This window comes from Aquarana catesbeiana, linkage group LG13 (genome assembly GCF_042186555.1).
Source record: "Aquarana catesbeiana isolate 2022-GZ linkage group LG13, ASM4218655v1, whole genome shotgun sequence".
Classification (NCBI taxonomy): domain Eukaryota; kingdom Metazoa; phylum Chordata; class Amphibia; order Anura; family Ranidae; genus Aquarana; species Aquarana catesbeiana.
In genome coordinates, this window is record NC_133336.1 from 211,822,870 (window position 1) to 212,910,369 (window position 1,087,500).

At 45.4% G+C, this 1,087,500-nt stretch overlaps 2 protein-coding genes and 2 long non-coding RNA genes across 5 annotated transcripts; 1 reads left to right on the forward strand and 3 right to left on the reverse strand.

The window, feature by feature from the left end:
- Positions 1–110,555: 110,555 nt before the first annotated feature.
- Positions 110,556–832,561, reverse strand: LOC141116665 (NACHT, LRR and PYD domains-containing protein 3-like). Its single transcript, XM_073609057.1, has 12 exons — positions 832,489–832,561; positions 759,976–760,095; positions 724,356–724,516; positions 646,178–646,349; positions 618,276–618,341; positions 517,848–519,537; positions 273,685–273,849; positions 258,914–259,078; positions 243,849–244,013; positions 192,290–192,454; positions 120,478–120,642; positions 110,556–110,811 (listed from the first exon to the last, which is right to left on the reverse strand). Exons 2-12 carry the CDS (start codon positions 760,037–760,039, stop codon positions 110,556–110,558), a joined length of 3,234 nt encoding a protein of 1,077 aa, XP_073465158.1. The 5' UTR covers positions 760,040–760,095; positions 832,489–832,561.
- Positions 832,562–862,913: 30,352 nt separating this feature from the next.
- On the forward strand, positions 862,914–866,174 carry LOC141117153 (uncharacterized). Its single transcript, XR_012237110.1, has 3 exons — positions 862,914–863,003; positions 863,083–863,160; positions 866,097–866,174. It is a non-coding gene; the product is annotated as an uncharacterized lncRNA (long non-coding RNA).
- A 127,013-nt stretch (positions 866,175–993,187) lies between these two features.
- Positions 993,188–1,001,348, reverse strand: LOC141116355 (uncharacterized). The gene is made up of 3 exons (XR_012237025.1): positions 1,001,206–1,001,348; positions 1,000,087–1,000,212; positions 993,188–993,445 (listed from the first exon to the last, which is right to left on the reverse strand). It is a non-coding gene; the product is annotated as an uncharacterized lncRNA (long non-coding RNA).
- Positions 1,001,349–1,069,305: 67,957 nt separating this feature from the next.
- LOC141116354 (protein S100-A13-like) lies at positions 1,069,306–1,085,440 on the reverse strand. Of its 2 annotated transcripts, XM_073608586.1 has the most exons (5): positions 1,085,323–1,085,430; positions 1,082,345–1,082,422; positions 1,082,077–1,082,136; positions 1,074,285–1,074,413; positions 1,069,311–1,069,749 (listed from the first exon to the last, which is right to left on the reverse strand). In XM_073608586.1, the coding sequence occupies exons 2-5, from the start codon at positions 1,082,393–1,082,395 to the stop codon at positions 1,069,612–1,069,614; spliced, it is 378 nt and encodes a 125-aa protein (XP_073464687.1). In that variant the 5' UTR covers positions 1,082,396–1,082,422; positions 1,085,323–1,085,430; the 3' UTR covers positions 1,069,311–1,069,611. The 2 variants fall into 2 exon arrangements, with proteins under 2 accessions (XP_073464688.1, XP_073464687.1); XM_073608587.1 differs by lacking the exon at positions 1,082,077–1,082,136 and having other exon boundaries at positions 1,069,306–1,069,749; positions 1,085,323–1,085,440.
- Between the last annotated feature and the right edge of the window lie 2,060 nt (positions 1,085,441–1,087,500).

The following is a 1,087,500-nucleotide window of genomic DNA, read 5'->3' on the forward strand; positions in this document are numbered from 1 at the left end:
CGGGGCCAGGATAATCCCTCCTCCTCCCAGCATGCCTCAGTTTTTTGCTGGTGTCCTAGGAGGACGGATGTCTTTTCTCTACTCTGATGAGAAAAGTTTAAAGTTTTATTAAACCCAAAAGCCAACATTTCTTATATTGCATCTCACCAATTCTTAGATGTGACGGCTGGAAAAGATTTCCTTTTTTTGGCTTTCTTCTATTTTCATTTGGTGAACCAGCCAGCAGGTCTTTTCAAAAGCACAACATCTCCAGCAGAATGTATCAGTTTACATGGATGAGACAAACCATTTAACACTGGCAGTGGTGATTAATATGATCAGCTTTTATTTATTCATGAAAAACTTTTATCTCCAAAAACTGTTTGTTGTAACTGACTATAAAGTGTGAGCTGGAGTTTGGCTTCAATTTGTTAGTGTATCTAAATCTGCTAATACATTTATCACCACCATTCAGCCGACTAAAAATGCTACTGTGCCTCCTTTTCTCCTTCCTCCAGAGTTGTGTCTCACTAATACAGGAGATGTCTTACTGGCCAGACCACCAGGAGATAATAGAGGAAAAAAATGAATGCAGCCCCCACATCTAATGATTGGTCAGCTGTGATATGACATTCTTGGCATCTTTTTTCTTCCATTCAATAAAGATTGTTGTAGATTATTGGTGATGTGATGTATAAATACAGATAAGTGGCTCCTCCCCATGAGACTGGAGATGTGTGAAGGATGTGTGTTCCCCGGTGACTGGTCTCTCTCACCTTCTGTCTGCAGGAATTCTATTACTTTGCTGATCTGAACTCTCTCTACAAGCTTGATCTGTTTCCTGTCCTCTGCTCTGTACATTCCAGCTTTGGAGATCTCAGAGTCCATCCACTGTCCATGTTGTACTTCTTATTATCTAATCATCAGTCACATTTACATGTCATAACCATCAGCAACAATTCCATCTTCTGTGGAGGATTATCAGCAATCAATGCTGGAGACTAGAGGGGACTTCCTCACACTGCACTTCTACTTTACCATAGTACCAGTACTGGTATGGGGGATGGGTGTTGTATGGAAGGCTGGGGGGGGACAATGCTGTCACCTTTTATTCTCATAGGGGGGTATTTTTGATGGGGGGCTTCAGTCCATTATCCACTATTAATACAATTATTTAGTACATGAGCTTCCCATTGTACCATTTTATATTCCTCTTTTTGTCATGTAAAGTATATCTAATCCCAAGAAGAAGACTTGGATGTCTTGTATCTCCATCGTGTGTCCTCCTCCTCGGATGTATCTAGGAAGGATTTCAATGCAGTCATGCAGCACTGAGGATTTCTGACAGCAAAGGCCATAAGCTCCTCCCCCACCTTCCCCTGCAGAATCTCTATCTGATCTGCACACAGAATTAGCAGCCTTTCATCTTTCATCTATCTAGACTCTATTGGATGCCGAGTCTCTAAAGCCCATGAGAGATGAACCTGTACCTGAGGAATCAGTCTTCTGCCATTACTCCCAACATAAACACTCTGAGGGCACTTTCACACTGGGGCGGGCGTCGGCGGTAAAGCACCGCTGATTTTAGCACCACTTTGCTGTAGTTTCTGCAGCATTTTAACCACCACTAACAGCCGAAAAAGGGTTAAAAGCGGGCAGGGACACTTTAGGAGCAATGTATACACCGCTCCTACTAGGGTGCCCACATGTCCCGGATTGCCCGGGATTGTCCTTCAATTCATGTTTGTGTCCCGTGTCCCGGGCACCTTCATTCCGGGCCAATACAGTGTCCCGGAATGAAATAAGGGGACACAGACAACCTAATAAACAATTGCCAAACTGGTTGCTAGGGCCGCTCCGCCTCGCATCTAGCAACCAGTGACGTCATATTCCCAGAGTCATTCAGAGGCTGAGCGAGGCCTTACCCAGAGCTGCCTTGTAGTGCTCTGCATCCACCCACCTCCTCCCCTTCTCCACCTCCGGCCGCGGCAGCAGCACCAGAGAGAGAGCAGCCAGAGAGCGTCTGTATCTCCTCCTGACTCCTCCAGTCCAGCCCAGCGGCATTTGGCAGATCCACGGCTGCCTGCAGCCCGACTTCTCTCTTCCTCCCACCCGTGAGCCGAGCCTCCCGACTGAGTGCCTGAGGGGGGCCCCCAGCCAAACTTCCAGGTTTGTATTGTATATGATCTAACAAGTCTGACTCTGTACATGAACTGTACATAAAGAAAGAATTAAATGCGATTTCTGCTTGTTTATCTATTCTTCTGTATAGTAGTGATCCATTTTCTTTGTAGAAGAAGATGTAATGATCTGTATGTGTAAATTGAAATATCCACAGGTTTATACATACCCCTTGTCTACAACATATGCTTCTTTCAAATTCTGCTGCTATGTTAAATATTCTCAAGAAGCTTTTGGCATTATTGACATTGTGCTTTTAAGGAATTTTGTATATCATTTCATTCCCGGAAGGATTTACCCCCTCAATGACCAGGCCATTTTTTGCGATTCGGCACTGCGTCGCTTTAACTGACAATTGCGCGGTCGTGCGACGTTGTACCCAAACTAAATTGACATCCTTTTTTCGCACAAATAGAGATTTCTTTTGGTGGTATTTGATCATCTCTGCGGTTTTTAGTTTGTGCGCTATAAACAAAAAAAGACTGACAATTTTGAAAAAACACAATATTTTTTACTTTTTGCTATAATAAATATCCAAATTTTTTTTTTAAAGCAATAGGGGATAGATTTATGGCATTTTTATTAATTTTTTTTATTACTAATGGCGGCATTCTGCGATTTTTATTGGGACTGCGACATTATGGCGGACACATCGGACACTTTTGACACTATTTTGGGACCATTCACATTTATACAGCGATCAGTGCTATAAAAACGCACTGATTACTGTAAAAATGTCACTGGCAGGGAATGGTTTAACACTAGGGGGCAATCAAGGGGTTAATTGTGTTCCCTCACTGTGTGTTCTAACTGTAGGGGGAGGGGATTGACCTACAAGAAATGACAGATCATGGTTCCTAGCCATTAGGAACATACGATATGTCACTCCTCACAGAACAGGGATTTGTGTGTTTACGTCCCTGTTCTGCCTCTCGTGCCCGTGATGGATCATGGCCAGCCATCATTGTGACCATCGGCCACAAGCATCAGCACCCCCCACAGTGCAGCAGGCGCATGCATGCGCCTGCTATCTTGTTCCTGCAAGCCGACGTATAGCTACGACAGTGCCACAGTATAATGACGGCGGCTGGTTTGTAAGCGGTTAAGAGAATTGAATTGTCATGTTTGCTTTTGTTTTCCCAAAAATTGGCAAAAAAAGTATCAAAAACCATCTTTTTTTGGGGGGGTTGTCCCTGAATGGCAGTTTGGAAATGTGGTCACCCTAGCTCCTACAGCACCTCAAAGATGCTGCTTGTAGGACTTTTTGGAGCATCCTGCCAGCGCACCGCTCCAGTGTGGGAGCCCTCGGGCTTTCTCCCTGGAGTGAGAGGAGAGGCGCTTTGCTATAGCACCTGTAAAGTGCCTCAGTGTGAAAGTAGCCTTATTGATGTGGTGAGCACCACTTTAAACCTTGGAGAACAGCCAGTCCCCTCCACCAGTGCTCTCCCCAGTCTAGGCTCCTTAAGGGCTCCTAAGACCATCAAGGCCTTTCCAGTGCATCTTCTGGTTGCAGTCTTCCTTTATGGAAAATCCTGACAAGCTCATTGTGCCTCCCAAGCAATCTTCCATCCTTGTAACCATTTGAAAAAGAGTTTGTTAAAAAGTGGTGTGCCCCCCCCATGGAGTCAGCAGTATGACCCATCACTTGAAGTATCTGGATCTAATCCTAGAGTATTTCATAGAGTATTTCTTCCTCGGGTGAAACTTCAATCTCTCTGCTCCCAGACCGGGACTCTTCAGTCCAGGAGTCTTTTATGAGGGGCTCACCCATAAGTGCAGCTAGATCTCTTATAACTATGAGGTGTAAATGTTTTATAAGAGTTCACAATGTCCTTAGTGTTGGTTGTTGATTTTTGAAGAATTTTGGATTGCACATGGTGTTTCACTTTTGCACTATAACTATACAAATCACTAATTGTGGTATGTGTTTATATTCATTAACTGCAGTTTTACAGAAGGTTCCTAAAGTGTTATAATAGATATACATCTTATATATCTTATACCAGGTTATTTTGTGGAGTGCGCACTGGTGGACATTAAGGTTTCACACTTGAGTGATCCAAATCTGGGGCGGAATCACCGCAATTCTGCCCGCAATTAGAAATTGTGGCAAATCACGGGACACTTGTGTGATGCCAATACTTCTTAATAGCACTCCAATCGTGGTGCAATTTTGCCACGAGATAAATCGTGCTGCAATTGTGGAAAGTTGCAGCACGTGAAGCAGGCGCTTCCTTTGAGCAACAGCATCGCGTGTTGCAATTTGCTGTGAGTGAAGCAAGATTTATCGTGTGACCATCACAGCAAATTTGTGCCGTGATTGGGGTGCCATTAAGAGGTATTGGCATCGCACAAGTATCCTGTGATTTGCCGCAATTTTGATTTGCAAAATTCTGCCCCAGATTTGGATCGCTGAGATGTGAATGGAGCCAAATGTAAAAATGTGGTGTGTTTTCTTTTAAGGGAATAATACTTCCCTCATGTCTCACTTTGGCCGGCTCCCTTCATCTGTGTGACTGATCCCCCAAAGCCTCTTGTCTCAAGCACTCTGGCAGATATATGAAAGAATGTATCAGCCACACTCCACTCTTAGCTCCTCTTGCCATGTTTGATTGTCAACATGACGACTGCATAGAACAATGTCTCCACCTGAGAACCAACCTTCCTTGACACATTTCCCCACTCCTGACTTGCTGACAATGACAGTATCCACAGAGAGTGAAGACAGACTATAGGGGCCAGAACCGCTTTGTCATTGTATAAGAGGGATGAGTCTTGAGCAGAGCTATGGATTTGGCTCTGGCAGACAGTCACACAATGATGTAATAAAGTACAATGCAGAGCTAATGGTCCTCCATTGTAGGTGAGGATGGTGAGGAACCACTCATAAGTAGGGATGAGCTTCGAGTTCTAGTCGAACTCATGTTCGACTTGAACATTGGCTGTTCGCAAGTTCGCCGAACAGTGAACAATTTGGGGTGTTCGCGGCAAATTCGAATGCCGCGGAACATCCTTTAAAAGTCTAGGGGAGAAATCAAAAGTGCTCATTTTAAAGGCTTATATGCAAGTTATTGTCATAAAAACTGTTTGGGGACCTGGGTCCTGCCCCAGGGGACATGGATCAATGCAAAAAAAGTTTTAAAAATGGCCGTTTTTTCAGGAGCAGTGATTTTAATAATGCTTAAAGTCAAACAATAAAAGTGTAATATCCCTTTAAATTTCGTAGCTGGGGGGTGTCTATAGTATGCCTGTAAAGGGGCGCATGTTTCCTGTGTATAGAACAGTCTGACAGCAAAATGACCAAAAAATAAATAAAACGGCTTGGGGTCCCCCCAAAGATCCATACCAGACCCTTATCCGAGCAGGCAACCTGGCAGGCTGCAGGAAAAGAGGGGGGGACGAGAGTGTGCCCACCCCTCCTGAACCGTACCAGGCCACATGTCCTCAACATTGGGAGGGTGCTTTGGGGTAGCCCCCCAAAACACCTTGTTCCCATGTTGATGAGGACAAGGGCCTCATCCCCACAACCCTGGCCGGTGGTTGTGGGGGTCTGCGGGCGGGGGGCTTATCAGAATCTGGAAGCCCCCTTTAACAAGGGGACCCCCAGATCCCAGCCCCCCCTGTGTGAAATGGTAAGGGGGTACTTACCCCTACCATTTCACAAAAAAACTGTCAAAAATGTTAAAAATGACAAGAGACAGTTTTTGACAATTCCTTTATTTAAATGCTTCTTCTTTCTTCTATCTTCCTTCATCTTCTGGTTCTTCTGGTTCTTCTGGCTCTTCTGGTTCTTCCTCCGGCGTTCTCGTCCAGCATCTCCTCCGCGGCGTCTTCTATCTTCTTCTCCTCAGGCCGCTCCGCACCCATGGCATGGGGGGAGGCTCCTGCTCTTCTCTTCATCTTCTTCATCTTCTTCTCTTATTCTTTTCTTCTCTTCTTCATTTTCTTCTCCGGGCCGCTCCGCATCCATGCTGGCATGGAGGGAGGCTCCCGCTGTGTGATGGCATCTCCTCGTCTGATGGTTCTTAAATAACGGGGGGCGGGGCCACTCTGAGACCCCGCCCCCTCTGACGTGACGGGATTCCCCGTGACGTCACAGGGAAGTCCCGTCAAGTCACAGTGCATCAGGGGGGGGTCACCGGGTGGCCCCGCCCCCATTATTTAGGAACCGTCAGACGAGGAGATGCCGTCACACAGTGGGAGCCTCCCTCCATGCCAGCATGGATGCGGAGCGGCCCAGAGAATAAAATGAAGAAGAGAAGAAGAGAAGAAGTAAAAGAGAAGGGCGGAAGCCTCCCCCCATGCCATGGGTGCGGAGCGGCCCGAGGAGAAGAAGATAGAAGACGCTGCGGAGGAGATGCTGGACAAGAATGCCGGAGGAAGAACCAGAAGAAGAAGAAGATGAAGGAAGATAGAAGAAAGAAGAAGCATTTAAATAAAGGAATTGCCAAAAACTGTCTCTTGTTATTTTTAAAATTTTTGACAGTTTTTTAGTGAAATGGTAGGGGTAAGTACCCCCTTACCATTTCACACAGGGGGGGCGGGATCTGGGGGTCCCCTTGGTAAAGGGGGCTTCCAGATTCTGATAAGCCCCCCGCCCGCAGACCCCCACAACCACCGGCCAGGGTTGTGGGGATGAGGCCCTTGTCTTCATCAACATGGGGACAAGGTGTTTTGGGGGGCTACCCCAAAGCACCCTCCCAATGTTGAGGACATGTGGCCTGGTACGGTTCAGGAGGGGGGTGCTCTTTCGTCCCCCCCTCTTTTCCTGCAGCCTGCCAGGTTGCGTGCTCGGATATAGGTCTGCTATGGATTTTTTGGGGGACCCACGCCGTTTTTTTTTTTTTTTTTTTGCGCGGGGTTCCCCTTAAAATCCATACCAGACCTGAAGGGTCGCATGTTCTGGTGCGAACCGAACAAGGGGGTGTTCGGCTCATCCCTACTCATAAGCTGGAGCATCAAATAAAAAAGGAAAGCTCTGAATCCTGTCAGAGTGTAGAATAGGGAAATATCATTCCATATTCCTCTACCACTCTGCTTTTTGAACCGAGGGGCCTAACTGCAAAGGTGGATTTTTTTACTGCATGGAGTTGGGTCTTATGGGGATTTAACACATTATGACGTTTGGGAAAATGGGCTATACATTCAAAGTTTTATAGTAGACAAGGTTGAAAAGAGACACAGATCCATGAAGTTCAAACTTTGTGTGTGAGTTATATGTGTTTGATCCAGAGGAAGGCAAAAAGCCGGACATGAATAATCTAATTTTCAGAGGTGGCGAAAAAGCATCCTTACTTAATGGTGATCAGAAAAATTCCTCCAACAATCTCCTATCAAATGTAACAATTTCCATTAGACTGTAAAAAAAAACAAATGGTTTAACGCTGCGCTACAAAAGTTAAATAGATAAAAAAATTAAAAATTTGTTGAATACGAAGCTGCCGACACCAAAAGTCCTAAATACAAAACTCAAATCAGTGTAAACGTGGGGTGGGTGCGGCGCTAAATATGTGAATCCAAAAATAAAAAACTTAATGAAATAACAATCAGTGGCTGTGAAAAATATGAATGGAAAAACTAAGACCAAGTCCCTAAACCTCAAAAACAAGGAAGAAGGGACAAAAAAAAATACATATTCAGTAGTGATGAAAAAAAGTGTAAAGGGAAAGCTAAGGCAAGGTCCCTAAAAATCAAAATATGGGAAAATGACAAATGAAGGCCTCTTGAGCCCCTCGGGAAAGAGAGCCCTGACCGATGGGGGCATGGCCAGGGAGGAGTTAAGGTGAATTTGGCTCACTTGGGATTGGTACAAGAAGGGACAGTGGTTGGGCCTGAGCTCAGGAGTTTGGCACCCCAGGGGATTATGGGCCTTTTCGGACGAAAGCATGGAAGAGCTCGGACCTGACCCTGCGGCTCCAGCCATGGACACGGATCACCTCATGGCTAAGGTCCGTGAGCTGGTTCTCAGAGGTCAGGCTGACTGTCTCTTTGCCCTCCTATCCCCTGGGGTGCCTTCTCCTGCCCCTTCCACTGCCCCTTCCTCTGTTCCCCCTCCCGAGATGGCTGGACACAGGGCTCGCAGACGTGCCCGCCCGCCTTCCTGCCTCAGCCCCAGCCCCTCTGCGGCCTCTTACTGCTCCCCTCCTCCTCTCCCCCTCCATACTTCCCATGCTTGGGTTCCCAGGGCTTCCCTAGTGAGGAAGCGGGGATCGGCTGCCCACTCTCTGCGTGCCCACCCGTCGATCCCCCTCTCCTTGCCTCCGTTCCGATGCGTGGCCTCCCCCTGGTGTCCCAGATCATGTAGCCCCCACTCGGCAGCCCCCCTCGTCCCCCTCCCCTTCCAAGAGTATGGCGTGAGGCCAGGCTGGAGCCGGAGCGCTCCATCACCCGGCCTCGCATAGTGTGGTACCTGCTTCCGCCCCCGTGGCCGGTGGGGGGGCAGATGGTGAGCGACCGCTCCGTTCCTCTGCTAGGCTGTCCTCTCGTAGAGTGGCAGGCAGGGGTCAGATCCATTCGCCTGCACCGGCGGGTTCGTGTGCGGCGGATCCCTCGGCTGGTGGCATTGGCGGTGCTTCGGAGCGGGATCGGCTCCCCCTGGCGGCCAGTTCACTCCCTGCGCCTAGCCAGGCGGGAGTTTTTGAACTGGCCGTGAATCTGTCACAGTGTGACTGTGACCAGCACCCCCCTGCACCTGTGCGGGTGGGGGGTGATCATGCTACAGGCAACCCCATGGATGCATGTGGGCATGGACTGTATCCCCCTGCGCCCTCCTGGGCGGGGTCTCAGCCGGTCCCTGGGTTTTCCGGCCAGGGTGATTCTCAGAGGATGATCCCCTCAGCACCCGGCTGGGTGGGGGGTAATTCCTTCCCAGGCATTTCCGGCAATGCTTTTGGGCAAACTGATATCCCCCTGCGCCCTCCTGGGCGGGGGCTCAACCGGCCCCTGGGCCATCAGTAACGGGCTTCTCGCAGATTAGGACCCCCTCTGCGCCTGGACGGGCGGGGGACAGGCTCCATTCCCAGGCTGGGCCATGCCACGTCACTTCCCGGGTAGGGTATGCCCCCTCTGCACCCAGCAGGGCGGGCGCGGGCTTGTCGGCCTCCACGGACACCATTCCCCCTCCACCCCGTGCCCACTGCCGCCCTCCTGCACCCAGACGGGCGGAGGACATGCGGGTGACTCCCCTCACGTTGCTGGGGCTTACCCTCCTATGCGTTTAACCAGGCAGGTTGCGCCAGTCTCCCTGCGCCTGGCTGGGCGGGAGTCTCGGGCTCCGGATCCGGGCTGGCGGCAGCTTCCGCCCTGGGTCAGCCGGCCAGAGCCCATAGACGCTCCTGTACCTGCGCAGTTGCTGCCCTCGGCCAGGGGGACACTTCTGAGTCAGTGACGGGACCTCCGCCCTTGGATCTCTCCGTAGGCCGGGACGGCCCTAACGAACACGGCCCCGTTGATCCTCACGGTGCTGGCCGCATTAGTCGTCAGTCTTCCAGAGTCGTGTCGGACACCGATTCGCCGGTTGATCGCTCTTCATCGGTGATGCCCCCAAGGATCAGTGAGTATGATTGTGAACTGATTTGGGGTAGGTCAGTTGATGATTCCGTATCGGGCCCTGAAGACTGCATAGCATTAGTTGTCAAATCGGTTCTCTCTAGCATGGGTGTTTCAGGCGCGGCACCAAATCCTACCCCCCTCCCGGAGGCCTTGTGGGCAGTAGCGCCCACTGGTACCCACATACCGGAGGAGACGAAGGAAAAGATTTGGCGACGCAAATTTGTTGATTTCCTTGCTCTAGTGCCACCGGATAGGGAAACGGTAGACAAATCTCGGCGTGTAGACGTTGCGGCACAGGGCGATAAAGTCAAACAGCTTCCTAGGACTTTCGGGAACTGGCTGCAGGGGTTCTGTGAGTACGCGGGAGTGCTCTGTGAGCGTTTCCCGGAGTTGGCGACTTCATTGTTCTGCTATCTGGACCTCATTTGGGGGGCGTACAAAGGTTACGGGGGTCAGTGTTGATTCCAGTATGACACCCAATTTTGGCAAAAGATGGCGGCACGAAAAGAGCTTCACTTTGACTGTCAGGATGGTAGCCTGTGTTTGCTACTCATGTGCCCCCACAGGCCTTCGTCCTTTCAGTCTACGGTCGGCGCTCCTCAATCTGGAGCGTCGGCCGCTTCCAAAAAGGGTATCTGCTGGCTTTTCAATGAAAGCCACTGTAAATGGTACTCCGCCTGTCGCTTCAGGCATGAGTGCTCCAGCTGTGGGGGTGCACACCCCGCCAGCCGGTGTTTTAGGAAGGGTAGACAGCCGCTTCCCAGAGCGGGAGCCAAGACTGACCTTCCTAAGCCGGAGGACGCCGGTGAACGTCTTAGAGATGCTTCCCTGGCTAGACCGGTACCCCCTTCGTAGGGAGGCCCAGATCCTGAAGGATGGCCTGGATAGAGGTTTCTGGATCCCCTTTTCCCCATCGGACGCCCCTACTATGTCTTCAAATTTGAAATCGGCTGTGGAATTCGAGTCCGTTGTGGCCGAGAAGCTCCAGAAGGAGCTGGAACTGGGGCACATGGCGGGCCCCTCTGATCTTCTCCCATTCCACAACCTGCGGGTGTCCACACTCGGCGTGGTCCCAAAGAAGGCGAGTGGTATATTTCATTTAATTCATCACTTATCCTACCCTTCTGGCTCCTCGGTTAACGATGGAATCGATCGCGAGGAATCCCGGGTACACTATACGTCTTTTGATAAGGCTCTTCACCTCGTTAGGACAGCAGGGCGGTCCGCTCTGTTGGGAAAAGCGGACATTGAGTCCGCTTTTTGCCTTCTTCCTTGTTTCCATCTCCTGGGTTGCTACTTTCAAGGAAGCTATTTCTTCGATATGTGCCTGCCTATGGGTTGCGCCATTTCGTGTTATTTCTTTGAGATATTCAGTAGTTCCTTGAGTAGGTATTCACCCAGGAGGCTGGTTTTCAGTCCCTTCTGCACTACTTGGACGATTTCCTTTTCGTGGGCCCTGCAGGCAGTGGGCAGTGTCAATGCCTGCTCTGTTTTTCAGGATTTTTGTCGGCGTTTCGCCGTCCCACTGTCCGCGGACAAAACCGAGGGTCCGGTAACGGTACTGTTTTTTCTGGAGATCGAGATTGACACAGAGGCTATGGTCTTTCCTCTGCCGAGGGAGAAGCTGACCAAGCTTCTATCCTTGGTTCGTTTGGCTAAAGGGGCAAAGAAACTGCAGTTAAAACAGCTACAATCTTTGCTGGGACACCTAGTATTCGCCTGTAGGGTCATACGCATGGGGAGAGCCTTTTGCAGGCGCCTGTCTTGGGCCACGAAGGGTGTTACGGCCCCTCACCACTACATTCGGATCACCAAGCCCATGCCGGCCGATTTGGGGATTTGGCTAACTTTTTTGCAGTCTTACAACGGACAGTCTTGTTGGTTGCAGGAGGAGGTACCGAACTCACAGCTGGAGCTGTACACTGATGCTGCAGGCTCCTGTGATTTTGGTGCTTTCTTTCGTGGGGAGTGGTCCGCAGAATGTTGGCCAGCCTCATGGGCCCACATGGACTTATTGCGCAATCTTACCCTTTTGGAGCTTTTTCCAAGCAATCGGCCAGTTCCCCTCCGGTGGTTTCACTGTTGCGTTTTTTAGTTCTAAGATGTTTGCATTTTAACACTTATATTAAGGCAAAACACGTTCCGGGAGTTTCTAACGATATTGCCGGCCGATGCTCTTTCCCACCAACAGTTTCTTTGTTTTCGCTCCTTGGCTCCGTCGGCTTCGCTGGAGGGCCTCCCCTGTCCTTCCCACTTATGGAACCTCGTTTCCGGGGATTGTTAGAGCTTCTTCGGTCATCTCTTTCTCTGCGGACGTGGGCATCATATTGTCGGGTCTGGCACAAGTGGTTCCAAGCATCGGGCGGTTAGTTCTCTATTCCAAGACCGACAGTTTTGGTAGGGGCCGCCGAGTGGTGCTGCACCACTGTGGCGGCCCATTTTGCCCAGTGTCACTGCCCTTTCCTTTTGTTTCTGCACGCCCCCCATCCTTCACGTTTTTAGTACATGCTGACTCATCCTCGCTGAGTCATTTTCAATTTTTGAGGGTTTTTCGCTTTTGTCTTGAGGCCTTAGGTTTATCTGCGGGCGACTTCTCGACCCATTCGTTTCGTATAGGTGCTGCTACCGCCGCTTCTGGCTTGGGGTTTTCCGATACAGAACTTCAGCGACTGGGGAGATGGGAGTCGTCTCGTTTTTCACTGTATGTTCGCCCACATCTTTTGTGTTAGATTTTCAGGTTTTCCCCCGGCTCAAATATGGATACTGGGTGATTCATTTATCTTCGGGCCGCTCGTGGTGCAGAGATCCGCAATTACGGCAAAAATCCTGGGATTCTCATCCGACGTGGCAAGAATTCGCTAACTTGGCCTGCGCAGGTTGCGTTGGTATCAGGTCTTGACGGAATGTTGGCAGCTCCGTGCCCGTGTGTCAGGTCATATTATCCTTGTTGTTCACGCTGGTGGGAATGATGTTGGCTACACCCGGTCCGTGGATCTCATTTCTGCAATTAAAAGCGATATTGCTCAGTGTTTCGCAATTTTCACCAGTATGACTTTTGTCTGGTCCGAAATTGTTCCTCGCTCAGTATGGGCGAGAGAAGTCCCTGGCCCCTGCTTGGAGAATTTTCGTAGAAAGGTCAATGCTCAGGTGTCCAAGTTTGCCTGGAGGATCGGGGGGGTTGTGGTCCGTCACAGAGATTTGGAAGGGAACAACACTGACTTGCTGAGGAGGGATGGTGTTCATCTCAACGAGATTGGTATGGACATCTTTAACCTGGGACTTCATAGGGGAGTGGAACAAGCGCTGGCTGCGGTGGGGCGCCCGTCAGTAGCTTACTGACTGGAGGGTGGCGGTTTTGGTGACCTTGCCAGCAAATATGGAAGCTTTTTTATGCCCTGATGGTAATTGGGAGATAGACAGCCGGTCCGGCACTTATGGTAAGGACAGGCCCCTCCTTCATCTCCCTTTTACATTTGGAGTTGAGTGCTCACAGTGCAACTGTGACTGGCACGGTTTAAATATTTAATGTTATGTTTGAGTTAAATAAAGCTGTGGCCTTGCCCTTTCCAACGTTAATGATTGTATGTGGTTTTTATTGGATGGGAATTAGGGGTAAGGTATGCTAAGTGGTCATGGTAAGTTTGGATGGGCCTGGGCTTATTGCACCTCAGCAGTCAAGCAATCCTGAATACCAAATAAATGAACATTCAGTAGTGGTAGTCCATAAAAATCAAAATTAGGGAAAATGGTAAAGGCAATCCTAAATATCAAGTGATAAAATAAGGAAATCTATAAACCTATAAATAACAAATAATACGAGTCATAAATATTGGAGCAAAACGTCACAGAAAATAAAGTTAGCAGAACATCAAAAAAAGAACCCATATAATTAAGTATGATGGTAATCACAGGGTGTACAAGAGAACTCTCATGAAAATTGTGTGATAACAAAAACAAAGAATTCAGCAAATAAAGTCCCAGATGGGGGCGTGGCCAAGACCGGCATGTGAGAAGAAGTGTTTCTCACAGCTCCTCTCCAGCACAGCCTACCGATCCTCTCCCAGCAGCGATCCAGAGCTAAAAAATGGCTCTCCAGCTGGCTACCGACCCACTCACCCTCCTGGATCAACCACCGGCTTTGTGTACCCAGAGGAAGGGTAAAAAAAGGGAGGAAGAAATGATCTCTGAAATCCAAGATGGCGCCGCCGAGGCCCTGACACAGCGCACACCGTGAGGCACTGAGAAGTCCAGAGAGGCAGCTAATAAGAAGGCCCAGAAACTACAGGGTAAGGAGTACCTGAGGGACATGTTATAGTATGCCCAAAAGCTGGGGGGGCCCCAGGATCAAAGTGCAGGGGGATCTGCTGAACTGTCTCATGCAGAAGATCACAGGCCAGGAGAGCTGAGTTCACTGCACACTGACATGCAGGGAGAGACAGACGCTGCTGCTGAGCGGCCCTCCTCACTCCACATAGACACTGATACAGAAGAGTCTGAACAGCCAACTTTAGCTGATATACTCAGGGCTGTGCATGCCTGCACAGCGTCTGTGAACACCCTTAAAGAGCAATTTGGTGGGCTGAGAGAGGATGTATCCCTGTTGAGACAGGACTTGCAAAAGATTATAGAATGTACAACTGCAGTGGAAAGCAGAGTGAGTGACATTGAGGACAAACTCCCGCCAGTTGCTCGGGAGACACATGCGGCCTATCAACTTGCTAAAGACACTAACAATAGAGCAGATGATATGGAAAATCGCTTGAGACGCAATAACATACGCATTGTAGGTCTGCCAGAGAAAACGGAAGGAAGAGATGTTACAACGTTTGTAGAGAACTGGCTAGTCGAAATATTTGGAAGAGAAATCTTTTCCCCATTCTTTACAGTGGAGAGGGCGCATCGCACACCAGGTTGCCCGCTACAACCGGGAGCCCCCCCAGACCCACCCTTGCCCGGCTTATGCATTATTGGGATAGAGAAGCAGTTTTAAGGAATGCACGGGAGAAGGCTAATGTCCAGGTGAACGGGGTCAGAGTGTTGTTTTACCCTGACTTCTCAGCAGAGGTCCAAAAATGCAGGGCTAAATTCTCAGATGTAAAAAGGCGCCTACGAGCTCTGCAGCTTCCATATGCCATGCTATACCCGGCCAAGCTTAGAGTCACTGCCGAAAGGCAGGCCCATTTCTTCGAATCAGCCCAAGATGCAGCCATGTGGCTGGACCGCAACGAGCAGGCCTTAAGACGCCGAGCCAGAGAGGAAGGAGACGGCCCCGCCTGATGTACACAGAGGATGATAACTTCTGGAGAACTATACCACTGAATCATAGGGAGATTGTTTGCAGCTCACTTATTGTCCTTTGAATGTCGCGGACATTCCCCTCTTGATCCTGCAGTGTTTACTACCCATATATTTCCTTTGCTTAGGGGAATGTTTTTGCCTTATGCTGCTGGGAGCCTTGATATTGCTACGCGATCAGTGAGCTATCTTGTGAAGTAGGCAAGAGAAAATGCGTTCTTTCCAAGTGAGAGATAAAACGAAAAGGCCATGTTGGCTATGGTTCCAATTTCATTTCCGTGGGCTTGTCCGGTTGACAGCCCGGTCTGTTGTTTTTGTTGTTTTTTTTTTCTATTACATTTTTTTCTACTCATACCGAGAAACCCATCACCAGGGAGATCTTTATTGGAAGTACTGCACTGTACTAACTTTTATTACAGAGGTCATTGAAGTTAAAATCAGGCTTGAACTCCTCGGCTGGAAGCAACACGAGCTGACAAGGACCCCAACAATCTCTCTGGGGGAAGTTCCCCCAGCCCCTCTTGCCCCTGTAGACTCAGGTATATCAGGGGGAAATCTGAACGAGACTCTTAAGAGGTCCCAATCCCTGAAGTCATGTATAGTTTTGCCCAATGGTTGAACTGCCAATAATTTCTTGGAACGTAAGAGGTTTGAGCTCCCCACTTAAGCGTATGATGATTTCCACATGTTTGAAAAAATACCATCCTATGATTTTGTGTATGCAGGAGACCCATCTAACGGCCGAAACTAGGTGCTGTCTCAAGTATGCATGGGTGGGGAAAGCATATCACTCCACTCACACCTCGTATTCAAGGGGTGTGAGTGTAATGATCCATAACTCTGTAGACTTTCAGGAATTTCATGTATGCATAGATGATGGACGATATGTCTTTTTACATTGCAGAGTTGGAAAGCTGAACTGTATATTGGCTTGTGTGTACGTGCCCCCGCCGTTCACAGCGGCTGTTCTCCGGTTATTGCTAACTTATTTGGAGAGCCGACCGGATCTGCCGTTACTGATGGTGGGGGACTTCAATTGCTGGTTGAGTCCTTCCGTGGACAGGCACCCCAGTTTGGGGGTCCCTGTCACACGGAGAGACTCTCCATTGTTTAGATTGCTTAATGAGGTTGGTTGGGTAGATATATGGAGACAAAGGAATCCGAAGGAAAGGCAATTCTCCTGTTTCTCCAAGACCCACGGGACGTTGTCTAGAATCGATTTGGCTGTGGGTAACCTTGCCATGCTCCCATCCGTCTCAGAAGTGCTGTATAAGCCCCGTAGTGTCTCAGATCACTCACATTTAGTGATTAGCCTGATTATATCCCCAAAATCTGGGCTCCCTAGAGCTCCATGGAAATGTAACGCCTTTTGGCTAAAATTATTTCTAACTCACGATGAGATGGAGCGGAGCATGGGGGAATTTCTGAACGCCCGGGAATTCTTACAGTCCCCGATGGAACAGTGGGACACTTTTAAGGCCTATATGAGAGGTTTGCTTATTTCAGAAATAGGCAAGGTAAAGAAGAACTCATCAGAGCATAAGGAGGAACTTGAAAGACAGGTGGGGGCTCTGGAGGAGTTCTATGTGCGTACCCCGACAGACTCCGCTAGAGAGGCATGGCGGTCGGCTCAATCTGCTTATGAGCGGCTGCTATCCTCAACGGCGGAGAAAAAGCTGTTCTTCTCCAGGTTGGCGTTTTATGAGGAGGGAGAAAGTACTGGGCGTCTTCTGGCAAGGATAGCTAACTCTCAACAGCGCTCACAGGCAATAGGAGCCATTAAAACATCTGAGGATAGGTTAGTGAGCTCCCCTGACCTTATACTGGTGGAACTGGCTAAATTCTACGAGGGTCTGTACCTGCCAAAGGGGCAATATACCACGGAGGAACTAATGGACTATCTACAGGACATTGACTTCCCACATCTCACAGATAGCCAAAGGGAAGCTCTAGATGCCCCCCTTACTTTAGATGAACTGCAGACGGCTCTGGCGGCATTCCCTAATTGTAAGGCCCCCGGGGCGGATGGGATACCTATAGAGATCTATAAACAATACGCGGAAATACTTTTACCTAAATTACTAATGGTTTTCAATGTGGCCCGGGAGAAACGGAGGTTGCCCCCCTCTATGACCATGGCGAACATAGTACTCATACTGAAACCCGGAAAGGACCCGACAGACCCTGGTTCGTATAGGCCCATATCCTTACTACAGAGTGATATTAAGCTTTTAGCTAAGGTCCTTGCGATGAGATTGAATGGCGCCATCACGAGCATTATTCACCCGGACCAGGCGGGGTTCATGCCCAATAAGTCGACGGCGGTTAACCTGAGAAGGCTTTACCTTAATATGCAGTCTGCGGCTGATAATGTGGGACAGAGGGCTTTGCTATCACTGGACGCTATGAAGGCCTTTGATAGCGTTGAGTGGGAGTACTTGTGGGGAGTCCTTAAAAGTTTCGGGTTTGGAGAAGTATTTATATCATGGGTGCATCTGTTGTACCACAATCCGCAAGTGGCTATCCGGGCGTCGGGGGCTATGTCACACACCTTCAATTTGGGGAGAGGCACGAGGCAGGGGTGCCCTTTGTCACCCCTGCTTTTTGCATTAGCCATAGAACCCTTAGCAATTAAAATAAGAGCCAACCCAGATATTGTCGGATTTCGATACGGAGACAAGCAGGAAAAGCTGATGCTATATGCTGACGATACCATGATCCTGCTTGGAGACGTAGACAAATCTCTTACAGAAGCCATGACCACCATAGTGGAGTTTGGCAGGTATTCGGGACTCCAGATTAACTGGACCAAATCCTCTCTGATGCTTATTAATGAAGGGGGGGACCCCCCAACAATAGCACGGTGCCCCTGACCACTTCATTCAGATACCTAGGGATCCAGGTGACACCTAGGATCAGGGATTATGCTAGACTAAATATATCCCCACTGCTACAAAAATTTAGAGAACGGATTAAAACATGGAATTTGCTCTGTCTGTCGGTTGCCAGGCAGGTTGAATCTGATAAAAATGATTTTAATGCCCCAACTATTATATGTACTTCATAATAAACCCATGGTAGTGACCCTAAAGATGTTCAGAATTATCAATTCCCTCTTTAGATTGCTTATATGGAAAGGTCGTGCACCAAGGATTAAACTCGAACATCTCCAGCGTCCTAAGGATGAGGGTGGGCTTGCCCTTCCCAATCCCTGGCTCTACTATATAGCTGCGCAGCTGCAGCAATTAATAGGATTAATGCACACGGACACAGAGAAGGAGAGAACTATAAGTAGTTCCTCTGAACTGGTAATGCTGAACACAGTAAAAAGAGATTCTGTCCCGACAGCCTTGGAGGCGTTGAACTTTGGTAAATCAAATAAGCAATACCCGACCTATGACCTAATTCATAAAATCTGTTCCAAGACCAAATATTTACAGGGAGTGACAGGTTACACAGATTACAGTCCAATATGGTTCAATGCTACGTACCCAGAACTAGCTAAGATACAACATGGGGCGATGTGGAGGAGATATGGGGTGCTATATATTAGACAGATTTTTTCAGAATGGGAAAATGCACACATTTGAGTTTTGCTGAGGCCCTTTGAGTTACCACAGTCTATGCAGTTTTATTACATGCAATTGAAACATGCTGTGGTGGCTCAGAGTAAATCCTCAGACTCTCACCTACACCTTTGTTTAATCTGATTGCAGGGGTTACCAATACTAAGGGATTTATATCTCAATGTTACAGTATGCTATTACAGAACTTTTTAAGTAAACACCCTTTAGGTATGCTGGCCAAGTGGGAGAAGGATGTTGGCCCGCTTGATGGAGAACAATGGGAAGAGTTGTTGCAGGCGGTACCTACCTGCTCTTTAAACGTTACGCAGAGATTGACACAACTATACATCATCCTTAGAATATACTATACCCCCCATAGACTACATGCTATGGGTCTTCGACCCACTCCACTCTGTACCAGATGCAGAAGGGAACACGGGGACCTGATTTACCTATCATCTTTTATAATCAGTATTTATACATTGGGGCTGATTTACGAAGCATTTGCGCCATGACTTGCGGTGCACGCCAATGCGCAAATGACATTTTCATATTTACAAAGCATTTGCGCCGGTAACACAGCGCGATCCCCCATTTACTATTCTCTTCCCAGCACCCAGGAAGAGGTGATCTGTACGCCACTGTAGACCTGGTGCACGGCATCTTTAACTTCAAATTTAAACAAGCTGAAAGTGCCAATAATATGGGGGTGATGTGGGGTGATGTGAGGAAGTATGGTACTACCTGCCCAAGTCACAAATATGGCCAAAATAGAATGAGAAAGTGACTTTCTCTGAACAAGCCGGCAGCGCCGGCAAATACATTTAAACTGCGGGAGGTGAATTTATGCACTGCGCATGCTCAAATGGCATTTGCGATTGTTCAAATACTTTGGTTCACTGCGCCGGCAAAATATTAGTAAATGTCCGGCAACGTAAATGCATTTGCATAGGTTGAACGGGCGCACCTATAGACTTTTTTTTAACGCTGGTTTACTTTGTGCGGCTATAATGAAATGTCGGTCCGGCAAAACACATACAAGTTTATTGATAAAAACAGCATTATGAAAAGAAACAAAATTCAGAAAAAAAATGTGTGGGGTCCCCCGAAATTCAATACCAGGCCCTTCAGGTCTGGTATGGTTATTAAGGGGAACCCCGCACCAAAATTAAAAAAAAAAAGGCGTGGGGTCCCCCTAAAAATCCATATCAGACCCTTATCCGAGCACGAATCCTGGCAGGCCGCAGGAAAAGAGGTGGGATGAGAGATCCCCCCCCCCGAACCGTACCAGGCCACATGCCCTCAACATTGGGAGGGTGCTTTGGGGTCCCCCACAAAGCACCTTGTCCCCATGTTGATGAGGACAAGGGCCTTATCCCCACAACCCTTGGCCGGTGGTTGTGGGGGTCTGCGGGTGGGAGGCTTATCGGAATCTGGAAGCCCCCTTTAACAAGGGGACCCCCAGATCCCGGCCCCCCCTGTGTGAAATGGTAAGGGGGTACAAAAGTACCCCTACCATTTCACAAAAAACTGTCAAAAATGTTAAAAATGACAAGAGACAGTTTTTGACAATTCTTTTATTTAAATGCTTCTTCTTTCCATCTTCTTTCTTCTATCTTCTTTCTTCTATCTTCCTTCGGTTCCTTCCCCCATCTTCTTCTTCTCTGGTTCTTCTGGTTCTTCCTCCGGTGTTCTCGTCCAGGATCTTCCTCCGTGCGCAGCAACTGGGGGGTGTTCGGCTCATCCTTAGCCACTAGTATTTTTAAATAACTTTTATTCCTTAAGGGCCAGTTCACACCACATGCAGTCCAGTGCGTTTTTTTTCTGCATCAAAAACGCACGGAAAGTAGGTTATATGGTTTACAATGGCATAGTTCACACCAGTACTTGCAGTTCCAGTGCGTTTCCAGTTCCCGAAAAAAAAAGTAGAACATGCTGCATTTTTTATGCACTGGACTGTACTGGAACGCTGTAAAATGCATAAAAAATGCACTGGAACACACCTAAATGCACCAAAAACGCACTGTAACACACTTGTCCTTATTTAAGGTTAAGAAAAAAGAGGGGGGAAAGCACTGGACTGCATCAAAAACGCACCAAAAATGCACTGGAATGCTTAAAAAATGTGCATGCAGAAAAGCACCTGGAACGCATCCACACTGCGTTTCTATGGTGTGATCTGGCCCTTAGGGCCCTTAGGGCCAGTTCACACCATAGAAACGCAGTCCGGACGTGTTCCAGGTGCTTTTCTGCATGCGCATTTTTGATGCGTTCCGGTGTGTTTTTGGTGCGTTTTTGATGCAGTCCAGTGCTTTTTTACCCCCCTCTTTTTTCTTAACCTTAAATAAGGACAAGTGCGTTCCAGTGCGTTTTTGATGTGTTTTACAGCTTTCCAGTACAGTCCAGTGCAGAAAAAATGCAGCATGTTCTACTTTTTTTTTCTGGAACTGGAACGCACTGGAACTGCAAGCATTGGTGTGAACTATGCCATTGAAAACCATATAACTGAATTTCCATGCATTTTTGATGCATAAAATATGCACTGGACTGCATTGGTGTGAACTGACCCTTAAAGTGGTGTTCCACCCAAAAAAAAAAAAAAATGCATGAAAATTCCTAAAAAGAAAAAAAAAAAAAAAACATTTGGATTTTTTTTTTTACTCACCTCTAAATGCCTGTTGCTAGGGGGTCCGTCGTAGTCTGCCTCTTTCAGTGCCTGGGCTGGTGACATCACTTCCACCTCGGCACAGGAAGGGCTCAGCTCTGCTCCCTCCCTCTTGTCAATCATCTGGGAACCATTTCAGGTCCCAGGTGACTAAGCGGCCAATCACGGCGTGTGGCGCCGCTCGCGCATGCGCAGTGGGTACCCGACTGTGAAACCACAGCCCGGCGCCCACAGTTGCAATGCCGGCACCGCCGAGCGGAGGGGGAGACGAGTGGGGCTTTGATCCCCGCATCGCTGGACCCTGGGGCAGGTAAGTGTCCAATTAAAAGTCAGCAGCTGCAGTATTTGTGGCTGTTGACTTTTATTTTATTTTTTTAATGGGCCCTCCTCTTTAAGCAATTTGGCATATTTAAAGGCATTTCTCCTTGTTTCGTTTTTGGGGTTGTCCAATTGGTGACATTGATATATGTCCCTTTGGGTGGGACCTGGGCCCCATACTCATTTTAAGGCCAATAACTAGAAGATAAGCCAGCCAAGTGAGGACTAGTAAAATTGCCAAGTCAGTTCCCTTAGACTACAATGGTATTTGTTGTATAACTTTTGCACATGTTAGACTCTTTAGTTGCCCCCCCCTGGTCTGGGGGGTGTTTTGTCCCATCTGTAATTTTGGTGCATGCTGGATGATGTGCTTAATTTTGGACAGTGGGTGGCTTATTTTGTGCTAGCTGCATTTGGGTTGTTCTGAGCATGCTCAGGGACTTTGTTTTTTTTCTTGGTGGTGCTTTTTTGTGTGTGAACAGCACTTGGATGTTTCTGGGCATGCTCAAGAGTGTGTTTTTTGGGTTAGTAATTTAAGGACATCCTTAACAGGTGTACCCACTTAGAAGTTCAGTCTCTACACTGGGTGAACTTGCATTTTGTGTGTTTCATGGACTGTCCATGTGTTTGCAATTGCCTCATTAGCAGACAAATCTATGTTATATAAAGCTTGCAGATAGCAATCTTTACTTTGCCCTGAAAAGAGCCAAGATTGTGTGTGTTCTTTTCATGCAATGGATTTCCCAGCTGCAGCTTAACTAGGCTGATTGGCATGTCTTAGACAAATCCCTTTTTTATTTTATTTTTTTAGTTTTAAGTTACTTTCCTGGTGCCTTCATGGTAGCACATGCGTGGATTGTGCGTATGCTGCCATGGATAGTGACCAGGAATATAACATTTCAGAGTGGTAAGTATTCAATTTTCTTTTTTGAGCAGTGGTTTTCAGCCTCAGTCCTCTCTAAAATAGCTGTCCAAAATACAAAGCCATTGACTTTGATTTAACCACTTAAGGACCGCCTAACGCCGATTTACGTCGGCAAGGCGGCACGGGCAGGCAAAATCATGTACATGTACGTGATTTGCCTCTCGCGGGTGGGGGGTCCGATCGGACCCCCCCGGTGCCCGAAGCGGTCCCGTTCTGTTCCCCGGCGATCCGAGATGAGGGGGAGGCCATCCGTTCGTGGCCCCCCCCTCGCGATCGCCGCCGGCCAATGGGAACATTCCTTTGCTGCTGTATGCTAAACAGCAGCAAAGGAAATGATGTCATCTCCCCTCGGGTCGGTAGTTTCCGTTCCAGCGCCGAGGGGAGAAGACATCAATGTGAGTGCACAACACACACACACACAGTAGAACATGCCAGGCATACAAAACACCCCGATCCCCCCCCGATCGCCCCCCGATCGCCCCCCAATCACCCCCCCCCCCTGTCACAAACTGACACCAGCAGGTTTTTTTTTTTTTTTTTTTCTGATTACTGCATAGTGTCAGTTTGTGACAGTTACAGTGTCAGGGCAGTGAGTGTTAGGCCCCCTTTAGGTCTAGGGTACCCCCCTAACCCCCCCAATAAAGTTTTAACCCCTTGATCACCCCCTGTCACCAGTGTCGCTAAGCGATCATTTTTCTGATCGCTGTATTAGTGTCGCTGGTGACGCTAGTTAGGGACGTAAATATTTAGGTTCGCCGTCAGCGTTTTATAGTGACAGGGACCCCCATATACTACCTAATAAATGTTTTAACCCCTTGATTGCCCCCTAGTTAACCCTTTCACCACTGATCACCGTATAACTGTTACGGGTGACGCTGGTTAGTTTGTTTATTTTTTATAGTGTCAGGGCACCCGCCGTTTATTACCGAATAAAGGTTTAGCCCCCCGATCGCCCGGCGGTGATATGCGTCGCCCCAGGCAGCGTCAGATTAGCGCCAGTACCGCTAACACCCACGCACGCAGCATACGCCTCCCTTAGTGGTATAGTATCTGTACGGATCAATATCTGATCCGATCAGATCTATACTAGCGTCCCCATCAGTTTAGGGTTCCCAAAAACACAGTGTTAGCGGGATCAGCCCAGATACCTGCTAGCACCTGCGTTTTGCCCCTCCGCCCAGCCCACCCAAGTGCAGTATCGATCGATCACTGTCACTTACAAAACACTAAACGCATAACTGCAGCGTTCGCAGAGTCAGGCCTGATCCCTGCGATCGCTAACAGTTTTTTTGGTAGCATTTTGCTGAACTGGCAAGCAAGCACCAGGCAGCGTCAGGTTAGCGCCAGTAGCGCTAACACCCACGCACGCACCGTACACCTCCCTTAGTGGTATAGTATCTGATCGGATCAATATCTGGTCCGATCAGATCTATACTAGTGTCCCCAGCAGTTTAGGGTTCCCAAAAACGCAGTGTTAGCGGGATCAGCCCAGATACCTGCTAGCACCTGCGTTTTGCCCCTCCGCCCAGCCCAGCCCACCCAAGTGCAGTATCGATCGATCACTGACACTTACAAGGCACTAAACGCATAACTGCAGCGTTCGCAGAGTCAGGCCTGATCCCTGCGATCGCTAACAATTTTTTTGGTAGCATTTTGGTGAACTAGCAAGCACCGGCCCCAGGCAGCGTCAGGTTAGCGCCAGTACCAGTAACACCCACGCACGCAGCATACGCCTCCTTTAGTGGTATAGTATCTGAATGGATCAATATCTGATCCGATCAGATCTATACTAGCGTCCCCAGCAGTTTAGGGTTCCCAAAAACGCAGTGTTAGCGGGATCAGCCCAGATACCTGCTAGCACCTGCGTTTTGCCCCTCCGCCCGGCCCAGTCCAGCCCACCCAAGTGCAGTATCGATCGATCACTGACACTTACAAAACACTAAACGCATAACTGCAGCGTTCGCAGAGTCGGGCCTGATCCCTGCGATCGCTAACAGTTTTTTTGGAAGCTTTTTATTGAACTGGCAAGCACCAGTGGCCTAGTACACCCCGGTCGTAGTCAAACCAGCGCTGCAGTAACACTTGGTGACGCGGCGAGTCCCATAAGTGCAGTTCAAGCTGGTGAGGTGACAAGCACAAGTAGTGTCCCGCTGCCACCAAGAAGACAAACACAGGCCCGTCATGCCCATAGTGCCCTTCCTGCTGCATTCGCCAATCCTAATTGGGAACCCACCACTTCTGCAGCGCCCGTACTTCCCCCATTCACATCCCCAACCAAATGCAGTCGGCTGCATGAGAGGCATTTTTATGTGCTCCCGAGTACCCCTACCCAACGAACCCCCCCAAAAAGATGTTGTGTCTGCAGCAAACGCGGATATAGGCGTGACACCCGCTATTATTGTCCCTCCTGTCCTGACAATCCTGGTCTTTGCATTGGTGAATGTTTTGAACGCTACCATACACTAGTTGAGTATTAGCGTAGGGTACAGCATTGCACAGACTAGGCACACTTTCACAGGGTCTCCCAAGATGCCATCGCATTTTGAGAGACCCGAACCTGGAACCGGTTACCGTTATAAAAGTTAGTTACAAAAAAAGTGTAAAAAAAAAAATATATATATATAAAATAAAAAAAAATAGTTGTCGTTTTATTGTTCTCTCTCTCTATTCTCTCTCTATTGTTCTGCTCTTTTTTTACTGTATTCTATTCTGCAGTGTTTTATTGTTATTGTTATTGTTATTATGTTTTATCATGTTTGTTTTTCAGGTATGTAATTATTTATACTTTACTGTTTACTGTGCTTTATTGTTAACCATTTTTTTGTCTTCAGGTACGCCATTCACAACTTTGAGTGGTTATACCAGAATGATGCCTGCAGGTTTAGGTATCATCTTGGTATCATTCTTTTCAGCCAGCGGTCGGCTTTCATGTAAAAGCAATCCTAGCGGCTAATTAGCCTCTAGACTGCCTTTACAAGCCGTGGGAGGGAATGCCCCCCCCCCACTGTCTTCCGTGTTTTTCTCTGGCTCTCCTGTCTCAACAGGGAACCTGAGAATGCAGCCGGTGATTCAGCCAGCTGACCATAGAGCTGATCAGAGACAAGAGTGGCTCCAAACATCTCTATGGCCTAAGAAACCGGAAACTACGAGCATTTTATGACTTAGATTTCGCCGGATGTAAATGGCGCCATTGGGAAATTGGGGAAGCATTTTATCACACCGATCTTGGTGTGGTCAGATGCTTTGAGGGCAGAGGAGAGATCTAGGGTCTAATAGACACCAATTTTTTCAAAAAAGAGTACCTGTCACTACCTATTGCTATCATAGGGGATATTTACATTCCCTGAGATAAGAATAAAAATGATTTAAAAAAAAAAATGAAAGGAACAGTTTAAAAATAAGATAAAAAAGCAAAAAAAAATAAAGAAAAAAAAAAAAAAAAAAAAAAAAGCACCCCTGTCGCCCCCTGCTCTTGCGCTAAGGCGAACGCAAGCGGCGGTCTGTCGTCAAACGTAAACAGCAATTGCACCATGCATGTGAGGTATCGCCGCGAAGGTCAGATCGAGGGCAGTCATTTTTGCAGTAGACCTCCTCTGCAAATCTAAAGTGGTAACCTGTAAAGGCTTTTAAAGGCTTTTAAAAATGTATTTATTTTGTCGCCGCTGCGCGTTTGTGCGCAATTTTAAAGCATGTCATGTTTGGTATCCATGTACTCGGTCTAAGATCATCTTTTTTATTTCATCAAACATTTGGGCAATATAGTGTGTTTTAGTGCATTAAAATTTAAAAAAGTGTGTTTTTTCCCCAAAAAATGCGTTTGAAAAATCGCTGCGCAAATACTGTGTGAAAAAAAAAAATGAAACACCCACCATTTTAATCTGTAGGGCATTTGCTTTAAAAAAATATATAATGTTTGGGGGTTCAAAGTAATTTTCTTACAAAAAAAAAACTTTTTCATGTAAAAAATAAGTGTCAGAAAGGGCTTTGTCTTCAAGTGGTTAGAAGAGTGGGTGATGTGTGACATAAGCTTCTAAATGTTGTGCATAAAATGCCAGGACAGTTCAAAACCCCCCCAAATGACCCCATTTTGGAAAGTAGACACCCCAAGCTATTTGCTGAGAGGCATGTCGAGTCCATGGAATATTTTATATTGCGACACAAGTTGCGGGAAAGAGACAAATTTTTTTTTTTTTTTTTTTGCACAAAGTTGTCACTAAATGATATATTGCTCAAACATGCCATGGGAATATGTGAAATTACACCCCAAAATACATTCTGCTGCTTCTCCTGAGTACGGGGATACCACATGTGTGAGACTTTTTGGGAGCCTAGCCGTGTACGGGACCCCGAAAACCAAGCACCGCCTTCAGGCTTTCTAAGGGCGTGAATTTTTGATTTCACTCTTCACTGCCTATCACAGTTTCGGAGGCCATGGAATGCCCAGGTGGCACAAAACCCCCCCAAATGACCCCATTTTGGAAAGTAGACACCCCAAGCTATTTGCTGAGAGGTATAGTGAGTATTTTGCAGACCTCACTTTTTGTCACAAAGTTTTGAAATTTGAAAAAAGAAAAAAAAAAAAAGTTTTTTCTTGTCTTTCTTCATTTTCAAAAACAAATGAGAGCTGCAAAATACTCACCATGCCTCTCAGCAAATAGCTTGGGGTGTCTACTTTCCAAAATGGGGTCATTTGGGGGGGTTTTGTGCCACCTGGGCATTCCATGGCCTCCGAAACGGTGTTAGGCAGTGAAGAGTAAAATCAAAAATTCACGCCCTTAAAAACGCTGAAGGCGGTGATTGGTTTTCGGGGCCCCGTACGCGGCTAGGCTCCCAAAAAGTCCCACACATGTGGTATCCCTATACTCAGGAGAAGCAGCTAAATGTATTTTGGGGTGCAATTCCACATAGGCCCATGGCCTGTGTGAGCAATATATCATTTAGTGACAACTTTGTGCAAAAAAAAAAAAAAAAAAAAAAAAAAAGTGTCACTTTCCCGCAACTTGTGTCAAAATATAAAATATTCCATGGACTCAATATGCCTCTCAGCAAATAGCTTGGGGTGTCTACTTTCCAAAATGGGGTCATTTGGGGGGGGGGTTGTGCCACCTGGGCATTCCATGGCCTCCGAAACTGTGATAGGCAGTGAAGAGTGAAATCAAAAAGTTACACCCTTAGAAATCCTGAAGGCGGTGATTGGTTTTCGGGGTCCCATACGCGGCTAGGCTCCCAAAAAGTCCCACACATGTGGTATCCCCGTACTCAGGAGAAGTAGCTGAATATATTTTGGGGTGCAATTCCACATAGGCCCATGGCCTGTGTGAGCAATATATCATTTAGTGACAACTTTTTGTAAATATTTTTTTTTTTTTTTTTTTTGTCATTATTCAATCACTTGGGACAAAAAAAATAAATATTCAATGGGTTCAACATGCCTATCAGCAATTTCCTTGGGGTGTCTACTTTCCAAAATGGGGTCATTTGGGGGGGGTTTGTACTGCCCTGCCATTTTAGCACCTCAAGAAATGACATAGGCAGTCATAAACTAAAAGCTGTGTAAATTCCAGAAAATGTACCCTAGTTTGTAGACGCTATAACTTTTGCGCAAACCAATAAATATACGCTTATTAACATTTTTTTTACCAAAGACATGTGGCCGAATACATTTTGGCCTAAATGTATGACTAAAATTGAGTTTATTGGATTTTTTTTATAATAAAAAGTAGAAAATATCATTTTTTTTCAAAATTTTCGGTCTTTTTCCGTTTATAGCGCAAAAAATAAAAACTGCAGAGGTGATCAAATACCATCAAAAGAAAGCTCTATTTGTGGGAAGAAAAGGACGCAAATTTCGTTTGGGTACAGCATTGCATGACCGCGCAATTAGCAGTTAAAGCGACGCAGTGCCAAATTGGAAAAAGACCTCTGGTCCTTAGGCAGCATAATGGATCGGGGCTCAAGTGGTTAAAGCACCTGTGCAAGATGAAGGAGAACCTGCAAACATGGCCTGTTGGGGGGTACTTGAGGACAGGGTTGAGCAGAACTGAACTAAAATCACGCTGAAGACAATCCTATTCTAATTGTGGACATTTGAAGGAAATCAAGTTTTTTTTTTTTTTTCAAGGTTGGGCTTTGTGTCCCTTTTTCTTAAAATTGACTACACTTCCTGTCACATAGCCAAACAGGAAGTGAGAGTAAAACCCTAACAATATTTTTCCTTGGGGACACAGGTCAATCTAATTAGTGTCCCCATTATGCAAATTGCACTCTAGCACTTTGTTGTGTACACCCCAAATTATTAGCTATTTTGGTGTTTATTAAAGGCAAATCCTTTCTGCAATACAAGTGTAGTTGATGAAAATCAGAGGGGTAGCACTAGTGATTTTATCATCCAATCATGTAGAGGCAAAGATGCTGTTTTTTCTTTTCCTTGCTTGTCCCCCTCGGATCTCCAGCAACTGCACTTCTAAGTGCACTTGTAGTGCAAAGTGGATTTACCTTTTAGTAAATAAACCCCAAGATACATAATAATTTGGGATGTACATGGCAAAAAGCTAGAGTGCAATTTCCTGAATGGGGAAACCATTTAGATTGACCTGTGTGTCCCCAAGGACATACATTGGTAGGGTTTTACCCTCACTTCCTGTTTGGCTATGTGACAGGAAGTGAATAATTTTGAATGAGAAATTGGCAAAATTTGGTAGGTGTCTTTACCCTATCAGGGGTGTAGACATCCCCCAAAACTTCTAATCCCTCTGCAGTCTATCCCCTAGCAAAAATAAGAAAGGATTTTAATGAGTTTAACTTTGCAAAGACACATTCCTAAATTCAATTGTGATGCATGTTAATGGCCCATTTAGACCTTTAATAGAAAGTCATCAGTTGCCTTTGACTCTAAACATTATTTCCTGGTCGTCCTCCCGTCAGCACACTATGGGTTAACTGTTCCTCATTAACCCTCAGGACCACCTTCTTCCAGCGTTATAAATCCCTGTCCTCCCCTCCCCTCATGTTCTTTTTTCATTGGTCGCCAGACCACTGGACTGAATTCCAGCTTATACCCCCCTACCGAACCTTTACCCCCCAGGTTGAGCCTCTCCTGGGGTTGGAGGGTCCAGAATGATGGAGGTAAAGCCTCTTATGACACTGGACGCCTTGTGCCAGGCTGTGGGCATTTGTTGTCTAAAGGACACACTTAAAACTGTGGTAAGCTGAAGAGGATTTTGTGCCTGCATCTTCCCCTCTGGAGCCTTGGTCGCTGTCGAATGACCTCACGGGGTGCGGGGCTAAGCGGAAGTGGCCATGTGTTGCTGGGGAAACAAGCACACCATAAAGCCGGACACCACAGCGGTGGCAGGCGCTGATCGCTGTGTGTTGCAGAGGATTCCGGTAGGTGATTCACAGTCCTTATCTCCAAACTTTTTTTCTTTAAATGACTTATGTGCTTCTTACACTCTCTGCGTGCTCTTCCTTTCCAGCCAGGTTTGGCTGAATTGTTTGCTGTTACTACCATCGGCCTCTCTGTCAGCCTACACTTCTGAGCTTGTTTTGCTGCAGGTAAGATGGTCGACGATTTAAAGGGGTAAGACAAAAAAAAAAAAATTTAAGGGAGAGGAGAGGAAGAGGATAGTTACAAGGATGCATCTATGGTTTAACCTATTGTTCTCTCGTTCATCTGTAGCCATGAGCTCACCACAGCAGGCACGAAGATCTGCGGAAAGGTAGAAGGGGTCTACGGGGGACAAAATACTGCAAAAGCGTGCCGCACACGCAAGTAATGTGTTGCTTAATCTTTTTTAGGAGCAAGAGCCCTAAAAAAATATTCCCAAAATGAAAAGTCCCACCACCGTTCTAGGTCCTGCTCCAAACGGAGGGATTGATCTCCTAGTGGTCCAAGCTGCAGCAAATCCTCAGCGGTAGAATCACGACAATTGGGGAGACCGGCAGAGGGCTTATGCTGGGCTTGCACAGCACCAGCTATTACCGGGAAACTTTTATGTGCCAAATGCATTAAAGATGTGGCCACGGATAAGGAAACAGAAGCCCAGAGGGTTAAGGCTTAAGGATTATATACAGGAAGCAGTGACCAAAAGTATGCAGCTAGCGTCCCACGCATTCTGCTCTAAAGAGGAGCCTAGACCGGGCACCTCCACAGATCAAACACAAAGATTGTCAAGAATATGTGTGACCATATCAGATTCCTCATCAGAGACCGAGGACATGCCCGAGCATTTGTTCGACTATCATCTGATTGAGCCATATGTTACGGCCATAAAGGAGGCCATAGAATGGGATCAGGACTCAAAACCTCCAGAGAAGGTTAAGAGATTTTTTCCTAATTTAAGGAAACAGGGGCCATCTTTCCCATTTATGGAAGAAATCCGGGAATTGATGGAAGATGAATGGGAGAAGCCAGAGAGAAGGGCGAGAATCCAAAATCGCTTTAATAAACTCTATCCCTTTAACCCATCAGATGCCTCTTTTTGGGAATCGGCACCAGGGATAGATGCAGCCCTACAATGCCTTGCAAGGCATTTCTCCCTCCCGATTGAAGATTCGCCAACATTTAGAGATCCGATGGATAGAAAAACAGAAGCTGATCTTAAAGGAATTTATGCTGTTGCAGGAGCAGCCTGTCGCCCATCCATAGCCCTAACATCAATCTCAAGAGCCCTAAAAGTCTGGGTTTCGAATGTGGAAATGGCACTGCGGGCTGGAGTGGAAGCAGCCAAATTTATTGACGCACTGGAGGAACTCAACCTGACTGCAGCCTTTTTGGCCGCATCTTTGATCGATCTGGTAAGAATAATGGTGAGATTGATGGCACATGCAGTGACCGCAAAGAGGGCGTTATGGCTCAGACATTGGACCGCAGATACAGCATCTAAACAGGCGCTATGCAATCTTCCATACAATGGTACGATGTTGTTCGGAAAGGCCCTGGAGGAGGCAATCAAGCGGGTCACAGGTGGAAAGTCAGGCCTGTTACCTCAGACCTCTAAGAAAAGACAGCAACCTTTTTGGTCAGATCGGTTTGATTCCAGAAGGGGCCGCGAGGCCAGGTCATATAGACCGGGCCAGGAATACAACAGACCGCAAAGGAGGGGTACACAGAGCTCTTTTCTGCGAAAAGTGAAGTCAAACGCAGGACAGGCGGCGAAAAAGTCTAAAGTCTTTTTGACAGTCATTCCGTCCAAACCCTCCAGGTTGGAGCCAGGTTGGCAAGATACTGGAGGGAATGGGCAACAAATGTGAAGAACTGCTGGACCCGACAGACAGTCAAACATGGATACAAGATAACATTTCGAAGGCAACCTCCAAACTCATTATCCACAGGATCTGAAGAAACGCAAGTGCCTGCAGGACTACGTTGCCGAATTATCTCAAAAACAAGCAATTATTCCAATGCCACAAGGGTGCCAGGGGAAGGAAGTATATTCTCCAATATTCCTAGTACCCAAAGCATTCGGAGAGCTCAGACCAGTGTTGGACTTAAGGTCCCTAAATCTTTTCATCATACCCAAAAGATTCAAAATGGAATCAATATATACAATAACATCCATAGTTCAACAGGGAGATTGGCTAATATTGATCGATTTGGCAGATGCCTACTTACATGTCCCAATCTACAAACATCATCAAAGGTACCTCAGATTCACAATAGAGGAAAGACATTATCAAATCAGATGTCTTCCCTTCGGCATCAGCACAGCTCCCAGGGTTTTCTCCAAGATCCTTTTAGAGACCATAGCATTTATCCGATTGCAAAGAATAAAGATTTTTCATTATTTAGACGACATTCTTGTCGTGGTACGTTCAAGCAAACAGCTGACACTACAACGCTACAAGGTGATAGCGATCCTGTCCAACTTTGGATGGCTAATAAACAGTCAGAAGAGCAATCTCATTCCTTCCCAATGGATGGAGTATTTAGGCATGGTGTTTGACGCGCAGTCAGGTCGGATTCTCCTACCACATCGCAAAGTAGCCGAACTAAAAGCCTGTGTCTACAGGGTAATGGAAGCTCTGACACTGTCGGCAAGAGACTGCAATACAATGTTGGGGATGTTCACCGCAGCTATCCCTGCATTACCTTGGGCAAGATTCCATATGAGAGCTTTCCAGACATCCTTCCTAGGACAATGGAATGGCCGGTCACTGGACCAGAAGATCTGGGTACCGGGACGAGTCCGACAGTCTGAACTGGTGGACCTTGCCAGAAACCCTGTCGCGGGGCATGCCTCTCAACCCAGGAGACTGGATTGTAATTACTTCGGATGCCAGTCTCCAGGGCTGGGGGGCTCACTGCCTCGGCGAGCAGGTTCAAAGCAGGTGGAGCATGACGGAAACCAGACACTCCAATATACTGGAGCTTCAAGCAGCATACATGGCCCTGATGGCATTCAAGGGGATGATTCAGGGAGCTCGAGTCAAGCTTCAGTTGGACAACCAGATGGCGGAAGCATATATCACCCGACAGGGGGGAACCAGGAGTCTAGCATTACTCCAGGTGGCAACCAAGATTCTCCACTGGGCCGAGACTCATGTGGAAGATTTAACAGCAGTATACATTCCAGGCAGTCAAAACCAGATAGCGGACCGATTGAGCCGGAGTTTTCCCAGCCAGGGAGAATGAGCAATTGGCAGTCGCTATATTTAACCAATTTTTGCCAAATGGGGGACACCCAATGTAGACCTTATGGCCACACCAGCGAATGCTCAAGTACCAGAATTCGTCACGAGGTTCAGGTGCCATGGGGCAATAGCGCAAGATGCCTTTTCAATCTTGTGGTGGTTTCCCCTAGTGTACCTGTTTCCTCCAATCCCATTAATTATTAATTATTACTGAAGATCGAGAAGGAAGAGGTGCATGCCATCTTAAAGTGGAGTTCCACACAAAAATGGAACTTCCGCTTTTCGGAACCCTCCCCCCCTCCGGTGTCACATTTGGCACCTTTCAGGGGGGAGGGGGGTGCAGATACAGGTATTTGCACCCACTTCCGGCATAGACTCCCATGGGAGTCTACGCCTCTTCCCGTCCCCACCGCGCTGTCTCCTGGGAACACACAGCTCCCAGGAAAGAGCGGGGACCACTTGGGACGTGCAGCGCGACTCGCGCATGCGCAGTAGGGAACCGGGAAGTGAAGCTGCGACGCTTCACTTCCTGATTCCCTCACCCAGGATGGCGGCGGCAGCTGCCGAGAACCGAGCGGGTTCTCGGCGTCGCCTGCCGACATTGCTGGACCCTGGGACAGGTAAGTGGCCATGTATTAAAAGTCAGCAGCTGCAGTATTTGTAGCTGCTGGCTTTTAATATATTTTTTTTTTGGCGGTGTGGGTGGACCCCTGCTTTAATTGTACCCTTCTGGCCCAGGAGGCCATGGTTTCCGATACTCCTGCAGATGGCTTCAGCCCCACCTGTACATCTCCCCCTCAGGAGAGATTTTTTACAGCAGGAGCAATGGATGCATCCCAACCCGCAGAGATTGCGGCTGATGGCCTGGCTGTTGAATCGGCCCGACTGCAGGCACAGGGCCTCTCATAGGAAGTAATTGCTACCTTACTAGGGGCAAGGAAGTCTACAACAAATACCACATATTCCAGGATCTGGAGGAGATTTGTGGACTTTGCATTACAGCATAATTTCTCCCCATTAACTCCGGGTATCGCAAATATTTTGGAATTTCTACAGACAGCACTAACTATAGGATTGGCATACAACTCGATTAAAGTCCAAGTGTCAGCCCTGTCCTGCTTCACCGGACATAGATGGGCTAAGGAACCTTTAATAAAACAATTCCTCAGAGCCACAATAAGAGTACGGCCACCAAGGAAGAACCTCTTCCCAACTTGGGTCTTGGGCACGGTCCTAAAAGTGCTGCTACAACCCCCATTCAGTTCAGCGGACATTGGGGTCTCTGACAATCAAGCTGGTCTTCTTGACGGCCATTACAATGGCTAGAAGGGTATCGGAATTAGCAGCCTTATCCTGTGAAGAACCATTCTGCATGAGTGATCCTGAGACCCTCTTCAGCTCTAGCCTCTAAGGTAGTGTCAAGTTTTCATGTAAACTGGGAATCCGTGTTACCTTGCTTTACGCAACCTCTAGAGCAGGCAAACCAGTTAGATTTGAGACCTCTGGATATAGTCAGCTTGTTATTAACATATCTTCAGAGGGCACAACAGATACACAAATCGAATAGTTTGTTCATCCTCCCTTCGGGACCCAAGAAGGGGGAGGCCGCACCATCAAGAGTCTTATCCACCTGGATCACAAGGACCATTTCCTTGGCATACAAGCAACAGGGCCTTTCTCCTCCGCAGACTATACGGGCTCATTCTACAAGCGGGATGGCAGCTTCTTGGGCGTCCGTAGCAAAGATTCCGGTGGAAGACATATGCAGGACTGCTAGCTGGAGCTCCTGTGATACTTTTGCGCAAAACTACAAACTAGATGTAGTTGCCGCTAGCTCTTCGACGTTTGGAGTGGCAGTAGTTTCGACTCCTTTGATCAATTAATTAAAAGTGTGGTTAAGCATGGAATTAGAAGAGTCTTGTAGTTTCTTTCCCACCCTATACTGACTTTGGCATATCCCATAGTGTGCTGACGGGAGGATGGCCAGGAAAATGGAAAATTGTTATAAATACTCACCGTAATTTTCCTTTCCTGGTCCGTCCTCACATCAGCACAACTTTGCTTCCCTCCCTAAGTGGCCTGTCGCCGCTACAAAAGAACACAAGGGGGAGGGGAGGACAGGGATTTATAACGCTGGAAGAAGGTGGTCCTGAGGGTTAATGAGGAACAGTTAACCCATAGTGTGCTGACGGGAGGACATACCAGGAAAGATAAATACGCACCGTAATTTTCAACAATTTTCCATTTTTTGGCCAGTCCTAGAAATCTGCATCTGTTTTTCTATTAACCACTTGGTGACTGTGCTATAGCCAAACGACGGCCACAGCGTGGACCTGAATTTCTGGGAGGCTGTCATAGGACAGGCTCCCCGTGTGCTCCCTGTAGGGCACACTGAGTCACTGAGACTCGGGTAATCACAGATCGAAGTAAGGGCCGATCCTTACCACGCGATTAGCTGTCAGACAATGACGGCTGATCACATGATGTAAACTAAAGCTCGGTAATTGTTTATTTTTTCTCCATGAAAAAATGAAAGCATGAGGATAAAAATAAAAGCTGATCACCGGCTTAGGTGCAAGGGACATTGGTCCCGAAGAGGCAATTCTGCCTCATCTGTGCCCACCAGTACCACCTGCCAGTGCCACCTATCAATGCCCACCAGTGGTCCCAGGCAGTGATGCCTATCAGTGTAACCAATTAGTGCCACCTCATCAGCGTACATCAATGAAGGAGACAAATTACCTGTTTGCAAAATTTAACCGCTTCCCGACCGGCTCCTGTAGATATATGTCGGCAGAATGGCACGGCTGCGCAAAGTAACGTACCCGTACGTTACTTTGAATTTGCCACTGTGTGCGTGCACACGCGCTGCTGGCGGCGCGCGCCTGCCGCGATCTCCGTGAGTCAGGTCGCGGTTTTTTGCTGTGAGTTTGACACGTTGCAATAGTGGAAAACAAGCCGAAAAAGCACATTGTAAATCACGCAACTTTGGGGTTGAAATAGTGGAAAGAGAGCATTAGGATAAAGCGGTAATAGGAAGATGCACTGTAAGAATTACTTCTAATTGTAGAAAATCAAACAGGCTCTTGCACTGAATCTAATTTATGGAAGATCTAACTGATTGGCCAGTGTATGGTGACCTTTAAAGATATGAAAAGTTGAATTTCTGGTGTTTAAGCCTCATACACACGATGGGACTTTGTACAAACTTTCCCGTGTATTTTTGTACAAAGGGCGTTGGCCTTAGGGTTCTTTCACACGAACGTGTCCGTGTACGGAGCCCGCTTTGCTCAGCGGGGGATCGCTCAGTGAATCCCCGCTGAGCAGGCAGATGACAGGTCTGTCTCTAAACACTGTGCAGGGACGGACCTGTCAGAGTTCTGCTCTCCTCTATGGGGGATCGGATGAAGACGGACCCTAGAGTCCGTCGTCACCCGATCCGCAGACGGATGGAAAAATAGGTGTTTCCTCCGTTACACTTTTTCGAATTGGAGTGGGTCGGATGTCAGCGGACATGTCACCACTGACATCCGACCCTCCATAGAGGTCTATGGAGTGTCTGTTCAGGTCCGTAGGTCTGAGGCGGACCTGAAAGGTCCGTCCGTGTGAAAGGGGCCTGGGGCGGTGCAGGCGTCAGCGCTAAAACGGCGCTATTTTTAGCGCCGCTTTACTGGCGGTATTTGGCCGCTAGGCCGAAAAGGGGTTTATATTAATCCGCCCGCAAAACGCCACCGCAGCGGCGTTTTGCCAGCGGTATATCCAGTGGTGTATTTAGGTTTTGTGCTGCCCTTGGCCTGCCTAAATATGTGCACCCCCTAATTTAAATACGACCCACCCTTTCCTGTCAATGCCATGGCCCTTCCTGTTTAAGACCCGCCCTGTCATCTGTAAACCACACCCTTTCCTCTTTAGGCCCCATCTTTTCTTTGAGCTGCACCTCTTTCTCTCTTTACATTAACCACCTCCCACCCGGCCACTGCACATAAACGGCCGGGTGGTCATTTCCTTGTCCTGTGTGGATGTTCAGGAACGTCCCTCAGAGCGAGTGCTCGCAGCACGGCTACAAGGCATGCTGCGGCTTGATCCTGTGCTCATTATGATCACAGAATCCAGCTGAGCAGAGATTGGGATATGGGCTCTGTGATCGGCCCTCCCAATCACAGCTGTGTCCAATCGCAGCCATCACAATGTAAAGAGAGACGCATGTCTCTGTGACAGTTCTCCCTGCTGAGCTCAGTGCGGTGGGGGGGTAATCTGCAGATCTGTGACAGCTCTCTGTGTGAGAATGATTTTACACAGAGAGCTGTTACAAATCACCCCACAAACAGTACACCAAGCACCACTGTCACCCCTGTCCCCATACACATGTCTGTGTCCCCATAAAAAATCTGTCCTCCATCACTGCCAACACCAAATAAACACTGATTTGGGTTATTTTTACCGAAGAAATGTAGCAGCATCATTTTTGGTCAAAATTTATCAAAAGAAATTACTTATTTGCAAAATTTTATAACAGAAACTAAGAAAAATGCTTTTTTTCTTGAAAATTTTTGGTCTTTTTTTATTTGTAGCGTAAAAAATAAAAACCCCAGCGGTGATTAAATACCACTAAAGAAAAGCTCTATTTGTGTGAAAAAAATGATAAAAATGTAATTTGGGTACAGTGTAGCATGACTGCACAATTGTCATTCAAAATGTGACAGCGCTGAAAGCTAAAAATTGGTCTGGGAAGGAGGGGGGGAGTGAAAGTGCCCGGTATTGAAGTGGTTAAAAGTGGGTACCAAGTGCAGCCTCGTCAGTGCCCATCAATGCAGCCTCATCAGTGCCCATCAACGCAGCCTCATCAGTGCCCATCAACGCAGCCTCATCAGTGCCCATCAAAGCAGCCTCATCAGTGCCCATCAGCGCAGTGTCATTAGTGCCCATTAGTGTAGCCTCATTAGTGCCCATCAAAGCAGCCTCATCAGTGCCCGTCAATGCAGCCTCACCAGTGCCCATCAATGCAGCCTCATCAGTGCTTATCAAAGCAGCCTCACCAACATTACCAGTGCCCATCAGCGCAGCCTTGTCAGTGCCCATCAATGCAGCCTGATCAGTGCCCATCAATGCAGACTTACCAGTGCCCATCAGCACAGCCTCATCAGTGCCCAATAAGGGTCTCCAATTGCATTCTAATACCAAATTATGTGCGCAGACTGCAGTTCCTATTTAAGCACCAATTCACATTGGGCCAATTTGGCATGCGATTTGATATGTGAAATTGCATGCCAAATCAGCAGCTTTGCCAGCAATGGTACTGTCTGAATTGGTGTGACGCAGACTTTGCGGCACTGCACCGATTCCCAAAAGTAGTTTCTATACTACTTTTGCTGATTTCAGGTGCGACTTCAATAGACATCTGTGAATGAAGCCACACAAATGTCTATCAAGTAGCACCTTAAATCACGCTGACCTTGCTACTTTGAAATCGCGATACTTCAAGTGAAATAGCGTGATTTCAAAGTAGTATCAATGTGAACCAGGGCTTAGAGATACAAGTAGCTATGAAAGGTTAACCACATATACAAGCAGACACTAAGGTGTTAAATGCCATTGATTCCAGAAGCACCAGCCTGCAGATATTGAGCTGTAAAGAGTTAATTATATATGTAAGCAGCAGTGTACATGTGTCCATTGAAACAGAGTAGTAAAGCACAGCAAGGACACAGAGGGTTAATTATCAGACAGTCTGTATTTCAGATAACAGGAAGATAGGAGAAACAAAGTCAGAGCACAGATAAGCCCTGTGTGAGGTTTTCAAGGAGAGACAGTGAAGAGGATGGGGATTTTACTCTCACCCTCCAGGATATGCAGACTGTAGCTGGGTCTGTCTACTGAAGACACAAACCGAGTGGCCCTGAAATCACAACACAGGAGGAGATGGAGAAGATGCTGACAAGTTCTCTCTCCCTCCTGTCTGTGCAGAGGGGAAGGGGAGAGAGAACTTGCAGGGGGGAACTGTGCAGGGGGGAACTGTGAGCACACGCTGTGTGGGCACCATGTGAGAGACGCTGCTGCAGCCAGCAACCTCCGGGAATGAATAGACTGACTCAGGAGGCAGAGGGGGGCTTTTTTCATGCGGGGGGGTGGCGCCGGCCGCCGCCCCCCCCACAAAGTGCCGCCCTAGGCCTGGGCCTTGTTGGCCTAGTCCAAAATACAGCACTGGGTTTATCCGCGCTGTCCCATTGATTTCAATGGGCAGGAGCGGTTTATACACGGCTCCAAAGGTGCTGCTAGCAGGCCTTTTTTTTTAGGCCCCTTTCACACTGGGGTGTTTTTAGGTGCTACAGCGCTAAAAATAGCATCTGAAAAATGCCCTAAAGAAGCGGCTCCATTCACTCCAGTGAGGGCTTCCACACTGGAGTGGTGCGCTGGCAGGGCGTCACAAAAAGTCCTGTCAGCAGCTTCTTTGTAGCGGTGAACTCACCGCTCCTCCCCATTGAAATCAATGGTGCAGCGCTGTGATACTGCCGGCAAAATGCCGCTCCAACTGCATTTTGCAGGTGTATTTAATCCCTTTTTGGCCGCTAGCAGCCGAATAATGCAGTGAAAATGACAGTAAAGCAGCGCTAAAAATAGCGCCACTTTACTGCAGACGCCCCCATGCCCCAGTGTGAAAGGGGGCCTTACTGTCCTGCTAATGCACCGCTCCAGTGTGAAAGCCTGATTCACACTGGAGTGAATGGAGCCACTTCTTTAGGATGTTTTTCAGGCGCTATTTTTAGCGCCTGAAAAATGCGCCATTGTGAAAGGAGCCTTATCCTTTCACACGGACGGATAGAATTGTGCTTTTAGCTGTGTTTTCTACCGCAGCTAAATGCACACAATGCTTTCCTATGGCCCCATTCACATACTGCGTTTTGATTACATGCGGTTTGGTGCAGATAAAAAAATAGAATTGACTGCGTCCAGGAGCGATTTAGCGCAGCTATCCGCACATAACCGCAGGTAATCGCACTGCACTGTGTCAGCTGCAGATAGCAGCGCTGAGCTGGCTCGATCTTCGGGAAAGGAAAAAATGTTTTTTCCTTTCCCAATGAGCGACAAGCACGGGGATCCGACTTGGATCCCCGCCAATACCAGGCACTGTGATATGAATCTTGAGGGAGAACTCCACGCCAAATTTTAAATATCGGTCTTCGGTCTGGTATGGATTTTAAGGGGAACCCCCTACGCCAAAAAAAATGGCATGGGGGTCCCCCCCAAATCCATACCAGACCCTTATCCGAGCATGCAGGCCAGCCGGTCAGGAAAGGGGGTGGGGACGAGCGAGCGCCCCCCTCCTGAGCCGTACCAGGCCGCATGCCCTCAACATGGGGGTTGGGTGCTTTGGGGGAGGGGGGCGCCCTGTGGCCCCCCCCACCCCAAAGCACCTTGTCCTGTGAAGATATGAAATATATGAGCCATATCTTATTATGTATCTAGAGTTCCTCTTCAACATGAAACTGTATTTCCTATAATTTTGAGTAAAATGTTTCTGAATTCTTCTGGTATTGCAACATATGTGGCTGTCTTGGTTGGCCTCCAGTTGACATGAAATGTTCTGCCAATGACATGACACAATTCTCGGAAAAGATGTTGATATGAAAAGTCCCTATCTCTGTTTAAAAGTCAAATTAAATCCCTTGATTATAATCAATCTTCCTTTTTGTCAAACTGTCACCCATAAATCAGTAACGTCAAGCTGACCAAAAGTTATGTTGAAATACTTATGTTGAAATACTTAGTAAAATATGTGCTTTGTGATGTGTAACTTTGGGCTTGTGCCCACCATAAACTACAGTGTTAACTTGCTATATATCACATTCCCTTGAAAGATGTGATCCTCTGTATGTTCAGTGCATATTCTGAAGTAAACATACATGAGATGAATGCATCTCTTCTGGCGCTGATGTCTTATTTCAAGGCTCTACTTAACATTGGTGACCCCTACTCGTGTCTTCTTGTCTGCATCTCCACCACCGTCTCTCCACCCGCTTCAGGAGGGACAGCAGCAAAGAGGCCTCAGGTGAGAAAATTTATATTTCTCATGTTATATACTGTCTTTTCTGTGCGGTGTTGAGGGGCCGGTTGGGGGAATGCAGCCACAGAAGGTAAACACTTTTCCTATTTGATTTTGCCTGCATTCTGTCTCTGCATGATTACTGAGAATGTTAAAGGTACCTATTACAATTTAAGCATGCTAAAGAATTATCATTTTAAGCGCTTGCCTTTCCTCCCTATCCCCAGAAATGACAATGTATATATATATATTTTGTAAAGGGATGTATAAATGCAGGTACCACAATTTCTAAAGAGAGAGTAGAAGTTGGTGGTTGTTGAATATTTTTGTATGTATGATTTTTTGAACATTTGTGGTCCTAAGGCGGATAGGTTTGCCTTCAGCGGATAGCCACAAGTGGGTGAATGACCTGCTGTATGTTCTTTGGGGTAGGTAGTCTAGATAGAGGCTAGTCTATTCCACTCAGAAAGGAGACGTCCTTCTGAGAATAGAACAAGTGAGATCTCAGATTATTGCACTGGGCTGCTGGTACACATCCACAAAGATAAGTTATGGAACTCTCTGTCCCGGAGTTCCAAATTATTGTCATTTCTGAAGAGAATAACGAGAAATTGTGATAAATATGGGAAATTTGCTTGAGAAAAATATTTTACCTGTCATGAATACATTTGGGTTGACAAAAGATAGGGCAAAAAAGTTATTAAAAATAGCAAAAGCTTTCAGGAGACGCATTTCCGGACAGATCACATACCTAACCTGCGTAACAAATACTATACTACATGGTTCCATGATTCCTATGGATATTCGAAGGCGAGAGGGGTATCTATTGCAATCCATAGAACAATCCCTTATCAAATACTGGAAGAATGGCGAAACAGGGATGGCAGAGCAATTCTACTGAAGCTCAACATATATGGTAAAAAGTATACGCTTATAAATCTATATTTACCCAATCAAAATCAGATTAAAATAGGACTACAACTGATTAGCCAACTGATGGAAAAAGCGGAAGGTATAATCATAATCAGGGGGACTTCAATTTTGTTATGGATAAAAATATAGATACTACAGCGCCAAAGACAATACAGGTTAGTAAGGATAAGAAGAAATTTAAAGAAATGATGCAGAAATGCCAACTGGTGGATATATGGCGTCTTTTACATCCATCAGAGAAAAATTTTACCTTTTATTCTAAGGTTCATGGTTCATATCATCGATTAGATTTTTTTTTAATAAATCAGAGAGGGGTAAATGCTATATTGGCCGCAGAGATCGGTAGTACAATATGGTCCGACCATACGCCCGTTTTTGTGAAAGTAGATACATATATAAGCGAGAATAGTAGGGGAAATTGGAGACTTAACGATAATTTATTATATGATGAGACATGTGTAAAGGAAATAAGAAAAGCAATAACGGACTTTGTAAATTATCATACGGGAGACAATACATCCCTGCCAATACAGTGGGAGGCACTGAAGTGTGTGATTCGAGGCCTATTTATAAAACACGGGGCTAGGCTGAAAAAAATGAAAAATAATAGAATAACTCAACTATTCAAAGAAATATCCCTAGGGGAAGACCAACATAAGCGAAATCTTACACGATAAACACTAATAGAGGTAACAAAATTAAAAGCAGAATTACAAACACTATTAAATGAAAAAACACTTAATATTAGGGATAACAATCGTTCCCTATATTACCAACAAGGGAACAAGCCAGGCAAATTGTTAGCCAGAACCCTTAGAAATAGAGGTAAAACAACACCTATCATAAAGATAAAAACAGAGTCGGGCGAGACGAAATATGACCCAAAAGGGATTTTAAATGAGTTCCAGAGATTCTACACGAAATTATATAATATACCTAATCATAGGGCTGATAGAAACCCCGATAAATTTCAACAAGAGATACGGCAATATATAAAGGAAACTGCAATTCCGGCTATAAACTCTTTTGAGGCAATGCAATTAGAGCAAGACTTCTCTATAATAGAAATACAAAGTGATTGATTCGCTAATACTCGGGAAAAGTCCAGGCCCAGACGGGTATACCCCACGTTTTTACAAAACATTTAAAACAGAGCTTATGCCTATAATGAAACAAACTTTTAATGCAGTATCTATAACAACACCTTTCGGATCACAAAGTATGCAGGCTTACATCACGCTAGTACCTAAACCAGACAAGGACCATACCTTGTGTGGAAATTACAGGCCAATATCGTTAACAAATATCGATCTCAGAATATACTCAAAAGTTATTGCCAATAGGCTCACCCCTATAATACCTGACCATATACACCTAGATCAGGTGGGCTTTGTAAAGGGTAGAGAGGCTAGGGATAATACCCTGAAAACTCTTACATTAATGAAATATGCACAGGGGGGGCTCCATCCCATCCTGTCTACTCTCAATAGATGCTGAAAAAGCATTTGACAGGGTGGGATGGAGCTTCCTTAAAGAGACACTTATACAATGGGGAATAGGACCTATATTGTTAAATAAAATAATGGCATTATACCAACACCCTATGGCAAAGATTCGGGCGAATAGTGGAATGTCAGGAGAAATACATATAGCAAATGGTACCAGACAAGGCTGCCCACTATCCCCAATACTGTACATACTGGTCATGGAGCATTTATTAAATGCGATTCGGGTGAGTAAAGATATACAAGGGGTAAAAGTAGGAGATATGGAATACAAGATGTCTGTATATGCAGATGATATTTTGCTTTATGTTACAAACCCACTAATAACATTACCAAACCTGATAGCTGAATTTGACCGATTTGGGATCTTAAGTAACTTCAAAGTAAACTTTAATAAATCCGAGGCATTAAACATCAATATGTCAAGAACTATGATAGAACTGCTCAAAAAGGATTTTTCCTTTAGATGGCAAGAAAATTCTATCAAATACCTTGGTACATATATCCCCACAGATCTGAAAAAACTGGAGGAATATAATTATGTTCCAATGGTACAAAAAATAACGAAAACACTCCAGCAATATGAAAAGGGCACTTTCTCCTGGATAGGTAGGATAAATATCGTAAAAATGGATATATTGCCCAAAGTATTATACATCCTACAAACGATCCCTTTATATCCTGCTACGGGCATTATGAAAAAACTGACCAGAGCGATTGGACAATTTGTTTGGGCGGGCAAGACACCTAGATTAAATAGAAAGCTACTAAATAAGTCTAAAAAAAAAATGGTGGCCTTGCCCTCCCGGACATAGCAAGTTATTTAAGGGCAATAATGATCACCAGAATCGTAGATTGGTTTCAAAATAGGAATAATAAACAGTGGGTAAAATTGGAAGAGGAGATCACAGGATTAAAATTGAAATCCCTACCATGGATCCAAAGAGAACAAAGATCGGTAAAGGGCGCTATGCCCTCTTTAGTAGTTTTTACAATGAAAACTTGGGATAATATGATTAAAAAGGGAGTAGGTTCTACGTTTAAAGGGCCTATGACCCCATTGTTTGATAACCCCGAATTTCCATTGGCACTAAAAGCAAAAACCTTTCTCAAATGGAAAAGACATGAAGATACAAGGATAATAGAAACCATGGTAGGGAACAATGTGCTCCCATTGGGGATGATGGGGGAGGACCACAAAAATGAATGGATGCAACATGGTCTACTTCAAAGATATGTATCATCCCTGGTAAAAGAAACAGCAATGGATAGGCCCTTAACAGCCCTAGGAAAAAATTTTACCCAAGAAGAGAGACCCGTACATGTACTAAGGTATATAAAATCTTGAATGACGAAAGCCAAGACCAGATGATATCATATATTAAGAAATGGGAGGAGGAACTGCAGATAGAGATCCATAGGAAAAAATGGGAAAAAGCCATTGCAGTAACCCATAAACTATCCGTATCCAGTAAGCATCAGGAAAGAAATTATAAAATTTTAGCTAGATGGTATAAGTGCCCGAAAGATTTACATAGGATGAACCCAACAAATGAAGAAGAATGTTGGAGATGCCAAGCTTCAGCAGGGACTATGTCCCATATATGGTATCACTGTCCCAAAATCCTACCATTCTGGCAAAAGATTTTTGAAATCTATAGGGCTATGACAGGAAATGAAATATATCCAGATATACTAATAACAGTATTATCTATGATACCTGGTTCAATAAAAAATATAAAAAGAGACTCATTAAAATATTTCCTAACTGCTGCATGTACTTGCATAGCGAGAAAATGGAAAAGTAGTATTACGCCCTCCATGATGGAATGGGAATGTGAGATGGCGGAAATGCGGGCTCTAGAGGAGAGAAAAGTGCTAGAGGAGGGCTCAAATAAACAGATAAAACAGATACAAGCCATATGGGCTAGATGGGCAGACTATAGTGCCTCCTCACAACTGTTATGTGATGGATAGAAATATGTAGACCCCCGGGGACAGGAGACATTGTATTTCCGGATGATTTTTCCCCCTTTTTTTTTTCTTCTTTTTCCCCTCCCCTTCATATGAATGGATGGTTAGAATGAACAGGTGGATGCGGGATGGTATAGGAGTTTCTATGTGTTTAATCTAAAATAGTTAGTATGAGAGTTGATGTAGATTTGAAGCGTACTGAAGATAAATACTTTTGATATGAATGTGTTTGTATGATGTTATAAAGTGTAAAATGTTTTGGTTAAATAAAGATATATAAAAAAAATAGCAAAAGCAACAGGGCTAAGTTTTGCCAAATTACAACCAAGTGCTCCTATCATCAGAATGATGGTGAGTGGAGACCCAGATGCCCTGAAACATCATGTGAAATGGTGTAGACTAACAAAGAAGGAGTATAAGGAGGACCCATCTAAATGGTGGCCGCCAGAGGGTCCCTTAATACACCTACAATTGATGCATTATTTAACCTGCTTTTTAAAATGTCTGATTGTGGGGGGATTGAATGCTTAGCAGCTTGGGAAGAGGTATCCAGGAAGGATATAAAACCACCCCCCTATAAAATGTGCTCAGAGAAAGCTGCTTTACATGTAGAAGATGAGGATGAGATGCCCAATGCCTGGGCTTCCCCTTATGACTTAATAAGAAGGGAATTGTCAGGAGCGTCTGCACCTATGGTAGAGCAAGTGGAAATTACAGGAGGGGAGTCAGCTAGTGATGATATAGGAGAAGCATCTGGCTATCAGCAGGCCACTCCAAGTATTATGACAGAAACCCCACAGTGTAGACACACAGGTAAATTTGTCTCCAAACAGTATTCCCCACATTACCATAGAGAGGAACCATTCTATGATGCAGATGGTACAATGAAGTTTGAAAATGATGAGGAGTTATGGCAATACACTCCAGCAAGAGCAGATGCCTTGGCAAGATTTAATAAATTGTCATGACCTTGCAGTAATACATTCATGACCTGTCTGTCTCTTACCTGGTCTGTGAATCAGCCTTGAGGCTTGTACTCTCACATCTGCATGCTTAAGTAATCTTCCCTCTGTGTGGCTCCACCCTAGCCTCAACAGGAACCACTATTTAACACCGTATTCTCCAAGCCTGCCTTGCTGTGCAATATTGTGTGTTTGGCTTCCTGTTTGCCATGTGCTCTAAGTTTGTCTCTGTCTCTGTTACCGATCTTGGCGTGATCCCGACTATCCCTGTCTGCTTGTGACCCTGACCTTTGGCGCATTCTCGTCTATCCCTGTTTGCCTGTGACCCTGACTTTTGGCGTGTTCTCTGTTATCCTTGTCTGCTAGTCGCCCCGACATTTGGCTACCTCCTTACTATCCCTTGCTGTCCTGGGCTGCTGTTTCCTCTTCATCCTCCTGTAGCCTACCGTGAGTGTGGTGAACACCTGCTGGCTCTTAGACTCCGCGCCCTGGGGAATCTATGCTCTAACTCACTGTGGGATCCGTGTTGGTTCTCCAGGGGACCTGCCTTCCTGAACCACCCCGAGTTCCATCCGCAGCAGTCAGCCTTAGGGTTCACTATCATAGCGGTGCACTCCTGACCCCAACGGGGTGCATCTGTCACCTGGATACAGGTGACCTGACACAAATTAAGTAAATCTGATACTAGTACTCCCCCAGCAAGGGGATCCAGGGATCCTGCCTCACCTGTGCTAACTAGGCAACAGGCAAAATGGTTGGGATTAGTGCCTCAGCATACCCCAGAAGATAGACAGAGGACAAAAGAATATTTTAGATCCAAATTAGAACCATTTGGACAAATGCCCTTGAGAGAGGTGGCTTTGCCAGGGGAGGCAAATGCCCGGGGGAATTATACAGCAAGGATAGGAAAAGTTTATGTCCCCTGGAAACCCAATGAAATTAGGGCAATTTTTGCTGATCTACCCAGCTTAGAGAAATGTCCAAAGAAATGGTATAAAAAGTTGATGTGGATAGAGAAAACGCAACAAGCTACATATATTGATATGTGGATTTTGATTGATTGCGCTTTGCCAGAAAAGTATGTGGATGTATGGAATGTATTTGCAAGAAATAAGGGAGCATATGATCAAGGGAAATGAAGGTGGAAGATCCACCACTAGACCCGGTTGTGTATGAAGAGACAATTAGCAGATTGAATGAAATCTTAAAAGATTGGGTAACAACCACCTTTGATAAGGGACAAGATATGCGAGCATTGATGGATGTTGTTAAGAAGAAAGGTGAGTATGTGTTAGATTATTGGAATAGATTTAAAGATGCTATTCAAAAGCATAAGGATCCCAGTATATGAAACTGCTTTGTCCAAGACATGGTCTGGTTGACAGTTTCATGGGAAGATTGTTCCGTACCGGGGAAAGCAGCACTGCATATGGAAAGTTTTGAGGTATAGGTCTTGGCTGTTCAAATTGGAAGGGAAAGACAAGCTAAGTCTAGCAGAACTAAGATGTATGTTAGAAATGCCCCAAGAGTGGGGGCTCGGGTTCAGCAGATAGAGGAGTGTGGTGATTTGATTAATGAAAACATTTTATTCCTTCCCTGAGCTTGCTGTCTTGAATTTGGGACAAAATACAGAACCAATGATTGATGTGTCAGTTAATGGTTTATCTATCCTGTGTTTAATAGATAAAGGCGATTCAAAGAGTTTGTTAAATATATGTGATGCCAATTTTTCCACTTCGAATCAGCAGGTACAGTAGGTGACCGCGATATTGTGTCAATCTCGCTGCATTTCTCGGCGAGATTTGACACCTGCGAGCCCCATCGCAGGAGCCAGCGCCGAGGTGGCTCACTCATCGGGAAAGAAAAACTTTGTTTTCCTTCCGCGATGAGTGACAGGCAGTGCTGACAGCTGTCTGGTATGAATCCTGAGGCGGGAACACCGTGCCAAATTTTAAATGAAAAAAACGGCGTGGGTTCCCCCCAGGGGCATACCAGGCCCTTAGGTTTGGCATGGATTGTAAGGGGAACCCCCTACGCCGAAAAATTGGCGTGGGGGCCCCCCCAAATCCATACCAGACCCTTATCTGAGCATGCAGCCTGGCCGGCCAGGAAAGGGGGTGGGGACGAGCGAGCGCCCCCCCCCTCCTGAGCCGTACCAGGCCGCATGCCCTCAACATGGGGGGGTGGGTGCCTTGAGGGAAGGGGGCGCCCTGCGGGGCCCCCCACCCCAAAGCACCTTGTCCCCATGTTGATGAGGACAAGGGCCTCTTCCCAACAACCCTGGCCGTTGGTTGTCGGGGTCTGCGAGCGGGGGGCTTATCGGAATCCGGGAGCCCCCTTTAATAAGGGGGCCCCCAGATCCCGGCCCCCCACCCTGTGTGAATGAGTATGGGGTACATGGTACCCCTACCCATTCACCTAGGGATAAGTGTCAATATTAAAAAAACACAGTACACTGGTTTTAAGAATAATTTATTAGTCAGCTCCGGGATCTTCTTCCGACTTCGGGGGGGTCTCCTTCCGACTTCTCCCGGTGTTCGGCCTCTTCTCTCAGGCCCCGCCGCTATCTTCTTCCAGCTCTATTGCCAGCGAGGGGCCCGGTCTGCTGCCGCTGTCTCGCCGCCGCTGTCTCACCGCGCTGTCTCGCTGCTTCTTCTCTTCTTCCCCAATGTTGACATGACGCTTTCTCCGGCTCGAATGCTGTGTGCGAGCTGCGGAGCCATTTATATAGGCGGTGACCCCGCCCCCTTACGACGTCATGGTCCCAGCATGCGCAGGGACTCTGGGGTCATGCCCCCTTATGACGCCAGAGTCCCTGCGCATGCTGGGACCATGACGTCATAAGGGGGCGGGGTCACCGCCTATATAAATGGCTCCGCAGCTCGCACACAGCATTTGAGCCGGAGAGAGCGTTGTGTCAACATCGGGGAAGAAGAGAAGAAGCGGCGAGACAGCAGCAGGGAGACAGCGGCAGCAGACCGGGCCCCTCGCTGGCAATAGAGCTGGAAGAAGATAGCGGCAGGGCCCAGGAGAAGAGGCCGAACACCCGGAGAAGTCGGAAGGAGACCCCCCCGAAGTCGGAAGAAGACCCCGGAGCTGACTAATAAATTATTCTTAAAACCTGTGTACTGTGTTTTTTTTAATATTGACACTTTTCCCTAGGTGAATGGGTAGGGGTACCATGTACCCCATACTCATTCACACAGGGTGGGGGGGCTGGGATCTGGGGGCCCCCTTATTAAAGGGGGCTCCCGGATTCCGATAAGCCCCCCACCCGCAGACCCCGACAACCAACGGCCAGGGTTGTCGGGAAGAGGCCCTTGTCCTCATCAACATGGGGACAAGGTGCTTTGGGGTGGGGGGGTCCCCCAAGGCACCCACCCCCCCATGTTGAGGGCATGCGACCTGGTACGGCTCAGGAGGGGGGCGCTCGCTCGTCCGTCCCCACCCCCTTTCCTGGCCGGCCGGGCTGCATGCTCGGATAAGGGTCTGGTATGGATTTGGGGGGGACTCCACGCCGATTTTTCGGCGTAGGGGGTTCCCCTTACAATCCATGCCAGACCTGAGGGCCTGGTATGCCCCTGGGGGGAACCCACGCCGTTTTTTTCATTTAAAATTTGGCGCGGTGTTCCCGCCTCAGGATTCATACCAGACAGCTGTCAGCACTGCCTGTCACTCATCACGGAAGGAAAACAAAGTTTTCCTTTCCCGATGAGTGAGCCAGCGCGACATGCACAGTACCCTGTCGCCGAGAACCAGCGCGATGGTATCACGCTGGTAACACAATCTCGCGGTCAGGTACTGTAATTTTGATTGGGGTAAGTAATGATGTAATTACTGCCAAAGTCACTGAGCCTTTATAGGTAAGAATGGGAGGTCAGTGTCATAAATGTTCTTTTGTTTTATCGCCATACTCCCCTGGCAGTTAGGGATGAGCCGAACACCCCCGGTTCGGTTCGCACCAGAACCTGCGAACGGACCAAAAATTTGCACGAACTTTAGAACCCCGTTGACGTCTATGGGACTCGAGCGTTCGAAATCAAAAGTGCTCATTTTAAAGGCTAATTTGCATGGTATTGTCCTAAAAAGGGTTTGGGGACACGGGTCCTGCCCCAGGGGACATGTATCAATGCAAAAAAAACTTTTTAAAACGGCCGTTTTTTCGGGAGCAGTGATTTTAATGATGCTTAAAGTAAAAAAAAAAAGTGAAATATTCCTTTAAATATCGTACCTGGGGTGTGTCTATAGTATGCCTGTAAAGTGGCGCGTGTTTCCCGTGTTCAGAACAGTCCCTGCACAAAATGTCATTTTTAAAGGAAAAAATCTTATTTAAAACTGCTTGCGGGTTTAATGTAATGTTGGGGCCTGGCAATATGGATGAAAATCAGTGAGACAAACAGCATGGGTACCCCCCAGTCCATTACCAGGCCCTTTGGGTCTTGTATGATATTAAGGGGAACCCCACACCCAAATTAAAATAAGGAAAGGTGTGGGGCCACCAGGCCCTATATACTCTGAACAGCAGTATACAGGCGGTGCAAACAAGACAGGGACTGTAGGTTTGTTGTTAAGTAGAATCTGTTTGTCATTTTGAACGGGTACATTTTTAACGTGTTTAGCTCCAGCCATCACCCCTGTGACATTTGTTTTGCTGTCTTTCCTCCTCTTCAGAAGATTTCACCTCACTTGTTGTCCCAATGACAAATGTTTTTTGAAAATTTGGGATTTTTTGTGGAACAAGGATTGGAAAGCATCAGTGGAAAGGAGAAATGTTTTTCCCATATTAACTCTTACAGGAGAGAATTTCCCTTCCTAGGGGTAGATTTCATCTCACTTCCTGTTGTCTCCTTCCGTTTGCAAGTAGGAGTCGTTTGTAAGTTAGATGTTTGAAAGTAGGGGCCTGCCCTATATACTCAGCAGAAATTTGGGCCTTAGGTGTTGTTGTGGCCACAACACTGTAAGCCCTCACAGGGCCCTGCTGTGAAATATTAGATCAAGAATTGTAATTACATGCCCCTGTTGAACAGGGGCAGAAAAATTGGGCCTTTGGTGCTGGTGGTGGTGCTGGTGCCACAACACTGTAAGTCCTCACTCGCTCTTGGTGGGTGCAGAAATGGGCCCTGCTGTGAAATATTAGATCAAGAATTGTAATTACATGCCCCTGTTGAACAAGGACAGAAAAATTGGGCCTTTGGTGGTGGTGGTGGTGCTGGTGCCACAAAACACTGTAAGTCCTCACTCGCTCTTGGTGGGTGCAGAAATGGGCCCTGCTGTGAAATATTAGATCAAAAATTGTAATTACATGCCCCTGTTGAACAGGGGCTGAAAAATTAGGCCTTAGGCACTGGTGCTGGTGCCACAACACTGCAACCCCTCACAGATGCAGAAGTTGGAATGCAGAAATGAGCCCTGCTGCAAAGTATTGCATCAAAAATTGTAATTACACGCCAGGGGCTGAAAAATTGGGCCTTAGGCACTGGTGGTGGCGCCCAGAACCAAAAATGTTCTTACAAGCTATCAACGTGATGATTGAGGAGGAAGAGGATAATTACTCTGGGATAGTCACTCAGCATCAGCATAGGCAGTCTTTGAAGGGATCTGAGATTTCAAAAAAAATTATTCGGTTACATCAGCATCAGGTGGTTGGTAGCTGGTGGTGATCCAAGACTGATTCATTTTTATGAAGGTCAGTCGATCGACCGAGTCGGTGGACAGACGCACCCTGTGATCGGTTACAAAGCCTCCAGCAGCACTGAATGTGCATTCCGAAAGAACGCTGGGCGGCACAGTGGTCTATGGGCGGCACAGTGGTCTAGTGGGTAGCACTCTCGCCTAGCAGTAAGAAGGGTTGCTGGTTCGAATCCCAACCACAACACTACCTGCCTGGAGTTTGCATGTTCTCCCTGTGCCTGCGTGGGTTTCCTCCGGGTACTCCGGTTTCCTCCCACACTCCAAAGACATGCTGGTAGGTTAATTGGATCCTGTCTAAATTGCCTCTAGTATGTATGAATGTGTGTTAGGGACCTTAGATTGTAAGCTCCTTGAGGGTAGGGACTGATGTGAATGTACAATGTATATGTAAAGCGCTGCGTAAATTGACGGCGCTATATAAGTACCTGAAATAAATAAATAAATAAATAAATACATGACAGGCCAGTAGCTCAATTGCATACTGTGCAAGCTCTGGCCAGTGATCCATCCTCAAGACCCAGTAACCCAGAGGATTTTCGGTGGGAAAGGTGTCCAAGTCAGATCTTGCCCCTAGGTATTCCTGCACCATGTAAAACAGATGCTGGCGATGGTTGCTGGAACCGATCATACCTTGAGGCTGCAGACCAAAAAATTGTCTGAACGCATTGGTCAGACGGCCACCTTCTCCACCGCTCCTTCTTTGACTGACCGAAGCCTCAGCAACACGTTGTCCAGAAACAGCAGTTTGTAACCTCCCAGTCTCTGGGAACGCTCTGGGAACGCGTTGCACAGACCTTTCTGCAAGGCCTCCCGAAGATGTTTCATCCTCTGCTCCCTCTGCGATGGCAAGATAAGGTCTGCAACCTTACCCTTGTAACGTGGATCAAGGAGGGTTGCCAGCCAGTATTGGTCCTTCTCCTTGATACCACGAATATGAGGATCCTTACGCAGGCTTTGCAGGATCAGGGAGGCCATGCAGCGTAGGTTTGCTGAGGCATTCGGTCCGGAGTCCTCTGGGTCACTAAGGACGACATGGTCCGCAGCCACCTCCTCCCAGCCACGTACAAGTCCATGTGTTTCTTGGGACTGATCCCTTAAAGACTGATGCTGAGTGCCAGGCTCCACCTCCATACTGACACAATCTTCCTCCTTCTCCTCCTCCTCCTCGTCCTCTTCCTGTGTGATCGGCGGGCACGCAGGAACACTGTCTGGATAAAGGGGGCCTTGAGAGCTAAGGAAGTCCTCCTCTTCCTGCCTCTGTTCTGCCTCAAGTGCCCTGTCCATTTTTCCATGCAGCGTGTGCTCCAACAGGTGGACAAGGGGGACAGTGTCACTGATGCATGCACTGTCACTGCTCGCCATCCTCGTGGCCTCCTCAAATGGTGACAGGACAGTGCATGCATCCCTGATCATGGCCCACTGGCGTGGGGAAAAAAAAAACAGCTCCCCTGACCCTGTCCTGGTGCCATAGTTGCACAGGTACTCATTGATGGTCCTCTGCTGCGTGTGCAGCCACTGCAGCATGGCCAGCGTTGAGTTCCACCTGGTGGGCATGTCACAGATTAGGCGGTTCTTGGGCAGGTTAAACTCCTTTTGGAGGTCCGCCAGCCGAGCACTAGCATTATATGACCGGCGGAAATGCACACAGACTTTCCTGGCCTGCCTCAGGACATCCTGGAAGCCCGGGTACCTGCCCAAGAACCGCTGCACCACCAAGTTAAGGACGTGAGCCAAACAGGGCACATGGGTCATTTGTCCCTGTCGGAGGGCAGAGAGGAGGTTGGTGCCATTGTTGCAAACCACCATTCCTGCCTTAAGTTGGCGTGGCGTCAACCACCTATGAACCTGCCCCTGCAGAGCTGACAGAACCTATGCCCCAGTGTGGCTCCTGTCCCCCAAGCACACCAGCTCAAGCACCGCATGGCATCTTTTGGCCTGCGTACTTGCGTAGCCCCTTGAACGGCTATGGAGCACCGCTGGTTCCGAGGACAAAGCACAGGAAGAGGCCATGGAAGAAGAAGAAGAGGAGGGAGTGGAGGAGAGAGGTATGTCACAATCATTAGCATTTTGGAGGCATGGTGGCGGAACAACCTCCAACACTACTGCACCTTGTCCTGCATCCTTCCCAGCTGCCAGCAGAGTCACCCACGTTGAGTCAGTGACCTCATCATCCCCTCCCTCCTCATCACTGGAGCAAACCTGGCAGTATGCTGCAGCAGGGGGAGCATGACTGCCAGTTTGCTGTCCTTCTTGGGCACCCCCTCTGTCCATGCTCATGTTACTGCCTTCATCGAGCTCAGTATCATCATCAGAGCCTTCCAAACGCTGGGCATCCTCCTGGAGCATGTACCCAACACTGTGGTCAAACAGTTCGAGGGACTCCTCAGGAAGACATGGTGGGGCTAGGGAAGGAGTCACTGATGACATTGAGCCGAGGGAAGAGGCCGCTGCTTTGCCAGACAAAGTACCCTGGGCATGGGTGAGAGAGGATAAGGAGGATGAGGACGGCTTGGTCATGCACTTGACCAAGTCTTCCGCATGTTGCGGCTCAACACGGCCAGCTGCCGAAAAAAAGGCCAAGCATGTCCCACGACCACGTGCTGATGAGGATGCACCGTCTCCACGACCAGCACTAGACACAGAGCCTGCTTGCCCTCTCTTATTGGCTTGTGACTGTCTGCCTCTCCTTCTTGGCCTTCCAGACATACTAATGGCCTGTAGCTGCATTATATAAATATTATAAATATAATATTATAATAAATTAGCTACGCTGGGAGCATAGCGTGCTCCCATTGCGACACCCTTCATCTGTACATAATATTTTTTGTCGTACCAAAAATAGTTACATTCCATGGCCATTTTTAAACGTTCTAGAATATAGCCAAAAATAACTCAATATTTAATCCGAAAACCCCAGGGAACCAATGCATAAATGCTTTTAAAAAAATGGTGGAAGAAGACATCAAATTAATGGGGAACAGCAAAAAGAGATCTAACAATATCTGGAATACCATCAAAAGTATAGGCAGAAAACATGAGGTAGTAATCAGGCCCGCTGATAAAGGGGGAGGCCTGGTTATTCTAAAAAAAAGGACTACCAGGACGAGATGAACAACCTTCTGAATATAGAAAACACGTACAAAAAACTTAAAGGGAACCCGAAGAAGAAATATGAAAAGAAGCTCAAAACTTATGTGGAGAAAGGGAAAACTAAAGGCATTCTAAATTGTAAAGAGGCAGAATATTTGATATCTAATTCAACCAAAACACCTGTGATATACCACACACCTAAAATTCACAAAAGGTTGGAAAAACCACCAGGTAGGCCCATTGTCAGTGGGATTAACTCCATCTTCTCCAGGCTGGGAGAGTACCTGGACAAATTTCTGAAACCCCTAGTGAAAGAGGGGAAATCATACTTACGAGACAGTATGCAACTGATACAAGAACTGCAAGAGATAAAAGGAGCAGAACAATGGTTGTTGGTGGCAGTTGATGTCAATTCCCTGTACACCAGTATTGAACAGAAGGATGGTTTATGGGGTGTGGAAAGAGCCTTGCACAGAAATACAAGTATGAAGCAGGAACAGATTGGCTATATTCTAGAAGGAACCCTCGGGGGTTCTCCTATATTTTTATTCCTTATTTTCTCATTTTTTATTAATTACCCATTTGAGGCTTTTAAACTGGGTAATAAGGTTTACATAGTGGGAGGTTAATCCAGACCTCCCATACGATCACTTACCTTCCTCCTTGATACAAGAAGTGTTATTATAATTTATTATAATGTATTATTATAATGCATAAAGTGTCCAACTAGTATTAACCTGTTAGGCCCCTCCTATTTACACAATCTTGCCCCTACTGGCAAATAGGATGTGTAACTGCACATGGTATCAGAAACATTATTACCTTACTAATTTATCCTACCCTCGAATAATAAATTACATTCCCCCTTAGTTTGCTATGGGCATATGGGAATTATTTGCACACATAATTTAAAATTTAAAATATTTCTGAATATTTTTAATAAAATTTCCATACATATATATTTTTAATTATTTTTAATTTTTAATTTTCTTTTTTTCATACGCACATTTTTTATATTAAATTGCAACAGTTTTGGGGATTTTTATGCTTTTATTTCGTATTCAATTAATTTTTAATTAATTTTTAATTTTTATTTGTATCTAACCCATTAAATTTTATATTTATAATTATCTTATCACTACATTTAAGATATGTGGAATTTTATCTCCAATGGTATCACATAATTAGAAGTGTGGACATAATGTCTATTGTAATTAGACCTTAATTACATTTGGAGTAAAAATTAGTATTTAACAGATTGTAATGGGTTAGATATCGTCTAGTATTGTAAAGGTTGTATGTATAATACTGCTGTGTACATGGATGGCTCGGCGGCTCTATCACATCCCCACCCCCGAGCGATATTACCATAATTTGGGGAGGAGATGTGTGAGCCGTACGACTATAATACTGTGTGAAGCGTGAGGCGTCGACACCGTCTTTGAAAACGTCCTATGATGAAACGCGTAAGGCGGAGTCGAGCTCACACGTCATACCCGGAAGTGCAGGCTGGAACGCAAGGTGGGACGCATGCTCATATCTCGTTCCTGGTCCCATCCTTGCATACAGCGGTGCCTGCCAATACATTTATCTTCGTTTTAGCTTATACTTATGGACTCTTGTATTGTTTGTGTGCACCAATAAACTGGACATACTTCACGAAGGAAGCCCCCTGTTTTTCTTTCTCTGGGCATTGTGGAGAGTTTAACAGATACAAGGTGGTAAGCGGTGGAGGAGCCTGGTCTATTTGGAATGCACAACTCATCCTGGAACCATTGGAGGGGCCACACAGAATAGAGGAACAGCAGCAGGATCGGATCGATTATTACCCATCCCAAGGATCCCACTCTGTTGCTCGGTACCCCTGTGGGGGTGATTGTCTCTGGTGAGTGGGGGAGCACTGGGGGGCGAGCACTTCAAGTCACCGGTTTGAAATATACACAGAAGTCACTGCTTTATGTTCCTGAGGTTGAAAAACTGCATGTTTATTGAACTTTGCTATTTACACCATCCAGCTAGAGCAACTTTTCTGGCTTTAAATGGAGAATATATTTTAAGAAGCTTACTTACCTGCTGACATATGTAATAGACTGAAAATATTTTTCCATTTATGATCCTCATGTGATCTGTTATTCATTGTGTTTATTGTAATTTTAACTGGAGATTATACCATTGACATACTGATTAATATCTCTGGGAGCTATATATAGGTTTTTGGCACTGACACTTTATATTTATTAGACACATTTTTTACCTAAAAGGAAGTCTTTGCCCTCTAGAGGGCGCCATATTGTCACAATACTTTAGAACTCTGGGGTTAATTCTAATTCAATTTAATAATTAATTTTTTTATAGAATCAATTTCTACTCTCACAGTATTTATGAAACTTTTGGCACTGACGCTTTATATTTATTATACACATCTTTCACTTAAAAGGAAGTCTTTGCCCCCTAGAGGGCGCCATATTGTCACAATATTTTAGAACTCTGGGGTTAATCCTAATTTAATTTAATTTTTATAGAATCAGTTTCTACTCTCACATTATTTATGAAACTCTGAACATATGAGGCACCTTTTTTCACTGGGCTGATAGGAGTTTAATCGTAATTAAGTTTCACATATATGGTCAGTGTCCTGTTTTTGACCATATTAACCACTTCAGCCCCGGAAGGATTTACCCCCTTCCTGACCAGAGCACTTTTTACAATTCGGCACTGCGTCGCTTTAACTGCTAATTGCGCGGTCATGCAATGCTCTACCCAAACGAAATTTGCGTCCTTTTCTTCCCACAAATAGAGCTTTCTTTTGATGGTATTTGATCACCTCTGCCGTTTTTATTTTTTGCGCTATAAACGGAAAAAGACTGAAAATTTTGAAAAAAAATGATATTTTCTACTTTTTGTTATAAAAAAAATCCAATAAACTAAATTTTAGTCATACATTTAGGCCAAAATGTATTCGGCCACATGTCTTTGGTAAAAAAAATGTCAATAAGCGTATATTTATTGGTTTGCGCAAAAGTTATAGCGTCTACAAACTAGGGTACATTTTCTGGAATTTACACAGCTTTTAGTTTATGACTGCCTATGTCATTTCTTGAGGTGCTAAAATGGCAGGGCAGTACAAACCCCCCCCAAATGACCCCATTTTGGAAAGTAGACACCCCAAGGAAATTGCTGAGAGGCATGTTGAACCCATTGAATATTTATTTTTTTTGTCCCAAGTGATTGAATAATGACAAAAAAAAAAAATTTACAAAAAGTTGTCACTAAATGATATATTGCTCACATAGGCCATGGGCATATGTGGAATTGCACCCCAAAATACATTCAGCTGCTTCTCCTGAGTACGGGGATACCACATGTGTGGCACTTTTTGGGAGCCTAGCCGCGTACGGGGCCCCGAAAACCCAGCACCACCTTCAGGACTTCTAAGGGCATACATTTTTGATTTCACTCCTCACTACCTATCACAGTTTTGAAGGCCATAAAATGCCCAGATGGCACAAAACCCCCCCAAATGACCCCATTTTGGAAAGTAGACACCCCAAGCTATTTGCTGAGAGGCATGGTGAGTATTTTGCAGCTCTCATTTGTTTTTGAAAATGAAGAAAGACCAGAAAAAAAATTTTTTTTTTTTCTTTTTTCAATTTTCAAAACCTTGTGACAAAAAGTGAGGTCTGCAAAATACTCACTATACCTCTCAGCAAATAGCTTGGGGTGTCTACTTTCCAAAATGGGGTCATTTGGGGGGGTTTTGTGCCACCTGGGCTTTCCATGGCCTCCGAAACTGTGATAGGCAGTGAAGAGTGAAATCAAAAATTTACGGCCTTAGAAAGCCTGAAGGCGGTTCTTGGTTTTCGGGGTCCCGTACGCGGCTAGGCTCCCAAAAAGTCCCACACATGTGGTATCCCCGTACTCAGGAGAAGCAACAGAATTTATTTTGGGGTGTAATTTCACAAATCCCCATGGCGTGTTTGAGCAATATAACATTTAGTGACAACTTTGTGCAAAAAAAAAAAAAAAAAAAAAAAAAATGTGTCTCTTTCCCGCAACTTGTGTCACAATATAAAATATTCCATGGACTCGACATGCCTCTCAGCAAATAGCTTGGGGTGTCTACTTTCCAAAATGGGGTCATTTGGGGGGGTTTGAACTGTCCTGGCATTTTATGCACAACATTTAGAAGCTTACGTCACACATCACCCACTCTTCTAACCACTTGAAGACAAAGCCCTTTCTGACACTTTTTGATTACATGAAAAAATTATTTTTTTTTGCAAGAAAATTACTTTGAACCCCCAAACATTATATATTATTTTAAAGCAAATGCCCTACAGATTAAAATGGTGGGTGTTTCATTTTTTTTTTTCACACAGTAATTGCGCAGCGATTTTTCAAACGCATTTTTTGTGGAAAAAACACACTTTTTTAAATTTTAATGCACTAAAACACACTATATTGCCCAAATGTTTGATGACATAAAAAAGATGATCTTAGGCCGAGTACATGGATACCAAACATGACATGCTTTACAATTGCGCACAAACGTGCAGTGGCAACAAAATTAATACATTTTTAAAAGCCTTTAAAAGCCTTTACAGGTTACCACTTTAGATTTACAGAGGAGGTCTACTGCTAAAATTACTGCCCTCGATCTGACCTTCGCGGTGATACCTCACATGCATGGTGCAATTGCTGTTTACATTTGACGCCAGACCGACGCTTGCGTTCGCCTAAGCGCGAGAGCAGGGGGGACAGGGGTGCTTTTTTTTTTTTTTTTTTTTTTTTTTTTTTCTTTATTATTTTTTTGCTTTTTTATCTTATTTTTAAACTGTTCCTTTCATATTTTTTTTTAAATCATTTTTATTGTTATCTCAGGGAATGTAAATATCCCCTATGATAGCAATAGGTAGTGACAGGTACTCTTTTTTGAAAAAATTGGGGTCTATTAGACCCTAGATTTCTCCTCTGCCCTCAAAGCATCTGACCACACCAAGATCGGTGTGATAAAATGCTTTCCCAATTTCCCAATGGCGCTGTTTACATCCGGCGAAATCTAAGTCCTAAAATGCTCGTAGCTTCCGGTTTCTTAGGCCATAGAGATGTTTGGAGCCACTCTGGTCTCTGATCAGCTCTATGGTCAGCTGGCTGAATCACCGGCTGCATTCTCAGGTTCCCTGTTGAGACAGGAGAGCCAGAGAAAAACACGGAAGACGGTGGGGGGGGGGGCATTCCCTCCCACTGCTTGTAAAAGCAGTCTAGAGGCTAATTAGCCACTAGGATTGCTTTTACATGAAAGCCGACCGCTGGCTGAAAAGAATGATACCAAGATGATACCTAAACCTGCAGGCATCATTCTGGTATAACCACTCAAAGTCGTGAATGGCGTACCTGAAGACAAAAAAATGGTTAACAATAAAGCACAGTAAACGGTAAAGTATAAAAAATTGCATACCTGAAAAGCAAACATGATAAAACATAATAACAATAAAACATTGCAGAATAGAATACAGTAAAAAAGAGCAGAACACCAGAGAGAGAATAGAGAGAGAGAGAACAATAAAACGACAACTATTTTTTTTTATTTTTGTTTGTGTTTTTTTTTTTTTTTTTACACTTTTTTTTTGTAACTGTAACTTTTATAACTGTAACCGGTTCCAGGTTCGGGTCTCTCAAAATGCGATGGCATCTTGGGAGACCCTGTGAAAGTGTGTCCTAGTCTGTGCAATGCTGTACCCTACGCTAATACTCAACTAGTGAATGGTAGCGTTCAAAACATTCACCAATGCAAAGACCAGGATTGTCAGGACAGGAGGGACAATAATAGCGGGTGTCACGTCTATATACGCGCTTGCTGCAGACACATCTTTTTTGGGGGGGTTCGTTGGGTAGGGGTACTCGGGAGGACATATAAATGCCTCTCATGCAGCCGACTGCATTTGGTTGGGGATGTGAATGGGGGAAATACGGGCGCTGCAGAAGTGGTGGGTTCCCAATTAGGATTGGCGAATGCAGCAGGAAGGGCACTATGGGCACGACGGGCCTGTGTTTGTCTTCTTGGTGGCAGCGGGACACTACTTGTGCTTGCCACCTCACCAGCTTGAACTGCACTTATGGGACTCGCCACGTCACCAAGTGTTACTGCAGTGCTGGTATGACTACGACTGGGGTGTACTAGGCCGCTGGCGCTTGCCAGTTCACCAAAACGCTACAAAAAAAAGTGACAGTGATCGATCGATACTGCACTTGGGTGGGCTGGGCCGGGCGGAGGGGCAAAACGCAGGTGCTAGCAGGTATCTGGGCTGATCCCACTAACACTGCGTTTTTGGGAACCCTAAACTGCTGGGGACACTAGTATAGATCTGATCGGATCAGATATTGATCCGATCAGATACTATACCACTAAGGGAGGTGTACGGTGCGTGCGTGGGTGTTAGTGGTACTGGCGCTAATCTGACGCTGCTTGGGGCTGGTGCTTGCCAGTTCACCAAAATGCTACCAAAAAAACTGTTAGCGATCGCAGGGATCAGGCCTGACTCTGCGAACGCTGCAGTTATGCGTTTAGTGTTTTGTAAGTGACAGTGATCGATCGATACTGCACTTGGGTGGGCTGGGCGGAGGGGCAAAACGCAGGTGCTAGCAGGTATCTGGGCTGATCCCGCTAACACTGCGTTTTTGGGAACCCTAAACTGCTGGGGACGCTAGTATAGATCTGATCGGATCAGATATTGATGTGTTCAGATACTATACCACTAAGGGAGGTGTACGGTGCGTGCGTAGGTGTTCGCGGTACTGGCGCTAATCTGACGCTGCCTGGGGCGACGCATATCACCGCCGGGCGATCAGGGGGCTAAACCTTTATTCGGTAATAAACGGCGGGTGCCCTGACACTAAAAAAAATAAACGAACTAACCAGCGTCACCCATAACAGTTATACGGTGATCAGTGGTGAAAGGGTTAACTAGGGGGCAATCAAGGGGTTAAAACATTTATTAGGTAGTATATGGGGGTCCCTGTCGCTATAAAACGCTGACAGCGAACCTAAATATTTACGTTCCTAACTAGCGTCACCAGCGACACTAATACAGCGATCAGAAAAATGATCGCTTAGCGACACTGGTGACAGGGGGTGATCAAGGGGTTAAAACTTTATTAGGGGGGGTTAGGGGGGTACCCTAGACCTACAGGGGGGTAATACTCACTGTCCTACCACTGCTAACTGTCACAAACTGACACCATGCAGTAATCAGGAAAAAAACAAAACAAAACAAAAAAACCTGCTTGCTGTCAGTTTGTGACAGGGGGGGGGGTGATTGGGGGGGATCGGGGGGGCGATCGGGGGGGGGATCGGGGGTGTTTAGTGTGCCTGGCATGTTCTACTGTGTTGTGTGTGTGTGTTGGTGCACTTACATGTCTTCTCTCCTCGGTGCTGGAACGGAAACTGGCCAGCCGAGGAGAGATGACATCACATCCTCTGCCTCTGTGTACTATACAGAGGCAGGGGATGTTTCTCATTGGCTGGGAGCGATCGCGAGGGGGGGGCCACGATCGGATGGTCTCCCCCTCGTCTCTCAACTCTCCCAGCCAAACGCCGACCGCCGATGGCACCGGGGGGGGGGTCCGATCGGACCCCCCGCCCGCGGGAAGGCAATCACGTACCAGGTACGTGATTTTGCCTGCCCGTGCCGCTCTGCTCACGTATATATGCGTGAGGCGGTCGGCAAGTGGTTAAGACACTTAGGGGTTGTAGCTCCTATATGCACATACTCCATTGAACACAGCTTGCAATTTATGAAACTCACACCCACCACTAAATAATTTGTGTGTAATAGGGCAGCGCCATTCTTCTCCAAGACCACCTATTATATCTATGCAATTAGACCCCTTGGGGAACTAATTAGGGAGAGGCTGCAGCTCTTATATTGTCCAAAGCGCGGATTCATCTATCCATAAGGATCTGTAAAGATTACCATTAAAACAACCTTTTGATCATCCCAATATTAAAATTGGTTTAAAGACTTTATGTGAACATAAAGACATAGTGATCCGTCCTGCGGATAAGGGTGGGGGTCTGGTGATCCTTGACAAAAAGGATTACCATTTGGAAATGTGTCACATTTTGAGCGATGACAAAACATATACGGCCTCACCCAAGATCCTACTAGAGTTTTCAAAAAACGTTTAACAGACTTAGTGGATTCAGGGTTTCGACAGGGTATTTTAAACTAAAAGGAAAAGGAATTCCTGGTTCTGGTAGGCCCCCGGATACCAGTGATGTACTACCTCCCGAAAATACACAAAAATGCAACCAGGCCCCCAGGGAGACCCATTATAAGTGGCATAGATTCTATAACCTCTAGGATTGGCCACTATATAGACTTCTTCCTCCAGCCTCTAGTCCGTAACGTCCCGTCATATCTCAAAGATATGGGTGACACTATTCGTTGCCTCAAATCCATTGATTACCACGATGATCTCATCTTGGTTATGGCGGACGTTACCAGTCTGTACACCTGCATTCCACACTCACTGGGATGGGCTGCTGTAAAGCACTACCTGTCAATAAGTAGGAACATCCCACCAAGACAGCAATCTTTTGTCATGGACCTCCTTCGTTTTGCCACACAATCGAACTATTTTTGGAATGACAATCAATTTTTCTTGCAGAGGAAGGGCGTGGCAATGGGGGCAAAATTTGCCCCCAGCCTCGCCAACCTATTTATGGCTCTGTGGGAGGAGGATGTCGTCTATCCGTTACGGCAACCAGCGGTCTGTCTTTGGGCCAGGTATATAGACAACATCCTCCTCCTATGGAAAGGAGACAAGGAAACCCTCCACGATTTCATGACAACCCTTAATAACAATGATAGGGGTATAGTTCTCACATACAAACTGAGCACAGCCTCTATTCATTTTCTTGACTTGGAGATTTCAATAGCGGACCATCAGATCGTCACCAGCACGTTTTTCAAACCTACGGACAGAAACGGCTATATCTCTACAGATAGCTGCCATTACAGTCCATGGCTGCATTCGGTCCCACGCAGTCAACTACTGCGTATTCGCAGAAACTGCACTAATCCCCTTGACTTTACCAAACAAGCTCAGTTCTTAAAAACGCTTTATTGAAAAGGGCTACCAATCATCTATGGTTGACCAGGAGATTAGTAGAATATTGTCTATTGATCGAGAGACACTCATCATGGAAAAACCAAAACTTCTTCCAGATGACAAGTTTAAATGGTCGCTATTTACACAATTCTCGGTCCAGCATAAATGTATAAAACGTATCTTGAACCGTCATTGGGATGTTCTGACAAACGATCCCATTTTGGGCCCGGTCCTTCCCCCTAGAGCCAGTGTTACGTTTAGAGGAGCTCCCTCTCTAAGAAACCGTATTGCACATAATGTGATTGAGGCCCCTGTTAAACCTTCATTCTTTCCTGAAACGAAGGGTTACCATCCCTGCAAGAGGTGCAACATATGCGTGCACAATCTCTTGAGAAAAAAATCTGAGACATTCCAATCCACAGTGACTTCAACTATTTACCATCTGAAACACTTTGTGATGTGTGCCACATTTTACATAGTGTATCTTATTACATGTTCATGTAATAAACAATATGTAGGATGGACAATTAGAACATTCAGTACTAGGGTTAACGAACACATTACTGCCATCAAACTGGGGCGTACCAACCACAGCGTACCTCGCCATTTCCTTCAGTTCCATGATAGGGACCCCAGAGGTACTAAATTTCAGATTATAGACAGGTTAGTTCCACACTGGAGGGGTGGTCCACGCATGAGGGGAGTGTCTAAGCTGGAAACCTTCTGGATCTTCCAGTTAAAGAGCTATTCCCCTTATGGGTTAAACGTTGAATGGGATGTGAATGCATTTATCAATAAGTCTTAAAGTCCTTACAGAGGTTTTCGGTGGTATTTACAGTTCTTTTTCGTACGATCCCGGGTTGTGTTTACCCCCGGGGCCGTCCAACAATCCTCCATAGGGTCTCATAAATATGGAAGTTTGTGGGTTGGTTTATAAGATCTAATATCGAGGTTTTTTATTTTTCCTTTTCCATTTTATAACCACAGACCTGGGACATTTTAGAAATAGTGATAAAGAAATGTCCACGGATTACTTGTTGTTTCCTGTTGAGGGGTGATCTGGAAACAACAGGTTATCTTGATATATGAATGTACTGTAAGGTTGACATATTTACATAATTAAGATAATCTATGTTTCTGTAAAAGAGAGCCATTCAAATGGTTGCGGTGTTCATCCTTACAATTTTTAATATTTTCAATATTTTTTATAGCAATTTTAGTATTATTTTTATTGTCATTGGTGTCCCCTGTGCCTATTAGTAATCCATTGGTGCTTCTGGTGACACAGGAAGTAACCAGGAGAGGAGCGCTGATCTGGCTTGTGCAATGACATAGATTGGAGACAGTCAGGTGGAATTAGTCCTCTTCCTGCCCTATCCCCTCTCCCTCTGTTGGTTGAACTGAGAGAGAGGTTTGGAGCGCAGCCGTGGCCGTGCAATGATGTCATCATTGAGTGCACTAGATGATTATATCCCTATAGCCTCCATTAACCAGAATCCCTTCTGGGAAAGTCACATGATCCGGCCCGAGAAGCGGTGATTGGCCGGAGGTGTCACGTGACCTGCGGTGGTCATGTGTCCTGTGGGATGACAGGTACCTGATGCTGGTCTTTGATTGGCTGAGAGGAAGCTTGGGAAGTGCTTTACACAGCTGGTCTGTGTTATGGTAGACACAGTTGACTGTCTCTGATTGGCCGAGTAACGGCCATGTGACAAGAGTCACACAGCTGATTACTATTAGATGTATTATTATGGCTATATGTACAGCGTGGTTTCAGATATCCACCCTGTAGATGGACAATCGTCCGAAACATGTTGGGTTGCTGACTGCTGGTACTCTGTTACCACGCTAATTTCCAATCCTATTTTTATTCAACTTGTGATCACTTGTTCAACTTTTTTATCTGATGCTTGTGAAACGTCTGCTGTACCGCTGATGATTTCAAATAAACCTGCTTTTATCGGTTCATGCACCATGTGGAGATTCCCTTTTTTCCCTATGTGGATGACATTGTGACGTGGTGAGAACTACATCCTTTCGGCCACCAGCGTATTGGGAGAGGTGAATCCATCCATCCATCCATCCATCCGATGACCTACAGTCTACCTCGTCTCTGAAGTCGCTGTGTATGCAATTTCCGGTACTGTCCATTGGCACGCCTCACCGAGTTTCCAGTGAACACCCATAGGATCATCTGGATCCACAAGCCCTTATGACACCCCGCCGTACGGTGAGAGTGTCCATCCCTTCTGGTAAGCACATCCACCTTACTATTTCTATATGAAATCTGTATGCAGGAAGATTGCCCACCAGATGTAACAATCACTACGGGATCTCATCAGTGCCACAGTTTGCACAGCGTTATCGCTAGAGTTTTTTATGTATGGACTTTATTCCTTTATATACCACTATACACTGCTGTGATGTAGGGTGATATATATTATTCTAATTAGATGATTCATGTGTGTAGACACTGCACTTATAATTTGTTGTTTATTTTCACTCATATTTTTTCAAATCATCACCACATTTTTTCGGATGAACATCCTTATTACCTATGAAAGGTGATATGTTTGATTATATGTTTGTATAATCACTGAAAACGCATGTTTGATTATACGTTTGTTTAACCACAGAAAAACGCATGGTTAATGACACTTAGCGCTGCATTTATTTATTCATCACATTTTGTATACGGTTATCATACTGGTGATGCTGGCTGCTGATTTACACTTTTAAGAGAAAATCTTTTTAATAGCGCAACAATACTTTTCTCTCTTTCTTGTTTACTGTATTTAATCCCCTTCGCCCTCATGGCAGCCTTGACCACATCAAAAGATCTGCATTGCTTCTGGGTCTCTATGGTGTAATCAGGAAACAGTAGCAGCCTATTATTCTGGTAGGAGATTTCCTTCATTGCTCGTGCAGCCCGCAGAAGTTCATCTCTGTCCCTAAAGTTTAACAGGCGTAGGATCAGCATGAGGGGTGGGGAGCAAGGCGGACCCCGCTGCGGTGGAACTCTGTCTGCTCTCTCCACAGTGAAGTAGGGGGACAACTGGGCTCCAGGGAACAGGGATCTCAGGAGGTCTTCCACGAAGGTGGTCGGGTTCTGTCCCTCAGCTCCCTCTGCAAGGCCCACTATTCGCAAATTGTTGCGTCTACTGGGATTTTCAGCATCCTTGGCGCAATATTCCAGGACCTTTACTTTGCTTTGCAAGGTCCGAATCGCCACCGAGTGTTCCTCAGCCATATCCTCCACTTGTCCCACTCTCTGCTCAGCCACCCCGAGACGACCCCGGATCTTCTCCAAATCCTGCCTAATCAGTCCTACATCGGTCTGTACGGCCTCCATTTTCCCTGATAAAGTGGCCTGACATGCTGAAATCGCCGCCATCACCTCAGGAATACCAGGGAGGGAAGCGGAGGGGTTCTCCTCCACCGCTGTCTAAGTGGCCATATTGGAATGGCTGCGCAGGCTTTTCACCCCAGGCACTGCGGACACAGCAGCCTCCGGTGTATTTGGGGGAAAACAGAGCTTCTTACTGCTCTTCAGTCCGGCAGATGATCTGGACGGCATATGGGGATTCAGACGCCCAAAACAAGGGCAAACACTCCAGGCAGGATAAGGTATTAGGAATAGTCTCTAGCAGAGCTCCGGGAAGCACGTCTGCTCAGGCCGACATCTTGGACACCCCCCCTATTATATTTTTCTGATACAATTCTGATTTATATTTATATTCACGTCTAGGTAGTTTATATATTAGTGTGATCTACTTCAGCACAACGCATCTATTCTCTAAATGCAATTTCAAATATGATGCAGTAATGTAATACAGCACATATATATATATATATATATATATATATAGAGAGAGAGAGAGAGAGAGAGAGAGAGAGAGAGAGAGAGAGAGAGAGAGAGAGAGAGAGAGAGAGAGAACTCATACTCAGGGGCTCCCCCTAGGTTGTAATGCAGTTCTTAGAGTGCATAAAAGAAGTAAGAGCACTTTATAGAGAAAAGTAAAGTCTTTTGTCTTCTTTCTTCAGCTAGCTTATTATACTGCAGTATTTGTAATCCAGGAAATTAATAAGTAGTAAGTTATAGTAAAGATGATGAATAAGTACCGTAACTGTGTGCTTGGTTATATAGAGCACTTGTGAAACTTCTTCCCTACTGAAGGATGCAACACCGTGTTCACTTTGCAGTATAATAAAACAAACTCTGACTGATCGCTGGTGACTATAATACAGGAAACCTTTGGGTTATCTTGAGCTCTCCACTCCATTCACATGCTGATCCAGCACACTGTGTCCCGGAACTCCTTGGAAGTCAAATGAATTTGCTTCGCGCCTCACAGGGCGCAGTTTCCTGATCACACACACACAGTTCCTTGCAGGCAGGTCTTTAATGGCGTCCAGAGAGAGAGAGCAATCATGCCACGCCTCTTTCTTTTATACCCATACCCAGCAAGCAGTTCTGTGGCTTGGCCTTGTGGGTAGGTAAGTAGGCATTGTGGGTAGGTAGTTCCTTGACTGGTAATTTACATTTGAGTCACTACCTCATTCACTACATCCCCCACAATGCATTGGAGCGTGGCTATTGCAAAGGCCAAACAAATGTCATAACAGCATGAATACAAAAAGAAGGACACTAGAGGGAGCCTTTCCTTTCTGAAGAACTTTACTTATTATAATACAGAAATTACTAAGCATGGCTAAATACACAAAAATTCATGTAAAAATCTCATTAATCTGATGGCTGTATGAATTTTGTTCAAACGTATTTAAAAATTCTGTATACTTTTTACCATTTGATTTTGGACTGAATGAAAATCACACACACTATTAGGAATATGTTCATTCAAGAAATAAATTGCCATCCTGCTCCTTCAAATCTTCTTGTCACCGCAGTCATAAACAAATTTCTGTTTGAACCGCAACTAACAATTCAAAAATTGATCAGCCATTCATAAAATTAAAAATTCCACATGAATATCTACAGCCAGCTGTGTTATACACAAGGCTGCAGTACTGGAATATATAACTTTCAAACAATATAAATGTGAAAATATAACAATAAAAGTGAGACTCCTCATCACAAAAGTCCTTATAAGCTTCCCACTTTGCATTTTACCCAAACAAGACGTCATCAGGGGCTCAGAGGATCTCCTATTCAGATAAAATACATAAGGAGGAACTTTTTAAGGCTGATGTTGATGTTATTGTAGATGGCACCAATCATACAGTTAACTTACTTTTTTTGCATATATGAAAGCTTTTATATTTTGCTTTATGAGATTGTTATAATAAAGAAAGTCTTGGTTCATCGACACTATTGGAGTGTTTCCTATTTTTGTTACATGAGAAGTGGATGAGGTGGTGTGATCCATTCATTATTCCTTTATGGGGATTGGACCATACACACTCACACTGACCTCTAGGCTTTCACCTCCAACCTTCTGCTCTTGGATTCAGTTGTGGATTCACTTTGATGGTCACAGAAGTCTCACTCATGTTGTAAAAACTTTGTTGAAACAAAGTGACACAGTTGCACTTTGGGATTTCCTTTGAACATTGTGGTGGAGGATTACATATTATGGTGTGAATTAATTTTCATTATCACCAGTTTTTTGGGGGCTTTTTTTATGAGTCTCACTACTATCGCTGCACTATTTTTTTTTTTTTTTACAAAATAAATTTTATTGAAAGAAAGAAAAATAAAACAATATGATAGTGTGACAGTATCATCATACAATTGTACAAGATTTGGGGAATGAACACAGATTCTTACAATTGATACAAAGATAACAATGAGTCGGCTATAGCAGGAAGTCTCTTACTGATGCTTTATAGTATATGTATGGCGGGGTGGTTTGGGCTAATCCATTATCACATTGAAGTGTCTGTCGGGAGGTTAGTGTTAATTATGATGGCATAAAATATATCCTCTTATTTTTCCCCCCCTCTTTCTTTCCCTCCCCTCCTTCCATGTTGCAGTTATGATTTTGATTTTGGGGGGATTCCCACTCGTTGGGTGAAGGCGTATGAGTTTGTATGACAATTCAATCCACATATTCGAAGGAGGTATTGGTCGTGATCTCTGTTAGGAGATCCGTACCGTGTGGGGGTTTAAGAGGGGTTGTGCGTGGATATTGAGGAGTAAGTGAAGAAAGAAGGAGAAGTAAAGGAGAGAAGAGAAGAGAGAAAAGAAAAGACAACAAGAAGAAAAAAAAAAAAAGAGGGGGGGAGGGTATCTAAGGGGGGTGGGAGGGGGGGAGAGGGAGCTCGAAGGGGGAGGGGGGCTCAAGGGAGATAGAGGGGTGAATGAATGAATGTCCCCTCGGTCTCCGTCATTTGTGGTGTACATTGGGATTGGAATTAATTTATGATGAAGTAGGTCAGGTTTGTCTGATTTCTACTCTCGGCGAGTAGTATCGGGCTAATTTCGACGAGTGACCCCCCATACTCGTCCCTTGTTTAGGGGTGGGGGAACCACGTCGTCTGGAGAGGAAGATGAGGTATATGAGAGATGCAGCTGCGAGGTTTAAACAGTGTCGAAGTTGGGTGTTGGGTGGTGGTCTCGTGTGGGCAATGTCAAGTCGGGGATTATTTCATCAGTGTTAGGTATCTGTCTGTTGACCGAAAGTGAGTCCAGCAAGCCCACGTCTTGGAGAAGCTAGCTGGGGAGTCTCGTGATATGGAAATGAGTTCTTCCATGACAGCTATTTTATTAATTTGCGAGAACCATTCTTGGATGGTCGGAGCATGAGACGTACCCCAGTGTCTAGGGATGCACATTTTCGCTGCATTCAGTAGGGGTAAGACCAGTGTCTTACGGTAGTATGGCGTAGATAAATCTGAGTGGTGAAACAGGCACTGTGTTGGGGAATGGTCTAAGTTGTAGGTCGATATTGATTCCGTGAGTTCTCGGACTTGCGTCCAGAATGGTTGAATAGCTGGGCATGACCATAAAATATGTAACAGAGTGCCCGGTTCATCCCCACATCTCCAGCATTTATTGGGGAATGAAGGGTTAATTTTGTTCAAGATGGCTGGGGTTCTGTACCATCGTGCCAAAGTCTTATAATTATTTTCCTGAATGGACACATTTAGGGAGCCTTTATGGGCAATCGTGAAAATGTGTTCCCACTGTTCTTCTTCTAGTTCTGTTTGTAATTCTCTCTCCCATGATTTGCAAGCTTTCCCTTCTTTGGGGGAAGTTCCAGAGAATAGTATAGCATATATACTGGATATTAAGTGTTGTTGGGGATTAGATTGAGAGCATAGATGCTCAAAGGGAGTGAGTGGTCGTGATATGGAAGAGTCACAATTGATTTCTTTTAAAAAATGTCTAATTTGGAAGTATGTCCAGAGTGGTAAAGGGTCGCTGGTGATGGCAGGTGTTAGTGTGAGGCGGTCTAGAAAAGAACCGTCGCGGAAAAACTGATGTGCTTGTATGTTAGGTAGTTGCCATTGTTGTGTTAGAAAGTGTGCGGACATTCCCGGAGGGAAGGCAGGGTTCTGTCTTAAAGGAGTTAAAGGGCCCGGGGAGGATGATATGCGTAATTTTCGGCAGGCCTCCCTGAAGCATCCCAGGGTCGGTCCAATAAGAGGGTGAGCTTTGAGAGTGGAGGGAATATGTGTCGACTCCAGCCAGGGAGCGGATTTCAACGGGAATGGGGACATTGATCCCTCCAGTCTGACCCAGTCTTTGTGTTGGGTGTGTAATGACCAGTCCACAATACGGGTAAGGTGACAAGCCCAGTAATACTTTTTCAGATCTGGAAGGCCAATGCCCCCCTTCGTCTTAGGTTGTGTTAGGAGATCGTAGGTGATTCTCGGATGTTTTTGTTTCCACAAAATTCTGTACAAAGCCTCCTATAGGATAAGAAAAATGATGGGGGGAGTTTAATGGGGACAGTTTGTAGAATATATAGGATGCGGGGAAGAATGTTCATTTTAATAATGGCTGCACGCCCGAACCAGGAAAACTGGGGTTTGTTCCAATTTTTGAGATCAACAGAGATCGTTTTGAGGATAGGAAGGTAGTTTTGTGCAAATAGATCTGATAGGTTCGCTGTAAGGTGAATACCAAGGTATTTAATTGCGTTGCGTCGCCAATGGAATGGGAAGTTAGTTTCACACTGTGCAACTGTTTCTTTTGGGATGGTGACATTGAGAGCGTGTGATTTAGTGAAGTTTATTTTAAAATTAGAGATGCGTTGGAAGAGGTGGAAGTCTTTTAACAAGTTCGGAATAGAGGTGTGAGGTTCGCTAAGGGAAAGTAGGATGTCGTCAGCAAAAGCTGCTAACTTATAGGTGTGGCCTGATATGGGTATACCTTTGATATTTTCATTCCTCCTGAGGCAGTTCAGGAAAGGTTCAAGGGTCAATACAAAGAGGATGGGGGAAAGTGGGCAACCTTGCCTCGTTCCGTTGGTTATGGAGAAGGCGTTTGACAGATGTCCGTTAATCCGAACTCTGGCCGTGGGTGTCGTGTATAAAGACATGATTGAGTTAAACATGCGATTTAGGAGGCCTAGGTGTCGCAACACTGCCCCCATGTAGTCCCATGCCAGTCTGTCAAACGCCTTCTCCGCATCCAATGATAAAAAGAAACCCTTATGTTTATTAGTTGTCATCCAATGATGAAGATTTATGGCTTTAATGGTGTTGTCCCTTGCCTCTCGGCCTGGGACAAAACCAACTTGATCTCCATCTATCAGCGATGGTAACAGAGGAAGCAAGTGGTTGGCTAGGATTTTAGCGAAGAGTTTTATGTCGACATTTAGTAGGGAGATCGGCCTATAGTTGTTTACCAGGGTCACGTCTTTTCCTTCCTTTGGTATAACTGTGATGTGGGCTTCAAGGAGTCTGTGGAAGGGAAGTGTGGAGGAGGAGAGGGAGTTGAAGGCTTTGAGGAAGGGAGCAGTAAGTGTCTCTATAAAGGTTTTAAAATATACGGCTGTGAAGCCGTCTGGGCCAGGGCTCTTTCCGGCCTTTAGTTGTTTGATTGCATTTTTGAGTTCGTCTTCCGAAATGGGGAGTTCTAATTGACGAGCGTCTTCTCTGTCAATCGGTTTAGGGCAATTGTCTTTTAGAAAATTTTTTATAAGGGATCGCCTATCAATATTATTAGATGAGCTGTCATTTGGTGTGCCGAGATTGTATAGTGTAGAATAGTACGTTTCAAATTGGGAGGCTATGTCAGGGGCTGTGACTTTTGAACTGCCTTGGGAGTCGTTGATCGTATGGATATTGGAACGGGCTTTGTTCTTCTGGATGGCTCGGGCCAGATATTTTCTGCTTTTATTTCCAAATTCATAGAACAATTTCTGTTGTAGGATGAATTTATGTTTTGTTTTTTGTGATAATTCAGTGAGTAGATGTTCTCTGGTTTGTGTGAGCTCCTGATATGTCTGTTGGGCCTGGGTCTGTTTGTGAGCTAGCTCTAGGGTTTTGATCTTCTGGATCAGGTTTGAAATACTGGCTTGGTGGGCTTTTTTCCGCGACGTTTTAAGGGCAATAAGTTTGCCTCTTAAAACGCATTTGTGGGCCTCCCATTGTGTTAGCGGAGATGTGTCTCCGTTGTCATCATCAATAAAGAAATTGTGTATGGTTTGTTTAATGTCTGCGATATCTCCTTCTGATGTCAATAGGGTAGAATCTAGGCGCCAGATTTTAGAAACATTCTGCTGCTCAGGGAAGGTCAGTGTCATTGTAATGGGGTGGTGGTCCGATAGGATCATTGGCTCAATTGTCGCATGGGAAAGGAATGGAAGGTCTGGTTGGGAGAGGAAGAGATAGTCAATTCTGGAGTATCTGTCGTGGGGGGCGGAGAAGAAAGTATAGTCCTTGACATTTGGATGGAGAGTACGCCAGGTATCATGTAAAAGCAAGTCGGTCAGTTGCAATTTTATTTGGCGCAGAGTTCTGTATGGCAGCGATGTGGAGCCTGAGGAAGTGTCTAAAATTGGGTATAGGGCTACATTAAAGTCCCCCCCGAGTATGGTTAGACCAGCGGAGAAGCCTGATAGCAGTTGAGAGATCTGTCTAAAGAAGCTAGATTGTGCAGAATTAGGGCTGTAAATATTAGCCAAGGTTACAGGCCGGCCCTGCAGCTTGCCTTTCAAAAAGATGTATCTGCCATCTTTGTCAATGAGTGAATCGGAGAGTTCCCAGGATAAGTTTTTAGAGATCAGGATTGAGACTCCCTTAGCCTTTGCCAGGGGGTTGGTAGAATGATATGAGTGAGGGAACCAGTGATTAGTAAGCTTAGGAACCTTATCTGCCCGGAAGTGGGTTTCTTGGAGAAAAACTATGTTGGATTTTAGTTTGTGCATCATAGTCAGAACTTGGCTGCGTTTTTCTGGGATATTGAGCCCTTTTACATTTAGGGATGTCACTTTTAGCGTATTGTATTTGGTAGTAGGTGGTACGAGCGGCATACTTCAAGAGGATGTGGTCTTACGTCGGCTTGGTCTGTACACTTCTTCGAGTGTGTTAGGGGTGGTTCTTGGGGTTGTTGTTGGATCAGAGGGGGGTAGTGATAGTGAAGTGGAGGTGGCGGAGACCGAGGGGGCAGTGAAAAGGGGGGGTGAGTATGGGCGATAAATATGGGTTTGAGAGAGCTGAATGTGAATATGGGGCTAGGAGGGGGAATCTGAAGTGGAGAAGGGGTTTCTAGGGGATGGAGGAGGGGGAGAGGAAGGAAGAGGAGGAAGAAACGGGGTGAGAAAGGGGAAAAGAGAAGAAGAGGAAATAGAAAAGATCAAGAAAAGGTCTAGAAGTATATGTAGGGTCTAGATGTACCGGAGGTAAAGAAGGGTCCAAGAACCCTTCTTATGGGGTAGAACGTTGTCCGGTATGGGTCAACGGGAGCGATAGGTTCCCGTTGTGTGGGGAGGTGTAGGGAGCCGGTAATAACGGGTTGGAGTTACAGGGTAGTCCTCAGGTCCTCAGAGGGGTATGGATGGTCTAGATAGAGGAGTGAGCCTGTAAGTTGTGGTATTAGTCATAGTCATGGAGATTGTGGACTGGATGGGTGAGATCTTAAATTCAAGGTAGAGTCATTCATTGCCCGAGGCAAAATATCGAGTGAAGTTTCTTGAGGCCGGAGAATGGATTCGCCTGATTAAGGGGAAAACGGCCTTGGCTGTTGTGGGGATGCGTAGTGGACGTCTGGTAGAGGGTCAATCAGTTGTTCAGAGAGATATATAAGGAGTCAACTATATAATCAATCTTATATCATGAATCAAACTCTGTATATTTAACTTGTATCTCTAGCGTTAATATTACTCGGCTTGTTCTCAGAGTAGGCCTCCAGCCTGTCCGACCGAGCCCCATACGGTAGAAGGATAGGTAGTCAACAAGCTCACTATAAAAGTAGGTCGGCCCGACCTGCCCGTGTGACCATTCGTCTAAATGTCATAACTTAGAGGCCTTTAACCAGGCGGAGTATGGGGGTCAGTCACACATGCCGGAGGCCTACCAGGGTTCTTTCGCTTGGTTGCCGAAAACAAACATTTTATGCTGAGTAAAGCTATTAATAAAGAAAAACAGAATGTAAAGAAGTAGAATGACATATCATTACATGTTAAGTATCTGGATCTCAGGTCTGCCCCAAATGGGGTCAGCCGTTTAGTTGGTAAGGCGTCTATCAGGATTCAACATATATGATAGGACATTGTATAACGGGTATTCAGGTAATAGCAGGAATAACAATAAAAACATTGGAACCAAAACCTTCTAGTAGGAATGTTTGCTTTCTTCGAGTGGAAACTCAACTTCTGGTAGCAAAATAACTTTCTATGTCACTATACATAACGGGTGGGCGACTCCACACAGGTTGATGCTATTACTGGGGTCCTTGGGGTGTGCAGGTTATAGCTAGTTTGCCAACTTGGTGGCTGTCAGGGTTTAGAAACCCGTTAACTAGTAGGGTACTCTTTTGATTAGATGAGAAAAAAAAAAAAAAGGAAAAAAAAAAAAAAAAAAGGGGGGGGGGTCTGATTATATGGCAATCAGCTCTTAGTCTTAGGGAGACATCTATAGGGGTTGGGTGGAGACAGGGATGTGAGATTGAGGATCTGTGTGGAATCGCCCCGTTAACAAGAAAAAGACAACATCATAGACATATGTTCTTGAGTCCCGCTCTGTTTTCAAAAGGGAAATCGGTTAGAATAAGGGGAATTTGGCCCGGGGATGTGACTTGTGTCTGACACATCAGGGACTGACACTTGCTTAGGGAGGGTCATAAAGGCCTGATTGAGGGTTAATCAAGGGGGGTAATAAGATGGGGGGTAGGAGGTAAAAAAATAGGAGGGGGCTGTAATTATTTGGGGAGGTTGTAATGTGTTCCCATACATTAGTTCTCTTCGTGTATGTTCATGTTATACTTGCGTGTCTCATGTTCCGTTGCTTGAAGCTTGTGTTGAATTTGCTGTGAGATCAGATGGGAACGGGGGGGAGAGGTGATGGGGTGGGGGATGTTCTTATGGGTTATGCCAGTCTGTGGAACTAGGTGGTCAGCGTCCATCGTGGACTAGGTGTGGGGGAGGCGAGGAATTGTGTTGAACCTTAGAGTCAAATCATCTTGCTTCTGGCTTGAAGAAGATCCATTTGCAGACATTCGGATGATCATGTATTGAATTGACGTCTGTCTTGCATAGGCCTTTGAGGTGTATAGAAGGTGAGAGGTGAAAGGATTTCAGGTGAGCGGCAGGAGACAGTGTTGGGTTACCCCTTTACTCGGGACCTCGGTGTCGGGGTCGCCTGTGAGCTGGAGAAGCTGTGAGGCTGTTGTCTGTGAGATTCCTGGGTCCTGGGGGTGTGTTGATCCTGGGAGAGTTGGATCTGCGCCTTCTTATGTGGAACTCATCGCGGACTGGGATGGCATCCATGGAGCTGGACCTTCTGAGTTGAGGAGGTCTGAGAGAGCGGTACCAGTCAGGCAGTTCAATAAGCGGGATGTTCAGAGTTTCACAGAATGTGGTGAGGTCTTCGGGCACTCTGAGGTTAGCTGTTCGGCCTTGTGTTGATGCCGAGAGGCAAAAAGGGAATTTCCAGCGATATTGGATTCCATTTGTGCGCAATAAATCAAGTAGAGGACGTAGATCTCTCCTATTTTGCAGAGTGATAGGCGATAAATCTTGAAAGATTTTTATTTCTGAGCCTTGGCAAGAGAGATTGCGACGATCTCTGGCCCTGCGAAGGATCTCCTCTTTCAGCTTAAAGTTAACTAGGCAGCATACCACATCTCTGGGAGGGTCGGTATCTCTACCCCGGGGTCTGAGGGCCCTGTGCAGATGATCACATTCAATGGGGGTCTCAGGGGTTCTGCCTAGGAGATCGTTGAATACAGCTATGGTTGCCTGGGCAAGTTGGGTATGATCGATCGATTCTGGCATGCCTCTTACCCGTAGGTTGTGTCGTCTGCCACGATTGTCCAGGTCTTCCATGTATCTGTATAGGTCTCTGAGCTGAACGGAGTGTGCTTGTGATGAGTTCTGGAGCCTGTGGATGGCATTCTCACTGTGTGCTGTTGTTTCTTCAATGTTATCCATGCGGACCGTCATGGACTGGATGTCTCTCCTCAGGTCAGAGATGACTGCTGCGAAGGTGGCTTTGATGTCTTCTGCCACTGATCTGAGGTCCCCTATGTTTAGGGGGTGTTCTGTCAGCTCGTGCTGTGAGGGTGCTTGTGTCTGGTGTCTGCCAGAGGGGCTGAGGCTGGAGGAGCGCGCTGTGGCCGAGTAGGCCTGAGATGAAGCCGGGGCCTCACGTGGCTGCGTCCGGAAGATTTCCGGGATGCTGCGGCCCGCTTGTGAGTCGGGTCTCCGCGGAGATCGGGAACGGGATGGGGATGAGCTCCCCTTAGATTTCCCCATGTTTTTGGCTCGTGGATGGCTCTGTGGAGCTGTTATTAGACCCCCTGAGGACCGGAGCGCGGGTATCAGGCGTCCATTAGAGTCCGGCGCCAAGCCACGCCCCCCTGCACTATTTTTATATATGCTGTTTATATGTTCTTTTTATTAATTATAAGTGAAATAGTCACAATACCATTGTTATATATTCACTTATAAGGAATGTTGTGTTAAGGAGTCTCACTTTTAATGTTATATTTTCACATTTATATTGTTTGAATGTTATATACTAGTGCTGCAGTCTTCCATATTGTACTATTTGGATGTATATCGGTCTTCCTGCTGGTTTCTGGTTCTCACTATCAGGCCTCATGGACACTGGATGATTTTGCTCCTAGGGGTGTCTGTCATTTTTTCCTGCCTCTAATCTCCCCTCCATGTTATCCTATGTGTCCATTCACACATAAACTGTTAGAGGAGTTTAGTGACCGGAGAGTTTAGAGGCAAAAAAAAACATCTCCAATGTGTCCAGGAGCAGCAAAGTTTTGTCATAAAAACACTTGATGAATGTAAACGCATGTAAATGTGTCTAAACTCGTGGTAATGCTAGGCAAGTTTTAACTTGAGTGTTAATTTATTTCAATGGACATAATAAATGATTTATTCTGGGCAATGACATGGATGAATGTCCAAATGCTTGACACAGGTAAATGCTGCTAAATACATTACACACTTTTACAATCTTAAGGCTTTTTTTGGCTAAAATGCTGCCAGGAGGAAGACTTCTAGGAGAGTTAAGAAAACATCCAGTGTGCACGAGGCCTTGGAGATTACACATTTTATTTTGTTTTTAATTCAGGTATTTAATTTCTTCACTTTATATCCATCTTTAACCACTTGCTGACCATCTATAGCCAAATTATGGCTACAGTGCGGCCAGATAGTTCTGGGAGGCCGTCATATGACAGCCCCCCAATGCTCGTGCTTCTCATGCACCCCCTGGGGCACGCACCCAGAAGTGTCCGTGATCGGGGTAAAGGGCCAATCACAGCAGATTTTTTATTTTATTTTTGATGATTTCTTTTATGTCCGGCACTGTGGGGCATCTAAGGGGGCTAGATTATCACCACCAATGGCAAATCTATATATCGGTTGGTGGGAGGAACTTTGTATCTTCTCTTTGGACAACCCCTCTGCACACAATATAGTCTGGTATGGTCACTACATTGATGATCTGCTGATGGTGTGGGATTGGGATGACTCTTCATTGAATGAATTTGTCAGTTTCATTACCGATAATGAACTCAATCTTCAGTTCAGTCTCTTTTTAATTCCAGATACTAAAGCTATAGACACCTGTATTTACAGAAAGCCATGCCCGGGAAAGAATACTCTTTTTGCCACCCATCCCACACCATCCGTGTGATCCCTGTGGGAGAATTCACTCGGGCCCTAAGGAATTGCTCCTCTGACATGACTTTTAGCCACTTCAGCCCCAGAAGAATTTACCCCCTTCCTGACCAGAGCACTTTTTGCTATACGGCACTGCTGCGCTTTAACTGACAATTGCGTGGTCGCGTGACGATGCATCCAAAAAAATACAACCTTTTTTCCCACAAATAGAGTTTTCTTTTGGTGGTATTTGATCACCTCTGCGGTTTTTATTTTTTGTGCTTTAAACAAAAAAGTGTGACAATTTTGAAAAAAAAAGCAATATTTTTTGCTTTTTGCTATAATAAATATCCCCCAAAAATATATAAAAAAATAAATTTCTTTCTCAGTTTAGGCCAATATGTATTCTTCTACATATTTTTGGTAAAGAAATCGCAATAAGCGTATATTGGTTTGCGCAAAAGTTATAGCATCTACAAAATTGGGGATAGATTTATGGCATTTTATTATATATTTGTTTTATTAGTAAAAATTAGTTCAAACACGTCAACACCGTTAAAGTCTAAGGGACACGAACATGAAAAATCAAAAGTGCCCCCCTACTGAACCATACCAGGCCACATGCCCTCAACATGGGGGAGGGTGCTTTGGGGTAGCCAAAGCATCGTATCCCCATGTTGATGGGGACAAGGGCCTCATACCTACAACCCTTTCCCGGTGGTTGTGGGGGTCTGCAGGCGGGGGGCTTATTGGAATCTGGAAGCCCCCTTTAAGAAGGGGACCCCCAGATCCCGGCCTCCCCCCTGTGTGAAATGGTAATGGGGTACATACCCTACCATTTCACAAAAAAAGTGTGAAAATGGTAAAAATGACATGACACGGCTTGGGGACCTTATTAAAAAATAAAAAAATAAAACTGTCCCACAAAGTCGTCTTCTTCTCTTGCTCTGTCAACAGACCGAAAAAGAGAAAAAAAAACGTGACCGACCCGCCTCCATGGTAGGCACCTGCCATAATGACTGTCCTCTCAGATGACAGCTCTTTTATAACTGAGGGCAGGGCAGTTACGGAACCAGGTGGCCCCGCTCCCCTCTGACGCTACGAGGAAGCCATAGGGATGTCCACGTGCGTCAGAGGGGGGTGGGGTCACCCGGCAACATCACTGTGTGGCCCCGCCCTCAGTTATAAAAGAGCTGTCATCTGAGAGGACGGTCATTACAGCGGGTACCTCCCATGGAGGCGGGTCGGTCCCATTTTTTTTTTCTTTTTTTGGTCCGTCGGTGGAGCAAGAGAAGAAGAAGACTTTGTGGGACAGTTTTATTTTTTAATAAAGGCCCCAAGCCGTGTCATGCCATTATTACCATTTTCACAGTACTTTTGTGAAATGGTAGGAGTACATTTGTACCCCGTTCCCATTTTACACAGGGGGAGGCTGGGATCTGGGGGTCCCCTTGTTAAAGGGGGCTTCCAGATTCCGATAAGCCCCCTGCCCACAGGCTACCCCAAAGCACCCTCCCCATATTGAGGGCATGTGGCCTGGTACGGTTCAGGAGGGTGGCACTCTCTCGCCCCCCTCTTTTCCTGCGGCCTGCCAGGTTGCATGCTTGGATAAGGGTCTGGGGTCTGGTATGGATTTTTGGGGAGACCCCCACGCCATTTTTTTAAAAATTTTGGCATGGGGTTCCCCTTAAAATCCATACTTTTAGGTCTGGTATGGATTTTGAGGGGGACCCCCACGCCATATTTTTTTCAAATTTTGGCGAGGGTTCCCCTTAATATCCATACCAGACCCTTTGGGTCTGGTAATGGACTGTGGGGGAATCCCATTCAGTTTTTTTCAATGACTTTAATGTGTATTGCCGGGGCTGACAATACATTATAGCCACGAGTACTTTTAAATGACTTTTTTTCCTTTACAAATGTCATTTTGTGAAGGGACTGTGGTAAACATGGGAAACATACCCCACTTTACATGCATACTATAGACACCCCCAGGTACGACATTGAAAGGAATATTTCACTTTTATTGTTTCACTTTAAGCATTATTAACCACTGGGCACTTAAACCCTCTTAATAACCAGACCAATTTTCAGCTTTCGGTGCTCTCACACTTTGAATGACAATTAGTCATGCAACACTGTACCCAAATGAAATTTTTGTCCTTTTTTTCGCACAAATAGAGCTTTCTTTTGGTGGTGTTTAATCACTGCTGGCTATAAAAGAAAAAAGACCGACAATTCTGTAAAAAATGCATTTTTCTTCATTTCTGTTATAAAATTTTGCAAATTAGTAATTTTTTCTTCATATATTTTGGCCAAACTTTATACCGCTACATATCTTTGGTAAAAATAACCCAAATCGGTGTATATTTGGTCTTTGTGAAAGTTATAGAGTCCACAAGCTGTGGTGCCAATCTTTGAAAATTGATCACACCTGAAGTACTGACGGCCTATCTCATTTCTTGAGACCCTAACATGCCAGAGAAGTAAAAATACCCCCCAAATTACCCCTTTTTGGAAAGAAGACATTCCAAGGTAATTAGAAAGATGCACGATGAGTTTTTTGAAGTTGTCATTTTTTCCCACAATTCTTTGCAAAATCAAGATTTTTTTTTCTTTTTTTTTTTTTTTCACAAAATTGTCATATTAGCAGGTTATTTCTCACACACAGCATACGCATACCACAAATTACACCCCAAAACACATTCTGTTATTACTCCCGAGTATGGTGATACCACATGTGTGAGACTTTTACACAGCGTGGCCACATACAGAGGCGCAACATGCAGGGAGCACCATCAGGCATTCTAGGAGCATAGTAATGTCACCTAGTAACATGTGACCCTTCAAAAATTGCACACGCTCGTGGAATGGCGCCAAACTTCGCTACTTAAAAATCCCCATAGGAGACGCTTTAAAATTGTTTACTGGTTACATGTTGTGAGTTACAGAGGAGGTCTAGGGCCAAAATTATTGCTCTTGCTCTACCGATCGCAGCGATACCTCACATGTGTGGTTTGAACACTATTTTCATATGTGGGCGCAACTTACATATGCGTTCGGTTCTGCATGCGAGCACACAGGGAATTTTTTTTTTTATTGTTCATTTTACTTTATTTATTTTAGTTTGAGGCTTTTTTCCAAAAAATAAATTTTTTGATCACTTTTATTTCTATTGCAAGAAATGTAAACATCCCCTGTAATAGGAATATGGTATGACAGGTCCTCTTTACAGTGAGATATGGGGTCAATAAGACCCCACATCTCACCTCTAGGCTGGGAAGCCTGAAATAAAAAAAAAAAATGATCCTGACTTTGATCATAGCGGTGAGTCGGTAGAAGCACCTGAGGGCGGCGAGAGGGGGGTCATCCCCTCTCGCCTCCCGTAAGAATGATCAAGCAGTGGAACAGCCGCTATGCTCATTCTCATGGTGTAGGGAATCGTCGGCTGAAAAAACTGATATCTGAATGATGCCTGTAGCTGCACCCATCATTCAGATATCCCCGCACAAATTCAAGGACGTCGTATGATGGCTGGCGGGCAGGAAGTGGTTAAAACACATTTTTTTTAACACAAAGTTGTCCATTTATACAATATTTCTAACACATAGCATGTACATACCAAAAATGACACCCCAAAATAGATTCTTCTACTCCTCCTGAGTAGGGCGATATCACATGTGTGAGACTTCCACAGCCTGGCCACATAGAGAGGCCGAGTACAGCAGAGTATGGCCGAGTACAGCAGAGTATGGCCGAGTACAGCAGAGTATGGCCGAGTACAGCAGAGTATGGCCGAGTACAGCAGAGTATGGCCGAGTACAGCAGAGTATGGCCGAGTACGGCTGAGTACGGCTGAGTACGGCTGGGTACGGCTGAGTACGGCTGAGTACGGCTGAGTACGGCTGGGTATCACTGAGTATTGCAGAGTATGGCTGAGCATGGCAAAGAATGGCTGGGAAAAATTAAAAAGATTAAGTACAGCGCTGCGCTAAAAGCAAACTAAGGTAGCAGCCAACACACCCAGAAGATGACTTTTTTAGTTGAAACATGTTGGGTGGACCCCTCACGACTGCCGCTACACGATTTACATGCTATTCTTATCTTCTAAAAATGTGAGTTTGTTTTTTATTGTTAATTTTTAAATAAATCCAAGTTTAAACGTTATCACACTATGTGAGTGTTTTCATCCCTCACATGCAACACAAATCTTTCGCTTGGCTTATGGTGGTACATCTACTAATGAGGAAGCCGTGCTGACCATTCCCCCCCCCCCGTTTTGTGTGGTGATGACATCTGACCAGATAACACATCTAGACCTGTTGGTCATCAAGCTTTTTTGACCTGTATGGCATATGCTATTTCAGGCCACTGCTTCTGGTAAGCCTCCATAATTTCTGGTGATGGTCCTGGCACTGTTTTCAACCTTCCGTGCACCTCTGGTTTTCCATGGTCCATTTATCTACCAGGCTGCCGGGTCTAAATAATCCTTCTACACGTACAAGAAAACACCTGTTTATCATCGCCTATGCACTGTTATCACAGACTTTTTTTTGCTTTTCATATTTTATCCGTTGTGATATGGACTTTATATATGATATCGTCTCTGATGTTTATTTGAATTGAACACATATATGTATCACTATCTTGTTCACTAGTCACTGTCACACATGCTCACGTGGCATCTTCCTTGTTCACATTGTAATGTTTTGATGTCACGTAACGTTTAGGATTTTTGTGTTTTACACACAGAGCAAATAGCGCCACACTTTGAATTTTCTAAAGTATGGCTGGGTATCACCGAGTATGGCAGAGTATGGCAGAGTATGGCAGGGTATGGCAGGGTATGGCAGAGTATGGCAGGGTATTGCAGAGTATTGTGGGGTATTGTGGGGTATTGCAGGGCATTGCAGAGTATTGCAGAGTATTGCGGAGCATTGCAGAGTATTGCGGGTCATTGCAGAGTATTGCGGGTCATTGCAGAATATTGCGGGTCATTGCAGAGTATAGCGGGTATTGCAGAGTATTGCGTGGCATTGCAGAGTATTGCGTGGCATTGCAGAATATTGCGGGTCATTGCAGATTATTGCGGGTCATTGCACAGGGTCATTTCAGAGTATTGCACAGGGTCATTTCAGAGTATTGCACAGGGAATTGCAGAGCATGGGGGATGGCTGAGCATGGAGGGATGGATGGATGTGACTGCACATGTCACTGAGCAGCGCTGTGGGCACTACACATCCAGCCCACAGCGCGGCTCCCATCTGATCTCTCCCCCTCTGTACCGATCGGTACAGAGAGGGGAGGGAGGAACCGGCGTCATGATATGATGCCAGTTTGTTTACATGTGATCGCTTCTCTGGACCCGGCGGTCACGGATGGTCCTGTGTGCACGCCCCAGGGGGCACGCGGGAGCAGTTTTCTGGAATCACGTCATATGACATGATCCCAGAGTTATCCAACTGCCCTGCAGCTGTCATTTGCCTATGGGCTAGTTGGCAACTGGTTAAAATCACTTTTTATGACAATACCATGCATATACTGTAAGCCTTTAAAATTAGCACTAGCATGTTTGTGTCCCTTAGACTTTAACAGTGTCGATGTGTTCAAACTAATTTTTACTAATAAAACAAATTTATAATAAAAATGCCATTTTTTTTAATTTTGGCGTGGGGTTCCCCTTAAAATCCATACTTTCAGGTCTGGTATGGATTTTGAGGGGGACCCCCACGCAATTTTTTAAAAAATTTTGGCGAGGCTTCCCCTTAATATCCATACCAGACCTGAAGGGCCTGGTATGGAATTTGTGGGGACCCCCACGCAATTTTTTCTTACATTTTGGTTTGGTTTGACCCCCATGCAAATTTTGTTTTTTAAAGTTTGGTTCAGGGTTCCCCTTAATATTGATACCAGACCCAAAGGCCTGATAATGGACTGTGGGGGGATCCCATACCATGCCGCGAGTACTTTTAAATGACTTTTTTATCTTTAGAAATGTCATTTTGTGCAGGGACTGTTGTAAACAAGGGAAACATGTGCCACTTTACATGCATACTATAGAAACCCCCAGGTACGACATTTAGAGGAATATTTCACTTTTATTGTTTCACTTTAAGCATTATTAAAATTACCGCTCCCAAAAAAACGGCCATTTTATAACTTTTTTTGGCATTGATACATGTCCCCTGGGGCAGGACCCAGGTCCCCAAACACTTTTTCGTTCAAAGTATTTTATTGGTTTTCCAAAAGTAAAAAAGTAGGAACATAACCAAACAAAATAATACTTTAATACAATAGTACAACCCCAGTCACTGGGGTAATGGACAGATGCTACAGAATAAAGGCAATATGCATATAAACTACCGAAAGATGGAACGGCCCCTAAAGGACCTTCCCAAACAACCCAAATTTCTAAATCCGTCGAGCCTGGGTATTAGACTGAGAAAGGACTCGTAGAGAATCCGCCAGCACCCCGAAAGGGATCATGCTGTGCTCGACCAATTCACTCCGAGCCCCCAGGCCCAAGACATCAACAGACCAGACTGTACCCTGAGAAAGACTTTAGGGTTGGCAGCACCTATTATGCTTTCCCCCAAAGGGGCCCCCTCCCAGTGAGTACAAAACATTTTCAGGTATCTGAGGGTTACTCCTTATTGAAGGAGAACTCTTGGGGGGAGGGGTGTGATAGTAGGAGAGGGGGAGGAAGAGAAAGGGAAAGAGAGAAGAGCCTATCTACGAGAGGTGACCTCGTGTACCCTGGCAACCCCAGAAGCTCTACGGTTGGACTCCCGGAATGAGGGAGATGCCTAAGAAGTGGGCCCATGGTTCCCAAGTGGCCTCAAATTTCAATTTGGTGTCTAGGAGGATGCTTGAGAGTTTCTCTTGGGACATGATCCAGGAGATTTTTCGTGTGGCCGCTTTAAAGGAGACCTTGGGTTGTTTCCACGCTCTGGCAATGGTTAACTTGGCACCCAAGAGTATAAAGTGTATTAATTTTCACGTGTGTTTGGGAGTATTGGGTAAATTATCATTAAGCAGAGCTATGGCCGGGGTTTTTGGTATCTGGGTCTCTGTTATTTTACGGATCAGGGCGAAGATCTTGTTCCAAAAGGGTCTGAGTCTAGGACATTCCCACCAAACGTGGATTAGGGTGCCATTGAGTAGACATCCCTGGAAGCACTTAGGATCTGCCGAGGGAAACATTTTAAATAGTCTCATCGGGGTAAGGTACCACCTGGTGACGACCTTCAGGCTAGATTCTATGTGGGAGATATTCCGGATACCTTTGAAAGATCTATTGAAGGAGGACCTCCATCTTTCTACATTCTAGGAGATAGATAAATCTTTTTCCCATTCTACCATGTACGAGGTCTTTTCAGATTGGTGGGACAGTGCCTGATAGATAATGGTGATTCCGCCCCTCCATTCCATAGGCTGACCACACCATAATTCATATGGGGTGAATCTTGGAGGGGAGGGTTTCCCCACCCAGATATGATGCAGGAAGTGGCCCAATTGGTGGAATCTAAAGCGCTCCGAATTTGGGATCTCTAGTTGATTAACACAAAAATCAAGGGAGATAGGGCCGCTGGCAGAGAAAAAGTGTCCGATTCGATACAACCCCTTGTCCAGCCACCATTTAAAGGCTTTAATGTTTAGGCCCGGAGTAAAGTCAGGGTTATTGAAGATATGGGCAAGAGGACGGGTGCTCAAAGTTAATGAAGGGTTAGATCTCATGTTGTCCCAGATTCGTAATGATTGGGATAGACTTGGAGATAGGATTGGAGGGCGGCATCTTGGGGGGTCCAGAGTAAGAAGTCAAGGGTGAATGAGGGGACCGCCTGCCTTTCTAATTGGATCCAGTCTGGCTTTTCAGCCTTGGAATAGACTGAGGAGAGTTGAGCTAGTCTGACAGCTTGATAGTACCAAAATAACTGGGGTAATCTGAGGCCTCCCTGCGTTCTGGAGAGAAACAGGGTTCTTTGTTGGAGTCTATGCCCCTTCCCTGCCCATATGAATTTGATGACTTTCCTTCGGAAAGCAGATAAATGATCCTTTCTGATAGTTATTGGGAGAGCCCTGAAGAGATAGAGGAGTCTTGGCAGTAACATCATTTTTACAGCATGAATTCTGCCTAACCATGAAACCTCCCCCCTTGCCCAGGCCCCCAGGTCTGCCTCAAGCTTACGATATGTGGGAGGGAAGTTAGCAGGGTACAGTTGTTCTATTCTTGCCGTGAGTTTAATCCCAAGGTAGTCAATGGCGGAGTCATCCCACTTAAAGTCGAAGGAGCTTCGGAGTGAGTCTACTACTTCTTTTTTGAGGGAGACGTTAAGGGCGTATGACTTAGTGTAGTTGACCCGCAACCCCGAGATCGCTGAAAACTCCTTCAGGAGTTTGAGGAGATTTGGGAGGGAGGTGGTCGGGGACGTGATAAAAAGTAACACGTCGTCCGCAAAAAGGCCACATTTGTGGACTTGATTCCCACAAGACACTCCTTTAATATTGGGGTTAGCTCGTATTGCAATTGCCAGAGTTTCAATGGCCATTGCAAAAATTAGGGGGGATGATGGACACCCCTGTCTGGTGCCTCTCGCTATATTCAGGGGGTTAGAGTACTGGCCTTGCAAGCGGATTACCGCCTTCGGAGAAGAGTAAAGGAATCTGAGGACCCCTAAAAATCGGGTCCCAAATCCCTAGCTTTCTAAGAGGGAAAATAAATAGGGCCATTCTATTGAATCAAAGGCCTTATGAAGGTCCAGTGATAGGAGCATACCCTCTTGCCTAGTGCCCCCTGCCCAATTAGATTGAAGTAGGGAGACGATGTCTACCGCTCTCTGGATTTGGTCCGGTCCCTGCCTACCCGGGATAAAGCCCACTTGGTCCTTGTGAATATAACCCTTAATAAAGGAGGCTAGGCGATTGGCTAGAATTTTCGTTAGGATTTTCAGCTCATTGTTAATTAAAGAAATGGGGTGATATTCTCTACTTCTTTGTGATTTTTGTTGGGTTTGGGGATTACGGAATGAACGCGGTGTTGAGGTGGGGATCAAGAGGGGAGCCTGATCTTGTGGAATTAAAAAATTTAGACATATATGGGGCTAAAATTTCTCCAAAGGTTTTGTAATAGGGGACTGATAAGCCGCCAGGGCCGGGGGCTAAACCAGGTTTGAGACCCTTAATAACCTCCCTTATTTCCTCCACCATGAATGCTTCCTCCATAATCTCTTTATGCTCTTGGGAAATAGAGGGTAATTGTATGTTCTGCAGGAAAGAGTTGGTTACGGTGCTATTACTATTGTGGTTTGAGTTGTAAAGCTTGGAATAAAATTTGTGGGAGGCGGACATAATCTTGTTTGGATTGGCGGTAGGGGGTTGTCCTGCAATACGCAGTTTAGGGAAAGTGCGAGAGTGGAACTTGGGGGTGAGTTTGGCTGCTAACATCAGGCCTATTTTGTCTTTTTGGTAATAATATTTGGCCCCATTCCATCGGATGTGTTTCTCCGCTTTGGCTGTTAACGCTAGGTTCAGTTCGAGACTAGTCGCGTCTAGTTTATCTGTTATGTCTTTCGAGTGTTGTTTCTTGTGTTCCGCTTTTAAGGCTACAAAGGTTGCTTCTAGTTTTTGGATGTCAATCATACGTTCTTTCTTAACCTGGGTTGCTAAGCAGATGATCTCTCCCCTAATGGTAGCCTTGTGGGCTGCCCGAAGGGTCTCTGGGGAAATATTGTCAACATTGTTCAAATTAAAGTATTCTTTAATGGCATCTGCCAATACTTTGGTATGAATTGGGTCACTCAACAGCGATTCGTTGAGACACCAGAATGAGCCCCTTTTCCCAGGTGAAGTGTTTTGGAGAGTGAGGATGACTAACGAGTGGTCTGACCATGCAGTGTCCAAGATAGAAGCTTTGGTGGTCAGAAGGACAAGGTGTGATGGAATAAGCAGGTGATCAATCCTAGCATAAGATCTATGGGGGGCGGAGTAGTGTGTATAGTCTCTTCCCTTCGGGTTCAATTCCCTCCAGATGTCTACTAGTCCATTGGCGTGTAAGATTTTAGCTATTCTGCAACTCTGTTTCATTGGGCATGTAAGCTGCTCTTTAGGGGGCTTCGTTTTAGTAAGTCCCTGGTCAAAAGCCACATTAGAATCCCCCCAAATAACTTTCCCCTCCAGGAGGGGGCCCAGCGTTGCAAATAGGCTCTGGAAGAACGTGGTTTGACCCTTATTAGGGGCGTAGTAAGAGATTAGAGAGTACAGTATACCTTCCAGCGTGCTCTTTACAAGAATGAACCTACCCTCTGGGTCCCTATAATCAGAGATGTGGGAGAACTTGCAGTTTTTTAAAAACAGAATAGCAACCCCTTTCGTCTTGTTTGGAGCATTAGACATGAAAAAGGTTGGGTAGTGGGCGTGGAGGAACTTGGGGTTGTATCGAATCGGAAAGTGCATCTCTTGAATCATCACAACATCTAGTTTGAGCGATTTATAGTGTTCAAATGCCACTCTCCTCTTCCTAGGGGAATTCAGGCCCTGGACATTATGAGATGCCACCCTGAGGTCTACTCCCTTTACCGCATTATCAGCCATGGGAACAGAGGGGGGGATCGCCATGTAGGCAGCCACTTACCCTTCGCCGACTTCTCCCTTAGAGTAATGGATGGGTAGGGATGATGCCACCGATACTCAAATTGATCCTGGGTAGGGTCATTTCCCGAAGACAGGCATGACAGTGCAAGAAGAGAGAAAAAAGGTTAAGAAGGGGGGTAAGTAAAAAAGAACAAAAAAATAACCATAGAGACAAAGACATGGGTCCTTAAACAGGACCCGTGGAGAGTGGCGGGGAAAAGCTCCGCCACCCCCCAATCTTAAGCGCTGGTCCCCTAATGAGGAAGACCCGCGACCCATTCCAAAGAAACCAAATTGGTTTCCAAAGAATGGGTGGAGGCGCAAGGGGTCCACCCCGGACCCGTGTAACAGATAGAAATGAAAACCTAAACTATGCACACTTAATCAATTATTGTCTTGGGAGTGATCCACCAAATTAACAAAACAAGCTGAGGAAGCGAGTGTGTACCTGTATAGCACTAGTCAGGCCACCCCTTGCAGGCTCGCCCATGACCTGTCCGCCTCCCCCCACCTGGCAGCGGGGAGAAGCCGGAGAGTCCAGGGGCTGAGGGCACAAAGGGCCCCAGCTTCCCAGCCCAAATAATAAAAAAGGGCTGAGGGGGGAGCAGGTTGCTTGAAGGACAACAGGTCAAACTCCCAAGTTAAATTTGGATCCACCTGGACTTATCGACCTGAAGTCGACCTGGAGGGGGAAGTCCCTCGCCTCCCAGAGTCCATGGGGCTAGTTAAGTGGTGACCCACAACTAGAGGGGGTAAAGTTCCAGTGTCCTTCACCTTGAAGGTTGATAAGGTATGCTGACAAACAGTTCTAAAAGTGTTTCCACTTTGGCTAGAAGCGCTAAGTGTCAGCGTAGCCAAGGGGGCCATTGATCTTCAGTGGAGTGTGGACCACAATGAACCAGAAACTAGGTTTGGAGCCATGCTCCATCAACAGAGGGGATTCCTGTCCCAACTGGAAAAACCCAAAAGCGGGAAGTGGAGTGAGGTGATCAGGATGGCTTCTTAAGGCGGTCTTCCGTCTTTTGCTTTTCTTGGAGGGACCCTTGCTCCACAAGGGGGAGACTGGACTGGCAGGAGAGGGACATTTGGACGACCCAGAGGATGATGTGGAGAAGTCCATGGGAGCCTCTTGCAAAATTAATTTCAGTGATAACAGCAGCCTCTCGCCCTCAAGGAGGTTGGAAAAGGAATGTGATTTTCCTAGAATTGAGAACCTTACTGCAAAGGGGAATGACCAATGGTACTTAATGTCCTTTTGTGACAGGACAGTAACGAGAGGCTTAAGAAATCTTCTTCTTTGAATGGTGGACGGGGACAAGTCAGAGAATATCTGCATCTGGTGCCCCTGATGCTGAAGGTTAGGCTATAGGCATGATTGGTGCATGACCTCCTCCTTGACGGCAAAATAGTGACATTTGGGATGAGTTCAGAGATGATGTTCCGTACTGTGAGGGGGACGTCTGTGTAGGATTCAGGCAGGCCTCTGATACGAAAGTTGTACCTCCTGGACCTGTTTTTGAGGACGTCGATCCTGGAGAGGGCCATATCAAGTTGATCCTGGAGGGTTTGAATGTGAGCTGCGTTTTGATTTGTCGTTGAGACATTGCTTTCTATCTTGTCCTCCATAGCCTCTATTCTGGAGCCCAGATTATTAAGATGTGATTTTATAGAGTTAGTGATTTGGGATGCTGTATTGGCAAGGCCTCTTTCTAGCAGAGTAGAGAATTTGGCAAACAGATCTTCCTGCAGTGAGGTGATGTCCCTGATTGTAAAGTCCGGGTTCCCATAAGCAGTGCTGAGAGGTTGTGTGGTCCCAGATGGAGAGGGAGCTTGTTCCTCCATGTGCCCACCCAGTAAGGGCTCCGTGTGTGCTGGGGAGAGGGCGGGGATCCCTGGAGGCCAAGAGGGGTTGCCTGGGGCTTGATAGAAATGCCCCGGGCCGCCTTGGCGTAGGTCAGTGTGGCTGGGGTGAGAACTTGCCTGCTCTCTGGCTTCTTGGCCTGCACGGCTGCATTAGGCATGTGTGATTCGAAGCCGGCGGCCATCTTGGTACACCCGTCTTCTGCCGCCATCTCAAATTGTGGTCCGAGATTGCATCTGACTGCCGGACCGGACATCCCAGAGTGTGCCCGAAAGCTTCCCGGTGCTGGGGGGGTAGGTGGATGTCCTCCCCTTGCTGTGTTGTGCATTCTGTGCAGCTCAATGGGCCGGGGTGGAGCGGAGCACGCGGCTTAGGTGGCCATTACGGAGCCCACGCACATGCGCACTGCCAAACACTTTTTATGACAATACCATGCATATAAGCCTTTAAAATGAGCACTTTTGATTTCTCCCATGGACTTTTAAAGGGTGTTCCGCGGCTTTCAAATTTGCTGCAAACACCCCTATCCCTATTGTCATTTATACAGTGATCAGTGCTATAAAAATGTACTGATTACTGTGTAAATGACATTGGCAGGGAAGGGGTTAAACACTAGGGGGCAATCAAGGAGTTAAGTGTGTCCTAGGGAGTGATTCTAACTGTGGGGGTGTGGGCTTACTACAACATGACAGAGATCACTTCTCCCGATGACAGGGAGCAGTAGATCCCTGTCATGTTGCTAGGCAGAACAGAGAAATGCCTTATTTACATAGGCATCTCCCCGTTCTGCCACTCCGTGTCATGATCGCTGTCCACCGGCGGACATCGAGTCCACGGGACCTACGGGCATGCTCACGGAGTACTAGGCGGGCGCATGTGCAGCCACTAAGCTGCGTCTTAAAGGGGACATACACATACGCCCATTTGCGCAGCCGTGCATTGTGCCGACATACATCATCGTGCGCTGGTCGGCAAGCAGTTAATGAGGAATGCCAGACTATAACTACATGAATAGCACAAAGGGGCTCCCCCAAATCAGCTGTTTAGAGAGGATCGGCTAATGCTAGGGCTAAGAGGAGAGAGGATCTACTTTCAGTTAACGTACTAAAAAAACATAGCAATAGAATTAAACATCTTTGCATAGGGACAGATAGGAAGAACAATTGTTTGGCAACATTTGTAACCACCTTCTCACAAGAATACCAGTTGTTAATATAATAAAGAAAAATCTTCCCATCCTCTATTCAGACAAAAGTCTCCACAAAGTTTTAAAATCAGGGTGCCATTTTTCCAGTAGATGAGCACCAACTTTGGGCTCCTTGCTGTCACCTAGCTTATTTTCATCTAGAAAATACCAACCCATCTGGCTCTCATATCCAGGCTGTTACCCATGCAATCTAAAAATGTGCAGATAATGCCATGCTAATCTTTGTATTAAATATTTTAACTCAGCGATCACTGGAGAAAGCTTTGACATTAAGCAATACATCAATTGTGGAACCAAGTATGTGGTGTATCAAATCTGCTGCATTTATTGCAACCTGCAGCATAATGGATTTACCACATGTGCTTTACTAACAAAACTAGGAGAACATTATTGTGATTCTGTCAATCCAAATGCAAAGCATATTTCAAATGTCTCATATCACTTTAAACAATGTCATTCTGGTGATTTGTCCTCCTTTAGGTTTACTGCCATTGAAAGAGTGATTCCTATGCCCAGCAGTGGGGATAGGAACAGACGGCTTCTAGATGGGGAGACATGGTGGATATTTAGGTTACAAACCAGGGTCCCTCAGGGGTTAAACCTCAGATGGGACCTGGATTTACATTTAAGTTGATTCTCTTCTGCACTACCTGCCTCTTCCCTTTTAGCACAATTTCTGTTCTCCTACTGGGCATTCTTGCTATTTATTCATTTTTTGTTTTGTCACCTTATTATACTTTAGACCCCTTTCACAATGAGGTGTTTTTCAGGTGTTTCTGGGCTAAAAATAGCGCCTGTAAAAAGCGCCTGAAAAAACGCCTCCCCTGCAATCCCAGTGTGAGAGCCAGAGTGCTTTCACACTGGGGCGCTGCACTGTCAGGACGATAAAAAAAGTCCTGCAAGCAGCATCTTTGGGGCAGTGGAGAAGCGGTGTATACACCACTCCTTAACCGCTTCTGCCTATTGAAATGAATGGGCACCGCTGCCGAAGTGCCTGCAAAGTGCTTCAGCAGCGGCACTAAATGTGCGCATTTAACTCTTTATTCGCCTGCTACTGGGGGTTAAAAGCTCCTTGCTAGCAGCCGAATGGCACCGCTAAAACTATGGTAAAGCGCCGCTAAAACTAGCGATGCTTTACCGTCAACGCCTGCCTGCCCCAGTGTGAAAGCAGCCTTATTGTCTTTTTCGAATTATGTAACCAATTATGTTTGTGCTTGTGATTCAATTTACGTCTGTCCATGTATGGTGTATCACCTCTCCAAGTAGCTTTACCGTATTTTTCGCTCCATAAGACGCACCTAGGTTTTAGAGGAGGAAAACAAGAAAAAAAATATTCTGAACCTGATGGTATACTAAAATATTTACCAGTGCCCATGAAATGCAGCCTTACCTGTGCCACCTCCACCTCGCACAGACTGACATTCCTTATCGATCCGCCTGTCACTCAGAAGAGCGAAATGGCCACTCGGGCTGCTCTGTCTTCTGTGAGTGAGCGACAGGCCGGAGATCACCCGGCGTTAGCCGCCGCTGGCCTGGTATTGTTATTGCCCACATTTACGCTTTTTTCCACCAACCTATGTTGAAGAAGTTATGGAAGCCCGGGAAACATATTGTACATCTGGTGGGACTGTCAAACCCTTACTAAATTTTGGACTATGCTCTCCAAGCTACTTTTTTTCCATCATACAAACTCCTATACCACTCTCACCTCTAATAGTACTATTGGGTATGGACATGAATACCTGGTTCCTCTCCTCACACAGAGTCATCTCCCACGTATTCATAGCCACCCGCCTAGCCATTGCAAGAAATTGGAATCCCCCATATCACCTGCAAATCAGAATTTATATTTATTTTAAACAGCCATTGCCTAATGGAATATATGTATGCCAAAGCCCACCTACAAATTCCTGCCTTCCAAAAACACTGGGACTCTTGGCTCAAACACCCCAAATACATATCCCTCTCATGATAGCATTACCACACCCCTGAAAGCCTTACACCCTGTCCATACTCCACCTACCACCCCTTTTAATAACGCTCTAACTACTCACTGCTAGGGATGAGCTTCGAGTTCAAGTCGAACTCGTGTTCGACTCGAACATTGGCTGTTCGCAAGTTCGCCGAACAGCGAACAATTTGGGGTGTTCGCAGCAAATTCGAGTGCCGCGGAACACCCTTTAAAAGTCTATGGGAAAAATCAAAAGTGCTAATTTTAAAGGCTTATATGCAAGTTATTGTCATAAAAAGTGTTTGGGGACCTGGGCCCTGCCCCAGGGGACATGGGTCAATGCAAAAAAAGTTTTAAAAACGGCCGTTTTTTCAGGAGCAGTGATTTTAATAATGCTTAAAGTCAAACAATAAAAGTGTAATATCCCTTTAAATTTTGTACCTGGGGGGTGTCTATAGTATGCCTGTAAAGGGGCGCATGTTTCCCGTGTTTAGAACAGTCTGACAGCAAAATTACATTTCAAAGGAAAAAAAACATTTAAAACTACTCGCGGCTATTGCATTGCCGCTCCGACAATACACATAGAAGTTCATTGATAAAAACGGCATGGGAATTCCCCACAGGGGAACCCCGAACCAAAATTTAAAAAAAAATGATGTGGGGGTCCCCCTAAATTCCATACCAGGCCCTTCAGGTCTGGTATGGATATTAAGGGAAACTCCAGCCAAAATTTTTAAAAAATGACGTGGGGGTGCCCCTAAATTCCATACCAGACCCTTCAGGTCTGGTATGGATTTTAAGGGGAACCCTGCGCCAAAAAAAAATAATACGGCGTGGGGTCCCTCCAAGAATCCATACCAGACCCTTATCCGAGCACGCAACCTAGCAGGCCACAGGAAAAGAGGGGGGGACGAGAGTGCGGCCCCCCTCCTGAACCGTACCAGGCCACATGCCCTCAACATTGGGAGGGTGCTTTGGGGTAGTCCCCCAAAACACCTTGTCGCCATGTTGATGAGGACAAGGGCCTCATCCCCACAACCCTGGCCGGTGGTTGTGGGGGTCTGCGGGTGGGGGGGTTATCGGAATCTGGAAGCCCCCTTTAACAAGGGGACCTCCAGATCCCGGCCCCCCCTGTGTGAAATGGTAAGGGGGTACTTACCCCTACCATTTCACTAAAAAACTGTCAAAAATGTTAAAAATGACAAGAGACAGTTTTTGACAATTCCTTTATTTAAATGCTTCTTCTTTCTTCTATCTTCCTTCATCTTCTTCTTCTTCTGGTTCTTCCTCTGGCGTTCTCGTCCAGCATCTCCTCCGCGGCGTCTTCTATCTTCTTCTCCTCGGGCCGCTCCGCACCCATGGCATGGGGGGAGGCTCCCGCTCTTCTCTTCATCTTCTTCATCTTCTTCTCTTATTCTTGTCTTCTCTTCTTCTCTTCTTTATTTTCTTCTCCGGGCCGCTCCGCTGTGTGATGGTGTCTCCTCGTCTGACGGTTCTTAAATAAAGGGGGGCGGGGCCACCCGGTGACCCTGCCCCCTCTGATGCACGGGACATGACGGGACTTCCCTGTGGCATTCCCCGTGACGTCACAGGGAAGTCCTGTCAAGTCACCGTGCGTCAGAGGGGGGCGGGGTCACCGGGTGGCCCCACCCCCATTATTTAAGAACCGTCAGACAAGGAGACACGTCACACAGCGGGAGCCTCCCTCCATGCCAGCATGGATGCGGAGCGGCCCGGAGAAGAAAATGAAGAAGAGAAGAAGAAGATGAAGAGAAGAGCAGGAGCCTCCCCCCATGCCATGGGTGCAGAGCGGCCCGAGGAGAAGAAGATAGAAGACGCCACGGAGGAGATGCTGGACGAAAATGCCGGAGGAAGAACCAGAAGAGCCAGAAGAACCAGAAGAAGAAGATGAAGGAAGATAGAAGAAAGAAGAAGCATTTAAATAAAGGAATTGTCAAAACTGTCTCTTGTCATTTTTAACATTTTTGACAGTTTTTTAGTGAAATGGTAGGGGTAAGTACCCCCTTACCATTTCACACAGGGGGGAGGGCTGGGATCTGGTGGTCCCCTTGTTAAAGGGGGCTTCCAGATTCCGATAAGCCCCCCGCCTGCAGACCCCCACAACCACCGGCCAGGGTTGTGGGGATGAGGCCCTTGTCCTCATCAACATGGGGACAAGGTGTTTTGGGAGGCTACCCCAAAGCACCCTCCCAATGTAGAGGGCATGTGGCCTGGTATGGTTCAGGAGGTGGGCGCTCTCTCGTCCACCCCTCTTTTCCTGCAGCCTGCCAGGTTGCGTGCTCGGATAAGGGTCTGGTATGGATTTTTGGGGGGACCTCACGCCGTTTTTTTTTTCTCTGGCTCGGGGTTCCCCTTAAAATCTGTACCAGACCCTTCATGGAATTTAGGGGGACCCCCACGTCATTTTTTTTAAAATTTTGGCTGGGGTTCCCCTTAATATCCATACCAGACCTGAAGGGCCTGGTATGGAATTTAGGGGGACCCCACATCATTTTTTTTTTTTTAAATTTTGGTTCGGGGTTCCCCTGTGGGGAATTCCCATGCCGTTTTTATCAATGAACTTCTATGTGTATTGTCGGAGCGGCAATGCAATAGCCGCAAGTAGTTTTAAATGGGTTTTTTCCTTCGAAATGTCATTTTGCTGTCAGACTGTTCTAAACACAGGAAACATGCGCCCCTTTACAGGCATACTATAGACACCCCCCAGGTATGAAATTTAAAGGGATACTACACTTTTATTGTTTGACTTTAAGCATTATTAAAATCACTGCTCCTGAAAAAACGGCCGTTTTTAAAACTTTTTTTTGCATTGATCCATGTCCCCTGGGGCAGGACCCGGGTCCCCAAACACTTTTTATGACAATAACTTGCATATAAGCCTTTAAAATTAGCACTTTTGATTATTCATGTTCGTGTCCCATAGACTTTAACGGTGTTCACATGTTCGAACAAACTTTTTTCCTGTTCGCATGTTCTGGTGCGAACGGAACAGGGGGGTGTTCGGCTCATCCCTACTCACTGCGTATTAACTGTGAATGTTTATATCTACTAAGCACATCTTAGAGACCTCTAAATGCATTCTAATGACCTATGTACACCCTTTGTTGATACATATCCTGTTCTTTAACTGATTGTTCATTTGACAATCGACTGTTCAGCTTTGTTTTTGCAATTTGAAAAGCTTATAATAAAATTAGGTTTAAAAAAAGTAAAACAAGCATAAAAAATGCATTTTCATTTTCTTGACACATTTTCCAAAAACTTGTGGAAAAAAATAACATATTCAAAAGACTCATTATGCCTCATAGAATATACGTTGGGATGTTTATTTTCCAAAATGGGGCCATTTTGTTAGCATTTTCACTGTCCTGGTGCTCTAGGGCCTTCAAAGTTGTAATAGGTATTCAAGAAATTAGATGTGTAATTTATGTCCCTAGAACACCTGACGGTGCTCCGTGCATGTTGGGCCATACCTTGGAATGTCTACTTTCCAAAAAGGGGTCATTTGGGGGGTATTTGTACTTTCCTGGATTGTTAGTGTCTCAAGAAATGAGATAGGCCATCAGTACATCAGGTGTGATCAATTTTCAGTGATTGGCACCAATGTAGACTCTATAACCTTCACAAAGACCAAATAATATCCACTGAATTGGGTTATTTTTTCCAAATATATGTAGCAGTATACATTTCTGTCAACATGTATTAAGAAAATTACTAATTTGCTAAATTTTACAACAGAAATTAAGAAAAATGCATTTTGTTACAACATTTTTGGTCTTTTTTCATTTATAGTGAACAAAATAGAAACCCAGTGGTGATTAAATACAACCAAAAGAAAGCTCAATTTGTGTGAAAAAAAGGCAAAAATGTCATATGGGTACAGTGTTGTATGACTGAGTAATTGTCATTCAAAGTGTGAGCACTGAAAGCTGAAAATTGGCCTTGGCAGGAAGGGGGTGACAATGCCCTGTGGGAGAGGGTTAAACAAATTGGCGATATGTAGAGACAAACATGATATAAAATATATCTCCATTATTATTATTATTCGATTTAACTAGTTTGGACATACCAGTTCAGAATTGGATATTTATGGACAATTTGTAGTAGAGAAGAATGTTATCAGAAGAAAATGAATTTCTCCCCCAGGAATAAATGTAACTATTCTCTACATGAATGGAACTCATTTCTCTTTATTGGAATCATTATTATTAGATCACTTTATAAAACATGATTGATCATCTACACTAGGGATGAGCCGAACACCCACCTGTTCGGTTCGCACCAGAACATGCAAACAGGCAAAAAATTTGTTCGAACACGCGAAAACCATTAAAGTCTATGGGACACGAACATGAATAATCAAAAGTGCTAATTTTAAAGGCTTATGTGCAAGTTATTGTCATAAAAAGTGTTTGGGGACCTGGGTCCTGCCCCAGGGGACATGGATCAATGCAAAAAAAAGTTTTAAAAAGGCCGTTTTTTCAGGAGCAGTAATTTTAATAATGCTTAAAGTGAAACAATAAAAGTGTAATATTCCTTTAAATTTCGTACCTGGGGGGTATCTATAGTATGCCTGTAAAGGGGCGCATGTTTCCCGTGTTTAAAACAGTCTGACAACAAAATGACATTTCAAAGGAAAAAAAAGTCATTTAAAACTACTTGCGGCTATTAATGAATTGCCGGTCCGACAATACACATAAAAGTTCATTGATAAAAATGGCATGGGAATTCCCCACAGGGGAACCCCGAACCAAAATGAAAAAAAAATGAGGTGGGAGGTCCCTCTAAACTTCATACCAGGCCCTTCAGGTCTGGTATGGATATTAAGGGGAACCCCGGCCAAAATTAAAAAAAAAAATGGCGAGGGGTCCCCCTCAAAATCTATACCAGACCCTTCAGGTCAGAGAGAGTGCCCCCCCTCCTGAACCGTACCAGGCCACATGCCCTCAACATTGGGAGGGTGCTTTGGGGTAGCCCCCCAAAACACCTTGTCCCCATGTTGATGGGGACAAGGGCCTCATCCCGACCACCATTGCCCGGTGGTTGTGGGGGTCTGTGGGCGGGGGGGCTTATCAGAATCTGGAAGCCCCCTTTAACAAGGGGACCCCCAGATCCCGGCCCTCCCCCCTGTGGGAAATGGTAAGGGGGTACTTACCCCTACCATTTCACAAAAAACTGTCAAAAATGTTAAAAATGACGAGAGTTTTTGACAATTCCTTTATTTAAATGCTTCTTCTTTCTTCTATCTTCTATCTTTTATCTTCCTTCGGTTTCTTCCTTCGGTGTTCTCGTCTGGCATCTTCCTCCGAGGCGTTGGCGTCTTCTTCCCTTCGTCTTCTGGGCAACTCCGGATCCAGCATGATGGGATGGGAGGCTCTCGCTGTGTGACGCTTCTCCTCTTCTGATGGTTCTTATATAATGGAGGGCGTGGCCACCCGGTGACCCCAGGCTGTGGGGGTTGTGGGGATGAGGCCCTTGTTCCCATCAACATGGGGACAAGGTGTTTTGGGGTGCTACCCTAAAGCACCCTCCCAATGTTGAGGGCATGTGGCCTGGTACGGTTCAAGAGGAGGGGGCGCTCTCTCGTCCCCCCTCTTTTCCTGCGGCCTGCCAGGTTGCGTGCTGGGATAAGGGTCTGGTATGGATGTTTGGGGAGACCCCATGCCATTTTTTTTTTAAATTTTGGCTAGGGGTTCCCCTTAAAATCCATACCAGACCTCAAGGGTCTGGTATAGATTTTGAGGGGGACCCCACGCCATTTTTTTAAAATTTTGGCCGGGGTTCCCCTTAATATCCATACTAGACCTGAAGGGCCTTGTATGGAATTTAGGGGGACCCCCACATCATTTTTTTAAAATTTTGGATCAGGGTTCCCCTGTGGGGAATTCCCATGCCGTTATCAATGAACTTTTATGTGTATTGTCGGACCGACAATTCATTAATAGCCGCAAGTAGTTTTAAATTACTTTTTTCCTTTGAAATGTCATTTTGCTGTCAGACTGTTCTAAACACGAGAAACATGCGACCCTTTCCAGGCATACTATAGACACCCCCAGGTACAAAATTTAAATGGATATTACACTTTGTCATGGTTATGCAATAGTTTCTCTGTCAGCTTACCTGTCTCCATGTGTTCATCTCTAAAGACCAGCTGCCTCTCACCTGACTGGTCTTATAACCTCTCCTCTAAGCATGGCCCCACTCCAGGCCCTATCAGGGAACCCTATATTAACTTGTGCACTGCAAGCCAGCAGTGCTGATCAACCATTGTGTGTTAGCCTCCGTGTGTACTTGCTGTGTTTCCTACGTCTGATTCCAGTTACCGACTTTGGCCTGTTCTCTACTATTCCTGTCTGCTCGTGACCCTGACCTTTGGCGTGTCCCCGACCATCCCTGTTTGGCTGTGACCCTGAACCTTGGTGTGTACTCTGTTGTCCTTGTCTGCTTGTGGCCCCGACCTTGGCTTATCCCTTACTTGCTTGTTGTTCCAGCCTGCTGCCTCTTTCCTCTTCTCCTGTAGTCTACCGTGATCGTGAGCTGTGAGACCCTGGGGGCCGCGACCTGGAGCCAGACTGCAGCGCAGTCCATCCTCACCACTAGAGGCTCTGGTGAATACCTGCTGGCTCTTAAACCACACGCCCTGGGAAATCTATGCTCTAGCTCACAGTGTGATCTGTGTTAGTGATCCAGTAGACCTGCTTCCTGAACCTCCCAGGGTTCAATCCGCAGCATTCAGTCCTAGGGTCCACTACCTAGCGGTGCACTTCCGATTCCTACAGAGCGCATCTGTCACCTAGCCTCAAGGTGACCTGACAGTTTGATCAGCCATGGACCCGGCTGATGTGCCGCTACCCGCAGATGATCCATTGCAGGGCTTAGTTCGCAGACTTGAGACCCAGGAATTGCATCAGACCCAAGTGATGCGATTCCTTCAGGATTTGGCATCCCGTTTTGAACAGGTTCAGGCCTCATTAGGACCCCCGGTTCAACAACCTCAACCGCTATCTGCTGCTTCACCTATCGCACCAGTCGCAGCCACACATTCATTACAACTGCCAGCTCCGGCCCATTTCTCTGGGGACTCCAAGTCTTGCAGGGGGTTCCTTAGCCAGTGCACGATTCATTTTGAACTTCAGCCCCAAAACTTCCTGTCCGATTGGGCGAAAGTAGCTTATATTATATCACTCCTGTCCAGCAAGGTGCTAGCTTGGGCTGCCCCTCTGTGGGAACTGAAACATCCAGTGGTTTCTAGCCTGTCTGATTTCTTGAAACTTTTTTGAAATATCTTCGAGGAACCGGGTTGTGTCTCCTCAGCGGCTAGCGCTCTTTTACATCTCCGTCAAGAGTCTGCTTCTGTGGGACAGTATGCTCTTCAGTTCCGTACCCTCACAGCTGAATTGAGCTGGAATAATGAAGCCCTAGTTGCAACCTTTTTACATGGCCTCTCTAATAGAGTGAAGGATGAATTAGCAGGAAGGTCCCTTCCTGCTGATCTGGACATTGTTATCACCTTGTGTAACCAGATAGATATTCGCTTTCAGGAGAGGGCCCTGAAAAAAAAGACGCCAGCACTCCCCGTTCCTTAGGCAGTTCGAGCTCCCAGTCCCTTCTCTTCGATCCGAGGAGCACCCCCTGCCCGCTGAGGAACCTATGCAGCTGGGCTGGACCAAGTTGTCTCCTGAAGAACGCGCTAGGCACAGAACTCTGGGCCTGTGCCTCTATTGTGGGGCCAAAGGTCATTTCCGTGACAATTGTTCTCTTCGTCTGGAAAAACGATCGGGGCTAATATATCTGGAAGGTGGAGTATTAGACCCTGAAGTATCACCTTCACCTTCTCGTCTTCTTCTTTCTGTGTTCCTTCATGTCAGCGCTTCCTCTCGTTTGGTCTCGGCACATCTGGATTCCGGAGCCGCTGGCAATTTCATGGATTGTGAAACTGCATCTTCCATGAGACTTACCCTTTTGCCCCTTTCAACGCCATTGCTGGTCTTGGCGATTGATGGCACTGTTCTCCCCGGGGGTCCTATCTGCTTCCAGACCCTTCCTGTTAAGATGTCGGTAGGGACACTCCACCAGGAGTGGATATCCTTCCTTGTCTTTCATTGACTGGACTGCTGGACGGATCCTGGCTTGGGGTTCCTCCTGTTACTCTTCCTGCCTACTCAAGGTTACCCCAAATGAGAAACTTCCCGTTGCCACCATCCCAGTATATTTTGCTCTTCCCTCTGCATATAGCGATTTCTGGAATATCTCCTGCAATAGTCAGGCTGAGGCACTCTCTGGGTCATTTGGCACTCTGGATGAGGAGCCCACCTGTGAACTTGAGCCGATCATTCACTCTAGTTTGCATGGTCATTTACCTTTGCCTGTTCCTGAACCCCCTTGGACGCACACCCAGGCTGACTTGATTACCAGTTCCACGGTCGCTATGCCCTGTGATGCGATTCTGGTGGTTGCTGCACCTGGCAATGCTGTTCAGTCTGCCTCTGCACCAGTTCAGCCTATGCCCAGTGAAGCTATCCAGCTTGACTTCTGTGACACATCACTTTCTAACCAACCTGGTCTCAGGGATCCACTGACTTCTGCCCAGTCTGATGATCCTGTGTTGGATGTCCAGCTCATCTTTAAGTGCCGGTTCACACAGGGGCGGCACGACTTGCAGGTCGCCTCAGCGAGGCGACCTGCAAACGACTTCCGAGGCGACTTGCAAAACGACTTCTGCATAGAAGTCTATGCAAGTCGCCCCCAAAGTAGTACAGGAACCTTTTTCTAAGTCAGAGTGACTTGCGTCGCTCCTATTAGAACGGTTCCGTAGCACAGAACGGGAGGCGACTTGTCAGGCGACTAGGTCGCCTGACAAGTCGCCCCTATGTGAACCGAGCCTAAGGGTCTGGGGATCCTGCTCAGACTCCTGATTGTCTTCTTATACCTTTACCCATTCCTAAGAAGCCTTTAGCCCTCAATAAGTCCTCATCATCTCCCTACCTCGGTTTCAGTCTCTGAGGATAATCTTAAGTACAAGGTTAGTCAAGTTCTCGATTCCCGGCGCCGTAGAGGCATTCTTCAGTACCTTGTACATTGGGAAGGGTTTGGTCCTGAGGAGAGGTCTTGGATCACTGCATCTGAGATCTTTGCGCCTCGTCTGTTGAGGAGGTTTCATCTGGAGTTTCCCTTTAACCACTTCAGCCCCGGAAGGATTTACTCCCTTCCTGACCAGAGCACTTTTTACAATTCGGCACTGCGCCGCTTTAACTGCTAATTGCGTGGTCATACAATGCTGTACCCAAATGAAATTTGCGTCCTTTTCTTCCCACAAATAGAGCTTTCTTTTGATGGTATTTGATCACCTCTGCCGTTTTTATTTTTTGCACTATAAACGGAAAAAGACCGAAAATTTTGAAAAAAAATGATATTTTCTAATTTTTGTTATAAAAAAAATCCAATAAACTAAATTTTAGTCATACATTTAGGCCAAAATGTATTCGGCCACATGTCTTTGGTAAAAAAAAATGTCAATAAGCCTATATTTATTGGTTTGCGCAAAAGTTATAGCGTCTACAAACTAGGGTACATTTTCTGGAATTTACACAGCTTTTAGTTTATGACTGCCTATGTCATTTCTTGAGGTGCTAAAATGGCAGGGCAGTACAAAACCCCCCCAAATGACCCCATTTTGGAAAGTAGACACCCCAAGGAAATTGCTGAGAGGCATGTTGAGCCCATTGAATATTTATTTTTTTTGTCCCAAGTGATTGAATAATGACAAAAAAAAAATTTACAAAAAGTTGTCACTAAATGATATATTGCTCACACAGGCCATGGGCATATGTGGAATTACACCCCAAAATACATTCAGCTGCTTCTTCTGAGTACGGGGATACCACATGTGTGGGACTTTTTGGGAGCCTAGCCACGTACGGGGCCCCGAAAACCCAGCACCGCCTTCAGGATTTCTAAGGGCATATATTTTTGATTTCAATCCTCACTGCCTATTACAGTTTTGAAGGCCATAAAATGCCAAGATGGCACAAAACCCCACCAAATAACCCCATTTTGGAAAGTAGACACCCCAAGCTATTTGCTGAGAGGCATGGTGAGTATTTTGCAGCTCTCATTTGTTTTTGAAAATGAAGAAAGACCAGAAAAATTTTTTTTTTTCAATTTTCAAAACTTTGTGACAAAAAGTGAGGTCTGCAAAATACTCACTATACCTCTCAGCAAATAGCTTGGGGTGTCTACTTTCCAAAATGGGGTCATTTGGGGGCGTTTTGTGCCACCTGGGCATTCCATGGCCTCCAAAACTGTGATAGGCAGTGAAGAGTGAAATCAAAAATTTACACCCTTAGAAAGCTTGAAGGGGTGCTTGGTTTTTGGGGTCCCGTACGCGGCTAGGCTCCCAAAAAGTCTCACACATGTGGTATCCCCGTACTCAGGAGAAGCAGCAGAATGTATTTTGGGGTGTAATTTCACATATTCCCATGGCATGTTTGAGCAATATAACATTTAGTGACAACTTTGTGCAAAAAAAAAAAATGTGTCTCTTTCCCGCAACTTGTGTCACAATATAAAATATTCCATGGACTCGACATGCCTCTCAGCAAATAGCTTGGGGTGTCTACTTTCCAAAATGGGGTCATTTGGGGGGTTTTGAACTGTCCTGGCATTTTATGCACAACATCTAGAAGCTTATGTCACACATCACCCACTCTTCTAACCACTTGAAGACAAAGCCCTTTCTGACACTTTTTGATTACATGAAAAAATTATTTTTTTTTGCAAGAAAATTACTTTGAACCCCCACATATTATATATTTTTTTAAAGCAAATGCCCTACAGATTAAAATGGTGGGTGTTTCATTTTTTTTTTTTTCACACAGTAATTGCGCAGCGATTTTTCAAACGCATTTTTTGTCAAACACACTTTTTAAAATTTTAATGCACTAAAACACACTATATTGCCCAAATGTTTGATTAAATAAAAAAGATGATCTTAGGCCGAGTACATGGATACCAAACATGACATGCTTTAAAATTGCGCACAAACGTGCAGTGGCAACAAAATTGATACATTTTTATAAGCCTTTAAAAGCCTTTACAGGTTACCACTTTAGATTTACAGAGGAGGTCTACTGCTAAAATTACTGCACTCGATCTGACCTTCGCGGTGATACCTCACATGCATGGTGCAATTGCTGTTTACATTTGACGCCAGACCGACGCTTGCGTTCGCCTTAGCGCGAGAGCAGGGGGGACAGGGGTGCTTTTTTTTTTTTTTTTTTCTTTATTATTTTTTTGCTTTTTTTATCTTATTTTTAAACTGTTCCTTTCATTTTTTTTAAATCATTTTTATTGTTATCTCAGGGAATGTAAATATCCCCTATGATAGCAATAGGTAGTGACAGGTACTCTTTTTTGAAAAAATTGGGGTCTATTAGACCCTAGATCTCTCCTCTGCCCTCAAAGCATCTGACCACACCAAGATCGGTGTGATAAAATGCTTCCCCAATTTCACAATGGCGCTGTTTACATCCGGCGAAATCTAAGTCATAAAATGCTGGTAGCTTCCGGTTTCTTAGGCCATAGAGATGTTTGGAGCCACTCTGGTCTCTGATCAGCTCTATGGTCAGCTGGCTGAATCACCGGCTGCATTCTCAGGTTTCCTGTTGAGACAGGAGAGCCAGAGAAAAACACGGAAGACGGTGGGGGGGGCATTCCCTCCCACTGCTTGTAAAAGCAGTGTAGAGGCTAATTAGCCACTAGGATTGCTTTTACATGAAAGCCGACCGCTGGCTGAAAAGAATGATACCAAGATGATACCTAAACCTGCAGGCATCATTCTGGTATAACCACTCAAAGTCGTGAATGGCGTACCTGAAGACAAAAAAATGGTTAACAATAAAGCACAGTAAACGGTAAAGTTTAAAAAATTGCATACCTGAAAAACAAACATGATAAAACATAATAACAATAAAACATTGCAGAATAGAATAGAGTAAAAAAGAGCAGAACAATAGAGAGAGAGAACAATTAAACGACAACTATTTTTTTTTATTTTTGTTTGTGGTTTTTTTTTTTTTTACACTTTTTTTGTAACTGTAACTTTTATAACTGTAACCGGTTCCAGGTTCGGGTCTCTCAAAATGCGATGGCATCTTGGGAGACCCTGTGAAAGTGTGCCTAGTCTGTGCAATGCTGTACCCTACGCTAATACTCAACTAGTGAATGGTAGCGTTCAAAACATTCACCAATGCAAAGACCAGGATTGTCAGGACAGGAGGGACAATAATAGCGGGTGTCACGCCTATATCCGCGCTTGCTGCAGACACAACATCTTTTTTGGGGGGTTCGTTGGGTAGGGGTACTCGGGAGGACATAAAAATGCCTCTCATGCAGCCGACTGCATTTGGTTGGGGATGTGAATGGGGAAATACGGGCGCTGCAGAAGTGGTGGGTTCCCAATTCAGGTTGGCGAATGCAGCAGGAAGGGCATTATGGACACGACGGGCCTGTGTTTGTCTTTTTGGTGGCAGCGGGACACTACTTGTGCTTGCCACCTCACCAGCTTGAACTGCACTTATGGGACTCGCCACGTCACCAAGTGTTACTGCAGTGCTGGTTTGACTACGACCGGGGTGTACTAGGCCGCTGGCGCTTGCCAGATCACCAAAACGCTACAAAAAAAACTGTTAGCGATCGCAGGGATCAGGCCCGACTCTGCGAACGCTGCAGTTATGCATTTAGTGTTTTGTAAGTGACAGTGATCGTTTGATACTGCACTTGGGTGGGCTGGGCTGGGCTGGGCCGGGCAGAGGGGCAAAACGCAGGTGCTAGCAGGTATCTGGGCTGATCCCGCTAACACTGCGTTTTTGGGAACCCTAAACTGCTGGGGACGCTAGCATAGATCTGATCGGATCAGATATTGATGCGTTCAGATACTATACCACTAAGGGAGGCGTACGCTGCGTGCCTGGGTGTTAGCGGTACTGGCGCTAATCTGACGCTGCCTGGGGCGACGCATATCACCGCCGGGCGATCAGGGGGCTAAACCTTTATTCGGTAATAAACGGCGGGTGCCCTGACACTATAAAAAATAAACAAACTAACCAGCGTCAACAGTAACGGTTATACGGTGATCAGTGGTGAAAGGGTTAACTAGGGGGCAATCAAGGGGTTAAAACATTTATTAGATAGTATATGGGGGTCCCTGTCGCTATAAAACGCTGACGGCGAACCTAAATATTTACGTCCCTAACTAGCGTCACCAGCGACACTAATACAGCGATCAGAAAAATGATCGCTTAGTGACACTGGTGACAGGGGGTGATCAAGGGGTTAAAACTTTATTAGGGGGGGTTAGGGGGTACCCTAGACCCAAAGGGGGCTAACACTCATTGCCCTAACACTGTAACTGTCACAAACTGACACCTAGCAATAATCAGGAAAAAACAAAAAAAAACAGCTTGGTGTCAGTTTGTGACAGGGGGGTGATTGGGGGGGGATCGGGGGGCGATCGGGGGGGATCGGGGGTGTTTAGTGTGCCTGGCATGTTCTACTGTGTTGTGTAGTGTTGTGCACTTACTCAGATGTCTTCTCTCCTCGGCGCCGAACGGAAACTGCTGAGCCGAGAGATGACATCACATCCTCTGCCTCTGTGTACTATACAGAGGCAGGGGATGTTTGTCATTGGCTGGGAGCGATCGCGAGGGGGGGGCCACGATCGGATGGTCTCCACCTCATCTCTGATCGCTGCCAGACAAATGCCGACCGCCGCTGTCACCGGGGGGGGTCCAATCGGACCCCCCGCCCGCGGGAAGGCAATCATGTACCAGGTACGTGATTTTGCCTGCCCGTGCCGCTCTGTTCACGTATATAGGCATGAGGTGGTCGGCAAGTGGTTAAGCCAGGGCCCAGGCAGGGGAAGCTTCATAAGAGGGGGGATACTGTCATGGTTATGCAATAGTTTCTCTGTCAGCTTACCTGTCTCCATGTGTTCATCTCTAAAGACCAGCTGCCTCTCACCTGATTGGTCTTAAAACCTCTACTCTAAGCATGGCCCCACCCCAGGCCCTATCAGGGAACCCTATATTAACCTGTGCACTGCAAGCTAGCTAGTAGGGATGAGCCGAACACGCCCCTGTTCGGTTCGCACCAGAACATGCGAACAGGAAAAAAGTTTGCTCGAACATGCGAACACCGTTAAAGTCTATGGGACATGAACATGAATAATCAAAAGTGCTAATTTTAAAGGCTTATATGCAAGTTATTGTCATAAAAAGTGTTTGGGGACCCGGGTCCTGCCCCAGGGGACATGGATCAATGCAAAAAAAGTTTTAAAAACGGCCGTTTTTTCAGGAGCAGTGATTTTAATAATGCTTAAAGTGAAACAATAAAAGTGTAATATCCCTTTAAATTTCGTACCTGGGGGGTGTCTATAGTATGCCTGTAAAGGGGAGCATGTTTTCCGTGTTTAGAACAGTCTGACAGCAAAATGACATTTCGAAGGAAAAAACATTTAAAACTACCCGCGGCTATTGCATTGCCGACAATACACATAGAAGTTCATTGAGAAAAACGGCATGGGAATTCCCCACAGGGAAACCCCGAACCAAAATTTAAAAAAAAAAATGATGTGGGAGTCCCCCTAAATTCCATACCAGGCCCTTCAGGTCTGGTATGGATATTAAGGGAAACCCCGGCCAAAATAAAAAAAAAAAAAATGACGTGGGGTTCCCCCTAAATTCCATACCAAACCCTTCAGGTCTGGTATGGATTTTAAGGGGAACCCCGCGCCAAAAAAAAAAAAAAAATGGCGTGGGGTCCCCCCAAAAATCCATACCAGACCCTTATCCGAGCACGTAACCTGGCAGGCTGCAGGAAAAGAGGAGGGGACGAGAGTGCGCCCCCCCTCCTGAACCGTACCAGGCCACATGCCCTCAACATTGGGAGGGTGCTTTGGGGTAGCCCCCCAAAACACCTTGTCCCCATGTTGATGAGGACAAGGGCCTCATCCCCACAACCCTGGCCGGTGGTTGTGGGGGTCTGCGGGTGGGGGGCTTATCGGAATCTGGAAGCCCCCTTTAACAAGGGGACCCCCAGATCCCGGCCCCCCCCTGTGTGAAATGGTAAGGGGGTACTTACCCCTACCATTTCACTAAAAAAGTGTCAAAATAGTTAAAAATGACAAGAGACAGTTTTTGACAATTCCTTTATTTAAATGCTTCTTCTATCTTCCTTCATCTTCTTCTTCTGGTTCTTCTGGCTCTTCTGGTTCTTCCTCCGGCGTTCTCGTCCAGCATCTCCTCCGCGGCGTCTTCTATCTTTTTCTCCTCGGGCCGCTCCACACCCATGGCATTGGGGGGAGGCTCCCGCTCTTCTCTTCATCTTCTTCTTCATCCTCTTCTCTTCTTCCTTCTTCTCTTCTTCATTCTCTTCTCCGGGCCGGTCCGCATTCATGCATGGAGGGAGGCTCCCGCCAGAAGAACCAGAAGAAGATGAAAGAAGATAGAAGAAAGAAGAAGCATTTAAATAAAGGAATTGTCAAAAACTGTCTCTTGTCATTTTTAACTATTTTGATACTTTTTTAGTGAAATGGTAGGGGTAAGTACCCCCTTACCATTTCACACAGGGGGGTCCGGGATCTGGGAGTCCCCTTGTTAAAGGGGGCTTCCAGATTCCGATAAGCCCCCCGCCTGCAGACCCCCACAACCACCGGCCAGGGTTGTGGGGATGAGGCCCTTGTCCTCATCAACATAGGGACAAGGTGTTTTGGGGGGCTACCCCAAAGCACCATCCCAATGTTGAGGGCATGTGGCCTGGTACGGTTCTTTTCCTGCGGCCTGCCAGGTTGCGTGCTCGGATAAGGGTCTGGTATGGATTTTTGGGGGGACCCCACGCCGTTTTTTTTTTTTTTTTTTTGGCGCGGGGTTCCCCTTAAAATCCATACCAGACCTGAAGGGCCTGGTATGGAATTTAGGGGGACCCCCACATCATTTTTTTTTTTAATTTTTGTTCGGGGTTTCCCTGTGGGGAATTCCCATGCCATTTTTATCAATGAACTTCTATGTGTATTGTCGGCAATGCAATAGCCGCGGGTAATTTTAAATGTTTTTTTTCCTTTGAAATGTCATTTTGCTGTCAGACTGTTCTAAACACGGGAAACATGTGCCCCTTTACAGGCATACTATAGACACCCCCAGGTACGAAATTTAAAGGGATATTACACTTTTATTGTTTGACTTTAAGCATTATTAAAATCACTGCTCCTGAAAAAACGGCCGTTTTTAAAACTTTTTTTTGCATTGATCTATGTCCCCTGGGGCAGAACCCGGGTCCCCAAACACTTTTTATGACAATAACTTGCATATAAGCCTTTAAAATTAGCACTTTTGATTTCTCCCATAGACTTTTAAAGGGTGTTCCGCGGCATTCGAATTTGCCGCGAACACCCCAAATTGTTCGCTGTTCGGCGAACTTGCGAACAGCCAATGTTCGAGTCGAACATGAGTTCGACTCGAACTCGAAGCTCATCCCTACTAGCTAGCTAGCTGATCAACCATTGTGTATTAGCCTCCGTGTGTACTTGCTGTGTTTCCTACATCTGATTCCAGTTACCGACTTTGGCCTGTTCTCTACTATTCCTGTCTGCTCGTGACCCTGACCTTTCGCGTGTCCCCTACCATCCCTGTTTGCCTGTGACCCTGAACCTTGGCATGTACTCTATTGTCCTTGTCTGCTTGTGGCCCCGAACTTGGCTTATCCCTTACTTGCTTGTTGTTCCAGCCTGCTGCCTCTTTCCTCTTCTCCTGTAGTCTACCGTGAGCGTGAGCTGTGAGACCCTGGGGGCCGCGACCTGGAGCCAGACTGCAGCGCAGTCCATCCTCACAATTAGAAGCTCTGGTGAACACCGGCTGGCTCTTAGACCCCGCACCCTGGGGAATCTATGCTCTAGCTCACAGTGGGATCTGTGTTAGTAATCCAGTAGACCTGCTTCCTGAACCTCCCAGGGTTCAATCCGCAGTAGTTAGTCCTAGGGTCCACTACCTAGCGGTGCACTTCCGATTCCTACAGAGTGCATCTGTCACCTAGCCTCAAGGTGACCTGACACACTTTTATTGTTTCACTTTAAGCATTATAAAAATCACTGCTCTTGAAAAAATGGCCGTTTTTAAAACTTTTTTGCATTGATCCATGTCCCCTGGGGCAGGACCCAGGCATCCAAACACTTTTTATGACAATAACTTGCATATAAGCCTTTAAAATTAGCACTTTTGATTTCTCCCACAGACTTTTAAAGGGTGTTCAGCGGCTTTTGAATTTGCCGCGAACACCCCAAATGTTCGCTATTCAGTGAACTGGCGAACAGCCAATGTTCGAGTCGAACATGAGTTTGACTTGACCTCGAAACTCATCCCTAATCTACACTATTGGAGGATTTCTCTTTTTCTGGACCCCAATTACTATATGTGACATGAGAAGTGGATGAGGTGGTGTGATCCTTGTCAAAAGAAGTTTATTGAGTATACAATATTATAAAGATACATAAAGTAAGTTTACAAGGATCTATAAAGTAAGCTCATTGTTTTACAGTAGGGTTTATATAGGTAAATATCATGAAATTTCAAATATTAAACCTTGGGTTCACGTAAACCTAAATTAAAGATATATATCATTTCCTTAGTTACTTTTGTAGGTATTTAAATGATTTATACCTACTATACATTTTGTTTACAGGTAGAGTGTATATAGGGTGTGATCCATTCATTATTCCTGTATGGGGATTGGACCATACACACTCACACTGACCTCTAGGCTTTCACCTCCAACCTTCTGCTAAGTCTTGGATTCAGTTGTGGAGATTCACTTTGATGGTCACAGAAGTCTCACTCATGTTGTGGAAACTTCATTGACTAAAAGTGACACCATTGTACTTTGGGATTTACTTTGAACATCATGGTGGAGGATTTGATCTTATGGTGTGGAAAAGATTTTATTATTATCGTTCTTTATTTGGACCTTTTTTTGAACATTTTGTACTAATATTGCTGCACTCATTTTATATCTGCTGATTATAAATTCTCTTCATTAGCTATCAGTGAAATAGTCTCCATACCATTGTTATATATACACTTATAGGGAGTTTTGTGATGAGGAGTCTCACTTTTATTGTTATATTGTCACATTTATATTGTGTGAATGTTATATACTAGTGCTGCAGTCTTCCATATTATACTAGATGTGATAATTCCACCAATAGGAATCAGATATAACAATTACATTTACTACAAAAATACACTTTCATACATGTGAGGAAGGGCAGATCTCCTCCAATCTATTCACAGATACTTCATTCTATATAACATATAATGTACAAAAATACATAAACATGAAGAGCAATAAAGTTATCTTATAAAATTACAAACATCAAGAGAAAGTTCATAAATATGAAAAAAGTGGATTTCCTGCAACCCATTCACCACTACTTCCATCTCCAATCACCATACAGTGAATTGTGCAGTAAGACCCCTTTCACACTGCAGAGCCTCTAAAGCGCCAGTAGTTTTTGCGGTGCTTTAGTGGTGTTTTCACGGGTATTTCATGCCCTAGTGAGCCGGTGATAACGGGACCTTAAAAAATGAAAAAAGACCAGTTTCGTGGCACTTTTAAAGTACTTTGGAAGTGCTGCCCATTCATTTCAATGGGTAGGGGCATTTTGGGAGCGCTGTTTATAATGGTCATAACTTGCCCCAAAGATGCTGCTTGCAGGACTTTTTATAATGTCCCACAAGCGCACGGCCCCAGTGTGAAAGAACTCATACAAATAAATAGGAGGCAGTTTTCAGGTGTTTCCAGTGCTAAAATGCCTGAAAACTGCCTCAGTGTGAAAGGGATCTAACAGAAATACCAGAAATTGATCCCGATGGATTAATTTAATGATGATCATCTTCCACCTCTTTGCAGCAACTTCAATCAACCTTCACCACACCAGTGAACAAACAGGTCACTTACCAAAAGGTTTGTCCCAACAAGCAAGGACCAGAAACGCTTGTTTATATGCTTCCAGCAGCGCCACTCCGCTCAAGCCAGCTTCCGATGAGAACAGACTGTGCCACGGAATGTCAGACCTCCAGGTAGTATCTCCAATATCACCCGAGATATCCAGACAATGGCCGCAATCACATTACATAGAAAAGAAAAAGCCTCCATAGTGCATAATCCTTAAATATATATAGAATCACAGATTGTACACTTCCATCATATACACGAGTATACACAGAACTCAGAGCACACACCGCTCCGGACTGCAGCCGTGTATGATGGAGTCCAGGCAGTGACATGGAGGCTTTTTCTTTCCTATGTAATGTGATTGCAGCCATTGTCTGGACACCTCGGGTGATATTGTATTTTTGCACATTATATGTTATACAGACTGAAGTAGCTGTGAATTTTTATTATTGATCACTATTGGTGGAGTTATCACATCTACATTAGAAGTGTTGGTATTCGGACACATTGTAGATGGCAGATTTCTCATTTGTCTCATCACACATTTTATCACTAAGTGTAGGGCTCTATACATAGAATTATATTATACTATTTGTACTTCTACATCATACTTCCTGCTGGTGGATGGTTTTCATTCATTAGATTTTCACAAAGTTGTTCATATTTTATTTTTTCATATTTTTTAGTGCAGATATTTCATTTTTTACATTTTTATATCCAGCTTTAGAGAACTGTCTGATATTGGTGATATATAGAGACAACCAGGAGATGAAATATATCTCCATTATTATTATTATTTGATTTATGTAGTTTAGACATACACTTAGGGATGAGCTGAACACCCCCCAAAAATTTGTTCGAACACGCGATCACCATTAAAGTCTATGGGACACGAACATGAATAATCAAAAGTGCTAATTTTAAAGGCTTATATGCAAGTTATTGTCATAAAAATTGTTTGGGGACCCGGGTCCTGCCCAAGGGGACATGGATCAATGCAAAAAAAGTTTTAAAAACGGCATTTTTTTCGGGAGCAGTGATTTTAATAATGCTTAAAGTGAAACATTAAAAGTGTAATATCCCTTTAAATTTTGTACCTGGGGGGTGTCTATAGTATGCCTGTAAAGGGGCGCATGTTTAGAACAGTCTGACAGCAAAATGACATTTCAAAGGAAAAAAAGTCATTTAAAACTACTAGCGGCTGTTAATGCATTGCCGGTCCGACAATACACATAGAAGTTCATTGATAAAAACGGCATGGGAATTCCCCAGAGGGGAACCCCGAACCAAATTTTTTTAAAAAAAAATGACGTCTAGTATGGATATTAAGTGGATCCCCGGCCAAAATAAAAAAAAAATGCCGTGGGGGGGTCCCCCTAAATTCCATACCAGGCCCTTCAGGTCTGGTATGGATATTAAGGGGAACCCCGCTCCAAAATTTAAAAAAAATACGGCGTGGGGTCACCCCAAAAATCCATACCAGACCCTTATCCGAGCACGCAACCTGGCAGGCCGCAGGAAAAGTGGGGGGGACGAGAGAGTGCCCCCCCTCCTGAACCGTACCAGGCCACATGCCCTCAACATTGGGAGGGTGCTTTGGGGTAGCCCCCCAACACACCTTGTCCCCATGTTGATGAGGACAAGGGCCTCATCCCCACAACCCTGGCCAGTGGTTGTGGGGGTCTGCGGGCGGGGGGCTTATCGGAATCTGGAAGCCCCCTTTAACAAAGGGACCCCCAGATCCCAGCCCTCCCCCCTGTGTGAAATGGTAAGGTTTTGTACCCCTACCATTTCACTAAAAAACTGTCAAAAATGTTAAAAATGACAAGAGACAGTTTTTGACAATTCCTTTATTTAAATGCTTCTTCTTTCTTCTATCTTCCTTCATCTTCTTCTTCTTCTGGTTCTTCTAGTACTTCTGGTTCTTCCTCCGGTGTTCTCGTCCAGCATCTCCTCCGCTGCGTCTTCTTCCCTTCTTTTCCTCGGGCCGCTTTGCATCCATGGCATGGAGGGAGGCTTCCGCTCTTGTCTTCATCTTCTTTTTGGGCCGCACCGCATCCATGCTGGCATGGAGGGAGGCTCCCGCTGTGTGACGCTTCTCCTCTTCTGACGGTTCTTAAATAATGTGGGGGCGGGGCCACCCGGTGACCCCGCCCCCTCTGACGCACGGTGACTTGACGGGACTTCCCTGTGGCGTCACGGGGAATGCCACAGGGAAGTGCCGCCATGTCCCCGTGCGTCAGAGGGGGGCGGGGTCACCGGGTGGCCCCCCATTATTTAAGAACCATCAGAAGAGGAGAAGCCTCACACAGCGGGAGCCTCCCTCCATGCCTGCATGGATGCGGAGCGGCCCGAAAAGAAGATGAAGACAAGAAGATGAAGACAAGAAGATGAAGACAAGAAGATGAAGACAAGAAGATGAAGAGAAGAGCGGGAGCCTCCCTCCATGCCATGGATGCGGAGCGGCCCGAGGAGAAGAAGGGAAGAAGACGCCGCAGATGCTGGACGAGAACACCGGAGGAAGAACCAGAAGTACCAGAAGAAGAAGAAGATGAAGGAAGATAGAAGATAGAAGAAAGAAGAAGCTTTTAAATAAAGGAATTGTCAAAAACTGTCTCTTGTCATTTTTAACATTTTTGACAGTTTTTTAGTGAAATGGTAGGGGTATAAACCCTTACCATTTTACACTTGGGGAGGGCCAGGATCTGGGGGTCCCCTTGTTAAAGGGGGCTTCCAGATTCCAATAAGCCCCCCGCCCGCAGACCCCCACAACCACCAGCCAGGGTTGTGGGGATGAGGCCCTTGTCCTCATCAACATGGCGACAAGGTGTTTTGGGGGACTACCCCAAAGCACCCTCCCAATGTTGAGGGCATGTGGCCTGGTACGGTTCAGGAGGGGGGCGCTCTCTCGTCCCCCCCTCTTTTCCTGTGGCCTGCCAGGATAAGGGTCTGGTATGGATTTTTGGGTGGACCCCACACCGTTTTTTTAAAATTTTGGCCGGGGTTCCCCTTAATATCCATACCAGACCTGAAGGGAATGGTATGGAATTTAGGGGGACCCCCACGTCATTTTTTCAAAATTTTGGTTCGGGGTTCCCCTGTGGGGAATTCCCATGCCGTTTTTATCAATGAACTTCTATGTGTATTGTCGGACCGGCAATGCATTAATAGCCGCGAGTAGTTTTAAATGACTTTTTTTCCTTTGCAATGTAATTTTGCTGTCAGACTGTTCTAAACACGGGAAACATGCGCCCCCTTACAGGCATACTATAGACACACCCCAGGTACAAAATTTAAAGGGATATTACACTTTTATTGTTTCACCTCAAGCATTATTAAAATCACTGCTCCCGAAAAAACTGACATTTTTAAAACTTTTTTTGCATTGATACATGTCCCCTGGGGCAGGACCCAGGTCCCCAAACACTTTTTATGACAATACCATGCATATAAGCCTTTAAAATTAGCGCTTTTGATTTCTCCCATAGACTTTTAAAGGGTGTTCCCGCGGCATTCGAATTTGCCGCGAACACCCCAAATTGTTCGCTGTTCGGCGAACTTGCGAACAGCCGATGTTCGAATCGAACATGAGTTTGACTCAAACTCGAAACTCATCCCTACATACACTATATTAGCAAAAGTATTGGGATGCCTGCCTTTACAAGCACATTAACTTTAATAGCATCCCAGTCTTAAGCCTCGTACACACAATCAGATTTTTGTTCGTCCGTTTTTTGTGGCATGCTAGTCTCATATTGAAAGTGAAGAGGTTACTCTCCATATGGAAATTCTCGCCTGACAGAATACAACTTCAGAAGTGACATAATGTGTTGAATAGTTTTGTTTGTATTCTTTTGTTCTGAGCATGAGTAGTCTTGCTCTTACAATTTTTTTTGGACAAAAACCGTACTAATTAAACGAAAATCAGAGGCTGAATTTACATACGAAAAAAGTTTTATAGTCTGCACATCCAGCTTTTGTCGGTTGAAAAATCAGGATCGGCTATCAAAAGGACCATACTAACGATCAAAAAATCGGCAGATTGTTTGTTCGGATTAAATTTTACTTCCGATTTTCGTATCGTGTGTATGGGCCTTTAGTCCGTAGGGTTCAATAATGAGTTGGCCCACCCTTTACAGCTATAACAGCTTCAACTCTTCTGGGAAGGCTGGCCACAAGGTTTAGGAGTGTGTCTATGAGAATGTTTGACCATCCTTCCAGAAGTGCAATTGTTAGGCCAGGCACTGATGTTGGATGAGAAGGCCTGACTCGCAGTCTCCACTCTAATTCATCCCAAAAGTGTCCTATTAGGTTGAGGTCAGGACTGTCTAGGCCAGTCAAGTTTCTCATTCATGTCTTTATGGACCTTGCTTTCTGCACTGCCCCAAATCATTTGGTGGAGGGGGGATTAATGTGTGGGGTTGTTTTTCAGGGGTTAGGCTTGTTTTTCAGGGGTTAGGTTTGGCTCCTTAGTTCCAGTGAAGGGAACTCTTAAGGCATCAGCATACCAAGACATTTTGGACAATTTTATGCTCTCAACTTTGTGAGAACAGTTTGGGGATGGCCCCTTCCTGTTCCAACATGACTGCACACCAGTGCACAAAGCAAGGTAAATAAAGACATGGATGAGCGAGTTTGGGGTGGAGGAACTTGACTGGCCTGCACAGAGTCTTGACCTCAACCCCATAGAACACCTTTGGGATGAATTAGAGCAGAGACTGCGAGCCAGGCCTTCTCATCCAACATCAGTGCCTGACCTCACAAATGTGCTTCTGGAAGAATGGTCAAACATTCCCATAGACACACTACCAAACCTCATGGACAGCATTCCAAGAAGAAATGAAGCTGTTATAGCTGGAAAGAGTGGGTCAACCCAATATTGAACCCTACGGACTAAGACTGGGATGCCATTAAAGTTCATGTGTGTGTAAAGGCAGGCGTCCCAATACTTTTGGTAATATAGTGTAACAGTCCAGGATTGGATATTTAGGCTCCATGCACACTGGCTTAAAAATTGCTGCCACTACAGGAGTTTTGTGTTCTGCCTGTAGAATCAGCTCCATGTTCTCCTATATCTCCATACACATTGGGACGATTACAGACATATTGTGAGCTCAACGTTTAGAGGCAGGAAAAAAAACCTCTTCTGGTTCATGTTTCTGAAAAAGTGTGTATAAAGGGCGCTATCTGGACAAAGGAAAAACGTAAATATTATAGTGAATTAATAAAAGCTGTATAAGTAAATCAATGCATTAAATAAAATGTTTGTAATCAAAAAGTGCACAATTCATCAATATACATAAAAGTCCATAAATTTCTATGATAAATGAATCTTCAATATATGTTCCAACACTGTGCTCCTGAAATATGTGCTCCAATACTCCAAACCAATAGTGCTTTACCCGGAGTAACTATAGAATGCACTCACCAGATTTCCCTGGCCAGCAAGTGACCATAAATCATGAAATGTGAGAAACTGCTTGATTCATAGGTCAGTCTCCATCAGAATCCACATCTCTCTCCTCCATACATGGATATATACGATCACGATCGAATAAGCAGGGATATGTAAAAAAATCTCTCCAGTATCATATATCCTCCACAATATTCATCTGTCTCCTTCTCCCATCACAAGACTCTGTGGAATTGGCTCTGCCACAAAGAGCCACAGAAGTCAAGTATAGTGTAATAAAGTTTTATTTAAAAGAAAGCTGCACTTACAAACAGCACAAAAGCAGCTTAAGGGTCTGTAGAATCGGTCCCACACTGCTGTGTGACTAGCGGCATGCAGCGTGCGTTCCAACTACCCGGCGGAAGTGGAGGGCTCCTGATGGTTTGCATATCAAGCCTCTTCTATGCATTTCACGCTCTGCGCGTGTCATCGCATTTCTGATTAGAGCTTTTTGGTGGAAAAAAATGCAAAACTCTCCTAAACTTTGTACAATAAACTTTCTATATGAAAGTTTTTTCAGTCAAGGGAACTGACTTTTTTTAAGCCCAGTGTGCATGGAGCCTTATGGAGTCTAAAGATGGAATTTGATGACATTCTCATATTTCTATATTATTTATGTGGTTTAGATATAAAATTGTCCCAGAATATTATTGTCTCAGTCAGTCCTGTGATACTCACTCTAATTTCTCTATCCGGCTTGTTGTCAGAGCTTCCATCACATCCCTGACTTGAGGACCCTCCAGATAGTTCCCAGACAGGCCCAGTGTCCTCAGTGTCTGGTTATTTCTTATTCCAGATGCCAGGTGGGGGCAGGAACTGTCTGTCAGGTGATTAGAGGACAAGCTGTAGAAGAAGAGAAGAATGTTACCAGAAGAAAATGAATTTCTCCCCCAGGAATGAATGTAACTATTCTCTACATGAATGGAACTCATTTCTCTTTATTGGAATCATTAATATGAGATCACTTTATAAAAGACGATCGATCATCTACACTATTGGAGGATTTCTCTTTTTGTGGATCCCAATTACTAAATGTGACATGAGAAGTGGATGAGGTGGTGTGATCCATTCATTATTCCTGTATGGGGATTGGACCATACACACTCACACTGACCTCTAGGCTTTCACCTCCAACCTTCTGCTAAGTCTTGGATTCAGTTGTGGAGATTCACTTTGATGGTCACAGAAGTCTCACTCATGTTGTGGAAACTTCATTGACTAAAAGTGACACCATTGTACTTTGGGATTTCCTTAGAACATCATGGTGGAGGATTTGATCTTATGGTGTGGAGAAGATTTTATTATTACCGTTTTTTATTTGGAACTTTTTTGAAAATGTTGTACTAATATTGCTGCACTCATTTTATATCTGCTGATTATAAATTCTCTTCATTAGTTATCAGTGAAATAGTCTCCATACCATTGTTATATATACACTTATAGGGAGTTTTGTGATGAGGAGTCTCACTTTTATTGTTATATTGTCACATTTATATTGTGTGAATGTTATATACTAGTGCTGCAGTCTTCCATATTATACTAGATGTGATAATTCCACCAATAGGGATCAGATATAACAATTCCATTCACTACAAAAATACTTTCATACATGTGAGGAAGGGCAGATCTCCTCCAATCTATTCACAGATACAAAGTTATCTTATAAAATTACAAATATCAAGAGAAAGTTCATAAATGTGTAAAAGTGGATTTCCTGCAACCCATTCACCACTACTTCCATCTCCAATCACCATACAGTGACTTGTGTAGTAAGACCCCTTTCACACTGCAGAGCCGATAAAACAGCCCTAAATCGCTGGTCATTTTTGCGGTGCTTTAGTGGTGTTTTAGCTGCACTTTTCGTGCCCTAGTGGGCCGGTGACAATGGGACCTTAAAGTGGAGCTCCACCCATATTTTAAAGTAATTTCCCTCTAAAGCCGCTGTGTGTGCTGATAAAGAATTGGCATATTTTTCCCTTAACCACTTCCGGACCACTGCACGATGATGTACGTCCCAACTTTGAAGGGGGATACCGTTGTTATGGCAGCAGCTAGCTGCCATAACCCCGGTATCCCCGTTTTCGTGCGGCGGCCGGCTTTCTGATAAAAGTGGTCCCTGCGGCGGATTCGCCGCAAGATCACTTTTATTGGTGGCGGGAGAGGGCACCCCTACCGCCGCGATCCGGTGCCCTCTGCCGCTTACCGGAGCCATCGGTAGCGGCGGAGGCAATCGCCTCCGTCTCTGTCCTGTGCCTGGAGACGAGCGAGGCTAAGATGGCGCCCACTCGTCTCCATGACACTGCTGGGCGGAAGCAACGTCAAAACGTCACTTCCGCCCATGCCTCTTAAAGGCGTATTTTTTTAAATGACTTTTTTTATTGCATTTTAGTGTAAATATGAGATCTGATGTCTTTTTGACCCCCCCAGATCTCATATTTAAGAGGTCCTGTCATGCTTTTTTCTATTACAAGGGATGTTTACATTCCTTGTAATATGAATAAAAGTGACACAATTTTTTTTTTTAAAAAGTGTACAAAAAATAAAATTATGTAAAATGAATAATAAAAATTAATTTTTTTTTTAAAACCCCTCTACGAGCTCACGCGTAGAAGCGAACGCATACGCGAGTAGCGCCTGCATATGAAAATGGTGGTCATACCAAACATGTGAGGTATCGCCGCGACCGGTAGAGCGAGAGCAATAATTCTAGCCCTAGACCTCCTCTGTAACGCAAAACATGCAAACTGTAGAATTTTTTAAACGTCGCCTATGGAGATTTTTGAGGGTAAAAGTTTGACGCCATTCCACGAGCGGGTGCAATTTTGAAGCGTGACATGTTGGGTATCAATTTACTCGGCGTAACATTATATTTCACAATATAAAAAAATTGGGATAACTTTACTGTTGTCTTATTCTTTTATTCAAAAAAGTGAATTTTTTCAAAAAAAAGTGCGCTTATAAGACCGCTGCGCAAATACGGTGCAAAAAAAGTATTGCAACGACCGCCATTTTAGTCTCTAGGGTGTTAGAAAAAAAACCATATATATATAATGTTTGGGGGTTCTAAGTAATTTTCTAGCAAAAAAATCTGTTTTAAACATGTAAACACCTAAAATCCAAAACGAGGCTGGTCCTTAAAGTGAAGTTCCACCCAAAAGTGGAACTTCCACTCATCGGATTCCTCCCCCCCTCCAGTGTCACAGTTGACACCTTTCAGGGGGGAGGGGGGTGCAGATACCTGTATATTACAGGTATCTGTACCCACTTCCGGCATAGATAGCCGCAGAATCTGCGGTTATTTACGCCACTTCCTGTCCCCCCTGCTGTCTGCTGGGAAACGCATGGTCCCAGAGACAGCAGGGACCATCCATATAGCGCCGCGCGACTCACGCATGCGCAGTAGGGAACCGGGAAGTGAAGCCGCAAGCCTTCACTTCCCGATTCCCTTACCGAAGATGGAGGCGGCAGCACCCGAGGACCGAGAGACGGTTCGGCCTCGGGTGCCGACATTGCGGGCACCCTGTACAGGTAAGTGTCCATGTTTTAAAAGTCAGCAGCTGCAGTATTTGTAGCTGCTGACTTTTAAATAAAACATTTTGGCGGAGCTCCGACTTAAGTGGTTAAACTCACTGTTATATACTGTATAGTAGTTGGCACTTTAAATAAGGGCAACCAGACTTTTGTTGCCATGGTTACCAAAGCTTCTCATACACAGTGATGGGCGGTGGGGGAGGCGGCTGGAGCATCTCAGCTCTGATTACAGAGCCCGGGGGAGGGGACAGAAACACCATGTACTGATTTATAATAGAGGAATATGATGGGGCAATTCTGATGGGGCAGTTTTGAGGGGGCAATTCTGATAGGGGCAATTTTGATGGGGCAGTTTTGATGAGGGCAGTTTTGATGGGGCAATTTTGATGAGGACAATTTTGATGGGGCAATATTACGGGCAGTTTTGATGGTGGCAATATGATGGGGCAGTTTTGATGGGGGCAGTTTTGATGGGGCAATTCTGATGGGGCAATTCTGATGGGGAAATTTTGATGGGGCAGTTTTGCTGGGGGGCATTTTTGATGGGGCATTTCTGATAGGATAGTTTTGATGGGGGCAGTTTTGATGGGGTAATTCTGATGGGGAAATTTTTGATGGGGCAGTTTTGATGGTGGTAATATGATGGGGCAGTTTTGATGGGGTCAGTTTTGATGGGGCAATTCTGATGGGGCAATTTTGATGGGGCAGTTTTGATGGGGCAATATGATGGGGCAGTTTGGATGGGGCAATTTTTATGGGGGCAGTTTTGATGGTGGCAATATGATGGGGCAGTTTTGATGGAGCAGTTTTGATGGAGCAGTTTTGATGGGGCAATTCTGATGGGGCAATTTTAATGGGGCAGTTTTGATGGGGCAGTATTGATGGGGGCAATATGACGGAGCAGTTTTGATGGTGGCAATATGATGGGGTGGTTTTGAAAGGGGGCAGTTTTGATGGGGCAATTCTGATGAGGGCAATTCTAATGGGGAAGTTTTGATGGGGCAGTTTTGATGGAAGCAATATGACGGGAGCAGTTTTGATGGTGGCAGTTTTGATGGGGCAATATGATAGGGGCAGCTTTGATGGGGCAGTTTTGATGGTGGCAATATGATGGGGCAGTATTGATGGGGGCAATGTAATGGGGCAGTTTTGATGGTGGCAATATGATGGGGCAGTTTTGATGGGGCAATTCTGATGGGGCAGTTTTGATGGGGCAATATGATGGGGGCAGCTTTGATGGGGCAGTTTTAATGGGGCAGTTTTGATGGTGGCAATATGATGGGGCAGTTTTGATGGGGCAATTCTGATGAGGCAATTCTGATGGGGCAGTTTTGATGGGGCAATATGATGGGGGCAGCTTTGATGGGGCAGTTTTGATGGAGGCAATATGATGGGGCAATATTGATGGGGGCAGTTCTGATGGGGCAGTTTTGATGGTGGCAATATGATGGGGCAGTTTTGATGGGGCAATTCTGATGGGGCAGTTTTGATGGGGCAATATGATGGGGGCAGCTTTGATGGGGCAGTTTTAATGGGGCAGTTTTGATGGTGGCAATATGATGGGGCAGTTTTGATGGGGGCAGTTTTGATATGGGCATTTTTGATGGGGCAGTTTTGATGGGGCAGTTTTGATGGTGGCAATATGATGGGGCAGTTTTGATGGGGGCATTTTTGATGGGGCAGTTTTGATGGAGGCAATATGATGGGGCAATATTGATGGGGGCAATATGATGGGGCAGTTTTGATGGGGCAGTTTTGATGGTGGCAATATGATGGTGCAGTTTTGGTGGGGTAATTCTGATGGGGCAGTTTTGATAGGGCAATATGATGGGGGCAGCTTTGATGGGGCAGTTTTGATGGTGTAGTTTTGATGGAGGCAATATGATGGGGCAATATTGATGGGGGCAATATGATGGGGCAGGTTTGATGGGGGCAGTTCTGATGGGGCAGTTTTGATGGTGGCAATATGATGGGGCAGTTTTGATGGGGCAGTTTTGATGGGGCAATATGATGCGGGCAGCTTTGATGGGGCAGTTTTAATGGGGCAGTTTTGATGGTGGCAATATGATGGGGCAGTATTGATGGGGGCAATGTAATGGGGCAGTTTTGATGGGGGCAGTTATGATATGGGCATTTTTGATGGGGCAGTTTTGATGGGGCAGTTTTGATGGTGGCAATATGATGGGGCAGTTTTGATGGGGGCATTTTTGGTGGGGCATTTTTGGTGGGGCAGTTTTGATGGAGGCAATATGATGGGGCAGTATTGATGGGGGCAATATGATGGTGCAGTTTTGATGGGGGCAGTTCTGATGGGGCAGTTTTGATGGTGGCAATATGATGGTGCAGTTTTGGTGGGGTAATTCTGATGGGGCAATTTTGATGGAGCAGTTTTGTTGGGGGCAATTTTGATGGTGGCAATATGATGGGGCAGTTTTGATGGTGTGATGTGCTTGGGGCGATGTGATGTGATTTGCTGGGGGTGTTGTGATGCGATTTGTGGGGGGCGATGTGATGCCATTTGCGGAGGGTGTTGTGATGCGATTTGCGGGGGTGTTGTGATACGATTTACTGGGGGTGATGTGATGCGATTTGCGGGGGGTGTTGTGATGCGATTTGCGGGGGATGATGTGATTTGTGGGGGCGATGTGATACGATTTGTGGGGGTGTTTGTTGTGATGCGATTTGCTTGAGGTGTTGTGATGCGATTTGTGGGGGGGTGATGTGATGCAATTTGCGGGGGGTGTTGTGATGCAATTTGCGGGGGGCAATGTGATGCCGTTTGCAGGGGTGTTGTGATGCGATTTGTGGGGGGGGTTTTGATGCAATTTGCAGGGGTTGTTGAGATGCAATTTGGGGGGGTGATGTGATACTATTTGCGGGGGGTGTTTGTTGTGATGCGATTTACTGGGGGTGTTGTGATGTGATTTGCTGGGGGCGATGTGATGCGATATGCGGGGGTTGTTGTGATGTGATTTGCGGGGGGTGTTGTGATGTGATTTGCGGGGGGTGTTGTGATGCGATTTACTGGGGGTGTTGTGATGTGATTTGCTGGGGGCGATGTGATGCGATATGCGGGGGTTGTTGTGATGTGATTTGCGGGGGTGTTGTGATGTGATTTGCGGGGGTGTTGTGATGCAATTTTCTCAGGACGATGTGATGTCATAGAAATTCATCTTTACTTGCTCTACGCCATTTGCAGGTAGGCAATGCAAGAAATAATGCAATTGTAATTTATTTACTTATTCCTGGAGGGAGGAGGGGAGGAGAGGTTTGCATAGCTAAGGGGCAGTAACTTCCTCTGACACTGCCGTAGCTATGGAAACCTGACCTGAAACCTATCACGCTGCTTGTGCTGCACTGAGCATGTGCGAGATCTACAAGGATGAGATCCAGGAAGAAATACAGTCTGGCTTCAGATGCCCACACTTAAGATGGCCACGGCCTGCTGGAAGTTTATAAAATAACAAACTAATGCTATAATCTAACAAAACGGACCTTAGTTTACAGACTAACTTTACTAGAATACATTAAGCTTGTGTATTATAGGGCTATTTTTATTTAAAAAGTATACATTCGGCCGGAACACAACTTTAAAAAAAGAAAAAAGACCAGTTTTGCGGCGCGTTCAAAGTGCTTGGAAGTGCTGCCCATTCATTTCAATGGGTAGGGGTGTTTTGGGGGCGCTATTTATAATGCTCATAACCCGCCCCAAAGATGCTGCTTGCAGGACTTTTTCTAATGTTCCACAAGCGCACCGCCCCAGTGTGAAAGCACTCATACAAATAAATGGGAGGCAGTTTTCAGGTTCTATTTCTAGCACTGAAATGTCTGAAAACTGCCTCAGTGTGAAGGGGGTCTAACAGAAATACCAGAGATTCATCCAGATGGATTAAATCAATGCTGATCAACTTCCACCTCTTTGCAGCAACTTCAATCAACCTCCCCCACACCGGTGAGCAAACAGGTCACTTACCAAAAGGTTTGTCCCCACAAGGCCCAGACACGCTTGTTTATATCCTTCCAGCAGCGCCACTCCGCTCAAGCCGGCTTCCGATGAGAACAGACTGTGCCACGGAATGTCAGACCTCCAGGTAGAATCACCAATATCACCCGAGATATCCAGACAATGGCCGCAATCACATTACATAGAAAAGAAAAAGCCTCCATAGTGCATAATCCTTAAATATATATAGAATCACAGATTGTACACTTCCATCATATACACGAGTATACACAGAACTCAGAGCACACACCGCTCCGGACTGCAGCCGTGTATGATGGAGTCCAGGCAGTGACATGGAGGCTTTTTCTTTTCTATGTAATGTGATTGCGGCCATTGTCTGGACACCTCGGGTGATATTGTATTTTTGCACATTATATGTTAACAGACTGAAGTAGCTGTGAATAGGTTGGAGGAGATCATCCCTTACTCACATGTATGAAAATGCATTATATTTTTATTATTGATCAGTATTGGTGGAGTTATCACATCTACATTAGAAGTGTTGGTATTCGGACACATTGTAGGTTGCAGATTTCTCATTTGTCTCATCACTAGGGATGAGCCGAACACCCCCCGGTTCGGTTCGCACCAGAACCTGCGAATGGACCGAAAATTTGCACGAACGTTAGAACCCCATTGACGTCTATGGGACTCGAACGTTCGAAATCAAAAGTGCTCATTTTAAAGGCTAATTTGCATGGTATTGTCCTAAAAAGGGTTTGGGGACCCGGGTCCTACCCCAGGAGACATGTATCAATGCAAAAAAAACTTTTAAAAACGACCGTTTTTTCGGGAGCAGTGATTTTAATGATGCTTAAAGTAAAAAAAAGTGAAATATTCCTTTAAATATCGTACCTGGGGTGTGTCTATAGTATGCCTGTAAAGTGACGCGTGTTTCCCATGCTTAGAACAGTCCCTGCACAAAATGTCATTTTTAAAGGAAAAAATCTCATTTAAAACTGCTTGCGGGTTTAATGTCATGTCGGGTCCTGGCAATATGGATGAAAATCAGTGAGACAAACGGCATGGGTACCCCCCAGTCCATTACCAGGCCCTTTGGGTCTTGTATGGATATTAAGGGGAACCCCGCACCCAAATTAAAATAAGGAAAGGTGTGGGGCCACCAGGCCCTATATACTCTGAACAGCAGTATACAGGCGGTGCAAACAAGACAGGGACTGTAGGTTTGTTGTTAAGTAGAATCTGTTTGTCATTTTGAACGGGTACATTTTTAACGTGTTTAGCTCCAGCCAAAAAATCTTTTTTAAGCTTTTTGGAAAACATAGGGAAGGGTTATCACCCCTGTGACATTTGTTTTGCTGTCTTTCCTCCTCTTTAGAAGATTTCACCTCACTTTTTGTCCCAATGACAAATGCTTTTTGAGAATTTGGGTTTTTTTGTGGAACAAGGATTGGAAAGCATCATTGGAAAGGAGAAATGTTTTTCCCATATTAACTCTTACAGGAGAGAATTTCCCTTCCTAGGGGTAGATTTCATCTCACTTCCTGTTGTCTACTTCCGTTTGCAAGTAGGAGTCGTTTGTAAGTTAGATGTTTGAAAGTAGGGGCCTGCCCTATATACTCAGCAGAAATTTGAGCCTTAGGTGTTGTTGTGGCCACAACACTGTAAGCCTTCACAGGGCCCTGCTGTGAAATATTAGATCAAGAATTGTAATTACATGCCCCTGTTGAACAGGAGCTGAAAAATTGGGCCTTTGGTGGTGGTGGTGCTGGTGCCACAACACTGCAACCCCTCACAGACACTCTAGTTGGAACGTAGGAACGAGCCCTGCTGCAAAGTATTGCATCAAAAATTGTAATTACACGCCCCTGTTAAACAGGGGCAGAAAAATTGGGCCTTAGGCACTGGTGGTGGCGCCCAGAACCAAAAATGTTCTTACAAGCTATCAGCGTGATGATTGAGGAGGAAGAGGATAATTACTCAGGGATAGTCACTCAGCATCAGCATAGGCAGTCTTTGAAGGGATCTGAGATTTCAAAAAAAATTATTCGGTTACATCAGCATCAGGTGCTTGGTAGCTGGTGGTGATCCAAGACTCATTCATTTTTATGAAGGTCAGCCGATCGACCGAGTCGGTGGACAGACGCACCCTGTGATCGGTTACCACGCCTCCAGCAGCACTGAATGTGCGTTCCGAAAGAACGCTGGATGCAGGACAGGCCAGTAGCTCAATTGCATACTGTGCAAGCTCTGGCCAGTGATCCATCCTCAAGACCCAGTAACCCAGAGTATTTTCGGTGGGAAAGGTGTCCAAGTCTGATCTTGCCCCTAGGTATTCCTGCACCATGTAAAACAGACGCTGGCGATGGTTGCTGGAACCGATCATACCTTGGGGCTGCGGACCAAAAAATTGTCTGAATGCATCGGTCAGACGGCCACCTTCTCCACCGCTCCTTCTTTGACTGACCGAAGCCTCAGCAACACGTTGTCCAGAAACAGGAGTTTGTAACCTCCCAGTCTCTGGGAACGCGTTGCACAGACCTTTCTGCAAGGCCTCCCAAAGATGTTTCATCCTCTGCTCCCTCTGCGATGGCAAGATAAGGTCCGCAACCTTACCCTTGTAACGTGGATCAAGGAGGGTTGCCAGCCAGTATTGGTCCTTCTCCTTGATACCACGAATACGAGAATCCTTACGCAGGCTTTGCAGGATCAGGGAGGCCATGCAGCGTACTTTTGCTGAGGCATTCGGTCCGGAGTCCTCTGGGTCACTAAGGACGACATGGTCCACAGCCACCTCCTCCCAGCCATGTACAAGTCCATGTGTTTCTTGGGACTGATCCCTTAAAGACTGCTGCTGATGCTGAGTGCCAGGCTCCACCTCCATACTGACACAATCTTCCTCCTCCTCCTCCTCGTCCTCTTCCTGTGTGATCGGCGGGCACGCAGGAACACTGTCTGGATAAAGGGGGCCTTGAGAGCTAAGGAAGTCCTCCTCTTCCTGCCTCTGTTCTGCTTCAAGTGCCCTGTCCATTATTCCATGCAGCGTGTGTTCCAACAGGTGGACAAGGGGGTGACAAGACAGTGCATGCATCCCTGATCATGGCCCACTGGCGTGGGGAAAAAAAAACAAGCTCCCCTGACCCTGTCCTATTGCCATAGTCGCACAAGTACTCATTGATGGCCCTCTGCTGCGTGTGCAGCCGCTGCAGCATGGCCAACGTTGAGTTCCACCTGGTGGGCATGTCACAGATTAGGCGGTTCTTGGGCAGGTTAAACTTCTTTTGGAGGTCCGTCAGCCGAGCACTGGCATTATATGACCGGTGGAAATGCACACAGACTTTCCTGGCCTGCCTCAGGACATCCTGTAAGCCCGGGTACCTGCCCAAGAACCGCTGCACCACCAAGTTAAGGACGTAAGCCAAACAGGGCACATGGGTCATTTGTCCCTGTCGGAGGGCAGAGAGGAGGTTGGTGCCATTGTCACAAACCACCATTCCTGCCTTAAGTTTTGTGGCGTCAACCACCTCTGAACCTGCCCCTGCAGAGCTGACAGAACCTCTGCCCCAGTGTGGCTCCTGTCCCCCAAGCACACCAGCTCAAGCACCGCATGGCATCTTTTGGCCTGCGTACTTGCGTAGCCCCTTGAATGGCTACGGAGCACCGCTGGTTCCGAGGACAAAGCACAGGAAGAGGCCATGGAGGAAGAAGAAGAGGAGGGGGTGGAGGAGAGAGGTGTGTCACAATCATTAGCATTTTGGAGGCGTGGTGGCGGAACAACCTCCAACACTACTGCACCTTGTCCTGCATCCTTCCCAGCTGCCAGCAGAGTCACCCAATGCGCCGTGAAACTTAGGTAACATCCCTGTCCATGCCTGCTGGACCATAAGTCAGCGGTAATATGCACCTTACCGCTGACCGCCCTGTCCAGCGAGGCATGGACATTGCCTTCCACATGCCGGTAGAGAGCCGGAATCGCCTTCTGTGAGAAAAAGTGGCGTTTGGGTACCTGCCACTGAGGAACCGCACATTCCACAAACTCACGGAAGGGGGCAGAGTCTACCAACTGAAAAGGCAGCAGTTGAAGTGCTAGCAATTTTGCCAAGCTAGCATTCAACCGCTACGCATGTGGATGGCTGGGAGCAAACTTCTTTCGGCGGTGCAGCAGCTGGGGCAGGGAAATTTGCCTGGTACAATCTGACGTCGGTGTACCAAAAGCAGATTGCCCACAAGTACTTGGCTGTGACACACCTAATTCTACACCTTCATTCCTCTCAGTGCAGGTCTCAGAGAGGACTGAAGGTCTAGTGGGGTTGGAAATCTCAGCTGATGAGGAGCAAGGAGAGGTCCTCTTTGTTCTTTGGTGTGGGTCTTTTAGATACACTTGCCAACGAACTGCATGGCAGGTCAACATATGTCTGGTCAAGCATGTGGTACCCAAGCGGGAGATGTTTTGGCCACGCGAGATACGCTTGAGACATATGTTGCAAATAGCAGCGGTGCGATCTGATGCACTCGTCTCAAAAAAGGCCCACACCAAACAACTTTTTGAATAACGCGCAGAGACTACAGCGCCCTGCACATGTGGAGCTTTGGGGTGTGATGCAGTAAATGTGCTGCCCTTAGGCTGGCCCCTGGAGGGCATCCTGCCTTGTTGGTGATGTGCCGCCTCCTCCTCCTCCTCTCTCCTATCATGCACCCTCGTTGAGTCAGTGACCTTATCATCCCCTCCCTCCTCATCACTGGAGCAAACCTGGCAGTATGCTGCAGCAGGGGGAGCATGACTGCCAGATTGCTGTCCTTCTTGGGCACCCCCTCTGTCCGTGCTCATGTTACTGCCTTCATCGAGCTCAGTATCATCATCAGAGCCTTCCAAACGCTGGGCATCCTCCTGGAGCATGTACCCAACACTGTGGTCAAACAGTTTGAGGGATTCCTCAGGAGGACATGGTGGGGCTAGGGAAGGAGTCACTGATGACATTGAGCCGAGGGAAGAGGCCGCTGCTTTGCCAAAGTACCCTGGGCATGGGTGAGAGAGGATGAGGAGGATGAGGACGGCTTGGTCATCCACTCGACCAAGTCTTCCACATGTTGCGGTTCAACACAGCCAGCTGCCGAAAAAAAGGCCAAGCGTGTCCCACGGCCACGTGCTGATGAGGATGCACCGTCTCCACGACCAGCACTAGACACAGAGCCTGCTTGCCCTCTCTTATTGGCTTGTGACTGTCTGCCTCTCCTTCTTGGCCTTCCAGACATACTAATTTATTTACTAATTTAAATAGTTTAACCTCTGAGGGACCCTGGTTTGTAACCTAAATATCCACCATGTCTCCCTACCTAGAAGCCGTCTGTTCCTATCCCCACTTCTGGGCATAGGAGTCACTCTTTCAATGGCAGTAAACCTAAAGGAGGACAAATCACCAGAATGACATTGTTTAAAGTGATATGAGACATTTGAAATATGCTTTGCATTTGGATTGACAGAATCACAATAATGTTCTCCTATTCTTGTTAGTAAAGCACATGTGGTAAATCCATTATGCTGCAGGTTGCAATAAATGCAGCAGATTTGATACACCACATACTTGATTCCACAATTAATGTATTGTTTAATGTCAAAGCTTTCTCCAGTGATCGCTGAGTTAAAAGATTTAATACAAAGATTAGCATGGCATTATCTGCACATTTTTAGATTGCATGGGTAACAGCCTGGATATGAGAGCCAGGTGGATTGGTATTTTCTAGATGAAAATAAGCTAGGTGACAGCAAGGAGCCCAAAGTTGGTGCTCGTCTACTGGAAAAACGGCACCCTGATTTTAAAACTTTGTGGAGACTTTTGTCTGACTAGAGGATGAAAACATTTTTCTTTATTATATTAACAACTTGATGGTATTCTTGTGAGAAGGTGGTTACAAATGTTGCCAAACAATTGTTCTTCCTATCTGTCCCTATACAAAGATGTTTATTTCTATTGCTATGTTTTTTTAGTGCGTTAAAGAGGAAGTCCACCTTAAACAAAATATATTAAAAGCCAGCAGCTACAAATACTGCAGCTGCTGCCTTTTAATAAATGGACACTTACCTGTCCCAGGGTCCAGCGATGTCGGCAGCTGAAGCCGATCGATCGCTCGTCTCTCGGCTGCCCCCACCGCCATCCTTGGTCAGGGAATCAGGAAGTGAAGCGTTGCGGCTTCACTGCCCAGTTTCCTACTGCGCATGCACGAGTCACGCTGCGCGTCTACACTGGTCCCCGTTGTGTTGTGGGAACTGTGTGTTTCCCACAACACAACAGGGGGGCGGGCATTTGCGGCTAGCTGCGGCTAGCTATTCCCGGAAGTGGGTGCAGATACCTGTATTATACAAGTATCTGCACCCCCTCCCCCCTGAAAGGTGCCAATTGAGGCACTGGAGGGGGGATGAATCCCATGAGCGGAAGTTCCACTTTAGGGTAGAACTCTGCTTTAACTGAAAGTAGATCCTCTCTCCTCTTAGCCCTAGGCGATCCTCTCTGAACAGCTGATTTGGGGAGCCCCTTTGTGCTAGTCATGTAGTTATAGTCTGGCATTCCTCATTAACTGCTGCCAACCAGCGCACAATGATGTATATCGGCACAATGCACGGCTGCACAAATGGGCGTACGTGTATGTCCCCTTTAAGACGCGGCTTAGTGACTGCACACACGCCCGCCTAGTACTCTGTGAGCATGCCCGTAGGTCCCGTGGACTCGATGTCTGCCGGTGGACAGCAATCATGACATGGAGTGGCAGAACAGGGAGATGCCTATGTAAATAAGGCATTTCCCTGTTCTGCCTAGCAACATGACAGAGATCTACTGCTCCCTGTCATAGGGAGCAGTGATCTCTGTCATGTTGTAGTAAGCCCACCCCCCCACAGTTAGAATCACTCCCTAGGACACACTTAACCCCTTGATTGCCCCCTAGTGTTTAACCCCTTCCCTGCCAGTGTCATTTACACAGTAATCAGTACATTTTTATAGCACTGATCACTGTATAAATGACAATAGGGATAGGGGTGTTCGTGGCAAATTTGAAAGCCGCGGAACACCCTTTAAAAGTCTATGGGAGAAATCAAAAGTGCTCATTTTAAAGGCTTATATGCATGGTATTGTCATAAAAAGTGTTTGGGGACCTGGGTCCTGCCCCAGGGGACATGTATCAATGCCAAAAAAAGTTTTAAAACTGCCATTTTTTTCGGGACCAGTGATTTCAATAATGCTTAAAGTGAAACAATAAAAGTGAAATATTCCTTTAAATGTCTTACCTGGGGGTGTCTATAGTATGCCTGTAAAGGGGCGCACGTTTCCCATGTTTACAACAGTTCCTGCACAAAATGGCATTTCTAAAGGAAAAATAGTCATTCAAAAGTACTTGTGGCTATAATGAATTGTCGGTCCTGGCAATACACATAAAAGTCATTGAAAAAAATGGCATGGGATCTGGGGGTCCCCTTGTTAAAGGGGGCTTCCAGATTCCGATAAGCCCCCCACCCGCAAACCCCCACAACCACTGGGCAAGGGTTGTAGGGATGAGGCCCTTGTCCCCATCAACATGGGGACACGGTGCTTTGGCTACCCCAAAGCACCCTCCCCATGTTGAGGACATGTGGCCTGGTACGGTTCAGGAGGGGGGCACTCTATCGTTCCCCCCTCTTTTCCTGTGGCCTGCCAGGTTGCATGCTTGAATAATGGTCTGGCATGGATTTTTGGGGGGACCCCCACGCCATTTTTTTTTTAAATTTTGGTGCGGGGTTCCCCTTAAAATCCATACTTTCAGGTGTGGTATGGATTTTGAGGGGGACCCCCATGCCATTTTTTTTAAATTTAGGTGGGGGTTCCCCTTAATATGCATACCAGACGTGAAGGGCCTGCTATGGAATTTGGGGGGACCCCCATGCAATTTATTTTTAAAGTTTGGTTCGGGGTTCCCCTAATATTCATACCAGACCCAAGGGGTTTTTCAATGACTTTTATGTGTATTGCCGGGTCCAACAATTCATTATAGCCACGAGTACTTTTAAATGACTTTTTTTCCTTTAGAAATGTCATTTTGTGAAGGGACTGTTGTAAACACGGGAAACATATGCCACTTTACATGCATACTATAGATACCCCCAGGTACGATATTTAAGCATTATTAAAATCACTTTTTATGACAATACCATGCATATAAGCCTTTAAAATGAGCACTTTTGATTTTTCATGTTCGTGTCCCTTAGACTTTAACCACTTCAGCCCCGGAAGGATTTACCCCCTTCCTGACCAGAGCACTTTTTACAATTTGGCACTGTGTCGCTTTAACTGCTAATTGCGTGGTCATACAATGCTGTACCCAAACAAAGTTTGCGTCCTTTTCTTCCCACAAATAGAGCTTTCTTTTGATGGTATTTGACCACCTCTGTGGTTTTTATTTTTTGCGCTATAAACAGAAAAAGACCAAAAACTTTGAAAAAAAATATATTTTCTACTTTTTGTTATAAAAAAAATCCAATAAACTCAATTTTAGTCATACATTCAGGCCAAAATGTATTCAGCCACATGTCTTTGGTAAAAAAAAAATGTCAATAAGCGTATATTTATTGGTTTGCACAAAAGTTATAGCATCTACAAACTAGGGTACATTTTCTGGAATTTACACAGCTTTTAGTTTATGACTGCCTATGTCATTTCTTGAGGTGTTAAAATGGCAGGGCACTACAAAATCCTCCCCAAATGACCCCATTTTGGAAAGTAGACACCCCAAGGAAATTGCTGAGAGGCATGTTAAGCCCATTCAATATTATTTTTTTTTGTCCCAAGTGATTGAATAATGATCAAAAAAAAAAATTACAAAAAGTTGGCCCAAAAATATATATTGCTCACACAGGCCATGGGCATATGTGGAATTGCACCACAAAATACATTCAGCTGCTTCTCCTGAGTATGGGGATACCACATGTGTGGGACTTTTTGGGAGCCTAGCCACGTACGGGGCCCCGAAAACCAATCACTGCCTTCAGGATTTCTAAGGGCGTAAATTTTTGATTTCACTCCTCACTACCTATCACAGTTTTGAAGGCCATAAAATGCCCAGATGGCACAAACCCCCCCAAATGACCCCATTTTGGAAAGTAGACACACCAAACTATTTGCTGAGAGGCATGTTGAGTCCATGGAATATTTTATATTTTGACACAAGTTGCGGGAAAGTGACACATTTTTTTTTTTGCACAAAGTTGTCACTAAATTATATATTGCTCACACAGGCCATGGGCATATGTGGAATTGCACCCCAAAATACATTTATCTGCTTCTCCTGAGTATGGGGATACCACATGTGTAGGACTTTTTGGGAGCCTAGCCGTGTACGGGGCCCCGAAAACCAATCACCGCCTTCAGGATTTCTAAGGGCGTAAATTTTTGATTTCACTCTTCACTGCCTATCACAGTTTCAGAGGCCATGTAATGCCCAGGTGGCACAACCCCCCCAAATGACCCCATTTTGGAAAGTAGACACACCAAACTATTTGCTGAGAGGCATGGTGAGTATTTTGCAGCTCTCATTTGTTTTTGAAAATGAAGAAAGACAAGAAAAAAACATTTTTTTTTTCTTTTTTCAAATTTCAAAACTTTGTGACAAAAAGTGAGGTCTGCAAAATACTCACTATACCTCTCAGCAAATAGCTTGGGGTGTCTACTTTCCAAAATAGGGTCATTTGGGGGGGTTTGTGCCACCTGGGCATTCCATGGCCTCCGAAACTGTGATAGGCAGTGAAGAGTGAAATCAAAAATTTACGCCCTTAGAAAGCCTGAAGGCAGTGCTTGGTTTTCGGGGCCCCGTACGCGACTAGGCTCCCAAAAATTCTCACATATGTGGTATCCTCGTACTCAGGAGAAGCAACAGAATGTATTTTGGGGTGTAATTTCACATATTCCCATGGCATGTTTGAGCAATATATCATTTAGTGACAGCTTTATGCAGAAAAAAAAATGTGTCTTTTTCCCGCAACTTGTGTCACAATATAAAATATTCCATGGACTCGACATGCCTCTCAGCAAATAGCTTGGGGTGTCTACTTTCCAAAATGGAGTCATTTGGGGGGGGTTTGAACTGTCCTGGCATTTTGTGCAGAACATTTAGAAGCTTATGTCACACATCACCCACTCTTCTAACCACTTGAAGACAAAGCCCTTTCTGACACTTTTTGTTTACATGAAAAATATTTTTGTTTTGCAAGAAAATTACTTTGAACCCCAAACATTATATATTTTTTTAAAGCAAATGCCCTACAGATTAAAATGGTGGGTGTTTCATTTTTTTTTCTGCGCAGCGATTTGTCAATCGCATTTTTTTGTGAAAAAACACACTTTTTTAAATTTTAATATCTTATTTTTAAACAGTTCCTTTCATTTTTATTGTTATCTCAGGGAATGTAAATATCCCCTATGATAGCAATAGGTAGTGACAGGTACTCTTTTTAAAGAAAAATGGGGTCTATTAGACCCTAGATCTCTCCTCTGCCCTCAAAGCATCTGACCACACCAAGATCAGTGTGATAAAATGCTTTCCCAATTTCCCAATGGCGCTGTTTACATCCAGCAAAATCTAAGCCATGAAATGCTCATAGCTTCCGGTTTCTTAGGCCATAGAGATGTTTGGATCCACTCTGGTCTCTGATCAGCTCTATGGTGAGCTGGCTGAATCACCGGCTGCATTCTCAGGTTCCCTGTTGAGACAGGAGAGCCAGAGAAAAATACGGAAGATGGTGGGTGGGGGGGTGGGGGTCATTCCCTCCCACTGCTTGTAAAAGCAGTCTAGAGGCTAATTAGCCACTAGGATTGCTTTTACATGAAAGTCGACCGCTGGCTGAAAAGAATGATACCAAGATGATACCTAAACCTGCAGGCATCATTCTGGTATAACCACTCAAAGTTGTGAATGGCGTACCTGAAGACAAAAAAATGGTTAACAATAAAACACAGTAAACGGTAAAGTATAAAAAATTGCATACCTGAAAAGCAAACATGATAAAACATAATAACAATAAAACATTGCAGAATAGAATACAGTAAAAAAGAGCAGAACAATAGAGAGAGAACAATAAAATGACAACTATTTTTTTGTTATTTTTTTTGTGGTTTTTTTTACACTTTTTTTTGTAACTGTAACTTTTATAACTGTAACCGGTTCCAGGTTCGGGTCTCTCAAAATGCGATGGCATCTTGGGAGACCCTGTGAAAGTGTGCCTAGTCTGTGCAATGCTGTACCCTACGCTAATACTCAACTAGTGAATGGTAGCATTCAAAACATTCATCAATGCAAAGACTAGGATTGTCAGGACAGGAGGGACAATAATAGCGGGTGTCATGGATATATCCACGCTTGCTGCAGACACGACATCTTTTTTTGGGGGGGTTCGTTGGGTAGGGGTACTCGGGAGGACATAAAGAAAATGCCTCTCATGCAGCCGACTGCATTTGGTTGGGGATGTGAATGGGGGAAGTACGGGCGCTGCAGAAGTGGTGGGTTCCCAATTATCAGGATTGGCGAATGCAGCAGGAAGGGCATTATGGACACGACGGGCCTGTGTTTGTCTTCTTCTTGGTGGCAGCGGGACACTACTTGTGATTGCCACCTCACCAGCTTGAACTGCACTTATGGGACTCGCCACGTCACCAAGTGTTACTGCAGTGCTGGTTTGACTACGACCGGGGTGTACTAGGCCACTGGTGCTTGCCAGTTCACCAAAACGCTACCAATAAAAACTGTTAGCGATCGCAGGGATCAGGCCTGACTCTGCGAACACTGCAGTTATGCGTTTAGTGTTTTGTAAGTGACAGTGATCAATCGATACTGCACTTGGGTGGGCTGGGCGGAGGGGCAAAACGCAGGTGTTAGCAGGTATCTGGGCTGATCCCAATAACACTGCGTTTTTGGGAACCCTAAACTGCTGGGGACGCTAGTATAGCTCTGATCGGATCAGATATTGATCCTTTCAGATACTATACCACTAAGAGAGGTGTATGGTGCGTGCGTGGGTGTTAGCGGTACTGGCGCTAACCTGACGCTGCCTGGGGCGACGCAAACCCTATCTGACCCTAAAACCTAAGTTATATCACCGTCAGTCGATTAGGGGGCTAAACCTTTATTAGGTAATAAACGGCAGGTGCCCTGACACTATAAAAAATAAACTAACTAACCAGCATCACCCATAACAGTAATACGGTGATCACTGGTGAAAGGGTTAACTAGGGGGCAATCAAGGGGTTAAAACCTTTATTAGGTAGTATATGGGGGTCCCTGTCGCTATAAAATGCTGGCGGCGAACCTAAATATTTACCTCCCTAACTAGCGTCACCAGTGACACTAATACAGCAATCAGAAAAATGATCGCTTAGTGACACTGGCGATGGGGGGTGATCAAGGGGTTAAAACTTTGTTAGGGGTACCCTAGACCTAAAGGGGGCCTAACACTAACTGCCCTACCACACTGTCACAAACTGACACCAATGCAGTAATCAGAAAAAAAAACTGCTTGGTGTCAGTGTGACAGTGGGGGGGTGATCGGGGGTGTAATGTATGCCTGGCGTGTTCTACTGTGTGTGTAGTGTTTGTGCACTCACTCGGATGTCTTCTCTCCTCGGCGCTGGAACGGAAAATACTGATCCGAGGAGAGATTACATCACTTCCTCTGCTGCTGTTTACTATACAGCAGCAGAGGAAGAATCTGATTGCCTGGGAGCAATCGCGAGGGGGGGCCACAAATGGATGGTCTCCCCCTCACCTCTCATCGCTCCCAGACACAAGCCGACCGCCTCGGGCACCGGGGGGGGTCCGACCGGACCCCCCGCCCACGGGAGGCAGATCACGTACCAGGTACGTGATTTTGCCTGCCTGTGCCATTCTGCAGCAGTATATCTGCGTTAGGCGGTCGGCAACTGGTTAACGGTGTTGTCGTGTTTGAACTAATTTTTACTAATAAAACAAATTTATAATAAAAATGCCATAAATCTATCTCCTATTTTGTAGACACTATAACTTTTGCGCAAACCAATATACGCTTATTGCAATTTTTTTACCAAAAATATGTAGAAGAATACATATTGCCCTAAACTGAAAAAAGGGAAAAAAAGGACGCCTTTTCTGGGTGCATCGTCATGCGACCGCGCAATTGTCAGTTAAAGTGCTGCAGTGCTGTATCGCAAAAAGTGCTCTGGTCAGGAAGAGGGTAAATTCTTCTGGGGCTGAAGTGGTTAAAAGTCATGTCAGAGGAGCAATTCCTTAGTGCCTGAGTGAATTTTCCAACAGGGATCACACAAATGGTGTGGGATGGGTGACAACTGGTGGCAAAAAGAGTATTCTTTCCCGGGCATGGCTTTCTGTCAGTGCAGGTGTGTATAGATTTAGTATCTGGATCCCCACACAGGGAGATATCCAGAAAGTCAATGTTTGGGAATTAAAAAGAGACTGAACTGAAGATTGAGTTCATTATCGGTAATGAAACGGACAAATTCATTCAATGAAGAGTCATCCCAATCCCACACCATCAGCAGATCATCAATGTAGTGACCATATCAGACTATATTGTGTGCAGAGGGGTTGTCCAAAGAGAAGATACAAAGCTCCTCCCACCAACCGATATATAGATTTGCCATTGGTGGTGATAATCTAGCCCCCTTTGATGCCCCACAGTGCTGGACATAAAAGAAATCATCAAAAATAAAATAAAAAATCTGCTGTGATTGGCCCTTTACCCCGATCACGGAAACTTCTGAGTGCATGCCCCAGGGGGTGCATGAGAAGTACGAGCATTGGGGGGCTGTCATATGACGGCCTCCCAGAACTAGCTGGCCGCGCTGTAGCCATCATTCAGCTATAGCATGATCAGCAAGTGGTTAAAGTTGGATATAAAATGAAGAAATTAAATATCTGAATTAAAAACAAAATAAAATGTGTAATCTCCCAAGGTCTCATGCACACTGGATGTTTTCTTAACTCTCCTAGAAGTCTTCCTCCTGGCAGCATTTTAGCCAAAAAAGCCTTAAGATTGTAAAAGTGTGTAATGTATTTAGCAGAATTTACCTGTGTCAAGCATTTGGGCATTCATTCATGTCATTGGCCAGAATAAATCATTTATTATATCCATTGAAATAAATTAACACTCAAGTGCTAAACTTGCCTAGCATTACCACGAGTTTAGACACATTTACATGCGTTTACATTCATCAAGTGTTTTTACGACAAAACTTTGCTGCTCCTGGACACACTGGAGATGTTTTTTCTGCCTCTAAACTCTCCGGTCACTAAACTCCTCTAATGCCGCGTACACACGGTCGGACTTTTCGTCTACAAAAGTCAGATGGACGCCGACGGACCAAATCCGGCGGACAATTTGACCGTGTGTGGGCTTCATCGGACCTGCAGCGGACTTTTTCGGTTGAAAAGCTGACGGACTTTAGATTTGGAACATGCTTCAAATCTTTCCAACGGACTCGAGTCCGGTCGAAAAATCCGCTCGTCTGTATGCTAGTCCGACGGACAAAAACCCACGCTAGGGCAGCTATTGGCTACTGGCTATGAACTTCCTTATTTTAGTCCGCTGTACGTCATCACGTAAGAATTTGACGGACTTTTGTGTGATCGTGTGTAGGCAAGTCTGTTCGTTAGAAAGTCTGCCGCAAGTCCGCCAAAAGTCCGTCGAAAGTCTGCCGGACGGGCTGTCGGACTTTTGTAGCCGAAAAGTCCGACCGTGTGAGACTCCTTAACACAACATTCCTTATAAGTGAATATATAACAATGGTATTGAGACTATTTCACTGATAATTAATAAAAAGAACATATAAAAAGCATATATAAAAATAGTACAGCAATAGTAGTGAGACTCATAAAAAAAGCCCCCAAAAAACTGGTAATAACGAAAATTAATTCACACCATAATATGTAATCCTCCACCACAATGTTCAAAGGAAATCCCAAAGTACAACTGTGTCAATTTGTTTCAACAAAGTTTTTACAACATGAGTGAGACTTCTGTGACCATCAAAGTGAATCTCCACAACTGAATCCAAGACTTAGCAGAAGGTTGGAGGTGAAAGCCTAGAGGTCAGTGTGAGTGTGTATGGTCCAATCCCCATACAGGAATAATGAATGGATCACACCACCTCATCCACTTCTCATGTCACATTTAGTAATTGGGGTCCACAAAAAGTGAAATCCTCCAATAGTGTAGATGACCCAAGACTTTTATTATAACAATCTCATAAAGCAAAATATAAAAGCTTTCATATATGCAAAAAAAGTAAGTTAACTGTATGATTGGTGCCATATACAATAACATCAACATCAGCCTTAGCCTTAAAAAGTTCCTCCTTATGTATTTCATCTGAATAGGAGATCCTCTGAGCCCCTGATGACGTCTTTTTACCCATTTGGGTAAAATGCAAAGTGGGAAGCTTATAAGGACTTTTGTGATGAGCAGTCTCACTTTTATTGTTATATTTTCACATTTATATTGTTTGAAAGTTATATATACCAGTACTGCAGCCTTGTATATAATACAGCTGGCTGTAGATATTCATGTGGAATTTTTTTTTAAATTATCTTTTTATTGAAAGATGCAGAGAGGATGACAGTTACAGGTAGTCAAACAGCCATGCTATATCACAGTTAGGGTAATAACAGTTAGCGTAAATACTACAATCTAACATTATCGGTTTTTAAAAATTGAAAAAAGCATTTTTTGTGCAATCGATAAAGATTTCAAAACCTCTGAGAAAGTAGTGATTGGTTGATGATGGATTGTATCTTAAACGGTGTACAGCCGTGACAAAATGCATCGATTTTTAAACTTAAGAAAAATTTTTCTGAGAGAAGAAAGTAAAAAGGAAAAAGGAGAGAGAAAATAAAAAAAAATAAAATAAGGGTGTAGTGGGGGGAGGTAGGGAAGGGGATGCGGACAATGCCCCGCCAGCCCCACACCAGCCAGGTCACGACAGGCAAAGAATTGGTTTCATAGGTATTGAGGGTATTCATCAGAGAAACGGAACTGATCCCAGTAGAACCATCTTGTTTTGTGTTCTTCTGATTTGTTCCGAAGATCAGCGGTCAGCCTCTCCACGCTTTCTATGTCTTTCACTCTGGCGAACCATTGGGCGAGGGTAGGAGGAGATTGTTGTTTCCACATGGCTGGAATGCATGCTCTAGCTGCATTAAGTAAATGTTTAAGTAATGATTTATTGTATTTTTTCCGGGATAGAGGGGTCAGATTAAGAAGAACTCCTGAAGGGTCTCCGGATACTGAGATGTCCATAAATTTGTGGATCAATTGGATAACTTGTAGCCAAAATGGCTGGATGTTCGGGCATTCCCAGAAGATGTGTAAAAGTGTGCCCCTCTGGGAGTCACATCTCCAGCATTGATCGCTCAATTGTGGGAATATTTTCACTACTACAGATGGGGTTCTATACCACGGTGTCATGATTTTGTAAGTGGTTTCCTGGTACTTACTGCATAGCGATGATTTATGAGCAAAATAGAGAATCCTATCTTTTTGTTTTTTAGAAAAAGTGACCTGAAGGTCTTTTTCCAATTTGGAAAGAAAGCGAGGTTCCGATTGCGCATGGAGAACTAGTAGAGCCTCGTAGGAAAGGGACAAGAATTTCCTTATCGGACCTTCCTCCAGGCAGAGTTTCTCAAATGGGCTAAGAGGCCTCTGAAAGAGGTGTGGCTTGGGTAGTTAGTTCAGGAAATGTGTTAATTGATGAGCTCGCCAGTGGTCCAGGAACCGTGATCCCGAGCCCCGTAAACAGTGTTTTGCATGAAATCCAGCCGTTTGTGCAGAGGAAATAAGATGTGCGTAAGACTTTCTGTGGTGAGTGTGCGGTAAATGCTGGTTCTGACAGTCCAGGTCCGAACTTGGGGTGTCCTATGATTGGTGACATTGGGGACGGGAAACTTTTGAGCGAAGAGAGTTTAAAGAACCTTTCAGATTTGGTTAAAGTAGGTCCAATTAAGGGGTGGTGGGAGAGGTGGGTAACGTGACTTTTCCCGACCCATGGCAGGCCCTGTATTGGTACCTGTGCAGTGTCTTGTTCCAAGCTGACCCATAGCTTAGTGGCGCCATGCCTACACCAATCTACTACCCTATTCAGGTGGACAGCGTTATAGTAGAGAGCCGGATCTGGGAACCCCATTCCTCCCTTGAGTTTAGGCCGTAGCATAAGTGCTCTGGCGATTCGGGGGGGTTTACCGCGCCACACAAAATTAGTGAAGGCGGATCTAACCGCTTGAAAGTACATTTGGGGTATCCTAATAGGCAGGGCTTGTAATAGGTATAAAAGTCTGGGCATCACATTCATTTTGAGTACGTTACATCGACCGAACCATGATAGGGTCAGTCCATTCCATTTTGCCAAATCTGTGGACAATGAGGCCAGAAGTGGCTGAAAATTGAGTTTAAATAGAGTTTGGATTTGCTGGTATTTTTTGTCCCTAGGTACTGGATACTGTGTGTCGCCCATCTAAAGGGGAAGTAAGGCCGTATCCTTGCAGAGTAGGGTCTGGAAGGCAGACATTAAGAGCCTCAGACTTTTGTAGGTTTACCTTGAAGTTTGATAGGGCACCATATTTTTTAAGTTCCCGTAGTAGTGAGGGCAGAGAGGTAAGGGGATCTGTGATATAAAAAAGAAGGTCGTCAGCATATGCCGCCACTTTGTGGTGGTATGTCATGGTTTGTACTCCCTTCACATCTTGGTTATTACGTACATGTTGAAGAAATGGTTCCAGTGTGAGTATAAAGAGAAGTGGGGATAGGGGACATCCCTGCCTGGTGCCATTAGAGATTGTGAGGGAGTCGGATTAAAGCCATTAACTCTAATAGTGGCTCTTGGGTTTGTGTAAATGGCCGCTATCCAGGACAAGATTGGGGCGGGCATACCAAAACATTTGAGGGTTTCAAAAAGAAAGGTCCAATCAACTCTGTTGAAAGCCTTTTCGGCGTCTGTAGATAGGAGAAGCATTGGAGAGTTGAGTTTCTCAGCCGATGCAATGATATCTAGGGTTCTAATGGTGTTGTCTCTGGCTTCCCTGGATTGGATGACCCCTACCTGGTTGAGGGGTACAATACGCTGCAGGATAACATTTAATCTGGTTGTGATGATTTTGGTGAATAACTTAATGTTGCAGTTCAAAAGCAAGATGGGGCGGTAGCTGGCACATTGTAGTGGGTCTTTGCCCGGTTTCGGAATGACAGAGATGTTAGCACTGAGTAACTCGGAGGGGGTGCTATGGCCATCTGTGATAGTGTTAAAGGCTTCTAAGAAGTGTGGCGTAAGTGTCGTTTGAAAGGTTCTCTAGTATGAAAGCATAAAGCCGTCCGGTCCTGGGGCTTTCCCAGGTTGGGTGGCCGCGATGGCCATCGCAAATTCTTCGGCAGAGAGTGGTTGGGATAAAGAATCCCTTTCTTCCTGAGTGAGCCTTTGGAGTTGGGCCTCCTGTAGGTAAGTTTTCATTTCAGAGAGTGATCTGGTTTGTTGTGATGCTAAAGTAGTAGATCTCAAGTTGTATAAATCCGCATAAAACTTATGGAATGCTTCAGCTAACTCTGGGGTGCAATGTATTTTAGCGCCGGAAGAGGTATTCAGTGCCGAGACAAATGATTTGCTATTTTGGTCTTTCAGTGCTCTAGCCAACATGCTGCTGCACTTGTTGCCATGTTTATAATATGAACGACGTACCCTTAGGAGAACATGTTTGGCTTCGTAAAGGGAGTGTTCCCTAATAGTTTCCCACACTTTCGTGAGTTCTATTTCCAGTGCGGGGTTTTGATTAAGTTTATGTGCTCGTTCAAGTGTGTACAGTTTGTCCAACAGGTCGGCTAGCGTTTTTGTTCTGCGTTTTTTGGACGCATGTCTGTGCCTAATAAAGATCCCACGGAGGACACATTTGTGTGCGGCCCATAGGGAAAGGGGGTTTTCTACGGATCCTGAGTTTGTGGCAAAGTATTTGCTAAGTTCGCGCTGTATGTCCGCTGTGATTTCCGGGTCTTTTAATAGAGATTCATTTAAACACCAAATTGGTGTGCTAGATTGTTGTTGTTGTTGGGGGTTAACTTCTATTATAGTTGGCGCATGATCTGAAATTGCAATATGGCCTATTTTGGCTTGTGTGGGAGTAAATTTTCCCTTTCAGCAGGAGGAATCTACCCTCCGTGTCCCGATGGATGTCCGACAACTGCCATAGGAGGGACTTGGCAACCAAAATACTAGTCCCCTTAGCTTTGGACAATTGAGACGGGCTGTGATAGACTGTCGGAAAATTAGAGTTGTAAAGTTTAGGGATCTTATCTGCTCTAAAGTGGGTCTCTTGGAGAAAGACTATTTGCACTCTTGGTCTCCAGAGTTCCTTGAGGCAGCTAGTTCGCTTCTCGGGTGAGTTTAGCCCCTTGGTATTCCAGGAAATGCTCTCCACTGACATGATCAGCGTGACACCAGCCGAGCCCCGCCGCAACCCCAGGGGACTAGTGGGCGGAGAACAAAAGGGCCAAGGAGGGGGGAAGAGAAAAAAAAGAAAAAAAAGAGGAGGAGGGGGAGGAATGGAAAGTCAGCAGCGGTTTGGGTAATCCAAGAGTAAGTGCAGGGGTGATAGAGGGGGAAGGAAATGACGTAGGGAGGAAAAGAAGAGAAGAGGGTATCACAGCTAATGCTCAAACAAGCAGTTCTACTGCCGCCAGGGCAGAGAAGGCCTAGAGTGGGTAGCGGTAAGGCACTTCCAGACGACGAGCCCCGACCCAAGGGGACCCCACCAGCCTGATTGCAAAAATGAGATAAAATAAATTATTAACTAGATGAAATTAAAGAATAAATAAGAGAACACAACTTATGTATAACATTTCTCCCAATGTAGGAGCAGGCAAATGTTTACGTTAAAGCCAGGAATCCGTTATCATTGCATATATATTGGCCAGAAATTAAGTGTCTGTAACATTCAGACTAATGCCCCGTACAATGCCCCGTACCGTGTGTGGGCTCCATCGGACATTTTCCATCGGATTTTCCGACACACAAAGTTTGAGAGCAGGAGATAAAATTTTCCGACAACAAAATCCGATCGCGTCGATTCCGACCGTGTGTGGCCTGTTCCGACACACAAAGTGCCACGCATGCTCAGAAGAAATTTCGACACGGAACAGCTCGGTCATGTAAAATTAGCGTTCGCAATGGATACAGCACTTTCGTCACGCTGCAATGTTAAAAATGGTTTAATACAGCGCACTCTCTTCTTCTTTATAATGTGACAAGAATTAAGTAGTTTTGCTGCTCAAATTCACACACACTTCTCACAAACTTATTTTTTTGTTTTTTTCTTGGGATTCCCTGAATATATTATTATTTGTCACATCTGACAGATTTTTTTTTTTTTGTTTTCTTTTTTTTTTTGGATTTAAAGCCATTTTTGGTTTAGATTTTATGTTTGTATTTTTTCCAAGGCTGATCTTTGTTCAATGTTATTTTTATTTTTACTCCAGACCATTTTTGTGTGTGTTTTGTGTGTCAAGTTACCACAACACCATTGATATCTTTTATTATTTAATCTCAAGGAGATTGTTTGTTGTTGGTGTCCCTTGTTAATTTCACATTGTATTTTTGAAATGTACCTGAATCCTCACAAACCAACTGTCCTTTTTGAAGTAAAACACACATAGGCAAGTATAATTCAAACCAAAATTCCTTTATTAAGGGCTCAGAACCAAACAAAGAGGGAGGCAACACTGGATAAACATGAGAAATTAGTGAAGCCTGGGACCCCCAGGGCAGACATCAATTCTTGAACATCAAAATTGGTGGCCTGAGGAGTCCATATGTAAGGGAGGCCAGTCTGGTCCAGAAGTCCCAGAGATCCGGAAAGCAGCAGATGACATCTGTGTCCCCAGGCTATGGTACCAAAAGAGGCTGCATCTTTTGGCCGACCAGACTGCATCCAGGGTCCTCACTTTCTGGTCTTCCTTCCACGCTTCGTTCCGGGCTGTGGCTGTGCTGTTGGAGATGTGGCAGGAGGAGGAGTAGGACCTGGAGGAGGAGGAGGACTGGGAGGACCTGGAGGAGAAGGAGGAGGAGGACCTGCAAGAGGAGGAGGAGGACCATCTGTGAGTTTGCAAAGGTGTGTCTGAGATGTAATACCTTTACTAAGAGCCTCCAATATGAGCGACTCACACATGAGTTGTTGTGCCTCCTCCATCCTCTGCATTTTAGAGGCAATGATGGCAGCAATGTCCTCCTCCACGGTGTGTGGTGCTCCCAGGGCCTCTGTAGCCCTCCAAAAGAGACCTATGGCAGCCTCCTCTAGGGCACTCCTCCTCCTGCCACTTTCTCTTTCCAGGTGTTGGGGAGGGACCTGCAGATCAGGCAGGCGGCTCGGCCCGGCCACCTCCTGGCTGAGACTTCCCTGTGTATGAAAAAGGGACATGGTTTTAGTTTTTGCATCATCAATCACAATCCTAAATTAGTACTCCAAACTAACATCTAGTTAACATCATTGATTGGACAACCTGAACTATTTAGAGGAATGCTATACCTGGCTCAAGCTGGGCTCCTCCACATGTTGCTGCCTGGAAGGCCCAGGTTGGGTTTCAGAAGCCTCAGCTGGAGGGGAAGGAAGCGTGGAAGGAAGACTGGAAAGAGATGACCTGGGTTCAGTCTGACCTGCCAGAAAATGCAGCTTGTCATAGTATCACATCCTGGGGACATAGATGTCATCTGCTGCTCCGGATCTCTGCAAATCCTGGACTTTCTGGTGCTCTATTACATATGTGCTCCTCAGGCCATTAATTAGGATCTTCAAATACGTGATGTCTGTCGTGGGGATCACCTGCTTCACAATTTCCAACAATTGATCCAGTGCTGTCTTCCTCTTTGGTTCCTGTAATGTGGGTGGTTGATCTCCCACAAACAGGGCAGCTCCCTGAACATGTCAATGAATATTGACATGAAGTCATTATCTTGTAATAAGATATCCATGTTCACTGCAAGACACAACACAAGACAAAGCCTAATGTCAGACAAAACTCTCCTAATCTTGTTACAATATAGGCCTCAATCTAGAAGCAGTATAGTTCTTACGATCGGCGCGTCCAATGCTCCTTCCTCCGCTCACAGATCGTACGTAATACGCACGTGTGTTACGCTTTATACACAATGCGCATGCATGTAACTCTGCCCGCCTCTGACGTTCTTTCTAGTCTATTCCCCGCCCCTTTTCATTTGGCGCAGTGGGTGAAGAGCACATGGCGGAGTCACAGCAGGTGCGTGCTAATTATAGCAACGAGGAGGAGGAAAGCCCGGACACAGAAATGTCCTGATCCAGAAGGAGATTTAAGGCCACAAATATGTCCTTTGGGGAGATGTTGGAGAATGTGGACATCCTGAAGAAGGCCGACTATGATGGAAAGTATGGGCTTTGACCAAACCTCAATATCAGAAAGGCCAAGATCATGGCGAAAGTGGTCAAAAGTCTGCACCGGAATTTTGGGGTACGACAATCGAAAGATCAGCTCAGAAAGCGTGGTCGGACCTCAAATTAAGAGAGCCCGTGCAGTACCAAAAGATCCGGAGAGTGCTGCAAAAAAGTAAGTAGTTGTGCTGTGTTCATATTCTTTTTGTCTTTATTACGTTCGTGCTGCTCCATATGCTTTTCTTAATTGTACAGTTTAAAATGTCAATTTTAATGTTCATGGGCCCATTATTCGTTCGTATCAAACATTTTTTTTTTGCCCTCTAAAACACCATTGTTTAGGCCATATGCATTTTCCTACATTTTTTAGGGCTTACTTGGATGCTAAATATTTGGTTGTGTAGATGGGTTTGTTACTAGAATGAAATGCAAACTAGATTCCGTGTAAGGAGAGGACACTGAGCAGCTGTTTTCACATCTGGACACTGGAGCACTAGTGTGGGACACAAGAACACCATTTTTATTAGGGGGGGCACACAGGTGCTCCAGTGTATACTATAGGGGGGTCTCTATCTGTGAAGCTTGTACTAAACAGGTAAAGTATTGCAGGTTGACAAAGGACAATAAAAAAGCGACATCTTGGAACTCTGCTAAAATTGACAATTGTACCCCACTTCCAAGCAATGTTTCCTATTTATAGTTCTGCCATCAAATATCTGTGTGCTAATTATACCATTTTTGTTTACATAGGGGAGAAAAGACTCGGAGGACACCCCTCATCCGAGGAGACCAGAGACCCCCCACCTCTGGAAGAAGGTGAAATACCCCCAACACAAGTGGAGCAGGAGGAGGAAGAAGATGTGGTGGAAATTGTCACCACAACAGGTGAGTGTCTGCGACCACAGGCTCAGGTAAGAGATGGATGCTGGCAGATTTTTGATACCTGTTTTTGTTTGGTTTCTCTCTTTTTAGGAGATCGTGAGGTTAGGGATCAAGATCCTTTCACATCAGAAAGTGCCCAGATCCTGATCGGGGAGATAATGGGGTGTAATTTAGAATTGGAAAACATCAAGAAAAAAATCAATGATGTGATTCAAAAAAATAATAACATCATTGATGTTTTGGGGCAAATTTAAAACCCCACAAAATCACTTTTGTTTTTGTGTGGTACAATGTTTTAAATGGTTTAGCAATGTTTCGAAAAGCCAAATTTGGAGGATGCACACAGTGTGTCAACATGTGCTATCTGCCATCACGGGAGATCAATGGACCCGTTTTGGGGGTGCAACCCCTTCCTCAATAATAAAGTAGCAGTGAGGAAGGGCTTGCTCCCACAAAACATGTCCCTTGATCCCCTGTGATGGCAGCTAGCACATGTTGACATTCGTAAATTGGTGTGCATCTTCCAAATTTGGCTTTTCAAGGGGTGATTTGACCCCATCTGAACACAATATCAAACACAGTTCCTAAATACTCATGTCTGATAATGCCTTCAAGTTTTACCAAATGTGAACTTTGTAAGTTCAAGTTTTTTGTCTTCTTTCTTGTGTTTTTTACACAGGCCTGTTTTATCGTAAATGGACATTTCTATTTGTGATAATGCCACCCCAAAAATTGTTATACAACAAACATGTTGGTTTGTTTTAAAAACCGTTTCTAAATGCAGATGTGATTGTGCAGGTATTAAAAAGTTTGTTAATCAAGAATGTGTGGATTATTTTTTTCTCTGAAGCACTTTTTTTACCAAAGTTTTCTGTTGGAACTTTTCACTGCACATTTGTTGTGTTGGAAGATTTCTCACAAATAAGGACAATTGCTGTCTTAAATATCACTTGTCACACATATGGTCATTTTTATTTTTATTTTTTTTTTCAATATCACCTATCACTTGTATGGTTATAGTGGAGTTTTGCATGTGATATGTATATAATATATCGTTTATAGTGCACGTCTTTTATTCATTCCTTTAAGCATTATTGAGTAACAAGTGTTTGCTGTATTTATTTATTTATATATGCATAGGTGATTTCAGATCCGTATTATTTGCACATTACACTTTGGGATTTATTGTGTAATTGTGTTTTTGACATATTCATTTATTTAAGTATGCAAAGTTGATCTCAGATCTGTATTATCCGCACATTGCACTTTAGATCAGTTTATTTGATACCATTAGGGTATACAGACACATAGATATATTCCTAAGCACAGCGCAATTTTTTGTTTATGTTTATTGCACGGTTATGAATACGTGGTCTGCGTTCGCAGCTGGGCATTTACTTCAGTTGGTTCTCCATTAAGGTATTGGATTATTGTGGCTCGCAAGATTTTTTTTTTGTTTATGATTAAGTTTATACTCCGGATCAATGGAAAGGGAGGGTGAGGCGATGGTCGCAGTTGCTGCTACTGTCAACCAGCGTCTCCGCCCCCCAACAGGGGGAAGAAGGGGACTATTACGGTACTCAGTATAGGTATACAGTAAGAGTAAGGAGTGAAAAACAAAAGTTGGAATTTTTTATAAAAGTTCAATTTTAATAGAAACAATTTTCATAAAATTACAATGCCGCATACAGTTGCGATTGTAAACGACAAAAGTAACAACATTACACAATTTAGATGGCAGATATGTGTACAACTTTATTTCTCGACCGGTTTCGCGGTTAACACCGCTTCTTCAGGAGAACCAAATCTACAATATGACATAAGGTAGTTTTAGCAAAACCCAACAGCGCTGCTTGTGTCTCCGTGTCTGGGAACTTGTTTCCCTTCGACAGGAGCGCGCGCTTGCGCAGTAGCACATGTCTGTGCACCTGCGCAGTGCGGGCGAACAGACCCGGTGACATCAGGGACCGCCCATCTTGCCGTCCCTGACTTCCGGGTTGGGGAGCTCTTATAGCAGCCAGCAATGGCCGCTATACGAGCCTTAGAACCTCCTGACGCTGAGCCGGCTGAGGATCACTGCACACAGGTCAGTCTCTTCCCTCCCACCTCTCCCCCCTGTCTGCTAGCTAGCTGTTTTTCACTCTGGATCTGCTGTTCTGCTTGGCGGTGGTGCCGCCTGACGCCCCCTGCACAGCCATGTATGTTCAGTATATCAGACAATCTTTATCTCTGCACAGCCATGTATGTTGTTCAGTATATTAGACAATCTTTATCTCTAATGACCTTTGAAGCGTGCCTCAAACCTGATAGAGCTGCTACACACATAGCTATTGTTTCCTACTATTCCTCCCTTCATTTAACTAGCACCGTCTGTAAGCACCCTCTCAATTTTGATAGGGCTTCTTTCTACTTCTGTTACTGTGTCTCATTATTTCTTCTTTCATTAAAGCAGAACCTTCTGTTTATTTTCACTTGACCCTGATAGTTCCCAGCTGTTCCATCATCATCTCTGTAGAACAACTCTCTATGCTAATGTGTGTGGTAATCCTTACACTAATTTTTCTTTTAGCCATTGTGACTTCCTTGTTACGTACTAAGGATCCCAGTCTTAGGGATACTTGAAATGCTAACGTCTCATGGCTTTGTATGACCTTCTGGACCTACGGTCCTGCTAACCGGAAGTTTTTCTTACATCCCAGCTTATGCGTCACATATTATCTCAATCTTTAGGTGGTGAGTGCCAGCCCTGTTATTGGCAGTGCGCAATTTTTCCATCATATTATCCTCCTTTGCATGGATGGGATTTTCTGGGTTTCCTTCCTTCCCCTCCCTCAGGCCCCTTTTCCCCCTTTCCCCCCCTCCGTTCTCTTCCCCCTTCCACCCTCCTTCCCCTCCTCTTTTCCTGTTTTTCCCCCCCTCCCCCCTTTTTTCCTCCCTTTTCTCCCCCCCTTTCCCCTCCCCTTCTCCCCATCCTCCTTCCCTCCCCTTCCTTACCCTATCCCCCCTTCCCTCCTTTTCCCCCCTAATCTTTCCCTCCCCCCTTTTTTCCCTTCCCCCTGCTCACTCCTTTTTTGTTGCTTTCCCTCTCCTTTCCATCACCTCCTCTCCTCCTGCGCTTTCCCTTTTCCCCAGTCTTGCTTTACACCCCTCTCCCCCCCCTCTCCCCCTCTTTTTCCCCCTTATCCCCTTTCTGTTATTCCTCAACCCCACACCATTCCCTCCATTGCACTATTACTTTGGGCTTTCTGAAGCACTTGGCACGGGCACTAACACCCCTTCTTTTCTTATGATATCACAGTATGGTGATATGTATAACTGACTAATCTAATATCTATTTATCAGAGGCTGTCTGTTATCCCCTGTGTCCGCCGCAGGGGGAACTTTATGGGGTCCCGTATGCCCACAGAGATTTCTTGAACTGGGTGAGCTTGTCCTGAATTTTCATGTTTTGTACGGAATGTTTTATTATATTGTTAACAACTCTGTTGCTATAATCCTATATGCACTTGATGATTTGTTTGTTTTTGCTAAAACTACCTTATGTCATATTGTAGATTTGGTTCTCCTGAAGAAGCGGTGTTAACCGCGAAACCGGTTGAGAAATAAAGTTGTACACATATCTTCCATCTAAATTGTGCGGTTTCCACTTGTTCAGACTATGTCTTACCTCCCCCCTTTTTATGGTTATATGTAATGTTGTTACTTTTGTCGTTTACAATCGCAACTGTATGCGGCATTGTAATTTTATGAAAATTGTTTCTATTAAAATTGAACTTTTATAAAAAATTCCAACTTTTGTTTTTCACTCCTTACTCTTACTGTATACCTATACTGAGTACCGTAATAGTCCCCTTCTTCCCCCTGTTGGGGGGCGGAGATGCTGGTTGACAGTAGCAGCAACTGCGACCATCGCCTCACCCTCCCTTTCCATTGATCTTGACATTTTGGGATGCTGGTACTTATACCTATTGTATTCTTACTGATAACTTAGGCCGTTCGTTTTTTAAGTTTATACTTCGCAATATGGATAGGTGTCAGAAATAGGCGGAATCGGCTGGCCAGGATTCCAAATGTGTTCTCCACCACTCTTCGGGCTCTGGCCAGCCGGTAATTAAAAACCCTCTGTTCCGGGGTGAGGGTCCTCATCGGGAATGGCCGCATAAGATGGTCCCCCAGCGCAAACGCTTCATCAGCAACGAACACGAATGGGAGTCCTTCCACATTGTCATCTGGAGCTGGCAAGTCCAAGCTGCCATTCTGGAGATGCCTGTAGAACTCCGTCTGGGCGATGACTCCACCATCGGACATCCGGCCATTCTTCCCCACATCCACATACAAGTAGTCGTAATTAGCCGACACCACTGCCAACATCACAATACTATTGAACCCCTTATAGTTGAAATAGTATGACCCCGAGTTGGGTGGTGGGATGATGTGGACGTGTTTCCCATCAATTGCCCCTCCGCAGTTAGGAAAGTCCCACCGCTGGGCAAAGTGGGAGGCCACAGTCTGCCATTCCTGTGGCGTGGAAGGAAACTGTTGAGGAAAAAAAATTAAAATTAATATTTTTGCTCAGAAACATGGCAAGCAGATTAGGCACAAACATTCTGGGGCAACCTCCAGATAGCATTTATTAAGGGGAATTTAACAACACCAAAATATAAGTTACACCTATCATATTCCCCCTCCCCCCCTCTCATGGGCCATTTCTAACATTATGGGGGTGGGGAAATCTTGGACAGGTAACCCTCTCCACTTCATTGAGAGATGAATGCCTAAATACAGGGTATTACTTGGAACAGCCCCTCCTTAGTTACACTATTGGCAGCCCACTGGACAGGTAAGAAGTGTCATAATACAAAGATATAAATACACACTGTACACATTTGAGCACATTTGGACATTCTGCTATTACCTGTCTCAAGATAATAATAGGATCTAAAAACTTCAAACTGTACCATTTGAAAGTATACAGGCAGGCCCTTGCACTACATGCTTTGGGGAATTCATCCATAAATCTGACCACTAAAGAGATGGGTGTAGTGTGTATGGGTTTGGCAAAGTCATCAGATAGATGATGGAGGATAGATAGAGAATTGGGATCAGCTGACTTAGCAGTTGGGGAAGGGAGGGTTACTAAAAATGATTTGGAGACACCACAAAAAAAAGCCTCTGCCACTCTGCCTGAATTTAAAGCTAAAATAACATTTCAAAACATTTTAGGGGGTGTTTGGGGTAAAGCACTACTATGGAGCTGATAAAATACATTGTTTTAAGTGACTACATGAGGTGAATATAGGGCCCGTAAAGCATGCTGGGGAGGTTAGTGAAGGACAATCTGTATGAAGGACCTAAAAAACTAATTACATAAAAATCCAGCATGCATGAGGACAAAGGGGACATTCACAACATATTACAATCATGGAAATTAGGGAATGAGGAAAGAAATACAAGATATTAGCAAACATTAAATACAATAAAATGTGATAATAAAGGATAAAAATCTTACCTTCATATACTCCTTCTGCAGGACCTGGATGATGGCAGAACAGGTCTCTGGGATAATGATCCCCAGAGCCTGGGGGGAGATGCCTGTCGAGAACTTCAAGTCCTGCAGACTTCTCCCTGTCGCCAAGTACCGCAGGGTAGCGACGAGCCTCTGCTCCGGAGTGATGGCTTGCCTCATGCAGGTATCCTGCCTGCTGATATAGGGGGTCAGCGAAGCCAACAAACGGTGAAATACGGGGTCCGTCATCCTGAGAAAGTTCCTGAAATCATCAGGATTATTCTCACAGAGCAAAGGCATATGAGAGAACTGGTCACACTGAAGCAACCAATTCTTGGTCCATGAACTCCTCCCTGTTCATGGAGTGGACTTGTGTCAAGGTCAGGACCCCAACACCAAGCCCCCGCACAGCACGAACTCTACGAGGAGTACGCATACGCAACATGGCTAGAAAACGGTCGGCTGCTCAGAACGAAGTAACAGAACGCACTGAAGAACAGCAAGGCCTGTGAAGAGCGACCTAAAAAACAGTAACGAACGCACAAGAACACACTGACAAGTCAATGGTACTTGCTTGCATGCACTGAAGAGCAGATACAAACCCACAAGCACAAACTGAACGGCAGAAAACGATCTGAAAACCACGAGTCTGAAAAAGCACAAATCGTCTCTCACCAAACTTTTACTAACACGAGATTAGCAAAAGGAGCCCAAAGGGTGCTGCGCTTGGTTCTGAACTGGCCTTTTCTAGTCTCGTCGTACGTGGTGCACGTGACCGCGTGGTTTGGCAATCGGAAATTCCGACAACTTTGTGCGACCGTGTGTACGCAAAACAAGTTTGAGCCAACATCCGTCTGAAAAAATCCTAGGATTTTGTTGTCGGAATGTCCGAACAAAGTCCGACCGTGTGTACGGGGCACAGAACCACAGTAATGGCAGGAAACAATATAAGAGGTTAGCATTGCCCTCAAAGGGCGCCTCCGAGTTAAATTCTATGAAGGCCAAGTTGCCCTGTCAGGCAATGCCAACTTATCAATTAAACAAGCTGTAACATAACATTTCAAAGGTACTGACAATACAAACTGGTCAAGTGAATGGATGGTGCAATTGCACCTCATTTATTCTATCTAATCCCTCCCAGGGGTGGTCCCTCTAAGATCTCATGAACATGGGGGAGCATCTCCACGTGGGTGGCCCCGTCTGGGATTAACGATGTGCCCTGTGGACAATGCTCCCAACCTTGATTGACAAGGGTAGAGGGCCCCCACATGTAGCTCTCAGAAGGGGTATCCGTTATTTTGGAGTGCTGGTGTAGGAATAGACCCTTTGAAACTCGGGGTTGTAACAAAACTGCGCGGTGCCAGTAATTGCTCCCCCCCGGGTGAGACCCCGGAGGCCCCCCAAGAGCATAAAACAGGTAAGACCGTACCCCAATCCTCTATTGAAACTAGTAGGGACCAATAAGGATTGCTCCAGTGTAATTCCTAGATCGTTAGGCCATAAGTGGACCAGTTCTAGTGGCCATGGCGGCGGCATTGGTTCCCATAATGACACTCGTTTCTTAGATTGAATTCTATTTTTCCTCTTGTTTCTGTTTCTCATCCTTTTCTCCCCCCTCCCCTTCCCAAAAAAAAAATAAAAATTGAATAGCAAAGGTGATAACAACGTTGTGCCTTCCTGTTGGGCTAGCTGAAACACAGAAGTGGTGAAAAAAAAAATAATCTAGACATACATATATATATATGTATCCACATACATACACACATATATACATATACATACATACATACACACATACACATACACACACATATGCATAACATTGTGAAGGGGAGGGAGTAGGAGTTCTGGTAGGTTCCACAAGAGGGGCTCCAAAGTTTAATATGAGAGGGAATGGTCTTTTACTTCAAGTGTCTATGGTGTGCTTCATAGAAAAACTGCATGGGGGAGTTGAACAGTCTTCAAAGTCGTTCTTCATTCCTTGATGGCCATTGTCTGTTCCTACAGTATTGGCGATTGTCTCTGGCTCGTTGGAGCCTGCCTTGAGGCACACCGCCTGGTGGATCAGCTGAAACATCGATAATGAGCCATTTTGGAACTTGTATGGGTTCCATCTCTGCAAAGTTGAATAGGTCAGGTAGTTCCGAGGGATGTCGCAGCGGGAAGGAGCGATTGCCTTTGCGTACTTTTAGGTGAAATGGGTGGCCCCATGTGTAGGACATTCCTAGCTCCACGATTCTCTCTAGCAGGGGTTTCAGGACTCTGCGCATTAGCAGGGTCTTTCTGGAAACGTCCGGCAGGAGTTGGACAGGGACTCTGTCAAATTCCAAAATTCCTACTCTCCATGCATATTACCTATACTTTCAAGACATTTAACCTCATACATACCTCATATTTGTATATTCCATACAGGGAGTATGCCTTGCAAGACACATGGGAGCATTTTGGGTCCACGTTTTCTTTTCCTTTCTGATATTTGCCACGCCGCCCCCACGTCTGGTCTCGGTCCTCCTTACTGAGTTCTCCATTTCTTCAGCTCCCGGGGGAGATGCCCTCTGCCGACCCCCATTTGAGTTCAGTTTCTGTAGCCTGTGTCTGACAAGTAAGTATGGGATGATCGGTTCAGGCTTCTTGCTTTTGTCCAATCATAACCGATACTCTAATATATACTTTATCTGTTTTTACAGACAGCAGATATGCACATCAGCCCCTGATGAAGCGAGGAAAGCTCGCGAAATGTGTCGGGTTAGAGATGTACCATGCATATCTGTATCACATGTATTACTATTATATTGTGGCTATGTTTTAGGATTACAATGCAATGTTGCTGTTTTATGAATCTGTTCACCCATGCTCATGTCTTATATTGTCTTATATTGGAGGGGCGGCAGACGGCAACGGAGACCCACACTCCTCATACTGATATACAAGCCTGTTCCCCCAGACTTTCCGTTTGATACAGTATCACACTATTGGCTGCTTCTTTATACATTATGCACTGCTGAGCTCGGGACAAGGATGTCAGGACGGATTTATGCTGCTCCTGCCAGGAAGTTCGGTCTGTGTCTGTGATAATCTGCTCACTTTAGTTGGCATCTGGTAAGCAGGATTTTCATGAGGTTCGCTGCATTTTAATATACTCCTTTGCCACTCTTTCTGGTGTAAAGTCCTTAGATCTGCTCACATTGAATTGCCATCTGGTAAGCAGGATTTTTATGTGGCTTGCTGCACCTTCTGGTACTTTTTTTCCATACCTTTCATCTGTTGGATAGCTATATGCTCACTTGATTATAGTATCTGATAAGCAGATTCTTTGTAAGGTTTACACACCATTTTTCCTATTGGGGATCATACACCTTATTGCATGATTGCATGTCACTCACTTAACGATCCTATGTGTGTTCTCAACACTGGATGTTTTTATGAGTATATATGATTTTGTTTTTTGTTGAGTGTTGCACATTTTTCCTTTTTGGATTTCACATTTTTGTCAGTATTACGCTATGTTTTTTAAATATGTTTTGGGTAATCCTTCGTGGATCTGAATACACGGTACGAGTGTGACCTATCCTGTTCCATTGGGATTGTTTTCTTAAAAGCCCAGGCTGGGTTTTAAGCCACTCGCCTGTTTGGCTTACTTTCTGGTAAGCATTTCACCACATAGATCTGTTCTATTTGAATTTTCACCTAACAACATATGAATATTCACGTTATTCACCGTGTGATGGTTGGACATTCCTCTGTATAGGACTGTATATTTTCATTAATTTTGAATATCATTTTTTAGCGCGGTTTTTCTATATTTCTTTTCTGTATTGGTGTACCTCACTTATAACCGCAGCTTTTACCTCATTTTCCAAGCGCAGTTTTTTGTTTTTGTTTCTATAACCGATACTCTAATATATACTTTATCTGTTTTTACAGACAGCAGATATGCACATCAGCCCCTGATGAAGCGAGGAAAGCTCGCGAAATGCGTCGGGTTAGAGATGTACCATGCATATCTGTATCACATGTATTACTATTATATTGTGGCTATGTTTTAGGATTACAATGCAATGTTGCTGTTTTATGAATCTGTTCACCCATGCTCATGTCTTATATTGTCTTATATTGGATGATATTGTTATTTTCAATACATCATTTTTACTTTTACACTTGTTCACCCTTTTGATCACCATGAACATCTCACTTAAAGTCCCAGGGGCGACGTCTGTTTCTCTGCTAATTAGGGATGGAGGTGGTTCATGTCAGGGTGTCAGTTCTCAGATTTTCTTTTCAACTCTCCATGCCTGTTGAACAATTTCTTCTTTGAGCTTGTAGGCATGCAGGCGACACAGTACATCTCTGGGTCTGTCTTGCGAGGTAGGTCTGGGGCCGAGGGTACGGTGTACCCTATCAATAGCAACTTCCGTGTCTGGGGGGCGGTTAAGATACCTGTTAAAGATGGCGGTAACTTGTGAAAGCATTTCCGCCTGCGTCAGTCTCTGGGATGCCCTGGAGCCAAATATTCTGTCTGCGGCTGCGATTTTAAAGGCCGTCAAGAAGTAGGTGGAGCTGTACTACTTTATCAGACAGGTCAGTGTGAGCAGATTGGAGGTGGTCTACCGTATGTGCCATTGCCCCTTTATCCCGTTCCAATGCTGCTACCCTGTCATCTACCTTTGATACTTCCTGCTTAAGCACTTGTAGTTCTCCCCTCAGTGCTGATTCTACCCTGTTTGCTAAGGCTTCAAAGTCAGCTCTTGTGGGTAGTTGCTGCAGGAAGGTCCACACAGTTTGCTCTGTTAAATAAGCAGGGGGAGGGTTGTGCTGTGTGGTGTCTTTTGAGATAGTACTCACTGTGTCCTGTGCAGTAGAACCCTGCAGCCGGGCGATTGTTGATTTGTTGTGGCTGTAGTTGGGGTTCTGTGGGGAAGCATCCACTGCCAGTGAGTTGCTCGGGTCCTCGGGAAATGTCCCTGTCTCAGGGAACATAATAAAGGAGCGGGGCATGCATGGAGAGAGTTCCCTAGGAGGGGAGAATGGCGGCATGCCGTTGTCATTGCTATGTTCTCCTTTTTGCGGTGCCACAGGATCCGAAGCAGCATGGTCACAGATGGCCGGCGCCATCTTGTTCCCGGCCGGAGTAGAAGCCGTCTGTTAATTCGGCCGTAGGTACCGTTCCATGTCGGGAACTGTCGGTAATGAGCAGTCCGCTGTGTTCTCAGTTACTACCGAAGCTGGAGGAGCCATGAATGTGGGGTTAGCGCTGTATTATATGGCTGGCAAGTCACCTCAGGCCAGGAGCTCAGCTAGTTCACCTCCTTATCTGTCCGCACCGAGACCACGCCCCCATGTGGAATTTTTAATTTTATGAATGGCTGATCAATTTTTGAATTGTTAGTTGCGGTTCAAACAGAAATTTGTTTATGACTGCGGTGACAAGAAGATTTGAAGAAGCAGGATGGCAATTTATTTCTTGAATGAACAAATTCCTAATAGTGTGTGTGATTTTCATTCAGTGAAGTCCAAAATCAAATGGTAAAAAGTATACAGAATTTTGAAATAAGTTTGAACAAAATTCATACAGCCATCAGATTAATGAGTTTTTTACATGAATTTTGTGTATGTACCCATGCTTAGTAATTTCTGTATTATAATAAGTAAAGTTCTTCAGAAAGGAAAGGCTCCCTCTAGTGTCCTTCTCTTTGTATTCATTCTGTTATGACTTTTGTTTGGCTTTGCAATAGCCATGCTCCAATGCATTGTGGGGGATGTAGTGAATGAGGTAGTGACTCATATGTAAATTACCAATCAAGGAACTACCTACCCACAATGCCTACTGACCTACCCACAAGGCCAAGCCACAGAACTGCTTGCTAGGTAGGGGTATAAAAGAAAGAAGCGTGGCACATTTGTTTTCTCTCTGGATGCCATTAAAGACCTGCCTGCAGGGAGCTGTGTGTGTGTGATCAAGAAACTGCGCCCTGTGAGGCGCAAAGCGGAACCGTTTGACTTCCAAGGAGTTCCGGGACACAGTGCGCTGGATCAGCATGTAAATGGAGTGGAGAGCTCAAGATAACCCAAAGGTTTCCTGTATTATAGTCACCAGCGATCAGTCGGAGTTTGTTTTATTATACTGCAAAGTGAACGCAGTGTTGTATCCTTCAGTAAGGAAAAAGTTTCACAAGTGCTCTATATAACCAAGCACACAGTTACTTATTCATCATCTTTACTATAACTTACTACTTATTCATTTCCTGGATTACAAATACTGCAGTATAATAAGCTAGCTGAAGAAAGAAGACCAAAGATTTTACTTTTCTCTATAAAGTACTCTAACTTCTTTTATGCACTCTAAGAACTGCATTACAACCTAGGGGGAGCCCTTGAGTATGAGTTCTAGATATATATATATGTGCTGTATTGCATTACTGCATCGTATTTGAAATTGCATTGACAGTTTAGTGCATGCTCTGGGGTTGAATTGGGAATGTGCTCAGTGTCAGGACTTTATCAAACTGAGAATAAGTCCCGCTTTCTGCCTGTCTGCATATACTTCCCCAGCAACCATTGAGTTTGACTTTAGAAATGTATGTATTGTTACCATTTTCATTTGTGATATCTGAGTTTAAATACTAAATTCACACTATTACAGTTATATTACAGTAAACTCTTTACGTGGTTCAGTAGCGCTGTGTACGCTCTTATTTTTAAGCACTGAATTGCAACATGGAACCCGACAAAGAGGTGAGGCAGTTGATGAAGAGAGCGGTGCCAGAACAAGGGTCTTACCTCTTGGACCTGAAACACGATGTGCAAGAGGATTTCACTTATGTCCTTCTGGAATGGAAAGAGTACACTCCAGCAGAGTTCAGAATGGGAGTGGTGAGCTTAGCAGAGGGACTTGATGGCCAGGTGATTTCAGTGCAAGAATCAGAAGAGAAAGAAGAGGAACCACCAGGGACACCACCAGAGAGTCCCATGGCGAGAAGCTCAATCGGGGGAAGTCCAAACCCCATGTGTCAGGCCATTGAGGGAAGCCCTGGGACTGGAATGCCACCTGCATCATTCTACCTTGATATGAGCCGTTTAGTGTATAGTCTGATACAAAGCCACCAGACATCCACCAATAAGAGATATAGGAAATTGCTGACCTTCTCAGGTGGCCTACCTAGACCTGAAGGGGAGGAAGAATTCGAAAGTTGGATGGATCAGGTTATGCAAGCTCTAGAAGACTGGAATGGGCCGGGGCCAGTAGGAAGATGACGAATTAGCGAGAGCCTGTTGAGCCCAGCAGCTGATGTTATTAGAAGCTTTAGAAGGGGAAACCCAGATTGTGAAGCCTGGGATTACATCCAAGCTCTTTATTCTGTTTATGGAAGAGTGGAGAAGTTATCCGACATGATGTACCAGTTTGAGCATACCCACCAGATGAAAGGAGAGAAGCTGTCGGCTTACATTGTCTGCATAGACTAGATCTTACACCAGATTATTTTAAAGAAGGGTGTTGACCCCAAAGAGGCGGACAAAGTCAGGTTGGGTCAGACTCTACAAGCCAGACCAAACCATCCTATTGTTCTCCGATTACTCTTAAAATCACTAAAGAGGCCCCTTCTTACCCAGAGTTAATGGGGTTAGTGAGAGAAGAGGAGGCTATCTTGGATGAGAAGGATCAAGAGGCTCGGCTGGCCACAAGAACCTTTCGGAAGACTGAGAAGGTTGCTACAATGACTGTGCAGGTAGAAGGCAGTACAGAAGAGAGTGAAGAATTTGAGTAGGGGGAACACTCTAAGATCCCTATTGGGCAGTCCACCCCAAAGGTTACTCCGGTTAAACCCACAGAAAATCTAGCCCAGGCGCATGAACGGCTACAGCAAGTTTTGTTGCAAGTGATGGAAACACAAGTTAAGCGCCAGACTAAGCGGACTGGTGTCCGGAAGTGCTACAAGTGCGGTGATCCTAGACACTTGAGGACAGTGCTTAAAGAAGGAGCTGAATGTGGAGCTGCTGGAAGAGTTGGTGAAGATGTTGAAGACATTATTGAAAAATCAATCGGCGGAAAACTCTCGGGGGTCTCAGTGAAGGAGCCAACTGAGAACCCCGCTGGAAAGCAGAGCTCCAGGAAGAAAAAGGAGAAAGGGGCCAGAGCAATGCCTCAGAAGACGAGAGTGGCCCAAACACCTGGGCCGCACCGATGGTCAAGTAACCCAACACAGGTCAGGGAACCAGGCACAGAGGGTCAATGCTTTACCATCTTTCAGGAACACAGTTAGGTCCTTTCAGGATACTCCTGGGAAAGTTTGCCCAACTAGCCCAATTCAAAAAAAGAAGATAAGCCCACCTAAGGTCACTGCCAGAGTCTCTCAGAGCACAAGGAAAAAGAAGAGTGGTGACTTTACCACAATAGGCAGGATTCTGAAAACTTCTCAGAAAAGTTAGTGGGGCCGTCCCCGATTGTACCAGTACAAATAGAGGGAGTTTATACCAAAGCTCTATTGGATACTGGGGCTCAGGTCACATAGTTATACTGGAACTTTTATAACAAGCACCTGAGCCATATCCCCATCCGTAAACTAGAAGACCTCAAGATTTGGAGAATTGGAACCACCAAATGCCCATATGAAGCTTTCAACACCTTGGCTGTTATGTGCCCCAGGCCCCCCCGGGTCTGAGCGAAATCCCATACTGGTAGGGACTAACACCGACCTAGTGAGAAGGCTGCTGTTCTCCGTGCTGAATGAAGATGGGTTCACCACAAATAATATTCACCCGCAGCTACGGCAAGCTTGTTAATGGGTGGCAATGGAGAAGAAGGCCCCGAAAGGAGAAGTGGGACAGCTGTGGAAGTTGGAGGCTAAAGAGAGGATCCTGCAACCAGGGGAGATTTCTCATGTGAAGGCCACCATCAAGCTGACTTGGGATCAACCAGGCCCATTTGTAGTGATGGAGACAGATGAGCGTGCCAGAGCAGCGGGATTGGAGATGGTTCCTGAGCTGGTTCCTACCCGAGATCTGCACAGAGCAAGAAGGAAAGTGCCCATCCAACTGAAGAATGTGACTTATCAGCCCATTAAGTTGGAAGCTCATATGCTGGTGGGGCAGGTGAGTGCTGCCACTCCTGTGCTCCTAGAAGAAGCGAGGGACTCCTAAAATAGCCAGCAGCTACAGAAGGAGTTCCAGCACTGCTCAAAAGTCTTGCCCCCTTTTTGGCAGAAAGAGGTGAAGACTCAGCTGATGAGGTGGGGAAAGCTGTTTGCAAAAGACAATTGATGTGGGATGTGCAAGAAGTGGCAAACACAGAATTTGTCTTCAGGAAGACAAGCCTTTCTGAGAGCGAGCCAGAAGGGTACCCCTTAGTGACCTGGAAGACTTAAGAGAGCAGCTTGTTGAGTAAAAAAGTGTGGGGTCGAATCTCGGAGCCCTTTGTGCATGTGTATTAACTATCGAACCCTGAATCAGTGTACCATACCAGACCAATAAACCACACCCCGCATTGAAGATGCTCTGCAGTGTCTCACTGGTCCTAAGTGGTTCAGTGTGTTGGATTTAAAGAGTGGATACTACCAGATTCCCATGCACTCAGAAGACTGGGAGAAGACAGCTTTTATATGCTTATTAGGTTTCTACGAGTTCAGTCGGATGCCTCAGGGCCTGTTGGGGGCTCCTGCTACCTTTCAATGTTTGATGTAAAGAACGGTTGGAGACATGAATCTCGTTGAAGTTCTGGTGTACTTCGATGACATCATCGTGTTCGGAAAGACCCTGGAAGAGCATGAGGCCCGATTGGAGAAGGTATTCGCTCGCCTCTATGAAGAAGGGTTGAAGCTGTCACTAGAGAAATACCAGTTTTACAGAACTTCTGTTACCTACTTGGGTCATGTGGTATCCACAGGAGGAGTTGCTACGGATCCTCAGAAGCTGGAGGCTGTCACTATCTGGCCTCGACCAAAAATGGTAACTGAGTTGAGATCGTTTCTGAGGTTCTGTTCATATTACCGAAGATTTGTGGAAAACTTTGCCAAGATTGCCCGGCCACTCAATGAGTTATTGCATTCTGTTAAAGGAGAGGAAGAAGAAGGGGTGAAGCCTAAGAAGAGTAGCGCTTGCAAGAAAGGAGAGTCTGTTCAGAGTCAATGGACTCCTTTATGTTATAAGGCATTTTGGTGGTTGAAGAAAAGTCTCACAGAGGCTCCAGTCTTGGCCTATGCTGATCCCAGCCTGCCCTATGAGCTACATGTGGATGCCAGTAGAGATGACCTTGGAGGAGTGTTGTATGAAGAACAGAATGGGGGATTGCGACCCGTAGCATATGTGAGTAGAAGCCTTACCCCATCAGAAAAGAACTACCCTGTACACAAACTGGAATTTCTGGCCCTCAAGTGGACTGTGGTCGACAAGTTAAGAGACTATTTGTATGGAGCTGAGTTTATTGTCAAGACAGACAACAACCCTTTGACTTACAGTCTGACCACAACAAAGTTGGATGCCATTGGGCATAGGTGGATAGCAGCATTGGCTGAGTTCTGGTTCAGTCTGAAGTACCGGCCTGGAGTTGGGAACCAAGATGCAGATGCATTATCTCACAGGCCTCATAGACATGAAGAAGAACCAGAAGAATGGGCCTGTGTAACAGAGGAAGGAGTACTGGCCTTGTGTCAGGGTTTGGACAAGAAGATGAAAGGAGGAGTGGCTGCTGAATATCTGGGAGTTCATCCTTCTGGCATACCCAGACATTATTGTGGACTGACCCAAGTAAGAGGAGAGGGTTTGCCTCAATTCTCCAAAAGGGATGTCAGGTTCTAGGTGTGAGGCCAGATTGCTGAGAGGGCGCCCCTTGCGACTAAGTGCAGTGTAACCCTGGGAGTGAGACAGGGAATATGATGCCCAAAGGTGCACGGATTGACGGAATGCTGATGGCTGTATAGCTAAGAGTTGCTGGGGTGCATTGGGCAACCGTGCATGGAAGTATTCCAGTGGAGAAACCAGGAACAAGGTCAAGGCAGGCCAAGGGTCATGTACCATAGAAGCAGTCCGAGAGAGGCACAACAGGGTTAATCAGAAACAGGGTCAGTAGCCAGGCCGGAGGTCAAGACTATTCAGACAAATGAGGTACAGACAGGAGCGTAGTCAAGTCCAAGCCAGAGGTCTATGCAGGCGGAGATCAGGGTGAGTCAGGCAAGCCGAAGGTAACAGGAATCAGGTAATCAGATACAGGTAGCAGGTACTAGGAACACAGGGAGCTGATAATAATCCAGCAACTTGCATACACACTGCAGCAGGTTTAAATAGGCCAGAGGGCACCAAACACTGTCACTGTGTGCGCGCGTGCGCCGGCACGCGCCCGTGCGCATGTCTGCAGGCATCTGCCGCAACAAATCTGCATCTCACCATTGTCGTGCATCTGCGTGCGCGCATGTGCATGGGGATGTGCCTGGTGCGACCATGACGGTTACTGGCAGGATCGCCAGTCCTCAGACTACTTCCTTGACAAGGGATTTGAAGAAGGACCAGGAGGAGGAATAATTGGGTCAGTTAGCATTACAGGCTTTAAAAAAACATGACCCTGGATTGTTACTGAAGAGTCACGTGAAGGGGGCAAAGATCTTGCATAGAGAATGGGATCGGCTGAAAATCAGAGATGAAGTACTGTATCAGCGTTGCCAAATTGAAAACAGGGAAGAAAGGTGGCGGTGGCTTTTCCAGAAAAGCACCATTCTACACTTCTAGTGTCATTACATGATGAGCATGGCCTTCTGGGGAGATAGATAGAACTTTTCAATTGATCAGAGATAGGTTCTATTGGCCCAATCTAAGAGGAGAAGTTGAGAGTTACTGTCGTTCTTGTCTCACATGTATCCAGCGGAAAACCTTACCAGTTAGAGCAGTCCCAATGGGCCACCTACAAGGTCAGGAGCCTCTAGATTTGGTTTGCATCGATTTTCTGTGCCTGGAACCGATATGGATGGAAGAAACAGTATCCCGGTGGTGATGGATCATTTACCTCACTACGCACAAGCCTACCCTACCGGAGATCAGAAAGCCAGTACCGTGGCCAAGGTGCTTGTAGAGAAGTTTTTTGTACATTATGGACTCCCAGTGCAGATCCATTTGGATCAAGGTAGAGACTTTGAGAGTCGGCTAGTACATCAGTTATGTGCTTTGTTGGGTATCAAGAAATCCCACACCACGCCTTATCACCCTCAAGGTGATCCTCAGCCTGAACATTTTAATAGAACTCTATTGAACATGCTGAAAACATTGACTCCAGACAAGAAGCAGCATTGCCGAAACCACATAGCAGCGTTGGTTCATGCCTATAATTGTACAGAGAGTGATACTACTGGTTACTTCCCTTACTGTCTTATGTTCGGGAGAGAGGCTAGACTTTCTGCTGATTTAGCCATTGGCACTTCTCTGTAGGGATGAGCTTCGTGTTCAAGTCGAACCCATGTTCGACTCGAACATCGGCTGTTCAGTCGTTCGCCGAATTGCGAACGATATGGGCCGTTCGCGCCAAATTCGTGTGGCGCGTCACGGCCCATAATTCACTGTGGCATCGCAGCGCATTGCTGGCTGATGATTGGCCAAGCATGCACTATGACCCGCATGCTTGGCCAATCACAGCGCCGCCTGAACAGAGAGCCGTAATTGGCCAAAGCCAAGGAGGCTTTGGCCAATTATGGCTCAGGGGATTTAGTACACGCCCCACACTATATAAGGCCGCCTGCACGGCGGCCCTGTGTAGTGTGTGTTCCGGCGTTCATTGAGAGAGAGACAGACAGACAGTGACATTTGATTTGAGTTAGATTAGGCAGAACAGTCAGTGAGTTAGCTGCACTTACAGTGTATTGTGTATATATATGCATCCCAGGTGTTGCATATATATATACACTGTATTCAGTTTAGCTAGATCCGTTCCTGTTATCTTCCTACTGACAGGCAGGCTTGTCTTGTTACAGTATTTACAGCTACCTGAAGAAAATTACTGGTGTTCTTTTGATCCTATTAGTACCACAGTCAGGCAGCTAGACTATTTACAGTTAGTGCAGTGCATCCTGCTCACAGTGTTCTGCTAAACCTACAAGTTAGTGGGGTGCGTCCTGCTCACAGTGTTCAGCTAAACCTACAAGTTAGTGGGGTGCGTCCACCTCACAGTGTTCAGCTAAAGCTACCTGTAGAAGGTTGGTGGTGTTCTCATACTACAGGCAGGCAGTTGATTTTGCTAGCTGCAGTATCAGTACATATATATATATATATATATATATATATATATATATATATATATATATATCCCAGCTTAGTGCAGCTACAGGCCATTAGTATGTCTGGAAGGCCAACAAGGAGAGGCAGACTGTCACAAGCCAATAAAAGAGGGCAAGCAGGCTCTGTGTCTAGTGCTGGTCGTGGAGACGGTGCATCCTCATCAGCACGTGGCCGTGGGACACGCTTGGCCTTTTTTTCGGCAGCTGGCCGTGTCGAGCCGCAACATGCGGAAGACTTGGTCGAGTGGATGACCAAGCCGTCCTCATCCTCCTCATCCTCTCTCACCCATGCCCAGGGTACTTTGTCTGGCAAAGCAGCGGCCTCTTCCCTAGGCTCAATGTCATCAGTGACTCCTTCCCTAGCCCCACCATGTCCTCCTGAGGAGTCCCTCGAACTGTTTGACCACAGTGTTGGGTACATGCTCCAGGAGGATGTCCAGCGTTTGGAAGGCTCTGATGATGATACTGAGCTCGATAAAGACAGTAACATGAGCATGGACAGAGGGGGTGCCCAAGAAGGACAGCAATCTGGCAGTCATGCTCCCCCTGCTGCAGCATACTGCCAGGTTTGCTCCAGTGATGAGGAGGGAGGGGATGATGAGGTCACTGACTCGACGTGGGTGCCTGATAGGAGAGAGGAGGAGGAGGAGGAGGAGGCACATCACCAACGAGGCAGGATGCCCTCCAGGGGCCAGCCTAAGAGCACATTGACTGCATCACACCCCAAAGCTCCACATGTGCAGGGCGCTGCAGTCTCTGCGCGTTATTCAAAAAGTTCTTTGGTGTGGGCCTTTTTTTGAGACGAGTGCATCAGATCGCACCGCTGCTATTTGCAACATATGTCTCAAGCATATCTCGCGTGGCCAAAACATCTCCCGCTTGGGTACCGCATGCTTGACCAGACATATGTTGACCTGCCATGCAGTTCGTTGGCAAGCGTATCTAAAAGACCCACACCAAAGAACAAAGAGGACCTCTCCTTGCTCCTCATCAGCTGAGATCTCCAACCCCACTATACCTTCAGTCCTCTCTGAGACCTGCACTGAGAGGAATGAAGGTGTAGAATTAGGTTTGTCACAGCCAAGTACTTGTGGGCAATCTGCTTTCGGTACACCAATGTCAGATTGTACCAGGCAAATTTCCCTGCCCCAGCTGCTGCATCGCCGAAAGAAGTTTGCTCCCAGCCATCCACATGCCCAGCGGTTGAATGCTAGCTTGGCAAAATTGCTAGCACTTCAACTGCTGCCTTTTCAGTTGGTAGACTCTGCCCCCTTCCGTGAGTTTGTGGAATGTGCGGTTCCGCAGGTACCCAAACGCTACTTTTTCTCACGGAAGGCGATTCCGGCTCTCTACCGGCATGTGGAAGGCAATGTCCATGCCTCGCTGGACAGGGCAGTCAGCGGTAAGGTGCATATTACTGCTGACTCATGGTCCAGCAGGCATGGACAGGGACGTTACCTAAGTTTCACGGTGCATTGGGTGACTCTGCTGGCAGCTGGGAAGGATGCAGGACAAGGTGCAGTAGTGTTGGAGGTTGTTCTGCCACCACACCTCCAAAATGCTAATGATTGTGACACACCTCTCTCCTCCACCCCCTCCTCTTCTTCTTCCTCCATGGCCTCTTCCTGTGCTTTGTCCTTGGGACCAGCGGTGCTCCGTAGCCGTTCAAGGGGCTACACAAGTACGCAGGCCAAAAGATGCCATGCGGTGCTTGAGCTGGTGTGCTTGGGGGACAGGAGCCACACTGGGGCAGAGGTTCTGTCAGCTCTGCAGGGGCAGGTTCAGAGGTGGTTGATGCCACACCAACTTAAGGCAGGAATGGTGGTTTGCGACAATGGCACCAACCTCCTCTCTGCCCTCCAACAGGGACAAAGGACCCATGTGCCCTGTTTGGCTCACGTCCTTAACTTGGTGGTGCAGCGGTTCTTGGGCAGGTACCCGGGCTTACAGGATCTCCTGAGGCAGGCCAGGAAAGTCTGTGTGCATTTCCGCCGGTCATATAATGCCAGTGCTCGGCTGACAGACCTCCAAAAGGAGTTTAACCTGCCCAAGAATCGCCTAATCTGTGACATGCCCACCAGGTGGAACTCAACGTTGGCCATGCTGCAGCGGCTGCACACGCAGCAGAGGGCCATCAATGAGTACCTGTGTGACTATGGCACCAGGACAGGGTCAGGGGAGCTTGTTTTTTTTCCCCACGCCAGTGGGCCATGATCAGGGATGCATGCACTGTCCTGTCACCATTTGAGGAGGCCACGAGGATGGGTAGCAGTGACAGTGCATGCATCAGTGACACTGTCCCCCTTGTCCACCTTTTGGAGCACATGCTGCGTGGAATAATGGACAGGGCACATGAGGCAGAACAGAGGCAGGAAGAGGAGGACTTCCTTAGCTCTCAAGGCCCCCTTTATCCAGACAGTGTTCCTGCGTGCCTGCCGATCACACAGGAAGAGGACAAGGAGGAGGAGGAAGATTGTGTCAGTATGGAGGTGGAGCCTGGCACTTAGCATCAGCAGCAGTCTTTAAGGGATCAGTCCCAAGAAACACATGGACTTGTACGTGGCTGGGAGGAGGTGGCTGCGGACCATGTCGTCCTTAGTGACCCAGAGGACTCCGGACCGAATGCCTCAGCAAACCTACGCTGCATGGCCTCCCTGATCCTGCAAAGCCTGCGTAAGGATCCTCGTATTCGTGGTATCAAGGAGAAGGACCAATACTGGCTGGCAACCCTCCTTGATCCATGTTACAAGGGTAAGGTTGCGGACCTTAGCTTGCCATCGCTGAGGGAGCAGAGGATGAAACATCTTCGGGAGGCCTTGCAGAAAGGTCTGTGCAATGCGTTCCAGATACTGGGAGGTTACAAACTCCTGTTTCTGGACAACGTGTTGCTGAGGCTTCGGTCAGTCAAAGAAGGAGCGGTGGAGAAGGTGGCCGTCTGACCGATGCGTTCAGACAATTTTTTGGTCCGCAGCCCCAAGGTATGATCGGTTCCAGCAACCATCGCCAGCGTCTGTTTTACATGGTGCAGGAATACCTAGGGGCAAGATCAGACTTGGACACCTTTCCCACCAAAAATCATCTGGGTTACTGGGTCTTGAGGATGGATCACTGGCCAGAGCTTGCACAGTATGCAATTGAGCTACTGGCCTGTCCTGCATCCAGCGTTCTTTTGGAACACACATTCAGTGCTGCTGGAGGCGTGGTAACCGATCACAGGGTGCGTCTGTCCACCGACTCGGTCGATCAACTGACCTACATAAAAATGAATCAGTCTTGGATCTCCACCAGCTACCAAGCACCTGATGCTGATGTAACCGAATAATTTTTTTTGAAATCTCAGATCCCTTCAAAGACTGCCTATGCTGATGCTGAGTGACTATCCCTGAGTAATTATCCTCTTCCTCCTCAATGATCACGCTGATAGCTTGTAAGAACATTTTTGGTTCTGGGCACCACCACCAGTGCCTAAGGCACAATTTTTCAGCCCCTGTTTGACAGGGGCGTGTAATTACAATTTTTGATGCAATACTTTGCAGCAGGGCTCGTTCCTGCGTTCCAACTAGAGTGTCTGTGAGGGGTTGCAGTGTTGTGGCACCAGCACCAGTGCCTAAGGCCTAATTTTTCAGCCCCTGTTCAACAGGGGCATGTAATTACAATTCTTGATCTAATATTTCACAGCAGGGCCCATTTCTGCACCCACCAAGAGCGAGTGAGGACTTACAGTGTTGTGGCACCAGCACCACCACCACTACCAAAGGCCCAGTTTTTCTGCCCCTGTTCAACAGGGGCATGTAATTACAATGCTTGATCTAATATTTCACAGCAGGGCCCTGTGAGGGCTTACTGTGTTGTGGCCACAACAACACCTAAGGCCTAAATTTCTGCTGAGTATATAGGGCAGGCCCCTACTTTCAACATCTAACTTACAAACGACTCCTACTTGCAAACGGAAGGAGACAACAGGAAGTGAGATGAAATCTACCCCTAGGAAGGGAAATTCTCTCCTGTAAGAGTTAATATGGGAAAAAAATTTCTCCTTTCCACTGATGCTTTCCAATCCTTGTTCCACAAAAAAACCCAAATTTTCAAAAAACATTTGTCATTGGGACAAAAAGTGAGGTGAAATCTTCTGAAGAGGAGGAAAGACAGCAAAACAAATGTCACAGGGGTGATAACCCTTCCCTATGTTTTCCAAAAAGCTTAAAAAAGATTTTTTGGCTGGAGCTAAACACGTTAAAAATGTACCCGTTCAAAATTACAAACAGATTCTACTTAACAACAAACCTACAGTCCCTGTCTTGTTTGCACCGCCTGTATACTGCTGTTCAGAGTATATAGGGCCTGGTGGCCCCACACCTTTCCTTATTTTAATTTGGGTGCGGGGTTCACCTTAATATCCATACAAGACCCAAAGGGCCTGGTAATGGACTGGGGGGTACCCATGCCGTTTGTCTCACTGATTTTCATCCATATTGCCAGGACCCGACATTACATTAAACCTGCAAGCAGTTTTAAATTAGATTTTTTCCTTTAAAAATGACATTTGGTGTAGGGACTGTTCTAAACACGGGAAACATGCGCCACTTTACAGGCATACTATAGACACCCCCCAGGTACGAAATTTAAAGGAATACTACACTTTTATTGTTTTACCTTAAGCATCATTAAAATCACTGCTCCCAAAAAAAGGCCGTTTTTAAAAGTTTTTTTTGCATTGATAAATGTCTCCTGGGGCAGGACCCGGGTCCCCAAATCCTTTTTAGGACAATACCATGCAAATTAGCCTTTAAAATGAGCACTTTTGATTTCGAACGTTCGAGTCCCATAGACGTCAATGGGGTTCTAACGTTCGTGCGAATTTTCGGTCCGTTCGCAGGTTCTGGTGCGAACCGAACCGGGGGGTGTTCGGCTCAATCCCTAATCCCGAGCACCATCTAGTGGATTTTTTGAATCACGTAATTGTCAGCTCCATAAATCATACATTACAAAAGCCTCTGAAAATTAACATTGCATGATCTCCAGTCAATCAATATGAGGAAAAACAGAGGGAGAAGTACTAGAGAATCATCATAAACAAATACATATAAAAACATGTATATGAAAATGAAAAATTAGCAAAAGGTACATGAATAATAAATGAAAATAAAAATAAAATTAAAAAATTAAATTAAAAAAATTAAATAAAAAAAGATGTATATGTTAATAATGTAGAAAATTCATAAACAATATATGTACATATATGAATATTAAATTATTTTTGTGATTTTAATCACAACCACATTATGTACATACAATGTGTCGAGGGGAGGGTTATAAATTACATAACTCCCCAAGATCTAATAACTCCAAAGGAAAAAGAAGAACATCTAAAATGTGGTAGCTAATGTACGGTACTAAGTTAGTAAAAAAGATCAACCCACACACTATACAAAAAAAGCTGTGTGTGTGAAATACTCCATAACAAATGTATTGAAATGAATCTGCAAAAAAGAGAAGAAAAAAGCGAACATTTACAATGAGTGTAAAATATAATGGTGTATATTAGGATCGAAGCATATATAAAAAAGGTTTAAAATCTGTGTGGAAAGCAAGTTAGCACTGAGACCGCAGAGAGGAGGCGGTAGAGAATGGTCATGTGGTAAAGTATGTGGGGACTGAGGGGAACTGATAATTAAAAATTAGATAAAAAACAATTTAAGTCTATTTCCACATTAAGTCCTCTGGGTACCAGACAATCCAAACGATGTATCCATCTGGTTTCATTATGCGAAATCAGAATCTTTTTACTGCCCCCCCTCCAATGGTCCTTGATGGTATCAATACCATAAAAAAACAAACCAGATGGGTCCCTGTGGTGAAATTCATCAAAATGTCTGGAAAGGTTGTGTTTAGGGAACCCCTTCCTGATGTTATTAATGTGTTCCCTAATACGTGCACAAAGAGGTCTTGTAGTCCTACCCACATATTGCAGTCGGCACAGACATTCTATAATGTAGGTTACGTGAGTGGTATTGCAAGTGACCAATTCCCTGATCTCATACTCTTTGCCATTCCTTGCTTTAAAGGAGGTTCTCTTCTTGGGTTGTTTTTTGCTGACTCTGCAGGCCAAACACTTCTGACACCTGTAGAAGCCCTTCATATTGGAAAACAATTTTACATTCTTAGGGGGGGCAGATGACGTTATGGACTAGGTGGTTCCTAAGAGTGGGTGCTCTCCTATAGATGAATCGAGGTTTCTTTGTGAGGATTTTCCCTAGAGTCCTATCAGATTTTAAAATAGACCAGTACTTCCTCACTATATGTTCAATGGACCTAAACTGATTATTGAAGCCTGTGACAAAAGCTACATCCACCGGAGAGTTCTTGCTATTATTACCTTCTTTCTTCAACAAGGCATCTCGGTCAAGTTCTTGTATTTCATTTCTTAATTTTATCAGGGGATCACGGTGATATCCTTTGTCTTCAAATTTCTTTATTAGGGTGTCAGCCTGATTCCAATAATCTTCGATGTTACGACAGTTTCTCCGTATTCTCAAAAGCTGTCCTTTGGGAATGTTCTTTTTCCATTTTGGATGGTGACAGCTAGAGGTGGGTATGTACCCATTACGATCTGTAGATTTAAAAAAGGTCTTTGTAGACAACTCACTGTCCTGTTTGAAAATCTGTAAATCCAGGTACTCAATCAAGTCATGATCCGACTTGCCAGTGAAGGAGATACCGTATTCATTTCGGTTAAGCTCATCTAAAAACTCCTGAAACGACTCAGAATCTCCCTCCCACAAAATAATTACATCGTCGATATATCGACGGTAAAACTTTATTTCAGGTCTTCTCATACCGTATATGTAACGTTCTTCCAGCAGGTCCATAAATATTTTGAAATGGAAAGGGACATTGAGGCCTTAGATTGGCCCCAGGGACTTTAAACGGTGCTAGGATCAATAAGGTAGAGAGCATAGAATAAAATAAATTTTATTTAACAATCTTTAAAAACAGACACTGGCCAAAGACAACATACAGAGCTAATGAAGTAATTCATCAATACAGAAATTAATACCACTCTCTCAACATGTTTCGCTTTCCTAAGCTTCTTCAGGAGAATATTGTGATATTATGGTCAACTATGAAAATAGAAAAATATGTATGTAAACAAATGTCTGCTTGTAAATTGCAATCATGAATATATATTGATTTGATCATAAGGGGAAATATGAAAAATACAAAAAAATATATACGTATATACATATCATACATCAAAAAAAAGAGAAAAATATATATACAACATACATGTATCCAAATATGTGTATCAAAATGCGTGTGAAAAAAAAAAAACAAAAAACAAAAAAAAACAACCCCAATCAATCAACCACCCCGTCATAATTTGCTTTAATTAGTTTTACCTGTAGAAAAATTAAAATGAAAAAAATAGAGATTTGAGCGATGGTAGATATTCTGCTCCTCAGTCTAGCAAAATGCACTTTTACGCCCTGGAACATGTCCCCCCAAATGAAAGAGGGGGGGATTATGATAAGATCTTATTACAACGCGAGACTAGGTGGATTGTCACTCTTAATGCTTTGAAACATCCAGGTCTCAATGATGCCTTGAGTTACAAACCTTTTTTGTAATTTTATTCATATATTTTATATTAATTTTATTTTATTTTTTTTTTTCTCTCCCCTCACCACCACCTACGTATATATATATATATATATATATATATATATATATATATATATATATTTTTTTTTTTCATATATTTTCATATATATACAATTGGTTGATTGACACAATTGATTATTCAACTACATTTGTTATCCTGTATGTTATTATTCAGATATCCTGATTTGATGTGCGGTGTGAGCTTCTGCTCCTATTTTTTCTTTTAGTCCCTTTTCTCTCTATTATTGTGGTATGCACGGACACCCGGGGCACTTAGCTAATCTTTTCCTAATCAATGTCTTGATTGCTCTGCTGCCCTTTAGCTGACATCCAGTGCTGCTTCTCTCCCTCCCGTTATATATACGGTACAATAATGCCTTAATATCTAGTTTTCAGCCCTGAGGTTTCCTTATTGCCATTTCAGGACACAGAATCCTTAAAGATGGCTGCGGATTGGTTACGCCATACTATACGGCGTTCATGCCGTTTGCTTTTTCTACATCTATAGTATAATCCCTATTTTGAACCTGTTGAATCTCCGTAGTGCCAGTTTGAGGGCACAGGACTTTCCAAGATGGCCGCGGGTCAGCCCTGTCTATTCGAAGCTGTTCGACGTCTATTTTGTTTGATGGGTCGGGAGACGTGCGCATGCGCGTTTGTCATTTTTGGTCCGCAGCGTGACGATGAGTCAGACGTTGTCACGCTGGAGAGGTGTTAAAAGCGGGGCTTTCCCCGCCAGCCTCTGTCATTCCCCCTGCTGATACGCCGGGCAGACGGACGCTCCTTATGTGAAATGCTGTTTCAAACAAAACTTGTCCTAATAGTAGTAAGTTTTTTTACCTACCTACTTTTTCTTTAGCAATCATCTACCTTTGTATACATGATCCCAAACTTAGTTAACTTCTTATGTCTATATCTCTAGGTTCTTTGTGGTTAGTTTGCAGACGTACCTTCAGGTCTGGTTCACCCACCAGCTGTTTGTGGGCGCTCCGGCCCTGTATACTGCCCACTTTTCGACTGCTATTCTACTGCAGCATAGGAGCCGTCCATCCATATACACAGCAATTTAGCTCTTTACCATCTGTTGGATGTAACCCTTTGCTACCTATGAATTGATTCTATCAGAGGTACATTTTTATATTTCCATTTAGGATTTTATTCCCAAAATACTAATACTAGTCAACTTTATCTACACTGATATGACTATAATACCCATGTATTTGATTTTTCTCCTCTTTAGAGTGTTTCATTTACCTCTAGAATTTTTATCCCTCTCTGCATGCCTTTTCAGTGAGGTGGGGACTGAGGAGCAGAATATCTACCATCGCTCAAATCTCTATTTTTTTAATTATAATTTTTCTACAGGTAAGACTAATTAAAGCAAATTATGATGGGGTGGTTGATTGATTGGGGTTGTTTTTTTTTTTTTTTTTTTACACACGCATTTTGATACATATTTGGATACATGTATGTTGTATATATATTTTTCTCTTTTTTTTGATGTATGATATGTATATACATATATTTTTTTTGTATTTTTCATATTTCCCCTTATGATCAAATCAATATATATTCATGATTGCAATTTACAAGCAGACATTTGTTTACATACATATTTTTTCTATTTTCATAGTTGACCATAATATCACAATATATCTCCTGAAGAAGCTTAGGAAAGCGAAACATGTTGAGAGAGTGGTATTAATTTCTGTATTGATGAATTACTTCATTAGCTCTGTATGTTGTCTTTGGCCAGTGTCTGTTTTTAAAGATTGTTAACTAAAATTTATTTTATTCTATGCTCTCTACCTTATTGATCCTAGCACCGTTTAAAGTCCCTGGGGCCAATCTAAGGCCTCAATGTCCCTTTCCATTTCAAATTGTATATTTTGGGATGTGGTGCTTTTGATTTTTCCTCCCTTCCGAATATTTTTTACTCAATTCAAATCTCAGGTGTTACCCACCTTTCATCCTTAGGAAGTCGGGGAATTTCAAATCTATATTTAAATGTATTTATGTATTGATTGCTTATCATATCAATTGATTTATACTTAATGATTTAGTATTATGTCATTACATTATTAATTTTTGGTTTTTTGTTTTTCTGTTTTTTGTTTCTTTTTTCTATTTGGGTTGGTTTTGTATTTTTATTTTTGTTTCCCTTATGGCCAACTACTGCGGCAATGCATTTGAGGGTTTTTTGGATCAGATCCATAAATCCCAAAATGCCACTGGGGGTGGTATATCCATGGATCGCTTTTTTCTTCATCTCCAGCGAATGCTGGAGAAGAAGGCAAGAGTATATTAGAACAAATGGTATTTTTCGAAATATTTGGACGATCAGATTGCCCCGTGGGGCCTGAGAATCCAGATTTTTCCCACAGTTAGTAAACTAGAATCAGACTTTAGAACAAATTGGGAAACAAATCTCCAATCTTGTTCCATGAAAATGATGGAATTATTATGTGGTCATTATAATGAAGAATTGACTTCTCTGGATAAGGAAATAGAAAAACTATATGCTGAAAATAGTTCAATTGTTTCAAGTGAGCTCTTTTCTAGCCGTGAGGGAACGCTCAAAGCGCATATAGAGACCTATGTAGCGGAAATTTTAAAAGCAAAAGAAAAGAAATTTCTAAGAGATAAAGTATCGTATGACAATAACCAAGCTTACGCCTGGACACAGACTAAAACTACTAGGAGACGAAATACAAAAATGCGAACTTCCAGAGATACCCTTTCCGAACAGAATGATTCTGACACATCCTCTGCTTCCTCCCTTTCTTCACAGGCACTGGAAGGTTCTAAGGATTCTGGATCCTCGAAAATACGCACAAACGGCAACACCAACGCACCCACAGGTCCAAGTAAGCGGCACCAAAACACTAATCGAACACCAATTCACACTAGAGCCATTACGGTGAAATTCAATAACACCTCACAAGCACCGGGTCACCGGGACACTCTTCAGAATACCCAGACAAGCACTTTATTACCTTCGTTATGGGCACCCTCTACCAATAACACTAATGATTCCATCACTCAGTCGGATTTTCGTCCGACCCCGATCTTTACACAACCGGTACACGAATCGAAAAATATAACCACCATGGAAGGACCTCAGAAACAGGCCAAAAATTTGAAATAATTAATTTATCCTCTATTCCCCTCAGTACTGATCAATTTTCTGTCTTGGAATTAGGTTTAACCTTCTGTCCGACACAGAAAATTGACCAGTTTGAACTTATAAAAGATCTTAATTTATTTGCTCGCAAGCTAATGCTTCGCATTATGTTTGACAAATCTGCACAATCCAACTCTGTCACCTCACTCCCAACCCGCAGTGGAAAACATCACACTAAATGAAATCAAAGCAATGCCATGACTCCTCCTCCTTGCAGGCCCAGATCTCGGTTATCCCTAAAGAAGGGAAGGACCTGACCCAGTGCGGAAGCTACCGGCCAATTTCCCTGCTCAATACGGATATCAAATTATTCACTAAAATAATAGCATCCAGACTACAGCTACACCTCCCACACCTAATACATCTAGATCAGGTGGGCTTTGTGCCCACTAGAGAGGCGAGGGACAACACCACTAAGGTGTTGAACTTAATTCACACAGCCAACCGCACAAAGACACCGAGTGTCTTCGTCAGCACAGATGCGGAAAAGGCATTCAACCGTGTAAACTGGGCCTTTATGTTCGAAACACTCAGACACGTAGGGGTTGGGAGGAAGATGTTAAGATGGATTATGGCAGTTTACACGTCACCGTCCGCCAGAGTCAGAGCTAACGGGATGTTGTCAGACCCGTTCCCAATTACCAATGGAACGAGACAGGGCTGCCCACTTTCCCCCCTCCTCTTTGCCCTATCTCTCGAACCCTTCCTATGCCATGTAAGATTGAACCCCAACATTAAGGGGGTGGAGATAAATCAAACCCAATACAAGGTATCCGCCTATGCGGACGACCTCATGTTCTCACTTACAAACCCAACCATTTCCCTACCAAATCTACTGAAAGAGTTCGAACTATACGGCAGTCTCACCAACCTAAAGATAAACCTCGCCAAATCGGAAGCTATGGGAGTTAGAATGCCACACTCACAGCTGTTGCACCTCCAATCCAGTATTCATTTGAAATGGAATAACAAGTCCCTAAAATATTTGGGTACACAAATTCCCCATAATCTATCACAGCTTTATGAACTAAATTTTCCGCCACTGCTTAAAACGACAAGGGAGCTTCTAAACAAATGGGGCGCGGGCTTACACTCCTGGGTAGGAAGGTGCAACATACTAAAAATATCCATCCTTCCTAAATTCCTTTACCTTATGCAGGCGCTACCGGTGAACATTCCTACACCTTATTTCAAAAAAGTACAATCGATGTTTTCGGAATTTGTTTGGGCTAAACAAAAACCGAGACTAGCTCACAAAATTTTGGTCCTCCCCAAGCAGTACGGTGGCCTAGCACTACCAGACGTTCACGCCTACTACCAGGCGGTCCATCTGGGCAGATTGATTGACTGGTGTCGACACCAAGAGACCAAGCTCTGGACTAGCTTGGAACAAAACCAAAGCCAAGTCCCGCTCCGAAGAGCTCCTTGGTGTCATCCGGCCATCCCGGCGGAGATTAAGAGACACCCACTAATAGGGACCACCATACTTGTCTGTGCTAGACTGCTTACAAGGACTAACCTGTCATCACTGAAATCTCCTTTATACCCAATACCAGGGAACCCGCTGTTCACACCGGGACTGCAAGATCAGGTATTTGGAAACCTGACTAGGTTGGACCTTTACCAAGCCTCCCACTTTAGTGCGGGTGGGTGCTGGAAAACGACCGCAGAACTCACTGATCCAACAGGCACATACAGACTAGACTTCCTGAGGGCACTCCAACTGAGTCATTTCCTCCAAACCATTCAACCCCCAACGAACGGACAGATACTCACCACGTTCGAAGACATATGCTCAACCCTGGGGGCTCTACCACACACTCTCCCTGACCTACAACATTCTCAATACTCCCCCAACAGATTTTGTCCCACCGGGACTGACCAAATGGGAAAAAGAACTGAACTTAACATTCAGCCTAGCCAAGAAACAACAGATTCTGAAATTCACACACAAATCCTCTATATGTGCCAAAACTCAAGAGACGAACTATAAAATTCTATCACACTGGTACAGAACCCCAACACAGTTAAGCAGATTCTTCCCAGCAACATCTGACCTTTGCTGGCGATGCCAAACGGAAAAAGGAACACTATTACATATCTTTTGGTCATGCCCTGGTCTGACAATTTTCTGGCAAACCATAAAGCAGACCATACAAAAATTTACAGAATATAATATAACTGATGATCCGGCCTTCTTCCTCCTGCATGCGGCAAACATTCCCATGAAAGCATATAAAAAGTCAGTGCTGCGCCATCTTTTAGATGCAGCTAAGGCCTGTATTCCACTATATTGGAAATCCACAACTCCACCACCCATAACATGGATTGAAAAAGTGGAAGAGATTAAACATATGGAAGATCTCATCCATACAGCGCAAAACAGACAAGAGAAATTTTCCAAAACGTGGCAGTTGTGGAACATGTTTATATACTCCAGTGAGGGACAGGCTTTACAAACAACTATGCCGATTTAACCCGGTTTGCCGCATGCCGGACACAGGGAATTCAGTGATGCTGCTGCATTACATCACATTCGATCCATGATCCTGGAGACTCTCTCTCCCCCCCCACCCCTGCCTTCCCCTTATACTTCCCCACTCAATTTCTCTTCTCTTCTTCTTCACTTTGCTACCCCTTTCTTTTCCTGCTTGCAGGACCCCTCCATAACTTCTTGGAAAAAGGGAAAAAAGAAGGAGAGGGGGAACACATGGGACTGTACTAATTAATTCACCATGATTCCGCAAACATAATTGCAAACATAATTGCCTTGAATGTACTGTATTATGTAAAAAATCGGTGGTGGAGATATACTGCTGGATGTACTGTTTGGTCCATGTGGGCCCACTCTGTCTGTTTATAAATAAAAAATTAAAAAAAAAAAAAAAGAAATCAAAGCAATGGAAGAGCTCATGGAGCTTTGGGACGAAGGCCACATAGATGAGACAGACCTTTTGGAAGCCCATACCCTTGATGGTGATGGCTCTCCCAATTATGAACCCTGTGCACCCCACCCAGTAGTCCCTTTTACCCCTAGGGAATATAAACGGAAATCCAAAACTTTCCCCACACCACAGGGTAACCCTAACGTTTGGGCGTTTATCCACCAGGTCACAGAGGACATCTGTAGGACCAAGTGGAAGGGCACAAGACAATCAAACCTCACGAAATAACAAAAAATAGCTTTAAAGTCACTACAGTTGGATTCTCGTTTGGTAATCAAGCCCTCAGACAAGGGAGGCAATCTGGTAGTGATGACCACCGAACAATATGAATCTATGGTCTTACGCTTGTTACAAAATCGAGATTGGTATAAGAAAGTCTCAGAAACACATGTTACTAACATGATTACACGCTATAGAAAATTAATTGGAACCGCCTACCATCGGGGTTTGATTACCAAACCAACATGGGAGTTTCTCAATGTGCCCTGTCCTCAGATTCCCACACTGTACGCCCTGCCCAAGGTACATAAGGACCTGAATAATCCCCCTGGCAGACCGATAGTGTCTGGAAACGGATCTCTCACTGAAAATGCCAGCCAATTGATAGATGAATTTCTCAGACCCCACGTAGAAGGCCTAACATCTTACTTACAAGATACCAGTGAACTCCTTAGAACTCTGGATGGTTTGACCATTCCAGAGGGAGCATGGCTGGTGGCTTTGGATGTGGAAGCCCTCTACAACTCCATCCCCCACGAATTGAGGGTGGCAGTTGTAGAGGGCTTCATTTCTCACGATGGTGATGTCCCTCAGACATATAAGGGATTCATTTTGGATCTTCTGAGGTTTATCCTCACGAATAACATTTTTTCGTTTGCCCGCTCCCATTACCTCCAGGTGCAGGGGGTCGCTATGGGGACCAGATGTGCCCCCACATATTGGAACCTGTACCTGGGGGAGTGGGAGCAAAAACTTTTCTTTAGAGAAGATATGCAAATCCTGGTGGAAAATATACCGAAATGGAAACGATATATTGATGATGTGTTCCTAATTTGGACTGGTAGTAGAGAGGATCTCTCCCTTTTTTTGAGGGCCTCAATACCAATCCTTATAACTTAACTTTCACCATGGAAGCCAATCAGACCACCTTAACATTTCTAGACATCACCCTCTTTATCAATCCTGATAGAACCATAGGAACTACCCTTTTTCGCAAAGCATCAGCAGAAAACTCACTCCTGCATGCCACCAGTTCCCACCCTCTGCCACTTATTAACAATGTCCCCTATCGACAGTATCTAAGATTAAGGAGAAATTGCAGTGAGAATGCTCACTTCGAATCCGAGGCCAGGGCACTGAGAGAACGTCTCAAGGCACGTGGCTACAGCAATAAATGTTTAAAAAGAGCCTACTATCGGGCCAAGAAAATGAATCGCAATCAATTAATTCCTGGGCACACAAAACCAAGATCAGACCCAGCCTTAAGAGTGATTACAACTTTTTCCGGACAACATCAGCAGATGCATGAAATGCTACAAAAGCACTGGAATTTGTTGATGGGTCATCCGAAGGTGTCTAAACATCTAAAAAATTATCCCGAGATCACTTATCGACGATCTCGATCAATCAGGGATCGTATAGTCCATAGTCACTATGCCCCAATGTCCACAACTTATACTACCAAAAATAAGGGCACCAAACCCTGTCACAAATGTGATTTTTGCAGATACATTTACACATCTCGCAATATCATCCTTCCAAATGGCCAGCTTTATAATCCCAATTTTCTAGCCACATGTCAATCCATCGGTGTAGTTTATATAATGATATGCGAATGCAATTCATTCTACGTAGGGAAAACCAAACGTCCCTTTTTCCATCGGATTAGAGACCATGTCTCTCTAGTGCTCAAAAAAAAGATGGAGACTCCCATAAGCCGGCACATGGGTCTTTACCATCAATTTGACGATAGCAAAATGCATTTTTACGCCCTGGAACATGTCCCCCCAAATGAAAGAGGGGGGATTATGATAAGATCTTATTACAATGCGAGACTAGGTGGATTGTCACTCTTAATGCTTTGAAACATCCAGGTCTCAATGATGCCTTGAGTTACAAACCTTTTTTGTAATTTTATTCATATATTTTATTTTAATTTTATTTATTTTTTTTTTTTTCTCCCCTCACCACCACCTACGTTTATATATATATATATATATATATATATATATATATATATATATATATATATATATATATATATATATATATATATATATATATTTTTTTTTTTTATATATATATATATATTTTTTTTTTTTTCATATATTTTCATATATATACAATTGGTTGATTGACACAATTGATTAATCAACTACATTTGTTATCCTGTATGTTATTATTCAGATATCCTGATTTGATGTGCGGTGTGAGCTTCTGCTCCTATTTTTTCTTTCAGTCCCTTTTCTCTCTATTATTGTGGTATGCACGGACACCCGGGGCACTTAGCTAATCTTTTCCTAATCAATGTCTTGATTGCTCTGCTGCCCTTTAGCTGACATCCAGTGCTGCTTCTCTCCCTCCCGTTATATATACGGTACAATAATGCCTTAATATCTAGTTTTCAGCCCTGAGGTTTCCTTATTGCCATTTCAGGAGACACAGAATCCTTAAAGATGGCTGCGGATTGGTTACGCCATACTATACGGCGTTCATGCCGTTTGCTTTTTCTACATCTATAGTATAATCCCTATTTTGAACCTGTTGAATCTCCGTAGTGCCAGTTTGAGGGCACAGGACTTTCCAAGATGGCCGCGGGTCAGCCCTGTATATTCGACGCTGTTCGACGTCTATTTTGTTTGATGGGTCGGGAGACTGCGCATGCGCGTTTGTCATTTTTGGTCCGCAGCGTGACGATGAGTCAGACGTCGTCACGCTGGAGACGGGTTAAAAGCGGGGCTTTCCCCGCCAGCCTCTGTCATTCCCCCTGCTGATACGCCGGGCAGACGGATGCTCCTTATGTGAAATGCTGTTTCAAACAAAACTTGTCCTAATAGTAGTAAGTTTTTTTACCTACCTACTTTTTCTTTAGCAATCATCTACCTTTGTATACATGATCCCAAACTTAGTTAACTTCTTATGTCTATATCTCTAGGTTCTTTGTGGTTAGTTTGCAGACGTACCTTCAGGTCTGGTTCACCCACCAGCTGTTTGTGGGCGCTCAGGCCCTGTATACTGCCCACTTTTCGACTGCTATTCTACTGCAGCATAGGAGCCGTCCATCCATATACACAGCAATTTAGCTCTTTACCATCTGTTGGATGTAACCCTTTGCTACCTATGAATTGATTCTATCAGAGGTACATTTTTATATTTCCATTTAGGATTTTATTCCCAAAATACTAATACTAGTCAACTTTATCTACACTGATATGACTATAATACCCATGTATTTGATTTTTCTCCTCTTTAGAGTGTTTCATTTACCTCTAGAATTTTTATCCCTCTCTGCATGCCTTTTCAGTGAGGTGGGGACTGAGGAGCAGAATATCTACCATCGCTCAAATCTCTATTTTTTTAATTATAATTTTTCTACAGGTAAGACTAATTAAAGCAAATTATGACGGGGTGGTTGATTGATTGGGGTTGTTTTTTTTTTTTTTTTTTTTACACACGCATTTTGATACAGATATTTGGATACATGTATGTTGTATATATATTTTTCTCTTTTTTTGATGTATGATATGTATATACATATATTTTTTTTGTATTTTTCATATTTCCCCTTATGATCAAATCAATATATATTCATGATTGCAATTTACAAGCAGACATTTGTTTACATACATATTTTTTCTATTTTCATAGTTGACCATAATATCACAATATATCTCCTGAAGAAGCTTAGGAAAGCGAAACATGTTGAGAGAGTGGTATTAATTTCTGTATTGAAGAATTACTTCATTAGCTCTGTATGTTGTCTTTGGCCAGTGTCTGTTTTTAAAGATTGTTAAATAATATTTATTTTATTCTATGCTCTCTACCTTATTGATCCTAGCACCGTTTAAAGTCCCTGGGGCCAATCTAAGGCCTCAATGTCCCTTTCCATTTTAAAATTGTATATTTTGGGATGTGGTGCTTTTGATTTTTCCTCCCTTCCGAATATTTTTTACTCAGGTCCATAAATAAGTTTGCCACACTTGGGGCATATTTAGCATCCATGGCTACCCCTTTTTTCTTGACAAAAAATTATTTCTGATACCAGAAGTAGTTACTCTCCATTGCCAGTTCTAGTCCTTCTAAGATAAATTGAATTTGTTCATGCTTCAGATCTGATCTTTCATATAAGGCTTTCTCAACCCCTTTCAGCCCATCCTTCTGGGTGATACTCGTGTACAAAGAATTGACATCAATAGTTGCCAATAGGCAGTGGTCAGTCCCGGTAATTGTCCTCAGTTCATTGATGAGTTGAGTGCTATCCCTGAGATAAGATTTACCTTGCACTACTAGTGGTTTCAAAAACTGGTCAATATATTCTCCTAATCTCAAGAACAGAGAATCCACTCCACTAATAATGGCTCTACCCGGTGGCTTACTCAGCCACTTGTGTATTTTGGGCAGGTAGTATATAACAGGAGTTTTGGTGGATTCCGGAACCAAGTATTTAGCTTCTCTCTTATTCAAAATGCCTGCCTCTCCACCCTTTTTCACCAATCTTTTTAAACTCTTTACGTATTGTGGTTTGGGACTGCGCTTCAGTTTTTTATAGGTGTTCTCAACTCTCAGCAAATTCTTCATCTCCTCTTCATATTATTCCTTTTTTAATATAACTAGTCCACCCCCCTTATCGGCGGGTCCAATAACCACTTCCTTTCTCTTACCGATTTCTTTGATTGTTTTCCAAATATATGTACTTTTGGACTTTTTCTTCTCCAATTTGGCCAAGTCGCTTTCCACCATCCGTTTAAATGCACCTATACATTGGTCCCCTGGGATCTTGGGGTTGAAGATGGAATTATTCCTAAGACTAGTGTGAGCATAATCATCAGTTCCAGTTGTTGTAATGACCTTATTATTCAAGGCATAATGCTTTTTTATCTTCACTTTCCTAATAAATTTCTGTAAATCAATGTAAACTTCAAATTTGTCAATGCTCTTTTCTGGTGCATATTTCAAACCAAGATCCAGTATCCTCAACTCGTCCTCTGTAAAGGTTGCTTCACTTAGGTTAAAAATTTCCTGGCCTAATACTCCCTTCTTTTTCTGCTTCCCTCCTCGTTTTCCTCTGGTCTGTTTCTTTCATTGCCTCTGTGCGGGTATCCCGATTCTCTCTCTGGGTTCCTGTTCCTTCCATTCTCCGAATTCATACCTGGATGTTGAGGGGATGGGTGACCTTGATGTCCATTCATCCTCTGTATCCTGTTCATACCAAATGGTGGGCCCCTTCTTTGTGGACTGTAGGGATCTCTCCGTGTCCCTCTCCATCCAGGTGGGTGATACTGTACCCTCGCATTCCATCTCCCAGGTGGTCTGTCTCATGGTCTTCCCTGATGAAAATCCCTTTCTCCTGGGTATTCTCTCCTACTTCTAAAATCCCATTGGAACAAACGTCCTCCACCCCTGAGAGGGGAAAATCTGCTGTGCGTGGGTACATTATACCGTGGAGTACCTGGAGATCTCCCATAATTTGATCCATAATACTCATCCCTCCTATTATCCACACATCTTAGTGGAAAATTGGGGGTTCTGGGAATTTCTTCTCTCCTATTGGGAGGAATATGTTCAAATCTAGTTTGACGCGTAGTGTTTGAATTCTGGGTATCCACCTCTGGGATTAGGACACCCTAATAAAGAAATTTGAAGACAAAGGATATCACCGTGATCTCCTGATAAAATTAAGAAATGAAATACAAGAACTTGACCGAGATGCCTTGTTGAAGAAAGAAGGTAATAATAGCAAGAACTCTCCGGTGGATGTAGCTTTTGTCACAGGCTTCAATAATCAGTTTAGGTCCATTGAACATATAGTAAGGAAGTACTGGCCTATTTTAAAATCTGATAGGACTCTAGGGAAAATCCTCACAAAGAAACCTCGATTCATCTATAGGAGAGCACCCACTCTTAGGAACCACCTAGTCCATAACGTCATCGACCCCCCTAAGAATGTAAAATTGTTTTCCAATATGAAGGGCTTCTACAGGTGTCAGAAGTGTTTGGCCTGCAGAGTCAGCAAAAAACAACCCAAGAAGAGAACCTAATTTAAAGCAAGTAATGGCAAAGAGTATGAGATCAGGGAATTGGTCACTTGCAATATCACTCACGTAACCTACATTATAGAATGTCTGTGCCGACTGCAATATGTGGGTAGGACTACAAGACCTCTTTGTGTACGTATTAGGGAACACATTAATAACATCAGGAAGGGGTTCCTCAAACACAACCTTTCCAGACATTTTGATGAATTTCACCACAGGGACCTATCTGGTTTGGTTTTTTTATGGTATTGATACCATTAAGGACCATTGGAGGGGGGGCAGTAAAAAGATTCTGATTTCGCATAATGAAACCAGATGGATGCATCGTTTGGATTGTCTGGTACCCAGGGGACTTAATCTGGAAATAGACTTAAATTGTTTTTTATCTAATTTTTAATTATCAGTTCCCCTCAGTCCCCACATACTTTCCCACATGACCATTCTCTACCGCCTCCTCTCTGCAGTCTCAGTGCTAACTTGCTTTCCACACAGATTTTAAACCTTTTTTATATATGCTTCGATCCTAATATACACCATTATATTTTACACTCATTGTAAATGTTCGCTTTTTTCTTCTCTTTTTTGCAGATTCATTTCAATATATTTGTTATGGAGTATTTCACGCACACAGCTTTTTTTGTATAGTTTGTGGGTTGATATTTTTTACTAACTTAGTACCGTACATTAGCTACCACATTTTAGATGTTCTTCTTTTTCCTTTGGAGTTATTAGATCTTGGGGAGTTATGTAATTTATAACCCTCCCCTCGACACATTTTATGTACATAATGTGGTTGTGATTAAAATCACAAAAATAATTTAATATTCATATATGTACATATATTGTTTATGAATTTTCTACATTATTAACATATACATCTTCTTTTATTTAATTTTTTTAATTTAATTTTTTATTTTTTATTTTTAATTTTATTTTTATTTTTATTTTCATTTATTATTCATGTACCTTTTGCTAATTTTTCATTTTCATATACATGTTTTTATATGTATTTGTTTATGATGATTCTCTAGTACTTCTCCCTCTGTTTTCCTCATATTGATTGACTGGAGATCATGCAATGTTAATTTTCAGAGGCTTTTGTAATGTATGATTTATGGAGCTGCCAATTACGTGATTCAAAAAATCCACTAGATGGTGCTCAGGATATAACCTTGTATGGTATTCAGGCTCTCTGATTCGTCAGGAGGGTGGGACTGTATGTTTTGATTGGCGATCACGGCACCTCCATTGACTATAAATAGACGTATGGAGTACCAAGATGGCCGCGCCTCAGATGACGTCTTGATGATGAAACACGTAAGGGGTGGCCACGTGATACACATACGTCAACCTCTTGTGCTACGATTCTCTGGTTTTGAGCTAGCGGGCAGTGGAACGCACACCACACCACGCTGCCTACTCAGCCATAGGCTCTGAGCCTGTTAGTGGAGCGCTGTCAGCTCCCTGTTTTAATACATTTTAATATATTTTTACAATAAACTATACCTTTTTTCGGATTCACGCTATGAGATCTATTTTTTCTTTGTCATAAATGGATGTTTAATGCTGGGGAAACCGCGACACCAAAGAAGGGAAGGATGGCCACTAAACTGAGGATTGTCACTAAAGATCATCACTGCTGGATTTGGTCTACATGCCTTTTACCCCTGCAGGGGTTAGGCACTCTGGTGAGTGTGGGCACGAGTGGGGGTGCAGTGGAAGATGGGGAGCACTTGCCACATTAAGAATATTACCACTGTATCGAAAGGACACACTACAGTTTTTTCTGAATACATATTTTTGGGACATTAACATTTTTTATTATATATTTTCTATTATATATATTTTGTCATTTTTTCAACAGTTCTTTTCACCAAGTTTCAGCACTTGGGTTATGAATTGGTTTTGTACATATCCTAGTTGGGGACTTTAACCGTAGTGGTTCAGAATGTTTTAATATATCTTTTTTATCACCAATTTGGAATGTTTGCATATTTGATTATGTTTGTTTTAGCACTTTGCACTTTATTGTATAGTGTATTGGTGTAGAAGCATTCCCTCATTATAGAACTCTTCCTGTTTGAATCTCACTGTGCTCCAATACTCCAAACCAATAGTGGTTTACCCGGAGTGACTATAGAATGCACTCACCAGATTTCTCCGGCCAGCAAGTGACCATAAATCATGAAATGTGAGAAACTGCTCGATTCATAGGTCAGTCTCCATCAGAATCCACATCTCTCTCCTCCATACATGGATATATACGATCACGATCGAATAAGCAGGGATAAGTAAAAAAAAATCTCTCCAGTATCATATATCCTCCACAATATTCATCTGTCTCCTTCTCCCATCACAAGACTCTGTGGAATTGGCTCTGCCACAAAGAGCCACAGAAGTCAAGTATAGTGTAATAAAGTTTTATTTAAAAGAAAGCTGCACTTACATATGTCCAATATGATACAAACAGCACAAAGGCAGCTCAAGGGTCTGTAGAATCGATCCCACACTGCTGTGTGACTAGCGGCATGTGGCGTGCGTTCCAACTACCCAGCGGAAGTGGAGGGCTCCTGATGGTTTGCGTGTCAAGCCTCTTCTATGCATTTCACGCTCTGCGCGTGTCATTGCATTTCTGATTGGAGCTTTCTGGTAGAAAAAAAATGCAAAACTCTCCTAAACTTTGTACAATAAACTTTCTATATGAAAGTTTTTTTCTGCCAAGGGAACTGACATTTTTTAAGCCCAGTGTGCATGGAGCCTTATGGAGTCCAAAGATGGAATTTGATGACATTTTCATATTTCTATATTATTTATGTGGTTTAGATATAAAACTGTCCCAGAATATTATTGTCTCAGTCAGTCCTGTTATACTCACTCTAATTCCTCTATCCGGCTTGTTGTCAGAGCTTCCATTAGATCCCTGAAATGAGGACCCTCCAGATTGTTCCCACACAGGTTCAGTGTCCTCAGTGTCTGGTTATTTCTTATTCCAGATGCCAGGTGGGGGCAGGAACTGTCTGTCAGGTGATTATTCCACAATCTGTAGAAGAAGAGAAGAATGTTACCAGAAGAAAATGAATTTCTCCCCAGGAATGAATGTAACTATTCTCTACATGAATGGAACTCATTTCTCTTTATTGGAATCATTAATATGAGATCACTTTATAAATGACGATCGATCATCTACACTATTGGAGGATTTCTCTTTTTGTGGATCCCAATTACTAAATGTGAGATGAGAAGTGGATGAGGTGGTGTGATCCATTCATTATTCCTGTATGGGGATTGGACCATACACACTCACACTGACCTCTAGGCTTTCACCTCCAACCTTCTGCTAAGTCTTGGATTCAGTTGTGGGGATTCACTTTGATGGTCACAGAAGTCTCACTCATGTTGTGGAAACTTCATTGACTAAAAGTGACACCATTGTACTTTGGGATTTCCTTAGAACATCATGGTGGAGGATTTGATCTCATGGTGTGGAGAAGATTTTATTATTACCGTTCTTTATTTGGAACTTTTTTGAAAATGTTGTACTAATATTGCTGCACTAATTTTATATCTGCTGATTATAAATTCTCTTCATTAGTTATCAGTGAAATAGTCTCCATACCATTGTTATATATACACTTATAGGGAGTTTTGTGATGAGGAGTCTCACTTTTATTGTTATATTGTCACATTTATATTGTGTGAATGTTATATACTAGTGCTGCAGTCTTCATATTATACTAGATGTGATAATTCCACCAATAGGGATCAGATATAACAATTCCATTCGCTACAAAAATACTTTCATACATGTGAGGAAGGGCAGATCTCCTCCAATCTATTCACAGCTACTTCAATCTATATAACATATAATGTACAAAAATACATAAATATGAAGAGCAACAAAGTATAGAGAATAAAGAATAAAAGTGACACCATTTTTTTTTAAAAAGTGTACAAAAAATAATGTAAAATAAATAATAAAAATTAAAAAACATTTTTTTAAACCCCTCTACGAGCTCACGCGTAGAAGCGAATGCATACGCGAGCATATGAAAATGGTGGTCAAATCAAACATGTGAGGTATCACCGCGACTGGTAGAGTGAGAGCAATAATTCTAGCCCTAGACCTCCCCTGTAACGCAAAACATGCAACCTGTAGAATTTTTTAAACGTCGCCTATAGAGATTTTTGAGGGTAAAAGTTTGACGCCATTCCAAAAGCTGGTGCAATTTTGAAGCGTGACATGTTGGGTATCAATTTACTTGGCATAACATTATATTTCACAATATAAAAAAAATTGGGATAACTTTACTGTTGTCTTATTTTTTATTCAAAAAAGTGATTTTATTTCCAAAAAAAGTGCGCTTATAAGACCCCTGCGCAAATACAGTGCAAAAAAGTATTGCAACGACCGCCATTTTATTCTCTAGGGTTTTAAACATGTAAACACCTAAAATCCAAAACGAGGCTGGTCCTTAAAGTGGAGTTCCACCCAAAAGTGGAACTTCCACTCATCGGATTCCTCCCCCCCTCCAGTGTCACAGTTGACACCTTTCAGGGGGGAGGGGGGTGCAGATACCTGTATATTACAGGTATCTGTACCCACTTCCGGCATAGATAGCTGCAGAATCTGCGGTTATTTACGCCACTTCCTGTCCCCCCTGCTGTCTGCTGGGAAACGCATGGTCCCAGAGACAGGGACCATCCATATTGCGCCGCGCGACTCGCGCATGCGCAGTAGGGAACCGGGAAGTGAAGCCGCAAGCCTTCACTTCCCGATTCCCTTACCGAAGATGGAGGCGGCAGCACCCGAGGACCGAGAGACGGTTCGGCCTCGGGTGCCGACATTGCGGGCACCCTGTACAGGTAAGTGTCCATGTTTTAAAAGTCAGCAGCTGCAGTATTTGTAGCTGCTGACTTTTAAATAAAACATTTTGGCGGAGCTCCGACTTAAGTGGTTAAACTCACTGTTATATACTGTATAGTAGTTGGCACTTTAAATAAGGGCAACTAGACTTTTGTTGCCATGGTTACCAAAGCTTCTTATACACAGTGATGGGCGGTGGGGGAGGTGGCTGGAGCATCTCAGCTCTGATTACATACAAAGCCTGGGGGAGGGGACAGACACACCATGTACTGATTTATAATAGAGTAATATGATGGGGCAATTCTGATGGGGGCAGTTTTGAGGGGGCAATTCTGATAGGGGCAAATTTGATAGGGGCAATTTTGATGGGGCAGTTTTGATGAGGGCAGTTTTGATGAGAGCAGTTTTGATGAGGGCAGTTTTGATGGTGGCAATATGATGGGGCAGTTTTGATGGGGCATTTTTGATGGGGCATTTCTGATAGGGCAGTTTTGATGGGGGCAGTTTTGATGGGGCAATTTTGATGGGGCAATTTTGATGGGGCAATATTGATGGGGGCAATATGATGGGGCAGTTTTGACGGTGGTAATATCATGGGGCAGTTTTGATAGGGCAGTTTTGATGGGGCAATATGATGGGGCAGTTTGGATGGGGCAATTCTGATGGGGGCAGTTTTGATGGTGGCAATATGATGGGGCAGTTTTGATGGGGCAATTCTGATGGGGGCAATTTTAATGGGGCAGTTTTGATGGGTCAGTATTGATGGGGGCAATATGACGGAGCAGTTTTGATGGTGGCAATATGATGGGGCGGTTTTGAAAGGGGGCAGTTTTGATGGGGCAATTCTGATGGGGCAATTCTAATGGGAAGTTTTGATGGGGGTAGTTTTGATGGGGCAGTTTTGATGGTAGCAATATGACGGGAGCGGTTTTGATAGTGGCAGTTTTGATGGGGCAGTATTGATGGGGCAATTCTAATGAGGGCAATTTTGATGAGGTAGTTTTGATGGGGGCAGTTTTTATGAGGCAATTCTGATTGGGGCAATTTTGATGGGGCAGTTTTGATGGTGGCAATATGATGGGGCAGTTTTGATGGGGGTAGTTTTGATGGGGCAATTCTGATAGAGGCAATTTTGATGGGGCAGTTTTGATGGGGGTAGTTTTTATGGTGCCAATATGAAGGGGCAGTTTTGATGGTAATATGATGGGGCAGTTTTGATGGGGGCAGTATTGATGGGGCAATTCTGATGGAGCAGTTTTGATTGGAGCAGGTTTGATGGGGCAATTCTGATGGGGGCAGTATTGATGGGGCAATTCTGATGGGGCAGTTTTGATGGTGGCAATATGATGGGGCCAGTATTGATGAGTCAATTCTGATGGGGGGCAATTTTGATGAGGCAGTTTTTATGGGGGCAGATTTGATGGTGCAATGCTGATGGGGGCATTTTTGATGGGGCAGTTTTGATGGTGGCAGTTTTGATGGGGCCAGTTTTGATGGGGCAATTCTGATGGGGCAGTTTTGATAGGGTGGTTTTGATGGGGCAGTTTTGATGGTGGCAATATGACACAGCAGTTTTGATGGTGGCAATATGATGGGGCAATATGATGGGGCAGTATTGATGGGGGCAATATGATGGGGCAGTTTTGATGGGGGTAGTTCTGTTGGGGGCAGTTCTGATGGGGCAGTTTTGATGGTGGCAATATGATGGGGCAGTTTTGATGGGGCAATTCTGATGGGGCAGTTTTGATGGGGCAATATGATGGGGGCAGCTTTGATGGGGCAGTTTTGATGGCGGCAATATGATGGGGCAGTATTGATGGGGGCAATATAATGGGCAGTTTTGATGGGGGCATTTTTGATGGGGCAGTTTTGATGGGGGCATTTTTGGTGGGGCAGTTTTGATGGAGGCAATATGATGGGGCAATATTGATGGGGGCAGTTCTGATGGGGCAGTTTTGATGGTGGCATGTGATGGGGTGTTGTGATGTGCTTGGGGCGATGTGATGCGATTTGCTGGGGGTGTTGTGATGCCATTTGCAGAGGGTGTTGTGATGCGATTTGCTGGGGTGTTGTGATATGATTTTCTGGTGGTGATGTGATGCGATTTGCGGGGGGTGTTGTGATGCGATTTGCGGGGGGTGTTGTGATGCAATTTGGTGGGGGTATTGTGATGCGATTTGCTGGGGGTGATGTGATTTGTGGGGGCGATGTGATACGATTTGTGGGGGTGTTTGTTGTGATGCGATTTGCTGGAGGTGTTGAGATGTGATTTTCTGGGGGTGATGTTATGCGATTTGAGGGGGTGATGTGATGCGATTTGCTGGGGGCGATGTGATGCAATTTGCGGGGGTTGTTGTGATGCAATTTGCGGGGGGGGGGGCAATGTGGTGCCATTTGCGGGGGGGCAATGTGATGCCGTTTGCGGGGGGTGTTGTGATGCGATTTGTGGGGGGTGTTTTGATGCAATTTGCGGGGGTTGTTGAGATGCAATTTGGGGGGGTGATGTGATACTATTTGCAGGGGGTGTTTGTTGTGATGCGATTTACTGGGGGTGTTGTGATGCGATTTGTGGGGAGGTGTTGTGATGCGATATGCGGGGGTGTTGTGATGCGATATGCGGGTGTGTTGTGATGCGATTTGCGGGGGTGTTGTGATGCGATTTGCGGGGGTGTTGTGATGCGATTTGCGGGGGTGTTGTGATGCGATTTGCGGGGGTTGTTGTGATGCAATTTTCTCAGGACGATGTGATGTCATAGAAATTCATCTTTACTTGCTCTACGCCATTTTCAGGTAGGCAATGCAAGAAATAATGCAATTGTAATTTATTTCCTGGTTCCTGGAGGGAGGAGGGGAGGAGAGGTTTGCATAGCTAAGGGGCAGTAACTTCCTCTGACACTGCCGTAGCTATGGAAACCTGACCTGAAACCTATCACACTGCTTGTGCTGCACTGAGCATGTGCGAGATCTACAAGGATGAGATCCAGGAAGAAATACAGTCTGGCTTCAGATGCCCACACTTAAGATGGCCACGGCCTGCTGGAAGTTTATAAAATAACAAACTAATGCTATAATCTAACAAAACGGACCTTAGTTTACAGACTAACTTTACTAGAATACATTAAGCTTGTGTATTATAGGGCTATTTTTATTTAAAATGTATACATTCGGCCGGAACACAGCTTTAAAAAAAGAAAAAAGACCAGTTTTGCGGCGCGTTCAAAGTGCTTGGAAGTGCTGCCCATTCATTTCAATGGGTAGGGGCGTTTTGGGAGCGTTATTTATAATGCTCATAACCCGCCCCAAAGATGCTGCTTGCAGGACTTTTTCTAATGTCCCACAAGCGCACCGCCCGAGTGTGAAAGCACCCATACAAATAAATGGGAGGCAGTTTTCAGGTGCTATTTCTAGCGCTGAAATGTCTGAAAACTGCATCAGTGTGAAAGGGGTCTAACAGAAATACCAGAGATTCATCCAGATGGATTAAATCAATGCTGATCAACTTCCACCTCTTTGCAGCAACTTCAATCAACCTCCCCCACACCGGTGAGCAAACAAGTCACTTACCAAAAGGTTTGTCCCCACAAGGCCCAGACATGCTTGTTTATATCCTTCCAGCAGCGCCACTCCGCTCAAGCCGGCTTCCGATGAGAACAGACTGTGCCACGGAATGTCAGACCTCCAGGTAGTATCTCCAATTTCACCCGAGGTATCCAGACAATGGCCGCAATCACATTACATAGAAAAGAAAAAGCCTCCATAGTGCATAATCCTAAAATATATATAGAATCACAGATTGTACACTTCCATCATATACACGAGTATACACAGAACTCAGAGCACACACCGCTCCGGACTGCAACCATGTATGATGGAGTCCAGGCAGTGACATGGAGGCTTTTTATTTTCTATGTAATGTGATTGCGGCCATTGTCTGGATACCTCGGGTGATATTGTATTTTTGCACATTATATGTTATAAAGACTGAAGTAGCTGTGAATTTTTATTATTGATCAGTATTGGTGGAGTTATCACATCTACATTAGAAGTGTTGGTATTCGGACACATTGTAGATTGCAGATTTCTCATTTGTCTCATCACACATGTTATCACTAAGTGTAGGGCTCTATACATAGAATTATATTATACTATTTGTACTTCTATATCAGACTTCCTGCTGGCGGCTGGTTTTCATTCATTCCATTTGCACAAAGTTGTTCATGTTTTTTAGTGCAGATATTAAATGTTTTATATTTTTATATCCAGCTTTAGAGAACTGTCTGATATTGGTGATATATAAAGACAACCAGGAGATGAAATATATCTCCATTATTATTAGGTTTATGTAGTTTAGACATACACTATATTACCAAAAGTATTGTGACGCCTGCCTTTACAAGCACATGAACTTTAATGGCATCTCAGTCTTAATCCTCGTACACACGATCAGATTTTTGGATGACCGTTCGTCCATTTTTTGTGGCATGCTAGTCTCATATCGAAAGTGAAGAGGTTACTCTCCATATGAAAATTCCCTTCTGACAGAATACAACTTCAGAAGTGACGTGATGTGTTGAATAGTTTTGTATGTATTCTTTCGTTTCTTAGCATGCATAGTCTTGCTCTCACAATTTATTTTGGATTAAACAAAAATCAGATGCTGAGTTCATGTACGATAAAAATTTTATAGTCTGCACATCCAGCTTTTGTCGGATGAAAAATCGGAATTGTCTGTCAAAAGCACCATACTAACGATCATGTTGGATTAGAAGGCCTGGCTTGCAGTCTCCACTCTAAATAATACCAAAGGTGTTCTATCGGGTTGAGGTAAGGACTCTGTGCAGGCCAATCAAGTTCCTCCACCCCAAACTCGCTCATCTATGTCTTTATGGACCTTGCTTTGTGCACCGGCAAATCATTTTGTGGAGGGGGAATTATGGAGTGGGGGGGTATTATGGAGTGGGGGGCGGGGGGATTATGGTGTGACGAGTGTTTTTCAGGGGTTGGGTTTGGCTCCTTAGTTCCAGTGAAGGGAACTCTTAAGGCATCAGCATACCAAGACATTTTGGACAATTTCATACTCCCAACTTTGTGGGAACAGTTTGGGGACGGCTCTTTCCTGTTCCAACATGACTGTGCACCAGAGCACAAAGCAAGGTCCATAAAAACATGGATGAGCGAGTTTGGGGTGGAGGAGCTTGACTGGCCTGCACAGAGTCCTGACCTCAACCCGATAGGACACCTTTGGGATGAATTAGAGCAGAGACTGCGAGTCAGGCCTTCTCATCCAACATCAGTGCCTGACCTCACAAATGTGCTTCTGGAAGAATGGTCAAACATTCCCATAGACACACTCCTAAACCTTGTGGACAGCATTCCCAGAAGAAATGAAGCTGTTATAGCTAAAAAGGGTGGGCCAACTCCATATTGAACCCTACGGACTAAGACTGGGATGCCATTAAAGTTCATGTGTGTGTAAAGGCAGGTGTCCCAATACTTTTGGTATTATAGTGTAATAGTCCAGTATTGGATATTTAGGCTCCATGCACACTGACTTGATACATTGCTGCTACTATAGGAGTTTTGTATTCTGCCTGTAGAAGCAGCTCCATGTTCTCCTATGTCTCCATACACATTGGGACGATTACAGACATATTTTGAGCTCAATGTTTAGAGGCAGGAAAAAAAAACCTTCTGGTTCGTGTTTCTGATTGGATCTTTCTGGCAGAAAAAATGCAAAACTCTCCTAAACTAGTCTAAACTTTGTACAATAAAATCTCTATATGAAAGTGTTTTTCTGCCAAGGGAACTGACTTTTTTTAACCACGTGACAACTGGGCACTTAAACCCCCCTCGTGACCAGACCAATTTTCAGCTTTTAGTGCTCTCACACTTTGAATGACAATTACTCAGTCATGTAATACTGTACCCAAATGAATTTGTCCTTTTTTTCATACAAATAGAGCTTTCTTTTGGTGGTATTTGATCACCTCTGGGTTTTTTATTTTTTGCGCTATAAATGAAAAAAGACCGAAAATTTTTGAAAAAAAACAAATTTTTCTTTGTTTCTGTGATAAAATTTTGCAAATCATTAATTTTTCTTCATAAATTTTTGGCCACAATTTATATTGCTACATATCTTTGGTAAAAATAACCTAAATTAGTGGATATTATTTGGTCTTTGTGAAAGTTAGAGAGTCTACAAGTTGTGGTGCAAATCATAAAAAATTGATCACAGCTGATGTACTGGTGGCCTCTCTCATTTCTTACGACCCGAACAAGTCAGGAAAGTACAAATACCCCCCAAATGACCCCTTTTTTGAAAGTAGACATTCCAATGTATTCAGTAAGATGCATGGTGAGCTTTTTGATGTTGTCATTTTTTCCCACAATTCTTTGCAAAATGAAGATTCCCCCCCACAAAATTGTTATTTCTCTCACATGGCATGTATATATTAGGGATGAGCTTCGTGTTCGAGTCAAACTCATGTTTGACTTGAACATCAGCTGTTCGCCCATTCGCCGAATTGCGAACGATATGGGCCGTTCGTGCCAAATTCGTGTGGCGTGTCAGGGCCCAAAATTCACTGCGGTATCGCAGTGCATTGCTGGCTGATGATTGGCCAAGCATGCACTATGACCCGCATTCTTGGCCAATCACAGCGCCGTCCGAACAGAGAGCTGTAATTGGCCAAAGCCAAGGAGGCTTTGGCCAATTATGGCTCAGGGGATTTAGTAAACGCCCCACACTATATAAGGCCGCCTGCACGGCGGCCCTGTGTAGTGTGTGTTCCGGTGTTCTGACGAGAAGTGTCCTCCTATCAGATAGTGTCCGCCCGTACTGCGCAGGCGCAGTGCCTGTGCCGTACGCAGGAGAAGGAGATGCTGAAAGTGTCCGAAGTTGATCAGCTGACCATCAGCTGTACACGGCGCTTGGGCACTTATTAGTGATGGCTGTGTAAGAGGGCCCCTCGTGGGCTCGCTTCGCTCACCACGCTTCGCTCGCCACTCTTCGGGCACAGCCTCGCTGCGCTCAGCATCTATTTATTCTTACTCTATGTCCACTTGGATAGTAGGGAATGAACCTGAACACAGGGTAAGAATAAAAGCGCAGGCGCCGTGTACAGCTGATGATCAGCTGTTGAACTTCGGAGACTTTTGGCTCTCGTTTGTCCTCTGTAGTGCGCCTGCGCAGTACAGGGCGGACACTATCGGATGGGGGACAGTATTCGACAAGACACCGGCATTGAGAGAGATAGACAGAGAGACAGTGTAATTTGATTTAAGTTAGATAGATTAGGCAGGGCAGTCAGTGAGTTAGCTGCACTTACAGTGTATTGTGTATATATATGCACTGTATTCATTTTAGCTAGATCCGTTCCTGTTATCTTGCTACTGACAGGTAGGGATGAGCCGAACACCCCCCGGTTCGGTTCGCACCAGAACCCGCGAACGGACCGAAAGTTCGCACGAACGTTGGAACCCCATTGACGTCTATGGGACTCGAACGTTCGAAATCAAAAGTGCTCATTTTAAAGGCTAATTTGCATGGTATTGTCCTAAAAAGGGTTTGGGGACCCAGGTCCTACCCCAGGGGACATGTATCAATGCAAAAAAAACTTTTAAAAACGTCCGTTTTTTCGGGAGCAGTGATTTTAATGATGCTTAAAGTAAAAAAAAAAAAAGTGAAATATTCCTTTAAATATCGTACCTGAGGGGTGTCTATAGTATGCCTGTAAAGTGACGCGTGTTTCCCATGTTTAGAACAGTCCCTGCACCAAATGTCATTTTTAAAGGAAAAAATCTCATTTAAAACTGCTTGCGGGTTTAATGTAATGTCGGGTCCTGGCAATATGGATGAAAATCAGTGAGACAAACAGCATGGGTACCCCCCAGTCCATTGCCAGGCCCTTTGGGTCTTGTATGGATATTAAGGGGAACCCCACACCCAAATTAAAATAAGGAAAGGTGTGGGGCCACCAGGCCCTATATACTCTGAACAGCAGTATACAGGCGGTGCAAACAAGACAGGGACTGTAGGTTTGTTGTTAAGTAGAATCTCTTTGTAATTTTGAACGGGTACATTTTTAACGTGTTTAGCTCCAGCCAAAAAATCTTTTTTAAGCTTTTTGGAAAACATAGGGAAGGGTTATCACCCCTGTGACATTTGTTTTGCTGTCTTTCCTCCTCTTCAGAAGATTTCACCTCACTTTTTTGTCCCAATGAAAAATGTTTTTTGAAAATTTGGGTTTTTTTGTGGAACAAGGATTGGAAAGCATCAGTGGAAAGGAGAAATTGTTTTCCCATATTAACTCTTACAGGAGAGAATTTCCCTTCCTAGGGGTAGATTTCATCTCACTTCCTGTTGTCTCCTTCCGTTTGCAAGTAGGAGTCGTTTGTAAGTTAGATGTTTGAAAGTAGGGGCCTGCCCTATATACTCAGCAGAAATTTGGGCCTTAGGTGTTGCTGTGGCCACAACACTGTAAGCCCTCACAGGGCCCTGCTGTGAAATATTAGATCAAGAATTGTAATTACATGCCCCTGTTAAACAGGGGCTGAAAAATTGTGCCTTAGGCACTGGTGGTGGTGCCCAGAACCAAAAATGTTCTTACAAGCTATCAGCGTGATGATTGAGGAGGAAGAGGATAATTACTCAGGGATAGTCACTCAGCATCAGCATAGGCAGTCTTTGAAGGGATCTGAGATTTCAAAAAAAATTATTCGGTTACATCAGCATCAGGTGCTTGATAGCTGGTGGTGATCCAAGACTGATTCTTTTTTATGAAGGTCAGCCGATCGACCGAGTCGGTGGACAGACGCACCCTGTGATCGGTTACCACGCCTCCAGCAGCACTGAATGTGCGTTCCGAAAGAACGCTGGATGCAGGACAGGCCAGTAGCTCAATTGCATACTGTGCAAGCTCTGGCCAGTGATCCATCCTCAAGACCCAGTAACCCAGAGGATTTTCGGTGGGAAAGGTGTCCAAGTCTGATCTTGCCCCTAGGTATTCCTGCACCATGTAAAACAGACGCTGGCGATGGTTGCTGGAACCGATCATACCTTGGGGCTGCGGACCAAAAAATTCTCTGAATGCATCGGTCAAATGGCCACCTTCTCCACCGCTCCTTCTTTGACTGACCGAAGCCTCAGCAACACGTTGTCCAGAAACAGGAGTTTGTAACCTCCCAGTCTCTGGGAACGCGTTGCACAGACCTTTCTGCAAGGCCTCCCGAAGATGTTTCATCCTCTGCTCCCTCTGCGATGGCAAGATAAGGTCCGCAACCTTACCCTTGTAACGTGGATCAAGGAGGGTTGCCAGCCAGTATTGGTCCTTCTCCTTGATACCACGAATACGAGGATCCTTACGCAGGCTTTGCAGGATCAGGGAGGCCATGCAGCGTAGGTTTGCTGAGGCATTCGGTCCGGAGTCCTCTGGGTCACTAAGGACGACAACGTCCGCAGCCACCTCCTCCCAGCCACGTACAAGTCCATGTGTTCCTTGGGACTGATCCCTTAAAGACTGCTGCTGATGCTGAGTGCCAGGCTCCACCTCCATACTGACACAATCTTCCTCCTCCTCCTCCTACTCCTCGTCCTCTTCCTGTGTGATCGGCGGGCACGCAGGAACACTGTCTGGATAAAGGGGGCCTTGAGAGCTAAGGAAGTCCTCCTCTTCCTGCCTCTGTTCTGCCTCAAGTGCCCTGTCCATTATTCCACGCAGCGTGTGCTCCAACAGGTGGACAAGGGGGACAGTGTCACTGATGCATGCACTGTCAGTGCTCACCATCCTCGTGGCCTCCTCGAATGGTGACAGGACAGTGCATGCATCCCTGATCATGGCCCACTGGCGTGGGGAAAAAAAACCAAGCTCCCCTGACCCTGTCCTGGTGCCATAGTCGCACAGGTACTCATTGATGGCCCTCTGCTGCGTGTGCAGCCGCTGCAGCATGGCCAACGTTGAGTTCCACCTGGTGGGCATGTCACAGATTAGGCGGTTCTTGGGCAGGTTAAACTCCTTTTGGAGGTCCGTCAGCCGAGCACTGGCATTATATGACCGGCGGAAATGCACGCAGACTTTCCTGGCCTGCCTCAGGACATCCTGTAAGCCCGGGTACCTGCCCAAGAACCGCTGCACCACCAAGTTAAGGACGTGAGCCAAACAGGGCACATGGGTCATTTTTCCCTGTCGGAGGGCAGAGAGGAGGTTGGTGCCATTGTCGCAAACCACCATTCCTGCCTTAAGTTGGCGTGGCGTCAACCACCTCTGAACCTGCCCCTGCAGAGCTGACAGAACCTCTGCCCCAGAGTGGCTCCTGTCCCCCAAGCACACCAGCTCAAGCACCGCATGGCATCTTTTGGCCTGCGTACTTGCGTAGCCCCTTGAACGCCTACGGAGCACCGCTGGTTCAGAGGAAGAGGCCATGGAGGAAGAAGAAGAGGAGGGGGTGGAGGAGAGAGGTGTGTCACAATCAGCATTTTGGAGGCGTGGTGGCGGAACAACCTCCAACACTACTGCACCTTGTCCTGCATCCTTCCCAGCTGCCAGCAGAGTCACCCAATGCGCCATGAAACTTAGGTAACGTCCCTGTCCATGCCTGCTGGACCATGAGTCAGTGGTAATATGCACCTTACCGCTGACCGCCCTGTCCAGCGAGGCATGGACATTGCCTTCCACATGCCGGTAGAGAGCCGGAATCGCCTTCCGTGAGAAAAAGTGGCGTTTGGGTACCTGCCACTGAGGAACCGCACATTCCACAAACTCACGGAAGGGGGCAGAGTCTACCAACTGAAAAGGCAGCAGTTGAAGTGCTAGCAATTTTGCCAAGCTAGCATTCAACCGCTGGGCATGTGGATGGCTGGGAGCAAACTTCTTTCGGCGGTGCAGCAGCTGGGGCAGGGAAATTTGCCTGGTACAATCTGACGTCGGTGTACCAAAAGCAGATTGCCCACAAGTACTTGGCTGTGACACACCTAATTCTACACCTTCATTCCTCTCACTGCAGGTCTCAGAGAGGACTGAAGGTCTAGTGGGGTTGGAAATCTCAGCTGATGAGGAGCAAGGAGAGATCCTCTTTGTTCTTTGGTGTGGGTCTTTTAGACACGCTTGCCAACGAACTGCATGGCAGGTCAACATATGTCTGGTCAAGCATGTGGTACCCAAGCGGGAGATGTTTTGGCCACGCGAGATACGCTTGAGACATATGTTGCAAATAGCAGCGGTGCGATCTGATGCACTCGTCTCAAAAAAGCCCACACCAAAGAACTTTTTGAATAACGCGCAGAGACTGCAGCGCCCTGCACATGTGGAGCTTTGGGGTGTGATGCAGTCAATGTGCTGCCCTTAGGCTGGCCCCTGGAGGGCATCCTGCCTCGTTGGTGATGTGCCGCCTCCTCCTCCTCCTCCTCCTCTCTCCTATCAGGCACCCACGTTGAGTCAGTGACCTCATCATCCCCTCCCTCCTCATCACTGGAGCAAACCTGGCAGTATGCTGCAGCAGGGGGAGCATGACTGCCAGATTGCTGTCCTTCTTGGGCACCCCCTCTGTCCGTGCTCATGTTACTGCCTTCATCGAGCTCAGTATCATCATCAGAGCCTTCCAAACGCTGGGCATCCTCCTGGAGCATGTACCCAACACTGTGGTCAAACAGTTCGAGGGAATCCTCAGGAGGACATGGTGGAGCTAGGGAAGGAGTCACTGATGACATTGAGCTGAGGGAAATGGCCGCTGCTTTGCCAGACAAAGCACCCTGGGCATGGGTGAGAGAGGATGAGGAGGATGAGGACGGCTTGGTCATCCACTCGACCAAGTCTTCCGCATGTTGCGGCTCAACACGGCCAGTTGCCGAAAAAAAGGCCAAGCGTGTCCCATGGCCACGTGCTGATGAGGATGCACCGTCTCCACGACCAGCACTAGACACAGAGCCTGCTTGCCCTCTCTTATTGGTTTGTGACTGTCTGCCTCTCCTTCTTGGCCTTCCAGACATACTAATGGTCTGTAGCTGCACTAAGCTGGGATAGAACACCTGTAATTTTCTTCAGGTAGCTTTATATACTGTAACCAGACAAGCCTGCCTGTCAGTAGGAAGATAACAGGAACGGATCTAGCTGAACACTGTGAGCAGGACGCACTGTACTAAATGTAAATAGTCTAGCTGCCTGACCGTGGTACTAATAGGATCAAATAGAACACCTGTAATTTTCTTCAGGTAGCTTTATATACTGTAACCAGACAAGCCTGCCTGTCAGTAGGAAGATAACAGGAACGGATCTAGCTGAACACTGTGAGCAGGACGCACTGCACTCAATGTAAATAGTCTAGCTGCCTGACCGTGGTACTAATAGGATCAAATAGAACACCTGTAATTTTCTTCAGGTAGCTTTATATACTGTAACCAGACAAGCCTGCCTGTCAGTAGGAAGATAACAGGAACGGATCTAGCTGAACACTGTGAGCAGGACGCACTGCACTCAATGTAAATAGTCTAGCTGCCTGACCGTGGTACTAATAGGATCAAATAGAACACCTGTAATTTTCTTCAGGTAGCTTTATATACTGTAACCAGACAAGCCTGCCTGTCAGTAGGAAGATAACAGGAACGGATCTAGCTGAACACTGTGAGCAGGACGCACTGCACTAAATGTAAATAGTCTAGCTGCCTGACCGTGGTACTAATAGGATCAAATAGAACACCTGTAATTTTCTTCAGGTAGCTTTATATACTGTAACCAGACAAGCCTGCCTGTCAGTAGGAAGATAACAGGAACGGATCTAGCTGAACACTGTGAGCAGGACGCACTGCACTCAATGTAAATAGTCTAGAAGATAACAGGAACGGATCTAGCTGAACACTGTGAGCAGGACGCACTGCACTCAATGTAAATAGTTTAGAAGATAACAGGAACGGATCTAGCTGAACACTGTGAGCAGGACGCACTGCACTAAATGTAAATAGCAGGAACGGATCTAGCTGAACACTGTGAGCAGGATGCACTGCACTAAATGTAAATAGCAGGAATGGATCTAGCTGAACACTGTGAGCAGGACGCACTGCACTAAATGTAAATAGCAGGAACGGATCTAGCTGAACACTGTGAGCAGGACGCACTGCACTAAATGTAAATAGCAGGAACGGATCTAGCTGAACACTGTGAGCAGGACGCACTGCACTAAATGTAAATAGCAGGAACGGATCTATCTGAACACTGTGAGCAGGACGCACTGCACTAAATGTAAATAGCAGGAACGGATCTAGCTGAACACTGTGAGCAGGACGCACTGCACTAAATGTAAATAGTCTAGAAGGTAACAGGAATGGATCTAGCTGAACACTGTGAGCAGGACGCACTGCACTAAATGTAAATAGCAGGAACGGATCTAGCTGAACACTGTGAGCAGGACGCACTGCACTAAATGTAAATAGCAGGAACGGATCTAGCTGAACACTGTGAGCAGGACGCACTGCACTAAATGTAAATAGCAGGAACGGATCTAGCTGAACACTGTGAGCAGGACGCACTGCACTAAATGTAAATAGCAGGAACGGATCTAGCTGAACACTGTGAGCAGGACGCACTGCACTAAATGTAAATAGTCTAGAAGATAACAGGAACGGATCTAGCTGAACACTGTGAGCAGGACGCACTGCACTAAATGTAAATAGTCTAGATAGAAGATAACAGGAACGGATCTAGCTAAACTGAATACAGTGTATATATATATATATGCAACACCTGGGATGCATATATATATACACAATACACTGTAAGTGCAGCTAACTGACTGACTGTTCTGCCTAATCTATCTAACTCAAATCAAATGACACTGTCTCTCTCTCTCTCTCTATCTCTCAGCACACCAGAACACACACTACACAGGGCCGCCGTGCAGGCGGCCTTATATAGTGTGGGGCGTGTACTAAATCCCCTGAGCCATAATTGGCCAAAGCCACCCTGGCTTTGGCCAATTACAGCTCTCTCTACTGACGGCGCTGTGATTGGCCAAGCATGCGGGTCATAGTGCATGCTTGGCCAATCATCAGCCAGCAATGCACTGCGATGCCGCAGTGAATTATGGGCCGTGACGCGCCACACGAATTTGGCGCGAACGGCCCATATCGTTCGCAATTCGGCGAACGGTCGAACAGCCGATGTTCGAGTCGAACATGGGTTCGACCCGAACACGAAGCTCATCCCTACTGACAGGCAGGCTTGTCTTGTTACAGTATTTACAGCTACCTGAAGAAAATTGCTGGTGTTCTTTTGATCCTATTAGTACCACAGTCAGGCAGCTAGACTATTTACAGTTAGTGTAGTGCGTCCTCCCTACAGTGTTCAGTTAAAGCTACAAGTTAGTTTAGTGTGACCTCTGCACAGTGTTCAGCTAAAACTACAAGTTAGTGTAGTGCACAGTGTTCAGCTAAACTACAAGTTAGTGTAGTGCGTCCTCCTCACAGTGTTCAGATAAAGCTACAAGTTAGCGTAGTGCGTCCTCCTCACAGTGTTCAGCTAAAACTACAAGTTAGTGTAGTGCGACCTCTGCACAGTGTTCAGCTAAAGCTACAAGTTAGTGTAGTGCGTCCTCTGAACAGTGTTCAGCTAAAACTACAAGTTAGTGTAGTGCGAGCTCTGCACAGTGTTCACCTAAAGCTACCTGTAGAAGGTTGGTGGTGTTTTCCTGATCCTTTCACTACCGCAGGCAGCTAAATAAGCTACAAGTTAGTGTAGTGCGTCCTCCTCACAGATTTCAGCTAAAACTACAAGTTAGTGTAGTGCGACCTCTGCACAGTGTTCAGCTAAAGCTACAAGTTAGTGTACAAGAGAATATGAAAACACTGCGCTCTAATAGCAAAAATAAAATATATGTGAGCCAGCAGCTGCATACATTGTGACAAACAATAACTGGTAACTGGGAAAAAAATGCAGCGCTAAGAAATATTGGGAAGTTAGGGTGTAGTGAAACAATTAAGTAAGAGATGCTGTACTGAACAGTAAAGCATATGTGCAAAAACCATAAGTGAAGTGAAATGAACAAACACAGTATAAAGTGTCCACATATGGTAAATGGATGATTCCAAACTCAAATTAATAAGAGGAACTGGTATGGACCAAAAAATGATGTGAGACTGGAAATTAAAGTCAATGGTGCACGGTGTGGATCTGTAACTGTGAGTCAACAACTGGGTACAGAACTTCCGTAGCTGTAAACCAACATCTCGATATGGGGCATCAGAATGAAAACATCAGGAAGTAAGATAAGATGGGTACTCTTACCAGATGACTTGGACTCCACTGTCGTATGACATGGAGTCACTGGTGCATGGAGCCAAACCTAGGCTGGAAAACGATATCCGGAACGGTGGAACCTCTGTCTCACTTCTCAACTTCTCTGGTGGGGTGAAGAAACATCAGGAAGGGCCGCCAACTGGATATCAGCCAATAGACCTCAAGGATGTGTTCCAAGGAGAAGCCGGGGACAGATTTGATCCAGACCCCGTGATGGAAGTAGGGCTACTGGAAGGCAGTTTCTTGCATTGGGGTAATATGCAAATAAAAAATAAAAAGCTTCTGCATAGTGCAGGTAAACCAGGGATTTTTATTTCTTAAAATACCATACAAAAAATGGATAAAAGTGATCACAATTGAAATAAAATCTAAGCAGCGTAAGGAAGGGGAGATCGCCCGACGCGTTTTGACCAAGAGGGTCTTCAACAGGGGCATGAGCTTCCCCCTTCACGCTGCTCCTATATATAAATATCTAATCCAATAAGATATCCCCTATAGCCAATCACAGTGGAGCTACAAAGGTCAAATAATCAGGAACTGGATCCTGTTGATCGCTAGACCAATCAGAATCATGAATAAAACAGCCAGTGAGTGTAGGACCAAATAGCGCAGTCTAATAGTGAGACTGACGCCTGGAGACCTCCCCACCACATGGCAAACAATAGTGGACATCACTTCCTGGTAATGCATCACTTCCTGGTCATGTGATGTGGTGTGAAGGGGCAGTGTCCCGGCTACCTGACCCAATCAAAAACCACCAAAAGGTGCACAGGATGGGAGAGGGTAGTCACGGAAACTGAATCTCCTCAGCTCACGTCCCGATCACATGATCGGATCTGGTGCTGTCACATGGCTAAAAACATCAATGTGAAAATAAACAATAATAATGGCAAACACTAGATGGCAGCACTAAAGTGAAATAGTGCTAGCAAGTGGTGATAAACCAAAACAGAAAATAAGCATTACTGAACAATACTAAGCAGCATTACCTAAATCGGACACAAGATGTCCCAAATAGATCTATACCAGTACATACAAAATATACATAGCAATGAAAGAAAAAATTATAAAAATATTAACATGGCTGTTAGGTAATCTATTACAAATAATCAATGTATTTAATTGAATAAATGAATAAATAATAAATGTAATTTCCCAATATGAGATTGGAAAATTAGGAAATAAAAACATGGAACAAATTGGTATTGTAAGGAAAAGGAATAAATGAAAAAAGACACTGATAATAACGCAATAATAAATCAGCAAAAAAAAAAAAAAAAGGGGAGGGGGGGGCAAATGAAACCCCCATACCTTAAAGGGACATAAAAAATGAACAAGCAGAAATGGAAAAATCGTACATGAAAAATACATGACTACTAGGATGTATTGATAAACGAGTTGAGGTCCCACTCGACGTTCATCCCAAACGGAAAGAAGGACCTCAACTCGTAGATCCAGTAGGTTTTGAGGCGTGATACGCCACGTAATCGCGATTTACCCCTCCAGTGTGGGACAAATCTGTCTATGACCTGGAAGAGGGTGCCTGAAGGGTCTCTATTATGATGTTGCAAATAGTGTCTCGGTACCGTATGTTTGCTCTTTCCCCCTTTAATGCCGGTGATATGCTCATTGACACGAATGGAGAAGGTCCTGATGGTACGTCCGACATATTGTTTATGACAAGGACATGTTATCAAATAAACATTATATTGAGATGCACATGTGGCAAACTACTTCATGTGATATACACGAGACGTTACTGTGGATGTAAAGGTCAGTAGCTTTTGTCTGCCTGCACTATTGTGGTGGCATATGTTGCACTTACGGCAAGGGTAAAAACCCTTGCAGTCTTGGAAGAAGGATATCTTTTTGGGTGGATCGATAACATTAGGGGCAATCTGCCCCTGAATGGATCGTGCACCTCTAAAAATCACTGGTGCTCGTTGGGGAAGAACGGGACCCAATAGTCTATCATTCAAAAGCACCCTCCAATGTTTCTTAAGGATGTTTTTGACCTGTTTAGACTGTATAGAATGCATGGTGATGAAAGCCCACTTAAAACTAGAGTCTGAGGTATTTTTGGGATGCTCCGTCAATGTGGCCGTTCTCTCCACAGCCAAGACGGCATTAATCTCCTCATCCAAATGGTCTAGTCCATAACCCTTTTCAAGAAATCTTTTCTTGAGCAACTGTGATTGGACTAAAAAATCGGATGTTTTGCTGCAGTTGCGGCGTAGCCTAAGGAATTGGCCACGTGGGATTGCTTTAAGCCATTGTTCTTGATGGCAACTCTCGACCGAAATGTACCCATTCCGGTCGGTGGGTTTGAAATAGGTTTTGAATTCCAAGTGGTCCTCCATGGCCATAAACTCTAAATCAAGGAAATGAACATGAGAGGAGCTGGCCTCATAGCTTAGGGAGATACCCCTATCATTGGAGTTTAGGATGGTCATATAGTCATCCAGGGACTGGCGATCTCCATCCCATAGGAGGAGGATGTCGTACCTGGCCCAGAGGACTAACTTCGGCCTCCGGTCAACATAGACGACATCCTCCTCCCATTGTGCCATAAAAAGATTGGCGAGGCTGGGCGCGAATTTAGCGCCCATAGCCACGCCTCTCTTCTGTAGGAAGAACTGGTTCTGAAACCAGAAGTAATTGTGCCGAGTGGCAAAACGCAACAGTTGCATAATAAAGTTACACTGTAGGAGGGGAAGTTGAGAATCCCTAGACAAAAAACTCTCGACCGCTTCAAAACCAAGCCGATGGGGTATGCACGTATAAAGTGCCGCTGTGGCAAGGAGCATCCCTTTTTTGAAAGGCGTGGATTCTAAAAGTTTGATGGTGTCCCTCGTATCCTTTAAATACGAAGTGGTAGATCTAACCAGTGGTTGTAAATAGTGGTCCACGTATTTATCAATTCGAGCTGTGACCGAGTCAATCCCGCTGACTATGGGTCGGCCAGGGGGATTGACTGGGTCCTTATGGACCTTGGGAAGATAATAAATTGTAGGGATACGAGGAGCAAGGGGGGACCAAAAAGCTTTTTTCTTTTTTGTTCAGAATCCCTAAAGAAAAACCCTCATTAACAAGATGTAATAAATCCTTTTTATAAATGGAGGTCGGGTCATTAGGAATGACACTATATGTGTCAGTATCACTCAACAGTCTATACATTTCCTTAAGATAATTGGCTTTATCCAAAACTACAATACCACCCCCCTTATCTGCGGGGCGGATAATGAGATTTTTCCTTTCGCACAACATTTCAAGTCCCTTTTTAACCTCAGATTTAATATAAACTCTTTTTTTATTACGAGACAATTTTTCAAGGTCTTCCAGCACAAGATTTTTAAAAACCTGTACTGAGGGGGCCAAAGACCCAGGGGGATTGAATAAGGAGGGATTGCTCAATCCCGAGTGCAAGACAGTCCTTGATTCGGACGTGGTGGCTGAAATTTGAGGAGTAATACTCTCCGTCTGGGAAGGTAGGATGGTTTGAGCCAAAAAATGTCTCTGGACACTGAGTTTTCGTGTGTACTTAAGAACATCAATGAAGATAGAGAACCTATTAAGGGGTCTGGGAGGAACGAACTTCAGACCTTTGTCAAGGACTGTTTGTTCTGCCTTGGTCAGAGTACAGGAACTAAGATTAAAAATGCCTGTATTCCCTAGGTCCTTTTCCTTTTGGCCTTGGACCCTCCACCCCCCTCTGGTCCCTCTTTTCCTTCTGAATTTCTTGGATGCCCTTCCACAGACCTGTGAAAACCCAAAGGTTGGGTGGGACCCGAGTAATTAGAATTGGAGTAGTAGGGTGTTCTATTATAAGAATCCACATCCCCATCGTAATGTGAATATGGATCTGAAAAATTACCGTAAGAATCATTATCATACATTGGAACAAAACGGTTATTGGTGTGAACCGGAGTATGGTAACCATAATCCGGATCATACTGTGACCTTTGACCGTTAGGTCCATGGTTTCCATTTGGAGGAGGGCCTCTGGGATACTGTCTGTATTGAGAATCTACTGATGGATTATTGTACTGACCTCTTCCTCTCCCTCTGGGTCCACCTCCTCCCTGCAACCGCAGGGTGGGTGGAAGAAGAGGGGGGAATCCCTTGGGGGTTGGGCAGGCAGCGGTCTAGGTCCTGGTCTATTAGACCCAGAACGTTTATGTCCCTGTACCTGGGGAGGTTCGTAGATTAATCTCCTAGTTTGATGTGCAACTACAGGAACAAAGGTGTCACCAGAAGAGGGGTCACTGTTGGTGGGGGGAATATTCAAATTCTTTTTTTGCCATCCATATACCAAATTAGAAGTGTAATCAGTGAAGTCCCTATTATATTTTTTTTGTTTTTTTATTCCTTTGTTCTTTTTCTTCTCTTTCAAGAATACTTTTCAAATTAGTGGACAGAGAAATGTACTCTGCTGTACCCTTGTGTGGTGTCAACTTGTCTCGAAGATCTCTAATTTCTGAATCTATAAGGGAGAGAGCGAGAGTTTTTTGTCTAGGGATTCTCAACTTCCCCTCCTACAGCGTAACTTTATTATGCAACTGTTGCGTTTTGCCACTCGGCACAATTACTTCTGGTTTCAGAACCAGTTCTTCCTATAGAAGAGAGGCGTGGCTATGGGCGCTAAATTCGCGCCCAGCCTCGCCAATCTTTTTATGGCACAATGGGAGGAGGATGTCGTCTATGTTGACCGGAAGGCCGGAGTTAGTCCTCTGGGCCAGGTACATAGACGACATCCTCCCCCTATGGGATAGAGATCGCCACTCCCTGGATGACTATATGACCATCCTAAACTCCAATGATAGGGGTATCTCCCTAAGCTATGAGGCCAGCACCTCTCATGTTCATTTCCTTGATTTAGAGATTATGGCCATGGAGGACCACTTGGAATTCAAAACCTATTTCAAACCCACCGACCGGAATGGGTACATTCCGGTCGAGAGTTGCCATCAAGAACAATGGCTTAAAGCAATCCCACATGGCCAATTCCTTAGGCTACGCCGCAACTGCAGCAAAACATCCAATTTTTTAGTCCAATCACAGTTGCTCAAGAAAAGATTTCTTGAAAAGGGTTATGGACTAGACCATTTGCATGAGGAGATTAATGCCGTCTTGGCTGTGGAGAGAACGGCCACATTGACGGAGCATCCCAAAAATACCTCAGACTCTAGTTTTAAGTGGGCTTTCATCACCATGCATTCTATACAGTCTAAACAGGTCAAACAGGCCACCACAATAGTGCAGGCAGACAAAAGCTACTGACCTTTACATCCACAGTAACGTCTCGTGTATATCACATGAAGCAGTTTGCCACATGTGCATCTCAATATATTGTTTATTTGATAACATGTCCTTGACATAAACAATATATCGGACGTACCATCAGGACCTTCTCCATTCGTGTCAATGAGCATATTACCGGCATTAAAGGGGGAAAGAGCAAACATACGGTACCGAGACACTATTTGCAACATCATAATAGAGACCCTTCAGGCACCCTCTTCCAGGTCATAGACAGATTTGTCCCACACTGGAGGGGTGAATCGCGATTACGTGGCGTATCACGCCTCGAAACCTACTGGATCTACGAGTTGAGGTCCTTCTTTCCGTTTGGGATGAACGTCGAGTGGGACCTCAACTCGTTTATCAATACATCCTAGTAGTCATGTATTTTTCATGTACGATTTTTCCATTTCTGTTTGTTCATTTTTTATGTCCCTTTTAGGTATGGGGGTTTCATTTGCCCCCCCTCCCCTTTTTTTCTTTTTTTGCTGATTTATTATTGCTTTATTATCAGTGTCTTTTTCATTTATTCCTTTTCCTTACAATACCAATTTGTTCCATGTTTTTATTTCCTAATTTTCCAATCTCATATTGGGAAATTACATTTATTATTTATTCATTTATTCAATTCAATATATTGATTATTTGTAATAGATTACCGAACAGCCATGTTAATATTTTTATATTTTTTTCTTTCATTGCTATGTATATTTTGTATGTACTGGTATAGATCTATTTGGGACATCTTGTGTCCGATTTAGGTAATGCTGCTTAGTATTGTTCAGTAATGCTTATTTTCTGTTTTGATTTATCACCACCTGCTAGCGCTATTTCACTTTAGTGCTGCCATCTAGTGTTTGCCATTATTATTGTTTATTTTCACATTGATGTTTTTAGCCATGTGACAGCACCAGATCCGATCATGTGATCGGGACTTGAGCTGAGGAGATTCAGTTTCTGTGACTACCCTCTCCCATCCTGTGCACCTTTTGGTGGTTGTTGATTGGGTCAGGGAGCCGGGACACCGCCCCTTCACACCACATCACATGACCAGGAAGTGATGCATTACCAGGAAGTGATGTCCACTATTGTTTGCCATGCGGTGGGGAGGTCTCCAGGCGTCAGTCTCACTATTAGACTGCGCTATTGGGTCCTACACTCACCGGCTGTTTTCTTCATGATTCTGATTGGTCTAGTGATCAACAGGATCCAGTTCCTGATTACTTGACCTTTGTAGCTCCACTGTGATTGGCTATAGGGGTTATCTTATTGGATTAGATATTTATATATAGGAGCAGCGTGAAGGGGAAAGCTCATGCCCCTGTTGAAGACCCTCTTGGTCGAAATGCGTCGGACGATCTCCCCTTCCTTACGCTGCTTAGATTTTATTTCAATTGTGATCACTTTTATCCATTTTTTGTATGGTATTTTAAGAAATAAAAATCCCTGGTTTACCTGCACTATGCAGAAGCTTTTTATTTTTTATTTGCATATTACCCCGATGCAAGAAACTGCCTTCCAGTAGCCCTACTTCCATCACGGGGTCTGGATCAAATCTGTCCCCGGCTTCTCCTTGGAACACATCCTTGAGGTCTATTGGCTGATATCCAGTTGGCGGCCCTTCCTGATGTTTCTTCACCCCACCAGAGAAGTCGAGAAGTGAGACAGAGGTTCCACCGTTCCGGATATCGTTTTCCAGCCAAGGTTTGGCTCCATGCACCATTGACTCCATGTCATACAACAGTGGAGTCCACGTCATCTGGTAAGAGTACCCATCTTATCTTACTTCCTGATGTTTTCATTCTGATGCCCCATATCGAGATGTTGGTTTACAGCTACGGAAGTTCTGTACCCCGTTGTTGACTCAGTCACAGATCCACACCGTGCACCATTGACTTTAATTTCCAGTCTCACATCATTTTTTGGTCCATACCAGTTCCTCTTATTAATTTGAGTTTGGAATCATCCATTTACCATATGTGGACACTTTATACTGTTTTTTTTCATTTCACTTCACTTATGGTTTTTGCACATATACTTTACTGTTCAGTACAGCATCTCTTACTTAATTGTTTCACTACACCCTAACTTCCCAATATTTCTTAGCGCTGCATTTTTTTCCCAGTTACAAGTTAGTGTAGTGCGTCCTCTGAACAATGTTCAGCTAAAGCTACAAGTTAGTGTAGTGCGTCCTCCTCACAGTGTTCAGCTAAAACTACAAGTTAGTGTAGTGTGATCTCTGCACAGTGTTCACCTAAAGCTACCTGTAGAAGGTTGGTGGTGTTTTCCTGATCCTATCACTATCGCAGGCTGCTAAATAAGCTACAAGTTAGTGTAGTGCACCCTCCTCACAGTGTTAAGCTAAAACTACAAGTTAGTGTACTGCGACCTCTGCACAGTGTTCAGCTAAAGCTACAAGTTAGTGTAGTGCGTCCTCCTCAGTGTTCAGCTAAAACTACAAGTTAGTGAAGTGCAACCTCTGCACAGTGTTCAGCTAAAGCTACAAGTTAGTGTAGTGCGTCCTCTGAACAGTGTTCAGCTAAAGCTACAAGTTAGTGTAGTGCGTCCTCCTCACAGTGTTCAGCTAAAACTACAAGTTAGTGTAGTGCGAGCTCTGCACAGTGTTCAGCTAAAGCTACCTGTAGAAGGTGATGTGGAAATGCGAGGCCTTTGATTTTTACCTTCAATGATAATCAACATTCATAAATGGACATGCAATATGACTTAAAGCAGTGTGTCAGCAAATTGCCTGGACATTCTGAGAACAGCTGACATCATAAAACAGCTCTGGTTTAAGCTCTGTTTATAGTGTCAGTTTACCACCTGGTTTATAGATGTACTGTCCCTTGCCTGAAGGGAATCACTTGGGGGTTGTGAGGCTGACTGGGAGCAGTAGTGTTACCAAACTTATTTTACATAAATAGGGTTGGGCAGAGAGGGGATTATGACATGTAAAGACCTCCAGTTGGTCAAGTGTTATGTGCAACCCCCCCACCCTTGAAAGAATGTGGCAATACCTTAGCATATGAAAGGAGGGGGAGAGTTTACCAATGTGTATATATTGCAACACAGATCACTGCCCATTCTCTTGTGCTGAGGGTCTAGATGAAGGATGGTTATGTAAGACTTCTCTATACAATGTATTTCTATTATCTTCTGTCTCTTTTCTTTTCTGTAACCTTTTCTACTGTAGGATTTTGCCTTAATATATTATTAATCTCTAGCTAGCATGTGTATGACCATTATAGCAATATTTTGTATTATTGGTCTCTGTTTTACGGTTGTATCCTCCACTTTGTATTGGGTAATCTCTAACGTTCCTTTTCTGTATAAATAAATGTAATTGTTTATCTTTTCGCACTGTTATCGTTCGTTTTTAATTCTTATATAGGAAAAGGTTTAATCACTCCATATAAGTGAGGTAGGTATAAAAATCTCCTTATCAGATGGTGCCTCCTTGTGTGAGGAAGTTTAATGTTGGGGTGAATGCGATTTGTATGGAAGACAGAGCTGGTGTTGTGTTTACCTGTCTCCCATCTGAATATCCAGACTAAAAAAAATTCTCAGAACTTTCCTTTTTTTTACCTTTTGTCTATGTGAATATTTTGATGAGACTGATTTTGAGTATTGTATATATATAAAATGAAATTGTAAGTGCGAATGATGAGAGGAAAAGGATATGTGCTCTCTGCCAAAAAGTAATTTCAGTTGACCCTTTGAATGAGATTAGGCCAATCATTGTGATTGAAACGCACAGTGGGAATAGAGCTACGTTTCCACGAATGCACCTCTAAGGTCGCATGATTGAGTGTGACTGAGGTACGACTTTAATGCGTCTGTGGTGTGGCTTTGAATGCAACTTTGATCCAGAGTCGCATCAGAGTGGTGCAGGTACCCTTTCAGAGTTGCTACAGCATTGAGTAGCATAGATTGGAATGGGTGCTATTGAAATCAATGGGCTGTGACTTGTAATGCGACTTTGTGTCCAAAGTCGCATGGAAAAAAAATTTGCATCAGTGGAAACGGAGACTAAATCACACTGAATGAACTTAGGTATGAATCTTTCTTCTTTACAATTACTAACTGGGGATTGTAAGCTTTGTAAGTTAACCTGGGAACAGTGGCTATAATGTAACATATACAAATCATATTGCAATTAGGGGTGCATCAGTTAACTGCCTCCTGTACTACAAGCACGCATAGGGTCCTAATTATCCAAGTTTGTGCTAATAATTCTTGATATAACAGAAGTAAAAGCTTTTCGTTAAGCATTTCTTTTAGAGTACTTCAGAAAAGTCCACAGGGGGATTACACTATTATTTAGTTTGGGAAATCTCCAGGCTAATTTTTTGAAGGACTATAGCCAGGACATGGAATTGGTCTGGCAAGTAGTGAAAAAAAAGCGGCAACATTGACAGGGGCGGGACCTGTCACTCCAATTCTTGGCCAGAGAGTAGCTACCTCTGGAGTAAAGGCAACCTGTAAAAAGGTTGGGGAATCAGTTCAAGGTCCAGTGTCTGTAAGGATGGGTAATCAAATCGCTTCAAAGAGGACGTCTAACCATGGGGAACCCTACCACTTGACCCCGAGGGAAGAGATGATAGATAAATATGGGCCTTGGGTTGTGAAATATTTGCAAGATTGGGATCGTTGGACTGGGAAAAAGTATTCTAAAAGAGGTACTTTTAAGCCAAAAGCTTGGGAAGCCCTGTGGTACAATCACCGCGGGAAGATGACACGGCCATATAAAAAAGATACTTGGGCTATATGGATGCTTGAGTCGGTGAATAAGACGGAGGAACTTAATGTTTTTACAGTGGGAGTTAAGGAGAAAACACACCAAATGATGCTGAGTAGTAGGAACAAGCAGGGACAGCCACTAGACCCACATCCCCAGAGTAGTGACAGTGATAAACAGGGGGGAGATGAGGAATTGTCAGGATTGGGGCCTTATACAATCGCCTGGTCCTTGGCAAAATACTCAGAAGCTGATAGTAATTGTCATCTATCAACAGATGACAAAAAGGGGAAGCCACAACTTGCTGCCAAGTTTAACACCCCATTTAAAAACCCCCAATGATTCACAGAAAAACTATTCATGTGAAGAATTGAAACAAAAGGAAAGAGATAGCGCAGCAAGCCAGGGGAAGGGAATGCTGGAAACATGGGAGAAAAGTCTCCCCAGTTCCAGAGACCATATTACTGACTGTGAGCCAGCATTCTCCCCTAGACATCAGTTAACTAGCCATTTTGCTGCTGTAAGCAATATGGGCAGTTCTGCTACCGAGTACACGGCCTATGTACCTCTGTACCCCCAAGTAACTAGCACCCCACAGCAGGGACCTGTGTGGTGTCACTCTAAGGGTGAAAGGATATCACCCAATGTGGGCACACTGGTGTACCATGGGACTGTTAATGCCACCCTTCAGGGCACTTTGCAGTTGGATAAAGTGCCCCCACCTGGCAGCAACAATCTTCCACAGTCTTATTGGGATTCTGTGACAGAATCCCAAAAGACCAATCCCCAACTGATATCTTTTTCAGATGACGTATCTGTCCTGTAAGAGAACAGGTGGTTTATGACAACAGTGGGAGATCCACGGTAAAGATGACACATCACGTGCCATGGACTCCCTCTGAGATGAAAGGATTTCTGAGTGTTATTCCCCATCCAAGGACAGATCCCATTAAATTTGCCAAAGAGCTGCTAGACATCCAGGCAAGCTACAATGCAAACTGGGGTGATATGCTTCAAATAATGAAAAGGGTTTGTGGAGATGGGGACTTGGATGAAATCCTCAGTAAAACTTATATTCCACGGACCCTGTATGTTGACTCCAGCCATCTAGGAGATATACTCACTAAGCAATTGGCACAGTTGATTAAAAGAGTCTATCGTCCCCAGTCTTGGACCAAGGTGTCAGAAGTGATCCAAGGTCCACAGGAAGATTGTATGACATACTACAATCACTTTAAACAAGCCATGGAAATGGCTGGGGAGGACATTACTAACAGTGCCCTATCACCCGTATTGATACATAGCTTCATGACCGGGTTGAGAGGAAACATCAGAGAAAAATTGATGACTGCAAATCCAGACTGGAGAGATAAGCCCCTCTCCTCTTTGTTGTCACTTGCAACTGCTATTGAAAGCAATATAGCAGATTGGGAGTCACAGAAACCTCAAAGGATCTGCATTGTAACTGATCAGTTGAACAGTGCAGATCTCGGAGAAAAACCAAAAGGGAAACCAGTTTGCTTCAACTGCCACAGACCCGGACACTTTAAGAAGGAGTGTACAGCTCCAAGACAGAGTAGGCCACCATGACATGGAGAGGAAATGGCCATGCTGGCATTAAGGGAGGAAAGTTTCCAGTCAGAAGGGACACTTTCTGTCCCGCTGACGGGAGAGGATGTGGAATTAAATTTCACTGAAAGAAGCTGTAGTAAGCGCACGGGAAAACGCCGCAAATCTTTGTGGCCAGGTGGTTAGCTAATCAGTATGAACATTTAAAAGTGCAAATAACATCCACGAAAGAAGCGCTAGAAATAACTAAAGGTACCATCTGTACTTTAGAAGCTTCTATGTTAAATTCTGAGGCTATCCACCAGCAATTAGTACTAGAAAACAAAAGATTACAGGAGGACGTTCATCAGTTGGGAAAAAGACTGAAGGATGCAGAAGGTGGGGCAAAACCATTATCTGTCAGCTTCCAGGAGCCGTTGGATCAGTTTTCAGATAGAGAAGATAACAAGGTAACTGATTTGGGTAGGTCTGAATTTAGGGGGACATCCTCCACACCTAAGGTATGTTTCAACAAGAATAAATCACAGGAAGGTAAGAGCTCTTTAAAAATTGCCCCTCTATTTTGTAAGCCGCAGGTAAAAACTTCTAATCCAGAAGAGGCCATCCCATATTCTCAGTCGTCTAAAACAAAGCCTTTTGTTAAGAGATCTTGTACCACTTTAACTAAGATAAAATGTCACTTATGTGGACTATTTGGCCATATCGCGAGATTCTGTCTATCCAGTTCCAGTCAAAAAGTCGGTAAGCATAATCCATATAGGACCACAAGACGTGATTTTGAAGTGTACTCTGCATGCTTCGCCACATGGCCTAGGTGTAAGAAGTATGGACCACCTGGGTCAGGGGTCCCATTCCAAACTCCTGACAATGCGTCCATACAGGCTGAGAAGGGGCTAACGAAATGGGATGGATCTCTGAAAGAATTTCAACCTTACCAAACAGATGTTATGGGTTTAAGAAGAAGTACAGGTTATTATAGAAAACATGCTGATATGTGTGATGTCTAGAGGTCACCTTTAACCTAGCCAATTGTGTAAGTGTGTGTGGAGTATGCAATATATGTCGTGTTGTGTGACGTTTGTTCTCAGCTGCTGACAGCCCACCCAAATGACCCCCCTTCTTTCTCACCAGGTCTGTGAAAAGGTACAGCAAACTGTATTGACATGCAAATGACCTGAGCCAAGATAATTATCTGTACTAGTGAATTGAAAGATACATATACTAAAATGGGTTTGTTTTTCAGGAAAACGGTACTGGAGAGGTTCTTTGTGGTGAGGTATTATGATCTGTTCATAAATGGTACTGCTAAAAGGTTTATTACGGATTGCTAATTTTTTTCAACCATGGTGAATACATTTTTTTTTTGGGGAATTATTGGTATACCATAAAACAAAAAAATCCACGTGGTATTAATGTGTATTAAGTAATACATATTAATGATAAGTTGAGCTCAACAATTTTTTGGTATCTTAAAAAAAAAGTGCACTGTTTATGTAATGTAATGTAATGTATGTTTGTGTTTCATATGCTAATGTCTTGTTACAGGTATATAACAATTGATTTGTTGTTTCTAGGCGAAAAATTGAATGTTTATTACTACATTTTATTGGTGTTTTATCCCTCAGATTCGATAATTGGGTTTCATGGCTTTCAGAACAAAGAAGATCACAGCCTCCATAGACAATTTTTTTATTTCTTTTTCTGGTTTCAGCACCATTATCTAGTTGATGCTTCTATTTCTCAGCCCATTCGGCTGTGTTTTTTTTTGACTACCTAAGTGTTGTATGTTCTGATCCAATTCTAGAAAATCAGTGGCTATGCTGACTTGTGTAGATTCGTTTAAGACTGCTTAACCCCCCTGCGGTTATGGTAATTAGTTACACACCCAGCCAGTGCTTTCTTTTCAAGAGTGACTCTTTGCCTTAGGCTAAGATATGTTAATGTCCCTAGCAATCTGTGTGTCCCCAAGTGTATTTGAAACCTGCTTACGGCCCAGTGACACTGTTCTAATGTGTCTGTGGCGTATCTGCCACTAATATCTGTGTAAAAAATATAGGAAGATCTTGCGAGCCACAGATGGGTTAATGCATCCAAAGTAAACCTCTAGTGATAACAGCTGCAAACACTAATCACATTTCATACCCGTGCAAAATAGCAATATAATAAAGTAAATGTGTCTGCGCTAGAAAGATTATAATAAAAATAACAATCAGTGTATAAAGAAATCAAAAATATTAATAAATGTTGAGCAAAAACAATATATCCCAATATATCTAAAACAATAAATTACAATCTGTGGTAAATTATTTAGTGATGTAATCAACAAAGTACAACGTGCAAAAAAAAATATTTTTTTTTAAATCCAAGTGCAAACTCTGGCTGAGAAGAGTGCTCACTCTTTCAATAAAGTGATTAATAAAGTTCAAAAATAAAAATTGCAAAGTGCACAAATATAGTGTCCATCTCCAGTGACATCCATCATGCTCATCCAAAAAGTGTAAATATATAACATGCTCCTGTGCTCTCCAGTGACCCCCAAAAGCATATGCGCTCACCTCAGAGCGTGTGACACAGTACCTAAACTATGTCAAATCACGCTTGGGAGCCACCCCTGGGCTCTAACAGATATGATGATGTTGTCCTCCAATTTGCTCAGTTAACAGCATTCCATTTCATAAATGAAAGAAAAAGAAACTCCATAGTGTAACATTGCAAAACAAATATTTATTCCAAATATAAACACTCCCCTCCTAGGGGTACTCACATTGTGCGGGTGCGTGAGTGCCCCATCCTAATCAAGGCTTCACATATGAGAAAACAACGCGCTGGTATGGCGTGCGGTTTGGTATACTCCTCTCGTCTCTTCCTCCGTGCTGACAGCTCCATCCTGGCCCCTCCCCTACGTGTGTTCGGCACAGGGATCACGTGCCTTCATCAGGGGCACAGTGGTCGGCTCATGTACCCGCTACTGTTCAGTAATCCCGGCGCCTCAGTGCTGTAAGGGATTTTTTTTCTTTGTGTTTGTAAGCAGCAGTTCTTCGAGCTGGATACACATTATGCAATCTTTGTTTTCCAATTTCCTTTAGATGTACCTGCAGATATTTGGTGGCATCAATGGGCTTACTGACTGAGGATTCTATCTTGTTGCATTTGAGGCTAAATTACCCACATGGGATCAGAGAAGATGGAAGCTGGAGGCAGGGTGACACTTCCCTCTGCCGAAAGCATGACCGTGATGTCCTTTATAGGCCAGGTCAATACACAGTGGTGAGCGAAAAATGTTGGGAAGATATTGCACTCTGTGTTCTAGATGGAGAGGTCATTGCTGGGAAGGAAGCACCTGGGTATTATTTGGGACATAGACGAGTTTGTTTCTGTGTCCTAAAGAATACCGATGTAACATTAGTCATGGAACTAGAGGGTTCCTTGAACCTAACCATAGGTAGAGGTGCATTGTATACCCTGGGCATTGTCTCTGAAATCCAGGCACAGGGATGGAGTTGTGTGGGCACGCTGTATTCTCCTCAGTGGATACCCATAGGTGTCCTTTCTATCCTAGACTCCTTGTGTACCTTAACTAGTGGTCTGTGTCCTGCATGACAGGAAGACCAGTGCTCCATAAGGTGTGCAGCATCTATAAAGAAACTTGTGTACCTGGTGGCAGGTGGTTTTCAATCCGGGTATTCTGACTATTTCCCATCCTTAGGAAAGAGAGGCTTAATGGAGACTGTCTTTGGAGCTGGAGGTGGGGCACTGGGTACCTTAAAGCACTATGGAGCTGGAGATATTCAGGATCACATTGGGGGGGGTCTCGTGCTACAAATCAGGGAAGGGGTTAGGAAAGCTAACTTGCTCTGTCCAGTATCACTTTGCAAGGACAGACAGGGGGGTAGTATCCAGGTTGTCTGAGTCGTAATAGATTGGTGGATGACTCAGTTCCAGGATCGTCAAAAATCTTACTTGCACCATTCTCATCCCTAATGGCAGGGATTGAACATTGTGCAGATATCACGGTCAATCTGGGCACTATCCTATCAGACTCTACTGGGTTACACCCTGGAGTCCATCTTGTTCTGATGGTTTGAGTATGGACAGCCTCAGATGACTGGTACTGATGAGTGCTAGAGGAAGGTAGGGGTTGTGCTATTGGAAAAGGCAACAATGCTGGCACAGGAGGGGGTCATGTCTAATAGATGCCGGGGTAGTGTCCCAACTGGTCCTAAACAAAGTTAAAACTACTTGAGACTGGAGACCAGGGTACTGGTGCTAGTATCACATGTCTAATGATGCACTGTTTTCAGCATCAGGTTAAATGGTACTCAGCAGGGTACACTACCTCGGGGAGTCTATGGTACACCTCCTCTGGCCCGTGGCATGGATATAGCAGGAACACCGGGTTGTATACCCCGATCACCCCTGAAGAAAGGTTTTATAGCAAACCTGCCATTCCCTTGCACCTACAGAAACTTCCTCTGGGATTTGGGGCTGAGTTAAAAGCTTGGCTGATGGATTTCGGACAACAGGATGAAATATTAAATGTACTAAGAGATGCTGAGAAACAAGCCACCATACGACTCACCCATGTTCAAAATAGATTGATCCAAGTATCCCACGCTTTAGACGCAGACGCTAAGATTTCCTGGTGGGAAAGTTTATTTGGGTACAGTCCTAACGCTACAGCTTTCCTAAATATTTTGCTCCACCCTGTTGTTGTCTTAATCTGTGCAGCCTTATTGCTTTTCCTGATGCAGGTAATAATGTGCATTACTATCAGGAGAAAGAACGCCAAAGCTATGAGAGTGTGCACCTCAACGAGGTATCTTCTCTCAAGGAACAGAAAGGCCACTAACTCAGAAACAAATTTCTGAGAAAGCCAGATCCAATCAAGATCAGTACACAGAAGTTGCGCATTTAAGAGAGGACCCTAGAACTATATTTTTCTTGTTCTAGGGATAAGCCTCTTCAATTTTTAGTAATAAAGTGCAGTCAGGTTTACCTAAATTCTAAAAGTTGTAATCATTTTTTATTTTATTTTTTTTCTCCATTTTGTTGTTAATATCTGTGTACCTGACCTGCAAAAATACTGTTAATGGGAGAGGAGTTTTTTTTTTAAAGAAAAACATTTGTTTTTGTTTTTTTGTTTTTTATTTATTTATTTATTTTTTTGTGTTATTATTATTTTTTTCAACCGATGTATTTGTTTTCTTTAATACAGATTCAAGGCTCTTTACCAGTCTTGGTTGGAGCAGCGTTCAATCTGTATTTTGTTCATTTTTTTGTGTTTTTCATTATTATTCCCACTATTTTTCCTGTTCATTTTCATTACTCACCTCTCTTCCATTCCTTTTCCTTCTTTCTATCATCTATCTTCTCAAGATAATGTCATATCATTTTTGTTTAAAAAAGACTTTGCCTGCCCGCAAGTATCATATTTTTACTAAAGTATCCCTGGACATCCAGTTTTTATGTCTTAATGTAACTCCACCTCCCCTAGTCTACCTACTGCTTTAATCTGAGCCCTGTGAGCAGGTGTGGTGAACCCAGGGACCTGGCAATAACAGGCAGTGTTGACTATCCCTACCATCAAGGGCCATGGATGATAATGGCTATTGCTCGGACTCTGTACCCTGTGGGGATCCCACTTTACTCGTCCACATTACACCCCTTATAAGTATTTGGTCTTAATGGCCAACACTCTGCTCCTGTCTGGCATTCCTCCAATATCTGTGCACTAACGATCTTCTCTCTCTTTTTGTATTCATGCATGACTGTCTGGAGGCCCGCCCGACCCCCACCTGAAGAAGCAACGACAACCAAGTTATTTCTTGAGATAAATATGTCACGAATAAGACTTTCCTGAACTTCCCTTCACCATGCTGAAAAGTGCTGTCTCGCGGTCTGATCCAATTGGTGCAACCATTACATGGTCTTACAAAGTTACAGGACTAGACATGCCAGGATCCCGCCATCAATGTTGGAGTTCCGCTCTTCCAAGGCAGAGGGGCGATGAAACATTGCAGTACAGACACTCATGGTTTGGATGTGAAGTCTCAAAGGCACCAGGATTTCTTTGCTGTCTTAAGCCTACCTTGAGGAGTTCCGGTGTGTTCAAGAAAGAAAGAGGAGGCCGCAGTGGTGGTGGGGAAGGGTTGGGGCTTCTGGGCTGTTGTGTTTAGGTGCAAAATCATTGAAGGAGGACATAAGTTCAAGAATGAACTTCAGGGGGAACTGATGTGGAAATGTGAGACTTATGATTTTTACCTTCAATGATAATCAACATTCATAAATGGACATGCAATATGACTTAAAGCAGTGTGTCAGGAAATTGCCTGGACATTCTGAGAACAGCTGACATCATAAAACAGCTCTGGTTTAAGCTCTGTTTATAGTGTCAGTTTACCACCTGGTTTATAGATGTACTGTCCCTTGCCTGAAGGGAATCACTTGGGGGTTGTGAGGCTGACTGGGAGCAGTAGTGTTACCAAACTTATTTTACTTAAATAGGGTTGGGCAGAGAGGGTTTTATGACATGTAAAGACCTCCAGTTGGCCAAGTGTTATGTGCAACCCCCCACCCTTGAAAGAATGTGGCAATACCTTAGCATATGGAAGGAGGGGGGTTTACCAATGTGTATATATTGCAACACAGATCACTGCCCATTCTCTTGTGCTGACGGTCTAGATGAAGGATGGTTACATAAGACTTCTCTATACAATGTATCTCTATTATCTTCTGTCTCTTTTCTTTTCTGTAACCTTTTCTACTGTAGGATTTTGCCTTAATATATTATTAATCTCTAGCTAGCATGTGTATGACCATTATAGCAATATTTTGTATCATTGGTTTCTGTTTTATGGTTGTATCCTCCATTTTGTATTTGGTAATCTCTAACGTTCCTTTTCTGTATAAATAAATGTAATTTTTTATCTTTTCACACTGTTATCGTTCGTTTTTAGTTCTTATATAGGAAAAAGTTTTAATCACTCCATATAAGTGAGGTAGGTATAAAAATCTCCTTATCAAAGGTTGGTGGTGTTTTCCTGATCCTATCACTACCGCAGACAGTTAAATAAGCTACAAGTTAGTGTAGTGCGTCCTCACAGTGTTCAGCTAAAACTACAAGTTAGTGTAGTGCAACCTCTGCACAGTGTTCAGCTAAAGCTACAAGTTAGTGTAGTGCGTCCTCCTGACAGTGTTCAGCTAAAACTACAAGTTAGTGTAGTGCGACCTCTGCACAGTGTTCAGCTAAAGCTACAAGTCAGTGTAGTGCGACCTCTGCACAGTGTTTAGCTAAAGCTACAAGTTAGTGTAGTGCGTCCTCCTCACAGTGTTCAGCTAAAACTACAAGCTAGTGTAGTGCGAGCTCTGCACAGTGTTCACCTAAAGCTACCTGTAGAAGGTTGGTGGTGTTTTCCTGATCCTATCACTACCGCAGGCAGCTAAATGAGCTACAAGTTAGTGTAGTGCGTCCTCCTCGCAGTTTTCAGCTAAAACTAAAAGTTAGTGTAGTGCGACCTCTGCACAGTGTTCAGCTAAAGCTACAAGTTAGTGTAGTGGGACCTCTGCACAGTGTTCAGCTAAAGCTACAAGTTAGTGTAGTGCGTCCTCCTCACAGTGTTCAGCTAAAACTACAAGCTAGTGTAGTGCGAGCTCTGCACAGTGTTCACCTAAAGCTACCTGTAGAAGGTTGGTGGTGTTTTCCTGATCCTATCACTACCGCAGGCAGCTAACTAAGCTACAAGTTAGTGTAGTGCGTCCTCCTCACAGTGTTCAGCTAAAACTAAAAATTAGTGTAGTGCGACCTCTGCACAATGTTCAGCTAAAGCTACAAGTTAGTGTAGTGCGACCTCTGCACAGTGTTCAGCTAAAGCTACAAGTTAGTGTAGTGCGTCCTCCTCACAGTGTTCAGCTAAAACCACAAGCTACTGTAGTGCGAGCTCTGCACAGTGTTCACCTAAAGCTACCTGTAGAAGGTTGGTGGTGTTTTCCTGATCCTATCACTACTGCACGCAGGTAAATAAGCTACAAGTTAGTGTAGTGCGTCCTCTTCACAGTGTTCAGCTAAAACTACAAGTTAGTGTAGTGCGAGCTCTGCACAGTGTTCAGCTAAAACTACCTGTAGAAGGTTGTGGGGGTTTTCCTGATCCTATCACTACCGCAGGCAGCTAAATAAGCTACAAGTTAGTGTAGTGCGACCTCTGCACAGTGTTCAGCTAAAGCTACCTGTAGAAGGTTGGTGGTGTTCTCATACTTTAGGCAGGCAGTTGATTTTGCTAGCTGCAGTATCAGTATATATATATATATATATCCCAGCTTAGTGCAGCTACAGGCCATTAGTATGTCTGGAAGGCCAACAAGGAGAGGCAGACTGTCACAAGCCAATAAAAGAGGGCAAGCAGGCTCTGTGTCTAGAGGCAACAGTGCTGGTCGTGGAGACGGTGCATCCTCGTCAGCACGTGGCCATGGGACACGCTTGGCCTTTTTTTCGGCAACTGGCCATGTTGAGCCGCAACATGTGGAAGACTTGGTCGAGTGGATGACCAAGCCGTCATCATCCTCCTCATCCTCTCTCACCCATGCTCAGGGTACTTTGTCTGGCAAAGCAGCTGCCAACGCAGCCTCTTCCCTCGGCTCAATGGCATCAGTGACTCCTTCCTCAGCCCCACCATGTCCTCCTGAGGAGTCCCTCGAACTGTTTGACCACAGTGTCCGGTACATGCTCCAGGAGGATGCCCAGCGTTTAGAAGGCTCTGATGATGATACTGAGCTAGATGAAGGCAGTAATGTGAGCATGGACAGAGGGGGTGCCCAAGAAGGACAGCAATCTGGCAGTCATGCTCCCCCTGCTGCAGCATACTGCCAGGTTTGCTCTAGTGATGAGGAGGGAGGGGATGATGAGGTCACTGACTCAATGTAGGTGCCTGATAGGATAGAGGAGGTGGAGGAGGCACATCAACAATGAGGCAGGATGCCCTCCAGGGGCCAGCCTAAGGGCAGACACTGACTGCATGACACCACAAAGCTCCGCATGTGCAGGGCGCTGCTGTCTCTGCGCGTTATTCAAAAAGTTCTTTGGTGTGGGCCTTTTTTTTTTTCCAATAGATTTTTATTGGGTTTTACAAATTACAGGTTATGTGGTCACAGTGAGGAAGAAAAACATGCAAGTATAAGCATACAGATTGGTTATTGCAAGTGTGGTCTGATTAGAGAGTATATGAACAACGTTCCTAAAGAAGAAATAAATTGTTAACAAAGTGTGTATAAAACATAAGTCAGAACAGTTAACCTGGTATGGTAGGAGGAGGGGTAGGGTAGGGAGGGGAGGCAAGGGGTACAAGGAAAAAGGAGCAGGAAGGGATAAGGAGGGGGGAAAGAGAGCCACAAGTGGATGTTTAGATGTGGAGCAGGACATTCAGTTCTTACATCATTTTAGTTTTGTACCAGAGAATCCATGGATTCCAACAGACCAGTGTCTTTGTGTGAGATTGTTTGCTGCGTGACAGAAGTGGTGTGGGCCTTTTTTGAGACGAGTGCATCAGAGTGCACCGCTGCTATTTGCAACATATGTCTCAAGCGTATCTCGCGTGGAAAAAAAAAATCTCCCGCTTGGGCACCACATGCTTGACCAGACATATGTTGACCTGCCATGCAGTTCGTTGGCAAGCATATCTAAAAGTCCCACACCAAAGAACAAAGAGGACCTCTCCTTGCTCCTCATCAGCTGAGATCTCCAACCCCACTATACCTTCAGTCCTCTCTGAGACCTGCACTGAGAGCAATGAAGGTGTAGAATTAGGTGTGTCACAGCCAAGTACTTGTGGGCAATCTCCATTTGGTACACCGACGTCAGATTGTACCAGGCAAATTTTCCTGCCCCAGCTGCTGCACCACAAAAAGAAGTTCGCTCCCAGCCATCCACATGCCCAGCGGTTGAATGCTAGCTTAGCAAAATTGCTAGCACTTCAACTGCTACCTTTTCAGTTGGTAGACTCTGACCCCTTCCGTGAGTTTGTGGAATGTGCGGTTCCTCAGTGGCAGGTACCCAAACGCCACTTTTTCTCACGGAAGGCGATTCCGGCTCTCTACCGGCATGTGGAAGGCAATGTCCATGCCTCGCTGGACAGGGCGGTCAGTGGTAAGGTGCATATTTCCACTGACTCATGGTCCTGCAGGCATGGACAGGGACATTACCTAAGTTTCACTGCGTACTGGGTGACTCTGCTGGCAGCTGGGAAGGATGCAGGACAGGTGCAGTAGTGTTGGAGGTTGTTCCACCACCATGCCTCCAAAATGCCACTACTAATGATTGTGACTCACCTCTCTCCTCCATCCCCTCCTCTTCTTCTTCCTCCATGGTCTCTTCCTGTGCTTTGTCCTCAGAACCAGCGGTGCTTTGTAGGCATTCAAGCGGCTATGCAAGTACGCAGGCCAAAAGATGCCATGTGGTGCTTGAGCTGGTGTGCTTGGGGGACAGGAGCCACACTGGGGCAGAGGTTCTGTCAGCTCTGCAGGGGCAGGTTCAGAGGTGGTTGATGCCACGCCAACTTAAGGCAGAATGGTGGTTTGCAACAATGGCACCAACCTCCTCTCCGCCCTCCGACAGGGACAACTGACCCATGTGCCCTGTTTGGCTCACGTCCTTAACTTGGTGGTGCAGCGGTTCTTGGGCAGGTACCCGGTCTTACAGGATGTCCTGAGGCAGGCCAGGCAAATTCTGTGTGCATTTCCGCCGCTCATATAATGCCAGTGCTCGGCCGGCAGACCTCCAAAAGGAATTTAACCTGCCCAAGAACCGCCTAATCTGTGACATGCCCACCAGGTGGAACTCAACGTTAGCCATGCTGCAGCGGCTGCACACGCAGCAGAGAGCCATCAATGAGTACCTGTGCAACTATGGCACCAGGACAGGGTCAGGGGAGCTTGTTTTTTTTCCCCACGCCAGTGGGCCATGATCAGGGATGCATGCACTGTCCTGTCACCATTTGAGGAGGCCACAAGGATGGTGAGCAGTGACAGTGCATGCATCAGTGACACTGTCCCCCTTGTCCACCTGTTGGAGCACACGCTGTGTGGAATAATGGACAGGGCACTTGAGGCAGAACAGAGGCAGAAAGAGGAGGACTTCCTTAGCTCTCAAGGCCCCCTTTATCCAGACAGTGTTCCTGCGTGCCCGCTGATCACACAGGACGAGGAGGAGGATTGTGTCAGTATGGAGGTGAAGCCTGGCACTCAGCATCAGCAGTAGTCTTTAAGGGATCAGTCCCAAGAAACACATGGACTTGTACGTGGCTTTGAGGAGGTGGCTGTGGACCATGTCGTCCTTAGTGATACAGAGGACTCCGGACCGAATGCCTCAGCAAACCTACACAGCATGGCCTCCCTGATCCTGCAAAGCCTGCGGAAAGATCCTTGTATTCGTGGTATCAAGAAGGACCAATACTGGCTGGCAAGCCTCCTTGATCCACGTTACAAGGGTAAGGTTGCGGACCTTATCTTGCCGTTGCAGAGGGAGCAGAGGATGAAACATCTTCAGGAGGCCTTGCAGAAAGGTCTGTGCAAGGCGTTCCCAGAGACTGGGAGGTTACAAACTCCTGTTTCTGAACAACATGTTGCTGAGGCTTCGGTCAGTCAAAGAAGGAGCGGTGGAGAAGGTGGCCATTTGACCGATGCGTTCAGACAATTTTTTAGTCCGCAGCCCCAAGGTATGATCGGTTCCAGCAACCATCGCCAGCGTCTGTTTTACATGGTGCAGGAATACCTAGGGGCAAGATCTGACTTGGACACCTTTCCCACCGAAAATCCTCTGGGTTACTGGGTCTTCAGGATGGATCACTGGCCAGAGCTTGCACAGTATGCAATTGAGCTTCTGGCCTGTCCTGCATCCAGCGTTCTTTCGGAACGCACATTCAGTGCTGCTGGAGGCTTTGTAACCAATCACAGGGTGCATCTGTCCACCGACTCGGTCGATCGACTGACCTTCATAAAAATGAATCAGTCTTGGATCACCACCAGCTACCAAGCACCTGATGCTGATGTAACCGAATAATTTTTTTGAAATGACAGATCCCTTCAAAGACTGCCTATGCTGATGCTGAGTGACTATCCTGAGTAATTATCCTTTTACTCCTCAATGATCATGCTGATAGCTTGTAAGAACATTTTTGGTTCTGGGCGCCGCCACCAGTGACTAAGGCCCAATTTTTCAGCCCCTGTTTAACAGGGGCGTGTAATTACAATTTTTGATACAATACTTTGCAGCAGGGTTCGTTCCTGTGTTCCAACTAGAGTATCTGTGAGGGATTGCAGTGTTGTGGCACCAGCACCAGTGCCTAAGGCCCAATTTTTCAACCCCTGTTTAAGAGGGGCGTGTAATTACAATTTTTGATACAATACTTTGCAGCAGGGCTCGTTCCTGCTTTCCAACTAGAGTATCTGTGAGGGGTTGCAGTGTTGTGGCACCAGCACCAGTGCCTAAGGCCCAATTTTTCAGCCCCTGTTCAACAGGGACATGTAATTAGAATTCTTGATCAAGTATTTCACAGCAGGGCCTGTTTCTGCACCCACCATGATTAACTGTGAGGACTTATGCCCCGTACACATGGTCGGACATTCCAACAACAAAATCTTAGGATTTTTTCTGACGGATGTTGGCTCAGACTTGTCTTGCATACACACGGTCACACAAAGTTGTCGAAAATCCGATCATTCTGAACGCGGTAACGTAAAACACGTACGTCGGGACTATAAACAGGGCAGTGGCCAATAGCTTTCATCTATTTATTCTGAGCATGCGTGGCACTTTGTGCGTCAGATTTGTATACACATGATCGGAAATTCCGACAACGGATTTTGTCAGAAAATTTTATAGCCTGCTCTCAAACTTTGTGTGTCAGAAAATCCGATGGAAAATGTGTGATGGAGCCTACACACGGTCGGAATTTCCGACAACAAGGTCCTATCACACATTTTCCATCGGTAAATCCGACCGTGTGTACGGGGCATTACAGTGTTGTGGCACCAGCACCCCCACCAAAGGCCCAATTTTTCTGGCCCTGTTCAACAGGGGCATGTAATTACAATTATTGATCTAATATTTCACAACAGGGCCCTGTGAGGGCTTACAGTGTTGAGGGCAGAACAACACCTAAGGCCCAAATTTCTGCTGAGTATATAGGGCAGGCCCCTACTTTCAAACATCCAACTAACAAACGACTCCTACTTGAAAGAGACAACAGGAAGTGAGATGAAATCTACCTCTAGGAAGGGAAATTCTCTCCTGTAAGAGTTAATATGGGAAAAACATTTCTCCTTTCCAATGATGCTTTCCAATCCTTGTTCCACAAAAATACCCAAATTTTCAAAAAAACATTTGTCATTGGGACAAAAAGTGAGGTGAAATCTTCTGAAGAGGAGGACAGACAGCAAAACAAATGTCACAGGGGTGATAACCCTTCCCTATGTTTTCCAAAAAGCTTAAAAACAGATTTTTTTGGCTACACTTTAAAAATGTACCAGTTCAAAATTACAAACAGATTCTACTTAACAACAAACCTACAGTCCCTGTCTTGTTTGCACCGCCTGTATACTGCTGTTTAGAGTATGTAGGGCCTGGGGGCCCAACACCTTTCCTTTTTTTAATTTGGGTGCGGGGTTTCCCTTAATATCCATACAGGACCCAAAGGGCCTGGTAATGGACTGGAGGGTACCCATGCCATTTGTCTCACTGATTTTCATCCATATAGCCAGGACCCGACATTACATTAAAGCCGCAATCAGTTTTAAATTACTTTTTTTCCTTTAAAAATGTCATTTTGTGCAGGGACTGTTCTAAGCACGGGAAACACATGTCACTTTACAGGCATACTATAGACACCCCCCAGGTATGATATTTAAAGGAATATTTCACATTTTTTTTACTTTAAGCATCATTAAAATCACTGCTCCCAGCGGGTGCATGCGCGGCCGGCGATGATGGCGGACGCTTAAGAGAGTAGCTCCGGACCCGCTCCTTCCATCCCCGGACCCTGCTCAGCAACGCTAGCTCACACAGATCCAGGATCCTCTGAAAAAGCTTCCGGAACCTTCCGGGCACCTCATGGGGAAAATAGGTTCCCAGCGGCACGTCTACCAGGGGTTTGTTCCACCTCCGACCTCCCGGCCGGCTCAAAGCATGGAGCGTTTCCTGTATAGGCCGCAATCCCCGGCCTCAATTAGCCAGACGGCAGAAACGCTTGCAGTGGAACAAACGGCGGGCACAGCAACCACTACACAAGAACTCTCTGCTCGCAGCCCCCTGGCCCGAGGGACACCCCTCTCCACACAACAGCAGAGGGGGGAGACCTCACACAACGACTTCGGAGATATGGAGGAGCATGCTGCAGATCACCTTGCTGATCATCCTGCATTGTTCACAGGTACTCCTATCTCTAGTCCCCCATCCCAAGGGAAATATTCAGACAGCTCAGTTACGGTTGCAGTGCTGGACTTAAAATTACAGACCCTACTACAAGATCTGACCCGCAACTTTACAGTAGCAGTAGGGAAACTGGCTCAGGAGCTACGAGGGGAAATCGATCAACTGGGAGATCGAATGGACACTTTAGAATCCAAATTTGACGAACTGGTGAAATATGTGCATGTACTCGAAGAAGATAATGCGACACTCAAACAAAATGTTTTCCAGGTCCAACTACAGCAGGAAGACCTGGAGAACAGAGAAAGACGCCAGAATGTGAGGATCCGTGGAATCCCAGAAACAGTTCCTGACAAAGAAATACGTCCCTATCTCCTAGGACTGTTTGTCACTATAGCTCCACATATTCCAGATATCGATTGGAGGCTAGACAGGGCTCATCGATCCCTAGCTCCGAAACCACCCCCTGGTACCAACCCGAGAGACGTAATAGCTCGCTTCCACTACTATGAAAGCAAGGAAGCTCTCACAATGGCCACGCGAAATAAAAATCGCATTGAATACAAAGATGCTAAACTTCAAATTTTTAGCGACCTATCCCCCATCACGCTAGCTAAAAGGCGTGACTTACGGCCAGTAACCATGCACCTGCAACAACATCAAGTTGCCTACAGATGGGGTTTCCCTTTTCGCCTCTCGGCCTCGAAAGATGGCACTCAATACTCGATGCGAGCACTACACGAATGCGAAGCCTTTATCCGCAACTTAGGTTTGCCGCCTATTCCTGAAGAAGACCTGCCTCCACCACCTCTAAACATGATTCCTGCTCCTCTTCAACCGCTTACAGCGATCTGGACCCCGGTTCGTCGGAGACGTCAAAGAAATTTTTCCACTCCTCAACATCCTGCTTCAGCTAGAATGCCTACCTGAACACTTTTCGCTTAATGAGGAGAAGCTCCTCAATTTTCTTCCTACCATTTTCCTTGGTGGTACCGAGGTTTTTTTTTTTTTTTTTTTTTTAAGGGAAGCTCCCTGATGACCGCAGAGAGAGATCTTCCTACTCCTGATATTGCTGGCCTAGTTTAAAGGCAACTGTTCCAGTTTGTGGACTTCAGCCCCTCCCGGTTGGTATGGTCCTTTTTTATTTTCTCTATGTTTTCTCCCCCAGAATCCAAAGATGAAAGTTTGCATATATACTCTTTTTTTTTTTTTTTTTCTTTTTGGAAGGGGCGGGTACCGATTCATCCACGTTGCTGACCGACATGCTCCTCTACAGGCCTATGGCTGGTAGCCAAGGCCCCCTGAAGATATTTACATCTTCAGGCTGTTAAAACGTTTTTTCTTTTTTACTTTTTGTTTTTTTTGCAGTTCGTATTTTTTCTTTTTTTTCTTTTTTTCTTTTCAATCCTAGGCCCTTTTTTGGCCTGAATATATGCCTAACATTTTCTTTTTTTTTCTTTGCTGTTAAAGTTTATATGCTCACTGTCCACATGACAATTGAGAAATGTGTAAAGATACTACAGATTAACCTACTTTGGTTAAAAATATTGTTATACGTTATTAAGTTTTCAAATGCTGTACAATTCATGTCCTCCTCATGGCTCTGAAGATCTTCTCGTGTACTGTGAAGGGTTTGAACTCAATTCACAAACACTGGCTAGCCTTGAAGGAATTCAGAGCCTCTGGAGCCGATGTGGTCATGGTCCAGGAGACACACTTCCGACCAGGGGGCTCCTTTAAGTTTGCTTCTAAATTGTTTCCTAACACGTTTGTAGCCTCCGACCCATCTGGGAAGGCAGGTGTAGCAATTTTATTCAAACATTCCTGTCCTATAAGAGTTATTGACTCAAAACTGGACCCCCGGGGGCGTTATGTTATCCTGAACTGTGTCCATTTAAAAACGAAATTCACGTTAGTCAACATCTATGCACCCAATTCGGGACAGATAGGATTCCTCACTACAGTTCTTGAGGAAGTACAAAACTCCTCTCACCCATTTACAATTGTGGGAGGAGATTTCAACATGTGTATGTCCTCCAACAAAGATAGACTTAATCTTTTTCAAAATACCCCTCCAGCCCAAGCTTATAGGTTATCTACCTCCTTCCACAAATTAATTCGCACCCATAACCTGTTTGACTCTTGGAGAGTGAAACACCCCACGGGTAAACAATTTACTTTTTATTCCCCCCCACACAAAGGATACTCTCGTCTTGATTACTTCCTACTCTCCGCACCCTTGCTATCCCAATTAGTTGCCTCTGAAATTGGTCCAATTACGTGGTCCGACCACGCACCCATAACCTTAGATCTATCCCTACATTCCGCTTCTCCGAAGTCATGTCATTGGAGACTTAATGAGTCTCTCCTAAAAAATGAGGTTATTAAACAGCAACTCCAAACAAAATTGACTGAATACTTTCAGCTCAATGACGGCTCTGTCTCGGACACTTCCATACTGTGGGAGGCCCACAAGGCCTTTTTTAGGGGTGAGTGCATTTCTGCTGGGTCGCACAGGAAGCGTGGTTCACTTCAACAAAAAGCTGAACTCTTGACTCAACTGCGCTCAGCCGAGGTGCACTTGCTTCAAGCTCCCACTACTACCCGGTTACGGGAGGTGATATATATCCGTAATAAAATTAAATCTTTGGAGATGAATAAAATATCTAAAGCCATTTTATGGTCAAGACAGAAGTTCTATGAATATGCTGACAAGCCCCACAGAATGTTAGTGAACAGACTGAAACCTCGCCCAAGCCTATCCATCCCTGATCATCTAACACAAAAGGATGGAACTCCCACCTATTGCCCTCAATCCATGTCTAGAGTTTTTGGAGAATTTTATAACAAATTATATAACTGTTTAAGCTCTGACCCACTCACCCAATTCACTCAAGGGAAATTTGACTCATTTATATCGTCTCTGAAGCTTCCACAACTGTCTCCTGACCAGCGCTCATCATTAAATGCTCCCATCACTACTGAAGAATTGACTGAAGTGATTAACCTCCCTGGCGGTATGATTATTTCGGATTTTAGGTGCTGAAAGCGGTACCATTATTTTGCATGGAAATTTGGCGTTTTATATTGTAGGTCTGTAAATCCTAACAATAACACACTTAAATCTGTCCAAACCAGAGTCTAGTAGATATCCCGGGTATGATAAAGTTTGAAACACAAAAACATAAATTATAATATAATAAATAAAAATAAATAATTAAAAAAAAAAAAAAAAATAGTAATAAAATAAATTTCCCCACAATTCACTATCGCTCAATTCTGCAAGTGTTCTAATTTACTATCGCTGTTTTCTAGCTGGTCTAAAGCCACTTTTGACATAAAGGGACACTTTTTGGTTGCTATGGACAATCTCCAGTTTCCAGGCAGAAAGAACAGTATATATCATGTAAAATTGCATGCAGGGCATAGGACAAAGCACTGGGGACAAAAGGGATGTGAAATCATTTCATACAGTACTGTAATCTGTAAGATTACAGTACTGTATGTGTTATGCTTTTGACATTTTTTTGAATTTGCCGCCAGGCTCCGCCCCCGTGCGTCGCGCCGCTCGCAGGGAATGGAGCCTGGCACGGAGAGGCTTCGGAGGAGGACAGAGCCCTCGGACACTACGGGGGACATCGCAGGATCCCGGGGACAAGGTAAGTAACGCTGCCCCAGGATCCTGCAATGCGATCCCGAGTGTGGCTCAGGGTTACCGCTAATGGTACTGAATTTTAACCCCGAGCCACACTCGAGAAAACCGCCAGGGAGGCTACACTGCTTCCCCTACATAAATCCCCAGGCCCAGATGGACTTCCATACTCTTATTACAAAACCTTTCTTCCTATATTATCCCCACACATGTTAAACTTATATGCCTCTTTATTAAAAGGTACCATACCTCACCCCCAATTTCTTCATGCCCATATTATAGTCATACCAAAACCAGATAAGGACCCAACTGCCCCTGACAATTATCGCCCTATCGCCCTATTAAACTCTGATTACAAAATCTTCACCAAAACCCTGGCAAATAGACTCTCAAAAATGTTGCCGTCTCTGATAAATAGAGATCAGGTTGGATTTGTCCCCTTGAGACATGCAGGTGATAACACCAGACGCACCATAGATCTCGTAGACTTGCTTACTAGAACTAAAACCCCGGCAGTAATCTTAAGTTTAGATGCCCAGAAAGCATTCGATCGCCTTAGTTGGCCCTTCATGTTTGCGATCCTGTCCAAATATGGTTTCTCGGGTCCCTTTGTACAGGCTCTCAGATCCTTGTACTCTCACCCTACCTCCCAAGTACTACTTTCATCTTATCTATCTTCCCCATTTCCCCTTAGCAATGGTACTAGACAGGGCTGCCCTTTGTCACCTTTACTTTTCATACTCAGTTTGGAACCCTTAGCAGCGACAATTCGTGAATGCCCCTCCATAGTAGGAGTGCGCCTGCGTCAGTTAGAATACAAACTATCCCTTTTTGCAGACGACATTCTTCTAACACTTACCCAACCACACACATCCCTACCTTCGCTACATAAAATACTAAACTCTTTTAGTGAAAAATCTCTGGCTTTAAAATTAACACTACCAAAACGGAAGCTCTCCCCATAAACATCACACCATCTAATCTGGTCACCCTTAAACAGAACTATAATTATCATTGGAGCTCTACATCCTTGAAATACTTAGGTGTCCGCATTACAGCATCATACTCCACTCTATATCAGGCGAACTTCCCCCCCCTATTCCAAGAAATTAACCACTTGCTGACCCATTGGACCGCTTTGCCCATCTCTCTCCTTGGACGTATAAATATTCTAAAAATGTCTATTCTTCCTAAACTATTGTACCTATTTGAGACACTTCCAGTGGCAATACCAATGTCTCAGTTGAAAAATCTTCAAAGAAGTAGCCTCCGTTTTATATGGAACAATGCTTCACATAGAGTGGCGGGCTCAGTGGTAATGGCACGTAAGCTTAAAGGAGGCCTAGGGGCTCCAGACTTTATCAAGTACTATTACGCTTCTCATTTAAGGGCCCTTACTTCATGGACCAATAGAACAGCCCCAAATAGATGGGCGGATTTTGAAATGAGCATAACCTCCCCAGTACACCCATGTTATATGTTATGGCCCTCCACTGACAAATATATGCCCCAGCTGAGGAGTCTTTGCCTGGCCCCGATGCTATTTACATTAGCAATATGGAAGAAGTGCTCCACTAAATATTCACTTTCATCCCCATGCTCACCTCTCACCAATATCCTCTTTAACCCAGACATCCCGGATAGTTTGTCTTATGACCGTATGGTGCACTGGTCTAGAGCCGGGATTTTCCAGCTGCGACAGCTAGTCAACCCAGCCACGAGACATTTACTATCCTTTGAGGACCTTCAAAAACAACACCAAATACCCAAAACCATATTTTACTCATATTTACAAATTAGACATTTCTTTTCTTTCAAAACTCCTACACTGTCTTTAGATAAACCTACTGAATTTGAAATGCTTTGTGCTACAGGCCCCCATGAACCCCAATTGATATCCAACATTTATAGAATACTTCACGAAGCCATTCCCCTAAAAGTAGATACACATTATTATATCAAGAAATGGGCACAGATTCTCCAACGCAACATATCTTTGTTAGATTGGGATAAGATCTGGATCTCCACTTCCAAAAGCTCCCGATGTATATCTCACAAAGAAACTGCCTATAAGGTACTTATGTTTTGGTATAAAACCCCGGAAAGACTACACGCGATCGATTCGTCCATTTCCCAAATTTGTTGGAGATGTAATAAGGCGGTTGGTTCCCACTTTCACATCTTTTGGGAATTTTCTTTAATTTCCCAACTCTGGGAGCAGATCCAAACCTTACTAGAGACTCTGATGGGAACCCTTGTTCCCCTAGACCCCATGTTCTATTTACTAGGACTCCCATATCAAGGTCTTCACAAATCAAGGCAGAAACTGATGTCCTTTGTGTTATTAGCAGCTAAGAAAATTATCCCTAAACTTTGGTTATCCACTTCCCCACCCACCCTTTCACATACTTTGTCTACCTTAATGGACATTCGTAGAATGGAACATCTAACTGCCATTGTTGAAGATTCCATACAAAAATTTATTCTTGTATGGCAGCCATGGGATGATTATGATTATAACATTAGGACAAATGATACTAGTTGAATTATTAGAGATATATGGTAATCTACGTCTTCTATCTCCTTGGGTTACTATGTATCTTATTCTTCTGACTGTGTAGGTTGTCTCTAATGATTTCCCAACTTCCAGTAAAACATGTAATATACTTACCGTAGACTTGCTGACTTAGTAATCAAAAGCTTGTCTTACTCACCTTATAACTTTTGATTTGCTTTGTTTTATTTCTATTTTTCTTTATCTTTTGTACTCTTTTATATACAATGTTTTAAGCTTATGTAACCTTTATTGACAGCGTTAAAGCCTTCCTTTTTATTTAATATTCTTTTTTTTTTTATTTTCCTTTTCATCCCAAATGTGACATCACTGTTATTATATTTGTCATGAAAAAATGTTAAATAAACAATTAAAAAAAAAAAAAAATCACTGCTCCCGAAAAAACGGCCGTTTTTAAAAGTTTTTTTGCATTGATACATGTCCCCTGGGGCAGGACCTGGGTCCCCAAACCCTTTTTAGGACAATACCATAAAAATTAGCCTTTAAAATGAGCACTTTTGATTTTGAACGTTCAAGTCCCATAGACGTCAATGGGGTTCTAACGTTCGTGCAAATTTTCGGTCCGTTCGCAGGTTCTGGTGCGAACCGAACCGGGGGGGTGTTTGGTTCATCCCTAGTATATACCACAAATATCACCCCAAAACACATTCTGCTACTCCTCCTGAGTATTACGATACCACATGTGTTGGACTTTTTCACAGCCTGGTCACATAGAGAGGTGCAACATGCAGAGAGCACCGTCAGGTGTTCTAGGAGCATAAATTACACATCTAACTTGTTGACTACCTATTACATTTTTGAAGGCCCTGGAGCACCAGGACAATGACACGTGACACTGACGTGGCACTGATGACAGATGGCACTGATACGTGGCACTGATGATACTAATGTGGCACTGATACGTGGCACTGATGATACTGATGTGGCACTGAAGAAAGATGGCACTGATACGTGGCACTTATGTGGCACTGATGACAGATGGCACTAATACGTAGCACTGACAGATCGCATTAATACATGGCACTGACAGATGGCACTAATACATGGCACCGATGACACGTGACACTGATGATAGATGGCACGAATATGTGGCACTGATGACAGGTGGCACTGATAGATGGCACTGATGACAGGTGGCACTGATAGATGACACTGATGACACATGGCACTGATGACAGATGGCACTAATACGTGGCACTGATGACAGATGGCACTAATAGTGTGGCACTGATGACAGATGGCACTAATACGTGGCACTGATGACACATAACACTGACAGATGGCTCTGATACGTGGCACTGATGACACGTGACCCTGATGACATGTGACACTGATACGTGGCACTGATGACACGTGACACTGATGACACGTGACACTGATAACAGATGGCACGTGACGACAGATGGCACTAATATGTGGCACTGATGACAGATGGCACTGACGAAAGATGGCACTAATATGTGGCACTGATGACAGATGGCACTGATGACAGATGGCACTAATATGTGGCACTGATGACATATTGCACTTATACATGGCACTGGGGACAGATGACAGTGGGGACAGATGGCAGATGGCACTGACGTCACTTTTTTTGCTTTTTTTTACTCACCGCTGCAGCAGTTCGCTCTCCCTCCTCACACGCTGTCTCTGTGTGAGGACGGAGAGCCAGCAATGAGAGATGATCTCATATGTTTACATATGAGATCATCTCTCATTGGCACCGCCGATCGCACTGAAAATGGCCGCTATGATTGTCTGCTTTCAGCGATCTGTGACTGGCTGTGTCCAAGGGACACGGCCAGCACAGAACTTTCCCGATGTGCGGGGATGGGGACGGCCTCCTGGCAATTAGCATCCGTGCTGCAGCTGTCTTTTGGCTATAGCGCGGGCATGAAGAGGTTAAGCCCAGTGTGCATGGAGCCTTATGGAGCCTGAAGATGGAATTTGATGACATTCTCATATTTCTATATTATTTATGTGGTTTAGATATAAAACTGTCCCAGAATATTATTATCTCAGTCAGTCCTGTTATACTCACTGTAATTTCTCTATCCGGCTTGTTGTCAGAGCTTCCATCAGATCCCTGAAATGAGGACCCTCCAGATTGTTCTCAGACAGGTTCAGTGTCCTCAGTGTCTGGTTATTTCTTATTCTAGATGCCAGGTGGGGGCAGGAACTGTCTGTCAGGTGATTAGAGGACAAGCTGTAGAAGAAGAGAAGAATGTTACCAGAAGAAAATGAATTTCTCCCCCAGGAATGAATGTAACTATTCTCTACATGAATAGAACTCATTTCTCTTTATTGGAATCATTAATATGAGATCACTTTATAAAACACGATCGATCATCTACACTATTGGAGGATTTCTCTTTTTGTGGACCCCAATTACTAAATGTGATATGAGACGTGGATGAGGTGGTGTGATCCATTCATTATTCCTGTATGGGGATTGGACCATACACACTAACACTGACCTCTAGGCTTTCACCTCCAACCTTCTGCTAAGTCTTGGATTCAGTTGTGGGGATTCACTTTGGTGGTCACAGAAGTCTCACTCATGTAAACTTAATCGACTAAAAGTGTCACCATTGTACTTTGGGACTTCCTTTGAACATCATGGTGGAGGATTTGATCTTTTGGTGTGGAGAAGATTTTATTATTACCGTACTGTTCATCCATTTTTTGTGGCATGCTAGTCTCACATCGAAAGTGAAGAGGTTACTCTCCATATGAAAATTCCCTTCCGACAGAATACAACTTCAGAAGTGATGTAATGTGTTGAATAGTTTTGTATGTATTCTTTTGTTTCTTAGCATGCATAGTCTTGCTCTCACAATTTATTTTGGGTGAAAACTGTACTGATTAAACAAAAATCAGATGCTGAGTTCACATACGATAACAATTTTATAGTCTGCACATCCAGCTTTTGTCAGACGAAAGATTGGAATTGGCTGTCAAAAGCACCATACTAACGATCATGTTGGATTAGAAGGCATGGCTTGCAGTCTCCGCTCTAAATAATACCAAAGGTGTTCTATTGGGTCGAGGTCAGGACTCTGTGCAGGCCAGTAAAGTTCCTCCACCCCAAACTCGCTCATCTATGTCTTTATGGACCTTGCTTTGTGCACTGGCAAATCTTTTGGTGGAGTGGGGATTATGGTGTGGGGGGGAATATGGAGTGGGGGTGGGGGGGATAATGGTGTGGGGGGTGTTTTTCAGGGGTTGGCTTTGGCTCCTATAGTTCCAGTGAAGGGAACTCTTAGGGCAACAGCATACCAAGACATTTTGGACAATTTTGTGCTCCCAACTTTGTGGGAACAGTTTGGGGACGGCTCCTTCCTGTTCCAACATGACTGTGCACCAGAGCACAAAGCAAGGTCCATAAAAACATGGATGAGCAAGTTTGGGGTGGAGGAACTTGACTGGCCTGCACAGGGTCCTGACCTAAACCCAATAGGACACCTTTGGGATGAATTAGAGCAGAGACTGAGAGTCAGGCCTACTCATCCAACATCAGTGCCTGACCTCACAAATGTGCTCCTGAAAAAATGGTCAAACATTCCCATAGACACCCTCCTAAACCTTGTAGACAGCATTCCCAGAAGAAATGAAGCTGTTATAGGTGAAAAGGGTGGGCCAACTCAATATTGAACCCTACGGACTAAGACTGGGATGCCATTAAAGTTCATGCGTGTAAAGGCAGGCGTCCCAATACTTTTGGTAATATAGTGTAATAGTCCAGTATTGGATATTTAGGCTTAATGCACACTGGCTTAATACATTGCTGCTACTAAAGGAGTTTTGTATTCTGCCTGTAGAAGCAGCTTCATGTTCTCCTATGTCTCCATACACATTGGGACAATTTCAGACATATTTTGAGCTCAATGTTTAGAGGCAGGAAAAAAAACCTTCTGGTTCATGTTTCTGATTGGAGCTTTCTGGCAGAAAAAATGCAAAACTCTCCTAAACTCGTCTAAACTTTAGAAAATCAAATATATAACTCGATATGGGATTTTTAGGGCAATGTAATGTTCAGAAAATTATTAAATAAATTTTTATTAGTACAAAAAGGAATAGAATACAAATAAACGTACAAATGAGTATATTTTTGTGATACTAAATATTAAAAAAAAAAGGACATCAGATACCTGAAAACAAGTGATGAATCCTACTGCTAAATATAAACACCACCCAAGTTGATACGATGGCGTCCGATAGCAGATTTCCAACGCGTTTCAACTTTTTATTGTCAAAGCAAAGTCTTCCTCAGAGAAGGATTGCATCAAATTCTAGAATTTCCAAAAACAGCATGATTACTAATGGTATATATACATATATATCGCCTATATCTAGAAAGACCGCATTTTAACTGAAAAGTAACAAATGCGACTTACATTGGAGCATGTAGCTGCAAAAAATGCTTTCCCAGTGCTGGCAGGGGCCCTAGTCACCGATTTGTCTAAATCACTCACTATCCTCTACGGGGCGGCCTGGTATGCTTAGAAAAAAACAATATTTGGCAGCCATAAAGAGCAAAGAGGCTGAAAGACATAAATAATATTTGAATAAAGATTAATTCCAAAAGGGATAAAAATATAAAATTTAAATAAAAAATAGGAGTAATAGTGGTTCTTGGGGGACTCAGGTTCCCAAAATAACCACAAAGTGAGAAAATCCCAGGTCAAAATACCTTGAGTTGGTCATATAACCTGTGCAGGTGAAGTTCCCGATTGTAGGTAAGAGAGAGCTCTGGTCCTGGAGTTCCTTTCTGTTAGAAGCCAGTTGCAAAGTGCTGCCCTTGGCCGTCCCTGGTGTCCTATTGTAGGGGATATGGGCGTAGTTATGTGGTGGGCGTAGCCTAAGTTTAAGAGTGATCTCCTATTCATTGGTGGTGCAGTGCGAGGGGAGCGGCCTGAGTTGGTCGCCGTCGCTGTCATGAAGCCTCCTTTTAAGGTAAACGGGAAGAGAGCATTACATAGCTTCTTATTGTCAAGGTGACGGATGTCTCCAGCTTGAGATAAGCTGGAGGAGAGCATCTCCCAGTCCTCCTTGTTGTCTGGGCGACGGGCGCCTCCCCCCACACATCCCCAGCTGCAACATGAAGCCCTCCTCCTTTTACGTGTACTGTGGAGTGTGGGCACGGCATCTAGGGGAGAGGGAGAGGCGCGTCTGGTCGCCAAGGCAACTCTTTGATATGGGAAGTGTTTTAATGTGTGTGGCGTCGGAGTCACATGACTCCGACGTCCACACATTCAGAAAGAGAGTAAGAACTGTGTAATATGTACAGCGCTATTGGTTGATTTGTTCTATGGCACACAGCGCGTCAGAGCACAAAGACATTGATGCCTTACAGATGTCCAGGAGAGGCATTTTAAGACCTGAACAACTTCAAAATGTACAACATTGCGTCAAATATGAGTGACGTCATCACTGTGAAGATAACATTTCTGTATTCTATTAATTTGGAGAAGAAAATTGTATATTTGAAACCGACCTCTATTGACTCCATTTAACCTGAGAAGTCACTAATTACGTTTGGAATGGATAGGAGCTTTAGATGCACTCTATTTTTACTGAAATATGCCCAAACCCCCTTACCGCGGTTTATCTGGCATTAACCTAAATGACAGAGAACCTATATTAGGGCTTATAACCACCGGCACAGTGGGAAACTCCCCTGGCACCAAAGAAATTAATGTCTTCGGGGTGTAAGGGCCATGATAGAAAATCATGACCCCCCCTGTGCTGGGTAGGGATAAAGAGAGCGGAAGAGCAATGGTGTTCCTGACCCCTGGTCACAGGACTGAGAAGCAAAGTTTAGAAGAATTTGCTACATGCAAATGCGTCTATGATGGCAGCGATCAAAACAACAATCATATTATGCAAAATACATATACAATTTTAATTGAAAATTGTTATAATGAAATACATTGATAAAATGGGTGAAGTTAAGAAAACTCTCCTATACAGTTTGACTGGGTGGGGTGTAGAAAAACCCGGCAATTCAAAACATATGACCATCAGCTAGGAAATCCCATTTGAGAACCATTAGCTTTGTGTTGTTTTTGGAACCCTTTGTACGTGGGTGACCCAAAGGCTTTAGATGAAAGTAATTTGAGGGTGTAACACCCATTGTAAGAAAGCAAGAAAAAGCGAAAAAGACAGTATGGTAACTTATTGATTAGTCGGTTTTCCCCAAGCTAAAACCCTCCAAGAAGGGTCTAAAACTTTCAGTTTCATTCAGACCTGGGGGGGTAGTGGCCCTAAGGTACCTTATCCAGCACATTTCCCGCTGGAGAAGGACCTTGTTCCAGTCCCCCCCCTCTAATTGGCAAATGAATCCTATCCAGAACTGTAAAATTCACAGAGGGTAGCCGATAATTGTGGTATCTGGCAACATGTCTTCCCAGAGTTAGGTATAGGTTGCCGTAACGCATGCTCTGCATATGCTTATCGACTCGTTTTCTGAGTTCTTGTCTGCTTTTACCTATGTAGAAGGCACCACACTGGCACTGTATGAGGTATACCACACCCTGCGTTCTGCAGTTAGCAAAATGATGCAGGGAGAAGCTCTCCCCATTAGGCAGCGCCAGTGTGGTCCTCCTACCAATGACTTTGCAATGGGCACAAGTTCCACATAGGTAGGTACCCCATGTTTTGCAGGGGTCCTTTCTTGCCGTGCCTTTGTATTCACTTTGAGTAAGTGCATTCCCTATTGAACCAGATTTACTGTAGGTAATTTGAGGTTTAGGGCCAATTAGTCCTTTCAGGCTTGGGTCGTCAGTGAGAATAGACCAATACTTGGAGATTATTTTGTTGATTTTAAAATGCTCATTGGAAAATCTTACAATGATCCTTGTAGAGGCATCCTCTTTGATGGATTTTTTTGAGAAAATTAAATCCCTTCTGTTGGTCAATTTAACTCGGTTGAATGCCTTCTTCAAGGATGATTTTGTATAACCTCTATCCATAAGTCTGACGGTTAGTTTATCCGCTTCATGTTGAAAATCTTCATCATTGCTGCAGTTTCTTTTGAGACGAAGAAACTGGCTATATGGGATCAATCTTTTAAGGGGGTCTGGGGGGAAACTGTCTGCGTGCAACAAGGTGTTGCCTGCAGTCTCCTTTCTTTAAAGTTTGCTTGATAATCCGCCATCATGATTTTTAAAGATGGTAACATCCAGAAAGTTTATTTCATGGGTATCAGATGTCATTGTGAAGAAAAGATTAAAGTCATTAGTATTCATCAATTTAAGGCAATCCCTCAATTGCTCAGGGGGGCCGTCCCAGATAATAAAGAGATCATCTATATACCTCTGCCACATACAAATGTGGCGAGTATACATAGATGCTGCTTCCCCTTGTAGAAAGTCCTTCTCCCACTCCCCCAGGTACAGGTTGGCATATGAGGGTGCACAGCACGTCCCCTTAGCCACTCCTTGTACCTGGAGGTAGTGGGAGCCCTTGAATAGGAAGGTGTTATGTCTGAGGATATATTCAAGCATAGATAGAATAAATGCATTAAATTTCCAGTCAGTTGTTGCCCTCTGTTGTAGGACATGTTCAATTGCTGCTATACCCAGATCATGTGGAATGCTATTATAAAGAGACTCCACATCCACTGTGACAAGTGAAGCTGAATTGGGAATGGATATTCCGTCCAGGATTTGTAGCAGATGTATAGTATCCCTTGTGTATGATGGTAAATCCATTACATGGGGTCTCAGATATTGATCTATTATTTGGCTGATTCCCTCTGTAATGGAGCCATTCCCAGAAATTATGGGTCTCCCTGGTGGATCATTTAGTTTTTTATGCACTTTTGGTAGTGCGTAGAAAGTGGGTTGGCGTGGATGTCTAGTACGTATGAAATCCCACGTGTCCCTATCTATTACTCCTTCATTCAGGGATTCGTCTACCAGGGAGAGAAATTCTTGATTGAATTTGTCCACTATGGCCGGAGAAATCTTTTTATAGCATTTAGTATTATTCAATATATTAAAGCACATTTTTTCATATTTGGCATTGTCCATCAGGACAATGTTCCCTCCCTTGTCCGACGCTTTGATCATAATTTCTGTGTTGTTTTTGAGGGAATTTACCGCCTGTTGTTGTTCCCGATTCAAATTGCTTTTTGTATTATGTTTTTCCATTTTCTCAATTTCTTTGGTGACCTGTCCCACAAAGAGGGCTATAGCTGGACTTTGGTTCAGTGGTGGAAATTTGTGTGATTTCCTTTTATATTTTTTTATAGTTAGGGCTTTGTTGGATTCCTTTTGTTCTTCCTCACTACTCTCACTGTTGAGGTCCCTTTCCCAGAACTCCTCCGCAGGGCCGCTTTCTTGCAATAATAGATTGAGGTCTCTGAGAGCTCTGAAATCGGCTGCTTTGAGATTAGGTGCCACTTCGGGTGTGGTTGTAGTTTTTTTGGTGTATAAGCTTTTAAGTAGAAGTTTCCTGGCAAATAAATGTATATCTTTGATGGTTTCAAAGCTGTCTAGGCTACGATTAGGACAAAAGGAGAGACCTAAAGATAGTACTTCCTGTTCTGTTTTTGTAAGTTTATGAGATGAAAGATTAATAACATTTAATTTTCCTTCACAAGTGGGGCTGTCATTAGATATTATTGAAAGTTGTGTCAGCGGAAGTGGTGTCGGGGTTGGGGGGGGTTGAGATTGTACATGGCTCTTGCCTAAAAAATTGTCTATTTGAGTCTGCTGGGTTTTTGGAATGGCAATCTGTTCTTTATAGCTTTTCCCAGAGTTAAGGGAGGGAAAGCCTTTCGGATTTCCCGGTGTCATCCCCCTGACCCTACCTATTCCCCCTCCCCTTCCACCTCGTGCGACCTCATTAGATTGAACATCAGTGGTCCTTTTCTTATTGGTTTGTTGGATTTCTCCCTCCATATCTGGATGTTTGGGAAAAGGTCCCTTTCTCTTGCCTCGAAATCTGCCTGCCTGAGTGGAGGCAGAGGAGGAGGAATTGTTGGAGGGTGTGTCTGAGAGATAGTCATTAGTCTGATTAGTGTTATTCTGTTTAGGAAATCTGGGATTTTTTCTTGTTTTTGAATCCATATTCCACTTGTACGCCCTACCTTCACCAAAAGCGTTCTTATCCCTCCAGTATTTTTTCTCCTTTTTAATCAGGATATTTTTGCTGAAGGTTTCCAAGTGTTCCTTCAATTTTTTCTCATATACTGTATATTGTTCATGTTTTTTGAGGGGGAGAGCCGAGTGTACAATGTTTGGATTTCTATATCCATACCTCGCAATTGCTGCTGATATTCATTTTGTAGCAGCAGCATGAGGTGTTTTGAACATTCATTTAATTTTGTTTCCCAGTTTGTTTTTAATTCCATGGTAATATTGTCTAAAGTAGGAAATATTTGTATTCTTAGGCCTATAGGGTTGATACCCTCTCTGATATACCTTCCTAAAGATTCAGTATGCCAGTGCAAGGCCGATTTTTTTCTCCAAGATTTTAGTTAGACAAGAGAAAAGCGAAGATAGGTCAGAAGTAATCTGTTCCTTGTCCTGGTAATCTTTCTGGATGTTTGCCATAAGTTCCTCCCATTCTCCTCCTAGTAGGTCCCCCATCATGTGTTGTTACTACCAAGTCTAAATGCACTCAACCAAGAAGCAAAAAGAAAAAAAGATAATTGGTCACAGAAAATTGTCCAATGACCTGATTTGGCTACTAAACTCCTCAAAGGGCAAATGTTCCCTTCTTTCAACATGATAGGAGCAGTATAACCTTTATGCTTATTGTATTAAATATATATAAATTTTAGAAGAGTCCACATCCGATCATCTGAGTCAAAACTGATGAGGTATGGGTGTATTGTCCACCCTGAAAAATTATATGCACAAATGTATGACTCAGAGGATTGGATGTGTCATTGCCATCATCCCTCAAGACTTTAGAAAACCAAATATATACCTCGATATGGGATTTTTAGGGCAATGTAATGTTCAGAAAATTATTAAGTTAAAAATAAATTTTTATTAGTACAAAAACGAATAGAATACAAATAAACGTACAAATGAGTATATTTTTGTGATACTAAATATTTTTTTAAAAAAATAAAGGACATCAGATACATGAAAACAAGTGATGCATCCTACTGCTAAATATAAACACCACCCAAGTTGATACAATGGCGTCCGATAGCAGATTTCCAACGCATTTCAACTTTTTATTGTCAAAGCAAAGTCTTCCTCTGGGAAGGATTGCATCACATTCTAGAATTTCAAAAAACAGCATGATTACTAATGGTATATATACATACATATGGCCTATATCTAGAAAGACCGCATTTTAACTGAAAAGTAACAAATGTTTTCCCAGTGCTGGCAGGGGCCCTAGTCACCGATTTGTCTAAACCATTCACTATCCTCTATCCTTTATCCCTTTTGGAATTAATCTTTATTCAAATATTATTTGTCTTTCAGCCTCTTTGCTCTTTATGGCTGCCAAATATTGTTTTTTTCTAAACATACCAGGCCGCCCCATAGAGGATAGTGAGTGGTTTAGACAAATCGGTGACTAGGGCCCCTGCCAGCACTGGGAAAGCATTTTTTGCAGCTACATGCTCCAATGTAAGTCGCATTTGTTACTTTTCAGTTAAAATGCGGTCTTTCTAGATATAGGCGATATGTATGTATATATACCATTAGTAATCATGCTGTTTTTTGAAATTCTAGAATGTGATGCAATCCTTCCCTGAGGAAGACTTTGCTTTGACAATAAAAAGTTGAAACGCGTTGGAAATCTGCTATCGGACGCCATCGTATCAACTTGGGTGGTGTTTATATTTAGCAGTAGGATGCATCACTTGTTTTCATGTATCTGATGTCCTTTTTTTAGAAAAAAAATTTAGTATCACAAAAATATACTCATTTGTACGTTTGTGTCCTATTCATTTTTGTACTAATAAAAATTTATTTTTAACTTAATAATTTTCTGAACATTACATTGCCCTAAAAATCCCATATCGAGGTATATATTTGGTTTTCTAAAGTCTTGAGGGATGATGGCAATGACACATCCAATCCTCTGAGTCATACATTTGTGCATATAATTTTTCAGGGTGGACAATACACCCATACCTCATCAGTTTTGACTCAGATGATCGGATGTGGACTCTTCAAAAATTTATATATATTTAATACAATAAGCATAAAGGTTATACTTCTCCTATCGTGTTGAAAGAAGGGAACATTTGCCCTTTGAGGAGTTTAGTAGCCGAATCAGGTCATTGGACAATTTTCTGTGACCAATTATCTTTTTTCTTTTTGCTTCTGGGTTGAGTGCATTTAGACTTGGTAGTAACAACACATGATGGGGGACCTACTAGGAGGAGAATGGGAGGAACTTATGGCAAACATCCAACAAGATTACCAGGACAAGGAACAGATTACTTCTGACCTATCTTCGCTTTTCTCTTGTCTAACTAAAATCTTGGAGAAAAAATTGGCCTTGCACTGGCATACTGAATCTTTAGGAAAGTATATCAGAGAGGGTATCAACCCTATAGGCCTAAGAATACAAATATTTCCTACTTTAGACAATATTACCATGGAATTAAAAACAAACTGGGAAACAAAATTAAATGAATGTTCAAAACACCTCATGCTGCTGCTACAAAATGAATATCAGCAGCAATTGCGAGGTATGGATATAGAAATATATATAAACATTGTACACCCGGCTCTCCCTCCTCAAAAAACATGAAAAATATACAGTATATGAGAAAAAATTAAAGGAACACTTGGAAACCTTCAGCAAAAATATCGTGATTAAAAAGGAGAAAAAATACTGGAGGGATAAGAACGCTTTCGGTGAAGGTAGGGCGTACAAGTGGAATATGGATTCAAAAACAAGAAAAAATCCCAGATTTCCTAAACAGAATAACACTAATCAGACTAATGACTATCTCTCAGACACACCCTCCAACAATTCCTCCTCCTCTGCCTCCTCTCAGGCAGACAGATTTCGAGGCAAGAGAAAGGGACCTTTTCCCAAACATCCAGATATGGAGGGAGAAATCCAACAAACCAATAAGAAAAGGACCACTGATGTTCAATCTAATGAGGTCGCACGAGGTGGAAGGGGAGGGGGAATAGGTAGGGTCAGGGGGATGACACCGGGAAATCCGAAAGACTTTCCCTCCCTTAACTCTGGGAAAAGCTATAAAGAACAGGGTGCCATTCCAAAAACCCAGTGTTAATAAATGTTATTAATCTTTCATCTCATAAACTTACAAAAACAGAACAGGAAGTACTATCTTTAGGTCTCTCCTTTTGTCCTAATCTTAGCCTAGACAGCTTTGAAACCATCAAAGATATAAATGTATTTGCCAGGAAACTTCTACTTAAAAGCTTATACACCAAAAAAACTACAGCCACACCCGAAGTGGCACCTAATCTCAAAGCAGCCGATTTCAGAGCTCTCAGAGACCTCAATCTATTATTGCAAGAAAGCGGCCCTGCGGAAGAGTTCTGGGAAGGATCCTCGACAGTGAGAGTAGTGAGGAAGAACAAGAGGAATCCAACAAAGCCCTAACTATAAAAAAATATAAAAGGAAATCACACAAATTTAAACCACTGAACCAAAGTCCAGCTATAGCCCTCTTTGTGGGACAGGTCACCAAAGAAATTGAGAAAATGGAAACACATAATACAAAAAGCAATTTGAATCGGGAACAACAACAGGTGGTAAATTCCCTCAAAAACAACACAGAAATTATGATCAAAGCGTCGGACAAGGGAGGGAACATTGTCCTGATGGACAATGCCAAATATGAAAAAATGTGCTTTAATATATTGAATAATACTAAATGCTATAAAAAGATTTCTCCGGCCATAGTGGACAAATTCAATCAAGAATTTTTCTCCCTGGTAGACGAATCCCTGAATGAAGGAGTAATAGATAGGGACACGTGGGATTTCTTACGTACTAGACATCCACGCCAACCCACTTTCTACGCACTACCAAAAGTGCATAAAAAACTAAATGATCCACCAGGGAGACCCATAATTTCTGGGAATGGCTCCATTACAGAGGGAATCAGCCAAATAATAGATCAATATCTGAGACCCCATGTAATGGATTTACCATCATACACAAGGGATACTATACATCTGCTACAAATCCTGGACGGAATATCCATTCCCAATTCAGCTTTACTTGTCACAGTGGATGTGGAGTCTCTTTATAATAGCATTCCACACGATTTGGGTATAGCAGCAATTGAACGTGTCCTACAACAGAGGGCAACAACTGACTGGAAATTTAATGCATTTATTCTATCTATGCTTGAATATATCCTCAGACATAACACCTTCCTATTCAAGGGCTCCCACTACCTCCAGGTACAAGGAGTGGCTATGGGGACGTGCTGTGCACCCTCATATGCCAACCTGTACCTGAGGGAGTGGGAGAAGGACTTTCTACAAGGGGAAGCAGCATCTATGTATACTCGCCACATTTGTATGTGGCAGAGGTATATAGATGATCTCTTTATTATCTGGGACAGCCCCCCTGAGCAATTGAGGGATTGCCTTAAATTGATGAATACTAATGACTCTAATCTTTTCTTCACGATGACATCTGACACCCATGAAATAAACTTTCTGGATGTTACCATCTCCAGAAATCATGATGGTGGATTATCAAGCAAACTTTATAGAAAGGAGACTGCAGGCAACACCTTGTTGCACGCAGACAGTTTCCACCCAGACCCCCTTAAAAGATTGATCCCATATAGCCAGTTTCTTCATCTCAAAAGAAACTGCAGCAATGATGAAGATTTTAAACATGAAGAGGATAAACTAACCATCAGACTTATGGATAGATGTTATACAAAATCATCCTTGAAGAAGGCATTCAACCGAGTTAAATTGACCAACAGAAGGGATTTGATTTTCTCAAAAAAATCCATCAAAGAAGATGCCTCTACAAGGATCATTGTAAGATTTTCCAATGAGCATTTTAAAATCAACAAAATAATCTCCAAGTATTGGTCTATTCTCACTGATGACCCAAGCCTGAAAGGACTAATTGGCCCTAAACCTCAAATTACCTACAGGAAATCTGGTTCAATAGGGAATGCACTTACTCAAAGTGAATACAAAGGCACGGCAAGAAAGGACCCCTGCAAAACATGGGGTACCTACCTATGTGGAACTTGTGCCCAATGCAAAGTCATTGGTAGGAGGACCACACTGGCACTGCCTAATGGGGAGAGCTCCCTGCATCATTTTGCTAACTGTGTGTGGTATACCTCATGCAGTGCCAGTGAGGTGCCTTCTATGTAGGTAAAACCAGACAAGAACTCGGAAAACGAGTCGATAAGCATATGCAGAGCATGCGTTATGGCAACCTATACCTACCTCTGGGAAGGCTTGTTGCCAGATACCACAATTATCGGCTACCCTCTGTGAATTTTACAGTTCTGGATAGGATTAATTTGCCAATTAGGGGGGGACCGGAACAAGGTCCTTCTCCAGTGGGAAATGCACTGGATAAGGTACCTTAGGGCCATTACCCCCCCAGGTCTGAATGAAACTGAAAGTTTTAGACCCTTCTTGGAGGGTTTTAGCTCGAGGAAAACCGACTAATCAATAAGTTACCATACTGTCTTTTCCACTTTTTCTTGCTTTCTTACAATGGGTGTTACACCCTCAAATTACTTTCATCTAAAGCCTTTGGGTCACCCACGTACGGAGTCACAAAGGGTTCCATTAACAACACAATAAGCTAATGGTCTTCAAATGGGATTTCCTAGCTGATGGTCATAGGTTTTGAATTGCCGGGTTTTTCTACACCCCACCCAGTCAAACTGTATAGGAGAGTTTTCTTAACTTCACCCATTTTATCAATGTATTTCATTATAACAATTTTCAATTAAAATTGTATATGTATTTTGCATAATATGATTGTTGTTTTGATCGCTGCCATCATAGACGCATTTGCATGTAGCAAATTCTTCTAAACTTTGCTTCTCAGTCCTGTGACCAGGGGTCGGGAACACCATTGCTCTTCCGCTCTCTTTATCCCTACCCAGCAGAGGGAGGGTCATGATTTTCTATCATGGCCCTTACACCCCAAAGACACTAATTTCTTTGGTGCCAGGGGAGTTTCCCACTGTGCCGGTGGTTATAAGCCCTAATATAGGTTCTCTGTCATTTAGGTTAATGCCTGATAAACCGCGGTAAGGGGGTTTGGGCATATTTCAGTAAAAATAGAGTGAATCTAAAGCTCCTATCCATTCCAAACGTAATTAGTGACTTCTCACCTTAAATGGAGTCAATAGACGTCGGTTTCAAATATAGAATTTTCTTTTCCAAATTAACAGAATACAGAAATGTTATCTTCACAGTGATGACGTCACTCATATTTGACGCAATGTTGTACATTTTGGCGTTGTTCAGGTCTTAAAATGCCTCTACTGGACCTCTGACAGGCATCAAGGTCTTTGTGTTCTGACGCGCTGTGTGCCATAGAACAAATCAACCAATAGCGCTGTACATATTACACAGTGCTTACTCTCTTTCTGAATGTGTGGACGTCAGAGTCATGTGACTCCGATACCACACACGTCAAAACACTTCCCATATCAAAGAGTTACCTTGGTGACCAGACGCGCCTCTCCCTCTCCCCTGGATGCCGCGCCCACACTCCACAGTACACGTAAAAGGAGGAGGGCTTCACGTTGCGGCTGGGGATGTGTGGGGGGAGGCGCCCGTCGCCCAGACAACAAGGAGGACTGGGAGACGCTCTCCAGCTTATCTCAAGCTAGAGGCCTCAGTCACCTTGACAATAAGAAGCTATGTAATGCTCTCCTCCCGTTTACCTTAAAAGGAGGCTTCATGACAGCGACGGCGGCCAACTCAGGCCGCGCCCCTCGCACTGCACCACCAATGAATAGATCACTCTTAAACTCAGGCCACGCCCACCACATAAACACGCCCATATCCACTACAATAGGATGCCAGGGACGGCCAAGGGCAGCACTTTGCAACTTGCTTCTAACAGAGAGGAACTCCAGGACCAGAGCTCTCTCTTACCTACAATCGGGAACTTCACCTGCACAGGTTATATGACCAACTCAAGGTATTTTGACCTGGGATTTTCTCACTTTGTGGTTATTTTGGGAAACTGAGCCCCCCAAGAACCACTATTACTCCTATTTTTTATTTATATTTTATATTTTTTATCCCTTTTGGAATTAATCTTTATTCAAATATTATTCATGTCTTTCAGCCTCTTTGCTCTTTATGGCTGCCAAATATTGTTTTTTTCTAAGCATACCAGGCCGCCCCGTAGAGGATAGTGAGTGGTTTAGACAAATCGGTGACTAGGGCCCCTGCCAGCACTGGGAAAGCATTTTTTGCAGCTACATGCTCCAATGTAAGTCGCATTTGTTACTTTTCAGTTAAAATGCGGTCTTTCTAGATATAGGCGATATGTATGTATATATACCATTAGTAATCATGCTGTTTTTTGAAATTCTAGAATGTGATGCAATCCTTCCCTGAGGAAGACTTTGCTTTGACAATAAAAAGTTGAAACGTGTTGGAAATCTGCTACTGGACGCCATCGTATCAACTTGGGTGGTGTTCATATTTAGCAGTAGGATGCATCACTTGTTTTCATGTATCTGATGTCCTTTTTAAAAAAAAAAATATTTAGTATCACAAAAATATACTCATTTGTACGTTTATTTCTATTCTATTCGTTTTTGTACTAATAAAAATGTATTTTTAACTTAAAAATTTTCTGAACATTACATTGCCCTAAAAATCCCATATCGAGGTATTAATTTGGTTTTCTAAAGTCTTGAGGGATAATGGCAATGACACATCCAATCCTCTGCGTCATACATTTGTGCATATAACTCGTCTAAACTTTGTACAATAAAATCTCTATATGAAAGTTTTTACTGCCAAGGGAACTGGCATTTTTAAGCCCAGTGTGCTTGGAGCTTATAGAGTCTAAAGATGGAATTTGATGACATGCTCATAGTTCTATATTATTTATGTGGTTTAGATATAAAATGTCTCAGAATATTATTGTCTCAGTCAGTCCTGTTAAACTCACTGTATTTCCTCTATCCGGCTTGTTGTCAGAGCTTCCATCAGATCCCTGAAATGAGGACCCTCCAGATTGTTCCCAGACAGGATCAGTGTCCTCAGTGTCTGGTTATTTCTTATTCCAGATGCCAGGTGGGGGCAGGAACTGTCTGTCAGGTGATTAGAGGACAAGCTGTAGAAGAAGAGAAGAATGTTACCAGAAGAAAATGAATTTCTCCCCAGGAATGAATGTAACTATTCTCTACATGAATGGAACTCATTTCTCTTTTTTGGAATCATTGATATTAGATCACTTTATAAAAGACAATCGATTATCTACACTATTGGAGGATTTTCTCTTTTTGTGGACCCCAATTACTAAATGTGACATGAGAAGTGGATGAGGTGGTGTGATCCATTTATTATTCCTGTATGGGGATTGAACCATAAACACTCACAGTGACCTTTAGGCTTTCACCTCCAACCTTCTGCTAAGTCTTGGATTCAGTTGTGGAGATTCACTTTGATGGTCACAGAAGTCTCACTCATGTTGTGGAAACTTCATTGACTAAAAGTGACACCATAGTATTTTGGGATTTTCTTAAAACATCATGGTGGAGGATTTGATCTTATGGTGTGGAGAAGATTTTATTATTACCATTTTTTATTTGGACCTTTTTTTGAAAATGTTGTACTAATATTGCTGCACTTATTTTATATTTGCTGGTTATAAATTCTCTTCATTAGTTATCAGTGAAATAGTCTCCATACCATTGTTATATATACACCTATAGGGAGTTTTGTGATGAGGAGTCTCACTTTTATTGTTATATTTTCATATTTATATTGTGTGAATAGTATATACTAGTGCTGCAGTCTTCCATATTATACTAGATGTGATAATTCCACCAATAGGAATCAGATATAACAATTACATTCACTACAAAAATACACTTTCATACATGTGAGGAAGGGCAGATCTCCTCCAGTCTATTCACAGTAGGGAATAGCTTCGTGTTCGCGTCGAACCCATGTTCTACTCAAACATCGGCTGTTCGGTCGTTCGCCAAATTCCGAACGTTATGGGCCATTCGCGCCAAATTCGTGTGGCGCATCACGGCCCATAATTCACTGCGGCATCGCAGTGCATTGCTGGCTGATGATTGGCCAAGCATGCACTATGACCCGCATGTTTGGCCAATCACAGCGTCGTCGGTAGAGAGAGCTGTAATTGGCCAAAGCCAGGGTGGCTTTGGCCAATTATGGCTCAGGGGGTTTAGAACACGCCCCACACTATATAAGGCCGCCTGCACGGCTGCCCTGTGTAGTGTGTATTCCGGCGTTGAGATACATAGATAGACAGAAAGACAGTGTCATTTCATTTGAGTTAGCTAGATTAGGCAGGACAATCAGTGAGTTAGCTGCACTTACAGTGTATTGTGTATATATATGCATCCCAGGTGTTGCATATATATATATATATATATATATATATATATATATATATATATATATATATATATATATATATATACTCTGTATTCAGTTTAGCTAGATCTGTTCCTGTTATCTTCCTACTGACAGGCAGGCTTGTCTTGTTACAGTATTTACAGCTACCTGAAGAAAATGACTGGTGTTCTTTTGATCCTATCAGTACCACAGTCAGGCAGCTAGACTATTTACAGTTAGTGTAGTGCATCCTGCTCACAGTGTTCAGCTAAAACTACAAGTTAGTGTAGTGAGACCTCTGCACAGTGTTCATCTAAAGCTACAAGTTAGTGTAGTACGTACTGCTCACAGTGTTCAGCTAAAACTACAAGTTAGTGTAGAGAGACCTCTGCACCGTGTTCATCTAAAGCTACAAGTTATTGTAGTGCGTCCTGCTCACAGTGTTCAGCTAAAACTACAGTTTAGTGTGGTGCGTCCTCCTCATAGTGTTCAGCTAAACCTACAAGTTATTTTTTTGCGAGCTCTGCACAGTGTTCAGCTAAAGCTACCTGTAGAAGGTTGGTGGTGTTTTCCTGATCCGATCACTACCGCAGGCAGCTACATAAGCTGCAAGTTATTTTTTTGTGAGCTCTGCACAGTGTTCAGCTAAAGCTACCTGTAAAAGGTTGGTGGTGTTTTCCTGATCCTATCACTACCGCAGGCAGCTAAATAAGCTGCAAGTTATTTTTTGGCGAGCTCTGCACAGTGTTCACCTAAAGCTACCTGTAGAAGGTTGGTGGTGTTTTCCTGATCCTATCACTACCGCAGGCAGCTAAAAAAGCTACAAGTTAGTTTTTTGCGAGCTCTGCACAGTGTTCAGCTAAAGCTACCTGTAGAAGTTTGGTGGTGTTCTCATACTACAGGCAGGCAGTTGATTTTGCTAGCTGCAGTATCAGTATATATATATATATATATATATCCCGGCTTAGTGCAGCTACAGGCCATTAGTATGTCTGGAAGGCCAACAAGGAGAGGCAGACTGTCACAAGCCAATAAAAGAGGGCAAGCAGGCTCTGTGTCTAGTGCTGGTCGTGGAGACGGTGCATCCTCATCAGCACGTGGTCGTGGGACACGCTTGACCTTTTTTTTGGCAGCTGGCCGTGTTGAGCCGCAACATGCGGAAGACTTGGTCGAGTGGATGACCAAGCCGTCCTCATCCTCCTCATCCTCTCTCACTCATGCTCAGGGTACTTTGTCTGGCAAAGCAGCCGCCTCTTCCCTCGGCTCAATGTCATCAGTGACTCCTTCCCTAGCCCCACCATATCCTCCTGAGGAATCCCTCAAACTGTTTGACCACAGTGTTGGGTACATGCTCCAGGAGGATGCCCAGCATTTGGAAGGCTCTGATGATGATACTGAGCTCAATGAAGGCAGTAACATGAGCACGGACAGAGGGGGTGCCCAAGAAGGACAGCAATCTGGCAGTTATGCTCCCCCTGCTGCAGCATACTGCCAGATTTGCTCCAGTGATGAGGAGGGAGGGGATGATGAGGTCACTGACTCAACGTGGGTGCCTGATAGGAGAGAGGAAGAGGAGGAGGCAGCACATCACCAACGAGGCAGGATGCTCTCCAGGGGCCAGCCTAAGGGCAGCACACTGACTGTATCACACCCCAAAGCTCAACATGTGCAGGGCGCTGCAGTCTCTGCGCATTATTCAAAAAGTTCTTTGGTGTGGGCCTTTTTTGAGACGAGTGCATCAGATCGCACCGCTGCTATTTGCAACATATATCTCAAGCGTATCTCGCATGGCCAAAACATCTCCCGCTTGGGTACCACATGCTTGACCAGACATATGTTGACCTGCAAAGACCCACACCAAAGAACAAAGAGGACCTCTCCTTGCTCCTCATCAGCTGAGATCTCCAACCCCACTATACCTTCAGTACACTCTGAGACCTGCACTGAGAGGAATGAAGGTGTAGAATTAGGTGTGTCACAGCCAAGTACTTGCGGGCAATCTGCTTTCGGTACACTGACGTCAGATTGTACCAGGCAAATTTCCCTGCCCCAGCTGCTGCACCGCCGAAAGAAGTTTGCTCCCAGCCATCCACATGCCTAGCGGTTGAATGCTAGCTTGGCAAAATTGCTATCACTTCAACTGCTGCCTTTTCAGTTGGTAGACTCTGCTCCTTCCGTGAGTTTGTGGAATGTGCAGTTCCTCAGTGGCAGGTACCCAAACGCCACTTTTTCTCACGGAAGGCTATTCCGGCTCTCTACCGGCATGTGGAAGGCAATGTCCATGCCTCGCTGGACAGGGCGGTCAGCGGTAAGGTGCATATTACAGCGGTAAGGTGCATATTACCGCTGACTCTTGGTCCAGCAGGCATGGACAGGGATGTTACCTAAGTTTCACTGCGCATTGGGTGACTCTGCTGGCAGCTGGGAAGGATGCAGGACAAAGTGCAGTAGTGTTGGAGGTTGTTCTGCCACCACGCCTCCAAAATGCCACTACTAATGATTATGACACACCTCTCTCCTCCACCCCCTCCTCTTCTTCTTCCTCCATGGCCTCTTCCTGTGCTTTGTTCTCAGAACCAGCGGTGCTCTGTAGCCGTTCAAGGGGCTACGCAAGTATGCAGGCCAAAAGATGCCATGCGGTGCTTGAGCTGGTGTGCTTGGGGGACAGGAGCCATACTGGGGCAGAGGTTCTGTCAGCTCTGCAGGGGCAGGTTCAGAGGTGGTTGACGCCACGCCAACTTAAGGCAGGAATGGTGGTTTGCGACAATGGCACCAACCTCCTCTCTGCCCTCCGACAGGGACAAATGACCCATGTGCCCTGTTTGGCTCACGTCCTTAACTTGGTGGTGCAGCGGTTCTTGGTCAGGTACCCGGGCTTACAGGATGTCCTGAGGCAGGCCAGGAAAGTCTGTGTGCATTTCCGCCGGTCATATAATGCCAGTGCTCGGCTGGTGGACCTCCAAAAGGAGTTTAACCTGCCCAAGAAGCACCTAATCTGTGACATGCCCACCAGGTGGAACTCAACGTTGGCCATGCTGCAGCGGCTGCACACACAGCAGAGGGCCATCAATGAGTACCTGTGTGACTATGGCACCAGGACAGGGTCAGGGAAGCTTGTTTTTTTTTCCCCACGCCAGTGGGCCATGATAAGGGACGCATGCACTGTCCTGTCACCATTTGAGGAGGCCACGAGGATGGTGAGCAGTGACAGTGCATGCATCAGTGACACTGTCCCCTTTGTCCACCTGTTGGAGCACACACTGCGTGGAATAATGGACAGGGCACTTGAGGCAGAACAGAGGCAGGAAGACGAGGACTTCCTTAGCTCTCAAGGCCCCCTTTATCCAGACAGTGTTCCTGCGTGCCCGCCGATCACACAGGAAGAGGAGGAGGAGGAGGAAGATTGTGTCAGTATGGAGGTGGAGCCTGGCACTCAGCATCAGCAGCAGTCTTTAAGGGATCAGTCCCAAGAAACACGTGGACTTGTACATGGCTGGGAGGAGGTGGCTGCGGACCATGTCGTCCTTAGTGACCCAGAGGACCCCGGACCGAATGCCTCAGCAAACCTATGCTGCATGGCCTACCTGATCCTGCAAAGCCTGCGGAAGGATCCTCGTATTCGTGGTATCAAGGAGAAGGACCAATACTGGCTGGCAACCCTCCTTGATCCACGTTACAAGGGTAAGGTTGCGGACCTTATCTTGCCATCGCAGAGGGAGCAGAGGATGAAACATCTTTGGGAGGCCTTGCAGAAAGGTTTGTGCAACGCGTTCCCAGAGACTGGGAGGTTACAAACTCCTGTTTCTGGACAACGTGTTGCTGAGGCTTCGGTCAGTCAAAGAAGGAGCGGTGGAGAAGGTGGCCATCTGACCGATGCGTTCACACAATTTTTTGGTCCGCAGCCCCAAGGTATGATCAGTTCCAGCAATAGGCAGTTTTACATGGTGCAGGAATACCTAGGGGCAAGATCAGATTTGGAAACCTTTCCCACCGAAAATCCTCTGGGTTACTGGGTCTTGAGGATGGATCACTGGCCAGAGCTTGCACAGTATGCAATTGAGCTACTGGCCTGTCCTGCATCCAGCATTCTTACGGAACGCACATTCAGTGCTGCTGGAGGTGTGGTAACCGATCACAGGGTGCGTCTGTCCACTGACTCGGTCGATCGACTGACCTTCATAAAAATGAATCAGTCTTGGATCAGCAACAGCTACCAAGCACCTGATGCTGATGTAACCGAATAATTTTTTTTTAAATCTCAGATCCCTTCAAAGACTGCCTATGCTGATATTGAGTGACTATCCCTGAGTAATTATCCTCTTTCTCCTCAATGATCATGCTGATAGCTTGTAAGAACATTTTTGGTTCTGGGCGCCACCACCAGTGCCTAAGGCCCAATTTTTCAGCCCCTGTTTATCAGGGGTGTGTAATTACAATTTTTGATGCAATACTTTGCAGCAGGGCTCGTTTCTGCGTTCCATCTAGAGTATCTTTGAGGGGTTGCAGTGTTGTGGCACCAGCACCAATGCCTAAGGCCCAATTTTTCAGCCCCTGTTTAACAGGGGCGTGTAATTACAATTTTTGATGCAATACTTTGCAGCAGGGCTCGTTTCTGCGTTCCAACTAGAGTATCTGTGAGGAGTTGCAGTTTTGTGGCACCAGCACCAGTGCCTAAGGCCTAATTTTTCAGCCCCTGTTCAACAGGGGCATGTAATTACAATTCTTGATCTAATATTTCACAGCAGGGCCCAATTCTGCGCCCACCAAGATCGAGTGAGGACTTACAGTGTTGGGGCACCACCACCACCAAAGGCCCAATTTTTCTGCCCCTGTTCAACAGGGGCATGTAATTACAATTCTTGATCTAATATTTCACAGCAGGGCCCTGTGAGGGCTTACAGTGTTGTGGCCACATCAACACCTAAGGCCCAATTTTCTGCTGAGTATATAGGGCAGGCCCCTACTTTCAAACATCTAACTTACAAACGACTCCTACTTGCAAACGGAAGGAGACAACAGGAAGTGAGATGAAATCTACCCCTAGGAAGGGAAATTCTCTCCTGTAAGAGTTAATATGGGAAAAACATTTCTCCTTTCCACTGATGCTTTCCAATCCATTGGGACAAAAAGTGAGATGAAATCTTCTGAAGAGGAGCACAGACAGCAAAACAAATGTCACAGGGGTGATAACCCTTCCCTATGTTTTCCAAAAAGCTTAAAAAAGATTTTTTGGCTGGAGCTAAACACGTTAAAAATGTACCTGTTCAAAATGACAAACAGATTCTACTTAACAACAAACCTACAGTCCCTGTCTTGTTTGCACCGCCTGTATACTGGTGATCAGAGTATATAGGGCCTGGTGGCCCCACACCTTTCCTTACTTTAATTTGGGTGCGGGGTTCCCCTTAATATCCATACAAGACCCAAAGGGCCTGGTAATGGACTGGGGGGTACCCATGCCATTTGTCTCACTGATTTTCATCCATATTGCCAGGACCCGACATTACATTAAACCCGCAAGCAGTTTTAAATGACTTTCTTCCTTTAAAAATGACATTTGGTGCAGGGACTGTTCTAAGCACGGGAAACACGCGCCACTTTACAGGCATACTATAGACACCCCCCAGGTATGATATTTAAAGGAATATTTCACTTTTTTTTACTTTAGGCATCATTAAAATCACTGCTCCCGAAAAAACGGCCATTTTTAAAAGTTTTTTTTTGCATTGATACATGTCCCCTGGGGTAGGACCCGGGTCCCCAAACTCTTTTTAGGACAATACCATGCAAATTAGCCTTTAAAATGAGCACTTTTTTTAAACGTTCGAGTCCCATAGACGTTAATGTGGTTCTAACGTTTGTGCAAATTTTTGGTCCGTTCGCAGGTTATGGTGTGAACCGAACCGGGGGGTGTTCGGCTCATCCCTAATTCACAGCTACTTCAATCTATATAACATATAATGCGCAAAAATACATGAACATGAAGAGCAACAAAGTTATCTTATAAAATTACAAACATCAAGAGAAAGTTCATAAATGTGTAAAAGCGGATTTCCTACAAACCATTCACCACTACTTCCATCTCCAATCACCATACAGTGACTTGTGTAGTAAGACCCCTTTCACACTGCAGAGCCGATAAAACAGCCCTAAATCGCTGGTCATTTTTGCGGTGCTTTAGTGGTGATTTAGCTGCGCTTTTCGTGCCCTAGTGGGCCGTGACAACGGGACCTTAAAGTGGAGCTCCACCCATATTTTAAAGTAATTTCCCTCCAAATCCGCTGTGTGTGCTGATAAAGAATTGGCATATTTTTTCCCTTAAACTCACTTTTATATACTGTATAGTAGTCGGCACTTCCTGTCCTCGGCCACGGCCCAGCATTTCCTCCCCTCTCTGCAATGCCTCCTGGGAGATGTTAGTCATCAATCCCAGGAGACAATAGGCATCGCTGGGCCGTAGCATTGTGTTATTTCAAAACTGGAAATAACGCAATGCAATGCGGCCAGCGCCATTTTAAATAAGGGCAACCAGGCTTTTGTTGCCAAAGCTTCTTATACACAGTGATGGGTGGTGGGGGAGGTGGCTGGAGTATCTCAGCTCTGATTACGTACAGAGCCCGGGGGAGGGGACAGACACACCATGTACTGATTTATAATAGAGGAATATGACGGGGCAGTTTTGATTTGGGCAGTTTTGATGGGGCAGTTTTGATGGCGCAATATAATGGGGCAGTTTTGATGGTGGCAATATGATGGGGCAGTTTTGATGGGGGCAGTTTTGATGGGGCAATTCTGATGGGGCAATTTTCATGGTACAGGCTTGATGGGGGAAGTTTTGATGGTGGCAAAATGTAGGGGCAGTTTAAAAGGGGGAAGTTTTGATGGGGCAATTCTGATGGTGGCAATATGATGGGGCAGTTTTGACAGGGGCAGTTTTGATGGGGCAGTATTGATGGGGGCAATTTTGATGGGGCAGTTTTAATGGTGGCAATATGATGGGGTAGTTTTGATGGTGGCAATATGATGGGGCAGTTTTGATGTGGGCAATTCTGATGGGGCAGTTTTGATGGGGCAGTTTTGATAGGGGCAATATGATGGGGCAGTTTTGATGGTGGCAATATGATGAGGCAGTTTTGACAGGGGCAGTTTTGATGGGGCAGTATTGATGGGGCAGTTTTGATGGGGCAGTTTTGATAGGGGCAATATGATGGGGCAGTTTTGATGGTGGCAATATGATGGGGCAGTTTTGATGGGGCAATTCTGATGGTGGCAATATGATGGGGCAGTTTTCATTGGGCAAATTTGATGGGGGCAATTTTGATGGGGCAGTTTTGAGGTTGGCAGTTTTGATGGGGCAATTTTGATGGGGGAAGTTTTGATGGTGGCAATATGATGGGTCAGTTTAAAAGGGGGCAGTTTTGATGGGGCAATTCTGATGGTGGCAATATGATGGGGCAGTTTTGATGGCGGCAGTTTTGATAGGGCAATTCTGATGGGGGCAATTTGATGGGGCAGTTTTGATGGTGGTAATATGATGGGGTAGTTTTGGTGGGGCAATTCTGATGGGGCAGTTTTGATGTGGCAATTCTGATAGGGCAGTTTTGATAGGGGCAATATGATGGGGCAGTTTTGATGGGGGCAGTGTTGATTGGGCAATTTTGATGGGGCAGTTTTGATGGGGCAGTTTTGATGGGGGCAGTTTTGATGGGGCAGTATTGATGGGGGCAATTTTGATGGGGCAGTTTTAATGGTGGCAATATGATGGGGTAGTTTTGATGGTGGCAATATGATGGGGCAGTTTTGATGTGGGCAATTCTGATGGGGCAGTTTTGATGGGGCAGTTTTGATAGGGGCAATATGATGGGGCAGTTTTGATGGTGGCAATATGATGGGGCAGTTTTGATGGGGCAATTCTGATGGTGGCAATATGATGGGGCAGTTTTCATTGGGCAAATTTGATGGGGGCAATTTTGATGGGGCAGTTTTGATGGGGGCAGTTTTGATGGGGGCAGTTTTGATGGGGCAATTTTGATGGGGGAAGTTTTGATGGTGGCAATATGATGCGTCAGTTTAAAAGGGGGCAGTTTTGATGGGGCAATTCTGATGGTGGCAATATGATGGGGCAGTTTTGATGGCGGCAGTTTTGATAGGGCAATTCTGATGGGGGCAATTTGATGGGGCAGTTTTGATGGTGGTAATATGATGGGGTAGTTTTGGTGGGGCAATTCTGATGGGGCAGTTTTGATGTGGCAATTCTGATAGGGCAGTTTTGATAGGGGCAATATGATGGGGCAGTTTTGATGGGGGCAGTTTTGATTGGGCAATTTTGATGGGGCAGTTTTGATGGGGCAGTTTTGATGGGGGCAATATGATGGGGCAGTTTTGATGGGGCGATTTTGATGGTGGCAATATGATGGGGCAGTTTTGATGGGGGCAGTTTTGATGGGGGCGATTCTGATGGTGGCAATATGATGGGGCAGTTTTGATGGGGGCAATATGATGGGGTAGTTTTGGTGGGGCAATTCTGATGGGGGAAGTTTTGATAGGGGCAATATGATGGGGCAGTTTTGATGGTGGCAATATGATGGAGCAGTTTTGATGGGGGCAGTTTTGATGGGGCAATTCTGATGGGGCAGTTTTGATGGGGCAGTTTTGATGGGGGCAGTTTTAATGGGGGCAATATGATGGGGGCAGTTTTGATGGGGCAATTCTGATGGGGCAATTTTGATGGGGCAGTTTTGATGGTGGTAATATGATGCGGTAGTTTTGGTGGGGCAGTTTTGATGTGGCAATTCTGATAGGGCAGTTTTGATAGGGGCAATATGATGGGGCAGTTTTGATGGGGCAGTTTTGATGGGGGCAATATGATGGGGCAGTTTTGATGGGGCGATTTTGATGGTGGCAATATGATGGGGCAGTTTTGATGGGGGCAGTTTTGATGGGGGCGATTCTGATGGTGGCAATATGATGGGGCAGTTTTGATGGGGGCAATATGATGGGGTAGTTTTGGTGGGGCAATTCTGATGGGGGAAGTTTTGATAGGGGCAATATGATGGGGCAGTTTTGATGGTGGCAATATGATGGAGCAGTTTTGATGGGGGCAGTTTTGATGGGGCAATTCTGATGGGGCAGTTTTGATGGGGCAGTTTTGATGGGGGCAGTTTTAATGGGGGCAATATGATGGGGGCAGTTTTGATGGGGCAATTCTGATGGGGCAATTTTGATGGGGCAGTTTTGATGGTGGTAATATGATGCGGTAGTTTTGGTGGGGCAGTTTTGATGTGGCAATTCTGATAGGGCAGTTTTGATAGGGGCAATATGATGGGGCAGTTTTGATGGGGGCAGTTTTGATTGGGCAATTTTGATGGGGCAGTTTTAATGGGGGCCATATGATGGGGCAGTTTTGATGGGGCAATTTTGATGGGGGTCATTTTGATGGGGCAGTTTTGATGGTGGCAATATGATGGGGTAGTTTTGGTGGGGCAATTCTGATGGGGGCAGTTTTGATAGGGGCAATATGATGGGGCAGTTTTGATGGTGGCAATATGATGGGGCAGTTTTGATGGGGGCAGTTTTGATGGGGCAATTCTGATGGGGCAATTTTGATGGGGCAGTTTTGATGGGGGCAATATGATGGGGCAATTTTGATGGGGCAATTCTGATGGTTGCAATATGATGGGGCAGTTTTGATGGGGGCAATTTTGATGGGGCAGTTTTGATGGGGGCAGTTTTGATGGGGCAATTCTGATGGGGCAGTCTTGATGGGGGAAGTTTTGATGGGGGCAATATGATGGGGCAGTTTAAAAGGGGGCAGTTTTGATTGGGCAATTCTGATGTTGGCAATATGATGGGGCAGTTTTGATGAGGACAGTTTTGATGGGGCAATTCTGATGGGGGCAATTTTGATGGGGCAGTTTTGATAGGGGCAATATGATGGGGTAGTTTTGATGGTGGCAATATGATGGGGCAGTTTTGATGGGGCAATTCTGATGGTGGCAATATGATGGGGCAGTTTTGATGGGGCATGTGATGGGTGTTGTGATATGCTTTGCTGCGGGCAATTTGCGGGGGGTGTTGTGATGCGTTTTGCGAGGACTGATGTGAAGCGATTTGCAGGGGGCTATGTGATGCCATTTGTGGGGGGTGTTGTGATGCCATTTGTGGGGGGGTTGTGATGCGATAAATTGTAATTTATTTCCTTATTCCTGGAGGGAGGAGGGGAGGAGAGGTTTGCATAGCTAAGGGGCAGTAACTTCCTCTGACACTGCCAATGCTATGGAAACCTGACCTGAAACCTATCACGCTGCTTGTGCTGCACTGAGCATGTGCGAAATTTACAAGGATGAGATCCAGGAAGAAATACAGTCTGGCTTCAGATGCCCACACTTAAGATGGCCACGGCCTGCTGGAAGTTTATAAAATAACAAACTAATGCTATAAAATAACAAAACGGACCTTAGTTTACAGACTAACTTTACTAGAATACATTAAGCTTGTGTATTATAGGAGTATTTTTATTTAAAATGTATACATTCGGCCGGAACACAGCTTTAAAAAAAGAAAAAAGACCAGTTTAGTGGCGCTTTCAAAGCGCTTGGAAGTGCTGCCCATTCATTTCAATGGGTAGGGGCGTTTTGGGAGTGCTATTTATAATGCTCATAACCTGCCCCAAAAATGCTGCTTGCAGGACTTTTTCTAATGTCCCACAAGCACACCGCCCGAGTGTGAAAGCACCCATACAAATAAATGGGAGGCAGTTTTCAGGCGCTATTTCTGGCACTAAAATGTCTGAAAACTGCCTCAGTGTGAAGGGGGTCTAACAGAAATACCAGAGATTCATCCAGATGGATTAAATCAATGCTGATCAACTTCCACCTCTTTGCAGCAACTTCAATCAACCTCCCCCATACCGGTGAGCAAACAGGTCACTTACCAAAAGGTTTGTCCCCACAAGGCCCAGACACGCTTGTTTATATCCTTCCAGCAGCGCCACTCCGCTCAAGCCGGCTTCCGATGAGAACAGACTGTGCCACGGAATGTCAGACCTCCAGGTAGTATCTCCAATATCACCCGAGATATCCAGACAATGGCCGCAATCACATTACATAGAAAAGAAAAAGCCTCCATAGTGCATAATCCTTAAATATATATAGAATCACAGATTGTACACTTCCATCATATACACGAGTATACACAGAACTCAGAGCACACACCGCTCCAGACTGCAGCCGTGTATGATGGAGTCCAGGCAGTGACATGGAGGATTTTCCTTTTCTATGTAATGTGATTGCGGCCATTGTCTGGACACCTCGGGTGATATTGTATTTTTGTACATTATATGTTAACAGACTGAAGTAGCTGTGAATTTTTATTATTGATCAGTATTGGTGGAGTTATCACATCTACATTAGAAGTGTTGGTATTCGGACACATTGTAGGTTGCAGATTTCTCATTTGTCTCATCACACATTTTATCACTAAGTGTAGGGCTCTATACATAGAATTATATTATACTATTTGTACTTCTATATCAGACTTCCTGCTGGCGGCTGGTTTTCATTCATTAGATTTGCACAAAGTTGTTCATGTTTTTTAGTGCAGATATTAAATGTTTTATATTTTTATATCCAGCTTTAGAGAACTGTCTGATATTGGTGATATATAAAGACAACCAGGAGATGAAATATATCTCCATTATTATTAGGTTTATGTAGTTTACACACTATACACTATATTACCAACCGTATTGTGACGCCTGCCTTTACAAGCACATGAACTTTAATGGCATCTCAGTCTTAATCCTCGTACACACGATCAGATTTTTGGATGACCGTTCGTCCATTTTTTGTGGCATGCTAGTCTCATATCGAAAGTGAAGAGCTTACTCTCCATGAAAATTCTGAAAATTCCCTTCCGACAGAATACAACTTCAGAAGTGACGTGATGTGTTGAATAGTTTTGTATGTATTCTTTCGTTTCTTAGCATGCATAGTCTTGCTCTGACAATTTATTTTGGGTGAAAACTGTATGGATTAAACAAAAATCAGATGCTGAGTTCATGTACGATAAAAATTTTATAGTCTGCACATCCAGCTTTTGTCAGATGAAAAATTGGAATTGGCTGTCAAAAGCACCATACTAACGATCATGTCGGATTAGAAGGCCTGGCTTGCAGTCTCCACTCTAAATAATACCAAAGGTATTTTATTGGGTTGAGGTCAGGACTCTGTGCAGGCCAGTCAAGTTCCTCCACCCCAAACTCGCTCATCTATGTCTTTATGGACCTTGCTTTGTGCACTGGCAAATCTTTTGGTGGAGGGGGGATTATGGTGTGGTGGGATTATGGAGTGGGAGGTGGGGGGATTATGGTATGGGGGGTGTTTTTCAGGGGTTGGGTTTGGCCCCTATAGTTCCAGTGAGGGGAACTCTTAGGGCATCAGCATACCAAGACATTTTGGACAATTTCGTGCTCCCAACTTTGTGGGAACAGTTTGGGGACAGCTCCTTCCTGTTCCAACATGACTGTGCACCAGAGCACAAAGCAAGGTTCATAAAAACATGGATGAACAAGTTTGGGGTGGAGGAACTTGACTGGCCTGCACAGGGTCCTGACCTCAACCCAATAGGACACCTTTGGGATGAATTAGAGCAGAGACTGCGAGTCAGGCCTTCTCATCCAACATCAGTGCCTGACCTCACAAATGCACTTCTGGAAGAATGGTCAAACATTCCCATAGACACACTCCTAAACCTTGTAGACAGCATTCCCAGAAGAAATGAAGCTGTTATAGCTGAAAAGGGTGGGCCAACTCAATATTGAACCCTACGGACTAAGACTGGGATGCCATTAAAGTTCATGTGTGTGTAAAGGCAGGCATCCCAATAATTTTAGTAATCTAGTGTAATAGTGCAGTATTGGATATTTAGGCTCCATGCACACTGGCTTAATAAATTGCTGCTACTATAGGAGTTTTGTATTCTGCCTGTAGAAGCAGCTCCATGTTCTCCTATGTCTCCATACACATTAGGACGATTACAGACATATTTTGAGCTCAATGTTTAGAGGCAGGAAAAAAAACCTCTTCTGGTTCATGTTTCTGATTGGAGCTTTCTGGCAGAAAAAATGCAAAACTCTCCTAAAATTGTCTAAACTTTGTACAATAAAATCTCCATATGAAAGTTTTTTTTTCTGCCAAGGGAACTGGCATTTTTTAAGCCCAGTGTGCATGGAGCCTTATGGAGTCTAAAGATGGAAAGTGATGACATTTTCATATTTCTATATTATTTATGTGGTTTAGATATAAAACTGTCCCAGAATATTATTGTCTCAGTCAGTCCTGTTATACTCACTGTAATTCCTCTATCCGGCTTGTTGTCAGAGCTTCCATCAGATCCCTGAAATGAGGACCCTCCATATTGTTCCCAGACAGGCTCAGTGTCCTCAGTGTCTGGTTATTTCTTATTCCAGATGCCAGGTGGGGGCAGGAACTGTCTGTCAGGTGATTATTATACAATCTGTAGAAGAAGAGAAGAATGTTACCAGAAGAAAATGAATTTCTCCCCCAGGAATGAATGTAACTATTCTCTACATGAATGGAACTCATTTCTCTTTATTGGAATCATTAATATGAGATCACTTTATAAAAGACGATCGATCATCTACACTATTGGAGGATTTCTCTTATTGTGGATCCCAATTACTAAATGTGACATGAGAAGTGGATGAGGTGGTGTGATCCATTCATTATTCCTGTATGGGGATTGGACCATACACACTCACACTGATCTCTAGGCTTTCACCTCCAACCTTCTGCTAAGTCTTGGATTCAGTTGTGAGGATTCACTTTGATGGTCACAGAAGTCTCACTCATGTTGTGGAAACTTCATTTACTAAAAGTGACACCATCGTACTTTGGGATTTCCTTTGAACATCATGGTGAAGGATTTGATCTTATGGTGTGGAGAAGATTTTATTATTACCGTTCTTTATTTGGAACTTTTTTGAAAATGTTGTACTAATATTGCTGCACTAATTTTATATCTGCTGATTATAAATTCTCTTCATTAGTTATCAGTGAAATAGTCTCCATACCATTGTTATATATACACTTATAGGGAGTTTTGTGATGAGGAGTCTCACTTTTATTGTTATATTGTCACATTTATATTGTGTGAATGTTATATACTAGTGCTGCAGTCTTCCATATTATACTAGATGTGATAATTCCACCAATAGGGATCAGATATAACAATTACATTCACTACAAAAATACTTTCATACATGTGAGGAAGGGCAGATCTCCTCCAATCTATTCACAGATACTTCAATCTATATAACATATAATGTACAAAAATACATAAACATGAAGAGCAACAAAGTTATCTTATAAAATTACAAACCTCAAGAGAAAGTTCATAAATGTGAAAAAGCAGATTTCCTACAAGCCATTCACCACTACTTCCATCTCCAATCACCATACAGTGACTTGTGTAGTAAGACCCCTTTCACACTGCAGTGCCGATAAAACAGCCCTAAATCGCTGGTCATTTTTGCGGTGCTTTAGCTGCACTTTTCATGCCCTAGTGGGCCGGTGACAACGGGACCTTAAAGTGGAGCTCCACCCATATTTTAAAGTAATTTCCCTCCAAATCCGCTGTGTGTGCTGATAAAGAATTGGCCTATTTTTCCCTTAAACTCACTGTTATATACTGTATAGTAGTCGGCACTTCCTGTCCTCGGCCGCGGCCCAGCATTTCCTCCCCTCTCTGCAATGCCTCCTGGGAGATATTTGTCATCAATCCCAGGAGACAATAGGCATCGCTGGGCCGTAGCATTGCGTTATTTCAAAACCGGATATGACATGATGCAAGGCGGCCAGCGCTATTTTAAATAAGGGCAACCAGGCTTTTGTTGCCATGGTTACCAAAGCTTCTTATACACAGTGATGGGCGGTGGGGGAGGTGGCTGGAGCATCTCAGCTCTGATTACATACAGAGCCCGGGGGAGGGGACAGACACACCATGTACTGATTTATAATAGAGGAATATGACGGTGCAATTTTGATGGGGGCAGTTTTTATGAGGCAATTCTGATGGGGCAGTTTTGATGGTGGCAATATGATGGGGCAGTTTTGATGGGGCAGTGTTGATGGTGGCGGTATGAGGGGGCAGTTTTGATGGGGCAGTTTTGATGGGGGCAATTCTGATGGGGGGCAATTCTGATGGGGGCACTTTTGATGGGGCAATTCTGATGGGTAAATTCTGATGGGGCAATTCTGATGGGGCCAATTCTGATGGGGCAATTCTGATGGGGCAATTTTGATGGGGCAATTCTGATGGGGCAATTTTGATGGTGGCAATATGATGGGGCAGTTTAAAAGGGGGAAGTTTTGATGGGGCAATTCTGATGGGGGCAATTTTGATGGGGCAGTTTTGATGGTGGCAATATGATGGGGTAGTTTTGGTGGGGCAATTCTGATGGGGAGTTTTGATGTGGGCAATTTTGATGGGGCAGGTTTGATAGGGGCAATATGATGGGGCAGTTTTGATGGGGCAATTCTGATAAGGCAGTTTTGATGGGGTAGTTTTGATGGTGGCAGTTTTGATGGGGGCAATATGATGGTGCAGTATGATGGGGTAGTTTTGATAGGGCAGTTTTCATGGGGGCAATATGATGGGGGCAACTTTGATGGGGCAATATGACGGGGCAGTTTTGATGGTGGCAATATGACGGGGCAGTTTTGATGGTGGCAATATGATGGGCAGTTTTGATGGGGCAGTATTGATGGGGCTATTTTAATGGGTCAGTTTTGATGGGTCAGTTTTGATGGCGGCAATATGATGGGGCAGTTTTGATGGGGCAATTCTGATGGGGGCAATTTTGATGGGGCAGTTTTGATGGGGCAGTTTTGATGGGGGCAGTTTTGATGGGACAATTCTGATGGGGGCAATTTTAATGGGGCAGTCTTGATGGGGGAAGTTTTGATGGTAGCAATATGATAGGGCAGTTTAAAAGGGGGCAGTTTTGATGGGGCAATTCTGATGATGGCAATATGATGGGGCAGTTTTGATGGTGCAATTCTGATGGGGCAATTTTGATGGGGCAGTTTTGATGATGACAATATGATGGGGTAGTTTTGGTGGGGCAATTCTGATGGGGCAGTTTTGATGTGGGCAATTCTGATGGGGCAGTTTTGATGGGGGCAGTTTTGATAGGGGCAATATGATGGGGCAATTTTGATGGGGCAGTTTTGATGGGGGTAATATGATGGGGCAGTTTTGGTGGGGCAATTCTAATGGGGCAGTTTTGATGTGGGCAATATGATGGAGCAATTTTGATGGGGGCAGTTTTGATAGGGGCAATATGATGGGGCAGTTTTGATGGTGGTAATATGATGGAGCAGTTTTGATAGGGGCAGTTTTGATGGAGCAATTTTGATGGGGCAGTTTTGATAGTGGCAGTTTTGATGGTGGCAGTTTTGATGGGGCAGTATGATGGGGTAGTTTTGATGGGGCATATTTGATGGGGCAGTTTTGATGGGGGCAGTTTTGATGGGGGCAATATGATGGGGCAGTTTTGATGGGGCAATTCTGATGGGGGCAATTTTGATGGGGCAGTTTTGATGGTGGCAATATGATGGGGTAGTTTTGGTGGGGCAATTCTGATGGGGAGTTTTGATGTGGGCAATTCTGATAGGGCAGTTTTGATGGGGGCAACTTTGATGGGGCAATATGACGGGGCAGTTTTGATGGTGGCAATATGATGGGCAGTTTTAATGGGGGCAGTATTGATGGGGCTATTTTAATGGGTCAGTTTTGATGGGGCAGTTTTGATGGTGGCAATATGAAGGGGCAGTTTTGATGGTGGCAAAATGAAGGGGCAGTTTTGATGGTGGCAATATGATGGGGCAGTTTTGATGGGGCAATTCTGATGGGGCAATTTTGATGGGGCAGTTTTGATGGGGGCAGTTTTGATGGGACAATTCTGATGGGGGCAATTTTAATGGGGCAGTTTTTATGGGGCAATTCTGATGATGGCAATAGGATGGGGCAGTTTTGATGGTGCAATTTTGATGGGGCAGTTTTGATGATGACAATATGATGGAGCAGTTTTGATGGGGCAATTTTGATGGGGCAGTTTTAATGGTGGCAGTTTTGATGGGGCAATATGATGGGGCAATTTTGATGGGGCAGTTTTGATGGGGTAATATGATGGGGCAGTTTTGGTGGGGCAATTCTGATGGGGCAGTTTTGATGTGGGCAATATGATGGGGCAATTTTGATGGGGGCAGTTTTGATAGGGGCAATATGATGGGGCAGTTTTGATGGTGGTAATATGATGGAGCAGTTTTGATGGGGGCAGTTTTGATGGGGCAATTCTGATGGGGCAATTTTGATGGGGAAGTTTTGATGGTGGCAGTTTTGATGGGGTAGTATGATGGGGTAGTTTTGATGGGGCATATTTGATGGGGCAGTTTTGATGGGGGCACTTTTGATGGGGGCAATATGATGGGGCAGTTTTGATAGGGCAATTCTGATGGGGCAATTTTGATGGGGCAGTTTTGATGGACCAATATGATGGGGGAGTTTTGATGGGGGCATGTGATGGGTGTTGTGATATGCTTTGCTGGGGGCAATGTAATGTGATTTGTGGGGGTGTTGTGATGCGAATTGCGGAGGGTGTTGTAATGCAATTTGGGGGGGTGTTGTGATGCGATTTGTGGGGAGTGATGTGATGCCATTTGCCGGGGATTTGTGAAGCGATTTGCGGGGGGCTATGTGATGCGATTTGCGGGGATGTTGTGATGCGATTTGCAGGGAGCGATGGGGGAAGTTTTGATGGTGGCAATATGATAGGACACTTTAAAAGGGGGCAGTTTTGAAGGGGCAATTCTGATGGTGGCAATACGATGGGGCAGTTTTGATGGGGCAATTCTGATGGGGGCAATTTTGATGGGATAGTTTTGATGGTGGCAATATGATGGGGTAGTTTTGGTGGGGCATATCTGAAGGGGCAGTTTTGATGTGGGCAATATGATGGGGCAGTTTTGATGGGGGCAGTTTTGATAGGGGCAATATGATGGAGCAGTTTTGATGGTGGCAATATGATGGAGCAGTTTTGATGGGGGCAGTTTTGATGGGGCAATTCTGGTTGGGGCAATTTTGATGGGGCAGTTTTGATGGTGGCAGTTTTGATGGGGGCAATATGATGGGGCAGTATGGTGGGGTAGTTTTGATGGGGCATATTTTTCTAGGGACCTCTCCTGGAAACGAAAGTCAATCTGACTGCACAAGAAAATTACATCATCCAGACCGGCGGTGATGGCTCTTCCTGCTAATTCGCCCTTCACTCGGTCAGAGAGGCCATGTAAAAAGGTTGCGACCAGGGCCTCATTGTTCCAGCTCAATTCAGCTGTGAGGATACGGAACTGAAGCACATATTGTCCCACTGAACAAGATTCTTGGCGAAGGCGTAAAAGGGCACTAGCCGCTGAAGAAACCCGAGCTGGCTCCTCAAAGATATTATGAAAAAGCTTCAAGAAGTCAGACAGGCTGGAAACCACCGGGTCATTCTTCTCCCACAGGGGGGCAGCCCAAGCTAAAGCTTCACCAGAGAGGAGGGAAATTATATAGGCTACCTTAGCCCGATCAGACAGAAATTTTTGAGGCTGGAGCTCAAAATGAATGGTGCATTGGCTGAGGAAGCCCCTGCAGGCCTTGGAGTCCCCAGAAAAACGGGACAGAGCTGGCAGTGAATATGAATGTGTGGCTGCGCCTGGTGCGATAGGTGCAGCTGCTGATTGTACTTGAGGCTGCAGGTTCGCGTTTCCCAAGGAGGCCTGGAGCTGCTCGAAGCGGGAAGCCAGATCCTTAAGGAATCGCATCACCTGAGCCTGATTAGATTCCTGGGCCTCGAGTCTGCAAACTATGCCCTGCAATGGATCGGCTGCAGGAAGCGTCATGTCAGCCGGGTCCATGGCTGATCAAACTGTCAGGTCACCTAGAGGCTGGGTGACAGATGCACACCATTGGGATCAGGAGTGCACCACAAGGCAGTGGACCCTGTGGCTGACTGCTGTGGATGGGAGTCTGGGTGGTAAGGAAGGCAGGGCCGCTGGAACACCAACACAGATCCCACCGGGGTTAGAGCATAGGATTCCCTGGGGCGCGGAGTCTAAGAGCTAGCAGGTGTTCACCAGAACCTCTAGTGGTGAGGATGGACTGGGCTGCAATTGGCTCCAGGTCGCGACCCCCAGGGTCCCCCAGCTCACACCCACAGTAGGCAACAGGAGGATAGGGATAGTAAAGGAATAAGCCAAGGTCAGGGCCACAAAGCAGACAAGGACAACAGAGTTCACGCCAAGGTTCAGGGTCACAGGCAAACAGGGATAGTCAGGGACACGCCAGAGGTCAGGGTCACGAGCAGACAGGAATAGTAGAGAACACGCCAAGGTCGGTAACAGAAACAAACGTAGAGCACACAGTAGGCAGGAACAGGAAGCCAAACACACAAAGGTTGATCAGCAGGGCTGGCCTGCAGTGCAGAGGTTAATATAGAGTTCTCTAATAGGAGCTGGGGTGGAGCCATGCTAGAGAAGAGTTAATAAAAGCAGTCAGGTGTTTAGCTCCAGACAAAAAATCTTTTTTAAGCTTTTTGGAAAACATAGGGAAGGGTTATCACCCCTGTGACATTTGTTTTGCTGTCTGTGCTCCTCTTCAGATGATTTCACCTCACTTTTTGTCCCAATGACAAATGTTTTTTTGAAAATTTGGGGTTTTTAGTGAAACAAGGATTGGTGATAAAGCATCAGTGGAAAGGAGAAAAGTTTTTCCCGTATTAACTCTTACAGGAGAGAATTTCCCTTCCTAGGGGTAGATTTCATCTCACTTCCTGTTGTCTACTTCCGTTTGCAAGTAGGAGTCGTTTGTAAGTTGGATGTTTGAAAGTAGGGGCCTGCCCTATATACTCAGCAGAAATTTGGGCCTTAGGTGTTGTTGTGGCCACAACACTGTAAGCCCTCACAGGGCCCTGCTGTGAAATATTAGATCAAGAATTGTAATTACATGCCCTGTTGAACAGGGGCAGAAAAATTGGGCCTTTGGTGATGGTGGTGCTGGTGCCACAACACTGGAACCCCTCACATATACTCTAGTTGGAGCGCAGGAACTAGCCCTGCTGCAAAGTATTTCATCAAAAATTGTAATTACACGCCCCTGTCAAATAGGGGCTGAAAAATTGGGCCTTAGGCACTGGTGATGGTGCCACAACATTACACTGCAACCCCTCAGAGATACTCTAGTTGGAGCGCAGGAATGAGCCCTCCTGCAAAATATTGCATCAAAAATTGTAATTACACGCCCCTGTTAAACAGGGGCTGAAAAAATGGGCCACTGGTGACGGCGCCCAGAACCAAAAATATTCTTACAAGCTAACAGCATGACATTGAGGAGGAAGAGGATAGTCACTCAGCATAACAGAATAGTCACTCAGCATCAGCATAGGCAGTCTTGAAGGGATCTGACATTTCAAAAAAAAATATTCGGTTACATCAGCATCAGGTGCTTGGTAGCTGGTGGTGATCCAAGACTGATTCATTTTTATGAAGGTCCGAGTCTGTGGACAGGTGCACCCTGTGATCGGTTACAAAGCCTCCGGCAGCACTAAATGTGCATTCCGAAAGAACGCTGGATGCAGGACAGGCCAATAGCTCAATGGCATACTGTGCAAGCTCTGGCCAGTGATCCATCCTCAAGAACCAGTAACCCAGAGGATTTTCGGTGGGAAAGGTGTCCAAGTCAGATCTTGCCCCTAGGTATTCCTGCACAGATGCTGCCGATGGCTGCTGGAACCGATCATACCTTACCTCACAAACACATATTGCCCCTTAGGAATATCCATAAGCCAACTTTTTTTATGACAGCAGGTATTCAGCATGTAACTGCTACAATCTACCTTCTCTCCATTTATGTGGGTTAAAATGCAGAAAGGAAGAGTTTTTACATTTTCCAAAACAAATCAATTTATGCTATAGAGTCCTTGCATATACATATAGTGGATGTAATGGGGTTTATATACTAAAACTGGAGAGGGCAAAATCTGGTGCAGCTCTGAATGGCAGCCAATCAGCTTCTAACTTCAGCTTGTTTGGTTAAGTTTTTATACAAAAAACTGGAAGCTGATTGGCTTCTATGCAGAGCTGCAGCAGATTTTGCACTCTCCAGTTTTAGTAAATCAGCCCCAGTGTGTTCGGGATGAAGCCGTTTCTATGTAGTGTTATCTACTGCAGGCTCTGCCGTTTGGCAGTTCTTATATAGATAAGGGGCAGATCCACCTGGTGACATCACCTGTTGCTCCCCTTGTGACGTCACTGATCCAGCATGCATCAGTTGGTGACATTGTAAGGGGGCAGGGTCACCCGCTGATATCATCGAGTAACTCCGCCCCTTAGCTATTCAAGAAATGTCAAGTGGAGAAGCTGGCATTCGTCAGGGAGCATTCAACAAGGCCAGAGGTTTTTTTCTTTATATGGGTCCGTTGTTGCAGTGAGCCGCGTGATTGACGATGGAGCTACATCGGGGACATTGTTTTTTTATTTTATTTTTAATAAAGGAATTGTCAAAAACTTTTGTACTATCTTTATGCTCTTTTTGCACTTTTTTGGTGAATGGGTAGGGGTAAGCAAAGTTAATTTGTGAAACGAGTCAACTCCTGCTGTGGTTCGTTTGTACCTGTGTTTGTCATGAACTGTTCATCTCTTCAATAAAGCAATTTGCTTATCCTCTATGTTGTGGAGTATGGTCAATACATTTTTTGAGGGGTACTATGTATCCCATACTCATTCACATGGGGGGAACCAGGATCTGCCCCCCCCCCAGTTAAAGGGGACTTCCAGATTCCGATAAGCCCCCAGCCCGCAGAACCCCACAACCACAGCCCAGAGTTGTGGGAAAGAGGCCATTGTCCTCGTCAACATAGGGACAAGGTGCTTTGGGGGGCAGAGGCCCCATGCCCCAAAACACCCTCCATGTTGAGGGCATGTGGCCTGGTATGGTTCAGGGGGGGTTGCTGCTCACTCGTCCCCCCCTTTACTGACCTGCATGCTCAGATAAGGGTCTGGTATGGATTTTTTAAAATAAATGGTGTGGGGTTCCCCTTAAAATCCATGCCAGACCCAAAGGGGAGGGACCCCACACTTTTTAAAAAATGTTCTATTGTTTTGTTTACATTACAGTTGTCAGTGGGGAAGCCTGCTGACAGCTGATGAGTCATTGGTTGTTAAGGATGCAGTGGACGTCTGCTTAAAGTGGACCTTCAGTCATTTTTTTCAACTTTCCATCTATTAAATCTTCTTGTTGTTTTAACTTTAGATGGTAAAACTTTTTGCCTGTAAATACCTTTTACAGCCCACTTCCTGTTTCTTGTCTGATAAAAAGCCTAGGCTTATGACATCATGCACAACTCTCCCTCTCATGAGAGTTTGCCAGGAAGGGAGGGGAGATAAGTCATAGAAGGGCCAATGAGAGCTGCAGGGCTGCAGAGCTGTTGGTGTGCCTCTGTGTAAATCCAGGAAGTGAACAGGCAGCAGCTTCAGCTGCCCACAGTTAAAATGGTTGCAGCCAGATTAAAGCCTCATACACACGGTATGATTGTTGGCAGGCGATTGTCTGTTGACAGACTGTTGTCCTAAAATCTTACCATTAGTACGCTCATGTTGACAACTGTTGTCCAACTTTCGGCCAACAAATGTTGGATGACAGGCTAGTAAATTTTTGCTGGACAACAGTTTGACATCAGATTTTTGTATCGTCAGTACACAAATCCATCACACAAAAGTTAAAAGTAAAAACACGCATGCTCGGAATCAATGCTCACCAAACACAAAATTAGCATAAGGGGCCCAAAGGGTGGCACTCAAGAGCTGAAATTCCTCGTAGTACATCACTACGCTCATGTTTGTTGCACGACAATTGTGTACCGTTAGTATGCAAGACAAGGTCCTGGCACACACCCTTTTGACAAAAATCAGACGCTCGGATGGCCAACAATCGTACCGTGTGTACGAGGCTTTAGTGGAGGGAGATTACTAATTGCACATGTCAAGTTATTAGCATTTTTTCTGCTCCAAGAAGCTAAATAGTGTTATCCTATGTGTCCATGCACACTTCGTTAGGCTTATCAGCATTTTTTGAGCTTCAGCATCTAGGAGCAGAAAAAAATAATAATTTTGTAGTGTTTTTCCAGCAGAAAAAAATACTAAATGTTCCTAAACACTCCCAAATGCTCCTAACTGCTTTTAAATTCTACTAAGACTTTTTTTGTGAGCCTTTTTTTCCTTCATGTACTGCAAAAATGCTAATGCTCCTCTAAAAGCTACTACAATGCTACTAGAAGCTGGCACAAAAATGCTATTAACATTTTTTATCAACAGTTTTTTCCTAGCCTTTTTGAGCTTATAAAAAATGCTAGTGTGCATTGAGCCTAAGGCTCGATTCACACCTATGCATGTTGCTTTTGAGCGTTTTTGGTGTTTTTTTTTTCATGCTTGCCACGTTTTTGAGCCGCGTTTTTGCGGCGTTTTTGCGGCGTTTTTGCCGCGATTTGCGTTTTGCGTTTTTTTTTTTTTTCATTTTTTTTTACAGTCCTAAAAAAAAATTACAAAAAAAAAAAAAATACATAAAAAAAAACAGCAAAAACGCACCAAAAACGCACCAAAAACGCTGCAAAAACGCTGCAAAAACGGTGCACTTGCGTTTTTGATGCTTGTCCATTGAAATCCATTACATGCAAAACGCTGCTTTTTGCATGAAAAAAAGTCCCCGACCCTTTCCAAAAACGCAGAGATACAAAAAAGCATTGATGTGAACATGTTCCATAGGAACCCATGTTAAAAAATTCCCGTGCATTTCTGCAAAATGCAAAATGCATCAAAAAACGCGCTAGTGTGAATGGGGCCTTAAAGACTAAATTCACTTTGGGTGGAAAAAAAAAAACAATTAAAAAAAAAACATACTATATATAATTGTGACTCAAATCATAATGTAATTAAAAGTTACCTTTCCGTTTACAAAAGGTTTATTGACAGTAAGCAAACTGAATATACAAAGAAAGCAAACAGGGCCATTTCAACATTCCAAATAGTGGAAAATGTACACATCCACTAAATAAAATATTAAGGGCATAACCACGAATGGTACAACTATATATATATATATATATATATATATATATATATATATATATATATGCAAACACATTTAGGCCACTACAAACAAATGAAAGGCTGCCATGTAGGATTCAGTGCTAAAAACACAAGGCGATCAAATCAGGACCCAGGTGTAAATGGCATCAGAACGTCTCTATCACAAAAGGTAGGGAGAGACTACTTCTATTAAATTGGCAGCCTAAACCGGCTGATACCTAGGAATAGGCCGAACGACCCCCTGTTCGGTTCACACCAGAACATTGCAAATGTTCAGAACGGAATAACAAACCCTATTGAAGACTATGGAACCAAACTGGAAAAATCAAAAGTACACATTTTGAAGGCTTATATGCAAGTAATTGGGCAGTGGGCATACAATGATTATGAGGGTCCAGGTACTGCCCTGGGGGACATGTATCAATCAAAAAAGTTTGTAAAAAACATCATTTTTAAATGAGCAGTGATTTAGTGATGCTTAAAGTGAAAGCATAAAAATGAGAAAACAATAAAAATGAAAAATTCCTTTTAATATAGTGCCTAGGGAGTCCCCTTAGTCTACCTGTAAAATGGCCCATCTGTACTGTGTATAGAAGCTGCTGCAGCAATAATTGCATTTATAAAGCCAAAAAAATTACATATTCCCTGCAAGCTTTCTTTAATTTATAAACAAAAGCTTGGGGAGCCAGTCTGTATGATGAGGCCTCAATATAGTGCACTGGAAACAAGATTAGAGATTTTTGGATAAATTCTGGTGTCTCTTCTGCAGACTTTGGATAGAAGTAACAGGTGCAGAAAAATTGGTCTTTGGGTGTTAGGGGTGCCTTCACACTGTAACCCTACAGAGGTACTTTTGATGAAAGAAAGAAAGAACTACCTTGCTGTCACAAATTGAAATGATATGCACCTGTCAAACAGGTGTGGAAAAATTGGCCTTTAAGGGTTAATTGTGCCCATGAAACCTATACCAAAAATTTCTTTCAGATAAAATCAACACCCACAACAGTAGGCAGCCTAGAAGTCTTGCAGAGCTTCCACATCCCAAAAACACCTAATCAGTGATATCGGCATCAGGGGCTTCATAGCTGCTGGTAATACAGGACTGATTCATTTTGATAAAGGTCAGCCGCACAGTCTGTGGACAGATGCTCTCTATTATCAGTAACAAAACCTCTGGCAGCACTGAATGCCTGTTCGGAAAGCACACTGGATGCAGGGCAGCCCAGGATCTCAAAATTGGGCAAGTTTTGGAGAGTGGTTTATTCTCATGACCCAGTAAAAAAACAAGAAAACGGAGGCGCCTCTGGGTGCTATTATTATGGACTTTACCATTTTTATTCCTTATGGCCGTATCTTATAGTTTTCTTTTTGTATATTTACATGCACAACATTGTTGTTTATTAATTTTGGATTATTGCTTTTAATTTTTTGCACCGAACACTTGTTTAATCATGACCCAGTAACCCAGGGGATTTTTTTTTTCTCTTCTCCATGTCATTGAGCTTCTATAACAAGTGATCCGACCATCCCGCCAGCAAACAGATCCAGTGTGTTGTATCTCATGGGGAGATCCAGAGCCACAGATGATCCATTGATATATACTTGTATTCCAGATTGATCTGGTAAGATTCCAATGCATTCCAATGCATAGGGAGATTTATTCTCCGTTATCCAGGACCATATATTGGAAGAAGGATTGATTCATTTATGTGACTGCTCTCACTCCTGGGATTATCAACACCAATTGCTTATTGATTATTGTATTATGAAGTGTGATACCTACACTTTTGGCTACATTTAAAGGGACTATTGTCAGGTCACCTAGAGGCTAGGTGACAGATGCACACCGTTGGGATCAGGAGTGCACCGCAAGGCAGTGGACCCTACGGCTGACTGCTGCAGATGGGAGTCCGGGTATAAGGAAGGCAGGGTCGCTGGAACACCAACACGGATCCCACCAGGGTTAGAGCATAGGATTCCCTGGGGCGCAGAGTCTAAGAGCCAGCAGGTTTTCACCAGAGCCTCTGATGGTGAGGATGGACTGCGCTGCAACTGGCTCCAGGTCGCGACCCCCAGGGTCCCCCAGCTCACACCCACAGTAGGCAACAGAAGGATAAGGATAGTAAGGAATAAGCCAAGGTCAGGGCCACAAGCAGACAAGAACAACAGAGTACACGCCAAAGTTCAGGATCACAGGCAAACAGGGATAGTCGGGGACACGCCAAAAGGTCAGGGTCACGAGCAGACAGGAATAGTATAGAACACGCCAAGGTCGGTAACAGAAATAAATGTAGAGCACACGGCAGGCAGGAACAGGAAGCCAAACACACAAAGGTTGATCAGCAGGGCTGACCTGCAGTGCAGAGGTTAATATAGAGTTCTCTGATAGGAGCTGGGGTGGAGCCATGCTAGAGGAGAGTTAATAAAAGTAGTCAGGTGAGAGACAGCTGGTCTTAGGAGATGAACACATGGAAACAGGTATGCTGACAAACAACCTCTATTGCATAACCATGACAGTACCCCCCTCTTACGAGGCCTCCCCCTTCCCCACCTGGGACCAGGTTTAGAGGGGAAATTCAAATGAAACTTCCTCAACAGACGAGGTGCAAAGACCTCAGAAGCCTTGATCCACGACCTCTCCTCAGGACCAAACCCCTTCCAATGCACGAGGTACTGGAGAATGCCTCTACAGAGTCGGGAGTCCAAAATTTGGCTAACCTCGTACTCCTGATTATCCTCATAGACCGGCACTGTGGTAGAGAGAGGACGAGAGAACTTATTGAGGACTAAAGGCTTCAGAAGGGCAACATGGAAGAAGTTAGAGATTTTGAGGGTTTTGGGAATCTGGAGCTTGAAACAAACCGGATTCAGTTTAGAAGTTATGGTGTATGGACCAATGAATCTTGGGGCAAATTTGAGAGAAGGAAATCGGAGTTTGATGTTCCTGGTGGAGAGCCAGACTTTGTCTCCTGGCTGAAGAGAAGGCGGCTTACGCCTGCGACGGTCAGCAAAACTCTTGAATTTGTTGGCAGCTTTCTGGAGGGAATCTTGAACGTCAGCCCACGTGGAATTGAATGATTCCTGAGCAGTAGCCAAGGCTGGAATGTCGGAAGAACAGGTCATAGGAAGAGGAAGTTGAGGATGTCTTCCATAAACAGTGATAAAGGGTGTTTTCTGAGAACTGACGTTGACATGATTGTTGTGGGAAAACTCTGCCCACGGAAGTAGTGATGCCCAATCATCGTGATGAGCCAAGACCAAGGTACGGAGAAAGACCTCCATTTCCTGATTAACCCTCTCAGTCTGGCCATTGGATTGGGGATGGTAAGAAGAGGTCAAATCCAAAGTAATGTTGAGGGATTTGCAAAAGGCTCTCCAAAAACGGGATGTAAACTGAACACCCCTGTCCGAAACGACATGGGAAGGAACACCATGAAGGTGGAAAATCTCTCGTATGAAAATGGAAACCAAGGCAGAGGCAGAAGGGAGACCAGGAAGAGGAACAAAATGAGCCATCTTGGAGAACCGATCGATTACCACCCAAATGGCTGTATTATTCTCCGACAGTGGAAGATCGGTGATAAAATCCATGGCGATGTGAGACCAGGGCTCCTTAGGAATGGGCATAAGAAAACCAGCAGGGGCTAGTGTGGAAGATTTAGACTGAGCACAAACATGACAAGCCTTAACGTACTCTTTAACATCTGAGCAGAGGTTAGGCCACCAGTAGAGATGACTGATGAGCAGGAAGGATCGGAGGAACACAGCATGACCTGCCACCTTGGAATCATATCCCCAATAAAGGATCTTAGCTCTTAGCTCTGTGGGAACAAAGGTCTTGCCAGGAGGAATTTTTGATTCCAGAGTGATGGAATGGGCAACAATGCATGAGGTCGGAATGATCGTCTCAGGATCAGGGGTGGACTCATCGTCCAAAGTGTCAAATGACCTAGAGAGCGCATCAGCCCGACGGTTGCAGGAACCAGGTTTGTACGCAATCGTGAATTTAAAACGGGAAAAGAAGAGACTCCACCTGGCCTGTCTGGGGTTCAGATGTTTAGCATTCTGTAGGTATTGTAGATTCTTGTGATCAGTAAAGATCGTAATGGAGTGAGGGGAACCCTCCAAGAGATGATGCCACTCTTCCAACGCCAATTTAATTGCGAGAAGTTCCCGATCACCAATGGCATAATTTCTCTCTGCCTGAGAAAAATTTTTGGAGAACGCACATGGTTGACGTCTCTTCTCAAAGAACTAAAGAAGCACAGCTCCCACCCCCATCGAAGAAGCGTCTACTTCAATAAAAAATGGATCCCCAGGATTTGGTTTCCTGAAGAGAGGTCCAGAAACGAAGGCCTGTTTCAGATCGTGAAACGCAGAGACAGCCTCGGGAGGCCAGTCTTTGGCATTCGCACCCTTCTTGGTTAAAGCGATAATAGGCGTGGCAATGGAAGAGTAATTCCTTATGAACTGCCTATAATAATTTGTGAAGCCAAGAAAGAGCTGTGTGGCCTTGAGGCTAGGAAGGGGCCAGTTGGTAATGGCCAAGACCTTTCTGGGATCCATGCGAAGACCCAAACTAGAAACAAAACATCCCAGAAACAGGACCTCAGGACATTCAAAGGAAAATTTCTCCAGTTTGGCATAGAGATTATTCTCTCTAAGGCGCTGAAGAACGGTGCGGACATGGTTTTTGTGAGCAAGCAGATTTTCAGAAAAGATGAGAATGTCATCCAGATAGATGACAACAAACTGGTACAGTAGATCCCTGAAGATTTCATTGACAAAGTTCTGGAACACAGCTGGAGCATTACACAAACCAAAAGGCATAACCAGGTATTCGTAATGCCCATCCCTAGTGTTAAATGCAGTCTTCCATTCGTCACCTTCCCGTATTCTAATGAGATTGTATGCACCTCTGAGATCCAACTTGGTGAAAATGGAAGCCCCCTTCAACCTGTCGAATAGTCCAGATATTAGAGGTAAGGGGTATCGGTTTTTGATGGTCGCTGCATTTAACCCTCGATAGTCGATGCAGGGTCTGAGGGTACCATCCTTTTTAGCAACGAAAAAGAACCCTGCTCCTGCAGGCAACGAGGATTTCCGGATGAAACCTCTCTCCAGATTCTCGGCGACATGCTCAGACATGGCCTGGGTCTCTGGAATGGACAGAGGGTAGGTACGACCCCTGGGCAGAGTTGCTCCAGGGACAAGGTCAATGGCACAGTGGAAAGATCTGTGGGGAGGAAGCACCTAGGCAGACTTCTTCCAGAACACATCCCGGTAATCGCTGTATGCTGCGGGAAGATCAGAAGATACGGATGTGGTAGCAATGGAAAGTCTCTCCTTGGGGACCACCTTGAGAAGATAGGACGAGAAACACGAAGGACCCCAAGCCAGGATCTGCCCAGAGACCCAGTCCACATGTGGAGAGTGTAGCTGTAGCCAAGGAAGGCCCAATACAATGGGGGTAGAGGCCTTGGGTAGAATGAGGAAGGAAATCCACTCCTGGTGGAGTATCCCTACCAACATCCTAATAGGTAGCATCTGGAAATGTATAGGACCCCCTGGGAGCACAGTGCCATCAATTGCCGAAACTACCAGTGGTATTGCGAGGGGAGAAAGGGTAAGCTTCATAGAAGAAGCAGTTCTCCAGTCCATAAAATTGCCAGCAGCCCCGGAGTCCAGATATGCTAGGACCGACTGGGGAGAAGAGCCTACATGGAGGAACACCGGAAGAAGAAGACGAGAAGGTGATGTTTCTGGGTCCAATACTCCACCTTCCAAACGTATTAGACCCTGAGCATTTCCCGGACGAAGCGAGCAGGAGTCACAAAAATGACCCTTGCCCCCACAATAAAGACACAAGCCTAGAGTTCTGCATCTAGCACGCTCTTCGGGGGTTAGTCTAGTCTGGCCCAGCTGCATAGGTTCCTCAGCAGTAGGGATGAGCCGAACACCCCCCTGTTCGGTTCGCACCAGAACATGCGAACAGGAAAAAAGTTCGTTCGAACACGCGAACACCGTTAAAGTCTATGGGACACGAACATGAATAATCAAAAGTGCTAATTTTAAAGGCTAATATGCAAGTTATTGTCATAAAAAGTGTTTGGGGACCTGGGTCCTGCCCCAGGGGACATGGATCAATGCAAAAAATTTTTTTAAAAACGGCCATTTTTTCAGGAGCAGTGATTTTAATAATGCTTAAAGTCAAACAATAAAAGTGTAATATCCCTTTAAATTTCGTACCTGGGGGGTGTCTATAGTATGCCTGTAAAGGGGCGCATGTTTCCTGTGTTTAGAACAGTCTGACAGCAAAATGACATTTTGAAGGAAAAAAGCCATTTAAAACTACCCGCGGCTATTGCATTGCCGACAATACACATAGAAGTTCATTGATAAAAATGGCATGGGAATTCCCCAAAGGGGAACCCCGAACCAAAATTTAAAAAAAAAAATGACGTGGGAGTCCCCCTAAATTCCATACCAGGCCCTTCAGGTCTGGTATGGATATTAAGGGGAACCCTGGCCAAAATTAAAAAAAAAAAATGACGTGGGGTTCCCCCTAAATTCCATACCAGGCCCTTCAGGTCTGGTATGGATTTTAAGGGGAACCCCGCGCCAAAAAAAAAAAAAAAAACGGCGTGGGGTCCCCCCAAAAATCCATACCAGACCCTTATCTGAGCACGCAACCTGGCAGGCTGCAGGAAAAGAGGGGGGGACGAGAGTGCGGCCCCCCCTCCTAAACCATACCAGGCCACATGCCCTCAACATTGGGAGGGTGCTTTGGGGTAGCCCCCCAAAACACCTTGTCCCCATGTTGATGAGGACAAGGGCCTCATCCCCACAACCCTGGCCGGTGGTTGTGGGGGTCTGCGTGCGGGGTGCTTATCGGAATCTGGAAGCCCCCTTTAACAAGGGGACCCCCAGATCCCGGCCCCCCCTGTGTGAAATGGTAAGGGGGTACAAAAGTACCCCTACCATTTCACTAAAAAACTGTCAAAAATGTTAAAAATGACAAGAGACAGTTTTTGACAATTCCTTTATTTAAATACTTCTTCTTTCTTCTATCTTCCTTCATCTTCTGGTTCTTCTGGCTCTTCTGGTTCTTCCTCTGGTGTTCTCGTCCAGCATCTCCTCTGCGGCGCCTTCTATCTTCTTCTCCTCGGGCCGCTCCGCACCCATGGCATGGGGGGAGGCTCCCGCTCTTCTCTTCATCTTCTTCATCTTCTTCTCTTCTTCTTTTCTTCTCTTCTTCTCTTCTTCTCTTCTTCATTTTCTTCTCCGGGCCGCTCCGCACCCATGCTGGCATGGAGGGAGGCTCCCGCTGTGTGACGGCACTCCTCGTCTGACAGTTCTTAAATAACGGGGGCGGGGCCACCTGGTGACCCCGCCCCCCTCTGACACACGGGACATGACGGGACTTCCCTGTGGCATTCCCCGTGATGTCACAGGGAAGTCCCGTCATGCCATGGGTGCGGAGCGGCCCGAGGAGAAGAAGATAGAAGACGCCGCGGAGGAGATGCTGGACGAGAACGCCGGAGGAAGAACCAGAAGAACCAGAAGAACCAGAAGATAAAGAAAGATAGAAGAAAGAAGAAGTATTTAAATAAAGGAATTGTCAAAAACTGTCTCTTGTCATTTTTAACATTTTTGACAGTTTTTTAGTGAAATGGTAGGGGTACTTTTGTACCCCCTTACCATTTCACACAGGGGGGGGGCTGGGATCTGGGGGTCCCCTTGTTAAAGGGGGCTTCCAGATTCCGATAAGCCCCCCCGCCCGCAGACCCCCACAACCACCGGCCAGGGTTGTGGGGATGAGGCCCTTGTCCTCATCAACATGGGGACAAGGTGTTTTGGGGGGCTACCCCAAAGCACCCTCCCAATGTTGAGGGCATGTGGCCTGGTACGGTTCAGGAGGGGGGGCCACACTCTCGTCCCCCCCTCTTTTCCTGCGGCCTGCCAGGTTGCGTGCTCGGATAAGGGTCTGGTATGGATTTTTGGGGGGACCCCACGCCGTTTTTTTTTTTTTTTTTTGGCGCGGGGTTCCCCTTAAAATCCATACCAGTCAGGTCTGGTATGGAATTATGGAATTTAGGGGGAACCCCACGTCATTTTTTTTTTTAAATTTTGGCCGGGGTTCCCCTTAATATCCATATCAGACCTGAAGGGCCTGGTATGGAATTTAGGGGGACTCCTACGTCTTTTTTTTTTTTTTTATTTTGGTTCAGGGTTCCCCTTTGGGGAATTCCCATGCCGTTTTTATCAATGAACTTCTATGTGTATTGTCGGCAATGCAATAGCCGCGGTAGTTTTAAATGGGTTTTTTCCTTCAAAATGTCATTTTGCTGTCAGACTGTTCTAAACACAGGAAACATGCGCCCCTTTACAGGCATACTATAGACACCCCCCAGGTACGAAATTTAAAGGGATATTACACTTTTATTGTTTGACTTTAAGCATTATTAAAATCACTGCTCCTGAAAAAACGGCCGTTTAAAAAAATTTTTTTTGCATTGATCCATGTCCCCTGGGGCAGGACCCAGGTCCCCAAACACTTTTTATGACAATAACTTGCATATTAGCCTTTAAAATTAGCACTTTTGATTTCTCCCATAGACTTTTAAAGGGTGTTCCGCGGCATTCGAATTTGCCGCGAACACCCCAAATTGTTCGCTGTTCGGCGAACTTGCGAACAGCCAATGTTCGAGTCAAACATGAGTTCGACTCGAACTCGAAGCTCATCCCTACTCAGCAGACAGAGGATGCTCCACAGAGCGACGGGGGAAGAGTTCTGGCTGACTAGGACCTAGAGGGTGCTGGCATCTTTTTTCTAGGGACCTCTCCTGGAAACGAATGTCAATCTGATTGCACAAGGAGATTACATCGTCCAGATGGCTCTTCCTGCTAATTCGTCCTTCACTCGGTCAGAGAGGTCATGTAAAAAGGTTGCGACCAGGGCCTCAATGTTCCAGCTCAATTCAGCTGTGAAAATACGGAACTGAAGCGCATATTGTCCCACTGAACAAGATTCTTGGCGAAGGCGTAAAAGGGCACTAGCTGCTGAAGAAACCCGAGCTGGCTCCTCAAAGATATTACGAAACAGCTTCAAGAAGTCAGGCTGGCTGGAAACCACCGGGTCATTCTTCTCCCACAGGGGGGCAGCCCAAGCTAAAGCTTCACCAGAGAGGAGGGAAATGATATAGGCTACCTTAGCCCGATCATAGTTACATAGTAGGTGAGGTTGAAAAAAGACACAAGTCCATCAAGTCCAACCTATGTGTGTGATTATGTGTCAGTATTACATTGTATATCCCTGTATGTTGCGGTCATTCAGGTGCTTATCTAATAGTTTCTTGAAGCTATCAATGCTCCCCGCTGAGACCACCGCCTGTGGAAGGGAATTCCACATCCTTGCCGCTCTTACAGTAAAGAACCCTCTACGTAGTTTAAGGTTAAACCTCTTTTCTTCTAATTTTAATGAGTGGCCACGAGTCTTGTTAAACTCTCTTCTGCGAAAAAGTTTTAACCCTATTGTGGGGTCACCAGTCCGGTATTTGTAAATTGAAATCATATCCCCTCTCAAGCGTCTCTTCTCCAGAGAGAATAAGTTCAGTGCTCGCAACCTTTCCTCATAACTAAGATCCTCCAGACCCTTTATTAGCTTTGTTGCCCTTCTTTGTACTTGCTCCATTTCCAGTACATCTTTCCTGAGGACTGGTGCCCAGAACTAGAACGCATACTCTAGGTGCGGCCGGACCAGAGTCTTGTAGAGCGGGAAAATTATCGTTTTATCACTGGAGTTGATCCCCCTTTTAATGCATGCCAATATTCTGTTTGCTTTGTTAGCAGCAGCTTGGCATTGCATGCCATTGCTGAGCCTATCATCTACTAGGACCCCCAGGTCCTTTTCCATCCTAGATTCCCCCAGAGGTTCTCCCCCCAGTGTACAGATTGCATTCATATTTTTGCCACCCAAATGCATTATTTTACATTTTTCTACATTGAACCTCATTTGCCATGTAGTCGCCCAACCCATTAATTTGTTCAGGTCTTTTTGCAAGGTTTCCACGTCCTGCGGAGAAGTTATTGCCCTGCTTAGCTTAGTATCGTCTGCAAATACAGAGATTGAACTGTTTGTCCCATCCTCTAGATCCTTTATGAACAAATTAAATAGGATTGGTCCCAGCACAGAACCCTGGGGAACCCCACTACCCACCCCTGACCATTCCAAGTACTCCCCATTTATCACCACCCTCTGAACTGCTGATCAGACAGAAAGTTTTGAGGCTGGAGCTCAAAATGAATGGTGCATTGGCTGAGGAAGCCCCTGCAGGCCTTGGAGTCCCCAGAAAAATGGGGCGGAGCTGGCAGTGAATATGAATGTGTGGCTGCGACTGGTGCGATAGGTGCAGCTGCTGATTGTACTTGAGGCTACAGGTTCAGGTTTCCCAAGGAGGCCTGGAGCTGCTCGAAGTGGGAAACTAGATCCTTAAGGAATCACATCACCTGAGTCTGATTAGATTCCTGGGCCTCGAGTCTGCGAACTATGCCCTGCAATGGATCAGCTGCAGGAAGCGACACGTCAGCCGGGTCCATGGTTGATCAAACTGTCAGGTCACCTAGAGGCTAGGTGACAGATGCACACCGTTGGGATCAGGAGTGCACCGCAAGGCAGTAGACCCTACGGCTGACTGCTGCGGATGGGAGTCTGGGTATAAGGAAGGCAGGGTCGCTGGAACACCAACACGGATCCCACCAGGGTTAGAGTGTAGGATTCCCTGGGGCACGGAGTCTAAGAGCCAGCAGGTTTTCATCAGAGCCTCTGATGGTGAGGATGGACTGGGCTGCAACTGGCTCCAAGTTGCGACCCCCAGGGTCCCTCAGCTCACACCCACAGTAGGGAACAGAAGGATAAGGATAGTAAGGAATAAGCCAAGGTCAGGGCCACAAGCAGACAATAACAACAGAGTACACGCCAAGGTTCAGGGTCACAGGCAAACAGGGATAGTCAGGGACACGTCAAAAGGTCAGGGTCATGAGCAGACAGGAATAGTATAGAACACGCCAAGGTCGGTAACAGAAATAAATGTAGAGCACACGGCAGGCAGGAACAGGAAGCCAAACACACAAAGGTTGATCAGCAGGGCTGACCTGCAGTGCAGAGGTTAATATAGAGTTCTCTGATAGGAGCTGGGGTGGAGCCATGCTAGAGGAGAGTTAATAAAAGCAGTCAGGTGAGAGACAGCTGGTCTTAGGAGATGAAAACATGGAAACAGGTATGCTGACAAACAACCTCTATTACATAACCATGGCAACTATTTTCTTTTCATTTTTAATTATTCACGTTTTAATTCTAATTTTTTAAGTGTTAGTTGACTATTCAGTTGACTACGGTTTTACATTCACCTTGAACATTCAGTTGTTGAGTGTTTAACCACTTCAATATCAGGCACTTATGCACCTTCCCGCCCAGACCAATTTTCAGCTTTCAGCGCTCTCACATTTTGAATGACAATTACTCAGTCATGCTACACTGTATCCAAACAAAATTTTTATAATTTTCTTCTCACAAATAGAGCTTTCTTTTGGTGGTATTTAATCACTGCAGTTTTTTTTATTTTTTGCGATATAAGCGAAAAAACAGCGAAAATTTTGAAAAAAACACACTTTTTTAGTCTCTATTGTAAAATTTTGCAAATAAGTCATTTTTCTTCATAAATTTGTGGCAAAATTTTTACTGCTACATATCTTTGGTAAAAATAATCCAAATTAATGTATATTATTTGGTCTTTGTGAAAGTTATAGAGTCTACAAACTATGGTGCCAATCCCTGAAAATGTATCACATCTGATCACACCTGATGTACTGAAGGCTTATCTCATTTCTTGAGACACTAAGAAGCCAGGAAAGTACAAATACCCCCAAATGACCCCTTTTTGTAAAGTAGACAGTCCAAGGTATTTATTAAGAGGCATGGTGAGTTTTTTGAAGTTGTAATTTTTTCACACAATTCTTGGGAAAATTACGATTTTTTTTTTTTACACAAACTGGTCATATTATCAGGTTATTTCTCTCACACAGCATATGCATAATTGCAACTGCACCCCAAAATACATTCTGCTACTCCTCCCGAGTATGGCGATACCACATGTGTGAGACTTTTACACAGCCTGGCCATATACAAAGGCCCAACATTGAAGTAGCACTTTCAGGCGTTCTACAAGCATAAATTGCACATCTCCTTTCTCAACCACCTATTACACTTTTGAAGGCCCTGGAGCACCAGGGCAATGGAATTGTCCACAAAATAACCCCATTTTGGAAAGCACACACCCAAACTTATAATCTATGAGGCATAATGAGTCTTTTGAACGGTTCATTTTTTTTCCAGAAGTTTTTGGAAAATGTGGAAAAAAATTAAAATGAATTTTTTTTTACACAATGTTGTCCATTTATAAGATTTTTCCAACACATAGCATGTACATAGCAAAAATGACACCCCAAAATGCATTCTGCTACTCCTCCTGAGTATGGCGATACCACATATGTGAGACTTTTACACAGCCTGGCCATATACAAAGGTCCAACATTGAAGGAGTACTTTCAGGCGTTCTACAAGCATAAATTGCACATATCTTTTCTCAAACGTCTATTACACTTTTAAAGGCCCTGGAGCACCAAGACAATGGAATTGTCCACAAAATTACCCCATTTTGGAAAGCAAACACCCCAACGTATAATCTATGAGGCATAGTGAGTCTTTTGGACAGAAAAAAAGGAAAAAAATAACTGCGCTTCAGAAAAACGTGTAAATAATAAGCTGCGATGTCCTACATGTGACACAAACACACACAAAATAAATGGAAAAAATAAGTGACTCGTGCTAAACAAATTAGTATGTGTGTGGCTGAAGAGTGCCACAACCTGAAAAGCAAATTGTGACTGCTATATATAAATATATGTGATATAACACACTATACAAAGGTAAGGGGAATACACACACCCCCTTATTGGGTACATGTACAATCCATGCAAAATATATCACAATTAGTGCATGATATTTAAAAAATATATAACCATGTATAATCAATTGGAAACTGGAGATAACCAGGTGCAAATTACGCCACCCCTGACCTGTATTACCACCTCCGCGCTATGTTAATAAATGTCAAAACCCTACCAAAGCTGCCACTTAACAATAAAATATATATAAACCGAATTCACCAAAAGAAAATTATAGATGAAATAGTGGCACTAATCCCCAGGTGGGGAGATGCCAGACACTCTTATCCAACCAGTGAGCTGATTACAGACGTGACAGCTGTTAAGGCCTCTCACTCTTGTGTTTGGCCTGACAGAGCCTCTAACCCACTTACATGGGGGTTAACATGCGAGCATACACCTCCACTGCTCCATAGGAACACCGCTTTTCTCAGGTTGGTAGTATGACATAAAAATAAAAGAAGCTCCAATAGTGTAATCTCCAATAGTGTAATCTCGTTTAAAAGATTTAATCACACATAAAACAACTTGTATTGAACTCACATTTAAAATAAAATAACAGGCAAGTCACTTCACGGCAAATGGAGAACTCCCACAGCACAGCAAGCAATGGCAACCAAACTAACAGGCAGGCCACGGCGGACCCAGGAGGTGTGTGTGCTCACTTTCGTCTCACCCGTCCACAGCACTCGAACCCCATGATTAAATCTTTATAATGAAACATGTCGGGGCTTAGCTACACAGCGATCTCACACGAGTGCTAGAGGAGGGAGTGAAGGGGGACAGAGCGGAGCTCCAGTGAAGGGACGAGTGCTGCGGACGGGTGAGACGGAAGTGAGCACACACACCTCCTGGGTCCGCCGTGGCCTGCCTGTTAGTTTGGTTGCCATTGCTTGCTGTGCTGTGGGAGTTCTCCATTTGCCGTGAAGTGACTTGCCTGTTATTTTATTTTAAATGTGAGTTCAATACAAGTTGTTTTATGTGTGATTAAATCTTTTAAACGAGATTACACTATTGGAGCTTCTTTTATTTTTATGTCATACTACCAACCTGAGAAAAGCGGTGTTCCTATGGAGCAGTGGAGGTGTATGCCCGCATGTTAACCCCCATGTAAGTTGGTTAGAGGCTCTGTCAGGCCAAACACGAGAGTGAGAGGCCTTAACAGCTGTCACGTCTGTAATCAGCTCACTGGTTGGATAAGAGTGTCTGGCATCTCCCCACCTGGGGATTAGCGCCACTATTTCATCTATAATTTTCTTTTGGTGAATTCAGTTTACATGTATAATCAATACAAAATAAATAATAAAGGAATAATGCGTGTATTCCTAAAATTATGAGTATACACGCACCCCCTTAGTGAATACATATACAATCAAATGCAAAAATATATCATAATTAGTGCATAATATTTAAAATAAAGTCCGTGTAAAATATATACAAAAAATTGGAATGTGAAATAATGAAAAAATAGTCCATATAAAGAAACCCCAAAAGGTGATTGACAATCTTGAGTGATCAATTGTGTAGAATCATAATTGTGTGGGTCCACCACCAAAAATAAAGAGCCTGGCCACTTACCAGAACCCCATAACCCCCTGTTACAGAGGGTCTAAATGGGCTGTGAGATCCTGCTAGTCTGGAACTCCCAGGAGCAGAGGTGGAAGCTGGAAAAGGACGTCAGGGACTATGGTGGAGATTGTATGGGTCCATGGTAAAGGACTCAGCCCTCAGCAAAATGTTGTCATCATAAAAAGAAAAGATGGGGGACTCCCATAGTGTAAAATCCAATGGCATTTATTTGAAATAAAAATAGTAAACACTCACATGCAAATTCAGAATTAACATCCTCAGTAAAAGAACCGTCTGTGGCACCGGCCGGATGACTACAGATAGCCCGTCCTTTTTTGCGAAACGCAGCGTAGGACTGAGCGGCATCATTGTGTCACCTCCTACTGTCGCTGTATATCCAGCAGGACGGGCTATCTGTGGTCATCCGGCCGGTGCCACAGATGGTTCTTTTACTGAGGATGTTAATTCTGAATTTACATGTGAGTGTTTACTATTTTTATTTCAAATAAATGCCATTGGATTTTACACTATGGGAGTCCCCCCTCTTTTCTTTTTATGATGACATTTTGCTGAGGGCTGAGTCCTTTACCGTGGACCCATACAATCTCCGCCATAGTCCCTGATGTCCTTTTCCAGCTTCCACCTCTGCTCCTGGGAGTTTCGGACTAGCAGGATCTCACAGCCCATTTAGACCCTCTGTAACGGGGGGTCATGGGGTTCTGATAAGCGGCCAGGCTCTTTATTTTTGGTGGTGGACCAACACAATTATGATTCTACATGATTGATCACTCAAGATTGTCAATCACCTTTTGGGGTTTCTTTATATGGACTATTTTTTCATTATTTCACATTCCAATTTTTTGTATATATTTTACACTGACTTTATTTTAAATATTATGCACTAATTATGATATATTTTTGCATTTGATTGTATATGTATTCACTAAGGGGGTGCGTGTATACTCATAATTTTAGAAATACACGCATTATTCCTTTATTATTTATTTTGTATTGATTATACATGGTTATATATTTTTTAAATATCATGCACTAATTGTGATATATTTTGCACGGATTGTACATGTACCCAATAAGGGGGTGTGTGTATTCCCCTTACCTTTGTATAGTGTGTTATATCACATATATTTATATATAGCAGTCACAATTTGCTTTTCAGGTTGTGGCACTCTTCAGCCAGACACATACTAATTTGTTTAGCGCGAGTCACTTATTTTTTCCATAGTGAGTCTTTTGAACGGTTCATTTTTTTGCAGAAGTTTTTAGAAAATGTGGAAAAAAATGAAATGCATTTTTTTTACACAAAGTTGTCCCTTTATAAGATATTTCTAACTCATAGCATGTACATAGCAAAAATGACACCCCAAAATACATTCTGCTACTCCTTCTGAGTATGGCGATACCACATGTTTGAGACTTTTACACAGCCTGGCCACATACAGAGGCCCAACAGTGAAGTAGCACTTCCAGGCATTCTAGCAGCATTAATTACACATATCATTTTCTGACTACCGATCACATTTTTGAAGGCCCTTCATAATTCTAACACATAGCAGGTAAATACCAAATAGCAAAAGATTACCTGTGGTTTTAGAAGTGCAGTGGTCCACAGAGGAGAGCATCGGTCCAGGCAGCAGGCAGGAATGAGGTCAGCGACAGCAAAAGCAATCATCCAGGCAGCAGGCAGGAATACTGTCCATAGTTCAGTAGATACTGTCAGCACAGCCAGAGCACAGCCAGAGCACAGCCAAAGCACAGCCAGAGCACAGCCAAAGCACAGCCAAAGTACAGGTCCAGGTAGCAGGCAGAGGTGTCCTGGCAGAAATACTGTCCAAAGTCAGTAGAGGCAGCAGGCAGATATATGGTCAACACAGCCAAAGTATTGGTCCAAGCAGCAGGAAGAAACATGGTCCATAATGTCATGGGTCATTACAGGCAGCAATATGGTCAGCACAGCCAAAGTATTGGTCCAGGCAGTAGGAAGGACCATCAAGCTTGGGGACAGGGGTAGAGGCTTCTCCCACCCAAATCGCTTTGAAGCCTCCGGGCAACCAGACCCTGTTCTGGGAGCACAGAAAATGAAAAACTGGTTTTCTCTACTCAGAACGCTATTCTGAAGCCCCTCACATATGTGAGACCCCTGTGTACTGAAGTAGATGGCCAAAAGATCAGTCCAAGTGGCAGGCAAAAACATGGTCGATTAACAGGACAAGGTCGGTGCACGTGGAAGTCAGAAACATGGTTTAAATCGGCAGGCAGAGGCATCGTCAGTAAACAGGCTGAGGTTGGTGCACGTGGAAGTCAGAAACGTGGTTTAAATCGGCAAGCAAAGACATCGTCGGTAAACAGGCCAGGGTCAGTTAATTAACATGGTAGCAGGCAAATGGGGAAATGGCAGTCTTTTAATAATAAGGGGAACTAATATTGGGTGGATGGATGATAATTTTTGAAGCAATCTCCGATGCACAGGCCAGGTTGGGAGGGACATTGGGGACAATAATAGCTGGTATCTCTTCTTACTCCTCCTCTGCTGCATACACGGCATTTCTTTTGGCGTCTTCTTCCAGATTCTGTGAGGGGAATGTGATAGGGAAAGTGTTGCTCATGAAGTCGACTCACGCTATTAGAATGAATGCTTACTGGGGCGGGACCTTGTTGGTAAATGAGGGCAGTGACGATATCTTCAATATACTTCAGGTAGGTGATTTGTTGGTTTTGAGTTGCTTTTTGGTAGCAGACAAACAAATTAAAAAGGGCCATGTGAAACAGGTGAAACGCAACTTTCTTATACCAATAACGGGACTGTATGGTTGATAAATAGGGCTGTAGCATCTGATCGTTTAAATCCACCCCCCATGTACATATTATAATCGTGGACACATTCGGGCTTTACAATGGGGCCGCCTCTTCTTTGGATCTCCGCCACGGTGTCATTGTGGATGGTAGAGAGGATGTGGACATCTTTCTTGTCCCTCCACTTCATGGCCAACACCTCCTCGTTCCTCATGAATGCCGATTCTTCATTTTGCAATTTTTTGGTCAACAAATTTTGTGGGAATCCCTTCCTTTTTTTTTTTTAAGTACCGCAGGCCGGGGTTTTTTTACTATAAAGGTGATGAAAAAGGGGCAGGCTGGTATAATAGTAGTCGACATATAAATAGTATCCTTTTTCGAACAGGGGGTATGCCAGCTCCCAGACAATTTTACCACTGGTTCCAATATATGTGGGGCAATCACGGGGCTGGAGATGGGAGTCTTTGCCTTCGTAGATCCGGAATGTGAAGACATATCAAGTGGCTTGATCGCATAATTTATTTAATTTCACTCCATACCTGGATCTCTTGCTTGGTATATACTGCTTGAAGTGCAGTCGGCCAGTGAAATGTATGAGGGACTCGTCCACACAAATTTTTTGGTCTGGGATAAAATCGGCTCTAAATCCCTGGGAAAAGGAATTGATTAGGGGGCGTATCATGTACAATTTATCATGGTTGGGATGATCTCGGGGAGGGCACTGTGAATTGTCATTGAAGTGGAGAAAACGCATAATCATGTCGTATCTTGTCCTGGACATGACAGCAGAATATATGGGCATGTGGTGGATGGGGTTGGTAGACCAATATGCATGGACTTCATTTTTTTTGTAAGCCCCATATTGAATGTAAGGCCCAAAAATAATTTAAATTCATCCAGTGTTATACATCGCCACTGGAACATGCGGGCATAGGAAGAATTGGGGTTGGCAGCAATAAATTGGGATGCATACAGGTTAGTTTGATCCACCATATTCTGCAGCAAATCTTGTGGGAAAAATAAAGAAAAATAATCAAATTGAGAAAAATTTGTAGTGTCGGGCTGCACACCTGACTGTGCAGTGAAAGGGGGGATGATAGCAGATCCTGAGTTGGCAGGCAACCATAAGGGGTGTGCCAGGGCATCGGGAAGGTAGGACTGGGGCTGGGTTCTTCGGGTTGGGCATGTGATTCCAGTGCTTGTACTGGGCTCCTCTTCCTGGGGTCTGGCACTGCTGGTGGTATGCAGATCTCCTGATCTTGGTCCTGATCTTGGTCCTGATCTCATTATTTTTGGAGGGACGGTTTCCTCCGAGGACTCACACTCCGATCCACTATCCTCCATTGGCTCGTATTTTGAACCAGAATCGGATGATGGCAGCTCCCTGCTGCTCTCATCATCCGACATGGTAAAAGGGCATATGCTTCCTCTGGTGTGTAAACCCTTTGCAACATTATTGGTAGTGCTTTTTGGCGGGCTGGTACTAATGGTACTGCTGGCGGTAGTGGTGGTACTGATGTGGTATTAGTGGCGGGCCTGTGTGGTGGTACAGGTGGCGGTACGGGTGGTGGTGGTACCGATCGTGGTACAGGTAGCGGTACGTGTGGTGGTGGCGGTACCGATGGCGGTACGGGTGACAGTACTGGTAGCATGCCTGTGTGGCGGGCCTGTGTGGTGGTATAGATGGTGGGCCTGATGGCGGAACTGGCGGTGGTACCGATGGCGGTACTGGTAGCCTGTGTGGCGGTACCAATGGTGGTACTGATGGCGGTGGGCCTGATGGTGGTACCGATAGTGGGCCTGACGGCAGGACTGGCTGTGGTGCCGATGGCGGTACTGGTAGCCTGTGCAGAGGTACCAATGGTGGTACTGATAGCGGTGGGCCTGTGACAGATGATTGACAGATGGGCTGATTGATTGGGTGACTGACAGATGGGCTGATTGGCTGGGCTGATTGATCAGATGGGCTGATTGACAAATGGGCTGATTGACAGATGGGCTGGGCTGTGTGACAGGCCCTCTTTATTGGGGGGGTCGTGTTGTGCACAGTATACAGTATATATAGACAGAACACTACACTGATATCTCACTTACTGATCCCTGCTCTCTCCTCACACAATCGGTGTGTGAGGAGAGAGCAGAGATCAGATGGTAACTGCTCCTCTGTTTACATTTGTGACCAGCTGTGATTGGACACAGCCGGTCACATGGTAAACAGCCAATTTCATTGGCTGTTTACCTTAATCAGGGAAGCGCTGTGTCCAAGGGACACCCGCCTTCCTCGATCCCTGCCCTGCACTCCTCCGGCGGCGCGCACAGTGCGCGCCACCAAGTTTGTTATGACATGTGATCGGCTGTGACGTTGACACAGCTGATCACATGGTAAACGGCCAAAATCACTGGCTGTTTACCATGATCGGGGAAGCGCTGTGTCCGAGGGACACATGCTGTCCCCGATCGCTAGGGGGTTATCCTGCTGGACGTCATATGATGCCCATTCAGGATAACACAACCACCGCCCAGCCGTCATCTGTTATGGGCTGGGCGGGAAGTGGTTAAATATGTAGCACTGCTCACACAGAATATGTTTTTTGGTAATAAACCATAGATCTATTTTGTATATATAACCCAGGGGATCGCCAACTGGAAAGCTCTCCATCTCTGTTTTCGCCCCAAGATAATCGTCCACCATATGATGCAGACGCTGCCAATGGGATGTTGAAGCTGGGCGCCGAGGACTAAAAAAATTGTGAAATGCATACATTTGGTCAGCCCCCTTCTCCACCGCTCCTATCTTGACCAACAGAAGCCTCAAAACTATGTTTTCCACCACACTGTAACCTATCAGGAAAGGCATTAGCTAAACTCCTCTTTAAGGTATTCTCAAGAGATTTCATCTTCTGCTCTCTCTCTGGGGATGGGATAAGTTCTGAGACTTTTCCCTTATAATGGTGGTCAAGGAGGGTTGCCAACCAATAGTGATCCTTCTCCTTAATGCCATGTATTCTTGGGTCCTTTCACAGGCTTTGAAGCATGAGGGAGCCCATGCACCACAAGTATGCAGAGGCATGAGAAGCAGACTCTTCGAGGGTCACTGAGGATTACAGATTCTGTAACTACCTCCTCCCAGCCACTTACTACTCCCAAGGGTTTTGGGGGCAGAAACCATCTCTTAAGTTGTGACATATGCCTTCCTCTGCTTCAATGGCTCCAAAACTGTCAGAATCCTCCTCAATTTATGAAAATTTAGTTATCAAATCAGCAGATAAGGGTGGGGGAATTGTCGTACAAGATAAGAGTGGCTATATGGAAGAGGCAAGAAGATTGCTATCTGATGCCACTACATTCCAGCCAATCAAGAAAGACACAACTTCTGAATTTGCCAAAGAGGTACATACCTTAGTGTCCATGGCCTTCCATAACAATATTCTCAATAAATTAGAGAATATATTAATTAGTATTTTCTCCTTCGAGACTTCTACCAAATCCCCTACTTCTACCACCTCCCAAAATTCATAAAAGTTTAGGCCACCCTCCCGGTAGACCAATTGTAGTGGCTATGGACAGTGTCACCACAGGCTTGAGTTTATACATCGATCCTTTTCTACAGCCCATTGTCCAACAGCTAGTCTTACGTTGGGATGGGACACATCTCCTTGAACTTCCGTCTGCCTACAAGTGGGAGCAGACTTATGTCTGGCTCTCACTTGATGTCAATTCATTGTACACATCCATCCCCTATTCGTTTGGCCTACTAGCATTAGAATTTTTTCTAGCCAAAGATCCCCTTATCAACCCGCGCCAGGCAGCGTTCATTCTGGACACTACTTCCTTCTGTCTAACACACAACTATTTTCAGTTTGATGGGGATTTTTTTGTACAAATGCAGGGTACGGCTATGGGGGCAAATTTCATGCCCTCCTATGCCAACCTTGCTATGGGCTACTGGGAGAACATTTATATTCTCCACAATAACCCATATGCACGCAATATTGTTTTCTTTGGTCGTTACATCGATGACATCATCATCATCTGGAACGGTCCTACTGATGTGATAGACAATTTTGTCGATCACTTCAATGACAACCAATATGGTTTATCCTTTACCTATGTTACTAACCCTAAAACATTATCTTACCTTGATCTTGAGTTGGGCTATGATCCAGCTACCCTCACCATCATCTCTAAGAATTATGTCAAACCCACTGCGGGAAACTCTTTTTTGCATTACAACAGTTGCCATCTCCCGCAATGGATCAACAATATCCCTAAGGGTCAGTTCTGTCGACTCTGCACAAGAGAATGTGATTATGTCGATCAAAGTACTCTACTCACTAAAAAATTCAGGGATAAGGACTATCCCCCAGCTCTCATCGACCAAGCATTTCAATATTATTTAAAAGGGATACCTCGGAAACATTTGCGTGAACCACCCAACCACACTGTTCGGTTCACTACCACCTTTCATCATCAATTCAGGAAAATGGAGAAAATCTTGGCTGACCATTGGACCATACTATTACAGGACCCATTACTAAAACCTTTCATTCCAGATAGACCACGGGTAACATATCGGAGAGCGCCTAATTTAAAAACGAAAATAGCTCCCAGCAAAATCCGATCCAGACTCATTGTCTTGGACAAGCCCATACTCATTCCACTAATTGGGATGTTCCAGTGCCGCAAACCCTTATGCAAAATTTGCCAATACATACAACATAAAGTTTTTTCAGTATTGCAGCAGCGCTGTATGCCCCAAATTATTAGGGTCCACGTCTCAATTAAGTTCCTTGAGTTCAAATGGAACAGGTGGTAAGAGTCCTACTAATGGATATTGCTGTATTCTGTGAGGGTAGTTATTCCTTTCACCAAGTGATACACCACGTGCTGGGAACCCCAATGAAAACGCACTCACCAGAAATCCAACCAATATGAGCCTTTAATAATAATAGTAGGTCTGCACCACTTTCCAAACGACCACCAGATGTCAGTCTTACTCTTGGTAGCTCCAATAAGATATGTGGGAGAAATGGAATGTCCACATAGTGTGATAATGCTAAAACACTTTATTAAAACATCCAAATATCCCCCTTAAATAACATGCGTACCAGAGAATCATTAAAAAAGAGCAAAAATAGAAAATTGCACTGTGCCTGTTGCGCCCTCCAATCGGAAAAGATGTCAGGAGTAGGGATGAGCCGAACACCCCCCGGTTCGGTGCGCACCAGAACCTGCGAACGGACCGAAAAAAGTGCTCATTTTAAAGTCCTAAAAAGGGTTTGGGGACCCGGGTCCTGCTCCAGGGGACATGTGTCAATGCAAAAAAACTTTTAAAAATGGCCGTTTTTTTCGGGAGCAGTGATGTTAATGATGCCTAAAGTTAAAAATAAAAGTGAAATATTCCTTTAAATATCGTACCTGGGGGGTGTCTATAATATGCCTGTAAAGTGGTGCGTGTTTCCCGTGCTTAGAACAGTCCCTGCACAAAATGTCATTTTTAAAGGAAAAAAGTCATTTAAAACTGCTTGCGGCTTTAATGTAATGTCAGGTCCTGGCAATATGGATGAAAATCAGTGAGACAAACAGCATGGGTACCCCCCAGTCCATTACCAGGTGCTTTGGGTCTTGTATGGATATTAAGGGGAACCCCGCACCCGTTTGCAAGTAGGAGTTGTTTGTAAGTTGGATGTTGGAAAGTAGGGGCATGCCCTATATACAGAAATTTGGGCCTTAGGTGTTGTTGTGGCCACAACACTGTAAGCCTTCACAGGGCCCTGCTGTGAAATATTAGATCAAGAATTGTAATTACATGCCCCTGTTGAACAGGAGCAGAAAAATTGGGCCTTTGGTGGTGGTGGTGCTAGTGCCACAACACTGTAAGTCCTCACTCGCTCTTGGTGGGTGCAGAAACGGGCCCTGCTGTGAAATATTAGATCAAGAATTGTAATTACATGCCCCTGTTGAACAGGGGCTGAAAAATTGGGCCTTAGGCACTGGTGCCACAACACTGCAACCCCTCACAGATACTCTAGTTGGAACGCAGAAACAAGCCCTGCTGCAAAGTATTGCATCAAAAATTGTAGTTACACTCCCCTGTTAAACAGGGGCTGAAAAATTGGGCCTTAGGCACTGGTGCTGGTGCCACAACACTGCAACCCCTCACAGATACTCTAGTTGGAACGCAGAAACGAGCCCTGCTGCAAAGTATTGCATCAAAAATTGAAATTACACGCCCCTGTTAAACAGGGGTTGAAAAATTGGGCCTTAGGCACTGGTGGTGGCGCCCAGAACCAAAATGTTCTTACAAGCTATCAGCGTGATCATTAGGGATGAGCCGAACACCCCCCGGTTCGGTTTGCACCAGAACCTGCGAACGGACCGAAAGTTTGCACGAACGGTAGAACCCCATTGACGTCTATGGGACTCGAACGTTCAAAATCAAAAGTGCTCATTTTAAAGGCTAATTTGCATGGTATTGTCCTAAAAAGGGTTTGGGGACCCGGGTCCTACCCCAGGGGACATGTATCAATGCAAAAAAAACTTTTAAAAATGGCCATTTTTTCGGGAGCAGTAATTTTAATGATGCTTAACCACTTGCCGACCGCCTAACGCAGATATACTGCGGCAGAATGGCACGGGCAGGCAGAATCACGTACCCATACGTGATCTGCCTCCCGCAGGCGGGGGGTCTGATCGGACCCCCCCGGTGCCAGCGGCGGTCGGCATTTGACTGGGAGCGTTCCCAGATGAGGGGGAGGCCATCCAATCGTGGCCCCCCCTTGCGATCGCTCCCAGCCAATGGGAATCCTCCTCTGCCTGTGTGTAGTTTCACACAGGCAGAGGATGTGATGTCATCTCTCCTCGGCTTGGGAGTTTCCGTTCCAGCGCCGAGGAGAGAAGACATGTAAGTGCACAAAACACAACACAACACAGTAGAACATGCCAGGCACATTAAACACCCCTGATCCCCCCCCGATCGCCCCCCGATCCCCCCCAATCACCCCCCCTGTCACAAACTGACACCAAGCATTATTTATTTATTTATTTTTCCTGATTACTGCATGGTGTCAGTTTGTGACAGTTAGAAGTGGTAGGTCAGTGAGTATTAGCCCCCTGTAGGTCTAGGATACCCCCCTAACCCCCCCTAATAAAGTTTTAACCCCTTGATCACCCCCTGTCACCAGTGTCACTAAGCGATCATTTTTCTGATCGCTGTATTAGTGTAGCTGGTGACGCTAGTTAGGGACGTAAATATTTAGGTTCGCCGTCAGCATTTTATAGCGACAGGGACCCCCATATACTGCCTAATAAATGTTTTAACCCCTTGATTGCCCCCTAGTTAACCCTTTCACCCCTGATCACCGTATAACCGCTACGGTTGACGCTGGTTAGTTCGTTTATCTTTTATAGTGTCAGGGCACCCGCCGTTTATTACCCAATAAAGGTTTAGCCCCCTGATCGCCCGGCGGTGATATGCGTCGCCCCAGGCAGTGTCAGATTAGCGCCAGTACCGCTAACACCCACGCATGCAGCATACGCCTCCCTTAGTGGTATACTATCTGAACGCATCAATATCTGATCCGATCAGATCTATACTAGCGTCCCCAGCAGTTTAGGGTTCCCAAAAATGCAGTGTTAGCGGGATCAGCCCAGATACCTGCTAGCACCTGCGTTTTTCCCCTCCGCCCGGCCCAGCCCAGCCCACCCAAGTGCAGTATCGATCGATCACTGTCACTTACAAAACACAGCGTCAGATTAGCGCCAGTACCGCTAACACCCACGCACGCACCGTACACCTCCCTTAGTGGTATAGTATCTGAACGGATCAATATCTGATCCGATCAGATCTATACTGGCGTCCCCAGTAGTTTAGGGTTCCCACAAACGCAGTGTTAGCGGGATCAGCCCAGATACCTGCTAGCACCTGCGTTTTGGCCCTCCGCCCGGCCCAGCCCAGCCCACCCAAGTGCAGTATCGATCGATCACTGAGACTTACAAAACACTAGGCATGTGCATTTCGTTTCGTTCCGAATCGAAATTCGGACGAATTTTTCATTATTCGGAAATTCGGATGCATCCGAATTTCCGAATGACAAAAGTAAAGAATTTAAACGAATCCGAAAAAAACGAACGAATTTGAATCGAATTCGAAAACATATTCGAATCGAATTCGAAAACATATTCGAATCGAATTCGAAAACATATTCGAATCGAATTCGAAAACATATTCGAATCGAATTTGAATCGAATTCGAAAACATAATCAAATTAAAAAAAAAATAGAAAACGTTTTTCTAAAAAAAACAATAAGGTAGAATATAAAATAATAAAGCAATAGAATATGTATATATGTATATATATATATATATATATATATATATATATATATATATAATTTTTTTTTTATTATTCTCTTCTATTGTTTTTTTATGCTTTTCTTTTCTATTATTTTATATTCTATAATAGTATTTTCAATTCAAATTCAAATTCATTCTATACGAAATTTGAATTTCAGAACATGGCTTCTGAAGTTTGAATTTCGTATAGAATGAATTCGAATTTGAATAGAAAAGATTAGAACAGAAAATAATAGAAAAGTATATACTATAAAAACAATAGAACAGAATAGAAGAAAATATAATATATATATTATATTTTCTTCTATTCTGTTCTATTGTTTTTCTAGTCTATTCTTTTCTATTATTTTCTATTCTATTCTAATATTTTACATTCAAATTTGATTTCGGTCTATATGAAATTCGAATTTTGGAAGATGTTTATGGGCAGCACAGTGGTGTAGTGGTTAGCACTTTCGCCTAGCAGTAAGAAGGGTCGCTAGTTCGAATCCCAACCATGACACTACCTGCCTGGAATTTGCATGTTCTCCCTGTGCCTGCGTGGGTTTCCTCCGGGTACTCCGGTTTCCTCCCACACTCCAAAGACATGCTGGTAGGTTAATTGGATCCTGTCTAAAAAAATTGTCCCTAGTATGTATGAATGTGAGTTAGGGACCTTAGATTGTAAGCTCCTTGAGGGTAGGGACTGATGTGAATGTACAATGTATATGTAAAGCGCTGCGTAAATTGACGGCGCTATATAAGTACCTGAAATAAAAAAATAAATGTTTTATATATATATATATATATATATATATATATATATATATATATAATTTTCTATTCTGTTTCATTGTTTTTCTATGCTATTCTTTTCTATTCTATTCTAAACTTTTCTATTCGAATTTGAATTCATTCTATACGAAATTCGAATTTCGGAAGATGGCTTCTGAAAGTGGAATTTCGTATAGAATGAATTTGAATTTGAATAGAAAAGATTAGAATAGAAAATAATAGACTAGACAAACAATAGAACAGAACAGAATAAAATATAATATATATAATTTATTCTATTCTATTGTTTTTCTAGTCTTTTCTCTTCTACTCTATTCTAATCTTTTCTATTCAAATTCAAATTCATTTTATAAGAAATTCAAATTTCGGAAGATGGTTTTTTATATATATATATATATATATATATATATATATATATATATATATACATATATATATATAATATACACACACACACATATATATACCGTATTTATCGGCGTATAACACGCACCCCAAGTTTAGGAGGGAATTTTAAGGACAAAAACTTTTAGGAGGGAAGTTTAAGGAAAAAAAAACTTACATTTAAATGCCCATCAATGCAGCCTCATCAGTGTTCATCTGCAGCCTTTCCCCAGTGTCCAGTGCAGCCTTGTCAGTGCAGCTTTGCCCCAGTGCAGTCTTGTCAGTGCAGCTTTGCCCCAGTGCAGCCTTGTCCCCAGTGCAGCTTTGCCCCGTTCAGCTTTGCCCCAGTGCAGCCTTGTCCCCAGTGGTCTAGGCAGCCTTGTCGCCGCCGACATATAAACGTTTATTTTGTATTTTTAAACATGGCGCCGCGGAGTTCGGAGGGACTCGGGGGCGCTCGTTCAGCTGAACGAGCGCCGCCGAGGACACAGTGACTGGGCGGAGCCGAAATACACATAGCCGAGGCTTCTCGGCTATTCTCGGCGCCGTTCACAGTCACGCCCAGTCCCTATGATGGACATAACACAGGTCCAATGGCGGGACTGGGCGTGACTGTGAACGGCGCCGAGAATAGCCGAGAAGCCTCGGCTATGTGTATCTCGGCTCCGCCCAGTCACTGTGTCCTCGGCGGCGCTCGTTCAGCTGAACGAGCGCCGCCGAGTCCCTCCGAACTCCGCGGAGCCATGTTTAAAAATACAAGCTATGTAAATGTCGGCGGCGATCGCGGCGATCGCTCCGACAGATCACAAAATAGCAGGGATCGGCGTATAACACGCACCCACAATTTTCCCCTTATTTTAAGGGGAAAAAAGTGCGTGTTATACGCCGATAAATACGGTATATATATATATATATATATATATTAAAATATATATATATATATATATATATATATATATATATATATATTATACATATACACATATATACACACATATATATATATATATATATATATATATATGTGTGTGTGTGTGTGTGTATATGTATAATATATATATGTATTATATATATATAAAACCATCTTCCGAAATTTGAATTTCTTATAAAATGAATTCGAATAGAAAAGATTAGAACAGAGTAGAAGAGAAAAGACTAGAAAAACAATAGAACAGAATACAAAAAATTATATATATTATATTTTATTCTGTTCTATTGTTTGTCTAGTCTATTATTTTCTATTCTAATCTTTTCAATTCAAATTCGAATTCATTCTATACGAAATTCCACTTTCAGAAGCCATCTTCCGAAATTCGAATTTCGTATAGAATGTATTCAAATTCGAATAGAAAAGCTTAGAATAGTATAGAAAAGAATAGCATAGAAAAACAATGAAACAGAATAGAAAAATTTATATATATATATATATATATATATATATATATATATATATATATATATATATATATAAAACATCTTCCAAAATTCGAATTTCATATAGACCGAAATCAAATTTGAATATAAAAGATTAGAATAGAATAGAAAAGAATAGACTAGAAAAACAATAGAACAGAATAGAAGAAAATATAATATATTATATTTTCTTCTATTCTGTTCTATTGTTTTTCTAGTCTATTCTTTTCTATTATTTTCTGTTCTAATCTTTTCTATTCAAATTCGAATTCATTCTATAAGAAATTCAAACTTCAGAAGCCATGTTCCAAAATTCGAATTTCGTATAGAATAAATTTGAATTGAAAAGACTATTTTAGAATATAAAATAATAGAAAAGAAAAGCATAAAAAAAAATAGAAGAGAATAATACAAAAAAATTACCGTATTTATCGGCGTATAACACGCACCGGCGTATAACACGCACCCCAAGTTTAGGAGGGAATTTTAAGGAAAAAAAAACTTTTAGGAGGGAAGTTAAAGGGAAAAAAACTTACATTTAAATGCCCATCAATGCAGCCTTCTCAGTGCAGCCTTGCCCCAGTGCAGCCATGTCAGTGCAGCCTTGTCAGTGCAGCCTTCCCTGTGTCCATTGCAGCCTTATCCCAGTGCAGCCTTGCCCCAGTGCAGCCTTGCAGCTCACAGTTTGAAAATCCTGTGATCCCCTGCGATCCTGAGCTTCAAAATCGCCGACCGCAATTTGAAAATGGTGCCGCCGGTGCCAAAATACACAGAGCCGTTCCTCGGCTCTTCTCGGCGGCTCTCGTTCACTTTCGGCTCCACTCGTAGTCCCGCCCGGGATGGGCGTGACTGTAAGCGGAGCTATCCGAACCTAGCCGAGTACACTCGGCTAGGTTCGGGCGGCGCTCGAGTGAAGCCGAAAGTGGCCAAGAAGAGCCGAGGACCGGCTCTGTGTATTTCGGCGCCACTTTCAAATCACGGTCGGCGATTTTGAAGATCTGTCAGCTCAGGATCACAAGGGATCGGCGTATAACACGCACCCATGATTTTCCCCTGATTTTAAGGGGAAAAAAGTGCGTGTTATATGCCGATAAATACGGTATATATATTTATATATTTTTTTTTATTTTTATTTTTTTTCTGTGCTGGTCTATTGTTTTTCTATTCTTTTCTATTCTTTTCTATTTTATTCTAATCTTTTCTATTTGAATGCGAAATCATTCTATACGAAATTTGAATTTCCGAAAATGGTTATACAGAAACAGAATGAAATAGAATGAAATCGAATTCTAATAGAAAAGACTAGAACAGAAAAACAATAGAACAGAATAGAAAAAAAAAAAAAAAAAAAAAAAATATATATATATATATATATATATATATATATATATATATATATATATATATATACACACACACATCTTCCGAAATTGGAATTTGGTACAGAATGAATTCAAATAGAAAAGATTAGAATAGAACAGAAAATAATATAAAAGAATAGCATAGAAAAACAATAGAACAGAATAGAAAAAAATATAAAATATTCTATTCTAATCTTTTCTATTCGAATTCATTCTGTACTAAATTCCAATTTCGGAAGATGATTTTATTTATTTTTATATATATATATATATATATATATATATATATATATATATATATATATATATATAAATATATATATAAAATATTTCTTTCTATTCTGTTCTATTGTTTTTCTATTCTATTCTTTTCGAATTTGATTTCATTCTATTTCTATATAACTATTTTCTGAAATTCGAATTTTGTATAGAATGAATTTGAATTCAAATAGAAAAGATCAGAATATAATAGAAAATAATAGAAAAACAATAGAACAGAATAGAAAAAATATTTTTTATATATATATATATATATATATATATATAAAACCATCTTCCAAAATTCGAATTTCGTATAAAATTAATTTGAATAGAAAAGATTAAAATAGAGTAGAAAGAATAGACTAGAAAAACAATAGAACAGAATAGAATAAGATATAATATATATATTATATTTTATTCTGTTCTGTTCTATTGTTTTTCTAGTCTATTCTTTTCTATTCAAATTCAAATTCATTCTATACGAAATTCAAATTTCAGAAGCCATCTTCCGAAATTCGAATTTCGTATAGAATGAATTCAAATTCAAATAGAAAAGTTTAGAATAGAATAAAAAAGAATAGCATAGAAAAACAATGAAACAGAATAGAAAAAAAAATATATATATTATATTTTATTCTCTTCTGTTCTATTGTTTTTCTAGTCTATTCTATTTCTATTCTAATCTTTTCTATTCAAATTCGAATTCATTCTATACGAAATTCGAATTTTAGAAGCCATCTTCCGAAATTCGAATTTCGCATAGAATTAATTCAAATTCGAATAGAAAAGTTTAGAATAGAATAGAAAAGAATAGCATAGAAAAACAATGGAACAGAATAGAAAAAAAATATAATATATATATTTAACCATCTTCCAAAATTGGAATTTGGTACAGAATGAATTTGAATTCAAATAGAAAAGCTTAGAATGCAATATATTATATTTTTTTCTATTCTGATCTATTGTTTTTCTATGCTATTCTTTTATACTTTCTATTCTATCCTAATCTTTTCTATTGGAATTCGATTTCATTCTATACGAATTTCAAATTTTGCAAAATGGTTATATATAGTTTACTTTTTCAAATTCAGTTATTGTTTTTTTCGAATTTTATAGTTTTTTTCGAATGTGGTAGAATTTTTTCGAATTTGACAGTTTTTTCGAATGTGGTAGAATTTTTTCGAATTTGATAGTTTTTTTCGAATGTGGTAGAATTTTTTCGAATTTGACAGTTTTTTTCGAATGTGGTAGAATTTTTTCGAATTTGATAGTTTTTATCAAATGTGGTAGAATTTTTTCGAATTTGACAGTTTTTTTCGAATGTGGTAGAATTTTTTCGAATTTGACAGTTTTTTTCGAATGTGGTAGAATTTTTTCGAATTTGATAGTTTTTTTCAAATGTGGTAGAATTTTTTCGAATTTCATAGTTTTTTTCGAATGTGGTAGAATTTTTTCGAATTTGATAGTTTTTTTCGAATATGGTCGAATTTTTTTGAATGCGGTCGAATTTTTTCGAATTCGAATAGGAAACGAAACGAATTCCGAAAACGAATGTAATGAATGCAACGAATTTAACTAAACGAATTAAGTTAAATAACGAATCGAAATGAAACGAAACTAAACAAATTTTTTCATCCTGCACATGTCTACAAAACACTAAACGCATAACTGCAGCGTTCGCAGAGTCAGGCCTGATCCCTGCGATCGCTAACAGTTTTTTTGGTAGCGCTTTGGTGAACTGGCAAGCACCAGTGGCCTAGTACACCCCGGTCGTAGTCAAACCAGCACTGAAGTAACACTTGGTGACGTGGCGAGTCCCAAAAGTGCAGTTCAAGCTGGTGAGGTGGCAAGCACAAGTAGTGTCCCGCTGCCACCAAAAAGACAAACACAGGCCCGTCGTGCCCATAGTGCCCTTCCTGCTGCATTCGCCAATCCTAATTGGGAACCCACCACTTCTGCAGCGCCTGTACTTCCCCCATTCACATCCCCAACCAAATGCAGTCGGCTGCATGACAGGCATTTTCTTTATGTCCTCCCGAGTACCCCTACCCAACGAACCCCCCCAAAAAAGATGTTGTGTCTGCAGCAAGCACGGATATAGGCGTGACACCCGCTATTAATGTCCGTCCTGTCCTGACAATCCTGGTCTTTGCATTGGTGAATGTTTTGAACGCTACCAAACACTAGTTGAGTATTAGTGTAGGGTACAGCATTGCACAGACTAGGCACACTTTCACAGAGTCTCCCAAGATGCCATCGCATTTTGAGAGACCCGAACCTGGAACCGGTTACAGTTATAAAAGTTACAGTTACAAAAAAAAGTGTAAAAAAAAAAAAAAAACACATACAAAAATATAAAATAAAAAAAATAGTTGTCGTTTTATTGTTCTCTCTCTCTCTATTCTCTCTCTATTGTTCTGCTCTTTTTTACTGTATTCTATTCTGCAATGTTTTATTGTTATTATGTTTTATCATGTTTGCTTTTCAGGTATGCAATACTTTACCGTTTACTGTGCTTTATTGTTAACCATTTTTTTGTCTTCAGGTACGCCATTCACGACTTTGAGTGGTTATACCAGAATGATGCCTGCAGGTTTAGGTATCATCTTGGTATCATTCTTTTCAGCCAGCAGTCGGCTTTCATGTAAAAGCAATCCTAGCGGCTAATTAGCCTCTAGACTGCTTTTACAAGCAGTGGGAGGGAATGCCCCCCCGCCCAACGTCTTCCGTGTTTTTCTCTGGCTCTCCTGTCTCAACAGGGAACCTGAGAATGCAGCCAGTGATTCAGCCAGCTGACCATAGAGCTGATCAGAGACCAGTGGCTCCAAACATCTCTATAGCCTAAGAAACCGGAAGCTACGAGCATTTTATGACTTAGATTTCGCTGGATGTAAACAGCGCCATTGGGAAATTGGGAAAGCATTTTATCACACCGATCTTGGTGTGGTCAGATGCTTTGAGGGCAGAGGAGAAATCTAGGGTCTAATAGAACCCAATTTTTTCAAAAAAGAGTACCTGTCACTACCTATTGCTATGATAGGGGATATTTACATTCCCTGAGATAACAATAAAAATGATTTAAAAAAAATGAAAGGAACAGTTTAAAAATAAGATTAAAAAAAAATAATAATAAAGAAAAAAAAAAGCACCCCTGTCCCCCCTGCTCTCGCGCTAAGGCGAACGCAAGCGTCGGTCTGGCGTCAAATGTAAACAGCAATTGCACCATGCATGTGAGGTATCACCGCAAAGGTCAGATCGAGGGCAGTAATTTTAGCAGTAGACCTCCTCTGTAAATCTAAAGTGGTAACCTGTAAAGGCTTTTAAAGGCTTTTAAAAATGTATTTAGTTTGTCGCCACTGCACGTTTGTGCGCAATTTTAAAGCATGTCATGTTTGGTATCCATGTACTCGGCCTAAGATCATCTTTTTTATTTCATCAAACATTTGGGCAATATAATGTGTTTTAGTGCATTAAAATTTAAAAAAGTGTGTTTTTTCCCCAAAAAATGCGTTTGAAAAATCGCTGCGCAAATACTGTGTGAAAAAAAAATGAAACACCCACCATTTTAATCTGTAGGGCATTTGCTTTAAAAAAATATATAATGTTTGGGGGTTCAAAGTAATTTTCTTGCAAAAAAAAAACTTTTTCATGTAAACAATAAGTGTCAGAAAGGGCTTTGTCTTGTCAAATGGTTAGAAGAGTGGGTGATGTGTGACATAAGCTTCTAAATGTTGTGCATAAAATGCCAGGACAGTTCAAACCCCCCCCAAATGACCCCATTTTGGAAAGTAGACACCCCAAGCTATTTGCTGAGAGGCATGTTGAGTCCATAGAATATTTTATATATTGACACAAGTTGCGGGAAAGTGACACTTTTTTTTTTTTTGCACAAAGTTGTCACTAAATGATAAATTGCTCACACAGGCCATGGGCATATGTGGAATTGCACCCCAAAATACATTTAGCTACTTCTCCTGAGTATGGGGATACCACATGTGTGGGACTTTTTGGGAGCCTAGCCGCGTACGGGACCCCGAAAACCAAGCACCGCCTTCAGGCTTTCTAAGGCCGTAAATTTTTGATTTCACTCTTCACTGCCTATCACAGTTTCGGAGGCCATGGAATGCCCAAGTGGCAAAAAAAACCCCAAATGACCCCATTTTGGAAAGTAGACACCCCAAGCTATTTGCTGAGAGGTATAGTGAGTATTTTGCAGACCTCACTTTTTGTCACAAAGTTTTGAAAATTGAAAAAAGAAAAAAAAATTTTTTTTCTCGTGTTTATTTTCAAAAACAAATGAGAGCCATATTAACTCTTACAGGAGAGAATTTCCCTTCCTAGGGGTAGATTTCATCTCACTTCCTGTTGTCTCCTTCCGTTTGCAAGTAGGAGTCATTTGTAAGTTAGATGTTTGAAAGTAGGGGCCTGCTCTATATACTCAGCAGAAATTTGGGCTTTAGGTGTTGTTGTGGCCACAACAATGTAAGCCCTCACAGGGCCCTGCTGTGAAATATTAGATCAAGAATTGTTGAACAGGGGCAGAAAAACTGGGCCTTTGGTGGTAGTGGTGGTGGTGCTGGTGCCACAACACTGTAAGTCCTCACTCGCTCTTGGTGGGTGCAGAAATGGGCCCTGCTGTGAAATATTAGATCAAGAATTGTAATTACATGCCCCTGTTGAACAGGGGCAGAAAAATTGGGCCTTTGGTGGTGGTGGTGCTGGTGCCACAACACTGCAACCCCTCACAGACACTCTAGTTGGAACGCAGGAACGAGCCCTGCTGCAAAGTATTGCATCAAAAATTGTAATTACACGCCCCTGTTGAACAGGGGCAGAAAAATTGGGCCTTAGGCACTGGTGCTGGTGCCACAACACTGCAACCCCTCACAGACACTCTAGTTGGAACGCAGGAATGAGCCCTGCTGCAAAGTATTGCATCAAAAATTGTAATTACACGCCCCTGTTAAACAGGGGATGAAAAATTGTGCCTTAGGCACTGGTAGTGGCGCCCAGAACCAAAAATGTTCTTACAAGCTATCAGCGTGATCATTGAGGAGGAAGAAGATAATTACTCAGGGATAGTCACTCAGCATCAGCATAGGCAGTCTTTGAAGGGATCTGAGATTTCAAAAAAAATTATTTGGTTACATCAGCATCAGGTGCTTGGTAGCTGGTGGTGATCCAAGACTGATTAATTTTTATGAAGGTCAGTCGATCGACTGAGTCGGTGGACAGATGCACCCTGTGATCGGTTACCACACCTCCAGCAGCACTGAATGTGCGTTCCGTAAGAATGCTGGATGCAGGACAGGCCAGTAGCTCAATTGCATACTGTGCAAGCTCTGGCCAGTGATCCATCCTCAAGACCCAGTAACCCAGAGGATTTTCGGTGGGAAAGGTTTCCAAATCTGATCTTGCCCCTAGGTATTCCTGCACCATGTAAAACAGACGCTGGCGATGGTTGCTGGAACCGATCATACCTTGGGGCTGCGGACCAAAAAATTGTCTGAACGCATCGGTCAGACGGCCACCTTCTCCACCGCTCCTTCTTTGACTGACCGAAGCCTCAGCAACACGTTGTCCAGAAACAGGAGTTTGTAACCTCCCAGTCTCTGGGAACGCGTTGCACAGACCTTTCTAAAAGGCCTCCCAAAGATGTTTCATCCTCTGCTCCCTCTGCGATGGCAAGATAAGGTCCGCAACCTTACCCTTGTAACGTGGATCAAGGAGGGTTGCCAGCCAGTATTGGTCCTTCTCCTTGATACCATGAATATGAGGATCCTTACGCAGGCTTTGCAGGATCAGGGAGGCCATGCAGCGTAGGTTTGCTGAGGCATTCGGTCCGGAGTCCTCTGGGTCACTAAGGACGACATGGTCCGAAGCCACCTCCTCCCAGCCACGTACAAGTCCATGTGTTTCTTGGGACTGATCCCTTAAAGACTGCTGCTGATGCTGAGTGCCAGGCTCCACCTCCATACTGACACAATCTTCCTCCTCCTCCTCCTCCTCATCCTCTTCCTGTGTGATCTTCCAGCACGCAGGAACACTGTCTGGATAAAGGGGGCCTTGAGAGCTAAGGAAGTCCTCCTCTTCCTGCCTCTGTTCTGCCTCAAGTGTCCTGTCCATTATTCCACGCAGCGTGTGCTCCAACAGGTGGACAAGGGGGACAGGGTCACTGATGCATGCACTGTCACTGCTCACCATCCTCGTGACCTCCTCAAATGGTGACAGGACAGTGCATGTATCTCTGATCATGGCCCACTGGCGTGGGGGAAAAAAAAAACAAGCTCCCCTGACCCTGTCCTGGTGCCATAGTCGCACAGGTACTCATTGATGGCCCTCTGCTGAGTGTGCAGCCGCTGCAGCATGGCCAACGTTGAGTTCCACCTGGTGGGCATGTCACAGATTAGGCGGTTCTTGGACAGGTTAAACTCCTTTTGGAGGTCTGCCAGCCAAGCACTGGCATTATATGACCGGCGGAAATGCACAGACTTTCCTGGCCTGCCTCAGGACATCCTGTAAGCCCGGGTACCTGCCCAAGAACCGCTGCACCACCAAGTTAAGGACGTGAGCCAAACAGGGCACATGGATCATTTGTCCCTGTCGGAGGGCAAAGAGGAGGTTGGTGCCATTGTCGCAAACCACCATTCCTGCCTTAAATTAGCGTGGCGTCAACCACCTCTGAACCTGCCCCTGCAGAGCTGACAGAACCTCTGCCCCAGTGTGGCTCCTGTCCCCCAAGCACACCAGCTCAAGCACCGCATGGCATCTTTTGGCCTGCATACTTGCGTAGCCCCTTGAACAGCTACGGAGCACCGCTGGTTCCGAGGACAAAGCACAGGAAGAGGCCATGGAGGAAGAAGAAGAGGAGGGGGTGGAGGAGAGAGGTGTGTCACAAACATTAGTAGTGGCATTTTGGAGGTGTGGTGGCGGAACAACCTCCAACACTACTGCACCTTGTCCTGCATCCTTCCCAGCTGCAAGCAGAGTCACCCAATGCACGGTGAAACTTAGGTAACGTTCCTGTCCATGCCTGCTGGACCATGGGTCAGCCGTAATATGCACCTTACCGCTGACTGCCCTGTCCAGCGAGGCCAAGACATTGAGAAAAAGTGGCGTTTGGGTACCTGCCATTGAGGAACCGCACATTCCACAAACTCACGGAAGGGGACAGAGTCTACCAACTGAAAAGGCAGCAGTAGAAGTGCTAGCAATTTTGCCAAGCTAGCATTCAACCGCTGGGCATGTGGATGGCTGGGAGCGAACTTCTTTCGGCGGTGCAGCAGCTGGGGCAGGGAAATTAGCCTGGTACAATCTGACGTTGGTGTACCGAAAGCATTGCCCACAAGTACTTGGCTGTGACACACCTAATTCTACACCTTCATTCCTCTCAGTGCAGGTCTCAGAGAGGACTGAAGGTATAGTGGGGTTGGAAATCTCAGCTGATGAGGAGCAAGGAGAGGTCATCTTTGTTCTTTGGTGTGGGTTTTTTAAATACGCTTGCCAATGAACTGCATGGCAGGTCAACATATGTCTGGTCAAGCATGTGGTGATATAGGTTGTTCCAGGTCAATAGCTGCTTCATTGGATAGGGGTTTGGGACTGTATTTCGAGAGGAAGTCTCTGGATGGATTTTGTTCTTTGAGTACTATCCGTCTGTGGGTTAGTGGGGTGTAGATTGTATAACTGAGTATAATAGTGTACAAACTGATCTGCTATTTGGTCATTTGATGCTATTTTTTGCCCTTTAGCGTCTGTTATTTAGTGGATCGTCATGGATGCTTTCTTGGCTCGGAGAGCTCTTGCCAAGAGTTTGCCGGACTTGTTGCCATATTCATAGAATACTCTTTGGGAGAGTATATAGTTTCATTTCGTTTGCTTGTTTAGAGCCTCTAGAAGGTCAGTCCTGGCTTGGAGTAGTTCTGGAAGGGATGTCAGTGCTTGGGAAGTTTTATGAGCACGTTCCAATGCTTGTATATGGGAAGTCAGTTTAGCGATGTGTGCCTGCCTGTCTTTCCTTCGTTTCGCCGAGATTGCTAGTTCCCCCCGTATGGTGCTTTTATGAGCCTCCCATCTCATCATAGGTGAAACGTCTGGGGAGTCATTTTCCTGGAAGTAAAGCGAGAGGCGTTTGTGTATGTCAGTCGTTATGGCGGTGTCTGTGAGAAGCGAGGGGTCCAGATGCCAAATTAGGGATCTGGGATGGGTATCTGTGAATTCTAAGGTCATGGATATAGGATGGTGATCCGAAAGAAACATGGGGTCAATGGTGGCTGTGATTAACATCGGTAGGTCCCTTTGTGATAGGAATAGGTAATCAAGTCTAGAGTATCGGTTATGTGGAGCCGAGTAAAATGTAAAATCCTTCTCATTAGGGTGAAGTGTACGCCATGAGTCATGTAATGACAGCTCCTTTAGTTGTGATTTAATTGCTCGTAACGCGCTATATGGCATGGTTGAGGTACCCGCCGAGGTATCATGTAGGGGATTTAGAGGGACGTTGAAGTCCCCTCCTAGGACAAGAAGGCCTTCTTGGAACGAGGAGAGTTTTTGTAGAGTGGACTTGAAGAAGGGGACCTGTATCGTGTTGGGTGCGTATATATTGGCGAGGGTGATTCGTTTTCCAAGTAGCGTGCCTTTTACAAAAAGGTAGCGTGCTTCCTCATCTATGCAGGTGTCTTTGATTTAAACGGGCAATGTTTTGCAAATAGGATAGAGACTCCTTTGGTTTTTGTAGAGTGGTTAGTTGCGTGAATGAAGGTTGGGAATCGGTAGTTGGAGAGTTTTGGGGTGGAGTCCCTTCTGAAATGGGTCTCTTGAAGAAAGACAATGTCCGCTTTATTTCTTTGTAAGGAAAGTAATAATTGAGAGCGTCTTTCTGGGAGGTTAAGGCCCCGTACATTTAGGGATATTATTTTGATGGTTTTGTTTTGAGTGCGTGACATTTGCGGCATAGTGTGGGGATGGTTCAGGTCTTAAAGTCCTAGCAAACAGAGATAAGTGTTTGGTGTAGTACAGTGATTGCCCGTCGGAGGAGGAGGAGGAGGGATAGACTGAGGAAATTGAAACTAGAAAATAGAAAATCTGTGTCCTATGTAGAGAGGTGTTAGTACAGGTTAGGGGGGTAGAACAAGGAGAGAGGGTAGGAGAAAAAGTTGTGTATGTAGTTCAATCGGGGGACGTCTGTGAACGAAGATATTAGGTGTGCCTGTTTGGGTAGGTGATAGTTTCCGGTGAATAGCGAGAGCCTGCTCGCTAGTCCGCGGGGAATATATACCTGTGTCTAGGTATAACTGGAGTGGATCAGTGGCGGGAGGTAAGGTCAGATGTATATATCGAGAGTTATAGTGTGAAACGCCGCTGAGGGGGGAACAGCTGAAATCGGTGGTAAGAGGTGAGGTTCGAAGAGGAGTTGCTATCCGCTAGACAGAGAGGGAGGTGATATGAGCGAGATGAGGAGGTTAAAAAGGTATCAGACTAGTGTTGAGGTGTAACCTGGAAGTCGTATGATTAGGTGATCGGGATATAGATTGCAGGGGCAAGAATGGGTGGTGTTATGAGAGAGGGAGGTAATCTACATATGGGGTAGAGCATATAGTTTGGAGTGGGAGGGTACTTTGTGTGTCCAGTTAGTGTACCTGTGAGGTGTGGGAGTGGATTCAGGATTCTCTATAGGTCTCCGTTCAACAGAAAATAAGATTGCAACCAATACAAAGCGTTTAACAACAGGTTGTAATAAAAAGTCTTAAGAAACCCTTAATAACAACCAGGAACTAATGAACAATGCGAAACAAAACACAACATACCGTTATCCCATATAAGATATGCGTTCAGCGTTTTCCTACCCATTAGGGCTTGATATTGTTATTACCTTGTTCGGGAGGTAAGCGAGTCAGGGCCGTGTGCAAGGTCCTGCGGTGGGTCAAAAAGTGTGTAGGGCATCTGAAGCTGAGTAAGCCTGTGTTCTGGCCGGTTATTGGGGAGGTAGGAGCGGGAGCAAGAACTTTTAGGTAGGAGGGTGAGTGATCAACCTATCAAGCATACCATGCAATCCACAGGGGTTGTTACTCACAACTTGAAGGTTTAGGGGCCCGTTGGTGGCCAGTATGCTAACCGATTATGGGGTTACTAAATGCTGGCAAATGGGGATGCAGCATGTGGCGTATATGTGTGGCGGGGTCTTCAAGTTGTAGTATCCACCCGTCGTATCAATATAAATATGCAATGTGATTTCAAAGAATATCCACTTAAAGCAAGAGAAGCGTCTAGGGAGTCGCTCTGTCAAAATAATTAAAATTTTTCCCTTTCCCTTCTCCTTAAAAAAAAAAGGAAAAGAAAAGGGGAGCCCAACTCTGCTGGGGTTACATTTTGTTTAGTGGAAGCGGTGTGCCCTGCAGCCACCCATGTAGAATATTGTCATGGGGTGAGGAACACCAGTAAAAGTGGGAAGTTCTAGAAAAAGTTAGAAACACTGGGGATGATCCATTTGTATTGTAAGGGTATAATCCCAGTTGCATTTAAGTAGTGCAGCTGAGGATGTGGGTGATGTTTTCCTCTTAGAGCGGCCCCCACCGTGGGGGTATGTTGGTATATTTGGGTAAGCGAGTATCGGTAGAATATTGAACACAATAAATCTGAATACTAACAGAGGAACCCCAGCGTCTATTCCTCTACAATGCAGTTAGCCATATAGTATCATAGGTAGTGATGATCCACAGGGGTCCAACCTCCCTGACTATAAACCAGGGAGTGAGTGGGCATGAGTAGGCATTGAGATTTGTGACACATTTAGGTGTGTAGTCTCTCATGTTGAGAGCTGTGCGTTTGGCGATAACTGTTGGAAACTGGTGATTATGTGCAGTACCAGAAATGTATATGTCTGTCCGAGATGTCTGTTACAGCCCGCAAATGGGTATTGATGTATTGTTTATTGGATTTTTGTAGCCCCACGGATCATCACCCCTACCACCACTGTTCATGTAATTCTTGATCATTGACAGAAAAGTAAAACATCATGAAAAAAGAATTTTGTTAAATAAATAAAAAAAAACACACAACAGCCTCCCCTTCCTCCACCTTTGAGCAAGGGGGTAGGGGTAAGGATAAGGAAGGATACGTATTGGGCTTACATGCTTCTGTGGTAAATGGCCTGTGTAGTGCAAAGGGATATGTCTGTTATATTCTTCATGTCCAGTAGCTCCCGTGGAAAAAAGAGTGCTGGACTGTTTTGATCCCTCGTGTATGGCAGCTGTGTATAAGTCTGCATCATGCTCCCCGGGGAAGGGCTTACCTTCAGAGTTATGTAAACCTGTGTGATAGAGGTTAGGCAGGGATGAAATCCTAGGACGTAGAGAGGACATGCTGATATTGTATGGGATGAACGAGTCATTTCATAAACTAAGAGGACATTTGAAGATAGTAGAGGGAACAGGGAGGATTGAAGGATAACTAAAAGTTAACTCAGCTGAGTATTGCGAGATCTATCATCGCCGTTCAGCGGTCTCGACGTGCTCTCCTGGATTGCAGGGTTTTTGATGGGCTGGAGCCGTGGTTCGGACCTGGAGCTGGGTGATGCAGTCGGGTTTCAGACGGGGAACGCTGCCTCCTGTAGCGGTGTGTTTGGGTCTCCATGGGTTCGTTGTTAGGTGGGGTATTTCTTGAAGCAGGGGGACGGAACTCCGCGTACCATTCGGGTACCACTGTGAAGGGTATATCCAGGGTTTCACAGAAGTATCGCAGATCCTCTGGCACTCTGAGGAGTGCGGAGCGGCCTTGTGATGAAGCTGACAGGCAGAAGAGGAACTTCCACCTGTATGGAATCCCCTTGGTACGCAGGACTTCCAAAAGGGGGCGCAATTCTCTTCGGCGTTGCAGCGTTATAGTAGAGAGGTCTTGGAATAGGCAAATGTCCGCACCATTATGTGATATCTGTGTATTGATGAAGGCTTTTCGTAGAATCTCTTCTTTTAGCTGGTAGTCAATTATATTGCAAATCACATCTCTAGGTGGGTCTGAATCTCTACCCCGTGGACGAAGGGCGCGGTGGATTCATTCCATTCCTATCGGAGTAGTGGAGGGCTTTTCCAGCAGGTTGTTAAATAAGCAGGTCACTTCTGCTTGCAGCCGGTCTGCCTCGATCGTTTCCGTTAGGCCTCGTACACGGAGATTGTGGCGCCTGTCGCAATTGTCTAAATCTTCCATGTGGCAATTGAGGTCCCGTAGCTGAAGGGTGTGGGTGTCTAATGCCGCGTACACACGGTCGGACTTCCCGGCGGACCAGAGTGTGCCGGACAATCCGCCCGTGTGTAGGCGCCAGCGGACTTTTCCGGCTGACTTTTTCCCCAAAGTCCGCCGGACCAAGATTTGAAACCTGTTTTAAATTTATCCGCCGGACTCAGTTTCGGGCGGAAAGTCCGCTCGTCTGTGTGCTGGTCCGACGGAAAGCCCGCTCGTGTGTATGCTGGTCCGACGGACCAGATACGATGTGAGGGCAGAGTATTGCATCTCGCGCTCGCTGCAATAGGAAAAACAGATTTCACCGGGCGATGTTGACCACGCCCCCTAAAACGTCACAGTCCCAGCATGCCCAGGGACTGTGACATCATTAGGGGGCGGGGTCTCCGCCTATATAAGTCACAACGGAGCCCTCAGAGAGCAGTCCAGCCAGAGAGAGCATTGTGTCAACATCTGGAGAAGAGAAGAGGGAAGAAGCCAAGAAGCCCAGAAGCCAAGAAGTCCGGACCTCTGCTGGCAAGAGAGCTGCCTGAAGACAGCAGAGGAGCCGGCCGAAGAACTGGAACACCGGGGGAAGAGAGCGGAGAAGAACCAACCGGACGCCGGGAGAAGAGGAACCGGAGGAACCCCCGAAGCCGGAGGAAGACCCACCCGGAGCTGTTTAATAAATTATTTTAAAAACCTGTGTAGTGTGTTTTATTATTGACGCTTTTTCCCTAGCTGAATGGGTAGGGGTACCATGTACCCCATACTCATTCACATAGGGTGTGGGGGCCGGGATCTGGGGGCCCTCTTATTAAAGGGGGCTCCCGGATTCCAATAAGGCCCCCACCCGCAGACCCCGACAACCAACGGCCAGGGTTGTCGGGAAGAGGCCCTTGTCCTCATCAACATGGGGACAAGGTGCTTTGGGGTGGGGGGCCCCGCAGGGCACCCCCCTCCCCCAAAGCCCCCCCATGTTGAGGGCATGCGGCCTGGTACGGTTCAGGAGGGGGGGCGCTCGCTCGTCCCCACCCCCTTTCCTGACCGGCCGGGCTGCGTGCTCGGATTGGGGTCTGGTATGGATTTTAGGGGGGACCCCACGCCGTTTTTTCGGCGTAGGGGGTTCCCCTTTATAATCTATACCAGACCTAAGGGCCTGGTATGCCCCGCGACGGGGCTCGCAAGGTGTCAATCTTGACGATAAAAGCGGCAAGATTGATTTCCTTTTCTAGTCCCGTCGCACATGAGTCACGTTCAAAATGAACGGACTTGTCCGTGTGTGGGCAAGTCCGTTCATTCTGAAAGTCCGCCGTAACTCCGGCAAAAGTCCGTCGGAAAGACGGGCGGACTTAGCCCGCCGGAAAAGTCCGGTCGTGTGTGGGCAAGTCCGTCCGTTTTAAAGTCCGGCGCACCTGGCGGACAAAGTCCGTCAGAAAGTGTGCCGGACCAAGTCCGCCGGAAAGTCTGACCGTGTGTACGCGGCATAAGACCTGACAAGTACGGCGCAGCACATTTGAGTGGGTTGTGGTCATCTTTTCTACTTCTTGAACTCTGCCTGCGATCGATTGTATGTCAATCCTGAGGTCCGTGATTGAGGCTGTGAGTGCCGACATGAGGGCGTTTTTGATATCCGTTGCCCTGGAATGGAGATCGTGTAGGCTGGGGTGTGAATGCGGTGTGAGGATTACCGCTCCATTGTCTGGGGAGGGGTTGGTTCCTGTCGTCAGGCCTGATGACTGAGGAGAGCCTCGCGTGGGCGCCATGTTGCCAGATTGTGACCGGAACATTTCTGGAATATTCTGGCTGATCCTGCCAGTCAAATCATGGGGAGACCTGGAGCGAGATGCGGAGGAGCTGCGGGAAGAGGTCCCCATGGTTCTCAGGTGCGCTGGGGTGCAATAAACCTCTGTTTTAGTCAGATTATCCTCTCTGTCAGCGGAAGCATAGAATTCAAGCTGCCATCTTCTCCCGAGGTCAGGCCACACCCCATCTTGTAGCTTATTTAGCTGCCTGCGGTAGTGATAGGATCAGGAAAACACCACCAACCTTCTACAGGTAGCTTTAGCTGAACACTGTGCAGAGCTCGCAAAAAAATAACTTGTAGGTTCAGCTGAACACTGTGAGAAGGACGCACTACACTAACTTGTAACTTTAGCTGAACACTGTGCAGAGGTCGCTAGACACTAACTTGAAGTTTTAGCTGAATACTGTGAGCAGGATGCACTACACTAACTTGTAGTTTTAGCTGAACACTGTGAGCAGGCTGCACTACACTATCTTGTAGCTTTAGCTGAACACTGTGCAGAGGTCTCACTACACTAACTTGTAGTTTTAGCTGAACACTGTGCAGAGGTCGCATTACACTAACTTGTAGTTTTAGCTGAACACTGTGAGCAGGACGCACTACACTAACTTGTAGCTTTAGCTGAACACTGTGCAGATGTCGCACTACACTAACTTGTAGATTTAGCTGAACACTGTGCAGAGGTCTCACTACACTAACTTGTAGTATTAGCTGAACACTGTGAGCAGGACGCACTACACTAACTTGTACCTTTAGCTGAACACTGTGCAGAGGTCTCACTACACTAACTTGTAGTTTTAGCTGAACACTGTGCGGAGGTCGCACTTCACTAACTTGTAGTTTTAGCTGAACACTGTGAGCAGGACACACTACACACACTTGTAGCTTTAGCTGACCACTGTGCAGAGGTCTCACTACACTAACTTGTAGTTTTAGCTGAACACTGTGCAGAGGTCGCACTACACTAACTTGTAGTTTTAGCTGAACACTGTGAGCAGGACGCACTAAACTAACTTGTAGCTTTAGCTGAACACTGTGCAGAGGTCTCACTACACTAACTTGTAGCTTAAGCTGAACACTGTGCAGAGGTCTCACTACACTAACTTGTAGTTTTAGCTGAACACTGTGCAGAGGTCGCACTACACTAACTTGTAGTTTTAGCTGAACACTGTGAGCAGGATGCACTACACTAACTTGTAGCTTTAGCTGAACACTGTGCAGAGGTCTCACTACACTGACTTGTAGTTTTAGCTGCACACTGTGAGCAGGACGCACTACACTAACTTGAAGCTTTAGCTGAACACTGTGCAGAGGTCTCATTACACTAATTTGTAGCCTTAGCTGAACACTGTGCAGAGGTCTCACTACACTAACTTGTAGTTTTAGCTGAACACTGTGAGCAGGACGCACTACACTAACTTGTAGCTTTAGCTGAACACTGTGCAGAGGTCTCACTACACTAACTTGTAGTTTTAGCTGAACACTGTGCAGAGGTCGCATCACACTAACTTGTAGTTTTAGCTGAACACTGTGAGCAGGACGCACTACACTAACTTGTAGCTTTAGCTGAACACTGTGCAGAGGTCTCACTACACTAACTTGTAGTTTTAGCTGAACACTGTGCAGAGGTCGCATTACACTAACTTGTAGTTTTAGCTGAACACTGTGAGCAGGACGCACTACACTAACTTGTAGCTTTAGCTGAACACTGTGCAGATGTCGCACTACACTAACTTGTAGTTTTAGCTGAACACTGTGAGCAGGTCTCACTACACTAACTTGTAGCTTTAGCTGAACACTGTGCAGAGGTCTCACTACACTAACTTGTAGATTTAGCTGAACACTGTGCAGAGGTCTCACTACACTAACTTGTAGTATTAGCTGAACACTGTGAGCAGGACGCACTACACTAACTTGTACCTTTAGCTGAACACTGTGCAGAGGTCTCACTACACTAACTTGTAGCTTTAGCTGAATACTGTGCAGAGGTCTCACTACACTAACTTGTAGTTTTAGCTGAACACTGTGCGGAGGTCGCACTACACTAACTTGTAGTTTTAGCTGAACACTGTGAGCAGGACACACTACACACACTTGTAGCTTTAGCTGACCACTGTGCAGAGGTCTCACTACACTAACTTGTAGTTTTAGCTGAACACTGTGCAGAGGTCGCACTACACTAACTTGTAGTTTTAGCTGAACACTGTGAGCAGGACGCACTAAACTAACTTGTAGCTTTAGCTGACCACTGTGCAGAGGTCTCACTACACTAACTTGTAGTTTTAGCTGAACACTGTGCAGAGGTCGCACTACACTAACTTGTAGTTTTAGCTGAACACTGTGAGCAGGACGCACTAAACTAACTTGTAGCTTTAGCTGAACACTGTGCAGAGGTCTCACTACACTAACTTGTAGATTTAGCTGAACACTGTGCAGAGGTCTCACTACACTAACTTGTAGTTTTAGCTGAACACTGTGAGCAGGACGCACTACACTAACTTGTAGCTTTAGCTGAACACTGGGCAGAGGTCTCACTACACTAATTTGTGGTTTTAGCTGAACACTGTTCAGAGGTCGCACTACATTAACTTGTAGTTTTGAGCTGAACACTGTGAGCAGGACGCACTACACTAACTTGTAGCTTTAGCTGAACACTGTGCAGAGGTCACACTATTCTAACTTATAGTTTTAGCTGAACACTGTGAGCAGGACGCACTACACTAACTTGTAGCTTTAGCTGAACACTGTTCAGAGGTCTCACTACATGAACTTGTAGCTTTAGCTGAACACTGTGCAGAGTTCTCACTACACTAACATGTAGCTTTAGCTGAACACTGTGCAGAGGTTTCACTACACTAACTTGTAGTTTTAGCTGAACACTGTGCAGAGGTTGCACTACATTTACTTGTAGTTTTGAGCTGAACACTGTGAGCAGGACGCACTACACTAACTTTTAGCTTTAGCTGAACACTGTGCAGAGGTCTCACTACACTAACTTGTAGTTTTAGCCTAACACTGTGAGCAGGACGCATTACACTAACTTGTAGCTTTAGCTGAAAACTGTGCAGAGGTCTCACTACACTAACTTGTAGCCTTAGCTGAACAATGTGCAGAGGTCTCACTACACTAACTTGTAGTTTTAGCTGAACACTGAGCAGGACACACTACACTAACTTGTAGCTTTAGCTGAACACTGTGCAGAGGTCTCACTACACTAACTTGTAGCTTTAGATAAACACTGTGCAGAGGTCTCACTGCACTAACTTGTAGTTTTAGCTGAACACTGTGCAGAGGTCGCACTACACTAACTTGTAGTTTTAGCTGAACACTGTGAGCAGGACGCACTACACTAACTTGTAGCTTTAGCTGAACACTGTGCAGAGGACTCACTACACTAACTTGTAGTTTTAGCTGAACACTGTGAGCAGGATGCACTACATTAACTTGCAGCTTTAGCTGAACACTGTGCAGAGGTCTGACTACACTAACTTGTAGATTTAGCTGAACACTGTGCAGAGGTCTCACTACACTAACTTGTAATTTTAGCTGAACACTGTGAGCAGGACGCACTACACTAACTTGTAGCTTTAGCTGAACACTGTGCAGAGGTCTCACTACACTAACTTGTAGCTTTAGCTGAATACTGTGCAGAGGTCTAACTACACTAACTTGTAGTTTTAGCTGAACACTGTGCAGAGGTCGCAACTACACTAACTTGTAGTTTTAGCTGAACACTGTGAGCAGGACACACTACACAAACTTGTAGCTTTAGCTGACCACTGTGCAGAGGTCTCACTACACTAACTTGTAGTTTTAGCTGAACACTGTGAGCAGGACGCACTAAACTAACTTGTAGCTTTAGCTGAACACTGTGCAGAGGTCTCACTACACTAACTTGTAGCTTTAGCTGAACACTGTGCAGAGGTCTCACTACACTAACTTGTAGCTTAAGCTGAACACTGTGCAGAGGTTTCACTACACTAACTTATAGTTTTAGCTGAACACTGTGCAGAGGTCGCACTACACTAACTTGTAGTTTTAGCTGAACACTGTGAGCAGGATGCACTACAATAACTTGTAGCTTTAGCTGAACACTGTGCAGATGTCTCACTACACTGACTTGTAGTTTTAGCTGCACACTGTGAGCAGGACGCACTACACTAACTTGAAGCTTTAGCTGAACACTGTGCAGAGGTCTCACTACACTAACTTGTAGATTTAGCTGAACACTGTGCAGAGGTCTCACTACACTAACTCGTAATTTTAGCTGAATACTGTGAGCAGGACGCACTACACTAACTTGTAGCTTTAGCTGAACACTGTGCAGAGTTCTCACTACAGTAACTTGTAGCTTTAGCTGAATACTGTACAGAGGTCTCACTACACTAACTTGTAGTTTTAGCTGAACACTGTGCAGAGGTCGCAACTACACTAACTTGTAGTTTTAGCTGAACACTGTGAGCAGGACACACTACACAAACTTGTAGCTTTAGCTGAACACTGTGCAGAGGTCTCACTACACTAACTTTTAGTTTTAGCTGTACACTGTGAGCAGGACGCACTACACTAACTTTTAGCTTTAGCTGAACACTGTGCAGAGGTCTCACTACACTAACTTGTAGCCTTAGCTGAACACTGTGCAGAGGTCTCACTACACTAACTTGTAGTTTTAGCTGAACACTGTGAGCAGGACACACTACACTAACTTGTAGCTTTAGCTGACCACTGTGCAAAGGGCGCACTACACTAACTTGTAATTTTAGCTGAACACTGTGCAAAGGGCGCACTACACTAACTTGTAGTTTTAGCTGAACACTGTGAGTAGGACACACTACACTAACTTGTAGCTTTAGCTGACCACTGTGCAGAGGTCTCACTACACTAACTTGTAGTTTTAGCTGAACACTGTGAGCAGGACGCACTAAACTAACTTGTAGCTTTAGCTGAACACTGTGCAGAGGTCTCACTACACTAACTTGTAGCTTAAGCTGAACACTGTGCAGAGGTTTCACTACACTAACTTATAGTTTTAGCTGAACACTGTGCAGAGGTCGCACTACACTAACTTGTAGTTTTAGCTGAACACTGTGCAGAGGTCGCACTACACTAACTTGTAGTTTTAGCTGATCACTGTGAGCAGGACGCACTACACTAACTTGTAGCTTTAGCTGAACACTGTGCAGAGGTCTCACTACACTAACTTGTAGTTTTAGCTGAACACTGTGAGCAGGACACACTACACTAACTTGTAGCTTTAGCTGACCACTGTGCAGAGATCTCACTACACTAACTTTTAGTTTTAGCTGAACACTGTGAGCAGGACGCACTACACTAACTTGTAGCTTTAGCTGAACACTGTGCAGAGTTCTCACTACACTAACTTGTAGCTTTAGCTAAACACTGTGCAGAGGTCTCACTACATTAACTTGTAGTTTTAGCTGAACACTGTGAGCAGGACACACTACACTAACTTGTAGCTTTAGCTGAACACTGTGCAGAAGTCTCACTACACTAACTTGTAGTTTTAGCTGAACACTGTGAGCAGGACACACTACACTAACTTGTAGCTTTAGCTGAACACTGTGAGCAGGATGCACTACACTAACTTATTGTTTTAGCTGAACACTGTGAGCAGGACACACTACACAAACTTGTAGCTTTAGCTGAACACTGTGCAGAGGTCTCACTACACTAACTTTTAGTTTTAGCTGTACACTGTGAGCAGGACGCACTACACTAACTTTTAGCTTTAGCTGAACACTGTGCAGAGGTCTCACTACACTAACTTGTAGCCTTAGCTGAACACTGTGCAGAGGTCTCACTACACTAACTTGTAGTTTTAACTGAACACTGTGAGCAGGACACACTACACTAACTTGTAGCTTTAGCTAACCACTGTGCAAAGGGCGCACTACACTAACTTGTAATTTTAGCTGAACACTGTGCAAAGGGCGCACTACACTAACTTGTAGTTTTAGCTGAACACTGTGAGTAGGACACACTACACTAACTTGTAGCTTTAGCTGACCACTATGCAGAGGTCTCACTACACTAACTTGTAGTTTTAGCTGAACACTGTGAGCAGGACGCACTAAACTAACTTGTAGCTTTAGCTGAACACTGTGCAGAGGTCTCAATACACTAACTTGTAGCTTAAGCTGAACACTGTGCAGAGGTTTCACTACACTAACTTATAGTTTTAGCTGAACACTGTGCAGAGGTCGCACTACACTAACTTGTAGTTTTAGCTGAACACTGTGCAGAGGTCGCACTACACTAACTTGTAGTTTTAGCTGATCACTGTGAGCAGGACGCACTACACTAACTTGTAGCTTTAGCTGAACACTGTGCAGAGGTCTCACTACACTAACTTGTAGTTTTAGCAGAACACTGTGAGCAGGACACACTACACTAACTTGTAGCTTTAGCTGACCACTGTGCAGAGATCTCACTACACTAACTTTTAGTTTTAGCTGAACACTGTGAGCAGGACGCACTACACTAACTTGTAGCTTTAGCTGAACACTGTGCAGAGGTCTCACTACACTAACTTGTAGCTTTAGCTAAACACTGTGCAGAGGTCTCACTACATTAACTTGTAGTTTTAGCTGAACACTGTGAGCAGGACACACTACACTAACTTGTAGCTTTAGCTGAACACTGTGCAGAAGTCTCACTACACTAACTTGTAGTTTTAGCTGAACACTGTGAGCAGGACACACTACACTAACTTGTAGCTTTAGCTGAACACTGTGAGCAGGACGCACTACACTAACTTGTTGTTTTAGCTGTACACTGTGAGCAGGACGCACTACACTAACTTGTAGCTTTAGCTGAACACTGTGCAGAGGTCTCACTACACTAACTTGTAGTTTTAGCTGAACACTGTGCAGAGGTTGCACTACACTAACTTATAGTTTTAGCTGAACACTGTGAGCAGGACGCACTACACTAACTTGTAGCTTTAGCTGAACACTGTGCAGAGGTCTCACTACACTAACTTGTAGTTTTAGCTGAACACTGTGAGCAGGACGCACTACACTAACATGTAGCTTTAGCTAAACACTGTGCAGAGGTTGCACTACATTTACTTGTAGTTTTGAGCTGAACACTGTGAGCAGGACACACTACACTAACTTGTAGCTTTAGCTGAACACTGTGCAGAGGTTTCACTACACTAACTTGTAGTTTTAGCTGAACACTGTGCAGAGGTCTCACTACACTAACTTGTAGTATTAGCTGAACACTGAGCAGGACACACTACACTAACCTGTAGCTTTAGCTGAACACTGTGCAGAGGTCTCACTACACTAACTTGTAGTTTTAGCTGAAAACTGTAAGCAGGACGCACTACACTAAATTGTAGCTTTAGCTGAACACTGTGCAGAGGTCTCACTACACTAACTTGTAGTTTTAGCTGAACACTGTGCAGAGGTCGCACTACACTAACTTATAGTTTTAGCTGAACACTGTGAGCAGGACGCACTACACTAACTTGTAGCTTTAGCTGAACACTGTGCATAGGTCTCACTACACTAACTTGTAGTTTTAGCTGAACACTGTGAGCAGGACGCACTACACTAACTTGTAGCTTTAGCTAAACACTGTGCAGAGGTTGCACTACATTTACTTGTAGTTTTGAGCTGAACACTGTGAGCAGGACACACTACACTAACTTGTAGCTTTAGCTGAACACTGTGCAGAGGTTTCACTACACTAACTTGTAGTTTTAGCTGAACACTGTGCAGAGGTTCCAGTACATTTACTTGTAGTTTTGAGCTGAACACTGTGAGCAGGACACACTACACTAACTTGTAGCTTTAGCTGAACACTGTACAGAGGTCTCACTACACTAACCTGTAGTTTTAGCTTAACACTGTGAGCAGGACGCACTACACTAACTTGTAGATTTAGCTGAACACTGTGCAAAGGTCTCACTACACTAACTTGTAGTTTTAGCCTAACACTGTGAGCAGGACGCATTACACTAACTTGTAGCTTTAGCTGAAAACTGTGCAGAGGTCTCACTACACTAACTTGTAGCCTTAGCTGAACACTGTGCAGAGGTCACACTACACTAACTTATAGTTTTAGCTGAACACTGTGAGCAGGGCACACTACACTAACTTGTAGCTTTAGCTGAACACTGGGCAGAGGTCTCACCACACTAACTTGTAATTTTAGCTGATCACTGTGAGCAGGACGCACTACACTAACTTGTAGCTTTAGCTGAAAACTGTGCAGAGGTCTCACTACACTAACTTGTGGTTTTAGCTGAACACTGTGAGCAGGACGCACTACACTAACTTGTTGCTTTAGCTGAACACTGTGCAGAGGTCTCACTACACTAACTTGTAGCCTTAGCTGAACAATTTGCAGAGGTCTCACTACACTAACTTGTAGTTTTAGCTGAACACTGAGCAGGACACACTACACTAACTTGTAGCTTTATCTGAACACTGTGCAGAGGTCTCACTACACTAACTTGTAGTTTTAGCTGAACACTGTGAGCAGGACGCACTACACTAACTTGTAGATTTAGCTGAACACTGTGCAAAGGTCTCACTACACTAACTTGTAGTTTTAGCCTAACACTGTGAGCAGGACGCATTACACTAACTTGTAGCTTTAGCTGAAAACTGTGCAGAGGTCTCACTACACTAACTTGTAGCCTTAGCTGAACACTGTGCAGAGGTCACACTACACTAACTTATAGTTTTAGCTGAACACTGTGAGCAGGGCACACTACACTAACTTGTAGCTTTAGCTGAACACTGGGCAGAGGTCTCACCACACTAACTTGTAATTTTAGCTGATCACTGTGAGCAGGACGCACTACACTAACTTGTAGCTTTAGCTGAAAACTGTGCAGAGGTCTCACTACACTAACTTGTGGTTTTAGCTGAACACTGTGAGCAGGACGCACTACACTAACTTGTTGCTTTAGCTGAACACTGTGCAGAGGTCTCACTACACTAACTTGTAGCCTTAGCTGAACAATTTGCAGAGGTCTCACTACACTAACTTGTAGTTTTAGCTGAACACTGAGCAGGACACACTACACTAACTTGTAGCTTTATCTGAACACTGTGCAGAGGTCTCACTACACTAACTTGTAGTTTTAGCTGAACACTGTGAGCAGGACGCACTACACTAACTTGTAGCTTTAGCTGAACACTGTGCAGAGGTCTCACTACACTAACTTGTAGTTTTAGCTGAACTCTGTGAGCAGGACGCACTACACTAACTTGTAGCTTTAGCTGAACACTGTGCAGAGGTCTCACTACACTAACTTGTAGCTTTAGCTAAACACTGTGCAGAGGTCTCACTACACTAACTTGTAGTTTTAGCTGCACACTGTGAGCAGGACTCACTACACTAACTTTTAGCTTTAGCTGAACACTTTGCAGAGGTCTCACTACACTAACTTGTAGTTTTAGCTGAACACTGTGAGTAGGACACACTACACTAACTTGTAGCTTTAGCTGAACACTGTGCAGAGGTCTCACTACACTAACTTGTAGTTTTAGCTGAACACTGTGAGCAGGACACACTACACTAACTTGTAGCTTTAGCTGAACACTGTGAGCAGGATGCACTACACTAACTTGTAGTTTTAGCTGAACACTGTGAGAAGGACGCACTACACAAACTTGCAGTTTTAGCTGAACACTGTGCAGAGGTCTCACTACACTAACTTGTAGTTTTAGCTGAACACTGTGCAGAGGTCGCACTACACTAACTTGTAACTTTAGCTGAACACTGTGCAGAGGTCTCACTACATGAACTTGTAGCTTTAGCTGAACACTGTGCAGAGGTCTCACTACACTAACATGTAGCTTTAGCTGAACATTGTGCAGAGGTTTCACTACACTAACTTGTAGTTTTAGCTGAACACTGTGCAGAGGTTGAACTACATTTACTTGTAGTTTTGAGCTGAACACTGTGAGCAGGACGCACTACACTAACTTGTAGCTTTAGCTGAACACTGTGCAGAGGTCTCACTACACTAACTTGTAGTTTTAGCCTAACACTGTGAGCAGTACGCACTACACTAACTTGTAGCTTTAGCTGAAAACTGTGCAGAGGTCTCACTACACTAACTTGTAGCCTTAGCTGAACAATGTGCAGAGGTCTCACTACACTAACTTGTAGTTTTAGCTGAACACTGAGCAGGACACACTACACTAACTTGTAGCTTTAGCTGAACACTGTGCAGAAGTCTCACTACACTAACTTGTAGTTTTAGCTGAACACTGTGAGCAGGACGCACTACACTAACTTGTAGCTTTAACTGAACACTGTGCAGCGGTCTCACTACACGAACTTGTAGCTTTAGCTAAACACTGTGCAGAGGTCTCACTACACTAACTTGTAGCTTTAGTTGAACACTGTGCAGAGGTTTCACTACACTAACTTGTAGTTTTAGCTGAACACTGTGAGCAGGACGCACTATACTAACTTGTAGCCTTAGCTGAACACTGTGCAGAGGTCTCACTACACTAACTTGTAGTTTTAGCTGAACACTGTGCAGAGGTCTCACTACACTAACTTGTAATTTTAGCTGAACACTGTGAGCAGGACACACTACACTAACTTGTAGATATAGCTGAACACTGTGCAGAACTAACTTGTAGTTTTAGCTGAACACTGTGATCAGGACGCACTACACTAACTTGTAGCTTTAGCTGAACACTGTGAGCAGGACGCACTACACTAACTTGTAGTTTTAGCTGAACACTTTGAGCAGGATGCACTACACTAACTTGTAGCTTTAGCTGAACACTGTGTAGAGGTCTCACTACACTAACTTGTAGTTTTAGCTGAACACTGTGAGCAGGACGCACTATACTAACTTGTAGCCTTAGCTGAACACTGTGCAGAGGTCTCACTACACTAACTTGTAGTTTTAGCTGAACACTGTGCAGAGGTCTCACTACACTAACTTGTAATTTTAGCTGAACACTGTGAGCAGGACACACTACACTAACTTGTAGATATAGCTGAACACTGTGCAGAACTAACTTGTAGTTTTAGCTGAACACTGTGATCAGGACGCACTACACTAACTTGTAGCTTTAGCTGAACACTGTGAGCAGGACGCACTACACTAACTTGTAGTTTTAGCTGAACACTTTGAGCAGGATGCACTACACTAACTTGTAGCTTTAGCTGAACACTGTGCAGAGGTCTCACTACACTAACTTGTAGTTTTAGCTGAACACTGTGAGCAGGACGCACTATACTAACTTGTAGCCTTAGCTGAACACTGTGCAGAGGTCTCACTACACTAACTTGTAGTTTTAGCTGAACACTGTGCAGAGGTCGCACTACACTAACTTATAGTTTTAGCTGAACACTGTGAGCAGGACGCACTATACTAACTTGTAGCCTTAGCTGAACACTGTGCAGAGGTCTCACTACACTAACTTGTAGTTTTAGCTGAACACTGTGCAGAGGTCGCACTACACTAACTTGTAGCCTTAGCTGAACACTGTGAGCAGGGCGCACTACACGAACTTGTAGCTTTAGCTGAACACTGGGCAGAGGTCTCACTACAGTAACTTGTAATTTTAGCTGAACACTGTGAGCAGGACGCACTACACTAACTTGTAGCTTTAGCTGAACACTGTGCAGAGGTCTCACTACACTAACTTGTGGTTTTAACTGAACACTGTGAACAGGACGCACTACACTAACTTGTTGCTTTAGCTGAACACCATGCAGAGGTCTCACTACACTAACTTGTAGTTTTAGCTGAACACTGTGCAGAGGTCGCACTACACTAACTTGTAGTTTTAGCTGAACACTGTGAGAAGGACGCATTACACAAACTTGTAGCTTTAGCTAAACACTGTGCAGAGGTCTCACTAAACTAACTTGTAGCCTTAGCTGAACACTGTGCAGAGGTCTCACTACACTAACTTGTAGTTTTAGCTGAACACTGTGAGCAGGACACACTACACTAACTTGTAGATATAGCTGAACACTGTGCAGAAGTCTCACTACACTATCTTGTAGTTTTAGCTGAACACTGTGATCAGGACGCACTACACTAACTTGTAGCTTTAGCTGAACACTGTGAGCAGGACGCACTACACTAACTTGTAGTTTTAGCTGAACACTTTGAGCAGGATGCACTACACTAACTTGTAGCTTTAGCTGAACACTGTGCAGAGGTCTCACTACACTAACTTGTAGTTTTAGCTGAACACTGTGAGAAGGACGCACTACACTAACTTGTAGCTTTAGCTGAACACTGTGCAGAGGTCTCACTACACTAACTTGTAGTTTTAGCTGAACGCTGTGAGCAGGATGCACTACACTAACTTGTAGCTTTAGCTGAACACTGTGCAGAGGTCTCACTACACTAACTTGTATTTTTAGCTGAACACTGTGAGCAGGACGCACTACACTAACTTGTAGCTTTAGCTGAACACTGTGCAGAGGTCTCACTACACTAACTTGTAGCCTTAGCTAAACACTATGCAGAGGTCTCACTACACTAACTTGTAGTTTTAGCTGAACACTGTGAGTAGGACACACTACACTAACTTGTAGATATAGCTGAACACTGTGCAGAAGTCTCACTACACTAACTTGTAGTTTTAGCTGAACACTGTGATCAGGACGCACTACACTAACTTGTAGCTTTAGCTGAACACTGTGAGCAGGACGCACTACACTAACTTGTAGTTTTAGCTGAACACTGTGAGCAGGACGAACTACACTAACTTGTAGCTTTAGCTGAACACTGTGCAGAGGTTTCACTACACTAACTTGTAGTTTTAGCTGAACACTGTGCAGAGGTCGCACTACATTAACTTGTAGTTTTGAGCTGAACACTGTGAGAAGGACATACTACACTAACTTGTAGCTTTAGTTGAACACTGGGCAGAGGTCTCAGTACACTAACTTGTAATTTTAGCTGAACACTGTGAGCAGGACGCACTACACTAACTTGTAGCTTTAGCTGAACACTGTGCAGAGGTCTCACTACACTAACTTGTGGTTTTAGCTGAACACTGTGAGCAGGACACACTACACTAACTTGTAGCTTTAGCTGAACACTGTGCAGAGGTCTCACTACACTAACTTGTAGTTTTAGCTGAACACTGTGCAGAGGTCGCAGTACACTAACTTGTAGCTTTAGCTGAACACTGTGCAGAGGTCTCACTACACTAACTTGAAGCCTTAGCTAAACACTGTGCAGAGGTCTCACTACGCTAACTTGTAGTTTTAGCTGAACACTGTGAGTAGGACACACTACACTAACTTGTAGCTTTAGCTGAACACTGGGCAGAGGTCTCACTACACTAACTTGTAATTTTAGCTGAACACTGTGAGCAGGACGAACTACACTAACTTGTAGCTTTAGCTGAACACTGTGCAGAGGTCTCACTACACTAACTTGTAGTTTTAGCTGAACACTGTGAGCAGGACGCACTACACTAACTTGTAGCTTTAGCTGAACACTGTGCAGAGGTCTCACTACACTAACTTGTAGTTTTAGCTGAACACTGTGAGCAGGACGCACTACACTAACTTGCAGCTTTAGCTGAACACTGTGCAGAGATCTCACTACACTAACTTGTAGTTTTAGCTGAACACTGTGCAGAGGTCGCACTACACTAACTTATAGTTTTAGCTGAACACTGTGAGCAGGGCGCACTACACTAACTTGTAGCTTTAGCTGAACACTGGGCAGAGGTCTCACTACAGTAACTTGTAATTTTATCTGAACACTGTGAGCAGGACGCACTACACTAACTTGTAGTTTTAGCTGAACACTGTGCAGAGGTCTCACTACACTAACTTGTGGTTTTAACTGAACACTGTGAACAGGACGCACTACACTAACTTGTTGCTTTAGCTGAACACCATGCAGAGGTCTCACTACACTAACTTGTAGTTTTAGCTGAACACTGTGCAGAGGTCGCACTACACTAACTTGTAGTTTTAGCTGAACACTGTGAGAAGGATGCATTACACAAACTTGTAGCTTTAGCTAAACACTGTGCAGAGGTCTCACTACACTAACTTGTAGCCTTAGCTGAACACTGTGCAGAGGTCTCACTACACTAACTTGTAGTTTTAGCTGAACACTGTGAGCAGGACACACTACACTAACTTGTAGATATAGCTGAACACTGTGCAGAAGTCTCACTACACTAACTTGTAGTTTTAGCTGAACACTGTGATCAGGACGCACTACACTAACTTGTAGCTTTAGCTGAACACTGTGAGCAGGACGCACTACACTAACTTGTAGTTTTAGCTGAACACTTTGAGCAGGATGCACTACACTAACTTGTAGCTTTAGCTGAACACTGTGCAGAGGTCTCACTACACTAACTTGTAGTTTTAGCTGAACACTGTGAGAAGGACGCACTACACTAACTTGTAGCTTTAGCTGAACACTGTGCAGAGGTCTCACTACACTAACTTGTAGTTTTAGCTGAACGCTGTGAGCAGGATGCACTACACTAACTTGTAGCTTTAGCTGAACACTGTGCAGAGGTCTCACTACACTAACTTGTATTTTTAGCTGAACACTGTGAGCAGGACGCACTACACTAACTTGTAGCTTTAGCTGAACACTGTGCAGAGGTCTCACTACACTAACTTGTAGCCTTAGCTAAACACTGTGCAGAGGTCTCACTACACTAACTTGTAGTTTTAGCTGAACACTGTGAGTAGGACACACTACACTAACTTGTAGATATAGCTGAACACTGTGCAGAAGTCTCACTACACTAACTTGTAGTTTTAGCTGAACACTGTGATCAGGACGCACTACACTAACTTGTAGCTTTAGCTGAACACTGTGAGCAGGACGCACTACACTAACTTGTAGTTTTAGCTGAACACTGTGAGCAGGACGAACTACACTAACTTGTAGCTTTAGCTGAACACTGTGCAGAGGTTTCACTACACTAACTTGTAGTTTTAGCTGAACACTGTGCAGAGGTCGCACTACATTAACTTGTAGTTTTGAGCTGAACACTGTGAGCAGGACATACTACACTAACTTGTAGCTTTAGTTGAACACTGGGCAGAGGTCTCAGTACACTAACTTGTAATTTTAGCTGAACACTGTGAGCAGGACGCACTACACTAACTTGTAGCTTTAGCTGAACACTGTGCAGAGGTCTCACTACACTAACTTGTGGTTTTAGCTGAAGACTGTGAGCAGGACACACTACACTAACTTGTAGCTTTAGCTGAACACTGTGCAGAGGTCTCACTACACTAACTTGTAGTTTTAGCTGAACACTGTGCAGAGGTCGCACTACACTAACTTGTAGCTTTAGCTGAACACTGTGCAGAGGTCTCACTACACTAACTTGTAGCCTTAGCTAAACACTGTGCAGAGGTCTCACTACACTAACTTGTAGTTTTAGCTGAACACTGTGAGTAGGACACACTACACTAACTTGAAGCTTTAGCTGAACACTGGGCAGAGGTCTCACTACACTAACTTGTAATTTTAGCTGAACACTGTGAGCAGGACGCACTACACTAACTTGTAGCTTTAGCTGAACACTGTGCAGAGGTCTCACTACACTAACTTGTAGTTTTAGCTGAACACTGTGAGCAGGACGCACTACACTAACTTGTAGCTTTAGCTGAACACTGTGCAGAGATCTCACTACACTAACTTGTAGTTTTAGCTGAACGCTATGCAGAGGTCGCACTACACTAACTTGTAGTTTTAGCTGAACACTGTGAGCAGGACACACTACACTAACTTGTAGCTTTAGCTGAACACTGTGCAGAAGTCTCACTACACTAACTTGTAGTTTTAGCTGAACACTGTGAGCAGGATGCACTACACTAACTTGTAGCTTTAGCTGAACACTGTGAGCAGGACACACTACACTAACTTGTAGCTTTAGCTAAACACTGTGAGCAGGATGCACTACACTAACTTGTAGCCTTAGCTGAACACTGTGCAGAGGTCTAACTACACTAACTTGTAGTTTTAGCTGAACACTGTGAGCAGGACACACTACACTAACTTGTAGCTTTAGCTGAACACTGTGCAGAAGTCTCACTACACTAACTTGTAGTTTTAGCTGAACACTGTGAGTAGGATGCACTACACTAACTTGTAGCTTTAGCTGAACACTGTGAGCAGGATGCACTACACTAACTTGTAGTTTTAGCTGAACACTGTAGGCAGGACGCACTACACTAACTTGTAGCTTTAGCTGAACACTGTGCAGAGGTCTCACTACACTAACTTGTAGTTTTAGCTGAACACTGTGCAGAGGTCTCACTACACTAACTTGTAGTTTTAGCTGAACACTGTGAGCAGGACGCACTACACTAACTTGTAGCTTTAGCTGAACACTGTGCAGAGGTCTCACTACACTAAATTGTAGCCTTAGCTAAACACTGTGCAGAGGTCTCACTACACTAACTTGTAGTTTTAGCTGAACACCGTGAGTAGGACACACTACACTAACTTGTAGCTTTAGCTAAACACTGTGCAGAGGTCTCACTACACTAACTTGTAGTTTTAGCTGAACACTGTGAGCAGGACGCACTACACTAACTTGTAGCTTTAGCTGAACACTGTGCAGAGGTATCACTACACTAACTTGTAGTTTTAGCTGAACACTGTGAGCAGGACGCACTACACTAACTTGTAGCTTTAGCTGAACACTGTGCAGAGGTCTCACTACACTAACTTGTAGTTTTAGCTGAACACTGTGCAGAGGTCTCACTACACTAACTTGTAGTTTTAGCTGAACACTGTGAGCAGGACGCACTACACTAACTTGTAGCTTTAGCTGAACACTGTGCAGAGGTCTCACTACACTAAATTGTAGCCTTAGCTAAACACTGTGCAGAGGTCTCACTACACTAACTTGTAGTTTTAGCTGAACACTGTGAGTAGGACACACTACACTAACTTGTAGCTTTAGCTAAACACTGTGCAGAGGTCTCACTACACTAACTTGTAGTTTTAGCTGAACACTGTGAGCAGGACGCACTACACTAACTTGTAGCTTTAGCTGAACACTGTGCAGAGGTATCACTACACTAACTTGTAGTTTTAGCTGAACACTGTGAGCAGGACGCACTACACTAACTTGTAGCTTTAGCTGAACACTGTGCAGAGGTCTCACTACACTAACTTGTAGTTTTAGCTGAACACTGTGCAGAGGTCGCACTACACTAACTTATAGTTTTAGCTGAACACTGTGAGCAGGGTGCACTATACTAACATGCAGCTTTAGCTGAACACTGGGCAGAGGACTCACTACACTAACTTGTAATTTTAGCTGAACACTGTGAGCAGGACGCACTACACTAACTTGTAGCTTTAGCTGAACACTGTGCAGAGGTCTCACTACACTAACTTGTAGTTTTAGCTGAACACTGTGAGCAGGACGCACTACACTAACTTGTAGCTTTAGCTGAACACTGTGCAGAGGTCTCACTACACTAACCTGTAGTTTTAGCTGAACACTGTGAGCAGGACGCACTACACTAACTGGTAGCTTTAGCTGAACACTGTGCAGAGGTCTCACTACACTAACTTGTAGTTTTAGCTGAACACCGTGCAGAGGTCTCACTACACTAACTTGTAGTTTTAGCTGAACACTGTGAGCAGGACACACTAGACTAACTTGTAGCTTTAGCTGAACACTGTGCAGAAGTCTCACTACACTAACTTGTAGTTTTAGCTGAACACTGTGAACAGGACGCACTACACTAACTTGTAGCTTTAGCTGAACACTGTGAGCAGGACGCACTACACTAACTTGTAATTTTAGCTGAACACTGTGAGCAGGACGCACTACCCTAACTTGTAGCTTTAGCTGAACACTGTGCAGAGGTCTCAGTACACTAACTTGTAGTTTTAGCTGAATACTGTGCAGAGGTCGCACTACATTAACTTGTAGTTTTGAGCTGAACACTGTGAGCAGGACACACTACACTAACTTGTAGCTTTAGCTGAACACTGTACAGAGGTCTCACTACACTAACTTGTAGTTTTAGCTAAACACTGTGAGCAGGACGCACTACACTAACTTGTAGCTTTAGCTGAACACTGTGCAGAGGTCTCACTACACTAACTTGTAGTTTTAGCTGAACACTGTGAGCAGCACGCACTACACTAATTTGTAGCTTTAGCTGAACACTGTGCAGAGGTCTCACTACACTAACTTGTAGTTTTAGCTGAACACTGTGCAGAGGTCGCACTACACTAACTTATAGTTTTAGCTGGACACTGTGAGCAGGACGCACTACACTAACTTGTAGCTTTAGCTGAACACTGGGCAGAGGTCTCACTACACTAACTTGTATTTTTAGCTGAACACTGTGAGCAGGGCGCACTACACTAACTTGTAGCTTTAGCTGAACACTGTGCAGAGGTCTCACTACACTAACTTGTAGCTTTAGCTGAACAATGTGAGCAGGATGCACTACACTAACCTGTAGCTTTAGCTGAACACTGTGCAGAGGTCTTACTACACTAACTTGTAGCTTTAGCTGAACACTGGGCAGAGGTCTCACTACACTAACTTGTAGTTTTAACTGAACACTGTGAGCAGGACGCACTACACTAACTTGTAGCTTTAGCTGAACACTGTGCAGAGGTCTCACTACACTAACTTGTAGCTTTAGCTGAACACTTTGAGCAGGATGCACTACACTAACTTGTAGCTTTAGCTGAACACTGTGAGCAGGACGCACTACACTAACTTGTAGTTTTAGCTGAACACTGTGAGCAGGACGCACTACACTAACTTGTAGCTTTAGCTGAACACTGTGAGCAGGACGCACTACACTAACTTGTAGCTTTAGCTGAACACTGTGCAGAGGTCTCACTACACTAACTTGTAGTTTTAGCTGAACACTGTGAGCAGGACGCAGTACACTAACTTTGTAGCTTTAGCTGAACACTGTGCAGAGGTCTCACTATACTAACTTGTAGTTTTAGCTGAACACTGTGCAGAGGTCTCACTACACTAACTTGTAGTTTTACCTGAACAGTGTGAGCAGGACGCTCTACACTAACATGTAGCTTTAGCTGAACACTGTGCAGAGGTCTCACTACACTAACTTGTAGTTTTAGCTGAACACTGTGAGCAGGACGCACTACACTAACTTGTAGCTTTAGCTGAACACTGTGAGCAGGACGCACTACACTAACTTGTAGTTTTAGCTGAACAGTGTGAGCAGGACGCACTACACTAACTTGTAGCTTTAGCTGAACACTGTGCAGAGGTCTCATTACACTAACTTGTAGTTTTAGCTGAACACTGTGAGCAGGATGCACTACACTAACTTGTAGCTTTAGCTGAACACTGTGCAGAGGTCCCACTACACTAACTTGTAGTTTTAGCTGAACACTGTGCAGAGGTCTCACTACACTAACTTGTAGCTTTAGCTAAACACTGTGCAGAGGTCTCACTACACTAACTTGTAGCTTTAGCTGAACAATGTGAGCAGGACGCACTACATTAACTTGTAGTTTTAGCTGAACACTGTGAGCAGGACGCACTACACTAACTTGTAGCCTTAGCTAAACACTGTGCAGAGGTCTCACTACACTAACTTGTAGTTTTAGCTGAACACTGTGAGCAGGACACACTACACTAACTTGTAGCTTTAGCTGAACACTGTGCAGAGGTCTCACTACACTAACTTTTAGTTTTAGCTGAACACTGTGCAGAGGTCGCACTACACTAACTTATAGTTTTAGCTGAACACTGTGAGCAGGACGCACTACACTAACTTGTAGCTTTAGCTGAACACTGTGCAGAGGTCTCACTACACTAACTTGTAGTTTTAGCTGAACACTGTGAGCAGCACAGCACTAATTTGTAGCTTTAGCTGAACACTGTGCAGAGGTCTCACTACACTAACTTGTTGTTTTAGCTGAACACTGTGCAGAGGTCGCACTACACTAACTTATAGTTTTAGCTGGACACTGTGAGCAGGACGCACTACACTAACTTGTAGCTTTAGCGGAACACTGGGCAGAGGTCTCACTACACTAACTTGTATTTTTAGCTGGACACTGTGAGCAGGGCGCACTACACTAACTTGTAGCTTTAGCTGAACACTGTGCAGAGGTCTCACTACACTAACTTGTAGTTTTAGCTGAACACTGTGCAGAGGTCGTACTATACTAACTTATAGTTTTAGCTGAACACTGTGAGCAGGACGCATTACACTAACTTGTAGTTTTAGCTGAACACTGGGCAGAGGTCTCACTACACTAACTTGTAGTTTTAACTGAACACTGTGAGCAGGACGCACTACACTAACTTGTAGCTTTAGCTGAACACTGTGCAGAGGTCTCACTACACTAACTTGTAGCTTTAGCTGAACAATGTGAGCAGGATGCACTACACTAACCTGTAGCTTTAGCTGAACACTGTGCAGAGGTCTCACTGCACTAACTTGTAGCCTTAGCTAAACACTGTGCAGAGATCTCACTACACTAACTTGTAGTTTTAGCTGAACACCTTGAGCAGGATGCACTACACAAACTTGTAGCTTTAGCTGAACACTGTGAGCAGGACGCACTACACTAACTTGTAGTTTTAGCTGATCACTGTGAGCAGGACGCACTACACTAACTTGTAGCTTTAGCTGAACACTGTGAGCAGGACGCACTACACTAACTTGTAGTTTTAGCTGAACACTGTGAGCAGGACGCACTACACTAACTTGTAGCTTTAGCTGAACACTGTGCAGAGGTCTCACTACACTAACTTGTAGTTTTAGCTGAACACTGTGAGCAGGACGCACTACACTAACTTTGTAGCTTTAGCTGAACACTGTGCAGAGGTCTCACTACACTAACTTGTAGTTTTAGCTGAACACTGTGCAGAGGTCTCACTACACTAACTTGTAGTTTTAGCTGAACAGTGTGAGCAGGACGCACTACACTAACTTGTAGCTTTAGCTGAACACTGTGCAGAGGTCTCACTACACTAACTTGTAGTTTTAGCTGAATACTGTGAGCAGGACGCACTACACTAACTTGTAGCTTTAGCTGAACACTGTGTGCAGGACGCACTACACTAACTTGTAGTTTTAGCTGAACACTGTGAGCAGGACGCACTACACTAACTTGTAGCTTTAGCTGAACACTGTGCAGAGGTCCCACTACACTAACTTGTAGTTTTAGCTGAACACTGTGCAGAGGTCTCACTACACTAACTTGTAGTTTTAGCTGAACACTGTGAGCAGGACGCACTACACTAACTTGTAGCTTTAGCTGAACACTGTGCAGAGGTCTCACTACACTAACTTTTAGTTTTAGCTGAACACTGTGAGCAGAACGCACTACACTAACTTGTAGCTTTAGCTGAACACTGTGCAGAGGTCTCACTACACTAACTTGTAGTTTTAGCTAAACACTGTGAGAAGGACGCACTACACTAACTTGTAGCTTTAGCTTAACACTGTGCATAGGTCTCACTACACTAACTTGTAGCTTTAGCTGAACACTGTGAGCAGGACGCACTACACTAACTTGTAGCTTTAGCTGAACACTGTGAGCAGGATGCACTACACTAACTTGTAGCTTTAGCTGAACACTGTGCAGAGGTCCCACTACACTAACTTGTAGTTTTAGCTGAACACTGTGCAGAGGTCTCACTACACTAACTTGTAGTTTTAGCTAAACACTGTGCAGAGGTCTCACTACAATAACTTGAAGCCTTAGCTGAACACTGTGCAGAGGTCTCACTACACTAACTTGTAGTTTTAGCTGAACACTGTGAGCAGGACGCACTACACTAACTTGTAGCTTTAGCTGAACACTGTGCAGAGGTCTCACTACACTAACTTGTAGTTTTAGCTGAACACTGTGCAGAGGTCGCACTACAATAACTTATAGTTTTAGCTGAACACTGTGAGCAGGACGCACTACACTAACTTGTAGCTTTAGCTGAACACTGGGCAGAGGTCTCACTACACTAATTTGTAGCTTTAGCTGAACACTGTGCAGTGGTTTCACTACACTAAATTGTAGTTTTAGCTGAACACTGTTCAGAGGTCGCACTACATTAACTTGTAGTTTTGAGCTGAACACTGTGAGCAGGACGCACTACACTAACTTGTAGCTTTAGCTGAACACTGTGCAGAGGTCGCACTATTCTAACTTATAGTTTTAGCTGAACACTGTGAGCAGGATGCACTACACTAACTTGTAGCTTTAGCTGAACACTGGGCAGAGGTCTCACTACACTAACTTGTAATTTTAGCTGAACACTTTGAGCAGGATGCAGTACACTAACTTCTAGCTTTAGCTGAACATTGTGCAGAGGTCTCACTACACTAACTTGTAGTTTTAGCTGAGCACTGTGAGCAGGACAAACTACACTAACTTGTAGCTTTAGCTAAACACTGTGCAGAGGTCTCACTACACTAACTTGTAGCTTTAGCTGAACACTGTGAGCAGGACGCACTACATTAACTTGTAGTTTTAGCTGAACACTGTGAGCAGGACGCACTACACTAACTTGTAGCCTTAGCTAAACACTGTGCAGAGGTCTCACTACACTAACTTGTAGTTTTAGCTGAACACTGTGAGCAGGACACACTACACTAACTTGTAGCTTTAGCTGAACACTGTACAGAGGTCTCACTACACTAACTTGTAGTTTTAGCTAAACACTGTGAGAAGGACGCACTACACTAACTTGTAGCTTTAGCTTAACACTGTGCATAGGTCTCACTACACTAACTTGTAGCTTTAGCTGAACACTGTGAGCAGGATGCACTACACTAACTTGTAGCTTTAGCTGAACACTGTGAGCAGGATGCACTACACTAACTTGTAGCTTTAGCTGAACACTGTGCAGAGGTCCCACTACACTAACTTGTAGTTTTAGCTGAACACTGTGCAGAGGTCTCACTACACTAACTTGTAGTTTTAGCTAAACACTGTGCAGAGGTCTCACTACAATAACTTGAAGCCTTAGCTGAACACTGTGCAGAGGTCTCACTACACTAACTTGTAGTTTTAGCTGAACACTGTGAGCAGGACGCACTACACTAACTTGTAGCTTTAGCTGAACACTGTGCAGAGGTCTCACTACACTAACTTGTAGTTTTAGCTGAACACTGTGCAGAGGTCGCACTACAATAACTTATAGTTTTAGCTGAACACTGTGAGCAGGACGCACTACACTAACTTGTAGCTTTAGCTGAACACTGGGCAGAGGTCTCACTACACTAATTTGTAGCTTTAGCTGAACACTGTGCAGTGGTTTCACTACACTAAATTGTAGTTTTAGCTGAACACTGTTCAGAGGTCGCACTACATTAACTTGTAGTTTTGAGCTGAACACTGTGAGCAGGACGCACTACACTAACTTGTAGCTTTAGCTGAACACTGTGCAGACGTTGCACTATTCTAACTTATAGTTTTAGCTGAACACTGTGAGCAGGACGCACTACACTAACTTGTAGCTTTAGCTGAACACTGGGCAGAGGTCTCACTACACTAACTTGTAATTTTAGCTGAACACTTTGAGCAGGATGCAGTACACTAACTTCTAGCTTTAGCTGAACATTGTGCAGAGGTCTCACTACACTAACTTGTAGTTTTAGCTGAGCACTGTGAGCAGGACAAACTACACTAACTTGTAGCTTTAGCTAAACACTGTGCAGAGGTCTCACTACACTAACTTGTAGCTTTAGCTGAACACTGTGAGCAGGACGCACTACATTAACTTGTAGTTTTAGCTGAACACTGTGAGCAGGACGCACTACACTAACTTGTAGCCTTAGCTAAACACTGTGCAGAGGTCTCACTACACTAACTTGTAGTTTTAGCTGAACACTGTGAGCAGGACACACTACACTAACTTGTAGCTTTAGCTGAACACTGTACAGAGGTCTCACTACACTAACTTGTAGTTTTAGCTAAACACTGTGAGAAGGACGCACTACACTAACTTGTAGCTTTAGCTTAACACTGTGCAGAGGTCTCACTACACTAACTTGTAGCTTTAGCTGAACACTGTGAGCAGGGCGCACTACACTAACTTGTAGCTTTAGCTGAACACTGTGAGCAGGATGCACTACACTAACTTGTAGCTTTAGCTGAACACTGTGCAGAGGTCCCACTACACTAACTTGTAGTTTTAGCTGAACACTGTGCAGAGGTCTCACTACACTAACTTGTGGTTTTAGCTAAACACTGTGCAGAGGTCTCACTACAATAACTTGAAGCCTTAGCTGAACACTGTGCAGAGGTCTCACTACACTAACTTGTAGTTTTAGCTGAACACTGTGAGCAGGAAGCACTACACTAACTTGTAGCTTTAGCTGAACACTGTGCAGTGCTTTCACTACACTAAATTGTAGTTTTAGCTGAACACTGTTCAGAGGTCGCACTACATTAACTTGTAGTTTTGAGCTGAACACTGTGAGCAGGACGCACTACACTAACTTGTAGCTTTAGCTGAACACTGTGCAGAGGTCGCACTATTCTAACTTATAGTTTTAGCTGAACACTGTGAGCAGGACGCACTACACTAACTTGTAGCTTTAGCTGAACACTGTGCAGAGGTCTCACTACACTAACTTGTAGTTTTAGCTGAACACTGTGAGCAGGATGCACTACACTAACTTGTAGCTTTAGCTGAACACTGTGCAGAGGTCTCACTACACTAACTTGTAGTTTTAGCTGAACACTGTGCAGGGGTCGCACTACACTAACTTGTAGTTTTAGCTGAACACTGTGAGCAGGACGCACTGCACTAAGTTGTAGCTTTAGCTGAACACTGTGCAGAGGTCTCACTACACTAACTTGTAGTTTTAGCTAAACACTGTGAGCAGGACGCACTACACTAACTTGTAGCTTTAGCTGAACACTGTGCAGAGGTCTCACAACACTAACTTGTAGCTTTAGCTGAACACTGTGCAGAGGTTTCACTACACTAACTTGTAGTTTTAGCTGAATACTGTGCAGAGGTCGCACTACATTAACTTGTAGTTTTGAGCTGAACACTGTGAGCAGGACACACTACACTAACTTGTAGCTTTAGCTGAACACTGTGCAGAGGTCTCACTACACTAACTTGTAGTTTTAGCTGAACACTGTGAGCAGCACGCACTACACTAATTTGTAGCTTTAGCTGAACACTGTGCAGAGGTCTCACTACACTAACTTGTAGTTTTAGCTGAACACTGTGCAGAGGTCGCACTACACTAACTTATAGTTTTAGCTGGACACTGTGAGCAGGACGCACTACACTAACTTGTAGCTTTAGCTGAACACTGGGCAGAGGTCTCACTACACTAACTTGTATTTTTAGCTGAACACTGTGAGCAGGGCGCACTACACTAACTTGTAGCTTTAGCTGAACACTGTGCAGAGGTCTCACTACACTAACTTGTAGTTTTAGCTGAACACTGTGCAGAGGTCGCACTACACTAACTTATAGTTTTAGCTGAACACTGTGAGCAGGACGCACTACACTAACTTGTAGCTTTAGCTGAACACTGGGCAGAGGTCTCACTACACTAACTTGTAGTTTTAACTGAACACTGTGAGCAGGATGCACTACACTAACTTGTAGCTTTAGCTGAACACTGTGCAGAGGTCTCACTACACTAACTTGTAGCTTTAGCTGAACAATGTGAGCAGGATGCACTACACTAACCTGTAGCTTTAGCTGAACACTGTGCAGAGGTCTTACTACACTAACTTGTAGCTTTAGCTGAACACTGGGCAGAGGTCCCACTACACTAACTTGTAGTTTTAACTGAACACTGTGAGCAGGACGCACTACACTAACTTGTTGCTTAAGCTGAACACTGTGCAGAGGTCTCACTACACTAACTTGTAGCTTTAGCTGAACACTTTGAGCAGGATGCACTACACTAACTTGTAGCTTTAGCTGAACACTGTGAGCAGGACGCACTACACTAACTTGTAGTTTTAGCTGAACACTGTGAGCAGGACGCACTACACTAACTTGTAGCTTTAGCTGAACACTGTGAGCAGGACGCACTACACTAACTTGTAGCTTTAGCTGAACACTGTGCAGAGATCTCACTACACTAACTTGTAGTTTTAGCTGAACACTGTGAGCAGGACGCAGTACACTAACTTTGTAGCTTTAGCTGAACACTGTGCAGAGGTCTCACTACACTAACTTGTAGTTTTAGCTGAACACTGTGCAGAGGTCTCACTACACTAACTTGTAGTTTTACCTGAACAGTGTGAGCAGGACGCACTACACTAACATGTAGCTTTAGCTGAACACTGTGAGCAGGACGCACTACACTAACTTGTAGTTTTAGATGAACAGTGTGAGCAGGACGCACTACACTAACTTGTAGCTTTAGCTGAACACTGTGCAGAGGTCCCACTACACTAACTTGTAGTTTTAGCTGAACACTGTGCAGAGGTCTCACTACACTAACTTGTAGCTTTAGCTAAACACTGTGCAGAGGTCTCACTACACTAACTTGTAGCTTTAGCTGAACACTGTGAGCAGGACGCACTACATTAACTTGTAGTTTTAGCTGAACACTGTGAGCAGGATGCACTACACTAACTTGTAGCCTTAGCTAAACACTGTGCAGAGGTCTCACTACACTAACTTGTAGTTTTAGCTGAACACTGTGAGCAGGACACACTACACTAACTTGTAGCTTTAGCTGAACACTGTGCAGAGGTCTCACTACACTAACTTTTAGTTTTAGCTGAACACTGTGCAGAGGTCGCACTACACTAACTTATAGTTTTAGCTGAACACTGTGAGCAGGACGTACTACACTAACTTGTAGCTTTAGCTGAACACTGTGCAGAGGTCTCACTACACTAACTTATAGTTTTAGTGGAACACTCTGAGCAGGATGCACTACACTAACTTGTAGCTTTAGCTGAACACTGTGCAGAGGTCTCATTACACTAACTTGTAGTTTTAGCTGAACACTGCGCAGAGGTCACACTACACTAACTTGTAGTTTTAGCTGAACACTATGCAGAGGTCGCACTACACTAACTTGTAGTTTTAGCTGAACACTGTGAGCAGGACGCACTACACTAACTTGTAGCTTTAGCTGAACACTGTGCAGAGGTCTCACTACACTAACTTGTCGCTTTAGCTGAACACTGTGCAGAGGTTTCACTACACTAACTTGTAGTTTTAGCTGAATACTGTGCAGAGGTCGCACTACATTAACTTGTAGTTTTGAGCTGAACACTGTGAGCAGGACACACTACACTAACTTGTAGCATTAGCTGAACACTGTACAGAGGTCTCACTACACTAACTTGTAGTTTTAGCTAAACACTGTGAGCAGGACGCACTACACTAACTTGTAGCTTTAGCTGAACACTGTGCAGAGGTCTCACTACACTAACTTGTAGTTTTAGCTGAACACTGTGAGCAGCACAGCACTAATTTGTAGCTTTAGCTGAACACTGTGCAGAGGTCTCACTACACTAACTTGTTGTTTTAGCTGAACACTGTGCAGAGGTCGCACTACACTAACTTATAGTTTTAGCTGGACACTGTGAGCAGGACGCACTACACTAACTTGTAGCTTTAGCTGAACACTGGGCAGAGGTCTCACTACACTAACTTGTATTTTTAGCTGAACACTGTGAGCAGGGCGCACTACACTAACTTGTAGCTTTAGCTGAACACTGTGCAGAGGTCTCACTACACTAACTTGTAGTTTTAGCTGAACACTGTGAGCAGGATGCACTACACTAACTTGTAGCTTTAGCTGAACACTGTGCAGAGGTCTCACTACACTAACTTGTAGTTTTAGCAGAACACTGTGCAGGGGTCGCACTACACTAACTTGTAGTGTTAGCTGAACACTGTGAGCAGGACGCACTACACTAACTTGTAGCTTTAGCTGAACACTGTGCAAAGGTCTCACTACACTAACTTGTAGTTTTAGCTGAACACTGTGCAGGGGTCGCACTACACTAACTTGTAGTTTTAGCTGAACACTGTGAGCAGGACGCACTACACTAACTTGTAGCTTTAGCTGAACACTGTGCAGAGGTCTCACTACACTAACTTGTAGTTTTAGCTGAACACTGTGAGCAGGACGCACTACACTAATTTGTATCTTTAGCTGAACACTGTGCAGAGGTGTCACTACACTAACTTGTAGTTTTAGCTGAACACTGTGCAGAGGTCTCACTACACTAATTTGTAGCTTTAGCTGAACACTGTGCAGTGGTTTCACTACACTAAATTGTAGTTTTAGCTGAACACTGTGCAGAGGTCACACTACATTAACTTGTAGTTTTGAGCTGAACACTGTGAGCAGGACACACTACACTAACTTGTAGCTTTAGCTGAACACTGAGAGCAGGACGCACTACACTAACTTGTAGTTTTAGCTGAACACTGTGAGCAGGACGCACTACACTAACTTGTAGTTTTAGCTGAACACTGTGAGCAGGACGCACTACATTAACTTGTAGCTTTAGCTGAACACTGTGCAGAGGTCTCACTACACTAACTTGTAGTTTTAGCTGAACACTGTGAGCAGGACGCACTACACTAACTTGTAGCTTTAGCTGAACACTGTGCAGAGGTCACACTACACTAACTTGTAGTTTTAGCTTAACACTGTGAGCAGGACACACTACACTAACTTGTAGCTTTAGCTGAACACTGTGAGCAGGACGCACTACACTAACTTGTAGTTTTAGCTGAACACTGTGAGCAGGACGCACTACACTAACTTGTAGTTTTAACTGAACACTGTGAGCAGGATGCACTACACTAACTTGTAGCTTTAGCTGAACACTGTGCAGAGGTCTCACTACACTAACTTGTAGCTTTAGCTGAACAATGTGAGCAGGATGCACTACACTAACCTGTAGCTTTAGCTGAACACTGTGCAGAGGTCTTACTACACTAACTTGTAGCTTTAGCTGAACACTGGGCAGAGGTCCCACTACACTAACTTGTAGTTTTAACTGAACACTGTGAGCAGGACGCACTACACTAACTTGTTGCTTAAGCTGAACACTGTGCAGAGGTCTCACTACACTAACTTGTAGCTTTAGCTGAACACTTTGAGCAGGATGCACTACACTAACTTGTAGCTTTAGCTGAACACTGTGAGCAGGACGCACTACACTAACTTGTAGTTTTAGCTGAACACTGTGAGCAGGACGCACTACACTAACTTGTAGCTTTAGCTGAACACTGTGAGCAGGACGCACTACACTAACTTGTAGCTTTAGCTGAACACTGTGCAGAGGTCTCACTACACTAACTTGTAGTTTTAGCTGAACACTGTGAGCAGGACGCAGTACACTAACTTTGTAGCTTTAGCTGAACACTGTGCAGAGGTCTCACTACACTAACTTGTAGTTTTAGCTGAACACTGTGCAGAGGTCTCACTACACTAACTTGTAGTTTTACCTGAACAGTGTGAGCAGGACGCACTACACTAACATGTAGCTTTAGCTGAACACTGTGAGCAGGACGCACTACACTAACTTGTAGTTTTAGCTGAACAGTGTGAGCAGGACGCACTACACTAACTTGTAGCTTTAGCTGAACACTGTGCAGAGGTCTCACTACACTAACTTGTAGTTTTAGCTGAACACTGTGAGCAGGATGCACTACCCTAACTTGTAGCTTTAGCTGAACACTGTGCAGAGGTCCCACTACACTAACTTGTAGTTTTAGCTGAACACTGTGAGCAGGACGCAGTACACTAACTTTGTAGCTTTAGCTGAACACTGTGCAGAGGTCTCACTACACTAACTTGTAGTTTTAGCTGAACACTGTGCAGAGGTCTCACTACACTAACTTGTAGTTTTACCTGAACAGTGTGAGCAGGACGCACTACACTAACATGTAGCTTTAGCTGAACACTGTGAGCAGGACGCACTACACTAACTTGTAGTTTTAGCTGAACAGTGTGAGCAGGACGCACTACACTAACTTGTAGCTTTAGCTGAACACTGTGCAGAGGTCTCACTACACTAACTTGTAGTTTTAGCTGAACACTGTGAGCAGGATGCACTACCCTAACTTGTAGCTTTAGCTGAACACTGTGCAGAGGTCCCACTACACTAACTTGTAGTTTTAGCTGAACACTGTGCAGAGGTCTCACTACACTAACTTGTAGCTTTAGCTAAACACTGTGCAGAGGTCTCACTACACTAACTTGTAGCTTTAGCTGAACACTGTGAGCAGGACGCACTACATTAACTTGTAGTTTTAGCTGAACACTGTGAGCAGGACGCACTACACTAACTTGTAGCCTTAGCTAAACACTGTGCAGAGGTCTCACTACACTAACTTGTAGTTTTAGCTGAACACTGTGAGCAGGACACACTACACTAACTTGTAGCTTTAGCTGAACACTGTGCAGAGGTCTCACTACACTAACTTTTAGTTTTAGCTGAACACTGTGCAGAGGTCGCACTACACTAACTTATAGTTTTAGCTGAACACTGTGAGCAGGACGTACTACACTAACTTGTAGCTTTAGCTGAACACTGTGCAGAGGTCTCACTACACTAACTTATAGTTTTAGTGGAACACTCTGAGCAGGATGCACTACACTAACTTGTAGCTTTAGCTGAACACTGTGCAGAGGTCTCATTACACTAACTTGTAGTTTTAGCTGAACACTGCGCAGAGGTCACACTACACTAACTTGTAGTTTTAGCTGAACACTATGCAGAGGTCGCACTACACTAACTTGTAGTTTTAGCTGAACACTGTGAGCAGGACGCACTACACTAACTTGTAGCTTTAGCTGAACACTGTGCAGAGGTCTCACTACACTAACTTGTCGCTTTAGCTGAACACTGTGCAGAGGTTTCACTACACTAACTTGTAGTTTTAGCTGAATACTGTGCAGAGGTCGCACTACATTGACTTGTAGTTTTGAGCTGAACACTGTGAGCAGGACACACTACACTAACTTGTAGCATTAGCTGAACACTGTACAGAGGTCTCACTACACTAACTTGTAGTTTTAGCTAAACACTGTGAGCAGGACGCACTACACTAACTTGTAGCTTTAGCTGAACACTGTGCAGAGGTCTCACTACACTAACTTGTAGTTTTAGCTGAACACTGTGAGCAGCACAGCACTAATTTGTAGCTTTAGCTGAACACTGTGCAGAGGTCTCACTACACTAACTTGTTGTTTTAGCTGAACACTGTGCAGAGGTCGCACTACACTAACTTATAGTTTTAGCTGGACACTGTGAGCAGGACGCACTACACTAACTTGTAGCTTTAGCTGAACACTGGGCAGAGGTCTCACTACACTAACTTGTATTTTTAGCTGAACACTGTGAGCAGGGCGCACTACACTAACTTGTAGCTTTAGCTGAACACTGTGCAGAGGTCTCACTACACTAACTTGTAGTTTTAGCTGAACACTGTGAGCAGGATGCACTACACTAACTTGTAGCTTTAGCTGAACACTGTGCAGAGGTCTCACTACACTAACTTGTAGTTTTAGCAGAACACTGTGCAGGGGTCGCACTACACTAACTTGTAGTGTTAGCTGAACACTGTGAGCAGGACGCACTACACTAACTTGTAGCTTTAGCTGAACACTGTGCAAAGGTCTAACTACACTAACTTGTAGTTTTAGCTGAACACTGTGCAGGGGTCGCACTACACTAACTTGTAGTTTTAGCTGAACACTGTGAGCAGGACGCACTACACTAACTTGTAGCTTTAGCTGAACACTGTGCAGAGGTCTCACTACACTAACTTGTAGTTTTAGCTGAACACTGTGAGCAGGACGCACTACACTAATTTGTATCTTTAGCTGAACACTGTGCAGAGGTCTCACTACACTAACTTGTAGTTTTAGCTGAACACTGTGCAGAGGTCTCACTACACTAATTTGTAGCTTTAGCTGAACACTGTGCAGTGGTTTCACTACACTAAATTGTAGTTTTAGCTGAACACTGTGCAGAGGTCACACTACATTAACTTGTAGTTTTGAGCTGAACACTGTGAGCAGGACACACTACACTAACTTGTAGCTTTAGCTGAACACTGTGAGCAGGACGCACTACACTAACTTGTAGTTTTAGCTGAACACTGTGAGCAGGACGCACTACACTAACTTGTAGTTTTAGCTGAACACTGTGAGCAGGACGCACTACACTAACTTGTAGCTTTAGCTGAACACTGTGCAGAGGTCTCACTACACTAACTTGTAGTTTTAGCTGAACACTGTGAGCAGGACGCACTACACTAACTTGTAGCTTTAGCTGAACACTGTGCAGAGGTCACACTACACTAACTTGTAGTTTTAGCTTAACACTGTGAGCAGGACACACTACACTAACTTGTAGCTTTAGCTGAACACTGTGAGCAGGACGCACTACACTAACTTGTAGTTTTAGCTGAACACTGTGAGCAGGACGCACTACACTAACTTGTAGTTTTAGCTGAACACTGTGAGCAGGACGCACTACACTAACTTGTAGCTTTAGCTGAACACTGTGCAGAGGTCTCACTACACTAACTTGTAGTTTTAGCTGAACACTGTGAGCAGGACACACTACACTAACTTGTAGCTTTAGCTGAACACTGTGAGCAGGACGCACTACACTAACTTGTAGTTTTAGCTGAACACTGTGAGCAGGACGCACTACACTAACTTGTAGCTTTAGCTGAACACTGTGCAGAGGTCCCACTACACTAACTTGTAGTTTTAGCTGAACACTGTGCAGAGGTCTCACTACACTAACTTGTAGTTTTAGCTGAACACTGTGAGCAGGACGCACTACACTAACTTGTAGCTTTAGCTGAACACTGTGCAGAGGTCTCACTACACTAACTTGTAGTTTTAACAGAACACTGTGAGCAGGACGCACTACACTAACTTGTAGCTTTAGCTGAACACTGTGCAGAGGTCTCACTACAATAACTTGTAGTTTTAGCTGAACACTGTGAGCAGGATGCACTACACTAACTTGTAGCTTTAGCTGAACACTGTGCAGAGGTCTCACTACACTAACTTGTAGTTTTAGCTGAACACTGTGCAGGGGTCGCACTACACTAACTTGTAGTGTTAGCTGAACACTGTGAGCAGGACGCACTACACTAACTTGTAGCTTTAGCTGAACACTGTACAGAGGTCTCACTACACTAACTTGTAGTTTTAGCTGAACACTGTGCAGGGGTCGCACTACACTAACTTGTAGTTTTAGCTGAACACTGTGAGCAGGACGCACTACACTAACTTGTAGCTTTAGCTGAACACTGTGCAGAGGTCTCACTACACTAACTTGTAGTTTTAGCTGAACACTGTGAGCAGGACGCACTACACTAACTTGTAGCTTTAGCTGAACACTGTGCAGAGGTCTCACTACACTAACTTGTAGTTTTAGCTGAACACTGTGCAGAGGTCTCACTACACTAATTTGTAGCTTTAGCTGAACACTGTGCAGTGGTTTCACTACACTAAATTGTAGTTTTAGCTGAACACTGTGCAGAGGTCACACTACATTAACTTGTAGTTTTGAGCTGAACACTGTGAGCAGGACACACTACACTAACTTGTAGCTTTAGCTGAACACTGTACAGAGGTCTCACTACACTAACTTGTAGTTTTAGCTGAACAGTGTGAGCAGGACGCACTACACTAACTTGTAGCTTTAGCTGAACACTGTGCAGAGGTCTCACTACACTAACTTGTAGTTTTAGCTGAACACTGTGAGCAGGACACACAACACTAACTTGTAGCTTTAGCTGAACACTGTGAGCAGGACACACTACACTAACTTGTAGTTTTAGCTGAACACTGTGAGCAGGACGCAGTACACTAACTTTGTAGCTTTAGCTGAACACTGTGCAGAGGTCTCACTACACTAACTTGTAGTTTTAGCTGAACACTGTGCAGAGGTCTCACTACACTAACTTGTAGTTTTACCTGAACAGTGTGAGCAGGACGCACTACACTAACATGTAGCTTTAGCTGAACACTGTGAGCAGGATGCACTACACTAACTTGTAGTTTTAGCTGAACAGTGTGAGCAGGACGCACTACACTAACTTGTAGCTTTAGCTAAACACTGTGCAGAGGTCTCACTACACTAACTTGTAGTTTTAGCTGAACACTGTGAGCAGGATGCACTACCCTAACTTGTAGCTTTAGCTGAACACTGTGCAGAGGTCCCACTACACTAACTTGTAGTTTTAGCTGAACACTGTGCAGAGGTCTCACTACACTAACTTGTAGCTTTAGCTAAACACTGTGCAGAGGTCTCACTACACTAACTTGTAGCTTTAGCTGAACACTGTGAGCAGGACGCACTACATTAACTTGTAGTTTTAGCTGAACACTGTGAGCAGGACGCACTACACTAACTTGTAGCCTTAGCTAAACACTGTGCAGAGGTCTCACTACACTAACTTGTAGTTTTAGCTGAACACTGTGAGCAGGACACACTACACTAACTTGTAGCTTTAGCTGAACACTGTACAGAGGTCTCACTACACTAACTTGTAGTTTTAGCTAAACACTGTGAGAAGGACGCACTACACTAACTTGTAGCTTTAGCTTAACACTGTGCAGAGGTCTCACTACACTAACTTGTAGCTTTAGCTGAACACTGTGAGCAGGGCGCACTACACTAACTTGTAGCTTTAGCTGAACACTGTGAGCAGGATGCACTACACTAACTTGTAGCTTTAGCTGAACACTGTGCAGAGGTCCCACTACACTAACTTGTAGTTTTAGCTGAACACTGTGCAGAGGTCTCACTACACTAACTTGTAGTTTTAGCTAAACACTGTGCAGAGGTCTCACTACAATAACTTGAAGCCTTAGCTGAACACTGTGCAGAGGTCTCACTACACTAACTTGTAGTTTTAGCTGAACACTGTGAACAGGACGCACTACACTAACTTGTAGCTTTAGCTGAACACTGTGCAGAGGTCTCACTACACTAACTTGTAGTTTTAGCTGAACACTGTGCAGAGGTCGCACTACAATAACTTATAGTTTTAGCTGAACACTGTGAGCAGGACGCACTACACTAACTTGTAGCTTTAGCTGAACACTGGGCAGAGGTCTCACTACACTAATTTGTAGCTTTAGCTGAACACTGTGCAGTGGTTTCACTACACTAAATTGTAGTTTTAGCTGAACACTGTTCAGAGGTCGCACTACATTAACTTGTAGTTTTGAGCTGAACACTGTGAGCAGGATGCACTACACTAACTTGTAGCTTTAGCTGAACACTGTGCAGAGGTCGCACTATTCTGACTTATAGTTTTAGCTGAACACTGTGAGCAGGACGCTCTACACTAACTTGTAGCTTTAGCTGAACACTGGGCAGAGGTCTCACTACACTAACTTGTAATTTTAGCTGAACACTTTGAGCAGGATGCAGTACACTAACTTCTAGCTTTAGCTGAACATTGTGCAGAGGTCTCACTACACTAACTTGTAGTTTTAGCTGAGCACTGTGAGCAGGACAAACTACACTAACTTGTAGCTTTAGCTGAACACTGTGCAGAAGTCTCAATACACTAACTTGTAGTTTTAGCTGAACACAGTGAGCAGGACGCACTACACTAATTTGTAGTTTTAGCTGAACACGGTGCAGAGGTCTCACTACACTAACTTGTAGTTTTAGCTGAACACTGTGAGCAGGACGCACTACACTAACTTGTAGCTTTAGCTGAACACTGTGCAGAGGTCTCACTACACTAACTTGTAGTTTTAGCTGAACACTGTGAGCAGGATGCACTACACTAACTTGTAGCTTTAGCTGAACACTGTGCAGAGGTCTCACTACACTAACTTGTAGTTTTAGCTGAACACTGTGCAGGGGTCGCACTACACTAACTTGTAGTTTTAGCTGAACACTGTGAGCAGGACGCACTACACTAACTTGTAGCTTTAGCTGAACAGTGGGCAGAGGTCTCACTACACTAACTTGTAGTTTTAGCTGAACACTGTGAGCAGCACAGCACTAATTTGTAGCTTTAGCTGAACACTGTGCAGAGGTCTCACTACACTAACTTGTTGTTTTAGCTGAACACTGTGCAGAGGTCGCACTACACTAACTTATAGTTTTAGCTGGACACTGTGAGCAGGACGCACTACACTAACTTGTAGCTTTAGCTGAACACTGGGCAGAGGTCTCACTACACTAACTTGTATTTTTAGCTGAACACTGTGAGCAGGGTGCACTACACTAACTTGTAGCTTTAGCTGAACACTGTGCAGAGGTCTCACTACACTAACTTGTAGTTTTAGCTGAACACTGTGAGCAGGATGCACTACACTAACTTGTAGCTTTAGCTGAACACTGTGCAGAGGTCTCACTACACTAACTTGTAGTTTTAGCTGAACACTGTGAGCAGGACGCACTACACTAACTTGTATCTTTAGCTGAACACTGTGCAGAGGTCTCACTACACTAACTTGTAGTTTTAGCTGAACACTGTGCAGAGGTCTCACTACACTAATTTGTAGCTTTAGCTGAACACGGTGCAGTGGTTTCACTACACTAACTTGTAGTTTTAGCTGAACACTGTGCAGAGATCGCACTACACTAACTTATAGTTTTAGCTTAACACTGTGAGCAGGACACACTACACTAACTTGTAGCTTTAGCTGAACACTGGGCAGAGGTCTCACTACACTAACTTGTAGTTTTAGCTGAACACTTTGAGCAGGACGCACTACACTAACTTGTAGCTTTAGCTGAACACTGTGCAGAGGTCTCACTACACTAACTTATAGTTTTAGTGGAACACTCTGAGCAGGATGCACTACACTAACTTGTACCTTTAGCTGAACACTGTGCAGAGGTCTCATTACACTAACTTGTAGTTTTAGCTGAACACTGCGCAGAGGTCACACTACACTAACTTGTAGTTTTAGCTGAACACTATGCAGAGGTCGCACTACACTAACTTGTAGTTTTAGCTGAACACTGTGAGCAGGACGCACTACACTAACTTGTAGCTTTAGCTGAACACTGTGCAGAGGTCTCACTACACTAACTTGTCGCTTTAGCTGAACACTGTACAGAGGTCTCACTACACTAACTTGTAGTTTTAGCTAAACACTGTGAGCAGGACGCACTACACTAACTTGTAGCTTTAGCTGAACACTGTGCAGAGGTCTCACTACACTAACTTGTAGTTTTAGCTGAACACTGTGAGCAGCACAGCACTAATTTGTAGCTTTAGCTGAACACTGTGCAGAGGTCTCACTACACTAACTTGTTGTTTTAGCTGAACACTGTGCAGAGGTCGCACTACACTAACTTATAGTTTTAGCTGGACACTGTGAGCAGGACGCACTACACTAACTTGTAGCTTTAGCTGAACACTGGGCAGAGGTCTCACTACACTAACTCGTATTTTTAGCTGAACACTGTGAGCAGGGCGCACTACACTAACTTGTAGCTTTAGCTGAACACTGTGCAGAGGTCTCACTACACTAACTTGTAGTTTTAGCTGAACACTGTGAGCAGGATGCACTACACTAACTTGTAGCTTTAGCTGAACACTGTACAGAGGTCTCACTACACTAACTTGTAGTTTTAGCAGAACACTGTGCAGGGGTCGCACTACACTAACTTGTAGTGTTAGCTGAACACTGTGAGCAGGACGCACTACACTAACTTGTAGCTTTAGCTGAACACTGTGCAAAGGTCTCACTACACTAACTTGTAGTTTTAGCTGAACACTGTGCAGGGGTCGCACTACACTAACTTGTAGTTTTAGCTGAACACTGTGAGCAGGACGCACTACACTAACTTGTAGCTTTAGCTGAACACTGTGCAGAGGTCTCACTACACTAACTTGTAGTTTTAGCTGAACACTGTGAGCAGGACGCACTACACTAATTTGTATCTTTAGCTGAACACTGTGCAGAGGTCTCACTACACTAACTTGTAGTTTTAGCTGAACACTGTGCAGAGGTCTCACTACACTAATTTGTAGCTTTAGCTGAACACTGTGCAGTGGTTTCACTACACTAAATTGTAGTTTTAGCTGAACACTGTGCAGAGGTCACACTATATTAACTTGTAGTTTTGAGCTGAACACTGTGAGCAGGACACACTACACTAACTTGTAGCTTTAGCTGAACACTGTGAGCAGGATGCACTACACTAACTTGTAGTTTTAGCTGAACACTGTGAGCAGGACGCACTACACTAACTTGTAGTTTTAGCTGAACACTGTGAGCAGGACGCACTACACTAACTTGTAGCTTTAGCTGAACACTGTGCAGAGGTCTCACTACACTAACTTGTAATTTTAGCTGATCACTGTGAGCAGGACGCACTACACTAACTTGTAGCTTTAGCTGAAAACTGTGCAGAGGTCTCACTACACTAACTTGTGGTTTTAGCTGAACACTGTGAGCAGGACGCACTACACTAACTTGTTGCTTTAGCTGAACACTGTGCAGAGGTCTCACTACACTAACTTGTAGCCTTAGCTGAACAATTTGCAGAGGTCTCACTACACTAACTTGTAGTTTTAGCTGAACACTGAGCAGGACACACTACACTAACTTGTAGCTTTATCTGAACACTGTGCAGAGGTCTCACTACACTAACTTGTAGTTTTAGCTGAACACTGTGAGCAGGACGCACTACACTAACTTGTAGCTTTAGCTGAACACTGTGCAGAGGTCTCACTACACTAACTTGTAGTTTTAGCTGAACTCTGTGAGCAGGACGCACTACACTAACTTGTAGCTTTAGCTGAACACTGTGCAGAGGTCTCACTACACTAACTTGTAGCTTTAGCTAAACACTGTGCAGAGGTCTCACTACACTAACTTGTAGTTTTAGCTGCACACTGTGAGCAGGACTCACTACACTAACTTTTAGCTTTAGTTGAACACTTTGCAGAGGTCTCACTACACTAACTTGTAGTTTTAGCTGAACACTGTGAGTAGGACACACTACACTAACTTGTAGCTTTAGCTGAACACTGTGCAGAGGTCTCACTACACTAACTTGTAGTTTTAGCTGAACACTGTGAGCAGGACACACTACACTAACTTGTAGCTTTAGCTGAACACTGTGAGCAGGATGCACTACACTAACTTGTAGTTTTAGCTGAACACTGTGAGAAGGACGCACTACACAAACTTGTAGTTTTAGCTGAACACTGTGCAGAGGTCGCACTACACTAACTTGTAGTTTTAGCTGAACACTGTGAGCAGGTCTCACTACACTAACTTGTAGTTTTAGCCTAACACTGTGAGCAGGACGCATTACACTAACTTGTAGCTTTAGCTGAAAACTGTGCAGAGGTCTCACTACACTAACTTGTAGCCTTAGCTGAACACTGTGCAGAGGTCGCACTACACTAACTTATAGTTTTAGCTGAACACTGTGAGCAGGGCACACTACACTAACTTGTAGCTTTAGCTGAACACTGGGCAGAGGTCTCACCACACTAACTTGTAATTTTAGCTGATCACTGTGAGCAGGACGCACTACACTAACTTGTAGCTTTAGCTGAAAACTGTGCAGAGGTCTCACTACACTAACTTGTGGTTTTAGCTGAACACTGTGAGCAGGACGCACTACACTAACTTGTTGCTTTAGCTGAACACTGTGCAGAGGTCTCACTACACTAACTTGTAGCCTTAGCTGAACAATTTGCAGAGGTCTCACTACACTAACTTGTAGTTTTAGCTGAACACTGAGCAGGACACACTACACTAACTTGTAGCTTTATCTGAACACTGTGCAGAGGTCTCACTACACTAACTTGTAGTTTTAGCTGAACACTGTGAGCAGGACGCACTACACTAACTTGTAGCTTTAGCTGAACACTGTGCAGAGGTCTCACTACACTAACTTGTAGTTTTAGCTGAACTCTGTGAGCAGGACGCACTACACTAACTTGTAGCTTTAGCTGAACACTGTGCAGAGGTCTCACTACACTAACTTGTAGCTTTAGCTAAACACTGTGCAGAGGTCTCACTACACTAACTTGTAGTTTTAGCTGCACACTGTGAGCAGGACTCACTACACTAACTTTTAGCTTTAGCTGAACACTTTGCAGAGGTCTCACTACACTAACTTGTAGTTTTAGCTGAACACTGTGAGTAGGACACACTACACTAACTTGTAGCTTTAGCTGAACACTGTGCAGAGGTCTCACTACACTAACTTGTAGTTTTAGCTGAACACTGTGAGCAGGACACACTACACTAACTTGTAGCTTTAGCTGAACACTGTGAGCAGGATGCACTACACTAACTTGTAGTTTTAGCTGAACACTGTGAGAAGGACGCACTACACAAACTTGCAGTTTTAGCTGAACACTGTGCAGAGGTCTCACTACACTAACTTGTAGTTTTAGCTGAACACTGTGCAGAGGTCGCACTACACTAACTTGTAACTTTAGCTGAACACTGTGCAGAGGTCTCACTACATGAACTTGTAGCTTTAGCTGAACACTGTGCAGAGGTCTCACTACACTAACATGTAGCTTTAGCTGAACATTGTGCAGAGGTTTCACTACACTAACTTGTAGTTTTAGCTGAACACTGTGCAGAGGTTGAACTACATTTACTTGTAGTTTTGAGCTGAACACTGTGAGCAGGACGCACTACACTAACTTGTAGCTTTAGCTGAACACTGTGCAGAGGTCTCACTACACTAACTTGTAGTTTTAGCCTAACACTGTGAGCAGTACGCACTACACTAACTTGTAGCTTTAGCTGAAAACTGTGCAGAGGTCTCACTACACTAACTTGTAGCCTTAGCTGAACAATGTGCAGAGGTCTCACTACACTAACTTGTAGTTTTAGCTGAACACTGAGCAGGACACACTACACTAACTTGTAGCTTTAGCTGAACACTGTGCAGAAGTCTCACTACACTAACTTGTAGTTTTAGCTGAACACTGTGAGCAGGACGCACTACACTAACTTGTAGCTTTAACTGAACACTGTGCAGCGGTCTCACTACACGAACTTGTAGCTTTAGCTAAACACTGTGCAGAGGTCTCACTACACTAACTTGTAGCTTTAGTTGAACACTGTGCAGAGGTTTCACTACACTAACTTGTAGTTTTAGCTGAACACTGTGCAGAGGTCGCATTACATTAACTTGTAGTTTTGAGCTGAACACTGTGAGCAGGACACACTACACTAACTTGTAGCTTTAGCTGAACACTGTACAGAGGTCTCACTACACTAACTTGTAGTTTTAGCTGAACACTGTGAGCAGGACACACTACACTAACTTGTAGCTTTAGCTGAACACTGTGCAAAGGTCTCACTACACTAACTTGTAGTTTTAGCCTAATACCGTGAGGAGGATGCACTACACTAACTTGTAGCTTTAGCTGAAAACTGTGAAGAGGTCTCACTACACTAACTTGTAGCCTTAGCTGAACACTGTGCAGAGGTCTCACTACACTAACTTGTAGTTTTAGCTGAACACTGAGCAGGACACACTACACTAACTTGTAGGTTTAGCTGAACACTGTGCAGAGGTCTCACTACACTAACTTGTAGTTTTAGCTGAACACTGTGAGCAGGACGCACTAAACTGACTTGTAGCTTTAGCTGAACACTGTGTAGAGGTCTCACTACACTAACTTGTAGTTTTAGCTGAACACTGTGAGCAGGACGCACTATACTAACTTGTAGCCTTAGCTGAACACTGTGCAGAGGTCTCACTACACTAACTTGTAGTTTTAGCTGAACACTGTGCAGAGGTCTCACTACACTAACTTGTAATTTTAGCTGAACACTGTGAGCAGGACACACTACACTAACTTGTAGATATAGCTGAACACTGTGCAGAACTAACTTGTAGTTTTAGCTGAACACTGTGATCAGGACGCACTACACTAACTTGTAGCTTTAGCTGAACACTGTGAGCAGGACGCACTACACTAACTTGTAGTTTTAGCTGAACACTTTGAGCAGGATGCACTACACTAACTTGTAGCTTTAGCTGAACACTGTGCAGAGGTCTCACTACACTAACTTGTAGTTTTAGCTGAACACTGTGAGCAGGACGCACTATACTAACTTGTAGCCTTAGCTGAACACTGTGCAGAGGTCTCACTACACTAACTTGTAGTTTTAGCTGAACACTGTGCAGAGGTCGCACTACACTAACTTATAGTTTTAGCTGAACACTGTGAGCAGGACGCACTATACTAACTTGTAGCCTTAGCTGAACACTGTGCAGAGGTCTCACTACACTAACTTGTAGTTTTAGCTGAACACTGTGCAGAGGTCGCACTACACTAACTTGTAGCCTTAGCTGAACACTGTGAGCAGGGCGCACTACACGAACTTGTAGCTTTAGCTGAACACTGGGCAGAGGTCTCACTACAGTAACTTGTAATTTTAGCTGAACACTGTGAGCAGGACGCACTACACTAACTTGTAGCTTTAGCTGAACACTGTGCAGAGGTCTCACTACACTAACTTGTGGTTTTAACTGAACACTGTGAACAGGACGCACTACACTAACTTGTTGCTTTAGCTGAACACCATGCAGAGGTCTCACTACACTAACTTGTAGTTTTAGCTGAACACTGTGCAGAGGTCGCACTACACTAACTTGTAGTTTTAGCTGAACACTGTGAGAAGGACGCATTACACAAACTTGTAGCTTTAGCTAAACACTGTGCAGAGGTCTCACTAAACTAACTTGTAGCCTTAGCTGAACACTGTGCAGAGGTCTCACTACACTAACTTGTAGTTTTAGCTGAACACTGTGAGCAGGACACACTACACTAACTTGTAGATATAGCTGAACACTGTGCAGAAGTCTCACTACACTATCTTGTAGTTTTAGCTGAACACTGTGATCAGGACGCACTACACTAACTTGTAGCTTTAGCTGAACACTGTGAGCAGGACGCACTACACTAACTTGTAGTTTTAGCTGAACACTTTGAGCAGGATGCACTACACTAACTTGTAGCTTTAGCTGAACACTGTGCAGAGGTCTCACTACACTAACTTGTAGTTTTAGCTGAACACTGTGAGAAGGACGCACTACACTAACTTGTAGCTTTAGCTGAACACTGTGCAGAGGTCTCACTACACTAACTTGTAGTTTTAGCTGAACGCTGTGAGCAGGATGCACTACACTAACTTGTAGCTTTAGCTGAACACTGTGCAGAGGTCTCACTACACTAACTTGTATTTTTAGCTGAACACTGTGAGCAGGACGCACTACACTAACTTGTAGCTTTAGCTGAACACTGTGCAGAGGTCTCACTACACTAACTTGTAGCCTTAGCTAAACACTATGCAGAGGTCTCACTACACTAACTTGTAGTTTTAGCTGAACACTGTGAGTAGGACACACTACACTAACTTGTAGATATAGCTGAACACTGTGCAGAAGTCTCACTACACTAACTTGTAGTTTTAGCTGAACACTGTGATCAGGACGCACTACACTAACTTGTAGCTTTAGCTGAACACTGTGAGCAGGACGCACTACACTAACTTGTAGTTTTAGCTGAACACTGTGAGCAGGACGAACTACACTAACTTGTAGCTTTAGCTGAACACTGTGCAGAGGTTTCACTACACTAACTTGTAGTTTTAGCTGAACACTGTGCAGAGGTCGCACTACATTAACTTGTAGTTTTGAGCTGAACACTGTGAGAAGGACATACTACACTAACTTGTAGCTTTAGTTGAACACTGGGCAGAGGTCTCAGTACACTAACTTGTAATTTTAGCTGAACACTGTGAGCAGGACGCACTACACTAACTTGTAGCTTTAGCTGAACACTGTGCAGAGGTCTCACTACACTAACTTGTGGTTTTAGCTGAACACTGTGAGCAGGACACACTACACTAACTTGTAGCTTTAGCTGAACACTGTGCAGAGGTCTCACTACACTAACTTGTAGTTTTAGCTGAACACTGTGCAGAGGTCGCAGTACACTAACTTGTAGCTTTAGCTGAACACTGTGCAGAGGTCTCACTACACTAACTTGAAGCCTTAGCTAAACACTGTGCAGAGGTCTCACTACACTAACTTGTAGTTTTAGCTGAACACTGTGAGTAGGACACACTACACTAACTTGTAGCTTTAGCTGAACACTGGGCAGGGGTCTCACTACACTAACTTGTAATTTTAGCTGAACACTGTGAGCAGGACGAACTACACTAACTTGTAGCTTTAGCTGAACACTGTGCAGAGGTCTCACTACACTAACTTGTAGTTTTAGCTGAACACTGTGAGCAGGACGCACTACACTAACTTGTAGCTTTAGCTGAACACTGTGCAGAGGTCTCACTACACTAACTTGTAGTTTTAGCTGAACACTGTGAGCAGGACGCACTACACTAACTTGCAGCTTTAGCTGAACACTGTGCAGAGATCTCACTACACTAACTTGTAGTTTTAGCTGAACACTGTGCAGAGGTCGCACTACACTAACTTATAGTTTTAGCTGAACACTGTGAGCAGGGCGCACTACACTAACTTGTAGCTTTAGCTGAACACTGGGCAGAGGTCTCACTACAGTAACTTGTAATTTTATCTGAACACTGTGAGCAGGACGCACTACACTAACTTGTAGTTTTAGCTGAACACTGTGCAGAGGTCTCACTACACTAACTTGTGGTTTTAACTGAACACTGTGAACAGGACGCACTACACTAACTTGTTGCTTTAGCTGAACACCATGCAGAGGTCTCACTACACTAACTTGTAGTTTTAGCTGAACACTGTGCAGAGGTCGCACTACACTAACTTGTAGTTTTAGCTGAACACTGTGAGAAGGATGCATTACACAAACTTGTAGCTTTAGCTAAACACTGTGCAGAGGTCTCACTACACTAACTTGTAGCCTTAGCTGAACACTGTGCAGAGGTCTCACTACACTAACTTGTAGTTTTAGCTGAACACTGTGAGCAGGACACACTACACTAACTTGTAGCTTTAGCTGAACACTGTGAGCAGGACGCACTACACTAACTTGTAGTTTTAGCTGAACACTTTGAGCAGGATGCACTACACTAACTTGTAGCTTTAGCTGAACACTGTGCAGAGGTCTCACTACACTAACTTGTAGTTTTAGCTGAACACTGTGAGAAGGACGCACTACACTAACTTGTAGCTTTAGCTGAACACTGTGCAGAGGTCTCACTACACTAACTTGTAGTTTTAGCTGAACGCTGTGAGCAGGATGCACTACACTAACTTGTAGCTTTAGCTGAACACTGTGCAGAGGTCTCACTACACTAACTTGTATTTTTAGCTGAACACTGTGAGCAGGACGCACTACACTAACTTGTAGCTTTAGCTGAACACTGTGCAGAGGTCTCACTACACTAACTTGTAGCCTTAGCTAAACACTGTGCAGAGGTCTCACTACACTAACTTGTAGTTTTAGCTGAACACTGTGAGTAGGACACACTACACTAACTTGTAGATATAGCTGAACACTGTGCAGAAGTCTCACTACACTAACTTGTAGTTTTAGCTGAACACTGTGATCAGGACGCACTACACTAACTTGTAGCTTTAGCTGAACACTGTGAGCAGGACGCACTACACTAACTTGTAGTTTTAGCTGAACACTGTGAGCAGGACGAACTACACTAACTTGTAGCTTTAGCTGAACACTGTGCAGAGGTTTCACTACACTAACTTGTAGTTTTAGCTGAACACTGTGCAGAGGTCGCACTACATTAACTTGTAGTTTTGAGCTGAACACTGTGAGCAGGACATACTACACTAACTTGTAGCTTTAGTTGAACACTGGGCAGAGGTCTCAGTACACTAACTTGTAATTTTAGCTGAACACTGTGAGCAGGACGCACTACACTAACTTGTAGCTTTAGCTGAACACTGTGCAGAGGTCTCACTACACTAACTTGTGGTTTTAGCTGAACACTGTGAGCAGGACACACTACACTAACTTGTAGCTTTAGCTGAACACTGTGCAGAGGTCTCACTACACTAACTTGTAGTTTTAGCTGAACACTGTGCAGAGGTCGCACTACACTAACTTGTAGCTTTAGCTGAACACTGTGCAGAGGTCTCACTACACTAACTTGTAGCCTTAGCTAAACACTGTGCAGAGGTCTCACTACACTAACTTGTAGTTTTAGCTGAACACTGTGAGTAGGACACACTACACTAACTTGAAGCTTTAGCTGAACACTGGGCAGAGGTCTCACTACACTAACTTGTAATTTTAGCTGAACACTGTGAGCAGGACGCACTACACTAACTTGTAGCTTTAGCTGAACACTGTGCAGAGGTCTCACTACACTAACTTGTAGTTTTAGCTGAACACTGTGAGCAGGACGCACTACACTAACTTGTAGCTTTAGCTGAACACTGTGCAGAGATCTCACTACACTAACTTGTAGTTTTAGCTGAACGCTATGCAGAGGTCGCACTACACTAACTTGTAGTTTTAGCTGAACACTGTGAGCAGGACACACTACACTAACTTGTAGCTTTAGCTGAACACTGTGCAGAAGTCTCACTACACTAACTTGTAGTTTTAGCTGAACACTGTGAGCAGGATGCACTACACTAACTTGTAGCTTTAGCTGAACACTGTGAGCAGGACACACTACACTAACTTGTAGCTTTAGCTAAACACTGTGAGCAGGATGCACTACACTAACTTGTAGCCTTAGCTGAACACTGTGCAGAGGTCTAACTACACTAACTTGTAGTTTTAGCTGAACACTGTGAGCAGGACACACTACACTAACTTGTAGCTTTAGCTGAACACTGTGCAGAAGTCTCACTACACTAACTTGTAGTTTTAGCTGAACACTGTGAGTAGGATGCACTACACTAACTTGTAGCTTTAGCTGAACACTGTGAGCAGGATGCACTACACTAACTTGTAGTTTTAGCTGAACACTGTAGGCAGGACGCACTACACTAACTTGTAGCTTTAGCTGAACACTGTGCAGAGGTCTCACTACACTAACTTGTAGTTTTAGCTGAACACTGTGCAGAGGTCTCACTACACTAACTTGTAGTTTTAGCTGAACACTGTGAGCAGGACGCACTACACTAACATGTAGCTTTAGCTGAACACTGTGCAGAGGTCTCACTACACTAAATTGTAGCCTTAGCTAAACACTGTGCAGAGGTCTCACTACACTAACTTGTAGTTTTAGCTGAACACTGTGAGTAGGACACACTACACTAACTTGTAGCTTTAGCTAAACACTGTGCAGAGGTCTCACTACACTAACTTGTAGTTTTAGCTGAACACTGTGAGCAGGACGCACTACACTAACTTGTAGCTTTAGCTGAACACTGTGCAGAGGTATCACTACACTAACTTGTAGTTTTAGCTGAACACTGTGAGCAGGACGCACTACACTAACTTGTAGCTTTAGCTGAACACTGTGCAGAGGTCTCACTACACTAACTTGTAGTTTTAGCTGAACACTGTGCAGAGGTCTCACTACACTAACTTGTAGTTTTAGCTGAACACTGTGAGCAGGACGCACTACACTAACTTGTAGCTTTAGCTGAACACTGTGCAGAGGTCTCACTACACTAAATTGTAGCCTTAGCTAAACACTGTGCAGAGGTCTCACTACACTAACTTGTAGTTTTAGCTGAACACTGTGAGTAGGACACACTACACTAACTTGTAGCTTTAGCTAAACACTGTGCAGAGGTCTCACTACACTAACTTGTAGTTTTAGCTGAACACTGTGAGCAGGACGCACTACACTAACTTGTAGCTTTAGCTGAACACTGTGCAGAGGTATCACTACACTAACTTGTAGTTTTAGCTGAACACTGTGAGCAGGACGCACTACACTAACTTGTAGCTTTAGCTGAACACTGTGCAGAGGTCTCACTACACTAACTTGTAGTTTTAGCTGAACACTGTGCAGAGGTCGCACTACACTAACTTATAGTTTTAGCTGAACACTGTGAGCAGGGTGCACTATACTAACTTGCAGCTTTAGCTGAACACTGGGCAGAGGTCTCACTACACTAACTTGTAATTTTAGCTGAACACTGTGAGCAGGACGCACTACACTAACTTGTAGCTTTAGCTGAACACTGTGCAGAGGTCTCACTACACTAACTTGTAGTTTTAGCTGAACACTGTGAGCAGGACGCACTACACTAACTTGTAGCTTTAGCTGAACACTGTGCAGAGGTCTCACTACACTAACCTGTAGTTTTAGCTGAACACTGTGAGCAGGACGCACTACACTAACTGGTAGCTTTAGCTGAACACTGTGCAGAGGTCTCACTACACTAACTTGTAGTTTTAGCTGAACACCGTGCAGAGGTCTCACTACACTAACTTGTAGTTTTAGCTGAACACTGTGAGCAGGACACACTAGACTAACTTGTAGCTTTAGCTGAACACTGTGCAGAAGTCTCACTACACTAACTTGTAGTTTTAGCTGAACACTGTGAACAGGACGCACTACACTAACTTGTAGCTTTAGCTGAACACTGTGAGCAGGACGCACTACACTAACTTGTAATTTTAGCTGAACACTGTGAGCAGGACGCACTACCCTAACTTGTAGCTTTAGCTGAACACTGTGCAGAGGTCTCAGTACACTAACTTGTAGTTTTAGCTGAATACTGTGCAGAGGTCGCACTACATTAACTTGTAGTTTTGAGCTGAACACTGTGAGCAGGACACACTACACTAACTTGTAGCTTTAGCTGAACACTGTGCAGAGGTCTCACTACACTAACTTGTAGTTTTAGCTGAACACTGTGAGTAGGACACACTACACTAACTTGTAGCTTTAGCTAAACACTGTGCAGAGGTCTCACTACACTAACTTGTAGTTTTAGCTGAACACTGTGAGCAGGACGCACTACACTAACTTGTAGCTTTAGCTGAACACTGTGCAGAGGTATCACTACACTAACTTGTAGTTTTAGCTGAACACTGTGAGCAGGACGCACTACACTAACTTGTAGCTTTAGCTGAACACTGTGCAGAGGTCTCACTACACTAACTTGTAGTTTTAGCTGAACACTGTGCAGAGGTCTCACTACACTAACTTGTAGTTTTAGCTGAACACTGTGAGCAGGACGCACTACACTAACTTGTAGCTTTAGCTGAACACTGTGCAGAGGTCTCACTACACTAAATTGTAGCCTTAGCTAAACACTGTGCAGAGGTCTCACTACACTAACTTGTAGTTTTAGCTGAACACTGTGAGTAGGACACACTACACTAACTTGTAGCTTTAGCTAAACACTGTGCAGAGGTCTCACTACACTAACTTGTAGTTTTAGCTGAACACTGTGAGCAGGACGCACTACACTAACTTGTAGCTTTAGCTGAACACTGTGCAGAGGTATCACTACACTAACTTGTAGTTTTAGCTGAACACTGTGAGCAGGACGCACTACACTAACTTGTAGCTTTAGCTGAACACTGTGCAGAGGTCTCACTACACTAACTTGTAGTTTTAGCTGAACACTGTGCAGAGGTCGCACTACACTAACTTATAGTTTTAGCTGAACACTGTGAGCAGGGTGCACTATACTAACTTGCAGCTTTAGCTGAACACTGGGCAGAGGTCTCACTACACTAACTTGTAATTTTAGCTGAACACTGTGAGCAGGACGCACTACACTAACTTGTAGCTTTAGCTGAACACTGTGCAGAGGTCTCACTACACTAACTTGTAGTTTTAGCTGAACACTGTGAGCAGGACGCACTACACTAACTTGTAGCTTTAGCTGAACACTGTGCAGAGGTCTCACTACACTAACCTGTAGTTTTAGCTGAACACTGTGAGCAGGACGCACTACACTAACTGGTAGCTTTAGCTGAACACTGTGCAGAGGTCTCACTACACTAACTTGTAGTTTTAGCTGAACACCGTGCAGAGGTCTCACTACACTAACTTGTAGTTTTAGCTGAACACTGTGAGCAGGACACACTAGACTAACTTGTAGCTTTAGCTGAACACTGTGCAGAAGTCTCACTACACTAACTTGTAGTTTTAGCTGAACACTGTGAACAGGACGCACTACACTAACTTGTAGCTTTAGCTGAACACTGTGAGCAGGACGCACTACACTAACTTGTAATTTTAGCTGAACACTGTGAGCAGGACGCACTACCCTAACTTGTAGCTTTAGCTGAACACTGTGCAGAGGTCTCAGTACACTAACTTGTAGTTTTAGCTGAATACTGTGCAGAGGTCGCACTACATTAACTTGTAGTTTTGAGCTGAACACTGTGAGCAGGACACACTACACTAACTTGTAGCTTTAGCTGAACACTGTACAGAGGTCTCACTACACTAACTTGTAGTTTTAGCTAAACACTGTGAGCAGGACGCACTACACTAACTTGTAGCTTTAGCTGAACACTGTGCAGAGGTCTCACTACACTAACTTGTAGTTTTAGCTGAACACTGTGAGCAGCACGCACTACACTAATTTGTAGCTTTAGCTGAACACTGTGCAGAGGTCTCACTACACTAACTTGTAGTTTTAGCTAAACACTGTGAGCAGGACGCACTACACTAACTTGTAGCTTTAGCTGAACACTGTGCAGAGGTCTCACTACACTAACTTGTAGTTTTAGCTGAACACTGTGAGAAGGACGCACTACACTAACTTGTAGCTTTAGCTGAACACTGTGCAGAGGTCTCACTACACTAACTTGTAGTTTTAGCTGAACGCTGTGAGCAGGATGCACTACACTAACTTGTAGCTTTAGCTGAACACTGTGCAGAGGTCTCACTACACTAACTTGTATTTTTAGCTGAACACTGTGAGCAGGACGCACTACACTAACTTGTAGCTTTAGCTGAACACTGTGCAGAGGTCTCACTACACTAACTTGTAGCCTTAGCTAAACACTGTGCAGAGGTCTCACTACACTAACTTGTAGTTTTAGCTGAACACTGTGAGTAGGACACACTACACTAACTTGTAGATATAGCTGAACACTGTGCAGAAGTCTCACTACACTAACTTGTAGTTTTAGCTGAACACTGTGATCAGGACGCACTACACTAACTTGTAGCTTTAGCTGAACACTGTGAGCAGGACGCACTACACTAACTTGTAGTTTTAGCTGAACACTGTGAGCAGGACGAACTACACTAACTTGTAGCTTTAGCTGAACACTGTGCAGAGGTTTCACTACACTAACTTGTAGTTTTAGCTGAACACTGTGCAGAGGTCGCACTACATTAACTTGTAGTTTTGAGCTGAACACTGTGAGCAGGACATACTACACTAACTTGTAGCTTTAGTTGAACACTGGGCAGAGGTCTCAGTACACTAACTTGTAATTTTAGCTGAACACTGTGAGCAGGACGCACTACACTAACTTGTAGCTTTAGCTGAACACTGTGCAGAGGTCTCACTACACTAACTTGTGGTTTTAGCTGAACACTGTGAGCAGGACACACTACACTAACTTGTAGCTTTAGCTGAACACTGTGCAGAGGTCTCACTACACTAACTTGTAGTTTTAGCTGAACACTGTGCAGAGGTCGCACTACACTAACTTGTAGCTTTAGCTGAACACTGTGCAGAGGTCTCACTACACTAACTTGTAGCCTTAGCTAAACACTGTGCAGAGGTCTCACTACACTAACTTGTAGTTTTAGCTGAACACTGTGAGTAGGACACACTACACTAACTTGAAGCTTTAGCTGAACACTGGGCAGAGGTCTCACTACACTAACTTGTAATTTTAGCTGAACACTGTGAGCAGGACGCACTACACTAACTTGTAGCTTTAGCTGAACACTGTGCAGAGGTCTCACTACACTAACTTGTAGTTTTAGCTGAACACTGTGAGCAGGACGCACTACACTAACTTGTAGCTTTAGCTGAACACTGTGCAGAGATCTCACTACACTAACTTGTAGTTTTAGCTGAACGCTATGCAGAGGTCGCACTACACTAACTTGTAGTTTTAGCTGAACACTGTGAGCAGGACACACTACACTAACTTGTAGCTTTAGCTGAACACTGTGCAGAAGTCTCACTACACTAACTTGTAGTTTTAGCTGAACACTGTGAGCAGGATGCACTACACTAACTTGTAGCTTTAGCTGAACACTGTGAGCAGGACACACTACACTAACTTGTAGCTTTAGCTAAACACTGTGAGCAGGATGCACTACACTAACTTGTAGCCTTAGCTGAACACTGTGCAGAGGTCTAACTACACTAACTTGTAGTTTTAGCTGAACACTGTGAGCAGGACACACTACACTAACTTGTAGCTTTAGCTGAACACTGTGCAGAAGTCTCACTACACTAACTTGTAGTTTTAGCTGAACACTGTGAGTAGGATGCACTACACTAACTTGTAGCTTTAGCTGAACACTGTGAGCAGGATGCACTACACTAACTTGTAGTTTTAGCTGAACACTGTAGGCAGGACGCACTACACTAACTTGTAGCTTTAGCTGAACACTGTGCAGAGGTCTCACTACACTAACTTGTAGTTTTAGCTGAACACTGTGCAGAGGTCTCACTACACTAACTTGTAGTTTTAGCTGAACACTGTGAGCAGGACGCACTACACTAACTTGTAGCTTTAGCTGAACACTGTGCAGAGGTCTCACTACACTAAATTGTAGCCTTAGCTAAACACTGTGCAGAGGTCTCACTACACTAACTTGTAGTTTTAGCTGAACACTGTGAGTAGGACACACTACACTAACTTGTAGCTTTAGCTAAACACTGTGCAGAGGTCTCACTACACTAACTTGTAGTTTTAGCTGAACACTGTGAGCAGGACGCACTACACTAACTTGTAGCTTTAGCTGAACACTGTGCAGAGGTATCACTACACTAACTTGTAGTTTTAGCTGAACACTGTGAGCAGGACGCACTACACTAACTTGTAGCTTTAGCTGAACACTGTGCAGAGGTCTCACTACACTAACTTGTAGTTTTAGCTGAACACTGTGCAGAGGTCTCACTACACTAACTTGTAGTTTTAGCTGAACACTGTGAGCAGGACGCACTACACTAACTTGTAGCTTTAGCTGAACACTGTGCAGAGGTCTCACTACACTAAATTGTAGCCTTAGCTAAACACTGTGCAGAGGTCTCACTACACTAACTTGTAGTTTTAGCTGAACACTGTGAGTAGGACACACTACACTAACTTGTAGCTTTAGCTAAACACTGTGCAGAGGTCTCACTACACTAACTTGTAGTTTTAGCTGAACACTGTGAGCAGGACGCACTACACTAACTTGTAGCTTTAGCTGAACACTGTGCAGAGGTATCACTACACTAACTTGTAGTTTTAGCTGAACACTGTGAGCAGGACGCACTACACTAACTTGTAGCTTTAGCTGAACACTGTGCAGAGGTCTCACTACACTAACTTGTAGTTTTAGCTGAACACTGTGCAGAGGTCGCACTACACTAACTTATAGTTTTAGCTGAACACTGTGAGCAGGGTGCACTATACTAACTTGCAGCTTTAGCTGAACACTGGGCAGAGGTCTCACTACACTAACTTGTAATTTTAGCTGAACACTGTGAGCAGGACGCACTACACTAACTTGTAGCTTTAGCTGAACACTGTGCAGAGGTCTCACTACACTAACTTGTAGTTTTAGCTGAACACTGTGAGCAGGACGCACTACACTAACTTGTAGCTTTAGCTGAACACTGTGCAGAGGTCTCACTACACTAACCTGTAGTTTTAGCTGAACACTGTGAGCAGGACGCACTACACTAACTGGTAGCTTTAGCTGAACACTGTGCAGAGGTCTCACTACACTAACTTGTAGTTTTAGCTGAACACCGTGCAGAGGTCTCACTACACTAACTTGTAGTTTTAGCTGAACACTGTGAGCAGGACACACTAGACTAACTTGTAGCTTTAGCTGAACACTGTGCAGAAGTCTCACTACACTAACTTGTAGTTTTAGCTGAACACTGTGAACAGGACGCACTACACTAACTTGTAGCTTTAGCTGAACACTGTGAGCAGGACGCACTACACTAACTTGTAATTTTAGCTGAACACTGTGAGCAGGACGCACTACCCTAACTTGTAGCTTTAGCTGAACACTGTGCAGAGGTCTCAGTACACTAACTTGTAGTTTTAGCTGAATACTGTGCAGAGGTCGCACTACATTAACTTGTAGTTTTGAGCTGAACACTGTGAGCAGGACACACTACACTAACTTGTAGCTTTAGCTGAACACTGTGCAGAGGTCTCACTACACTAACTTGTAGTTTTAGCTGAACACTGTGAGTAGGACACACTACACTAACTTGTAGCTTTAGCTAAACACTGTGCAGAGGTCTCACTACACTAACTTGTAGTTTTAGCTGAACACTGTGAGCAGGACGCACTACACTAACTTGTAGCTTTAGCTGAACACTGTGCAGAGGTATCACTACACTAACTTGTAGTTTTAGCTGAACACTGTGAGCAGGACGCACTACACTAACTTGTAGCTTTAGCTGAACACTGTGCAGAGGTCTCACTACACTAACTTGTAGTTTTAGCTGAACACTGTGCAGAGGTCTCACTACACTAACTTGTAGTTTTAGCTGAACACTGTGAGCAGGACGCACTACACTAACTTGTAGCTTTAGCTGAACACTGTGCAGAGGTCTCACTACACTAAATTGTAGCCTTAGCTAAACACTGTGCAGAGGTCTCACTACACTAACTTGTAGTTTTAGCTGAACACTGTGAGTAGGACACACTACACTAACTTGTAGCTTTAGCTAAACACTGTGCAGAGGTCTCACTACACTAACTTGTAGTTTTAGCTGAACACTGTGAGCAGGACGCACTACACTAACTTGTAGCTTTAGCTGAACACTGTGCAGAGGTATCACTACACTAACTTGTAGTTTTAGCTGAACACTGTGAGCAGGACGCACTACACTAACTTGTAGCTTTAGCTGAACACTGTGCAGAGGTCTCACTACACTAACTTGTAGTTTTAGCTGAACACTGTGCAGAGGTCGCACTACACTAACTTATAGTTTTAGCTGAACACTGTGAGCAGGGTGCACTATACTAACTTGCAGCTTTAGCTGAACACTGGGCAGAGGTCTCACTACACTAACTTGTAATTTTAGCTGAACACTGTGAGCAGGACGCACTACACTAACTTGTAGCTTTAGCTGAACACTGTGCAGAGGTCTCACTACACTAACTTGTAGTTTTAGCTGAACACTGTGAGCAGGACGCACTACACTAACTTGTAGCTTTAGCTGAACACTGTGCAGAGGTCTCACTACACTAACCTGTAGTTTTAGCTGAACACTGTGAGCAGGACGCACTACACTAACTGGTAGCTTTAGCTGAACACTGTGCAGAGGTCTCACTACACTAACTTGTAGTTTTAGCTGAACACCGTGCAGAGGTCTCACTACACTAACTTGTAGTTTTAGCTGAACACTGTGAGCAGGACACACTAGACTAACTTGTAGCTTTAGCTGAACACTGTGCAGAAGTCTCACTACACTAACTTGTAGTTTTAGCTGAACACTGTGAACAGGACGCACTACACTAACTTGTAGCTTTAGCTGAACACTGTGAGCAGGACGCACTACACTAACTTGTAATTTTAGCTGAACACTGTGAGCAGGACGCACTACCCTAACTTGTAGCTTTAGCTGAACACTGTGCAGAGGTCTCAGTACACTAACTTGTAGTTTTAGCTGAATACTGTGCAGAGGTCGCACTACATTAACTTGTAGTTTTGAGCTGAACACTGTGAGCAGGACACACTACACTAACTTGTAGCTTTAGCTGAACACTGTACAGAGGTCTCACTACACTAACTTGTAGTTTTAGCTAAACACTGTGAGCAGGACGCACTACACTAACTTGTAGCTTTAGCTGAACACTGTGCAGAGGTCTCACTACACTAACTTGTAGTTTTAGCTGAACACTGTGAGCAGCACGCACTACACTAATTTGTAGCTTTAGCTGAACACTGTGCAGAGGTCTCACTACACTAACTTGTATTTTTAGCTGAACACTTTGAGCAGGGCGCACTACACTAACTTGTAGCTTTAGCTGAACACTGTGCAGAGGTCTCACTACACTAACTTGTAGCTTTAGCTGAACAATGTGAGCAGGATGCACTACACTAACCTGTAGCTTTAGCTGAACACTGTGCAGAGGTCTTACTACACTAACTTGTAGCTTTAGCTGAACACTGGGCAGAGGTCTCACTACACTAACTTGTAGTTTTAACTGAACACTGTGAGCAGGACGCACTACACTAACTTGTAGCTTTAGCTGAACACTGTGCAGAGGTCTCACTACACTAACTTGTAGCTTTAGCTGAACACTTTGAGCAGGATGCACTACACTAACTTGTAGCTTTAGCTGAACACTGTGAGCAGGACGCACTACACTAACTTGTAGTTTTAGCTGAACACTGTGAGCAGGACGCACTACACTAACTTGTAGCTTTAGCTGAACACTGTGAGCAGGACGCACTACACTAACTTGTAGCTTTAGCTGAACACTGTGCAGAGGTCTCACTACACTAACTTGTAGTTTTAGCTGAACACTGTGAGCAGGACGCAGTACACTAACTTTGTAGCTTTAGCTGAACACTGTGCAGAGGTCTCACTATACTAACTTGTAGTTTTAGCTGAACACTGTGCAGAGGTCTCACTACACTAACTTGTAGTTTTACCTGAACAGTGTGAGCAGGACGCTCTACACTAACATGTAGCTTTAGCTGAACACTGTGCAGAGGTCTCACTACACTAACTTGTAGTTTTAGCTGAACACTGTGAGCAGGACGCACTACACTAACTTGTAGCTTTAGCTGAACACTGTGAGCAGGACGCACTACACTAACTTGTAGTTTTAGCTGAACAGTGTGAGCAGGACGCACTACACTAACTTGTAGCTTTAGCTGAACACTGTGCAGAGGTCTCATTACACTAACTTGTAGTTTTAGCTGAACACTGTGAGCAGGATGCACTACACTAACTTGTAGCTTTAGCTGAACACTGTGCAGAGGTCCCACTACACTAACTTGTAGTTTTAGCTGAACACTGTGCAGAGGTCTCACTACACTAACTTGTAGCTTTAGCTAAACACTGTGCAGAGGTCTCACTACACTAACTTGTAGCTTTAGCTGAACAATGTGAGCAGGACGCACTACATTAACTTGTAGTTTTAGCTGAACACTGTGAGCAGGACGCACTACACTAACTTGTAGCCTTAGCTAAACACTGTGCAGAGGTCTCACTACACTAACTTGTAGTTTTAGCTGAACACTGTGAGCAGGACACACTACACTAACTTGTAGCTTTAGCTGAACACTGTGCAGAGGTCTCACTACACTAACTTTTAGTTTTAGCTGAACACTGTGCAGAGGTCGCACTACACTAACTTATAGTTTTAGCTGAACACTGTGAGCAGGACGCACTACACTAACTTGTAGCTTTAGCTGAACACTGTGCAGAGGTCTCACTACACTAACTTGTAGTTTTAGCTGAACACTGTGAGCAGCACAGCACTAATTTGTAGCTTTAGCTGAACACTGTGCAGAGGTCTCACTACACTAACTTGTTGTTTTAGCTGAACACTGTGCAGAGGTCGCACTACACTAACTTATAGTTTTAGCTGGACACTGTGAGCAGGACGCACTACACTAACTTGTAGCTTTAGCGGAACACTGGGCAGAGGTCTCACTACACTAACTTGTATTTTTAGCTGGACACTGTGAGCAGGGCGCACTACACTAACTTGTAGCTTTAGCTGAACACTGTGCAGAGGTCTCACTACACTAACTTGTAGTTTTAGCTGAACACTGTGCAGAGGTCGTACTATACTAACTTATAGTTTTAGCTGAACACTGTGAGCAGGACGCATTACACTAACTTGTAGTTTTAGCTGAACACTGGGCAGAGGTCTCACTACACTAACTTGTAGTTTTAACTGAACACTGTGAGCAGGACGCACTACACTAACTTGTAGCTTTAGCTGAACACTGTGCAGAGGTCTCACTACACTAACTTGTAGCTTTAGCTGAACAATGTGAGCAGGATGCACTACACTAACCTGTAGCTTTAGCTGAACACTGTGCAGAGGTCTCACTGCACTAACTTGTAGCCTTAGCTTAACACTGTGCAGAGATCTCACTACACTAACTTGTAGTTTTAGCTGAACACATTGAGCAGGATGCACTACACAAACTTGTAGCTTTAGCTGAACACTGTGAGCAGGACGCACTACACTAACTTGTAGTTTTAGCTGATCACTGTGAGCAGGACGCACTACACTAACTTGTAGCTTTAGCTGAACACTGTGAGCAGGACGCACTACACTAACTTGTAGTTTTAGCTGAACACTGTGAGCAGGACGCACTACACTAACTTGTAGCTTTAGCTGAACACTGTGCAGAGGTCTCACTACACTAACTTGTAGTTTTAGCTGAACACTGTGAGCAGGACGCACTACACTAACTTTGTAGCTTTAGCTGAACACTGTGCAGAGGTCTCACTACACTAACTTGTAGTTTTAGCTGAACACTGTGCAGAGGTCTCACTACACTAACTTGTAGTTTTAGCTGAACAGTGTGAGCAGGACGCACTACACTAACTTGTAGCTTTAGCTGAACACTGTGCAGAGGTCTCACTACACTAACTTGTAGTTTTAGCTGAATACTGTGAGCAGGACGCACTACACTAACTTGTAGCTTTAGCTGAACACTGTGTGCAGGACGCACTACACTAACTTGTAGTTTTAGCTGAACACTGTGAGCAGGACGCACTACACTAACTTGTAGCTTTAGCTGAACACTGTGCAGAGGTCCCACTACACTAACTTGTAGTTTTAGCTGAACACTGTGCAGAGGTCTCACTACACTAACTTGTAGTTTTAGCTGAACACTGTGAGCAGGACGCACTACACTAACTTGTAGCTTTAGCTGAACACTGTGCAGAGGTCTCACTACACTAACTTTTAGTTTTAGCTGAACACTGTGAGCAGAACGCACTACACTAACTTGTAGCTTTAGCTGAACACTGTGCAGAGGTCTCACTACACTAACTTGTAGTTTTAGCTAAACACTGTGAGAAGGACGCACTACACTAACTTGTAGCTTTAGCTTAACACTGTGCATAGGTCTCACTACACTAACTTGTAGCTTTAGCTGAACACTGTGAGCAGGACGCACTACACTAACTTGTAGCTTTAGCTGAACACTGTGAGCAGGATGCACTACACTAACTTGTAGCTTTAGCTGAACACTGTGCAGAGGTCCCACTACACTAACTTGTAGTTTTAGCTGAACACTGTGCAGAGGTCTCACTACACTAACTTGTAGTTTTAGCTAAACACTGTGCAGAGGTCTCACTACAATAACTTGAAGCCTTAGCTGAACACTGTGCAGAGGTCTCACTACACTAACTTGTAGTTTTAGCTGAACACTGTGAGCAGGACGCACTACACTAACTTGTAGCTTTAGCTGAACACTGTGCAGAGGTCTCACTACACTAACTTGTAGTTTTAGCTGAACACTGTGCAGAGGTCGCACTACAATAACTTATAGTTTTAGCTGAACACTGTGAGCAGGACGCACTACACTAACTTGTAGCTTTAGCTGAACACTGGGCAGAGGTCTCACTACACTAATTTGTAGCTTTAGCTGAACACTGTGCAGTGGTTTCACTACACTAAATTGTAGTTTTAGCTGAACACTGTTCAGAGGTCGCACTACATTAACTTGTAGTTTTGAGCTGAACACTGTGAGCAGGACGCACTATACTAACTTGTAGCTTTAGCTGAACACTGTGCAGAGGTCGCACTATTCTAACTTATAGTTTTAGCTGAACACTGTGAGCAGGATGCACTACACTAACTTGTAGCTTTAGCTGAACACTGGGCAGAGGTCTCACTACACTAACTTGTAATTTTAGCTGAACACTTTGAGCAGGATGCAGTACACTAACTTCTAGCTTTAGCTGAACATTGTGCAGAGGTCTCACTACACTAACTTGTAGTTTTAGCTGAGCACTGTGAGCAGGACAAACTACACTAACTTGTAGCTTTAGCTAAACACTGTGCAGAGGTCTCACTACACTAACTTGTAGCTTTAGCTGAACACTGTGAGCAGGACGCACTACATTAACTTGTAGTTTTAGCTGAACACTGTGAGCAGGACGCACTACACTAACTTGTAGCCTTAGCTAAACACTGTGCAGAGGTCTCACTACACTAACTTGTAGTTTTAGCTGAACACTGTGAGCAGGACACACTACACTAACTTGTAGCTTTAGCTGAACACTGTACAGAGGTCTCACTACACTAACTTGTAGTTTTAGCTAAACACTGTGAGAAGGACGCACTACACTAACTTGTAGCTTTAGCTTAACACTGTGCATAGGTCTCACTACACTAACTTGTAGCTTTAGCTGAACACTGTGAGCAGGACGCACTACACTAACTTGTAGCTTTAGCTGAACACTGTGAGCAGGATGCACTACACTAACTTGTAGCTTTAGCTGAACACTGTGCAGAGGTCCCACTACACTAACTTGTAGTTTTAGCTGAACACTGTGCAGAGGTCTCACTACACTAACTTGTAGTTTTAGCTAAACACTGTGCAGAGGTCTCACTACAATAACTTGAAGCCTTAGCTGAACACTGTGCAGAGGTCTCACTACACTAACTTGTAGTTTTAGCTGAACACTGTGAGCAGGACGCACTACACTAACTTGTAGCTTTAGCTGAACACTGTGCAGAGGTCTCACTACACTAACTTGTAGTTTTAGCTGAACACTGTGCAGAGGTCGCACTACAATAACTTATAGTTTTAGCTGAACACTGTGAGCAGGACGCACTACACTAACTTGTAGCTTTAGCTGAACACTGGGCAGAGGTCTCACTACACTAATTTGTAGCTTTAGCTGAACACTGTGCAGTGGTTTCACTACACTAAATTGTAGTTTTAGCTGAACACTGTTCAGAGGTCGCACTACATTAACTTGTAGTTTTGAGCTGAACACTGTGAGCAGGACGCACTACACTAACTTGTAGCTTTAGCTGAACACTGTGCAGAGGTTGCACTATTCTAACTTATAGTTTTAGCTGAACACTGTGAGCAGGACGCACTACACTAACTTGTAGCTTTAGCTGAACACTGGGCAGAGGTCTCACTACACTAACTTGTAATTTTAGCTGAACACTTTGAGCAGGATGCAGTACACTAACTTCTAGCTTTAGCTGAACATTGTGCAGAGGTCTCACTACACTAACTTGTAGTTTTAGCTGAGCACTGTGAGCAGGACAAACTACACTAACTTGTAGCTTTAGCTAAACACTGTGCAGAGGTCTCACTACACTAACTTGTAGCTTTAGCTGAACACTGTGAGCAGGACGCACTACATTAACTTGTAGTTTTAGCTGAACACTGTGAGCAGGACGCACTACACTAACTTGTAGCCTTAGCTAAACACTGTGCAGAGGTCTCACTACACTAACTTGTAGTTTTAGCTGAACACTGTGAGCAGGACACACTACACTAACTTGTAGCTTTAGCTGAACACTGTACAGAGGTCTCACTACACTAACTTGTAGTTTTAGCTAAACACTGTGAGAAGGACGCACTACACTAACTTGTAGCTTTAGCTTAACACTGTGCAGAGGTCTCACTACACTAACTTGTAGCTTTAGCTGAACACTGTGAGCAGGGCGCACTACACTAACTTGTAGCTTTAGCTGAACACTGTGAGCAGGATGCACTACACTAACTTGTAGCTTTAGCTGAACACTGTGCAGAGGTCCCACTACACTAACTTGTAGTTTTAGCTGAACACTGTGCAGAGGTCTCACTACACTAACTTGTGGTTTTAGCTAAACACTGTGCAGAGGTCTCACTACAATAACTTGAAGCCTTAGCTGAACACTGTGCAGAGGTCTCACTACACTAACTTGTAGTTTTAGCTGAACACTGTGAGCAGGAAGCACTACACTAACTTGTAGCTTTAGCTGAACACTGTGCAGTGCTTTCACTACACTAAATTGTAGTTTTAGCTGAACACTGTTCAGAGGTCGCACTACATTAACTTGTAGTTTTGAGCTGAACACTGTGAGCAGGACGCACTACACTAACTTGTAGCTTTAGCTGAACACTGTGCAGAGGTCGCACTATTCTAACTTATAGTTTTAGCTGAACACTGTGAGCAGGACGCACTACACTAACTTGTAGCTTTAGCTGAACACTGTGCAGAGGTCTCACTACACTAACTTGTAGTTTTAGCTGAACACTGTGAGCAGGATGCACTACACTAACTTGTAGCTTTAGCTGAACACTGTGCAGAGGTCTCACTACACTAACTTGTAGTTTTAGCTGAACACTGTGCAGGGGTCGCACTACACTAACTTGTAGTTTTAGCTGAAGACTGTGAGCAGGACGCACTGCACTAAGTTGTAGCTTTAGCTGAACACTGTGCAGAGGTCTCACTACACTAACTTGTAGTTTTAGCTAAACACTGTGAGCAGGACGCACTACACTAACTTGTAGCTTTAGCTGAACACTGTGCAGAGGTCTCACAACACTAACTTGTAGCTTTAGCTGAACACTGTGCAGAGGTTTCACTACACTAACTTGTAGTTTTAGCTGAATACTGTGCAGAGGTCGCACTACATTAACTTGTAGTTTTGAGCTGAACACTGTGAGCAGGACACACTACACTAACTTGTAGCTTTAGCTGAACACTGTGCAGAGGTCTCACTACACTAACTTGTAGTTTTAGCTGAACACTGTGAGCAGCACGCACTACACTAATTTGTAGCTTTAGCTGAACACTGTGCAGAGGTCTCACTACACTAACTTGTAGTTTTAGCTGAACACTGTGCAGAGGTCGCACTACACTAACTTATAGTTTTAGCTGGACACTGTGAGCAGGACGCACTACACTAACTTGTAGCTTTAGCTGAACACTGGGCAGAGGTCTCACTACACTAACTTGTATTTTTAGCTGAACACTGTGAGCAGGGCGCACTACACTAACTTGTAGCTTTAGCTGAACACTGTGCAGAGGTCTCACTACACTAACTTGTAGTTTTAGCTGAACACTGTGCAGAGGTCGCACTACACTAACTTATAGTTTTAGCTGAACACTGTGAGCAGGACGCACTACACTAACTTGTAGCTTTAGCTGAACACTGGGCAGAGGTCTCACTACACTAACTTGTAGTTTTAACTGAACACTGTGAGCAGGATGCACTACACTAACTTGTAGCTTTAGCTGAACACTGTGCAGAGGTCTCACTACACTAACTTGTAGCTTTAGCTGAACAATGTGAGCAGGATGCACTACACTAACCTGTAGCTTTAGCTGAACACTGTGCAGAGGTCTTACTACACTAACTTGTAGCTTTAGCTGAACACTGGGCAGAGGTCCCACTACACTAACTTGTAGTTTTAACTGAACACTGTGAGCAGGACGCACTACACTAACTTGTTGCTTAAGCTGAACACTGTGCAGAGGTCTCACTACACTAACTTGTAGCTTTAGCTGAACACTTTGAGCAGGATGCACTACACTAACTTGTAGCTTTAGCTGAACACTGTGAGCAGGACGCACTACACTAACTTGTAGTTTTAGCTGAACACTGTGAGCAGGACGCACTACACTAACTTGTAGCTTTAGCTGAACACTGTGAGCAGGACGCACTACACTAACTTGTAGCTTTAGCTGAACACTGTGCAGAGATCTCACTACACTAACTTGTAGTTTTAGCTGAACACTGTGAGCAGGACGCAGTACACTAACTTTGTAGCTTTAGCTGAACACTGTGCAGAGGTCTCACTACACTAACTTGTAGTTTTAGCTGAACACTGTGCAGAGGTCTCACTACACTAACTTGTAGTTTTACCTGAACAGTGTGAGCAGGACGCACTACACTAACATGTAGCTTTAGCTGAACACTGTGAGCAGGACGCACTACACTAACTTGTAGTTTTAGATGAACAGTGTGAGCAGGACGCACTACACTAACTTGTAGCTTTAGCTGAACACTGTGCAGAGGTCTCACTACACTAACTTGTAGTTTTAGCTGAACACTGTGAGCAGGATGCACTACCCTAACTTGTAGCTTTAGCTGAACACTGTGCAGAGGTCCCACTACACTAACTTGTAGTTTTAGCTGAACACTGTGCAGAGGTCTCACTACACTAACTTGTAGCTTTAGCTAAACACTGTGCAGAGGTCTCACTACACTAACTTGTAGCTTTAGCTGAACACTGTGAGCAGGACGCACTACATTAACTTGTAGTTTTAGCTGAACACTGTGAGCAGGACGCACTACACTAACTTGTAGCCTTAGCTAAACACTGTGCAGAGGTCTCACTACACTAACTTGTAGTTTTAGCTGAACACTGTGAGCAGGACACACTACACTAACTTGTAGCTTTAGCTGAACACTGTGCAGAGGTCTCACTACACTAACTTTTAGTTTTAGCTGAACACTGTGCAGAGGTCGCACTACACTAACTTATAGTTTTAGCTGAACACTGTGAGCAGGACGTACTACACTAACTTGTAGCTTTAGCTGAACACTGTGCAGAGGTCTCACTACACTAACTTATAGTTTTAGTGGAACACTCTGAGCAGGATGCACTACACTAACTTGTAGCTTTAGCTGAACACTGTGCAGAGGTCTCATTACACTAACTTGTAGTTTTAGCTGAACACTGCGCAGAGGTCACACTACACTAACTTGTAGTTTTAGCTGAACACTATGCAGAGGTCGCACTACACTAACTTGTAGTTTTAGCTGAACACTGTGAGCAGGACGCACTACACTAACTTGTAGCTTTAGCTGAACACTGTGCAGAGGTCTCACTACACTAACTTGTCGCTTTAGCTGAACACTGTGCAGAGGTTTCACTACACTAACTTGTAGTTTTAGCTGAATACTGTGCAGAGGTCGCACTACATTAACTTGTAGTTTTGAGCTGAACACTGTGAGCAGGACACACTACACTAACTTGTAGCATTAGCTGAACACTGTACAGAGGTCTCACTACACTAACTTGTAGTTTTAGCTAAACACTGTGAGCAGGACGCACTACACTAACTTGTAGCTTTAGCTGAACACTGTGCAGAGGTCTCACTACACTAACTTGTAGTTTTAGCTGAACACTGTGAGCAGCACAGCACTAATTTGTAGCTTTAGCTGAACACTGTGCAGAGGTCTCACTACACTAACTTGTTGTTTTAGCTGAACACTGTGCAGAGGTCGCACTACACTAACTTATAGTTTTAGCTGGACACTGTGAGCAGGACGCACTACACTAACTTGTAGCTTTAGCTGAACACTGGGCAGAGGTCTCACTACACTAACTTGTATTTTTAGCTGAACACTGTGAGCAGGGCGCACTACACTAACTTGTAGCTTTAGCTGAACACTGTGCAGAGGTCTCACTACACTAACTTGTAGTTTTAGCTGAACACTGTGAGCAGGATGCACTACACTAACTTGTAGCTTTAGCTGAACACTGTGCAGAGGTCTCACTACACTAACTTGTAGTTTTAGCAGAACACTGTGCAGGGGTCGCACTACACTAACTTGTAGTGTTAGCTGAACACTGTGAGCAGGACGCACTACACTAACTTGTAGCTTTAGCTGAACACTGTGCAAAGGTCTCACTACACTAACTTGTAGTTTTAGCTGAACACTGTGCAGGGGTCGCACTACACTAACTTGTAGTTTTAGCTGAACACTGTGAGCAGGACGCACTACACTAACTTGTAGCTTTAGCTGAACACTGTGCAGAGGTCTCACTACACTAACTTGTAGTTTTAGCTGAACACTGTGAGCAGGACGCACTACACTAATTTGTATCTTTAGCTGAACACTGTGCAGAGGTGTCACTACACTAACTTGTAGTTTTAGCTGAACACTGTGCAGAGGTCTCACTACACTAATTTGTAGCTTTAGCTGAACACTGTGCAGTGGTTTCACTACACTAAATTGTAGTTTTAGCTGAACACTGTGCAGAGGTCACACTACATTAACTTGTAGTTTTGAGCTGAACACTGTGAGCAGGACACACTACACTAACTTGTAGCTTTAGCTGAACACTGTGAGCAGGACGCACTACACTAACTTGTAGTTTTAGCTGAACACTGTGAGCAGGACGCACTACACTAACTTGTAGTTTTAGCTGAACACTGTGAGCAGGACGCACTACACTAACTTGTAGCTTTAGCTGAACACTGTGCAGAGGTCTCACTACACTAACTTGTAGTTTTAGCTGAACACTGTGAGCAGGACGCACTACACTAACTTGTAGCTTTAGCTGAACACTGTGCAGAGGTCACACTACACTAACTTGTAGTTTTAGCTTAACACTGTGAGCAGGACACACTACACTAACTTGTAGCTTTAGCTGAACACTGTGAGCAGGACGCACTACACTAACTTGTAGTTTTAGCTGAACACTGTGAGCAGGACGCACTACACTAACTTGTAGTTTTAGCTGAACACTGTGAGCAGGACGCACTACACTAACTTGTAGCTTTAGCTGAACACTGTGCAGAGGTCTCACTACACTAACTTGTAGTTTTAGCTGAACACTGTGAGCAGGACACACTACACTAACTTGTAGCTTTAGCTGAACACTGTGAGCAGGACGCACTACACTAACTTGTAGTTTTAGCTGAACACTGTGAGCAGGACGCACTACACTAACTTGTAGCTTTAGCTGAACACTGTGCAGAGGTCCCACTACACTAACTTGTAGTTTTAGCTGAACACTGTGCAGAGGTCTCACTACACTAACTTGTAGTTTTAGCTGAACACTGTGAGCAGGACGCACTACACTAACTTGTAGCTTTAGCTGAACACTGTGCAGAGGTCTCACTACACTAACTTGTAGTTTTAACAGAACACTGTGAGCAGGACGCACTACACTAACTTGTAGCTTTAGCTGAACACTGTGCAGAGGTCTCACTACAATAACTTGTAGTTTTAGCTGAACACTGTGAGCAGGATGCACTACACTAACTTGTAGCTTTAGCTGAACACTGTGCAGAGGTCTCACTACACTAACTTGTAGTTTTAGCTGAACACTGTGCAGGGGTCGCACTACACTAACTTGTAGTGTTAGCTGAACACTGTGAGCAGGACGCACTACACTAACTTGTAGCTTTAGCTGAACACTGTACAGAGGTCTCACTACACTAACTTGTAGTTTTAGCTGAACACTGTGCAGGGGTCGCACTACACTAACTTGTAGTTTTAGCTGAACACTGTGAGCAGGACGCACTACACTAACTTGTAGCTTTAGCTGAACACTGTGCAGAGGTCTCACTACACTAACTTGTAGTTTTAGCTGAACACTGTGAGCAGGACGCACTACACTAACTTGTAGCTTTAGCTGAACACTGTGCAGAGGTCTCACTACACTAACTTGTAGTTTTAGCTGAACACTGTGCAGAGGTCTCACTACACTAATTTGTAGCTTTAGCTGAACACTGTGCAGTGGTTTCACTACACTAAATTGTAGTTTTAGCTGAACACTGTGCAGAGGTCACACTACATTAACTTGTAGTTTTGAGCTGAACACTGTGAGCAGGACACACTACACTAACTTGTAGCTTTAGCTGAACACTGTACAGAGGTCTCACTACACTAACTTGTAGTTTTAGCTGAACAGTGTGAGCAGGACGCACTACACTAACTTGTAGCTTTAGCTGAACACTGTGCAGAGGTCTCACTACACTAACTTGTAGTTTTAGCTGAACACTGTGAGCAGGACACACAACACTAACTTGTAGCTTTAGCTGAACACTGTGAGCAGGACACACTACACTAACTTGTAGTTTTAGCTGAACACTGTGAGCAGGACGCAGTACACTAACTTTGTAGCTTTAGCTGAACACTGTGCAGAGGTCTCACTACACTAACTTGTAGTTTTAGCTGAACACTGTGCAGAGGTCTCACTACACTAACTTGTAGTTTTACCTGAACAGTGTGAGCAGGACGCACTACACTAACATGTAGCTTTAGCTGAACACTGTGAGCAGGATGCACTACACTAACTTGTAGTTTTAGCTGAACAGTGTGAGCAGGACGCACTACACTAACTTGTAGCTTTAGCTAAACACTGTGCAGAGGTCTCACTACACTAACTTGTAGTTTTAGCTGAACACTGTGAGCAGGATGCACTACCCTAACTTGTAGCTTTAGCTGAACACTGTGCAGAGGTCCCACTACACTAACTTGTAGTTTTAGCTGAACACTGTGCAGAGGTCTCACTACACTAACTTGTAGCTTTAGCTAAACACTGTGCAGAGGTCTCACTACACTAACTTGTAGCTTTAGCTGAACACTGTGAGCAGGACGCACTACATTAACTTGTAGTTTTAGCTGAACACTGTGAGCAGGACGCACTACACTAACTTGTAGCCTTAGCTAAACACTGTGCAGAGGTCTCACTACACTAACTTGTAGTTTTAGCTGAACACTGTGAGCAGGACACACTACACTAACTTGTAGCTTTAGCTGAACACTGTACAGAGGTCTCACTACACTAACTTGTAGTTTTAGCTAAACACTGTGAGAAGGACGCACTACACTAACTTGTAGCTTTAGCTTAACACTGTGCAGAGGTCTCACTACACTAACTTGTAGCTTTAGCTGAACACTGTGAGCAGGGCGCACTACACTAACTTGTAGCTTTAGCTGAACACTGTGAGCAGGATGCACTACACTAACTTGTAGCTTTAGCTGAACACTGTGCAGAGGTCCCACTACACTAACTTGTAGTTTTAGCTGAACACTGTGCAGAGGTCTCACTACACTAACTTGTAGTTTTAGCTAAACACTGTGCAGAGGTCTCACTACAATAACTTGAAGCCTTAGCTGAACACTGTGCAGAGGTCTCACTACACTAACTTGTAGTTTTAGCTGAACACTGTGAACAGGACGCACTACACTAACTTGTAGCTTTAGCTGAACACTGTGCAGAGGTCTCACTACACTAACTTGTAGTTTTAGCTGAACACTGTGCAGAGGTCGCACTACAATAACTTATAGTTTTAGCTGAACACTGTGAGCAGGACGCACTACACTAACTTGTAGCTTTAGCTGAACACTGGGCAGAGGTCTCACTACACTAATTTGTAGCTTTAGCTGAACACTGTGCAGTGGTTTCACTACACTAAATTGTAGTTTTAGCTGAACACTGTTCAGAGGTCGCACTACATTAACTTGTAGTTTTGAGCTGAACACTGTGAGCAGGATGCACTACACTAACTTGTAGCTTTAGCTGAACACTGTGCAGAGGTCGCACTATTCTGACTTATAGTTTTAGCTGAACACTGTGAGCAGGACGCACTACACTAACTTGTAGCTTTAGCTGAACACTGGGCAGAGGTCTCACTACACTAACTTGTAATTTTAGCTGAACACTTTGAGCAGGATGCAGTACACTAACTTCTAGCTTTAGCTGAACATTGTGCAGAGGTCTCACTACACTAACTTGTAGTTTTAGCTGAGCACTGTGAGCAGGACAAACTACACTAACTTGTAGCTTTAGCTGAACACTGTGCAGAAGTCTCAATACACTAACTTGTAGTTTTAGCTGAACACAGTGAGCAGGACGCACTACACTAATTTGTAGTTTTAGCTGAACACGGTGCAGAGGTCTCACTACACTAACTTGTAGTTTTAGCTGAACACTGTGAGCAGGACGCACTACACTAACTTGTAGCTTTAGCTGAACACTGTGCAGAGGTCTCACTACACTAACTTGTAGTTTTAGCTGAACACTGTGAGCAGGATGCACTACACTAACTTGTAGCTTTAGCTGAACACTGTGCAGAGGTCTCACTACACTAACTTGTAGTTTTAGCTGAACACTGTGCAGGGGTCGCACTACACTAACTTGTAGTTTTAGCTGAACACTGTGAGCAGGACGCACTGCACTAACTTGTAGCTTTAGCTGAACACTGTGCAGAGGTCTCACTACACTAACTTGTAGTTTTAGCTAAACACTGTGAGCAGGACGCACTACACTAACTTGTAGCTTTAGCTGAACACTGTGCAGAGGTCTCACTACACTAACTTGTAGCTTTAGCTGAACACTGTGCAGAGGTTTCACTACACTAACTTGTAGTTTTAGCTGAATACTGTGCAGAGGTCGCACTACATTAACTTGTAGTTTTGAGCTGAACACTGTGAGCAGGACACACTACACTAACTTGTAGCTTTAGCTGAACACTGTGCAGAGGTCTCACTACACTAACTTGTAGTTTTAGCTGAACACTGTGAGCAGCACGCAATACACTAATTTGTAGCTTTAGCTGAACACTGTGCAGAGGTCTCACTACACTAACTTGTAGTTTTAGCTGAACACTGTGCAGAGGTCGCACTACACTAACTTATAGTTTTAGCTGGACACTGTGAGCAGGACGCACTACACTAACTTGTAGCTTTAGCTGAACAGTGGGCAGAGGTCTCACTACACTAACTTGTAGTTTTAGCTGAACACTGTGAGCAGCACAGCACTAATTTGTAGCTTTAGCTGAACACTGTGCAGAGGTCTCACTACACTAACTTGTTGTTTTAGCTGAACACTGTGCAGAGGTCGCACTACACTAACTTATAGTTTTAGCTGGACACTGTGAGCAGGACGCACTACACTAACTTGTAGCTTTAGCTGAACACTGGGCAGAGGTCTCACTACACTAACTTGTATTTTTAGCTGAACACTGTGAGCAGGGTGCACTACACTAACTTGTAGCTTTAGCTGAACACTGTGCAGAGGTCTCACTACACTAACTTGTAGTTTTAGCTGAACACTGTGAGCAGGATGCACTACACTAACTTGTAGCTTTAGCTGAACACTGTGCAGAGGTCTCACTACACTAACTTGTAGTTTTAGCTGAACACTGTGAGCAGGACGCACTACACTAACTTGTATCTTTAGCTGAACACTGTGCAGAGGTCTCACTACACTAACTTGTAGTTTTAGCTGAACACTGTGCAGAGGTCTCACTACACTAATTTGTAGCTTTAGCTGAACACGGTGCAGTGGTTTCACTACACTAACTTGTAGTTTTAGCTGAACACTGTGCAGAGATCGCACTACACTAACTTATAGTTTTAGCTTAACACTGTGAGCAGGACACACTACACTAACTTGTAGCTTTAGCTGAACACTGGGCAGAGGTCTCACTACACTAACTTGTAGTTTTAGCTGAACACTTTGAGCAGGACGCACTACACTAACTTGTAGCTTTAGCTGAACACTGTGCAGAGGTCTCACTACACTAACTTATAGTTTTAGTGGAACACTCTGAGCAGGATGCACTACACTAACTTGTACCTTTAGCTGAACACTGTGCAGAGGTCTCATTACACTAACTTGTAGTTTTAGCTGAACACTGCGCAGAGGTCACACTACACTAACTTGTAGTTTTAGCTGAACACTATGCAGAGGTCGCACTACACTAACTTGTAGTTTTAGCTGAACACTGTGAGCAGGACGCACTACACTAACTTGTAGCTTTAGCTGAACACTGTGCAGAGGTCTCACTACACTAACTTGTCGCTTTAGCTGAACACTGTACAGAGGTCTCACTACACTAACTTGTAGTTTTAGCTAAACACTGTGAGCAGGACGCACTACACTAACTTGTAGCTTTAGCTGAACACTGTGCAGAGGTCTCACTACACTAACTTGTAGTTTTAGCTGAACACTGTGAGCAGCACAGCACTAATTTGTAGCTTTAGCTGAACACTGTGCAGAGGTCTCACTACACTAACTTGTTGTTTTAGCTGAACACTGTGCAGAGGTCGCACTACACTAACTTATAGTTTTAGCTGGACACTGTGAGCAGGACGCACTACACTAACTTGTAGCTTTAGCTGAACACTGGGCAGAGGTCTCACTACACTAACTTGTATTTTTAGCTGAACACTGTGAGCAGGGCGCACTACACTAACTTGTAGCTTTAGCTGAACACTGTGCAGAGGTCTCACTACACTAACTTGTAGTTTTAGCTGAACACTGTGAGCAGGATGCACTACACTAACTTGTAGCTTTAGCTGAACACTGTACAGAGGTCTCACTACACTAACTTGTAGTTTTAGCAGAACACTGTGCAGGGGTCGCACTACACTAACTTGTAGTGTTAGCTGAACACTGTGAGCAGGACGCACTACACTAACTTGTAGCTTTAGCTGAACACTGTGCAAAGGTCTCACTACACTAACTTGTAGTTTTAGCTGAACACTGTGCAGGGGTCGCACTACACTAACTTGTAGTTTTAGCTGAACACTGTGAGCAGGACGCACTACACTAACTTGTAGCTTTAGCTGAACACTGTGCAGAGGTCTCACTACACTAACTTGTAGTTTTAGCTGAACACTGTGAGCAGGACGCACTACACTAATTTGTATCTTTAGCTGAACACTGTGCAGAGGTCTCACTACACTAACTTGTAGTTTTAGCTGAACACTGTGCAGAGGTCTCACTACACTAATTTGTAGCTTTAGCTGAACACTGTGCAGTGGTTTCACTACACTAAATTGTAGTTTTAGCTGAACACTGTGCAGAGGTCACACTATATTAACTTGTAGTTTTGAGCTGAACACTGTGAGCAGGACACACTACACTAACTTGTAGCTTTAGCTGAACACTGTGAGCAGGATGCACTACACTAACTTGTAGTTTTAGCTGAACACTGTGAGCAGGACGCACTACACTAACTTGTAGTTTTAGCTGAACACTGTGAGCAGGACGCACTACACTAACTTGTAGCTTTAGCTGAACACTGTGCAGAGGTCTCACTACACTAACTTGTAGTTTTAGCTGAACACTGTGAGCAGGACGCACTACACTAACTTGTAGCTTTAGCTGAACACTGTGCAGAGGTCACACTACACTAACTTGTAGTTTTAGCTTAACACTGTGAGCAGGACACACTACACTAACTTGTAGCTTTAGCTGAACACTGTGAGCAGGACGCACTACACTAACTTGTAGTTTTAGCTGAACACTGTGAGCAGGACGCACTACACTAACTTGTAGTTTTAGCTGAACACTGTGAGCAGGACGCACTACACTAACTTGTAGCTTTAGCTGAACACTGTGCAGAGGTCTCACTACACTAACTTGTAGTTTTAGCTGAACACTGTGAGCAGGACACACTACACTAACTTGTAGCTTTAGCTGAACACTGTGAGCAGGACGCACTACACTAACTTGTAGTTTTAGCTGAACACTGTGAGCAGGACGCACTACACTAACTTGTAGCTTTAGCTGAACACTGTGCAGAGGTCCCACTACACTAACTTGTAGTTTTAGCTGAACACTGTGCAGAGGTCTCACTACACTAACTTGTAGTTTTAGCTGAACACTGTGAGCAGGACGCACTACACTAACTTGTAGCTTTAGCTGAACACTGTGCAGAGGTCTCACTACACTAACTTGTAGTTTTAACAGAACACTGTGAGCAGGACGCACTACACTAACTTGTAGCTTTAGCTGAACACTGTGCAGAGGTCTCACTACAATAACTTGTAGTTTTAGCTGAACACTGTGAGCAGGATGCACTACACTAACTTGTAGCTTTAGCTGAACACTGTGCAGAGGTCTCACTACACTAACTTGTAGTTTTAGCTGAACACTGTGCAGGGGTCGCACTACACTAACTTGTAGTGTTAGCTGAACACTGTGAGCAGGACGCACTACACTAACTTGTAGCTTTAGCTGAACACTGTACAGAGGTCTCACTACACTAACTTGTAGTTTTAGCTGAACACTGTGCAGGGGTCGCACTACACTAACTTGTAGTTTTAGCTGAACACTGTGAGCAGGACGCACTACACTAACTTGTAGCTTTAGCTGAACACTGTGCAGAGGTCTCACTACACTAACTTGTAGTTTTAGCTGAACACTGTGAGCAGGACGCACTACACTAACTTGTAGCTTTAGCTGAACACTGTGCAGAGGTCTCACTACACTAACTTGTAGTTTTAGCTGAACACTGTGCAGAGGTCTCACTACACTAATTTGTAGCTTTAGCTGAACACTGTGCAGTGGTTTCACTACACTAAATTGTAGTTTTAGCTGAACACTGTGCAGAGGTCACACTACATTAACTTGTAGTTTTGAGCTGAACACTGTGAGCAGGACACACTACACTAACTTGTAGCTTTAGCTGAACACTGTACAGAGGTCTCACTACACTAACTTGTAGTTTTAGCTGAACAGTGTGAGCAGGACGCACTACACTAACTTGTAGCTTTAGCTGAACACTGTGCAGAGGTCTCACTACACTAACTTGTAGTTTTAGCTGAACACTGTGAGCAGGACACACAACACTAACTTGTAGCTTTAGCTGAACACTGTGAGCAGGACACACTACACTAACTTGTAGTTTTAGCTGAACACTGTGAGCAGGACGCACTACACTAACTTGTAGCTTTAGCCGAACACTGTGCAGAGGTCCCACTACACTAACTTGTAGTTTTAGCTGAACACTGTGCAGAGGTCTCACTACACTAACTTGTAGTTTTAGCTGAACACTGTGAGCAGGACGCACTACACTAACTTGTAGCTTTAGCTGAACACTGTGCAAAGGTCTCACTACACTAACTTGTAGTTTTAGCTGAACACTGTGAGCAGGATGCACTACACTAACTTGTAGCTTTAGCTGAACACTGTGCAGAGGTCTCATTACACTAACTTGTAGTTTTAGCTGAACACTGCGCAGAGGTCACACTACACTAACTTGTAATTTTGAGCTGAACACTGTGAGCAGGACACACTACACCAACTTGTAGCTTTAGCTGAACACTGTACAGAGGTCTCACTACACTAACTTGTAGTTTTAGCTAAACACTGTGAGCAGGACACATTACACTAACTTGTAGCTTTAGCTGAACACTGTGCAGAGGTCTCACTACACTAACTTGTAGTTTTAGCTGAACACTGTGAGCAGGATGCACTACACTAACTTGTAGCTTTAGCTGAACACTGTGCAGAGGTCTCACTACACTAACTTGTAGCCTTAGCTAAACACTGTGCAGAGGTCTCACTACACTAACTTGTAGTTTTAGCTGAACACTGTCAGTAGGACACACTACACTAACTTGTAGCTTTAGCTGAACACTGTGCAGAGGTCTCACTACACTAACTTGTAGTTTTAGCTGAACACTGTGAGCAGGACGCACTACACTAACTTGTAGTTTTAGCTGAACACTGTGCAGAGGTCTCACTACACTAACGTGTAGTTTTAGCTGAACACTGTGAGCAGGATGCACTACACTAACTTGTAGCTTTAGCTGAACACTGTGCAGAGGTCTCACTACACTAACTTGTAGTTTTAGCTGAACACTGTGCAGGGGTCGCACTACATTAATTTGTAGCTTTAGCTGAACACTGTGCAGTGGTTTCACTACACTAAATTGTAGTTTTAGCTGAACACTGTGCAGAGGTCGCACTACATTAACTTGTAGTTTTGAGCTGAACACTGTGAGCAGGATGCACTACACTAACTTGTAGCTTTAGCTGAACACTGTGCAGAGGTCTCACTACACTAACTTGTAGTTTTAGGTGAACACTGTGCAGGGGTCGCACTACACTAACTTGTAGTTTTAGCTGAACACTGTGAGCAGGACGCACTACACTAACTTGTAGCTTTAGCTGAACACTGTGCAGAGGTCTCACTACACTAACTTGTATTTTTAGCTTAACACTGTGCAGAGGTCTCACTACACTAACTTGTAGCTTGAGCTGAACACTGTGCAGAGGTCTCACTACACTAACTTGTAGTTTTAGCTGAACACTGTGAGCAGGATACACTACACTAACTTGTAGCTTTAGCTGAACACTGGGCAGAGGTCTCACTACACTAACTTGTAGTTTTAGCTGAACACTGTGAGCAGGACGTACTACACTAACTTGTAGCTTTAGCTGAACACTGGGCAGAGGTCTCACTACACTAACTTGTAGTTTTAGCTGAACACTGTGAGCAGGACGCCCTACACTAACTTGTAGCTTTAGCTGAACACTGTGCAGAGGTCTCACTACACTAACTTGTAGCCTTAGCTAAACACTGTGCAGAGGTCTCACTACACTAACTTGTAGTTTTAGCTGAACAATGTGCAGAGGTCTCACTACACTAACTTGTAGTTTTAGCTGAACACTGTGCAGAGATCGCACTACACTAACTTATAGTTTTAGCTTATCACTGTGAGCAGGACGCACTAAACTAACTTGTAGCTTTAGCTGAACACTGGGCAGAGGTCTCACTACACTAACTTGTAGTTTTAGCTGAACACTTTGAGCAGGACGCACTACACTAACTTGTAGCTTTAGCTGAACACTGTGCAGAGATCTCACTACACTAACTTGTAGTTTTAGCTGAACACTCTGAGCAGGACGCACTACACTAACTTGTAGCTTTAGCTGAACACTGTGCAGAGGTCTCATTACACTAACTTGTAGTTTTAGCTGAACACTGTGCAGAGGTCACACTACACTAACTTGTAGTTGTAGCTGAACACTGCGAGCAGGACGCACTACACTAACTTGTAGCTTTAGCTGAACACTGTGCAGAGGTCTCACTACACCAACTTTTAGCTTTAGCTGAACAATGTGCAGAGGTCTCACTACACTAACTTGTAGTTTTAGCTGAACACTGTGCAGAGGTCGCACTACATTAACTTGTAGTTTTGAGCTGAACACTGTGAGCAGGACACACTACACTAACTTGTAGCTTTAGCTGAACACTGTACAGAGGTCTCACTACACTAACTTGTAGTTTTAGCTAAACACTGTGAGCAGGACGCACCACACTAACTTGTAGCTTTAGCTGAACACTGTGCAGAGGTCTCACTACACTAACTTGTAGTTTTAGCTGAACACTGTGAGCAGGATGCACTACACTAACTTGAAGCTTTAGCTGAACACTGTGCAGAGGTCTCACTACACTAACTTGTAGTTTTAGCTGAAAACTGTGAGCAGCACGCACTACACTAACTTGTAGCTTTAGCTGAACGCTGTGCAGAGGTCTCACTACACTAACTTGTAGTTTTAGCTGAACACTGTGCAGAGGTCGCACTACACTAACTTATAGTTTTAGCTGAACACTGTGAGCAGGACGCACTACACTAACTTGTAGCTTTAGCTGAACACTGGGCAGAGGTCTCACTACACTAACTTGTAGTTTTAGCTGAACACTGTGAGCAGGATGCACTACACTAACTTGTAGCTTTAGCTGAACACTGTGCAGAGGTCTCACTACACTAACTTGTAGCCTTAGCTAAACACTGTGCAGAGGTCTCACTACACTAACTTGTAGTTTTAGCTGAACACTGTCAGTAGGACACACTACACTAACTTGTAGCTTTAGCTGAACACTGTGCAGAGGTCTCACTACACTAACTTGTAGTTTTAGCTGAATACTGTGAGCAGGACGCACTACACTAACTTGTAGCTTTAGCTGAACACTGTGCAGAGGTCTCACTACACTAACTTGTAGTTTTAGCTGAACACTGTGAGCAGGACGCACTACACTAACTTGTAGTTTTAGCTGAACACTGTGAGCAGGATGCACTACACTAACCTGTAGCTTTAGCTGAACACTGTGCAGAGGTCTCACTACACTAACTTGTAGCTTTAGCTGAACACTGTGCAGAGGTTTCACTACACTAACTTGTAGTTTTAGCTGAACACTGTGTAGAGGTCGCACTACATTAACTTGTAGTTTTGAGCTGAACACTGTGAGCAGAACACACTACACTAACTTGTAGCTTTAGCTGAACACTGTACAGAGGTCTCACTACACTAACTTGTAGTTTTAGCTAAACACTGTGAGCAGGACGCACTACACTAACTTGTAGCTTTAGCTGAACACTGTGCAGAGGTCTCACTACACTAACTTGTAGTTTTAGCTGAACACTGTGAGCAGGACGCACTACACTAACTTGTAGCTTTAGCTGAACACTGTGCAGAGGTCTCACTACACTAACTTGTAGCCTTAGCTAAACACTGTGCAGAGGTCTCACCACACTAACTTGTAGTTTTAACTGAACACTGTGATCAGGACGCACTACACTAACTTGTAGCTTTAGCTGAACACTGTGCAGAGGTCTCACTACACTAACTTGTAGTTTTAGCTGAACACTGTGAGCAGGGCGCACTACACTAACTTGTAGCTTTAGCTGAACACTGTGCAGAGGTCTCACTACACTAACTTGTAGTTTTAGCTGAACACTGTGAGCAGGGCGCACTACACTAACTTGTAGCTTTAGCTGAACACTGTGCAGAGGTCTCACTACACTAACTTATAGTTTTAGCTGAACACTGTGAGCAGGACGCACTACACTAACTTGTAGCTTTAGCTGAACACTGGGCAGAGGTCTCACTACACTAACTTGTAGTTTTAGATGAACACTTTGAGCAGGATGCACTACACTAACTTGTAGCTTTAGCTGAACACTGTGCAGAGGTCTCACTACACTAACTTGTAGTTTTAGCTGAACATTCTGAGCAGGACGCACTACACTAACTTGTAGCTTTAGCCGAACACTGTGCAGAGGTCTCACTACACTAACTTGTAGTTTTAGCTGAACACTGTGCAGAGGTCGCACTACACTAACTTGTAGTTTTAGCTGAACACTGTGAGCAGGACGCACTACACTAACTTGTAGCTTTAGCTGAACACTGTGCAGAGGTCTCACTACACTAACTTGTAGCTTTAGCTGAACACTGTGCAGAGGTCTCACTACACTAACTTGTAGCTTTAGCTGAACACTGTGCAGAGGTCTCACTACACTAACTTGTAGTTTTAGCTGAACACTGTGAGCAGGACGCACTACACTAACTTGTAGCTTTAGCTGAACACTGTGCAGAGGTCTCACTACACTAACTTGTAGTTTTAGCTGAACACTGTGAGCAGGACGCACTACACTAACTTGTAGTTTTAGCTGAACACTGTGAGCAGGATGCACTACACTAACCTGTAGCTTTAGCTGAACACTGTGCAGAGGTCTCACTACACTAACTTGTAGCTTTAGCTGAACACTGTGCAGAGGTTTCACTACATTAACTTGTAGTTTTAGCTGAACACTGTGTAGAGGTCGCACTACATTAACTTGTAGTTTTGAGCTGAACACTGTGAGCAGAACACACTACACTAACGTGTAGCTTTAGCTGAACACTGTACAGAGGTCTCACTACACTAACTTGTAGTTTTAGCTAAACACTGTGAGCAGGACGCACTACACTAACTTGTAGCTTTAGCTGAACACTGTGCAGAGGTCTCACTACACTAACTTGTAGTTTTAGCTGAACACTGTGAGCAGGACGCACTACACTAACTTGTAGCTTTAGCTGAACACTGTGCAGAGGTCTCACTACACTAACTTGTAGCCTTAGCTAAACACTGTGCAGAGGTCTCACCACACTAACTTGTAGTTTTAACTGAACACTGTGATCAGGACGCACTACACTAACTTGTAGCTTTAGCTGAACACTGTGCAGAGGTCTCACTACACTAACTTGTAGTTTTAGCTGAACACTGTGAGCAGGGCGCACTACACTAACTTGTAGCTTTAGCTGAACACTGTGCAGAGGTCTCACTACACTAACTTGTAGTTTTAGCTGAACACTGTGAGCAGGGCGCACTACACTAACTTGTAGCTTTAGCTGAACACTGTGCAGAGGTCTCACTACACTAACTTATAGTTTTAGCTGAACACTGTGAGCAGGACGCACTACACTAACTTGTAGCTTTAGCTGAACACTGGGCAGAGGTCTCACTACACTAACTTGTAGTTTTAGATGAACACTTTGAGCAGGATGCACTACACTAACTTGTAGCTTTAGCTGAACACTGTGCAGAGGTCTCACTACACTAACTTGTAGTTTTAGCTGAACATTCTGAGCAGGACGCACTACACTAACTTGTAGCTTTAGCCGAACACTGTGCAGAGGTCTCACTACACTAACTTGTAGTTTTAGCTGAACACTGTGCAGAGGTCGCACTACACTAACTTGTAGTTTTAGCTGAACACTGTGAGCAGGACGCACTACACTAACTTGTAGCTTTAGCTGAACACTGTGCAGAGGTCTCACTACACTAACTTGTAGCTTTAGCTGAACACTGTTCAGAGGTCTCACTACACTAACTTGTAGCTTTAGCTGAACACTGTGCAGAGGTCTCACTACACTAACTTGTAGTTTTAGCTGAACACTGTGAGCAGGACGCACTACACTAACTTGTAGCTTTAGCTGAACACTGTGCAGAGGTCTCACTTCACTAACTTGTAGTTTTAGCTGAACACTGTGAGCAGGACGCACTACACTAACTTGTAGTTTTAGCTGAACACTGTGAGCAGGATGCACTACACTAACCTGTAGCTTTAGCTGAACACTGTGCAGAGGTCTCACTACACTAACTTGTAGCTTTAGCTGAACACTGTGCAGAGGTTTCACTACACTAACTTGTAGTTTTAGCTGAACACTGTGTAGAGGTCGCACTACATTAACTTGTAGTTTTGAGCTGAACACTGTGAGCAGAACACACTACACTAACTTGTAGCTTTAGCTGTACACTGTACAGAGGTCTCACTACACTAACTTGTAGTTTTAGCTAAACACTGTGAGCAGGACGCACTACACTAACTTGTAGCTTTAGCTGAACACTGTGCAGAGGTCTCACTACACTAACTTGTAGTTTTAGCTGAACACTGTGAGCAGGACGCACTACACTAACTTGTAGCTTTAGCTGAACACTGTGCAGAGGTCTCACTACACTAACTTGTAGCCTTAGCTAAACACTGTGCAGAGGTCTCACCACACTAACTTGTAGTTTTAACTGAACACTGTTATCAGGACGCACTACACTAACTTGTAGCTTTAGCTGAACACTGTGCAGAGGTCTCACTACACTAACTTGTAGTTTTAGCTGAACACTGTGAGCAGGGCGCACTACACTAACTTGTAGCTTTAGCTGAACACTGTGCAGAGGTCTCACTACACTAACTTGTAGTTTTAGCTGAACACTGTGCAGAGGTCACACTACACTAACTTATAGTTTTAGCTGAACACTGTGAGCAGGACGCACTACACTAACTTGTAGCTTTAGCTGAACACTGTGCAGAGGTCTCACTACACTAACTTGTAGTTTTAGATGAACACTTTGAGCAGGATGCACTACACTAACTTGTAGCTTTAGCTGAACACTGTGCAGAGGTCTCACTACACTAACTTGTAGTTTTAGCTGAACATTCTGAGCAGGACGCACTACACTAACTTGTAGATTTAGCTGAACACTGTGCAGAGGTCTCACTACACTAACTTGTAGTTTTAGCTGAACACTGTGCAGAGGTCGCACTACACTAACTTGTAGTTTTAGCTGAACACTGTGAGCAGGACGCACTACACTAACTTGTAGCTTTAGCTGAACACTGTGCAGAGGTCTCACTACACTAACTTGTAGCTTTAGCTGAACAATGTGAGCAGGATGCACTACACTAACCTGTAGTTTTAGCTGAACACTGTGCAGAGGTCTCACTACACTAACTTGTAGCTTTAGCTGAACACTGGGCAGAGGTCTCACTACACTAACTTGTAATTTTAGCTGAACACTTTGAGGAGGACGCACTACACTAACTTGTAGCTTTAGCTGAACACTGTGCAGAGGTCTCACTACACTAACTTGTAGTTTTAGCTGAACACTGTGAGCAGGACGCACTACACTAACTTGTAGCTTTAGCTGAACACTGTTCAGAGGTCTCACTACACTAACTTGTAGTTTTAGCTGAACACTGTGCAGAGGTCGCACTACACTAACTTATAGTTTTAGCTGAACACTGTGAGCAGGACGCACTACACTAACTTGTAGCTTTAGCTGAACACTGTGCAGAGGTCGCACTACACTAACTTATAGTTTTAGCTGAACACTGTGAGCAGGACGCACTACACTAACTTGTAGCTTTAGCTGAACACTGGGCAGAGGTCTCACTACACTAACTTGTAATTTTAGCTGAACACTTTGAGCAGGATGCACTACACTAACTTGTAGATTTAGCTGAACACTGTGAGTAGGACAAACTACACTAACTTGTAGCTTTAGCTGAACACTGTGCAGAGGTCTCACTACTCTAACTTGTAGCTTTAGCTGAACACTGTGAGGAGGATGCACTACCCTAACTTGTAGCTTTAGCTGAACACTGTGAGCAGGAAGCAACAACACTAAGTTGTAGTTTTAGCAGAACACTGTGCAGAGGTCTCACTGCACTAACTTGTAGCTTTAACTGAACACTGTGAGGAGGACGCACTACACTAACTGTAAATAGTCTAGCTGCCTGACTGTGGTATTAATAGGATCAAAAGAACACCAGCAATTTTCTTCAGGTAGCTGTAAATACTGTAACAAGATAAGCCTGCCTGTCAGTAGGAATATATATATATATATATATATATATATATATATATATATATATATATATATATACACACACAACACCTGGGATGCATATATATATATATATATATATATATATATATATATACACACACAATACACTATAAGTGCAGCTAACACACTGACTGTCCTGCATAATCTAGCTAACTCAAATGAAATGACACTGTCTCTCTCTCTCTCTATCTAAGCATGCCGGAACACACTACACAGGGCCGCCGTGCAGGCGGCCTTATATAGTGTGGGGCGTGTTCTAAACCCCCTGAGCCATAATTGGCCAAAGCCACCCTGACTTTGGCCAATTACAGCTCTCTCTACCAACGGTGCTGTGATTGGCCAAGCATGCGGGTCATAGTGCATGCTTGGCCAATTATCAGCCAGCAATGCACTGCGATGCCGCAGTAAATTATGAGCCGTGACGTGCCACACGAATTTGGTGCAAATGGCCCATATCGTTTGCAATTCGACGAACGATCGAACAGCCGATGTTTGATTCGAACATGGGTTCGACTCGAACACAAAGCTCATCCCTAGTCAGGAGCGCTCACTGTGTGAGACTACAGCCACATGCTTCCTGATTCCTCCCTGGTCGTTGAAGCGCATGCGTCACTTCCGGTGCGTCACGTCCCTGACTTTTCGTCACTTCCTGGACTTCTTCTGAGGATGTGACACACCAGATGAGCGGCCGGTATTTATATATATGTGACAGGCGCAACGACCAATCGCCGGAGACAATAGCCCGGGAGAGCCATAAATTCCCGCCCATGTGCTGAGTACTGTCAGCAGTGGATGAAGCAGCTCACGTCGGCGTATCCGCTCCTATGGACTGTGCTGAGCATGTCAATTACCGGATTATAGGGGAAGATGACACCATAAATGTAAACAAGTGCCTAAAATACCTATAGTCACTCAGTATGTATGCCGAGAACGTAAATCCGCAGCACAGCTACTGAAGGGATAGAAACCATAGGTACTCATTAAAAATTGTGTATATATTCACACACATAGTATAATAATTAGCAATAATAAAACTGCATAATGATTTTGCATCATACAATAACTATTTCAGTATAATGACATAATTGGTAATAGTGAAACTGCATAGCAATTTTAAATATATTAAACTATGTATACTAAAAACCCAAATGCTGAGTTGTATCCAAAGTCCAAATAGATGATAAAACCTTGTACATCTAAATAGAACCCAAAATGGATATAGTAATATATCTAGATTGCATTCAATAAATTGCACTCAATGAATATATTTGTGAATACAAGAATGGCCATAATAGAATAAAAAACAAATATTAAAATCTTTTTTTTAAATAAAAATTAAAATTAAAAATTGGAAATTAAAAATTGTACCATGGGGCGTGACTATGTATCGCTAATGAAACAATATGATATCATGATATCAAGTTCTATGTTGCGGCCCTTGGGAGAAATCACATACACTGAATAAATCCATTGGGTTTCACGTTTGGATAACTCGCGGATGCGATTTAAACCTCTCCAATGGGATTGGAGGTGTTCCACCCCCAAAATTCTAATCCCGTTGGATCCCTGTTAAATTTTTTATTTAAAATGCAGTGAAACATTGTGATCCTTATAGCCTATTTTGATATTGTGTGCGTGTTCGGCTATTCTCACACGTACTGTAATAGTCTTTTCGTGCGGCCTATAAAAATTAGACCGCATGGGCATTTTAATGCATATACTACAAAAGTGCTGTTGCATGTGATGAATTGCTTGATTTCAAAGTTGCGATTATTAACCAGGGAATTGAAGTTGTTGATGCCTCTAAGAGGTCTAGATACCTCTCTGCAGGCTTTACATTTCCTGCATGCAAAGAAGCCGTTGCGATCCCAGGGGGGTCAATTACTAGGGGGGTCAATTACTTTTTTTACTACCCTGTCCCCAAAACTCGTGGTTTTCCTATAGATAAACTGGGGTGCAGAAGGTAGTACAGTGGTGAGTTTCTTGTCCATCAAAAGTATATGCCAATGTCTTCTAAAAATTTCCTCAACTTCCTTATATTGAGTATGGAATTGAGAAATAAAACCCCATTCTTTATTGCGATTCTTATCTGTTGGTGATACTTCAGATCCTGCAGGGCATGTTTCTTGCAAGCATGTGGTCCTAGGAATTGTTGCCACTTCTTCGACCACCTTCTTCAATTTCCCTGGGTCATATCCTCTGGCTTCAAATCTCTCTGTAAGGACCTTAGATTGGGCCAGGTACTGAGCGTCTTTAGAACAATTTCTCTTTACCCTCATAATGTGACCCTTTGGGATATTTCGAAGCCATAACGGATGGTGACCACTCGAGATGGGTAGGTAAGTGTTCCTATCAGTTTTTTTTAAGTAAACTTTTGTTTCTAATTTATCGTTCACCCGATAGATTGTGACATCCAAAAAATGTATTTCTTCTTTATGCCAATCTGAAGTAAGCTTGATATTGTTGCTGTTGCTATTATTATTCAATGCCTGTATAAATGCTACTAATTAGGGATGAGCTATGAGTTCGAGTCGAACTCATGTTCGAGTCGAACTCATGTTCGACTCGAACATTGGCTGTTCGCAAGTTCGTCAAACAGCGAACAATTTGAGGTGTTCGCGGCAAATTCGAATGCCACGGAACACCCTTTAAAAGTCTATGGGAGAAATCAAAAGTGCTAATTTTAAAGGCTTATTGCAAGTTATTGTCATAAAAAGTGTTTGGGGACCTGGGTCCTGCCCCAGGGGACATGGATCAATGCAAAAGAAAGTTTTAAAAATGGCCGTTTTTTCAGGAGCAGTGATTTTAATAATGCTTAAAGTCAAACAATAAAAGTGTAATATCCCTTCAAATTTCGTAGCTGGGGGGTGTCTATAGTATGCCTGTAAAGGGGCGCAGTCTGACAGCAAAATGACATTTCGAAGGAAAAAACCCATTTAAAACTACTCGCGGGTATTGCATTGCCGAAAATACACATAGAAGTTCATTGATAAAAACGGCATGGGAATTCCCCACAGGGGAACCCCGAACCAAAATTAAAAAAAAAAAATGACGTGGGAGTCCCCCTAAATTTCATACCAGGCCCTTCAGGTCTGGTATGGATATTAAGGGGAACCCCGGACAAAATTAAAAAAAAAAATGACGTGGGGTTCCCCCTAAATTCCATACCAGACCCTTCAGGTCTGGTATGGATTTTAAGGGGAACCCCACGCCAAAAAAAAAAAATGGTGTGGGGTCCCCCCAAAAATCCATACCAGACCCTTATCCGAGCACGCAACCTGGCAGGCCGCAGGAAAAGAGGGGGGACGAGAGTGCGGCCCCCCCTCCTGAACCATACCAGGCCACATGCCCTCAACATTGGGAGGGTGCTTTGGGGTAGCCCCCCAAAACACCTTGTCCCCATGTTAATGAGGACAAGGGCCTCATCCCCACAACCCTGGCCGGTGGTTGTGGGGGTCTGCAGGCGGGGGGCTTATCGGAATCTGGAAGCCCCCTTTAACAAGGGGACCCCCAGATCCCGCCCCCCCCTGTGTGAAATGGTAGGGGGGTACTTACCCCTACCATTTCACTAAAAAACTGTCAAAAATGTTAAAAATGACAAGAGACAGTTTTTGACAATTCCTTTATTTAAATGCTTTTTCTTTCTTCTATCTTCCTTCATCTTCTTCTTCTGGTTCTTCTGGCTCTTCTGGTTCTTCCTCCGGCATTCCCGTCCAGCATCTCCTCCGCGGCGTCTTCTATCTTCTTCTCCTCGGGCCGCTCAGCACCCATGGCATGGGGGGAGGCTCCCGCTCTTCTCTTCATCTTCTTCTTCATCTTCTTTTCTTCTTGTCTTCTTCATTTTCTTCTCCGGGCCGCTTCGCATCCATGCTGGCATGGAGGGAGGCTCCCGCTGTGTGACGGCGTCTTAAATAATGGGGGCGGGGCCACCCGGTGACCCCGCCCCCTCTGACGCACGGGACATGACGGGACTTTACTGTGGCATTCCCCGTGATGTCACAGGGAAGTCCCATCAAGTCACTGTGCGTCAGAGGGGGGCGGGGTCACCGAGTGGCCCCACCCCCCATTATTTAAGAACCGTCAGACGAGGAGACGCCGTCACACAGCGGGAGCCTCCCTCCATGCCAGCATGGGTGCGGAGCGGCCCCGAGAAGAAAATGAAGAAGAGAAGAAGGAAGAAAAGAAGGTGAAGAAGAAGATGAAGAGAAGAGCGGGAGCCTCCCCCATGCCATGGGTGCGGAGCGGCCCGAGGAGAAGAAGATAGAAGATGCCGCGGAGGAGATGCTGGATGAGAACGCCGGAGGAAGAACCAGAAGAGCCAGAAGAACCAGAAGAAGAAGATGAAGGAAGATAGAAGAAGCATTTAAATAAAGGAATTGTCAAAAACCGTCTCTTGTCATTTTTATCATTTTTGACAGTTTTTTAGTCAAATGGTAGGGGTAAGTACCCCCTTACCATTTCACACAGGGGGGACAGGATCTGGGGGTCCCCTTGTTAAAGGGGGCTTCCAGATTCCAATAAGCCCCCCGCCCGCAGACCCCCACAACCACTGGCCAGGGTTGTGGGGATGAGGCCCTTGTCCTCATCAACATGGGGACAAGGTGTTTTGGGGGGCTTCCCCAAAGCACCCTCCCAATGTTGAGGGCATGTGGCCTGGTATGGTTCAGGAGGGGGGGCCACACTCTCGCCCCCCCTTTTCCTGCGGCCTGCCAGGTTGCTACTCGGATAAGGGTCTGGTATGGATTTTTGGGGGGACCCCACAGCGTTTTTTGTTTTTTTTTGGCGCGGGGTTCCCCTTAAAATCCATACCAGACCTGAAGGGTTTGGTATGGAATTTAGGGGGAACCCCACGTGATTTTTAAAAAAAATTTGGCCGGGGTTCCCCTTAATATCCATACCAGACCTGAAGGGTTTGGTATGGAATTTAGGGGGAACCCCACGTGATTTTTTAAAAAAATTTTGGCCGGGGTTCCCCTTAATATCCATACCAGACCTGAAGGGCCTGGTATGGAATTTAGTGGGACTCCCACGTCATTTTTTTTTTAAATTTTGGTTTGGGGTTCCCCTGTGGGGAATTCCCATGCCGTTTTTATCAATGAACTTCTATGTGTATTGTCGGCAATGCAATAGCCGCAAGTAGTTTTAAATGGGTTTTTTCCTTCGAAATGTCATTTTTGCTGTCAGACTGTTCTAAACACGGGAAACATGCGCCCCTTTACAGGCATACTATAGACACCCCCCAGCTACGAAATTTAAAGGGATATTACACTTTTATTGTTTGACTTTAAGCATTATTAAAATCACCGCTTCTGAAAAAACGGCCGTTTTTAAAACTTTTTTTTCCATTGATACATGTCCCCTGGGGCAGGACAAAGTCCCAGGACAATTACAATACCCCATATTGGAAAAATCAACATCTACAACGGACGAAAGACCATACTCAAAGGAAGAAAGTATTGGGGCTGCAGGGAAGGATTTAGGGCCCAAAAAAAGAAGAAGAGAGTCGGAGTAGTGGGCATCTTCAATTTGACCAGTAAGCAACTAACACATAAAGAAATGAACATTCTGAAATCTAGGTCTACAGTGTGGTTTGAAAAAAACAATGAACAAATTTGATGTCTTCATTGACATCCACAAGTATATTAGGAACTTAAACATCAAAAAATATTTTTTGTACCCCTAATATGACAACTGCGGCTCAAAAGCCCGGTGGGGTGGTCAATAGTGGCCTCAAAAACAAGTCTCTGTTTAACCCCCTCAATAACCCCAACCATCAAGTGGAGGTGTTTAAGGCACTAATTTTACGAGACTTAGAACATCTTAAACCTAATAAACAGATGAATATCAGACACATTAGTGAGGGGATCACTATGTTGGAAGAACAAAAGGATATTATTATAAGACCAGCAGACAAGGGGGGTGGGGTGGTAATACTCCCAAAAGAGTTTTATCATAACCAGATTATGGATATGCTCTCAGATGAAGCAACATATAAACGTCTGGATAGTGATCCCACCCAGCCTTATAGGGATGAATTGGGCATTTTGGTAAACATGGGATCAAGAAGCAGTGTTCTAACGGATAAAGAAAAAAGGTCCTGCTACCTTCCAGTAGCCGGATCCCTACGCTGTACACCTTGCCAAAAATCCACAAAGACCCCTCTAACCCTCCGGCAAGACCTATTGTCAACAGCATTGACTCGGTCTCCTCCAGAATGGGCCAGTATTTGGACCGTTTCTTGCAAAAGAGTGTCATAAATACTCGCTCATATATAAGGGACACCAAGATTTTTTTAAATTGTTTTCAGAATGTAAGTTTGATAGGAAGAGAGCAGATAATTTTGGTTACAGCCGATGTTTCCTCTCTTTATTCCATCATACAACATGATGATGCCCTATTGGCACTTAACTGGGCCCTGAGCCAAAGAGAAGACCTCCTCCATAGCCAAAAGATTTTTCTTAGGAATGTCCTGGATTTCTGCCTTAGTCACAATTATTTTTGGTATGACGGTGCATTCTACTCACAACAAATAGGCGTTGAGATGGTCGCGAAATTCGCGCCCAGCATCGCCTATTTGTTTATGGCGGAATGGGAGGATAAGACCATTTTTAGAGAACAAAGGCCGGAACTAATATTCTACAAGCATTTCATTGACGACCTGTTCTTCATTTGGGATGGCACATCCGATTCATTAGAAGCATTTATACAGGCATTGAATAATAATAGCAACAATATCAAGCTTACTTCAGATTGGCATAAAGAAGAAATAAACTTTTTGGATGTCACCATCTATCGGGTGAACGATAAATTAGAAACAAAAGTTTACTTAAAAAAACTGATAGGAACACTTACCTACCCATCTTGAGTGGTCACCATCCGTTATGGCTTTGAAATATCCCGAAGGGTCAGATTATGAGGGTAAAGAGAAATTGTTCTGAAGACGCTCAGTTCCTGGCCCAATCTAAGGTCCTTACAGAGAGATTTGAAGCCAGAGGATATGAACCGGAGAAATTGAAGAAGGTGGTCGAAGAAGTGGCAACAATTCCTAGGACCACATGCTTGCAAGAAACATGCCCAGCAGGATCTGAAGTATCATCAACAGATAAGAATCGCAATAAAGAATGGGGTTTTATTTCTCAATTCCATACTCAATATAAGGAAGCTGAGGAAATTTTTAGAAGACATTAGCATATACTTTTGATGGACAAGAAACTCACCACTGTACTACCTTCTGCACACCAGTTTATCTATAGGAAAACCAAGAGTTTTGGGGACAGGGTAGTAAAAAAAGTGATTGACCCCCCTAAGCGCCCTCCGACATTTTGAGATCGCAGCGGCTTCTTTGCATGCAGGAAATGTAAAGCCTGCAGAGAGGTATCTAGACCTCTTAGAGGCATCGACAACTTCAATTCCCCGGTTAATAATCGCAACTTTGATATCAAGCAATTCATCACATGCAACAGCACTTTTGTAGTATATGCATTAAAATGCCCATGCAGTCCAATTTATATAGGCCGCACGAAAAGACTATTACGTGTGAGAATAGCCGAACACATACACAATATCAAAATAGGTTATAAGGATCACAATGTTTCACTGCATTTTAAATTAAAACATAACAGGGATCCGACAGGATTAGAATTTTGGGGGGTGGAACACCTCCAATCCTATTGGAGAGGTATAAATCGCATCCGCGAGTTATCCAAACGTGAAACCCAATGGATTTATTCTGTGGATGTGATTTCTCCCAAGGGCCTCAACATAGAACTTGATATCAATTGTTTCATTAGCGATACATAGTCACATTCCATGTTTTTTTCATTTCCAATTTTTCATTTTAATTTTTATTTAAAAAAAAGATTTTAATATTTGTTTTTTATTCTATTATGGCTATTCTTGGATTCACAAATATATTCATTGAGTGCAATTTATTGAATGCAATCTAGATATATTACTTTATCCATTTTGGGTTCTATTTAGATGTACAAGGTTTTATCATCTATTTGGACTTTGGATACAACTCAGCATTTGGGTTTTTAGTATACATAGTTTAATATATTTAAAATTGCTATGCAGTTACACTATTACCAATTATGTAATTATACGGAAATAGTTATTGTATGATGCAAAATCGCTATGCAGTTTTATAATTGCTAATTATTATACTATGTGTGTGAATATATACACAATTTTTAATGAATACCTATGGTTTCTATCCCTTCAGTAGCTGTGCTGAAGATTTATGTTCTCGGCATACATACTGAGTGACTATAGGTATTTTAGGCACTTGTTTACATGTATGGTGTCATCTTCCACTATAATCCGGTAATTGACACGCTCAGCACGGTCCATAGGAGCGGATACGCCGAAGTGAGCCGCTTCATCCACTGCTGACAGTACTCAGCACATGGGCGGGGATTTTGTCTATTGTCTCCGGCGATTGGTCGTTGCGCCTGTCACATATATAAATACCGGCTGCTCATCTGGTGTGTCACACCCTCAGAAGAAGTCCCGGAAGGGATGAAACGTCATGGACGTGACGCACCGGAAGTGACGCATGCGCTCCAACGACCAGGGTGGAATTAGGAAGCGTGTGGCTGTAGTCTCAAACAGTGAGCGCTCCTGACATCTTTTCCGATTGGAGGGCGCAACAGGCACAGTGCACTTTTCTATTTTTGCTCTTTTTTAATGATTCTCTGGTACGCATGTTATTTAAGGGGATATTTGGATGTTTTAATAAAGTGTTTTAGCAATGTCACACTATGTGGACATTTCATTTCTCCAACATATCTTATTGGAGCTACCAAGAGTAAGACTGACATCTGGTGGTCGTTTGGAAAGTGGTGCAGACCTACTATTACTCAAGGCTCATATTGGTTGGATTTCTGGTGAGTGCGTTTTCATTGGGGTTCCCAGCACGTGGTGTATCACTTGGTGAAAGGAATAACTACCCTCACAGAATACAGCAATATCCATTAGTAGGACTCTTACCACCTGTTCCATTTGAACTCAAGGAACTTAATTGAGACGTGGACCCTAATAATTTGAGGCATACAGCACTGCTGCAATACTGAAAAAACTTTTTTTGTTTAATTTATTCTTTATTGCCTTACATATTACATGTTATTTAAGTAGCTGTTATTTATTTATTAATTTGAATACATACAACATGGTAAAAAGTCATTCACCACAAAGGGGGTCACCCTTACACTGAAGGACTTCTACAACTGCTCCTCAGACTTTGTAGTTTATGGACTTACCTGCCCTTGTGGCCTACTATACGTAGGTCCCACTATACGAGCTCTCAGGACTAGGGATGAGCTTCGAGTTCGAGTCGAACTCATGTTCGACTCGAACATTAGCTGTTCGCAAGTTCGCCGAACATCGAACAATTTGGGGTGTTCGCGGCAAATTCGAATGCCGCGGAACACCCTTTAAAAGTCTATGGAAGAAATCAAAAGTGCTAATTTTAAAGGCTTATATGCAAGTTATTGTCATAAAAAGTGTTTGGGGACCCGGGTCCTGCCCCAGGGGACATGTATCAATGCAAAAAAAAGTTTTAAAAACGGACGTTTTTTCAGGAGCAGTGATTTTAATAATGCTTAAAGTCAAACAATAAAAGTGTAATATCCCTTTAAATTTCGTACCTGGGGGGTGTCTATAGTATGCCTGTAAAGGGGCGCATGTTTCCCGTGTTTAGAACAGTCTGACAGCAAAATGACATTTCGAAGGAAAAAACTCATTTAAAACTACCCGCGGCTATTAATGAATTGCCGGTCCGACAATACACATAAAAGTTCATTGATAAAAACGGCATGGGAATTCCCCACAGGGAAACCCCGAACCAAAATAAAAAAAAAAAAAATGACGTGGGGGGTCCCCCTAAATTCCATACCAGGCCCTTCAGGTCTGGTATGGATATTAAGGGGAACCCCGGCCAAAATTAAAAAAAAAAATGACGTGGGGTTCCCCCTAAATTCCATACCAGACCCTTCAGGTCTGGTATGGATTTTAAGGGGAACCCCGCGCCAAAAAAAAAAAAAAAAACGGCGTGGGGTTCCCCCAAAAATCCATACCAGACCCTTATCCGAGCATGCAACCTGGCAGGCCGCAGGAAAAGAGGGGGGGGACGAGAGTGCGCCCCCCCCCCTCCTGAACCGTACCAGGCCACATGCCCTCAACATTGGGAGGGTGCTTTGGGGTAGCCCCCCAAAACACCTTGTCCCCATGTTGATGAGGACAAGGGCCTCATCCCCACAACCGTGGCCGGTGGTTGTGGGGGTCTGCGGGCGGGGGGCTTATCGGAATCTGGAAGCCCCCTTTAACAAGGAGACCCCCAGATCCCGGCCCCCCCCTGTGTGAAATGGTAAGGGGGTACTTACCCCTACCATTTCACTAAAAAACTGTCAAAATAGTTAAAAATGACAAGAGACAGTTTTTGACAATTCCTTTATTTAAATGCTTCTTCTATCTTCCTTCATCTTCTTCTTCTGGTTCTTCTGGCTCTTCTGGTTCTTCCTCGGGCGTTCTCGTCCAGCATCTTCTCCGCGGCGTCTTCTATCTTCTTCTCCTCGGGCCGCTCCGCACCCATGGCATGAGGGGAGGCTCCCGCTCTTCTCTTCATCTTCTTCTTCATCCTCTTCTCTTCTTCATCTTCTTCATCTTCATCTTCTCTTCTTTTCTTCTCCGGGCCGCTCCGCATCCATGCATGAAGGGAGGCTCCCGCTGTGTGACGGCGTCTCCTCGTCTGACAGTTCTTAAATAACGGGGGGCGGGGCCACCCGGTGACCCCGCCCCCCTCTGACGCACGGTGACTTGACAGGACTTCCCTGTGACGTCACGGGGAATGCCACAGGGAAGACCCGTCATGTCCCGTGCGTCAGAGGGGGGCGGGGTCACCGGGTGGCCCCGCCCCCCGTTATTTAAGAACTGTCAGACGAGGAGACGCCGTCACACAGCGGGAGCCTCCCTCCATGCATGGATGCGGAGCGGCCCGGAGAAGAAAAGAAGAGAAGATGAAGATGAAGAAGATGAAGAAGAGAAGAGGATGAAGAAGAAGATGAAGAGAAGAGCGGGAGCCTCCCCTCATGCCATGGGTGCGGAGCGGCCCGAGGAGAAGAAGATAGAAGACGCCACGGAGAAGATGCTGGACGAGAACGCCGGAGGAAGAACCAGAAGAGCCAGAAGAACCAGAAGAAGAAGAAGATGAAGGAAGATAGAAGAAGCATTTAAATAAAGGAATTGTCAAAAACTGTCTCTTGTCATTTTTAACTATTTTGACAGTTTTTTAGTGAAATGGTAGGGGTAAGTACCCCCTTACCATTTCACACAGGGGGGGGCCGGGATCTGGGGGTCCCCTTGTTAAAGGGGGCTTCCAGATTCCGATAAGCCCCCCGCCCGCAGACCCCCACAACCACCGGCCACGGTTGTGGGGATGAGGCCCTTGTCCTCATCAACATGGGGACAAGGTGTTTTGGGGGGCTACCCCAAAGCACCCTCCCAATGTTGAGGGCATGTGGCCTGGTACGGTTCAGGAGGGGGGGGGGCCGCACTCTCGTCCCCCCCTCTTTTCCTGCGGCCTGCCAGGTTGCGTGCTCGGATAAGGGTCTGGTATGGATTTTTGGGGGAACCCCACGCCGTTTTTTTTTTTTTTTTTGGCGCGGGGTTCCCCTTAAAATCCATACCAGACCTAAAGGGTCTGGTATGGAATTTAGGGGGAACCCCACGTCATTTTTTTTTTTAAATTTTGGCCGGGGTTCCCCTTAATATCCATACCAGACCTGAAGGGCCTGGTATGGAATTTAGGGGGACCCCCCCATGTCATTTTTTTTTTTTTTAATTTTGGTTCGGGTTTCCCTGTGGGGAATTCCCATGCCGTTTTTATCAATGAACTTCTATGTGTATTGTCGGCAATGCAATTGCCGCGGGTAGTTTTACATTTGTTTTTTCCTTCCAAATGTCATTTTGCTGTCAGACTGTTCTAAACACAGGAAACATGCGCCCCTTTACAGGCATACTATAGACACCCCCCAGGTACGAAATTTAAAGGGATATTACACTTTTATTGTTTGACTTTAAGCATTATTAAAATCACTGCTCCTGAAAAAACGGCCGTTTTTAAAACTTTTTTTTGCATTGATCCATGTCCCCTGGGGCAGGACTCGGGTCCCCAAACACTTTTTATGACAATAACTTGCATATAAGCCTTTAAAATTAGCACTTTTGATTATTCATGTTCGTGTCCCATAGACTTTAACGGTGTTCGCGTGTTCGAGCGAACTTTTTTCCTGTTCGCATGTTCTGGTGCGAACCGAACAGGGGGGTGTTCGGCTCATCCCTACTCAGGACCAGGTTTGGGGAGCATAGGAGGTCAATTGAAAGTGGCATTGACCCATTAAAGGTGGCCAACAGTGTGCCTAAACATTTTACCCAAGCCCACCAACAATCCACGAAAGGGCTTCAAGTTTGGGTGATTGAACAAATCCCCAATTCTCTTCCAGTTGCAGAGCAATTAAAAAAAACTGCGCTAGAGAAACTTACTGGATTAATCACTTAGATGTCCTTTCAGCTGGTGAAATGAATGAAGGTATAGAAATTTCCACCATCATATAAACCCACCTTTCATCTTTGTTAGTATACTTCTGCCTATCTTTGTTTCTTTTTTTAATTATATCTCTTATATATACATGTTTTTATGGTACTAATTTCCATATTAATACATTTGGTAAATGCATATACATATGCGTTTTATTACCACATTTTATCCCAGCATATTGCGAGCTATTATATTATCCCACTTAATTATTTATATCATATATGTTTTGTATGTAGACCCATTCTGTCGTATATATTTATCATTTTCAGCATGCGTACCGCCTGCCAATTTATGTACGTCTATGTTTAATAATGTTATCGTTTTATTTATATATCCCTACATATGTTATATAATTTTCATTGTTTTTATGGATACTTCCCATGCGTGCGCATTGGTGCTCTGTGGGTTTAGCTTGTCCTCCTCTTTCCGTTTTTCATATCCAGCATATATAACAGTTTTTATTTTACTACTTTATATATGTCCATTAGTTAATTTAGACTATATATACATATTTTTCTTCCCTACCAGTATTATATATATATACTCAGTCCAGACCAGCATACTATATCCATATTTTTTATTTGCATATTATAGTATTATAGTATTTACATCGTAATTTGGTTAGTCTACTAATTTCACTATCACTTCCAACCTCCCCCTCATTGACTCATCCAGCTCCGCCCTTGTGTCTTTTTTCTTCATTCAATCCCTCTCTATGGTATTCAGACTTTGTCTGCTGAGGAAGGAACATGACTTGCAGACCATCCAAGTGCGCACGCTCATGAAACGCATCCATTTTTGATAATGTCGTCCCCCTGTTATTATTATTGTTATTATTATATGAGATTTATATAGCGCCAACAGTTTACTCAGCGCTTTACAATGTATAAGGGGGACAACACAATTACAGTACAGTTCAATACAAAAGGTACAGGAGGGCCCTGCTCGTAGAGCTTACATTCTAAAGGGAGGGGGTGGTGGTACAAAAGGTAATAGCTGCAAAGAATAATTTGATGGGGGTGGCTCAGGGACAGTTATGTGGGTGTGGGATAGGCTTCCCTGAATAAATGAGTTTTCAAGGATCTCCTAAAGGTGGACAGGGTAGGGGCTGTTGCCAGCCATCCACTGTGTTCCAAACCTCGTTCTGAGGCCGCTCTTCCGGAGTCTGCGTTTACATCATTCAGAAGATCCCCGGTCATCGTACACAGCACAGATCTTGTCACAGGATGTGGGAACGTCATCTCAACTTTCTAATACCATGCTTTTCATTTTTATACTACATGTGAGTTGATTATATGTTGTCTATTAAATTGATTTTTTAAAAAAATGACTGCACCCAGAGGCACCACTCCACTTGTGCTTTTTTTCAGCTCTTTGGAATATGATTTCTTCCCTAAATTGATGGCAGCCTTGTGTGCTTCCTGTGGACATTTTTTTCCCTCTCCCAATACCACTACATAGCTGATTTGCCTGTGTATGCCAGATGGACTATATTGTCAATTACTAGCAGATTTGTATTGGGAAATGGCTAGACTCTTCTGGCCTGCTTTAGTAGATCTTCCAACCCTGGGTACCTATTTAAGAAATACTGCATCACCAAATTGAGGACATGTGCCAGGCATGGCACATGTGTCAACTTTCCCTGTCTAAGGGCAGACAGGAGGTTTGTGTCATTATCACACACCACCATTCCTGGCTCCAGCTGGCATGGCATGAACCACCTCTGGGTCTGCCCCTGTAAAGCTGCAGGAATCTCTGCTGTGGTGTGGTTCCTGTCCCCTAGACACATCAGCTGAAGCACTGCATGGCACCTTTTAGCCTGACTCATTGAATAGCTCATTGAAAGACTAAGGGGGTAATTGTGGTTCACAGGACAATTCAGCAGAAGAGGGCATGGAGGAGGAGGAGGGGATGGAGCTGACAAATCTCTCTTCATCACCACTAGTTGTGTGAAGATTTGGCAGTACAACAAGCTGCAGCACTGAGCACTGTCCTGGAGCATCCTTCCAAGTTGCAAGCAGCGTTACCCAGTGTGCTGTGAACAAAATATATCGTCCCTGAGCATGCTTGCTGGACCATGTTTCAGCGGTAATGTGGACTTTGCAGCTAATTGCCTTGCCCAATGATGCCACAACACTGCCTTCCACATGATGGTACAGAGCTGGAATGGGCTTATGTGAAAATAAATAGCGACTGGGAATTTGTGGTACAGCACATTCTGCAAATTCACAGGGGGACAGAATCCACCAGACAGAAAAACAGGAGTTGTAAAGCCAGATTTGACAAGCTTGCATTTAGATGCTGGGCATGTGGGTGGCAGTGGCTATTTTTCTTTGCTGCAGCAGATGGGGCAGAGAAATTTTCTTACTATAGTCTACAGCTGGTGGTGTGCTATTGGCAGATGTGCTGCAAGGACCTGGGACACCCTGTGCTATACCATCATCCCTGTCCGTGGAGACTGCTGAGAAGTCATAAGGTATAGCAGGGGTAGAATGAGGTGAGGAGTGAGAAGCAGCAGCATTGTGTCCCTATTGTGTGGCTTTCAGGTGCTCTTGCCAATGGGCTGAGTGGTAGGAAGTTAAATGCCTTGTCAAGCATGTGGTACCCAAGTGGCTGGTGTTTTTTCCCCGCTTGAGACAAAGTTACAAATTGCAACAGTGAACGGCTGCACATGTGCTAAAAAAAGGGCCAGACAGCTGAGCTGTGGGAAGTGGGGCGGGAGATAACAGCTCCACAATGATGGAATAGGGTGGCTGATATCTACTCTTCCATGATGGCTGCCTTGTTGGGGTTGTGCCTCACCCTCACTTTTTTCCTCTGCTCTATCCAGCACCCAAGTTGCGTCAGTGACATTATCATAATCTCCTCCATCCTCATTATCACTGGAGACAACTTGGCAATATGCTGCAGCTGGGGGAACATGACTGCCAATTCCTGTACCAGTGTTCTCCCCTCTCTGTAGGCTCATGTTCCTTCCTTCTCCAACCTCAGAACCATCATCTGAATCAAGTAATGGCTGTGCATTGTCAAGGAGCAAGTGGCTGATGCTGTGTTAAAATAACTCAGCTGACTCCTCCATGCCTGATGCTGGGGCTATGGCAGGAGTAATTTAGCCACTCTGGCAGCTGCAGTGGACTGCGCACTAGTCTCTTCTTGGGTGACTGAGGATGGTTTAGTAAGCCAGTATAAAATATACTGCATTAAACGCGCAGTACCGCATTGCAATATACTGTGTTAAACGTGCATTAACGCACACAGAGATATACTGTGTTAAACATGCACTAATGCACTGAAATAGACTGTGTTAAATGTGCACTAAAATATACTGCATTAAATGTGCACTAACACACTGAAATATATGGCTTTAAACGTGCACTAATGCATTGAACTATACTGCGTTAAACATCACATAATGCACTAAAATATACTGCATTAAATGTGCAGTAATGCACTGAACTTTACTGCAGTAAACCTGCCCTGACAATATAAACTGACACTAATGTAAAAATGAATGGTCACTTCACTCACACTGACTGAACTATCACTAGATTCACACTAAACTGATACTCTACACTGACAATAGAAGCACAATAGCACACCAACTCGCTAGCAGCACTGAACAGAGCCCTGTTCTCTCTCCACGCCAATATCACACTGCAAATGGTCGCTTTTGAAAGAATACGTTTATAGTGTGGGGTGGGACTAAGAGCAATGAGCCATGATTGGATAGAGTCCTCATGACAGCATCCAATCATGGCTCTGACAGTGCTCTGTGCCCTGATTGGGCAAAGCTTTCATTGCTTCAGCCAGTCAGGGCTCCCAATGCACCGTGCAGTGGCTCAGTTAATTGTGGTCATTCGGCGGGGCGAACAAATGGTCAAACGTCCCAATAATGTGGGTGTGCATCGAACGGGTGAACAGACAATGTTTGGCCCAAACTCATGCTCAGGCTGAACCGTTCGCCCATGCCTGCTGATACCTTTACCATTAAACCAGACATTAAAAAAGGATGGGGAAAGAAGGAAAGTCAGAGAAACGAGAGGAAAAAAGGCATAAGAAAAAGAGAGGTTGCGGGTAATCTCAATAAACATAGGATCTTATATGTTAGAGAAGGTGGTCAAATCTGGATGGGAATAATTAATCCTAGGATGCCAAGTCTGGAATAACATCAGAGTCCACCAAGATGGCTGTCGACTTTTCATTAATTATAATGTCATTCATGCAGTGTTTAACTACATCACAGCTAAGGGTAGGAGGTTTCCAAGCCCTGGCAATGGTTAATTTAGTAGCTGTAAAAAGGTGGGAAGCCAATTGGTGTTCTGAACAAAAGGGAAAGTTGATTGGTTTAAGAAGTAGAGCCTTTACAGAAATCTTGAAGCTCTTCAGGGAATTTCAATCTTGCTGAGCACCCCTCTTTCCACCCAATGAGACATGTGGGAATCTAATGAGAGAAAGAGCTGGAAACACACTGCTCAAAGCCAACTGTGAGGATCTGATGAGCTGCTGAAGAGATTTGGGTGCCTGCCTGGTCTGCAGCCAGGGACATCCAATGGAAACAAAGAAGAATGGCGGGACAAAAATAAAAAAAAAATATTGAAAGTCCCTAAAATCAAGTGAACATTACATACATCAATCCAAAAAAGGTGCTCAGTGGATGCGTTTCACACAGACGTGCTGGCAAACCTCAGTTGCATTGTATATTCTGTTTTCGCATCTGTTCCAAGAGGGGTCGGAGGAGACTCCTTCTCTTTAATGTCTCCTGCGACAAAATCCGCAAAGATCTGGTGGTCTGCACCTTCACATTTCAGCGGAGGCCCGACCCCCAGGCTTCTCCATATTTGTGCTTCATCTTCATAATTGTGGAACCTCACTATTTTTTCTCTTGGGGTTTTAAATGGGGTACCATTTGATCTTTTAATCCTGTGTACCCTTTCAAATTTTAATGGTTCTAATGTTCATCTGCTCCGCCGCGGGTCAAAAATCCTTCTCATTGTTTTCATAAAATTTTCACTCTGTGTTATTTCTGGTACCCCACTAATCCTCAGGTTTTTCCTCCTGTTACAGTTCTCTTAAACCTCTATTTCTTTTCTCGGACATCACGGGACACAGAGCCACAGTAATTACTGATGGGTTATAGGGTATCACTAGGTATTGGACACTGGTCACACCCTAATCAGGAAGTTCAACCCCCTATATAACCCCTCCCCTTCCAGGGATACCTCAGTTTTTACGCCAGTGTCTTAGGTGTTGAACTTGCAAAGATGTCCTGTGCTGAAGCTCCAAAGGGAATATCCTAAGATCCTATACTGGGGCAAGCCAGGCAACCGGATCCATTCAAAGTGTCTTTTCATGGCCGAATTGGATGGTACCTGGGCCTCGTGTCCGAAGAAACAAGGTTTTACCTGTAACGCTTCTCTTTTTAGAGAGCTGGACCCGCGGATCAGAAAATGGCTTTAAACCTCCTAATTTCTGGCGTGGTGCTTTACAGGGCCAGAACTGAAGGATCCCCCTACTGATGGGGGCCCCAGTCTCTGACGGTTTTTCACAAACGGAGCCCACCGTGAGAGGCGAAGGTTGGGTCTGTGCAAACTGAACCCTGCGGCTGGATAAGGTAAGAGGAGATTCCACAGAATTTTAATTCTAGTGGCTCTTCTCCTTTAAGGTAAATGCATGCTGTGCCTATTGTGACCACCGGGGGCTGCCAAGAGCACAAACCTTCTCATGCTTGATTCTGTCTCAGCGTCCGCTGAGCTCCAAAGGTAAGATGGTGGGGGGTTTTCTCTGCTGGGATGGTTCCCCCAGGCTAGGGAGAGGCTCAGGTATGCTGTAAGGCGGGTGAGACCGCACTGTCACAGCTGCTGCCGCCACCGAAGCCGCATTGCTATGCAGGGCCCATCACTGCCGGCCTCCTCCTTATTCCCCCACCCCCAGCCTTCCTTCAGGCTTGTCAGGAAGGGTCGGCTCGTGCGGGAAGCGCTCGTTTTTCAAAAACGAGGGGGGGGAGGGGGGGCGGGGCGTCAGCACAGCGTCAGCATGCTCAGATGCCCACAGTGCCAGAAAGCATGGCTATTTAAAGCACACTGTACAGGTGCTCTGAGCCTTGGAGGGACACAGAGCTGACAGTCGCATGTAAGGTGGGACACAGGCATTCCCCTAGGCTGCATTTACTAAAGAACACCGGACTGGGCATTTGGTAGCAAGGCTTTTAGCCAGACTACATCGCTCAGCAGTCAGTGTTTGCTTTTGATACCTCACACCTTGTTGCTTTGCACTATGGGTAGAAGAGGTTCAAGCACCCCAAGAACCAGAGGCACTAGGGGGTCTCGTTCAGGTTCTGAGGACCCCCTGTCTGCTACACCATCCCCTCCTGAGGGACCAGGGGCAGCTGGACAGGGAGAGCCATTGGGGTTAGGGGCTACATCTGCTGCCGGCACTTCAGCCCCTGTGTACATTACACAAGAAGTTTTTTCCTCAACCATTACTGGATTAGAGAAAAGACTAATGGCCGTGATTACATCTTCACTGAGTGGAAGAAAATGCACAAGGCCTTCCTCTGCTCCCCAAGACCCTCAGTCAGAGAAGCTCTGGGTTAAAGGAGATGAATCCCTTTCAGAGGATCGGGATGGGATGGATGATTCCTCTTCGGAGGAATCAGGTGGAGAGGGACTCTCTGCGACTTCCCAAGAGGAGAAAGTCTTAGTGCAGATCCTCACTGGATTGGTCCGCTCCACATTTAAGTTGCCCTTACCTGAAACTGTTACAGAAGCCTCTTCTGCTTTGGGGTCACTGAAACCTTTCCAAGCAGCACATGCTTTTCCTGTTCATAATTTACTTGAAAAGCTGCTTTATTCTGAGTGGGATCACCCAGATAAGCGATTTCTTCCGCCAAAAAAGTTTTCTACACTTTATCCTATGGAAGAAAAATTTATTAAGAGGTGGGGAATACCGGCCATTGATGCGGCCATTTCCTATGTAAATAGTAGTCTGACTTGTCCTGTAGACAACGCTCAGATGCTCAAAGATCCTGTGGATAAAAAGATGGACTTCTTATTGAAAGATGTTTTCTCTTTAGCAGGATCAGTGGCCCAATCTGCAGTAGCAGCGATTGGAGTCTGTCAATACTTAAGAGACCATGTTAAGCAGGTCATCAAAGTATTGCCTGAACAGCAGGCCCAGGGGATTGCTAACCTTCCTGCGGCTTTATGTTATGTTGTTGACGCCATCAGAGATTCTATCGTGCAAACCTCTCGCCTGTCGCTTGGGTTGGTGCATATACGTAGAATCTTATGGTTGAAAAACTGGTCAGCCGAAGCACCATGTAAGAAGCTCCTGGCTGGGTTTCCCTTTTGTGGTGAAAGGTTGTTTGGAGAGGACTTGGATAACTATATCAAGAGGATCTCCTGTGGGAAAAGCACTCTCTTACCTGATAAGAAGAAGAGTAAGTGTCCCTCTTTTAAACGGACTCTTTCCCCAGCGCCAGGGGCATCAGCCTCCAGGCAGTCACGACGGTCTCCTCCGTCTGGGGCAAGAAACAAGAGTCAACCCCAGGGACACAAGAAATCCTGGGGGAAGAAGTCTTCTAGACAAGACACTAAGACCTCTTCATGAAGGGGCGCCCCGCTCGCTCGAGTGTGGGGAAAGACTGCTGCAGCTCTCAGGGCCCTGGCAGAAGGACTTCCAGGACAGATGGGTAATCTCCACGGTAACCTTAGGGTACAGACTGGAGTTCCAAGAATTTCCCTCTCCTCGTTTCCTCAGATCAGGTGTTCCCAGAGAACCAGAAGAGAAGCAGTCGCTCCTTCTAGCGATAAAGCGACTTTTGTCGCAAGAGGTCATTGTGGGGGTTCCCACAAAGGATCAAGGATTGAGACTCTGTTCCAATCTTTTTATGGTCCGAAAACCAAATGGGGACGTCAGACCCATTTTGGATTTAAGAGATCTGAAACGATTCCCAGGGATGCAGTCCTTCCGTTTGGAATCAATTCAGACAGTAATCTCCATCCTGCAGGGAGGAGAATTTCTGACATCAATAGGCATCAGAGATGCAGGCCTACCTGTGCCCATTCTTCCTGCTCAACTGAAGTGTCTGCAGGCAAAGATCACTGCTCTAAGGGAGCTGATTCTGACAGTCAGGACCAAGAAGGGTCTTTCTGCCCGCCTTTGTATAAGGCTGCTGGGGAAGATGGTGGCTTCATTGGAAGCAGTTCCCTATGCGCAGTTCCAAGCAGAACTGTTGCAACACAGTATTCTGTCGACCTGGAACAGGGGGGTGCAGGCATTAGACTTTCCAATGCACCTGTCGCATGCGATGCGTCAGAGCCTCAGTTGATGGCTCATACCCGAAAACCTACAGAAGGGGAGATCCTTCCTACCGGTTGCCTGGGATCCTCTTGCAGGCAGGACGGATGCGTTGGTGATTCCGTGGCATCGGCTCTCACCGATTTATGCATTCCCTCCCATTCTGCTACTGCCATGGCTCCTTCGCAGACTCAGGCAAGAAGGGAAGTCGGCACTTCTGGTGGCCCCCGTTTGGCCCAGAAGAACCTGATAGGCAGAAATAGCAGGGATGATGCTGGGTTCCCGGTGGACCCTACCGATACACCCAGACCTGTTAGCTCAAGGTCCGGTGTTCCAGCCTGCCTTACAAATGCTAGATTTGACGGGTGGGCTATTGAATCCTACATTCTGAAAAGTCGTGGGCTTTCAGGTCCTGTCATATCTACCTTGATCAATGCAAGGAAGCCAGCTTCCAGAAGGATTTATCATAGAGTCTGGAAAGCTTATGTATCCTGGTGTGAATCCAGGGGTTGGCATCCAAGGAAATATGTCATAGGTAGAATTCTGGATTTTCTACAATTAGGATTAGAGATGAAGCTGGCCTTGAGTACCATCAAGGGCCAGGTCTCGGCCTTATCAGTGTTGTTTCAACGGCCGCTTGCTTCGCATTCTCTGATCCAAAACTTTATGCAGGGGGTGATGCATCTTAATCCTCCGGTTAAGGCGCCCCTAAACCCCTGGGACTTGAACTTGGTTCTATCGGTGTTACAAAAACAGCCTTTTGAAACCAATACGTAAGATTCCTTTGGTCTTGCTGACGAGGAAACTAATTTTTCTGGTAGCTATCTCTTCTGCTAGAAGAGTATCAGAAATAGCAGCTCTTTCCTGTAAAGAGCCTCACTTGATTATACACAAGGATAGAGAGGTACTGCGCCCTCATCCTATTTTTTTACCGAAGGTGGTTTCAGATTTTCATCTAAACCAAGACATTGTTCTACCTTTCTTTTTTCCAGATCCCTGTTCTTCGGAAGAAACGTCATTACATTCCTTGGATGTAGTAAGAGCAGTCAAGACCTATCTGGAGGCAACTGCTCAGATTCGCAAGACGGATGTCTTGTTTGTACTGCCAGAGGGTCCCAATAGAGGACAGGCAGCGTCAAAAGCGACCATTTCTAAATGGATTCGACAGTTGATTATTCAAGCTTACGGTTTCAGATCAAGGCACATTCCACAAGGGCTATTGGTGCTTCTTGGGCAGTGCATCACCAGGCCTCTATGGCTCAGATCTGCAAGGTCGCAACCTGGTCTTCAGTTCATACATTCACCAGATTTTATCAGGTGGATGTGAGAAGGCATGAGGATATCGCCTTTGGGCGTAGTGTGCTGCAGACAGTGGTACAGGGTCCTCAGGTCTGATAGCACCCTACCGGGTTGTGATCCCCCCCTCAGTTGGCATTGCTTTGGAACATCCCATCAGTAATTACTGTGGCTCTGTGTCCCATGATGTCCGAGAAAAGAAAATAGGATTTTTTATTACAGCTTACCCGTAAAATCCTTTTCTTTCGACGGACATCACGGGACACAGAGGTCCCGCCCCTGTTCTAATACACCTATATTGCTTTGCTACAAAACTGAGGTATCCCTGGAAGGGGAGGGGTTATATAGGGGGTTGAACGTCCTGATTAGGGTGTGACCAGTGTCCAATACCTAGTGATACCCTATAACCCATCAGTAATTACTGTGGCTCTGTGTCCCGTGATGTCCGTCGAAAGAAAAGGATTTTACAGGTAAGCTGTAATAAAAAATCCTATTTTTATATGCCATGTTCCCCTGTTCTAATTGTAAGTTTTTCATTACATTTTTTAACTCTTTTACTACTTGTTTATGAATATCCAATCTTCTTTCTGTATCTTCTACCCGTGACAATAGGCTGGGTAAAAGTTGGCTCAGATCTTTATGTAAAGTTGCCATTTCTGTTTTTAGAGCATTTTCTAACTGCAAACATCTCTGCTATTTCTGTTGTAGCGGTATGTTCACCACTTGGTTACTAGCAATCCAACAATCACCCTGCTGCCAGACCCCCATCTATCATTGAAGACAATGAGCAGTCATTTGTGTAGTTTTGTTGCATTTATTGTGGGATAAACTTGGGTGGGATAAAGGGAGACATGGGATGCCCATAGTACTGAGTGTATGGTGAGACATTATTTAGCAGCATTGACCTTGAACATGATGCGCATCTAGCATCCACAGATTCACAATTTACTTCCTCTGCATACTTCTCTGCAGACTGTTGCTCCTTTTCCTCTGCACTGACCCCTGCAGAATATTTCTTCCACTGACTTCCTTACACTGTTACCGTTCCTCCACTGTAAGCTGCAAGATTACTGTTACTTCACTTCCATTTGAACAAGAAAGAATCACTCTGAATAATTCCAGCTTGCAGACCATAGTGGTGTTGCTTCAAAACATCAATAAGCCAGAGACATACACAGCCTCTCCCCGATGGCCCATTGAGTCTGGTAGCCACACAGTCTTTTGGAAGGTATTACCAGTGTGCTTCACCAGGCCAGAGATACTCGGTACCTCCCCCCTGATGACCTGACACATGGTAATAGGTGGTCCAATGATACCAGCCAGTCCAAGATTGCAAACACTGTGTTCCCTGGCCACAGCATTTCTCACTACTCTCAAAGATCCTCTTATAATTCTTCAGCACTGACCTCCTTCAAAGTACAAGTCCTGTGTTCCCTGGTCACAGCAGCTTGACTTTAGCTCTGCCACTTTCCTCCTGACTCTTTACTGCTACTTCTTCTTCACCAACCTTCATCTGTGTACAAGTCCTGTGTTCCCCGGTCACAGCAGCCCGACACCAGCTCCTTGATGAAGATTCCTATGGCTCGGCGCACAGCAGCCCGACACCAGCTCCTTGATGAAGATTCCTATGGCTCGGCGCACCCCCCACATGGGGATGCCCAGAACAACAACTCAGCACTCCATTCTATCTTTTCCTGCTCTCAGAACTCCTCCCTAATGGCATGTGATCTCAGCTTATATGGGAGGCCTGCCCCCTGCCAATACCAAGAGGTAATTGGTCAGAGCTCCTCACATGATCTGCCTGCCACTCAGACTTCAGGTCCAACCCCCATTCCAGAAACATCTTTCTGAAAATAGGGGAGGCATCTCTTAATTAAAGTACAGGTGACCACACCCACCACTGCACTCTACACTCCCAATCCCAAAATCAAAACAGACAGGCCCAGTGCACAACATAATCTTGCCTAAATTTACCTGCACACACCCCTAAACTTACTCTAGCACCTACCTTCAGGTAGAGGGTGCTACACTATTGTTGGTAGTTGGGTTTTTCAAGTTTGTTCTTCCAGATATCCTAAATCACTGTGACTTTCAATCTCCGTTTCCACTCTTGATTGGGTTAATGTATTTGGGCCCCCTTTATGTTAGCTTGTCCGTTTTATAATGTTCTATGTTACTTGTCTGGCCCGAGTTCCCAGAAGATACTCTGTTACTGACTTGTCATGGCACTCTCCTTGAGACAGTTTTTTTAATAGTCCCTGGGCTTTCACTTATTTTGGGCAATTTTGCTGTTTCACTTGCTTTTGCTGATTTCCCCTTCATTGTTGTTATGTGCCTTTCTTCTCCTCTTTAATCCTCTTTTCCTGCCACACACACTTCCGCACTGCAACTTTATCTTCTGTCTTTCCCTGACACCTTCCTTATCTCATAAAGAGAACACTTGACCTCCTTAGTACTTTTAGCCCAACTGTAAAAAAAACTAGAAATTATGGTGCCAGAGATTCCTGGATGGTCGGATGTTAGAAGGGGAGAAGAACTACTGGAGGACAGAATACTGGCACCTGATCTCAAAAAAGTCAGAAACAAGAATTGTTTGGACTGGTGGAGGTTGGGGGGGGGCATTGGGGGTGGTAGGGGGAAAATAAGTTAAATTGATGGGAATCCTGGCTATCCGGCATGCTCTGAGCCTCTGCCCCTAGTGAGAAGGGAGGGAGGAATAGCAAAGGCGCCAGTTAGAGTTCTACGCTAAGAAGGAAGAGTAGACGAGGTGAAGGCCCAAATGGAAAAGGAAGGAGTCTACCCAAGGACCAGGAATAGGTCAAAAGCTCTAATAAATAAGATCTTTAGTATTAGAGAGGGAGTGGAGGAGGGTAAAGAGGGAGTGGGAGAGGAGGAGGGTAGGCAAGGGTGGGGGAGAAGAATATACTGTGCCAGACACCTGGAAGATCTCTTTGCTCTCATACCTTCTCTCTCGATCCTGGTTAGAAACTCCCTCTTTGATAACAATATATATCTCTGCATTCTCATCTGCCTTATAGGGAAGGTATGATAGCATAACATTTTTTATCATAGGGGAAGTGACCAAGATGGCAGCGGTGTAGGACACTTGTTGAGGAGCTCTGCATCCATAAGGGGATTTTATCCTGTTCTCGCAACCTGAGACTTCTAAAAACTGCTACAAAACCCCCAGATCATACCCGACAGGGAATGAGACGGACCCGGAACAGACCTAAGGCACAAAAACAAGGGAGTGCTCAGAAATCTGCCAAGTCTCCTGAAGGAGCGGCGGCACATGTGGCCAACAAGTACAGCATGGCGTCCCAGACGGAGGCCTCGGATCCTGCGCTCTTGGAGCAAAGTAAATTTGATGCTCTCATGCAAGCGATCACTGGCTGCCAGTCCTCACTGTCAGATCTTACCACCAAGATTGATCCGACAAGACTTTGATAAGATTCACCGGAGGGTGATGGAGACTGAGCACCGGCTTGGAGATACTGAGGACACGGTCCGTGATCACACAGCCTCCCTGCACACACTTCAGGTGACAGTGAGATCCCTCGAATCTAGAGCCGAAGATGCATTAAACCGCAATTGGAGGAACAATCTGAGGATTTGTGGGCCTCCCTGAAGGATCGGAGGGACCTGACCCGGCTGCGTACATGGTGCGGCTGCTCCATACACTTTTTCCCCAGGTGGCCTTCTCGTCCTTTTTCACGGTGGAGCGGGCGCACAGGATGCCATCACAGCGTAGACCACCTGGCTCCTCACCGCGCACCTTTATATTCAGGCTTCTAAACTTTCGTGACCAAGACCTAATCCTCAGGGAGGCCAGAAAGATGCAAGAGATCTGCCATGAGTCCGCAAACTTCTCGGTTGACACCCAGAAGCTCCAGAGATCTTTTGATGAGGTGAAACAGGCTCTGAGAGCCAAAGCCATCAAATGTAGCATGTTATTCCCAGTGCGCCTTCAGGTGCAAGATGGAAAATCCACATGGTTTTTCACCTCGCCAGCTGAGGCCTCTTAATGGCTGAACACCCTGCCACCTCGCTGACCAAGAGACCTCCTGCACATTCAGATGACCAATGACCAAGATTCGTGAGTACTTAGCTGTTCCCTCTCTACCACTTACCCTGTCTGATGCCATTCATATACAAGAAGTTCATGTCCCAAAGAACTTGCATTGGAAATCTGTGCCCTGGACACTATGCAGAAGTCCGTCTAACTGTTTGCCGACCATTGGTGGTATCTCCTCTAGACATGGTGTAACTGCACACCATTTCTTCTGCCCCCCTATAATTTATAATTCTTTTTCCATCTATAAACTGTCGGCTGCTCTCTGTTCATGACCCCAGGTTGCCATTGACTATGGTTTGGTTCAGGATAATAGCATACCCTGAATTGGGTGGGTGTTGGAGGTGGGGGGAGGGGGGTGTTGGAATGGGTTGAAATGTTTATTGGTTCAAAAGAAGGAATACTTTAGGGGTGTAGCACCAGCATTTTATAGCAGGAACAGGAGCGATTTGTCCCAGTTCACTTTTACTCCGGAGAAATATCCAAATCTGTCAATGATAGCTAAAGCCGTTTGGAGAGAGCAGCGGGTATCCTGTAGATATAGCAGCATGTCGTCTGCGTATAGTGACACTTTCTCGACCAGAGGGGGAAAGGAAATACTCCGGACCTCTCCAGAGGTGCTCAGAAGCTCTGCCAGCGGCTCAATTGCCAATGCAAAAAGAGTCGGGGAGAGAGGACAGCCCTGCCTGGTGCCTCGGTGGAGTGGGAAGGAGGGTGAAAGTACACCATTTGCCCGAACTGTGGCCAAGGGGGCCGAATAGAGCATCCTCAGCCAGGAAATATATTGGGGCGCAAGCCCACAGACTCCCTTGCAACAGGTATCCCGGTTCAAGTATCTGGGAATTTATATTCAGAGGGACCCAAAGAAGTACCGTGTTTCCCCGAAAATAAGACCTACCTGAAAATAAGACCTAGCGTTATTTTCCAGGAAGGCTGCAATATAAGCCCTACCCCGAAAATAAGCCCTAGTTTAAAAATCTTGTAAAATCCTATAATCCAATCTATTACAGTAGTATATAATGTACAATGTGTGTGTTTCTGTAATATAATTGCGGGGAAGAGAGCTCCGGCGGGTCACAGAAGCACAGAGCAGTGCTATAACGAAGGTATTTGGCACAATTATATTACAGGAACACACATTGTACATTATATACTACTGTAATAGAGTGGATTATAGGATTTTACAAGCATTTTAAATCGGTTCACACTGGGGATTCCTTTCAAGCAAGGAGAGAGAGGGGGAGAGAAGATAGCACATGACATGGTAAGACCTACCCCAAAAATAAGCCCTACTGTGTCTTTTGTTGCCAAAATTAATATAAGACCAGGGCTTATTTTTGGGGAAACATGGTACCTGGACGACAATCTATATCCTGTCCTCCAGCAGCTTGCTCGTAAATTCGGGGTGTGGAAGAACCTTCCACTCACTCCGGTGGGGAGTTAATCTTATTAAAATGTCCTTTCTCCCAAAATTTCACTATGTGTTCCGACACTCTCCAGTCCCTGTACCTGCGGCCTTCTTTGCTAAACTTGATCAAGTAATCTCCTCATTTATCTGGGCGGGTTCAGTCCCCAGGGCGGCTAAAGTAAAGCTGCAAATGTCCCTAACCGAGGGCGGGTTGTCCCTCCCAAATTTCAAAAAACATTACTGGACTGCGCAACTGGTCACAGTAAGATGGTGGTTTACCCAAGATAGTTCAAACCCGGCAGTAAATTTGGAGGCAGCCATCTTGGGATCCTACTCTGAGCTCAGGACCTAAGTATAGCCCCCAGGTGACTGCTCCCATGAAGACAACACTGCTGGCCTGGAAGCAGGTTACTAAATGGCTTGGTGAGGCGGGTACCATCTCTCTTCACACTCCGCTCTGGGGAAACCCCTCTTTGCCGCATCTTAAATCTATGCCAGACCCCCAGGTCTGGGCTAGATTCAAGATTACCTAACTAAACCACATTGCAACCGGAGGACGAATTCTCTCCCTGGCGGAGCTCAAGCGGCAATTCCATCTGCCTCCAGGGATGTACTTCAGGTACATACAACTTAGGCTTGCTATGAGGGTGCAATTTTCTGATGGGGTTGCTCTTGCTGTGCACTCGGTCGAGTCCCTTCTAACAGCAGCTGAGATTGACCGCACATTATCCTCCATATACTTGAGACTCACCTGCAGAGCCGTCTCGAGTACAGCTAAGCTGTTTGAGGTATGGCAAAAAGATATCCCCATTCTAACAGAGGAGGACTAGACCGAGGGCTTACAGCAATGCATTCCACTTATATCAGCCAGGGACTGCTTTGTCCAGCTCAAATTTCTACACTACTACACTCCCTCCAAACTAACCAGAATTTACCCAGGGGGGTGAATACTTGCCCCAAATGCAGGCAGTCATGGGTACCTTTATTCATATGGTGTGGGAATGTCCTCTCATACAAATGTTCTGGCGGGCAGTGACGGCTGAAGTGAATAGGGTTGCAGGTCTGTCTCTAGACAGTGATTCTTTGATATTTTTACTGGGAATTACTGAAAATTTGAATACTACCAAGCACACTGGACTATTTCTTTTTTATGCGGCCTATTATGCTAGGAAAATGATACTGTCCAAATTGAAGCTTCCAGAGCCCCTCAACTTCTGGCATGGAAGGCACTTATTAACTCAGTGCTGCCCTTATATTACCTTACGTATATGGGACCTAATTGCCCCCAAAAAATTGAAAAAATCTGGGCGCCCTGGGTGCAGGCTAGGCATATTACGTTCTAGATAGATCTGGTCAAGATGAATAGTGTTGAAGTGTGGGTGACAGCTAGAATAGATTGCCATGAATAACACCTGAATAAGGCACACTTTTGCTCTGCTGGATGCGAGACGGGGAAATCCCCATTTAGGACTCTACGTCTTTTCTCTCTCCCCTCCCCCTCCCCCTCTTTACCCTTTCCTTCCTTCTTCCCTCCCTCCTTCTTTTCTCCTCCTCTCCTTTGCCCTCCTGACTTCCTTCCCCCTTCTCTCCTCCTCCTTCTCTTTTCCTATGCACATGAACATGTCAGTGGGTGTATAGCTTTTATAGGTACCGTTCTATCCTTAATTGCTAAGCGATTCCCACTGAGGACTGTAATAGGAGGCTGAGATGCTGGTATTTGTGGATAATATGCAGCAAGAGGTGAATTAATAATCAACCTGTACGGTTTTAGGGAAAAATAAATGTCAGTATTATCTCTCCTGAGAGGATAACTTTTGTAATGTTAAAATATTGTTCTCGTGTATAATGTTTTACTACTTCAATAAACATTCCTTCTGTAAAAAAAATATCATGTGACGGACTGGGGTTTATATGGTCACATAAAAGACAAAACAGACACCCCAAAGTCCATATTCATTTTTTTTATTTCTAAGCAAAGAAAATTGCTATTCTATCAACAACCAGTAGATGGCAGGGAAGACACACAAACAGAGTCTATATAAGACCACACACCATGTGACTGAAGTGAAACTAGCTTTAGCCTTAAAACATGAGTGGTCATATATTCTCCTGTTTCTGTAATTCTTTGCAGGTATGTACTTTAAATCATTTCTAACCCTTGCTAAACTGTCATAGAAAGATTCCTAAACATCTTGAGCAGATGCAGGAAAAGTTTCAGCAGATTTGATGCCATAGTTTTGCTGTAATTAGGAGTTTCAGAACAGCATGTGTTAGGAACAGTGAAAAGGGTGCAAAAACATAAAATTACTGTATTAATCAGAACAAATGTTTATTGTAAGCACTAAACTGTTATACAGAGGTATATTTAAACCTGGTTTATGCAAAGTTATATAAAATAGAAACCACATGTTTCAAAACGATATTAAATGGTTAAGAATTAATTGTACTGGAAAGATTATACATTGCTTCGTACAGACATGCAATGTGCACCATCTAGTGGTCAAAAAAGAGAACTATTAAAAGAATATCAGTATTAAAGCAATACAATGCCAGTATTATTATAGCACAGCTAAAGTGTACCAGAGAGATAAAGATAATTATCTATAATATTTAATAAAAGGAAAATATATGTTTATTAAAATATTTAAATGTTCATTGTTGCAACTATGTTTTAAAGTATTTTAGTCAAAACCTGTACTATATTATGTTAACGGTTATGAATATGTGACTATAAACATGTAATATATGTATTGTTATGTAAAAGGGAAACTAGCTTTCAGCCATAAAGGTGAATGGTCATATCTTCTCCTGTTTGTGTAATTCTTTGCAGTACCTGCTGAGCTGATCACATTACCTCATCACGTCTACAATCATCAGCTCTCTTAATTTATATTTTGAGACCGGTAACATTTTGGGGGCTCGTCTGCCGGGATTCGTTGTGTTACCGGTTAGAGGGAAGAGCGAGACAAGCGTAAGCCTACTGCAGAGCTACAAGGAGAGTCGTGAGTGTCGTCTGCCTTGTGAGTGCAAGTCTTCAGAGTGCAACAGAAATGGCGTCTCCTCGTCATGCGCTGATGTGGGATATCTGGAAACAAATTCATCTGCTTAGTAAAGAACAGCTACATAGCCTCGATTTTGCGCTGGAAGATGAAAGAGACGTGGACATTCCATCAGTGACTGGTACCAAGGAAATGGAACTCGTTGATTTTATTGAAGACTACTTGAGAAGTGATCAGCTGGAAAAGTTAGAAGATCAAGGTATGTCTTACCTACTCATCATCCAAGATAAGATCAATTAACTAAAACTTTACAAGGAAAGTACACCAACTGTGGACATTGCAACCACTGCCAAAAAAATAAGTAGTGGGACTGCAAGGACTGAACAGGTATCGGAGGTGGTGAGATTAACTGATGTTGTTGCTTTATTGCCACGTAGAGAATTCAAAATTCATGGTGGTGTAATTTCAGATCATGGTTCGGACATGAGTTACAGTAGCGCATGCAGACAAATTGACGAGGGTCTAACAGAAAAATTCCCTGAATCTGAAATTATAGGCACAGTGTTGAGAATAATCAAACCTGGTCATTTTAAAGATATGTTGACTGACAAAGATGATCTTACTGTTGCTGAATTGAAAAGATTTTTGAAGTCACATATGAGAGAACGAAGTGGTAATGATTTATTTCAGGACCTTAGCAATGCTACCCAGCAAAAAAGAGAAACGGCACAACAATTTGTTTACAGGCTAGTGGGGTTAAAACAAAAAGTTCTGTCTACATCACAACATGATAGGCGAGAGCTTAACTGTGACAAAAAACTGGTGCAGGGCGTATTCCTTCATACACTGTATCAGGGACTAAACGAGAAAAATTCTAATGTTAGACAAGATATTAAGCCTTACGTGTCTGATTTGACAGTAACGGATGACTTTATCATAGAGCAGGTCACCAGATCAGTTGATGAGGATACAGAAAGGCAGAGATGCTTAAACAGTGCACCTAAACATAAACCTCTTACTGTTCATTCATCACAGACACCAGGGAATAGTGAAAAAGACACATTGCAAAAGAGAGTCGAGGGAGATGCTAGAGCAAATCACACTGCATTAACGGAACTAACAACACAGGTCTCTGCTCTCACGAAGAACCTGGAAAAGATGATGAAGCAAACTCCTGTTGTTGGAAACCAAATGACTAAGCCACTAACCAATGTTCAAGGTCCAGATACAGCTCACTGCAAACCCAGGTGTGATGATTGCATCAAACGAGAGAGTCAGAACTGCTACCATTGTTTCTACTGTGGTTGGACAGGACACAGAGCGGTTGATTGCTTGAAGAAAAGAAGGCAGTCGGGAAACGACAGACAGTCACTGGGAAGGCACAACCAGTGACCACCTCAAATGATCTGTCCCATGCTAAGGTAAACAGGGTATTCACCCACCGGTCAACTAGAACACTCCCAAAAGAGAATGGATTCTCCAAACAACACGTAGCACAATTAATTGGAGGAAAATGACTACTGTCATGTCGAATGAATGGTGTTCCGGTTGACATGTTGATGGACACAGGAGCTCAGGTCAGCATTGTCGGGAAGGAATGGTTAGAAAAGTTTCTACCCAGTGTCTCCATTGGGCACATACAAGATTTACTTTGTGATGACAACTTATCCATTACAGCTGCAAATGGTTCTATCATTCCATTCATCGGATGGATTGAAGTCCGCCTGGAATTCGAAAGTAGTGGACATGGAAACTCAGCCATCTATGTGCCAATGCTGGTGAGCGACTGCTGTAATGACAATCCAATCCTTGGGTTTAATGTTATTGAAGAATTGATCAGAGAAAACCGTAACCGACCAAACAGCACCCAAAACCTGACTATCTTGCTGAGTGAAGCTATGAAAGTAAGACAGAGTGTAGCAAATAACATTGTCAATGCTGTCAGTCAAGCAACTGACCCAGGAGAAATATCCGATAGTCGTGTGGTCAAAGTGGAGAAGAAGGGACTCCAGATCTAAGGAGGCGAGCTCTGTGAAGTCAAATGCAGAATTAGAGCATGGCCAAAAGGAGGAATCATGCCATTTGAACCACTTCCAGAATATCCAGTTGAAGAAGGACTTGAACTACTTCCTTCAGTGGTAGATGTGCCAAACGGTTTCTCTAAACTGGTGAAGACACCTATACTGAACCGTGCTCAACATGACATCTACCTTCCTCCCAGAACAGTTTTGGGTACCATTTCTCCAGCAGCTGAGATTCTACCGTTGTCTCCAAACAAAGACAATGGAAAGGGAATTGACCAGAAGAAAAGGGTGTTTCATGTAAACCAGTTGAATCAAGTGGACACTGGAAATCAGCTACCCACTAACAAATCTGTTAAGTGGCACCCACCTGTCAACTTGGAAGATCTCTCAGAAGAAGAACAGGAGATAGCGAGACAAATGTTATATGACGAATCAGATGTCTTTGCTCAAGATGAGGGAGACATAGGATGCATTCCTAACCTGAAACTGAGGATACATCTGAAAGATGAAACTCCTGTCCAGAAACGCTACAATTCGATACTGAAACCCCTATACAAGGAAGTGAAAGAATACATCAAAAACCTTCTCGACCGAGGTTGGGTAACTAAATCTTCTTCCCCATACTCATCACCAATTGTCTGTGTTCGAAAGAAGGACAGTAGCCTATGACTATGTGTTGACTTTAGGGAGTTAAACCGAAAGACTATCCCAGATAGACATCCACTACCTAGAATACAAGATCTGCTGGATAGCTTAGGAGGATTTACATGGTTCTCAATCCTGGACCAGGGTAGTGCGTATCATCAAGGCTTTGTGCATGAAGACTCCAGACATCTGATGGCTTTCAGCACCCCCTGGGGACTCCTGGAGTGGAATCGTATTCCGTTCGGATTAACTAACGCCCCAGCAGCTTTTCAGAGATGCATGGAGGATGTGCTAGAGGGCATCAGAGACAAATGTTGTTCTCCATACCTGGATGACGTATTTTGCTACTCCAAAACTTTTCAGGAACATGTCAATGATATTAGGCAAGTGCTTAGTTGAATGCGCGAGCATGGTATCAAACTTAGACCGAAAAAGTGTGAACTCTTTAAACGACAGATTCGATATCTTGGACGAATGGTGTCAGAAGAAGGCATAAAAATTGACCCAAAAGATCTTGAAGCGGTATTACATTTGAAAAGGAAAGAACCAAAAACAGTGGGAGGAGTCAGATCTTTGTTAGGATTCCTGAGCTACTACAGGTCCTTCATTCAAGATTTCTCTCGACTTGCTAAACCACTGTATGAACTTTTGCAGAACACTGAGAAAGAATCTAATACATCCATCACCAAAAACAATCGAGGAGAACCTACAAAGAAAAATGGAAACAAAGCACAAGTGCCATCTAAAACACAGATTCAATGAACACCCAAACATCAAGCTGTAGTATCCAGATTGGTGGACATGCTAACCAATCCACCAATACTGGCATACCCTGATTTTGACTTACCCTTCGTCTTACACACTGATGCTTCCAATGAAGGCCTAGGTGCTGTACTGTACCAACGACAAGGAGAAAAACTTTGTATTATTGGGTTCAGCTCCAGAACATTGACTCCAGCAGAGCGCATCTACATTCTGGTAAACTTGAGTTTTTAGCTCTCAAGTGGACAGTCTGTGACAAATTCAGAGATTACTTGTACTACGCTCCAACATTCACAGTCTACACAGACAACAACCCATTAACATATGTATTGAGTACTGCCAGATTGAATGCTGTTGGTCATCGCTGGGTTGGCGAGTTGGCAGATTTCCACTTTGATATCAAGTACAGGCCAGGTAAACAGAATGCAGACGCGGATTCACTGTCACGATTTCCAGTGGAACTCACAAAGAATCTGAGTGAGTACACAGAGCTTGTACCATCTGAGGTTGTGTCAGCTATGTGGCAAGGGAGCAAAGCTGTTGAAGAAGAAGAGACACTATGGGTGGCTTCATTGACTCTTCACTCAGAAAGTGATGTGGCCGAAGAATTGCTGAAAGGACAGACAATCTGCCCAGTGACTCAGAAGAATATCAGAGCATTGCAACAAGACGATACCAACATTAGGGAAGTGGTCTGGCTTAAGGAGAATGATTGGATCCCAAACAACAAAGAAAAGGAGAGTATGACCAGTAAAACAAGACGTTTGATACACGAATGGAACAAACTCAGAGTTGATGAAGGAATCCTCTACCGACACTCTGGAACCCAAAAACAACTAGTTCTACCAGAAAAGCTAAAACCATTGGTCTTAAGAAATCTTCATGATGACATGGGTCACATTGGTACTGACAAGGTAACCCACCTAGCACATGAACGATTTTTCTGGCCATTTATGCAAAGAGACATTGATGAATATGTGCTGAAGAAGTGCAACTGCATCAAACAAAAGCGTCCAAATATCCCTGAAAGAGCACCTATCGGTCCGATTACTACCAGTTCACCCTTGGAGTTAGTATCCATTGAATATCTTCACTTGGAGAGAAGCAAAGGAGGATATGAGTAAATACTTTTAATAGTAGACCATTTCACACGCTTTGCACAAGCGTATCCAACTAAGAACAAATCTGGAAAAACGGCGGCAGAAAAGATCTTTCAAGATTTTATACCACGTTTTGGATATGCAGAGAAACTCCACCATGACCGAGGAAGAGAATTCGAAAACAACTTGTTTCAGACATTGCAACGATTGGCAGGGATTTCTCATTCAAGAACTACTCCATACCATCCACAGGGTAACCCAGTGGAGGGACTGAACTGTACTTTGTTACAGATGCTTCGCACCTTAGAGGAAGAGAAAAAGTCAGATTGGAAAGAACATCTTCCACATATGGTTCATGCATACAATTGCACCAGGCATGAAGCCACTGGATACTCGCCATTCTTTCTATTGTAAGGAAGATCTCCTTGTTTGCCAATTGATCTAATGCTCAACCTAAATTTGGAAAAGGAATCAGAACGTCAACCAACATTTACTCAGAAATGGGCATCCAGAATGAAAGAAGCTTACAAAATTGCATCCAAGAATAGCCAAAAATCATCTGCTAAAGGGAAGAAGTACTATGACAAGAAGATAAAAGGAGCACCTATTCAACCGGGTGATCGGGTCTTAGTACGAAATCTCTCTGAAAAAAGGAGGTCCTGGTAAACTTTGTCCATACTGGGAAGAATCAGTACACAAAGTGGTAGAAAGAATCAAAGATGGGCCTGTGTATAAAATTGAGCCTGAAAGTGGTAAAAAGACTATTTGAGTACTGCACAGAAATCTCTTACTACCAGTAAATGACCTACCAATTGAAGCACACATTCCAAGGGTACCTATGAACCAAAGACAATCAAGTAACAGAAAGGAGACCAGAATGGATCTGGACCAGGAGGAGGAATGTTCAGATGAAGAAACATGGTATTATCCTTATATACCAGAAACTACAGAAAGTCATGATCGTGTTGTGTCTTAAGAAAACTCTCAAAACGTACAGAAACCTCCATTTAGAGTTTCTGCTGAAGAGTTCTGTCCTACAACTACCACACTCAATCTTAAACAAGAACAAAATAGTTGGTGACCAAATCTGGGCTACAGACATGGTGGGGCTAGACACTGCAGAATTTCCCCCATTAAATCAAGCCTGTGAGCCAAGATATGCAAATGGAGAATGATGTTGATGGAGAAGACTCAACTCCTGTCAGAAGATCTACCAGACAAGGTAAGCCTAAAGAGATCTTTACATATGACACACTAGGTCAGCCAAGATACATACCAAGTCAGATTCACACAGTACAAACTCCTACAATGCTAGCTACCCCCATGACATACCAGGTAGTTAACTTAGCTCCTTGGTGGCAACAAGTACCTATTTGGGTTGCTTAAATCTAAATAGTGTTCAGATAACCATTGAGTGTAATGTCGGGAGCCATTAACATTCACATGTTTGCCTTGATTTCTTCACTGCCTCCTGACCTGCTAGCGATCTGATCCTGTGCCCTGAACCTGAACCTGTCTCCTGTCTCCCTGTCTCGGACCCTATCCTGTCCCACCTGTTACCTTGCATCCCTGCCTGCAGTCTGACCCATCCATCCTCTCCCTGTCCTGTGTTCCATACCCCATCTGCTGACCTCCCTGTGTATGACCTTGGCCTTGCTTACATTTATGTCTCTGGAACATCCCCTGTCCATCTGCTGATCTGCTGTGTATGACCCTGGCCTGTCTATTGTTTATGATCCTGGTATTTCCCATTTATTGCACTTATCTGTCTGTTATTTGTGGGTCTATGTCTGTGGTTGGTTATTGCACTGTGTCATATTGGAGTTGGTTGTATTATATTACTCACTTTCTTTAATAAATTATTATATTTTCACATATATACGTTTGGGTGTCCTCTGTCGCAGATCACACGGTTCTGGTCACACCTGTTCATGACACCGGCAGTCCCTAACCTGTTTGTAGCTCGAGGACTGCCTGTATATCAATGTCAAATGGTAGATATATGGAGAGCCCAACACCCTGAGATAAAAGATAATACTTTCTACTCCCTAGTGCATGGGACGTACTCTAGGATGAACTATAAAATGGTGGAGCACAGACTGCTAGAATTAGTAGGAAAAACATCAATATAAATAATGTCATTATCAGACCATGCCCCAGTAACAATGAAGTTGAAATTAACAGGAAACCAAGAGAATAGGAGTACTTGGAGATTGAATGAAGACCTGACACAAGAGAAAGAAGTGGAAGATAAAATAAAAAAAGAAGTAGAACAATATTTTCACTTGACTATTGTATAACAGATATCACTTGTTTACTCACACCATCACACCCCTGCTACGTACCCCTACCATATCAGTTAACTACTCTCGTTGGTCTTTGCAGGGAAAAACCCACCAATCTCACACTCAATCCACTCCGGCACTGCGGTACCATAACTAAAATAAGCCTCCAGCTGACATGTTAGCTCGGAGACAACAAACTAATTGAACGCAGTGCACCCAATAACCAATTCCAGCTAAACCCTTGTTAGCTGAAATACCACCAACGGGCCTCATACTACCGATGGGTCCCGAACTCTTCCATATCTGGGGTTTAATCCTTCACCCGCAAAGACCAACACCACGCCACAGCACACACCAGGGGAAAACCTTACCCTTGTGTGCCCTGCCAGACCCTCAATGCTCACTGGATCCCATCCTGCACACCCAAAGACCACAGGTTGATCCCCACATCGTTCAGGTGTACTCCAGCTCTCCGCAAGAAACACCATGTATCCACCTCCAATTCCATGTGCCTTATAGCCAACCCAACATTTCTAACCACAAAACCACTAACTTCCTTGTTAACCTTCTTCCGGGCCCGGTTAATCTTATCCACCGACCTGGCCAGCCTCCAAGTGGTTCGTGCCACGATGTCCGACCACACAATCAGCATATGTGGAAAGGACATCCTAAGTTGCCAAAAATCAAATTTGATATCTCACACCAAATCTAACATTGACCATAGCGCTAGATCATTGCCACCCACGTTTAACACCAACACATCAGGAGGCCTATCCAGACGTGTAGATTTTTGCACCTCTGACACCGTCCTTCCCCAAAGCATACCCCCAACCATCGGAGACAAGCTTCCTGTCTGGAAAAACCCAGCTGTCTCCCATCCCATCTTGAATCTCCTCTCCTTGTCCCCCAACATACATAAGAGTGGCCCACTATCCAGACCAGGCACTGTGTTCGCCCTGAAAGAAAAGAAAACAAAACAAACCCTCCAACAAATTATTAGACACCCAGCACATAATAATTCAATGTACTACACCAAACCTGCTCTTACTCCCTTTTAAACATTCAATAACTGAGGGCGAACATAAGATCTAAACCGTCAAGATTCCCATCTTCCAATCCTTTTTACCGCTGCCTCATCCAATCCCCAGCGAACCGCTTCCATAGCCGCCCCTATCCAAAATGAATGGGATGAAAACTTTTGATCCCCCAAACCCAATGCCCCCAAACATTTTTTGAAAATTGCAATAAATTGAAAATGAGATAAAAACAAGCTATCCTGATGTACCAAAAGGGGACCATCCCCCCCGGGCGTATAGCGAGAAACCCCCACACCAAGTTTACTGGGCACAAGGGAGAACCTGGCAGTGAAAAAACCTGCACCGTCTTTCCCTTGCCCCGCTGATCCGTTTTAGATTTTCTTACCAGTATGGACAACCTGTCCTCCCCACATCTGACATCCGTCACACCCAATCCCCCTTTTTCCTTTTTAGAGGGACTAACTAATTCACTAATCCTAAACACCCCGAAAAATGCCAAGGCGAATGCCGCCTTGAACAACACCACCTCATATTCCGAGGAACATGTAGTGTCTAACTGTGCCACTATCCTACCCAACATCTCAAACGAAAACGGGCGCCTAGCGTCCCTCCCCGGCTTAAAACGCCGGTAACCCTTCAGTGCCTGCCTAACCCAAAAATCCTTAGTTAGATCAGGGAAACCTTGAAATTTTAACCAAAATGCCAAACCTGCCAACTTCTTTTCCAACCCAGACACGGACACCCCATCCTCCAGATTCCTTGAAACAAAATACAAAACTAGCAACCTGAGATCTTGGTCCTCATGTCCTTCCATTACCTGTTGCAGCAGAGATACCCATTCCTGCCATACCCTGTTGTATGCAGACCTCGTCGCGTCGCTCACTGACTGTTTGATCAAGCCCGCTACTCTTCCAAGGCAATCCTCCACAGCCACTCGGGACAAGGGACCCCTTCCTGCTCCACCCCTGGTGCCAGCTCCCGGAATCTGTCCCTGGGGAGGGGAACAGCATAGATAAACACGTTCAGCTGCAGACAGCACAATACAAGGTGTCTGAGCAACCTTACCACCGGTGGTGACACCGCTGACACCTTGTTAATCACCTGTACCACCCCCAGGTTGTCCCCGTGAAACCTAACTTTCAAATTCCTGAATGATTCACCCCATAACTCTACCGCTAATACCACAGGGAACAATTCCAACAATAACATTCTTCACTAGCCCTGCATCCATCCACGACTGTGGCCAAGGCCCTGCACTCCACTTACCTTGGAAAAAGGCTCCAAAACCTGCAGAACCCGCCGCATCCGTGCACAGCTCCAGATCAAAGTTGTTAACTGGCCCTGACATCCACAGCGCCCTGCCGTTGAAATTAACCAGGAACGTGTGCCATACCATCAGGTCCTCTCTATGAGCCTTCAGCAAACGCACATAGTGCTTGGGGGACTCAACCCCTGCCGTACTTGCAGACAGCCACCTGCAAAATACCCTCCCCATGGGCAGGATGCGACACACAAAATTCATCTTATCTAGTAATGTTTGTAAGGTGCGCAACTGAACTTTGGGAAGTCCCATGATCCCCCGAATGTCTGCTTTCAACGCCGTTAGCTTATCCTCCTGGCAGCCTACACTCTATGGCCTCAGTGTCTAAGACAATGCCCAAGAAACTCAACACCGTCTGTGGACCCTCCGTCTTTTCCGGGGCCAAAGGAATGCCAAACTTATCTGCAACATGTTCCAGTGTGGCTAACAGGGCCGCACAGACTTCTGATGCTGGTGGGCCCGCGCAGAGGAAATCCAAATAGTGAATGATGGAATTTAATCCCGTGACATCCCGCACCACCCACTCAATGAAGGAACTAAACTGTTCAAACAAGGCGCAGGATATGAAACACCCCATAGGCAGTCAGCGATCTACGTAGTATTCTTCTTGCCAACAACAACCCAACAAACAAAAACTCTCCGGATGAAACGGTAGCAAGCGAAAAGCCGACTCTATGTCAGCTTTTGCCATAAGTGCCCCCCGCCCATACCTCCTAACTAGGGATGAGCTTCGTGTTCGAGTCGAACCCATGTTCGACTCTTACTTTGGCTGTTCGATCGTTCACCGAATTGCGAACGATATGGGCCGTTCGCGCCAAATTTGTGTGGCGCGTCATGGCCCATAATTCACTGCGGCATCGCAGTGCATTGCTGGCTGATGATTGGCCAAGCATGCACTATGGCCCGCATGCTTGGCCAATCACAGCGCCATCTGAACAGAGAGCCGTAATTGGCCAAAGCCAAGGAGGATTTGGCCAATTATGGCTCAGGGGATTTAGTACACGCCCCACACTATATAAGGCCGCCTACACGGCGGCCCTGTGTAGTGTGTGTTCCGGCGTTGAAAGAGAGATTAGATAGACAGAGAGACAGTGTAATTTCATTTGAGTTAGATAGATTAGGCAGGACAATCAGTGAGTTAGCTGCACTTACAGTGTATTGTGTATATATATGCATCCCAGGTGTTGCATATATATATACACTGTATTCAGTTTAGCTAGATCCGTTCCTGTTATCTTCCTACTGACAGGCAGGCTTGTCTTGTTACACTATTTACAGCTACCTGAAGAAAATTGCTGGTGTTCTTGGATACTATTAGTACCACAGTCAGGCAGCTAGACTATTTACAGTTAGTGCAGTGCATCCTGCTCACAGTGTTCAGCTAGATCCGTTCCAGTTATCTTCCTACTGACAGGCAGGCTTGTCTTGTTACAGTATTTACAGCTACCTGAAGAAAATTACTGGTGTTCTTTTGATCCTATTAGTACCACAGTCAGGCAGCTAGACTTTTTAAAGTTAGTGCAGTGCATCTTGCTCACAGTGTTCAGCTAAACCTACAAGTTGGTGTAGTGAGACCTCTGCACAGTGTTCATCTCAAGCTACAAGTTAGTGCAGTGCGTCCTGCTCACAGTGTTCAGCTAAAACTACAAGTTAGTGCTGTGCGTCCTGCTCACAGTGTTCAGCTAAAACTACAAGTTAGTGCTGTGCGTCCTGCTCACAGTGTTCAGCTAAAACTACAAGTTGGTGTAGTGAGACCTCTGCACCGTGTTCATCTCAAGCTACAAGTTAGTGCAGTGCGTTTTGCTCACAGTGTTCAACTAAAACTACAAGTTAGTGCTGTGCGTCCTGCTCACAGTGTTCAGCTAAAACTACAAGTTGGTGTAGTGAGACCTCTGCACCGTGTTCATCTCAAGCTACAAGTTAGTGCAGTGCGTTTTGCTCACAGTGTTCAACTAAAACTACAAGTTAGTGCTGTGCGTCCTGCTCACAGTGTTCAGCTAAAACTACAAATTGGTGTAGTGAGACCTCTGCACCGTGTTCATCTCAAGCTACAAGTTAGTGCAGTGCGTTTTGCTCACAGTGTTCAGCTAAAACTACAAGTTAGTGCTGTGCGTCCTGCTCACAGTGTTCAGCTAAAACTACAAGTTGGTGTAGTGAGACCTCTGCACCGTGTTCATCTCAAGCTACAAGTTAGTGCAGTGCGTTTTGCTCACAGTGTTCAGCTAAAACTACAAGTTAGTGCTGTGCGTCCTGCTCACAGTGTTCAGCTAAAACTACAAGTTGGTGTAGTGAGACCTCTGCACAGTGTTCATCTTAAGCTACAAGTTAGTGCAGTGCGTCCTGCTCACAGTGTTCAGCTAAAACTACAAGTTAGTGCTGTGCGTCCTGCTCACAGTGTTCAGCTAAAACTACAAGTTGGTGTAGTGAGACCTCTGCACCGTGTTCATCTCAAGCTACAAGTTAGTGCAGTGCGTACTGCTCACAGTGTTCAGCTAAAACTACAAGTTAGTGCTGTGCGTCCTGCTCACAATGTTCAGCTAAAACTACAAGTTGGTGTAGTGAGACCTCTGCACCGTGTTCATCTCAAGCTACAAGTTAGTGCAGTGCGTTTAGCTCACAGTGTTCAACTAAAACTACAAGTTAGTGCTGTGCGTCCTGCTCACAGTGTTCAGCTAAAACTACAAATTGGTGTAGTGAGACCTCTGCACCGTGTTCATCTCAAGCTACAAGTTAGTGCAGTGCGTTTTGCTCACAGTGTTCAGCTAAAACTACAAGTTAGTGCTGTGCGTCCTGCTCACAGTGTTCAGCTAAAACTACAAGTTGGTGTAGTGAGACCTCTGCACCGTGTTCATCTCAAGCTACAAGTTAGTGCAGTGCGTTTTGCTCACAGTGTTCAGCTAAAACTACAAGTTAGTGCTGTGCGTCCTGCTCACAGTGTTCAGCTAAAACTACAAGTTGGTGTAGTGAGACCTCTGCACAGTGTTCATCTTAAGCTACAAGTTAGTGCAGTGCGTCCTGCTCACAGTGTTCAGCTAAAACTACAAGTTAGTGCTGTGCGTCCTGCTCACAGTGTTCAGCTAGATCTGTTCCTGTTATCTTCTTACTGACAGGCAGGCTTGTCTTGTTACAGTATTTACAGCTACCTGAATAAAATTGCTAGTGTTATTTTGATCCTATTAGTACCACAGTCAGGCATCTAGACTATTTACAGTTAGTGCAGTGCGTCCTGCTCACAGTGTTCAGCTAAACCTACAAGTTGGTGTAGTGAGACCTCTGCACAGTGTTCATCTCAAGCTACAAGTTAGTGCAGTGCGTCCTGCTCACAGTGTTCAGCTAAAACTACAAGTTAGTGCTGTGCGTCCTGCTCACAGTGTTCAGCTAAAACTACAAGTTGGTGTAGTGAGACCTCTGCACCGTGTTCATCTCAAGCTACAAGTTAGTGCAGTGCGTTTTGCTCACAGTGTTCAGCTAAAACTACAAGTTAGTGCTGTGCGTCCTGCTCACAGTGTTCAGCTAAAACTAAAAGTTGGTGTAGTGAGACCTCTGCACCGTGTTCATCTCAAGCTACAAGTTAGTGCAGTGCGTCCTGCTCACAGTGTTCAGCTAAAACTACAAGTTAGTGCTGTGCGTCCTGCTCACAGTGTTCAGCTAAAACTACAAGTTAGTGCTGTGCGTCCTGCTCACAGTGTTCAGCTAAAACTACAAGTTGGTGTAGTGAGACCTCTGCACCGTGTTCATCTCAAGCTACAAGTTAGTGCAGTGCGTCCTGCTCACAGTGTTCAGCTAAAACTACAAGTTAGTGCTGTGCATCCTGCTCACAGTGTTCAGCTAGATCTGTTCCTGTTATCTTCTTACTGACAGGCAGGCTTGTCTTGTTACAGTAAATACAGCTACCTGAAGAAAATTGCTGGTGTTATTTTGATCCTATTAGTACCACAGTCAGGCATCTAGACTATTTACAGTTAGTGCAGTGCGTCCTGCTCACAGTGTTCAGCTAAAACTACAAGTTAGTGTGGTGCGTCCACCTCACAGTGTTCAGGTAAACCTTCAAGTTATTTTTTGCGACCTCTGCACAGTGTTCACCTAAAGCTACCTGTAGAAGGTTGGTGGTGTTCTCATACTACAGGCAGGCAGTTGATTTTGCTAGCTGCAGTATCAGTATATATATATCCCAGCTTAGTGCAGCTACAGGCCATTAGTATGTCTGGAAGGCCAAGAAGGAGAGGCAGACAGTCACAAGCCAATAAGAGAGGGCAAGCAGGCTCTGTGTCTAGTGCTGGTCGTGGAGACAGTGCATCCTCATCAGCACGTGGCCGTGGGACACGCTTGGCCTTTTTTTCGGCAGCTGGCCGTGTTGAGCCGCAACATGCGGAAGACTTGGTCGAGTGGATGACCAAGCCGTCCTCATCCTCCTCATCCTCTCTCACCCATGCCCAGGGTACTTTGTCTGGCAAAGCAGCCGCCTCTTCCCTCGGCTCAATGTCATCAGTGACTCCTTTCCTAGCCCCACCATGTCCTCCTGAGGAGTCCCTCGAACTGTTTGATCACAGTGTTGGGTACATGCTCCAGGAGGATGCCCAGCGTTTGGAAGGCTCTGATGATGATACTGAGCTCGATGAAGGCAGTAACATGAGCACGGACAGAGGGGGTGCCCAAGAAGGACAGCAATCTGGCAGTCATGCTCCCCCTGCTGCAGCATACTGCCAGGTTTGCTCCAGTGATGAGGAGGGAGGGGATGATGAGGTCACTGACTCAACGTGGGTGCCTGGTAGGAGAGAGGAGGAGGAGGAAGAGGAGGAGGCAGCACATCACCAACGAGGCAGGATGCCCTCCAGGGGCCAGCCTAAGGGCAGCACATTGACTGCATCACACCCCAAAGCTCCACATGTGCAGGGCGGTGCAGTCTCTGCGCGTTATTCAAAAAGTTCTTTGGTGTGGGCCTTTTTTGAGACGAGTGCATCAGATCGCACCGCTGCTATTTGCAACATATGTCTCAAGCGTATCTCGCGTGGCCAAAACATCTCCCGCTTGGGTACCACATGCTTGACCAGACATATGTTGACCTGCCATGCAGTTCGTTGGCAAGCGTATCTAAAAGACCCACACCAAAGAACAAAGAGGACCTCTCCTTGCTCCTCATCAGCTGAGATTTCCAACCCCACTAGACCTTCAGTCCTCTCTGAGACCTGCACTGAGAGGAATGAAGGTGTAGAATTAGGTGTGTCACAGCCAAGTACTTGTGGGCAATCTGCTTTTGGTACACCGACGTTAGATTGTACCAGGCAAATTTCCCTGCCCCAGCTGCTGCACCGCCGAAAGAAGTTTGCTCCCAGCCATCCACATGCCCAGCGGTTGAATGCTAGCTTGGCAAAATTGCTAGCACTTCAACTGCTGTCTTTTCATTTGGTAGACTCTGCTCCCTTCCGTGAGTTTGTGGAATGGGCGGTTCCTCAGTGGCAGGTACCCAAACGCCACTTTTTCTCACGGAAGGTGATTCCAGCTCTCTACTGGCATGTGGAAGGCAATGTCCATGCCTCGCTGGACAGGGCGGTCAGCGGTAAGGTGCATATTACCGCTGACTCATGGTCCAGCAGGCATGGACAGGGACGTTACCTAAGTTTCACGGCGCATTGGGTGACTCTGCTGGCAGCTGGGAAGGATGCAGGACAAGGTGCAGTAGTGTTGAAGGTTGTTCCGCCACCACGCCTCCAAAATGCTAATGATTGTGACACACCTCTCTCCTCCACCCCCTCCTCTTCTTCTTCCTCCATGGCCTCTTCCTGTGCTTTGTCCTCGTAACCAGCGGTGCTCCATAGTCGTTCAAGGGGCTACGCAAGTACGCAGGCCAAAAGATGCCATGCGGTGCTTGAGCTGGTGTGCTTGGGGGACAGGAGCCACACTGGGGCAGAGGTTCTGTAAGCTCTGCAGGGGCAGGTTCAGAGGTGGTTGACGCCATGCCAACTTAAGGGAGGAATGGTGGTTTGCGACAATGGCACCAACCTCCTCTCTGCCCTCCGACAGGGACAAATGACCCATGTGCCCTGTCTGGCTCACGTCCTTAACTTGGTGGTGCAGCAGTTTTTGGGCAGGTACCCGGGCTTACAGGATGTCCTGAGGCAGGCCAGGAAAGTCTGTGTGCATTTCCGCCGGTCATATAATGCCAGTGCTCGGCTGACGGACCTCCAAAAGGAGTTTAACCTGCCCAAGAACCGCCTAATCTGTGACATGCCCACCAGGTGGAACTCAACGTTGGCCATGCTGCAGCAGCTGCACACGCAGCAGAGGGCCATCAATGAGTACCTGTGCGACTATGGCACCAGGACAGGGTCAGGGGAGCTTGTTTTTTTTTCCCCACGCCAGTGGGCCATGATCAGGGATGCATGCACTGTCCTGTCACCATTTGAGGAGGCCACGAGGATGGTGAGCAGTGACAGTGCATGCATCAGTGACACTGTCCCACTTGTCCACCTGTTGGAGCACACGCTGCGTGGAATAATGGACAGGGCACTTGAGGCAGAACAGAGGCAGGAAGAGGAGGACTTCCTTAGCTCTCAAGGCCCCCTTTATCCAGACAGTGTTCCTGCGTGCCTGCCGATCACACAGGAAGAGGACGAGGAGGAGGAGGAGGAAGATTGTGTCAGTATGGAGGTGGAGCCTGGCACTCAGCATCAGCAGCAGTCTTTAAGGGATCAGTCCCAAGAAACACATGGACTTGTACGTGGCTGGGAGGAGGTGGCTGCGGACCATGTCGTCCTTAGTGACCCAGAGGACTCCGGACCGAATGCCTCAGCAAACCTACGCTGCATGGCCTCCCTGATCCTGCAAAGCCTGCGTAAGGATCCTCGTATTCGTGGTATCAAGGAGAAGGACCAATACTGGCTGGCAACCCTCCTTGATCCACGTTACAAGGGTAAGGTTGCAGACCTTATCTTGCCATCGCAGAGGGAGCAGAGGATGAAACATCTTCGGGAGGCCTTGCAGAAAGGTCTGTGCAACGCGTTCCCAGAGACTGGGAGGTTACAAACTCCTGTTTCTGGACAACATGTTGCTGAGGCTTGGGTCAGTCAAAGAAGGAGCGGTGGAGAAGGTGGCCGTCTGACCGATGCGTTCAGACAATTTTTTTGTCCGCAGCCCCAAGGTATGATCGGTTCCAGCAACCATCGCCAGCGTCTGTTTTACATGGTGCAGGAATACCTAGGGGCAAGATTAGATTTGGACACCTTTCCCACCGAAAATCCTCTGGGTTATTGAGTCTTGAGGATGGATCACTGGCCAGAGCTTGCACAGTATGCAATTGAGCTACTGGCCTGTCCTGCATCCAGCGTTCTTTCGGAACGCACATTCAGTGCTGCTGGAGGCGTGGTAACCGATCACAGGGTGCGTCTGTCCACCGACTCGGTCGATCGACTAACCTTCATAAAAATGAATCAGTCTTGGATCACCACCAGCTACCAAGCACCTGATGCTGATGTAACCGAATAATTTTTTTTGAAATCTCAGATCCCTTCAAAGACTCCCTATGCTGATGCTGAGTGACTATCCCTGAGTAATTATCCTCTTCCTCCTCAATGATCACGCTGATAGCTTGTAAGAACATTTTTGGTTCTGGGCACCACCACCAGTGCCTAAGGCACAATTTTTCAGCCCCTGTTTAACAGGGGCGTGTAATTACAATTTTTGATGCAATACTTTGCAGCAGGGCTCGTTCCTGCGTTCCAACTAGAGTGTCTGTGAGGGGTTGCAGTGTTGTGGCACCAGCACCAGTGCCTAAGGCCCAATTTTTCTGCCCCTGTTTAACAGGGGCGTGTAATTACAATTTTTGATGCAATACTTTGCAGCAGGGCTCGTTCCTGCGTTCCAACTAGAGTGTCTGTGAGGGGTTGCAGTGTTGTGGCACCAGCACCAGTGCCTAAGGCCCAATTTTTCTTCCCCTGTTTAACAGGGGCGTGTAATTACAATTCTTGATCTAATATTTCACAGCAGGGCCCATTTCTGCACCCACCAAGAGCGAGTGAGGACTTACAGTGTTGTGGCACCAGCACCACCACCACCACCAAAGGCCCAATTTTTCTGCCCCTGTTCAACAGGGGCATGTAATTACAATTCTTGATCTAATATTTCACAGCAGGGCCCATTTCTGCACCCACCAAGAGCGAGTGAGGACAGACAGTGTTGTGGCCCCAGCACCACCACCACCACCACCACCACCAAAGGCCCAGTTTTTCTGCCCCTGTTCAACAGGGGCATGTAATTACAATTCTTGATCTAATATTTCACAGCAGGGCCCTGTGAGGGCTTACAGTGTTGTGGCCACAACAACACCTAAGGCCCAAATTTCTGCTGAGTATATAGGGCAGGACCCTACTTTCAAAAATCTAACTTACAAACGACTCCTACTTGCAAACGGAAGGAGACAACAGGAAGTGAGATGAAATCTACCCCTAGGAAGGGAAATTCTCTCCTGTAAGAGTTAATATGGGAAAAACATTTCTCCTTTCCACTGATGCTTTCCAATCCTTATTGCACAAAAAAACACAAATTTTGAAAAAACATTTGTCATTGGGACAAAATTGAGGTGAAATCTTCTGAAGAGGAGGAAAGACAGCAAAACAAATGTCACAGGGGTGATAACCCTTCCTTATGTTTTCCAAAAAGCTCAAAAAAGATTTTTTGGCTGGAGCTAAACACGTTAAAAATGTACCCGTTCAAAATTACAAACAGATTCTACCTAACAACAAACCTACAGTCCCTGTCTTGTTTGCACCGCCTATATACTGCTGTTCAGAGTATATAGGGCCTGGTGGCCCCACACCTTTCCTTATTTTAGTTTGGGTGCGGGGTTCCCCTTAATATCCATACAAGACCCAAAGGGCCTGGTAATGGACTGGGGGGTACCCATGGTGTTTGTCTCACTGATTTTCATTCATATTGCCAGGACCCGACATTACATTAAACCCGCAAGCAGTTTTAAATGAGATTGTTTCCTTTAAAAATGACATTTGGTGCAGGGACTGTTCTAAGCACGGGAAATGTGCGCTCCTTTACAGCCATACTATAGACACCCCCCAGGTACGATATTTAAAGGAATATTTCACTTTTTTTTTTACTTTAAGCATCATTAAAATCACTGCTCCCGAAAAAACGGCCATTTTCAAAAGTTTTTTTTGCATTGATACATGTCTCCTGGGGTAGGACCCGGGTCCCCAAACCCTTTTTAGGACAATACCATGCAAATTAGCCTTCAAAATGAGCACTTTTGATTTGTAAACACTCTCCACTGGAGCTCATTTTTAACCTTTGTGTTATGCGATGCTTTTGTACAATAAAATACAATAATTTTTATATAACATTGGTTCAATAATTGCATTTTGCTGCCTAGAAACCCCACCCTTCTCTTTTTGTTTCCCTTGAAAAAACTGACCCATCAAACCCAGCCGAGGTCATAAGGCGCATCCATAAGCTGATGTCCTTATGATCCCACCTTAAGGACGGGCATATAGCCCTCCGCTGCCTAAATTGCTCATCATACCGCAGCCATGCTGTGCCCCCATAGACTCTGTGCACCTCTCCCATGGCGTCCAAATAGCAAAACAATGCCGAGCAGTGTTCTGGGTTCTTTTATCCAATAACACTCGCCATTATCGCAAAGGCCTGCAGTCAATTCGTGAAAGTCCTGGGGATGAGACTATACCTCCTTTTTTCCTCATCCTCCTTGTTGTGATCCTCTGGCTTAACCCTATCCAAATTAAATTTTTCCAGAGGTAGGAGCGCAAAAATCTCCATGTATTCCCCCTTCCAAATTTTCTCCCTCACTTCAGGCTTCAGGTGTGCTCCGAGTAATAAATGCAGAGATAAACCTTGAAAATACCTAGCAAGAATATAAAAAAATAAAAAAGCCAAAGGTCTTTTTCGCATAGGACATTTCTTTAATTCAATGGGACCGATTTGACTGGGATATTGTTTAAGTAAACTGGAAATGCCCATTTTGGAGAGATTCAGATTCTCGAAAATTAGACATTTCCTCAATTATATCTGGATAGATAAGACTGAACCCCCTAAGGCCACACCTTATGAACAATGGTTCTCCAATATCATGGATCAGAGGGGAGGTATCTCAATGATCTATTACTCCCTGGTGTGTAGAGATGATTTACCCGCCTATGCCCAGGCTTGGAAGCTAGACATGCGGCATACATGGAAGCAAAACGAATGGTTTCAGGCTTTCCAGCGTTCTTATAAAGGTATCCTGAATGTATCTTACATTGAAGCTAATGTTTAACTGTTGACTAGATGGTACTACGTTCCCTCTCGATTGGAGGATGTCATATGGTGGGCTCAATGTTCCATATCTGGTGGTCATGTCCTCGAATCAGGTCATACTGGAAAAAGGTCTTCTGCATGTTGAGGAAAATAACGGGGGACCGCAATGTCACAAGATCCCACCATAGCCCTCTTAAATCACAAAGTTACAAAGATTCCCAAACATATGCAGGCACTGGTCTTCTTCATTCTCCTGGGAGCCAAGATTACACTAGCAGGGGCATGGAAAAAACCTCCTATATAATTTTTAGCAGCAAAGAGGAAAATATCATGGATCATGTCACAAGAACAAATAGTTGCTAAACTGCAGGATAAACTAGTGAAATTCGAGGCCATATCGGAGCCTTGGGCAAGTTATAGTATCTTATCCCTCAGCCCAGGTATCGCATACACTGTTTAACCACTTCAGCCCTGGAAGATTTTACCCTCTTCCTGACCAGAGCACTTTTTGCGATTCGGCACTGCATCGTTTTAACTGACAATTGCGCGGTCGTGCGACGTTGCACCCAAACAAAATTGATGTCCTTTTTTTCCCCACAAATAGAGCTTTCTTTTGGTGGCAGTTGATAACCTCTGCGCTTTTTATTTTTTGCGCTATAAACAAAAAAAACAACAATTTTGAAAAAAATGCATTATCTTTTACTTTTTGCTATAATATATACCCCCAAAAATGATATAAAAAAAATATTTTTTTCCTCAGTTTAGGCCGATATGTATTCTACATATTTTTGGTAACAAAAAAGAAAAAACGCAACAAGCGTATATTGATTGCACAAACTTTAGAACCCCATTAAAAACTATGGGACTCGAACGTTCAAAATCAAAGTGCTAATTTTAAAGGCTAATATGCAAGTTATTGTCCTAAAAAGGGTTTGAGGGACCCGGGTCCTGCCCCAGGGGACATGTATCAATGCAAAAAAGTTTTAAAAAAACTGATGTTTTTTCAGGAGCATTGATTTTAATGATGCTTAAAGTGAAAAAAAAGTGAAATATTCCTTTAAATATCATACCTGGGGGGTGTCTATAGTATGACTTTAAAGTGGCGCGTGTTTCCCGTGCTTCGAACAGTCCCTGCACAAAATGACATTTTTAAAGGAATAAAAGTCATTTAGAACTGCTTGCGGCTTTAAGGTAATGTCAGGTCCTGGCAATATGGATGAAAATCAGTGAGACAAACGGCATGGGTAACCCCCACTCCCCAGTCCATTACCAGGCCATTTGGGTCTTGTGTGGATATTAAGGGGTACCCCGCACCCAAATTAATAAAAGGAAAGGTGTGGGGTCCCCAGGCCCTATATACTCTGAACAGCAGTATACAGGCGGTGCAAACAAGACAGGGACTGTAGGTTTGTTGTTAAGTAGAATCTGTTTGTAATTTTGAACTGGTACATTTCTAAAGTGTAGCTCGAGCCAAAAAAAAATATTTTTAAGCTTTTTTGAAAACATAGGGAAGGGTTATCACCCCTGTAACATTTGTTTTGCTGTCTGTGCACATCTTCAGAAGATTTCACCTCACTTTCTGTCCCAATGACACATTTTTTTTGTAAATTTTGGGTTTTTAGTGAAACAAGGATTAGTGATAAAGCATCAGTGAAGAGGAGACATGTTTTTCCCATATTAACTCTTACAGGAGAGAATTTCCCTTCCTAGGGGTAGATTTCATCTCACTTCCTGTTGTCTCCTTCTGTTTGCAAGAAGAAGTCATTTGTAAGTTGGATGTTTGAAAGTAGGGGCCTGCCCTATATACTCTGCAGAAATTAGGGCCTTAGGTGATGGTGTTTCCACAACACTGTAAGCCCTCACAGTTACTCTTGGTGGGCACAGGAACGGGCCCTGCTGTGAAATATTAGATCAAGAATTGTAATTACATGCCATTGTTGAACAGTGGTAGAAAAATTGGGCCTTTGGTGGTGGTGGTGGTGGTGCCACAACACTGTAAGTCCTCACAGTTACTCTTGGTGGGCACTGAAACGGGCCCTGCTGTGAAATATTATATCAAGAATTGTAATTACATGCACCTGTTGAACAGGGGCAGAGAAATTGGGCCTTTGGTGGTGGTGGTGGTGGTGTTGCCACAACACTGTAACAGGAATGGGTCCTGCTGTGAAATATTAGATCAAGAATTGTAATTTACATGTCCCTGTTGAACAGAACAGAAAAATTGGGCCTTAGGCACTGGTGCCACAACACTGCAACCCCTCACAGATGCTATAGTTGGAGCGCAGGAATGAGCCCTGCTGCAAAGTATTGCACCAAAAATTGTAATTACACGCCCCTGTTTAAAAAAGGCTGAAAAATTGGGCCTTGGGCACTGGTGCTGGTGCCACAACACTGCAACCCCTCACAGATGCTATAGTTGGAGTGCAGGAATGAGCCCTGTTGCAAAGTATTGCATCCAAAATTGTAATTTCACGCCAATGTTAAAAAGGGGCAGAAAAATTGGGCCTTGGCCACTGGTGGCGGTGCCTAGAACCAAAAATGATCTTACAAGCTATCAGCATGAAAATTGAGGAGGAAGAGGATTGTGACTCAGCATAACAGGATAGTCACTCAGCATCAGCATAGGCAGTCTTGAAGAGATCTCACATTAAAAAAAAATCAATTGGTTACATCAGCATCAGGTGCTTGGTAGCTGGTGATCCAAGACTGATAAATTTTTATGAAGGTCAGCCGATCGACAAATTCAGAGGACAGGAGCACCCTGTGATCGGTTACAAAGCCTCCAGCAGTACTGAATGTGCGTTCTGAAAGAACGCTGGATGCAAGACAGGCCAGTAGCTCAATTGCATACTGTGCAAGCTCTGGCCAGTGATCCATCCTCAAGACCCAGTAACCCAGAGGATTTTCGGTGGGAAAGGTGTCCAAGTCTGATCTTGTTCCTAGGTAATCCTGCACCATGTGAATCAGACACTGGCGATGGTTGCTGGAACCGATCAGACCTTGGGGCTGCGGACTAAAAAATTGTCTGAACGGATCGGTCAGATGGCCACCTTCTCCACCGCTCCTTCTGTGACTGACCGAAGCCTCAGAAACACGTTGTCCAGGAGGACCAGGAAGTTGTAACCTCCCAGGCTCTGAAAACGCATTGCACAAACCTTTCTGCAAGGCCTCCCAAAGATGTTTCATCCTCTGCTCCCTCTGCGATGGCAAGATAAGGTCTGCAACCTTACCCTTGTAACATGGATCAAGGAGGGTTGCCAGCCAGTAACCATCCCTCCCCTTGATACCACAAATAGGAGGATCCTTCTGCAGGCTTTGCAGGATCAGGGAGGCCATGCAGCGTAGGTTTGCTGAGGCATTCAGTCCAGAGTCCTCTGGGTCACTAAGGATGACATGATCCACAGTCACCTTCTCCCAGCCACGTACAAGTCCATGGGTTTCTTGGGACTGCAAATGATCCCTTGAAGACTGCTGCTGATGCTGAGTGCCAGGCTCCACCTCCATGCTGACACAATCCTCCTCCTCTTCCTGTGTGATCGGTGGGCATGCAGGAGCACTGTCTGGATAAAGGGGGCCTTGAGAGGTAAGGAAGTCCTCCTCTTCCTCCCTCTGTTCTGCCTCAAGTGCCCTGTCCATTATTCCATGTAGCATGTGCTCCAACAGGTGGACAAGAGGGACAGTGTCACTGATGCATGCACTGTCACTGCTCACCATCCTTGTGGCCTCCTCAAATGGTGACAGGACAGTGCATGCATCCCTGATCATAGCCCACTGGTGTGGGAAATAAAAAACAAGCGCCCCTGCCCTGATCCTGTCCTGGTGCCATAGTCGCATAGGTACTGATTGATGGCCCTCTGCTGCATGTGCAGCCGCTGCAGCATAGCCAACGTTGAGTTCCACCTGGTGGGCATGTCACAGATTAGGCGGTTCTTGGGCAGGTTAAATTCCTTTTGGAGGTCAGCCAGCCAAGCACTGGCATTATATGACCTGTGGAAATGCACGCAGACTTTCCTGGCCTGCCTCAGGACATCCTGTAAGCCCGGGTACCGCTGCACCACCAAGTTAAGGACGTGAGCCAAACAGGGCACATGGGTCAGTTGTCCCTGTCGGAGGGCGGAGAGGTGGTGCCATTGTTGCAAACCACCATACCTGCCTTAAGCTGGCATGGCGTCAACAACTTCTGAACCTGCCCCTGCAGAGCTGACAGAACCTCTGCCCCAGTGTGGCTCCTGTCCCCCAAGCACACCAGCTCAAGCACCGCATGGCATCTTTTTGCCTTCATGCTTGCGTAGCCCCTTGAACGCCTACGGAGCACTGCTGGTTCCGAGGACAAATCAGCACAGGAAGAGACCATGGAGGAAGAAGAAGTGGAGGGGGTGGAGGAGAGAGGTGTGGCAGAATCACCACTAGTAGTATTTTGGAGGTGTGGTGATGGAACAGCCTCAACCACTACTGCACCCTGTCCTGCATCCTTCCCAGCTGCCAGAAGAGTCACCCAGTGTGCGGTGAAAGATAGGTAACATCCCTGTCCATGCCTGCTGGACCATGAGTCAGCGGTAATATGCACCTTACCGCTGATCGCCCTGTCCAGCGATGCCAAGACATTGCCTTCCACATGCCGGTAGAGAGCCGGAATCACCTTCCATGAGAAAAAGTGGCATTTGGGAACCTGCCACTGAGGAACCGCACATTCCACAAACTCACGGAAGGGGGCAGAGTCTACCAACTGAAAAGGCAGCAGTTAAAGTGCTAGCAATTTAGCCAAGCTAGCATTCAACCGCTGGGCATGTGGATGGCTGGGAGCAAACTTCTTTCGGCGGTGCAGCAGCTGGGGCAGGGAAATTTGCCTGGTACAATCTGACATCGGTGTACCGATAGCAGATTGCCCGCAAGTACTTGGCTGTGACACACCTAATTCTACACCTTCATTCCTCTCAGTGCAGGTTTCAGAGAGGACTGAAGGTATAGTGGGGTTGGAGATCCCAGCTGATGAGGAGCAAGGAGAGGTCCGCTTTGTTCTTTGTTGTGGGGCTTTTAGGTACGCTTGCCAATGAACTGCATGGCAGGTCAACATATGTCTGGTCAAGCATGTGGTGCCCAAGCGGGTGATGTTTTGGCCACGTGAGATACGCTTGAGACATATGTTGCAAATAGCAGCAGTGGGATCTGATGCACTCATCTCAAAAAACGACCACACCAAAGAACTTTTGGAATAACACGCAGAGACAGCAGCGCCCTGCACATGTGGAGCTTTGGGGTGTGATGCAGTCGGTGTGCTGCCCTTAAGCTGGCCCCTGGAGGGCATTCTGCCTCATTGGAGATGTGCCTCCCCCTCTCTCCTGTCAGGCACCCACGTGGAGTCAGTGACCTCATAACCCCCTCCCTCCTCATCACTGGAACAAAGCAATATGACTGCCAGATTGCTGTTCTTCTTACGCACCCCTCTCTCTGGGCTCACGTTACTGCCTTCCTCTAGCTGGGTACCATCATTGGAGCCTTTAAAACACTGGGCATCCTCTTGGAGCATGTACCCAACACTGTGCTCAAACAGTTCAGAGGGACTCCTCAGGAGCACATGGCGGGGCTAGGGAAGGAGTGACTGATACAATTGAGCCGAGGGAAGAGGCCGCGTTGGCAGCTGCTTTTCCAGACAAAGTACCCTAAACCTGGCTGAGAGAGGATGAGGAGGATGACGACGGCTTGGTCATACACTCTACCAAGTCTTCGGCATGTCAACACGGCCAGCTGCCAAAAAAAGGACAAGGATGAGGATGCACCGTCTCCACAACCAGCACTGTTGCCTCTAGACACAGAGCCTGCTTGCCCTCTTTTATTGGCTTGTGACTGTCTGCCTCTCCTTGTTGGCCTTCCAGACATACAGTAGCTGCACAAAGCTGGGATGTATATATATAGCGATTATACTGCAGCTAGCAGAATCAGCTGCCTGCCTGTAGTATTATTAGTATGAGAACACCAGTAATTGTCTTAAGGTAGCTTTAGGTGCACACTGTGTAGAGGACACAGTACACTAACTGTAAATACTGCAGCTGCCTGCTTGTGGTACTAATAGGATCAGAAGAACACCACCAATTTTCTTCAGGTAGCTTTAGGTGCACACTGTGCAGAGGACACAGTACACTAACTGTAAATTCTGTAGCTGCCTGCCTGTGGTATTAATGGGATCAGAGTGTATTAGGGTAGATAGGGGGCACTAATGATTACTAAAAAAATATTAATTAAATGTGAAGTTATTATGTTGAATAATAATAATAATGAATATTATTCAAAGAGATACCCCGGTCATTCTGGTTGAGTGTACTCATGAAATCATCCAATGAGGCGCAGTCACCATCCCACAGAAGGAGGATGTCGTCTATGTACCTAGCCCAAAGAACCAACTCGGGTCTTCGATTAACATAGACGACATCCTCCTCCCATTGCACCATGAAGAGGTTGGCGAGGCTGGGCACGAACTTTGCGCCCATTGCCACGCCCCTCTTCTGCAAATAAAACTGGTCCTGGAACCAGAAATAATTATGCCTTATGGCAAATTTCAAAAGTTGCATAATGAAATTACGTTGGAGGATGGGGAGTCTAACATCTCTAGACAAAAAGTTTTCAACAGCCTCGAAGCCCAAATCATAGGGTATGCATGTATATAATGCTGCCACGTCAGCTGTGGCAAGAATCATACCTCCCCTAAATTGGACCGATTCCAGAAGTTTGATAGTGTCCCTGGTATCCTTGAGAAAGGAAGGGGTGGAGCGGACAAGTGGCTGTAGATAAAAGTCCACATACTTCCCTATACGGGCTGTGACCGAGTCAATCTCGCTGACGATAGGACGGCCAGGGGGATTGACTGGGTCCTTGTGGACCTTGGGAAGGTAGTAGATGGCTGGAATCCGTGGAGTTCGAGGGACTAAATAATTAATTCTTATCTTTCTTGTTAATGATTCCCAGGGAAAAACCTTCCTCAACTAATTGTAGCAAAGCTTTTTTGTAGGTGGTAGTAGGGTCCATAGGGATGGGACTGTAAGTGTCTGTATCACTCAGAATTTTACCCATTTCTTTCAAATAGTCAGTTTTATCTAAGACAACAATCCCGCCGCCCTTGTCGCTATTGTTAGAGATCTATACATTAGAATCCATGATAGATGTGCAGTGTACTGGGATGTCCTTTCCATGGCCGCCTAGAGAGACTTCCCCCCAAGATCAGGTGACTAGGAGGCGGACGCGGCGAGCTGGGTTGCTCCACGTGGCTCGCTTTGTTTACAATGTGGACGTCAGCGTGGCTTGAGCTTCCGACGTGCGGTCACGTGACACCGCCTCCACTCCGATCACCTGATACGACACTTTCCTTGGCGGGCTTCTCACCGCTACATCATTTCCTTGTTTGACATGCGAGCGGAAGATCCCAGGGAATGTTTCCCTTTCCGGTTCTTCACTCATTGGAGATTATCCCTGCCTGTCTTATATTATGCTGCCTGATAGGCCATTTATGTTTAGGTTATTCACTTCCGGTGTTGCATAATGCTACTCATCCAATGAGATGTGATGTGACCGCCTTCCCCATTAATCATGTAATTTATCATCATTTATAAATATGAGCAGTCTGAAGTGAGGTGTCCATGCCCCAGTTGAAGACCATTGGGTCAAAACGTGTCAGGCGGTACCTCTCTTCCATGCTGCTTCGATTTTTTAATCTTTGTGATCACCATTTTATTGTTTATGGCTTTTTAGCAATAAAAACCCTCCTGTTTTTTACCTGCACCATGCGGAAGTGGTGATTTTTTCTTTTACATAATCTTCCGACAAGAATATACTCCCTTTGGATGACCAGTGCTGTTCCTCCATTCTACACCTGGAAATTTCCATTTTGGGCACCTGTCACATGTACCTCCGGGTTCCTGCTGCTGGAAGTTTACCCTGTGTATTTCAACATCCTGGATTTCCTTCCCGGCCCGATGGGGCTCATTGCCTGATTGACTCCATGTCGCTGACAGGGGAGTCCACCCTTTTCGGTAAGAGTACCCATCTTTATTTATTTGTCTGATGTTTAATACCATCGATGCCAACCTAGTCCTATGGATTTACACTACATCTACCAGTCCTTTGGGTCTTCAACCATCCATTTTTGTTCTACCTTCAATGTATGGACTATGAGTTAATATTCCATCATGCACCTTATTGTACTCTTTGGACTTATGTTTTGTTATCACATTTTTTATTGATACACATATATGGACTTATGTATGTTTCCATTTATTTATTCTTTTCTCAGCCTTAATAGTATTTAGCGCTGCATTTTTTACTTTTATCCTCAGTTGTTTGTCACAACGTATGTGGCTGCTTATGCACTTTTGTTTTCTATAGAGCGCAGTGTTTTTACTTACTTTCCTGTTATCTTGACCTTTATACACAGCAGCTTTTTTTTCACGCACTCTTTCACGAGTTCCTTTCAATATAGATGTTTTTGAATACAGGACATCCCGGTCACTTAACACTGATGGTGTTTTTGTCACCACGAATCCTGATTCAGAGATGGGTGGTATATTCATGAGGCTCAAGAACTTGATGATTAGTGAACTCCACCTTCAGTGGGACACTGCCTTCCTGGAACAATATGTCAAAGAACATATGGTTCCTAGGGGTCTTAGGTGGGACATCCACCCCCAACAAGACGAACCAGGCTTGAGTCTTGGTTCAAATATTTTAATGAAACAGGGTTAAAACTTTTACAATTTTTGGTAGATAAGAAAAAAATCAAGTTGTCTCTCATTGATTCAGAAATTAAAGAATTGAGAGACAAATTGATTCCTTTTAAGACCACAGCAGAATATGTTACACTTTCTACCAACCTTAGAACTCTTCTAGAAAAAGAAGAGAAAGATCAAAGAAATAAAAAACAAAAAAAGTACAACAGGGACTGTACCGATTACACTACCAATTCAGTTTTCAACTGGCAGAAGAAGAATTCAACACCTTCTCCTGCCGGTGGAGAACCACTCCCCATGGAGACCTCCCTCCCCTCTGTAGTACACCAAGATAGGAGGTTGATTTATGAACCTTCTCAAACCCAAGGTTCTAAACATGTCATACCTAATCCATCCAGTTCTAGGTCGACATCCCTTCCACAGATAGGGGCTCCCTTACCTCCTCCCCCCTTCCTCTTTATCCCCCACCTCCTCGCCCTCGAGGTGGTGGAAATTTCAGAGGTAGAGGGAGAAGTCAACCAAGGGTTCATACAAATGACCCTTATTTTTGAAATGACTCTAGAGGTCCTCCATCTAATAGAAACAATGTGCCAAAAAATCGGGGATCACACTATGATGCTGAATATGGTTACCGTACCCCAGTTCATCTTAGCAATCGCTATACCCCACTTCATGACCAGGCTTCATATGAGACTCATTACAATTCTTTTTCTCACCACGGTAGGGAAGAAGATTCTTACAATAGATCTCCGTATCAGTATAATTATAATGATCCTGAGCCGAACTATTCCTTGTGTTTTCAGAGACCCATGGAAGGATATGCCAAAAATTCAGAAAGAAAAGAGGGACCAGAGGGGGGTGGAGGGTCCAGTGCCAAAAGAAAAAGGACCTAAAGGGGGCGGGTATTTTTTAATTTGAGTTCTGCTAGTCTCACTGAAGCGGAACAAATAGTCCTAAATAAAGGTCTCAAGTTTGTCCCTCCCAGACCCCTCAACAAGTTCACCACCTTTATAGATATCCTCAAGTTTACGCGTAAACTCAGTATTCAGAGGCATTTTCTGGCCCAACCACCCAATCCTTCTATTAGTAATACCAACCCCTCTAGGATAATGGCGACCTCTCTGGACGAAAACGCCATTTTACATTCAGGACTAGGAAACCCCTCCTTATTCAATCCCCCTGGCACTTTAGCTCCTTCCATTCAGGTGTTCAAAAGCCTAGTGTTGGAAGATCTAGAAAAACTGTCCCAATATAAGAAAAGGGTTTATGTCAAACCAGACATTAAGACAGGTCTTAAAGCTTTGTGTGAAAGAAAAAATTTGATAATTGAATTTGATTGTTGTCTTAGATAAAACTGGCTATTTGTCAGAGAGCTCCCTTGGGCAGACGTGCTGTTGGTGGGCATCACGGCGCATTGGGGCGCGTTCCCGTGCGCGCCGCCACGGGTGCCAGTGTGCGGGTGCGTGCGCGTGTGCAGGGGCGTGCGTCGGCGTGCACGTGCGCCCGGTGTTTGGCGCCACCTGCCTATTTAGGCCGTCTGCACAGGGGGCTCGGTGCTGTCCAATCTTCAGCTCCCTGTTACCCTACACCAGCTTCCTGTTTCCTGTGTACCTGACTTCCTGACCACCGGCCTGTCTTTGATTCCTCCTTGCTTGCTGCCTGCCACTGATCCCGGACTGTCCTGACTACGAATCTGCCTGCTCCTCTGTTGCCCGCCTGTTGCCGACCTCTGCTTGTGACCCGACCTGCCTACTCCACTCCTGCTCTGCATCTGGTGCCTGTGCTTCAGTTAACTGGTGATCACCATAACCACCTCTACTGGGATCCTTCTGCAGCTAACCTGCCAGGCTCTCATACCACTCTGTGCTCCTGTGCCTCCTGTTTGTACTACCAGGGGCCGGGAACCGGATATGTAAGGGAGGCCTCCCCCTGCTACATCGGGCTCACCTGTCTGCTACGTGGAAGTCTGACTGTATCGGACAGCTATGTCCGAGCCCGAGCAGGGGACCTCTCCCATGGAGGAACTGTGTAGACACCTGGCGGGTCTCACACAAGCTGTGAAGAGCCTCCAGGAAGGCTACACAAGGTTGGAAGAACAAGTTCAAGTCCTGTCGGCTCCAACCCGTCCGCAAGCCGCTTCATCGGCCGGAGCGACATCTGCACCCTCAGTAGTGATGCTACCCCCCGGAGCCAAGGGTACCCTAATTCCGGGCCTTTTGCAATGCCTGCGAACTATACTTTGCCCTGCAACCCTATACCTTTTCCCTGGAGGCAACCAAGGTGGGCTTCGTAATCTCCCTCTTGTCTGGTGAACCACAGACCTGGCCTCATCGCCTCCTGGAGCAGAAATCGGGAGCTCTGGACAACCTTGATACTTTCTTTACCATCATGTCCCAGTTGTATGAGGACCCCCCGACTGCTGAAGCCGCTTTGCACTCCCTTCAACAAGGGCGTAGAGCCGCAGAGAACTATGTGGTGGAATTTAGGCGGTGGAGCTCCGACACAGGTTGGAATGATGCGGCTTTACGTTATCAATTTCGCATGGGATTGTCTGATCCCTTGAAAGATGAGTTAGCACGGGTCAGCGTACCCCAAACCCTGGATGAACTCATCAATCTGGCCATCCAGATCGACCGATGCCTCAGAGAGCGTCGCTCCGAGAGGTCTACCAGCCAATTCCATCCTACCTGGATGTTACCCAAGGTTCCAAGCTCTCCCAGCCAGTCCGTCCCGACGCCGGCCACACCGGTTCTTGATACCTCCGAGCCACTGCAACTCGGTCTGTTCTGTCCCTCTCTCAAACCGGAAGAACGCCAACACCGAAGAGTTAACAACCTCTGCATGTACTGTGGGGAGCCTGGACACTATGTGAGGTCTTGCCCAAACAAGACACGTAAGTCGCTTAAGTCGCTACCAATCTCCTCAATTTGTGCTTCTGCTCTCTCTAAACCTGCTAATCATCTTGCTCTCTCTATCACCTTACAGCTTCCAGGAAAGACTATGCCAGCTACAGTCATAATTGATTCAGGAGCCTGCAGCTGTTTCATTGACCTAACCTTCGCTGCCAACCATCACATCCCTCTCCAGTTTAAAGTTCGGGGACTTTCTGTACACCTCGCTGATGGCTCCTCTCTTCGTTCCGGTCCTGTCACGCAGGAAACTATTCCTTTGTTAGCCACCATGGGCTCTAACCATCAAGAACTCCTGCGCCTGGATGTCATCTCCTCTCCTCTTTTCCCCATCATACTAGGGATGCCATGGTTACAGGCCCATAACCCCAGCATTGACTGGTCTAGTGGAGAAGTCAAGTTCCTTTCTGAGTATTGCCGGCAACACTGCCTTCATACCAGTCCTGCTGAGGCTACCCAATTGCTCTGTTTGGATGTTTAATCTGAGTTGCAACAGGTGGTTCATGCACCCTATTGGGACTTTCTGGACGTTTTTAGTAAAAAAGGAGCAGAGACCCTACCTCCCCACAGGCCTTATGATTGCCCAATCGAGCTATTACCTGGAGCAGAAGTTCCCTTTGGGAGGATTTTCCCACTAACAGTTGGATACCCTAAGAATATACATAGATGAGAACCTGAAGAAAGGATTTATCCGTCCATCTACCTCTCCGGCCGGAGCTGGTATATTCTTCGTGGAGAAAAAGAACCATTCCCTACGTCCTTGTATTGATTATCGGGAGTTGAACAAAGTAACAATCAAGAACCGTTACCCTCTACCTTTAGTGCCGGAACTCTTCCAGAGATTGGGATCCGCAGTGATCTTTACCAAGTTAGATCTCCGTTGTGCCTACAACTTGATTCGTATCTGGGAAGGAGATGAGTGGAAGACAGCTTTTCGCACCAGATTTGGGCATTACGAATATCTTGTTATGCCCTTCGGTCTGTGCAACGCACCTGCTACGTTCCAACACTTTGTCAATGACATTTTCCGTGACTTCTTGGATCTATATGTTATTGTCTATCTAGACGATATTCTGATCTTCTCCTCCTCAGTCTCCGATCATCATAGGCACGTCAGAAATGTGTTAGCTCGTCTCAGGCAGCATGGACTTTACGCTAAACCAGAAAAGTGCGAACTTCAAAGTATCCAGTTTTTAGGCCTAATCATTTCCGTTGAAGGTATAAAGATGGATCCGCAAAAGGTATTAGCCATTCTGGAGTGGCCCGCTCCCTCCGATAAGAAAGGGGTTCAAAGATTCATTGGCTTCTCAAACTTTTACAGGAAGTTCATTAGGAGCTTCTCTGCAATAACTGCCCAAGGGTCCAAAGACCCTTCTCTACCCAGTGGCCTTTTTCTCCCGCAAACTCTCTTCAGCGGAGAAAAATTATGATGTTGGTGATCGGGAGCTTCTGGCCATCAAATCCACTTTAGAGGAGTGGCGCTATTTACTGGAGGGTGCAGCATATCCTATTCTGGTCTATACGGATCATAAAAATCTGGAGTATCTCTGAACAGCCAAGAGACTGAAACCTCGACAAGGAAGGTGGGCCCTATTTTTCTACAGATTTCAGGTCCATATAACATACAGACCTGGGTCCAAAAATACCAAGTCGGATGCTCTGTCCCGTATGTTCCCTGATTCCGGCAAACCTGTGCATCCGGACACTATTCTTCCATCCGGAAATTTTCTTTTACTCCAAGAGGATCTTCTATCCCACATAAAACAAGCCTCTTCAAATTGGACCCCAAGTTCCGGAGAGGAGGTGAGGGCCCAGGATGGTCTTTTTTGGCACAAGGGTAAAATCGTGGTCCCTGAAGATTTGAGGGTGGCAGTGCTAGAGCTCTGCCATGATCACAAGATGGCTGGACATTTCTGTGTGCTAAAGACGACTGAATTAGTGCAGCGCACATTTTGGTGGCCTCTGTTGGCAAACGACTGCAAGAATTATGTTGAATCCTGTACTACCTGTGCTCGGAGCAAAAATAGCCGGACTAGAGCCTGGGGTCTGCTAAAACCATTACCTGTCCCGGAAAGACCGTGGAAGATGATATCAATGGATTTTATTGTAGAGCTTCCCCAGGCAGAAGGCTTCTCTACCATCTTCGTCGTCGTAGACAGGTTAACCAAGATGGCTCACTTTCTGCCTATGAAGGGCACGCCTTCGGCCATGAAGACAGCAAGAATCTTCATTAAAGAAATTGTCAGGCTACACGGAGTCCCGGCGAATATCATATCGGATCGTGGTGTTCAGTTCACCTCTCGGTTCTGGAAGGCTCTCTGTAATTCCCTGGAAATCGAGCTGGCACTCTCCTCTGCTTACCACCCCCAGACTAATGGGCAGACGGCGAGAACTAATCAAACCTTGGAGCAATACCTCCGTTGTTTTTCATCTTTCTCACAGGATGACTGGGTCTCTCTTCTGCCAATTGCTGAGTTCTCTTATAACAACTCTTTACATTCGGCCATTAAGCAAACACCTTTTTTTGCCAATTACGGCTTCCACCCATCCTTCCTGCCCAGGTCTTTACCCGAATGTGCAATCCCTGCGGTCTCTGAGACCATGGACTTCTTTCTTTCCAACAACAAACTCTTGCAGGAAACCATGGCTAAGACCCAAGAGTATAACAAGAAGATGTTTGACAGGAAGAGGCGGGGAGAGCTCATCCTGGAACCTGGCAACCAGGTTTGGTTGTCCACGACCAATGTAAAAATGGCCTGCCCTTCAAGGAAATTGGGCCCCAAATTCATGGGTCCGTTCTCAGTCAGAAAGAGAATTAACAATGTGGCCTACGAACTCAACTTACCTAGTACCCTGAAGATTCATCCGGTCTTTCACATTTCATTATTGAAACCTGTTATACCCAATACCTTTGATGGCCGAAGTACTGACCCACCGGAGCCCATAATTGTCGATAACAGAGAAGAATTTGAAGTGGAGGCTATCTTGGATTGTAGGAAGAGACGCAACCAGATGCAGTACCTGATCAAATGGAGGGGGTACAGACCGGAGGATAACTCCTGGGAGCCAGAGGGCAACTTACATGCCGAAGAGCTCCTGAGGACCTTCAGGAGTACTCATGTCACTAGATTGGCACCGTTGGACATCCGGAGGCTGCCCTTGAGGGGGGGGCACTGTCAGAGAGCTCCCTTGGGCAGACGCGCTGTTGGTGGGCATCGCCGTGCATTGGGGCGCGTTGGCGCGCGAGCGCGCGTTCCCGTGCGCGCCGCCGCGGGTGCCGGTGTGCGGGCACGTGTGTGTGTGCGGGGGCGTGCACCAGCGTGCGTCGGCGTGCACGTGCGCCCGGTGTTTGGCACCAACCTGCCTATTTAGGCCGTCTGCACAGGGGGCTCGGTGCTGTCTGATCTTCAGCTCCCTGTTACCCTGCACCAGCTTCCTGTTTCCTGTGTACCTGACTTCCTGACCACCGGCCTGTCTTTGATTCCTCCTTGCTTGCTGCCTGCCACTGATCCCAGACTGTCCTGACTACGAATCTGCCTGCTCCTCTGTACTACGTTGCCCACCTGTTGCCGACCTCTGCTTGTGACCCGACCTGCCTACTCCACTCCTGCTCTGCATCTGTTGCCTGTGCTTCAGTTAACTGGTGATCACCATAACCACCTCTACTGGGATCCTTCTGCAGCTAACCCGCCAGCCTCTCATACCACTCTGTGCTCCTGTGCCTCCTGTTTGTACTACCAGGGGCCGGGAACCGGATACATAAGGGAGGCCTCCCCCTACTACATCGGGCTCACCTGTCTGCTACGTGGAAGTCTGACACTATTTGAAAGAAATGGGTAAAATTCTGAGCGGTATGGACACTTACAGTCCCATCCCTATGGACCCTACTACCACCTACAAAAAAGCTTTGCTACAATTAGTTGAGGAAGGTTTTTCCCTGGGAATCATTAACAAGAAAGAAAATAATTATTTAGTCCCTCGAACTCCACGGATTCCAGCCATCTACTACCTTCCCAAGGTCCACAAGGACCCAGTCAATCTCCCTGGCCGTCCTATTGTCAGCGGGATTGACTTGGTCACAGCCCGTATAGGGAAGTATGTGGACTTTTATCTACAGCCATTTGTCTGCTTCACCCCTTCCTTTCTCAAGGATACCAGGGACACTATCAAACTTCTGGAATCGGTCCAATTTAGGGGAGGTATGATTCTTGCCACAGCTGATGTCGCAGCATTATATACATGCATACCCCATGATTTGGGCTTCGAGGCTGTTGAAAACTTTTTGTCTAGAGATGTTAGACTCCTCATCCTCCAACGTAATTTCATTATGCAACTTTTGAAATTTGCCATGAGGCATAATTATTTCTGGTTCCAAGACCAGTTTTATTTGCAGAAGAGGGGCATGGCAATGGGCGCAAAGTTCACGCCCAGCCTCGCCAATCTCTTCATGGCGCAATGGGAGGAGGATGTCGTCTATGTTAACCGAAGACGCGAGTTGGTTCTTTGGGCTAGGTACATAGACGACATCCTCCTTCTGTGGGATAGTGACCGCGCCTCATTGGATGATTTCATGAGTACACTCAACCAGAATGACCGGGGTATCTCTTTGAGCTATGAGGCGAGTTCCTCCAAGATTAATTTCTTGGATCTCGAAGTCCTGGCGATACATGACCATTTGGAATTTAGAACATATTTCAAACCTACCGACCGGAATGGTTACATTCTGGTCGACAGTTGTCACCAGTTACAATGGCTCAGAGCGATCCCACAAGGTCAATTTTTGAGGCTACGTCGCAACTGCACCAGAACGTCTGTTTTTCTGTCTCAGTCTGAACTACTCGAGATTAATGCTTTCTTGGCCTTGGAGAGAAGTTCTACTCTGATTGAACAACCCAAGAACACTGTAGATTCCAGGTCCAAATGGGCCTTTACTACCACCCATTCCCTTCAATCTAAACAGGTTAAAAATATTTTTAAGAAAAACTGGAAAGTGCTTCTAAATGACAGATTGTTAGTCCCAGCCCTTTCTGAACAAGCTGCAGTCATCTTCAGAGGAGCAAGATCTATTCAGGGGCAGATTTCCCCAAACATTATAGATTCTCCAAAGAAGGTTTCTTTTTTTCAGGACTGCAATGGATACTATCCATGCCGCAAGTGTAATGTGTGTCACAAATAATATAACATAATATAGGGGGTCGGCAGAGGATATTAACATTTACATCTACTGTCACGTCCCACATATACAGTACCTGACCGCGAGATTGTGTTTCCAGCGCGATACCATCGCGCTGGTTCTCGGCGACAGGGTACTGTGAATGTCGCGCTGGCTCGCTCATCGGGAAAGGAAAACTTTGTTTTCCTTCCGCGATGAGTGACAGGCAGTGCTGACAGCTGTCTGGTATGAATCCTGAGGCGGGAACACCGCGCCAAATTTTAAATGAAAAAACCGGCGTGGGTTCCCCCCTCGGAGGCATACCAGGCCCTTAGGTCTGGCATGGATTGTAAGGGGAACCCCCTATGCCGAAAAATCGGCGTGGGGGTGCCCCCCAAATCCATACCAGACCCTTATCCGAGCACACAGCCCGGCCGGCCAGGAAAGGGGGTAGGGACGAGCGAGCGCCCCCCCCCTTCCTGAGCCGTACCAGGCCGCATGCCCTCAACATGGGGGGGTGGGTGCCTTGGGGGAGGGGTAACCCCGCCCCCTTACGACGTCATGGTCCCAGCATGCGCAGGGACTCTGGGGTCACGCCCCCTTATGACGCCAGAGTCCCTGCGCATGCTGGGACCATGATGTCGTAAGGGGGCGGGGTTACCGCCTATATAAATGGCTCCGCAGCTCGCACACAGCATTCGAGCCGGAGAGAGCGTCGTGTCAACATCGGGGAAGAAGAAAAGAAGAGAAGAAGCGGCGAGACAGCGGCGGCAAGACAGCGGCGACAAGACAGCGGCAGCAGACCGGGCCCCTCGCTGGCAATAGAGCTGGAAGAAGATAGCGGTGGGGTCCGGGAGAAGAGGCCGAACACCGGGAGAAGTCGGAAGGAGACCCCCCGAAGTCGGAAGAAGACCCCCGGAGCTGACTAATAAATTACTCTTAAAACCTGTGTACTGTGTGTTTTTTATATTGACACTTTTCCCTAGGTGAATGGGTAGGGGTACCATGTACCCCAAACTCATTCACACAGGGTGGGGGGCCGGGATCTGGGGGCCCCCTTATTAAGGGGGGCTCCCGGATTCCGATAAGCCCCCCGCCCGCAGACCCCGACAACCAACAGCCAGGGTTGTCGGGAAGAGGCCCTTGTCCTCATCAACATGGGGACAAGGTGCTTTGGGGTGGGGGGGCCGCAGGGCGCCCCCCTCCCCCAAGGCACCCACCCCCCCATGTTGAGGGCATGTGGCCTGGTACGGCTCAGGAGGGGGGGGGGCGCTCGCTCGTCCCCACCCCCTTTCCTGGCCGGCCGGGCTGCGTGCTCGGATAAGGGTCTGGTATGGATTTGGGGGGGACCCCCACGCCGATTTTTCGGCATAGGGGGTTCCCCTTACAATCCATGCCAGACCTAAGGGCCTGGTATGCCTCCGAGGGGGGAACCCACGCCGGTTTTTTCATTTAAAATTTGGCGTGGTGTTCCCGCCTCAGGATTCATACCAGACAGCTGTCAGCACTGCCTGTCACTCATCGCGGAAGGAAAACAAAGTTTTCCTTTCGCGATGAGTGAGCCATCTCGGCGCTGGCCCCTGCGACGGGGCTCGTAGGTGTCAAATCTCGCCGAGAAGTGCGGCGAGATTGACACAATATCGCGGTCACCTACTGTACCACATTAAACAATTTGCAACATGTTCTTCACAATACATTGTTTATTGTATGTAGGCCATACCATCAGGACCTTTACGATTCGCGTTAATGAACACATAGCCGGAATTAAGGGCGGCAAAAGTAAACATATAGTGCCACGACACTATTTGCAGTATCACAACAAAGACCCTTCAGGCACCCTTTTCCAGGTGATCGATAGATTTGTTCCCCATTGGAGAGGTGAACCACGCCTCAGAGGTGTTTCGCACCTCAAAATGTATTGGATCTATGAGTTGAGGTCCTACTCCCCGTATGGCTTGAACGTGGAGTGGGACCTCATCTCGTTCATTGACCAGGTATAGTTGTTACACAGTTTGCTTAAATTTCTATCTTACGGTTATTTTACCTCTCAATATATCCTTTGGTGGTGTTCTTGTTTCATCTAGGTTTCCCCTTTTTTTTTCTCTTCCCTTTTTTTGCTTCACACAGTTATCACCCATTCCTGCTTATAAGCCTTAGCCTATGTGGGTTCCCCCATTTCACCAGACATGCCTGCATCAGTCCTCATGTGCACCACAAAAAATACTATATTCATTTCATATATTAGGTTTATTTATTGGACATTTTTATGTCTGGCAGTATACATCACATTAAAAATATGTCCTTAGACAAAGTGCCTGTCATTCGAGAACATATATGTTTTATAGAATACCCATTTTCTAATAGAATATCTGTCACATATTCTTTTGTACCTTTTGTTTCATATTAGGAACCAATATGAGTTTTTGTTTTACATGACTGTTCATCATTTATTAAGTTTTAGCTTGATATAATTATGATGTTCCGTTTATTTTGCCGCTATTGTTAGAGATCTATACATTAGAAATCATGATAGATGTGCAATGTACTGGGATGTCCTTTCCCCGGCCGCCTAGAGAGACTTCCCCCCAAGATCAGAGGTAAAATAGCCTGTCCCATCCCTACAGGACAGGCTTTGATGAAGTCACGTGCGGTGTGACGTCACGCGTAGGGACAGGACAGGCTTTACATGCTGTGAGAGGTATACGAGCTCGCCGCTCGTTGGAGATAGGAATGTTTTTATGCTGTCTATGTGAGTACCCTTGTCTTATTTAATAAAGTTGCTGCTTAAAACGTTATTACGCTATTGGGACTCCCCGTGTCTTTTATATCCCCCTATACAACCGAGGGAATCATCCCTTGTGACTAGGACCGTGAGGATAGCGTTCTACACCTATAGGAGGATCCCCTTAAAAGATCTTTGGTCATATGCATTTGCCCTATTACCCTAAGGTAAGGGGCCACTTCTTACATGGGTGTTTAAACACGAAGATGTGCACTTTGTGATCTATCTTAAGCACTGCACTGCGACTGTTGCATGCTAGGACGCTGCTGCCACGTTTTAAAAGAAATACTTTTTTGCTGAAACACTTTGTACTGTTACAATTGTTGCATGTCAGGACGTTATAGTCACATTATATCAAAAAGATTTTATGTCATAGCACACCTGACAATTCCTGGACACTTCACAATTTTTTTGTAATTGCACTGCTGCACAATGTCACTTTATGTGTTACATGTTTGCTAAACACTATGAGTCACTTTAGATTGCATTATGCACTTTATTATTAATTGACACTCTTTATATTATTGATAATTTGCTTATGGACATGATGAGATATATTTATTGATCGATTTATTTAATTTTTAGTGACACTTTTTACAGTATTGATATTGGCTTATGGACATGATGAGATATATATTGATTATTGTCACCACAGATGATTATTATTTCACCACTCAGAGTTGCTGCCATATGAGTGGAGAGTGTTACACGGCTGATGCCATCACTCCTACAGTGTTACTATATTTCCAATTACACACCCTTAATGTATGTCACACTACTTTAAGTTATTCTAGCTATTTTACTCAGGATTAGCACGGCACCACCTAGTTATAGTATTATTTATCCACAGGGTTTGGTTTGTACCTGATTCGGTGCAGGCAGCTTTTCCTAGTTGAGTCCAGTTTAGTTTACACCTGATAGCGTGGGAAAAATTATATATTTTTACTCATCCAATGAGATGTGATGTGACCGCCTTCCCCATTAATCATGTAATTTATCATCATTTATAAATATGAGCAGTCTGGAGTGAGGTGTCCATGCCCCAGTTGAAGACCATTGGGTCGAAATGCGTCAGTGGTACCTCTCTTCCATGCTGCTTCGATTTTTTAATCTTTGTGATCACCATTTTATTGTTTAAAATGCGGAAGCGCTCTTCCATGGTCCTGTATGGGCCACCTCCACGCGGGTCACGTGACACCAGCACTCGCCCGCGATGCATCTTGGACCTTGTAGGCTCCGGGGATGCCGCCGCAGGCGCATGCACAGAAGCCTCTTTTTGCGTCCGCACACTTGATCAGCTGTGCTGATCAGGTGTGGGGGGCATACTTAAGCCGGCCTGTCCTTCGTTCCAGCTGGACACGAGGAATGCCTGTAAGCATAGCGGATTACTCACAGGGTATGTCTGATCCTTTTTTCATTCCCTTTGTCTACCCCAGCTCTTGTCATCTTTTGGTCTTGAGCTTACACCACTTGCTCTATTACAGGACGTTACCACTTCTGGTGCTGTTCAAACCATTATAATCCTATCCGGTGCCTTGTACTTGCATACAGGATAGCTGTCTTTGGCATTTTTGATCCATCTGCAATTCCACCTTGGGTAAGCTGCTTTTTAATCATCGTCCCTGTTTTTTACATACCAGTGTGTATGTAACTATCTATATAGATACCCACTAATTTTTCATGGCTTATCCTTAGGAACTTTACATTCTTTTCATTCTTTCTTTTTTTAGACAAATATCGGCATTTCTCAATCTGCTTTTGAGTATACCCTTCCAACTTCTTCCAGGCGTTCCCCTTGGATTATACTTGATTTTAAATTGTGAGTTAATGCGGCCATGTCAGCCCTATAGATTTGAGGTGGTGATAATTATCCCACTCATTTGATTACACTAAAAACTTTTTCTTTTTTTTCTCATACACTATTTAATAGTATATACTTGATTGCCAGGTCTTTTGTATGCCCTCTGCAGTCATAGATACGGTGTGACCCAATTGGCCTTTGGTTGGGGTGCCCCTTGCCTGGTCTCGCCCTGGGAGTCCGGCCCTCAGGTACGTCCTTGGGTGGGGGGTTTTTGGCCACTTTGGGGATATAGTTCCGCCACACACCCCACTCGATGTCTTATTCTATTATATCATTTGTTCTTTATCATGTTTTTGATTGTGCTTTTTGTCTTTATGTAGAGACCTTTAATGTTGCTACAGGCTCATACTATTCCCTGAGGAAGCCGATGTCTTGGCGAAACATGTAGGAATTAAGCACCTGTTTTGAGCACCTCCTCATCAGGCCTACTCGATTGTATTTGCTCTGTATCAATTTATTTGTGAACTGCATTCATCATTTTAAAGACTTGTTTTTCTATATGTAATAATATATGTTAATAAAGTAATTTTGTAATTTTATTCGATTACTTACTCTTCCTATTCCTTGGCACCGCTATAATCACTCTATACTCCCAAATTCTCAACTGATAAATCCGGGATGAGGTGCTGTATATAGTGTAGCCTATCTAGCCATACCTCCTTTCTCAATACTCAGAGCTTCAATGCTTACTTTTTCTGGCTAGACAGGCTCCCCATAATATCCTGCTTTCACTAACGTATTGTAATTTTGCGATATCTTCAAATGGTCTTTTGCATTTAATTTAGTATTATATATATTTTTCTGTGAATTCACTTTGTGTCCCTAACATATCAGTTTTGTTCATTAACTTTGGCTTCAATTTTGTTATTGAGAGGTTCAGATAATTTCTACCATGGCAGACTTCTGTGGAGATGCTTGGGAAGGTTTAATGACCAAAATCCAAACATCTCAAAATGCTTCTACCATTTCTGACGCTGAGTTGGACAGGGCCTTTATGAGACTCCAACGTCTTCTGGAAAAAAAGTTTGTATTTATTGGCACAAATTGTACTTTAAAAAATATGCTGAACATAAAGTGGTACCCTGGGGGCTCAGAATTCAGTTATTTCCCAATATCAAAAAAAATAATGACTCTCTGAAGGCATCTTGGGAGGATAATCTCCAGTCTTGTTCTCTCAATATGCTTTCAATCCTATGTAAGGAATATGAATCCGAGCTTGAACAATTGGATGTTTCTATTAATCGTTGGCATTTGGATCACTCATCCGGTGTGTCCTCCCTGAGATACAGCAAGCGGGATACTCTCCGGCGCGCTCACCTTGATGAGTACACACTTAGTGTTATAAATGCCAAGGAGGGAAAATTTCTCAGAGATTTGTCCGCTCACGAAAATGGCTATGCCTATAAATGGGATAATACAACTGAGACTAAATCCAGAACCAAACCCTTCGCTTCGAATGTACCTACCTCTAACAATCATGTACCTAACACTCCTTCTGCTTCTTTTTCTTCTAGCACTTCCACCGTCTATCACGATCTCACTCAGGAACAACTCTCCAAGAACAGAAAGGGTGAACTATCTGTCACTTCCTCAGAATCACTTCATCGCACTTTTGGGCCCACTTTGTCTTCCCAGCCATCCAGGGCCCATTCCAAGGCCACTCACATATCCACTCCCTTCACCCGAGCACAATCCAAGTCGTCCTCCATACCTAAATCGACTACAACTAATGCACCGATTCCCACCACTTCGGCACCTTCTCACTCCCAGACGCACACAGTCACCAGAAGGGTAAGTGAACCTAGTCTCACATCTATGTTTCCTGCCAGTGCACAGTCTATGGACCCTAAAATTGCCCCTATTTTTTTAGTTCAGGGTCCGGACTCTCTCCAGAGTCCGATCCCAAACTCGCAAACCCCAGTTGTCAACAGGGATCTTCCACCTTCGATGTGATTAATTTATCATCGGTACGGCTAACTCATGATCAAATCCACGTGCTGCAACTTGGTCTTACCTTTTGCCCTTCTAACAATTTTGATAAATTTCTACTTATCAAGGACATCCATCTCTGCACGTAAGCTACTATACAAGGTATTTTATGACAGATCCTCTTCACACCCTACTTCTGCTGAATCTACCTCCCTCACACAGGAGGTAGATTCAGGCTTTGGAGGAGTTGATGTCGCTATGGGAGGAGGGAGACACTGATGGCGATGATGCGTCTGATCTCCCCGAATCGGGCGTTGTTGCCCTTGGTGTCTCTTTCCCCCCTCCCACCTCCTTCAAGCCTAAATCTCGCAACTTCCTCAATCTACCAATCCCAACATTTGGGCTTTTGTACAACAAATTACCACTGCCATTGATAATATGGAATCTGTCTCCTCCTCTCCATCCAATTTATCTCCTGCCCTTAGTAGAGCATTAAAGTCTCTCCAAAACCACTAGGGGCTGGTCATCAAACCAGCCGATAAGGATGGGAACGTGGTAGTGATGGATGTTTCCTTTTACGAACACATGTGCCGCGATATTCTTGATAATCGTGATTGGTACAGACCCATATCTAAGTCACTCATTGACTATTTTACCCTTGAATACAATCAACTGATTTTTTCAGCCTATCAAAAGGGTACGATCGATTACAACACGTGGAATTTCTTAAATGTTAGGGAACCAAAAACCCCCACATTTTACTCCCTACCCAAACTTCACAAGTCACTAACCCATCCACCTGGTCGGCCTATTGTTTCTGGTTGCCAATGCCTTACGGAACACGCAAGTGCATTGGTAGACAAGTATTTAGCTCCCCATGTTACTTCCTTGTCTTCTTATGTAAAAGATACCATTCACCTTCTCCGCATCCTCGATGGGAAACATTTACCTAAAAATGTTTGGCTAGTCGCTTTAGACGTAGGAAGCTTATATAACATCATACCTCATGATAGAGGTATCGAGGTTATAAAGAAACAACTTCGTGAGAGAGGCCCTAACTTTGACGCATATGGAGATTTTGTTCTTGAACTTTTGAAGTTCATACTGACACGAAACCACTTTATGTTTGGCTCCTCCCACTTCCTCCAGGTACAGGGTGTGGCTATGGGGACCAAGTGTGCCCCCTCCTACACCAACCTGTACCTGGGGGGGTGGGAGAGAGAACTATTTGGCTTGTCCAATTCGTTCCATCTCCTGTCCAAAGTTCTATCCTGGCACAGATACATTGATGATGTGCTATTTTTTTGGTCTGGCACTCGAGAAGAACTATCCCTGTTCATGGACTACTTGTCTATGAACTCTTGTAACCTCAAATTTACCATGGAGTGCAGTCAATCTCAGATTCACTTTCTTGATCTTCAAATTAGTCTGGATCCAAATGGCAATATTCAAACAGCCCTATATCGGAAACCCTCTTCGGGCAACACTACCCTTCATGCCAGCAGTGCCCATCCTAAGCCTCTTCTAAAGAGCATTCCCTTCAGCCAGTATTTAAGACTCAAAAGAAATTGTACCCTTGAGGCCGATTTCTTTCAAGCATCACATGAGCTGTATTGTAGACTCATAGATAGAGGATACAGTCATTCTCTTCTCAAGAAAGCCTTCAACAGAGCCAAAAAATTTGATAGGAAGGACCTAATTTTTTCTGATAAGCCTCCGGAGACTCAGCAGCCTGTCCGGCTGATCACTCATTATTCCAAACAACATGCCCAAATCAAGGATATTCTTAATCAATTCTGGCCTCTACTAACCACTGATCCTATTTTCGCCAAATATGTTAGATCATATCCTAATATAACATATCGTAGATCTCCCTCACCGAGAGATCGATTGATAACGAGTCACCATTCTTTTGATATTCAGTCATCGAACAGAATTACTGGGACCTTCCAATGCGGCAAGTGCGATGTCTGTACTTTTGTTTCTAACTCCAGGGAACTTGTCCTTCCCAATGGTTCAACTCATATGATCAGACATCAAGTCACCTGTGCCACCATGGGAGTGGTATACTTGGCTCTGTGCCGATGTGGTTCTTACTACATTGGCAAAACCAAGCGACCCTTCCAGGTTCGTATCAGGGACCACATCAAACCCCTGTTTAAACGTACCACCACCACAGCCATTAACCGGCATATTGCCATACACCACAATTTTGACCCACACGTTGTCAGGTTCTCCGCACTCGAGCATGTACCCCTAAATGCCCGAGGTGGGAGCACCGACAACAAACTATTACAGCTTGAGACCAAGTGGATTCACATTTTACAGGCCACCAAATTTCCCGGGCTAAATGAACATATTAGCTTTAAACCCTTTTTATAGAGTTCTTGTACCTCTTGATTGAACTATTAATAGCTTGTTAATCTCTAATCTAGTTTGCAACCCTAACACATGACTTGGGTCTCCAACCCAGGTTCCTTCCCATTCTGGGTCAGTTTTTTTTTTCATTCTTTTTTTTTTTTCTTCTTTCTTCTTTTTCTTTTTTTTTTCTCTCTTTTCCTTTTCATTCTCCCCTCTTATTCAACCCCCCCCTCCCCTCCTCTTGTTTTCCCATTCCTTCCTTCTTCAGCCATGGAATGTTATTTTGATCTCTTCATACATTTACATTGTATGTGTTATGGACAATCTGTATTTATTTTCAATGAGATGTTTACACTCATGTTCTAAATTAGCATTATTTATTAATTCTGTTATGAATATCTAAACAACTATCATATATCTATAAAGTATCACATATTTTCTATTTTTATCTTTATTTTATCAATAATTGTCTACTTTCTCTGATTAACAACTAGGTCTCAGTTATTCTCTATGAGTTTGTTGGGGTCTGTGGCTGTACTTGCGCGGGGCTGTGCGCCTGGGACTTTCCTTCCATCCCTGCTGGGTGTTGGAGGTGGTGGGGGGTTCAATGCCCAGGCGCTCTCCTTCGTGCTAATTTTCCCTGGGTGGCTTCTCGCCCCCTTCCCCTGCCGTGCCTGTTTGCCTTCCCCTCCGATGCTTGGTGTGGCTGTGGCTTCTCTGCCCTGACCTTTGTAATTGCACTGTTGTTGACTGTATTGACGCCCAGGGCAGCACATTACAGTGTCTGCCAGTCTAGGCTCCTGTGCTTGTGCTCCTGCCACTCTGCCCCGTGCTTTCCATCTGGCCCCGATACATGGAATCGCTGTTATTCCTTTGATTGACAGCGCTCTTCCATGGTCCTGTATGGGCCACCTCCACACGGGTCACGTGACACCGGCACTCGCCCGCGATGCATCTTGGACCTTGTAGGCTCCGGGGATGCCGCCGCGGGCGTATGCGCAGAAGCCTCTTTTTGCGTCCGCACACTTGATCAGCTGCGCTGATCAGGTGTGGGGGGCATACTTAAGCCGGCCTGTCCTTCTTTCCAGCTGGACACGAGGAACGCCTGTAAGCATAGTGGATTACTCACAGGGTATGTCTGATCCTTTTTTCATTCCCTTTGTCTACCCCAGCTCTTGTCATCTTTTGGTCTTGAGCTTACACCACTTGCTCTATTACAGGACGTTACCACTTCTGGTGCTGTTCAAACCATTATAATCCTATCCGGTGCCTTGTACTTGCATACAGGATAGCTGTCTTTGGCATTTTTAATCCATCTGCAATTCCACCTTGGGTAAGCTGCTTTTTAATCATCGTCCCTGTTTTTTACATACAAGTGTGTATGTAACTATCTATATAGATACCCACTATTTTTTCATGGCTTATCCTTACGGACTTTACATTCTTTTCATTCTTTTTTTTTTAGACAAATATCAGCATTTCTCAATCTGCTTTTGAGTATACCCTTCCAACTTCTTCCAGGCGTTCCCCTTGGATTATACTTGATTTTAAATTGTGAGTTAATGCAGCCATGTCAGCCCTATAGATTTGAGGTGGTGATAATTATCCCACTCATTTGATTACACTAAAAAATTATTATTTTTTTTTCTCATACACTATTTAATAGAATATACTTGATTGCCAGGTCTTTTGTATGCCCTCTGCAGTCATAGATACGGTGTGACCCAATTGACCTTTGGTTGGGGTGCCCCTCACCTGGTCTCGCCCTGGGAGTCCGGCCCTCAGGTACGTCCTTGGGTGGGGGGTTTTTGGCCACTTTGGGGATATAGTTCCGCCACACAACCCACTCAATGTCTTATTCTATTATATCATTTGTTCTTTATCATGTTTTTGATTGTGCTTTTTGTCTTTATGTAGAGACCTTTAATGTTGCTACAGGCTCATACTATTCCCTGAGGAAGCCAATGTCTTGGCGAAACATGTAGGAATTGAGCACCTGTTTTGAAGGCCCTCCTCATCAGGCCTACTCGATTGTATTTGCTCTGTATCAATTTATTTGTGAACTGCATTCATCATTTTAAAGACTTGTTTTTCTATATGTAATAATATATGTTAATAAAGTAATTTTGTAATTGTATTTGATTAATTACTCTTCCTATTCCTTGGCACTGCTATAATTGCTCTATACTCCCAAATTCTCAACTGATAAATCCGGGATGAGGTGCTGTATATAGTGTAGCCTATCTAGCCATACCTCCTTTCTCGAAACTGGCAATAGTTATGAGACGCAGGGAAATACTCCCCCTAATGGTTCATATCCAAATGAAGTTTGAAAGCAGCATCACAGGGGAATACATGTGAATAATTAAATTTGGGATTTGAAAACAAACCTTGACAAGCGTGCAGTCACAGTCTTGGTTTACAGTACCTTTTAAATTAAATGTTAATGTTATTAATACCATTATATTAATCTAAACAGAAAATTCTAGCTAGATTGCCCTAGTTAGAGAACCAATGTTATATGTCGTATGTTGAAAAAAAATTAATTTTTTGATTTTTTGATTGGGCTGTGGGAAAGTGATGTGTCAATGAGTTTGTGACTGAAAAAGAAATAGTTATAAAGCTAGTTTGGCACAATAATGGGGAGGTGTTTCCAACTAATGGGGAAATCATAACAACAGATAGTGATCCCCACTGGTTGGAACAATGGTGCAGTGCACTAAGGCTAGTAGGTAACTTACAATATCAATCATTTGTCAGGAAACAATTTAAGTCTATTTCTATATTCATGCCATGGGGTTGTATGGTGTGTAATTTGTAGAGCCAGTAGGTTTCGTTTTGTGATATGGCTCTCTTCATATGTGTACCCCTCCAGTGTCTGGAAATTTTGTCAATACCATTGCATAGTGTTGGGTTACTATTGTGGAAGAGTTTAAAATGTCTTGACACACTATGGTTAGGATAACCATTTTTAATATTTGTAAGGTGCTCATTTATTCTACTTTTTAATTGTCGTGTAGTCCTGCCCACATACTGGAGGGAACATGGGCATTCCCTCCAGTACGTGGGCAGGACTACACAACAATTAAGAACTAGAATAAATGAGCACCTTACAAATATTAAAAATGGTTATCCTAACCATAGTGTGTCAAGACATTTTAAACTCTTGGAGTCCCCATTATTGCCCCAAACTAGCTTTATACTGTATCTATTTCTTTTTCAGTCACAAACTCATTGACAGATCACTTTCCTACAGCCCAATCAAAAAATTAATTTTTTTCAACATACGACATATAAAATTGGTTCTCTAACTAGGGCAATCTAGCTAGAATTTTCTGTTGAGATTAATATAATGGTATTAATAACATTAACATTTAATTTAAAAGGTACTGTAAACCAAGACTGTGACTGCATGCTTGTTAAAGTTTGTTTTCAAATCCCAAATTAATTATTTAATTATTCACATGTATTCCCCTGTGCTGCTGCTTTCAAACTTCATTTGGATATGAACCATTAGGAGGAGTATTTCCCTGCGTCTCACAACTATTGCCAGTTTCATCAACACAACTTTATTGGTACGAGTGGCTCCCTCACCACTCCTACTTACTCGCCCCTTTTTACTATAAATTTTCATAACCTAGTGACCAACGTACGCTTCCCTGAATACGTTCATACAAAACGTACGTCGGAGCGGTACGTGGTCACGTGATCTTCTACCTACATCCGGTTTGTCTGGTTGCTACTCATGCCGGGTAGAACGCATGCCGACATCGAGGTGATGCGAAGGGACCTCTCACCTTATCCACACCTAGACAAGCGAGCAGCCCCAGTGCCGGGTAGGCACCTACCAATGTAAGCGGCCATTTGGCTTTTTATTTGTTTTTTATATTTTTAATAAAACGGTGTTACACTATGGAAATTTCTATTGCCTTTTCCATATCCCATGTCTGAACAACCAGGGTTTGCAAGGTCCTTTGCCTATCATCATCCAGTATCCAGCCATCTGATGTGAGCAGGCACAATCCTGCACAAGCACTAATGACTCTCTTTTTAATTAAAGGAGTCATTGGTATCTGGTAAGCAGATATCTATTCACTATTGCAAGGTGTATTTTTCTTCTTTCTTGGTGAAGGAATTTCTACTTGAATATATGAAGAAATCAATCCACTTTGGAAGATCTTACCATTTTCATTTCACTGACTATTGAGTTAGTCTATCACTGGGACTCATATATTACTATTGACATTGTGTGTCACGTTTATTTTTATTTTTTATATTTTTTATATATATCTATATTCACTTTTGCACGCTTCATAGTTGTAAAGGATTATTCTATCCACTAATAGTTTACCAATATTCATTATTATTCAACATAACTTTTCACATTTAATTAATATTTTTTTAGTAATGATTAGCGCCCCCTATCTACCCTAATACACTTTGACCATTCTTTTCTCAAATTGGGGAGCAGCTTACCATTTATCTAATTTATTCTATTAATATATTTTGTATCTAATATTTTTCATTTTAGTTGGCGCTGAGTTTTTTTTTTCTCTATTAATAGGATCAGGACAACAGCAATTGTCTCCAGGTAGCTTTAGGTGCACTCTGTGCAGAGGACACAGTACACTAACTGTAAATACTGTAGCTGCCTGCCTGTGGTACTAATAGAATCAGAAGAACGCCACCAATTTTCTTCAGGTAGCTTTAGGTGCACACTGTGCAGAGGACACAGTACACTAACTGTAAATACTGTAGCTGCCTGCCTGTGGTATTAATAGGATCAGAACAACAGCAATTGTCTTCAGGTAGCTTTAGGAGCACACTGTGCAGAGGACACAGTACACTAACTGTAAATACTGTAGCTGCCTGCCTGTGGTATTAATAGGATCAGAACAACAGCGATTTTCTTCAGGTAGCTTTAGGTGCACACTGTGCAGAGGACGCAGTACACTAACGGTAAATACTGCAGTTGCCTGCCTGTGGTACTAATAGAATCAGAAGAACACCACCAATTTTCTTCAGGTAGCTTTAGGTGCACACTGTGCAGAGGTCACAGTACACTAACTGTAAATACTTTAGCTGCCTGCCTGTGGTATTAATAGGATCAGAACAACAGCAATTGTCTTCAGGTAGCTTTAGGTGCACACTGTGCAGAGGATGCAGTACACTAACTGTAAATACGGCAGATGCCTGCCCGTGGTACTAATAGGATCAGAAAAATACCACCGATTTTCTTCAGGTAGCTTTGGGTGCACACTGTGCAGAGGACACAGTACACTAACTGTTAGGGATGAGCTTCGAGTTCGAGTCGAACTCATGTTCGACTCGAACATTGGCTGTTCGCAAGTTCGCCGAACAGCGAACAATTTGGGGTGTTCGCAGCAAATTCGAATGCCGCGGAACACCCTTTAAAAGTCTATGGGAGAAATCAAAAGTGCTAATTTTAAAGGCTTATATGCAAGTTATTGTCATAAAAAGTGTTTGGGGACCTGGGTCCTGCCCCAGGGGACATGGATCAATGCAAAAAAAAGTTTTAAAAACGGCCGTTTTTTTAGGAGCAGTGATTTTAATAATGCTTAAAGTGAAACAATAAAAGTGTAATATCCCTTTAAATTTCGTACCTGGGGGGTGTCTATAGTATGCCTGTAAAGGGGCGCATGTTTCCCGTGTATAGAACAGTCTGACAGCAAAATGACATTTCGAAGGAAAAAAAAAACATTTAAAACTACCCGCGGCTATTGCATTGCCGACAATACACATAGAAGTTCATTGATAAAAACGGCATGGGAATTCCCCATAGGGAAACCCCGAACCATAATTAAAAAAAAAAAATGATGTGGGAGTCCCCCTAAATTCCATACCAGGCCTTTCAGGTCTGGTATGGATATTAAGGGGAACCCCGGCCAAAATTTAAAAAAAAAAATGACGTGGGGTTCCCCCTAAATTCCATACCAGACCCTTCAGGTCTGGTATGGATTTTAAGGGGAACCCCGCGCAAAAAAAAAAAAAAAAAAAACGGCGTGGGGTCCCCCCAAGAATCCATACCAGACCCTTATCGGAGCACGCAACCTGGCAGGCCGCAGGAAAAGAGGGGGGACAAGAGTGCGGCCCCCCCCTCCTGAACCGTACCAGGCCACATGCCCTCAACATTGGGAGGGTGCTTTGGGGTAGCCCCCCAAAACACCTTGTCCCCATGTTGATGAGGACAAGGGCCTCATCCCCACAACCCTGGCCGGTGGTTGTGGGGGTCTGCGGGCGGGGGGCTTATCGGAATCTGGAAGCCCCCTTTAACAAGGGGACCCCCAGATCCCGGCCCCCCCCTGTGTGAAATGGTAAAGGGGTACTTACCCCTACCATTTCACTAAAAAAGTGTCAAAAAAGTGAAAAATGACAAGAGACAGTTTTTGACAATTCCTTTATTTAAATGCTTCTTCTTTCTTCTATCTTCTTTCTTCTATCTTCCTTCATCTTCTTCTTCTTCTGGTTCTTCTGGCTCTTCTGGTTCTTCCTCCGGCGTTCTCTCCCAGCATCTCCTCCGCGGCGTCTTCTATCTTCTTCTCCCCGGGCCGCTCCACACCCATGGCATTGGGGGGAGGCTCCCGCTCTTCTCTTCATCTTCTTCTTCATCCTCTTCTCTTCTTCCTTCTTCTCTTCTTCTCTTCTTCATTTTCTTCTCCGGGCCGCTCCGCAGCCATGCTGGCATGGAGGGAGGCTCCCGCTGTGTGACGGCGTCTCCTCATCTGACGGTTCTTAAATAACGGGGGGGCAGGGCCACCCGGTGACCTCGCCCCCTCTGACGCACGGGACATGACGGGACTTCCCTGTGGCATTCCCCGTGACGTTACAGGGAAGTCCCGTCATGTCCCGTGCGTCAGAGGGGGCGAGGTCACCGGGTGGCCCTGCCCCCCCGTTATTTAAGAGCCATCAGATGAGGAGACGCCGTCACACAGCGGGAGCCTCCCTCCATGCCAGCATGGCTGCGGAGCAGCCCGGAGAAGAAAATGAAGAAGAGAAGAAGAGAAGAAGGAAGAAGAGAAGAGGATGAAGAAGAAGATGAAGAGAAGAGCGGGAGCCTCCCCCCAATGCCATAGGTGCGGAGCGGCCCGAGGAGAAGAAGATAGAAGACGCCGCGGAGGAGATGCTGGACGAGAACGCCGGAGGAAGAACCAGAAGAGCCAAAAGAACCAGAAGAAGAAGATGAAGGAAGATAGAAGAAAGAAGATAGAAGAAAGAAGAAGCATTTAAATAAAGGAATTGTCAAAAACTGTCTCTTGTCATTTTTCACTTTTTTGACACTTTTTTAGTGAAATGGTAGGGGTAAGTACCCCTTTACCATTTCACACAGGGGGGGGGTCGGGATCTGGGGGTCCCCTTGTTAAAGGGGGCTTCCAGATTCCGATAAGCCCCCCGCCCGCAGACCCCCACAACCACCGGCCAGGGTTGTGGGGATGAGGCCCTTGTCCTCATCAACATGGGGACAAGGTGTTTTGGGGGGCTACCCCAAAGCACCCTCCCAATGTTGAGGGCATGTGGCCTGGTACAGTTCAGGAGGGGGGGTGCACTCTCGTCCCCCCCTCTTTTCCTGCGGCCTGCCAGGTTGCGTGCTCGGATAAGGGTCTGGTATGGATTTTTGGGGGGACCCCACGCCGTTTTTTTTTTTTTTTTGGTGCGGGGTTCCCCTTAAAATCCATACCAGACCTAAAGGGTCTGGTATGGAATTTAGGGGGAACCCCACGTCATTTTTTTTTTTTAAATTTTGGCCGGAGTTCCCCTTAATATCCATACCAGACCTGAAGGGCCTGGTATGGAATTTAGGGGGACTCCCACATCATTTTTTTTTTTTTAATTTTGGTTCGGGGTTTCCCTGTGGGGAATTCCCATGCCGTTTTTATCATTGAACTTCTATGTGTATTGTCGGCAATGCAATAGCCGCGGGTAGTTTTAAATGGGTTTTTTTCCTTTGAAATGTCATTTTGCTGTCAGACTGTTCTAAACACGGGAAACATGCGCCCCTTTACAGGCATACTATAGACACCCCCCAGGTACGAAATTTAAAGGGATATTACACTTTTATTGTTTGACTTTAAGCATTATTAAAATCACTGCTCCTGAAAAAAAGGCCGTTTTTAAAACTTTTTTTTGCATTGATCCATGTCTCCTGGGGCAGGACCCAGGTCCCCAAACACTTTTTATGACAATAACTTGCATATAAGCCTTTAAAATTAGTACTTTTGATTATTCATGTTCATGTCCCATAGACTTTAACGGTGTTCGCTTGTTCGAGCGAACTTTTTTCCTGTTCGCATGTTCTGGTGCGAACCGAACAGGGGGGTGTTCGGCTCATCCCTACTAACTGTAAATACTGTAGCTGCCTGCCTGTTGTACTAATAGGATCAGAAGAACACCACCAATTGTCTTCAGGTAGCTTTAGGAGCACATTGTGCAGAGGACACATTACACTAACTGTAAATACTGCAGCTGCTTGCCTGTGGTACTAATAGGATCAGAACAACAGCAATTGTCTTCAGGTAGCTTTAGGTGCACACTGTGCAGAGGACGCACTACACTAACTGTAGATACTGCAGTTGCCTGCGGTACTAATAGGATCAGAAGAACACCACCAATTTTCTTCAGGTAGCTTTAGGTGCACACTGTGCTGAGGATGCACTACACTAACTGTAAATACTGCAGCGGCCTGCCTGTGGTACTAATAGGATCAGAAGAACACCACCAATTTTCTTCAGGTAGCTTTAGGTGCACACTGTGCAGAGGACGCACTACACTAACTTGTAAATACTGCAGCTGCCTGTGGTACTAATAGGATCAGAAGAACACCACCAATTTTCTTCAGGTAGCTTTAGGTGCACACTGTGCAGAGGATGCACTACATTAACTGTAAATACTGCAGCTGCCTGCCTGTGGTACTAATAGGATCAGAAGAACACCACCAATTTTCTTCAGGTAGCTTTAGGTGCACACTGTGCAGAGGATGCACTACACTAACTGTAAATACTGCAGCTGCCTGCCTGTGGTACTAATAGAATCCGAAGAACACCACCAATTTTCTTCAGGTAGCTTTAGGTGCACACTGTGCTGAGGATGCACTACACTAACTGTAAATACTGTAACTAATAGGACTAATAGGATCAGAAGAACACCAGCAATTTTCTTCAGGTAGCTGTAAATGCTGTAAAAACACCTGCCTGCCTGTCAGTAGGACGAGAATAACAGGAATGGATCTAGCTAAACTGAATACAGTGTGTGTATATATATATATATATATATATATATATATATACATCTAGGATGCATATATATACACAATACACTGTAAGTGCAGCTAACTGACTCGCCTGCCTACTCTATCTAACTTAAATCAAATGACACTGTCTCACTGTCTATCTCTCCGCAGCAGCCGCAACACACTACACAAGGCTGCCATGCAGGCGGCCTTATATAGTGTGGGGCGTGTACTAAACCCCCTGAGCAATAATTGGCCAAAGCCACTCTGGCTTTGGCCAATTACGGCTTTCTGTACAGACGGCGCTGTGATTGGCCAAGCATGGGGGTCATAGTGCATGCTTGGCCAATCATCAGCCAGCAATGCACTGCGATGCCGCAGTGAATCATGGGCCGTGACGCGCCACTCGAATTTGGCGCGAACAGCCCATAACGGCCCAAATTCAATGAACGGTCGAACATGCAATGTTCGAGTCGAACACGGGTTCGACTCGAACTCGAAGCTCATCCCTACTGCAGACATATTTTAGAACATTAAAGTCAATGATATTAAGGTTCATTTGGCAAAAAAGAAACCGAGAGTTCAGTACTCAGTATTAAGTAGAGGTAAAATACTTGGGGGTTTAGCTGCACCAGACATTAAAAGACACTATGATGCAGTAATATTAGCACAAATTGTAGAATGGACAAAGACTAAGTCCTTATGCACACAGGGTGTTTTTACAGTCTTTTTAGCAGCATCAGACATTTTTTTTACAGCTTAAAAGCGCCTCTCCATGTTATTCTATGGCCTCAAGCACACACAGGCTTTTAGGACCTGTAAATGGCATAGGCGTTTTCAAGCTGTAAAAAAAAAACAGAGCCAGCACGTTCTCGAGCAGCAGCGTTAAGCTGTAAAAATGCTTGATGCGGCTAAATGCGTGTTAACGCTGTATACCGTGTTAAGCATTTTTAAGCTGTAGTAATTGGATTTGAGACTGGAAAATAGAAAAGAAAGGCTGCTAAACGCGCATTAACGCCAATGCAAAATGCTTCTAAAAGCATGTTTTTAACAGCTGCTTTTATCTGACATCAGAACTGGCTTTGCAGCTCGTTTTTTTCAAATGCCCTGTGTGCATGAGGACTAAAAGTGATAAAAGGTGGGTGGGGATTGATAACACATTAAGGCACAATAAATATTTGGATTTCACATAGATAAAGAAAGTTGGATGTAGATACACATGAATTAACTAAAAATGTTTTTAGGACATGGGATAAAATATATAGGCAAGGGGCATGGCTTGGATAGCTTCCGGATTGGACGTGTCTCCCTGAAGCTCCCGACCAGGCCTGCCTGCATATCGCCGAAAATTGCAAAACAGCACCGGTAACATGGGCAAACCTCGTAAGAATAAGGAGGTGGACCTCAGGAGACACGCTACGAGGTCTTCCTCGGCTCCCCCACTGCTCATAATGGAGTACTTTGGGCACGGAGCTCCGGTGGGACTACACGAGGCCCCATCCTCAGCAGCCCTCTCCTCCACTGCGGGCCTCTCTGGGACACAGAACCGACAGGTATGCCTCTGAGGGAGACCTCCTGACAGTTCGCCCCCCAGCCCCACCAGCTACCATCCCGATCAATCCCCCTGCTCCCTCTGGGGAACACATGCTGGGAAGCCTGTCGCAGCCGTTCCCCCCCTGCCTTGTGGAGCCCCCACCTCAGCATTCACTGACCAGGCATTTCCCTCCTGGGACTCTTCTGCCCTTGATTGGGACCCCCGCTCCCTGCCACAATTATCCCAGGCTTCTAGGGACAGACTTCCCTCTCTGTCTCCACAGCACAGAGACTCACACCAGGCCCCAGCACCTCCCCAAGCTCCACAGTCATCAGAGCCCCAGGGGGCTTATTCACATACCGAACGCCCGCATGGAGCAACCAAAGTAATGAAGCTTAAAGCCACTGCTCCCCTACAAACACCCCAGGGTTGCTATCCCCCATCAATCACCTACTCGGCCACAACGCAGGACTTTTATGCCCTTATTGCAATGGACTCCGATCCTGAACCCGAGGCATGCACGTCCTGGTGAGATTATGTACGCTGTATGCCCACAAAGCAGGATTTCCGCATGCTCATCCAAGAAGTGCGCGAAACATGCAGATCTGATATTAACATGCTACGCACTGACCTCCACCAGCTATCTACCAAAGTTACATCTCTGGAGGAGGACGCATGCGACACAAAGCTCGAAATCTCTCAAATACATGACCGCCTGACCTCCCAAGCTTCTGCTTCTCAGAGACTTTCAATGCCACCTCGAAGACCTCGACAACAGAGGCAGGCGTAACAATATCAGGGTCCGCGGCCTCCCAGAGGCTACCCAGGATGAGGATTTGCATGTAACTCTGCAAGCTATTATCAATAATATACTAGGTTGCCCGGAAACCCAAAGAGTCAAATTGGATCGAGCTCATCGCGCCCTCAACTACGCCCTTAAAGAAGACATAATGAGAAAAGCACGCAATATGCACACCATTGACTTTGATGGTGCCTCCATGCCGCTATTCCCAGACCTGTCGTGGATCACCCTCCAGCAACAACGCTCACTGCAACCACTTCTCACCTCCCTGAGAGAGCATGACTTCCGCTACCACTGGGGTTTCCCCTTCAGTCTCACAGCAAAGAAAGATGGGAGGTCCACCACCCTACGGTATCCTGAAGACCTCCACTCTTTCTGCAGAGAGCTGGATATCCCGGTTCCACCCACCCCTGGCTGGGACCCTCTTCCAGCCCCTCCATCTCACCCAAATTCCTGGATCCAAGTAAACAGAAGAAAACGCCCGAGGCCGCATCCCGCTGGCCCTCCCTCATCATCTTCCCAGAGATAAATCTCTGCTACCTTGAGACCCTTTGCTACATTATGGTTCAGTTACCTGGTTCTTCCCACCCAACTACCTTTGAAGGGCTTCTGGACAGGCCCTGTTAGTCCCCTTACCTAATTGATTGGATGTACCTAACAAGACTATAAGTTTTTGGTCTTAACTTGTATATTGTTATGATTACACACACTCAATAGAACTTTTTCAAACTACAAAGGTATCCCCCCATCCATCTTCCCTCCCTACTTCACCCCCTCCTCCCCTTCCCTCCCCCACTCCCCTTCCCCCCTCCCCCCTCCCCCCTCCCCCTTCCCCCCCTCATACTAAAGGGTGATACAGTAAGCCTGGTAGGACCTCCCCATCCCTCAGGTGCTCCTTTATGGGGTGCCTGGATGGGTAATATGCTTCTCTCATGATACGAGGCCTCTAGACTATTCTTTTCTCCTGAACAAATGGTTACACCAGTTTTTCTTTTCCTCTTCTCTGGGGTTATAGTTATAGTTATGGTTTTTGATGTACCGGTTATCAGTTGATAAAAACAGGTTCTTTGTTCTACTTTATTGTGATTCATACTCATTTACAAATGCAGGCAGGCCTGGGAGAGGGTCGCACCCATCCTGGGTCTATCCTATCCTCCCCCAGAGGATCTTTGAATGGCTCCCTAATCCATCCTCTTTAGCGGTAGCCCCTCTACCCCCTCTGTAAGGGGGGTCCTTTGGAGATCCCCAACCCACCACCTTTTTTAAGTGGGTCATATTGTGAATGGTTAATACCTAATTTTGTACTAAATTTTATATTTTTTTATTCTTCTCTCTCCTTTTCTCATCTACTGGAACCTCTCCTCCTCTTTCTTTTCCTTTCTTCAATTTCATGGACGCCCCCTGCCTCTGGAGCCCGAATTTCACCCATAAAATCGTGAATCTCTGCTGTGAAACTCCCCGGGGGACTCAACCAATCAACCCCCTAAACATCAGGACTCCACCAAGCCGGCTAAGTAAGGTACTGTCTCCCCTCCCAACCCATCCACCATGATTGACATACTAACACTAAATGTGAAGGGCCTCAACTCCAACATTAAGCGGAGCCTTGCACTACGAGAATTTAGGCAGTCCAAAGCTGACATAATTTTTACCCAGGAGACACATCTCACTAAAACTGGCACCATGGCATTCGCATCCAAATACTTCCCCCAAATATACCTGGCCTCAAATCCGCGTAAATGAGCAGGGGTAGCAATTCTTTTCCAACAAGGTTCTCCCTTCCAGTTACAATCCCTATACTCCAATCTACTGGGACACTATCTTATCCTTAGAGGCTCATGGAAAGGTACCAATCTCACTTTGTACAACATATATGCCCCGAACACCAACCAAAACTCCTTTTATCCAAAGTGTATAAACGATTATTTGCAGCCCCCCACCAATATTTGGTCATCAGGGGGGACTTTAAACTGATCTACTCCTCATGCCTTGACAAACACTCCCTGGGGCATGGGAAAACTCCCAAGGCCCTCGATAGAAAATCCAACCTCTTCCGTCAACTAACTAGGAAATATGCCCTGTTTGATTCCTGGCGCACTACCTACCCATCGGCTAAACAGTTCACCTTCTACTCCCAGCCTCACAAGTCCCACTCACGTTTAGATTACTTTTTTGTCAATGCTCTGACCCTGAGAGTCTGCACAGGCTCAGACATTCAGGCTATCCCATGGTCAGACCATGCCCCAATCAAACTTTCTCTTGCACTTTCCCCGGGAACCTTTTGCACATGTCACTGGTGTTTAAATGATTTTCTGCTCAAACACGACCCCTCCAGAGTGGAACTGGAACAAACCCTGAAGCTGTACTTCACAGAAAACAGCTCTACTGATGTCTCTACCTCTTCCCTGTGGGAGGGTCATAAGGCAGTCTTCAGAGGCCAGTGCATCTCACTCTCCACTGCTCTAAAAAGAAACGCTAATGCAACTCGCCAAGCTCTATTAGATAAGCTCAAGCACTTGGAAGCACGATTACTCTCCTCCCCGTCCCTAATCACCCTCAGGGAAATTATTAGCATTAGGGCTGGACTAAAGGATGTAGACCTGGGTAAAATATAAAAGGCGCTACTTAGGTTACGACACACCTACTATGACAAGGCCAATAAACCACATAAGCTTTTAGGAAGACAACTTTGTGAGCGAGCAGCGATCGCCTCAACATCCCACCTTAAAGATGAGAGAGGTGACCTTCAATCCCATCCCACTAAAATTGCCCATCTCTTCCATGACTACTATTTGACTTTGTATAATGACCCGACTGTCCCACACAACCCCCCTCCACCTAACCTATCTCAAGCAATCCACTCCTACCTAGCGGACTGCGATTTACCTAAGCTCTCCCCTTCTGCACTAACAACCCTCAACTCCTCCATTTCAGAGGAGGAAGTCACTGCTATGATAAAATCCTTGCCGAATAACAAAGCCCCGGGACCCGACGAACTACCATACCTCTACTACAAAACCTTTTTTCCGCATTTACTTCCCCACATGACAACCCTGTTTAATTCCTTTCTCTCTGACACAGCTGTCTCGAGGGATATGCAAAATTCCTTCCTCACGTTGATTCCCAAACCGGGAAAAGACCACACTCTACCATCCAATAATAGACCTATAGCACTCCTCAATACAGACCTGAAAATTTTTACGAAATTATTAGCTAATAGATTAAACAACTTCATGTCGTCACTGATCCATAAGGACCAAGTGGGATTTATTCCCCTCCGCCAAGCTGGGTACAACACCCGGAGGGTCATTGACCTCGTGGAGGTTGCCAACAGGACCAAATTAGAGGCAATATTGCTCAGTCTTGACGCTGAAAAAGCTTTTGATAGGCTAAGCTGGCCCTTCCTGTTTGCAACTCTCCACCAGGCTGGTATCGAGGGCTCTTTCCTCCGAGCCATCTCCCACTTATATTCATCCCCCTCGGCTCTGGTCCATACTCAATTCGCCTCTTCCTCCACCTTCCTGATATCCAATGGGACTCGACAGGGCTGTCCACTCTCCCCTCTTCTTTACACCCTATGTATTGAACCCTCAGCAGCCCATATTAGAAAGAATCCAAACATTCACGGTATTCCAGTTCATATCAGAGACTTTAAGATTTCCCTATATGCAGACGATGTCCTCCTCCCCCTCACACAACCCCATGTCTCTCTCCCGAACCTACATGTAGAGCTAGACCGATATAGTGCCCTCTCAGGGTATAAAATTAATAACTCAAAAATGGAAGCCCTCTCCCTTAATATACCCCACCAGACACTAACGGCCCTCTCGCAAACATTTAGCTATTCCTGGAAGACCTCCTCCTTAAAATACCTCAGGGTCTATCTCACTCCCACATATGACACTCTTTATAAAGCTAACTTTCCCCAACTATACAGCTCCATCAGAGCCTCCTTGGCCAGGTGGAAGCCCCTAAAGTTATATCTCTTTGGCTGCCTTGCAACCTTAAAGATGACAATTCTACCTCAACTCTTATATCTCTTTGAGACGCTTCCCATCTCCACCCCATCCTCGCACCTTAAGAGATTCTAGGGTGACCTGATAAATTTCTTCTAAAACTTTAAGAAGCACTGGATCGCTAGATTGGTCATATACGCTCCCCGCAACCAAGGTGGCCTGGCATTCCCTAACATAGCCAAATATTACTTGGCTGCCCAGTTACACCCTGTAGCCTCCTGGTGCACTCTCCACTCCTTCAATCGATGGATGCAAATTGAGAAATTGTGGCTAGTCCCTGTCCACCCGAACTCCATGCTATGGAGCTCTGATGTAGCCATTGACAGTTTACAATTACTAGGACCAATGACCCTCCTGCGTTTGCTGTGTTGATGAGCCAAATCGACATATCCGCTTACCACCACCTCTTCTCCAGTCACTTCCTTCCTATTCACACCCAACATCCCAGACAGCTTGACCTCGCAGATGTCACACTTTTGGATGGATAGGGCCTTATTTTGATACGGCCAGCTGATAGACCCTAAAACCAGATCGCTAAGATCTTTTCAAGATCTGCAAAACACCTTTGATATCCCCAGACAGGCTTTCTTTAGCTACTTGCAAATATGACATTATGCACAATCTCTGGTAACGAATCTTCAATTCTCCCCTTTAACTGAATTTGAAAAACTATGCTTAGAGGGCTCATCCCCTAAGGGTATGATCTCATGCACCTATCAGCTTCTGACCATGGATTTGTCGCCAGCAGGACCGCGACATGCCTATATGGGTAAGTGGGAGCGGGCCCTGGGTGTAGACATACCTCTGAACACATGGCAGCTCATATGGTCCCAGGCCTCTAAGAGCTCCATTTGTACGCTTTATAAAGAGAATCAATATAAGATTCTATTTCATTGGTATCAGACCCCAGACCTGCTCCACTCTATATACCCATCAGCCGATTCCCGATGCTGGCGATGCTGTAAGGATAGGGGGACGCTGTTTCATATCTACTGGACCTGCCCTCTAATCATCCCCTATTGGCAAATGGTGCACTCCTTGCTCCAGTCCATCTTTGATACTGAAGTGCCCTTTGATCCGAGGGCCTTCCTTTTAGGTCTCCCACCGATCTCTCTCTCTAAAGTGTCCAAAAAACTCATGTTGCATGTCCTAACTACAGTGCGATGTTTGGTGGCCCTAAAGTGGAAACAGAAGTAACCCCCCTCAATATCTGAGCTGCACTGTACTGAATGGAGTACCTCACAGCCTCTCTAAATGACGCTCTTGAGAAGCATAATCGAATATGGGAACTTTGGGTCCTCTTGGAGAACCCCATAACTTAATGATTCATAACCCTCGACCACCTCTGACTGGTTTTTGTCAAGGGATCCCGGGCTCTGGGGGCGGATGGTTGTCCTTTCTTCTTCTCTACTCTCCACTACTCTCCTACTCTTCTTCATCTTTCTGTTTTACTTTCCCCCTCTTCCATATTTTTTTGTTTCTTTATACAGGGTTAAAAATGCTGTACTATCTGAGTAATGCTATGATTTTGCATTTATCCAACGGTTGTTAGTCAAACTAGTTATGCACCGATCTATCTCATTAATCACCTGTCTGTTGATTGTATACCAGAAGTACCTTTTCTACTACAAACTGTATTTCCCTGTATCTTATGTTGTCAATTCCTTTTTTCTTGGAAAATCAATAAAAATTGTCAATTATAAAAAAATATATATAGGCAAGGAAAATGGGAATATAACTCACCACTTATTTAGTTAATAGGAACAACATTTTTTCCTGGCCATAACTCACATCAGCACACAGTGGGCCAACGCCTAATCTGGCGCCCCATGGGACCACCTCTTCATAGCTAAATAAAAGACAGCCCCTCCCCCACTGACATGTTCTTTTTTTTGGTCATGCTCAGGCCACCTGTGGAGCACAGTGGTAAGTACTTTGTTTGCTGCAAGGATATTTCCCCTACCGCACCGCCCCTCCATGTTCAGCCTCTCATGGAGTTGGAAGTACCTAAATGTTGGACGGTAAAGCCTCCTGAAACTGGGTGTCCTTTGTGCCGAGTTGTGGGCAATGTTGCTTAGATAGCAGAAATATTCTACAGGTGTGGTATCAGTAAGCTCTGCAATGTCACCATTGTGATTTTTTTCATCTTGTATAGGCAGCATACTGCTCTCCCGGCTTGTTTTCAGTCTGAGATAGGCGGTGGATGATGTCACAGAGGGCAGGGAAATGGGCGGCATGGGTTAGTGACCGCCAGTCACCAAGCAGCAGCTTAACCACTTGCCGACCGGCTCATGCCGATATACGTCAGCAAAGTGGCACATTCCCGCAAATCGCCATATCGGTACATCTTCCCCTTTAAGAGCCATAGCAGGCATGTGCTCGCTGCACAGCGGTGGACCCGATGCATGTGGCCATGATTGCTGCCGGCCACCCGAGAGAGTGTAGTAATTACTAACAGCGATATGTCTCCTCCCCCATTCAGTCACTTCCCCCCACAGTAAGAAGCAGTCACAAGGGAACACATTTAACCCCTTGATAGCCCCCTAGTGTTAACCCCTTCCCTGCCAGTGATATTTATACAGTAATCACTGTATTTTTATAGCTCTGATTGCTGTATAGATGTCAATTGTCCAAAAAATGTGTCAAAAGTGTCTGATCTGTCTGCCGCAATGTCGTAGTACTGCTAAAAATTGCAGATCACCGCCATTACTAGTAAAAAAAGTCCTAAATCTTTCCCATAGTTTGTAGACGCTATAACTTTTGCGCAAACCAATCAATATATGCTTATTGTGATTTTTTTAACCAAAAATATGTATAAGAATATGTATTGGCCTAAACTGATGAAGAAATGTATTTTTTAAAAACTTTGGGGATTTTTTTTATAGCAAGAAGAAAAAAATGTTTTTTGAAAAAAAATTTCGGGGTTTTTTCATTTATAGCACAAAGAATAAAACCCGCAGAGGTGATCAAATGCCAGCAAAAGAAAGCTCTATTTGTGGGAAAAAAAGGATGTTAATTGTGTTTGGGTACAGCTTCGCACGTCCGCGCAATTGTCAGTTAAAGCGACGCAGTGCCATATCGCAAAAAATGGCCCGGTCAGGAAGTGGGTGAATCCTTCCAGTCCTTAAGTGGTTAAACAGTCTTTAAGGCGGCAGAGGAATTGGTTTCTCTCCTATCTGCAGTCCAGCCAGTTTTCTCCTGTGAGGTAATAACTTGTTGCTGTTTGCTCCCCTGCTGTGCTGTGTTCCTGGGGGTTAGACAGTCTGACTGGTTTTGTCTCAGATTCTGTGTCTCCTATCTGCCTCTGGAAGGCTGCCTGCTGCTGCTTCTGAAGTAAGTGGATGGAAGGAGATGGGTCTTAAAGAGACAAGGTAGCTGTTTTTTCTTGGTGACAGAATTATGTTTTTTTTTCCATTTTTTTTACAGATATGAGCTCTCCACACCTGTAAGTAGCACAGAAGATTAGCAAAGGTATGAGGGGGTTGCGTGGGACATGTCTTCAAAAGAGTGCTCTAGGAATGCAAAGTATGGTGTTTTGCATGATTTTAGGAGCAGAAGCCCTAAATGCAAACACTCCAGAAAACATAAGACCCGCCACTGGTCATCTGCTGACCAGGACAATCTTCATTCCTCACATTCCCACACAGGGCGGCTCTCATGCTCCTCAAGCAGCTCACGTGGAAATGGCTCACAAGCGTTTAAATCAGCGCAATAGAAAATGCCTTGCCCAGCCCTGGTAGAATGCTACACCGCATGTGCAGTGACGGGAAGTCAATTGGCATTGATTGCCTCAAATGACAATGGATAAGGAAGCGGATGCACAAATTTCAAAGCCGAGAGGCTGTAGGGGACAGTATGTGACAAATATCTATGTCACAGGTAAGACGCAGGCACAACCATCGCAAACGCATGCAGATATTTCCAAATGTGGAAAGGAAGGACTTTTTTTCCCATAATGACAGAGTTAAAAGCTCATACATAACAAAAGGTTCAAGATGGAGTCCATGCAAACAGTCATGGCAATAGTTCAGCATGAGGACTGGTTAAAAGCTCATTGATGAAGAATGGGAGAGATGTGACAAGAAGACCAATTTACAGTAAAGGTCACCAAGCTTTATCCAATGAAGCTGGCTGATACATGTTTAAGCAATTTCCAGGAGTGGATGGGGCCTGCCAGCGTCTGGTGCACACGTGTCTTTGCCTTTCAATACCTTTAGGGAACCTATGGATTGAAAAGATGACTTAAGGCTGGTTCACACCAGATACAGTCTAATGCATTATTATTCAAGTCAAAAATGCATGAACAGTGTTTACCATGGATTCCAATGGCCTATGCCACACCAGTGCAGTGTCTTCTAGTACAGCTAACTAAAGGAGAACATGTCACATTTTTTCTCTATGGAACGCATCTATAACATGGCAAAACGCATTGAAAAAGCACCTGAACACTTCAAAAATGTGCATGCAGAAAGACCACTTCAACTCAGAAATTGTGGTAAACTGGTCCGCAGACTTGCAGAAAATCTATACTGTGGCAAGTTTTTTGCCTGTTGACTAGCAACAGCGTTAATGTGATGTTGAAAGCATTAGGAAATGGCCTTTAATTCAAGCGGAACCTGCAGGAGTGGGCATGATTCTGGAGGACTTGAACCTGGCTGCTGACTTTTGACCGAGGATTCAATTGATCTAGTTCTAGGGCTAGAGCATTCAGTCACAGCCATGAGAGGCTTATGGTGGTGCCACTGTAGGGTGTATGAAGATTCCACACAAGCCCTTTGTTACATTCCCCATAATGGGAGATTGTTGTTTGGCAAAGCATTGAGTGTGGCCACAGTCTAAAAAGGGGAAGCAACCATCTTTTTTGCTCAAGTCGGTTGATCTGCAGGAGGGTTCAGGAGGCCAAATCTTGTAGGCCATTCTGAAATTTACCAGATCACAGTGCGGGGGGGCTCAAATTCCTGTTTACACAGAATCAAACCCAGAGCAGATTGCTAGACATGTGGAAAGTCTTTGAAGGTGGGCCCAACCAGTGTCTTCCAGTGGGAGCCAGGACAGCCTCCTTTTTTGGAGGGTTTGGGAGACAAACATCAGAGAGTTAGCTGGGAGTAAAATCACCAAATCCTTTCATTTATGACCACCAAATCTCAAGAAGACATAATTAAAGCAATATTACGTATAAGGATTATACTGCAACAAGCCCATAGTTGCCACCAAAAGAACAAATTGGGGGTTTTCCCCATTCTTTCTAGTACCCAAGGTATCAGGAGATTTGCCTACTGTCTGGGCTTGAAGAAATTGAATGGGTACATACATAACAAAAGGTTCAAGATGGAGTCCATGCAAACAGTCATGGCGATAGTTCAGCATGAGGACTGGTTAAGGGTCAATCGACCTGGCTGACGTATACTTCCATATACCAATCGGTGCGTAACACCAGAGACATCTGAGATTTGCAGTGACCAGCTGTCATTTCCAGTTCAGGTGTTTGCCATTTATATAACTGACACAGCATCAAGAAACTTTTTAAACATTTTGCTGGCAGTAGTGGCAGTAATTTGTCTTTGGAGATAAGGCTCTACCACTACTCGGACAACGTTTTGATTGTTGCAGGTGTAAGCCAAGAGCTAGCAAAGAATCACGGCCTTGTCCTAGAAATCCTTTTTCAGAGTTCAGTCGACTAGTGAACAAACATGAAAAACAGTTAGGGCTCAGCCGCCTCTACTGTCACTGAGATGGGAGAGGGAAGGGAAATGCGCCTGTTAGGAGAATACATACCAGGAATACACGGCTCCCCTCCCCCCACTGAGCCAGATACCCTATGGTTCGGTGTGCCATGGAGGAGGTTATCAATCTGGATATCGCAACTAAATCTGACTACATGCGCTTTACCCCTGTAGGGGTATAAGGATCTGGTGAGTGTGGAACTGAGGGGGAGCATGAGTGTCACTTCACTTCCCACACAGGATTCACGATTAAGTGTATGCACAAGTCACTTTGGACACCTGCACAAGTCACTTGGAAATATTGCAATTTGCATTAAAGACTGGACTTTTTATTTTTATTTTTAATTTTGATATATTCACACTTTCTTATTTTCACACTAGTGTGTTGGACTTATTTGTATATATTTTAACCTTTTTATCTTCACACCAGTGTGTTGGACACACACACACTTTTTTGTTTTTTTATGCCTGTATGCACCATCAGGTGTATCATTAATAGGATTGATGTTATGTCACTTTTCAAGCATATGAGTTTGGTATTATATTATGCATTTTTAGAGTTTTTAATACTTTGATCACTGGTTCTACACAAATTCCTTTGTTTATATATATATATTATTGTTGGTTATAATCAGGGCTTTTTTTCAGCAGGAACTAGGGGGAACTCAGTTCCACCACCTCTGGCTCAGGTCTTCCGCTCCCTGCTCACCACTATCACTTGTAAACGCAGAAACTGTTTACAAGTGATAGCTTATCTGTCAGTAGCTCTCACAGGTCAGATCTCCTGCGCAGATCCAACTGAGTGCCGGACAGGGACAAGGGAGATACAGAATAAATAACCAGGGTTCAGTGCAGTCATGGGCAGGAGAGGGTGCGTGATAGGCTACACCCTCTGTGGTCTCCATTTTTCCCTGGTGACCAGTTGTTTATGCTCCTACTGCATGATCTCCCTTGCAAGTGACTGTAGTATAGTATAGTATGCTGGGAGGTACTACAGCTGGATAGGTGCTTCAGCTTAATATTGCAACAAAAGTAAGAAATATGACAGATGGTGGAGCTTTTAAGGAGGGGGTGAAGATGAGGGCAGTGGAGGGAGGGGTTGTATGCAGAGGGAAGAGCTACTATTTGATGCAATTTGTCAGGTATGTGTGTGTGGAGGGCATGGTTGAGTTCCTGCACCTATTCTCTGAGAAAAAAAGCCCTGGTTATAATAGCATTTGCACTTTTATATGTGAAGTGTGATTCACCTTTAAAGGTTCACTCTTCAGGTAATGGGCAGTGCCACTTACCTCTTTCTACTATTTATAAACATTCTCTCCATTATTGGAGTTTCCCGGGGGAGGCAGCAACCCAGTACATTCCTAAGCGCAGAATCTTACAAATTATATAAGAAAAACAGTTAACCCCTTCTTAATCTGTGAAGGATCTTGGAGTAGTTTTTCATGCCCGAATATGTCAAGTGGTTTTTTAAAACTACAAAGTTTGCAAAATTAAATTCTGCTTATGAAGAGTCATGGAGACAACATTTATGTCAGTGAGGGATTGCATTGTCCCCATTGGGACATTCCAGTGCTGACTGGGCCAAGTGGCACATGGGGGCTTTTCAATTTGACTTCCTCAGTCAATGGGATGGGCTGCCTATGGATCAAAAGGTCTTTGTGTCTGCACAAATTAGCAAGAACGTATGTTTTGGACATCAGTGTGCCTCTTTTGTGGCATGCCTCTCAGCCCAGGAGATGGAATAATTCTACAGTCAGATGCCAGTCTGCCTCCAATCTGAGGAGACAAGTGCAAGGGCATTGAAGCCTAATGGAATGCAGATGCTCTGACTGAAATATATTAGGGCAGTTTTTTTTAGCCTTACAAGCCTTTCAGGATCTTTTCTCCAAGAGGCCTGAGTGAAGTTGATGATTGACACCAGGACAGCAGTAGCTTACATTGCCCACCAAGGTGGCACCAAGTGTCTGTCTTTTTCTGTTACTTTTCATAACAAACTTTTCACTGGGTGGAGAGCCACTTAAAGACAGTTAACGGCAGTCTACTTACCGGGAGAGCAGGATCCACTAACGGCTCAGTTAGGCAAATTATTTTACAATGGACAGAACAAATTTATGCCGTACAGGTGCTTTCCACCTGTCGAGGAGGCCTTGGTTTTCATTGCTTCCCCAGATGTCATCAGCACCACCAATCCCGTTTCTGGTCAAGCAAGATCTTTTATGCCAATATCAATGGCAGCACCCCAATCCAGTGAGACTCTTAATAGCCTGGCTATTAAATCAGCTGGACTAGTAGTGCAGGGATTCTCATCCAAGGTAGTTCACACCTTGGTGAAGACCACAAGACCATGAACACTACATATAAGAGGATATGAAGGAAGTTTGTGCTGTTTGCTTAGCAAAGTTTTCTCTCCTGTGTCTCCAGCTCTAGCCAATATCCTGGACATTTTTACAATCGACGCTTGAGGTTGGTCTGGCATTCAACTCCATTAAAGTACAGGTCTCTGCCTTTCTCCTCTTTTTCAGGCTGCAGAAGGGTGGAAGAGCCATTGAACAAATACTTCATGCAGACCGTAATCCATATAGGACCACCAAGGAAATCCTGGTTTCCTTCATGGGACTTGGGATTGGTTTCTGAAAGCACTAGTACAGGCATCCTTTGCTCCAATAGCTTCATTTCCATTGCGGTTTCTAGTGGTTCCTCTAACAGCAGTTGCTTCAGACAGAAGGATGTTAGAGATTGCAGCACTTTCCTGCAAAGATCCCTTTTGTGTCTTTTTACCAGAAATAGTGATACTATGTCCATCTCCAAAGCTAAATTCTAAAGTGGTATGCAGTTTCCAGGAAAACAGGGGGCAGTCCCTCCAAGCATTCACACGGGGTCACTGAGTACACAGCAGGAATACTTCAAGTACTTACACAAGTTGCTACCAGTGTACATACAAAGGTCAAAAGACGTGAGGAAAGTGGACAATCTTTTAATTTTGCCGTCAAGTTCTTGAGTCCTTTTCTATTAGTGATTAGATTGGCATACAGGAAGTTGGCCTTTCTGCCCAGGAACAGGTGCAAGATCCTTTGAACTGAGGGGTGGCAGCCTTTGGAGCAGTTATACCAGGATTTCAGTGGAAGATATATGTGAGACAGCTAGCCTTTCACTCATCTTTACAGGCATGCAGTCATCAAGTTCTGCAAGGTTTGGGATGAGACATATACATATTTTTTGTCTTTGGCAGCTTTTCTTTGATTGTCAGTGTTTCTTTTCATGTGTTCTCTCCTGCCCATTTATTCAGCTAGTTATATCCCATTGTCTGCTGACGTGAGGTATGGCCAGGAATGCATAAAATTGCTTTCAAATACCGTAATTTTCCTTTCTTGGCCTGTCCTCACATCAGCACAGGACTCCCTCCCAAGTGGCTTGTCACAGGCTAGGTTATTGAACACTTCAGTATCTTTTATTCAGCTATGAAGAGGTGGTCCTATAGGGCTCCAGATGAGGCATTAGCCCATTGTGTGCTGACGCGCGGACAGGCCAGGAAAGGAAAATATTACGGTAAGTATTTGATAACAATTTTCTGTATTCTCACCAGGGAATGTGACATAATTTGGGGAATGAATTGAAGTGACACTAAAGGTTTGAATACTTTTTTAAAAAAATAACAAACATGTCATACTTACCTCCACTGTGCAGCTCGCTTTGCACAGAGTGGCCCTGATCCTCGTCTTCTGGGGTCCCTCGGTGGCTGTCTCGGCTCCTCCCTGCTTCTGATAACCCCCTCTGGGAAGCGCTCTCCGGGGGGGTTACCTTCCTGGCGTTCTCCCGAGTCCTGTATTCGGCGTCCATAGCCGCCAACTACAGGACTCAGCTCTGCCCCCCGGCCCTTGCGTCATTGGATTTGATTGACAGCAGTGCGAGCCAATGGCTGTGCTGCTATCAATCTATCCAATGAAGAGCCGAGAAGACCGAGCAAAGGAAGAGCGTGTTCACAGCGCTGGACTTTCCAGGGTTCAGGTAAGTAAAACAGGGGAGCTGGGGGGCCAGTGATTGTAAGATTTTTTTGCATAGGATGCATTAAGGTGAAAAAACATGAACCTTTACAACCCTTTTAAGAATACACAGTTGAAAGATATATTAAAAGAAGAAAAGATCTGCCCATATCAGGAAATAAAACACAGGAGGTGAATGAATGACACTGAATGAATGGAGGTATTTACAGCTAAAACATTTTGTATCAACTCTACCACAGCCAATTAGAAAGGAAGAGGATCCAAATTTAATGGAACATCTTTGTAATTCACATGAGGAAAAACTCTGTAGCACAGATTTATAAAATACTCACGGGATTGGCAGAGCTGAGAATCCCTCCATTCATTAGAAAATGGGAAAAGGAACGGGGAACATGATTAGAAGAACGATAAGTAAAATACTAAAAGCAGTACATAACTCTGCAGTAGACATAAATATACATAATAATAGTAGACATAAATACAATTGAAATTAAAGTGGATGTAAACCCAATGTCATCCTTTCTAAACTCCTGCCATAGGGGTTATCTATAAGGATATACACGCCTCCTGCATGTATCTTTACCTGTCAAATGTCTCCCCTCTGTCTGTTATGAGACCTGAAAAACTGCAAATTCTGTGGGCGGGTCTGTTGTCTGGAGCTCGGTGGGCGGAGTCGTGATGTCAGTAGACTCCCCGCCCACCTCTACACTCCCCTTGTCAATATGCATTTTTCCTGTGTATTTCTTACACTGAACTTCTGCTATGAACTCTAACATCCAGTGAAAAGACAGGAAAGTAACCACATGACTTCAGCATGCCAAATCATGCTGAGGTGTGGAACAGCCAATCCTTGCAGAGCTGCTGAAGAAAGGAGTGGGGGTGGGAATTAAAAAATAATGCATGTCTTAGGCTAGTGCACGAGATATGTAAATCACCTGTCACTCACAGCAAGGGGAAGGATTTGACAAAGTTTTTCTCTGTTTGTCAAGATTTATCTCACTGAACAATAAAAGAGGATTGCTCAGAGATGGATTAACTCTTTGTGGCAAGACTGGGCTCAAATGATAGGAAATCGTATATTCTACATTATGACTTAAAAAAAATTTCAGGTTTACATCCACTTTAACTATAAATATATGTCAAGATGGTATATAACACACGAGAAAGCACAAAAACCAAAGAAATCACCATTGTGTTGGAGAGGTTGTAATATGAAGGGCACTATAATTCATATATGGTGGGAATATCCTAAAATGTGATAGTATTGGCAAGAGGTGGAGAAATGTATTGAAGAAGTTACAGGAATTGGAATACCAGACGACCTGTGGTGCTGTCTATTTCATAGTACAGATAGAACAATAAAGGAGTGCAGTATTGCCACATTTGCTAAATGTGGCAAAGGGAGTTATCCCAAAAAAAAATGGCTAGACCCAGAAAGACCTTCAATAAGGTAATATTTTAAAAGAGTCAAGTACATACAGTATATAATATGGAGTACGTATGTAGTAGGGAAGAAGACAGCACAGAAAAATTTGCTGGAATTTGGGAAAAGTGGACAGACTTTAAGAAAACCAACAAATATGTAGAAATATGTGTGGAGTAAGAAACTAGTGGGAGGTAGATGGAGACGAGGAGGAGAGGGAGGAGGAAGGGGAGTCTGGCACAGGAGGGGGAGGGAGGTGGAGGGGGAGGGAGGTGGTATAGGGGAAAATAGTAATATATGTTTTTGGTACTTGTGATTTGCTGCTATTTCCTTTTTAATCTGCAGTGCTGTCATTTTCTCAAAAATGGAATATGGCAACCTGGAGGTGTTCTTTATACAGATGGTATAGAGGAGGGGTAGGCAACCCCCGGCACTGGTGCCGCAAGCAGCACTCCAAGCCCCTTTTGCCAGCACTCGACTCCCTCCCCATCAGCAGAGCAGCGCAGGGAAGTGTCAGTGAGACACTAATACATTCCAATTTCAGAATTCCCCACCTGCACCGAGGGGGAGGCACTGCGCCCCCACACATTGTAAAAGATGGGAAACATTGTTGGGTTCTCTAACTTCGCTGTAGCTGAGATTGTCAGCTTTTGTGATGGGGAAGAGATTGGGTGTAGTTCTGCTAGGGGGGTCCCTGTTTCCAGGAGGAGGAGAACTGTTATTGGCCACTGATAAAGCCAATCACAGTCCTGCTAGACCCATCCCCCATCTGGAGGAAGATGACTCGCTTGGTTGCCACTACTAATCTCAGAAAGAAGAGATTTCACTGTGATTAAGAAAACCACAATCAGGTGACAGTTTGTGGAATTACTGTTGAGCTTCTGGGAACTTTGTTGAAATTATTCCTAAACCTTTGCGTCACTACTGAACCCCGGCACTCTGTGTCACTTACTACTGAACCCCTCTGCACTCTGTGTCACTTACTACTGAACCCCTCTGCACTCTGTGTCCCTTACTACTGAACCCCGGCACTCTGTGTCACTTACTACTGAACCCCCCTGCACTCTGTGTTCCTTTAAGCTACAGCCAGTATTCAGCGCAATGAAAATCGAACCCAACTTTTACTGTGCTGCACTTTTTCTCAGCTGCGGGGGCCCATCTTATGATCCTGAACACAGACCTACTGCTTTCAGAAAATACCCCTGACCTGAGCTCATCATTGTGCATCCTATCCATATGCTTGAATGTGACATCACATACATCCCATACATCCCAATGGGATGTATGGGATGTATGGGATGTATGTGATGTATGAGATGATCCCATTCATCACATACATCCCATACATCCCATACATGCATGTGGGCTGGATGCAAGAGTTGGATCAGCAGGATGAGTGTGTCAGGACAGGTAGGTGTGTCTCATGTCTGCTTCCTTTCACCACTCTGCATATCACACATGTCATAGATGAGAAGAGGATACAGCAGTGGAGCAGATGAGAAGGAGGGTACAGCGGTGGGGCAGATGTGCAGGAGGTACAGTGGTGGAAGAGATGATAAGGGGCTTCAGCAAAGGGACAGAAAAAGCAGGGGGCTACAGTGATGGGACAGATGAGCAGGGGGGCTCAGTGTTGGGCCAGATGCGAAGGGGGTTCAGTGGTGGGACAGAAAAGCAGGAGGGTAGAGCAGTGGGGCAGATGTGAAAGGAGGTGTATTGGTGGGACAGATGAGCAGGGGAAACAGAGGTGGGGCAGTAGAGCAGGGGTACAGAGGTGAGACAGATGTGCAGGAGGTACATTGGTGGGGCAGATGAGAAAGTGGTTACATCGGTGGAGCAGATGTGCAGGGAGGTACAGTGGTGGGGCAGATGAAAAAAAGGGGTACTTTGATGAGGTAGATAAGCAGTGGGGTAACAGTGGTGGGACAGAAGAGCAAGGGGGTACAGTGGTGGGACAGAAGAGCAAGGGGTTACAGTGTGGGGCAGATGTGCAGGAAGTACAGTAGTGGGAAGGATGAGAAGGGGGTTTAGTGGTGGGACAGAAAAGCAGGTGGGTACAGTGATGGGGCAGATAATAAGGGGGTTCAGGGGTGGGAAAGATGAGCAGGGGGTTACAGTGGTGGGACAGATGTGCAGGGGGTTACAGTGGTGGGGCAGATGTGCAGGGGGTTACAGTGGTGGGGCAGATGTTCAGGGGGTTACAGTGGTGGGGCAGATGTGCAGGGGGTTACAGTGGTGGGGCAGATGTTCAGGGGGTTACAGTGGTGGGGCAGATTTGCAGGGGGGACAGTGATCTGAGGTGTGAAGGTGCAACAACTGGAGCTGATCTGAGGCGTGAGTGCAGGATGTTCTCACTACTATTCAAGTCATTTACAGCATTTACTTTATAAAAAATCCTTTTCGTGATTGAGTGTGTGAAGTCGGCACTCTCAATTTCTTTGAAAATATTTTTCGGCACATTGTGCTCAAAAGTTTGCCTACCCCTGGTATAGAGAGATGGTGTACACAGATGGTGTACAGAACACCCCCAGAAAATGTCATGTCCTGCTTGTGTGATTGGCTCACTAATTTTCCCAGAAGTCTGCACTAAGATACAAGTCAGATTTTGGGCATCCCTGCAACAAAAATGTCATTTTTGGTGAGACACTACCAAAGGGAAATCACGTCTAAAGAGATGCAGACCCTGCCACTTTCCTTTTAGAGCCCTGGAAGTGCACCAGATGATTGATAATTATAAAATCACCCCCATTCACATTCACTCTGCACATGGACAAACAGCAATTTCTTCAGAATAACAAAAGCTATGAATCTGCAACAAAGTTTGTTACAATCCCTGCAATGTACATAGATCAACCAGAGCGGAGGGTTTTTTCAAAGGGTCGAATGAAGGATCCAGGGAAGGCTCCAAAATCGCAGCTGTATCAAAATCAATGGATGAAGGATGACCAGGGAGGAGAGGTGAGGGTTAGAAAAACACTGATCCATCAAAGTGTATAGGAATGCTTCTTATCTATGCTGATGTGACTTTTGTGAGATAACATAACAGGCTATGGGGCTGAATTCACACTGAAGTCCAACAGAAACCTTTTCCAAAATTGCACTGTGCTGAGATGATCAGAGGGACATCATTGAATATAATGTGATTTCCCTTGTCATACAATTTGTGAACCCAGGTTCGAGAACTTCTAAAGTAGCATTGAAGTTGCATCAAAGTCACATCAAATGTGCAAGCAAGTAGCACTGCATAGTCACACTGGAAATTGTATTTGGATAGTGGGAAGTGATATGGGGAAAACACAACACAAACGTGGCAAAAACACATCATGTGTTATGTTAAATGTAACAATACAGGAAAACCACTGCAACAATGCAACAAAAACTCATATGCATTTTTTGAATGTTTTTGATACAGAGCCGTGTGAAAGTAACCTAAAGCACACTGGTTTATTCACATATATTCATTCACACCCACTTTATAACATGCACTGAACCCACCCTGATCGGTTTTCTATCAATCAAAAGGTAAAAACCAACTTCATTCATCTCTTCTTTCTGGGTAAGATACAAAATTTCATAAGAAATGAATTTATCTTTTGGTTACAATGACCTACCACATGTTACCTCCAGAGGGTGTTGTAGGCCCAAATTACAGTACATAGCTGTCTGCATTAGATGGAGAGGGTTGTTGGTGGTATTCCCACCCTTTAACCTTCCTTTGCTGTATCCAAAAATAAAAAAAATAAAAGGTTTTGCCTTTAGTTCTACTTTGAAGTGGATGTAAACCCCATTCCTGAAAACTGACCTGGGCACATATATCTGTAGTGTTTACTTATCTCTCTTCAAAGCCCTGTGTCCAGTGTCTTTCTGCAGTTTCGTTCCTCTGTTATCAGCATGATAACTTCTGACACGCTCTTTGACACAGGAGATAAAAGCAGCTGGAAATTTGTGTCGGGGCGAGTGCTATAAATAGATTAGCAGAGAGCTTCTCTATTCACAGAACAGCTCTGCATGTTTCTTCCTTCCTCTGCCTATGTGGAGGGGGTGTGTGCCTTTCCTCCAATCATCTTACACACAGTGTATGCCCAGACTCTACACCCAGTGCTGGAACAGGAAGAAAACAATCTAACACAATGTTCACTTTTTAAACAGTGTATAAAGCTGGAGACAGCAGATATACATGTACAACGTATGTAGGAGGATTTGTTTCATCTCTGTGTATCATCTGAGGCTGTTCCCTTCACTGGGTATATGTGAGGGTTTACATTCACTATAAGTCTTATCTGATGTATTCAGATAAATAGATGTGTACAGTCTGCATATAACAGAAAACAAATCACACCGATAATTAGTCATTTCTCTGGAAAAAACACCTGAAAATACCAAATTATTACAGCAATGTGATTATTCAGATTAAATATTTACCTCAAACTCTTGATATTGTGTAGAGCCGGTATAAGTTTCCTCAATCCTTCACTCCGAATATTACATGACTCTAGATATACTTCTGTCCCTCTGCAGGATTGAAGGATAAAAGACAGCACAGAGTAGTCCAGAGGGCTGAGGGGGACCTCAGAAAAGTCAGCTTTGTTTGATCCAATACATTGTGCCACCAGAGCCTTATTCCTGCTCTCATAGAGATAGTAGAATACATTAAGAAGCTCTCTCTTGTGAAATCTTTGGTCTGCTATTTTCTTCTGGATCCAGGTGATGACATGTCTGGCAGCCTGAGTAGACAATTCTCCCACATGAAACTTTAACATGGATCTAGTAGAAGAGTCTGAGAGACCGCAGAGGAAACGGAGGAATATTTCAGCACGGCCGTCTTTGTAAGATTCAGCCTCATCAAGTGTTTTCTGTAATCTTTCAGGATTATTGTTCATAAAGTGGACTAAAGCAGCAAAAAACTCCTGAAGAGTGAGATGTAAGAAGGTGTAATCCACATCGGGAGGCTGACCAGATTCCATCATGAAAGATGAAAAGACATGATTATCATTTCTCACACTGAATGACTCCAGATGACGATCATCAAATACAATCATGTGATTCATGACTCCATGTTCTGCCATCCACCCAATAGAGGTCAGCAGTTCCCGGGCAGTGTGACCACCATCTTTATTCTGGCTATGATTGGCCAGAATGTTGGAGACAAAAGTCACAAAGAGTTGTGTCACGGTTTTGGGTAATGATGTCATCAGCTGATCAGTGATTGGTTGGGATCTGAAGCACATTGATAACACTGTACAGATGATCCAGCAGTATGATGGGATATAACAGAAAGTGTACAGCATGTCATTCTCCTCCACATAATGAAAAGCCTTCTCTGATAATTCCTCATTTCCAAAGAAATTATTGAAGAAGATCCGTCTGTCTCCATGGAGAAATCCCATGATCTCAGCTATTCTCTGGAAAACTCCGATATCCACTGATGCCACTCTGGTTGGACGGCTGGTTATCAGTACAGAGCAACCCTTAAGAAGACTTTGCCTCACCAAACTGACCACAATCTCACCAAAATCTGATCTCTGTTTTGGATTGGACAGTTTACTTGATGTGGAATCCATTTGGTAATTACTTTCATCTAATCCATCAAATATAAACAGAAGTCTCTCTGGATCTTGTAATATATCTCCAATCTGACTCTCCAGATATGGATATTGATGAAGAATCATCTCCTCCAAGCTGACCTCTCCCAGTCTATTAAGGTCCCGGAATCTGAAGAAGAAGAGAAAGGCAAATCTCTGGTAGTGTTTTCCGGTCACCCAGTCATAGACAAACTTCTGCATCAGTGTGGTCTTCCCTATTCCTGGCACTCCGCTCACCATTACTACATGTGGTACACATTGTGATTGGGGGTTCCATCGGAACAGCTTGTTGGGGGAAATGTGTTCCAGTCTAGTTTGTGTTTCCTTCAAGCATTCCTCATGTTTTACCCCAGTCTGTATTATCTCATTCTGGGAACGTTCCCTGAACTGATCAGTGGAGACTACAATCAGATCCACATAACGCTCATTGATGAGGAATCTTTGTGGTTCCAGGGTAGTTCCTGGAGGTCTATGCTCCACCAGAGTCTCAGTCTTCTCCATTAGATATTGTTTGTGCTTTTCCTTAATATCTGGAAATATAATGGAAATATTTTATGGATCAGGAGAAGTCAAGAATGTTGGTATCATTTTCTTCTGTATTGATCATAATATTAGTATGGTTTTATCATTACTACATTTTCATGTGAAATGATTACAATACAGATTACTTTGTGTGGTCATCCATATTACAGGAGAACAGAGATTTATTTTCTCAGCAATATATAAACACTTTTTATCCTTATAAAGACATGACAAGTACAGAAAAATACCGGATATACTTGTCCCCTAAATACCTCTTATGACAGAGAACACACAGCCCTAGACAGTTCAGGTTTTCTATACTCTATTACCTGAAAACCATGAAAGGAAGGAAATGGCGATCACAGTGATAAATAAATATCTTGATTTGGTTACAGATATAAAATGATGTCTTCAGTGGAAAAACATAATAATAGATTTCCAAAATGGGTAACAAAAAACAATACAAAGCAATATAGAAAGTCCAATGTGACAGTTCCCAACACCAAATAAGAGCTTCAATATAGAGATATCTTCTAGTTCTTCCCACCACTGGTGATCAAAGGATAGATGGCAGTTTTGATGGGGGCAGTCTTGATGGGGCAATTTGATGGGGCAGTTTTGATGGGGCAATTTGATGAGGGCAGTATGATGGGGCAATTTTCATGGGGCAATTTGATGGGGAAGTTTTGATGGGGGCAGTTTTGATGGGGGCAATATGATGGGGCAGTATGATGGGGCAATTTGATAGGGCAGTATGATGGGGGTAATTTTGATGGAGCAGTTTTGATGGGGCAATTTTGATGGGGGCAATCTGATGGGGCAGTTTTGATAGGGCAGTTTTGATGGGGTAGTATGATGAGGCAGTATTGATAGGGCAGTTTTGATGGGGCAGCTTTGATGGGGCAGTATGATGGGGCAATTTTGATGGGGGCAATATGATGGGGCAGTTTTCATAGGGCCGTTTTGATGGTGCAGTATGATGGGGCAATTTTGATGGTGGCAGTATGATGGGGCAATTTGATGGGGGGAGTTTTGATGATGGGGCAGTTTGATGTGGCAGTTTTGATGGGGCAATTTGATGAGGGCAGTATGATGGGGCAATTTTGATGGGGTAATTTGATGGGGCAGTTTTGATGGGGCAATATGATGGGGCAGTTTTGATGGGGCAGTATAATGGGGGCAATTTGATGGGGCAGTATGATGGGGGAAATTTTGATGGTGGCAGTATGATGGGGCAATTTGATTGGTCAATTTCGATGAGTCAATTTTGATGGTGGCAGTTTTGATGGCAGTGTTTTGATGGGGCAATTTTGATGGGGCAATATGATGGGGGTGTTTTGATGGGGCAATTTTGATAGGGCAGTTTTGATAGTGCAGTATGATGGGGCAGTATGATGGGGGCAATTTTGATGGTGGCAGTATGATGGGGCAATTTGATGGGGGAAGTTTTGATAATGGGGCAATTTGATGAGGGCAGTATGATGGGGCAATTTTGATGGGGCAATTTGATGGGGCAGTTTTGATGGGGGCAATATGATGGGGCAGTTTTGATGGGGCAGTTTAATGGGGGCAATTTGATGGGGCAGTATGATGGGGGCAATTTTGATGGTTGCAGTATGATGGGGCAATTTGATTGGTCAATTTTGATGTGTCAATTTTGAGGGTGGCAGTTTTGATGGGGGTGTTTTGATGGGGCAATTTTGATGGGGCAATATGATGGGGTGTTTTGATGGGGCAATTTTGATGGGGCAATATGATGGGGCAGTTTTGATGGGGCAGTATGATGGGGCAATTTTGATACGGGCAATATGATGGGTTAGTTTTAATAGGAAATTTTAAATGGGGCAGTTTTGAAGGGACAGTATGATGGGGCAGATTTGATGGGGCAGTATGATGGAGCAATTTTGATGGGGCAATTTTGATACATGCAATATGATGAGGCAGTTTTGATAGGGCAGTTTTGATGGGGCAGTTTTGATGGGACAGTATGATGGGAGCAGTTTTGATGGGGCAGTATGATGGGGCAATTTTAATGGGGGCAATTTTGATGAGGGCAATATGATGGGGCAGTTTTGATAGGACAGTTTTGATGGGGCAATATGATGGGGCAGTATGATGGGGCAATTTGACGGGGAAGTTTTGATGATGGGGCAGGTTTGATGATGGGGCAATTTTGATGGTGGCAGCATGATGGGACAGTTTTGATGGGGCCGTTTTGATGGGGCAGTATGATGGGGCAGTAGGATGGGGCAATTTTGATGGTGGCACTATGAAAGGGCAGTTTTGATGGGGCAGTGTTATGGGGGCAATTTGATGGGGCAGTATGATGGGGCAATTTTAATGGTGGCAGTATGATGGGGCAGGTTTGATGGGGGCAGTATGATGGGGACAATTTGATGGGGCAGTTTTGATGGGGACAGTTTTGATGGGGGCAATATGATGGGGCAGTTTTGATGGGGCAGTATGATGGGGCAGTTTTGATGGGGCAATTTTGATGGGGCAGTATGATGGGGCAGTTTTGATGGGGGCATTACGATGGGGCAATTTTGATGGTGGCAGTATGATGGGGCAATTTGATGGGGGCAGTATGATGGGGCAATTTTGATGGGGCAGTATGAGGGGGGCAGTATGATGGGGCAGTTTTGATGGGGCAGTATGATGGGGGCAATTTGATGGGTCAATGTTGATGGGGCAATTTTGATGGTGCATTTTAATGGGGAAATTTTGAAGAGGCAATATTGATGGGGGCAGTTTTAAGGGGGCAGTATGATGGGGCAATTTTGAGGGGGCAATTTTGATGGGGCAGTTTAATGGGGCAGATTCGATGGGGCAGTATGATGGGGCAATTTTTATGGGGAAATATGATGGGGCAGTTTTGATAGGGCAGTTTTGATGGGGCAGTATAATGGGGCATTATGATGGGGGCAATTTTGATGGGGCATTTTTGATAGGGGCAATTTTGATGGAGCAGTAGGATGGGAGCAATTTGATGGGGCAGTGTGATGGGGCAATTTGATGGGGCAGTATGATGGGGCAATTTTGATGGTGGCAGTATGATGGGGCAGTTTTGATGGGGGTAGTTTTGATGGGGGCAGTATGATGGGGACAATTTGATGGGGGCAATTTGATGGGGCAGTTTTGATGGGGGCAATTTTGATGGGGCAATATGATGGGGCAGGTATGATAGGGCAGTATGATGGGGCAATTTGATGTGGCAGTATGATTGGGCAATTTTGATGGGCGCATTTTGATGGGGGCAGTTTTGATGGGGGCATTATGATGGGGTAGTTTTGATGGGGAATTTTGATGGCGGTATGATGGGGCAATTTGATGAGTGCAAATTGATGGGGACAATTTTGATGATGGGGCTGTTTTGATGGGGCAATTTTAATGGGGGCATTATGATGGGGCAGTATAATGGGGCAGTTTTGATGGGACAGTATGATGGGGGCAATTTTGATGGGGGCAACTTGATGGGTCAATTTTGATGGGGCAATTTTGATGGGGCAATTTTGATGGGGCAGTATGATGGGGTCAGTAGGATGGGGGCAATTTGATGGGGCAGTGTTATAGGGGCAATTTTTGTTTTTGTTTTTTTTGGGGTTTTTTGCCACACCAGCAAGATTTTTCTCTGGGAGTCATGTTTCATTTTTAAGTTTCAAACATTGTCCCTTCACTTCTTCACATCATAGTGGCAACTTTTACCCATTATTTTACAAAACTTTTACAACACAAAAAGTACCCTTAGTGCGCTGAGATGCACTCTAGTTTTAACATCTCTACCAAAAACACCCCCTCCCCACCCCCACCCCAAACCACCCCTCCTTTCTTCCATCCCCGTCTACCACTCCTTATCTTTACACCTCCTGTCTTCCCGAGTGATCCCTCATCTCCCTCTAAGCCGTTTACCACAATCTAGCCGATTCCTCCACCCTTAACTAAGTACCCCATATCTCGGCAGCTCTCAGAGAGTCTTTGAACTCCACCCATTCCCTCCACTTCATCTCGAAGGACTCCATTTTCATCCCTTCACTGAACCTAAGATATTCTAGGCTGTAGATTTCATTGATTTTATTAAACCATTCTCTTATCAATGGTCTTCCTTTCTTGTGCCAATACATAGGAATGAGGCTCTTAGCCGTGTCATTGAGCTGTGGGACTAGCGTTTTTAATTATATCTCTATAGGCAATTTACTCTTATGGAATAGGCATTCCCAGGGGTCGTCCAAGATATCCGTGTTGTTGGTAATCTCTTTAATTATCTATACTTATATTTCCCTTACTTCCCCACAAAATTTTTCCTCCAAAATTTTCTAATTTCTGGGCAGTGATGGGGCAATATGATGGGGCAGTTTTGATGGGGCAGTTTGATGGGGGCAGTATGATGGGGCAATTTTGATGGTTGCAGTATGATGGGGCAGTTTTGATGGGGGTAGTTTTGATGGGGGCAGTATGATGGGGGCAATTTGATGGGGCAGTTTTGATGGGGCAATATGATGGGGCAGGTATGATAGGGCAATTTTGATGGGGGCATTTTGATGGGGCAGTTTTGATGGGGGCATTATAATGGGGCAATTTTGATGGGAACATTTTGATGGGGCAGTATGATGGGGCAGTTTTGATGGGGCAGTATGATGGGGCAATTTTGATGGTGGCAGTATGATGGGGCAATTTGATGAGTGCAAATTGATGAGGACAATTTGGATGATGGGGCTGTTTTTCTTTTCTTTTGTGTCAGTATTTACTATATTTTTATGTGCTAGTATGATACTAGCCCTCATGCACATGGACTTTGTTTTATTTATTTATTTTATTTTGTTAATTTTTTTTGTACCCACACTGTATTTGTCACTCATTTCATAGCTTTTTATACGTTTTAGGCTATTTTGTTTCTTCAGTTTATTCGGATTTAGTGCTCATTAGACTGCACTTTATTACATTTCATCACACTTTTATATTTTGTATAATTTTTCCATTTTGCCTTTTGGAACTGATGACTCATTGTTTGAGCACTTTGTACTACAAGGTGGTGGGACTGTTCACCATTTATTTATTTTTCTTGGAGTCACTAATAAGAATTTGCTGAGTTACCACATATGTGCTAGTATGATACTAGCCCTTTTGCACTGAGATTTTTCTTTTCTTCTGTTTCAGTATTTACATTATATTTTTATGTGCTAGTATGATACTAGCCCTCATGCTCATTATACCTTTATATTTTGTATAATTTTTTCATTTTTCATTCACCTCTCTATATATTTGAGCTAGCCCCTTCCCCTTCCTCCTCCTTCCTTCCCCTCTTATCACAGCGCAATCACCACTTACTTTATTCACAGTATGAGGGGGCAGTTTTGATGGGGCAGTATGATGGGGGCAATTTTGATGGGGGCAACATGATGGGACAACTTGATGAGGGCAAGTTGATGGGTTAATTTTGATGGGGCAATTTTGATGTTGGCAGTATGATGGGGTAATTTTGACAGGGCAGTTTTGATGTGGCAATTTTGATGGGGCGATTTTGATGGGGCGATTTTGATGGCGCACTATGATAGGTCAATTTTGATGGGGTAGTATGATGGGGCAGTATGATGGGGCAATTTTGATGGTGGCAGTATGACGGGGCAATTTGATGGGGGCAGTTTTGATGGGGCAGTATGATGGGGCAATTTTGATGGTGGCAGGATGATGGGGCAGTTTTGATGGTAGCAATTTTGATGGGGCAGTATGATGGGGCAATTTTGATGGAACAGTATGATGGGGCAGTAGGATGGGGAAAATTGATGGGGCAGTTTTAATGGGGGCAATATGATGGGGTAATTTTGATGGGGGAAATATGATGGGGCAGTATGATGGGGCAGTATGATGGGGCAGTTTTGAGGGGGGCAGTTTTGATGGGGTAATTTGATGGGGCAGTTTTGATGGGGCAGTTTTGAAGGGGCAGTATGGTGGGGGCAATTTTGATGGTGGCAGTATGATGGGGCAGTATGATGGGGCAGTTTTGATGTGGCAATTTTGATGGGGCAATTTTGATGGTGGCAGTATGATGGTGCAGTTTGATGGGGCAATTTGATGGGGACAGTTTTGATGGGGCAGTTTTGATGGGGCAATATGATGGAGCAGTTTTGATAGGGATGTTTTGATGGGGCAGTATGATGGGGCAGTTTTAATGGGGCAGTGTGATGGGGCAGTTTTGATAGGGCAGTTTTGATGGGGCAGTTTTGATGGGGCAGTATGATTGGGCAATTTTGATGGGGGCAATATGATGGGGCAGTTTTGATAGGGCAGTTTTGATGGTGCAGTATGATGGGGCAGTATGATGGGGACAATTTTGATGGTGGCAGTATGATGGGGCAATTTTATGGGGGCAATTTGATGGGGGAAGTTTTGATAATGGGGCAATTTGATGGGGCAGTTTTGATGGGGCAATATGATAAGGGCAGTATGATGGGGCAGTTTTGAAGGGGCAGCTTTAATGGGGGCAATATGATGGGGCATTTTTGATGGGGCATTATGATGGGGCAATTTTGATGGGGCAGTATGAGGGGGGCAGTATGATGGGGCAGTTTTGATGGGGCAGTATGATGGCAGCAATTTTGATGGGGGCAATCAAATGGGGCAACTTGATGGGTCGGTTTTGATGGGGCAATTTTGATGGGGCATTTTAATGGGGAGATTTTGATGGGGCAATTTTGATGGGCAATATTGATGGGGCAGTATGATGGGGCAGTTTTAATGGGGCAGTATGATGGGGCAATTTTGATGGGGGCAATTTTGATGGGGCAATATGATGGGGCAGTTTTAATGGGGCAGTACAATGGGGCAGTTTTGATGGGGACAATTTGATGGGGCAGTGTTATGGGGCAATTTTGATGGGGCAGTTTTGATGGGGGTAGTTTTGATGGGGGCAGTATGATGGGGACAATTTGATGGAGGCAATTTGATAGGGCAGTTTTGATGGGGGCAAAATGAGGGGGCAGGCATGATAGGGCAGTTTTAAAGGGGGTATTATGATGGTGCAGTTTTGATGGGGAAATTTTGATGGGGCAGTATGATAGGGCAGTTTTGATGGGGCAATTTTCATGGTGGCAGTAGGATGGGGACATTTGATGAGTGCAAATTGATGGGGACAATTTTGATGGGGCTGTTTTGATGGGACAATTTTGATAGGGGCATTATGATGGGGCAATTTTGATGGGACAGTATGAGGGGGCAGTATGATGGGGGCAGTTTTGATGGGGCAATATGATGGGGCAGTATGATGGGGCAGTATGAAGGGGCAGTATGATGGGGCAACTTGATGGGGGCAATTTGATGGGTCAATTTTGATCTGGCAATTTTGATGGTGGCAGTATGATGGGGCAATTTTGACAGGGCAGTTTTGATGTGGCAATTTTGATGGGGCAGTTTTGATGGGGCGATTTTGATGGCGCACTATGATAGGTCAATTTTGATGGGGTAGTATGATGGGGCAGTATGATGGGGCAATTTTGATGGTGGCAGTATGACGGGGCAATTTTGATGGTGGCAGTATGACGGGGCAATTTGATGGGGGCAGTTTTGATGGGGCAGTATGATGGGGCAATTTTGATGGTGGCAGCATGATGGGGCAGTTTGATGGGGCAATTTTGATGGCGCACTGATAGGTCAATTTTGATGAGGCAGTGTTTATGGGGTAGTATGATGGGGCAGTATGATGGGGCAATTTTGATGGTGGCAGTATGATGGGGCAATTTGATGGGGGCAGTTTTGATGGGGCAGTATTATGGGGCAGTATGATGGGGCAATTTTGAAGGTGGCAGCATGATGGGGCAGTTTTGATGGGGGCAGTTTTGATGGGGCAATTTTGATGGGGCAGTATGAGGGGACAGTTTTGATGGGGCAGTATGATGGGGCAATTTTGATGGGGGCCATATGATGGGGCAACTTGATGGGGGCAAGTTGATGGGGCAATTTTGATGGTGGCAGTATGATGGGGCAATTTTGACAGGGCAGTTTTGATGTGGCAATTTTGATGGGGCAATTTTGATGGCGCAATTTTGATGGCGCACTATGATAGGTCAATTTTGATGAGGCAGTTTTTATGGGGTAGTATGATGGGGCAATTTTGATGGTGGCAGTATGATGGGGCAATTAAATGGGGGCAGTTTTGATGAGGCAATATGATGGGGCAGTATGATGAGGCAATTTTGATGGGGCAGTGGGATGGGGAAAATTGATGGGGCAGTTTTAATGGGGGCAATATGATGGGGCAATTTTGATGGTGGCAGTATGATGGGGCAATTTTGATGGGGGCAGTATGATGGGGCAGTTTTGATGGGGCAAATTTGATGGGGCAGCTTTGATGGGGCAGTATGGTGGGGGCAATTTTGATGGTGGCAGTATGATGGTGCAGTTTGATGGGGCAATTTGATGGGGACAGTTTTGATGGGGCAATATGATGGGGCAGTTTTGATAGGGCAGTATGATGGGGCAGTATGATGGGGCAACTTTGATGGGGCAATTTTGATATGGGCAATATGATGGGGCAGTATGATGGGGCAGTTTTGATAGGGCAGTTTTGATGGGGCAGTATGATGGGGCATTTTTAAAGGGGGCAATTTTAATGGGGCAATTTTGATGGGGGCAATATGATGGGGCATTTTTGATACGGCATTTTGATGGTGCAGTATGATGGGGCAATTTTGATGGTGGCAGTATGATGGGGCAATTTTGATGGGGGCATTTTGATGGGGGCAGTATGATGGGGCAAATTTGATGGGGCAGTATGGTGGGGGCAATTTTGATGGTGGCAGTATGATGGTGCAGTTTGATGGGGCAATTTGATGGGGACAGTTTTGATGGGGCAATATGATGGGGCAGTTTTGATAGGGCAGTTTTGATGGGGCAGTATGATGGGGCAACTTTGATGGGGGTAATTTTGATATGGGCAATATGATGGGGCAGTATGATGGGGCAGTTTTTATAGGGCAGTTTTGATGGGGCAGTATGATGGGGCATTTTTAATGGGGCAATTTTGATGGGGGCAATATGATGGGGCATTTTTGATACGGCATTTTGATGGTGCAGTATGATGGGGCAATTTTGATGGTGGCAGTATGATGGGGCAATTTTATGGAGGAAATTTGATGGGGGAAGTTTTGATGATGGGGCAATTTGATGGGGCGGTTTTGATGGGGCAATTTGATGAGGGCAGTATGATGGGGCAATTTGATGAGGGCAGTGTGATGGGGCAATTTGATGAGGGCAGTATGATGGGGCAATATGATGGGGCAGTTTTGATGGGGCAATATGATGGGGCAGTTTTGATGGGGCAGTATGATGGGGGCAATTTGATGGGGCATTATGATGGGGCAATTTTGATGTGGCAGTATGAGGGGGCAGTATGATGGGGGCAGTTTTGATGGGGCAGTATGATGGTGGCAATTTTTATGGGGGCAATATAATGGGTCAACTTGATGGGGGCAATTTGATCAGTCAGTTTTGATGGGGCAATTTTGATGGGGCGTTTTAATGGGGCAATTTTGATGGGGCAATTTTGATGGGGCAATATTGATGGGGCAGTATGATGGGGGCAGTTTTAATGGGGCAGTATCATGGGGCAATTTTGATGGGGGCAATTTTGATGGGGGCAATATGATGGGGCAGTTTTGATGGGGCAGTATAATGGGGCAATTTTGATGGGGCAGTTTGATGGGGCAATTTTTATGGGGCAATATGATGGGGCAGTTTTGATAGGGCAGTTTTGATAGGGCAGTATGATGGGGTCATTATGATGGGGGCAATTTTGATGGTGGCAGTTTTGATGGGGCAATTTTGATGGGGTATTTGTGATGGGGCAATTTTGATGGGGCAGTATGATTGGGCATTTTGATGGTGGCAGTATGATGGGGCAGTTTTGATTGGGGTAGTTCTGATGGGGGCAGTATGATGGGGACAATTTGATGGAGGCAATTTGATGGGGCAGTTTTGATGGGGGCAAAATGATGGGGCAGGTATGATAGGGCAGTTTTAAAGGGGGCATTATGATGGTGCAGTTTTGAAAGGGAAATTTTGATGGGGCAGTATGATGGGGCAGTTTTGATGGGGCAATTTTGATGGTGGCAGTATGATGGGGACATTTGATGAGTGCAAATTGATGGGGACAATTTTGATGGGGCTGTTTTGATGGGGCAATTTTTATAGGGGCATTATGATGGGGCAATTTTGATGGGACAGTATGAGGGGGCAGTATGATGGGGGCAGTTTTGATGGGGCAGTATGATGGGGCAATATGATGGGGCAGTATGATGGGGCAACTTGATGGGGGCAATTTGATGGGTCAATTTTGATGGGGCAATTTTTTATGGTGGCAGTATAATGGGGCAATTTTGACAGGGCAGTTTTGATGTGGCAATTTTGATGGGGCAGTTTTGATGGGGCAATGTTGATGGCGCACTATGATAGGTCAATATTGATGAGGCAGTTTTTATGGGGTAGTATGATGGGGCAATTTTGATGGTGGCAGTATGATGGGGCAATTTGATGGGGCAGTATGATGGGGCAGTATGATGGGGAAATTTTGATGGTGGCAGCATGATGGGGCAGTTTTGATGGGGCAATTTTGATGGGGGCAGTTTTGATGGGGCAATTTTGATGGGGCAGTATGACTGGGGCAATTTTGATGGGGCAGTATGATGGGGCAACTTGATGGGGGCAAGTTGATGGGGCAATTTTGATGGTGGCAGTATGATGGGGCAATTTTGACAGGGCAGTTTTGATGTGGCAATTTTGATGGCGCAATTTTGATGGCGCAATTTTGATGGCGCACTATGATAGGTCAATTTTGATGGGGCAGTTTTTATGGGGTAGTATGATGGGGCAATTTTGATGGTGGCAGTATGATGGGGCAATTAAATGGGGGCAGTTTTGATGAGGCAGTATGATGGGGCAGTATGATGTGGCAATTTTGATGGGGCAGTGGGATGGGGAAAATTGATGGGGCAGTTTTAATGGGGGCAATATGATGGGGCAATTTTGATGGTGGCAGTATGATGGGGCAATTTTGATGGGGGCAGTATGATGGGGCAGTTTTGATGGGGCAAATTTGATGGGGCAGCTTTGATGGGGCAGTATGGTGGGGGCAATTTTGATGGTGGCAGTATGATGGTGCAGTTTGATGGGGCAATTTGATGGGGACAGTTTTGATGGGGCAATATGATGGGGCAGTTTTGATAGGGCAGTTTTGATGGGGCAGTATGATGGGGCAGTTTTGATGGGGCAACTTTGATGGGGGCAATTTTGATATGGGCAATATGATGGGGCAGTATGATGGGGCAGTTTTGATAAGGCAGTTTTGATGGGGCAGTATGATGGGGCATTTTTAATGGGGCAATTTTGATGGGGCAATTTTGATGGGGGCAATATGATGGGGCATTTTTGATACGGCATTTTGATGGTGCAGTATGATGGGGCAATTTTGATGGTGGCAGTATGATGGGGCAATTTTGATGGGGGCATTTTGATGGGGGCAGTATGATGGGGCAAATTTGATGGGGCAGTTTTGATGGGGCATTATGGTGGGGGCAATTTTGATGGTGGCAGTATGATGGTGCAGTTTGATGGGGCAATTTGATGGGGACAGTTTTGATGGGGCAATATGATGGGGCAGTTTTGATAGGGCAGTTTTGATGGGGCAGTATGATGGGGCAACTTTGATGGGGGTAATTTTGATATGCGCAATATGATGGGGCAGTATGATGGGGCAGTTTTGATGGGGCAGTATGATGGGGCAGTTTTGATGGGGCAGTATGATGGGGCAGTTTTGATGGGGCAGTTTTGATGGGGCAGTATGATGGGGCATTTTTAATGGGGCAATTTTGATGGGGCAATTTTGATGGGGGCAATATGATGGGGCATTTTTGATACGGCATTTTGATGGTGCAGTATGATGAGGCAATTTTGATGGTGGCAGTATGATGGGGCAATTTTATGGAGGAAATTTGATGGGGGAAGTTTTGATGATGGGGCAATTTGATGGGGCGGTTTTGATGGGGCAATTTGATGAGGGCAGTATGATGGGGCAATTTGATGGAGGCAATTTGATGGGGCAGTTTTGATGGGGGCAAAATGATGGGGCAGGTATGATAGGGCAGTTTTAAAGGGGGCATTATGATGGTGCAGTTTTGAAAGGGAAATTTTGATTGGGCAGTATGATGGGGCAGTTTTGATGGGGCAATTTTGATGGTGGCAGTATGATGGGGACATGAGTGCAAATTGATGGGGACAATTTTGATGGGGCTGTTTTGATGGGGCAATTTTTATAGGGGCATTATGATGGGGCAATTTTGATGGGACAGTATGAGGGGGCAGTATGATGGGGGCAGTTTTGATGGGGCAGTATGATGGGGCAATATGATGGGGCAGTATGATGGGGCAACTTGATGGGGGCAATTTGATGGGTCAATTTTGATGGGGCAATTTTGATGGTGGCAGTATAATGGGGCAATTTTGACAGGGCAGTTTTGATGTGGCAATTTTGATGGGGCAGTTTTGATGGGGCAATGTTGATGGCGCACTATGATAGGTCAATATTGATGAGGCAGTTTTTATGGGGTAGTATGATGGGGCAGTATGATGGGGCAATTTTGATGGTGGCAGTATGATGGGGCAATTTGATGGGGCAGTATAATGGGGCAGTATGATGGGGAAATTTTGATGGTGGCAGCATGATGGGGCAGTTTTGATGAGGTCAATTTTGATGGGGGCAGTTTTGATGGGGCAATTTTGATGGGACAGTATGACTGGGGCAATTTTGATGGGGCAGTATGATGGGGCAGTAGGATGGGGCAGTAGGATGGGGAAAATTGATGGGGCAGTTTTGATGGGGGCAATATGATAGGGCAATTTTGATGAAGGCAGTATGATGGGGTAGTTTTGATGGGGGCAGTATGATGGGGAAATATGATGGGTCAGTTTTGATGGGGCAGTATGATGGGACAATTTGATGGGGCAGTATGATGGGGCAATTGTGATGGTGGGAGTATGATGAGGCAATTTTAAAGGGTGCATTTTGATGGGGGTAATATGATGGGGCAGTTTTGATGGGGGAAATTTTGATGGGGCAATTTGGGGCAGCTCCTGCAAAAGGTAATTACTTTTTTAAAAGATGCTAATTGTAAATGATATCCCCTGTTTCTGTGCAGATGAATGAATGAATGAATGAATGAATGAATGATTTGTAAAGCGCTGCAATTGCGAACTGAATCGCCTCAAGGCGCTAGATGTGTTCTCTGTAGCCAGCTTCTAGAAAAGGAAGGTCTTTAGTTTTTTCCTGAAAGCCTGGTGGTTTTCTTCCATGCGGAGGTTGGTTGGGAGAGCATTCCATAGTCGAGGTCCTTGGACTGCAAATCTACGTTCTCCCTTTGCTTTGTAGCGGTATTTGGGAATGAGGAGGAGGTTTTGGTTAGCTGATCGAAGACTGCGATTCGGTGTGTAGTGTTTTATTTTTTCCCGGAGATATTGCGGAGCGTTTCCTTGTATGCATTTATGGGTGAGGCAGAGGGTCTTGAATATGATCCGATTCTTCACAGTTAGCCAATGTAGGCTTTTTAGGGATGGGGAGATGGATTCCCAGGGCTTTTTTCCTGTTAACAGTCTTGCCGCCGTATTTTGCATGAGTTGCAAGCGCGCAAGCTGATATTGGGGTAGACCTACGTAGAGGGAATTTGCGTAGTCGAGTCGGGAATTGATGATCGTTCCCACAACTGCCGCTTTGTCCTCTTCTGGGATGAAGGGGATGAGTCTGCGAAGCAGGCGGAGGAGGTGGTGGGATCCGCTCACCACCGATCCTATTTGTGCATCCATTGTCATTCCTGAGTCAAAGATGACTCCGAGACTCTTGACTTTGGTGCTGGGGGAGATGGTCTGTCCGAGGATGGAGGGTGGTGTCCACGGAGTCTTAATTTTGGAATTTTTGTTGGCTTGCAGGAGAAGAAGTTCTGTTTTTGATTCGTTAAGTTTGAGGGAGCTAGCGGTCATCCAGTCATTGATTAAAGTGAGGCATTTCTGTAGTTGCTGATGATGATCTTTTTGTCCATTAATGCGAAGGTAGAGTTGGGTGTCGTCTGCGTATGAGTGGAAGCAGAGGTCCGTTTTCCTGATGATATTGAGAAGCGGGCGGATGTAGATGTTAAATAGCACTGGTGACAAGGGTGAGCCCTGAGGGACTCCACAGGAGACTGCCCGAGATTCCGAGGTGAATGTTCCCAGTTTCACTGTCTGAGAGCGATTCTCTAAGAAGGATGTAAACCATTTTAGGGCAGAATCTGTGGCTCCTGCAACTTCTGAGAGGCGGACAAGTAAAGTATTGTGGTCCACTGTATCGAATGCTGCGCTGAGGTCTAACAGTACCAGGAGACTCGGTTCCCCGTCATCTGCTGCTTCGAGGGCATCGTCCCATATTTTGAGAAGTGCTGTTTCTGTGCCATGGCCTGGGCGGAAGCCTGATTGCAGAGGGTCCAGGAGGTGGTGTGTCTCCAGGTGGTGTTGTAGCTGCTGTACTACTGCTTTCTCTATAATCTTGGAGATGGTGTTGAGGCTTGTTATTGGTCTGCGGCAGTTAGGGTCTTTAGGGTCGAGATTAGGTTTCTTTAGCAGGGGTTTGACGATGCCTTGCTTGAGGGAGGTTGGCACAGTCCCTTCTTTGAATGATTGATTTATGAGATGTGTTAGGGTGGGGGCCAGGATGTCGGAACATTCTTTGAACAATTTGGTGGGGATGATGTCGTTCGGTGATGTGCTGTCGCGAAGGCTTCCGATGATGTTTTTAGTCGTGTCCGTGGTGATTGGGGACAAAAAGAACTTCGGCGGTTGAGTGATGTTCGTGTCGATATCCTCTTTTTTTTGCATTGGTTGGGTGAGGTTGGTTGTTATTTTCTGATGAATTGCTTTCCGAATGTTGTCGATTTTGTCGATGAAGAAATCTGATAACTCATTGCAGAATTCTTGAGTATCGTTTTCAGGGGGTTCTAGGCAGGTCGGGTTCATTGATTGAGCAACTATTTTGAAAAGTTCCCGTGGGCGGTTTAAGGCGGATGAGATGGTGTCTGCAAAATGTTCTTTTTTGGCTTTGAAGATTGCCTTGTGGTATTTCACCGTGAGTGCTTTGTAGTTAGCATGGTTTTCCTTGGTGGGATTTCTTCTCCAAGTTCTCTCAGCTCTTCTGCGTTCTTGCTTGAGTAGGGTGAGAGTGCCATTAAACCAACTCGAGTTTTTTGTGCGGACGGGTGTTCTGCGTTTTGGCGCCACGGAGTCTGCTGTTTGTAGTAAAACATTGTTTAGGGAGTTGAGTGTTTGTTCCGTTGAGAGGTTTGGGTTTAGCAGAAGAATTTTGCTCGACAATGTAGTTTTGAAGAGTTCAGAGTGTAGTTTCTTCTGAGATCTATTCCAGTGTGTTGCTATTGCCCGTTTCTGTTTTTGGAGGGTGGTGTTAGTGGTGATTTTAAATTTGATAGCATGGTGGTCCGTCCATGGTAGTGGGGTGTTGTTCAATACGTCGATGTCCATATTCTGTTTGAAGATGAGATCTAAAGTGTGTCCTGAACCATGCGTAGGAGCATTTATCAGTTGTTGCAGGCCAAGTTCTTCCATTTGGTTAACGCAGGCGGTTGCAATAGGGTCTTGGGCGGAGTTTGCCCACAGATTGAAATCCCCAAGTACCAGAAGGTTTTTGGTTTTCAAGGTGTGCATTGAGAAGAATTCAGTGAGCGGTGTGAGGAGATTGGTCTTTGGTCCTGGTGGTCTGTAGCATAGTAGTATGTGAATGGTGTCTTGAGGTGTTGTTTGAAGATGCAGTGAGAGTGTTTCCATGAAAGGCACTGAGTTCTGTAAGTTTGGTTTGGTGAACCCCAGGTGCGATTTGAAAATCACTGCTAGACCTCCTCCTTTTTTTCCTATTCTATGCTCAGATAGGATACTGTAGTTCTTGGGCACCAATTCAGTTAGGATGGTGTTGCAGTCGGAAGTTAGCCAGCTTTCTGTAATGAAGAGGCAGTCTATGTTGTTTTCGATGATGAAATCGCGGATTTCCAGCCTGTGCTTGACTGCAGATCTGGTGTTGATCAGGGCGCATGCTAGTTGTTGCGGTTGGATCGGTGTCTCCCTGCCTTTGATGGTTGATTGTGGGTTGGTCCTTAGTAATTGTTCTTTTTTTAGTCTTTTTTGCGTGGTGGTCGGTAAAGTTGCGGCCGTGTTTCTTAGCCTGTGGAGGGTGTCTGCTGTGTACTTGAAGTTGCACATGATGCGGAAGGCGGCGTTGCTAGAAAAGAAATTTGTATGATGAAGGCGCTGGTGTGGCGATGATAGCCTTGCAGGGGGATGGAGGGATCGGATGGCTGACCACTGTTCTGGAGTGGTGAGAGTGACGGCTGAGTGTTGGAGCGGAGGTACTGGAGGGAGGTGGGCTGCCTACCTCCCTCTCGTTGATCCAGAGGAAGGCAAAAAAAACCCCTGGCTGCATAGGCCAATGGTGCAGTCGAGGAAAAAATTCCTTCCTGACCCCCCCGAGGGGCGATCGGACAAGGGCCCCTGGATCAACTTCTCGAGTGCCCCCGGTGGCTTACCTGTGCTGAAGGTCCGGAAGGTGAAGGAGGGGGAGCTTGGTGCGGTAGGTGGTGCGGTGGCTGCGTCTCAGGCGATTTGAGGTGGACTGGCCCCCGGTGAATCTCTAGTGCCCCCGCAGTGAGGTCCAGTAGCAGGAGGGGTGATTCCCGGTGCAGAGGGGCACGGGGCTCTGTTGGACAACAGTGAGGGGGTTGTGGTGGCAAGCTGACTGGGCTAGGCTGCAGCCGTGGTCTGTCCCACCGACTCTAGCGGCTAGAACGTGGTGATTGAGACCGCGGCTGCGGTGGAGGCCACAGAGGGGGGGGACTGGCTGAATAGATGGACTAGGGGGTAGTGGGTCCAATCGGGCGGTGATGTGGCTGGGGGCTGATGGCCTCAGGAGGGGGTCCTCGGATGCTGCACCGTTGGCACTGGGTGTACCAATATGGCCGCCGGCTGGGCCCAAGCCGTGGCTGGCCGGCAGAGGGAGTACCAAGATGGCTGCCGGCTAGGCCCGAGCCGCGGGCTATCCTGACGTTGTTGCCCGCACCGTTCGGTGAAGATGGTCAGTAGGAAGAGGGGTGCGGACCCGCCGGAGCGGCTGGTCAGTAGAGGGGGACGGTAAGTGCTGTAACCTGCCGACCAGGAGCCGCGGAGAGTCCCGAGCGGCCGGCCGGCTGACTAGGCGGCGTCCGGATGGGTAGAGGGGGGACCGGCTGAATGCTGCAGGGGGGGAAGTGGAGAGCTGCGGGCTAGCCTGCCGAGGGCGGCCGGAGCCGCGGAGTGTCCTGAGCGGCCGACCGGCTGCTGAAGGTGGCCGCCGGAGAGTCAGAGGGGAGAGGGACTGGCGTGGTGATGCAGGGGGGGCTGGGCCAGAGCCGCGGAGTGTCCTGAGCGGCCGGCCGACTGAGAACGGCGTCTGGAGTAGGTCTGTGACGGTAGGGGGATAGGATGTGGGGATGTGGGATAGAAGGGAGGGGGGAGAGAGCCGAGGAAGGGGTGGCCAGTGGCCGGGCTCTTCACGGAGCTGCTAGACAGAGGTCTGCTCTACAGAGTGTCAGCACTCAGAGTGCACTCAGTTATAGCCTAACTTGCCATACAGCCGGACTGCAGTCTGAAGATTATGAACTGTGATTAGATACATATATAATTTACCAATTTAAATGGGGCAGTTTTGATGGGGCAGTATGGTGCCGGCAATTTTGATGGTGGCAGTATGATGGTGCAGATTGATGGGGCAATTTGATGGGGACAGTTTTGATGATGGGGCAGTATGATAGGACAATATGATGGGGCATTATAATGGGGGCAAATTTGATGGGGGCAGTTTTGATCATGGGGCAGTTTTGATGGGACAATTTTGATGGGGCAGTTTTGATGGGACAATTTTGATGGGGCAGTTTTAAAGGGGGCAATTATGATGGGGCAGTTTTGATGGTGGCAGTATGATGGGGCAATTTTCGATGGGGCAGTTTTGATGGTGGCAGTATGATGCTGCATTTTGATAGGGGCAGTTTTAATGGGGGCAATATGATGGAGCAGTTTTGATGGGGCAGTATGATGGGTGCAATTTTGATGGTGGCAGTATGATGGGGCAATTTGATGATGGGGCAGTTTTTATGGGACAATTTTGATGGGGCAGTATGATGGGGCAATTTTGATTGTGGCAATTTTGATGGGGCAGTATGATGTGGCAATTTTGATGGGGGAAATTTTGATGGGGGCAATTTGGGGCAGCTCCTGCAAAAGGTAATTACTTTTTTAAAAGATGCTAATTGTAAATGATATCCCTTGTTTCTGTGCAGATAGATATATATATATATATATATATATATATATATATATATATATATATATATATACACACACATAACAAGAGGTTTTATCTATCTATCTACCTACATCTATATCTGAACAGAAACAAGGGATATCATTTAAAATTAGCATCTTTTAAAAAGTATTTACCTTTTGCAGGAGCTTTTTGTATTTCTAGATTTATAATCTTTATAAATGTAGATAAACTTTGTTTCCTGGAGGAGAGGGGAGGATTCCATAGCTAAGGGGCGGCAACTTCCTCTGACACTACTGTTGCTATGGAAACCTGACCTATAACCTATTACACTGCTCCTCCTGCTCTGAACATGTGCAAGATCTGGAGGTGCATGCTGGGTAACCAGCATGCATGGAATACAGGAAGAGATACAGTCTGGCTTCAGATGCCCACACATGAGATGGCGGCGGGCTGCTGGGACTTACAAAAGTAAGAAATTAATGGTGCAAAAATACAAAACGGAGCTTCATTTACAGCAAACCTTTACTAGAATAAATTAAGCATGAGGATTATAGGAGGATTTATATCTAAAAAGTAGGGATGAGCCGAACACCCCCCTGGTCGGTTCGCACCAGGACATGCGAACAGGCAAAAAATTAGCGAACACCCTTAAAGTCTATGGGACACGAGCATGAATAATCAAAAGTGCTAATTTTAAAGGCTTATATGCAAGTTATTGTCATAAAAAGTGTTTGGGGGCCCGGTTCCTGCCCCAGGGGACATGGATCAATGCAAAAAAAGTTTTAAAAACAGCCGTTTTTTCGGGAGCAGTGATTTTAATAATGCTTAAAGTGAAACAATAGAAGTGTAATATTCCTTTAAATTTTGTACCTGGGGGTGTCTATAGTAGGCACCAGGCCCTTCAGGTCTGGTATGGATGTGAAAAAAAAATGGCGTGGGGCCCCCCTCAAAATCTATACCAGACCCTTCAGGTCTGGTATGGATTTTAAGGGGAACCCCGCGCCAAAATTAAAAAAAAAGGCGTGGGGTCTCCCCAAAAATCCATACCAGACCCTTATCCGAGCACGCAACCTGTCAGGTCGCAGGAAAAGAGGGGGGATGAGAGAGCGCCCCCCTCCTGAACCGTACCAGGCCACATGCCCTCAACATTGGGAGGGTGCTTTGGGATAGTCCCCCAAAACACCTTGTCCCCGTGTTGATGGGGACAAGGGCCTCATCCCCACAACCCTTGCCCGGTGGTTGTGGGGGTCTGCAGGCGGGGGCTTATCAGAATCTGGAAGCCCCCTTTAACAAGGGGATCCCCAGATCCCAGCCCTCCCCCTGTGTGAAATGGTAAGGGGGTACAAAAGTACCCCTACCATTTCACAAAAAAACTGTCAGAAATGTTAAAAAAAGTGACAAGAGACAGTTTTTGACAATGTCTTTATTTAAATGCTTCCTCTTTCTTCTATCTTCTTTCTTCTATCTTCCTTCGGTTTCTTCCTCCATCTTCTTCTTCTGGTTCTTCCTCCCGTGTTCTCGTCCGGCATCTTCCTCCGCGGCACCGGCGTCCTCTTCCCTTCATCTTCTGGGCCGCTCTGCATCCAGCATGATGGGATGGGAGGCTCCCGCTGTGTGACGCTTCTCCTCTTCTGACGGTTCTTAAATAATGGAGGGCGGGGCCACCCGGTGCCCCCCGCCCCCTCTGACGCATGGGGACTTCCCTGTAACATTCCCCGTGACATCAGAGGGGGCAGACAGGGAAGTCCCCGTGCATCAGAGGGGGGCGGGGTCACCGGGTGGCCTCACCCTCCATTATTTAAGAACTTGTAATTTTTAACATTTTTGACAGTTTGTTTGTGAAATGGTAGGGGTACTTTTGTACCCCCTTACCATTTCACATAGGGGGCAGGGCTGGGATCTGGGGGTCCCCTTTTTAAAGGGGGCTTCCAGATTCTGATAAGCCCCCCGCCCACAGACCCCCATTACCACCGGGCAAGGGTTGTGGGGATGAGGCCCTTGTCCCCATCAACATGGGGACAAGGTGTTTTGGGGGGCTACCCCAAAGCACCCTCCCAATGTTGAGGGCACGTGGCCTAGTATGGTTCGGGGGGGCGCTCTCTCATCACCCCCTCTTTTGCTGCAGCCTGCCAGGTTGCGTGCTCGGATAAAGGTCTGGTATGGATTTTTGGGGAGACCCCATGCCATTTTAGAAAAAAAAATTGTCGCGGGGTTCCCCTTAAAATCCATACCAGACCTGAAGGGTCTGGTATAGATTTTGAGGGGGACCCCACGACATTTTTTTTTAAATTTTGGCTGGGGTTCCCCTTAATATCCATATCAGACATGAAGGGCCTGGGATGGAAATTAGGGGGACCCCCATGTCATTTTTTTTAAATTTTGGTTCGTGGTTCCCCTGTGGGGAATTCCTATGCCGTTTTTATCAATGAACTTTTATGTGTATTGTCGGACCGGCAATTCATTATTAGCTGCGAGTAGTTTTAAATGACTTTTTTCCTTTGAAATGTCATTTTGCCCCCACGTCATTTCCCCCCCCCCACGTCATTTTTTTAAAATTTTGGTTCGGGGTTCCCCTGTGGGGAATTTCTATGCCGTTTTTTTCAATGAACTTTTATGTGTATTGTCGGACCGGCAATTCATTATTAGCCGCGAGTAGTTTTAAATGACTTTTTTTCCTTTGAAATGTCATTTTGATGTCAGACTGTTCTAAACACAGGAAACATGCGCCCCTTTACAGGCATACTACAATACTACTACTACTACAATGCAAATACTTTTGCATTGATCCATGTCCCCTGGGGCAGCACCCAGGTCCCCAAACACTGTTTATGACAATAGCTTGCATATAAGCCTTTAAAATTAGCACTTTCGATTTCTCTAATAGACTTTTAAAGGGTGTTCCGCGGCTTTCAAATTTGCCGCGAACACCCCAAATTGTTTGCTGTTCAGCGAACTGGCGAACAGCCGATGTTCGAGTCGAACTCGAAGCTCATCCCTACTAAAAGGTACAATTTCAGCCGTAACACTGCTTTAAGTTCAGTATTATGTACAGAGGTACGAACCTACAAAAGGGCCTGCAGGTGTCCATGTCAGTACGGGGTATAGACCTCTTTTCTCCCTGTCCTATAAGCTTATAGTCACTTCAATGACATAATATTATATCAGAATTGTTCAGAAGACTCTGCTGAACAATTCTATAACTCTGGTCAGTGGATTACAACCCGCTGATCAGAGTTATTAACCCCTAACGTGACCCCCATCCATGCTGCCACTTCCCTGTCCCAACCTCTCTACCTCCCGCACCTCCCTTCAACCTAAAACTACTCCCCCCACTCTCCTCTCCCATCCCCAGCACTGACCCCCCCACACCCCCACGGCTGCGGCACCGGCATCCTCTTCCCTTCGTCTTCTGGGCCGCTCCGCATCCAGCATGATGGGATGGGAGGCTCCCGCTGTGTGACGCTTCTCCTCTTCTGACGGTTCTTAAATAACGGAGGGCGGGGCCACCCGGTGACCCCGCACCCTCTGATGCACGGGGGCTTCCCTGTAACATTCCCTGTGACATCAGAGGGGGCGGACAGGGAAGTCCCCGTGCGTCAGAGGGGGGCGGGGTCACCGGGTGGCCCCACCTTCCGTTATTTAAGAACCGTCAGAAGAGGAGAAGCATCACACAGCGGGAGCTTCCCATCCCATCATGCTGGATGCGGAGCGGGCCAGAAGACGAAGGGAAGAAGATGCCGGCGCCGCGGAGGAAGATGCCAGACGAGAACACCAGGGAAAGAACCAGAAGAACCAGAAGAAGATGAAGAAAGAAACCGAAGGAAGATAGAAGTAAGAAGATAGAAGAAAGAAGAAGCATTTAAATAAAGGAATTGTCAAAAACTGTCTCTTTTCATTTTTAACATTTTTGACAGTTTTTTGTGAAATGGTAGGGGTACAAAAGTACCCCCTTACCATTTCACACAGGGGGGAGGGCCGGGATCTGGGGGTCCCCTTGTTAAAGGGGTCTTCCAGATTCTGATAAGCCCCTCGCCCGCAGACCCCCACAACCACTGGGCAAGGGTTGTGGGGATGAGGCCCTTGTCCCCATCAACATGGGGACAAGGTGTTTTGGGGGGCTACCCCAAAGCACCCTCCCAATGTTGAGGGCATGTGGCCTGGTATGGTTCAGGAGGGGGGGCGCTCTCTCGTCACCCCCTCTTTTGCTGTGGCCTGCCAGGTTGCGTGCTCGGATAAGGGTCTGGTATGGATTTTTGGGGAGACCCCATGCCATTTAAAAAAAAAATTTGGCGCGGGGTTCCCCTTAAAATCCATATAGATTTTGAGGGGGGCCCCACGCCATTTTTTTTAAATTTTGGCTGGGGTTCCCCTTAATATCCATACCAGACCTGAAGGGCCTGGTATGGAATTTAGGGGGACCCCCACGTCATTTTTTTTAAATTTTGGTTCAGGGTTCCCCTGTGGGGAATTCCTATGCCGTTTTTATCAATGAACTTTTATGTGTATTGTCGGACCGGCAATTCATTATTAGCCGCGAGTAATTTTAAATGACTTTTTTTCCTTTGAAATGTCATTTTGCTGTCAGACTGTTCTAAACACAGGAAACATGTGCCCCTTTACAGGCATACTATAGACACCCCCCAGGTACAAAATTTAAAGGGATATTACACTTTTATTGTTTCACTTTAAGCATTATTAAAATCACTGCTCCTGAAAAAAACGGCTGTTTTTAAAAAAAATTTTTTGCATTGATCCATGTCCCCTGGGGCAGGACCCAGGTCCCCAAACACTGTTTATGACAATAACTTGCATATAAGCCTTTAAAATTAGCACTTTTGATTTCTCCCATAGACTTTTCAAGGGTGTTCCGCGGCTTTCAAATTTGCAGCGAACACCCCAAATTGTTTGCTGTTCAGCGAACTGGCGAACAGCCGATGTTCGAGTCGAACTCGAAGCTCATCCCTACTAAAAAGTACAATTTCAGCTGTAACACTGCTTTAAGTTCAGTATTATGTACAGAGGTACGAACCTACAAAAGGGCCTGCAGGTGTCCATGTCAGTACGTGGTACGGACCTCTTTTCTCCATGTCCTATAAGCTTATAGTCACTTCAATGACATAATCTTATATCAGAATTGTTCAGAAGACTCTGCTGAACAATTCTATAACTCTGGTCAGTGGATTACAACCCGCTGATCAGAGTTATTAACCCCTAATGTGACCCCCCTCCATGCTGCCACTTCCCTGTCCCAACCTCTCTACCTCCTGCACCTCCCTTCCACCTAAAACTACTCCCCCCACTCTCCTCTCCCCTCCCCAGCACTGACCCCCCCACACCTGATCTGACCCCCCCAATTTTATCCCCTGCAGCCACCATCATAATCCGCCATCCCTCCTCTGTCGCTCCCTCTGGCTTCAGGTGCTGCTGGGGGCTTGGGGGGTCCAGATGTGTCCCCCATCACTCAGATAGCCCCCCAATACCGCCCCCACACACATGATCCATCCCTACTCTGGCGGCTTCTCTCCCTCCCCTCCCGCAGCCTGCAGCTTCTTCTCTGGTAAGCTGAAAGGCTGAGGATCACGGCGGGAGTAGGGGGAGCGGTAGGGGTGATGTTTGGGCTTATGGGGACTTTGTAAACATGTGTTTACCACCCCCTAAGTGTGGCACTCTGGGCGCATGCAGCGATCACTGTAATCACTCCGATATGCCCACTGACATCTGATAATAGTAACCGCAAAAAATATACCCCTTTACACACGATCGGATTTTCCGATGGAAAATGTTCAATGGGAGCTTGTTGTCAGAAATTCCGACCGTGTGTAAGCTCCATCTGACATTTTCCATCGGAATTTCCATCTGACAATATTTGAGATCTGGATCTCAAATTTTCCGACAACAAAATCTGTTGTCGTCAATTTCGATCGTGTGTACACAATTCCGACACACAAAGTGCCACGCATGTTCAGAATCAAGCAGAAGAGCCGCACTGGTTATTGAACTTAATTTTTCTGGGCTCATCGTACGTCTTGTACATAACCGCGTTGTTGACATTCGGAATTTCCAACAACATTTGTGCGACTGTGTGTATGCAAGACAAGTTTGAGCCAACATCCGTAGGAAAAAATCCCATGGATTTTTGTCGGAATGTCCGATCGTGTGTACAGGGCAATACTATGTATCAGACTGTTAGTTTATGAATGAATGGAATCTCTATACAGATTCCATTCAAGTAAAGTGATACAGAGAAAAGGACCATCTTCAGTCCCTTTCTCTGTCTCAAAAAAATAGATATGGGGGTCTGTTTATACCTCTGCTATCTCACCAAAGAACCCTCCAAAAATTATATATTTTATATATATATTTATTAATTTTTTTGTCATTTTTAAAAAGTAAAAATGTTAAAAAAAAACAAACACATTAAGACCCCCCAGGTCCACCCCTGCACTCCCCCCTCCTTGGTGACGTCCCCCACCGCACTCACCCCTCCACGGTAACGGTCCCCCCTGCACTCACCTCTCCACGGTGACAGTCCCCCCCACACTCACCCCTCCACGGTGACGCCCCCCCCCGCACTCCCCCCTCCACAGTGACGCCCCCCCACACTCACCCCTCCATGGTGACGCCCCCCCCACACTCACCCTTCCATGGATACCTCAGCTTCTCCTCCTGGCCAACCCGATCCATCCTGATTGGTCAGGAGGAGAAGCCGGAAGATGAGGGGGTGGGTTTGGGGTGCAATGTTCTGCACCCCGAGCCCAACCTTTCAAGCCAATTAGAGCCTCAGGCTCTAATCATGTGGCTTGAAAAAAAAAAACTCATACAAACATATGAGTCTGGTGCCCTGCAGGGGGGTGGTGCCCCTAATGGACCGGCCGCTCTTGGTAAGACCCCTTTCATATGGAGCGGATTCTGTCAAGCAGATCTTCCTGCTCAGCAGGGGATTTGTCTGCTGATTTCTGCTGAGTAGGCGGATGACAGGTCCGCTCCGCTAATGCAGAGCAGACACAGACACAGCCTGCTGTTCTCTATGGGGCGGTCAGATGGAAACAGACCACCTGTCCATTTCCATTGGATGCCATCTGATCTGATCTGCTAGATGGATGGGGAATGGAATCCCCATCTGTCAGTTTTTAGTGGACTGGATCGGATGCAGGTGGGTATAAACAGACACATGTCCAATTACATCAGTCTCTCCATAGAGAACAATGGGTGGTCTGATTTGGGCCGCCTGAAAAATGGACAGGCAAACCCAATCAGTGTGCTTGTGTGAAAAGGGGCCTAAGGCCTTGTTCACACAGGGCATACACAGCGTACCTTTACTGGGATGAACAGGTGTTCCGTGCCTCTCTGTACAGGCAGTCCCATTGATGTCATTTGGGATGTAGCAACTGCACCAACAGAGCGGCTGCTCTCAATTTTTACATCCATTTAGGTCCGCATGCATGTCCCGGAGCTCACACTGCCTGCGTTTGGGGTCATGTACCCACATGGATGTCAGATTGGGAATAGCAGCTATGCCTGTGTAGTCATTGCATCCAAATTGACATAAATGGGACTGCCTTACAGGGATGCATGGAACACCTGTGCATCCCTGTGTGGGTAAACATGGCCCCCCCATGGGCGTACACTTTAGTATGCCACATGTGAACAATGCTTTAGTACTAATTTAGCAGGGATTTTGTAAGTTACGTTGTGTTTATGTGCAATATTAATGAATTTAGTGTATTTTTAGTGAAAATAGCGATATGATGAACATTTGCGCAATTATTGCGGGGCCCAAAAAATCTGTAGCACTTTTTTATTCTACAGGTCATGTGCTTTTAGAAAATGTCTAGTTTGAGGGGTCTTTTCAAATTCTGAAAGCTGTAAGTGAAAAATGAAAACCTCCAGATTTTTTTTACTTTTGGGTACGTTCAATTTCTACCATTTTGCAAACAGGCGCAATTTAAAATTTACAAAATATTTGTTATTTATTAACTCCATACAGGTTAAGCTTTTATATTTAGTAAGGATTTAGCAGGAATTTTGTAAAATTTGCTCTGTTTTTATCTGCTAATAAAGGTTTTAGTGTATTTTTTGCAAATATATTGCTTAGATAAACATTTGCGCAAATACTGCGGGGTATAAAAAATCAGTAGCACCTTCTTTATTCTACTGATCATGTGCTAAGTGAAAAATAAAAAAGCAAAGGAAAAAGTGCAAAAATGTTCTGGCCACCTGAGTGTACAAAATGGAGCACAGGGCCTGGCAGTGAAAGGGTTGACCTTGTGCTTAACTGAATCAGATAATGCATGTTTCCTGCAAGGATTTCTACCTTTCCACTCTGTCAGATGGGTAAAGAGAAATTGTCCTTGTAGACTGCCACAGGGGAGGACTGGGCAAGAGGCATTTCAAACCAATCCAGGGCTAATGAGATATGATGGGCTGGTGGACCAAAGACTTTTTATACAAATGATCACAAGTAGTTGACTTTGAACCAGACTGGCTCCTTGCCACATTGAATATATTTTCCTTATACACCTCAATACCAACTGAGTCAGGATCAAGGTGGTGGAACACTTTCTGCAGAAATAAAACAGATGATCCATTACCCAGTGTATATATTCTGGAGGCCTGGGACTATCAATAATAAATACTTTCATTTTGAACACAGGTTGTTAAAACAAAGTAACCACTTCATGTCCTTAGGCCTTTTATAAATGGCCTACATTGAAGTGGGTATACCGTGTTGCATCCCAGCATCATTTTTTTTCAACTAGCGATTGTCTTTTTAGTAATTAAAGTTACTTTTAGTAAAGTAATTGGAACGGCTATACAGCTGCTGGATTACTTTTACAGGTGGGGGAAGGGGGTCCCCCTCCTGCCACCACCTTTACCGGGCTCTGATCAGAGAATCCAGTAAGGAAGTGACCAGCAGCATACAGCTCCGAGCACACAGAGAGAGGAGGGGGACATCAGAATCCAGAAGCAATGAGGATTTTGTCACTTCCAGTTACAGTTCTGTTTTGCCTGGGTGGTTACCAGTCAGTGAAGCAGCCGTTCAGACCAATCTGTGTCTGATTACCTGCATTGGAGGCCAGAGAAGAGATATGGGGTCTAATAGATCTCTCCATAAAGAAAACCTGCTATGGCCCACGCTATCACAAGGTATGTTGTTCATCCCTTGTGAAAGCAATAAAGTTAATAAAAAAAATAATGTAAGTACAGTGTTTAAAATAAAAAAATAAAATATATAATCAAATATAAAAATTGTTTTTAAAGAACCCCGTCCCCCTATGCTCACATGCAAAGGCACACATGTGTACACATTCCCACACACATATATGTAAACATCAATTTCACCACACATGTGAGGTATTGCCACTAGGGATGAGCTTCGAGTTCGAGTCAAACTCATGTTCGACTCGAACATTGGCTGTTCGCAAGTTCGCCAAATAGCGAACAATTTGGGGTGTTCGCGGCAAATTCGAATGCCGCGGAACACCCCTTAAAAGTCTATGGGAGAAATCAAAAGTGCTAATTTTAAAGGCTTATATGCAAGTTATTGTCATAAAAAGTGTTTGGGGACCTGGGCCCTGCCCCAGGGGACATGGATCAATGCAAAAAAAAGTTTTAAAAACTGACATTTTTTCAGGAGCAGTGATTTTAATAATGCTTAAAGTCAAACAATAAAAGTGTAATATCCCTTTAATTTTCATAGCTGGGGGTGTCTATAGTATGCCTGTAAAGGGGCGCATGTTTCCCGTGTTTAGAACAGTCTGACAGCAAAATGACATTTCAAAGGAAAAAAGCCATTTAAAACTACTCGCGGCTATTAACCACTTAAAGACCGCCTCACGCCGATGTACATCGGCAAGGCGGCACGGGCAGGCAAAATCACATACATACACGTGATTTGCCTCCCGCGGGTGGGGGGTCCGATCGGACCCCCCCGGTGCCCGAGGCGGTCCTGTTTTGTCCCCCGGCGATCGGAGGTGAGAGATAGGCCATCCGTTCGTGGCCCCCCCCTCGCGATCGCCGCCGGCCAATGAGAATCTTCCTTTGCTGCTGTATGCTAAACAGCAGCAAAGGAAATTATGTCATCTCTCCTTGGCTCGGTATTTTCCATTCCGGCGCCAAGGAGAGAAGACATCTATGTAAAACACAAACACACACAGTAGAACATGCCAGGCACACAAAACACCCCGATACCCCCCCGATACCCCCCCGATACCCCCCAATCACCCCCCCCGTCACAAACTGACACCAAGCAGTTTTTTTTTTCTGATTACTGCATTGGTGTCAGTTTGTGACAGTTAGAAGTGGTAGGTCAGTGAGTGTTAGCCCCCTTTAGGTCTAGGGTACCCCCCTAACCCCCCCCAATAAAGTTTTAACCCCTTGATCACCCCCCATCACCAGTGTCACTAAGCGATCATTTTTCTGATCGCTGTATTAGTGTCGCTGGTGACGCTAGTTAGGGACGTAAATATTGAGGTTCGCCGTCAGCGTATTATAGCGTCAGGGACCCCCATATACTACCCAATAAATGTTTTAACCCCTTGATTGCCCCCTAGTTAACCCTTTCACCACTGATCACTGTATAACTGTTACAGGTGACGCTGGTTAGTTCGTTTATTTTTTATAGTGTCAGGGCACCCGCCGTTTATTACCGAATAAAGGTTTAGTCCCCTGATCGCCCGGCGGTGATATGCGTCGCCCCAGGCAGCGTCAGATTAGCGCCAGTACCGCTAACACCCACGCACGCAGCATACGCCTCCCTTAGTGGTATAGTATCTGAACGGATCAATATCTGATCCGATCAGATCTATACTAGCGTCCCCAGCAGTTTAGGGTTCCCAAAAACGCAGTGTTAGCGGGATCAGCCCAGATACCTGCTAGCACCTGCGTTTTGCCCCTCCGCCCGGCCCGGCCCAGCCCACCCAAGTGCAGTATCGATCGATCACTGTCACTTACAAAACACTAAATGCATAACTGCAGCGTTCGCAGAGTCAGGCCTGATCCCTGCGATCGCTAACAGTATTTTTTGTAGCCTTTTGGTGAACTGGCAAGCACCAGCGGCCTAGTACACCCCGGTCGTAGTCAAACCAGCACTGCAGTAACACTTGGTGACGTGGCGAGTCCCATAAGTGCAGTTCAAGCTGGTGAGGTGACAAGCACAAGTAGTGTCCCGCTGCCACCAAAAAGACAAACATAGGCCCGTCGTGCCCATAATGCCCTTCCTGCTGCATTTGCCAATCCTAATTGGGAACCCACCACTTCTGCAGCGCCCGTACTTCCCCCATTCACATCCCCAACCAAATGCAGTCGGCTGCATGAGAGGCATTTTCTTTATGTCCTCCCGAGTACCCCTACCCAACAAACCCCCCAAAAAAAAGGTCGTGTCTGCAGCAAGCGCGGATATAGGCGTGACACCCGCTATTATTGTCCCTCCTGTCCTGACAATCCTGGTCTTTGCATTGGTGAATGTTTTGAACGCTACCATGCACTAGTTGAGTATTAGTGTAGGGTACAGCATTGCACAGACTAGGCACACTTTCACAGGGTCTCCCAAGATGCCATCGCATTTTGAGAGACCCGAACCTGGAATCGGTTACAGTTATAAAAGTTAGTTACAAAAAAAGTGTAAAAAAAATAAAAATATATAAAATAAAAAAAATAGTCGTTTTATTGTTCTCTCTCTCTCTATTCTCTCTCTCTATTGTTCTGCTCTTTTTTACTGTATTCTATTCTGCAATGTTTTATTGTTATTATGTTTTATCATGTTTGCTTTTCAGGTATGCAAATTTTTATACTTTACCGTTTACTGTGCTTTATTGTTAACCATTTTTTTGTCTTTAGGTACGCCATTCACGACTTTGAGTGGTTATACCAGAATGATGCCTGCAGGTTTAGGTATCATCTTGGTATCATTCTTTTCAGCCAGCGGTCGGCTTTCATGTAAAAGCAATCCTAGTGGCTAATTAGCCTCTAAACTGCTTTTACAAGCCGTGGGAGGGAATGCCCCCCCCACCGTCTTCCGTGTTTTTCTCTGGCTCTCCTGTCTCAACAGGGAACCTGAGAATGCAGCCGGTGATTCATCCAGCTGACCATAGGGCTGATCAGAGACCAGAGTGGCTCCAAACATCTCTATGGCCTAAGAAATCGGAAGCTACAAGCATTTTATGACTTCGATTTCGCCGGATGTAAATAGCGCCATTGGGAAATAGGGGAAGCATTTTATCACACCGATCTTGGTGTGGTCAGATGCTTTGAGGGCAGAGGAGAGATCTAGGGTCTAATAGACCCCAATTTTTTCAAAAAAGAGTACCTGTCACTACCTATTGCTATCATAGGGGATATTTACATTCCCCGAGATAACAATAAAAATGATTAAAAAAAAAAAATGAAAGGAACAGTTTAAAAATAAGATAAAAAAGCAAAAAAAAATAAAGAAAAAAAAAAAAAAAAAGCACCCCTGTCGCCCCCTGCTCTCGCGCTAAGGCGAACGCAAGAGGCGGTCTGTCGTCAAACGTAAACAGCAATTGCACCATGCATGTGAGGTATCACCGCGAAGGTCAGATCGAGTGCAGTGATTTTAGCAGTAGACCTCCTCTGTAAATCTAAAGTGGTAACCTGTAAAGGCTTTTAAAGGCTTTTAAAAATCTATTTATTTTGTTGCCACTGCACGTTTGTGCGCAATTGTAAAGCATGTCATGTTTGGTATCCATGTACTTGGCCTAAGATCATCTTTTTTATTTCATCAAACATTTGGGCAACATAGTGTGTTTTAGTGTATTAAAATTTAAAAAAGTGTGTTTTTTCCCCAAAAGTTGCGTTTGAAAAATCGCTGCGCAAATACTGTGTGAAAAAAAAAAATGAAACACCCACCAATTTAATCTGTCGGGCATTTGCTTTAAAAAATATATAATGTTTGGGGGTTCAAAGTAATTTTCTTGCATAAAAAATAACTTTTTCATGTAAACAATAATGGGGCGTACACACGGTCGGACTTTTCAGCTACAAAAGTCCGACAGCCTGTCCGACAGACTTCCGGCAGACTTTCGGCAGACTTGCGGCAGACTTTCTAACGAACGGACTTGCCTACACACGACCACACAAAAGTTCGACAGCCTAGTACGCGGTGACGTACATCAAGTCCGGCGAGACTATAAAACGGAAGTTCAATAGCCCGTACGACACCCTTTGGGCTCCTTCTGCTAATCTCGTGTTTATCTCGTGTTAGTAGAAGTTTGGTGAGAGACGATTCGCGCTTGTGAGACTCGTATTTTTCAGTTCGTTTTAACTGTTGTTCAGTCTGTGCTTGTGAGGTTTGTATCTGCTTTTCAGTGCGTTTGGTCAGTTGGCATTGAGAAATCTTTGTTTTATTGTCCGCTCGTTCCTGATTTTCAGGTCGTTCTTCAGAGGCCTTGCTGTTCTTCAGTGCGTTCTGTTAAGTGCGTTCTGACCAGCCGACCGTTTTGAAGCCATGTTACCTGTACGTACTCGTCGTCGAGCTCGTGCATTGTATGTGTTTGGTGCTGTAGTTTATTCTTCAGCCCAAGACCAGTCCATGAACAGGGCGAGGAGGAGTTCATGGACCAAGAATTGGTTGCTCCAGCGTGACCAGTTCTGTCACATGCCATTGCTCCATGAGATCCGTGAGAATAATCCTGAGGATTTCAGGAACTTTCTCCGGATGACGGACCCCGTTTTTGACCGTTTGGTGGCTTTGCTGACCCCCTATATCAGCAGGCAGGATACCTGCATGAGGCAAGCCATCACTCCGGAGCAGAGGCTAGTTGCCACGTTGCGGTTCTTGGCGACAGGGAGAAGCCTGCAGGACCTCAAGTTCTCAACAGGCTTCTCCCCCCAGGCTCTGGGGATCATTATCCCAGAGACCTGTTCTGCCATCATCCAGGTCCTGCAGAAGGACTATATTAAGGTAAGAATTTTTTCTTTTATTAGCATCACATGTTCTTTTTTGTAATCTTTGATAATGTAATGTATTTCTTAGCTCAAACACTACTTACCATCATTGCAATATAGTGTGAATGTCCCCTTTTTCTCCTCACGCATGCTTGATTTGTTTCATGTTCTTTTTTGTCATGCATGTATATTTGCCTTCAATAACCTCTCCAGCATACAATGCTGGTCACATATTCACCTAGTCTACTCACTTTGAATGTATTTAGTCAGCTGCATTGTATTTTTTTTCCCCTAAACTCCATCCAAATAGTGTGCATGTAATTAACTGGATTTCCCAACCCCCCCACACCTAAACTCCATCCAAATAGTGTGCATGTAATTAACTGGATTTCCCAACCCCCCCCACACCTAAACTCCATCCAAATAGTGTGCATGTAATTAACTGGATTTGCCACCCCCCCACACCTAAACTCCATCCAAATAGTGTGCATGTAATTAACTGGATTTCCCAACCCCCCCACACCTAAACTCTATCCAAATAGTGTGCTTATAATTAGCTTGATTTCAACCCCCCCCCTAATAATTTGCTAGAATCTTCTGTGGTGTTGATTTTTACAAAGCAAATATATGTTGCACTTTGCAAAATGCATGTGCACTCTACAAGTGCATTTGCTCCAGTGCTTTAGTAAATGAGCAGAAGCTCTGCTGATTTCCATCATCAAATCATATGCAAGCCACAAAGTGTTTTCATTAATTGCCCTTGCATGTGATTGTGTACTCCTTGCAACATGAAAGCCTTTTTACCTTACCTCGTTTACTTTAAGCTGGGGAGCAACTGCACTTGCAGAGTGGGACAACTGCAGTCTTGTAGCCTTTTTAGTCCATAAATCCCTGCGTGTCCTAAAATGAATATTTTTTGGTAATTTCACCACCCCCTAAAATGTAATCAATGTTCCATCAGAGGGGGTGAGCAATCTGATAAGTGTGCCTTTCCATATTATTTCTTCCAGAAGATTTAAATTATTTAATGTTATACTGATGCTGTGGAATAATGTTTTTAATTGTATAATTTTCTTGCAATGTTAGATTTAAAATTACTGATTTTTGTTTTCTTGTTTGATTCCCCAGTTTCCTTCAACGCCACAGGAATGGCAGACTGTGGCATCCCATTTTGCCACCCGTTGGGACTTTCCCAATTGTGGAGGGGCTATAGATGGGAAACATGTCCACATCGTGCCACCACCCCATTCGGGGTCATACTATTTTAATTATAAGGGGTTCCACAGTATTGTTTTAATGGCGGTGGTGTCGGTACACTATCAATTTCTATATGTGGATGTGGGAAAGAATGGCCGGATGTCGGATGGAGGAGTATTTGCCCAGACGGAGTTCTGCCAGCGTCTCCAGAGTGGTGGCCTGGGATTGCCACCTGATGCGGATAACGTGGAAGGATTCCCCTTTGTCTTCATTGCCGATGAAGCCTTCGCTCTGAGCAAGCACCTCATGAGGCCATTCCCCCAAAGAACCCTCACCCCGAAGAGGAGGGTTTTTAATTTCCGGCTGGCCAGAGCTAGAAGAGTGGTTGAGAATGCGTTTGGGATTCTGGCCAGCCGGTTCCGCCTGTTTCAAACCTCCATTAATTTGGCGGAATACAAACTTAATTTTATCATTTTATCGTGCTGCATCCTGCACAATTTTTTGCACAAACATTCTCCAAATTATATGGTGCCAGTTGGGCCTGAGGCCGGACTTATCGGTGACAATCTTACGGGCCTGGATACTGTCCATACTGGCTTGTCCCCCCAAAGTGCCCGTCAAGTTAGACAGCAATATGTTAATTATTTTATGGGTAGGGGGGCCATTGCAATGGGCCAGGATATCTAAAGATTTAAAATAAAAACAATCTTGATGAAATCTTGAATTATATTTATTGCTTGCCTTTCTTTTGGGCTTTCTCCTAGGTTATGGTCGAGCAGTTGTAGTGCCAACTGTATTTTCCTTGTAAATTTCTAAATATGCTCCATTGCCACTGTAAACAACTTTTTTGAAATTTAGAAACAAACTGATACTGAGCATTGAAATAACAAACCACACATTTATTTAATTATAAGCAGATGTTTTTAATCTTTGGTATCCATTCAGTTATGCATTTAGTATAAAATGTTCATAGCCAAAAATATAATGATATATTAATAAATTTAGAATAATATAATTATAGTTAAATATTTTTAGATAATCAAAAATAAAATTTGTTGGGCATTTTGATTTTAGCAAACAGGCCTTTTTTTTGGTGTGTTTTTTAAAATCCTTTTTTTTTTTTTTTTTTGGTTTTTTTAAAATCCTTTTTTTTTTATTTTTTTTTTTTTTTTTTTTAATCATTTTTCTTTTTTTTTTGTTTTTTTAGAAAAATAGGCCTCCTTTTTTAAATGTTGTTAAACAGGCATATCATTTAACAGAAAAGAATAAAGAGAAGGCCCAGAATGGGGTCAGCAAACCAGGAAATGAAGGACATGATCGATGTTTTGGGGTTTCAAAATGGGCATTTAGATTCGACCCAAAACATCAATCATGTCCTTCATTTCCTGCTGCATACGATCCAGCCGATTACGCATTTGATCGATCTCCCCATTCCAGGCCATTATTTGAGCAATTAGCCGTTGGGCACTGTCTGTGGTGAAATAGTCACTTGGACCTAAAGTGGAATGAAAAAAAAAAATGTGTTTAGAAATATGCACACATACATAGTTTACCTTACCATAAAGCTGGTGTCTCAGACACTGACCTGGTGGGGTGCCCATGTCACATACTTCATGAACATCCTCGGGGGTGGCGCTGTTGCTTGACTCAAGCACAACCAGATCACCTAAAATAGAGTAGAAAAATTACATAAAATAAAAGGCAGCCATGCATAGATTACCGTAAGCTGGTGTGTCAGACACTCACCTGGTGGGGTGCCCATGTCGCCCACCTCTCCTTCCTCCACATCCTCAGTGGGGCTTGGGCTGATTTCCCAAGTATGTTCTTTTGCTTGGGGGGACTGGGTTCTTCTTGTTGGCTGAGTGATTTTTCCCCTATGTGAAGCAAAAAATTAATATACTTAGCACACAGATATTTTAGTACATACTAATCTTCAAACATTTGTAGTGAAGTGGTGTACAAATTGTCTGTTTGTGTAGAGTTCCTAGTAGACTTCAAGATTTTAATTTCTAAAGACATATCGAGATAGATAGATATCTCGATATCTAGATATCAATCTCAAAATATATCTAAAAATATTTTGATCTCTCTCTCTCTATATCTATAACTAAATATATAAATCTAAATATCAAACAAAATCTAAATATAAAAATATATCTTAATTTAAATATCCAAAAAAGATAAAATTTCTATATCTATCTATATCTATATCTACCTATATATCTATATACATACATACATATGTATATATATATATATATACACACATATATATATATATATATATATATATATATATATATATATATATATATATATATATATACATATATATATATATATATATATATATACATATATATATATATATATATATATATATATATATATATATATATATATATATATATATATATATATACACATATAGATATATATATCTATATATATATCTATATATATAGATATATATATAGATATATATATACACACATATATATATATATATATATATATATATATATATATATATATATATATATATATATATATATATATACATATGTATGTATATATATAGATATATATAGATATGTAATGAGGTTTATTAAAAGATCGATGCAAAAAAACGTATAGGAATGAAAAGCACATGGAGCATTATACGAGGTAATCAACACAAGATGAAAACACAAGTACTTACTTTTTTTCAGCACTTTACGGATCCGTCTGTACTGATCCGGCTCCCTGAGTTTGAGGTCGGACCATCTTTTTCGAATTTGATCCTTGGAGCGCTGTACCCCAAAATAAGCCTGTAAAGTGTTCACCACCTTCGCCATTATTTTTGCTTTGCGCAAATTTGGCCGGGCGTACGGCCCATACTTCCCATCATAGTCCTTTTTTTTAAGAATGGCCACCATTTCCACCATCTCTTTAAAGGACATATTGGAGGCCTTAAATCTAGGCCTCACAGATCTTGACGTTCCAGCCTCTGGGCTTTCTTCGCTACCTGAGGTAGTACACACCTGATGTGTCTCCGCCATTATTCACCCCACTACGCGCCATAACTAAAAATGGGCGGAGAACATGAGTTAAAATCGAACGTCAGGGGCGGGCGACGCAGGCGGAGTTTCACACATGCATCGTGTATAAAGAGGGGAATTGCGCACGTTTCGTACGTACGTTCTGTGCGTAGAATTAAGGGGCGGAGAACATGAGTTAAAATCGAACGTCAGGGGCGGGCGACGCAGGCGGAGTTTCACACATGCGTAGTGTATAAAGAGGGGAATTGCGCACGTGTCGTACGTACGTTCTGTGCGTAGAATTAAGGGGCGGAGAACATGAGTTAAAATCGAACGTCAGGGGCGGGCGACGCAGGCGGAGTTTCACACATGCGTAGTGTATAAAGAGGGGAATTGCGCACGTGTCGTACGTACGTTCTGTGCGTAGGTGATAGTGGACCGGGACGCTACTAAACGAAGGTAATTTTAAATTTATACTTTTGGTCAAGACTTTGTAGCAAGCGGCCTTATGGCTTGACAGATTGATGAGGCCTACATAGGGATAAGATGATGAGGGTTTAGCAGAAACCTAATAAGTGTTTTTTGTCTTGTGACTTTATCTTTTATACAGACATTATGAATCCCCTATTTAAGGATCCAGAGTTCCTTACTGCTTTTATTTCTAAATATAGAGAGATGAGGAATTTGTGGGAGGTGAAACACCCTCAGTATTATGCAAAGCATGTGAGGAAGTCAACGCTGGAGAGACTTCTGTCCTTTGTCCAGGCGACCATCCCGGAAGCAACAATGGAGACATTGCTCAAGAAAATTGGGGTCTTGAGGAACATGTATAAGAGGGAGCATAAGAAGATCCAGGAATCAATGAGATCAGGAGCATCAGCAGATGATGTTTATGTACCCAGGCTGTGGTACTATAATCAACTCCGTTTTCTTGATGACCAGACTGAAGCCAGGGCATCACTTTCAACCCTTCCCTCCACCTTTCCCTCCACCCTTCCCTCCACCCCAGCAGAGGCTGATGAGGAGCAAGCTGGGTCTTCCATCCTGGATGAACTGGATATGACCATATGGAGTCAGGTAAATTATTTTAACAAATATTTACTGTACTAATATTAATGATGTTAACTGGATGTTATAATTGTCTAAAATAATTTTGCCCTCAAAATTGTGTATACATATCAATTGACAGTAGTGGCTAAATATGTTTGGCACCTGCTTGAAAAAATTAGGGTGTCTGATTAGACTCTTTTATTAAAGAGATGTATTCACATTGAATTTGCTAGTCATGAGAAGCAAACTGTGTGTCATTGATGAACCCAAAAAAATATACTAAAACTATGTCCTTTTTTTATACACAGGATGAGTCCATCCAGGAGGAATGTGGGGAAAGTGGCAGGCAGGAGGAGACCGGGCCCATGGACAGCCTGGAGGAGGCCGGATTCACCATCATCCTGGAGGAGGCTGGGCCCAGTGTCAGGCAGGAGGTGGCTGGGCCAAGTGAGGTGGCTGGGCCCAGTAGGAGCCTGACCGAATCCCAAGTGCCTCCCCTCCGCCTTCCCAAAAAAAGGGCCAGGAAGGGGGTGGTCACACAGGAGGCATCCCTGCGCCTCATGCAAGAGGCCACCCGTTTTTTAACGAGCCCCCCCGAAGTGGAAGAGTCCTATGGCTGCTACTTAGCCAGCAGGCTTCTTCAAATGGATTGGGAGCAGCGCCTCATTTGTGAGCGACTATTTGGGGAAACAATCCAGAAGGGGCTGCAGGGCACGCTAACACAAAACACCCAACTACATGAGGCAGCCCCCCTCCTCCTCCTCCTCCTCCTCCTGCCACAACTGAAACACCAGAGCCACAGCCTCGAAAGAAGGCTACAGGGAAGGCTGCAGGGAAGGCTGCAGGGCAGCGTGGAGGAAAGGCTGCAGGGAAGAGAAGAAAGTGATGACCTGGGTTCAGTCTGGTCTGACAGAAGACGCAGGCTGTTGTAGTACCACAGTCTGGGGACATCTATATCATCTGCTGGTGCTGTTGATCTCTGTGATTCTTGGAACAGATTGTGCTCCCTCTTATATGGACTCCTCAAGATCCCAATTTTCTTGTCCACAGACATTTTCCAGCGTTGACTTCCTCTTTATTTTATTTAGACCATGAATAAATGAATCTTTTTTGAGTTTATGTTTTTTATTTTAAATCATTGATTTTAGACACAATGTTAAATTAACAAGGGACAACAATCTCATTGAGTTTGCAAAAACACAACAAAAATACATTAATAATGTTAATAATGTTCGAGTGGTAAGTCTTTAAAAAAAAAAAGATACAAAACCAAAAACGGTTCTTTGGGTTAACTTTATATACAAAAAATAACTAATCACTATAAAAACAAAAATAATAAAGGGTTCTTTGTGGTAACTTTACAAACACCAAAAAATAAAAAATAAAAAAATATAAAAATGGGTTCCCTGTGGTAACTTTACAAAAAAAAAAAAAAAAAAATATATAGATAAACAGAAAAAAAGTTCCACAACAATCATAAAATAAATATCTGGATAAAAATTACAAGAAAAGATGACTCCAACAAAAAAAAAAAGTGTAAAAAGTATTATTAGTATGGAAACATTGTTTTTAAAAAGCATACCATGTCATTCATGAGATCAAAGAGAAAAAGAATCCAAAAATCAGTTGGGGAGAACTCTGTTTGAATATGAACAGCAAAACATCTTCGTTCTTTATAGCATTCGTAAAGAAGACATTAAATGTGCTGCATTCAACGATCACAGATTTTGCAGCATGAGGAATGTGCTACCTACAATACGAACACTAGTTTTACTAGACCGAGTGCTTCCGTTTAGTTTTTGCTTATGAGCATGCGTTGTTTTTTTGTCCGTCGGACTAGCATACAGACGAGCGGATTTCGGGGTCCGTCGTAGTTACGACGTAAAGATTTGAAGCATGTTTCAAATCTAAAGTCCGTCGGATTTGAGGCTGAAAAAGTCTGCTGAAAGTCCGAAGAAGCCCACACACGATCGGATTACCAGCCAGCTTTAGTCCGTCGGCATCCGTTGGACTTTTGTAGCTGAAAAGTCCGACCGTGTGTACGCCCCATAAGTGTCAGAAAGGGCTTTGTCTTCAAGTGGTTAGAAGAGTGGGTGATGTGTGACATAAGTTTCTAAATGTTGTGCATAAAATGCCAGGACAGTTCAAAACCCCCCCAAATGACCCCATTTTGGAAAGTAGACACCCCAAGCTATTTGCTCAAAGGCATGTCGAGTCCATGGAATATTTTATATTGTGACACAAGTTGCGGGAAAGAGACACTTTTTTTTTTTTTTGCACAAAATTGTCACTAAATGATATATTGCTCAAACATGCCATGGGAATATGTGACATTACACCCCAAAATACATTTTTCTACTTCTCCTGAGTACGGGGATACCACATGTGTGAGACTTTTTGGGAGCCTAGCCGCGTATGGGACCCCGAAAACCAAGCACCGCCTTCAGACTTTCTAAGGGCGTGAATTTTTGATTTCACTCTTCACTGCCTATCACAGTTTCGGAGGCCATGGAATGCCCAGGTGGCACAAAACCCCCCCCAAATGACCCCATTTTGGAAAATAGACACCCAAAGCTATTTGCTGAGAGGTATAGTGAGTATTTTGCAGACCTCACTTTTTGTCACAAAGTTTTGAAAATTGAAAAAAGAAAAAAAAAATGTTTTTTCTTGTCTTTCTTCATTTTCAAAAACAAATGAGAGCTGCAAAATACTCACCATGCCTCTCAGCAAATAGCTTGGGGTGTCTACTTTCCAAAATGGGGTCATTTGGGGGGGTTTTGTGCCACCTGGGCATTCCATGGCCTCCGAAACTGTGATAGGCAGTGAAGAGTGAAATCAAAAATTTTCACCCTTAGAAATCCTGAAGGCGGTGATTGGATTTCGGGGCCCCGTACGCGGCTAGGCTCCCAAAAAGTCCCACACATGTGGTATCCCCATACTCAGGAGAAGCAGCTAAATGTATTTTGGGGTGCAATTCCACATATGCCCATGGTCTGTGTGAGCAATATATCATTTAGTGACAACTTTGTGCAAAAAAAAAAAAAAAAGTGTCACTTTCCCGCAACTTGTGTCAAAATATAAAATATTCCATGGACTCAATATGCCTCTCAGCAAATAGCTTGGGGTGTCTACTTTCCAAAATGGGGTCATTTGGGGGGGGTTTGTGCCACCTGGGCATTCCATGGCCTCTGAAACTGTGATAGACAATGAAGAGTGAAATCAAAAATTTACACCCTTAGAAATCCTGAAGGCGGTGATTGGATTTCGGGGCCCCGTACGCGGCTAGGCTCCCAAAAAGTCCCACACATGTGGTATCCACATACTCAGGAGAAGCAGCTAAATGTATTTTGGGGTGCAATTCCACATATGCCCATGGCCTGTGTGAGCAATATATCATTTAGTGACAACTTTTCGTAAATATTTTTTTTTTGTCATTATTCAATCACTTGGGACAAAAAAATAAATATTCAATGGGTTCAACATGCCTCTCAGCAATTTCCTTGGGGTGTCTACTTTCCAAAATGGGGTCATTTGGGGGGGTTTGTGCTGCCCTGCCATTTTAGCACCTCAAGAAATGACATAGGCAGTCATAAACTAAAAGCTGTGTAAATTACAGAATATGTACCCTAGTTTGTAGACGCTATAACTTTTGCACAAACCAATAAATATACGCTTATTGACATTTTTTTTACCAAAGACATGTGGCCAAATACATTTTGGCCTAAATGTATGACTAAAATTGAGTTTATTGGATTTTTTTTATAACAAAAAGTAGAAAATATAATTTTTTTTCAAAATTTTCGGTCTTTTTCCGTTTATAGCGCAAAAAATAAAAACCGCAGAGATGATCAAATACCATCAAAAGAAAGCTCTATTTGTGGGAAGAAAAGGACGCAAATTTTGTTTGGGTACAGCATTGCATGACCGCGCAATTAGCAGTTAAAGCGACACAGTGCCAAATTGGAAAAAGACCTCTGGTCCTTAGGCAGCATAATGGTCCGGGGCTCAAGTGGTTAATGAATTGCCGGTCTGACAATACACATAGAAGTTTATTGATAAAAACGGCATGGGAATTCCCCACAGGGGAACCCCGAACCAAAATTAAAAAAAAAAAAATGATGTGGGGGTCCCCCTAAATTTCATACCAGGCCCTTCAGGTCTGGTATGGATATTAAGGGGAACCCCGGCCAAAATTTTTAAAAAAATGACGTGGGGGTCCCCCTAAATTCCATACCAGACCCTTATCCGAGCACACAACCTGGCAGGCCGCAGGAAAAGAGGGGGGAAGAGAGAGCGCCCCCCCTCCTGAACCATAGCAGGCCACATGCCCTCAACATTGGGAGGGTGCTTTGGGGTAGCCCCCCAAAACACCTTGTCCCCATGTTGATAAGGACAAGGGCCTCATCCCCACAACCCTGGCTGGTGGTTGTGGGGGTCTGAGGGGAGGGGCTTATGGGAATCTGGAAGCCCCCTTTAACAAGGGGACCCCCAGATCCCGCCGCCCCCCTGGGTGAAATGGTAAGGGGGTACAAAAGTATTTTTCATTTCACTAAAAAACTGTCAAAAATGTTAAAAATGACAAGAGACAGTTTTTGACAATTCCTTTATTTAAATGCTTCTTCTTTCTTCTATCTTCCTTCATCTTCTTCTGGTTCTTCTGGCTCTTCTGGTTCTTCCTCCGGCGTTCTCGTCCAGCATCTCCTCCGCGGCGTCTTCTATCTTCTTCTCCTCGGGCCGCTCTGCACCCATGGCATGGGGGGGAGGCTCCCACTCTTCTCTTCATCTTCTTCTCTTCTTCATCTTCTTCTTCATCTTCTTCATCTTCTTCTCTTCATCTTCTTCATCTTCTTCATTTTCTTCATCTTCTTCTCTTCTTCTCCAGGGCCGCTCCGCATCCATGCTGGCATGGAGGGAGGCTCCCGCTGTGTGATGGCATCTCCTCTTCTGATGGTTCTTAAATAACGGGGGGTGGGGCCACCCGGTGACCCCGCCCCCCTCTGACACACGGGACATGACGGGACTTCCCTGTGGCATTCCCCGTGACATCACAGGGAAGTCCCATCAAGTCACCATGCGTCAGAGGGGGGCGGGGTCACCGGGTGGCCCCACCCCCGTTATTTAAGAACCGTCAGAAGAGGAGACGCTGTCACACAGTGGGAGCCTCCCTCCATGCCAGCATGGATGCGGAGCGGCCCAGAGAAGAAGATGAAGAAGAGAAGAAGAGAAGAAAAGAAGAAGATGAAGAAGCTAAAGAAGAGAAGAAGATGAAGAGAAGAAGATGAAGAGAAGAGCGGGAGCCTCCCCCCATGCCATGGATGCGGAGCGGCCTGAGGAGAAGAAGATAGAAGATGCCGCGGAAGAGATGCTGGACGAGAACGCCGGAGGAAGAACCAGAAGAGCAAGAAGAAGAAGAAGATGAAGGAAGATAGAAGAAAGAAGAAGCATTTAAATAAAGGAATTGTCAAAAACTGTCTCTTGTCATTTTTAACACTTTTGACAGTTTTTTAGTGAAATGGTAGGGGGGGTACTTTTGTACCCCCTTACCATTTCACACAGGGGGGGCCGGGATCTGGAGGTCCCCTTGTTAAAGGGGGCTTCCAGATTCTGATAAGCCCCCCGCCCGCAGACCCCCACAACCACCAGCCAGGGTTGAGGGGATGAGGCCCTTGTCCTCATCAACATGGGGACAAGGTGTTTTGGGGGGCTACCCCAAGGCACCCTCCCAATGTTGAGGGCATGTGGCCTGGTACAGTTCAGGAGAGGGGGCGCTCTCTCGTCCCCCCTCTTTTCCTGCAGCCTGTCAGGTTGCGTGCTTGGATAAGGGTCTGGTATGGATTTTTGGGGGGACCCCACGCCGTTTTTTTTTTTTTTTTTTTTGGCGCGGGATTCCCCTTAAAACCATACCAGACCTGAAGGGTCTGGTATGGAATTTAGTGGGACCCCCACGTCATTTTTTTTTAAATTTTGCCCGGGGCTCCCCTTAATATCCATACCAGACCTGAAGGGCCTGGTATGGAATTTAGGGGGACCCCCACGTCATTTTTTTTTTTAATTTTGGCCGGGGTTCCCCTTAATATCCATACCAGACCTGAAGGGCCTGGTATGGAATTTAGGGGGACCCCCACGTCTTTTTTTTTAGATTTTGGTTCAGGGTTCCCCTGTGGGGAATTCCCATGCCATTTTTATCAATGAACTTCTATGTGTATTGTCGGACCGGCAATTCATTAATAGCCGCGAGTAGTTTTAAATGGCTTTTTTCCTTTGAAATGCCATTTTGCTGTCAGACTGTTCTAAACACGGGAAACATACGCCCCTTTACAGGCATACTATAGACACCCCCCAGCTATGAAATTTAAAGGGATATTACATTTTTATTGTTTGACTTGAAGCATTATTAAAATCACTGCTCCTGAAAAAATGGCCATTTTTAAAACTTTTTTTTGCATTGATCCATGTCCCCTGGGGCAGGACCCAGGTCCTCATACACTTTTTATAACAATAACTTGCGTATAAGCCTTTAAAATTAGCACTTTTGATTATTCATGTTCGTGTCCCATAGACTTTAATGGTGTTCGCGTGTTCGAACGAACTTTTTTCCTGTTCTCATGTTCTGGTGCGAACCGAACAGGGGGGTGTTCGGCTCATCTATAATTGCCACCAACATCAGAGTGAGATCTATAATTCTAACACCAGACCTCCTATGTAACTCTAAACTGGTAACCTGTAAAGGCTTTTAAAGTGTCACCTATGGAGATTTTTAGGTACCGTAGTTTGGCATTGTTCCACGGGTGTACGCAATTTTAAAGTGCAACATGTTTGGTATCTTTTTACGCAGCGTAACATCATCTTTTATACTTTACCAAGCAATTGGATATTATATTTTGTTTTTGCACATTAAAATTCATTAAAATTTATTTTATCTAAAAAAATGCAATTGAAATACTGCTGCGCAAATATTGTGTGACATATAAATATGCAACACCCACCATTTTATTCTTTAGGGCCTCTGCTTAAAAATATATAATGTTTGGAGGTTCTAAGTATTTTTTTTAGCAAAAAATTATGATTTTTTTCATGTAGCAGAGAAATATAATTGGCCAGGACTGGAAATGGTTAAAGGCACAGCTACGGGTGGTTTTGCTCTATCAGCGTTTATTCATTTATTTGTGGGATTTTTATAAGAACATTTAATCTGTTCTTCTGCTCTATTTCCATCATTGTCTATATGTGGGTACTTGTGGGTAAAACACCCAACTACATGAGGCAGCCCCCCTCCTCCTCCTCCTCCTCCTCCTGCCACAACTGAAACACCAGAGCCACAGCCTCGAAAGAAGGCTACAGGGAAGGCTGCAGGGAAGGCTGCAGGGCAGCGTGGAGGAAAGGCTGCAGGGAAGAGAAGAAAGTGATGACTTGGGTTCAGTCTGGTCTGACAGAAGACGCAGGCTGTTGTAGTACCACAGTCTGGGGACATCTATATCATCTGCTGGTGCTGTTGATCTCTGGGATTCTTGGACCAGATTGTGCTCCCTCTTATATGGACTCCTCAAGATCCCCATTTTCTTGTACACATACTTTTTCCAGCATTGACTTCCTCTTTATTTTATTTAGACCATGAATAAATGAATCTTTTTTGAGTTTATGTTTTTTATTTTAAATCATTGATTTTAGACACAATGTTAAATTAACAAGGGACAACAATCTCATTGAGTTTGCAAAAACACAACAAAAATACATTAATAATGTTAATAATGTTCGAGTGGTAAGTCTTTAAAAAAAAAAAGATACAAAACCAAAAACGGTTCTTTGGGTTAACTTTATATACAAAAAATAACTAATCACTATAAAAACAAAAATAATAAAGGGTTCTTTGTGGTAACTTTACAAACACCAAAAAATAAAAAATAAAAAAATATAAAAATGGGTTCCCTGTGGTAACTTTACAAAAAAAAAAAAATATATAGATAAACAGAAAAAAAGTTCCACAACAATCATAAAATAAATATCTGGATAAAAATTACAAGAAAAGATGACTCCAACAAAAAAAAAAAGTGTAAAAAGTATTATTAGTATGGAAACATTGTTTTTAAAAAGCATACCATGTCATTCATGAGATCAAAGAGAAAAAGAATCCAAAAATCAGTTGGGGAGAACTCTGTTTGAATATGAACAGCAAAACATCTTCGTTCTTTATAGCATTCGTAAAGAAGACATTAAATGTGCTGCATTCAACGATCACAGATTTTGCAGCGTGAGGAATGTGCTACCTACAATACGAACACTAGTTTTACTAGACCGAGTGCTTCCGTTTAGTTTTTGCTTATGAGCATGCGTTGTTTTTTTGTCCGTCGGACTAGCATACAGACGAGCGGATTTCGGGGTCCGTCGTAGTTACGACGTAAAGATTTGAAGCATGTTTCAAATCTAAAGTCCGTCGGATTTGAGGCTGAAAAAGTCTGCTGAAAGTCCGAAGAAGCCCACACACGATCGGATTACCAGCCAGCTTTAGTCCGTCGGCATCCGTTGGACTTTTGTAGCTGAAAAGTCCGACCGTGTGTACGCCCCATAAGTGTCAGAAAGGGCTTTGTCTTCAAGTGGTTAGAAGAGTGGGTGATGTGTGACATAAGCTTCTAAATGTTGTGCATAAAATGCCAGGACAGTTCAAAACCCCCCCAAATGACCCCATTTTGGAAAGTAGACACCCCAAGCTATTTGCTCAAAGGCATGTCGAGTCCATGGAATATTTTATATTGTGACACAAGTTGCGGGAAAGAGACACATTTTTTTTTTTTTGCACAAAATTGTCACTAAATGATATATTGCTCAAACATGCCATGGGAATATGTGACATTACACCCCAAAATACATTTTTCTACTTCTCCTGAGTACGGGGATACCACATGTGTGAGACTTTTTGGGAGCCTAGCCGCGTATGGGACCCCGAAAACCAAGCACCGCCTTCAGACTTTCTAAGGGCGTGAATTTTTGATTTCACTCTTCACTGCCTATCACAGTTTCGGAGGCCATGGAATGCCCAGGTGGCACAAAACCCCCCCCAAATGACCCCATTTTGGAAAATAGACACCCAAAGCTATTTGCTGAGAGGTATAGTGAGTATTTTGCAGACCTCACTTTTTGTCACAAAGTTTTGAAAATTGAAAAAAGAAAAAAAAAATGTTTTTTCTTGTCTTTCTTCATTTTCAAAAACAAATGAGAGCTGCAAAATACTCACCATGCCTCTCAGCAAATAGCTTGGGGTGTCTACTTTCCAAAATGGGGTCATTTGGGGGGGTTTTGTGCCACCTGGGCATTCCATGGCCTCCGAAACTGTGATAGGCAGTGAAGAGTGAAATCAAAAATTTTCACCCTTAGAAATCCTGAAGGCGGTGATTGGATTTCGGGGCCCCGTACGCGGCTAGGCTCCCAAAAAGTCCCACACATGTGGTATCCCCATACTCAGGAGAAGCAGCTAAATGTATTTTGGGGTGCAATTCCACATATGCCCATGGTCTGTGTGAGCAATATATCATTTAGTGACAACTTTGTGCAAAAAAAAAAAAAAAAGTGTCACTTTCCCGCAACTTGTGTCAAAATATAAAATATTCCATGGACTCAATATGCCTCTCAGCAAATAGCTTGGGGTGTCTACTTTCCAAAATGGGGTCATTTGGGGGGGGGGTTGTGCCACCTGGGCATTCCATGGCCTCTGAAACTGTGATAGACAATGAAGAGTGAAATCAAAAATTTACACCCTTAGAAATCCTGAAGGCGGTGATTGGATTTCGGGGCCCCGTACGCGGCTAGGCTCCCAAAAAGTCCCACACATGTGGTATCCCCATACTCAGGAGAAGCAGCTAAATGTATTTTGGGGTGCAATTCCACATATGCCCATGGCCTGTGTGAGCAATATATCATTTAGTGACAACTTTTCGTAAATATTTTTTTTTTGTCATTATTCAATCACTTGGGACAAAAAAATAAATATTCAATGGGTTCAACATGCCTCTCAGCAATTTCCTTGGGGTGTCTACTTTCCAAAATGGGGTCATTTGGGGGGGTTTGTGCTGCCCTGCCATTTTAGCACCTCAAGAAATGACATAGGCAGTCATAAACTAAAAGCTGTGTAAATTACAGAATATGTACCCTAGTTTGTAGACGCTATAACTTTTGCGCAAACCAATAAATATACACTTATTGACATTTTTTTTACCAAAGACATGTGGCCGAATACATTTTGGCCTAAATGTATGACTAAAATTGAGTTTATTGGATTTTTTTTATAACAAAAAGTAGAAAATATAATTTTTTTTCAAAATTTTCGGTCTTTTTCCGTTTATAGCGCAAAAAATAAAAACCGCAGAGATGATCAAATACCATCAAAAGAAAGCTCTATTTGTGGGAAGAAAAGGACGCAAATTTTGTTTGGGTACAGCATTGCATGACCGCGCAATTAGCAGTTAAAGCGACACAGTGCCAAATTGGAAAAAGACCTCTGGTCCTTAGGCAGCATAATGGTCCGGGGCTCAAGTGGTTAATGAATTGCCGGTCTGACAATACACATAGAAGTTTATTGATAAAAACGGCATGGGAATTCCCCACAGGGGAACCCCGAACCAAAATTAAAAAAAAAAAAATGATGTGGGGGTCCCCCTAAATTTCATACCAGGCCCTTCAGGTCTGGTATGGATATTAAGGGGAACCCCGGCCAAAATTTTTAAAAAAATGACGTGGGGGTCCCCCTAAATTCCATACCAGACCCTTATCCGAGCACACAACCTGGCAGGCCGCAGGAAAAGAGGGGGGAAGAGAGAGCGCCCCCCCTCCTGAACCATAGCAGGCCACATGCCCTCAACATTGGGAGGGTGCTTTGGGGTAGCCCCCCAAAACACCTTGTCCCCATGTTGATAAGGACAAGGGCCTCATCCCCACAACCCTGGCCGGTGGTTGTGGGGGTCTGAGGGGAGGGGCTTATGGGAATCTGGAAGCCCCCTTTAACAAGGGGACCCCCAGATCCCGCCGCCCCCCTGGGTGAAATGGTAAGGGGGTACAAAAGTATTTTTCATTTCACTAAAAAACTGTCAAAAATGTTAAAAATGACAAGAGACAGTTTTTGACAATTCCTTTATTTAAATGCTTCTTCTTTCTTCTATCTTCCTTCATCTTCTTCTGGTTCTTCTGGCTCTTCTGGTTCTTCCTCCGGCGTTCTCGTCCAGCATCTCCTCCGCGGCGTCTTCTATCTTCTTCTCCTCGGGCCGCTCTGCACCCATGGCATGGGGGGGAGGCTCCCACTCTTCTCTTCATCTTCTTCTCTTCTTCATCTTCTTCTTCATCTTCTTCATCTTCTTCTCTTCATCTTCTTCATCTTCTTCATTTTCTTCATCTTCTTCTCTTCTTCTCCAGGGCCGCTCCGCATCCATGCTGGCATGGAGGGAGGCTCCCGCTGTGTGATGGCATCTCCTCTTCTGATGGTTCTTAAATAACGGGGGGTGGGGCCACCCGGTGACCCCGCCCCCCTCTGACACACGGGACATGACGGGACTTCCCTGTGGCATTCCCCGTGACATCACAGGGAAGTCCCATCAAGTCACCATGCGTCAGAGGGGGGCGGGGTCACCGGGTGGCCCCACCCCCGTTATTTAAGAACCGTCAGAAGAGGAGACGCTGTCACACAGTGGGAGCCTCCCTCCATGCCAGCATGGATGCGGAGCGGCCCAGAGAAGAAGATGAAGAAGAGAAGAAGAGAAGAAAAGAAGAAGATGAAGAAGCTAAAGAAGAGAAGAAGATGAAGAGAAGAAGATGAAGAGAAGAGCGGGAGCCTCCCCCCATGCCATGGATGCGGAGCGGCCTGAGGAGAAGAAGATAGAAGATGCCGCGGAAGAGATGCTGGACGAGAACGCCGGAGGAAGAACCAGAAGAGCAAGAAGAAGAAGAAGATGAAGGAAGATAGAAGAAAGAAGAAGCATTTAAATAAAGGAATTGTCAAAAACTGTCTCTTGTCATTTTTAACACTTTTGACAGTTTTTTAGTGAAATGGTAGGGGGGTACTTTTGTACCCCCTTACCATTTCACACAGGGGGGGCCGGGATCTGGAGGTCCCCTTGTTAAAGGGGGCTTCCAGATTCTGATAAGCCCCCCGCCCGCAGACCCCCACAACCACCAGCCAGGGTTGAGGGGATGAGGCCCTTGTCCTCATCAACATGGGGACAAGGTGTTTTGGGGGGCTACCCCAAGGCACCCTCCCAATGTTGAGGGCATGTGGCCTGGTACAGTTCAGGAGAGGGGGCGCTCTCTCGTCCCCCCTCTTTTCCTGCAGCCTGTCAGGTTGCGTGCTTGGATAAGGGTCTGGTATGGATTTTTGGGGGGACCCCACGCCGTTTTTTTTTTTTTTTTTTTTGGCGCGGGATTCCCCTTAAAACCATACCAGACCTGAAGGGTCTGGTATGGAATTTAGTGGGACCCCCACGTCATTTTTTTTTAAATTTTGCCCGGGGCTCCCCTTAATATCCATACCAGACCTGAAGGGCCTGGTATGGAATTTAGGGGGACCCCCACGTCATTTTTTTTTTTTAATTTTGGCCGGGGTTCCCCTTAATATCCATACCAGACCTGAAGGGCCTGGTATGGAATTTAGGGGGACCCCCACGTCTTTTTTTTTAGATTTTGGTTCAGGGTTCCCCTGTGGGGAATTCCCATGCCATTTTTATCAATGAACTTCTATGTGTATTGTCGGACCGGCAATTCATTAATAGCCGCGAGTAGTTTTAAATGGCTTTTTTCCTTTGAAATGCCATTTTGCTGTCAGACTGTTCTAAACACGGGAAACATACGCCCCTTTACAGGCATACTATAGACACCCCCCAGCTATGAAATTTAAAGGGATATTACATTTTTATTGTTTGACTTGAAGCATTATTAAAATCACTGCTCCTGAAAAAATGGCCATTTTTAAAACTTTTTTTTGCATTGATCCATGTCCCCTGGGGCAGGACCCAGGTCCTCATACACTTTTTATAACAATAACTTGCGTATAAGCCTTTAAAATTAGCACTTTTGATTATTCATGTTCGTGTCCCATAGACTTTAATGGTGTTCGCGTGTTCGAACGAACTTTTTTCCTGTTCTCATGTTCTGGTGCGAACCGAACAGGGGGGTGTTCGGCTCATCTATAATTGCCACCAACATCAGAGTGAGATCTATAATTCTAACACCAGACCTCCTATGTAACTCTAAACTGGTAACCTGTAAAGGCTTTTAAAGTGTCACCTATGGAGATTTTTAGGTACCGTAGTTTGGCATTGTTCCACGGGTGTACGCAATTTTAAAGTGCAACATGTTTGGTATCTTTTTACGCAGCGTAACATCATCTTTTATACTTTACCAAGCAATTGGATATTATATTTTGTTTTTGCACATTAAAATTCATTAAAATTTATTTTATCTAAAAAAATGCAATTGAAATACTGCTGCGCAAATATTGTGTGACATATAAATATGCAACACCCACCATTTTATTCTTTAGGGCCTCTGCTTAAAAATATATAATGTTTGGAGGTTCTAAGTATTTTTTTTAGCAAAAAATTATGATTTTTTTCATGTAGCAGAGAAATATAATTGGCCAGGACTGGAAATGGTTAAAGGCACAGCTACGGGTGGTTTTGCTCTATCAGAGTTTATTCATTTATTTGTGGGATTTTTATAAGAACATTTAATCTGTTCTTCTGCTCTATTTCCATCATTGTCTATATGTGGGTACACTATATATGTAGATGATGTGTTTGTCATTGCTCTCTGAATGTGTAACCTTTCTGAATGGTATTTTCAATGACACCGTATTCAGCCCTGACATTTCACACACAGTATTACCTTTCAAAAACTGAACAGCTGACTTTACACAAATCCTAATGACAGAAACACCATACTTCACTATAAAGTGCTCATCCTGAATACCTCATCCAAGGTCTCTCTGTGTCACAGTTCCTTAAGCCTCGTACACACGGTTCCATTGTTGGAAGGGGATTGTCTGTTGACGGACTGTTGTTCTAAACTCTTACCATTAGTACTCTCCTTTAGACAATTGTTTTCCAATTTTCAGCCAACCAATGTTGGATGACAGGCTAGTAAATTTTCAGCGGATGAAATTAGCAGAAGGGACCCAAAGGGTGGCGCTCAACAGCTGAAATTCCTCGTAGTACATCACTACGTTCGTGTTTGTGGCACGGCAATTGTGTGACATTAGTATGCAAGACAAGATCCTGGCACACGCCCTTTTGACAAAAATCAGACTCTTGGTTGGCCAACAATCATACTGTGTGTACGAGGCTCAAGAGTAAAAGCATGGCAGGGGTATGTGTGGGGGTGATTGGCACTTATTGGGGTGTGTGGAAATGATTGGGCAGCCACACAGTCATCAGATCACTTCCATCTGACCAATAACAGCTGCATTGTCAGATTTACACACACTCCCGGGGGGCTGCAGCCACTGAAGTTTGTGTAAACCCCCCACTGCCATGGCTCAGTGGTGTTGCTAGGGGGTGCGGGGGTGCAGTCCACACCCGGGTGACACCTGCTAGAGGGGTGACACCATCTCAACTCTCCTGAGGGTGAGTATACCCTTGTTTTTTTTCAGCTGTCCCCACCGGAACATCTCCAGTGCCGCAGCCGTGCTGCTCTGGTCTGTGTCCTTCTTTCTCCTCCTACTTCCCTGCTGCCTGTCACATGTGTCCCTATCTCTGCCTGGGTGGTGTGGCTGCACACTGTTCTCTCCACTCCAGGTACCGCCCGGACGTGTGTACTATAGTTTACCTAGCTGCCCGCCCTGCCCTGGCCCTGAGCTGGTGCTGTAATGGGCGGGAGGGTGTCAGCTTGCATTGAGGGGGTAACCACCACCAGCCTGAGGTGAGGTGGGGGTTGCCATGGTGTGGACACACCACCCAGTTACACCTGAGAGCTAGTGTGGGACTGGGAGGAGTGTATATGTCTAGTGCCCTGTGCTGATCTGATAACCGAGAGAGGGGGGTTGGGAGCTGGACACAGATTATATATATATATATATATATATATATATATATATATATATATATATATATATATATATATATATAGCCTGGGGGTTCTATGGGAGGGGAGAGGGGGGACTACTAGCACATGTGGAGAGCGGGTCTGCACTGAGGGGATCTATGCATGTTGAGTGGGGGTCTGCACTGAGGGGATTTATGCTGATGGAAGAGGGGTCTGCACTGGGGGGATCTATGCTTATGGAGGTGGGGTCTATGCTTATGGAGGGTGGTCTATGCTTATGGAGGTGTGGTCTATGCTTATGGAGGTGTGGTCTATGCTTATGGAGGAGGGTCTGGACTGAGGGGGATCTATGCTTATGGAGGGCAGTCTGCACTGAGGAGGATATATGCTTATGGAGGGAGGTTTGCACTGAGGGGGGTCTATGCTAATGGGGGTCTGCACAGAGGGGGGTCTATGCTGATAGGGGGTCTGTAATTAGGGGAATCTATGCTGATGGGGGGTCTGCACTGAGGGGGATGTCTATACTGATGGAGGGGGGTCTGTACTTAATGGAGAGGGTTATACTGAGGAAAGGGAGTCTGTACCTGGGTGGTCTGTACTTAATGGGGGTTATACTGAGGAAATGGGGTCTGTACTTGGTGGGGGGTCTATACTTAATGGAGGGGGTCTGTACTGAGGGAGGGTGGTGTGTACTGAAGGGGGACTATAGTTGGCTGAGGGGGTGACCATTTTTTTTTGCACCGGTGACACTAACCCTAATGACGCCACTGCCAAGGCTATAATATATATTGTGGTGATGGTAAAAAAGTTAAAGTCTGATTGTTTGTCTTGGGCCTTAGACCTGATTTTCCTTGGTTATTTAAAAGAGAAGTATGGGTTTCCTTTTTTCTGCTTAATCCTAATCCTTATGAGCTGCTAGTATCTACTCTGTATAGGAGTACGGGGGGTGGGGATGATGGGACTGTTTAGGAGTACTGGGGATGGAGATGAACAGTACTATATAGGAGTACAGGGGATGGGGATGATGGGATTGTATAGGGGTACTGGGGATGAACTGTACTGTATAGGAGTACAGGGAATGGGGATGATGGGACTGTATAGGAGTACAGGGGATGGGGATGATGATACTGTATAGGAGCATTGGGGATGATGGGACTGTATAGCAGCACAGGGGATAGGGATGACGGGACTGTATAGGAGTACAGGGGATGGGGATGATGAGACTGTATAGGAGCATTGGGGATGATGGGACTGTATAGGAGCACAGGGTATGGGGATGACGGGACTGTATAGGAGTACAGGGGATGGGGTGATAGGACTGTACAATAAATCAGGGGATGTGGACGACAGAACTGTATAGGAGTACAGGAGATTTGGGGATATTGATGACATCAGTGGAGGTGGTGATGGGGGGATAGGGATGACATCAGTGGTGATGGTGGGGGATAGGGATTACATCAGTGGCGGTGGTGATGGGGGATAGGGCTGACATCAGTGGTGGTGGTGATGGGGGATAATATAGAGAAAGTACTAATGCGCTACCAAAAATCAAGTGTATTGATAACAGATAAGGTGCTAATTATGAAGTGCTTAATGAGGCAAAAAAGCAGCTAAACTTCTGTAGTGTTGCCAACACCCCTAGGTATGTTTAAATATGATGACATAGCCCTAATTAATAAAACACATCACTAAAGTGCTAAATATGTAAAAAATAATAATATGAATCAAGGGATCTCTCAAATACTCCTCATAGAGACACATATGTGTGTGTTCAATATCCTGTAAAGTGCATCACATCCAAGTACCGTATTTATCGGCGTATAACACGCACTTTTTCCCCCTTAAAATCAGGGGAAAATTGCAGGTGCGTGTTATACGCCGATCCCCTGCGATCCCGAGCTGTCAATTCTTCAAAATCGCCGACCGCGATTTGAAAATGGCGCCACCGGCGCCGAAATACACAGAGCCGGTCCTCGGCGGCTCTCGTTCACTTTCGGCTCCACTCGTAGTCCCGAGCTGAGCTATCCGAACCTACTCGGCTAGGTTCGGATAGCTGCGCTCGGGACTACGAGTGGAGCCGAAAGTGAACGAGAGCTGCCGGGAAGAGCCGAGGACCGGCTCTGTGTATTTCGGCGCTGGCGGCACCATTTTCAAATCGCGGTCGGCGATTTTGAAGCCCAGGTTAGCTGGGATAGAGGTTTGAAGGCTGCACTGGGGCAAGGCTGCACTGGGGAAGGCTGCACTGACAAGGCTGCACTGGGGAAGGCTGCACTGACGAAAGCTGCACTGGGGAAGGCTGCACTGACAAGGCTGCACTGGGGAAGGCTGCACTGACAAGGCTGCACTGACAAGGCTGCACTGGGGAAGGCTGCACTGACAAGGCTGCACTGACAAGGCTGCACTGGGGAAGGCTGCACTGACAAGGCTGCACTGACAAGGCTGCACTGACAAGGCTGCACTGGGGAAGGCTGCACTGACAAGGCTGCACTGACATGGCTGCACTGGGGAAAGGCTTCACTGAGAAGGCTGCAATGATGGGCATTTAAATGTAAGTTTTTTTCCCTTCAACTTCCCTCCTAAAAGTTTTTTCCCTTAAAATTCCCTCCTAAATTGGGGTGCGTGTTATACGCCGGTGCGTGTTATACGCCGATAAATACGGTAATTAACAACTAAACATTAGTGCAATAAAGTCCAATAAAGTGCATCACATCTAAAAAAAAAAAAAAACAAGAAAAACTTGAAATAAATAATTTTGTGGGAATAATCAATTTAAAATAAAAAAGCAACCAAAAGGAATCTGGTGATTCAGAGAGGTGGTCAGTCCCATATTCAGAGTGTAGACAAAGATGATCCTATGTAGACAAATAGACATGAGGGGGGAAGGGATGGATGTGGGAGTCCAATTTACAGATGTAAGATGGTATTGATAGCTTTCTGCAATCTTCCCCCAATAGTGCTAGCCTCTCACCTTATGGATAGACCCCAAATGATCTTGATTGGCTGACCAACATATATAGCAATTAAACACACCAAATAAAATCATTGAATCACAAAGTGTGTAAAAACTAGACTTGAAAAGACTAGAATAATGAAGATAGAACAAAGAGTACAATATGAGGAAAAATGTATACATAATAAAGACCCCCACTGGAGGTGACTGTGGGATAGGGATGACATCAGTGGCAGAGGGATGGTGGTGGGGGGATGGGATCAGTGACAGAGGGATGGTGGTGGGGGGGATGGGATCAGTGACAGAGGGATGATTTTTTTATGTACAATAAGCCCTGGTTCACACTGATAGCGGGAATGAAATCATACAAGTTCAGCTGAACTCGCACAATTTCATTCCCGCATGTCAGTCCCGACTTTGAGGGCGATTTCAGAGACATCTTTGCGGGTTGCTGCACAAACGTCAATGGAAATCGCACCCCGAAGTCGCCAAAAGTAGTACAGAAACTATTTTTGGTGATCAGTGCGGCACCACAAATGCGGCATCGCACCAATTTGGACGGTGCCATTGCCGCTGATTTGGCATGTGATTTGACATGTCATATCTGGGGTCTAAACAGGAATATTTCACTTTAGATGTGGGGGAGTGGTCAGTTTCCCGCTCCCCTGCACACCTCCTATGTACTGGACATGAGAAGTGTTCAGTGACACTCTTCCCCCATCATATGGAGGAGACACTGACACAGACTTTGATCTCCCCAGAGTGAGGGGAAGGGGGGAGGGAATTCGTAGGACACAGGAACATCAAAGCCCACTGAAGGAGGTGTTGGAGGCTTGCTGCTGGGAGGTGAGAACACTTCACTGCTTGTGTCACGCTGCCTCTGCTTCCAGGTTTTAGCTGGGGACACGCTGCCATGGAAACAGAGGCATGTGAAGAACGTGCTCGCTCTAGATAGCAGCTTGGGTGTTCACCTCTTCACCAAACACACCCACACATCCAAGAGAATGAGGGACTGAAGGAAGGGCTGGATTGAGGAGCAGTATCTACCCCTTGAAACTTTTGAACTGAGAGAGAACGTTAGGGGCTGATTCTGGACTCTTCAAAAGACTGTACTGCAAAAACTGAAGGACTGTGGAAAGAAAGAAATGCAATGCAGGTATCAGGGTAACCTGTACTACCTATTTTAGAATCCCCATACTTCTCCTTTGAAAAATATATTTTTGTTCATTTAGCAGATTCTACTTAACCACTTCAGCCCTGGAAGATTTGGCTGCTCAATGACCAGGCCATTTTTTGCGATACGGCACTGCGTCGCTTTAACTGACAATTGCGTGGTCATGCAAAGCTGTACAAAAAACAAAATTGACGTCCTTTTTTTCTCACAAATAGAGTTTTCTTTTGATGGTATTTGATCATCTCTGTGTTTATGTTTTGCTCTATAAACAAAAGAGCGACAATTTTGAAAAAAAACACAATATCTTTTACTTTTTGCTATAATAAATATCCCACTTTTTAAAAAAAAAAAACAAATTTTTTCCTCACTTTAGGCGAATATGTATTCTTCTACATATTTTTGGTAAAAGAAAAATCGCAATAAGAGTACATTGACTGGACTAAGGAGAGGGGAGGGGCCGGATGTGGGCGCCTGGCTGACCTCTCAGAGCGCTCTGGGATGTCGGGTCTCTCCTTCCTCCTAGTGGTTAGCGGCGGGGTAGCGACACTGACAACGGCGCCTGTGACTCAGATGCGGGCGGCCGCCTCCTAGCCCTCCACCTCGGGGACACGCCGCGGGACTCAGGTCCCTGTACGATCGCGGCCGCTGCCTCCCCCCTCCCTCCCCCTGTGCCCCCCCCACCTGCCGCTCCTTCGTTGTATCCCCTCTCCTCGGAACCCAGGCTGAGCGGTAACCGAGGAGCTGCAGCTGGAAGCAATTGATGAGGGGAGCTCCGGGAAAGCTCTGGGAAATACTGGCACAAGCACACGAAGCAACAAAGCACCTGGAGAGGGAGCCGAATGAAAGGAAACAGAGGAAGTTGCTGATAGCTTCCTAGGGACATAGAAGCAGCTGGAGAAAGCTAAGACTGCAACCCTCAGATAAGTAATAAGTATATTGGATTGTATGGAACGGAGAGGGTAAGTGCCTTACATATAGCAAAATGGCTGGAGTATTAACATGCAATATAAGATGCTATATGAGACCAAAGTTAAAATTTAAGGCAATCTATGCATGGACATTGATGTGTATAACTTACCCAGACCCTTACCCAAAAGGATATTTCAAGGTGCACAAAACTGCCTCTAGAGGTTTGAACTTTCTCTCCTAAGGATATTGGTACTGCCTGACACTAAAGTATTATATATTTAAAGGAGAGGACGTGCTAAGACTGTCCGTAGGATCAGTTTATCTTCATCTCATTTGTGTGGTTTTTTTTTGGTTGCTGATGCCCTTATGGGGACCTGACGTACACAGCTAAAAAAAAAAAAAACATAAGGGATGGGACCAGTTTAAACTGCATGTGAAGCCGCTGTTTGTACTGACCTCCCCGAATTAGCTATGCAATATCTGGTATAAGGGAGGGCCAAGGAGGATTATAACTGTATGATGGCAGGTGATATGAGGTTGAGATAAAGCACAGGTAAAACCACCCACGGACAGTAACCTGTACAAACCTCATCCAGGCCACTATTTAAGACGGTTCTCCAAGCTACATAATTTATACACAAGAGTCTAAAAACCTTCTGGTCCAGGACCTCTGGAACAGTCTCATGTTAAGGCTATACAATTGCATAGCGAAGGACGTATTACTGTTGATAGGAATAATATTGCTCCCCCTTGTTAAACTGTGGGTACCTACTCTGGGACTTGATTTATATGTTTATAACATACAAAAGGATGGGATCAGCTCAAAAAGGCAAATGATGATGTTGCTGGTATTGTAACCCCTGAATTTTTTTTAGGTTAGAGATCGTAACTTTATATACGGGAGAGATAGAGAGAGGCCCAAATCACAGGCCGCCCCCCCCACTCCCCCCTGAGTAAGAATAATCCTAGAACAAGTGGAGTAAGACTTGTAAATTGCCACTAATTTGAGCTAGAGATATATAGGTAGCTCAACCTCAACTATTAATAGAATAAAGCAAAGTAAAGGAGGTAAAAGACAATAAGAATGAGAGGAAAGACGGGCAGGGGGGAACAACAACAAATCCGACAGGGACGTCCGCCAGATTAAGCTCCAGTCCAGGTACAATAAGGAAGTATATGGTCCAGGAAAACACAAATATAAGTCCGGGCAAGGCATCTGGCTCAAAAAGTAAAACCCCTGAATGTCCGCCCAAAATCAATACAAGGAGACAGGTGGCAGAAGCAGAATCTCTTAGTACAAACTCAGCAACTTTAGCAACTTTAGAAGAAGCCCCAATGGAGAGCCAACCTGAAGGAGTTATGCCAACAAAGAACGAAATTGCGGAGATGTTTGCAAGGCTGGAAACCTTTATTAGAGCTGAAACAGAAGCAATACGGGGAGACATGGGCCACATACTGAGAAGAGTGGAAGAGGTTGAGACAGTAGCCGAAAGACAGAGGACGGAGATGGGGAACCTGAGATGTCAGATAGAGGAGATGCAACGTGAATACAGGGATTTAAGATATAAATTAGAAGACCAGGAAAACCGAAGCAGAAGGAAAAATCTGAGAATTAGAGGTCTTCCAGAGTCATAAGGGGAGGGAGAAAATCTTCAGGAAAAGATAGATCAAATCTTTGGAGGCCTTATTAAACCAAATGACAAGAGAATTAAACTGGATAGAGTGCACAGAATTAGGAAACCAGCCGAGATTAGCAAAGAAGCTCCTCGAGATGTGATAGTGAGGTTCCATAACTATCAAGACAAAGAAAAAATCAGAGCGAGCCTGAGAAACAATCAATCAGTGAAATATGGTGAATCTAATCTACAAGTATACCCAGACCTGGCGAATGAGACACGAGCAAGGAAAAGAGTCCTCAGACCCCTATTGGAGCAACTTAAAGCTCGAGATATACACTATTCCTGGGGGTTCCCAGCATGCCTGATTGGGCGAAAAGATGGGCGCTCAGCAATATTAAGGTTCCCAGAAGAGACCCAAAATTTCTGCCGAAAGCTGGACATCCCACCTGTAGAAATTCCGGGATGGTGGGAGAGAGTGGGAGGTCAGAACATTGCAGAAGATACACAAAATTGGAAACCAGTATACAATAGGAGAGGAGTGTAGACGAATATTAAAATATTTAGAAAGAATAGGTTGCTAAATCTTGACCAGAAGGGTTGGAGATCTGTGTGGCTGGGGGTGGGGCATGGGGCATGGGGGACAATGGGCCTGGAGCCCGGAGTCTTGGGGGGAGGGGGGTGGACCCCGGGGGAGGGGAGGTGATGGGGGAATGGAGGAGAGGGGGAGGCCTGGTGGGTCCCGGGGCGGGAGGGGTGATTCAAGGATTCTCACACTGAGCTCAACCCTCGGGGGGGCAACCGTAGGGCCGGGTGGAGAAGGTGAGGCCACGGTTATTAGGGCCACTGGGAGGCCTGATGCCCCCACGAGTGGGGGGGAGGGGGTGCGGGGGACAGAGGGGAGGGGGGGTAAGGGAGGGGCGAGACCAGTACAAACCTCATTATCTCCTGCTGCTGGGTCTAGAAAAGAAGAACAAATGGTTGGAATTAACCTGGTAACATATAATGTGAGGGGTCTCAACTCGCCCATAAAATGTGCGAACATAATAGGCCAGTTGAGATCCAATAAAGCTGAGGTGGTCTTTCTCCAGGAGACACATCTATACCTGGGGAGAAATCAGAGGATAATATCTGGGGACTACCCGTTTTGGATTTTCAGTGACTCCCCGATAAGGGTTGCAAAAGGGGTGGCGATTGGTTTTGCAAGGGAAATTCATTTCCAGATAGAGGAGAGATTAACCGACCCTGATGGCCGATTTTTGTTTCTGAGGGGTAAACTAAATGGTGAGGAATATACGTTAGCTAACATTTACTGCCCAAATATCAACCCAGGTAAATATCTAATTGGAGTCTTATCGAAACTAGAGGGTTTCAGGAGAGGGAGGGCCATTGTGGCAGGAGATTTAAACCTGTGCTTAGAACCAGGTAGAGACAGTGCATCGCGTGTTCGGGGGACTGGAGGGGTATGGTTGAACAAACTTAAAAAAAATTACATCATTGTCAGCTAGTGGATGTATGGAGGATGCAACATCAAAAAATACAAGATTACACCTACTACTCCCCCGTGCATGCGACGTATTCAAGACTCAACTATTTTTTTGTAGACCATAGGTACCTAGAAGAAGTGGAAAATACAAATATAGGATCCATAACATTTTCTGACCAGGCACCGGTGACATTACGAATAAAACAAAACTCACAAATACCCCTTTTTTATAATTGGAGATTAAATGAAGATCTCCTTCATGATAGGGAAATTGATAAATTAATAAAAGAAGAACTGGAATTCTATTTTAGAACTAACACCTCTAAGGAAATATCAGAATCAATAGTCTGGGAGGCCCATAAGGCTTATATTAGGGGGATAATAATAAAGGCGGAAGTGGAGAAAGAAAGAAGGCTGACCAAAAATTTTTGTATACTTCAGGAGGAAGTTAAAAAATTAGAACGGCAGCATAACGAAACGGGGGAAAGAGGGATTTTGGGAAAACTTTATGGTGCTAGAGAGGCCATGAGACAGCAGATTGAGGCAGAAAATTGAAAAAGTATAATCTAGTCAAAAAAGAAAGATATATTACTGGAAATAGACCTGGTCGACTCCTGGTTAGGGCACTAAGCAAAAAGAAAAGTAATAAATACATCGATAAGATAAAGACGAAATCAGGAGAATTTAGATATAAAGATGTGGACATAGCAAAAACCTTTCAGGAATTCTATGGGGAACTTTACTCAATAAATAAAAAGGATAAGGACAAAGAAAGAGAGCAAAAACAAGAAAAAATTAAAAACTATCTAAAAGATACTGGGATGGTTAAAATATCAAAAGAGGAGAGAGTTTTTTTGGAGGCCCCCATTACAGAGTCCGAAGTAAGGAAGGTTATTAAGGAGACCCAGACAGGTAAGAGCCCGGGCCCAGACGGGTTGACAGTATTATATTATAAGAAATATCAAGACCATTTAGTGCCAAAAGTATGTGCTTACATGAATGAGATAGGAGAGAGAGGGGGAATGAGCAGAGATGCATTGGCAGCTAACATAGCGATCATACACAAGGAGGGAAAGGATAACACACTATGCTCTAGTTTTAGACCCATATCCCTCCTAAACAATGACACAAAAATATTTGCAAAAGTAAGAGTAAAGCAAACGATTAAAAATATCATCCACCCTGATCAAGTGGAGTTTATACCAGGTAGACAGGGGAGGGACAATAGTATTAAAACTCTGTTGATAACCCAGGAAATTAAAAACAGTGGAGTCCCAGGACTACTGCTTTCGATAGATGCTGAAAAAGCATTTGATAGAGAAGACTGGGACTTCATGATAGAGTCACTCAAAGAAGTGGGCTATGGGGAGAAGATTTGTAGCTGGATTGGGGCGCTTTATACAAAACCATCAGCGAGAGTTAAAATAAATGGGACCATGTCTGAGCCCTTTAATATGTATAATGGAACAAGACAGGGGTGCCCAATCTCCCCAATGCTCTTCCTGATAGCACTGGAACCCCTCCTTACTAGGATAAGACAGAACCCGGATATTAGAGGAGTAAATATAGGTGGAATTGAATACAAGCTCGCAGCTTTTGCGGATGATATCCTCCTTTCCATAACAAATCCAAGAGTTTCCCTCCCAACGTCCTGGTAACACTAGAAGAGTATGGGAAATTGTCCAACTTTAAAGTAAATACTACCAAATCAGAAGTATTAGACATAAATCCTAATAAGACAAGAGATTATGCATACCAAAAACATTTTCATTTTAGGTGGGAGAAGGAAGCTCTAAATTATCTAGGAACTAAAATTACAGCATCCCTAGAAGAACTATACCAGGCGAATTTCATTCCGCTCATAAACGAGGTTAAATCAGAATTAAATAGAATACAGCAGGGGCAACTGTCGTGGTCGGGAAGAATCAATATATTTAAAATGGTCTTATTACCAAAAATAACATACAAAATGCAAATGATCCCAATCACCCTTCCACCCGTATATCTCAAAAGACTACATTCAATGATATTAACCACTTCAATACCAGGCACTTAGACACCTTCCCGCCCAGACCAATTTTCAGCTTTCAGCGCTGTCGCAATTTGAATGACAATTGCGCGGTCGTGCTACACTGTACCCAAACAAATTTTTTATCATTTTGTTCCTACAAATATAGCTTTCTTTTGGTGGTATTTGATCACCTCTGCGGTTTTTATTTTTTGCGCAACAAATAAAAAAAGACCGAAAATTTTGAAAAATAACAAGTTTTTCTTTGTTTCTGTTAAAATTTTTTTGTAAATAAGTACGTTTTCTTCTTCAATGACGGGCACTGATATGGCTGCACTGACGGGCACTGACTGGCACTGATACGGCGGCACTGATGGGCACCGATGAGGTGGCACCAATGAGGTGGCACTGATGAGGTGGCACTGACGGGCACTGATGATGGGCACTGATAGGCGGCACTGATGGGCACTGATAGGCGGCACTGATAGGTGGCACTGGTAAGCGGCACTGATGGGCACTCATAGGTGGCACAGATGGGCACTCATAGGTGGCATTGATGGGCACTCATAGGTGGCATTGATGGGCACTCATAGGTGGCACTGATAGTTGGCACAGATGGGCATGGATGGGCACTGATAGTTGGCACAGATGGGCATGGATGGGCACTGATAGATGGGCACTGATGGGCACGGATGGGCACTGACAGGTGGCATGAATGGACACTGATGGGTGGCACTGACGGCACTGGTTGTTTGCAGTGATGCCCTAAGGGTGGCATTGTTGTGCATCACTGCAACATAATTGTGCCAATCAGTGCCCATTTGTGGGCACTGATTGGCACTGACTGGGCACACTGGGCACATGTGGATGGCCATGGGGTACATACCTGGCCATCCACATGTTGCCCCTTCCCTGGTGGTCCTAGTGGCGATCCCTGGTGGTCCAGTGTGGTGATCTGAGGGGGGGCTGCGCTGATAAACAATCAGCACAGACCCCCCCTGCCAGGAGAGCCGCCGATCGGCTCTCCTCTAATCGCGTCTGTCAGACGCGAGTGAGGAAGTGCCGATCAACGGCTCTTCCTATTGACAGCGTGATCAGCCATGATTGGACACGGCTGATCACGTGGTAAAGAGCCTCCGCCGGAGGCTTTTTACCAAGATCAGTGTAGCGGTGTGTCAGGCTGACACACCGCTCCACCGATCGCCGCGATGCGCGCCCCCGGGGCATGTTATCCTGCTGGACGTCATATGACGTCCAGTCAGGATAACACAACCACTTCCCGGACGTCAATCCGCCATAGGGCGGGCGGGAAGTGGTTAAGGTTCATATGGAAAGGGAAAATGCCACGGATAAAATACACTCAACTAATAAACACTAAAAGTAAAGGGGGATGGGGAGCACCTGACTTTAGTAAATATTATGAAGCTATTGCACTTGCGAGGGTAGTAGATTGGGTTAAAAATAATGGTAAACAATGGATAGAAATTGAAAACAAAATTAGTAAGTTAAAACTACACAAAATAATATGGTGCACACCAAAATTAAGAAAATACAACATAGAACCACACAAAATCACTAGTCACGCACTTAGAATATGGGATCGTATCCACAAAAGGGAACACTGGGAATACAATTCACTGTTAATGTCATTAAAGGATGTAGACTAATTCCCACCGGGGAAGGAAGAGTGGTTTTGTAAATGGCTCCTGGACGAGAATGTGCAATTGAAGGACGTAGTAGACAGGGGTAAAATATGTTCAATCCAGGAGCTTAAGAATAGAGGAGACAAGATAAATATTAATCCATGGCGTTATGGTCAATTAAAACATTTTGTAGAATCTCTACCTCAACCAATTAGAACAACGAAAAATCTACTCCCGTTAGAGAAAATATGTATGGAAGCAGACGAAAAAGTTGGTTTTTCTAGAATATATAAAATATTGGTGGAGCTGAGGAGGGCAGATACCTTGGCTTTCATAGGTAAATGGGAGAAGGAGTTAGGGTTAACACTGACAGAAACAGAAGTAGATCTGATACTGAAGCGACTCGCGATCACGTCAGTCAATCATAAACTGCTGGAGTTAAACTATAAATGTCTAACAAGAATGTACATGACTCCGGATAGGATGCATAAAATCGATGAGGAGAAGTCTCGGCTATGTTGGAGGGGATGTAGTGAAATTGGGACGATGGCTCATGTGTGGTGGTCGTGTCCTGAGATAGGTGTCTTTTGGGACGAGGTTAAAAAATACATTAAAGAGATTACAAATTATGATGTGCCAAGGGATCCTAGGTTTCTTTTGTTCCATTTGAGCGAGATGCCCACTAGGGCCTACCTCAGAGTGCTTCTGCCCCATCTTATAGACGCAGCCAAGAGCCTAATCTCTAAAAACTGGAAAAGAAAAGAAAGGCCAACCATGAGGGAATGGATTAATAAAATAAATGAGATACAGGATTTGGAGTACTTAAGGTTCAGTGAAGGGATAAAAATGGAGGCCTATAGGATAAAGTGGGGAGAGTGGGAAAAATTTAAAAAATGTATAAGAGCAGCTGAGATATGGACAATGTGAGTAGTAAAGAGGGCAGAACCCAACCCAGGGGGAGCAAGGGGAAACTAAAGAGAAAACATGAGGGGGGAGGAGGTACGGTCTCGGGGAGGGTGGGGAGGGGTGGGGGGAGGGGAGGAGGGAGTAAGAAATCAATGGTAAATTGTAGAAATAGATGGGGGGCTTGTTATTCTACTATTCTTTGAGTTAAGAAATACTTCAACTAATGAAATAGACCAAAAGCCATAATGATGTGATGATAAAAGGGAAGTATTTTTTTTTTAATATCAATTTGAAAAATCTATTCCCATGGTAAATCTTCTCGCTGATGTGGCAAAAAAAAAAGAGTACATTGACTGGTTTGAGCAAAAGTTATAGCGTCTACAAAATAGGGGATAGATTTATGGCATTATTATTATTATTTTGTTTACTAGTAATGGCGGCGATCTGTGATTTTTATCGGGACTGCAATATTGTGGCGGACAAAATGGACACTTTTGACACATTTTTGGGACCTCTGACAATTATACAGCAATCAGTGCTATAAAAATGCACTGATTACTGTATAGATGTCACTGGCAGGAAAGGGGTTAATACTAGGGGGTGATCAAGGGGTTAACTGTGCTCCCTCACTGTGTTCTAACTGTAGGGGGATGGGACTGTCTAGGAGGAGAGAGAGAGATAGGTGTTCATACTTGGTATGAACACATGATCTGTCTCTACTCCCCTGAAAGAACTGGGATTTGTGTGTTTACACACACAGATCCCGGTTCTCGCTGTCACGAGCAATCGCGGGTGCCTGGCGGTCATCGCGCCCGCCGGGCACTCGCATCGGCTCTGGGCACACACTGTGGGCATGCCCCTAGTGGCCAAAAGGAAAAGTGACATAGTCGCTGTCGACTGAGAGCAGAGCTAGCGGTCTGTGTGCTCTTGCTGGTCAAACTGGGGTGACATGACTGTTGATAGACGATCTCTACATGACAAAATATCAGGAAAAGAAATGGAAAAAAAAATAAGAAAGCTATAAGACCACAAGTCCCAGCATAAAACAATACAACCATACTGCTGGCACTCGGCACAATGACTGGAGGCCTATAGTAGAGAAGGGGTTTTAAGTTCAGGGAAGACTGTCCATAGGAGGTGTGATGATTTAACACCAACAATAGGCAGACAGCAAGAGCTTTAACATGAGCCTGGTATTTATTCAGCAGCATCCATCTTACAGAACTCTCCACAGTTCCCTGCCCCCAGATCACATGACCAAAACTATTAACGGTTTCATAACATGCATAAGGAACTAGCATAACAATTGAACTTGAATTATAACATAAAGCATACACATCATTACATCTTCCCTCTCAAGTATGAAGCATTTAATATGAGACAAAGTCCCTCCATATCTTTGGTTTAATAGCTCGACCATAACGAGAGAAAGTAATCGCTGGCTCATCATCTGTAGGATTGGTGTCCAGTTGAGAATCACTCCCAGGAATATCACATGCTGATACATTTATGCTGTCCTCGGTATCCTCAGTAGACTCAATATCCATGTTTAGGACTTCTGTGCCATCATGGGCTTGTTCTTTATCTCCATTGTCACCCGGTTCCTCTAATGATGTATCCACAGCAGTGCCTGGACGAAGATGACGCCTGTTTCGTCTCAGTTTCTGTCTGCACTTGGTCTCGATTATATATGATTTTGGTGAATTGGCTTCTTTGACAATTCGAGCAGGTTCCCGTGTATTCCCAGTGACTCTGTGTCGCACAGCTTGCTCAGCAGAGAGTGGATGAAGGGATTTTGTAGATTTATCAAAATACAGTTTTTGCCTTTTCATGTTTACGATCCTCTGAGCTGTTATTCGATCCTGTGGAATAGACTGAGGCAGCAATTTCTGTGGTGCAATAGGCACTGTGGTCCTCAGTGTTCTACCCATTAGCAGCTGTGCCGGTGAGCATAAACCTTCAATAGGTGTTGCACGATAGTTTAACAGTCCTAGGTACACATCCTGCCCTGATGATTGCACTTTCAATATAATGGATTTGGCTATGCCAACATATGTCTCTGCTAGACCATTGGCCTGTGGGTGATAGGGGCTTGTGGGTTTGTGCCCGATTCCCCATTCACACAGGAAGCACTGGAACTCAGAACAAGAGAATTGTGGCCCATTTTTAGACACAGATTCTTCACACACTCCATGTCTTGAAAGTATTGTTTTGAAAGCCCATATGACTGTTGATGCTTTTAAATTTCTCAGCTGCACTAGCTCAAAGTATTTGCTGTAGTAATCTACTACTATCAGGTAATGGTTGTCCTCAAAATGAAAAATATCTGTAGCCAGTCTCTGCCATGCCCATGAAGGAGCATTCCACAGTGTAATGCCCCGTACACACGGTCGGATTTTCCAATGGAAAATGTCCGATCGGAGCGTGTTGTCGGAAATTCCGACCATGTGTGGGCTCCATCGGACATTTTCCATCGGACATTTTCCATCGGATTTTCCGACACACAAAGTTGGAGAGCAGGAGATAAAATTTTCCGACAACAAAATTCCGATCGTGTGTACACAAATCCGACGGACAAAGTGCCACGCATGCTCAGAATAAATAAAGAGATGAAAGCTATTGGCCACTGCCCCGTTTATAGTCCCGATGTACGTGTTTTACGTCACCGCGTTCAGAACGATCGGATTTTCCGACAACTTTGTGTGACCGTGTGTATGCAAGACAAGTTTGAGCCAACATCCATCGGAAAAAATCCTAGGATTTTGTTGTCGGAATGTCCGAACAAAGTCCGACCGTGTGTACGCCCTATATGAGGTTCCTTTGCATTGTGTTTTTGAAATGTCTGGCAGGTTTCACACTTCTTCACAAGTGTCTCAATGTCAAAGTCCAAATTAGGCCAGTAGACCAACTCCCGCGCTCTGCGCTTACACAGAGTGACGCCCAAATGACCCTGGTGGATTTGTTTCAGTACTTCTGCCTGCTGTGACAAAGGAATGAGAATATGGTCACCCATAAATATGATATCCAAATTAATGTATAGCTCATCTTTCATGGGCCAGAATCCCTGTAGTTCAGGACACAGCTTCTTTCGTTTTTCTGGCCAGCCATTGCACATGACACAAGTTAGTTTTTCTAGGACTTTATTCGGTTTGGTGTCTTGTCTTATCTTCTCCAGCCATACATCCGATATTGGAATGTTCACTAGTACTTTATGTACCTGTTCTTCCAACTCAGGTTCATCCCGTGTTTCATGTCCTTCTAGAAACACCCTAGACAGGGCATCTGCCCTGGGAATTTCCTTTCCAGGCTTATACTTTACTGTGAGATCATACTGCTGTAATTTCATAACCAACCGCTGCAGACATGGAGGTGTAGAAGCTAGTGATTTCTGTAGGATGTACTGCAATGGCTTGTGGTCTGTTTCCACAACTACCAGGCAAATGTCAGGAAAGTCCTGTCAGTAATAGGCGCCCTGTGCGGGCATTTGCACACATGCGCGGGAGCGCGTGCACGCGCCAGGCGGGCTATTTAAACTGAACTGTCACATTAGAATCTTGCTGTCTGCTCTACAGCGTTACGTGTGCATTTCCTGAGAACCTGCTTTCCTGTACTAAGACCCGGCTTTTTCCTGATTATCCTAGCTGTCTGCCTGCATCTGATCCCAGCTTGTCTCTGACCATCCCTGTCTTCTGCCTGCATCTGACCTCGGCTTGTCTGACCACTCTTCTGCCTGACCCTCTGGCTTATCTACAGTCTTCTTGGCTATCGATCCGGCTTGTCTGACCTTCCAGCCCTATACACGGACTTCAGTTCCAGTCTGCTGTGTGGTTCCAGTCTGCTGCACCAGTGTTCCAGTCTGCTGTCCTGTGTGTTCCAGCCTGCTATCCAGTTCCAGTCTGCTGTGTGGTTCCAGTCTGCTTAACCAGTGTTCCAGTCTGCTGTCCTGTGTGTTCCAGCCTGCTATCCAGTTTCAGTCTGCTGTGTGATTCCAGTCTGCTGCACCAGTGTTCCAGTCGGCTGTCCTGTGTGTTCCAGCCTGCTATCCAGTTCCAGTCTGCTGTGTGATTCCAGTCTGCTGCACCAGTGTTCCAGTCTGCAGCCCTGTGTGTTCCAGCCTGCTATCCAGTTCCAGTCTGCTATTGGTTCCAGTCTGCTGCACCAGTGTTTCAGTCTACCTACCAGCTCAGCCTAGGTTCCACTGCACAGGGTTTCCAGAGTTCCAGACCCACTTCCTGCTGTTGATCCTGCCAGGCACGTGTGCCACTCCTGACTCTTGTGCTTCCTGTATACCCTACCAGGGCCCTCGAGTCGGAGCCACAAGAGAGGCCATCCTCTGCAAGTCGGGCTCGTCCACAAGGTACGTGACAGTAGCAGACAGCCATGACTCAGCCTGAGCAGGGAGCCTCTCCTATGGAATAACTTTGTATGCACCTGGCCAGCCTTACACAGGCTGTTAAGAGCCTCCAGGAAGGATATACACATCTGGAAGAACGGGTCCAAGTACTGTCTGGTCCCACTGTTGTGACCCAGGGATCTTCTCTGCCATCTACATCTGCTAGCAGTACTACTTTCCCTACAGTAGTGATGCTGCCCCCTGAACCAAGGGTTCGCACTCCTGAAAAGTTTTCTGGGGAACAAAGTAAATTCAGGGCATTCCGGAATGCATGTGAACTGTAATTTGCCCTTCAACCTCGCACCTTCTCGCTTGAAGCCACCAAAGTAGGTTTTGTGATCTCACTACTCCTGGGTGACCCCCAAACATGGGCTCACTGCCTTCTGGAACTGAAAGCCGAGGTGTTGACCAATTTAACCACTTTCTTTGATGCAATGGCCCAGCTATACGAGGACTCACAGCTTTCTGCAACCGCAGAAGCCACCCTGCACACCCTTCAACAAGGGCGTAGGGCAGTAGAGGACTATGTTGTGGAATTCCGCCGATGGAGTGCAGACATGGACTGGAATGACGCTGCCCTCCACTACCAGTTCCGTATGGGGCTTTCCGACTCTTTAAAAGACGAACTGGCCCGAGTGGGAATTCCTCTGACTCTGGATGCCTTGGTTGAGGGAGCGAAGAGCAGAAAGAGGTGCTGGGCCTACTCGCCCAACCTGGATGTTGCCTAGGGTCCCCAGCTATACCCATCCTGCACCCACCTCTAGTCCTGCTGCTACACCTGATACCTCTGAGCCCATGCAACTTGGAGTCCTCCGCCCATCTCTCACGGAGGAGCTCCTCATGGAGGAGCGCCAACGTCGCCGGGCTAACAACCTGTGCCTGTACTGTGGGGAACCTGGACACTATGTCAGGAACTGTCCTAACAAACTCTGTAAGTACCTGTCTGTCTCCTCTGGTGATATGACTGCTTGGCCTAAGACTTCACTCTCACTTGACTCTTTCTATATCTTTGCAGCTTCCAGGAAAGACTTTACAGGTTCCCGCTATAATTGACTCCGGGGCTTGTAGCTGCTTCTCGGACTCATCCTTTGCAGCTAAACACCAGATCCCACTGCGTTACAAGGCCCATGGACTCGCTATTCATCTGGCCGACGGGTCTGCAATAAAATCTGGGCCAGTTATACAAGAATCCGCTCCCCTTCCAGTCACCATCTTCAACTTGCACCAAGAACTACTTCGCCTGGACATCATTGCTTCTCCTTTATTTCCTTTTATTCTTGGCATGCCGTGGCTACAAGCCCATAACCCTACTATCAACTGGGTCACCGGAGAAATGATGTTTTCCTCTCAGTACTGTCAACAGTTCTGCACTTTGAAGGACTCTGGTGAATCCCCTGCTCTGTTATGTCTCAACACTGATTCTGAGTTATTCCAGTCTGTCCCCAAGGTCTATCATGACTTTTTAGATGTCTTTAGTAAAAGAGGGGCTGAAACCCTTCCTCCTCATCGGGCTAACGATTGCCCCATCGAGCTCCTTCCCGGAGCAGAAGTTCCCTTCGGCAGAATATTTCCTTTGACCGAGCTGGAGCAAGGAGCACTAAAAGTATACATCAACGAGAACCTAGAAAAGGGTTTCATCCAGCCCTCTACATCCCCAGCAGGCGCAGGCATCTTTTTTGTAGAAAAAAAGGATCACTCTTTTGCCCTTGTATATACTACCGCAAACTTAATAAAATAACTGTTAAAAATCAGTACCCTCTCCCCTTGGTACCAGAATTATTCCAGAGACTGGGGACTGCTACTATTTTCACGAAATTAGATCTCCGAGGGGCTTACAACCTAGTTCGCATCAGAAAGGGGGTGAGTGGAAAACAGCTTTCCACACTCGCTTCGGGCACTTTGAATACATGGTGATGCCCTTTGGACTATGTAACGCCCCTGCAACTTTTCAGTACTTCATAAATTATGTTTTCCGGGACTATTTGGATCTATTTGTCATAGTCTACTTAGATGACATTCTCATCTTTTCTTCTTCCCTGGAATCCCACCGCAGACATGTTACATGTGTTTTAGCTCGACTCCGGCTACATGGCTTGTACGCTAAGGCTGAAAAGTGCGAGTTCGAGCGAGAGTGTATTCCATTTTTGTGGCTAATTATCTCCGTGGAAGGGATCAAGATGGATCCCCATAAGGCTACTGCAATTCTTGACTGGCCAGCCCCTACTGACAAGAAAGGAGTCCAACGTTTCATTGGCTTTGCCAACTACTATAGAAAATTTATTAAGGGGTTCTCAGCCATCATTGAGCCCATCACTCAATTGACCAAACAAGGGGTGTGTTTTCATTGGTCGCCAGAAGCTCAACCCGCCTTTGAATTTCTCAAAAGACTGTTTACTTCTGCTGCTGTTTTGAAGCATCCCGATTCCTCTTTACCATTTGTCCTGGAAGTGGACGCTTCTATATAAAAAATATATGTGGAAAAATCGCCAAAAAAGTACATATATCAATGTCCAAAAATTTATATGCAATTTTTGGACATTGATATATGCACTTTTTTGGCAATTTTTCCACATATATTTTTTATATGCTAATTTAATATATATGCGGTTCACTGGGCACTTTTTATTTTCATTTTTTATTTTTATTTTTTTTTTACTCATACAACAGTATATGCATGTTGCACTTTATTAGGTTTTGATATAATCATTATACATTTTTAATGAATTTATGTATACATTCACGTATCTATATTTGTTTGCACATTGCACTTGTATGCGATTTCATGATTATATGTTGGAAGATTTTTACTTAAATTCATATGCACATCACACTTCTATGCGATTTTGTGAAAGCACTTTTTATGATTTTTCAGTTTTTTCTGTTATTATTTTGATATTTATAGTCACGTTGAGAAGTTTATGTGACAGTGTGATTTACTCTAGCGCAGTGCAATCTTGCTCTACATTCAGTTCCAGTCTGCTGTGTGGTTCCAGTCTGCTGTTGGTTCCAGTCTGCTGCACCAGTGTTCCAGTCTACCTACCAGCTCAGCCTAAGTTCCACTGCACAGTGTTTCCAGAGTTCCAGACCCACTTCCTGCTGTTGATCCTGCCAGGCACTCGTGCCACTCCTGACTCTTGTGCTTCATGTATACCCTACCAAGGCCCTCGAGTTGGAGCCGCAAGAGAGGCCATCCCCTGCAAGTCGGGCTCGTCCACAAGGTACGTGACAGCAACCATATATGTACTGGTGAAATTTCTCACATCCATTCACAATAGCCAGCATCTCTTTCTCAATTTGGGCATAATTGGCTTGAGTTGTGGTCAATGCTCGTGAAGCATATGCCACAGGATGTCCTTGTTGAGTCAGTACAGCACCTAACCCAAACAGGGATGCATGCAATTGAAGTACAGTGTCACAGTTTACATCAAAATATTTCAATATTGGCCCTGGATGTTTAGTGATCAGTTTTTGCACTTTGTTGAAAGTCTTTTCCATTTTTGCATCCCAACACCAAACAGCATCCTTCTGTAGCAGTGTATGTAGCGGTGCTATCTGTTGAGCAAGGCCCTGAGAGAATTTGGATAGATAGTTGAAAATACCTAGTGATGTCTCCAGCTCGTTTCTGGAGGTTGGGGCCTTCATGTTAAGAACTGCTGTAATTTTCTTCTGATCCGGCTTCAAGCCCTCTTTGGTTAGTAGGTGTCCAAAATATGTAAATTCTTCTACCCCAATTTGCATTTTGTTTGGATTGAGTGTAAGATTCTTCTCACGACACAGATTGAGCAAAGCAGTAAGGTTTTTCTCATGTTCCATTTGATCCTTTCCATAGACCAGCAAATCATCAACTATTACTTCAACACCCTGTAGACCAGCGATCAATTTGTGTGATTTCTTTTGAACTATTTCCTGTGCAAATGCTATGCCGAAAGGTACCCTTGTGAAGCGCCATCAACCCAAAGGGGAGTTAAAAGTGGTAAAGTAGCTGCTGGCTTCATCAAGACACAATTGCCAGTAACCTGAATGGGCGTCTAGTACACTAAATACTGTTGCTCCTACTAGCTTGTGCACTATATTCTCTATGGTGGGGAGTTTGTAGTGTTCTCTCATTATGACTTTATTCAAATCACGTGGGTAAATGCATATACTAATTGCACCTGTGTTCTTCTTCTCCACCACAACCATAGAACTGAGCCATTCCGATGGTTCTGTGACCTTTTTTTACTACTCCCAGCTTCTCCATCCTAGTGAGTTCTTGTCTGACTTTATTCACAAGAGTTAAAGGTATTCTCCTTGGGGCATGAATGACAGGCTGTGCACCCTCTTTTATACGTATGCGGCTTACACCCGGGAGGCACCCCAGGCCCTTGAATAGATCACAGTACTCACGTTTAATGTCAGCCTCTGTCAGACCTCTGTGCCCACCATCCACAGTCATTATGATCTTCACAAGTCCAATCTCTACTTGTTCTGAGACCTAGCATGGCTGGGGCTTGTGTTTCTATTACAAACAATTGTAAAACCTTTTCAGATCCCTTGTATGAACATTTTGCATGACAGCGACCCATTACTTACAGCTTTTCACCACCATATCCCATTAGTTTCGGTAGGTCCTGAGTCTCTAAGGGGGATTCATTACTGTGGTGTTCCAGGTATATGTGGCTTGGCACACAATTTACTTGTGCTCTTGTATCTATTTTGAATGTGATTGGAGTTTTGTTAGCCCCTATCTGTAATGTTACAGTTGCTCCATCTACCGACTGATGTGGTTTTTGTACTGCTGCAAGATATATTGGGGTGCAGTCTGTGTCTGACCTTGCATTGTCATCATTGTCCTCTATGGCGTTTACGGTTTGTGAAGACAGTTTACACACCCTGGCAAAATGTCCTCTTTTCTTGCATGTATTGCATATCTGCCCCCTTTTCGGACAGACACTATTTTTATGGTGCATGTTTCCATAATATCCACACACTTCTTGTGTGTTACTTGTCCCAGTGCCATAGGTGTTCTTTATTCCTTTATGTGTTCTTTCTTGCCCATATCTGCTGCTGTGATTTTCTATAGCATTAATCTGGAGCTGTGTTCCTTCCAGTACCTGCATGTCCTTTCTTGACATTTCATATGCTCTGGCAATTCTTATGGCTTTCTCAAGATTTAAGTCTTCTTCCTGCAGCAGCTTTTCCAGAACATCCTTAAACTTACTGCCCATCAGAATGCGGTCTTTTATCATATCTCCAGCATCATACAAAGCACAGTCTTTGGCAAGTAGACATGTGCATTCATTTTCGTCCGAATGCATTTTCGTCCAAATTTCCGGTATTGTCATTATTTTTTTAACAAACGATAACGAAATCGCAGAAACCGAAAAACGAAAGATCCGACATAAACAAATGCTTTATTTTCATTTTCGTTGCGACAACAGTTTGATATAGATAGGAGATTCGACATGATGATGACAATAACAATATCTCTATCAAACCTGTGGTCGAATGTGCCTAACCTTAACTCTATAGTCCATCCACCATAGTAGTCCAAGATTATTTGAAAAGATTCGACATAGAGAGAAAAGATTCAACATAGAGAGAAAAGATTCGACATAGGGAGAAAAGATCGCTGCTGGAATTGGGTGGGGGAAGTAAAATAAAAAATAATGATGATGATGTTTATTGGCCAATTGTAACCAAAGAGGAGGGGCAGTAAAATAGCTAGAACCGCATGTACAGCCAACTTAGTTTCACTTACGATTTGCTAGCAGAGAGAGAGACAGACACGCTGATTCATTTCAGAACAGTCAATCTTAGCTGGTCCGTTTGAATTGTCACTTTGTCAGAGAACCTGAACTATTTCATTTGAGCATAAGCTAAGCACAGCAGCAGAACAGTAGTGAAGCAAGTTACATCTGTGTTGTGAACTTGATAGATAGACTAGTGATACTAGTGTTACTTGATAGATAGACTAGTAATACTAGTGTTACTTGATAGACTAGTGATACTAGTGTTGCTGCTAGTGTTGTGATAGCCTCAGAGGCTGCCCGTGTTGTGGTGGGGGGGATTTATAGATTGAGATTATATATACTCTATCTCCACTGCAGTCCATTTGCTGACTTGCAGTTGCTGTATAGTTCAAAAATGTACCGTTCGAACATAGAAGTGAAGGCTGGTAGAGGTCGTGGTCGCGGTTGCGGTGGACGCCTTGCTAAAAAAAAGTGGCAAGGTCTCTGCTACTAGTGCCTCTGACACTTCTGCCACCACTAACATGCTGTCCACAGCAGTGGGTGTCACCGCCAGTGCCACCATCAAAGCTAGTTCCACCACCCCCAGTTCTTCTAATATTGCTTTTCCTGCCAGACCACCAACATCTGCCGCCACTTCCACTGCCAGTGCAGCGCCTCCTTCCACTTCTACAGGTGTCATGGCTGCATATTTTTATGGAATTGGCAAGAAACCTAGTAAAGTGGAGTTGCCTTTACAGTCACCACTAGGGATGAGCTTCGCGTTCGAGTCGAACCCATGCTCGACTCGAACATCGGCTGTTCGATCGTTCGCCGAATTGCGAACGTTATGGGCCGTTCGCGCCAAATTCGTGTGGCGCGTCACGGCCCATAATTCACTGCGGCATCGCAGTGCATTGCTGGCTGATGATTGGCCAAGCATGCACTATGACCCGCATGCTTGGCCAATCACAGCGCCGTCGGTAGAGAGAGCTGTAATTGGCCAAAGCCAGGGTGGCTTTGGCCAATTATGGCTCAGGGGGTTTAGAACACGCCCCACACTATATAAGGCTGCCTGCACGGCGGCCCTGTGTAGTGTGTTCCGGCGTGCTGAGAGATAGAGAGAGAGACAGTGTCAATTCATTTGAGTTAGCTAGATTAGGCAGGACAGTCAGTGAGTTAGCTGCACTTACAGTGTATTGTGTATATATATATATATATATATATATATATATATATGCATCCCAGGTGTTGCATATATATATATATATATATATATATATATATATATATATATATATATATATATATATACTGTATTCAGTTTAGCTAGATCCGTTCCTGTTATCTTCCTACTGACAGGCAGGCGTGTCTTATTACAGTATTTACAGCTACCTGAAGAAAATTGCTGGTGTTCTTTTGATCCTATTAGTACCACAGTCAGGCAGCTAGACTATTTACAGTAAGTGTAGTGCGTCCTCCTCACAGTGTTCAGTTAAAGCTACAAGTTAGTTTAGTGTGACCTCTGCACAGTGTTTAGCTAAAACTACAAGTTAGTGTAGTGCACAGTGTTCAGCTAAAGCTACAAGTTAGTGTAGTGCATCCTCCTCACAGTGTTGAGCTAAAGCTACAAGTTAGTTTAATGTGACCTCTGCACAGTGTTCAGCTAAAGCTACAAGTTAGGGTAGTGCGTCCTCCTCCTCACAGTAAGAGTAGTAAGTGTAGTGCATCCTCCTCACAGTGTTCAGCTAAAACTACAAGTTAGTGTAGTGAGACTTCTGCGCAGTGTTCAGCTAAAGCTACAACTTAGTGTAGTGCATCCTGCTCACAGTGTTCAGCTAAAACTACAAGTTAGTGTAGTGAGACCTCTGCACAGTGTTCAGCTAAAGCTACAAGTTAGTGTAGTGCGTCCTCCTCACAGTGTTCAGCTAAAGCTACAAGTTGGTGTAGTGTGTCCTACTCACAGTGTTCAGCAAAAACTACAAGTCAGTGTAGTGCGACCTCTGCACAGTGTTCAGCTAAAGCTACAAGTTAGTGTAGGGTGTCCTCCTCACAGTGTTCAGCTAAAACTACAAGTTAGTGTAGTGAGACCTCTGCACAGTGTTTAGCTAAAGCTACAAGTTAGTGTAGTGCGTCCTCCTCACAGTGTTCAGCGAAAACTACAAGTTAGTGTAGTGTGACCTCTGCACAGGGTTCAGCTAAAGCTACAAGTTAGTGTAGTGCGTCCTCCTCACAGTGTTGAGCTAAAACTACAAGCTAGTGTAGTGAGACCTCTGCACAGTGTTCAGCTAAAGCTACCAGTTAGTGTAGTGCGTCCTTCTCACAGTGTTCAGCTAAAGCTACAAGTTAGTTTAGTGTGACCTCTGCACAGTGTTCAGCTAAAGCTACAAGTTAGGGTAGTACGTCCTCCTCACAGTGTTCAGCTAAAGCTACAAGTTGGTGTAGTGTGTCCTCCTCACAGTGTTCAGCTAAAACTATAAGTTAGTGTAGTGCGACCTCTGCACAGTGTTCAGCTAAAGCTACAAGTTAGTGTAGTGCGTCCTCCTCACAGTGTTCAGCTAAACCTACAAGTTATTTTTTTGCGAGCTCTGCACAGTGTTCAGCTAAAGCTACCTGTAGAAGGTTGGTCGTGTTTTCCTGATCCTATCACTACCGCAGGCAGCTAAATAAGCTACAAGTTATTTTTGGCGAGCTCTGCACAGTGTTCACCTAAAGCTACCTGTAGAAGGTTGGTGGTGTTTTCCTGATCCTATCACTACAGCAGGCAGCTAAATAAGCTACAAGTTAGTGTAGTGCGAGCTCTGCACAGTGTTCACCTAAAGCTACCTGTAGAAGGTTGGTGGTGTTTTCCTGATCCTATCACTACCGCAGGCTGCTAAATAAGCTACAAGTTGTGTAGTGCGAGCTCTGCACAGTGTTCACCTAAAGCTACCTGTAGAAGGTTGGTGGTGTTTTCCTGATCCTATCACTACCAAAGGCAGCTAAATAAGCTACAAGTTAGTGTAGTGCGAGCTCTGCACAGTGTTCACCTAAAGCTACCTGTAGAAGGTTGGTGGTGTTTTCCTGATCCTATCACTACCGCAGGCAGCTAAATAAGCTACAAGTTAGTGTAGTGCAAGCTCTGCACAGTGTTCAGCTAAAGCTACCTGTAGAAGGTTGGTGGTGTTCTCATACTACAGGCAGGCAGTTGATTTTGCTAGCTGCAGTATCAGTATATATATATATATATATATATATATATATATATATATATATATATATATCCCAGCTTAGTGCAGCTACAGGCCATTAGTATGTCTGGAAGGCCAACAAGGAGAGAGACAACAGTGCTGGTCATGGAGACAGTGCATCCTCATCAGCACGTGGCCGTGGGACATGCTTGGCCTTTTTTTCGGCAGCTGCCCGTGTTGAGCCGCAACATGCAGAAGACTTGGTCGAGTGGATGAGCAAGCCGTCCTCATCCTCCTCATCCTCTCTCACCCATGCTCAGGGTACTTTGGCAAAGCAGCAACTCCTTCCCTAGCCCCACCATGTCCTCCTGAGGAGTCCCTCGAACTGTTTGACCACAGTGTTGGGTACATGCTCCAGGAGGATGCCCAGCATTTGGAAGGCTCTGATGATGATACTGAGCTAGATGAAGGCAGTAATGTGAGCACAGACAGAGGGGGGGCCCAAGAAGGACAGCAATCTGGCAGTCATGCTCCCCCTGCTGCAGCATACTGCCAGGTTTGCTATAGTGATGAGGAGGGAGGGGATGATGAGGTCACTGATTTAACGTGGGTGCCTGATAGGAGAGAGGAGAAGGAGGAGGAGGCGGCACATCACCAACGAGGCAGGATGCCCTCCAGGGGCCAGCCTAAGGGCAGCACACTGACTGCATCACATCCCAAAGCCCAGCATGTGCAGGGCGCTGCAGTCTCTGCGCATTATTCAAAAAGTTCTTTGGTGTGGGCCTTTTTTGAGATGAGTGCATCAGATCGCACCACTGCTATTTGCAACATATGTCTCAAGCGTATCTCGCGTGGCCAAAACATCTCCCGCTTGGGCACCACATGCTTGACCAGACATATGTTGACCTGCCATGCAGTTCGTTGGCAAGCGTATCTAAAAGACCCACACCAAAGAACAAAGAGGACCTCTCCTTGCTCCTCATCAGCTGAGATCTCCAACCCCACTATACCTTCAGTCCTCTCTGAGACCTGCACTGAGAGGAATGAAGGTGTAGAATTAGGTGTGTCACAGCCAAGTACTTGTTGGCAATCTGCTTTCGGTCCACCGTCAGACTGCACCAGGCAAATTTCCCTGCCCCAGCTGCTGCACCGCCGAAAGAAGTTCGCTCCCAGCCATCCCCATGCCCAGCGGTTGAATGCTAGCTTGGCAAAATTGTTAGCACTTCAACTGCTGCCTTTTCAGTTGGTAGACTCTGCCCCCTTCCGTGAGTTTGTGGAATGTGCGGTTCCTCAGTGGCAGGTACCCAAATGCCACTTTTTCTCACGGAAGGTGATTCCAGCTCTCTACCGGCATGTGGAAGGCATTGTCTTGGCCTCGCTGGACAGGGCGGTCAGCGGTAAGGTGCATATTACCACTGACTCATGGTCCAGCAGGCATGGACAGGGACTTTTCCTAAGTTTCACCGCGCATTGGGTGACTCTGCTGGTAGCTGGGAAGGATGCAGGACAAGATGCAGTAGTGTTGGAGGTTGTTCCACCACCACGCCTCCAAAATGCCACTAATGATTGTGACACACCTCTCTCCCCCACCCCCTCCTCTTCTTCTTCCTCCGTGGCCCCTTCCTGTGCTTTGTCCTCGGAACCAGCGGTGCTTCGTAGCCGTTCAAGGGGCTATGCAAGTATGCAGGCCAAAAGATGCCATGCGGTGCTTGAGCTGGTGTGCTTGGGGGACAGGAGCAACACTGGGGCAGAGGTTCTGTCAGAGGTGGTTGATGCCACGCCAACTTAAGGCAGGAATGACTGTTTGCGACAATGGCACCAACCTCCTCTCTGCCCTCCGACAGGGACAAATGACCCATGTGCCCTGTTTGGCTCACGTCCTTAACTTGGTGGTGCAGCGGTTCTTGGGCAGGTACCCGGGCTTACAGGATGTCCTGAGGCAGGCCAGGAAAGTCTGTGTGCATTTCCGCTGGTCATATATTGCCAGTGCTCGGCTGGCAGACCTCCAAAAGGAGTTTAACCTGCCCAAGAACCGCCTAATCTGTGACATGCCCACCAGGTGGAACTCAACGTTGGGCATGCTGCAGCGGCTGCACATGCAGCAGAGGGCCATCAATGAGTACCCGTGCGACTATGGCACCAGGACAGGGTCAGGGGAGCTTGTTTTTTTTTTCCACACCAGTGGGCCATGATCAGGGATGTATGCACTGTCCTGTCACCATTTGAAGAGGCCACAAGGATGGTGAGCAGTGACAGTGCATGCATCAGTGACACTGTCCCCCTTGTCCACCTGTTGGAGCACGCACTACGTGGAATAATGGACAGGGCACTTGAGGCAGAACAGAGGCAGGAAGAGGAGGACTTCCTTAGCTCTCAAAGCCCCCTTTATCCAGACAGTGTTCCTGCGTGCCTGCTGATCACACAGGAAGAGGACGAGGAGGAGGAGGATTGTGTCCGTATGGAGATGGAGCCTGTCACTCAGCATCAGCAGCAGTCTTTAAGGGATCAATCCCAAGAAACACATGGACTTGTACGTGGCTGGGAGGAGGTGGCTGCAGGCCATGTCGTCCTTAGTGACCCAGAGGACTCCGGACCGAATGCCTCAGCAAACCTACGCTGCATGGCCTCCCTGATCCTGCAAAGCCTGCGTAAGGATCCTCATATTTGTGGTATCAAGGAGAAGGACCAATACTGTCTGGCAACCCTCCTTGATCCATGTTACAAGGGTAAGGTTGCGGACCTTATCTTGCCATTGCAGAGGGAGCCGAGGATGAAACATCTTCAGGAGGCCTTGCAGAATGGTCTGTGCAACGCATTCCCAGAGACTGGGAGGTTACAAACTCCTGTTTCTGGACAACGTGTTGCTGAGGCTTCGGTCAGTCAAAGAAGGAGCGGTGGAGAAGGTGGCCGTCTGACCGATGCATTCAGACAATTTTTTGGTCCGCAGCCCCAAGGTATGATCGGTTCCAGCAACCATCGCCAGCGTCTGTTTTACATGGTGCAGGAATACCTAGGGGCAAGATCTGACTTGGACACCTTTCCCACCGAAAATCCTCTGGGTTACTGGGTCTTGAGGATGGATCATTTGCCAGAGCTTGCACAGTATGCAATTGAGCTACTGGCCTGTCCTGCATCCAGCGTTCTTTTGGAACGCACATTCAGTGCTGCTGGAGGCTTTGTAACTGATTACAGGGTGCGTCTGTCCACCGACTTGGTCGATCGACTGACTTTCATAACAATGAATCAGTCTTGGATCACCACCAGCTACCAAGCACCTGATGCTGATGTAACCGAATAATTTTTTTTGAAATCTCAGATCCCTTCAAAGACTGCCTATGCTGATGCTGAGTGACTATCCCTGAGTAATTATCCTCTTCCTCCTCAATGATCACGCTGATACCTTGTAAGAACATTTTTGGTTCTGGGCGCCACCACCAGTGCCTAAGGCCCAAATTTTCAGCCCCTGTTTAACAGGGGCGTGTAATTACAATTTTTGATGCAATACTTTGCAGCAGGGCTTGTTCCTGCGTTCCAACTAGAGTATCTGTGAGGGGTTGCAGTGTTGTGGCACCAGCACCAGTGCCTAAGGCCCAATTTTTCAGCCCCTGTTTAACAGGGGCATGTAATTACAATTCTTGATCTAATATTTCACAGCAGGGCCCGTTTCTGCGCCCACCAAGAGCGAGTGAGGACTTACAGTGTTGTGGCACTAGCACCACCAAAGGCCCAATTTTTCTGCCCCTGTTCAACAGGGGCAGGTAATTACAATTCTTGATCTAATATTTCACAGCAGGGCCCTGTGAGGGCTTACAGTGTTGTGGCGACAACATCACCTAAGGCCCAAATTTCTGCTGAGTATATAGGGCAGGTCCCTACTTTCAAACATCTAACTTACAAACGTCTCCTACTTGCAAACGGAAGGAGACAACAGGAAGTGAGATGAAATCTACCCCTAGGAAGGGAAATTCTCTCCTGTAAGAGTTAATATGGGAAAAACGTTTCTCCTTTCCACTGATGCTTTATCACCAATCCTTGTTTCACAAAAAAAAAAAATTCAAAAAACATTTGTCATTGGGACAAAAAATGAGGTGAAATCTTCTGAAGAGGAGCACAGACAGCAAAACAAATGTCACAGTGGTGATAACCCTTCCCTATTTCTATGTTTTCCAAAAAGCTTAAAATAGATTTTTTGGCTGGAGCTAAACACGTTAAAAATGTACCAGTTCAAAATTACAAACAGATTCTACTTAACAACAAACCTACAGTCCCTGTCTTGTTTGCACCGCCTGTATACTGCTGTTCAGAGTATATAGGGCCTGGTGGCCCCACACCTTTCCTTTTTTTAATTTAGGTGCGGGGTTCCTCTTAATATCCATACAAGACCCAACGAGCCTGGTAATGGACTGGGGGTACCAATGCTGTTTGCCTCACTGATTTTCATCCATATTGCCAGGACCCGACATTACATTAAAGCCGCAAGCAGTTTTAAATGACTTTTTTTCCTTAAAAAATGACATTTTGTGCAGGGACTGTTCTAAGCATGGGAAACGCACCACATACTATAGACACCCCCCAGGTACGATATTTAAAGGAAATTTTTCACTTTTTTTTAACTTTAAGCATCATTAAAATCACTGCTCCCGAAAAAACGGCCATTTTTAAAAGTTTTTTTTGCACTGATACATGTCCCCTGGGGCAGGACCCAGGTCCCCAAACCCTTTTTAGGACAATACCATGCAAATTATCCTTTAAAATGAGCACATTTGATTTTGAACGTTCGAGTCCCATAGAAGTCAATGTGGTTCTAACGTTCGTGCAAATTTTCGGTCCGTTCGCAGGTTCTGGTGCAAACCGAACCGGGGGGTGTTCGACTCATCCCTAGTCACCACCACCAATCACACTGCCAGTGCCACTGTCCAGTTCCCCAAAGAAGCAATTGAGGGAGACAGCAGCAGAGACAGAGTGTGAGACTTTTATTTCATTGGCCCAAGAAGATGATTTAGAATGTGATGCTCCTCTTTCCCCAAACACTGCAGATGTTTTATACACTCTTAGCCCACAGGACTTACAGCTTGACCTGGAGAAAGTTCAAGAGGGATATTCTGTGAGGAGTAGGACAGGTAGCAGTCCACTTTTTTCATCTGCTGCTAACTCCCCTTCTCCCTCTGTTATTATGGAAGAATCCTGTGATGATATCACCGACCTCCCAGTCCCCAGCACCCCTGCCATTAGCAGCACTAGTTCTAGTTCACCAAGTAACTATAGTGGCAACAGTTCTTTGCCAAGTGTAAATTGTGTGGGAAGCAAGTAAGTAGGGGTAAAAAGTTAGGTCATTTAACCAATGCTGGTATGAACCTACACCTTAAAAATTACCACCACTCTACTGCGGGCAGAGGCAGAAAAAGAAGATGGTAGCGCAGGAAGCAACATAACGGACTCTGACTGTACTGGTGTTACCTCCTCAACCACACCACTTACTCAGAGCACAGGATGCAATAGAGAGGGTTCAATTAAGACAACCCGTCCACGTGCAGTAGTTCTACTGCAGACCCAATCAGGCTCCTCATCCCCCTAAGGACATCATCAGCCTACCCTCGATAGTTTTATTGGCTTTAGTTCCAAGGGCATGTCAAAACAGCAGGCCAACAAGATCACCCGCCTCATTGGCCAATTCATTGCTGTTGGAGGAGCCTCTTTTCACATGATTGAAGGTTAGCTGTTTAAACAGCTCATGCATGCCCTTGCTCCACGATACGTTGTTCTTTCATAAACAACTTTCAGCAGAAAGATTATTCCAGAACTATACCACTCGTGTGTTGGATTATTGAAGGAAAAAATGGCCAAAGCCGAGGGTCAGACAATTCATTTGACAACTGATTTGTGGACAGCTCCCAGCGGTCAACACACTTTCCTGTCTTTGACTGCACACTGGTGGCAGGCCACTGTGCCTGTTGGTGGTGGCACTAGTGTAAGAGTTCAAACTCCATCAGGAAGCCCGGTCTGCAGCGCAAGACCAGCAGAGTTATCAAGCTTTCCTGCTCCACACAGAAGTCCGTGATGATAAACACAGCTCTGCCAACATATTGCAGGCAATTAGATCGATGTTGGCCAATTGGTTTGGAGAGCGGGCAGCCACCAATTTCTCTGTTGGGTTCGTTGTGACAGACGGAGGTTCAAACATGGTTAAAGCGCTTCAAGATGGATCTTTTGTCGGTGTGCGCTGTTCTGCACACATACTGCATTTAGTGGTCAAGGGTGCAATCCCAGTGGAGAAAAACAACAAGATTGCTCAAATCTTGGACCTTTGCAGAAAGATTGCAGGGCATTTCCACTGCAGTGTAGGGGCTAGTCAACTGTTGAGGGAGGAGCAAGAACAATCAGGGCTCCCCATACATCGCCTGAAACAAGATGTCAGCACCCGGTGGAACTATACCCTGGAGATGCTGGAACGCATTTTGGAGCAAAAGACAGCCATCCTTAATCTATCATCCCGCCACAGCATTGGGATTGATTCCACACTGGGACGTGATGACTGGTGTATAATTGGGCAGCTCGTTTATGTCTTAAAACCCTTTCGGAATGTGACAGAAAACTTGAGTCAGAGCAATGCCAGCCTAGGACAGGTGATACCCTTGTTTACCTATCTCATAGATAAGATGGGATCGTTCCTAGAAAACAGTGAGCCTGTTTGTGGCAGCCCACTTCATGCAGATGTAGCGTCTTTCATCAGAAAGCTACAAGCTAACTTAAAAGATTGGCTAAATGACCGTGTCCGCAAAAGCCCTGAACTCATGCTGGCTTCCCTGTGTGATCCCAGGATCGAAGGTAAACTGGCACTCAGAGACAACAGCCTCTCCTACTGGAAAGAAAAATTGATTGAAAGGGTCCGTAATTTGCAGCAACAGAGATGTATGCCGGATGAGGCCGGTTTGGAAGATTCACCTGCCATGTCTGCTATTCCAAGGCCTGGCACCATCACTCAAAAACAACAAAGTAGAGCATGTGCATGTTGGGTAGAGGCACTTGACAATCTGGTGGATGCAGGTCAAGCAGCAGGTAATCGAGAGGAGAGCAGTGCCTCTGAAATGGTCAGAGCCTACCTATATGAAGCACCTTTGCTTCCTACAGAGGACCCTTTGACCTATTGGGATGGTAAGAAAAGTTTGTGGTCTGGTCTTTGCCTGGTTGCCCAGCAACTACTATCCTGTCCTCCATCCACTGTGCAAAGTGAGAGAGTTTTCTCTATTACTGGGAATATCCTTAATCCACACCGTTCACAACTAACACCCCATTTGATGGAACAAATAACTTTCCTCAAATTTAACCTCCCCAAGCTGGGTTACCCTACCCTTAACTTGTGAGACTTGAATCATTGTTACCATGTGAAGATAGATGGGACTCAGAGGAACCATCCAAATGTTGAGGAAAATGTTTTTTTTATTTTCTTACCATTTGACACAATAGCAGTTGTCTACTTGTCTTTGGTGTGACCCCAAGAATTAAATAGAATTATATTGTTTTAAGCAATCCAATTTTTTCCCTTTATTCCTTCCATCACCCTTTTTTGTAATGAATGTGGTGTAGAGTGACTAGAGTTTGCGTGATTGCATGAATGAATGTTGTGTGAATGGACAGTATCAAGGGTTGAAGCCTTGACGTGGTGCTACTGCTCACGTGTTGCTGTCTTTGTAAATACAAATAGCAACATGTGCTAATTTAACCATTTTTGTTTGATGGTCTGGAAATAAGAGACAATGATTAAAGATAAACTCAACAGCATGACAGTTCCTCTTGATGAAGAGACTGTCAACTCAAGGATCAGAATATGTTACCAATACAACATAGCACAAAGAAGCATACAGTTGGAAACGTGATTCTATGCAAGATAGATTAGTTGGTCACTGCTGAGCTGCATCCAGATGCCCAGGACCCCTCCCATTAGCCATCTCTGACCCTGGGGACACCAGGGCCATCTCTGATCCTCCGTCTGTTTCATGACCATCTGCAATTGTCCGAAGTCACCAGTGTGAGTAATCTACTCTGCTGTCATGTTACTCAAGCCCTGGAAATGATGACTGCCTGTCAGGTCACCTTGAGGCTAGGTGACAGATGCACTCTGTAGGAGTCAGAAGTGCACCGCTAGGTAGTGGACCCTAGGACTGACTGCTGCGGATTGAACCCTGGGAGGTTCAGGAAGCAGGTCTACTGGATCACTAACACAGATCCCTCTGGGAGCTAGAGCATAGATTCCCCAGGGTGCGGGGTCTAAGAGCCAGCAGGTGTTCACCAGAGCCTCTAGTGGTGAGGATGAACTGCGCTGCAGTCTGGCTCCAGGTCGTGGCCCCCAGGGTCTCACAGCTCACGCTCACAGTAGACTACAGGAGAAGAGGAAAGAGGCAGCAGGCTGGAACAACAAGCAAGTAATGTCGGGGCCACAAGCAGACAAGGACAACAGAGTACACGCCAAGGTTCAGGGTCACAGGCAAACAGGGATGGTCGGGGACACGCCAAAGGTCAGGGTCACGAGCAGACAGGAATAGAGAACAGGCCAAAATCGGTTAACTGGAATCAGACGTAGGAAACACAGCCAGTACACACGAAAGCTAACACACAATGGTTGATCAGCACTGCTGGCTTGCAGTGCACAGGTTAATATAGGGTTCCCTGATAGGAGCTGGGGTGGAGCCATGCCAGAGGAGAGCTTACAAAAGCAGTCAGGTGAGGGTCAGCTGGTCTCTAGAGATGAACACATGGCGACAGGTAAGCTGACAGACAAACACTATTGCATAACCATGACACTGCTCTTTGAACTGTTGCCCCTTGTGATTGCATTAGCCTGTGAACCTCTGTCTGGTTAACTGTTGCCCTCATGATTGCAAGCCTGCAACCTATGTCCTGTGAACTGTTGAGGACTGTATGGTAACCCCTGCTGTAACTATCTTCTGTGTATTCTGGTGGGGGGAAAGCTGAACGGCGTGACTGGACACAATACATGGGATTACCCTTTGCACATTGAAATAGTGTAGAGATAAATCTCATCAATTTTCTAAGTTCAGCCTGATGGTTAAATGTAGAAAAACTACAATTATAATGCCTCTAGTAAGTTAGTAACAATAAATAGACTAGTTCATTTAGATAAACATCACACAAATCTAACAAGGAAAGCAAAACTCAAGAAAACAATTATTTCTGAACATTTTTTTTTTATTTTTAACATAAACAAAACAAACAAAAAATGTAATTAAAAAAATTCTAAAAGTACATTCTCCCCCAACCTGGTGACCAGTCGCTGTAGGGACATATTAATCCCAGCCATCTGGTCACCAAGGTACAGAGTAGCCTCAAGTTGTCTCCTGAGGCTACATTGGTATCTCTCCAGAGCCACATAGTGACGGAGCTGCCGGCGATTGTGGAGGGCCAAAGAGTGACACAGCCTCCGGGTTATGGCATATTGTCTCTCTTGAACCTCCAAAATGCACCGCAGATATTCATTCACATGTGGCTCTGGAGGGTGGGGGAAGTGTACTGGTTCTGGAGCTGGTGGAGAAGGATGCACTGGGGAGGAGGCACCAATGGGTGAGTCACTATCCAGGTGGGGGGATATTGATGAAGGGTGGAGGAGATCATGCCCTGTAGAAACCACTGGGGAGGAAGGACAGTCAGCCCAACCAGATGTGGGCAGGTCCAGGCCTTCGTCCACCGGGTGGAGTTGAAGGATGAAGCCTTCACCTGTGAAGAAAAGAAAATACATTAGATAGATAGATAATACAATAAACATGGCTTCTTCACCCTAACATTATATAAAGGCAATTATCTCCCAGCCCTTGTAGACAATCATGTAACATCTTGAGATGTTTTCACTTCCATACCAGTTTTCTATTTTTGATATTTAGTGAGATGCACCTAATCAATTTGTGTGTAGGAGATAGTGGTGTCTGTGTCAATTCACTGCGTCATACCAAGTTTGCAGAGCTATGCAGGAAGGTGTAGTACTACTTTACTGTACTCTGACCGGGGTGGAACTGAGTGTCCTCCCCGGCCAGAGTACAAAGGGATTCCCCTCTACACATTGAGCAGTGTAAAGGGGAATCTCCCAAAGATTTTTTCCGCTTGTTCGCACGGGCGGCTGGAGAAAATCTTAAGGTGTAATGGACGCCTAAGTGCTGACCGACCACTAACTAATCTACCTCATCCAGACTGACTGGCTGTCGCAAATATGGAAGATCAGTTGCACTTGCAGAAAAACATATCAGCTATACCAGCTTTTAACATTACACTCACCAAAGAGAAGCCATTCAAGCCATTGCATTTGGGATGACCTAATAAAAAGTTGTTTAATAAAATATAGCAGGCTACTTTTTAAAGTTGATAATTTTGTAAGGCCACTGATTGTTGAATAAGCCCCACTTCTGTTCTAGGCTAGGTAGGTTACTCACTCCTGGTCTAGGCTAGGAGGTATAACAGGTATAACATCATGAGAAAAGTGTTAATGCATGCATTAGGGGCATGCCAGAGATTGAACATGTCCAGGGACTGCCAGCCAATAGCTGGAGATTCTTTTCTGACACACCCCCTCCAGCCTGCTGTGTTATTCACAATGATTAACAATGATTGGCTCAGACTGGGAATCTGAACTGCAGCAAGAAGGTGGCGTAATCAGGGACATTGAGGAAATAACTAGCACAGGTCACGCTAACAGGAAGACTGGAATCAGCTGCAGAGGGAGACTAATATAATTAATAATTCCAGCTAAACTGAAGACTTGCAATCACAACCATTTCTAGACAAGGTATGCCATCAGCATTTCATATTTAAAATACTATATTTGCCTGGAAAATACAAAAAAAAGTTATACTTACTCCCTGGATCTGCTGCGTCTGGCTGTCCTGCTGCATCCCCAGCAGCCTCTACAGGGCAGGTCTCCTACACCTCCTGCTCAGCCTCAGTAGCTGTGAATTAATGATAGAAAAGAACATTACAATCTGCAGTGTACAACCATCTCACACATTAGTACAAGAACATTGAAACATGTATGATCACTCAGCAGATACCAGCAAGATTATATTAACTTACATGTGGGGGTTGCTGCCTCAGACAGGATTGGGATTGTGCCGAGTAAATGTCCATTGTCCACTCCAGTCCACCTTTCTATTACGCGCTTGTGTGAACTGTGTTTGGTGTAAAATTTCCTTTCTTGTTTCTTTTGCAAAGCATTAACACACTTGCGGATGTGGACCCCCCCATAGTAACTAAACATATGGCGGGTAAATAAACATATGGCGGGTCCACAATCTGGTTAAGTCCAGCCACCATAACACTTTTTTTTTATATCTATATTTAACTCTTTTTATTTTTCTATAACAAAAAATGTAAAACCCAGCGATGATCTAATGCCACCAATAAAAGCTCTATATGTGGCGGGAGAAGAGCATAAATTTCATTTGGGTAGTACATCGCAGGAGCGTGCAGTTTAAAGCTGCAACACGCTAAATAGCAGAATATGGCCTGGTCAGAAAGGGGGCTTAGCCTACAGGTGGTCAGGTCAAGTGGAACTTAAAAGCACTTACTGCTCAGTTTAGTGATAATGAAGAACAAATAACGGCCATGGAAATATTCCTCTTAAAATGATCGTGGTGATAATATATTTAACATGTGCAACTGTAAACTATGCTTTCATGTGTAGGCTAGGCACACCTATGCGCAAATTTGTTTTTTCACAGGAGGGAGGATAAATTGAAAATTATTTATTCCTTTTTAGAAAAAAAATTCACTTAACTTTACTGACATCACATGTGATAGCAATAATATATGTTTATGTGTGTGAGTGTGTGTGTGGGGGGGGATTTGTTTTTGGGCATAATATGTGATTTAGTTTTTAACCACTTGCCAACCGGATCACGCCGATATATATCTGCAGAATGGTACGGCTGCGCAAAGTAACGTGACATCGGGACCCGTGGACTCGATGTCCCCAGGTGCCGGCGATTGTGTCACGGAGCTGAAGAACGGGGAGATGCCTATGTAAACATAGCATCTCCCTCTTCTGCCTAGTGACAGGACAGTGATCCTCTGCTCCCTGTCATCAGGAGCAGTGATCAGTGTTGTGTCACTGGTAGCCCATCCCCCACAGTTAAAATCACTCCCTAGGACACACTTAACACCTTCAGTGCCCCTAGTGGTTAACCCCTTCCCTGCCAGTGTCATTTTTTACACAGTAAAATCAGTGCATTTTTTGAGTGTCTGCCACAATGTCGCAGTCACAAAAAAAAAAGCTGATCGCCGCCATTACTAGTAAAAAAAATATTAATAAAAATGCCATAAAACTATCCCTATTTTGTAGAAGCTATAACTTTTGCGCAAACCAATCAATAAACGCTTATTGCAATTTTTGTTACCAAAAATATGTAGAATACATATGGGCCTAAACTGAGGAAAAAATTTAGTTTTTTATACATTTGTTGGGGATACTTATATAGCAAAAAGTAAATAAAAACCGCAGAGGTGATCAAATACCACCAAAAGAAAGCTCTATTTGTGGGGAAAAAAGGACGTGAATTTTGTTTGGGAGAAACGTCACACGACCGCGCAATTGTCAGTTAAAGTGACGAATCGCACAAAGTGGCACGGTCATTTGGCAGCCAAATCCTCCGGGGCTGAAGTGGTTAAAATGTAAAAAAAATAAAATAATCAGACACGTTACTTACCGTTTTATGTCGCTGAATTGTTTGCGACAGGCAATCGGGTCACGCCGATTTCGATAGGTCTCCTCAACCTTCCTGGAGATCTCCTCCCACTTCTCCCGCTTCCACTCCTGAGTGGTTTCCCTGGAGCGGGGGCCACACAGCTGCATCCAGCAAGGAAGCGTTTCCCTTATAAGGACCTGGGACTCAATGTGAGTCCACATAAGGTTACGCCTCCTGCTGGTTGCAGCTTGTTTCCCCCTCCTGCGCCCATTTTTAGATGCTGGTGTTGGGGATGTGGCTGCTGCTGCTGCCTCCATAGAAGGCCCAGGAACGTCCTCCTCCATGTCTTCACTATGGATTGCTGCCATATCTGAGCCAGACACAGCATTGGATTTTGCGGCTGCCATTGCACTTCCGATTGAGAAACGAATGTGAAAGTTTGGTTGGCTCACTGCTGGGGCAGAGTAGACCAATAAGCATGAACGATGAAGATTCGACACAGAAACGAAAATATGCAAACGTAAATCTTTGGCTTATGGTGTCTGTCGAAAGTTAGAAGCTTCGACGGAGCAGCTAAACAAACTGTACGATGCTGCTATCGTACATTTCCGGTCAAATGCATCTGGGAAAATTTGACCTGAATGTACGATTGCGGTGTCGTACAGTTTAGCTGCTCCGTCTAATCTACTTTGAAAATTCGACAGACACCATAAGCCTTTAATGACAGATTCGACCTTAATTCATTTTGATTTTCGGACGAATGCAAGTTTTTAACGAAAAACGAAGAAAAATGAATTTCGAGAGTAACTAAATAAATTTATTTTTTGGACGAAAACGAAATTCCAAAAAAAATATTTCAGTGTGCACATGTCTATTGGCAAGCAAGCACAGCTGTGTCACCCATTCATCCACAGACTCACCTCCACACTGCTTCCTCCCATAAAAGAGTTTCCTTTGCACTGTGGAGTTTCTTTTTTAAATTTATATAATCTTTATTTTTTTTTCACAATTGTACAAAATTTTTAAAAACAGGCATACCAAATTTTAAATATATCTGCTATATATACATTTATGAACACATATAACTATAGCAGAAAAGGTATACTCTAATCATTTTTCCCCATGTATTTTCCCCACCCTCCTCCCACCTTATCCCCCCTCCCCTCCCCCCTCCCCCAACCATGCATCTCTATTATTCCTTAATTTAACTACCATAAGGCCGCTTCTCTTATCGTTCCCTCACATTGGGTATCCCATTTCTTCTAGCCAAGGGTTCCAAAGTCTTTTAAATTCTTTCAGATTCTTTCTCTTTGTATATACTACTTTTTCCTTCCACATTGTTTCTAATACCATTTTAATCCTAAAGAACGATTTTAGGGACTTAGGAGCTAAATTGAGGAAAAGGACCTCCAAGGTAGTGTTCTCAGGAATACTACCGGTACATCGAGCCACACCAGAGAGGCAGAGGGAGATTAGGGAAGTAAACAAGTGGCTGAAGAGCTGGTGTAGTAAGGAGGGGTTTGGGTTCCTGGAGGACTGGGCTGACTTCTCAGTAGGTAACCGGTACTATAGAAGGGACGGACTGCACCTAAATGAGGAGGGTGCAGATCTGCTGGGAATGAAGATGGCCAAAAAGTTAGAGGGGTTTTTAAACTAGGCGATGGGGGGGAGGGTCCAGAGACAGTGATAGCCAGCGCGGAAGATATTCCAGAGGGTAGTATTGGGGGCATTAGTGGTAGGTTAACCAAAGCACAAAAACACAAGGTGAGTATAGTAGCAAGTCCAAGTTGCAATCTTGAAACACCCAATACGAGGACAATATGCGACCGGTCTAAACTATGTGGCATGTTCACCAATGCCAGGAGCCTGGCGGACAAGATGGGTGAACTAGAGATACTGTTGTACAAGGAGGATTTGGATTTTGTGGGAATTTCAGAGACCTGGTTCAACAGCTCTCATGATTGGCTGGCAAACATTCAAGGGTATACCCTATACCGCAAGGATAGAGAGGGTAAAAAAGGGGGAGGGGTATGCCTATATATCAAGAATAATGTACAAGTGAATGTGAGAGATGACATCACTGAGGGGGCTAGGGAGGAGGTGGAATCTTTATGGGTAGAGCTCCAAAGGGATGAAGCTAAGGGGAAAATAATACTGGGAGTATGCTATAGGCCCCCTAACCTGAGGGAGGAAGTGGAGACGGATCTTCTATCACAAATTGGATTAGCAGCAAGGATGGGAAGTGTTATCATAATGGGGGATTTTAATTATCCAGACATAGACTGGGCGGAGGGAACCGCGCATTCATTTAAGGCTCGCCAGTTCCTTAATGTCTTGCAGGACAATTTTATGGGTCAGATGGTAGACGCACCAACTAGAAATAAAACATTACTAGATCTACTGATTACCAACAATACAGACCTGATAACAGATGTGGAAATACGGGGCAATTTAGGTAACAGCGATCACAGGTCAATTAGTTTCAGTATAAATCACACAAATAGGAGACATGAAGGGAACACAAAGACACTGAATTTCAAAAGAGCCAACTTCCCTAAACTACAAACCTTGCTAAAAGGCATAAATTGGGATAAAATATTAGGAACAAAGAATACAGAGGAGAGATGGGTTTGCTTTAAGAGCATATTAAATAAGGGCATTAGCCAATGTATCCCATTGGGTAATAAATTTAAAAGAGCGAACAAACATCCTGGATGGCTTAACTCCAATGTAAAAATGCATATAAAAGCAAAGGAGAAGGCCTTCAAAAAATACAAGGTGGAGGGATCATCCACAGCATTCAGAATTTATAAAGAATGCAATAAGAAATGTAAGGGTGCAATTAGGATGGCTAAGATAGAACATGAAAGACACATAGCGGAGGAGAGCAAAAAAAATCCCAAGAAATTCTTTAAGTATGTAAACAGTAAAAAAGGGAGGACAGACCATATTGGCCCCATAAAGAATGAGGAAGGACATCTGGTTACAAAGGATGGGGAGATGGCAGAGGTATTGAATTTATTCTTCTCCTCAGTATTCACGAGTGAATCGGGGGGCTTCAGTAACCAACACTGCAGTGTTTATCCTCATGACACAACACAGGAAGCACCTACATGGTTAACAGAGGACGGAATTAAAATTAGACTTGAGAAACTTAACATTAATAAATCACCGGGACCAGATGGCTTGCATCCGAGGGTACTTAGGGAACTCAGTCAGGTGATTGCCAGACCGTTGTTCCTAATTTTTACAGACAGTCTATTGACTGGAATGGTGCCAGCTGATTGGAGAAAAGCCAATGTAGCACCAATATTTAAAAAGGGCCCAAAAAACATCCCTGGGAATTACAGACCAGTTAGCCTAACATCAATAGTATGTAAACTCTTGGAGGGGATGATAAGGGACTATATACAAGATTTTAGTAATAAGAATGATATCATTAGCAGTAATCAGCATGGATTCATGAAGAATCGTTCTTGCCAAACCAATCTATTAACCTTCTATGAGGAGGTGAGTTGCCATCTAGATAAAGGAAGGCCCGTAGACGTGGTGTATCTGGATTTTGCAAAAGCATTTGACACAGTTCCCCATAAACGTTTACTGTACAAAATAAGGTGCGTTGGCATGGACCATAGGGTGAGTACATGGATTGAAAACTGGCTACAAGGGCGTGTTCAAAGGGTGGTGATAAATGGGGAGTACTCAGAATGGTCAGGGGTGGGTAGTGGGGTCCCCCAGGGTTCTGTGCTGGGACCAATCCTATTTAATTTGTTCATAAATGACCTGGAGGATGGGATAAACAGTTCAATCTCTGTATTTGCAGACGATACTAAGCTAAGCAGGGCAATAACTTCTCCGCAGGATGTGGAAATCTTGCAAAAAGACCTGAACAAATTAATGGGGTGGGCGACTACATGGCAAATGAGGTTCAATGTAGAAAAATGTAAAATAATGCATTTGGGTGGCAAAAATATGAATGCAATCTATACACTGGGGGGAGAACCTCTGGGGGAATCTAGGATGGAAAAGGACTTTGGGGTCCTAGTGGATGATAGGCTCAGCAACGGCATGCAATGCCAAGCTGCTGCTAATAAAGCAAACAGAATATTGGCATGCATTAAAAGGGGGATCAACTGCAGAGATAAAACGATAATTCTCCCGCTCTACAAGACCCTGGTCCGCCCGCACCTGGAGTATGCTGTCCAGTTCTGGGCACCAGTCCTCAGGAGGGACGTACTGGAAATGGAGCGAGTACAAAGAAGGGCAACAAAGCTAATAAAGGGTCTGGAGGATCTTAGTTAAGAGGAAAGGTTGCGAGCACTGAACTTATTCTCTCTGGAGAAGAGACGCTTGAGAGGGGATATGATTTCAATTTACAAATACTGTACTGGTGACCCCACAATAGGGATAAAACTTTTTCGCAGAAGAGAGTTTAATAAGACTCGTGGCCACTCATTGCAATTAGAGGAAAAGAGGTTTAACCTTAAACTACGTAGAGGGTTCTTTACTGTAAGAGCGGCAAGGATGTGGAATTCCCTTCCACAGGCGGTGGTCTCAGCGGGGAGCATTGATAGCTTCAAGAAACTATTAGATAATCACCTGAATGACCGCAATATACAGGGATATGTAATGTAATACTGACACATAATCACACACATAGGTTGGACTTGATGGACTTGTGTCTTTTTTCAACCTCACCTACTATGTAACTATGTAACTATGTAATCCATTCGTCCTTCGTGGGGGGGGTTCTTGCCTGCCATCTTAGAGCTATTAACTTTCTTGCTTGGAATAGGCATCTTCTTACTATTTTAATTTTAAAATTACCTCTATTTATATTACCCTCCACTCCCAAGATACATAGTTTCGGCTCTATTTTAAGTTCTAAAGTAAGGATCTTATTTAACGTTTCCACCACTTCATACCAATAACGAAATAACTTCGGGCATTTCCATATCATGTGCATTAGGTCCCCCGATTCCTGGCATCTAGGGCATTTATCGCCTTTCCTCCCCCCAAACCTAAATAACCTTTTAGGGGTATAGTATGTCCTATGTAATAGCATAAATTGTGAGACTTTCTGAGCTGGTGAAATTGAAACTTGGTGTCCTCCTGCCAATATCTCTTTCCATTGTTCATCTGACATTGCACCCAGGTCTTCTTCCCATTTAGCTCTACATTTTAGTTTTCCTGGAGTCTCTATAATACTTTTACATATATCTGGGTACGTTTCGGCTATGGGCCCCCCATGTCCACCCGGCTCGTCTAGTTTTTGAAATATGGTAGACCTATTCCAGGCTGGCCCTTGTCCTCCAAACTGTCTACTCAGAGCATGTTTAATTTGTTGGTAACTAAAAAATGAATGGTCTGGGATACCAAATTCCTCCTTAAGTGATCCAAATGTTTTTAAGGTGTTCTGATTATACAACTGGGCTAAATTATTTATCCCCCTTATTTCCCATGATTTTATTTTCCCCATTTCTTTTAATTCCTCTATGTTCCACAGTGGGGTGCACTTCATCAGACCTCCCATTCCCTTCATGGCCTTAATAGTATTCCATACTTTTATCATCAATTTAATCGTAGGGGTTCTATACAAAAAGGAGTTTGCCTCTAGTACTTCCACCACTGTCCCATGGGGTGCTCCCGTAATCATCAGTTCCCTCCTATTATGGACATTAGGACCAGAGCCTCTCCCCAGGTGCTGCATCTGTGCTGCCAAAAAATAGCCCATCGGGTGAGGCACTGCTAATCCCCCTTCTTGCGATGGAAGTTATAGGGTTTGTAGTCCTATCCTAGAAGGTCTCCCTTTCCAGATGAGATCTCTCAATAGTGTATCTATTTTTTTAAACCATTTCCCACTTATCCATATTGGCGAGTTGTGCATAACGTACAATAGCTGGGGGATCCACAACATTTTAATCAAGTTGCACCTCCCTGCCACTGACAAAGGCAAACCTCTCCAAATTTCAATCTTACTTTTAAATTTCCTCAGCAGGGGGGTCAAATTATTATCTAAATATTCCCCTGGATCTTTTGTTAACTTTATACCCAAGTATTTTGTCGACTCTACTATTTCCATATGTATATTGCTTACTGAGACGTTCTCTCCCATAGGATCTATTGGTAGCAACACCAATTTCTCCTGGTTTATGGATAAGCCTGATAATTTTCCAAAACTTGAGAGCATTTCCAACACCTGATTGAGGGATCTCTCCAGATCACCTAAGAATATGAGAACATCGTCCGCATACAATGCGATCTGCTCTTCCCCCTCTGCACTGTGGAGTTTCTCCTTGGGTTGCAGTACGCCTCCAACTTTGCAAACAGTACCTCTGTTTCCTTTTTGTCCTCTGCAGTGATCTCCCCACTTGCTTGCCAGGCTCGGCACACATCACGTCCTTTTTGTCCCACACATATCAGAAAGTGAGCTGCTTTCTGCTGATCAGACCATTTGTCTGCATCTGGTCCTGCAAACACAAGCTCTATCAGCTCCCTCCATTGTGATCAGTTTTCAGATACATTTCCTGATTCCAAATCCAGGGATGGAATGTTCTTTGTGTTGCTGTTTGCTGCCATGATTCTTCTCACCCCACTTCTGGTACCATGTGATGATTTAACACCAAGAATAGGCAGACAGCAAGAGCTTTAACATGAGCCTGGTGTTTATTCAGCAGCATCCATCTTACAGAACTCGCCACAGCTCCCCACCCCCAGATCACATGACCAAAACTGTTAACTGTTTCCTAACATGCATAAGGAACTAGGCATAACAATTGAATTGAATTATAACATAAAGTATACACATCATTACAGGAGGTGACAATGTTTTTTTCTTCCTAGTGTTCTACTCCTGTAGGTGTTGCTATAAAACCCTGTTTGGTCATGGATAAAGAAGAGGCTGTGTGTCAATGAACATAAGAAATCTTCCTTTATCTTCATAGAATGCAAGAAAGTAAACAAAATCTTCAGCCTTTAGAACCACTTTAAGTGATATTACAGATGAGAACTAGGAATATATACATCTTTGTATGTTTCTGATTATTAAGTGACATCCAAATCTCCTCTATCATTCAGGAACAAATCATCATGATTCCCAGTCCTGTGATCACTATGAAATCTCTGACATTGTGAATAATACTATATGATCACCAACACATCTGTTGGGTTATGATGTCACAATACCTCACACAGATAGAAGCATTTTGACATATGAAGTTGGCAGGCTACAGTTTTTAAAGGGCAATACAGTAGTCCATTGGTAAGAACACGTTTTATAGATCCATTTCCTGCAATGAGCTTCTGGCCGTGGAATAAAATGGAATTCAATTTAGTGTTCAAGAACTATGAACCTGGTAACAGAAGACAGTCCCCAGATCCAGTATAATCGGTGTACATAGATCATCATTATAATTTCTAAAGATTCAGATCTAGAAGTCCTCAGTGGAGTAGATGGTACAAAAGAAGTGTAATTATCCCAACACCATCTCCGCACCTTACACAAAGTGATTCCTGTGATAGATACACTACGGGTTTTATTTACCTTTCAGCTCTGGAGTCAGGGAATGTCCGAGTTCATCCAGCAGAATCTGATCCGGCAGACCCTCACCTATAGAGAGGAATATAAGATGATGGCTCTGAGTCATGTATGATTGAAGCTGACCTTTCACATACACCAAGCTACACATTACAATTATGTCCAAGCAGCAGAATATAATGAATCCTATGTTACATGTAACATGTCAGAGTAAAGTTCTCCATATTCTGACATATATAAATATACAGAAGTGATCTGATTAAGATTGTGTTCTGATTAAGTGTAAGGAATAGAGTTAGAGTGTGATATTGGAGTGGAGAGAGATACAAAAGGGCTCTGTTCATTGCTACTAGCAAGTTAGTGTGCTATAGTGTGCTACAATGTAGAATGATAATAGTGATAGTTTAGCGTTTCAGACCGTGTTTACTGCAGTATATTAAAGTGAATTAGTGCACGTTTACTGCAGTATATTACATTTTTACATACAGTACCTGACCGCGAGAATTTGTTTCCAGCGTGATCCCATTGCGCTGGTTCTCAGCGACAGGCTACTGTACATCTCGCGCTGGCTCGCTCATCGGGAAAGGAAAACTGCGTTGTTTCCTTTCCCGATGAGTGACAAGCATTGCTGACAGGTGTCTGGTATGAGTCATGAGGGGGAACGCTGCGCCAAATTTTAAATAAAAAAACTTTTTTTTTTAATTTAAAATTTGGCGCGGCGTTCCCCCTCATGATTCATACCAGACACCTGTCAGCAATGCTTGTCGCTCATCAGGAAAGGAAAAAACTCAGTATATCTCAACTGCCGCCACTGCAGATTGAGCTACTGAACCTGCCAAAGAAAAAATGTTTAACAGGAATTCCATTTTTTTATCAGTTGTATTCCTAAGCATTTGTGCATTGTCAACCAGACAAGTCAAACCTATATTTACAGAGGATATAGCAGTGTCAATTGCTGGTATACTTTACCTTTTAGTAAATTTTTTCCTCCATAGGATAAAGTGTTAAGCATTTTTTCCGTTCTAAAAATTTTTTTATCTGGGTGATCCCACTCAGAATACATAAGCTTTTCCAGCAATGAATGGACAGGAAAGGCACGCAAGCTTGAGGAGGCTTTTAGTGACCTAAACTTTAAATGTGGAGTGGACCATTTCAGTAAGAGATTACATCAGCAATTTCTCAGCTTGTGAAGCTGAAGAAGGCCCTTCCCCACCTTGATCCCTCGGAAGAGGAGTCATCAGTCTCATCACGGTCCCTGAGGGGGATTCATATTTCCCCTCCCACTGTTTCTCTGTTTGAGGGTCCTGGTGGTAGAAGGGGACCTAATGCGTTTTCTTCCACATTTGAATAAAACCACTAACCTTTCCTTTAATCCAATCATGGCTGAGGAGAAAACCTCCTTAGTAAAATAGACAGGGGCTGAAATGTCGGAAACAATTGCAACCCCTGACAACCCCAACGGCTCACTCTGACCAGCCTTCCTAGGCCCTTCAGGGGGATGGCATTGCAGAGGGAGGCCTTAGAGCCTGAGGGCGAACCCTTTGAGCCCTTGTTTTTTGGGGTACTTGTACCTCCCCTTCTGACCATAGTGCTAAGCACAAATGCAGAGGTATTACCAGAAAATGCACCCACCGCTGAGCAAATAGTCCAGCAACTGTCGCTGCTATCAAGGCTCAGCCTGATGCTTAAGTAAAAGTGTCCTGGGGATGCCTGTGTCACCAACACTTACATGCCCCCACCTGCTCTATGTCCCTCCATCAGCTCATTGAACCTGCAAAAAAGTGCACTTATAGTCTGCACAGCCCCACGTTGTGGATGTTGAAGCACGCCAATGCCACGCTAAGCCACACCCCCCTCCAACTTCCCACCATGCCCCCCTTCACTTTTTTAAAAAAAGACTGCTTTCCCGCATGAGCGGGGCTCCGATCCGACAGGATCAGCATGCAGGGGGGGCTGGCGTGGAGGAGAGGAGGAGAGCTGCTGGAAGAAAACCGCCGTACTATGGCAGTGGCGGTGGGCCATACCGCCGACTAACCCATGCTCCCTCGGCCTCCTGGAGGAAGAAATACTAGTCCAGGTGGGGGATTCCAAAAGAAAAGCCCCCCTTCCAACTTCTTACCTGAGGCTTGGGCTGGAGGAAGCGTGCAGCTTGTAATGACACAGAGTGTGATCTGACAAGCATGGAATCAGGTACGTGCTCTTGACAGCCCCCGGTGGCGACTTTAGGCATGACATTTTACTTAAAGGAGAAAACCCATAAGAATTAGAAAATGCCTTAGGAATCTCCACTTACCATATCCAGCTGCAGGGTTCTGTGGTAAACCAGACAGACCCAATCTTCACCACTCACGTGGGCTCCATTTACAAAACCTTCAGGGACTGGGTCCCTTTTCATCGGGGGATCCACACCCCTGTACAGCACCCCGCCAGGAAATATTGCTATAAAAAACAAGCACTGGATCCTTGGGTCCAGCTCTCTAAAAAGAGAAGGCAAAACCTTGTTTCTTCCACCACGAGGCCCGAGTACCATTCAATTCAACCTGAAAAGACACTTTGAATGGATCCAGTTGCATGGCTTGCACCAGCAAAGATTTCTCCAGTGGAGCTCAGCACAGCACATCTTTACTTGTGATCAGCACCTTAGACACTGGCAAAAAAACTGGAGGTTCCCCCTGTAAGGGGAGGGCTTATATAGGGAGTTGAACTTCTTGTTTAGGGTGTGCCAGCGTCCATCACCTAAAGGTGGTCTATAACCCATACAGTAATTACTGTGGCTCTGTGTCCCATGATGTACGATAAAGAAATCCTTAATCTCCTCTTCTCAAGAGAGAATCAATTCAGTTCCTCTAATCCTTCCCCATAGATGAGCTCCTCCATGCCTCTTATCAGTTTAGTTGCCCTTCTCTGCACTTTCTCCAGTTCCCCAATATCCTTTTTGAGTACTGGTGCTCAAAACTGAACTGCATATTCCAGATGAGGTCTTACTAATGATTTGTGCAGGGGCAAAATGGGGTCCATACCTCTCTTAATACAAGAAAGGACTTTGCTTACTTAGGAAACCGCAGCTTGGCATTGCATGCTATTTTTTTTTTTAAACAACAGATTTTTATTGAAGGGATTTTCTTAACAATACAGATTGACATTGTCACGATAATTATTGTGACTAACTTCTTTGCAATAGTTCTTAAGAATATTCGTATACAAATACAGTAATTGATAGTCTGTACCAGCCTACCCCTATGGGGTTCAAACTGTAGGCATGGATAGGCCATCAATTGCGTTAATTAGTTGAATACAGAAAATTGTAAGGAAAACATTTTATATATATATATATATATATATATATATATATATATATACATATAATTTAAATTAACTGAACAAAACTTGTTGCATAGGTTAATAAAGTGGGTCCAGGATGATATACTACATCTGAGGTGTGTTTATATATGACTTCAGTGTACTTCCAACTTGTCATAAGATTATATATTACATTGTTTTAAGTAATTGGATGCTTTGGGATGGGATATCCAAGTACTCCATTTCTTTCTAAATGTAATGGTGGAATAATAAGCCAGCATTAATTCGTATTGGGCCAGTGTATTAATTCTGGCTATAACTGTCGATAAATTGGGTGCATTACTGGATTTCCAGAGGCTGGATATAGTGAGTCTTGCTGCTATTAGTGTGTGGAATACAATTGTTCTGAATTCTTTAGGATATATATCTAAATTAATACCTAGCAAGGCTGTGGCAGGGTTTAGTTTATTTAGGATGCCTGTAAGGTCTGCAATGAAGGAAGTTATTGAATTCCAGAAGCTTTGCAAACTTTTACAGTTCCATAGAATGTGTAAAAGGTTATCCGTCTGATCATTGCATCTCCAACATAAATTAGATGTAGAGGGATATATTTTCGATAATCTATATGGGGTCAGATACCACCTATTGAGTATTTTTTGTGCATGGTCCCAGTGCTCGATACATGCTGATGATTTGCTAGATATGAATGGCTTTTTCCATTGTTCCCTGGTAAATTTTTGTTCTAGATCTCTCTCCCATTTAATCATGTGTGTGTTTTTATTGTCAAATGGGTGAGTCGATAATAGATCATAAAAAAGAGAAATTCCTTTTATTGATAGTGGATTTTGACGTGTGAAAAATTGCCATATAGGTAAAGGGATTTCTACAGGGTTAGTCGGGTTGAAATCTTTTAGTTTGGTATGTTTCCTCAATTTATTTAGAGTGATCTCTTTATTTTTTTTTTATTTTTTTTTTGCCACTTCAGCAAGGTGTTTATATGGGAGATATTGTTTCAACTTTACAGTTCAATCTCATCCCTTAACAAATTCACATCATTGTGGCATTATCTTTCTTTATTAACCAGTTATTAAATAGTAATGGCAAAAACAAGCAATACAAAAATCCCCAAGTAATTGTTTTAATTTACTGTAGTTAATATTTTTTCCTGTCATTCATGTATTTATAGTTGTTTATTTTTCTTCCATTCACTCCCACCTGTTATTCCCCCCTCCCCCCTGACCCTCCCCCCCAAGACCGTACCCATCCCGTACTCCCCTTCTCCTCCGGGGTCTTCTCATCTACCTCTATTACAAGCCTCCCAGCGCTCCTTTCCACTGGTCAGTAGATCGCTATCTTTACTTACTAGGAAATCCAAATCTCTGCGGCTGTCAGGGATTCCTTAAATTTGACCCAGGTTCCCCTTTTGTTTCAAAGGCCCCCATTTTCATCCCTTCGCTAAACCTTAAGTATTCTAAACTGTGAGTCTCATTGATTTTATTAAACCAATCCCTCATCGTAAGTCTTTCTCTGCTCTTCCAATACTTAGGTATCAGGCTTTTGGCCACGTCGGTGAGGTGTGGCAAAAGCGTTCTCAGGTAGGCTTTAATGTGCATATCACTCATGTGAAATAGACAGACCCACGGGTCATCCGGTAAGCTGATTTCAGTTATATCTTTAATAAATCCCCTTACTTCACTCCAAAAAATTTTAATTATCGGGCATAGCCACCAAATATGAGCCATTGTTCCTATTTCCTTGCACCCCCTCCAACAGTATTGTGAAGATGTACTTTGAAATTTGTTTAAACGGTCCGGGGTCAGATACATCCTAGCCAAACATTTAAAGTTTAGCTCTAGGATTTTACAGTTCACCGACGTGGCAGATGCTCTTCTCAGAATCAATGATACTTCTGGGCCTGTGAGCTTCCTTCCTAATTCCTTCTCCCATTTTTGCATGAACCCCGGGGCTTCTGTACTCTCCCGCCCTACTAGCATTCTGTAGATCTGGAAAACCAGCCCTTCCTTTCTTTGTCCATACACATTTTTTCTAAAGGGAGTAAATTCTCCTTTGATCTAACTGGTTGTGGTAGGGCTTCTAAAAAATGGCTCAGCTGGTTGTACCGCCAAGTATTGATACCAAGTAGGTTTTTCTTGTCCTTTAGCTCTTGGAAAGTACAAATTTTGTCCTGATGCATTACATCATTTAACTGTATGTTCTCATCTAATAGCCACCCCCCGAACCACTCCCCTTTCCCTGGTGCAAAATAATCTGAGTCCTTAAGTGAAATTAAAGGAGAGTTAAACCCCCAATGCTCCCTTTTGTGCAAAATATCCCATGTTTTTAGTGCGTTTTTAGTGCGTGTCTGGTAATCTCGTGCGTTTCATTACTTAATTTCCTTAGGTGCGGTGGAATCCAAATTATTTTATTCAACTTTGTGTCACTCATTTCCTTCTCCATTTTTACCCAGTGTTTATCTGCTTTATCTTTCGCCCAGTCTATCACTCTGGCGAGAGCTATGGCTTCTTAATATTTACGGACATCTGGTGCTCCCCATCCCCCTTTACCTTTGGCTTTTATCAATTGTGTGAATTTTAATCGGGGTATTCTTCCTCTCCAAATAAATCTTAAAAAAATCAAGTGCAATTTTCTGAGATAAGTTTGCGGGAGCGCTATTGGCAACATTTGCATTTCATATGTAATTCTTGGCAGTACGACCATTTTGTAGATATTTATTCTCCCCTCCAGGATAACTGTCCTATTGAAATTCTATTGAGAAGTGGGAGAAAGATTGCTTGGAAGAGCGCCTCACGTGAGGTTGAGATTTTAACCCCTAAGTAGTTTAATTCTTTTTGCCCCCACAGAAAGGGAAAATACTTTTGGTATGAGAGGTCACTAGTTTTGTTTGTGTTGACACTTAGTGTTTCAGACTTATTTGGGTTAATTTTGAAGTTAGATAGCTTCCCATACTCTGATAGTGTGGCCATTATATTCGGAAGAGATATCCTTGGGCGCGTTATGTAGAGCAGAATATCGTCCGCAAACGCGGCTAGTTTGTACTCGTCTCTACCTATTGTTACCCCACTGATATCCAGACTCTGTCTAATCTTGGAAAGGAGGGGTTCGAGGGATATTATAAACAAGATGGGGGAAAGTGGGCACCCCTGTCTTGTGCCATTATACATATCAAACGGATCCGACAGAACTCCATTTATCCTTACTCTCGCTGTGGGTCTAGAGTATAAAGCCCTTATCCTTTTACGGATCTTATCCCCAAGGCCGATCTCCTCTAGTGTGCCCATCATAAAGTCCCAGTCTACTCTGTCAAACGCTTTTTCAGCGTCTATTGACAGAAGTAGGCCTGGGACTCCACTCTGTTTGATCTGTTGCACTGCTAGAAGAGTTTTGATACTGTTGTCTTGTCCTTGTCGGCCTGGCACGAACCCGACCTGGTCTGGGTGTATAATCCTACTTATTATGGGTTTTAATCTTTCCGCAATCACCTTTGCAAATATTTTTGTATCCACATTTAAGAGGGAAATAGGCCTGTAGCTTGAACATAATGTATTGTCTTTACCTTCCTTGGGAATAATAGCTATATTAGCTGCTAGAGCTTCCTTTCTCATTTCCCCTTTATCCCCGATTTCATTCATATAAGAGCACATTTTAGGTATCAGATAGTCTTGGTATTTTCCGTAATACAGCACCGTCAGCCCATCCGAACCTGGGCTTTTACCCATTTGCATCCCTTTGAGCGCTTTTCTCACCTCCGCTTCAGTAAAAGGGGCTTCTAAGTTGGTTTGTTCACTTCCTGATAGTTTGGCCAAACCACTCTCATTTAGATAATTTTTAATTTTCCCTTGTTTTACTTCCCTCTCCTCTGTGGTGTTGTTTTTATTAATAGCGTACAGCTCCCCGTAGAACTCCTGAAAGGTCTTCGCTATATCTCTATCTTTATAGGCAATCTCACCTGATTTAGTTTTTATTTTAGCGATATAATTATAATTTTTCTTCTTGCTTAAGACCTTAGCAAGGAGTCTACCAGGTCTGTTACCTCCTATGTATCTTTCTTTTTAACACAGTTATATACCTTGCGGTTATCTGATTCAATGAGCTCATGCATAGCCTCCCTGCTTCTATATAAGTCCACCAGTATCTTACTATCCCCAGTTTGCTTATGTTGTTGCTCTAACTCCTGAATTTTCTTCTGCAGGGCTAGTCTATCACTGTCCTGCCTTCTTTTCCTTTCAGATCCCGCCTTTATTATAATGCTTCTGATGTATGCCTTATGGGCCTCCCATACCACAGCCTCTGATGTTTCCCCAGTAGTGTTGGTGGTAAAATAGAATTCTAATTCTTCTTTGATGCGATTATCAATGTCTCTATCATGTAATAGGTCCTCATTTAATTTCCAACTATTGAAAGGGTGTTTACCTTTCCCTATTTTCCACTGAAGGCTTACTGGTGCATGGTCCGAAAATGTTATTGACCCTATTTTTGTACTCTCCACTTCCTCGATATGCCTATGTTCTACCAAAAAGAAATCCAATCTGGAGTACGTCGAGTGTACAGGGGAGTAGAAGGAATAGTCTCTTTCATTCGGATGTTGCAACCTCCAAACATCTGCCAATTGGCATTGACAAAGTTTCTTTTTGAGTTTGTTCATTCATATCCCTCCGGTCCCCCGGGCACTCGACGTACTATCTTTACCCGGATCCAGGCATATATTAAAATCTCCTGCTATAATGGCCCTTCCACTCTTGAAGCCTTCCAACTTTGAGAGGATACCAATTAAATACCTGCCAGGATTGGTGTTCGGGCTATAAATATTTGCTAATGTACAGTCCTCCCCATTGAGATTACCCTTGAGGAATAAAAACCGCCCATCTGGGTCGGTCATTCTATCCTCCAACCTAAACCTGACGTCTTTAGCGAAGCCTATCGCAATGCCTTTTGAGCCCCTAGTCGGAGAGTCCCCATATACCCATTTCTGGAAGTCTTTAGAAGCTCTTCTCTATTCTCTGGTTTTTACCGACGTACAGGTGCGTCTCCTGCAAGAAGCCCACCTCTGCTTTGAGGAGTTTCAATTCTCCCAATATGTTCGCGCATTTAATGGGGGAACCGATACCCCTCACATTGTATGAAATTAGGTTTATCCCCGTCTTCTCATTATTTATATCACAATGTAGACTGGGCATATCCTTATAGTCCTAAGAGGCGGGGAACAGTATGCTATGTACAGGTCTCTTCCTCCCCCCACCCCCCTCCCCCCTTTTTCTCCCCATTATTCCCACCCAACCCTCCCCCCAAACCCGCCCCTCCCCTCCCTTCCCCCTGGGGGTAACAGACCATCCCCTGGCCCTAAAAACCGTGGCCCTGCCAACTCCACCTGGCCCCTCGGTTCTCCCCCTAGAGGTTGAGCTTGGAGGTGTCATCCTAGGATCCAATCGCCTCCCCCGGGGGTTCCAACCCGACCCCCCCTCACCCCCCTTCCTCCCCCAGCCAACTCCCGCACCCGCACCACCTCCCCCGAACTTATTATATTATATTACAAGTCCAGGACTTGTCTTTCTATATTAATCGTATTATCTCGTTTCTCTTTGGTCATAAGCTTTTCATTTTAGAGACTGGTTTCCAGGTGAGTGTCCCCTCGCTGCTATCTTGATTTACTGTTCTTTCTCACCATCCCGGGATTTCAACTAATGGCACCTCCAGGCGTTGGCAGAATCCCCGCGTCTCCTCGGGGAATCGCAATGTCGCTGAACGCCCCTCCTTGCGTCCGATCAGGCAGGCTGGGAAGCCCCATGAATATTGGACATCATGTGCTTTAAGTTGAGCCAGGAGTGGCTTAAGGATTCTTCTCCTGGCCAGCGTCTCTGCTGCTAAATCTGGGAAAATATGTAGATTTGTCTCTCCATACTTTACTGGATGGTTCTTTTTCATGCTGGACTTAATCCGCTCTTTGTCCTGGAAGTTATGAAATCTTATAATAACGTCTCGTGGGGCGTCCTCGCTGATCTCCACGGGCTTTCTTATCCTATGAGCTCTATCCAATTTGATCTTCGGTCTGTTATCAGTTGGATCTAGCAGGTTTCCGAAGATTTGGTCAATTTTTTCTTGTAAATTCTCTTTTGCCCCCTGCGTCTCAGGGAGGCCTCTGATCCGCAGTTTTTTCCTCCTATTACGGTTTTCCTGGTCTTCTAATCTGTACCGTAGACTTCTCTGTTCTTTCTGAATCTCTTCCATCTGCTGTTTAAGATTTTTTTATCTCCATTCCCTGCACATCTATTGTTGCTTCCAACTCTTCAACTCTTTTTAGAATATGGCCCATGTCTTCACGTATTGTTTCAATTTATCCTTTAATTGATGTTTCCAATCTTGCAAACATTTCTGCCATCTCACTCTTTGTTGGTAATTGTTTATTTTGTTGGGGATCCAAGGGCGCCTCTTCCATTATCTCGGAGCCTGCGGTATAGGAATCCATCTCAGCCAGCTGTCTCCTTGTACTAGTTTTGGGTGGGGGCTCAGGAGTTTTGTATTTAGACCCGCTTGCCTTTCCTGGGCTCACCCTGCCACTGTCCTGAACCATGTATTTCCTAATAGCACCCGGGCTTACGCTTGTTCTACTGCTGTTGGCCGTGTTGGCTGTGGCCTCCTTCCCTCCCTTTCCCCTCATAGTACCATTTACACCGCGGAACCCACGGGCAGATTACTGGGTATCTTATGGGTAGGGCCCGTGTAGTGTGAAACCAGTCTTCCCCTAGGGTGTCCAGTGTCAGGAGGGGGGGCGTGCTTGTTGATCTCTTGGAAAAACAAGCTATTGACCTTGATTGCATAGGTTGTGTGAGTCGTGCACCTTCAGTTAGCTTTACTGGAATATCTCGTAGGCCTCCCCAAATGACCCAGTCAACACCCGGTGTACTAGTCAGCCCTCGCTTCAGGGCGCCATTAGAGCACCTAGACTACTGTTCACACTGTGCCCAACTCCTCCCGGGGGTCTCTCAGTGCTCTACAGGTATCAGGCTCAGTAATCACACTGTTCTATCTTCCCCCGCCTTTCAGTTTAGTTTTCAGGCTAGATAAGTGTAGGCCTCCCTGGTAACTTGTAGTACGGGTATTATATATTGTCCACCAAGGAGTTAATCCGTTCAAGCCCCCAGAACCTCTATGGGTCCGGTTTTCTTCATACAGTGACCCCACTGAGGGAGGAGTAAGCAAACTCTCCAGGCATTCAACAGCCAAATATCCCAGCATAAAAATAGTGTAGCTATTACAGATCCCAAATAAACTGACGGACCAGCAGAAACATACATAGGACAAATATCTTCATTGACATAAATCCCAGGGCCCAGTTCTCTTTAGTTACACCAAATATGCTTAGACGAATAATGCAACTTATCAATCTTCAGGTCTCTGGACCTCTCACAAGACCGCTGTATGGGGAGTCTAGCTTTACATAGTTTAAGTAGCACACTTACCCCCTCAGCCGATATGCGCGCTCTTACCAGCCTCTTGATCGCCGGAGGTCTCTATTTTTATTTTTTTATTTTTTTCTCGGTCTTGATACAAGCCTTCGTCCGGATCCCCGTGTGTCTGTCAGCTATCAGCTGTTCGCTTCGGCATGACACACCGCTGCCTGGAAAGCCGCTTTCTTCATACACTCCCTGGTATTCCCCAAGGAGGCTTCACTGTCGCTGTGGGGATCCGTAGCAGGGACGCGTTACAGGGGTCTGTGGTGCGGGGAACCAGGCGTCCGACCGGGAGACGGGAGATCTACAGGGGGGAGAAGCCGCCCTCAGCCATCCGCTAGAGCTTGAGGGAGAGGCATCAGGCCTCCTGGGATTAGCACCGGTCCCAGTTAGACGCCCACATCCGGCCCCTCCCTCAGGTCTGTCTGACCTCTCTAGAGTGATCTCTTTATAATGCAAGGGTAAATTTACGTAAAGATGATAACCTTCTTTAACCCATTCGTCTGAATTTAGACGTATTTTTCAATAATTGATTGCTCCTGTCGGAATCATTAAATTGATTTTATTTTGGATATTTTTAGGTTTTTGAAAGTATATGTTTCCAAGCTATTAATGTGGATCTGATACTGAGTAGTTTAGGTATATTAATCTTTGGTAGTATAGCGTAAGCTATTGCTAGGGCATACAGGTCGTGTCTTTTTGTGACTTGTTTCTCTATGTTTAGCCATAGTTTGTCTTCCGTGTTGTAAAACCAATATCTCATCTGATCTAATAAGGTTGCATAATAGTAGTTTTTGATGTCAGGTAGGTTCATTCCTCCTAAAGATTTTCTGGTAGTTAAGATGGAAAATGCCACTCTGGGTTTCTTTCCATTCCATATGCACCTTTTAAGTTTTGTATTCAGTTGCGTGAAAAATTTGGACTGGATTGGGATGGGTAAACATCTAAAATGGTATAGTATTTTAGGGAGTGTTTGCATTTTAAATGCGACTATTTTCCCTACCCAAGAAAGTTGTGTTTTTTGTATGTTTTGTAAATCTTTGTTGACTAGGTCTAAAAGGTGGGGGTAATTAGCTTTGTATATTTTGGTTGGTGGGTAGGTAAGTTGTATTCCCAAATAGCTTATTGTGCAGTTATCCCAGTTAAAGCCATTTTCCTTGCATAGTGTATTGATTAGTGTCTTGGGAATGTTCATAGGGAGAGCATAGCATTTGTTTTGGTTTATTTTATAGTACGATACCTCCCCAAATTTATCTAGTAATTTTTGAGCTTCAGGTAGGGAAGAGGTAGGATTGGTTATTGTAAGTATGATGTCGTCTGCGAATAATCCTACTTTATGTTCATATCGTCCTATAGTTATACCTTTAATGTTGGGGGTTGATCTTATATATTCCGCAAGTGGTTCTATTGCTAGTGAGAAAATTAATGGGGATAGTGGGCATCCTTGTCTGGTTCCGTTAGTAAGGGGGAAAGTTTTAGAAATTATACCTGATGTGAGTACTTTGGCCGTAGGATGAGAGTATAGTGCCATAATTGTCGAATGGATGAATCCTTGAAATCCAAATTTGTCTAGAGTTTTGGAAATGTATATCCAGTGCATTCTATCGAACGCCTTTTATGCATCTAATGTTAGAAGTAAGGAGGGAGTTCGATCAGTATGAATTTGGTCAATTATATTAAGAATTCTTCTAGTGCTGTCTGGTGCTTGTCTCCCTTTAGTGAATCCTACTTGGTCGGGTCCTATTAGTTGGGGGGTTATGTTTACTAATCTGTTGGCTAGGATTTTTGCATAGATTTTTAAGTCAGAATTTAATAATGAAATGGGTCTATAATTTAGAGGGGATGAGGGGTCTTTACCCTGTTTCGGTATTGTTATTATAATTGCTTCCAATAGTTCTTTGGGAAAAGAATTATGCCCCGAACACACGGTCGGATTTTCCGATGGAAAATGTCCAATTGGAGCGTGTTGTCGGAAATTCCGACCGTGTGTGGGCTCCATCGGACATTTTCCATCGGATTTTCCGACACACAAAGTTTGAGAGCAGGATATAAAATTTTCCGACAACAAAATCCGTTGTCGGAAATTCCGATCGTGTGTACACAAATCCGACGAACAAAGTGCCATGCATGCTCAGAATTTGGGATGAGCTTCGAGTTCGAGTCGAACTCATGTTCGACTCGAACATTGGCTGTTCGCAAGTTCACCGAACAGCGAACAATTTGGGGTGTTCGCGGCAAATTCGAATGCCGCGGAACACCCTTTAAAAGTCTATGGGAGAAATCAAAAGTGCTAATTTTAAAGGCTAATATGCAAGTTATTGTCATAAAAAGTGTTTGGGGACCTGGGTCCTGCCCCAGGGGACATGGATCAATGCAAAAAAAAGTTTTAAAAACGGCCGTTTTTTCAGGAGCAGTGATTTTAATAATACTTAAAGTCAATCAATAAAAGTGTAATATCCCTTTAAATTTCGTACCTGGGGGGTGTCTATAGTGTGCCTGTAAAGGGGCGCATGTTTCCTGTGTTTAGAACAGTCTGACAGCAAAATGACATTTTGAAGGAAAAAACTCATTTAAAACTACCCGCGGCTATTGCATTGCCGACAATACACATAGAAGTTCATTGATAAAAACGGCATGGGAATTCCCCAAAGGGGAACCCCGAACCAAAATTAAAAAAAAAAAATGACGTGGGGGTCCCCCTAAATTCCATACCAGGCCCTTCAGGTCTGGTATGGATATTAAGGGGAACCCCGGCCAAAATTTAAAAAAAAAAATGACGTGGGGTTCCCCCTAAATTCCATACCAGACCCTTCAGGTCTGGTATGGATTTTAAGGGGAACCCCGCGCCAAAAAAAAAAAAAAAAACGGCGTGGGGTCCCCCCAAAAATCCATACCAGACCCTTATCCGAGCACGCAACCTGGCAGGCCGCAGGAAAAGAGGGGGGGACAAGAGTGCGGCCTCCCCTCCCTCCTGAACCGTACCAGGCCACATGCCCTCAACATTGGGAGGGTGCTTTGGGGTAGCCCCCCAAAACACCTTGTCCCCATGTTGATGAGGACAAGGGCCTCATCCCCACAACCCTGGCCGGTGGTTGTGGGGGTCTGCGGGCGGGGGGCTTATTGGAATCTGGAAGCCCCCTTTAACAAGGTGACCCCCAGATCCCGGCCCCCCTCTGTGTGAAATGGTAAGGGGGTACATAAGTACCCCTACCATTTCATGAAAAAAGTGTCAAAAATGTTAAAAATGACAAGAGACAGTTTTTGACAATTCCTTTATTTAAATGCTTCTTCTTTCTTCTATCTTGCTTCATCTTCTGGTTCTTCTGGCTCTTCTGGTTCTTCTGGTTCTTCCTCCGGCGTTCTCGTCCAGCATCTCCTCCGCGGCGTCTTCTGTCTTCTTCTCCTCGGGCCGCTCCGCACCCATGGCATGGGGGGGAGGCTCCCGCTCTTCTCTTCTTCTCTTCTTCTTTTCTTCTTTTCTTCTCTTCTTCTCTTCTTCTTCATTTTCTTCTCCGGGCCGCTCCGCAATCCATGCTGACATGGAGGGAGGCTCCCGCTGTGTGACGGCGCTCCTCGTCTGACAGTTCTTAAATAACGGGGGGGGCGGGGCCACCCGGTGACCCCGCCCCCCTCTGACGCACGGTGACTTGACGGGACTTCCCTGTGGCATTCCCCGTGTCACAGGGAAGTCCCGTCAAGTCACCGTGCGTCAGAGGGGGGCGGGGTCACCGGGTGCCCCCCCCCCCGTTATTTAAGAACTGTCAGACGAGGAGCGCCGTCACACAGCGGGAGCCTCCCTCCATGCCAGCATGGATTGCGGAGCGGCCCGGAGAAGAAAATGAAGAAGAAGAGAAGAAGAGAAGAAAAGAAGAAAAGAAGAAAAGAAGAAAAGAAGAAGAGAAGAAGAGAAGAGCGGGAGCCTCCCCCCCATGCCATGGGTGCGGAGCGGCCCGAGGAGAAGAAGACAGAAGACGCCGCGGAGGAGATGCTGGACGAGAACGCCGGAGGAAGAACCAGAAGAACCAGAAGAGCCAGAAGAACCAGAAGATGAAGCAAGATAGAAGAAAGAAGAAGCATTTAAATAAAGGAATTGTCAAAAACTGTCTCTTGTCATTTTTAACATTTTTGACACTTTTTTCGTGAAATGGTAGGGGTACTTATGTACCCCCTTACCATTTCACACAGGGGGGGGGCCGGGATCTGGGGGTCACCTTGTTAAAGGGGGCTTCCAGATTCCGATAAGCCCCCCGCCCGCAGACCCCCACAACCACCGGCCAGGGTTGTGGGGATGAGGCCCTTGTCCTCATCAACATGGGGACAAGGTGTTTTGGGGGGCTACCCCAAAGCACCCTCCCAATGTTGAGGGCATGTGGCCTGGTACGGTTCAGGAGGGAGGGGGGGCCGCACTCTCATCCCCCCCTCTTTTCCTGCGGCCTGCCAGGTTGCGTGCTCGAATAAGGGTCTGGTATGGATTTTTGGGGGGACCCCACGCCGTTTTTTTTTTTTTTTTTTGGCGCGGGGTTCCCCTTAAAATCCATACCAGACCTGAAGGGTCTGGTATGGAATTTAGGGGGAACCCCACGTCATTTTTTTTTTTTAATTTTGGCCGGGGTTCCCCTTAATATCCATACCAGACCTGAAGGGCCTGGTATGGAATTTAGGGGGACCCCCACGTCATTTTTTTTTTTTAATTTTGGTTCGGGGTTCCCCTTTGGGGAATTCCCATGCCGTTTTTATCAATGAACTTCTATGTGTATTGTCGGCAATGCAATAGCCGCGGGTAGTTTTAAATGAGTTTTTTCCTTCAAAATATCATTTTGCTGTCAGACTGTTCTAAACACAGGAAACATGCGCCCCTTTACAGGCACACTATAGACACCCCCCAGGTACGAAATTTAAAGGGATATTACACTTTTATTGTTTGACTTTAAGCATTATTAAAATCACTGCTCCTGAAAAAACGGCCGTTTTTAAAACTTTTTTTTGCATTGATCCATGTCCCCTGGGGCAGGACCCAGGTCCCCAAACACTTTTTATGACAATAACTTGCATATAAGCCTTGAAAATTAGCACTTTTGATTATTCATGTTCGTGTCCCATAGACTTTAACGGTGTTCGCATGTTCGAACGAACTTTTTTCCTGTTCGCATGTTCTGGTGCGAACCGAACAGGGGGGTGTTCGGCTCATCCCTACTCAGAATAAATAAAGAGATGAAAGCTATTGGCCACTGCGCCGTTTATAGTCCCGACGTACGTGTTTTACGTCACCGCGTTCAGAATGATCAGATTTTCCGACAACTTTGTGTGACCGTGTGTATGCAAGACAAGTTTGAGCCAACATCCGTTGGAAAAAATCCTAGGATTTTGTTGTCGGAATGTCCGAACAAAGTCCGACCGTGTGTACAGGGCATTAGAGTTAGTTAGATGGTTAAACATGTTAGTTAGATATGGAACTAGAGTTTCTTTGAAGGCCATGTAATATTCCCTTGATAGGCCATCAGCTCCTGGTGTTTTTTTTTTGGGTAGTTCTTTGATTACTTTAAGGGTTTCTTCAGGTGATATTGGTTTATTCAATCGTTCTAGATCAATAGGGTCGATATTTGGTTATTTTATATTATCTAGGAATTTTGTTATATTGTCTAGGTTAGGTTGGGGAGTATTGCTTTCGTCTTTTAGGTTGTATAGTGACTCATAGTATTGTGCGAATGTATCTGCTATTTCTTGGGGGTTGATACTACTTTACCGGAGGTATGATGTGCTAATTTATGCATTTTATTCTTTATTTGGCATTGCCGGAGTTGGGAGGCTAGTAGTTTCCCTGCTTTGTTGTTCTGGGAGTAATAGTTTACTTTCATTTTTTTTTAAATTTTGTCTTGGTCTGATATTAGAATGGCTCTTAGTTCAGATCTTAGTTGAATAAGACGGTGATCTAGGTTAATGTCTTTGGGGTTTTTTTGTGTAGTTCTTCTAATTTGGCAATACCTTTTAAGATATTATTTACCATATTGGTTTTCTTTTTTTTCCCCTCGTTGCTGCCGGCATTGCATGCTATCATTAAGCTTATGATCTACCAAAACCCCCAGATCCTTCTCCACCATTGATTCCCCCAGTTTTACTCCCCTAGTATGTATGATGCATGCATATTCTTAGCCCCCAAGTGCAGAACTTTATATTTATCAGCATTAAACCTCATTTGCCACATAGTCACCCAATTAGACAGAGCATTGAGGTCAGCTTGTAAATTGGAGACATCCTGTAAGGACATTTTTTACTGCAAAGCTTGGTGTCATCTGCAAAGACAGAAATGGTACTTTTATTCCCAGACCCTCTATCATTTAAAGGTATTAAAAAGTAAGGGTCCCAAGCTGATCCTTAGATGATGGAAGGCAGTTGAACATCCAGCGTTGAAGGAATGAATTGCTCAGATGGGAGACACCATACAGTTAGAGAAATACATCTTCCAACATAGGGGACGCCTGGGACAGTTCGACAAACTTTGGACACACTGGCTGGATACCCCGGGCCTCTCCACTGTAGATCTCATACTGGATAGACTGTTGAATTAAACAGTATTGTCGGATGAATGCTTGGCCAATCACAGCACTGTGTGTACAGAGAGCCAAGGAGGCTTTGGCCAATTATGGCTCAGGGGGTTTAGTACACGCCCCACACTATATAAGGCCACCTGCAGGTCAGCCCTGTGTAGTGTGTTCCGGCGTTCGACAGAGAGAGAGAGAGAGAGAGACAGTGTCATTTGATTTAAGTTAGATAGAGTAGGCAGGTCGAGTCAGTTAGCTGCAGTTACAGTATATTGTGTGTGTGTGTGTGTGTGTGTGTGTGTGTGTGTGTGTGTGTGTGTATATATATATATATATACACATACATACATACATACACACACACACATATACACATACACATTTACATACACACACACACACACTGTATTCAGTTTAGCTAGATCCTGTTCTTCTCTTCGTAATATACTGACAGGCAGGCAGGTGTTTTTACAGTATTTCCAGTTACTGTACTGTGTACCCTGCAGTCTCATCTACAGTATAGCTACCTGCAGTCAGGTGCTTGTGTAGGCTCTTGAAGTATTTCCAGTTACTGTACTGTGTACCCCGCACAGTCTCACCTACAGTATAGCTACCTGCAGCCAGGTGCTTGTGTAGGCTCTTTGAAGTATTTCCAGTTACTGTACTGTGTACCCTGCACAGTTGCACCTACAGTATAGCTACCTGAAGACAAGTGCAGGTGTTATCATACTAATACCACAGGCAGGCAGTTGATTCTGCTAGCTGCAGTATAATCGGTGTGTATACTATTGGCCTGCAGTGAGCTGCACAAAACTGGGATGTGTATATATATATATATATATACACATCCCAGTTTTGTGCAGCTCACTGCAGGCCAATAGTATGTCTGGAAGGCCAAGAAGGAGAGGCAGACAGTCACAAGCCAATAAAAGAGGGCAAGCAGGCTCTGTGTCTAGAGGCAACAGTGCTGGTAGTGGAAATGGTGCATCCTCGTCAGCACGTGGCCGTGGGACATGCTTGGCCTTTTTTCGGCAGCTGGCCGTATTGAGCCGCAACATGCGGAAGACTTTGTCGATTGTATGACCAAGCCGTCCTCATCCTCTCTCACCCAGGCTCAGGGTACTTTGTCTGGCAAAGCAGCTGCCAACGCTGCCTCTTTCCTCAGCTCAATGGCATCAGTGACTCCTTCCCTAGCCCCACTATGTCCGCCTGAGGAGTCCCTCGAACTGTTTGACCACAGTGTTGGGTACATGCTCCAGGAGGATGCCCAGCGTTTTTAAGGCTCTGATGATGATACTCAGCTAGATGAAGGCAGTAACATGAGTCCGGACAGAGGGGGTGCCCAAGAAGGACAGCAATTTTGCACTCATGTTCCCCCTGCTGCAGCATACTGCCATGTTTGCTCCAGTGATGAGGAGGGAGGGGATGATGAGGTCACTGACTCCATGTGGGTGCCTGATAGGAGAGAGGAGGAGGAGGAGGCACATCACCAACGAGGCAGGATGCCCTCCAGGGGCCAGCCTAAGGGCAGCACACTGACTGCATCACACCGGAGAGCTCCGCATGTGCAGGTCGCTGCTGTCTCTGCACATTATTCCAAAAGTTCTTTGGTGTGGGCCTTTTTTGAGACGAGTGTATCAGATCGCACCGCTGCCATTTGCAACATATGTCTCAAGCGTATCTCGCGTGGCCAAAACATCTCCCGCTTGGGCACCACATGCTTGACCAGACATATGTTGACCTGCCATGCAGTTCATTGGCAAGCGTACCTAAAAGACCCACACCAAAAAACAAAGAGGACCTCAACTTGCTCCTCATCAGCTGGGATCTCCAACCCCACTATACCTTCAGTCCTCTCTGGGACCTGCACTGAGAGCAATGAAGGTGTAGAATTAGGTGTGTCACAGCCAAGTGCTTGTGGGCAATCTGCTATCGGTACACCAACGTCAGATTGTACCATGCAAATTTCCCTGCCTCAGCTGCTGCAACGCAGAAAGAAATTCGCTCCCAGCCATCCATATGCCCAGCAGTTGAATGCTAGCTTGGCAAAATTGCTAGCACTTCAACTGCTACCTTTTCAGTTGGTAGACTCTGCGCCCTTCCGTGAGTTTGTGGAATGTGCCGTTCCTCAGTGGCAGGTTATCAAACGCCACTTTTTCTCATGGAAGGCGATTCCGGCTCTCTACCAGCATGTGGAAGGCAGTGTCTTGGCCTCGCTGGACAGGGCGGTCAGCGGTAAGGTGCATATTACCGCTGACTCATGGTCCAGCAGACATGGACAGGGACGTTACCCAAGTTTCACAGCGCATTGGGTGACTCTGCTGGCAGCTGGGAAGGATGCAGGACAAGGTGCAATAGTGTTGGAGGTTGTTCTGCCACCACGCCTCCAAAATGCCACTACTGGTGATTCTGACACACCTCTCTCCTCTACCCCCTCCTCTTCTTCCTTCATGGCCTCTTCCTGTGCTTTGTCCTCAGAACCAGCGATGCTCCATAGGCATTCAAGGGGCTACGCAAGTACGCAGGACAAAAGATGCCATGTGGTGCTTGAGCTGGTGTGCTTGGGGGACAGGAGCCACACTGGGGCAGAGGTTCTGTCAGCTCTGCAGGGGCAGGTTCAGAGGTGGTTGACGCCACGCCAACTGAAGGCACGAATGGTGGTTTGCGACAATGGCACCAACCTCCTCTCCACCCTCAGACAGGGACAACTGACCCATGTGCCCTGTTTGGCTCTCATCCTTAACTTGGTGGTGCAGCGGTTCTTGGGCAGGTACCCGGGCTTACAGGATGTCCTGAGGCAGGCCAGGAAAGTCTGTGTGCATTTCCGCCGGTCATATAATGCCAGTGCTCAGCTGGCAGACCTCCAAAAGGAATTTAACATGCCCAAGAACCACCTAATCTGTGACATGCCCACAACGTGAAACTCAACATTAGCCATGCTGCCGCGGCTGCACACGCAGCAGAGGGCAATCAATAAGTACCTGTGCGACTATAGCACTAGGACAGGGTCAGGGGAGCTTGTTTTTTTTACCCACGCCAGTGGGCCATGATCAGAGATGCATGCACTGTCCTGTCACCATTTGAGGAGGCCACAAGGATGGTGAGCAGTGACAGTGCATGCATCAGTGACACTGTCCCCCTTGTCCACCTGTTGGAGCACACACTGCGTGGAATAATGGACAGGGCACTTGAGGCAGAACAGAGGCAGGAAGAGGAGGACTTCCTTAGCTCTCAAGGCCCCCTTTATCCAGACAGTGTTCCTGCGTGCCCGCCGATCACATAGGAAGAGGAGGAGGAGGTGGATTGTGTCAGCATGGAGGTGGAGCCTGGCACTCAGTATCAGCCTTTAAGGGATCATTTACAGTCCCAAGAAACCCATGGACTTGTACCTGGCTGGGAGGAGGTGGCTAAGGATCATGTCGTCCTTAGTGACCCAGAGGACTCCGGACCAAATGCCTCAGCAAACCTACGCTGCATGCCTCCCTGATCCAGCAAAGCCTGCGGAAGGATCCTCGTATATGTGGTATCAAGGAGAGGGATCAATACTGGCTGGCAACCCTCCTTGATCCACGTTACAAGGGTAAGGTTGCGGACCTTATCTTGCCCTCGCAGAGGGAGCAGAGGATGAAACATCTTCGGGAGGCCTTGCAGAAGGGTCTGTGCAACGCGTTCCCAGAGACTGGGAGGTTACAAACTCCTGTTCCTGGACAACGTGTTGCTGAGGCTTCGGTCAGTCAAAGAAGAAGAGGTGAAGGTGGTCGTCTGACCTATGTGTTCAGACAATTTTTTAGTCTGCAGCCCCAAGGTATAATCGGTTCCAGCAACCATCGCTAGTGTCTGTTTTACATGGTGCAGGAATACCTAGGGGCAAGATCTGACTTGGACACCTTTCCCACCGAAAATCCTCTGGGTTACTGGGTCTTGAGGATGGATCACTGGCCAGAGCTTGCACAGTATGCAATTGAGCTACTGGCCTGTCCTGCATCCAGCGTTCTTTCGGAACGCACATTCAGTGCTGCTGGAGGCTTTGTAACTGATCACAGGGTGCGTCTGTCCACTGACTCGGTCGATCGACTGACCTTCATAAAAATTAATCAGTCTTGGATCACTACCAGCCTATGCTGATGCTGAGTGACTATCCTGTTATGCTGAGTGATTATCCTCTTCCTCTTCAATGATCATGCTGATAGCTTGTAAGAACATTTTTGGTTCTGGGCGCCGCCACCAGTGGCTAAGGCCCAATTTTTCAGCCCCTGTTTAACAGGGGCGTGTAATTACAATTTTTGATGCAATACTTTGCAGCAGGGCTCGTTCCTACACTCCAACTAGAGTATCTGTGTGGGGTTGAAGCGTTGTGGCACCAGCACCAGTGCCTAAGGCCCAATTTTTCTGCCGCTGTTCAACAGGGACATGTAATTACAATTCCTGATCTAATATTTCACAGCATGGCCCGTTCCAGTGCCCACCAAGAGTAACTGAGGACTTACAGTGTTGTGGCACCAGCACCACCACCATCGGCCCAATTTTTCTGCCCCTGTTCAACAGGGGCATGTAATTACAATTCTTGATCTAATATTTCACAGTAGAGCCCTGTGAGGGCTTACAGTGTTGTGGCCATAACAACACCTAAGGCCCAAATTTCTGAGTATATAGGGCAGGCCCCTACTTTCAAACATCCAACATACAAACGACCCCTACTTGCAAACGGAAGTAGACAACAGGAAGTGAGATGAAATCTACCCCTAGGAAGGGAAATTCTCTCCTGTAAGAGTTATTATGGGAAAAACGTTTGTCCTTTCCACTGATGCTTTCCAATCCTTGTTTCACTAAAAACCCCAAATTTTCAAAAAACATTTGTCATTGGGACAGAAAGTGAGGTGAAATCTTCTGAAGAGGAGCACAGACAGCAAATCAAATGTCACAAGGGTGATAACCCTTCCCTATGTTTCCCAAAAAGCTTAAAATAGATTTTTTGGCTGGAGCTAAACATGTTAAAAATGTACCAGTTCAAAATTACAAACAGATTCTACTTAACAACAAACCTACAGTCCCTGTTTTGTTTGCACCGCCTATATACTGCTGTTCAGAGTATATAGGGCCTGGGGGCCCCACGCCTTTCTTTTTTTAATTTGGGTGCGGGGTTCCCCTTAATATCCATACAAGACCCAAAGGGCCTGGTAATGGACTGGGGAGTACCCATGCCATTTGTCTCACGGATTTTCATTCATATTGCCAGGACCCGACATTACATTAAAGCCGCAAGCAGTTTTATATGACTTTTATTCCTTTAAAAATGTCATTTTGTGCAGGGACTGTTCTAAGCACGGGAAACACGCACCACTTTACAGGCATACTATAGACACCCCCCAGGTACGATATTTAAAGGAATATTTCACTTTTTTTTTTACTTTAAGCATCATTAAAATCACTGCTCCCGAAAAAACTGACGTTTTTAAAACTTTTTTTGCATTGATATATGTCCCCTGGGGCAGGAACCGGGTCCCCAAACCCTTTTTAGGACAATACCATGCAAATTAGCCTTTAAAATTAGCACTTTTGATTTTGAACATTCGAGTCCTATAGACGTCAATGGGGTTCTAACGTTATTGCGAATTTTCGGTCCGTTCGCAGGTTCTGGTGCAAACTGAACCAGGGGGTGTTTGGCTCATCCCTAGTGGGGAACTGTGTCAAATGCTTTTGCAAAATCCAAGTATACCACAGCTACCCCTCTGTCCAAGTATGCCATGCCCACAGCCACTAATAATAGTAACATAAAATGTATGGACAGCAAGTATCAGCATTCCATAATGGAGTATTGAAAAAACAGGTAACACCACTCCAGGTGATGGTAATGTTCTCCTTAATAATCAGGTGCTGGTCCAGTCTGTGATCTGGTTCAATGATTCAAAGGCAAAAGCGAATGACCCCACTCAAAGAATAAGGAAGACATTTTATTGTATTAAAAGCATCCAACATCAAAAATGTTTACAGAGGGGAGCATGGTTGATACTTTTCACAAATTTCTTTGCTTAGTCGTAACCCTTAAGCACTAGAGAACATACACATTATATATTTTTAATAGGGATGAGCTTTGTGTTCGAGTCGAACGCATGTTCGACTCGAACATTGTGTGTTCTGTCGTTCGCTGAATTACAAATGTTATGGGCCGTTCGCGCCACGGCCCATAATTCACTGCATCGCAGTGCATTGCTGGCTGATGATTGGCCAAGCATGCACTATGACCCGCAAGCTTGGCCAATCACAGCGCTGTGTGTACAGAGAGCCATAATTGGCCAAAGCCAGGGAGGCTTTGGCCAATTATGGCTCAGGGGGTTTAGTACTTGCCCCACACTATATAAGGCCGCCTGCACGTCGGCGCTATGTAGTGTGTTGCGGCGGAGACTGGAGAGAGATAGACAGAGAGACAGTGTCACTTGATTTAAGTTAGATAGAGTAGGCAGGTCGAGTCAGTTAGCTGCACTTACAGTGTATTGTGTGTGTGTATATATATATATATATATAAATATATATATATATAATGTCCCAGGTGTTGTATGTGTATATATATATATATATATATATATATATATATATATATATATATATATATATATACATATACACACACACTGTATTCAGTTTAGATAGATCCATTCCTGTTATTCTCTTCCTAATATATTCCTAATATAGCCAAAACCTCCTCCTCGTTCCCACATACCGCTACAAAGCAAGGGAAGAACGAAGATTTGCAGTCCAGGGACCTCGGCTATGGAACTCTCTTCCGACTCACATCCGCATGGAAGAAAACCAGCTGGCTTTCAGGAAAAAACTCAAGACCTACCTCTTCTAGTGAAGCTTAACAACACAACGCATCAGCGCCTTGAGGCAATTCAGTTCGCATTTGCAGCGCTTTACAAATCATTCATTCATTCATTTTGACAGGCAAGCAGGTGTTTTTACAGTATTTCCAGTTGCACCTACAGTATAGCTACCTGAAGCCAGGTGCTTGTGTAGGCTCTTGACGTATTTCCAGTTACTGTACTGTGTACCCTGCACAGTTGCACCTACAGTATAGCTACCTGAAGACAAGTGCATGTGTTCTCATACTAATAATGCAGTATAAATCGGTATATATATATACATCCCAGCTTTGTGCAGCTACATTTCACTGCAGGCCAATAGTATGTCTGGAAGGCCAGCAAGGAGAGGCAGACAGTCACAAGCCAATAAAAGAGGGCAAGCAGGCTCTGTGTCTAGAGGCAACAGTGCTGGTCATGGACACGGTGCATCCTTATCAGCACAAGGCCATAGGACACGCTTGGCCTTTTTTTCGGCAGCTGGCCGTGTTGAGCCGCAACATGCCGAAGACTTGGTCGAGTGGATGACCAAGCCGTCCTCATCCTCCTCATCCTCTCTCACCCAGGCTCAGGGTACTTTGTCTGGCAAAGCAGATGCCAACACTGCCTCTTCCCTCGGCTCAATGCCATCAGTGACTCCTTCCCTAGCTCCACCATGTCCTCCTGAGGAGTCCCCTGAACTGTTTGACCACAGTGTTGGGTACATGCTCCAGGAGGATGCCCAGAGTTTTGAAGGCTCTGATGATGATACTCAGCTAGAGGAAGGCAGTACCGTGAGCCTAGAGAGAGGGGGTACCCAAGAAGGACAGCTATCTGGCAGTCATGTTCCCCCTGCTGCAGCATACTGCCAGGTTTGCACCAGTGATGAGGAGGGAGGGGATGATGAGGTCACTGACTCCACATGGGTGCCTGATAGGAGAGAGGAGGAGAAGGCATATCACCAACAAGGCAGGATGCCCTCCAAGGGCCAGCCTAAGGGCAGCACACTGACTGCATCACACCGCAGAGCTCCGCATGTGCAGGGCGCTGCTGTCTCTGCGTGTTATTCCAAAAGTTCTTTGGTGTGGGCCTTTTTTGAGACGAGTGCATCAGATCCCACTGCTGCTATTTGCAACATATGTCTCAAGCGTATCTCGCGTGGCCAAAACATCGCCCGCTTGGGCACCACATGCTTGACCAGACATATGTCGACCTGTCATGCAGTTCGTTTGTTCTTTGGTGTGGGTCTTTTAGGTACGCTTGCAAAGAGGACCTCTCCTTGCTCCTCATCAGCTGGGATCTCTAACCCCACTATACCTTCAGTCCTCTCTGAGACCTGCACTGAGAGGAATGAAGGTGTAGAATTAGGTGTGTCACAGCCAAGTACTTGCGGGCAATCTGCTATCGGTACACTGACGTCAGATTGTACCAGTCAAATTTCCCTGCCCCAGCTACTGCACCGCAGAAAGAAGTTCGCTCCCAGCCATCCACATGCCCAGCGGTTGAATGCTGGCTTGGCAAAATTGCTAGCACTTCAACTGCTACCTTTTCAGTTGGTAGACTCTGCCCCCTTCCGTGAGTTTGTGGAATGTGAATACAAAGTTGCTTATGAATGGCTGAGCACCCCTTAGCACTCATTCGGACTCAATTTTGTCCAATGTGTGAAACATGGAGTCCATATCTCGCAGACAGAATGAACTGCTGTTTATTGTATGTACCTTGTTTATACAGTGCTTCCAGCGGGTGCATCTGTTAGTGTATGAAATGGTTTGATTGGACCAGCTTGGTCCAAATCAACTAGTTAAGGTGAAAGAAAAGCTAGAGATCAGCTTTAAAAGGTTAAAGCGGAGTTCCACCCAAAAGTGGAACTTCCACTCATTGTACTCCTCCCCCCTCCTGTGCCACATTTAGCACCTTTCGGGGGGAGGGGGGACAGCATACCTATCTTTCACAGGTATGGTTTCCCCACTTCCAGGACCCTTAGCGTGGATATTGATGTCACGGCTGGGGCTCCCTCCTCCTCCCACGACGACCGGGCCAGTAGGAGAAAGGAGTGGAGCCTCGAGCATGCGCAGTAGAGTTCCCAGCGTGAAGCCAAAAGACTACACTGCCGGGTTCCCTAACTCGCAATGGAGGCGGATTTCACCCGACAGCTGATGGAAACATGAGCTGCGGTGCCGACATCGCTGGACTCCAGGACAGGCAAGTGTCCAATTATTAAAAGTCAGCAGCTGCAGTATGTGTGCAGTATATGTGTAGTATGTGTGCAGTATGTGTGCAGTATAGTATGTGTGCAGTATGTGTGTAGTATGTGTGTGCAGTATGTGTGCAGTATGTGTGTAGTATAGTATGTGTGCAGTATGTGTGTAGTATGTGTGTGCAGTATGTGTGCAGTATGTGTGTAGTATAGTATGTGTGCAGTATGTGTGTAGTATGTGTGTGCAGTATGTGTGCAGTATGTGTGCAGTATGTGTGTAGTATAGTATGTGTGCAGTATGTGTGTAGTATGTGTGTGCAGTATGTGTGCAGTATGTGTGCAGTATAGTATGTGTGCAGTATGCGTGTAGTATGTGTGTGCAGTATGTGTGCAGTATGTGTGCAGTATAGTATGTGTGCAGTATGCGTGTAGTATGTGCAGCTGCTGGCTTTTAATTTTTGCAGCCAAAAAAGCAAGCCAAGCAGGCTTGTAAAGAGGCTTCAATATGGAACTCACAGAGGCATAGATACAATTCTAATAATGTATGGCTATTAGCCACAATAACACTTTTATTGTGACAACGTTGTTATGATTTTTTAATATTGGTGAAGGTTTTACTGTTATTGTGTCTAATAGCCATACATTATTGGAATTGTGTCTCTTTTCTATTAATAAACTTTGTATCTATGGCGCTGTGAGTTCCATATTGAAGCCTCTTTACAAGCCTGCTTGTCTTGTTTTCTTTTCTTTGCATATTCTATTTGGCTTTGGGAACCCCAAACTACTAAGTTGAGTCAGTAAAATAAATCCCATCTAAACTTTCAGTGTTGATGTTTTCCCTATTTTATCATGTAATTTTAAAGGTTAAGTTCACCTTTTCTAGAGAATAGTCTATGCTGTCATGGGCTCCAGTACATATTAAAGGCCTTGCAGCTTTGTAAAACATTTATTATAATTATTGTCCGTCCTGTAGGCCATTTGGATCCCTCCAGAAACCGGACTGAATACCTTCCAGTTAGTAAACCCCACGTCCTGGCTTGTTGCTGGGATGCAAAAACTGTTGGATTTGCTCCTGTAATGCTATTATACTAATAATTTTCACATCCTAACATAGCAGGATGTGGGGGTTACTAACTGGGAGTTTTCAGTGAAACCTCAGGGGGGACCCCAATAGCTTATAGACATGACAATAAAGCTCATGAGCATTTTATAAAGGTGCTCAGTTTTATAATAACTACTGGGACCCCATGACTGCATAGACTATTTTCTGGAAAAGGGGAACTTACCCTGCTACAGAGAAATGGGGGGGGGGGGGGTAATGTGTTCAAATGGTTTACAGTCCACAAAAAAGACATTAGTAGAAATGACACATTCCAAACTGATAAGGAGGATTTGTATGGCGATATATACAAGAGAAAATTTACCAAAGAGAAAGAGAGATCAATAATAGTGGAGAGGAGTGCTATAAATATGTACTGTGTTTATCACTGATAATGGAGTTACATTTGGGATAATTAGTAACAATCATTATTTTATCACATTGTTGTCTGTAAACACAAAGTCCTGTTACCTGTCTGTGTGATCTCATCCAGAACGGCCAATAAATTAGGATGAGGATGATCTTCCTGTAGTGCATAGAGACATTTCCAGAGTCCAATCACAGCTTCTCTTCCCTGATCCCGAATATCTTGTAACAAGCTGTGAGAGAAGGAAGACGGGTCTTTTTCCATTGATCGGTATTTCTGGAAAATAGATCTTATTATTGTTCCATATCTGCAGGTAAAATGTAACTTCAATTTTTTTAGTTAAATACATAAAAATCATTCTAGGTGCTTTGAACACTCCATTCAGAAAAGAAAACATTGTCGCCAGGAAGTTATACTGAGTGCTGCTGACACATGCCTGAACTCTGCCTGACTTTTGTGTGCTTTTGCTTTTAGTAATATGTCACTACCAGAGCTGCAGGCAAGAGAAAGACAACAGATCTGATTTGTACTATTAACCATGGCTTCAATCTTTACAACTTTGGCATCCACTGCAGACACTCCCACTGTCAGCCTGATCTAAAATATCAGTTGGTGTGCAGGGCAGGGGCGTAACTACCACCATAGCGACCCATGCGGGCGCTATGGGGCCCGCAGTCAAGTGGGGCCCAGTGAGGATGAGAGCACCGCCGGCACAGTCTCCCAGCCAGGGGAAGAGAGAGGAGAGGAAAAGGCAAGCTGTGACCTGTGCCCAATGCAGCATGACCTGTGCCCAATACAGCCTGGTCTGCCTGTGCCCCATACAGCCTCAACTGTGCAGAGGAAGAGGCAAGCCACTCGGATCAGCAGAGAGCTGAATTGCACGATGTAATAGCTTTCATTAGAACTTCCAGTGTTCCCGGGGCTCACGTCACATAGCTCCACCTCTTGGCCCGGCGCCTTTGATAGACAGAACGCCAATCAAATGCGGGACGTGTAACGTCATCAAAGGCGTCGGGCCAAGAGGTGGGGCTATGTGACGATGAGCCCCGGGAAGACGGGAAATTCAAATGAAAGCTATTACAGCAGGCAATCCCACTCTCTGCTGATGCGGGTGGCTTGCCTCTTCCTCTGCACAGGCAATGCTGTATTGGGCACAGGTCACGCTGCATGGGGCACAGGTCACGCTGCATGGGGCACAGGCCACGCTGCATTGGGCACAGGTCACGTTGTATTGGGCACAGGTCATGCTGTATGGGGCACAGGTCACATTGTATGGGGCACAGGTCACGCTGTATGGGGCACAGATCACGTTGCATTGGACACAGGTCACGCTGTATGGGGCACAGGTCAGGCTGTATGGGGCACAGGTCACGCTGTATGGGGCACAGGTCAGGCTGTATGGGGCACAGGTCAGGCTGTATGGGGCACAGGTCACATTGTATGGGGCACAGGTCACGCTGCATTGGGCACAGGTCATGCTGTATGGGGCACAGGTCACGCTGCATTGTGCACAGGTCATGCTGTATGGGGCACAGGTCACGCTGCATTGTGCACAGGTCACGCTGCATTGTGCACAGGTCACGCTGCATTGTGCACAGGTCACGTTGCATTGGGCACAGGTCACGCTATATGTGGCACAGGTCACGCTGCATTGTGCACAGGTCACGCTGCATTGTGCACAGGTCACGCTGCATTGTGCACAGGTCACGCTGCATTGTGCACAGGTCACGCTGCATTGTGCACAGGTCACGCTGCATTGTGCACAGGTCACGCTGCATTGTGCACAGGTCACGCTGCATTGTGCACAGGTCACGCTGCATTGTGCACAGGTCACGTTGCATTGGGCACAGGTCACGCTGCATTGGGCACAGGTCACGCTATATGTGGCACAGGTCACGCTGCATTGACACTAGGGAAGCTGTGGGGGGGGGGCTGTTTGCAGGGGGGGCCCATACAACATTTTGCTATGGGGCCCTGCTATTTCTAGTTACGCCCCTGGTGCAGGGGATGATAGGAATTTAAAATAAAAGAGATTTGTGGAATTTCACACAAGACATTTAAAAAAAATTACTTTGATTGTTTTTCAATAAGTGGTCTAATGAGAACTTTTACGGTTTATCTGTTTAGTGCTCTTCTTGAAGAATATTACTCTGAAGTACAGACTATGAAGCACATAATTAGTTTCCTCCAGTGGTTCTTCAGATGTCTAATGTTTTCACTTTTACTGCAGCTCTAATTCATGTTACTGCTGTTCACTTCTCTGAGACCCCCTTGTATATCAGAACTATACCTCTCCAATCTGTAGGGAGGGTGAGCTTTGTTGACTGGAGAGTTCTAGATATGACTAGGCTATGCCTGACCTCTGCGGACATACCACTGCTTCCACACAGATCGCAGGGGTATTTTCCGACGAAAAATGTGTGATAGGACCTTGTTGTCGGAAATTCAGACCGTGTGTAGGATCCATCACACATTTTCCATAGGATTTTCCAACACACAGTTTGAGAGCAGGCTATAAAATTTTCCGACAACAAAATCCGTTTTCGGAATTTCCGATCGTGTGTACACAAATCCGACGGACAAAGTGCCACGCATGCTCAGAATAAATAAAGAGATGAAAGCTATTGGCCACTGCCCAGTTTATAGTCCTGACGTACGTGTTTTACGTCACCGCGTTCAGAACGATCGGATTTTCCGACAACTTTGTGTGACCGTGTGTATGCAAGACAAGTTTGAGCTAGCATCCATCGGAAAAAATCCTAGGATTTTGTTGTCGGAATGTCCGAACAAAGTCCGACCGTGTGTACGGGGCATTAGGCTGTGCATACTTATTTCATTTATTTACAGCATTATTTACAGCATGTAATAGGATGGTCCACCTCTAAAGACAAAGGCATAATGAAATACTTACCTTAGAATGAGGCATCGGCAGCTAATCCCAGTCACCCAGTCACAGCGCCGCTGCGAACCTCGGCGTGTCTTCCGGGTTAGCAGCTCTGGCGCTGTGAATTCCCAGAGCCGCGATGTGAGAGACTTCTTTTTGGCAAGGTATGGCAGCGTCCGCCGGACCTTCACAGCACATGCTGACGCCAGCGGCTACATGCAAAGTGAATATCTCCTAAACCGTACAGGTTTAGGAGATTTTTTTTTTAACAATCAAAGGTGCTTTATTGTTGTCTTATCGGGTAAACAAAACATACAGATTGACATAAAACAAAACAGAGATTGTTGATCATAGACAGTAGCAGGAAAAACAAAAGGGTATTTTCAGTAACATATATGTAGCGCACTACCCCCTTGGGGGCTACTAAGTTTTAGTTCTTTACCTTTGCCAATCGCTCCACTTCCAATCTCCCATGCACCCACATAACACCAAATAGTCAAAGTTACACCTTAAGTTTCTTTATTTGGGATTAAATCCGCGGGATCTCCAATGAAGTATATGAGATGTCCCATGAGGCCCCGTATCGTTGCCGGGCAGTTGTTTTAATACTTTATTGGTTCCTTTCCTTTTTTATGTAATGCAGCACTCCCTGAATCCCACAGGTGAACATCATTCTGAATAATGTCTCCTGTAATGATTTCCCACTGCAGCTTATTGCTTCTTCTTTAAGATATCTGTCTGAGGATTTACTACTCTGAATAGCTCCTCCGCTTAACTCAATATGCTTCCTTCGGGGTATTGGATCTTTAAGGTCAACACCTACACCACTTTCCTTATGACCCGCATACCAACATCCTTTAGGTACTTGAACGGATTAGAAATTGTGGTCCTTGAATTTGCAATATAAGTTACTCTCTCGGCTCCTCTGGGTTTGCACTCCCTTTGCTCTCTCTGCCAATCAACAGTCCATGTTCTACTCACAGAAAGTCAATCACCCAGGTTTTCATCTGCCACTTTGTTCCTACATCCTCCTTTTCTTGACTAAAAGACAAGTAAAAAAGGCGCAAAGCAAGTATAACTCACATAACTGTTCCTAAATAGTCCAATGGCAGGTATGGTGTATATAGATATATATATACAGGAGGAGGTCAATCAGGGCTGCCACCAAAAGAAGACCAGAAGCAAGGTCCAATGGGCTGAAGAAAATAAACAAGGAAAAGGGGCGCCTCTGAGTATATATCAATAGTCATTTATTTATAACAAACAATATCCACTCACATGGAAAACTGTAGTACTGCGTTCCGGTGCGTCTCTGAGTAGAGCAGAAGCTGTAGGACTACAAGTCTCAGCAAGTCCGTGCAGTGCTGGTCTTACATCAGGTCCTGGCAAGGATAGATGATGATGACTGGACACAGCAGGGGCTCCCTCAGGTCTCCAGATGGCGCTTCCGGATGTATGATGGATTATAAAAAGCATAGACCAACGGTCTGTGGGTTCCAGGAGGGGGTGAGGGGACGCCAAAGCCGATCGCCGGGCGCGCTGCAGTCCGAGGCTCGCACGTCTCCGTGAGAGAGATGGTAGCGGCCGTACAGGGAGCCAGAACGAGGCCTGGATGGCAAGCACAGCGCGGCGCCGGGTCGTGACGTCACGGCTATGCGACGCGTTTCTGAGTCTGCGCGCTATTGGTGACAAGAATAGCGGCACTCCTTTCTCAAGCATGGGGGGCGGATGTTATGGCAATCAATTTATAGTCTTTGGGAGGGGGAGGGGGCGGGACGGAGGATGATAAGCAATGCCAGAATACATTGCAACTAAAAAGCACTACTGGATATGTTAAACATGGAAGTGGAGCACAAGTTTAAAAGTAAATATATGAAATTATAAAATTATTATTATTACATAGAGTACCTATATGCATATATAAGACACACGTATGCACATGAATATACATGGATGTACATAAAAATGAAGATAAAAATAATAATAAAATAAAAATAATGATATAAAAAAAAAAAAAAAAAAATGATGATGACCAGTACACGTCAACGGGCAATAGTAAAACATGATGCATAAAATCATGAATGAGAGCATATATACTTTAAAATAATAATGATAATAAAGTCAGGCAAATATATATATATATGATAAACACATATATATAAGGTATACAAGATACACAAGAAATTAAAGGATAGGTGATTAAACGAACATAAATCTCAGCATATGATATTAGTATGGTCCACAAGGGAAAGGAAGGGAAAAAGGGGGGGAGGGGGGGGGGGTGGGTTAGTGTTAGTGGGAACAAAAGGGGGGGGGAGGGGGGGGAGGGAGGGGGGGGGGGGAGGTTAGGGATAGGGAGGAGGAGGCAGGTGGGGGGACGGGGGATGGAATATACTTACTCATAGACCCGCCACCCCCACAATAAAGATATGTTAGTATGTATACAACCTGTGATGAAAATGATAAGAATACAAGCAATGAGTATAAACATACTGTATATAAGCAAATATAAGCAATATATGACTATAATATGGTGGCAATCTCGATGCCCTCATTCAAGCCCCCAGGCGAGAGGACGTCGAGATTGTATATCCAGAACGTTTCCCTTGCACAAAGCTTTTTGAAACGTTCGGCAGGAGTATATGACTTGGGGATTTGTTCTATTACCCATACAGTGAGACCCATGGTAGATTTGTGGTGGAACCCAGCAAAATGTCGTGGGACACTATGCATGTCCTTGCCACCCTCTATCAGCCTCCGGTGTTGACCGAAACGCTGCCTGAGGGGGCAGATAGTTCGACCGACATAGATCAGTCCACAAGGGCACATGAGGCCGTAGACTACAAAATCTGAAGAACAATTGTAGAATTGATCTATCTGGTATGTTTTGCCTTTGGAAATGAATGACTTTTGTCCATGTTTGACAAAGGCACAAGTTTTACATAGGATTTTTTTGCATTGATACATGCCAACCAGAGGTATGAGGGTGGTGGCGTGGTGATTGGTCGCAGTGGTTTTGAATTTGCTTGGGGCAATTTTGCTTTTCAAATTTGGTGCTTTCCGGTAAGTAATTCGTGGTACTGTAGGAAGGAGAGTTTTGAGAAGGGGGTCCTGTAGTAGAATCCCCCAATGTTTTTTCATGATGTTTTCCATTTTTTTATATTCAAAGTGGAAAGTCGTGATGAATCTGGTGGAGTGATCTGTTGGGCAAGTTTTAGTTTTGAATGGTTTACCTTTGGAATAGGATGCACATGCTTCCTCAACTAGTTCTTTAGGATATTGTTTTTCAGCGAATTTGTTTTTTAATGTAATGCTGGAGGCTGCGTAATCACTATCAAGGGTACAGTTCTGCCTGAGACGGCAGAATTGTCCTTTTGGTATATTTTTCGTCCACTTAGGATAGTGGCAGCTGTGAAAATGTAGAAAGGAGTTGCCAGCAGTTGGTTTAATGTAATTTTTAGCAATAATTCTGTCATCCATATGGCCCAATTCCAAATCAAGGTATGCTAAGTGGGTAGAATCGAAGGTATGGGTGAAGGCAAGTCCATAGGGATTGTGGTTACAGTGATCCACAAATGATGTAATCTGGTCTGGGGATCCGTCCCAGATCACGATTAGGTCATCTATATATCGCCCAAAGAAAATGATGTTAGCTGAGTGGGGGTTGTTTTGCCATATGTAGTTTTTCTCCCAGTATCCCATGGCCAGGTTGGCATAGGAGGGGGCGAAGTTGGCTCCCATGGCAGTCCCCTGTGCTTGCAGGAAGAACTCACCATTAAAATCAAAATAGTTGTGGGTTAAACAAAAATTAGTAGCCTCCATGATGAATGCGGCTTGTCGGGGATTTAGAAGAGGGTCCTGGGCAAGAAAGAATTCCAGAGCTAATAACCCAAATGAGTGAGGGATGGAGGTGTAGAGTGAGGTAACATCCAATGAGAGCCACAGGTAAGTGGATTCCCACCTGTATGGTGCTAGGAGCTCTAGGAGATGTGAACCATCTCTGATATATGATGGTAATTCCTTGACTAATGGCTGTAAAAATTGATCGATGTATTGGCTAAATCCTGTGGTGACACTGTCCATCGCAGCCACGATGGGTCTACCCGGGGGAGTGGTGGTATTCTTGTGGATTTTGGGCAGATAGTAAAAATAGGGAACCTGATAGAAGCTTTTTAGAAAAAAAGAAGCTTCCGTTTTATTGATCACTCCATTATTGAGGGCTGATTGGACCAAACTGCTCGCCTCAAGAGCAAAGTCGCTGGTGGGGTCTTTGTTTAGTTTGATGTATGTGGTTTGGTCTGAAAGGAGTCTATGGGCCTCTTTGATGTAATCCGCTCTGTCTAGTACCACTATACTGCCTCCTTTGTCTGCTGTTCTGATGATGATATTGGTATTGTGAATGAGGGAATCTAATGCTCGAGTCTCAGTGACTGTGAGGTTATGTTTATGAGCGGGAATGGTAGAAGATGATTGACACAGCTTTACAAAGTCAGCGTATACCACTCTGTAGAAGCTTTCTAAGAAAGGACCTTTTGATTGGGCAGGGAAAAAAACAGACTTCGGTTTAAAGGAGGAGTGAATGATGGGCGGGGAGGTGGCCATATGTTGTGTGAAGAGATCTAGTATGTCCTCTTCTTCCCTAATGGAATCAAGGATATCTATGACGTCACCGTCATATTCAAAGACATTGGGGGGTGGGGTACATGGAGATGGATCTGGGTTTTCTGTACTGGGTTTGTTTTGTTTGGCATTAAAGAATCTTTTTAGGGTTAGATTGCGAATGTATCGATTGAGGTCCTTAAACAAAAGAAAGGGGTTAAGTCCTCTACATAGCAGACTGGTGTCTGCAGTGGAGAGTTCTAAGGAAGATAAGTTAAAAATCTTCATAGTTTGCAAAATTTGAGTAGATTGCTTTTTGGACTTGGTTCGTCCTCCTCTACAACCTCTCCGGTGAATTTTATTTTTCTGCGGTTGGCTGGAGGAGGACAATGAACTAAAAAAGAGGGGTCAGTGAGTGAAGAGGGACCTGGGGCATGAAGCGTGTGTGTGGGTGAAGTGGGAGAGGAAAGGGGGGGGATGGTGGGAGGGGGGAAGAGTAGAAGAAGGGGAGCCTGTGAGGAGAGAGCTGGATGCGTTCCCAAGATTTGGTCTGGACATGTGGGTAGTAGTAGGAAGATCAGCGGTATTGCCTAGCTGTACTTCCATATGTTCATCATGGGTAGTCCTGGGTACTTTGGGACGAAATGGATTGGCAGTATTAGGTATAGCTGTTGGTCGGTTGTCTGACATCTGGCAGGATGTGGGTATGGCGATTGCAGCTACCTTGGTACTTTTTTTGACACATGATGGTCTGTTGTAAAATCTATTAAGGTCGGCTAATAGATTGCTGTTTTTTTGTTTATTTTTAGTGGTGGTGGGGGGTTTTTTTGGCATACGATCATGAGTGCTGGGCAACAGATGCAGAGAGTTGTTGTAAGGGAAGCGAATTCCCATTAAGGGAGGGGGGTGGTGGCGAGGTTGGGTAGGGGGTGATGGATGTGAGTGGGGAATGTGTGGAGATGTGTGGGATGGGGGGGGGGAAGGGGGGATGGGAGAGACACGATGGTTTGGTGTCATGGGTGGGCTGTGGCGATTTGTGTTTCCAATTGAAAACACGATCTAAGTTAAAATCGTCAAGGTCTCTCTAGAATTTACCTAATTTGCCTTTTCTCATAAAGTCCTCATCGGACTTGGTATTCCTCTTTAAAATCATGAACCAAGAAAGTGGGACAATGATTTTTTGGTCAATAATTGTCTTAGCTATGGCATTGGCTTCTTGCCTGAGTTTTTCAAAAAGATGTGATCTATGTTCCACCAGGATTTCCATCCATTTGGAGGTACAGAATTCGGAAATATTTTCCCATTCTTTTTTCCGAGCCGTATCAAGAAAGGGGCAGTCCTTGGTGACTCTAAGACCTCTGGGTGAGATTTTAGTAGAAATATACCTCTCCAGAAAGAATTTATCCCACCATTGCAAATTAATGTGTTTGATAATTCTTTCTAAATGTTTAAATTTACCGCAAAGAGAATATCTAGTAGTGCCGGTTAGCTTAGTGTCATTGGAGAACATATGGGAGGGTAGAATGGTATATAGTTCTTCCAATACGTTATATTTGTGAGTCTCTATGTCATCTAGAAACTCCATGATAGATGACAAAAGGTCAGGAGACAAAAGGGAGGGGAGGAGGGGAGAAGGGAGGGGAGAAGAAAGGGATGGAGGGAGTGGAGGCACTATAAAGATTATTAGTACACGTATATGTCTATAAAGACACTACAAACAAATAACAGTGCAGATGCAATAAATTTAGGATAGAAATGATATACAAGGAACCATTTGTAATAAATTAATGGAGCAGGTAATTGCAGACATAGTGATGTTGAATATGAGTATACATATGCATGCAGCACTGAGAGCTTCTATGTAGAACAAAAGACAAGTAAAAAAGGCGCAAAGCAAGTATAACTCACATAACTGTTCCTAAGTAGTCCAATGGCAGGGATGGTGTATATAGATATATATATACAGGAGGAGGTCAATCAGGGCTGCCACCAAAAGAAGACCAGAAGCAAGGTCCAATGGGCTGAAGAAAATAAACAAGGAAAAGGGGCGCCTCTGAGTATATATCAATAGTCATTTATTTATAACAAACAATATCCACTCACATGGAAAACTGTAGTACTGCGTTCCGGTGCGTCTCTGAGTAGAGCAGAAGCTGTAGGACTACAAGTCTCAGCAAGTCCGTGCAGTGCTGGTCTTACATCAGGTCCTGGCAAGGATAGATGATGATGACTGGACACAGCAGGGGCTCCCTCAGGTCTCCAGATGGCGCTTCCGGATGTATGATGGATTATAAAAAGCATAGACCAACGGTCTGTGGGTTCCAGGAGGGGGTGAGGGGACGCCAAAGCCGATCGCCGGGCGCGCTGCAGTCCGAGGCTCGCACGTCTCCGTGAGAGAGATGGTAGCGGCCGTACAGGGAGCCAGAACGAGGCCTGGATGGCAAGCACAGCGCGGCGCCGGGTCGTGACGTCACGGCTATGCGACGCGTTTCTGAGTCTGCGCGATATTGGTGACAAGAATAGCGGCACTCCTTTCTCAAGCATGGGGGGCGGATGTTATGGCAATCAATTTATAGTCTTTGGGAGGGGGAGGGGGCGGGACGGAGGATGATAAGCAATGCCAGAATACATTGCAACTAAAAAGCACTACGACTCACAAATATAACGTATTGGAAGAACTATATACCATTATAGTATACTATATACCATTCTACCCTCCCATATGTTCTCCAATGACACTAAGCTAACCGGCACTACTAGATATTCTCTTTGCGGTAAATTTAAACATTTAGAAAGAATTATCAAACACATTAATTTGCAATGGTGGGATAAATTCTTTCTGGAGAGGTATATTTCTACTAAAATCTCACCCAGAGGTCTTAGAGTCTCCAAGGACTGCCCCTTTCTTGATACGGCTCGGAAAAAAGAATGGGAAAATATTTCCGAATTCTGTACCTCCAAATGGATGGAAATCCTGGTGGAACATAGATCACATCTTTTTGAAAAACTCAGGCAAGAAGCCAATGCCATAGCTAAGACAATTATTGACCAAAAAATCATTGTCCCACTTTCTTGGTTCATGATTTTAAAGAGGAATACCAAGTCCGATGAGGACTTTATGAGAAAAGGCAAATTAGGTAAATTCTAGAGAGACCTTGACGATTTTAACTTAGATCGTGTTTTCAATTGGAAACACAAATCGCCACAGCCCACCCATGACACCAAACCATCGTGTCTCTCCCATCCCCCCTTCCCCCCCCCATCCCACACATCTCCACACATTCCCCACTCACATCCATCACCCCCTACCCAACCTCGCCACCACCCCCCTCCCTTAATGGGAATTCGCTTCCCTTACAACAACTCTCTGCATCTGTTGCCCAGCACTCATGATCGTATGCCAAAAAAACCCCCCACCACCACTAAAAATAAACAAAAAAACAGCAATCTATTAGCCGACCTTAATAAATTTTACAACAGACCATCATGTGTCAAAAAAAGTACCAAGGTAGCTGCAATCGCCATACCCACATCCTGCCAGATGTCAGACAACCGACCAACAGCTATACCTAATACTGCCAATCCATTTCGTCCCAAAGTACCCAGGACTACCCATGATGAACATATGGAAGTACAGCTAGGCAATACCGCTGATCTTCCTACTACTACCCACATGTCCAGACCAAATCTTGGGAACGCATCCAGCTCTCTCCTCACAGGCTCCCCTTCTTCTACTCTTCCCCCCTCCCACCATCCCCCCCTTTCCTCTCCCACTTCACCCACACACACGCTTCATGCCCCAGGTCCCTCTTCACTCTTTTTTAGTTCATTGTCCTCCTCCAGCCAACCGCAGAAAAATAAAATTCACCGGAGAGGTTGTAGAGGAGGACGAACCAAGTCCAAAAAGCAATCTACTCAAATTTCGCAAACTATGAAGATTTTTAACTTATCTTCCTTAGAACTCTCCACTGCAGACACCAGTCTGCTATGTAGAGGACTTAATTTCGCTCCCATCAACAAGCCCAACCCCTTTCTTTTGTTTAAGGACCTCAATCGATACATTCGCAATCTAACCCTAAAAAGATTCTTTAATGCCAAACAAAACAAACCCAGTACAGAAAACCCAGATCCATCTCCATGTACCCCACCCCCCAATGTCTTTGAATATGACGGTGACGTCATAGATATCCTTGATTCCATTAGGGAAGAAGAGGACATACTAGATCTCTTCACACAACATATGGCCACCTCCCCGCCCATCATTCACTCCTCCTTTAAACCGAAGTCTGTTTTTTTCCCTGCCCAATCAAAAGGTCCTTTCTTAGAAAGCTTCTACAGAGTGGTATACGCTGACTTTGTAAAGCTGTGTCAATCATCTTCTACCATTCCCGCTCATAAACATAACCTCACAGTCACTGAGACTCGAGCATTAGATTCCCTCATTCACAATACCAATATCATCATCAGAACAGCAGACAAAGGAGGCAGTATAGTGGTACTAGACAGAGCGGATTACATCAAAGAGGCCCATAGACTCCTTTCAGACCAAACCACATACATCAAACTAAACAAAGACCCCACCAGCGACTTTGCTCTTGAGGCGAGCAGTTTGGTCCAATCAGCCCTCAATAATGGAGTGATCAATAAAACGGAAGCTTCTTTTTTTCTAAAAAGCTTCTATCAGGTTCCCTATTTTTACTATCTGCCCAAAATCCACAAGAATACCACCACTCCCCCGGGTAGACCCATCGTGGCTGCGATGGACAGTGTCACCACAGGATTTAGCCAATACATCGATCAATTTTTACAGCCATTAGTCAAGGAATTACCATCATATATCAGAGATGGTTCACATCTCCTAGAGCTCCTAGCACCATACAGGTGGGAATCCACTTACCTGTGGCTCTCATTGGATGTTACCTCACTCTACACCTCCATCCCTCACTCATTTGGGTTATTAGCTCTGGAATTCTTTCTTGCCCAGGACCCTCTTCTAAATCCCCGACAAGCCGCATTCATCATGGAGGCTACTAATTTTTGTTTAACCCACAACTATTTTGATTTTAATGGTGAGTTCTTCCTGCAAGCACAGGGGACTGCCATGGGAGCCAACTTCGCCCCCTCCTATGCCAACCTGGCCATGGGATACTGGGAGAAAAACTACATATGGCAAAACAACCCCCACTCAGCTAACATCATTTTCTTTGGGCGATATATAGATGACCTAATCGTGATCTGGGACGGATCCCCAGACCAGATTACATCATTTGTGGATCACTGTAACCACAATCCCTATGGACTTGCCTTCACCCATACCTTCGATTCTACCCACTTAGCATACCTTGATTTGGAATTGGGCCATATGGATGACAGAATTATTGCTAAAAATTACATTAAACCAACTGCTGGCAACTCCTTTCTACATTTTCACAGCTGCCACTATCCTAAGTGGACGAAAAATATACCAAAAGGACAATTCTGCCGTCTCAGGCAGAACTGTACCCTTGATAGTGATTACGCAGCCTCCAGCATTACATTAAAAAACAAATTCGCTGAAAAACAATATCCTAAAGAACTAGTTGAGGAAGCATGTGCATCCTATTCCAAAGGTAAACCATTCAAAACTAAAACTTGCCCAACAGATCACTCCACCAGATTCATCACGACTTTCCACTTTGAATATAAAAAAATGGAAAACATCATGAAAAAACATTGGGGGATTCTACTACAGGACCCCCTTCTCAAAACTCTCCTTCCTACAGTACCACGAATTACTTACCGGAAAGCACCAAATTTGAAAAGCAAAATTGCCCCAAGCAAATTCAAAACCACTGCGACCAATCACCACGCCACCACCCTCATACCTCTGGTTGGCATGTATCAATGCAAAAAAATCCTATGTAAAACTTGTGCCTTTGTCAAACATGGACAAAAGTCATTCATTTCCAAAGGCAAAACATACCAGATAGATCAATTCTACAATTGTTCTTCAGATTTTGTAGTCTACGGCCTCATGTGCCCTTGTGGACTGATCTATGTCGGTCGAACTATCTGCCCCCTCAGGCAGCGTTTCGGTCAACACCGGAGGCTGATAGAGGGTGGCAAGGACATGCATAGTGTCCCACGACATTTTGCTGGGTTCCACCACAAATCTACCATGGGTCTCACTGTATGGGTAATAGAACAAATCCCCAAGTCATATACTCCTGCCGAACGTTTCAAAAAGCTTTGTGCAAGGGAAACGTTCTGGATATACAATCTCGACGTCCTCTCGCCTGGGGGCTTGAATGAGGGCATCGAGATTGCCACCATATTATAGTCATATATTGCTTATATTTGCTTATATACAGTATGTTTATACTCATTGCTTGTATTCTTATCATTTTCATCACAGGTTGTATACATACTAACATATCTTTATTGTGGGGGTGGCGGGTCTATGAGTAAGTATATTCCATCCCCCGTCCCCCCACCTGCCTCCTCCTCCCTATCCCTAACCTCCCCCCCCTCCCCCCCCTTTTGTTCCCACTAACACTAACCCCCCCTCCCCCCCTTTTTCCCTTCCTTTCCCTTGTGGACCATACTAATATCATATGCTGAGATTTATGTTCGTTTAATCACCTATCCTTTAATTTCTTGTGTATCTTGTATACCTTATATATATGTGTTTATCATATATATATATATTTGCCTGACTTTATTATCATTATTATTTTAAAGTATATATGCTCTCATTCATGATTTTATGCATCATGTTTTACTATTGCCCGTTGACGTGTACTGGTCATCATCATTTTTTTTATATCATTATTTTTATTTTATTATTATTTTTATCTTCATTTTTATGTACATCCATGTATATTCATGTGCATACGTGTGTCTTATATATGCATATAGGTACTCTATGTAATAATAATAATTTTATAATTTCATATATTTACTTTTAAACTTGTGCTCCACTTCCATGTTTAACATATCCAGTAGTGCTTTTTAGTTGCAATGTATTCTGGCATTGCTTATCATCCTCCGTCCCGCCCCCTCCCCCTCCCAAAGACTATAAATTGATTGCCATAACATCCGCCCCCCATGCTTGAGAAAGGAGTGCCGCTATTCTTGTCACCAATAGCGCGCAGACTCAGAAACGCGTCGCATAGCCGTGACGTCACGACCCGGCGCCGCGCTGTGCTTGCCATCCAGGCCTCGTTCTGGCTCCCTGTACGGCCGCTACCATCTCTCTCACGGAGACGTGCGAGCCTCGGACTGCAGCGCGCCCGGCGATCGGCTTTGGCGTCCCCTCACCCCCTCCTGGAACCCACAGACCGTTGGTCTATGCTTTTTATAATCCATCATACATCCGGAAGCGCCATCTGGAGACCTGAGGGAGCCCCTGCTGTGTCCAGTCATCATCATCTATCCTTGCCAGGACCTGATGTAAGACCAGCACTGCACGGACTTGCTGAGACTTGTAGTCCTACAGCTTCTGCTCTACTCAGAGACGCACCGGAACGCAGTACTACAGTTTTCCATGTGAGTGGATATTGTTTGTTATAAATAAATGACTATTGATATATACTCAGAGGCGCCCCTTTTCCTTGTTTATTTTCTTCAGCCCATTGGACCTTGCTTCTGGTCTTCTTTTGGTGGCAGCCCTGATTGACCTCCTCCTGTATATATATATCTATATACACCATCCCTGCCATTGGACTATTTAGGAACAGTTATGTGAGTTATACTTGCTTTGCGCCTTTTTTACTTGTCTTTTAGTCAAGAAAAGGAGGATGTAGGAACAAAGTGGCAGATGAAAACCTGGGTGATTGACTTTCTGTGAGTAGAACATGGACTGTTGATTGGCAGAGAGAGCAAAGGGAGTGCAAACCCAGAGGAGCCGAGAGAGTAACTTATATTGCAAATTCAAGGACCACAATTTCTAATCCGTTCAAGTACCTAAAGGATGTTGGTATGCGGGTCATAAGGAAAGTGGTGTAGGTGTTGACCTTAACCACTTGCCGACCGCCTCACGCATATATACGTGAGCAGAGCGGCACGGGCAGGCAAAATCACGTACCTGGTACGTGATTGCCTTCCCGCGGGCGGGGGGTCCGATCGGACCCCCCCCCGGTGCCATCGGCGGTCGGCATTTGGTTGGAAGCGATGAGAGACGAGGGGGAGACCATCCGATCGTGGCCCCCCCCTCGCGATCGCTCCCAGCCAATGAGAAACATCCCCTGTCTCTGTATAGTACACAGAGGCAGAGGATGTGATGTCATCTCTCCTCGGCTGGCCAGTTTCCGTTCCAGCACCGAGGAGAGAAGACATGTAAGTGCACAACACACACACACAACACAGTAGAACATGCCAGGCACACAAAACACCCCCGATCCCCCCCCGATCGCCCCCCGATCCCCCCCAATCACCCCCCCCCCCCCCCGTCACAAACTGACACCAAGCAGGTTTTTTTGTTTTGTTTTGTTTTTTTCCTGATTACTGCATAGTGTCAGTTTGTGACAGTTAGCAGTGGTAAGACAGTTAGTATTAGCCCCCTGTAGGTCTAGGGTACCCCCCTAACCCCCCCTAATAAAGTTTTAACCCCTTGATCACCCCCTGTCACCAGTGTCGCTAAGCGATCATTTTTCTGATCGCTGTATTAGTGTCGCTGGTGACGCTAGTTAGGAACGTAAATATTTAGGTTCGCTGTCAGCGTTTTATAGCGACAGGGACCCCCATATACTACCGAATAAATGTTTTAACCCCTTGATTGCCCCCTAGTTAACCCTTTCACCACTGATCACCGTATAACTGTTACGGGTGACGCTGGTTAGTTCGTTTATTTTTTTTAGTGTCAGGGCACCCGCCGTTTATTACCGAATAAAGGTTTAGCCACCTGATCGCCCGGCGGTGATATGCGTCGCCCCAGGCAGCGTCAGATTAGCGCCAGTACCGCGAACACCCACGCACGCACCGTACACGCACCGTACACCTCCCTTAGTGGTATAGTATCTGAACACATCAATATCTGATCCGATCAGATCTATACTAGCGTCCCCAGCAGTTTAGGGTTCCCAAAAACGCAGTGTTAGCGGGATCAGCCCAGATACCTGCTAGCACCTGCGTTTTGCCCCTCCGCCCAGCCCACCCAAGTGCAGTATCGATCGATCACTGTCACTTACAAAACACTAAACGCATAACTGCAGCGTTCGCAGAGTCAGGCCTGATCCCTGCGATCGCTAACAGTTTTTTTGGTAGCATTTTGGTGAACTGGCAAGCACCAGCCCCAGGCAGCGTCAGATTAGCGCCAGTAGCACTAACACCCACGCATGCAGCATACGCCTCCCTTAGTGGTATAGTATCTGATCGGATCAATATCTGATCCGATCAGATCTATACTAGCGTCCCCAGCAGTTTAGGGTTCCCAAAAACGCAGTGTTAGTGGGATCAGCCCAGATACCTGCTAGCACCTGTGTTTTGCCCCTCCGCCCGGCCCAGCCCAGCCCACCCAAGTGCAGTATCGATCGATCACTGTCACTTTTTTTTGTAGCGTTTTGGTGAACTGGCAAGCACCAGCGGCCTAGTACACCCCGGTCGTAGTCATACCAGCACTGCAGTAACACTTGGTGACGTGGCGAGTCCCATAAGTGCAGTTCAAGCTGGTGAGGTGGCAAGCACAAGTAGTGTCCCGCTGCCACCAAAAAGACAAACACAGGCCCGTCGTGCCCATAATGCCCTTCCTGCTGCATTCGCCAATCCTAATTGGGAACCCACCACTTCTGCAGCGCCCGTATTTCCCCCATTCACATCCCCAACCAAATGCAGACGGCTGCATGAGAGGCATTTATATGTCCTCCCGAGTACCCCTACCCAACGAACCCCCCCAAAAAAGATGTGTCTGCAGCAAGCGCGTATATAGACGTGACACCCGCTATTATTGTCCCTCCTGTCCTGACAATCCTGGTCTTTGCATTGGTGAATGTTTTGAACGCTACCATTCACTAGTTGAGTATTAGCGTAGGGTACAGCATTGCACAGACTAGGCACACTTTCACAGGGTCTCCCAAGATGCCATCGCATTTTGAGAGACCCGAACCTGGAACCGGTTACAGTTATAAAAGTTACAGTTACAAAAAAAAAGTGTAAAAAAAAAAAAAAAAACACAAACAAAAATAAAAAAAAATAGTTGTCGTTTTATTGTTCTCTCTCTCTCTATTCTCTCTCTGGTGTTCTGCTCTTTTTTACTGTATTCTATTCTGCAATGTTTTATTTGTTATTATGTTTTATCATGTTTGCTTTTCAGGTATGCAATTTTTTATACTTTACCGTTTACTGTGCTTTATTGTTAACCATTTTTTTGTCTTCAGGTACGCCATTCACGACTTTGAGTGGTTATACCAGAATGATGCCTGCAGGTTTAGGTATCATCTTGGTATCATTCTTTTCAGCCAGCGGTCGGCTTTCATGTAAAAGCAATCCTAGTGGCTAATTAGCCTCTAGACTGCTTTTACAAGCAGTGGGAGGGAATGCCCCCCCCCCCCCCACCGTCTTCCGTGTTTTTCTCTGGCTCTCCTGTCTCAACAGGGAACCTGAGAATGCAGCCGGTGATTCAGCCAGCTGACCATAGAGCTGATCAGAGACCAGAGTGGCTCCAAACATCTCTATGGCCTAAGAAACCGGAAGCTACGAGCATTTTAGGACTTAGATTTCGCCGGATGTAAACAGCGCCATTGGGAAATTGGGAAAGCATTTTATCACACCGATCTTGGTGTGGTCAGATGCTTTGAGGGCAGAGGAGAAATCTAGGGTCTAATAGACCCCAATTTTTTCAAAAAAGAGTACCTGTCACTACCTATTGCTATCATAGGGGATATTTACATTCCCAGAGATAACAATAAAAATGATTTAAAAAAAAATATGAAAGGAACAGTTTAAAAATAAGATAAAAAAGCAAAAAAATAATAAAGAAAAAAAAAAAAAAAAAAAAAAAAAAGCACCCCTGTCCCCCCTGCTCTCGCGCTAAGGCGAACGCAAGCGTCGGTCTGGAGTCAAATGTAAACAGCAATTGCACCATGCATGTGAGGTATCACCGCGAAGGTCAGATCGAGGGCAGTAATTTTAGCAGTAGACCTCCTCTGTAAATCTAAAGTGGTAACCTGTAAAGGCTTTTAAAGGCTTTTAAAAATGTATTAATTTTGTTGCCACTGCACGTTTGTGCGCAATTGTAAAGCATGTCATGTTTGGTATCCATGTACTCGGCCTAAGATCATCTTTTTTATTTCATCAAACATTTGGGCAATATAGTGTGTTTTAGTGCATTCAAATTTAAAAAAGTGTGTTTTTTCCACAAAAAATGCGTTTGAAAAATCGCTGCGCAATTACTGTGTGAAAAAAAAAAATGAAACACCCACCATTTTAATCTGTAGGGCATTTGCTTTAAAATAATATATAATGTTTGGGGGTTCAAAGTAATTTTCTTGCAAAAAAAAATAATTTTTTCATGTAATCAAAAAGTGTCAGAAAGGGCTTTGTCTTCAAGTGGTTAGAAGAGTGGGTGATGTGTGACATAAGCTTCTAAATGTTGTGCATAAAATGCCAGGACAGTTCAAACCCCCCCAAATGACCCCATTTTGGAAAGTAGACACCCCAAGCTATTTGCTGAGAGGCATGTCGAGTCCATGGAATATTTTATATTGTGACACAAGTTGCGGGAAAGAGACAAATTTTTTTTTTTTTTTTTTTTTTTTGCACAAAGTTGTCACTAAATGTTATATTGCTCAAACATGCCATGGGGATTTGTGAAATTACACCCCAAAATAAATTCTGTTGCTTCTCCTGAGTACGGGGATACCACATGTGTGGGACTTTTTGGGAGCCTAGCCGCGTACGGGACCCCGAAAACCAAGAACCGCCTTCAGGCTTTCTAAGGCCGTAAATTTTTGATTTCACTCTTCACTGCCTATCACAGTTTCGGAGGCCATGGAAAGCCCAGGTGGCACAAAACCCCCCCAAATGACCCCATTTTGGAAAGTAGACACCCCAAGCTATTTGCTGAGAGGTATAGTGAGTATTTTGCAGACCTCACTTTTTGTCACAAGGTTTTGAAAATTGAAAAAAGAAAAAAAAAAAATTTTTTTTCTGGTCTTTCTTCATTTTCAAAAACAAATGAGAGCTGCAAAATACTCACCATGCCTCTCAGCAAATAGCTTGGGGTGTCTACTTTCCAAAATGGGGTCATTTGGGGGGGGGTTGTGCCATCTTGGCATTTTATGGCCTTCAAAACTGTGATAGGTAGTGAGGAGTGAAATCAAAAATGTATGCCCTTAGAAATCCTGAAGGTGGTGCTGGGTTTTCGGGGCCCCGTACGCGGCTAGGCTCCCAAAAAGTCTCACACATGTGGTCCCGTACTCAGGAGAAGCAGCTGAATGTATTTTGGGGTGCAATTCCACATATGCCCATGGCCTATGTGAGCAATATATCATTTAGTGACAACTTTTTGTAAATTTTTTTTTTTTTTTTTTTTTTTGTCATTATTCAATCACTTGGGACAAAAAAAATAAATATTCAATGGGCTCAACATGCCTCTCAGCAATTTCCTTGGGGTGTCTACTTTCCAAAATGGGGTCATTTGGGGGGGGTTTGTACTGCCCTGCCATTTTAGCACCTCAAGAAATGACATAGGCAGTCATAAACTAAAAGCTGTGTAAATTACAGAAAATGTACCCTAGTTTGTAGACGCTATAACTTTTGCGCAAACCAATAAATATACGCTTATTGACATTTTTTTTACCAAAGACATGTGGCCGAATACATTTTGGCCTAAATGTATGACTAAAATTTAGTTTATTGGATTTTTTTTATAACAAAAAGTAGAAAATATCATTTTTTTTCAAAATTTTCAGTCTTTTTCCGTTTATAGCGCAAAAAATAAAAACGGCAGAGGTGATCAAATACCATCAAAAGAAAGCTCTATTTGTGGGAAGAAAAGGACGCAAATTTCGTTTGGGTAGAGCATTGCATGACCGCGCAATTAGCAGTTAAAGCGACGCAGTGCCGAATTGTAAAAAGTGCTCTGGTCAGGAAGGGGGTAAATCCTTCCGGGGCTGAAGTGGTTAAAGATCCAATACCCCGAAGGAAGCATATTGAGTTAAGCGGAGGAGCTATTCAGAGTAGTAAATCCTCAGACAGATATCTTAAAGAAGAAGCAATAAGCTGCAGTGGGAAATCATTACAGGAGACATTATTCAGAATGATGTTCACCTGTGGGATTCAGGGAGTGCTGCATTACATAAAAAAGGAAAGGAACCAATAAAGTATTAAAACAACTGCCCGGCAACGATACGGGGCCTCATGGGACATCTCATATACTTCATTGGAGATCCCGCGGATTTAATCCCAAATAAAGAAACTTAAGGTGTAACTTTGACTATTTGGTGTTATGTGGGTGCATGGGAGATTGGAAGTGGAGCGATTGGCAAAGGTAAAGAACTAAAACTTAGTAGCCCCCAAGGGGGTAGTGCGCTACATATATGTTACTGAAAATACCCTTTTGTTTTTCCTGCTACTGTCTATGATCAACAATCTCTGTTTTGTTTTATGTCAATCTGTATGTTTTGTTTACCCGATAAGACAACAATAAAGCACCTTTGATTGTTAAAAAAAAAATCTCCTAAACCTGTACGGTTTAGGAGATATTCACTTTGCATGTAGCCGCTGGCGTCAGCATGTGCTGTGAAGGTCCGGCGGACGCTGCCATACCTTGCCAAAAAGAAGTCTCTCACATCGCGGCTCTGGGAATTCACAGCGCCAGAGCTGCTAACCCGGAAGACACGCCGAGGTTCGCAGCGGCGCTGTGACTGGGTGACTGGGATTAGCTGCCGATGCCTCATTCTAAGGTAAGTATTTCATTATGCCTTTGTCTTTAGAGGTGGACCATCCTATTACATGCTGTAAATAATGCTGTAAATAAATGAAATAAGTATGCACAGCCTAATGCCCCGTACACACGGTCGGACTTTGTTCGGACATTCCGACAACAAAATCCTAGGATTTTTTCCGATGGATGTTGGCTCAAACTTGTCTTGCATACACACGGTCACACAAAGTTGTCGGAAAATCCGATCGTTCTGAACGCGGTGACGTAAAACACGTACGTCAGGACTATAAACTGGGCAGTGGCCAATAGCTTTCATCTCTTTATTTATTCTGAGCATGCGTGGCACTTTGTCCGTCGGATTTGTGTACACACGATCGGAAATTCCGAAAACGGATTTTGTTGTCGGAAAATTTTATAGCCTGCTCTCAAACTGTGTGTTGGAAAATCCTATGGAAAATGTGTGATGGATCCTACACACGGTCTGAATTTCCGACAACAAGGTCCTATCACACATCTATCCTTGCCAGGACCTGATGTAAGACCAGCACTGCACGGACTTGCTGAGACTTGTAGTCCTACAGCTTCTGCTCTACTCAGAGACGCACCGGAACGCATTACTACAGTTTTCCATGTGAGTGGATATTGTTTGTTATAAATAAATGACTATTGATATATACTCAGAGGCGCCCCTTTTCCTTGTTTATATCCTTTTCTTGACTGGCACCTCCCCGCATGGGAGCGCCTGGTGGTTCCTTGTCGACTACATGCTGACTCCTTATCTAGGGCCTAGGCTCTCGGGCCCCCTAGATCCTCTTCCGGCACCAGGGCTCTGGGATCTCTGAACTCCAGGGCCGCTGGGCCTAACTTGTGGACTCTGAATCCTGAACTGAATCTGCGAACCCCTCCCAGAGCATGTGACCCCCTTTTATGTGAGACCTCCCCTTGACCAAAGAAATTAACCATTGGTCATTCCTCTCACATGGGTTTCCTGCCACTCAGGTCTCAGCCCATTCTCTCTCTCTCCAGCAAAATTCACCATCAAGCAGAGAAGGTTTTTCCTGAGCCCAAATGTAGGCAGCCACACCCTCTTCTATTCTGACACTTCCAACCCTGTATTACCATCCAGGCCTAGCAAAGAACACAGGCCTAGACAACTTTACCTGTCTCTATATCCTACTCTATTAAAAAAATACCATAAAGCACCTACCTAAAAAGGTAGAGGGCGCTACATATATAACATTCAGAATGCACTGTAACAAAAAGTGAACGTATGGCTTGGACATGTAGAGGAAAATTGCAGACAGAAATGACAGTGCAAGCATGCGGCTTAGGTAGAGGTCCATGGAGCCCATACCTTGTCATATTTCCACTGACACCCTATATTTATATATGATATTCTGTACATAGGCAAGGCAGTGTCAATCAGTGCTTCCCAGGAGGAGAGGGATAGGGGGAGCTGGTGAGATCCATTTTAGGAGAATCTTTGTTTTGGCATAGAATAGGAGGTAGGAGATCAGTAGCTTTTGGTGATGAGAACGCTGTGCATCATTGTGCACCTCCAGCAGTGCTAATTCTGGGACCACCGGAAGGGACAGCTGTAACCTAAGATTAATTTCACCAAACACTGCTGACCAAAAAGATGATATAACCGGGCAATCCCAGAACATATGGAGAAAAGTCCCCACCCGTGTTTTACATCTAGGGCAGTTGGGGTCCTGGTCTGGGAAAATGTGGTGCAATCTCTGAGGTGTATAATAGATCCTGTGGAGGAATTTTTCAGAGGATGAGCTTATCCCTAGAAGAGATGACCAATCTAGGACCCTGATCCAGACAGTACTCCCAGTCCTCCTTGTCTAAGGATGGTATGTCCCCATGCCAGACATCCCACAACCCATCCATTTTAGGGGAGTCAGTGCCCACGAGTGCAGCATATAAAGTTGAGAGAGGCTTGTCTAGTTTACCATGAGATAGCAGTTCAATAGGTTCTGCCTGGAGGAGAGGCACCTGAGGAAATTGTGCCCTATCGGCATGTCGCAACTGTAAGTATCCAAACCGCATCCACTGGGGTAACGTAAATTTAAGAGAGAAATTGAAAGTAAAGCACCGTGAGGCATAACATCACCCAAAGTGGCGATGCCATATCTAGCCCACACTTGTGGGTCTGGCAGGGTGCGAAACTGTGGCAGACTGGAGTTTCCTCACAGGGGATGGGCTGGAGAACATTGGTTAGGGCGCATAAACCGCCACCTCACCACCACCCACATATCCTGTGTTGGACCTGGAACCCCTTGATAAGGCCTCGGGCCTCTGTAGATAGAGTTACATAGATTAACCAAGGACCCCAACCAACTCGCTTCCAGGCAGGTAGCAGCATTTAAATTGGAGCCCTCAAAACCACCACTGGACCATCACCAGCATTGCAGCCCAGTAGTAGATCTGAAAATTGGGCAAGGCTAGACCCGCAAGATGGGCCAGAAGCCACAGGGTGGAGCATGCCAGTCAAGGAGTCATTCCATGCCACAGAAAGGACCCCACACATTTCTAAAAATCTTTAAATAAGGAAACAGGGACCCATGTTGGACAATTTCTGAAGTAGTAATTGAACTTAGGCAACATCACCATTTTAACCACTTGCCGACCGGGCCATAGCCGAAAGACGGCTATAGCGCGGTCGTGTTTTTCTGGGTGGACGTCCATGGCCAATACTCTGCAATAAATTTTAACAGAAACAAAGAATTTTTTACTGAATTTTCAGTCTTTTTGAATTTATAAAACACAAAAAATAAAAAACCCAGCGGTGATTAAATACCACCAAAAGAAAGCTCTATTTGTGGGGAAAAAAGGACAAAAAATTCATATGGGTACAGTGTTGCATGACTGAGTAATTGTCATTCAAAGTGTGAGCACCGAAAGCTGAAAATTGGTCTGTTAGGAAGGGGGTTTAAGTGCCCAGTGGGCAAGTGGTTAAAGGAGATTTATCTGCCCCAACAGATTAAGGGGAGGCTAGTCCAGGAGGAACATTTTGTCCTCAAGGTGGCCATCAGGGGGAGGAGGTTCTCCTCCAGGGAGTTAGTTGGATTTTTGGTCACTATAACACCAAGATAATGGAATTCGTCTACCCAGCGTAGAGGGGAGGGGGCGGCAGTTTTGGCAGCATTATCATCAATGGAGAACAGAACCGATTTGGACCAGTTAGTTTTGGTAACTTCTCAGGCATAAAAATTATCAAAAATCCACAAAGCAGCAAACAGTGAGGGTCCAGCATAATTTAGATATATCAATGCATCATCCGCAAACAGGGACAGCCTCTCTTCCAGCTTTCCCAGCCGAAGGCCCAGGACATCCGGTGCCTCCCTGATCAAAATGGCCATGGATTCCAGAGCTAGAGCAAACAAACTGGGGAGAGAGAAATATATCCCCCCCTAGCCCAGGATTTAAAGGAGTCCCACAGCACAGGTCCAGAGGCAGTATCCTGGTTATCTGTCCAGTAGTTACAAATAGAAGCAGTTAGCGGTTCCTGTAGGCGCTCATCATTCACCCAAAATCTGGATAGTCTCCAAAGTCGGGATTCAGGGGGGTGGTCAGGGCAAGGGAGAGACACAGGGGGGCATGATCAGAGATACCCTTGGGAAGCACAGACATACCCCGGACATACTGCAGGGCAGCTTTAGATGCAAAAACCAGGTCTATTCTAGACAGGATCTTATACGTGGCAGAGTGGCAAGTGAATTTTCTCAAATTTGGGTGCATGTGTCTCCATACATCCATGAGGGCAAAAAGTATCAGCCCACTGCCGAAGGTCAGGAGAGTCATGAGTTGAAGTATGCAATCTATCCATAGCAGCGGAAGGGACCATACTGAAGTCAACCATAAGATATACCGCATCGGTCTCAAACTGTATCACAAGTTGTATAATAAGCTGTAGAACCTGAACTGAGGCCGGAGGTGGAACATAGATCCCCACTGGCACCACAGTCTTGTCATATATATGGGCATGCAGAATTACATATCTACCAGCCGTGGTGACTTCAGTAAGCCTAAATGGCAATGTTTTTCCAACCAGGATGCTGACCCCGTGAGCATAGGTGGAGTATGTGGTGTGGTAGTGGAGGCCGACCCATCATTTTTTAAGGCAGATCGTTTGTGATCCCTGGAGATGTGTCTCCTGGAGGATACAAATACGTGGATTATGCTTTTGGAGGAACTGGAACACCAGGTACCATTTAGCAGCGGAGTTCAGGCCCCGGACAGTGCAGGAAATCACAGTGAATTGAGACATCGGAAGTGTGGAAAGATAAAACAGGGTGAAACACCAGCTCGTAAGGGCAGCAGCCCAGTCACTGAATTATAAGAGGCAAATATAGAGCACACATTGCACAGCATTACATACCCAAAGCCAAGAGGCATTCTAATGTCAGTTCCATATACATAAAAACAGAATGAAGCACGTTTAACCACTTCAGCCCCGGAAGGATTTACCCCCTTCCTGACCAGAGCACTTTTTACAATTCGGCACTGCGTCGCTTTAACTGCTAATTGCGCGGTCATGCAATGCTGTACCCAAATGAAATTTGCGTCCTTTTCTTCCCACAAATAGAGCTTTCTTTTGATGGTATTTGATCACCTCTGCCGTTTTTATTTTTTGCGCTATAAACAGAAAAAGACCGAAAATTTTGAAAAAAAATGATATTTTCTACTTTTTTTTATAAAAAAATCCAATAAACTCAATTTTAGTCATACATTTAGGCCAAAATGTATTCGGCCACATGTCTTTGGTAAAAAAATGTCAATAAGCGTATATTTATTGGTTTGCGCAACAGTTATAGCGTCTACAAACTAGGGTACATTTTCTGGAATTTACACAGCTTTTAGTTTATGACTGCCTATGTCATTTTTTGAGGTGCTAAAATGGCAGGGCAGTACAACCCCCCCAAATGACCCCATTTTGGAAAGTAGACACCCCAAGGAAATTGCTGAGAGGCATGTTGAGCCCATTGAATATTTTTTTTTTTTTGTCCCAAGTGATTGAATAATGACAAAAAAAAAAAAAATTACAAAAAGTTGTCACTAAATGATATATTGCTCACACAGGCCATGGGCATATGTGGAATTGCACCCCAAAATACATTTAGCTGCTTCTCCTGAGTATGGGGATACCACATGTGAGGGACTTTTTGGGAGCCTAGCCGCGTACGGGGCCCCGAAAACCAATCACCGCCTTCAGGATTTCTAAGGGCATAAATTTTTGATTTCACTCCTCACTACCTATCACAGTTTCAGAGACCATGGAATGCCCAGGTGGCACAAACCCCCCCAAATGACCCCATTTTGGAAAGTAGACACCCCAAGCTATTTGCTGAGAGGCATGGTGAGTATTTTGCAGCTCTCATTTGTTTTTGAAAATGAAGAAAGACCAGAAAAAAATGTTTTTTTCTTTTTTCAATTTTCAAAACTTTGTGACAAAAAGTGAGGTCTGCAAAATACTCACTATACCTCTCAGCAAATAGCTTGGGGTGTCTACTTTCCAAAATGGGGTAATTTGGGGTTTTTTTGGGGCAGTGAAGAGTGAAATCAAAAATTTATGCCCTTAGAAAGCCTGAAGGCGGTGCTTGGTTTTCGGGGTCCCGTGCGCGGCTAGGCTCCCAAAAAGTCTCACACATGTGGTATCCCCATACTCAGGAGAAGCAACAGAATGTATTTTGGGGTGTAATTTCACATATTCCCATGGCATGTTTGAGCAATATATCATTTAGTGACAACTTTGTGCAAAAAAAATAAATAAATTGTCTCTTTTCCGCAACTTGTGTCCCAATATAAAATATTTCATGGACTCGACATGACTCTCAGCAAATAGCTTGGGGTGTCTACTTTCCAAAATGGGGTCATTTGGGGGGGTTTTGAACTGTCTTGGCATTTTATGCACAACATTTAGAAGCTTATGTCACACATCACCCACTCTTCTAACCACTTGAAGACAAAGCCCTTTCTGACACTTTTTGATTACATGAAAAAATTTTTTTTTTTGCAAGAAAATTACTTTGAACCCCCAAACATTATATATTTTTTTTAAGCAAATGCCCTACAGATTAAAATGGTGGGTGTTTCATTTTTTTTTCACACAGTATTTGCACAGCAATTTTTCAAATGCATTTTTTGGGGAAAAAACACACTTTTTAAAATTTTAATGCACTAAAACACACTATATTGCCCAAATGTTTGATGAAATAAAAAAGATGATCTTAGGCCGAGTACATGGATACCAAACATGACATGCTTTAAAATTGCGCACAAACGTGCAGTGGCAACAAAATTAATACATTTTTAAAAGCCTTTAAAAGCCTTTACAGGTTACCAGCTTAGATTTACAGAGGAGGTCTACTGCTAAAATTACTGCCCTCGATCTGACCTTCGCGGTGATACCTCACATGCATGGTGCAATTGCTGTTTACATTTGACGCCAGACCGGCGCTTACGTTCGCCTTAGCGCGAGAGCAGGGGGGACAGGGGTGCTTTTTTTTTTCTTTATTATTTTTTTGCTTTTTTATCTTATTTTTAAACTGTTCCTTTCATTTTTTTTTTTTAAATCATTTTTATTGTTATCTCGGGGAATGTAAATATCCCCTATGATAGCAATAGGTAGTGACAGGTACTCTTTTTTGAAAAAATTGGGGTCTATTAGACCCTAGATTTCTCCTCTGCCCTCAAAGCATCTGACCACACCAATATCGGTGTGATAAAATGCTTCCCCAATTTCCCAATGGCGCTGTTTACATCCGGCGAAATCTAAGTCATAAAATGCTTGTAGCTTCCGGTTTCTTAGGCCATAGAGATGTTTGGAGCCATGCTGGTCTCTGATCAGCTCTATGGTCAGCTGGCTGAATCACCGGCTGCATTCTCAGGTTCCCTGTTGAGACAGGAGAGCCAGAGAAAAACACGGAAGACGGTGGGGGGGCATTCCCTCCCACTGCTTGTAAAAGCAGTCTAGAGGCTAATTAGCCGCTAGGATTGCTTTTACCTGAAAGCCGACCACTGGCTGAAAAGAATGATACCAAGATGATACCTAAACCTGCAGGCATCATTCTGGTATAACCACTCAAATTCGTGAATGGCGTACCTGAAGACAAAAAAAATGGTTAACAATAAAGCACAGTAAACAGTAAAGTATAAAAAATTGCATACCTGTAAAGCAAACATGATAAAACATAATAACAATAAAACATTGCAGAATAGAATACAGTAAAAAAAAGCAGAACAATAGAGAGAATAGAGAGAGAGAGAACAATAAAACGACAACTACCGTATTTATCGGCGTATAACACGCACTTTTTTCCCCTTAAAATCAGGGGAAAGTCGTGGGTGCGTGTTATACGTCGATCCCCGCTATCGCTATGTGAATGTCGGCGATCGCCGCCGACATTCACATAGCGAGTAGTTTCAAATATGGCGCCGCAGAGCTCGGAGGGACTCGGCGGTGCTGAACGAGCGCCGCCGAAATCACAGAGCCGAGATACACATAGTCGGGTGTATTCGGCTCTTTCCGGAGCCGCTCACAGTCCCGCCCAGTCCCGCCATTGGACCTGTGTTATGTCCATCATAGGGCGGGACTGGGCGGGACTGTGAGCGGCGCCAGAAAGAGCCGAGAACCCTCGGCTATGTGTATGTCGGCGGCGTTCGTTCACTTCCGCCGGCGCCGAGTCCCTCCAAACTCCGCGGCGCCATATTTAAAACTACTAGTATGTGTATGGCGGCGGCGGCGGCAGGAGGCAGGAGGCATGGACACTGGGGACAAGGCTGCACTGGGGACAAGGCTGCTCTGACAAGGTTGCACTGGGGACAAGGCTGCTCTGACAAGGCTGCACTGGGGACAAGGCTGCAGTGACAAGGCTGCACTGGGGCAAAGCTGCACTGACAAGGCTGCACTGACACTGAAAAGGCTGCAATGACACTAACAAGGCTGCAGATGAACACTGATGAGGCTGCATTGATGGGCATTTTAATGTAAGTTTCTTTTCCTTAAACTTCCCTCCTAAAAGTTTTTTTCCTTAAAATTCTCTCCTAAACTTGGGGTGCGTGTTATACGCCGGCGCGTGTTATACGCCGATAAATACGGTATTTTTTTTATTTTATATTTTTGTTTGTGTTTTTTTTTTTTTTACACTTTTTTTGGTAACTGTAACTTTTATAACTGTCACTGGTTCCAGGTTCGGGTCTCTCAAAATGCGATGGCATCTTGGGAGACCCTGTGAAAGTGTGCCTAGTCTGTGCAATGCTGTACCCTACGTTAATACTCAACTAGTGAATGGTAGCGTTCAAAACATTCACCAATGCAAAGACCAGGATTGTCAGGACAGGAGAACCAATAATAGCGGGTGTCATGCCTATATCCGCGCTTGCTGCAGACACGACATCTTTTTTGGGGGGGTTTGTTGGGTAGGGGTACTCGGGAGGACATAAAGAAAATGCCTGTCATGCAGCCGACTGCATTTGGTTGGGGATGTGAATGGGGGAAGTACGGGCGCTGCAGAAGTGGTGGGTTCCCAATTAGGATTGGCAAATGCAGCAGGAAGGGCACTATGGGCATGACGGGCCTGTGTTTGTCTTTTTGGTGGCAGCGGGACACTACTTGTGCTTGCCACCTCACCAGCTTGAACTGCACTTATGGGACTCGCCACATCACCAAGTGTTACTGCAGTGCTGGTTTGACTATGACCGGGGTGTACTAGGCCACTGGTGCTTGCCAGTTCACCAAAACGCTACCATAAAAACTGTTAGCGATCGCAGGGATCAGGCCTGACTCTGCAAACGCTGCAGTTATGCGTTTAGTGTTTTGTAAGTGACAGTGATCGATCGATACTGCACTTGGGTGGGCTGGGCTGGGCGGAGGGGCAAAACACAGGTGCTAGCAGGTATCTGGGCTGATCCCGCTAACACTGCATTTTTTGGAACCCTAAACTGCTGGGGACGCTAGTATAGATCTGATCGGATCAGATATTGATCCGTTCAAATACTATACCACTAAGGGAGGTGTACGGTGCGTGCGTGGGTGTTAGCGGTACTGGCGCTAACCTGACACTGCCTGGGGCAACGCATATCACCGCCGGGCGATCGGGGGGCTAAACCTTTATTCGGTAATAAACGGCGGGTGCCCTGACACTATAAATAAATGAACTAACCAGCGTCACCCGTAACACTTATACGGTGATCAGTGGTGAAAGGGTTAACTAGGGGGCAATCAAGGGGTTAAAACATTTATTAGGTAGTATATGGGGGTCCCCGACGTTATAAAACGCTGACAACGAACCTAAATATTTACGTCCCTAACTAGCGTAATACAGCGATCAGAAAAATGATCGCTTAGCGACACTGGTGACGGGGGGTGATCAAGGGGTTAAAACTTTATTAGGGGGGGTTAGGGGGTACCCTAGACCTAAAGGGGGCTAATACTAACTGCCCTACCACTTCTAACTGTCACAAACTGACACCATGCAGTAATCATAAAAAAAAACTGCTTGGTGTCAGTGTGACAGGGGGGGGTGATTGGGGGGGATCGGGGGGCGATCGGGGGTGTAAAGTATGCCTGGCATGTTCTACTGTGTGTGTGTGTGTTGTGCACTCACTCACATGTCTTCTCTCCTCGGCGCCGGAACGGAAACTGCCGTGCCGAGGAGAGATGACATCACATCCTCTGCCTCTGTGTACTACACAGAGGCAGGGGATGATTGTCATTGGCTGGGAGTGATCGCGAGGGGGGGCCACGATCGGATGGCCTCCCCCTCACGTCTGAATGCTCCCAGACCAAAGCAGACCGCCGCTGGCACCGGGGGGGGTCCGATCGGACCCCCCGTCTGCAGGAAGGCAATCACGTACCAGGTACGTGATTTTGCCTGCCCTTCCATTTTGTTGACGTATTTATGCGTTAGGCGGTCGGCAAGTGGTTAAAAACAGAAAACAAAAAACCCCCAGAACAAAAACATCCCCACCCCAACCAAGCAATGCTTGTACCCTTAAACATATTACACCCAATGAGAGGAGGTGTGGACCAGTGGGTGTAGTCTCACAGTGGAGTTAGTCTGAAGGGCTTCTCCTGCATTTATAAGGAGAAGAAAAGAGAAAAGAGCAAAACAAAATAGAAAAAAAATGAAACTGTTGATGGGAAAGTTTCATCCAGGAGAACAAGATACCTTTTGAGGAAACAGGAAGTATGGACGTGCAGCCAGAATAAATGTCCCAATTGTAAAAGTGTCAGAAACCATAAATCAGACCAAGACAGAAGTACAGTTAAATCACACTTGAATAATAATAATAGTAAATAGAACAAACATAGTCAAAGTTCGTTAACCGGAAAGGATAGTCAGACAAGCCAGGAAGTCAGGAAGCCATGGATCAGTGTAGTGGAACAGCAAGCAGGATCCGGAACCAGAAGGGATGTCAGCCAAGCAAGTCTTTAACAGGCACACAGGAGAGAGTCTCTGTGATGTTGACCAGGCGAAGGCAGAGAATATCTGGGCTGATGGCTTAAGTAAGCAGGACTGACGAGCAGGATATCATCAACAGGTGAGTCACTGTGGAAGGCCTCACTGTACCTCCTGGCTGCTCTTTGGTAGTCATAGATGTTAAAAACTTATATTCATCAATAACACATGAACTGGGTATGGAGATTATTGAAAAATTCCTGAATGAAAGAGGACCCAATTTTGCAGGCCTTAATAGCTTTGTACTACAGCTACTCTCCCACATCCTTACAAAGAATGTCTTTTCCTTTGACGGATCCCACTTCCTCCAGGTACAGGGGGTCGCTATGGGCACATCTTGTGCGCCCTCATATGCGAACACGTACCTTGGGGGTGGGAACGAGACCTATTTGCTGGTGATGGGCACTCAGACCTTTTTTCCTATGTGCTGCAGTGGTTCCACTACATAGATGACATTTTGTTACTGTGGGCGGGACCACCAACAGCACTTAATGAATTTATGGCCATTCTAAGTCACAATGACTATAATTTGAAATTCACTATGCAATCTAGTCTTACCACTATTGCATATTTTGATATGACTGTTAACATCACTATGGATGGCCTGATCGGTAAATTATATCGAAAACCCACTGCGGGTAACACAATTTTACACGCGCTAAGTGCACACCCCCAGCCCCTCATTCAAAGTATTCCCTTTGGCCAATATTTGCACCTTAAACGCAACTGTTCGAGTGATCTTGATTTAAAACAGGAGGCAGACAGTCTATACGAACGGCTCTTGGCCAGAGGATACAGCAAAACCAGCCTTAAAAAAGCTTTTAAAAAGGCTTTAGCTAAATCTAGGAATACCATTCTCTTTCCAAAACCCAAACAAACAGATTCCAACGTAACAAGGTTCATAACCACTTACTCTGACCAACATCATATAATACGGTCGGTATTTCAAAGACACTGGCACATTCTGCTGGCAGATCCTATCCTAGCCAAATATATAGGACCCAAACCTGAAATCACCTATCAACGAGCAGGATCTGTCAAAGATCGGTTGGTACGTAGCCATTATTGCAAAACCAATAATGTAACCCAATATCCACCTGGTTTATTTCAATGAGGGTTGTGTGATTTCTGACTTATTATTGGTGGGACCCTCTGTTCCCCACCCTAATGGCCGTACCCATGTTTTACGACACCACATCACTTACCAAAACTAAAGAAGAGATTTATATTATTTTCTGCCAATGTGGAGCTTTCTACGTTGGCAAAACCATCAGGTCATTTTGGAGGAGGATCAAAGACCATGTTTACTATGCTACTAGTGGTCTTCTTAACACCACTATGGGCTATCATATAGCCTTTAAACATAAATACAACCCCATGGTGTTTAAATTCGCTGCTCTGGATGTCATTCATGAAGACCCCGAGGAGGTAATTTTGATAAGAGCAGGGCTTTTTTTCTACAGACAATAGGTGCAGGAACTCCCCCTTTCCGAGTCACCCCTTTTCTCTGTCCATACCTACCTCTGAGCACCATCCCTTCTTTCCATCCCCTACCCACCTCCCAGTACCGCCCCTTTTAGACAATACAGAACCAAGTATCATTTTGTGTTGCTAAGTAATTTGTATGGAAATTGGTAATGATATCAAGAAAAGCAGTAAAAAAAAGATCCCCTGCAGCCAGCAACAATAGATCCCCCTAAAAGCAATGGAGCAACCCACAACAAAATTTCCCCCAGCAATAATAGACTCCCAGCAGCATCAACAGATCTCTGCACAGCCAGCATCAATAAACTCTCTGGCAGCCATCAACAATAGACCCCTCCCCCAACAGTAGATCTCTTTAGCAACAACTGACCCCCCCTGCAACAATATATCCCCTCCAGCTAGAATATATCCCCCAGCAGTGTGCATTAATACCCTGAAGCACACCCTACCATTACATACAGTCAGTCCAGGAGGTGCCGAAACTGCATTCCCCCACGTTCCCGCTGAAAAAAAAGCCCTGGATAAGAGTGCTCCAACGAGAAACTCAATAGATACATAGATTACGGGCCACTATGCATCCAGGTTTGAATGACACAATAAGTTTTAGACCTTTTCTGTAATATTACATCATTAATATGTAGTTCATTTCTACAGATTGCATATGTCCGTGACATGCCTTTCCCCTCCTTTTTGTTTCCCTTGTTTCCCCATGACATTGTTTTTCACCCGACAATTTTTTTGTCATTCTCCTGTCTACATTTATGTCACTTACAGTATATACATAGTCAACAAATACAGGACCCTACAAATAGGCTATTGGGGTACCAGATGATATATAGTTGGTATGGATACTTTTTTCATTTATCTGTACTCTTCGCTATTTTGTAAACAATGGTAATATATTTTGTAATTTATTTGTATCTGTAAATGTTCATATGTATATCTGTTTTGTTTTTATTTGGCCTGTGTTGCCCACTCAGGGGACCTAAGGGTGACACAATGTGGTACCATTCCATATTAGGTGGGGATATTCAATTCATGAATTTTATGTTTCCCTGCATTTTCTATAGAGGCATTCACAGCAGTGATATGCTCTATTTTTTTCCCAGTTATTGCAAGTCCGCTCTGGTTAGCTCCTTTGCTTCATGGGGACGCACATGAATGCGGACCTATTGGAGTTCAATTTACCAGTTTGCCTACAAACCCCATAATTCACTCACTCACATTCACTCGTTGTCGTTTATCCTGCACATGCGCACAACGAGTGAAGATCTGCTCACTGCGCCGCCTACGGCATTTACAGTATATTTTTTCTGTTTGTGTGCAGTGGCCGGTCTGCACATGGGCACAACAAGCAGAGTCCCGCTCGCTGCCTACAATACCCACAACCCCTGTCTCTTAGTACGCCTGACACGATTATGTCACATGATGCTGTCTTTGCGATTTGCTGAGACACTGCCGGCTAATATAAATAACCCTCATTTCTACACAGGCTTTGTGTGCAGCACCCGGCTGTCTCCCAGGGGCACGTCTGCTTATCTTATCCTCCATGTAAGTACTATCTACCACTCTCTTTGTGCGAGCACTTTGGCTGTTACCAATGGTCTCTATAATATATACAGTGGGGACAGAAAGTATTCAGACCCCCTTAAATTTTTCACTCTTTGTTATATTGCAGCCATTTGCTAAAATCATTTAAGTTAATTTTTTTCCTTATTAATGTACACACAGCACCCCATATTGTACACACAGCACCCCATATTGTACACACAGCACCCCATATTGTACACACAGCCCCCCATATTGTACATACAGCACCCCATATTGTACACACAGCACCCCATATTGTACACACAACACCCCATATTGTACACACAGCACCCCATATTGTACACACAGCCCCCCATTTTGTACATACAGCACCCCATATTGTACACACAGCACCCCATATTGTACACACAACACCCCATATTGTACACACAGCACCCCATATTGTACACACAGCACCCCATATTGACAGAAAAACACAGAATTGTTGACATGTTTGCAGATTTATTAAAAAAGAAAAACTGAAATGTCACATGGTCCTAAGTATTCAGACCCTTTGCTGTGACACTCATATATATAACTCAGGTGATGTCCATTTCTTCTGATCATCCTTGAGATGGTTCTACACCTTCATTTGAGTCCAGCTGTGTTTGATTATACTGATTGGACTTGATTAGGAAAGCCACACACCTGTCTATATAAGACCTTACAGCTCACAGTGCATGTCAGAGCAAATGAGAATCACGAGGTCAAAGGAACTGCCTAAAGAGCTCAGAGACAGAATTGTGGCAAGGCACAGATCTGGCCAAGGTTACAAAAAATGTTCAGCTGCACTTAAGGTTCCTAAGAGCACAGTGGCCTCCATAATCCTTAAATGGAAGATGTTTGGGATGACCAGAACCCTTTCTAGAGCTGGCTGTCCGGCCAAACTGAGCTATCGGGGGAGAAGAGCCTTGCTGAGAGAGATAAAGAAGAACCCAAAGATCACTGTGGCTGAGCTCCAGAGATGCAGTCGGAGATGGGAGAAAGTTGTAGAAAGTCAACCATCACTGCAGGCCCTCCACCAGTTGGGGCTTTATGGCAGAGTGGCCCAACGGAAGCCTCTCCTCAGTGCAAGACACATAAAAGCCCGCATGGAGTTTGCTAAAAAAAACCTGAAGGGCTCCAAGATGGTGAGAAATAAGATTTTCTGGTCCAATGAGACCAAGATAGAACTTTTTGGCCTTAATTCTAAGCGGTATGTGTGGAGAACACCAGGCACTGCTCATCACCTGTCCAATACAGTCCCAACAGTGAAGCATGGTGGTGGCAGCATCATGCTGTGGGGGTGTTTTTCAGCTGCAGGGACAGGACGACTGGTTGCAATTGAGGGAAAGATGAATGCGGCCAAGTACAGGGATATCCTGGACGAAAACCTTCTTCAGAGTGCTCAGGACCTCAGACTGGGACGAAGGTTTACCTTCCAACAAGACAATGACCCTAAGAACACAGCTAAAATAACAAAGGAGTGGCTTCACAATAACTCCATGACTGTTCTTTAATGGCCCAGCCAGAGCCCTGACTTAAACCCAATTGAGCATCTCTGGAGAGACCTAAAAATGGCCGTCCACCAACGTTTACCATCCAACCTGACAGAACTGGAGAGGATCTGCAAGGAGGAATGGCAGAGGATCCCCAAATCCAGATGTGAAAAACTTGTTGCATCTTTCCCAAAAAGACTTATGGCTGTATTTGATCACAGGGGTGCTTCTACTAAATACTGAGCAAAGGGTCTGAATACTTAGGAGCATGTGATATTTCAGTTTTTCTTTTTTAATAAATCTGCAAACATGTCAACAATTCTGTGTTTTTCTGTCAATATGGGGTGCTGCGTGTACATTAATGAGGAAAGAAATGAACTTAAATGATTTGAATTTGAAATGAATTTTAATTGATAAATGATTGAGTGAAAAATTTAAGGGGGTCTGAATACTTTCCGTCCCCACTGTATACTCTCCTTCATACCCTTTCTTTACAGGTTCAGCATGCTAGTCCAGGCTCTATTTGTCATGAGCATTGCTTAATCCTAATAAGGATCTGTCTCCCCTATGTTTATTGGACCTTATAATGTGGCTCTGTTGGTTCCCTACATGTTTGGAGTGAGGGTTCCTACTTGCCCCTCTTCAAACACTTGAAAACCACTTACTAGTAGGTATTCCAATTTCCATATATTCTTACTTTCATATATTCCTTTTTACTGGCATATTTGTTAGAACCCATTGCATTATATCTGCTTTTTCACAGTTTATAAAATTTTGAAAATTCTCCACCTATCTGGGCTGTATACATAGAAAATGTATTCCAATCTAAGGTACCTTCAATTTTGTCTGTCCCCTGTGGGCCTCCCCTGACTGGCCCAACATTTGCTTTTTAAGATAACATGTTCTAGGTTTGTGCAATAGCTTTGATTTTAATGGCAATCTATCTCATTTCAGGATAGTGAGATTCATTCTCTTATCTCTAATTTTAACGTCTCTGAACCTTGGTCGTGTCCTGAAAACGCGTAGACGCACAAGGGCTCACTGTACAAACTGTAATTTATGCATGTGTACTATGATTTTTATTCCTCTTTGAACATTATGTCTATATCTTGTAGTTTTTTCAATAAATGCGATGATTAAATATTTTTGTCATCTCTCCATTATTTCCTGACCTAAAAAGTCCAATTTTGGTAGTACCTCCAGTAGTACCTTTTTTCTTCACTGTGGAGAAATAGGAGCTCGCAATTAACTGACAGCTGGGCAGCCAGCTCAGAGAAGGAAGGGCTGAGTCCAGTCATGACAGTACCTGCTCAACAACCCCTCCCCCTCGCAGGACCACCAGGCTTGAGAGGAAAACGTCTATGGAAATCATGGAGGAGGACAGGGTTCCTCCGGACCATACTCTTTCCAATGCACCAGGTACTGTATGCGCCCACGGAACCTATGGAAGTCAACAATGGACTGTACTTTATACTCAAGGTTCTCATCCTGTACAGGATGAGGACGTGGCACCGAGGTGGTAAAGCAGTTGCAGACCAAAGCTTTTATTAAGGAGACATGGAATACATTTGAGATATGCATATTAGAAGGAAGGTCTAAAGCGTAAGTCACTGGGTTACTCCTGCTGAGAATACAGAAAGGCACAATAAACCAAGGGGGCAACTTCAGAGAGAGAACACGGAGTCTGAGGTTGTGAGATGACAGCCAGACCCTGTCCTCAACCTGATAGGAAGGTGCAGGCTGCCATCTGCAGTCAGAATGGAGTCTGTACCTATAATTGGCATGTCACAGATCCTCCTCTAATGCAGGAATGCTCTGCGGAACAAATGAGTAAGGCAACATGGAAGATTGGAAACCATAGTTCATCATAAAAGGGGACAATCTGGAAGCAGAATTCAAGGCACTGTTGTGAGCAAACTCCGCCAAAGGTAAGAGGTCTGACCAGTTGTTATGATGGTCAGAAATATAGCAACATAGGAACTGCTCCAAGGACTGGTTGGCTCATTCTGCGGCCCCATTAGACTGCTGGTGATACGCAGAGAAGAAAGCAAGCTGAATTCCCAACTGTGCACAAAAGGCTCAACAGAACCGGGACACAAACTGACTACCCCTATCCGAGATGATCACCTTGGGTAGCCCATGTAAGCGAAAGATCTCCTGAGCAAAAATGGAAGCCAGTTCCTTAGATGTGGGCAACTTCTTAAGTGGAGTACAATGAGACATTTTCAAGAACTGGTCAACCATAACACGAGTTGATTCATCCCAGGGTGACCAGCAGCCTTGAGAGAATGGTAAGTCTGGAGCATGGCAGTACGGAGACTTACAAGGTTTCTCAGGAGGAGCATGGACCTGAACGGCAAGAATTTTGTCACCCAAAGGAGAAGTGAGACTGGTGTGAACCGTACCCAGAATATGATCAGGAGGAATCACAGGAACCAGAACCGACTCCATCTTGGAAGTGGAGGAAAATTGTTGCGACAAAGAGTCAGCCCTTACATTCTTAGTACCGAGTAAGAATGAGACAATGTAATTGAAACATGACAAGAAAAGAGCCCATCGCACCCTTCTGGAAGAGAGGTGTTTAGCCTTTAGAGGAGAATGGGAGACTTATGGTCAGTAAGAATGAGAACCGGCACAGTGGTACCTTCGAGGAGATGTCTCCATTCTTTCAGGGATAAAATAATTGCTAACAGCCCTCTGTCCCCAATCTCGTAGTTGCATTCTGTAGGTGACAATTTCTTGGAAAAGTAGCCACAAGGATGCATAGTGCTCTCAGAGGTATGACGTTGAAACAGAAGGATGCCAACTCCAGTCTCAGAAGCATCAACCTCAAGAATAAAGGGTAACGTAGGATCAGGATGTGACAACACAGGAGCAGAAACAAAGACAGCCTTGAGACTCGCAAAGGCCTTAATGGACCCTGGAGACCACCTCTGAGTTACCGTCCTTTCTTGTCATATCAGTCAGGGGCTTGACCAGAGATGAAAAGTTATGAATAAACTTCCGATAATAATTGGCAAAGCCAAGAAAAGTTTGGAGCCAAAAAGGTACAGCAGGCTTCCACAAGTACTCCTTAAAGGAAGGTCTCTCGGAGTCTAGAGTCAATAAGAATGGCAAACAAGATCAACCTCTCCAGCTCAGTGGGTATGTCTTGATCTGCTACCTCATCTTTGAGGTTATCCGAAAGACCATGAGAAAAAGCAGCCATGAGGACCTCATTGTTCCACGCAACCTCTGCTGCTAGAGTACGGAAGTTAATGGTGTAATTGGCAACAGTTCTTGTACCCTGTTTGATGGACATGAGGCTTTTGGCAGCAGAAGTGGAGCGTGCAGGAAAGTCAAATACCCCTTAAACCAGGACAATGACCTGGGGCATTCTTCAGAGCAACCAGGTACACTGGGAGGGAGTATCTACATGTGTCAGAACTGTGTGAGGCTCTATTGAAGAGACACAATACTCCTGCATACAGTTTTGGAACTTTGTGCTATTTCACTAAAGGGGACTGAGAGCTCCTGGTTCATAAATAACTTTGCCACTGATCCATAGAGATTGTGATTATACCTGAGGAAGTACAGTCCAGGATCTTCATTTTTGTGTAGATAGAGAAGGACGTTTGTCCTAATATGATGTTCTACACATCAAGTTGTGCATCCCATAATTCCTATATCCTATTCACATTGTTTTCCCCAAGTAAAACAAAAAAAACAAGTCCACAGACTGACTTATTGTGTCTGGATGTAAGTTGGAAGAGCTTGTTGTCTGGCTGTGCAGGAATAGGGGGACTCCAGATCCAGTGGGGGTAGCACTACATTATTAATCATAAACATTTGATATACACCAATCAGCCATAACTTTATGACAACTGTGATGGGAGTTACATTGGGCGGGGGTCTTGTGGAAGCCAGCTTACAGGCCCCTCTTAGGTATAAGTCACCCTGTGTCTATTAGAGGGTGACCGAGCAAATGATGGACAACTACTTGATGGACACTGAGAATGTGGTTTTAATTACTTCAATGGGACAGTAATATTTGTAAACAATATCCCTCAAGAAATATATAAAGACTATTGCTGGTTTGTTTGATTCTGAACTTTACATGTTCATTGAAAGAGCTGGTCACATTGGCCTCTGTTTATTAAGGTATTATGTGTTTACTGCTAAGCATGTCTGTCCCATTGTTAATTGTGTCACCTATTGTCTGATTAATAACAACATTGTCTGGGTGGGCATTGAGTCACCTAGGCTGGTTTAACCACCTCCCGCCCAGCCTATAGCAGAATGACAGCTGGGAAGTGCTTCAGTTATCCTGACTGGGCATCATATGACGTCCAGCTGGATAACAGCCGCTGCGTGCCCGTGGGGGCGTGCATCATGGTGATTGGTGGTACGGTGTGTCAGTCTGACACATTGCTACACTGATCTTGGTAAAGAGCCTCCATCAGAGGCTCTTTACCACATGATCAGCCATTTCCAATCACGGCTGATCACGATTTAAAACAGGAAGAGCCATTGATCGGCTTTTCCTCACTCGTGTCTGACAGACGCAAGTAGAGGAGAGCTGATCGCCTGCTCTCCTGACAGAGGGGGTCTGTGCTGATTGTTTATCAGCACAGCCCCCCCTTGGATGACTGCCCAGGACCACCAGGATGCTGCCAGGACCACCAGGGATGGCCACCGCACGGAACCACCAGGTATACCACCCTAGATCACCAGGGATATGCCAATCAGTGCCTAGGCAGCTGCCAATCAGTGGCAATTAAAAATGCCTGCCAGTGCCACCAGTGATGCTTATCAGTGCAGTCTCAGTGCCACCTTTCAGTGCCTATCAGTGCCGTCTATCAGTGCCACCCATAAGTACCCACAAGTGCAACCTTTCAGTGCCCAGTGTCGCCTATCAGTGCCACCTATAAGTGCACATCAGTGCCACCTATGATTGCCCATCAGTGCTGCTTATCAATGCCCATCAGTGCCGCCTATCAGTGTCACCCACCAGTGCCACCTATCAGGGCCCATCGTCACTGCCCTTCAGTGCCATCTCATCGGTGTGGCCTTATCAGTGCCCATCAGTGCAGCTTATCAGTGGCCATCAGTGAAGGAGGAAACACTTATTTACAAAATTTTATAACAGAAACAAAGAAAAACTTTTTCTTTTCAAAATTTTCGGTCTTTTTTTATTAGTTTAGCAAAAAAGAAAACCCGCAGAGGTGATCAAATTCCACTAAAAGAAAGCTCTATTTGTGGGAACAAAATGATAAAAATATAGTTTGGGTACAGTGTAGCAAGACAGCGCAATTGTCATTTAAAAAGTGACAGCGCTGAAATCTGAAAATTGGCTTGGGCAGGAAGGGGCGAAAGTGCCTGGTATTGAAGTGGTTAACTGACTAGTTAATTAGCGCATCATTTTAATTATGTTTCTTGGTTACAGTTTGTGTTGTTCAGGTAATATGATCAGGAGGGCATGTCCTCCTGTAGGGTATAAAGTATGTGTCCGAGTTTCAATAAACAGTCTTTCCTTTCGGAGTTTACCTCAACACCTTGTCTGTGTACGGTGATTGGGGTAACAGGGCTAGTATTAGCTCTCCCTTTGCTCGGAACAGTTTGGAGGGCAGGAAGCATTGGTTGGTGAAAGGAAGCACCTAAGTGGGGTGCCCAAGTGGTTCCATCACAACAACCCACCTAATATTGAGTAGATTTTGCCACCAAAACAGCCATGACCCATTGAGGCATGGACTCCACTAGACCTCTGAATGCATGCTGTGGTATCTGGCAACAAGCCATTGGTATAATGTCCTTTAACTCCTGTAGGTTGTTAGGTGGGGCCTCCATTGATTGGACTTGTTTTTCCAGTACATCCCACAGATGCTCGATTGGATTGAGATCTGGAGAATTTGGAAGCCAAGTAAACACCTAAAACTTGTTGTGTTCCTCAAACCCTTCTTGAACCATTTTTGCTGTGTGGCAAGGTGCATTATCCTGCTGAAGAAGGATATTCCCATCAGGGAATACCTGTTCCATGAAAGGTTGTACTTGATCACTAAGGACGGTCCCGATGTTCGAGTCAAACTAAACTCTCGTACCAGGTCTGCAGTCTCTGACCATCTGCTGTACCATGTCCCCAGTCACTGACCATCTCCTGTATAAAAATATTTTTTTAAAAATAAGTTTCGGTATCAGTCATTTTTGGTATTGGTTTCAGTTTTTGGCATAGTGTATTTTTCATTTTCGGTATCGGTTTCGGCACCAAAAAACCCATTCGGTGCACCCTTAATAAATAGGTTATATTATATATATTGTATATAAAATATAGTAAAGGACTAGCGTCAAATGTAGAGTTTCAAGGACACCGCCACTCGCTGGTTCTTCTTTAAGGGCTTTGTTTGCCCATTTTATTTAAAAGCAAGTTCAGCAAACAACATAGGTTTCCCTCACAGGGGCTTTCAGCATTCCTTTTTCCATCAACAAAAAAAATGACATTCAGCCTAGTTGGCTCTCACTTGCAGCACTGCAGCTCTGGCCTTACACTCCAGGCCCTTGTCTGTCCTGTACAGACTGTTTCACCAACCAACCACCTTGGTGCTGTGCATATAGCTAGCAGCCTCTTGCTGCTCTGGCTCCCACATGGAGCCCTCCTGACTCCTGGTACTCAGACTTCCTATCTGCCGGGGTGAAGCCCAGAACCATGGTCAGGTTACTACTAAAAGCCCAGCACACACCTGACCAATCAGTATGCTGGCTGTTCTCAAAATCAGGACCCAGGACTAGGGATTGCATCCCACCTGGATCTCTCAGAAATCCCTGAGCTCCAGGTCCCTAAGTGGACTTTACAAAAACACTGGAGGGAACTAAAAGGCCAGTTTCCTCTTCAGGTTACATGCTCCCTGGAGCCCCTCAACCCATCTGGTTGAGAATTCTGGGTCACATCATCCTTCTAGACCCTGGCAGGGCAACGCTCTGCCACATATCATCCTCCCCCTGTTTCTACCCCGGAGGGGGCATAACACAACAGCCAAACCTCTTCAAAATGGCACCTCTGTGCCAGTTACCACCAAGGACCAAACCCAGTCTTATCAGGTGACTTTCCCTATGTCCCCCTGCTACACTGACTTGGGTACTACAAAGACACCCCAGTGACTTTTTTACGGGTGCGCTTCCAAAAACGCCATCTGCCCATTTTCCTTGGGGCCACACCTGCAAACACTTTCACACTAAGGGACTTACCAAGGACTTGGATATTGTTTCTCAACCTTTTTCTCTTTACTTCTAAAATGGTCACATTTTTAAACACCTTTTTAGCCATAAGTGTGGGCACTTTTATTTGGGAAAAATTTAATGAAACCTTTTTAAGCTTTGGGCCAGTGTCCTCAGACCTTTTACTCTTGCAAAGTGGGAGGTTCCTGGACCTCTGGAAATCCTTTCCAGAATTACACCCTTGAACCTGTAGGGGCCCAATTCTACTGCACCTATTCCCTCTTCTGTGTCTGTCATACCATTCATCTTCCTGTATTTTTTAAGATTAAGAGCAACCATGTCACCTTGACCATCAGGCCTTCCCTTATTTTTGTTGTTACCCATGGTAACCAAAACATTTACCAGTGTGTTGCACTTTTCCTCATTGTCCGAAGTATCGCCACATTTATCAGAACTCTATTCACCAGTGTTCTAAAGGGAGTGTATGGAGGAGAATCGCACAAAGTGGAATGGTTGTCTACCATGGCAACGACACTAACCACCAACTCCACTGCCACATGAAGCTCCTCCAGCGACTGTCCCGATACCTGATCCTCACTATCCAATTTCACCTTTGGATTTTTGGATTGATGGCCCCAAACACATCACATGTACTTGTGCCCTCTGGCACTTCCGCCCAGATTTCTCTCCTGTCCAACAGTACTCCAGAGTGCCTCTCATGCACAACCTCTGTATGACGCAATCCAGCACACTGTGGGACAATTTTTCATAACAACGATTGCATTACAGGCTTCCAAAATTGCAGATTGCGATAGTACAGCCTGTAATATCCAGCTCCATTTATGCATACCCCATGGTACAAGTTCTCCAAATGCAGGAGAGGACGGCAGGATATACACAGGCCGTACACGCCAACATTCTTACATTTCTCTCAGTACATCTGTCATAAAAAGGCACTGTGATTCTACATTCAAGACCTTCCTGGGGTCCTTAATGTTCCTTGGAATGTGGAAAGACTCATTTACTGATGCCACAGAGGTGGTTCTTTCCTAAAGGGGCTTCCTCCCCACTGGAGATATCCAATGCAATAACCTGGTGCTCTCCTAGAGCACAGCCAGGTGTGGGAGTCACCACAAAACTCTCAGGTTCAGTGTCAATGATCTGTTCCTGGTCTTCTCTATGGATAACATTAGTTTGGCTTACCACACCAATAACTCCTTTATGGGTTGTGGGCACAACCTCTGCTATGTGCTCAATCTCTCTTGGCCCTTCCATCTCCTGAGGAATATCCTCTGCAACAGCAGCAAGCGAGCCCTTGTTCAAAAGCTGCTCTGCAGTCCCTCCATTTAGCACAGCAGAAAATGTGCCCGCTCCATTGTTACACACTGAGGCTTCTTTCAATAAAGCCAACAGACTTGTCACCCATTTGTCCCAGTCTATTTTCTCTGTGCTCCCATCAGAGGTACTATGCAGTACCGCTCCACCTGCCAAAGGAGACACAGGACAGAGTGTCTCCACAGCAGACACATTGCACATATCACTTTTCTTTATACTAACCTGTGGCAAAACTTTTTTAAACATAGCAGGCTGCAATACCATAAGTTCACCACCTTGCTCAGGTGGCGCTTCATTAAACTCAAAGATTTTTGCTGTCAGCAGTGACAGACCGCAGTAACCCATTATTGACACAAGTAATTTCAGAGATTTTAGTTTTACTATTTGACACATTAACACCAATGTCAAGTACCCTGTTATCCATCAGAGTGGCACCACAGTTGTCCCGGGGCAACCTCTGGCTCCAACACACAGAGCTCCCTTGAGGTTTCTAGGGACACCTCTGCAGCCTTATATACTGTTGCTAAGGGGAATAACATACCCTGCTTAGTGATCAACCCTACCTCATTAACCGGTTCAATACAGGGCATTTTCACCCCCTTCCTTCCCAGACCAATTTTTAGTTTTCAGCGCTGTCGCACTTTAAACGACAATTGCGCGGTCGTGCGACGTTGTACCCAAACAAAATTGACGTCCTTTTTTCCCCACAAATAGAGCTTTCTTTTGGTGGCATTTGATCACCTCTGCGGTTTTTATTTTTTGCGCTATAAACAAAAGAAAAGCGACAATTTTGAAAAAAACACAATATTTTTTACTATAATAAATATCCCAATTTTTTTTTAAAAAAACTAATTTTTTCCTCAGTTTCGGCTGATACATATTCTTCTACATATTTTTGGTAAAAAAAAAAAAAAAAAAATCACAATAAGCGTATATTGATTGGTTTGCATAAAAATTATAGCGTCTTCAAAATACGGGATAGATTTATGGCATTTTTTTAAAAAATATAATTGATTTATTTTTTTTACTAGTAATATCGGCGATCGCGATTTTTTTTTCATGACTGCGACATTATGGCGGACACATCGGACACTTGACATATTTTTGAGACCATTCACATTTATACAGCAATCAATGCTATAAAATTGCATTGATTACTGTATAAATGTGACAGGCAGGGAAGGGGTTAACCACTAGGGGGAGATGAGGGGTTAAATGTTTCCTAGGGGAGTGATTATAACTGTAGGGGGAGGGGACGTACAAGGGGAGGAGACCGATCAGTGTTCCTCTGTACTGGGAACACAGATCGCTCTCCTCTCAACTGACAGGCCGTGGATCTGTGTGTTTACACACACAGATCCACGGTCCGGCCCGGTTAATGGGCAATCACAGGTGCCCGGCGGACATCGCGGCCTCCGGGCACACGCACCGGGTCCCGAGCAATGCGGCGGGCGCGCGCACCCCCTAGACGGCCGGGAAGCCCAGGCCGTCATATGACGTCCACCCAGGATGGGAGATCCCATCTGTGGACGTCACTTGACAATGGCCGGGTAGTGAAGTTGTTAAGCATCACATTATCAGCATTAGTTAACTCAATAACAGTATTATCACACTCCTCAGTAAGTTTAACATCATCACATTCAATTTTGACACTTGCCTCCCCACTGGACAGGGCACTGCAGTGAGGCAAGTCCTTTTCTGCACCAACAGTGGATCTCCCCTCTGGGATCACTTCCACTTCAGTCTTTCCCATGACTTCAACAGTCTTACCCATCAGTGTAACAGGTCTTGCCAAGTTCACTTGAGTACATTGACTTTCTTGTACTGCACTTCCACCACCCCACTCCCTCTGGTGGCCACTGGATGAAATTACAGCAGGCACAGCAGGAATTTCCTCTCCGTTGGCAGGGGTGACTGCAAATACTTTAACACAGGAATCCGGGCTTGCAGACGAAGAGTTAAGCCCAGCAACAATATCAGCAGCTGTATTCCACAAGCTGGGACAAGAAAAGATCCCATGCCCCAGCTGACCACATTCCTGGCATAGTACTTGGTGACTTTCTCCTGTTGCTAAGGGAGATGGCACTCTCCCAACTGCACTTTGCTGGCTCTCCCACACATGTAGACTTCTCGTTCTCTATGAAGCGGTGTTGCTTTAAACTTGCCACTATCCTCTGTAGGCAATAGCTTTGTCTTGTGGTCCATCGACCTGACATCATAGGTGTTGATATGCGCAACTGCACTCCTCTCACACTTCTGGTATGCCTGTTGCTCACTCCTTTGCTTTGCTAGGTATCTTTGCACTGGAGCCTGGGAAAAAGGGCACTTGGAGACTGCATGCCCCCACTCACTGCACTGCAAACAGCACACTTGGTTCTTAACAGGGCCTCCCCAATTGCATTCTCTTGTAAGCTTAGCACTTTGCACATTGATAGCTGGCTTGCTTGCACGAGTGTTGCCAGGGGCAACAACAGACACTTTTTCACCAACATCTTCACTCAAAATTTGAGCCACGTCTCAAATACACTTTCTCCCGTTGATATGGGAGACCACGTTCTCCCCATTGACTTTTTCCAGCGCTCTCTAGATTTGATTGCTCCTAGGAAATTGTTGCGATCATCTCGCTTATGATCCATCCAGCGGTACACCTCTTGGTACTCCTCCGTCAGAAATGGTTGCACCAATTCAACCCAGCGACCTTTGGGACATCCTCTGTAGGAAGCAGTTATCGCAAACTCACCCAAAAAGTCTTCAACATGTTCAAAAGGCAACATAGGTTGTATGAAGTCAGCAGCACAGATTTCTCTTTTGTTGCCACGGGCAACAACACCCATCTGCTCACTCCTTGCACTGAGTGATGGTTTCCCAGACAAAGATGCAGACTTTGGTAGACTCTCCATACTCATAGTCACCTGTGCACTCATTGCACCAGTGTTGCTAGGGACAACCCCAGCCCCTTTTCTCCTTGGCAAACTCTGATCAGGCATGTATGGGGTTCGTTCAGGCGGTAACAACCCCTCCAGCCACAGAGCTCCATCTATCATCTCAGCCATCCTTCCTTTTTTTTTTTTTTTGTTTTAGGAGCTTTGACAGCCCCATACTCACAGTCACTCCAGAAAAACTTTGCACAGTTCAGCAATAAATTGGAGCACTGTCTCTTTAAGGCTAGTTACCTTTCTCTTGCAGGTTCTCCTCACCTGCACACACAGATTATGCAGTCTCATGCATCAAAACACAGTTCATATGACAGATGAACTTGATTGTAGGGATCTCAGATTGTGTCCACAGCACTTCTCCACCCCGTGTAAAGGACTAGCGTCAAATGTAGAGGTTCTAGGACACCGCCACTCGCTGGTTCTTCTTTTTAAGGGCTTTGTTTGCCCATTTTTATTAAAAGCAAGTTCAGCAAACAACATAGGTTTCCCTCACAGGGGCTTTCAGCATTCCTTTTTCCATCAACAAAAAAATTACATTGAGCCTAGTTGGCTCTCACTTGCAGCACTGCAGCTCTGGCCTTACACTCCAGGCCCTTGTCTGTCCCGTACAGACTGTTTCACCAACCAACCACCTTAGTGCATATAGCTAGCAGCCTCTTGCTGCTCTGGCTCCCACATGGAACCCTCCTGACTCCTGGTACTCAGACTTCCTTATCTGCTGGGGTGTAGCCTGGCATGGGGTCCCCCCAAAACTATACCAGGCCCTTTGGGTCTTGTGTAGATTTTAAGGGGAACTCCACGTCAATTTAAAAAAAAACTGCATGGGGTCCCCCCAAAATCTATACCAGGCCCTTTGGGTCTGGCATGGATTTTAAGGGAATTCCATGCCAAAATAAAATGGTGTGGGGGTGCCCCCCAAAATCAATACCAGACCCTTATCTGAGCAAGCAGCCTGGCAGGCCAGGAAAGACAGGGGAAGAGTGAGCGCCCCCTCCTCCTGAACCATACCAGGCCGCTCGCCCTCAACATGTGGAGGGTACTTTGGGGTCCCTAGCCAGTGGTTGTCCGGGTCTGCAGGCGGGGGGCTTATCGGATTCTGGAAGCCCCCTTTAAAAAGTGGACACCCAGATCCCGCCCCCTATGGGTATCAGGTACATTGTACCCATTCACCAAAAAAAGTGTTAAAAAGTAAAAACCACAGCAGATAGTTTTTGACAATTCCTTTCTTTAAAAAAAACATGTCCCGCAATGTAAATCCATTGTCAATCACGGCGCCCGGCGGTCCCAAAACTTTTTTTAAAAAAAGAAAAAGCTCCGCCTCCATGGGAGGCCTCCCAGTGACTGACGTCTCTTGGCAGTGACAGCTGTTATATAGGCAAGGCCGGGCCACCCGGTGGTGTAACCGAGTGATCCAGCCCCCTCTGGCATCATGTGATGTGTCAGCAGGTGGCCCGCCCTTGCCTATATAACAGCTGTCAAACAGAAAAGACAGCTTTCGCTGGGAGGCTGTTTGGTTGTTTTTTTTTTTCTATTTTTCTGGTCCCTCGGTGCCGTGATTTACCTCGCAGGACACTTTATTTTTTATTTAAATAAAGGAATTGTCAAAAACTGTCTGCTGTGGCTTTTACTTTTTAACACTTTTTTGGTGAATGAGAATGTACCCGATACCCATTTACATAGGGGGGCTGGATCTGGGGTTTCTGATAAGCCCCCCGCCTTTATGGGGACAAGGTGCTTTGTGGTGGTGGGGCACAAAGCCCCCTGCCCCAAAGCACCCACCCTCCCCATGTTGAGGGCATGTGGCCTGGTATGGTTCAGGAGGGGGGGAACCGAAGGAACCAAAGGGCCTGGTATGGACTGGGGGGACCCATACTATTTTTTTCTTTGATTTTTATCTATATTGCCAAGAGTCTGCAATACATTACAGCCGCGAGCAATTTTAAATTACATTTTTTCCTTTAGAAATGTAATTTTGCTGTGGTACTGTAAGACACATCGAAAGAAGTGCTACTTTACAGGCAGACTAAGGACACCCCCAGGCATGATATTTAAAGGAATATTTCATTGTTATTGTTTCACTTTAAGCATTATTAAAATCACTGCTCCTGAAAAAACGATTGTTTAAAAAACTTTTTTTGCATTGATACATGTCCCCTATGGTCATACCCAGGCCCCTATACACTTTTTATGGCAATAACTTGCATATAAGCCTTTAAAATGAGCACTTTTGATTTTTCATGTTCGTGTCCCTTAGACTTTAACGGTGTTTGCATGTTCACTAAAACTTTTTGCCTGTTTGCGGTGTTTGGGTGCAAACCGAACCGGGGGATGTTCAGCCCATCCCTATCGATCACCAGCAACATTTAGGTAGGTGGTACATGTCCAAATACGTCCATAAGAATGCCAGAACCAAGGTTTCCCAGCAGAACATTGCCCAAAGCATCACACTGCCTCAACCAGATTGCCTTCCTCCCATATTGCATCCTGATACCATCTCTTCCCCAGATAAGAGATGAACACGCACAATAAGATATGTTGGGCTGGTGGTGCTGAGTGATTATTCTTTACCATTCAGACATTGGTCAGAGATCTCCTGTGGTTAAATGCCAAGAACCACAAGGGAAGCTGAAGGTGAAGGACATAAAGTGGTGTTTCACAAGAAGGCTTAATGTACACGGCACGTTTTTACAACCTCTCCTGAACGATTTAACTTGACAGATAGTAACCCTCGTTTAAAACGTTAATTTTGCCGCTTTTACATGCCGCGTTTAGCAGCGTTTGAAAATAGCCAAAATTGAAAAACGCCTGTAAACGAAACGTGGCTAACATGAGTTACCGCGTTTGGCGCCTGAAACTTTGGCATCTCTTTTTTTGCCTTCAAAGAAAAGCCTATAAACGCAACTGCCTAAAAACGACATTAAACTAATTTTTACGTTTGTTTTAATTTTTGTAATAACTTTAGACACTACACAACATCCAATAAATACCACAGGCCAAGAAAGGACATGTGGGACATATTAGCCAATTGTGCTCTTAGCTTTCAAAAGAAAACTTTTTAAAATGAAATGACACAAGTTTGTAAATTTCACTACAAAATCAAGCTGTTCAAAATGTGCTGCTCATCCCCAAGTGACATACAGCTATAGGAAGATGGTATCATGTCTGATATGTATATGGAGTTATGGATAGGAGAGTTTAACCGCTTCAGATCCGGGCCATTGCCAAATGACGGCAACAACGCGGATCTAAATTGCCGGGACGACGTCTACTGACGTCGTCCCGTGCACGAGCGGCCTGCGCGCCCCCTGCAGGGCGCGTGCGGCGCGCTCGGTGATCAGCGAGTCTATGAGACTCGCCTGATCACAGATCAGAGTAAGGGGTTGGTCCCGACCCCTTACCACATGATCAGCTGTCAGCCAATGACAGCTGATCATGTGATGTAAACAGAGCCGGTAATCGGCTATTTTTCCTCCTCGCGCTGACAGCGCGAGGAGGAAAAAAAAACCCGATCACCGGCGGCCGTGATCGGGACATCAGTCCCGATCACGCCGATCATCTAACACAAGGCAATAGGCAGCAGTGCTGCCTACCAGTGCCCACCAGCGTCACCCATCAGTGCCCACAGTGCCATCAATCAGCGCCACCCATCAGTGCCCACAGTGCTACCCATCAGTGCCCACAGTGCCACCCATCAGTGCCCACAGTGCCACCCATCAGTACCACCCATCAGTGCCACCCATCAGCACCCACATCAGTGCCACCCATCAGCACCCACATCAGTGCAACCTATCAGTGCCCATCAGTGTCACCTACCAGTGCCCATAAGTGCCCATCAGTGCCGCCCATCAGTGCCCCCCATCAGTGCCCCCCCATCAGTGGTACCTATCAGTGCCCATCCGTGCCACCCATCTGTGCCACCCATCTGTGCCACCCATCTGTGCCACCCATCCGTGCCACCCATCTGTGCCACCCATCTGTGCCACCCATCCGTGGCCATCAGTGCCGCCTTATCTGTCCCCATCAGTGCCGCCTTATCTGTCCCCATCAGTGCTGCCTTAACTGTGCCTATCAGTGCCGCCTTAACTGTGCCCATCAGTGCCGCCTTATCTGTGCCTATCCGTGCCCATCAGTGCAGCCTATCAGTGCCCACCAGTGCCGCCTCCTCAGCGCATATCAATGAAGGAGAAAAATTACCTGTTTGCAAAATTTTATAACAAACTATTAAACATGATTTTTTTTTTTTTTTCAAAAATTTCCATCTTTTTTTGTTTGTTTAGCAAAAAATAAAAATCCCAGCTGTGATTAAATACCACCAAAAGAAAGCTCTATTTGTGGGAAAAAAATGATAAAAATTTCATTTGGGTACAGTGTTGTATGACCGCGCAATTGTCATTCAAAATGCGACAGCGCTGAAAGCTCAAAATTGGTCTGGGCAGGAGGGGGGTTTAAGTGCCCAGTAAGCAAGTGGTTAATATGTGGAAAGCTACAATGTAACATTGAGGATGATGTATTCATACAGCCATCATTGCGGTGATAACATTGTCATATTACTGGAGCTCATATAGTACATTGTAGTCCAAATGGACATTTAGAATATTTGTTGTTCAAAAGCAAAAATGTTCCATGATTGTGAAGTCTATATGGTGCCATATCATAGACCACTATGGTGAAGTCAAATTGTAACACATTCACCTTCAACTTTATTAAAACACTGTAAACAATGGCTCAAAAGTGATCTGGTCCAGAAATATTTAGACAGAATAAAGGTGGATAAAGCACCTGAACCAGATGACATCCACCCACGGATCCTTAAGAGAATTGAGCTCTGTCATTTCAAGGCCATGGTTTCTAATATTTAGGGACTCGGTAATGACTGGAATGGTATCACTGGATTGGCGCAGGGCCAATGTGGTGCCCATATTTAAAAAGGGATCAAAGTCTTTACCAAGTAACTATAGACCTGTTAGTTTAACTTCTATAGTCAGGAAGATACTGGAGAGTTTAATAAGACCACAAGTTCTTGCTGGAAAAAAATATTTTAAGAAACAGACAGCATGGGTTCATGAAAGACAGAAGTTGTCAAACAAATCTGATTTATTTTGAATCTAAAAAAACCTTGGACAGAGGGGTGGCTGTGGACGTGGTATACTTGGACAGAGGGGTGGCTGTGGACGTGGTATACTTGGATTTTGCAAAAGCGTTTGACACCGTTCCCCACACTGCTTATGTGTAAGGTAACGTCTACAGGCTTGGAAATATCAGTTTATAAATTGATAGTAAACTGGCTAAAAGACCCAATTCAGAGTAGTGGTAAATCATTCTTACTCTAAATGGTCTAAGGTTATCAGTGGTTTACCCCAAGGTTCAGTGTTGGGACCCCTACTTTTTAATACCTTTATAAATGATATTGGGTCTGGGATTAAAAGTACCATTTCAGTCTTTGCAGATGACACTAAGCTATGCAGTGGAATAACATCCTTATAGGATGTCTCAAATTTACAAGCCGACCTCAATGCTCCGTCTAATTGGACAACTAAGTGGCAAATAAGGTTTAATGTTGATAAACGCAAAGTTATGCGCTTGGGGGCAAGGAATATGCATGCATCGTACATACTAGGGGGAGTACAACTTGGGGAATCAATGGTGAAGGATCTGGGGGTTTTGGTAGATTATAAGCTCAAAAATAGCATGCAATGCCAAGCTGTGGTCTCCAAAGCAAGTCCTTTCTTGTACTAGGACAGTTATGGACTCCAGAGAGAGAGAGATATCATTTTGCCCCTGTACAAATCATTGGTAAGACCCTGAATAGAATTTTAGTATCACCACAGAGTGGTCCTGTGGATACTTGTATGATACACAGTGCCACGTCCTATACTTTGGATCAGAAAAATTGGAATAAAGGGCTTGGACTTTTTAGGCACGACTAAATGGGTAATTAATACATAAAAAGTTTATTAAACATAGAAACACATTTAAAAGATATTGACATTTAGAATAAGTCAGTATAACAAAGTTATATACCGTATTTATCGGCGTATAACACGCACTTTTTTCCCCTTAAAATCAGGGGAAAATCACGGGTGCTTGTTATACGCCGATCCCCGCCGGTCCCCCGCTGACTGTGAGCGGAAGAGCAAGCGCTGCCGACATACATACATAGCCGAGTGTACTCGGCTAGGTTCGGTTAGCTCCGCTCACAGTCCCGCCCAGTCCCGCCCTATTATGGACATAACACAGGGACTGGACGTAACCTGATCTAGCCGAACCTAGCCAAGTACACTCGGCTATGTATGAATGTTGGCGGCGCTCGGCTCCGCCCACAGAACTATGAGAGGAGCCGAAAGCAGCCGAGAGCCGCCGAGAGACACAGCTCTGTGTCTCTCGGCGGCGCCATATTTAAAAACTGCAGTGACACTGACAAGTCTGCAGTGTCACTGGGCAAGGATGCAGATGAAACAACAAGACTGCAAATTACACTGAAAGGCTGCAAATGACACTGAAAAGCTGCAGATGACACTGAAAGGCTGCAGATGACACAGCAAGGCTGCAAATGACACTGAAAGGCTGCAAATGACACTACAAGGCTGCAAATGACACTGACAAGGCTACAGATGGACACTGATAAGGCTGCATTGATGGGCATTTAAATGTAAGGTTTTTTTTCCATAAAAAGTTTTTTTCCCTAAAATTCCCTCCTAAACTTGGGGTGCGTGTTATACGCCGGCACATGTTATATGCCGATAAATACGGTAATTGATACTAATACATAGTCATAGAAGAATAACATGAAACATTTGGAGGTGAATAACCACTCGTTCCAGAGTAAAATTCAAAAATCCTGATTTTGACTATGTAACAGGTTATGATGGTAAAGGTATCCTGGGCTCTACATGTTACGTGCCTTGCACTTCTTCAGGAGTAGGGATGAGCCAAACACCCCCCTGTTCGATTTGCAGCAGAACATGCGAACAGGCAAAAAATTTGTACGAACACCGTTAAAGTCTATGGGACACGAACATGAATAATCAAAAGTGCTAATTTTAAAGGCTTATACGCAAGTGTTTGTCATAAAAAGTGTTTGGGGACCCGGGTCCTGACCCAGGGGACATGTATCAATGCAAAAAACCTGGGGGGTGTCTATAGTATGCCTGTAAAGTGGCGCATGTTTACTGTGTTTAGAACAGTCCGAGAGCAAAATTACATTTCTAAAGGAAAAAAAGTCAATTAAAACGACTTGCGGCTATAATGAATTGTCGATCCCGGCAATACACATAAAAGTTCATTGATAAAAACTGCATGGGATTCCCCTACAGTCCATTACCAGGCCCTTCAGGTCTGGTATGGATTTTAAGGGGAACCCCGCGCCAAAATTTTTAAAAAAGTGGCGTGGGGGTCTCCCCAAAAATTCATACCAGACCCTTATCCAAGCACGCAACCTGGCAGGCCACAGGAAAAGAGGGGGGACGAGAGAGTGCCCCCCCTCCTGAACCATAACAGGCCACATGCCCTCAACATGCGGAGGATGTCCCCATGTTGATGGGGACAAGGGCCTCATCCCCACAACCCTTGCCTGGTGGTTGTGGGGGTCTGCGGGTGGGGGGTTTATCAGAACCTGGAAGCCCCCTTTAACAAGGAAACCCCCAGATCCCGCCCCCCCATGTGAATTGGTAATGGGGTACAAGTACCCCTACCATTTCACAAAAAAATGTCAAAAATGTTAAAGAAGACAATAGCTGGTTTTTGACAATTCCTTTATTAATGTCTTCTTCTTTCCCCGCTTCTTCTTCCATCTTCTTCTGGTCTTCTTCCTCCTCCATCTTGTTCTTCCCCCCCGCTTCTTCCTCTGCTTCTTCCTCCGCTACTCTGCTTCTTCATCTGGTCTTCTTCTCCAGCATCTTCCTGTGGCTTCTTCTTCCCTGCTTCGTCCTCAGGACGATCCGCCTCAATGGGAGTCTCCTGCTGTGTGATGCTTCTGTTCTTGTGACAGCTCTTATATATGGTGTATGCTCTTATATAATATGGTGTAAGAGGAGGGCGGGGTCACCCAGTTACATAAATAGGTGACCCTGCCTCCCTCTGACACCATGGGGGAAGCCATAGGAAAGTCCCCGTGCGTCAGAGGGGGCGGGGTCACCGGGTGACCACGCCCTCAGTTATATAAAAGCTGTCACAAGAACAGAAGCTTCACACAGCAGCAGACTCACATTGAGGCGGATCATCCGGAGGACGAAGCGGGGAAGAAGAAGCCAGAGGAAGATGCCGGAGAAGAAGACCGGAGGAAGAAACAGAGGAAGATAGAGGAAGAAGTGGGGGAAGAACAAGATGGAGGAAGAAGAAAACCAAAGGAAGACCAGAAGAAGATGGAAGAAGAAACAGGGAAAAAAGAAGACATTTATAAAGGAATTGTCAAAAACTGGGTAGTCTTTTTTAACATTTTTTACACTTTTTTGTGAAATAGTAGGGGTACCCCATTACCAATTCAAACAGGGAGGGGGCCGGCATCTGGGGGTCCCCTTGCGAAAGGGGGCTTCCAGATTCTGATAAGCCCCCCACCCGCAGACCCCCACAGCCACCGGGCAAGGGTTATGGGGATGAGGCCCTTGTCCCCATCAACATGTTGAGGGCATGTGGCCTGGTACGGTTCAGGAGGGGGGGCGCTCTCTCATCCCCCCTCTTTTTCTGTGGCCTGCCAGGTTGCGTGCTCAGATAAGGGTCTGGTATGGATTTTTGGGGGGACCCCATGCCATTTTTTTTTTTAATTTTGGTGCGGGTTCCCTTTAAAATCCATACCAGACCTCAAGGGTCTGGTATGGATTTTGAGGGGGAGCCCAATGCCATTTTTTTTAATTTTGGTGCGGGGTTCCCCTTAATATCCATACCAGACCTGAAGGGCCTGGTATGGAATTTGGGGGGACCCCCACACACTTTTTTTAAAAATTTTGGTTTGGGTTCCCCTTAATATTCATACCAGACCCAAAGGGCCTGGTAATGGACTGTGAGGGAATCCCATGCCGTTTTTATCAATGAACTTTTATGTGTATTGTGGGACCCGACAATTCATTATAGCCGCGAGTAGTTTTAAATGACTTTTTTTCCTTTAGAAATGTAATTTTGCTCTCGGACTGTTCTAAACATGGGAAACATGCGCCACTTTACAGGCATACTATAGACACCCCCAGGTAAGAAATTTAAAGGAATATTTCAATTTTATTGTTTCACTTTAAGCATTATTAAAATCACTGCTCCCGAAAAAACGTCTGTTTTTAAAAAAAATGTTTGCATTGATACATGTTCCTTGGGGCAGGACCCAGGTCCCCAAATGCTTTTTTTGACAATACCATGCATATAAGCCTTTAATATTAGCACTTTTGATTTCTCTTATAGACTTTTAAAGTGTGTTCCGCGGCTTTCGAATTTGCTGCGAAAACACCCGCCGAACGGGCGAAAAGCCAATGTTCGAGTCAAACTCATATTTGACCCAAACATAAAGCTCATCCCTATTCAGGAGCATCAATGGACTTACTAAATAGAAACAAAGTAAATACAATGAAATCAAATAAACAAATCTACAATATACATCAAATCAATATTAAAAAAAATTGTTAATAGAGCATTGTGCTTGTGGAGACCCCTACGAAGTTAACTGACTGGTCACATGCAGAAGGCACCAAGAATAAACCAGTAGACTATGGGGACGTATGTAACATGATAAACTATGACAGTGCACAAGTAACAATAATATAAATATTTACTATCAATGCGCGAAACATGTAGAGCCCAGGATACCTTTACCATCATAACCTGTTACATAGTCAAAATCAGCATTTTTGAATTTTACTCTGGAACGAGTGGTTATTCACCTCCAAATGTTTCATGTTGTTCTTCTATGACTATGTATTAGTATTAGTATCAACTATATAACTTTGTTATACTGACTTATTCTAAATGTCAATATCTTTTAAATGTGGGCTGAGGATGTGACGCACTAGAGTTGGGGGAGGGGCCTGACGGTGGTGGTGTGGAAGTGGGTGGCTGAGTGGCCCGCGATGCTGAAGATGCCATCAAGCGTAGCATAGGGCCGTCAACCTAGTGGCCGGAGCCGTAAGCGAAACAGCTGACTTGGCAATCACCGAGGTTAATGAGCCGGCCTGGCGCAGGCTGAGCGCTCCACCCTCCCTCCCCCTGGTTGTCAGTCCGGACCTGGTCTCGGAGTGAGTCCCCCCTGAGCCTCCCTGGGCACACCAGAGCCACCCTCCCACCCTGCTCAGCTCCCCGGGCATCCCCGGGTACGGCCATAGTAACAGTGTACTTGAAGCCGCCCACTCTGCATCTCAGATACCTCCGAGAGCAGCTGGTGGCAGCGGCGTGCTGGGAGCCAGCTCTCCTGTTCCCTTGGATTTCCACAATTTGGAGAAGAGGCATGTTGGATCGCTGGACTTTTAGAGAGCGTCTGTGAGTATTAAGGGCTGGAGTTGTGGCTGCCTGCAGTCCCCCTGGAAGGTTACCCTGGGAGAGAAGACCAGCAACCCGAGGTAACATTTAGATAGCGGTTCTATCCTCATGGTAGGATTATGACAAGACATGTACTAGCTGATGAAGTCTCTATAGTTTATCTGTGAAGCATCTGTAATAGGAAATACTGGGGAGCTTGGTCATGCTGGGTACTCCTTTGGGTTATTATAAACAGAATTTAAGGAGCTGGATGAGTGAAGATACGTATCAAGATATGTGCTAAGATCCTTCCTGCACTTTAAAAAAAAAAAAAAAAACACATATTACTCTAGAGGCTGGTTGTATAGATCACAGCTAGAGGAGGCACTGGGCAGGGCAAGTGTAATTGCTTACATCCTTGAAACATTAGTGTTCCAACCCATATCCAAGGTTCCTGGAGTGAAATTTCCGATTGCTGGGATCGCACTACTTTACCACTAACGCGCTCTATGGGAGATTAGGAGGTGTAGAGCGAAGAGAAGAGAATAAGGAGAGCTGCGCAGGAGAGAGAGGAAGGGCTGGGGTGCTGGCGAGGGGGAGCGAACATGCGAGGATGCCCTCAAAGGGGGGCGGAACCAAAGAAGCCGAGAGAGAGCCTAAACTCTAGCTCTATCCAGAAGTTCTTGAAAGAGGCAAATCCAGGAAGCCCAAAAAGCCCAGCGCAGGAAAGCGGACAGCAGGGAGGAAAGGATAAGAAAAAAGACCCAGGGAAGAACAAAGGCGCTTACGCCGGAATATCTAGAGGAGAAGTGCAAGATACTAGTCTTGAAGAGGAGAATATCATGGAATCACTACCAACAAAAACTGAATTTTTGGACATGTCTGCTAAGCTGGAAAATGTAATTAAATCAGAGATTCTAAATATTAGAACCGACATGGGCCACCTGCTGAAGCGAGTGGAAACAGTGGAGGAGGTTTCTGAGCAACAAGACCGAGTAATAGCTGATTTAAAACAAATAAGGAATCTGCAAATGGCTCAACGGGACATACTGTATAAAATAGAAGAGCAAGAAAATCAAAGTCGCAGACAGAATTTAAGATTGTGAGGCCTACTAGAACAACATGATGAAGATCTGACCACCAAAATTAAAGTTATTTTCAATCCATTATTAAACAGAGGTCCTGACGAAGAACTAAAGATTGACCGGATGCATAGGATACGTAAACCCCCAAGCGTTAGCGAAGATACACCTAGAGACATTATTATTAGATTTCATAATTACGAAGACAAGGCAAGGATCTGGACCAATCTCAGAAGAGCTCAACCGGTAAAATTTGACGGGACAGTGGTCCAGATCTTTGCCAATATCTCGGCAGGAACCTTATCCAGGAGACGTCAGTTAAGACCTCTGTTAGAAGTTCTGAAAAAGGCAAATTTAAAATACAGCTGGGGTTTCCCTACATCTTTGAACGTTGTGAAAGCAGGTAGAACAGTCAGACTGAAACATATAGAGAACCTGCGGGACTTTTGCAGAGATTTGGACATATCTGTCCCAGATATGCCCAACTAGGTGGAAGATGACCAGGATCGATTTAACTAGGCAGGGTTGCCCCCTGTCCCCCCTCCTGTTTGTTTTAACGCTAGAACCCTTACTAGCCTCGATTCAAAAGAACCCGGACATATGCGGATGTGTGATGGAGGGCGAAGCACACAAGCTCTCAGCATTTGCCGATGATGTATTGTTTTACATTGTCAAACCAAGGATTACACTTCCCAATCTCCTGGCTACTCTGAGAAGATATGGGGAGTTATCAAACTATAAGGTTAACCTTAGCAACCCAGTTGTTTTAAACATCAATATTGATGGTCAACAAGCATCTAAACTTAAGGAAAATTTCCATCCGTGGAGCAAAAAAATCAGCTACCTGGGAGTTACATTAGCAAATTCCATAAGGAAATTGTACCTATTAAACTTCGTCCCTCTCCTTGACGAGATCAAGCAGGAAACGAGAAAAAGTATGCATCTTCCGATCTCTTGGATTGGTCGAGTAAATACTGTTAAAATGACCCTGGCCCCGAAGATCCTGTACAAAATGCAGCTACTCCCAATCCCGTTAGCACAGACTTTTTTTAGGGTATTGAACAATATTCTCACTAGATTCATATGGAAAAATAAGGAGCCACGGATTGCCTACAAGGTCCTGAGTAGGGATAAAGCACAGGGTGGTCTGGCTCTCCCGGACTTTAAAAAATATCACAGAGCGATAGTATTATCACGGGTGTTGGATTGGGGAAAGGAATCGATAGATAAAAGATGGGTAAGCTAAGAAAAAAATATGAGTAACGCAAATCTTCACCAATTAATTTGGAATCCCCCACATTTTAGGAAATTAGGCCCAAATGCACATAACATAACACGTTACACTTTAAAGATATGGGATCAGTTACATAAGCAAAATGCCTGGGAGTTTAACTCACCATTTATTTATTTAAAAGACAACAAGTTTTTTCCGCCAAGGTTGAGGGAAGTGGGAGGGAATTGGATAAAAAAGAATGATACACAATTGATAGATATTATGAATAATGGTAAAATGGGCACGTTTCAGGAATTAAACCTACTCAAGGACCTAATGAAAATAGACACATGGCGTTATAACCAGCTGGTGCTCTTTATTAAAAGCCTTCCTGGGCCCATTAGGGACAAGAAGAACCTCAGCTCTTTGGAGAAATTGTTTTTGAAGAACAGAGTTATAAGGAAAACAAAAGAACTATATAAAATAGTGCGGGAGGAGGGTGAAGTAGTGAAACCGTTATATTGTAACAAATGGGAATCCGAACTGGGATCTTTATCCAGTGGAGTGACTTGGGAAGCCATCTTAAATGCAACACATAAATCAGCAGTAGACATGAGAATGGTAGAATCAAATTTTAAATGTTTAGCCAGATGGTACATGACACCAGATAGAATAAACAAGATGCAACCAGAAAGTTCTGGAAATTGCTGGGGGAGATGCTCCATCAGGGGAACTATGGCATACCTTTGGTGGGGGATGCCCTATTATTAAAAAATTCTGGCAGGATGTGCTAAAGATAACACTGGAGATAACGGGTATGGAGATCAAGGAGGACCTGTGGGTGTGTTTGTTTCATGGGACAGAAGGTCATACTACAGGTACAATGCATCTTTAACTCCGGTACTACTCAATGCGGCAAAAAGTTTAATATCAAAAAAATGGCAAGAGGTTGAGGGCCCAAGCATTCGTGATTGGTTAGTGAGGGTCAACAAAACCTATATCTTAGAGGCAGGTTTGGCAGAAGATATTAGGCTAGAGATAGAAGAGGATTTGGATGGAGTAAAGTGGGCTAAGTGGATATCCTTCAAATAAACAGGGAGATTCGCCGAGAATTTCATGTAATGAGTGCATGCTTTATTGGGAGCAGGTCTGCAGGATGGGGGTGGGGGGGTGGGTGGGGGGGTGTTGTGGGTTAGGGTTTGGGATTGTAAGCGGTATATTGGGGCGTAGTATTAGTAGTGGGATTTTTAAACCTTTGTAAAGAACAAATAAAGATTTTCCAAAAAAAATAAAATTGAATAAAAAACGCCATGTTTCTGCTACTATGATGTGACGAGTATGAGACAGGGAAAAAATGAGCCATAAATGGTGATTTTAAATCCTCTCATTGTAAACGCTGACATAACAAGAAAAAAAAAAAAAATATATATATCTTTTAAATGTGTTTCTATGTTTAACCACTAAAGCCCCGGACCATTTGGCTGGCCAAAGACCAGAGCAATTTTTGCAATTCGGCACTGCGTCACTTTAACTGACAATTGCACGGTCGTGTAACGTGGCTCCCAAACAAAATTGATGTCCTTTTTCCCCACAAATAGAGCTTTCTTTTGATGGTATTTGATCACCTCTGCATTTTTAATTTTTTGCGCTATAAACAAAAAAAGAGCGACAATTTTGAAAAAAAAAGCAATATTCTTTACTTTTTGCTATAATAAATATCCCCAAAAAATATATAAAAAAACATATTTTTTCCTCAGTTTAGGCCGATACATATTCTTCTACATATTTTTGGTAAAAAAAAAAATTGCAATAAGCGTTTATTAAAACATACACAAATAGATGTGAAAATTATAACTCTAAAGGAGAAACAAATAGCACATCAAAGCGGCGCTCCTCTCAGTCAAGCAAAAAAGACTGACAGGTGAATGAATGTCTCTGCTGTAAATACAAAAAAATAGGAATTTTATAACAGCTTACCTGTAAAATCCTTTTCTTTTGAGGTACATCACGGGACACAGAGCCTCAGTAATTACTGATGGGTTATATGGGTATCACAAGGTGATTGGACACTGGTCACACTCTAGACAGGAAGTTCAACCCCCTATATAACCCCTTCCCTTACTGGGGATACCTCAGTTTTGTAGCAAAGCAATATAGGTGTATTAGAAGAGGGGCGGGACCTCTGTGTCCCGTGATGTACCTCAAAAGAAAAGGATTTTACAGGTAAGCTGTTATAAAAATCCTATTTTCTTTCTCGTACATCACGGGACACAGAGCCTCAGTAATTACTGATGGGATGTCCCAGAGCAATGCTATTTGAGGGGAGGGGACCACACAACGTAGGGTGTAATCAGACCTGAGGACCTCGTACCGCTGCTTGCAGCACACTATGCCCAAAGGCGATATCCTCATGCCTTCCTACATCCACCTGATAAAATCTGGTAAATGTATGGACTGAAGACCAGGTTGCGGCCTTGCAGATTTGAGCCATAGAGGCCCAGTGATGCACCGCCCAAGAAGCACTAATAGCCCTTGTGGAGTGTGCCTTGATTTGAAAAGGTGGAATTTTTTGTTTCAAACCGTAAGCTTGAATAATCATTTATCACTTGATAATAATCACTTGAAATGGTAGACTTTGACGCTGCCTGTTCTCTATTTGGACCTTCTGGCAACACGAACAAAACATCAGTTTTGCGAATTTGAGCAGTTGCCTCCAGATAGGCTTTGACTGCTCTTACTACATCCAAAGAATGTAGTGACCTTTCTTCCGTAGAACAGGGATCTGGAATAAAGGAAGGTAGAACAATATCTTGGTTTAGATGAAAATCTGAAACCACTTTCGGTAGAAAGCTAGGATGAGAAGGCGCAATACCACTCTATCCTTATGCATGATTAAATAAGGCTCTTTACAGGAAAGGGCTGCTAATTCTGATACTCTTCTAGCAGAAGAAATGGCTACCAGAAAAATTAACTTTCTTGTCAACAAGACCAAGGGAATTTGACGTATTGGTTCAAAAGGCTGTTTCTGTAAAACTGACAGAAATAAATTCAAGTCCCAGGGGTTTAGGGGCGCCTTAACCGGAGGATTAAGACGCATCACTCCCTGCGTAAAGTTTCAGACCAAAGAATGTGAAGCAAGTGGCCATTGAAATAATACTGATAAGGCTGAGACCTAGCCCTTGATGGTACTCAAGGCCAGCTTCATTTCTAATCCCATTGGTAGAAAGTCAAGAATTCTACCTATTACATATTTTCTGGGATGCCAACCCCTGGATTCACACCAGGATACATAAGTTTTCCAGACTCTATGATAAATCACTCTGGAAGCTGGCTTCCTTGCATTGATCAAGGTAGAGATCACAGGACCTGAAAGCCCACGACTCTTCAGAACGTGGGTTTCGATAGCCAAACTGTCAAATTTAGCGTTTGTAAGGCAGGATGGAACACTGGACCTTGAGATAACAGGTCTGGACGTGACGGTAGGGTCCACGGGGAACCTACTGTCATCCTTACTATTTCTGCATACCAAGTTCTCCTGGGCCAAGCTGGGGCCACCAGAAGTACTGACTTCTTTTCCTGCCTGATCCTGCGAAGGAGTCGTGGCAGTAGCAGACGGAATCACCAACGCATCTGTCCCGCATGCCAGAAGATCCTTTGTTCTTGCCACAAACTTGTCGATCCTTTTTTTGAATCTGGATGCAAAGAGATCTACATCTGGAACCCCCCATCTTTGGCATATGGCCCAAAAGACATTGGGATGAAGAGACCATTCCCCTGGGACTAACCGCTGGTGACTCAAATAGTCTGCCTGCCAGTTCTCTATCCCTGGAATAAAAACTGCCAATATGCATGGCACATGCTTTTCTGCCCAGACTAAAATCTGGTTCACTTCTCCCTGAGCTGCATGACTCCTGGTGCCTCCTTGGTGATTGATATAAGCCACTGCTGTGGCATTGTCAGACTGGATCCTGACAGGGCAACTCTGTAGCCTTAGAGTCAAGGCCTTTAGGGCTAGATACGCCGCATGGATCTCCAGAATGTTGATGGGTAAGGTCCTCTCGATTTTGGACCATTCCCCTTGGACCGCAGACTGTTCCAGAACTGCTCCCCAACCCGAAAGACTGGCATCCGTTGTTACCACTGTCCAGGTAACCGGTAAAAAGGACTTCCCTTTTTGCAGTTTTTCGGGTATTAACCACCAACTGAGACTCTGACGCACTGTAGGAGACAGACGCATCGGAAAATCTAATGCCTGCACTTTCTTGTTCCAGGCAGACAGGATACTGTGTTGCAGCAGTCTTGAATGAAACTGAGCATAGGGAACTGCTTCAAATGAAGCCACCATCTTTCCCAGCAGCCTCATACAAAGGCGAACAGAAGGACCCTTTTTTGTCCTGACTACCTGAATCCAAGTTCTGGTCCAGGCAGGCTACCGACCGGTCTATCAAGAGCAGGTCGTCTAGGTATGCTATGACAGTTATACCTAGGGCCCTTAATCTGGCCAGAGGAGGAGCCAAGATTTTTGTAAACACCCGAGGTGCAGTGGCTAGCCCGAAAGGCAGGGCTATAAACTGAAAGTGGTGTTTTTCTACTTCGAAATGCAAGTACTTTTGATGAGCAGGGAAAATGGGTACATGCAGGTATGTATCCTTGATGTCTATTGACGCCATAAATTCTCCTTGTAGGATGGAGACTACTGATCGAATTGATTCCATGCGAAAGGATCGAATCTTTAGGAATCGGTTTAGATCCTTTAGATCCAGAATGGGTCTGACATCTCCATTTGGTTTTTGAACTGTGAAAAGGTTTGAATAAAACCCCAATCCCTGCTCTTCCGTGGGAACCACCACAATGACCTTTTGCGACAATAGTCGCTCTAACGCTAGAAGGAGAGACTGCTTTTTCTCTGGATCTCTGGGGACATTTGATCTAAGGAAACGAGGAGAGGGGAATGCTCGGAACTCCAGTTTGTAACCTAGAGTTACCGTGGAGATTACCCATCTTTCCTGGAAATCTTCCTGCCAGAGCTTTGAGAACTGTAGCAGTCTTTCCCCCACCCGAGCGAGCGGGGGAGCTCCTTCATAAAGAGGCTTTAGCGTCTTGTCTAGTAGGCTTCTTCCCCCAGGACTTCTTTTGTCCCTGGGGTCGACTCTGAAATTTATTTCTTGAGCCTGACAGAGGAGGCCGTCACGACTGCCTGGAGGCTGATGCTCCTGGCACTGGGGAAAGAGCCCGTTTAAAAGAGGGACGTTTACTCCTTTTCTTAACTGGTAAGAGTGTGCTTTTCCCACTAGAGATCTTTTGGATATAATTGTCCAAATCCACTCCAAACAGCCTTGCACCACGAAATGGAAATCCAGCCAGAAGCTTCTTACATGGTGATTCGGCTGACCAATTTTTCAAATTGTTCTACGCATATGCACCAACCCAAGCGAAAGGTGAGAGGTTTGGATGATAGAATCTCTGATTGCGTCAACAGCAAAACATAAAGCCGCTGGAAGGTTAGCCAACCCCCGGGCTTGCTGTTCAGGTAAAACTTTGAGGACCTGTTTAACATGTTCTCTTAAGTATTGTAACACTCCGATTGCTGCCACTGCAGGTTGAGCCACTGAACCCGCTAAGGAAAAAATATTTTTTAACAGGAATTCCATTTTTTTATCAATTGGATCCCTAAGCATCTGAGCATTGTCAACAGGACAAGTCAGACTTTTATTTACGGAGGAAATGGCGGCGTCAACTGCCGGTATACCCCACATTTTCCTAAATTTTTCCTCCATAGGATAAAGTGTTGAAAACTTTTTAGGCGGAAAAAACTTTATCTGGGTGATCCCACTCAGAATAGATGAGCTTTTCTAGTAAACTATGAACAGGAAAAACATGTCTTGTTTGAGGAGGCTTCAGTGAATCCAAAGAAGATTAGGGTTCTTTAACTGACTCAGATACGGGCAACTTAAATGTGGAGGGAACCAATCCAGCAAGAATTTGCACTAACACCTTCTCATCCTGAGAAGCTGAAGAGGGCCCTTCTCCACTTGATTCCTCAGAAGAAGAATCATTAGTCTCATCCCGATCCTCTGAGAGGGATTCCTCTCCTTTTTCCCAGAGTTCCTCTGCTTGAGGGTCCTGGGTAACAGAGGGAGACCTAGTGCGTTTTCTTCCACTGAGTGAAGATGCAATTAAGGCCATTAGTCTTTCCTCAAATTCATTAATGTTTGAGGAAAAAACCTCCTGCGTAATGTATACAGGGGCTGAAGTGCCAGAAGCAGATGCAGCCCCTGACACCGACGGCTCACCCTGGCCAGCCATCCCAGGTCCCACAGGGGGGAAGGTGCTGCAGACGGGGGGGCCTCAGAGCCTGAGGGAGATCCCCTAGAGCCTCTGGTTTTCGGGGTATTTGTACCTCTTCTACCCATAGTGCAAAGCAACAAAAGGTGGAGGTACCACAAAAAAACACTGACTGCTGAGCGATGTAGTACAGCAACTGCCGCTGCTACCAATGCCCAGTCTGGTGTTTTAAGTAAATGCTGCCTGGGAGAATGCCTGTGTCCCACCTCACATGCGCCCGCCAGCTCTGTGTCCCTCCATAGGCTGTGTGCACCTGAAAGAGAGTGCACTTTATAGCCTGTGTAGCCAGCGATGTGGGCGTCTAATCACGCCGGACGTCATGTTAATGCTCCACCCCCCTCCTCCGAACACCCCTCCCACCCCACCCGTCATTTTTTTCAAAAACGTGCGCTTTCCCGCGTGAACCGAGGCTCCGATCCTCGGGACAAGCATGGAGGGGAGGCTGGGGTGGAGGAGAGAGAAGGGCCAGTGGATGGGGAACCTGTCAAAAATGTGGTAGCGGCAGCAGCAGCGGCGGTGGTGGTATACTACCGCTGTTTGTCCAGGCCACCCTGGCCCCCCTAAATCATGGGGGGAAGTATCCCTAAGGAGAGAACCCCCAACCCATCCTACCTGGAGCCTGGCTGGAGGAGCGTACAGCGTGGACACTGAGACAGACAGAACAAGCATGAAAAGGTATGTGCTCTTGACAGCCCCCGGTGGTGGCAATAGGCATAGCATGCATTTACTTAAAGGAGAAAACCTACTCCTGAGGAGTAGAAAAAAAATTCCTGAGGAGTCTCCTCTTACCTTATCCAGCTGCAGGGTTCTGTTATACAGACCCAATCTTCACCTCTCCTGGTGGGTTCCATTTGAAAAAACCTTCAGAGACTGGGGCCCCCCTGAATAGGAGGATCCGCAGTTCTGGCCCCGTAAAGCACCCCGCCAGGGATATGTCTGAAAAAACCAAATACTGGATCCCGGGGTCCAGCTCTCTAAAAAGAGAAGCGTTACAGGTAAAACCTCATTTCTTGGGACACGAGGCCCGGGTACCATCCAATTTGGCCTGAAAAAGCACTTTGAATGGATCCGGTTGCATGGCTTGCCCCAGTGTAGGATATTTCTTTGGAGCTCAGCACAGCACATCTTATTCGTGACCAACACCTAAGACACTGGCGGAAAAACTGAGGTATCCCCAGTAAGGAGAGGGGTTATATAGGGGGTTGAACTTCCTGTCTAGGGTGTGACCAGTGTCCAATCACCTTGTGCTACCCATATAACCCATCAGTAATTACTGAGGCTCTGTGTCCCGTGATGTACGAGAAAGAAAGACTTGAGCAAAGTCAAGTGTGATGGAATATAAATAGAGTCTCTAAGTGGATGAATAGAGTGTGTGTAGCCAGTTTGATGAGTGCACCATTCACCATACAATATGTCACCTCATGCTCCACACACCCCCGCAAGGGGTTCTAACTCACCAGAACCCGGGGGTTAACAAGCCTTGGACAGCTTCCTATGGTCCGGTCACTCCAGGGATCCTCATAGGTGAGTAAATAGAGCCGCCAACGGAATCCGCATATGGAAAAGAGATTCCACATAGTCCAATACCGTTTTCAAAAATGTATTTATAAAACACACGTATATAAAATCATCTCTTGGCGCAGTGCCGGTCCAAATTTAACTATGTAGCTCAAAGTCGGCTGGGAATGGGAGCTGACAATTGTAACTGTCCCTGGGCCAAGGGAGCGAAGTACGAGCTGAAAAATTGATCTTACTGGTCACAGCATACGATACTTCCTCCTTTTTGTTAGGTGGCTCCGGGTCTGGAGCGCACAGCGTCGTGACGTAGTTCCGGTTGCCAAGGGGTCACGATCTGACGCGTTTCATCATCATGACTTTTTCAAACGCCCTTTGTTTCTCCTTTATAGTTATAATTTTCACATCTATTTGTGTATGTTTTATTTCATCCATGTTAAGTGGCTGCTGAGAGACATCTCACTTTTTGACAATTTTTATTTCACTAGATATCAATCTCTGTTTTGTGTTATATACCTATTATCACATAGCGCTGGGATAGGAGAAGTTTAGTAGGGCGAGACCTTTCCTTTTTTTTATTATAAGCGTTTATTGATTGGTTTGCGCAAAAGTTATAGCGTCTACAAAATAGGGGATAGTTTTATGGCATTTTTATTAATATTTTTTTTACTAGTAATGGCGGTGATCAGCGATTTTTATTGTGACTGCGGCATTATGGCGGACACATTGGACACTTTTGGCGCTATTTTGGGACCATTGACATTTATACAGCGATCAGTGCACCAAGGCCTGAGGTGTGCCTTGGCCTGGCTGGTCAGTATGCCTGAAAAGAGGGCATACCCTGAATGTAAGAATAAGAAATAGATTTATGAGCATGTATGAAGACTGGGGGAAATGGGTGGGAACCCAGAAATGCTGATGAAACCTGGCCTGACAGAGGAGGAGGCTTAAATAGCCCTCTCAGACTCCTCCCACAAATACAGGCTAGCCTCTGGCCAGCACTTGTAGTCAAAGTCTTCGAATGAGAAAGTGATACTCCTAAGCACCAAGGCCTGAGGTGTGCCTTGGCCTGATTGATCAGTATGCCTGAAAAGAGGGCAAAAAGACACACATTTAGGTGAAGAAGGGAAAGTAACAATCCATCAAGTGGAGTAGCATGCGCCCGGATAGCAACAGTATATATCCGATAAGTGTCCGCTATGACAGGAGAAACCCCCCGACTCCTGACTTGGTGATGAGCAGGGATGAGCTTCGAGTTCGAGTCGAACTCATGTTCGACTCGAACATTGGCTGTTCGCCAGTTCGCCGAACAGCGCACAATTTGGGGTGTTTGCGGCAAATTCGAATGCCGCCGAACACCCTTTAAAAGTCTATGGGAGAAATCAAAAGTGCTAATTTTAAAGGCTTATATGCAAGTTATTGTCATAAAAAGTGTTTGGGGACCTGGGTCCTGCCCCAAGGGACATGGATCAATGCAAAAAAAAGTTTTAAAAACGGCCGTTTTTTCAGTGATTTTAATAATGCTTAAAGTCAAACCATAAAAGTGTAATATCCCTTTATATTTCATAGCTGGGGGGTGTCTATAGCATGCCTGTAAAGGGGCGCATGTTTCCCGTGTTTAGAACAGTCTGACAGCAAAATGACATTTCGAAGGAAAAAACCCATTTAAAACTACTCGCGGCTATTGCATTGCCGGTCCGACAATACACATAGAAGTTCATTGATAAAAACGGCATGGGAATTCCCCACAGGGGAACCCCGAACCAAAATTAAAAAAAAAAAATGATGTGGGAGTCCCCCTAAATTCCATACCAGGCCCTTCAGGTCTGGTATGGATATTAAGGGGAACCCCGGCCAAAATTTAAAAAAAAAATGACGTGGGGTTCCCCCTAAATTCCATACCAGACCCTTCAGGTCTGGTATGGATTTTAAGGGGAACCCCGCGCCAAAAAAAAAAAATGGCGTGGGGTCCCCCCAAAAATCTATACCAGACCCTTATCCAAGCACGCAACCTGGCAGGCCCCAGGAAAAGAGGGGGGGACGAGAGTACGGCCCCCCCCTCCTGAACCGTACCAGGCCACATGCCCTCAACATTGGGAGGGTGCTTTGGGGTAGCCCCCCAAAACACCTTGTCCCCATGTTGATGAGGACAAGGGCCTCATCCCCACAACCCTGGCCGGTGGTTGTGGGGGTCTGCGGTTGGGGGGCTTATCGGAATCTGGAAGCCCCCTTTAACAAGGGGACCCCCAGATCCTGGCCCCCCCGTGTGAAATGGTAGGGGGGTACTTACCACTATCATTTCACTAAAAAACTGTCAAAAATGTTAAAAATGACAAGAGACAGTTTTTGACAATTCCTTTATTTAAATGCTTCTTCTTTCTTCTATCTTCCTTCATCTTCTTCTTCTTCTGGTTCTTCTGGTTCTTCTGGTTCTTCCTCCGGCGTTCTCTTCCAGCATCTCCTCCGCGGCGTCTTCTATCTTCTTCTCCTCGGGCCGCTCCGCACCCATGGCATGGGGGGAGGATCCCGCTCTTCTCTTCATCCTCTTCTCTTCTTCTCTTCTTTATTTTCTTCTCCGGGCCGCTCCGCATCCATGCTGGCATGGAGGGAGCGGCCCGGAGATAGCCATGGAGGTTTTGGGGGGCTATCCCAAAGCACCCTCCCAATGTTGAGGGCATGTGGCCTGGTACAATTCAGGAGGGGGGGCGCACTCTCGCCCCCCTCTTTTCCTGCAGCCTGCCAGGTTGTGTGCTCGGATAAGGGTCTGGTATGGATTTTTGGGGGGACCCCACGCCGATTTTTTTTTTTTTTTGGCGCAGGGTTCCCCTTAAAATCCATACCAGACCTGAAGGGGGGAAGGGGAGCAATGGCTGGCCCGAGGAGCCTCTGCAAAATGATGGCAGAGAAGATCGAAACTTCAACCGGACACCAGTGAAGTGCTCAGTGAAACCCCCCCAACCCCTGGCCTACCCATACTGGTATGGGGAAGTGCGAGGGTGAGTGCAAAAGGACCACTGGCAGGAGTTCAAAAATGCTAAATACCTGAAGGATGTGATGGAGTAGGTGGATGAGGCTCATGCACTATGGCAATAAGCATTGTCAACATGGAGAAACCATGCCAGACACAGAACACTGGTCCCACCTGATTCGATCGGGTCGTGCTTTGGCCTGTGACCTGGCAACCGAGTCTGAATCCTGAACCGAGGAAGGAGGGCCAGACTCCACCCCAGGGAATTAATTCCCATGGCATGATACAGTCATACCCAAAGTGACTGAAACTGCCATCCCTGAGCAGTTTTCCAGTTAACATCCTAGACAAGAGATCAGAGCCGAGAGTGGAATCAAGAATCATGATGACTTTGCCCAAACCTACCACTTAAGGACCATCAAGGGGACAATGGATGCCAATACAGCCCAACCTGAGAACACGAACAAGAGAAATGACATACAAGACATGAGAACAACAACGCCCCTCTGTGCCTACCTAAGTATGAGAACATGAGCAGAAATGTCAAGACCACTGCGTGTGAATGAACCTAATGATGGACCCCCCCCTCGTGTAAATGGTAAATAAGCCCGAGTAACCTGCAGAGCAGAGACAGGTAATTAAACTGAAAACTCAGGGCTAGTGTACCCACAGATCGTGGTGGGTAGTCGTATAAGTGTGGAGAACATGCATCGTATGACGTATGGTATACGGGCAAGAAGATTGTGGACAACAATCATTAACAAATAAAACCTCAGCCCGTATGGATCTGTAGACGTGACAGATCCTAACATGTGAGCCCTAGCTAACTGACCCAGGTACAAACATGAACAAAGATACTATGAGACATGACAAACAACGAAGATAAAACAGCTACTGGAATATGCCGTGACTGAACAACAACGCCCCTCTGAGAAACGGTGAGGGCTGAAACACCGAGCCTGAAATGCTATGACAGAAATGCTGAGATTGAACGCTGAGGCTGAAACGCTATGACAGAAATTCTGGGGCAGAAACGCAAAGACAGTAACACTATGACGGAAAACGCTATGACAGAAATGCTGAAACTGAACGCTGAGGCCGAAACGAAATTACAGAAATCCTGGGGCAGAAACGCTATGGCAGAAACGCTGAGACTTAAACGCTGAAGCAGAAATGCAATGACAACCATCCTTGGGCAGAAACACTGAGGCAGAAATGCCATGACAGAAATCCTGGGGCAGAAACGCAAGGACAGCAACGCTAAGACAGAAATGTTGAAACTGAACGCTGAGACAGAAACGCTGAAGCAGAAATGTTATGACAGAAATCCTGTGGCAGAAACGCTGAGGCAAAAAAGCCAATACAGAAATCCTGGGGCAGAAACGCAACGACAGAACGCTGAGGCAGAAATGCAATGGCAGAAATCCTGGGGCAGAAGCACAATGAAAGAAATGCTGAGACTACACTCCAAGACAGAAATGCTGGGGCAGAACATTATGACAGTAAAACGCCATAACAGAAAAATGCCATGACAGAAATCCTGGGGCAGACGCCATGCCAGAAAATTGCCATGACGCTGTGGCAGAAATGCTGGGGCAGAACGCTGTGGCAGAAATGCTTGGGGAAAACCCTGTGACAGAAATGCTGGGGCAGAATGCTATGAAAAAAATGCTGGGGCAGAACGCTATTACCGAAATGCTGGGGCAGAAAAGCTATGACCGAAATGCTGAGACTGAACGCCAAGACAGAAATGCCGGGGCAGAACACAGAGACAGAGAACCGACACAGGAACACTATGACAGGAACGCCGGGGCAGAACGCTATGACAAAAACACCGGGGTAGAACGCTATGACAAAAAAGCCGGGGAAGAACGCTATGACAAAAACACCGGGGCAGAACGCTATGACAAAAACACCGGGGCAGAACGCTATGACAAAAACGCCGGGGCAGAACGTTATGACAAAAACTCCTGGGGCAGAAATGCTACGATGGAAACTCTGACTAAAGAAAACAAAAATGACAAAGTAAAAGCAGCAATGTATGTGGTTTACATCCTCCCTGTCCTGCCAGCCTCCCAGTAATGCGAAGCTCTGCTGACAATGAATGTGACCTTATGTGCTTAATAATAACATGCGAGTGGTAGTACTGGCAGATGTAGTAGTGCTTACCTTGGACGACCAACAAGATGTGGTGGATGTACACTAAAACATATTGTCCCTATTTAATAATAGATAATTTGGGAGTAAAGATGGCGCTGCCCTATTATATAAATTAATTCGTGGTGGGCATGAGTGTCATAAGCTACAAGCTGTGTTCAATGAAGTATAACATATAGGAGATCCACCACTATGTGCCGTAATATGGTCTAGACCAAACAAATGACCATGTATGTGAAAAAAACAAAAAGTAAGTACAAACTAATTAAAGATTAAACTCCTATCGGCCCAGTGAAAAAAGGTGCCTATATTGTTCAGAATATAGTAAATAATGTGAGAAAAAATGATTCTATAAAAAATATTAGATTAAATTAAAATTAACCCCAGAGTTCAAAAGTATTGTGACAGTATGGCGCCTACTAGAGGAAAAAAATTTCCTTTTAAGTGAAAAACATGTGTGAGATAAAGTGTCAATGCAAAAACTGTTATGTCGCTCCCAGAGATATTAATCAGTGTGTCAGTGGTAGGATCTCTATTGAGGTTACAATAAATACAATAAATATTAAATCACATGAAAATCATAAATGGAAAAATTATTTTCAGTCTATTTGCTTTTCTTAGCGGGTAATAACGAGCCTCTTAAAATATGTTATCCATTTGAAACCAGAGAGTTACTATAGCCAGATGATGTAAAAAGCAAAGCTCAATAAATATGCAATTTTTCAGCCTCAGGAACATAAAGCAGTGACTTCTGTGTATATTTCAAACGGTGACTTGAAGTGCTCGCCCCCCAGTGCTCCCCCACTCACCAGAGACAATCACCCCCACAGGGGTACCGAGCAACAGAGTGGGTGCCTTGGGATGGGTATTATTCAATCCGGTCCTGCTGCGGTTCCTCTATTCTGTGTGGCCCCTTCAATGGTTCCAGGATGAGCTGTGCGTTCCAGATAGACCAGGCTCCTCCACCGCTTACCACCTTGTATCTGTTAAACTCTCCAAATTGCCCAGAGAAAGAAAAACAGGGGGCTTCCTTCGTGAAGTATGTCCAGTTTATTGGTGCACACAAACAATACAAGAGTCCATAAGTATAAGCTAAAACGAAGATAAATGTATTGGCAGGCACCGCTGTATGCAAGGATGGGACCTGGAACGAGATGTAAGCGTGCGTCCCACCTTACGTTCCAGCCTGCACTTCTGGGTATGACGTGTGAGCGTGACTCCGCCTTATGCGTTTCGTCATAGGATGTTTTCAAAGACGTCTTTGAAAACGTCCTATGACGAAACGTGTAAGGCGGAGTCACGCTCACACGTCATACCCGGAAGTGCAGGCTGGAACGCAAGGTGGGACGCACGCTTACATCTCGTTCCTGGTCCCATCCTTGCATACAGCGGTGCCTGCCAATACATTTATCTTCGTTTTAGCTTATACTTATGGACTCTTGTATTGTTTGTGTGCACCAATAAACTGGACATACTTCACGAAGGAAGCCCCCTGTTTTTCTTTCTCTGGGCAATTTGGAGAGTTTAACACAGGGGTCCTCAAACTTTTTAGACAGGGGGCCAGTTCACGGTCCCTCAGACTGTTGGGGGGCCGCACTATAGTTTAAAAAAAATATGAACTAATTCCTAAATTCCTATGCACACATCTTTTTTGTAGTGCAAAAGAATAAAAGAATGAATAATAAATAATAATATATATAGGGGATGGACAGGGGGACAGAGGGATGGACAGGGGGACAGTAGGATGGACAGAGGGGTGGACAGGGGGACAGAGGGACAGAGGGGTGGACAGGGGGACAGTGGGGTGGACAGGGGGACAGAGGGATGAACAGGGGGTGGACAGGGGGACAATGGGGTGGACAGAGGGACAGTGGGATGGACAGGGGGACAGAGGGGGGGGCAGTGGGGGGGGACAGAGGGATGGACAGGGGGACAGAGGGATGGACAGGGGGACAGTGGGATGGACAGGGGGACAGAGGGGGGGACAGTGGGGTGGACAGGGGGACAGCGGGGTGGACAGGGGGATGACAGGGGGACAGAGGGGTGGACAGGGGGACGACAGGGGGACAGAGGGGTGGACAGGGGGACGACAGGGGGACAGAGGGGTGGACAGGGGGATGACAGGGGGACAGAGGGGTGGACAGGGGGACGACAGGGGGACAGAGGGGTGGACAGGGGGACAGAGGGACAGTGGGGTGGACAGGGGGACAGAGGGGTGGACAGGGGGACAGAGGGGTGGACAGGGGGACAGTGGGGTGGACAGGGGGACAGAGGGGTGGACAGAGGGACAGAGGGGGGACAGTGGGGGGGGACAGTGGGGGGGGACAGTGGGGTGGACAGGGGGACAGTGGGGTGGACAGGGGGACAGTGGGGTGGACAGGGGGACAGAGGGACAGTGGGGTGGACAGGGGGACAGAGGGGGGAACAGGGGGACAGAGGGATGGACAGGGGGACAGAGGGATGGACAGGGGGACAGAGGGGTGGACAGGGGGACAGTGGGGTGGACAGGGGGACAGAGGGGTGGACAGAGGGGGGACAGAGGGGTGGACAGAGGGGGGACAGAGGGGTGGACAGGGGGACAGAGGGGTGGACAGGTGGACAGTGGGGTGGACAGAGGGACGGACAGGGGGACAGCGGGATGGACAGGGGGACAGCAGGGTGGACAGGGGGACAGCGGGGTGGACAGGGGGACAGCGGGATGGACAGGGGGACAGAGGGATGGACAGGGGGACAGTGGGATGGACAGGGGGACAGTGGGGACAGAGGGATGGACAGGGGGACAGAGGGGGGGACAGGGGGACAGTGGGGTGGACAGGGGGACAGTGGGGTGGACAGGGGGACAGTGGGACAGTGGGGTCCTCACTTGTTAGTAGGCTGTTACTTGAAGCCTCCGCTCTCGCTGTCACTCTTCGCGCCTCCTGTCTCCGTGCGGGACTGTGCTGGGAACTACACTTCCCAGCATGCAGCGCGGCACACGGAGCCCTCCATTACTGGGGTGGGGGAGGCGGCTTGAGCGGAGCGGATATGCTCCCTGCCGAAGCCGAGCCGACCTGGCCCCGGCCCGAGCCTGGATTGTCGAGAATCCGGCCCTGGGCGGATTGGGCTGGATAAATGTCCTCGGTGGGCCGCATGTGGCCCGCGGGCCGTAGTTTGAGGACCCCTGGGCTAGACCATATTACGGCACATAGTGGTGGAGCTCCTATATGTTATATTTCATTGAACACAGCTTGTAGCTTATGACACTCATACCCACCCCGAATTAATTTATATAATAGGGCAGCACCATCTTTACTCCCAAATTATCTATTATATCTATGTAATTAGACCCCTTGGGGAACTAATTAGGGACAGGCAGCAGCTCTTACATTGTCCTAAGCGCGGATTCATCTATTTATATATTGTCCCTATTGCGTGTCTGACTGCAGCGATGTAGGGAGAAAGGAGCTGACGGGCGACCAAACACCGGGCGCCCCCCTTGTGGAGCCAACTCTGAGCAGGAGAGAGGAGCTGACAGGCGGCAGAATCACCCACACCCCCTCCACCCCCGAACACCGGGAGAAGTGGGCGGCCCCCTCGTGGGGTCAGCTTAGTGCAGGAGAGAGGAGCTATCAGGCGGCCGAATCCCCCACACCCCCCTCCCCCCAAACACCGGGAGAAGCGGGCAGCCCCCTTGTGAAGCCAGCTCTGTGCAGGAGAGAGGAACTGTCAGGCGGCTGAATCCCCCACACCCCCCCGGAACACCAGGCAGCCCCCATGTGGAGCCAGATCTGCCCAGGAAAAGAAACTGGCAGGCGGCCGATGTACCCCCCTGGCGGGAACACCGGCAGGAGCGAGCGGGCGGCCCCCTCGTGGATCAAAATGATGAGTAATCAGCTCTCGATCAGTCAGTATGATGGATGGAATAAAGGTGGACAGGTAGATGGGTGGGCAGGCAGACTCCCCAGTGGTGCCCGGCATGAGCACCGAGAGAGGTTCAGCAAGAACCCAGAAGTGACGTGTGCCGGCGTAAAACCCAGAAACGCCAACGACACCTGGCCTGATAGAGGAGGAGGCTTAAATAGCCCTCTCAGACTCCTCCCACAAATACAGGCTAGCCTCCGGCCAGCCTTTACACTTATAACTTTGTGTATAGTTACATTCTGATGGGAGGAGTTGTATAAATGGTTTTAGTAGATTTATGGGATGTAATGAAGTTTTGATATGGTCACTTTTATTAGGAGGACTAAGGCCTCTTTCATACGGACGGTCCGTCCAGGTCCGCCTGTCAGTTTTTTAGGCGGACCTGAACAGACGCTCCATAGACCTCTATGGAGCGACGGATGTCAGTGGTGACATGTCCGCTGACGTCCGACACTCTCCGATCTGAAAAAGAGTGACGGAGGTAAACCCCACTTTTCTATCCATCATCGGATCAGATGAAAACGGTCCGTCTTCATCCGATCCCTCATAGAGGAGAGCGGCGCTCTGACAGGTCCGTTCCTTCACAGTGTGCAGAGACAGACCTGTCATCTGCCTGCTCAGCGGGGATCAATGGAGCCATCCCCCACTGAGCAAAGCGGAGCCCGTACACGGACACGTTTGTGTGAAAGGGCCCTTAAATGTTCAGCATTTTATGATCAGTATGGAGTGATATGGTGTTCAATTATAAAGGACTGGGGTAATCCATCCAACTACAACATGTATTTACTCTGAGTTCCCTTTGCATATTTTTCTGTAGGTAAGTTGGAGATATCTTTTTCTTACCTCTGTGTTTAAGACTTTCTGAGATGTTAGTTGTACCAGGACAGTATGAGGGTTCAGGTTCTCCAGGATGTAGATCAGATCATCTTTATAATACTCATATATCCTCCTCAGTGATGGATCATCATATGATGACAGCTGGCGGTGGAACTTTTCTTTATCATCTAGAAAAAAAACACAAAGAAATACAATTTCTGTTTTATAAATGTTGTGACTTAAGTTCAGCATGGACTTTTGTATTCCTGGATCATCCCTCTGCAATTGGGGAAAGGAGCACTGGAGGTTAGAATCCCCCCTGGTGCCAGCGGCGGTCGGCTTTTGACTGGGAGCGTTCAGTGATGAGGGGGAGGCCATCCGATCGTGGCCCCCCCTCGTGATCGCTCCCAGCCAATGGGAATCCTCCCCTGCCTGTGTATAGTACACACAGGCAGAGGATGTGATGTCATCTCTCCTTGGCTCGGCAGTTTCCGTTCCGGCGCCGAGGAGAGAAGACATGTGAGTGCACAACACATACACACACACACAGAAGAACATGCCAGGCACACATTACACCCCCGATCCCCCCCCCCCGATCGCCCCCCCGATCACCTCCCCAATCACTCCTCCCCCTCATGTCACACTGACACCAAGCAGTATTTTTTTTTTTTTTTCTGATTACTGCATAATGTCAGTTTGTGACAGTTACTGTGTTAGGGCAGTTAGTATTAGCCCCCTTTAGGTCTAGGGTACCCCCCTAACCCCCCCTAATAAAGTTTTAACCCCTTGATCACCCCCCATCACCAGTGTCACTAAGCAATCATTTTTCTGATCGCTGTATTAGTGTCGCTGGTGACGCTAGTTAGGGACGTAAATATTTAGGTTCGCCGTCAGCGTTTTATAGTGACAGGGACCCCCATATACTATCTAATAAATGTTTTAACCCCTTGATTGCCCCCTAGTTAACCCTTTCACCACTGATCACCGTATAACTGTTACGGGTGACGCTGGTTAGTTCGTTTATTTTTTATAGTGTCAGGGCACCCGCCGTTTATTACCGAATAAAGGTTTAGCCCCCTGATCGCCTGGCGGTGATATGCGTCGCCCCAGGCAGCGTCAGTACCGCTAACACCCATGCACGCAGCATATGCCTCCCTTAGTGGTATAGTATCTGTACGGATCAATATCTGATCCGATCAGATCTATACTAGCGTCCCCAGCAGTTTAGGGTTCCAAAAAGGCAGTGTTAGCGGGATCAGCCCAGATACCTGCTAGCACCTGCGTTTTGCCCCTCCGCCCGGCCCAGCCCACCCAAGTGCAGCATCGATCGATCACTGTCACTTACAAAACACTAAACGCATAACTGCAGCATTTGCAGAGTCAGGCCTGATCCCTGCGATCGCTAACAGTTTTTTTGGTAGTGTTTTGGTGAACTGGCAAGCACCAGCCCCAGGCAGCGTCAGGTTAGTGCCAGTAGTGCTAACACCCACGCACGCACCGTACACCTCCCTTAGTGGTATAGTATCTGAACGGATCAATATCTGATCCGATCAGATCTATACTAGCGTCCCCAGCAGTTTAGGGTTCCCAAAAACGCAGTGTTAGCGGGATCAGCCCAGATACCTGCTAGCACCTGCGTTTTGCCCCTCCGCCCGGCCCAGCCCAGCCCACCCAAGTGCAGTATCGATCGATCACTGACACTTACAAAACACTAAACGCATAACTGCAGCGTTCGCAGAGTCAGGCCTGATCCCTGCGATCGCTAACAGTTTTTTTGGTAGCATTTTGGTGAACTGGCAAGCACCAGTGGCCTAGTACACCCCGGTCATAGTCAAACCAGCACTGCAGTAACACTTGGTGACATGGCGAGTCCCATAAGTGCAGTTCAAGCTGGTGAGGTGGCAATCACAAGTAGTGTCCCGCTGCCACCAAGAAGAAGACAAACAGGCCCGTCGTGCCCATAGTGCCCTTCCTGCTGCATTCGCCAATCCTAATAATTGGGAACCCACCACTTCTGCAGCGCCCGTACTTCCCCCATTCACATCCCCAACCAAATACAGTCAGCTGCATGAGAGGCATTTTCTTTATGTCCTCCCGAGTACCCCTACCCAACGAACCCCCAAAAAAAGATGTCGTGTCTGCAGCAAGCGCGGATATAGGCGTGACACCCGCTATTATTGTCCCTCCTGTCCTGACAATCCTGGTCTTTGCATTGTTGAATGTTTTGAATGCTACCATACACTAGTTGAGTATTAGCGTAGGGTACAGCATTGCACAGACTAGGCACACTTTCACAGGGTCTCCCAAGATGCCATCACATTTTGAGAGACCCGAACCTGGAACTGGTTACAGTTATAAAAGTTACAGTTACAAAAAAAGTGTAAAAATAAAAAATAAAAACACAAACAAAAATATAAAATAAAAAAAATAATAGTTGTCGTTTTATTGTTCTCTCTCTCTCTCTATTCTCTCTATTGTTCTGCTCTTTTTTACTGTATTCTATTCTGCAATGTTTTATTGTTATTATGTTTTATCATGTTTGCTTTTCAGGTCTGCAATTTTTTATACTTTACTGTTTACTGTACTTTATTGTTAACCATTTTTTTGTCTTCAGGTACGCCATTCACGACTTTGAGTGGTTATACCAGAATGATGTCTGCAGGTTTAGGTATCATCTTGGTATCATTCTTTTCAGCCAGCGGTCGGCTTTCATGTAAAAGCAATCCTAGCGGCTAATTAGCCTCTAGACTGCTTTTACAAACAGTGGGAGGGAATACCCCCCCACCGTCTTCCATGTTTTTCTCTGGCTCTCCTGTCTCAACAGGGAACCTGAGAATGCAGCCGGTGATTCAGCCAGCTGACCATAGAGCTGATCAGAGACCAGTGGCTCCAAACATCTCTATGGCCTAAGAAACCGGAAGCTACGAGCATTTTATGACTTAGATTTCGCCGGATGTAAACAGCGCCATTGGGAAATTGGGGAAGCATTTTATCACACCGATCTTGGTGTGGTCAGATGCTTTGAGGGCAGAGGAGAAATCTAGGGTCTAAAAGACCCCAAATTTTTCAAAAAAGAGTACCTGTCACTACCTATTGCTATCATAGGGGATATTTACATTAACTGAGATAACAATAAAAATGATTTAAAAAAAAATGAAAGGAACAGTTTAAAAATAAGATAAAAAAGCAAAAAAATAATAAAGAAAAAAAAAAAAAGCACACCTGTCCCCCCCTGCTCTCGCGCTAAGGCGAACGCAAGCGTCAGTCTGGCATCAAATGTAAACAGCAATTGCACCATGCATGTGAGGTATCACCGCGAAGGTCAGATCGAGGGCAGTAATTTTAGCAGTAGACTTCCTCTGTAAATCTAAAGTGGTAACCTGTAAAGGCTTTTAAAAATGTATTTAGTTTGTCGCCACTGCACGTTTGTGCGCAATTTTAAAGCATGTCATGTTTGGTATCCATGTACTCGGCCTAAGATCATCTGTTTTATTTCATCAAACATTTGGGCAATATAGTGTGTTTTAGTGCATTAAAATTTAAAAAAGTGTGTTTTTTCCCCAAAAAATGCGTTTGAAAAATCGCTGCGCAAATACTGTGTGAAAAAAAAAATGAAACACCCACCATTTTAATCTGTAGGGCATTTGCTTTAAAAAAATATATAATGTTTGGGGGTTCAAAGTAATTTTCTTGCAAAAAGAAATAATTTTTTCATGTAAACAAAAAGTGTCAGAAAGGGCTTTGTCTTCAAGTGGTTAGAAGAGTGGGTGATGTGTGACATAAGCTTCTAAATGTTGTGCATAAAATGCCAAGACAGTTCAAACCCCCCCCCCAAATGACCCCATTTTGGAAAGTAGACACCCCAAGCCATTTGCTGAGAGTCATGTCGAGTCCATGGAATATTTTATATTGTGACACAAGTTGCGGGAAAGAGACAATTTTTTTTTTTTTTTTGCACAAAGTTGTCACTAAATGATATATTGCTCAAACATGCCATGGGAATATGTGAAATGACACCCCAAAATACATTCTGTTGCTTCTCCTGAGTATGGGGATACTACATGTGTGGGACTTTTTGGGAGCCTAGCCGCGCACGGGACCCCGAAAACCAAGCACCGCCTTCAGGCTTTCTAAGGGCGTAAATTTTTGATTTCACTCTTCACTGCCTATCACAGTTTCGGAGGCCATGGAATGCCCAGGTGGCAAAAAAAAACCCCAAATGACCCCATTTTGGAAAGTAGACACCCCAAGCTATTTGCTGAGAGGTATAGTGAGTATTTTGCAGACCTCACTTTTTGTCACAAAGTTTTGAAAATTGAAAAAAGAAAAAAATATTTTTTTTTTCTTGTCTTTCTTTATTTTCAAAAACAAATGAGAGTTGCAAAATACTCACCATGCCTCTCAGCAAATAGCTTGGGGTGTCTACTTTCCAAAATGGGGTCATTTGGGGGGGTTTGTGCCACCTGGGCATTCCATGGCCTCCGAAACTGTGATAGGCAGTGAAGAGTGAAATCAAAAATTTACACCCTTAGAAATCCTGAAGGCGGTGATTGGTTTTCGGGGCCCCGTACGCGCCTAGGCTCCTAAAAAGTCCCACACATGTGGTATCCCCGTACTCAGGAGAAGCAGCTAAATGTATTTTGGGGTGCAATTCCACATATGCCCATGGTCTGTGTGAGCAATATATCATTTAGTGACAACTTTGTGCAAAAAAAAAAAAATTGTCACTTTCCCGCAACTTGTGTCAAAATATAAAACATTCCATGGACTCAACATGCCTCAAAGCAAATAGCTTGGGGTGTCTACTTTCCAAAATGGGGTCATTTGGGGGGGTTTTATGCCATCTGGGCATTTTATGGCCTTCAAAACTGTGCTAGGTAGTGAGGAGTAAAATCCAAAATGTACGCCCTTAGAAATCCTGAAGGCAGTGATTGGTTTTCGGGGCCCCGTATGCGGCTAGGCTCCCAAAAAGTCCCACACATGTGGTATCCCCATACTCAGGATTAGCAGCTAAATGTATTTTGGGGTGCAATTCCACATATGCCCATGGCCTGTGTGAGCAATATATCATTTAGTGACAACTTTTTGTAATTTTTTTTTTTTTTGTCATTATTCAATCACTTGGGACAAAAAAAATGAATATTCAATGGGCTCAACATGCCTCTCAGCAATTTCCTTGGGGTGTCTACTTTCCAAAATGGGGTCATTTGTGGGGGTTTTGTACTGCCCTGCCATTTTAGCACCTCAAGAAATGACATAGGCAGTCATAAATTAAAGGCTGTGTAAATTCCAGAAAATGTACCCTAGTTTGTAGACGCTATAACTTTTGCGCAAACCAATAAATATACACTTATTGACATTTTTTTTACCAAAGACATGTGGCCGAATACATTTTGGCCTAAATGTATGACTAAAATTGAGTTTATTGGATTTTTTTTAGAACAAAAAGTAGAAAATATCATTTTTTTTCGGTCTTTTTCCGTGTATAGCGCAAAAAATAAAAACGGAGGTGATCAAGCAGAGGTGATCAAATACCATCAAAAGAAAGCTCTATTTGTGGGAACAAAAGGACGCAAATTTTGTTTGGGTACAGCATTGCATGACCGCGCAATTAGCAGTTAAAGCGACGCAGTGCCAAATTGTAAAAAGTGCTCTGGTCAGGAAGGGGGTAAATCCTTCCGGGGCTGAAGTGGTTAAAGTGGAGTTCCAGGCTTTTTTTCGTTTATTAAAAGTCAGCAGCTACAAAAAGTGTATCTCCAGACTTTTAATAAACAGACACTCACCTGTCCCACGGTCCAGCGATGCGGCGGCACAGAGCCTCGCTCCTTTCCACGGCACCTCCATTGAAACTGTGGGCACCCGGCCGTGACAGCTTGCGGCTTCACGGCTGGGCCCGCACTGCGCATGCACAAGTCGCGCTTTGCTCTCCGGGTGGACAGGCAATCTTGTGGGACCTGTGAAGTGTCCCAGAAGATTGCCGAGAGGGAGCTGCTGCCTAGGAGAGAGGAGGAGTCGCCTAGGTGGCCCATAGTCGGAAGTAGGAAGTGGCACAGGAAGTCCCACTCAAAACTAGTTACCCACCCCCCAAAAAAATGACATGCCAAATGTGGCATGTAAGGGGGCAAGGGGAAGTTCCAGACTTAGGCCTATTTTTCAAACTTGTTCACAAGTTAAAATATTTTGTTTGCTAGAAAATTACTTAGAACCCCAAAACATTTTTTTCTAACACCCTAGAGAATAAAAAGGCGGTCGTTTCAATACTTTCGGTCACGCTGTATTTGCACTTTTACACTTTTTTGAATTAAAACATAAGACAACAGTCAAGCTGGCCCAATTTTTTTGATATTGTGAAAGATAATGTTACGCGGAGTAAATTGATACTGAACACGTCACGCTTTAAAGTTGTGCTCGCACATGGAATGGCAACAAACTTTTACCCTTAAAAATCTCCACGTGTGACATATAAAATATTCTACAGGTTGCATGTTTTGAGTTACAGAGGAGTTCTAGGGCTAGAATTATTGCTCTCACTCTAATGCCCCGTACACACGGTTGGATTTTCCAAAGGAAAATGTGTGATAGGACCTTGTTGTCAGAAATTCTGACCGTGTGTGGGCTCCATCACACATTTTCCATCAGATTTTCTGACACACAAAGTTTGAGAGCAGGCTATAAAATTTTCCAAGAACAAAATCCGTTGTCGGAAATTCCGATCGTGTGTACACAAATCCGACGGACAAAGTGCCACGCATGCTCAGAATAAATAAAGAGATGAAAGCTATTGGCCACTGCCCCGTTTATAGTCCCGACGTACGTGTTTTACGTCACCGCGTTTAGAACGATCGGATTTTCCAACAACTTTGTGTGACCGTGTGTATGCAAGACAAGTTTGAGCCAACATTCGTCGGAAAAAATCCTAGGATTTTGTTGTCGGAATGTCTGATCAATGTCCGACCGTGTGTACGGGGCATAACAATCGCTGCAATACCTCACTTGTGTGGTTTGAACACCATTTTACAAATACGGGCACTACTCACGTATGCGTTCGCTTCTGCGCACGAGCTCAGTGGGATGGGGCGCATTTAAAAACATTTTTTTTCTTATTTATTTTACCTTTATATTTTTTATTTTTACACTGTTCTTTTTTTAAAAATATGTGTCACTTTTATTCCTATTACAAGGAATGTAACCATCCTTTGTAATAGAAAAAAGCATGACAGGACCTCTTAAATATGAGATCTGGGGTCAAAAAGGCCTCAGATCTCATATTTACACTAAAATGCAAAAAAAAAAGTAGTTTGAAAAAATAAAATAAAAAAATTTGCTTTAAGAGCTATGGGCGGAAGTGATGTATTGATGTCGCTTCCGCCCTGCATTGGTATGGAAATGAGTGGGGGCCATCTTTCCCTCACTCATCTCTGATCCGATCGCCTCCGTTGCTGCTGGTGGCTCCAGTAAGTGGCGGAGGGCACTGGAGCGTGGCGGGAGTAGTAGGGGGCCCTCTCCTGCCACCGATAAAAGTGATCTTGCGGCAAATCCGCCAAAGAAATCACCCGCTAAAGAAGAGAATACCAGGGTTATGGTAGCTAGCTGCTGCCATTATAACAATATTCCTCTTCAAAGTACTGCCATATAATGACGACGGGCGGCCGGAAGTGGTTAAAAAACTAATTTCTTCATCAGTTTAGGCCAATATATATTCTACATATTTTTGCGTATATTGATTGGTTTGTGCAAAAGTTATAGCGTCTACAACTATGGGAAAGATTTATGTCATTTTTATTAGTTAGGTTTTTTTTTAACTAGTAATGGCTGTGATCTGCGATTTTTAGTTTTACTTCGACATTGCGGCGGATAGATCAGACACTTGACACATTTTTGGGACCACTGACATTTATACAGCGATCGGTGTTATAAAAATGCACTGATTACTGTGTAAATGTCACTGGCAGGGAAGGGGTTAACTAGGGGGCCAATTAAGGAGTTAACTGTGTTCCCTAGTTAGTGTTTCAAACTGTGGGGGGAGGGGACTGACTTGGGGAGGAGACATATCACTGTTCCTACTTAGTAGGAACAAAAAATATGTCTCCTCTCCCCTGACAGAACAGGGATTTGTGTGTTTACACACACAAATCCTGGTGCTGGCGCTCGTGCCCACGATCGCGGGTAGCCAGTGGAGATTGTGCCCGCCGGCCACATGCATCGGGTCCTCCTGGCAGCTCTTAAATGGGAATAATGTATCCATACGAGATTTAGCCCAGCAGAGAAATTCTGCTGACGTATATCGGCATGAGCCACATGGCAAGTGGTTAAACTAAAAAACACAGTTCTGGCTGCAATATTCAAACTATATCCAGATATCCCTGCAATATTTCCCTTTGACCACTAGATGATGCTACTCTCCAGTGTTTGTCCACTTGCCGACCAGCCGCCGCAGTTATACGGCGGCAAGTTGGCACAGCTGCGCAAATCGCCGTAGCTATACATCGGCTCTTTAAGATGCTATAGTGTGTCCCCAAAGCCAATGCGCGTGACGGGCACCCGCCAGGGTATCTGCGATCGCTCCTGACAGAATGAGAACATGTGTGTTTAAACACACAAATCCCAGTTCTGTCAGGGGAGAGGAGACATATTTGTTGTTCCTACTAAGTAGGAACACAAGATCTGTCTCCTCCCCAGTCGGTCCTATCCCCTCACAGTTAGAACACACCTAGGTAACACATTTAACCCCTTGATTGCCCCCTGGTTTTAACCCCTTCCCTGCCAGTGACATTTATACAGTAATCAGTGGCTATTTTTAACTCTGATCCGATCTGTTCACAGCAATGTCGCAGTCCCGATAAAAGTCGCAGATCATCGCCATTACTAGTAAAAAAAAATAATAAAATTGACATAACTCTATCCCCTATTTTGTAAACGCTATAACTTTTACGCAAACCAATCAATATACGCTTATTGCAATTTTTTTTTACCAAAAAATATGTAGAAGAATACATATCGGCCTAAACTGATGAAGACATTTTTAAAAAAAAAAATTTGGGGGATATTTATTATAGCAAAAAGTACAAACTAATTTGTTTTTTTCAAAATTGTCGCTCTTTTTTTGTTTATAGTGCAAAAAGTAAAAACTGCAGAGGTGATCAATTACCACCAAAAGAAAGCTCTATTTGTTTGGGTACAATGTCGCATGACAACGCAATGGTCAGTTAAAGCGACGCAGTGCCGTATCACAAAAAATGGCCTGGTCATTAAGGGGGCAAATCCTTCCGGTGCTGAAGTGGTTAAGATGCCCATTGTCATTCATCCAAAGACCCGCCCCCTGGGGATAGACATAGGACTCCCTGTGTACTTGTATGATAATGCTGCAGGGAGCTCTCTCCTTAAAGTGGATGTAAACCCGAAATTTTTTTTTTGCTGTTGATATCATACTGTAGAGTATAAGATTTCCTATCATTTGAGCCCAGTCTTGCCACAAAGAGTTAATCCATCTCTGAGCAATCCTCTTTTATTGTTCAGTGAGATAAAACTTGACAAACAGAGAAAAACTTTGTCAAATCCTCCCCCTTGCTGTGAGTGACAGGTGATTTACATATCTCGTGCACTAGCCTAAGACACATGCATTATTTTTTAATTCCCACCCCCACTCCTTTCTTCAGCAGCTCTGCAAGGATTGGCTGTTCCACACCTCAGCATAATTTGGCATGATGAAGTCATGTGGTTACTTTCCTGTCTTTTCACTGGATGTTAGAGATCATAGCAGAAGTTCAGTGTTAGAAATACACAGGAGAAAATGAATATTGACAAGGGGAGTGTAGAGGTGGGTGGGGAGTCTACTGACATCACGACTCCACCCACCGAGCTCCAGACAACAGACCCGCCCACAGAATCTGCAGTTTTTCAGGTCTCATAACAGACAGAGGGGAGACATTTGACAGGTAAAGATACATGCAGGAGGCGTGTATATCCTTATAGATAACCCCTATGGCAGTAGTTTAAAAAGGATGACATTGGGTTTACATCCACTTTAATTCAGAACCTGTCCACTACTGAGGACAGAGGAGGACCAGGACTGGACCATAGACCCCAGGAAAAATGTATATATAAATTATTTTAAAAATAAAAGTGATATCCAAGGGGCATGCAGAGTAAGTTGGGGGCGTTTGAATTAGGCTTTACGTTTTATTATTGATTTTAAGGATATGTTTTAATAACTATGCATTCTACGTTTAAGGCTGGGATCACATACATGCGGCTGTGGTTTGCAGTCTTGAGTCTTCCTGAATTCGCACCTGAACCGTACCCAAGAATGCACAGGATCCCTTTTCAAAACCGCACCATGGCCGCCCCGCCCATGTGTGAACTGGCTTCATTGAAAGCCAGTCACATTCCTGTTTCTAAATTTGCTGCTGTGTGGAGGAGAGGGAAGTGAGCCGGACTGCAGGTGATGCAACACAGGAGGAAGCCCAAGGGAAGTCAGCATTGCACAGAGTAATTAGGGTGTGCACAGGCACACCTTGCACACCCCCCCTGCGCATGCCTATGGAGTATGGATTTACTTTTTTTTTTTAACCAAAACAAGTTTATTTGTAAGTAAAAAAAACATATAGGCACAGTACATGTCATGCAGTACAATAGAAGGATGCCAATTAATCACATGCAAGTTAGTTGTCTTAGGTATCTATTGCAAATTGAAATATGTCTTTGCGTCATTGACCAATCATATTTATCAGGTTGTGTTGCAACACCCTGCACTGGAGACTCACTTAAACATTTAACAGCTTACAGTATTGTGTGATTCTCACAGGTGATTTGGGGTAGTTTTCTTCCTCCAATATTTGTTCAGGAGTACAGGCCTACTAAGTACATGTGTCTGGGGTGTCAAGCCACCTATCCCAGACCTTGTTATATTTGGTGGGACAGCCCCGGTGCCGGTAGATGACTTTCTTATATGGCAGATTTAAATTTATTTCCCCAACTCAGGCCTGAAAAGGAGGGGGGTAGTTTGCATCCAGTGGCGGCCCACTAGCTTCCGTGCACTAAAAAGGGCTTCATACAGGAAGGTGGCTAAATACGTATCGATAGAAATGTCTAGAAGTAGGCCCAGTAAACAGGACTCTGGGTCCAGCTGTAGGGGCGAACATATGTGGTCATGCAGTAATTTTATAATTTGTGCCCAGTAGGTTTGGATCACTGGGCAGGACCATATTAGGTGGAAGAATGTACAGGGGTGGCCAGCGCATCTTGGACACAGTGGGCTGTAGTTTGGATGGTATTTGGCAATTCTCGCCGGGGTGAGGTAAGACTTTTGTATAATGTATAATTGGGACAAGAGCTCGGATAGCCTGGGGGAAGTCTTCTTAGTGTTTTCCAATATCCTGTCCCAGTCTGACTCTTCTATGGGGGCCTATATCCCCCTCCCATCTGGTTCTAGCCGTATGAAAAATTTGTGATACCGAACAAATTCTCAAGATATTATATATAGTGGATATCAGTTTGGAGGGGTCTGCACCTATGATCACATCTACCAGGGATAGAGTTTGTGGGTTTGGGAAGCCATCTGTAAATTGGGTTTGGAGGGTGTGTCTTATCTGTAGATATCGGAATAGCATATGGGGGGGCAGCTCAAAGTCGTCTTTCAGTGATTGGAAATTTCGTACTCCGAGGGGGATGATTACTTGATGTAGGTATAGTATCCCCTAATGCCGCGTACACACGGTCGGACTTTTAGGCTACAAAAGTCTGACAGCCTGTCCGACAGACTTTCGACGGACTTTTGTCAGACTTTTGGTGGACTTTTGGCGGACTTGCGGCAGACTTTCTTACGAACGGACTTGCCTACATACAATCACACAAAAGTCTGACGGATTCGTACGTGATGACGTACACCAGACTAAAATAAGGAAGTTGATAGCCAGTAGCCAATAGCTGCCCTAGCGTGGGTTTTTGTCCGTCGGACTAGCACACAGACGAGCGGATTTCTGGGTCCGGCGTAGTTACGACGTAAAGATTTGAAGCAAGTTCCAAATCTAAAGTCCGTCAGATTTGAGGCTGGAAAAGTCCGCTGAAAGTCCGAGGAAGCCCACACATGATCGGATTGTCAGCCAGCTTTAGTCCATCGGCGTCCGTCGGACTTTTGTAGACGAAAAGTCCGACCGTGTGTACGCGGCATTAGAGGCCCAGATGTCCGGGATTAAAGTGTTCCCATAGTTGGGGATTATGCCACAAGGGTGTGTGTGAGTGGAAAAAGTCTGCGTCTGTTATTTTGAGCGCAATCTCCCATACACGTCTGTGATGGGATAGTAGGGGGTTACGACTGTCGGTACCCCCTCTACCTCCCTTGCCTCTGAATATTACCTGTATGAGGGAGTGTGTGCTGCGGCCTGGCTTCTCACATGTTAGGGTTTGGTATCTAGGTCCATCTGTTTTATGAAGGTGATAGAAATGGGAGAGTTGGGTCGCTATATACTATGAGTGGAAATCTGAGAGGGCTGCTCCCCCTGAAGAGGTTGGGTTTTTTTGAGAGTGCTCCATGCTAATTTATGTCTACTGGGTCCCCAAATTAAAGTGTTGAGAATACTGTGGAGTGTTTTGAAAGATTTTTAGGGGGATTAGAACTAGAGAGTGCCAGAACATGTAGAGGAACTTTGGCAACAGGTTCATTTTGGTAAGGTTTGTCACGTACCTGAAGGGAGACTGAAATGACAAGGTCGGCCTCTCTTGTATCTCCAGTCCAAGTGAGAGTGAAACAGAAGGAGCCAAGGAACAGGAGGCACACAAGTGCCTGCAGATGGAGACCTGGAAACCTGCAGCAGGAAGTCACAGCTGGTCGCAGAACTGTGGTTGCAGAGCAGGTAGTCGCAGCTGGTCGCAGGACTGTAGTTGCAGACACTCGGGTAGTTGTGCTGGGCACCAGGGCAAGGTCACAGGGATATCCGGGCTCATCAACAGGCGGGCAGTCAGGATCAAGAACCAGAGATCAAGTATAGCAGAGTTCAGAGCCGGGTCAACAGGAGCCTAGGTCAGCAATGGGAATCAGGCAGAACACAGGTTTCAGAGCAACAGGAACACAGCTGAAGACCAGTCAGCACTGATCAGTTGCTGGGGCCTCCTTTAAATAGGCCGACTGGCTCCAACTGGCTCTAAGGCACGCTCCTGCGCGTGTACTCCAGGCGCCATGCACATGCATGCACGAGCGCACATGGGCATCTGTGGTCTCCCGTGCACGCTCGCATGCACACCAGCACGCGCCAGGCAATTTCTACTGGTTTCCTTACAAGGTTGATCCTCCCGGTCACCCCCAATGGGAGTCTTGCCCAAGATTGAGTATGAATATTCAGGAATGTAAAAAAAGGGTTTCTATGTTATTATTAATATATTCTTGGGCCTCTCTGGTAATCCTTACCCCTAAGTATTGAAAAAAGGACACCCTGTTCAATGGGAGGGAAGCAGAACAACTAGTTGGTGGAAACAGGTCTAAGGGTAGAATTTGTGACTTAGACCAATTTATGTGCAGCCCTGAATGTTTTCCGAATTCCTTGATGGTCTGGGGGTAGTCTGTAGAGACGGCCAATGTGTCCTCCAAGTAGAGGAGCATGTCATCTGCGTAAAGGCTCACCGTTTCTACGAGAGGGCCCAACCGAAGACCATGGATATTCAAATTGTTCTTAGTGAAATGGCCAAAGGTTCTGCAGCTAGAGCATATAGCAGTGGGGACAGCGGGCATCCCTGTCAGGATGCCCACTCCACAGAGTCAAATGCCTTAGCGGCATCTAACGCTATCACTGCTCTGGTACCTACTGTCTCATGGCAAGCTTGGAGATTCATGTGGAGGCAACGAATATTCATGGCTGTGTTTTTCCCAGGCATGAATCCAGTTTGGTCAGGGTGGATAAGGTATAGAATAATTTGATTAAGATGAGTGGCTAGTACTTTTGCCAATATTTTAATGTCCACCTGCAGTAATGAGATTGGGCGGTAGGAATCAGGATATTGAGGATTTTTGCCTGGTTTGGGGAGCACGATGATCACCGCTTGATGAAGGGATTCGGGTAGGGTTTCAGAGTCAAATATATGGGGGGCGTGGCTAGCCGCGGACTGAGATGGCCGCTTGATCCCTCAGCTCCGCTCAGCCGTTGGACAAATAGCAACCCACCGCACGGAATATCAGCTCATCCCCCTCTCTACTCCACAGGAGAGGAGCGGAACCACTGGGCACCCGATCGGTATGTCCAGGAACGGACATAACGGCCTCCATCATCCCCGCTGCCTCACATACTATTTTAGGAGAACTGACATGCTGATGGCCCAAGATGGTGCCGGCGCGATGCTACACAGCTCACTGACTGAAGCAGGGAGCTCTCTTGATCACAGCACCGCCGAGATGGACAGCTCATCCCCAGCAGATGAATCCTCCCATCCCTCACCCACTGATAGAGGTAAGAGAGCTGCACAATCCCCAGCCCTCTCACCCACCAAAGCTCCACTGCTTAAGAAGCAGCACTGGGACACCCCAGCCATTACAGGCCCTGAAATGCCTCATCATGACTCACCAGCTGTGCTCCTTGCATCTGACCAGCCAGCCTCTGAGCACACACTCAAGCTCATGCTGCTATCTTTACAAAATGACATCCGTACCGAACTGAGATCATCAATCTCCACACTTCATTCCAGAATCGATCAAGTGGAAGATCACACGGATGATACTGAAAAACAACTCACTGAACATACTGCGGCCTATAACGAAATGGCGGAGGTCCATGACCACCACACTGAGGAAATTCGCTATCTCCAAGCCAAAGTCTCAGATTTAGAAGATCGCTCACGGCGAAACAACATTAAATTTAGAGGGGTACCAGAATCGGTTAAAGCCCCAGAACTGATCCCCTATATACAACAACTATTCCTAAATGACATGATCATTGACCGCGCACACCGACTTGTCAAACCCAACCACCTCCCTGCATCTGTCCCCAGGGATGTCCTCGCACGCATCCATTTTTTTCAAGTGAAGAAAAAGATCATGGCCCACAAGTGCCCACTGGAAAATCTTTGCGACCTCGTACCTGCAAAACTTCGCCTGATATCTGTCCCTGATGAGCGTACTACTATGTACACTCCGTACTCTTTTCCCCCAGAGAAAGAAAAGTGCCGAGCACTTGAAATACACTTTGCTGTGTCTTTTTATTTTATTTTTTTTCTCCATTTTTTCTTTTTTCTGTGTGTTTCACTTTCTTTTTTTTCTTGTGTGTGTACAGCACTAAGTTCGTAACTTACCACCATTTCTTACAGGTTTTATCTACTGCTTCATAGATATATTTAACTATCGTTAAAGCATAACCTCGGTTTATCCATTGTAATTCTTTATTACGGGTTTACCCCCTTATAACCTCCCCCATACATACCCACCAACAGGGAGCAACCCACACCCTCCCCTACCCCCACTGGATATCCACCTACCGACATGTCAATCACCTTCACATCCATTAATGCAAAGGGACTAAACTCCCCTACAAAAGGAGTTTATTATGGAAAGAAGCTCTAACGCACACCTCTGACATATTATGTGTGCAGGAAACCCATTTTGCATCCATCAAACCTCCTTCCTGTTCCCACAAACAATACCCTCACTGCTACTTTGCCAACACCACCAAGAAAAAGGCAGGTGTTATGCTTGCCGTACGTTCCACAGTCTCATTCCAACCACTCCACACGGACATAGATCCGGAGGGCAGATTCATAATCCTGAATGCCACTATCAATAACCACACCATCACCATTGCTAACATCTACTCCCCCAATACAAATCAACACAGCTTTTACAAAGCTCTATTGAAAAAGCTGGAACCTTTTAAACATGGACCCCTGATCATTTGCGGAGACTTCAACCAAATTGTTGATACCTCACTAGACACCTCTAACCCTTCCTGCAAACGCTCCACTTCTCTCTCCTTACTCCTCCACTCGGAAGACCTTTATGATCCCTGGAGGTGCCATCATGGCACGGAAAGAGATTATACCTTTCTCTCTCACACGCAACAAACATACTCTCGGATAGATCTCTTTTTGACTGACAAGCATACTCTGCAAATGGTCCAAGATACTAAAATTGGACTCATCACGTGATCCGACCACGCGCCTATTTCAATGAGGCTGTTCCCAGCACTCCCAAACAAGAAAAATACCATTTGGAGGCTTAACACTTCTATCATTACACGCCAGCTCTACCGAAAACAGATTCTATCCGAGTTACGACACTTTTTCACAACTAATGAAAGATCGGTGGATAACCCCACTGTGCTCTGGAATGCCCACAAGGCCTACATTAGCGGCCTCCTAATCAAAATAGGCGCCCATGAGAAGAAACAATATAATTCCGTCACTAACAAATTCCTAGACCAAATACGTACTCTCGAACAAGCTAATAAGACCACACCATCCCCTCTGCTCACCTCTGAATTACAGACAGCTAGACAAGCCCTAAGTGCTCACCTCCACACTAACTTCGACTACCACATCAAGCGCCTCCGCTTACAGACCTATTCACATCACAACAAACCTGGGGCTTACCTAGCTAAACAACTCCAACGCAAAATAGAACAATCTAAAATCCCATTCCTTACTGATCGCCATGGTACAAAACATATCAACCCCAAAGATATTGCGGATCAATTTAGCTCTTATTACTCCAACCTCTACAATCTCACTAGCACTGACCAAGCTTTGCCTCCCTCACCCTCTGATATCGACAATTTCCTCGCCAACCTCCACCTCCCCTCACTCTCAAAAGAACAAATTTCCCAACTTTCCTCCCCATTCTCTCCAATGGAAGTTGAAGCGGCCATCAAAGCCCTACCACTGCATAAATCCCCAGGTCCTGACGGGTTTAATAATGAATATTATAAAGCATTCTCTGTTCACCTTACCCCTTACCTATGTCATTCTCTCCATCGCACGCACAGGATACATCCCGCCAGAATCCCTACAAGCTACCATTGTCACCATCCCAAAACTGGGTAAGCCGGTTGACCAGCCTGCCAGCTACAGACCCATTTCCCTACTAAACATGGATACCAAATTATTTGCCAAACTCCTGGCCACGTGACTATCTGCTATTATACCACAACTAATTCATATTGATCAGGTGGGGTTTGTGGCTGGCAGGCAAACCTCGGATGGCACACGCAGGTTCATTGACCTGATACAATGGGTGGAACACCACCAAACGCCTTCTCTGCTCATCTCCCTTGATGCAGAGAAGGCGTTTGATCGGGTGGATTGGTCCTATCTCACTGCTGTCCTCCGTAAATTTGGCTTTACTGGGACCATCCTACAAGCAATACTCGCCCTCTACTCCTCCCCCAGCGCCAGAGTACTGACTTCTACTGGCTACTCTCAGACCCCTTCCATATCTCTAACGGGACACATCAGGGGTGCCCACTTTCACCCCTGATCTTTGCTCTTGTCATGGAACCCCTTGCCCAATCAATCAGAGACAACCCGCATATCTCGGGAATAGCAGTAGCACAAGAAATGCACAAAATTGGCCTATACGCGGACAAGGTCATCATCTCCCTAACGGACCCTGTCACCTCTCTGCCCGCACTACACGACACCTTAGATATATTTAGCAAAGTTTCTCTCTATAAAATTAACTTCTCCAAATCCAGCATGTTGGGCATAGGACTGGCCCAACATGTCAAACCGACCGTTACTGAATGCACGTCCTTCTCGTGGGTGCCTAACTCCACCCTTACATACCTAGGCATACAACTTACCACACCTTCATCAAACCTATGCCCTCTCAACCTTAATTACCTTACTGCCAAACTACAAAAAACTGTGCAAGACCTCAAACACACAACTGCCTCCTGGGCAGGCAGAATTGCCCTGGCTAAAATGTTCCTTCTACCCCATGTCCTATATTTACTCCGGACCCTTCCCATACCCTTACTCAAACAACAAATAGTGCAATTGCAAACCATACTGAACACATTCATACGGGGCGGCAAATGCTCTAGACTTAAAAGCAACACCCTCTGCAAACCGGTTACTGCTGGTGGGATGGGAGCACCAGATCTAGTGGCCTACTATAAAGCAACTATACTAGACCAGGCCAAAACCTGGTGGAACATTGCTCACTGAACCACATGGCTGCAAATAGAGCAAGCAGCACTTTCCTCCCACCCCAAACTGATCCTCTGTGCCCTCCTGTGGCAACATCACGAGGCCCACTCATTCCTCGATACAATTAATGCCACCATACGGTATGGAAAACCATCATACAAACCTCTAAAGGCATCCCACTAAACCTGCTCCAACATATACCACTGGAGGCTCTTCACATCCTCACCCCTGACATTAATGTCTCTACATGGGCAGCTAAAGGCATCTCCAATATCGGAATCCTCCATGACGGTTCCAACCTCAAATCATTCCACACTCTTCAAACCACCTTTCACATAGAACATAAAGACTTCTTCAAATACCTCAGAACACGATCAATCCTCTCTAAGACACAATGGTCGCAAAATTTACTTACATGGCACATGCTGACATTTTTCAATCTTACCTCTCCCAGCCAATGAGGAATTTAATTTTGCTACAAACTCCTCACAGACACCTGCCCAACACTCAAATCTCCCACAATGCTAAAATGGGAACTCTTACTACAACGCACTTACACACCCCAGCAATGGCACCGCTCAATTCAAGCACCCCTGAAAATCTCCAAATGTCTACTTCACTGGGAAACGGTCCAAAAAATATGCCACAACTGGTACCTTACACTGACCAAACTTGCCCACATATACCCCACTACAAGCAATTTGTGTTGGAGAAATTGTGGATCCCCAGGCACCCCGTTCCACATATGGTGGGCCTGCCCGGTCCTAACCACGCTATGATCCATGCTTTCCAAACTCCTCCTCTCCATACTATCAGTCCCTGTGCCCCTGACTCCACAAATGGTGCTACTAGGCCTTGAATCGGAACATTGGCCCAAACCCTCACAAATTCTTATCTCCCATGCTCTTATTGCTACACGCCTGGCCATTGCCAAAAACTGGAAATCCCCTCTACCCCCCTCCAGCGTGGAAATAATCACACTCCTAAATAACCACTGCCTGATGGAATTCATGCACGCCAAAGCCCACCTCTAACTTCCTAGATTCCAAACCAACTGGCTCCTTTGGCTCAAACATCCTAAATGCAAACCCCCTATGACTGAACTCCCCCACAACTGACATCCCTATCCCATATACTTCTGAATGAACCACCCTGTTTACCTGTCTTGATCCTCTCAATCACTACAATGTTTAATATTCTTATTAACTGCTACGACATATAGCTATATTTTATATGTTGCGCTACACCAATAGCAAAAGTTTATTTCTCTCTTTTTTTGTTTCCTAGTTAATACTCTTATACATATATACTTTTGAGGTAGAGCTCCAGAGACCCTATACTGGGTCCTGAGCAGGCCGTTTGCTAACGCTCCACCAAGAACCTGCTCACAGTGAGTACCCAGATGGGGTGACGGGTTCTGCCTCCTATTGAGGCCACTTATTACCATCACATGAGTAGCCTGCATGTTTGTAGCACTGTTTAACCCATGAGCTTCTATCTTATGTTTCTAATTTGTATACCTACCATGATGTATTCACTGTAACCTACCGTATACTGTACATTGTGAAAACCAATAAAAACTATGGTTAAAAAAAAAATATATATATGGTTGTATAACTTCATAAGTTCAGGGATCAGTACCTCAGAATAAGTTGCATAGAAATCTAATGGCAGGCCGTCCTGGCCTGGGGCTTTGGCGGGTGCCAGGGATGCTATTGCCAGAGCAATCTCATCCTTGGTGAGGGGGGCCTCAAGGTCAGTTACCTGGATTTCAGACAGCTGGGGAAGGGTATATTCTGCAGGAAGGCCTGGGTCTCCTGTACAGTGACGGTTACTTGGGAGGAGTATTAATTGGCGTGGTATGAGCGGAATGCCGTGGCTACCAACGATGGGTCAGTTATAGGTGTGTCCTGTGCATCCATCAAGGATACCACCACTGGTGGCCTAGAATCCTGATGGGCCAAGTAAGTCAAAAGCTTTCCCGCCAGCTCACCCTGTTCGAATACTCGCTGTCTTGAGAAGAAGAGCTTCTGCTTGGCCTTTTCATAATGTAATTGATCAACTATGCGGGTTTGGAAGTTAAGCGCCGAGACATTGGTGGGTGTGGGGTCTGACATGAATACATCTGTTGCTGACACCAGCCTCTCTGAGGCCTGTTGTAGCACTAGTTTGGAGGAAGCCTTCATTCTGTTTATGCGTCTGGAGAGGGTGGAGTGGACATGTAGTTTGAAAGCTTCCCATACTAGGCCTATGGACGCTGTGTCCCGGTTTGTGTGGAAGTAAAACTGCCACTCCTTCTGTATGTCATCCTGATCGGTCAGGGCAGACAGCCAAAATGGGTGGAGGCACCAAGATCGGGGTCCAGCTGGAGGAGCCAGGCGTATAGATGCCCAACATGGAGTGTGATCAAACAGGGATCTATCATGATAGCCTGAGTCCTCAAGCGGGGAGAGCAAAACATCAGAGACCATAATGAAGTATATTTGGGACACAGTGGAGTGTCTCACTGAAAAACATGAAAAGGCCTGAGTGTCTGGGTGTTTAAAGCACCATGTGTCTGTCAATGAAAATTCTGTAAGTGTGCAGCTCAGTCAAGTAGTGGTGGGTGGCTGGGAAGTCTGACTCGATTGTAATCTGTGCTTGGTTTGGGTTTAGGACCATGTTAAAGTCCCCAAGCCAAATGGCGGGGATTGTGGGGTGCTGGGCCATGTACAAGAACCCCTCATTAACCACCTTGGAATTGTAAGGTGGAGGGATGTAGTAGGCCAGAATAAGGTATTGCTTGCCATATAAAGTACAGTGTAGAAAGATGAACGTGCCCTGGGGATCCTTTTGTACCAAAATGATTCCAAATTGGGTTGTTTTAGCTATTATAATGGATACACCACGGGAGTAAGGAGTGTGGGTGGCGTGAGACGCCCACCCTATCCTTGGTCGTTTAAGCGTAAGTTGGAGTTGACCAGTGAACTGCGTCTCCACCAGAACTATGACATCTGCCCTGTAAGATTTGAGACCTCCAAACACTGCTGTGCGCTTAAGCTTGTCCCGTATCCCATGGACATTCCAGGTTAGGAATTTTATGGTGGTCATAGATTATTGGGTAAGATATTTTGCATAAGGAGTGGTGGATCGGTCCCCAGAACAAGGTCATCCACACAATAAAGAGGTGTGTGCAACCCAGATTGTCTAAACAGCAGAATGTACCATGCATACTTACAGCTCGTGCAACATATTACATTACAAACAAGTAACATTAATCAAAACGTGTATAGTCCCCTTTCCCCCACATTAACTGGAGCATAATACCCGTAACTTATGCGGAACTGTCTTTACAAGTTAACTGCTAGAACAGACAGATCTGCGTCGGCCATACCATCACCCATGGGGGTTTCCTGAGAGTATGGGTGATATCAACCAACTAACTAGCTAGGGGGGCAAACATTTGCTGGAGAAGGACCCAGCGATAGGACTTTTGTCTTATACACAGTTTATCAGTGTTCGTTGGGTGGTCGATAGTGACTGTGAGCTCACTCACTGCAAAAAGAAATATTGGAAAAAAGGGAAAAATAGTTTTGGGAGAAGGGAAAAGAAAAAGGGGGATAAAAATAGTTCCCTTTCCCTTCAACATATTGTCACAGGTGCAATGTGAATAATGAGTGCGGTAGTAGGAGGCTTGTTCACCGGTTGGTGAAGTCACGTATCATGGTGCCCAGCGTGATAATGTCATAGGGCCTGTGATTCTGACAAATATAGGAGGGGGAACAGGCCTCAAGATATGTGGGTGAAGTGTGCATTGTGGCTAAAGTCTGGAGGGAGACATTCAGTGCAGGGGATAAAATGCGGGAAAAAGACCACAGTATAGTTCCGAGGCTATGGCACCGAGTGGGACAAGTATCCATGGTGGAGCCGGGTGTGAAAAGGCTTAGGTGCCAGACGGGGGTCTCCTTCAGGCGGTACGATTTCTCTCTGCGTCGCGCTGATCCAGCAAGGCTGAGGCGAGCATCGAGTCTTCAAAAAATGGGCTCGTTTGTCCCCCACGATGCGGAGTCGGGCCAGAAACAACGTGACATACTTCAAATGATGTGCCCTGAGGTGCCGTTTGACATCCACAAAGCGGGATCTCTGTTTCTGGACCTCTGCCAAGAAATCGGGAAACACCGATATGTGCCCATTCTGGAACGGGATGTTCCTTTTTTTTTTCCATAAAGTTTTTATTAGAAATAGTAGAGAACACACATATGTAGAGTTTCACAGAAATACATAAAATAAGTCAAGTGACAATGGTCAAAGTATGTAAATAATGTAACTTAAAGGTTATGAACATAAAAAATGTTAAATAACGTTAGATTGAAGAGGAAGAACCCTGTATATGCTGGGTTAGAAGCTTGTTGGGTTCATAATTTTGGTTGGGCTTGTGAGTTTTATAACCTTATGGGCAGGATAGGGGTTATGAAGGAGGTGGAAATGTTTTGGTCGTGTCGGGGTGTATCGAGAGGGGTTCTGGTAGAGTAAAGTGTGGTAGGTCGGGTTTCGCGCAAGGTTTTCTGTTTATCTAGGAGGATACTTAGGTATCTGGGGAGAGGTGTGTCGGTGGTAATAAGAAGGGGGTGGAAATTGGTGTGTTCAGGGGACGTGGGATAGGAGAGAGGGGGAAGGGGATGAGGCAATGCGGTATAATTTTGTAGATAGTGATTGGGTACTGGGGGGTGTTTGTTATCCATCTCCCTTTCCCCCCGATGGGGGAAGGTAGGGGGAGCAGCAGGTTTTGTGGAGGTGTGTCTGATAAAGATAGGTAATTGTTCTCAGTCTACGTGAATATAAGAGTGTGTTTGAGTTGATTATGGATTTATGCGAGTGTCGTAGGAGGATGTCCAGTGGGAGGTGTATTGGCAGAGGTGAGGTATTTGTAGTCTGTTGTTGTCTGGAAGTGGATCCAGCAGGCCCATTTTGTAGAGAATTTACCGGGTGTATTGTGGGCGATACTGATGAGGCATTCCATTTCAGCTATTTTGGAGATTCTATTTAGCCATTCTTTTACCGACGGGGTGTGTGAAGTGCCCCAATGTATTGGAATACATTGTTTTGCCGCGTTTACCATGTGCATGGCTAAAGATTTGAAGTAGTTACGACTCAATAAGGTGGTAAAGTGTAAGAGGAATTGTGCTGAGAGAAGTCCAGCGTGTATGTGGTTACTTTCTTTATAATTTGCTGAATTTTGCCCCAAAAAATCTGGATAGTGGGGCACCTCCACCAAATGTGTAGGAGGGTCCCTTTTTCCTGTTTGCATCTCCAGCACGTGTCTGGGATGTCTGAATTAAATTTGTAGATGAGGGAGGGGGTACGGTACCATCGTGATTGGACTTTGTATCCGTTCTCTAGGGATGAGCCGAACACCCCCCGGTTCGGTTCGCACCAGAACCCGCGAACGGACTGAAAGTGCGCACGAACGTTAGAACCCCATTGACGTCTATGGGACTCGAACGTTCAAAATCAAAAGTGCTCATTTTAAAGGCTAATTTGCATGGTATTGTCCTAAAAAGGGTTTGGGGACCCCGGTCCTACCCCAGGGGACATGTATCAATGCAAAAAAAACTTTTAAAAACGGCCGTTTTTTCGGGAGCAGTGATTTTAATGATGCTTAAAGTAAAAAAAAAAAAAGTGAAATATTCCTTTAAATATCGTACCTGGGGGGGTGTCTATAGTATGCCTGTAAAGTGACGCGTGTTTCCCGTGTTTAGAACAGTCCCTGCACCAAATGTCATTTTTAAAGGAAAAAATCTCATTTAAAACTGCTCGCGGGTTTAATGTAATGTCGGGTCCTGGCAATATGGATGAAAATCAGTGAGACAAACAGCATGGGTACCCCCCAGTCCATTACCAGGCCCTTTGGGTCTTGTATGGATATTAAGGGGAACCCCGCACCCAAATTAAAATAAGGAAAGGTGTGGGGCCACCAGGTCCTATATACTCTGAACAGCAGTATACAGGCGGTGCAAACAAGACAGGGACTGTAGGTTTGTTGTTAAGTAGAATCTCTTTGTAATTTTGAACGGGTACATTTTTAACGTGTTTAGCTCCAGCCAAAAAATCTTTTTTAAGCTTTTTGGAAAACATAGGGAAGGGTTATCACCCCTGTGACATTTGTTTTGCTGTCTTTCCTCCTCTTCAGAAGATTTCACCTCACTTTTTTGTCCCAATGAAAAATGTTTTTTGAAAATTTGGGTTTTTTTGTGGAACAAGGATTGGAAAGCATCAGTGGAAAGGAGAAATTGTTTTCCCATATTAACTCTTACAGGAGAGAATTTCCCTTCCTAGGGGTAGATTTCATCTCACTTCCTGTTGTCTCCTTCCGTTTGCAAGTAGGAGTCGTTTGTAAGTTAGATGTTTGAAAGTAGGGTCCTGCCCTATATACTCAGCAGAAATTTGGGCCTTAGGTGTTGCTGTGTACACAACACTGTAAGCCCTCACAGGGCCCTGCTGTGAAATATTAGATCAAGAATTGTAATTACATGCCCCTGTTGAACAGGAGCTGAAAAATTAGGCCTTAGGCACTGGTGCTGGTGCCACAACACTGCAACCCCTCACAGACACTCTAGTTGGAACGCAGGAACGAGCCCTGCTGCAAAGTATTGCATCAAAAATTGTAATTACACGCCCCTGTTAGACAGGGGCAGAAAAATTGGGCCTTAGGCACTGGTGCTGGTGCCACAACACTGCAACCCCTCACAGACACTCTAGTTGGAATGCAGGAACGAGCCCTGCTGCAAAGTATTGCATCAAAAATTGTAATTACACGCCCCTGTTAGACAGGGGCAGAAAAATTGGGCCTTAGGCACTGGTGCTGGTGCCACAACACTGCAACCCCTCACAGACACTCTAGTTGGAATGCAGGAACGAGCCCTGCTGCAAAGTATTGCATCAAAAATTGTAATTACACGCCCCTGTTAGACAGGGGCAGAAAAATTGGGCCTTAGGCACTGGTGCTGGTGCCACAACACTGCAACCCCTCACAGACACTCTAGTTGGAATGCAGGAACGAGCCCTGCTGCAAAGTATTGCATCAAAAATTGTAATTACACGCCCCTGTTAGACAGGGGCAGAAAAATTGGGCCTTAGGCACTGGTGCTGGTGCCACAACACTGCAACCCCTCACAGACACTCTAGTTGGAATGCAGGAACGAGCCCTGCTGCAAAGTATTACATCAAAAATTGTAATTACACGCCCCTGTTAAACAGGGGCTGAAAAATTGTGCCTTAGGCACTGGTGGTGGCGCCCAGAACCAAAAATTTTCTTACAAGCTATCAGCGTGATGATTGAGGAGGAAGAGGATAATTACTCAGGGATAGTCACTCAGCATCAGCATAGGCAGTCTTTGAAGGGATCTGAGATTTCAAAAAAATTATTCGGTTACATCAGCATCAGGTGCTTGGTAGCTGGTGGTGATCCAAGACTGATTCATTTTTATGAAGGTCAGCCGATCGACCGAGTCGGTGGACAGACGCACCCTGTGATCGGTTACCACGCCTCCAGCAGCACTGAATGTGCGTTCCAAAAGAACGCTGGATGCAGGACAGGCCAGTAGCTCAATTGCATACTGTGCAAGCTCTGGCCAGTGATCCATCCTCAAGACCCAGTAACCCAGAGGATTTTCGGTGGGAAAGGTGTCCAAGTCTGATCTTGCCCCTAGGTATTCCTGCACCATGTAAAACAGACGCTGGCGATGGTTGCTGGAACCGATCATACCTTGGGGCTGCGGACCAAAAAATTCTCTGAATGCATCGGTCAGACGGCCACCTTCTCCACCGCTCCTTCTTTGACTGACCGAAGCCTCAGCAACACGTTGTCCAGAAACAGGAGTTTGTAACCTCCCAGTCTCTGGGAACGCGTTGCACAGACCTTTCTGCAAGGCCTCCCGAAGATGTTTCATCCTCTGCTCCCTCTGCGATGGCAAGATAAGGTCCGCAACCTTACCCTTGTAACGTGGATCAAGGAGGGTTGCCAGCCCGTATTGGTCCTTCTCCTTGATACCACGAATACGAGGATCCTTACGCAGCCTTTGCAGGATCAGGGAGGCCATGCAGCGTAGGTTTGCTGAGGCATTCGGTCCGGAGTCCTCTGGGTCACTAAGGACGACAACGTCCGCAGCCACCTCCTCCAGCCACGTACAAGTCCATGTGTTCCTTGGGACTGATCCCTTAAAGACTGCTGCTGATGCTGAGTGCCAGGCTCCACCTCCATACTGACACAATCTTCCTCCTCCTCCTCCTCCTCCTCCTCCTCATCCTCTTCCTGTGTGATCGGCGGGCATGCAGGAACACTGTCTGGATAAAGGGGGCCTTGAGAGCTAAGGAAGTCCTCCTCTTCCTGCCTCTGTTCTGCCTCAAGTGCCCTGTCCATTATTCCACACAGCGTGTGCTCCAACAGGTGGACAAGGGGGACAGTGTCACTGATGCATGCACTGTCAGTGCTCACCATCCTCGTGGCCTCCTCGAATGGTGACAGGACAGTGCATGCATCCCTGATCATGGCCCACTGGCGTGGGGAAAAAAAACCAAGCTCCCCTGACCCTGTCCTGGTGCCATAGTCGCACAGGTACTCATTGATGGCCCTCTGCTGCGTGTGCAGCCACTGCAGCATGGCCAACGTTGAGTTCCACCTGGTGGGCATGTCACAGATTAGGCGGTTCTTGGGCAGGTTAAACTCCTTTTGGAGGTCCGTCAGCCGAGCACTGGCATTATATGACCGGCGGAAATGCACACAGACTTTCCTGGCCTGCCTCAGGACATCCTGTAAGCCCGGGTACCTGCCCAAGAACCGCTGCACCACCAAGTTAAGGACGTGAGCCAAACAGGGCACATGGGTCATTTGTCCCTGTCGGAGGGCAGAGAGGAGGTTGGTGCCATTGTCACAAACCACCATTCCTGCCTTAAGTTGGCGTGGCGTCAACCACCTCTGAACCTGCCCCTGCAGAGCTGACAGAACCTCTGCCCCAGTGTGGCTCCTGTCCCCCAAGCACACCAGCTCAAGCACCGCATGGCATCTTTTGGCCTGCGTACTTGCGTAGCCCCTTGAACGCCTACGGAGCACCGCTGGTTCCGAGGAAGAGGCCATGGAGGAAGAAGAAGAGGAGGGGGTGGAGGAGAGAGGTGTGTCACAATCAGCATTTTGGAGGCGTGGTGGCGGAACAACCTCCAACACTACTGCACCTTGTTCTGCATCCTTCCCAGCTGCCAGCAGAGTCACCCAATGCGCCGTGAAACTTAGGTAACGTCCCTGTCCATGCCTGCTGGACCATGAGTCAGCGGTAATATGCACCTTACCGCTGACCGCCCTGTCCAGCGAGGCATGGACATTGCCTTCCACATGCCGGTAGAGAGCCGGAATCGCCTTCCGTGAGAAAAAGTGGCGTTTGGGTACCTGCCACTGAGGAACCGCACATTCCACAAACTCACGGAAGGGGGCAGAGTCTACCAACTGAAAAGGCAGCAGTTGAAGTGCTAGCAATTTTGCCAAGCTAGCATTCAACCGCTGGGCATGTGGATGGCTGGGAGCAAACTTCTTTCGGCGGTGCAGCAGCTGGGGCAGGGAAATTTGCCTGGTACAATCTGACGTCGGTGTACCAAAAGCAGATTGCCCACAAGTACTTGGCTGTGACACACCTAATTCTACACCTTCATTCCTCTCACTGCAGGTCTCAGAGAGGACTGAAGGTCTAGTGGGGTTGGAAATCTCAGCTGATGAGGAGCAAGGAGAGATCCTCTTTGTTCTTTGGTGTGGGTCTTTTAGATACGCTTGCCAACGAACTGCATGGCAGGTCAACATATGTCTGGTCAAGCATGTGGTACCCAAGCGGGAGATGTTTTGGCCACGCGAGATACGCTTGAGACATATGTTGCAAATAGCAGCAGTGCGATCTGATGCACTCATCTCAAAAAAGGCCCACACCAAAGAACTTTTTGAATAACGCGCAGAGACTGCAGCGCCCTGCACATGTGGAGCTTTGGGGTGTGATGCAGTCAATGTGCTGCCCTTAGGCTGGCCCCTGGAGGGCATCCTGCCTCGTTGGTGATGTGCCGCCTCCTCCTCCTCCTCCTCCTCCTCCTCCTCTCTCCTATCAGGCACCCACGTTGAGTCAGTGACCTCATCATCCCCTCCCTCCTCATCACTGAAGCAAACCTGGCAGTATGCTGCAGCAGGGGGAGCATGACTGCCAGATTGCTGTCCTTCTTGGGCACCCCCTCTGTCCGTGCTCATGTTACTGCCTTCATCGAGCTCAGTATCATCAGAGCCTTCCAAACGCTGGGCATCCTCCTGGAGCATGTACCCAACACTGTGGTCAAACAGTTCGAGGGAATCCTCAGGAGGACATGGTGGAGCTAGGGAAGGAGTCACTGATGACATTGAGCTGAGGGAAGAGGCCGCTGCTTTGCCAGACAAAGCACCCTGGGCATGGGTGAGAGAGGATGAGGAGGATGAGGACGGCTTGGTCATCCACTCGACCAAGTCTTCCGCATGTTGCGGCTCAACACGGCCAGCTGCCGAAAAAAAGGCCAAGCGTGTCCTATGGCCACGTGCTGATGAGGATGCACCGTCTCCACGACCAGCACTAGACACAGAGCCTGCTTGCCCTCTCTTATTGGCTTGTGACTGTCTGCCTCTCCTTCTTGGCCTTCCAGACATACTAATGGCCTGTAGCTGCACTAAGCTGGGATAGAACACCTGTAATTTTCTTCAGGTAGCTTTATATACTGTAACCAGACAAGCCTGCCTGTCAGTAGGAAGATAACAGGAACGGATCTAGCTGAACACTGTGAGCAGGACGCACTGCACTAAATGTAAATAGTCTAGCTGCCTGACCGTGGTACTAATAGGATCAAATAGAACACCTGTAATTTTCTTCAGGTAGCTTTATATACTGTAACCAGACAAGCCTGCCTGTCAGTAGGAAGATAACAGGAACGGATCTAGCTGAACACTGTGAGCAGGACGCACTGCACTAAATGTAAATAGCAGGAACGGATCTAGCTGAACACTGTGAGCAGGACGCACTGCACTAAATGTAAATAGCAGGAACGGATCTAGCTGAACACTGTGAGCAGGACGCACTGCACTAAATGTAAATAGCAGGAACGGATCTAGCTGAACACTGTGAGCAGGACGCACTGCACTCAATGTAAATAGTCTAGAAGATAACAGGAACAGATCTAGCTGAACACTGTGAGCAGGACGCACTGCACTCAATGTAAATAGTCTAGAAGATAACAGGAACGGATCTAGCTGAACACTGTGAGCAGGACGCACTGCACTAAATGTAAATAGTCTAGAAGATAACAGGAACGGATCTAGCTGAACACTGTGAGCAGGACGCACTGCACTAAATGTAAATAGTCTAGATAGAAGATAACAGGAATGGATCTAGCTAAACTGAATACAGTGTATATATATATATATATATATGCAACACCTGGGATGCATATATATACACAATACACTGTAAGTGCAGCTAACTGACTGACTGTTCTGCCTAATCTATCTAACTCAAATCAAATGACACTGTCTCTCTCTCTCTCTATCTCTCAGCACACCGGAACACACACTACACAGGGCCGCCGTGCAGGCGGCCTTATATAGTGTGGGGCGTGTACTAAATCCCCTGAGCCATAATTGGCCAAAGCCACCCTGGCTTTGGCCAATTACAGCTCTCTCCACTGACGGCGCTGTGATTGGCCAAGCATGCGGGTCATAGTGCATGCTTGGCCAATCATCAGCCAGCAATGCACTGCGATGCCGCAGTGAATTATGGGCCGTGACGCGCCACACGAATTTGGCGTGAACGGCCCATATCGTTCGCAATTCGGTGAACGGGCGAACAGCCGATGTTCGAGTCGAACATGGGTTCGACTCGAACACGGAGCTCATCCCTACCGTTCTCCTGTGTGGAGACGTTTACAGATCCTTTGTTGGATGTTCAGGTAGACTCGTTCCCAGTCTTCTTGTGACATGGATATGGAGAGATCGTTTTCCCATGATTTACAGGCTCGACCCGTGTTGTAAGGGATGTTCGTGAATAGGAGGGTGTGCATATTGGAGATCAAGTGGCTTTGTGGAGATTGCTATATGCACAATGTTTCGAAATGTGATAACGGTCTGAAGACTTTGAATTTTCTATCCAGTGACTTTATGTAGTGTACAAGTAATGTGTAGTTCCAGGGGGAGATGTAGGTGTCGTTGACCTTGGAAGGCAGTTCTTCTTCGTGTAATAATTTGCCTTGTGAGAAGAAATGGTGAACTTGGACATCTCTGTGTGACCATGTGTCAGTTAGGTAGCTATTGTGTATTCCAGGAGGAAAGTCAGGGTTGAGACGCAGGTAAGTGAGAGGGCCTGGTGTAGAGGATAAGAGGGTTGATTTGCAGATGCTGTGGAAGCATTTGATTGTTGGACTGATTAGAGGGTGCATCCGGGTTTCAGGTGGTATGTGTTTTGGGATGTTCCAGGGTAATATGAGGGGGGAGGATGTGAATCAGGCTTCGAGGGAGACCCAATCTTTGTATTTTTGATGTATGTTCCAGTCCAGGATTCCAGAAAGGTGGCAAGCTTTGTAATAGTTTTGGAGGTCAGGGAGCCCAATTCCTCCTTTATGCTTCGGTAATGACAGGTTTTGATAGCTAATTCTTGGTCTGTAGTTTCCCCAGAGGAATTTGGTGCATAAACTTTTATAAGTACTAAGGAAGGAGGTACTCGGAACAGTTTTCAGTATATAGGGTAGGCGCGGCAGGGCATTCATTTTTAGTATGGCCGCTCTGCCGAACCATGAAAAGATGGGTTTGTTCCAGCGTTTAAGATCGGAGGTAAGGCGTTGTAGGATTGGTAAGTAGTTCTTGGTGTAGAGGTTGTTAAGTTGGCGGGGTATTTGGATACCCAGGTAGGTTATTGCTTCTTTTTCCCATTGGAAGTGGAAATTTCTTTGGCACTGGGTTACTGTGTGTTTGGGTAGAGAGATGTTCAGGGCACAGGACTTGGAGAAATTTATTTTCAGGTTAGAAATTAGTCTAAAATGGCAGAAATCTGCCAGCAAGTTGGGGAGAGAAAGGTGAGGTTCTGTGAGGAAGAGGAGTATGTCATCAGCGAAGGCAGCAATTTTGTATTCTTTTTCAGGTGTTTGTATTTCTTTAATGTTTGGGTTGGATTTGAGACTGCGTAGGAAGGGTTCAAGGGTAAGTGTAAAAAGTAGAGGGGAAAGGGGACATCCCTGCCTCGTGCCGTTACAGATAGGGAAGGCATTTGACAGGAGGTCGTTGACTCTGACTCGGGTCATGGGATTGGTGTATAGGGCCATTATGAAGCTTAATAGGTGATTACCCAAACCCATGAATCTCAGTACTGCTTCCATGTAGTCCCAGGCCACCCTGTCAAATGCCTTCTCTGCATCGAGGGATAGAAAAAATCCAGCTTTGTTGGAGGAGGTCAGGAGATGGTGTAAGCTGATTGCTTTGATCGTGTTATCCCTAGCTTCCCTTCCAGGGATAAAACCCGTTTGATCGTGGGAAATAATGGTGGGAAGAAGAGGGAGTAGACAGTTGGCTAGGATTTTGGCGAATATTTTGATGTCTACATTTAGTAGAGAAATTGGTCTATAGCTTGCCGTAAGGGTGGGGTCTTTCCCATCTTTGGGTATAACTCAGATGTGCGCTTAAAGTAAGCCCGAGGGGAGGGGGGGTGTTGCCGATATAGAGCTGAACGTTTTAAGGAAGTGGATTGACAATTCTTCTGAGAATGTTTTATAGTAAACGTCCGATAGGCCGTCAGGGCCCGGGCTCTTGCCTGGTTTCAGTTGTTTTAGAGCCTCTTCCCATTCTAATTTGGTGATTGGATGGTCTAGGTCTGTTGATACATCCGAAGTGAGTGGGCTGGGGCAGTGTTTCTCCAGAAATTTCTGTATGAGTGTGGATCTGGAAGTAGGGTGGGGGTTTGAGAGTCTGTGGCAGAGAGATTATATAGATTTGCGTAAAAGTGTTTGAACGCTTGTGCGATGTCTGGGTTATTTTTTAATGTGTTGCCCGTTGGACTGGTGTATTGTTTTAGCTTTTTTCAGGCGTAGTGCTCATGCCAATAGGTGGCCGCTTTTGTTGCTATGTTCATAGAAGAGTTTTTGTGAGAGGGTGTATTTTCTCCTCGTCGCCTATTTCTTCTAGTGGGAACTTGCGGGTTTCAGTCGATTCTTGGTGGGTGTGTTGGGCTAGGTTGCGTTTGTGTGATCTTTCCAGTGTTTGTATTTTAGTGAGGAGATTGCTGACTAGTTTCTGTTTGTCTCGTTTTAGGGCAGAAGCAAGAGAAATCAGTCTTCCCCATATAACGCATTTATGCGCCTCCCCTTGAGTAAAGAGTGATGTGTCAGGGGTGTCATTGTCATGGAAATAGTCAGAAATATTGGTACGTAGGTTAGTGACTCTTTCTTTGTCAGTCAGGAGATTTGAGTCTAGTCTCCAAATTTTGGATGAGTGGGTATGTTCTGGGAAGGTTAGGCATAGGGTAATTGGGTGGTGGTCTGAGCTGAAAATCGGTTCTATTGTTGCTTTAGATAAAAACGGTAAATCTGGTTGGCTAAGGAAAAGATAGTCAAGGTGAGAATATTTGTTGTGGGGGGCTGAGAAGAATGTGTAGTCCTTGTCGAGGGGGTGTAGAGTTCTTCGAGTGAAAGTTTTATTTGGCGTAGGGCGCTGTACGGAAGGTGGGATGCGCCAGTAGAGGTGTCTGTGAGAGGGTCAAGAGGAACATTGAAGTCTCCTCCCATAATCAGAATGCCCGTGTGGAAGGAGGACAGTAGGCAGGTAATGTTTCAGAAGAAAGGGACTTGTGATGTGTTAGGGCTGTAGATGTTAGCTAGAGTGATAGGTTTATCCCATAGTTTGCCTTTAATGAAAATGTAGCGCCCTTGTTCATCAGCTAGAGTATCTGAGATTTGAAGGGGGAGATTTTTTGATACTAAAATGGATGGCTAGGATTTGGGACCTCTTCTCCGGTATGTTGAGGCCTTTTGCATTCAGGGATGCTATCTTGAGTGACAAGGATGTGGTTGAGTTTCCAAGTTGGGCCATATCTGTTTGTGTTGTGAGTGTAAAGGGTAGGTATAGGCGTAGATAGCTAGTTAGTTAGATCAGTGGCTCTAGTGTGAGTGTGCGGTGAGGGTCCGGGGGAATGAGAGATGGACAACTGTAGGTGGGACGGGGGTTAGGTGTGGTTGAGGTAAGGGGGGTGAGGAGCGGGGGTAGGTAGTTATATGGGGTTAAATCCGGGAGGAGAAAAAAGACCAGCTAATTCACCCTTAGGCGTAGTAGTGTCCGGATAGGTCAGCAAGAACTACCAGAGTTCGCTGGGTGAGGAGTTGGTTGGTTACGGTCGTGAGATAGATGGGGTCTCCGAAACCTGTGAGGTCAGAGGTGTTTAAGTAGAGGTTTATATGGGGCAGATTGAGAGTTGATAGTTGGAGATTGTGGGGTGTTAACGGTTGAGCGGCCGATTCCGAGTGTAGGGTAAGACCAAGGATGAGGAATGGATTGGATTCCTGGGCATTTGTTGGTTGGGCATTGAGCGTTGTGTATAGGGTACTTGGGTTTATTTGTGAGCTTTGTGTTGATGTTGGAATGGGTGAAGTAGATGGGATGAGAGAGGACATCCACGTGAGTGTTGTTGAAATGGTGTGATTTATGAGATTGTTCTGTGCGGCAGTGGAACAAAGTGTTAGTTGAGGATATATGGATGGGTAGATGGGTCACTACCGAGCAGGCTAGCAAGTTCGCAAGGGGAAGAGAGGAAAACAAGCCATAACGTGTGACATTCTGAATTAACATGTATAACAGTAAGAGCAAAACAGTTCAAACAGTGCCCTATATAGCAGTAAAACTACAATAATAGTATTAGGGATTCTAACAGTGTTGCTGCCACCCCCGTTGCTGCTTGACTGAAAGGTGTTTGGGGGGCCCCGGGAGGAATCTGTTGGTAACAAGATCCTTACAAGAACAAGAACCGTACAAATATCCAAACATTTATTAATACTACTGATGGGTACTCACATTTAATAAAAATCTTTAAAAGCGAAACAGAGTATTTAAAAACAGGAAACCGGAGCGATCTGTGCTCCACAGCTCGAAACCGGAAGTGATGCAATGACGCTGTATAGTCCCGCCCTACGTGTTTCATCAATGGGATGTCATCTGGAGGGCGGGACTATACAGCGTCATTGCATCACTTCTGGTTTCAAGCCGTGGAGCGCAGATCGCTCCAGTTTCCAGTTTTTATATACTGTTTTCGCTTTTAATGACTTTTATTAAATGTGAGTACCCATCAGTAGTATTAATAAATGTATGGATATTTGTACGGTATCACACTATGGAGTCTCTTTCCTCTCTACATGTGGGCAACATCTAAGAGGTTAACAGTGAGGAGACCACTTACATTGCAGACAAGGAGGCATTTGGAGAACACAGGACAGGAAGTTTCCTCCCACTCCACAGGCTGCACAGTGGCTCATACCATGAAGGTGAAATACCTCCTTGTGAAGTGAATAATAGCGGTGAGTGCATTTCTTATGGGCACTGTTTTCTAAGAAGCACAGAACAATTTAAAGGAGCACATTGTCACTTTGTTGGACTGTTTTATACACCAGGGTTTAAGGACGGTATATGCATATTTCTGAACCCAGTTTCACAGCAACACTATACACCAGTCATATATGTTGGATTTTTTTGCACATAAATGTCACTTTGAATTGCAGGTTTTGCACAGGATTGTGTTTATTTTATTTTATTTTCGTTTGAACATAACAATATGTATTATGTATAAGCGGTTAGGAAGTTTACACAGTAGGATTTTTTTGTGGATTTTTGTGAATATACAAATATTTATTTCCTGCACTTTTATTGTCACTTTTTGCACTAAATGCACCCGTGACACACACCCCACAAGTATTTAGAGGTTGTAGGTCACCTCTTAATAAGAGCAGCGCCAGACCTATCCCCTCTTTTTCACATTTCTTCTAGATTCACCTTAGGGTGACTTTATTGATAGAGGCTGCAGCTCCTCATTTTTCTAATTTTTTCACATGTAGACTAAATAAACTTACTATGCAATTGCTGATCAACTGAACTCCAGCTTTGTACCAATTTTATCCTTGTAATTCTATACTGTATGGTATACCTAATGAAGTGTTTATGTCTTAAATATTTAATGTAATAAAATGTTGCATTTTTTTATGCAAGTTCTAGTGTCGGTTTAGTTCTCAAAGACATATTTAAAGTTCCGGTACTCTTGTGTTTGGCCTGTTCTACACTGACCTCATTGCACCCCTGTAGATATAATCTATGTAAACTATTATATATAGCAATGGAAAAATATAGATTACCTTGCAGGAAATATATAACAAGTTCATAAATGGGTGAATAGATGTATTCAGTATTTGAGGCTTCATAAAATTTTTCATATTTAATTAAAACTGATAAGAGGAATAAAAGACAAAAAGTTATTACCGGGGCTCCTAGGTCTCTTTCTCTTAAGCAATCTTTTGAAGGATTTTGACAAACTCTCCGCCATCTCTTTGCTCGGTCTTAGTTCTTCTACATCTGAATTCCAGTCATGTCACAGAACACCTAGACACAGAGATACATTGTCACTAATGATTACTATGTTCTCCAGATTTCTTTATTTTTTATAACAATATTTCCAAAACTAAGACCTAGAGCCACATAGGCAGCTTTTATCTAACTCCAAACATATATAATTGATGCAAATTATTGCAACTCTTTCAAAATGAATACATTATTAAATGTATTTTTATAAAAGCAGTGCAAGTACCTGAATCTGCCCTGGTATTATCCTCCTGCAATCTGTTAAAGGATAAGTCCACCTTTTGGGAACATGTTCCACCCATTTTCCTCCTAGTTCCCCATACTTGGCTCCACCCACACAGGCCCATCATTCATTGAAATAAACTGAAATAAAAAATAGATGGTGCCCAGGTGAATGAGACACAGGATCCAAAGTGACAGCCTGAGTGGTGATGATGCTGGAGAAACAACGGACTGGATACAAGATGGCCATGGATAGAAGGCATGTTGAGGCTGGGCTCAGCCCTTCCTTCTCAGAGCTCTGTGCTCAGCTGTCGGTTAATTGCCAAAGACTCTTCCTTCCACAGTGACCCACTTGGTCTTCATTTCCTGCTCGTCAGCTAGAGCTGCTGGATATATAAATTCCTTGGATCAGATCTTCTGTGCCTTTGCCTTGGTCAATATATCTGGACTCTCTCTGCTGTGTTTTCCTGTGAAAGACTTTTGCTTGGCTGACTTCCCTTCTGGTTCCTGATCCTGTTTGCTGCACCTGACTTCGCTGATCTCTGGACTCCTGTTTCTCTTGCTTGTTCTGGCTACCCATCCTGGTTACCGGACTCTGGCTATGTTTTGACTACGTTTGCTCGGTTTATACCATTTTAGCATTTTAATAAACAGTGTGATTTTTACTGCACTTCTCAGTCTGATTTATGGTTCCTGACAAGGCAGCTCCCAGGAGATGAAGGAATCTCTATGCTGCATAAAAACAGAAACAAAGGAGCGCCACTCTAAGTGCAGTAAGCTAAAAAGTGAGTATATTTATTTAGACAAATGGCAATTTACATGAGGATGAACAATAAAGTGAATGTCAGACCCGCCAGTGGTCAGTGGAGCTGTGACACTGAAGGACCATGTGGAGCCAGGTTGATCCACACCAGGAGGTGAGTGGGGCAAGGAGCGTCCAGCTGGTGTGGATGCTGAAGCCCAGAACTCCACAAGGCAGTGAACACAGATGACCTAGTCTCGGCTGAGCATGACCTCAGCGATGGGGGCAGGAATGCTGGGCATGGCTAACGCATTTCAGAGCCATGCACAGTTCCTTTCTCAAAGCTGATTGGCCGCAGCTCTGCCACATGCATATGTAGTGACAAGGAGAGGAGCTACAAAATCAGGAAGGAGGACGGGAAGGGGCGGGGGACTAGGCTTACAAACAGAGCTCTATACGAATAGAGTTCAAAAACTGTTGTAACAGTTCGAATGAGCACGGTTCTTGTCTGCAGCAATATACAGCAGTGACATTTATACAAAATGACAGGAGAGGCGTTTTTACAGGTGCATTACAGGTGCTATAGCGCCTGTAAAGCGCCTCAGTGTGAAAGTAGCCTCAGTGTCACATCTCTACCGATCCCTGGCGGGTCTGACATGCACTTTATTGTTCACCCTTAATGTAAGTTCCCATTTGTCTAAATAATTAGACATGTTTTTATGCATACTGCACTTATGCCGCGTACACACGGTCAGACTTTTCGACCGGACTTTTCTGATGGACGGCGACGGACCAAATCCGGTGGACAATCCGATCATGTGTGGGTTTCACTGGACTTTCAGCTGACTTTTTCAGCCGCAAATCTGACTGACTTTAGATTTGGAACTTGCTTCAAATCTTTACGTCGTAACTCCGCCGGACCCAGAAATCCGCTCGTCTGTATGCTAGTTTGGCAGACAAAAAAACGACGCATGCTCAGAAGCAAATACTAAACGGAAGTACTCGGTCTAGTAAAACTAGTGTTAGTATTGTAGGTAGCACATTCATCACGCTGCAAATTCTGTGATCGTTGAATGCAAATTCTGTGATCGTTCTTTAATATTGCTATAAGAACAAAGATGTTTTGCTGTTCCTATTCACACAGAGTTCTCCCAAACTGATTTCTGGATTATTTCTCTTGATCTCATGAATGATATTGTGTTTCTTTTAAAAGCCATATCTCCATACTAATGTTTACACATTTTTTTTTTGGAGTCATCTTTTATTTTTGATTTCATCAAGATTTTTTGTTATGATTATTGGCAAAATTATTTTATCTTTATCTCCATATTTTTTTGGTTTGTAAAGTTATCACAAAGAACTATTTAGTATTTTGTTGTTTTTTTTGTAGTTCTTAAATTTACCACAAATATTTTTTTTTTGTTTTTTTGGTAAAGTTACCACAAAGAACCATTACTTTGGGAAATGTTTAATTTTTGTTTGTATATAAAGTTCACACAAAGAATCTTTTTTGGTTATCTATTTTTTTATTTACACACAGTTTCCGGTTTTCTGAGGGGAGAAGAGACTGATCGTCTGTTCATACAAAGTATGAACAGTGCTCTGTCATCTCCCCTAGACAGTCCCCTGCCCCTTAAGTTAGAACACAGAGAGGGAACACAATTAACCCCTTGATTGCCCTTTAGTGGTTAATCCCCTTCCCTGCAATTACATTTTTACAGTAATCAATGCATTTTTATAGCACTGATTGCTGTATAAATGCCAATGGTCCCAAAAATGTGTCAAAAATGTCCGATGTGTCTACCATAATGTTGCAGTCCCAATAAAAATCGCAGGTCGCTGCCATTACTAGTAAAAAAATAATAAAAATGCCATAAAACTATCCCCTATTTTGTAGACGCTATAACTTTTGCACAAACCAATCAATATCTGCTTATTGCAATTTTTTTACCAAAAATATGTAGAAAACATATCAGTCTAAACTGTGGAAAAAAAATGTTATTTTATATACTTTTGGGGATATTTATTATAGCAAAAAGTAAAAAATATTGTGTTTTTTTCAAAATTGTCGCTCTTTTTTTGTTTATAGCGCAAAAAATTAAAACCGCAGAGGTGATCAAATACCACCAAAAGAAAGCTCTATTCGTGGGAAAAAAAGGACGTCAATTTTGTTTGGGTGCAACGTCACGTGACAGCGCAATTGTCAGTTAAAAGGACGCAGTGCCGAATCGCAAAAAGTGCTCTGGTCAGGAAGGGGGTAAAATCTTCCAAGGCTGAAGCGGTTAAAGGGATGGAAAATGACTATTAGCGATTTCTAGTACAGAGAACACTTTGTCAGTCCCGGCAATACAGATAAAAGTTCATTGATAAAAACGGCCTTGGATTCCCCCACAGGGGAACCCCGAACCACAATTTTAAAAAAAATGCGTGGGGGTCCCCCCAAATTCTATACCAGGCCCTTCAGGTCTGGTATGGATTTTAAGGGGAACCCCGTGCCAAAATGTAAAAAAAAAATGGCATGGGGTCCCCCAAAAATCCATACCAGACCCTTATCCGAGCACGCAACCTGGCAGGCCGCAGGAAAAGAGGGGGAATGAGAGAGCGCCCCCCCTCCTGTACCAGGCCACATGCCCTCAACATGGGGATGATGTCCTCATGTAGATGGGGACATGGGCCTCATTCCCACAACCCTTGCCTGGTGGTTGTGGGAGTATGTGGGCGGGGGGCTTATCGGAATCTGGAAGCCCCCTTAAACAAGGGGACCCCCAGATCCCAGCCCCCCCGTGTGAATTGGTAATGGGGTACAAATGTACCCCTACCATTTCACAAAAAAGTGTCAAAAATGTTAAAAAAGACAATAGCCGGTTTTTGGCAATTCCTTTATTAATGTCTTCTTCTTTCCCCACTTCTTCTTCCATCTTCTTCTGGTCTTCCTTTGGTTTTCTTCTTGTTCTTTCTCTATCTTCCTCTGCTTGTTCCTCTGGTCTTCTCCTCAGGCTTCTTCTTCCCCGCTTCGTTCTCTGGATGATCCGCCTCAATGGGAGTCTCCCACTTTGTGATGCTTCTGTTCTTCTGACAGCTCTTAACTGAGGGCGGTGCCACCCTGTGACCCCACCCCCTCTGACGAGAAGAAGATAGAAGACGCCGCGGAGGAGATGCTGGACGAGAACGCCGGAGGAAGAACCAGAAGAGCCAGAAGAGCCAGAAGAACCAGAAGATGAAGGAAGATAGAAGAAAGAAGTATTTAAATAAAGGAATTGTCAAAAACTGTCTCTTGTCATTTTTAACATTTTTGACAGTTTTTTAGTGAAATGGTAGGGGTACTTTTGTACCCCCTTACCATTTCACACAGGGGGGGGGCCGGGATCTGGGGGTCCCCTTGTTAAAGGGGGCTTCCAGATTCCGATAAGCCCCCCGCCCGCAGACCCCCACAACCACCGGCCAGGGTTGTGGGGATGAGGCCCTTGTCCTCATCAACATGGGGACAAGGTGTTTTGGGGGGCTACCCCAAAGCACCCTCCCAATGTTGAGGGCATGTGGCCTGGTACGGTTCAGGAGGGGGGGCCGCACTCTCGTCCCCCCCTCTTTTCCTGCGGCCTGCCAGGTTGCGTGCTCGGATAAGGGTCTGGTATGGATTTTTGGGGGGACCCCACGCCGTTTTTTTTTTTTTTTTTTTGGCGCGGGGTTCCCCTTAAAATCCATACCAGACCTGAAGGGTCTGGTATGGAATTTAGGGGGAACCCCACGTCATTTTTTTTTTTTTAATTTTGGCCGGGGTTCCCCTTAATATCCATACCAGACCTGAAGGGCCTGGTATGGAATTTAGGGGGACTCCCACGTAATTTTTTTTTTTAATTTTGGTTCGGGGTTCCCCTTTGGGGAATTCCCATGCCGTTTTTATCAATGAACTTCTATGTGTATTGTCGGCAATGCAATAGCCGCGGGTAGTTTTAAATGAGTTTTTTCCTTCAAAATGTCATTTTGCTGTCAGATTGTTCTAAACACAGGAAACATGCGCCCCTTTACAGGCATACTATAGACACCCCCCAGGTATGAAATTTAAAGGGATATTACACTTTTATTGTTTGACTTTAAGCATTATTAAAATCACTGCTCCTGAAAAAACGTCCGTTTTTAAAACTTTTTTTTGCATTGATCCATGTCCCCTGGGGCAGGACCCAGGTCCCCAAACACTTTTTATGACAATAACTTGCATATTAGCCTTTAAAATTAGCACTTTTGATTATTCATGTTCGTGTCCCATAGACTTTAACGGTGCTCGCGTGTTCGAACGAACTTTTTTCCTGTTCGCATGTTCTGGTGCGAACCGAACAGGGGGGTGTTCGGCTCATCCCTATTCCAGACATGGGAGTTCATCTGTCCCCACGGAGGAATGTGGGAGTCCATCTGTCCCCGCAGAGGGCTGTATCTGCCTGCACGCTTGACCTTGCTCTAAAAGAGGTCCACCGGTTCCGGTAAGGTCATTTGGATTCACCTTCTGCCTGGATGTTCCCTTCACATATTCCTCCTTCCCCTCTCCTCATATGCGGGTTAAGGTGGATGGAATCCGGATGTGTGACCCTTCCCCACTGGACCTGCTGTTTTTTTATGTTTATTAATGGACTCTATCATGTACCTCTTAAGGAGTTTATGAACTTTATCGCATTCTTTGATTATTTATTCATTTATTATTTTTTTCTTGTCACGTATGATTCATGACTACCGATTTATGTCACTTTGCTGTTAGAGTATTGATTTATGTCACTTTATTGCAAGCGCACTTATTTTATTTTCCTTAGTTATCACTACATGGATATTTGTGGTTTTTGTTGCAGCTGCAGCTCTCTTTGTTATTTTGCTCTTTAGCGCTGTTCCTTCCTTTATTATTCATATTGTATATTTGCCCACATGATCCCTCTAGACTATCTTAATATGACTGTTTCTCTTATCCATAGATGATCAACACGGTATTGCTCCTAACGAGTGGCTATAAGGCCTCGAAACGTGTAGAGCTAACAACTACCGAGTTGTGTATATATTCATGAATTTCATATGGCCGTTCCTATTCATGTCCTATATTTTTCTTTTAGTGCGTCAATAACCTGTAACAGGTATATTCTACCATGTGTATAATTATTCTTTCCTTTACCTGCTTCAAGCTACGATTTAGTGCGTCAATAACCTGTAACAGGTATTTTCTATTTTGTATATAATAATTTTTTTCTTTCACCTGTTTTAAGCTACGCTTTAGTGCGTCAATAACCTGTAACAGGTATTCTCTATTATGTGTATAATCATGCATCAATTATTCTGTGTGTTTGCTTATCAGGTAATAACTAGGGATGAGCTTCGAGTTTGAGTCGAACTCATGTTCGACTCGAACATCGGCTGTTTGCCAGTTCGCCGAACAGTGAACAATTTGGGGTGTTCGCGGCAAATTCGAAAGCCACGGAACACCCTTTAAAAGTCTATGGGAGAAATCAAAAGTGCTCATTTTAAAGGCTTATATGCATGGTATTGTCATAAAAAATGTTTGGGGACCTGGGTCCTGCCCCAGGGGACATGGATCAATGCAAAACAAAGTTTTTAAAGGGGCTGTTTTTTTCGGGAGCAGTGATTTTAATAATGCTTAAAGTGAAACAATAATAGTGTAATATTCCTTTAAAAATGTTGTACCTGGGGGGTGTCTATAGTATGCCTGTAAAGGGGCACTTGTTTACCGTGTTTAGAACAGTCTGATAGCAAAATGACATTACTACTACTTGCGGCTCTCCCCAATAGCGTTAGAACCAAAACAATGTCTCCTAGGGATATTTCCAGACACAATTGACAAATTTACCAAAGTATTCCTACACGAAACTCTATTCTCTGTCAGAAAAATTATTGCAAGAAAGTTGATGAGACCATCCCCCCAGTGTGGTGGAATGGAAAATAGAAGTTAATGCAACCTTGCCATACAAAAAACATATTTACATCAATAGAGGTTGTCCGACGAAATACAACAAAATTTGGGATCGATGGTTGCAAGAACCTGAAACGTGTACTTAATTATAAACTTGCTAAGTAATACAACACTTGGATCTTTGTAACTAAAAACATATCTCAGGCACATACAGAGAAAGTATAAATGGAAAGGCACCATGGTCCATGTTGTTCTCCCAAAATGGTCATGTCTGTACTGTACACAATACATCCCCTATAGACTTTAAGGTATGTAACACACATGAGAACGTCATATTATACGTATATACACCACGTGTACTAAAATAAAACAAAATCAAACCAAATATGTTCAACAGGGGGGGGAGGGAGGGAGATAATATCATACATTGTAATGATAAGTATCTCATGGTTGTATACTTTTACTTCTACATTAGCATATATTACTTCTAATATTGATTATATCAAAATGTATACTTTACTTGTTTAATACGCATTTTATGTATATATATATATATATATATATATATATATATATATATATATATATATATATATATATATATATATATATATAATAGTATTACTATGTATTTATATGCACCACCTTTGCTTAATAAAACCTTGTTTGATGAAAAAAAACTACTTGCGGCTATTAATGAATTGTCGGTCCGACAATACACATAAAAGTTCATTGATAAAAACGGCATGGGATTTCCCCACAGGGGAACCCCGAACCAAAATTATAAAAAAAATGGCATGGGGTCCCCCTAAATTCCATACCAGGCCCTTCAGGTCTGGTATGGATTTTAAGGGGAACCCCACGCCAATTTTTTTTAAAAAATGGCGTGGGGGTCCCCCCAAAATCCATACCAGACCATTATCCAAGCACGCAACCTGGCAGGCTGCAGGAAAAGAGGGGGGACGAGAGAGCGCCCCCCTCCTGAACCGTACCAGGCCACATGCCCTCAATATTGGGTGATCCCACCCCCTCTGATGTCACGGGGAAAGCCTCAGGGAAGTCCCCATCAAGTCCCTGTGTGTCAGAGGGGGCGGGGTCACCGGGTGGCCCTGCCCTCCGTTATTTAAGAACCGTCAGAAGACGAGAAGCATTACACAGCGGGAGCCTCCCATCATGGATGCGGAGCAGCCCGAGCACGAAGAAGGGAAGAAGACGCCGCATAGGAAGATGCTGGACGAGAACACCGGAGCAAGAAGCAGAAGATCGGAGGAATAAGAAGATGGAGGAAGAAACCGAAGGAAGAAAGAAGATAGAAGAAAGAAGATGGAAAAGAAGAAGACTTTAAATAAAGGAATTGTCAAAAACTCTCTCTTGTCATTTTAAACATTTTTTGTGAAATGGTAGGGGTACTTTTGTACCCCCTTACCATTTCACACAGGGGGGCCGGGATCTGGGGGTCCCCTTCCAGATTCCGATAAGCCCCCCGCCCGCAGACCCCCACAACCACCGGGCAAGGGCCCAAGGGTTGTGGGCATGAGGCCCTTGTCCCCATCAGAAGGTGCTTTGGGGGGCTACCCCAAAGCACCCTCCCAATGTTGAGGGCATGTGGCCTGGTATGGTTCAGGAGGGGGGGCGCTCTCTCGTCCCCCCTCTTTTCCTGCGGCCTGCCAAGTTGCGTGCTCGGATAAGGGTCTGGTATGGATTTTTGGGGGGACCCCACGCCAATTTTCTTAAAATTTTGGCGCGGGGTTCCCCTTAAAATCCATACCAGACCTGAAGTTGCACAACACTACACTAACACCAGGTCATGTAGGGACACAATTCACCCCCTGTCACCTGTGATCACAGTATAAGTGTCACGGGTGACACTGGTTAGTTTGTTTATTTTTTATAGCGTCAGGGCACCCACCGTATCTTACCCAATAAAGGTTTAACCCCCTGATCATCCGACGGGTGATCAAAGTTAGGTTTTAGCGTCAGATAGGGTCTGCGTCACTCCAGACAGCGTCAGATTAGTGCCAGTAGCGCTAACACCCACGCATGCACCATATGCCTTCCTTAGTAGTATAGTGTCTGAACGGATCGATATCTGATCTGATCAGAACTATATTAGAGTCCCCAGCAGTTTAGGGTTCCCAAAAATGCAGTGTTAGCGGGATCAGCCCAGATACTTGCTAGCACCTGCATTTAGCCCCTCCGCCCAGCCCACCCAAGTGCAGTATCAATCGATCACTGTCACTTACAAAACACAAAACACATAACACAACTGCAGCATTCGCAGAATCAGGCCTGATCCCTGCAAACGCTAACAGTTTTTTTTTTGCAGTGTTTGAAGCAGTCGCTGACAGTCAGGTGCTTTTTTACCTGTGAGTCTCACTACTGTACCAGTAAATTTAGAGACCAACATGTCAAATCAAAGGTACAGTAGTGAAGAGGCCTACATGTTTCTGAGCATGACAGATAGTGAAGCGGAAGTCACTGTCAGATTCAGGCTCAGAATACGAACCTGTAGACAGCAGCGGCACTCTGACAGATAGCTTAGACGACGGAATTGTGGTCCCTGCCAAGGTCAGGCGTACCAGACCCAGATCTTCTTCTGCTGTCGTTGAGGTGCAAGAACCGCAGGTCCCTCATATGGAGCAGAGAGCCAGTACTAGTGCTGATCATCCTGGTGAACTGGCAAGCACCAGCGGCCTAGTACATCCTGGTCATACATCCAGCACTGCAGTAACACTTGGTGACGTGGCGAGTCCCATAAGTTAAGTTCAAGCTGGCGAGGTGGCAAGCATGAGTAGTGTCCCGCTGCTACCAAGAAAACAAACACAGGCCCGTCATGCCCATAGTGCCTTTCTTGTTGCATTCGCCAATCCTAATTGGGAGCCCACCACTTCTGCAGCACCCGTACTTCCCCCATTCACTGGCCAACCCAGAATTCAGGTGGAAACAGTTGATTCCACATCACTTGAATTTTATTTGCTGTTTTTCACCGAAGATCTCTATAGATCTATTGTGGACCAAAGCAATTTGTATGCTGGTCAATTCATCGCTGCTAATCCCCAGCTGACCCTTGCCAGAGATTGGAAACCAATTACGGTTTCCGAATTTAAGACCTTTCTGGGCCTATCCCTTTTCATGGGCACAACCAAAAAGAGTGAGTTGCGGTCATATTGGTCCACTGACCCAATTCATCATGCCCTTGTTCTCTGCCTCCATGACCAGGACACGATACTAGCAGATCTTGCATTTCAATGACAATGAACTCTGTCGTCTTCGGCTATACATATAGTTTTATGGTTTACGAGGGAAAAGATAGTCACGTACAGCCGGAGAACTGCCCAGACTACATAGGGAGCGCAGGTAAGATGGGACTTGGTGTCACCCTTATTCGGAAAGGTGTACCACTTGTCTGTGGACAATTATTACACGAGCGTGCATTTTAGTCACCTTTTTTGATTATGGAATTGGCGCATGTGGCACCGTGCGATCTAATCGCCAGGGCTTCCCCCAATGGCTTGTAGAATCCCGACTTAAATGGGGGGAGAGAGCCTGCTTGAAGTGTAATAGTTTGTTAGCAGTGAAGTGGAGGAATTCACAGAATGTTAGGCCTTACCGCCTTAGGCGGTGATGGTGGTGGTGGTGGCACAACACTGCAACCCCTCACAGATACTCTTGTTGAGCGCAGGAACGAGCCCTGCTGTTAAATATTTGATCAAAAATTGTAATTACACGCCCCTGTTAGACAGGGGCAGAAAAAATTGGGCCTTAGGCAGTTGTGGTGGTGCCCTGAACCAATATCATTCTTAGAAGCTATCATCATGAAGATTGAGTAATAGGATAGTCACTCAGCATATGCAGTCTTTAAGGGATCCCACATCCATAGAAAAATCAATTGGTTACATCAGCATCAAGTGCTTGGTAGCTGGTGATCCAAGACTGATTCATTTTTATGAATGTGAGCTGTTCAACAGTCTGTGGACAGGCGCACTCTATGATCGGTTACAAAGCCTCCTGCAGCACTACATGTGCATTCAGAAAGAATGCTGGATGCAGGATAGGCCAGTAGCTCAATTGCATATTGAGCAAGCTCTGGCCAGTGGTCCATCCTCAAGGCCCAGTAACCCAGTGGATGTTCTGTTGGAAAGGTCTCCAAGTCTGATCTTGCCCCTAGATATTCCTGCACCATGTAATTCAGACGCTGGCGATGGTTGCTGGAACCGATCAGACCTTGGCGCTAATGACTGAAGAATTGTCTGAAGGCATCGGTCAGCCAGCCACCTTCTCCACCACTCTTTCTGTGACTGAAGGAAGCCTCAGCAACACGTTGTCCAGCACCAGGAAGTTGTAACCTCCCAGGCTCTGGAAACGCATTGCACAAAACTTTGTGCAAGGCCTCCCGAAGATGTTTCATCCTCTGCGAAGGCTGGATAAGTTCTGCAACCTTACCCTTGTACTGTGGATCAAGAAGAGTTGCCAGCCAGTATTGATCCCTCTCCTTGATACCACAAATCCTAGGGTCCTTTCGCAGGATTTGCAGGATCAGGGAGGCCATGCAGCGTAAGTTTGCAGAGGCATTCGATCCTGAGTCCTCTGGGTCACTAAGGATCACATGATCCTCAACCACCTCCTCCCAGCCACATACAACTCCATGGGTTTCTGGGGACTGAAAATGATTCCTTGAAGACTGCTGCTGATGCTGTGTGTTATCCTCCACCTCCATGCTGACACAATCCTCCTCCTCCTCTTTCTCCTGTGTGATCGGCGGGCCCGCAGGAATACTATCTGGATAAAGGGCACCTTGAGAGGTAAGGAAGTCCTCTTCCTCCGGCTGTTCTGACTCAAGTGCCCTGTCCATTATTCCATGAAGCGTGTGCTCCAACAGGAAGACAAGAGGGACAGTATCACTGATGCGTGCACTGTAGGGTGTTTCATTTTCTAATGGAAAAAAATAAACTGTAACATTTTTGCAGACTTTGCTTACGCCCCGTGTCTGAGTGATGTAAAAGATACATATGCTAAATTTCAAGAAGATTGGATAATATTTAGAGGTTGCACACTTTGATCTGTTTTGTAAAAGTAGGCAAAAAATAAGATTTTGGGAAAACTAGAAATCACAAACTTAAATTACTATTAAAACTATACACTAAGATTAATAGGTAATATGATAGGCAAAACATGTGTTATATTAATCAACTTTGAACAGTGTAATCCCTTGCATTCTGTCACGTTGTGGATCCCAAACAATTCAAAGAACATCTTTGTTTTTTTAGTAACGAAATGGCTCAGGTCTTTTCCTTCAAAAACCATGTTTTTACCCTCTAATTGTTTAACTTCCTTTTTCTTTGCAGGTTTGGTTTCTAAATTTTTAGTCATATTTTCCTTAACAGCATGAGTAATACGTTCGTCCAAAAAAGCCAATCCTACGTTTGTTTCTGACAGATACCAAAGGTGTCTCTTAGCAACTGTGAGAGCACATTTTTTGACGTCTGCATCTGGGTAAGTGCTCAAAAGCTGTAGCATATCCAAATCATTCTTTGGAGCTCATCGACTTACAATTGCCTCATGCCAAAAGCGAACATATATGAGGCTGACAAAATGTGCAACCCGTTTCATTCCTTCCAATTGTTGTTGAGTAGGGATGAGCTTCGTGTTCGAGTCGAACCCATGTTCGACTCGAACATTGGCTGTTCGGTCGTTCGCCGAATTCCGAACGTTATGGGCCGTTCGCGCCAAATTTGTGTGGCGCATCACAGCCCATAATTCACTGCGGCATCGCAGTGCATTGCTGGCTGATGATTGGCCAAGTATGCACTATGACCCGCATGCTTGGCCAATCAAAGCGCCGTCGGTAGAGAGAGCTGTAATTGGCCAAAGCCAGGGTGGCTTTGGCCAATTATGGCTCAGGGGGTTTAGAACACGCCCCACACTATATAAGGCCGCCTACATGGCAGCCCTGTGTAGTGTGTGTTCACCACGAGGATGGTGAGCAGTGACAGTGCATGCATCAGTGACACTGTCCCCCTTGTCCACCTGTTGGAGCACACGCTGCGTGGAATAATGGACAGGGCACTTGAGGCAGAACAGAGGCAGGAAGAGGAGGACTTCCTTAGCTCTCAAGGCCCCTTTTATCCAGACAGTGTTCCTGCGTGCCCGCCGATCACACAGGAAGAGGAGGAGGAGGAGGAGGAAGATTGTGTCAGTATGGAGGTGGAGCCTGGCACTCAGCATCAGCAGAAGTCTTTAAGGGATCAGTCCCAAGAAACACATGGACTTGTACGTGGCTGGGAGGAGGTGGCTGCGGACCATGTCGTCCTTAGTGACCCAGAGGACTCCGGACCGAATGCCTCAGCAAACCTACGCTGCATGGCCTCCCTGATCCTGCAAAGCCTGCGTAAGGATCCTCGTATTCGTGGTATCAAGGAGAAGGACCAATACTGGCTGGCAACCCTCCTTGATCCATGTTACAAGCAGGGGCAGATCCAGGGGGGGCAACAGGGCAATTGCACCCCCCAAAAATATCACTGACTGCAGTGCAGTCCCGACTCCCGAGTCTCTCTCTCTCAGTATCATCACCAGCCTATCAGTGGCACAGAGAGAGAGAGAGAGAGACTCTGCGTAATAATTATGCCGCTGCACTGAGGAGGTGGGTGGAGCTGCGCCTGCTGGCTTGGCCTCTGTATTTCCTACACTGGTTGCTAGTGCCTAGCAACCAGTGACATAAGTGAGTCACGTTGCCGCTGCTAAGGAGGAAAGCGAGAGAGAGCATTCAAAGTGGAGTCTTCTTCTGACCAACTCCGTCCCTGAGTGAGAGTGTTGGCTCCACTCCCTCGGCTCCTCCTCCCTCCATCTTCTGCACAATCCATACTGCAGGCCTCCGCCCCTGAATGGGTGTTGGCTCCACCCACCTCCTCACTCTATCTTCTCCAAACTGCAGTGCAGAGCGGTGTGAACCCGGGACATCTAATGTCATCTACTGCTGCCTGTGGAGTGCAGACAGACTAGTGCAATTACCAGATCCCGCTCATCTCATTGCTCATCTCATTGCTCCTGTGACCTGCATGGGAGCCCCTCCCACCACCAGAGGTCCAGAGCACCAAAATATTTTACTAAAAGTGAGTAAAAGAATAAATGAATGTGTCAAATCGCAAAATAGATGTGTGCCATAACTGTCATTATGTATGAAAAATTGAAAACAAAATGCTCTTAAAACTTGTTCAATGTTAACCCCTTCAGCTCCAGAAAGTTTTACCCCCTTCATGAACAGGCCATTTTTTGTAAAACTGCGCTGCGTTACTTTAACTAACTGGCAATTGCGCGGTCGTGCGGCGCTGTACCCAAACAAAACTGATGTCCTTAGAGCTTTCTATTGGTGGTATTTGATCACCTCTGGTTTTTATTTTCTGCAAAATAAACAAAAAAAGACCAACAAATTTGAAAAAAAAACAATGTTTTTAACATTTTGGTATAAAAAAAATTCTTCATCAGTTTAGGCCAATGTGTATTCTGCTACATATTTTTGGTAACCCCCCCCAAATAAGTGTATATTGATTGGTTTGCACAAAAGTTATAGCGTCTACAAAATAGGGGATACAATTATGGCATTTTTATTTATTTATCTTTTACCAGTAATGACGGCGATCAGCGATTGTTAAGTAAGCAACACCTAATTTTCTGGCAGTGCCCCTCCCGACACTAGACTCTTGATCCGCCCCTGGTTACAAGGGTAAGGTTGCGGACCTTATCTTGCCATCGCAGAGGGAGCAGAGGATGAAACATCTTCGGGAGGCCTTGCAGAAAGGTCTGTGCAACGCGTTCCCAGAGACTGGGAGGTTACAAACTCCTGTTTCTGGACAACGTGTTGCTGAGGCTTCGGTCAGTCAAAGAAGGAGCGGTGGAGAAGGTGGCCGTCTGACCAATGCGTTCAGACAATTTTTTGGTCCGCGGCCCCAAGGTATGATCGGTTCCAGCAACCATCGCCAGCGTCTGTTTTACATGGTGCAGGAATACCTAGGGGCAAGATCTGACTTGGACACCTTTCCCACCGAAAATCCTCTGGGTTACTGGGTCTTGAGGATGGATCACTGGCCAGAGCTTGCACAGTATGCAATTGAGCTACTGGCCTGTCCTGCATCCAGCGCTCTTTCGGAACGCACATTCAGTGCTGCTGGAGGCTTTGTAACCGATCACAGGGTGCGTCTGTCCACCGACTCGGTCGATCGACTGACCTTCATAAAAATGAATCAGTCTTGGATCACCACCAGCTACCAAGCACCTGATGCTGATGTAACCGAATATTTTTTTTTTTAAATCTCAGATCCCTTCAAAGACTGCCTATGCTGATGCTGAGTGACTATCCCTGAGTAATTATCCTCTTCCTCCTCAATGATCACGCTGATAGCTTGTAAGAACATTTTTGGTTCTGGGCGCCACCACCAGTGCATAAGGCCCAATTTTTCAGCCCCTGTTTAACAGGAGCGTGTAATTACAATTCTTGATGCAATACTTTGCAGCAGGGCTAGTTCCTGCGTTACAACTAGAGTGTCTGTGAGGACTTACAGTGTTGTGGCACCAGCACCACCACCACCACCAAAGGCCCAATTTTTCTGCCCTTGTTCAACAGGGGCATGTAATTACAATTCTTGATCTAATATTTCACAGCAGGGCCCATTTCTGCACCCACCAAGAGCGAGTGAGGACTTACAGTGTTGTGGCACGAGCACCACCACCACCACCACCAGCACCAAAGGCCCAATTTTTCTGCCCCTGGTAAACAGGGGCATGTAATTACAATTCTTGATCTATTATTTCACAGCAGGGCCCTGTGAGGGCTTACAGTGTTGTGGCCACAACAACACCTAAGGCCCAAATTTCTGCTGAGTATATAGGGCAGGCCCCTACTTTCAAACATCTAACTTACAAACGACTCCTACTTGCAAACGGAAGGAGACAACAGGAAGTGAGATGAAATCTACCCCCAGGAAGGGAAATTCTCTCCTGTAAGAGTTAATATGGGAAAAACATTTCTCCTTTCCACTGATGCTTTCCAATCCTTGTTCCACAAAAAAACCCAAATTTTCAAAAAACATTTGTCATTGGGACAAAAAGTGAGGTGAAATCTTCTGAAGAGGAGGACAGACAGCAAAACAAATGTCACAGGGGTGATAACCCTTCCCTATGTTTTCCAAAAAGCTTAAAAAAGATTTTTTGGCTGCAGCTAAACACATTAAAAATGTACCCGGTCAAAATTACAAACAGATTCTACTTAACAACAAGCCTACAGTCCCTGTCTTGGTTGCACCGCCTGTATACTGCTGTTCAGAGTATAAAGGGCCTGGTGGCCCCACACCTTTCCTTATTTTAATTTGGGTGCAGGGTTCCCCTTAATATCCATACAAGACCCAAAGGGCCTGGTAATGGACTGGGGGGTACCAATGCCGTTTGTCTCACTGATTTTCATCCATATTGCCAGGACCCGACATTACATTAAACCCGCAAGCAGTTTTAAATGAGATTTTTTCCTTTAAAAATGACATTTTGTGCAGGGACTGTTCTAAACACGGGAAACACGCACCACTTTACAGGCATACTATAGACACCCCCCAGGTACGATATTTAAAGGAATATTTCACTTTTTTTTTTTTTTACTTTAACCACTTGAGGTCCGGGCCATAGCCGAATGACGGCTACAGCGCGGACCTCAATCTCCGGGAGGATGTCATATGACGTCCTCCCCTATGCACACGCACCGCGTGCACCCTGCAGGGCGTGCGGTGTGCGCGCTATGATCACCGAGTCACGGAGACTCGGATGATCACAGATCCGAGTAAGGGGCCGGTCCTGGCCCCTTACCATGTGATCAGCTGTCAGCCAATGACAGCTGGTCACATGATGTAAACAAAAGCTCGGTGATCGGTTTCGTTTTCTCCTCACGCTGACAGCGTGAGGAGGAAAAAAAAGCCGATCACCGGCTCATGTCAAAGGGACATCGGTCCCGAAGAGGAAGGAGGCACAGATGCCTCATCTGTGCCTCCAAGTGCCATCTGCCAGTGCCCACAGTGCCCACAAGTGCCACATATTAAAACCCACAAGTGCCACATATTAAAACCCACAAGTGCCACCTATTAAAACCCACAAGTGCCACCTATTAAAGCCCACAAGATCCACCTATTAAAGCCCACAAGTGCCACCTATCAATGCCCACAAGTGCCACCTATTAGTGCCACCTAGCAGTGCTGCCATCAGTCAGTGCCCAATCAGTGCCCAACACTGCCACCCATCAGTGCCCATAACCGCCACCCATCAGTGCCCATCACTGCCACCTATCGGTGCCCATCAGTGCCGCCCCATCAGCGTACATCAACGAAGGAGAAAAATTAACTGTTTGCAAAAATTGATAACAAAATATTAAAAAAATATTTTTTTTTTTCAAAAATTCTGTCTTTTAAAATTTTTTTAACAAAAAATAAAAACTGTAGAGGTGATCAAATACCATCAAAAGAAAGCTCTATTTGTGGGGAAAAAATGATAAAAATTTCATTTGGGTACCGTGTTGTATGACCGCGCAATTGTCATTCAAAGTGCGACAGCGCTGAAAGCTGAAAATTGGTCTGGACAGGAGGGGGGTTTAAGTGCCCAGTAAGCAAGTGGTTAAGCATCATTAAAATCACTGCTCCCGAAAAAACTGCCGTTTTTAAAAGTTTTTTTTGCATTGATACATGTCCCCTGGGGCAGGACCCGGGTCCCCAAACCCTTTTTAGGACAATACCATGCAAATTAGCCTTTAAAATGAGCACTTTTGATTTTGAACGTTCGAGTCCCACAGATGTCAATGGGGTTCTAACGTTCGTGCAAATTTTCGGTCCGTTCGCAGGTTCTGGTGCCAACTGAACCGGGGGGGTGTTTGGCTCATCCCTATTGTTGAAGAATATTCAACTGTTTAGTGAAGAGGACAATTTTAAGTGCTTATATTGCCTTTGCCATCCACCTTGCTTGATGCAGTGCCCCTGGAATCCTGAAACTGAAGTCATTTTTAGACCAACCTCCTAGGTACAGGAGTGAGAGTTGTAATAACTCTTTGTAGTCTTCTCTTGGATGATTTCCGTCTTTTAGGACATTTCGGATGTAGTTAACCATTTTCACTCGTTCTTCTAGAAAGCCTTAAATGGGACTTTCTTCATCCAGCATTGTTGTATATGACTTCTTATCAAGTGAAGCCCACAGACTTTGCTTTGATAAAAGTGATCAATGTGTGCAACCCCTAAATATTATCCAATCTTCTTGAAATTTGGCATATATATCTTTTACATCACTGAGACTCGGGGCGTAAGCAAAGTCATATGAAAATCACAACTTTGGAAAAATGAAACACCCTAATGCACTGTCACTGCTCATCATCCTCGTGGCATCCTCAAATGGTGACAGGACAGTGCATGCATCCTTAATCAGTATCCACTGGCGTGGCGAAAAAAAGCCAAGCTCCCCTGACTCTGTCCTGGTGCCATACTCACACAGGTACTCATTAATGGCCCTCTGCTGCGTGTGCAGCCACTGCAGCATTGCCAACATTGAGTTCCACCTGGTGGGCATGTCACAAATGAGCCGGGTTCTTGGGCAGGTTGAATTCCCTTTGAAGGTCAGCCAGCCAAGTACTGGCATTATATGACCAGCAGAAATGACCACAGACTTTCCTGGCCTGCCTCAGGAGATCCTGTAAGCCTGGGTACCTGCTCAAGAACTGTTGCACCACCAAACTCAGGATGTGAGCCAAACAGGGAACATGGGTCAAGTGTCCCTGTCGGAGGGCGGAGAGGAGGTTTATTTATTTATTTATTTATTATTTATTTTTTGGTGCCATTGTCGCATACAACCATTCCTGGCTGAAGCTGGCATGGCCTCAACCACCTCTGAGCCTGCCCCTGCAGAGCTGCCAGAATCTCTGCCCCAGTGTGGCTCCTATCCCCTAAGCAGACCAACTCAAGCACCACATGACATCTTTTTACCTAAGTGCTTGTGTAGCCTCTTGAACGCCTATGGAGCACCGCTGGTTCAGAGAACAATTCTGCAAAGGAAGAGGCCATAGAGGAAGAAGTGGAGGGGGTGGAGGAGAGAGCTGTGGCAGAATCACCACTAGCATTTTGGAGGCGTAGTGGCGGAACAAGCTCCAACAATACTGAACCCTGTCCTGCATCCTTCCCAGCTGCCAGAAGAGTTACCCAGTGCACCGTGAAAGGAAGGTAACGTCCCTGTCCATGCTTGCTTGACCAAGAGTCAGCAGTAATATGCACCTTACTGCTGACCGCCCTGTCTAACGAGGCCAAGACATTGCCTCCCACATGCTGGTAGAGAGCCAGAATGGCCTTCCGTGAAAAGAAATGATGTTTGGGAACCTGCCACTGATTTGTGAGATTCCACAAATTCACAAAAGGGGGCAGAGTCTACCAGCTGAAAAGGCAGCAGTTGCAGTGCTAGCAATTTGGCCAAGCTAGCATTCAGATGCTGAGCATGTGGATGGCAGGGACCGAATTTCTTTTGATGGTTTAGCAACTGGGGTAGGGAAATTTGCCTGCTAAAATTGTGTACCGCTAGCAGATTGGCCACAAGTACTTGGGACACCTATTTCTATACCTTCATTCCTCTCAGTGCAGGTTTATGAGGGGACTGGAGGTATAGTGGGGTTGGAGATCCCAGCTGATGAGGAGCAAGAAAAGCTCCACCTTGTTCTTTGATGTGGGTCTTGTAAGTGCTGTTGCCAATGGACTGCATGAGAGGTCGTCATATGTCTGGTCAAGCATGTGGTTCCCAAGCGGCTGCTGTTTTGGTGACACTTGATATGCTTCAGACATATGTTGCAAACAGCAACGGTGCGATCTGCTGCACATGTGTCAAAAAAAGGCCCACACCAAAGAACTTTTCAAAATATCTGCATATATTCCCCACCCCCCTCTGACGTCACGGGGAAAGCCATAGGGGAAGTCCCCACCAAGTCCCCGTGCGTCAGAGGGGGGCGGGGTCATCGGGTGGCCCCGCCCTCCGTTATTTAAGAAGTGTCAGAAGAGGAGAAGCGTCACACAGTGGGAGCATCCCATGGATGCGGAGCGGCCCAAGAACGAAGCGGGGAAGAAGACACCACGGAGGAAGATGCCAGATGAGAACACCGGAGAAAGAAGCAGAGGATCAGAGGAAGAACCAGAGGAAGAAGAAGATGGAGGAAGAAACCAAAGGAAGAAGGAAGGAAGAAGGAAGGAAGAAGGAAGAAGACCCGAAGAAGATGGAAAAAGAAGACTTTAAATAAACGAATTGTCAAAAACTGTCTCTTATCATTTTTAACATTTTTGACACTTTTTTTGTGAAATGGTAGGGGTACTTTTGTACCCCATTACCATTTCACACAGGGGGGCCCCCCTTGTTAAAGGGGGCTTCCAGATTCCGATAAGCCCCCTCGCCCGCAGACCCCCACAACCAACGGCCAAGGGTCGTGGGGATGAGCCCCTTGTCCTCATCAACATGGGGACAAGGAGCTTTGGGGGGGCCGCTACCACAAAGCACCCTCCCAATGTTGAGGGCATGTGGCCTGGTACGGTTCAGGAGGGGGTGCACTCTCTCATCCCCCCTCTTTTCCTGCAGCCTGCCAGGTTGTGTGCTCGGATAAGGGTCTGGTATGGATTTTTGGGGGGACCCCACGCCATTTTTTTTAAATTTTGGTTCGGGGTTCCCCTGTGGGGAAATCCCATGCCGTTTTTATCAATGAACGTTTATGTGTATTGTCAGACCGACAATTCATTAATAGCCGCAAGTAGTTTTAAATTACTTTTTTTCCTTCGAAATGTAATTTTGCTATCAGACTGTTCTAAACACGGTAAACAAGCGCCCCTTTACATTCATACTATAGACACCCCCGGTTACAAAATTTAAAGGAATATTACACTTTTATTGTTTCACTTTAAGCATTATTAAGATCACTGCTCCTGAAAAAACGGCCGTTTTTAAAACTTTATTTGCATTAATACATGTCCCCTGGGGCAGGACCCAGGTCCCCAAACAATTTTTATGACAAATACTTGCATATAAGACTTTAAAATTAGCACTTTTGATTATTCATATTCGAGTCCCATAGACTTTAATGGTGTTCGCGTGTTTGAACAAATTTTTTGTCTGTTCGCATGTTCTGGTGCGAACCGAACAGGGGGTGTTCGGCTCATCCCTAGTGCTGAGGATCCACCATGTCCATGACCAGCACTGTTGACTGTAGACTAGGGATGAGCTTCGAGCTTCCAGTTCGAGTCAAATGTAAGTTCGACTCGAACATCGGCCGTTCGACCGTTCGTCGAAATCTGAACATTATGGGCCGTTCGCGCCAAATTCGAGTGGCGCGTCATGGCCCAAAATTCACTGCGGCATCGCAGTGCATTGCTGGCTGATGATTGGCCAAGCATGCTTTGGCCAATCACAGTGCGGTAAGAACGGAGAGCCATAATTGGCCAAAGGTAGGGTGGCTTTGGCCAATTATGCCTCAGGGGATTTTGTACACACCCCATACTATATAAAGCCACCTGGAAGTCGGCCTTGTGTAGTGTGTTCCGGCGTTGAGAGAGATAGAGAGAGAGAGACAGTGTCATTTCATTTGAGTTAGATAGAGCAGGCAAGCGAGTCAGTTAGCTGCAGTCAGTGTATTGTGTATATACAGTCAGGTCCATAAATATTGGGACATCAACACAATTCTAATCTTTTTGGCTCTATACACCACCACAATGGATTTGAAATGAAATTAACAAGATGTGCTTTAATTGCAGACTTTCAGCTTTAATTTGAGAGTATTTACATCCAAATCAGGTGAACGGTGTAGCAATTACAACAGTTTGTATACGTGCTTTCCACTTTTTAAGGGACCAAAAGTAATGGGACAGATTAACAATCATCTATCAAACTTTCACTTTTTAATACTTGGTTGCAAATCCTTTGCAGTAAATTACAGCCTGAAGTCTGGAACGTATAGACATCACCAGACGCTGGGTTTCATCCCTGGTGATGCTCTGCCAGGCCTCTACTGCAACTGTCTTCACTTCCTGCTTGTTCTTGGGGCATTTTCCCTTCAGTTTTGTCTTCAGCAAGTGAAATGCATGCTCAATTGGATTCAGGTCAGGTGATTGACTTGGCCATTACATAACATTCCACTTCTTTCCATTAAAAAACTCTTTGGTTGCTGTCGCAGTATGCTTCGGGTCATTGTCCATCTGCACTGTGAAGCGCCGTCCAATGAGTTCTGAAGCATTTTGCTGAATATGAGCAGATAATATTGCCCGAAACACCGATCATCAATAAATACAAGAGAACCAGTTCCATTGGCAGCCATACATGCCCACACCATAACACTACCACCACCATGCTTCACTGATGAGGTGGTATGCTTTGGATCATGAGCAGTTCCTTTCCTTCTCCATACTCTTCTTTTCCCATCACTCTGGTACAAGTTGATCTTGGTCTCATCTGTCCATAAGATGTTGTTCCAAAACTGTGAAGGCTTTTTTAGATGTTGTTTGGCAAACTCTAATCTGGCCTTCCTGTTTTTGAGGCTCACCAATGGTTTACATCTTGTAGTGAACCCTCTGTATTCACTTTGGTGAAGTCTTCTCTTGATTGTTGACTTTGACACACATACACCTACCTCCTGGAGAGTGTTCTTGATCTGGCCAACTGTTGTGAAGGGTGTTTTTTTTACCAGGGAAAGAATTCTTCGGTCATCCACCACAGTTGTTTTCCATGGTCTTCCGGGTCTTTTGTGTTGCTGAGCTCACCGATGCGTTCTTTCTTTTTAAGGATGTTCCAAACAGTTGATTTGGCCACACCTAATGTTTTTGCTATCTTTCTGATGGGTTTGTTTTGTTTTTTCAGCCTAATGATGGCTTGTTTCACTGATAGTGACAGCTCTTTGGATCTCATATTGAAAGTTGACAGCAACAGATTCCAAATGCAAATAGCACACTTGAAATTAACTCTGGACCTTTTATCTGCTCCTTGTAAATGGGATAAAGAGGGAATAACACACACCTGGCCATGGAACAACTGAGCAGCCAATTGTCCCATTACTTTTGGTCCCTTAAAAAGTGGGAGGCACATATACAAACTGTTGTAATTCCTACACCGTTCACCTGATTTGGATGTAAATACCCTCAAATTAAAGCTGAAAGTCTGCAGTTAAAGCACATCTTGTTAGTTTCATTTCAAATCCATTGTGGTGATGTATAGAGCCAAAAAGATTAGAATTGTGTCAATGTCCCAATATTTATGGACCTGACTGTATATGCATCCCAGGTCTTGTGTATATATATATATATATATATATATATATATATATATATATATACACATACACTGTATTCAGTTTAGCTAGATCTGTTCCTGTTATTCTCTTCCTAAAATACTTACAGGCAGGCAGCTGCAGTATTTTCAGTCAGTGTACTGTATCCTGTGCACAGTGTGCAACTAAAGCTAACTGCAGACAATTGCTGGTGTTACATAGTTACATAGTAGGTGAGGTTGAAAAAAGACACAAGTCCATCAAGTCCAACCTATGTGTGTGATTATGTGTCAGTATTACATTACATATCCCTGTATATTGCGGTCATTCAGGTGATTATCTAATAGTTTCTTGAAGCTATCAATGCTCCCCGCTGAGACCACTGCCTGTGGAAGGGAATTCCACATCCTTGCCGCTCTTACAGTAAAGAACCCTCTACGTAGTTTAAGGTTAAACCTCTTTTCTTCTAATTGTAATGCGTGGCCACGAGTCTTATTAAACTCTCTTCTGCGAAAAAGTTTTATCCCTATTGTGGGGTCACCAGTACAGTATTTGTAAATTGAAATCATATCCCCTCTCAAGCGTCTCTTCTCCAGAGAGAATAAGTTCAGTGCTCGCAACCTTTCCTCATAACTAAGATCCTCCAGACCCTTTATTAGCTTTGTTGCCCTTCTTTGTACTCGCTCCATTTCCAGTACGTCCCTCCTGAGGACTGGTGCCCAGAACTGGACAGCATACTCCAGGTGCGGCCGTACCAGAGTCTTGTAGAGCGGGAGAATTATTGTTTTATCTCTGCAGTTGATCCCCCTTTTAATGCCAATATTCTGTTTGCTTTATTAGCAGTAGCTTGGCATTGCATGTCATTGCTGAGCCTATCATCTACTAGGACCCCCAGGTCCTTTTCCATCCTAGATTCCCCCAGAGGTTCTCCCCCCAGTGTATAGATTGCATTCATATTTTTGACACCCAAATGCATTATTTTACATTTTTCTACATTGAACCTCATTTGCCATGTAGTCGCCCACCCCATTAATTTGTTCAGGTCTTTTTGCAAGATTTCCACATCCTGCGGAGAAGTTATTGCCCTGCTTAGCTTAGTATCATCTGCAAATACAGAGATGGAACTTTTTATCCCATCCTCCAGGTCGTTTATGAACAAATTAAATAGGATTGGTCCCAGCACAGAACCCTGGGGGACCCCACTACCCACCCCTGACCATTCTGAGTACTCCCCATTTATCACCACCCTCTGAACACGCCCTTGTAGCCAGTTTTCAATCCATGTACTCACCCTATGGTCCATGCCAACGCACCTTATTTTGTACAGTAAACGTTTATGGGGAACTGTGTCAAATGCTTTTGCAAAATCCAGATACACCACATCTACGGGCCTTCCTTTATCTAGATGGCAACTCACCTCCTCATAGAAGGTTAATAGATTGGTTTGGCAAGAACGATTCTTCATGAATCCATGCTGATTACTGCTAATGATATCATTCTTATTACTAAAATCTTGTATATAGTCCCTTATCATCCCCTCCAAGAGTTTACATACTATTGATGTTAGGCTAACTGGTCTGTAATTCCCAGGGATGTTTTTTGGGCCCTTTTTAAATATTGGTGCTACATTGGCTTTTCTCCAATCAGCTGGTACCATTCCAGTCAATAGACTGTCTGTAAAAATTAGGAACAACGGTCTGGCAATCACCTGACTGAGTTCCCTAAGTACCCTCGGATGCAAGCCATCTGGTCCCGGTGATTTATTAATGTTAAGTTTCTCAAGTCTAATTTTAATTCTGTCCTCTGTTAACCATGGAGGTGCTTCCTGTGTTGTGTCATGAGGATAAACACTGCAGTTTTGGTTACTGAAGCCCCCCGATTCACTCGTGAAGACTGAGGAGAAGAATAAATTCAATACCTCTGCCATCTCCCCATCCTTTGTAACCAGATGTCCTTCTGCATTCTTTATGGGGCCAATATGGTCTGTCCTCCCTTTTTTACTGTTTACATACTTAAAGAATTTCTTCTCTTACTAATAATACCTCAGGCAGGCAGATGCAGTATTTTCTTTTTTTTTCTTTTTTTTTCAAATAACGTTTTTTTATTAATCATATATTCAGGTAAGTAGAAAAGACAATGGTATTGTATTGTACAAAATTCACTATGCCAGCGACAAGCAACCAACATTAATAAACAATTATTCAGGTATATAAAGCTTAAATCAGGTTCCATATAGAGTTCAATAATCAACATATAGGTATCAACATGGACCTTAGCATTGTCTGGTGAACAAAAATAGAAAAAGATACAGTAGAGAAAAGAAAGAAAGAGGGGGGAGGGAAGGGAGGGAGAAGGAGGGGGAGGCTCAATCATTAGCTCAAGGAGGATCTTCTTGTCTATGCCACTCTTCCCAGACCCTATCATGTGCTTCCAGTCTGTCTTGTAATCTAGCAGTCATTTTTTCCATTTGTTCGATATCTTTTATTTTGGTATATAGGTCTGTTTGGGTAGGCGGGTCCCGTCGCTTCCAATAGAGGGCTATGAGGCACCTCGCGGCTGTCAGGATATGTCTAGCAGTTTCTTGGAGTGCTTGGGTATCTGTAAACCAGATACTCCCAGAAGGAATCATTTAGGGGTTCTAGGAACCTGCACACCTAGCAAGCGGGTTAGTAAAAGTTGTGTCTCCGTCCAGAAAGGCACTATCTTGGGACAAGTCCAGTAAATGTGGTACAAGGTTCCCCTATCTCCCTGACACCACCAGCATCTATCCGAGCTGGAAGGGTAGATGGCTCGGAGGACATCTGGCGTCAGATACCAAAAAAAAATAATTTTATAGGCGTTCTCCTTGTAGAGTGTACAAAAAGAACTCTTAGCCGCCTGTGACCAAATTGTCTGCCATGTCGTTTCTGGTATTTCCTCTCCCAATGCTCTCTCCCATCGATGCATGTATGCATGCTTACCCTGCGTGGCGAAGCAATATGAATTTAGCACCCTGTATATATCTGAGATTAAACCTCGACGTGCCGAACCCTCTAACATCAAACTCTCAAATGTGGTTGGAGTTGAGAATTGTAAGTTCGGGGCTAGCGATTGGGCGTAGTGCCTGATCTGCAGGTACCCATAAAATACCTGAAGGGGCAAATCAAATTTCTGTTGGAGTTCTGTAAATGAGAGCAGCTTACGTGTACAGGGGTGTACTAGATGCCCAAAGTGGAATAAATTCCTTATCGCCCATGGTGAAGACATTTTATGTGTGAGGCCTCCAGGCAGTCTGGGGTTATATAGGAAGGACGTGAGAAACGATCTCTCCGAACCCAGCTTATGCGTTCTGGATAATTTACGCCAGAGAGACGCAAGATGAAGCAAAGGACCTAGAAGCCGGGCCGAGTCCACCTCCACATTTGCATTCCAGAGCAAACTATTTGGGTGTATGGGGGCCAACCAATTTTTTTCAATTTCAGTCCATCTGTTGTTGGGGAAACCAGGAGGCCAGGGCACATAATTGGGCAGCTTGGTAGTATCTGTTTAAGTCAGGGAATGCCAGTCCCCCTTCTGAGCGCGCCGCCATTAAGACTGATTGAGATACTCTATGCCTCCCATAGTTCCAAACAAACTTCACCAAGTCCGCCTGCAGTTTCCTCAGATCTGTCCGAGGGATCGGGATAGGAAGTGTCTGGAAGAGGTATAGAAGTTTGGGAAGGATGGTCATCTTTACAGAGGCCACCCTCCCCAGAAGGGATATATGGTGGGCCTTCCACTTTTGTAGCAAATCCCTTATGGACCTAAAGAGGGGAGGGAAGTTGGCTCTATATAGGGTAGTGTAGAAAGGAGTGATCTGCACTCCCAGATATTTCAGGGCTGTTGTTTTCCAGTGGTAGGGGAAGCATTGCTGCAGATGCTGGACCTCTGCTGGGGGATATTAATAGGTAAGGCCTCCGATTTAGCTGCATTCATTTTATAGCCAGAAAGGGAGCGATATAAATCGAGCTCAGCATGTAAATTGGGTTCCGTTCGCAATCGAAAAGGCTGATGATAAGGCAAAGGGAGTCTTGACCTGAGAGGTGGGATTTGTGTATAAGTGTTGGATGGCCTGTAAAAAGGGGCCCCGGAACCCCATATATTTCAACATGGCAAACAGGAACGGCCAGCCAAGGCGCTCAAAGGCCTTTTCGGCATCTAGCCCCAGAACCAATGTATCCAAGCCATCCCTGTTTGCACATCTATGAGGTCAATAATCAGTCTTGTATTATCCCCTGCTTGATGAAGGGGGACAAAGCCCACCTGATCCTTATGTATTAAGGAGGGAAGTATTAGGTTTAATCGCATCGAGAGGAGCTTAGTAAAAATTTTTAGATCAGAGTTTAGCAGTGCTATTGGCCTATAACTTGCACATAGTGAAGGATCTTTGTCAGGTTTGGGGATTAACGTGAGGAATGACCTATGCATATCCGAGGGAATAGGAGTCTGCTGAAGAAAGGCATTAAACAACCTACACATATGGGGCAGAAGGGTCGGGAGAAATGTCTTATAGTATTCATAGGGAGGCCATCGGGACCAGGGGATTTATGTGATGGTAAGTTTTTAATGGTGGCTGTCAGTTCTTCTACCGATATCGGGGCATTGAGGGAAAGTAAGTCCGACGCCTGAAGTTTGGGGATTCCACTGTCCATTAAATATTGTCGCATGCGTTCAGCTAAATCAGGGGGGAGTGGATCTTGTGGAATTTCGGGGTCATTATATAGGGCCGTATAGAATTCCCCAAAGGCCCGAGCTATTTCTTGGGGGTGTGAGAGGAGTGTATCCTTTCTATTCTTTATTTGGTGAGGGGTGGCCGTGTGAGATCGCTCTGACAGTTTGTGCGCTAATAGTGAATGGGCTTTATTGCCTTTGTCGTAATGTTTGTTTCAGTCTAAGGAGTGCTTTCTCTAGGTGGCCTAATGCCAGATCTCGGAGAGTGGTCCGTAAACAAAAATTTTTTTAAGAAGAGGTAGGGATGGTGAAGTTTGTAGTTGGAGTTCTAAGGCTCTGAGGTTTCTCTCCGCCTCAAGTTTGGATGCTTTCGCATCTTTCTTCATGGCCGAGGAAAGCGCTATACACCGCCCCCTGAGGACCGCCTTGTGGGCCTCCCAAAGAGTGGAAAGGGAGATATCTGAGGTGTCATTTTCAAGAAAATAATTCTGCAATGTTGTCTCGAGTTCTAATTTAGATGGGGTGTGTTGGAGAAGGAAGTTATTTAATTGCCAGTGACGATGCAGTATTTTCAGTCAGTGTACTTTATCCTGTGCACAGTGTGCAACTAAAGCTAACTGCAGACAATTGCTGGTATTCTCTTCCTAATAATACCTCAGGCAGGCAGCTGCAGTATTTTCAGTCAGTGTACTGTATCCTGTGCACAGTGTGCAACTAAAGCTAACTGCAGACAATTGCTGGTGTTCTCTTCCTAATAATACCGCAGTATAATCAGTATATATATACATCCCAGCTTTGTGCAGCTACATCTCACTGCAGGCTATTCCTTGTGTACCTATTCCAATACATCAAAGACAGTATGTCTGGAAGGCCAACAAGGAGAGGCAGACAGTCACAGGCCAATAAAAGAGGGCAAGCAGGCCCTGTGTCTAGAGGTAACAGTGCTGGTCGTGGACATGATGCATCCTCATCAGCACGTGGCCGTGGGGCATGCTTGTCCTTTTTCTCGGCAGCTGGCCATGTTGAGCCACAACATTCTGAAGAGTTGGTAGAGTGGATGACCAAGCCGTCCTCATCCTCCTCATCCTCTGTCACCCAGGCTACCTTGGCTGCCAATGCAGGTTCCAAAGCGGCCTATTCCTTGGACTCAAGGTCATCATCAGTTACTCCTTCCCTAGCCCCACCGGAGGAGTCCCCCAAACCGTTTGACCACAGTGTCGGGTACATGTTGCAGGAGGATGTGCAGCGTTTTGAAGGCTCCGTTGATGGTACCCAGCTTGAGGAAGGCAGTAACGTGAGCCCAGAGAGAGGGGTTGCCCAAGACGGACAACAAACTGGCAGTCATGTTCCCCCAGCTGCAGCATACTGACAGGTTTGCTTCAGTGATGAGGAGGGAGCAGATGATGAGCTCACTGACTCTACATGGGTGCCTGATAGGAGAGAGGAGGAGGAGGCGCAGGAGGAGGAGGCACATCTCCAATGAGGCAGGATGCCCTCCAGGGGCCAGCTTAAGGGCAGCCAACCGACTGCATAACACCGAAGTGCAGGGCGCTGGTGAATCCACGCGTTATTCCAAAAGTTCTTCAGTGTGGGCCTTTTTTGAGACGTGTGCAGCAGATTGCACCGTTGCTATTTGCAACATATGTCTGAAGCGTATCAAGCGTGGTCTAGACAGCAAGCGCTTGGCTCTACATGCTTAATCAGACATATGTCGAGCTCCCATTGGCAACACTACATAAAAGACCCACACCAAAGAACAAGGCAGACTTCTCCTTGCTCCTCCTCATCAGCTGGGATCTCCAACCCCACTATACCTTCAGTCCTCTCAGAAACCTGCACTGAGAGGAATGAAGGTGTACAATTAGGTGTGCCACTGCCAAGTACTTGTGGGCAATCTGCTATCGGTACACCAACGTCCGATTCTAGCAGGCAGATTTCCCTACCCTAGTTGCTCCACCGGCTAAAGAAGTTCACTCCCAGCTATCCACATGCCCAGCAGTTGAATGCTAGCTTGGCTAAATTGCTAGCACTTCAACTGCTGCCTTTTCAGTTGGTAGACTTTGCCCCCTTCTGTAAGTTTGTGGCATGTGCGTGTCATGAAGATCCTGCCAATAATCAGCGATCCAGACGCAGGGGGACACGGCCGCGGGTTTCACTGCGCATGCGCGCGCGTTCACGGGTGCTGTCACGCACGGGCACGTGCGCGCGCACTCCCGCTAGTGCCAGGCGGGCTATTTAAACCGGCCTGTCACACTCCATCCCCGCTGTCTGCTCTACAGCGTTCTGTGAGTGTTACCTGATCTGATCTGTGTTTCCTGTTATCTGACCCGGCTTCCTGTTTGACGATCCTGCTATCTGCCTGCACCAGACCCTCTTGGCTTGCCTGACCATCCCTCTGCATTACCCCTGGTACCTCTGCTGTCCGAACGTTACTGACCACCGGCTTGTTGACCCTCCGCTGTGTTCATCAGCTTCCAGTCTGCTATTACCTGCTGTTGTTCCTGGTTCCAGTCCAGCGTTCCAGGCTACCTTCTGCTGGTTCCAGTCCAGCGTTCCAGGCTACCTTCTGCTGTGTTCCAGCCCAGCGTTCCAGGCTATCTTCTGCTGTGTTCCAGTCCAACGTTCCAGTCTATTACCTGCTGTTGTTCCTGGTTCCAGTCCAGCGTTCCAGGCTACCTTCTACTGTGTTCCAGCCCAGCGTTCCAGGCTATCTTCTGCTGTGTTCCAGTCCAGCGTTCCAGTCTATTACCTGCTGTTGTTCCTGGTTCCAGTCCAGTGTTCCAGGCTATCTTCTGCTGTTGTTCCAGTCCAGCTTCCAGTCTGCTATTACCTGCTGTTGTTCCTGGTTCCAGTCCAGTGTTCCAGGCTATCTTCTGCTGTTGTTCCAGTCCAGCTTCCAGTCTGCTATTACCTGCTGTTGTTCCTGGTTCCAGTCCTGCATTCCAGTCTCTGTCCTCAGTCTACTCCTCAGACTACTGACTCCAGAGGGTGCCACCACTACTGGACTTTCAGCAACTGTTGATCCTGCCAGGCACCCATACCACTCTTCACTCCTGGCCCTCTGTCTCCATTCCAGGGGAACGGGAGTGGGAGCTGTAAGGGAGGTCTTTTCCTGCACTTCAGGCTCACAACCTACCAGGTACGTGACAGTGCGGTACCTCAGGCCACTTTATTTCATGGAAGGCGATTCCGGATCTCTACAGGCATGTGGAAGGCAATGTCAACGCCTCGCTGGACAGGGAGGTCAGCGGTAAGGTGCATATTCTGCCACCCCCTCCTCTTCTTCCTCCATGGCCTCTTCCCGTGCTGATTTGTCCTCAGAACCAGCGGTGCTCCGTAGGCATTCAAGGGGCTACGCAAGCACGCAGGCAAAAAGATGCCATGCAGTGCTTGAGCTGGTGTGCTTGGGGGACAGGAGTCACACTGGGGCAGAGATTCTGTCAGCTCTGCAGGGGCAGGCTCAGAGGTGGTTGACACCACACCAGCTTAAGGCAGGAATGGTGGTTTGCGACAATGGCACCAACCTCCTCTTCGCCCTCCGACAGGGACAACTGACCCATGTGCCCTGTTTGGCTCACATCCTTAACTTGGTGGTGCAGCGGTTCTTGGGCAGGTACCCAGGAGGAGGGCCATCAATGAGTACCTGGGCGACTATGGCACCAGGACACGGTCAGGGGAGATTGTTTTTTTTTTCTCCACGCCAGTGGATCATGATCAGGGATGCATGCACTGTCCTGTCACCATTTGAGGAGGCCACTGGGATGGTGAGCAGTGACAGTGCATGCATCAGTGACACTGTCCCTCTTGTCCACCTGTTGGAGCACACACTGCGTGGAATAATGGACAGGGCACTTGAGGCAGAACAGAGGCAGGAAGAGGAGGACTTCCTTAGCTCTCAAGCCCCCCTTTATCCAGACAGTGTTCCTGCGTGCCCGCCGAACAGGAAGAGGATGAGGAGGAGGAGGATTGTGTCAGCATGGAGGTGGGGCCTAGCACTCAGCATCAGTAGCAGTCTTCAATGGATCATTTACAGTCCGAAGAAACCCATGGACTTGTACGTGGCTGGGAGGAGGTGGCTGCGGATCATGTCGTCCTTAGTTACCCAGAGGACTCTGGACCGAATGCCTCAGCAAACCTATGCTGCATTGCCTGTCTGATCCTGCAAAGCCTGCCGAAGGATCCTTGTATTTGTGGTATCAAGGAGAGGGATCATTACTGGTTGGCACAGGGCAGTCCCTGTGAGTCAGAGGGAGGCGGGGTCACCGGGTGGCCCCGCCCTCCGTTATTTAAGAACCATCAGAAGAGGAGAAGCGTCACACAGCGGGAGCCTCCCACCATACTATCAGGAATGCAGAGCGGCCAGAGGAGAAGAAAGGAAGGAGACGCCGCAAAGGAAGATGCTGGACGAGAACACCGGTGGAAGAACCAGAGGAACCAGAAGAAGAAGAATATGGAGGAAGAATCCGAAGGAAGATAGAAGAAAGAAGAAGCCTTTAAATAAAGGAATTGTCAAAAACTCTCTTGTCATTTTTAACATTTTTAACAGTTTTTTTGTGAAATGGTAGGGGTACTTTTGTACCCCTACCATTTCACACAGGGGGGGGGGATCTGGGGGTCCCCTTGTTAAAGGGGGCTTCCAGATTCTTATAAGCCCCGTGCCCGCAGACTCCCACAACCACCGGGCAAGGGTTGTGGGGATGAGGCCCTTGTCCTCATCAACATGGGGACAAGGTGTTTTGGGGGGCTACCCCAAAGCAATCCCCCAATTTTGAGGGCATGTGACCTGGTACAGTTAAGGAGGGGGGGCGCTCTCTCGTCCCCCCCTCTTTTCCTGAGGCCTGCCAGGTTGCATGCTCGGATAAGGGTCTGGTATGAATTTTTGGGGGGACCCACGCCAATTTTTTTAAAAATTTTGGCACGGGGTTCCCCTTAAAATCCATACCAGACCCTCAGGTCTGGTATAGATTTTGAGGGGGACCCCACGTCATTTTTTAAAAAAATTTTGGCCGGGGTTCCCCTTAATATCCATACCAGACCTGAAGGGCCTGGTATGGAATTTAGGGGGACCCCCACGTCATTTTTTTTTTTAAATTTTGGTTCGGGGTTCCCCTGTGGAGAATTCCCATGCCGTTTTTATCAATGAACTTTTATGTGTATTGTTGGACCGGCAATGCAATAGCCGCGAGTCGTTTTAAATGACTTTTTTTCCTTTGAAATGTCATTTTGCTGTCAGACGGTTCTAAACACAGGAAACATGCGCCCCTTTACAGGCATACTATAGAAACCCCCCAGGTATGAAATTTAAAGGAATATTACACTTTTATTGTTTGACTTTAAGCATTATTAAAATCACTGCTCCTGAAAAAACAGCCATTTTTAAAACTTTTTTTGCATTGATCTATGTCCCCTGGGGCAGGACCCAGATCCCCAAACACTTTTTATGACAATAACTTGCATATAAACCTTTAAATTTAGCACTTTTGATTTCTGCCATAGACTTTTAAAGGGTGTTCCGCAGCTTTCGAATTTGCCGCGAACAACCCAAATTGTTCGCTGTTCGGCAAACTGGCAAACAGCCGATCTTTGAGTCGAACATGAGTTCAACTCGAACTCGAAGCTTATCCCTAATGATAACCCCTGCACTTGTCTTCAGGTAGCTATACTGTAGGTCAGACTGTGCAGGGTACACAGTACAGTAACTGGAAATACTTCAAAGAGCCTACACGAGCACCTGGCTGCAGGTAGCTATACTGTAGGTGAGACTGTGTGGGGTACACAGTACAGTAGCTGGAAATACTTCAATGAGCCTACACAAGCAACTGGCTACAGGTTGCTTTACTGTAGGTCAGACTATGCAGGGTACACAGTACAGTTGCTGGAAATACTTCAATGAGCCTACCCAAGCACCTGGCTACAGGTTGCTATACTGTAGGTCAGACTGTGCAGGGTACACAGTACAGTAGATGGAAATACTTCAATGAGCCTACACAAGCAACTGGCTGCAGGTTGCTATACTGTAAGTCAGACTGTGCAGGGTACACAGTAAGTAGCTGGAAATACTTCAATGAGCCTACAGAAGCAACTGGCTGCAGGTTGCTATACTGTAGGTAAGACTGTGCAGGGTACACAGTAAAGTATCTGGAAATACTTCAATGAGTCTACACAAGCAACTGGCTGCAGGTTGCTATACTGTAGGTCAGACTGTGCAAGGTACACAGTAAAGTAGCTGGAAATACTTCAATGAGCCTACACAAGCAACTGGCTGCAGGTTGCTATACTGTAGGTAAGACTGTGCAGAGTACACAGTAAAGTAGCTGGAAATATTTCAATGAGCCTACACAAGCAACTGGCTGCAGGTTGCTATATTGTAGGTCAGACTGTGCAGGGTAAACCGTACAGTAGATGTAAATACTTCAATGAGCCTACACAAGCACCTGGCTGCAGGTTGCTATACTGTAGGTCAGACTGTGCAGAGTACACAGTGCAGTAATTAGAAATACTGTAAAAACACCTGCCTGCCTGTCAGTATATTAGGAAGAGAAGAACAGGATCTAGCTAAACTGAATACAGTGTATATATATATATATATATATATATATATATATATATATATATATATATATATATATTGTGGCAGAGCGTTGCCCTGCCAGGGTCTAGAAGGACTAGAAGGAGGATGTGACCCGGAATTCTCAACCAGATGGGTTGAGGGGCTCCAGGGAGCATGTAACATGAAGAGGAAACTGGCCTTTCAGTTTCCTCAGTGTTTTGTAAAGTCCTCTTTGGGATCTGGAGCCCGAGGTTTTCTAAGAGATCCTGGTGGAATGAAATCCCCAGTCCTGGGTCCTGATTTTGAGAACAGCCAGCATACTGATTGGTCAGGTGTGTGCTGGGCTTTTAGTAGTAACCTGGCCATGGTTCTGGGCTTCACCTCTGCAGATAGGAAGTCTGAGTACCAGGAGTCAGGAGGGCTCCACGTGGGAGTCAGTGCAGCAAGAGGCTGTTAGCTGTGTGCGTTGAAGGGCTTCAAAGCTGTGTGCACCAAGGTGGTCGGTGAAACAGTCTGTATGAGACAGACAAAGGCCTGGCGTGTAAGGCCAGAGTTGCAGTGCTCCAAGTGAGAGCCAACTAGGCTGAATGGAGTTTTGTTGATGAAAAGGAATGCTGAAACCCCTGCGAGGGGAACATATCTTTGTTGAACTTTCTTTTAATAAAAATGGGCAAACAAAGCCCTTAAAAAGAAGAACCAGTGAGTGGCGGTGTCCTACAAGCTCTACGTTTGATGCTAATCCTTTACAATATATATATATATATATATATATATATATATATATATATATATATATAGTAAAGGATTAGCATTAGTTGTGTGTATATATATATAATATATATATATATATATATATATATATATATATATATATAAACACACAACACCTGAGATGCATATATCTACACAATACACTGTAACTGCAGCTAACTGACTCGACCTGCCTACTCTAACTTAAATCAAATGACACTGTCTGTCTCTCTCTCTATCTATGAACGCCGGAACACAATACACAGGGCCGCCGTACAGGCGGCCTTATATAGTGTGGGGCATGTACTAAACCCCCCAAGCTATAATTGGCCAAAGCCTCCTTGGCTTTGGCCAATTATGGCTCTCTGTTCAGACGGCGCTGTGATTGGCCAAGCATGCGGGTCATAGTGCATGCTTGGCCAATAATCAGCCAGCAATGCACTGCGATGCTGCAGTGAATTATGGGCCGTGACGCGCCACTCGAATTTGGTGCGAATGGCCCATATCGTTCGTAATTCGGCGAAAGATCGAACAGGCAATGTTCGAGTCGAACACGAAGCTCATCCCTATTGCACAGTATGCAATTGAGCTACTGGCCTGTCCTGCATCCAGCGTTCTTTCGGAACGCACATTCAGTGCTGCTGGAGGCTTTGTAACCGATCACAGGGTGCACCTGTCCACCGAATCGATCAATCAGCTGACCTTCATAAAAATGAATCAGTCTTGGATCACCAGCTACCAAGCACCTGATGCTGACGTAACCGAATATTTTTTTTTTTTTAATGCGAGATCCCTTCGGGACAGCCTATGCTGATGCTGAGTGACTATCCTGTTATGCTGAGTGACTATCCTCTTCCTCCTCAATGATCACGCTGATAGCTTGTAAGAACATTTTTGGTTCTGGGCACCACCACCAGTGGCTAAGGCCCAATTTTTCTGCCCCTGTTTAACAGGGGCGTGTAATTACAATTTTTGATGCAATACTTTGCAGCAGGGCCCTGTGAGGGCTTACAGTGTTCCTGCACTCCAACTAGAGTATCTGTGAGGGGTTGCAGTGTTGTGGCACCAGCACCAGTGCTCATGGCCCAATTTTTCTGCCCCTGTTTAACAGGGGCTTGTAATTACAATTTTTGATCTAATATTTCACAGCAGGGCCCATTCCTGCACCCACCAAGAGTAACTGTGAGGGCTTTACAGTGTTGTGGCAACACCAACACCTAAGGCCCAAATTTCTGCAGAGTATATAGGGCAGGCCCCTACTTTTAAACATCCAATTTACAAACGACTCCTATTTGCAAATGGAAGGAGACAACATGAAGTGAGAGTAAATCTACCCCTAGGAAAGGAAATTCTCTCATGTAAGAGTTCCTTGTTTCACTAAAAACCCCAAATTTTCAAAATCTAATTGTCATTGGGACAGAAAGTGAGGTGAAATCTTCTGAAGAGGAGCACAGACAGCAATACAAATGTTACAGGCGTGATAATCCTTCCCTATGTTTTCCAAAAAGCTTAAAAATAGATTTTTTGGCTTGCGCTACATGTAAAAATTTACCATTTCAAAATTACAAACAGATTCTATTTAAGAACAAACCTACAGTCCCTGCCTTGTTTGCACCACCTGTATACTGCTGTTCAGAGTATATAGGGCCTGGGGGCCCAACGCCTTTCCTATTTGGGTGCAGGGTTCCCCTTAATATCCATACAAGACCAAAAGGGGCTGGTAATGCCCTGGGGGGGTTTCTCAATGATTTTCATCCATATTGCCAGGACCAGGCATGACATTAAAGTCGCAAGCAGTTTTAAATTACTTTTTTCCTTTAGAAATGTCATTTTGAGCAGGAACTGTTCTAAATACGGGAAACACGCGCCACTTTACAGGCATACTATAGACACCCCCCAGGTACGATATTTAAAGGAATATTTTATTTTTTCACTTTAAGCATCATTAAAATCACTACTCCCGAAAACTTTTTTTGCATTGATACATGTCCCCCAGGGCAGGACCCAGGTCCCCAAACCCTTTTAGGATAATAACTTGCATATTAGCCTTTAAAATTCGCACTTTTGATTTCTCACATTCGAGTCCCATAGACTTTTAACGGGGTTCGAAAGTTCGTGCGAACTCTCGGTCAGTTTGAATGTTCTGATGCGAGCCGAACCGGGGGTGTTCGGCTCATCCCTACTGTAGACACAGAGCCTGTGAGTATCTACTGTAGACACAGTGGCCTGTGACAATGAAAAAGAAAAGGGAACTGGGGCTAATCCTCAATAGGCTCCGGTATCCTCAGGTGAAAAGATAGTGCCAGAGAAGCAGCTTCACCCGTTTAAAGAGGTTCCGGTTCCACCATCAGCCTGAGGTATCTGGTGAATCTGCTGGAGACCTCTAGGGGTGGTTGTCCTCTGAATATAACCTATCAGCATATAAAAAAAAATTGGAAAGAACCCAAAGCAATTCTTCAGAGAGGACATACCGGTGGAAAGCTATTTATCATTTATTAATTATCCAATTAATTTAACAATTACAAAAGTAATGAAAAAAGCTACAACTATCTCCAACACATAATTAAAAAAGACTTATGGGGCGTACACACGGTCGGACTTTTCGTCTACAAAAGTCCAACGGATGCCGACGGACTAAAGCTGGCTGGTAATCCGATCGTGTGTGGGCTTCTTCGGACTTTCAGCGGACTTTTTCAGCCTCAAATCAGACCGACTTTAGATTTGAAACATGCTTCAAATCTTTACGTCGTAACTACGACGGACCCCGAAGTCCGCTCGTCTGTATGCTAGTCCGACGGACAAAAAAACGACGCATGCTCATAAGCAAAAACTAAACGGAAGCACTCAGTCTAGTAAAACTAGTGTTCGTATTGTAGGTAGCACATTCCTCAGGCTGCAAAATCTGTGATCATTGAATGCAGCGCATTTAATGTCTTCTTTACGAATGCTATAAAGAACGAAGATGTTTTGCTGTTCATATTCAAACAGAGTTCTCCCAAACAGATTTCTGGATTCTTTTTCTGTTTGATCTCATGAATGACATGGTATGCTTTTTCAAAACAATGTTTCCATACTAATAATACTTTTAAATTTTTTTTTTTTGGTGGAGTCATCTTTTCTTGTAATTTTTATCCAGATATTTATTTTATGATTGTTGTGGAACTTTTTTTCTGTTTATCTATAATTTTTTTGTAAAGTTACCACAGGGAACCCATTTTTATATATATTTGTTAAATTTTTTTTAATGTTTGTAAAGTTACCACAAAGAACCCTTTATAATTTTTGTTTTTATAGTGATTTGTTGTTTTTTTATATATAAAGTTAACCCAAAGAACCGTTTTTGGTTATGTATCTTTTTTTTTTTTAAATACTTACCACTCGAACATTATTAACATTATTTTAATCTATTTTTGGTGTGTTTTTGCAAAATCAATGAGATTGTTGTCCCTTGTTAATTTAAAACATTGTGTCTAAAATCTATGATTTAAAATAAAAACCCTAAACTCAAAAAAGATCCATTTATTTATGGTCTAAATAAAATAAAGAGGAAGTCAATGCTGGAAAAAGTATGTGTACAAGAAAATGGGGATCTTGAGGAGTCCATATAAGAGGGAGCACAATCTGGTCCAAGAATCCCAGAGATCAACAGCACCAGCAGATGATATAGATGTCCCCAGACTGTGGTACTACAACAGCCTGCGTCTTCTGTCAGACCAGACTGAACCCAAGTCATCACTTTCTTCTCTTCCCTGCAGCCTTTCCTCCACGCTGCCCTGCAGCCTTCCCTGCAGCCTTCCCTGTAGCCTTCTTTCGAGGCTGTGGCTCTGGTGTTTCAGTTGTGGCAGGAGGAGGAGGAGGAGGAGGAGGGGGGCTGCCTCATGTAGTTGGGTGTTTCGTGTTAGCGTGCCCTGCAGCCCCTTCTGGATTGTTTCCCCAAATAGTCGCTCACAAATGAGGCGCTGCTCCCAATCCATTTGAAGAAGCCTGCTGGCTAAGTAGCAGCCATAGGACTCTTCCGCTTCGGGGGGGCTCTTTAAAAAACGGGTGGCCTCTTGCATGAGGTGCAGGGATGCCTCCTGTGTGACCGTCCCCTTCCTGGCCCTTTTTTGGGAAGGTGGAGGGGAGGCACTTGGGATTCTGTCAGGCTCCTACTGGGCCCAGCCACCTCACTTGGCCCAGCCACCTCACTGGGAGCAGCCACCTCCTGCCTGACACTGGGCCCAGCCTCCTCCAGGATGATGGTGAATCCGGCCTCCTCCAGGCTGTCCATGGGCCCGGTCTCCTCCTGCCTGCCACTTTCCCCACATTCCTCCTGGATGGACTCATCCTGTGTGTAAAAAAAGGACAATAGTTTTAGTATATTTTTTTGGGTTCATCAATGACACACAGTTTTCTTTTCATGACTAGCAAATTCAATGTGAATACATCTCTTTAATAAAAGAGTCTAATCAGACACCCTAATTATTTCAAGCAGGTGCCAAACATATTTTGCCACTACTGTCAATTTATATGTATACACAATTTTGAGGGCAAAATTATTTTAGACAATTATAACATCCAGTTAACATCATTAATATTAGTACAGTAAATATTTGTTAAAATAATTTACCTGACTCCAGATGGTCATATCTGGTTCATCCAGGATGGAAGACCCAGCTTGCTCCTCATCAGCCTCTGCTGGGGTGGAGGGAAGGGTGGAGGGAAGGGTTGAAAGTGATGGCCTGGCTTCATTCTGGTCATCAAGAAAACGGAGTTGATTGTAGTACCACAGCCTGGGTACATAAACATCATCTGCTGATGCTCCTGATCTCATTGATTCCTGGATCTTCTTATGTTCCCTCTTATACATGTTCCTCAAGACCCCAATTTTCTTGAGCAATGTCTCCATTGTTGCTTCCGGGATGGTCGCCTGGACAAAGGCTAGAAGTCTCTCCAGCGTTGACTTCCTCACATGCTTTGCATAATACTGTGGGTGTTTCACCTCCCACAAATTCCTCATCTCTCTATATTTAGAAATAAAAGCAGTAAGGAACTCTGGATCCTTAAATAGGGGATTCATAATGTCTGTATAAAAGATAAAGTCACAAGACAAAAAACACTTTTATTGGGTTTCTGCTAAACCCTCATCATCTTATCACTATGTAGGCCTCATCAATCTGTCAAGCCATATAGGCCGCTTGCTACAAAGTCTTGACCAAAAGTATAAATTTTAAATTACCTTCGTTTAGTAGCGTCCCGGTCCACTATCACCTACGCACAGAACGTACGTACGACACGTGCGCAAGGCCCCTCTTTATACACTACGCATGTGTGAAACTCCGCCTGCGTCGCCCGCCCCTGACATTCGATTTTAACTCATGTTCTCCGCCCCTTAATTCTACGCACAGAACGTACGTACGACACGTGTGCAAGGCCCCTCTTTATACACTACGCATGTGTGAAACTCCGCCTGCATCGCCCGCCCCTGACGTTCGATTTTAACTCATGTTCTCCGCCCATTTTTAGTTACGGCGCGTAGTGGGGTGAATAATGGCGGAGACACATGACATGTTAACTACCTCAGGTAGTGAAAAAAGCCTGGAGGCCGGAACGTCAACAAGATCTGTGAGGCCTCCAATATGAGTTTTGAAGAGATGGTGGAGATGGTGGCCATTCTTCAAAAAAAGGACTATGATGGGAAGTATGGGCCGTACGCCCGGCCAAATTTGCGCAAGGCCAAAATAATGGCGAAGGTGGTGGACACTTTACAGGCTTCTTTTGGGGTACAGCGCTCCAAGGATCAACTTAGAAAAAGATGGTCTGACCTGAAACTCAGGGAGCCGGATCAGTTCAGACGGATCCGTAAAGTGTTGCAAAAAAGTAAGTACCTGTGTTTTCATCTTGTGTTGATTACCTCGTATACCGCTCCATGTGCTTTTCATTCCTATACGATTGTTTGCATAGTTTGAAACGATCTTTTAATAAACATCGTTACATATCTATATATAATATATACATATATATCTCTCTCTATATATATACACATAGACATATATATATATATGTGTGTGTATATAGATATATAGGTAGATATATAGATAGATATAGAATTTTTTTTTTTTTTAATTAAATTAATATCTATTTTTAGATTTAGATTTTGTTTGAGATTGAAGATTTATATTTAGTTATAGATATATAGAGAGAGAGAGATCCAAAGATTTTTTGATATATTTTGATATTGATATCTAGATATCGAGATATCTATCCATCTTGATATGTCTTTAGAAATTAAAATCTTGAAGTCTACTAGGAACTCTACACAAACAGACAATTTGTACACCACTTCACTACAAATGTTTGAAGATTAGTATGTACTAAAATATCTGTGTGCTAAGTATATTAATTTTTGGCTTCACATAGGGGAAAAATCACTCAGCCAACAAGAGGAACCCAGTCCCCCCCAGCAAAAGAACATACTTGGGAAATCAGCCCAAGCCCCACTGAGGATGTGGAGGAAGGAGAGGTGGGTGACATGGGCACCCCACCAGGTGAGTGTCTGACACACCAGCTTAAGGTAATCTATGCATGGCTGCCTTTTATTTTATGTAATTTTTCTACTCTATTTTAGGTGATCTGGTTGTGCTTGAGTCAAGCAACAGCGCCACCCCCGAGGATGTTGAGGAAGTATGCGACATGGGCACCCCACCAGGTCAGTGTCTGAGACACCAGCTTTATGGTAAGGTAAACTATGTGTGCATATTTCTAAACATATTTTTTTTTCATTCCACTTTAGGTCTAAGTGACTATTTCACCACAGACAGTGCCCAACGGCTAATTGCTCAAATAATGGCCTGGAATGGGGAGATCGATCAAATGCGGAATCGGCTGGATCGTATGCAGCAGGAAATGAAGGACATGATTGATGTTTTGGGTCGAATCTAAATGCCCTTTTTTAAACCCCAAAACATCGATCATGTCCTTCATTTCCTGGTTTGATGACCCCATTCTGGGCCTTCTCTTTATTATTTTTTGTTAAATTATATGCCTGTTTAACAACATTTAAAAAAGGAGGCCTATTTTTCAAAATAAACAAAAAAATAAAAAAAAAGGATTTTAAAAAACACCAAAAAAAAAAAAAAAGGATTTGAAAAAACACCAAAAAAAAAAAAGGATTTGAAAAAAGACAAAAAAAAAAAGGATTTGAAAAAAGACAAAAAAAAAAAAAGATTTGAAAAAAGACACAAAAAAAAAGGATTTGAAAAAAGACAAAAAAAAAAGGATTTGAAAAAAGACAAAAAAAAAAAAAAGGATTTGAAAAAAGACAAAAAAAAAAAAAAAAAAAGGATTTAAACCCCCCCCCCCCCCCCAAAAAAAGGCCTGTTTGCTAAAATCAAAATGCCCAACAAATTTTATTTTTGATTATCTAAAAATATTTAACTCTAATTATATTATTCTAAATTTATTTAATATATCTTTATATTTTTGGCTAGGAACATTTTCTACTAAATGCATAACTGAATGGATACCAAAGATTAAAAACATCTGCTTTGAATTAAATAAATGTGTGGTTTGTTATTTCAATGCTCAGTATCAGTTTGTTTATAAATTTCAAAAAAGTGGTTTACAGTGGCAATGGAGCTTATTTAGAAATTTACAAGGAAAATACAGTTGGCACTACAACTGCTCGACCATAACCTAGGAGAAAGCCCAAAAGAAAGGCAAGCAATAAATATAATTCAAGATTTCATCAAGATTGTTTTTATTTTAAATCTTTAGATATCCTGGCCCATTGCAATGGCCCCCCTACCCATAAAATAATTAACATATTGCTGTCTAACTTGACGGGCACTTTGGGGGGCCAAGCCAGTATGGACAGTATCCAGGCCCGTAAGATTATCAACGATAAGTCCGGCCTCAGGCCCAACTGGCACCATATAATTTTGAGAATGTTTGTTTAAAAAGTTGTGCAGGATGCAGCACGATAAAATGATAAAATTAAGTTTGTATTCCGCCAAATTAATGGAGGTTTGAAACAGGCGGAACCGGCTGGCCAGAATCCCAAACGCATTCTCAACCACTCTTCTAGCTCTGGCCAGCCGGAAATTAAAAACCCTCCTCTCCGGGGTGAGGGTTCTTTGGGGGAATGGCCTCATGAGGTGCTTGCTCAGAGCGAAGGCTTCATCGGCAATGAAGACAAAGGGGAGTCCTTCCACGTTATCCGCATCAGGTGGCAATCCCAGGCCACCACTCTGGAGACGCTGGCAGAACTCCGTCTGGGCAAATACTCCTCCATCCGACATCCGGCCATTCTTCCCCACGTCCACATATAGAAATTCATAGTGTGCCGACACCACCGCCATTAAAACTATAATGTGGAACCCCTTATAATTAAAATAGTATGACCCCGAATGGGGTGGTGGCACAATGTGGACATGTTTCCCATCTATAGCCCCTCCACAATTGGGAAAGTTCCAACGGGTGGCAAAATGGGATGCCACAGTCTGCCATTCCTGTGGCGTTGAAGGAAACTGGGGAATCAAACAAGAAAACAAAAATCAGTAATTTTGAATCGAACATGGCAAGAAAATTATACAATTAAAAACATTATTCCACAGCATCAGTATAACATTAAATAATGTATATCTTCTGGAAGAAATAATATTGAAAGGCACACTTATCAGATTGCTCACCCCCTCTGATGGAACATTGATTACATTTTAGGGGGTGGTGAAATTACCAAAAAATATTAATTTTAGGACACACAGGGATTTATGGACTAAAAAGGCTACAAGACTGCAGTTGTTCCACTCTGCAAGTGCAGTTGCTCCCCAGCTTTAAGTAAATGAGGTAAGGTAAAAAGGCTTTCATGTTGCAAGGAGTACACAACCACATGCAAGGGTTGTTGCAATTTAATGAAAACACTTTGTGGCTTGTGGCTTGTATATGATTTGATGATGGAAATCAGCAGAGCTTCTGCTCATTTACTAAAGCACTGGAGCAAATGCACTTGTAGAGTGCACATGCATTTTGCAAAGTGCAACATATATTTGCTTTTTAAAACACCACAGAAGATTCTAGCAAATTATTAGGGGGGGGTTGAAATCAAGCTAATTATAAGCACACTATTTGGATAGAGTTTAGGGGAAACAAAATACAATGCAGCTGACTAAATACATTCAAACTGAGAAGACAAGGTGAATATGTGACCAGCATTGTATGCTGGAGAGGTTATTGAAGGCAAATATACATGCATGACAAAAAAGAACATGAAACAAATCAAGCATGCGTGAGAAGAAAAAGGGGACATTCACACTATATTACAATGATGGTAAGTAGTGTTTGAGCTAAGAAATACATTACATTATCAAAGAATAAATAAAAGAACATGTGATGCTAATAAAAGAAAAAATTCTTACCTTAATATAGTCCTTCTGCAGGACCTGGATGATAGCAGAACAGGACTCTGGGATAATGATCCCCAGAGCCTGGGGGGAGATGCCTGTCGAGAACTTGAGGTCCTGCAGGCTTCTCCCCATCGCCAAGTACCGCAACGTGGCAACTAGCCTCTGCTCCGGAGTGATGGCTTGCCTCATGCAGGTATCCTGCCTGCTGATATAGGGGGTCAGCAAAGCCACCAAACGATCAAAAACGGGGTCCGTCATCTGGAGAAAGTTCCTGAAATCCTCAGGATTATTCTCACGGATCTCACGGAGCAATGGCATGTGACAGAACTGGTCACGCTGGAGCAACCAATTCTTGGTCCATGAACTCCTCCTCGCCCTGTTCATGGACTGGTCTTGGTCTGAAGAATAAACTACAGCACCAAGCACATACAATGCACGAGCTCGACGACGAGTACGTACAGGTAACATGGCTTCAAAACGGTCGGCTGGTCAGAACGCACTTAACAGAACGCACTGAAGAACAGCAAGGCCTGTGAAGAACGACCTGAAAATCAGGAACGAGCGGACAATAAAACAAAGATTTCTCAATGCCAACTGACCAAATGCACTGAAAAGCAGATACAAACCTCACAAGCACAGACTGAACAACAGTTAAAACGAACTGAAAAATACGAGTCTCACAAGCGCGAATCGTCTCTCACCAAACTTCTACTAACACAAGATAAACACGAGATTAGCAGAAGGAGCCCAAAGGGTGTCGTACGGGCTATTGAACTTCCGTTTTATAGTCTCGCCGGACTTGATGTACGTCACCGCGTACTAGGCTGTCAAACTTTTGTGTGGTCGTGTGTAGGCAAGTCCGTTCGTTAGAAAGTCTGCCGCAAGTCCGCCGAAAGTCCGCAGGAAGTCTGTCGGACCGGCTGTCGGACTTTTGTAGATGAAAAGTCCGACCGTGTGTACGCGGCATTAGAGTCTTAGTAAGACACAGGTGGCCACCATTCATAGATCGCACCTTTCATATCCCTCACTGACACACATACACACCAGCAAACTAAAGCCGATCCTCAAATCGGATGAGAAAAATAATGTCCTTAGAACACTGAAAAATAGTAATAAATGAATAGGTGGAAAACATTACTTTCCGTGGGGATTTTTTGAAGTGTTCATAGAGGATATTTCAGGGAAAAGGAGGGGTTTTGGAATTCCAAATGTTGGTGCAGTGTGAAAGTCTCCTCGGTGTTTGGCCACTGTGGATACTATATTTCAAAGTCTATTATGTAAACATCAAGTGCGCGCTATAGCTGGAGATCGCAGACTAGTGTCAGATTGTTTCAAAAGGGCTTAACATAAATGCCTGATGGAATATGCTGATAGTGTTTCCTTACAATGGTAATAGGAATATGATACAGCTCACCATTTCTTCATGTGTATGGATGATCACAGCCTTAGGCAACTAGTCTTGATGTCTGTAGTCCATCTTCCATCGTCCCGGCAGCTGCAGGGGCCCGGATACGGGATGAAAGGTAAAGATAGTTTCCGCCATCAAAGGTTGATTTAATTGTCCGTATCAGCGGAGGGGACCTCAAGATCAACAGAGGCTCACCACAGATGATGGACCGAGGCAATGTTGCCAATGATGGTTACAGCAGTCTCCAATTTCCAATGGATAGTGGTGGCCCGAGGGAGGTAGTGGGGGGATCTATGTGTGCACACAGGGGCGATCTGACTATCTGATTTGGTCAGTGAGTGGTATATATCCAACTTTTTTGATCAAATATATATTCATAAGTGAACTTCAAACACACATCTAATACTTTAATATGGCCTATCTCTTGGATGAAGAGATAGACCTTGAGATCGAATTGGCATTCTCCTGTGACTCGACTGCCATATGTAATAGTGGAGATGATACCCTGAAAACTCTACTGAAAAACCATAAAAAGCTTACCATAAAATTTCTGAACAGAAAGTGGGACATCTCATCACTTAAATCGCATATCGAGCACAGGATTATCCCGAGGGGTCTAAGGGAAAAGGTTACACCCGCAGGACACTTACATACACCACGATTCCTTGCGCTTTGGAAACAAAGCTGCTTGGAACGTGGAATAGCCATATTACATATGATAGTTGAGGAGGAACAGATACAATTAGAAGAAATCAAGAAAGAAATAGACAGCAGCGTTCAGCTGTTGGAACCATATAAATTGGACCCTGTGTTTATTAAAAGTAATGAACTACTTAAAAAAGAAGTGGAAAAAACATAGAAAGTTCTAAAATTAACAAAACAAGAGAAATTTAAACAAAATTTACAGGATTGGGAAAACGGTGAGATTTTTGATCCTACTATACCCAGAGGTAGAAGTAGATCACGCAGGAGAAATAGAAGAAATCGATCAAAAACGGCTCAATCTAGACAATCATCTACAGATAGTGAACTTGAACACCAGGAAAAAGCAGTGGCTTTTTTAGAAACAGAGGGGGATATACCAGACAATCTGAGCTCCAGAAAAGGCCAATTAAAAACGCCATCCACCGGCAGATTTCCCCCTCAGACCAACATCGGAGGCCAAGGAAGAGAAAGAGACATAAAGGGAAGTCAAAGGGAACTCAGATCAGGGTCACGGAGAACTTAGTAGATACAGCAGATATGAGCAATATCTACAGTACTGATAATCCGGACTTTGATAAAAAAGTGGTTAATTTATCTGATTTTCCTTTGAACCAGCATCATATATCCCTGCTGCAGAAAGGGCTGTCTTTTTCACCTACGGCAACTATGAGTGAATTTGAGGTATTTAAAGACATTACCTTATTTTTGCAGAAGGTTATTTTTAGATACTGGCATTCAGAACGGGGGAAAAAATATACTACCAAAATAGATGAACAAAGCAAAGAGGAACGTGAGTCTCTTGAAGCATTAGTGGCATTGCTTGAAGAGAATCAGGACTTTGACTTTGAAAGTGAAACCAATAGTTTCCCATCCGAATCCCCTCGCCCATCAAACCTGACTATCAAGTCCCTTAAAATGCCTCCACTCTCAAAACATAAACAGATCCACTTGTTCCTGGAACAGGTCCAAAGGGACCTGTGTATGATAGACTGGAAATATAGGGGACCAGATAATCTTACAAAAGCAGAGAGAAAGGCACTTGGGGAACTTCGAGAAGCTAAGGAGATCATAATAAAAAGTAGCGATAAAGGGGGTAATACGGTTCTACTTTCGCAGAGCATGTATGAAGGAGAAACGATGCGTCTCCTCCAGGATGAAACCACATATGAGAAACTCCCCTTCAATCCCTTTCCAAAAATCGTAGCTACACTTAACTTCAAACTCCATATGGCACTAGAGGAACGTCTCATCACTAGCAAGGAATGCAAATATCTCTGTGTCAATTAATTTAATATTCCAACCTTTTATATTATACCTAAGCTCCACAAATCAGTTACAAAACCCCCAGGGAGACCTATTGTGTCAGCAATAAAAGGCCCACTGGAGCGGGTTGGAAAATTTGTTGACGCATTGATCAAAGAACTGGTATGTGAACTCCCCTCCTTTGTACAGGATACACGTGATGTACTCGGGAAAATAGACAGGGTCCAAGTACCATCAGATGCTATCTTGGTGGGAATCGATGTTGAGTCGCTATACACGTCGATTCCACACAAATGGGGTATGAAAGCAGTACAGCACTTTCTGGATCAGAAGTTCCCCCTGCTAGCTTCACAAAATGAGTTTATTGTGGACCTACTGCAATTCCTGTTGGAACATAATTGCTTCCAATTCCTCGGCCAATATTATAGGCAAATCAGAGGTACCTCGATGGGAGCCCCATGGGTCCCAGCCTATGTATGTCTGCATCTTGGACTGTGGGAATTGGAATGTGTATATCCCTCATCTTTGTACCTCAGCCACTGCCACCTGTGGCTGAGGTACATTGATGACGTGATTATGATATGGGGAGGCACATCCCTTGAATTAACTTCCTTCATTGAGGAACTTAATAATAATGACAGGAACATAAAACTTACCTTTTCCTTTGATTCAGTCTCCCTACCTTTCTTGGACCTCACCATTCAAATTAAGGAGGGTGGACTATCTACTAAAACATTTAGAAAAGAGACGGCAGCAAATACCCTTCTACTGGCCTCGAGTCACCATCCTAGATCACTTATTCAGAAAATCCCAGTAGGGCAGTTCCTACACTCAAGGAGGAATTGTTCAGAGGAATTGGACTTCAAAACTGAGGTCCACGAACTGTATGGGAGATTCCGTGATCGGGGTTACTCCCATAAATGTATTAGAAAGGCTAAGAAAAGGGCCCTGCTAGCTAATAGGCTGTCCCTTCTTACTGATGCTACAGAGGAGAGACAGCCAGGCAGTTCCAGTTGTGCCCTGATCAGGATCATCACCAAGTTTGGGGCACAATAGGAACAGATTAGAAATATACTTACCCGTCACCGGCATATTCTAGCAGAGGCTCCTATTCTTGGAAACATAGTGGGCGACAGGCCCCTACTTACAGCAAGGAGAGCTACTAACCTTAGAGATAGCCTACTCCACTCCGAATATCGTAGATCTGAGAGGCGAGACTGGCTCACTAGCCTTCCCCCACTTAAGGGCATGTATCAATGTGGCAGATGCCACATTTGTAAATATGTGGAAAAAACAGACACGTTCGCCAACTCTGATGGCACTAAACAGTTTAAAATTAACAACTTCATAAACTGCCTAACAACACGTGTTATCTACATGCTTACCTGTCCATGTGGATTAATTTACGTGGGAAAAACTAAGAGGCAGCTTAAAATTAGGATTGGCGAACATGTACAGAGCATCATTAACAAAGACGACGACCGTCTGTTATCCTTACACTTTTTAAAAAAGGAATGGAGTAGAACCGAGTGGCCTTAAATGCAAATGCATCTATAGACTCAATTTACCACCTCGCAGGGGAGACTTTGATAGGATCCTTTATCAAAAAGAAAAAATGTGGATCTTTACCTTAAATAGTATGCAACCCCGAGGTTTGAATAACGAATGTAATCTATCTGTATTCCTAGAGCAATAATATGTATTGAACTTTCCCTCAACCTTGTGTTTCCCCTTCTCTCCCCCCCTCCCCCTCCTTCTCCCTCCCCCACCCTTCCCTCCTTTTCCTCCCCCCCTCCCTCCCCTCCTTCTCCTCCCCCCTTCCCCCCCTCCCTTCCCCACCACTTCCACTCAATCCACCTCTAATTTACGGGGGTTCGCAGTTTACAATATTTCCCTCTATATAAAACTGTCTTTTTCAATATATCAGAGCGGCTGAAATGAATGCCTTTAATCTATAAATGGAAATAAGATAGACAGCTGAAACATCGGTGAATTATAGGGAGTTCATACAAAGAAGTGTAATCTATAATTGGGCCAGACCTTTGATCTACAATACTAAACGCCTGAATGGGATCACTACCTAGATACCCCTCATCAACTCAGTGATGTAAAGTGTCTATTCCTATCATCACTAACCCCCTAATGAACTGAATTTCCTCCTCTAAACCTCCCCACTAATTTCCTCCTTTTGATCTCTATGAGTTAATTCTTGATTTACTTGTGTTCTCATTTCCTCAAAATATATGTATACTTAGTTACCGATCGCCCCTGTGTGATAGTGTGTTATTGCACGGGTGATGAATGATACCCTGATTGGATTATAGCGCAAATAGGATGTCCCCTTCTGAAATCACTTAACTTCTAATTAACTGATGATTTAAACGAGGACTCCAAACTACTGCGCATGCTCTGAAGAAGGTGCTAACCAAGCGAAACATGTAAGCATGATGCTATCATGGTATCTGTTGTGAGGACACAGTGACCCCCATCCACCAGACTGATCCCCCCTCTACCTCCCTCGGGCCGCCACTATCCATTGGAAATTGGAGACTGCTGTAACCATCATTGGCGACATTGCCTCGGTCCATCATCTGTGGTGAGCCTCTGTTAATCTTGAGGCCCCCTCCGCTGATACGGACAATTACATCAACCTTTGACAGAGGAAACTATCTTTACCTTTCATCCCGTATCCGGGCCCCCGCAGCTGCCGGGACGATGGAAGATGGACTACAGACATCAAGACTAGTTGCCTAAGGCTGTGATCAGCCATACACATGAAGAAACAGTGAGCTGTATCATATTCCTATTACCATTGTAAGGAAACACTATCAGCATATTCCATCAGGCATTTATGTTAAGCCCTTTTGAAACAATCTGACACTAGTCTGCGATCTCCAGCTATAGCGCGCACTTGATGTTTACATAATAGACTTTGAAATATAGTATCCACAGCGGCCAAACACCGAGGAGACTTTCACACTGCACCAACATTTGGAATTCCAAAACCCCTCCTTTTCCCTGAAATATCCTCTATGAACACTTCAAAAAATCCCCATGGAAAGTAATGTTTTCCACCTATTCATTTATTACTATTTTTCAGTGTTCTAAGGACATTATTTTTCTCATCCGATTTGAGGATCGGCTTTAGTTTGCTGGTGTGTATGTGTGTCAGTGAGGGATATGAAAGGTGCAATCTATGAATGGTGGCCACCTGTGTCTTACTAAGACTCTAAGTCTTTTTTAATTATGTGTTGGAGATAGTTGTAGCTTTTTTCATTACTTTTGTAATTGTTAAATTAATTGGATAATCAATAAATGATAAATAGCTTTCCACCGGTATGTCCTCTCTGAAGAATTGCTTTGGGTTCTTTCCAATTTTTTTTATACAGTGGCCTGTGAGCATCTGCCTCTCCTTGGTGGCCTTCCGGACATGCTGTAAATTTTGTTTAGCAAAACCACACTACACCGTATTGTGTACTGTGTAGGGATGAGCTTTATGTTCGGGTCGAACATGAGTTCGACTCAAACATTGTCTGTTCACCCGTTCGCCGAATAGCGCACAATTTGGGGTGTTCGCGGCAAATTCGAAAGCCGCGGAACACCCTTTAAAAGTCTATGGGAGAAATCAAAAGTGCTAATTTTAAAGGTTAATATGCAAGGTATTGTCATAAAAAGTGTTTGGGGACCTGGGTCCTGCCCCAGGGGACATGTATCAATGCAATAAAAGTTTTAAAAACTGCAGTTTTTTCGGGAGCAGTGATTTTAATAATGCTTAAAGTGAAACAATAAAAGTGAAATATTCCTTTACATTTCGTAGCTGGGGGGTGTCTATAGTATGCCTGTAAAGTGGAGCATGTTTCCCGTGTTTAGAACAGTCCGAGAGCAAAATGACATTTCTAAAGGAAAAAAAGTCATTTAAAACTACTCGCGGCTATAATGAATTGTCGGGTCTCGGCAATACACATAAAAGTCCTTGAAAAAAACGGCATGGGATTCCCCCACAGACAATTACCAGGCCCTTTGGGTCTGGTATGGATATTAAGGGGAAATCCAAACCAAAATTAAAAAAAAAAATGGCGTGGGGTCCCCCTCATAATCCATACCAGACCTAGGTCTGGTATGGATTTTAAGGGGAACCCCGCACCAAAATGAAAAATAATGGCGTGGGGTTCCCCCAAAAATCCATACCAGACCCTTATCCGAGCACGCAACCTGGCAGGCCGCAGGAAAAGAGAGGGGGACGAGAGAGCGCACCCCCCCTCCTGAACCATACCAGGCCAAATTTCGTACCTTGGGGTGTCTATAGTATGCCTGTAAACGGTTGACCCCACCCCCCTCTGACACCATGGGGAAAGCCATAGGGAAGTCCCCGTGCGTCAAAGGGGGGTGGGGTCACTGGGTGGCCCTGCCCTCAGTTATATAAGAACTGTCAGAAGAACAGAAGCGTCACACAGCGGGAAACTCCTATTGAGGCGGATCGTCCGGAGCACGAAGCAGGGAAGAAGAAGCCGGAGAAAGATGCCGGAGGAGAAGACCGGAGAAAGATGCCAGAGGAGAAGACCGGAGGAACAAGCAGAGGAAGATAGACGAAGAAGCGGGGGAAGAACAAGAAGAAAACCAGAAGACATGAAGAAGATGGATGAAGATGGAAGAAGCGGGGAAAGTAGAAGACATTAATAAAGGAATTGTCAAAAACCGGCCATTGTCTTTTTTAACATTTTTGACACTTTTTTTGTGAAATGGTAGGGGTATGTACCCCATTACCAATTCACACGGGGGGGGATCTGGGGGTCCCCTTTGTTAAAGGGGGCTTCCAGATTCCGATAAGCCCCCCTGCCCGCATACCTTCACAACCACTGGGCAAGGGATGTGGGGATGAGGCCCTTGTCCCCATTAACATGGGGACATCCTCCCCATGTTGAGGGCATGTGGCCTGGTATGGTTCAGGAGGGGGGGTGCGCTCTCTCGTCCCCCTCTCTTTTCCTGTGGCCTGCCAGATTGCGTGCTTGGATAAGGGTCTGGTATGGATTTTTGGGGGAACCCCACGCCATTATTTTTCATTTCGGTGCGGGGTTCCCCTTAAAATCCATACCAGACTCAGGTCTGGTATGGATTTTGAGGGGGACCCCACGCCATTTTTTTTTTTTAATTTTGGTTTGGGGTTCCCCTTAATATTCATACCAGACCCAAAGGGCCTGGTAATTGACTGTGGGGGAATCCCATGCCATTTTTTTCAAGGACTTTTATGTGTATTGCCGAGACCCAACAATTTATTATAGCCGCGAGTAGTTTTAAATGACTTTTTTTTCCTTTAGAAATGTCATTTTACTCTTGGACTGTTCTAGACACGGGAAACATGTGCCCCTTTACAGGCATACTATAGACACCCCCAGGTACAAAATTTAAAGGAATATTTCACTTTTATTGTTTCACTTTAAGCATTATTAAAATCACTGCTCCCGAAAAAACTGCAGTTTTTAAAACTTTTATTGCATTGATACATGTCCCCTGGGGCAGGACCCAGGTCCCCAAACACTTTTTATGACAATACCTTGCATATTAACCTTTAAAATTAGCACTTTTGATTTCTCCCATAGACATTTAAAGGGTGTTCCGTGGCTTTCGAATTTGCCGCGAACACCCCAAATTGTGCGCTATTCGGCGAACGGGTGAACAGACAATGTTTAAGTCGAACTCATGTACCCAGGTCCCCAAACACTTTTTATGAAAATAGCTTGCATATAAGCCTTTAAAATTAGCACTTTTGATTATTCATGTTCGTGTCCCATAGACTTTTATGGTGTTCGCGTGTTCAAACAAATATTTTGCCTGTTCTCATGTTCTGCTGTGAACCTAACAGGGGGGTGTTCGGCTCATCCCTAGTACTGTGTACACCACCAGAAAAGTAGTAGCACTAGGGGTGCACGGTACTGTGTACACCGCCTGAAGTATATTAGAAAACGTACACCAGGAATGGCCTGCAGTCAAATATAGCTAAACTGGATGCAGTAAAAATAGACATATGAGATTGAGAGCCCTTTCACACTGGGGCGGTTTGCAGGTGTTATTGCGCTAAAAATACCGCCTGCAAACTGACCCAAAACAGCCGCTACTGTTTGTTCAGTGTGAAAGCCCGAGGGCTTTCACACTGAAGCTGTGCGCTGGCAGGAGAAGAAAAAAACTCCTGCAAGCCACATCTTTGGAGGGGTGAAGGAGCGGTGTATTCACCGCTCCTAAACCACTCCTGCCCTTTGAAATCAATGGGGCAGCGCGGCTATACCACGGCAATACCGATAGCCGTGCTATGCGAGTGGTTTTAACCCTTTTTCAGCTGCCGGGGGGTTAAAACTGCACCACTAGCGGCCGAATACCGTCGCAAAAACTACGGTACTGCAGCGCAAAAATGGCGCTGTTTTACCGCCGACGCCCCCACCACCCCAGTGTGAAAGCAGCCTGTGTGTGTGTGTGTGTGTGTGTGTGTGTATGTATACACACACACATATATGTGTGTGTGTGTGTGTGTGTGTGTGTGTATATATACATACACACACACACACACAGGCTGCTTTCACACTGGGGTGGTGGGGGCGTCGGCGGTAAAACAGCGCTATATATATATACCGATGTGCAGGCAGCCCTATGTAGTGTGGGGTGTGGACTTAGCCATGTCCCTCTTAGCCATGATTGGACAAAGGCATCCTGCCTTTGGCCAATTATGGCTCTCTTAGCTGAGGGCGCTGGGATTGGCCAAGGCATGCAGGTCATGGTGCATGCTTTGGCCAATCATCATACAGCAATGCACTGCACTCTCGCAGTGTATTATGGGGTGTTGTGCGGTGCTCGAGTTTAGCGCAAACGCCCCATAATGCTTTTTCGACAAATGGGCAAACATCCAATGTTCGAGTCGAACTCATGTTCGACCTGAACATAAAGCTCATCGCTATTAACCATCATTTGCTTAGCAGGTATGCCATTCAGCTGCAGCACGGGTTTATTTATCTTGACAGCAACAGCGTTTGCTCCCACGATACATAAAGCCGTGACTCCAGTGCTGTCGGAGGTGATTTCATCACCACAGTTAAAAAAAAGAGCATATATGCTGAAGCATGGGGCCAGGGGTGGAGGAGCGATTTGCTACTAACATTAGGGGCGGATTGCCCCATGCTTCGGCATATATTATTTTTTAGGCACAGATTGCATTGTTTTATTTTTACTATGTTTTATTGTATTTGCTTTGCAGGTATGGTATGTCTTACTGTTTAACTGTAATGTTAATTTGTTTTATTGTTAACCATCATTTGCTTAGCAGTAGGGATGAGCCGAACACCCCCCGGTTCGGTTCACACCAGAACCTGCGAACGGACCGAAAATTCGCACGAACGTTAGAACCCCATTGACGTCTATGGGACTCAAACGTTCAAAATCAAAAGTGCTCATTTTAAAGGCTAATTTGCATGGTATTGTCCTAAAAAGGGTTTGGGGACCTGGGTCCTGCCCCAGGGGACATGTATCAATGCAAAAAAAACTTTTAAAAAACGGCCGTTTTTTCGGGAGCAGTGATTTTAATGATGCTTATGCCGCGTACACACGGTCGGACTTTTCAGCTACAAAAGTCCGACAGCCTGTCCGACAGACTTCCGGCGGACTTGCGGCGGACTTGCGGCAGACTTTCTAATGAACGGACTTGCCTACACACGACCACACAAAAGTCCGACGGATTCGTACGTGATGACGTACACCGGACTAAAATAAGGAAGTTGATAGCCAGTAGCCAATAGCTGCCCTAGCGTGGGTTTTTGTCCGTCGGACTAGCACACAGACGAGCGGATTTCGGGGTCCGTCGTAGTTACGACGTAAAGATTTGAAGCATGTTTCAAATCTAAAGTCCGTCGGATTTGAGGCTGAAAAAGTCTGCTGAAAGTCCGGAGAAGCCCACACACGATCGGATTACCAGCCAGCTTTAGTCCATCAGCGTCCGTTGGACTTTTGTAGACGAAAAGTCCGACCGTGTGTACGCGGCATTAAAGTAAAAAAAAAAGTGAAATATTCCTTTAAATATCGTACCTGGGGGGTGTATATAGTATGCCTGTAAAGTGGCACGGGTTTCCCGTGTTCAGTGAGACAAACAGCATGGGTACCCCCAGTCCATTACCAGGCCCTTTGGGTCTTGTATGGATATTAAGGGTAACCCCGCACCCAAATTAAAATAAGGAAAGGTGTGGGGCCACAAGGCCCTATATACTCTGAACAGCAGTATACAGGCGGTGCAAACAAGACAGGGACTGTAGGTTTGTTTTTAAGTAGAATCTGTTTGTAATTTTGAACGGGTACATTTTTAACGTGTTTAGCTCAAGCCAAAAAATCTTTTTTAAGCTTTTTGGGAAAACATAGGGAAGGGTTATCACCCCTGTGACATTTGTTTTGCTGTCTTTCCTCCTCTTCAGAAGATTTCACCTCACTTTTGTTCCAATGACAAATGTTTTTTGAAAATTTGGGTTTTTTTGTGGAACAAGGATTGGAAAGCATCAGTGGAAAGGAGAAATGTTTTTCCCATATTAACTCTTACAGGAGAGAATTTCCCTTCCTAGGGGTAGATTTCATCTCACTTCCTGTTGTCTCCTTCCGTTTGCAAGTAGGAGTCGTTTGTAAGTTAGATGTTTGAAAGTAGGGGCCTGCCCTATATACTCAGCAGAAATTTGGGCCTTAGGTGTTGTTGTGGCCACAACACTGTAAGCCCTCACAGGGCCCTGCTGTGAAATATTAGATCAAGAATTGTAATTACATGCCCCTGTTGAACAGGGGCAGAAAAACTGGGCCTTTGGTGGTGGTGGTGCCACAACACTGTAAGTCCTCACTCGCTCACTGGGTGCAGAAATGGGCCCTGCTGTGAAATATTAGATCAAGAATTGTAATTACATGCCCCTGTTGAACAAGGGCAGAAAAATTGGGCCTTTGGTGGTGGTGGTGGTGGTGGTGGTGGTGCTGGTGCCACAACACTGTAAGTCCTCACTCGCTCTTGGTGGGTGCAGAAATGGGCCCTGCTGTGAAATATTAGATCAAGAATTGTAATTACATGCCCCTGTTGAACAGGAGCTGAAAAATTAGGCCTTAGGCACTGGTGCTGGTGCCACAACACTGCAACCCCTCACAGACACTCTAGTTGGAATGCAGGAACAAGCCCTGCTGCAAAGTATTGCATCAAAAATTGTAATTACACGCCCCTGTTAAACAGGGGCTGAAAAATTGTGCCTTAGGCACTGGTGGTGGCGCCCAGAACCAAAAATGTTCTTACAAGCTATCAGCGTGATCATTGAGGAGGAAGAGGATAATTACTCAGGGATAGTCACTTAGCATCAGCATAGGCAGTCTTTGAAGGGATCTGAGATTTTAAAAAAAAATATTCGGTTACATCAGCATCAGGTGCTTGGTAGCTGGTGGTGATCCAAGACTGATTCATTTTTATGAAGGTCAGTGGATCGACCGAGTCAGTGGACAGACGCACCCTGTGATCGGTTACCACGCCTCCAGCAGCACTGAATGTGCGTTCCGAAAGAATGCTGGATGCAGGACAGGCCAGTAGCTCAATTGCATACTGTGCAAGCTCTGGCCAGTGATCCATCCTCAAGACCCAGTAACCCAGAGGATTTCCGGTGGGAAAGGTGTCCAAGTCAGATCTTGCCCCTAGGTATTCCTGCACCATGTAAAACAGACGCTGGCGATGGTTGCTGGAACCGATCATACCTTGGGGCTGCAGACCAAAAAATTGTCTGAACGCATCGGTCAGATGGCCACCTTCTCCACCGCTCCTTCTTTGACTGACCGAAGCCTCAGCAACACGTTGTCCAGAAACAGGAGTTTGTAATCTCCCAGTCTCTGGGAACGCATTGCACAGACCTTTCTGCAAGGCCCCCCGAAGATATTTTATCCTCTGCTCCCTCTGCGATGGCAAGATAAGGTCTGCAACCTTACCCTTGTAACGTGGATCAAGGAGGGTTGCCAGCCAGTATTGGTCCTTCTCCTTGATACCACGAATACGAGGATCCTTACACAGGCTTTGCAGGATCAGGGAGGCCATGCAGCGTAGGTTTGCTGAGGCATTCGGTCTGGAGTCCTCTGGGTCACTAAGGACGACATGGTCCGCAGCCACCTCCTTCCAGCCACGTACAAGTCCATGTGTTTCTTGGGACTGATCCCTTAAAGACTGCTGCTGATGCTGAGTGCCAGGCTCCACCTCCATACTGACACAATCTTCCTCCTCCTCATCCTCCTCCTCCTCATCCTCTTCCTGTGTGATCGGCAGGCACGCAGGAACACTGTCTGGATAAAGGGGGACTTGAGAGCTAAGGAAGTCCTCCTCTTCCTGCCTCTGTTCTGCCTCAAGTGCCCTGTCCATTATTCCACGCAGCGTGTGCTCCAACAGGTGGACAAGGGGGACAGTGTCACTGATGCATGCACTGTCACTGCTCACCATCCTTGTGGCCTCCTCAAATGGTGACAGGACAGTGCATGCATCCCTGATCATGGCCCACTGGCGTGGGAAAAAAAACCAAGCTCCCCTGACCCTGTCCTGGTGCCATAGTCACACAGGTACTCATTAATGGCCCTCTGCTGCATGTGCAGCCGCTGCAGCATGGCCAACGTTGAGTTCCACCTGGTGGGCATGTCACAGATTAGGCAGTTCTTGGGCAGGTTAAACTCCTTTTGGAGGTCCGTCAGCCGAGCACTGGCATTATATGACCGGCGGAAATGCACACAGACTTTCCTGGCCTGCCTCAGGACATCCTGTAAGCCCGGGTACCTGCTCAAGAACCGCTGCACTACCAAGTTAAGGACGTGAGCCAAACAGGGCACATGGGTCATTTGTCCCTGTCGGAGGTCAGAGAGGAGGTTGGTGCCATTGTCGCAAACCACCATTCCTGCCTTAAGTTGGCGTGGCGTCAACCACCTCTGAACCTGCCCCTGCAGAGCTGACAGAACCTCTGCCCCGGTGTGGCTCCTGTCCCCCAAGCACACCAGCTCAAGCACCGCATGGCATCTTTTGGCCTGCGTACTTGCATAGCCCATTGAACGACTACGGAGCACCGCTGGTTCCGAGGACAAAGCACAGGAAGAGGCCATGGAGGAAGAAGAAGAGGAGGGGGTGGAGGAGAGAGGTGTGTCACAATCATTAGCATTTTGGAGGCGTGGTGGTGGAACAACCTCCAACACTACTGCATCTTGTCCTGCATCCTTCCCAGCTGCCAGCAGAGCCGTGAAACTTAGGTAACGTCCCTGTCCATACCTGCTGGACCATGAGTCAGCGGTAATATGCACCTTACCGCTGAACGCCCTGTCCAGCGAGGCATGGACATTGCCTTCCACATGCCGGTAGAGAGCCGGAATCGCCTTCCGTGAGAAAAAGTGGCGTTTGGGTACCTGCCACTGAGGAACCGCACATTCCACAAACTCACGGAAGGGGGCAGAGTCTACCAACTGAAAAGGCAGCAGTTGAAGTGCTAGCAATTTTGCCAAGCTAGCATTCAACCGCTGGGCATGTGGATGGCTAGGAGCGAACTTCTTTCGGCGGTGCAGCAGCTGGGGCAGGGAAATTTGCCTGGTACAATCTGACGTCGGTGTACCAAAAGCAGATTGCCCACAAAAACTTGGCTGTGACACACCTAATTCTACACCTTCATTCCTCTCAGTGCAGGTCTCAGAGAGGACTGAAGATCTAGTGGGGTTGGAAATCTCAGCTGATGAGGAGCAAGGAGAGGTCCTCTTTGTTCTTTGGTGTGGGTCTTTTAGATACGCTTGCCAACGAACTGCATGGCAGGTCAACATATGTCTGGTCAAGCATGTGGTACCCAAGCGGGAGATGTTTTGGCCACGCGAGATACGCTTGAGACATATGTTGCAAATAGCAGCTGTGCGATCTGATGCACTCGTCTCAAAAAAGGCCCACACCAAAGAACTTTTTGAATAACGCACAGAGACTGCAGCGCCCTGCACATGTGGAGCTTTGGGGTGTGATGCAGTCAATGTGCTGCCCTTAGGCTGGCCCCTGGAGGGCATCCTGCCTTGTTGGTGATGTGCCGCCTCCTCCTCCTCTCTCCTATCAGGCACCCACGTTGAGTCAGTGACCTCATCATCCCCTCCCTCCTCATCACTGGAGCAAACCTGGCAGTATGCTGCAGCAGGGGGAGCATGACTGCCAGATTGCTGTCCTTCTTGGGCACCCCCTCTGTCCGTGTTCATGTTACTGCCTTCATCGAGCTCAGTATCATCATCAGAGCCTTCCAAACGCTGGGCATCCTCCTGGAGCATGTACCCAACACTGTGGTCAAACAGTTCGAGGGACTCCTCAGGAGGACATGGTGGGGCTAGGGAAGGAGTCACTGATGACATTGAGCCGAGGGAAGAGGCCGCTGCTTTGCCAAAGTACCCTGGGCATGGGTGAGAGAGGATGAGGAGGATGGTCATCCACTCTACCAAGTCTTACGCATGTTGCGGCTCAACAGGGCCAGCTGCCGAAAAAAAGGCCAAGCATGTCCCACGGCCACGTGCTGATGAGGATGCACCGTCTCCACGACCAGCACTAGACACAGAGCCTGCTTGCCCTCTCTTATTGGCTTGTGACTGTCTGCCTCTCCTTCTTGGCCTTCCAGACATACTAATGGCCTGTAGCTGCACTAAGCTGGGATATATATATATATATGTACTGATACTGCAGCTAGCAAAATCAACTGCCTGCCTGTAGTATGAGAACACCACCAACCTTCTACAGGTAGCTTTAGCTGAACACTAACTTGACGCGCCACACGAATTTGGCGCGAACGGCCCATATCGTTCGCAATTCGATGAACGATCTAACAGCCGATGTTCGAGTCGAACATGGGTTCGACTCGAACATGGGTTCGACTCGAACACGAAGCTCATCCCTACTTAGCAGATATGCCATTCAGCTGCAGATGAACAGTTAAAACAAATGGTGCATCATTAGAAGTGGGTGGATGAATGGTGGGCATACCCACCGATCAATCTCTTTTTTTTTGTTCAGCCCACAGGCTGCATGAAAAAAAGAACATTACAATGTATACCCAACAAGGACCAGCAACGTACTGGTATGTTGCTGGACTTTGAGTGGTTATACCAGAATTATCATTTTGGTATCATTCTTATCAGCCAGCGGTCGGCTTTCATATAAAAGCAGTCCTAGCAGCTAATTAGGCTCTAGACTGCTTTTATAAGCAGTGGGAGGGAATGCCCCTCCCCTCCCACTGTCTTCCATGGTTTTCTCTGGCTCTCCTGTCCCAACAAGAAACCCGAGTATGCAGCCGGTGGTTCTGCCAGCTGACCATAGAGCCGTTCAGAGACCAGAATGGCTCCAATCATCTCTATGGCCTAAGATACCGGAAGCTTCAAGCATTTCATGACTTAGGTTTTGCCAGATATAAACAGCACCATTGGGAATTTGGGAAAGCATTTTATCACACCGATCTTGGTGTGGTCAGATGCTTTGAGGGCAGAGGAGAGATCTAGGGTCTAATAGACACCATTTTTTTCCAAAAAAGAGTACCTGTCACTACCTATTGCTATAGTACAGTGATGGCGAACCTTTTTGAGCCTGAGTGCCCAAACAGCGACACAAAACCAACTTATTTATTTCAAAATTCCAACATGGAATTAAACCTACTAGCGGCTCTGTACAGAGGATGGGACTGATCATCCCTCTGAATGAGCCCTAAGAGACCAAAAATGTACGATTCTGCCCAGAAAAAACCTTTTCTGCTTTTTTAAAGGAGTGCATTACGCTCATAATACAGGGATCAGAGATGCGTTGTGCTCATAATACAGGGATCAGACATGCGTTGTGCTCAGAATACAGGGATCAGACATGCGTTGTGCTCAGAATACAGGGATCAGACATGCATTGTGCTCAGAATACAGGGATCAGAGATGCGTTGTGCTCAGGTTACAGGGATGAGAGATGCGTTGTGCTCAGAATACAGGGATCAGAGATGCGTTGTGCTCAGAATACAGGGATGAGAGATGTGTTATGCTCAGAATACAGGGATCAAAGATGCGTTGTGCTCAGAATACATGGATCAGAGATGCGTTGTGCTCAGAATACAGGGATCAGACATGTGTTGTGCTCAGAATACAGGGATCAGACATGCATTGTGCTCAGAATACAGGGATCAGACATGCGTTGTGCTCAGAATACAGGGATCAGAGATGCGTTGTGCTCAGAATACAGGGATCAGAGATTCGTTGTGCTCAGAATACAGGGATCAGAGATGCGTTGTGCTCAGAATACAGGGATCAAAGATGCGTTGTGCTCAGAATACAGGGATCAGACATGTGTTGTGCTCAGAATACAGGGATCAGAGATGTGTTGTGCTCAGAATGCAGGGATCAGAGATGTGTTGTGCTCAGAATGCAGGGATCAGAGATGCGTTGTGCTCAGAATACAGGGATCAGAGATGCGTTGTGCTCAGAATACAGGGATCAGAGATGCGTTGTGCTCAGAATACATGGATTGGGGGTGATGTGAAGGCCAATAGAGGACACTGCTATGGGGATGGCTCTTCCTAAAGCAGTGTCCTCTGGCCCCTTCACATACCCACCACATACACAACAGTGTCCTCTGCACCCCCCTCCCTTTCCCCCATAGCACTGTCCTACCTGTGTATGTGCAGACAGAGTCCTCCACATTGTCATGCTTTTGCGCCCTCCGCCCAAGCCCCTGCACAGGAAGCTGCTCTCCTATTGGCCTCAAAGTCCAGGAAAGGAGGAGTCATTCTTCTCTTCCTCTGTATCGCGGAGCTTCTTACAGAGGCAGACACTCCATGTCCTTCCCACTGGGCTGCCCTCAGTGCATGCAGGGAGGGTTTTGCTTACATCTGCCGCCCCGCTGCCTGATCAATCGCACTGATGATAGGAAGCGAGCTGACTCCTCCGCGCCTGCACCGCCAGTGCAAGAGGCTACCTTGCTGGGGGATTCCCTCCCCTATCCTGGCGGCGCGTTGAGTGCCCACAGAGAGGGCTCGGCGTGCCAGCTGTGGCATGCGTGCCATAGGTTCGCCATCACTGCTATAGTAGGTGATATTTACATTCCCTGAGATAACAATAAAAATAAAAAATAAAAAATAAAGGAACAGTTTAAAAATATAATAAAAAAGTAAAATAAATAATTAAAAAAAAAAAAAAAAAGCACCCCTGTCCCCCCGTGCTCATGCGCAAAGGCGAACGCAAGCGTCGGTCTGGTGTCATATGTAAACAGCAATTGCACCATGCATGTGAGGTATCACCACCAATGTCAGATCAAGGGCAGTAATTTTAGCAGTAGATCCCCTTTGTAGATCTAAAGTGGTAACCTGTAAAGGCTTTTAAAGGCTTTTAAAAATGTATGTAGTTTGTCGCCGCTGCACATTTGTGCGCAATTTTAAAGCACGTTGTGTTTGTTATCCATGTACTCGGCATAAGATCATGTATTTTATTTCATCAAACATTTGGGCAATATAGTGTGTTTTAGTTCATTAAAATTAAAAAAAAGTGTGTTTTTTCCAAAAAAATTGTGTTTGAAAAATCGCTGCGCAAATACTGCAAAAAAATTTGCAACACCCACCATTTTAATCTGTAGGGCCTTTGCTTTAAAAAAAATATAATGTTTGGGGGTTCAAAGTTATTTTCTTGCAAAAAAAAACCCCGTTAGACTTACCGGTAACGGTATTTCCAGGAACCTTCCAGGACAGCTACTTGAGAGATGATTGGCTCTGCCCTCTACAGGAAACACAAATCAGATACAATTTAAAAGGCCCCTCCCTTTCCTCTGACCCTCAGTTGTTTAGAAGAACAAGTAACCTCCACCGAAGGTGCACTCAGCAGAGGAAAAAAACAGAAACCATAAAACACACCACCACCAGGAAAACTTGAATAGAATAGGGTGGGAATATAGACGCTGTCCTGGAAGGTTCCTGGAAATACCGTTACTGGTAAGTCTAATGGGGGTTTTCCCCCTCACCTTCCAGGACAGCTACTTGAGAGGATAAGCAAGATTTTATACCTTAGGGAGGGACAACAGCCTGAAGCACTTTCCTACCAAAGGAAAGGTCCTGGATGGAAAGCATCTGAACTCTATAATGCTTGACAAATGCATGAGAGGAGGACCAGACGGCAGCTTTAGAGATATCTTCCCATGAAGCTCCCGCTCTTTCTGCCCATGATGTGGCCATGGATCTCATTGAATGGGCCCTAATTCTAGAAGGAGGGGTGCGACCTGACAATTTATATGCCTCACAGATAGCTCCCCTAATCCCCCTAGCAATAGAACATTAAGATGTTTGGACCCCTTTTTGGGGCCACTGAACAAAACCAACAGTTGGGAGGAACTCCTAAACCAACTGGTCTTTTCTAGATAAAGCAGAAGACATCTCTTTACGTCTAAAAGACCAAACCTTTCCTCTTCCGCATTTTTGGGAGAGGTGCAGAAACTAGGGAGGACTACTTCCTGGGACCTATGAAAGTTGGAAGAAACTTTGGGTAAATAGAGTGGATCAGGTCTAATCACTACCCTGTCCTTTAAAATCCTCAGAAAGGGATCTTTACAGGAAAGAGACTCTAGATCAGAAATCCTTCTCCCTGATGTAATAGCCAAAAGGAAGGACAACTGCAAAGAAATCATTTTCAGGGAAGCCTCATGCAAAGGCTCAAAAGGAGCCCCTGTTAGTGCATTTAATACCAACGACAGATCCCAGGGAGGAACATGTTTGATGACCCTGGGAGTATGTCTAGATCTGGCTAAGAGGAACCTCCTGACTAAGGGATCTTCCGCTAGTCTTCTCTCTGAAAATAAAGATAGGGCAGCAATCTGAACCCTAAGGGTGCTGACAGAGAGCCCCTTTTCCACTCCCCCTGCAAAAAATCTAATATACAGGTAGTGAAAAAAGAATCTAAACCAGATTTCCTTTGCCAGGAAATAAAAGTTTTCCAAACTTTCCCATAGATTCTTCTTGTGACCAACTTACGGCTGTCCAGGACAGTATGAATAACCCTCTCTGAACACCCTTTTAACTGTAGCATGCGCCGCTCAGCCTCCAGGCTGTCAAATGGAAGGTCTGAGGGTTTGGATGCAATACCGGTCCCTGATGGAACAGATCCTTCCGAACTGGTAGGGGCCAGGGAGGATACACAGATAGGGCCTTCAGAGAGGAGAACCAACTCCTCCTGGGCCACCAGGGGGCAATCAGAACAACTTCTGCTCTGTCCTGAATAATTTTCCGAACCACTAGGGGCAAAAGGGGAAAAGGAGGAAAGACATAAGCCAGGTTGAAGTCCCACGGGAAGGACAGAGCATCCATCCCCAAGGACTCTGTTTCTCTCTCCAGAGAGAAGAACGCCGGTAGTTTCTTGTTGAGACTGAAGGCAAAAAGATCCACTGTGGGGAGACCCCATCTTAGCACCACCTCCTGGAACGTGCCTTGATGTAGTTCCCAACCGCTGGAACTGATGCTCACCCTGCTCAAAAAGTCTGCCATTTTCTGACCCCTTGATGTGGACTGCCCTTACTGAAGTGACATAGATCTCCGCCCAGCACAGAATCTGCTGTGTTAATGGCAGAAGCGATTCTGAGCGAGTGCCCCCTTACTTGTTCAGGTACGCCACTGTTGTGGCATTGTCTGAAAATATTAATAGGTCTTTTGAATAGATCCTCTCTCCCAGAGATATGCCAGAAGTTCTCTGAAATTTAAGGACCGACCTGCTTCCTCTGGCAACCAGGCTCCTTGTGCTTGTCTGTCCTGTGAGTGAGCACCTCAACCCCACACACTAGCATCTGTGGTAATTTTGACTGGGCAATGTTGTGTCCAATCCTTCCCTCTCTGCAGATGTTCTCACTGCTCCCACCAGGCGAGATCTAGAAAATTCCCTTCTGGTAGTTTTACCAGCTGATCCAGAGAATCTTACCTGCAATCCCAATGGAGCAAAAGAAAAGCCTGAAGGGGTCTGGAGTGCAATTGGGCCCAAGGCACCCCCTGGAATGGCCACAGTCATTAGACCCAGCAACTGCATGATTCGCCGAAGGGAGGTCTGAGGGAGCCTGCACAGAGAGAAGAATTTTCACAATTTTCTCTTCGGGAAGAAAAATCTTTAGGGCAACAGAGTCTATTAGATAACCCAGGAAAAGTATGCTCTGTGAGGGTACTAGGCAAGACTTTTGCTGGTTGACCTTCCACCCTAAATTTTGAAAGGTCCGCAAAACCAACTGTAGGTCTTGAATAAGGGACTCCTTGTCCCGAGCAAACATCAAAAAATTGTCTAGATATGGGACGATTGATACACTTTGAATCCGAAAAAAGGCCATGACTTTGGCCATGATTTTTGTAAAAATCCTTGGCGCTGCCGAGAGACCAAAAGGAAGGGCATTGAACTGCCAGTGAGATGGCTCGTTTCCCACGAGAACTGCAAACCTGAGGAACCTTCGGTGGCTCTGGCAGATTGGTACATGAAGATAAGCGTCCTGATGGTCCAGGGTCACCATGAAGACCTCTGGCAACAACAGATTTCTTGCCGAATAAATGTTCTCCATTCGGAAACGTCTGTAAACTAAGTATTGGTTCAGGACGCTTAAATTTATGACCATACGAAAGCCGCCGGAAGCATTCTTGACCAGAAATACGTGAGAATAAAATTCCCGGAAATTCAGAATTTCTGGGACAGGAGAAATAACACAGAAATTAAATTTAACATGGCTTGCCGTCTCTCTTGGTCTCTCGGCAGGTGGGTAGGAAAAACTTCTGGGGAGAAAGACTTTTGAATCCCAACCTGTAACCTTTTTCCAGAATTTGAAGGATAAAGGAATTTCATCCTTGATGAAATGGCACAATCTTCCCCCTAACCTGGCATCACTGGGTATTTTTGGAAGGGGCTGAAGGAGCAAAGGGAGCCCCCCTTTTTGTTTGTCTTTGTTAAAGGACCATTTCTTTTTAGTCTGTTGCCTTGTTTTGGAAGCCACAAAAAGGCCTCTTATTCTGGGGCTTATTCCTTTGGGAAGAAGGGAACCGTTTACTTTTCTCAGAGGAACAAGTTAAGACCTCTTCTAAGGAAGAACCTAACAAGAGTTTGCCTTTGAAAGGAATGCCACAGAGCTTATTCTTGGAAGTAAGGTCACCTTCCCAAGATTTAAGCCAGATAGCTCACCTAGCTGAATTAATGAGAGCAGAAGCTCTGGCTGCGGATTTCACTGAATCTGCTGCTGCATCAGCTAAGAAGGCAACTGACTTGGCAATGAGTGGGAGGGATTCCCTAATCTCTTCTTTGGGGGTGTCAGATGCCAGAAGATCATCCAGATGCTGAACCCATACATCTAAATTTCTGGCCACACAGGTGGATGCTACTGCTGGGCCTAAAGAAAAAGCTGAAGCATCCCAGGCCCTATGTAGCAATGAGTCGGCCTTTCTATCCATTTGATCTTTAAAGGACCCCAGAATCTTCAAAAGAAAGATCTGATCTTTTGGACACCTGCGACATAGGGGCATCTAATCTAGGACACTTAAAGAAAACCTCCTCAAATTTAGGCTGAAAAGGAAATCTTCTTTTGTGTCCCCTGGATTGGAACAACCTTTTTTCAGGTTCTTTCCATTCAGACAGAATCATGTCGCTAAGAGACTGGTGTACCGGAAAGGTTTTAGATTTCCATCCCTGTAGGCCCCTATATATTTTATCCTGTACAGATTGGGCTTGTTGTGACATCTCAGTCTGCTCTGAGGTATATATTACTTTTAGTAGTTCATCAATATCCTCAACTGGAAAAAGATACTTAGATGAGCTACCTGTATCCTCCTCTGATGCAGACTTTTCATCAGATGAAGAGACTGGATTCTCACCTTCTTCCAGATCAGAGGTATCGCGTGAACTAATTGTCTCAGATACTAACAAATGAAGGGACCTGGCAGAGGTTGAAGGATCTTGAGCTATGGGTCTAGATGAGGGAGGGCCTAGACTAGTAACCCTGTCATTAAGTGACCGAAAAGAGTCCACTACCTCCTTCATATAAGTCATTAACTCCTTAAAAGAGGAAGACTCTGAACTAGCTCTGGGTGGAATACAATCCTCACAAAATAGCTTTTTATAACTATCAGAGAGCCTGGCCCTACAGTTCCCACATTTCTTCTTCACCGCTTTGACCTAGAAAAAAGCAGAAACAAGGACCATAAATTAAAAAGGTTCCATACAAAAAAAGTCCCTTGCTGTAGGGACAAGGGCTTACCTTGGGGGCAATATGGGACCCGGATGCTGCTGCTGGTTCAATACGAGCAGATGCTCCATCCTCAGACCTGTCCTCAAGCTCCATGAAGAAAGCGGAGAACGGTCGTAGAGAAGACTGCTGCTGTACCACAAAACTGCACTTAGAATGACGTTTTTAGCAGGCCATTCCCCTGCAGTATGTCCTCAGTGTCTCCACGCCATGCTCCTTTAAAAACTTGGCGTCCGGAAGTGCATCATGTGACTTCCGGTTCCGGCGCCATCTTGTTGCGTCACCGGAAGTCCTCCTGACGCCATCTTGGTACACCGAAATGAAGCATTTAGGAGGACACAGTTCCACACAGCAGGGCTGGGGAAACATGGAAGGCAGTTGCCACTATTTACATAGGCAAGTAACCCTTAGAAATAGGGAACCCTTCTGGTACAGACTATCATCCAGGACTTGGCCACAACTAGTCCTGGATGAAACCAGAGAAGGGGGGTCCACCAACCACAGTTACCAGACCATAAGAAAACAAAAAACGTGTCGGTGCTCCTGGAGGGTCTGGAAACACAAAACAACTGAGGGTCAGAGGAAAGGGAGGGGCCTTTTAAATTGTATCTGATTTGTGTTTCCTGTAGAGTGCGGAGCCAATCATCTCTGAAGTAGCTGTCCTGGAAGGTGAGGGGGAAAATATTTTTTCATGTAAACTAGGGATGTGCCGAACACCCCCGTTTGGTTCACACTAGAACATGCGAACAGGCAAAATATTTGTTCGAACACGCAAACACTGTTAAAGTCTATGGGACACGAACATGAATAATAATAAGTGCTAATTTTAAAGGCTTATATGCAAGCTATTGTCATAAAAAGTGTTTGAGGACCCGGGTCCTGCCCCAGGGGATATGGATCAATGCAAAAAAAAGTTTTAAAAACGGCCATTTTTTCGGGAGCAGTGATTTTAATAATGCTTATAGTGGAACAATAAAAGTGTAATATGCCTGTAAATGGGCGCGTGTTTCCCATGTTTAGAACAGTCTGACAGCAAAATGACATTTCAAAGGAAAAAAAAGTCATTTAAAAACTACTCGCAGCTATTAATGAATTGCCGGTCCGACAATACACATTAAAGTTCATTGATAAAAACAGCATGGGAATTCCCCACAGGGGAACCCCAAACCAAAAAAAAAATGACATGGGGGGTCCCCCTAAATGCCATACCAGGCCTTTCAGGTCTGGTATGGATATTAAGGGGAACCCCGGCCAAAAAAAAAAAAAAAGGCGTGGGGTCCCCCTCAAAATCTATACCAGACCCTCCCCTCTGACATCACGGGGAATGCCACAGGGAAGTCCCCTCAAGTCCCCGTGCGTCAGAGGGGGCGGGGTCACTGGGTGGCCCTGCCCTCCATTATTTAAGAACCGTCAGAAGACGAGAAGCGTCACACAGCAGGAGCCTCCCATCATGGTGGATTCGGAGCGGCCCGCGGAGGAAGATGCCAGACGAGAACACCGGAGGAAGAACCAGAACAACCAGAAGAAGAAGATGGAGGAAGAAACCGAAGGAAGATAGAAGACAGAAGCATTTAAATAAAGGAATTGTCAAAAACTGTCTCTTGTCATTTTTAACATTTTTGACACTTTTTGTGAAATGGTAGGGGTCCCTTACCATTTCACACAGGGGGGAGGGCCGGGATCTGGGGGTCCCCTTGTTAAAGGGGGCTTCCAGATTCCGATAAGCCCCCCACCCGCAGACCCCCACAACCACCGGGCAAGGGTTGTGGGGATGAGGCCATTGTTCCCATCAACATGGGGACAAGGTGTTTTGGGGGGCTACCCCAAAGCACCCTCCCAATGTTGAGGGCATGTGGCCTGGTACGGTTCAGGGGGGGCGCTCTATTGTCCCCCCCTCTTTTCCTGCATCCTGCCAGGTTGTGTGCTCGGATAAGGGTCTGTTATGGATTTTTGGGGGACCCCACACCATTTTTAAAAAAAATCTTGGCACGGGGTTCCCCTTAAAATCCATACTAGACCTGAAGGGTCTGGTATAGATTTTGAGGGGGACCCCACGCCATTTTTTTTTCAATTTTGGCCGGGGTTCCCCTTAAAATCCATACTAGACCTGAAGGGTCTGGTATAGATTTTGAGGGGGACCCCACGCCATTATTTTTCAATTTTGGCTGGGGTTCCCCTTAAAATCCATACCAGACCTGAAGGGCCTGGCATGGAATTTAGGGAGACCCCCCACGTCATTTTTTTTTTTAAATTTGGTTCGGGGTTCCCCTGTGGGAAATCCCATGCCGTTTTTATCAATGAACTTTTATGTGTATTGTCGGACCGGCAATTCATTAATAGCCGCGAGTAGTTTTAAATGACTTTTTTCCTTTGAAATGTCATTTTGCTGTCAGACTGTTCTAAACAGGGGAAACATGCGCCCCTTTACAGGCATACTATAGACACCCCCCAGGTACGAAATTTAAAGGAATATTTCACTTTTATTGTTTCACTTTAAGCATTATTAAAATCACTGCTCCCAAAAAACGGCCATTTTTAAAACTTTTTTTGCATTGATCCATGTCCCCTGGGGCAGGACCCAGGTCCCCAAACACTTTTTATGACAATACCATGCATATAAGCCTTTAAAATTAGCACTTTTGATTTCTCCCATAGACTTTTAAAGGGTGTTCCGCAGCTTTTTTTTTCAATTTTGGCCGGGGTTCCCCTTAAAATCCATACTAGAGCTTTTGAATTTGCCGTGAACATCCCAAATTGTTCGCTATTCGGCGAACTGGCAAACAGCCGATGTTCGAGTCGAACATGAGTTTGACTCAAACTTGAAGCTCATCCCTAATGTAAACAAAAAGTGTCAGAAAGGGCTTTGTCTTCAAGTGGTTAGAAGAGTGGGTGATGTGTGACCGAGGGCCCATGGGGAAATTTTCCTACAGAGGGGGGAAATTTTCCCACAGAGGGCGGCAAACACCCAGATCAATGTGACCACGGTTCAGGAAGTGAGGAGTTGTTGCTGGAGAAACAAAGGGGGAAAACATTTGTGTGCCAAGCTTTGCGTTTGGACCGAAAGTGTACATAGATATATCCCCCACTAACTAAGTGGAGACCCCCCAGTAAAAACACCATACTGAAAAAAACAGCAAAAAAATCAAGTGAAGTGATCATACCTGGTAGTATGAACAAACACACAGGTGCCACAGCTATGCTCAGTTGCTTGCAGTGTTGTGCATGGGTGCAACCATCAACACAAAGACCAGGAGCATGTCCAAAATGATTAGGGACGCAGGTGATGGGGTGGAGAGGTCTGCATGTGGGTGCAGTCAGTATTGTGCAGGCTGCTGAGATGCCCGATATGAAAGGGAAAATGAAAGTGTCAGCAGTTATAGGAGGGGGGAAAGCCCCTTCTTGCAGGGCCCTTAGGTGGTGAGGGTATGTCTGGGCTGCAAAACCAGCAGCCCCTGACATGAAAAGGACCAAAAACATACCTGTATAACCTGGTCTGAGCAAGTGTCCAGCAGAGAGGATGTGATATCTCTTTGGAATGGACATGGGCCCTCGTTGGTCGCCCCCTGTCTGGACATTCTGGGGCCAGCATCGCGCAGGACACTAACACCCCATCCCCCTCCTCCTGTTTTTAGGTGGATGCTAAATATCTGAGTTCCGAAGCAATACTTTATGGTCAGTGTAAATAGAACTTTCTAAATGACATAAGTATGTAATTTTTTTATCCTGTCATTACACTTTATGCCTACAACTGTCTTTTTAATTTATAGACATATTCCTCATCATGGTCACAATCTTATATTATTGATCCTAAACTCGAAAGGTTGGGTTTTTGTCTTGTTTGTATAATCACATACAACGGAGCCTAGATTGTACCTTATGTATTGCATATTGTTTCCTTAATCAGATTTTGTGCATCTTGTATATCCACTTGTCTATTTTTGTATTTCCACTTGTCCTTTTGTAGATTGTGTTTATCTACTATTACCTTTAAAATTCTAAATAAAACATCTTATACTCATACCCTGCGTCTCTATTTACAAGAGTCGTTTACCTTTCAAAGTCCCACCAGAGGAATAATCCTTCCAGTATATACATTATTTTGGGATGTGGATAAACTTTACTCTGTACAGCCAAACCAGCCCCATCCCCCAATAAAAACAAAGTGTGAGTTTATTGTCACACAGTTGGCATCATAAATACAATGAAAAAAAGTCTAACAGTTCAGTTTAGGTAAAAATATATGAAATAGAATAAATAGTTATAAAGTTGTAATAACCTTATGGCTGCTGTGTTCTCCAAGCTGTCTTGTGTAACCCAAAAAGAATCCGGATATGACCTTCTTAGACTTCTAGGAGAATTCAGCTGTTCCCACTTGTCAAAGTCTTTGTATAGATGTCATCTCTGCTAGGGTGGGTGTCTGTCTGACCTTCAATATGAACGTCATAACCTCACAAAAACGTAGAACCTTGTATGGCACACATTCATTTCTTCACCAATATGCTATACAAAAAAGAGGTACTAACAGAGAGAGTCCTGTATAGAGTTTGATTGACAAGTCCACATGTAACACTTGTAGTAATGTGCTGATCATGTAATGTCCTATAACCAAACATCTATTAATATCAACACAGATTACCAACTTTACATTAAGTAACTATATACTAATACTTATTAATATGACTGAGACTAAACTTAACATGATTTAAACAAATATGAATTATTTCTCTAGCTACGTAGATAGGTGTCTATTTATGTCTTCTCATGACATTCTATACCAAGATACCTTATATGTCATCCTCCTACACCAGAAACTTCCAGCAATACTCAGCTTTACAATCCTATCAAATCAATTGATCGAGGTCATTCACACATACTCTATTTATTATAACTAATCATAAAACCAAAAATGTTTTGCAAGCTTGCCATGAATATAATATAACACCTATAAGTGCCAAATTATGAATTTGGAATAATATTCCAGCAGCGGCTGCATTCCTTTTCTTTTTATGGCTTTTTCCCCCTCTGTTTTCCTCTGATCTGGCCAGTAACACCCCTCCTGTAAAAGCCTCAATCTGCACTATGAACTGCATGTGAATCGCACCACATTACACCAAAGAAGTGAATGCACCTTTTATGAGCCACACTCAACCATATCAAATCCCATCCCATCCCACCGCACCCCATACCATCCCACCACACCCCCACCCCACTACATCCCATCCCATCCCATCCCACCACACCCCACCACATCCCATCCCATCCCATCCCATCACATCCCATCCCACCAGATCCCATCCTATCCCACCACATCACATCACATCACATCCCATCCCATCCCATACCACCACATCACATCACATCCCATCCCATCCCATCACATCCCATCCCACCAGATCCCATCCTATCCCACGACATCACATCACATCCCATCCCATCCCATCACATCCCACCTCACCACATCACATCCCACGTCACCAGATCCCATCCCACCACATCACATCCCATCCCACCACATCCCACCCCACCACATCACATCCCACCACATCACATCCCATCCCACCACATCCCACCCCACCACATCACATCCCATCCCACCACATCACATCCCATCCCACCACATCACATCCCATCCCATCCCACCACATCCCACCACATCACATCCCACAACATCACATCACATCCCACCACATCCCATCCCACGGCACCAGATCCCATCCCATCCCACCACATCACATCCCACAACATCACATCACATCCCACCACATCACATCCCACAGCACCAGATCCCATCACATCACATCACATCCCATCCCACCACATCCCATCCCACAACATCACATCACATCCCACCACATCACATCCCACGGCACCAGACCCCATCCTATCCCACCACACCACATCACATCACATCCCATCCCATCCCATCCCACCACACCACATCACATCCCACAGCACCAGATCCCATCCTATCCCACCACACCACACCACATCACATCACATCCCATCCCATCCCACCACACCACATCACATCCCACAGCACCAGATCCCATCCCATCACATCACATCCCATCCCATCCCACCACACCACATCACATCCCACAGCACCAGATCCCATCCCATCACATCACATCCCATCCCACCACATCCCATCCCACCCCACCACATCCCATCCCACCACATCAAATCCCACGGCACCAGATCCCATCCCATCACATCCCATCACATCCCACCACATCCCATCCCCATCCCACCCCACTACATCCCATCCCATCCCCATCCCACCCCACCACATCCAACGGCACCAAATCCCATCCCACTCCACCACATCACATCCCATCCCACCCCATCCCACGGCACCAGATCCCATCCCATCCCACCACATCACATCCCACCACATCCCATCCCCATCCCATCCCCATCCCACCCCACCACATTCCATCCCCATCCCACCCAATCACATCCCATTGCACCAGATCCCACCACATCCCATCCCCATCCCACCCCACCACATCCCATCCCCATCCCACCCCACCACATCCCACCCCATCCCATCCCATCCTATCCCCATCCCACCCCACCACATCCCATCCCATCCCACCACATCATCACATCCCATGGCACCAGATCCCACCACATCACATCCCACCACATCCCATCCCATCCCCATCCCACCCCACCACATCACATCACATCCAACGGCACCAAATCCCATCCCACCTCACCACATTCGTGAGGCTGTTGGAACTCTGTGTAAGTGGAACCAGTCTAAGTGGTGAGTTAAAACCAGAGTTTAAACAGGAGGTTATTACAGGGGTCATAGTACCTGTGTAGTGTGAGTATCTGAGTGTTGTCTGAGTAGTGTGTGTGGATCGTTAGTACTTGTATATTGTGTACTGTATACTTGTGTATTGCGAGTGCACGTAGGTCTGCAAGTGCACGTAGGTCTGCGAGTGGCCTGCGAGTGCACGTAGGTCTGCGAGTGCACGTAGGTCTGCGAGTGGCCTGCGAGTGCATGTAGGTCTGCGAGTGCACGTAGGTCTGTGAGTGCACGTAGGTCTGCGAGTGGCCTGCGAGTGCACGTAGGTCTGCGAGTGCACGTAGGTCTGCGAGTGGTCTGCGAGTGCATGTAGGTCTGCGAGTGGCCTGTGAGTGCATGTAGGTCTGCGAGTGGCCTGCGAGTGCATATGGGTCTGCGAGTGGCCTGCGAGTGCATGTAGGTCTGCGAGTGCATGTAGGTCTGCGAGTGGCCTGCGAGTGCACGTAGGTCTGCGAGTGCACATAGGTCTGCGAGTGGCCTGCGAGTGCACGTAGGTCTGCGAGTGGCCTGCGAGTGCACGTAGGTCTGCGAGTGCACGTAGGTCTGCGAGTGGTCTGCGAGTGCATGTAGGTCTGCGAGTGGCCTGCGAGTGCATGTAGGTCTGCGAGTGGCCTGCGAGTGCATGTGGGTCTGCGAGTGGCCTGCGAGTGCATGTGGGTCTGCGAGTGCATGTAGGTCTGCGAGTGCACGCAGGTCTGCAAGTGCATGTACGTCTGCGAGTGCATGTACGTCTGCGAGTGGCCTGCAAGTGCATGTAGGTCTGCGAGTGCATGTAGGTCTGCGAGTGCACGTAGGTCTGCGAGTGGCCTGCGAGTGCACGTAGATCTGCGAGTGGCCTGCGAGTGCACATAGGTCTGCGAGTGCACGTAGGTCTGCAAGTGCATGTAGGTCTGCGAGTGCATGTAGGTCTGCGAGTGGCCTGCGAGTGCACGTAGATCTGCGAGTGGCCTGCGAGTGCACATAGGTCTGCGAGTGCACGTAGGTCTGCGAGTGCACGTAGGTCTGCGAGTACCTGTGTATTGTCTTGTTCTGTACCTGTGTATTGTCTTAAGTATTAGTGCAGGAAGCTGTTAGGTAATTTGGACAGGGTATAATCCCCAATCCTCACTAAATGTAATAGGTACGATGCCCGGTGGGTGTGGAGAGGCGACTCTTTATACATCTTGCTGCATGTATGCGTTCCTTGATCATCCGATCAAGGGTGAATACTGCTGTGCAAAATGTAGGCACATTGTTTCCCTGGAAGCCCAGGCTCTGAATCTGGGGAAGCAACTGTCAGCACTGAGAAGTCCCTCCATACTAAAGGAGAGCCAGGAACGTACACGGCACGTGTTTGCAGGGGCCAGCACAGAGGTGGGTGGAAACAAAGAGGTGCAGGCACTAGCAAAGAGTAGATGGGTGACAGTCAGGAAGGGTAGAGGGGGAAGTGCCAGGGAGGCCAATTCAGGACTGGAGCATCCCAATAAGTACGCTCCATTGAGTGACATTGGTGAAACCAGTCAGGGACCAGCACTGCTGGAGATGAGGGACTCTCCTAGCTGCCAGGGGAAGAACTCCACCAGTGAGAGTGGGGGGGCAGCGAAGGGAAAGGAAAGACAGATTCTGGTGGTAGGGGACTCAATTCTTAGAAGGACAGAGAGGGCAATCTGTAACCAAGACCTAAAGCGCCGAACAGTATGTTGTCTACCGGGCGCTCAGGTTCGGCACATCACAGATCTTGTGGACAGATTACTGGGAGGGGCTGGGGAAGACCTGGCTGTCATGGTGCACGTTGGCACCAATGACAAAGTCAGAGGCAGATGGAGTGTCCTAAAGAACGATTTTAGGGACTTAGGTGCTAAATTGAGGAAAAGGACCTCCAAGGTAGTGTTCTCAGGAATACTACCAGTTCATCGAGCCACACCAGAAAGGCAGAGGGAGATTAGGGAAGTAAACAAGTGGCTGAAAAGCTGGTGTAGTAAGGAGGGGTTTGGGTTCCTGGAGGACTGGGCCGACTTCTTAGTCGATAACCGGTACTATAGAGGGGATGGACTGCACCTAAATGAGGAGGGTGCAGATCTGCTGGGAATGAAAATGGCCAAAAAGTTAGAGGGGTTTTTATACTAGGCGATGGGGGGAGGGTCCAGAGGTAAAGATAGCCAGCGTGGAAGATATTCCAGAGGGTAGTATTGGGGGCATTAGTGGTAGGTCAACCAAAGCACAAAAACACAAGGCAAGTATAGTAGCAAGTCCTAGTTGCAATCTCGAAACACCCAATACGAGGACAATATGCGACCGGTCTAAACTATGTGGCATGTTCACCAATGCCAGGAGCATGGTGGACAAGATGGGTGAACTAGAGATACTGTTGTACGAGGAGGATTTGGATTTTGTGGGAATTTCAGAGACCTGGTTTAACAGCTCTCATGATTGGCGGGCAAACATTCAAGGGTATACCCTTTACCGCAAGGATAGAGAGGGTAAAAAAGGGGGAGGGGTATGCCTATATATCAAGAATAACGCACAAGCGAATGTGAGAGATGACATCACTGAGGGAGCTAGTGAGGAGGTGGAATCCTTATGGGTAGAGCTCCAAAGGGATGAAGCTAAGGGTAAAATAATACTGGGAGTATGCTATAGGCCCCCTAACCTGAGGGAGGAAGTGGAGACGGATCTCCTATCACAAATTGGATTAGCAGCAAGGATGGGAAGTGTTATCATAATGGGGGATTTTAATTATCCAGACATAGACTGGGCGGAGGGAACCGCGCATTCATTTAAGGCTCGCCAGTTCCTTAATGTCTTGCAAGACAATTTTATGGGTCAGATGGTAGACGCACCAACTAGAAATAAAACATTACTGGATCTACTGATTACCAACAATACAGACCTGATCACAGATGTGGAAATACGGGGCAATTTAGGTAACAGCGATCACAGGTCAATTCGTTTCAGTATAAATCACACAAATAGGAAACATTAAGGGAATACAAAGACACTGAATTTCAAAAGAGCCAACTTCCCTAAACTACAAACCTTGCTAAAAGGCATAAACTGGGATAAAATATTGGGAAAAAAGAACACGGAGGAGAGATGGGTTTGCTTTAAGAGTATATTAAATAAGGACATTAGCCAATGTATCCCATTAAGTAATAAATTTAAAAGGGCGAACAAAAGTCCTGGATGGCTTAACTCCAATGTAAAAATGCATATAAAAGCAAAGGAGAAGGCCTTCAAAAAATACAAGGTTGAGGGATCATGCTCAGCATTCAGACTTTATAAGGAATGCAAGAAATGTAAGGGTGCAATTAGGACGGCTAAGATAGAACATGAAAGACACATAGCGGAGGAAAGCAAAAAAAATCCCAAGAAATTCTTTAAATATGTAAACAGTAAAAAAGGGAGGACAGACCATATTGGCCCCATAAAGAATGAGGAAGGACATCTGGTTACAAAGGATGGGGAGATGGCAAAGGTATTGAATTTATTCTTCTCCTCAGTCTTCACGAGTGAATCGGGGGGCTTCAGTAACCAAAACTGCAGTGTTTATCCTCATGACACAACACAGGAAGCACCTACATGGTTAACAGAGGACAGAATTAAAATTAGACTTGGGAAACTTAACATTAATAAATCACTGGGACCAGATGACTTGCATCCGAGGGTACTTAGGGAACTCAGTCAGGTGATTGCCAGACCTTTGTTCCTAATTTTTACAGACAGTCTATTGACTGGAATGGTACCAGCTGATTGGAGAAAAGCCAATATAGCACCAATATTTAAAAAGGGCCCAAAATACATCCCTGGGAATTACAGACCAGTTAGCCTAACATCAATAGTATGTAAACTCTTGGAGGGGATGATAAGGGACCATATACAAGATTTTAGTAATAAGAATGATATCATTAGCAGTAATCAGCATTAATTCATGAAGAATCATTCTTGCCAAACCAATCTACTAACCTTCTATGAGGAGGTGAGTTGCCATCTAGATAAAGGAAGGCCCGTAGACGTGGTGTATCTGGATTTTGCAAAAGCATTTGACACAGTTCCCCATAAAAGTTTACTGTACAAAATAAGGTGCGTTGGCATGGACCACAGGGTGAGTACATGGATTGAAAACTGGCTACAAGGGCGAGTTCAGAGGGTGGTGATAAATGGGGAGTACTCAGAATGGTCAGGGGTGGGTAGTGGGGTTCCCCAGGGTTCTGTGCTGGGACCAATCCTATTTAATTTGTTCATAAATGACCTGGAGGATGGGATAAACAGTTCAATCTCTGTATTTGCAGATGATACTAAGCTAAGCAGGGCAATAACTTCTCCGCAGGATGTGGAAACCTTGCAAAAAGATCTGAACAAATTAATGGGGTGGGCGACTACATGGCAAATGAGGTTCAATGTAGAAAAATGTAAAATAATGCATTTGAGTGGCAAAAATCAGAATGCAATCTATACACTGGGGGGAGAACCTCTGGGGGAATCTAGGATGGAAAAGGACCTGGGGGTCCTAGTAGATGATAGGCTCAGCAATGACATGCAATGCCAAGCTACTGCTAACAAAGCAAACAGAATATTGGCATTAAAAGGGGGATCAACTCCAGAGATAAAACAATAATTCTCCCGCTCTGCAAGACTCTGGTCCGGCTGCACCTGGAGTATGCTGTCCAGTTCTGGGCACCAGTCCTCAGCAGGCCTGTGCTGGCCATCGGGACTACTGGGAGTTTTCCGGTGGGCCGATTGGCAGCGGGCCACTACACTTCAATGACTCTGACTGTCAGTGTCTCTCTCCGTCCGAGCGTCGCCGGGCGGCTCCGCTCCTGCACTCGGCGGGCGGCGCCGGCGTCACACAAACACAGGCATCATCAGTCCCCCAGGCACTCCCCCTAACATTATAACCAGTTGGGCGGCCTCTTTGTCCTGGCGCCGTGACGTCACTCACGGCCAGAGGGCGGAGGCGGCCTGGGGACATAGGAGGAGGCGGAGCCAGAGCGTAGTGTTGCAAGCAAGCCTGCAAGACTGCAACCTAGAGGAGCCGAGGAGGAGGATTCGGAATTTCTGAATCGGAACAATACCAGACCAAGTTGCAGGCAGCCACCAGCAAGTACAGAGTACAGAGTACAATGACAGAGACCAAGTCTATAGTGTGAATTGTGATTCATCATTCATGTAAGCACTATACTAATAACTTTACTAATAATAATAGTAAGTAACTGAATATGCAGCATGGCGGGGGGGAGGGGGGGGGGTAAATCTGTACTGTAAATGTACTGCCACTGGTCATGGTTAAATTATTCATCAGTTACCATGGCCAGTGGCATTAAATTAATAATTGACCTGTGGCATTAAATTAATAATTGACCTGTGGCATTAAATTAATAATTGACCAGTGGCATTAAATTAATATTAATTTAATGCCACTGGTCAATTATTAATTTAATGCTGCTGACCACGGTAACTGATGAATAATTTATTGCCACTGGTCAATTATTCATTTAATGCCACTGGTCAATTATTAATTTAATGCCACTGGTCAATTATTAATTTAATGCCACTGGTCAATTATTAATTTAATGCCACTGGTCAATTATTAATTTAATGCCACTGGTCAATTATTAATTTAATGCCACTGGTCAATTATTAATTTGATGCCACTGGTCAATTATTAATTTGATGCCACTGGTCAATTATTAATTTAATGCCACTGGTCAATTATTAATTTAATGCCACTGGTCAATTATTAATTTGATGCCACTGGTCAATTATTAATTTGATGCCACTGGTCAATTATTAATTTAATGCCACTGGCCACGGTAACTGATGAATAATTTAATGCCACTGGTCATGGTAATTGATGGATAATTTAATGCCACTGGTCACGATAACTTATTAGTAATTTAATGTCACTGGTCACGGTAATTGATGAATAGTATAGTAATAGTATATAGTATAGTTATATAGTAATAGTATTGTTTATATACTGTTTTTGTGTGTGTTTGCAAAATTAAAGTGGGCCGGTCTGGATGAAGTCCAGGGCAAAATTTTTGTCCCAGTCCAGCCTTGGTCCTCAGGAGGGATGTACTGGAAATGGAGCGAGTACAAAGAAGGTCAACAAAGCTAATAAAGGGTCTGGAGGATCTTAGTTATGAGGAAAGGTTGTGAGCTCTGAACTTATTCTCTCTGGAGAAGAGACGCTTGAGAGGGGATATGATTTCATTGTAGAAATACTGTACTGGTGACCCCACAATAGGGATAAAACTTTTTCGCAGAAGAGAGTTTAATAAGACTCGTGGCCACTCATTAAAATTAGAAGAAAAGAGGTTTAACCTTAAACTACGTAGAGGGTTCTTTACTGTAAGAGCGGCAAGGATGTGGAATTCCCTTCCACAGGCGGTGGTCTCAGCGGGGAGCTTTGATAGCTTCAAGAAACTATTAGATAATCACCTGAATGACCACAATATACAGGGATATGTAATGTAATACTGACACATAATCACACACATAGGTTGGACTTGATGGACTTGTGTCTTTTTTCAACCTCACCTACTATGTAACTATGTAACTATGTAACATCCCATCCCCACCCCACCACATCCCATCCCATCTTACCCCGCCCCATCCCACCACATCCCATCCCATCTTACCCCACCCCATCCCACCACATCCCATCCCATCTTACCCCACCCCATCCCACCACATCCCATCCCATCTTACCCCGCCCCATCCCACCACATCCCATCCCATCTTACCCCGCCCCATCCCACCACATCCCATCCCATCTTACCCCACCCCATCCCACCACATCCCATCCCATCTTACCCCGCCCCATCCCACCACATCCCATCCCATCTTACCCCACCCCATCCCACCACATCCCATCCCATCTTACCCCACCCCATCCCACCACATCCCATCCCATCTTACCCCACCCCATCCCACCACATCCCATCCCATCTTACCCCGCCCCATCCCACCACATCCCATCCCATCTTACCCCGCCCCATCCCACCACATCCCATCCCATCTTACCCCACCCCATCCCACCACATCCCATCCCATCTTACCCCGCCCCATCCCACCACATCCCATCACATCCCACCACATACCATCCCACCACATCCTATCCCACCTCACCAAATCTCATTCCATCCCACCCCACCACATCCCATCCCACCACATCCCATCCCATCCCACTCACCACATCCCACCACATCCAATCCCATCCCATCCCACCACATCCAATCCCATCCCATCCCACCACATCCCATCCCACCCCATCACATTTCACACCATCCCATCCCATACCACCACATCCCACCCCACCACATCCCATCCCATCCCACCCCATCACATTTCACACCATCCCATCCCATCCCACCCCACCACATCCCACCACACCCCCACCCCACCACATCCCATCCCATCCCACCATACCCCCACCCCACCACATCCCACCACACCCCCACCCCACCACATCACATCCCATCCCACCATACCCCCACCCCCACCCCACCACATCCCATCCCACCATACCCCCACCCCCACCCCACCACATCCCATCCCATCCCATCACAGCCCACCACATCCCACCCCACCACATCCCATCCCATCCCATCCCACCATACCCCCACCTCACCACATCCCACCCCACCACACCCCACCATCGTTTTGTACAATGCAATCCAATGCAGACAAAGGCAGTGTCTATGTGACCTGTGTTTGGGGTGTTGGTGACTTTGTATTGACACTCTCTGCAGATCTCATGGGTTGTGTGATTTGCATGCAGTGTGGGAAAAGCACACAGATCTCTGTGTTTCCCACACCACATAAGTTGAACCTTTACTTAGAGTGCCGCCACTCTGAATGGATAATCACAGGGGGCACCTTTGGACAGCAGCATTGTCAGTCTAGGGGGAGAGGAGTGTTAGGCCCCTTCCACACGAAGCGGATCCATTTAGCGGAGTCCACCAGCTCAGCAGGGAATCGATCCATTGATCTCTGATGAGCCGGCGGATGACAGGTCCGTCTCTGCTTACTGAGCGGGGGAGGGGCCTGTCAGAGTGCCGCTGATTCCTATGGAGAGATCTGACAAAAACGGACAGCATGTCCATCAGATCTCATCCAATCCGCCAGAGGGATGAGCGAGCGTATCGCCATATGTCTGATTCTAGCGAATTGGAAGGCAGGTGGGTGCCAGTGAACACATCTCCGCTGACATCCGTCTCCCCATAGGAGTCAATGGACGGCCCACTCAGATCTGCCTGAAAAACTGACAGGAGGATCCGAGTGGGCTGGTCATGTGAAAGGGGCCTTAAATGGACTAGCAGATTTAGCTACACTAACAAATTGAAGCCAAACTCCAGATTTTAAAGCAGCACCAGCAGACCATTTCTTTTTCTTTTGGGATAAAGGCTTTTGAAAAAAAAAATCTAATCATTGTAATCACTCCTGTCAGTGGTATTGGTTTGTCTCTAACTGCTAGATCTGCAGGACAGCTTGTTCTTTTGAAAAACAACAGACTTACTGGCAGGATAAGCAGATGAATATAGAAAAAAAGAAAGCCTAAAAAGAAAACAAATGCAGCCATCACATTTAAGAATTGGTAAGATGCAATATAATAAATGTTTGCTTTTGGGTTTAACCACTTCAGCCCCAGAAGATTTACCCCCCTCCATGACCAGGCCATTTTTGGCGATATGGCACTCTGCTACTTTACCTGACAATTGCGCGGTTGTGCGACACTGAACACAAATAAAATCAATGTCCTTTTTTTCTAACAAATAGAGCTTTTCTTTTGGTGGTATTTGATCACCGCTGCGTTTTTTTTTGCACTATAAACAAATAAAAAAAATTTTTGAATTTTTTTTTTTCCTGCTATAAAACATCCAATTAAAAAATGTAAAAAATAAAATGTCTTCATCAATTGAGGCCGATATGTTTTCTGCTACATATTTTCAGTAAAAAACCCCAAGAAGAGCATCTTGATTGGTTTATGCAAAACGTATGACGTCTACAAACCTGGGGATATACAGTATAGTGGAATATTTATTTCTTATTTTTATACTAGTAATGGCAGAGATCACCGACTTATAGCAGATTTTAATATTGGGGCGGACAATCAGACACCCAACTGACACTTTTGACACTTTGTGGGGACCAGTGACACAAATATAATGATCAGTGCTAAAAATATACACTGTCACTGTACTAATGATACTGACTGAGAAGGAGTTAAACATCAGGGATAATCAAAGGGTTTCATGTGTGCCTAGCCAGTGTTTTTGTGTAACCTTTACTAAGGAATGTGATGGATCAGAGGTAGTCTGATGTAACCAGAGAGAAGAGTACATTTACCTCTACAGGGATGTGCAATTCCTATCACCTGACACCCGGGACTTGCAGTTCTGGTCGCTGGGCGGGTCATTTTTTAAAAATTTATCCATCAGGGCTTGTCAGGTAGAAGCATTTGGGGGGCTTTGCTGCTTTCACACATCCCGATAAAGTGCCCGCCCCTCCCCCCGTGCATGCCCATCCCCCACTATGTATCCCAGGCTCTGCTTACCTATCTGTGGGCCCGGGACCGGCATAGTGGGTGTGGCCAGGTAGAGGGGAGGGAGGAGGGTGGGTACACGTCTGTTCTCCTCCTCTTCTTGTCCTGACCCGGAAGACACATGTCTGATGTCACTTCTGGGTCCCCAATATCAGATTTCCTGCCCATCGATGGCGGGATGTACAATCTGCCCGGCATTCCCTTCAATGGAGCACAGGGGAGGCGGCATGTCTCCAGAAAGAGGACCTGTCACCAAAAAATCACCACATACTCTCTGTCCCCTATGTAATGGAAAAAATACAAAAGTTTCTTTTTATTGTAAGAAATGAAAGTTACACCCGAGGACATGAAGCCGATGTTCTCCATTCCCAGTATATGAATGGCTTTATGTACCTTCCAATCCATTTCTATATAATCAATGGGTGTGAATGTATTCAAAGCCATTCATAATCCGGGTGCACACTACAAGGCTTTTTTATTCAACCCAGTGCATTGTATGGAAAAAACCTGACAGCTCCGGTCAGAGCCGCTGTACTAACTATGCAATGTTAGTACAGCAGTCTCCCCCACTGAGCTGTTGTGTTCTGACAGGGGGACGCCCCTCCCCACCAGAACACTCCGATCAGTGATCTCCGCCATTGGCTGATTGGGAGTCATCTGCTGCTTCTCCAGACATTCCGATTGGCCAGCTTCTGTGGGACAGACTGACATACACATGTGTCCAATGTCTCCCAACAATCGGCCGTGTGTTGCACTGACAGCTCAGGACTTTGCAGGGGGTGTTTATCTGTCTTCCCACCTCCCACATATTTCTTCTGTTATCTGACCCCCCCGGCCCCCTCCTCCCCACACTGACAGCAGAAACTGCAATTAGGGGGTCTGGTAAGCGAACCCTGAAAAATGCCGATCAGTCAGTACAACTGTATATAGAAGCCGGCTCTCCCCAGTGCTGACCAGATCTGACAGCAGCCTCTGAGGGTATAGCCGGGTACACACGGCCCGATTGTTGGGAGACATTGGACACATGTGTATGTCAGTCTGTCCGACAGAAGCTGGCCGATCGGAAAGTCTGGAGAAGCAGATGACTCCCGATCAGCCAATGGTGGAGATCGCTGATCAGAGTGTTCTGGTGGGGGAGGGGGAGATCGCTGTACTAACATTGCATAGTTAATACAGCGGCTCTGACTGGAGCTGTCAGGTTTTTTTTTCAAACGCCCCCTATAGGTGATCAGTTTAGTGTTACGGAGGAGATCTTGTGTTAGAATTATTGCTCTCACTCCGGCGTGTGCGGCGATATGTAACATGTGTATCGTAATCATCATTTCCATGCATAAGCACCCCCGACACATGAGCTTCCATTCATATATGTGGGGGAAGCAGCAACATTTTTGGGGGGCATTTGATATGCTTGGGTGTAACTTTATTTTTTTGAAAAAAAAAAAAATTACTTAATGTTTCTTTCATCACATTAGACAAAAAAGTCCCCTATGTGCTGATTTTTAGGTGACAGGTTCTCTTTATGGAGACATGCCGGGTCTAGAAGTCCCCCCAATGTCTCCTCTGGGCTCCTCTGAATGTTTTGTGATGGAGATCGCATTACTTACCGGCTGAGCTAGCCGGGGACACCGAGAGGCGGACCCGGAAGTGACATCATAGACATCACTTCCTGGGTCAGGACAAAAAGGGGAGGAGAGTGGGCGTGTTTCCCTCTTCTCCTTCCCCTCCATCTCCACAATATATCCCCACCTCCGCCCATCATCATCCCCATCCCTCTCCACAATATATCCCAACCTCCGCCCATCATCATCCCCATCCCTCTCCACAATATATCCCCACCTCCGCCCATCATCATCCTCATCCCTCTCCACAATATATCCCCACCTCCTCCCATCATCATCCTCATCCCTCTCCACAATATATCCCCACCTCCGCCCATCATCATCCCCATCCCTCTCCACAATATATCCCCACCTCCGCCCATCATCATCCTCATCCCTCTCCACAATATATCCTCACCTCCGCCCATCATCATCCTCATCCCTCTCCACAATATATCCCCACCTCCACCCATCATCATCCCCATCCCTCTCCACAATATATCCCCACCTCCGCCCATCATCATCCCCATCCCTCTCCACAATATATCCCCACCTCCGCCCAGCATCATCCTCATCCCTCTCCACAATATATCCCCACCTCCGCCCATCATCATCCTCATCCCTCTCCACAATATATCCCAACCTCTGCCCGTCATCATCCCCATCTCTCTCCACAATATATCCTCACCTCCGCCCATCATCATCCTCATCCCTCTCCACAATATATCCCCACCTCCTCCCAGCATCATCCTCATCCCTCTCCACAATATATCCCCACCTCCGCCCATCATCATCCTCATCCCTCTCCACAATATATCCCAACCTCCGCCCATCATCATCCCCATCCCTCTCCACAATATATCCCCACCTCCGCCCATCATCATCCCCATCCCTCTCCACAATATATCCCCACCTCCACCCATCATCATCCTCATCCCTCTCCACAATATATCCCCACCTCCGCCCATCATCATCCTCATCCCTCTCCACAATATATCCCCACCTCCGCCCATCATCATCCCCATCCCTCTTCACAATATATCCCCACCTCCGCCCATCATCATCCTCATCCCTCTCCACAATATATCCCCACCTCCGCCCAGCATCATCCTCATCCCTCTCCACAATATATCCCCACCTCCGCCCATCATCATCCCCATCCCTCTCCACAATATATCCCCACCTCCGCTCATCATCATCCCCATCCCTCTCCACAATATATCCCCACCTCCGCCCATCTTTATCCTCATCCCTCTAGACAATATATCCCCACCTCCACCCATCATCATCCCCATCCCTCTCCACAATATATCTCCACCTCCGCCCATCATCATCCCCATCCCTCTCCATAATATATCCCCACCTCCACCTAGCATCATCCTCATCCCTCTCCACAATATATCCCCACCTCTGCCCATCATCATCCCCATCCCTCTCCACAATATATCCCCACTTTTGCCCATCATCATCATCCCCATCCCTCTCCACAATATATCCCCACCTCCGCTCATCATCATCCCCATCCCTCTCCACAATATATCCCCACCTCCGCCCATCTTTATCCTCATCCCTCTAGACAATATATGCCCACCTCCACCCATCATCATCCCCATCCCTCTCCATAATATATCCCCACCTCCACCTAGCATCATCCTCATCCCTCTCCACAATATATCCCCACCTCTGCCCATTATCATCCCCATCCCTCTCCACAATATATCCCCACTTTTGCCCATCATCATCCCCATCAATCTCCACAATATATCCCCACCTCCGCACATCATCATCCTCATCCCTCTCCACAATATATCCCCACCTCCGCCCATCATCATCCCCATCACTCTCCACAATATATCCCCACCTCTGCCCATCATCATCCCCATCCCTCTGCACAATATATCCTCACCTCCGCCCATCATCATCCCCATCCCTCTCCACAATATATCCCCACCTCCGCCCATCATCATCCCCATCCCTCTCCACAATATATCCCCACTTCCGCCCATCATCCTCATCCCTCTCCACAATGTATCCCCACCTCCGCCCATCATCATCCCCATCCCTCTCCACAATATATCCCCACCTCTGCCCATTATCATCCCCATCCCTCTCCACAATATATCCCCACCTCCGCCCATCATCATCCCCATCCCTCTCCACAATATATCCCCACCTCTGCCCATCATCATCCTCATTCCTCTCCACAATATATCCCCACCTCTGCCCATCATCCTCATCCCTCTCCATAATATATCACCACCTCCGCCCATCATCATCCTCATCCCTCTCCACAATATATCCCCACCTCTGCCCATCATCATCCTCATCCCTCTCCACAATATCTCCCCACCTCTACCCATCATCATCCCCATCCCTCTCCACAATATATCCCCACCTCTGCCCATCATCATCCCCATCCCTCTCCACAATATATCCCCACCTCCGCCCATCATCATCCCCATCCCTCTCCACAATATATCCCCACCTCCGCCCATCATCATCCCCATCCCTCTCCACAATATATCCCCACCTCCGCCCATCATCATGCCCATCCCTCTAGACAATATATCCCCACATCTGCCCATCATCATCCCCATCTCTCTCCACAATATATCCCCACATGCGTCCATCATCATCCCCATCCCTCTCCACAATATATCCCCACATCCGCCCATCATCATCCTCATCCCTCTCCACAATATATCCCCACCTCCGCCATCATCATCCCCATCCCTCTTCACAATATATCCCCACCTCCGCTCATCATCATCCTCATCCCTCTCCACAATATATCCCCACCTCCGCCCAGCATCATCCTCATCCCTCTCCACAATATATCCCCACCTCCGCCCATCATCATCCCCATCCCTCTCCACAATATATCCCCACCTCCGCCCATCATCATCCCCATCCCTCTTCACAATATATCCCCACCTCCGCCCATCATCATCCTCATCCCTCTCCATAATATATCCCCACCTCCGCCCATCATCATCCCCATCCCTCTCCACAATATATCCCCACCTCCGCCCATCATCATCCCCATCCCTCTCCACAATATATCCCCACCTCCGCCCATCATCATCCCTCTCCACAATATATCCCCACCTCTGCCCATCGTCATCCCTCTCCACAATATATCCCCACCTCCGCCCATCATCATCCCCATCCCTCTCCACAACAGTGGCGTCTCCAGCTTTCATATTTAGGGGGGCACATGGGGGGGACAGGGACAAAAGTAGGGGGGCAATTATATATATATATATATATATATATATATATATATATATATATATATATATATATATATATATATATATATCCTGGGGCCCTTTACTACAATCCCACAACGGCCCTTTCACATGTTCTGCAGTGAGCTTCCTTCCTACTGTATTGGGGTCCCCCAGGGTGGCAGAAAACAAGAGATATATGTCACCAGCATACTAAGAAAATAGAAGGGTCCAAAGCAGTGGGAGAACTATCAGGGTTGCAAAGGTTGTCTTGCCTCCGGGCCCTGGTGTTCTGCCACTGAGGGGTTCTCCAGCCTCCTCTTGCTGTCCTGCCCCTGCTATTGACAGCGCTGGTCTGGCATCTCTTGGAATTTCCAGGCTGGTTCTCCTGTCCTAAGGATGGGAGAAATCAGTCTGTTTTTTCAGTAACTGAGAGTCCTGGTGGAGTCCTTCCTGCAACTCGCTCTTCTCCCTGCCCAATGAGGATGCAGGGTAAGGAGCAGATCGGGCGGCCGTGGTTGTGTGAGCGCTCACGTTATGCAGTGTCAGTGAGCAGAGGGGGGGGGAGGAATCACCCGCAGGAGCTGACTGGGGACGCTCTCCCTCTTAGACATTGCCTTTTTTGTAAAAAAAAAAATATATTTTTTTTTTATTGAGGGGCACATGGTGGGGCACAGCATAATGTTGGGGGGTCAGGGCCCCCTCTGGCCCCCCCTAGGGTCGCCATTGCTCCATAATATATCCCCACCTCCGCCCGTCATCAACCCCATCCCTCTCCACAATATATCCCCACCTCCACCCATCATCATCCTCATCCCTCTAGACAATATATCCCCACCTCCACCCATTATCATCCCCATCCCTCTCCACAATATAACCCCACCTCCGCCCATCATCATCCTCATCCCTCTCCACAATATATCCCCACCTCCGCTCATCATCATCCCCATCCCTCTCCACAATATATCCCCACCTCCGCCCATCATCATCCCCATCCCTCTCCACAATATATCCCCACCTCCGCCCATCATCATCCCCATCCCTCTCCACAATATATCCCCACCTCCTCCCATCATCATCCTCATCCCTCTCCACAATATATCCCCACCTCCGCCCATCATCATCCTCATCCCTCTCCACAATATATCCCCACCTCCGCCCATCATCATCCTCATCCCTCTAGACAATATATCCCCACCTCTAATCAGGTGCTTTAAAATCACCCCCCTCTGCTATAATTCAAGTGCCCTGCGCCCGAAAAGTGTCCGTGCCCCTTGAATAGAGGGTGGCAGTGGTGGCCATAGATAGATTGATGCATTGTATGAGTCTATGTATTGGTGATAGAGGGGTGGCAGGAGAGAGGGGGCGGCACCCGTGTGCCCTTAATGCCCGGGCCACCACTGATCACACAGAAAGCCGTACACACAGATCATCTACATTCCTTCCTCTGTTGTTTTACAATCTCAGCTATTTACAGTACCTGACCGCGAGATTGTGTTTCCAGCGCGATACCATCGCGCTGGTTCTCGGCGACAGGGTACTGTGAATGTCGCGCTGGCTCGCTCATCGGGAAAGGAAAACGTTGTTTTCCTCCCACGATGAGTGACAGGCAGCGCTGACAGCTGTCTAGTATGAATCCTGAGGCGGGAACACCGCGCCAAATTTTAAATGAAAAAACCGGCGTGGGTTCCCCCCTCGGGGGCATACCAGGCCCTTAGGTCTGGCATGGATTGTAAGGGGAACCCCCTATGCCGAAAAATCGGCGTAGGGGTCCCCCCCAAATCCATACCAGACCCTTATCCGAGCACGCAGCCCGGCCGGCCAGGAAAAGGGGGTGGGGACGAGCGAGCGCCCCCCCCCTCCTGAGCCGTACCAGGCCGCACGCCCTCAACATGGGGGGGTGGGTGCCTTGGGGGAGGGGGGCGCCCTGCGGCCCCCCCACCCCAAAGCACCTTGTCCCCATGTTGATGAGGACAAGGGCCTCTTCCCGACAACCCTGGCCGTTGGTTGTCGGGGTCTGCGGGCGGGGGGCTTATCGGAATCCGGGAGCCCCCCCTTAATAAGGGGGCCCCCAGATCCCGGCCCCCCACCCTGTGTGAATGAGTTTGGGGTACATGGTACCCCTACCCATTCACCTAGGCAAAAGTGTCAATGTAAAAAAAACACAGTACACAGGTTTTAAGAGTAATTTATTAGTCAGCTCCGGGGTCTGCTTCCGACTTCGGGGGGTCTCCTTCCGACTTCTCCCGGTGTTCGGCCTCTTCTCCCGGGCCCCGCCGCTATCTTCTTCCAGCTCTATTGCCAGCGAGGGGCCCGGTCTGCTGCCGCTGTCTCGTCGCCGCTGTCTCGCCGCCGCTGTCTCGCCGCTTCTTCTCTTCTTTTCTTCTTCCCCGATGTTGACACGACGCTCTCTCCGGCTGCAATGCTGTGTGCGAGCTGCGGAGCCATTTATATAGGCGGTAACCCCGCCCCCTTACAACGTCATGGTCCCAGCATGCGCAGGGACTCTGGCGTCATAAGGGGGCGTGGCCCCAGAGTCCCTGCGCATGCTGGGACCATGACGTCGTAAGGGGGCGGGGTTACCGCCTATATAAATGGCTCCGCAGCTCGCACACAGCATTGCAGCCGGAGAGAGCGTCGTGTCAACATCGGGGAAGAAGAAAAGAAGAGAAGAAGCGGCGAGACAGCGGCGGCGAGACAGCGGCGGCGAGACAGCGGCGACAAGACAGCGGCAGCAGACCGGGCCCCTCGCTGGCAATAGAGCTGGAAGAAGATAGCGGCGGGGCCCGGGAGAAGAGGCCGAACACCGGGAGAAGAGGCCGAACACCGGGAGAAGTCGGAAGGAGACCCCCCGAAGTCGGAAGAAGACCCCGGAGCTGACTAATAAATTACTCTTAAAACCTGTGTAGTGTGTTTTTTTTACATTGACACTTTTGCCTAGGTGAATGGGTAGGGGTACCATGTACCCCAAACTCATTCACACAGGGTGGGGGGCCGGGATCTGGGGGCCCCCTTATTAAGGGGGGGCTCCCGGATTCCGATAAGCCCCCCGCCCGCAGACCCCGACAACCAACAGCCAGGGTTGTCGGGAAGAGGCCCTTGTCCTCATCAACATGGGGACAAGGTGCTTTGGGGTGGGGGGGCCGCAGGGCGCCCCCCTCCCCCAAGGCACCCACCCCCCCATGTTGAGGGCGTGCGGCCTGGTACGGCTCAGGAGGGGGGGGGGCGCTCGCTCGTCCCCACCCCCTTTTCCTGGCCGGCCGGGCTGCGTGCTCGGATAAGGGTCTGGTATGGATTTGGGGGGGGACCCCCACGCCGATTTTTCGGCATAGGGGGTTCCCCTTACAATCCATGCCAGACCTAAGGGCCTGGTATGCCTCCGAGGGGGGAACCCACGCCGGTTTTTTCATTTAAAATTTGGCGCGGTGTTCCCGCCTCAGGATTCATACTAGACAGTTGTCAGCGCTGCCTGTCACTCATCGCGGGAGGAAAACAACGTTTTCCTTTCCCGATGAGTGAGCCATCTCGGCGCTGGCTCCTGCGACGGGGCTCGTAGGTGTCAAATCTCGCGGAGAAGTGCGGTGAGATTGACACAATATCGCGGTCACCTACTGTAGCTGTAGGGAGGAATATTGTGAGATATTTGTACATGTTTTTACTTGTCTATTGATGAATGTGTACAGGATAGAGATTCTTCATGGTCCAATCAGATGTCTAGGAGAACAAGGAGCAGAAATGTCTGGAATGAGCCATAGAAACACATTTACAGGACATCAAAGCCATCCATAAAACTCACCATACATGGTACAATCTCCATCAGATCTATCAACAAGTATGTAGTGGAAGGGCACACCTGATTGTATAGTGATTGATTGTCTAGTTTAGGTGGGGCCTCATATTCTATAGCTTTGGTAGATCTAAAGTGGATTGTACAGTAATGTCCGGTAAAAAACGATAAGATTTTCCCACAACAAAATGCATGTTTTTTTTCCGATGGACTTGTCTTGCATACAGACGGTCACACAAAGTTGGTCGGAAATTCGGAAAATCAAGAACGCGGTGATGTACAAGACGTACGACGAGCCGAGAAAAATGAAGTTCAATAGTCAGTGCGGCTCGTCTGCTTGATTCCGATCATGCGTGGCACTTTGTGCGTCGGAATTGTGTACACACGATCGCAATTTCCCACAATGGATTTTGTTGGTGGAAAATTTGAGATCCAGATCTCAAATTTTGTGTGACGGAAATTCCGAGGAAAAATGTCCGATGGAGCCGACACACGGTCGGAATTTCCGACAACAAGCTCCCATCAAACATTTCCCGTCAGAAAATCCGACCGCATGTACGGGATGAGCCCAATGGGGGCCATACACACTTTGATAAATGAGATTTCTTTTTCCAATTGATCTCTTCTGAAAGGAACAAACAATCTATAGTTCACAGCTCATTCAGCGGATATACCACACATGGGGGAAATTATTCGAATCAAATATTAAAGTGGTTGTAAGCCTCAGACATGAAATATGAACAAAGCATATCCCTCTATAGTGTGCACTTGTCTCAATTCAGAGCACTAAATGTCATTTCTGTCCACTGCCTCATTCCTCTGCTATCAGCATGAATCACTTCTGACAAGTTTTCCTGACACCAAGAGAAAAAAGGTGACAGGGGAGGGCACATCCTGTGAGTGACAGCCTCAGCTCTCTTCCTGTGTGCTGTGTGAAGGAGGCATGTCCCTTTCCTCCAATCAGCTCTCAGAGCTCTTGTACATTGTGTAACTGCAGCTCTCCACTCCCTGCTTTTCAGAGCTGAGAGATCCTGTGTGAATTCTGCACTTTACTATCATTATCATACAGGATTTATAGAGCGCCAACGTTACACAGCCCTTTACAATATAAAAGGGAGTACAGTTAAAATACAAGAGGGGTTATGGCACATAATACACAGAGGGCCCTGCTCATAAGAGCTTACAATCTAATAGGGTGGGGCAAGTGATACAGAAGGTTGTAACTGTGGGGGAGGAGCTGGTGGAAGTGATAAAAGATTAGTTGGAGGAGCGATAGGCTTCCATGAAGAGATGAGTTTTCAGGGGTCACCTAAAAGGCAGCCAGAGTAAGAGATGGATGACACTTTTGGATGACCACTTTGAATGGATGCAGGAGATAGACGGCTGTAGATAAACAGGTACAACTTATGTAGGAGGATTTGTTTCATGTCTGTCCATCACTTGAGGCCAGTCACTTCACTGAGTATATGGAAGAGTTTACAACCAATTTACACCAACGTTAAAGTGCTTGTACACCCTGTACACCCTGTACACCCACTTGTACCTACAGGTAAGCCTATATTAAGTCTTAGCGGTAGGTGCTGGAAATATCTCCTATATACCTCCACGGTTTAGGAGATATTTACAATAAAGCCGAGCGCCAATGTCTACGGCGCATGCGCATTTTAGAAAGGGCAGATCGTGCCATTTCTAAAGGGGTCATGCCGTGAATGGAGCCATGTGTCTGTTATATTGGGGGACAGCGGGATCCATTCACAAAGTGGGATCTACTGCTTTAACCACTTGACCTTCAGAAGGTTTTACCCCCCTTCATGACCAGGCCATATTTTGCAATACTGCATTACTTTAACTGACAATTGCACGGTCGTGCGACACTGTACCCAAATAGCATTTTTGCCTTTTTTTCTCCAATAGTGCGTTCTTTTGGTGGTATTTGATCGCTGTTTTTTTTCGCACTATAGAAAAAAAAAGGCCGACAAAAAATGAGATAAAGTTTTTACTTTCTGCTAACAAACATTCCAATAAAAAAAATCTAAATAAAATGTAATGTTTTTGACAAAAAATTACCCAATATGCATATATTGATTGGTTTGCGCAAAAGTTATAGTGTCTACAATCTATGGTATATACAGTATATATATATTTTTTCATTTTTTTTACTAGTAATGGTGGCGATTAGGGAAGAGCTTCAAGTTCAAGTCAAACTCATGTTCGACTGAAACATCAGCTGTTCGCCAGTTCACCGAACAGCGAACAATTTGGGGTGTTCGCGGCAAATTCGAAAGCCGCGGAACACCCTTTAAAAGTCTATGGGAGAAATCAAAAGTGCTAATTATAAAGGCTTTTATGCAAGTTATTGTCATAAAAAGGGTTTGGGGACCTGGGTCCTGCCCCAGGGGACATGTATCAATGCAAAAAAAAGTTTTAAAAACAGCCATTTTTTCAGGAACAGTGATTTCAATAATGCTTAAAGTGAAACAATAAAAGTGTAATATCCCTTTAAATTTCATACCTGGGGGGTGTCTATAGTATGCCTGTAAAGGGGCGCATGTTTCCCACGTTTAGAACAGTCTGACAGCAAAATGACATTTCAAAGGAAAAAAGTCATTTAAAACTACTTGCGGCTATTAATGAATTGCCGGTCCGACAATACACATAGAAGTTCATTGATAAAAACGGCATGGGAATTCCCCATGGGGGGAACCCCCAAACCAAAAATTAAAAAAAAAATGATGTGGGGGTCCCCCTAAATTCCATACCAGGCCCTTCAGGTCTGGTATGAATATTAAGGGGAACCCCGGCCAAAATGAAAAAAAAAAAAAAACGGCGTGGGGTCCCCCCAAAAATCCATACCAGACCCTTATCCGAACACGCAACCTGGCAGGCCGCAGGAAAAGAGGGGGGATGAGAGAGCACCCCCCCCTCCTGAACCGTACCAGGCCACATGCCCTCAACATTGGGAGGGTGCTTTGGGGTAGCCCCCAAAACACCTTGTCCCCATGTTGATGAGGACAAGGGCCTCATCCCCACAACCCTGGCCGATGGTTGTGGGGGTCTGCGGGTGGGGAGCTTATCGGAATCTGGAATCCCCCTTTAACAAGGGGACCCCTAGATCCTGCCCCCCCGTGTGAAATGGTAAGGGGGTAGTACCCCTACCATTTCACTAAAAAACTGTCAAAAATATTAAAAATGACAAGGGACAGTTTTTGACAATTCCTTTTTTTAAATGCTTCTTCTTTCTTCTATCTTCCTTCATCTTCTTCTTCTTCTTCTTCTGGTTCTTCTGGCTCTTCAGGGGGGCTCCATGAGCCCCCAGCCTGCGGGAGGCAGATCACGTACCAGGTACGTGATTTTGCCTGCCCATGCCATTCTGCCGCAGTATATCTGCGTTAGGCGGTCGGCAAGTGGTTAAAGGTCAGTATAGAAATGCAATCAAGTTAAAATCGCTTTATACAGAGATTGGATAATCGTCTGATCAATGGACATAACAATGGAGAAAACACATATTTTCTTGCATACCTGAGCTGATCAACACCAACACACAGGGGGAAGGCAGAGTGGCTACAGCCTGTGAAAAGGATATCATTGCAGTATAGGATAAGGATATGTGGGTGGATGTAAAGTAGCCAAAATCCAGAGCATGAGAAATATGGGCCGGATGAGCCAACAGGTGCTGAAGGAATTCCTACTGACTGGAGGTCACTCCAATCAGTATATGGTCAGCCCAACAACTGAAAAAGTATACTTGATAACTTCCTATAGGGAAGATATGGTTAAGGATAGTAATTGTATAAGAAGTGGAAGGGTAGATAGTATGCAAATAATAAAGAAGTCATATAGAGTACTTGGTATAAACTTGCCTTAACAAAGATGTATACAAATCAATGGATCCAAAACAGACACCAGCGATGTGAGTTCTGTTGCTGAAAGAGGCCTATAAATAGCCAGTAAGGCCATTAGAGAGCAGCTGAGTGTGGGCTGCAACCAGCACCAAAATCAGCGGAGGCTGATGAGGCAGAGCATTGCGCCAAGATTGGCTGCAACATTCTGCTCTCAGAATTCCCAGGCAGAGTGGCATGCTGCACAGCCACGCCCCGGGGGGCGGAACCGTGTCCGCTTCATCCCGCCACCGGTGCGCCTAAGACCCGCCCATCTGCATTCAAGTGTGGAACGCAAACAGGAAGGAGCACAGCACAAGGGCTGAGCTCCGAAGGGTAAGGAGAGCCAGATCGACACACATAGGAGGCAATTGGGCATCTCCCGCACGCCGGGCAGCAAGTGAAGGTACCCACACCAGAATCCCATGCGCTGGAAATAAATTTGTGGCCCAACCGAGAAGGAAACATGGGGACAAATTTAAACTGCAAAAATATGGCAAAGAGCTGCACCCCCTATTGATAGGTAATGGTCAGCTCAGGCAAACAAACCCTCATTTTCATACATCATTGGAGATTGTGAGGAAGATCTAAAACAGAAGAACACAACAATTAGAGAAATACAATATACAATATTGTTGATGTACACTTTGTTAACATTTTGAAAAAGAAAAAAATACAAGTGCAAAGACAAACTAATAAAATAGCATAATGCATATCAAATAGACTCTATAAATAGCCCAAACATTAAATAGAATAGCATATATGTGAAATTATACGAAAACAAAAAAATCAGTATAAATATCATGATATGAATACCCCAGAGGGGGATAACTCCTAGAGGTCCATTTCACAGACCCCTGACTGGAAACCCTCCAAGAAGGGTTTAAAATTAAAGGCCTCGTTCAGGCCTGGGGGTGCAGTAGCGTTGAGGTGGAAAATCCACCTCAACTGACTTTGTAGAAGTGCTTTGTTGGAGTCGCCCCCTCTGGGGTTAATTGGAATATGATCCAAAGCGAGGAAACGTACTTTGGGAGTATGGTCGGCATGCACCAAACGACAGTGTCGCCCAATAGGGAGGTCAGGGTCCTTTTTATTTATACTAACAGTATGACGGTAAATCTGTTTCCAAAACGGTAGTTTGGTCTTGCCTACGTAGAAGCAGGTACATTCACACTGCATTAGGTATACCACCCCCTCAGTACGGCAATTTACAAAGTGTCTGGGTATAAATGACTCCCCGTTGGGCAGCATCACCGACTTAGTGGTATTCATATACTGGCAGTAGTTGTAATTGCCACATCTAAATGTACCCGTAAGTCTTCCATGGTCTCGTGTATTTGCTTTAAATTCACTATGGACCAATTTGTCACGTATAGAGGGAGCCCTTCTGTAAGTGATAAGGGGCTGAGTAGGTACAAAGGGTGCCAATGTAGCATCCATGCTCAGTAAGTGCCAATACTTTTGCAGTATCTCTCAAATCTGTTGGTGCTGTTGGCAATATTTTATAATCACCCGTGTGGGAGGTGACTAATTGGTTTGTTTGTTAGAGAAAAGGAGATCCTTCCTACACCTATCTCTGGCCTTCTTGTAAGCTTTCTTCAAAATGCCATTGGAATAACCCCTAGCGCGGAGTTTCTGTCTGAGTATCGCTGCCTCTTGATCAAAGAGAGCATCATTAGAGCAATTACGCCTCGCCCTAATGTACTGAGCAAAAGGGATGGAGGCAAGAAGCAGTTTAGGGTGAAAACTGGATGCAGCCAATATCGTATTACCTGCAGTTGGCTTTCTGTAAAGTTCGCTCTGGAAGGACCCATCGCTATCCTTTATGATAGTCAGATCCAGGAAGGGAATTCTGAATCTGTTGTATGTCATAGTAAATTGAAGATTGAAAACATTGCTGGAGTTGATGTACTCCGAAAACTGCAATAGCAATGTAGTGGGACCAGCCCAAATAAGCATGACATCATCTATATAGCGATGCCATGCTCTGACGTGTTCAGTGTAAATCGCTGCCTTCACATCCGAAAATAATGACCTTTCCCACTCCCCCAGTTACAGGTTAGCGTATGCTGATGTGCAACACATGCCCATAGCAACGCCCTGTACCTGGACGTAATGGGAACCATTGAATGAAAAAAAGTTATGTTTCAAAATATATTCCAATGCAGCCAGAGAGAAATCCACAAGTGGGTCAGTATATAACCCTGACCTGGACATGGCAGCCCGGATAGCTGAGAGGTCTGTGTCATGCGGGATAGAACTGTAGAGGGCCTCCATGTCGATGGCGACCAACCAAGTGTCACCATCGACGTGGAGGCCGTCCAAAATTTGAAGAAGGTGAGTTGTGTCTTTGATGTAAGGGCTGAAGCAATTTGTCAATATATCTACTTAAGTTATCTGTGAGTCTGCTCCTGCCAGATACAATAGGTCTCCTGGGGGGCCTAATAGCATTTTTATGCACTTTCAGAAGTGCGTAGAATGTGGCCTCACGTGGAAACGATGTTCGCACAAAGTTCCAAGTATTTCTATTAATGACACATTGATTGTGTGCCTCATCTATCAATACAAAAAATTCCTGTGTGAAGCTGTCAATCAGTGATTTGGATATGTATTTATACCACTGTGGGTTGTCTAATATGTTGTGACACATACTGACATAGTCCACATTGTTTTGTATAACAATATTGCCACCTTTGTCAGCTGGTTTAATTGTTATAGTGGAATTTTCTTTCAAAGACTGCAATGCTAACTGTTCGTTGTATGTGAGATTTTTTTGCCCACGAGGTGAATATTTTAAGTTGCGTATATCTTGAGAGACAAGTTTAAAAATGTTGCGACATTGGGATTTGAGCTAGGTGGAGGAAATAAACTAGTCTTCTTCTTCAAAGAGATATTCTTCACCTGACAAGTCACGCTCCATTCTCTACAATGGAACCGTTCTAATAGGAGCGACTCAAGTGAAATTCAACTCAAAGGTTCCTGTACTACTTTGGGGTAACTCCAGAGCGGCTTGCATTGACTTCTATACAGAAGTCATTTTGCAAGTCACGCTGTACGGGACGGTTTCAGAGTCGGGCGACTTTGAAGCTGCCCCTGTGTGAAATGGCTCTAAAGGGCGAAGGACTCCATACATAAATAATACATAATACATAAATAAAATAAATAAATAAAATAAAAAGTAATATCTTTTAACTCTACTCCAGATACTGCATGTAGTTACTTTCTAAAGCAAGTCACACACAATCAACAGCCAAATTGGTGATTGGGGAACCCTCTGAAAAGTCTTTTTGCTGATACCTGACATTCAAAAATCATTATCTAAAAAATATATTGAGGGTTGCATACCGTTGACTAATTCTAAAGAGGACCACATAATCTTGATTCACAAACTACAAAGATGAAAAAAACAGACGTGTAGAATTTTTACCACGAAAGTCTCAAATTTAAAAACCAAATACACTTTTTTTATTTCCTGTGGGATACTCTTCTAGCATGGAATCTCGGTGTAATGTAGGCAGGAACCGGGGAAAGATGGGAAAATGATGGTTGATTAAATCTAAGTCTTCCTTCTCTAGGAGCAAAAAGACACCACCTCCGTGGACAGGATCCTGAAGGAGCTGAATGAGAACAGAGATGGGGAGTTAGAATTTCAAGAGTTTGTCATCTTGGTGGCCTCTTTGACCGTGGCCTGCAACACCTTCTTCTGCGACAGCAGCTGAGACACTCTGACAGTTCATCCCACCGCCATGGAGGAGACCCTTGTACAAAGACTGACGTCTCAATAAACTAGAAATGTATCCTTTAAATGCTTCTGTGTTTCTGTTTTCTGCATCAATATATCTATAGAATACCAATGACCATAATTCAATATCAATATTCCTGAGTGTCCGTGTGTCATTGTTCTGGGACCCCCAAGTGTCCAGGTGTCATTGTTTTGGGACCCCCAAGTGTCCGGTGTCATTGTTCTGGGACCCCGGGTGTCATTGTTCTGGGACCCCCAAGATCCCCCTGATGAAGACACGTGACTCCCTGTGTCGAACACGCGTAGGGGAGGGGCCAGGACGGAGTGAGCAGAGAACAGCTGAGCCGGGAGAAGCACATACCCCGCGGCAGACCATTTGATATACCTTTTACGGCTTTCGATTGTCTGGTGCACAATAGCACCAAGGGAATGTGAGTACCCCTTTGTGGGAAAGTTGTCTTTTGAATAAATATCTTTAAATTGGATTACACTATATAGTCTCTCTTCATTTTCATGAATGATATCCATGGAGCCATACTGACCCAGAGTGGAGATCGTTCTTGCTTACCATACATAGCCCAGGGGGTGGCTACACAGCGTGTTTTGACACAAGTTAAACACTGTGTCACACGCTTTAAGGTGAGCGCAACCACTGTGGGGGGGGCACTGAGGCACATCACATTTTTTATGACACTGGAATTCAGCACATTGGAGGATTTGGATGTTTATTGAAGTTTACGGATATGGAAGCACTTTTAATTGTGGACACTATTATGAGTTTTTCACCTATTGAGAATCATATATTGCATTTAAAAAAAAAAAACGCACTTTGCATTTATGTTTAATATTCGAATAGATACCTGCATGTTGCACGTTATAAGATCTTTGCATGGTTTAATTTTATCACTGCATTTGGTATTCAACTTATGCACAATTATACATTTGGCACCATTCAAGGTGCATGTGTGCACTTCATACTTTGACTGTTCACATGTAGATGTTTACACTGTTTGCACGTGAGTAGTGATGTTAATAATTTTTAATTTTTTCACAAGTGATTTTGGATATTATTTCGTATGAAAAAATTTTTTTTAATGTACATTTTGCACGGTTATGCACAGTATATGTGAGTAGTGATGTAAATATTTTTTATATTTTTTAATTTTACAAGTGGTTTTGATTATCACCCCGTAAGATATATAATCAAGCGCAACGCAAACCTTTTTATGTTATATTCCTTGCATGGTTATGAGTACGTGAACTGCGTCTGCTGCTAGATATCTGATACATTCTCTATATATAACTACTCGTTACTGTTTGTATATTGAGCATAGGATTATTGTGGCTCGCAAGACTTCTATCTTTTGTTACTGGAACACAAGCCAACCGGAAGTCAATCGACCCTAACCAAGCTCTCTTATTCTCCTGCTTGTTCTGTAGACCATGGTGTTTAGATGAGCTGTTCGGGCCAAGCATCAGTTCAGCCCCAAACATCGCCCTTTCGGGTGTTTGCATGTTCTCCCGCCGAGCGCCCCACAATGCACTTGCATGCCGCACAGTGCGCTTTTAACAGCTCTGATTGGCTGAATCAATGCACCTGACCAGCGGTCAGGTGCAAGGCTTTTCCCAGTCAGGGCAAAGAGCACTGTGAGAGCTCTGATTGGGCAAAGTTATGACTTTGTCCAATCATGGCTCAGTGCTCATAGTCTCACCCCACACTATAAAAGGTTCCTTCCTGTGGAACCTTTTGCAGTGTGAGATAAAGCTGGGCTCAGTGGTGAGAAGAATGTTTTAGCAAGCTAGTTAGGCCCCTTTCACTCTACTGTGACTCCAAAGTCACACAATTTTGCCGCGATTTTGCTGCCGCAATTTTGGGGAATGCCTGTGTAACTCACATCAAAGTCGGACCAAAGTAGTGCAGGGACTAATTTGAAGTCGGCATGACTTGAAGTCATACTAATATGAATGGTCATCATTGGAAATCATGGGGAACGATTTATCATGTGACTTTGCAGTCCCAAGTTGCAGGACAAGACATTGGAGTGTGGATCACCTGTATAGAGGTATCAGTACAGAGCTGGGTGTGTCCACACAAGGAATATAATACACATAAAGGGGGTGGGAAGAGGAGGGTCTGACCAGATTTCAGTTCATATAAAAGTCTCCTCACACCTGTACCCAGCATAGTGTGTGCCGTCACATCGATCACCATGGTAAGTTATATTACCTATAGAGAGTTTATATTACCAGTCCTCACCCATCATCATTGTGTTCTCTTCTCCCCATCCCCAGACTGCAATCCTCAAACCCACCAACAAAATGTTCTGTCTTCTGATCTTTCTGATTCTCATCTCTGCCTACAGCACCAAGGTGAGTACGTACTTTTCCTCATTACCAGGGTGAGTACCTACCTCTCCTCATTATACAAGGGGAGTACCTACCTTTCCTCATTTCTACAAGGGGAATACATACCTTTCCTCACTACCAGGGGGAGTACCTACCTTTCCTCATTATACAGGGGGAGTATCTACCTTTCCTCATTATACAGGGGGAGTACCTACCTTTCCTCATTATACAGGGGGAGTACCTACCTTTCCTCATTACCAGGGGGAGTACCTACCTTTCCTCATTACCAGGGGAGTACCTACCTTTCCTCATTGCGGTGAACAATAATACAATTGTTATTAATAGGAGGCATAGAAAACTGTGACTTTGGGGGAAGGGACATAAGAGTGTAAATTTTTTTATTAAAAAATCACACAAACATACAGTTCATTAATAAAAACATATTTACACAAAAATAAACAACTACTAAACAAAAACAAGCGTGCTTACATAAGCAAGAAAACCGTTTCCTGACAAGATTACATAGAAAGAAACACATTTTAATGACAACTACAAACCCCGAACCTCAACTTAAAACACAATCCAGGCTAAGAAACATTTTGAGATTTAATCCTCATCAGGATGTGATTCCAAGACCCCCCCATTAACCCCTCCCCCCACATCATTTGCCCCAGCTTCCACATCATTTACCCCGACTTCCACATCATTCACCTTGCATTCTGTACCAGCCACCCCCATGCCCTTCCACCTCCCCCTCCACCATCATCCGAATCCATCCCTCACTCCACCCGCACTTCTGCTACGCTGAGGAGGAGGGGTTGGCACCACCATACACGCTGGTCCAGCACCCTCCGCTGCCTTCACTACACTAGGAGAAACAATAGGTGCAGACACAGACTTGACAACCACACTTTCTGACACTGACTGGGAGACCACAGACTGGGGGGACACTGACACCTCAGACTGGGGGGACACTGACACCACAGAGGGCCTCACAGGCACAGATTCTGACGGGACGGAGACACTAGGATCTCCTGGTACAAACTCCATCAACCCAGACTCTTCTCCATCCAGACGGAATTTCCACCACTAACTCTGGCTTATTGTGCAAAGCCTCAGGACACCGGCTATAAGGGTGACCAACCTTATCACATAGGTTACATTTAATGATGTTACAGTCCCTGGCCAGATGCCCCAGTTCCTGGCACAAAGAACACTTCTGTTCTGGACATTTAGAGGAGAAATGTCCCTTGACTCCACATTTATGGCACAGCTTAGGTTGACCAGGGTAGAAGATGATAATCTTATCTCTACCAATAAAGGCAGAGGAGGGCAAATGCTGGACCACATTTCCACGCACACTCAACCACATTGACACCTACCACCCACCCGTCCAGATTCCTCTATCATCCTTAATCTTTTTTAGGGGGACACAACGTTTCACCAAACCTCCTCAACCAGACCCATAAATCCTCAGAGGGTATAGACTCATTCCTTGTCAGGATAGTCACATTCTTAATTAAGCGCTGATGTGAGACTTTGGGGACAAGCCCCTTCCAGTCTGGCTGGTCCCTATATACATGCTCATACTGCTCCCAAAACAGATCTAGCGACTCTGGACGCACAAATGACAAATCATATTCATAAGAACCAGCCGGACTGATAAGCGCATAAATATCCTCTGCCTTAAATCCCATGGCTAGGATCTTATCCACAACCACCCTCCTGATAGGTGGAATATCTTCTCCCTCCCACCTGAGCTGTACCACATTCCTGTGTTTAATGGAAGAAGGTGCGTTAGGTGAAAATTGCACAACTGGCTCCCTTTCACCACCAGCAGCATGACTTTTTCCCAACACAGCCTTAGCATAGTTCATAACTGGGACAGATGACACATTAACTGGCTGCATAGGAACCCCTGAAATCTGGTTTGTCATGCGACATTCCTGCTCTGCATTTTCAATGTCCATGCGACATTCCTGCTCTGCACTGTTAATGTCCATGTGGGACTCCTCACAGTCAACAGAAACTTCTCTGTCTGGATGCATGCTTCCATTTCCATGATCTTCATCTGATGGGTTGTTGCGACTCAAGGGAGATTCCATTTCTATAATGGTCTGCAGCAATCCACCATTTTCCTCAACCTCCTCCTGAGATGACCCAGGCTGCTGGAGAGAGAGGGGGGCAGATACTGACTCGGGTGCAACAGATCCTGAGACAGAGGTAGTACTGGGGCCACTATGTGAAGCCACTTCCTTACCCCCCATCCATACTGTCGCCATTACTGCGGCATCCACACTCTGGCTGGTACTGGCACAGGCACTCTCCTTCATCTGTTGGCATCTCTCCTCATTCTCACACTTTTCTTTTAACACACCACTGCTCTCCTTCAGAGAAGCAACCAACTTCTCCTGCTTTTTTAATGCCTTCTCCAGAGACTTCAGCTAGGATACTTTTCTCTTACTGTTTTCAGACTTACTTTGGAGAGATTTCTTTATCCTGAGATCTTCTGTCATGACAGAAAGTTTCTGTTCCTCTTTAGCAATGCAGCAAAGTTTGTTCACTACTTTATCCTGGAGGACTGGTAAGGACTCCTCTTGCATAGGGACAGGCCCAGGATCCATTGCAGCTTGAGCACACGGAGTAGGCCGCAGTGCCTCTGGAGAGCCTCCACCTTCGTCTTCCACAATATGGTCCATGCTTGCCTGGGAAAAGCCTGCATGAGAGGCCCTAGGCTTTGCTGCTTCTCTCAGCTGAGATCACAATGGAGTGAGCCAACAGCACCCTGCAGAACAGCACCACCTGGTGGATAAGCTCCTCTGGTGCAGAGACTAATGTGACTGGCTCAGTGATCTCTGTACAGCACTGCAGTATATGTCAGTGCTATATAAATGTATAATAATATTAGTGGATGGGGAGGTTGGAGATCAGATGATGAACCTCCTCATATGTTTGTACAGGCCCTGTTGCTGGAGAGGGGTATACAGAGTTTGGTGGAAGAATTTAATAAGATCACAAACAAGGAAGGAAATATGGAAACTATGAATGCAAATGAGCCGAAGGTAAATATGAATACTCCAGAGAAAATCATTTACAATATAATATGGACCCCCAAGTGTCATGTTCTGGGACCCCCAAGTGTCATTGTTTTGGGACCCCAAGTGTCAGGGTGTCATTGTTCTGGGACTCCAAGTGTCAGGGTGTCATTGTTCTGGGGCCCCCAAGTGTCAGGGTGTCATTGTTCTGGGGGCCCCAAGTGTCAGGATGTCATTGTTCTGGGGCCCCAAGTGTAAGGGTGTCATTGTTCCGGGCCCCAAATGTCAGGGTATCATTGTTCTGGGGTCCCCAAGTGTCAGGGTGTCATTGTTCTGGGGCCCCCAAGTGTCAGGGTGTCATTGTCCTGGGGGCCCCAAATGTCAGGGTGTCATTGTTCTTGGGGGCCCCAGATGTCAAGGTGTTATTGTTCTGGGCCCCCAAGTGTCAGGGTGTCATTGTTCTGGGACCCCCAAGTGTCAGGGTGTCAGTGTTCTGGGACCCCCAAGTGTCAGGGTGTCATTGTTCTGGGGCCTCAAGTGTCAAGGTGTTGATGTTCTGGGGGCCCCCAAGTGTCAAGGTGTCATTGTTCTGGGGACCTCCAAGTGTCAGGGTGTCATTTTTCTTGGGCCCCCAAGTGTCAGGGTGTCATTGTTCTTGGGCCCCAGGTGAACCCTTTAGCAGAGAAGCCCCATTTCTATGTTGCAGTTCCCAGGCTAAAAAGGGTGCAATGTAACATTGTGTATTCAGTATATTGGAGGAATGATACTTTGTCTTCTCAGGGTCAGGATCTGGATCTTGTGGAGAGTTCTGTGGAATCTATGGATGAAATCCAAGACGAAATATTACAACACAGCGAATTTCGGAGGTTTCCGATGCTACACCTAATCGCCATATAGAATCAGAAGTACAAACCCCAAAGATGAGGCCGGCTACGAAAGATGCCGCTACGTCTAGGGTTGCCACCTCATCCCTTTAAACCCGAACACATATTAATTACACAGGTTCTGTGGCTGATTAAGGTGGTAATTAAACTCACTTAGTGTCTTACCTGCATTCAATTAGCCACAGAACCTGTGTAATTCATATGTGTTCGGGTTTAAAGGGATGAGGTGGCAACTCTAGCTACGTCTCCTGGCAACAACCAAATCCATCGTATAAAATACAAAGGAATGAAAATAAATAATAAATGAAAATTACAAATTCAATAAAAGAGAACTAAAGGCAAAAACTTTTCTGTTATGTTTTTGGAAAAAAATAAGGAGGAGGGGCTACATCTTACCGATGTGAGAAAATATCCTCGGTGGGGGGTAAGGAAGTGGCTTCACATAGTGGCCCCAGTACTACCTCTGTCTCAGGATCTGTTGCACCCGAGTCAGTATCTGCCCCCCTCTCTCTCCAGCAGCCTGGGTCATCTCAGGAGGAGATCCTCGTGCGTCAGAGGGGGGCGGGGTCACCGGGTGGCCCCGCCCCCCGTTATTTAAGAACCGTCAGACGAAGAGACGCCGTCACACAGCGGGAGCCTCCCTCCATGCCACAGCATGGCTGCGGAGCGGCCCGGAGAAGACATGAAGAACAGAAGAAGGAAGAAGAGAAGAAGAAGAAGATGAAGAAGAAGATGAAGAAGAGAAGAAGATGAAGAGAAGAGCAGGAGCCTCCCCCCCATGCCATGGGTGCGGAGCGGCCCGAGGAGAAGAAGATAGAAGACGCCGCGGAGAAGATGCTGGACGAGAACGCCGGAGGAAGAACCAGAAGAGCCAGAAGAACCAGAAGAAGAAGAAGATGAAGGAAGAAAGAAGAAGCATTTAAATAAAGGAATTGTCAAAAACTGTCTCTTGTCATTTTTAACATTTTTGACAGTTTATTAGTGAAATGGTAGGGGTAAGTACCCCCTTACCATTTCACACAGGGGGGGGGGCCGGGATCTGGGGGTCCCCTTGTTAAAGGGGGCTTCCAGAGATTCCGATAAGCCCCCCGCCCGCACACCCCCACAACCACCGGCCAGGGTTGTGGGGATGAGGCCCTTGTCTTCATCAACATGGGGACAAGGTGTTTTGGGGGCTACCCCAAAGCACCCTCCCAATGTTGAGGGCATGTGGCCTGGTACGGTTCAGGAGGGGGGGGGGCGCACTCTCGTCCCCCCCTCTTTTCCTGCGGCCTGCCAGGTTGCGTGCTCGGATAAGGGTCTGGTATGGATTTTTAGGGGGACCCCACGCCGTTTTTTTTTTTTTTTTGGCGCGGGGTTCCCCTTAAAATCTATACCAGACCTGAAGGGTCTGGTATGGAATTTAGGGGGAACCCCACGTCAATTTTTTTTTTAAATTTTGGCTGGGGTTCCCCTTAATATCCATACCAGACCTGAAGGGCCTTGTATGGAATTTAGGAGGACTCCCACATCATTTTATTTTTTTAATTTTGGTTCGGGGTTCCCCTTTGGGGAATTCCCATGCCGTTTTTATCAATGAACTTCTATGTGTATTGTCGGCAATGCAATAGCCGCGGTAGTTTTAAATGTGTTTTTTCCTTCAAAATGTCATTTTGCTGTCAGACTGTTCTAAACACGGGAAACATGCGCCCCTTTACAGGCATACTATAGACACCCCCCAGGTACGAAATTTAAAGGGATATTACACTTTTATTGTTTGACTTTAAGCATTATTAAAATCACTGCTCCTGAAAAAACGGCCGTTTTTAAAACTTTTTTTTGCATTGATCCATGTCCCCTGGGGCAGGACCCAGGTCCCCAAACACTTTTATTGACAATAACTTGCATATTAGCCTTTAAAATTAGCACTTTTGATTATTCATGTTCGTGTCCCATAGACTTTAACGGTGTTCGCGTGTTCGAACGAATTTTTTTCCTGTTCGCATGTTCTGGTGCGAACCGAACAGGGGGGTGTTCGGCTCATCCCTACTGTAGAGCAAGGAACCACCGGGTGATTCTGGAGTTTTTGTCTTTATTTTGGGCCATCCATGTAAGGGGTGCATGATCTGAAACTAACTTGAAGGGTCAACAAGTAGTAGCGGAGTGTATCCAAAGCCCATTTTATAGTGAGACCAGTGGTGTACTAAGTGGGGGGATTGGGGGGCGAGTCGCCCCGGGTGCCACACACTGGGGGGTGTCAGGCCAGTGCCCCCCTCTGCGACTGAAGCGGAGACAGCGGGCAGATTTAAGCAGCTAAGCGGCACGGTGCAGTGACAGGCAGTGGCAGGTAAGAACATGGTACACACATGGAGAACCTGTAGTGGCTTTGCAAATGGGGGGGTGTTTGCCGCACCTGAGTGACACCCATGTGAAACCGTCGACGCACCCGGGACCCACAACAATCCCCTTCTCTCGCGGCTGCGCTGCAGCTCTGATCTGTCTTTGCTGTCTCACACAGCTGAGCAGAGTGAAGCTGCCTCCCCCTCCTCCATGTAGTCTACACGTACTGTGCATCATGTCCCATGCTGATCATCTGAGCTGAGGCCTGAGGTACATTATGGGTCTGAAGGGGGGTCTGTATTGTAGTTGGGGTCTGCACTGTAGGGGGGTCTGTTTTGTAGGGGGGTCGGCACTGTAGGGGGGGTCTGTATTGTAGTAGGGTCTGCCCTGGTGAGGGGTCTGTATTGTTGTGGGGTCTGCACTGTAGGGAGGTCTGTATTGTTGTGGAGTTCTGTATTGTAGAGGGGGTCTGCACTGTAGAGAGGTCTTTTTTTGTAGGGGGGTCTGCACTTTAGGGGGTCTGTATTGTAGGGGAGGTTCTGTACTATAGGGGGGTCTGTACTGTAAGGGGGTCTGTAAGGGGGTGTCTGTACTGTAAGGGGGTCTGTACTGAATGGGGAGTGTCTGCACTGTAGGGGGGTATGTGTAACACACAGGGGGTCCAGAGCTGTTTGGGGGTTGTCTGTGTAACATACAGGCATCCAGAGATGTGGGGGGTTGTGTAATGTAAAGGGGTCCAGAGGTGCAGGGTGCTGTGTAATGTAAAGGGGTCCAGAGGTACAGGGGCTGTGTAATGTAAAGGGGTCCAGAGGTGCAGGATGCTGTGTAATGTAAAGGGGTCCAGAGGTGCAGGGTGCTGTGTAATGTAAAGGGGTCCAGAGGTGCACAGTGCTGTGTAATGTAAAGGGGTCCAGAGGTACAGGATGCTGTGTAATGTAAAGGAGTCCAGAGGTGCTGGGTGACGTGTAATGTAAAGGGGTGTAGAGGTGCAAGGTGCTGTGTAATGTAAAGGGGTCTAGAGGTACATTATGGGTCTAAAGGGGGTCTGCACTGTAGGGGGACTGTATCGTAGGGGGGTCTGCACTTTAGGGTGGGTCTGTATTGAATGGGGGTCTGCACTGTAGGGAGTGTCTGTACTGTAGGAGGGTCTGTATTGTAGGGGGGTCTGCACTTTATGGGGGTCTGTATTGTAGGGGAGGTTCTTTACTGTAGGGGGGTCTGTACTGTAGGGGGGTCTGCACTCTATGGGGGGTCTGCACTGTATGGGGGTCTGTACTGAATGGGGGTGTCTGCACTGTAGGGGGTCTGTGTAACATACAGGGGGTCCAGAGCTGTTAGGGGGTGTCTGTGTAACATACAGGCATCCAGAGATGTGGGGCCTGTGTAATGTAAAGGGGTCCGGAGGTGCAGGGTGCTGTGTAATGTAAAAGGGTCCAGAAGTACAAAGGCTGTGTAATGTAAAGGGGTCCAGAGATGTAGGGTGCTATGTAATGTAAATGGGTCCAGAAGTGCAGGGTGCTGTGTAATGTAAAGGGATACAGAGGTGCAGGGGCTGTGTAATGTAAAGGGGTCCAGAGGTGCAGGGGGCTGTGTAATGTAAAGGGGTCCAGAGGTACAAGGGCTGTGTAATGTAAAGAGGTCCAGAGGTGCAGGGTGCTGTGTAATGTAAAGGGGTCCAGAGGTACAAGGGCTGTGTAATGTAAAGAGGTCAAGACGTGCAGGGTGCTGTGTAATGTAAAGATGTCCAGAGGTGCAGGGTGCTATGTAATGTAAAGGGGTCCAGAGGTGCAGGGTGCTGTGTAATGTAAAGGGGTCCAGAGGTGCAGGTTGATGTGTAATGCAAAGGGGTCCAGAAGTGCAGGGTGCTGTGTAATGTAAAGGGGTCTAGAGGTACAAGGGCTGTGTAATGAAAAGGGGTCAGAAGGTGAAGGGAGTAGTGTAATGTAAAGGGTTCCAGAGGTGTAGGGTACTGTATAATGTGAAGGGGTCCAGAGGTGCAGGGTGCTGTGTAATGTAAAGGGGTCCAGAGGTGCAGGGTGCTGTGTAATGTAAAGGGGTCCAGAGGTGCAGGGTGCTGTGTAATGTAAAGGAGTCCAGAGGTGCAGGGGGCTATGTAATGTAAAGGGGTCCAGAGGTACAAGGGCTGTGTAATGTAAAGAGGTCCAGAGGTGCAGGGTGCTGTGTAATGTAAAGGGGTCCAGAGGTGCAGGGTGCTGTGTAATGTAAAGGGGTCCAGAGGTACAAGGGCTGTGTAATGTAAAGAGGTCCAGACGTGCAGGGTGCTGTGTAATGTAAAGATGTCCAGAGGTGCAGGGTGCTATGTAATGTAAAGGGGTCCAGAGGTGCAGGGTGCTGTGTAATGTAAAGGGGTCCAGAGGTGCAGGTTGATGTGTAATGCAAAGGGGTCCAGAAGTGCAAGGTGCTGTGTAATGTAAAGGGGTCTAGAGGTACAAGGGCTGTGTAATGAAAAGGGGTCAGAAGGTGAAGGGAGCAGTGTAATGTAAAGGGTTCCAGAGGTGTAGGGTACTGTATAATGTGAAGGGGTCCAGAGGTGCAGGGTGCTGTGTAATGTAAAGGGGTCCAGAGGTGCAGGGTGCTGTGTAATGTAAAGGTGTCTAGAGGTACAAGAGCTGTGTAATGTAAAGAGGTCCTTGGGTGCAAGGTGCTGTGTAATGTAAAGGAGTCCAGAGGTGATGTGTAATGTAAAGGGGTCTAGAGGTACAAGGTGCTGTGAAATATAAAGGGGTCCAGAGGTGCTGTGTAATGTACAGTAGTGACAAAGAGATATTTAAGGATGCAGAGGTATGCAGGGGGCACAGTGGTGTGTTTTTACATTTTAAGGTGAGGATGCCAGATATAGGATCTGCCCTGGGTGCCAAATGCACTAGGTACTTCCCTGTGCGAGACATTCCCTTTCCACAATGGAATAATTCCTCTCAGCTGGCATGAGCTTCCGGCTCAAGTACACAACGAGGTGCTCATCCCCCCCAACCATCTGGGACAGTACTGCACCCAGACCCAACTTTGAGGCATCTGTTTGTACCAGGAACTCTTTTTGGAAGGTGGGAGCTACCAACACTGGTTCCTGGCACAAAGCTTGCTTCAACCGACAGAACGCTGCTTCTGCTTCTACTCCACTGAACAACAGTTGCATTCTTTCCCTTGATGAGATCAGTCAGAGGCGCTGCTAGACTGGCAAAGTTGGGGACAAATCTCCTATAATAGCCCACAATGCCAATGAAAGAACGCACCTGTTTCTTTGTGAGTGGACCATTTCTGAATAGCCTCCACCTGGTTAATTGGGGTTTAATCACACCCCTGCCTACAACATACCCCAGGTAGCGGGCCTCCTCCAACCCAACCTTGCTCTTTTCCGGGTTCACTGTGAACCCCGCCCTTCTGAGCGCATCCAAGACCACCTGGACCTTCGCTAAGTGACTCTCCCAGTCCTGACTAAAGATGACAATGTCATCAAGCTAGGCTCCTGAGAATTCCTTATGAGGTCTCAGGACAAAGTCCATGGCCCTCTGGAAAGTGGTTGGGGCCCCATGTAACCCAAATGGCATTAGGGCATATTGCCATAACCCCTCGATTAACTCATCCACTCGGGGCATGGGATACGCGTCTGGCTTGGAGACTTCATTTAACTTGTGAAAGTAATTGCAGAACCGCCAGGTTCCATTCGGCTTGAGTACAAGGACTATAGGGCTGGACCAGCTACTTGAAGACTCCTCAAAGATCCCAAGGTCCAACATATTCTTAAGCCTCGTACAGACGATCGGATTTTCCGACGGGAAATGTGTGATGACAGGCTGTTGGTGGAAAATCTGACCGTGTTTATGCTCCATCTGACAATTGTTGGATTTTCGTTGGATCGCAGGTTTTAAAATTTTCAGCGGACAAATGTCTGTTGTTGGATTTTCTGAGCGTGTGTACACAAGTCCGTCAGACAAAAGTCCAAAGTACAAACGCGTATGCTCGGAAGCAAGGACGAGCCAGAAGCAGTCAGTCTTGTAAACTAGGGTTCGTAATGGAGAATTAACATTCGTGATGCGGCAAATTATGAAATCTGGAAACGCAGCGCACATTCTCTTCTTCTTTAATGGGATAATAATGAAGCTGCTTTGCTGGTGATACTGATGGAGTTATTGCAAACAAATTTTCAAAGGCTTTTTTTTTCTAGTGATATCAAGAATAATATTATTATGCTTTTTTTAGGGGTGCAAGTTACCACAACACCATTATCCCGTAGTTTTTAGGATCAAATATACAACTATGTTGGTGTCCCTTGTCAATTTTACATTGGATTTTTTTTAAATGTAACTGACTACTCCCAAACTGTCATTTGAAGTAAAACACATAGCCAAGTATTATTCTCCACAATTATTTTATTGTGCGTTAAAAAAAGAAAACAAATAAAATTAGACATGCTATCTGCCAATAGAACTTAACCAAAAAGTGCATTCAATTCATCCAAAAATATAGAAAATATACCAAATCAAATCATTATTCAACCAAAAAAATTATGTCAAAGCTATAACTCCAAGGCCAATAATAAATAACATGTTATCTCCTCCGATTCTGCAACATGGCTGGTTGACGAACGGCCATCTGAAACGAACTGAAAAGCGCCAACAGAAAAGCGCAAAATGAAAAGCGCAAATCTACACTCACCAAACTTCTACTAACACGAAATTAGCAGAAGGAGCCCAAAGGGCGGCCCTTAAGACCTGAAAAACAACGCAGTACATCACTACGTTTGTATTTGTTGGCCGACAATTCCTTGCCATTTGTATGCAATACAAGTTTGGGCCAATGCCCTTTGAACAAAAGTCCATGGTTTTGTTGGCCAACAATCCGATCGTGTGCACAAGGCTTTAATCTCGGCAGAGACAATATTCTGGTGAACTTTGGGTATGCGGTAGGGTTTGAGGTATGCTTGAACGCCAGGGTCTGTGATGACATTATGTTCAATTACCGAGGTTAAGCCTGGCAGGTTTGAAAACATGTCTCAATTCCTCTGCAAAAACTCCCAGGACTCCTGTTTTTGAGAAGGGGAGAGAGCCTCTGCAATCCCTACCTTCTTAATATGTGTGTCAGGATCTTCTGGGACCTTCAGACTGACTATAAAGACCTGTCTATCTTTCCATGGTTTGATCAAGTTGATGTGGTAAATCTGATAGGGTTTACAATTTGTGGGCTGATGGACTTTATAGTTGACCTTGCCCACCCTCTCAACTATCTCAAAGGGTCCTTGCCACTTGGCAAGAAACTGGCGTGAAAAATACTCTCCATGGTAAGCACTAACACCAGCACCCGATCCCCAGGTTTAAACTCTCTAAACTTGGCCTACAAATGTTCTCGTACTATGGGCATAAATTTTGTTTTTCGGTCCTGCTTTTGAGAGACGTGTTCTACCACACACTGATACGGGGAAGCTTCTTGTTCCCACGTCTCTTTCATTATGTCCAATAGTCCATGAGGGAGTCTCCCATAGACCAACTCAAAGGGGAAGAATCCAGTGGAGGCCTGGGGTACCTCTCTTAGGGCAAACGACAAGGGAGGCAACAAGCAATCCCAATCCCGACCATCCTCCTCAACTGCTTTCTTTAGCACTCCCTTTAAGGTTTTGAACCGCTCAACTAACCCATCAGTTTGTGGGTGATACACTGAAGTCCGCAAGTGTTTAATCTTAAATAGTTTACAGAGTTCCTTCATCACTTTTGACATGAACGGGCTACCTTGTTTGGTCAAGATCTTGGATGGGAGCCCTGTCCTCATGAACATCTGAAACAACTCCTGTGCAATGACCTTGGATCAGCAATTTCTTAAAGGGGCCACTTCCGGATACCTGGTGGCATAGTCATGGACAACTAAAATATATTGGTGTCCCCTAGCTGACTTGGGTAAGGGGCCCACCAAGTCCATGGCAATGCGATCAAAGAGAACTTCGATAACTGGAAGCAGTACCAGCAGACTGCGAAAATGGGGTGTTGGAGCGGTTCTTTGACAGGTAGGGCAGGACTCATAGTAGTCCTTAATTTCCCGATATACACCAGGCCAAAAAAAGCTGTAAAATCCGTTCCTGAGTTTTAGCCACTCCAAGGTCACCCCCGAGTACATGACTATGAGCCAAATGTAACACCCTAGACCTAAAAGGTTTGGGTACCACCAGTTGTTCCAACACTTCTTTATCGACTTTAGTTACTCAGTACAAGTCATGAATCACAGCAAAATGGGGGAACTGCACATCCATAAATCATAGCAAAATGGGGGAACTGCACATTCACCCTAGGGTGCTGTGGTTCACCGTTTAAGACTGTGGCCTGTTCCCTGGCGGGGATAAAAGTGGGGTCCCTCATCTGAGCACTAAGGAAATCTTCCCGGGAGCCCCCGAGATCTGACATATCTGGCTCAGAGGAGGTATTTTCTGCTTCCAATCCCGCAAACACCTGCAGGGGACCGGGCTCACTTCCTGAAGGTTCAGCAACCTGGTATTGATCCTTAGTAACAACCTCCTGCAACACAGTATTCTTTACCACCTTTGTGGGTTCTTGCTTTTTTGGGGAAACCCCCGAACCTTTGAGCTTTTGCTCATACAAGTCCCAAAACATGGGGCAGTCTCACCCTATTAGTAAGTCATGAGGTAATCCCGGGACCACCCCAACTTTTAGTGTAGCCGTTCCTGCTGGTGTACACAGGGTCACACAGGCCACCGGATAGTTTTCAACATCACCATGCACACAGATGTCCCCGACCTGTTCATTTGGTACCAGCTTTCTTGGCAACCCGTCTGATCGGAGCAGGGTGACGACACTCCCAGAGTCAAGGAGCGCTACCACCTCCTGTCCATTGACCCGCACCACACACTCATGCGGATTCAGGCTGGTTGCACCACATAATGCATGGGCATACATGGAGCAACGGCGACCCATGTCGCACTCTATTGATTCTTCCCAACTTGGGCACTGGCCGACAGATAACCCAGTTGATGTCAGGACCAACAGCAAACCTCATGGGGTTCCCCCTGGTTCCCTGGAAGCTGAGGTCCTGGGGTGCTCCTGGCAGTTGTATTATACCCCTGAGCAGCCACCATGTAATCACCGGGAGCCACCCTGGTGCTTGAACGCACTTCCTTTAAATGTAACCCCCCTAATGTAACCCTCCCCCATGTAATCCCCCTAATGTAACCCTCCCCCTGTGTAATCCCCCTAATGTAACCCCCCTGTGCAATCCCACTAATGTAACCCACCCTGTGTAATCCCCCTAATGTAACCCCGTGTATATCTCCCCTCCCTACATTTACAGACCTCAGATCAGCATGGCTCTGTCCACACAAATGTCCCTGCATCTGGGCTCTGTCAGCTCTGAGGAGTGTAATTGTGATAGGCAGCCAGCACCTCTCCTTGCCTGCCTGTCACTCACAATAATAGGCAGTGCCGGTTCCCGGAGGACATGTGGGTGCTGGGGGCACTGGGCTATGGGACTGCAGAGATATCTGCCTCTGCCTCCCCATTCTTTCTCCTCCTCCCTCTCCGAGCTAAGGAGCCACAGCAGAGATACTGGAGTGTGCAGGGGAAGGAGGAAGAGGAGAGAGCCATGACGCCTCTCTCAATCCAGTGCCGTGCATCACCCCTCTGGCGGGTGTCACCCGGGTGCGGCCTGCACCCCCCTAGTGACACCACTGCGTGTCATGTTGGTGAGGTGCCATCATCATCTGTGCTGCTGCACACTGCTGTCGGTGTCATTTTGAGAGTCATTTTCATGTGTGTGTGCCGCCCATTCTAATTTCTTGCCCTCTCGATTCCTGTCCCTGAGCTACCGTATATACTCGAGTATAAGTCGAGTTTTTCAGCACATATTTTGTGCTGAAAGTGCCCCCTTCGACTTATACTCGAGTCAAGCACTTTTCTGCAGCAAAAAATGTCATTTTCTGAACCAAATTTAGGACCTCGTATCTCACGGCCACTTTAGGCTAGGAACCCCAAATTTGGTGTGCAAACCCAGCGGAACTGGTACCATAACATATCCAAAGCTGGGGTTTCTAGTACTAAGTGGCCCCGAGATACGGGGCCCCAAAGCCGGTTCGGAAAATGTCATTCTTTGCTGCAGAAAAGTTCTTGACATTTTCTGAACCGAATTTGGGGCCCTGTATCTCGGGGACACTTGGTGCTAGAAACCCCAGCTTTGGATATTTTATAGTGCTACTTCCACTGAGTTTGCACACCAAATTTGGGGTTCCTAGCACTAAGTGGCCCTGAGATACGGGGCCCCAAAGTTGGTCAACTGTGTCCATCTGCAGCAATTTCATTTCGGGACCATTTGGGTTCAGAGACCCCAATCTTTGACTGCAGCTAGGGGGCATCTAGGAACCCTTAACTACCAAGTTTGAAGTTCCGGGGACCTATGGCTGCAAATGGGCACAGTGAGGCATGCAAATAGGCACAGTAAGGCTGCAAATGGGCATTGTTGACCCTCTTTTCCACTTACAGTAGCTGTGCATTTCTGACCCTCGTCTTATACTCGGGTCACTAAGTTTTTCCCATTTTTTTGTGGTAAATTAGGGCCTCGACTTATACTCGGAACGACTTATACTCGAGTATATACGGTACTATATTCAAATAAAAATATGTTTTTGCCTTAATATCTACCTTAAACCACTTTGCTAATTGCATATTGTACTTGTTTGTAGCCTAAATACTGAAAATTGCATTTAAAACGTTCATTTTGTAACTTTTGGATATGCCAGTAAAAACTTGACTGTGCCAGTAAATTTAGGGTGTTGTGTCAGTAAATTTCAATCTGGTAGGTTGGCAACACTGCTGAACACCAAGGAAATTCAGTCCCCACAATGAAAGGCTAAAAACAAGCATAACTTCCAAAGAGTACTTACTAGTGTAGAGGAGGTCCCAAAAAGAATGGCTGAAGGAGGGAGAAGGGGGGAGACAGCAAAGCATCTCTCTCTCTCTCTCATGTAATGTTTCCCTATCAGAGTAAGGTGTACGAATGACACCCTTTATGTCTCTCTCCATCCCGCCGCCTTCTCCCTCCTTCAGCCATTATTTTTGGGACCTCCTCTACACTAGTAAGCAGGGCTGGACTGGGACAAGAATTTGGCCTGGACTTCATCCAGACCGGCCCACTTTACTCCAAACACCTGGTTTTAGCTCTTCAACCATCATGGTTGTTATGGTGTCAGGATGATTGAAGTGCATTATTTATATTGTTACATTGTAATATAAAATAAAATAGTTCAACTCACCACAATGCAGAATCAGTGGGAGCCCTGAGCGTGTCACTTGCCACTGTCGCCTGCCACGAGATGCAGCTTGTCATTTGCCACGTCACTTGTCAGCAGAAGCGTGTCCCTTGCCACATCACTTGTCAGCAGATGCAGTGTGCCACTTGCCACGTCACCTGCCATCAGGTCGAAGGGGGCCCCGTCAGGTAGGCTGTACAGGGCCTATGATTTCTAACAGCAGCCCTGATGCCCACTGTAGTGGCTGTCGTGTCCGGAGCAAGAAGGAGGAGAGAGATGCACAGTGCCAACTAAGTGTAGCATTAAAACAGCTTTTATTCCACTAAAAGAATGTTACTGACAAAGGAAATAGGGTGAAAGGCATAAAGACACTGTGGAAGAGTCCAGGCTTGTCATCAATCTGAATTAGGAGCCACCAGCGGGAACCAATCGGACCAGTAGATGCAGAGTACCGGTGTGTACTTCTTCTTGGTGACGGTGGAACGCACGATGGGGCATACGTGATATCATCAGCCAGAAATGATGGTCACGTTGCCTCCCACGTCTTGCATAATTTCCGGCTGAAGACATCACATCCGCCCCATTGTGCGTTCCAACACCACCTGAAAGTAAAAGTACACACCGGTGCTCTGCATTTACTGGTCAATCGGTTACCGCTGGTGGCTCCTAATTCAGATTGATGACAAGCCTGGACTCTTGCACAGTGTCTTTATGCAACAAAAGTTGTTTTAATGCTACACTTAGTTGGCGCTGTGTATCTCTCTCTCCTCCCCTGTCACTGAAACCGCCCACTGAGCCATCGGCCAACCGGGAAACTCCTGGCAGTCCCGATGGCCAGTTACATGCCTACTAGTAAGTACTCTTTGGAACTTATGCTTGTGTTTAGCCTTTCATTGATGAGACTGAATTTCCTTGGTGTTCAGTGATAGGGATGAGCTTTGAGTTCGAGTCGAACTCATGTTCGACTCAAACATCGGCTATTCACCAGTTCGCCGAACAGCAAACAATTTGGGGTGTTCACGGAAAATTCGAAAGCCGCGGAACACCCTTTAAAATTCTATGGGAGAAATCAAAAGTGCTAATTTTAAAGGCTTATATGCATGGTATTGTCATAAAAAGTGTTTGGGGACCTGGGTCCTGCCCCAGGGGACATGGATCAACGCAAAAAAAAGTTTTAAAAATGGCCGTTTTTTCAGGAGCAGTGATTTTAATAATGCTTAAGGTCAAACAATAAAAGTGTAATATTCCTTTAAATTTCGTTCCTTGGGGGTGTCTATAGTATGCCTGTAAAGGGGTGCATGTTTCCCGTGTTTAGAACAGTCTGACAGCAAAATGACATTTCAAAGGAAAAAAGTCATTTAAAACTCCTCACGGCTATAATGAATTGCCGGTCCAACAATACACATAAAAGTTAATTGATAAAAAACTGCATGGGAATTCACCACAGGGGAACCCCGAACCAAAATAAAAAAAAATTACATGGGGTCCCCCTAAATTCCATACCAGGCCCTTCAGGTCTGATATGGATATTAAGGGGAACCCCCGGACAAAAAAAAAATGGCGTGGGGTCCCCCTCAAAATCTATACCAGACCCTTCAGGTCTGGTGTGGATTTTAAGGGGAACCCCATGCCAAAATGTAAAAAAAAACGGCGTGGGGTCCCCCCAAAAATCCATACCAGACCCTTATCCGAGCACACAACCTGGCAGGCCACAGGAAAATAGGGGGGATGAAAGAGCACCCCCTCCTGAACCGTACCAGGCCACATGCCCTCAACATTGGGAGTGTGCTTTGGGGTAGCCCCCAAAACACCTTGTCCCCATGTTGATGGGGACAAGGGCCTCATCCCCACAACCCTTGCCCGGTGGTTGTGGGGGTCTGCGGGGGGGGCTTATCGGAATCTGGAAGCCCCCTTTAACAAGGGGACCCCCAGATCCCGGCCCTCCCCCCTGTGTGAAATGGTAAGGGGGTACAAAAGTACTCTGACCATTTCACAAAAAAAAACTGTCAAAATGTTAAAAATGACAAGAGACAGTTTTTGACAATTCCTTTATTTAAATGCTTCTTCTTTCTTCTATCTTCTTTCTTCTATCTTCTATCTTCCTTTGGTTTCTTCCTTCATCTTCTTCTGGTTCTTCTGGTTCTTCCTCCGGTGTTCTCATCTGGCATCTTCCTCCGCAGCATCGGTGTCTTCTTCCCTTCTCCTCGGGCTGCTCCGCATCCATGATGGCATGGAGACAGGCTCCCACTGTGTGACGCTGGAAGGCAGGAACACTGTCTGGATAAAGGGGGCCTTGAGAGCTAAGGAAGTCCTCCTCTTCCTGCCTCTGTTCTGCCTCAAGTGCCCTGTCCATTATTCCACGCAGCGTGTGCTATAACAGGTGGACAAGGGGGACAGTGTCACTGATGCATGCACTGTCACTGCTCACCATCCTCGTGGCCTCCTCAAATGGTGACAGAACAGTGCATGCATCCCTGATCATAGCCCACTGGTGTCGGGAAAAAAAACAAGCTCCCCTGACCCTGTTCTGGTGCCATAGTCGCACAGGTACTCATTGATGGCCCTCTGCTGCGTGTGCAGCCGCTGCAGCATGACCAACGTTGAGTTCCACCTGGTGGGCATGTCACAGATTAGGTGATTCTTGGGCAGGTTAAATTCCTTTTGGAGGTCTCCCAGACGAGCACTGGCATTATATGATCGGCGGAAATGCACACAGACTTTCCTGGCCTGCCTCAGGACATCCTGTAAGCCTGGGTACCTGCCCAAGAATCGCTGCACCACCAAGTTAAGGATGTGAGCCAAACAGGGCACATGGGTCATTTGTCGCTGTCAGAGGGCGGAGAGGAGGTTGGTGCCATTGTCGCAAACCACCATTCCTGCCTTAAGTTGGTGTGGTGTCAACCACCTCTGAACCTGCCCCTGCATAGCTGACAGAACCTCTGACCCAGTGTGGCTCCTGTCCCCCAACCACACCAGCTCAAGCACTGCATTGCATCTTTTGGCCTACGTACTTGCGTAGCCCCTTGAATGCCTACGGAGCACCACTGGTTCTGAGGACAAAGCACAGGAAGAGGCCATGGAGGAAGAAGAATTGGGGGGTGGAGGAGAGAGGTGTGTCGGAATCACCAGTAGTAGCATTTTGGAGGCGTGGTGGCGGAACAACCTCCAACACTACTGCACCTTGTCCTGCATCCTTCCCAGCTGCCAGCAGAGTCACCCGATACGCCGTGAAAATTAGGTAATGTCCCTGTCCATGCCTGCTGGACCATGAGTCAGCAGTAATATGCACATTACCATTGACCGCCCTGTCCAGCGAGACCAAGACATTGCCTTCCACATGCCGGTAGAGAGCCGGAATTGCCTTCCATGAGAAAAAGTGGTGTTTGGGAACCTAGCACTGAGGAACCACACATTCCACAAACTCACGGAAGGGAGCAGAGTCTACCAACTGAAAAGGTAGCAGTTGAAGTGCTAGCAATTTTGCCAAGCTAGCATTCAACTGCTGGGCATGTGGATGGGTGGAAGTGAACTTCTTTCTGCGGTGCAGCAGCTAGGGCAGGGAAATTTGCCTGGTACAATCTGACGTCAGTGTACCAATAGCAGATTGCCCGCAGGTACTTGCCTGTGATACACCTAATTCTACACCTTCATTCCTCTCAGTGCAGGTCTCAGAGAGGACTGAAGGTATAGTGGGGTTGGAGATCCCAGCTGATGAGGAACAAGGAGAGGTCCTCTTTGTTCTTTGGTGTGGGTCTTTTAGGTACGCTTGCCAACAAACTGCACGGCAGTTCAACATATGTCTATTCAAGCATGTGGTGCACAAGCGGGAGATGTTTTGGCCACGCGAGATACGCTTGAAACATATGTTGCAAATAGCAGCGGTGCGATCTGATGCACTCATCTCAAAAAAGGCCCATACCAAAGAACTTTTGGAATAATGAGCAGAGACAGCAGCGCCCTGCACATGCAGTGTGATGCAGTCAGTGTGCTGCCATTAGGCTGGCCCCTGGAGGGCATCCTGCCTCGTTGGTGATGTGCCTCCTCCTCCTCCTCCTCCTCTCTCCTATCAGGCACCCACGTTGAGTCAGTGACCTCATCATCCCCTCCCTCCTCATCACTGGAGCAAACCTGGCAGTATGCTGCAGCAGGGGCAACATGACTGCCAGATTGCTGTCCTTCTTGGGCACCCCCTCTGTCCAGGCTCACGTTACTGCCTTAATCTAGCTCAGTATCATCATCAGAGCCTTCAAAACGCTGGGCATCCTCCTGGAGCATGTACCCAACACTGTGGTCAAACAGTTCAAGGGACTCCTCAGGAGGACATGGTGGGGCTAGGGAAGGTGTCACTGATGCCATTGAGCCGAGGGAAGAGGCCCTGTTGGCATCTGCTTTGCCAGACAAAGTAGCCTAAGCCTGGGTGAGAGAGGATGAGGAGGATGAGGACGGCTTGGTCATCCACTCGACCAAGTCTTCTGCATGTTGTGGCTCAATATGGCCAGCTGCCAAAAAAATGCCAAGCGTGTCCCACGGCCATGTGCTGATGAGAATGCACCGTGTCCATGACCAGCACTGTTGCCTCTAGACACAGAGGCTGCTTGCCTGCTTTTATTGGCTTGTGACTGTCTGCCTCTCCTTGTTGGCCTTCCAGACATACTATTGGCCTGCAGTGAGCTGCACAAAACTGGGATATATATATACCGATTATACTGCAGCTAGCAGAATCAACTGCCTGCCTGTAGTATTATTAGTATGATAACACCTGCACTTGTCTTCAGGTAGCTATACTGTAGGTGCAACTGTGCAGGGTACACAATACAGTAACTGGAAATACGTCAATAGCCTACACAAGCACCTGGCTGCAGGTAGCTATACTGTAGGTGAGATTGTGCAGGGTACACAGTACAGTAACTGGAAATACTTCAATGAGCCTACACAAGCACCTGGCTGCAGGTAGCTTTACTGTAGGAGAGACTGTGCAGGGTACATAGTACATTAGCTGGAAATACTTCAATGAGCCTACACAAGCACCTGGCTTCAGATAGCTATACTGTAGGTGAGACTGTGCAGGGTACACAGTACAGTAACTGGAAATACTTCAATGAGCCAAAGCAAGCACCTGGCTGCAGGTAGCTTTACTCTAGGTGAGACTGTGCAGGGTACACAGTACAGTAGCTAGAAATACTTCAATGAGCCTACACAAGCACCTGGCTGCAGGTTGCTATACTGTAGGTGAGACTGTGCACAGCACACAGTACAGTAGCTGGAAATACTTCAATGAGCCTACACAAGCACCTGGCTGCAGGTTGCTATACTGTAGGTGAGACTGTGCAGGGTACACAGTACAGTAGCTGGAAATACTTCAATGAGCATACACAAGCACCTTGCTGCAGGTTGCTATACTGTAGGTGAGACTGTGCAGGGTACACAGTACAGTAGCTGGAAATACGTCAATGAGCCTACACAAGCACCTGGCTGCAGGTTGCTATACTGTAGGTGAGACTGTGCAGGGTACCCAGTACAGTAGCTGGAAATACTTCAATGAGCCTACAGAAGCACCTGGCTGCAGGTAGCTATACTGTAGGTGAGACTGTGCAGGGTAAACAGTACAGTAGCTGGAAATACTGTAAAAACACCTGCCTGCCTGTCAGTATATTAGTAAGAGAAGAACATGATCTATCTAAACTGAATCCAGTGCGCATATATATATATATATATATATATATATATATATATATATATACACCTGGGATGCATATATATACACAATACACTGTAACTGCAGCTAACTGACTCGACCTGCCTACTCTAACTTAAATCAAATGACACTGTCTCTCTCTCTCTCTATATATCTCTATCTGAATGCCGGAACACACTACACAGGGTGCAGACAGCCGTGCAGGCAGCCTTATATAGTGTGGGGCGTGTACTAAACCCCCTGAGCCATAATTGGCCAAAGCCTCCTTGGCTTTGGCCAATTACGGCTCTCTGTTCAGACGGCGCTGTGCAGGCGCCGTGCAGGCAGCCTTATATAGTGTGGAGCGTGTACTAAACCCCCTGAGCCATAATTGGCCAAAGCCTCCTTGGCTTTGGCCAATTACGGCTCTCTGTTCAGACGGTGCTGTGCAGGCGCCATGCAGGCAGCCTTATATAGTGTGGGGCGTGTACTAAACCCGCTGAGCCATAATTGGCCAAAGCCTCCTTGGCTTTGGCCAATTACGGCTCTCTGTTCAGACGGCGCTGTGATTTGCCAAGCATGCGGGTTATAGTGCATGCTTGGCCAATCATCAGCCAGCAATGCACTGCGATGCTGCAGTGAATTATGGGCCGTGACGTGCCACTTGAATTTGGCGCGAACGGCCCATATTGTTCGTAATTTGGCAAACGACTGAACAGGCGATGTTCAAGTCAAACATGGGTTTGACTCAAACATGAAGCTCATCCCTACTCACCACTGAGCCCAGCTCTATCTCCAACTTCACACTGCAAAAGGTTCCACAGGAAGGAACCTTTTATAGTGTTGGGTGAGACTATGAGCACTGAGCCATGATTGGGCAAAGTCATAACTTTGCCCAATCAGAGCTCTCACAGTGTTTTTTGCCCTGACTGGGCAAAGCCTTGCACCTGACTGCTGGTCAGGTACATTGCTTCAGCCAATCAGAGCTATTAAAAACACACTGTGCTGCACACAAGTGCATTGTGAGGTGCTCGGTGGGAGAACATGCAAACACCCGAAAGGGTGATGTTTGGGGCTGAACTGATGCTTGGTCCAAATAGCTCATCTAAACACCATGGTCTACAGAACAAGCAGGAGAATAAGGGAGCTTGGTTAGGGTCAATTGTCTTCCAGTTGGCTTGTGTTCCAGTGTTGGTGTCTTTTCTATTGCCAGCAGCCACATCTGGGTTTTACCTGGAGTGTGGTGGCTGCATCATATGACACATCACAGGTAGAGTTGCCACCTCATCCCTTTAAACCCGAACACCTTTAAATTACACAGGTTCTGAGGCTAATTAAATGCAGATAAGGCACCAAGTGAGTTTAATTACCACCTTAATCAGCCACATAACCTGTGTAATTAATATGCGTTCGGGTTTAAAGGGATGAGTTGGCAACCCTAATCATGGGACTGCATCCTCCATTTGAAATCAAGTGGGATGTTGTGTCATGTTCCTCTAGAACTTTTGTGCCTGCAGCTCCCCTAAAAGGTAGTGAAGTGTTCCTCTACAACTAAGAAAAGTAAAGTTAAGCAAAGTTAGACCTTTAAACCTCCTTAGCCCCCTACAACTTCCACTAATCTACACAGCAGTCCCTTTTGCGCCTTGGCATCCCCATCTGCCATCCATTCTCTGCAGCACCACTTCTGTACCCGCAGTCTCCACTACATCGACAGTCTGAACCTGGGCTACACCCAATACCAGGGCGAGGCCTTCTAGAACCCAAGAAAAATGAAGCCAAATTGTGTAGCGTTGAGGCAGGCGAAGCTTTATATTTGCACCTAGAGTTGACGGGATGGCACAGGGAACATAATTGGCCACCACTGACCACCAGGCCTAGTCTTGACACTTTCTGGTCCATGGAAAACCGAATAGAAAAGGGAAAAAGATGTGACACGGTTCCACCAGTGTTGTTTAGCTATCAGGAGCTTTGGAAAGCCAGGTTTTCATTAACGTTATTGGAACAAATTTTGGTTTTATCTGTAAACTAGTTATAACTAATAAAAAGTGCAAATTGTATTTTTTTGTAAAGTCACTAGAATGAGGTCTGTGGTACAGATTCTGGTTCTGTCTATTTTTGTTATGTGACAGATCACTGTGCTGGTTCTGTTCCCCCAATGCCTATTATGACTAAATCTCAATCATGTAACTATGATAGACCACCCCCATCCCGTCCTGCAGATATACAATCCTTCTCCGTCTCACCATTATGATTACACCGGGACTACACCATATGATGTCAGCCTAATGAGGATGTTTTTTATTTGGAATGTATGATTTTTGAAAACGGGCTCAATAAATCTTTATATGAGCATCTTGCTGTACCCAAAGGTCTACCGCCTGCTCCTGTTCTCCATTCCACAAGACAAATAAAACCAGTACTTACTGGGAATTTATGAATTGTTCTGTCTGCTCTTCCAATAATGAATGCCGGAGATCCGGGACCTCAGGCGAGTTCTGAACAATCGGTGATCTTTACCTGAACAAACTAATAGTCACAGTACAGGCCGGCCTCACAGTACATCTCATCCTCATTGAACTGTTTATTTGCGTTTGTCAACATCAACATCATGCCACACGCCGATCGCAATTAACAAAAAAAGTTTGTCTTTTACTCATAATGTGACCTGTACATAACAGAATGCATTTAAAAACCCAAGAGAATACGGGGCATTACAAAGGTTATAAGCCCTTTCACTTGGGGGTCCCAGAACAATGACACACGCAGATACTTGGGGGTTCCAGAACAAAGACACATGGACACTCAGGAATATTGGTATTGGATTATGGTCATTGGTATTCTATAGATATATTGATGCAGAAAACAGAAACACAAAAGCATTTAAAGGATACATTTCTAGTTTATTGAGACATCAGTCTTTGTACAAGGGTCTCCTCCATGGTGGTGGAATGAACGGTTGGAGTGCCTCAGCTGCTTTCGCAGCAGAAGGTGTTGCAGGCCACGGTCAAAGAGGCCACCAAGATGACAAACTCCTGAAAGTCCACCTCCCCATCTCCATTCTCATCCAGATCCTTCAGGATAATGTCCACGGAGGTGGCGTCTTTCTGTTCCTAGAGAAGGAAGACTTAGATTTAATCAACCATTGTTTTTCCCATCTCTTCCCAGTCCCTGCCTACGTTACACCGAGATTCCATCCTAGAAGAGTATCCCACAGGAAAGTGTAATTAGATTGGAAATTGGAGGCTTTCGTGGTAAAAATTCTACACACTTTTTTTCATCTTTGTAGTTTGTGTATCAAGATTATGAGGTCCTCTTTAGAAAATGTCAACGCTATGCAACCCTCAATATATTTTTTAGATAATTTTGAATGTCAGGTATCAGCAAAAAGACTTTTCAGAGGGTTGACACACAGGTGGACTCTATTTACTAATTAAGTGACTTCTGAAGGCAATTGGTTCCACTCGATTTTAGTTAGGGGTATCAGAGTAAAGGGGGCTGAATACAAATCCCCCCACACTTTTCACATATTTATTTGTATCATTTATCATTTTCCTTCCACTTCACAATAATTACCTCTGATGTATGATGATGATGATGAGGATCAGATTAGGTCCCCCTTGCTAGTAGCGGGTTGGACCCCCTTTTTCCTTCATTCTTGGTGGCATAGATACAACAAGGTGTTGGTAACTAGGGATGAGCCGAACACCCCCCTGTTCGGTTCGCACCAGAACATGCGAACAGGAAAAAAGTTCGCTCGAACACGCGAACACCGTTAAAGTCTATGGGACACGAACATGAATAATCAAAAGTGCTAATTTTAAAGGCTTATATGCAAGTTATTGTCATAAAAAGTGTTTGGGGACCCGGGTCCTGCCCCAGGGGACATGGATCAATGCAAAAAAAGTTTTTAAAACGGCTGTTTTTTCAGGAGCAGTGATTTTAATAATGCTTAAAGTCAAACAATAAAAGTGTAATATCCCTTTAAATTTCGTACCTGGGGGGTGTCTATAGTATGCCTGTAAAGGGGCGCATGTTTCCCGTGTTTAGAACAGTCTGACAGCAAAATGACATTTCGAAGGAAAAAACCTATTTAAAACTACTCGCGGCTATTGCATTGCCGACAATACACATAGAAGTTCATTGATAAAAACGGCATGGGAATTCCCCACAGGGGAACCCTGAACCAAAATTAAAAAAAAAAAAAATGACGTGGGAGTCCCCCTAAATTCCATACCAGGCCCTTCAGGTCTGGTATGGATATTAAGGGGAACCCCGGCCAAAATTTAAAAAAAAAATGACATGGGGTTCCCCCTAAATTCCATACCAGACCCTTCAGGTCTGGTATGGATTTTAAGGGGAACCCCGCGCCAAAAAAAACAAAAAAAAAAACGGTGTGGGGTCCCCCCAAAAATCCATACCAGACCCTTATCCGAGCACGCAACCTGGCAGGCCGCAGGAAAAGAGGGGGGACAAGAGTGCGCCCCCCCTCCTGAACCGTACCAGGCCACATGCCCTCAACATTGGGAGGGTGCTTTGGGGTAGCCCCCCAAAACACCTTGTCCCCATGTTGATGAGGACAAAGGCCTCATCCCCACAACCCTGGCCGGTGGTTGTGGGGGTCTGCGGGCGGGGGGCTTATCGGAATCTGGAAGCCCCCTTTAACAAGGGGACCCCCAGATCCCGGCCCCCTTTGTGTGAAATGGTAAGGGGGTACTTACCCCTACCATTTCACTAAAAAACTGTTAAAAATGACAAGAGACAGTTTTTGACAATTCCTTTATTTAAATGCTTCTTCTTTCTTCTATCTTCCTTCATCTTCTTCTTCTTCTGGTTCTTCTGGTTCTTCCTCCGGCGTTCTCGTTCAGCATCTCCTCCGCGGCGTCTTCTATGTTCTTCTCCTCGGGCCGCTCAGCACCCAAGGCATGGGGGAGGCTCCCACTCTTCTCTTCATCTTCTTCTTCATCCTCTTCTCTTCTTCCTTCTTCTCTTCTTCATTTTCTTCTCCGGGCCGCTCTGCGCCCATGCTGGCATGGAGGTAGGCTCCCGCTGTGTGATGGCGTCTCCTCATCTGACGGTTATTAAATAACGGGGGGCGGGGCCACCCGGTGACCCCGCCCCCCCCTGACGCGCCCCACCCCCTCTGACGCGCCCCAGATCCCGGCCCCCTTTGTGTGAAATGGTAAGGGGGTACTTACCCCTACCATTTCACTAAAAAACTGTCAAAAATGTTAAAAATGACAAGAGACAGTTTTTGACAATTCCTTTATTTAAATGCTTCTTCTTTCTTCTATCTTCCTTCTTCCTTCATCTTCTTCTTCTTCTGGTTCTTCTGGTTCTTCCTCCGGCGTTCTCGTCCAGCATCTCCTCCGCGGCGTCTTCTATGTTCTTCTCCTTGGGCCACTCCGCACCCATGGCATGGGGGAGGCTCCCGCTCTTCTCTTCATCTTCTTCTTCATCCTCTTCTCTTCTTCCTTCTTCTCTTCTTCATTTTCTTCTCCGGGCCGCACCGCACCCATGCTGGCATGGAGGTAGGCTCCCGCTGTGTGATGGTGATATTTCAGTTTTTCTTTTTTAATAAATCTGCAAAAATGTCAACAATTCTGTGTTTTTCTGTCAATATGGGGTGCTGTGTGTACAATATGGGGTGTTGTGTGTACAATATGGGGTGCTGTGTGTACAATATGGGGTGCTTTGTGTACAATATGGGGTGCTGTGTGTACAATATGGGGTGATGTGTGTACAATATGGGGTGCTGTGTGTACAATATGGGGTGCTGTGTGTACAATATGGGGTGCTGTGTGTACAATATGGGGGGCTGTGTGTACAATATGGGGTGCTGTGTGTACATTAAAGAGGAAAAAAATAAACTTAAATGATTTTAGCAAATGGCTGCAATATAACAAAGAGTGAAAAATTGAAGGGGGTCTGAATACTTTCCATCCCCACTGTATATATATATATATATATATATATATATATATATATATATATATATATATATATATATAACATACTATCCAGTACATAAAGCAATATAAACAATGAAATGGTCATTTCAATGGGATCTAGCAGGATGGAGCCCAAGTCCAGTGACCACCGGGGGAGGTGGGGCAAAAAGCAACAATCCTCCCATGGGGACGCAGCCACACATTACACAAACTAATAAATTAACCACTTCAGCCCCGGACCATTTGGCTGGCCAAAGACCAGAGCACTTTTTTGCGATTCGGCATTGCATCACTTTAACTGACAATTGCACGGTGGTGATGTCAATGGTTGCTAGAGAAGTGGATCTATGAGACCCATAGAGGACAAAGCACATATTTGGACCATTGCACACACAGGAGTTAAAGGGAAACTCCACCCACAACTGGTTTCTTCCAATTGGGAAGCAGTAAAGAAAAACCTGTTCATCTTCCCCGAGAATGAATTAATCCGTTGTGGGGTCTCAGTCAAGATAGTGTGCAGTTTGTACATTTTTTTTCTAAAAGATTAAAACCAATATACTTAATGTTCTTAATGGACAGCAAACACAATCCAGGGAGTTATTTTGTTTCCTGAACGTTCTTCTTACATAAACTGAATGTGTCCTGTGTTGGGCTACACAGGTGATAAGTACAAGAGGGTTAGTGTGAGGATTGCAGATCAGATTAGTATTAGGGTTACAAGAAGCAAAATGGAGGAAGAGGGGGCAGGCGGGACTTTTAAGGTATCAAGGGATAGAATAAGCAATCAATTTAGAAAAATATACATTTTAAATAAACAATTCTTTAAAATCGCAATAAACATTTACAAGAATCACGTATTATTTCTTTTGACATGTACAACTTCTTACTCAACATGGAGCTTCTTCAGGAGCTTTTTGAAAGTGTTGCATGAAGTAATATATACTATAAGAAAAACAACAATTGTAAATGATTAAGCTTGAAAATTGCCATGAATAAAATCTCATGACATGTCAATAGGACATGCCTATGTATATTTAATAGAAAAATATTCATACATTATACAAAATACATTTTATACAAAATAATGATGAACTGAAGATGAATGCCTACCGGATGCTTGTGTTCAAGAAGTATTCATTATTGATTCCTAAACTGAAGCCAGGATTTACAAAATGAGAAGACCTTTGGTAACCAGAGAGAGAGGATAAAATACCAACATGTTGGATATGGTTGTCAAATATGGGGACTCACCGAGGCCGAGATGCTGAGAGCGGTAACCTCTTGTGACTAAGCGCACTCCACTCCTGGAGATGGTACAGGGGGTGAAGGGCACAAAGAGGCACGAGTCACCAGCAGGCAGGGCAGGTCTTGTGTGAAGGTCACCGGGAAGGAGACAGCTGTGCAGGACTGGGAGATGCTGAAGCTCAGAGAGGTAGAAGAGCAGCTAGTCCAACAACAGGCCGGGGGTCAAACACTGATGACTGGCAAGAGTCTCTTAGATGGGCAGAACAGTCTTGTGCTGGAGACTGATAGCAGGTCTGTAAACAGGCTGATGATTAAATGCTGATGACTGATAGGCAGTCCGTGAAACAGGCTGAGGGTCAAACACAGGTAACTGGAGGCAAAGTCTGTGAACAAGCCAGGGGTCAAGCACTGGAGACAAATAGCAGAGTCTGAGAGGAGGCCGAGGGTCAATCACTGGAGACAGGAAGCGATATCCGTAGACAGGCCGAGGGTCAATCACTGGAGACAGGAAGCGATATCCGTAGACAGGACGAGGGTCAAACACAGGAGGCAAGTAGCGAGGTCCGAGAGGCAAGCTGAAGGTCAGATGCAGGAAGAGATCAGCGTAAGTCAAGGTCAATCCGGGTCACAACGGGTAATCAAGAATCAGGATACAAGCAGGAAACACACAGGAAGCTGAAAGACAAACCAGCAACCTGGCCATGGCACAGAGTGGCTTTTATAGGTAGTGGGAGGCTCAGATTGTGCATGCGCTATTGCATCTGCGCGTTGGCCGTTCCGCTGAATTGTGCCCAGGGATGCGCCGGGGTGCCGCTCTAACGCGCATGTGTGTAGGAAAGTGGCGATATTGGCGAGACTGGTACTTGCTTCTTTCCTGACAATGGTTCAAAATAATAATACTAAAGAGTATAGGGTAGTGAGTAGGGCAAAAACATTTTCCTCAATTATAGATAATAAAAAATAGAACCAATTTGATCTTCCATCCCTAAAATGAGGGGATGATCTGATGATTCGGACAGTAAACAGGAGGACCAAGAATGGTGAATGCCGCCCCTTATTTTTATCCCCATATCACCCAGAGACACACCCGTGGCACGCTTGCTGTTGGGTTCTACTGTTTAAGGAAATAACCTGTATTATCCTATAAGTAAGAAAAAAATGGAATTCATTTATTATGTTGTTGGTAATTCCTATATAGATTTAGTGTTTCTAATCGGTGTGGGCGATTAACCAAGGGATCAGTTTGAAAGAGGGGACAGTAAAGGCAGAGCCCACAAAGATCAGATGGCATTTCAAATCCTTCAAGGCTCTGCAAACAATCCCCTCCTTGAGCTGCATAAGCAAATCACTGAACACCAAGGAAATTCAGTCCCCACAATGAAAAGCTAAACACAAGTATAAGTTCCAAAGAGTACTTACTAGTGTAGAGGAGGTCCCAAAAAGAATGGCTGAAGGAGGGAGAAGGCATCGGGATGGAGAGAGGCATAAATGGTGTCATTAGTACACCTTACTCTGATAGGGAAACATTACATGAGAGAGAGAGAGAGAGAGAGAGAGAGAGAGAGAGAGATGCTTTGCTGTCTCCCCCTTCTCCCTCCTTCAGCCATTCTTTTTGGGACCTCCTCTACACTAGTAAGTACTCTTTGGAACTTATGCTTGTGTTTAGCTTTTCATTGTGGGGACTGAATTTCCTTGGTGTTCAGCAGTCTTGCCAACCTACCAGATTGAAATTTACTGACACAATACCCAAAATTTACTGGCACAATCACGTTTTTACTGGCATATCCAAAAGTTACAAAATGACAGTTTTAAGTGCAAATTTCAGTATTTAGGCTACAAACACAAGTACAATATGCACTTAGCAAAGTGATTTAAGGTAGATATTAAGGCAAAAACATTTCTTATTGTATTTTCGATATAGTAAGTAGCTCAGGGACAGGAATCGAGAGGGCAAGAAATTAGAATGGGCGGCACACACACATGAAATTGACTCTCAAAATGACACTGACAGCAGTGTGCAGCAGCACAGATGATGATGGCACCTCACCAACATGACACGCAGTGGCGTCACTAGGGGGGTGCAGGCTGCACCCAGGTGACACCCGCCAGAGGGGTGATGCACGGCACTGGATTGAGAGAGGCGCCATGGCTCTCTTCTCTTCCTCCTTCCCCTGCACATTCCGGTATCTCTGCTGTGGCTCCTTAGCTTGGAGAGGGAGGAGGAGAAAAAATGGTGAAGCAGAGGCAGCTCTTCAATCCCATAGCCCAGTGCCCCCAGCACCCCCATGTCCTCCGGGAACTGCCTATTATTGTGAGTGACAGGAAGGCCAGAAGAGGTGCTGGCTGCCTATCACAATTACACTCCTCAGAGCCAACAGAGCCTAGATAGAGGGACATTTGTGTGGACAGAGTCACGCTAATCTGAGGTCTATAAATGTAGGGAGGGGAGATATACACGGGGGGTTACATTTCAAAGAAGTGCATTCTAGTACCAGGGTGGCTCCCGGTGATCACATGGTGGTTGCTCGGGGGGTATAATACAACTGCCAGGAGCACCCCAGGACCTAAGCCTCCAGGGAACCAGGGGGAACCCTGTGAGGTTTGCTGTTGGTCTTGCCATGAACTGGGTCATCTGGCAGCCCAGTGCCCAAGTTAGGAAGAATCAACGGAGTGCGACATGGGTCGCCGTCGCTCCATGTATGTCCATGCATTATGTGCTGCAACCAGCCTGAATCCACATGAGTGTGTGGTGCGGGTCAATGGACAGGAGTTGGTAGCACTCCTTGACTCTGGGAGTGTCATCACCCTGCTCTGATCAGACAGGTTGCCAAGAAAGCTGGTACCAAGGCAACAGGTCGTTGTCATCTGTGTGCATGATGATGTTAAAAACTATCCAGTGGCCTGTGTGATCCTGTGTACACCAGCAGGAACGACTACACTAAAAGTTGGGTGGTCCCGGGATTACCTCATGACTTACTAATTGGGCGAGACTGCCCAATGTTTTGGGACTTGTATGAGCAAAAGCTCAAAGATTCGGGAGTTTCCCCCAAAAAGCAAGAACCCACAGAGGTGGTAAATAATACTGTCTTGCAGGAGGTTGTTACTAAGGATCAGTACCAGGTTGTTGAGCCTGCAGGAGGTGAGCCTGGTCCCCTGCAGGTGTTTGTGGGATTGGAAGCGGAAAGCGGAAAGTACCTCCTCTGAGCCTGATATGTCAGATCTCTGGGGCTCTTGGGAAGATTTCCTTAGTGCTCAGATGAGGGACCCCACCTTGATCCCTGCCAGGGAACAGGCCACAGTCTTAAACAGTGAACCACAGCACCCTGGGGTGGATGTGCAGTTCCCCCATTTTGCTGTGATTCATGACAAGTCTATAAAGAAGTGTTGGAACAACTGGTGGTACCCAAACCTTTTAGGTCTAGGGTGATACATTTGGCTCATAGTCATGTACTTGGGGATCAACTTGCAGGGGCTAAAACTCAGGAATGGGTTTTGCAGCATTTTTTGGCCTGGTGTATATCAGAAATTAAGGACTACTGTGAGTCCTGCCCTACCTGTCCAAGAACTTCTCCAACACCCCATTTTCGCAGTCCGCTGGTACTGCTTCCAATTATCGAGGTTCCCTTTGATCGGATAGCCATGGACTTGGTGGGCCCCTTACCTAAGTCAGCTAGGGGACACCAATACATTTTAGTTGTCCTTGACAATGCCACCAGGTACCTGGAAGTGGTCCCTTTAAGAAATTGCTCATCTAAGTTCATCGCACAGGAGTTGTTTCAGATGTTCATGAGAACAGGGCTCCTTCCTGAGATCTTGACAGACCAAGGTACTCCGTTCATGTCAAAAGTGAGGAAGGAACTCTGTAAACTGTTTAAGATTAAACACTTGCTGACTTCAGTGTATCACCCACAAACTGATGGGTTAGTGGAGCGGTTCAACAAAACCTTAAAGTGAATGCTAAAGAAAGCAGTTGAGAAGGATGGTCCGGATTGGGATTGCTTGTTGCCTCCCTTGTCATTTGCCATAAGAGAGGTACTCCAGGCCTCCACGGGATTCTCCCCCTTTGAGCTGGTTTATGGGAGACACCCCCGTGGACTACTGGACATAATGAAAGAGACGTGGGAACAAGAAGCTTCCCCGTGCTGGAGTGTGGTAGAACACGTCTCTCAAATGCAGGACCGAATAACAAAAGTTATGCCCATAGTACGGGAACATTTGCAGACTGCGCAAAACGCCCAGAGTCGTGTATACAACCGATCTGCCAAGGTTAGAGAGTTTAAACCTGGGGATCAGGTGCTGGTGTTAGTGCCTACCATGGAGAGTAAGTTACTCACCAAGTGTCAAGGACCCTTTGAGATAGTTGAGAGGGTGGGCAAGGTCAACTATAAAGTCCATCAGCCCACCAAATGTAAACCCTACCAGATTTACTACATCAACTTGATCAAACCATGGAAAGATAGGCAGGTTGTGACAGTCAGTCTGAAGGTCCCGGAAGATCCTGACACTCTGATTAAGAAGGTAGGGATTTCAGAGGCTCTCTCCCCTTCTCAAAAACAGGAGTCCTGGGAGTTTTTGCAGAGGAATCGAAACATTTTTTCAAACCTGCCGGGCCTAACCTCGGTAATTGAACATAATGTCATAACAGACCCTGGCATTTGAGTAAACCTCAAACCCTACCGCATACCCAAAGCTCACCGGAATATTGTATCGGCTGAGCGTAAAGCCTCGTACACACGATCGGATTGTTAGCCAACAAAACCGTGGTCTTTTGTCCGAAGGGCGTTGGCCCAAACTTGTCTTGCATACAAATGGCAAGGAATTGTCGGCCAACAAATAGGAACGTAGTGACGTACTACGTTGTTTTTCAGCTCTTAAGCGCCACCATTTGGGCTCCTTCTGCTAATTTTGTGTTAGTAGAAGTTTGGTGTGTTGATTTGTGCTTTTCATTTCAAGCTTTTCACTTTGCGCTTTTCAGTTTGTTTCTGAATTGCCGTTCGTCAACCAGCCATGTTGCGGAATCGGAGGAGATAACGTGTTATTTATTATTAGCCTTGGAGTTATTGTTTTGACATTATTTTTTTGGTTGAATAATAAATCGATTTGGTATATTTTCTATATTTTTGGATGCAGTTTTTAGTTAAGTTCTACTGGCAGATAGCATGTCTACTTTTATTTGTTTTCTTTTTTTAATGCAGAATTAAAAAATTGTGGAGAATAATACTTGGCTATGTGTTTTACTTCAAATGACAGTTTGGGAGTCGGCAGTTACATTTAAAAAAATACAATGTAAAATTGACAAGGGACACCAACATAGTTGTATCTTTGATCCTAAAAACTACGGGATAATGGTGTTGTGGTAACTTGCCCGAATAAAAAAAAAGCATAATAATATTATTCTTGATATCACTAGACAAAAAAAAAGCCTTTGAAAATTTGTTTGCAAAAATTCCATCAGTATCACCAGCAAAGCAGCTTCATTATCCCATTAAAGAAGAAGAGAATGTGCGCTGCATTTCCAGATTTCATAATTTGCCACGACACAAATGTTAATTCTCCATTACGAGTGCCAGTTTACAAGACCAACCTCTTCCGGCTTGTCCTTGCTTCCTAGCATGCGTGTTTGTACTTTGGACTTTTGTCCGATGGACTTGTGTACACACGCTCGGAAAATCCAACAACAGACATTTGTCAGTAGGGATGAGTCGAAGACCCCCCAGAACCTGCGAACGGACCGAAAATTTGCACGAATGTTAGAACCCCATTGACGTCTATGGGACTCAAACGTTCGAAATCAAAAGTGCTCATTTTAAAGGCTAATTTCCATGGTATTGTCCTAAAAAGGGTTTGGGGACCCGGGTCCTGCCCCAGGGGACATGTTTCAATGCAAAAAAACTTTTAAAAATGGCCGTTTTTTCGGGAGCAGTGATTTTAATGATGCTTAAAGTTAAAAAAAAGTGAAATATTCCTTTAAATATCATACCTGGGGGTGTCTATAGTATTCCTGTAAAGTGGCGCGTGTTTCCCGTGCTTAGAACAGTCCCTGCACAAAATGTCATTTTTAAAGGAAAAAAAGTCATTTAAATCTGCTTGCGGCTTTAATGAAATGTCAGGTCCTGGCAATATGGATGAAAATCAGTGAGACAAATGGCATGGGTACCCCCCAGTCCATTACCAGGCCCTTTGGGTCTTGTATGGATATTAAGGGGAATCCTGCACCTAAATTAAAAAAAGGAAAGGCGTGGGGTCACCAGGCCCTATATACTCTGAACAGCAGTATACAGGCGGTGCAAACAAGACAGGGACTGTAGGTTTGTTGTTAAGTAGAATCTGTTTGTAATTTTGAACTAGTACATTTTTAACGTGTTTAGCTCCAGCCAAAAAATCTATTTTAAGCTTTTTGGAAAACATAGGGAAGGGTTATCACCCCTGTGACATTTGTTTTGTTGTCTGTGCTCCTCTTCAGAAGATTTCACCTCACTTTCTGTCCCAATGACAAATGTTTTTTGAAAATTTGGGTTTTTTTGTGAAACAAGGATTGGTGATAAAGCATCAGTGGAAAGGAGAAACGTTTTTCCCATATTAACTCTTACAGGAGAGAATTTCCCTTCCTAGGGGTAGATTTCATCTCACTTCCTGTTGTCTCCTTTCGTTTGCAAGTAGGAGTCGTTTGTAAGTTAGATGTTTGAAAGTAGGGGCCTGCCCTATATACTCAGCAGAAATTTGGGCCTTAGGTGTTGTTGTGGCCACAACACTGTAAGCACTCACAGGGCCCTTCTGTGAAATATTAGATCAAGAATTGTAATTACATGCACCTGTTGAACAGGGGCTGAAAAATTGGGCCTTAGGCACTGGTGCTGGTGCCACAACACTGCAACCCCTCACAGATACTCTAGTTGGAACACAGGAACGAGCCCTGCTGCAAAGTGTTGCATCAAAAATTGTAATTACACGCCCCTGTTAAACAGGGGCTGAAAAATTGGGCCTTAGGCACTGGAGCTGGTGCCACAACACTGCAACCCCTCACAGATACACTAGTTGAAACGCAGAAACGAGCCCTGCTGCAAAGTATTGCATCAAAAATTGTAATTACACTCCCCTGTTAAACAGGGGCTGAAAAATTGGGCCTTAGGCACTGGTGCTGGTGCCACAACACTGCAACCCCTCACAGATACTCTAGTTGGAACACAGGAATGAGCCCTGCTGCAAAGTATTGCATCAAAAATTGTAATTACACGCCCCTGTTAAACAGGGGCTGAAAAATTGGGCCTTAGGCACTGGTGCTGGTGCCACACCACTGCAACCCCTCACAGATACTCTAGTTGGAATGCAGAAATGAGCCCTGCTGCAAAGTATTGCATCAAAAATTGTAATTACACGCCCCTGTTAAACAGGGGCTGAAAAATTGGGCCTTAGGCACTGGTGGTGGCGCCCAGAACCAAAAATGTTCTTACAAGCTATCAGCATGATCATTGAGGAGGAAGAGGATAATTACTCAGGATAGTCACTCAGCATCAGCATAGGCAGTCTTTGAAGGGATCTGAGATTTCAAAAAAAAAATTCGGTTACATCAGCATCAGGTGCTTGGTAGCTGGTGGTGATCCAAGACTGATTAATTTTTATGAAGGTCAGTCGATCGACCAAGTCGGTGGACAGATGCACCCTGTGATCGGTTACAAAGCCTCCAGCAGCACTGAATGTGCATTCCAAAAGAACGCTGGATGCAGGACAGGCCAGTAGCTCAATTGCATACTGTGCAAGCTCTGGCCAGTGATCCATCCTCAAGACCCAGTAACCCAGAGGATTTTCGGTGGGAAAGGTGTCCAAGTCAGATCTTGCCCCTAGGTATTCCGGCACCATGTAAAACAGATGCTGGTGATGGTTGCTGGAACCGATCATACCTTGGGGCTGCGGACCAAAAAATTGACTGAATGCATCGGTCAGACGGCCACCTTCTCCACCACTCCTTCTTTGACCGAAGCCTCAGCAACACGTTGTTCAGAAACAGGAGTTTGTAACCTCCCAGTCTCTGGGAACGCATTGCACAGACCTTTCTGCAAGGCCTCCCAAAGATGTTTCATCCTCTGCTCCCTCTGTGATGGCAAGATAAGGTCTGCAACCTTACCCTTGTAACATGGATCAAGGAGGGTTGCCAGCCAGTATTGGTCCTTCTTAGGGATGAGCCGAACACCCCCCGGTTCGGTTCGCACCAGAACCTGCGAACGGACCGAAAGTTCGCACGAACGTTAGAACCCCATTGACGTCTATGGGACTCGAACGTTCGAAATCAAAAGTGCTAATTTTAAAAACTAATTTGCATGGTATTGTCCTAAAAAGGGTTTGGGGACCCGGGTCCTACCCCAAGGGACATGTTTCAATGCAAAAAAACTTTTAAAAACGGCCGTTTTTTCGGGAGCAGTGATTTTAATGATGCTTAAAGTAAAAAAAAAAAGTGAAATATTCCTTTAAATATCGTACCTGAGGGGTGTCTATAGTATGCCTGTAAAGTGACGCGTGTTTCCCATGTTTAGAACAGTCCCTGCACCAAATGTCATTTTTAAAGGAAAAAATCTCATTTAAAACTGCTTGCGGGTTTAATGTAATGTCGGGTCCTGGCAATATGGATGAAAATCAGTGAGACAAACGGCATGGGTACCCCCCAGTCCATTACCAGGCCCTTTGGGTCTTGTATGGATATTAAGGGGAACCCCACACCCAAATTAAAATAAGGAAAGGTGTGGGGCCACCAGGCCCTATATACTCTGAACAGCAGTATACAGGCGGTGCAAACAAGACAGGGACTGTAGGTTTGTTGTTAAGTAGAATCTCTTTGTAATTTTGAACGGGTACATTTTTAACGTGTTTAGCTCCAGCCAAAAAAATCTTTTTTAAGCTTTTTTGGAAAACATAGGGAAGGGTTATCACCCCTGTGACATTTGTTTTGCTGTCTTTCCTCCTCTTCAGAAGATTTCACCTCACTTTTTGTCCCAATGGATTGGAAAGCATCAGTGGAAAGGAGAAATGTTTTTCCCATATTAACTCTTACAGGAGAGAATTTCCCTTCCTAGGGGTAGATTTCATCTCACTTCCTGTTGTCTCCTTCCGTTTGCAAGTAGGAGTCGTTTGTAAGTTAGTTGTTTGAAAGTAGGGTCCTGCCCTATATACTCAGCAGAAATTTGGGCCTTAGGTGTTGCTGTGGCCACAACACTGTAAGCCCTCACTTGGCCCTGCTGTGAAATATTAGATCAAGAATTGTAATTACATGCCCCTGTTGAACAGGAGCTGAAAAATTAGGCCTTAGGCACTGGTGCTGGTGCCACAACACTGCAACCCCTCACAGACACTCTAGTTGGAACGCAGGAACGAGCCCTGCTGCAAAGTATTGCATCAAAAATTGTAATTACACGCCCCTGTTAAACAAGGGCTGAAAAATAGGGCCTTAGGCACTGGTGCTGGTGCCACAACACTGCAACCCCTCACAGACACTCTAGTTGGAACGCAGGAACGAGCTCTGCTGCAAAGTATTGCATCAAAAATTGTAATTACATGCCCCTGTTAAACAGGGGCTGAAAAATTGTGCCTTAGGCACTGGTGGTGGCGCCCAGAACCAAAAATGTTCTTACAAGCTATCAGCGTAATGATTAGGTGTTGCTGTGGCCACAACACTGTAAGCCCTCACTTGGCCCTGCTGTGAAATATTAGATCAAGAATTGTAATTACATGCCCCTGTTGAACAGGAGCTGAAAAATTAGGCCTTAGGCACTGGTGCTGGTGCCACAACACTGCAACCCCTCACAGACACTCTAGTTGGAACGCAGGAACGAGCCCTGCTGCAAAGTATTGCATCAAAAATTGTAATTACACGCCCCTGTTAAACAAGGGCTGAAAAATTGGGCCTTAGGCACTGGTGCTGGTGCCACAACACTGCAACCCCTCACAGACACTCTAGTTGGAACGCAGGAACGAGCTCTGCTGCAAAGTATTGCATCAAAAATTGTAATTACACGCCCCTGTTAAACAGGGGCTGAAAAATTGTGCCTTAGGCACTGGTGGTGGCGCCCAGAACCAAAAATGTTCTTACAAGCTATCAGCATGATGATTGAGGAGGAAGAGGATAATTACTCAGGGATAGTCACTCAGCATCAGCATAGGCAGTCTTTGAAGGGATCTGAGATTTCAAAAAAATTATTCGGTTACATCAGCATCAGGTGCTTGGTAGCTGGTGGTGATCCAAGACTGATTCATTTTTATGAAGGTCAGTCGATCGACCGAGTCAGTGGACAGACGCACCCTGTGATCGGTTACCACGCCTCCAGCAGCACTGAATGTGCGTTCCGAAAGAACGCTGGATGCAGGACAGGCCAGTAGCTCAATTGCATACTGTGCAAGCTCTGGCCAGTGATCCATCCTCAAGACCCAGTAACCCAGAGGATTTTCGGTGGGAAAGGTGTCCAAGTCTGATCTTGCCCCTAGGTATTCCTGCACCATATAAAACAGACGCTCGTGATGGTTGCTGGAACCGATCATACCTTGGGGCTGCGGACCAAAAAATTGTCTGAACGCATCGGTCAGACGGCCACCTTCTCCACCGCTCCTTCTTTGACTGACCGAAGCCTCAGCAACACGTTGTCCAGAAACAGGAGTTTGTAACCTCCCAGTCTCTGGAAACGCGTTGCACAGACCTTTCTGCAAGGCCTCCCGAAGATGTTTCATCCTCTGCTCCCTCTGCGATGGCAAGATAAGGTCCGCAACCTTACCCTTGTAACGTGGATCAAGGAGGGTTGCCAGCCAGTATTGGTCCTTCTCCTTGATACCACGAATATGAGGATCCTTACGCAGGCTTTGCAGGATCAGGGAGGCCATGCAGCGTAGGTTTGCTGAGGCATTCGGTCCGGAGTCCTCTGGGTCACTAAGAACAACATGGTCCGCAGCCACCTCCTCCCAGCCACGTACAAGTCCATGTGTTTCTTGGGACTGATCCCTTAAAGACTGCTGCTGATGCTGAGTGCCAGGCTCCACCTCCATACTGACACAATCTTCCTCCTCCTCCTCCTCCTCCTCCTCCTCCTCCTCTTCCTGTGTGATTGGCGGGCACGCAGGAACACTGTCTGGATAAAGGGGGCCTTGAGAGCTAAGGAAGTCCTCCTCTTCCTGCCTCTGTTCTGCCTCAAGTGCCCTGTCCATTATTCCACGCAGCGTGTGCTCCAACAGGTGGACAAGGGGGACAGTGTCACTGATGCATGCACTGTCACTGCTCACCATCCTCGTGGCCTCCTCAAATGGTGACAGGACAGTGCATGCATCCCTGATCTTGGCCCACTGGCGTGGGGAAAAAAAACCAAGCTCCCCTGACCCTGTCCTGGTGCCATAGTCGCACAGGTACTCATTGATGGCCCTCAGCTGCGTGTGCAGCCGCTGCAGCATGGCCAACGTTGAGTTCCACCTGGTGGGCATGTCACAGATTAGGCGGTTCTTGGGCAGGTTAAACTCCTTTTGGAGGTCCGTCAGCCGAGCACTGGCATTATATGACCGGCGGAAATGCACACAGACTTTCCTGGCCTGCCTCAGGACATCCTGTAAGCCCGGGTACCTGCCCAAGAACCGCTGCACCACCAAGTTAAGGACGTGAGCCAAACAGGGCACATGGGTCATTTGTCCCTGTCGGAGGGCAGAGAGGAGGTTGGTGCCATTGTCGCAAACCACCATTCCTGCATTAAGTTGGCGTGGCGTCAACCACCTCTGAATCTGCCCCTGCAGAGCTGACAGAACCTCTGCCCCAGTGTGGCTCCTGTCCCCCAAGCACACCAGCTCAAGCACCGCATGGCATCTTTTGGCCTGCGTACTTGCGTAGCCCCTTGAACGACTACGGAGCACCGCTGGTTCCAAGGAAGAGGCCATGGAGGAAGAAGAAGAGGAGGGGGTGGAGGAGAGAGGTGTGTCACAATCATTAGCATTTTGGAGGCGTGGTGGCGAAACAACCTCCAACACTACTGCACTTTGTCCTGCATCCTTCCCAGCTGCCAGCAGAGTCACCCAATGCGCCGTGAAACTTAGGTAACGTCCCTGTCCATGCCTGCTGGACCATGAGTCAGCGGTAATATGCACCTTACCGCTGACCGCCCTGTCCAGCGAGGCATGGACATTGCCTTCCACATGCTGGTAGAGAGCCAGAATCGCCTTCCATGAGAAAAAGTGGCGTTTGGGTACCTGCCACTGAGGAACCGCACATTCCACAAACTCACGGAAGGGGGCAGAGTCTACCAACTGAAAAGGCAGCAGTTGAAGTGCTAGCAATTTTGCCAAGCTAGCATTCAACCGCTGGGCATGTGGATGGCTGGGAGCAAACTTCTTTCGGCGGTGCAGCAGCTGGGGCAGGGAAATTTGCCTGGTACAATCTGACGTCAGTGTACCAAAATCAGATTGAGCACAAGTACTTGGCTGTGACACACCTAATTCTACACCTTCATTCCTCTCAGTGCAGGTCTCAGAGAGGACTGAAGGTCTAGTGGGGTTGGAAATCTCAGCTGATGAGGAGCAAGGAGAGGTCCTCTTTGTTCTTTGATGTGGGTCTTTTAGATACGCTTGCCAACGAACTGCATGGCAGGTCAACATATGTCTGGTCAAGCATGTGGTACCCAAGCGGGAGATGTTTTGGCCACGCGAGATACGCTTGAGACATATGTTGCAAATAGCAGCGGTGCGATCTGATGCACTCGTCTCAAAAAAGGCCCACACCAAAGAACTTTTTGAATAACGCGCAGAGACTGCAGCGCCCTGCACATGTGGAGCTTTGGGGTGTGATGCAGTCAATGTGCTGCCCTTAGGCTAGCCCCTGGAGGGCATCCTGCCTCGTTGGTGATGTGCCGCCTCCTCCTCCTCCTCCTCTCTCCTATCAGGCACCCACGTTGAGTCAGTGACCTCATCATCCCCTCCCTCCTCATCACTGGAGCAAACCTGGCAGTATGCTGCAGCAGGGGGAGCATGACTGCCAGATTGCTGTCCTTCTTGGGCACCCCCTCTGTCCGTGCTCATGTTACTGCCTTCATCGAGCTCAGTATCATCATCAGAGCCTTCCAAATGCTGGGCATCCTCCTGGAGCATGTACCCAACACTGTGGTCAAACAGTTCGAGGGACTCCTCAGGAGGACATGGTGGGGCTAGGGAAGGAGTCACTGATGACATTGAGCCGAGGGAAGAGGCCGCTGCTTTGCCAGACAAAGTACCCTGGGCATGGGTGAGAGAGGATGAGGAGGATGAGGACGGCTTGGTCATCCACTCGACCAAGTCTTCCGCATGTTGCGGCTCAACATGGCCAGCTGCCGAAAAAAAGGCCAAGCGTGTCCCATGGCCACGTGCTGATGAGGATGCACCGTCTCCACGACCAGCACTAGACACAGAGCCTGCTTGCCCTCTCTTATTGGCTTGTGACTGTCTGCCTCTCCTTCTTGGCCTTCCAGACATACTAATGGCCTGTAGCTGCACTAAGCTGGGATATATATATATATATATATATATATGTACTGATACTGCAGCTAGCAAAATCAACTGCCTGCCTGTAGTATGAGAACACCACCAACCTTCTACAGGTAGCTTTAGCTGTACTCTGTGAGGTGGACGCACCCCACTAACTTGTAGGTTTAGCTGAACACTGTGAGCAGGACACACTGCACTAACTGTAAATAGTCTAGCTGCCTGACTGTGGTACTAATAGGATCAAAAGAACACCAGCAATTTTCTTCAGGTAGCTGTATTTACTGTAACAAGACAAGCCTGCCTGTCAGTAAGAAGATAACAGAAACGGATCTAGCTGAACACTGTGAGCAGGACGCACCCCACTAGCTTGTAGGTTTAGCTGAACACTGTGAGGTGGACGCACTGCACTAACTTGTAGGTTTAGCTGAACACTGTGAGCAGGACGCACCCCACTAACTTGTAGGTTTAGCAGAACACTGTGAGCAGGACGCACTGCACTAACTGTAAATAGTCTAGCTGCCTGACTGTGGTACTAATAGGATCAAAAGAACACCAGCAATTTTCTTCAGGTAGCTGTATTTACTGTAACAAGACAAGCCTGCCTGTCAGTAAGAAGATAACAGAAACGGATCTAGCTGAACACTGTGAGCAGGACGCACCCCACTAGCTTGTAGGTTTAGCTGAACACTGTGAGGTGGACGCACCCCACTAACTTGTAGGTTTAGCTGAACACTGTGAGCAGGACGCACCCCACTAACTTGTAGGTTTAGCAGAACACTGTGAGCAGGACGCACTGCACTAACTGTAAATAGTCTAGCTGCCTGACTGTGGTACTAATAGGATCAAAAGAACACCAGCAATTTTCTTCAGGTAGCTGTATTTACTGTAACAAGACAAGCCTGCCTGTCAGTAAGAAGATAACAGAAACGGATCTAGCTGAACACTGTGAGCAGGACGCACCCCACTAGCTTGTAGGTTTAGCTGAACACTGTGAGGTGGACGCACCCCACTAACTTGTAGGTTTAGCTGAACACTGTGAGCAGGACGCACCCCACTAACTTGTAGGTTTAGCAGAACACTGTGAGCAGAACGCACTGCACTAACTGTAAATAGTCTAGCTGCCTGACTGTGGTACTAATAGGATCAAAAGAACACCAGCAATTTTCTTCAGGTAGCTGTATTTACTGTAACAAGACAAGCCTGCCTGTCAGTAAGAAGATAACAGAAACGGATCTAGCTGAACACTGTGAGCAGGACGCACCCCACTAGCTTGTAGGTTTAGCTGAACACTGTGAGGTGGACGCACCCCACTAACTTGTAGGTTTAGCTGAACACTGTGAGCAGGACGCACCCCACTAACTTGTAGGTTTAGCAGAACACTGTGAGCAGGACGCACTGCACTAACTGTAAATAGTCTAGCTGCCTGACTGTGGTACTAATAGGAACAAAAGAACACCAGCAATTTTCTTCAGGTAGCTGTATTTACTGTAACAAGACAAGCCTGCCTGTCAGTAAGAAGATAACAGAAACGGATCTAGCTGAACACTGTGAGCAGGACGCACCCCACTAGCTTGTAGGTTTAGCTGAACACTGTGAGGTGGACGCACTGCACTAAATGTAAATAGTCTAGCTGCCTGACTGTGGTACTAATAGGATCAAAAGAACACCAGCAATTTTCTTCAGGTAGCTGTATTTACTGTAACAAGACAAGCCTGCCTGTCAGTAAGAAGATAACAGAAACGGATCTAGCTGAACACTGTGAGCAGGACGCACCCCACTAGCTTGTAGGTTTAGCTGAACACTGTGAGGTGGACGCACTGCACTAAATGTAAATAGTCTAGCTGCCTGACTGTGGTACTAATAGGATCAAAAGAACACCAGCAATTTTCTTCAGGTAGCTGTATTTACTGTAACAAGACAAGCCTGCCTGTCAGTAAGAAGATAACAGAAACGGATCTAGCTGAACACTGTGAGCAGGACGCACCCCACTAGCTTGTAGGTTTAGCTGAACACTGTGAGGTGGACGCACCCCACTAACTTGTAGGTTTAGCTGAACACTGTGAGCAGGACGCACCCCACTAACTTGTAGGTTTAGCAGAACACTGTGAGCAGAACGCACTGCACTAACTGTAAATAGTCTAGCTGCCTGACTGTGGTACTAATAGGATCAAAAGAACACCAGCAATTTTCTTCAGGTAGCTGTATTTACTGTAACAAGACAAGCCTGCCTGTCAGTAAGAAGATAACAGAAACGGATCTAGCTGAACACTGTGAGCAGGACGCACCCCACTAGCTTGTAGGTTTAGCTGAACACTGTGAGGTGGACGCACCCCACTAACTTGTAGGTTTAGCTGAACACTGTGAGCAGGACGCACCCCACTAACTTGTAGGTTTAGCAGAACACTGTGAGCAGGACGCACTGCACTAACTGTAAATAGTCTAGCTGCCTGACTGTGGTACTAATAGGATCAAAAGAACACCAGCAATTTTCTTCAGGTAGCTGTATTTACTGTAACAAGACAAGCCTGCCTGTCAGTAAGAAGATAACAGAAACGGATCTAGCTGAACACTGTGAGCAGGACGCACCCCACTAGCTTGTAGGTTTAGCTGAACACTGTGAGGTGGACGCACCCCACTAACTTGTAGGTTTAGCTGAACACTGTGAGCAGGACGCACCCCACTAACTTGTAGGTTTAGCAGAACACTGTGAGCAGGACGCACTGCACTAACTGTAAATAGTCTAGCTGCCTGACTGTGGTACTAATAGGAACAAAAGAACACCAGCAATTTTCTTCAGGTAGCTGTATTTACTGTAACAAGACAAGCCTGCCTGTCAGTAAGAAGATAACAGAAACGGATCTAGCTGAACACTGTGAGCAGGACGCACCCCACTAGCTTGTAGGTTTAGCTGAACACTGTGAGGTGGACGCACTGCACTAAATGTAAATAGTCTAGCTGCCTGACTGTGGTACTTATAGGATCAAAAGAACACCAGCAATTTTCTTCAGGTAGCTGTATTTACTGTAACAAGACAAGCCTGCCTGTCAGTAAGAAGATAACAGAAACGGATCTAGCTGAACACTGTGAGCAGGACGCACCCCACTTGCTTGTAGGTTTAGCTGAACACTGTGAGGTGGACGCACCCCACTAACTTGTAGGTTTAGCTGAACACTGTGAGCAGGACGCACCCCACTAACTTGTAGGTTTAGCAGAACACTGTGAGCAGAACGCACTGCACTAACTGTAAATAGTCTAGCTGCCTGACTGTGGTACTAATAGGATCAAAAGAACACCAGCAATTTTCTTCAGGTAGCTGTATTTACTGTAACAAGACAAGCCTGCCTGTCAGTAAGAAGATAACAGAAACGGATCTAGCTGAACACTGTGAGCAGGACGCACCCCACTAGCTTGTAGGTTTAGCTGAACACTGTGAGGTGGACGCACCCCACTAACTTGTAGGTTTAGCTGAACACTGTGAGCAGGACGCACCCCACTAACTTGTAGGTTTAGCAGAACACTGTGAGCAGGACGCACTGCACTAACTGTAAATAGTCTAGCTGCCTGACTGTGGTACTAATAGGATCAAAAGAACACCAGCAATTTTCTTCAGGTAGCTGTATTTACTGTAACAAGACAAGCCTGCCTGTCAGTAAGAAGATAACAGAAACGGATCTAGCTGAACACTGTGAGCAGGACGCACCCCACTAGCTTGTAGGTTTAGCTGAACACTGTGAGGTGGACGCACTGCACTAAATGTAAATAGTCTAGCTGCCTGACTGTGGTACTAATAGGATCAAAAGAACACCAGTAATTTTCTTCAGGTAGCTGTATTTACTGTAACAAGACAAGCCTGCCTGTCAGTAAGAAGATAACAGAAATGGATCTAGCTGAGCACTGTGAGCAGGACGCACCCCACTAGCTTGTAGGTTTAGCTGAACACTGTGAGGTGGACGCACCCCACTAACTTGTAGGTTTAGCTGAACACTGTGAGCAGGACGCACCCCACTAACTTGTAGGTTTAGCAGAACACTGTGAGCAGGACGCACTGCACTAACTGTAAATAGTCTAGCTGCCTGACTGTGGTACTAATAGGAACAAAAGAACACCAGCAATTTTCTTCAGGTAGCTGTATTTACTGTAACAAGACAAGCCTGCCTGTCAGTAAGAAGATAACAGAAACGGATCTAGCTGAACACTGTGAGCAGGACGCACCCCACTAGCTTGTAGGTTTAGCTGAACACTGTGAGGTGGACGCACCCCACTAACTTGTAGGTTTAGCTGAACACTGTGAGCAGGACGCACCCCACTAACTTGTAGGTTTAGCAGAACACTGTGAGCAGAACGCACTGCACTAACTGTAAATAGTCTAGCTGCCTGACTGTGGTACTAATAGGATCAAAAGAACACCAGCAATTTTCTTCAGGTAGCTGTATTTACTGTAACAAGACAAGCCTGCCTGTCAGTAAGAAGATAACAGAAACGGATCTAGCTGAACACTGTGAGCAGGACGCACCCCACTAGCTTGTAGGTTTAGCTGAACACTGTGAGGTGGACGCACCCCACTAACTTGTAGGTTTAGCTGAACACTGTGAGCAGGACGCACCCCACTAGCTTGTAGGTTTAGCTGAACACTGTGAGGTGGACGCACTGCACTAAATGTAAATAGTCTAGCTGCCTGACTGTGGTACTAATAGGATCAAAAGAACACCAGCAATTTTCTTCAGGTAGCTGTATTTACTGTAACAAGACAAGCCTGCCTGTCAGTAAGAAGATAACAGAAACGGATCTAGCTGAACACTGTGAGCAGGACGCACCCCACTAGCTTGTAGGTTTAGCTGAACACTGTGAGGTGGACGCACCCCACTAACTTGTAGGTTTAGCTGAACACTGTGAGCAGGACGCACCCCACTAACTTGTAGGTTTAGCAGAACACTGTGAGCAGAACGCACTGCACTAACTGTAAATAGTCTAGCTGCCTGACTGTGGTACTAATAGGATCAAAAGAACACCAGCAATTTTCTTCAGGTAGCTGTATTTACTGTAACAAGACAAGCCTGCCTGTCAGTAAGAAGATAACAGAAACGGATCTAGCTGAACACTGTGAGCAGGACGCACCCCACTAGCTTGTAGGTTTAGCTGAACACTGTGAGGTGGACGCACCCCACTAACTTGTAGGTTTAGCTGAACACTGTGAGCAGGACGCACCCCACTAACTTGTAGGTTTAGCAGAACACTGTGAGCAGGACGCACTGCACTAACTGTAAATAGTCTAGCTGCCTGACTGTGGTACTAATAGGATCAAAAGAACACCAGCAATTTTCTTCAGGTAGCTGTATTTACTGTAACAATACAAGCCTGCCTGTCAGTAAGAAGATAACAGAAACGGATCTAGCTGAACACTGTGAGCAGGACGCACCCCATTAGCTTGTAGGTTTAGCTGAACACTGTGAGGTGGACGCACTGCACTAAATGTAAATAGTCTAGCTGCCTGACTGTGGTACTAATAGGATCAAAAGAACACCAGTAATTTTCTTCAGGTAGCTGTATTTACTGTAACAAGACAAGCCTGCCTGTCAGTAAGAAGATAACAGAAATGGATCTAGCTGAACACTGTGAGCAGGACGCACCCCACTAGCTTGTAGGTTTAGCTGAACACTGTGAGGTGGACGCACCCCACTAACTTGTAGGTTTAGCTGAACACTGTGAGCAGGACGCACCCCACTAACTTGTAGGTTTAGCAGAACACTGTGAGCAGGACGCACTGCACTAACTGTAAATAGTCTAGCTGCCTGACTGTGGTACTAATAGGAACAAAAGAACACCAGCAATTTTCTTCAGGTAGCTGTATTTACTGTAACAAGACAAGCCTGCCTGTCAGTAAGAAGATAACAGAAACGGATCTAGCTGAACACTGTGAGCAGGACGCACCCCACTAGCTTGTAGGTTTAGCTGAACACTGTGAGGTGGACGCACTGCACTAAATGTAAATAGTCTAGCTGCCTGACTGTGGTACTAATAGGATCAAAAGAACACCAGCAATTTTCTTCAGGTAGCTGTATTTACTGTAACAAGACAAGCCTGCCTGTCAGTAAGAAGATAACAGAAACGGATCTAGCTGAACACTGTGAGCAGGACGCACCCCACTAGCTTGTAGGTTTAGCTGAACACTGTGAGGTGGACGCACCCCACTAACTTGTAGGTTTAGCTGAACACTGTGAGCAGGACGCACCCCACTAACTTGTAGGTTTAGCAGAACACTGTGAGCAGGACGCACTGCACTAACTGTAAATAGTCTAGCTGCCTGACTGTGGTACTAATAGGATCAAAAGAACACCAGCAATTTTCTTCAGGTAGCTGTATTTACTGTAACAAGACAAGCCTGCCTGTCAGTAAGAAGATAACAGAAACGGATCTAGCTGAACACTGTGAGCAGGACGCACCCCACTAGCTTGTAGGTTTAGGTGAACACTGTGAGGTGGACGCACTGCACTAAATGTAAATAGTCTAGCTGCCTGACTGTGGTACTAATAGGATCAAAAGAACACCAGTAATTTTCTTCAGGTAGCTGTATTTACTGTAACAAGACAAGCCTGCCTGTCAGTAAGAAGATAACAGAAATGGATCTAGCTGAGCACTGTGAGCAGGACGCACCCCACTAGCTTGTAGGTTTAGCTGAACACTGTGAGGTGGACGCACCCCACTAACTTGTAGGTTTAGCTGAACACTGTGAGCAGGACGCACCCCACTAACTTGTAGGTTTAGCAGAACACTGTGAGCAGGACGCACTGCACTAACTGTAAATAGTCTAGCTGCCTGACTGTGGTACTAATAGGAACAAAAGAACACCAGCAATTTTCTTCAGGTAGCTGTATTTACTGTAACAAGACAAGCCTGCCTGTCAGTAAGAAGATAACAGAAACGGATCTAGCTGAACACTGTGAGCAGGACGCACCCCACTAGCTTGTAGGTTTAGCTGAACACTGTGAGGTGGACGCACCCCACTAACTTGTAGGTTTAGCTGAACACTGTGAGCAGGACGCACCCCACTAACTTGTAGGTTTAGCAGAACACTGTGAGCAGAACGCACTGCACTAACTGTAAATAGTCTAGCTGCCTGACTTGGTACTAATAGGATCAAAAGAACACCAGCAATTTTCTTCAGGTAGCTGTATTTACTGTAACAAGACAAGCCTGCCTGTCAGTAAGAAGATAACAGAAACGGATCTAGCTGAACACTGTGAGCAGGACGCACCCCACTAGCTTGTAGGTTTAGCTGAACACTGTGAGGTGGACGCACCCCACTAACTTGTAGGTTTAGCTAAACACTGTGAGCAGGACGCACCCCACTAGCTTGTAGGTTTAGCTGAACACTGTGAGGTGGACGCACTGCACTAAATGTAAATAGTCTAGCTGCCTGACTGTGGTACTAATAGGATCAAAAGAACACCAGCAATTTTCTTCAGGTAGCTGTATTTACTGTAACAAGACAAGCCTGCCTGTCAGTAAGAAGATAACAGAAACGGATCTAGCTGAACACTGTGAGCAGGACGCACCCCACTAGCTTGTAGGTTTAGCTGAACACTGTGAGGTGGACGCACCCCACTAACTTGTAGGTTTAGCTGAACACTGTGAGCAGGACGCACCCCACTAACTTGTAGGTTTAGCAGAACACTGTGAGCAGAACGCACTGCACTAACTGTAAATAGTCTAGCTGCCTGACTGTGGTACTAATAGGATCAAAAGAACACCAGCAATTTTCTTCAGGTAGCTGTATTTACTGTAACAAGACAAGCCTGCCTGTCAGTAAGAAGATAACAGAAACGGATCTAGCTGAACACTGTGAGCAGGACGCACCCCACTAGCTTGTAGGTTTAGCTGAACACTGTGAGGTGGACGCACCCCACTAACTTGTAGGTTTAGCTGAACACTGTGAGCAGGACGCACCCCACTAACTTGTAGGTTTAGCAGAACACTGTGAGCAGGACGCACTGCACTAACTGTAAATAGTCTAGCTGCCTGACTGTGGTACTAATAGGATCAAAAGAACACCAGCAATTTTCTTCAGGTAGCTATATTTACTGTAACAAGACAAGCCTGCCTGTCAGTAAGAAGATAACAGAAACGGATCTAGCTGAACACTGTGAGCAGGACGCACCCCATTAGCTTGTAGGTTTAGCTGAACACTGTGAGGTGGACGCACTGCACTAAATGTAAATAGTCTAGCTGCCTGACTGTGGTACTAATAGGATCAAAAGAACACCAGTAATTTTCTTCAGGTAGCTGTATTTACTGTAACAAGACAAGCCTGCCTGTCAGTAAGAAGATAACAGAAATGGATCTAGCTGAACACTGTGAGCAGGACGCACCCCACTAGCTTGTAGGTTTAGCTGAACACTGTGAGGTGGACGCACCCCACTAACTTGTAGGTTTAGCTGAACACTGTGAGCAGGACGCACCCCACTAACTTGTAGGTTTAGCAGAACACTGTGAGCAGGACGCACTGCACTAACTGTAAATAGTCTAGCTGCCTGACTGTGGTACTAATAGGATCAAAAGAACACCAGCAATTTTCTTCAGGTAGCTGTATTTACTGTAACAAGACAAGCCTGCCTGTCAGTAAGAAGATAACAGAAACGGATCTAGCTGAACACTGTGAGCAGGACGCACCCCACTAGCTTGTAGGTTTAGCTGAACACTGTGAGGTGGACGCACTGCACTAAATGTAAATAGTCTAGCTGCCTGACTGTGGTACTAATAGGATCAAAAGAACACCAGTAATTTTCTTCAGGTAGCTGTATTTACTGTAACAAGACAAGCCTGCCTGTCAGTAAGAAGATAACAGAAATGGATCTAGCTGAACACTGTGAGCAGGACGCACCCCACTAGCTTGTAGGTTTAGCTGAACACTGTGAGGTGGACGCACTGCACTAAATGTAAATAGTCTAGCTGCCTGACTGTGGTACTAATAGGATCAAAAGAACACCAGTAATTTTCTTCAAAATACTGTAACAAGACAAGCCTGCCTGTCAGTAAGAAGATAACAGGAACGGATCTAGCTGAACACTGTGAGCAGGACGCACTGCACTAAATGTAAATAGTCTAGAAGATAACAGGAACGGATCTAGCTAAACTGAATACAGTGTATATATATATATGCAACACCTGGGATGCATATATATAGACAATACACTTTAAGTGCAGCTAACTGACTGACTGTCCTGCCTAATCTAGCTAACTCAAATCAAATGTCACTGTCTGTCTCTCTCTCTCTCTCTCAATGAACGCCGGAACACACACTACACAGGGCCGCCGTGCAGGCGGCCTTATATAGTGTGGGGCGTGTACTAAATCCCCTGAGCCGTAATTGGCCAAAGCCTCCTTGGCTTTGGCCAATTACGGCTCTCTGTTAACGCGGCGCTGTGATTGGCCAAGCATGGTCATAGTGCATGCTTGGCCAATCATCAGCCAGCAATGCACTGCGATGCCGCAGTGAATTATGGGCCGTGACGCGCCACACAAATTTAGCGCGAACGGCCCATAAAGTTCGGAATTCGGCGAACGACCGAACAGCCAATGTTCGAGTCGAACATGGGTTCGACTCGAACACGAAGCTCATCCCTAGTCCTTCTCCTTGATACCACGAATACGAGGATCCTTATGCAGGCTTTGCAGGATCAGGGAGGCCATGCAGAATAGGTTTGCTGAGGCATTTGGTCCAGAGTTCTCTGGGTCACCAAGGATGACATGGTCCACAGCCACCTCCTCCCAGCCAAGTACAAGTCCATGTGTTTCTTGGGACTGATTCCTTAAAGACTGCTGCTGATGCTGAGTGCCAGGCTCCACCTCCATACTGACACAATCCTCCTCCTCCTCCTCGTCCTCTTCCTTTGTGATCGGTGGGTACGCAGAAACACTGTCTGGATAAAGGGGGCCTTGAGAGCTAAGGAAGTCCTCCTCTTCCTGCCTCTGTTTTACCTCAAGTGCCCTGTCCATTATTCCACGCAGCGTGTGCTCCAACAGATGGACAAGGGAGACAGTATCACTGATGCATGAACTGTCACTGCTCACCATCCTCGTGGCCTCCTCAAATGGTGACAGGACAGTGCATGCATCCCTGATCATGGCCCACTGGCGTGGGGAAAAAAAACAAGCTCCCCTGACCCTGTCCTGGTGCCATAGTCGCACAGGTACTCATTGATGGCCCTCTGCTGAGTGTGCAGCTGCTGCACCATGGCCAACATTGAATTCCACCTGGTGGGCATGTCACAGATTAGGCGGTTCTTGGGCAGGTTAAACTCCTTTTGGAGGTCTGCCAGCTGAGCACTGGCATTATATGACCAGCGGAAATGCACACAGACTTTCCTGGCCTGCCTCAGGACATCCTGTAAGCCCGGGTACCTGCCCAAGAACCACTGCACCACCAAGTTAAGGACGTGAGCCAAACAGGGCACATGGGTCATTTGTCCCTGTCGGAGGGCAGAGAGGAGGTTGGTGCCATTGTCACAAACCACCATTCCTGCCTTAAGTTGGCGTGGCATCAACCACCTCTGAACCTGCCCCTGCAGAGCTTACAGAACCTCTGCCCCAGTGTGGCTCCTGTCCCCCAAGCACACCAGCTCAAGCACCGCATGGCATCTTTTTGGCCTGCATACTTGCGTAGCCCCTTGAACGGCTATGGAGCACCGCTGGTTCTGAGGACAAAGCACAGGAAGAGGCCATGGAGGAAGAAGAAGAGGAGGGGGTGGAGGAGAGAGGTGTGTCACAATCATTAGTAGTGGCATTTTGGAGAAATGGTGGCGGAACAACCTCCAACACTCTAGCGAGGCCAAGACATTACCTTCCACATGACGGTAGAGAGCCGGAATCGCCTTCCGTGAGAAAAAGTGTCGTTTGGGTACCTGCCACCGAGGAACCACACATTCCACAAACTCACGGAAGTGGACAGAGTCTACCAACTGAAAAGGCAGCAGTTGAAGTGCTAACAATTTTGCCAAGTTAGCATTCAACTGCTGGGCATGTGGATGGCTGGGAGCGAACTTCTTTTGGTGGTGCAGCAGCTGGGGCAGGGAAATTTGCCTGGTACAATCTGACGTCAGTGTACTGAAAGCAGATTGCCCACAAGTACTTGGCTGTGACATACCTAATTCTACACCTTCATTCCTCTCAGTGCAGGTCTCAGAGAGGACTGAAGGTATAGTGGGGTTGGAGATGTCAGCTAATGAGGAGCAAGGAGAGGTCCTCTTTGTTCTTTGGTGTGGGTCTTTTAAATATGCTTGCCAACGAACTGCATGGCAGGTCAACATATGTCTGGTCAAGCATGTGGTGCCCAAACGGGAGATGTTTTGGCCACGCGAGATATGCTTGAGACATATGTTGCAAATAGCAGCGGTGCGATCTGATGCACTTGTCTCAAAAAAGGCCCACACCAAAGAACTTTTTGAATAACGCGCAGAGACTGCAGCGCCCTGCACATGTGGAGCTTTGGGGTGTGATGCAGTCAGTGTGCTGCCCTTAGGCTGGACCCTGGAGGGCATCCTGCCTCAGTGATGTGCCACCTCCTCCTCCACCTCCTCTCTCCTATCAGGCACCCACGTTGAGTCAGTGACCTCATCATCCCCTCTCTCCTCATTACTGGAGCAAACCTGGCAGTATGCTGCAGCAGGGGGAGGATGACTGCCAGATTGCTGTCCTTCTTGGGCACCCCTCTGTCCGTGCTCACGTTACTGCCTTCATCTAGCTCAATATCTAGCTCATCAGAGCCTTCCAAACACTGAGCATCCTCCTGGAGCATGTACCCAACACTGTGGTCAAACAGTTCGAGGGACTCCTCAGGAGGACATGGTGGGGCTAGGGAAGGAGTCACTGATAACACTGAGCCAAGGGAAGAGGCCGCTGCTTTGCCAGACAAAGCACCCTGAGCATGGGTGAGAGAGGATGACGAGGATGAGGACGGCTTGGTCATCCATTCGACCAAGTCTTCCGCATGTTGCGGTTCAACATGGCAAGCCGCCAAAAAAAAGGCCAAGCATGTCCCACGGCCACGTGCTAATGAGGATGCACCGTCTCCACGACCAGCACTGTTGCTTTAGGTGAACACTGTGCAGAGCTCGCAAAAAAATAACTTGTAGCTTATTTAGCTGCCTGCGGTAGTGATAGGATAAGGAAAACACCACCAACCTTCTACAGATAGCTTAAGCTGAACAATGTGCAGAGCTTGCAAAAAAATAACTTGTAGGTTTAGCTGAGCACTGCAAGGAGGACGCACTACACTAACTTGTAGCTTTAGCTGAACGCTGTGCAGAGGTCTCACTACACTAACTTGTAGTTTTAGCTGAACACTGTGAGGAGGACGCACTACACTAACTTGCAGCTTTAGCTGAACACTGTGCAGAGGTCTCATTACACTAACTTGTAGCTTTAGCTGAACACTGTGCAGAGGTCGCACTACACTAACTTGTAGTTTTAGCTGAACACTGTGAGCAGGACACACTACACTAACATGTAGCTTTAGATGAACACTGTGCAGAGGTCTCACTACACTAACTTGTAGGTTTAGCTGAACACTGCGAGGAGGACGCACTACACTAACTTGTAGCTTTAGATGAACACTGTGCAGAGGTCTCACTACACTAACTTGTAGCTTTAGCTGAACACTGTGAGGAGGACGCACTACACTAACTTGTAGCTTTAGCTGAACACTGTGCAGAGGTCGCACTACACTAACTTGTAGCTTTAGCTGAACACTGTGAGGAGGACGCACTACACTAACTTGTAGTTTTAGCTGAACACTGTGCAGAGGTCTCACTACTCTAACTTGTAGTTTTAGCTGAACACTGTGAGCGGGACGCACTACACTAACTTGTAGCTTTAGCTGAACACTGTGCAGAGGTCTCACTACACTAACTTGTAGCTTTAGCTGAACACTGTGAGGAGGATGCACTACACTAACTTGTAGCTTTAGCTGAACACTGCGCAGAGGTCTCACTACACTAACTTGTAGTTTTAGCTGAACACTGTGAGCAGGACGCACTACACTAACTTGTAGCTTTAGCTGAACACTGTGCAGAGGTCTCACTACACTAACTTGTAGTTTTAGCTGAACACTGTGAGGAGGACGCACTACCCTAACTTGTAGCTTTAGCTGAATACTGTGCAGAGGTCTCACTACACTAACTTGTAGTTTTAGCTGAACACTGTGAGGAGGACGCACTACACTAATTTGTAGTTTAAGCTAAACACTGTGCAGAGGTCACACTAAACTAACTTGTAGCTTTAACTGAACACTGTGAGGAGGACACACTACACTAACTGTAAATAGTCTAGCTGCCTGACTGTGGTACTAATAGGATCAAAAGAACACCAGCAATTTTCTTCAGGTAGCTGTAAATACTGTAACAAGACAAGCCTGCCTGTCAGTAGGAAGATAACAGGAACGGATCTAGCTAAACTGAATACAGTGTATATATATATATATATATATATATATATATATATATATATATATATATATATGCAACACCTGGGATGCATATATATACACCCCTCTGTCCGTGCTCACGTTACTGCCTTCATCTAGCTCAATATCATCATCAGAGCCTTCCAAACACTGAGCATCCTCCTGGAGTATGTACCCAACACTGTGGTCAAAAAGTTCAAGGGACTCCTCAGGAGGACATGGTGGGGCTAGGGAAGGAGTCACTGATGACATTGAGCCGAGGGAAGAGGCCGCTGCTTTGCCAGACAAAGCACCCTGAGCATGGGTGAGAGAGGATGAGGAGGATGAGGACGGCTTGGTCATCCACTCGACCAAGTCTTCCGCATGTTGCGGTTCAACATGGCAAGCCACCAAAAAAAAGGCCAAGCATGTCCCACGGCCACGTGCTAATGAGGATGCACCGTCTCCACGACCGGCACTGTTGCTTTAGGTGAACACTGTGCAGAGCTCGCAAAAAAATAACTTGTAGCTTATTTAGCTGCCTGCGGTAGTGATAGGATAAGGAAAACACCACCAACCTTCTACAGATAGCTTAAGCTGAACAATGTGCAGAGCTCGCAAAAAATAACTTGTAGGTTTAGCTGAGCACTGCGAGGAGGACGCACTACACTAACTTGTAGCTTTAGCTGAACACTGTGCAGAGGTCTCACTACACTAACTAGTAGTTTTAGCTGAACACTCTGAGGAGGACGCACTACACTAACTTGCAGCTTTAGCTGAACACTGTGCAGAGGTCTCATTACACTAACTTGTAGCTTTAGCTGAACACTGTGCAGAGGTCGCACTACACTAACTTGTAGCTTTAGATGAACAGTGTGCAGAGGTCTCACTACACTAACTTGTAGTTTTAGCTGAACACTGTGAGGAGGACGCACTACACTAATTTGTAGTTTAAGCTAAACACTGTGCAGAGGTCACACTAAACTAACTTGTAGCTTTAACTGAACACTGTGAGGAGGACACACTACACTAACTGTAAATAGTCTAGCTGCCTGACTGTGGTACTAATAGGATCAAAAGAACACCAGCAATTTTCTTCAGGTAGCTGTAAATACTGTAACAAGACAAGCCTGCCTGTCAGTAGGAAGATAACAGGAACGGATCTAGCTAAACTGAATACAGTGTATATATATATATATATATATATATATATATATATATATGCAACACCTGGGATGCATATATATACACCCCTCTGTCCGTGCTCACGTTACTGCCTTCATCTAGCTCAATATCATCATCAGAGCCTTCCAAACACTGAGCATCCTCCTGGAGCATGTACCCAACACTGTGGTCAAACAGTTCAAGGGACTCCTCAGGAGGACATGGTGGGGCTAGGGAAGGAGTCACTGATGACATTGAGCCGAGGGAAGAGGCCGCTGCTTTGCCAGACAAAGAACCCTGAGCATGGGTGAGAGAGGATGAGGAGGATGAGGACGGCTTGGTCATCCACTCGACCAAGTCTTCCGCATGTTGCGGTTAAACATGGCAAGCCACCAAAAAAAAGGCCAAGCATGTCCCACGGCCACGTGCTAATGAGGATGCACCATCTCCACGACCGGCACTGTTGCTTTAGGTGAACACTGTGCAGAGCTCGCAAAAAAATAACTTGTAGCTTATTTAGCTGCCTGCGGTAGTGATAGGATAAGGAAAACACCACCAACCTTCTACAGATAGCTTAAGCAGAACAATGTGCAGAGCTCGCAAAAAATAACTTGTAGGTTTAGCTGAGCACTGCGAGGAAGACGCACTACACTAACTTGTAGCTTTAGCTGAACACTGTGCAGAGGTCTCACTACACTAACTAATAGTTTTAGCTGAACACTCTGAGGAGGACGCACTACACTAACTTGCAGCTTTAGCTGAACACTGTGCAGAGGTCGCACTACACTAACTTGTAGCTTTAGATGAACACTGTGCAGAGGTCTCACTACTAGTTTTAGCTGAACACTGTGAGGAGGACGCACTACACTAATTTGTAGTTTAAGCTAAACACTGTGCAGAGGTCACACTAAACTAACTTGTAGCTTTAACTGAACACTGTGAGAAGGACGCACTACACTAACTGTAAATAGTCTAGCTGCCTGACTGTGGTACTAATAGGATCAAAAGAACACCAGCAATTTTCTTCAGGTAGCTGTAAATACTGTAACAAGACAAGCCTGCCTGTCAGTAGGAAGATAACAGGAACGGATCTAGCTAAACTGAATACAGTGTATATATATATATATATGCAACACCTGGGATGCATATATATACACCCCTCTGTCCGTGCTCACGTTACTGCCTTCATCTAGCTCAATATCATCATCAGAGCCTTCCAAACACTGAGCATCCTCCTGGAGCATGTACCCAACAGTGTGGTCAAACAGTTCGAGGGACTCCTCAGGAGGACATGGTAGGGCTAGGGAAGGAGTCACTGATGACACTGAGCCAAGGGAAGAGGCCGCTGCTTTGCCAGACAAAGCACCCTGAGCATGGGTGAGAGAGGATGAGGAGGATGAGGACGGCTTGGTCATCCACTCGACCAAGTCTTCCGCATGTTGCGGTTAAACATGGCAAACCACCAAAAAAAAGGCCAAGCATGTCCCACGGCCACGTGCTAATGAGGATGCACCAACTCCACGACCAGCACTGTTGCTTTAGGTGAACACTGTGCAGAGCTCGCAAAAAAATAACTTGTAGCTTATTTAGCTGCCTGCGGTAGTGATAGGATAAGGAAAACCTTCTACAGGTAGCTTAAACTGAACAATGTCCAGAGCTCGCAAAAAAATAACTTGTAGGTTTAGCTGAGCACTGCGAGGAGGACGCACTACACTAACTTGTAGCTTTAGCTGAACACTGTGCAGAGGTCTCACTACACTAACTTGTAGTTTTAGCTGAACACTGTGAGCAGGACGCACTACACTAACTTGTAGCTTTAGCTGAACACTGTGCAGAGGTCTCACTACACTAACTTGTAGTTTTAGCTGAACACTGTGAGGAGGACGCACTACACTAACTTGCAGCTTTAGCTGAACACTGTGCAGAGGTCTCATTACACTAACTTGTAGCTTTAGCTGAACACTGTGCAGAGGTCGCACTACACTAACTTGTAGTTTTAGCTGAACACTGTGAGCAGGACACACTACACTAACTTGTAGCTTTAGATGAACACTGTGCAGAGGTCTCACTACACTAACTTGTAGTTTTAGCTGAACACTGTGAGCGGGACGCACTACACTAACTTGTAGCTTTAGCTGAACACTGTGCAGAGGTCTCACTACACTAACTTGTAGCTTTAGCTGAACACTGTGAGGAGGACGCACTACACTAACTTGTAGCTTTAGCTGAACACTGTGCAGAGGTCGCACTACACTAACTTGTAGCTTTAGCTGAACACTGTGAGGAGGACGCACTACACTAACTTGTAGTTTTAGCTGAACACTGTGCAGAGGTCTCACTACACTAACTTGTAGTTTTAGCTGAACACTGTGAGCGGGACGCACTACACTAACTTGTAGCTTTAGCTGAACACTGTGCAGAGGTCTCACTACACTAACTTGTAGCTTTAGCTGAACACTGTGAGGAGGACGCACTACACTAACTTGTAGCTTTAGCTGAACACTGCGCAGAGGTCTCACTACACTAACTTGTAGTTTTAGCTGAACACTGTGAGGAGGACGCACTACCCTAACTTGTAGCTTTAGCTGAATACTGTGCAGAGGTCTCACTACACTAACTTGTAGTTTTAGCTGAACACTGTGAGGAGGACGCACTACACTAATTTGTAGTTTAAGCTAAACACTGTGCAGAGGTCACACTAAACTAACTTGTAGCTTTAACTGAACACTGTGAGGAGGACGCACTACACTAACTGTAAATAGTCTAGCTGCCTGACTGTGGTACTAATAGGATCAAAAGAACACCAGCAATTTTCTTCAGGTAGCTGTAAATACTGTAACAAGACAAGCCTGCCTGTCAGTAGGAAGATAACAGGAACGGATCTAGCTAAACTGAATACAGTGTATATATATATATATATATATATATATATATATATATATATATATATATGCAACACCTGGGATGCATATATATACACAACACACTATAAGTGCAGCTAACTCACTGATAGGGATGAGCTTCGTGTTCGAGTCAAACCCATGTTCGACTCGAACATTGGCTGTTCGGTCGTTCGCCGAATTCCGAACTTTATGGGCCGTTTGCGCCAAATTCGTGTGGCGCGTCATGGCCCATAATTCACTGCGGCATCGCAGTGCATTGCTGGCTGATGATTGGCCAAGCATGCACTATGACCCGCATGCTTGGCCAATCACAGCGCCGTCGGTAGAGAGAGCTGTAATTGGCCAAAGCCAGGGTGGCTTTGGCCAATTATGGCTCAGGGGGTTTAGAACACGCCCCACACTATATAAGGCCGCCTGCACGGCGGCCCTGTGTAGTGTGTTCCGGCGTTGAAAGAGAGATAGATAGACAGAGAGACAGTGTCAAAACAGATTAGGCAGGACAAACAGTGAGTTAGCTGCACTTACAGTGTATTGTGTATATATATGCATCCCAGGTGTTGTATATATATATATATATATATATATATATATATATATATATACACTGTATTCAGTTTAGCTAGATCAGTTCCTGTTATCTTCTTACTGACAGGCAGGCTTGTCTTGTTACAGTATTTACAGCTACCTGAAGAAAATTACTGGTGTTCTTTTGATCCTATTAGTACCACAGTCAGGCAGCTAGACTATTTACAGTTAGTGTAGTGCGTCCTCCTCACAGTGTTCAGCTAAAGCTACAAGTTAGTGTAGTGAGACCTCTGCACAGTGTTCATCTAAAGCTACAAGTTAGTGGGGTGCGTCCTCCTCACAGTGTTCAGCTAAAACTACAAGTTAGTGTGGTGCGTCCTCCTCACAGTGTTCAGCTAAACCTACAAGTTATTTTTTTGCGAGCTCTGCACAGTGTTCATCTAAAGCTACAAGTTAGTGCAGTGCGTCCTGCTCACAGTGTTCAGCTAAAACTACAAGTTAGTGTAGTGAGACCTCTGCACAGTGTTCATCTAAAGCTACAAGTTAGTGCAGTGCATCCTGCTCACAGTGTTCAGCTAAAACTACAAGTTAGTGTAGTGAGACCTCTGCACAGTGTTCATCTAAAGCTACAAGTTAGTGCAGTGTGTCCTGCTCACAGTGTTCAGCTAAAACTACAAGTTAGTGCAGTGCGTCCTCCTCACAGTGTTCAGCTAAACCTACAAGTTATTTTTTTGCGAGCTCTGCACAGTGTTCATCCAAAGCTACAAGTTAGTGCAGTGCGTCCTGCTCACAGTGTTCAGCTAAAACTACAAGTTAGTGTGGTGCGTCCTCCTCACAGTGTTCAGCTAAACCTACAAGTTATTTTTTTGCGAGCTCTGCACAGTGTTCATCTAAAGCTACCTGTAGAAGGTTGGTGGTGTTTTCCTGATCCTATCACTACCGCAGGCAGCTAAAAAAGCTACAAGTTAGTTTTTTGCGAGCTCTGCACAGTGTTCAGCTAAAGCTACCTGTAGAAGGTTGGTGGTGTTCTACATACTACAGGCAGGCAGTTGATTTTGCTAGCTGCAGTATCAGTACATATATATATATATATATATATATATATATATATATATATATATATATATATATATATATATATATATATATATATATATATATATATATATCCTAGCTTAGTGCAGCTACAGGCCATTAGTATGTCTGGAAGGCCAAGAAGGAGAGGCAGACAGTCACAAGCCAATAAGAGAGGTCAAGCAGGCTTTGTGTCTAGTGCTGGTCGTGGAGACGGTGCATCCTCATCAGCACGTGGCCGTGGGACACGCTTGGCCTTTTTTCGGCTGCTGGCAATGTTGAGCCGCAACATGCCGAAGACTTGGTTGAGTGGATGACCAAGCCGTCCTCATCCTCCTCATCCTCTCTCACTCATGCTCAGGGTACTTTGTCTGGCAAAGCAGCGGCCTCTTCCCTCGGCTCAATGTCATCAGTGACTCCTTCCCTAGCCCCACCATGTCCTCCTGAGGAGTCCCTCGAACTGTTTGACCACAGTGTTGGGTACATGCTCCAGGAGGATGCCCAGCGTTTGGAAGGCTCTGATGATGATACTGAGCTCGATGAAGGCAGTAACATGAGCATGGACAGAGGGGGTGCCCAAGAAGGACAGCAATTTGGCAGTCATGCTCCCCCTGCTGCAGCATACTGCCAGGTTTGCTCCAGTGATGAGGAGGGAGGGGATGATGAGGTCACTGACTCAACGTGGGTGCCTGATAGGAGAGAGGAGGAGGAGGAGGAGGAGGCGGCACATCACCAACGAGGCAGGATGCCCTCCAGAGGCCAGCCTAAGGGCAGCACACTGACTGCATCACACCCCAAAGCTCCACATGTGCAGGGCGCTGCAGTCTCTGTGCGTTATTCAAAAAGTTCTTTGGTGTGGGCCTTTTTTGAGACGAGTGCATCAGATCGCACCGCTGCTATTTGCAACATATGTCTCAAGCGTATCTCGCGTGGCCAAAACATCTCCCGCTTGGGTACCACATGCTTGACCAGACATATGTTGACCTGCCATGCAGTTCGTTGGCAAGCGTATCTAAAAGACCCACACCAAAGAACAAAGAGGACCTCTCCTTGCTCCTCATCAGCTGAGATCTCCAACCCCACTATACCTTCAGTCCTCTCTGAGACCTGCACCGAGAGGAATGAAGGTGTAGAATTAGGTGTGTCACAGCCAAGTACTTGTGGGCAATCTGCTTTTGGTACACCGACATCAGGTTGTACCAGGCAAATTTCCCTGCCCCAGCTGCTGCACCGCCGAAAGAAGTTTGCTCCCAGCCATCCACATGCCCAGCGGTTGAATGCTAGCTTGGCAAAATTGCTAGCACTTCAACTGCTGCCTTTTCAGTTGGTAGACTCTGCCCCCTTCCGTGAGTTTGTGGAATGTGCGGTTCCTCAGTGGCAGGTACCCAAAGGCCACTTTTTCTCACGGAAGGCGATTCCGGCTCTCTACCGGCATGTGGAAGGCAATGTCCATGCCTCGCTGGACAGGGCGGTCAGTGGTAAGGTGCATATTACCGCTGACTCATGGTCCAGCAGGCATGGACAGGGATGTTACCTAAGTTTCGCGGCACATTGGGTGACTCTGCTGGCAGCTGGGAAGGATGCAGAACAAGGTGCAGTAGTGTTGGAGGTTGTTCTGCAACCACGCCTCCAAAATGCCACTACTAATGATTGTGACACACCTCTCTCCTCCACCCCTCCTCTTCTTCTTCCTCCATGGCCTCTTCCTGTGCTTTGTCCTCAGAACCAGCGGTGCTCCGTAGCCGTTCAAGGGGCTATGCAAGTACGCAGGCCAAAAGATGCCATGCGGTGCTTGAGCTGGTGTGCTTGGGGGACAGGAGCCACACTGGGGCAGAGGTTCTGTCAGCTCTGCAGGGGCAGGTTCAGAGGTGGTTGATGCCACGCCAACTTAAGGCAGGAATGGTGGTTTGCAACAATGGCACCAACCTCCTCTCTGCCCTCCGACAGGGACAAATGATCCATGTGCCCTGTTTGGCTCACGTCCTTAACTTGGTGGTGCAGCGGTTCTTGGGCAGGTACCCAGGCTTACAGGATGTCCTGAGGCAGGCCAGGAAAGTCTGTGTGCATTTCCGCCGGTCTTATAATGCCAGTGCTCGGCTGGCGGACCTCCAAAAGGAGTTTAACCTGCCCAAGAACCGCCTAATCTGTGACATGCCCACCAGGTGGAACTCAACGTTGGCCATGCTGCAGCGGCTGCACACTCAGCAGAGGGCCATCAATGAGTACCTGTGCGACTATGGCACCAGGACAGGGTCAGAGGAGCTTGTTTTCTTTTCCCCACACCAGTGGGCCATGATCAGGGATGCATGCACTGTCCTGTCACCATTTGAGGAGGCCACGAGGATGGCGAGCAGTGACAGTGCATGCATCAGTGACACTGTCCCCCTTGTCCACCTGTTGGAGCACACGCTGCGTGGAATAATGGACAGGGCACTTGAGGCAGAAAAGAGGCAGGAAGAGGAGGACTTCCTTAGCTCTCAAGGCCCCCTTTATCCAGACAGTGTTCATGCGTGCCCCCCGATCACACAGGAAGAGGACGAGGAGGAGGAGGAGGAGGAAGAGGAAGATTGTGTCAGTATGGAGGTGGAGCCTGGCACTCAGCATCAGCAGCAGTCGTTAAGGGATCAGTCCCAAGAAACACATGGACTTGTACGTGGCTGGGAGGAGGTGGCTGCGGACCATTTCATCCTTAGTGACCCAGAGGACTCCGGACAGAATGTCTCAGCAAACCTACGCTGCATGGCCTCCCTGATCCTGCAAAGCCTGCATAAGGATCCTCGTATTCGTGGTATCAAGGAGAAGGACCAATACTGGCTGGCAACCCTCCTTGATCCACGTTACAAGGGTAAGGTTGCGGACCTTATCTTGCCATCGCAGAGGGAGCAGAGGATGAAACATCTTCGGGAGGCCTTGCAGAAAGGTCTGTGCAACGTGTTCCCAGAGACTGGGAGGTTACAAACTCCTGTTTCTGGTCAACGTGTTGCTGAGGCTTCGGTCAGTCAAAGAAGGAGCGGTGGAGAAGGTGGCCATCTGACCGATGCGTTCAGACAATTTTTTGGTCCGCAGCCCCAAGGTATGATCAGTTCCAGCAACCATCGCCAGCGTCTGTTTTACATGGTGCAGGAACACCTAGGGGCAAGATATGACTTGGACACCTTTCCCACCGAAAATCCTCTGGGTTACTGGGTCTTGAGGATGGATCACTGGCCAGAGCTTGCACAGTATGCAATTGAGCTACTGGCCTGTCCTGCATCCAGCGTTCTTTTGGAACGCACATTCAGTGCTGCTGGAGGCTTTGTAACCGATCACAGGGTGCGTCTGTCCACCGACTCAGTCGATCGACTGACCTTCATAAAAATGAATCAGACTTGGATCACCACCAGCTACCAAGCACCTGATGCTGATGTAACCGAATATTTTTTTTTGAAATCTCAGATCCCTTCAAAGACTGCCTATGCTGATGCTGAGTGACTATCCCTGAGTAATTATCCTCTTCCACCTCAATGATCACGCTGATAGCTTGTAAGAAAATTTTTGGTTCTGGGCGCCACCACCAGTGCCTAAGGCCCAATTTTTCAGCCCCTGTTTAACAGGAGCGTGTAATGTTGTTCAGTGGAGTGCAGAAGCAGAAGCAGCGTTCTGCCAGTTGAAGCAAACTTTGTGCCAGGAACCAGTGTTGGTAGCTCCCGACTTCCTAAAATAGTCCCTGGTACAAACAGATGCCTCAAAGTTGGGTCTGGGTGTATTACTGTTCCAGATGGTTGGGGGGATGAGCACCCCGTTGTGTACTTGAGCCAGAAGCTCATGCCAGCTGAGAGGAATTATTCCATTGTGGAAAGGGAGTGTCTTGCACAGGGGAGTACCTAGTGCATTTGGATCCCGGGGCGGATCCTATATCTGGCATCCTCACCTTAAAATGTAAAAACACTCCACTGTGCCCCCTGCATACCTCTGCATCCTTAAATATCTCTTTGTCACTACTGTGTACATTACACAGCCCTTGCACCTCTGGACCCCTTTACATTACACAGCCCTTGCACCTCTGGACCCCTTTACATTACACAGCCCTTGCACCTCTGGACCCCTTTACATTACACAGCACCTTGCACCTAAGGACCTATTTACATTACACAGCCCTTGTACCTCTGGACCACTTTATATTACACAGCACCCTGCACCTCTGGACCCCTTTACATTACACAGCACCCTGCACCTCTGGACCTCTTTACATTACACAGCCCTTGTACCTCTAGACCCCTTTACATTACACAGCACCCTGCACCTCTGGACCCCTTTACATTACACAGCACCCTGCACTTCTGGACCCCTTTACATTACACAGCACCCTGCACCTCTGGACCTCTTTACATTACACAGCCCTTGTACCTCTAGACCCCTTTACATTACACAGCACCCTGCACCTCTGGACCCCTTTACATTACACAGCACCCTGCACCTCTGGACCCTTTTACATTACACAGCACCCTGCACCTCTGGACCCCTTTACATTACACAGCACCTTGCACCTAAGGACCTCTTTACATTACACATCCCTTGTACCTCTAGACCCCTTTATTTTACACAGCACCCTGCACCTCTGAACCCCTTTACATTATACAGCACCCTGCACCTCTGGACCCCTTTACATTACACTGCATCTCTGGACCCCTTTACATTATACAGCACCCTGCACCTCTGGACCCCTTTACATTATACAGCACCCTGCACCTCTGGACCTCTTTACATTATACAGCACTCTGCATCTCTGGACCCCTTCACATTACACAGCACCCTGCACCTCTGGACCTCTTTACATTACACAGCACTCTGCACCTCCAGACCTCTTTACATTACACACCAGCCTGCACCTCTGGACCCCTTTACATTACACAGCACCCTGCACCTCTGGACCCCTTTACATTACACATCACCCTGCGCCTCTGGACCCATTTACATTACACAGCACCCTGGACCCCTTTACATTACATAGCACCCTGCACCTCTGGACTCCTTTACATTACTTGGCCCTTGTATCTCTGGACCACTTTACATTAGACAGCCCCCTGCACCTCTGGACAGTGCAAATACCCCCTACAATACAGACCCCCCTACAGTGCAGACCCCTTACAATACAGACTCCCCTACAGTGCAGACCCCCCTTCAATACAGACCCTCCCTACAGTGCAGACCCCCCTAGAATACAGACCCCCCTACAATACAGACCCCCCTACAGTGCAGACCCCCCACAATACAGACCCCCCACAGTGCAAACACCCCCTACAATACAGACTCCCCTACTGTTACATAGTTACATAGTTAGTGAGGTTGAATAAAGACACCAGTCCATCCAGTTCAACCTGAGTGAGTGTGCGTGTCTACAATCATCCCTATTTTATTTAAGGTACCCATATAGCACCGTCAATTTACGCATTGCTCCACAAAAACATTGCACACTCACGATCCCTACCCTCAAGGAGCCCACAACCCAAACTCACATTCATATACTAGGGCCAGATTTGGACAGAAGCCAATTAACCTACCAGCATGTCTTTGGAGTGTGGGAGGAAACCGGAGTACCCGGAGGAAACCCACACAGGTACAAGGAGAACATGCAAACTCCAGGCAGGTAGTGTTATGGTTAGGATTGAAACCAGCGACCCATTTTACTGCTAGGAGAGAGTGCTACCCACTACACCACTGTGCCGCCCTACTGTGCAGACCCTCCTACAATACATACCCCCCTACAGTGCGGACCCCCCTACAAAACAGACCCCCTACAATACAGATCCCCTACAAAACAGACCCCCCTTACAGTGCAGACCCCCCACCATACAGACCCCCCTACAGTGCAAACACCCCTACAATACAGACCCCCCTACAGTGCAGACCCCCCCTACAAAACAGACCCCTCTACAGTGCAAACCCCCCTACAATACAGACCCCCCTACAGTACAGATCCCCTTACAATAAAGATCCCCCTACAGTGCAGACCCCCCTTCAGACCCATACTGTACCTCAGGCCTCGGCTCAGATGATCAGCGTGGGATATGATGCACAGTACGTGTAGACTACATGGAGGAGGTGGAGGCGGCTTCACTCTGCTCGGCTATGTGAGACAACTGAGACAGATCAGAGCCATGGCACAGCCACAAGAGAAGGGGATCATTGCGCATCCTGGGTGTGCCAATGGGTGTCACACGGTGTCACTCAGGTGCAGCGAACACCCCCCATTTGCAAAGCCACTTCAGGCTCTCCATGTGTGTACTGTGTTCTTACCTGCCGCTGCCTGTCACCGCGCCGTGATGTTGCGCTGCTTATCCGCTTCAGTGTGTTGCACCCGGGGTGGCCCCCCCCCCCACTTAGTATGCCACTGGTCTCGCAATAAAATGGGCTTTGGATACACTCCACTACTACTTGTTGGGCCGACCCTTCAAGTTAGTTTCAGATCATGCATCCCTTACATGGGTGGCCCAAAATAAAGACAAAAACTCCAGAATCACCCGGTGGTTCCTTGCTCTACATGACTTCAAGTTTGTAGTGGTACATAGACCAGGAAAGGTACATCAGAATGTAGGTCTATTGCCACTTGATTCGTGGTGTGCAGACCCCTGGCCTGGAACAGGGGGGATATGTAGAGGGTCAGCCTGAATTTCTCCTGAGGTTACCTGTGGGTTTTTTCTTTGTATCCTGAACAGTTCCTGTGGCAGTTGTGGCTGAAATCTTTCTTGATTCTTGATCTACCTGACCTTGGTTTGGTATCAAGAGATCCCCAAATGTTCCAATCCTTATTAAGTGATTGAACGGTACTGACTGGCATATTCAATGCTTTGGTTTTTTTTTTATAAACTTTTTTCATCTTTGTAAAGTTTCACAACCTTGTTACGCAGGTCTTTTGACTGCTCTTTTCTGCTCCCCATGGCTTAGTGTCTAGCCTGCTTAGTGCATCCATGTGAGAGCTAAGAAACTCATTGACTATTTATACACAGACACTAATTGCGATTTAAAAAGCCACAAATGTGGGAAATTAACCTTTAATTGCCATTTTTAACTTGTGTGTGCCCCCTTCTGTGTCTGTAACAAGGCCAAACCTTCCAGGGTATGTAAACTTTTGATCAGGGCCATCTAGGTGATTTCTGTTATCATTAGGATTTAAAAAGGATTCAAAAAATTAATGTGATAATAAATGGCTTCATGTGATTACTATCCTAAAAAAACGAACATTTTTTTGGCACGATCAGTCATATTTTCAATATTAATGCATTTCATAAACATTTCACAATTTCTGCCAGGGTATGCAAACATTTGAGCACAACTGTATATATTGTATATTGTCTCATACTATGGTATGCTCTCTGCTGGGTTGTTTGGGGGTGTGGCTGTATTCTATTGTTCTATTGTGTCTGTCTGCCTCGGGAGAAAGTATTATGGGATGTGTATGTGTATTTGCTGTGAGGAGGGAGGGGGAAATTCCTCCAACAGCTCTTCCTGCTGATTGGACAGTCTACCCTGCCCTGAATGCAAAGGGAGGGGGGATTGTCCCGAGTGTTACCTCTGTGTATCCGTGTTTCAATAAACAGTTCATGTTCAGGATTTCTCTAGAGCTTCTCGCATCCTTTGAAACTCCCTACCCCAATCTGTACGACTGTCCCCTAATCTATCCATCTTTAGACAATCCCTGAAAACCCTTCTCTTTAAAGAAGCCTATGCTGCTTCTATCTAATACACTTTCACTTTCTCCATCAGCTCATCCCCCACAGCTATTACTTTTTCTATCAATTGACCCCCCTCCTAGTTTGTAAGCTCTAGTGAGCAGGGCCCTCTGATTCCTCTTGTACCAAATTGTAATGTAACTGTAATGTCTGCCTTCATTTTGTTAAGTGCTGTGCAAACTGTTGGTGATATATAAATCATGTATAATAATAATAATGTTCAGCAGCCAAATGAGTACTGTCTAGTTCTTAGTTGTCTATTCTTTTATTTTGTATTCTGCTCTGTTTTACTCTATTATATTATATTATTTTATTCTCTATTATATTCTTTTCTATTTCTTTATTTTCTATTCTCTTAGATAATTTGAATACTATTTGAATTTGGATTTTGTTGGAAATTTTGGTTCGTCATATTTGTTTAAATTAATTAATTATTGTAATTTGGAAATTCAGATACATCCAAATTTCAGAATAACGAACAATTTTCCCCCGAATCTCAATTCGGAGTGAAACGAGCCACCCATGTCCTTTACTAAATAAATGTGAATACAGACACAGAATAGGTCAGGATGATGAGTATGTCTATAGGACAGGGAATCCTCGCAGTGAGGATGGATCAGATCAGAAAGATATGGTTAGTATTGTACCCTTTAAATAAACAGGCAAACAAAAGATCCACAGTAACTCCCCGAGTAAACACCAAAATAACAAGAGTGACCAATTATGGTCTATGGCTGCAGGTCCTTCTGCCAAAACTGCAACACAGAAGGTTCCAGAGTTCATCCAACTACCGGCGAATAATTTCATTATTATCGGTAATAAATCTCCATGTGATATTGGTAGATTTTAACGTCACAATGTTACCAGAGGTTCAAAATGAGGGCTTCGGATTTCAGAACTGAGAGTCGGTTGTCATTCAATCTCCCTGATCTCACCCTCTGGAAATAATAATTATAATTATAGGATGATTGAACTTTCCATCAATGGCCCTGGGGTGACATCTTCCTGACCTTTCACAAAGTTCACTCCCAATAAGTTGATAATTACTCCTCCCTGTAATCATGAGAAGAGGACCGGCCACCACAAAGATGGTTATTCAAAGACCCAAAGGTTGTACAATCAGATTACATAGCATATGGTCTCGCTGAAAGGAATCTTTCTGTGAGAGCTGAGAATGGTCTTCCCCAATAGGGAAATTCCTCCTCTATATTTGACCTGGTGACCATAATCATTGAAAATAACTTCGCAAAATGTTGGGTTGTCACCAGAACAGGAATAGAGGGGAAATCTTCCAATGGGGCCACCGAGGATATTCTCTCATAACCTGTTTTGGATATGGAACAGAAAGTGAAGGGAAATCTTATCAATAGGATGTAGCACCTCCCCCTTATTTTATCCAAACACATAACAGAAAAGGTTTAGCCTTTAGCTCTATTTTATTGAATTTATCATTTTCATTCATTATTAATTTTCATTCCTTTGTATTTTATACGGTGGATTTGGTTGTTGCCGGGAGACGTATCGGCATCTTCCGTAGCCGGCCTCACTTTTGGGGTTTGTAATTCTGATTGTACATGGTGTTTATTTGTTCCATTTCACACCTCACATATTCCATCTCACACTTCACAATTTCATGTATTATTCCGTCTCCGTTTTCATACAAAGATTTCAAAATTCTCAGAAGAAAATCCAGATCCTGACCCTGAGAAGAAACAGAGTATCATTCCTCCAATATACTGAACATATACACAATGTTACATTGCACCCTTTTCATCCACCGAGCCTGGGAACTGCAACATAGAAAGGGGGCTTCTCTGCTGAAGAGTTCACCCAGAACAATGGCACCCTGACAACTGGGGCCCCCATAACAATGACACCCTGACACTTGGGGGTCCCAGAACAATGAAACCCTGACACTTCGGGGCAGAACAAAGACACACTGACACTAGGGGGCCCCAGAACAATGACATCCTGACACTTGGGGGTCCCAGAACAATGGCACCCTGACACTTTGGGGGTGCAGAACAATGACACCCTGACACTTGGGGGGTCCCAGAACAATGACACCCTGACACTTGGGGGCTCCAGAACAATAGCACCCTGACACTTGGGGTCCCAGAACAATGACACCCTGACACTTGGAGGGTGCAGAACAATGATACACTGACACTTGGGGGCGCAGAACAATGACACCCTGAAACTTGGGGGCCCCAGAACAATGACACCCTGACACTTGGAGGGCGCAGAACAATTACACAATGACACTTGGGGGTCACAGAACAATGACACCCTGACACTTGAAGGTCCCAGAACAATGACACCCTGACACTTGTGGCCCCCAGAACAATGACACCCTGACATTTGGGGGCCCAAGAACAATGAGACACTGACACTTGGAGGTCCCAGAACAATGACACCCTGACACTTACGGGTCCCAGAACAATGACACCCTGACACTTGGGGGTCCCAGAACAATGACACCCTGACACTTGGGGGGTGCAGAACAATGACAAAATGACACTTGGGAGCTCCAGAACAATGACACACTGACACTTGGGGGAACAGAACAATGACACCCTGAAACTTGGGGGCCCCAGAACAATGGCACCCTGACACTTGGGGGGCGCAGAACAATGACACCCTGACACTTGGAGGTCCCAGAACAATGACACCCTGACACTTGTGGCCCCCAGAACAATGACACCCTGACACTTGGGGGCCCAAGAACAATGAGACACTGACACTTGGGGGCCCCAGAACAATGACACCCTGACACTTGGGGGCCCAAGAACAATGAGACACTGACACTTGGGGGCCCAAGAACAATGACACCCTGACACTTGGGGTCCCAGAACAATGACACCATTACACTTGGGGGTCCCAGAACAATGACACCCTTACACTTGGGGGTCCCAGAATAATGACACCCTGACACTTGGGGTCCCAGAACAATGGCACCCTGACACTTTGGGATCTCAGAACAATGACACCCTGACACTTGGAGGGTGCAGAACAATGATACACTGACACTTGGGGGCGCAGGACAATTACACCCTGAAACTTGGGGGCCCCAGAACAATGACACCCTGACACTTGGAGGGCGCAGAACAATTACACAATGACACTTGGGGGTCACAGAACAATGACACCCTGACACTTGTGGCCCCCAGAACAATGACACCCTGACATTTGGGGGCCCAAGAACAATGAGACACTGACACTTGGAGGTCCCAGAACAATGACACCCTGACACTTATGGGTCCCAGAACAATGACACCCTGACACTTGGGGGGTCCCAGAACAATGACACCCTGACACTTGGGGGGTGCAGAACAATGACAAAATGACACTTGGGAGCTCCAGAACAATGACACACTGACACTTGGGGGCACAGAACAATGACACCCTGAAACTTGGGGGCCACAGAACAATGGCACCCTGACACTTGGGGGGCTTAGAACAATGACACCCTGACACTTGGAGGTCCCAGAACAATGACACCCTGACACTTGTGGCCCCCAGAACAATGACACCCTGACACTTGGGGGCCCAAGAACAATGAGACACTGACACTTGGGGGCCCAAGAACAATGACACCCTGACACTTGGGGTCCCAGAACAATGACACCATTACACTTGGGGGTCCCAGAACAATGACACCCTTACACTTGGGGGTCCCAGAATAATGACACCCTGACACTTGGGGTCCCAGAACAATGACACCCTGACACTAGGGGGTGCAGAACAATGACAACCTGACAATTGGGGGCCCCAGAACAATGACAATTTGACACTTGGGGGTTCCCAGAACAAAGAAACACTAACACTTGGGGGGCCTCAGAACAATGACACACTGACACTTGAGGGTCCCAGAACAATGATACCCTGACACTTGGGGGGTGCAGAACAATGACAAAATGACACTTTGGAGCTCCAGAACAATGACACACTGACACTTGGGGGTCCAGAACAATCAAACACTGACACTTGGGGGCCCCAGAACAATGAAAACCTGCCACTTGGAGGCCCCAGAACATTAACACCCTGACACTTGGGGGGTCCCAGAACAATGACACCCTGACACTTGGGGCCCCAGAAATTGGACACCCTGACAATTGGGGGCCCCACAACAATGACACCCTGACAATTTGGGGCCCCAGAACAATGACACCCTGACACTTGGGGTCCAATAACAATGACACACTGACACTTGGGGAGCATAGAACAATTACATGCTGACACTTGGGCGCCCCAGAACAATGACACCCTGACACTTGGGGGTCCATATAATAATTTAATTGATTTTCTTACTTTGAGATTATTCAGCTTCAGATTTTCCTTTAGCTCATTTACATTCAAAGTTTTCATATTCCCTTCCTTGTTTGTGATCTTATTAAATCCTTCCGACAAACTCTGTATACTCTTCTCCGGCAACAGGACCTGTACAAACATATGAAGAGGTTCCATCATCTGATCTCCAACCTCCCCATCCACTAATATTATTATTTTACATTTATATAGTGCTGACATATACCGCAGTGCTGAACAGAGATCACTGAGCCAATCACATCAGTCTCTGTACCAGAGGAGCTTACACTCTACACTCTAATGTCCCCTCCCCCACAGTCACAGTTATCTATGCCTCCTATTAATAACAATTGTATTATTGTCCTCAGCAATGAGAAAAGGTAGGTACTCGCCCTGGCAGTGAGGAAAGATAGGTACTCTGCTTGTATAATGAGGAAAGGTAGGCACTCCCCTTGTATAATGAGGAAAGGTAGGTACTCCCCTGGTAATGAGGAAAGGTAGGTACTCATCTGGTAACGAGGAAAGGTAGGTACTCACCCTTGTAATGAGGAAAGGTAGGTACTCACCCTGGTAATGAGGAAAATTAGGTACTCACCTTGGTAATGAGGAAAGGTAGGTACTCACCTTGGTGCTGTAGGCAGAGAAGAGACTCAGAAAGATCAGAAGACAGAACATTTTGTTGGTGGGTTTGAGGACTGCAGTCTGGGGATGGGGAGAAGAGAACACAATGATGATGGGTGAGGACGGGTAATATAAACTCTCTATAGGTAATATAACTTACCATGGTGATCGATGTGACGGCACACACTATGCTGGGTACAGGTGTGAGGAGACTTTTATATGAATTGAAATCTGGTCAGACCCTCCTCTCCCCTCCTCTCCTCTCCTCTCCCCACCCCCTTTATGTGTATTATATTCCTTGTGTGGACACACCCAGCTCTGTACTGATACCTCTATACAGGTGATCCACACTCCAACAACTTGTCCTGCGACTTGGGACTGCAAAGTCGCATGACAAGTTGCTCCCCATGATTTCCAATGACAATCATATTAGTATGATTTCAAGTTGTGCGGACTTCAAAGTAGTCCCTGCACTACTTTGGTCCGACTTTGATGCGAGTTACACAGGCATTCCCTAAAATCGCAGCCGCAAAATCACGGCAAAATTGTGTGACTTTGGAGTCGCGGTAGTGTGAAAGGGGTCTAACTGGCTAGCTAAAACATTCTTCTCACCACTGAGCCCAGCTCCACAAGAAAGATCCTTTTATAGTGTGGGTGAGACTATGAGCACTGAGCCATGATTGGACAAAGTCATAACTTTGCCCAATCAGAGCTCTCACAGTGCTCTTTGCCCTGACTGGGCAAAGCCTTGCACCTGACCGCTGGTTAAGTGAATTGCTTCAGCCAAGAAGAGCTGCTAAAAAGGCACTGTGCGGCACGCAAGTGCATTGTGGAGTGCTCGGCGGGAGAACATGCAAACACCCGAAAGGGTGATGTTTGGGGCTGAACTGATGCTTGGCCCGAACAGCTCATCTAAACACCATGGTCTACAGAACAAGCAGGAGAATAAGAGAGCTTGGTTAGGGTCGATTGACTTCCAGTTGGCTTGTGTTCCAGTGTTGGTGTCTTTTCTTTTGCCGGCAGCCACATCTGGGTTTTACCTGGAGTGTGGTGGCTGCATCATATGACACATCACGGGTAGAGTTGTCACCTCATCCCTTTAAACCCGAACACCTTTGAATTACACAGGTTCTGAGGCTAATTAAATGCAGATAAAGCACTAAGTGAGTTTAATTACCACCTTAATCAGCCACAGAACCTGTGTAATTAATATGTGTTCAGGTTTAAAGGGATGAGGTGGCAACCATAATCACAGGACTGCATCCTCTATTTGAAATCAAGTGGGACGTTGTGTCAGTGCTTGAGCACGGAGTCCATGTTCCTCTAGAACTTTTGTGCCTGCAGCTCCCCTAAAAGGTACTGAAGCAGGGGCGTAACTAGAAATAGCAGGGCACCATTGCAAAATGTTGTATGGGGCCCCCCTGCAAATGGCCCCCCCCACAGCTGCCCTAGTGTCAATGCAGCGTGACCTGTGCCACATATAGCATGACCTGTGCACAATGCAGCGTGACCTATGCCCCATACAGCATGACCTGTGCCCAATGCAGCGTGACCTGTGCCCAATGCAGCGTGACCTGTGCCCCATACAACATGACCTGTGCCCCATACAGCATGACCAGTGCCCCATGCAGCATGACCTGTGCCCCATGCAGCACGACCTGTGCCCCATGCAGCGTGGCCTGTGCCCCATACAGTGTGGCCTGTGTCCAATGCAGTGTGACCTGTGCCCAATGCACCGTGACCTGTGCCCCATACAGTGTGGTCTGTGCCCAATGCAGCGTGACCTGTGCCCAATGTAGCGTGACCTGTGCCCCATACAGTGTGACCTGTGCCTAATGCAGCATGACCTGTGCCCATTGCAGCATGACCTGTGCCCCATACTAGCATGACCTGTGCCCCATACAGCATGACCTGTGCCCAATGCAGCATGACCTGTGCCCAATGTAGCGTGACCTGTGCCCCATACAACGTGACCTGTGCCCCATACAACATGACCTGTGCCCAATGCAGTGTGACCTGTGCCCAATGCAGCATGACCTGTGCCCCATACAGCGTGACCTGTGCCCCATACAGTGTGACCTGTGCCCAATGCAGCGTGACCTGTGCCCAATACAGTGTTGCCTGTGCCCCATACAGCCTCACCTGTGCAGAGGAAGAGGCAAGCCACCCGGATCAGCAGAGAGCGGGCTTGCCCGCTGTAATAGCTTTCATTTGAATTTCCTGTCTTCCCGGGGCTCATCGTCACATAGCCCCACCTCTTGGCCTGACGCCTTTGATGATGTCACATGTCCCGCATTGGATTGGCGTTCTGTCTATTGAAGGCGCCGGGCCAAGAGGTGGAGCTATGTGGCGTGAGCCCCGGAAACACTGGAAGTTCTAATGAAAGCTATTACATCGGGCAATTCAGCTCTCTGCTGATACGGACAGCTTGCCTCTTCCTCTCCTCTCTCTTCCCCTGGCTGAGAGACTGTGCCAGCGGTGCTCTCATCCTCACCAGGCCCCACTCGGCTGCGGGCCCCATAGCACCCGCATGGGTCGCTATGGTGGTAGTTCCACCCCTGTACTGAAGCATTCCTCTACCACTGTAAGACCTTTAAACCTCCGTAGCCCCCTGCAACTTCCACTTATCTACACAGCAGTCCCTTTTGCGCCTTGGCATCCCCATCTGCCATCCATTCTCTGCAGCACCACCTCTGTACCCGCAGTCTCCACTACATCTACAGTCTGAACCTGGGCTATACCCAATACCAGGGCAAGGCCTTCTAGAACCCAAGAAAAATGAAGCCAAAATGTGCAGTGTTAAGGCAGGCGAAGCTTTATATTTGCACCTAGAGTGGCCGGGACGGCACAGGGAACATAATTGGCCACCACTGTCCACCAGGCCTAGCCTTGACACTTTGCGGTCCATGGAAAACCGAATAGAAAGGGAAAAAGATGTGACACAGTTCCACCAGTGTTGTTTAGCTATCAGGAGCTTTGTGAAGCCAGGTTTTCATTAACGTTATTGGAACCAATTTTTGGTTTTATCTGTAAACTAGTTATAACTCATAAAAAGTGCAAATTGTATTCTTTTGTAAAGTCACTAGAATGAGGTCTGTGGTACAGATTCTGGTTCTGTCTATTTTTGTTATGTGACAGATCACTGTGCTGGTTCTGTTCCCCCAATGCCTATTATGACTAAATCTCAATCATGTAACTATGATAGACCACCCCCATCCCGTCCTGCAGATATACAAGCCTTCTCCGTCTCACTGATAGGGACTACAAGGATTACACCGGGACTACACCGTATGACGTCAGCCTAATGAGGATGTTTTTTACTCGGGATGTATGATTTTGGCAAACGGGCTCAATAAATCTTTATATGAGCATCTTGCTGTACCCAAAGGTCTACCGCCTGCTCCTGTTCTCCATTCCACAAGATAAATAAAACCAGTACTTACTGGGAATTAATGAATTGTTCTGCTTGCTCTTCCAATAAATTAATGCGAGTTCTCAGGCGAGTTCTGAACAATCAGTGATCTTTACCTGAACAAACTAATAGTCACAGTACAGGCCGGCCTCACAGTACATCTCATCCTCACTGAACTGTTTATCTGCGTTTGTCAACATCAACGTCACACCACATGCCGATGTTTGTCTTTAACCCGTAATGTGGCCTGTACATAACAGAATGCATCTAAAAACCCAAGAGAATACGGGGCATTACATTAACAAAAGGTTATAAGCCCTGTCACTTGGGGTTCCCAGAACAATGGCACCCGGGGGTCCCAGAACAATGACACCTGGACACTTGGGGGTCCCAGAACAATGACACCCAGGGGTCCCAGAACAATGACACCCGGACACTTGGGGGTCCCAGAACAATGACACCTGGACACTTGGGGGTCCCAGAACAATGACACACAGACACTTGGAGGTTCCAGAACAATGACACCCAGGGGTCCCAGAACAATGACAACTGGACAGTTGGGGGTCCCAGAACAATGACACACGGACACTCAGGAATATTGGTATTGGATTATGGTCATTAGTATTCAATAGATATATTGATGCAGAAAACAGAAACACAGAAGCATTTAAAAGATACATTTCTAGTTTATTGAGACTTCAGTTTTTGTACAAGGGTCTCCTCCATGGCGGTGGAATGAACGGTCGGAGTACCTCAGCTGCTCTCGTAGAAGAAGGTGTTGCAGGCCACGGTCAAAGAGGCCACCAAAATGACAAATTCCTTAAAGTCCACCTCCCCATCTCCGTTCTCATCCAGTTTCTTCAGGATCCTGTCCACGGAGGTGGCGTCTTTTTGCTCCTAGAGAAGGAAGACTTAGATTTAATCAACCATCGTTTTCCCATCTTTCCCCAGTTCCTGCCTACATTACACCAAGATTCCATTCTAGAAGAGTATCCCACAGGAAATAAAAAAGAGTACCGTATTTATCGGCGTATAACACGCACTGGCGTATAACACGCACCCCAATTTAGGAGGGAATTTTAAGGAAAAAAAAACTTTTAGGAGGGAAGTTGAAGGGAAAAAAACTTACATTTAAATGCCCATCATTGCAGCCTTCTCAGTGCAGCCTTGCCCCAGTGCAGCCTTGTCAGTGCAGCCTTGTCAGTGCAGCCTTCCCCAGTGCAGCCATGTCAGTGCAGCCTTGTCAGTGCAGCCATGTCAGTGCAGCCTTCCCCAGTGCAGCCTTGTCAGTGCAGCCTTCCCCAGTGCAGCCTTGTCAGTGCAGCCATGTCAGTGCAGCCTTGTCAGTGCAGCCATGTCAGTGCAGCCTTGTCAGTGCAGCCATGTCAGTGCAGCCATGTCAGTGCAGCCTTCCCCAGTGCAGCCTTCTCCAGTGCAGCCTTGTCAGTGCAGCCTTCCCCAGTGCAGCCTTGCCCAGTGCAGCCTTCCCCAGTGCAGCCTTCGATCCCCTGTCTTCAAAATCGCCGACCGCAATTTGAAAATGGCGCCGCCGGCGCCGAAATACACAGAGCCGGTCCTCGACTCTTTCCGGCGGCTCTCGTTCACTTTCGGCTCCACTCGCAGTCCCGAGCGGAGCTATCCGAACCTAGCCGAGTAGGTTCGGATAGCTCCGCTCGGGACTACAAGTGGAGCCGAAAGTGAACGAGAGCCGCCGGAAAGAGCCGAGGACCGGCTCTGTGTATTTCGGCACCGGCGGCGCCATTTTCAAATCGCGGTTGGCGATTTTGAAGTTGTGCAGCTCGGGATCGCATGGTATCGGCGTATAACACGCACCTGCGACTTTCCCCTGATTTTAAGGGGAAAAAAGTGCGTGTTATACGCCGATAAATACGGTATTTAGTTTGGAAATTTGAGGCTTTCATGGTAAAGATTCTACACGTCTGTTTTTTTCATCTTTGTAATTTGTGTATCAAGATTATGTGGTCCTCTTTAGAATTAGTCAACGCTATGCAACCCTCAATATATTTTTTAGATAATGATTTTTGAATATCAGGTATCAGCAAAAAGACTTTTCAGAGGGTTCCCCAATCTCCAATTTGGCTGTTGATTGTGTGTGACTTGCTTTAGAAAGTAACTACATGCAGTATCTGGAGTAGAGTTAAAAGATATTACTTTTTATTTATTTATTCTGGAGTCATTGTCCCTTTAGAGCCGGTTCACACAGGGGGGCTTCAAAGTCGCCCGACTCTGAAACCGCCCCATACAGCGCGACTTGCAAAACTACTTCTGTATAGAAGTCAATGCAAGCCGCTCTGAAGTTGCCCCAAAGTAGTACAGGAACCTTTGAGTTGAGTTTGACTTGAGTCGCTCCTATTAGAATGGTTCCATTGTAGAGAATGGAGAGCGACTTGTCAGGCCGCTAAGTCACCTGACAGGTCACCCCTGTGTGAACAATGGCTTTCTTCTTGTCACTCTTCCATAAAGGGCAGATTTGTGGAGAACACGACTAATAGTTGTCCTGTGGACAGATTCTCCCACCTGAGCTGTGGATCTCTGCAGCTCCTCCAGAGTTACCATGGACCTCTTGGCTGCTTCTCTGATAAATGTTCTCCTTGCTCGGCTGGTCAGTTTAGGTGGATGTATACATAAGCAAAAAGGTATAAATCAATGGTGCCAAGTCTCTGATTCCTTATTTTGCAGCAGCGCTGTGTGCCAGATGTCAAGACACATATGATGAAAATAAATAAATACTAATATCCAATATTAAAAATTATCATAATGCTATCCAATATCAAACAATCATAAATTAATCCTATACATGGAGGACGCAGTACAATGGCATTAACTACACGTTTATGGTATAAATAGAAATAAATAGGTACACTAACTATTTCAATATGGGACAGCTAAACCAACTGCCTAAAATTGATAAAAAATCAATAACTTAAAAATGAGCTAAAATGATATGTCCAAATAAAGGCTAGGGAAAATTATGTGTATGTATGTATAGAGCATGTGGCCATACATAATAAAACTATTCTACGATAAATTTGATTATAAATCTTGATAAAAAGTGATAAAAAATGATAAAAAATGATAAAATATGAATAATTAAACTATGTATCACAGGGAATATTGGATTAAAAACATTAAGAAGTAGATATTATGTGTCACTGATAAAGCAGTTTATATCGAGCTCTATGTTGAGGCCTCTGGGAGAAAGTGCGTCCACGGAATATATCCATCGAGTTTCGTGTTTGGATAATTCCCGGATGCGATTCAAACCTCTCCAATGAGTTTGGAGGTGTTCGACTCCCCAAAATTCCAACCCCTTGGGGTCCCTATTGTGCTTCAACTTAAAATGTAAAGATACATTGTGATCTTTGTATCCGATTTTAATGTTGTTAATATGCTCCGCAATTCTAATCCGTAACAGTCTCTTTGTCCGGCCTATATAAATCAGGCCGCAAGGGCACCTTAGGGCGTAGACAACATAAGAACTGTTACATGTAATAAACTGTTTAATATCAAAAGACCGGTTGTTCACTGGAGAGATAAAGCTATCAATACCCCTTAAAGGTCTAGCGACCTCTCTGCATGCTTTACATTTTCTGCATGCAAAGAAACCGTTGCGATCCCAAAAAGACTGGGGGCGTTGAGGGGGATCTAGCACTTTCTTGACTACTTTGTCACCAAAATTGGTGGTTTTTCTATAGATGAATTGAGGAGTAGCTGGCAGCACACTTGTCAATTTTTTATCCATCAAAAGAATATGCCAGTGTTTTTTGAAGATTTCCTCAACTTCCTTATATTGGGAATGGAATTGGGATATGAAACCCCATTCATTTTTGCAATTATTTCCTTTCTCGGAGGGGATATCCTTGGGTGTTTCTTGTAGGCAAGTTGCTCTTGGGAGGGCTGCCACTTCATCTACCACTTTCTTTAACATATCAGGTTTATAACCTTTGGCCTCAAATCTTTCAGTGAGGATCTTTGATTGGAGAAAAAATTCGGTATCTTCTGAGCAATTTCTTTTCACCCTCATGATCTGTCCTTTTGGAATGTTTTTAAGCCATAGAGGGTGATGACCACTGGTGATGGGAAGATAACTGTTCCTATCTGTCTTTTTGAAGAACACTTTGGTCTCCAATTTATCCTCCCGTCGATAGATGGTTACATCCAGAAAGTTAATCGTGTCACTGTGCCAGTTTGAAGTTAGTCTAATGTTATTGTTATTACGATTTAAAACCTGTAAAAACTGTTCCAATGATTCAGGTGGTCCGGCCCAAATAAAAAATAAATCATCAATAAAACGTTTGTAAAAAATTAATTCTGAGCGCTGGTCTTTAAAAATGGTCTTATCCTCCCACTCCGCCATAAAAAGATTTGCAATACTCGGCGCAAACTTAGCGCCCATCGCCACTCCTCTCTGTTGTGTATAAAAGGTGTCACCATACCAAAAATAATTATGACTGAGACAAAAATCAAGGGCATTCCTCAAAAAAACTTTTTGGTTATGGGGTAGGTCATCCCTTTGGCAAAGGGCCCAGTTGAGTGCCAACAAGGCAACGTCATGCTGTATGATAGAATACAAAGACGAGACGTCCGCTGTGACAAGAAGGACCTGTGGTCTACCCGCTAGGTCTACGTTCTGCAGAAAATTTAAAAAGTTTTTCGTGTCTTTCAGATACGACCTAGTGCTCATAACGCTTTTCTGTAAAAAGCAATCTAGGTATTGTCCCATTCTTGCAGAAACGGACTCTATACTATTTACTATGGGTCTTGTTGGAGGATTAGAAGGATCTTTATGTATCTTTGGCAGAGTATATAACGTAGGGATGCGACTACTCGAAGGTACCAAAAACCGCTTCTCTTTGTCGCTTAAGACTCCACTACTTGATCCCATCTCTACCAAAATTTTCAATTGGTTCCTATAGGCCTGGGTAGGATCTCTCTCCAAGGGTTTGTATGTTGCTTGATCAGATAACATCTCTATGATCTGGTTGTGATACATTTCCTTCGGGAGTATCACCACCCCTCCTCCCTTATCTGCCGGCCTTATAATAATTTCTTTCCTTTTTTCCAACAGAGAGATACCTTCACTGATGTGTCTCATGTTCACTTCTTTATTTGGTTTGAGCTGTTCCAAATCCCGTATAATCAATCCCTTGAACACCTCAACTTGATGATTAGGATTATTCAAGGGGTTGAACAGAGACTTATTTTTTAAACCACTGTTAATCACTGTATTAGGCTTTCTAGTAACAGTGGTGGACATTTATAATCATATTGTAGACTGCTGTGGTACATGCTAAATAGGCAGTCTAAACGTGATAAGTGGATACATGGAGGAATGCATCCCATCACCCTATATGTCTTGAATTACGTCCATTACCTTATGCACAATGAAGGTATAGAATATTAGATGCAGTATTGGTTGAGTAAAATACAGTTATGTATAGGACATATGTCACGATTTTTTGGTACAGACGGTAGTGGCAGGTTAAAAAAAACAGTCTGCCGGCAGTGCGTACCTAATTTCCCATTGCTGACAGCTCTGTAAATCTCCAGCGTCATGGGGGAGGTATTCTGTTCAAAGGTCCTCTCCCAATGGCTGTTGTACCTGCCACTGGTATAAAAAACTGGCTGAATGATAGGTGGATTACGCCCTCAGATGACGTCCGGAAGTGACGAAACGCATCAGGTCGTAATCCACCGGAAGTGACGTGTGCGTTCCACGCACCGGAAGGAACCAGGAAGCGAGCGAAACCATCTACACACAGCGAACGCTCTGGCAACTCCTCCCGGGAGACGTAGATTAAGGCACAGTGCACTTTACAAATGCTCTTACTGCTTTACTATTGATTTTATCTGGTACGCAGTTTTTAAGGGGGGGAGGGAATACTTTATGTCAATAAACTTATTATTAGCAATATTACGCTATATGGGTTTGTTTTTTCCCCTCATGTTACATTATTAATCGAGAATGCTAGCGACATCTGGTGGTTGGTTATAGAAGATGGAAGGTTACTAAAAGACAACAGTACAAAGGCTTGCTTTTTTCTGGAATTGTGGTGAGTGCAATCTCACTGGGGGACACCCCCCTCACGCGGTGTTGTTTTCCTGGTGACAAGAAACTCTTCATATGCACAGACTGGAATTCTTTTGAACTTTCCTATACATCTTCTTTTATCATTTTTGTCTCATTTATATGTGTCTTGACATCTGGCACACAGCGCTGCTGCAAAATAAGGAATCAGAGACTTGGCACCATTGATTTATACCTTTTTGCTTATGTATATATGTTTTTCATTTAAGTAGCTGCTTTCATTTTACTACATTTGATTTCAGGAGTAGTCCTAGGCGCAGAGCAATGTGAGGTATAGGCGTTATTTTCCACACATTTTGCACACAGTTTAGGTGGATGGCCATGTCTTCGTGAGATGTTCAAAGCTTGGGATATTCCTTTATAACCTAACCCTGCTTTACACTTCACCACAACTTTATTCCTGACCTGTCTGGAGTGTTCCTTGGTCTTCATGATGCTGTTTATTCACTAAGGTTCTCTAAGAAACCTCTGAGGGCTTCACAGAACAGATGTATTCATACTGAGATTAAATGACACACAGGTGGACTCTATTTACTAATTTGGTGACTTCTGAAGGCAATTGGTTCCCTGAGAACAGGGTTGATGACCACTGATTTAAAGGATACATTTCTAGTTAATTGAGACGTCAGTCTTTGTACAAGGGTCTCCTCCAAGGCAGTGGAATGAACGGTTGGAGTGGCTCAGCTGCTCTCGCAGAAGAAGGTGTTGCAGGCCACAGTCAAAGAGGCCACCAAAATGACAAACTCCTGAAAGTCCACCTCCCCATCTCCGTTCTCATCCAGCTCCTTCAGGATCCTGTCCACAGAGGTGGAGTCTTTTTGCTCCTAGAGAAGGAAGACTTAGATTTAATTAACCATCGTTTTCCCATCTTTCCCCGGTTTCTGCCTACATTACACCGAGATTCCATTCTAGAAGAGTATCCCACAGGAAATAAAAAAGTGTATTTAGTTTGGAAATTTGAGGCTTTCATATTAAAAATTCTACACGTCTGTTTTTTTCATCTTTGTAGTTTGTGTATCAAGATTATGAAGTCCTCTTTAGAATTAGTCAAGGCTATGCAACCCTCAATATATTTTTTAGATAATGATTTTTGAATGTCAGGTATCAGCAAAAAGACTTTTCAGAGGGTTCCCCAATCACCGATTTGGCTGTTGATTGTGTGTGACTTGCTTTAGAAAGTAACTACATGCAGTATCTGGAGTAGAGTTAAAAGATATTACTTTTTATTTATTTATTCTGGAGTCCTTGTCCCTTTAGAGCCGGTTCACACAGGGTGGCTTCAAAGTCGCCCGACTCTGAAACCGCCCCGTACAGCGCGACTTGCAAAACTACTTCTGTATAGAAGTCAATGCAAGCCGCTCTGAAGTTGCCCCAAAGTAGTACAGGAACCTTTGAGTTGAGTTTGACTTGAGTCGCTCCTATTAGAACGGTTCCATTGTAGAGAATGGAGCGCGACTTGTCAGGCCGCTAAGTCACCAGACAGGTCACCCCTGCGTGAACAATGGCTTTCTTCTTGTCACTCTTCCATAAAGGGCAGATTTGTGGAGAGCACAACTAATATTTGTCCTGTGGACAGATTCTCCCACCTGAGCTGTGGATCTCTGCAGCTCCTGCAGAGTTACCATGGACCTCTTGGCTGCTACTCTGATGAATGCTCTCCTTGCCCGGCCAGTCAGTTTAGGTGGACGGCCATAACTTTGTGAGATGTTCAAAGCTTGGGATATTCCTTTATAACCAAACCCTGCTTTATACTTCTCCACAACTTTATCCCTGACCTGTCTGGTGTGTTCCTTGGTCTTCATGATGCTGCTTGTTCACTAAGGTTCTCTAAGAAATCTCTGAGGGCTTCACAGAACAGCTGTATTTATACTGAGATTAAATGACACACAGGTGGATTCCACTTACTAATTAGGTGACTTCTGAAGGCAATTGGTTCCACTAGATTTTAGTTAAGGGTATCAGAGTAAAGGGGGCTGAATACAAATGCCCCCCCACACACTTTTCACATATTTATTTGTATTATTTATAATTTTCCTTCCACTTATATCCGCTTCCCTGATATAATCAGATCTGACATCTGAAATGACAGCACTTAAAGCCCTAACTTCAAATAATGATGTGATTATCAAAACTGCTGTGGAATTGTGATCCAAAATAGATCTGATTATATCAGGGAATGGGATCGTCTGCTTGCGGATAGTTCTACCTATCACAAGCTGAGTTCGGATCCACTACCTGAGTTCCAAAAATAAATACATTTACTTATTGATGGTGCTATTCAACAGAATATTATTAATAAAAATGAAGCCTCCTTCCTACAGAGAGACTTCTATCGCACCCCGTACTTTTACCATATACCAAAAATTCATAAAAACTAGACTAATCCTCCGGGGAGACCTATCATTGCTGCCATTGATAGTATCACTTCTGGATTGTCTAAATACATAGATTACCACCTACAGCCCTTGGCACAAGGATTACAGTCATATATTCGGGATGGAATCCACCTGTTGGATTTATTAAAATCCTATAGATGGGAAGACAAATATACCTGGATATCCTTAGATGTCAACTCACTATATACCTCTATTCCTCATACTTTTGGATTAACAGCACTGAGTCACTTCTTATCTGAAGATCCATATATGAGTAAGAGACAAGCTTCCTTTATCCTGGACTGTGCAATGTATTGCCTGACACAATCATTATTTTGTGTTTGATGATCAGTACTACCTGCAGGTCCAAGGAACAGCTATGGGGGCTAATTTTGCACCCTCTTACGCAAATCTGGCAATGGGATTATGGGAACACAGATATATCTGGCATAATAATCTATATCACAAGCACCTCATTTTCTATGGACGATTCATTGACAACATTATAATCACCTGGGATGGTGCAGATGATGTTTGTAACGAGCCCCTTTTGCTCGCTCGGTTCCACTCTCCTGACACTCCTCTGCAGCTATTGAATCAGATTGCAACGTCTGATGGTTCGGTCATCCAATGCTCAGGGATTAGAACTTCAGCTATGTGCCGTTCTAACCCAGTTGTGATAGCTCAGAACAAACACCAGGCAGGCTGTATGTATGTTCAACCAGGAATCTATCTTTATTGACAAAATACAGGCTTTTATACACTCAAAGTGGAGGTGCAGACCTCCTGCTCATATTACTCTAACAATACAGCTGTAACTTAATTAACCTAATTAACATGAGCTAATTAAGTAATCCCTTTAGACAGCCTAGGTGACTCAGACATGACCATTAGGCCAGACTGGCTATCTTGTAGTTCAGAAAATCCAATCAACATTATCACAATCAACATAGACTCTTCTTCACACAATAGCAGAGTTAATTAACACAAATAACAATGGGGATCTAATGACTCTTAGATCCCATAGTAGACTTATTTACAATACACATTTTAGCAGACAATAGACAGACAGGTGTTGGAATTTACATCAGCATCTCCTAACAGTATCTGTCCCAGCATTATGAATCAGCCACTATTCCAATATGGCAAATCCAGGGTCCCCAGAGTCTGTGTGTCCTGGGGGACCAGGACCCAAATCCACAGTAATACCACCTCAAGAGTCCCCAGGCATACAGCTCACAAAGAGCACTGTTCCCCCAAATGCAAGGGCCCCCGATCGATCGGCAAGAGGCTAACATACAGTCCCCTCCAAAAGTCTCTCTCCCGGATAGGTCTGTCACATTTCTCCCCTTTTGGCAGGAGACTAACACAGGAGGAGACCCCAGACGGGTTGACTCTGAAGTTAGTCAGTAGTTCCAGTCCTCTAATGCCTGTACCCACACATTGTCCCAAACAAATTGTTCCAAACAGAGTATTACTCACCCAGCCAACCTCTGCCTCTCTCAGAGAACGTATCTGCCACTGGGGAGAGGCCTGGACTGGCCCTTCTCCCTGGAGTCCTTTCTGCCACTGGAGAGAAGACAGGGTGTCTGGGCTCACTCCGTCATGCTGTTGGGGATCTGGGCCGACTGCCCAGCATCCCTGGGGTATACAGGTGGCGACTGAAGTCCCATCCACCTTCACAGGACATCCATCCTCTGTTAGTTGAGGGCAGAGTCCAGCAGTACACGGTCCTGTTGCCAGCCCTTCTGCTGGAAACCCCACACCATCTGCTCTGGCTAACCGTTGGGGAGAGATGACGAACACCTCCTCTCCCTTCTCCCCCTGTATCCTGATCTACTGCTGGGAAGTGACCACCTCCTTCTCACTCTGAGCCCCCGGAAAAGCCGCAGGTGTAGGGCAGAGATCTTGGGCCCTCTGTCCGGTTGCCAGCGCTTCAGCTGGGGAAGTTCCTTGTGACTTCACAGATACTTCTGTTGGTGCTGGGCAGAGCATAGTGAAGTTTGGCCCTAATAACAGCTCCTCTTCTGCTGGAGGCTCACCAGGTTGTTCTTCCTCAGCAGAAAAGTCTATCAAATCCCCTGTCTCTGCAACTGGTGTCTGGGGATAAAGGTTCACCATCTCCTCTCCGTGGAACCCAGAAGATGCTATCAGTGCTGGGCAGAGCACAGTAACATTTGGCCCTAATAACAGCTCTTCTTCTGCTGGAGGCTCACCAGGTTGTTCTACCTCAGCAGAAAAGTCTATCAAATCCCCTGTCTCTGCAACTGGTGTCTGGGGATAAAGGTTCACCATCTCCTCTCCGTGGAACCTAGAAGATGCTATCAGTGCTGGGCAGAGGTTAGCAGAGCTCTGCCCTGTTGTCAGCACTTCAGGTTTGGTGACGGCAATCTTCAGATTTTCCACTGCCGATTCTCTGGCATTCTGCTGGACAGGCACATTCCTCCATCCAAGATCATCCAATGCAGAAACAGGTTCACCAAGGTCAGTCAGCACTTGCTGCATCCGCCATAAGACCTCCGCCTCCATAGCTGCGGGTGCAGGTTGGCAAAGCACACCGTTACTCTGCCACATTGTCAACTCTTCAGCCAGGATTTCAGAGTTGTCAACTGGTATTTCCTGATAGTCCCAGGCAAAGGGAGCACCACCCTGCTGCTGATCAGAGTCTAACAGCTGTTTGTAGGCGATCTCCAACTCCCATTCCTGAACGGCCAGAAACTCCAAATCTTCCAGTGCCCAGTGCACTTCTGAGACATTCAGTCTCCGCTCTCTGTGCTCCATTATTTCCTCCAAACGCCACTCCTTTTTTTTTAATCAATAATTTTTATTAATTTTACATAGTATACATTGTACAATTGAACATTGTACGTCGTGCATGACGTAAAAGTGGACAATGCATTGAAAACAGCTCCACATTGGGTAGAGTAAAACTTTGTCCATACACAATGAATTAATGCATTGAGTACATAATAACCAGTATCTCTAGTAACGGTATACTGTAGTCGTTGCTGATCCACTTCACTAGTGTGACACCCCAAGTGGGATCACTAGAGTCACAGGAGTGAAGTGGACCATCTGTGTTAGTGCATTCCAAAGAAAGAAGAAAGAAAATGTTCTGGAAGGTTGTTAGTTGAAAATATACATGTAAACATACTCTATTCATAGTATTGCTCGGTCAAGAGGAAGGGGTTTTAATGCAGTAACTTAGACGTGAATTGCGCAGCCTCTAGTCCAGGTGGTCCATGGTTGCCAGCTGGATTGTATTTTTTTATAATGGTTTGTGTCAGAAGCAGATGTGTGCTCATAACTGTAGTGTAATGATACCAAATCTACGACTTGGGTTAGGGTTAAGGATGTGTCTGACTTCCAGTGTCTAGCTATGTTAAGTTTAGCTGCCATCAGGATGTGGGTGGTCACTATTCTAAAGGGGTGAGGAAGGTCCTCAATAGTAAGATTCAGGATCGCAAGTGCTGGGGAGGGGGGAGTTTTGATGTGTGTAATGTTTGAGATTAGCTGGAAAATACTATCCCAGTACGTTTTAAGAAGGTGGCATGACCAGAAGATATGGAGAAGATCTCCTGGGGATGAGTTGCATCTCCAGCAGATATTGGGGACTTGAGGATTAATAGACGTGATTCTGGCTGGGGTCATGTACCAACGCAGAGAGATTTTTTGCGCCAGTTCCCAAAGGGCCGCGCATTTCGTGGCCTTGTACGTGGATTTGAATGCTTGATGCCATTGATTGTCTGTGAATTCGTGATTCAGATCTATTTCCCATTTCTTGTGAGGCTTTAGTTTGGTGAAGGTATGTTTTTGGTGTAGGGAGTTGTAGAAGTATGAGATTCCTCTGAGATTTGTGTTAGGGTTGGTGAGATAATCCCAAGTCTTGGGGTGGATGTTGTACAGAGGAAGGGGGACCGTTTTGAGGCAATGTTGTATACGGAGGTAGGTGAAATATTCAGATGTGGGTATTGTATATTCAGATTGCAATTGGGAGAATGGTTTGAGGGAGTTGTCTTGCAGTAGATGTTGTAGGGGCCCTACGCCCATGTGTGTCCATGAGGTTACTGGTAGTTCAGGTGCTATATGTTTCAAGGAGGCCAGAGGGATGTGTGTTTGTGGTTCATGGGGGGTCTGGTTCATTGAGATGGATAATTTTTTCCAGGCTTGCGCTGATGCTTTAATAGTTGGAGATAGGGACTTTGGGATCAATGAGCCCAGTGGGGTGCTCAGTAGCCAGGTTTTCAGGTCTGTTCTTGTAATTGAGGAGCATTCAATTTGCCCCCATAGGGTAGTTGGAGTTGGATGGAACCAGCAGGGTAGTTGGGCCAGAATGGCTGCTATATGGTAGTCTTCAAAATCTATAGAGCTCGTGCCCCCCACTTGCTTATGTTTAGTCAGTTGTTGATGTGCACACCTGGGACGTTTACCGTTCCACAGGAGTTTGTTGTACATTGTGCGTAGGGATCTAAAAAATGTAGCAGGTAGTGGAATTGGTAGGGTTCTGAAATAATAAAGTATTTGGGGTAGGCAGACCATTTTAAAGGCCGCAAGCCTTCCTGTCCAAGACAGCTCTTGTTTTGCTATTTGTTGTGTCGTTTGCTGTATAGTCTGAAGTAATGAGGGAAAATTACTTGAATAGAGGTTTTTAGTGTTCCTTGGGAGTTTGATGCCCAGGTAGGCAATATCAGTGTCTGCCCATACAAAAGGATATTGTAGTTGTAGAAGATTTTTTATGGTGGCGTTTATATTTATGTCTAGGATGCAGGATTTGGATGTGTTCACCTTGTAGTAGGAGATCGAACTAAACCATTGGAGCATATGGTGTACCTCAGCCAGGGAAACAGTCGGGTCGGATAGGATAAGGATGATGTCATCCGCAAATAAGCTGATCTTATGGTGCGTAGTTCCAATGTGTAAGCCTGAGATGTTGGGATGAGAACGGATACTTTCTGCCAGGGGCTCCATGAGCATATTGAATATGAGGGGAGATAGAGGGCAGCCTTGACGGGTGCCATTGGTTATGGGGAATGGGCAGGAGAGCATGCCCTCTGTGTAAACCTGAGCTTCAGGGTTGGAGTATAGTGCCATGATGGCTCTAAGAATCAGACCCTGGAATCCAAACTTTTGGAGTACCTTTTCTAGATAGGTCCAGTGCACCCTATCGAACGCCTTCTCTGCATCCAAGGATAGGAGCAGAGAAGGCGTTCCGGTGGATTCAGCATGGTGGATCAGGTTTATCATCCGTCTGGTGGCGTCAGATGATTGTCTACCTTTTGTGAACCCCGTCTGGTCATGGTGTATAAGGGTGGGCATAATTTTGATCAATCTTGTTGCTATGGTTTTTGCGTAAATTTTAAGGTCGAGATTAAGTAGAGAGATTGGGCGGAAATTTTGAGGTATATTCGACTGTTTCCCTGGCTTTGGCAATGTTATTACCAACGCGTTCAAGTATTCTTTAGAGAAAGCAGAAGAGGAGGCAACGTGGTTATATAATTCCGTTAAGTACGGGGTCAAGTGGGGTGAGAATTGCTTATAGTATTCCCCAGTTAAGCCGTCAGGGCCTGGGGCTTTGCCGCTAGGTAGTGAGGTAATAGTCTTCTTTATTTCTATTTCTGTGAAGGGGGCATTTAAGGTATTCAGTTGGTCTATCGTCAGTGTGGGTAGCTTGACTTTCCTGAGAAAGTGGTCAATGTCATCTGGGGTGGGCTGGGGTGTGAGCGGGTCTTGTTTTAGATTATATAAGTCTTCATAGTAGGCGCTGAAGGCATTAGCTATGTCTTGGGGGTTGCTCAGCGGGGCTTTGGTATGAGGGTGGATAAGTTGAGATATTTTGGCTTTGGTTCGTCTGCCTTTTAGTCTTTGTGCTAGTTTCTTTCCTGCTTTGTTAGAGGTAGAATACGATGTAGCCTTAAATTTTTTCTGGAGGAATTCGTAAGAGTGAAGGAGTAGTGTTCTAAGTTCCTGTCTAAGGGTCAATAGGTGATTTGTCAGGTGGTCTCGGGTGTCAGATTTGTGTCTCGATTCTAGGGTTGCTATTTGGGTTGTCAGGTCGTTTATACGTTGCGTCCTCTTTTTCTTATGGTGGGAACTTAATTTAATTAACATGCCTCTCATGTATGCTTTGTGTGCACTCCACACCACGGCAGGGTCGGGCACCGAGCCTTTGTTTAGTGAAAAGAAATCAGTTATTTGTTCTGCAATAGATGGCGCATATTGATTGTGTTGAATGATGTGGTTGTTTACTCGCCATAGAAATGTAGTTTTTTGTAAGTTAGAGTCTTGGATCGTGATAGAGATTGGGGCATGGTCCGACCATGTCGTGGTGTGGATTGTGGAGGCAGATACATTTTGTAGAATAAACTTATCGGTTAAGAACAGGTCTATTCTTGAATAGGAGCGATGCCTGGAAGAAAAAAAAGTATAGTCCCGTTCGGAGCCGTGGTGACAGCGCCAAACGTCGTAGAGGTCTTGAGAGGAGATGAATCTTTTCAGAGGTGAGACTCTTCTGGTTGCCGATGATGTTGAGTCGATGGATATTTCAGGGACGAGATTAAAGTCTCCACATAATATCAGGTGACCTTTTTGGATGTGCTTGGCTTTACGCAGGACCTTGTGGAGGAATTTAGTTTGGCCAGAGTTCGGGGCATAAAGGTTAATTATGGTATAGGTCACTTTGTTGACTTTGCAAGCAATTATGATATAACGGCCTTCGGGGTCTTTTTCGATATCTAAAAGTAGGAAGTCCAGTGAGTCTCTGATTGCAATCATGACCCCTCTGGTTTTAGTTGAATGGGTGGCGTGGAACATCTGGGGAAAGCGGTTGTTCTTGCATAGGGGTGTATCATTGGTGAGCAGATGTGTTTCCTGGGCACAAAGGATGTCGCTGTGAAGATCTGTAGCGGATCTCCACAGTGAGTGTCTCTTGGCAGGATGATTGAGGCCGTTGGTATTTAATGACAGTATAGTGAATGACATTTTGTGTCCGTGGGGGTGTTGGGTGTTGAGTGCAACACTTACGGTTCGTTGCTGGAGGATGAGTCCGATGGCAGGTGGGGTCGGTTGCTTTGATCCTGAGGCGGAAGTCCGAGTGCAGATGTGTTGAGGCACTGGTATAGGGATGTTGATGCTTCTGTTTGCAGGTGAGTCTAGGAGCTAGAGCGCAGTGGTGTTCCAGTGGCAATCCCAGGGTCTGAAATAGAGGTGGACTAGAGTGCTGCGGATAGAGCAATACGTCAGTAACCAGTAGAGAAATGCATTGACAGAGTACTGGTATAAAGAGTGGAAACTAGTGGAAAAGGAACTTGGGTTTTTGGTTCGCAGTTGTTGGATATGATATTGCTGTATTATTCAGCTAGCGCGAATATTAGAGGGGGTGTTTGACACCGTTAAATCCTCTACGTGGGGGTAAACAGAGTCAGTATCACCGGAGGGAAGGAGTTAAGGTGTCGGACTGTCAGAGCTCAGGGGATCTGTGGGATGAGTTGTCGGCCATTGTTGTGTAGATGCGAACATCCTCAGGTGAGAAGATGGTTTTGTTGTCTACGAGGAGGTAAGGCACCGTTGGTTAGTGCGGTAGGGGCAGCCATATCAGGGATTATGCTCCAGGAGTGGAGGAGCTTTAGGCCTTTATCTAGGTCTCCTATTGCATGCGTCTGACCATTGCGGATAACAAGGATGGTAGCTGGGTGGCGCCATTTGTATGGTACTTTGTGGTTCTGCAGACCTTTGGTTATCGGGTTCAGTTGCCGACGCAGTTGGAGGGTGTACTTGGACAGGTCAGGGAAAAGTTGTATCCCAGTATAGGGGCTGGGTAGTGGAGATTTTGCTCTAAGGCCCATAAGGAGCTTTTCTTTGGTTTGGTAGAAGTGGACCCTCATTAGTACATCTCTAGGGACCGAGGCTGCCAGGTGGGACGGTTTGGCAATTCTGTGTATTCTGTCAATAATGGCGTCTCTGGGGGAAGCTTCAGGTATCACTAGATGTATTAATTCTTTCGCGTAGCGTGGTAAGTCCACCGGGAGTATGGACTCCGGGACTATGTTGTTCCTGCGTGACCTGTCTTCTAAATCCGCCATTTTGGCGCGCATCCATGCCTGTTCCTCCTTGATATTGTCATAAGAATCAATCACTTCATTTACTGTGGAAGTACAGGCCTGTATACCCCTCTCAGCATTAGTCATTCTGTCATCTAGCTTGTGAATGTCAGCGGTGACTCTGTGGAACATGGATGAAAGATCATTCATGAGGGAGGATTGAAGGGACAGAAGCATGTCCTTCATAGTTGTGTCCATGACTGGCTGCCCTGATGTGGGGAAGGAGGCCATGGAGGAATGCAGGGCCTGGTCTATGGAGAAGGGGATGGGAGCCTGGGCCTCAATTAGCTGGCGCTGTGTGTGCAGCGTCAGTGTATCTAGCCTCATCCGAGCTTTTGCTGGGCTGCTGGGGAGAGGGTCACTCTCTGGGGCTTGGTACTTGTCAGGAATCGTACCTGTGGAGTGCTGTGCGTCCTGGAGATCATCCGGGAGGTCCGTGTATGATTCGGACGGCGCGGCCTGGTCGGCGCCATCTTGGGAGTCCCAGCCCGCCGGCTTGTAGGCGAATTCTGTTAGTTTTTGGGGCTTGTGCTCCGTAAATCTTTTCCTGGATGGCTGCATCTTTGTCTCCTGGGTGCCTGGAGCGAGGATGGGTGCGGATGGAGTCGTGGTGTGGGCCGATTACGCTGGATTGTGTCCCCTGGCTGCTGAGCTATGCAGTTAAGCGTCCATCTTCAGCTCCGGTTGGCCACGCCCCCCCCAAACGCCACTCCTGATCACTTCCAAAGTCAGGATCCCTGGACAGCCTCCAGTATAACGATCCCAGGCCATCGTAGTCAAAGCCTTCCGTGGGGCTGTCATCCGCTGTCCATGGGCACACTTGAGCTACATACCACTGGAGGGCTCTGTAGCTCTCATCCAACCGCATTTCTGCCCGGATCAGCCTGCTTAACTTGGCTGTCCACTCCTGGTTCGGCTGTTCCCCCAAAAACAGCATTCGCACTTCATACTGCGACCAGTACCTCACATGGACGGAGGGGAGAACTTTTCCCTGGTGTCGCTGCTCACGGGCTAGTGCTTCCTTCCAGAGCTCACAGCGGACAGAATCAAACCATCCTAGCAGGACCTGCTCTGATACTGGTCCTCTGTGCTGTATCTCCTTCTCCCGCAACCTCCTTCTGAATTCCTCATCCATGGTGGCTGGTATCTCTCCTCTCCTGCTATCCTGCTACCTTAGATCCAGGTGATGGTTTGGATGTGTTCACGGCAAGGAAGCATGATCCCACCATTCCCTCCACGGCTCTCAAGTAATTCTTTCAGCGTGGCTCTCCTGCAGGCTGGTTTGGAGTGTCCCAGTAACTGGAGAGCAAATCCCACTGCTGCCACCAATGTAACAAGCCCCTTTTGCTCGCTCGGTTCCACTCTCCCGACACTCCTCTGCAGCTATTGAATCAGATTGCAACGTCTGATGGTTCGGTCATCCAATGCTCAGGGATTAGAACTTCAGCTATGTGCCGTTCTAACCCAGTTGTGATAGCTCAGAACAAACACCAGGCAGGCTGTATGTAAGTTCAACCAGGAATCTATCTTTATTGACAAAATACAGGCTTTTATACACTCAAAGTGGAGGTGCAGACCTCCTGCTCATATTACTCTAACAATACAGCTGTAACCTAATTAACCTAATTAACATGAGCTAATTAAGTAATCCCTTTAGACAGCCTAGATGACTCAGACATGACCGTTAGGCCAGACTGGCCGTCTTGTAGTTCAGAAAATCCAATCAACATTATCACAATCAACATAGACTCTTCTTCACACAATAGCAGAGTTAATTAACACAAATAACAATGGGGATGTAATGACTCTTAGATCACATAGTAGACTTATTTACAATACACATTTTAGCAGACAATAGACAGACAGGTGTTGGAATTTACATCAGCATCTCCTAACAGTATCTGTCCCAGCATTATGAATCAGCCACTATTCCAATATGGCAAATCCAGGGTCCCCAGAGTCTGTGTGTCCTGGGGGACCAGGACCCAAATCCACAGTAATACCACCTCAAGAGTCCCCAGGCATACAGCTCACAAAGAGCACCGTTCCCCCAAATGCAAGGGCCCCCGATCGATCGGCAAGAGGCTAGCATACAGTCCCCTCCAAAAGTCTCTCTCCAGGCTAGGTCTGTCACAATGTTGTCAATGATCTTGTCCCTCATTGTAATAGCAACCCACATGGCCTTAGTTTTACCCATGTTATGGATAAAGATAAACTGGCATTTTTGGACCTTGACCTCTACCATGCCAGCAATGAAAAACATGCCAAGAACTTCTTCAAACCCACAGCAAGAAATTCTTTGTTACATTATAAGAGCTGTCACTACAAAAAAATGGAAAGACAATATCACCAAGGGACAATTTTGTCGATTACGAGAAACTGTACCAAAATATCAGATTATATAGAACAAAGTCACCTACTCAGAAATAAACTCAAAGATAAAGGCCACCCTGAATCTTTAGTGGACCAGGCTCAAAAATATTACTTACAGCACACACCTTCGGCCCATCATAAAAATGATGAGAGTTCTGGGGGCGTGTCCGGACCTCGCAGTGACTGGACGTATCGACTGATAGCTCCACAGAGAATCTTACAATCTAACGCCATCCGGCATCTTCTACCAACAAGGGAGCCTTAAAACTTCACCCATCAGTCACTGGGCATCTCTTCCACAGACCCCGGGGGAAATTACAAAAGTTTACTCGCTCTGGTCTTTCCTAGGCGCCGGCCGGCTCACCCTCACGAGCGACTCGCCGCCATCTTGCGGCCTACAGCCCCTCATCATCCCCGGGCTCAAGTGCTGTAATCGGCCGAACACGGAGGAGCCACACTGCAACCATCTACTACGGCTATAGCGGGGGAGGATCGGGCGCTATGTTGGCACTGTAAAACCGATAATCGCCGGGTGATTGGCGCCGAACGCGCGCGGCCCGCCGCCATCTTGAGGCCTGTGGAGCCTCCAGCATCCCCGAGCGGGAGTACCGCAAACGGCGGTACGAGCGTTCCGAATCCGGCCCATCTTACAGCGGACACCTCCGGAAGGTAGGCGCTCACCATACAGACCCAGAAAGCCAGCAGCTGCACAGGAAAGGCCGACCTCGGACACCCGCGGCCTGCCTCATACCTCTCAGGTCACAGCCCAGGAAAATAGGAGGCCCTGGCCTACCTGTGGAAGACGGCCGCCATCTTGTTCATCCAGGATCACCTCATCTAATTTCTCTTCCGAGGGGCATCGCCTGACTTGACATGGCGACGGACACCTAAACCCTGAGCTCTGTCCACCGCGGGAGAAGCACTAAGAAGCCGGGAGGTACTCGCACACTATACTACCAGTGGATAATGGGCACTGCTTCCCGATCATCCTCTGCCTCCTGCTTGAGATCCCCCAGGGATCTAACCGGATCCCAAAGCCGCCATATACCGGAGATGTTCAGAACCGTCAGAGGCAATATGGCGCCTACCCCTCACGGCCCACAGCACTCAGGAGCACAGCCTCTGCCTCCAACCATCCCAAACACGTCTGACTCTAGTCAGACCAGAGCCAATGCTGCAGGAGACAGGATCGTACTCACCCCCCAGCCTCAGCTCAACATCCAGGACATAAGACTGATTGCTGAAGACATCAAGGACACTTTATCCGCTGCCATAGCGGAATTGCGGCTGGATTTCCGCGCCTTGAACGAGAGAGTCCTGAGAGTTGAGACAGTGACTGAACGCCACGACACCGCCATTCATTTAGTCACTGATTGCATTGATTCCCACACACTGCAGATGTGTGACATGCAACGACACTTGGAGGACCTCGACAATAGGGGTCGGAGGCATAATCTTCGTGTCAGAGGCCTTCCGGAGGCCTTCGAGGGGGAACAGATCTCTCAAGAAGTAATTAGCCTTTTCAACGGCCTTCTCCACAGACCCCCGCAAACCCCCATCCAAATGGAGAGGATACATCGCGCACTGCGCCCCAAGGGACGGGAGACAGATCCCCCATGGGACATAATATGCTGCATAGTCGATTACAAACTAAAAGAGGACATCCTAAACCAAGCCAGGAGCAGCCAGCAAATCATGCATGCGGGTGCCCATATCCAAATATACCAAGACCTATCTGGGATCACACTTCAACATAGAAGGGACCTGAGGCCACTTCTGGATGTCTTAAGGGAGAAACGTATTCTCTATAAATGGAAATTTCCCTTCTGCCTCTCAGCTTCCAACAATGGCCGCACAGCACTACTCAAAGTTCCAGAGGATCTACCTCATTTCTGCGCCACACTTGGGATTGCCACAGTGCCAGTGCCTAATTGGTATGCCGCCTTTCGCAGGGTCCCATCACACCTCGACCAACCTAGAGATGAACCCATGGATGCTCAAGACTCCAGACACCGCAGAAGACGCTCGCCTTCCACTCATAGGAACCAGCCCAACTACCGGAGCGGTCCTGGAGCTGACTACATTATCACCTCCCCACGATCCAGGTGGAGGCGCAGAGACCGCTAATATCGGGGCACCGGGACTCCACTTCTCTGTTACACGTTTTCCTTTACTTTAGTTTTGTTGAGTTTTGTTCAGTGCCTTATCTGAAGAACTTCGTTTTGGGACCCAATTTTTGACTCCCATATGTCGCTACAGCAGTGAAGACACTAATGGCTATAGGCTGTCTCCTCAATTATATCCGTCCATGCCCGCTGGGTCGCAAGATCTTCACAGGATACCCAGGCTCACTCTCACGCCTTCCTGTCTATTTACAGATCAACATGCGGATTGCTGCCCACTCCATCGCTCAGAACTCCTTGGTTACGGCCTCAGGACACAACACTGAACTACTCCTAACCCAGCACTACAATTCCCACAAGTCTGAGCGCCCACAGACGCCGCTTGGCAACACTAGCGGTGTCTCCTCAACCACGCACCCTGCAGCGGACACACTGGGATCTTTCGACCACGCAGACGCCGGCATTATGCTCCCATCCGAAGAGATAAGATCCGCTCCTCCTCACTCAACAACACTGCGTGCGCCCTGCTGAACTCAAATCTTCCACTTTGACCGACCGTCCTGCCTTTAGGCTCCGGATGCCTCGTCCTCAAAGGAACTGACCGGCCGGTACACTACGACAGACGCCCACCTACTTAAAGCGGCAAGTTATTTACAGACTCACGCCTACACTGTACCGGTAACATCTCAGCCGTTAAGACAGGTTTCTAAGTCTGAGTTCTATCTGTTGGTTTTATGTTTTTACTTTATAGCTTCCTTTTCAGCACAGCGGACTGTTGGCTGCATAGCTGACCTGCACCAATTTGTTTTCCTAGCAGCTCAGTGTAAAGTAAGAGTTTTTAGAGGTTTAGTATGCTGTTAAGATAGTTTAAGTATATGCGGATATACACAAGTCACTTCCCCAAGACTAGACTAATCTCCCTATTAAGTGTCTTTTGGGGTTGCAGAGCTTGATTTATGTCGGCTGCCGCCGCCCCTTCCCCGCCTTCACGGAACCCGAGATGGGTGTGGGGGGTGGGGAAGGGTCGGTTTGGTGCCCTCTCCCCTGAATGGGGAGCTTTGCAGACATGTAAATCTCCCTACTGCTAACCTGCAAAATACCCATAGCTAGGATCACCTCTCACCGCCACACCAATATCGGGGAACCGTCTTGTTACTGCTTTACCCACTGGGACGTTAACCCACCCACTAGGGGTGCTCCATTAGGTATACCTACCCCTCTCATGCTACGAACCATCCCGTGGTGGCGTCTCACATTCCGTTCATTGAACGTCACCCTCACTTAGTCCATCACTGCCAGGATTCTCGGCCAACCCCCACACGGACTCGGTTAGGGATATTGTCCACCTGTCAGGACTCTCTCCCTATACGTGTTCCGCTTTACACCGATTTCTACCCACGAGGTTGTTGGATAAGTAATTCCACACCTCTTCGGATACTCTCCGGGTACACACTCACCTGACTCACCCACATCCTCAGCTCCCCGGATTTCTCCCCTCCCCCCTAACTACCCTCTTATTACCCCCTCCCTCCACCTATGGCGGGCACACAGGACACCAACTCTTCTACGGACACAACTTCACAACGACTACACTCACTCAAACTATACTCCATAAACATTCGGGGCCTCAACGTTCCGGAAAAGCGATCTAAACTTCTCCATTCTCTACAACAAGCCCACGCCCACATCGCACTCATACAGGAGACCCACTTTCGGTCGGATTCTATCCCTAAACTTAAAAATCACTACTTCCCCACAGCATTCCATTCCTCCAACCCGGAAGCCAAATCGAAGGGAGTCACCATCCTCATCTCCAAAAATTGCCCACTCCAAGTAACGGAAGTACAAACAGACCCAATGGGACGTTTTCTTTTTATTAAAGGCACCCTGAACAAAATACCTCTCACCATTGCGAATATTTATGCTCCTAATACTGGCCAGATAACCTTCTTCCGTCATACTCTACAGCAACTCTCCAGCTTCCACTCAGGAACCCTCATCGTGGGCGGCGACCTTAACGTTTCCCTATCCCCCTCCATTAATACTTCAAATGGAGCCTCCTCCCTTTCCTATAGGGCCCTAAAGTCGATCAAGCAACAATTTCATAACCTCCTACTCCATGACACGTGGCGCACGCTACACCCCAAGGATAAAGATTATACCTTCTTCTCTCCCCCACACAACAAGTACTCAAGACTTGACCACTTCTTTCTCTCCCAGACAGATCTCTCACACCTAGCCAACGCAACCATTGACCCAGCCATCCTCTCGGACCACAATCCCATCTCCATGACTCTACGACTGCAATCACCCACCAGGAAACCACGTATTTGGCGCCTAGACAGCTCCCTATTAACAGACGAGATATATGCTCAGAGACTGACCACTTGCCTCTCCAACTTTTTTCGGGATAACTCGTCCCCAGACGTGGCTCCCATGGTTACATGGGCAGCGCATAAATGTGTCGTTCGCGGGGAACTGACGAATATAGCTGCACACCGTAACAAACTCAAGAACTCTCACCTGGCGGAGTTGATGGCTCGCATTCGTACACTAGAGCAGACACACAAGGCCTCCCTCGCCAAGTCCACACTTGCTGAACTCTCTCAAGCTAGGGAAGAACTCTTAGACACACTGACGACTGCGGTCAAACGCATGTATACATTATCACATAAGTTATATTACGAATTCGGCAATAAAGCCGGTAAACTATTGGCGAGAGCTCTTCAATCCAAAAAAGCCTCTCATACTATTCATAAGCTTACTACCCCCAAAGGAGAGGCAGTGGTCACAAACGAGGGCATCTCTGCGCAATTCGTACACTACTTCACCAAGCTATATAACCTCCCGAATACCCAAAGTACTGATGTAGCAGCTAACCGTAGGAAGACCCTAACTGACTTTTTAGCACGCTTTGGCCCCACTCCGCTTACCCCAGAGGACTCACAGACTCTAGACCTCCCAATAACGTCGGACGAAATCCTCCTTGCTCTCCAACACATGAAGACAGGCAAAAGCCCGGGACCGGAAGGCCTCACGGCAGTATATTACAAATCGTTCCCGAAAATTCTCCTACCACATTTAACCAAAGCACTTAATGACCTTACAACAACCTCGGTAGCCCACAGAGATCTATTGGAAGCCCACATTACCCTCATCCCGAAACAGGGTAAAGACCCCTCCTTGGTACCCAACTATCGTCCCATATCGCTCCTTAATGTCGATCTGAAACTATACGCGAAAGTTCTGGCCAATCGTATCGTCCCCTTCATCCCAGCCCTGGTTTCTCTAGATCAAGTTGGTTTTATCCCGGGCCATGAGGCCAGGGACAACACCACTAAGGCCCTCAACATTCATCATTGGCTTACTAAAACTGCCACACCGGGATTCTTTCTCTCACTGGATGCAGAGAAGGCGTTCGACCGGGTGGCTTGGGACTACATGGAAGCTACTTTGCAGGCAGCGGGTTTACCACCACGCATGCTAAACATGATTTTAGCACTATATGCCTCCCCGACCGCTAGACTCCGGATCAATGGTGGCTTGTTGGACGCCTTCTCTGTATCCAATGGGACGCGACAGGGGTGCCCTCTATCGCCCCTTATTTTCATTCTAACGTTAGAACCCCTACTCCGTAAACTGAGAGCAAATTCAGCTATCAAGGGAATTACCATCCAACGAAAACAATATAAGCTAGCAGCATACGCTGACGACATTCTACTCTTTTTGACAGATCCTATCACGACCATACCTAACCTTCTGGTGGACTTTACCCTTTTCAAGACTTTATCCAATCTCCAAATTAATTTTAGTAAATCCAAGGCCCTTAATATCACTTTACCAAGGGAGACGGTGAAGCTATGTCATAGTAATTTCCCATTCGTTTGGGAGAAATCCGAAATACTATATCTAGGGATCAAAATCACTACTGACCTAAAAGACCTCTACGCCAAAAATTTCCTCCCCTTACTCCGCTCCATCCAGGGCGACCTGCAGAAATGGAATCTAGGTTCCTTTTCCTGGTTGGGTAGAATAGCAATATTAAAAATGAACATTTTACCCAGAATCCTCTACCTCCTTCAAGCTCTCCCGATCGCATTACCTGCCTCCTTCTTTGCCTCCTATAAACTGCTCTCACGAACCTTTGTGTGGGCCTCCAAAACTCCGCGTATTGGCTGGGACAGACTTGTTCTCCCTAAAAGACTGGGGGGTCTGGGTCTCCCAGACCTCCAAAAATATCACTGGGCCTGCCACCTGACCAGATTGGTGGATTGGCATATACATCGTCCCTCCAAGGACTGGATTGCACTAGAAGCATCATTCGCACACCTGCCCTTAGCCAACACACCGTGGATGACCCACACCAATGTTCCCAAGGAGTTCACTACTCACCCCCTCATCGGGACCACACTTTCTTTGTTCAAAAGAGCATGCAAAATACTGGCCTTCACACCCTCACCAGGCCCCATGACCCCTCTGGACGACAACCCAGCTTTCCCCCCGGGCCTTTTCCTAAAAGATCCTGCCCCGGATACCCTCAGTTCCCCAGCTAGAGCACAGAAATTCTTCCTAAATGGGTCTTTCCTCTCTTTCCCGACACTTGTAACTACTCTACCTAACTACGATATACCCTTTTACAAATACTTGCAAATAAGACATTTCCTCCAACCCTCCATCCAACACTCTCACTGGCACAGAGATCTCACGTCGTTTGAATTTCTTTGTACCTCAACAGAACCACAAGGCCATCTCATTTCCTCAAATTACGCCCTATTGTTCACAGGCCACAAGATTAAAGATGACACCCTTACACAACAATGGGAAAAAGACCTAGCCCTAGACCTCACCCCCACAGAGTGGGAACACATATTTACCCTCATGCACAAGGGGTCCATTAATGTTACGACGCAGGAGAATAGATACAAAATTTTCTCAAAATGGTACCGGACCCCCGACAAAATCCACCACTTCCACCCCTCTGTCCCTTCTACCTGCTGGAGGTGTAATAACGCTAGAGGTACTCTACTTCACATCTGGTGGGAATGCCCCCTTCTCCAACCCTTCTGGTCAGACATTCATGAACTAATCTCCCGAATCACTACATATACTCCAGACTTCTCCCCCGCCAGATATTTACTGCACCACAGACAAGGGTCCCCCACCTCATACAAAAAGACCCTAACTATTCACCTGATCAATGCAGCCAACCTCTGCATCCCTGCATGTTGGAGAAACCCCTCCCCCCCACAGTTCAAGACTGGACTCGCAGGGTAGACCGAATAGCGGAAATGGAGCAACTCATCTCCCAAGCAGCGGATACTCCTACCAAATTTCAGGCCACTTGGGCCTGTTGGACTCATTATAGCAGCTCACAAACGCAACAGGCCTTGACCCAACCGACCCCTCAGACTCCCTGAGGAGCCCACGCGACATGTGCACTAGTGTCCACCTTTGTTAACACACCCGCCCCTACTGTCCCCCCTTTCCCCATACCTCCCCCCACCAACGATACCGACCTGACATTTTCAGGAAACCTAAAGTTTGCCGTATACATGCATATCACACATGCCTTTACTCAATAGCGGCTTCATATATTCTCCCTCCGAGCGACTGACTCGCCCTCGGTCCGCCCTACACTTTGGACGACTTCACTTCTTCGTACAAGTTCTAAATTCCAGTCGCCATTCCGTTATATTAAATACTACATATGCCTGGTCAGGTATCCCGTTCTCGTTCACAGCTAAGATCCCGTCGGGGGTGAACGGAAACGGGATTGCTTATAACGCGGTTTGGCCTTGCTACGCAAACCACATCCGCCCTCTCTGAATCTGCATCCATAGCTGTAGGCGGCGATACCTACTTTATTATACTGTTGAGCCTCATGCATGACTACTAAGGCCTATATTGGCTCAGGTTCTTACTCTGCTGATCTATATGTGCATATTGCCCATTGATTGTTTATTTCTTTAAGATGTATGGCAAACATTGCATGTTAACCTGAAAAATTTCAATAAAATCTTTTGAAAAAAAAAAAAATGATGAGAGTTCTAATCAATCTGGGCGCTTCATTACTAGGTTCCATCCTCATTTCTCCAAAATGGAGGCAATCTCCAAGAAGCATTGGCCAGTTCTTCTCGAGGCTCCATACCTAAAACCAGTCTTGCCCGATTATCCCAGAATTACCTATAGAAAGGCTCCCAACATTAAAAATAAAATCGCACTAAGCAAATTAAAGTCAATAAAGGAAATTGCACCGGCACAGGCCCATATGATTCCACTTAGGGGCATGTTCCAGTGCAAAAAAGCAATGTGCAAAACTTGTAGTTTTGTCAAACATGGAAAAAAACAGAAAAACTTACACGCTGGGTGATTTCTACAACTGCGGTTCTGACTTGGTGGTATATGGCCTTAGTTGTCCCTGTAATCTCATGTATGTGGGGCGTACTATACGCCCACTAAGACAAAGATTTGGCGAACACAGGAGAAAGATAGAAGGCAGTAGGGACAAACACAGTGTCCCACGCCATTTTTGTGAACATCATGCTAAATCTACAGAAGGTCTCAAAGTATGGGTCATAGAGCAAATACCCAAAAATCTTCCTGTAGCAGAGAGATTCTATAGACTATGCGAACGAGAGACCTTCTGGATATATGCTTTAGACTCTTTAAACCCTGGTGGAATCAATGAAGAGTTAGAAAAATAAGTAATAATAATATAATAAACACACTTGACGACCCAATATAGCAACAATTTTATTGATGTATTTTCAGCTATTTATCATTTTCAGTGGCCATACATATTATGCATGTATGCATGTGTATATATATGTGTATGTATGTATACATGTATATATGTTTATTTTTTAATTTTGCATTATCTTCACAATGTCTCTCCCTATTTCTGTTATATTCATTTATCATGTCCATTTAATGTATTTTTTACCAATTCCCCCAACAATATTCAAGTTACTGTGTGTACTAATATGCATAATTTTATACATTTTATTATATTTTATATCTTCCTATTTTTTACACTTTTCTATTTTTAATTTGATATACATGCATGTGTATTTGTGGTAATGCATATAGATTTATTACCCAGTACTAAAGGAAAATGACCACTATACTGGCAAGGTACAGTTTTGCATAACGTACATGCACATTTTAATTCCTTCCCCACTCTTTTTATCCCTTTATTCTGGATGTCATAGTTATATTTCTGCAATATTAGCTTTTACCATTAGGTGGCAGTGCTGAGGAAGCACTTAAATAGGCTGCACAAAATCTATCTCCCTTAGCTTGAGAAAGGAGCGTGCCCCACAACGCATGCTCTGAAACGTGTTGCTTAATGGCAGTACAGCCCATACCACTGACTCTGCGTTCCAGCCCTCTTCTCGACTGCCTGGCTGAGGTGCAAGCCTCGTTCTGGATCGTGTATGGATCCTGGAAGTCTACGCCATATATACAGCAAACAGCATAGAGGAACAAGGCTCCCTTCCATCGCAAAACTGCAGAGATCATCTATGGCTTCTACTGGAATTCCCTGCGCCGGACTAACATGTCATTACATGTGAATGCTTTTAATGCCAATTTGTCATTAAATATTACAATCTAACTAAGAGGTGTCTGTTGCTGTTTTTCTTCTCTTTATATATTGGAGTGGCTTCACCTCCCCTTACAAGGCTGCCCTACAAATAGACTGTATATTGCTCAAAAGACTATTTTTGATGATTTGCATTGTGTTTTATTATTTATATTGAGACCTGCGCTGCTATCTTTTGCTGTATTCATGCAGGTATCCTGCCTGCTAATATAAGGGGTCAGCAAAGCCAACAAACGGTGAAATACGGGGTCCGTCATCCAGAGAAAGTTCCTGAAATCGTCAGGATTATTCTCACGGATCTCACGGAGCAAAGGCATATGACAGAACTGATCACGCTGAAGCAACCAATTCTTGGTCCATGAACTCCTCCCCACCCTGTTCATGGACTGGACTTGTGTCAAGGTCAGGACCCCAACACCAAGCCCCCGCACAGCACGAACTCTACGAGGAGTACGTATACGCAACATGGCTAGAAAACGGTCGGCTGCTCAGAACGAAGTAACAGAACGCACTGAAGAACAGCAAGGCCTGTGAAGAGTGACCTGAAAATCAGTAACGAATGAACACGAACACAACGACAAGTCAATTGTACTCACTGTATGCACTGAAGAGCAGATACAAACCCACAAGCACAAACTGAACAGCAGAAAACGATCTGAAAACCATGAGTCTGAAAAAGCGCAAATCGTCTCTCACCAAACTTTTACTAACACGAGATTAGCAAAAGGAGCCCAAAGGGTGCCGCGCTTGGTTCTGAACTGCCCTTTTCTAGTCTTGTCGTATGTGGTGTACGTGACCACGTTCTTGGAGATTGGAAATTCTGACAACTTTGTGCGACCGTGTGTATGCAAAACAAGTTTGAGCCAACATCCGTCTGAAAAAATCCATGGATTTTGTTGTCGGAATGTCCGATCGTGTGTACGGGGCATTACTCCACATGTTTTGCTCAAAGGAGCTTCTTCAGGAGCTTTTTGAAAGTGTTGCCTGAAGTAATATATACTATAAGAAAAACAACAATTATAAATGATTATACTTGAAAATTGCCATGAATAAAATCGCATGCATGTCAATAGGACATGCCTATGTATATTTAATAGAAAAATATTCATATATTATACAAAATACATTTTATACAAAATAATGATGAACTGAAGATGAATGCCTACCGGATGCTTGTGTTCAAGAAGTATTCATTATTGATTCCTAAACTGAAGCCAGGATTTACAAAATGAGAAGACCTTTGGTAACCAGAGAGAGGATAAAATACCAACATGTTGGATATGGTTGTCAGATATGAGGACTCACCGAGGCCGAGATGCTGAGAGCGGTAACCTCTTGTGACTAAGCGCACTCCACTCCTGGAGATGGTACAGGGGGTGAAGGGCACAAAGAGGCACGAGTCACCAGCAGGCAGGGCAGGTCTTGCGTGAAGGTCACCACCATCACTGGGAAGGAGACAGCTGTGCAGGACTGGGAGATGCTGAAGCTCAGGGAGGTAGATGAGCAGTTAGTCTAACAACAGGCCGGGGGTCAAACACTGATGAATGGCAAGAGTCTCTTAGATGGGCAGAACAGTCTTGTGCTGGAGACTGATAGCAGGTCTGTAAACAGGCTGATGATTAAATGCTGAAGACTGATAGGAAGTCCGTAAAACAGGCCGAGGGTCTAACACATGTAACTGGAGGCAAAGTCTGTGAGCAAGCCAGGGGGCAAGCACTAGAGACAAATAGCAGAGTCTGAGAGCAGGCCAAGGGTCAATCACTAAAGACAGGAAGTGATATCTGTAGACAGGCCGAGGGTCAAACACAGGAGGCAAGTAGCAAGGTCCGAGAGGCAAGCCAAAGGTCAGATGCAGGAAGAGATTAGCGTAAGTCAAGGTCAATCCGGGTCACAACGGGTAATCAAGAATCAGGATACAAGCAGGAAACACACAGGAAGCTGAAAGACAAACCAGCAACTTGGCCATGGCACAGAATGGCTTTTATAGGCAGTGAGAGGCTCAGGTTGCACTATTGCGTACACGTATTTGCCGCTTAGCTGAATTGCGTACGTGCATTAGACGTTCCGCTGTATTGTGCCCAAGGATGTGCTGGGGTGCCGCATGTGCATAGGAAAGCGGCAATATTGGCGAGGCTGGTACTTGCTTCTTTCCTGACAATGGTTCAAAATAATTATACTAAAGAGTATAGGGTAGTGAGTAGGGCAAAAACATTTACTTCAATTCTAGATAATGAAAAAAATAGAACCAATTTGATCTTCCATCCCTAAAATGAGGGGATGATTTGATGACTCGGACAGTAAACAGGAGGGCCAAGAATGGTGAATGCCGCTCCTTATTTTTATCCCCACAGCGCCCAGAGATGCACCCGTGGCATGCTTGTTGTTGGGTTCTACTGTTTAGGGAAATAAACAGTGGCAGCTGGCGAAGTTTTAGGATGGGGTGCCAGACCCCGCCCTTCCTTTTTGACCCCTCCAACTTGGTGAAAATGGGTGTGGTTTTAGCGAAATAGTGGGCGTGGCTCTAAGGTGGTGTGGTTAGCGTATGAGATGAAGGAGGGATGAAGGGAAAGTTAGAGAGGGATGGAGGGACAGCAGGCCCAGATCCTAAACAACAATAGAAATATGTGTATTCTAGAAAGTTTAACAATCAGCACATAAAGATATTCCAAACACCCGGTGTTAGCACTTCAATCATCCCGGCATCATGGTTGAAGTGCTAAGACCAGGAGTACTTACTAGTGTAGAGGAGGTCCCAAAAAGAATGGCTGAAGGAGGGAGAAGGCGGCGGGATGGAGAGAGACATAAATGGTGTCATTTGTACATCTTACTCTGGTAGGGAAACATTACATGAGAGAGAGAGAGAGAGAGAGAGAGAGAGAGAGACTACTTCGCTGTCTCCCCCTTCTCCCTCCTTCATTCATTCTTTTTGGGACCTCCTCTACACTAGTAAGTACTCTTTGGAACGTATGCTTGTGTTTAGCCTTTCATTGTGGGGACTGAATTTCCTTGGTGTTCAGCAGTGTTGCCAACCTACCAGATTGAAATTTACTAACACAACACCCAAAATTTACTGGCACAGTCAAGTTTTTACTGGCATATCCAAAAGTTACAAATTACAGTTTTAAATGCAAATTTCAGTATTTAGGCTACAAACAAGCACAATATGCAATTAGCAAAGTGATTTAAGTTAGATATTAAGGCAAAAACATATTTCTTATTTCATTTTCGATATAGTAAGTAGCTCAGGGACAGGAATCGAGAGGGCAAGAAATTAGAATGGGCGGCACACACACATGAAATTGACCCTCAAAATGACACTGACAGCAGTGTGCAGCAGCACAGATGATGATGGCACCTCACCAACATGACATGCAGTGGCATCGCTAGGGGGGTGCAGGCCGCACCCGGGTGGCACCCGCCAGAGGGGTGATGCACGGCATTGGATTGAGAGAGGCACCATGGCTCTCTCCTCTTCCTCCTTCCTGTCAGGTCCCACACTTACCAGACAGATGAGTCCACTTGGGCAGAGGGTAGGCTCCCTTACGTATCCGATTCAGGGCTCCTGGTAGAGTAGACAGGAGGCCCACGAATGCGGAATGGTATGAGGGCCTGATGTTAGGGTCCTGGAGCACGGTGGTCTGGCAAGCAACCGGTAGAGCTTCAGGCTTGATAGAGCAGATGCTGAGCAGGAGCTAATCAGGCTGGTCACACACAGGCAGAGGTCGGCAACGGGCTGGCGGCAACGGTACAAGGGAGAAGGCAGAAACAAGGTCAGACGAGCCGGGGTCGGGTTCAGGCAGCAGTCAAGGAAGGTCCAAAGGCAAGCCGGGTCACAACGGGTAAACACTATGGAGATACAGGAACACAGGATGATCACGGAACAAGACACAGAGCTGTTTGATCAGGCAGCACCGAGTCAGTGTAGAGGCAGGCTTCAAATAGGCTGATTGGCGCCAAAACGCCACGCTCGTGCGTGCACCGATTCGCCAAGGCGCGCCGCGCCCCGCACGCGCCCGAGCGCGCCCCCGACACCGGCGTGCACGCCCACACTACCGGGCATGTCAAAGGTAACGCCCACAGGCGGACGCGCGCTAGCGCGAATGCGCGTACGCACGAACGCCCGGACGCCACTCCGCACGCCACGGCCGGCTAGCCCAGACACGCCAGCGCCCCCAGGGACAAGCGCCCCAGCACGCACAGGGACACGAGCACCTACGTGCCCTGGCGCGCACCGGTGCCCAACCAGGTAACCTCTCTGACAGTGCCCCCTCCTCAAGGGCAGACTCCGGATGCCCAGCTGGGCCATCTTTGAGGAATGAGAGGTTTTAAAGGATTGCAGAAGTTCTCTGGCATGTAAATTGCTTTCCGGCTCCCACGAATTATCTTCGGGTCCATAGCCCTTCCATTTTACCAGATATTGCACCTGATTGCGCCTTCTTCTGAAATCTAGAATTGCCTCCACTTCAAACTCCTCTTCGCCATCAACCACAATAGGTTTGGGTGGACCAATGCTGCGAACAGAAAAGAAGTTGGGGGTGACCGGCTTCAGGAGGGATACGTGGAAAACTGGATGTATCCTCAGGGAGTTAGGGAGGTCAAGTTCGTATGCCACATTGTTGATTTTCCTTTTGATCAAGAAAGGACCCAGGTATTTGGGGCCCAGTTTTCTGGATGGGCAGGCCAACTTGAGGTTAGCGGTAGACAGCCAGACAGAATTGCCGGGTTCTAGAACAAGTTCCCCCCGTCTCTTCCTGTCAAAGATTTTCTTGTAATCTTCCTGAGCCTTGGTCATGGTTTCCTGCAGCAATTTGTTGTTGTTTGAAAAAAAATCCAAAGTTTCGGATACTGCCGGAACAGGGCACTCGGGAAATTGTCCAGGCAAGAAGGATGGGTGGAAATCATAATTGGCATAAAACGGAGACTGATTAGTAGCTGAATGTAGTGAGTTATTATAGGAGAACTCTGCGATGGGAAGCAGGGAGGCCCAGTCATCCTGGGAGAATGCAGAGAAACAGCGGATGTATTGCTCCAAGGTTTGGTTCGTCCTCTCGGTTTGTCCATTTGACTGAGGGTGGTAGGCTGAAGAAAATGACAATTCGATTTCAAGGGCGCCACAAAGGGCCCTCCAGAATCTGGAGGTAAACTGGACGCCTCTGTCCGAAACTATATTGGTCGGGACTCCATGTAGTCTGACGATCTCCTTAATAAATATGGAGGCGGTCTCCATGGCCGAAGGGGTGCCCTTCATGGGGAGAAAATGGGCCATTTTAGACAGCCTGTCTACCACAACAAAAATGGACGAAAAACCTTCTGATGGTGGAAGTTCAACAATAAAGTCCATTGAAATCATGGCCCATGGTCTCTCTGGGACTGATAATGGTCTCAACAGGCCCCATGCTCTTGTCCGGCTAGTCTTGTTCCTGGCACACGTGTTACAGGACTCCACATATTCCTTGCAATCCTTAGTAAGGTGAGGCCACCAAAAGGTGCGTTGGACAAGGTCAGTTGTTTTCCGTGTGCCGAAGTGACCAGCAAGTTTGTGATCGTGGCACAGGCTTAACACCCGTACTTTTAGCTCCTCAGGGACCACAATTTTATTCTTGAACCAGAACAGCCCATCTTTGGTACAGGCTTCAGCAGGTGGGGACATTCCCATAGAGGCACGTCTGATTTGAGAAATTAGATCCTCCTGTAGAATTAGGAAATTTCCAGAGGGGAGGATGGTGTCTGGAGACAGAGTCCTTTCAGAATCGAGAAACATTCGGGAAAGGGCGTCGGATTTGACATTCTTGGATCCGGGTCTGTAAGTAATATGGAAAATAAATCGGGAAAAAAAAAGTGCCCATCTGGCCTGCCGGGGTTTCACTCTCTTGGCTGTTCTTAGGTATTCTAAGTTCTTGTGGTCCGTGTAGACCAAAATGGGGTGTGCTGCACCTTCCAGAAGATAACGCCATTCCTCCAGGGCTGCTTTAATGGCTAGAAGTTCCCGATCACCCACCTCATAATTTTTCTCGGAAGGAGAGAGTTTACGTGAGAAGAATCCCACAGGGTACAGGAGTGCTTTGGCACCCTGTCTCTGTGAGAGTACAGCTCCAACTGCAACCTCAGAAGCATCCACCTCCAAGACGAAGGGCAAGGCAGGGTTGGGATGCTTAAGAATAGTGGCTGACGTGAACAGCGCTTTGAGTCTTTCAAAGGCCTCTTGTGCCTTAGGGGTCCAACAGAACCGGCATCCTTGTTTAATAAGTTCTGTACTGGGAGTTATGATTGAAGAAAATCCCTTAATAAATTTCCTATAGAAATTGGCAAAGCCAATAAAACGCTGTACTCCTTTCTTATCAATCGGTGCAGGCCAATCCAGGATAGCGGATACTTTCTGTGGATCCATTTTAATGCCGTCAGGGGAAATGATCAGGCCTAGGAACTGGATAGATTGGAGCTTAAATTCGCATTTTTCAAGTTTGGCGTAAAGCCCATGTTGTCTCAGCCGGGTAAGTACATTTCGTACTTGTTTGCGGTGCTCCATCAGGGAAGCAGAGAAAACCAGGATATCGTCCAGGTAAACGATGACATATAAGTCCAGTAAGTCGTGCTCAGTTTGAAGCGGTGGAGCTTGGTGTAAGTGGAGCTGGATTAAGTGGGCGTTAAAAACAGGTGTTAGAGTATACAAGTCTTGCTGTCTGTTGGTGTTTGCTGTCTGTTGGTGTTTGCTGCTGTCTGTTGGTGGGTGTTTGCTGCTGTCTGTTGGTGTGTGTTTGCTGCTGACTGTTGGTGTGTGTTTGCTGGGTTGCATTTTGGGGACTTTTCCTTTTAGTTTTTAATTTGCCTTTTGCTGTCACTTTTTAAATAGCTTTTTTTTTTTTTTTTTTCTTGTTTCATCAGTCTATCAATTAAGGGGTGTGGTTAATTGCTCACAAGTGCCTATTTAACTTGTTGTAGGACTCAGTCTGAGCGTGCTCAGTTTGAAGCGGTGGAGCTTGGTGTAAGTGGAGCTGGATTAAGTGGGAGTTAAAAACAAGTGTTAGAGTATACAAGTCTTGCTGTCTGTTGGTGTTTGCTGTCTGTTGGTGTTTGCTGCTGTCTGTTGGTGGGTATTTGCTGCTGTCTGTTGGTGTGTGTTTGCTGCTGTCTGTTGGTGTGTGTTTGCTGCTGTCTGTTGGTGTTTCTTTGCTGGGTTGCATTTTGGGGACTTTTCCTTTTAGTTTTTAATTTGCCTTTTGCTGTCACTTTTTAAATAGCTTTTTTTTTTTTTTTTCTTGTTTCTTTAGTCTATCAATTAAGGGGTGTGGTTAATTGCTCACAGGTGCCTATTTAACTTGTTGTAGGACTCAGTCTGAACGTGCTCAGTTTGAAGCGGTGGAGCTTGGTGTAAGTGGAGCTGGATTAAGTGGGAGTTAAAAACAAGTGTTAGAGTATACAAGTCTTGCTGTCTGTTGGTGTTTGCTGTCTGTTGGTGTTTGCTGCTGTCTGTTGGTGGGTGTTTGCTGCTGTCTGTTGGTGTGTGTTTGCTGCTGTCTGTTGGTGTGTGTTTGCTGCTGTCTGTTGGTGTGTGTTTGCTGCTGTCTGTTGGTGTGTGTTTGCTGGGTTGCATTTTGGGGACTTTTCCTTTTAGTTTTTAATTTGCCTTTTGCTGTCACTTTTTAAATAGCTTTTTTTTTTTTTTTTCTTGTTTCATCAGTCTATCAATTAAGGGGTGTGGTTAATTGCTCACAGGTGCCTATTTAACTTGTTGTAGGACTCAGTCTGAGCGTGCTCAGTTTGAAGCGGTGGAGCTTGGTGTAAGTGGAGCTGGATTAAGTGGGAGTTAAAAACAAGAGTTTAAAACAGGAGGTTATAACAGGGGTCATAGTACCTGTGTAGTGTGAGTATCTGAGTGTTGTCTGAGTAGTGTGTGTGGATCGTTAGTACTTGTGTATTGTGTACCTGTGTATTGTCTTGTCGTGTACCTGTGTATTGTCTTGTCGTGTACCTGTGTATTGTCTTGAGTATTAGTGCCAGGAAGCTAGTTGTTAGGTAATTTGGACAGGGTAAAATCCCCAAATCCTCACTAAATTTAATAGGTACGATGCCCGGCGGGTGTGGAGAGGCAACTCTTTGTACATCTTGCCGCATGTATGCGTTCCTTGATCATCCGATCGAGGGCGAATACTGCTGTGCAAAATGTAAGCGCATTGTTTCCCTGCAAGCCCAGGTTCTGAATCTGGGGAAGCAACTGTCAGCACTGAGAAGTCCCTCCATACTAAAGGTGAGCCAGGAACGTACACGGCAGGTGCCGGCAGGGGCCAGCACAGAGGCGGGTGGAGACAAAGAGGTGCAGGCACTAGCAAAGAGTAGATGGGTGACAGTCAGGAGGGGTAGAGGGGGAAGTGCCAGGGAGGCCGATCCAGGACTGGAGCATCCCAATAAGTACGCTCCATTAAATGACATTGGTGTAACCAGTCAGGGACCAGCACTGCTGGAGATGAGGGACTCTCCTAGCTGCCAGGGGAAGAACTCCTCCAGTGAGAGTGGGGGGGCAGCAAAGGGAAAGGAAAGACAGATTCTGGTGGTAGGGGACTCAATTCTTAGAAGGACAGAGAGGGCAATCTGTAACCAAGACCTGAAGCGCCGAACAGTATGTTGTCTACCGGGCGCTCGGGTTCGGCACATCACGGATCTTGTGGACAGATTACTGGGAGGGGCTGGGGAAGACCCGGCTGTCATGGTGCACGTTGGCACCAATGACAAAGTCAGAGGCAGATGGAGTGTCCTAAAGAACGATTTTAGGGACTTAGGAGCTAAATTGAGGAAAAGGACCTCCAAGGTAGTGTTCTCAGGAATACTACCGGTACATAGAGCCACACCAGAGAGGCAGAGGGAGATTAGGGAAGTAAACAAGTGGCTGAAGAGCTGGTGTAGTAAGGAGGGGTTTGGGTTCCTGGAGGACTGGGCCGACTTCTCAGTCGGTAACCGGTACTATAGAAGGGACGGACTGCACCTAAATGAGGAGGGTGCAGATCTGCTGGGAATGAAGATGGCCAAAAAGTTAGAGGGGTTTTTAAACTAGGAGATGGGGGGGAGGGTCCAGAGACAATGATAGCCAGCGCGGAAGATATTCCAGAGGGTAGTATTGGGGGCATTAGTGGTAGGTTAACCAAAGCACAAAAACACAAGGTGAGTATAGTAGCAAGTCCAAGTTGCAATCTTGAAACACCCAATACGAGGACAATATGCGACCGGTCTAAACTATGTGGCATGTTCACCAATGCCAGGAGCCTGGCGGACAAGATGGGTGAACTAGAGATACTGTTGTACAGGGAGGATTTGGATTTTGTGGGAATTTCAGAGACCTGGTTCAACAGCTCTCATGATTGGCTGGCAAACATTCAAGGGTATACCCTATACCGCAAGGATAGAGAGGGTAAAAAAGGGGGAGGGGTATGCCTATATATCAAGAATAATGTACAAGTGAATGTGAGAGATGACATCACTGAGGGGGCTAGGGAGGAGGTGGAATCTTTATGGGTAGAGCTCCAAAGGGATGAAGCTAAGGGGAAAATAATACTGGGAGTATGCTATAGGCCCCCTAACCTGAGGGAGGAAGTGGAGACGGATATCCTATCACAAATTGGATTAGCAGCAAGGATGGGAAGTGTTATCATAATGGGGGATTTTAATTATCCAGACATAGACTGGGCGGAGGGAACCGCGCATTCATTTAAGGCTCGCCAGTTCCTTAGTGCCTTGCAGGACAATTTTATGGGTCAGATGGTAGACGCACCAACTAGAAATAAAACATTACTAGATCTACTGATTACCAACAATACAGACCTGATAACAGATGTGGAAATACAGGGCAATTTAGGTAACAGCGATCACAGGTCAATTAGTTTCAGTATAAATCACACAAATAGGAGACATGAAGGGAACACAAAGACACTGAATTTCAAAAGAGCCAACTTCCCTAAACTACAAACCTTGCTAAAAGACATAAATTGGGATAAAATATTAGGAACAAAGAATACAGAGGAGAGATGGGTTTGCTTTAAGAACATATTAAATAAGGGCATTAGCCAATGTATCCCATTGGGTAATAAATTTAAAAGAGCGAACAAATATCCTGGATGGCTTAACTCCAATGTAAAAATGCATATAAAAGCAAAGGAGAAGGCCTTCAAAAAATACAAGGTTGAGGGATCATCCACAGCATTCAGAATTTATAAAGAATGCAATAAGAAATGTAAGGGTGCAATTAGGATGGCTAAGATAGAACATGAAAGACACATAGCGGAGGAGAGCAAAAAAAATCCCAAGAAATTCTTTAAGTATGTAAACAGTAAAAAAGGGAGAACAGACCATATTGGCCCCATAAAGAATGAGGAAGGACATCTGGTTACAAAGGATGGGGAGATGGCAGAGGTATTGAATTTATTCTTCTCCTCAGTCTTCACGAGTGAATCGGGGGGCTTCAGTAACCATAACTGCAGTGTTTATCCTCATGACACAACACAGGAAGCACCTACATGGTTAACAGAGGACGGAATTAAAATTAGACTTGAGAAACTTAACATTAATAAATCACCGGGACCAGATGGCTTGCATCCGAGGGTACTTAGGGAACTCAGTCAGGTGATTGCCAGACCGTTGTTCCTAATTTTTACAGACAGTCTATTGACTGGAATTGTACCAGCTGATTGGAGAAAAGCCAATGTAGCACCAATATTTAAAAAGGGCCCAAAAAACATCCCTGGGAATTATAGACCAGTTAGCCTAACATCAATAGTATGTAAACTCTTGGAGGGGATGATAAGGGACTATATACAAGATTTTAGTAATAAGAATGATATCATTAGCAGTAATCAGCATGGATTCATGAAGAATCGTTCTTGCCAAACCAATCTATTAACCTTCTATGAGGAGGTGAGTTGCCATCTAGATAAAGGAAGGCCCGTAGACGTGGTGTATCTGGATTTTGCAAAAGCATTTGACACAGTTCCCCATAAACGTTTACTGTACAAAATAAGGTGCGTTGGCATGGACCATAGGGTGAGTACATGGATTGAAAACTGGCTACAAGGGCGTGTTCAGAGGGTGGTGATAAATGGGGAGTACTCGGAATGGTCAGGGGTGGGTAGTGGGGTCCCCCAGGGTTCTGTGCTGGGACCAATCCTATTTAATTTGTTCATAAACGACCTGGAGGATGGGATAAACAGTTCAATCTCTGTATTTGCAGACGATACTAAGCTAAGCAGGGCAATAACTTCTCCGCATGATGTGGAAATCTTGCAAAAAGACCTGAACAAATTAATGGGGTGGGCAACTACATGGCAAATGAGGTTCAATGTAGAAAAATGTAAAATAATGCATTTGGGTGGCAAAAATATGAATGCAATCTATACACTGGGGGGAGAACCTCTGGGGGAATCTAGGATGGAAAAGGACTTGGGGGTCCTAGTGGATGATAGGCTCAGCAATGGCATGCAATGCCAAGCTGCTGCTAATAAAGCAAACAGAATATTGGCATGCATTAAAAGGGGGATCAACTGCAGAGATAAAACGATAATTCTCCCGCTCTACAAGACTCTGGTCCGCCCGCACCTGGAGTATGCTGTCCAGTTCTGGGCACCAGTCCTCAGGAGGGACGTACTGGAAATGGAGCGAGTACAAAGAAGGGCAACAAAGCTAATAAAGGGTCTGGAGGATCTTAGTTATGAGGAAAGGTTGCGAGCACTGAACTTATTCTCTCTGGAGAAGAGACGCTTGAGAGGGGATATGATTTCAATTTACAAATACTGTACTGGTGACCCCACAATAGGGATAAAACTTTTTCGCAGAAGAGAGTTTAATAAGACTCGTGGCCACTCATTACAATTAGAAGAAAAGAGGTTTAACCTTAAACTACGTAGAGGGTTCTTTACTGTAAGAGCGGCAAGGATGTGGAATTCCCTTCCACAGGCGGTGGTCTCAGTGGGGAGCATTGATAGCTTCAAGAAACTATTAGATAATCACCTGAATGACCGCAATATACAGGGATATGTAATGTAATACTGACACATAATCACACACATAGGTTGGACTTGATGGACTTGTGTCTTTTTTCAACCTCACCTACTATGTAACTATGTAACTATGTAACTATGAAAGACATCGTTGACAAAATGCTGGAATGTCGCCGGTGCGTTGCACAGACCAAAAGGCATGACGAGATACTCGTAATGTCCGAATCGAGTACGAAAGGCCGTCTTCCACTCGTCTCCTTCTCTTATGCGGATCAAGTTATAGGCTCCACGGAGGTCTAACTTAGTAAAAACGGTAGCTGATCCTAATCTCTGAAATAATTCGGGAACCAAGGGTAGCGGGTACCTGTTCTTTATAGTGATTTTATTAAGCTCCCGGTAATCAATGCAGGGTCTTAAGGAGTGATCTTTTTTTTCCACGAAAAAGATGCCTGCCCCAGCTGGAGACGTGGAAGGACGGATGAACCCTTTCTTCAGGTTTTCATCTATATAGGTTTTCAAGGTGCCCAGCTCCTGCTCAGTTAGAGGGAAGATCCTCCCGAAAGGGACTTCGGTACCCGGTAAAAGTTCTATTGGACAATCATAGGGTCTATGTACTGGAAGGGTTTCTGCCCCCTTTTTACTGAACACATCCAGGAAATCCCGGTAAGGTTCGGGAAGATCTTGGTAGGATTTAGTTTCTGAATCTATGCACAGGCATTGGGAGGAAGTTAATGGGGTCCCCCGTAAGCAGTGTTGTTTGCAATATTCGGAAGAAAACTGGATCTTGCCCGTAGACCAGTTGATACTAGGATTGTGAGCCTGTAGCCAGGGAATTCCTAGGATAATTGGGAAGAGAGGAGAGGAGATGACATCTAGACGTAAAAGTTCCTGATGTTCAGGGCCAATGGTGGCCAATAGAGGAACCGTTTCTTGGGTAACGGGTCCGGAGCGGAGGGTGGAGCCGTCCGCTAAGAAAACTGCCAATCCCTGGGCTTTAGTTTGAGTGGGGATATGATGGGTTTCGACGAAGGTCCGGTCAATGAATCCACTACATGCTCCCGAATCAATGATGACCGGTACTGGGATGCTCCTTCCAGGTAACTGTAATACAATGGAAAATGTTAGATGGTTACCGGCACTAGGTAGGACAGGTGCACACAACGAGGAAGACGGCAGGCACTTATGTCTTTTATTGGGGCATGCTCTTGCAAAGTGACCAGGCTCCCCAAAGTACAGGCACAGGTTGAGTGTGCGTCTACGTGTCTTCTCCTCAGGGGTCAGAGAGCGACGGAGCAGTCCCAACTGCATGGGCTCAGGGATCTCCTGGACTGGAGTAGGCGAGACAGGCGGAGCTTGGTTCGGGGCACTAGGGGCCCTGGGCAACATCCAGGTGAGGCGTGGGTGGCCAACAGATCTCTCAGAGCGTCTCTCTCTGAGGCGGCAGTCAATTTGGATTGACAGGTTGATTAGCTCCTCTAGTGTCTGAGGTACCCCCACTCGTGCTAATTCATCCTTTAGAGGATCTGACAACCCCAGCCGATATTGGTGACGCAAAGCTGCGTCATTCCACTCCGTATCCGAGCTCCAACGCCTAAACTCCACGGCGTAATCTTTGGCCGCTCTGCGGCCTTGTTGAAGGGAATGCAAGGCGGCTTCTGCCGTGGCTGTTAGCTGAGGGTCCTCATACAGCTGAGACATGGCTAGGAAAAAGCCACTCAAGGAATCTAGAGATTGAGCCTTTTGCTCCAGTAGATGGTGGGCCCAGGTTTGAGGCTCGCCGGACAACAAGGATATGACGAACCCCTCTTTAGTAGCTTCCAAGGAGAACGTACGGGGTTGTAATGCAAAGTATAGTTCACATGCGTTACGGAACGCCCGGAACTTACTGCATTCTCCGGAAAACTTTTCGGGTGTAGGCACCCTGGGCTCTGGTGGAAGCATCACTACAGAGGGTGCTGAGGCAGGGTTGGTAGATACTGCTCCTGGAGGAGAGGCTGAGAGGGCCTGGACCTGCCCTTCCAGTCTGGTATAGCCCTCCTGTAGGCTTTTGACAGCTTGAGTAAGGCCCGCTAGGTGCCTGCACAGTTCATCCATGGGGGAGGCCCCCTGCCCGGACTCAGTCATGGCTGCCTGATACTGTCAGGTCCCACACTTACCAGACAGATGAGTCCACTTGGGCAGAGGGTAGGCTCCCTTACGTATCCGATTCGGGGCTCCTGGTAGAGTAGACAGGAGGCCCACGAATGCGGAATGGTATGAGGGCCTGATGTTAGGGTCCTGGAGCACGGTGGTCTGGCAAGCAACCGGTAGAGCTTCAGGCTTGATAGAGCAGATGCTGAGCAGGAGCTAATCAGGCTGGTCACACACAGGCAGAGGTCGGCAACGGGCTGGCGGCAACGGTACAAGGGAGAAGGCAGAAACAAGGTCAGACGAGCCGGGGTCGGGTTCAGGCAGCAGTCAAGGAAGGTCCAAAGGCAAGCCGGGTCACAACGGGTAAACACTATGGAGATACAGGAACACAGGATGATCACGGAACAAGACACAGAGCTGTTTGATCAGGCAGCACCGAGTCAGTGTAGAGGCAGGCTTCAAATAGGCTGATTGGCGCCAAAACGCCGTGCTCGTGCGTGCGCCGATTCACCAAGGTGCGCCGCGCCTCCGCACCGGCGTGCACGCCCACACTACCGGGCATGTCAAAGGTAATGCCCACAGGCGGACGCGCGCTAGCGCGAATGCGCGTAAGCACGAACGCCCAGACGCCACTCCGCACGCCACGGCCGGCTAGCCCAGACACGCCAGTGCCCCCAGGGACACGCGCCCCAGCACGCACAGGGACACGAGCACCAACGCGCCCCGGCGCGCCCCGGCGCGCCCCGGCGCCCAACCAGGTAACCTCTCTGACACTTCCCCTGCACACTCCGGTATCTCTTCTGTGGCTCCTTAGCTCCATGTGATGTTCGGGGGGGAGGAAGAGAAAGAATGATGAGGCAGAGACAGACAGCTCTGCAGTCCCATAGCCCAGTGCCCCCGGCGCCCACATGTCTTCCGGGAACCGGCACTGCCTATTATTGTGACAGGCAGGCAAGGAGAGGTGCTGGCTGCCTATCACAATTACACTCCTCAGAGCAGACAGAGCCTAGATGGAGGGACATTTGTGTGGCCAGAGCCACGCTGATCTGAGGTCTGTAAATGTAGGGAGGGGAGATATACATTGGGGTTACATGAGGGGGATTACACAGGGCGGGTTACATTAGGGGGATTGCACAGGGGGGTTACATTAGGGGTAATACACGGGGGGAGGGTTACATTGGGGGGATTGCACAGGGGGGTTACATTAGGGGGATTACACGGGGGAGGGTTACAATAGGGGATTACACGGGGGAGGGTTACATTAGGGGGGTTACATTTCATTTTTGTGGATCCCGGTAATCACATGGTGGCTGCTCGGGGGTATAATAAAACTGCCAGGAGCACCCCAGGACCTAAGCTTCCAGGCAGGGGAAACCCCATGAGGTTTGCTGTTGGTCCATCCATCAACTGGGTCATCTGGTGGCCCAGTGCCCAAGTTGGGAAGAATCAATGGAGTGCGACATGGGTCACTGTCGCTCCATGTATGCCCATGCATTATGTGCTGCAACCAGCCTGAATCTGCATGAGTGTGTGGTGCGGGTCAATGGATAGGAGGAGGTAGCGCTCCTTGACTCTGGGAGTGTCGTCACCCTGCTCCGATCGGACGAGTTGCCAAGAAAGCTGGTACCAAGGGAACAGGTCGGGGTCACCTGTGTGCATGGTGATGGTAAAAACTATCCGGTGGCCTGAGTGACCCTGTGTATACCAGAAGGAACAGCTACACTAAAAGTTGGGGTGGTCCTGGGATTACCTCATGACTTATTAATCGGGCGAGACTGCCCCATGCTTTGGGACTTGTATATGCAAAAGCTCAAAGGTTTGGGGTTTTCCCCCAAAAAGCAAGAACCCACAGAGGTGGTAAATAATACTGTGTTGCAGGAGGTTGTTACTAAGGATCAGTACCAGGTTGCTGAACCTGCAGGAAGTGAGCCCAGTCCTCTGCAGGTGTTTGCGGGATTGGAAGCGGAAAGTACCTCCTCTTAGTCTGGACCCCTTTACATTACACAGCCCCCCATAAAGACCCCCCTACAGTGCAGACCCCCCTACAGTGCAGACACCACCCCATTCAGTACAGACCTCCCTACAGTGCAGACCCCCCTTGTCAGGAAATGTTCCATCCGCTGGTAATATCTGTTATTTGGCATGCAGTACTGAGGTCCACCAGCAGGGGTCTCCTGGCAGTTTGGAACTGTCAGGAGAGCTTTTCCCTGTTAATGTTATGTCATCTTTGGGCCGCAGTACTGGCGTCCACCAGCGGATGGATCCTGGCAGTATGGAGCAGGTATTCCCCTCTGCAGACAGGTGTCACCTGATGCTAATTAGCAGAGCTGCAGTATAAATACCCGGCAATTGCACACTTATGTTACCCTGGTATTGTCCTTGAGCCCTGATCTGCATCTTGTTACTCTGAACCTGTAGCCTGAACCTGAAGCCTGATTCCTAATTCCTGGAACCTGGAACCTGCTGATCCTGTTTCCTGTCCGTTACCTGAACCCTGGACTCTGGACTCTAAACCTTGTACCTGACCCATCCCTCCTGTTATCCATCCATCCTCTCTTGTCCTGTTTATCTCCCTTCCCAGCTACTGATTCCGTGTTATGACCTCAGCCTGGCTTGACTACGATTCTGGTACTCCCTCTTGCTACATATGCTGGTTGGTTTTATATCACTGATTGTTTGGTTGTTCACTTGTATTTGTGGTGTGTTCACATATGCATTTTTCTTAAATAAACGTACTTTCACTTATTTATGTCTGGTTCACTCCGTCGCAGTCACACAGTTCTGGTCACATCTGGTTTATGACAGAATACCAGGGCCATCCCTGACCAGAAGTGGCTGCACAGGGGAACCATTTTGATTCAGTTGGTTGCAAACATGAATGCCGATGAGGTTATTTATTTTTCTCTGCTGGCATCTGAAAGTGGTGATTATTGCTGCCAGGCTTTGAAAGGATGGTCTAGTGACCAGTTGTTTGCCACTATACGTTTGGCTCACTCCCTGGTCGATCAGGGTTATATATTGTTTGGGGAGGTGCAGCCTTTGATCAAGATCTGTACTGAGCTGGCCCTGCCCTGTATTCCAGAGGGCCGTGATGATTTCACTCCTCCTTTTGATATGAATCAGGTTGTATCCCTAGTGTGGCTTTTTGAAGATGATCCAGCTGACTTTTGTGAGCACTACTCAGCCTGTTCCCCACAGGTGATTGCTGAGTGCATTGTGTCTGCTCAGTCTTTTGTAAGACAGGGAGGTTTAAAAGCACAGTTTGTACAACCTATACTTTCAGCATGGTCTGACATGATGCAAGCAGCTCCAGCCAAACAAACCACCTCTGCCACCAAACACCAGCCTACCCAAATGTATGTTTCCCCATCCCCCATGTCAACCACAGTTGCAGCTCAGTATACACTGCTGCCAACCAAATACTCATATCCAGTCTCTGCTCCCTGTACCTATCCTGCATTCAACCCACCTGTCTCTTCTCAGCTACCCACAGGAACTTCCTCCAGCTACTGTTACCTCTTCTCTGCCATATCCCAATCCTCCTTTCCAGTCTGCTGCACCCCTCACCTACAGAGCTTCAGTGGCTAAGCCAAAGAAAAAACGAAAGTTTTTTCCAACTAAGACGATCCTGCCAGTAACCCAACCTGCCTCCGCACCAACTAATCCAACCCAGCCTGACATCCCAGTGCCTGCCTTCCAGCCTGACGTCTCTGTGCCTGCCTTCCAGCCTGACGTCTCGGTGCCTGCCTTCCAGCCTGACGTCTCGGTGCCTGCCTTCCAGCCTGACGTCTCGGTGCCTGCCTTCCAGCCTGACGTCTCGGTGCCTGCCTTCCAGCCTGACATCTCGGTGCCTGCTGCCGAGCTTGAAGTGCCACCATCTGCTGCCAAGCTTGAAGTGCCACCATCTGCTGCCGAGCCTGAAGTGCCCATGCCTGCTGCCGAGCCTGAAGTGCCCATGCCTGCTGCCGAGCCTGAAGTGCCCATGCCTGCTGCCGAGCCTGAAGTGCCACCGTCTGCTGCCCAGCCTGAAGTGCCACCATCTGCTGTCCAGCCTGAAGTGCTCCTGTCCGCTGCCCAGCCTGAGGTGCCAATGTCTGCTACTCAGCCTGTTGTATCAATGTCTGTGCCCGCTGTCCAGTTTGAAGTTCCAGTACCTGCTATTCAGTCCACTGCACCTGCTGTTCTGCCTGATGTGCCAGCACCTGTGCCCACTGTCCAGTCTGAAGTTCCAGTACCAGCTGCCCGGTTTGAAGTTCCAGTACCTGCTATCCAGTCCGATGTACCTGCTGTTCAGCCTGTTGTGCCAGTACCTGCTGTTCTGCCTGATGTGCCAGCACCTGTGCCCACTGTCCAATCTGAAGTTCCAGTACCGGCTGCCCGGTTTGAAGTTCCAGTACCTGCTATCCAGTCCGATGCACCTGCTGTTCTGCTTGTTGTGCCAGTACCTGCTGTTCTGCCTTATGTGCCAGTGTCTGTGCTTGCTGCCCAGTCTGAAGTTCCAGTACCGACTATCCAGTCCGATGCACCTGCTGTTCTGCCTGTTGTGCCAGCACCTGCTGTTCTGCTTGATGTGCCAGTGTCTGTGCTTGCTGCCCAGTCTGAAGTTCCAGTACCGGCTGCCTGGTTTGAAATTCCAGTACCTGTTATCCAGTCCGATGTGCCTGCTGTTCAGCTTGTTGTGCCAGCACCTGCTGTTCTGCTTGATGTGCCAGTGTCTGTGCTTGCTGCCCAGTCTGAAGTTCCAGTACCGGCTGCCCAGTTTGAAATTCCAGTACCCGCTGTCCAGGCCAATGAGCCTGCTGCCCAGCTCGAGGACCCAGAGCCTGCTGCCGAGTTCGAGGACCCGCAGCCCGCTGTCTGCCCTGACGTGCCTGCTGTCTGCCCTGATGTTCCTGATGCCCAGCCTAAAGTGCCTGTGACCCAGCCTGACATACCCCCATCTGTTATTCTGCTTGATGCCATAGACTATGGACAATTACAACCAGTTGGAGCGTCCGGAGGCCGCTCCTTTGAGGGGGGGTACAGTCAGGAAATTTTCCATCCGCTGGTAATATCTGTTATTTGGCATGCAGTACTGAGGTCCACCAACAGGGGTCTCCTGGCAGTTTGGAACTGTCAGGAGAGCTTTTCCCTGTTAATGTTATGTCATCTTTGGGCCGCAGCACTGGCGTCCACCAGCGGATGGATCCTGGCAGTATGGAGCAGGTATTCCCCTCTGCAGACAGGTGTCACCTGATGCTAATTAGCAGAGCTGCAGTATAAATACCCGGCAATTGCACACTTATGTTACCCTGGTATTGTCCTTGAGCCCTGATCTGCATCTTGTTACCCTGAACCTGAAGCCTGATTCCTAATTCCTGGAACCTGGAACCTGCTGATCCTGTTTCCTGTCCGTTACCTGAACCCTGAACCCTGGACTCTGGACTCTAAACCTTGTACCTGACCCATCCCTCCTGTTATCCATCCATCCTCTCTTGTCCTGTTTATCTCCCTTCCCAGCTACTGATTCCGTGTTATGACCTCAGCCTGGCTTGACTACGATTCTGGTACTCCCTCTTGCTACATATGCTGGTTGGTTTAATATCACTGATTGTTTGGTTGTTCACTTGTATTTGTGGTGTGTTCACATATTCATTTTCCTTAAATAAACTTACTTTCACCTATTTATGTCTGGTTCACTCTGTCGCAGTCACACAGTTCTGGTCACATCTGGCTTATGACACCCCTACAATACAGACCCCCCCCCACAGTACAGAACCTCCCCTACAATACAGACCCCCCTAAAGTGCAGACCACCCCCTACAATACAGACCCCCTTACAATGCAGACCCCCCTAGAGTGCAGACCCCCTACAATACAGACCCCCCCTAGAGTGCAGACACCCCCCTACAATACATACCCCCCTTTCAGAACCATAATGTACCTTGGGCCTCGGCTCAGATGATCAGCGTGGGACATGATGCACAGTACATGTATACTACATGGAGGAGGGGGGGTGGCACCGGCAGCTTCACTCTGCTCGGCTGTGTGAGACAGCTGAGACAGATCAGAGCCACGGCACGGTCACGAGAGAAGGGGATCGTTGCGGGTCTGGTGTGCGCTGATGGGTGTCACACGGGTGTCACTCAGGTGTGGCGAACACCCCACTCATTTGAAAAGCCACTACAGGCTCTCAATGTGTGTACTGTGTTCTTACCTGCTGCTGCCTGTCACTGCGCCGTGCCGCTGCGCTGCTTTAATCCGCTCTCTGTCTCCGCATCAGTCGCAGAGAGGGGGCGCTGGCCTGACCACCCCCAGTGTGTGGCACCCAGGGCGGCCCACCCCCCACACCGCCCACTTAGTATGCCACTGGTCTCGTAATAAAATGGGCTTTGGATACACTCCACTACTACTTGTTGGGCCAACCCTTCAAGTTAGTTTCAGATCATGCACCCCTTACGTGGATGGCCCAAAATAAAGACAAAAACTCCAGAATCACCCGGTGGTTCCTTGCTCTACAGGACTTCAAGTTTGTAGTGGTACATAGACCAGGAAAGGTACATCAGAATGTGGGTCTATTGCCACTTGATTTGTGGTGTCCAGACTCCTGGCCTGGAACAGGGGGGATATGTAGAGGGTCAGCCTGTATTTCTCCGGAGGTTACCTGTGGGTTTTTTCTTTGCATCCCGAACAGTTCCTGTGGCAGTTGTGGCTGAAATCTTTCTTGATTCTTGATCTACCTGACCTTGGCTTGGTATCAAGAGATCCCCAAATATTTCACTTCTTATTAAGAAATTGAACAATACTGACTGGCATATTCAGTGCTTTGGATATATTTTTATAAACCTTTTTTCATCTTTGTAAAGTTTCACAATCTTGTTACGCAGGTCTTTTGACTGTTCTTTTCTGCTCCCCATGGCTTAGTGTCTAGCCTGCTTAGTGCATCCATGTGAGAGCTAACAAACTCATTGACTATTTTTACACAGACACTAATTGAGATTTAAAAAGCCACAAGTGTGGGAAATTAACCTTTAATTGCCATTTTTAACCCATGTGTGCCACCTTCTGTGTCTGTAACAAGGCCAAACCTTCCAGGGTATGAAAACTTTTGATCAGGGCCATCTGGGTGATTTCTGTTATCATTATGATTTAAAAAGGATCCAAAAAACTAATGTGATAATAAATGGCTTCATGTGATTACTAATGTGATATCCTTAAAAAAAAACTTTTTCTTGGCACAATCAGTCATATTTTCAATATTAATGCCACAATTCACAATTTCAAAATAAAGAAAATAGGGAGGAACCAGTGTTTAAGTTTTTCCGGGGGTCTCTGCCACATCCCATATATAAGGAAGAAAACCAAAAGAGGGTATGTGCCCCAAGGGGGATATTATGGGCAGTACAACACCAGGAAATAATTATAGGGTGCAAGAATAGAATACAGTAGTATTGTTTAAAAAGATTATCACAAAGTTTTTATTGTTTACAAAATATGCAAAATATCTACAAACATAGAATCAATATAAGATCAAAGCGATGGAGGAGACAACAATCAATTGTGATCTAACTGCTATAGTGTTGTAATAGATCATCCCAGTAGACCCAAGGGTCAGCTCACTGGAGTGAAAATAAAACAGCACAGGACACTCTACATGTTTCGGAATAACATAGAAAGACTCAGTTCTTTCTATAGTGTAAGCTGTAGCTACATAGCTGAGAGGAGCCTGCTTTCCCTGCAGTGTGTGTCATTACAGCGAACCACCAAAGATACATGCCAAGTCCATCCACCAGTGGTGGCTCTTGTGAGCCCTGGCCTGCCGTCTTTTTTGGGGTCAACGCCAAAGCCAAACTCTGCATAGTACCCAAAATCTCTCTTCCTACTTCTCCAATAACAATTACTGCTTGTATCAGTGACTAGAAAACCTAATTAACCCATTGGACCCAAGGCTGTGGGAGCCCATCTCTCAATATATCTATGTACAATGTTTACAATGAAGAGACAAATGTTTTAAACACATCAAAACTGCTTCTTTGAAACTCCTGAGGAAGGAAACATACATTATAGAAAGAACTGAGTCTTTCTATGTTATTCCGAAACATGTAGAGTGTCCTGTGCTGTTTTATGTTCACTCCAGTGAGCTGACCCTTGGGTCTACTGGGATGATCTATTACAACACTCTAGCAGTTAGATCACAATTGATTGTTGTCTCCTCCATCTCTTTGATCTTATATTGATTCTATGTTTGTAGATATTTTGCATATTTTGTAAACAATAAAAACTGTGTGATAATCTTTTTAAACAATACTACTGTATTCTATTCTTGCACCATATAAATATTTCCTGGTGTTGTACTGCCCATAATATCCCCCTTGGGGCACATACCCTCTTTTGGTTTTCTTACAATTCACAATTTCTGCCAGGTTATGCAAACTTTTCAGCACAACTGTATATATTGTCTATTGTCTCATACTATGGTATGCTCTCTGCTGGGTCGTTTGGGGGTGTGGCTGTATTCCATTGTTCTATTGTGTCTGTCTGCCTTGGGAGAAAGTATTATGGGATGTGTATGTGTATTTGCTGTGAGGAGGGAGGGGGGAATTCCTCCAACAGCTCTCCCTGCTGATTGGACAGTCTACCCTGCCCTGAATGCAAAGGGAGGGGGGATTGTCCCGAGTGTTACCTCTGTGTATCCGTGTTTCAAAAAACAGTTCATGTTCAGGATTTCTCCAGAGCTCCTCGCATCCTTTGGAACTCCCTACCCCAATCTGTCCGACTGTCCCCTAATCTATCCATCTTTAGACAATCCCTGAAAACCCTTCTCTTTAAAGAAGCCTATGCTGCGTCTATCTAATACACTGTTTCACTTTCTCCATCAGCTCATCCCCCACAGCTATTACCTTTTGTATCAATTGACCCCCTCCTAGATTGTAAGCTCTAGCGAGCAGGGCCCTCTGATTCCTCTTGTACCAAATTGTAATGTAACTGTAATGTCTGCCTTCATTTTGTTAAGCGCTGTGCAAACTGTTGGTGCAATATAAATCCTGTATAATAATAATAATAATATTCAGCAGCCAAACGAGTACTGTCTAGTTCTTGGTTGTCAGCAGTTGGAATATCTCATATCTATATTCAGACTGGGAGGAAGCGGTATAAGACAAAAGCACTCAAGTGGAGTGTGGGATCTTTCATTACAGTTATATTCTATTTTATTCTCTTCTATTCCTTTATTTTCTATTCTCTTCTTCTTGGTAACTATTTGTATTTGGATTTCGTCGGAAATTTTGGTTTGTCATATGCGTTTAAATTCATTAATTATTGTAATTCGGAAATTTAGATACATCCAAATTTCAGAATAACGAACAATTTTCCCCCGAATCTCAATTCGGAGTGAAACGAGCCGCCCATGTCCTTTACTAAAGAAATGTGAATGCAGACACAGAATAGGTCAGGATGATGAGTATGTCTATAGGACAGGGAATCCTCGCAGTGAGGATGGATCAGATCAGAAAGATATGGTTAGTATTGTACCCTTTAAATAAACAGGTAAACAAAAGATCCACAGTAACTCCCCGAGTAAACACCAAAACAACAAGAGTGACCAATTATGGTCTATGGCTGCAGGTCCTTCTGCCAAAACTGCACCACATAGAAGGTTCCAGAGTTCCCTCAACTACCAGCAATTATTTTGGTATGATTGGTAATAAATCTCCATGTGATATTGGTGGATTTTAACGTCACAATGTTACCAGAAGGTCAAAGTGAGGGCTTCAGATTTCAGAACTGAGAGTCGGTTGTCATTCAATCTCCCCGATCTCACCCTCTGGAAATAATAATTATAATTATATGATGATTGAACTTTCCATCAATGGCCCGGGGGGACATCTTCCTGACCTTTCACAAAGTTCACTCCCAATAAGCTAATAATTACTCCTCCCTGTAATCGTGAGAAGAGGACCGGCCACCACAAAAGATGGTTATTCAAAGACCCAAAGGTTGTACAATCAGAATACATAGTGTATGGTCTCACTGAAAGGAATTTTTCTGTGAGAGCTGAGAATGGTCTTCCCCATTAGGGAGATTCCTCCTCTATATTTGCCCTGGTGACCATGATCATTGAAAGTAACTTTGCAAAAGTTTGGGTTGTCACAAGAACAGGAATAGAGGGGAAATCTTCCAATGGGGCCACCGAGGATATTCTCTCACATCCTGTTTTGAATATGGAACAGGAAGTGAAGGGAAATCTTACCAATAGGATGTAGCCCCTCCCCCTTATTTTATCCAAAAACAACAGAAAAGGTTTTGCCTTTAGTTCTCCTTTATTGAATTTGTAATTTTCATTCATTATTAATTTTCATTCCTTTGTATTTTATACGGTGGATTTGGTTGTTGCCGGGAGACGTAGCGGCACCTTCCATAGCCGGCCTCGCTTTTGGGTTTAATGTTCATTTAATGTGGCGATGTGTTGCATTGGAAACCTCACAAATTCAATGTATTCTAATTTTCCATCTTGGTTTTGATCCAATAATTCAAAAGTCCTCCGAATCAAATTCTGACCCTGAGAAGACACAAAGTATCATTCCTCCAATATACTGAATACACAACGTTACATTGCACCCTTTTCATCCACCGAGCCTGGGAACTGCAACATAGAAAGGGGGCTTCTCTGCTGAAGAGTTCACCTGGGCCCCCAGAAGAATGACACCCTGACACTTAGGGGCCCCAGAAGAATGACACCCTGACACTTGTTGGTCCAAGAACAATGACACCCTGTCACTTGGGGGCCCCAGAACAAGGACACCCTGACACTTGGGGGTCCAAGAACAATGACACCCTGACACTTGGGGTCCCAGAACAATGACACACTGACACTTGGGGGCCCCAGAACAATGACACACTGAAACTTGGGGGCCCCAGAACAATGACACCCTGACAATTGGGGGTCCCAGAACAATGACACACTGACACTTGGGGTCCCAGAACAATGACACACTGACACTTGGGGCCCCAGAACAATGACACCCTGACAATTGGGGGTCCCAGAACAATGACACCCTGACACTTGGGGTCCCAGAACAATGACACACTGACAATTGGGGGCCCCAGAACAAGGACACCCTGACACTTGGGAGGTGCAGAACAATGACACCCTGACACTTGGGGTCCCAGAACAATGACACTCTGCCACTTGGGGGGCCCCAGAACAATGACACCCTGACACTTGGGGGGCCCCAGAACAATGACACACTGACAATTGGGGGCCCCAGAACAATGACACCCTGACAATTGGGGACCCCAGAACAAGGACACCCTGACACTTGGGGGGCGCAGAACAATGACACCCTGACACTTGGAGTCCCAGAACAATGACACACTGCCACTTGGGGGCCCTAGAACAATGACAAACTTACACTTGGGGTCCCAGAACAAGGACACTCTGACACTTGGGGGCCCCAGAACAAGGACACCCTGACACTTGGGGGGCCCCAGAACAAGGACACCCTGACAATTGGGAGTCCCAGAACAATGACACCCTGACACTTGGGGTCCCAGAGCAATGACACACTGATAATTGGGGGCCCCAGAACAATGACACCCTGACACTTGGGGGGTGCAGAACAATGACACCCTGACACTTGGGGGGCCCTAGAACAATGACACCCTGACACTTGGGGGGCCCCAGAACAATGACACACTGACAATTGGGGGCCCCAGAACAATGACACACTGACAATTGGGGACCCCAGAACAAGGACACCCTGACACTTGGGGTCCCAGAACAATGACACACTTACACTTGGGGTCCCAGAACAAGGACACCCTGACACTTGGGGTCCCAGAACAATGACACACTGCCACTTGGGGGCCCTAGAACAATGAAAAACTTACACTTGGGGGCCCCAGAACAAGGACACCCTGACACTTGGGGGGCCCCAGAACAAGGAGACCCTAGCACTTTGGGGCCCAAGAACAAGGACACCCTGACACTTGGGGGCCCCAGAACAAGGACACACTGACACTTGGGGGTCCCAGATAAATGAGACCCTGATACTTGGGGGTCCCAGACCAATGACACCCTGACACTTGGGGTCCCAGAACAAGGAGACCCTGACACTTGGAGGGCTCCAGAACAAGGAGACCCTGACACTTGGAGGGCCCCAGAACAAGCAGACCCTGACACTTGGGGGCCCCAGAACAAGGAGACCCTGACACTTGGGGGCCCCAGAACAATGACACCCTGACACTTGGGGGCCCCAGAACAAGGAGACCATGACACTTGGGGGGCCAGAACAAGGAGAACCTGACACTTGGGGGGCCCCAGAACAAGGAGACCCTGACATTTGGGGGCGCCAGAACAATGACACTCTGACACTTGGGGGTCCCAGAACAATGACACCCTGACACTTGGGGTCCCAAAACAATGACACCCTGACACTTGGGGGCCCCAGAACAAGGAGACCCTGACACTTGGTGACCCCAGAACAAGGACACCCTGACACTTGGGGGCCCCAAAACAAGGACACCCTAACACTTGGGGGTCCCAGAACAATGACACCCTGACACTTAGAGACCACAGAACAAGGACACCCTGCCACTTGGGGGCCCCAGAACAAGGACACCCTGACACTTGGGGTCCAAGAACAATGACACCCTGACACTTGGGGGGGCCCAGAACAAGGAGACCCTGACACTTGGGGGCCCCAGAACAAGTACACACTGACACTTGGGGGTCCCAAAATAAGGACACCCTGACACTTGGGGGTCCCAGAACAATGACCCCCTGACACTTGTGGGTCCCAGAAAAATGACACCCTGACACTTTGGGACCACAGAACAAGGACACCCTGACACTTGGGGGCCCCAGAACAAGGACACCCTGACACTTGGGGTCCAAGAACAATGACACCCTGACACTTGGGGGTCCTAGAACAATGACACCCTGACCCTTGGGGGCCCCAGAACAAGGACATCCTGACACTTGGGGGTCCCAGAACAATGACACCCTGACACTTGGGGGTCCCAGAACAATGACATCCTGACATTTGGGGTCCCAGAACAATGACACCCTGACACTTGGGGGTCCCAGAACAATGACATCCTGACATTTGGGGTCCAAGAACAATGACACCCTGACACTTGGGGGTATCAGAACAAGGAGACCCTGACACTTGGAGGGCCCCAGAACAAGGAGACCCTGACACTTGGAGGGCCCCAGAACAAGGAGACCCTGACACTTGGGGGCCCCAGAACAAGGACACACTGACAATTGGGGGCCCCAGAACAATGACACACTGACAATTGGGGGCCCCAGAACAATGACACACTGACAATTGGGGACCCCAGAACAAGGACCCCCTGACACTTGGGGGGCACAGAACAATGACACCCTGACACTTGGGGTCCCATAACAATGACACACTGCCACTTGGGGGCCCTAGAACAATGACAAACTTACACTTGGGGTCCCAGAACAAGGACACCCTGACACTTGGGGGGCCCCAGAACAAGGAGACCCTAGCACTTGGGGGCCCCAGAACAAGGACACCCTGACACTTGGGGGCCCCAGAACAAGGGCACATTGACACTTGGGGGTCCCAGATAAATGAGACCCTGATACTTGGGGGTCCCAGAACAATGACACCCTGACACTTGGGGTCCCAGAACAAGGACACCCTGACAATTGGGGGTCCCAGAACAATGACACCCTGACATTTGGGGTCCCAGAGCAATGACACACTGATAATTGGGGGCCCCAGAACAATGACACCCTGACACTTGGGGGTGCAGAACAATGACACCCTGACACTTGGGAGTCCCAGAACAATGACACCCTGACACTTGGGGGCCCTAGAACAATGACACCCTGACACTTGGGGGGCCCTAGAACAATGACACCCTGACACTTGGGGGGCCCCAGAACAATGACACACTGACAATTGGGGGCCCCAGAACAATGACACACTGACAATTGGGGACCCCAGAACAAGGACACCCTGACACTTGGGGGGCGCAGAACAATGACACCCTGACACTTGGGGTCCCAGAACAATTACACACTGCAACTTGGGGGCCCTAGAACAATGACAAACTTACACTTGGGGTCCCAGAACAAGGACACTCTGACACTTGGGGGCCCCAGAACAAGGACACCCTGACACTTGGGGGGCCCCAGAACAAGGAGACCCTGACACTTGGGGGCCCCAGAACAAGGACACACTGACACTTGGGGGTCCCAGATAAATGAGACCCTGATACTTGGGGGTCCCAGACCAATGACACCCTGACACTTGGGGTCCCAGAACAAGGACACCCTGACACTTGGGGTCCCAGAACAAGGACACCCTGACACTTGGGGGTAGCAGAACAAGGAGACTCTGACACTTGGAGGGCCCCAGAACAAGGAGACCCTGACACTTGGAGGGCCCCAGAACAAGCAGACCCTGACACTTATTGGCCCCAGAACAAGGAGACCCTGACACTTGGGGGCCCCAGAACAATGACACCCTGACACTTGGGGGCCCCAGAACAAGGAGACCCTGACACTTGGGGGTCCCAGAACAATGACACACATGGACACTTGGGGGTCCCAGAACAATGACACCCTGACACTTGGGGGGCCCTAGAACAATGACACCCTGACACTTGGGGGGCCCCAGAACAATGACACACTGACAATTGGGGGCCCCAGAACAATGACACCCTGACACTTGGGGGGCGCAGAACAATGACACCCTGACACTTGGGGTCCCAGAACAATGACACACTGCCACTTGGGGGCCCTAGAACAATGACAAACTTACACTTGGGGGCCCCAGAACAAGGACACCCTGACACTTGGGGGGCCCCAGAACAAGGAGACCCTAGCACTTGGGGGCCCCAGAACAAGGACACCCTGACACTTGGGGGCCCCAGAACAAGGACACACTGACACTTGGGGGTCCCAGATAAATGAGACCCTGATACTTGGGGGTCCCAGACCAATGACACCCTGACACTTGGGGTCCCAGAACAAGGACACCCTGACACTTGGGGGTACCAGAACAAGGAGACCCTGACACTTGGGGGTACCAGAACAAGGAGACCCTGACACTTGGAGGGCCCCAGAACAAGCAGACCCTGACACTTGGAGGGCCCCAGAACAAGCAGACCCTGACACTTGGGGGCCCCAGAACAAGGAGACCCTGACACTTGGGGGCCCCAGAACAATGAAACCCTGACACTTGGGGGCCCCAGAACAAGGAGACCCTGACACTTGGGGGGCCCCAGAACAAAGAGACTCTGATACTTGGGGTCCCAGAACAAGGAGACCATGACACTTGGGGGGCCAGAACAAGGAGACCCTGACACTTGGGGGGCCCCAGAACAAGGAGACCCTGACACTTGGGGGCGCCAGAACAATGACACCCTGACACTTGGGGGTCCCAAAACAATGACACCCTGACACTTGGGGGCCCCAGAACAAGGAGACTCTGACACTTGGTGACCCCAGAACAAGGACACCCTGACACTTGGTGACCCCAAAACAAGGACACCCTAACACTTGGGGGTCCCAGAACAATGACACCCTGACACTTAGAGATCACAGAACAAGGACACCCTGCCACTTGGGGGCCCCAGAACAAAGACACCCTGACACTTGGGTACCAGAGAACAAGGACACCCTGACACTTGGGGTCCAAGAACAATGACACCCTGACACTTGGGGGTCCCAGAACAAGGACACCCTGACACTTGGGGGCCCCAGAACAAGGACACCCTGACACTTGGGGGCCCCAAAACAAGGACACCCTAACACTTGGGGGTCTCAGAACAATGACACCCTGACACTTGGAGACCACAGAACAAGGACACCCTGACACTTGGGTACCAGAGAACAAGGACACCCTGACACTTGGGGTCCAAGAACAATGACACCCTGACACTTGGGGGGCCCCAGAACAAGGAGACCCTGACACTTGGGGGCCCCAGAACAAGGACACACTGACACTTGGGGGTCCCAAAATAAGGACACCCTGACACTTGTGGGTCCCAGAACAATGACACCCTGACACTTGTGGGTCCCAGAACAATGACACCCTGACACTTGTGGGTCCCAGAACAATGACACCCTGACACTTGGAGGGCCCCAGAACAAGGAGACCCTGACACTTGGAGGGCCCCAGAACAAGGAGACCCTGACACTTGGGGGCCCCAGAACAAGGAAACCCTGACACTTGGGGGCCCCAGAACAATGACACCCTGGCACTTGGGGGCCCCAGAACAAGGACACCCTGACACTTAGGGGTCCCAGAACAAGGAGACCCTGACACTTGAGGGGCCCCAGAACAAAGAGACCCTGACACTTGGGGTCCCAGAACAAGGAGACCCTGACACTTGGGGGGCCAGAACAAGGAGACCCTGACACTTGGGGGGCCCCAGAACAAGGAAACCCTGACACTTGGGGGCCCCAGAACAATGACACCCTGACACTTGGGGGTCCCAGAACAATGACACCCTGACACTTGGGGTCCCAAAACAATGACACCCTGACACTTGGTGACCGCAGAACAAGGACACCCTGACACTTGGGGGCCCCAAAACAAGGACACCCTAACACTTGGGGGTCCCAGAACAATGACACCCTGACACTTGGGGACCACAGAACAAGGACACCCTGACACTTGGGGTCCAAGAACAATGACACCCTGACACTTGGGGTCCAAGAACAATGACACCCTGACACTTGGGGGCCCCAGAACAAGGAGACCCTGACACTTGGGGGCCCCAGAACAAGGAGACCCTGACACTTGGGGGCCCCAGAACAAGGACACACTGACACTTGTGGGTCCCAGAACAATGACACCCTGACACTTGGGGACCACAGAACAAGGACACCCTGACACTTGGGGACCACAGAACAAGGACACCCTGACACTTGGGAGCCCAAGAACAATGACACCTTGACACTTGGGGTCCAAGAACAATGACACCCTGACAGTTTGGGGTCCTAGAACAATGACACCCTGACACTTGGGGGCCCCAGAACAAGGACATGCTGACACTTGGGGGGTCCCAGAACAATGACACCCTGACACTTGGGGGTCCCAGAACAATGACATCCTGACATTTGGGGTCCAAGAACAATGACACTCTGACACTTGGGGGCCCCAGAACAATGACACTTGGGGGTCCATATTATAATGTAAATGATTTTCTTACTTTGAGAGTCTCTGGAGTATTCATATATACCGTCAGATCATTTGTTTTCATAGTATTTCCTTCATTGTTTGTGATCCTATTAAATTCTTCCACCAAACCCCGTATATCCCTCTCCAGCAACAGGACCTGTACAAACATATTAGGAGGTTCCATCATCTGATCTCCAACCTCTTCATCCACTATTATTATTATTATTATACATTTATATAGCGCTGACATATACTGCAGTGATGTACAGAGATCACTGAGCCAATCACATCAGACTCTGAACCAGAGGAGCTTACACTCTATTGTTCCCTCCCCCGCAGTCACAGTTTTCTATGCCTTATATTAATAACAATTGCCCTCAGCAATGAGGAAAGGTAGGTACTCCCCCTGGTAATGAGGAAAGGTAGGTACTCCCCCTGGTAATGAGGAAAGGTAGGTACTCCCCCTGGTAATGAGGAAAGGTAGGTACTCCCCTTGGTAATGAGGAAAGGTAGGTACTCCCCCTGGTAATGAGGAAAGGTAGGTACTCCCCCTGGTAATGAGGAAAGGTAGGTACTCCCCTTGGTAATGAGGAAAGGTAGGTACTCCCCCTGGTAATGAGGAAAGGTAGGTACTCCCTTTGGTAATGAGGAAAGGTAGGTACTCCCCCTGGTAATGAGGAAAGGTAGGTACTCCCCCTGGTAATGAGGAGAGGTAGGTACTCCCTCTATATAATGAGGAAAGGTAGGTACTCCCCCTGGTAGTGAGGAAAGGTAGGTACTCCCCTTGTATATTGAGGAAAGGTAGGTACTCCTCTTGTATAATGAGGAAAGGTAGGTACTCCCCCTGGTATTGAGGAAAGGTAGGTACTGACAAGGCTATGTTTATCTACCTCACTTATATTCTTAATGATACATAAGTGATTAAAACCTTTTATCTATATGAATCAACCCATGAAATTAAGGATGAATGATAATTGTGTGAAAAGGATAACAATCTAATTTATTTAAACTTACTATTGTACAGAAAAGAAACTTGTATTAATCCGAGGTTAGAAACTATAACATAACTGATACAACCTTAAAAACAACGATGTTACCAATGATACAAAATATTGTTATAATGGTCATACACATGATATCAAGTTATTACCTAGGATAGAAAAAAGTGAGAGAGAAGAGAAGAGTTATATAGATAATACAGATACATTCCCTAGACAGCCCTTATGTTATCATGTCTCATCTCTAGACCGTGAGCCGAAGAGAGCTAGCGTCTCCAGGCTTTTGTTTTTATGTTGTTAGAATACCCCATTCCTACAAATCAAAACTCAGGATCACCTCATTGGTTCAGAAGTGGCATTGAATTCTGACTGGCTACCTCTGAAGCCTCCTAAATGTCCATTGGTTCAGAGTTGCCTCAAATTCTGATTGGCTGTAAGTTTATCATCATGTCATCATGCTTCCCACCTAAGCAAGAGGCTATCTCCGGGGGCCCTGTGTCTGAAAACCTGAGTACCTGTTTAATGATCTCGTGATTTACAACTGTCAGCCCTCTTTGATATAACAGAAATTAGCTTTTCAAGGACTTGGGAGCCGCAATGTCTGCCCAGGTTCTTTACAAAACAAAAGGAGAATTTAACTCATTTAATTATCACCTGAAGATATTCAATGGGGCATGGTAATTTAATTAGAGTCCTTGCAATGGTTTCCTTGGAGCTCCATGATATAAATATGGATTTCAAAATCTCTACCACAGTACTCACCATGGTAGTGAGGAAAGGTAGGTACTCCCCCTGTATAATGAGGAAAGGTAGGTACTCCCCCTGTATAATGAGGAAAGGTAGGTACTTCCCCTGTATAATGAGGAAAGGTAGGTACTTCCCCTGGTAATAAGGAAAGGTAGGTACTCCCCTTGTATATTGAGGAAAGGTAGGTACTCCCCCTGTATAATGAGGAAAGGTAGGTACTTCCCCTGGTAATGAGGAAAGGTAGGTACTTCCCCTGGTAATAAGTAAAGGTAGGTACTCCCTCTGGTAATGAGGAAAGATAGGTACTCATCCTTGCAATGAGGAAGGGTAGGTACTCCCCCTGGTAGTGAGGAAAGGTAGGTACTTGCCCTGTATAATGAGGACAGGTAGGTACTCGCCCTGTATAGTGAGGAAAGGTAGTTACTCCCCTGGTAATGAGGAGAGGTAGGTACTCCCCCTGGTAATGAGGAGAGGTAGGTACTCATCCTTGCAATGAGGAAAGGTAGGTACTCACCCTGGTAATGAGGAAAGGTAGGTACTCCCCTTGGTAATGAGGAAAGGTAGGTACTCCCCCTGTATAATGAGGAAAGGTAGGTACTCACCCTGGTAATGAGGAAAGGTAGGTACTCCCCTTGGTAATGAGGAAAGGTAGGTACTCACCTTGGTGCTGTAGGCAGAGAAGAGACTCAGAAAGATCAGAAGACAGAACATTTTGTTGGTGGGTTTGAGGATTGCAGTCTGGGGATGGGGAGAAGAGAACACAATGATGATGGGTGAGGACGGGTAATATAAACTCTCTATAGGTAATATAACTTACCATGGTGATCGATGTGACGGCACACACTATGCTGGGTACAGGTGTGAGGAGACTTTTATATGAACTGAAATCTGGTCAGACCCTCCTCTCCCCACCCCCTTTATGTGTATTATATTCCTTGTGTGGACACACCCAGCTCTGTACTGATACCTCTATACAGGTGATCCACACTCCAATGTCTTGTCCTGTGACTTGGGACTGCAAAGTCACATGACAAGTCATTCCCCATGATTTCCAATGACAACCATTCATATTAGTATGACATCAAGTCGTGCTGACTTCAAAGTAGTCCCTGCACTACTTTGGCCCGACTTTGATGTGAGTTACACAGGCATTCCCTAAAATCGCAGCCACAAAATTGTGTGACTTTGGAGTCATGGTAGTGTGAAAGGGGCCTAACTAGCTTGATAAAACATTCTTCTCACCACTGAGCCCAGCTCTATCTCCACAGGAAGGAACCTTTTATAGTGTGGGGTGAGACTATGAGCACTGAGCCATGATTGGACAAAGTCATAACTTTGCCCAATCAGAGCTCTCACAGTGCTCTTTGCCCTGACTGGGAAAAGCTTTGCAACTGACCGCTGGTCAGGTGCATTGCTTCCGCCAATCAGAGCTGTTAAAAACGCACTGTGCGGCACGCAAGTACATTGTTGGGCGCTCGGCGGGAGAACATGCAAACACCTGAAAGGGCGATGTTTGGGGCTGAACTGATGCTTGGCCCGAACAGCTCATCTAAACACCATGGTCTACAGAACAAGCAGGAGAATAAGAGAGCTTGGTTAGGGTCGATTGACTTCCAGTTGGCTTGTGTTCCAGTGTTGGTGTCTTTTCTTTTGCCACATCTGGGTTTTACCTGGAGTGTGGTGGCTGCATCATATGACATATCACGGGTAGAGTTGTCACCTCATCCCTTTAAACCTGAACACCTTTGAATTACACGGGTTCTGAGGCTAATTAAATGCAGATAAGGCACCAAGTGAGTTTAATTACCACCTTAATCAGCCACAGAACCTGTGTAATTAATATGTGTTCGGGTTTAACCAGTTACCAACCGGCCCATAGCCAAATGACGGTTGCAGGGCGGTTGGATAAATCTGGGAGGGCATACAGTGATGTCCTCCCAGAATCCTGCTCTTGATCCTGATCAATCCTGATCAGTGATATCCTCCCAGACCCCCTGGGGCGCGCACCCGAGAACATCCATGACTGCTGGGTCTAGAGGACCCGGCACATCACGGATCACGGTAAATGGCCACTAATCGTGCCTGTTTACCATGTGATCGCTCCGTCAAATGATGTTTTGGGGTTCTATGTAATTTTCTAGCAAATAAATGATGATTTTTACATGTAGGAGAGAAATGTCAGAATTGGCCTGGGTGCTCCAGAACGCCTGAAGGTGCTCCCTGCATGTTGGGCCTCTGTATGCGGCCACGCTGTGTAAAAGTCTCACACATGTGGTATCGCCATACTCGGGAGTAATAGCAGAATGTGTTTTGGGGTGTAATTTGTGGTATGCACAGGCTGTGTGTGAGAAATAACCTTCTAATATGACAATTTTGTGAAAAAAAAGAAAAAAAAATCTTGCTTTTGCAAAGAATTGTGGGAAAAAATGACAACTTCAAAAAACTCGTCATGCATCTTTCTAAATACCTGGAATGTACTTTTCTGGCATGTTAGGGTCTCAAGAAATTAGGCTGTCAGTAATTCAGGTTTTCAGATATTGGCACCATAGTTTTTGGACTCTATTACTTTCACAAAGACAAAATAATATACACCGATTTGGGTTATTTTTACCAAAGATATGTATCAGTATAAATTTTGGCCAAAATATATGAAGAAAAAATTACTAATTTGCAAAATTTTATAACAGAAACGAAGAAAATGCATTTTTTTTACAGAATTTTCGGTCTTTTTTCTTTTATAGCGCAAAAAATAAAGAACCCAACGGTGATTAAATACCACTAAAAGAAAGCTCTATTTCATATAGGACAAAAATTTCATATAGATACAGTGTTGCATGACTGAGTAATTGTCATTTAAAATGTGAGAGCACCAAAAGCTGAAAATTGGTCTGTTTATTAGGGGGGGTTTAAGTGCCCAGTGGTCAAGTGGTTAAAGGGATGAGGTGGCAACCATAATCACCGGGCTGGATCCTCTATTTGAAATCAAGTGGGACGTTGTGTCAGTGATTGAGCACGGAGTCCATGTTCTTCTAGAACTTTTCTGCCTGCAGCTCCCCTAAAAAGGTACTGAAGTGTTCCTCTACAACTGTAAGACCTTTAAACCTCCGTAGCCCCCTGCAACTTTTTCTGACATTTGTCAGTTTCAAGTTACATTTTTTTGCTAGAAAATTACTTAGAACCCCAAACATATATATATATATTTAGTGGACACCCTAGAGAATAAAATGGTGGTTGTTGCAATATTTTATGTCACACTGTATTTGCGCAGTTTTGCAATTTGCAATTTTTTTTGGAAAATATTACTTTAATGAATTAAAAAAAATCTAACCAGTAAAGTTAACCCTTTTTTTGTTTAATGTGAAAGATTTTACGTCACGAGAATCGTGAGAGAATCGTGAGCTTTTTATTCTAAGCAAAAAAATTGTGATTCTCATTTTGGCCAGAATCGTGCAGCTCTAGTGTTGAGGCAGACGATGCTTTATATTTGCACTTAGAGTGACTGGGACGGCACAGGAAACATAATTGGCCACCACTGTCCACTAAGGATGAGCTTCGTGTTCGAGTCGAACCCATGTTCGACTCGAACATCGGCTGTTCGATCGTTCGTCGAATTGCGAACGATATGGGCCGTTCGCTCCAAATTCGTGTGGCGCGTCACGGCCCATAATTCACTGCGGCATCGCAGTGCATTGCTTGCTGATGATTGGCCAAGCATGCACTATGACCCGCATGCTTGGCCAATCACAGCGCCGCCTTAACAGAGAGTCGTAATTGGCCAAAGCCAAGGAGGCTTTGGCCAATTATGGCTCAGGGGATTTAGTACATGCCCCACACTATATAAGGCCGCCTGCACGGCGGCCCTGTGCAGTGTGTTCCGGTGTGCTTAGAGAGAGAGAGAGACAGTGTCATTTCATTTGAGTTAGCTAGATTAGGCAGGACAGTCAGTCAGTTAGCTGCACTTACAGTGTATTGTGTATATATATGCATCCCAGGTGTTGCATATATATATATACACTGTATTCAGTTTAGCTAGATCCGTTCCTGTTATCTTCTAGACTATTTACATTTAGTGCAGTGCGTCCTGCTCACAGTGTTCAGCTAGATCCGTTCCTGTTATCTTCTTACTGACAGGCAGGCTTGTCTTGTTACAGTAAATACAGCTACCTGAAGAAAATTGCTTGTGTTCTTTTGATCCTATTAGTACCACAGTCAGGCAGCTAGACTATTTACAGTTAGTGCAGTGCGTCCTGCTCACAGTGTTCAGCTAAACCTACAAGCTAGTGGGGTGCGTCCTGCTCACAGTGTTCAGCTAGATCCGTTTCTGTTATCTTCTTACTGACAGGCAGGCTTGTCTTGTTACAGTAAATACAGCTACCTGAAGAAAATTGCTTGTGTTCTTTTGATCCTATTAGTACCACAGTCAGGCAGCTAGACTATTTACAGTTAGTGCAGTGCGTCCTGCTCACAGTGTTCTGCTAAACCTACAAGTTAGTGGGGTGCGTCCTGCTCACAGTGTTCAGCTAAACCTACAAGTTAGTGGGGTGCGTCCACCTCACAGTGTTCAACTAAACCTACAAGTTAGTGGGGTGCGTCCACCTCACAGTGTTCAGCTAAAGCTACCTGTAGAAGGTTGGTGGGGTTCTCATACTACAGGCAGGCAGTTGATTTTGCTAGCTGCAGTATCAGTACATATATATATATATATATATATATATATATATATATATATATATATCCCAGCTTAGTGCAACTACAGGCCATTAGTATGTCTGGAAGGCCAAGAAGGAGAGGCAGACAGTCACAAGCCAATAAGAGAGGGCAAGCAGGCTCTGTGTCTAGTGCTGGTCGTGGAGATGGTGCATCCTCATCAGCACGTGGCCGTGGGACACGCTTGGCCTTTTTTTTGGCAGCTGGCCATGTTGAGCCGCAACATGCGGAAGACTTGGTCGAGTGGATGACCAAGCCGTCCTCATCCTCCTCATCCTCCTCATCCTCTCTCACCCATGCCCAGGGTACTTTGTCTGGCAAAGCAGAGGCCTCTTCCCTCGGCTCAATGTCATCAGTGACTCCTTCCCTAGCCACACCATGTCCTCCTGAGGAGTCCCTCGAACTGTTTGACCACAGTGTTGGGTACATGCTCCAGGAGGATGCCCAGCGTTTGGAAGGCTCTGATGATGATACTGAGCTCGATGAAGGCAGTAACATGAGCACGGACAGAGGGGGTGCCCAAGAAGGACAGCAATCTGGCAGTCATGCTCCCCCTGCTGCAGCATACTGCCAGGTTTGCTCCAGTGATGAGGAGGGAGGGGATGATGAAGTCACTGACTCAACGTGGGTGCCTGATAGGAGAGAGGAGGAGGAGGAGGAGGCGGCACATCACCAACGAGGCAGGATGCCCTCCAGGGGCCAGCCTAAGGGCAGCACATTGACTGCATCACACCCCAAAGCTCCACATGTGCAGGGCGCTGCAGTCTCTGCGCATTATTCAAAAAGTTCTTTGGTGTGGGCCTTTTTTGAGACGAGTGCATCAGATCGCACCGCTGCTATTTGCAACATATGTCTCAAGCGTATCTCGCGTGGCCAAAACATCTCCCGCTTGGGTACCACATGCTTGACCAGACATATGTTGACCTGCCATGCAGTTCGTTGGCAAGCGTATCTAAAAGACCCACACCAAAGAACAAAGAGGACCTCTCCTTGCTCCTCATCAGCTGAGATTTCCAACCCCACTAGACCTTCAGTCCTCCATGAGACCTGCACTGAGAGGAATGAAGGTGTAGAATTAGGTGTGTCACAGCCAAGTACTTGTGGGCAATCTGATTTTGGTACACCGACGTCAGATTGTACCAGGCAAATTTCCCTGCCCCAGCTGCTGCACCGCCGAAAGAACTTTGCTCCCAGCCATCCACATGCCCAGCGGTTGAATGCTAGCTTGGCAAAATTGCTAGCACTTCAACTGCTGCCTTTTCAGTTGGTAGACTCTGCCCCCTTTGTGGAATGTGCGGTTCCTCAGTGGCAGGTACCCAAACGCCACTTTTTCTCACGGAAGGCGATTCCGGCTCTCTACCAGCATGTGGAAGGCAATGTCCATGCCTCGCTGAACAGGGCAGTCAGCGGTAAGGTGCATATTACTGCTGACTCATGGTCCAGCAGGCATGGACAGGGACGTTACCTAAGTTTCACGGCGCATTGGGTGACTCTGCTGGCAGCTGGGAAGGATGCAGGACAAGGTGCAGTATTGTTGGAGGTTGTTCCGCCACCACGCCTCCAAAATGCTAATGATTGTGACACACCTCTCTCCTCCACCCCCTCCTCTTCTTCTTCCTCCATGGCCTCTTCCTCGGAACCAGCGGTGCTCCGTAGTCGTTCAAGGGGCTACGCAAGTACGCAGGCCAAAAGATGCCATGCGGTGCTTGAGCTGGTGTGCTTGGGGGACAGGAGCCACACTGGGGCAGAGGTTCTGTCAGCTCTGCAGGGGCAGGTTCAGAGGTGGTTGACGCCACGCCAACTTAAGGCAGGAATGGTGGTTTGCGACAATGGCACCAACCTCCTCTCTGCCCTCTGACAGGGACAAATGACCTATGTGCCCTGTTTGGCTCACGTCCTTAACTTGGTGGTGCAGTGGTTCTTGGGCAGGTACCCGGGCTTACAGGATGTCCTGAGGCAGGCCAGGAAAGTCTGTGTGCATTTCTGCCGGTCATATAATGCCAGTACTCAGCTGACGGACCTCCAAAAGGAGTTTAACCTGCCCAAGAACCGCCTAATCTGTGACATGCCCACCAGGTGGAACTCAACGTTGGCCATGCTGCAGCGGCTGCACACGCAGCAGAGGGCCATCAATGAGTACCTGTGCGACTATGGCACCAGGACAGGGTCAGGGGAGCTTGTTTTTTTTTCCCCACGCCAGTGGGCCATGATCAGGGATGCATGCACTGTCCTGTCACCATTTGAGGAGGCCACGAGGATGGTGAGCAGTGACAGTGCATGCATCAGTGACACTGTCCCCCTTGTCCACCTGTTGGAGCACACGCTGCGTGGAATAATGGACAGGGCACTTGAGGCAGAACAGAGGCAGGAAGAGGAGGACCTCCTTAGCTCTCAAGGCCCCCTTTATCCAGACAGTGTTCCTGCGTGCCCGCCGATCACACAGGAAGAGGACGAGGAGGAGGAGGAGGAGGAGGAAGATTGTGTCAGTATGGAGGTGGAGCCTGGCACTCAGCATCAGCAGCAGTCTTTAAGGGATCAGTCCCAAGAAACACATGGACTTGTACGTGGCTGGGAGGAGGTGGCTGCGGACCATGTCGTCCTTAGTGACCCAGAGGACTCCGGACCGAATGCCTCAGCAAACCTACGCTGCATGGCCTCCCTGATCCTGCAAAGCCTGCGTAAGGATCCTCGTATTCGTGGTATCAAGGAGAAGGACCAATACTGGCTGGCAACTCTCCTTGATCCACGTTACAAGGGTAAGGTTGCGGACCTTATCTTGCCATTGCAGAGGGAGCAGAGGATGAAACATCTTCGTGAGGCCTTGCAGAAAGGTCTGTGCAACGCGTTCCCAGAGACTGGGAGGTTACAAACTCCTGTTTCTGGACAACGTGTTGCTGAGGCTTCGGTCAGTCAAAGAAGGAGCGGTGGAGAAGGTGGCCGTCTGACCGATGCGTTCAGACAATTTTTTGGTCCGCAGCCCCAAGGTATGATCGGTTCCAGCAACCATTGCCAGCGTCTGTTTTACATGGTGCAGGAATACCTAGGGGCAAGATCAGACTTGGACACCTTTCCCACCGAAAATCCTCTGGGTTACTGGGTCTTGAGGATGGATCACTGGCCAGAGCTTGCACAGTATGCAATTGAGCTACTGGCCTGTCCTGCATCCAGCGTTCTTTCGGAACGCACATTCAGTGCTGCTGGAGGCGTGGTAACCGATCACAGGGTGCGTCTGTCCACTGACTCGGTCGATCGACTGACCTTCATAAAAATGAATCAGTCTTGGATCACCACCAGCTACCAAGCACCTGATGCTGATGTAACCGAATAATTTTTTTTGAAATCTCAGATCCCTTCAAAGACTGCCTATGCTGATGCTGAGTGACTATCCCTGAGTAATTATCCTCTTCCTCCTCAATCATCACACTGATAGCTTGTAAGAACATTTTTGGTTCTGGGCGCCACCACCAGTGCCTAAGGCCCAATTTTTCAGCCCCTGTTTAACAGGGGCGTGTAATTACAATTTTTGATGTAATACTTTGCAGCAGGGCTCGTTCCTGCATTCCAACTAGAGTGTCTGTGAGGGGTTGCAGTGTTGTGGCACCAGCACCAGTGCCTAAGGCACAATTTTTCAGCCCCTGTTTAACAGGGGCGTGTAATTACAATTTTTGATGTAATACTTTGCAGCAGGGCTCGTTCCTGCATTCCAACTAGAGTGTCTGTGAGGGGTTGCAGTGTTGTGGCACCAGCACCAGTGCCCAAAGCCTAATTTTTCAGCTCCTGTTCAACAGGGGCATGTAATTACAATTCTTGATCTAATATTTCACAGCAGGGCCCTGTGAGGGCTTACAGTGTTGTGGCCACAGCAACACCTAAGGCCCAAATTTCTGCTGAGTATATAGGGCAGGACCCTACTTTCAAACAACTAACTTACAAACGACTCCTACTTGCAAACGGAAGGAGACAACAGGAAGTGAGATTAAATCTACCCCTAGGAAGGGAAATTCTCTCCTGTAAGAGTTAATATGGGAAAAACATTTCTCCTTTCCACTGATGCTTTCCAATCCATTGGGACAAAAAGTGAGGTGAAATCTTCTGAAGAGGAGGAAAGACAGCAAAACAAATGTCACAGGGGTGATAACCCTTCCCTATGTTTTCCAAAAAGCTTAAAAAAGTTTTTTTGGCTGGAGCTAAACACTAGGGATGAGCTGAACACCCCCCGGTTCGGTTCGCACCAGAATCCGCGAACGGACCGAAAGTTCGCATGAACGTTAGAACCCCATTGACGTCTATGGGACTCGAACGTTCGAAATCAAAAGTGCTCATTTTAAAGGCTAATTTGCATGGTATTGTCCTAAAAAGGGTTTGGGGACCCGGGTCCTACCCCAGGGGACATGTATCAATGCAAAAAAAACTTTTAAAAACGGCCGTTTTTTCGGGAGCAGTGATTTTAATGATGCTTAAAGTAAAAAAAAAAAAGTGAAATATTCCTTTAAATATCGTACCTGGGGGGTGTCTATAGTATGCCTGTAAAGTGACGCGTGTTTCCCATGTTTAGAACAGTCCCTGCACCAAATGTCATTTTTAAAGGAAAAAATCTCATTTAAAACTGCTTGCGGGTTTAATGTCATGTCGGGTCATGGCAATATGGATGAAAATCAGTGAGACAAACGGCATGGGTACCCCCCAGTCCATTACCAGGCCCTTTGGGTCTTGTATGGATATTAAGGGGAACCCCGCACCCAAATTAAAATAAGGAAAGGTGTGGGGCCACCAGGCCCTATATACTCTGAACAGCAGTATACAGGCGGTGCAAACAAGACAGGGACTGTAGGTTTGTTGTTAAGTAGAATCTGTTTGTAATTTTGAACATTTTTAACGTGTTTAGCTCCAGCCAAAAAATCTTTCCTAAGCTTTTTGGAAAACATAGGGAAGGGTTATCACCCCTGTGACATTTGTTTTGCTGTCTTTCCTCCTCTTCAGAAGATTTCACCTCACTTTTTTGTCCCAATGAAAAATGTTTTTTGAAAATTTGGGTTTTTTTGTGGAACAAGGATTGGAAAGCATCAGTGGAAAGGAGAAATTGTTTTCCCATATTAACTCTTACAGGAGAGAATTTACCTTCCTAGGGGTAGATTTCATCTCACTTCCTGTTGTCTCCTTCCGTTTGCAAGTAGGAGTCGTTTGTAAGTTAGATGTTTGAAAGTAGGGTCCTGCCCTATATACTCAGCAGAAATTTGGGCCTTAGGTGTTGCTGTGGCCACAACACTGTAAGCCCTCACAGGGCCCTGCTGTGAAATATTAGATCAAGAATTGTAATTACATGCCCCTGTTGAACAGGAGCTGAAAAATTAGGCCTTAGGCACTGGTGCTGGTGCCACAACACTGCAACCCCTCACAGACACTCTAGTTGGAACGCAGGAACGAGCCCTGCTGCAAAGTATTGCTTCAAAAATTGTAATTACACGCCCCTGTTAGACAGGGGCAGAAAAATTGGGCCTTAGGCACTGGTGCTGGTGCCACAACACTGCAACCCCTCACAGACACTCTAGTTGGAATGCAGGAACGAGCCCTGCTGCAAAGTATTGCATCAAAAATTGTAATTACACGCCCCTGTTAGACAGGGCAGAAAAATTGGGCCTTAGGCACTGGTGCTGGTGCCACAACACTGCAACCCCTCACAGACACTCTAGTTGGAATGCAGGAACGAGCCCTGCTGCAAAGTATTGCATCAAAAATTGTAATTACACGCCCCTGTTAGACAGGGGCAGAAAAATTGGACCTTAGGCACTGGTGCTGGTGCCACAACACTGCAACCCCTCACAGACACTCTCGTTGGAATGCAGGAATGAGCCCTGCTGCAAAGTATTACATCAAAAATTGTAATTACACGCCCCTGTTAAACAGGGGCTGAAAAATTGTGCCTTAGGCACTGGTGGTGGCGCCCAGAACCAAAAATGTTCTTACAAGCTATCAGCGTGATGATTGAGGAGGAAGAGGATAATTACTCAGGGATAGTCACTCAGCATCAGCATAGGCAGTCTTTGAAGGGATCTGAGATTTCAAAAAAAATTATTCGGTTACATCAGCATCAGGTGCTTGGTAGCTGGTGGTGATCCAAGACTCATTCATTTTTATGAAGGTCAGCCGATCGACCGAGTCGGTGGACAGACGCACCCTGTGATCGGTTACCACGCCTCCAGCAGCACTGAATGTGCGTTCCGAAAGAACGCTGGATGCAGGACAGGCCATTAGCTCAATTGCATACTGTGCAAGCTCTGGCCAGTGATCCATCCTCAAGACCCAGTAACCCAGAGGATTTTCGGTGGGAAAGGTGTCCAAGTCTGATCTTGCCTCTAGGTATTCCTGCACCATGTAAAACAGACGCTGGCGATGGTTGCTGGAACCGATCATACCTTGGGGCTGCGGACCAAAAAATTGTCTGAACGCATCGGTCAGACGGCCACCTTCTCCACCGCTCCTTCTTTGACTGACCGAAGCCTCAGCAACACGTTGTCCAGAAACAGGAGTTTGTAACCTCCCAGTCTCTGGGAACGCGTTGCACAGACCTTTCTGCAAGGCCTCCCGAAGATGTTTCATCCTCTGCTCCCTCTGCGATGGCAAGATAAGGTCCGCAACCTTACCCTTGTAACGTGGATCAAGGAGGGTTGTCAGCCAGTATTGGTCCTTCTCCTTGATACCACGAATACGAGGATCCTTACGCAGGCTTTGCAGGATCAGGGAGGCCATGCAGCGTAGGTTTGCTGAGGCATTCGGTCCGGAGTCCTCTGGGTCACTAAGAACGACATGGTCCGCAGCCACCTCCTCCCAGCCACGTACAAGTCCATGTGTTTCTTGGGACTGATCCCTTAAAGACTGCTGCTGATGCTGAGTGCCAGGCTCCACCTCCATACTGACACAATCTTCCTCCTCCTCCTCTTCCTCCTCGTCCTCTTCCTGTGTGATCGGCGGGCACGCAGGAACACTGTCTGGATAAAGGGGGCCTTGAGAGCTAAGGAAGTCCTCCTCTTCCTGCCTCTGTTCTGCCTCAAGTGCCCTGTCCATTATTCCACGCAGCGTGTGCTCCAACAGGTGGACAAGGGGGACAGTGTCACTGATGCATGCACTGTCACTGCTCACCATCCTCGTGGCCTCCTCGAATGGTGACAGGACAGTGCATGCATCCCTGATCATGGCCCACTGGCGTGGGGAAAAAAAACCAAGCTCCCCTGACCCTGTCCTGGTGCCATAGTCGCACAGGTACTCATTGATGGCCCTCTGCTGCGTGTGTAGCCGCTGCAGCATGGCCAACGTTGAGTTCCACCTGGTGGGCATGTCACAGATTAGGCGGTTCTTGGGCAGGTTAAACTCCTTTTGGAGGTCCGTCAGCCGAGCACTGGCATTATATGACCGGCGGAAATGCACACAGACTTTCCTGGCCTGCCTCAGGACATCCTGTAAGCCCGGGTACCTGCCCAAGAACCGCTGCACCACCAAGTTAAGGACGTGAGCCAAACAGGGCACATGGGTCATTTGTCCCTGTTGGAGGGCAGAGAGGAGGTTGGTGCCATTGTCGCAAACCACCATTCCTGCCTTAAGTTGGCGTGGCGTCAACCACCTCTGAACCTGCCCCTGCAGAGCTGACAGAACCTCTGCCCCAGTGTGGCTCCTGTCCCCCAAGCACACCAGCTCAAGCACCGCATGGCATCTTTTGGCCTGCGTACTTGCGTAGCCCCTTGAACGCCTACGGAGCACCGCTGGTTCCGAGGAAGAGGCCATGGAGGAAGAAGAAGAGGAGGGGGTGGAGGAGAGAGGTGTGTCACAATCAGCATTTTGGAGGCGTGGTGGCGGAACAACCTCCAACACTACTGCACCTTGTCCTGCATCCTTCCCAGCTGCCAGCAGAGTCACCCAATGCGCCGTGAAACTTAGGTAACGTCCCTGTCCATGCCTGCTGGACCATGAGTCAGCGGTAATATGCACCTTACCGCTGACCGCCCTGTCCAGCGAGGCATGGACATTGCCTTCCACATGCCGGTAGAGAGCCGGAATCGCCTTCCGTGAGAAAAAGTGGCGTTTGGGTACCTGCCACTGAGGAACCGCACATTCCACAAACTCACGGAAGGGGGCAGAGTCTACCAACTGAAAAGGCAGCAGTTGAAGTGCTAGCAATTTTGCCAAGCTAGCATTCAACCGCTGGGCATGTGGATGGCTGTGAGCAAACTTCTTTCGGCGGTGCAGCAGCTGGGGCAGGGAAATTTGCCTGGTACAATCTGACGTCGGTGTACCAAAAGCAGATTGCCCACAAGTACTTGGCTGTGACACACCTAATTCTACACCTTCATTCCTCTCACTGCAGGTCTCAGAGAGGACTGAAGGTCTAGTGGGGTTGGAAATCTCAGCTGATGAGGAGCAAGGAGAGATCCTCTTTGTTCTTTGGTGTGGGTCTTTTAGATACGCTTGCCAACGAACTGCATGGCAGGTCAACATATGTCTGGTCAAGCATGTGGTACCCAAGCGGGAGATGTTTTGGCCACGCGAGATACACTTGAGACATATGTTGCAAATAGCAGCGGTGCGATCTGATGCACTCGTCTCAAAAAAGGCCCACACCAAAGAACTTTTTGAATAACGCGCAGAGACTGCAGCGCCCTGCACATGTGGAGCTTTGGGGTGTGATGCAGTCAATGTGCTGCCCTTAGGCTGGCCCCTGGAGGGCATCCTGCCTCGTTGGTGATGTGCCGCCGCCTCCTCCTCCTCCTCCTCTTCCTCCTCCTCCTCCTCCTCTCTCCTATCAGGCACCCACGTTGAGTCAGTGACCTCATCCTCCCCTCCCTCCTCATCACTGGAGCAAACCTGGCAGTATGCTGCAGCAGGGGGAGCATGACTGCCAGATTGCTGTCCTTCTTGGGCACCCCCTCTGTCCGTGCTCATGTTACTGCCTTCATCGAGCTCAGTATCGTCATCAGAGCCTTCCAAACGCTGGGCATCCTCCTGGAGCATGTACCCAACACTGTGGTCAAACAGTTCGAGGGAATCCTCATGAGGACATGGTGGAGCTAGGGAATGAGTCACTGATGACATTGAGCTGAGGGAAGAGGCCGCTGCTTTGCCAGACAAAGCACCCTGGGCATGGGTGAGAGAGGATGAGGAGGATGAGGACGGCTTGGTCATCCACTCGACCAAGTCTTCCGCATGTTGCGGCTCAACACGGCCAGCTGCCGAAAAAAAGGCCAAGCGTGTCCCATGGCCACGTGCTGATGAGGATGCACCGTCTCCACGACCAGCACTAGACACAGAGCCTGCTTGCCCTCTCTTATTGGCTTGTGACTGTCTGCCTCTCCTTCTTGGCCTTCCAGACATACTAATGGCCTGTAGCTGCACTAAGCTGGGATAGAACACCTGTAATTTTCTTCAGGTAGCTTTATATACTGTAACCAGACAAGCCTGCCTGTCAGTAGGAAGATAACAGGAATGGATCTAGCTGAACACTGTGAGCAGGACGCACTGTACTAAATGTAAATAGTCTAGCTGCCTGACCGTGGTACTAATAGGATCAAATAGAACACCTGTAATTTTTTTCAGGTAGCTTTATATACTGTAACCAGACAAGCCTGCCTGTCAGTAGGAAGATAACAGGAACGGATCTAGCTGAACACTGTGAGCAGGACGCACTGCACTAAATGTAAATAGTCTAGAAGATAACAGGAACGGATCTAGCTGAACACTGTGAGCAGGACGCACTGCACTAAATGTAAATAGTCTAGAAGATAACAGGAACGGATCTAGCTGAACACTGTGAGCAGGACGCACTGCACTAAATGTAAATAGCAGGAACGGCTCTAGCTGAACACTGTGAGCAGGACGCACTGCACTAAATGTAAATAGCAGGAACGGATCTAGCTGAACACTGTGAGCAGGACGCACTGCACTAAATGTAAATAGCAGGAACGGATCTAGCTGAACACTGTGAGCAGGACGCACTGCACTAAATGTAAATAGCAGGAACGGATCTAGCTGAACACTGTGAGCAGGACACACTGCACTAAATGTAAACAACAGGAACGGATCTAGCTGAACACTGTGAGCAGGACGCACTGCACTAAATGTAAATAGCAGGAACGGATCTAGCTGAACACTGTGAGCAGGACGCACTGCACTAAATGTAAATAGCAGGAACGGATCTAGCTGAACACTGTGAAAAGGACGCACTGCACTAAATGTAAATTGCAGGAACGGATCTAGCTGAACACTGTGAGCAGGACGCACTGCACTAAATGTAAATAGTCTAGAAGATAACAGGAACGGATCTAGCTGAACACTGTGAGCAGGACGCACTGCACTAAATGTAAATAGCAGGAACGGATCTAGCTGAACACTGTGAGCAGGACGCACTGCATTAAATGTAAATAGTCTAGATAGAAGATAACAGGAACGGATCTAGCTAAATTGAATACAGTGTATATATATATATGCAACACCTGGGATGCATATATATACCCAATACACTGTAAGTGCAGCTAACTGACTGACTGTTCTGCCTAATCTATCTAACTCAAATCAAATGACACTGTCTCTCTCTCTCTCTATCTCTCAGCACACCGGAACACACACTACACAGGGCCGCCGTGCAGGCGGCCTTATATATTGTGGGGTGTGTACTAAATCCCCTGAGCCATAATTGGCCAAAGCCACCCTGGCTTTGGCCAATTACAGCTCTCTCTACTGACGGCGCTGTGATTGGCCAAGCATGCGGGTCATAGTGCATGCTTGGCCAATCATCAGCCAGCAATGCACTGCGATGCCGCAGTGAATTATGGGCCGTGACGCGCCACACGAATTTAGCGCGAACGGCCCATATCGTTCGCAATTCGGCGAACGGGCGAACAGCCGATGTTCGAGTCGAACATGGGTTCGACTCGAACACGAAGCTCATCCCTACTAAACACGTTAAAAATGTACCCGTTCAAAATTACAAACAGATTCTACTTAACAACAAACCTACAGTCCCTGTCTTGTTTGCACCGCCTGTATACTGCTGTTCAGAGTATATAGGGCCTGGTGGCCCCACACCTTTCCTTATTTTAATTTGGGTGCGGGGTTCCCCTTAATATCCATACAAGACCCAAAGGGCCTGGTAATGGACTGGGGGGTACCCATGCCGTTTGTCTCACTGATTTTCATCCATATTGCCAAGACCCGACATTACATTAAACCCGCAAGCAGTTTTAAATGAGATTTTTTCCTTTAAAAATGACATTTGGTGCAGGGACTGTTCTAAACACGGGAAACACGCGTCACTTTACAGGCATACTATAGACACCCCTCAGGTACGATATTTAAAGGAATATTTCACTTTTTTTTTTTTTACTTTAACCACTTCAATACCAGGCACTTAGACACCTTCCCGCCCAGACCAATTTTCAGCTTTCAGCGCTGTCGCAATTTGAATGACAATTGCGCGGTCATGCTACACTGTACCCAAACAAATTTTTTATCATTTTGTTCCCACAAATAGAGCTTTCTTTTGGTGGTATTTGATCACCTCTGCGGTTTTTATTTTTTGCGCAACAAATAAAAAAAGACCTAAAATTTTGAAAAAAAACAAGTTTTTCTTTGTTTCTGTTAAATTTTTTTTGTAAATAAGTACGTTTTCTTCTTCAATGACGGGCACTGATATGGCTGCACTGACGGGCACTGACTGGCACTGATACGGCGGCACTGATGGGCACCGATGAGGTGGCACCAATGAGGTGGCACTGATGAGGTGGCACTGACGGGCACTGATGATGGGCACTGATAGGTGGCACTGATGGGCACTGATAGGCGGCACTGATGGGCACTGATAGGTGGCACTGGTAAGCGGCACTGATGGGCACTCATAGGTGGCACAGATGGGCACTTATAGGCGGCACTGATGGGCACTCATAGGTGGCATTGATGGGCACTCATAGGTGGCATTGATGGGCACTCATAGGTGGCACTGATAGTTGGCACAGATGGGCATGGATGGGCACTGATAGATGGGCACTGATGGGCACTGACAGGTGGCATGAATGGACACTGATGGGTGGCACTGATGGCACTGGTTGTTTGCAGTGATGCCCCTAAGGGTGGCATTGTTGGGCATCACTGCAACATAATTGTGCCAATCAGTGCCCATTTGTGGGCACTGATTGGCACTGACTGGGCACACTGGGCACATGTGGATGGCCATGGGGTACATACCTGGCCATCCACATGTTGCCCCTTCCCTGGTGGTCCTAGTGGCAATCCCTGGTGGTCCAGTGTGGTGATCTGAGGGGGGGCTGCGCTGATAAACAATCAGCACAGACCCCCCCTGCCAGGAGAGCCGCCGATCGGCTCTCCTCTAATCGCGTCTGTCAGACGCGAGTGAGGAAGAGCCGATCAACGGCTCTTCCTATTGACAGCGTGATCAGCCGTGATTGGACACGGCTGATCACGTGGTAAAGAGCCTCCGCCGGAGGCTTTTTACCAAGATCAGTGTAGCGGTGTGTCAGACTGACACACCGCTCCACCGATCGCCGCGATGCGCGCCCCCGGGGGCGCGCTGCGGCATGTTATCCTGCTGGACGTCATATGACGTCCAGTCAGGATAACACAACCACTTCCCGGATGTCAATCCGCTATAGGGCGGGCGGGAAGTGGTTAAGCATCATTAAAATCACTGCTCCCGAAAAAACGGCCGTTTTTAAACGTTTTTTTTGCATTGATACATGTCCCCTGGGGCAGGACCCAGGTCCCCAAACCCTTTTTAGGACAATACTATGCAAATTCGTTTTTAAAATGAGCACTTTTGATTTCGAACGTTCGAGTCCCATAGACGTCAATGGGGTTCTAACGTTCGTGCGAACTTTCGGTCCGTTCGCAGGTTCTGGTGCGAACCGAACCGGGGGGTGTTCGGCTCATCCCTACTGTCCACCAATCCAAGTCTTGACACTTTCCGGTTCATGGAAAACATAATAGAAAAGGGAAAAAGATGTGACACGGTTCCACCAGTGTTGTTTAGCTATCAGGAGCTTTGTGAAGCCGGGTTTTCATTAACGTTATTGGAACTAATTTTTGGTTTTATCTGTAAACTAGTTATAACTCATAAAAAGTGCAAATTGTATTCTTTTGTAAAGTCACTAGAATGAGGTCTGTGGTACAGATTCTGGTTCTGTCTATTTTTGTTATGTGACAGATCACTGTGCTGGTTCTGTTCCCCCAATGCCTATTATGACTAAATCTCAATCATGTAACTATGATAGACCACCCCCATCCCGTCCTGCAGATATACAATCCTTCTCCGTCTCACTGATAGGGACTACAAGGATTACACCGGAACTACACCGTATGACGTCAGCCTAATGAGGATGTTTTTTACTCGGGATGTATGATTTTGGCAAATGGGCTCAATAAATATTTATATGAGCATCTTGCTGTACCCAAAGGTCTACCGCCTGCTCCTGTTCTCCATTCCACAAGATAAATAAAACCAGTACTTACTGGGAATTAATGAATTGTTCTGTCTGTTCTTCTAATAATGAATGCTGGAGATCCGGGACCTCAGGCAAGTTCTGAACAATCGGTGATCTTTACCTGAACAAACTAATAGTCACAGTACAGGCCGGCCTCACAGTACATCTCATCCTCACTGAACTGTTTATCTGCGTTTGTCAACATCAACGTCACGCCACACGCCGATGTTTGTCTTTAACCTGTAATGTGGCCTGTACATAACAGAATGCATCTAAAAACCCAAGAGAATACGGGGCATTACATTAACAAAAGGTTATAAGCCCTGTCACTTGGGGGTCCCAGAACAATGACACCCTGACACTTGGGGGTCCCAGAACAATGACACACATGGACACTTGGGGGTCCCAGAACAATGACACCCTGACACTTGGGGGTCCCAGAACAATGACACACATGGACACTTGGGGGTCCCAGAACAATGACACCCTGACACTTGGGGGTCCCAGAACAATGACACCTGGACACTTGGGGGTCCCAGAACAATGACACCCAGGGGTCCCAGAACAATGACACACATGGACACTTGGGGGTCCCAAAACAATGACACATATGGACACTTGGGGGTCCCAGAACAATGACACCCTGACACTTGGGGCTCCCAGAACAATGACACCCAGACACTTGGGGGTCCCAGAACAATGGCACCCAGGGGTCCCAGAACAATGACACCCTGACACTTGGGGGTCCCAGAACAATGACACCCGGACACTTGGGGTCCCAGGACAATGGCACCCTGACACTTGGGGTCCCAGAACAATGACACCCTGACACTTGGGGGTCCCAGAACAATGACACCCTGACGCTTGGGGGTCCCAGAACAATGACACCTGGACACTCAGGAATATTGGTATTGGATTATAGTCATTGGTATTCTATAGATATATTGATGCAGAAAACAGAAACACAGAAGCATTAACCACTTAAGCCCCGGACCATTTTGCTGGCCAAAGACCAGAGCACTTTTTGCGATTCGGCGCTGCGTTGCTTTAACTGACAATTGAATTGCAAGGTCATGCGATGTGGCTCCCAAACAAAATTGACGTCCTTTTTTTCCACAAATAGAGCTTTCTTTTGGAGGTATTTGATCACCTCTGCGGTTTTTATTTTTTGTGCTATAAACAAAAATAGAGCGACAATTTTGAAAAAAAACTTTTACTTTTTGCTATAATGAATATCCTCAAAAAATATAAAAAACATTTTTTTTCCTCAGTTTAGGCCGATACATATTCTTCTACATATTATTGGTAAAAAAAAAAGCAATAAGCGATCAGTGCTATAAAATTGCATTGATTACTGTAAAAATTACACTGGCAGTGAAGGGGTTAACTACTAGGGAGCTAGGGAGGGGTTAAGTGTGTCCTGGGGAGTGTTTCTAACTGTTAGGGGGATGGGCTATGACCGGCACTTCCCTGATCATAGTTCCTGATCACAGGGAGCTATGATCAGTGACAGTGTCACTAGGCAGAAAAGGAGATGCTTGTTTACATTAGCATCTCCCCATTCTTCAGCTCCGTGAGACGATCGCGGGTATCTCCGTGGTGATTGAGTCAGCGGGACCCGCGATCCGACTCACGGAGCTCCGGCAGGGTTGCACGCACGCCGCCGCCGGCGCACACGTGACTACATGGCAGAAAATTCAAAGGGATGTACATGTATGCCCATTTGCCCAGCTGTGCCATTCTGCTGACATATATGTACATGTGGCAGTCGGCAAGTGGTTAAAGCATACATTTCTAGTTTATTGAGACGTCAGTCTTTGTACAAGGGTCTCCTCCATGGCGGTGGAATGAACAGTCGGAGTTCCTCAGCTGCACTCGCAGAAGAAGGTGTTGCAGGCCATGGTCAAAGAGGCCACCAAGATGACAAACTCCTGAAAGTCCACCTCCCCATCTCTGTTCTCATCCAGCTCCTTCAGAATCTTGTCCACGGAGGTGGCCTCTTTTTGCTCCTAGAGAAAGAGGACTTTAATCAACCATCGTTTTTCCCCATCTCTGCCCAGTTCCTGCCTACATTACACTGAGATTCCATTCTAGAAGAGTATCCCACAGGAAATAAAATGTAATTAGGTTTGAAATTTGAGGCTTTCGTGGTAAAAATTCTACACATCTGTTTGTTTTCATCTTTGTAGTTTGTGTATCAAGATTATGTGGTCCTCTTTAGAATTAGTCAACGCTATGCAACCCTCAATATATTTTTTAGATAATGATTTTTGAATGTCAGGTATCAGCAAAAAGACTTTTCAGAGGGTTCCCCAATCACCGATTTGGCTGTTGATTGTGTGTGACTTGCTTTAGAAAGTAACTACTGTATGAGACCAATAGAGGACAAAGCACATATTTGGACCATTGTACGCACAGGAGTTAAAGGGAGACTCCACCCAAAATTGGTTTCTTCCAGTTGGGAAGCAGTAAAGAAAAACCTGTTCAGCTTCCCTGAGAATGAATTAATCTGTTGTGGGGTCTCAGTCAAGATAGTGTGCAGTTTGTACATTTTTTTCTTTTAAAATATTTTAAAAAATACCAATTTGATCTTCCATCCCTAAAATGAGGGGATGATCTGATGATTCGGACAGTAAACAGGAGGACGGAGAATGGTGAATGCCGCTCCTTATTTTTATCCCCATATCACCCAGAGATGCACCCGTGGCACGCTTGCTGTTGGGTTCTACTGTTTAGGGAAATAACCTGTATTATCCTATAAGTAAGAAAAAAAATGGAATTCATTTATTATGTTGTTGGTAATTCCTATATAGATTTAGTGTTTCTAATCGGTGTGGGCGATTAACCAAGGGATCAGTTTGAAAGAGGGGACAGTAAAGGCAGAGCCCACGAAGATCAGATGGTATTTCAAATCCTTCAAGGCTCTGCAAACAATCCCCTCCTTGAGCTGCATAAGCAGATCACTGAACACCAAGGAAATTCAGTCCCCACAATGAAAGGCTAAACACAAGTATAAGTTCCAAAGAGTACTTACTAGTGTAGAGGAGGTCCCAAAAAGAATGGCTGAAGGAGGGAGAAGGCGGCGGGATGGAGAGAGGCGTAAATGGTGTCATTCATACACCTTACTCTGATAGGGAAACATTACATGAGAGAGAGAGAGAGAGAGAGAGAGAGAGAGAGAGAGATGCTTTGCTGTCTCCCCCTTCTCCCTCCTTCAGCCATTCTTTTTGGGACCTCCTCTACACTAGTAAGTACTCTTTGGAACTTATACTTGTGTTTAGCCTTTCATTGTGGGGACTGAATTTCCTTGGTGTTCAGCAGTGTTTCCAACCTGCCAGATTGAAATTTACTGACACAACACCCAAAATTTACTGGCACCGTCACGTTTTTACTGACATATCCCAAAGTTACTAAATGACAGTTTTAAGTGCAAATTTCAGTATTTAGGCTACAAACAAGCACAATATGCAATTAGCAAAGTGATTTAAGGTAGATATTAAGGCAAAAACATATTTCTTATTTTATTTTCGATATAGTAAGTAGCTCAGGGACAGGAATCGAGAGGGCAAGAAATTAGAATGGGCGGCACACACACATGAAATTGACTCTCAAAATGACACTGACAGCAGTGTGCAGCAGCACAGATGATGATGGCACCTCACCAACATGACACGCAGTGGCGTCGCTAGGGGGGTGCAGGCTGCACCCGGGTGACACCCACCAGAGGGGTGATGCACGGCACTGGATTGAGAGGGGCACCATGGCTCTCTCCTCTACCTCCTTCCCCTGCACACTCTGTTATCTCTGCTGTGGCTCCTTAGCTCCCCGCGATGTTCTTGGAGGGAGGAGGAGAAAGAATAGTGAGGCAGACAGCTCTGCAGTCCCATAGCCCAGTGCCCCCGGCACCTACATGTCCTCCGGGAACCGGCACTGCCTATTATTGTGAGTGACAGGCAGGCAAGGAGAGGTGCTGGCTGCCTATCACAATTACATTCCTCAGAGCCGACAGAGCCTAGATGGAGGGACATTTGTGTGGACAGAGCCACGCTGATCTGAGGTCTGTAAATGTAGGGAGGGGAGATATACATGGGGGGTTACATTAGGGGGATTACACAGGGTGGGTTACATTAGGGGGATTGCACAGGGGGGTTACATCAGGGGGATTACATGGGGGGAGGGTTACATTAGGGGGATTACACGGGGGAGGGTTACATGAGGGGGATTACATGGGGGGAGGGATTTCATTAGGGCGGTTACATTTCAAAGAAGTGCGTTCCAGCACTAGGGTGGCTCCCGGTGATCTCATGGTGGCTGCTCGGGGGTATAATACAACTGCCAGGAGCACCCCGGGACCTAAGCCTCCAGAGAACCAGGGGGAGCCCGGTAAGGTTCGCTGTTGGTCTTGCCATGAACTGGGTCATCTGGCCCAAGTTGGGAAGAATCAATGAAGTGCGACATGGGTCGCCGTCGCTCCATGTATGCCCATGCATTATGTGCTGCAACCAGCCTGAATCCACATGAGTGTGTGGTGTGGGTCAATGGACAGGAGGTGGTAGTGCTCCTTGACTCTGGGAGTGTCGTCACCCTGCTCCGATCAGACGGGTTGCCAAGAAAGCTGCTACCAAGGGAACAGGTCGGGGTCACCTGTGTGCATGGTGATGTTAAAAACTATCTGGTGGCCTGTGTGACCCTGTGTACACCAGCAGGAATGGCTACACTAAAAGTTGGGGTGGTCCCGGGATTACCTCATGACTTATTAATCGGGCGAGACTGCCCCAATGTTTTGGGACTTGTATGTGCAAAAGCTCAAAGGTTCAGGGTTTTCCCTCAAAAAGCAAGAACCCACAGAGGTGGTAAATAATACTGTGTTGTAGGAGGTTGTTACTAAGGATCAGTACCAGGTTGCTGAACCTGCAGGAAGTGAGCCCGGTCCCCTGGAGGTGTTTGCAGGATTGGAAGTGGAAAGTACCTCCTCTGATATGTCAGATCTCGGGGGCTCCTGGGAAGAGGTGGGCCATACTGCAGCAGGGCACTTCAACTAAAGGCTAGAGAGCCAAGTATCCAGGAGAACTGGACAACACAGTTACAGAGACTTTCCTCCACCCCATCTGCTGAGCTTGAAGCCTTCCATTGGAGACCCATCGGGGCTGTGACGATCGGATGACATTGATCGATCGGTGGTCTTTACCCACTTTCTTATTACAGGCTCAACTTGACCCGTAGCGGTCTCTACTAGAGGTGAGAGGCTGGGGGAGACGTGCTGTGCACCACGGATTACAGATGTTTAGAGGAATTTCATATTGATCATCTGTTGCATTTGCACTTTTCTGTCTGCTGCAGGAACTGTTATATGAAGATTCACTTTTTATTTGTTGGCACTGTATTGCACTACCTGGACTAGTCACTTGTTGCCATTTTTTGCGTTTTTTGCACTTTATGCAATTTTTCCATTTGTATGCGACTTTTTTAGTTTATGCAATTTTTTTTCATTTTTTTGGATTTTGGATTTTTTTTCACTTTGATGCACATTTAGATCACCATTGAATTTTATTTTGTCTTAGAGGATCCCTCTATCAATCCATTTGTTGACACATTTTATGAATTACCATTATTTTATGCATAGTCACTTCATTTATGTGAATTCATTGTAGCTTATCTATGTATTGAGGTTAATACTGTTTCACTCATGCACTTCAGTTAGTATTTGAAGTATTTATTTTGTATCATCCTTATTATTTATTTATGCACTCTAGTTAGCGCCACATATTTCTTATTATCCTATTTATTTTCTGTGTGGGAACACTGCCTTATGTGTGGCGGCTTCTTAGACCTCTTTAATTGTTTTTATTCACTTTGGTTTTGCGCATTCATTTTTCTACTTTACCAGAGGTACAGGGTGCTGTGTAATGTAAAGGGGTCTAGAGGTACAAGGGCTGTGTAATGTAAAGAGGTCCTTAAGTGTAAGGTGCTTTGTAATGTAAAGAGGTCCAGAGGTGCTGTTTAATTTAAAGGGATTCCAGAGTAGCTGTGTAATGTACACAGTAGTGACAGAGATATTTAAGGATGCAGAGGTATGCAGGGGGCACAGTGGGGTGTTTTAACACTTTAAGGTTGGGGGTGCCAGATACAGGATCCACAAGGTGCCAAATGCACTAGGTATGCCCCTGTGCGAGACACTCCCTTTCCACAATGGAATAATTCCTCTCAGCTGGCATGAGCTTCTGGCTCAAGTACACAACAGGGTTCTCATTCCCTCTAGTTAGCATCACATATTTCTTATTATCCTACCCTGAACCTCTGGACCCCTTTACATTACACATCACCCTGCATCTCTGGACCCCTTTACATTAAACAGCACCCTGCACCTCTGGACCCCTTTACATTACACATCACCCTGCATCTCTGGACCCCTTTACATTAAACAGCACCCTGCACCTCTGGACCCCTTTACATTACACATCACCCTGCACCCTCTGGACCCCTTTACATTACACAGTACCCTGCACCTCTGGACCCCTTTACATTACACATCACCCTGCACCCTCTGGACCCCTTTTCATTACACAGCACCCTGCACCTCTGGACCCCTTTACATTACACAGCACCCTGCACCTCTGGACCCCTTTACAATTCACAGCCCTTGTACCTCTGGACCCCTTTACATTACACAGCACCCTGCACCTCTGGACCCCTTTACATTACACAGACCCCCACATCTCTGGACTCCAGTATGTTACACAAACCCCCCTACAGTACAGAACCCCCCTACAGTACAGACCCCCCTACAGTACACAACCTCCCCTACAATACAGACCCCCTTAAAGTGCAGACCATCCCCCTACAATACAGACCCCCTTACAATGCAGACCCCCCTACAATACAGACCCAGGAAAAAAGGGGAGTCAGGTCTCACCTAACAATGAGATTATCACAGTTCGTGTGTAACCACACCTAAAGTAAAGAGTCTGCTGAAAGACACTCACTGACCAATTGTCTGTATGCTGACTGCAAATAGCTCAGCAGACAGACCAGTACCTCTGAATCATAAATGACAATGTAACTAAACAAGACTAAAGGTCTAAAAGAGATTCTTCAAGGAGGTACACTCAGGTCTTAAAAAGATACAAAACGGTTTTCTTTATTGAATATTTAAAAATATCCAAAGAATTGGACATATATGAAATGCATTTCCTCCACCATAGTGAAAGACAAAATAAACTAAAACAGACACACCACCAACTCACTCCTTATTCACTCCAGTTTTCCCCAATCCTGGGCAGTCAGCCATAATCTATAATGTTTTAGGGCTGTATAATATTGTACCCTTCTCCTGAGTGTGTGAACAAGATGATATATATGGGACAGTCTCTATGTTGGAATAGATTGGAAGGAAATGTGACAGACTTTCCACGTTGCGGCCGTTTATAATCATGAAAAAATCAAGTTCTTCATATATATTCCTGTGCAATGTCAATGGATAAATATACAGAACTTGCCCATATGAAGAGAGGGCTCCTGACGGTCATCAGATACACCACATCAGGTTTAGGCAGTTATATGGTCACATCATTTCTTTGGGAGAGCATTCTCAAAGAGAAAAAAGTTCCGCTTGTCTCACCTGGTTGTGGATTTCCACTATGGATGGACAATACATTGTAGGTGGGAACCCTTGATAATGCCAAAATAATAGATGTCTTCCTGAAGGGGTGTGATAGCTGATAGCACAGCTGCAGTGTTCAGTCCATCCCATGGTAACGTTTACAGAGCAGTGTCAGACTGTGTTACAGCGAGGAATCATGGGCTGTTCTTATTACGACCCCGCTACAGGATCTACTGAAACACCAGCTATCACATCCCTTCGGGAAGACATCTATTATCAAGGGTTCCCACCTACAAGGTATTGTCCATCCACAGTGGAAATCCACAACCAGGTGAGACAAGCGGAACTTTTTTCTCTTTGAGAATGCTCTCCCAAAGAAATGATGTGACCATATAACTGCCTAAACATGATGTGGTGTATCTGATGACTGTCAGGAGCCCTCTCTTCATATGGGCAAGTTCTGTATATTTATCCATTGACATTGCACAGGAATATATATGAAGAACTTGATTTTTTCATCATTATAAACGGCCGCAATGTGGAAAGTCTGTCACATTTCCTTCCTATCTATTCCAACATAGAGACTGTCCCATATATATCATCTTGTTCACACACTCAGGAGAAGGGTACAATATTATACAGCCCTAAAACATTATAGATTATGGCTGACTGCCCAGGATTGGGGAAAACTGGAGTGAATGAGGAGTGAGTTGGTGGTGTGTCTGTTTTAGTTTATTTTGTCTTTCACTATGGTGGAGGAAATGCATTTCATATATGTCCAATTCTTTGGATATTTTTAAATATTCAATAAAGAAAACCGTTTTGTATCTTTTTAAGACCTGAGTGTACCTCCTTGAAGAATCTCTTTTAGACATTTAGTCTTGTTTAGTTACAATACAGACCCCCCTACAGTGCAGACCCCCCTACAATACAGACCCCCTACAGTGCAGACCCCCCCTACAGTGCAGACCCCCCTACAATACAGACCCCCCTACAGTGCAGACACCCCCCTACAATACAGACCCCCCTTTCAGACCCATAATGTACCTCGGGCCTCGGCTCAGATGATCAGCGTGGGACATGATGCACAGTATGTATAGACTACACGGAGGAGAGGGAGGAGGGGGAGGCAGCGTGGGCGGCTTCACTCTGCTCGGCTGTGTGAGACAGCCGAGACAGATCAGAGCCATGGCACAGCCATGAGAGAAGGGGATCGTTGCGGGTCCCGGGTGCGCCGATGGGTGTCACATGGGTGTCATTCCAGTGTGGTGAACACCCCACCCATTTGCAAAGCCACTACAGGCTCTCCATGTGTGTACTGTGTTCTTACCTGCCACTGCCTGTCACCGCGTCATGCTGCTGCGCTGCTTAAATCTGCTCTCTGTCTCTGCTTCAGTCGCAGAGGGGAGCGCTGGCCTGACCACCTCCAGTGTGTGGCACCCAGGGCACCACTTGACAGTCGGGTCCATCCCTCTCTTCTTTCCAATTGCCTTGCCTGCCCTCTGCCTGATCCTGGACGTCCATTTGGTGGTCTCTTCCCCTCAGCTCCCGGGGAAGATGCATCTCCGCTGCCCCCCATTTGGGGCCGCTCTTGTGGGGTCCAATGCCTGACAAGTAGGTATTGGATTACTAGCTCTGGCTTCATGTTGTTGTCCTATCATAACCTATATCTCAATATACTCTTTACTTGTTATTACAGACATCAGATATACACATCAGCCCCTGATGAAGCGAGGAGAGCTCGCAAAACGCGTCGGGTTAGAGATGTAGCATGTATATCTGTACTTTTTTATATTTTGATGTTATGTTATGATGGCTATGTTTTTAGGACCATTTTATCATGCTGCTGTTCTTATGTATGTGTCTGTCAGGGGATGTTATACACAACATCCAATGCAGGTGATCAGATCACTGGGCTGCACCAAGGAATCAGGGACAAACGAGTAAATAAAGAAAGTATGTTTATTATAATGATAACGATACACGTGAAAACAAGACAGCAAACCAAAAACAAGAAAATGGTGAAAACACAGCAAACCCCCAAACCAACCTAACTATCTATCTAACTAATATAATACACAAGCAAGGAAACCAACATGCACAATATAAGGCATGGGCCAAAGCGACAAGGGAACAGAAACCAGGAATAATGAAGCAGACCAAGGAGCAGGTAACAGGGAACAGGAAACAGGGTTCAAGGACAGGATACACAAACGGGGTTCAGGAACAAACAGGAACAGGCTGGAACAAGAGCAGGTACTGGCAGGGACAAGGGCTAGCAGAGGAATACTGAAGCACTGGAGGTTAGTTCAGGGCGGGTTTATATAGTCCAGCAAAACCATGACAGGTGTGCTTGATGGCAAGTCTGCAGACCAGGCAGGGAGACCCCCGCTGGTGGCCACTGGAATTACACCCTTTTGGTGCTGAATGTAATAGTGCCACCAGCAGGAGAAACCGGAGATGACACCGTTCCTGACAGTTCCCCCTCCTAAAGGAGTGGCCTCCGGACACTCCATTCAGCCCTGGGTACGGCAGTCCGAGTGGGTGCAGAAACACCTTAAAATGTTTCCCTACAGAGTCTGCGGACTTCTTCGCACTTCCAAGGTCAGAGTCTTTTAGTTCAATGGGGGACGTGCCATCAGAGTCTGAAAATAGGACACGTACCCCACCACCCGGGTCAGGAAGTTTGGATCTGGAGATGAAAATTAGCAGGGTAACGGGAAAGAAACCATCGGAGGCAGACCACACAGGAGCTTTACATTCAAGCCAGGCGACAGACAGGATTGACCCAGCGGCAAGATGGCCATCAGTCAGGAACAGTTTTAGCAGGCACCATGTCATCAGGCTGAGCAGAAAGCAGAGGTACATCACGCTGGGCAGCAGGCAAAAGCACATCGAGCTGGGCAGCAGGCAAAAGCACATCGAGCTGGGCAGCAGGCAAAAGCACATCGAGCTGGGCAGCAGGCAAAAGCACATCGAGCTGGGCAGCAGGCAAAAGCACATCGAGCTGGGCAGCAGGCAAAAGCACATCGAGCTGGGCAGCGGACTCATCAAGCTGGAGAGCAGGCACTGGTACTTCCGGCTGGAACACTGGCACCTCAGACTGGAACACTGGCACCGAGACATCAGGCTGGAGGGCTGGCACAGAGACATCAGGCTGGAGGGTTGGCACCGAGACATCAGGCTGGAGGGTTGGCACCGAGACATCAGACCAGGCGGCAGGTACTGGAACTTCAGACTGGGCAGTAGGCCCATCAGGCAGAACAGCAGGTGCTGGCACAACAAGCTGAACAGAAGGCACATCGGACTGGATAGCAGGTACTGGAACTTCAAACCGGGCAGCCGGTACTGGAACTTTAGACTGGGCAGCAAGCACAGACACTGGCACATCAGGCAGAACAGCAGGTACTGGCACAATAGGCAGAACAGCAGGTACATCGGAATGGATAGCAGGTACTGGAACTTCAAACCGGGCAGCTGGTACTGGAACTGCAGACTGGACAGTGGGCACAGGTGCTGGCACATCAGGCAGAACAGCAGGTACATCGGACCGGATAGCAGGTACTGGAACTGCAAACCGGGCAGCTGGTACTGGAACTTCAGACTGGACAATGGGCACAGGTGCTGGCACATCAGGCAGAACAGCAGGTACTGGCACAACAGGCTGAACAGCAGGTACATCGGACTGGATAGCAGGTACTGGAACTTCAAACTGGGCAGCTGGTACTGGAACTTCAGACTGGACAGTGGGCACAGGTGCTGGCACATCAGGCAGAACAGCAGGTACTGGCACAACAGGCTGAACAGCAGGTACAGTGGACTGGATAGCAGGTACTGGAACTCCAAACCGGACAGCTGGTACTGGAACTTCAGACTGGACAGTGGGCACAGGTGCTGGCACAGCAGGCTGAACAGCAGGTACTGGCACAACAGGCTGAACAGCCGGTACATCGGACTGGATAGCAGGTACTGGAACTCCAAACCGGGCAGCTGGTACTGGAACTGCAGACTGGACAGTGGGCACAGGTGCTGGCACATCAGGCAAAACAGCAGGTACATCGGACCGTATAGCAGGTACTGGAACTGCAAACCGGGCAGCTGGTACTGGAACTTCAGACTGGACAATGGGCACAGGTGCTGGCACATCAGGCTGAACAGCAGGTACATCGGACTGGATAGCAGGTACTGGAACTTCAAACCGGGCAGCTGGTACTGGAACTTCAGACTGGACAGTGGGCACAGGTGCTGGCACATCAGGCAGAACAGCAGGTACTGGCACAGCAGGCTGAACAGCAGGTACATCAGACTGGATAGCAGGTACTGGAACTTCAAACCGGGCAGCTGGTACTGGAACTTCAGATTGGGCAGTGGGCACAGGTGCTGGCACAGCAGGCTGAACAGCAGGTACATCGGACTGGATAGCAGGTACTGGAACTTCAAACTGGGCAGCTGGTACTGGAACTTCAGACTGGACAGTGGGCACAGGTGCTGGCACATCAGGCTGGAACAGATCAGCTGGTGGGGAGGCAGGATTGGATACTGGCATGATGGTATGGGTTGGAAAAAACTTCCGCTTCTTTTTGCTTTTAGCCACTAGGGATCTATAAGTGGGTACAGGGCTGTAGGTAGGGAATGCAGCTGGTAGAAGCGAAGAGTGAAAGGATGGCAAGACAGAGGGAGTAGGTTTTGAAGGGAGATTTAGTGGAGCTGATGGAGGCAGTTGAGAAGCATCAGGGGAGTTAAAGGCAGGGTAGGTGCAGCAGGAGGAAACAGGGTACTGGTATTTCATTGGTAGAGAAGTATATTTGGAGCTAACAGAAGCTGAATGCAACAGACTTGACCAGGCCTGTATTAATGATTGCACTGCATCAGGTTTGCACTTGGCTTGTCTGACCAGAGACTGCACTGATTCAATGCATTTTGCAAGCACCTGCTGGGGACAAGCTGAATATTGTTCAAAAAAGAATGCTGAGTCATCCTCCAACAGCCAAACTAAAGATTCTACCTGAGCTGCACTAAAAGGGGGTGTATAGTCATCACCTCCCTCAGCGACATCCGACAAGGCCAACTCAGTACAGATCCAAATTAATGGTTGCACATCTCCAAACAAAAAACTGCCTTGCTCAATAAAAACATGAGCTAGGCGCATGCCTTCTAACAACTGTTCCCTAGTGTATGCAGCCAATGTCTGATAACAAAAGTCTCTGTCATCAGTTGCCAGGAGTGATAAATACAAAATACTTTCAAAATCCATATTTCAACAATAGCTGGGACTCAGGCCCCAATTCCCAGGTGCAACCGATCTGATTGTATGGCTTCAGTATTCTGTCAGGGGATGTTATACACAACATCCAATGCAGGTGATCAGATCACTGGGCTGCACCAAGGAATCAGGGACAAACGAGTAAATAAAGAAAGTATGTTTATTATAATGATAACGATACACGTGAAAACAAGACAGCAAACCAAAAACAAGAAAATGGTGAAAACACAGCAAACCCCCAAACCCACCTAACTATCTATCTAACTAATATAATACACAAGCAAGGAAACCAACATGCACAATATAAGGCATGGGCCAAAGCGACAAGGGAACAGAAACCAGGAATAATGAAGCAAACCAAGGAGCAGGTAACAGGGAACAGGAAACAGGGTTCAAGGACAGGATACACAAACGGGGTTCAGGAACAAACAGGAACAAACAGGAACAGGCTGGAACAAGAGCAGGTACTGGCAGGGACAAGGGCTAGCAGAGGAATACTGAAGCACTGGAGGTTAGTTCAGGGCGGGTTTATATAGTCCAGCAAAACCATGACAGGTGTGCTTGATGGCAAGTCTGCAGACCAGGCAGGGAGACCCCCGCTGGTGGCCACTGGAATTACACCCTTTTGGTGCTGAATGTAATAGTGCCACCAGCAGGAGAAACCGGAGATGACACCGTTCCTGACAGTGTCACCTATGTTCATGATTTGTACTGGATGGTATTTATCATAATACATTTTTGTTATTTCTATACTCTGGTTATTTTTTTTGTGATCACCATGGACACTTCATTCAAAGTCCCACAGGCAAATTTTTGTATTTCTACGCATTTAGGGATGGAGGTGTCTCACGTTAGGGAGAAGCTCTCAGACTTTTTGTTTTCCAATTATTGTAATTCGGACATTCAGATACATCCAAATTTCAGAACAACTAACAATTTCCCCCGAATCTCAATTCGGAATGAAACGAGCCGCGCGTGTCCATTAATAAATAAATGTGAATGCAGACACAGAATAGGTCAGGATGATGAGTATGTCTATAGGACAGGGAATCCTCGCAGTGAGGATGGATCAGATCAGAAATATATGGTTAGTATTGTACCCTTTAAATAAACAGGCAAACAAAAGATCCACAGTAACTCCCCGAGTAAACACCAAAATAACAAGAGTGACCAATTATGGTCTATGGCTGCAGGTCCTTCTGCCAAAACTGCACCATATAGAAGGTTCCAGAGTTCCCTCAACTACCGGCAATTATTTTGGTATGATTGGTAATAAATCTCCATGTGATGTTGGTGGATTTTAACGTCACAATGTTACCAGAAAATCAAAATGAGGGCTTCAGATTTCAGAACTGAGAGTCGGTTGTCATTCATTCTCCCCGATCTCACCCTCTGGAAATAATAATTATAATTATATGATAATTGAACTTTCCATCAATGGCCCGGGGTGGGGGGGATCTTCCTGACCTTTCACAAAGTTCATTCCCAATAAGTTGATAATTACTCCTCCCTGTAATCGTGAGAATAGGACCGGCCACCACAAAGATGGTTATTCAAAGACCCAAAGGTTGTACAATCAGATTACATAGTGTATGGTCTCACTGAACGGAATTTTCTGTGAGAGCTGAGAATGGTCTTCCCCATTAAGATTCCTCCTCTATATTTGCCCTGGTGACTAGGGGTGCAACGGATCAAAAAACTCACAGTTCGGATCGTTCCTCGGATCAGGAGTCACGGTTTGGATAATTTTCGGATCAACAAAAAAAAATCTCCCCCACTGTAATATCCACAATCTCCCTATTGGCAGGGTGTGGCAGAGTATTGGCAGAGTATTGGCAGGTATATTGGCAGGGTATATTGGCAGGGTATATTGGCGGGTATATTGGCAGAGTATTGGCTGGGTATTGGTGGGTATATTGGCAAGGTATATTGGCAGGGTATTGGCAGAGTATTGGCAGGGTATTGGCAGAGTATTGGCAGACTATTGGCAGGGTATTGGCAGACTTTTGGCAGGGTATGGCTGACTATTGGCAGGGTATTGGTAGGGTATTGGCAGGGTATGGCAGACTATGGCAGAGTATTGCAGAGTATTGGCAGGGTAAGGAAGAGTATTGTCAGGGCATTGCAGAGTATTGCAGCAGGGCATTGCAGAGTATTGGCAGGGCATTGCAGCAGGGCATTGCAGAGTATTGGCAGGGCATTGCTGCCATCCGATCTCTCCCTTCCACTGTACAGATCAGTACACAGAGAGGAGAGAGGAACTGGCATCATGACATGACGCCGGTTTGTTACAAGTGATCGCTCCTTCATTTGACGGAGCGATCACGTGTGAAACGGCCGCCGGGTGTACCAAGATGGCCGCCGCTCTGGAGCTAGGCCGAAGCCGCAGCCTTTCCTATGGCCGAGGCCACAGAGCGCTCTGCGGATCACGGGTGTCCCGATCCGTGGAGGTTGATCCGTACGGGTCACGGATCGATGACGATCCGTTGCACCCCTACTGGTGACCATGATCATTGGAAGTAACTTCGCAAAATTTTGGGTTGTCACCAGAACAGGAAGTGAGGGGAAATCTTAACAATAGGATGTAGCCCTCCCCCTTATTTTATCCAAAAACATAACAGAAAAGGTTTTTTCTTTAGTTCTCCTTTATTGAATTTGTAATTTTCATTCTTTTTTTATACAGTGGATTTTTCCGGGAGACGTAGCGGCACCTTCCGTAGCAGGCCTCGCTTTTGGGGTTTGTGCTTCTGATTGTATGCGGCGTTCATGTGTTGTATCTGAAACTTCACAAATTCGCTGTATTGTAATATTCCGTCTCCGTTTTCATCCATAAATTCCAAAATAATAAGATCCAGATCCCGACTCTGAGAAGACACAAAGTATCATTCCTCCAATATATTGAATACACAACATTACATTGAACCCTTTTCATCCACCGAGCCTGGGAACTGCAACATAGAAAGGGGGCTTGTGTGCTGGGATCCCAGAACAATAACACCCTGACACTTGGGGGTCCCAGAACAATGACACCCTGACACTTGGGGGCCCCAGAACAATAACACCCTGACACTTGGGGGTCCCAGAACAATGACACCCTGACACTTGGGGGCCCCAGAACAATGACAATCTGACACCTGAGGGTCCCAGAAAATGACACCCTGACACTTAGGGGGTCCCAGGACAATGACAATCTGATACCTGGGGGTCCCAGAACATTGACACCCTGAAACTTGGGGCCCCAGAACAATGACACCCTGACACGTGAGGTCAGAGAACAATGAGACACTGACACTCGGGGCCCCAGGAAAATGACACCCTGGCCCTTGGGGGCCCCAGAACTATGACACCCTGACACTTGGGGTCCCAGAACAATGACACCCTGAAACTTTGGGACCCCAGAACAATGACACCCTGACACTTGGGGTCCCAGAACAATGAGACCCTGACACTTTGGGGCCCCAGAACAATGACACCCTGACACTTGGGGGGTGCAGAACAATGACAACCTGACACTTGGGGGCCCCAGAACAATGACACCCTGACACATGGGGGTCCCAGAACAAGGACACCCTGACACTTGGGGTCCTAGAACAATGACACCCTGACACTTGGGGGCCCCAGAACAATGGCACCCTGACACTTGGGGGCACAGAACAATGACACCCTGACACTTGGGGGTTCCAGAACAATGACACCCTGACACTTGGGGGTCCCAGAACAATGACACCCTGACACTTGGGGGTCCCAGAACAATGACACCCTGACACTTGGGGTCCAGAAACATGGCACCCTGACACTTTGGGGCCCCAGAACAATGACACCCTGCCACTTGGGGGCCCCAGAACAATGACACCCTGACACTTAGGGGGTGCAAAACAATGACACTCTGACACTTGGGGGGTCAGAGAACAATGACACACTGACACTTGGGGCCCCAGAACAATGACACCCTGACATGTGAGGTCAGAGAACAATGAGACACTGACACTTGGGGCCCCAGAACAATGACACCCTGACACTTGGGGTCCCAGAACAATGACACCCTGACACTTTGGGGCCCCAGAACAATGACACCCTGACACTTGGGGTCCCAGAACAATGACACCCTGACACTTGTGGGCACAGAACAATGACACCTGACACTTGGGGTCCCAGAACAATGACAACCTGACACTTGGGGGCCCCAGAACAATGACACCCTGACACTTAGGGGGCACAGAACAATGACACCCTGACACTTGGGGTCCCAGAACAATGACACCCTGACACTTGGGGGCACAGAACAATGACACCTGACACTTGGGGTCCCAGAACAATGACAACCTGACACTTGGGGGTTCCAGAACAATAACACACTGACACTTGGGGTCCCAGAATAATGACACCCTGACACTTGGGGGTCCCAGAACAGTGACACCCTGACACTTGGGGGTCCCAGAACAATGACACCCTGACACTTGGGGTCCCAGAACAAAGACACCCTGACACTTGGGGTCCCAGAACAATGACACCCTGAACCTTGAGGGCCCCAGAACAATGACACCTTGACACATGGGGTCCCAGAACATTGACACCCTGACATTTGAGGTCCCAGAACAATGACACTGTCGGGATAGCTTCCTGCAGTCTGGGACATCCAAACTTCCATCTGGATCCAAGGTCCAGATAGCAGGAGAGGAGAGGTACAGATACCAGCCGCCATGGATGAGGAATTCAGAAGGAGGTTGCGAGAGATGCAGATACAGCACAGAGGACCAGTATCGGAGCAGGTCCTGCTGGGATGGTGTGATTCTATTCGCTGCAAACTCTGGAAGGAAGCGCTAGCCCGTGAGCAGCGACACCAGGGAAAAGTTCTCCCCTCCATCGAGGAAAGGTACTGGTCGCAGTACGGACTGCGGGTGCGGTTTTTGGGAGAAAAACCACACAAGAAGCAGACAGCTGAATTAAGCAGGCTGGTCTGGGCAGAGATAAAGCTGGATGAGAGCTACAGAGCCCTCCGGTGGCATGTATCCCAAGCATGTCCCTGGATAGCGGATGACAGCCCAATGGAAGGCTTAAGCTACAGTGGCTTGGGACTGTTGTTTGTGAAGCTGACAGGGGACCCTAACTTTGGGAGTGATTTGGAGCGGCGGGTGGACGAAATCATGGATTTCAGAGAAGGGCTACTGAACATTTCGGAAGTGCACTGGGCACAGGAAGATTTGGAGTTTCTGGCCGTTCAGGAATGGGAGCTAGAGATCGCCTACAGACGGCTGCTAGACATTGCTCAGTGCCAGGGCTGGGCTCCCTTTGCCTGGGACTATCAGGAAATACCAGCTGACAACCCTGAAATCCTGGCTGAAGAGTCGGCAATGTGGCAGAGCAATAGTGTGCTTTGCCAACCTGCCCCCACAGCTATGGAGGCGGAGGTCTTATGGCGGATGCAGCAAGTGCTGACTGACCTTGATGATCCTGTTTCTGCATGGGATGATCTTGGATGGAGGAATGTGTCTGTCCAGCAGCATGCCATAGAATCTGCAGTGGAAAATCTGGAGATTGCCATCCCCAAAGCTGAAGTGCTGACAACAGGGCAGAGCTCTGCTAACCTCTGCCCAGCACTGATAACATCTTCTGGGTTCCATGGACAGGAGATGGTGAACCTCCATCCCCAGACACCAGTTGCAGAGACAGAGGATTTGATAGACTTTTCTGCTGAGGAAGAACCATCAGCAGAAGAGTTGGGATTAGGGCCAAACTTCATTGCGCTCTGCTCAGCACTGATGGCATCTTCTGAGTTCCACGGACAGGAGATGGTGAACCTCTATCCACAGACACCATTTATAGAGGTAGGGGATTTAATAGACTTTTCTGCTGAGGAAGAACAACCTGATGAGCCTCCAGCAGAAGAGCTGCTATTGGGGCCAAACTTCACTGTGCTCTGCCCCGCACCAACAGCAGTATCTGTGGAGTTACAGGGAACTTCCCCAGTTGAAGCACCGGCAACCGGGCAGAGTGCTACCAACCTCTGGCCATCACCTGCAACAACTACAGAGTTCCAGGGAGGCGGGGCAGTCGGCCTCCCTCTCCAACAGTTAGCCGGAACAGATGGTGTGGGGTTTCCAGCAGAAGGGCTGGCAACAGGGCCGAGGACTGCTGGACTCTGCCCTCAACTAACAGAGGATGGATTTCCTGTGAAGGTGGATGGGACTTCAGTCTCCACCTGTATACCCCAGGGATGCTGGGCAGTGGGCCCCGATCTCCAACAGCATGACAGAGTGAGCCCAGTCCCCCTGTCTTCTCTCCAGCGGCAGAAAGGACTCCAGGGAGAAGGACCAGTCCAGGCCTCTCCCCAGCGGCAGATATGTTCTCTGAGAGAGGCAGAGGTTGGCTGGGTGAGTAATACTCTGTTTGGAACAATTTGTTTGGGGTACTGTGTGGGTACAGGCATTAGAGGACTGGAACTATGGACTAACTTCGGAGTCAACCCGTCTGGGGTCTTCTCCTGTGTTAGTCTCCTGCCGAAAGGGGAGAAATGTCACAGACCTAGCCGGGAGAGAGGCTGTTGGAGAGGACTGTATGCAAGCCTGTTGCCTTTTGATTATGGGCCCTGGATTTTCAATGGATTCATTCTGTTGGGACACATCCTGTGAGGAGATGCTGGTGTCATCAACCTGTGTTTATGTTAATTGAATGAGCTAATGACATTGTCCTCTATACAATGTAGGAGACGGGACGACTGCTATTGTGTTAATTAACTGTATGAAGCTCGGTGACCACAAGTCTGGGCGAAAGGTCATGTCTCAGTCACCTAGGCTGTATAAAGGATTAGATAATTAGCTCATGTTAATTAAGTTACAGTTGTATTGTTAGAGGAGGTTCCAATGGCATATAAAGTCTTGTAACTTTGATTCATAATAAACAGTCCATGTTAGCAGTGAAGCAAGTGTCGCCTTGTTTTCTGCTCAGAGAGGTTGGAATATCTGATATCTGTATACAGACTGGGAGGAAGCGGTATATGACAGAAGCACTCAAGCGGAGTGTGGGATGTTCCGTGACAGACACCCTGACACTTTGGGGGCCCAGAACAATGACACCCTGACACTTGGGGGCCCCAGAACAATGACACCCTGACACTTAGGGGGCACAGAACAATGACACCCTGACACTTGGGGGGTCTGAGAACAATGACACACTGACACTTGGGGGGGTCACAGAACAATGACAATTGGGGGTCCATATTATAATGTAATTGATTTTCTTACTTTGAGGGTCTCTGGAGTATTCAGATAATTCACCTTTGCATTCAAAGGTTTCGTATTTTCTTCCTTGTTTGCAATCTTATTCAATTCATCCGCCAAACTCTGTAAATCCATCTCCGGAAACATGACCTGTACAAACATATGAGGAGCTTCCATCATCTGATCTCCAACTTCCCCATCCACTAATATTGTTATTATACATTTATATAACGCTGACATATACTGCAGTGCTGTACAGAGATCACTGAGCCAATAACATCAGTCTATGTACCAGAGGAGCTTACACTCTAATGTCCCTCCCCCACAGTCACAGTTTTCTATGCCTCCTATTAATAACAATTGTATTATTGTCCTCAGCAATGAGGAAAGGCAGGTACTCCCCCTGGTAATGAGGAAAGGTAGGTACTCCCCCTGTATAATGAGGAAAGGTAGGTACTTATCCTTGTAATGAGGAAAGGTAGGTACTCCCCCTGGTAATGAGGAAAGGTAGGTACTCCCCCTGGTAGTGAGGAAAGGTAGTTACTCAACCTGTATAATGAGGAAAGGTAGGTACTCCTCCTGTATAATGAGGAAAGGTAGGTATTCCCCCTGTATAATGAGGAAAGGTAGGTACTCCCCCTGTATAATGGGGAAAGGTAGGTACTCACCTTGGTGCTGTAGGCAGAGAAGAGACTCAGAAAGATCAGAAGACAGAACATTTTGTTGATGGGTTTGAGGATTGCAGTCTGGGGATGGGGAGAAGAGAAGACAATGATGATGGGTGAGGACGGGTAATATAAACTCTCTATAGGTAATATAACTTACCATGGTAATCGATGTGACGGCACACACTATGCTGGGTACAGGTGTGAGGAGACTTTTATATGAACTGAAATCTGGTCAGACCCTCCTCTCCCCACTCCTCCCCTCCTCTCCCCACCCCCTTTATGTGTATTATATTCCTTGTGTGGACACACCCAGCTCTGTACTGGTACCTCTATACAGGTGATCCACAATCCAATGACTTTGGAGTCGCAGTAGTTTGAAAGGGGCCTAACTAGCTTGCTAAAACATTCTTCTCACCACTGAGTCCAGCTCTATCTCCACAGGAAGGAACCTTTTATAGTGTGGGGTGAGACTATGAGCACTGAGCCATGATTGGACAAAGTCATAACTTTGCCCAATCAGAGCTCTCACAGTGCTCTTTGCCCTGATTGGGCAAAGCTTTGCACCTGACCGCTGAATTGTTTCAGCCAATCAGAGCTTTTAAAAGCGCACTGTGTGGCACGCAAGTGCATTGTGGGGCGCTCGGCGGGAGAACATGCAAACACCCAAAAGGGCGATGTTTGGGGCTGAACTGATGCTTGGCCCGAACAGCTCATCTAAACACCATGGTCTACAGAACAAGCAGGAGAATAAGAGAGCTTGGTTTGGGTCGATTGACTTCCAGTTGGCTTGTGTTCCAGTGTTGGTGTCTTTTCTTTTGCTGGCAGCCACATCTGGGTTTTACCTGGAGTGTGGTGGCTGTATCATATGACACATCACGGGTAGAGTTGTCACCTCATCACTTTAAACCCGAACACCTTTCAATTACACAGGTTCTGAGGATAATTAAATGCAGATAAGGTACCAAGTGAGTTTAATTACCACCTTAATAAGCCACAGAACCTGTGTAATTAATATGTGTTCGGGTTTAAAGGAATAAGTTGGCAACCATAATCACAGGACTGCATCCTCTATTTGAAATCAAGTGGGACGTTGTGTCAGTGCTTGAGCATGGAGTCCATGTTCCTGTAGAACTTTTGTGCCTGCAGCTCCCCTAAAAGTTACTTAAGCGTTCCTCTACAACTGTAAGACCTTTAAACCTCCGTAGCCCCCTGCAACTTCCACTAATCTACACAGCAGTCTCTTTTGCGCATTGGCATCCCCATCTGCCATCCATTCTCTGCAGCACCACCTCTGTACCCGCAGTCTCCACTACATCCACAGTCTGAACCTGGGCTACACCCAATACCAGGACAAGGCCTTCTAGAACCCAAGAAAAATGAAGCCAAAATGTACAGTGTTTAGGCAGGCGAAGCTTTATATTTGCAGCTAGAGTGGCCGGGACAGCAAAGGGAACATAATTGGCCACCACTGTCCACCAGGCCTAGTCTTGACACTTTCCGGTCCATGGAAAACCGAATAGAAAATGGAAAAACATGTGACACGGTTCCACCAGTGTTGTTTAGCTATCAGGAGCTTTGAGAATCCAGGTTTTCATTAAAGTTATTGGAACCAATTTTGTTTTTATCTGTAAACTAGTTACAGTAGGTGACCGCGATATTGTGTCAATCTCGCCGCTGTTATTGGCGAGATTTGACACCTGCGAGCCCCGTTGCGGGAACCAGCACCGAGCTGGCTCACTCATCGGGAAAGGAAAACTTTTTTTTTCCTTTCTCGATGAGCGACAGGCAGTGCTGACATCTGTCTGGTATGAATCCTGAGGGGGAACGCTGCTCCAAATTTTAAATTAAAAAACGGTGTGAATTCCCCCCAGGGGCATACCAGGCCTTTAGGTCTGGTATGGATTTTAAGGGGAACCCCTCTACGGTGTAGGGGTACCCTCAAAATCCATACCAGACCCTTATCCGAGCATGCAGCCCGGCCGGTCAGGAATGGGGGTGGGGACGAGCGAGCGCCCCCCTCCTGAACCGTACCAGGCCGCATGCCCTCAACATGGGGGGTGGGCGCTTTGAGACAGAGGGGCGCCCTACAGGGCCCCCACCCCATGTTTTTTTCGGCGTAGGGGCATTCCCCTTAAAATCCATACCAGACCTAAGGGCCTGGTATGCCCCTGGGGGGAACCCACGCCGTTTTTTTTATTTGGTGCGGCGTTCCCCCTCAGGATTCATAACAGACAGCTGTCAGCACTGCCTGTCGCTCATCGCAAAAGGAAAAAAAAAGTTTTCCTTTCCCTATGAGCGAGCCAGCATGACATGCACAGTACCCTGTCGCCGAGAAGGCAGCGCGATGGGATCACGCTGGAAACACAATCTCGCGGTCAGGTACTGTATAACTCATAAAAAGTGCAAGTTGTATTCTTTTGTAAAGTCACTAGAATGAGGTCTGTGGTACAGATTCTGGTTCTGTCTATTTTTGTTATGTGACAGATCACTGTGCTGGTTCTGTTCCCCCAATGCCTATTATGACTAAATCTCAATCATGTAACTATGATAGATCACCCCCATCCCGTCCTGCAGATATACAAGCCTTCTCCGTCTCACTGATAGGGACTACAAGGATTACAGCAGGACTACACCGTATGACGTCAGCCTAATGAGGATGTTTTTTATTCGGGATGTATGATTTTGGCAAATGGGCTCAATAAATCTTTATATGAACATCTTGCTGTACCCAAAGGTCTACTGCCTGCTCCTGTTCTCCATTCTACAAGATAAATAAAACCAGTACTTACTGGGAATTAATGAATTGTTCTGTCTGCTCTTCTAATAATGAATGCCGGAGATCCGGGACCTCAGGTGAGTTCTGAACAATCGGTGATCTTTACCTGAACAAACTAATAGTCACAGTACAGGCCGGCCTCACAGTACATCTCATCCTCATTGAACTGTTTATCTGCGTTTGTCAACATCAAAGTCACGCCACACGCTGATGTTTGTCTTTAACCCGTAATGTGGCCTGTACATAACAGAATGCATCTAAAAACCCAAGAGAATATGGGGCATTATGTTTACCAAAGGTTATAAGCCCTGTCCCTTGGGGGTCCCAGAACCATGGCACCCGGACACTTGGGGGTCCCAGAACAATGGCACCCGGGGGTCCCAGAACAATGACACCCAGGGGTCCCAGAACAATGACACCCGGAAACTTGGGGGTCCCAGAACAATGACACACGGACACTCAGGAATATTGATATTGGATTATGGTCATTGGTATTCTATAGATTAGGGATGAGCCGAACACCCCACTGTTCGGTTCGCACCAGAACATGCAAACAGGAAAAAAGTTTGTTCGAACATGCGAACACCGTTAAAGTCTATGGGACACGAACATGAATAATCAAAAGTGCTAATTTTAAAGGCTTATATGCAAGTTATTGTCATAAAAAGTGTTTGGGGACCCGGGTCCTGCCCCAGGGGACATGGATCAATGCAAAAAAAAGTTTTAAAGACGGCCGTTTTTTCAGGAGCAGTGATTTTAATAATGCTTAAAGTCAAACAATAAAAGTGTAATATCCCTTTAAATTTTGTAGCTGGGGGGTGTCTATAGTATGCCTGTAAAGGGGCGCATGTTTCCCGTGTTTAGAACAGTCTGACAGCAAAATGACATTTCGAAGGAAAAAAAACATTTAAACCTACTTGCGGCTATTGCATTGCCGACAATACACATAGAAGTTCATTGATAAAAACGGCATGGGAATTCCCCAAAGGGGAACCCCGAACCAAAATTAAAAAAAAAAAATGACGTGGGAGTCCCCCTAAATTCCAACCAGGCCCTTCAGGTCTGGTATGGATATTAAGGGGAACCCCGGCCAAAATTTAAAAAAAAAATGACGTGGGGTTCCCTCTAAATTCCATACCAGATCCTTCAGGTCTGGTATGGATTTTAAGGGGAACCCCGCGCCGAAAAAAAAAAAAAAACGGCGTGGGGTCCCCCCAAAAATCCATACCAGACCCTTATCTGAGCACGCAACCTGGCGGGCTGCAGGAAAAGAGGTGGGGACAAGAGTGCGGCCCCCCCTCCTGAACCGTACCAGGCCACATGCCCTCAACATTGGGAGGGTGCTTTGGGGTAGCCCCCCAAAACACCTTGCCCCCATGTTGATGAGGACAAGGGCCTCATCCCCACAACCCTGGCCGGTGGTTGTGGGGGTCTGCGGGCAGGGGGCTTATAGGAATCTGGAAGCCCCCTTTAACAAGGGGACCCCCAGTTTCCGCCCCCCCATGTGAAATGATAAAGGGGGAACTTACCCCTACCATTTCACTAAAAAACTGTCAAAAAATGTTAAAAATGACAAGAGACAGTTTTTGACAATTCCTTTATTTAAATGCTTCTTCTTTCTTCTATCTTCCTTCATCTTCTTCTTCTGGTTCTTCTGGCTCTTCTGGTTCTTCCTCCGGCGTTCTCGTCCAGCATCTCCTCCGCGGCGTCTTCTATCTTCTTCTCCTCGGGCCGCTCCGCACCCATGGCATGGGGGAGGCTCCCGCTCTTCTCTTCATCTTCTTCTTCTTCTCTTCTTCATCTTCTTCTCTTCTTCCTTCTTCTCCTCTTCTCTTCTTCTCTTCTTCATTTTCTTCTCCGGGCCGCTCCGCATCCATGCTAGCATGGGCGGAGGCTCCCGCTGTGTGAGGGCCTCTCCTCGTCTGACGGTTCTGAAATAATGGGGGCGGGGCCACCCGGTGACCACCCCCCTCTGACGCACGGTGACTTGATGGGACTTCCCTGTGACGTCACGGGGAATGCCACAGGGAAGTCCCATCATGTCCCGTGCGTCAGAGGGAGGCGGGGTCACTGGGTGGCCCCGCCCCCCATTATTTAAGAACCGTCAGACGAGGAGAGGCTGTCACACAGCGGGAGCCTCCCTCCATGCCAGCATGGATACGGAGCGGCCCGGAGAAGAAAATGAAGAAGAGAAGAAGAGAAGAAGAGAAGAAGGAAGAAGAGAAGAAGATGAAGAAGAAGATGAAGAGAAGAGCGGGAGCCTCCCCCCATACCATGGGTGTTGAGCGGCCCGAGGAGAAGAAGATAAAAGACGCCGCGGAGGAGATGCTGGACGAGAACGCCGGAGGAAGAACCAGAAGAACCAGAAGAAGAAGATGAAGGAAGATAGAAGAAAGAAGAAGCATTTAAACAAAGGAATTGTCAAAAACTGTCTCTTGTCATTTTTAACATTTTTGACAGTTTTTTAGTGAAATGGTAGGGGTAATTACCCCCTTACCATTTCACATGGGGGGGCCGGGATCTGGGGGTCCTCTTGTTAAAGGGGGCTTCCAGATTCCGATAAGCCCCCCGCCCACAGACCCCCACAACCACCGGCCAGGGTTGTGGGGATGAGGCCCTTGTCCTCATCAACATGGGGACAAGGTGTTTTGGGGGGCTACCCCAAAGCACCCTCCCAATGTTGAGGGCATGTGGCCTGGTACAGTTCAGGAGGGGGACGCACTCTCGTCCCCCCCTCTTTTCCTGCGACCTGCCAGGTTGCGTGCTCGGATAAGGGTCTGGTATGGATTTTTGGGGGGACCCCATGCTGTTTTTTTTTTTTTTTGGCGCGGGGTTCCCCTTAAAATCCATACCTCAGGTCTGGTATGGAATTTAGGGGGAACCCCACGTCATTTTTTTTTACATTTTGGCCGGGGTTCCCCTTAATATCCATACCAGACCTGAAGGGTCTGGTATGGAATTTAGGGGGAACCCCACGTCATTTTTTTTTTTAATTTTGGCCGGGGTTCCCCTTAATATCCATAGCAGACCTGAAGGGCCTGGTTGGAATTTAGGGGGACTCCCACGTCATTTTTTTTTTTTTTAATTTTGGTTCAGGGTTCCCCTTTGGCGAATTCCCATGCCATTTTTATCAATGAACTTCTATGTGTATTGTCGGCAATGCAATAGCCGCGAGTAGGTTTAAATGGGTTTTTTCCTTCGAAATGTCATTTTGCTGTCAGACTGTTCTAAACACGGGAAACATGCGCCCCTTTACAGGCATGCTATAGACACCCCCAGCTACAAAATTTAAAGGGATATTACACTTTTATTGTTTGACTTTAAGCATTATTAAAATCACTGCTCCTGAAAAAACGGCCATTTTTAAAACTTTTTTTTGCATTGATCCATGTCCCCTGGGGCAGGACCCGGGTCCCCAAACACTTTTTATGACAATAACTTGTATATAAGCCTTTAAAATTAGCACTTTTGATTTCTCCCATAGACTTTTAAAGGGTGTTCCACGGCATTCGAATTTGCCGCGAACACCCCAAATTGTTCGCTGTTCGGCAAACTTGAGAACAGCCAATGTTCGAGTCGAACATGAGTTTGACTCGAACTCAAAGCCCATCCCTACTATAGATCTATTGATGCAGAAAACAGAAACACAGAAGCATTTAACCACTTCAGCCCCGGAAGGATTTACCCCCTTCCTGACCAGAGCACTTTTTACAATTTGGCACTGCGTTGCTTTAACTGCTAATTGCTCGGTCATGCAATGCTGTACCCAAAGGAAATTTGCGTCCTTTTGTTCCCACAAATAGAGCTTTCTTTTTATGCTATTTAATCACCTCTGCGGTTTTTATTTTTTGTGCTATAAATGGAAAAATAATGAAAATTTTGAAAAAAAACAATATTTTCTAGTTTTTGTTATAAAAAAATCCAATAAACTCAATTTTAGTCATACATTTAGTCCAAAATGTATTCAGCCACATATCTTTGGTAAAAAAAAATGTCAATAAGCCTATATTTATTGGTTTGCGCAAAAGTTATAGTGTCTACAAACTAGGGTACATTTTCTGGAATTTACACAGCTTTTAGTTTATGACTGCCTATGTCATTTCTTGAGGTACTAAAATGGCAGGGCAGTACAAACCCCCCCAAATTACCCCATTTTGGAAAGTAGACACCCCAAGGAAACTGCCGAGAGGCATGTTGAGCCCATTGAATATACATTTTTTGTCCCAAGTGATTGAATAATGACAAAAAAAATTTACAAAAAGTTGTCACTAAATGATATATTGCTCACACAAGCCATGGGCATATGTGGAATTGCACCCCAAAATACATTCAGCTGCTTCTCCTGAGTATGGGGATACCACATGTGTGGGACTTTTTGGGAGCCTAGCCGCGTACGGGGCCCTGAAATCCAATCACCGCCTTCAGGATTTCTAAGGACGTAAATTTTTGGTTTCACTCCTCACTACCTATCACAGTTTTGAAGGCCATAAAATGCCAAGATGGCACAAACCCCCCCAAATGACCTAATTTTGGAAAGTAGACACCCCAAGCTATTTGCTGAGAAGCATGGTGAGTATTTTGCAGCTCTTTTTTTTTTTTAAATGAAGAAAGAAAAGAAAAATGTATTTTTTTTCTTTTTTCAATTTTCAAAACTTTGTGACAAAAAGCGAGGTCTGCAAAATACTCACTATACCTCTCAGCAAATAGCTTGGGGTGTTTACTTTCCAAAATAGGGTCATTTGGGGGGGTTTTGTGCCATCTGGTCATTCCATGGCCTCCGAAACTGTGATAGGCAGTGAGGAGTGAAATCAAAAATTTACACCCTTAGAAAGCCTGAAGGCGGTGCTTGGTTTTTGGGGTCCCGTACGTGGCTAGGCTCCCAAAAAGTCTCACACATGTGGTATTCAGGAGAAGCAACAGAATGTATTTTGGGGTGTAATTTCACATATTCCCATGGCATGTTTGAGCAACATATCATTTAGTGACAACTTTGTGCAAAAAAAAAATGTGTCTTTTTCCTGCAACTTGTGTCACAATATAAAATATTCCATGGACTCGACATGCCTCTCAGCAAATAGCTTGGGGTGTCTACTTTCCAAAATGGGCTCATTTGGGGGGGTTTTGAACTGTCCTGGCATTTTATGCACAACATTTAGAAGCTTATGTCACACATCACCTACTCTTCTAACCACTTGAAGAAAAAGCCCTTTCTGACACTATTTGTTTACATGAAAAAAAAAAAAAAATTTGCAAGAAAATTTACTTTGAACCCCCAAACATTATATTTTTTTAAAGCAAAGGCCCTACAGATTAAAATGGTGGGTGTTTCATTTTTTTTTTCACACAGTATTTGCGCAGCAATTTTTCAAATGCATTTTTTTGGGGAAAAAACACACTTTATTTCATTTTAATGCACTAAAACACACTATATTGCCCAAATGTTTGATGACATAGAAAAGATGATCTTAGGCCGAGTACATGGATACCAAACATGACATGCTTTAAAATTGCGCACAAACGTGCAGTGGCAACAAATTATATACATTTTTAAAAGCCTTAAAAAGCCTTTACAGGTTACCACTTTAGATTTACAGAGGAGGTCTACTACTAAAATTACTACCCTCGATCTGACCTTCGCGGTGATACCTCACATGCATGAAGCAATTGCTGTTTACATACAGACCAATGCTTGCGTTCGCCTTTGCGCGAGATTTGGGGGGGACAGGGGTGCTTTTTTTTTTTTTTTCTTAATTATCTTATTTTTAAACTGTTCCTTTCATTTTTTTTATCGTTATGTCAGGGAATGTAAATATCCCCTATGATAGCAATAGGTAGTGACAGGTACTCTTTTTTGAAAAAAATGGGGTCTATTAGACCCCATGGCGCTGTTTACATCCGGCAAAATCATGAAATGCTCTTAGCTTTCGGTTTCTTAGGCCATAGAGATGTTTGGAGCCACTCTGGTCTCTGATCAGCTCTATGGTCAGCTGGCTGAATCACCGGCTGCATTCTCAGGTTCCCTGTTGAGACAGGAGAGCCAGAGAAAAACATGGAAGACGGTGGGGGGGGACATTCCCTCCCACTGCTTGTAAAAGCAGTCTAGAGGCTAATTAGCCGCTAGGATTGCTTTTACATGAAAGCCGACCGCTGGCTGAAAAGAATGATACCAAGATGATACCTAAACTTGCAGGCATCATTCTGGTATAACCACTCAAAGTCCATCAACATACCAGTACTTTGCTGGTCCTTGTTGGGCATATATTGTAAACTTTTTTTTCATGCAGCCTGTGGGCTGAATGAAAAAGAGAGATTGATCGGTGGGTATGCCCACCATTAGAATACCTCCCTTCATCCACCCACTTCTAATGATGGGCATACATGCACCGTTTATATATGCCGAAGCATGGGGGCATCCTCCCGCAAAAGGTAGGAGCAAATCGCTCCTCCACCCCTGCTGCCCCCATGCTTCAGCATATATCACCTCCAACAGCGCTGCAGTCACGGCTTTATATATTGTGGGAGCAAACGCTGTTGCTGTCAAGATAAATAAATCCGCGCTGCAGCTGAATGGCGTACCTGAAAACAAAAAAATGGTTAACAATAAAACACAGTAAATGGTAAAGTATAAAAAATTGCATACCTGAAAAGCAAACATGATAAAACATAATAACAATAAAACATTGCAGAATAGAATACAGTAAAAAAGAGCAGAACAATAGAGAGAGAATAGAGAGAGAGAGAACAATAAAACGACAACTATTTTTGTTTTTTTATTTTATATATTTTTTGTGTGTTTTTTTTTACACTTTTTTTGTAACTGTAACTTTTATAACTGTAACCGGTTCCAGTTTTGGGTCTCTCAAAATGCGATGGTATCTTGGGAGACCCTGTGAAAGTGTGTCCTAGTCTGTGCAATGCTGTACCCTAGGCTAATACTGAATGGTAGCGTTCAAAACATTCACCAATGCAAAGACCAGGATTGTCAGGACAGAAGGGACAATAATAGCGGGTGTCATGCCTATATCCGTGCTTGCTGCAGACACAACATCTTTTTTGGGGGTTTGTTGGGTAGGGGTACTCGGGAGGACATAAAGAAAATGCCTCTCATGCAGCCGACTGCATTTGGTTGGGGATGTGAATGGGGGAAGTACAGGCGCTGCAGAAGTGGTGGGTTCCCAATTAGGATTGGCGAATGCAGCAGGAAGGGCACTATGGGCACGCCCGGCCTGTGTTTGTCTTCTTGGTGGCAGCGGGACACTACTTGTGCTTGCCACCTCGCCAGCTTGAACTGCACTTATGGGACTAGCCACGTCACCAAGTGTTACTGCAGTGCTGGTTTGACTACGACCGGGGTGTACTAGGGCACTGGTGCTTGCCAGTTCACCAAAACGCTACCAAAAAAACTGTTAGCGATCGCAGGGATCAGGCCTGACTCTGTGAACGCTGCAGTCATGTGTTTAGTGTTTTGTAAGTGACAGTGATTGATCGATACTGCACTTGGGTGGGCTGGGCTGGTCCGAGCGGAGGGGCAAAATGCAGGTGCTAGCAGGTATCTGGGTTGATCCCACTAACACTGCGTTTTTGGGAACCCTAAACTGCTGAGGATGCTAGTATAGATCTGATCGGATCAGATATTGATACTTCAGATACTATACCACTAAGGGAGGCTGTGTGCGTGGGTGTTAGCGGTACTGGCGCTAACCTGACACTGCCTGGGGCGACGCATATCACCGCCGGGCGATCAGGGGGCTAAACCTTTATTAGGTAATAAACGGCGGGTGCCCTGACACTATAAAAAATAAACGAACTAACCAGCATCACCCGTAACAGTTATACGGTGATCAGTGGTGAAAGGGTTAACGAGGGGGCAATCAAGGGGTTAAAACATTTATTAGATAGTATATGGGGGTCCCTGTCGCTATAAAACGCTGACAGCGAACCTAAATATTTACGTTCCTAACTAGCGTCACCAGCGACACTAATACAGCGATCAGAAAAATGATCGCTTAGCGACACTGGCGACAGGGGGTGATCAAGGGGTTAAAACTTTATTAGGGGGGGTTAGGGGGTACCCTAGACCTAAAGGGGGCTAACACTAACTGCCCTACCACACTAACTGTCACAAACTGACACCAATGCAGTAATAAGAAAAAAAACAAAAAACTGCTTGGCGTCACTGTGATGGGGGGGTGAAAAGTGTGCCTGGTGTGTTCTACTGTGTGTGTAGTGTTTGTGCACTCACATTGATGTCTTCTCTCCTCGGCGCCGGAACGGAAAATACCGAGCCAAGGAGAGATGACATCACCTCCTCTGCCACTGCTTACTATACAGCAGCAGAGGAAGAATCTCATTCGTGCGGAGCGATCGTGAGGGGGTGACCACGAATGAGTGGTCTCCCCCTCAGCCTGTATCGCTCCCCTAATGAAGCTGACCGCTTTGGGCACTGGGGATGTGCCCCCAGCCCGTGGGAGGCAGATCACGTACCAGGTATGTGATTTTGCCTGCCCCTGCCATTCTGCCGCAGTATATCTGCAAGTCAGCAAGTGGTTAAAGGATAAATTTCTAGTTTATTGAGACGTCAGTCTTTGTACAAGGGTCTCCTCCATGGCGGTGGAATGAACGGTTGGAGTGCCTCAGCTGCTCTCCCAGAAGAAGGTGTTGCAGGCCACGGTCAAAGAGGCCACCAAGATGACAAACTCCTGAAAGTCCACCTCCCCATCTGCGTTCTCATCCAGCTCCTTCAGTATCCTGTCCACGGAGGTGGCATCTTTTTGCTCCTAGAGAAGGAAGACTTAGATTTAATCAACTATTATTTTCCCATCTTTCCCCGGTTCCTGCCTACATTACACCGAGATTCCATTCTAGAAGAGTATCCCACAGGAAATAAAAAAGTGTATTTAGTTTGGAAATTTGAGGCTTTCGTGGTAAAAATTCTACACGTCTGTTTTTTCATCTTTGTAGTTTGTGTATCAAGATTATGTGGTCCTCTTTAGAATTAGTCAACACTATGCAACCCTCAATATGTTTTTTAGATAATGATTTTTGAATGTCAGGTATCAGCAAAAAGATATATAGTGGTTATTCCTGCGCTATCAAGTGGAAAAGCTGCCTGCACCAAATAGGGTACAACCAGACCCTAATAGTCAGTAAAGTGAAATAGTGGGGTGGTGCTGTGCTAATCCAGCAAAAAAATATATACTAAAGTGACAGTACTAGTGGGGTACAGTGCTAAAACACAACAGAACCCTAATGCCGCGTACACACGGTCGGACTTTTCAACTACAAAAGTCAGACAGCCCATCCGACAGACTTTCGACAGACTTTCGACAGACTTTCGACGGACTTTTGGTGGACTTGCGGCAGACTTTCTAATGAACGGACTTAACTACATACGATCACACAAAAGTCAGACGGATTCGTACATGATGACGTATACCAGACTAAAATAAGGCAGTTGATAGCCAGTAGCCAGTAACTGCCCTAGCGTGGGTTTTTGTCCGTCGGACTAGCATACAGACGAGTGGATTTCTGGGTCCGGCGGAGTTACGATGTAAAGATTTGAAGCAAGTTCCAAATCTAAAGTCCGTCAGATTTGCGACTGGAAAAGTCCGCTAAATGTCCGGTGGAGCCCACACACGATCGGATTGTCCGCCGGATTAGGTCCGTCGGCGTCCGTGGGACCAGTCCCACGGACGCCGACAGTGTGTACACGGCATAAGGGTTAAATAGCGACTATTACCAATGACAAAAAATAAATTAATAAATATGTGACAGATAATATATAAAAAACAGTTACCAAGATGTAAAAGTGCAAAGTGCAATCACAATAAACATAAAAACCAATGAATATACTTAATAAAATAAAAAAACATATGCAATACAAAAAATGTGCAAAATACTGCAGGAAAACACCTTCCTGTATAGGGTGCAAAATATTTGGTGTGGACAGTATGATGCTGTGTGTGGCATGCACACAGCAAGTGTCCAGTGAAAGCAAAGTGTCTAGTGCAGCAAACAGGTCCAGGTGACTACATATTTCAAACAGTCCATGATATCCAAATGCAATAGTAGGTGAACACAATCATATGATAATACTCCTTCACAAAGTGAATCAGCTTTCTGACATGCACATATTGTGGTGAAGTGCTTGAATGGACAAAAAATGGTGCTGCTCTTCGTGTAAAAACCACACAGTAATAAGTAATGGCCCCTTACCTTAAGGTAATAGGGTATCAGCAAATGACCAGTGCTGGGAAAAGCAGCCTTTTCTTCTATACTTGGACCCAAAATCCTGATCCAGGAACTTGGTCCCTCAGAAGGTACAGGGGGCACTAGGACGGGACCGGCACTCTATGCTGACTGAGGCTTACGAGCTCGCCGCTCGTCGGAGATAAGCCATTTGTGATTTACGTTTTGTGAGTACCTTATACTGTTTGAATAAAACTGAGTTTTAGCCTACAATACTACACTATCTGGGACCTTCCTTTTTTCTATTTGTGCCCCCTGTACCTTTTGAGGGACCAAGTTCCTGGATCAGGATTTCGGGTCCAATTATAGAAGAAAAGGCTGATTTTCCCAGCACTGGTCATATGCTGATACCCTATTACCTTAAGGTAAGGGGCCATTACATATTACTGTGTGGTTTTTACACAAAGAGGAGCACCATTTTTTGTCCATTCAAGCACTTCACCACTAGGGATGAGCCGAACACCCCCCCTGTTCAGTTCGCACCAGAACATGCGAAGAGGCAAAAAATTTGTTCAAACACGCGAACACCGTTAAAGTCTATGTGACACGAACATGAAAAATCAAAAGTGCTAATTTTAAAGGCTTATATGCAAGTTATTGTCATAAAAAGTGTTTGGGGACCCGGGGTCCTGCCCCAGGGGACATGGATCAATGCAAAAATGTTTTTAAAAACTGCCGTTTTTTCAGGAGCAGTGATTTTAATAATGCTTAAAGTGAAACAATAAAAGTATAATATTCCTTTAAATTTTGAAGCTGGGGGGTGTCTATAGTATGCCTGTAAAGGGGCGCATGTTTCCCGTGTTTAGAACAGTCTGACAGCAAAATGACATTTCAAAGGAAAAAAAGTCATTTAAAACTACTCGCGGCTATTAATGAATTGTTGGTCCAACAATACACATAAAAGTTCATTGATAAAAATGGCATGGGATTTCCCCACAGGGGAACCCCGAACCAAAATTTAAAAAAAAAATGACATGGGGGTCCCCCTAAATTCCATACCAGGCCCTTCAGGTCTGGTATGGATATTAAGGGGAACCCTGGCCAAAATTTTTTAAAAAAATGACGTGGGGGTCCCCCTAAATTCCATACCAGGCCCTTCAGGTCTGGTATGGATATTAAGGGGAACCCTGGCCAAAATTTTTTAAAAAAATGACGTGGGGGTCCCCCTAAATTCCATACCAGGCCCTTCAGGTCTGGTATGGATATTAAGGGGAACCCCGCGCCAAAATAAACAAAATGGTGTGGGGTCCCCCCAAAAAACCATACCAGACCCTTATCCGAGCACACAACCTGGCAGGCCACAGGAAAAGAGGGGGATGAGAGAGCGCCCCCCCTCCTGAACCGTACCAGGCCACATGCCCTCAACATTGGGAGGGTGCTTTGGGGTAGCCCCCCAAAGCACCTTGTCCCCATGTTGATGGGGACAAGGACCTCATTCCCACAACCCTGGCCGGTGGTTGTGGGGGTCTGCGGGCAGGGGGCTTATCGGAATCTGGAAGCCCCCTTTAACAAGGGGACCCGCAGATCCTGGCCCCCCCTGTGTGAAATGGTAAGGGGGTACCTCTACCATTTCACAAAAAAGTGTCAAAAATGTTAAAAATGACAAGAGACAGTTTTTGACAATTCCTTTATTTAAATTTTTCTTCTATCTTTTTTCTTATATTTTCCTTTGGTTTCTTCCTCCATATTCTTCTTCTGGTTCTTCTGGTTCTTCTGGTTCTTCCTCCGGGGGTTCTCATCCGGCATCTTCCTCCGCGGCGTCTTCTTCCCTGCTTCTCCTCGGGCCGCTCCATATCCATGATGGGAGGCTCCCGCTGTGTGATGCTTCTCGTCTTCTGACAGTTCTTAAAAAACAGAGGGCGCGGCCACCTGGTGACCCCACCCCCCTCTGATGCACGGGGACTTGACAGGACTTCCCTGTGATGTCACAGGGAAGTCCCATCAAGTCCCCATGCGTCAGAGGGGGCGGAGTCACCGGGTGGCCCCGCCCCCCGTTATTTAAGAACCATCAGAAGAGGAGAAGCGTCACACAGTGGGAGCCTCCCTCCATGCCAGCATGGGTGCAGAGCGGCCCGAGGAGAAGAAGGAAAGAAGACGCCGACGCCGCGGAGGAAGATGCTGGACGAGAACACCAGAGGAAGAACCAGAAGAACCAGAAGAAGATGAAGGCAGAAACCGAAGGAAGATAGAAGAGAGAAGAAAGAAGAAGCATTTAAATAAAGGAATTGTCAAAAACTGTCTCTTGTCATTTTCAACATTTTTGACACTTTTTTAGTGAAATGGTAGGGGTACCCCCTTACCATTTCACACGGGGGGAGGGCCGGGATCTGGGGGTCCCCTTGTTAAAGGGGGCTTCCAGATTCCGATAAGCCCTCCACCCGCAGGCCCCCACAACCACTGGCCAGGGTTGTGGGGATGAGGCCCTTGTCCTCATCAACATGGGGACAAGGTGTTTTGGGGGCTATCCCAAAGCACCCTCCCAATGTTGAGGGCATGTGGCCTGGTACAGTTCAGGAGGGGGGGCACGCTCTCATCCCCCCTCTTTTCCTGCGACCTGCCAGGTTGCGTGCTTGGATAAGGGTCTGGTATAGATTTTTGGGGGGCACCTCACGCCATTTTTTTTTTAATTTTGGCGCAGGGTTCCCCTTAATATCCATACCAGACCTGAAGGGCCTAGTATGGAATTTAGGGGGACCCCCATGTCATTTTTTTTTATTTTGGCCAGGGTTCCCCTTTATATCCATACCAGACCTGAAGGGCCTGGTATGGAATTTAGGGGGACCCCCATGTCATTTTTTTTAAATTTTGGTTCGGGGTTCCCCTGTGGGGAAATCCCATGCCGTTTTTATCAATGAACTTTTATGTGTATTGTTGGACCAACAATTCATTAATAGCCCCGAGTAGTTTTAAATGACTTTTTTTCCTTTGAAATGTCATTTTGCTGTCAGACTGTTCTTAACACAGGAAACATGTGCCCCTTTACAGGCATATTATAGACACCCCCCAGGTACAAAATTTAAAGGGATATTACACTTTTATTGTTTCACTTTAAGCATTATTAAAATCACTGCTCCCGAAAAAACGGCCGTTTCTAAAACTTTTTTTTGGCATTGATACCTGTCCCCTGGGGCAGGATCCAGGTCCCCAAACACTTTTTATGACAATACTATGAATATAAGCCTTTAAAATTAGCACTTTTGATTTCTCCCATAGACATTTAAAGGGTGTTCCGCGGCTTTCAAATTTGCCGCACACACCCCAAATTGTTCGCTGTTCCTTGAACTGGCGAACAGCCGATGCTTGAGTCGAACATGAGTTCGACTCGAACTCATAAGCTCATTCCTATTCAACACAATATGTGCATGTCAGAAAGCTGATTCACTTTGTGAAGAAGTATTATCATATGTTTGTGTTCACCTACTATTGCATTTGGATATCATGGACTGTTTGAAATATGTAGTCACCTGGACCTGTTTGCTGCACTAGACACTTTGCTTTCACTGGACACTTGCTGTGTGCATGCCACACACAGCATCATACTGTCCACACCGTATATTTTGCACCCTATACAGGAAGGTGTTTTCCTGCAGTATTTTGCACATTTTTTGTATTGCATATGTTTTTTTATTTTATTAAGGATATTCATTGGTTTTTATGTTTATTGTGTTTGCACTTTGCACTTTTACACCTTGGTAACTGTTTTTTATATATTATCTGTCACATATTTATTTATTTATTTTTTGTCATTGGTAATAGTCGCTATTTAACCCTTAGGGTTCTGTTATGTTTTAGCGCTGTACCCCACTAGCCCTGTCACTTTAGTATATTTCTTTTTTTTTGCTGGATTAGCGCAGCACCACCCCACTATTTCACTTATCAGCAAAAAGACTTTTCAGAGGGTTCCCCAATCACCAATTTGGCTGTTGATTGTGTGTGACTTGCTTTAGAAAGTAACTACATGCAGTATCTGGAGTAGAGTTAAAAGATATTACTTTTTATTTATTTATTCTGGAGTCCTTGTCCCTTTAGAGCCGGTTCACACAGGGGGGCTTCAAAGTCGCCCGACTCTGAAACCGCCCTGTACAGCGCGACTTGCAAAACTACTTCTGTATAGAAGTCAATGCAAGCCGCTCTGAAGTTGCCCCAAAGTAGTACAGGAACCTTTGAGTTGAGTTTGACTTGAGTCGCTCCTATTAGAACGGTTCCATTGTAGAGAATGGAGCGCGACTTGTCAGGCGGCTAAGTCACCTGACAGGTCACCCCTGTGTGAACAATGGCTTTCTTCTTGTCACTCTTCCATAAAGGGCAGATTTGTGGAGAACACGACTAATAGTTGTCCTGTGGACAGATTCTCCCACCTGAGCTGTGGATCTCTGCAGCTCCTCCAGAGTTACCATGGACCTCTTGGCTCTTCTCTGATGAATGCTCTCCTTGCCCGGCCGGTCAGTTTAGGTGGACGGCCATGTCTTCGTGAGATGTTCAAAGCTTGGGATATTCCTTTATAACCTAACCCTGCTTTATACTTCTCCACAACTTTATCCCTGACCTGTCTGGTGTGTTCCTTGGCCTTCATGATGCTGTTTATTCACTAAGGTTCTCTAAGAAATCTCAGAGGGCTTCACAGAACAGCTGTATTTATACTGAGATTAAATGACACACAGGTGGACTCCATTTACTAATTAGGTGACTTCTGAAGGCAATTGGTTCCTCTAGATTTTAGTTAGGGGTATCAGAGTAAAGGGGGCTGAATACAAATGCCCCCCCACACTTTTCACATATTTATTTGTATCATTTATCATTTTCCTTCCACTTCACAATTATTACCTCTGATGTATGATGATGATGAGGATCAGATTAGGTCCCCCTTGCTAGTAGTGGGTTGGACCCCCTTTGGGCTTCATTCTTGGTGGCATAGATACATCAAGGTGTTGGAAATGTTCTTCAGGGATTTAGCTCCATAGTGACATGATAACATCACACAGTTCCTGCAGATTTGTTGGCTGCACATCCATGATGCCAATCTCTCATTCCACCACATCCCAAAGGTTTTCTATTGGATGAGATGTGGTGAGTGTGGAGGCCATTGGAGTACAGTGACCTCATTGTCCAGTGGTGAGATGATTGGAGCTTTGTGACATGGTGCATTATCCTGCTGGAAGGAGCCATCAGAAGATGGGGACACTGTAGTCATCAAGGGATGGACATGATCAGCAACAATGCTCAGGTACCCCATCCCCCACACCATTCCCCCCCACCACCAGCCTGAACCGGTGATACCCCATCCCCCACACCATTACACCCCCACCACCAGCCTGAACCGGTGATATCCCATCCCCCACACCATTACACACCCCCACCACCAGCCTGAACCGGTGATATCCCATCCCCCACACCATTACAACCCCACCACCAGCCTGAACCGGTGATACCCCATCCCCCACACCATTACACCCCCACCACCAGCCTGAACCGGTGATACCCCATCCCCCACACCATTACACCCCCACCACCAGCCTGAACCGGTGATACCCCATCCCCCACACCAGTACACCCCCCACTAACAGCCTGAACCAGTGATACCCCATCCCCCACACCATTACACCCCCACCACCAGCCTGAACCGGTGATACCCCATCCCCCACACCATTACACCCCCACTACCAGCCTGAACCAGTGATACCCCATCCCCCACACCATTACACCCCCACTACCAGCCTGAACCAGTGATACCCTATCCCCCACACCATTACACCCCCACCACCAGCCTGAACCAGTGATACCCCATCCCCCACACCATTACGCCCCCACCACCAGCTTGAACCGGTGATACCCCATCCCCCAAACCATTACACCACCACCACCAGCCTGAACCGGCGATACCCATCCCCCACACCATTACACCCCCATCACCAGCCTGAACCAGTGATACCCCATCCCCCACACCATTACACCCCCACTACCAGCCTGAACCAGTGATACCCTATCCCCCACACCATTACACCCCACCACCAGCCTGAACCAGTGATACCCCATCCCCCACACCATTACGCCCCCACCACCAGCTTGAACCGGTGATACCCCATCCCCCAAACCATTACACCACCACCACCAGCCTGAACCGGTGATACCCCATCCCCCACACCATTACACCTCCACCACCAGCCTGAACCGGTGATACCCCATCCCCCACACCATTACTCCCCCACCACCAGCCTGAACCGGTGATACCCCATCCCCCACACCATTACACCCCACCACCAGCCTGAACCAGTGATATCCCTTCCCCCACACCATTACACCCCCACCACCAGCCTGAACCGGTGATATCCCATCCCCCACACCATTACACCCCCACCACCAGCCTGAACCGGTGATACCGCATCCCCCACACCATTACACCCCCACCACCAGCCTGAACCGGTGATATCCCATCCCCCACACCATTACACCCCCACCACCAGCCTGAACCGGTGATATCCCATCCCCCACACCATTACACCCCCACCACCAGCCTGAACCAGTGATATCCCATCCCCCACACCATTACACCCCCACCACCAGCCTGAACCGGTGATATCCCATCCCCCACACCATTACACCCCCACCACCAGCCTGAACCGGTGATACAAGGCAGGATGGATCCATGCGCCAAATTCTTACCCCACCATCTGAATGTTGCAGATGAAATTCAGACTCATCAGACCAGGCAACATTTTTCCAATCTTCTATTGTCCAATTTTGGTGATCCTGTGCCAATTGTTTCCTGTTCTTAGCTGATGGGAGTGGCGCCCGGTGTGGTCTTCTGCTGCTGTAGCCCATCTGCTTCAAGGTTTTATATGTTGTGCGGTCAGAGATGGTATTCTGCATACCTTGGTTGGTTATTGGAGTTACTGTTGCCTTTCTATCATCTGGAACCAGTCTGTCCATTCTCCTCTGACCTCAACAAGTCATTTTCCTCCACACAACTGCCGCTCACTGGATATTTTCTCTTTTCCCACCATTCTCTGTAAACCCCGAGAGATGGTTGTGTGTGAAAATCTCAGAAATACTCAGACCGGCCCGTCTGCCACCAACAACCATGCCACGTTCAAAGTCACCGAGATCCCCTTTCTTCCCCATTCTGATGTTCGGTTTGAGCTTCAGTTTAGAACTCCAGGCAGGTAGTGCCCCCTGGTTGGGATTTGAAGTGATGACCCCGAGTGCTGCCAGGTAGAAGTGCTAACCACTTATCAACATTGGAAAAGACTAAGAAATTGTAAAAAATGGACTTTGTAGGCACACACGTAGGATACAAAAATATTAGTAAATAAAGTGTGGCGCTAAAGATAGTGTCATTAGAGAAATATATTAACAGTGATATCTACATGGATAAAGGTACACAATCCTGGGGTGTGCACCAAATAGGCTGGTGATAATTTTATGAGGTGTATAAAGGGATAATGACCTCCCCACCCAGAATACCACAAAAATGAAATCAACAAAAATAGAAATCAAAACATGAAATAAACAGTTGTGTAACTACATCCATGTATAGAATTAGTGAGGAAATGAGCTGATATCCAGTATATCAGTATTGGATGAAATAGCTCATTCAAAAATAGTTAGAGATTCAACTACAGAGTGTAAACATAAAAAAGAGAGAAAGAAAACCAACACAGTGGTGTGTATTGACTAACCTATTTCCCAGAACTAGACCAAAATATAGAATCAGAAGTCCATTAGGGTAGTAAGTATAAAAGGTATTTATAGTCCACCACTATGCAATGGATGATTCTAGATCACTTCGTATCAGCCTAGATGTAAACAGTCCTATTTTAAATGTGGTAAGTAAGAGCTGTTGGACGTATCCCTGCACGTAGGTGGAGTCTTCCCTTGATATGGTGATATTGGCCCAAAAAAGTAGATATACAATGCCCTTACCAGACAAGGTGGACTCACAGGCCCTTGGCGGTGAGTCAAACGGTGTGGCACAGTAAACTGTATGGCGGTCCTGGATAGGATCTCAACAGATGTCACCGAATGGCACGTCCTTGGAACAGCGAAGCTCAACAGATGTCATTGAATGGCGTGGCAACTGGAACCCGGGATCGGCCTCGATCATCAGATGGAGAGATAGTTTCCTCAGCGACCGTTACCATATGGATAAGCAAAAAAGGAAAAACTTCCACATAGTGTAAATGCTTCTCAAACGTAACGACGTTTATTGAAATTAAAAGGGGATACTTTCGCAATATATACAAAAATGGGCAGTTAAAACTCGGCTCAAAACAGCATGAAAGAATATAAATTTTAAAATTTTAGCACAGTAGGTGATGGTGGGGGTAAAAACACAAGAACCCGACGCGTTTCGTCCTCAAAGACTTTTGCTGGGGTATGAATTTGCCCCCCATCCACTGCGCTTATATATGGTGTAACTAATAATCAAATACAATAGCTAATTAGCAGTAATACCGGGCATGACTTCCGGGTATGGCAGCGTCATAGATGACCAGCAGTCATGTGATGTTCCAAGAGCCAATCCTTTCCCCCTTAGCTGGTCAAGAGCCAGACCTCACTTCCATCCTCCAATCAACAGTGGTGCGTCCTCCCTCCTATCGCACTGATCACGCAGCGGTCACGTGATCTATTCAGTGCGGGATGATGCCAGGCCGCTCAGAGTCACGGGAGGTAGGAAGTGATGGCTCGCCAGTCCGAGACCTGGAGCGCAAACAATGCAGTGGTCGTGGATAGGGGGATTGTTTTAGATCGAAATCTGTGTATCCCAGTCGGAAATAACGGATAATAATTAAGAGAGCATATTACAGAAAACAACAATCCACTATTAATGTACCCGTAAAGATGGATCTTTCATAGAACATTTGTAAGCCACATCATAAAAATAGTTAAAACATAAAAAATGGTAATGAACTTAAAAGGTCAATATTTCATGGATCTTTCATAGGACATTTGTATGCAGCATCAGAAAAATAATGAAAATATAAATAAAATGGTAATAAACTTAAAAAGGTCAAAAGTTTATGAGTCTAACCATACCTAACAGCATAGGCAGAGTCATACTCAATGGGCATATATAAAAAAAACAAAGCCATTCATGGACCAGAAATATATATGCAAAAAAGGAATGCTAAATAGAGCCCTAACGGTAAGGGGACGAAGGCGGAATGTGCATGTGTCTGTATCTCAGCCAAAGTCGACCCCTCCGACAAAAGTATAAATAATATTAGTGGAAAAGAACACGAAAACAATAAAAGGGCTAGGAAATGTGGTGGTAAAGAACCCCACAAGTATCTCTAGATAATGGAGGGTGATCTCAGTGACTATTGTATGTCTATAAGTGTCAATCTAAAGGGCTAGTTTTCTCCCTGCTAGTTCAATGAATTAATATAGAAAAATATTAGAATTTATAATTGGATAAAGTTAAAAAAGGTAAAATGTAGAAAACATAAAAAGAACAGACATCATACTAATGATGACTAGGGATGAGCCGAACACCCCCCCGGTTCGGTTCGCACCAGAACCTGCGAACGGACCGAAAATTCGCACAAACGTTAGAACCCCATTGACGTCTATGGGACTCGAACGTTCAAAATCAAAAGTGCTCATTTTAAAGTCTAATTTGCATGGTATTGTCCTAAAAAGGGTTTGGGGACCCGGGTCCTACCCCAGGGGACATGTATCAATGCAAAAAAAACTTTTAAAAACGGCCGTTTTTTCGGGAGCAGTGATTGTAATGATGCTCAAAGTAAAAAAAAAAGTGAAATATTCCTTTAAATATCGTACCTGGGGGGTGTCTATAGTATGCCTGTAAAGTGGCGCATGTTTCCTGTGTTTAGAACAATCCCTGCACAAAATGTCATTTTTAAAGAAAAAAAGTCATTTAAAACTGCTTCCCGTGGGTGGGGGGTCCGATCGGACCCCCCCGGTGCCCGAGGCGGTTGGCTTTTGTCCAGCGAGGGGGGCCACGAATGGATGGTCCCCCCCTCACCTCCGATCGCCGCCGGCCAATAGAATCATTCCTCTGCTGCTGTATGCTAAACAGCAGCAAAGGAAATTATGTCATCTCTCCTCGGCTCGGTATTTTCTGTTCCGGTGCCGAGGAGAGAAGACTGCGATGTGAGTGTAAAACACACATACACAGTAGAACATGCCACGCACTCAAAACACTCCCCTTTACCCCCCGATCCCCCCCATCACCCCCCAATTACCCCTACCCCGTCACACTGACACCAAGCAGTTTTTTTTCTGATTACTGCATAGTGTCAGTTTGTGACAGTTAGTGTGTTAGGGAAGTTAGGGTTAGCCCCCTTTAGGTCTAGGGTACCCCCCTAACCCCCCCTAATAAAGTTTTAACCCCTTGATCACCCCCTGTCGCCAGTGTCGCTAAGCGATCATTTTTCTGATCGCTGTATTAGTGTCTCTGGTGACGCTAGTTAGGGAGGTAAATATATAGGTTCGCCATCAGCGTTTTATAGCGTCAGGGACCCCCATATACTACCTAATAAAGGTTTTAACCCCTTGATTGCCCCCTAGTTAACCCTTTCACCACTGATCACCGTATAACCGTTACGGGTGACGCTGGTTAGTTTGTTTATTTTTTATAGTGTCAGGGCACCCGCCGTTTATTACCGAATAAAGGTTTAGCCCCCTGATTGCCCGGCGGTGATATGCGTCGCCCCAGGCAGCATCAGATTAGCACCAGTACCGCTAACACCCACGCACGCACCGTACACCTCCCTTAGTGGTATAGTATCTGAACAGATCAATATCTGATTCGATCAGATCTATACTAGCGTCGCCAGCAGTTTAGGGTTCCCAAAAACGCAGTGTTAGCGGGATCAGCCCAGATACCTGCTAGCACCTGCGTTTTGCCCCTCAGCCCGGCCCGGCCCAGCCCACCCAAGTGCAGTATCGATCGATCACTGTCACTTACAAAACACTAAACACATAACTACAGCGTTCGCAGAGTCAGGCCTGATCCCTGCGATCGCTAACAGTTTTCTTGGTAGCGTTTTGGTGAACTGGCAAGCACCAGCGGCCTAGTACACCCTGGTCGTAGTCAAACCAGCACTGCAGTAACACTTGGTGACGTGGTGAGTCCCATAAGTGCAGTTCAAGCTGGTGAGGTGGCAAGCACAAGTAGTGTCCCGCTGCCACCAAGAAGAAGACAAACACAGGCCCGTCGTGCCCATAATGCCCTTCCTGCTGCATTCGCCAATCCTAATTGGGAACCCACCACTTCTGCAGCATCCGTACTTCCCCCATTCACATCCCCAACCAAATGCAGTCGGCTGCATGAGAGGCATTTTCTTTATGTCCTCCCGAGTACCCCTACCCAACGAACCCCCCCAAAAAAGATGTTGTGTCTGCAGCAAGCGCGGATATAGGCGTGACACCCGGTATTATTGTCCCTCCTGTCCTGACAATCCTGGTCTTTGCATTGGTGAATGTTTTGAACGCTACCATTCACTAGTTGAGTATTAGCGTAGGGTACAGCATTGCACAGACTAGGCACACTTTCACAGGGTCTCCCAAGATGCCATCGCATTTTGAGAGACCCGAACCTGGAACCGGTTACCGTTATAAAAGTTAGTTACAAAAAAAGTGTAAAAAAATATATATATATAAAATAAAAAATAGTTGTCATTTTATTGTTCTCTCTCTCTCTATTCTCTCTCTATTGTTCTGCTCTTTTTTACTGTATTCTATTCTGCAATGTTTTATTGTTATTATGTTTTATCATGTTTGCTTTTCAGGTACGCAATTTTTTATACTTTACCGTTTACTGTGTTTTATTGTTAACCATTTTTTTGTCTTCAGGTACGCCATTCACGACTTTGAGTGGTTATACCAGAATGATTCCTGCACGTTTAGGTATCATCTTGGTATCATTCTTTTCAGCCAGTGGTCAGCTTTCATGTAAAAGCAATCCTAGCAGCTAATTAGCCTCTAGACTGCTTTTACAAGCAGTGGGAGGGAATGCCCCCCCACCGTCTTCCATGTTTTTCTCTGGCTCTCCTGTCTCAACAGGGAACCTGAGAATGCAGCCGGTGATTCAGCCAGCTGACCATAGAGCTGATCAGAGACCAGAGTGGCTCCAAACATCTCTATGGCCTAAGAAACCGGAAGCTACGAGCATTTCATGACTTAGATTTCGCCGGATGTAAACAGCGCCATTGGGAAATTGGGGAAGCATTTTATCACACCGATCTTGGTGTGGTCAGATGCTTTGAGGGCAGAGGAGAGATCTAGGGTCTAATAGACCCCAATTTTTTCAAAAAAAGAGTATCTGTCATTACCTATTGCTATCATAGGGGATATTTACATTCCCTGAGATAACAATAAAAATGCGCTAAGGCGAACACAAGCGTCGGTCTGGCGTCAAATGTAAACAGCAATTGCACCATGCACGTGAGGTATCACCGCGAAGGTCAGATCGAGGGTAGTAATTTTAGCAGTAGACCTCCTCTGTAAATCTAAAGTGGTAACCTGTAAAGGCTTTTAAAAATGTATTTATTTTGTTGCCACTGCACGTTTGTGCGCAATTTTAAAGCATGTCATGTTGGTATGTACTCGGCCTAAGATCATCTTTTTTATTTCATCAAACATTTGGGCAATATAGTGTGTTTTAGTGCATTTAATTTAAAGAAGTGTGCTTTTCTCCAAAAAATGCGTTTGAAAAATTGCTGCGCAAATACTGTGTGAAAAAAAAATTAGACACCCACCATTTTAATCTGTAGGGCATTTGCTTTAAAAAATATATAATGTTTGAGGGTTCAAAGTAAGTTTCTTGCAAAAAAAAATAATTTTTTCATGTAATCAAAAAGTGTCAGAAAGGGCTTTGTCTTCAAGTGGTTAGAAGAGTGGGTGATGTGTGACATAAGCTTCTAAATGTTGTGCATAAAATGCCAGGACAGTTCAAACCCCACAAATGACCCCATTTTGGAAAGTAGACACCCCAAGCTATTTGCTGAGAGGCATGTCGAGTCCATGGAATATTTTATATTGTGACACAAGTTGCGGGAAAGAGACAATTTTTTTTTTTGCACAAAGTTGGCACTAAATGATATATTGCTCAAACATGCCATGGGAATATGTGAAATTACACCCCAAAATAAATTCTGTTGCTTCTCCTGAGAGACTTTTTGGGAGCTTAGCCACGTACGGGACCCCGAAAACCAAGCACCGCCTTCAGACTTTCTAAGGGCGTAAATTTTTGATTTCACTCTTCACTGCCTATCACAGTTTCGGAGGCCATGGAATGCCCAGGTGGCACAAACCCCCCCAAATGACCCCATTTTGGAAAGTAGACACCCCAAGCTATTTGCTGAGAGGTATAGTGAGTATTTTGCAGACCTCACTTTTTGTCACAAAGTTTTGAAAATTGAAAAAAGAAAAAAAAAGTTTTTTCTTGTCTTTCTTCATTTTCAAAAACAAATGAGAGCTGCAAAATACTCACCATGCCTCTCAGCAAATAGCTTTGGGTGTCTACTTTCCAAAATGGGGTCATTTGGGGGGGTTTGTGCCACCTGGGCATTCCATGGCCTTCAAAACTGTGATAGGCAGTGAAAAGTGAAATAAAAAATGTACACCCTTAGAAATCCTGAAGGAGGTGATTGGTTTTCGGGGCCCCGTACGTGGCTAGGCTCCCAAAAAGTCCCACACATGTGGTATCCCCATACTCAGGAGAAGCAGCTAAATGTATTTTGGGGTGAAATACCACATATGCCCATGGCCTGTGTGAGCAATATATAATTTATTGACAACTTTGTTCAAAAAAAAAAAAAAATATATAATTTGTCACTTTCCCGCAACCTGTGTCAAAATATAAAATATTCCATGGACTCAACATGCCTCTCAGCAAATAGCTTGGGGTGTCTACTTTCCAAAATGGGGTCATTTGGGGGTGTTTTGTACTGCCCTGCCATTTTAGAACCTCAAGAAATGACATAGGCAGTCATAAACTAAAAGCTGTGGAAATTCCAGAAAATGTACCCTAGTTTGTAGACGCTATAACTTTTGCGCGAACCAATAAATATACGCTTATTGACTTTTTTTACCAAAGACATGTGGCCCAATACATTTTGGCCTAAATGTATGACTAAAATTGAGTTTATGGGATTTTTTTTATAACAAAAAGTAGAAAATATCATTTTTTTTTTTCAAAATTTTCGGTCTTTTTCCGTTTATAGCGCAAAAAATAAAAACTGCAGAGGTGATCAAATACCATCAAAAGAAAGCTGTATTTGTGGGAAGAAAAGGACGCAAATTTTGTTTGGGTACAGCATTGCATGACCGTGCAATTAGCAGTTAAAGCGACGCAGTGCCAAATTGTAAAAAGTGCTCTGGTCAGGAAGGGGGTAAATCCTTCCGGGGCTGAAGTGGTTAAATTAATTAATTAATTATTGTAATTCGGAAATTTAGATACATCCAAATTTCAAAATAACGAACAATTTTCCCCCGAATATCAATTTGAAGTGAAACGAGCCGCCCATCTCCTTTACTAAATAAATGTGAATGCAGACACAGAATAGGTCAGGATGATGAGTATGTCTATAAGACAGGGAATCCTCGCAGTGAGGATGGATCAGATCAGAAAGATATGGTTAGTATTGTACCCTTTAAATAAACAGGTAAACAAAAGATCCACAGTAACTCCCCGAGTAAACACCAAAATAACAAGAGTGACCAATTATGGTCTATGGCTGCAGGTCCTTCTGCCAAAACTGCACCACATAGGAGGTTCCAGAGTTCCCCCAACTACCGGAAATTATTTCATTATTATCGGTAATAAATCTCCATGTGATATTGGTGGAATTTAACATCATGATGTTAGTAAAAGATTAAAATGAGGGTTTCAGAACTGAGAGTCGGTTGTCATTCAATCTCCTCGATCTCACCCTCTGGAAATAATAATTATAATTATATGATGATTGAACTTTCCATCAATGGTCGGGGGGGACATCTTCCTGACCTTTCACGAAGTTCACTCCCAATAAGTTGATAATTACTCCTCTCTGTGATCGTGAGAAGAGGACCGGCCACCACAAAGATGGTTATTCAAAGACCCAAGGGTTGTACAATCAGATTACATAGTATATGGTCTCGCTGAAAGGAATCTTTCTTTGAGAGCTGAGAATGGTCTTCCCCATTAGAAAAACAAGAGACTCCCATCATATCACACAGAGCAAGGTGGTCTCATCCCTAATAATGAGAACAAAAAGTGGTAACCTCCTCAATTGGGACTTTAGATAGACCGACCACTCAAAACAATCTTTAATGATGAAAAAAACATATAAAACCCACAAAAGACAAAGATGCACAACATGAATTTACATAGAAAGTCATAGAAATCTTGTACACATAGTTGGTATGTAACGTAAATGAACCAGATGCCCTTTGGGATTTTATGTTTTTTTCATTATTAAAGATTGTTTTTATATCTTTGAGTGGGTGGTCTAAAGTCACAATTGAGGGGGTTACCAATTTTTTGGTCTTCCCCATTAGGGAGATTCCGCCTCTATATTTACCCTGGTGACCATGATCATTGAAAATAACTTCGCAAAATTTTGGGTTGTCACCAGAACAGGAATAGAGGGGAAATCTTCCAATGGGGCCACCGAGGATATTCTCTCACATCCTGTTTTGGATATGGAACAGGAAGTGAAGGGAAATCTTACCAATAGGATGTAGCCCCTCCCCCTTATTTTATCCAAAAATAACAGAAAAGGTTTTGCCTTTAGTTCTCCTTTATTAAATTTGTAATTTTCATTCATTATTAATTTTCATTCCTTTGTATTTTATACAGTGGATTTGGTTGTTGCCGGGAGACGTAGCAGCACCTTCCGTAGCCGGCCTCACTTTTGGGGATTGAAATTCCGATTGTATATGGCGAGGAGGTGTTTCTTCGGAAGGTTCACAAATTCGCTGTATTGTAATTCTCCATCTCGGTTTTCATCCAAAGATTGCAAAATACCCTGAGCAAAATCCAGATCCTGAGAAGACACAAAGTATCATTCCTCCAATCTACTGAATATAACGTTACATTGCACCCTTTTCATCCACCAAACCTGGGAACTGCAACATAGAAAGGGGGCTTCTCTGCTGAAGAGTTCACCTGGAGCCCCAGAACAATGACACCCTGACACTTGGGGGCCCAAGAACAATGACACCCTAACACTTGGGGCCCCCATGACAATGACACACTGACACTTGGGGGCCCCGGAACAATGACACCCTGACACTTGGGGGTCCCAGAACAATGACACCCTGACACTTGGGGGTCCCAGAACAATGACACCCTGACACTTGGGGGTCCCAGAACAATGACACCCTGACACTTGGGGGTCCCAGAACAATGACACCCTTGCACTTGAGGGCCCCAGAACAATGACTCCCTGACACTTGGGGGCTCCAGAACAAGGACATCCTGACACTTGGGGCTCCAGAACAAGGACATCCTGACACTTGGGGGTCCTAGAACAATGACACCCTGACACTTGGGGGTCCCAGAACAATGACACACTGACAATTGTGGTCCCAGAACAATGCCACCCTGACACTTGGGGTCCCAGAACAATGACACCCTGACACTTGGGGTCCCAGAACAATGACACCCTGACACTTGGGGTCCCAGAACAATGACACCCTGACACTTGGGGTCCCAGGACAATGACACCCTGGCACTTGGGGGGTCCAAGAACAATGATACCCTGACACTTTCCGGCCCCAGAACAATGACACCCTGACACTTGGGGGCCCCAGAACAAAGACACCCTGACACTTGGGGTACCAAAACAATGATACCCTGACACTTGGGGGCCCCATAACAATGACACCCTGACACTTGTGGGCCCCAGAACAAAGACACCCTGACACTTGGGGTACCAAAACAATGACACCCTGACACTTGGGGGCCCCAGAACAATGACACCCTGACAATTGGGGGGTCCCAGAACAATGACACCCTGACACTTGGGGGCCCCAGAACAATGACACCCTAACACTTGGGGCCCCCATGACAATGACACACTGACACTTGGGGGCCCCGGAACAATGACACCCTGACACTTGGGGGTCCCAGAACAATGACACCCTGACACTTGGGGGCCCCAGAACAATGACACCCTGACACTTGGGGGTCCCAGAACAATGACACCCTGACACTTGGGGGTCCCAGAACAATGACACCCTTGCACTTGAGGGCCCCAGAACAATGACTCCCTGACACTTGGGGGCTCCAGAACAAGGACATCCTGACACTTGGGGGTCCTAGAACAATGACACCCTGACACTTGGGGGTCCCAGAACAATGACACACTGACAATTGTGGTCCCAGAACAATGCCACCCTGACACTTGAGGTCCCAGAACAATGACACCCTGACACTTGGGGTCCCAGAACAATGACACCATGACACTTGGGGTCCCAGGACATTGACACCCTGACACTTGGGGGCCCCAGAACAATGACACCCTGGCACTTGGGGGGTCCAAGAACAATGACACCCTGACACTTTCCGGCCCCAGAACAATGACACCCTGACACTTGGGGGCCCCAGAACAAAGACACCCTGACACTTGGGGTACCAAAACAATGATACACTGACACTTGGGGGCCCCATAACAATGACACCCTGACACTTGTGGGCCCCAGAACAAAGACACCCTGACACTTGGGGTACCAAAACAATGACACCCTGACACTTGGGGGCCCCAGAACAATGACACCCTGACAATTGGGGGGTCCCAGAACAATGACACTCTGACACTTGGGGTCCCAGAACAATGACACCCTGACACTTGTGGTCCAAGAACAATGACACCCTGACACTTGGGGATCCCAGAACAATGACACCCTAACACTTGAGAGCCCCAGAACATTGACACCGTGACACTTGGGGGCCCCAGAACAATGACACCCTGATACTAGGGGTCCCAGAACAATGACACCCTGACACTTTGGGGCCCAAGAACAATGACACCCTGACACTTGGGGTCCCAGAACAATGACACCCTGACACTTGGGTGTCCCAGAACAATGACACCCTGACACTTGACAGAGCAAGGACACACTGACACTTGGGGGCCCCAGAACAATGACACCCTGACACTTGGGGGTCCCAAAACAATGACACCCTGACACTTGGGGGTCCAAGAACAAGGACACCATGACACTTGGGGGTGCAGAACAATTACACCCTGAAACTTTGGGGCCCTAGAACAATGACACCCTGACACTTGGGGTCCCAGAACAATGACACCCTGACACTTGGGGGGTCCCAGAACAATGACACCCTGACACTTGGGGGTCCCAGAACAATGACACCCTGACACTTGGGGGTCCCAGAACAATGACAACCTGACACTTGGGGATCCCAGAACAATGACACCCTGACACTTGGGGGCCGAAGAACAATGACACCCTGACACTTGGGGGTCCCAGAACAATGACACCCTTGCACTTGAGGGCCCCAGAACAATGACACCATGGCACTTGGGGGGTCCAAGAACAATGACACCCTGACACTTTCCAGCCGCAGAACAATGACACCCTGACACTAGGGGGCCCCAGAACAATGACACCCTGGCACTTGGGGACCCCAGAACAATGACACCCTGGCACTTGGGGGCCCCAGAACAATGACACCCTGACACTTGGAGAACCCAGAAAAAGGTCACCCTGACACTTGGGGGTCCCAGAACAATTGCACCCTGACATTTGGGAGTCCCAGAACAATGACACCCTGACACTTGGGGCCCCAGAACAATGACACCCTGGCACTTGGGGGGTCCCAGAACAATGACACCCTGACACTTGGGGCCCCAGAAAAATGACACCCTGACAATTGTGGGTCCCAGAACAATGACACCCTGACACTTGGGCCCCAGAACAATGACACCCTGGCACTTGGGGGCCCCAGAATAATTATACCCTGATACTTTGGGGTCCCAGAACAAAGACACCCTGACACTTGGGGGTCCCAAAACAATGACACACTGACATTTGTGGTCCCAGAACAATGCCACCCTGACACTTGGGGTCCCAGAACAATGACACCCTGACACTTGGGGTCCCAGAACAATGACACCATGACACTTGGGGTCCCAGAACATTGACACCCTGACACTTGGGGGCCCCAGAACAATGACACCCTGGCACTTGGGGGGTCCAAGAACAATGACACCCTGACACTTTCTGGCCCCAGAACAATGACACCCTGACACTTGGGGGCCCCAGAACAAAGACACCCTGACACTTGGGGTACCAAAACAATGATACCCTGACACTTGGGGGCCCCATAACAATGACACCCTGACACTTGTGGGCCCCAGAACAAAGACACCCTGACACTTGGGGGGTCCCAGAACAATGACACCCTGACACTTGGGGTCCCAGAACAATGACACACTGACACTTGTGGTCCAAGAACAATGACACCCTGACACTTGGGGATCCCAGAACAATGATACCCTGACACTTGGGGTCCCAGAACAATGACACCCTGACACTTGGGGTCCCAGAACAATGACACACTGACACTTGTGGTCCAAGAACAATGACACCCTGACACTTGGGGATCCCAGAACAATGACACCCTGACACTTGGGGGTCCCAGAACAATGATACCCTGATACTTTGGGGCCCCAGAACAATTACACCTTGACACTTGGGGGCCCCAGAACAAAGACACCCTGACACTTGGGGTACCAAAACAATGATACCCTGACACTTGGGGGCCCCATAACAATGACACCCTGACACTTGTGGGCCCCAGAACAAAGACACCCTGACACTTGGGGTACCAAAACAATGACACCCTGACACTTGGGGGCCCCATAACAATGACACCCTGACACTTGTGGGCCCCAGAACAAAGACACCCTGACACTTGGGGTACCAAAACAATGACACCCTGATACTTTGGGGCCCCAGAACAATTACACCTTGACACTTGGGGGCCCCATAACAATGACACCCTGACACTTGTGGGCCCCAGAACAAAGACACCCTGACACTTGGGGTACCAAAACAATGACACCCTGACACTTGGGGGCCCCAGAACAATGACACCCTGACAATTGGGGGGCCCCAGAACAATGACACCCTGACACTTGGGGTCCCAGAACAATGACACCCTGACACTTGTGGTCCAAGAACAATGATACCCTGACACTTGGGGGCTCCAGAACATTGACACCCTGACACTTGGGGGCCCCAGCACAATGATACCCTGACACTCGGGGTCCCAGAACATTGACACCCTAATACTTTGGGGCCCCAGAACAATGACGCCCTGAAACTTGGGGCCCCAGTACAATGACACCCTGACACTTAGGGGCCCCAGAACAATGACACCCTGACAATTGGGGTCCCAGAACAATGACACCCTGACACTTGGGGGTCCCAGAACAAGGACATCCTGACACTTAGGGGCCCTAGAACAATGACACCCTGACACTTGGGGGTCCCAGAACAATGACATCCTGACACTTGGGGGTCTATATTATAATGTAAATGATTTTCTTACTTTGAGAGGATTCAGCATCGCAAATTCCATCAGCTCATTTGCATTTATAGTTTTCATATTTCCTTCCTTGTTTGCGAACGTATTAAATGTTTCCACCGAAATCTGTGGATCCCTCTCAGGAAACTGGTACTGTACAAACATATGAGGAGGTTCCATCATCTGATCTCCAACCTCCCCATCCACTAATATTGTTATTATACATTTATATAGCGCTGACATACAGTGGGGGAAAAAAGTATTTAGTCACCACCAATTGTGCAAGTTCTCTCACTTAAAAAGATGAGAGAGGCCTGTAATTGTCATCATAGGTATACCTCAACTATGAGAGACAAAATGTGGAAACAAATCCAATCACATTGTCTGATTTTTGAAAGAATTTATTTGCAAATTATGGTGGAAAATAAGTATTTGGTCTCCTACAAACAAGCGAGATTTCCGTCTCTCACAGACCTGTATCTTCTTCTATAAGAGGCTCCTCTGTCCTCCACTCATTACCTGTATTAATGGCACCTGTTTGAACTTGTTATCAGTATAAAAGACACCTGTCCACAACCTCAAACAGTCACACTCCAAACTCCACTATGGTGAAGACCAAAGAGCTGTCGAAGGACACCAGAAACAAAATTGTAGACCTGCACCAGGCTGGGAAGACATCAACTGTGGGAGCAATAATTAGAAAATGGAAGACATACAAGACCACTGATAATCTCTCTCGATCTGGGGATCCACGCAAGATCTCACCCGGTGTGGTCAAAATGATCACAAGATCACAAGAGCAAAAATCCCAGAACCACACGGGGGACCTAGTGAATGACCTGCAGAGAGCTGGGACCAATGTAATAAAGGCTACTATCAGTAACACACTACGCCGCCAGGTACTCAGATCCTGCAGTGCCAAACGTGTCCCCCTGCTTAAGCCAGTACATGTCCGGGCCCGTCTGAGATTTGCTAGAGAGCATTTGGATGATCCAGAAGAGGATTGGGAGAATGTCATATGGTCAGATGAAACCAAAGTAGAACTGTTTGGTAGAAACACAACTTGTCGTGTTTGGAGGAGAGAGAATGCTGAGTTGCAACCAAAGATCACCATACCTACTGTGAAGCATGGGGGTGGCAACATCATGCTTTGGGGCTGCTTCTCTGCAAAGGGAACAGGACGACTGATCCGTGTACAAGAATGAATGGGGCCATGTATCGTGAGATTTTGAGTGCAAACCTCCTCCCATCAGCAAGGGCATTGAGGATGAAACATGACTGGGTCTTTCAGCATGACAATGATCCCAAACACACCACCCGGGCAACGGAGTGGCTTCGTAGGAAGCATTTCAAGGTCCTGGAGTGGCCTAGCCAGTCTCCAGATCTCAACCCCATAGAAAACCTTTGGAGGGAGTTGAAAGTCCGTGTTGCCCAGTGACAGCCCCAAAACATTACTGCTCTAGAGGAGATCTACATGGAGGAATGGACCAACATACCAGCAACAGTGTGTGACAACCTTGTGAAGACTTACAGAAAACGCTTGACCTCTTTCATTGCCAACAAAGGATATATAACAAAGTATTGAGATGAACTTTTGATATTGACCAAATACTTATATTCCACCATAATTTGCAAATAAATTCTTTCAAAAATCAGATAATGTGATTGTCTGGATTTGTTTCCACATGTTGTCTCTCATAGTTGAGGTCTACCTATGATGACAATTACAGGCCTCTCTCATCTTTTTAAGTGGGAGAACTTGCACAATTGGTGGCTGACTAAATACTTTTTCTTTCTCGAACATCACGGGACACAGAGCCACAGTAATTACTGATGGGTTATATAGGTATCACTGGTGATTGGACACTGGCACACCCTATCAGGAAGTTCAACCCCCTATATAATCCCTCCCCCTTGCAGGCATACCTCAGTTTTTACGCCAGTGTCTTAGGTGATGGACGTGTAAAGATGTCCTGTGCTGAGCTCCAAAGGGAATATTCTAAGATCCTATACTGGGGCAAGCCAGGTGAACCGGATCCATTCAAAGTGTCTTTTCATGGCTGAATTGAATGGTACCCGGGCCTCGTGTCCGAAGAAACGAGGTTTTACCCGTAACACTTCTCTTTTTAGAGAGCTGGACCCCGCAGATCAGAAAATGGCTTTAAACTTCCTAATTTCTGGCAGGGTGCTTTACGGTCCCAGAACTGTTGGATCCCCCTATTCGTAGGGGGGCCCCAGTCTCTGACGGTTTTTTCAAATGGAGCCCACTGTGAGAGGTGAAGATTGGGTCTGTGTAAACAGCACCCTGCGGCTGGATAAGGTAAGAGGAGATTCCACAGAATTTTTGAGTTCTAGTGGCTTTTCTCCTTTAAGGTAAATGCATGCTATGCCTATTGTGACCACCGGGGGCTGCCAAGAGCACAAACCTTCACATGCTGACTGTCTGTCTCAGTGTTTTCATCGCTGTTCATGTGTTCAGCGTCTCAGGCCGGCTGCAAAGGTAAGATATAAGGGGGATTTCTCATGTTTGAATGTTCCCCCCAGGCTAGAAAGAGGCCGCAGGGGTCTAGAAAGTGGTTATACCACTCGGGCTCTGTGGCCTCAGGCCACCATCTCTGACTATAGCCGTTCAGGCAGATCTTACTACCAGCCTCTCTCCCTCCTCCCCCGCCCCCAGCTTTCCTCCAGAAGCATGACAGGAGAGTCGGCCAGCGCAGGAAGCGCTCGTTTTTTTCATAACTCGAGGGGGGGTGGTAGAGGGGGGGCGGGACGTCAGCACAGAGTGCTTAGACTCCCACTCAGGCCAGCTGCAGGCTATTAAAGGCACTCTGTACAGGTGCACTCAGCCTTTGGAGAGACACAGAGCTGACGGTCGCATGTAAGGTGGGACACAGGCATTCTCCTAGGCAGCATTTACTGAAGTAACACCAGACTGAGCATTGGGTAGCAAGGCTTTCAGCCAGACTACATCGCTCAGCAGGCAGTGTTCATTTGTATACCTCACACCTTGTTGCTTTGCACTATGGGTAGAAGAGGTTCAAGCACCCCAGTAACCAGAGACACTAGGGGATCTTGTTCAGGTTCTGAGGGCCCCCTGTCGGCAGCATCCTCCCCCTAAAGATGGGCCAGGGATGGCTAGCCAGGGAGAGCCATCGGGGTCAGGGGCTACACCTGCTTCTGGCACTTTAGCCCCTGTATATATTACACAAGAGGTTTTTTCCTCAACCATTAATGGTCTAGAGGAAAGATTAATGGCCATGATTACGTCTTCACTCAGTAAAAGAAAGCGCACTAGGCCTTCCTCTGTTCCCCAAGACCCTCAGACAGAGAAGGTCTGGGATAAAGGAGATGAATCCCTTTCAGAGGATCAGGATGGGACGGATGATTCCTCTTCGGAGGAATCAGGTGGAGAGGGACCCTCTGTGACTTCCCAAGAGGAGAAATTCTTAGTGCAGATCCTCACTGGATTGGTCCGCTCCACATTTAAGTTGCCCCACCTGAAACTGCTAAAGAATCCTCTTCTGCTTTGGGGTCACTGAAACCTTTCCAAGCAGCACATGCTTTTCCTGTTCATAATTTACTTGAAAAGCTCATTTATTCTGAGTGGGATCACCCAGACAAATGTTTTTTTCCGCCGAGAAAGTTTTCAACACTTTATCCGATGGAAGAAAAGTTTATTAAAATGTGGGGAATACTGGCTATTGATGCCGCCATTTCCTCTGTAAATAATAGCCTGACTTGTCCTGTAGACAATGCTCAGATGCTCAGGGATCCTGTAGATAAAAGGATGGAATCCCTATTGAAGGATGTTTTCTCCTTAGCAGGATCAGTGGCTCAACCTGCAGTAGCAGCGATTGGAGTCTGTCAATACTTAAGAGACCATGTTAAGCAGGTCATCAAAGTATTACCTGAACAGCAGGCCCAGGGGTTTGCTAACCTTCCAGTGGCCTTATGCTTTGTGGTTGACGCCATTAGAGATTCTATTGTGCAAACCTCCCGTCTTTCACTGGGGTTGGTGCATATACGTAGAATCCTATGGTTGAAAAATTGGTCAGCCGAAGAACCATGTAAGAAGCTACTGGCTGGGTTTCCATTTCGTGGTGCAAGGTTGTTTGGAGAGGACTTGGATAACTATATCAAGAGAATCTCTTGTGGGAAAAGCACTCTCTTACCTGTCAAGAAGAAGAGTAAGCGTCCCCTCTTTCAAACGGACTCTTTCCCCAGCGCCGGGGGCTACAGCCTCCTGGCAGTCTCGACGGCCGCCTCCATCGGGGTCCAGAGACAAGAGTCAACCCCAGGGACAAAAGAAGTCCTGGGGGAAGAAGCCTACTAGGCAAAACACTAAGACCTCTGCATGAGGGGGCGCCCCCGCTCTCTCGAGTGGAGGGAAGACTGCAACAGTTCTCAGAGCTCTGGCAGGAGGATTTCCAGGACAGATGGGTAATCTCCACGGTAACCTTAGGGTACAAGCTGGAGTTTCAGGAATTCCCCTCTCCTCGGTTCCTCAGATCAAATGTCCCCAGAGACCCAGAGAAGAAGCAGTCGCTCCTTCTAGCGTTTAGAGCGACTTTTGTCGCAGGAGGTCATTATGATAGTTCCCGCAAAGGACCAGGGATTGGGCTTCTATTCCAACCTTTTTACGGTCCAAAAGCCAAATGGGGATGTCAGGCCCATTCTGGACTGATTCCTAAGGATTCAATCCTTCCGCATGGAATCAATTCGAACAGTAGTTCACACCCTGCAGGGAGAATTTCTGGCATCAATAGACATCAGAGATGCATATCTGCATGTGCCCATTTTTCCTGCTCATCAGAAGTTTCTGCGTTTCGAGGTAGGAGGGCGCCATTTCCAGTTTGTGGCTCTGCCTTTCGGGATAGCCACTGCACCTCGAGTGTTCACAAAGATCTTGGCTCCTCCTCTGGCCAGATTAAGGGCTCAGGGTATAGCTGTCATAGCATACCTAGACGACCGGCTCTTGATAGACCGGTCGGTAGCCTCTTTGAATGGAAACTTGAGGACCACAGTCAGGTATCTAGAACACCTGGGTTGGATCCTCAACTTAGAAAAGTCTTTCCTAAAACCAGTAAGAAGACTGGAGTATTTAGGTCTGATTATAGATAGAAGCCAGGAGAAAATATTTCTACCCCAGGCAAAGATCACTGCTTTAAGAGAGCTGATTCTGGCAGTAAGGACCAAGAAGGGTCCCTCAGTCTGCCTTTGTATGAGGCTACTAGGGAAGATGGTGTCTTCATTCAAAGCAGTTCTCTATGCTCAGTTTCACTCAAGAATGCTGCAACACAGTATTCTGTCGGCCTGGAACAAGAAAGTTCAGGCATTAGACTTTCGATGCACCAGTCGCATGCGGTGCGTCAGAGCCTCAATTGGTGGCTCAGACCCGAAAACCTGCAGAAGGGGAAATCCTTTCTACCGGTTACCTGGACGGTGGTAACAACAGATGCCAGTCTGTCAGGTTGGAGAGCAGTTCTGGAACAGGCTGCGGTCCAAGGGGTATGGTCCAAGACAGAGAGGACCTTACCCATCAACATTCTGGAGATCCAGGTGATACATCTAGCTCTAAAAGCCTGGATTATCAGGCTACAGGGTTGTCCGGTCAGGATCCAGTCCGACAATGCCACAGCAGTGGCTTATGTCAATCATCAGGGAGGCACCCGGAGCCGAGCTGCTCAAAAGGAGGTGAACCAGATCTTAGTCTGGGCAGAGATGCATGTGTCATGCATATCGGCAGTTTTCATCCCGGGAATAGAGAATTGGCAGGTGGACTATCTAAGTCACCAGCATTTACTTCCAGGGGAATGGTCTTTGCATCCCGACGTCTTTTGGGCCATATGCCAAAGATGGGGGGTTCCAGATGTAGATCTCTTTGCATCCCGATTCAACAAAAAGATAGACAGATTTCTGGCAAGGACAAAAGATCCTCTTGCATGCGGGACGGATGCGTTGGTGATTCCGTGGCATCAGTTCTCACTGATTTACGCATTCCCGCCTATTCTGCTACTACCACGACTCCTTCGCAGGATCAGGCAGGAAAGGAAGTCGGTACTTCTGGTGGCCCCCGCTTGGCCCAGAAGGACTTGGTATGCAGAAATAGTAAGGATGACAGTAGGTTCCCCGTGGACCCTACCGGTACGCCCAGACCTGTTATCTCAAGGTCCAGTGTTCCATCCTGCCTTAAAAAAGCGCAATTTGATGGTTTGGCTATTGAGACCCACGTTCTGAAGAGTCGTGGGCTCTCAGGTCCTGTCATATCTACTTTGATTAATGCAAGGTAGCCAGCTTCCAGGATGATTTATCATAGAGTCTGGAAAGCTTATATAACCTGGTGTGAATCCAGAGGTTGGCATCCCAGGAAATATGTCATAGGTAGAATTCTTGATTTTCTACAATTAGGATTAGAGATGAAGCTGGCCTTGAGTACCATCAAGGGCCAGGTCTCTGCTTTATAGTATTATTTCAGCGGCCACTTGCTTCGCATTCTTTGGTCCGAAACTTTATGCAGGGGGTGATGCGTCTTAATCCTCCGGTTAAAGCGCCCCTAAACCCCTGGGACTTGAGCTTGGTCCTGGCTGTGTTACAGAAACAGCCTTTTGAACCAATAAGTCAGATTCCTTTGGTCTTGTTGACAAGGAAGTAAATTTTTCTAGTGGTCATCTCTTCTGCTAGAAGAGTATCAGAATTAGCAGCTCTTTCCTGTAAGGAGCCTTATTTGATTATACACAAGGATAGAGTGGTACTACGCCCTCATCCTAGTTTTTTACGAAGGTGGTTTCTGATTTTCATTGAAACCAAGACATTGTTCTACCTTCCTTTTTTCCAGATCCCTGTTTTTCGGAAGAGAGATCTCTACATTCGTTGGATGTAGTAAGAGCAGTTAAGGCCTATCTAGAGGCAACTGCTCAGATCCGCAAGACGGATGTTTTGTTTGTGCTGCCAGAGGGTCCCAATAGAGGACAGGCAGCGTCAAAAGCGACCATTTCTAAATGGATTTGACAGTTGATCATTCAAGCTTACGGTTTGAAACAGAAGATTCCTCCGTTTCAGATCAGGGCACATTCCACAAGGGCTATTGGTGCTTCTTGGGCAGTGCATCCCCGGGCCTCTATGGCTCAAATCTGCAAGACCGCAACCTGGTCTTCAGTCCATACATTCACCAGATTCTATCAGGTGGATGTGAGAAGGCATGAGTATATCGCCTTTGGGCGTAGTGTGCTGCAGGCAGCGGTACAGGGTCTTTAGGTCTGATTGCACCCTACTGGGTCGTGGTTCCCCCCCTCAGGTAGCATTGCTCTGGGACATCCCATCAGTAATTACTGTGGCTCTGTGTCCCGTGATGTTCGAGAAAGAAGATAGGATTTTTAAAACAGCTTACCTGTAAAATCCTTTTCTTTCGAAGGACATCACGGGACACAGAGGTCCCGCCCCTCTTCTAATACACTATATTGCTTGGCTACAAAACTGAGGTATCCCTGCAAGGGGGAGGGATTATATAGGGGGTTGAACTTCCTGATAGGGTGTGCCAGTGTCCAATCACCAGTGATACCTATATAACCCATCAGTAATTACTGTGGCTCTGTGTCCCGTGATGTCCTTCGAAAGAAAAGGATTTTACAGGTAAGCTGTTTTAAAAAATCCTATTTTTGTCCCACTGTATACCGCAGTGCTGTAAGAGATCACTGAGCCAATCACATCAGTCTCTGTACCAGAGGAGCTTACACTCTAATGTCCCCTCCCCCACAGTTACAGTTTTCTATGCCTCCTATTAATAACAATTGTGTTATGAGGAAAGGTGGGTACTCACCTTGGTAGTGAGGATAGGTGGGTACTCCACTTGCGAAATGTGGAAAGGTAGGCACTCCCTCTGTAAAATGAGGAAAGGTAGGTACACACCCTGTATAATGAGGAAAGGTAGGTACTCCCCCTGGTAGTGAGGAAAAGTAGGTACTCCCCTTGTATAATGAGGAAAGGTAGGTACTCCCCTTGTATAATGAGGAAAGGTAGGTACTCCCCCTGTATAATGAGGAAAGGTAGGTACTCCCCCTGTATAATGAGGAGAGGTAGGTACTCACCTTGGTGCTGTAGGCAGAGAAGAGACTCAGAAAGATCAGAAGACAGAACATTTTGTTGGTGGGTTTGAGGATTACAGTCTGGGGATGGGGAGAAGAGAACACAATGATGATGGGTGAGGACGGGTAATATAAACTCTCTATAGGTAATATAACTTACCATGGTGATCGATGTGACGGCACACACTATGCTGGGTACAGGTGTGAGGAGACTTTTATATGAACTGAAATCTGGTCAGACCCTCCTCTCCCCACCCCCTTTATGTGTATTATATTCCTTGTGTGGACACACCCAGCTCTGTACTGATACCTCTATACAGGTGATCCACACTCCAATGACTTGTCCTGCGACTTGAGACTGCAAAGTCACATGATAACTCGTTCCCCATGATTTCCAATGACAACCATTCATATTAGTATGACTTCATGTCGTGCCGACTTCAAAGTAGTCTCTGCACTGCTTTGGTCCGACTTTGATGCGAGTTACACAGGCATTCCCTAAAATCGCGGACGCAAAATCACGGCAAAGTTGCGTGACTTTGTAGTCGTGGTAGTGTGAAAGGGGCCTAACTAGCTTGATAAAACATTCTTCTCACCACTGAGCCCAGCTCTATCTCCAACTTCACACTGCAAAAGGTTCCACAGGAAGGAACCTTTTATAGTGTGGGGTGAGACTATGAGCACTGAGCCATGATTGGGCACAGGTCCGTCTTTAATATTGATTGGACCCTGGGCAAAAAATTTCTTGGGCCCCCCATTTATTTCACTCTCTACCTGTTCTGAGACATACAATAAATAGCACCTAGACTTAAAATCAGTTTACTGTATCAGATCAGGCAGCAATTGTGATTGGTTGCCAGCGGTTACAGCATATCAATACTGCTTACTGACTGGTTGCTAGAGGTTACAGCACACATTACAGCTCACTGATTAGTTGCTAGAGGTTACAGCAAATGATTTTTGCTTGTTAATTGGTTGCTAGAGATTACTGTACAGTAATACTGCTCACTGATTGGCTGCTAGAGGTTACAGCACATCATCTCCTCACTGCAGGGGAGCATGATATACATGATATGCATATGAATGCCGCCTTTATTTACATATCAATGCCACCGGCCATAGCCATTTACTTAGCAATGCCGCCACTATTTACATATGAATGCCGGTTATTTACATGTAAACACGGGGTCTGCAGGTGAGTCATCTGTACACAACAACAGGGCAGATCTGGGCAGCATTAGTACCAGCACTTCACACTGAGATATAGGGACACAGCTGGGAACTAAACCTTCAAGGGACAAGGGAATTTAAACTGGGATAGTTGGCAAGTGTGAGGCAGCTGATTTGGGCCCCACCACAATGACAGGGCCCAAGGCAGCTGCCCCTTTTGCCCTGCCTTAAAGACGGCCCTGATTGGGCAAAGTCATAACTTTGCCCAATCAGAGCTCTCACAGTGCTCTTTTCCCTGACTGGGCAAAGCCTTGACTGCTGGTCAGGTGCATTGCTTCAGCCAAGCATTGCTTCAGCCAAGCAGAGCTGTTAAAAACGCACTGTGTGGCACGCAAGTGCATTGTGGGGCGCTTGAAGGGAGAAAATGCAAACACCTGAAAGGGCGATGTTTGGGGCCGAACTGATGCTTGGCCCGAACAGCTTATCTAAACACCATGGTCTACAGAACAAGCAGGAGAATAAGAGAGCTTGGTTAGGGTCGATTGACTTCCAGTTGGCTTGTGTTCCAGTGTTGGTGTCTTTTCTTTTACCGGCAGCCACATCTGGGTTTTACCTGGAGTGTGGTGGCTGCATCATATGACACATCACAGGTAGAGTTGTCACCTCATCCCTTTAAACCCGAACACCTTTGAATTACACAGGTTCTGAGGCTAATTAAATGCAGATAAGGTACCACGTGAGTTTAATTACCACCTTAATCAGCCACAGAACCTGTGTAATTAATATGTGTTCAAGTTTAAAGGGATGAGTTGGTAACCATAATCACCGGGCTGCATCCTCTATTTAAAATCAAGTGGGACGTTGTGTCGGTGCTTGAGCAGGGAGTCCATGTTCCTCTAGAACTTTTGTGCCTGCAACTCCCCTAAAAGGTACGGAAGCGTTCCTCTACAACTGTAAGACCTTTAAACCTCCGTAGCCCCCTGCAACTTTCACTAATCTACACAGCAGTCCCTTTTGAGCCTTGGCATCCCCATCTGCCATCCATTCTCTGCAGCACCACCTCTGTACCCGCAGTCTCCACAACATCCGCACTCTGAACCTGGGCTACACCCAATACCAGGGCAAGACCTTCTAGAACCCAAGAAGAATGAAGCCAAAATGTGCAGTGTTGAGGCAGGCAATGCTTTATATTTGCACCTAGAGTGGCCGGGGCGGCACAGGGAACATAATTGGCCACCACTGTCCACCAGGGCTAGTCTTGACACTTTCCGGTCCATGGAAAACTGAATATAAAAGGGAAAAAGATGTGACACGGTTCCACCAGTGTTGTTTAGCTATCAGGAGCTTTGGGAAGACAGCTTTTCATTAACGTTATTGGAACCAATTTTGGTTTTATCTGTAAACTAGTTATAACTCATAAAAAGTGCAAATTGTATTCTTTTGTAAAGTCACTAGAATGAGGTCTGTGGCACAGATTCTGGTTCTGTCTATTTTTGTTATGTGACAGATCACTGTGCTGGTTCTGTTCCCCCAATGCCTATTATGATTAAATCTCAATCATGTAACTATGATAGACCACCCACATCCCATCCTGCAGATATGCAATCCTTCTCCGTCTCACCATTAGGGACTACAAGGATTACACCGGGACTACACCGTATGATGTCAGCCTAATGAGGATTTTTTTACTCGGGATGTATGATTTTGGCAAATGGGCTCAATACATCTTTATTTGAGCATCTTGCTGTACCCAAAGGTCTACCGCCTGCTCCTGTTCTCCATTCCATAAGATAAATAAAACCAGTACTTACTGGGAATTAATGAATTGTTCTGTCTGCTCTTCCAATAATGAATGCCAGAGATGCGGGACCTCAGGCAAGTTCTGAACAATCGGTGATCTTTACCTGAACAAACTAATAGTCACAGTACAGGCCGGCCTCACAGTACATCTCATCCTCATTGAACTGTTTATCTGTATTTGTCAACATCAACGTCACGTCACATGCTGATGTTTGTCTTTAACCCGTAATGTGACCTGTACATAACAGAATGCATCTAAAAACCCAAGAGAATACGGGGCATTACATTAACAAAAGATTATAAGCCCTGAGACTTGGGGGTCCCAGAACCATGGAACCCGGGGGTCCCAAAACAATGACACCCGGACACTTGGGTGTCCCAGAACAATGACATCCGGACACTTGGGAGTTCCAGAACAATGACACCCGGAAACTCAGGAATATTGGTATTGGATTATGGTCATTGGTAATCTATAGATATATTGATGCAGAAAACAGAAACACAGAAGCATTTAAAGCAGTGTTCATCAACCCTGTCCTCAGGGCCCACTAACAGGCCAGGTTTTATGTATTACCTTGGGGAGATGCAGACTAGAATACTGCAATCACTGAGCAGCAAATTATATCACCTGTGATGTATTTCAGTTATCTTGCAAACCTGGCCTGTTAGTGGGCCCTGAGAACAGGGTTGATGACCACTGATTTAAAGGATACATTTCTAGTTAATTAAGACATCAGTCTTTGTACAAGGGTCTCCTCCAAGGCGGTGGAATGAACGGTCAGAGTGCCTCAGCTGCTCTCGCAGAAGAAGGTGTTGCAGGACACGGTCAAAGAGGCCACCAAGATGACAAACTCCTGAAAGTCCACCTCCCCATCTCTGTTCTCATCCAGCTACTTCAGGATCCTGTCCACAGAGGTGGCGTCTTTTTGCTCCTAGAGAAGGAAGACTTATGCCGCGTACACACGGTCGGACTTTTCGTCTACAAAAGTCCGACAGCCTGTCCGACATACTTCCGACGTACCTTCGGCGGACTTGCGGCAGACTTTCTTACGAACGGACTTGCACACACACGACCACACAAAAGTACGACAGCCTAGTACGCGGTGACGTACACCAAGTCCGACGAGACTATAAAACGGAAGTTCAATAGCCCGTACGACACCCTTTGGGCTCCTTCTGCTAATCTCGTGTTTATCTCGTGTTAGTAGAAGTTTGGTGAGAGACGATTCGCGCTTGTGAGACTCGTATTTTCAGTTCGTTTTAACTGTTGTTCAGTCTGTGCTTGTGAGGTTTGTATCTGCTTTTCAGTGCGTTTGGTCAGTTGGCATTGAGAAATCTTTGTTTTATTGGCCGCTCGTTCCTGATTTTCAGGTCGTTCTTCACAGGCCTTGCTGTTCTTCAGTGCGTTCTGTTTAGTGCGTTCTGACCAGCCGACCGTTTTGAAGCCATGTTACCTGTACGTACTCGTCGTAGAGCTCGTGCATTGTATGTGCTTGGTGCTGTAGTTTATTCTTCAGCCCAAGACCAGTCCATGAACAGGGCGAGGAGGAGTTCATGGACCAAGAATTGGTTGCTTCAGCGTGACCAGTTCTGTCACATGCCTTTGCTCCGTGAGATCCGTGAGAATAATCCTGAGGATTTCAGGAACTTTCTCCGGATGACGGACCCCGTTTTTGACCGTTTGTTGGCTTTGCTGACCCCCTATATCAGCAGGCAGGATACCTGCATGAGGCAAGCCATCACTCCGGAGCAGAGGCTGGTCGCTACCTTGCGGTATTTGGCCACAGGGAGAAGCCTGCAGGACCTTAAGTTCTCGACAGGCATCTCCCCCCAGGCTCTGGGGATCATTATCCCAGAGACCTGTTCTGCCATCATCCAGGTCCTGCAGAAGGACTATATTAAGGTAAGATATTTTTCTTTTATTAGCATCACATGTTCTTTTATGTAATCTTTGATAATGTGATGTATTTCTTGCTTCAAACACTACTTACCATCATTGCAATATAGTGTGAATGTCCCCTTTTTATCCTCACACATGCTGGAATTTTTTCCTGTTATTTTTTGTCATGCATGTATATTTTCCTTCAATAACCTCCCCAGCATGAAGTGATGGGAACATATCCACCTAGTCTACTCATTTGGAATGTATTTTGTTTGAGTGTATTTAGTGTGCTGCTAATGAGCAATTA

Excerpts from the sequence above, each read along its gene's own strand:
- LOC141116354 (XM_073608586.1), bottom strand. The coding sequence starts at position 1,082,395 with ATGTTCTGTCTTCTGATCTTTCTGAGTCTCTTCTCTGCCTACAGCACC. Across the intron at positions 1,082,137-1,082,344 it reads TCTCTGCCTACAGCACCAAG|AGGGAGTGCCTACCTTTCCA; the intron begins GTGAGTACCTAC and ends CTCATTTTACAG. Across the intron at positions 1,074,414-1,082,076 it reads CACCTATCCTCACTACCAAG|TACCAGTTTCCTGAGAGGGA; the intron begins GTGAGTACCCAC and ends ATGTTTGTACAG.
- LOC141116665 (XM_073609057.1), bottom strand. The coding sequence starts at position 760,039 with ATGGCGGAGAGTTTGTCAAAATCCTTCAAAAGATTGCTTAAGAGAAAG. Across the intron at positions 120,643-192,289 it reads AGCCGGATAGAGGAATTAGA|CTTGTCCTCTAATCACCTGA; the intron begins GTGAGTATAACA and ends CTTCTTCTACAG. Across the intron at positions 110,812-120,477 it reads AGCCGGATAGAGAAATTAGA|CCTCCCTCCATGCATGAATG; the intron begins GTGAGTATCACA and ends TTCTGGCGGGAG.